The sequence below is a fragment of the Ranitomeya variabilis genome, chromosome 3 (assembly GCF_051348905.1).
Source record: "Ranitomeya variabilis isolate aRanVar5 chromosome 3, aRanVar5.hap1, whole genome shotgun sequence".
NCBI classification, from domain to species: Eukaryota; Metazoa; Chordata; class Amphibia; order Anura; family Dendrobatidae; genus Ranitomeya; species Ranitomeya variabilis.
In genome coordinates this window covers 412,368,376-413,521,808 of record NC_135234.1, presented here as the reverse complement: position 1 = coordinate 413,521,808, position 1,153,433 = coordinate 412,368,376, and the positions used below count along the sequence as shown (strand labels likewise).

At 43.6% G+C, this 1,153,433-nt stretch overlaps 2 protein-coding genes across 5 annotated transcripts; both read right to left on the bottom strand.

Annotated features, from left to right (window-relative positions):
* Nucleotides 1-95,893: 95,893 nt before the first annotated feature.
* Nucleotides 95,894-110,570, bottom strand: HSPB1 (heat shock protein family B (small) member 1). The gene is made up of 3 exons (XM_077299638.1): nucleotides 110,105-110,570; nucleotides 98,558-98,621; nucleotides 95,894-96,192 (listed from the first exon to the last, which is right to left on the bottom strand). Exons 1-3 carry the CDS (start codon nucleotides 110,502-110,504, stop codon nucleotides 96,003-96,005), a joined length of 654 nt encoding a protein of 217 aa, XP_077155753.1. The 5' UTR covers nucleotides 110,505-110,570; the 3' UTR covers nucleotides 95,894-96,002.
* Nucleotides 110,571-303,210: 192,640 nt separating this feature from the next.
* SRRM3 (serine/arginine repetitive matrix 3) lies at nucleotides 303,211-981,653 on the bottom strand. Of its 4 annotated transcripts, XM_077296285.1 has the most exons (17): nucleotides 978,922-979,238; nucleotides 852,150-852,244; nucleotides 740,924-741,012; nucleotides 657,782-658,035; nucleotides 516,640-516,741; nucleotides 507,726-507,860; nucleotides 459,839-459,919; nucleotides 436,860-436,928; nucleotides 414,501-414,536; nucleotides 382,152-382,202; nucleotides 374,934-375,038; nucleotides 372,562-372,745; nucleotides 344,319-344,650; nucleotides 343,877-344,098; nucleotides 328,500-328,637; nucleotides 319,724-319,784; nucleotides 307,462-307,588 (listed from the first exon to the last, which is right to left on the bottom strand). In XM_077296285.1, exons 4-16 carry the CDS (start codon nucleotides 658,003-658,005, stop codon nucleotides 319,757-319,759), a joined length of 1,707 nt encoding a protein of 568 aa, XP_077152400.1. In that variant the 5' UTR covers nucleotides 658,006-658,035; nucleotides 740,924-741,012; nucleotides 852,150-852,244; nucleotides 978,922-979,238; the 3' UTR covers nucleotides 307,462-307,588; nucleotides 319,724-319,756. The 4 variants fall into 4 exon arrangements, with proteins under 4 accessions (XP_077152398.1, XP_077152397.1, XP_077152399.1 ...); XM_077296283.1 differs by lacking the exons at nucleotides 319,724-319,784; nucleotides 978,922-979,238 and adding an exon at nucleotides 981,570-981,653 and having other exon boundaries at nucleotides 303,211-307,588; XM_077296282.1 differs by lacking the exon at nucleotides 319,724-319,784 and having other exon boundaries at nucleotides 303,211-307,588.
* Between the last annotated feature and the right edge of the window lie 171,780 nt (nucleotides 981,654-1,153,433).

The window sequence follows — 1,153,433 nt, the reverse complement described above, 5'->3', positions numbered from 1 at the left end:
CGTATAAGCAGTATGCATAACCTTAAAGTTAACAGGCCTTACGTATTATGGACACGCCGAGTATACTATATACTAAGGGACTGTGCTATACATAATAAGTGAATACACTACAGTGGGTACGGAAAGTATTCAGATCCATTTAAATTTTTAACTCTTTGTTTCATTGCAGCCATTTGGTAAATTCAAAAAAGTTAATTTTTTTCACATTAATGTACACTCTGCACCCCATCTTGACTGATAAAAAAACAGAAATGTAGAAATTGTTGCTAATTTAATGAAAAAGAAAAAGTTAAATATCACATGATCATAAGTATTCAGACCTTTCGCTCAGACACTCATATTTAAGTCATATGCTGTCCATTTCCTTGTAATCCTCCTTTAGATGGTTCTACTTCATTTGAGTCAAACTGTGTTTAATTAAACTGATAGGACTTGATTTGGAAAGGCACACACCTGCCTATATAAGACCTCACAGCTCACAGTGCATGTCAGACCAAAGGAGAATCATGAGGTCAAAGGAACTGGTCAAGGACCTGAGACAGAATTGTGGCAAGGTACAGATCTGGCCAAGGTTACAAAAGAATTTCTGCACTACTTAAGGTTCCTAAGAGCACAGTGGCCTCCATAATCCTTAAATGGAAGACGTTTGAGACCACCAGAAGTCTTCCTAGACCTGGCCATCTAGCCAAACTGAGCAATCGTGGGAGAAGAGCCTTGGTGAGAGAGGTAAAGAGGAACCCCAAGATCACTGTGGCTGAGCTCCAGAGATGCAGTAGATAGATGGGAGAAAGTTTCACAAAGTCAACTATCACTGCAGCCCTCCACCAGTCATGCCTTTATGGCAGAGTGGCCTGACGAAAGCCTCTCCTCAGTGCAAGACATATGAAAGCCCGCATAGAGTTTGCTAAAAAAAAAAAACATGAAGGACTCCCACACTGAGAAATAAGATTCCCTGATCTGAAGAGACAAAGATAGACCTTTTTGGTGATAATTTTAAGCGGTATGTGCGGAGAAAACCGGGCACTGCTCATCACCTGCCCAATACAATGCTAACAGTGGAACATGGTTGTGGCAGCATCATGCTATGGGGGTGTTTTTCAGCTGCAGTGACAGGACGACTGGTTGTCATTGAAGGAAACATGAATGCGACCAAGTACAGAGATATTCTGGATGAAAACCTCTTCCAGAGTGCTCTGGACTTCAGACTTGGCCGAAGGTTCACCTTCCAACAAGACAATGACCCTAAGCACACAGCTAAAATAACAAAGGAGTGGCTTCAGAACAACTCTGTGACCATTCTTGACTGGCCCAGCCAGAACCCTGAACTAAACCTAATTGAGCATCTCTGGAGAGACCTGAAAATGGCTATCCACCAATGTTCACCATTCAACCTGACGGAACTGGAGAGGATCTGCAAGGAAGAATGGCAGAGGATCCCCAAATCTAGGTGTGAAAAACTTGTTGCATCATTCCCAAGAAGTCTCATGGCTGTACTAGCTCAAAAGGGTGCTTCTACTCAATACTGAGCTAAGGGTCTGAATACTTATGACCATGTGATATTTCAGATTTTCTTTTTTAATAAATTTCCAAAAATTACTACATTTCTGTTTTTTTCTCAGTCAAGATGGGGTGCAGAGTGTATATTAATTAGAAAAAAAATTAACTTTTTTGAATTTACCAAATGGCTACAATGAAGCAGTGAAAAATTTAAAGGGGTCTGAATACTTTCCGTACCCACTGTATATACTAATGGACGGTGCTATATGTAAGGAGGTGAATTCAGCACAAGAAGAGTCCGGGGGCGGTTACCTTCTCTGCTCCGTGCCTGGAACCACTTAGCTGTGCAGCAGGTTTCCCTGGGGGCAGACTTAGAAGCCGGGACAGAAAGGAAGCCGGGCTGAGAGAGAAAAGAGGTGCGCTTTCCAGGGCTAGAGCAGCGTGCACAGCAGGAAGAGCAGAGTGTGCAGCAGAGAGAGCAGCTTGTGCAGCAGAGAGAGCAGCGGATACAGCGGACAGAACATCACACAGCTGCGCTTCGGGGAGGAGAGAGAGCTCCCGGTCGGAGGACTGAGACAGGAAGATTGTCCAGAAAGACTGCATCTTGTGAGTACGTGAATGTGGACTCTGCTGTGACAGGAGAGGTGCGCCCTGACGCTCATGCAAAGACATTGACCCGCGCAAAGACAATGACCCGTGCAGAGGCAGTGGCCCCTAGCACCCACGGCATTAGTGCAGAGCCCCTGATTCCTGTTGGGAGACCCAATAATAGACTGAGCATCGTTCTCCCGAGATATGCTGCACTGTTGAGGCAGAAGACTCAGAGCACAGGGGACCCCGTTTGCCTAGCATCCCCTCTACTCACCACAGTAACCCCTCAAACCCCAGGTTGCGGGTTCCCAGAGACTACACAGCTCACGGATAACAGAGGGATGACAAGTGCCACTGTTTCCCGGCGCCTACTTTGGAGAAGACGACCCTACAAGCAAGTCCTCATCAGACTGATAAGTGTTTTTCCCAAGAAATTCAGTTTACTTCTGTTATACTGCTTCCCATATATTTTGCACCGTTATTTCTGCAGTTTATATTCTACTGTTTTCTCCCTGCGAGGAGAATATCGCCCCTGTTAATAAACCTCCCTCAACAGTTGGTCTGTCTGTTCCGTGGTGACATAGTCTACCCTGCCCTCTATTACACTTGGCGTAGTCGGCAGGATGTCACACGGTAGCGCGGAAAGGGCAGACCAAGCAGTTGAGGAAGCTGCCAGGTCTAGCATTTCCCTGGGAGCCATGTTAAATAATTTGCCAAAGTTCACTGGGAGCAATGTGATGCTGTGGAGCTGGGCGTAGCGTATCCGGGGAATGATGCGGATGCACCCCATGACCCCAACCCTGGAGGCAAAAAATTGCATTGATGGCCCTGGAGGGGGAGGCACGGGATTCTATCTTGCATAGGTCTCCCTGGGAGAGAGATACCCTAGACAAAGTGCTGTGCATACTGGAGGAGACGCATGGGGACCCCACTGACGTAGGGGAACTTCGCATGCGACTGTTTCACCGGGTACAAAGAGAGGGGGAGACCGTGACCCAATTCTTGAATGCCCTACAAGAGCTCCACACTGCTATTAGACAGAAAGACGGTGTAGGTGTAGGGCCAGTTGATGTGGTGCTTAGGGATCAGCTAGTGACGGGACTGCGTGACGCAATGATGAAACAGGCACTGCGAAAGAGCATGCGGGTGAAGCCAGACATGACTTTCTCTGAAGTTGGCAGCGAGGCACGTGTGCGAGAACAAGAGCCGGGAGTGACAGGGCCAGTGGGGAGGGTACGAAGCGGGGAGGTAACCATCACCGCAGACAATATCAGGTGGAGGACCTGAGAATGGAGATTAAGCAGGTCCGTAAAGAAATGGCGGCCTCAAGAAGAACTCTGGCGGTAGGGTCCGGCCCTTTGGTGTGAGGGGGAGAAGCTGCCCCCCGAAAGGAGGGTGAAGCTACCAGGAGGAGAAGCCCTCTTACATGCTACACCTGTGGAGAGCCCGGCCACATCGCCCGGTGGTGTCCCCGCCGGAGCCGACCATCCCCGCGCCCTCCTTTAAACTAGGTGGCTCCGAGCTTGAGGGACATCGCTCGGAGTGTGGAGAACAGAAGAGGAGTAGTAAAAGTCCCCCCCAGCCTTGTTTCCACGTGCCCCCTGGTCTGGACAGAAATCAATGGAAGAGCGGTGCGGTACCTGGTGGACACAGGCTCACAAGTGACCACCATGGTTGAGGGATATTTCCACTGTTAGTTCACAGAGGCGCTACGGCCCGAATGGGGCCCTGTGATCAAACTCATGGCAGCCAATCACTTGCCCATCCCGGTCGCAGAGGTGGTATGGATGAACATAGAGGTCTGCGGTAAAGATGTCGGGAGAAGAGGAGTAGTATTGGTGGATGGACAAGTAGCATGAATGCGTTAAAAGACCTCAGGAGCCTTCTTTACAACGAGTCCCCAGAACAGTTCCTACAACAATGGAGCGACCAAGCACCCCAGAAAAGGGTTTTTCAACAGCTGATACGGACAGCCCAGGTCCGGGAAGCATACAGCTACGGAAAGGAACTCGGCAAAGTCATCAAAGTCATCGTCCCCACCTCTGTCAATCGAGTGTTGCCTTCCCCTACCTATACGAACTGGTATCCCACTGGAAGGGGTGGAAGTCCAGATTGAGCCCAGCAGAGTCGACCAGCTGCCGTCAGGAATATTGGTCGCGCGGTCCCTGGCTACCGTGTGGGACGGTACTGTCCTTGTGCGATGCATGAATTTGGGGGAGACAGATGCAACTTTACTCCCCAGGAGTGAAGTCGCCCAAGTCCTGGGCCTCCCAGACGAGCTGGTCCCATCGGAAACGGTGCAGCTGACCGCTAGGCCAGAAGATCCATGGCTGGTGACCGTCAAAGCGGAGGCAGCTCCATACCCCAGACTGCTGCAAGAAGGGTGACAGATATTGGAACGCATAAGGGCGGAGCTCTCAGAACTTACCCCACAGCAGGTGCCTAAGGTGGAAGCCTTATTGGGGAAATATCAGGAGGTGTTCGCCAGAGACAAAGATGACTTTGGACGTACCACGGCCATCACCCACGAGATACCCACCGGGGATGCGGCCCCAATCCGGGAATGGTACCGCCAAATACCCCCACAGATGTACCAGGAGGTGAAGGGAATGCTGTCACATATGTTGCAGAAGGGAGTCATACGTGGGAGTCAGAGCCCGTGGGCTGCACCTATAGTCTTGGTGAGGAAGAAGGACGGGTCCTTGTGGTTCTGTGTGGACTATCGCCGGCTCAACGCTTGCACTGTGCGGGACTCATACCCACTGCCCAGGATAGAGGAGTCCCTGTCGGCACTGGGGAATGCCAGGTATTTCTCCATGTTAGACTTGGCCAGCGGCTACTGGCAGGTGCCCATGTCCGAGCAAGACCGAGCCAAGACGGCTTTCATCCTTCCGATGGGACTGTATGAGTTCGACCGGATGCCCTTTGGCCTAGCCAACACCCCTGGAACATTTCAGCGACTCATGGAGAGATGTCTGGTAGACTTGAACTTTGAAGCCACTTTGATTTACTTGGATGATATCATTGTCTTTGCCCCCACCTTTGAGGAGCATCTGCAGAGACTGGGGCAAGTTCTGAGTCGGCTACAGAAGAACGGCTTGAAATGGAAACTCCAGAAATGTCACCTCTTCCGGACTGAGATTGAATACTTGGGGCACGTTGTCTCTGCTGAGGGGGTGAGGCTTTCCCAGGAGAAGATTGCTGCGGTACAAGAGTGGCCAACTCCAAAAACTGTGAAGGACGTGCGTGCGTTCCTGGGACTTACAGGATACTTCAGACGCTTCATAAAAGACTTTGCTCGCCTTGCTAATCCACTCCAGGAGTTGTTGAGGGGAGTGCCCTCCTGTGCCAAAAACCGGAACATACAGAGGGGGAAGCATCAGGAAGAGGCATTCTTGGCTCTGAAGAAGGCTTTGACGGAGGCCCCTGTGCTGGCCTACGCCGACTTCAAGCAGTCATTCATCTTGCACACTGATGGGAGCATGCAGGGCCTTGGGGCAGTACTATCGCAGATGCAGGACAGAAAAGAGCGCGTCATCGCATACACCAGTCGGTCTTTGCATGACTCGGAAAGGAATCCCGAAAACTACAGTTCGTTTAAGCTGGAGTTGTTGGCGCTGGTGTGGGCAATGACTGAGAAGTTCTCAGAATATCTGGCTGGCTCAGAAGTTCATGTACGCACCGATAACAATCCGCTGGCCCATCTCGAGACTGCCAAGTTAGGGGCCCTAGAACAACATTGGGTAGCCCGAATGGCCAAGTTTCGATACAGAATTTCATATAAAAGAGGCGCCGAGAATGTTTATGCAGATGCCCTCTCTCGAGTGAACTATCGCAAACCAACACCCAGCCAGGATGAAGAACTGGAGGATGTGGAAGTTCCAGGTTTCGGAGAGACTGCCAGGACAATGACAGCGGCGTGGGAAATTGAACAGGAAGAGGCCTGTGTGAATTTGTTGGAGCTGCCCCGCGACGAGTGGGTCCGAGTACAGCAAGAAGATCAGGAACTAGCTCAGTTGAGGCAGTGGGTCGTGTCTGAGCAAATACCCAATCGTAACGAGAGGAGGTCCATGTCATCTGTAGTGCTGAAGATGTTACACCAGTGGGAGAGGCTCCGGTTGCGGGATGGTATCCTGTACCGGAAGGTATTCCTGCAAGCAGAACTCGGTCCTGTATGGCAAACGGTTATTCCCTCATCTCTGATAGATCAGGTGGCTAAGGAGGTGCATGAGAAAGGAGCACACTTTGGGCCGGAAAAACTTTCCAGTGATTGCTATTTTATCATCCCCACCTGAGGAACATTGTGGAGAAAGTATGCCAGCAATGCAGGAGTTGTGAGCTGATCAAACCACCAGAACAACGAGCTCCCACAGAGACGGTGAGGTCTTCTGGCCCCATGGACCTCCTGGCCAGGGCCGTATTTAGAGTTTATGCTGCCCTAGGCACTTTTCGTGCTGCCTCCCCCATTGGTAAGTACGACTAATGCAGACACTTGTCGGCAGTGACTTAGGCTACTTTCACATCAGCGATTTTTACCATTCGCAGCAGATTCGGCAGTTTTTCTGCATTCCGCACGACGATCTCCCATATAGAGCTGTCACATCAGATGTGACAGCTCTGTAGGCCTCAAGTGACACACTGACAGGAGACAATGGCCCCTGCAGTGTTATCACTGAGGGTTCAATGGCCTCTCACTTTACGGCACTGCTGCGTGAGAATTTTCCCGTGCAGCGGTGTCGCAAGTAACAGTATGAAATATACTGTGCTCACAGCGGCAGAGGGATACAGTGCGGAAGGATACCTTCCGTCATTGTATCCCGGAGCCCCTGGAGAGGTCGCTTCTGCCGATGTGACAACTCTCCACGGGAGATCGTCATGGGACACTCATTATTACATGGATTACATCGCATCAGGGAGCATATTGTTGGTTTATTATTTTTAATTTTTTTTTTACAGGTAATCAAGGGTTTCGGGGATTAGGTGTATAGTGAGTATATACTGTATGTTGTATGTTCTGTATGTATATATGTGTGTTGTTTTTTTTACCCTTGAACACAGTAGCTGGATGATGGGACTACTACTGTCCCATCATACGGCTACCTGTCACTGTAGCAGGCTTTGCCGGATGGGTCTATTTGTCCCATTGGATGATACCTGACACACACAGCCCCGCACACACACAGCTCCGCACACACTTACAGCTCCACACACACATACAGCTCCACACACACACACAGCACCACACACACATACAGCACCACACACACATACAGCACCACACACACATACAGCACCACACAGACACACACATACAGCTCCACACACACACAGCTCCGCACACAAACACAGCCCCACACACACACAGCTCTGCACACAAACACAGCCCCACACACACAAACACACAGCCCCACACACACAGCTCTGCACACAAACACAGCCCCCCCCACACACACACACAGCTCTGCACACAAACACAGCCCCACACACACACAGCTCTGAACACAAACACAGCCCCACACACAGACACATACAGCTCCGCTGCCCACACACACACAGCTCTGCACACACACAGCTCTGCACACACATACAGCTCTGCACACACACACAGCTCTGTGCGCATGCACACACATACAGCTCTGCTGCCTGGACACACACTTACAGCCCCAAACACACACAGCTCCGCACACACACACAGCACCCCACAGACACACACATACAGCTCCACACACACACACATATAGCTCCGCTCCGCACAGACACATACAGCGCCGCACACGCAGCTCTGCACACACATACATACAGCTCCACACACACACACAGCTCCGCAAACACACACAGCCCCACACACAGCTCTGCGCACACACACACATACAGCTCTGCTGCCCGCACACACACAGCCCTGCACACACACAGCTCCGCACACACATACAGCTCTGCGCGCACGCACACACATACAGCTCTGCGCGCACGCACACACATAGAGCTCTGCTGCCCGCACACACACATACAGCTCCGCACACACAGCACCCTACAGACACACACATACAGCCCCAAACACATACAGCTCCACACACACAGCACCCTACAGACACACACATACATACAGCTCCACGCACACACACAGCTCTGCACATACACACATATAGCGCCACCACACATACAGCTCTACACACATACATACAGCTCCACACACCCAGCTCCGCACACAGCTCTGCGCACACACACACACATACAGCTCCGCTGCCCGCACACACACGCACACACACAGATAGCTCCACTGCCTGCACACACATGCACAGCTCTGCACACATACAGCTCCACTGCCCCCACACACATACAGCTCCGCTGCCCCCACACACATACAGCTCTGCTGCCCCCACACACATACAGCTCTGCTGCCCCCACACACATATACAGCTCCGCTGCCCGCACACATACAAATCCGCTGCCCGCACACACATACAGCTCCGCTGCCCCCACACACATACAGCTCCCCTGCCCCCACACACATACAGCTCCGCTGCCCCCACACACATACAGCTCCGCTGCCCTTACACACATACAGCTCCGCTGCCCCCACACACATACAGCTCCGCTGCCCCCACACACATACAGCTCCCCTGCCCCCACACACATACAGCTCCGCTGCCCGCACACACATACAGCTCCGCTGCCTGCACACACATACAGCTCCGCTGCCCTCACACATACAGCTCTGCTGCCCCCACACACATACAGCTCTGCTGCCCCCACACACATACAGCTCCGCTGCCCGCACACATACAAATCCGCTGCCCGCACACACATACAGCTCCGCTGCCCCCACACACATACAGCTCCCCTGCCCCCACACACATACAGCTCCGCTGCCCCCACACACATACAGCTCCGCTGCCCTTACACACATATAGCTCCGCTGCCCCCACACACATACAGCTCCGCTGCCCCCCCACACATACAGCTCCGCTGCCCCCACACACATACAGCTCCCCTGCCCCCACACACATACAGCTCCGCTGCCCCCACACACATACAGCTCCGCTGCCCCCCCACACATACAGCTCCGCTGCCCCCACACACATACAGCTCCCCTGCCCCCACACACATACAGCTCCGCTGCCCGCACACACATACAGCTCCGCTGCCCGCACACACATACAGCTCCGCTGCCCTCACACATACAGCTCCGCTGCCCGCACACACATACAGCTCCGCTGCCCCCACACACATACAGCTCTGCTGCCCCCACACACATACAGCTCTGCTGCCCCCACACACATACAGCTCCGCTGCCCGCACACATACAAATCCGCTGCCCGCACACACATACAGGTCCGCTGCCCCCACACACATACAGCTCCCCTGCCCCCACACACATACAGCTCCGCTGCCCCCACACACATACAGCTCCGCTGCCCTTACACACATACAGCTCCGCTGCCCCCACACACATACAGCTCCGCTGCCCCCCCACACATACAGCTCCGCTGCCCCCACACACATACAGCTCCCCTGCCCCCACACACATACAGCTCCGCTGCCCGCACACACATACAGCTCTGCTGCCCGCACACACATACAGCTCCGCTGCCCTCACACATACAGCTCCGCTGCCCGCACACACATACAGCTCTGCTGCCCCCACACACATACAGCTCTGCTGCCCCCACACATACAGCTCTGCTGCCCCCACACACATACAGCTCCGCTGCCCCACACACATACACCTATGCTGCCCCCTACACACATACAGCTCTGCTGCCCGCACACACATACAGCTCCGCTGCCCCCACACACATACAGCTCCGCTGCCCGCACACACATACAGCTCCGCTGCTCGCACACACATACAGCTCCGCTGCCCGCACACACATACAGCTCCGCTGCCCGCACACACATACAGCTCCGCTGCCCGCACACACATTCTGCTCCGCTGCCTGCACATACATACAGCTCCGTTAATGCACACACACACACACACACACCAGCACTGGCAATGTTTGCTCCCAGGACCCAGATAGAGTGAGTGGGGTTGTATTATACCCCACCCCCACCACTCACTCTCTGGGTCCATCTGCCGGGAGCAAAGATCAAACATCAAGGGCTGCTGACTGTGTTTTCATGGCTCCTCCAGCCTCAGGCACTACAGGCAGAAACAATGCTGAGGAATGTGAGGAAACGGGTGAGCACCGTGAGGTGAGTCACAGACAGAGCCGTGCAGCAGGCAGCGCGCGGGCAGGAGCAAGGAGGGAGATCATTACAGACAGAGACAGTACACTACTTACTGTGTATGTACTGCTCTACTGTCTGCGAGTCCTCCAGGCCAGCAATGTGAGTCCAGGACCCAGGGTCAGGACACAGGGCGCCGCTGCTCCACCTCAGCAGTCACAGTCACATTCCGGCTGGCACCAGTGAGGCTGTGAGCAGGGGCATCACTGTGTCCCAGCAGGGGGAGTAGGGAGAGTCGGCACCAGCACCGCGTGTTCTGGCTGCCACTCTGCCGCCCCTTGTCTTCAGGAAGACAGCTTGGTCTAGTATAAAAAAAAACCAAAAAAAAAACACCTTTGCTCAGGTGCCGCCCCTCCGCTTGTTCCCGCCCTAGGCACGTGCCCCCAAGTGCCTAGTGGCAAATACGGCCCTGCTCCTGGCCATAGATTACTTGACAATCGGACCAGTGCAACAAGGCTATGAGCATTGTTTAGTGATGATAGACCACTTTACTAAATTTGCCGTAGTGACGCCCACACGGGACCAGACTGCCGAGTCTGCTGCTCACGCAATTTGCAAACACTTCATACAGGTGTACGGGTGTCCCAAGTGCATCCATTCTGATCAAGGGGCCTGCTTCCTCGGAAGAGTGATGGAGGAGCTGCACCAGCTGTACAAAATCGATAAGTCCCGGACCACCCCTTATCATCCACAGGGGAATGGGGTTGTGAAAGATTTAACCGCACTCTGATTCAAATGCTGAGGACACTGGAAGAGGACCAGAAGGCGAAGTGGACTGAGTTCGTCCCTGAATTGGTGTGGGCGTATAACAATCAGAAACACAGCACCACCGGATTCACTCCCTACTCTTTGTTCTTCGGCCGACCCGGGAAGGGGCTGGCAGAGCTGGAGCTGGAGCCTGAGGAGGACTACCCAGGGACGGGGGTGTACTCCTGGGTTCAAGAACACCGTCGTTGGCTGTGGACCATTCAACAGCTAGTGCAGAACCGTCTACAAGAATTGGAACACCCCCAGGTAGCTCCTCAAAGGGGGACAGCCCTGTGGCCTGGAGACCGAGTATTAGTGATGAAAAAGCACCCACACAACAAATTGGGGTATCGGTGGGAGAAGAGTCCGTACCGAGCGAAGCGGCGGCTCGGCAATGGGAGTCCCATTTATGAGGTTCAGCCCGAAACAGAAGAGGGGACCCCAACCCGCACACTGCACAGGAGTATGTTGCGTCCATGTTTGTCTCGAGATTCTGAATCGGTTCAATGGGCCCCAGCGCCCTTACCGGCTGCGCCAGTGATCAATGTTGATGTGGGAGACGAGGAAGACTCACAATTTCTCCCAGGGAATCCAGAAACAGAGCTGGTGCCTGAAACTACCAACGTATCAGAGGAAACCTCGACTCCCACTCCTCCCACAGCAGTTGACACCACCGCCCCTGCTGATTTGAGACGCTCTGAAAGTTCAACGCCTGGTGTACCCTGTTATGATCCTTAGTGGCTGAGGATCACAGAATAAACTAGCTAAGTTACTGAACATAGAACGAGCTCTAGGGAGGTGGTAACTGGACTGACCGCAAAACCTGATCCTAACCAAACACACTAAAGGTAGCCGGTGAACGTGCCTAAATTCCTGGACGTCTCGACGCAGCCTGAGAAACTTGCTACCCCTATAGAGAAAGTAAGACCTCACTTGCCTCAGAGAAATGACCCCAAAGATATAGGAAGCCCCCAACAAATAATAACGGTGAGGTAAGGGGAAAATACAAAACGTAGAAATGAAAACAGATTCAGCAAATGAGGCCCACTAATACTAGATAGCAGAAGACAGGCAGGGAACTGTGCGGTCAGTAAAAAACCCTATACAAAATATCCACGCTGAGAATTCAAGAACCCCCACACCAACTAATGGTGTGAGGGGAGAAACTCAGCCCCCTAGAGCTACCAGCAAGCAAGGAAATCACATATTAGCAAGCTGGACAAGGACAAATAAATAACCAAGGAACATATTGAACACTGATGATCAAAAAATGAACAAACAGAAAACTTAGCTTCTCTTGGAGAGACTTGTAACAAAGGTAGGCAGGAGAGATCAAAATAGCACTGAATACATTGACAGCAGGCAACAACTGATAGTCCAGGTGAGCTAAATAGGAAACCAGCTAACATAACGAGACAGCTGATCCTGCCTCAGACCAGCAGAATGACACAAAGAGCCACCAGTGGGAGCCCAAAGACAGCACTCACACAGTACCACTTGTGACCACAAGAGGGAGCCCAAAAACAGAGTTCACAACAGTACCCCCGTTCGCTACAATCAGGATGAGTTTGTCTGGCAGCTGATTGTGCAAGGACTGGAAGATTGCCAACAGGAACTCCTGAAAATCTCGCCCGTGGAATGGCGAGCAGAAAGAGGGGGGGAATGTTAGGAGGTGAAGCACAAGAAGAGTCCAGGGGCGGTTACCTTCTCTGCTCTGTGCCTGGAACTACTTAGCTGTGCAGCAGGTTTCCCTGGGGGAAGCCGGGCTGAGAGAGAAAAGAGGCGCGCTTTCCAGGGCTAGAGCAGCGTGCACAGCAGGGAGCGCAGAGTGTGCAGCAGAGAGAGCAGCGTGTGCAGCAGAGAGAGTAGCAGGTACAGCCGACAGAACAGCATGCAGCTGCGCTCCGGGGAGGAGAGAGAAAGCTCCCGGTCAGAGGACTGAGACAGGAAGATTGTCCAGAAAGACTGCATCTTGTGAGTAAGTGAAAGAGGACTCTGCTGTGACTGGAGTGGTGCACCCTGATGCTCGTGCAAAGACATTGACCCGTGCAAAGACAGTGACCCGTGCAGAGACAGTGGCCCAATAGCACCCACGGCATTAGTGCAGAGCCCCTGATTCCTGTTGGGAGACCCAATAATAGACTGAGCATCATTCTCCCGAGATAGGCTGCACTGTTGAGGCAGAAGACTCAGAGCACAGGGGACCCCGTTTGCCTCGCATCCCCTCTACTCACCACAGTAACCCCTCAAACCCCAGGTTGCGGGTTCCCAGAGACTACACAGCTCACGGATAACAGAGGGACGACAAGTGCCGCTCTTTCCCGGCGCCTACTTTGGAGAAGACGACCCTACAAGCAAGTCCTCATCAGACTGATAAGTGTTTTTCCCAAGAACTTCCGTTTACTTCTGTTATACTGCTTCCCATATATTTTGCACCATTATTTCTGCAGTTTATATTCTACTGCTTTCTCCCTGCGAGGAGAATATCGCCCCTGTTAATAAACCCCCCTCAACAGTTGGTCTGTCTGTTCCGTGGTGACATAGTCTACCCTGCACTCTATTACATATACATAGGTGAGCACACTACTAAGAGACCTTGCTATACATAATAAAACTAGTGTGTGTGTACTGCTGTGTATATAGGGCTAGTGGGAGTGTGTATACTGCTGTGTCTATAGGGCTAATGTGTGCATACTGCTGCGTCTATACGTTTAGTGAGTATACATATATAGTGTGGAGTATGTGTTCATGAGGAATATGTGGAATATGCAAAAAAAAAAGGGATATGAGATGGTTTACTGTATGTAAACCATGTCTCATATCCTGTCGGGTTTGTGAAGGAGAGAGGAAAAGCCGGCAATTGAATTACCGGCTTTTCTATAGAACACCGCTGCGTATTTCTCGCAAGTCACACTGCTGGTCCGTGTGTAATCCGTATTTTTCTCGCCCCCATAGACTTTCATTGGCGATTTTTTTTGCGCATTACGGTGCCAAACGCAGCATGCTGCGATTCTGTACCGCTGTAGAAGACCGTATAATACGGATCGGTAAAATACGGCTGATAGGAGCTGGGCCATAGAGAATCATTGGGCCGTGTGTTATGCGTATTTTACGGGTGTATTTTCTGCGCTCATACGTCCGTAAAACTCGCCAGTGTGATGCCGGCCTAAGTGTCGTGCAGCTACACTTACACCCCTGCAAAGTAAAATGGCGGTGCCCAGTGGCTGAAAAAAAAAATGTATAATAAAAATAATGTTAAAGTTAAAAAATGTAAATTTGTATTAAAAATAATTGTTTATATAAACAATCATTTTTAATACAAAAAATAAAATGCGGCACCTTCCCTTTAAGGACCGGGCCTCACTTTTTAAATCTGACCAGTGTCACTTTATGAGGTAATAACTCTGGAATGCTTTAACGGATCCCACTGATTCTGAAATTGTTTTTTCACTACATATTTACTTAATCATAATGGTAAAATTTGTTCGATATGAATTTTTAATTCTTATGCCCTTAAACCAGAGAGTTATGTCACACAAACTAGTTAATAAATAACATTTTCCACGTGTCTACTTTACATCAGCACAATTTGTGAAACATTTTTTTGTTAGGGAGTTATAAGGGTTAAATATTGATCAGAAATTTCTAATTTTTACAACACAATTTACAAAACCATTTTTTAAGGACCACATCACATTTGAAGTGACTTTGACATTCTAAAAACTGCACCCCTCACCCCTCAAAAACTCATTCATGAAGTTTATTAAACCCTTCATCTGCTTCATGTGATTTAATGGAATGTGGGAGGAAAAAATGAACATTTAACCTTTTCTCATAAAAATTTTAGTTTAGCCCCATTTTTTTTTTCACAAGTGTAACAGGAGAAAAAAAAATGCAACTTCTCCAGAGTACGTCGATACCCCATATGTGGGGGAAAACCACTGTTTGGGCGCATAGCAGGGCATAAAAGGGAAGGAGCGCCATTTGACCTTTTGAATGCAAAAATGTCTGGAATCAAAGGCTGACGCCATGTCATGTTTGGAGTGCCCCAATGTTCCTAAACAGTGAAAATGCCCCACAAGTGACCCCATATTGGAAACTAAATTTGGACCCCAAAATTTGTTGTGCAATTTCTACAGAGTACATACATACCTCATGTGTGGTCGAAAACTGCTTTTGAGGCACAATGCAAAGCTCAGAAGGGAAGCGCAATATTGGAGTTCGGATTTTGCTGGAGTGGTTTGAGGGTGCCATGTCACATTGGCCCTGAGGTTCTAGAAAAGCAGAACCCCCATAACAGACACCATTTTACAAACTACACCTCTCAATGAATTCATCTGGGGATGCAGTGATTACATTGACACATGGGTCGCACAGAAATTGATACCATTGGGCAGTGAAGAAAGAATGTGCAATTTCTCCTGACTGCGCCAATACCCTGCATGTAATCTGGAACTACTTTTGCGACACAGTGATTGCTCAGAATGAAAGGAGCGTCATATTAGATTTCAGATATTGCTGGACTGGACTGGTATGACAGTGCCATGTTACTTTGCAGAGCGCCTGAGGTGCCAGAACAGCAGAACCCCCCATAGGTGACCCCATTTTACAAACTACACCTCTCAATGAATTCGTCTAATTTTACACCATTGGGCAGTAAAGAAAAAATAAATTACATTTTTACCACTAAATTTTTGTCTTAGCCCCAGATTTTACATTTTCACCCAAGAGGTGGGTAGAAATGGCACCAAAATTTGTCACACAATTTCTGCTGAACGTGGAAATACCCCGTATGTGGCTGTACAGTGCTACTTAGCCACAGGGCGAGACTCAGTGCAGATGCACTGCAGAGTTCACTGTATAGTGTGTAGTAGGGTTGAGCGACTTTTATTTTTATAGGATCGGGTCGGGTTTCACGAAACCCGACTTTCTCAAAAGTCGGGTCGAGTGAAATCGGCCGATCCTATAAAAAAGTCGGGGTCGGGGTCGGCCGAAACACGAAACCCAATGCAGTGCAATAGGATACTATCCTATTAATGTGTAAAATAAAGAATTAAAATAAAAAATATTGATATACTCACCCTCGGACGCAGCCTGGACCTTACCGCTGGTAACCGGCAGCCTTCTTTGCTTAAAATGAGCGCGTTCAGGGCCTTAGATGACGTCACGGCTTGTGATTGGTCGCGGCCGCCCATGTGATCGCCATGCGACCAATCACAAGCCGTGACGTAATTCTCAGGTCCTAAAATCCTAATTCTAGGAATTTAGGTCCTGAGAATTACGTCACAGCTTGTGATTGGTCGCATGGCGGTCACATGGGCGGCCGCGACCAATCACAAGCCGTGACGTCATCTAAGGCCCTGAACGCGCTCATTTTAAGCAAAGAAGGCTGCCGGTTACCAGCGGTAAGGTCCAGGCTGCGTCGGAGAGGTGAGTATATCAATATTTTTTATTTTAATTCTTTATTTTACACTTAAATGTGGATTCCGATACCGATTTCCGATATCGCAAACATATCGGAACTCGGTATCGGAATTCCGATACCAGATTCAGAAGATCGCCGACCTCATGGCCGACCCCACACAGGGGTCGGGTCGGGTTTCATGAAACCCGACTTTGCCAAAAGTCGGCGACTTCTGAAAATGGCCGACCCGTTTCGCTCAACCCTAGTGTGTAGTGCTGTGCTGTGTAGTGCTGTGAGCGATTACTGTAGCTGCTCCGGCACACCCCTATGACTGACAGCAGGCAATTCCCAGGAGGAAATAATTTATTTTCTCCCAGTAGCTGCACTTTCAGTATGGTGGTCAGGCAGAATTGTAACAACTTACCTACCTGCAAACTAACTTTTTCTGCAGGTAAATTGTGTTTTCCAAGGTGACAGGTTCCCTTTTATGTATTCCTGCTTGCAATTCTGATTCAGTGATAGATATCTATGTTCTCTTTATTGCACCACTTGATGGATTACATTGGTATACAATGATTTTGGTGCCAACGACGTCTGAATGGTTTTATATTAAGTTTATGGTGCAGATTAAGAACATAACTTCAGTTTCACCAGATTGGCTCTAGTTTCTGAAATATTTAATAGGTAATTAATTAATATAGTAGAATTCAGGCTTCCAAAAGTCGCTTTTATAGCATTGTAAGCCTACAAATTGAAAAACAAATCCATTCAAAAACTGGCGTCTGAAAAAAGTTTTTGGTAGACCTGTTAAATAGATTAAAATGCTGGACAATTTGAGTTTACTTAGCGCTGATGGATCACGTAATCGTTCAGAGTACAGCACAGCAGTTGACAGCCTGGAAATTTGAAGGTGATTGCACTAAAATATAGTGATTATTAGAGGGGTCAAAAGAATTACAGGTCTATGCAATCCTGGGTAAAACTCAAAAATATGGTGTCTGCATGGATCCAGATTCAATGAAGTTTTCTATCTTAATATGAACACAGTTGGTCCTTGGCCAACGTGACTCTTCTCAGAGAGCAGAACACATTCCAAAACAATCTAATGATGCAGACATAAAGAAGCTGGTTTTCCAATCCTCGGGCCTTGGATGGAATGATTGTCACAACTACCATTGTTGCTATGGAATAAAGGATGTTGAGTTTCCAGCGCAGGTCCTTGCAATGCAAAACCAGCTCTGAGGGCGATTAACACATTAGATGCTATAAGCCAATGTTTTGCATGTGAGAAGAGCCTAATTGGCTGAGAACTCATCCCTTAACACTGAGTCTGTAGGGAATTTAGTGGTGTCATCACACTGTAATTTATGTCGTGGTGCAGAATACGTAACATTAAATTCCTTTTTTTTATACTTTGAGAACAAATCTGTCTAAATGCATACATCAGGCAATAAATAAAGAAGCACATATTTACGGTACTCCTCAAGATAGACCACAATAGAATGCCCTACCCAACTCTATTGTAAGAGAAAAAAGGCATGGCACTGGTGATGCAATTATAAAACATGTACAACAAAACAGATTACGGAAAATTAACTTGTGATTTTATGAGAATTGTGGGAATGGTAAAAACTATGACCTCCCCTCTTACAAATATTGTCCTGTCAAAAAAAAAGAATAATTTGACGTGGGTTCCTGTCTCGGTGACCCTGGTTTCATCTACCATATCACAATTGTGATTTCAATACTTGCAAATCACATGTCGACCACTTTTGCTTATGCTTCTCTTACTAATCTCCATTGCCATCAGAATCCACCCACATTATTCTATTTTGTAGCAGGTGCTGAAATGCTATCATTCAAGAAAAAGAGAACATAAATGTATTCGGTTTACTGCTGTAATATCTTAGAAAAAAAGAGTATTCAGCTTTGGGAGGAGGACTTGGGGTTAAAGAGGGTTTTGAAAGTAGAGATCCAAATCTGTAGTAAAGTTGGAACCTGTCAAAATAGAAAATTTTAGGATAAAAACAAGAAAAAGAAGCGCACATAGAGTAATACCTTCAGGTATCGCAATCACCTGGACCCCCACAAAACAGACTCACCTGGTCTGGTTGTGATAGGTCACAACTCCCTTGGATAAGCACGTATGGTCGCAGCAGGCTCCCGGCAAACAGTATGGATCCACATGGAAAAAGATAGAACCGGAGGATAGAAGCCGCGCAGACCACAATAAAGGTAACAGAGTTACACACACACTGTTTATTAGCCTACGCGTTTCGTGGCAAACAGGCCACTTCATCAGGGCATCAAGATTCATCAGTAAAACCAGGAATATATACCCACAAATACAATAAAAAAAAACACAAAACATGTATAAACCCCACCCTCTTACGACATCACTTCTGGTGGGAACACCCACTTTAGATCAAAAATTTGTAAATACACCCATAATATTGGATACAAAACATTAAAATACATTGAAACACAATGATCGATCTTTAAAACCATATATATTCATCAATAAATAATAAAAACAAATGTAAACATTTCTGGTATCCAGATAAACCAGGATTAGAACTCACGCTGGAAGAAACCTAAAAACTATCCTCCAGAGATTAAACCTCTGTCTTATACCACTAAACCACCAAGTGGTCTTAGATGAGGGCAACTATTTATCTTGATTCACCAGTTTAACCCATTCAAAACACTTAAAATATCATATATTGACCCATAGCAAAGGAAACCAAGGGCCAATATGAGATAACTGACACTACATAGCGTGTCTGTAGTGTACTTCAATATCAATAGGATTATTGGAACAAGAATCACATGAAGTTAAAGAAGTAAGGGGGAGGGTAAATTCCCTTATACTCTATTTCAATGGTTCATTCAGGAATTGAACCCATTTGATCTAGAGGTCTACAAACACTGCAAAGAAATAAGCAGCACCCTAGACTAGTCAGCCACCTGGATACATGGAAAATGGGGGCCACTATAGTCAATAGTCTCTCGCCACATCGTCACACGGAGGAACTCCAACCATCAAAAAAATCCATCACAGAGGAATGTCAATGTGATGAAAATTCATGATATTAGTTATTGGTTTCTAGAAGAGGTCACTTACCTCATTCAATCCACCAGGGCTTAAAGTGCCCAACTTAAATATCCAATATGTTTCTTTTTTAGCCAGGATCTCCAATCTCCTAGGTGTATTCACAGGCACATGGTCAATGGGGGTAACAGATAATTTAACGTTACCATGATGAACTATGGTACAATGTCGCGACAATCCATGTTTAGAAAAACCTCTAAGGATATTAAACCTATGGGAGTTGACACGTTTGTGAAGAGGTTGAGAAGTCCTTCCTGCGTACTGTTTACCACAGTTGCACTGAATTAAATAGATTACATAATCTGTCTGGCACGTCATTCTAGAATTGATATTAAAAGCCTTCCCTTTCTTTACAAACGACATGAAACTGTCAACATTGTTATTAATAGATCTACAACATTTACACCCACGTCCATTATATCGGTAAGACCCATTACGGCCGATCCATTCATTACCTACTAAAGTGCATCCAGAGGTGGAAATCTTTACTACACTGGGTGCCAAGACGTTTTTGATGGTGGGGGCCCTTTTAAATGTTACTGTTGGTTTCCTAGGAACCACCTTGTTAAGGATAGGATCATTTAAGATCACACTCCAATGTTTTTCTAATATATTCCGTATTTGTACATTTTGTGACGAAAAAGTAGTGATAAAATTTGTTTCAAAAAGGTTTTTCTTAGCGCCCTTATTTTTGTCAAGATGTATAAGCTCATTTTGGGAACAACCCTTAACAGAGTTATAAGCCTTTTTGACAAGCTTCACAGGATATTCTTTTTCTTGAAATCTCTCCCTCAAAATTTTACTTTGTTCCCTGAATGCTGCATCAGAAGTACAGTTTTTTCTAATCCTATAATACTGGTTCCTTGGGATGTTTCTAAGCCATGGTCTGTGATGGTTACTATCATAATGAACATACCCATTGGCATCCACATTTTTAAAATGGTTTTTGGTCATGATCTCTCCAGCGTCATCAATATAGATGTTCAAGTCTAAAAAGGTGACATTTTTACTTTCCACACAGGGAGTGAGCTCTATACCCCAGTGATTATACCTTATAGCATCAAGGAAATCAAAAACCGTATTATCTGCATTATCGTAGATGATAAATATATCATCTATAAAATGTTTGTATAGGACCAGATTCTGTTTGTGTTTGCAATGGAGGACATACCAGGACTCAAAGGCAGCCATGAATAAGTTAGCATACGTAGGCACTGCCTTCGAACCCATGGCGGTCCCCCGTATCTGGTGATAAATGGTCTCCCCGAATGTGAAAAAGTTGTTCTCTAGAATAAAAGTCATACTTTTCATCAAAAACTCTCTTTGGGCCATGGTCACATTAGATAGTCTATCAATATAAAGTTTGAAACATTGAAGGCCAATAGTGTGGTCAATATTAGAATATAAACCAGTCACGTCAATAGATATAAACAAAAAATCACCACCCCATGTAATTTTCTGCAATTCCTGTATTAAGTGGGTGGAGTCCCTGAGATAAGAACCCAAATTTCTGACAGACTCATTCATAAAGGAGTCCACAAATGCTGCTAGATTTGATGTTAAAGAATTAATCCCCGCTATGATGGGTCGTCCAGGTGGGTTAAACTCATCCTTGTGAACCTTAGGAAGATGGTAATATACTGCCATCTTTGGGTTTTTTACCCCAAGGAATTCTTTCTCGCTCTTATTCAGAATTCCCATCTCATCGGCTGTTTTAACTAACTCTTTATATTTTGTTACCGCATTCTCGTATTCAGCCCTATTAGAGATATTATAAGTCCCCTCATCTGACAAAATCCTATTGGCCTCTAAGATATAAGCATCTAAATCTTGTAATACCACTCCTCCACCCTTATCAGCAGATTTTATTACCAAATTTGCATCATTTTTGAGAGTCTAAAGAGAAAATCGAAGAAATTACAACGAGACAGAGAGGATTATAAAAAATTGAAAAAGCCAACCAAATATTCCTCCATTCCACAGAATCAACCACCGCATGATGTGGGAACAGCCCCCACTGCCGCTTCGGAGGCGAGTTTGATTGTGGAGGGTAATGTAAGAGTCTTTGAAAAAGAGCCTAGCCATGGAGTGAATTCCAATGGTGGCACCATGGATTTCGTTGATGCTTCCAGTTTTACACAGGCTGTCACTCCGGATGGTGTGAGTTCTATGACCGATCCGGTTGTGGAACCACATGGAGGGGATTTTGAGAGTGGCACACTAAATAGAGAAAAAAAGACTAAAAAGAACAAGATCAAAAGAAAGAATAAAATGTCACACCCACATGATCCCAGGGAGGATCAGGTGAGTGAAAACATAGTAAGGAGTACAGTTGATGGAAATGATAAAGATATCTCCGTTAATCTGGAGCAGATCAAGCTCCAAATGGAAAGGATAAGGAAAGATAATTTATTGGATTTGAACTCCATGGGCCAATTAAGTCCATTGGGTGTGTTGGTCTCGCTTGCCAATGAGGCCAGTGGAGGTGAGGCCAACATACTTGACTGCCTGCTACATGAGGAAATCTACCATGGGGTACCTCCCCCAATATTAACACCTAGAGTAGAGAATAATTCTAACTTAATAGATATTCAGGAGAACGAGATACAAGTTAATAAAACAAAGAAGAGATTATTTGTGGATAATTCCAGGTCTGGATCTTCCTCTGTTTGTTTTTTACCAAGGGTTGTAGAAAACAACAACAGTATAACGAAATACTTTCTTCCGATATCACAAAAAAGAAAAAATTTAGAAGAGGAACCCGAGGAAAGAAAAAGAACAAAAAAGTACATAACACCGAGACCAATCTAAATAATATGGAGCAACAAGTGCAGGTTTTTGTGAATAAGAATGGATGTAAACTGGAAAGAAGAGGTAATATTTTTAATCTTTCTAAACACAAATTGACCATAGGTGAAATAAAGGTTTTAAACAGGGGCCTGTCTTTTTGCCCAAATAATAAATCTAAAGATGTGGAGCTTTTCATGGACCTTCAACATTTCATCCGGAAATTAACTTTAAAAAGACATTTCTGCATAAAAGATGATAGAAAAGAGACGGTCGAGATGGATGGTGATAACATCAAACATTGTCTACTAAAGGACAAATCTAAATTCTACCCCATCCATAATCAGGGCCACCATCTAAAAACCTACATAGATTTGGTTTTGAATGACTTCGAGTCCTTGAATTTTAAACGAGGGTCGATTAATAATCTGACGACAATTGAAATTGAGGGCATTAAGACTCTCAAAAATGATGCAAATTTGGTAATAAAATCTGCTGATAAGGGTGGAGGAGTGGTATTACAAGATTTAGATGCTTATATCTTAGAGGCCAATAGGATTTTGTCAGATGAGGGGACTTATAATATCTCTAATAGGGCTGAATACGAGAATGCGGTAACAAAATATAAAGAGTTAGTTAAAACAGCCGATGAGATGGGAATTCTGAATAAGAGCGAGAAAGAATTCCTTGGGGTAAAAAACCCAAAGATGGTAGTATATTACCATCTTCCTAAGGTTCACAAGGATGAGTTTAACCCACCTGGACGACCCATCATAGCGGGGATTAATTCTTTAACATCAAATCTAGCAGCATTTGTGGACTCCTTTATGAATGAGTCTGTCAGAAATTTGGGTTCTTATCTCAGGGACTCCACCCACTTAATACAGGAATTGCAAAAAATTACATGGGGTGGTGATTTTTTGTTTATATCTATTGACGTGACTGGTTTATATTCTAATATTGACCACACTATTGGCCTTCAATGTTTCAAACTTTATATTGATAGACTATCTAATGTGACCATGGCCCAAAGAGAGTTTTTGATGAAAAGTATGACTTTTATTCTAGAGAACAACTTTTTCACATTCGGGGAGACCATTTATCACCAGATACGGGGGACCGCCATGGGTTCGAAGGCAGCGCCTACGTATGCTAACTTATTCATGGCTGCCTTTGAGTCCTGGTATGTCCTCCATTGCAAACACAAACAGAATCTGGTCCTATACAAACGTTTTATAGATGATATATTTATCATCTACGATAATGCAGATAATACGGTTTTTGATTTCCTTGATGCTATAAGGGATAATCACTGGGGTATAGAGCTCACTCCCTGTGTGGAAAGTAAAAATGTCACCTTTTTAGACTTGAACATCTATATTGATGACGCTGGAGAGATCATGACCAAAAACCATTTTAAAAATGTGGATGCCAATGGGTATGTTCATTATGATAGTAACCATCACAGACCATGGCTTAGAAACATCCCAAGGAACCAGTATTATAGGATTAGAAAAAACTGTACTTCTGATGCAGCATTCAGGGAACAAAGTAAAATTTTGAGGGAGAGATTTCAAGAAAAAGAATATCCTGTGAAGCTTGTCAAAAAGGCTTATAACTCTGTTAAGGGTTGTTCCCAAAATGAGCTTATACATCTTGACAAAAATAAGGGCGCTAAGAAAAACCTTTTTGAAACAAATTTTATCACTACTTTTTCGTCACAAAATGTACAAATACGGAATATATTAGAAAAACATTGGAGTGTGATCTTAAATGATCCTATCCTTAACAAGGTGGTTCCTAGGAAACCAACAGTAACATTTAAAAGGGCCCCCACCATCAAAAACGTCTTGGCACCCAGTGTAGTAAAGATTTCCACCTCTGGATGCACTTTAGTAGGTAATGAATGGATCGGCCGTAATGGGTCTTACCGATGTAATGGACGTGGGTGTAAATGTTGTAGATCTATTAATAACAATGTTGACAGTTTCATGTCGTTTGTAAAGAAAGGGAAGGCTTTTAATATCAATTCTAGAATGACGTGCCAGACAGATTATGTAATCTATTTAATTCAGTGCAACTGTGGTAAACAGTACGTAGGAAGGACTTCTCAACCTCTTCACAAACGTGTCAACTCCCATAGGTTTAATATCCTTAGAGGTTTTTCTAAACATGGATTGTCACGACATTGTACCATAGTTCATCATGGTAACGTTAAATTATCTGTTACCCCCATTGATCATGTGCCTGTGAATACACCTAGGAGATTGGAGATCCTGGCTAAAAAAGAAACATATTGGATATTTAAGTTGGGCACTTTAAGCCCTGGTGGATTGAATGAGGTAAGTGACCTCTTCTAGAAACCAATAACTAATATCATGAATTTTCATCACATTGACATTCCTCTGTGATGGATTTTTTTGATGGTTGGAGTTCCTCCGTGTGACGATGTGGCGAGAGACTATTGACTATAGTGGCCCCCATTTTCCATGTATCCAGGTGGCTGACTAGTCTAGGGTGCTGCTTATTTCTTTGCAGTGTTTGTAGACCTCTAGATCAAATGGGTTCAATTCCTGAATGAACCATTGAAATAGAGTATAAGGGAATTTACCCTCCCCCTTACTTCTTTTACTTCATGTGATTCTTGTTCCAATAATCCTATTGATATTGAAGTACACTACAGACACGCTATGTAGTGTCAGTTATCTCATATTGGCCCTTGGTTTCCTTTGCTATGGGTCAATATATGATATTTTAAGTGTTTTGAATGGGTTAAACTGGTGAATCAAGATAAATAGTTGCCCTCATCTAAGACCACTTGGTGGTTTAGTGGTATAAGACGGAGGTTTAATCTCTGGAGGATAGTTTTTAGGTTTCTTCCAGCGTGAGTTCTAATCCTGGTTTATCTGGATACCAGAAATGTTTACATTTGTTTTTATTATTTATTGATGAATATATATGGTTTTAAAGATCGATCATTGTGTTTCAATGTATTTTAATGTTTTGTATCCAATATTATGGGTGTATTTACAAATTTTTGATCTAAAGTGGGTGTTCCCACCAGAAGTGATGTCGTAAGAGGGTGGGGTTTATACATGTTTTGTGTTTTTTTTTATTGTATTTGTGGGTATATATACCTGGTTTTACTGATGAATCTTGATGCCCTGATGAAGTGGCCTGTTTGCCACGAAACGCGTAGGCTAATAAACAGAGTGTGTGTGTAACTCTGTTACCTTTATTGTGGTCTGCGCGGCTTCTATCCTCCGGTTCTATCTTTTTCCATGAGGATAAAAACAATGCATAAACACACTGCAGCAAATAAATAAAATATTTAAAAAAACATGGTACTTTTTTAATTAAAAATTATTAGACTAAATAAAAACCACCACACCATGACAAGGTGTACTCAATCAGGATGGTCCCACGTTCTAGTAACTCACTTCGCTACATGCCATCCAGGGCTTAAAATGTCAACCAAGTGGTTTTTTTTCTTACATGGGTTACTTTTCATTTACTTACCGGATTGTGCCTACACATTGTGCCCTTGTTCATGGTTTTGTTAAAGGGAACCTGTTAGCAGGATTGTGCACGTAACCTACAGACAGTGTCAGGTCGGCGCTGTTATACTGATTACAATGATACCTTGGTTGATGAAATCTGTCTTGTGGTTGTTGTTTAATCTGTATTTTCAGTTTTGAGTTAATGATATGCTCGTGGTCCGGGGCGGCCTTTGGGGGGCTACATGTAGTGCTTCATAATGAAGACTGCTGACAGGTCATTGATCCCTCATTAGCCCTACACTTATCTTGCCCAGTCCCAGAGACTAGCAATTTAAACGTGGTAACAATGGCACCACCACTTCAGTGACAGCTGCCACTATAGGATTTTATAATTAACCCTAATTGCCCAGGGTACACTTATTAGAACCACTAAAACACATTTCATGCTGTGCATATCCAGTGATTTACTCAGGGGTGGACAATGACAGCTTGGGGCCTCTGTGCAAGAAACGTGTCTCCCTGCCGGGTTGCGCTGCTTATGATGAGGGCAATCTGGCAATGGGACCCCTGGAGCCTCGGGCTCCGAGAAACAAGCCAGATCACCCTCATTATTACTGCCCACATGGCACCATAGCAAAAGTTCTATTTGGGCCTCCATACACCTCTAAAAAATATATGTATTTATATTTTTTAAGTGAGATGGAGATATACAATATATACTGTATGTGTAATATATATATATATATATATATATATACAGTATATATATATATATATATATATATATATATATATATATATATATATATATAAAAAGTTGAGGCAGCATACCAAAGAGTGTGAACCTTTCTCAAGCCTAGAGAAAGGTCCCCACTTATGGACCAAAACTTCGCCACATGGGCCAATAAATAGAACCTTACAGTTGATCTACGATGTGCTGCCCCAACTTTTTTGATTTTTTTGATTTATCTGGAAGGACTGGTATGCTTTGCACCCTATACAAGGACTGGTATGCTTTGCACTCTATACCCACTTGTGCTGCTTTTCACTCTTTATATATACTGTATATATATAGGAATCCAAAAAGGGCTAGAAAAAGGTTCACATCTACCAGAACCGAAACGTTGCTGAGATGGACTAACTAATAAAAGTAGCTCCTGCTTTTTCCACTACTAATGGTGTATTGCCGCTGTTTTTTGGTTTCCTACATTTGAGGTTTGGTCTATGCCTGGGCCTGGGGGGCTCTGTACACGACTCTATTTTTCTATTTTACACTTTTGTGTTTTTTGTGCTGCTTTAATACTATATATTTATATCTATATATATAATTGTCTAAGGGTTTTTCTGTCTGTCTGTCTGTCCTGGAAATCCCGCGTCTCTGATTGGTCGAGGCCGCCTGGGCCTCGACCAATCAGCGACGGGCACAGTATCGACGTAGATGTCATAATGGAAATCCCGCGTCGCGGCCTCGACCAATCAGAGACGCGGGATTTCTACGTCGATACTGTGCCCATCGCTGATTGGTCGAGGCCCAGGCGGCCTCGACCAATCAGAGACGGGCACAGCATGGCGACGATGATGTCATAAAGGTTGCCTCGACCAATCAGCGACGGGTACAGTCTGCCGCGAATTCGCCTCGACCAATCAGCGACGGGCACAGTATCGACGTAGATGTCATAATGGTTGCCATGGCGATGATGATGTCATAAAGGTTGCCTCGACCAATCAGCGACGGGCACAGTCTGCCGCGAATTCTGGAATCATCATTGTCCATATACTACGGGGACATGCATATTCTAGAATACCCGATGCGTTAGAATCGGGCCACAATCTAGTATATATATATATATATATATATATATATATATATATATATATATTATAAATGCATTAACATTCGGTTCTGCTGGTTCCAGCGCAGTCATACCTACAGTCAGGTGACCACTAGTGTCCGCTATGTCAGTGAACAGAACACTGCAGAAGTGGCTGACTCTCTAGTTGGCACATGACAGCAAGTGTGCAAAGAGCATCCTCGTGCTTATGTGGTTACTGCTGGAATCGGCAGAGCCCGACCATGTATATATTGTATTACATTATATGTCTGCTATCTGTATCATCTGGTATCTACTCTATTCATTGTCTATGGAACTGATGGGAATAGCCGAGCGAAGCGCCCCGCAGCTCTATAGATAATAAATAGAGCAGAGGCCGAGCATGCACAACTCTGCTCCATCCAGGACGAGACTGCAGACCCCTGTTCTTAGAATCTCTGGGGGGCTCAGTGGTCAAATCCCCAGTGATCAGCAAGTTATCCACTATCCGATGGATCACACATACACCATACATATACCGTACATGCACACACATACACAAACCATACATACATACAGTACATACACACATACATCATAGATACATATACCGTACACACAGAGATACATATACCATACATACATACAGACATATACAGTACATACACAAAATACACACACATTTACTGTACACACACACACATACGTACACATACCATACATACATACACTCTGTACATATGTACATACACACATATACCGTACATCCATATACCTGAACATTCATATACCGTACATCCATATACCATACATACACAGATACACATACCGTACATACATATACAAATATACCGTACATACACACACAATACACCCACATTTACTGTACATACACACACATACACATACCATACATACATACACATACACAGTACATACACACACACATATACCGTACATCCATATACCGTACATACACAGACAGGTACACATACATACAAACATATACCATACATATACACACATACCATACATACATACACACACACACCGTACATACGTATACCGTATATACACACACATATACTATACATACATACACACACTTCTATACACATCAAGAGAATGCCAAGATTGTGCAAAGCAGTCATCAAAGCAAAAGGTGGCTACTTTGAAGAACCTAGAATATAAGATATATTTTCAGTTGTTTCACACTTATTTGTTAAGTATATAATTCCACATGTGTTAATTCATAGTTTTGATGCCTTCAGTGTGAATTCACAATTTTCATAGTCATAAAAATAGAGAAAAAACTTTAAATGAGAAGGTGTGTCCAAACTTTTGGTCTGTACTGTACATAGATACATGCAGCGCCCCAGGGTCCTGTGTTATGGTTCTCAATGGCAAGAGAACATAGCCCAGCAAACATACGAACTAGCTCTTGGAAGGATGGAAACTAAACTGACCATGAACTAAACCTGCCGCACAACTAACAGTAGCCGGGTAGCGTAGCCTGCGTTTTATCCCTAGACGCCCAGCGCCGGCCGGAGGACTAACTAATCCTGGCAGAGGAAAATATAGTCCTGGCTCACCTCTAGAGAAATTTCCCCGAAAGGCAGACAGAGGCCCCCACAAATATTGGCGGTGATTTTAGATGAAATGACAAACGTAGTATGAAAATAGGTTTAGCAAAATTGAGGTCCGCTTACTAGATAGCAGGAAGACAGAAAGGGCACTTTCATGGTCAGCTGAAAACCCTATCAAAATACCATCCTGAAATTACTTTAAGACTCTAGTATTAACTCATAACATCAGAGTGGCAATTTCAGATCACAAGAGCTTTCCAGACACAGAAACGAAACTACAGCTGTGAACTGGAACAAAATGCAAAAACAAACAAGGACTAAGTCCAACTTAGCTGGGAGTTGTCTAGCAGCAGGAACATGCACAGAAAGGCTTCTGATTACAATGTTGACCGGCATGGAAGTGACAGAGGAGCAAGGCTAAATAGCGACTCCCACATCCTGATGGAAACAGGTGAACAGAGAGGATGATGCACACCAGTTCAATTCCACCAGTGGCCACCGGGGGAGCCCAAAATCCAATTTCACAACAGTACCCCCCCCTCAAGGAGGGGGCACCGAACCCTCACCAGAACCACCAGGGTGATCAGGATGAGCCCTATGAAAGGCACGGACCAAATCGGAGGCATGAACATCAGAGGCAGTCACCCAAGAATTATCCTCCTGACCGTATCCCTTCCATTTGACCAGATACTGGAGTTTCCGTCTGGAAACACGGGAGTCCAAGATTTTTTCTACAACGTACTCCAACTCGCCCTCAACCAACACCGGAGCAGGAGGCTCAACGGAAGGCACAACCGGTACCTCATACCTGCGCAATAATGACCGATGAAAAACATTATGAATAGAAAAAGATGCAGGGAGGTCCAAACGGAAGGACACAGGGTTAAGAATCTCCAATATCTTGTACAGGCCGATGAACCGAGGCTTAAACTTGGGAGAAGAAACCCTCATAGGGACAAAACGAGAAGACAACCACACCAAGTCCCCAACACAAAGCCGAGGACCAACCCGACGCCGGCGGTTGGCAAAAAGCTGAGTCTTCCCCTGGGACAACTTCAAATTGTCCACTACCTGCCCCCAAATCTGATGCAACCTCTCCACCACAGCATCCACTCCAGGACAATCCGAAGATTCCACCTGACCAGAAGAAAATCGAGGATGAAACCCCGAATTACAGAAAAAGGGAGACACCAAGGTGGCAGAACTGGCCCGATTATTGAGGGCAAACTCCGCTAAAGGCAAAAAAGCAACCCAATCATCCTGATCTGCAGACACAAAACACCTCAAATATGTCTCCAAGGTCTGATTCGTCCGCTCGGTCTGGCCATTAGTCTGAGGATGGAAAGCAGACGAGAAAGACAAATCTATGCCCATCCTAGCACAGAATGCTCGCCAAAATCTAGACACGAATTGGGTACCTCTGTCAGAAACGATATTCTCCGGAATACCATGCAAACGGACCACATTTTGAAAAAACAGAGGAACCAACTCGGAAGAAGAAGGCAACTTAGGCAGGGGAACCAAATGGACCATCTTAGAGAAACGATCACACACCACCCAGATGACAGACATCTTCTGAGAAACAGGAAGATCCGAAATAAAATCCATCGAGATGTGCGTCCAGGGCCTCTTTGGGATAGGCAAGGGCAACAACAATCCACTAGCCCGAGAACAACAAGGCTTGGCCCGAGCACAAACGTCACAAGACTGCACAAAGCCTCGCACATCTCGAGACAGGGAAGGCCACCAGAAGGACCTTGCCACCAAATCCCTGGTACCAAAGATTCCAGGATGACCTGCCAACGCAGAAGAATGAACCTCAGAAATGACTTTACTGGTCCAATCATCAGGAACAAACAGTCTACCAGGTGGGCAACGATCAGGTCTATCCGCCTGAAACTCCTGCAAGGCCCGCCGCAGGTCTGGAGAAACGGCAGACAATATCACTCCATCCTTAAGGAAACCTGTAGGTTCAGAATTACCAGGGGAGTCAGGCTCAAAACTCCTAGAAAGGGCATCCGCCTTAACATTCTTAGAACCCGGCAGGTAGGACACCACAAAATTAAACCGAGAGAAAAACAACGACCAGCGCGCCTGTCTAGGATTCAGGCGTCTGGCGGACTCAAGATAAATTAGATTTTTGTGGTCAGTCAATACCACCACCTGATGTCTAGCCCCCTCAAGCCAATGACGCCACTCCTCAAAAGCCCACTTCATGGCCAAAAGCTCCCGATTCCCAACATCATAATTCCGCTCGGCGGGCGAAAATTTACGCGAGAAAAAAGCACAAGGTCTCATCACGGAGCAATCGAAACTTCTCTGCGACAAAACCGCCCCAGCTCCGATTTCAGAAGCGTCGACCTCAACCTGAAAAGGAAGAGCAACATCAGGCTGACGCAACACAGGGGCGGAAGAAAAGCGGCGCTTAAGCTCCCGAAAGGCCTCCACAGCAGCAGGGGACCAATCAGCAACATCAGCACCCTTCTTAGTCAAATCAGTCAATGGTTTAACAACATCAGAAAAACCAGCAATAAATCGACGATAAAAGTTAGCAAAGCCCAAAAATTTCTGAAGACTCTTAAGAGAAGAGGGTTGCGTCCAATCACAAATAGCCTGAACCTTGACAGGATCCATCTCGATGGAAGAGGGGGAAAAAATATATCCCAAAAAGGAAATCTTTTGAACCCCAAAAACGCACTTAGAACCCTTCACACACAAGGAATTAGACCGCAAAACCTGAAAAACCCTCCTGACCTGCTGGACATGAGAGTCCCAGTCATCCGAAAAAATCAAAATATCATCCAAATACACAATCATAAATTTATCCAAATAATCACGGAAAATGTCATGCATAAAGGACTGAAAGACTGAAGGGGCATTTGAAAGACCAAAAGGCATCACCAAATACTCAAAGTGGCCCTCGGGCGTATTAAATGCGGTTTTCCACTCATCCCCCTGCTTAATTCGCACCAAATTATACGCCCCACGAAGATCTATCTTAGAGAACCATTTGGCCCCCTTTATGCGAGCAAACAAATCAGTCAGCAGTGGCAACGGATATTGATATTTAACCGTGATTTTATTCAAAAGCCGATAATCAATGCACGGCCTCAAAGAGCCATCTTTCTAAGCCACAAAGAAAAAACCGGCTCCTAAGGGAGATGACGAAGGACGAATATGTCCCTTTTCCAAGGACTCCTTTATATATTCTCGCATAGCAGCATGTTCAGGCACAGACAGATTAAATAAACGACCCTTAGGGTATTTACTACCCGGAATCAAATCTATGGCACAATCGCACTCCCGGTGCGGAGGTAATGAACCAAGCTTAGGTTCTTCAAAAACGTCACGATATTCAGTCAAGAATTCAGGAATCTCAGAGGGAATAGATGATGAAATGGAAACCACAGGTACGTCCCCATGCGTCCCCTTACATCCCCAGCTTAACACAGACATAGCTTTCCAGTCAAGGACTGGGTTATGAGATTGCAGCCATGGCAATCCAAGCACCAACACATCATGTAGGTTATACAGCACAAGAAAGCGAATAATCTCCTGGTGATCCGGATTAATCCGCATAGTTACTTGTGTCCAGTATTGTGGTTTATTGCTAGCCAATGGGGTGGAGTCAATCCCCTTCAGGGGTATAGGAGTTTCAAGAGGCTCCAAATCATACCCACAGCGTTTGGCAAAGGACCAATCCATAAGACTCAAAGCGGCGCCAGAGTCGACATAGGCATCCGCGGTAATAGATGACAAAGAACAAATCAGGGTCACAGATAGAATAAACTTAGACTGTAAAGTGCCAATTGAAACAGACTTATCAAGCTTCTTAGTACGCTTAGAGCATGCTGATATAACATGAGTTGAATCACCGCAATAGAAGCACAACCCATTTTTTCGTCTAAAATTCTGCCGTTCACTTCTGGACAGAATTCTATCACATTGCATATTCTCTGGCGTCTTCTCAGTAGACACCGCCAAATGGTGCACAGGTTTGCGCTCCCGCAGACGCCTATCGATCTGGATAGCCATTGTCATGGACTCATTCAGACCCGCAGGCACAGGGAACCCCACCATAACATCCTTAATGGCATCAGAGAGACCCTCTCTGAAATTCGCCGCCAGGGCGCACTCATTCCACTGAGTAAGCACAGCCCATTTACGGAATTTCTGGCAGTATATTTCAGCTTCGTCTTGCCCCTGAGATAGGGACATCAAGGCCTTTTCCGCCTGAAGTTCTAACTGAGGTTCCTCATAAAGCAGCCCCAAGGCCAGAAAAAACGCATCCACATTGAGCAACGCAGGATCCCCTGGAGCCAATGCAAAAGCCCAATCCTGAGGGTCGCCCCGGAGCAAAGAAATCACAATCCTGACCTGCTGAGCAGGATCTCCAGCAGAGCGAGATTTCAGGGACAAAAACAACTTGCAATTATTTTTGAAATTTTGAAAGCAAGATCTATTCCCCGAGAAAAATTCAGGCAAAGGAATTCTAGGTTCAGATATAGGAACATGAACAACAAAATCTTGTAAGTTTTGAACTTTCGTGGTGAGATTATTCAAACCTGCAGCTAAACTCTGAATATCCATTTTAAACAGGTGAACACAGAGCCATTCCAGGATTAGAAGGAGAGAGAGAGAGAAAGGCTGCAATATAGGCAGACTTGCAAGAGATTCAATTACAAGCACACTCAGAACTGAGAAAAAAAAAAAAAAAAAAAATCTTCAGCAGACTTCTCTTTTCTCTCCTTTCTCTGTCAATTAATTTAACCCTTTTAGGCCGGTCAAACTGTTATGGTTCTCAATGGCATGAGAACATAGCCCAGCAAACATACGAACTAGCTCTTGGAAGGATGGAAACTAAACTGACCATGAACTAAACCTGCCGCACAACTAACAGTAGCCGGGTAGCGTAGCCTGCGTTTTATCCCTAGACGCCCAGCGCCGGCCGGAGGACTAACTAATCCTGGCAGAGGAAAATATAGTCCTGGCTCACCTCTAGAGAAATTTCCCCGAAAGGCAGACAGAGGCCCCCACAAATATTGGCGGTGATTTTAGATGAAATGACAAACGTAGTATGAAAATAGGTTTAGCAAAATTGAGGTCCGCTTACTAGATAGCAGGAAGACAGAAAGGGCACTTTCATGGTCAGCTGAAAACCCTATCAAAATACCATCCTGAAATTACTTTAAGACTCTAGTATTAACTCATAACATCAGAGTGGCAATTTCAGATCACAAGAGCTTTCCAGACACAGAAACGAAACTACAGCTGTGAACTGGAACAAAATGCAAAAACAAACAAGGACTAAGTCCAACTTAGCTGGGAGTTGTCTAGCAGCAGGAACATGCACAGAAAGGCTTCTGATTACAATGTTGACCGGCATGGAAGTGACAGAGGAGCAAGGCTAAATAGCGACTCCCACATCCTGATGGAAACAGGTGAACAGAGAGGATGATGCACACCAGTTCAATTCCACCAGTGGCCACCGGGGGAGCCCAAAATCCAATTTCACAACAGTCCTGGTCATTGCAGTAATATCATTTTCCTCTAGGGGAGAGTGATGTTACGTTTGGAGGCAAAGAAGGACAACTGCATCCAGGTATCACAAACATGCAACACATTTCACACTCCAGGCCACCAGGGGGAGCTCTGCTCCTATTTATTAGGTCACTCCTCACATTAGTAAAACTGGTTGCCTGTAGGACAAGTTAGTTAGTTGCTGGCTGAGCTCTGCTCAGGTAGTTGGTCCCTGACAGGGGTGGGATCCTGTCAGAGATCAAAGAAGAAGGACACGGAGCTGTGCATGCCCTGAGAGCTGCAGCTCCTAGAAAGAGACACTGAAGGAGAACTGTATTGCAGAGAGGGTGAAAAGAAGTCGTAGCAAAGGAGTGGATACCAGAAGGGGCTCAGCCCTACACAGGCTGCCTCCTTCTGAGGCGCAGGATCCCGGTAGCTGGAACACCAAGGGAGCAATGACCCTTTATGCCTCGCTCCAGAGACCGGCAGGACAGCTAATTTCACGTTACCTGTCCGCCCTACACCCAGGAGGCAAGGTGGCACTCCTTAGAGGCTGGGGCATGATAGAGTCCCTGTAAACCGCCTCAAGCCACCGGTCATACGGGTTTGTCCTATCCAATCCAGGGGACAGAGAGAGAGAGACATAACATCTACAACATCTGTGAGGACCTTATGAGAAGCTTAGCAGTAAGGGATTACAACACTACGGTGCTAGAGGAAGGCTACTGATTTCCACCTGGACCAGGGGACTCTGGACTTGTCTCCAAACTGGCCAGACTGTGCCTACCCTGTGGTCTGGTGCTCTGGACTGTGGATGCTGAAGCCTTCAGTAAAGGTAAAGAGACTGCAACCTTGTATCCTCGTTCTTCACTGCGCCTCTCACCATTCACCATCTACACATTGAGAAGCCCTGGGGATACACTTCACCTGTGGGAAGGTATACCATCTAGCTGCAATAACATCACCCCAGTGGACCCTTTAAAGCAGCGTTGGTCACCCTGACCGAATACCACAGGTGGCATCATGAACACTTCCCCTTTAAAGACCTTTCCCTTTAATACGGACATCCCAGGGCCACGGAACAGGTCAGCCACCGTGACATCCCCCTGTGAACCGAAAGACCCGGTACCGAGTACCCCACTGCCCTTGGGGCGCTCCATATGCAGCGCCCCAGAGTCCTGGTCGTTGCAGTACTGTGGCTCCGCCACTATGGGGAGCTATGGTACGTCTGATTGCACTAAAGGAGTTTCTCTGACCAGGTAACACCTCACTACACTTCACACTCCGGCCACCAGGGGGGGTGGTCCTATCTAGTAGGCCACTCCTCACACTCTGGTAAAACTGGGGGTTGGACAGGAAGACAGGGAGAAGTAGCTGGGAAGAGCTAGTGAGAGGACCTGTCAGGGATGGGATCCTGACAGACTCCTCAGAGCAGAACTAACCAGTGCACAACGGGAATACAGTAAAGAGGAATTGGGACCAGAAGGAGTCGTGCTGTTAGACCGAGGCAACATCCTTCTGAGGCGCAAACAGTCGGTGGCCGGAACGCCGAGCAAGTAAGAGACTTTAAGTACTACTGCAAACCACGGCAGGACAGCCAATTACAGGTTGGCTGTCTCACTTAACACCTAAGCAGACAACGGAGGCAGCTGTGGGAGAGGGGCGACTCTAGGGTCCCGGAAGAACTCCAGGCCTACCCCGTCATACGGGTGCGTCCTACCATATCACCTGGAGGACGGAGAGAACGAACATCAGAGATAGACAGAACCAGTTGTGAGGACTATCCCGGGAGCTCAGCAGGGAAGGACTACAACACCCAGCGCTAGAAGGTAGACACTGATTCCCACCTGTAAAGAGAACTCCTGATGTGTCTTTAGACCGGCCGGTCTCTGACAGCCCTGGTAACAGCGCTCTGGACTGAGGACTTTAAAACCTTCAGTAAAGAGGTAAAGAGACTGCAACTTGGTGTCCTCGTTATTTACTGCACCGCACCACCACCGCTATCCACATCTATTACTGTACGCCCCTCAGCAGGGTCACGGACCGGGTCTAGCCACCGTGACAACCCCAGAGCAGAGACTCACAGGCCCGGTATCGGGTACCCCTTGGCTCTGCGGCAGTGGGGGCGCTACAACTTGGCGTCACGAACAGGATCTACTTAAGCCTGAAGAATCAGGTCATGTGTGCCTTAGAACTGTGATTTATTGTGCTTGGACTGTACTTTATTGCAAAGGCTGTGCTGTGCCATTTACCGCCAAAATTCGCCATTGCCGCGCATGGAGGGAGGAGCCTTAGCTTCGTGGGCGGAACCAGCCAAAAGAAGCGCGGAACGGAAAGCGAAGTAAGGCGCCAATCCCGGAAGAGGAACTCCGACCTCCAGCCGGTTAGTGGGAGGAAGGGACAGCCATGTCCGAGTCGGGAGGAGAGGAGGTGGCGGCCGCAGCCGCAGACGCAGGGGCAGCTCCGGTCCCCGCAGCGAGTGAAGCCGCGGCCCTAATACCACCACCGGTTGCCGCAGAACCCGCTGTTCCCCTCAGCCAGTCGGACACTGCCGCTAACACAAAAGCCATAATGCCCTTCTCCATGCCGTACCTGCCCGGAGCGGCCTGGCTCCCACGATACTCTGGGGAGTCGCATACATTCACTGACTTTAAAGAAGGGCTCTGCAGCCTGCTCGAGTTCTATCCCCTGACAGAGCCTCAGAAGGTTCATATGATAACCGGCCAACTCTTTGGGGCGGCTCTGAGAGAACTGAAGTCCTGGCCCGCCGAGGATAAGGGAACTGCACAACAGATTTTTGCAAAGCTTAAAGCCACCTTCGATACTCGCACTGCTACAGAAATTAAACTGACTTTCTATGGATGCAAACAAAGGCCGCAGGATAGCTTACGGGACTATGCCCTTAATCTCCAAGAGGCGATGCGGGCCATTAAGCAGAGTGACCCCAGCAGCATGCAAGATGAGGATAAACTTCTGAAGGAGCGGTTCATTGAGGGGCTCCTGTGCAGTCACCAGCGGGGCCAATTGCACTTCCTGGCCATGCAAAATCCAGACTTGACTTTTGCGCAATTTAAAGATAAGGCTATCCAGGCATTGCAGGAGCGACAGCCCAGCCGCGCAATACCACCCAGGCGCCCCGCTCTCACATACCACCAGGAGGTGGCATCGGATACCCCAGTTGCCGCGGAGGCCGACGCCCAGAGCTTCGAGGACGACTCCCCTGCAAGACTTCGCCTCCAGATGCAAGAGCTAACCAAGAGCGTTGCTGCCCTAGCTCGGACGGTGCAGTCCCTACAGGAGGCCCCCAAAGAAAAGATCCAGCTAGCCTCCGGACCAGAAGATGTCCCCTGGACGCAACAGAAGAGGACCCCACTGACCAGAGGCCGGGACAGCGATCGCTTCCATCAGGACGGACGACCCATCTGCCGCCGGTGTCACCAGGTGGGCCACCTTGCAAGGTACTGTCCTTTAAACGAGCAACCCCTGGGGCAAAGGGCCAACCCCCAGGAGTAGGACGGTCAGGCCCGCAGCATTGGAGAACCAAGTATATTGGAGGACGACCAGTTCTCCCTGTAGTGATTGATGGAATCCCCTTGAACGCCTTGCTGGACACCGGTTCTCAGGTGACGACTATACCTTACGTGCTTTATAAACGGTATTGGGAGGACGCTGATATTACTCGTGGCCCTGACGATGATTTCACCATAATAGCCAGTAATGGTCAGCCATTGCCACAAGTGGGGTATAAGGAGGTCACCATCAAGGTGGGGCGGGTGGAATTGAAAGCCCAAGGGATTGTGATTGTTGATATAGATCGTCGAGAATGTAATCCCATGATGACTCTTGGTACTAATGTTATAGAAAATTGTCTTGCAGAAGTTATTCTTTTGTTGCAACAGGTGGCAGAAACCACTGGCCACAGTGAGCAACGTGCCCTGCAGAAGGAAATCAGAGCTCTGATGCAGAGACAGCAGGTAGAGCTGACTGGTGGTGAGATTGGTCGTGTCACTGTGAGTGATTCAAACCCCATCGCGATACCCCCCAGGAGTGAGATGTTAATATGGTGTCGGGCAGCCATAGGCCTCAGGGGTAAGGACTACCAGGCCTTGGTAGAACCCGTATATTCAGACAATAGGCCTACTGTTCTGACAGCCTGGGGGGTGGTCGACGTCCGCCAGGGGAGAGTGCCCGTACGTGTCCTCAATTGTGGGGAGGAAGAGGTTCACCTCACCAAGTATACCACGCTCGCCAAACTGTTCACTGTCAATAATAGTGTGATACAGACACCTGAACCCTTGGTCCCGTCAAACGTGGCGGAGAACAAAGGTTCTGCAGAGCACTCGAAAGACTGGTGTCGGGAATTGCATGTGGGCACTGACTCTACTCCATCCCATCAAAAACAGGGGGCCTACAGGGTGGTACACGAGTACGAGCAGGTATTCAGCAAACACCCCTTAGATTTTGGGCAGGTGAAAGGGATCCAACATCACATCCCCACGGGAGATCACCGACCCATAAAAGAGAGATATCGCCCTGTACCCCCAGCTCATTACCAGTGTGCCAAGGACATGTTGCGGGAAATGAAGGAGGCTGGGGTGGTGAGAGACAGCTGTAGCCCCTGGGCAGCTCCGTTAGTCCTTGTTAAAAAGAAAGATGGTACAATGAGGATGTGTGTTGATTACAGGCAGTTGAATCGCATTACACATAAGGACGCATACCCACTGCCCAGGATAGAGGAGTCTCTGGCTGCCTTAAAATCTGCTAACTACTTCTCTACCTTAGATCTCACCAGTGGGTACTGGCAGGTTCCTGTAGCGGAGGCGGACAAGGAGAAGACGGCCTTCACGACACCAATGGGTCTCTGCGAGTTCAACTACATGCCCTTCGGATTGTGCAATGCTCCCGGGACATTCCAGAGGATGATGGAGTGCAGCCTAGGACACATGAACTTTGAAACTGTGCTGCTGTATTTGGATGATGTCATTGTCTTCTCTAAGACCTACGAAGACCATCTGAAGCACCTGGCCGAGGTGTTTGAAGCCCTGTCCAACTTCGGCTTAAAGGTGAAACCGTCCAAGTGTCATCTGCTGAAACCTAAAGTGCAGTACCTGGGCCATGTGGTGAGCACTGAAGGAATGGCCCCAGACCCCGACAAGGTCACAGTGATCAAGGACTGGCCAAAGCCCAGTGACCTCCACGAAGTCCGGCAGTTCCTCGGGCTGGTAGGCTATTACCGAAGGTTCATTAAGGACTTCAACAAGAAGGCCGCACCCTTGCAAAACCTGTTGGTGGGCCAACCAAAGAAGACCAAGGGGAGGAACACCCCCTTTGATTGGAACGAGGAGCTGGAGGAATCCTTCACCTGTTTGAAGTCGGCACTGATGGGAGAAGAGGTACTGGCTTACCCCGAATATGACCAACCGTTTGTGCTGTACACAGATGCCAGCAATGTGGGATTAGGAGCCGTGCTGTCTCAGGTCCAGAAAGGCAAAGAAAGGGTGATCGCTTACGCCAGCAGGAAACTCCGTCCCACGGAAAGGAACCCTGACAACTACAGTTCCTTTAAGCTGGAATTCCTTGCCATTGTCTGGGCAGTGACAGAGAGGTTCAAACACTACCTGGCCTCCGCGAAATTCACCATCTTCACGGACAACAATCCGCTAACGCATCTGGATACTGCCAAACTCGGGGCCTTGGAACAGCAATGGATGGCCCGGCTGTCCAACTACGATTACACCATCAAGTACCGGGCAGGACACGAGAATGCCAATGCCGATGCCTTGTCCCGAATGCCCAATTTGCCAGAAGCGGGAGAAGACCTGGAGGCACTTGAAGAGGTGGAGCTGCCTGCATTCCATCGCCCCAAAGCCACTCAGAGCTCTCATCATGTGAAGAACAGGCATAAGAACCAACCGGATGACACGCTGAATCCCCTGCCCCATCACGGGTGGGCGGAAACCCAGGATGGTGACCCCGCGGTCCGTCGGGTGAAAGAGCTCTTGACGCAGGCAGGGTCGCACCCTGGCCCAGATGACCCACAAGAGACCCAACAGCTGTGGAAGGGGAGAAGCAGACTGTTTATCCATGATGGCAAGTTGTGCAGGAGGAGCATCGACCCACGTACTCATGAATTGGTGTGGCAGATAGTGGTGCCAAGGCGAGATGCGCCCATGGTTCTGGGAGCCTACCATGATGGAGCCGGACACTTCGGATGGAGGAAGCTAGAAAGGCTACTCCGAGGGAGGTTCTATTGGATTGGCATGAAGAGAACCATTGAGAAGTGGTGTCGGGAGTGTGGTCCATGTAGTCTGCGCAGGAAGGACCGTGACAGTCAACGGGCTCCCCTGCGGCCTATCATCACCAAACGGCCGCTCGAACTGGTCGCGCTGGATCATGTGAAGCTGACACCTAGCCGGTCGGGCTATATCTACGCCCTTACCATCGTGGACCACTACTCCAGGTTTTTGGTGGTTGTACCTGTCAAGGATCTAACGGCCAGGACTGCCGCCAGGACCTTTCAGCAGCACTTTTGTAGGCCCCATGGCTACCCAGAGAAGGTACTGACTGATCAGGGACCTGCATTCGAAGCGGAAGTGTTCCAAGAATTCTGTCAACTGTACGGGTGTAAGAAGATCAGAACCACACCGTACCATCCTCAAACCAACGGGATGTGTGAGAAGATGAACCAAGTGGTAATCGATTTATTGAAGACCTTGCCTGTGGAGGAACGGAACCTGTGGCCAATAAAGTTGCCTGACTTGGTGGATATGTACAATCACATCCCAGTAAGTTCCACCAACTGTACCCCAGCGTACCTGATGCGAGGAAGATCTAGTCGTTTACCCGTTGATTTGGACATGGGGGTCCTAGTACCCGAAGATACCTCGCCGGATGCCGACTGGGATGCAGAAAGGCAGCGAAGGTACCGCGAGGTACAGGAGTGTGTAGAAAGAAGTCTCGCCCAGGCTAGGCAAAAACAAGAAAGGGACTACAACCAACACGCTCCTGCGATTCCCCTGTCCCCTGGTGAACAAGTACTTAAACGAAAGAGGAGATTACACAAGCTCGATGACCAATGGGAAGCGGAACCGTATACCATCCTGCCATCCGACTTCGATAACACGAAGGTCTGTCTCATCAGCAAGGACAGAGGGGAGACTTCGACAGCGGTATCCAGGGATCACCTTAAGGTCTGCCCCGATAAGTTGAGAGAGAGGGACATGGCCCCGGAAATCTCCCCGCCAGTGGAAAAGGAGAAGATGATCCATACCGTCCTTGGTGACTTTCCCCAGTCCTGGACTCAGATAAATCAAGCCATCGTGGTACCTGTTCTAATGTTTCAACAGCCGGACCCACCAGAAACAATGGTGGTACCAGATCATCCGGTCCCCCTACCTCAAGAAGCCCTACCTGAAGATGCCATGCCAACCGTTGAACCGGCAAATCCTCCCTCTGCTATCGGTGAACCTGCTGTACCCACTGTTGATAGCAGCAGCTCTGAGAGCCCCAACCTGCCAGTGCTACCCAGACTCACTAGAAGTGTAGCTAGAAGACAGTGCACTACACCAGCGGTAGCAAGCATAGCGGGCCCTGTTAGGTCAATAGCAACCCCTGCGCTGCGAAGGTCCACACGCAGCACTCAAAATCAAACTCCCCTCCGCTACAAAACTTGGAGGTATTAATAAGGGCTGCTATTCAGTTGAAATTGTTCGTGTGCATATCTTTTGTTACAGGTTTTAAATGGACAATAGAGTAATGGACGGTGAATTGCTCAAAAACTTTCAAAAAGGGGGACCCCTTTGTTTACCCGGGGTCCCCGCTGTTTCAACCACTGAACTGAGAGTCATAAACTGTGCATGACCTAATTTTCGCAACGTTCAAGAGTTCTCACCTCCCATAAAGGGAAGCGCTGTTATGTTTAATTGTTTATGCTATTTCAAAATTTTGTGTGTTCCCTGTTAACATGTATTGTTGTTCTTGTTTTCCCAGTCCCGGAGTACTGGATTTAACTGGGGGGGAGTGCAGCGCCCCAGAGTCCTGGTCGTTGCAGTACTGTGGCTCCGCCACTATGGGGAGCTATGGTACGTCTGATTGCACTAAAGGAGTTTCTCTGACCAGGTAACACCTCACTACACTTCACACTCCGGCCACCAGGGGGGGTGGTCCTATCTAGTAGGCCACTCCTCACACTCTGGTAAAACTGGGGGTTGGACAGGAAGACAGGGAGAAGTAGCTGGGAAGAGCTAGTGAGAGGACCTGTCAGGGATGGGATCCTGACAGACTCCTCAGAGCAGAACTAACCAGTGCACAACGGGAATACAGTAAAGAGGAATTGGGACCAGAAGGAGTCGTGCTGTTAGACCGAGGCAACATCCTTCTGAGGCGCAAACAGTCGGTGGCCAGAATGCCGAGCAAGTAAGAGACTTTAAGTACTACTGCAAACCACGGCAGGACAGCCAATTACAGGTTGGCTGTCTCACTTAACACCTAAGCAGACAACGGAGGCAGCTGTGGGAGAGGGGCGACTCTAGGGTCCCGGAAGAACTCCAGGCCTACCCCGTCATACGGGTGCGTCCTACCATATCACCTGGAGGACGGAGAGAACGAACATCAGAGATAGACAGAACCAGTTGTGAGGACTATCCCGGGAGCTCAGCAGGGAAGGACTACAACACCCAGCGCTAGAAGGTAGACACTGATTCCCACCTGTAAAGAGAACTCCTGATGTGTCTTTAGACCGGCCGGTCTCTGACAGCCCTGGTAACAGCGCTCTGGACTGAGGACTTTAAAACCTTCAGTAAAGAGGTAAAGAGACTGCAACTTGGTGTCCTCGTTATTTACTGCACCGCACCACCACCGTTATCCACATCTATTACTGTACGCCCCTCAGCAGGGTCACGGACCGGGTCTAGCCACCGTGACAACCCCAGAGCAGAGACTCACAGGCCCGGTATCGGGTACCCCTCGGCCCTGCGGCAGTGGGGGCGCTACACATACATATGTGTACATATGAGTTGCCCAACAGGCCAGTGGGGATACTCAGTACTGGGTCCAGTCGCACTTAAAGGGGATTTCACAGTGGCTGTGACCCGGTCCGTGGCCCTGGGTGTCCAATTAAAGGGGAAAGGTCTTTTAAAGAGATTTGTATTAAAGTTTGTGTTCGTCACGCCACCTGTGGTTCTCGGTCAGTAGGGACCGAAGCTGCTTAAAGGGGTCCTCTGGGGTGATGTTAATGCAGCATAGATGGCGACGCTTCCCACAGGTGAAGCGGGGTCCCCAGGGCTCCCGGTATGCTGGGCAGAGATGGTGTATGCCGGCAAATAAATGGAGGACACAGAGTTGGAACATCTTTACCTGGTTTACTGATGGTAACAATCCACAGTCCAGGGTACCAGGAACAGGTGGTGATGTGGTCCGGTTGGGCCTGGAGGCAAAGGTGATACCTCTTCTAGGTGAGGTCCGTAAACCTTCCTACTCGCGCTCGTATGCGAGGTCCCTGCTGCCTGTAGCTTGCTGGCAAAGTCCTCTCTCCTGTCCTGGGACAGTTACCCGTATGGTGGGCAATGTGAGCCTGTTTATAGGGTCTCTATCATGACCCGGGCTTCTAGTATACTGCTGCACCTTCAGGTGTGAGTGCGAGCAAATTACATAAAGTCCTATGCCCTCCGGTTCTGCCGTGCGACCTGGAGAACAACACAGCCTCGGGCTCCCGGTGCCCGGTTCATGCGTTTCGGCTCTGAGGGTGCCCGGTCACAGTTACCTTCTGAGCCCCTTTCCTTCTCCTGTGCTTCTTTCCTCTGATGCTTCCCTATATTTAACCCCTTGGGTTCACTTCCTTTCCCTGGAGCTGCAGCTCAGTCCAGGCTGCACGGCCCCAACTCTCTGCTCCCCGTCCTCACTCCTCTACTGTCTCTCCAGAGTCAACTCCTCCTCCAGACCAGAACACTTAAAGCTGGGGAAACTCCCCTGAATCCAGGTTCAGAGCTCCCCCTTCTGGCCTGGATTCAGAATGTGTTATTTGTAGGTGTGTTACCTGGTGAAGGGAATCCTCCTTGCCTCCAAGCATGATATCGTCCTCCCCGAAAGGAAGGCAACATCATTGTAACAACTAGTTACCTGGGGTGTTACACATACACACAGTGCACACATATACATATACTGTACATACATGCACACACATACATACACAGATGCACACACACATTCATAGACACACACATACATATACCGTACATACATACACACATATACTGTACACACCCACCCAAACATATGTGCATATACAAACACACACAAACTAATTTATGACCTCAGGTGATCAGATGAGCTCTGGAGGAGGTCAGCCTCATAGTTAAGAGATCAGCTGGAGAGGGTTGTAGACCCCTCTATGGGGGATGGGGACACAGCAGAGAGGACTTTTATCAGCCCCCTGCTGTGCTGTCCGGTGCAGTAAGCCTCCACCCCCGACCTCTTCTCTGTGAGATGCTTCAGCCTGCTGGGAATAGAACAGTGGAGGGAGCAGAAGACCCACTCTTCCTCCACTTCTGTCCCCAGTGTGCTGTGCAGCCCCCTGACTACAGGTGAGCACTCACCATTGTGACGCGCCATGCGGGAGGGCAGAGACGGCAGCCAGTGAGCACTCTTATCAGTCTGGTGGGGAAAGCGCTCTTTGGCCAGCATCTCTCCCTTCATGACACACCCCCTATTTGAACTCCTTCACTACGTGCGCCGCTATCTACCCGGCTCTGAGTATTTGCATAATTACGGGAGGGAGTGAGAGGGACCCCGTGCTGCATGACATCGGGCCTCTCTCACTCCTGCCCTTAATCTTGACTTAGTGGCCCCATAGCAGCTGTATACTCTCCCGCTATGAGCAGTATGCCCCTGCCTGCAGGGACCCCCCTCCACCTTCGTGCCTCGGTGCAGTTGCACCTGTGGTATGTCTGCCCCTGTATTTATTATAGGTATATGATTTCTCATAATGCATTTTACCGAGTTATGGTGTGAAACCCTCCAGTTCTGCAATTGAATAATGTCTTCTCCTGTATGTTCCAAAAAATCTTTGAACCTAACTGAGTGTCTGTCGATCTATCGTGTTGGTAAAAGTTGTGTACTAGACAGTCTCTATAGATCTCTTCTAAGTGGTCCCCAGTTACTCCCCATACTGCTGTCAGGCTACCATTTCCCAACTGACATGCTTCCTTCACTTATGTACAGATACACTTATCCTCAGCTATTATGACCTACTAGGTGGCCGTGTCAAATAGATAATTTTGTTTTGTCTTTTTGGTCACAATGCACGCTTTGTCAGCAGCTAGCTTGGAAGAGACTAAACAACTTAAAAATAAGTTTCAAACAAAAATGTTTAAGCATTTATCACTTGCACAGTAATAAAATGACCTGTATTCTCCAGGACAAGTTGTAATCAAGGTCTCCTGGTGTAACCATGCATAAGTTAACACCAATGCATTGGGCCTTCAATCAGAAGGCAGATCAGGAGCAACTTGGCACTATATCTACAATCATATTATGGCCGGGGTCACACTTGCGAGTGCAATGCGAGAAACTCGCACGAGTCTCTTGTATTAATACCCGGCACTGCCTCCAGCACTCGGGACCAGAGCGTGCAGCTGCATAGAAAGACATGCAGCCGCATGCTCCAGTCCCAAATGCTGGCAGCAGTGCCGGGTATTGATGCGAGAGACTCGTGCGAGTTTCTCGCATTGCACTCGCAAGTGTGACCCCGGCCTTTTGCATATTACAGTTTAATAATACTTTATGAAAGATTGGTAGAGCCAGAATTCATTTAACATCTTTACCCCCCAAGGTGGTTTGCACGTTAATGACCAGGACAATTTTTACAATTCTGAACAGAATTTATGAAGTAAAAAATCTGGAAAGCTTCAATGGATCCCACAGATTCTGAGATTTATTTTTACGTGACATAATGTACTTCAAAATAGTGGTAAAACTTCTTCGATATAACTTGCGTTTATTTGTGAGAAAAATGGAAATTTGGTGAAAATTTGGAAAATGTAGCAATTTTCAAACGTTGAATTCTTATGCCCAGAAATCAGAGAGTGGTGTCACACAAAATAGTTAATACAGTAAATAACATTTCCCATATGTCTACTATACATCAGCCCAATTTTTGAAACAATGTTTTTTTGTTAGGGAGTTATAAGGGTTAAAAGTTGACCAGTGATTTCTCTTTTTTCCAACAGAATTTACAAAATGATTTTTTTTAGGGACCACCTCACATGTGAAGTCACTTTGAGGGGTCTATATTGCAGAAAATACCCATAGTGACACCATTCTAAAAACTCAACACACCTCAAGGTGCTTCAAACCACATTCAAGAAGTTTATTAACCCTTCAGGTGTTTCACATGAATATTTGGAATGTGGAAAAAAAATTAACATTTAACTTTTTTCCACAAACAATTTACTTTAGACCAGTGTTTCTCAACTCCAGTCCTCAAGACCCACCAACAGGCCATGTTTTCAGGATTTCCATAGGTGATGGAATTAATGCTGAAGCAGGTGATGAAATTATCACCTGTGAAATACTAAGAGATCCTGAAAACTTGACCTGTTGGTGGGTCTTGAGGACCGGAGTTGAGAAACACTGCTTTAGACCCAAATTTTTTTCACAAGGGTAACAGGAAAAAATGGACCCCAATATTTGTTGTGCAATTTCTCCTGAGCATGTCGATACCCTGTATGTGGGGGGAAAACCACTGTCTGGGCACATGGCAGAGCATGGAATGCAAAGAGCACCATTTGACTTTTTGAATGTAAAATTTGCTGGAACAATTAAAGGACTCCATGTCGCATTTAGAGAACCCCGGATGTTCCTAAACAGTGGAAATCCCCCACAAGTGACACCATTTAGGAAACTAGACCTCTCAGGGAATTGATTTATATGTGTGATAGGCACATTGAACCCTCAGGTGCTTCAAAGAAGTTTATAACATTGAGCTGTGAAAATAATAATAATAAAAGAAAATATCACATTTTCCCCACAAAAATGTTTTTTTTTAGCCCCAAATCAAAATATTTTCATAAGGGTAACAAGATAAATTGCACCATACAATTTGTTGTGCAATATCTCCTGAGTATGCCGATACCCCATATGTGGGAGAATACTACTTTTGAGGTAGAGTGGAAAGCTCAGAAGGGAAGATGTGTCATAGTGGAGTTCAGATTTTGCTGTAATGGTTTGAGGGTGCCATGTCACATTGGCAGAGCCCCTGAGGTGCCAGAACAACAGAAACTCCTTATATGTGAAATCATTTTACAAACTACACTCCTCGATGAATTCATCTAGGGGTGCAGTGATCATATTGACACCACATTTTACCAAAAAATGTTGTTTTAACCCCAGGTTTTTTATTTTTCTAAGGGCCAATTGGATTTTTTTTTTACAACAAACTGAGGTCCATTTTTTCCTGAGTGCGCCAATACCTTACATGTAATAGGGAAATATTTTTCATGCACAGTGTGAAGCTCAGAAGGGAAGGAGCGGCATACTATAGTGTAGATTTTACTATTATTATGGTTTACGGTGTCATGACCCACTGGGAGAACCCCTAAGTAGCCAGAACAGCAGAAGCCCCCTTAAGTGACCCCATTTTACAAAGTACATCTCTTAACGAATTCATCTAAGGGTGCAGTGATCATATTGACACTACGGGTGTGTCACAGAATTTTATATAATTGGGCAGTGAAGAAAAATAAACTACTTTTATACCACCAAAATTTTGTTTCAGCCTCAGATTTAACAAGTGGGTAAAAATGGCACCATATTTTGTCCCACAATTTCTACTGAATGTGGCAATACCCCATATGTGGCTGTATGGTATTGCTTAGCCATATGGAGAGACTCGGGAGGGACGGAGCGCTATTTGCCTCCTGGAGTGCATATTTTCCTAGAATAGTTTGCGGACTCCATATACAGAGCCACTAATTGCTAGAAAGCAAAATTCCCCCTCAAGTGACCCCATTTTAGAAATGATATCCTTTTGGGAATTTATCTACAGGTGTCATGATGATTTTGACTCCAAGGATGTTTTCCAGAAGCAAGCAGCAATGAATGATACCGAGTGAAAACTGCAAACTGCCGTTGCTGTCACCAGTACGTTATACCCAGCTCATGCTTCTGTAGACATGCAATCGTAGTTAGGCGGGGTCTCATCACTTCAGAAATGGACTCTATATGTGGTTTAGGTACACTGTGGGGCTCAGAAGGGAGGGAGGCATTTGGATTTGGGAGCGCAGAATTTGCTGAATTTCTTTTGAGGGGCGAGGAGCCATTTTGCTTTTCCAGAGCCTTTGTACTACCAGTATCATAAAGCCCCCTATATTTCTGTTAATAGGTGACAGACCTGAGTGGGGGCATTCTGTATTTGAGGATTGATTTGAAGCTTTTATTGGGAACATTTTACATAATATTTGGGATCACATTTATCCAGCGATCTGCATTGAGCACTTACTTTGGGATTTCCATCTAAATCTGTGCGTGACATGATTCAGATGAAACCCCTGAGGAACCCATTCACTATAATGAAGCAGCAGAGTTACTCTGGACTCCGTCTGGTCTCTGATCAGCAGTGTCCTTCTTTTTAGAAGTGCACAAAACTGTGGCCGATGGCAATTTTATAAAAACCTAAAAAGACGGACACTGCCAGATCACAGGTCCTATGGCGTTCAAAGTACCTCTATCTGACTCATTATAGGGATCTTCTGCTGGGGGTTCCATCTGAATCATGTATTTCAGAGATTTACACGGAAACCCCGGTGTAAGCTCTCAGCATAGAATGCAGAATAAATGTGAGCCAAGCCTTACTGCGATATTTGGAAGGCAGAATAAACAAAACAGCAGGTGAAGAATAGGTTTTATTTATTTTTTATGCCGGTTCCTCATGCGGTACAAGTGGTTAGGTAACTTTATTCTTCAGGTCGGTGCGATTACTACAATACCAGATTTATATCGTTTTTTATGTTTGGCTGCGGTCACACACTAAAGACGCTTTTTATTGCTTTTGCATCATCATATTTTGAGAGCTATAATTTTTCCATATTTCGACCCACGGAGTCATATGGGGTCTTGTTTTTTTGTGGGGCGAGTTGATGTTTTTATTGGAACCATTTTCAGACACATGACATTTTTGATCCCTTTCTATGCCAATTTTTGGGAGGCAGAATGAACAAAAATCTTCTTCAGGTCAGTACGATTCCAGCGATACCACAGTTATTTCTTTCTTTATTTTATTTGGAGATTTAACACGAAAACTATTTCATTGAAAAAATAACTACCGTATATACTCGAGTATAAGCCGAGATTTTCAGCCCAAATTTTTGGGCTGAAAGTGCCCCTCTCGGCTTATACTCGAGTCATGATCGGTGGTGGGGTCGGCGGGTGAGGACTGTCATATACTCACCTAGTTCCGGCGTTCCTGGCGCTCCCCCTGCCCTTCCCACGGTCTCCGGGTGCCGCAGCCTCTTCCCCTGAGCGGTCACGTGGGACCGCTCATTAGAGAAATGAATAGGCTGCTCCACCTCCCATAGGGGCAGAGCCGCCTATTCATTTCTCTAATGACGGTGCCGGTGACCGCTGATAGAGGAAGAGGCTGCGGCACCGAAGACCAGCTGTCCGGGGGAAGGAGCGGGACGCCGGGAGCAGGTAAGTATGTCATATTCACCTGTCCTCGTTCCACACGCCGGGCGTCGCGCCATCTTCCCGGCGTCTCTCCGCACTGACTGTGCAGGTCAGAGGGCGCGATGACGCATATAGTGTGCGCGCCGCCCTCTGCCTGATCAGTCAGTGCAGAGAGACGCCGGGACGGGACGCTGAGGAGCTGCAAGCAAGAGAGGTGAGTATGTGTGTTTTTTTATTGCAGCAGCAGCAATGGCACAGATTTATGTGGAGTATCTATGGGGCAACGGTGCAGAGCACTATATGGCACAGCTATCTATGGGGCAACGGTGCAGAGCACTATATGGCACAGCTATGGGGCAATGGTGCAGAGCACTATATGGCACAGCTATGGGGCAACGGTGCAGAGCATTATATATATGGCACAGCTATGGGGCAACGGTCCAGAGCATTATATATATGGCACAGCTATCTATGGGGCAACGGTGCAGAGCATTGTATATATGGCACAGCTATGGGGCAACGGTGCAGAGCATTATATATATGGCACAGCTATCTATGGGGCAACGGTGCAGAGCATTATATATGGCACAGCTATCTATGGGGCAACGGTGCAGAGCATTATATATGGTACAGCTTTATGTGGAGCATCTATGGGGCCATAATGAACGGTATGGAGTATCTATTTTTAATTTTGAAATTCACCGGTACCTGCTGCATTTTCCACCCTAGGCTTATACTCGAGTCAATAAGCTTTCCCAGTTTTTTGTGGCCAAATTAGGGGGGTCGGCTTATACTCGGGTCGGCTTATACTCGAGTATATACGGTATTTTTGCATCACTTTATTCTGAGAGCTATAACTTTTTTATTTTTTCGCTAATGGAGCTGTATGGCAGCTTGTTTTTTGTGGAACCAGATATTTTCAGTGGTACCATGTTTATTTATATTCACGTTTTTGATCGTGTTTTATTCCACTTTTTGTTCAGCGGTATGGTGATAAAGTGTTTTTTTTCCTTGTTTTTTTATTTTTTATGATGTTCACTAAAGTGGTTAACTAGTGGGACAGTCTCATAGGACAGAGGCAAGAGAGTTACTTAGTGTAGATGCACCGGACGGCCCATAGAAGCGCATATCAGTGCAAAACGGCCGTCGTCCAGTGCATCTCCACTAAGTAACTCCTGCATCTGTTTTATGTGAATCCAAATAAAGGACATTTGATGGGATGGTGAGTGCCATTCTCTCCTTCGTTTAGTGGATTTGTACATTTACTCAGCATTTCATACTTTGATTTTGGCACCTGGGATCCCTGAGTCAGTATTCAATTGCAATCCTGGAACGGGGCAGCTGTGCCGGCCATCTATGTTCTCTTGATACATTGATTCATTGGGACAATTTCATAGGTTGAGTCGTTCCGGACGTGGCGATACCAAATGTGTACTTTTAAGGTTTATATATTTTTTTTCATAAAATTATTTATATGTTTAGATTTTTTTTTTATATTATAAGGTCTGGATGCTGAAGGTTTCCGACCTGGAGAAGCCTCGATCCAGCAACATCTTTTGGCAGAACACGTCCGAGGGCATGTCCGGCACCCTCCTCCACTTCGTTGAGCTTCAGGGCCACAGTCGGCCTCATCCAGGGCTCCAGGGTTGGAACTTCCTGGCGAGGCTTCTGGGCTCCCTTCAGCTGGTCAGTCGTGGAGGTAGAGTCCCTGGGAGCAGAAGCGACAACTGGCTGGGCTTTCCTGGTGGTCGCTTGCTCCAAACTCTTCTTTTCGGCTTTCCTTGGTTCCTTCTGCAGGTAGCACTTGGAGCTGGACCTGAAACTCTTTCCCGGAAGGGGACAGAGCTACACATATTCTTCTCTCGTCTTTTTCTGGACAAATTCTCTGAAAGGTCTCTGTCTCGCTGGTTTTCTTCCTTGAAGATTCCTCAGGACAGCCCAATTCTTCTCTTGAGTCTTCTCCAGTAGAGCTACTTTCTCCTGCCGATATTCACCCTCTCCTCTTACTGATGTCAGCAGGTATCCGCAGCTCTTCTGGATGGTGTTCGATCGTCCTCGTCAAGTGTAGATTGTAGCTCTGTGTTCTTATAAGAACCCTACACTTGATAGTAGCCAAAAGGCCAAGAAGTGATAACTAGAATTGGTTTTGCACTTGTGCCACACCATGGCCTATGACAGACACCCGTTGTGGAGATCCAGCCAAAGATTGCCACTAGGAAGACATTTTAACAAACGCTGGATGCATTAAAAATGACAGTTCTGCTGCTTGTTCTAGCTGCAATCCACGCATTTTTAATCTGCATAACTCCACCTATTTTAACACACCCTCCCCTGCTGTTCCAATGCACCTCAATGCCAGGAGAAGGGGGAAGGAACATTCAACAAACAAACGAGCAGCTGTCGTCCCTTACCTCTCCTAATGCTGAGTAAAATACCTACCTGCTGTTGCTTCTTCAGCAGAGTAAATATGGCTGCTTCTGCAAAGCCAGATAATGGCCAAGGGCCCATTGTAACTTGTCAAGTGTTCCATTGACCCATTCCATCTACTGCAGGCAGTGCATGTGGCTGCTACAAACCGTTAGAATACTCAGACAGGTGAAGATAGGCAGCACATTTAAACACCACCACACCAGACCAATTTTTTTTTAATACACATACACAAAATTAAGGAGTCAGTGGTCCACAAAAGGGAGACAATGTATTACAAAAAAAGTCATAACATCAGGAATATGGTAGGAATGCAATGCCTACACATAGGATACTTGAATTAAAACAGTAAGTACTGATGGCAAGGGGGTTGGCTTTGTAGAAGGACGTGTGTGTAACAATGTAACAAAGGCCAAATACATTTTTGCAGCTTATCACACCTGTAGCAAGCAGCAAAACCATAGATAGATAGATAGATAGATTTTCACAGGTCACAGGTTTGTGTTAAAAGCCCTGCAGTAAGAGGTATGGGTGTGTCAGGTGTATGAGGTGCACGTCAGTGTCAGTCTGGTGTGTGCTGGTGTACAGAGCAGAGGCCTGCAGAGCACTGGCTGAGTGAATGGAGGCACAGGCCAGTGGAGCCAGCACCCAGGGTAGTTGAATAGCCTGGCACCCGCAGCATATACAGCGATGCAAGTCGTCCATGGTACTGGTCTTGGATGTGGACAGTCCTGTGCCTGGAGGTGGATGTCCTGTGCCTGAAGGAGTCAGATGTGGACAGTCCTGTGCCCGGAGGTTGATTTCCTGTGCCTGAAAGAGACGGATGTGGACAGTCCTGTGCCCAGAGGTGGATGTCCTGTGCCCGAAAGAGTCGGATGTGGACAGTCCTGTGCCCGGAGGTGGATGTCCTGTGCCCGAAAGAGACGGATGTGGAAAGTCCTGTGCCCAGAGGTGGATGTCCTGTGCCCGAAAGAGGACTAGCATGTGTAATGATTACAAACAGGTGGATATGGTGCCCGGCTGCTATCCGGAGGATATCCTGGGCTGTGTACGGCTGTGTGAGTAAAGAGACTGTGATACAGCGATGCAGGACACCCATGAGAACTAGTCAGAGGAAGGCTGGTGGGTGTAGTGTCAGCAACATATGAGGCTGTGTGTATAGAGACTGTAATATGGCATGCGGTCGCCCAGGGAAACTAGACAAGTGAAGTCTGGCCTGTTTAGGGACTGCAAATCCATATAATATATAATATATAAAGCCATATAATATGTATTGCTATGAACTGGTGTGAACTGATCACTGATTGATAATGTACACTGAAGTTATATGCATTTGTGTGAATTGGACTTTAATGCTGTGAGGAAACACATTAAAGAGACTTTTGTGCTGGCACTTTGTGGGTCACTGCCTCTTCACTACGTACGATGCTACTACAATCTTACAATAGATAGATAGATAGGTAGATAGATAGATTACAACTTCCAACCTTTATTTCCATTGACATTATATGCCTGGCATTCATAGAGTGCTGCTGTGCTTTTTTATGCATATTCTGCTGTCACCGCAGCTTGCACCAAGTTACACTTAGAAGGTGCTGGTCAGGTTTTTTTTTTGATAGATCAGTAGGGTAGCTACTGGGTGGGCAGAGGAGCTGTTTCCCCAGGCCCCATCACATGAAGGGGCTCACCAGGAGCCATAACCACTTTTGTCATGAGGCAGCATCTGTAGTGTCAGAGAGAGAGAGTAGCACAATGCCTGCTCCCCTGTCTGACAGACTCTGCACAGTGGCAGGCTGCAGATCCTCAGTCCCTTCAGTGTATGGTGCTGTCTTCCAGGCTGGGCCAGCAACAGCTGCAATTATTTTCTAGCTGTGCAGACTCTGATTGGTTCAGGCAGCTGGGTCCTCTCCACCAACCTGTCAGTTTGTGGGTAGTACACTGACGTACGTAGCTGTTTATTCTGAAGCAGATTACATAGCTCCCTGGTCACCTTGGACATAAAAGGAGTCCCCTGATCGGTAAGGATCTCTTTTGGCAGCCAAGGAGACAAAACATTGCAAATAGCTGGCAGGCGATTAGTTTTGCCGAGGTGTGGTGAAGTGGTATTACCTCTGGGTACCGCGTAGCATAATCCACTACGACCAGAATATGTTGGTGGCCTCAGGCGGATTTCACTATAGGGCCCACCAAATCCATTGCTATCCGCTCAAAGGGTACCTCTATGATGGGTAGAGGCACCAATGTACTCCGGAACTTTGCAATGGTTGTGGTTAGTTGGCACCCAGGACACGACTCACAATACTGTTGTACCTCTGCATACACTCCGGGCCAAAATAACCACTGCAGTATGCGTTCTTGGGTTTTCTTTACCCCTAAGTGTTCCCCCAGCAAGTGTGTGTCTGCCATTTCTAGCACGGCCTGACGGTATGACTGGGGCATCACCTACTGTTCTACCACTTCATATCGGATTTTGTCAACCCTATACAATAAGTCTTGGTTGACAGCCATGCGGGGAAAAACAGTTTCTGAACTTGGGTGCTGAGCCACCTCATATATTTCCACCACCCTTTCTCGTGCCTGGGCCAGGGTGGGATCCTGGAGTTGCGCTGTCTCAAACTTACCAGGGGACACTTCCAGCTCAGGGATTGGTGGGGTCTCCATGACCTCTCCTGCCAATACCTATAGGGGAAAAGCATCGGGATTACACTCTGTCCCTAGGTTGGTGAACCCTACAACAGGTATCCCTGACTCGGGATCTTTGGGTTCCGTGCTCAGAATAACATTTACCTTGGGAGGGTTAACCCTGGTCTCCCACAGGGACAAAAATTGGGGCAAGTCTCTTCCCAACACAGTCCCATATTGAAGGGTCTTCACCACGCCACATTCGGGTACTCTCGGAGTTCCCCATGGATACACACCACCCCCATTTTCCGTCCATTGGAGTTGTCCCTGGCAGCAAGAGACCCATAGACCAGAGTTACTAAGCTCCCTGAGTCAAAGAAGCCTCCATTTGGTACCCGCTGACAAGTACCTGGCACAGTTGGGGTTCGCTGCCGGAAGCCTGTAGTGGCAGTGCAAACTGGCTGGGCATACACAGACACTCGGAGAGTATACCCGCAGCCCATGGGTTCAGCTGTTAGGGGGCAGTTGGCAGCCACATGTCCTGGCCTTTGGCACCGCCAACACTTAATAACTGTGGCACGACTGGACCTTGGGGATGATTTAGGGGAATTGGGACTTTTGTCACCCTCACTCTGGGTTACCCCTCAGTACAGGCTCGGTTCTGATTAGCCCCAACAGAGGGTTGTGGACCATTCCCAGGTTCCTGGGTTGGCGGTGCATGTCGTGACAGCCGAAGTGGAGCAGTGTCCTGTATAAAGTCCTGAGTGGCCATATACTACTCAGCCAGTCCAACCACCTGGTCCAGAGTGTCAGAGTCCCCTTGCCCCACCTAACACCATATGGCTGCTGACAGAGCCCTCACCACCCGGTTGACCACCACCCTCTCTACCATCTGGAAAGGGGTTAGGGTCTCAGGCTGGAGCCATTTTTTTACCAGCTGTAGTAAGTCATATGGGCGGGATGAGACTCAACAAAAGACCATTGGAATACCCGTTGTGCATGCACATATGTATTAACCCCCAGTCAGGAAGGATGTCACCTTTCAGCTTCCCATAGTCCAAGGCATCGTCCCGACTGAGGTCCAAGTAAGCTCTCTGGGCATCTCCTGTCAGGAAGGGGGCCACCACTTCAGCCCACTGGGAAAACGCCAAGCTCTCCCGCTTTGCAGTGCGCTCAAAGACAGTGAGGAAGGCCTCCATGTTGTCCTCAGGACCCATCTTCCTCAGCGCTGACTGGACTTTGTATCGGGCCTCCAAACAGATAGAGGTCGCTGGTGGGGCCGCCTCCCACATAGCCGCGATCTGCTGCATCAACAGGTTATTTGTCTGCTGCTGTTGCTGATACTCCTGCTGCCGCTGCTCTTGTTGTTGCTGCTGAAACTGCAGCTGCTGCTGCTGCTTGAGGACCAACTGCTTCAAAAGCTCCTCCATCTTGTTGGCAGGCTTGGGCTGCAGCATTGCAGGCCTAAAAACCGACATGCAGCATGCTTTGGGGTATTCCTCAGTTCACACTGCCCACATTCTCCACTATATGTAGTGCAGCGGGGTTGGTGCAGTGTGACAGACAGGCAGTGACCACAGGAAAGTTCAAAACAAATGTATTTTCATGTCCAAAGAAAACTTACAACTGGAACTCAAAATATGTCCTACAGATCGCAGCCGGCAAAACAAGACCGTCCGCAACTGAGGGTTGCCGTGGGCGACTGCACCGCCAGGTATGCTGAGGGGTGCCAGGCCTTTTGGCTGAGCTTGGCTTCGTGTTCCTTCACACAGGCTGAGCTCTGCAGAGCCTCCTGCACTACATGCTTGCAAACCAAAACTGACACACCCAACCCTCTGCTGCAGGATTTTTACAAGGAACCTGTGGCCATAGAACACTTGGAAGACCCAGCCGGGAGGAAGCGGACCGACCCCACTACCATTCTGTAGTCCGCTTCAAAAATAAAAGCCCATGGCAGATTTTCTTAAATCTGCCTTGGGCAAATAGCTTGCCCAAGACCAACACTTACTTTTATTTTGCATTGCAATCACAGTTATACCTATGACTGCAATGTACTCCCGCGGTCTCAATTTGCTTCTGTGTGCATCCTGGAGGACACATAGCGACCCTTGCATATAACACCGATCACTGACTCACAATATCCATTTATCAACAAGTTAAAAAAAATAGTCAGGATGCTTGATTATGATTGATATGTTTGATTTGATTATGGCCCATCTAACTCTGCTTTATGACAAGTTTTGTTCCAACTGACTGTTCTTCTGTCTTACAGCAACTGACACATCCATTAGCTTTCTGCATTATTTGGATTAATGGCTGCTGATACAGGATTGGTTTGGGGTTTCTTCAGCTTCTTCTTTAGCCTCAGGCAGAATTTACTTAGTACAAACCTGAAGCACAGTACACGTTATGATAATTTGTGATTATTAAATCTGCTCAGTAAAGTGATCTGTCTTATTATTACCTGCTGTAAGCTGTAATTATTATTATTGAAAATATTACAATTGAGAAATTTGTGGTGATACACCTAAGTATCTATCGATCCCATATCTATCTACCTATCTAAATACAGAAGAAAGTTGAAAAGCAGCACTAGCAAGCAGTAAGTGAAAAATGGGTGCCAGACCTTCCAGACATAGACATATCCTCAATATAGTACAAATAAGATGAAGACAGCACTCCTTCTTGGAAAAAATATATTGGTTTATTAGCCCATATGGGCTCCTGTGATGTTTCAGTTCAAGGTGTGAGCCTTTCTCAAGGCTTGAGAAAGGCTCACACCTTGAGCCGAAATGTCGGCTATAACAAACCACTATATTTTTCTAAAAATTGAGTGCCGTCTTCATCTTTTTTGTACTATCTATCTATCTATCTATCTATCTATCTATCTATCTATCTATCCCATATCTATCTTATTATCTATCTATCGATCGATCTATCCATCTATCTATCTGTCTAGTATCTATCTAGCAAACAATCTACTATACCTATCTGATACTAATCAGAATACACTGATATTTTTTTACCTTGAATAATAAGTGCAAAAAGTAAATTTGTTATTATATTGCAGTGAATAAGCTATGATTTGTATTTTTACCAGGTCAATGTCCTTTCTTTCATCTAACTCCTAGAAAGGATTTGCACAGGCCTGCAAGGAGTGGCACAGTTCAGCTGCAGGGAAGAATCATGCTTAATTCCCACAAAGAACTTTCATGCAGTGCCCCCTACTGTTAAGAAACTGTGTGCTCAAATTTAAAATGCAAAAATAATTTCCAACCAGAAGCTGCGTTCTCATCTTTGTATTGAAATTATACAAAAATAAAAATAATAGTGTTGACTTCATTTTAGAATATTATCCAGCTTGTCAACTTCTAACACTTATTCAAAACATTAATTATTGTCTTTCTCTTATACAAACTGACTTTTTTTCAATCCATCCTGAATGGAGGCAGCAGATTTGTAATTTTTCCATTTACACAAATTTAACTCGCTCTAAACTTGCTACCTATACTATTACCAGACTGTGGCATTGAGGAATTCTAGGAAAATAGAGAAAACAGATCTCTACTTTGACTTACAGGGGAGTCCCAGGACAACACTTTTCTTTATGCCCTATTAGGATATATGGATGTCATAAAGGAACTTTCTGTGGACTCCCCTGAAATTACCCAGTGGTAAGTTTGTACAAAGTAAGGCTAGGTTCACAAAACCATGTGAAATGTCCATGTGATGTTCAATTTTTATCGGACGGTACATAGACCCATAGAGTTTCATTGAACTATTCACATATCCGTTAAAATTACTGATCCAAGTTTGAGATCTGTGAGACTTAGAGCATGCCCTATTCTATTCTAATTTTGAGGATCAGAATAGAACATACTCAGTAGATCTGTGTGCTGTCACAGACATTTCACATGATGGGTAAATGTAGCCAAATTCAGTTTAATCATGTACTACATGTGAACCATTCATTTGAATAGGTGACAGCCCCAGAACAAATGTGCTGGCAAGTCCATGAATTGAACACAGGAAGTTTAGCTTCTAAATCACTGGTCTTTGTCTTAGAGAAAAATGAAAATCCATACTGTAAAAGGAAGGGAAATGCCCCAAAATGTATATCTTTATATAGAGATGTGTTTAGTGCATGTTTTGGGTATTTCCCCCACATATACCACATGGAGCAAAGCCCTCCTCTCTCCAGCCTGCTGTAGAACCATGAGCTGGAAAAACACTGAGGAGGTGTATCTTAGTGGACAATAGACTCGTGACCTCATCTCACACACCTGGGGCTGGACACACCTCTTTTGGCTGGTCACATAAAAGGGACAACACATGTGGTTAGAGCTCTCTCTCTCTTGCTGTGCCTGGAATCACCATGGATGGTGGATAAGTATACTCTGTATCCTCTTTTCTTACTAGGCCCTGTATCTTAGGGTCAGTAAGCTATAGATTGGGAGGGCTGATATTGCATGTGTGATATGGGTAATCGGGCTGTTAATTGTGGTTTTTATATTGTGGTATAGTTGTGATATTACTGGATATTGTGGATCATTACTGTGTGATATTGTTATATTACTGCATACTGTAGTGATATTACTGTATTAGAGTTGTAGTATCTGTATATGTGCATATATATATATATATATATATTTATAGTCACCAGCTTGAGTATAAATATATATGTATGTTATATACTGCAGACTTGTGTGTGTGTAATAAATATCCTTTATTGATACACGGTTTTGTCTCAGTTAGTGTATAGTATAAGGAATAGATAACGTTGTGGTATTATTAAGTGGATATTAATTGTTAATAGCCAAGTTCGGCGTTAATAGTTAGTATCGGACCTCAATTAGAGGTGTAAGGAGGTTTCTCCCCTTTTGGTAACTATAAGTTTAGTAATTTGTGGAGGGAATACCCTATCCTACTACACATACAGACATCTCCAATGAGGGGACATGTCCCTCTCACATTGAACAAATGGGAAGAGAGAAAGAACCAACACTTTAACCTCCATTGAAGTAGGACCCCACATTGAACATATGGGATTACAGCTGGGAAGAGAAAAACAAATTATTACTAGGAAAGAGAAAGTGAGCTAACACTTCAATCTCAATTGAAGTAGGGAGATATATATTTTCTGGGTCATAGTGAAGGTACAGACATATCACATTCATTCACATAATGGCAATTCTAACCATTTCAACTTAATAACATTCCAATGGATGGTGCTATCCAGGCCATGTTTCATCTCTATAGATAAAATTGCCATAAGAAACATGGTGACAATATCTACCGCCTGGGAGTCCAGGAGCAAAGATATTCTATAAATTGGGGTTCTCATGGAATTCTGAATGACCTAGTATATCCCATAACCAGCCCCCATTTCAGCTCATTGAGGGGGTATGTGGGCGTAGCATTGAGCTAATAAAAATGAAAGTTTGGGTCTCTGTCTTTGTTCATTCTGGAAGACATAAGTTGTAAGATTGTTACGTTTTCTCAGAGCTTTCCCTTCGTTAAGCTCTGAGCCGTCAGGTTTAGGCTACTTTCACACTAGCGTCGTGCACTGCACGTCGCTATGCGTTGTTTTGCAGAAAAAACGCATCCTGCAAAAGTGCTTGCAGGATGCGTCGTTTTTTCTCCATAGACGTGTATTAGCGACGCAGTGCGACGCATTGCCACATGTCGCAACCGTCGTGCAACGGTTGTGTCGTGTTGCGTCGGACTGTCGCCACCAAAAAACGTTGCATGTAACGTTTTTTGGTGCGTCGTCTGCAGCATTTCCGACCGCGCATGCGCGGCCGGAACTCCGCCCCCGCCTCCTCGCACCTCACAATGGGATGCGATGTAAAACTGCATCCGCTGCCCCCGTTGTGCGGCGGTTTCAACGCTAGCGTCGATGCGCTGCAACGTCGCATAGCGACATGCAGTGCAAGATGCTAGTGTGAAAGTAGCCTTAGTCATTAACTTTCGTTAACCCTTCTTAACTCATATACCGTGTATACTCGAGTATAAGCCAAGATTTTCAGCCCATTTTTTTAGGCTGAAAGTGCCCCTCTCAGCTTATACTCGAGTCATTGTCCCAGGGGGTTCGGCGAGGGAGGGGAAGTGGTGGCTGTCACATACTCACCTGCTCCTGGCACGGTACCTGCATCTCCAATGGTCTCTGGGTGCCTGCAGCTCTTCCTGTGTTCAGTGGTCACGTGGTACTGCTCATTAAAGTAATGAATGTGGACGCGACTCCACTCCCATAGGGGTGGAGCGCATATTCATTACTTTAATGAGCGGTGCCAATGACCGCTGAACACCGGAACAAGCTGCCGGTGCTGAGACCTTCTGACAGTGAGAAGCAGGGACCATGCCGGGAGCAGGTGAGTATAACGAGGGAGAGTGAGCATTGCGATATTCACCTGTCCCCGTTCCACCGCCGGGCGCCGCTCCGTCTTCCTCATCCTCTGGCTGTAACATTCAGGTCAGAGGGCGTGATGATGTGGTTAGTGCGCGCCCTCTGCTTGAAGTCACTGCAGAGAGCCGGAAGACAGAGCGGCGCCCGGCGGTGGAACGGGGACAGGTGAATATTGCAAGTGCCGGGGGCCTGAGTGACGAGAGGTGAGCATGCCATTTTTTTAAATCGCAGCAACAGCATATGGGGCATATTACTCTATGAAGCATTTTGTGGGGCCATAATCAACCTTTATGTAGCATTATTTAGGGCAAATGTTTCTATGTTTCCACGTTGGCCTCAGACAGTGCCGGAGCCCACCGCGGTAATAGGGAAAGAGCCAGGAGTCCTGTTCAGCTAAGTGCTGCATGTGTTATGATCCGGTGACCTTGGAGCCGCATGAGAGACTTTCTCAGGAGTAGGTGGTACCTGTACTGACCGCAAACCCTAAACTGACACCGCAACTAGAAGTAGCCGTGGGGTGTACCTAACACGTCCTAGACACCTCGACGCAGCCGGAGGACTAAATACCCCTATAGATGGAAATGGGAATTCTATCTTGCCTCAGAGCAGAACCCCAAAGGATAGGCAGCCCCCCACAAATATTGACTGTGAGTATAAGAGGAAAGACACACGCAGGCAGAAAACAGGATTTAGCAAAAGAGGCACTTCTACCTAAATAGAAAAGGATAGGACAGAATTCTAAGCGGTCAGTATTAAAACCCTAAAAATATCCACAGCAGATAATACAAATATTCTACATCTAACTAAAGACATAGAATGTATATCTGCATCTCCTGAGAATCCAGCATGACTGAAAAATCCAAACAAAGTCTAAGCTGGACAAAAACACAATGAATTGCACTGAATAGTAAAGCACACTGCAAGTGTGCTGCAGAGACAAAAAAACAGACACTTATCTTAGCTGAATTGACAGCAGGGCATGAGGAGCCAGACAGAGATGCAATCCCTCCAAGAACAATGGACAACTGGCAAGGACTAATGGATCCTACACACCTAAATACCTAGTAGAGCTGCAATCAGCAGAAACACCTGCCCTGGATTACAACCCAGAGGCAACTGCACTACCACCAACAACCACCAGAGGGAGCCCAAGAGCAGAATTCACAACAGTACCCCCCTTGAAGAGGGGTCATCGAACCCTCACAGAGCCCCCAGGCCGATCAGGACGAGACAGATGAAAGGCACGGACCAAATCAGCAGCATGGATATCAGAGGCAAAAACCCAAGAATTATCCTCCTGGCCATAACCCTTCCATTTGACAAGGTACTGAAGCCTCCGCCTCGAAAAGCGAGAATCCAAAATCATCTCAACCACATACTCCAACTCCCCATCAACCAACACAGGGGCAGGAGGATCAACCGAGGGAACAACGGGCACCACATATTTCCGCAATAAAGATCTATGGAAAACATTATGGATGGCAAAAGAGGCCAGAAGGGCCAAACGAAAAGACACCGGATTGATAATCTCAGAAATCCTATAAGGACCAATAAACCGAGGCTTAAACTTAGGGGAAGAAACCTTCATAGGAACATGACGGGAAGACAACCAGACCAAATCCCCAACCCGAAGCCGGGAACCAACACACCGACGACGGTTAGCAAAACGCTGAGCCTCCTCCTGAGACAACACCAAATTGTCTACCACATGAGCCCAAATCTGCTGCAACCTGTCAACCACAGAATCCACACCAGGACAATCAGAAGGCTCAACCTGCCCCGAAGAAAAACGAGGATGAAAACCAAGATTACAAAAGAAGGGCGAAACCAAGGTAGCCGAACTAGCCCGATTATTAAGGGCAAACTCGGCCAATGGCAAGAAAGCCACCCAATCATCCTGATCAGCAGACACAAAGCATCTCAAATAAGTTTCCAAAGTCTGATTAGTTCGCTCGGTCTGGCCATTTGTCTGAGGATGAAATGCAGAAGAAAAAGACTAATTAATGCCCAGCCTAGCACAAAAGGCCCGCAAAAACCTAGAAACAAACTGGGAACTTCTGTCGGACACAATATTCTCCGGAATACCATGCAAACGAACCACATGCTGAAAAAACAACGGAACCAAATCAGAAGAGGAAGGCAATTTAGGCAAAGGCACCAAATGAACCATCTTAGAGAACCGGTCACAAACCACCCAGATAACCGACATCTTCTGGGAGACCGGAAGATCTGAAATAAAATCCATAGAAATATGTGTCCAGGGCCTCTCAGGGACCGGCAAAGGCAAAAGCAACCCACTAGCACGGGAACAACAAGGCTTGGCCCGCGCACAAGTCCCACAGGACGGCACAAAAGAATGCACATCATGCGACAAAGAAGGCCACCAAAAGGACCTACCAACCAAATCTCTGGTACCAAAAAACTCCTAGAGAGGGCATCAGCCTTAATATTCTTAGAACTTAGAACCCGGAAGATACGAGACCACGAAATCAAAATGGGAGAAAAACAGGGACCATCGAGCCTGTCTAGGATTCAGCCGTTTGGCAGACTCGAGGTAAATCAGATTTTTATGATCGGTCAGGACCACAATACGGTGCTTGGCTCCCTCAAGCCAATGTCGCCACTCCTCAAACGCCCACTTCATAGCGAACAACTCCCGATTGCCGACATCATAATTGCGTTCAGCAGGCGAAAACTTACGGGAAAAGAAGGCACACGGTTTCATCAAGGAACCAACAGGATCCCTCTGAGACAAAACGGCCCCTGCCCCAATCTCAGAAGCGTCAACCTCAACCTGAAACGGAAGAGAAACATCCGGCTGACGCAACACCGGGGCAGAAGTAAATCGGCGTTTAAGCTCCTGAAAGGCAGAGACAGCCGCAGAGGACCAATTCGTCACATCAGCGCCTTTCTTCGTCAAATCGGTCAGGGGTTTAACCACACTGGAGAAGTTAGCAATGAAACGGCGATAAAAATTAGCAAAGCCCAAAAATTTCTGAAGGCTCTTCACGGATGTGGGCTGAATCCAATCATGGATGGCCTGAACCTTAACCGGATCCATGTCTATAGATGAGGCAGAAAAAATGAAGCCAAAAAAAGAAACCTTCTGCACTCCAAAGAGACACTTAGACCCCTTCACAAACAAAGCATTATCACGAAGGATCTGAAATACCATCCTGACCTGTTTCACATGAGACTCCCAATCATCGGAAAAAATCAAAATGTCATCCAAATATACAATTATGAATTTATCAAGATAATTCTGGAAGATATCATGCATGAAGGACTGAAAAACAGATGGAGCATTAGAGAGCCCGAATGGCATCACAAGGTATTCAAAATGGCCTTCGGGCATATTAAACGCAGTTTTCCATTCATCACCCTGCTTAATTCGAACAAGATTATATGCCCCCCGAAGGTCAATCTTTGTAAACCAACTAGCCCCCTTAATCCTAGCAAACAAATCGGAAAGCAAAGGTTAAGGGTATTGAAACTTGACCGTGATCTTATTCAAGAGGCGATAATCAATACAGGGTCTCAAGGAGCCATCCTTCTTAGCAACAAAAAATATCCCGCTCCCAACGGTGAAGAAGATGGCCGAATATGCCCTTTCTCCAAAGACTCCTTAACATAACTCCGCATGGGGGTATGTACAGGCACAGACAGGTTGAAAAGTCGGCCCTTAGGAAACTTACAGCCTGGAATCAAGTCAATAGCACAATCACAGTCCCTATGCGGTGGAAGGGAACTGGACTTGGGCTCATCGAATACATCCTGAAAATCAGACAAAAACTCTGGAATTTCAGAAGAGGAGGAAGAGGAGATTGACATCAAAGGAACGTCATTATGAACCCCCTGACAACCCCAACTAGTCACAGACATAGACTTCCAATCCAACACAGGATTATGTACCTGCAACCATGGAAAACCCAGCATAATAGCATCATGCAAATTATGCAACACCAGAAAACGACAATCTTCCTGATGGGCTGGCGCCATGCACATGGTCACCTGTGTCCAAAACTGAGGTTTATTTTTAGCCAAAGGTGTAGCATCAATGCCCCTTAAAGGAATAGGGTTCTGCAAAGACTACAAGGGGAAACCACAACGCCTGGCAAATTCAAAGTCCATTAAGTTCAAAGCGGCACCTGAATCCACAAACGCCATGACAGAAAATGACGACAATGAGCAGATCAAGGTCACAGATAACAGAAATTTAGGTTGTGCAGTACTGATGGTAACTGAACTAGCGATTCTCTTTGTACGCTTAGGGCAGACTGAAATGACATGAGAAGCATCGCCACAATAAAAACACAACCTATTCTGACGTCTGAATCCTTGTTGTTCCGTTCTAGACAGAACCCTATCACACTGCATAGGCTCAGGCATCTGCTCTGAGGACAACGCCACAGCGCGCACAGTTCTGCGCTCCCGCAAGCGCCGATCAATCTGAATGGCCAGAGACATAGAATCACTCAGACCAACAGGCATGGGAAACCCCACCATAACATTTTTAACAGATTCAGAAAGACCCTTTCTGAAAATTGCCGCCAAAGCATCCTCATTCCATTTAGTCAGCACAGACCATTTTCTAAATTTCTGACAATACAATTCTGCCACTTCTTGACCCTGAGACAGGGCCAACAAGGTCTTCTCCGCTTGATCCACAGAATTTGGTTCATCATATAATAATCCTAGAGCCTGAAAAAAGGCGTCTGCATTAAGCAAGGCCGGATTCCCAGATTCCAGGGAAAATGCCCAATCCTGAGTTTCGCCACGCAGCAGGGAGATGACAATTTTAACCTGCTGAATGGGATCACCAGAGGAACAAGGTTTCAGAGCAAAAAACAGTTTACAGTTGTTTTTAAAACTCAAAAATTTGGACCTGTCCCCAAAAAACAAATCAGGAGTAGGAATCCTAGGCTCTAAAAGCGGAGTCTGAACAATATAATCAGAAATACCCTGTACCCTAGCAGCAAGCTGGTCTATACGAGAAACTAATCCCTGAACATCCATGCTAGCACAAGACTCCTCAGTCACCCAGAGGAAAAGAGGGAAGAAAAGACAAAGCAGGCTACAGAAAAAAAAATGGCTCAACACCTTTCTTCCCTTCTTCTGAGATGCATTTAACTCATTGTTGGCCAGTTGTACTGTTATGATCCGGTGACCTTGGAGCCGCATGAGAGACTTTCTCAGGAGTAGGTGGTACCTGTACTGACCGCAAACCCTAAACTGACACCGCAACTAGAAGTAGCCGTGGGGTGTACCTAACACGTCCTAGACACCTCGACACAGCCGGAGGACTAAATACCCCTATAGATGGAAATGGGAATTCTATCTTGCCTCAGAGCAGAACCCCAAAGGATAGGCAGCCCCCCACAAATATTGACTGTGAGTATAAGAGGAAAGACACACGCAGGCAGAAAACAGGATTTAGCAAAAGAGGCACTTCTACCTAAATAGAAAAGGATAGGACAGAATTCTAAGCGGTCAGTATTAAAACCCTAAAAATATCCACAGCAGATAATACAAATATTCTACATCTAACTAAAGACATAGAATGTATATCTGCATCTCCTGAGAATCCAGCATGACTGAAAAATCCAAACAAAGTCTAAGCTGGACAAAAACACAATGAATTGCACTGAATAGTAAAGCATACTGCAAGTGTGCTGCAGAGACAAAAAAACAGACACTTATCTTAGCTGAATTGACAGCAGGGCATGAGGAGCCAGACAGAGATGCAATCCCTCCAAGAACAATAGACAACTGGCAAGGACTAAAGGATCCTACACACCTAAATACCTAGTAGAGCTGCAATCAGCAGAAACACCTGCCCTGGATTACAACCCAGAGGCAACTGCACTACCACCAACAACCACCGGAGGGAGCCCAAGAGCAGAATTCATAACATGCATGCCAGCCTAAGGCTACTTTCACACTAGCATCGTTTCGAATACGTCGCAATGCGTCGTTTAGGAGAAAAAACGCTTCCTGCAAAGTTGTCTGCAGGATGCATTTTTTCCCCATAGACTTACATTAGCGACGCATTGCGACATATGGCCACACGTCGCATCCATCGTGCGATGGATGCGTCGCGTTTTGGTGGACCGTCGGCACAAAAAAAGTTACATGTAACTTTTTTTGTGCGTCGTGTCCGCCATTTCCGACCGCGCATGCGCGGCCGGAACTCCATCCCCTTCTCCCCGGACATTACAATGGGGCAGCGGATGCATTGAAAAACTGCATCCGCTGCCCCCGTTGTGCTTAATTAACACACTGTCCGTTGGTACATCGGGCCAACGGTTTGCGACAGCCTGTACCAATGGACTAGTGTGAAAGTAGCCTAAGCCAGGGCAGAATTCAGAACTGTTTGCTGCTGCCCTTGATGTCGGACCGTGGTCGGGAGGACCATGCTAGAGAAGCAGCGCGCCAGTGGTTGTTGGCACTTCAGTCTTGGCAGGAACAGGCAGCGCGCAGCAGAGAGAGAAATGTGCTGTGCGCCCCGTAGCTGGCAGCAATCGAGGTGCCGTGTGCTTCGTGACCGTGAGTACAGCTCATGTGCCACAAGAGAGACTTGAGTACTGGATAGACTTTGTTAACCCACCTTACCGAGCGAGTCAGGGATATGATGAGGATTCACCCCATGACCCCCGCAATGGAGGCAGAGATCGCCATGATGGCCCCGGAAGGAGAAGCAAGGTGCTCCGTCATGCTACGGCCCCAGCATGAGTGAAACACTTTTACCAAGGTGTTACAAATCCTAGAAGTGATGCACGGGGACCCCACAGATGTTAGAGAATTGTGCATGCACTTATTTAGCCATGTGCAAAGGAAGGGGGAGTCCGTGGCCCAATACATGAACGCGCTGCAGGAGATCCACGCTGCGATTACTAAGTGAGATGGCATAGGTGTAGGCCCTCCTGATATTGTGCTGTGAGACCAGTTAGTGACAGGCCTTAGAGATGCGCTGCTCAAGCAAGCCTTGTGTGATTGCCTGCAAGCTAATCAGCGCATGACCCTTTCAGAAATCGGGGCTGAAGCACGCAAAAGGGAACAGGAGCAGGGGACTGTAGCCTTGACAGGGATGGTCCGGAGCCGCAAAGTATCTACCCAGAATGAGCAAGAGCCAGAGTGGTCCCGCGATATGGAATGCGGAAAATCAGGGCAGAAATCGAGAACCTGAAGGAAGTCCTTGATGCTGCCTTGGGGTCCACTCCCATACCTCGGGGTAACTTACGTCAAGAGAAAAAAGACATTAGAGGAGAGATGCAGAGCATAAGAAAAATTCCAATGGCAGCCCCAAAATTTACTTCCAGATCCTGGGGTGAAGAGCGACTATGGAGGGGATATGCCTCTCGGGGAGGATGGCAATCCAGACCGAAGCGCCCACCAGACAGGTGTGAAAGTGAGTGTTGGACGTGTGGAAAGATGGGACACCTGTCCAGAAGTTGCCCAACAAGAGACTAGCGTCTCCACAAGAAAAATTAACATGTTGCGGTTTAGAAAGACATGCTGCATGATAGCCTCCGGGGAAATATGTGGACGCATGGTGGACACCCACTGTGCTATAACATCTGGCCACTGGGGGTTTGATGCTGCATAAGTACGCAGCATCAAACCCGCAGCAACTCCAGATCATGGGCACATACCCTTATTTTTCATGTACACCTACACCAGCTTATTTTGAAAAGTTACCTGAAACGACAGTTGCGCTTTAAGACAGTACAATGAAAAAAATGGATGTATACTCTTACCCTATTCACATGTTAGCATTTCTTGTCATATGCACAATGCCAAAGGTTTTCATTTTTTGTCAGGCATTTTGGTCACTGCTACTTTAAATTACTGAAGTGCTAAATGTAGAAGAATGATTGGCAGTTGTGTACTATTGCAGCACTATTGCAGACATTTTAATATTCAATGTATTTCCATAAAGAACAGATATGCTGAAATGATATCAGTTCTAAATTAATTTCTTTCTAAGTTGGCGTGCCAAGATTTTTTGGCACACTCTTACATTCACCTATCACAGTTTTCCATTGGTACTTCCTTGCCAGACTTTAGTAATAGAAAACACTTTAGCAGCTTGTCACAACACCTATTACCTTCACTCCACGAGAAAAGTGTCTTTGTAAAAGACTTAAACAACTTTATTAATATCATGGCCAGCCTTATATAAAACCGGTGAGATCGCACAGAAAGCCAGTTACCAGACTACAGGGGGTAAGGTGGTGGGGCGCCAACCCGGTTCCCTTTGATTCTCAGTAAAGAAACAGCTTAGTATCTGTACACTGTCTTCTTACTAAATAAGTGGAATGGCACCCCCTGGATAGAGTAATGCAGGTGAGAAACAGTATAGAGCTGTCAGACTGACATGCTGTCAGTAAAATAATTGCATCCTCATTCTGATAGCTCTGTACTCTGCTTCTCTCCTGCTCTCTGCTGTGCTGTTTGATACTGGAGTTGTTCCTGTGAGATGTGACATCATAGAAAAGGGCAGAGCCTCTCACATTACAGTGCAGTGCTCATACTAGGAAGCAGCAGCAGTGCGAATATATGCAAGAAAGTAAAAGGAGTGATATACTGCAGGATGGGCTATGAAAAGGGGGCTGCAAGGATTGATGTTCTGCAGGATGTGGCTGTGTACACGGGGCTGAAAATAGTGATGCTCTGCACAATAGGTCTATATATATATATATATATATATATATATATGGAGTTGAATGGAGTGACGTTCTGCAGAATGGGACTGTATATACATGAAATGAGTAATACAGGGGTTTGGAAATAGAGGCACCTTCAGTGGAGAAGTTATGATCCAGCATAGATTTTGGAGTTTGAGATACCAGAGCCCAAGGAGAGGGGGACTAGAGCCATCTTGGGGCAAGAAAGGAGTGACCGATCAAGGGGTTAAATGCTCATATGAGGCCATGTGTCTCTCTTTCTATTTCTTGCTGTTCACTGCTGAGGGGGGGTTCATGACGTTCGTTGTGTTGGACGGTACCAGAAGCAGCTGGCACTCCACATCCTCAATGTGGTCCAGCTCCAAGGCTGAACATCAAGCTGGTAACTGACATGTTTCATCAGTTTATATCTTGTGTACTACCACCTGTATTTGCATATCTAATCATTGTATACGTATAACCAATGTATATGTAGTGTTTGTCTAGTGTCTAGTGTGGCCTAAAGGTGATTAAATATCTAATTTAATCTTGGGATTCTCCTTTATCTCGATCCATGAATCCACACGTCTGTGTTCACTGTTTAACTTCACATGCTACTGGGGCTGGTTTCTGGCCCATTAATTATTTCTTCAAACTTTTATAGAGCTCTTCAATCTCATTATCCAAGAGGTTCATAGACGTAATATTTTATGATTTTCATAAATTCTAAGGAACATGTCGTGGCTAGTGTTGAGCGATACCGTCCGATACTTGAAAGTATCGGTATCGGAAAGTATCGGCCGATACCGGCAAAGTATCGGATCCAATCCGATACCGATACCCGATACCAATACAAGTCAATGGGACTCAAGTATCGGACGGTATTCCTGATGGTTCCCAGGGTCTGAAGGAGAGGAAACTCTCCTTCAGGCCCTGGGAACCATATTAATGTGTAAAAGAAAGAATTAAAATAAAAAATATTGCTATACTCACCTCGCCGAGGGAACCGGCAGCGTTGTTTGCTTAAAATTCGCGCTTTTCTTTCCTTACGTGAAGTCCCGGCTTTGTGATTGGTTGCGTCGCAGTCACATGGGCGACGCAACCAATCACAGCAAGCCGTGACGTAATTTCAGGTCCTTAAGGATTTTAAAATTACGTCCCGGCTTTGTGATTGGTTGCGTCGCAGTCACATGGGCGACGCAACCAATCACAGCAAGCCGTGACGTAATTTCAGGCCCTTAAGGATTTTAAAATTACGTCCCGGCTTTGTGATTGGTTGCGTCGCAGTCACATGGGCGCATTTTAAAATGCGCGCTTGTCCAGCCTCCCGTGACGTCCCGGCTTGTGATTGGTTGCGTCGCGGTCAACCAATCACAAGCCGGGAGGCTGGACACGCGCGCATTTTAAAATTTTAAAATGCGCGCGTGTCCAGCCTCCCGGCTTGTGATTGGTTGACCGCGACGCAACCAATCACAAGCCGGGACGTCATGGGAGGCTGGACAAGCGCGCATTTTAAAATGCGCGCGTGTCCAGCCTCCCGGCTTGTGATTGGTTGACCGCGATGCAACCAATCACAAGCCGGGACGTCACGGGAGGCTGGACAAGCGCGCATTTTAAAATGCGCGCGTGTTTAGCCTCCCGTGACGTCACGGCTTGTGATTGGTTGCATCGCCCATGTGACTGCGACGCAACCAATCACAAAGCCGGGACGTAATTTTAAAATCCTTAAGGACCTGAAATTACGTCACGGCTTGCTGTGATTGGTTGCGTCGCCCATGTGACTGCGACGCAACCAATCACAAGCCGGGACTTCACGTAAAGGAAAGAAAAGCGCGAATTTTAAACAAAGAACGCTGCCGCTTCCCTCGGTAAGGTGCAGGCTGCGTCGGAGAGGTGAGTATAGCAATATTTTTTATTTTAATTCTCTCTTTTACACATTTTTACATTAATGTTGTTTCGATACCGATACCCGATACCACAAAAGTATCGGATCTCGGTATCGGAATTCCGATACCCGCAAGTATCGGCCGATACCCGATACTTGCGGTATCGGAATGCTCAACACTAGTCGTGGCTGCTTTCCATCTCTGTATCAGTTCTGAGTCCTAAATCTGCACCCTAAGACCTCTGGATATGATATTCTGTTCTGTATAATTTTCTAAGGTGGTTTTGTTCCACCATAGTTTTAATTTCTTATGCAAAGCATTTTTATATTGTAAAGAAAGATTTCTGTTTTCCATTGAGATATCCTGTGATGCTAGACAAATCCCTTGTCATTGATTTACTATTCAATTCATATGTCCCCTTTTTCCTTAAATTTCCTTGTCCGCTTATATGTCTTCCTTCCTTCCCTTTTGCATGATGGTCCTGCTGTTAAATAAAGAAGAAAATCAGGTACTAAAAGATCTACGATAATTTGATGACATAGTGATTAAACAAGCCGATAAGGATGGGAATACGGTAATTTGGCCCATCAACTAACCACCATCTTAGAGACAGCATATGATGATAATATAATCCCCAAAACACTAGTTCATTTAATAATGAAATTGCAACCGAAGCTTGCAATGTTTTATCTCCTACCAAAATTACATAAAGACCCTCTCGACCTCCCCAGCAGACCCATAGTGTCAGGGAATGGTAGCTTCTGCGAAACTGTCTGCATATAATTGACTTTTACCTACAACAGCTTGTGCAGACACTAATTTCCTACATAAAAGACCCCACTGCAGCTCTCCAAAGACTAGATCATCTACAATTAGAAGAAGGCGCTGTGATAGTCACTGCGGATGTAGAAGCTCTTTACACTTCAATCAGACATACTGCCTGTCTCCTTGCAGTCTCCCACTAACTGCATGTAAGCAATCTTGAAACACCTTTGGTAATGCTAATTCTCACTTTGCTTCAATTTGCCCTTCAACACAATGTTTTTATTTTTAATTAAAAAAATCGTTTTACAACAACAAGATACAGCAATGGGGGCCACTTATGCCTCAGCAAATGCTAATCTATTTATGGTTTTTTGAGAAAGATTTTAAATGATGAGCACCTCACAGGGACTGAAGCCATACAAGGGTGGATCCAATGTATCGATGATATATTGTTTACTTGGGAGGATACCACCAAACAATTAATATAATTGAGGGACAAACTAAATCACAATAACCCCAAGCTAAAACTATCATACAAGTTAGGCAGGACATTGGAGTTTTTGAATTTAAAGATAACGGTACAGCAATGGGGGCCACTTATGCCTCAGAATATGCTAATCTATTTGTGAGTTTTTGAGAGAGAAAGATTTTTCATGATGAGCACCTCACAGGGACTGAAGCCATACAAGGGTTGATCAGATATATCGATGATATATTGTTAATTTGTGAGGATACCTGTGCGCAGGCGCCGGGAAAGGTTAGAGAGGCTCGGCACCTGCGCACTACAGTACTTTGCTCTGCCCTCAACAGGGCAGATAAAGTACATCTGCGCAGGAGCCGCGACAGGAAGCAAAGAAGAGAACATCATCGTATGAAGATGGGAGGCATCGGACCCAGACCGTGACACCCATCGGACCGGCCCGCACCGGGACCGCCCCTGGGTGAGTATAATCTAACTTGTTTTTCTTATCTTTCAGGTTACATCGGGGGCTTATCTACAGCATTACAGAATGCTGTAGATAAGCCCCTGATGGCGGTGGCCTTAGCTTATAGGCAAAAAAATGGGGTGACAGATTCACTTTAAATATTAGGGGGTAGCTTATCTAAGATTTTGGCACAGAGAGAGAGTAGGTGGATATACCAACTGGGAACCATGGCACCACAAGGTCTCAATGAGACATTGGGTTTTAGTGCGTTTTTATCATTTAAGTGGCACAATTATTTTCCACATATCCTGCTGATGTTTTTAATATGTGTGTTTTGTTTGTTTTCTTTTATATTGATTTCAATTTTTTACTTTGTTCCTTTAGAGTTCTTTCCTCCATATTATGACACATATGTTCACCTTTTCCTTCCATACCACATCCTTATCTGGGACCGGCAAGAAATGGACATTGGATTCTATTGGTTTTAAAGAACAACTTCAGACCATCAAATGGATGATCTCTTGAAGATAGATGACTTCATCCATCACAGAAAACGCAAGAACCAACTTACAGTTTCTTCACATAGTATACTCTGGGAGTATTCTGAACTGTCTGTTTTCTCTGGACAATTTGATTGTGACTGTCGAATCTGAGTGGATAGATTATTTGGTCAATTCATGGTCATCTTCTATTAATCTGTTATGGTTCTCAATGGCAAGAGAACATAGCCCAGCAAACATAAGAACTAGCTCTTGGAAGGATGGAAACTAAACTGACCATGAACTAAACCTGCCGCACAACTAACAGTAGCCGGGTAGCGTAGCCTGCGTTTTATCCCTAGACGCCCAGCGCCGGCCGGAGGACTAACTAATCCTGGCAGAGGAAAATATAGTCCTGGCTCACCTCTAGAGAAATTTCCCCGAAAGGCAGACAGAGGCCCCCACAAATATTGGCGGTGATTTTAGATGAAATGACAAACGTAGTATGAAAATAGGTTTAGCAAAATTGAGGTCCGCTTACTAGATAGCAGAAAGACAGAAAGGGCACTTTCATGGTCGGCTGAAAACCCTATCAAAACACCATCCTGAAATTACTTTAAGACTCTAGTATTAACTCATAACATCAGAGTGGCAATTTCAGATCACAAGAGCTTTCCAGACACAGAAACGAAACTACAGCTGTGAACTGGAACAAAATGCAAAAACAAACAAGGACTAAAGTCCAACTTAGCTGGGAGTTGTCTAGCAGCAGGAACATGCACAGAAAGGCTTCTGATTACAATGTTGACCGGCATGGAAGTGACAGAGGAGCAAGGCTAAATAGCGACTCCCACATCCTGATGGAAACAGGTGAACAGAGAGGATGATGCACACCAGTTCAATTCCACCAGTGGCCACCGGGGGAGCCCAAAATCCAATTTCACAACAGTACCCCCCCCTCAAGGAGGGGGCACCGAACCCTCACCAGAACCACCAGGGCGATCAGGATGAGCCCTATGAAAGGCACGGACCAAATCGGAGGCATGAACATCAGAGGCAGTCACCCAAGAATTATCCTCCTGACCGTATCCCTTCCATTTGACCAGATACTGGAGTTTCCGTCTGGAAACACGGGAGTCCAAGATTTTTTCCACAACGTACTCCAACTCGCCCTCAACCAACACCGGAGCAGGAGGCTCAACGGAAGGCACAACCGGTACCTCATACCTGCGCAATAATGACCGATGAAAAACATTATGAATAGAAAAAGATGCAGGGAGGTCCAAACGGAAGGACACAGGGTTAAGAATCTCCAATATCTTGTACGGGCCGATGAACCGAGGCTTAAACTTGGGAGAAGAAACCCTCATAGGGACAAAACGAGAAGACAACCACACCAAGTCCCCAACACAAAGCCGAGGACCAACCCGACGCCGGCGGTTGGCAAAAAGCTGAGTCTTCTCCTGGGACAACTTCAAATTGTCCACTACCTGCCCCCAAATCTGATGCAACCTCTCCACCACAGCATCCACTCCAGGACAATCCGAAGATTCCACCTGACCAGAAGAAAATCGAGGATGAAACCCCGAATTACAGAAAAAGGGAGACACCAAGGTGGCAGAGCTGGCCCGATTATTGAGGGCAAACTCCGCTAAAGGCAAAAAAGCAACCCAATCATCCTGATCTGCAGACACAAAACACCTCAAATATGTCTCCAAGGTCTGATTCGTCCGCTCGGTCTGGCCATTAGTCTGAGGATGGAAAGCAGACGAGAAAGACAAATCTATGCCCATCCTAGCACAGAATGCTCGCCAAAATCTAGACACGAATTGGGTACCTCTGTCAGAAACGATATTCTCCGGAATACCATGCAAACGGACCACATTTTGAAAAAACAGAGGAACCAACTCGGAAGAAGAAGGCAACTTAGGCAGGGGAACCAAATGGACCATCTTAGAGAAACGATCACACACCACCCAGATGACAGACATCTTCTGAGAAACAGGAAGATCCGAAATAAAATCCATCGAGATGTGCATCCAGGGCCTCTTCGGGATAGGCAAGGGCAACAACAATCCACTAGCCCGAGAACAACAAGGCTTGGCCCGAGCACAAACGTCACAAGACTGCACGAAGCCTCGCACATCTCGAGACAGGGAAGGCCACCAGAAGGACCTTGCCACCAAATCCCTGGTACCAAAGATTCCAGGATGACCTGCCAACGCAGAAGAATGAACCTCAGAAATGACTTTACTGGTCCAATCATCAGGAACAAACAGTCTACCAGGTGGGCAACGATCAGGTCTATCCGCCTGAAACTCATGCAAGGCCCGCCGCAGGTCTGGAGAAACGGCAGACAATATCACTCCATCCTTAAGGATACCTGTAGGTTCAGAATTACCAGGGGAGTCAGGCTCAAAACTCCTAGAAAGGGCATCCGCCTTAACATTCTTAGAACCCGGCAGGTAGGACACCACAAAATCAAACCGAGAGAAAAACAACGACCAGCGTGCCTGTCTAGGATTCAGGCGTCTGGCGGACTCAAGATAAATTAGATTTTTGTGGTCAGTCAATACCACCACCTGATGTCTAGCCCCCTCAAGCCAATGACGCCACTCCTCAAAAGCCCACTTCATGGCCAAAAGCTCCCGATTCCCAACATCATAATTCCGCTCGGCGGGAGAAAATTTACGCGAGAAAAAAGCACAAGGTCTCATCACGGAGCAATCGGAACTTCTCTGCGACAAAACCGCCCCAGCTCCGATTTCAGAAGCGTCGACCTCAACCTGAAAAGGAAGAGCAACATCAGGCTGACGCAACACAGGGGCGGAAGAAAAGCGGCGCTTAAGCTCCCGAAAGGCCTCCACAGCAGCAGGGGACCAATCAGCAACATCAGCACCCTTCTTAGTCAAATCAGTCAATGGTTTAACAACATCAGAAAAACCAGCAATAAATCGACGATAAAAGTTAGCAAAGCCCAAAAATTTCTGAAGACTCTTAAGCGAAGAGGGTTGCGTCCAATCACAAATAGCCTGAACCTTGACAGGATCCATCTCGATGGAAGAGGGGGAAAAAATATATCCCAAAAAGGAAATCTTTTGAACCCCAAAAACGCACTTAGAACCCTTCACACACAAGGAATTAGACCGCAAAACCTGAAAAACCCTCCTGACCTGCTGGACATGAGAGTCCCAGTCATCCGAAAAAATCAAAATATCATCCAGATACACAATCATAAATTTATCCAAATAATCACGGAAAATGTCATGCATAAAGGACTGAAAGACTGAAGGGGCATTTGAAAGACCAAAAGGCATCACCAAATACTCAAAGTGGCCCTCGGGCGTATTAAATGCGGTTTTCCACTCATCCCCCTGCTTAATTCGCACCAAATTATACGCCCCACGGAGATCTATCTTAGAGAACCACTTGGCCCCCTTTATGCGAGCAAACAAATCAGTCAGCAGTGGCAACGGATATTGATATTTAACCGTGATTTTATTCAAAAGCAATGCACGGCCTCAAAGAGCCATCTTTCTTAGCCACAAAGAAAAAACCGGCTCCTAAGGGAGATGACGAAGGACGAATATGTCCCTTTTCCAAGGACTCCTTTATATATTCTCGCATAGCAGCATGTTCAGGCACAGACAGATTAAATAAACGACCCTTAGGGTATTTACTACCCGGAATCAAATCTATGGCACAATCGCACTCCCGGTGCGGAGGTAATGAACCAAGCTTAGGTTCTTCAAAAACGTCACGATATTCAGTCAAGAATTCAGGAATCTCAGAGGGAATAGATGATGAAATGGAAACCACAGGTACGTCCCCATGCGTCCCCTTACATCCCCAGCTTAACACAGACATAGCTTTCCAGTCAAGGACTGGATTATGAGATTGCAGCCATGGCAATCCAAGCACCAACACATCATGTAGGTTATACAGCACAAGAAAGCGAATAATCTCCTGGTGATCCGGATTAATCCGCATAGTTACTTGTGTCCAGTATTGTGGTTTATTGCTAGCCAATGGGGTGGAGTCAATCCCCTTCAGGGGTATAGGAGTTTCAAGAGGCTCCAAATCATACCCACAGCGTTTGGCAAAGGACCAATCCATAAGACTCAAAGCGGCGCCAGAGTCGACATAGGCATCCGCGGTAATAGATGATAAAGAACAAATCAGGGTCACAGATAGAATAAACTTAGACTGTAAAGTGCCAATTGAAACAGACTTATCAAGCTTCTTAGTACGCTTAGAGCATGCTGATATAACATGAGTTGAATCACCGCAATAGAAGCACAACCCATTTTTTCGTCTAAAATTCTGCCGTTTACTTCTGGACAGAATTCTATCACATTGCATATTCTCTGGCGTCTTCTCAGTAGACACCGCCAAATGGTGCACAGGTTTGCGCTCCCGCAGACGCCTATCGATCTGGATAGCCATTGTCATGGACTCATTCAGACCCGCAGGCACAGGGAACCCCACCATAACATCCTTAATGGCATCAGAGAGACCCTCTCTGAAATTCGCCGCCAGGGCGCACTCATTCCACTGAGTAAGCACAGCCCATTTACGGAATTTCTGGCAGTATATTTCAGCTTCGTCTTGCCCCTGAGATAGGGACATCAAGGCCTTTTCCGCCTGAAGTTCTAACTGAGGTTCCTCATAAAGCAACCCCAAGGCCAGAAAAAACGCATCCACATTGAGCAACGCAGGATCCCCTGGAGCCAATGCAAAAGCCCAATCCTGAGGGTCGCCCCGGAGCAAGGAAATCACAATCCTGACCTGCTGAGCAGGATCTCCAGCAGAGCGAGATTTCAGGGACAAAAACAACTTGCAATTATTTTTGAAATTTTGAAAGCATGATCTATTCCCCGAGAAAAATTCGGGCAAAGGAATTCTAGGTTCAGATATAGGAACATGAACAACAAAATCTTGTAAATTTTGAACTTTCGTGGTGAGATTATTCAAACCTGCAGCTAAACTCTGAATATCCATTTTAAACAGGTGAACACAGAGCCATTCCAGGATTAGAAGGAGAGAGAGAGAGAAAGGCTGCAATATAGGCAGACTTGCAAGAGATACAATTACAAGCACACTCAGAACTGAAGGAAAAAAAAAAAAAAAATCTTCAGCAGACTTCTCTTTTCTCTCCTTTCTCTGTCAATTAATTTAACCCTTTGGGGCCGGTCAAACTGTTATGGTTCTCAATGGCAAGAGAACATAGCCCAGCAAACATAAGAACTAGCTCTTGGAAGGATGGAAACTAAACTGACCATGAACTAAACCTGCCGCACAACTAACAGTAGCCGGGTAGCGTAGCCTGCGTTTTATCCCTAGACGCCCAGCGCCGGCCGGAGGACTAACTAATCCTGGCAGAGGAAAATATAGTCCTGGCTCACCTCTAGAGAAATTTCCCCGAAAGGCAGACAGAGGCCCCCACAAATATTGGCGGTGATTTTAGATGAAATGACAAACGTAGTATGAAAATAGGTTTAGCAAAATTGAGGTCCGCTTACTAGATAGCAGAAAGACAGAAAGGGCACTTTCATGGTCGGCTGAAAACCCTATCAAAACACCATCCTGAAATTACTTTAAGACTCTAGTATTAACTCATAACATCAGAGTGGCAATTTCAGATCACAAGAGCTTTCCAGACACAGAAACGAAACTACAGCTGTGAACTGGAACAAAATGCAAAAACAAACAAGGACTAAAGTCCAACTTAGCTGGGAGTTGTCTAGCAGCAGGAACATGCACAGAAAGGCTTCTGATTACAATGTTGACCGGCATGGAAGTGACAGAGGAGCAAGGCTAAATAGCGACTCCCACATCCTGATGGAAACAGGTGAACAGAGAGGATGATGCACACCAGTTCAATTCCACCAGTGGCCACCGGGGGAGCCCAAAATCCAATTTCACAACATTAATCATGGTCGTGGTTTATTTTCAACCTGTAAAGAACAATTTTGTTAATGTAACCTTTTTGATTTTTATTTTATATTTCACTTTCCTGCTTATCTTGCTGATTAATTTTGTTTCACTTTCCACATATGCATTCATTCATTTTCCCCTCTAGTCACCTGGGTTCCCATAGTTTTAATAGATTTCAACGTATTTGTACTTTTATTGTCAATTTTTGCCTCTACCCATTTTGGATTCAACACCATTTCATAACAAATCTTTTATCTTCACCTATCAACAATCACCTTTGCACACTGCAACATTATTTCAACACAAACTAGCCCCATATCATTATAATAATACTTGGTCTTTATATACAGTGGGGGAAATAAGTATTTGATCCATTGCTGATTTTGTAAGTTTGCCCAGTGACAAAGACTTGAACAGTCTATAATTTTAATGGTAGGTTAATTTTAACACTGAGAGATAGAATATCAAAAATACAATTCAGAAAATCACGTTGTATAAATTATATAAATTTATTTGCATTTTGCAGTGAGAAATAAGTATTTGATCCCTTACCAACCATTAAGAGTTCTGGCTCCTACAGACCAGTTACAAAATGACTGTCAATAGACATCGATCTGGGGCACCATGCAAAATCTCACCTCGTGGGGTATCCTTGATCACAAGGAAGGTGAGAGATCATCCTAAAACTTCATGGAAGGAACTTGTTAATGATCTCAAGGCAGCTGGGACGACAGTCACTAAGAAAACCATTGCTAACACACAGTGGCGTAACTACAAAGTTATGGGCCCCGGTGCGAACTTCCAAATGGGGTCCCCCCTGGCACCCCCACCTTCCCCTAGATACGCCTCGGACTGTTTCAGGAATCTCCTGCACTGCAACATGGTGTTGGGTGCCAGCACAGCCCGCACAGTGGTATATCCAGCACAGCCCGCACAGTGGTATATCCAGCACAGCCCGCACAGTGGTATATCCAGCACAGCCCGCACAGTGGTATATCCAGCAGAGCCCGCACAGTGGTATATCCAGCAGAGCCCGCACAGTGGTATATCCAGCACAGCCCGCACAGTGGTATATCCAGCACAGCCCGCACAGTGGTATATCCAGCACAGCCCGCACAGTGGTATATCCAGCACAGCCCGCACAGTGGTATATCCAGCACAGCCCGCACAGGGATATATACAGCACAGCCCGCACAGTGGTATTACCAGCACAGCCCGCACAGGGATATATACAGCACAGCCCGCACAGAGGTATATAAAGCACAGCCCGCACAGGGGTATATAGAGCACAGCCCGCACAGTGGTATATCCAGCACAGCCCGCACAGTGGTATATACAGCACAGCCCGCACAGGGGTATATACAGCACAGCCCGCACAGGGGTATATAGAGCACAGCCCGCACAGTGGTATATCCAGCACAGCCCGCACAGGGGTATATACAGCACAGCCCGCACAGGGGTATATACAGCACAGCCCGCACAGTGGTATATACAGCACAGCCCGCACAGGGATATATAGAGCACAGCCCGCACAGGGGTATATAGAGCACAGCCCGCACAGGGGTATATAGAGCACAGCCCACACAGTGGTATATCCAGCACAGCCCGCACAGTGGTATATCCAGCACAGCCCGCACAGTGGTATATCCAGCACAGCCCGCACAGGGATACATACAGCACAGCCCGCACAGTGGTATATCTAGCACAGCCCGCACAGGGATATATACATCACAGCCCACACAGGGGTATATACAGCACAGCCCACACAGGGGTATATAGAGCACAGCCCGCACAGTGTTATATCCAGCAAAGCCCGCACAGGGGTATATAGAGCACAGCCCGCACAGGTGTATATACAGCACAGCCCGCACAGGGGTATATACAGCACAGCCCGCACAGGGGTATATACAGCACAGCCCGCACAGGGATATATAGAGCACAGCCCGCACAGGGGTATATAGAGCACAGCCCGCACAGGGGTATATAGAACACAGCCCACACAGGGGTATATAGAGCACAGCCCACACAGGGGTATATAGAGCACAGCCCACACAGGGGTATATACAGCACAGCCCACACAGGGATATATAGAGCACAGCCCACATCTCATCTCCCCCCCCGATAATGGCCCCACAGTCCAGTTAAAAAGAAAAAAAAAATTCTCCTCACCTTTCCTTTTGCCCGCGCTGCTTCCGGCGGCTGCAGTCTGCTCAGGACACAGCAGGTGCGCGATGATATGACGTCATCGCGCACCCGCAGTGTACTGTCAGAGGCAGAGCAGGGAATGATGGGAGAGGGAGCGTCAGGTGACGCTCTTTCCTCCATCATTGCATTGAACTATACCGGTGTCATAGACGCCGGTATAGTTAAATGCGGCGGCGGCACTGGCGGGGGGAGGGGGAGGAACAGTGCAGCGGCCCACTACTGGCACCGGCTCTTCTGGCATTTGCCAGAAGTGCCCGATGGCCAGTCCGGCCCTGCTCTGACCTGCCGGCCCCGGGCCCCTGACCTGCAGGGCCTGGTCGCAAGGGCGACCGCTGCGACCGCGGTAGTTACGCCCCTGCTAACACATTACGACATAAAGGTTTAAAATACTGCAGTGCCCGCAAGGTCCCCCTGCTCAAGAAAGCACATATGCAGGCCCGTCTGAACTTTGCCATGAACACCTGGATTATTCTGTGAGTGATTGGGAGAGGGTGCTGTGGTCAGATGAGACATTAACTCAATGTTTTGGAGGAAGAGAAATGCTGCCTATGACCCAAAAAACACCATCCCCACTGTCAAGTATGGAAGTGGAAACATTATGTTTTGGGGGTGTTTCTCTGTTAAGGGCACAGGACTACTTCATCGCATTAATGGGAGAATGGATGGAGCCATGTACCTTAATATCCTGAGTGACAACCTCCTTCTCCACCAGGACATTAAGAATGGGTCGTGGCTGGGTCTTCCTGCAAGACAATGGCCCAAAACATACAGCCAAAGCAACAGAGTGGCTCAAAAAGAAGCACATTAAGGTCATAGAGTGGCCTAGCAAGTCTCTAGACCTTAATCCCATAGAAAACTTATGGAGGGTGTTGAAGCTCCGAGTTACCAAGTGACTGCCTCAAAATCTTAATTGACAAAGACCTACTGCTGGTCGAAACATTGTATTTTACCATGGCGGAGTAAAGTTTTTTTCTACTACTACACCTGGATGGAGCGCTGTTGTTCTATTTTTTGATAGCCTCAAAAGCTTAATGGTTTAGAGATAATCTGTAAAAAGGAGTGGACAAACATTCCTCCTAACATGTATGCAAACCTCATCAACTAAGAAAAAACTGTCTGACTGCTGTGCTTGCCAACTAGGGTTTTGCCTCCAAGTATTAACCCCTTAATCCCATTCGACGTACGATCCCATCGAGGTGACCTGGGACTTAATTCCCAGTGATGGGATAGTAAGTCCAGCGCGTTCAGCCGCGCTCACGGGGGGAGCGCGGCTGATCGCGGCCAGATGTCAGCTGACTATCGCAGCTGACATCCGGCACTATGTGCCAGGAGCGGTCACGGACCGCTCCTGGCACATTAACCCCTGGAACACTGCGATCAAACATGATCGCAGCGTTCCGGCGGCACAGGAAAGCATCGAGCAGGGAGGGGACTCCCTGCGTGCTTCCCTGAGACCCTCGGAGCAACGCGATGTGATCGCGTTGCTCCGAGGGTTTCCTACTTCCTCCTCCCTGCAGGCCCCGGATCCAAAATGGCCTCGGGGGGCCTTCCGGGTCCTGCAGGGAGGTGGCTTGCAAGCACCTGCTCAGAGCAGGCGCTTGCAAGCCTTCTGCAGTGTTTGTGTGATCGCTGATCTGACACAGTACACTGCAAAGTGTCAGATCAGCAATCACTGGGACAAAGTTAAAAAGTTACAAAAAAATATTTACATGTGTAAAAAAAAAAATTCCTAAATAAAGAAAAAAAAATATTGTTCCAATAAATACATTTCTTTATCTGAATAAAAAAAAACAATAAAAGTACACATATGTAGTATCGCCGCATCCGTAACGACCCAACCTATAAAACTGTACCACTAGTTAACCCCTTCAGTGAACACCGTCACAAAAAAACGAGGCAAAAAACAACGCTTTATTATCATACTGCCGAACAAAAAGTGGAATAACACGTGATCAAAAAGACGGATATAAATATCCATGGTACCGCTGAAAACGTCATCTTGTCCCGCAAAAAACAAGATGCCATACAGCATCATCAGCAAAAAAATAAAAAAGTTATAGTCCTCAGAATAAAGCGATGCAAAAATAATTAATTTTTATATAAAATAGTTTGTATTGTATAAAAGCGCCAAAACTGAAAAAAAATGATATAAATGAGGTATCACTGTAATCGTACTAACCCGAAGAATAAAACTGCTTTATCAATTTTACCAAACGTTGAACGGTATAATGCCTCCCCCCCCATAAGACATTCATGACTAGCTGGTTTTTGGTCATTCTGCCTCACAAAAATCAGAATAAAAAGCAATCAAAAATGTCACGTGCCCGAAAATGGTTCCAATAAAAACGTTAACTCGTCCTGCAAAAATAAGACCTCACATGACTCTGTGGACCAAAATATGGAAAAATTATAGCTCTCAAAATGTGGAGACGCAAAAACTATTTTTTGCAATAAAAAGCGTCTTTTAGTGTGTGACATGTGCCAATCATGAAAATCCGCTAAAATACCCGCTAGAAATAGTAAATCAAACCCCCTTCATCATCCCCTTATTTAGGGAAAAATAATAAAATTAAAAACATGTATTTATTTCCATTTTCCCATTAGGGTTAGGGTTAGGGTTGGGGCTAAAGTTAGGGTTAGGGCTACAGTTAGGGTTGGGGCTAAAGTTAGGGTTAAGGTTGGGGCTAAAGTTAGGGTTAGGGTTCAGGCTAAAGTTAGGGTTAGGGTTTGAATTACATTTATGGTTGGGATTAGGGTTAGGGGTGTGTCAGGACTAGGGGTGTGGTTAGGGTTACGTTGGGATTAGGGTTGTGTTGGAGTTAGGGGTGTGGTTAGGGTTGGGATTAGGGTTAGGGGTGTGTCGGGGTTAGGGGTGTGTTGGGGTTAGGGGTGTGGTTTGGATTAGGGTTAGGGGCATGTTTGGGTTAGGGGTGTGATTAGGGTTATGGTTAGGGTTGAGATTAGGGTTAGGGGTGTGTTTGGGTTAGGGTTTCAGTTAGAATTGGGGGGTTTCCACTGTTTAGGCACATCAGGAGCTCTCTAAATGTGGCATGGCGTCCGATCTCAATTCCAGCCAATTCTGCATTGAAAAAGTAAAACAGTGCTCCCTTCATTCTGAGCTCTCCCGTGCCCCCAAACAGGAGTTCCCCCCACATATGGGGTATCAGCGTACTCAGGACAAATTGGACAACAACTTTTGGGGTCCAATTTCTCCTGTTACCCTTGGGAAAATACAAAACTGGGGGCTAAAAAATATTTTTTGTGGAAAAAAAAAAGAATTTTTATTTTCACGGCTCTGCGTTATAAACTGTAGTGAAAAACTTGGTTGTTCAAAGTTCTCACAACACATCTAGATAAGTTCCTTAGGGGGTCTACTTTCCAAAATGGTGTCACTTGTGGGGGTTTCAATGTTTAGGCACATCAGGGGCTCTCCCAACGCGACATGGCGTCCCATCTCAATTCCAGTCAATTTTTGCATTGAAAAGTCAAGCGGTTTACCCCCACATATGGGTTATCAGCGTACTCAGGACAACTTGCACAACAACTTTTGGGGTCTAATTTCTTCTGTTACCCTTGGGAAAATAAAAAATTGTGGGCAAAAAGATCATTTTTGTTAAAAAATATGATTTTTATTTTTACGGCTCTACATTATAAACTTCTGTGAAGCACTTGGTGGGTCAAAGTGCTCACCACACATCTAGATAAGTTCCTTAGGGTGTCTACTTTCCAAAATGGTATCACTTGTGGGGGTGTCAATGCTTTGGCACATCAGGGGCTCTCCAAACGCAAAGTGGTGTCCCATCTTAATTCCAGTCAATTGTGGCGTCCCATCTCAATTCCAGTCAATTTTGCATTGAAAACTCAAATGGCGCTCCTTCCCTTCTGAGCTCTGCCATGCGCCCAAACAGTGGTTTACCCCCACATATGGGGTATCAGCGTACTCAGGACAAATTGCACAACAACTTTTGGTGTCCAGTTTTTTCTGTTACCCTTGGTAAAATAAAACAAATTGGAGCTGAAATAAATTTTTGGTGAAAAAAGTTAAATGTTCATTTTTTTTAAACATTCCAAAAATTCCTGTGAATCACCTGAAGGGTTAATAAACTTCTTGACTGTGGTTTTGAGCACCTTGAGGGGTGCAGTTTTAGAATGGTGTCACACTTGGGTATTTTCTATCATATAGACCCCTCAAAGTGACTTCAAATGTGATGTGGTCCCTAAAAAAATGGTGGTGTAAAAATGAGAAATTGCTGGTCAACTTTTAACCCTTATAACTCTGTAACAAAAAAAAAATTTTGGTTCCAAAATTGTGCTGATGTAAACTAGACATGTGGAAAATGTTACGTATTAAGTATTTTGTGTGATATATCTCCGTGATTTAAGGGTATAAAAATTAAAAGTTGGAAAATTGCACAATTTTCAAAATTTTCACCAAATTTCTGTTTTTTGGCCAATAAATGCAGGTGATATCAAAGAAATTTTACCACTATCATGAAGTACAATATGTCACGAGAAAACAATGTCAGAATCATCAGGATCTGTTGAAGCGTTTTAGAGTTATAACCTCATAAAGGGACAGTGGTCAGAATTGTAAAAATTGGCCCGGTCATTAACGTGCAAACCACCCTTGGGGGTTAAGGGGTGAAGACTTGTTTGCCAGAGGGATCAAATACTTAATCAGCATTCATATGTGCATTAATCATAATATTCCATATATATTTAGATAACCAATAACAGAGGAGCTAGACAATATGGTAATTAACTAACCACCCCTAACCACCTCCTTTCTGTATGCAATTATAAAACCATGTATGTACAATAAATCATTAGTATTGGTGGAATGTTATTGTTACAATGGTGCACAGTGTCATTCTTGAGCGCTCAAAATACTCAGTCTTATTGGGAACGGCCGCAGCACTCACAGGGATAGATTTATCCAAACCAAATTTCCAGAACAATTTCTCACTGAAAAATGCAAATACATGTATATAATTTATACAATGTGATTTTCTGGATTTTATTTTTGATATTCTCTCAGTATTAAAATTAACCTAGCCTTAAAATTATAGACTGTTCATGTCTTTGTCATTGGAGAAGCTTACAAAATCAGCAAGGCAAATACTTATTTTCCCCACTGTATGTTTGATTTCATGTATTTTCCCTCTCCATCACATTAGGCTTTTGTTATTAATTTACTCTTCAATTTATATGTCCTTTTTTCCTTAAATTTCCTTGTTTGCATATATTTATTTTACACTAATGTTCTTTGCCATAGTTCTGATATAAACTTCTTCCTTCCTTACCCTTTCCATGGTGGTCCTGCTGTTTCCGGTAATCCCAATAATGATATTCCTTTAAGTCCTATTCTTCAAGTCCCCCCCATTCCCACCCCTTGTTGCGTTTCTTCATACCTTTTGTAATGACAGGCAGCTGTCCCCTCTCAGCGCTCAGTTAACGCATACTCCGTTCGGGACAGCCTCCTGACTTCCGACCCTTCTCGCCCAGTGATGTCAGCGGTCCACGCTTGCAACCCTAGCGTGGGGATCCGGAAGTCACTTTTTGCAAGGCGATCTGGTGAACTGCATATGCAGGATAACCCTCTGATTCTGCCAACATGTGCAACAACTGCTACTTTCATTATTTAAACGTGCACATTACACTGAGAACACACATGCCCCAATTGAAAGAAGCCAGATGGGCGAAACACCGATGTCGGGGTCGTAGTTGTGGTGTGTCTGTGGCTGTGATTTATACTGATGTAAGCAATATGAGACCTTTCTTTGCTTTACAGCTTCAAAAAACATGCATATGGGCACCTGACCTTCATTAGATCGAGTTACCTATTAATATACCTTATTGGATTGCAACTACTGCGCTTTAGGTGATTGTATTCCTCTGTATTCAGGCACTTTGCACTTTATTTAACACAGGCAATATTTTCTCCTAAAATGCACTTTTTGTGAATATGATTCAGTCATTCCCAATATATCTAGTTGCCGCTAAGTATTTCTGCCACTGACAGTCCACCACCTGCTATCTCAGAGAAAATCCTTTTGCTTTTTTGTTTTTTTTTAAATTAAATTTTTTTCAATAAAATATTGTATTTTATGACTTTTATGCTTATGTCTCTTTATCTTTTTTGACATCTTTAATTGGGATTTAGTTTATTCCAATGTTTTTGAGGTTGCTCCAAAATTGTATATGGACTTTTGATTTATCTATTTAAATTGTCTCTTCAGAGAGGAAGAGGACTAGAACTCTAGTGCCACCTATTGGAAGTAGCAATCCTAACAGTCAATGTCGACCCTTTAACGAGCCTTGTCACATGACTTAGGATAAAAGCCATAGCAGAATCTCAATTTGCAGACATTGTGTTTCGGGGTACTGCCCCTCGTCAGTGCAAAGTGGAGATCTGGTTTGGCTGAGTGAGAGGCGCCTGACCGGGATCCAAAAAGTATAATTTCTCCTTGTGGAGAGTGACATGTTAAGCATGTTGAGGTGAGGAGACTTAAAGCCGCAATGCTCCTCTGGGAAATATGCAAATTGTCTCTTCAGAGAGGAAGAGGACTTGAACTCTAGTGCCACCTATTGGAAGTAGCAATCCTAACAGTCAATGTCGACCCTTTAACGAGTCTTGTCACATGACTTAGGATAAAAGCCAAAGCAGAATCTCAATTTGCAGAAACTGTGTTTCGGGGTACTGCCCCTCGTCAGTGCAAAGTGGAGATCTGGTTTGGCTGAGTGAGAGGCGTCTGACCGGGATCCAAGAAGTATCATTTCTCCTTTAAAAGAGTGTACAAACATCTACAGTAAAGGTTCTCATATTCTGGGTATCCTGTAGCTGTTTTCCAATCACTGTCAACAAATCTGCCTGATTTCCCACAAATATATGTCCCCATACATATTAGTCAGGCGATTCTGCCGAAGTCAATAAGTTAAGGTGACTTTAAAGGGAACCTGTCTCCCCCCCCAGGCGTTTGAAACTAAAAGAGCCACCTTGTGCAGCAGAAATGCTGCATTCTGACAAGGTGGCTCTTTTAGTTATTGGTGCTGTAACTGCAGAATTAATCCGTTTTGTAATTTGTCCCAAATACCTTTCTTCAGTCAAGGAGGCAGACCTTTCCCCCCTGCTGCAGACACCACACAGCCGTCACTCAAATCCTCTTCGCGCCGGGCGCCGCCTCCTCATCGCTGTTTTGAAATCAGCCGGCGCCTGTGCTCTTTTCTCCTGCCTTGGGCAGGTGCAGTGAGCGCTGCCCGTCTGTCCTCATATACAGTCTAGCTGACTGCGCCTGTGCAGCCGCCCTGCCTGTGAATCCCAGCCCCGCAGTTACTTATGATTTATTCACACTGCTGGGCTGGGATTCACAGGCAGGGCAGCCGCACAGGCGCAGTCAGCTAGACTGCATATGAGGATGGGCAGCGCTCACTGCGCCTGCCCAAGGCAGGAGAAAAGAGCGCAGGCGCCGGCTGATTTCAAAACAGCGCTGAGGAGGCGGCGCCCAGCGCCAAGAAGACTTGAGTGACGGCTGTGTGGTGTCTACAGCAGGGGGGGAAAGGCCTGCCTCCTTGACTGAAGAAAGGTATTTGGGACAAATTACAAAACTGCTTAATTCTGCAGTTACAGCACCAATAACTAAAAGAGCCACCTTGTCAGAATGCAGCATTACTGCTGCACAAGGTGACTCTTTTAGTTTCAAACGCCTGGGGGGGGGGTGACAGGTTCCCTTTAAATGGGGGTTTTAACATTGTTATAAATGGCCATATTGTGAATGTCAGTCACCTTAATAGCCTTGTCTGTAGTCACTCCCCTGCACTTTGATTGACAGCCTGTTTGCATCATGTGTGCAATGTTAGTGAGTAGAGCAGGCTGTCATTTAAAGTGACAGGGACTGATTAAAGATGCCACTACAGTGACCAAAAGACTACTTCTGCCATGAGACGAGCATATTGCTTCAGGCATTGGTCTGAGCTGTCTGACAGAGGAAAAAATGCTGCCGCTTCTCTTTAAGGCCACGTTCACAAGTTCAGTATTTCACATCAGTATCTGTAAGACAAAACTTGGAGTGGGTGATAAATGCAGAAGAGGTGACATGTTTCTATTATACGTTTCCCCTGATTGTTCCACTCCTGGTTTTGGCTTACAAATACTGAGGTAAAATACTGAGCAAATACTGATAGTGTGAAAGTAAGCTTAGATTGAGGCGCTGTATACTGGCCAGTAGGAAGCTGCCAGTCGCAGCATCTCAGACAAAGGCATGAGGAATGCATGCCCGGGGCAGAGAGGAGCCCGCTGGGCTGGTGTCAGGTTTATTACCAGCTGGATGAACCCCTCATATGCACATCCAGTTGAAAACTATTGCTGAGCAGGGAGCTACTAACTGCAAATTATTGTTACCCTGTTATTTTAATATATCATGTTGGAGGGTATGGATGATTAATGTAAAAATTAGAGATTATAATCTCTGGGGAAGATGATGTTTGTTACTGCAGTGGTTACTGTGATTATGTATGTTGTTCACTACTTGTATTGGTGTTTTTTTCAGTGCTAGATGCTTGGCATATGCTTAGATATAAGGTTTCTTCACTGCTGTTATATACACTGCTCAAAAAAATAAAGGGAACACTTAAACAACACAATATAACTCCAAGCAAATCAAACTTCTGTGAAATCAAACTGTCCACTTAGGAAGCAACACTGTTTGACAATCAATTTCACATGCTGTTGTGCAAATGGAATAGACAACAGATGAAAATGATTGGCAATTATCAAGACACACTCAATAAAGGAGTGGGTCTGCAGGTAGGGACCTCAGACCACATCTCATCATCAGCTTTCTGGCTGATGTTTTGGTCACTTTTGAATGTTGGTTGTGCTTTCACACTCGTGGTAGCATGAAACGGACTCTACAACCCACACAAGTGGCTCAGGTAGAACAGCTCATCCAGGATGGCACATCAATGTGAGCTGTGGCAAGAAGATTTTCTGTGTCTGTCAACGTAGTGTACAGAGGCTGGAGGTGCTACCAGGAGACAGGCCAGTACACCAGGAGACGTGGAGGGGGCCATAGGAGGGCATCAACCCAGCAGCAGGACCGCTACCTCAGCCTTCGTGCAAGGATAAACAGGAAGAGCAATGCCAGAGCCCTGCAAAATAATCTCCAGCAGGTGACAAATGTGCATGTGTCTGCACAAATAGTTAGAAACCGACTCCATGAGGATGGACTGAGTGCCCGACGTCCACAGATGGGGGCTGTGCTCACAGCCCAACACCATGCAGGACCCTTGGCATTTGCCACAGAAAACCAGGATTGGCAAATTCGCCACTGGCGCCCTGTGCTCTTCACAGATGAAAGCAGGTTCACACTGAGCACATGTGACAGACGTGACAGAGTCTGGAGATGCCATGGAGAGTGATCTGCTGCCTGCAGCATCCTTCAGCATGACCGGTTTGGCAGTGGGTCAGTAATGGTATGGGGTGGCATTTCTTTGGAGGGCCGCACTGCCCTCCATGTGCTCACCAGAGGTAGCCTGACTGCCATTAGGTACCGAGATGAGATCCTCAGACCCCTTTTGAGACGATATGCTGGTGCGGTTGGCCCTGGGTTCCTCCTATTGCAGGACAATGGCAGACCTCATGTGGCTGGAGTGTGTCAGCAGTTCCTGCAAGATGAAGGCATTGAAGCTATGGACTGGCCCGCCCGTTCCCCAGACCTGAATCCGATTGAACACATTAGGGACATCATGTTTTGCACTATCCACCAATGTCACATTGCACCACAGACTGTCCAGGAGTTGGCAGATGCTTTAGTCCAAGTCTGGGAGGAGATCCCTCAGGAGACCATCTGCCGCCTCATCAGGAGCATGCCCAGGCGTTGTAGAGAGGTCATACAGGCATGTGGAGGCCACACACACTACTGAGCATCATTTCCTTGTCTTGAGGCATTTCCACTGAAGTTGGATCAGCCTGTAACTTAATTTTCCACTTTGATTTTGAGCATCATTCCCACTCCAGACCTCCGTGGGATATTAGTTGTGATTTTACGTTGATCATTTTTAGGTTTTATTATTCACAACACCTTCCACTATGTAATGAATAAAGATTTACAACTGGAATATTTCATTCAGTGATATCTAGGATGTGGGATTTTAGTATTCCCTTTATTTTTTGAGCAGTGTATTTGTGTGTACAGTGTATGCATTGCTTAATTTTGGTACCAACCATATTTTTCAGATTATAAAACACCCCCTCATCCCAGCCTGCAGCCTGCAGCAACATTCCACACTTGCCTCCTCCAGCACCGACCCTGGGACCCTGCTTCACGGCAGCCACCACCCCTGGTAAGCAATAAGACACATGGATTATAAGAAGCACCATCATTTTATTACAAAAAAATTTTTTCCTATTTTTCTCCTCAAAATTTGGGGTGCGTCTTATAATCCTCAAGTATACGGTACTTATGTATATGAATTCTTTGCTGCTGATATACTGTATATTTATGTATATGGTTTATTAATTGCCTGATGCTGGTATATATTTGTGCATACAGTGTCTTCAATGAAGATATATATTTGTGTGTTCGGTTTGTACATCGCTGAATGCCTTTTTAGATGGGGAGGTGGTGCCATTTAAATTTTCACATCAGACAGAAGAAAAGATAAAAACGGACCTAGCTGACTGTAACTGCTCCCTGCACTTCCCTAAGGCCGGCGTCACACTAGAGAGTTTTACGGACGTATGAGAGGCGCAAAATCTACGCATTGCACACAGACCAATGATTTTCTATGGGGCAGCTCCTATCTGCTGTATATTTCTCGGCCATATTTTGGATTAAGTGTATAATAAAGATTTTACAACCCCATGTGTGTTTTTTATTTTAATAAAATACTTTATTCTTAAGGTGTGTGTGTATTATTAACCTTTTAATATTATTGGATTAATAATGGATAGGTGTCTCATTGACACCTCTCCATTATTAACCAGGCTTAATGTCACCTTACAATAGCAAGGTGACATTAACCCTTTATTACCCCATATCCAACCACTACAGGGCAGTGGGAAGAGAGTGGCTAAAGGTACCTTCACACTAAACGATATCGCTAGCGGTCCGTGACGTTGCAGCGTCCTGGCTAGCGATATCGTTTAGTTTGACACGCAGCAGCGATCAGGATCCTGCTGTGATATCGCTGGTCATTGAACAAAGTTCAGAACTTTATTTGGTCGTCAGATCGCCGTGTATCGTCGTGTTTGACACCAAAAGCAACAGATACCAGCGATGTTTTACACTGGTAACCAGGGTAAACATCGGGTTACTAAGCGCAGGGCCGCACTTAGTAACCCGATGTTTACCCTGGTTACCAGTGTAAAATGAAAAAAAAACAAACTACATACTCACCTTCACGTCCCCCGGCGTCCGCTTCCCACACTGACTGAGCGCCGTAAAGTGAAAGTGAAAGTACAGCACAGCGGTGACGTCACCGCTCTGCTGTTAGGGCCGGCGCTCAGTCAGTGCAGGAAGCGGACGCCGGGGGACGCGAATGTAAGTATGTACTGTTTGTTTTTTTTACATTTTACGCTGGTAACCAGGGTAAACATCGGGTTACTAAGCGCGGCCCTGCGCTTAGTAACCCGATGTTTACCCTGGTTACCCGGGGACCTCGGCATCGTTGGTCGCTGGAGAGCGGTCTGTGTGACAGCTCTCCAGCGATCAAACAGCGACGCTGCAGCGATCGGCATCGTTGTCGCTATCGCTGCAGCGTCGCTTAATGTGAAGGTACCTTAAGTGCCAGAATAGGCGCATCTTACAGATGTGCCTTTTCTGGGGTGGCTGGGGGCAGATGTTTTTAGCCAGGGGGGGACCAATTACCATGGTCCCTCTCTAGGCTATTAATATCTGCCCTCAGTCACTGGCTTTCCCACTCTGGAGGAGAAAATTGCGTGGGAGCCCACGCCAGTTTTTTCCGTGATTTAACCCTTTCTTTTAACAGCTAGAGCCCCCAAATTTTGCACACAGACTCTACTAACATTATTAGTGAGGAATATATATATATATATATATATAAAAAAAAAGGATATGAAATGGTTTACTGTATGTAAACCATGTCTCATATCCTGTCGGGTTTGATAAGGAGATAGCAAAAGCCGGCAATTGAATATATATATGTGTGTCTCAATGATATATATATATATATATATATATATATATATATATATATACTAGATTGTGGCCCGATTTTAACGCATCGGGTACTCTAGAATATGCATGTCCCCGTAGTATATGGACAATGATGATTCCAGAATTCGCGGCAGACTGTGCCCGTCGCTGATTGGTCGAGGCAACCTTTATGACATCATTGTCACCATGGCAACCATTATGACATCTACGTCAATACTGTGCCCGTCGCTGATTGGTCGAGGCGAATTCGCGGCAGACTGTGCCCATCGCTGATTGGTCGAGGCAACCTTTATGACATCATCGTCGCCATGGCAACCATTATGAGATCTACGTCGATACTGTGCCCGTCGCTGATTGGTCAAGGCCCGGCGGCCTCGACCAATCAGAGACGTGGGATTTCCAGGACAGACAGACAGACAGACAGAAAAACCCTTAGACAATTATACTGTATATATAGATATACTGTATATATGTTTTCACGAATATTTGAGCCCATGGATCCATTATATGTCCATTTTGCAAGGTTGCGAGAAAAAAACGCAGTACGGATGCCATACGGATTACATACAGAGGTTAACATGTGCAAAATACGCAGACACACCCTGCCTATGGATGACATACGGATCACTGTTTTGGGATCATTTCTGCGTATTACGTCTGTAAAATACGGACCGCATTTCCCTGAGTGTGACTCCGGCCTAAGACTGAACATAAGCAGCTACAGAGAGGATAGAAATTTATTTCCTCCAGTAAGGCAGGCGGGCATGATATTATTGCTTTTTCCCTGCAGATGAACCCTATATCTGCAGGTAAATAGTATTTTTGGACAAGGCAGGTTTCCTTTAACGCTACTTTTGTGCCAAGTTTGAAATATTCTTCTACATATAAAGATAAGGATATGTGAATAGTTTCCTAATTTTTCATTGAATAAAGAAAAGAAAGAAAGCCATAAAATTCTTTTTTGTTCAAAATTTATTTTTCAAAACTCTATTATGTATGTAAAAGCATGTGGTATAACACAAAAAGCAGTGAAAGAAATCGGGTCATTTGCCCTGTTAGCATCTCATTTTTTGCCAGCCTCTTCAGCTTTCTTAGCGTCGGATGTGCCAATCTCAGCTCGGCTCTGGAAAGTTACTGGAATAGTGATCTCTGCAGACTGGATCGCCGGCTTAGGGAGTGGCGCTTCTACTGTCAGAATGCCGTCAGGAGAAAGAGATGAGGTCACAGTAGTAATGTCTGCACCTGAGGGAAGACTACAGAAAGAGATCACAGTTAATGTTAATGATTAGACACTGTATTGACTCAAAGTGAATGTTCATCTTTGAAAAAAATGGAATAATAATACTTTAATAAATATCACATAGCCACAGCCAAGAAATTATTCCGAAAAAACATGTTTTCGATCTGAGTGCTATCTGTTAGAAAATGGATCACAGTCAGACCAATGTTATTTGATGGGGCAGTGCAGATAAGTAATTGTTTTCACTTACTTAATCTGTATGTGAAAAAATTGTATCATGCACTAGTTTGCTCTGAAAAACGGATGAGACTCTCCCATTCAAGTCTAATGTGAGAAAAAAGTCAGATGCTATACGGAGCCACAGGATAGCATCTGATTTTTGTAGATACGCAGCTATTCTGTAACTTACGAAACTGTAAATGATTTTGTAAAAAAATAATAGCTGCTGCGGTAAAAAAAAACGGATTGTATGTGGAAGACAAGTGAAAGAAAAAGTCATTCCACTTTCCTGAATGAAATTTTTTTATACTGTCTTGCGACCCTATCCTGAGACTGCTCTTTTGTATGCCAATCTTGATGAAGACTGTGCAAAATAACTAATTTGATGCTTCTTTCAGCTTTTTCGTGCCACCACAAGAAGTGTACCCCAGTCTCTGGAGTATATTCATGTCCTAATTTACCTCAAATTCTGAATGCCACATTCCCTTCAGGTAAACTCCAGTTAATTCTCAAAAATTAAGTGGAGCTGTCTGGAACTGGAGCCACCATGGAATGGAATTGTTTTTCCACAAATGCCACAAATGCTAGACTGAACTGAGATCTAAAGAATTTGGAGTTCAAGTCAAAACCTTGAACTTTTTGTCATATTCCTCAAAAGATTCCTAAGCAATTTTTAGAGTGTGACTGCTCATATTATCATTCTGTAGGCCATTACCAGTAGGGTATACTGTTGCCATGAAGGGGTGTCGTTGGTCTGCAACAACATTTAGATAAGTGTCAAAGTAAAACACACATGAATACAGCATCACATTTTCTGGTCCAGATTTCCTTTTTTTTTTTCGAATAGCACATCCTAATGCAATTTCTTCGACAAGAAATTGAAGCACACACCCATGGTCAGACTTGATTTTTCAGATCAGGCCATCTTTTTCCATTGCTTCCATTTGTTCAGATCTAGTACTTAAGTGTCCATTGTAAAGAGGTGGTGGACAGGGATCAGATTTAGACTATTACCACTCTTTAGCTACACAGTCCCATATACTGATATCTGCATGGTGCCATATGTTCCTACAATTTTCTATAAGTTGCCAACAGTAACTTTTTCAGCAATTTGTGTTAGAGCAGCTTATCTATAAGACTGGACCACACCAGCTAGCCTTTGCTCCTAATATGCTACAAGTAGACTTTTTGGCCCATGATACTGTCGCCGATTTACTAGTTTTCCATTCTTGAACCATTTTGTTGAGTACTAACCACTGCTTATGGGGAGCACCCACACAAGACCTGGCATTTTGGAGATGCTAGCCATCACAATTTAACAATTTTCAAAGTCTTTCTTCTCATACGTGTCCATTTTTCCTGCTTAAGACACATCAACTTTAAAAACTGTTTGTTTGTCACCATACATCCTAACCCTTGACAAATGTCATTGTAATAAGATATTCAATGTTACTCACTTTACCAGCCCCTTGTTTTAATGCTATGTCTGATCGATGTATATACAATAACATTGAAAGCAGCATACAAACAACAGGAAAAATCATTGCTCCAGGCATACATTTCAAGATGAAAGCAAGTTCACCAGCCATGTGAACTAGATTCATAAAGAAAACTTTAATGGGTTTCTTGGCTGTTTTCCCACATGTTTTTTTTTATCTTTAATCTTTTAGCAAAGCAGTTATCACTCTTTGAGCCTGGCACCTAACATTGAATCCCATATGACAACGCTAGACAAAATTATCTGAGACTTCTCCACTGGTAATCTCCACCTTGGTACAATGGCATTTCATTATCTAGCAGAAGAGAGCCTGTTGCTATTCAGATCTATATTTTAGTTGCCCATAATTGAAACCAAGCTCAAAGGCTAGTCCTCTTTAAGTCATTATTAATTCAGTGCTAGTACCACTACTGCAAATAATGAACAGTAACTTAAAAAAAACAATATATTGGATTCCATAAATTGATTAAAAACCATATACTGTATATTCATGTGTTTAGAAATTGAAAATGATAGCATCCTATATAGTGAAGATTTACAGAGAATGATCCTTTATTAAGCAGTTATAGATTATAACTCATGTATATTATGTAGTTTTCTGATGAAATGATTGTCATCCTAGAAATTAAAAATATTCTCTATATGGATTTTATGTACTTACGTGTATTTTCTGGTAAAGCATCTAGAAATAAATCCATGCTCATCTTGTTTCTCCTCGTGCTTCCCTATAAGATTTCAAATACGCAATCAGTGTCATTATTTTTAATCATAAAACTGAAAATAATATTATTAGGGAAACACAGATTTGATCATAAACATTTGTTTGAAATGATTCAATCTTGCCACTTAATTCCTTCACCCCTGTACTGTTTTATGTTTTTTACACTCTAGTTTTTTTTCTCATCTTCCAAGAGCCAAACTTTTTTATATTTCCATCAATATGGCCGTCTGAGGGCTTTTTTTTGCCGGACGACTTGTACTTTTGAATGACATGATTGATTCTGACACATTGTACACTGGAAAACAGGAAAAAAATTCCAAGTGCAGTGAAATTGCAATAAAAAGTGCAATTGCACAATTGTTTTTTGTGTTTTTATTTACCATGTTCATTATATGGTAAAAGTGACCTGGCAATATGTTCCCTCGGGTCAGTACGAGTACGCTGATACCAAATATGCATAGGTTTTTTTAGTTAAGTGGTGAAAAAAAATTTGGAAATTTGTATGAATTTTCTTTGTCGCCATTTTTTAATAGCAGTATTGTTTTATTTTTCAGAATCTGGAGCTTTGTAAGAGCTTATTTTTTGCTCTCCGAGCTGATATTTTTACTGATTTTATGGTAGATACAATGTTTTTATCGCCTCTAGCATTTTATTTCAGCTTTGCAACTGCAAAAAAATTGAATTCTGGCATTTCTATTTTTTTTCTCATTGCGTCGTTTACCGATCGGATTATTTTTTGTACATTTTGATAGATCAGCCATTTCTGAACACAGCGATACCATGCGATGTATTTTTTATTTATCTTTTAATTGTTTTATTTTTAGTGGGAAAAAATGGGGGCTATTTGAACTTTCATATTTTTTTAATTTGTTTCATATTTTTAAAAACTTTTTTTTAACTTTTTATTATTATTATTATTATTATTATTATTATTATTTATTGCTATAGCGCCATTTATTCCATGGCGCTTTACATGTGAGGAGGAGTATATATAATAAAAACAAGTACAATATTCTTAAACAATACAAGTCATAACTGGTACAGGAGGAGAGAGGACCCTGCCCGCGAAGGCTCACAATCTACAAGGGATGGGTGAGAATACAGTAGGTGAGGATAGAGCTGGTCATGCAGCGGTTTGGTTGATCGGTGGTTACTGCAGGTTGTATTCTTGTCGGAAGAGGTGGGTCTTCAGACTCTTTTTGAAGGTTTCGATGGTAGGCGAGAGTCTGATGTGTTGTGGTAGAGGGTTCCAGAGTAGGGGTGATACGCGAGAGAAATCTTGTATACGATTGTGGGAAGAGGAGATAAGAGGGGAGTAGAGGAGATCTTGTGAGGATCGGAGGTTGCGTGTAGGTAAGTACCGGGAGACGAGGTCACAGATGTATGGAGGAGACAGGTTGTGGATGGCTTTGTATGTCATGGTTAGGGTTTTGTACTGGAGTCTCTGGGCAATGGGGAGCCAGTGAAGGGATTGACAGAGGGGAGAGGCCGGGGAATAGCGGGGGGGACAGGTGGATTAGTCGGGCAGCAGAGTTTAGAATAGATTGGAGGGGTACGAGAGTGTTAGAGGGGAGGCTGTTGTGAATTCTGTTTTTGGGCTCCCTCTGGTGGTTACTGGTGGTACTGGTTGACTTTTGTCTTGCACCTGTTTCCATCAGGAAACTGGGAGTTTCCTATTTAGTCTGGCTTCTCAGTCATTCTAGTGCCGGCAATCAATGTTACCAGAGCACCTCTGTTGCTTGCTACCTGCTCCAAGTCTGCAATTCAGCTAAGTTGGATCTTTGGCATTTTTTTGTGTTTGTTTGTCCAGCATGCATTTATATTTCCTTTGCTGCTGGAAGCTCTAATGATCTGAAATTACTACTCCGGTGTCATGAGTTGATAACGGAGTTAAGGTAATTTCAGGATGGCTGTTTAGGGTTTTGAGGTGACCGCGAAGTCCTCTTTTGTATTTTCTGCTATCTAGTCAGAGGGCCTCTCTTTGCTGAATCTATATTCATACTGCGTACGTGCTTTCCTCTTACCTAACCGTTATTATATGTGGGGGGCTACTATCACTTTTGGGGTTTCCCTGGAGGCAAGCCAGGTCTGTGTATTCCTCTGCTAGGGGAAGCTAGATCTCCGGCTGGTGCGAGGTGTCTAGGGATAATCGTAGGCACACCCCCTGGCTACTATTAGTTGCGTGTTAGGTTCAGCGTCGCGGTCATCTGAGATTCCATCATTCCTAGAGCTAGTCCGTTTTTGCCTGAGTCCCTGCCATTGGGAACCATGACAGGAGGCCACAGAGCAGGAGGTTGCAGTAGTCAAGGCGAGAGATGATGAGAGCATGGACTAGGGTTTTTGCAGATTCTTGGTTGAGGAATGTACGGATTCGTGAAATATTTTTGAGTTGAAGTCGGCAGGAAGTGGAAAGGGCTTGGATATGTGGTTTGAAGGAGAGATCAGCATCAAGGATTACCCCGAGGCAGCGAGCTTGTGGGACTGGGGAGAGTGGGCAGCCATGCACTGTAATGGATAGGTTCATTGGGGGGTAGCGTGAGATGGGGGAAAGATGATGAATTCTGTTTTGTCCATGTTAAGTTTCAGAAATCTAGCGGAGAAGGATGAAATAGTGGACAGACATTGAGGGATTCTGGCTCGTAGGGAGGTGATATCTGGTCCAGAGATGTAGATCTGTGTGTCATCAGCATGAAGGTGATACTGGAAGCCATGAGATTCTATGAGCTGTCCCAGGCCAAAGGTGTAAATGGAGAAGAGCAGGGGCCCAAGGACTGAACCTTGTGGGACTCCGACAGATAGGGGGCAAGGTGAAGAGGTGGTGTGTGAGTGGGAGACGCTGAATGTCCGGTCTGTTAGGTATGATGAGATCCAGGATAGGGCCAAGTCTGTGATGCCAAGGGATGAGAGGGTCTGTAATAATAGGGAATGGTCCACTGTGTCAAAGGCACGGGTTACTTTTTACTGTATTTGTATGGCCTAATCGTTTGTGCTATACATAGCAGGGCATCTGCACTGCTACAGTATGCATAGCAGAAATCACGATCTCACAGGAAGATCGCACAGGAAATCACAGTATGATTATAATAAAAGGCACGGTGGTCATCAGAAGACCCTCGTCATGGGTTTGCCGATAGGAGCGTGGAATGACACTCTGACAATGTGATTTTACAGCCCGCGGCGGTACGGCCTCGCTCGTACTGGCGTATAACATAGATCTATGAAGTCTATGGGTGTGTGTGAAACATTGGACTGCATTTCTACTATATAATTGTCTAAGGGTCACTTCCATCTGTCTGTCTTTCTGTCTGTCTGTCTGTCTGTCTGTCTGTCCCGGAAATCCCACGTCACTGATTGCCTATGCAGCATCAATAGTAAAAAGATCTAATGTTAAAAATAATTAAAAAAATAAAAAATAGTTATATACTCACCGTCCGTCGGCCCCGGATCCAGAACAGGCCTTTCCTGCTCCTCGCGATGCTCTGGTGACTGCTCCATGCATTGCGATCTCGCGAGATGATGACGTAGTGGTCTCGCGAGACCACTACGTCATAATCTCGCGAGACCGCAATGCACTCTTGGGACCGGAGCATCACGAGGAGCATCGGTAAATGCCTCTCCTGGATCCGGGGGGACGACGGAGGGTGAGTATATAACTATTTTTTATTTTAATTCTTTTTTTTAACAGGGATATGATGCCCACATTGCTATATACTACGTGGGCTGTGCTATATACTACGTCAGCTGTGCAATATACTGCATGGCTGTGCTATATACTACGTGGGCTGTGCAATATACTACATGGCTGTGCGATATACTACATGGCTGTGCTATATACTGCGTGGCTGTGCAACAAACTACGTGGCTGTGCAATATACTACATGGGCTGTGCAATATACTACGTGGCTGTGCAATATACTACATGGGCTGTGCAATATACTACGTGGGCTGTGCTATATACTACATGGGCTGTGCTATATACTACGTGGCTGTGCAATATACTATATGGCTGTGCTATATACTACATCGGCTGTGCAATATACTGTGTGGCTGTGCTATATACTATGTGGGCTGTGCAATATACTACGTGGCTGTGCTATATACTACATCGGCTGTGCAATATACTGTGTGGCTGTGCTATATACTACGTGGGCTGTGCAATATACTACGTGGCTGTGCACTATACTACGTGGCTGTGCAATACACTATGTGGGCTGTGCAATATACTATGTGGGCTGTGCAATATACTACGTGGCTGTGCGATATACTATGTGGCTGTGCTATATACTGCGTGGCTGTGCAACAAACTACGTGGCTGTGCAATATACTACATGGGCTGTGCACTATACTACGTGGCTGTGCAATATACTACGTGGGCTGTGCAATATACTACATGGGCTGTGCTATATATTACGTGGCTGTGCAATATACTACGTGGGCTGTGCAATATACTACGTGGGCTGTGCAATTCACTACGTGGCTATGCAATATACTACGTGGCTGTGCAATATACTACGTGGCTATGCTATACACTACGTGGGCTGTGTTATACACTACGTGGGCTTTGTTATACACTACATGGGCTGTGTTATATACTGCGTGCATGGGCTGTTATATACTACGCAAGCTGTGTTATATGCTACGTGGGCTGCTATAAACTACGTGGCTGTGTTATATGCTATGTGGGCTGTTATACACTCCATGGGCTGTGCTATATACTACGTGGCTGTGCTATATACTCCGTGGACTGTGCTTTATACTATGTGACTGTGCTATACACTATGTCGGCTGTGCAATATACTGTGTGGCTGTGCTATATACTACGTGGGCTGTGTAATATACTACGTGGCTGTGCGATATACTACGTGGCTGTGCTATATACTGCGTGGCTGTGCAACAAACTACGTGGCTGTGCAATATACTACGTGGGCTGTGCACTATACTACGTGGCTGTGCAATATACTACGTGGGCTGTGCAATATACTACGTGGGCTGTGCAATATACTACGTGGCTGTGCGATATATTATGTGGCTGTGCGATATACTGCATGGCTGTGCAACAATCTACGTGGCTGTGCAATATACTACGTGGGCTGTGCACTATACTACGTGGCTGTGCAATATACTACGTGGGCTGTGCAATATACTACATGGGCTGTGCTATATACTACGTGGGCTGTGCTATATATTACGTGGTTGTGCAATATACTACGTGGGCTGTGCAATATACTACGTGGGCTGTGCAATTCACTACGTGGCTGTGCAATATACTACATGGCTGTGCAATATACTACGTGGCTATGCTATACACTACGTGGGCTGTGTTATACACTACGTGGGCTTTGTTATACACTACATGGGCTGTGTTATATACTGCGTGCATGGGCTGTTATATACTACGCAAGCTGTGTTATATGCTACGTGGGCTGCTATAAACTACGTGGCTGTGTTATATGCTATGTGGGCTGTTATACACTCCATGGGCTGTGCTATATACTACGTGGCTGTGCTATATACTCCGTGGGCTGTGCTTTATACTATGTGACTGTGCTATACACTATGTCGGCTGTGCAATATACTGTGTGGCTGTGCTATATACTACGTGGGCTGTGTAATATACTACGTGGCTGTGCGATATACTACGTGGCTGTGCTATATACTGCGTGGCTGTGCAACAAACTACGTGGCTGTGCAATATACTACGTGGGCTGTGCACTATACTACGTGGCTGTGCAATATACTATGTGGGCTGTGCAATATACTACGTGGGCTGTGCAATATACTACGTGGCTGTGCGATATATTATGTGGCTGTGCGATATACTGCATGGCTGTGCAACAATCTACGTGGCTGTGCAATATACTACGTGGGCTGTGCACTATACTACGTGGCTGTGCAATATACTACGTGGGCTGTGCAATATACTACATGGGCTGTGCTATATACTACGTGGGCTGTGCTATATATTACGTGGTTGTGCAATATACTACGTGGGCTGTGCAATATACTACGTGGGCTGTGCAATTCACTACGTGGCTGTGCAATATACTACATGGCTGTGCAATATACTACGTGGCTATGCTATATACTACGTGGGCTGTGTTATATACTACATGGCTGTGCAATATACTATGTTGCTGTGGTATATACTACGTGGGCTGTGTTATACACTACGTGGCTGTGTTATACACTACGTGGGCTGTGTTATACACTACATGGGCTGTGTTATATACTGCGTGCATGGGTTGTTATATACTACGCAAGCTGTGTTATATGCTACGTGGGCTGCTATAAACTACGTGGCTGTGTTATATGCTATGTGGGCTGTTATACACTCCATGGGCTGTGCTATATACTACCTGGCTGTGCTATATACTCTGTGGGCTGTGCTTTATACTACATGGCTGTGCTATATACTACGTGGTTGTGCAATATACTATGTGGCTGTGCTATGTACTACGTGGCTGTGCTATTTACTATGTGGGCTGTTATATACTACGTGGCTGTGCTATATACTACGTGGCTGGCCGCGAACAATCAGCGACCGGCGCAGTCCGTCCGCGAATTAGCCCGGGATTTGAACCATGTTTTGCTAATTGGTCGCGCCTGGCCGGCCGAATCCTGTGTATTCAATGTATTATTCTAAAATCTTCATAAATAAACTACATACATATTCTAGAATTCCCGATGCATTAGAATCGGACTACCATCTAGTACTGTATATATAGTTCTTGGAATCTTGCAGCTCAAAAAAAAATCTGTAGTCATCAAAATAGGCTTGGATCCGAATGGGTTAAAATAATCCATTTGCAATATGTATATGGTAACCAAGATGAAGTTGACGTGGTGCCCGATGACTGTAAACTGTGTCACAGTGATTCATGTCATTTGCCAGTCAGTCAGCCAGAAGTGAAATACTGACATTTATCTATGATATTATGAAGGAAATAGGTTAATCTTCATGTTAGCTCTTGTGATGACATACATAGCTGCAGTATAACTAATAGAGCTGGGGCTGTACATACCGCCATCTGTTTTATCAGCCTTTCTCATGGTAAATTAATCTTCAATGTGAAAAAAGTGATTGATTATACATTGACTGGAGTTGGAGCTCAACCCTTTGCTGTGATCCATGTGAGAGGGAATGACATGTCTCAGGGTACAGATTAGCCACTAATAAGTCAGGGTCAGATATTTTATGCATTGCGCGGACTGGCAGCGTTGCTATAAAGGCATGTTCTCTTTACACCATTAGACACAGAGCTCCACAATAAAAATCATCTTCCTGCATTATACACTGAAAGCCAACTAAGAGTCATATGAATATTTCATGTGCTGAGCCAGTGCTATCCATTACAAAACCACTATGCTGCTTGCAGTTTATAGCCTTCTTTTCTTCTAGAAAGAAAAGCCAAGATTCGCGTAAGCATTGAGTCACTTACTTTTCTGGTAGGTGACATTAGAATTATATAGATCAAGAAGCAAGAGGTGAGTCTGCCTTCTGCAGTGAGAGTACTGTCTCTAGATCACCTCCATTTAATTCCCAAACAGTGGCGGATCTCTTGTTTTAGAAAGCTCTCTGCATTTGCAGTGGAAATCTAATAAATATATTCATTGCTTCATCAATACAAGTACCATTGAATTGCAGCTTTTATACCAAGCTAAAACCACACTTAGGATGGCCACCCGAGGCACACTTAGTGCTATTGACAGCAGTAAAATAAGATGATGGGGCTGCAATGACAGCGCTAAAAGCGGGGTCAGGAATATGGAAAAAAGTGACATAGCAAAATCATGACACAAGGCAACAAATCACACACTGAGCAGTCCATGGTGTATTATTATTATTTTTTGTTTCATTACTTTTTGTATTTTGTGATACTCATTACTGGATATGGTGGTTATAAATGTCGTTTCAAAATGCTTATTTTATATCTCTCATGGAGGAAATGCATTGGCCAAGCTTCCTGCACATTATTCAATATACTGGCAAAAGGGTTACTGGACTGTCTGTGCATTACGTATGATTCCTGGCATAATGCTAAGCCAAGATTTAGGCCGTGGTCACACTTGCGTGTGTAATGTGAGAAACTCGCACAAGTCTCTCGCACATCACTACCCGGCACTGCCGCTGGCATTCGGGACCGGAGAGTGCAACTTCATGTATTTCTATGCAGCCGCACGCTCCGGTCCCGAGTGCCGGCGGCAGTGGCGGGTATTGATGCGAGAGACTCGCGTGAGTTTCTCGCATTACACACGCAAGTGTGACCCCGGCCTTAGAAATAGTAGTGGGTGAAACTTTAAATGGAACTTGTCATGGGAAAAAACACTATTTACCTGCAGATATGGAGTTAATCTGCAGGCCAATAGTGTTCTGAACGGAACGAAATGAACTTTATTCCTTTTTGCAACCTCGCACTTTCAGTCGTAGAGGCACGGCCGACGCTGCTTCAGTCATAGTGAGAGGCGGCTGAAACCACGCCCCATCACTGATTGACAGCTGGCTTAGCACTGATGCACTGTAGAGTCGGTTGTCAGTCAGTGTTGGGGGTGCGGTTACAGCTCCTGCTCACTATGCACTGAGCAGTGACTGAAGCTTCTCCGGCCACACCTCTATGACTGGAAGCCCGAGGATGTGGGGAGTATTAAAGTTATTTTCCTCCTGGTAGTTGGGCTTTCAGTATGGCAGCTGCACGGCTTCAGAACACTATTACCCTGCAGATTAACACCATATCTGTAAGCTAATAGCGTTTATAGTGAGTTTTTTTCACTTGATAGGGTCCCTTTAGGTTGTTTTAGCAATAGTGAAGCTTTCAGCATCTGGTTGTGAAGTGCACAATAAAACTTCAGTATGTTCGTAATATCATATGGAAACATGCAAAAACAAAGAAGGTTGGTTTAACCCTTCACGACATGCGCCATACTATTACAGCGCATGTCGTGTCTTCCCCTTTGATGTGGGCTCCGGCGGTGAGCCCACATCAAAGTCGCAACATGTCAGCTGTTTTGTACAGCTGACATGTGCGTGCAATAGCGGAGGGTGAAATCGCGATTCACCCGCCGCTATTAACCTGTTAAATGCCACTGTCAAACACTGACAGCGGCATTTAACTACCGCTTCCGGCCGCGTGGCCGGAAATGAGCGCATCGCCGACCCGTCACATGATCGGGGGTCGGCAATGCATCAGGATGGTAACCATAGAGGTCGTTGAGACCTCTATGGTTACTGATGCAGGCCTGCTGTGAGCTCCACCCTTTGGTCGGCGCTCATGGCAAGCCTGCAATTCAGCTACATAGCAGCGATCTGATGATCGCTGCTATGTAGCTGAGCCGATCGAGTGGTGCCAGCTTCTAGCCTCCCATGAAGGCTATTGAAGCATGGCAAAAGTTAAAAAAAAAGTTTTTAAAAATATGAAAAAAATAAAAAAATCTAAAAGTTTAAATCACCCCCCTTTCGCCCCATCCAAAATAAAACAATTACAAAAAAATCAAACCTACACATATTTGGTATCGCCGGGTTCAGAATCGCCCGATCTATCAATAAAAAAAAAAACATTAACCTGATCGCTAAACAGCGTAGTGAGAAAAAAATTCGAAACGCCAGAATTACCTTTTTTTGGTCGCCGCGACATTGCATTAAAGTGCAATAACGGGTGATCAAAAGAATGTATCTGCACAAAAGTAGTATCATTAAAAATGTCAGCTCGGCACACAAAAAATAAGCCCTCACCTGACCCCAGATCATGAAAAATGGAGACGCTACGGGTATCGGAAAATGGCGCTGCTTTTTTTTTTTTTCTAGCAAAGTTTTGAATTTTTTTTCACCACGTAGATAAAAAATAACCTAGACATGTTAGGTATCTATGAACTCATAATGACCTGGAGAATCATAATATCAGGTTAGTTTTAGCATTTAGTGAAGCTAGCAAAAAACCCAAACAAAAAACAAGTGTGGGATTGCACTTTTTTTGCAATTTCACCACACTTGGAATTTTTTTCCCGTTTTCTAGTACAAGAAAAGGTAAAACCAATGGTGTCATTCAAAAGTACAACTCGTCCCGCAAAAAATAAGCTCTCACATGACCATATTGACAGAAAAATAAAAAAGTTATGGCTCTGGGAAGGAGGGGAGCGAAAAACGAAAACACAAAAACAAAAAAGGGCCGCGGCGGGAAGGAGTACACTTATACTGGTTTCCAGTAATTCGGGAACAAGGAAAAATGAACATTCAAAATCAGAAAATTATGTCTAATAATATGTGTCCTTGGTTGTCCTAACCCCTCTGAGGCATCATTATAAAACTTTACGAGTTTGTGTTGTGAAGAAACATTTTGGGTATTTGGACACAGATCATATATGCCCTTGATTTTCCATCCAAATTACAGTTGCACTAATAATAACAGTCACAAATTCTGATCCACATGCTATGGAGAATTTACAAAGCATAAATTTCCTGGAACTGGTGAACTGGAATTATAACAATTTATGTTTTGCTTTTTGAAGCAAATTTCAGCCTTTGAAATGCAGCTTTTTAAATCTTTTTGCATCAAAAACCACAGCAAAATCTGAACGATTTAGTGTCTATATTGCCTCTGCGGACTTTATATTTTGTCAGTAGAAGCCAACCAGGTAAAACTGGAGTTGGGCTGTTGAAGTATTTACCTTTGATTTTATGATAAATGTGTGATTTTACTGATATTTTGTAAGCACAATAAATGAATACTGAGTATGTTTATACATTGTTTTAGACAAGGATTTTATAACATATTCTTCTTCAAAATCCAGAAAAATAAAATTTAAAACAGTTTGTGAAAATGAGTCTACGGTGCACGATTTTTTCACTGTAACATTTCAATTTCTATCTGAAAAAAAGCTCAACATTTGACTGTAAAAAAGAGATATAAACAGAAAAACAGCATTAACAAGCACCAAACACTAAAAAAATATACATATGTACATAAACCAAATGCAGAGCAGTGGTCACTGAGCTTCCCTATCAGAAGACATTTTTAGCTTTCTTTTTATAGAAAAAGTTAGATTAGAAAGACACTATGATGACAGTAAAGTGTCATCACCACTGGTGACCTGTGAGTGATGGAACGACCATCTGTTCCAGTTGTTATTTATAACAAAAGAACTGTCAGTGCTAAAATGTTAAATGTGGGATTTTTAAGAAAAGTTACCCGGATTGCATCCAATCAATTTTTTAAACAATTTCTGTTCCTTACTTTGCATAGTTTATTTTTTATCTTGACTTGGCCAATGTCTTCATATCTCTAAAATAATAGGTAGTGTATGCTACTTAATCTATTTTAGTAGAAACATATGCTATTTCAGATCCATCAATTTAGTGTCCGTGTACTGTACCTCATTATCAACACCAAAATAAAAAAATATATAATTAATAAGCAAAATTCTGACTATTTAATGCTCATTATTTATTAGGTGAGCTACTGTATTAATATATGGTATATAAAGCACAATATTTACCTGTGATTTCCACAATGCCATCCTTTGTTTTCACAACCAATTCTTCTGGAGCAAAGTGATTGACATCCAAACTGATCTTCCATTGGTCTGATGTTTGGCGGATTTCAGAGATTCCACTGCTGAGTTGCCGACTTAGAACCCGTTGGAAATCCGGCACAGTCGCACCAACAGGTGGAACTACTGCTGGTATGGTACTGGGTGGCATAAGATCTACTGACTGACTTGGAAAAAGACGGACATAGCCCGGCCAACTAGTGCTAGGCCATTGGTACAAGTCTTCAGCTAATCTTGGCATACCAAATGACTGGTCAAACAATCGGTTGGTTCCTTGGTACCAGTCCCTGAATGGCTCCCAGCTGGGGGTACGGAGAAAAGTGAAGGGTACTCTACGTTCGGACATCCTTGCTGTAGATCAGTTAGACAAGTTATCTGGTCTCTGTCTGGGCTGAGTATGCTGTTGGCATTGGGAAGGTGCAGCTGCTTTATGGAGAGCCCTGTGATTATTTTTAGAACTTGGAATGAGTGAGCTATAATTGGAAATTACTCAAGTAGTTGTACTGGAAAGTTCTCGTATCTCAGTCTAACAATGCAGCTACAGGCTATTGGTAACAACTTTAGATGGGATAATTGCTAATAACATTTAATGTCTAATGAATGCTGACATAAAATGCACTGAGAACCAGTAGATGTAGAACACATTAAAGCTTTTTTGAGAATGTATTTGCACAACAGGTTATACACATAGGAAGAAGGAATCAATATCACCATTACACACTGAATGGGAAACCACTGGGTAAATCTGACAGGGAGAAGGACTTGGGGATCCTAGTTAATGATAAACTTACCTGGAGCAGCCAGTGCCAGACAGCAGCTGCCAAGGCAAACAGGATCATGGGGTGCATTAAAAGAGGTCTGGATACACATGATGAGAGCATTATACTGCCTCTGTACAAATCCCTAGTTAGACCGCACATGGAGTACTGTGTCCAGTTTTGGGCACCGGTGCTCAGGAAGGATATAATGGAACTAGAGAGAGTACAAAGGAGGGCAACAAAATTAATAAAGGGGATGGGAGAACTACAATACCCAGATAGATTAGCGAAATTAGGATTATTTAGTCTAGAAAAAAGACGGCTGAGGGGCGATCTAATAACCATGTATAAGTATATAAGGGGACAATACAAATATCTTGCTGAGGATCTGTTTATACCAAGGAAGGTCAGGGGCACAAGGGGGCATTCTTTGCGTCTGGAGGAGAGAAGGTTTTTCCACCAACATAGAAGAGGATTCTTTACTGTTAGGGCAGTGAGAATCTGGAATTGCTTGCCTGAGGAGGTGGTGATGGCGAACTCAGTCGAGGGGTTCAAGAGAGGCCTGGATGTCTTCCTGGAGCAGAACAATATTGTATCATACAATTATTAGGTTCTGTAGAAGGACGTAGATCTGGGGATTTATTATGATGGAATATAGGCTGAACTGGATGGACAAATGTCTTTTTTCGGCCTTACTAACTATGTTACTATGTTACTATGTTACAACACCTCGGACACTAAACAAGTGATGTCGTCTATTGATATAAGATAGTCTCTCAATCATTTGCAAGTAAAGATAACCAGATCCTTTGAAATTCGAATTCGACGGCTTTGACAAATTTTCTTGAAAGGTTTGATTTGGAGCTAATAAATTCTCATGAATCTCAATACTGGAAAGCTTTTAATTGCTGAGAAAATAAATGTGGGGGTCAAGAGAAAGAGAGAACCCCACTGATGATAAGAGCTTGCACTCAATAGGAGAAAGAGATGACCCCTCCGATTATAAGAGCTTTTACACTACAGAAAAGAAAGAGAGGACTCCGCTGACAATAAGAGCTTGTACTCTACAGGATAGAGAGAGGATCCTAATGAACATAAGAACTTACACTCTACAGAAGAGAGAGGAGAAATCGCTCATCATAGAAACCTATATACTACAAAAAAGAGACAGAAGCCCCTGCTGATCATAAGAGCTTACGCTCTAGAGGATAGAGAAAGAAAGGACCACACTGACCTTAAGAGCTTACACTCTACAGGAGAGAGACAGAGAGAACCCCACTGACCATAAGAGCTTACACTCTATAGAAAAAAGAGAGAGAGAAGACCCCGCCAATCATAACATGTTACACTTTATAGGAGAGAGGATCTCACTGATCATAAGAACTTATAATCTACCTAAGAGAGTGGACCCCACTGATCATAAGAGTTTACACACTACAGAAAAAAGAGAGAGGACCTGTCTGATCATAAGAGCTTATGCTCAACAGGAGAGAGAGAGGGGACCTCGTTAATCATTAGAATTTACACCCTACAGCAGAGAGGCCTCATTCATCATAAGAGATTGTGCTATATAGGAAATAGAGAGCGTATCCTGACGACCATAATAACTTACACACTACAGAAAAGAGAGACTTACACAGTGACTATAGAGATGAAAAACAACTCTGCCATACATACTGTGGTCCACTGGGAACCTCTGATTTGTGATGTTCCAGGTACTGACAACCACCGTACAAGGTATGAAAATCTGTAAGATGTCATAGCTGTAGAGCATTATGAAAAAGCCATGCAAAAAAAGGATTAGCCCGCTTTCTGATGCTTCAGCACTGTGGAAAATGGTGCCAGGCAAGGTTTCTCTTTTGCGAACTGCAAATCGAATCTCAAAGTGTTAATATTCACGTAAACTATGAATTTCAAGAAATCTGTCTGAAACTTGATCCTTTGCGAATTCATCCATTCATTTCTATTTGTCGGCTCGGCATCATATAAGGTTCAAAATATCGTGCCGATCAATTGCAACCCCCCACCGATCTCTCAAAAAAGAGACAGGAGAACACAGTTACAGCCTGAATGTGCTCACACAGTGAAGTATGGATTCAATAAAAAGCATTCTATAGAAAGTCTAAACTATCATTTGTGTGCGCGCTCAGGCAGGAGCTGAGAGCGTCTATTTTCTGAACGGTGCCCTTCTTATGGTCTTTTTGAGCTGTTGGATATTAAAAGGACAAAAAGATGTAAACATTTTTGCAATCCTTTAGTTACTCTTTAAAAAGATGATTTTAAGTTTAGCCTAGGCTGGGTGGAATAGTTGTGAAAGGGCATGTACAAGATTAGAAAAACAGAACTGTCTGTGTCCAAAAACAGCATACATCTGTCCTCATGTTGTGTGTGGCATTTCAGCTTAGCCTTGTTCATCTGTATGATGTTGGTCTGTATTACCTTACACAGACAATGAACAGGTGCATTGCTGTTTTTGAAAGAAAGCAGACATATTTTTTCATCCCTGGATACCGATTTAATGAACATATGTTCCATCTCTATGGAGTAAACGTAATGCTCACCAATCTGTTATATACTTATGTTCACATTACGTAACTTGCTAGGCATTTTGTTCCTGGTGGTTGTCGATATATTTTTCCTGTGCAAATATATCTCAACTATCATTCATACTAAGAATTATAGTGCTGCATCACAGCATCCATACGGCTCCTTTCCAGTTACTTTTTAATTGTTGATCTATTTTTTGCAGATTCCACCATCTTGTAATCTTTATTGTGTGAGAATACAGCAGAATATAGAGTCTTGTAGGCAATGCTATATCTGAGAAAAGTATGCAAATTATCTCACAAGTAACACCTAGGAGAGGTAACTATCCTATAAGTCAATGTCTGACTTATTATATCTATGATCTGATGTTTTTTTCCCGAGAAATCCACATTTTTTATACTATGTAAATGAGGTGTTAAAATCTATGGGCTGGACACAGATCTCCCTGAAAATATATGTATCACACTGGTAATGCCCCCTTTTATTTAAAATAAGCTTTGGAGGTTGGGACTGCCCCACTTGGGTACACCCTGGAGCTTTGATAAATATCGCTCTTGCGATCGAAACGCGTCGCTTGCTCTCCCTGTGTGCACACATGGTGCGGTTTTGGAGCATGTCTATTGTCATGTTTTAATCATTGGAATAAAATTTTGAAGATTTTTACCCAAGGAGCTGGAACAAAGAACTGTTTTTTTTTCACTGGTGGGATGGCTTTTACAAAAACTGTGTTTACTAAGTGCCCTATGTTATTATTTATATGGACTATTGCTTTTTACTTACTTACAGCAGGGTATAAGTTAATTCTGTTTCTATCATAGGTTTTGTCTGTTTATTATGTTTGATCGCAGTGTTCCGGGGGATTGTGTGCCAGGAGCGGTCCGTGACCGCTCCTGGCACATAGTGCCGGATGTCAGCTGCCATAGTCAGCTGACACCCGGCCCCGAGCGACCCCGCTCCCCCCGTGAGCACGGCTGATCGGTGATGACGTACTATCCCGTCGGTGGTCATACGGGCCCATACCACTTTGACGGGATAGTACGTTATATGTCAGAAAGGGGTTAAATAACATTTGGATTTGTAATAAATTTATATTGTTGATTATTTTGCCTTTGGCAAATCTTTTTCTTTGGTTATTTTTGTTATTGAACATTGCAACATTTTCTGCTAATTCAATAAAAATGTCAAATATGTGATAAAGATAAAAACATTGACAGCTCAAAATGCTGCATCATGAGACCTAAAAATAAAGAGTATGCACATTACTATTCCACTGTTTCAAGTCTCATCAATGTAAAATTATCAAATGACTCATGTCACACTGTTTTTCCCTACTTGAATGTCTGTCTGCCTGTTCATGTCACTGGTTCAACTTATGTGCTAGCTTTTGCGATGTAATCTCTAGATTTTATTTAGCGTTTATTCACATTAAGTAGCAAATACTTTATAAGTAGTACGTTTTTATCAACAAAAGCAGTGTATCAATAGGCTTCCTGTAGCACCAGAAATCTGGCCCCGCATCTGCATCTACTATGCTGATTTGTCTGTGTAAGGTTATGTTCAGGGCAGGCCTGAGGTTTAATGGTGCCCCGGGCACTTTGTGTAAAAAAAATGGGCCTAAGCTCTAACAGGCAGATAGTTGCTACCTACCATCCTGTTGTGCTTGGTGTCATTCCACGCCAACGCAGAGCGGTCACAGACCACTCCTGCCAGCTATTTAGCTGCGTCTGTTGATTTCACATGGACAGAGTGGTTGCTTCTTTTCCACTCTGCTCTGTTGATGGGGCGTGACTTCGATGTCATTCTGATTAACCGCCGGCTCCCACAGATAAGCAGCCGGGAGCATGACATCGTCAGTTCCAACCTGTCAAAATAACAGAGTGAAAAAGAAGCCACGGCTCTGTTGACATAATGTCAGCAGAAGCAGCTGAATCCCTGGTACGAGCGATCTGTGACTGCTCTGTGCTGGCGAAAAACGGTATTGGGCATAACAGGCAAGTAGGTAGCAATTTATTGCCCATTAATGCTTAGGCACTTTTTTTTACAAAGTTTTGGATATCCCCTTTTAGGATTGAAATAACAAAGGTATGGAATTATTCTGCATTACAGCGAGCTAAGGCCTCTTTCAGATGTTAGTGTGTCCAGTATGTGTGGTGATAGTTTTCACACGTACCGAAGACACTTACACATGTAGACCCATTCAAATGACACAGATGTCACCCGTGTGAGTGACACGCACTGGTGCCTGAGAAGCAGTGGTACAGTTAGAGCTGTTCCCAGGTGCCGGGTGTTGAATATGGCTCTCATCATTCTCCCCTGCTCTACCGGTGATCAGTGTGTGCAGAGGAGAATGACGAGAGTTGTATTCAAATGATAACAGCGACAGCAGGCGGTGGCTGATGGGACTATTACTCCCATCAGCGTACACCTGTTGCCGTTAATACCATTGAGAGCAGGTGACAGCTGATGAGAGTATTCATCACCCACCGCCTGCGCTATAAATAAATAAATAAAAAATCCAGCGTAGGTTCTCCCATATCTATAATATAATGCTAGGCGCGTCACTCTGTCCAAAGCCTTTATAGACTGCACAAGCGCAATGCAGTCTGGACCCCACAGAGTGAGGCTGGGGTCACACATGGCGTAAGACAATACGCCACGTATTATACGTCCGTACTACGGCCGTAATACGGAGAAATGTTCCCAAAATAGTGATCCGTAGTCAGGGTGTGTCAGCGTATTTTGCGCATGGCATCCTCCGTATGTAATCCGTATGGCATCCGTACTGCGAGATTTTCGCGCAGGCTTGCAAAACCGACATCTAATGGATTTATGTGCTCAAATCTTCGGGAAAACATATATACAGTATATATATATATATATATGTCATTGAGACACATATATATATATTCTGTATTTAGATTTCAATCAGCGCGATATCTGTGAACAGCCGGTAATTCAATTGCCGGCTTTTCATTTCTCCTGCACAAACCCGACAGGATATGAGACGTGGTTTACATACAGTAAACCATCTCATATCCCCCTTTTTTTTGCATATTCCACACTACTAATGTTAGTAGTGTGTATGTGCAAAATTTCTGCGCTGTAGCTGCTAAAATAAAGGGTTAAATGGCGGAAAAAATTGGCGTGGGCTCCCGCGCAATTTTCTCCGCCAGAGCGGTAAAGCCAGTGACTGAGGGCAGATATTAATAGCCAGGAGAGGGTCCATGATTATTGGCCCCCCCGTGGCTACAAACATCTGCCCCCAGCCACCCCAGAAAAGGCACATCTGGAAGATGCGCCTATTCTGGCACTTGGCCACTCTCTTCCCACTCCCTGTAGCGGTGGGATATGGGGTAATGAAGGGTTAATGCCACCTTGCTATTGAAAGGTGACATTAAGCCAGATTAATAATGGAGAGGCGTCAATTATGACACCTCTCCATTATTAATCCAATTGTAGGAAAGGGTTAAAAAACACACACACATGATTGAAAAGTATTTTAATGAAATAAACACAGCGGTTGTTGTAATAATTTATTGTTCTCTCAAATCCATTTGCAGTCCCTCGCTTGGCAAAATAATAAACCCACAAGATACATACCTTCTGATGTACTGTCAGGTCCAACGATGTAATCCATCTGAAGGGGTTAACTAATATTACAGGCAGGAGCCCTGCTATAATGCAGCTGTGCTCCGTGCCTGTAATCCCCGGCGAAGGAATGAAATGTAGGTCATTGACCTACATTTCATTCATTCGCGGTGAGGCGCCCTCTGGTGGATGTTCTCATGAACTGCAGCCTGGGAACTTTTTCCCACGCTCCAGGTCATATGAGGACATCCACCAGGGGGCGCATCACCGCGACTGAAGGAAATGTAGGTCAATGACCTAGATTTCATTCATTCGCCGGGGATTACAGGCACGGAGCACAGCTGCATTAGCAGGGCTCCTGCCTGTAATATTAGTTAACCCCTTCAGATGGATTACATCGTTGGACCTGACAGTACATCAGAAGGTATGTATCTTGTGCGTTTATTATGTTGCCAAGCGAGGGACTGCAAATGGATTTGAGAGAACAATAAATTATTACAACAACCGCTGTGTTTATTTCATTAAAATACTTTTCAATCATGTGTGTGTGTGTGTTTTTTTTAACCCTTTCCTACAATTGGATTAATAATGGATAGGTGTCATAATTGACGCCTCTCCATCATTAATCTGGCTTAATGTCACCTTCCAATAGCAAGGTGGCATTAACCCTTCATTACCCCATATCCCACCGCTACAGGGAGTGGGAAGAGAGTGGCCAAGTGCCAGAATAGGCGCATCTTCCAGATGTGCCTTTTCTGGGGTGGCTGGGGGCAGATGTTTTTTAGCCAGGAGGGGCCAATAACCATGGACCCTCTCCTGGCTATTAATATCTGCCCTCAGTCACTGGCTTTACCGCTCTGGCGGAGAAAATTGTGCGGGAGCCCACGCCAATTTTTTCCGCCATTTAACCCTTTATTTCAGCAGCTACAGCGCTGAAATTTTGCACATACACACTACTAACATTAGTAGTGTGGAATATGCAAAAAAAAAGGGGATATGAGATGGTTTACTGTATGTAAACCACGTCTCATATCCTGTCGGGTTTGTGCAGGAGAAATGAAAAGCCGGCAATTGAATTACCGACTTTTCACTAACAGCGCTGCGTATTTCTCGCAAGTCACACTGCTGGTCCGTGTGGAATCCGTATTTTTCTCGCCCCCATAGACTTTCATTGGCGTATTATTTGCGCAATACGCTGACAAACGCAGCATGCTGCGATTTTGTACGGCCGTAGAACGCCGTATAATACTGAACCGTAATATACGGCTAATAGGAGCAGCCCCATTGAGAAGCATTGTGCCGTATGTAATGCGAGTTTTACGTACGTAGTTTTTGCGCTCTTACGTACGTAAAACACGCATGTGTGACCCCAGCCTTACGCATCTGGGCAAATTTCCAATGGTTGAGAGAGGATCTTGGTGCAATTAACTGGGACGATATCCTGAGACATAAAAATACACAAAGAAAATGGGAGACGTTTCTTGGCATCCTGATAGAACCTGTGCACAGTATATACCGTATGGGAATAAACATACTAGAAATAGGAGGAAACCAATATGGCTAAATAAAGCTGTAAGGGGTGCAATAAGTGACAAAAAGAAAGAATTTAGAGAATTAAAGGAAGTAGGTAGTGATGAGGCATTAAATAAATACAAAAAATTAAATAAATTCTGTAAAAAGCAAATCAAGGCAGCAAAAATTGAGACAGAGAGACTCATTGCCAGAGAGAGTAAAAATAATCCCAAAATATTCTTTAACTACATAAATAGTAAGAAACTAAAAAATGAGAGTGTTGGCCCCCTTAAAAATAGTCTGGGTGAAATGGTGGATGAGGAAAAAGCCAATATGCTAAATGACTTTTTTTCATCAGTATTTACACAAGAAAATCCCATGGCAGACAAAATGACTTGTGATAAAAATTCCCCATTAAATGTCACCTGCTTAACCCAGCAGGAAGTACGGCGGCGTCTAAAAAATCACTAAAATTGACAAATCTCCGGGCCCGGATGGGATACACCCCCGAGTACTGCAGGAATTAAGTACAGTCATTGATAGACCATTATTTTAATCTTTAAAGACTCCATAATAACAGGGTCTGTACCACAGGACTGGCGTATAGCAAATGTGGTGCCAATATTCAAAAAGGGACAAAAACTGAACTCGGTAATTATAGGCCAGTAAGCTTAACCTCTACTGTGGGTATAATCCTGGAGGGCATTCTAAGGGATGCTATACTGGAGTATCTGAAGAGGAATAACCTCATGAGCCAGTATCAGCACGGGTTTACTAGAGACCGATCATGTCAGACTAATTTGATCAGCTTCTACGAAGCAGTAAGTTCCGGACTGGACCAAGGGAACCCAGTGGACGTAGTGTATATGGACTTTTCAAAAGCTTTTGATACGGTGCCACACAAAAGGTTGATACATAAAATGAGAATAATGGGGATAGGGGAAAATATGTGTAAGTGGGTTGAGAGCTGGCTCAGGGATAGGAAACAAAGGGTGGTTATTAATGGAGCACACTCGGACTGGGTCGCGGTTAGCAGTGGGGTACCACAGGGGTCAGTATTGGGCCCTCTTCTTTTTAACGTATTTATTAATGACCTTGTAGGGGGCATTCAGAGTAGAATTTCAATATTTGCAGATGACACTAAACTCTGCAGGGTAATCAATACAGAGGAGGACAATTTTATATTACAGGATGATTTATGTAAACTAGAAGCTTGGGCTGATAAATGGCAAATTAGCTGTAATGGGGATAAATTTAAGGTCATGCACTTGGGTAGAAGTAATAAGATGAATAACTATGTGCTTAATTCTAAAACTCTGGGCAAAACCGTAAATGAAAAAGACCTGGGTGTATGGGTGGATGACAAACTCATATTCAGTGGCCAGTGTCAGGCAGCTGCTACAAAGGCAAATAAAATAATGGGATGCATTAAAAGAGGCATAGATGCTCATGAGGAGAACATAATTTTACCTCTATACAAGTCACTAGTTCGACCACACTTAGAATACTGTGCACAATTCTGGTCTCCGGTGTATAAGAAAGACATAGCTGAACTGGAGCGGGTGCAGAGAAGAGCGACCAAGGTTATTAGAGGACTGGGGGGTCTGCAATACCAATATAGGTTATTACACTTGGGGCTATTTAGTTTGGAAAAATGAAGACTAAGGGGTGATCTTATTTTAATGTATAAATATATGAGGGGACAGTACAAAGACCTTTCTGATGATCTTTTTAATCATAGACCTGAGACAGGGACAAGGGGGCATCCTCTACGTCTGGAGGAAAAAAGGTTTAAGCATAACAATAGACGCGGGTTCTTTACTGTAAGAGCAGTGAGACTATGGAACTCTCTGCAGTATGATGTTGTAATGAGTGATTCATTACTTAAATTTAAGAGGGGACTGGATACCTTTCTGGAAAAGTATAATGTTACAGGGTATATATACTAGATTCCTTGATAGGGCGTTGATCCAGGGAACTAGTCTGATTGCCGTATGTGGAGTCAGGAAGGAATTTTTTTCCCCAATGTGGAGATTACTCTTTGCCACATGGTTTTTTTTTGCCTTCCTCTGGATCAACATGTTAGGACATGTTAGGTTAGTCTATGGGTTGAACTAGATGGACTTAAAGTCTTCCTTCAACCTTAATAACTGTGTTACTATGTTACTATGATTGTGGCCCAGTGGATCGTGGTATGCGAAAGCACTGAACGCATACCGCGATCTCCGGCACCGTGTCCCATCTCTGTGGACAGAGCACCCTGCGAGAAATGCTGCGTCCCAGGAGGAGGGAAGTGTATGGGACGGAGTGTTGGCGGTGTGTTGGTGGTGACTGTGTGCGTGTCTGTGTGTGCGGGCGGGGTCTGCGTGTGTGTGTGTGGGTCTGCGGGGCTATGTGCGGAGTCAGTGGGGCTGTGTGCAGGGTCAGTGTGTGTGTGGAGGTCTGTGGGTCTGTCCGTGGGTCTGTGGGCTGTCTGGGAGTCTGCAGGGGTCTGCCGGGGCTGTGCGGGGGGGTCTGCGGGGCTGTCTGGGGGTCTGCAGGGCTGTCCGGGGGTTTGCCGGGGCTGTGCAGTGGGTCTGCAGGATTGTCCAGGGATGTGCAGAGCTGTGTGGGGGTCTGCTGGGCTGTGCGGGGGGTCTGCGGGGCTGTCTGGGTGTCTGCAGGCTGTCTGTGGGTCTGCCGGGGCTGTGTCAGTGTGTGTGTGCGCAGGCATTGTCCGATGGGACTACAAGTCCCATCCGGCTATGCCTGCTATAATGACAGTGATTGACACATTAGCCAATGATGGGACAGTATAGTCCCATCATCCAGCTAATGTGTTGAATGTAAAAAAAAAACACATACAGTACATATATAGTTCATACTGACCATCTACACCTAATCCCCGAAGCCCTCGCTCACCTGAAAAAAAATTAACATAATAAACCAACAATATACTCCCTGTGTCCGCGGTAATACAATTAATACGATTGCCCCACGACGATCTCCTGTGGAGAGCTGTAACATCAGCTGATGCGACCGCTCTCCAGGGGTGCCGGGATACAATGACGGAAGGTATTCTTCCGCTCTGCATCCCTCCACCGCTGTGAGTACAGTATAGTTCATACTGTGACTTGCAGCACAGCGGCGTGGGAAAATTCCCACGCAGCATTGCCATAAAGCGAGACTATGAACTAAGGTAACCTCTTCAGTGATGCACTGCAGGAGCCATTGTCTTCTGTCAGTGTGTCACTGAAGGTCTATAGAGCTGTCACATATCCTGATGTGACAGCTCTATAGGGGAGATCGTCGTGGAACACTCATAATTAATTAGACTGCGTCGGACAGGGAGTATATGGTTCGTTTATTATTTTTTAATTTTTTGCAGGCGATCGAGGGAGTCGCAGGAATTAGGCGTGGTTGTAAGTATGGTGAAATTAAGAATATTAAAATACTTTTTTTCTGGCTGTCTTTTTTTTTACTCTTTCACTACTATAGGATTAGTAATGGATAGGTGTCTTATTGACGCCTCTCCATTACTAACCGGGCTTAATGTCACCTTACAATACAAAGGTGACATTACCCCTTATTACCCCATATGCCACTGCTACAGGGCAGTGGGAAGAGAAAGGCTAAGTGCCGGAATTGGCGCATCGTACAGGGGTGGCTGGGAGCTGGTATTTGTAGCCAGGGGGGGCAATATCCATGGCCCCTTCCTTGGCTGTGAATATCAACCTGTAGCTTCTGCGTATCCTTTCTGGCTATATAATATAGGGGTCCCCCACGTCATTTTTGGAGGTTCCCCTATTTTAATAGCCAGTAAAGGCTATGCAGACAGCTGCAGGCTGATATTCATAGCCTGGGAAGGGGCTATGGTTATTACCCCCTTCCCAGGTTACAATTATTGGCCCCTGGCCGTCTGCTCTCCCCCTCTGGTGAAGAAAATTGAGCGGGATCCCAAGCCATTTTTTCCCCATTTTTTTTTCAAAATTAAACATATTGTTCATTAATAAACATTGGTCTCACTATTATATGTTTATGGATATATCTATAGATATATCTATCTATAGATAAATCTCTCTATCTATAAATATATCTTTCTATCTATAGATATATCTATCTATCTATATATATATTTATAGATAGATGATAAATAGATAGATAGCTAGACCTATAGATAGATAGATAGATAGATAGATAGATAGATAGATAGATAGATAGATAGATATTCGTAAAAAAGGAACAGCACAACAGTATTACTTATCCACGGGTGCAAAGCCTCCAGGCAACCTGTAAACCGGTCGTCCACTTCTCATAGTATCAAAAAAGAAGGCAGCACTCCATTATTTCCAAAAGATGCAGGGTTTATTCAGACCCACATATCAGTGCCAGTGCACTGGCACTGATATGTGGGTCTGAATAAACCCTGCATCTTTTGGAAATAATGGAGTGCTGCCTTCTTTTTTGATACTAGATAGATAGATAGATAGATAGATAGATAGATAGATAGATAGATAGATAGATGGAATGAGATAGATAGATCTATAGATAGACATAGATAGATCTATACCTAGATCGATAGATATTATCTATAGATCTATCCCATATCTATCTATCTATCTATCTATCTATCTATCTATCTATCTATCTATCTATCTATCTATCTATATATCTACCTATCTATCAAACAAATACAAAAAGGGTTAAGAGCAGCACAAAAAAACTAAATTAGGGAGCAGAGACCCCCAGGCATATACCAAACCTTGTCATAGGAGTCCAAAAAGTTAGAGACAGCACACCACTGATAGTTGAAGTTTTAAAGGTGCTAAATTTTAATAGCCCATCTATCTATCTATCTATCTATCTATCTATCTATCTATCTATCTATCTATCTATCTATCTATCTATCTATCTATTTATCTGTCTGTCTGTCAGTCTGTCTATCTACTGTATCTATCTTTGTGTAATGGAGTGTGGGTTGCACAAATGTAAAAGAGGAGGTTGGACAAGAAATGACATCACAAATCTTTTTTTTGTTCAATAATAGATCTTTATTTAGCTTTCAAAAACGCATACAAAAAAAGCATCAAAACATGCATCAAGTCCACACAAAAAAACGCATAAAAAACGCACCCAAAAAAAGCACAGATTTTTACCTGCGTTTTCTGCCAAGAGATGCGGATTAAGTGCGGAAAAATCTGCAGGCAAATCCGCAATGTGTGCACATACCCTACAAGTTCCTGTTCGTGCGGGAGCCCCTGGAGCGGCTGCTGTCTGCCTACAGGAACAAGTTCAGGGACATGAAGGAGTACCAGCAGCGGTACAGCCTGGAGATCGTGCGCCAGTACCGCCAGCAGCCACCTGACGCCGCATCCAAGGGGGGCGACGACACCTTCTCCGAGTTCCTGCGGTACCTGCTGGATGAGCATGAGAAGATGAACGAGCACTGGATGCCCATCTACCAGCTGTGCCAGCTGTGCGCCGTGCCCTACAACTTCATCGGCACCTACGAGCAGCTGCGGGAGGATGCTAACCAGTTGTTGGACGCCATCGGCGCACATGACAAAATGGAGGCGCACAAAACAGGATGAGGGGGCTGCAACCCTCAGCTGTCATGTGTCACTGTTATCAGTTGAATACAACTCTCATCATTCTCCCCTGCTCGCGCTGATCATCGCCAGAGATTGTGGTACTGATGTGACACACAAGCAGCACACCATGATGAATTTCTTCATCCACAGCTCATCTCTGAAGACTTCTCTCTTCTCTGGCCTTCTGCAGCAGATCCTGACACGATGCCCTCAAAAATAAAAGTCTCATTATAATGATCCTCATATAAAAAAATCTGCTCATATTGTGCCCCTGAATAAATGGCCTTCATTGTGCTTCCTGAACAAAATATGACTCTTGTAAGAAAAAAGGACATTTTTCCAGCTCACTTTCCAAGAATTAAATATCGAAAATAGTTCATGCCACGTGATGGTCTGGTAGACGGCGCACAGCAATGAACACCAGCCGGCTAGCTGATGCCACAGGATAGTTACAGTAGATAGTTTGGATAAAACGAAGTTCTAACACTCGTCTTCAAAGACAAAAAATCTAAATCATTTATTTCAAAAGATTAAAATCTATTTTGATAATAAAAAAGTTGAAAAATAAATAGCCTTATGAGTCTATGTGTTTTGTACCGATATTGTTACATGGTTCTTAGTCATGGCTATAGGTATTTCACAATGCATGCACAAAAAAAGGTTAAAAGATACACAGGTAAGTGTACACATTTGAATCATGATTAATTAGTGAAACCCACCACTTAACATTAGAGGAAAACAAATTTGTAAAGCATTGTGTGGCACCTGTTCACACAATGACAACATTCGGTCAGGTGGTACAACCCACAAACCCGGTGAAGCGCCGGGGCGGCGCGAAACGGCCGTCGTTTGAGCCTGTACACTCCATTGTATGTGCACCCCCGAGCCGTGAAGATTTTAACGCAATAAAGATTTACCTGCTTTGAAGATCGGTGAGTGCTGCCGCTTTCTTCCTTCTATGACCACATATTGTACTGCACATATTGTACACTCATTCACATGTATGATGTTTTTGAGCTACATTTAATAAAGGAATTCATTTTAAAAGTCTTATTATTGGCTGTAAAATTAAGGCTATGTGCACACGTTGCGGATTTACTGCGGATCCGCAGCGGCTTTTTCCGCTCAGAAACGCTGCAGATCCGCAAAGTGATTTACAGTACAATGTAAATCAATAGGAAAAAAAAATGCAGAAAACGCAGCTGATTGAAAGAAGGAGCATGTCACTTCTTTTGTGCGGATCTGCAGCGTTTCTGCACCCATTCCATTATAGAAATCAGCAGGGGAAAAAAAGACATGAAATCTGCACAAAATTCCCAGCAAATCCGCAACAAAAACGCACAAAATCCGCAAGAAAAACGCATCATATCTGCACCTGTGTTTTCTGCCAGGAGATGCAGATTTTGTGCAGAAAATTCTGCACCCAAATCTGCAACGTGTGCACATAGCCTAATAGTTTTTACTAAATATTTGCATAAACTGCATTCAGTGACACCACACTTGCATTAGCCATTGTTAATTAACCTCTTTTGATTACATTTTCTATTAGAATTATAGAAACTGGAAACTGGAGATAAAATATTACCAATAGTTGTTTTTTACTTTCCTATTGCAGCCTGCTTTTAAGGCTGGCGTCACACACAACGTATAAAAATCGGTCCGCACAAATGTTTCATGAACAGTGATCCGTGTGCAGTGCGAGGATGCAATTTTTTCTCCAAAAAATATCCGTGTGTCATCCGTATGGCATGCGCATGACATCCGTATGGCGAGATTTTCTCACCGGCTTGCAAAATGGACATGGATAATGGATCTATTGGCTCAAATATTCTTGAAAACCTATATATAGTCTATATATATGTCAGTGAGATACATATATATATATATATTTATATTTAATACAGCGCTAGATAGCAGAAAAAAGTCGGTAATTCAATTGTCAGCTTTTGCTAAATCACTATGAAACCCGACAGGATATGAGACATAGTTTACATACAGTAAACCATTTCATATCCGTTAGATTTTTACATATCCCTAATTAATAATGTTATAAGTGTTTGTGTGTAAAATTTGGGAGCTGTAGGTGTTAAATTAAAGGGTTAATTCACGGAAAAAAACTGGCGTGGGCTCCCGCGCAATTTTCTCTGCCAGAGAGGGAAAGCCAGTGACTGAGGGCAGATATTAATAGCCAAGAGAGGGACCATGGTTATTGGCCCCTGGCTAAAAACATGTGCCCCCAGCCACCCCAGAAAAGGCGCATCTGTAAGATGCGCCTATTCTGGCAGTTAGCCTCTCTCTTCCCACTTCCCTGTGGCATTGGCATATGGGGTAATAAGGGGTTAATGTCACCTTGCTATTATAAGGTGACATTAAGCCTGGTTAATAATGGAGAGGTGTCAATAAGAAACCTGTTCATTATTAATCCAATAGTAGGAAAGGGTTAAAAATACACACATACATTAAGAATAAAATCTTTTAATGAAAGAAACACACAGGTTTTACCATCTTTATTGTACACTCAATCCAAAGTGAAGCCCTCGTTCTTCTGAAAAAAAATGCAAAATAAAAAAGCAATAATATCCCATACCTGTCCACCGTACAGTCAAGTCCCACGCAGTAATCCATCTCAAGGGGTTAAATACATTTACAACCGGGAGCGCTGCTAATGCAGCTGCTCCCAGCTGTAAAAGATTGGGGAATGAAAGAAAAGCAGGGAACGGAACTTTGTTGACTAGTGGTGCAGTACCAAAGCTCTGCCCCCTGGTGGCATGAACTCATATGAACTGTAACATGGGAAAGTTTCTGAATATTTTCCCACGCTACAGTTCATATGAGTTCATGCCGCCAGAGGGCGGAGCTTCGGTGACTAGAGTGACTCCGGCCTAATATATAAATCAGGATAAATATAAAGCAGGGGTACACAACTTGTAGCCCAGGGGCCACATGCAACCCTCGATGGCTTTCTGTTTGGGCCTTATCCATCTGCATAGTATCTAGTCACATGTATTTTATATGTCATGGAGAAGACCAGTGGTGCATAGCTCCATAGGAAAGGTTATTTATGGATGGAGTGTTATGTGTCATTTCTGGGCTAGCCATGTTTTAACATAATAGGTGAATCCTGACTCCTAGAGCAAAGCAAGGAATAGATGGGGCAAAGTTCTCAATGCTATGATTAGGAACACATTTAGATCCGAAACGCGTAGGCCATGTGTTTCCCCTTTTTCAATATTTTTGTTGATTCAACTATGCGATTTTAACCAAAGATTAAATAAAGTTACACATTTGTATCTATGTTTCTACTTTTGGATCTTCCATTTCAATTTTGTGCCGTGCACCATGTGTACTGAATATCGCCTGACCACTAACTTACTATTGGAACTGTGAACTATTTTTTTCTCCACTCTTTATTCTGTCCACTCTCCCATAGCTTGTCCTGTCCACTCTGTCCCCTCTCCACAAAAAAATAATATACAGCAATAAAAATTGAACTGGTGCTCCAAGAAGTTCTCACTTTTTTTTCTTTTCTCACTGCCTTTGCACTCCAGGCCCCAACATCAATCTTCTTCTTTTCAGCGGGAGAAATAAGTATTGAACACGTCACCAATTTTCTAAGTAAATATATTTCTATATCTGCTATTGACATGAAATCCTCACCAGATGTTGGTAACAACCCATCCAATCCACACAGGCAAAGAAATCAAACTATTGATGTCGATAAATTGAATTTTATGTAATTATGAACACACTTATTGAAATGTAGTTAATACTTTGTACAAAAACCTGCTCCTGCGTCTATATACTAACAGACCATGTGACACTGAGATTGCACCCGGGTGGACTTTCTTTAACAAAGCATTGCACTCTGCCTTTGTGCAAGTTAAGCCTATCATAATATATACTTTATTATCAGTTTAAAGGGAAAATGCTGCCCAAATCGCAGGCAGCATTACTCGGAGCCTGGCAAAACGATTATAGTCTGGTATATTTATTTCTCATTGCTCATTTATTTCTTATTGCTTGACTCTTCCAACTATATTTTCTCTGAAAAGATGGCGCGTGTATCCATCTACATAACTGGCCCACCCTGTACCTTCAGGGTATGAAGTGACTCCTCCATTGAGCAGGGGGTTGGACATGATGACCATTAAGGTCCCTTCCAACTCTAGCAATCTGTGATTCTATGATTCTAAGTTATTCACTCATTTTAAAAATTAAAAACTTGCCTAAAACAAAACACAAGACTGTGACAGATTTTTATGCTTAATGGGGACTTTCACATTGATGACCTATATTTAGGATAGGTAATCCATATTTAATTGGTAGGGGTGCGATTCGAATAGGGGGCAGATGTGCAGTATCCAGCCGCGTCCACTATTTAGTTGATGGAGCTGTGCAACTCAGTCACTGAGCACTTCCTGTTGCCGCTGGCTCCCGGAACAGCTGATTGGTGGGTAAATGGTGTCGCACCCCTACGATCAGAAATTGACTTATTTAAAAGATTGGCCATCAATGTAAAACACTTGGACAACTCCTTCAATGTAATTATGTGTTTATCCATTGAGCTCATGTTTGTCTATGGACATAGGTTGATTTTTTTAATTCATTTTGAGACAAAAATAAGTTTAATAAGTTACATATTTGTACTGTTCACACTGAACCTTGAATGGCTATTAATAATCATGTTGAAGGATCTACAGATTCAGCATGCTTCTGTCAAGCCTGCTTATTAATAGAATGGAGACCTTACTGTCCAGTCTAAACTTGCTAGAATGTTCCATTGGTGTAAGGAAAATCCAATATATTAACTCTATCTAGTGGTGGAAAAAAGGTATTGCAAGTCATTATTAAAAACAGTCAAAATTGAGAGTACTCAATGGTGGATAACTTTTAATGGCTATTTAAAAAGATAATAACACATAGCAAGCATTCAAGGTCTCTTCATCAGTCAGAGCTTAATACAATATCTGTGGAGTCACATACAGTGGCATGTAAAAGTTTGGGCACCTCTGGTCAAAATTACTGTTACTGTGAACAGTTAAGCAAGTTGAAGATGAATGATTTCTAAAAGGCCTATAGTTAAAGATGACACATTTCCTTTGTATATTAGGCAAAAATATATACAATTTTCATCTTTTATATTTTAAAAATTACAAAAAGTAAAATGAGTCAATGCAAAACTTTGGGCACCCTGAATAGTTAGTACCTAGAAGAACCCCTTTTCAAGGTATCACAGTTTGTAAACACTTTTTGTAGCCAGACAAGAGTCTTTCAATTCGTCTTTGAGGGATTTTCCTCCATTCTTCCTTGGCAAATTCTTCCAGTTCTGTGAGGTTCCTGGGACATCTTGCATGCACTGCTACTTTGAGGACTAGCCACAGATTGTCAATGATGTTCAGATCAGGGGATTGTGAGGGCCATTGTAAAGCCTTCAGCTTGCGCCTTTTGAGGTAGTTTATTGTGGATTCTTAAGAGTGTTTAGGATCATTATACATTTGTAGAAGCATCCTCTTTTCAATTTCAGCTTTTTTTACAGATTCTGTTATGTTTGCATCAAGAATTTGTTGAAATTTCATTGAATCCATTCTTCCCTCTAATCGTGAAATTTTCCTAGTGCCATTGGGTGCAACACAACCCCAAAGCATGATTGATCCTCCCCCATGCTTAATGGTTGGCAAGATGTTCTTTTCCTGAAAAACTGTGCCCTATTTTCTCCACATATGCCTTTGATCATTGTGGCCAAATAGTTCTATTTTAACCTAATCGGTCCACAGGTCTTGTTTAAAAAAGGGAGCTGTGGGCTCTCAGAAAATGGTAGCAGTGAGCAGAGTCCACGCCATTCCCCATTGATTTCCCTACAGTGGGATTTTGGAAAATGGCATGTGCAGATTGAGATCTCAGCTCCCAAGATCCTGTCCAGTGATCATCGAGTCTGCTCCCACTACTCGGTGCTTGCCGACCATCGTAGTGCTCCCGTTGCTCGGAGCTCACAGAGTATTTCCGGCTTTGCTCAATGGGAGTTTGGGTCACCGCCCTGCATGTTTGGCGCTCTTTAGAGCTCCAATCAACATGCAGTGATTGTCTGCCACACACTGTAATGCTGCAGCCATGTTGGTTGTGGCATTACAGCGATTGCCTGGCCGCACAGCATCATCAGGTCTATATCAGAACTGGCGCTGCCCTGCTGATAAAGTCAGCTCCGTAATCACGTAGTGTAGGGAGAGTTGCTGCTGAGATAGGGAGAGATTTTCAATTTTATTAGCTAGTGTGCGTATACCATCTGTAATACACAAATCTATCTCAACCAACACTCATTCTGAGGACTAATCAAGGTGTATATAGATATCAGTGCTAGGGAGGCAGGCAGTGCATGTGGGTATACAGTATACGTAGATATCAGTGCTAGGTAGGCACGCAGTGTATGTGGCAGACTTCAATGCATAAAGCAAGAGGGTCCATTCCACTTCTGTCTGCTGCTGCTATTACAGATATTAATATACATAGTCCCAGGTATCAGGGGCCAGGAATAATTTTTTGGGGATCTTAATCCTGATTATTTTCTTTTAAAGCAATCCAGAGCACACCGTTTTTCTTCTCCATTTGCTGGTTGGCACTGCAGAATACAGCCAGATCTTTTCTATATTACAGCGTAAAAATCCAGCCAGGGGTTTGGCTGTCACACTGATCACATCTCAGTGCATTGAAAGTTCTGCCATTTGTGGCCTACTGTTAAATTTTGTTGTAGTGTCTTAGATAAGACACCAGTTTGCTGTAAAAAAAAATATAGTTACCTACAGGACAGCTATTTTAAACAGGGGTTTGGCTGTCACACGGATAGCCTATCAGTGCGGTCAAAATTGTGACATTTCAGGCCTCAATTTAAATTTTGTTGCAGTGTCTTAGTATGCCTGTGATATGCTGATTTCAGCGGCACGGTAGGCATTAGCAGCCGACGTACTGGCCAGGGGCCACCTGCTGTTCCTTTGCACCCTGCTTCCTCTTTTGCTGTGATGCTTTGGCACTGTGGCCACCTCCTCTTCCTCCGAACTGCACATGTCACTAGGATGACCTCCGCTCCATGTGGAATCTAGGACCTCATCATCCTCAGCATCATCTTCCACTGACTCCTCAACCCAGCTCTCCTCTCCAGTCTGCACACTGCAGAAAGATCCTTTGACATGTCACGTGGTGATCCACTGATCGTGTGCACTAGCCCTCCCACATACTCATCCTCCAACATAACAAGCGGTTGGGCATCAGTGCACTCAGTCTCATCCACTTCTGGGGCAGGGCCAATTTAAATTTTGTTGCAGTGTCTCAGGCAAGTTATTGACACCAGTTTGCTGAAAAAAATAATAGTTACCTACAGGCCAGATATTTTACACTTGGGATTTCCCTCACAAGGATCACATATAAGTTTGCTCCAAATTCAGCCATTTGTAGTGAACATTGAAAATATTCTTCTCCATTTAAAATGGGCAAGGCACGTGGCAAGGGACGGGGAAGTGGACGTGATGGTGATGGTGCATGCAGAAGCCGAGGCCAAGCCTGTGGGCAAGCCGAAATTGTGCCACAACAAACACCCACATCTTCTCGCCTGACCTTCCTGTCCCAATTACTAGGGGACAGCAGCAGCACAAAACTATTGAACCCAGAGCAGTGTCAAAAGGTTGTTGGTTGGGTAGCGGAAAATGCTTCCAGTCACTTTGCTGTCACCACCACCACCACCACCCTGTCTTCCACATGGTCAAGTGTGAGTAGCCATGAGTCAAGACCGCATATTCTTCAGCCTGACCTCCTTCCTCCCACTATACCGAGTGCCCGGAGACAACTGATCCCACACTTGGACACTCCAAAAAGCTGTTCACTTTTCCATTTATAGATTCGGGCCTCTCACCCGGTACACTTGAAGCGGGGCAAGAGGAGATCTCATGTATAGATGCTCAAATATTTGAGCAGCCACGGTCACATGAAGGCGACAGTGGGAAAGTGTCACAAGAGGTGGACGATGATGAGACACAATTGCCAGAAAGTCAGGAGGAGGACCAGAGTGCAGAAGTGGAGGACGAGGTGGTGGATGATATAGTAATTGACCCAAGCTGGCAGGAGGACATGCAGAGCGAGGGCAGCAGCACACAGGGGGGAGGGAGGCGTAGCACCCCAACAGGCAGGAAGAAGCAATGTGGTTAACACACACAGAAGGCGGGCAACCGTTCCCTGTAACACCAACACGATGGAAATTGCCAGTCCAACTGTTAGGTCTTCCTGAGTCTGTTTTTTTTAAAGACTCTGCCGATATCCCCAAAAACACCATTTGCACCACCTGCCAGGCCAGCATCAGCAGGGGTAGCAAAACTATCAGCCTGACCACCGCCAGCATGATCAGGCACATGGCAGCAAAGCACCCGACTTTGTGGGCCGAACCCCAGGATCCAGAAACAGAGTCTGCAGGTGACACCACTGCTTCTTCTACTGTTGTGCATGCAAGCCAATCCCATGTCCATGCTGCATGCGAAGATGCCTCCTGCCCTGCACCTGTCATTGCACCCACTCAACTAGTACCATCAGCAAGCACGTCCACATCCTTGTCCCAGTGCAACGTTCAGTTGTCCATACCCCAGTCCTTGGAACGCAAGTGCAAGTACGCAACCAAAGCCCCACAGGCAACACTACTAAATTCACACATTTCTTGTCTACTTGCTCTCAAAATGTGGTCTTTTAGGCTCGTGGAGATGGAAGATTTCCACAACCTGATCTCGGTTTGCCATCCCCGCATTACACAAGCAGGTGTCCCACAACATTAGCAGTGCCCTCAACAATGCAGTTACTGGGAAAGTCCACCTAACCACAGACATGTGAACAAGTGCTTGTGGGCAGGGACAGTACATCTCGCTGACAGCTCTCTGGGTTAACATAGTGAAACTCGGAACCCAGTTGGACCTTGGGATGGAACATATGTACCATCCTCCAAAACTTTGAGGACTCCACCAAGATGGTGAGCGGCGATGATGCCATAATTAGCATCACCATCCCACTTCTCTATGTTCTGAAATGCTCTCTGATCACAAAGAAGATGCTTTGCAGGCAAAGCATGATGAGATGGAGCAAGTAAACATACAGGGTAATTACACACAGACCAGCCTCAACTCATCCCAACGTGGATTGGGTGACAATAAGCATGAGGAGGAGGAAGAACGGGAGCTAGTTTCATGCGCTGTAGACAGTACTACAAGCACAACTATCACACCGTCTGTTCAGCGTGGATGGCCTGAGGACAGGGAGGAGGTGGAGAGCATGGTCAGTCGTCTTCTTGGCGAGGACACGGAAGTCTTGCCTGTTAGCATTCTGGCACGCATGGCTGAATTTATGTTACACTACTTTTCCCGTGACCCTCACGTTCTCAAAATTTTGGATGATAGTCATTACTTGTTGGTGACACTTTTAGACCCACGCTACAAGGATAACTTTCTATTTCTTATTCCTCAGGCAGACAGGTCTACTAAAATTGGGCAGTACCAGAGGGCCCTTGTTGCAGTGTTATTAAGAAAATCCTGAGAGAGACACAACTCCAATCCAGCAGAGGCTGGGGAACACTGGCAAAGTTCTGGGAGAGTTTTCTCAGACCCTACCATCGCACTGGCCCTGAGGCGCAGGGTACTCTCACAAGGAGTGCAAAGTTTTGGAAGATGCTGAGGGACTACCTTGCTGACCGTACCAACGTCCTCTGTGATTCCTCTGAGCCTTATAATTAATGGGTATCCAAGCTGGACACAAGGAATGAACTGGCTCTCTACACCTTGGAGGTGTAAGCACATCCGCCTGTCAACTGAAAATGCTGACAGGCTGACTCTTATAAAAGTGAACAAGGGCTGATTGGGCCAGACTTCTCTACACCACCGAATGATAGCAGCTTAACATAAGCTGAAATCCAGTGTCTTTTTTTGGGAGGTCTATTCCCATGCATCTCTTTACACCCACACATGGGTATACACTTCCTGATTTTGGCTATTTGCTGTTGTCCTCCTCCTTCTCCTCATCCTCATCCTACACCACCAGATCACCAGGGTGACCATGGTCCGTGATGCAACACCCACATCATTTTTTAAAGGGTGTTTATGATGCCCTTACCAAAAAAAATGGTTATACAGTATGTTCATTTATACCCCCCAGGGGTAAAAGTTTGTCAGGCCATACACTTAGTGCATGGGCATTACAAGTATAGGAGACCCGCTCCTTTATAATGGGAACATTTTTATGAGGCCCTCCTCCACGTCTCATCAAAGGAGTATTGGGGTGCACCAAATTTTTGGCAGCCCTTTCATTCACTGAATAGGCAAACAGTATGGGAGACCCACTTCATTATAATGGGAAAGTTGTTTTATGAGGCCCTCCTCCACGTCTCTTCCAAGGGGTATTGGGGTGCGTCCAAATTTGAGCCAGCTCAAGCATTCACTGCATAGGTAAACAGTATGGGAGACCCACACCCTTTTGGGGCTCCGCCCCCCTGTTGGGACCCCCAGTATGGAGTGGGCTGCTTTCCCACGGAACCTTCCATCTCCTGGTATCTCTTGACCAGTCCGACCAGTTCATCGGTATTCCAGGGATCACCCTGGGCAACCCAAGTCTGTACGGGTCTTGGCAGGGAGTGCACAAACCGGTCCATCACCACCAGTTCTACCATCTGCGCAGAACTCTGGCTGCAGCCACTTCTGGACCAGGTGCAACAGGTCAAACATTTGGGAGCGCGATGGTTTGTCCCGGTGATACACCCAAGGGTTAACCCGCTAGGTCATGAGAGTCATTGTTACCCCCAAGTGTGCAAGAATCTCCGTTTTTAGCTTGCCATACTCTTTAGCGTCCTGCAAAGCTAAATCATAGTATGCTTTCTGGGGTTCCCCCGTCAATTACGGTGCCACTACCTGTGCCCACTGCTCTGGCAGGAGTTTCTCCCTCTCAGCAACCCTTTCAAACACCATCAGGGAAGCAACAACATTGCAATTCTATATTGTAGATTCTTCAGCCTCAACAATACAGTTCTCCACTGCAGATTGTTCATCTTCAACAATGCAATTCTCCACTGCTGTTTCTTCAGCTTCAACATTGAAATTATCCACTGTAGGATTTTCAGCTTCTATACTGCAATGGTCCACTGCCGGGTCTTCAGCCTCAACACTGCAATTCACTGCAGGTTCTTGAGCTTCAATATTGCAATTTTCCACTGCCGGGTCTTCAGCCTCAACACTGCAATTGACTGCAGGTTCTTCAAATTCAATATTGCAATTCTCCACTGCTGAGTCTTCAGCCTCAACACTGAAATTGACTGCAGATTCTTCAAATTCAATATTGCAATTCTCCACTGCCAGGTCTTCAGCCTCAACACTGCAATTGACTGCAGGTTTTTCAGTTTTAATATTGCAATTCTCCACTGCCTGGTCTTCAGCCTCAACACTGCAATTGACTGCAGGTTCCTCAGCTTCAATATAGCAATTCTCCACTGCCGGGTCTTCAGCCTAAACACTGCAATTGACTGCAGGTTCTTCAGCTTCAATACTGCAATTCTCTACTGCCGCGTCTTCAGCCTCAACACTGCATATGACTGCAGGTTCTTCAGCTTCAATGTTGCAATTCTCCACTGCTGGGTCTTCAGCCTCAACACTGCAATTGACTGCAGGTTCTTCAAATTCAATATTGCAATTCTCCACTGCCAGGTCTTCAGCCTCAACACTGCAATTGCAAGTAGAGGAGCTGCGGAGACACCATCACGTGTTTCTCAACGCAGGCAGTGAATAGCCAGGCCTTTCCCCGGGAAGGAACAACCAAGGGAAGGGCAGCATCCAATAAAGGAAAACATCCAATAAAGGAAAACCACCTATGCCAAGCATGGTATCCATCCACAGACAGCTGTTTTGGGGTTTTTGCCCCTCATCAGTGTGGAGTAGGAAACTGGCTATCAGGAGCAGTGCCTAGTAGAAAGACTATAAAGGCACGGATGATTGACCTCGTGGAGACCAAAACATCCAACACTGCGGAGACACCATCACGTGTTTCTCAACGCAGTGATCCAGAACACTGCCCCCAAATATGCAAATGCAAGTAGAGGAGCTGCGGAGACACCATCACGTGTTTCTCAACGCAGGCAGTGAATAGCCAGGCCTTTCCCCGGGAAGGAACAACCAAGGGAAGGGCAGCATCCAATAAAGGAAAACATCCAATAAAGGAAAACCACCTATGCCAAGCATGGTATCCATCCACAGACAGCTGTTTCGGGGTTTTTGCCCCTCATCAGTGTGGAGTAGGAAACTGGCTATCAGGAGCAGTGCCTAGTAGAAAGACTATAAAGGCACGGATGATTGACCTCGTGGAGACCAAAACATCCAACACTGCGGAGACACCATCACGTGTTTCTCAACGCAGTGATCCAGAACATTGCCCCCAAATATGCAAATGCAAGTAGAGGAGCTGCGGAGACACCATCACGTGTTTCTCAACGCAGGCAGTGAATAGCCAGGCCTTTCCCCGGGAAGGAACAACCAAGGGAAGGGCAGCATCCAATAAAGGATGTTTTCCTTTATTGGATGCTGCCCTTCCCTTGGTTGTTCCTTCCCGGGGAAAGGCCTGGCTATTCACTGCCTGCGTTGAGAAACACGTGATGGTGTCTCCGCAGCTCCTCTACTTGCATTTGCATATTTGGGGGCAGTGTTCTGGATCACTGCGTTGAGAAACACGTGATGGTGTCTCCGCAGTGTTGGATGTTTTGGTCTCCACGAGGTCAATCATCCGTGCCTTTATAGTCTTTCTACTAGGCACTGCTCCTGATAGCCAGTTTCCTACTCCACACTGATGAGGGGCAAAAACCCCGAAACAGCTGTCTGTGGATGGATACCATGCTTGGCATAGGTGGTTTTCCTTTATTGGATGTTTTCCTTTATTGGATGCTGCCCTTCCCTTGGTTGTTCCTTCCCGGGGAAAGGCCTGGCTATTCACTGCCTGCGTTGAGAAACACGTGATGGTGTCTCCGCAGCTCCTCTACTTGCATTTGCATATTTGGGGGCAGTGTTCTGGATCACTGCGTTGAGAAACACGTGATGGTGTCTCCGCAGTGTTGGATGTTTTGGTCTCCACGAGGTCAATCATCCGTGCCTTTATAGTCTTTCTACTAGGCACTGCTCCTGATAGCCAGTTTCCTACTCCACACTGATGAGGGGCAAAAACCCCGAAACAGCTGTCTGTGGATGGATACCATGCTTGGCATAGGTGGTTTTCCTTTATTGGATGTTTTCCTTTATTGGATGCTGCCCTTCCCTTGGTTGTTCCTTCCCGGGGAAAGGCCTGGCTATTCACTGCCTGCGTTGAGAAACACGTGATGGTGTCTCCGCAGCTCCTCTACTTGCATTTGCATATTTGGGGGCAGTGTTCTGGATCACTGCGTTGAGAAACACGTGATGGTGTCTCCGCAGTGTTGGATGTTTTGGTCTCCACGAGGTCAATCATCCGTGCCTTTATAGTCAACACTGCAATTGACTGCTGGTTTTTCAGTTTCAATATTGCAATTCTCCACTGCCTGGTCTTCAGCCTCAACACTGCAATTGACTGCATGTTCTTCAGCTTCAACATTGCAATTCTCCACTGCTGGGTCTTCAGCCTCAACACTGCAAATGACTGCAGGTTCTTCAGCTTCTATATTGCAATTCTCCAATGCCAGGTCTTCAGCCTCAACACTGAAATTGACTGCAGGTTCTTCAGCTTCAATATTGTAATTCTCCACTGCCGGGTCTTCAGCCTCAACACTGCAATTGACTACAGGTTCTTAAGCTTCAATATTGCAATTCTCCACTGCCGAGTCTTCAACCTCAACACTGCAATTGACTGCAGGTTCTTCAGCTTCAATATTGCAATTCTTCACTGCCTGGTCTTCAGCCTCAACACTGCAATTCTCCACTGCCGGTCCTTCAGCCTCAACACTGCAATTCTCTGCATAGACAAACAGTATGGGAGTACCAACTTTGTAATAATGGGAACATTGCTTTCAGGTGGCAATCCTGTACATCTGTTCAATGGGTTATTGGGGTGCGTCTAAATTTGGGACAGGGTAGGCCTTTCATTCACTTAATGGGCAAACAGTATGGGAGCACCAAATTCGTAATAATGGGAACATTGCTTTCTGGTGGCCTTCACGTAGGTCTGTTCAAAGGGTTATTGGAGTGCGTCCACATTTGGAGCAGCGCAGGCCTTGCATTCACTTAATGGGCAAACAGTATGGGAGTACCAACTTCATAATAATGAGAACATTGCTTACAGGTGGCCATCCTGTACGTCTGTTCAAAGGGTTATTGAGGTGTGACAAAATTTGGGGCAGGGAGGCCTTCCATTCACTTCACGGGCAAACAGTATGGGATTACCAACTTCGTAATAATGGGAACATTGCTTTCAGGTGGCCATCCTGTACGTCTGTTCAAAGGGATATTGGGGTGCATCCACATTAATGAGCAAACAGTATGGGAGCACCAACTTTGACAACATTGTTCACAGCAGTGACCTGGGAGTCAGAAATGCTTGGTCTTCCCCATGATGTTCCCAAGTCATTTGAGCTCTGTTCCCATTGATTTCCGCAATTTTTAGTCACTCTATAGTCCCCCGGGGGTGCCGTGGTAAAAATGCTCGTGTTTCCCATAGACTTATATTTGGCTCGTTACTCGGGTCGAGCACCCGAGCATTCCAATATGCTCGACCCGAGCAACGAGCACCCGAGCATTTTAGTGCTTGACCATCACTAATTCCTTCTCCTAAGATCTCAATCTGCGCATGTGCTGCCTCCGATGACCATTTTCCTGAAGCCCACTGTGGGGAAATCAATGAGGAATGTGGGGACTCTGCTCACTGCTGCCATTTTCTGAGAGACTACAGCCTCGCACTGCCGGGACATGCCCTCCTCCCAGCCCGGGTCAGCAGCATCGCCGCACTCATGCAGCAGCTACCAGCTTCCTACAGCAGCCTCCTGTGACCCCTCTCCACCGATGCCGCCCATTCCCCCCCCTAGTATGCTACCATAAAATCGGACTGTAAAACCATTTTATAAAAAAGTTTTCTGTCACCAAAATTTGGGGTGCATCTTATATTCCGGCGAGACTTATAGTCCGCAAAATATGGTATAATCTTTCTACATGTCCTCCTTTTCGGGAATTTAGACAATACCAGTGTGAATCAGTTATATATTGCTTTCATGCTTTATTATCAGCCATACTTATTATCCCAAATAAATATATGGTCATACCTTCTGTTTCCTCTGATCCTAGCTTGCTATGAGGGATATTTGGCGTAATGGGGCTGTGATTTGCATATAAGCCTTAATAAATACAATGTGAAATATAAATAGACCCCTGAACGTTGATGGCCCACCCTAAGTATATGCAGTCAAAGTTTCCAACCCAGAGAACACTTTACCTCTACATTTATACTGTATTAGCAATAAAATATTTATGATGTTTTGTTTTTGGAAAATGTAAAATAAAACTAATGGTAAAGGACAGTTATAATGTTTCTGCCTTTCTTATTTCCAAGCTGTCATGGAAAAACTATTCAAGACGCAAACTAAAGGTCATCTATTTTCATAACTATGATAAGCAATATTATGCAATACAGCATATTTTTGCAGATGTGTCAAAGAGAAAGAAAAGAAAAGGTCAGAAAGATGTTAAAAAATCAGCGGCTGAACAGAACTGCTAAATCTTCTGTCAAGAAGTCCAAATCTTAAATGCTTTAGCATTGATTCCTTGTATTTCAATAGTGATACACTAATGCATAACTTTGCACAGGTTTTTAAGGGGTTGTCCACTACTCAGGCAATCTCTTCACAGTTATAAAATTCCCCTATGTAGAATAAAAACCCCTTTTACCCACATCCAGTGCCCCAGGGCTCATGTGTCATTTTTTGCAGGCTTTGTTTTTTGCAGGATGTGTTTTACTTTATGTATGTGCAAATTTGTGGTGTATATATGCTGTACAATAGCATTTCATTTTTTTAAATTTTTATATTGAGAAAAATGCAGAAAAGAAAAATAACCATTGGAAGGAAGGAGAAAAGGAGACCTATAAAATGGAACACTAAACCTTGAACAAAAAAACAGTTAATAGAAACCCTGCAATAAGTAAATAAATATTAGTATAGTAAATTGTACATGTAAATTACATAGGATACTTAGTTGACACTATTTTGATCAAGAACAGTGGTGGGCAATTAATTTTCCTGAGGGGCCACATGAGACACCATGACTGTTGTGGAGGGCCGAACTGATAGCTTGAAATTAATTCTACTCAATATTAATTTATTAATATTAATTGTATCACTTAATATTGAGCATAATTAAGTATGCTGACACACCCTATATATCTTTGAACCCCCCCACAGCCCCTTATATACAACATGAGCCTCACACAGCCTACTACATATGCGCCATGAGCCTCACACAGCCTCCCTATATACAGCATGAGCCCCACACAGCCTCCGTATATACGGCATGAGCCCCACACAGCCTCCCTATATGCGGCATGAGCCCCACACAGCCTCTCTATATACGGCATGAGCCCCACACAGCCTCCATATATATGGCATGAGCCCCACACAGCCTCCCTATATACGGCATGAGCCCCACACAGCCTCCCTATATAAGGCTTGAGCCCCACACAACCTCCCTATATACGGCATGATCGCACACAGCCTCCTTATATATGGCATGAGCCCTACCCAGCCTGCCTATATAAAGCATGATCCCCACACAGCCTCCCTATATATGGCATGAGCCCGACACAGCCTCCCTATATATGGCATTAGCCCCACACAGCCTACCTATATACAGCATGTGCCCCACACAGCCTCCCTATATACGGTATGAGCCACACACAGCCTCCCTATATATGGCATGAGCCCCACACAGCCTCCCCATATACAGCATGTGCCCCACACAGCCTCCCCATGTACAGCATGAGCCCCACACAGCCTTCCCATGTACAGCATGAGCCCCACACAGCCTCCCCATGTACAGAATGAGCCCCCATAGCCTCCCTGAGTGCAGCATTTCACCCCATAGCCTCCCTGTGTGCAGCATGACACCCCCATAGCCTCCCCATGTGCTGCATGTAACCCCCATGGAATCCCCATGTTCACCCCCATAGAATCCCCATGTTCAACCTATAGAATCACCATGTTCACGCCCATAGAATCCCCATGATCACCCCATAGAATCCCCATGTTCAACCCCAGAGAATCCCCATGTTCACCCCATAGAATTCCCATGTTCACCCCATAGAATCCCCATGTTCACCCCCATAGAATCCCCATGTTCACCCCATAGAATCCCCATATTCACACCATAGAATCCCCATGTTCACCCCATAAAATCCCAATGTTCACCCCCATAGAATCCCTCTGTTCACCCACATAGAATCCCCATATTCACCCCCATAGAATCCGCATGTTCACCCCATAAAATCCCCATGTTCACCCCCATAGAATCCCTATGTTCACCTACATAGAATCCCCATATTCACCCCCATAGAATTCCCATGTTCACCCCATAAAATCTTCATGTTCACCCCTATAGAATCCCCATGTTCACTCCCATAGAATCCCCATGTTCACTCCCATAGAATCCCCATGCTCACCCCATAGAATCCCCATGTTCACCCCATAAAATCCCCATGTTCACCCCATAGAATCCCCATGTTTATCCCATAGAATCCCCATGTTCATACACATGAAAAATGAAAAAAAATAATCACCACATACTCACCTCGGTGCCATTCCCAGGCACCCTGATTCTGCTTCTGTTGCTGTCTCCGATGTGCCGACTCTCTGGCGGTACACAGCTGACGCGATGACATGACATCATCATGTCAGCTGTTTAACATGCTGATTGGTGGAGGAAGTGGCAGGAGGCCCCTACTCCACCAATGCTGACCGCGGGAGACAGCAAGCGAGCGGGTGGGCACGTTGCAGCCCACGGACTTTAGGTTTTCAGCCCCACAGCTGTCTCGGTCCACGGGCCGGACTGAGACAGCCAGAGGGTCGAATGTGGCCCACAGGCCACACTTTGCCCAAGTCTGATCAAGAATGTAAAAGTCATCGCACCACGACAAAATGTGCCAAATCAGGATGGCCCTAATTCTGGTAACTTACCTCACTATGCGTCAGCAGTCCTCAAAATAGGCTGTTCCACTCCGACCCATGGACTGAGACAGCCTATCACTGAAAACACTGGCCCATGGGCTGAACCGTGTGGCTGCCCTCCCACGCCCAGCATACCAATTTCACTGCTATCTGCATCCTCAGGAATGCAGTAATGGAGGAGGGAGTCGCCGGCTTCTTCATCTACCAATCATCATGTGCAACTGAGACAGCAAAGATGATGACGACACTACATAGTGAAGTTATCGCGTCTTCTGTGTGTCACTGTACACGGCAAAGACAGGATCAGAGCATCAGGGGAATGGGAGCATTACACTGTGTTCCAAATTATTATGCAAATTGGATTTAAGTGTCATAAAGATTTAATTGTTTTGTTTTTCAAATAAACTCTTGGATGGTATTGTGTCTCAGGGCTCAATAGATCACTGAAATCAATCTTAAACACATGTGATAATCAGTTTTCCTGGGGATTCTAATTAAAGGAAAACTACTTAAAAATGATGTTCCACATTATTAAGCCGGTCACAGTTTTCAAGTAACATGGGAAAGAAAAAGGATCTCTCTGCTGCTGAAAAGCATCAAATAGTGCAATGCCTTGGTGAAGGGATGAAAACATTAGAAATTTCCTGAAAACTTAAGCGTGATCATCGTACTGTTAAGAGATTTGTGGCTGTATCTGAGCACAAATGTGTTTGTGCTGATAAAGGCATAATGAGGAAGATTTCTGCCAGGCAAGTTCATCGGATTAAAAGAGCGCCTGCTAAAAAGCCATTACAAAGCAGCAAACAGATATTTGAAGCTGCTGGTGCCTCTGTAGTCCCTCGAACCTCAAGGTGTAGGCTCCTTCAAAGGCTTGCTGTGGTGCATAAACCTACTATTCGGCCACCCTTAAACAGTGTTCAAAAGCAGAAATGGTTGTATTGGGTCCACACATACATGAAGACTAATTTCCAAACAGTCTTTTTTACTTATAAGTGTTGAGCAACCATGGATGGTCCAGATGGATGGAGTAGTGGATGGTTGGTGGATGGCCACCATGTCCCAACAAGGCTGCAACGTCAGCAAGGAGGTGGAGGAGTCATGTTTTGCGCCGGAATCATGGAGAAACAGCTGGTGGGGCCCTTTAAGGTTCCTGAAGGTGTGAAAATGACCTCTGCAAAGTATATAGAGTTTCTGACTGACAACTTTCCTCCATGGTATAAAAAGCAGAAATGTGCCTTCAGGAGCAAAATCATCTTCATGCTGACAATGCACCATCTCATGCTGCAAAGAATACCACTGAGTCATTGGCTGCTATGGGCATAAAAGGAGATAAACTCGTGGTGTGGCCACTATCTTCCCCTGACCTCAACCCTATGGAGAACCTTTGGAGTATCATAAAGCAAAAGATCTATGAGGGTGGGAGGCAGTTCACATCAAAACAGCAGCTCTGGGAGGCTATTCCAACTTCATGCAAAGAAATACAAGCAGAAACTCTCCAAAAACTCACAAGTTCAATGAATGCAAGAATTGTGAAGGTGATATCAAAGAAGGGTTCCTATGTTAACATGTAACTTGGCTATTAGGATGTTTTTTTGTTCAGTGAATGTGACCTCCTAAGGGCTTGTTCACACTTTGCAGATTTTGCTGCGGATTTTTCCGCAGCGGATTTGGAAAAACCGCAGTGCAAAACCGCTGCGGTTTTCACTGCGGATTTTCCTGCGGTTTCTTCTGCGGATTCCTCTGCGGGTTTTCAACAGCACTTTCCTATTGGTGCATGTAGAAAACCGCTGCGGAATCCGCAGAAAGAAGTGACATGCTCCTTCTTTTTTTCCGCAGCAATTTTAAAGGGATTTTCCGCAATGTGGGCACAGCGGTTTTTGTTTTCCATAGGGTAACATTGTACTGTACCCTGCATGGAAAACTGCTGTGGATCTGCAGCGTCAAATCCGCTGCGGGTCCGCAGCAAAAACCGCAAAGTGTGAACATAGCCTAATGCTGCAAATTCCACAAATGAGCATTTTCAGTTCTTTAAAACATATCAAATGTTTAGAAATTCTACTATGCCTAATAATTTGGAACAGTGCATTTTAAGTTTTTATTCATTTTGGAGATTATACTGTTATCATTGGGAGGTTTCTTCAATAAAATGTGATGTATACTCTAACGGGTGATGACTTTTATTAGACTGACTGTCATTTGCACCAACCATTTAGGAAAATCCGATAAAAATGTAATTTGCATAATAATTTGGAACATAGTGTATAGGTGGTTATGTGAAAGCTCATACTGTATATAGGCAGCTATGCGAGGGCTCATGCAGTATACAGGGGGCTATGTGAGTGCTCAAGCTGTATATAGGGGGTTATTTGTGGGCTCATGCTGTGTATGTTGAGCTATGCGTGCGCTCATACTGTATATAGGATCTATGTGAAGACATACTAAATTTATTGAGGCTATGTGAGGGCTCATACTGTTTATAGGGAGGGTATTTGAGGGTTCATGTAATATATAGAGGGCTATGTGGAGCCTTAACCTTTTACTGTAGATATGGAGCTATGTGGGGGTTCATACTGTATATAGAGGGGCTCTGTGACAACTCATGCTGTATAAAGGGGCTCTGTGGGAAGTCATACTGTGTATAGGGAGGCTATGTGGGGGGTTCATACTGAATATAGGTGCTATGTGGAGGCTCATACTGTATATAGGGGGCTTTGTGGGGGCACATACTGAACATAGGGTTACTCTGTGTGGGCTCATACTGTATATAGGGGCTATGCTGGGCTCCTACTCTATATAGAGCACTATGTGGGGACTCATACTGTATATACGGTGACTGTGTGTGGGCTCATATTGTTTATAGGGAGGCTATGTGTGGGCTCATACTATATATAGAGGTGTGGAGGCTCATACTGCATCTAGCAGGGCTGTGTGTGGCTCATACTGTATATAAGTAGGCTTACACTATATATAGAGGGGCGGTGTGGGGACTCATGATGTATATAGGGGTGCTGTGTAGGGGCTCATATTGTATATAGGGGGCTGCATGTGAGCTTAGGGGGTGGTGGCATATTTAATTCTGCTCAATATTAAGTAATACAATTAATATGAATGTAAAATAATAATATAATTAATATGTTAATAATAATATTGAGTGTAATTAATTTCAGCCTATTGGTTCAGCCCTCCATACCTGTCACGGTCTCTCATTTGGCCCTTCGGGAAAATTAATTGCCCACCTTTACTTTAAGCAATTTACAAGTCATCATCACCTAGTCTATGGATAGAAGATAACTTTTAGTGCTAGGAATAACCTTTTAATAGTGAATCATAGGATTTTATATAAACCAAGGATAAACTAATAAAACAATGGATGCTAAGAGCTTTATTTCAGTTTAGAACGTATTAAATAAAGTAAATAAAGTAAATAAGTAATCTTAACATATCAGATTTTTTCTGATTTTGTAATCATAAGGTTGACCAGTAGGTGTCACTCACTTCAAAGAGATAAACATTGTATGATATTAAAAGCAGAAAAGTATAGTGTGCAGTCATAAGAAATAAAATAATTGGGCTATATTACATTGTTCAGTGGGAATTGTATGTTTTGGTGAAAGCTTTCAAAGTAATTAAGTATGTATTATGCGGTTAATTTGTTTAAAGTCAGACAAATTACAAGAATTCCCTATTCATATTTCAGAATATCTCACATTAAATATTACATTTCCTTGTAAGATATGGAATCAATTTCAAACTATCATGAGAACAATTAAACCTTCCAACTAATTTGTGACTCCAGAGGTATAACTTACAGCTCAAAGGCCTCAATGCAAAGACTGATCTTCTTCCATGTGCTCTTTAACAATATTGGTGTATTTTGGGATACCCAAGTACATGGGACCAGATTCAACAGCCACCTTTGGAATCCCTACAGTTAGCATCCCTACATGAATACAAGTCTACAGTCTAACATATAATATAAAGCATATTTTGTTGCTTTTGTCAGACATGTGTCCATTGTTCAGGTAATATCTTGTAATGAACTAGAACAAACAAGTTTCGCACATTAGAGAAAATACCAGGACATAGTGCTAGGGCTGGCGGAACGCACGGAGTATATTTAGATATTATTATTGGTGCGTTAGCAGCCCGGGGTCCACCGTGAAGGAGACCAACCTGCTGCTAGAAAATGGTGGCACAATAGAAGCGAACTCTGTTACTTTACAGAGTCGCACAGAAGGGAAAACGCTGTGCCCTGTTAGCGTCACAGGGGAATGCAGCTGCCTAACAGAGCAAAAACAATCAGTGGTCAGGGAGTAGCAAGCACACAAACACCTCCTCTCCGGTGGAGCTGGAATTCTAATGGCTTTACGCCAGCCCTGAATTCACCATACAAACTCCTCACCGGAGGTGCAGGTATTTTAGTGGCTTATTTCAGCTGGACTCTGACCACAAGCAGACAAGACCACTGAGTAGCTAAAGCTCATAACCTAAGCTGATACTAGTGCATGGCCGTGCAGCCATGCGAACCTTTTATAGCTGCAGCAACTTCAGGACCTTCCTAGAAGACCAATGGGAGCTGCTACAGTACCTGAGCATGTGACCCCCCGACCTCCAATGAGAGGTCTTACCCCGGGCATGCTCAGAAGGGGAAAAGCAGGACTTAGTCCCAGAGACGTCTGTTACAGAACCCCCCAGCACCCAGAATATGTTATACAGTTATTTGTATATATAATAGGTTCATGTGAGAGATATGTCCCTAATGCATCAGCCCACAGGCTGCACCCCTGGGCAGAGGAGACAAGATATACCCCTTCTGACCTCCCCCACCTTTGTAATTCCCACAGTAAATATCAGCAGGCTCCGGCCCCCTGCGGCTATTGTAATGTATGTCTGGCCTGCCGCTTTTGAATGGACCTGCCCTCGGTATCTGTTGTTACATATATTCTGTGTTCTGTGAATAAAGTGTTGTGAGACTGGAAATACGTGGAGAAGCAGTCAGCTTTTATATGCTCTCATGTAATCAAGGAATTCCAGCCAGTGTCCTTCATTCAGACTCCAGTCAATGCAAAGTGGACCTCCTGAAACACGGGGTGGTACTGAAAGAGGTACCCCAGTTTGGTAGACCCCGTTACACTGGTGGCAGACAGCGGGATCTGATACCCCTTCTACAGGAGGAAAGGAATGAATGGAAAACAACTACCAGAAGTTAAAGAGGACTACATTAAAAGATCTGGTGGAAGCCCGAGTGTTATGATCCCTAGTGGCTGAGGAACACAAATAGATCAGCAAGTGATTAAACTAAGGACGAGCTCTAGGGAGATGGTAACTGGGCTGATCGCAAATCTGAACCTATCCAACACAACTAGAGGTAGCCGGTGAACGTGCCTAAAAAATTCCTAGACGTCTCGAGCCAGCCTGAGGAACTAGCTACCCCTAAAGAGAAAGAAAGACCTCGCTTGCCTCCAGATAAATAATCCCCAAAGATATAGAAGCCCCCAACAAATATTAACGGTGAAGTAAGAAGAAGGCACATACATAGGGATGAAATCAGATTCAGCAAAAGAGGCCCACTAGTACTAGAAAGCAGAAAATAGAGCAGGGGTCTATGCGATCAATAAAAACCCTTACAAAATATCCATCCTGAGATTTCAAGAACCCACACACCAACTGACGGTGTGTGGGGAGAAACTCAGCCCACTAGAGCAACCAGCAAGCGAGGGAATTACATTTTAGCAAGCTGGAACAGAAAACATGACAAACACTGCTGATCAAAAAATGAGCAAACAAAACTTAGCCTATCCTGGATGGACAGGGAGCAAGGTAGTCAGAAGGAATCTGAGTAGCACTGATTACATCGACAGCTAGCAACAAGTGGAAGTAAAACAGAGCTATATAGGAACCTCCCAGAGGATAACAAACCAGCTGATAGCCAGAGACCAGCAGGATAACAGACAAAGCCACCAGGGGGGGCACAAAGCAAAAGTCACACCATACCACCAGTGACCACAAGAGGGAGCCTGAACACAGAGTTCACAACAGTACCCCCCCCCTTGAGGAGGGGTCACCAAACCCTCATGAAAACCACCAGGGCGATCAGGATGAGCCACATGGAAGGCACGAACCAAATCGGCCGCATGAACATCAGAGGCGACAACCCAAGAATTATCCTCCTGACCATAGCCCTTCCATTTAACCAAATACTGGAGCCTCCGTCTAGAAATACGAGAATCCAAGATCTTCTCCACCACGTATTCCAATTCTCCCTCCACCAGCATGGGGCAGGAGGCTCAACCGGAGGAACCACAGGCACAACATACCTCCGCAACAACGAGCGATGGAACACATTATGAATAGCAAATGATGCTGGGAGGTCCAGACGAAATGACACAGGGCCAAGGACTTCCAGAATCTTATAAGGACCGATAAACCGAGGCTTGAACTTAGGAGAGGAGACCTTCATAGGAACGAAGCGAGAAGACAACCACACCAAGTCCCAAACGCGAAGTCGGGGACCCACACAGCGACGGCGGTTGGCAAAGAGCTGAGCCTTCTCTTGAGACAGCTTCGAATTGTCCACCACATGATTCCAAATCTGATACAACCTATCAACCACAACATCCACTCCAGGACAGTCAGAAGGCTCCACCTGACCCGAGGAAAAACGAGGATGAAACCCCGAATTACAAAAGAAAGGAGAAACCAAAGTAGCAGAACTAGCCCGATTATTAAGGGCAAACTCGGCCAACGGCAAAAAAGTAACCCAGTCGTCCTGATCAGCAGAAACAAAACATCTTAAATAAGTCTCCAAGGTCTGATTAGTTCGCTCGGTTTGGCCATTCGTCTGAGGATGGAAGGCCGACGAAAAAGACAAATCAATACCCAATTTAGCACAAAAGGTCTGCCAAAATCTAGACACAAACTGGGATCCTCTGTCAGAAGCAATGTTCTCAGGAATCCCGTGCAAACAAACCACATTTTGGAAAAACAGTGGAACCAACTCGGAGGAGGAAGGCAACTTAGACAAGGGCACCAAATGGATCATCTTAGAAAAACGATCACACACCACCCAGATGACAGACATTCTCTGAGAGACAGGGAGATCTGAAATAAAATCCATGGAAATGTGCATCCAAGGCCTCTTCGGGACAGGCAAAGGTAACAGCAAACCACTGGCTCGAGAACAGCAAGGCTTAGCCCGAGCACAAATTCCACAAGACTGCACAAAGGAACGCACATCCCGCGACAAGGAAGGCCACCAAAAAGACCTGGCCACCAAGTCTCTGGTACCAAATATTCCAGGATGGCCCGCCAACACCGAAGAATGAACCTCGGAGATGACTCTGTTGGTCCATCTATCCGGGACAGTCTCTCCGGTGGACAGCGATCAGGTCTATCCGCCTGAAACTCTTGCAGCACACGTCGCAAATCTGGGGAGATGGCAGACAAAATCACCCCTTCTCTAAGAATACCAGCCGGCTCTGAATCTCCAGGAGAGTCAGGCACAAAACTCCTAGAAAGAGCATCAGCCTTCACATTCTTCGAACCAGGCAGGTACGAAACCACGAAATCAAAACGAGAGAAAAACAACGACCAACGAGCCTGTCTGGGATTCAGCCGCTTGGCCGACTCGAGATAAATCAAATTCTTGTGATCAGTCAAGACCACCACACGATGCTTAGCTCCCTCGAGCCAATGTCGCCACTCCTCAAATGCCCACTTCATAGCCAACAACTCCCGATTACCGACATCATAATTCCGCTCGGCAGGCGAAAACTTTCTTGAAAAGAAAGCACATGGCTTCATCACAGAGTCATCGGAGCTTCTCTGTGACAAAACAGCCCCTGCTCCAATCTCGGAAGCATCAACCTCCACCTGGAAGGGAAGTGAGACATCTGGCTGACATAAGACCGGAGCCGAAGAAAACCGGCGCTTCAGCTCCCGAAAGGCCTCCACAGCCGCAGAGGACCAATTAGTCACATCAGAACCTTTCTTGGTCAAATCCGTCAAAGGCTTAACAACACCAGAAAAATTAGCTATGAAGCGACGGTAAAAATTAGCAAAACCCAAGAACTTCTGAAGACTCTTAACCGATGTAGGCTGCGTCCAGTCATGAATAGCCTGAACCTTGACTGGGTCCATCTCAATAGTAGAAGGAGAAAAAATGAAACCCAAAAAAGAAATCTTCTGGACTCCAAAAAGACATTTTGAGCCCTTCACAAATAAAGCATTGTCACGCAGGACCTGAAAGACCATCCTGACCTGCTTAACATGAGACTCCCAATCATCCGAAAAAACCAGAATATCATCCAGATACACAATCATAAACTTATCCAGATATTCACGGAAGATGTCGTGCATAAAGGACTGAAAGACTGAAGGAGCATTAGAAAGTCCAAAAGGCATCACCAGGTACTCAAAATGGCCTTCAGGCGTATTAAATGCAGTTTTCCATTCATCACCCTGTTTTATACGCACAAGGTTATATGCACCACGAAGATCTATCTTGATGAACCAACTAGACCCTCTAATGCGAGCAAACAAATCAGTTAACAATGGCAAAGGATACTGAAATTTGACCGTGATTTTATTCAAAAGGCGATAATCAATACAAGGTCTCAGGGAACCATCCTTCTTAGCCACAAAAAAGAATCCCGCACCAAGAGGGGAAGAGGACGGGCGAATATGTCCCTTCTCCAAAGACTCCTTTATATAACTCCGCATGGCAGCATGCTCCGGCACAGATAAATTGAAAAGTTGTCCCTTAGGAAACTTACTACCAGGAATCAAATTTATAGCACAATCACAGTCCCTATGAGGAGGTAGAGAATTGAGTTTGGGCTCCTCAAATACATCCTGGTAGTCTGACAAAAACATAGGGACTTCAGAAGGAGTGGACGAAGCAATTGACACCACAGGAGCGTCACCATGAATTCCCTGACAACCCCAACTTGACACAGACATAGCTTTCCAATCCAGGACTGGATTATGAGTCTGCAACCATGGTAGACCCAACACGACAACATCATGCAAATGATGCAATACAAGAAAGCGAATCACCTCCTGATGAACAGGAGTCATGCACATGGTCACTTGTGTCCAGTACTGAGGTCTATTCGTAGCCAATGGCGTAGAGTCAATTCCCCTTAGTGGAATAGGGAATTCCAAAGGCTCCAAATCAAAACCACAGCGCCTGGCAAACGACCAATCCATCAGACTCAGGGCAGCACCCGAATCTACAAAGGCATTAACCGGGTAAGATGACAGGGAACAAATCAGGGTAACAGACAAAATGAACTTAGGCTGTAAAGTACCAATGGTGACAGATTTATCAACCTTTTTTTTGCGCTTAGAGCATGCTGAGATAACATGAGCTGAGTCACCACAGTAAAAGCACAACCCATTTTGCCGTCTATAATTTTGCCGTTCACTTCTGGTCAGAATTCTGTCACATTGCATAGATTCAGGTGTCTGTTCAGAAGACACCGCCAAATGGTGCACAGGTTTGCGCTCCCGCAACCGCCGATCAATCTGAATGGCCAGAGTCATTGACTCATTCAGACCTGCAGGCGTAGGGAACCCCACCATGAGATTCTTAATGGCTTCAGAAAGACCTTCTCTGAAATTTGCAGCCAGGGCACACTCATTCCACTGAGTAAGCACCGACCATTTCCGAAATTTCTGGCAGTACACCTCTGCTTCATCTTGCCCCTGCGAGAGGGCCAATAACGCTTTTTCAGCCTGGTTCTCAAGATTAGGTTCCTCATAGAGCAATCCAAGGGCCAGAAAAAACGCATCCACACTGAGCAATGCAGGATCCCCTGGCGCCAATGCGAAGGCCCAATCTTGAGGGTCACCATGCAAAAAGGAAATAATAATCTTAACTTGCTGAACGGCATCACCAGAGGAACGAGGTTTCAAAGAAAGAAACAACTTACAATTGTTCTTAAAATTCAGGAACCTAGATCTATCTCCAGAAAACAACTCCGGAATAGGTATCCTAGGCTCAGACATAGGACTGTGAACAACAAAATCCTGAATACTTTGAACTCTAGCAGCAAGATGATCCAGACTGGAAGCCAAGCTCTGGACATCCATGTCAGCAGCTGAACTCAGAGCCACACCAAGGTTAAGAGGAGGAGAGAAGCTAGCACAGCAGCTAGACACACGGCAACAACAAGAAAAAAAAAAAAAAAATTCTCAAGGCTTCTTTTCTCCTGCTTCTGCCATGCAATTAACACTTTGTCGGCCGGCTGTACTGTTATGATCCCTAGTGGCTGAGGATCACAAATAGATCAGCAAGTGATTAAACTAAGGACGAGCTCTAGGGGTTTGGTAACTGGACTGATCGCAAATCTCAACCTATCCAACACAACTAGAGGTAGCCGGTGAACGTGCCTAAAAAATTCCTAGACGTCTCGAGCCAGCCTGAGGAACTAGCTACCCCTAAAGAGAAAGAAAGACCTCGCTTGCCTCCAGATAAATAATCCCCAAAGATATAGAAGCCCCCAACAAATATTAACGGTGAAGTAAGAAGAAGGCACATACATAGGGATGAAATCAGATTCAGCAAAAGAGGCCCACTAGTACTAGAAAGCAGAAAATAGAGCAGGGGTCTATGCGATCAATAAAAACCCTTACAAAATATCTATCCTGAGATTTCAAGAACCCACACACCAACTCACGGTGTGTGGGGAGAAACTCAGCCCACTAGAGCAACCAGCAAGCGAGGGAATTACATTTTAGCAAGCTGGAACAGAAAACATGACAAACACTGCTGATCAAAAAATGAGCAAACAAAACTTAGCTTATCCTGGATGGACTGGGAGCAAGGTAGTCAGAAGGAATCTGAGTAGCACTGATTACATCGACAGCCGGCAACAAGTGGAAGTAAAACAGAGCTATATAGGAACCTCCCAGAGGATAACGAACCAGCTGATAGCCAGAGACCAGCAGGATAACAGACAAAGCCACCAGGGGGAGCCCAAAGCAAAAGTCACACCATACCACCAGTGACCACAAGAGGGAGCCTGAACACAGAGTTCACAAGACCCGAGGGTTAATCGCCAGCAACAAAACAAAAGCGGATTTGATAGCAGCCATCATGGAACACGACGGTGCAGCGCCCCCCAATGTGAACGTGGAGGAGACTGAATTCCAGAGGGAGGTAAAGAACAGACTGGCATTCTATGGCCCAAACCCTGCAGTAGAGATTATACGAGAGGTGATGGCTGATGTGCGTACTGATCTGAAGGAAAAGATGGCCGAGTGGACCAGGATAGAGCTAACCAAGATGGAGATGGCAGAGCGGACCAAAGTGGAGCTGGCCAAGATGGAGATGGCAGAGCGGAGAATGGAGAGTCAGCGAGCAGGGGGAGCTCTGGCCTCCTACCAGGTGCCTTCAACAGTAAGCCACAAAAAGATCCAGTATAATGCCTTCTGACAGTTGGGGGAGGCAGAGGAAGACATTGATGGCTTTCTGCAGGACTTTGAGCGGCAGTGTGCCCTTCATCAAGTGAAGCCGGAGGAACGGGTTCAGATTCCGGCCAGCAAGCTGACCGGCCGGGCAGCGGACGCCTATCGCACGGTACCTGATGAGAACTGTATGGACTATGAGCGGATCAAAGAAGTGATCTTGGCCCGGTATGCGCTGACACCAGAGGCATACCGCCAAAAGTTCCGCGGACTTATAAAACGAGTAACCGATATCCACGCTGAATGGGCCTGTAAATTACGGCGGTCACTGCTACAGTGGGTACAAGGGAGCCAAGCAACCACTAAGGAGGACGTCCTCCAGCTCTTCTTGTTAGAACGATTCTTTAATGGACTAACCCCCGAGACACAGGAATGGCTTCGGGACAGGCGGCCAATGACTCTTGAGGAGGCCGCTCGTCTGGCCGATGAACATCATGACGCCAGGAGGCCTCAGTTGTCTGGATCAAAGATGGTCACTAAGGGTCCGCCCATGGACCTGGAGGGCCCCAAACCACCGAAGATTGTAGGGGGACCAGCTAGAAACCTGGCCTACCACAGTTCCCCTGGGGCGCGATGCCACACCAGTGGCCAAAGTCGGGAACAGCTACCTTCAGCCGGGCCGCTGTACACTGCTACCAAGACGAAGCTGACCCGGCATTGGGGCTACAACTAACCAAGGGGTGGAAGAAATGGAGGAAGTGCTGCATGAAGTAGACCCCGTGCAGGCAGCCCGGGCAGATAATTGACAACAGCATAGACAGGTCGTGTGGGTTAATGGGAAACGCATGCAGGGACTAAGAGATTCCGGAGCAACTTTGACCCTTGTGAAGCCTCATCTCGTCCGGGACCAAGAGAAGACGGACCGAACAGTGGCAGTCCATGTAGCAGGGGGAGCCATACATCGACTGCCCACTGCCAGGATTCACCTGAACTGGGGAGTCGGGGATGGCCTTGTTGAGGTCAGTTTGATGGAGGATTTGCCTGCAGACGTCTTGCTGGGAAATGACTTGGGGCCCATGTTGTCTGCCTTCTCGTTTGCCCCTCTGGCTGAGACATATCCTGTGACCACCCGGAGATAAGCTCAAGCTGCGGAGGCGGAATCACACTCAGAGGAGGCCCAGGTAAGACATCCCAGCCCTACACGTATTCCCATAGCCAGACACATTTCTTGGGCCACCCCAGATGAATTTAAGAGGGAGTTACTTGAGGATCCTTCATTGGAGGGATATCATGGGAAGGCACAGGAGGGGAGAGGGGTACTGGAAGGGGAACAGTTTATATGGAAGCAGGGACTCCTCTACCGGATCACAGGGCAGCACCACACAGACAGCTGGTAGTTCCCAAGAAGTATAGGCAGGAGTTACTGTGAATCTCTCATGACATACCCTTGGCCGGGCACTTCGGCGTTTGTCACACCAAGCATCATCTGACACAAAACTTCTTTTGGCCAGGGGTAACCTATGATGTTTGTTAGTACTGCCAGACCTGTGACAGTTGCCAGCTCATTGGCAAGAGGGGAGATCGATGCAAGGCCAAATTACGCCCCCTCCCCATTGTGGAGGAACCATTTAGCCGAGTAGCGGTCGATCTGATAGGGCCGTTAGCCAAACCCAGTCTGTCAGGGAATAGGTATATATTGACAGTGGTAGATTATGCCACACGGTATCCAGAGGCGGTTGCGTTATCTAACATACTGGCAGAGACGGTGGCGGCTGCCCTGCTCCAGGTTTTCTCATGGCTTGGATTTCCCCGGGAGATTATCTCGGACCAGGGTACCCAGTTTACAGCAGAGGTGACCAACCAACTGTGGAAGCTGTGTGGCGTAAAGTCCATTAGAAGCACCCCGTACCACCCGCAAACCAATGGGTTATGTGAACGCTTTAACGGGACATAAAAACAACTCATTGGGACTTTTACCAGGACCTACCGGAAATGGGAGAAATTCTTGCCTCACCTCCTGTTTGCCTATCAGGAGGTGCCCCAAGAATCCACGGGGTTCTCCCCGTTCGAACTGGTATACGGGAGACGGGTAAGGGGACAGAAGGTCCTGGTGTTAGAACCCACTAGGCAGAACAAGTTCCAAGCTGCATGGCAGGGGCCCTACCAGGTAGTGGGGAAAATAGCCGACACCACCTATAATGTCGCCGATTGTGACGACCCCAGGGTTATCCGCATGTTCCACGTGAACATGCTGAAGCCCTATCGGGAGCACCCTGAAGAGGTAGTGGCCATCTGTGCACCTGAAGCAGAGGATGTAGCCGGACTCCCCTTGCCTGATGTCTTAGGTGAGAGGACTCAGTCTAAAACATGGGACCAGGTACACTGGGGTGAAGACCTAGGTCCCGGGAGAGACAGCAGGCAGAGGTGTTGTTGAGGCAGCGACAGAGGATGTTTTCAGGGAGACCGGGGTTCACCCACCTGGCACAACACAAGGTTGAGACCCAGGATCAGACCCCCCTGAGACAACCCCCCTTCCGTGTCCCTGAGTCTGTACGAGAAGGGATGCGACAAGAGATATGAGAGATGTTGCGTTTAGGGGTCATTGAAGAATCAGATAGTCCCTGGGCATCCCCCGTAGTGTTAGTGCCCAAGAAGGATGGGACTACACGGTTTTGTGTAGACTATCGCAGGCTCAATGAGAAAACAGTGACGGATGCGTATCCCATGCCGCGCGTGGATGAGCTGTTAGACCGGCTGGCGGGGGCAAAGTATTTGACCACCATCGATCTATGCAAAGGCTACTGGCAGATTCCCCTTACTCCTGACACTATTCCCAAGTCTGCATTTGTCACCCAGTTCGGCTTATTCCAGTTTCGAGTTATGCCATTCGGGATGAAGAATGCCCCTGCGACCTTCCAGAGGCTGGCTGACCGGCTTCTGGATGGTCTCCAGGACTATGCGTGTGCCTACCTGGATGACATCGCCATCTACAGCGCGACATGGGAAGAGCATCTAAATCACCTAGAGACAGCATTAGACAGGATCCACAAGGCCGGAATCACCCTGAATCCAAACAAGTGTCATGTGGGCAAAGCGGAGGTTCAGTATTTATGACATTGGGTGGGAAGTGGGAAACAGCGACCAGAACCAGCCAAGATTGAGGCCATAGCCAAATGGCCCACCCCACGCACAAAAACCCAGGTCATGGCGTTTCTAGGGACAGCGGGGTATTACAGGAAATTCGTCCCCAATTACAGCAGCGTAGCCAAACCCCTCACTGATCTGACCCTAAGAACCAACCCTTCCGCCAGCTAAAGGACGCCCTCACCAATACCCCTGTATTGGCCGCACCCGATCCAACTAAACGTTTCCTGGTTCACACAGACGCTTCTATGTTTGGATTGGGGGCAGTACTGAGCCAAGTCGGGCCGGACGGCCAAGAACACCTGGTAGCTTACCTGAGTCGGAAACTACTGCCCCGTGAAGTAAGCTATGCGGCCATCGAGCAGTGCCTGGCAGTAGTATAGGCACTCAAAAAGTTACAACCATATTTGTATGGACTATTTCAAGAAAAGCACATCCAGCCCATGAATGGCAGCGCTTCCCAGGACTCACATTCAAAGATGATATTTCATATTTTTTTATTTCAGAACTTAAAATAGAAGAGATACAACGCGTTTCGGATACAGTATATATCCTTCTTCAGGTATCATAAAAACACAGTACAAATCCTACTAGTATAAAATTCAATTACACTTATATATAGTATCAAACCTTTTATCCCAGCCTCAGAAACTTGATTTGGGGTGTGGACCAAGTTCAGGAAAACACCCACTGATTGATACAGCCTTGTTAACATTGATGCAAGAAAGAGAGGAAGAAAAAAAAACAAAAAAAACCCAAACACACAAAGAAAACAAAAAAAAAACAACCTTTTCACTCTCTCTGTGATATCATTCAATCCATTTGGAAATAATGTTCCCAAACGATATATCCAGAACGTTTCTTTCCTGTTTAAAAGAGCATTCCTGTTTGCAACTCCAGAGGGTATCTGCTCCACTGGAGTTACTTTTATGTTAAAAATTTTATTATGTTTAAGTAGCAGATGTCTTGAGAGACTATGTTTTAAAAAGCCGTTTTTTGCTCTATTTCTGTGGCCATTAATGCGGGAGCGCAGTGTCTGTACAGTGCGTCCCACATATTGCAAACCACAACTGCATGTGATGACATATACAACATGATCACTACTACAGGTGAGTCTTTGTGAGATTTCAAAGACATCACCAGTATTATTGCATTTGATATTTTTAGCCCCATGATCTAGGATCCCACAGGTACAACATTTTTTGGAGTTACATTTGAAAACTCCGGTGCCTTGAAGAACTCCACATAAAGTTTGATCCTTATTTTTATAAATGTTTTTTCTTTTTGAATCCAACAGTTTTTTTAAATTTACTGGGGGCCACCAAATTTTTCAAAGTTTTCCCCCTTCTATATGTAATCCCTGGTTTATCAGGGAGATGTTTTCCCAAGACAGGGTCACGCTTCAAGATATACCAATATTTAGAAAGCACAGTTCTTATGACTTTATTTCCCCTATTGAATGTTGTCACCAAATTCAATTTTCAGCGATCATCACTTTTTTCCTTTCCAGTAGTCAAAGTATCCCCCTTCCTGGTTTATCCTTTTAAACATTCCTCCTGTGTTTTTATTTTGTTGTCCCTATATGCACCATTTATCAAATTTTTCGGGTATCTTTTTTCCTTAAATTTTCTTTTTAAAATTTTAGACTGAGCTACATAATCAGATTCTCTCGTACAATTCTTTCTGATGCGATAAAATTGGCTGTGGGGTATATTAACCTTCCACTTCTTGTAATGTGCACTATTGAAATCTAAAAAGCCATTTGAATCCACTTTTTTGAAGTGGGATTTCGTGATGATTTTTTTCCCACTATGGCTGATCTCTAAATCAAGAAATACGATTTTTTTCTTGGTTTACCAAGATTGACCTTCGAGGGGCGTATAATCTGGTCCGCATCAAACAGGGTGATGAATGGAAAACAGCATTTAATACGCCCGAAGGCCATTTTGAATATCTTGTGATGCCTTTCGGGCTCTCTAATTCTCCATCTGTGTTTCAGTCCTTCATGCATGATATTTTTCGGGAGTATCTGGATAAATTTATGATTGTATATTTGGACGATATTTTGTTTTTTTCCGATGATTGGGAGTCTCATGTGAAGCAGGTCAGGATGGTATTTCAGATTCTTCGTGCTAATACACTGTTTGTGAAGGGGTCTAAGTGCCTTTTTGGAGTTCAGAAGGTTTCTTTTCTGGGGTTCATTTTTTCTCCCTCGGCTATTGAAATGGACCCTGTTAAGGTCCAGGCTATTTATGATTGGACGCAGCCCACATCTGTGAAGAGCCTTCAGAAGTTTTTAGGCTTTGCTAATTTTTATCGCCGCTTCATTGCTAATTTTTCTACTGTGGTTAAACCTCTGACCTATTTGACCAAGAAAGGTGCAGATGTGGTGAATTGGTCCTCTGCGGCTGTGGAGGCCTTTCAGGAGCTTAAGCGTCGTTTTACTTCTGCCCCTGTGTTGCGTCAGCCAGATGTCTCTCTCCCTTTTCAGGTTGAGGTTGACGCTTCTGAGATTGGGGCAGGAGCTATTCTGTCTCAGAGAAGTTCTGATGGCTCTGTGTTGAAACCGTGTGCTTTCTTCTCCAGAAAGTTTTCACCTGCTGAGCGTAATTATGATGTCGGCAATCGGGAGTTGTTGGCTATGAAGTGGGCATTCGAGGAGTGGCGACATTGGCTTGAGGGAGCCAAGCATCGTGTTGTGGTCTTGACCGATCATAAGAATCTGATTTACCTTGAATCGGCCAAGCGGTTGAATCCTAGACAGGCTCGGTGGTCTTTGTTTTTCTCCCGTTTTGATTTTGTGGTCTCGTATCTTCCGGGATCTAAGAATGTGAAGGCTGATGCCCTGTCTAGGAGTTTTTTGCCTGATTCTCCTGGAGTCCGTGAGCCGGCTGGTATTCTTAAGGAGGGGGTGATTCTTTCTGCTATCTCCCCTGATTTACGGCGGGTGCTTCGGGAGTTTCAGGCTGATAGACCCGACCGCTGTCCTGTGGGGAAATTGTTTGTTCCTGAAAGATGGACTAGTAAGGTGACTTCTGAGATTCATTGTTCAGTGTTGGCTGGTCATCCTGGGATCTTTGGTACCAGAGATTTGGTTGCCAGGTCCTTTTGGTGGCCTTCTTTGTCACGGGATGTGCGTTCCTTCGTGCAGTCCTGTGGGATCTGTGCTCGGGCTAAGCCCTGCTGTTCTCGTTCTAGTGGGTTGCTTTTGCCCTTGCCTATCCCTGAGAGGCCCTGGACGCATATTTCCATGGATTTTATTTCTGATCTTCCTGTTTCTCAGAAGATGTCTGTCATCTGGGTGGTTTGTGACCGGTTTTCTAAAATGGTCCATTTGGTACCTTTGCCTAAGTTGCCTTCCTCCTCTGATTTGGTTCCTTTGTTTTTCCAGCATGTGGTTCGTTTGCATCGTATTCCGGAGAATATTGTGTCTGACAGAGGTACCCAGTTTGTTTCTAGGTTTTGGCGGTCCTTTTGTGGTAGAATGGGCATTAATTTGTCTTTTTCTTCGGCGTTTCACCCTCAGCCAAATGGACAGACAGAGCGAACCAATCAGACCTTGGAAACCTATTTGAGATGCTTTGTGTAGGCTGATCAGGATGATTGGGTTACCTTCTTGCCGTTGGCCGAGTTTGCCCTTAATAATCGGGCTAGTTCTGCTACCTTGGTTTCGCCTTTTTTTTGTAATTTTGGTTTTCATCCTCGCTTTTCTTCAGGGCAAGTTGAGCCTTCGGACTGTCCTGGGGTGGATTCTGTGGTGGACAGGTTGCAGCGGATTTGGACTCATGTGGTGGACAATTTGACATTGTCTCAGGAAAAGGCTAAACGTTTTGCTAACTGCCGTCGGTGCGTTGGTCCCCTGCTTCGGGTTGGGGATTTGGTCTGGTTGTCTTCTCGTCATGTTCCTATGAAGGTCTCTTCCCCTAAGTTCAAACCTTGTTTTATTGGTCCTTATAGGATTTCGGAAATTATCAATCCGGTGTCATTTCGTTTGGCCATTCCAGCTTAGTTTTCCATTCATAATAAGTTCCATAGATCTTTGTTGCGGAGATATGTGGTGCCCGTGGTTCCCTCCATTGACCCTCCTGCTCCTGTGTTGGTTGGGGGGGAGCTGGAGTATGTGGTGGAGAAGATTTTGGATTCTCGTCTTTCAAGGCGGAAACTTCAGTATCTGGTCAAGTGGAAGGGTTATGGCCAGGAGGATAACTCTTGGGTTTTTGCCTCCGATGTTCATGCTGCCGATTTGGTACGTTCTTTTCATTTGGCTCGTCCCGATCGGCCTGGGGGCTCTGGTGAGGGTTCGGTGACCCCTCCTCAAAGGGGGGTACTGTTGTGAGTTCCGTTCTTGGGCTCCATCCTGTGGTTGCAAATGGTATTTTTGGGAGTTCTGTTCTTGGGCTCCCTCTGGTGGTTTCAAGTGGTACTTAGCAGCTGCTTTCACTAATCGGTTCCCTGGCCTTGTTATTTAACTGGGCTTTGGGCTGTAGTGGATGCCAGCTGTCAATGTTCCTTCCTGTGGATTCAGTCCTTTCCTGGAAGTTCTCTGTTGGCCAGTCCATTTCAGCTTAAGATAAGTTCTGCTAATTTTTGGGTGTTTCCCTGCCTATGACCTTTTGTTCAGTTTAAGTTATGTCTCTTTTGTCTTGCTTGTCATCATGAAATATTCCGGCTAGTTGGAAGCTCTGGGGTTGCAGATTTGCCCCTCCACACCGTGAGTCGGTGTGGAGGTTATTTTTGTAAACTCTGCGTGGACATTTAGTTTTTATACTGACCGCACAGTAGCCTTTTCTTTCTCTGTCTATTTAGATAGTAGTGGCCTCCTTTGCTAAAATCTAGTTTCATTTCTGAGTTTGTCATTTCCCTCTTCACTCACCGTCAATATTTGTGGGGGGCTATCTTTCCTTTGGGGGTTTCTCTGAGGTGAGATAGTTTTCCGTTTCCATCTTCAGGGGTAGCTAGTTCTTAGGCTGTGAAGAGGCGTCTAGGCAGAGATAGGAACGTTCCACGGCTATTTCTATTTGCGGTCAGTAAAGTTACCACCTCCTCAGAGCTAGTACAATATTTGTTTTACCCATTAGGTCAGTTCAGTGCCGCTCCGTAATCACTAGGTCATATAGGTGATTACTGTCTGTAGAGCTGCCACCTCCTCTGAGCTTGTCCATGATTGGTTTTACCCACCAGGTCATCTCAGTACCACTCCGTAACCACCAGGTCATAACAGAAAGTGGACGGCAAAATGGCTGATCAAGGACGAGCCCTGAGTCAATGCAAACAGTTGGAGCGCCGTATCATGGCTGACACGAGGTCCTAAAAATACCTGTTTCAGAGTGCTCAGGAACAACGGAGCACTCTGCACCACATGATTGCCACGCGCCCACAGCGGCGTAGCCCACTCCAATGCCCTGTCCGACAGGAGAGACACAATAAATCCCACCTTAGCCTGCTCTGTGGGGAAACGCACAGCCAGAAGCTTGCGATGTATAGAGCACTGGCTCACGAAACCCCTACAAGATTTACAATCACCAGAAAATTTTTCTGGCAGAGGGAGGCGAGATAGAGTCATAACAGGGGTGGCAGTGGACAAGGTTGCCGTAGCCATGCAAGCAGCCTCAACAGCAACTGCAGTAACATCCACAGCTGAGGTTGTGCGCTCAAGAGCCGCCAACCTACCCTCCAGCTGCTGGATGTACCGCATGGATTGCTGTGTATATACCACAAAGCACCAAAAATTGCAGTCAAACAAAGTCCAAGTAATGCAAGAATAGAAAAAACTTTATTTAGATAAAAACAAACACACAGGTGCACAGTAATGGCAGGTAGCAGGTTACCCCATAAAAGTCTACATCCACAAATCCTACAACTAAGGACTAAACCCCCTTGAGGAAGGCCATCTGGCCGAAACGCGCGTCGGGGAGGACGCGACTGCGGTGCACATTTCTCCTGATCTAATTGTGTGGTATGTACCATATCTATGACATGAGTTAATGGAGCCACATGGGTAGTCAGTCAATATGCTTATAACTTTGTTGATATTTTAATATACCTAGACTGATTGCTCATGTGAGTTGCAATGTTGCAATAAATAACTGTGCACTGCGGTTTAGTCCTTAGTTGTAGGATTTGTGGATGTAGACTTTTATGGGGTAACCTGCTACCTGCCATTACTGTGCACCTGTGTGTTTGTTTTTATCTAAATAAAGTTTTTTCTATTCTTGCATTACTTGGACTTTGTTTGACTGCAATTTTTGGTGCTTTGTGGTATATATATATATGGGCAGTTGTCCTTTGTGGTCCTTGGTCTGTCTTATTTCACTAAAATGCTATATGGGTTAACTTAATAGGACAGACTATGTATGCCACTGAATATTATTTTATGGATTGCTGTGTGTCCGCCATTGCTTGCCAGACCTTGGCCCTAGTATTATGTTAGGGCTGGTGGAATGCACCGAGGATATTTAGATATTATTATTGGTGCGTTAGCAGCCCGGGGTCCACCATGCAGGAGACCAACCTGCTGCTAGCAAATGGTGGCACAATATGGCGGTAGAAGCGAACTCTGCTACTTCACAGAGTCGCACAGAAAGGAAAACGCTGTGCCCTGTTAGCGTCACAGGGGAACGCAGCTGCCTAACAGAGCAAAAACAATCAGTGGTCAGGGAGTAGCAAGCACACAAACACCTCCTCTCCAGTGGAGCTGGAATTCTAATGGCTTTACGCCAGCCCTGAATTCACCATACAAACTCCTCACCGGAGGTGCAGGTATTCTAGTGGCTTATTTCAGCCGGACTCTGACCACAAGCAGACAAGACCACTGAGTAGCTAAAGCTCACAACCTAAGCTGATACTAGTGCATGGCCATGCAGCTATGCAAACCTTTTATAGCTGCAGCAACTTCAGGACCTTCCTAGAGGACCAATGGGAGCTGCTACAGTACCTGAGCATGTGACCCCCCGACCTCCAATGAGAGGTCTTAACCCGGGCACGCTCAGAAGGGGAAAAGCAGGACTTAGTCCCAGAGACGTCTGCTCGCCGCTGACCAGTACTGACTGCAATGGCTGAGCCTGGAAAGGCAGCAGTAACCATCCACACAGTATCAGGCTGAGTCAGACGCCGGGACCGACGTCTCCACTGAGCAGGCTCCACTGCGGCTGGAGAAGAATGGGAGACCGCAGTGGACCCCTAACTCATAGTCTCATGCTTGGCTAATATCAGGGCATATGTCTCATGTTTGGCTAATACCAGGACTAACGTCTCATGTTTGGCTAATACCAGGACATACGTCTCATGTTTGGCTAATACCAGGGCATATGTCTCATGTTTGGTTAATACCAGGGCATACGTCTCATGTTGCCTAATACCAGGGCATATGTCTCCTGTTTGGCTAATGCCAGGGCGTATGTCTCATGTTTGGCTAATACCAGGACATATGTCTCATGTTAGGCTAATACCAGGGCATAGTCTCATGTTTGGCTAATACCAGGACACACGTCTCATGTTGGCTAATACCAGAGCATATGTCTCATGTTTAGCTTATACCAGGGCATATGTCTCATGTTTGGCTAATACCAGGACATATGTCTCATGTTTGGCTAATACCAGGGCATATGTCTCATGTTGGCTAATACCAGGGCACATGTCTCATGTTTGGCTAAAACTAGGGCATACATCTCATGTTTGGCTAATACCAAGACATACGTCTCATGTTTGGCTAATTCCAGGGCATATGTCTCATATTAGCTAATACCAGAGCATATGTCTCATGTTTGGCTAATACCAGGGCATACGTCTCATGTTTGGCTAATACCAGAGCATATGTCTCATGTTTGGCTAATACCAGGGCATATGTCTCATGTTTAGCTAATACCAGGACATACGTCTTATGTTTGGCTAGTACCTGGACATATGTTTCATGTTTGGCTAATACCAGAGCATGTGTCTCATGTTGGCTAATATCACGGCATACTGTATGTCTCTTATTTGGCTAATACCAGGACATAGTCTCATGTTTGGCTAATACCATGACATATGTCTCATGTTAGGCTAATACCAGAGCATATGTCTCATGTTGGCTAATACCACGGCATATGTCTCATGTTTGGCTAATACCAGGGCATACATCTCATGTTTGGCTAATACACATACATCTCATGTTTGGCTCATACGGATGGTGAACGAGGTGCTGAGTGTTACCAAGTTCCTGAAGAGAGGTTCTTGCTGTGTTTTAATAAATCGAATTAACTTTTTAACCCTGAGTGTCCCGGTACATTCCTCAACAACCAGCCAAGTGAGTATTCCCCGACCACCGATGGTTGTCACACAACAATTGGTGCTAGACTGCAAGCATCAGTCCAGGAGGTACCTGGGAGGATTACAACAGGTGATTGCTGTAGATCAGCAGGTCCACGAACTCCTGGCAGCTTGCTGTGGATTGTCGGGTCCACAAAATCTGCAGATCGGAGACTTGCAGAGCCGTGCAGAGATTTGCAGAGCTGGGCAGAGCCTCGCTGTGTGGAGCGGTGCAGAGCCTTGTGGAGCAGTGCAGAACTTGGCAGAGCAGTGCGGAGCCTTGTGGAGCTGTGCAGAGCTGTGCAGAGACATGCAGAACCTTGTGGAGATGAGCAGAACCTTGCAGAGTGGTGCAGAGGATCGCTGTGAGGACCTGTTGGGGCAGATAGACTGCAGTGCACAGGCCGTGAGGGGCCTGAGAGGGTAGTGGGGAGTCCACGTCGCTCACTCCAAAAAGGGGTGGAGTCCCAAAGGCGGCCGGTGACCCAAGGAGGGATAGTTGCCCAAAAGGGGGTGGAGTCCCTTAAAGAGCGGTGACTCAAATAGGGGCGGCAGCGTGTGCGCCGAAGGACTGTTGCTAGGAACAATATTCGAACAGCGAATGTCCAAGATCATGTACTGACTATCCACCTGACAAGATGTCACAGAAGTGTTCTGTGGAAGTCAATAAAGAGAGTGTGACTGGACTTCTAGACTCAGGGAGCTCAGTGACCCTGGTGAGTGCCACCCTCCTGGTCTATCTGATTCCTGGCAGGAAGATGGAAGTCCACTGCATCCATGGGGTCACTAGGGATTACCCGGTGTCCAGGGTGAACATTGAGCCACCCATGGCTATCAACAGCCATGACGTCCCTGTGGTCCTGGACTTGCCATACCCTATTATAATAGGCCGGAACTTTTAATTGTTTTGGGACTTGTGGGAGGAGAGGGGAGTGTCTGATTGGTCAGAGGTGAGCTGAAACAACCCTAAGCGAGCCCCACCACAGCAGGCGGCTGAAGGGGTTCCTCTGAAAGTGATGTATAAAGAGGAGGAGGTAATGGCTCCTAAGATTAATAGGCCAGAGTTAGGGGTGACCAGAAGAAAGTGTGGGTTTGACCAACTCGGGGACTTAGCAGGGGTGACCAACAGCATTACCGTTGGCATCGGAATAGCTCCAGAAAACACCAACACCAACACCTGGTTAAGTGGGGACTTGTTGCTCCACAATGACAGGGTGTGTGGTGGTGACTCCAATTCAGACTGTGACTCTAAAGCAAGGGAAAGAGAGTGCGGTAAGCTGGACCCAAGTAAAAATGTCAAGTCTTCCCCTCGTCGCCGGGGACATAGAGGCAGCAGAAAAATGGTCAAGTGCAAACAAACTTAATGTCCTTGATCAGGAGGTCACATTGCCGCTGACAAATCCCAGCAAAGAGGTAGTCGATGATGTGCTGAAAATAAAACTGGCACATTGTGACAGTGAAGATTTATCAGCAAATCATCTGCTGATGAATTAACAGGTGGATCTATGAAGTGTCAGAGAATGAGTGGGCAAACTGCCCCATCTGAAAATATGATAACGAATTTATGGTGCTACACGTGCTAGAAAAAAGGGAACAGGATCACAAAATGGAGATATTTAAGGAGACAGTAAGAGACCATGTCGAGCGGGAAAAGGTCCTGAGACAAGCAGCTGAACACAGAGTCAATGAGCTTGAGAAGGAGGTCTCTGAGCTCAGAGATCATCTGTCAACGTGTCAAACCATGAACAAGGCCATTTCAGAAGATATGGAGGTGCTCAGAGAAGTGTTAAGAGGACTTCTACAGGAGAAGAAAATGGTGGTCGCAGAGGTACAGCAGCAGTGCCAGAATGGCAAGGAGGCGGAGCTTGTGCTAAAAGCTGAACAAGATGATCACCCGGTGATGAAATATGACTTGAGTGAATTGTCCAATGCAAAGCGGGAGTCGCCCGTCCATGAAGAGGATGAGACTTCGCTCTTCAAGTGCGTAGTAGAAGTACATATCAAATATAAGGGTTGGGGGTCACTTGGGTAATAATGATCACAAAATAATAAGGTTTCATTATCATTTAATAAGATGTGTAGAAGAGGGGTTACAAGGACAATAAACTTCAGGAAGGCAAATTTCCAACGGTTGAGAGACGATCTTAGTGCAATAAACTGGGATGATATCCTAAGACATAAAAGTACACAAAGAAAATGGGAGACGTTTATTGGCATACTGAATAGGACCTGTATATACCCTATGGGAATAAACATGCTAGAGAAAGGCGGAAACCACTATGGCTAAATAGAGCTGTAAGGGGCACAATAAGTGACAAAAAGAAAGCATTTAGAGAATTAAAGCAAGTAGGTAGTGATGAGGCATTAGATAAATACAGAAAATTAAAAAACATCTGTAAAAAGCAAATCAAGGCAGCAAAGATTGAGACAGAGAGACTCATTGCCAGAGAGAGTAAAAATAATCCCAAAATATTATTTAACTACATATATAGTCAGAAACTAAAAAATGTTAGTGTTGGCCCCCGTAAAAATAGTCTGTGTGAAATGGTGGATGAGGATGAGAAAAAGACAATGTGCTAAATGACTTTTTTTCAACAGTATTTACACAAGAAAAGCCCTTGACAGACAACATGATCAATGATAACAAAAATGTTCCATTAAATGTCACCTGCTTAACCCAGCAGGAAGTACGACGGCGTCTAAAAATCACCAAAGTTGACAAATCCCTGGGCCTGGCTGGGATACATCCCCCGAGTACTGCCGGAATTTAGTACAGTCATTGATAGACCACTATTTTTAATCTTTAAGGATTCCATAATAACAGGGTCTGTGCCACAGGATTGGCGTATAGCAAATGTGGTGCCAATATTCAAAAAAGGGGACACAAACTGAATTTGGAAATTACAGGCCAGTAAGCTTAACCTCTACTGTGGGTAAAATTCTGGAGGGCATTCTGAGGGATGCTATGCTGGAGTATCTGAAGAGGAATTATCTCATGACCCAATATCAGCATATCTGATCAGTTTCTATGAAGAGGTTAGTTCCGGCTGGACCAAGAGAACCCAGTGGACGTAGTGTATATGGACTTTTCAAAAGCTTTTGATACGGTGCCACACAAAAGGTTGATACATAAAATGAGAATAATGGGGATAGGGGAAAATATGTGTAAAAGGGTTGAGAGCTGGCTCAGGGATAGGAAACAAAGGGTGGTTATTAATGGAGCACACTCGGACTGGGTTGCGGTTAGCAGTGGGGTACCGCAAGGGTCAGTATTGGGCCCGCTTCTTTTAACACTTTTATTATTGACCTTGTAGGGGGCATACAGAGAAGAATATCAATATTTGCAGATGACACTAAACTCTGCAGGGTAATCAATACAGAGGAGGACAATTTTATATTACAGGAAGATTTATGTAAACTAGAAGCTTGGGCTGATAAATGGCGAATGAGCTTTAATGGGGATAAATGTAAAGTCATGCACTTGGGCAGAAGAAATAAGATGTATAACTATGTGCTTAATTGTAAAACACTGGGCAAAAATGTCACTGAAAAAGATCTGGGCGTATGGGTGGATGACAAACTCACATTTAGTGGCCAGTGTCAGGGAGATGCTGCAAAGGCAAATAAAATAATGGGATGCATTAAAAAAGGCATAGATGCTCATGAGGAGAACATAATTTTACCTTTATACGAGTCACTAGTTCGACCACACTTAGAATACTGTGTACAGTTCTGGTCTCCGGTGTATAAGAAAGACATAGCTGAACTAGAGCAGGTGCAGAGAAGAGCGACCAAGGTTATTAGAGGACAGGGGGGTCTGCAATACCAAGATAGGTTATTACACTTGGGGTTATTTAGTTTTGAGTTAGGGGTGATCTTATTACAATGTATAAATATATGAGGGAACAATACAAAGACCTTTCTAATGATCTTTTTACTCTTAGACCTGAGACGGGGACAAGGGGGCATCCTCTACGTCTGGAGGAAAGAAGGTTTAATCATAATCGCAGATTATTTACTGTAAGGGCAGTGAGATTATGGAACTCTCTGCCGTATGATGTTCTAATGATGAGTGATTCACTACTAAAACTTAAGAAGTGACTGGATAACTTTCTTGAAAAGTATAATGTTGCAGGTTATATATACTAGATTCCTTGCTAGGGCATTGATCCATGGATCTAGTGAGTCGCCCGCCAGGGCCGTGGGGTACTCGTTACCGGGTCCGGTACTTAAAGGGGATGTCACGGTTGCGGCGACCCGGTCCGTGGCCCTGGGCGCCCAAGTAAATAGGAAAGTGTTTTAAGGGGATATGTGGTGTTCGGTCAGTGGGGACCGACGCTGCTTAAAGTGGTCCTCTGCGGTGATGTTATGGCAGCTAGATGGTATAATTTCCCACAGGTGAAGTAGGTCCCCAGGGCTCCTGGTTTATAGATAAGGATGGTGAATGGTGCAGTAAAGAACGGAGGACACAGGTTTGCAGTCTCTTTACCTGGTTTACTGAAGGCTTCAGGCAACCGCAGTCCAGGGCTCCAGATCACAGGTACAGGCAGGGTCTGGCCAGCTTGGAAGCGAATTCAGAGTCCCCTTTACCAGGTGGAGTTAGAAGCCTTCCTATTAGCACAGTGATGTTGTAGTCCCTTACTGCCTATGGCTTCTGGCAAGGTCCTCACAATTCTCTCTGTCCTCCATGAAGGTTAGGACACAAACCTGTATGACAGGTGGCCTTTTTATAGGGTCTCTATCACGACCCGGGCTTTATGTGCCACTGTGCCTCCTGGGTATTGGGGCAGACAGGTGATGTGTAATCCAGCTGTCCTGCCGGGTTCTGCTGTGCCTCCTAGAGTCCGACACAACCTCGGTCTTCCAGATACCGTAATCTGCGCACAGCCAGGGAGGTAGCCCAAATGCTGTTATGCTCCCCTGGTGTCTCTCTCCTGTGCTTCTTTCTCCTGCATGCTCACTAAATACTGTTCTTCTTTTCTTGCTCTCTCAATCCTGGAGCTACAGCACCTCCGGCTGCAGGGCCCCAAACATGTCTCACTGCGTCAGACTGCTCCAGTCTGCTGTCTGGCACTAACTTTCTGAAACTTACTTTCCCTCTAGACCAGAATGTATTTATAGGGGAGCCAATAACAGGTCCCCCTTCTGGCCTGGAGTGCAAACATGTTGTGTGCATTGTGTTTACCTGATAAAAGAGATCTTCATTCGCTTCCAAGCGTGACATCACTCTGCCCGGGAGGAAAGCAATGCCACTGTAACAACCCGGACCCTGGGGTGTTACTGTCTCCCCATTAAATCCAGTACTCCCGGACTGGGAAAAGAAGAACAACAATAACAAGTTAATAAAAAGACATACAATTTTTTTTTTTTAAATGCAATAAACAGGATAAACACGTTAATATATGTAAACTTTGGCTTCCCTTTATGGGAGGAATTAATACTTGAACATTGCTGGAACATATATACATAAATATATAAATAACTTTCAAAAATAGAAAACTTTACTATAAAAAGGCAACTACCCTTACAGGTATATTACTTTGACAGCAGGAAAGGAAAGAGATGACAACTGGTCACACAAAATATATAGAAACAATATAAACTTTATTAGTAATATTCTACAATATTAAAACCAGGTGGAAGGAGGGAAGGTAGTAGCAGCACAAAAAACACTGTTGAAAGATTAACAGAAAGCGCGCCAACAGGACCTACAGTCTTCCAAGTTTGAAAATTATGAGTGTATACAAGTAGAAAAAATAAGCAAAAGTAGAAAAAACATAATAAAAAACTAAGCAAACCACAACATAGTAATACATAGATCTTACAGCGGGGGAGAACCGAGCAGTCAGCAACAATTCACAATATATGAAATAGGCAAACAGACAAAAGTCGCTATAATGCTATCACATATGTGTGCCATAACCTATCAAATGGACATAATAAACGCTGCTGCAGCAAGGTACCCACTGCACGGAGGACTGAAGTACTGGAGACGCGCTTCCACCCCAACGCGCGTTTCGGCGATCACACCTTCATCAGGGAACATAGAAAGTGTGTGCACATGGGTTTAAAAAGCACCCGAACAGGAAATGTGCGGGTGTAACGACCAAAAGTGCCCGTGCGGCAACGTAGGAATGAGAAATAGCGGCCGCGTGTGCAGGAAGTGGAGGGGCGTGGCTACCGAAGTGATAGCGCGGCACCATGGAAACCACAACGCCGGTAGCGTCCGAAAAAAGCCGTGCTCTTCAGAATCTTGGGGATGTTGTGTTTAAACCGGCGGACAAGGGGGGAAACGTGGTAGTTTGGCCCAATTCTATGTATGAAAAGGAGGCCTTTCGCCAGTTGAACAACAAGGTTTGCTATAAAAAAACTCACGTTTAACCCCTTGTCCGCTTATTCTAAACAACTTGTAGACATCATTAAACAAGCTAGAGATGTGGGCACGATCACGAGTGAATTGGCATCAGCTCTGTTGGTAAGTGATCCTACAGTTCCTACCTTCTATCTTCTCCCCAAGATCCACAAGGACACGAAGACGCCCCCTGGGCTGTTGTGAAATTGGATTTTGGGCTCCCCCGGTGGCCACTGGTGGAATTGAACTGGTGTGCATCATCCCCTCTGTTCACCTGTTTCCATCAGGATGTGGGAGTCGCTATTTAACCTTGCTCCTCTGTCACTTCCATGCCGGTCAACATTGTAATCAGAAGCCTTTCTGTGCATGTTCCTGCTGCTAGACAACTCCCAGCTAAGTTGGACTTTAGTCCTCGTTTGTTTTTGCATTTTGTTCCAGTTCACTGCTGTAGTTTCGTTTCTGTGTCTGGAAAGCTCTTGTGATCTGAAATTGCCACTCTGATGTTATGAGTTAATACTAGAGTCTTAAAGTAATTTCAGGATGGTATTTTGATAGGGTTTTCAGCTGACCATGAAAGTGCCCTTTCTGTCTTCCTGCTATCTAGTAAGCGGACCTCAATTTTGCTAAACCTATTTTCATACTACGTTGGTCATTTCATCTAAAATCACCGCCAATATATGTGGGGGCCTCTGTCTGCCTATCGGGGAAACTTCTCTAGAGGTGAGCCAGGACTATATTTTCCTCTGCCAGGATTAGTTAGTCCTCCGGCCGGCGCTGGGCGTCTAGGGATAAAAACGTAGGCAACGCTACCCGGCTACTGTTAGTTGTGCGGCAGGTTTAGTTCATGGTCAGTTTAGTTTCCATCCTTCCAAGAGCTAGTACTTATGTTTGCTGGGCTATGTTCTCTTGCCATTGAGAACCATAACACTGGGCGTCCTATAATATCTGGCAGAGGTAACTACCTTGAGAAGGTAAACCAATGGATAGACTTTAAGTTGCAACCATTGGTTGTAAGCCTTCCGTCGTATCTTAAGGATACGGGTGAGTTCCTGAGACTTATGGATGGGGTATGCCTTAGTGAAGATGAATTATTAGTTACAGCCGATGTCGAATCTCTGTACACTAGTATTCGACATTCTGATGGACTTCGAGCTGTCGAATTTTTCTTAGACGCATCCAACTCCTCAATGGAAATTAAAAAACTTATTTGTGATTTGTTGGAATTTTCTCTAACTCACAATTTTTTTGTTTTTAAGGGGTCCTTCTTCCTGCAGCTCCAAGGAACAGCAATGGGTGCTCCCTTCGCCCCGTCCTACGCTAACCTGTTCCTGGGGCTGTCGGAGAGGGGCCTCTCCCTGCCAGATCATCCGGAGTCAATGTGCCGTGTCCTTTTGTGGACACGGTACATTGATGACATTTTGATGATCTGGCGGGGTTCTTCCACCAGTCTGCAGGACTTCATGACATCCCTAAACAATAACACCAGTAACATTAAATTGACATATAAATTCGATGGTAATACCATCGAGTTTTTAGATGTCATGATTAAACGTGATGTGCATGGTGACCTGCAGACAGTCATTTACAGGAAACCAACTTCTACCAATCTCTTGTTGCACGCCTCCTCCTCACACCCTGACCATGTCATCCAAGCAGTTCCCACAGGACAATTTCTCTGTCTGCGTAGACTATGTTCTACAGAGACGGATTTTTTTGATCAGGCTGAAGATCTAAAGAACAGGTTACTGTCCCGTGGTCACAGTAAACGCAGCGTAAAGAAAGCTTTCAATAGAGCAAAACACTCTTCGAGGGATTCACTGCTATATAAGAGTAATGTTAAACAGGAGCATGATATTGTTCATTTTGTTACTAAGTACCACTCCCAGTTTCCAATGATGAGAAGGATCTTACAAAAATCATGGCATGTACTGAGGGCTGACCCAGTTATTGCACGTCATCTTCCGGAGAGGGCTAGCATTGCAGTCAGACGTCCAGGAATCTTAGGGATGTCTTAGTGCACAGTCACTATACTGGTGAAAGGATGACCACCTTCCTGGACAGTATGGCGGTTCGGGTGGGGTGTGTTCCGTGTGGCCGCTGTGTCGCATACCCGAACATTGAGAGAATTGGCGTATTTTCCAACTATGATAGATCACGTGAATTTAAAATCAAGAAAAAAATTACATGTACCAGCAGCACTAATGTGATCTATGTTGTCACATGTCCATGCGACAAAATGTATGTTGGAATGACCACCCGCCAGCTCAAAACACGTATTCGTGAACACGTTCTGGGCATCGGCGCAGCGGCCACTGTGGAAGACGCATCCACCCTCAAAACAATACCACGCCACTTCAAGATCTTCCATGACTGCAATCCTGGCCTTCTCAGGGCGAGAGGGATTGACTTGCTTGACGTTGGGATTCGTGGGGGTGGTGCCTTCCAGAGGCTGGCCCGTGTTGAGTCGAGGTGGATCTGGACTCTGGGCACGGTGCAGCCGGCTGGCCTTAACGACAATATTAGCTATGCCCCCTTTCTTTAATATTTAATACTAAATGCCCTATTTGAATATTCATCCCCCAGGTTCATCTTTGGTTGTTGGCCTTGTTTCTGTAGTGCCAACACTTCTACGCTGTTGTTGCCTTTGTTTTTATTTCTGTTTTTAACTTACCTTAATTATTTTTAGCACATGTCGACCTGGTAGTGCTCTGTGGCTCGTTTGAATCCTTGTTCTGCAACGCTATGAAGGGGACATCGTCTGTTTCTATCTTGGACGTGACAACAATCTGAAAAAGGATTCAGTAGGAACAAATGATAAATGGACTGTGGATACTGATAAATGGACTATGGCTATAATTAATCAAGTTTTGTATCTATAATCATATTCATTGCATTTGTATAAACTTTCTTATATATGTTATTTTCATTTTATTGAGGCCTTAATGTAGAGATCGTGATGTTAGTCCTCTGTATTAATCTATATAGGACTGTAGGTGACGTAGATATGTTTTGTATATGTCTAATTGTGGCTATTATTTGCTTAAATTATGCCCCCCTTTTTTGAATATGTTACCTGGTGGCTTCTGTGTCATATTTAGATACTTTTTCCCTTTTGGGGCTGCGTCTGCTAGTTTTGTAAATGGTAGATCCCATTATGGTGATCCCTATTAACAATTGCTACAATCTCTATGTATTTAGGTCCAATGCGTTATTTTTTGGCACGGCTTTTTGCTGTAGCAGTTGAGGCAATTGTGTTTATTTTTGGGTGTTAGTGCGATAGCGCTGCCCGTATGGTTCCTATGTGCCGGCGTGCTTCCGTGATGGCCTTTGGTTGCTGTGGATCGCTTGGGGCCCCGGTGATCCTCGGCTTCCTTCGGCTTTTTTCGGACGCTACCAGCGTTGTGGTTTCCATGGTGCCGCGCTATCACTTCGGTAGCCATGCCCCTCCACTTCCTGCACACGCGGCCGCTATTTCTCATTCCTACGTTGCCGCACGGGCACTTTTGGTCGTTACACCCGCACATTTCCTGTTCGGGTGCTTTTTAAACCCATGTGCACACACTTTCTATGCCCCCTGATGAAGGTGTGATCGCCGAAACGCGCGTTGGGGTGGAAGCGCGTCTCCAGTACTTCAGTCCTCCGTGCGGTGGGTACTTTGCTGCAGCAGCGTTTATTATGTCCATTTGATAGGTTATGGCACACATATGTGATAGCATTATAGCGACTTTTGTCTGTTTGCCTATTTCATATATTGTGAATTGTTGCTGACTGCTCGGTTCTCCCCCGCTGTAAGATCTATGTATTATTATGTTGTGGTTTGCTTAGTTTTTTATTATGTTTTTTCTACTTTTGCTTATTTTTTCTACTTGTATACACTCATAATTTTCAAACTTGGAAGACTGTAGGTCCTGTTGGCGCGCTTTCTGTTAATCTTTCAACAGTGTTTTTTGTGCTGCTACTACCTTCCCTCCTTCCACCTGGTTTTAATATTGTAGAATATTACTAATAAAGTTTATATTGTTTCTATATATTTTGTGTGACCAGTTGTCATCTCTTTCCTTTCCTGCTGTCTGTCTATCCTGATGATAGGTCTTGTTGGTCCTTTTTCACATGTGGTACAGATTTCTGCTATATTATGAGTTACCATGGTGATTAGTCATATAAGTTTGTATTCAGGTATATTACTTTAAGGCTTTCTTTATTCAAAGTGCAAAACCAACATTTGCTTTTCTGTCATTTACTGACTCTTACTATTCTTCCTCAACACTATCTGCATATAACACTATCACTAAATTATACTAGCTCACTAATCACTTTCATAAAGTGCAATAAATCTTATTATAACATTTAAAGGTGCAAACATTTTTCAAGTCACTCAATATTTTAACAGCAGCAACAATGCGAGGGACCCGTCATAAACCCTCAAACTGCTGTCGTCCCAGGGTAGCCGGTAACATACTCCTCCGTGCTTAGGAGTCAGTGGGATTGGAAGGGGGCCCAGCAGGGTGTCATCGAGCCCAGGGGTTACTGCAGCACTGGCGACTGGGGCACCCTTGGCATACGTGGCATTTCACTGAGGGCCTCGAAACCCTGATCAGGTGTATATAGCGGTGGAAGTGAGTCGGGAATGTCCATCAGGTCTTTCACCGCCGGGGTCATGCCCCTTACCTCTGCCTCCGGAGCGCCGGAACTTCTTTCCTGCTCCGGACCAGACGAGTCGGCCAATGGTCGTCCGGTAAGGCTTCCGATGAAGGCCTCCCTCCACCCGGTCACGATCTCCTGCTGCATTATCATCAGCTGCCTGGTGAGTTCCTCTACCTCTCTCCACAGCAGGTCTGGATCCATCATCGGTGACGGGTTCCCTTTTCCTCCTGCACGCCACATGGTGCTATAATGGCAGCGGTTTTGGTGGCAATTTACAGTTAACAGTCTCTCAGCACAACACAGTCTCTTAGGTGCACATGACCCACTTCAATGGGTTGGTCCATCCTGATCGTGATGCCAAAGTTGAATCACCCGCCAGGGCCGTGGGGTACTCGGTACCGGGTCCGGTACTTAAAGGGGATATCACTGTGGTGGCGACCCGGTCCGTGGCCCTGGGCGCCCAAGTAAAAGGGAAAGTCTTTTAAGGGGATTTGAAATAACGCTTGTGTTCGTGAAGCCACCTGTGGTGTTTGGTCAGTGGGGACTGACGCTGCTTAAAGTGGTCCTCTGGGGTGATGTTATGGCAGCTCTATGGTATAATTTCCCACAGACTACCAGACTCTGCGCTCTGCCAGGGAGGTAGCCCAAGCGCTGCTATGCTCCCCTGGTGTCTCTCTCCTGTGCTTCGCTCTCCTGCACGCTCACTAAACACTGTTCTTCTTTACTTGCTCTCTCAATCCTGGAGCTGCAGCACCTAGGGCTGCACGGCCCCAAACACGTCTCACTGCCTCAGACTGCTTCAGTCTGCTGTCTGGCACTAACTGACTGAAACTTACTTTCCCTCCAGACCAGAATGTATTTATAGGGGAGCCACCCATAATCAGGATAAGAGCTCCCCCTTCTGGCCTGGAGTGCGAACATGTTGTGTGCATTGTGTTTACCTGATAAAAGAGATCTTCCTTCGCTTCCAAGTGTGACATCACTCTCCATATGAGGAAAGCAATGCCACTGTAACAACCAGAACCCTGGGGTGTTACACTAGTCTGATTGCCGTATGTGGAGTCGGGAAGGAATTTTTTTTCCCAATGTGGAGCTTATTGTTTGCCGCATGGGGTTTATTTGCCTTTTTCTGGATCAACATGTTAGGCTATGTGTTGAACTAGATGGACTTAAAGTCTTCCTTCAACCTTAAATACTATGTTACTATATTACCCGAGGACGTGCGAGAAGCTTGTGCCAGTGAGGCTGTGCATGAGATATTTAGAAAGGCGGTGGAAGCGTGTAGGGTGAACTGAATGCCAGATTCTAAGCAGTTAGCTATACTGTCAACTAAGGAAGTAACGGTTGAAGAGGGTGACTATCCTGTGTGACATGCACTAATACTGTGTTCGCACGAAACAGAGGATCCTGTTGAGAAATGAGGAAGCTGCTCACCGTTTGGAGCATGCAAAGAAAGCTCAAAGTCGGTTGGAATTGGTGGAGGACATCGTTCAAGTGCCCAAGAATCTGGCAAGAAAAGTTAATGGGAGAGTTGGAAAAGTAATGCAGATAAGCCTGGTGTGGAAAGAGTGAGGATTTCATCAGGGGACGAAGACAAGCCAAGTGAGTACTCCCCGACCACCAATGGTGGAGGCGCGCCTCACAGGACATAGTGTCATGTTTGGGTATTACCTGGACATAGTCTTATGTTTGGGTAATATCAGGACATACGTCTCATGTTTGGCTAATATTAAGACATATGTCTCATATTTGGCTAATACCAGGGCATATGTCTCATGTTTGGCTAACACACATACGTCTCATGTTTGGCTAATACCAAGACATATGTCTCATGTTTGGCTAATACCAGGGCATATGTCTCATGTTTGGCTAATACCAGGGCATATGTCTCATGTTTGGCTAATACCAGGACATACGTCTCATGTTTGGCTAATACCAGGACATACGTCTCATGTTTGACTAATACCAGGACATACGTCTCATGTTTGGCTAATACCAGGACATACGTCTCATGTTTGGCTAATACCAGGACATATGTCTCATGTTTGGCTAACACACAATTTGCTTAAGGCAGCTAGAGATCCCTATTAAAGATCCTACTGTAAAACATAACTTTTAATTATTTTATTTAGCAAAGGAAACACACATTTAAAATTACAAAACAAATGTGTGTGTGAGTACCACACAAGTGATTTAGTGACAAAAGTGCGAGTGCATATAAGGCTACTTTCACACTAGCGTTAACTGCAAACCGTCACAAATCGTCATTTTTGCTGAAAAAACGGATGCGTCAAAAAAAGTGAAAAACGTATGCAACGCATACAGCATTTCGATGGATCCGTCGCAAATCCGCTAAACGGTTCCGTCGAAATACTGGATGCGTTGCATCCGTTGCATCCGTTTTTTACCATCTGTTGCATCCGTTTTTACGACGGATCCGTTTTTAAAATGGGAGGCTCCCAAATTTGATTGGCTACTGGAAAATATGGAAAACTATATAGTGACTGTTTTTACAGCCCATCTTTGAGGGTTTTAGTTTAGTGGCAGAGATGGAAGGTGTTCTTGGTAGGATTGCGAGTGTGGTAACTGACGTTATATTTGAGATGAAGCGCCTGGATATTATAGTGCGGGAGAAGGAGGCGGCAGCAGAAAGACGGAGGATGCTTCTGCAGCAACGGAGACGGAGACGACTCTGGATACATCCGATAAATGAACTGCGGATGACCCGGGGTGTCCAGTCCACTCTCTACCTGGAGTTGCGGCACAACCCACACAAATTCTTCAATTACGTACGGATGAGGATGGAACACTTTGACTATTTGCTTGAAAAACTAGGGGATGTCATCCAAAGGCAGGACACACGGATGAGGCTTGCCATCACACCGGCGGAGCGGCTGATGGTGACCCTACGGTAAGCCTCTTTTTTTTATGTCATTGCTCATATTGAATGTCATATAACATACTGCAGAAAATACTGCGCTGAAACATTGCGTTGCATTTTCTGCAGAATGTTTTTTTTTTTTTTGTTTGTGGACATTCCACTGTTTTTTTTTAAATGTCATTGCTCATATTTAATGTCATATTACATGCTGCAGACAATACTGCGCTGACACATTGCGTACCATTTTCTGCAGCATGTAATTTTTTTATTGTTTGAGGCCATTCCACTGGTTTTTTTTTATGTCATTGCTCATATTGAATGTCATATAACATACTGCAGAAAATACAGCGCTGAAACATTGTGTTGCATTTTCTGCAGAATGTTTTTTTTTTTTTTGTTTGTGGACGTGCAGCACCCCAGAGTCCTGGTCGTTGCAGTACTGATGCTCCGCCGCTAAGGGGGGTATTGGTACGTCTGATGGCACTGAAGGAGTTCACCTGACCAGGTATCACAGACACCAATACACTTCACAGTCTGGCCTCCAGGGGGAGCTAAGGGTGCTATGTATTAGGCCACTCCTCACAATCTGGTAAAACTGGGGGTTAGATAGGAAGTTAGACAGAAGCTGACTGGGTTGGAATCAGGCAACATCCTGTGGCAGAGGGTGTTGCAGGGGAAGATTCAGGGGGGTCCCTGTCAGGGGTGGGATCCTGACAGAGGCCTAGCGAACAGAAAGAAGAACGTTACGGGACCGCGCCTGCACTTCATTGTGGCGGTACCCCAAGAAAGGACAAGAAGCGAGGTATATTGTGAAGAGTGAGAAACGAGATCAACGCAACAAGGAGAAACACCAGTAGGAGTCGTGCTGTAAGACGAGACAACATCCTACTGAGACGCGTAGCCGGTGGCGACTCTAGGGTCCTGGAAGACCTCCAGGCCTACCCGTCATACGGGTGCGTCCTAGCCATATCATCTGGGGACGAAGAAGAACATCAAAAGCAGTTGTGAGGGAACTTCAGAAACAGACACAACAGTTGTGAGTACTATCCCGTGGTGCTAAGCAGGGAAGGACTACAACACACAAGCGCTAGAAGGTAGGCACAGTTTTCCACCTCCAAAGGGAACTCTGGAGGTGCCATCGGACCAGCCGGTCTCAGCCAGCCCAGTTAACCGTACTCCGGATGGAGGATCCTGAAGCCTTCAGTAAAGAGGTAAAGAGACTGCAACCTGGTGTCCTCGTTATTCATCACGACCTGCACCACACCACAACATCACCATCACTCTCCACTTTCACTGGACGCCCCTCAGCAGGGTCACGGGCCGGGTCTAGCCACCATGACAACCCCAGAACTGAGACAGAGAGGCCCGGTACCGGGTTCCCCTCGGCCCTGCGGCGGTGGGGGCGCTCCAACTTGGCGTCACGAACAGGATCTACTTAAGCCTGAAGAGTCAGGTCATGTGTGCCTTGGAACTGTGATTTATTGTGCTTGGACTGTGACTTATTACAAAGACTGTGTATTGCCACTTGCCGCCAAAACCACCGCCATTACAGCGCTGAGGAGAGCGCAGGAGGAGAAGAGGGGCGTGGAGTGGGCGCAGCTAAACTGAAGGGCGCGAAAAGCAATGGCCGCCCAGTCCAAATATCTCTGTATCTTGAGGACGTGCCCGTCAGCAGCTGCGGTCCGCCTTCTCATCCTCTTTGGAGAGTGGAGACCATGGAGACGGGGCCGCCCACAAAAGAGAGCGTGGGAAGAAGATACTGAGGAGGAGGCAAAGATGGCGACGTTGGAAGCACTGCATGGGGACGACCCGACCCAGCATGAGGCTGCACTACCTGTCACAGCCCCAGACCCGCCATCGTTACAGGGACTGGCCCTCACGGAGATACCGCCGGGCAGACCTAACTGGCCGCCATCTGAGGAGTGTGTGGCTGCAGCTGAGGCCCGGCAGATAGCACGCCACCGGGAGGCTGATGCTCATGTGACTGCTCGGCTGGGTCAGCCTACGGAGGTCCGCCTTACTCCGGTGTCCCCTGCTTCCTCCATCTGGCCGTGGCAGAGTGTGAGCTGCAGGCACAGGGCCTGAGAATCCTGCCGGAGGCCGAACACCTGTGGCGCTTGATGGCGGTGTGGCGGAGCAGACCCCAACCTGCGGCCCAGGTCGACCTGACGGGCGTTGAGGAGGTTCCGCCGTCACACTGGGGTGTGGTGGTGTTCTTCAACTACAGGGAAGGAAGGGGAGTCATCCAAGAAATTGGAGAGCCACTGCAGGTCCGTGTTGACTGGAAAGAAGTGGAGGAAGGTATGATCGCGACCTGGAGCCCGGGGATGCAGTAACCTACACGCGGTGGAGGAGGGAGGTTGGCTGGATGGCTCGGGGTGTCCAGCGGTGCGTCGCACTGCAGGCCACCGCCGGGACGTCGGAGGACAAATCCCCTGGGGAGAAGGCGATGGAACCTGCCCCCGCGGAACCCCAGGAAACCCAGACCCACCGCGTGTCTATGAGTCGTGGTCGCTCCCGATTAAGGAGGGTGTCCCAAAGAGGAATCCTGTTGTTGCTGAGGCCAGGACTGGTCCTTGTCATGCCACCACGACCCATCTGCCAGGTGAGACCCGGTAGGAGGCCGCTGCTCAGCCAGAACCTGAGTAGGCATAAGTGCTTTACAGACTGTACATAGTTAACTGTTCGTCTTTCTATGTGTCTTCCTGCTGCTGCAACCCAACTAGGGTTAACTCTTAAAGGGATCCCTTAGTTTACCCGGGATCCCTATTTTTGCCTTTTCGTTTTGCTTTTGTTCATCATTGTTGAAAAGAACTGCTGGAACATGAACACTGCATGATTACAAACTTATTGTAAATAGTTTCCGGCTTGGCATTTCCACAATTTCCGGGATAGTGAAAGAGACCTGTCAGGCTATCTGGAATACTTTACAGATGGAGTATATCCCCCAACCATCAATGGACATCTGGTTGAGAAGTGCAGAACAGTTTGAGCAAATTTGCCATTTCCCAAATTGTGTTGGTGCCGTCGACGGGAAACACATAAGGATTGCTAAACCGGCAGGAACAGGCTCTGAGTACTACAGCTACAAGAAATACTTCTCCATTGTACTCATGGCTATAGCAGACGCCAACTGCAAGTTCCTTGCTGTGGACATAGGAGCCTATGGCTGGTCCAACGATTCTCAAGTTTTTAAAAACTCTCCAATGGGCCGTTGCCTGTATGGAGATACATACGATTTCCCGCCAGCCAGACCACTCCCAGGAACAAGTGAACCAGCCATGCAATATGTTTGTGTAGGTGATGAAGCGTTTCAACTCTCGCCGCACCTACTTAAACCATATAGTAGCCGTGACTTAAACCGTACCAAACAGGTATTTAATTACCGCCTTACTCGAGCAAGAAGAGTAGTAGAGTGTTCTTTTGGTATATTGACGGCAAAGTGGAGAGTTCTGCTGACGGCAATCAAACTGCAAACCAAAACTGTAGACGAGGTTGTTAAGGCATGTGTGGTGCTCCATAACTTTGTCCTTTCAAAGGAGCCCATTTCCTTGGATGACGAAGAATTGGAGACAACCTTGTGGGATTACCGCAGCAGCTCTGTTCGCTCCACAGGTTCTGTTACCAGGATGAGGGACCAGTTTGCAGATTATTTTGTGTCACCTGTCGGGCGGATTCCATGGCAAGACATCATTGTGTGACATGTTTTTCATGAATTTTGATTGTAAAAATTGTGTTTCTCCAAAAAAAAAAAAAAGTTACAAAAGCGTGGTTTTCCTGGTAATAAACCCAATATGTTATACCGTTAAAACGTGGTGTTTAATTTTATTTTACCCTTTTAATTATTTATACCCATTATGAAGACATGAGATTAAAAGATAGAGGCACTCACCAGTTTGCAGATTCAATGTGTTTAATCCAAAATGCAGATTATCTCAAACACATAGTGAGAAATAGCGAGGGTGCGGGGAGTGCAGGAGGACGACGGCCGTTTCGTGCAATCAGCACTTCTAAGGGTCCATGACAGAGCACCAGAAGTCCAGTTGCTTTTGACTTGTCAGCAAGTGTGTGGAGAAACGTGAATGAAGTGTCTCCGGCTGCATATTGTATGAACCCAGTGCCATTCCATTCTTTGAGATTAACTGGATGCTTTTAATTATTTACCATACCTTACTGAATGCACACACACAGAGTTAAATTTAAATCAAAACAAATTTTATTTTAACTCTTTTTTTTTTCTCTTTTCAAAAAACAGATATTTTTTTTTTCAAATAACTTTTCAACTTTTTGTTAATAAAAATAAACAAAATTTTACATTTAAATAATTTAAATATAATCACAAATCTTCAAAATGTGGGGTGGAGATACGAGCGGAGGAGGGGCTGGAAGGTTGGACCACGTCGATAGGTGGGGAAACCCTACTTGGTTGGGGTGCAGTGGAAGGGGGGGTAAAAGCAGGAGGCTGACCAGAGGGGGGTGGTGTTGGGGTAGGGGGAATACTTAATGGGGAAGAAAAGCTGGGCAAGGAAGAAAACAGTGGGGAAGACATTTGGTTTGGGGGCCGGGATGGGTATTGGGACTGGGTTGGGTATTGGGACTGGGTTGGGTATTGGGGCTGGGTTGGGTATTGGGGCTGGCGTGGGTATTGGGGCTGGCGTGGGTATTGGGACTGGGTTTGGTAATGGGGGGCATGGTGTGGAAATGGGGCCTGGGGTGGGGCCTGGGCTGGAAATGGGGCCTGGGGTGGGGCCTGGGGTGGAAATGGGGCCTGGGGTGGGGCCTGGGGTGGAAATGGGGCCTGGGGTGGAAATGTAGTGGATGTGTGGGGAGGTGTTGGGGTAGATTGGGGTTCGTGAAGGGCCTTAAGTAGAGCATTATGGCAGGTATTCATTACCCACATCTGTTGCTCAAAAGAAAGCTTTTCCATGCTCCTGAGCATGGATTGGAAAAAAAGATTGGCCGGAGATTGACTTACAGCTGAATGCAGCCTATCCAAGCGACTGCTGGTTTCATGGCTGGTTTCACTGATGCGTGATTGCACCATGTTGAAACCAGCAGTCACTTGCTCTCCCAAAATTTTGAAAGAGCTTTGGAAGGATGCATTCAGATGTAAGAACTCAGGAGCATAGCTCCTTTCCTGACCCCTCTGTCGCTGCCGCCACGAACCTAATGGTGGTCTAGTGGTGGCAGGATCAGAAGGGTGGGGTAAAGGGAACGCTAACTGTTGAGCATCAGATTCGAGTAAGGAAGGCTGCAATAATGCTCCAGTGCTTGGGGCAGATGAAGTGGAGGGGACAGAGGGGTCAGAGGTGTGGGGCCTACCGACGTGACCCTCGGTGGCGGACCCAGGAGGGATCGCTCCAGAGGGCGCAGAGGAAGATGCAGGCGCCCGGTGGCTGGAGAAGGTGCTGTGAAAGAAAAAACAAAAACAATTAATATATTGATATGAAAAAGCCCTGACTGAAACCAAACTAAGTTAGACAGGTTAACATGGTTATTAGTGGGCTGTAGAATACTTACACTCTACTCAGCATGGTTCGCCTCAGGAAGGAGAGGGCAGGGCCGTGTTTATATTTGCTCCTCTTCCTTCCTGCTGAGCCACTCGGGGCGTGCATCTCCTCGTTAAATTCCCTCTTAAATCGATCCCTCAATGACCGCCACCGCTTCCTAACCTTTCCACCTGTGAAGACAAGAATGAAAAGAAAAAAAAAAATTGGTAAATGCAATACATTACATTCAGCTTAAAACATCACTGAAAAGTGAATACTTACATAGTTTGCTCTGCTGCTGTGGAAGAAGGTCCTCCCACCTCGGAAAGATGTTCTGGCATACTTCCTCCCAGAGCCGACGGGTGACACTGCTATCGGCATGCCTGCGGTCAGCCATGTTCCACAGCGGCTCCCGCTCGCGAACCTCCTCGATGAGACAGTCAACATCAATGTCATCGAAGTCTTCGGCGGGAGCACGCTGTGAAGCCTCTGAAAAAAAGAATAAGAAAAACAAAAAAATTAGTACACTGAAACACAAAAGTACCAATAGAATCCCCCAAAAAAACCAACTCACTGATGGCCGACCGCGGCGACGATTCCGCCGACTCTGGGAGCGGCTGGGAGAACCTTCACGGTTTGCTGAATGGTCAGCAGCAGCAGCAGCAGGAGACTGAAATAAAGGAAAAAAATTATCTTTAATGCGGTGCCCCAGAGTCCTGGTCGTTGCAGTAATGTCGCTCTGCTGCTAAGGGGAGTGATGTTATGTCTGACTGCACTAAAGGAGTTCACCTGATCAGGTAACACTCACACTACACTTCACACTCCGGCCACCAGGGGGAGTGGTTCTATCTAGTAGGCCACTCCTCACACTCTGGTAAAACTGGGGGTTGGACAGGAAGACAGGGAGAAGTAACTGGGAAGAGCTAGTGAGAGGACCTGTCAGGGATGGGATCCTGGCAGACTTCTAAGAATAGCACAAACCAGTGAGCAACGGGGATACAGCAAAGAAGTGATAGAACCAGAAGGAGTCGTGCTGTAAGATCGAGGCAACATCCTTCTGAGGGGCAACAGTCGGTGGCCGGAACGCCGAGCAAGTAAGAGACTACAAGCATTACTTCAAACCACGGCCGGACAGCCAATTATAGGTTGGCTGTCTCACTAAAACACCTAAGCAGACAACGGAGGCAGCTGTGGGAGAGGGGCGACTCTAGAGTCCCGGAAGAACTCCAGGCCTACCCCGTCATACGGGTGCGTCCTAACCATATCATCTGGGGCACGGAGAGAACGAGCATCAGAGACAGACAGAAGCAGTTGTGAGGACTATCCCAGGGGGTGCTCAGCAGGGAAGGACTACAACACACAGGCGCTAGAAGGTAGACGCTGATTCCCACCTGTGAAGGGGACTCCTGATGTGCCTTCGGACCGGCCGGTCTCAGACAGCCCGGTTAACAGTGCCCTGGATTGGGCACCTGAAGCCTTCAGTAAAGAGGTAAAGAGACTGCAACCTGGTGTCCTCGTTATTAACTGCGACTGGCACTACACCGCACCACCACCACCATCCACATCTATTACTGTACGCCCCTCAGCAGGGTCACGGACTGGGTCTAGCCGCCATGACAACCCCAGAGCAGAGACTCACAGGCCCGGTACCGGGTACCCCTCGGCCCTGCGGCAGTGGGGGGGCGCTACAACTTGGCGTCACGAACAGGATTTACTTAAGCCTGAAGAATCAGGTCATGTGTGCCTTGGAACTACTGTGATTAGTGTGCTTGGACTGTGTATTGTCATTTACCGCCAAAATTCGCCATTGCCGCGCACGGAAGGAGCCTTAGCTTCGTGGGCGGAACCGGCCAAAAGAAGCGCGGAACGGAAAAGCGCGGTAAGGCGCCAATCCCGGAAGAGGAACTCCGACCTCCAGCAGGTTAGTGGGCGGAAGGGACAGCCATGTCCGAGTCGGGAGGAGAGGAGGTGGCGGTCGCAGCCGTGGACGCAGGGGCACCTCCGGTCCCCGCAGTGGGCGAAGCCGCGGCCCTAGTACCACCACTGGCAGCCCCGGAGCCCGCTCCCCCCATCAGCCAGTCGGACACCGCCGCTGCCGCAAAGGCTATAATGCCCTTCTCTATGCCATACCTGCCCAGGGCGGCCTGGCTCCCACGATACTCCGGGGATTCACATACATTCACTGACTTTAAAGAAGGGATCTGCAGCCTGCTCGAGTTCTATCCCCTGACAGAGCCTCAGAAGGTTTATCTGATAACAAACCAACTCTTTGGGGCGGCTCTGAGAGAAATGAAATCCTGGCCCGCCGCGGATAAGGGAACTGCACAGCAGGTTTTTGCAAAGCTTAAAGCCACCTTTGATACCCGCACTGCTACCGAAATTAAACTGACTTTCTATGGGTGCAAGCAGAGGCCGCAGGATAGCTTACGGGATTATGCCCTTAACCTTCAGGAGGCGATGCGGGCCATTAAGCAGAGTGACCCTGACAGCATGCAGGATGAGGATAAACTCCTGAAGGAGCGGTTCATTGAGGGGCTCCCGTGCAGCCACCAAAAGGGTCAATTGCACTTCCTGGCCATGCAAAATCCAGACTTGACTTTTGCGCAATTCAAGGATAAAGCTATCCAGGCATGGCAGGAGCGACAGCCTAGCCGTGCAGCACCTCCCAGGCGTCCCGCTCTCACATACCACCAGGAGGTGGCGTCGGATGTTCCAGTCGCCGCCGAGGCCGATGCCCAAAGCCTAGAAGATGACTCCCCTGCAGGACTCCGCCTTCAGATGCAGGAGCTGACCAAGAGCGTTGCTGCCCTGGCCCGGACGGTGCGGTCCCTACAGGAGGCCCCCAAGGAGAAGATCCAGCTGGCCACCAGACCGGAGGATGTTCCTTGGATGCGACAGAGGAGGACCCCGCCGACCAGAGGCCGGCCCGACGATCGCTTCCATGAGGATGGACGACCCATCTGCCGCTGCTGTCATCAGGTGGGCCACCTTGCAAGGTACTGTCCTTTAAACGAGCAACCCCTGGGGCAAAGGGCCAACCCCCAGGAATAGGACGGTCAGGCCCACAGCATTGGAGAGCCAAATACATTGGAGGGCGACCAGTTCTTCCTGTAGTGGTTGACGGCATCCCCCTGAATGCTTTGCTGGACACCGGTTCTCAGGTGACGACTATGCCTTATGTACTCTATAAACGGTATTGGGAGGACACCGATATTACTCGTGGCCCCGATGACGATTTCACCATAATAGCCAGTAATGGTCAGCCATTGCCACAAGTGGGGTATAAAGAGGCCACTATCAAAGTGGGACGGGTGGAATTAAAAGCCCAGGGGGTTGATATTGACCGCCGAGAATGTAATCCCATGATGACTGTCGGTACCAATGTTATAGAAAATTGTCTTGCAGAAGTTATTGTTTTGTTGCAACAGGTAGCCGAAACCGCTGGCCACAGCGAACAACGTGCCCTGCAAAAAGAAATCAGAGCTCTGATGCAGAGACAGCAGGTAGAGCTGACTGGTGGTGAGATTGGCCGTGTCACTGTGAGTGATTCAAACCCCATTGCGATACACCCCAGGAGTGAAATGTTAATATGGTGTCGGGCAGCCATAGGCCTCAGGGGAAAGGACTACCAGGCCTTGGTAGAACCCGTGTATTCAGACAATAGGCCTACTATTCTGACAGCCCGGGGGGTGGTCGACGTGCGCCAGGGGAGGGTGCCCGTATGTGTCCTCAATTGTGGGGAGGAAGAGGTTCATCTCACCAAGTATGCCACGCTCGCCAAACTGTTCACTGTCAACAATAGTGTGATACGGACCCCTGAACCCTTGGTCCCGTCAGACGTGACGGAGGACAATGGTTCTGCAGGGCACACGAAAGATTGGTGTCAGGAATTGCATGTGGGCACTGACTCCACCCCATCCCATCAGAAACAGGGGGCCTACAGGGTGGTTCACGAGTACGAGCGGGTATTTAGCAAACACCCCTTAGATTTTGGACAAGTGAAGGGGATCCAACATCACATCCCCACGGGAGATCATCGGCCCATAAAAGAGAGGTATCGCCCTGTACCCCCAGCTCATTACCAGTGTGCCAAGGACATGTTGCGAGAAATGAAGGAGGCTGGGGTGGTGAGAGACAGTTGTAGCCCCTGGGCAGCTCCACTAGTCCTTGTTAAAAAAAAGATGGCACCATGAGGATGTGCATTGATTACAGGCAGTTGAATCGCATTACGCATTACACATAAGGATGCATACCCACTGCCCAGGATAGAGGAGTCTCTGGCTGCTTTAAAATCCGCTAACTACTTCTCTACCTTAGATCTCACCAGTGGGTACTGGCAGGTTCCCGTGGCAGAGGCGGACAAAGAAAAGACGGCCTTCACGATGCCGATGGGGCTCTGCGAGTTCAACTACATGCCTTTCGGATTGTGTAATGCCCCGGGGACGTTCCAGAGGATGATGGAATGCTGTCTGGGGCACAAGAACTTTGAGACCGTACTGCTGTATTTGGATGATGTCATTGTCTTCTCTAAGACCTACGAAGACCACCTGAAGCACCTGGCTGAAGTGTTTGAAGCCCTGTCCAACTTTGGCTTAAAGGTGAAACCGTCCAAATGTCATCTGCTGAAACCCAAAGTGCAGTACCTGGGCCATGTGGTGAGCGCCGAAGGAGTGGCCCCAGACCCCGACAAGGTCACGGTGATCCAAGACTGGCCGAAGCCCAGCAACCTCCATGAAGTCCGGCAGTTCCTCGGACTGGTAGGCTACTACCGAAGGTTCATCAAGGACTTCACCAAGAAGGCCGCCCCCTTGCAAGACCTGTTGGTGGGCCAATCAAAGAAGGCCAAGGGGAAGAACGCCCCATTTGACTGGAACGAGGGGCTGGAAGGATCCTTCACGTGTTTGAAGTCGGCACTGACGGGAGAAGAGGTACTGGCCTATCCTGAATACGACCAACCGTTTGTGCTGTACACGGATGCCAGCAATGTGGGATTGGGAGCCATGCTGTCCCAGGTCCAGAAAGGCAAGGAGAGGGTGATCGCTTACGCCAGCAGGAAGCTCCGTCCCACGGAAAGGAACCCTGACAACTATAGTTCCTTTAAACTGGAGTTCCTTGCCATCGTCTGGGCAGTGACAGAGAGGTTCAAACACTACCTGGCCTCCGCGAAATTCACCGTCTTCACGGATAACAATCCGCTAACACATCTGGATACAGCCAAGCTCGGGGCCTTGGAGCAGCGGTGGATGGCCCGGCTGTCCAACTACAACTTCACCATCAAGTACCGGGCAGGACACAAGAATGCCGATGCCTTGTCTCGGATGCCCAATTTGCCAGAAGCAGAGGAAGACCTGGAGGCACTTGAAGAGGTGGAGCTGCCCGCATTCCATCGCCCTAAAGCCACTCAGAATTCCCATCATGTGAGGAACAGGCATAAGAACCAACCGGATGCTACGCTGAACCCCCTGCCCCATCACGGGTGGGCGGAAACCCAGGATGGTGACCCCGCGGTCCGTCGGGTGAAAGAGCTCTTGACGCAGGCAGGATTACATCCCGGCCCAGATGACCCACAGGAAACCCAACAGCTGTGGAAGGGGAGAAGTAAACTGTTTATCCATGATGGCAAGCTGTGCAGGAGAAGCATCGATCCACGTACTCATGAATTGGTGTGGCAGATAGTGGTGCCAAGGCGAGATGCGCCCATGGTTCTGGGAGCCTACCACAATGGAGCCGGACACTTCGGATGGAGGAAGCTAGAGAGGCTGCTCCGAGGGAGGTTCTATTGGATTGGCATGAAGAGAGCCATTGAGAAGTGGTGTCGGGAGTGCGGTCCATGTAGCCTACGCCGGAAGGCCTATCATCACCAAACGGCTGCTCGAACTGGTCACGCTGGATCATGTGAAGCTGACACCTAGCCGGTCAGGCTATATCTACGCTCTTACTATCGTAGATCACTACTCCAGATTTTTGGTGGTTGTACCTGTCAAGGATCTATCGGCCAGGACTGCCGCCAAGGCCTTCCAGCAGTACTTTTGTAGGCCCCATGGCTACCCGGAGAAGGTACTGACCGATCAGGGACCAGCCTTTGAAGCAGAAGTGTTCCAAGAGTTCTGCCAACTGTACGGGTGTAAGAAGATCAGAACCACACCGTACCATCCTCAAACCAATGGGATGTGCGAAAAGATGAACCAAGTGGTGATTGACTTATTGAAAACCTTGCCCACCAATCACATCCCAGTAAATTCTACCAACTGCACTCCAGCGTACCTGATGCGAGGAAGGTCTAGCCAGTTACCCGTTGATCTGGACATGGGGGTCCTAGTCCCCGAAGATACCTCACCGGATGCAGATTGGGCTGTAGAAAGGCAGCAAAGGTACCGCAAGGTACAGGAGTGCGTAGAGAGGAGTCTCGCCCAGGCTAGGCAAAAACAAGAAAGGGACTACTGTTGTGAATTTGGATTCTGGGCTCCCCCGGTGGCTACTGGTGGAATTGAACTGGTGTCTTCATCTTCTCTGTTCACCTGTTCCCATCAAGATGTGGGAGTCGCTATATAACCTTGCTGCTCTGTTAGTTGCTTGCCGGTCAACAATGTTATCAGAAGCCTCTCTGTGCTTGTTCCTGCTCCTAGACAACTACTAGATAAGTTGGACTCTTGTCCATGTTTGTTTTTGCATTTTGTTCCAGTTCACAGCTGTAGTTTCGTTACTGTGTCTGGAAAGCTCTTGTGAACGGGAATTGCCACTCTGGTGTTATGAGTTAATGCCAGAGTTTTAAAGTAATTTCTGGACGGAGTTTTTGATAGGGTTTTCAGCTGACCATGAAAGTGTCCTTTCTGTCTTCTGCTATGTAGTAAGTGGACCTCAAATTTGCTAAACCTATTTTCATACTACGTTTGTTATTTCATCTCAACTCACCGCCAATACATGTGGGGGGCCTCTGTCTCCTTTCGGGGTATTTCTCTAGAGGTGAGCTAGGACTAATATTTTCCTCTGCTAGCTTTATTTAGTCCTCCGGCTGGGCTGGGCATCTAGAATCAACGTAGGCATGCTACCCGGCCACTGCTAGTTGTGCGTTAGGTTTAGTTCATGGTCAGCTCAGTTCCCATCTTCCAAGAGCTAGTTCCTATATATGCTTATGCTATGTTCTCTTGCCATTGAGATCATGACAGTTTGACCGGCCCGCAAAGTGTTAATTGTTTGGGCTGAAGCAGGAGAAAAAGAAGTGTTGAAGGGAAATTTTTTTTTTTTTTTCCCCTCAGAGTTTTGCTGCCTAGCCCTTAATTGCTGTCTAGCTGCTTCTTACCTCCTCTTAACCCTTGAATGGCTCTGTGTCCACCTGTTTGTAATGGATCTTCAGAGTGTAACTGCAGGTTTGAATAATCTCGCCACGAAGGTACAAAATTTGCAAGATTTTGTTTGTCATGCACCTGTATCTGAGCCGAGAATTCCTTTGCCGGAATTTTTCTCGGGGAATAGATCCGGGTTTCAGAATTTTCGAAATAATTGCAAATTATTTTTGTCTCTGAAATCTCGCTCTGCCGGAGACCCTGCACAGCAGGTCAGGATTGTGATTTCCTTGCTCCGGGGCGACCCTCAAGACTGGGCTTTTTCATTGACACCAGGGGATCCTGCGTTGCTCAATGTGGATGCGTTTTTTCTGGCCTTGGGGTTGCTTTATGACGAACCTCATTTGGAGCTTCAGGCAGAAAAAACTTTGATGTCCCTATCTCAGGGGCAAGATGAAGCGGAAATTTACTGCCAAAGATTCCGTAAATGGTCTGTGCTTACTCAGTGGAATGAGTGCGCCCTGGCGGCGACTTTCAGAGAGGGTCTCTCTGATGCCATTAAGGATGTTATGGTGGGGTTCCCTGTGCCTGCGGGTCTGAATGAGTCCATGACAATGGCTATTCAGATCGATAGGCGTTTGCGGGAGCGCAAACCAGTGCACCATCTGGCGGTGTCCACTGAGAAGTCGCCAGAGAGTATGCAGTGTGATAGAATTCTGTCCCGAAGCGAGCGGCAGAATTTTAGACGGAAAAATGGGTTGTGTTTCTATTGTGGTGATTCTACTCATGTTATATCAGCATGCTCTAAGCGCACTAAAAAGCTTGGTAAATCTGTTTCCATTTGCACCTTACCGTCTAAATTTATTCTATCTGTGACCCTGATTTGCTCTTTGTCATCTATTACCACGGACGCCTATGTCGACTCTGGCGCCGCTTTGAGTCTTATGGATTGGTCCTTTGCCAAACGCTGTGGGTATGATTTAGAGCCTTTGGAGACTCCTATTCCTCTGAAGGGGATTGACTCCACCCCATTGGCTAATAATAAACCACAATACTGGACACAAGTAACTATGCGTATTAATCCGGATCACCAGGAGATTATTCGCTTTCTGGTGCTGTATAATCTACATGATGATTTGGTGCTAGGATTGCCTTGGCTGCAATCTCACAACCCAGTCCTCGACTGGAGAGCTATGTCTGTGTTGAGCTGGGGATGTAAGGGGGCTCATGGGGATGTACCTGTGGTTTCCATTTCATCATCCATTCCCTCTGAAATTCCTGAGTTCCTGTCTGACTATCGTGACGTCTTTGAAGAATCCAAGCTTGGTTCGTTACCTCCGCACCGAGAGTGCGATTGTGCCATAGATTTAATCCCGGGTAGTAAGTACCCAAAGGGTCGTTTATTTAATCTGTCTGTGCCTGAACATGCTGCTATGCGAGAATATATAAAGGAGTCCTTGGAAAAGGGACATATTCGTCCATCGTCATCTCCCTTAGGAGCCGGTTTTTTCTTTGTGTCAAAAAAAGACGGCTCTTTGAGACCATGTATTGATTATCGGCTTTTGAATAAAATCACTGTTAAATATCAATACCCATTGCCGTTGCTGACTGATTTGTTTGCTCGCATAAAGGGGGCCAAGTGGTTCTCTAAGATTGACCTTCGTGGGGCGTATAATTTGGTGCGAATCAGGCAGGGGGATGAGTGGAAAACCGCATTTAATACGCCCGAGGGCCACTTTGAGTATTTAGTGATGCCTTTTGGTCTTTCTAATGCTCCGTCAGTTTTCCAGTCCTTTATGCATGGTATTTTTCGCGATTATTTGGATAAATTTATGATTGTGTATCTGGATGATATTCTGATTTTTTCGGATGACTGGGACTCTCATGTCCAGCAAGTCAGGAGGGTTTTTCAGGTTTTGCGGTCTAATTCTTTGTGTGTGAAGGGTTCTAAGTGTGTTTTTGGGGTGCAGAGGATTTCCTTTTTGGGATATATTTTTTCCCCCTCTTCCATTGAAATGGATCCTGTCAAGGTTCAAGCTATTTGTGATTGGACGCAGCCCTCTTCTCTTAAGAGTCTTCAGAAATTTTTGGGCTTTGCTAACTTTTATCGTCGATTTATTGCTGGTTTTTCGGATATTGCTAAGCCATTGACCGATTTGACTAAGAAGGGTGCTGATGTTGCTGATTGGTCCCCTGATGCTGTGGAGGCCTTTCGGGAGCTTAAGCGCCGTTTTTCCTCTGCCCCTGTGTTGCGTCAGCCTGATGTTGCTCTACCTTTTCAGGTTGAGGTCGACGCTTCTGAGATCGGAGCTGGGGCAGTGTTGTCGCAGAAAAGTTCTGACTGCTCCGTGATGAGGCCTTGTGCCTTCTTTTCCCGTAAATTTTCGCCCGCTGAGCGGAATTATGATGTTGGGAATCGGGAGCTTTTGGCCATGAAGTGGGCTTTTGAGGAGTGGCGCCATTGGCTTGAGGGGGCCAGACATCAGGTGGTGGTATTGACTGACCACAAAAATTTGATTTATCTTGAGACCGCCAGGCGCCTGAATCCTAGACAGGCGCGCTGGTCATTATTTTTCTCTCGGTTTAATTTTGTGGTGTCATACCTACCGGGTTCTAAGAATGTTAAGGCGGATGCCCTTTCTAGGAGTTTTGAGCCTGACTCGCCTGGTAACTCTGAGCCCACAGGTATCCTTAAGGATGGAGTGGTATTGTCAGCCGTTTCTCCAGACCTGCGGCGGGCCTTGCAGGAGTTTCAGGCGGAGAGACCTGATCGTTGCCCACCTGATAAACTGTTTGTTCCTGATGATTGGACCAGTAGAGTCATCTCTGAGGTTCATTCTTCTGCGTTGGCAGGTCATCCTGGCATTTTTGGTACCAGGGATTTGGTGGCAAGGTCCTTCTGGTGGCCTTCCCTGTCACGAGATGTGCGAGGCTTTGTGCAGTCTTGTGACGTTTGTGCTCGGGCCAAGCCTTGTTGTTCTCGGGCTAGTGGATTATTGTTGCCCTTGCCTATTCCTAAGAGGCCTTGGACGCACATCTCGATGGATTTTATTTCAGATCTGCCTGTTTCTCAGAAGATGTCTGTCATCTGGGTGGTGTGTGACCGTTTTTCTAAGATGGTCCATTTGGTTCCTCTGCCCAAGTTACCTTCTTCTTCCGAGTTGGTTCCTCTGTTTTTTCAAAATGTTGTTCGTTTGCATGGTATTCCTGAGAATATCGTTTCTGACAGAGGGACCCAATTCGTGTCTAGATTTTGGCGGGCATTCTGTGCTAGGATGGGCATAGATTTATCTTTTTCGTCCGCTTTCCATCCTCAGACGAATGGCCAGACCGAGCGGATTAATCAGACCCTGGAGACATATCTGAGGTGTTTTGTGTCTGCTGACCAGGATGATTGGGTTGCTTTTTTGCCATTGGCGGAGTTCGCTCTCAATAATCGGGCCAGCTCTGCCACTTTGGTGTCCCCGTTTTTCTGTAATTCGGGGTTTCATCCTCGATTTTCCTCTGGTCAGGTGGAATCTTCGGATTGTCCTGGAGTGGATGCTGTGGTGGAGAGATTGCATCAGATCTGGGGGCAGGTGGTGGACAATTTGAGGTTGTCCCAGGAGAAGACTCAGCTTTTTGCCAACCGCCACCGTCGTGTTGGTCCTCGGCTTTCTGTTGGGGATTTGGTGTGGTTGTCTTCTCGTTTTGTCCCTATGAGGGTCTCTTCTCCTAAGTTTAAGCCTCGGTTTATCGGCCCGTATAAGATATTGGAGATTCTTAACCCTGTTTCCTTCCGTTTGGACCTCCCTGCATCCTTTTCTATTCATAACGTTTTTCATCGGTCATTATTGCGCAGGTATGAGGTACCGGTTGTGCCTTCCGTTGAGCCTCCTGCTCCGGTGTTGGTTGAGGGTGAGTTGGAGTACGTTGTGGAGAAAATCTTGGACTCTTGTGTTTCCAGACGGAGACTCCAGTATCTGGTCAAGTGGAAGGGATACGGCCAGGAGGATAATTCTTGGGTGAATGCATCTGATGTTCATGCCTCCGATCTGGTTCGTGCCTTTCATAGGGCCCATCCTGATCGCCCTGGTGGTTCTGGTGAGGGTTCGGTGCCCCCTCCTTGAGGGGGGGGTACTGTTGTGAATTTGGATTCTGGGCTCCCCCGGTGGCTACTGGTGGAATTGAACTGGTGTCTTCATCTTCTCTGTTCACCTGTTCCCATCAAGATGTGGGAGTCGCTATATAACCTTGCTGCTCTGTTAGTTGCTTGCCGGTCAACAATGTTATCAGAAGCCTCTCTGTGCTTGTTCCTGCTCCTAGACAACTACTAGATAAGTTGGACTCTTGTCCATGTTTGTTTTTGCATTTTGTTCCAGTTCACAGCTGTAGTTTCGTTACTGTGTCTGGAAAGCTCTTGTGAACGGGAATTGCCACTCTGGTGTTATGAGTTAATGCCAGAGTTTTAAAGTAATTTCTGGATGGAGTTTTTGATAGGGTTTTCAGCTGACCATGAAAGTGTCCTTTCTGTCTTCTGCTATGTAGTAAGTGGACCTCAAATTTGCTAAACCTATTTTCATACTACGTTTGTTATTTCATCTCAACTCACCGCCAATACATGTGGGGGGCCTCTGTCTCCTTTCGGGGTATTTCTCTAGAGGTGAGCTAGGACTAATATTTTCCTCTGCTAGCTTTATTTAGTCCTCCGGCTGGGCTGGGCATCTAGAATCAACGTAGGCATGCTACCCGGCCACTGCTAGTTGTGCGTTAGGTTTAGTTCATGGTCAGCTCAGTTCCCATCTTCCAAGAGCTAGTTCCTATATATGCTTATGCTATGTTCTCTTGCCATTGAGATCATGACAGACTACAACCAGCACACTCCTGCGATTCCCCTGTCACCTGGTGAGCAAGTACTCAAACGAAAGAGGAGACTACACAAGCTCGATGACCAATGGGAAGCAGAACCATATACCATCCTGCCATCCGATTTCGACAACACGAAGGTCTGTCTCATCAGCAAGGACGGAGGGGAGACCTCAACGGCGATATCCAGTTATCACCTTAAGGTCTGCCCTGATAAGTTGAGAGAGAGGGAAACGGCTCCAGGAATCTCCCCACCTGAAGAAAAGGAGAAGATGATCCACACTGTCCTTGGTGACTTTCCCCAGTCCTGGACTCAGATAAATCAGGCCATCGTGGTACCTGTTCTAATGTTTCAACAGCCGGACCTGTTGTGAAATTGGATTCTGGGCTCCCCCGGTGGCCACTTGTGGAATTGAACTTGTGTGCATCATCCCCTCTGTTCACCTGCTCCTATCAGGATGTGGGAGTCGCTATATAACCTTGCTCCTCTGTCAGTTTCTTGCCGGTCAACAATGTAATCAGAAGCCTTCTGTGCTTGTTCCTGCTACTAGACAACTCCCAGCTAAGTTGGACTTTTGTCCTTGTGTGTTTTTGCATTTTGTTCCTGTTCACAGCTGCTGTTTCGTTACTGTGTCTGGAAAGCTCTTGTGATCGGAAATTGCCACTCTGGTGTTATGAGTTAATGCTAGAGTCTTAAAGGATTTTCTGGATGGTGTTTTGATAGGGTTTTCTGCTGACCATGAAAGTGTCCTTTCTGTCTTCCTGCTATCTAGAAAGCGGACCTCGATTTTGCTAAACCTATTTTCATACTACGTTTGTCATTTCATCTAAAATCACCGCCAATATATGTGGGGGCCTCTGTCTGCCTTTTGGGAAAATTTCTCTAGAGGTGAGCCAGGACTGTCTTTTCCTCTGCTAGGATTAGGTAGTTCTCCGGCTGGCGCTGGGCATCTAGGGTTAAAAAACGTAGGCATGCTACCCGGCCACTTCTAGTTGTGCGGCAGGTTTAGTTCATGGTCAGTATAGTTTCCATCTTCCAAGAGCTAGTTCTCATATATGCTGGGCTATGTTCTCTCGCCATTGAGAATCATGACAGTTTGACCGGCCTAAAAAAGGGTTAAATTACTGGCTGAGAAAGGAGAGAAAAAAGAAGTCTGCTACAATTTTTATTTTTTTTTTCCTCTAGTTTTGAGTGTGCTCTTAATTGAATCACTTGCTAGTCTGCCTATACTGCAGCCTTCCTCTCTTTCTCTCCTTCTAATCCTTGAATGGCTCTGTGTTCACCTGTTTCAAATGGATCTTCAGAGTGTAGCTACAGGTTTGAATAATCTCGCCACAAAGGTACAAAATTTGCAAGATTTTGTTGTTCATGCACCTATGTCTGAGCCTAGAATTCCTTTGCCTGAATTCTTCTCGGGGAATAGATCTCACTTTCAAAATTTTAAAAATAATTGCAAATTGTTTTTGTCCCTGAAGTCTCGCTCTGCCGGAGACCCTGCACAGCAGGTCAGGATTGTAATTTCCTTGCTCCGGGGCGACCCTCAAGACTGGGTTTTTGCATTGGCACCAGGGGATCCTGCGTTGCTCAATGTGGATGTGTTTTTTCTGGCCTTGGGGTTGCTTTATGAGGAACCTCATTTAGAGCTTCAGGCGGAAAAGGCCTTGATGTCCTTGTCTCAGGGGCAAGATGAAGCTGAAATATACTGCCAAAAATTCCGCAAATGGTCTGTGCTTACTCAGTGGAATGAGTGCGCCCTGGCGGCGATTTTCAGAGAAGGTCTCTCTGATGCCATTAAGGATGTTATGGTGGGGTTCCCTGTGCCTGCGAGTCTGAATGAGTCCATGACGATGGCTATTCAGATCGATAGGCGTCTGCGGGAGCGCAAACCTGTGCACCATTTGGCGGTGTCTACTGAGAAAACGCCAGAAAATATGCAATGTGATAGAATTCTGTCCAGAAGCGAGCGGCAGAATTTTAGACGAAAAAATGGGTTGTGCTTCTATTGTGGTGATTCAACTCATGTTATATCAGCATGCTTTAAGCGTACTAAGAAGCCTGACAAGTCTGTTTCAATTAGCACTTTACAGTCTAAGTTTATTCTATCTGTGACCCTGATTTGTTCTTTGTCATCTATTACCGCGGACGCCTATGTCGACTCTGGCGCTGCTTTGAGTCTTATGGATTGGTCCTTTGCCAAACGCTGTGGGTATGATTTGGAGCCACTGGAGGCTCTGATACCTCTGAAAGGGATTGACTCCACCCCATTGGCTAGTAATAAACCACAATACTGGACACAAGTGACTATGCGTGTTAATCCGGATCACCAGGAGGTTATTCGCTTTCTGGTGCTGTATAATCTACATGATGTTTTGGTGCTGGGATTGCCATGGCTGCAATCTCATAACCCAGTCCTCGACTGGAGAGCTATGTCTGTGTTAAGCTGGGGATGTAAAGGAACTCATGGGGACGTACCTTTGGTTTCCATTTCATCATCTATTCCCTCTGAGATTCCTGAATTCTTGTCTGACTTTCGTGACGTTTTTGAAGAACCCAAGGTTGGTTCACTACCTCCGCACCGGGAGTGCGATTGTGCCATAGACTTGATTCCGGGTAGTAAATACCCTAAGGGTCGTTTATTTAATCTGTCTGTGCCTGAACACGCTGCTATGCGAGAATATATAAAGGAGTCCTTGGAAAAGGGACATATTCGTCCTTCGTCATCTCCCTTAGGAGCCGGTTTTTTCTTTGTGTCTAAGAAAGACGGCTCTTTGAGGCCGTGTATTGATTATCGACTTTTGAATAAAATCACGGTTAAATATCAATATCCGTTACCACTGCTTACTGATTTGTTTGCTCGTATAAAGGGGGCCAAGTGGTTCTCTAAGATTGATCTCCGTGGGGCGTATAATTTGGTGCGAATCAAGCAGGGGGATGAGTGGAAAACCGCATTTAATACGCCCGAGGGCCATTTTGAGTATTTGGTGATGCCTTTTGGTCTTTCAAATGCCCCTTCAGTCTTCCAGTCCTTTATGCATGACATTTTCCGCGATTATTTGGATAAATTTATGATTGTGTATCTGGATGATATTCTGATTTTTTCGGATGACTGGGATTCTCATGTCCAGCAGGTCAGGAGGGTTTTTCAGGTTTTGCGGTCTAATTCCTTGTGTGTGAAGGGTTCTAAGTGTGTTTTTGGGGTTCAAAAGATTTCTTTTTTGGGATACATTTTTTCCCCCTCTTCCATCGAGATGGATCCTGTCAAGGTTCAGGCTATTGGTGATTGGACGCAACCCTCTTCTCTTAAGAGTCTTCAGAAATTTTTGGGCTTTGCTAACTTTTATCGTCGATTTATTGCTGGTTTTTCTGATGTTGTAAAACCATTGACTGATTTGACTAAGAAGGGTGCTGATGTTGCTGATTGGTCCCCTGATGCTGTGGAGGCCTTTCGGGAGCTCAAGCGCCGCTTTTCTTCCGCCCCAGTGTTGCGTCAGCCTGATGTTGCTCTTCCTTTTCAGGTTGAGGTCGACGCTTCTGAAATCGGAGCTGGGGCGGTGTTGTCGCAGAGAAGTTCCGACTGCTCCGTGATGAGACCTTGTGCCTTTTTTTCCCGTAAATTTTCGCCCGCCGAGCGGAATTATGATATTGGGAATCGGGAGCTTTTGGCCATGAAGTGGGCTTTTGAGGAGTGGCGTCACTGGCTTGAGGGGGCCAGACATCAGGTGGTGGTATTGACTGACCACAAAAATTTAATTTACCTTGAGTCTGCCAGGCGCCTGAATCCTAGACAGGCGCGCTGGTCGTTGTTTTTCTCTCGGTTTAATTTTGTGGTGTCGTACCTACCGGGTTCTAAGAATGTTAAGGCGGATGCCCTTTCTAGGAGTTTTGAGCCTGACTCCCCTGGTAATTCTGAGCCCACAGGTATCCTTAAAGATGGAGTGATATTGTCTGCCGTTTCTCCAGATCTGCGGCGGGCCTTGCAGGAGTTTCAGGCGGATAGACCTGATCGTTGCCCACCTGGTAGACTGTTTGTTCCTGATGATTGGACCAGTAGAGTCATCTCTGAGGTTCATTCTTCTGCGTTGGCAGGTCATCCTGGAATCTTTGGTACCAGGGATTTGGTGGCAAGGTCCTTCTGGTGGCCTTCCCTGTCACGAGATGTGCGAGGCTTTGTGCAGTCTTGTGACGTTTGTGCTCGGGCCAAGCCTTGTTGTTCTCGGGCTAGTGGATTGTTGTTGCCCTTGCCTATCCCGAAGAGGCCTTGGACGCACATCTCGATGGATTTTATTTCGGATCTGCCTGTTTCTCAGAAGATGTCTGTCATCTGGGTGGTGTGTGACCGTTTCTCTAAGATGGTCCATCTGGTTCCCTTGCCTAAGTTGCCTTCTTCTTCCGAGTTGGTTCCTCTGTTTTTTCAAAATGTTGTTCGTTTGCATGGTATTCCTGAGAATATCGTTTCTGACAGAGGGACCCAATTCGTGTCTAGATTTTGGCGGGCATTCTGTGCTAGGATGGGCATAGATTTGTCTTTTTCGTCTGCTTTCCATCCTCAGACTAATGGCCAGACCGAGCGGACTAATCAGACCTTGGAGACATATTTGAGGTGTTTTGTGTCTGCGGATCAGGATGATTGGGTTGCTTTTTTGCCTTTGGCGGAGTTCGCCCTCAATAATCGGGCCAGCTCTGCCACCTTGGTGTCCCCGTTTTTCTGTAATTTGGGGTTTCATCCTCGATTTTCCTCCGGTCAAGTGGAATCTTCGGATTGTCCTGGAGTGGATGCTGTGGTGGAGAGGTTGCATCAGATTTGGGGGCAGGTGGTGGACAATTTGAAGTTGTCCCAGGAGAAGACTCAGCTTTTTGCCAACCGCCGTCGTCGTGTTGGTCCTCGGCTTTGTGTTGGGGACTTGGTGTGGTTGTCTTCTCGTTTTGTCTCTATGAGGGTTTCTTCTCCTAAGTTTAAGCCTCGGTTCATTGGCCCGTACAAGATATTGGAGATTCTTAACCCTGTGTCCTTCCGTTTGGACCTCCCTGCATCCTTTTCGATTCATAATGTTTTTCATCGGTCATTGTTGCGCAGGTATGAGGTACCGGTTGTGCCTTCCGTTGAGCCTCCTGCTCCGGTGTTGGTTGAGGGTGAGTTGGAGTACGTTGTGGAAAAGATCTTAGACTCTCGTGTTTCCAGACGGAGACTCCAGTATCTGGTCAAATGGAAGGGATACGGTCAGGAGGATAATTCTTGGGTCACTGCCTCTGATGTTCATGCCTCCCATCTTGTCCGTGCCTTTCATAGGGCTCATCCTGATCGCCCTGGTGGTTCTGGTGAGGGTTCGGTGCCCCCTCCTTGAGGGGGGGGTACTGTTGTGAAATTGGATTCTGGGCTCCCCCGGTGGCCACTTGTGGAATTGAACTTGTGTGCATCATCCCCTCTGTTCACCTGCTCCTATCAGGATGTGGGAGTCGCTATATAACCTTGCTCCTCTGTCAGTTTCTTGCCGGTCAACAATGTAATCAGAAGCCTTCTGTGCTTGTTCCTGCTACTAGACAACTCCCAGCTAAGTTGGACTTTTGTCCTTGTGTGTTTTTGCATTTTGTTCCTGTTCACAGCTGCTGTTTCGTTACTGTGTCTGGAAAGCTCTTGTGATCGGAAATTGCCACTCTGGTGTTATGAGTTAATGCTAGAGTCTTAAAGGAATTTCTGGATGGTGTTTTGATAGGGTTTTCTGCTGACCATGAAAGTGTCCTTTCTGTCTTCCTGCTATCTAGAAAGCGGACCTCGATTTTGCTAAACCTATTTTCATACTACGTTTGTCATTTCATCTAAAATCACCGCCAATATATGTGGGGGCCTCTGTCTGCCTTTTGGGAAAATTTCTCTAGAGGTGAGCCAGGACTGTCTTTTCCTCTGCTAGGATTAGGTAGTTCTCCGGCTGGCGCTGGGCATCTAGGGTTAAAAAACGTAGGCATGCTACCCGGCCACTTCTAGTTGTGCGGCAGGTTTAGTTCATGGTCAGTATAGTTTCCATCTTCCAAGAGCTAGTTCTCATATATGCTGGGCTATGTTCTCTCGCCATTGAGAATCATGACACGGACCCACCAGAAACAATGGTGGTACCAGATCATCCGGCCCTGCAGCCTCAGCCAGCTCAGCAGATCCGATCTGAAGATGCCATGCCAACCGTTGAACCGGCAAATCCTCCCTCTGCTATCGGCGAATCTGTCGTACCCACTGTTGGTAGCAGCAGCCCTGAGATCTCTAGCCTGCCAGTGCTACCCAGACTCACTAGAAGTGTAGCCAGAAGACAGTGCACTACACCAGCGGTAGCAAGCATAGCGGGCCCTGTTAGGTCAATAGCGACTACTGCGCTGCGAAGGTCCACACGCAGCACTCAAAATCAAACTCCACTCCGCTACAAAACTTGGAGGTATTAATGAGGGCTGCTATTTAGTTGAAAATGTTTGTGTGCATATCTTCTGTTACAGGTTTTAAAAATGACTTACTACCAAAAAGGTAATTAATGAGGGAAGGCAAAAAGTGGCTTACAAAGAGAAGAAAAACCCCCATAAAATGGAATACTTTATTAAATGTTACACTAAAAAATGTATAACCCTTATCCAATAAATCAGTTTAATAGGGCAATAGACCCCAATATGTAAAAACACGCCTTATACCAAAAATATATATCCTAATACAAGTGATACAACAAAGGTGGTACTCAATATATACCTAAAGGGTGTCAGGATATATGTGCACTACTCCTAACACTAAGGCAGAAAATAAATATGCCACCCTATGGTAACTCCCTACCTGGATGCGGGGGTTGGCACCCTAAGAAAATACGAGAATAGTGCCCCCGCTCGTACGGTGGCTGTCCCTAGTCTCCTAAAGATACCCTAAAAAGGGAAAGAGTGGGAAACAGAAGGCCAGTGGGCTGTATTAACTTGTCCAAATGTGTAATACCAATAATGCAGTATATTAGGTACAAATACTACGGTGTGCTGTAAGATAGGGATAGAGGTACAAGTTGATTATCACTGATTTAAGGAAAGAAAAATATAAGACATATACAATATATCCAGTATGAATGGAAAACCAATACCATGAACTACATAACTGTCATAAAAGACAACAATAACACCAAGCCCCCACCAAATACACCTGGATATGGACAATTTAATGCTTAATCATCTCAATAGGAAATGCAGTAAATGATGAGGACACATATAAATAAAGATTGTAGTATACTCATCTCCTGCAATAAATAGCCCAGCCGAGCGTCCCTCCAGTGTAGTGGCTCATAAAGGTGAATCAGGGCAAACCAGCTCCGTAAAAACCTCTCGACGCGTTTCCCCCATAACCATGGGTTCATCAGGAGAGTTTAGGATATCAACATGGCAGAAAACGATATATGCAAATACAGATGAAGATAAGGCTGCAGCGACATACCAGATGCTTGTTGTTTAAATAGATGGTCTCCCAGCAAGGAAACAAGTATGTTTCCTGATTCCTGACAGAAAAACTGTGGCCGTATCTAGGTACAAGGTACAAGCTTAATAAATGTGAATAGAGCCATACAAACCGCCATCTTAATGAAGTATATAGCGGCCCCACACGGAAGTATATAATGAAAACTGCCTCCATCGGCCTCATCACACCGCTGGTGTCCGGTGTGAGCGCTAGAAACAGCGCATGCGCCGGCCTCATAGAGAAATAGAGTAAAAGCCCCTTACGGCGCCATGATGCTGGAGTACAGAGTAGCGCTGTATAGATGAAAGATAGCGCACACACCGGAGTGCACAAATAAGTGCGGTTTATCCAACAGCAAGTTTATCTTTACTTTGGGGGACAGATAATACCCCGGACATATGTATTAAGATGATGTCAATGCACAAATACTCATTATGATAAATATATCGGCATGAGGACAGAAGGGGCAAAATATATTGAGCATATTCATATATACGCATGTAGGTAAAACATGAAAGGTTTAATAATGAATGAATACCCTTATTGGTAATACATAAAGCAAGTACATAAACGGCAAAATAGGTAAGTTAATATGTTAGACAGACCACTACATAAAGACAAACGACATGGTGACGCTGCAAAACAAATTATAATATATAAAATGGATAAATACAAATAGATATTATACACCGAGAGAAATAACCCGGACAAGGCTAGCTAATATTCATATCTATATAGACCCATCAAAGGAAGCAGCAATAATTTTGCTGCTCATTTAATCCATATGGTGCAAGAGTGCGCAGCTTAAAAATCCATTGACACTCCTTTTGGAGGAGCAACTTATCAAGGTTACCACCCCTAGAGTTACGTCGCACAACCTCAAGTACACAGAAGGAAATCGCTTTATTGTCATTCGCATGAACACACCTAATATGTTTGGCTATTGGTGTGTCCCGCTGATGTTTTATGTCCCCCAGATGTTCACCTATACGCCTCCGTAACTCTCTCTTAGTCTTCCCAATATAACTGAGTGGACATAAACAGGTGGCCATGTATACCACTCCCTCAGATTTACAATTGGCAAAATCTCTCATGTAGTAGATCTTACTCGATGTGGTGCCCTTGAATGTTTTCTCCTTTCTCACCCATGGACAAAATTTACAACAGCCACATCTAAATGTACCACATGGTTTACGATCAAGCCACGTACCAGGTGCTGTGGGGCGTTCATAAAAACTATGGACCAAACGGTCCTTAATCGACCTGCCCTTCTTATATGTGATTCTTGGGGTAGAGGGAACAAAATCCTTAAGGTCAGGATCCGCCCTCAAAATCCCCCAATGTTTTTTCAGGATGTTTTGTACTGCACTAGATCTATCATCAAACATACCAATAATTCTCGGTATCTCCGGCACGTCCTCTTGGCGTGGTGGATGAAGCAAAACCTGCCGGCGACAGCCAGATGCATGTCTCAAAGCCCCATCCAGAACCTCCCCAGGGTAACCCCTCTGGCCAAATCTACACCTAAGATCATAAGCCTGCTCAAAAAAATCATGATTATTAGAGCAGTTTCTCCTGATGCGTAGAAATTGTCCTTTGGGGATCCCTTTACGCAGGGGGCGAGGATGGAAACTATCCCATCTAAGGAGACCATTAGTGGAAGTGGGTTTTCTAAAAGTCTTGGTGGTAAGCCCACCCCTCTGATCCTTACTTATATTAAGGTCAAGAAAGTTGATGGATTCTTCCTGAATCTCAGATGTGAACCTCATATTGATGTTATTCTTGTTAATACACAAAATGAACTGATTAAATTCAGTAATAGTGCCTGACCATAATACGAACACATCGTCGATAAATCTCGACCAAAATAAAATCTTAGGGAACCACCAAGCTCCTTCCACAAAAATAACGGTCTCCTCCCACCAGCCCAGGAAGAGGTTAGCATACGATGGGGCACAGGAACTCCCCATCGCCGTCCCCCTGAGCTGGTGGTAGGTCTTACCGAAGAAGAGAAAGCAATTATGGTTCAATATGAATGTCATTAATTCAACCACAAACTTGTTGTGCGGAATACATTGGGTGGCACGTGTATTGAGGAAAAACTCCATCCCCCTGATACCTGCCTCATGCGGAATGTTACTATACAACGCTTCCACATCAATGGACGCCAAGAAAGTGTTGGTATCAACGTCCAGATCCTCGAGTTTGGTAAGTAAGTCCAGGGTGTCCCTAAGGTATGAGGGCAGAGACACAACAAAAGGGCGGAGGATCTTATCAATATAGACCCCCACATTCTGGCCCACAGAATTAACCCCCGACACTATAGGGCGACCTTTAAGGGGCAGAAGTCCCTTATGAACCTTAGGTAGACAATAGAAGGCAGGTACCAGAGGGAAGGAGGGGGAGAGAAACTCAAATTCGTCTTTGGTAATCAATCTGAGATCAAGGCCCCTGGTCAGAAGGCACATTAACATATCTGTATACTGAGGAGTTGGATCCTTATTGAGAATTTCATATGTCTCTCTATCATCAAGTATCAACTTACACATCGACATATATTGGTCATGGTTCATTATGACTATGTTGCCCCCCTTATCGGAGGGCTTAATTATTATGTCTCTGTTTTTTTCTAATTCAGTTAGAGCCAACATTTCAGATCTAGTAAGATTAGACGATAGAGTATCCCTCCTCCCTTTGGGATCGATCCTCTGTAGGTCATCCTCCACCACTTTGAGAAAAATATCAATAGAGTCCAAACCCCCAGCCGGGGGTACCCTCGTACTCTTGCGTTTAAGTGGTGTAAAGGGACCTAAGCCATCATTGCGTTCATTATCCCTCAATAAGTCAGTCAGGATATCAACAGCTTCAAGATCATCGACCGAAATACCCAAATCTGCACACCTTTCTCTGTCCTTATCAAGATGGAACTTATGCCATTTAAGTTTGCGTGCGAACAAATTAATATCTTTAACCCAACCAAAAACATCGAACTTAGTTGTAGGGACAAAATTAAGACCCTTGTAAAGGACATTACATTCATCAAATGATAACTTATAACTACTCAGGTTAATGATTTGACTAGACCCCACATGTGCTAAGCCATTCTGTTTCTCAGTGGGTAGCCAAGTGGGGCCCTCTGCTCCAAAAAAGGAGAGGAGGACGGCAAGGAGAGTGTAGAGCCAGATGCTTGCATGGGGAGGGATGACTCGCCCAAACCAGTGTTGGAGCTGTTTGTTTGTATACCTCCTTGTACCTGTATGCCCATACTGGTTGGTATGCCTCCTTGTGCCTGCATACCCATACTGGTGATGCCCATAGGGGTATGTACATATGTGCCATGACCTTGCCATCTCTGTCTTTGTCTTTGTCCTCTACCTCGTGTCCTACCCCTTTGCCTCCACCTATTGCTCGAATTAGATCTCTCACTACCAGAGTTATCCGTTTCTGATGACGAGATATAAGTCTGATTATCACGATGGGGGTTCACGAAATTATAAGCCCTATTTTCTTTAAATTCCGTATAATCTCTTGTGAATTGGAAATGCTTCCTATCCTTAATATTTGCCTGAAATTTTTCCACAGAGGTCTGTAACAAAGATTCCCTCCTCGTAAATTCGGGGTCAGATCTAAATACTAACGCTTTTTCTATGAGTTCTCCTAATATCTTTCTAGTACGTTCAAAATTGATCTTCTCCTCCTCAATCAGAATTCTCATAAACCTACAAGAGGATTCAATGGACTCTCGTTGCCAGGCCTCCAACAATTGAGGATTGACCAACCTAGGAGACGGAAGAAGCCGAATCCTCAGACCACTAGGAACAATATTGTTTTTAAGATAATTTTCAAGGGCCTTAATTTCCCAAAATGATTTGATGTTATTTTTGTACCCCACAAAAAGTTCATTAAATAGATTTTTAATGGAAATTGAGCTACTGGCTCCTGCCCGACCACTGTCAGTAGAAAAGGCTAAATTCGCATCCTCTAACCATTGCCCAGTATTAATGGGTCCAGATAAAAAACTAGCCATGGAAAAAGAAAAACACAACAACAACAATAAATGACTTACTACCAAAAAGGTAATTAATGAGGGAAGGCAAAAAGTGGCTTACAAAGAGAAGAAAAACCCCCATAAAATGGAATACTTTATTAAATGTTACACTAAAAAATGTATAACCCTTATCCAATAAATCAGTTTAATAGGGCAATAGACCCCAATATGTAAAAACACGCCTTATACCAAAAATATATATCCTAATACAAGTGATACAACAAAGGTGGTACTCAATATATACCTAAAGGGTGTCAGGATATATGTGCACTACTCCTAACACTAAGGCAGAAAATAAATATGCCACCCTATGGTAACTCCCTACCTGGATGCGGGGGTTGGCACCCTAAGAAAATACGAGAATAGTGCCCCCGCTCGTACGGTGGCTGTCCCTAGTCTCCTAAAGATACCCTAAAAAGGGAAAGAGTGGGAAACAGAAGGCCAGTGGGCTGTATTAACTTGTCCAAATGTGTAATACCAATAATGCAGTATATTAGGTACAAATACTACGGTGTGCTGTAAGATAGGGATAGAGGTACAAGTTGATTATCACTGATTTAAGGAAAGAAAAATATAAGACATATACAATATATCCAGTATGAATGGAAAACCAATACCATGAACTACATAACTGTCATAAAAGACAACAATAACACCAAGCCCCCACCAAATACACCTGGATATGGACAATTTAATGCTTAATCATCTCAATAGGAAATGCAGTAAATGATGAGGACACATATAAATAAAGATTGTAGTATACTCATCTCCTGCAATAAATAGCCCAGCCGAGCGTCCCTCCAGTGTAGTGGCTCATAAAGGTGAATCAGGGCAAACCAGCTCCGTAAAAACCTCTCGACGCGTTTCCCCCATAACCATGGGTTCATCAGGAGAGTTTAGGATATCAACATGGCAGAAAACGATATATGCAAATACAGATGAAGATAAGGCTGCAGCGACATACCAGATGCTTGTTGTTTAAATAGATGGTCTCCCAGCAAGGAAACAAGTATGTTTCCTGATTCCTGACAGAAAAACTGTGGCCGTATCTAGGTACAAGGTACAAGCTTAATAAATGTGAATAGAGCCATACAAACCGCCATCTTAATGAAGTATATAGCGGCCCCACACGGAAGTATATAATGAAAACTGCCTCCATCGGCCTCATCACACCGCTGGTGTCCGGTGTGAGCGCTAGAAACAGCGCATGCGCCGGCCTCATAGAGAAATAGAGTAAAAGCCCCTTACGGCGCCATGATGCTGGAGTACAGAGTAGCGCTGTATAGATGAAAGATAGCGCACACACCGGAGTGCACAAATAAGTGCGGTTTATCCAACAGCAAGTTTATCTTTACTTTGGGGGACAGATAATACCCCGGACATATGTTTTAAGATGATGTCAATGCACAAATACTCATTATGATAAATATATCGGCATGAGGACAGAAGGGGCAAAATATATTGAGCATATTCATATATACGCATGTAGGTAAAACATGAAAGGTTTAATAATGAATGAATACCCTTATTGGTAATACATAAAGCAAGTACATAAACGGCAAAATAGGTAAGTTAATATGTTAGACAGACCACTACATAAAGACAAACGACATGGTGACGCTGCAAAACAAATTATAATATATAAAATGGATAAATACAAATAGATATTATACACCGAGAGAAATAACCCGGACAAGGCTAGCTAATATTCATATCTATATAGACCCATCAAAGGAAGCAGCAATAATTTTGCTGCTCATTTAATCCATATGGTGCAAGAGTGCGCAGCTTAAAAATCCATTGACACTCCTTTTGGAGGAGCAACTTATCAAGGTTACCACCCCTAGAGTTACGTCGCACAACCTCAAGTACACAGAAGGAAATCGCTTTATTGTCATTCGCATGAACACACCTAATATGTTTGGCTATTGGTGTGTCCCGCTGATGTTTTATGTCCCCCAGATGTTCACCTATACGCCTCCGTAACTCTCTCTTAGTCTTCCCAATATAACTGAGTGGACATAAACAGGTGGCCATGTATACCACTCCCTCAGATTTACAATTGGCAAAATCTCTCATGTAGTAGATCTTACTCGATGTGGTGCCCTTGAATGTTTTCTCCTTTCTCACCCATGGACAAAATTTACAACAGCCACATCTAAATGTACCACATGGTTTACGATCAAGCCACGTACCAGGTGCTGTGGGGCGTTCATAAAAACTATGGACCAAACGGTCCTTAATCGACCTGCCCTTCTTATATGTGATTCTTGGGGTAGAGGGAACAAAATCCTTAAGGTCAGGATCCGCCCTCAAAATCCCCCAATGTTTTTTCAGGATGTTTTGTACTGCACTAGATCTATCATCAAACATACCAATAATTCTCGGTATCTCCGGCACGTCCTCTTGGCGTGGTGGATGAAGCAAAACCTGCCGGCGACAGCCAGATGCATGTCTCAAAGCCCCATCCAGAACCTCCCCAGGGTAACCCCTCTGGCCAAATCTACACCTAAGATCATAAGCCTGCTCAAAAAAATCATGATTATTAGAGCAGTTTCTCCTGATGCGTAGAAATTGTCCTTTGGGGATCCCTTTACGCAGGGGGCGAGGATGGAAACTATCCCATCTAAGGAGACCATTAGTGGAAGTGGGTTTTCTAAAAGTCTTGGTGGTAAGCCCACCCCTCTGATCCTTACTTATATTAAGGTCAAGAAAGTTGATGGATTCTTCCTGAATCTCAGATGTGAACCTCATATTGATGTTATTCTTGTTAATACACAAAATGAACTGATTAAATTCAGTAATAGTGCCTGACCATAATACGAACACATCGTCGATAAATCTCGACCAAAATAAAATCTTAGGGAACCACCAAGCTCCTTCCACAAAAATAACGGTCTCCTCCCACCAGCCCAGGAAGAGGTTAGCATACGATGGGGCACAGGAACTCCCCATCGCCGTCCCCCTGAGCTGGTGGTAGGTCTTACCGAAGAAGAGAAAGCAATTATGGTTCAATATGAATGTCATTAATTCAACCACAAACTTGTTGTGCGGAATACATTGGGTGGCACGTGTATTGAGGAAAAACTCCATCCCCCTGATACCTGCCTCATGCGGAATGTTACTATACAACGCTTCCACATCAATGGACGCCAAGAAAGTGTTGGTATCAACGTCCAGATCCTCGAGTTTGGTAAGTAAGTCCAGGGTGTCCCTAAGGTATGAGGGCAGAGACACAACAAAAGGGCGGAGGATCTTATCAATATAGACCCCCACATTCTGGCCCACAGAATTAACCCCCGACACTATAGGGCGACCTTTAAGGGGCAGAAGTCCCTTATGAACCTTAGGTAGACAATAGAAGGCAGGTACCAGAGGGAAGGAGGGGGAGAGAAACTCAAATTCGTCTTTGGTAATCAATCTGAGATCAAGGCCCCTGGTCAGAAGGCACATTAACATATCTGTATACTGAGGAGTTGGATCCTTATTGAGAATTTCATATGTCTCTCTATCATCAAGTATCAACTTACACATCGACATATATTGGTCATGGTTCATTATGACTATGTTGCCCCCCTTATCGGAGGGCTTAATTATTATGTCTCTGTTTTTTTCTAATTCAGTTAGAGCCAACATTTCAGATCTAGTAAGATTAGACGATAGAGTATCCCTCCTCCCTTTGGGATCGATCCTCTGTAGGTCATCCTCCACCACTTTGAGAAAAATATCAATAGAGTCCAAACCCCCAGCCGGGGGTACCCTCGTACTCTTGCGTTTAAGTGGTGTAAAGGGACCTAAGCCATCATTGCGTTCATTATCCCTCAATAAGTCAGTCAGGATATCAACAGCTTCAAGATCATCGACCGAAATACCCAAATCTGCACACCTTTCTCTGTCCTTATCAAGATGGAACTTATGCCATTTAAGTTTGCGTGCGAACAAATTAATATCTTTAACCCAACCAAAAACATCGAACTTAGTTGTAGGGACAAAATTAAGACCCTTGTAAAGGACATTACATTCATCAAATGATAACTTATAACTACTCAGGTTAATGATTTGACTAGACCCCACATGTGCTAAGCCATTCTGTTTCTCAGTGGGTAGCCAAGTGGGGCCCTCTGCTCCAAAAAAGGAGAGGAGGACGGCAAGGAGAGTGTAGAGCCAGATGCTTGCATGGGGAGGGATGACTCGCCCAAACCAGTGTTGGAGCTGTTTGTTTGTATACCTCCTTGTACCTGTATGCCCATACTGGTTGGTATGCCTCCTTGTGCCTGCATACCCATACTGGTGATGCCCATAGGGGTATGTACATATGTGCCATGACCTTGCCATCTCTGTCTTTGTCTTTGTCCTCTACCTCGTGTCCTACCCCTTTGCCTCCACCTATTGCTCGAATTAGATCTCTCACTACCAGAGTTATCCGTTTCTGATGACGAGATATAAGTCTGATTATCACGATGGGGGTTCACGAAATTATAAGCCCTATTTTCTTTAAATTCCGTATAATCTCTTGTGAATTGGAAATGCTTCCTATCCTTAATATTTGCCTGAAATTTTTCCACAGAGGTCTGTAACAAAGATTCCCTCCTCGTAAATTCGGGGTCAGATCTAAATACTAACGCTTTTTCTATGAGTTCTCCTAATATCTTTCTAGTACGTTCAAAATTGATCTTCTCCTCCTCAATCAGAATTCTCATAAACCTACAAGAGGATTCAATGGACTCTCGTTGCCAGGCCTCCAACAATTGAGGATTGACCAACCTAGGAGACGGAAGAAGCCGAATCCTCAGACCACTAGGAACAATATTGTTTTTAAGATAATTTTCAAGGGCCTTAATTTCCCAAAATGATTTGATGTTATTTTTGTACCCCACAAAAAGTTCATTAAATAGATTTTTAATGGAAATTGAGCTACTGGCTCCTGCCCGACCACTGTCAGTAGAAAAGGCTAAATTCGCATCCTCTAACCATTGCCCAGTATTAATGGGTCCAGATAAAAAACTAGCCATGGAAAAAGAAAAACACAACAACAACAATAAATGACTTACTACCAAAAAGGTAATTAATGAGGGAAGGCAAAAAGTGGCTTACAAAGAGAAGAAAAACCCCCATAAAATGGAATACTTTATTAAATGTTACACTAAAAAATGTATAACCCTTATCCAATAAATCAGTTTAATAGGGCAATAGACCCCAATATGTAAAAACACGCCTTATACCAAAAATATATATCCTAATACAAGTGATACAACAAAGGTGGTACTCAATATATACCTAAAGGGTGTCAGGATATATGTGCACTACTCCTAACACTAAGGCAGAAAATAAATATGCCACCCTATGGTAACTCCCTACCTGGATGCGGGGGTTGGCACCCTAAGAAAATACGAGAATAGTGCCCCCGCTCGTACGGTGGCTGTCCCTAGTCTCCTAAAGATACCCTAAAAAGGGAAAGAGTGGGAAACAGAAGGCCAGTGGGCTGTATTAACTTGTCCAAATGTGTAATACCAATAATGCAGTATATTAGGTACAAATACTACGGTGTGCTGTAAGATAGGGATAGAGGTACAAGTTGATTATCACTGATTTAAGGAAAGAAAAATATAAGACATATACAATATATCCAGTATGAATGGAAAACCAATACCATGAACTACATAACTGTCATAAAAGACAACAATAACACCAAGCCCCCACCAAATACACCTGGATATGGACAATTTAATGCTTAATCATCTCAATAGGAAATGCAGTAAATGATGAGGACACATATAAATAAAGATTGTAGTATACTCATCTCCTGCAATAAATAGCCCAGCCGAGCGTCCCTCCAGTGTAGTGGCTCATAAAGGTGAATCAGGGCAAACCAGCTCCGTAAAAACCTCTCGACGCGTTTCCCCCATAACCATGGGTTCATCAGGAGAGTTTAGGATATCAACATGGCAGAAAACGATATATGCAAATACAGATGAAGATAAGGCTGCAGCGACATACCAGATGCTTGTTGTTTAAATAGATGGTCTCCCAGCAAGGAAACAAGTATGTTTCCTGATTCCTGACAGAAAAACTGTGGCCGTATCTAGGTACAAGGTACAAGCTTAATAAATGTGAATAGAGCCATACAAACCGCCATCTTAATGAAGTATATAGCGGCCCCACACGGAAGTATATAATGAAAACTGCCTCCATCGGCCTCATCACACCGCTGGTGTCCGGTGTGAGCGCTAGAAACAGCGCATGCGCCGGCCTCATAGAGAAATAGAGTAAAAGCCCCTTACGGCGCCATGATGCTGGAGTACAGAGTAGCGCTGTATAGATGAAAGATAGCGCACACACCGGAGTGCACAAATAAGTGCGGTTTATCCAACAGCAAGTTTATCTTTACTTTGGGGGACAGATAATACCCCGGACATATGTATTAAGATGATGTCAATGCACAAATACTCATTATGATAAATATATCGGCATGAGGACAGAAGGGGCAAAATATATTGAGCATATTCATATATACGCATGTAGGTAAAACATGAAAGGTTTAATAATGAATGAATACCCTTATTGGTAATACATAAAGCAAGTACATAAACGGCAAAATAGGTAAGTTAATATGTTAGACAGACCACTACATAAAGACAAACGACATGGTGACGCTGCAAAACAAATTATAATATATAAAATGGATAAATACAAATAGATATTATACACCGAGAGAAATAACCCGGACAAGGCTAGCTAATATTCATACGACTACCTCGTGTCCTACCCCTTTGCCTCCACCTATTGCTCGAATTAGATCTCTCACTACCAGAGTTATCCGTTTCTGATGACGAGATATAAGTCTGATTATCACGATGGTGAACATCTGGGGGACATAAAACATCAGCGGGACACACCAATAGCCAAACATATTAGGTGTGTTCATGCGAATGACAATAAAGCGATTTCCTTCTGTGTACTTGAGGTTGTGCGACGTAATTCTAGGGGTGGTAACCTTGATAAGTTGCTCCTCCAAAAGGAGTGTCAATGGATTTTTAAGCTGCGCACTCTTGCACCATATGGATTAAATGAGCAGCAAAATTATTGCTGCTTCCTTTGATGGGTCTATATAGATATGAATATTAGCTAGCCTTGTCCGGGTTATTTCTCTCGGTGTATAATATCTATTTGTATTTATCCATTTTATATATTATAATTTGTTTTGCAGCGTCACCATGTCGTTTGTCTTTATGTAGTGGTCTGTCTAACATATTAACTTACCTATTTTGCCGTTTATGTACTTGCTTTATGTATTACCAATAAGGGTATTCATTCATTATTAAACCTTTCATGTTTTACCTACATGCATATATATGAATATGCTCAATATATTTTGCCCCTTCTGTCCTCATGCCGATATATTTATCATAATGAGTATTTGTGCATTGACATCATCTTAATACATATGTCCGGGGTATTATCTGTCCCCCAAAGTAAAGATAAACTTGCTGTTGGATAAACCGCACTTATTTGTGCACTCCGGTGTGTGCGCTATCTTTCATCTATACAGCGCTACTCTGTACTCCAGCATCATGGCGCCGTAAGGGGCTTTTACTCTATTTCTCTATGAGGCCGGCGCATGCGCTGTTTCTAGCGCTCACACCGGACACCAGCGGTGTGATGAGGCCGATGGAGGCAGTTTTCATTATATACTTCCGTGTGGGGCCGCTATATACTTCATTAAGATGGCGGTTTGTATGGCTCTATTCACATTTATTAAGCTTGTACCTTGTACCTAGATACGGCCACAGTTTTTCTGTCAGGAATCAGGAAACATACTTGTTTCCTTGCTGGGAGACCATCTATTTAAACAACAAGCATCTGGTATGTCGCTGCAGCCTTATCTTCATCTGTATTTGCATATATCGTTTTCTGCCATGTTGATATCCTAAACTCTCCTGATGAACCCATGGTTATGGGGGAAACGCGTCGAGAGGTTTTTACGGAGCTGGTTTGCCCTGATTCACCTTTATGAGCCACTACACTGGAGGGACGCTCGGCTGGGCTATTTATTGCAGGAGATGAGTATACTACAATCTTTATTTATATGTGTCCTCATCATTTACTGCATTTCCTATTGAGATGATTAAGCATTAAATTGTCCATATCCAGGTGTATTTGGTGGGGGCTTGGTGTTATTGTTGTCTTTTATGACAGTTATGTAGTTCATGGTATTGGTTTTCCATTCATACTGGATATATTGTATATGTCTTATATTTTTCTTTCCTTAAATCAGTGATAATCAACTTGTACCTCTATCCCTATCTTACAGCACACCGTAGTATTTGTACCTAATATACTGCATTATTGGTATTACACATTTGGACAAGTTAATACAGCCCACTGGCCTTCTGTTTCCCACTCTTTCCCTTTTTAGGGTATCTTTAGGAGACTAGGGACAGCCACCGTACGAGCGGGGGCACTATTCTCGTATTTTCTTAGGGTGCCAACCCCCGCATCCAGGTAGGGAGTTACCATAGGGTGGCATATTTATTTTCTGCCTTAGTGTTAGGAGTAGTGCACATATATCCTGACACCCTTTAGGTATATATTGAGTACCACCTTTGTTGTATCACTTGTATTAGGATATATATTTTTGGTATAAGGCGTGTTTTTACATATTGGGGTCTATTGCCCTATTAAACTGATTTATTGGATAAGGGTTATACATTTTTTAGTGTAACATTTAATAAAGTATTCCATTTTATGGAGGTTTTAAAAATGGACAACGGAGTAATGGACAGTGAATTGCTCCAAAAACTTCTAAAAGGGGACCCCTTTGTTTACCCGGAGTCCCGGCTGTTTCAATCACTGAACTGAGAGTCATAAACTGTGCATGACCTAACTTTCGCAACGTTCAAGAAGTCCTCACCTCCCATAAAGGGAAGCACTGTTATGTTTAATTGTTTATGATATTTCAAATTGTTGTGTGTTTCCTGTTAACATGTATTGTTGTTCTTGTTTTCCCAGTCTGGGAGTACTGGATTTAACCAGGGGGGAGTGCAGCGCCCCAGAGTCCTGGTCGTTGCAGTAATGTCGCTCTGCCGCTAAGGGGAGTGATGTTATGTCTGACTGCACTAAAGGAGTTCACCTGATCAGGTAACACTCACACTACACTTCACACTCCGGCCACCAGGGGGAGTGGTTCTATCTAGTAGGCCACTCCTCACACTCTGGTAAAACTGGGGGTTGGACAGGAAGACAGGGAGAAGTAACTGGGAAGAGCTAGTGAGAGGACCTGTCAGGGATGGGATCCTGGCAGACTTCTAAGAATAGCACAAACCAGTGAGCAACGGGGATACAGCAAAGAAGTGATAGAACCAGAAGGAGTCGTGCTGTAAGATCGAGGCAACATCCTTCTGAGGGGCAACAGTCGGTGGCCGGAACGCCGAGCAAGTAAGAGACTACAAGCATTACTTCAAACCACGGCCGGACAGCCAATTATAGGTTGGCTGTCTCACTAAAACACCTAAGCAGACAACGGAGGCAGCTGTGGGAGAGGGGCGACTCTAGAGTCCCGGAAGAACTCCAGGCCTACCCCGTCATACGGGTGCGTCCTAACCATATCATCTGGGGGATGGAGAGAATGAGCATCAGAGACAGACAGAAGCAGTTGTGAGGACTATCCCGGGGGTGCTCAGCAGGGAAGGACTACAACACACAGGCGCTAGAAGGTAGACGCTGATTCCCACCTGTGAAGGGGACTCCTGATGTGCCCTCGGACCGGCCGGTCTCAGACAGCCCGGTTAACAGTGCCCTGGATTGGGCACCTGAAGTCTTCAGTAAAGAGGTAAAGAGACTGCAACCTGGTGTCCTCGTTATTAACTGCGACCGGCACTACACCGCACCACCACCACCATCCACTTCTATTACTGTACGCCCCTCAGCAGGGTCACGGACCGGGTCTAGCCACCGTGACAACCCCAGAGCAGAGACTCACAGGCCCGGTACCGGGTACCCCTCGGCCCTGCAGCAGTGGGGGGGCGCTACATTAACGTAGGCATATGTTTTCTGTGTTAAGTTATATATGAAAATCTGTTTTGGGTATGGTGCAGTGTGATGTGTGAAGCAACTGTTTCACCACTACTTACACTTGGTTCCTCCTCCACTTGCATCTCTCCACCCGTCTCGGCCCCTTCTGACAGCTCCTCATCTGATTCAGCTTCCTGTTTAAACATAATTTATGCATGTAGTGATTAACAAAAATGTAAATTAACAAAAAAAAAATTTTCAATTTTTTGGTTAACTTACCGATACACGCTGTTGCTGTGGAGGAGGGCTGTCAGAAGAGGATATTGTGGCGGTGGGAAGGCCGGTGGCTGTGGTCCTGGTGTCTCTGTAAGTTAAAAGACACTTGCAATCTGCTCTACACATTGAAGTAGCAGATTTGGGGTCTTCAAAACTTACTTTTAAAGATGTGAAGATGTGGTCCTGGTGGGCTGGTCAGTGGATGTGGTCCTGGTAGGAAGGCCGGTGGCTGTGGTCCTGGTGTCTCTGTAAGTTAAAAGACACTTGCAATCTGCTCTACACATTGAAGTAGCAGATTTGGGGTCTTCAAAACTTACTTTTAAAGATGTGAAGATGTGGTCCTGGTGGGCTGGTCAGTGGATGTGGTCCTGATAGGAAGGCCGGTGGCTGTGGTCCTGGTGTCTCTGTAAGTTAAAAGACACTTGCAATCTGCTCTACACATTGAAGTAGCAGATTTGGGGTCTTCAAAACTTACTTTTAAAGATGTGAAGATGTGGTCCTGGTGGGCTGGTCAGTGGATGTGGTCCTGGTAGGAAGGCCGGTGGCTGTGGTCCTGGTGTCTCTGTAAGTTAAAAGACACTTGCAATCTGCTCTACACATTGAAGTAGCAGATTTGGGGTCTTCAAAACTTACTTTTAAAGATGTGAAGATGTGGTCCTGGTGGGCTGGTCAGTGGATGTGGTCCTGGTAGGAAGGCCGGTGGCTGTGGTCCTGGTGTGTCTGTAAGTTAAAAGACACTTGCAATCTGCTCTACACATTGAAGTAGCAGATTTGGGGTCTTCAAAACTTACTTTTAAAGATGTGAAGATGTAGTCCTGGTGGGCTGGTCAGTGGATGTGGTCCCTGGTGTACCTGTAATAAGTATAATGGATTTATAGTTAGACCACCCCCGAACTAGGTAATGTTTAACGATAAACACCCTGCTAAAATGATGTGAGAAATGTTCATCAAGGTGAACACCAAAACCCAAAAACAGGTGCATCTAACCATTCATTTCCATGTCCAAAAAAAAAATAATAATTTGAAATGTGAACCCACCATGTAAAAATATATTTACCACATCATCATACAAAATCACCTCCCCAAAAAAACCTTTAAAGTATAACCTTTATTAAAAAATGAGCCCTCAACCAACTCTGTATTGCATGTGTAACCATTGGTACATACACCAGTTTTAAATTTACCTTTCTGAAATGATACTGCAGCACCCCAGAGTCCTGGTTGTTGCAGTACTGTGGCTCCGCCACTATGGGGAGCTATGGTACGTCTGATTGCATTAAAGGAGTTTCTCTGACCAGGTAACACCTCACTACACTTCACACTCCGGCCACCAGGGGGGGTGGTCCTATCTAGTAGGCCACTCCTCACACTATGGTAAAACTGGGGGTTGGACAGGAAGACAGGGAGAAGTAGCTGGGAAGAGCTAGTGAGAGGACCTGTCAGGGATGGGATCCTGGCAGACTCCTCAGAGCAGAACTAACCAGTAAACAACGGGAATACAGAAAAGGAGAAATACCAGAAGGGGTCCTGCTGTTAGACCGAGGCAACATCCTTCTGAGGCGCAAACAATCGGTGGCCGGAACGCCGAGCAAGTAAGAGACTTTAAGTACATTGCAAACCACGGCAGGACAGCTAATTACATGTTGGCTGTCTCACTTAACACCTAAGCAGACAACGGAGGCAGCTGTGGGAGAGGGGCGACTCTAGGGTCCCGGAAGAACTCCAGGCCTACCCCGTCATACGGGTGCGTCCTACCATATCACCTGGAGGACGGAGAAAGAACAGTAGAGACAGAAAGAAACAGTTGTGAGGACTATCCCGGGAGCTCAGCAGGGAAGAACTACAACACACAGCGCTAGAAGGTAGATACTGATTCCCACCTGTAAGGAGAACTCCTGATGTGTCGTTGGACCGGCCGGTCTCTGAAAACCCAGTTAACAGCGCTCTGGACTGAGGTCTCCAACATCTTCAGTAAAGAGGTAAAGAGACTGCAACCTGGTGTCCTCATTATTTACCGCGACCTGCACCGTTACAACACCACTTATTGCACCGGACGTCCCCCACTGACAGACAGGGCCACGGACCGGGTCTAGCCACCGTGACAACCCCAGGACTGAAACTCAGAGGCCCGGCTCCGGGTACCCCTCGGCCCTGCGGCGGTGTGGGGGCGCTCCAAACTTGGCGTCACGAACAGGATTTACTTAAGCCTGAAGAATCAGGTCATGTGTGCCTTGGAACTGTGATTTATCATGCTTGGACTGTACTTTATTGAGAGAACTGTGTGCTACTGCTTGCCGCGGAAAGTTACCGCCAAAATTCGCCTTTGCCGCGCGCGGAGGGAGGAGCCTTAGCTACGTGGGCGGGATCAGCCAAAAGAAGCGCGGAACGGAAAGCGCGGTGAGGCGCCAATCCCGGAAGAGGAACTCCGACCTCCAGCAGGTTAGTGGGAGGAAGGGACGGCCATGTCCGAGTCGGGAGGAGAGGAGGTGGCGGTCGCAGCCGCGGACGCAGGGGCAGCTCCGGTCCCCGCAGCGGGCGAAGCCGCGGCCCTAATACCACCACGGGCTGCCGCAGAACCCGCTGCCCCCATCAGCCAGTCGGACACTGCCGCTAATGCAAAAGCCATAATGCCCTTCTCCATGCCCTACCTGCCCGGAGCGGCCTGGCTCCCACGATACTCGGGGGAGTCGCATACGTTCACTGACTTTAAAGAGGGGCTCTGCAGCCTGCTCGAGTTCTATCCCCTAACCGAGCCTCAGAAGGTCCATATGATAACCGGCCAACTCTTTGGGGCGGCTCTGAGAGAATTGAAATCCTGGCCCGCTGAGGATAAAGAAACTGCACAACAGATTTTTGCCAAGCTTAAAGCCACCTTTGATACTCGCACTGCTACAGAAATTAAACTGACTTTTTATGGATGTAAACAAAGGTCACAGGATAGCTTACGGGACTATGCCCTTAATCTCCAGGAAGCGATGCGGGCCATTAAGCAGAGTGACCCCGGCAGCATGCAGGATGAGGATAAAATCCTGAAGGAACGGTTCATTGAGGGGCTCCTGTGCAGTCACCAGCGGGGCCAATTGCACTTCCTGGCCATGCAAAATCCAGACTTGACTTTTGCGCAGTTTAAAGATAAAGCTATCCAGGCATTGCAGGAGCGACAGCCCAGCCGCGCAGTACCACCCAGGCGCCCTGCTCTCACATACCACCAGGAGGTGGCATCGGATACCCCAGTTGCCGCGGAGGCCGACGCCCAGAGCTTCGAGGACGACTCCCCTGCAGGACTCCGTCTCCAGATGCAAGAGCTAACCAAGAGCGTTGCTGCCCTGGCCCGGACGGTGCAGTCCCTACAGGAGACCCCCAAAGGGAAGATCCAGTTGGCTTCCAGCCCGGAGGATGTCCCTTGGATGCGACAGAGGAGGACCCCACCGACCAGGAGCCGGCCCGACGATCGCTTCCACCAGGATGGACGACCCATCTGCCGCCGCTGTCACCAGGTGGGCCATCTTGCAAGGTACTGTCCTTTAAACGAGCAACCCCTGGGGCAAAGGGCCAACCCCCAGGAGTAGGACGGTCAGGCCCGCAGCATTGGAGAACCAAGTATATTGGAGGACGACCAGTTCTCCCTGTAGTGATTGATGGAATCCCCTTGAATGCTTTGCTGGACACCGGTTCTCAGGTGACGACTATACCTTACGTGCTCTACAAACGGTATTGGGAGGACGCTGATATTACTCGTGGCCCTGACGATGATTTCACCATAATCGCCAGTAATGGTCAGCCGTTGCCACAAGTGGGGTATAAGGAGGTCACCATCAAAGTGGGGCGGGTGGAATTGAAAGCCCAAGGGATTGTGATTGTAGATATTGATCGTCGAGAATGTAATCCCATGATGACTCTTGGTACTAATGTTATAGAAAATTGTCTTGCAGAAGTGATTGTTTTGTTGCAACAGGTGGCAGAAAACGCTGGCCACAGTGAGCAACGTGCCCTGCAGAAGGAAATCAGGGCTCTGATGCAGAGACAGCAGGTAGAGCTGACTGGTGGTGAGATTGGTCGTGTCACTGTAAGTGATTCAAACCCCATCGCGATACCTCCCAAGAGTGAAATGTTAATATGGTGTCGAGCAGCCATAGGCCTCAGGGGTAGGGACTACCAGGCCTTGGTAGAACCTGTATATTCAGACAATAGGCCTACTGTTCTGACAGCCCGGGGGGTGGTCGGCGTCCGACAGGGGAGAGTGCCCGTACGTGTCCTCAATTGTGGGGAGGAAGAGGTCCACCTAACCAAGTATACCACGCTCGCCAAACTGTTCACTGTCAATAATAGTGTAATACAGACACCTGAACCCTTGGTCCCGTCAAACGTGGCGGAGAACAAAGGTTCTGCAGAGCACTCGAAAGACTGGTGTCGGGAATTGCATGTGGGCACTGACTCTACCCCATCTCATCAAATACAGGGGGCTTACAGGGTAGTACACGAGTACGAGCAGGTATTCAGCAAACACCCCTTAGATTTTGGGCAGGTGAAAGGGATCCAACATCACATCCCCACGGGAGATCACCGACCCATAAAAGAGAGATATCGCCCTGTACCCCCAGCTCATTACCAGTGTGCCAAGGACATGTTGCGGGAAATGAAGGAGGCTGGGGTGGTGAGAGACAGCTGTAGCCCCTGGGCAGCTCCGTTAGTCCTCGTTAAAAAGAAAGATGGTACAATGAGGATGTGTGTTGATTACAGGCAGTTGAATCGCATTACACATAAGGACGCATACCCACTGCCCAGGATAGAGGAGTCTCTGGCTGCCTTAAAATCTGCTAACTACTTCTCTACCTTAGATCTCACCAGTGGGTACTGGCAGGTTCCTGTGGCGGAGGCGGACAAAGAGAAGACGGCCTTCACGACGCCAATGGGCCTCTGTGAGTTCAACTACATGCCCTTCGGATTGTGCAATGCTCCCGGAACGTTCCAGAGGATGATGGAGAGCTGCCTGGGACACCTGAACTTTGAAACCGTGCTGCTATATCTGGATGACGTCATAGTCTTCTCTAAAACCTACGAAGACCATCTGAAGCACTTGGCCGAGGTGTTTGAAGCCTTGTCCAACTTCGGCCTAAAAGTGAAACCGTCCAAGTGTCATCTGTTGAAACCTAAAGTGCAGTACCTGGGCCATGTGGTGAGCGCTGAAGGAGTGGCCCCAGACCCCGACAAGGTCACAGTGATCAAGGACTGGCCAAAGCCCAGTGACCTCCACGAAGTCCGGCAGTTCCTCGGGCTGGTAGGCTATTACCGGAGGTTCATTAAAGACTTCACCAAAAAGGCCGCACCCTTGCAAAACCTGTTGGTGGGCCAACCAAAGAAGACCAGGGGGAAGAACACCCCCTTTGACTGGAACGGGGAGCTAGAGGAATCCTTCACCTGCTTGAAGTCGGCGCTGACGGGGGAAGAGGTACTGGCTTACCCCGAATACGACCAACCGTTTGTGCTGTACACAGATGCCAGTAATGTGGGACTAGGAGCCGTGCTGTCTCAAGTCCAGAAAGGCAAGGAAAGAGTGATCGCTTACGCCAGCAGGAAACTCCGTCCCACGGAAAGGAACCCTGACAACTACAGTTCCTTCAAACTGGAATTCCTTGCCCTTGTCTGGGCGGTGACAGAGAGGTTTAAGCACTACCTGGCCTCTGCGAAATTCACCGTCTTCACGGACAACAATCCGCTAACGCATCTGGATACTGCCAAACTCGGGGCTTTGGAACAGCGGTGGATGGCCCGGCTGTCCAACTATGATTTCACCATCAAATATCGGGCAGGGCACCAGAATGCCAATGCCGACGCTCTGTCCCGAATGCCCAATTTGCCAGATGCGGGAGAAGACCCGGAGGCACTTGAAGAGGTGGAGCTGCCTGCCTTCCATTGCCCCAAAGCCACTCAGAACTCTCACCATGTGAAGAACAGGCACAAGAACCAACCGGATGCCACGCTGAATCCCCTGCCCCACCACGGATGGGCAGAAACCCAGGATAGTGACCCCGCGGTCCGTCAGGTGAAGGAACTCTTGACGCAGGCTGGCTTGCACCCTGGCCCGGATGATCCACAAGAGACCCAACAGCTGTGGAAGGGGAGAAGCAAACTGTTTATCCATGATGGCAAGTTGTGCAGGAGGAGCATCGACCCACGTACTCATGAATTGGTGTGGCAGATAGTGGTGCCAAGGCGAGATGCGCCCATGGTTCTGGGAGCCTACCATGATGAAGCCGGACACTTCGGATGGAAGAAGCTGGAGAAGCTGCTCCGAGGGAGGTTCTATTGGATTGGCATGAAGAGAACCATTGAGAAGTGGTGTCGGGAGTGTGGTCCATGTAGTCTGCGCAGGAAGGACCGTGACAGTCAACGGGCTCCCCTGCGGCCTATCATCACCAAACGGCCGCTCGAACTGGTCGCGCTGGACCATGTGAAGCTGACACCTAGCCGGTCGGGCTATATCTACGCCCTTACCATCGTGGACCACTACTCCAGGTTTTTGGTGGTTGTGCCTGTCAAGGATCTAACAGCTAGGACTGCCGCCAGGGCCTTCCAGCAGCACTTTTGTAGGCCCCATGGCTACCCAGAGAAAGTACTGACCGATCAGGGGCCTGCATTCGAAGCGGAAGTGTTCCAAGAATTCTGCCAGTTGTACGGGTGTAAGAAGATCAGAACTACACCGTACCACCCTCAAACCAACGGGATGTGCGAGAAGATGAACCAGGTGGTAATTGATTTATTGAAGACCTTACCGGTGGAGGAACGGAACCTGTGGCCGACAAAGTTGCCTGACTTAGTGGATATGTACAATCACATCCCCGTAAGTTCCACCAACTGTACTCCAGCGTACCTGATGCGAGGAAGATCTAGTTGGTTACCCGTTGATCTGGACATGGGGGTCCTAGTACCCGAAGATACCTCGCCGGATGCGGATTGGGATGCAGAAAGGCAGCGAAGGTACCGCGAAGTACAAGAGTGTGTAGAAAGAAGTCTCGCCCAGGCTAGGCAGAAGCAAGAAAGGGACTACAACCAACACGCTCCTGCGATTCCCCTGTCACCTGGTGAGCAAGTACTTAAACGAAAGAGGAGATTACACAAGCTCGATGACCAATGGGAAGCAGAACCGTATACCATCTTGCCATCCGACTTCGACAACACAAAGGTCTGTCTCATCAGCAAGGACAGAGGAGAGACCTCGACAGCGGTATCCAGGGATCACCTTAAGGTCTGCCCCGATAAGTTAAAAGAGAGGGGCACGGCCCCAGAAATCTCCCCGCCGGTAGAAAAGGAGAAGATGTTCCATACTGTCCTTGGTGACTTTCCCCAGTCCTGGACTCAGATAAATCAGGCCATCGTGATACCTGTTCTAACGTTTCCACAGTCGGACCCACCAGAGACAATGGTGGTACCAGATCATCCGGCCCCGCAACCTCAACAAGCCTTACCTGAAGATGCCATGCCAACCGTTGAACTGGCAAATCCTCCCTCTGCTATCAGTGAACCTGCTGTACCCACTGTTGACAGCAGCAGCTCTGAGAGCCCCAACCTGCCAGTGCTACCCAGACTCACTAGAAGTGTAGCTAGAAGACAGTGCACTACACCAGCGGTAGCAAGCACAGCGGGCCCTGTTAGGCCAATAGCAACCCCTGCGCTGCGAAGGTCCACACGCAGCACTCAAAATCAAACTCCCCTCCGCTACAAAACTTGGAGGTATTGATAAGGGCTGCTATGTAATTGAAAATGTTTGTATGCATATCTTTTTGTTACAGGTTTTTAAATGGACACTAGAGTAATGGACGGTGAATTGCTCAAAAACTTCCACAGGGGGGACCCCTTTGTTTACCCGGGGCCCCCGCTGTTTCAACCACTGAACTGAGAGTCATAAACTGTGCATGACCTAACTTTCGCAACGTTCAAGAATCCTCACCTCCCGTAAAGGGAAGCATTGTTATGTTCAATTGTTATGCTATTTCAAAAATTTGTGTGTTTTCTGTTAACATGTATTATTGTTCTTGTTTTCCCAGTCCCGGAGTACTGGATTTAACCGGGGGGGAGTGCAGCACCCCAGAGTCCTGGTTGTTGCAGTACTGTGGCTCCGCCACTATGGGGAGCTATGGTACGTCTGATTGCATTAAAGGAGTTTCTCTGACCAGGTAACACCTCACTACACTTCACACTCCGGCCACCAGGGGGGGTGGTCCTATCTAGTAAGCCACTCCTCACACTATGGTAAAACTGGGGGTTGGACAGGAAGACAGGGAGAAGTAGCTGGGAAGAGCTAGTGAGAGGACCTGTCAGGGATGGGATCCTGGCAGATTCCTCAGAGCAGAACTAACCAGTAAACAACGGGAATACAGAAAAGGAGAAATACCAGAAGGGGTCCTGCTGTTAGACCGAGGCAACATCCTTCTGAGGCGCAAACAATCGGTGGCCGGAACGCCGAGCAAGTAAGAGACTTTAAGTACATTGCAAACCACGGCAGGACAGCTAATTACATGTTGGCTGTCTCACTTAACACCTAAGCAGACAACGGAGGCAGCTGTGGGAGAGGGGCGACTCTAGGGTCCCGGAAGAACTCCAGGCCTACCCCGTCATACGGGTGCGTCCTACCATATCACCTGGAGGACGGAGAAAGAACAGTAGAGACAGAAAGAAACAGTTGTGAGGACTATCCCGGGAGCTCAGCAGGGAAGAACTACAACACACAGCGCTAGAAGGTAGATACTGATTCCCACCTGTAAGGAGAACTCCTGATGTGTCGTTGGACCGGCCGGTCTCTGAAAACCCAGTTAACAGCGCTCTGGACTGAGGTCTCCAACATCTTCAGTAAAGAGGTAAAGAGACTGCAACCTGGTGTCCTCATTATTTACCGCGACCTGCACCGTTACAACACCACTTATTGCACCGGACGTCCCCCACTGACAGACAGGGCCACGGACCGGGTCTAGCCACCGTGACAACCCCAGGACTGAAACTCAGAGGCCCGGCTCCAGGTACCCCTCGGCCCTGCGGCGGTGTGGGGGCGCTCCAATACTACGGACATTTTTTTTAATAAACATTTTCTTTTTTGTTTTCTTTTTTTTTTTTTACATCACAATTAGGAGCAGAAATGCTCTTTATTTTAAATACAAGTACATCAACTGGGAATGGTTTCAACAGTAATTAAAAAATCAACACTTTAAAATAGAAAAAAAAACGCACAGTCACACATTCAAACCACAAGCTGCAGACCACTAGACTTTGTAAAAATACATCCGATTTAAAAAAAAAAAAAAAAAATTTAAGAGAAAAAAAACAACACACATTTAAACCACATGCTGCACAGACCACTATACTTAGTAAATACATCTGAAAAAGGCAATTAACCAAAATGCACATGCAATCAACAAGACGCACACAAACATGCCTGCAAGCACACAGGCGCAGTCATAACACAAGCATAACACATAAACAGGCATAAGATCGGCAAAGGCATAATAAGGTGCAGGCACATGAAGACATACATACAAAAGCACACAGCCGTAAGAAAATACACACATACACACACACACACAAAAGCACATAAGCTTTATGCAAATACACATATGTACAAATGCACAAAGGCGGACCCAAACAGAAGACGCATACGCACACACACGTAAAAAAGGCTGACAGTCCTCCGGCTGGAGCTGCATGTCTTCACAGTGGCTGGCATCAGGGTGGATCTGGACTCTAGCATGGCACTGGCTGTTGCAGGACGATGGCAGGCCTCTGGTTCTCTTCAGGTTTTAAGCTCTTGCTGTAGTCAGTACCATACAGACACAAATGCACACGCACACAGACGCACACAAAAATTGCAATACTCACACTGGCTCTATGGTGGCTGGAGTCTTGTGGCAGGCTGGCTGGAGTCCTGTGGCACGCTGGCTGGAGTCCTGTGGCACACTGGCTGGAGTCTTGTGGCTGGCTTCTGTCTTGTGGCAGGCTTCCTATCTGGGTCTTGCTGGCAATATGTGGGGTTGAAGGCCCAGGCCAGGTTTATATAGATTTGGGGGTGTCTGGTGAATTGGCTACAAAATCCTGCTTCTGAGCATGCTCAGTGTAAAAAAAACGTATTGCAGCGCTGCATTGCGTCGTACGACGTGTCCCGACGCATCCGTCGCTCATAGGCTTCCATTGTAGCCAACGACACATGCCGCAGGATGCGCGGCAACACGTTTTTTAGGCGTTACAATCAACGGTTTTTCTAGACGACGTGTCGCCACATTTCGACGTATGCGTCGTACGACCTACATGACGTATGACAACCAGTGTTGAGCGATACCGTCCGATACTTGAAAGTATCGGTATCGGAAAGTATCGGCCGATACCGGCAAAGTATCGGATCCAATCCGATACCGATACCCGATACCAATACAAGTCAATGGGACTCAAGTATCGGACGGTATCCCTGATGGTTCCCAGGGTCTGAAGGAGAGGAAACTCTCCTTCAGGCCCTGGGAACCATATTAATGTGTAAAATAAAGAATTAAAATAAAAAATAGGGATATACTCACCCTCCGACGCAGCCTGGACCTCACCGAGGGAACCGGCAGCGTTGTTTGCTTAAAATGCGCGCTTTTCCTTCCTTCCGTGACGTCACGGCTTCTGATTGGTCGCGTGCCGCCCATGTGGCCGCGACGCGACCAATCACAGCAAGCCGTGACGTAATTTTCAGGTCCTTCTAGGCATTCAGTATTTTAAAATTACGTTCCGGCTTTGTGATTGGTCGCGTCGCGGTCACATGGGCGACGCGACCAATCACAAGCCGTGACGTCACGGGAGGCAGGAGACGCGCGCATGGGCGACGCGACCAATCACAAGCCGTGACGTCACGGGAGGCAGGAGACGTGCGCATTTTAAAATGCGCGCGTGTCCAGCCTCCCGTGACGTCACGGCTTGTGATTGGTCGCGTCGCCCATGTGACCGCGACGCGACCAATCACAAAGCCGGAACGTAATTTTAAAACACTGAATGCCTAGAAGGACCTGAAAATTACGTCACGGCTTGCTGTGATTGGTCGCGTCGCGGCCACATGGGCGGCACGCGACCAATCAGAAGCCGTGACGTCACGGAAGGAAGGAAAAGCGCGCATTTTAAGCAAACAACGCTGCCGGTTCCCTCGGTGAGGTCCAGGCTGCGTCGGAGAGGTGAGTATAGCAATATTTTTTATTTTAATTCTTTCTTTTACACATTAATGTTGTTTCGATACCGATACCACAAAAGTATCGGATCTCGGTATCGGAATTCCGATACAGCAAATATCGGCCGATACCCGATACTTGCGGTATCGGAATGCTCAACACTATTGACAACCCGTCGCTATGCGTCGCCAATAGTGTTGAGCATTCCGATACTGCAAGTATCGGGTATCGGCCGATACTTGCTGTATCGGAATTTCCGATACCGAGATCCGATACTTTTGTGGTATCGGGTATCGGGTATCGCAACAACATTAATGTAATAATGTGTAAAAAAGAGAATTAAAATAAAAAATATCGCTATACTCACCTGTCCGACGCAGCCGGGACCTCAGCGAGGGAACCGGCAGCGTTGTTTGTTTAAATTTCGCGCTTTTACTTGGTTACGTGAAGTCCCGGCTTGTGATTGGTCAGGGCGGCCATGTTGCCGGGACGCGGACCAATCACAGCAAGCCGTGACGAAATTACGTCACGGCTTGCTGTGATTGGTCCGCGTCCCGGCAACATGGCCGCCATTAACCAATCACAAGCCGTGACGTCACGGGAGGCTGGACATGCGCGTATTTTGAAAAGCGCGCGTGTCCAGCCTCCAGTGACGTCCCGGCAACATGGCCGCCATTAACCAATCACAAGCCGGGACGTCACGGGAGGCTGGACATGCGCGTATTTTGAAAAGCGCGCGTGTCCAGCCTCCAGTGACGTCCCGGCAACATGGCCGCCATTAACCAATCACAAGCCGGGACGTCACGGGAGGCTGGACATGCGCGTATTTTGAAAAGCGCGCGTGTCCAGCCTCCAGTGACGTCCCGGCAACATGGCCGCCATTAACCAATCACGAGCCGGGACGTCACTGGAGGCTGGACACGCGCGCTTTTCAAAATACGCGCATGTCCAGCCTCCCGTGACGTCACGGCTTGTGATTGGTTAATGGCGGCCATGTTGCCGGGACGCGGACCAATCACAGCAAGCCGTGACGTAATTTCGTCACGGCTTGCTGTGATTGGTCCGCGTCCCGGCAACATGGCCGCCCTGACCAATCACAAGCCGGGACTTCACGTAACCAAGTAAAAGCGCAAATTTTAAACAAACAACGCTGCCGGTTCCCTCGCTGAGGTCCCGGCTGCGTCGGACAGGTGAGTATAGCGATATTTTTTATTTTAATTCTTTATTTTACACATTAATATGGTTCCCAGGGCCTGAAGGAGAGTTTCCTCTCCTTCAGACCCTGGGAACCATCAGGAATACCATCCGATACATGAGTCCCATTGACTTGTATTGGTATCGGGTATCGGTATCGGATTGGATCCGATACTTTGCCGGTATCGGCCGATACTTTCCGATACCGATACTTTCAAGTATCGGACGGTATCGCTCAACACTAGTCGCCAATACAAGTCTATGGTGAAAAAACGCATCCTGCAAGCACTTTTGCAGGATGCCTTTTTTTTCTGCAAAAAGACGATTTGTGACGGTTTGCAGTTAACGCTAGTGTGAAAGTAGCCTAAGTCCAGTTTTTATTATTTATTGCACTACCCTTATTGGCTCTAGCTATAGAGGGAATTTCAGTATTACCATTCAAGGTGAGATTCACCCAGAAGCATCCCTTCACCCCATAATGTCACTACCCTACACTTATAGAACACGTCAATAGATCACTCTCTCAATTTCTTTGTTTTAATAGAGCTTATGGGCCACTTTTTGGTCTACTACTTTAGTATGTCCGGAAATATAGCACATTACTGTTTTAGCAAACTCGGATCTATATTAAATCGCATTAAAGCTCACTGGCTTTAGTGATATATAGGTGATTTTATCACTAAGGAGTCATAATCTATTCTGCAGTACAATCTCAAGGTCAGATCACTGCTGGAAAATCACACATTCAGATTCTCCACTAGTATAAACTTGTAGGTATATATGATCAAATATTCAATGGTCACAAAATTCTCTGACCACTAATGCTATGTTATTTTCACACAGCTCAATTCACAGCCAGGAGACTATATAAAAGCGACTACCTTGTTACCAGATCATAAAAGATCAGCAACCATTATGTCATTTAAAATCTATAGAGCATATGCGATTCCATATGTCTCTTGATGCAGCCATTTTGCTACATCACCAATTGGTAGTCATCTACTCTCATAAGGATCATGTATTTTGATCCATTAAGTCTGATATAGGTCAGGGCATATGTCTCATGTTTGGTTAATACTAGGTCATGTGTCTCATGTTTGGCTAATACCAGGGCATATGTGTCATGGCAGCCATCTACCAGGAAATGTTAGTGCACTTCATGCCTTCCTCTGCCGACAAGCTTTTTGGAGATGGAGATTTCATTCTCCAGCAGGACTTGGCGCATGTCCACACTGCCAAACGTAGCAATACTTGGTTTAAAAACAACAGTATCACTGTTCTTTTTTGTTAGCCAGCAAACTTGCCTAACCTTAACCCCATAGAGAATCTATGGGGTATTGTCAAGAGGAAGACGAGAGACACCAGACCTAACAATGCAGATGAGCTGAAGGCTGCTATCAAAGCAACCTGGGCTTCCATAACACCTCAGCAGTGCCACAGGCTGATTGCCTCCATGCCACGCTGCATTTAATGCAATAATTGATGCAAAAGGAGCCCCGGCCAAGTATTGAGTGCATTTACTGAACATACATTTCAGTAGGCCAACATTTCGGATTTTAACCCCTTTACCCCCAAGGGTGGTTTGCACGTTAATGACCGGACCAATTTTTACAATTCTGACCACTGTCCCTTTATGAGGTTATAACTCTGGAACCCTTCAATTGATCCTGGTGATTCTGACATTGTTTTCTCGAGATATATTGTACTTCATGATAGTGGTAAAATTTCTTTGATATTATCTGTGTTTATTTGTGAAAAAAATGGAAATTTGGCGAAAATTTGGAAAATTTTGCAATTTTCCAACTTTGAATTTTTATTCTATTAAACGAGAGAGTTATGTGACACAAAATAGTTAATAAATAACATTTCCCACATGTTTACTTTACATCAGCACAATTTTGGAACCAAATTTTTTTTTGTTAGAGAGTTATAAGGGTTAAAACCAGTGATTTCTCATTTTTCCAACAAAATTTACAAAACCATTTTTTTAGGGACCACATCACATTTGAAGTCACTTTGAGGGGTCTATATGGTAGAAAAAACCAAAAGTGACACCATTCTAAAAACTGCACCCCTGAAGGTACTCAAAACCACATTCAAGAAGTTAATTAACCCTTCAGGTGTTTCACAGGAGCAGAAGCACCGTGGAAGGAAAAAATTAACATTTTACTTTTTAGTCACAAAAATGACATTTCAGCAACAATTTTTTTATTTTCTCAAGGGTAAAACGAGAAAATGGACCTCAAAAGTTGTTGTCCAATTTGTCCTGAGTCCACTGATACCCCAAATGTGGGGGGAAACAACTATTTGGGCGCACGGCAGGGCTCGGAAGGAAAGGAGTGCCATTTGACTTTTTCAAGCTAAATTTGGCTGGAATTGAGATCGGACGCCATGTCGCGTTTGGTGAGCCCCTGATGTGCCTAAACAGTGGAAACCTCCCACAAGTGACCCCATTTTGGAAACTAGACCCCCTAAGGAACTTATCTAGATGTGTGATGAGCACTTTTATCCCCCAAGTGCTTCACAGAAGTTTATAACGCCCGGGCGTGAAAAAAAAATTCCTATTATTTCCACAAACATGATCGTTTAGTCCCCAATTTTTTATTTTCACAAGGGTAACAGAAGAAATTGGACCACAAAAGTTTTAGCCCAATTTGTCCTGAGTACGCCGATACCCCATATGTGGGGGGGAACCACTGTTTGGGCACACGGCAGGGCTCAGAAGGGAAGGAGAGCCATTTGACTTTTCCAAGCTAAAATTAGCTGGAATTGAGATCGGACACCATGTCGTGTTTGGTGAGCCCCTGATGTGCCTAAACAGTGGGAACCTCCCACAAGTGACCCCATTTTGGAAACTAGACCCCCTAAGGAACTTATCTAGATGTGTGATGAGCACTTTTATCCCCAAAGTGCTTCACAGAAGTTTATAACGCCCGGGCGTGAAAACAAAAATCCTATTTTTTCCACAAACATGATCGTTTAGTCCCCAATTTTTTATTTTCACAAGGGTAACAGAAGAAAGTGGACCACAAAAGTTGTAGTCCAATTTGTCCTGAGTATGCCGATACCCCATATGTGGGGGGGAACCACTGTTTGGGTGCACGGCAGGGCTCAGAAGGGAAGGAGCGTCATTTGACTTTTCCAAGCTAAAATTAGCTGGAATTGAGATCGGACGCCATGTCGCGTTTGGTGAGCCCCTGATGTGCCTAAACAGTGGAAACCCCCCACAAGTGACCCCATTTTGGAAACTAGACACCCTAAGGAACTTATCTAGATGTGTGATGAGCACTTTTATCCCCCAAGTGCTTCACAGAAGTTTATGACGCCTGGGCGTGAAAAAAAAAATCCTATTTTTTCCCCACAAAAATGACCTTTTAGTCCCCAATTTTTAATTTTCCCAAGGGTAACAGGAGAAATTGGACCCCAAAAGCTGTTGTCCAGTTTGTCCTGAGTATGCTGGTACACCACATGTGGAAGAAAACTAATGTTTGGGCATACGTTGGGGCTCGAAAGGGAAGTAGTGACGTTTTGGAATGCAGTCTTTGATGGAATGTTCTGCAGGCATCATGTTCCGTTTGCAGAGCCCCTGATGTGCCTAAACAGTAGAACCCCCCACAAGTGACCCCATTTTGGAAACTGGACCCCCTAAGGAACTTATCTAGGTGTGTGGTGAGAATTTTGAACCCCCAAGTGCTTCACTAAAGTTTATAATGCCCAGGCATGAAAATAAAAAATCCTATTTTTTCCCACAAAAATGATCTTTTAGTCCCCAATTTTTAATTTTCCCAAGGGTAACAGGAGAAATTGGACATCAAAAGTTGTTGTCCAAATTGTCCTGATTACACTGGTACGCCATATGTGGGAAAAAACTGTTTAGGCATACGTTGTGCCTAAACAGTAAAAGAAACCCACAAGTGACATCATTTTGAAACCTAGACCCCCAAGGAACTTATCTAGAAGTGCCCCCTTTTTGGAACTAATGTACGGTTTCCTGTGAAGTAAATTAGTAGTGCATGGAGGTGTGGTACAATTTGAAGCAATCCTTCATACACAGGCCAGGTTTTTCGGGGCAGGTGTCGCATTGATAAATGGTGTCCTTGCGTATTCCCCTTTTGTAACACACTCGGCACCTTTTTTGCGGCTTACCTTTTCTGCCAGTTGGCGGGACCACCCCTGGAAAATGCTGGCCTGGTACGATACGAGCACCTTCAGTTCCAGAAGTACTGGGGCCCTCTCCTTCCAGAGTGCCAAATATCAGGGCCTTAACCACTACCTCCTGGAACTGAAAGTACGACGTATTGGTGTGGCGTGCACATCGTGACAGCAGGAAAGCGTTCAGCATTGCCATTTGTACAATGTGCATGGCCAGCTTTTTGTACCACACCTTGGCCTTTCTCAAAGCACTGTACGGTTGGAGGAGTTGACCAGAGAGATCAACGCCCCCCCATGCTTTTGTTGTACCCCAGTACACAGTCCGGTTTGAAGACCTGTGTGGAGGTACCCCATACAGTGCTGAGGGCGCTGCCATCACCGTGTATGGTGGTCAAGAGAAGGACATCCCTCTTGTCCTTGTACTTGACCACCAGCAGGTGTTCGCTACATTGGGCTTTCCTCTCACCTTTTCTGCGCATCTGCCCAAGTAGCGTCTTTGGGAGGCCTCTCTGATTTTTGCGGACAGTACCGCAGGCTGCTGTACCTCGCACAGAGAGGGATTTGTACAGTGGGATGCTGGTATTAAAATTATCGGTATAGAGGTGATAACCTTTATCCAGCAGTGGGTGCACCAAATCCCACACAATCTTCCCACTCACTCCCAGGACAGGAGGACACTCAGGGGGTTCAATCCTGGTGTCCTTCCCTTCATACACTCTATACCTGTGGATGTACCCTGAGGTACTCTCACACAGCTTGTAGAGTTTGATTCCGTACCTGGCCCTTTTGTTGGGCAGGTATTGACGGAATCCGAGCCGCCCCTTAAAATAGACCAAGGACTCATCCACGCAGATGTCCCTTTTGGGCACGTACACTTCAGAAAACTTTTTGTTGAAGTGTTCGATGACCGGTCGAACTTTGAACAGACGGTCAAAGTTGGGGTCATCTCGTGCGGGACACTGTGCATTATCGGAATAATGCAGGAACTTATGGATGGCCTCAAAACGCTTCCGAACCATGACCATTCGGAACCATGTTATATAAAATATCTACACTCCAATATTGCCGAATTTCTGGCTTCTTCACGATCCCCATGTGGAGGACTAGGCCCCAAAACTGCATCATTTCAACTGCGTCTACAGGAGACCAGTTGGAAAATGATGAACAGGGGTTTTGCTCCAAAAATTGATGAGCATACAAATTAGTTTGCTCCACCTTGAGGTTAATAAAATCCTCAGAGAAAAAGACTTTGAAAAAGTCTGTTTCTGTGAGGCCGGCGGTGTCAAACTTGATTCCTGATTCTGCCACAAGATCAGGAATCAGTGGCTCGTAATTTTCGGGGGGCGAGGTCCATATGAGGTCTGCAGTGGGGAGCGCTGGTTCAGGAATGGTGGGCGATGCCTCATCTTCTGTCCTGGGGAGTCTGCGTGGCAGTTCCGCAGGACCCGAGGAGGAAGATGAGGAGGAGGAGGAGGAGGAAGAAGAAGATGAGGATGAAGAATCAGAAAAGTAATGAAAAGTTGGATCCTCTCCCTCGCTATCAGTGTCGGAGGCAAGGAAAGCATATGCCTCCTCCAATGAATAGCGCTGTTGGGACGAACGGGGCGAGCGGGACATTTTTGTGTGAATATGGTGCTTGGGTGCACTTTATTGATAACTGTATGTGTGGGGGGATAGTGATTTGTGCAAACTATTATCTGAAAAGAAAACGCTAAAAGGAGAATAAAAACCTGTGAAAAGAAAAGTCTAAAACAGCAGGCCCTAGCTCTGATAAGTGAACTTGCGTCACTTATCAAAATTCGGCGGCTGCTGGATGTGCGCACGGAGATGACAAAAAAAGTAAAAAAGTCTAAAACAGCAGGCCCAACTCTGATAAGTGAACTGTTTCACTTATCAAAGTTTGGCCGCTGCTTGATGTGCGCACGTGAGTCGGGCAAGGGGGGGGGAGGGGGGGTAAAAAAAAAAGGAAAACGGCAGGCACAAACTGTGATAGGTGAACTGCGTCACTTATCAAAGTTTGGCGGCTGCGGGATGTGTGTACGGATGTTGCGCAAAGGGGCTGAGGGAAAAAAAGTGAGTGCGAGAGTTGATCGGTGAACTACTTCACCAATGAACGCTCGATGGCTGTTAAATGGGCGCACAGAAGGAGGTGCAAAGGGGGGTAAAAAGAGGGGGAAGGGGGATGGGGTGGATGTGGGGATTGGGCAGGGATCAGTGATCAAAACGTACGGTTGTAGTCAGGTGGCGCAAAGGGGGGTGAAAAAAAAAAAAAGGAAAACAGCAGGCACAAACTCTGATAAGTGAACTGCGTCACTTATCAAAGTTTGGCGACTGCGGGATGTGTGTACGGATGTTGCGCAAAGGGGCTGAGGGAAAAAAAGTGAGCGCGAGAGTTGATCGGTGAACTACTTCACCAATGAACGCTCGGCGGCTGTTAAATGGGCGCACGGAAGGAGGTGCAAAGGGGGGTAAAAAGAGGGGGAAGGGGGATGGGGGTGGATGTGGGGATTGGGCAGGGATCAGTGATCAAAACGTACGGTTGTAGTCAGGTGGCGCAAAGGGGGGTGAAAAAAAAAAGAAAAAAGAAAACGGCAGGCACAAACTCTGATAAGTGAACTGCGTCACTTATCAAAGTTTGGCGGCTGCGGGATGTGAGTACGGAGTTGGCACAAAGGGGCTGAGGAAAAAAAAGCGAGCACGAGCGTCGATCGGTGTACTGCGTCACCAATCAACGCTCGGCGGCTACTAAATGTGCGCGCAGAGGCGGCGCAAATGGGGGTGGAGGGGGGTAAAAAGAGGGGGATGGGGGGATTGGGAGGGATGTGGGGATTGGGAGGGATGTGGGGATTGGGGTGGATGAAGGAGGATTGGGCAGGGATCAGGGATAAAACTTACGTTTAGTTGTCTTCTTTCTTTAGCAGGGATTGCGGTGCTACAGGCTGCTGTGGCACCACAATACCCAGCACAGCAGGGAGATCCAGGCACAAGATCCAGCAGTATGACCGCTCTGTAGGAATCCTCAGCTAGAGTGAGGACCCCTGCAGAGCAGTCATACACAGGTCAGGCAGGTGACGAAACAGGTCACAGAGCGGTCATACTGCTGCTGTGACCTGTCATTGGTGGGATCGACCATAACATCGATCCCACCAATCAAGGCTTTCATCGTCACCCTGGCAACTGCTAGTGACCTGGCTGTGACCTGCCTGGATTGGAGCTGCTAGCTCCGATCCTAGGCAGGTCACAGCCAGGTCACCTGCAGGGCACAGAGCGGTCACCGCGTGACTGCCGCAGTGCCCTGTGATTGGCGCGATCGACGATTACATCGATCGTGCCAATCAGCTCCTGCAGGCCCTGCTGGGCCTGTGCTACATTCTATCCTAGGATCGGTGCTATTAGAGCACCGATCCACGCAAGTTTCGGCAGGGCACAGCGCGGTAATACCGCGCTGTGCCCTGCGATTGGCGCGATCGATGCGATCGGTGATCGCGCCAATCCGGGGTGCTTTTGCCAGTGCCTGGCGTTGCCAGGCACCGGACCTAGGATTGAGTACATCGGTACTCGATCCTAGCCTGTGACCTCATTGTTTCAGCCGCTCCGATTGGCTGAAAGAATGAGAATGGCTGTGATTGGCTGTTCAGAATTGAACAGCCAATCACAGCAATCGGGAGGCCGGGGGGGCGGTGACAATGCCCTGGATGCCGACACCATCTTCCCTAAGGTAAGATGGCGTCGGAATTTTAATGCGATCACCGCGACTTAAGTCGCGGTATCGCATTAAAGGGCATGACGTACTATCCCGTCGAGGGTCAGATAGGCCCAGGTCACCTCGACGGGATAGTACGTCTAAGGTCACAGAGGGGTTAAAATCATTTTTCAAGCTGGTGTTATATTCTAATTTACTGAGATAATGACTTTTGGGTTTTCATTGTCTGTAAGCCATAATCATCAACATTAACAGAAATAAACACTTGAAATAGATCACTCTGTAATGACTTTATATAATACATGCATTTCACTTTTTGTATTGAAGACCCAAAATAAATTAACTTTTTAATGATATTCTAATTTTGTGAGAAGCACCTGTGTGTATATATACAGTGCCTGGCGAAAGTATTCGGCTCCCTGGAATTTTTCAACCTTTTCCCACATATCATGCTTCAAACATAAAAATACCAAATGTAAATTTTTGTTGAAGAATGAACAATTGTTGAAACACAATTGCTAAGTTGAACCAAATTTATTGGTTATTTTAAATTTTTGTGGACATTCAAAAACTTAAAAAAAAAATAAAATATATATATATATACTAGATGGTGGCCCGATTCTAACGCACCGGGTATTCTAGAATATGTATGTAGTTTATTTATGAAGTTTTCAAAATAATGCAAATTGTACACAGGATTTGGCCGGCCAGGCGCGACCAATTAGTGGAGCGTGGTTCAAATTCCGCGCCAATTCACGGCCGGACTGCGCCAGTCGCTGATTGTTCACTGCCGGCTGGGCGTGACCAATCAGTCAAGCCAGGGCCAGCTCCAGGTTTTTGAGAGCCCCAGGTGAAAGAGTCTCAGTGGGCCCCCCTTTTTAACACATACCATGATTCATGATGCACAGATACAGCAGAGAAATATGGGACAGCCAAGTAGCATATAACACAGCCCACGTAGCATATAGCACAGCCACTTAGCACATAGCACAGGCCACGTAGTATATAGCACAGGCCACGTAGCATATAGCACAGCCCACATAGCATATAGCACAGCCATGTAGCATATAACACAGCCACGTAGCATATAGCACAGCCACGTAGTATATAGCACAGCCACGTAGTATATAGCACAGCCCACATAGTATATAGCACAGCCATGTAGTATATAGCACAGCACACACAGTGTATAGCACAGCCCATGCAGTGTATAACACAGCCCACATAGTATATAGCACAGCCCACGTAGTATATAACACAGCCCACACAGTGTATAACACAGCCCACGTAGTATATAGCACAGCCCACGAAGTATATAGCACAGCCCATGTAGTATATATCAGAGCCCAGGTAGTATATAGCACAGCCCACGCAGTATATAGCACAGCCCACGCAGTGTATAACACAGCCCACATAGTATATAGCACAGCCCACGTAGTATATAACACAGCCAAACGGAATGTGTATAACAGCCCACACAGTATATAGCACAGCCCATGCAGTGTATAACACAGCCCACGTAGTATATAGCATAGCCCACATAGTATATAACACAGCCCATGCAGTGTAAATCACAGCCCACGTAGTATATAGCACAGCTAACAAAGTATATAGCACAGCTCATGTAGTATATAGCGCAGCCCACGTAGTATATAGCAGAGCCCACGTAGTATATAGCACAGCCCACGCAGTGTATAACACAGCCCACATAGTATTTAGCACAGCCCACGCAGTGTATAACACAGCCCACATAGTATATAGCACAGCCCACATAGTATATAACACAGCCCACGCAGTGTATAACAGCCCACATAGTATATAGCACAGCCCACATAGTATATATTGCACAACCCACGTAGTATTTAACACAGCCCACAAAGTATATAACACAGGCGATGCAGTGTATAACACAGCCCACGTAGTATATAGCACAGCCTATGTATTATATAGCATAGCCCACTCAGTATGTAGCACAGCCCACGCAGTGTATAACATAGCCCACCTAGTATATAGCACAGCCCTCGCAGGGTATAACATAGCCCACGTGTTATATAGCACAGCCAACATAGTATATAACACAGCCCACACAGCGTATAACAGCCCACGTAGTATATAACATAGCCCGCGCAGTGTATAACATAGCCCACGCAGTATATAGCACAGCCCATGCAGTGTACAACATAGCCCATGCAGTGTATAACACAGGCCACATAGTATATAGCACAGCCCATGTAGTATATAGCACAGCCCAAGTAGTATACAGCACAGTCCACGCAGTGTATAACACAGCCCACATAGTATATAGCACAGCCCACGCAGTGTATAACACGCCCACGCAGTATATAGCACAGCCCACGTAGTATATAACACAGGCCACGTAGTATATAGCACAGCCCATGTAGTATATAGCACAGCCCAAGTAGTATACAGCACAGTCCACGCAGTGTATAACACAGCCCACATAGTATATAGCACAGCCCACGCAGTGTATAACACATCCCACATAGTATATAGCACAGCCCACATAGTATATAACACAGCCCATGCAGTGTATAACACGGCCCACGCAGTATATAGCACAGCCAACGTAGTATATAACACAGGCCAGGTAGTATATAGCACAGCCCATGCAGTATATAGCACAGCCCACATAGTATATAGCACAGCCCATGTAGTATACAGCACAGCCCACGTAGTATATAGCACAGCCCACGCAGTATATAGCACAGCCCATGCAGTGTATAACACAGCCCACACAGTATATAGCACAGCCCACGCAGTATGTAGCACAGCCCACACAGTGTATAACACAGCCCCCGTAGTAGATAGCACAGCCCACATAGTATATAGCACAACCCATGTAGTATACTGCACAGCCCACGTAGTATGTAGCACAGCCCACGCAGAATATAGCACAGCCCATGCAATGTATAACACAGCCCACACAGCATATAGCACAGCCCACGCAGTATATAGCACAGCCCACGCAGTGTATAACACAGCCCACACAGTATATAACACAGCCACGTAGTATATAGCACAGCCCACGTAGTATATAGCACAGCCCATGCAGTATATAGCACAGCCCACGCAGTGTATAACACAGCCCACGTAGTATATAGCACAGCCCACGTAGTACATAACACAGCCCATGCAGTGTATAACACAGTCCACATAGTATATAGCACAGCCCACATAGGATATAGCACAGCCCATGTAGTATACAGCACAGCCCACGTAGTATATAGCACAGCCCACGCAGTATATAGCACAGCCCATGCAGTGTATAACACAGCCCACACAGTATATAGCACAGCCCATGCAGTATATAGCACAGCCCATGCAGTGTATAACACAGCCTCCGTAGTATATAGCACAGCCCACGTAGTATATACATAGTAGCACCCCCTTTTGAAAGTATTACAGCTTGAAAATGCTTTTTGTAACCAGCCTAGAGTTTTTCACTTCTAAGGCTACTTTCACACTAGCGTTAACTGCAATCTGTCACAATGCGTCGTTTTGCAGAAAAAACGCATCCTGCAAAAGTGCTTGCAGGATGCGTTTTTTCTCCATTGACTAACATTAGCGACGCATTGCGACGGATTGCCACACGTCGCAACCGTCGTGAGACGGTTGCGCCGTGTTGTGGTGGTCCGCCGGGAGCATAAAACGTTACATGTAACGTTTTTTGCTCCCGATGGTCCGCTTTTTCCGACCGCGCATGCGCGGCCGGAACTCCGCCCCCACCTCCCCGCACTTCCCCGCACCTCACAATGGGGCAGCGGATGCGCTGGAAAAATGCATCCACTGCCCCCGTTGTGCGGCGGAGACAACGCTAGCGTCGGTGACCTCGGCCCGATGCACTGCGACGGGCCGAGCCCGACGCTAGTGTGAAAGTAGCCTTAGTGATTACCTCATATATATTGTTTATTTATATTTTTTCACAATAAAATCCTTTTTATATAAAAAAGATAATGTTGCCATATTCTAAGTGCTATAATTTTATTGGGCAATTGGTGGTGTATGAAGCCTTTTTTTGCGGGACCTGCTGTTATTTTGGTTGATATAACTTCTGCGCATGTGACTTTTTGATTTGCTTTTTTTTACATTTTTTTTAGGTGAAGTAACCAAAACTAGCAATTCTGTTTTCATTTTAACGGCATTTACCTGGAAAGCTAAGTGACCAGCAATTTTTTTACCTCAGGTCATTACAGTAGCAATAATTGCATTTTTTTTTTTCAAATGATAAATGACTTAAATAATAGCTTCCACAATTCAATGGGTTTAAAAATAATGTTCCTGTGCTGAGATAATCTTATAAATGTGTCCCTGCTGTGAACTGTGTAAGGCCAGTCTCACATGTCCAGATAATTCCGGTACCGGAAAAATCGTTACCGGAGTTATCCGTGTCCGTGTGCTCACGTGGCACATCAGTGTGGCACACGTGTGGCAGCTGTGTGCTGCCCGTGTGCCAACTGAGAACCACACGGACCGTGCAGGAGACAGCGCTACAGTAAGTGCTGTCCCCTGCTTTAGGTGCTGAAGCCGGCATTCATTCCTTCTCCCCAGCAGCATTCGCTGGAGAGAAGGAATGAAAAATCAAGGTTTTTTTTATTTTTTTGTGTTTAAAATTAAGTTCCTGGTCACCTCCCACCCCCTGTGCGCCTGCCCGCTTGCATTAAAATACTCACCCAGCTCCCGCGATGCTTCCTCTCAGCGCCGGCAGCTTGTCCTGGGTGAGCGGTCACGTGGTACCACTCATTACAGGTATGAATATGCGGCTCCACCCCTATGGGAGGTGGAGCCGCATATACATCACTGTAATGAGCGGTAACATGTGACCGCTCACACAGGACAAGCTGCGTAGCTGAGAGGAGGCTTCGTGGAAGCTGAGTGAGTATTTTAATGCAAGCGGGCAAGCGCACAATGGGGGGGAGGTGACCAGGAACTTTATTTTAAACACAAAAAAAAAAAAAAAAACCTTGATTTTTCATTCCTTCTCTCCAGCGAACGCTGCTGGGGAGAAGGAATGAATGCCGGCTTCAGCACCACACGCAGGGGGGACAGCGCTTAACTCTAGCGCTGTCTCCTGCACAGTCCGTGTGGTCCTCCGTCGGCACACGGGCGGCACACGGACAGCATGTGTGTGCAGTATGTGTTTACACGGACCCATTGACTTTAATGGGTCCGTGTGATCTGTGCGCTCCCACGAACACTGACATGTCTCCGTGTTTTGCAAACGGACACACGGTCCGTGAAAACACGCTGACATGTGCAGAGACACATTTATTTTAATGTGTCTACGTGAGTCAGTGTCTCCGGTACGTGAGGAAACTGTCACCACACATACCGGAGCCACTGATGTTTGAAACCGGCCTAAAGGCTGCATCTGACCTTACAGGAACATACCACAGCTCCTGGGCAGGGGAGGATGCAAGACAGTATACAGGCAGGACAGCAGGGGATCAAAGCTGATTCTTTTTGTAGGGTAAAACATTTCCCTGCTTGTTTTTAAACAATATTTTAACTCAAAGAAAAACTCAGCTGTGACCCAATTGTGGAGTTTATTTTTTTCAAAGATCTGTTGATTAAAATATACTTTTGTTCGTGGCACAACCTCTTTAGGTTAAAAAAAAGGATATTTAGGTTTTTACATGATTTCTATTTTTTTCTGCTTTTTTTACTTTACAGGTGTTATACAGTGGGTACGGAAAGAATTCAGACCCCTTTAACACTTTGTTTCATTGCAGCCATTTGGTAAATTCAAAAAGTTCATTTTTTTTCTCATTAATGTACGCTCTGCACCCCATCTTGACTGAAAAAAAAACAGAAATGTAGTCATTTTTGCAAATGTATTAAAAAAGAAAAACTGAAATATCACATGGGCATAAGTATTCAGACCCTTTGCTCAGTACTGAGTAGAAGCACCCTTTTGAGCTAGTACAGCCATGAGTCTTCTATTGAATGATGCAACAAGTTTTTCACACCTGGATTTGGGGATCCTCTGCCATTCTTCCCTGCAGATCCTCTCCAGTTAAGTCAGGTTGGATGGTGAAAGTTGGTGGACAGCCATTTTCAGGTCTCTCCAGAGATGCTCAATTGGGTTTAGGTCATGGCTCTGGCTGGACCAGTCAAGAATGGTCACAAAGTTGTTCTGAAGCCACTCCTTTGTTATTTTAGCTGTGTGCTTAGGGTCATTGTCTTGTTGGAAGGTGAACCTTTGGCCAAATCTGAGGTCCAGAGCACTCTGGAAGAGGTTTTCATCCAGGATTTCTCTGTACTTGGCTGCCTTCATTTCTCCTTCAATGGCAACCAGTCATCCTGTCCCTGCAAAAAAAAACACTCCCATAGCATGATGTTGCCACCACCATGTTTCACTGTTGGGATTGTATTGGGCAGGTGATGAGCAGTGCCTGGTTTTCGCCACACATACTGCTAAGAATTATCACTAAAAAGGTCTATCTTTGTCTCATCAGACCAGAGAATCTTATTTGTCATGTCTGGGAGTTCTTCATGTGCTTTTTAGCAAACTCTATGTGGGCTTTCATATGTCTTGCACTGAGGAAAGGCTTTCGTTGGGCCTCTCTGCCATAAAGGCCTGACTGGTGAAGGGCTGCAGTGATAGTTGACTTTGTGGAAGTTTCTCCTATTTCCCTACTGCATCTCTGGAGCTCAGCCACAGTGATCTTGGGGTTCTTCTTTACCTCTCACCAAGGCTCTTCTCCCATGATTGTTTAGTTTGGCTGGACGGCCAGGTCTAGGAAGACTTCAAATCTCTTCCATTTAAGGATTATTGAGGCCACTGTGCTCTAAGGAACCTTGAGTACTGCAGAAATTCTGTTGTAAACTTGGCCAGATCTGTGCCTTACCACAATTCTGTCTCTGAGCTCCTTGGCCAGTTTCTTTGACCTCGTGATTCTCATTTGGTCTGACATGCACTGTGAGCTGTGAGGTCTTACATAGACAGGTGAGGGCCTTTCCAAATCAAGTCCTATTAGTTTAATTAAACACAGCTCAACTCCAACGAAGGAGTAGAACCTGTTGTGAATTCTGCTCTTGGGCTCCCTCCGGTGGTTATAAGTGGTAGTGCTGCTGTCTCTGGATCGCAGCATTCATCAGGTGTGTCAAGTTTTTGCAATCCTGACTGGGCTATTTAGCCTTGCTTGACCCTTTAGTCAGTGCCAGTTGTCCATTGTTCCTGGAGGATTCACATCCCTGCCTGCTCTCTCCTGCTTTGCTGTTCATTTCAACAAAGATAAGTTCTGGCCTTGATTTTTGCTGTCCACATGCTGTGGCCTTATTGTTCAGTTCTTTTCCATGTTTTTGTCTTGTCCAGCTTGGTCTGTATAAGGATTTGTTTAGCCAAGCTGGTATCTCTGGAGATGCAGATATACCCTCCATATCTTTAGTTAGCTGTGGAGTTTTTGTATTTTCTGTGGTGGATATTTTCTAGTGTTTTAATACTGACCGCATAGTACTCTGTCCTATCCTTTCTTTTTAGCTAGAAGTGGCCTCCTTTGCTAAATTCTGATTTCAGTCTGTGTATGTTTTTTCCCTCTCCTCTCACAGTCAATATTTGTGGGGGGCTGTCTATCCTTTGGGAATTTTCTCTGAGGCAAGATAGTTTTCCCTTTTCTATCTCTAGGGGTAATTAGTCCTCCGGCTGTGTCGAGATGTCTAGGGAGTGATAAGTACATTCCACGGCCACTTCTAGTTGCGGTGCTAAGTTCAGGGTCTGTGGTCAGTACAGGTACCACCTTCTCCAGAGTATGTCTCATGCTGCTCTTAGGCCACCAGTTCATAACAGTACAAAAAAGTGCTGAGCCATTTTTTTTTCTGTAGTCTGTTGTGTTTTTTTTTTTTCCCTCTTTACCTCTGGGTGGCTCAGGAGTTCGGCGCTGGTATGGATGTTCAGGGATTGGCTTCTCATGTGGATCAACTTGCTGCTAGAGTACAGGGTATTTCCGATTATATCGTTCAGACTCCGGTTTTAGAGCCTAGAATTCCAACTCCTGATTTGTTTCTTGGGGACAGGTCCAAATTTTTGAGCTTTAAAAATAACTGTAAACTGTTTTTTGCTCTGAAACCCCGTTCCTCTGGTGATCCCATCCAGCAGGTTAAAATTGTTATATCTCTGCTGTGTGGTGACCCCCAGGATTGGGCATTTGCCCTGGAACCTGGGAATCCGGCGTTGCTTAATGTAGACACCTTTTTTCAGGCGCTTGGGTTATTGTATGATGAACCTAATTCAGTGGATCATGCTGAGAAGACCTTGTTGGCCCTGTGTCAGGGTCAAGAAGCGGCAGAATCATATTGCCAGAAATTTAGAAAATGGTCTGTACTCACTAAATGGAATGAGGATGCCTTGGCGGCAATTTTCAGAAAGGGTCTTTCTGAATCCGTTAAAGATGTTATGGTGGGGTTCCCCACGCCTGCTGGTCTGAGTGATTCTATGTCTCTGGCCATTCAGATTGATCGGCGCTTGCGCGAGCGCAGAGTTGTGCACACTATGGCATTGTCTTCCGAGCGGAGTCCTGAGCCTATGCAGTGTGATAGGATTGTGTCTAGAGCTGAACGACAAGGATTCAGACGTCAGAATAGGTTGTGTTTTTACTGCGGCGATTCTGCTCATGTTATTTCTGATTGCCCTAAGCGTACCAAGAGAATCGCTAGTTCTGTTACCATCAGTACTGTACAACCTAAATTTCTGTTATCTGTGACCCTGATCTGCTCATTATCGTCATTTTCTGTCATGGCATTTGTGGATTCAGGCGCCGCTCTAAACTTAATGGACTTAGAATTTGCCAGACGTTGTGGTTTCCCCTTGCACCCTTTGCAGAGTCCTATTCCTTTGAGGGGCATTGATGCTACACCGTTGGCTAAAAATAAACCTCAGTTTTGGACACAGCTGACCATGTGCATGGCGCCAGCCCATCAGGAAGATTGTCGTTTTCTGGTGTTGCATAATTTGCATGATGCTATTGTGCTGGGTTTCCCATGGTTACAGGTGCATAATCCGGTATTAGATTGGAAATCTATGTCTGTGACTAGTTGGGGTTGTCAGGGGGTTCATGGTGACGTTCCTTTGATGTCAATTGCCTCCTCCCCCTCTTCTGAAATTCCTGAGTTTTTGTCAGATTTCCAGGATGTATTCAATGAGCCCAAGTCCAGTTCCCTTCCACCGCATAGGGACTGTGATTGTGCTATTGACTTGATTCCAGGCTGTAAGTTCCCTAAGGGCCGACTTTTCAACCTGTCTGTGCCAGAACATACCGCCATGCGGAGCTATGTTAAGGAGTCCTTGGAGAACAGGCATATTCGGCCATCTTCTTCACCATTGGGAGCGGTTTTTTTTTTGTTGCCAAAAAAGATGGCTCCTTGTAACCCTGTATTGATTATCGCCTCTTGAATAAGATCACGGTCAAATTCCAATACCCTTTGCCTTTGCTTTCTGATCTGTTTGCTAGGATTAAAAGGGCTAGTTGGTTTACTAAGATTGACCTTCGAGGGGCATATAATCTTGTTCGTATTAAGCAAGGTGACGAATGGAAAACTGCGTTTAATACGCCCGAAGGTCATTTTGAATACCTTGTGATGCCATTCGGACTCTCTAATGCTCCATCTGTGTTTCAGTCCTTCATGCATGATATATTTCGGAATTATCTTGATAAATTCATGATTGTATATTTGGATGATATTTTGATTTTTTCAGATGATTGGGAGTCTCATGTGAAACAAGTCAGGATGGTATTTCAGATCCTTCGTGATAATGCCTTGTTTGTGAAGAGGTCTAAGTGCCTCTTTGGAGTACAGAAGGTTTCTTTTTTGGGCTTCATTTTTTCTCCCTCATCTATAGAAATGGATCCGGTTGAGGTTCTGGCCATTCATGATTGGATCCAGCCCACATCCGTGAAGAGCCTTCAGAAATTTTTGGGCTTTGCTAATTTTTATCGCCGTTTCATTGCCAACTTCTCCAGTGTGGTTAAACCCCTGACCGATTTGACGAAGAAATGCGCTGATGTGATGAATTGGCCCTCTGCGGCTGTTTCTGCCTTTCAGGAGCTTAAACGCCGATTTACTTCTGCCCCTGTGTTGCGTCAGCCGGATGTTTCTCTTCCTTTTCAGGTTGAGGTTGACGCTTCTGAGATTGGGGCAGGGGCCGTTTTGTCTCAGAGGAATTCTGATGGTTCCTTGATGAAACCGTGTGCCTTCTTTTCTCGAAAGTTTTCGCCTGCGGAACGCAATTATGATGTCGGCAATCGTGAGTTGTTGGCTATGAAGTGGGTATTTGAGGAGTGGCGACATTGGCTTGAGGGGGCCAAGCACCGTATTGTGGTCTTGACCGATCATAAGAATCTGATTTACCTCGATGGTCCCTGTTTTTCTCCCATTTTGATTTTGTGGTCTCGTATATTCCGGGTTCTAAGAATGTTAAGGCTGATGCCCTCTCTAGGAGCTTTTTGGCCGATTCTCCTGGGGTCCTTGAGCCGGTCGGCATTCTGAAGGAAGGGGTGATTCTTTCTGCCATCTCCCCTGATTTATGACGGGTTCTTCAGGAATTTCAGGCTGATAAACCTGACCGCTGTCCAGTGGGGAAACTGTTTGTTCCTGACAGATGGACTAGTAAAGTGATTTCGGAGGTTCATTGTTCTGTGTTGGCTGGTCATCCTGGGATTTTTGGTACCAGAGATTTGGTTGGTAGGTCCTTTTGGTGGCCTTGTCACGGGATGTGCGTTCTTTTGTGCAGTCCTGTGGGACTTGTGCGCGGGCCAAGCCTTGCTGTTCCCGCGCTAGTGGGTTGCTTTTGCCTTTGCCGGTCCCTGAGAGGCCTTGGACGCACATTTCTATGGATTTTATTTCGGATCTTCCGGTTTCCCAGTGGATGTCGGTTATCTGGGTGGTTTGTGACCGGTTTTCTAAGATGGTTCATTTGGTACCTTTGCCTAAGTTGCCTTCCTCTTCTGATTTGGTTCCGTTGTTTTTTCAGCATGTGGTTCGTTTGCATGGCATTCCGGAGAATATTGTGTCCGATAAAGGTTCCCAGTTTGTTTCTAGGTTTTGGCGGGCCTTTTGTGCTAGGCTGGGCATTGATTTGTCTTTTTCTTCCGCGTTACATCCTCAGACAAATGGCCAAACCGAGCGGACTAATCAAACTTTGGAAACTTATTTGAGATGCTTTGTGTCTGCTGATCAGGATGATTGGGTGGCTTTCTTGCCATTGGCCGAGTTTGCCCTTAATAATCGGGCTAGTTCTGCTACCTTGGTTTCACCCTTCTTTTGTAACTCTGGTTTTCATCCTCGTTTTTCTTCGGGGCAGGTTGAGCCTTCTGATTGTCCTGGGGTGGACTCTGTGGTTGACAGGTTGCAGCAAATTTGGGCTCATGTTGTTGACAATTTGGTGTTGTCTCAGGTGGGGGCTCAGCGTTTTGCTAACCGTCGTCGGTGTGTTGGTTCCCGGCTTCGGGTTGGTGATTTGGTCTGGTTGTCTTCCCGTCATGTTCCTATGAAGGTTTCTTCCCCTAAGTTTAAGCCTCGGTTTATTGGCCCTTATAGGATTTCTGAGATTATCAATCCAGTGTCTTTTCGTTTGGCCCTTCCAGCCTCTTTTTCCATCCATAATGTTTTTCATAGATCTTTGTTGCGGAAATATGTGGTGCCCGTTGTTCCCTCTGTTGATCCTCCTGCCCCGGTGTTGATTGATGGGGAGTTGGAGTATGTGGTTGAGAAGATTTTGGATTCTCGTTTTTCGAGGCGGAAGCTTCAGTATCTTGTCAAATGGAAGGGTTATGGCCAGGAGGATAATTCTTGAGTTGTTGCCTCCGATGTTCATGCTGAGGATTTGGTTCATGCCTTTCATTTGGCTCGTCCGGATCGGCCTGGGGGCTCTGGTGAGGGTTCGGTGACCCCTCCTCAAGGGGGGGGTACTGTTGTGAATTCTGCTCTTGGGCTCCCTCCGGTGGTTATAAGTGGTAGTGCTGCTGTCTCTGGGTCACAGCATTCATCAGGTGTGTCAAGTTTTTGCAATCCTGACTGGGCTATTTAGCCTTGCTTGACCCTTTAGTCAGTGCCAGTTGTCCATTGTTCCTGGAGGATTCACATCCCTGCCTGCTCTCTCCTGCTTTGCTGTTCATTTCAACAAAGATAAGTTCTGGCCTTGATTTTTGCTGTCCACATGCTGTGGCCTTATTGTTCAGTTCTTTTCCATGCTTTTGTCTTGTCCAGCTTGGTCTGTATAAGGATTTGTTTAGCCAAGCTGGTATCTCTGGAGATGCAGATATACCCTCCATATCTTTAGTTAGCTGTGGAGTTTTTGTATTTTCTGTGGTGGATATTTTCTAGTGTTTTAATACTGACCGCATAGTACTCTGTCCTATCCTTTCTTTTTAGCTAGAAGTGGCCTCCTTTGCTAAATTCTGATTTCAGTCTGTGTATGTTTTTTCCCTCTCCTCTCACAGTCAATATTTGTGGGGGGCTGTCTATCCTTTGGGAATTTTCTCTGAGGCAAGATAGTTTTCCCTTTTCTATCTCTAGGGGTAGTTAGTCCTCCGGCTGTGTCGAGATGTCTAGGGAGTGATAGGTACATTCCACGGCTACTTCTAGTTGCGGTGTTAAGTTCAGGGTCTGCGGTCAGTACAGGTACCACCTTCTCCAGAGTACATCTCATGCTGCTCTTAGGCCACCAGTTCATAACAAGAACCATCTCAAGGAGGATCACAAGGAAATGGACAGCATGTGACTTAAATATGAGTGTCTGCACAAAGGGTCAGGAAAGATATATATCTTGGTACCGTGTTAGCCAGTAGATAAAAAGTCTGAATACTTATGACCGTGTGATATTTCAGTTTTTTGTTTTTATAAAATTTGCAAAAATTTCAAAATTTCAGGGTTTTTTTCAGTCATGATGGGGTGCAGAGTGTACATTAAGGTAAAAAAATTAACTTTTTTGAATTTAACAAATGGCTGCAATGAAACAAGGAGTGAAAAATTTAAAGAGGTCTGAATACTTACCCACTGTACATAAGGCCTAATGTTACACAAGGACAGAAGATCACACATCATCTATCTCCTGTCCTGGCAGCCCCTCTTATCCTCCTTAACATTGGCTGAGGTCAGAAGGGAATTTTAACAAGCAGTGTCTCAGCCTGTATCACAGCTACAGCAGTGATTCAATTATCTTTTTAAAGTTAAGATCAGAATCGTTGCTAAAGTCTCGAGCTAGCCTGTGGTATCTCGGTTTTAAAATGAGTCCTGAATTACTATTGTTGCTCAGATCGAGGCTGTTCTAATAGATGTATCTTATACAAGTATGTCCTTTGCTACTAGGCTGCCATCAGACATGGATACATTCTTGACAAGGAAAGGGTTAAAGACAATGCTCCATGGGAAAAATATGCAAAGACTCTCATGCAACCTCCTCATCTGCATTATACCCTATGAGGGGGCTGCATTATACCCTATGGGGGCTAAGTTATATTCTATGTGGGGTTGCATTATACTCTGAGGGGGCTACATTGTAACCTATGGGGGCTGCATTATGCCGTGTGAGGGAGCTACATTATATTCTATGGGGGCTGCTTTCTACTATATTAGGGGGCCTGCATTATATTCTATGGGAGGGCTGCATTATACCCTATGAGGGGGCTGCATTATACCCTATGAAGGGGCTGCATTATACCCTATGAGAGGGCTGCATTATATTCTATGGGGGGCTGCATTATACCATATAAGGGGGCTGCATTATATTCTATGAGGGGCTGCATTATACCCTATGAGGGGGCTGCATTATACTCTATGAGAGAACTGTATTATATTCTATGGGGGAGCTGCATTCTATGGGGGAGCTACCCCAACCCCTGCTATATCATTAAGATGTGTGCTTCCTTATATTATACCCTGATATTAGCATGTTTTACCACATAATTGGTGGTCTTGTATTTATTTCTATGTAGCTACATAATGGGCCCCAAGTATAATTTTCTCTGGTGGGCTCAATGTGCTCCATTCCTTGGAAGTTTGGGTTCTGGTACCCCACTTGAACTTTATTCGTACATGTACCAGAACCTGAACCATATTGAAAACAATGAGGACCAAGACTTTTGAGCTGGAAAAAACCTCTCTGTCTCTGCAATGGACTTCCCCCTCAACTCTGAACAGCACCAGAAACTAATTGTCAGGTAAGAATCCCAAACTTTGAAGTTCAGGTTTGCTCATCTCTAATTGATACTAAATATTTATTGGTTATTTAAATTTGTAACTTTTTACTATAAAATCCATTGTTTTACAATAATATTTCTATGTTGTACCATCTTGTAACGATTTGTTACTTTTATATTTTTACAATAACAGAGCTGTATGAGAGATTATTTTTTCAAGACAAACTTTTTTTTTTCATTTTTTTAAGCAAAATATAAGAGTGATACAGTTGTGCTCAAAAGTTTACATACTCCTGCAGAATTTTTGCTTTCTTGGTCTTTTTTCAGAGAAAATGAATGATAACAACAAATCTTTTTCTCCACTCATGGTTACTGGTTTGGTGAAGCCATTTATTGTCAAAATACTGTGTTTTCTCTTTTTAAATCATAATGACAACTCAAAACATCCAAATGACCCTGATCAAAAGTTCACATACCCCATTTCTTATTACCGTGTATTGCCCCCTCTAACATCAATGACAGCTTGAAGTCTTTTGTGGTAGTTGTGGACGAGGTTTTTTATTTTCTCAGATGGGAAAGCTGCCCACTTTTCCCGGCAGACGGCCTCCTGTTGTGATTTTGCTTTTTGCTCCCTCTAGTGGTCATTAGTGATTTGACTCTGGAGCGTCTGTCTTTTCCTATATCCTCACCTGGGCCGTTAGTTCAGGGGCGTTGCTATATAAGCTCCCTGGACCTTCAGTTCAATGCCTGGCATCGTTGAAATCAGAGCTAATCTGTTGTGCTCTTGTCCTCTGATCCTGGTTCCTGTTTTTCAAGCTAAGTCTGCTTCTTTGCTTTTTGCTTTTGTTTCGTTTGGTATTTTTGTCCAGCTTGTTCCTATCTGTATCCTGACCTTTGCTGGAAGCTCTAGGGGGCTGGTGTTCTCCCCCCGGACCGTTAGACGGTTCGGGGGTTCTTGAATCTCCAGCGTGGATTTTTTATAGGGTTTTTGTTGACCAGATAAGTTATCTTGCTATATTCTGCTATTAGTAAGCTGGCCTCTCTTTGCTGAACCTGGTTCATTTCTGTGTTTGTCATTTCCTCTTACCTCACCGTTATTATTTGTGGGGGGCTTGTATCTTGCTTTGGGGTCCCTTTCTCTGGAGGCAAGAGAGGTCTTTGTTTTCTTCTCCTAGGGGTAGTTAGATTCTCCGGCTGGCGCGAGTCATCTAGCGATCACCGTAGGCATGATCCCCGGCTACTTCTAGTGTTGGCGTTAGGAGTAGCTATTTGGTCAACCCAGTTACCACAGCCCTATGAGCTGGATTTTTGTATCTTGCAGACTTACACGTTCCTCTGAGACCCTGTCCACTGGGGTCATAACAGCCTCCAGTTCCTGTAAATTCCTGGGCTGTCTAGCATGAACTGCTCGCTTGAGATATCCCCAGAATGGCTCAATAATATTGAAGTCAGGAGACTGAGATGGCCACTCCAGAAAGTTCACTTTGTTCTGGTGCAGCCAATGATATATTGTCTTGGACTTGTGTTTTGGATCGTTGTCATGTTGGAACGTCCAAGTACGTCCCATGTGCAGCTTTCGGGGTGATGAGTGCAAATTTGCCTCCAGTATTTGTTGATAACGCGCTGCATTCATCTTTCCTTCAACTTTGACCAAGTTTCCAGTGCCTTTGTAGCTCACACAACCCAAAAACATCAACGATACACCTCTGTGCTTTACAGTAGGAATGGTGTTCCTTTCATCAAAGGCTTTGTTTACCTCTATCCAAATGTAACATCTCATCACTCCAAATTACCTTGTTCCAGAACTTTTGAGGCATGTCTCTGTGCTGTTTTGTGTATTATAGGTGAGATGCTTTGTGGCATTTGTGCAGTAATGGCTTTCTTCTGGTGACTCGACCATGCAGCCCATTTTTCTTCAAGTGCCTTCTTATTGTGCATTTTGAAACAGCCACACTCCTAGTTTTCAGAGAGTCCTGTATTTCACCTGATGTTATTTGTTATGAGTTTTTCTTTGAATCCCAACAATTTTCCTGGCAGTTGTGGATGACATTTTTGTTGGTCTACCTGACCGTGATTTTGTTTTTGCAGAGTCCCTGATTTTCCATTTGTTAATCACAGTTTGAATGCTGCTGACTGGCATTATCAATTCCTTTGATATCTTTTTGTATCACTTTCCTGTTTCATACAGTTAACCCCTTAACGACCGCTGATACGCCTTTTAACGGCGGCCGCTAAGGGTACTTAAACCACAGCGCCGTTAATTAACGGCGCTGTGGAAAAAGTGAATAGCGCCCCCCAGAGTCGGATTTTCTCTGGGGTCTCGGTTGCCGAGGGTAGCCGAGACCCCAGAGAACATGATTCGGGGTTTTTTTACCGACCCCCGAGTTGCGATCGCCGGTAATTAACCGTTTACCGGCGGTCGCAACAACAACAAAAAAAACGCGATGTGCCGTTTAATTTCTCTGTCCTCCGATGTGATCGCACATCGGAGGACAGAGAAATAGGGTCCCCGATGGCCCCCAATAGCCCCCCGATACTTACCTACCTCCCCCGGTGCTCCTCGTGGGTCCCCATGGGCGCCGCCATCTTTTTTCCGGGAAAAAATGGCGGGCGCACGCGCAGTACGCCCGCCGCCCGGCACCCGGAAGATCTTTGGGGTCTCGGCTGCCGGGGGTAGCCGAGACCCCAAAGAACATGATCGGGGTCGGTTTGCACCGACCCCTGTTTTGCGATCGCCGGTAATTAACAGTTTACCGGCGACCGCAAAAAAAAAAAAAAAGCGATCTGTATTTCTCTGTCCTCTGATGTGATCACACATCAGAGGACAGAGAAATAGGGGGATTCGGGGACCCTATGATACTCACCCGGTGTCCCTGGGTCCTCTTCTGTCTTCTCCTGCCAGCCGGCTTTTTCCTTATGGCGGGCGCATGCGCAGTGCGCCCGCCATCTGCTGCCATCTGCCGGCCGGCAGAAGACGAGTTGGGGCTAAAATTAGGGTTAGGGTTAGGGTTAGAGTTAGGGTTAGGGTTAGGGCTAGGGTTAGGGTTAGGGTTAGGGCTAGGGTTAGGGCTAGAGTTAGGGTTAGGGCTAGGGTTAGGGTTGGGGCTAAATTTAGGGTTAGGGTTAGGGCTAGGGTTAGGGTTAGGCTACTTTCACACTAGCGTTTTTTGGCTTCCGTCGCAATGCGTCGGAGAAAAAACGCATCCTGCAAAAGTGCTTGCAGGATGCGTTTTTTCTCCATTGGCTTGCATTAGCGACGCATTGCGACGGATTGCCACATGTCGCATCCGTCGTGCGACGGATGCGTCGTGCTTTGGTGGACCGTCGGCACAAAAAAAGCTACATGTAACTTTTTTGTGCGACGTGTCCGCCATTTCCGACCGCGCATGCGCGGCCGGAACTCCGCCCCCGCCTCCCCTCACAATGGGGCAGCGGATGCGTTGAAAAAACAGCATCCGCTGCACCCGTTGTGCGGCGCTTACAACGCTAGCGTCGGTACGTCGGCCCGGCACACTGCGATGGGCCGAGTACGACGCTAGTGTGAAAGTAGCCTTAGGCTTCTATCACACTTGCGTCGGTACGGGGCGGTCGCAATGCATCGGCCCGATGTACCGACGCACGTTGTGAAAATTGTGCACAACGTGGGCAGCGGATGCAGTTTTTCAACGCATCCGCTGCCCAGTCTATGTCCTGGGGAGGAGGGGGCAGAGTTATGGCCACGCATGCGCGGAAATGGCAGACGCGACGTACAAAAAAAAGGTTACATTGAACTTTTTTTGTGACGACGGGGCTAAAGTTATGGTTAGGGTTGGGGCTAAAGTTAGGGTTAGGGTTGGGGCTAAAGTTAGGGTTAGAGTTGGGATTAGGGTTTGGATTAGGGTTGGGATTAGGGTTACGTTTGGGATTAGGGTTAGGGGTGTGTTGGATTTAGGGTTTTGATTAGGGTTATGGTTAGGGTTGAGATTAGGGCTGTTTTGGGGTTAGGGTTGTGATTATCGTTAGGGTTGTGATTAGGATTATGGATCAGGTTAAGATTAGGGTTAGGGGTGTGTTGGAGTTAGGGTTGGAGTTATAATTTGGGGGTTTCCACTGTTTAGGTACATCAGGGGGGTCTCCAAACACGACAGCCAATTTTGCGCTAAAAAAGTCAAATGGTGCTCCCTCCCTTCTGAGCTCTGCCGTGTGCACAAACAGTGGTTTACCCCCACATATGGGGCATCAGCGTACTCGGGATAAATTGGACAACAACTTTTGGGGTCCAATTTCTCCTGTTACCCTTGTGAAAATAAAAACTTGGGGGCTAAAAATCTTTTTTGTGGGAAAAAAAAATATTTTTTTATTTTCACTACTCTGCATTATAAACTTCTGTGAAGCACTTGAGCATTCAAAGTTCTCACCACATATCTAGATAAGTTCCTTAGGGGGTCTAGTTTCCAAAATTTGGTCACTTGTGGGGGGTTTCTACTGTTTAGGTACATCAGGGGCTCTGCAAACGCAACATAACACCCACAGACAATTCTATCAAAGTCTGAATTCCAAAATGGCGCTCCTTCTCTTCCGAGCTCTGCCGTGCGCCCAAACAGTGGTTTACCCCCACATATTTGGTACCAGCATACTCAGGACAAATTGGACAACAACTTTTGCAGTCCAATTTCTCTTGTTACCCTTGTGAAAATAAAAATTTGGGGGCTAAAAAAATCTTTTTTGTGGGAAAAAAAATATTTTTTATTTTCACTACTATGCATTATAAACTTCTGTGAAGCACTTGGGCATTCAAAGTTCTCAACACATATCTAGATAAGTTCCTTGGGGGGTCTATTTTCCAAAATGGGGTCACTTGTTGGGAGTTTCTACTGTTAAGGTACATTAGGGGTCTGCAAACGCAACATAACGCCCGCAGACAATTCTATCAAAGTCTGCATTCCAAAATGGCGCTCCTTCCATTCCGAGCTCTGCCGTGCGCCCAAGCAGTGGTTTACCCCCACATATGGGGTACCAGCATACTCAGGACAAATTGGACAACAACTTTTGGGGTCCAATTTCTCTTGTTACCCTTGTGAAAATAAAAACTTGGGGGCTAAAAAATCTTTATTGTTAAAAAAAATATATTTTTTATTTTCACGACTCTGCATTATAAACTTCTGTGATGCACTTGGGCATTCAAAGTTCTCACTACACATCTAGATAAGTTCCATGGGGGGGTCTAGTTTCCAAAATGGGGTCACTTTTGGGGGGTTTCTACTGTTTAGGCACATCAGGGGCTCTCCAAACGCGACATGGCGTCCGATCTCAATTCCAGTCAATTTTGCATTGAAAAGTCAAATGGCGCTCCTTTGCTTCCGAGCTCAGCCATGCACCCAAACAGTGGTTTACCCCCACATACGGGGTGTCGGCGTACTCAAGACAAATTGTACAACAAACTCTGGTGTCCATTTTCTCCTGTTACCCTTGGTAAAATAAAAATTTGGAGGCAAAAAGATCATTTTTGTAGAAAAAATGCGATTTTTTTATTTTCACGGCTCTACGTTATAAACTTCTGTGAAGCACCTGGGGGTTTAAAGTGCTCACCACACATCTAGATAAGTTCCTTAAGGGGTCTAGTTTACAAAATGGTGTCATTTGTGGGGGGTCTCCACTGTTTAGGCACATCAGCGGCTCTCCAAACGTGACATGGCGTCCAATCTCAATTCCAGCCAATTCTACATTGAAAAAGTAAAACGACACTCCTTCTCTTCCAAGCTCTGCGGTGCGCCCAAACAGTGGTTTACCCCCACATATGGGGTAATAACGTACTCAGGAGAAATTGCACAACAACTTTTGTGGTCTAATTTCTCCTGTTACCCTTGTGAAAATAAAAATTTGGGGGCAAAAAGATCATTTTTGTAGAAAAAATGCAATTTTTTATTTTCACGGCTTTACGTTATAAACTTCTGTGAAGCACTTGGGGGTTCAAAGTGCTCACCGAATATCTAGATAAGTTCCTTAAGGGGTCTAGTTTCCAAAATGGTATCACTTGTGGGGGGTTTCTACTGTTTAGGCACATCAGGGGCTCTCCAAACGCGACATGGCATCCGATCTCAATTCCAGCCAATTCTGCATTGAAAAAGTCAAACGGTGCTCCTTCACTTCCAAGCTCTGCGGTGCGCCCAAACAGTGGTTTACCCCCACATATGGGGTATGGACGTACTCAGGAGAAATTGCACAACAACTTTTGTGGTCTAATTTCTCCTGTTACCCTTGTGAAAATAAGAATTTGTGGGCGAAAAAATCATTTTTGTGAAAACAAATGCGATTTTTTATTTTCACGGCTCTACGTTATAAACTTCTGTGAAGCACTTGGGGGTTCAAAGTGCTCACCACACATCTAGATAAGTTCCTTAAGGGGTCTAGTTTCCAAAATGGTATCACTTGTGGGGGGTTTCCACTGTTTAGGCACATTAGGGGCTCCCGAAACGCGACATGGCGTCTGATCTCAATTCCAGCCAATTCTGTATTGAAACAGTCAAACGGTGCTCCTTCACTTCCAAGCTCTGCGGTGCGCCCAAACAGTGGTTTACCTCCACATATGGGGTATCGGCGTACTCAGGAAAAATTGCACAACAAAATTTGTGGTTAAATTTCTGTTTTTACACTTGTGAAAATTAAAAAAATGGTTCTGAAGTAAAATGTTTGCAAAAAAAAGTTAAATGTTCATTTTTTTCTTCCACATTGTTTCAGTTCCTGTGAAGTACGTAAAGGGTTAATAAACTTCTTGAATGTGGTTTTGAGCAGCTTGAGGGGTGCAGTTTTTAGAATGGTGTCACACTTGGTTATTTTCTATCATATAGACCCCTCAAAATGACTTCAAATGAGATGTGGTCCCTAAAAAAAAATGGTGTTGTAAAAATGAGAAATTGCTGGTCAACTTTTAACCCTTATAACTCCCTAACAAAAAAAAAAATTTGTTTCCAAAATTGTGCTAATGTAAAGTAGACATGTGGTAAATGTTATTTATTAACTATTTTTTGTGACATATCTCTCTGATTTAAGGGCATAAAAATACAAAGTTTGAAAATTACAACATTTTAAAAATTTTCGCCATATTTCCATTTTTTTCATAAATAATCGCAAGTAATATCGAAGAAATGTTACCACTAACTTGAAGTACAATATGTCACGAAAAAACAATCTCAGAATCAGTGGGATCCGATAAAGCGTTCCAGAGTTATAACCTCTTAAAGTGACACTGGTCAGAATTGTAAAAATTGGCTCGGTCATTAAGTACCAAATTGGCTCTGTCACTAAGGGGTTAAACTACCTTTTCCTGTCGATTCGTTGACAATTCTTTTGCTTTCCCCATGACTCACAATCCAGAAACATCAGTGGCTGGATGAGAGATGCAAGAGTCTGTCTGGATCCCAGAAACTCACTCAGCTTTTATGCACATACACTGATTACAGGCAAACTGGTCACAGGTGATGATGTTACCTTTACTAGCTATTCAAACCCATTTGTGTCAGCTGCTGTGCCAAGGAGCTCAGAGATAGAATTGTGGTAAGGCACAGATCTAGCCAAGTTTACAACAGAATTTCTGCTGTACTCAAGGTTCCTAAGAGCACAGTGGCCTTCATAATCCTTAAATGGAAGAAGTTTGAAGACTTCCTAGACCTGGCCGTCCAGCCAAACTGAGCAATCGTGGGAAAAGAGCCTTGGTGAGAGAGGTAAAGAAGAATCCCAAGATCGGTGTGGCTGAGCTCCAGAGATGGAGTAGGGAGATGGGAGAACGTTCCACAAAGTCAACTATCACTGCAGCCCTCCACCACTCAGGCCTTTATGGCAGAGTGGCCACTTCACAGCGCAAGACATATGAAAGCTCGCATAGAGTTTGCTAAAAAACACATGAAGGACTCCCAGACTATGAGAAATAAGATTCTCTGGTCTGATGAGACAAAGATAGACCTTTTTGGTGATAATTCTAAGTGGTATGTGTGAAGAAAACCAGGCACTGCTCATCACCTGCCCAATACAATCCCAACAGTGAAACATAGTGGTGGCAGCAACATGCCATGGGTGTGTTTTTCTGCTGCAGGATGACTGGTTGTCATTGAAGGAAACATGAATGTGGCCAAGCACAAAGATATCCTGAATGCAATGAAACAAGGAGTGAAAAATGTAAAGGGGTCTGAATACTTTCCGTACCCACTGTGCATAAGGCCTAATGTTACACAAGCACCGAAGGAGATCACACATCATCTATCTCCTGTCCTGGCAGACCCTCTTTTCTTCCTTAACATTGGCTGAGGTCAGAAGGGAATTTTAACAGGCTGTGTCTCAGCCTGTATCACAGCTACAGCAATGATTCAATTATCATTTTAAAGTTGAGATCAGAATCGTTGCTGAAGTCTCGATCTAGCCTGTTATATCTCGGTTTTAAAATGAGTCCTGAATTACTATTGTAGCTCAGATCGAAAATTGAGAAATGGCTGCACTCAATTGTACTAAAGCAAATGAATGTGTGATACATGAAATGTGAATAGCATAATGGCTTGTAAAATCTATGATAAAACACATGAGATGCTTGGCACAAAATTTGGCCAAAAAACGTGAGCCCCCCCACCAACGTCAAGGTAATCTCATGGATCGGATGTGTCCCTGACCTGACTGCCTAGTGTGAACACTTACCTCTGGCTAATGTCATGGTAAAGCCTGTATTTATAGGAAGGTCGGAACCAAGTGTGCTTAGATGCAATTAAAATCACAACATGGTGAAGGGCGGGGTGTTCAAGTCAGAAAAAAATAGTACATAGCAAGTAATGGTAAACTGACTGAACAGAGAACAAGTCTGAACTGGTGCATAACCAAAAACAACTTACATAGCAAATCTCCTCTAGAGCAGTGATGGTTTGGGCCTGTCACTGGGCAACATAGACTTTCAACTCCCTCCAAAAGTTTTCTATCTGATTGAGATCTTGAGACTGACTAGGCCACTCTAGGACCTTTATATGCTTCTTACAAAGCTACTCCTTTGTTGCCTTGGCGGTGTTCTTGGGATCATTATCATGCTGAAAGACCCATCCACATTTCATCTTCAATGCTTTTGCTGATGGATGAAGGTTTGAACTCACAATCTCACGATACATGGCCCCATTCATTCTTTCATGTACATAGATCAGTCATCCTGGTCCCTTTGCAGAGAAACAGCCCCAAAGCATGATGTTGCCACCCCCATGCTTCACAGTAGGTATGATGTTTTTGGATGCAACTCAGCATTGTGTCTCCTCTAAACACGACGAGTTTTGTTTCTACCAAACAGTTCTACTTTGGTTTCATCAGACCATATGACATTCTCTCAATACTCTTCTGGATAATAAAAAAAAGCTCTCTAGCAAACTACAGACGGGCCTGGACATGTACTGGCTTAAGCAGGGGGACACGTCTGTCACTGCAGGATCTGAGTCCCTGGCGGTGTAGTGTGTTACTGATGGTAGCCTTTGTTACTGTGGTCATAGCTCTATGGAGGTCATTCACTAGGTCCCCCGTGTGGTTCTGGGATTTTTGCTCACCGTTCTTGTGATCATTTTGACCCCACAGGGTGAGATGTTGCGTGGAGCCCCAGATCGAGGGAGATTATCAGTGGTCTTGTATGTCTTCCATTTTCTTATTATTGCTCCCATAGTTGATTTCAAGCTGCTTGCCTATTGCAGATTCAGTCTTCCCAGCCTGGTGCAGGGATACAATTTTGTTTCTGGTGTCACTCAACAGCTCTTTGGTCTTCATCATAGTAGAGTTTGGAGTTTGACTGAGGTTGTGGACAGGTGTCTTTTATACAGATAACAAGATCAAACAGGTGCCATTACTACAGGTAATGAGTTTAGGACACAGGAGCCTCTTAAAGAAGTTACAGGTCTGTGAGGGCCAGAAATGATGCATGTTTTTAGGTGAATAAAATACTTATTTTCCACCATATTTTGCAAAATATATCTTGCCAAATCAGACAAGGTGATTTTCTAGATTTGTTTTCTCATTTTGACTCTCATAGTTGTGGTCTACCTATGGTGTCAACTACAGGTCTCTCTCATCTCATCTTTTAAGTGGGAGAACTTGCACAATTGGTGGCTGACTAAATACTTTTTCCCCCACTGTATCTTTTTATAAAGGCATCATCCTATTGTACGGTGTGCCTTGTTTGCCTACAGTGTTTATTTATAAATGCCAGTGTGAACAGAGCCGTAGTCTATCAGAGGTCTCTGTAATGAAGGTTGTACAGTAATTAGCACAAATAACATCAGTGTTGTGTTTTTAAACCAAATTGCTGAACATGTAAGTCTAGATCACTTTTATTCATCTACTTAAATATTGTATCTCATCATTAGAGTATCATCAGTGACATTTGATACTCCTTTATCGAGAAGGCCAAACTAGAAATCAGCTTATTCCCTTTAGGGTTGTATGGGCATACAGTAAAATTATCCTTTTTTCTTTTATGGCTAAATATTAACAGAAAATTGGTACTTACTCCATATTGAATAGGGTCTTCAATATAATTATAGTCACTATATGCTCCATGTTGGGTTTTTGTAGAAACTAGTTCTGCTATTGTGTTATTGCTTTTAATTAAAATAAAGCATTGAGGCATATAACATTGATATTACTTGTGTGAATGCTTTATGCGCCCTACATTGATGCAAATAAATTACTTGCTTGAAATGTTTTCAAAAGTGACATATAAGTGAACCATGTAATAATCTGTTAACATAATGTCTTGCACTAATCATTTTGCTATAAATGCTTCAGTATCAGCACTAAAACCAAATTCAGCGATGCAATCAAATATTTTAGGGAGGGTTTTTAAAAATTTTTTTTAGTGTTGAGTGGATACATTTTTGTTAAAATTTAGGGTGAATGAAAGCACAAAACCCCAATTGTATGCCAAGAATAAACTTTATCAATTATTTTGTTCAACTTTGGTATGATTAAAAAAAAATTATATTTAAGTAATTGCTTGACTGTAAATTTTCCTTAAAATAAAAAGGCAACGTAAAGATAAAACTTTCGCTTGAATTGGCATCACTTAAGATACAACATCTAAATATACAATTGCAATCAAAATGAATCAAATGCAAATTCAGTTTATAAGCAAAATTTTCAAATTTTCTGCATTTTACAATAAAGCATTTGACTAATAGCTAATTAAATAGGGCAACACCACCTTGGTATTTTCTATTTTTGCGGTTTTGTTTTTTGCTTCCTGTCTACCCAGAGCATTAACATTTTTATTTTTCCATCAAAATGGCAGTGTGAGGGCTTGCTTTTTGTGGGACATGTTGTACTGTTGCACGGCACCATTGATTTTACCATATAGTGTACCAGAAAATGGTAAAAAGAAATTTCAAGTGCAGTGAAATTGCACAGAAAAGTGCAATTACACAATTGTTTTTTTTACCATGCTCACTAAGTGTTAAAACTGACCTGCCATTGTGATTCTCCAGGTCAGTATGAGTACACAGATACCAAACATGCACAGGTTCTTTTTTATTTAACCACTTTCTGACATCTGACGTACTATCCCGTCGAGGTGGGGTGGGCCCGTATGACCACCGACGGGATAGTACATCATACGCGATCGGCCGCGCTCACGGGGGGAGCGCGGCCGATCGCGGCCGGGTGTCAGCTGCATATCGCAGCTGACATCCTGCACTATGTGCCAGGAGCGGTCACGGACCGCCCCCGGCACATTAACCCCCGGCACACCGCGATCAAACATGATCGCGGTGTACCGGCGGTATAGGGAAGCATCGCGCAGGGAGGGGGCTCCCTGCGGGCTTACCTGAGACCCCTGCAGCAACGCGATGTGATTGCGTTGCTCCGAGGGTCTCCTACCTCCCTCCTCGCCGCAGGTCCCGGATCCAAGATGGCCACGGCATCCGGGTCCTGCAGGGAGGGAGGTGGCTTACCGAGTGCCTGCTCAGAGCAGGCACTGGTAAGCCTGCAGCCCTGCACAGCAGATCGCCGATCTGACAGAGTGCTATGCACACTGTCAGATCAACGATCTGTGATGTCCCCCCCTGGGACAAAGTAAAAATGTAAAAATAAAATTTTTCCACATGTGTAAAAAAAATAAATAAAAAATAAATTCCTAAATAAAGAAAAAAAATATATATATTATTCCCATAAATACATTTCTTTATCTAAATAAAAAAAACAAAACAATAAAAGTACACATATTTAGTATCGCCGCGTCCGTAACGACCCAACCTATAAAACTATATCACTAGTTAACCCCTTCAGTAAACACCGTGAGAAAAAAAAAAAAGAGGCAAAAAACAATGCTTTATTACCATACCGCCGAACAAAAAGTGGAATAACACGCGATCAAAAAGACAGATATAAATAACCATGGTACCGCTGAAAACGTCATCTTGTCCCGCAAAAAATGAGCCACCATACAGCATCAAAAGCAAAAAAATAAAAAAGTTATAGTCCTGAGAATAAAGCGATACCAAAATAATTATTTTTTCTATAAAATAGCTTTTATCGTATAAAAGTGCCAAAACATAAAAAAATGATATAAATGAGGTATCGCTGTAATCGTACTGACCCGAAGAATAAAACTGCTTTATCAATTTTACCAAACGCGGAACGGTATAAACGCCTCCCCCAAAAGAAATTCATGAATAGCTTGTTTTTGATCATTCTGCCTCACAAAAATCGGAATAAAAAGCGATCAAAAAATGTCATGTGCCCGAAAATGTTACCAATAAAAACGTCAACTCGTCCCGCAAAAAACAAGACCTCACATGACTCTGTGAACTCAAATATGGAAAAATTATAGCTCTCAAAATGTGGTAACGCAAAAAGTATTTTTTGCAATAAAAAGCGTCTTTCAGTGTGTGATGGCTGCCAATCATAAAAATCCGCTAAATAACCCGCTATAAAAGTAAATCAAACCCCCCTTCATCACCCCCTTAGTTAGGGAAAAATAAAAAAATTAAAAAAATGTATTTATTTCCATTTTCCCATTAGGGTTAGGGCTTGGGGTTAGGGCTAGGGTTATTGCTAGGGTTAGGGTTAGGGCTAGGGTTATTGCTAGGGTTATTGCTAGGGTTAGGGTTAGGGCTAGGGTTATTGTTAGGGTTAGGGCTAGGGTTAGGGTTAGGGCTAGGGTTAGGGCTAGGGCTAGGGTTAGGGTTATTGCTAGGGATAGGGCTAGGGTTAGGGCTAGGGTTGGGGCTAGGGTTAAGGCTACAGTTAGGGTTGGGGCTAAAGTTAGGGTTTGGATTACATTTACGGTTGGGAATAGGGTTGGGATTAGGGGTGTGTGAGGGTTAGGGGTGTGGTTAGGGTTACCGTTGGGATTAGGGTAAGGGGTGTGTTTGGATTAGGGTTTCAGTTATAATTGGGGGGTTTCCACTGTTTAGGCACATCAGGGGCTCTCCAAACGGGACATGGCATCCGATCTCAATTCCAGACAATTCTGCGTTGAAAAAGTAAAACAGTGCTCCTTCCCTTCAGAGCTCTCCCGTGTACCCAAACAGGGGTTTACCCCAACATATGGGGTATCAGCGTACTCAGGACAAATTGGACAACATCTTTTGGGGTCCAATTTCTCCTGTTACCCTTGGGAAAATACAAAACTGGGGGCTAAAAAATAAGTTTTGTGGGAAAAAAAAGATTTTTTATTTTCACGGCTCTGCGTTGTAAACTGTAGTGAAACACTTGGGGGTTCAAAGTTTTCACAACACATCTAGATAAGTTCCTTGGGGGGTCTAATTTCCAATATGGGGTCATTTGTGGGGGGTTTCTACTGTTTAGGTACATCAGGGGCTCTGCAAATGCAACGTGACGCCTGCAGACCAATCCATCTAAGTCAGCATTCCAAACGGCACTCCTTCCCTTCTGAGCTCTGCATTGCGCCCAAACAGTGGTTTACCCCCACATATGGGGTATCAGCATACACAGGACATATTGGACAACAACTTTTGGGGTCCAATGTATCCTGTTACCCTTGTGAAAATACAAAAAGAGAGGCTAAAATATCATTTTTGTGAAAAAAAATAATTTTTATTTTCACGGCTCTGCGTTATAAACTGTAGTGAAACACTTGGGGGTTCAAATTTCTCACAACACATCTAGATAAGTTCCTTGGGAGGTCTAGTTTCCAATTTGGGGTCACTTGTGGGGGGTTTCTACTGTTTGGGTACATCAGGGGCTCTGCAAATGCAATGTGACGCCTGCAGACCAATCCATTTAAGTCTGCTTTCCAAATGGCGCTCCTTCCCTTCCGAGCTCTGTCATGCGCCCAAACAGTGGTTCCCCCCCACATATGGGGTATCAGCGTACTCAGGACAAATTGGACAACAACTTTTGGGGTCCAATTTATTATGTTACCCTTGTAAAAATACAAAGCTGGGGGCTAAAAAATCATTTCTGTGAAAAAAAGAGGAATTTTTATTTTCACGGCTCTGCGTTATAAACTGTAGTGAAACACTTGGGGGTTCAAAGTTCTCACAACACATCTAGATAAGTTCCTTGGGAAGTCTAGTTTCCAATTTGGGGTCACTTGTGGGGGGTTTCTACTGTTTGGGTACATCAGGGGCTCTGCATATGCAACGTGATGCCTGCAGACCAATCCAGACCAGATGCCTGCAGACCAGATCATTTTTGTGAAAAAATATGATTTTTTATTTTTACGGCTCTGCATTATAAACTTCTGTGAAGCACTTGTTGGGTCAAAGTGCTCAACACACATCTAGATAAGTTCCTTAGGGGGTCTACTTTCCAAAATGGTGTCACTTGTGGGGGGTTTTAATGTTTAGGCACATGAGGGGCTCTCCAAACGCAACATGGCGTCCCATCTTAATTCCAGTCAATTTTGCATTAAAAAGTAAAATAGCGCTCCTTCCCTTCCGAGCTCTGCTATGCGCCCAAACAGTGGTTTACCCCCACATATGGAGTATCGTCGTACTCAGGACAAATTGCACAACAACTTTTGTGGTCTAATTTCTTTTCTTACCCTTGGGAAAATAAAAAAATGGGGGCGAAAAGATCATTTTTGTGAAAAAATATGATTTTTTATTTTTACGGCTCTGCATTATAAACTTCTGTGAAGCACTTGTTGGGTCAAAGTGCTCAACACACATCTAGATAAGTTCCTTAAGGGGTCTACTTTCCAAAATGGTGTCACTTGTGGGGGGTTTCAATGTTTAGGCACATCAGGGGCTCTCCAAAGGCAACATGGTGTCCCATCTTAATTCTAGTCAATTTTGCATTGAAAAGTCAAATGGCGCTCCTTCCCTTCCGAGCTCTGCCCTGCGCCCAAACAATGGTTTACACCCACATATGGGGTATCGTCGTACTCAGGACAAATTTCACAACAAATTTTGTGGTCTAATTTCTTCTCTTACCCTTGGGAAAATAAAAAAATGGGGGCGAAAAGATCATTTTTGTGAAAAAATATGATTTTTTATTTTTACGGCTCTGCATTATAAACTTCTGTGAAGCACTTGTTGGGTCAAAGTGCTCACCACACATCTAGATAAGTTCCTTAGGGGGTCTACTTTCCAAAATGGTGTCACTTGTGGGGGGTTTCAATGTTTAGGCACATCAGGGGCTCTCCAAACGCAACATGGCGTCCCATGTCAATTCCAGTCAATTTTGCATTGAAAAGTCAAATGGCGCTCCTTTCCTTCTGAGCTCTGCCATGCGCCCAAACAGTGGTTTACCCCCACATATGGGGTATCAGCATACTCAGGACAAATTGTACAACAACTTTTGGGGTCCATTTTCTCCTGTTACCCTTGGTAAAATAAAACAAATTGGAGCTGAAATAAATTTTGTGTGAAAAAAAGTTAAATGTTCATTTTTATTTAAACATTCCAAAAATTCCTGTGAAACACCTGAAGGGTTAATACATTTCTTGAATGTGGTTTTGAGCACCTTGAGGGGTGCAGTTTTTAGAATGGTGTCACACTTGGGTATTTTCTGTCATATAGACCCCTCAAAATGACTTCAAATGAGATGTGGCCCTAAAAAAAAATGGTGTTGTAAAAATGAGAAATTTCTGGTCAACTTTTAACCCTTATAACTCCCTAACAAAAAAAAATTTGGTTCCAAAAGTGTGCTGATGTAAAGTAGACATGTGGGAAATGTTACACGTTGTTTTGCGTGACATATGTCTGTGATTTAAGGGCATAAAAATTCAAAGTTGGAAAATTGCGAAATTTTCAACATTTTCGCCAAATATCCATTTTTTTCACAAATAAACGCAAGTTATATCGAAGAAATTTTACCACTATCATGAAGTACAATATGTCACGAGAAAACATTGTCAGAATCGCCAAGATCCGTTGAAGCGTTCCAGAGTTATAACCTCATAAAGGGACAGTGGTCAGAATTGTAAAAATTGGCCTGGTCATTAATGTGCAAACCACCCTTGGGGGTGAAGGGGTTAAGTGGTGAAAAAAAATCCAAAGTTTGTAAAAAAAAAAATATTGGAGTCATTTACCAAGAACCGTTGGGTCTCCATTTCCTGGCTTTCGGATTTTTTTTTGTCATTATGCTGTTTACAGATCGGATTAATTCTTTCTATATTTTCATCGATCGGACGTTTCTGAACGCAGCGATATCAAACGTGTATTTTTTAATTTGGTTTATTTTGAATAGGGCAAATGGGGGTGATGTGAACTTTTATTTTTAAAATATTTTTAGAAACTTTTTATACTTTTACCTGCTTCAATAGTTTCCTTAGGAGACTTGAAGCTGTGATCATCTGATCGCTTGTGCCACATATAGCAGGGATGAAGCAGATCAACTGCTTTGAACGCCGGCCACAGGGCAGCGCTCATAGCAGATCTGCAATCACAAGTCTTCTGTAGATGGGTTGTTATGTCTAACCATACGTGCCCCGTACATGTGACAGAGGTGCCAGTGGGGGGGGTTTGTGGCCGGGATGCACATGATAACTGTTGCTGTCATACATTGATCAGTGGCATTTAATATATTAACAGCCACAGGTGGATCGCGATTCCACCTGTGGCTGTTAGGGCCACATAACAGCTGACCAAATCAGCTATCTTGTGCCTGAAAAGATGTGGGCTTAGTGCTGAAGCCCACATCAAATTCCGGGACGCGACCTATGACGTACCTATACGTCATAGGTTTTGAAGGGGTTAATATATGATATATTTCTAAAAATGCAACACAAAATGACACTTTTAATGATTGCTGCAGCTTAAGGTTGGGGTCACACTAGAGATTTTTACGGATGTATAAGTGGTGCAAAAACTACGCATTGCACACGGACCAATGATTCTCTATGGGGCAGCTTCCATCAGCCGTATATTTCGCAGCCGTATTTTACGGGCATAGAAAATCGCAGCATGCTGCGCTTGTCAGCGTATTGCGCAAAAAATCCACCAATGAAAGTCTATGGGGGCGAGAAAAATCCGAATACACATGGACCATCAGTGTGACTTGTGAGAAATACGCACTGGTGTTCTATAGAAAAGATGGCAATTCAGTGCGGTGTACAGTAAAATCACACTGACAGGTTAGAATAGATAAAATAAATGTCTACACATAGTATAGGTATATATAATGCATATATATATACATATATATATATACTGTATATAGACTGTATATTTGTTTTCACGAATATTTGAGCCCATGGATCCATCATATGTCCATTTTGCAAAGTGGCGAGAAAAAAAGGCAGTACGGATGCCATACAGAGGATGACATGCGTAAAATACGCAGCCACACCCTGCCTACGGATGACATACAGATCACTGTTTAGGGAACATTTCTGCGTATTACGCCTGTAAAAACAGACCGTATTTCCCTACGCTAAGTGTGACCCCGGCCTAATAATTATTCAACCCATGAATAGATTCCCTCAGAAGAATACACATTTGATATTTTCTAAGGCTAGGGCTACACGGAAACACATGTCATAGAACACTGAAATTGCAGTGTTGCATTGTTACCTGCAACTAATCATTTTCTATGTGACCTTTTCAAATCAGTTGAATTATCTGTCATGACTCACTTGCCATAGACTTCAATATAAGTCACATACAACTGCATCTTGCGTCTGGCATATGCAATTTGGCTATTTTTTTTACAGCAAAATCACATCTCTAAAATAGTCATGCAAGAGCAAGTCACATATAAGTTGCACAGATATGGTCAAAACTCTTCAAATGATTGCAAAAGACCTACAGTGTTGGACTTGGGTGCCAAGGGACCAATAACAAATTTCAGGGCCCCACTTTTTAGCTACATGAAAATGTGACATTATGCTCAATTGCAAATTTATATAACAATAAACTGGGCAGATTATTAAATGAATAAAATGCTGCCTTTGTACATAGTCATTCAAATATATAGTGAACAGTACTGCTCATATAAGAGGGTGGTGGCCCACTCTTGCACAGCGGCCTAATGGAGGATTTTCCTGTTCTCCTGTGGGCCAGTCCAAGCTTGCCTGCAGTAACCTATGGTGAGATATAAACCAAGGACCGAAGCCCTGCAAAGTAATTATGTTAATCATTGGGCCCCTGGTTGACAGTTTTCTGTGTATACAGTGCAAAGCCAGAATGCTGCCAATCAGTGGTGTGATGGGTTATGCAGAGCTCCTGAATATGAAAAACAACATGGCAGCAGGTTTACTAGTCCTTGAATGGTAATCTCTTCCTGATAAAACAGTAATTTTGGCAAAATTAAAACAAGAAGCATGTATAGTTTTTTCTTCAACTCTACCCACAAGTGTTTGATTGGGTTGAGGTCTTGAGACTGTGGGAGACAATCCAGCACCTCTACTTCATTGTCATTAAACCATTTTTTCGACAATCTCACCATATGCTTTGGGTTACTGTCCTGTTGGAACACTAAGTCGTCCTTTTCATACCCATAGTACGAGTTACGAACTAACTTGTCTTGCAGGGTACTCACATATAGCTTATTATTATCATAGCTGGTCAACTATCCAACGCCTTTGGCTGTGAAACAACACCAAATCATCAGGCTTTCTATACCGAACTTGACAGTTCCTTCAATTTCACGATACATTATCCCCTTTTCCCTTGTTTCTTAAAGACCGATTTGCAGCCATCAGAGCCTAGTCTGTTGACTTTCATCTCATTGCTCCAAATCATCTATTTCAAATCTTCTACTGTCCATCTTTAGCACTTTTTTGCAAACCCGAGTTGATGTTTCTTATGACGATATTGAAGTCAAGGCGTCTTCACCTATTTTCGGGCCACCATTCCAGACTTGTGTAATGTGCGTCACACAGTGCTTGCATGGACATCTGTGATCTCACTATTATGAAGAATACAAGCCACCTCCACTGCCGTGTTTTTTGCACCAGAACTAATAGACCTTGTGATGAGTTGACTTGTTGACTCTGATATTTTGCCTGGACGTCCACCTCTTGACTTTTGTATGGATGGATGGACTTTGTTTTGTATTCTTCCAACTGTCATGGCACTCACATGATGCAGTTTGCAATTTTCTTGGCTGAGAGATGGCTATCGATGAGCTGAATGATGCTGTTTCTCTTTTCTTGGGAAATCTTCATGGCTGCTCTTTGATTCAAGCCAGTGACGTTTTGCTTAGGAATCAACCTAGGATCAAAACAGTAACTATGCAGTGACGTGAATCTGCATGACTAATCATATGTTAAATACACTGCTCAAAAAAAATAAAGGGAACACTAATATGCCACATCCTAGATATCACTGAATGAACTATTCCAGTTGTAAATCTTTTTTCATTACATAGTGGAATGTGTTGAGAACAATAAAACCTAAAAATTATCAATGTAAATCACAAATAATATCCCACGGAGGTGTGGAGTTGGAATAATGCTCAAAATCAAAGTGGAAAATGAAGTTACAGGCTGATCCAACTTCAGTGGAAATACCTCAAGACAAGGAAATGATGCTCAGTAGTGTGTATGGCCTCCACGTGCCTGTATGACCTCCCTACAATGCCTGGGCATGCTCCTGATGAGGCAGCGGATGGTGTCCTGAGGAATCTCCTCCCAGACTTGGACTAAAGCATCCACCAACTCTTGGACAGTCTGTGGTACAGCGTGACGTTGGTGGATGGTGCGAGACATGTCCCAGATGTGTTCAATCGGATTCAGGTCTGGGGAACAGGCGGGCCAGTCCATAGCTTCAATGCCTTCATCTTGCAGGAACTGCTGACACACACCCGCCACATGAGGTCTGGCATTGTGCTGCAGTAGGAGAAACCCAGGGCCATCTGCACCAGCATATGGTCTCACGAGGGGTCTGAGGATCTCATCTTGGTACCTAATGGCAGTCAGGCTACCTCTGGCGAGCACATGGAGTGCTGTTCGGCTCTCCAAAGAAATGCCACCCCATACCATTACTGACCCACTGCCAAGCTGTTCATGCTGAAGGATGTTTCAGGCAGCAGATCACTCTCCATGGCATCTCCAGACTCTGTCACATCTGTCACATGTGTTCAGTGTGAACCTGCTTTCATCTGTGAAGAGCACAGGGTGCCAGTGGCAAATTTGCCACTCCTGGTGTTCTGTGGCAAATGGCAAGCATGCTGCATGGTGTTGAGCTGTGAGCACAACCCCCATCTGTGGACATCTGGCACTCAGACCATACTCATGGAGTCAGTTTCTAACCATTTGTGCAGACACATGTACATTTTTGGCCTGCTGGATGTCATTTTTCAGGGCTCTGGCAGTGCTCCTCCTGCTGCTGGGTTGTTGCCCTCCTACGGCCCCCTCCACATCTCTTGTTGCACTGGCCTGTCTCCTAGTAGCGCCTCTAGCCTCTGGACACTACGCTGACACACACAGCAAACCTTCTTGCCATAGCTCGCAATGATGTGCCATCCTGGATTAGCTGCACTATCTGAGCCACTTTTGTGGGTTGTAGAGTCCATCTCATGCTACTGCAGCTCCCCTGAGTCCTGGTCGTTGTAGTAATGTCGCTCTGCCACTAAAGGGGGCAATGTTACGTCTGATTGCACTAAAGGAGTTCACCTGACCAGGTATCACAGTCACACATTACACTTCACACTCCGGCCACCAGGAGGAGCAAAGGGTTCTATGTATTAGGCCACTCCTCACACTCTAGTAAAACTGGGGGTTGGATAGGAAGTTAGGGAGAAGCTGACTGGGTTTTGCCCAGGTAACATCTAGTGAGAGAAGAGCGTTGCTTGGGAAGATCCAGGGGGGTCCCTGTCAGGGGTGGGATCCTGACAGAGGCCTAGCGAAAGGACAGATCGTTATGGAGCTGCGCCTGCACTTCATTGCGGCGCCATCTTAAGAAAGGACACGAAGTGAAGTATATTGTGGAGAAGTGAGAAACGAGATCACAGCACAAAGGCGAAAAAACCAGTAGGAGTCGTGCCCCGAGATCGGCAACATCCTACTGAGGCGCGTAGCCGGTGGCCGGAACGCCGAGGAAGTAATAGACTCTACGCATTACTTCAAACCAATAGCAGGGCAGTTAATTTTAGGTTGGCTGCCTCACCTTAATCACCTAATGAAGACAACGGAGGCAATTGTGGGAGAAGGGCGTCTCTAGTGTCCCTATAAAATAACTCCAGTCCTACCCCGTCATACGGGTGTGTCCTACCCATATCATCTGAGGGACGGAGAGAAAGAACAGAAACATACATGACAGTTGTGAGGACTATCCCGTGGTGCTCAGCAGGGAAGTACTACAACACCCAGTGGCTAGTAAGTAGGCACTGATTTCCACCTGCAGAGGGAACTCTGTATACGATGTGGTCAACTGTGTAGGAGAAAGCAGCAGACTGTGTTTTCCTATACAGAGAGCCACTGCAAAGTAACATAAACAATTCTTTACCATGGGTCCCTATAGTTGATGGATGCCTACATTTTACCGGCACCGATACAACATTTTACCGGCACACCCTACAAGGTAGTCTGGGGGGCAGTGAAAAAATTAAAGTGGGTGGAAAAAGTGTTGAATGGAAGGAAAACAGCACGGGGAAGACCCCTGGAAGCATCTCTGACTCCCAGATTGCTGCTGAGAACAATGGTGTCACACTTTTACTCGACTTTAAGGACTGACAATTAAACATTCAAAATCGATGAGAAATTGGAGTTTACAGGAAAAAAATTATAATAAACATTCTTTCCTGTATAATGACTTGTATATAAGGCAACATTTAAAAAGGATTTAAAAATAATTTACGTAAATAAAAATGTTTGGTTTTTTTTGTTTTCCCTCCTTGTCAAAAATACCCAGTCATCAGAGAATGGATCCTTGTAGGGTGTCATGAAATTGGCCCATGCCTTTGATAGTGTACCCCTGTCTCTGCTGTACCTGTTGTGTGTCTCACTCACCTCCCCTCCTTCGTTGGACAAGGAAGCTCGCTCCTTGCCATTAGAGTTGTCGAAAGGAAAATGTTTCAACATATTCACTATTTTAGTAGACATCCCTGACTCAGGAAGGAGAGATGCAAGGTCTCTTTGTAGTGTGGGTCTAGCAGGGTGAACAACCAGTACCCTTTTTTGGCCAAGATGAATGTAACGAGAGGGTCAAGGGAAAGGTAGCAGTACATAAAGTCAGCCATAAGTGCCAAGCTCCACTTCAGAATGTGCAAGGATAGGTGCAGGGTGTGAGGCATCTGCCCCAGTGTCATGGACAGGGGATTGGGAAACACCTAGCCCAGGGGAAGAGGCAGTGCTGGCACCCGCTGGCATGAATCGTGGATCCAGGCGTTCGGCCCTCCGAGTCAGGTGCTTAGATGACATGTGCCTCATCATGCTGGTGTTGGTCATGCTCTTAGTGGTCACGTCACTGCTGATCTTGGCATGGCAAAGGTTGCAAATTACATTTTTTTTGTATTAGAACTCTTTTTACAATAGTCCCACAGGGGAGAACTTTTTTAAAGTTTTATAAACCACTCTAATGTAACACTAAGCACTTTAAAATTTATGGATGACTGATTCAATCCAGAAAAAAAAAGTGACCATTTTTTGTAGTTTTTATTTACCATTGTAATGTAACACTAACCATGTTTAACTCTATGGATGACTAGTTCAATCTAGAAAAAAATGTTGAACTTTTTTTGAGTTTCATATACTACCATAATATAACACTAACCTAACTGATGTTAAACTGTACGGATAAATTGAATAGAAAAAATAAATACAATTGAAAGTTTTTTTTTTAACCATTTTATATACCACCGTAAGGTAAAACTAAGCATGTTAAACTGCATGGAACAATATAGTAAATTTTTTTCACCCTAAAAAAAAAAATGCGGTCATGTGAAGCAGCTATATGTTTAGCAGCAGACTGCAAAACCCTAAGCCCTGCTTAGAGACTGTATTCTGCCTGCTTCTGCAACTGTCCCTAGGCTAAATGCAGAATCTGATACAAACAGCAAAGAAAAGGATCAGCCCTTAGAGGGACTCTTAGTATTATGTTTCAGCATCAGCACCAGCAACATACATAGTAACATAGTTAGCAAGGCCAAAAAAAGACATTTGTCCATCCAGTTCAGCCTATATTCTCTCAAAATAAATCCCCAGATCTACATCCTATAGCATCACTATAGGACTCTGATTAGCTAAACTGTGCACACAAAGGCCTGGATAGCTGCTCTCTCCATCCAATCACAACTGTCCCTGAGCTGTGCAATGGTGTCAGTGATCCAAGCGTGGTGGCACCTTGTCGTTTTATAGCCTCTGATGAGTTAAATGTGGCCACCCAATCACAGTAATGCCACTACGAAGATGGCTGCGGTATTACAGTGACTGGCAGGCAACCCCACATGCTTATTGGCTGTGTAACAGGCGCTGAACATGAGGGACAGGGATTCAAGCTTCAAATCCGAGCATCAGCCAATGGTCAATGAGTGCCGAGCACCCAGATACTCGAGTGATATCTGCGTATCACCAAGCACTTTCACTCATCCCTAATGCCTATGACTATGCCAATAGTGGAATCAAATGCAGTCTGGACCTAGCCAGAAAAGGACCCATGAGACTTTGATAAGCACAAATAGGTATTGATGGACAAAAGGGTCAGAGCATCTCTAAAATAGCTAATCTTGTAGCTTGGTCTTGGTATGCAGTGGTCAGTAGCTACTGAGAATATTCCAAGGATGGACAAGCAGTAAATTGGCAAAAACATCAGGGATTCATCACACATCAGGTTGAGATGTGTGAGCTAGACCAACTGATTAGATCCTGTAGCAGAGCTAAAATAGTACAAATTATTGAAAATGTTATAGTTGGCTATCATAGAGAAATGTGTTTTAGAGAACAGTTGATCTTTTGAAATTTAAATTTGCCAGTTTCGTCAAATTTCCCCACAAAATTTCATTTGAGCCAAATAAATTTGAAGGTTACAAAACTGCAAAGCCTCTAATTTCCTGGAAAACTTTGAGCTCTGTAATGCAAATACAGCCTTATTAATGTCCAATTGGCCTCATCCTATTTGTTTATTTTATAGAGAAAAACTGATAATAACTAGCAGGCTATTAAGCCACACACTGCAGTTTCAGACTTTGTAGGACACTGCAGCTTCATATTTCATAGGCTATTTAATTATTATAAACTGCTCAAAAATATTCCCTTTTTGAGGGCAGTTGCCTTCCTTGTTCATGTTTATACACTGGTGGTACAAACGTAAGAAGTTATGGCTTTTTCACATGTAAAGTGTTCTTCAGAAACTATCTTTTATTCCTTCATGTTAATGCTTTCTTCTAGGCTCCAGGACGTGAGGTGTCTGGGAGAAAACTCCTGCTACCAGTTTTCATTTGTGTCTGTTGCTTCCCATCAGCATCACAGTGATGGTAGCTGCGCAGAAGAAACAAGAAGCCAATCCCCATAGAAGGGTGACACATCGTAAGTGCAGGGTACAGGTGAGGAACAACCACTAGATGTCAGAAGGCCATGGGACGCTGATGGGAGGGGACAGGCAAGCAAATGAAGACCGGAGGCAAGAGATTTCTTCCAGGCACCGCACGCCCTGGAGCCTGGAAGAACGCATTAACATAAAGGATTCAAAAAACGATTTCTGCAGAAGAAGACTGCAGGTATGAGGCATTCAAGTATGACTATTTTAAGTATTCTAGAACCTATATGCCCATATTTATAGCTTATGTATATCCAAGGGGGTAACAGATTCCCTTTAAAAATCATGCCTTTAATTATGGAGACAAAACAGGTGTAATGTTTTGAACGTGAAGAAATAGTAGCTTCTCAAATACGAGTGAAAAAATTAACCATTTTTTAAATTCCAGAACAGGTTTGCTATTCAGAAAATGATTAAGTAATTTCAAAGGCTTTTCTGTTAAGCTAAGAATGATCCTTTTTTTAAGGAGCAGAAATAGGCTAGTTGTTTTCATAGTGAAGTTAAAATCGCTTGGTAACTAACCTTTCACAAAATTAACGCTATTTTTGGAGCTATTCCATGTTTGAATACCCTTAAGGCTTTCAGATTCAATGTCCATTACAGTGGGCAACCAGATGTGTGGCTGTTCAGCGGCAGCAAAGCCACACAGTAAAGATTTACTGTGAACAGCAGTACTGCAGTAAAGATGACATAAGTGATGGACAGAGTGTAGATGACTGACTGAGCATGAGCTATAGTCACTACTGGTGGCTGCAGAATGGTGTAAAATATAGACAAGAGACAGGCAGATTGTATAATCAACTTACTCATTGGCATCAGCTTTAGGTAAATGAAAGTTCGCACTTATTTACAGTGGCATGTAAAAGTTTGGGCACCCCTGGTCAAAATTACTGTTATTATGAATAGTTAAACAAGTTGAAGATGAAATTATCTCTAAAATACCAAGTTAAAGATGACACATGTATTTTAGTAAAAAAAAAGTATTTTCATGTTTTACATTTTAAAAATTACAAAAAAAGAAAATCACGTAGCTTGTGAACACTTTTAGTAGTCAGTCAAGAGTCTTTCAATTCTTGTTTGAGGGATTTTCATCCATTCTACCTTAGAAAATTCTTCCAGTTCTGTGAGAATCCTGAGTCATCTAAATGCACTACTATTTTGAGGTCTAGCCACAGATTTTCAATGATGTTCAGATGAGCAGACTGTGAGTGCCACTGTAAAACCTTTAGCTATCTCTAAATTTGCTAAATCTTTCTGAAGCTCTTTTGCAGTACTGATTTGTCTCTCTAGTAGTGTTGAGCATTCCGATACCGCAAGTATCGGGTATCGGCCGATACTTAGCGGTATCGGAATTCCGATACCGAGATCCGATACTTGCCGCGTATCGGATACCGGAATCGGAAGTTCCCAGGATTCAAACTGCACAAATTTGTACGAAATCAGCCAATGAGAATGATTCCAAGTGTGGGCACATCCTGTTCAGCATGGAGGGCATGAAACTACTGGCAAGGCTGTGATTGGCTGCTGAAATGATGTCATGATGCAGTTTAAAAGTCGCTGGCGCCATTTTGCGCTCACTCTGCTGTGAATTCAGTTAGTGACAGGACGCTGTTTGCTGACTGAGGGCCAGTTTAGAGATAGCGATTTGCTTCTTTGTGCTTTTCCAAGGCTAATTTAGCAACCGCTGTGTTCACCTACTAATCACCCTGCTTTTGCCTTGTAGCGCTGTTTTCACAGCGATCTGCAAGGTCTGTGTGTGTGTGTGTGTGAGTGCAGCCCACTCTCTAGTCTGAGTGCAGCCACATAGGCCATCCATAGCTGGTTGTATTCAGTTCAGGGAGGGTGGTTCATTGCCTCATACTGTTCTTTTTTTTTTTTTTTCCAAGTAGTGTAGTCTGCTGCTAATTTTTTCAAAAAAATCCTATTAGTGTCTTTCCACCCGTCTCCAGCTAATTTGTGGAAAAACACTACATAGGATAACGTAGAGGAGGGTTTTGGGGCCTTGCAGCGCCGTTTACGGGTGTCTGCACGGTCTCCGTGTGACTGCAGCTCGCCCTGTAGTCTGTGAGCAGCCATAGCCTGGTTGTCTCCAGCTCAGGGTTCTTCACTGCGTCATACCGTAAAATCAATTTTCCTTTTCTTTTAAGTAGTGCAGGCTGCTGCACATTTTTTCAAAAAATTCCTATTAGTGTCTTTCCACCCGTCTCCAGCTAATTTGTGGAAAAACACTACATAGGATAACGTAGAGGAGGGTTTTTGGGCCTTGCAGCGCCGTTTACGGCTGTCTGCACGGTCTCCGTGTGACTGCAGCTCGCCCTGTAGTCTGTGAGCAGCCATAGCCTGGTTGTCTCCAGCTCAGGGTTCTTCACTGCGTCATACCGCAAAATCAATTTTCCTTTTGTTTTAAGTAGTGCAGGCTGCTGCACATTTTTTCAAAAAATTCCTATTAGTGTCTTTCCACCCGTCTCCAGCTAACTTGTGGAAAAACACTACATAGGATAACGTAGAGGAGGGTTTTTGGGCCTTGCAGCGCCATTTACGGCTGTCTGCACGGTCTCCGTATGACTGCAGCTCTATCTGTTGTCAGTTCAGCCCCAAAAAAATAAATAAATAATAAAGTTCACCAAACACACCAGTGACACCACTTTACATTTGTGTAGGCCACATTAGCTCATATTAAAGTCTAGTCCACACTTTAGAAAATTAGTGTTTCTTATACCTGTTAGGAGTTGTTCAGGAATAAGCACACAAAGCCGTTAGTACTTTTCTGCTTATCTTTATCAGTCAACCAAGATGAAGAAGGCAGTGAGTAAGGCACGTGGGCGTGGGCGCGGAGCAGGGAGGGGACGTGGGGATTCTGTGCCTGCTGCGGGCACCGGTGACTCATCAGCACCCACTTTCACCAGGGAACAGTCATTCATGCGCAGCTTTGTCGCAGAGCGCCGTACACCGCTGCTGCGTGAAGAACAAATTGAAGCCGTTGTCGGATGGATGGCAGCTAATGCATCAACTTCAATTAGTGCCACATCCTCTCAGACACAGAGCACTGAAGAGCAGCCATCTGTCTCTTCACCACCTGCCAAATTGCCCAGGCAGACAGAGAGCCCAGGACAGGAGCCATCTCTACTTCTGTTCTCTGAATCTCTTGGCTTGGAAACAGGGGGCCAGCCAAGCAGCATTGGAGAAATGGAAGAAGAGGGTGCAGTGATGCCCAACAGCTTTTTCTCTCTTCCTCTGAAGAGGCGGGTGGGCCAGTGGCTCCGGTCACCACATCGCAGGCCGCATCAGCTGATGATGACACTCAGGTGCCACTTACTGGTGCGTGCTCTGCTGCTGAGACTACCCAGGAGGAGCAGTTGGAGGCAGAGGGTAGTGTAGATGATGAGGTCCTTGACCCATCTTGGCGTGAGGGACAGGAAGGTGGTGGGAGCAGCTCTGAGGAAGAGATTCCCCGTACGGCCCAAAGAGGGAGAGGGAGGGCGAAGACTGCGGATCCTGCAGCCTCCGCTTTGGCACCCGTTAGGAGCATGTCTCTTCCAAAAGCCAAAAAGGGCGCTCCCAAGACTTGCAGTGCCTGGTCCTTTTTTGACACAGTTGCAGATGACATTTGCTATGTCAAATGCAAGGTGTGTCATCACAAAGTCAAAAGAGGGAAAAATGTCAGCAACCTCAATACCTCCAACATGTGAAAACATGTGCGCACCAGGCACGCGGCGGAGTTAGAAAAACACACTGAAGAGCTAGGCCAACCAACAGCGGCAGCTACCACCTCTTCAGCTCGTGTTGCCTCTTCCTCCAGCTCACACGCAGCTGGTTCGGCTTCCTCCCAGGAACGCCGTGGAAGAACCTCTGGCCTTGTTGTCCAGAGACCCGCTGTAATTCCACCCGCAGCACCACTTTCCCAGTCATCCACACACTCCCAGCCCAGTCTACAGCCATCGGTAGTACAGGCATGGGAGAAAAGGCGGCCTTTCTCGTCAAACCACCCACGAGCACAGGCTCTGAATGCAGGCATTGCCAAACTTCTGTCACTGGAAATGCTGTCATTCAGGCTGGTGGAGACTGACAGCTTCCGTGACTTGATGTCATTGGCAGTCCCACAGTACAATGTGCCCAGCCGCTTTTACTTCAGCAGGCAAGCCGTCCCTGCCCTGCACAAGCATGTGGAGGGACACATAAAACACGCGCTACTGAATGCCGTCAGTAGCAAGGTCCACCTCACCACCGATGCGTGGACCAGTCAACATGGACAAGGGCGATACCTTTCCCTCACTGCCCATTGGGTTAATGTCGTTGAGCCGGGTACAGACCATGCGAGTGGCGCAGGACGTGTCCTGCCCACTCCAAGGATTGCAGGAATCCATTCTGTACGCATTGACTCCTCCTCTTACACCAGTTCCTCAGAATCATTGCTGCAGGAGCCGTCACAGTCCACCTCCACATGGACCCGTGATGAACGTTTACCTGTTACGACCGACATGAGCACAGCCGTGGCCAAACGTCAACAGGCCGTCTTGAAATTAATTTATTTGGGGAATCGAAGCCACACAGCGCAGGAGCTCTGGAATGCCATCAAGCAGGAGAGCGATGTGTGGTTTGTGCCAGCGAATCTCCAGCCAGGCATGGTAGTGTGTGATAATGGCCGAAATCTGGTGGCAGCTCTGGGCCTCGGCAACCTCACTCACATCCCATGTCTGGCACATGTGCTCAATTTGGTCGTGCAGAGTTTTTTGAGGGACTATCCGGATCTTGATGCACTGCTGCACAAGGTCCGCCTAGAGTGTGCTCACTTGCGGCGTTCCAGCACGGCAAAAGCGCGCATTGCGGCTCTGCAGCGCCGACACCACCTGCCGGAACATCGCATCATATGTGACCTACCTACCAGGTGGAATTCCACGTTACATATGTTGGAGCGGTTGTGTGAGCAGCAGCAAGCTGTAATGGAGTACCAGCTGCATCAGGCGCAAAGAAGTCGCACTCCGCGCCGTTCAGACTTCACAACCACAGAGTGGGCCACTATGAAGGACGTCTGCCAGGTTTTGCGTCCCTTCGATTATTCCACGCGGATGGCGAGTGCAGATGATGCACTAGTCAGCATGACTGTCCCCCTTATCTGCCTGCTTGAAAAATCACTGCAAGCGCTAAGGGATGATGTTGTGGAAGAGGTGGAGGATGAGGATTCACCATTTCCATCATCTTCTGGACAGTCAGCGCCACGTGGTTCCTCACAAACGCGTAGGCAGGGGACAGTTTGTGAGGAGGATGAGGAGGAGTCAATGGAGGAGGAAGACATCCATCCAGAGGAGGGAGTTACACAATTGTCCAGTACTCAGTGTGTACAGCGAGGGTGGGGTGATGACGAGCGGGCATAGATCACGCCTCCAGCAGGGGACAGCGTTTCTTGGGCAGTTGGCAGTCTGCAGCACATGGTGGATTACATGCTGCAGTGCCTGAGAAACGACCGCCGCATCGCCCACATTCTCAACATGTCTGATTATTGGGTGTTCACCCTCCTCGATCCTCGCTACCGGGACAACATAGAAAGCCTCATCACACCGTTGAACCGGGAGCGAAAAATGCGGGAGTACCAAGACACACTGGTGAATTCCATCATCTTCTCCATTCCAACTGAGAGAAGTGCTGCTAGTGCATTACAAAGCAGCTCAGTGCGTCCAGGCAGTGGTGGAGGCTCTGCACAAAGAGGGAGCAGAAGCAGTGCCTCTGCCCAAGGCAAGACCAGTATGGCCGAACTGTGGCACAGTTTTCTGTGCTCGCCACAAAAGTCTACACCATCACAGACGGCTCCAGTCAGCAGGAGGCAACGGTTCCGTCAGATGGTGACAGACTACATGTCTTGCCCTCTTGCTGTACTCCCAGACGGCTCTTCCCCTTTCAAGTTTTGGGTCTCAAAGCTGGATACATGGCCAGAGCTAAGCCAGTATGCATTGGAGGTGCTGGCTTGCCCTGCGGCTAGTGTATTATCGGAACGTGTCTTTAGTGCTGCAGGTGGTGTACTAACTGACTGTCGCATGCGACTATCCTCCGATAACGTTGACCGGCTTACTTTCCTGAAAATGAACAAGGCCTGGATCTCGCAGGAATTTGCCACTCCTCTTCCTGATTAAATAATTAGGTCAATGTCTACGTTATCCAGGTCTCCTGTTGTGTTCATCTTTCTACCACCTGAACTTAAATTCCTGGGCTCCAACACCGCCAGTTGAGGCTCAGAAGTGCCGTCTGCACAGTCAAAACATACGACCCAGTGTTATTGGGTTTCAGTAACGTCAGCTGATCCCCAGCTGTGTAGCCGGCAATGTGTCCTGCGACCGCCACGCTGACACAACTGAAATGTAAGGGAACCTGTCCCCCCCCCCCCAAGGCGTTTGTTACTGAAAGAGCCACCTTGTGCAGCAGTAATGCTGCACAAGGAAAAGGTAGCTATTTTTGTTTAGCTCCTTGCACACGCAGAACTTAACACTTACAAAATGTGTCCACTGATACCGTAAAACCGTCCCGGAGGTGGGACTTTCCTTCGTAATATGACGCAGCACAGCCGTCATTCCTACCCCCTTGGCGCCGTGCCCCGGCTCCTCAGCGTTGTTTGATTCCGTCCCGGAGCCTGCGCTGTTATGTTATCCCTTGGCCAGGCACACTTAGCGCTGCCCGTCTTCTGACATCATTTGGTGTCAGGATGGCTGCGCCTGTGCGGCCGCGCTGGCCGAGAGCCCGCCTCGCAGTGTCTTCTGATTTAATCCCACTGGGGGCCTGAGATCCATGGACATGCGCAGTGCATATCTGAACCTCCACCTCTCACTCATCTCCCTATGGCTTCTTCAGACTGTGCGGTGTCAGCTGGTCCCTAATAGCATGCCACGGCCGTGACACCGCACAGTCTTAAGAAGCCGTAGGGAGGGGAGTGAGAGGCGAGGATATGCACTGCGCATGGCCATGGATCCCAGGCCCGCGGTGGGATTACATTAGACGACACTGCGAGGCGGGCTCTCGGCCAGCGCGTCCGCACAGGCGCAGCCAGCCTGACACCAAATGATGTCAGAAGATGGGCAGCGCAAAGTGTGCCTGGCCAAGGGATAACATAACAGTGCAGGCTCCGGGACGGAATCAAACAACGCTGAGGAGCCGTGGCACGGAGCCGGGGGGGGTAAGAATGACGGCTGTGCTGCGTCATATTACGAAGGAAAGTCCCACCTCCGGGACGGTCTCACGGTTTCAGGGGACACATTTTATACGTGTTTAGTTCTGTGTTTGCAAGGAGCATAATGAAAAGAGTCACCTTTTCCTTTTACATCTTTTGTGCTGCACAAGCTGGCTCTTTCAGCTACAAACGCCTTGGGGGGGGGGGTTAAAGGTTCCCTTTCGACTTTCTCCAATCAGGCTTCGGCCTACATTGTGTTCCTCTGCTTTTCCTGCTGTCCCTGGGCTCCAACACCGCTAGTTGCCATCCAGAAGTGCTGTCCGCACAGTCCCAACAGTCGCTCCTCTGTTATTGGGGTTCAGTAACGTCTGCTGTTCCCCTGCTGTGTGTGTGGCAATCCCTCCTATCTCCTCCACCTCCTCCTCCTCCTCCTGTCCCTGGGCTCCAACACTGCTAGTTGCCGTCCAGAAGTGCTGCCCGCACAGTCCCCACAGTCCCTCCTCTGTTATTGGGGTTCAGTAACGTCAGCTGTTCCCCAGCTGTGTGTGTGGCAATCCCTCCTATCTCCTCCACCTCCTCCTCCTCCTCCTGTCCCTGGGCTCCAACACCGCTAGTTGCCGTCCAGAAGTGCTGTCCGCACAGAGCCAAACACCTCGCCAATGTGTTAGTGGGGTTCAGTAATGCCTGCTGCTCCCCTGCTGTGTATACAGCAACGTGTCCTGCAACCGCCACGCAGGCACAACAAGTTAAATTTAAGGGAACCTGTCCCCCCCCCAGGCGTTTGTTACTGAAGGAGACACCTTGTGCAGCAGTAATGATGCAAAGGGAAAAAGTGCCTCTTTTCGTCGTGCTCCTTGCACATGCTGAACCTAACACTTTTGAAATGTGTCCCCTCACATGGTTAAACCGTCCGGTCGGTGGAACTTTCCTTTGTCATGTGACGCAGCACAGCCGTCATTCTTACCCCCTTGGCGTCGTGCGCCTCCTCCTCAGCGTTGTTTGAATCTGTCCCGGAGTCTGCGCTGTTATGTTATCCCTTGGCCAGGCACACTTAGCGCTGCCCGTCTTCTGACATCATTTGGTGTCAGGATGGCTGCGCCTGTGCGGCCGCGCTGGACGAGATCCCGCCTCGTAGTGTCTTCTGATTTAATCCCACTGCGGACTTGTGATCCATGGACATTAGCAGTGCATATCTGAACCTCCGCCTCTCACTCATCTCCCTACGCCTTCTTCAGACTGTGCGCTGTCAGCTGATCCCTAATAGCATGCCACGGCCGTGACGCCACACAGTCTGAAGAAGCCATAGGGAGTGGAGTGAGAGGCGAGGATATGCACTGCTCATGCCCATGGATCACAGGTCCGCAGAGTGATTACATTAGATGACACAGCGAGGCGGGATCTCGTCCAGCGCGGCCGCACAGGCGCAGCCATCCTGACACCAAATGATGTCAGAAGACGGGCAGCGCTAAGTGTGCCTGGCCAAGGGATAACATAACAGCGCAGGCTCCGGGACAGATTCAAACAACGCTGAGGAGGAGACGCACGGCGCCAAGGGGGTAAGAATGACGGCTGTGCTGCATCACATGACAAAGGAAAGTTCCACCGACCGGACGGTTTAACCGTGTGAGGGGACACATTTCAAAAGTGTTAGGTTCAGCTTGTGCAAGGACCATAAATAAAAGAGCTAAGTTTACCTTTTCCAGCATTAGTGCTGTACAAGATGGCTCTTTCAGCTACAAACGCCTGGGGGGGTTAAAGGTTCCCTTTCAACTTGCTCCAGTGCAGGCTGCGGCCTACACTCTACTCCACCTGCAGAGCCCGGGCTCCAACACCGCTAGTTGCTGTCCGGAAGTGCTGGCTGCACAGAGAAAAACACCTCACCAATGTGTCAGTGGGGTTCAGCACCGCCAGCTGTTCCCCTGCTGTGTAGCCGGCAACGTGTCCTGCAACAGCCACGCAGACACAAAGCTGCCGCCAGTGCAGGCTTCGGCCTACACTCTGCTCCCTCTCCTCCTGCTGACCCTGGGCTCTAACACCGCCAGTTGGGGCCCGATACTGCTAGCTGCACAGAGAAAAACACCAGCCAATGTGTCAGTGGGTTTCAGCACCGCCAGCTGTTCCCCTGTTGTGTAGCCGGCAACGTTTCCTGCAAATGCCACGCAGACACAAGAACTGAAATTGAAGGGAACCTGTCCCCCCTCCCCCAGGCGTTTGTATGTTTTACAGCCACCTTGTACAGCAGTAATGCTGCATGTGTGCAAGGTGGCTCATAAACGTATTCTCCTCGCACATGTGGAACTGAAAACACGTCTAAAATGTGTCCTCTGTGTGACCATTTAACCGTCCCGGAGGTGTGACTTTCCTTTGTAATGACACGCTGCAACCCCCTTGGTAGCGCTGCCCGTCTTCTGGCATCATTGTTTGGCTGCCTGCGCCTCTGCGGCCGCCCTGACCCACACAACGCCCCTCGGTGTCTTATTTATTTGGACTGCGAAGGGTGTGATTGATGGGCATGAGCAGTGCATCAGTTCGCCTGTCCCTCATCTCCTTCCGCCTTCTTCAGACTGTGCGGCTTCATGGCCGTGGCATGCGATAAGGGATCAGCTGACGCCGCACAGTCTGAAGCGGGTGTAAGGACCCGAGTGTGAGAGGCGAACATATGTGCTGCACCAGGCCATGAATCCCAGCCCCGCAGTGTTTTAACAATGTTAAGACACTGCGGGGCTGGGATTCATGGTCATCGCGAACCGCACCGGCCGACATTAAATTATGTCAGAAGATGGGCAGCGCTAACAGCGCTAGGCCAAGGGATAACACGACAGCGCAGACTCCTGTACAGCAAATAACAATGCTCAGGAGGCTGCACCCAGCACCAAGGTGGGATTCTTGACATCTGTGCTGCGTCTCATTACGAAGGGAACTCGCGCCTCCAACACAGTTTGACTGTATAAAGGGCTAAATGTTATATGTGTTTCATTCAGCGTGTGCAAGGAGAAAAATTAAAAGAGCAACCTTTGACTTGTGCAGCACTACTGCTGCATAAGCTGTGGCTCTTCTACTTTGTAACACCTGAGGGGGGGTTAAAGGTTACCTTTAAAATTGGTTCAATTAGGCTTCGGCCTACACTCTGCTCCCCCTGCAGAGCCTGGGCTCTAACACCGCCAGTTGGGGCCCGGTACTGCTAGCTGCACAGAGAAAAACACCTCGCCAATGTGTCAGTGGGGTTCAGCACCGCCAGCTGTTCCCCTGCTGTGTAGCCGGCAACGTGTCCTGCAACAGCCACGCAGACACAAAGCTGCCGCCAGTGCAGGCTTCGGCCTACACTCTGCTCCCTCTCCTCCTGCTGACCCTGGGCTCTAACACTGCCAGTTGGGGCCCGGTACTGCTAGCTGCACAGAGAAAAACACCAGCCAATGTGTCAGTGGGGTTCAGCACCGCCAGCTGTTCCCCTGCTGTGTAGTCGGCAACGTGTCCTGCAAATGCCACGCAGACACAAGAACTGAAATTGAAGGGAACCTGTCCCCCCTCCCCCAGGCGTTTGTATGTTTTACAGCCACCTTGTACAGCAGTAATGCTGCATGTGTGCAAGGTGGCTCATAAACGTATTCTCCTCGCACATGTGGAACTGAAAACACGTCTAAAATGTGTCCTCTGTGTGACCATTTAACCGTCCCGGAGGTGTGACTTTCCTTTGTAATGACACGCTGCAACCCCCTTGGTAGCGCTGCCCGTCTTCTGGCATCATTGCTTGGCTGCCTGCGCCTCTGCGGCCGCCCTGACCCACACAACGCCCCTCGGTGTCTTATTTATTTGGACTGCGAGGGTGTGATTGATGGGCATGAGCAGTGCATCAGTTCGCCTGTCCCTCATCTCCTTCCGCCTTCTTCAGACTGTGCGGCTTCATGGCCGTGGCATGCGATAAGGGATCAGCTGACGCCGCACAGTCTGAAGCTGGTGTAAGGACCCGAGTGTGAGAGGCGAACATATGTGCTGCGCCAGGCCATGAATCCCAGCCCCGCAGTGTTTTAACAATGTTAAGACACTGCGGGGCTGGGATTCATGGTCATCGCGAACCGCACCGGTCGACAATAAATGATGTCAGAAGATGGGCAGCTGTCATGGTTCCCAATGGCAAGGGAACGTCAGAGAACATAAATAACAGAACAGCTCTTGGGTGATGGAATCTCGAGCTGACCGTGAGCTAAACCTACCACACAACTAACAGTGGCCGGGTGGCGTACCTACGTTTTATCCCTAGACGCCTAGCGCCAGCTGGAGGACTAACTAACCCTAATAGAGGAAAAGACAGACCTGGCTTACCTCTAGGGAAATTCCCCCAAAAAGGAGACAGAAGCCCCCCACATATATTGACGGTGAGTTCAGAGGAAAAGACATACGCAGTATGAAGGTAGGTTCAGCAAAGCGAGGTCCGCTTACTAGATAGCAAGAAGATACAATAGGGAACTTCACGGTCAGCTGAAAACCCTATTAAAATACCATCCCGAAATTACTTTAAGACTCATGTGTCAACTCATGACACCGGAGTGGCAATTTCGGCCCACAAGAGCTTCCAGCTACAGAAAAATAACATAACTGTGAACTGGAACAAAAATGCAAAACAGACTTAGGACTAAGAGTCCAACTTAGCTGATAGTAGTCTAGAAGCAGGAACATGCAACAGAAAGGCTCTGGTTACATTGATGGCCGGCACTAGAATAACTGAGCAGCAAGGCTAAATAGGATACACCCATATCCTGATGGAAACAGGTGAACAGAGAAAGTGAAACACACAAGTCCAGTACCACCAGTGACCACCGGGGGAGCCCAAAAACCAAACTCACAACAGGCAGCGCTAACAGCGCTAGGGTCAAGGGATAACACGACAGCGCAGACTCCTGTACAGCAAATAACAACGCTCAGGAGGCTGCACCCAGCACCAAGGTGGGATTCTTGACATCTGTGCTGCGTCTCATTACGAAGGGAACTCGCGCCTCCAACACAGTTTGACTGTATAAAGGGCTAAATGTTATACGTGTTTCATTCAGCGTGTGCAAGGAGAAAAATTAAAAGAGCAACCTTTGACTTGTGCAGCACTACTGCTGCATAAGCTGTGGCTCTTCTACTTTGTAACACCTGAGGGGGGTTAAAGGTTACCTTTAAAATTGGTTCAATTAGGCTTCGGCCTACACTCTGCTCCCCCTGCAGAGCCTGGGCTCTAACACCGCCAGTTGGGGCCCGGTACTGCTAGCTGCACAGAGAAAAACACCTCGCCAATGTGTCAGTGGGGTTCAGCACCGCCAGCTGTTCCCCTGCTGTGTAGCCGGCAACGTGTCCTGCAACAACCACGCAGACACAAAGCTGCCGCCAGTGCAGGCTTCGGCCTACACTCTGCTCCCTCTCCTCCTGCTGACCCTGGGCTCTAACACCGCCAGTTGGGGCCCGGTACTGCTAGCTGCACAGAGAAAAACACCAGCCAATGTGTCAGTGGGGTTCAGCACCGCCAGCTGTTCCCCTGCTGTGTAGCCGGCAACGTGTCCTGCAAATGCCACGCAGACACAAGAACTGAAATTGAAGGGAACCTGTCCCCCCTCCCCCAGGCATTGGTATGTTTTACAGCCACCTTGTACAGCAGTAATGCTGCATGTGTGCAAGGTGGCTCATAAACGTATTCTCCTCGCACATGTGGAACTGAAAACACGTCTAAAATGTGTCCTCTGTGTGACCATTTAACCGTCCCGGAGGTGTGACTTTCCTTTGTAATGACACGCTGCAACCCCCTTGGTAGCGCTGCCCGTCTTCTGGCATCATTGTTTGGCTGCCTGCGCCTCTGCGGCCGCCCTGACCCACACAACGCCCCTCGGTGTCTTATTTATTTGGACTGCGAGGGTGTGATTGATGGGCATGAGCAGTGCATCAGTTCGCCTGTCCCTCATCTCCTTCCGCCTTCTTCAGACTGTGCGGCTTCATGGCCGTGGCATGCGATAAGGGATCAGCTGACGCCGCACAGTCTGAAGCGGGTGTAAGGACCCGAGTGTGAGAGGCGAACATATTCCCTTTCAGGTTGAAGTGGATGCTTCTGAGATTGGGGCAGGGGCCGTTTTATCGCAGAGAGGCCCTGGTTGCTCTGTGATGAGACCTTGTGCCTTTTTCTCGAGGAAGTTTTCGCCTGCTGAGCGGAATTATGATGTTGGCAATCGGGAGTTGTTGGCCATGAAGTGGGCATTTGAGGAGTGGCGTCATTGGCTCGAGGGTGCTAAGCATCGTGTGGTGGTCTTGACTGATCACAAAAATTTGATGTATCTCGAGTCTGCTAAACGCCTGAATCCTAGACAGGCCTGCTGGTCATTGTTTTTCTCCCGTTTTGACTTTGTGGTCTCGTATTTACCAGGTTCAAAGAATGTGAAGGCTGATGCTCTTTCAAGGAGCTTTGAGCCTGACTCTCCGGGAGTCGCAGAACCAGTTGGTATTCTTAAAGAGGGAGTTATCTTGTCAGCCATTTCTCCAGATTTGCGACGTGTGTTGCAGAGATTTCAGGCTGGTAGACCTGACTCTTGTCCACCTGACAGACTGTTTGTTCCTGATAAGTGGACCAGCAGAGTCATTTCCGAGGTTCATTCCTCGGTGTTGGCAGGGCATCCGGGAATTTTTGGCACCAGAGATCTGGTGGCTAGGTCCTTTTGGTGGCCTTCCTTGTCACGGGATGTGCGGTCGTTTGTGCAGTCCTGTGGGACTTGTGCTCGAGCTAAGCCTTGCTGTTCTCGTGCCAGCGGGTTGCTCTTGCCCTTGCCTGTCCCGAAGAGGCCTTGGACGCACATTTCCATGGATTTCATTTCAGATCTCCCGGTGTCTCAGGGCATGTCTGTCATCTGGGTGGTATGTGATCGCTTTTCTAAGATGGTCCATTTGGTACCCTTGCCTAAGCTGCCTTCCTCTTCCGATCTGGTTCCTGTGTTCTTTCAGAATGTGGTTCGTTTACACGGCATTCCTGAGAATATTGTGTCTGACAGAGGATCCCAGTTTGTTTCCAGGTTCTGGCGATCCTTTTGTGCTAGGATGGGCATTGACTTGTCGTTTTCGTCTGCCTTTCATCCTCAGACTAATGGACAAACGGAGCGAACTAATCAGACTCTGGAGGCTTATTTGAGGTGTTTTGTTTCTGCGGATCAGGATGATTGGGTGACCTTCTTGCCGTTGGCTGAGTTTGCCCTTAATAATCGGGCTAGTTCTGCTACATTGGTTTCGCCATTTTTCTGCAACTCTGGTTTCCATCCTCGTTTTTCCTCGGGACATGTGGAGCCTTCTGACTGTCCTGGGGTAGATTCTGTGGTGGATAGGTTGCAGCAGATCTGGAATCATGTGGTGAACAACTTAAAGTTGTCACAAGAGAAGGCTCAGCGTTTTGCCAACCGCCGCCGCGGTGTGGGTCCCCGACTTCGTGTTGGGGATTTGGTATGGCTGCCTTCTCGATTTGTTCCTATGAAGGTCTCCTCTCCTAAATTTAAGCCTCGCTTCATCGGTCCTTACAAGATATTGGAAATCCTTAATCCTGTGTCCTTTCACTTGGATCTTCCGGTGTCGTTTGCCATTCACAACGTGTTCCATAGGTCTTTGTTGCGGCGGTACGTTGTACCTGTGGTTCCTTCTGTTGAGCCTCCTGCTCCGGTGTTTGTCGAGGGCGAGTTGGAGTACGTGGTGGAGAAGATCTTGGATTCTCGTCTCTCCAGGCGGAGGCTTCAGTATCTGGTCAAGTGGAAGGGCTATGGTCAGGAGGATAATTCCTGGGTGGTTGCCTCTGATGTGCATGCGGCCGATTTAGTTCGTGCCTTTCATGCTGCTCATCCTGATCGCCCTGGTGGTCTTGGTGAGGGTTCGGTGACCCCTCCTTAAGGGGGGGGTACTGTTGTGAATTGACTTTTTGGCTCCCTCTTGTGGTCACTAGTGGTATGACTCTGGGATTGTCTTTCTTCAGTTTGGAACTCACCTGGGTCGTTAGTCCAGGGGTGTCGCTATATTAACTTCCTGGATCCTTAGTCCAGTGCCTGGCATCGTTGTAATCAGATCCTTCTGTTGCTCCTGTCTGCTGGTCCTGGCTCTTGCAAAATTAAGCTAAGTCTTGCTTCTTTGTTTTTTGAGTTACTTGCTTTGCTTCTATTTTTGTCCAGCTTGTACTAAATGTGATTTCTGAATTTGCTGGAAGCTCTAGGGGGCTGGTGTTCTCCCCCCGGCCGTTAGACGGTTCGGGGGTTCTTGAATATCCAGCGTGGATATTTTAATAGGGTTTTTTGCTGACCATATAAGTCATCTTACTATATTCTGCTATTAGCTAGTGGGCCTCTCTTTGCTAAATACCTAGCTCATGCTTTTGTTTGTCTTTTCCTCTTACCTCATCGTTATTATTTGTTGGGGGCTTGTATCCAACTTTTGGGGTCTTTTCTCTGGAGGCAAGAAAGGTCTTTCTTTTCCCTTCTAGGGTTAGTTAGTTCTCCGGCTGGCGCGAGACGTCTAGAATCAACGTAGGCACGTTCCCCGGCTACTTCTATTTGTGGTGCTAGGATTAGATATATGGTCAGCCCAGTTACCACTGCCCTATGAGCTGGTTTTTTGTGTTTGCAGACTTGGTATTTATTCCTGAGACCCTCTGCCATTGGGGTCATAACAGGGCAGCGCTAACAGCGCTAGGCCAAGGGATAACACGACAGCGCAGACTCCTGTACAGCAAATAACAACGCTCAGGAGGCTGCACCCAGCACCAAGGTGGGATTCTTGACATCTGTGCTGCGTCTCATTACGAAGGGAACTCGCGCCTCCAACACAGTTTGACTGTATAAAGGGCTAAATGTTATACGTGTTTCATTCAGCGTGTGCAAGGAGAAAAATTAAAAGAGCAACCTTTGACTTGTGCAGCACTACTGCTGCATAAGCTGTGGCTCTTCTACTTTGTAACACCTGAGGGGGGGTTAAAGGTTACCTTTGAAATTGGTTCAATTAGGCTTCGGCCTACACTCCGCTCCCTCTCCTCCTCCTGCTGACCCTGGGCTCTAACACCACCAGTTGGGGCCCAGATGTGCTGGCTGCACAGAGCCAAACACCTCGCCAATGTGTCAGTGGGGTTCAGCACCACCAGCTGTTCCCCTGCTCTGCAGCCGGCAACGTGTCCTGCAACTGCCACGCAGACACAACAGACCCAAAGCTGCCGCCAGTGCAGGCTTCAGCCTACACTCTGCTCCCTCTCCTCCTCCTGCTGACCCTTTGCTCCAACACTGCTAGTTGGGGCTCTAGGAAGACAAGCTTGAATAGGTCCCCATCCTGGTTCCAGCACCGTCAGCTGGTTCCGGGCAGAGCCTTTGGCTTAGGTGCCTCCCTCTGGGTATCCGAGTTCCACCAACGTCAGGTGGTCCTTGGTAGTGCTTTCAGGCATGGGTACCTCCTGCTTAGTAACCGGGTTCCAGTAACGTCAGCTGGTCCTCGGTAGTTCCATTGGCTCTTGGACCTTCGGCTATCCATCCGGGTTCCAGCACCGTCAGCTGGTTCTCGGCAGTGTCTTTTGCTCTTGTACCTTCTGCTCCCCATCCTGGTTCCAGTACCGTCAGCTGGTTCCGGGCAGAGCCTTTGGCTTAGGTGCCTCCCTGTGGGTATCCGAGTTCCACCGTCAGGTGGTCCTTGGTAGTGCTTTCAGGCACGGGTACCTCCTGCTTAGTAACCGGGTTCCAGTAACGTCAGCTGGTCCTCGGTAGTTCCATTGGCTCTTGGACCTTCGGGTAGCCATCCGAGTCCCAGTTCCATCAGCTGTTTCTCGGCATTTTCTCAGCCTTCTTGTACCTTCTGCTACATTTCCAAGTTCAAGAGACTAAACACGATGACCCGGAAGACCACCCCTAAGATGACGACAACACCAGAGACGACAACCACCGTGATGACGACGACCCTGGAGACAATGACCCTGAAGACCACCCCGATGACGACGACCCCGGAGACGACGACCCTGGAGACGACGACGACCTGGAAGACCGAGAAGCAGAAGAACAAGAGGCTGCAGAACAAAGAGCAGAAGAACATTAAGCATAACACTAAATATCAGAGCAAAAGATATTATCTAAATTATAAGCAGAAGAAGACTAAGCAGTGTATGGGGGTGAGTCCGTTCCTCCTCGTGGTGCCCCTGGATAAAGCCTGATGCTGCAGGCCAAACTGAACGCGGACAAATGTAACTGTTTTGTGACAGGCAGAACGGAAGGTGTAATCTTCAAACTTTTATAGATAACAACTACGGGAATGCCTGTCACAAATAAGAATATGATGAAGAAGTAGAATATGAAGAAGATAATAGTAAAATAAAAAGAATATGAACAATGTAACAAAAATTAAGTAAATTATAGGTAGAAGATGAAGAAGAAGATGAATAAGGTGAAGAAGTTGATGTCAAAGAAGCTGATGATGAGGATAATGAAGAAGAAAGTGTGGGAGAAGTAAAAAAGAAGGTGAAGGGCGTGGAAGTAGTGAAACATCAATATCTGACAAAATAAAAAATAAAAAAATAACAGTCAAAATCTTTCTAACGCCGAACGTCATAAAAAAAATAAAAATCCTGCTATTCTATTTGATTGGGCTAAACCTCTGTGCCTTTAATGTCTCCGCCACCTCCCCCAATACATCCTACATTATTCTTAGTTGTTTTCCTTCATGTAGAGTTAACCTACAAGGAAAGAAAGGGTTTATTTTAATTCCGATATTTTCGTCCCATTGACTTGCATTGGGATCGGGTATCGGTATCGGATTAGATCCGATACTTTGACGGTATCGGCCGATACTTTCCGATACCGATACTTTCCGATATCGGAAGGTATCACTCAACACTACTCTCTAGTAATCCTACGATCAGCTCTTATATTTTGCTTTGTCTTCCAGACCTCATCTTGACCTCCACTGTACCTGTTATCTGTCATTTCTATTGAGGTAGTCTATTGTGGATTTTGAGATGTGTTTAGGATCATTAGCCATTTATAGAAGCCATCCTCTTTTGAACATCAGCTTTTTTACAGATGCTGTTACATTTGCATCAAGAATTTGTTGAAATTTCATTGAATCCATTCTTCCCTCTACCCATGAAATGTTTACCATGCCATTGGCTGCAACACAACTCCAAAGCATGATTGATCCACCGCCATAATTAATGGTGGTCGAGATGTTCTTTTCCTGTAATTCTGTATCCTTTTTTCTCCCCACATACCTTTGATCATTGTGGCCAAAGAGTTCTATTTTAACTTCATCGATTCACAGGACTTGTTTCCAAAATGCACCAGCCTTGTTTAGATGTTCTTTTGCATACTTCTGATGCTGATTTTTATGGTGAAGATGCAAGAGAGGTTTTCTTCTGTTGACTCTTCTATGAAGGTCATATTTGTGCAAGTGTCTCTGAACGGTAGTACAATGTACCACAGCTCTGCTAAATCTTTCTGAAGGTCTTTTGCAGTCAAGCGGGGGTCTGATTTGCCTCTCTAGCAATCCTACAAACAGCTCTCACTGAAGTTTTGCTTTATCTGCCATACCTTATCTTGACTGTCCACTGTACCTGTTAACTGCCATTCCTCAATTACATTTTAAACTGAGGAGAGGGCAACTTGAAAACGCTTTGCTATCTTCTTATAGCCTTCCCCTGCTTTGTGGGCCTCCACAATTTTAATTTTCAGAGTGCTAGGCAGCTGCTTAGAAGAACCTATTGCTGCTATTTTTTGGCACAAGGTTAGAGGAGGCTGGATTTTTATAAAGCTAGGAAATTTGCATCACATGGCCTTTCCTAACTATGATAGTGAACTTTTTCATTGGCCCATTTTCCGTTCTGTAATTTTTAAAATGTAAAAAATGAAGATACATTTTTTTAGCTAAAATACAAAGGAAATGCGTCATCTTTAACTTTAGGCCTTTTAAAGATCATTTCATCTTCAACTAGCTTAACTGTTCACAATAACAGTAATTTGGATCAGGGGTGCCCAAACTTTTACATGCCACTGTATGTTGACACATGTAATGTTTTCCACATTGATGGAGAATAATCTAGTCTTCTTGGGTTTGACAAAACCAGTGTCTGTCGTGCTGAATTCAATCTCTCATAGTACATTGGAGGCTGGCAATGACAGTACACCCATAGAAAACTATGTCACTTCTTTGCTCTTGTCCAATCTGCTGAGACAGAAATCCATGGGATTTGAGCTCAGGGTGTCTGCTGGAGATATGACACAGTGCAGTTTCCACTGAACCTAAATATGGCCTACATTAAATTATTACTGAAACCAGACAAAGACCCTCTATACCCCAGCTCATATAAGCCAATCTCTCTCATTAACTCTGACATTAAAATCATATCCAAAATAATGGCTGACAGGCTGGCTTCCATTTTACCTCACATCCCCAGTACAGGCAGGTTTTGTAAAGGGTCGCTCAGCCACATTGAACATCAGAAAAGTACTTTTGTTACTGGATAAGGTCCATTCCTCATCTGACATAAAAGATTCCCCAGCGATCATCTCATTAGATGTGGAAAAGGCCTTTGATAACATTAAGTGCGAGTGGTTATACAAGGTCTTGATAAAACTATCTTTAACAGGCTCCTTCTTTAATTACATATGTAATTCATACTCTTCACCAAAGGTTCAGATATACACTCCGGGTATTTTCTCTCCTTTCCCCCTCGAAAAAGGAATGAGACAGGGATGTCCATTGTCCCCCCTCCTCTTCAATTTAGGTTTAGAGCCCTTAGTCTGCATTTTATCGGATCCAAACACTTTTTCAGGGATTAATAAGAAGTCAATTCAGGCAGCTTTTTTTTGCGGATGATGTCATTTTATTTATGTCCAACCCCACTCATCATTTGCCCATAGTGCTTAAATTACTCCAAAATTTTGGTTCTTACTCCGGCTTTAAATTTAATGTAAACAAATGTGAAATACTTCCACTAATTGAGAGAGGAATAAAAGTTTACTCAACTATGTGTTTAGGAGGTATATCATTAGCTCTATTGTACATCATTTATCTGGGAATTAAAATAGGTCTATTACCAACATCTCTATGCACCATAAATTATCCCCCTCTTATATAAAAAATTACAAGTCAGCTAAAGGCATGACAGGATTTATCTTTATCTTTTATGGGGAGGGCATACTTGGTGAAAATGATCAGTACAGCCAGGCTTATGTACCAACTCCAAACCTTACCATTACACTCTGATGTCACCATACTTAATAGGGCCTTCAGCCATATTATTTGGAGGGGAAAACGTCCTAGGATTAGTCTGTCCAAACTCATGGTGTCTAAAGACGACAGAGGCATCAATTTTTCAAGTATTATAAACTACAATCTAGCCTGCCTCTCCCACTATATAATAGACTGGCTCCACCAGAGACATACATATTCTAATCACACACTGGAATCTGACTATGGTTACTCATTTAAATTAAAAGCTCTCCTCCATTCCTGGTTTCCCTCGTTACCCCCAACAATAAAAAGATCAATCATTTTTAGGGATACTATTTCCACTTGGAAAGCAGTTAGGAAAAAATTGGCCTATCATTTACAGTCTCATCACACCTTCCACTATGGCGTAATTCTGAATTCCCCCAAGGCAATGAAAAAATATATTTTTTCCAAATGGCAGCTTGCAGGGGTTAATAACATCTCACGTCTTCTCCACCCAACTGATGCACAGAGTGTCTGGGGAACTATAATCTACCTCTCCAACGTTATTTTCAGCTTGAACAAATCAAACTCTCTGTTATGGTCAACTTAAAAGACGTTACCTTTGAGGTTGCCCAGAATGAGTTGGATGTCATTCTGTTATCTCTAACGGGTCCTCTCTCAAAATCGGTTCTGTACTCTGTAATGAGGTGCAATAAGTTGTGGGTTCCGGACTTTTTTTTAAATATTGGAAACAGCAGTTGGACGATGTGGAGATTCATAGTAAGATCAGGGCAGGGTGGAGCTTGCTCAGGAAACACATTATAAATGAAGTGTGGAGAGAAACCCAATATAAAATTATACATGGAACCATCTATGATTTCAATATACTTAAGAAAGATCCTCTGTCAAATAGACTGAACTGCATGTACTAAATGTCACCTTATTAACTCCAATCTCACGCACGGCCTTTGGTCTTGCACTGTGTCAGTTTCATTTTGGGGACTAGTTTCAAACTTGGTTAACTTATTTAGCCTTATTACACTCCTGGAGTGATGAGGATAATCGTGGCAGATAGGTGGGTGGTCCTCATATACTGATGCATACCTTTCTTATATGCGTGAAGAAACTGCTCCTTAAATATTGGCTAGATCCAAACTCCCCCCAATTGTAGAATTGGAATTGAAAGCACAAATGAAGCATTTCATGGAGGTGGAGCAAAGGGATGCATTATGTAATAAAGAAATGCAAGCAGGAAAGTTTCTTCTAAAATGGAGGCAATTTATTCTGAATTGTTGCTCTTTGGGGGAAAAAAGAATATGGTTGAGCACTTCATGTCTATAGGATAGTATATACTTGAGGATCTCAATAACAACCTGGGGCTATTGTGGCTGAATTAAAGTAGGGGACGTTATTTCTAGGTCAGTGTTTATAATTTATAATTTGATTACAAAATAACAGTTTTTTCATGATGTTGTTCAATAAAACTCAAAGTCAACTAGGTCACATGTTCAAATAGTTGATGATAGTTTAAAGACTTTAATTTTAGCTTTTGTGTTTATGTCATGCCAGCTTAATTTGCAAAAGTCGGTATTATCTGCCCCGCCTGCACATGGGCATTTGATTTTCTTCTACAGTCTGGTGTGTTAATGTATTTTCTGAAAATGTCAATAAAAATGAGGTTTTAAAAAAACTTCAATGATTAAGGAACACAAATTTTCCTTGCAGTATACCTATTTCCTGAACCCAAACATTTGACTATTTAAAAAAAAAAAAAAAAACACGAAAATTTTGGTAACAAAAATTGCAGTCATAGAAATCAAATAATTTTGATTTATGTAAGTTGGCACACAATAAAAATTTCTTAACACTTACAAATTATAAATTTCTTAAAAATTATAATTTTTGTAAAGAAAAAATCACTTATAGAGTTCAAATAATTTTGGTTTAATAATTTCTTTTTAAATATTTTTATTGAGATTTTGTATTAGAAAAGGTAGTGGATAAAGGGAAAGGAAGAGGGAGGGGTTAACATTGGAGAAGGAGGGGAAGGGAAAGGGTATCAATAAAATTAGAGAACCAAATATCAATCTTGAATAAACAAAAAGCAAATCAAGGATCAAATCACTAAATATGACCATTTGAATAAAATAAAATAAAAGTGTTGTGTTTATTTTTATACAATGTATTGGAAAGAAATACAAAATAACAATTTTATCTTCTTTGTATGTCCACAAAATATTTACTCTTTAAAAACTTATCATTCGAAATCTTCAATTTTTTCAGATATTTTTTGATACCGTTGGTGTTGGCTGCAAATCTCCATTCTAATGCATTGTGCTGATAAATTTTATCCATAATATCCGTGAAGTTGGGTGATTCCGTCTTTTTCCACCAGAGTGCTATTGTACTTTTAACTACTAGAAATATGTGTATTAGGATGTATTTAACCTGAGGATCAATTCCTTTCATGTCCTTGGTTTAATAATTTCTAACAATTTTGTCCTGTCTCACATTCATAGTGCTACCTTGAAACTTCACCAAAGATGTAATGATGTGTGCAATAAAAACTGAATTTCACAAAAAAAATAACAAGATGAGTGGTATAAAAAAAATTGATGCATGTAACACAATTCATTTTTTGTTAAAATAATTGGGTATTTTGGGCCTAAACCTGAAAGAGACAGCTTTTTCAGTACATTAATGGCACATATGTATCTTCCATAGAGACTGAGCGAGCACAATTCTTTCACAATACAGGGGGTGTAAAATCAATTATGGTCAACTTGGAAATGTGGGAGTACAATTTCCATGAAATTGGATGACTGAAGGCATGTTTCTTGACCATAGAAAAGGAAAACTGATGATGCAACTGATGTAGAGTAGGAAGTGTTTGGAAAGCAGTAGTTGGGGATGATAATAACATAGTAACATAGCTAGCAAGGCCAAAAAAAGACATTCGTCTATCAAGTTCAGCCTATATTCCGTCAGAATAAATCTCCAGATCTACGTCCTTCTACAGAACCTAATAATTGTATGATACAATATTGTTCTGCTCCAGGAAGACATCCAGGCCTCTCTTGAACCCCTCGACTGAGTTCGCCATCACCACCTCCTCAGGCAAAGAATTCCAGATTCTCACTGCCCTAACATTAAAGAATTCTCTTCTATGTCTGTGGAAAAACCTTCTCTCCTCCAGACGCAGAGAATGCCCTCTTGCGACCATCACCTTCCTTGGTATAAACAGATCCTAGGAGAGATATTTGTATTGTCCTCTGATATACTTACACATGGTTATTAGATCGCCACTCTTTAGTCTTTTTTTCTAAATAATCCTAATTTTGCTCATCTGAGTAGTTCCTCCATCCCCTTTATTAATTTTGTTACCCTCCTTTGTATTCGTTCTAGTTCCATTATATTCTTCCTGAGCATCGGTGACCAAAACTGTACACAGTACTCCATGTGCGGTCTAACTAGAGATTTGTACAGAGGCAGTGTAATGCTCTCATCATGTGTATCCAGACCTCTTTTAATGTGCCCCATGATTCTATTTGCCTTGGCAGCCGTTGCCTGGTACTGGCTGCTTCAGGTAAGTTTATCATTAACTAGGATCCCCAAGTCCTTCTCCATGTCAGATTTACCCAGTGGTTTCCCGTTCAGTGTGTAATGGTGATACTGATTCCTTCTTCCCATGTGTATAACCTTACATTTACCATTGACTCCTTATAAGAGCCACGCTGGCGAAACCTACTTTGGAGTTGGAGGCCTGGTGAGCCACGGATCACTAATAAATTGGTATTTATATCCTCCCCTCTATATTACTTATGTACTTTATTTCAGGCTTTGTTCATAGCCTGTCTATTTTTGCACTTTATGAGGATTATTTAGGGAGGGTATGTGTATAGATATTCTATGTTAAGTGATCCATGCCTCCAATTATGTATGCATTATCGTTTTGTACTATGGTATTTTTCATGATAATTGTTGTCAGTTTCTCATTGTTTTTAATTTTATGATTAATAAAAATATTTCAAGTATCTGAAAATTTGGATTCTTTTTGATATTCAGTTTGTGAGTAAGTCTTACATTTACCAATGTTAAACCGCATCTGCCACCTTTCGGTGATGATGGGGTTCATGACAATGACAACTCACTGCTTTCGCATGCAGGCTGGTTACCGGAAAGATGGTCATGAGGAAAAGGATGACAGCTTGAACCTTACTCATCTTACAGGTCAGTTTGCTTTCCCAACATAAGCAACTGTTTCATGTGCTGATGAAGTGATGTAGTTCCTAGTCAATATGTGCTAGGATGTACCTGGCTTATTTTCTAGAAACACAGCATGTACACTGAAATAGACTGGTACTCTGGCAACTTGGAAAATAATTCTCACACGTGAGATGCCTGCACATAAGAGTGTCCACCATTACAGCTTACAAGCACATTTGAAATTCCTACATCAACAGCTGTCGCAATATAGCATGCGCCAAAACTGACAGCAAAACAAGCAGATTTTGCCCAAATCTTTTAGCCAAGCATTGCATTGTTGAGGCCAACATCTACTTCCTCTGATGACATAATCTGCTTGGCACCAGTCTGGTTCCCAGGACTTGTTCACTGCAGAATCATCATCATTGTCATTTGCATCAGCTCACAGTAACCTCTGTGTGGGAAATTGCCTGAGTTCTTTGCCCCCCTGCTTCATTCCCATGCCCTGGATACGATCACAGCCAAAGGTCCTATCACTGCAGATTGCAGAGCCAGGAACACAGCTTGGGGTCAAAATAGTGTTCTCAATCTCCCCCTTTCCTAAGTCATCCGAGTACAAAGGCTGACTGTTCATCTATTCTAATAAATCAATTGGAAGTTGTTCTGGTGCAGTATAATCTTTAGCTGCCGGGGTGCTTTGGTTCTGCTCCTGTGTCCCTGTCCAGAGAACCCAACACCTGTGATTACAGTTGCATTCCCGGGGACTGCATAGGAGTGGTACCTGGCAGCTACCTGCAGCTCAAGAATGACTCCACAATCAGGAGCTTCAGTGAACACCAGGCAGCCGGTTAGCTACGCGCAAAACTGCCGTCGTCTGTCAGGCTTGTTCACCTACTCACTCCCCTGTCTCCTGCACACTGCATTTTATTGAGATGTTGATATAATCTAATTTAATCCATATTAGATGATATCAACATCTCAATAAAGTGAATGGTGCGGTGTGCAGGAGGCGGTAGTGAGAAGGAGAACAAGCTTGACGGACGACGGCCATTTTGCGCTGTTACGGGCTTCTATGGGTCCATGTTACTTTGTGAGGTAGACAGTTGTGTTTACATTTCTGGATTATGGAGATTTGTCTTTTGGATGTAAAAAAAATATATGGCTTGCTCATCTCTCAAGCCATGGATTCAGGATTTTATTTTAGTAGCAAAATTAGAACTGAGTTGTTTAATCTTGTCCTCCTCCAATGAGTGAAGAGTAAATAAAATGTAGCTATTAAGGTATTGTTATTGCAGTCAATTAATTCAGAGTCACGCTGAGTGCAAATACAGGTATTACATTTCCATATGTATCAAATGAATCTGTATGTTATTATTCACAGACTGAGATTAGTACCCCCATTTTCAATCTCAGTACTGAAGTAGTAGATCTCAATCAGATTAGGCCTTTTTCTATATCTATGTGGAATAAGCTGCACACTCTAATAACCTACACCTACAGAGCACAAGCATAAAATAGCATTAATTGGCCGTCAGCCATCTTTTATACTGGCTGAAATAGCCCCCCCCATAACTGACTAAACCATGTAATGTGACAGCTGCAAAACATTACTGGGAAGCAATAAAAGGGCAGCAAGCATTTTTTTGACGATTTCATGAATCGAACCACAGAGCGTTCCAATTTGCTGACAAAAGGCATACGAGAATCAGAACTGGACCATGAGGGCGATGTGGGCTGGGGATTGCCGTCTTTTACAAAATGTAGATTCTTAAGTGCAAGTGATCTGATCTGATTGAGCAGGCATGGCATGTTCTGGAAAGACAAATCCAATTCATGGAGACTCAACTTAGCAACTTAAAGGACTTAAAGAATGTGATGCTAATTTGATTCCTGATACCACATTATACCTTCAAAAGTCTTGTGAAATTCATGCTTCAAGGGGTCAGAGATGCTTTGGTAGCGCAGAGGATTAAAGAATTTTAGACATTAGGTTTTAATGCTGTGACTAATCTGTACATATGGGTTGGTTAAATAAAGTGAATTTGTGAAAAAATTATTTTCTTTTTGTGTGTGTAGCCAATTTGTTTATTTATAATCTGTCCAATGAGTCCATAACTGGGCAAAGCATGAAAGCAGTAATGTCATAACCTTGAAATGCATATGGTAAATTACGATTAGTTTTTCGGTCTCCATTCATTTTTGTTAACTGCCCAGATTACATGACAAGCAATAATTATAAGAGTTTGCCAGTTGAAAGGAATTATCCGCAGATACAAGCTAGTCCCATACTGGGCTTGTGTTATTTTATAAAAACAAAAGCCGCATGTGTTAAAACATAGAGGAGTTTATGGAAAATGCCAATATCACATCACATTGAAATCCTTTGGGACTTTATGACAGTTACCAAATACAAGATTAGTAGATAAACTCCAAATAATTGAAACTATACATTTTCATAAGAAATAACAACTGATGTTCATTTGTATGTGGATTTTATCAGCATAAATGCAATAAAATGCAAAATTTACAAATCTAGAGAGAAGAAACCAAATTGGTTAATCCTTTTCACTGGTGACGTTTTGGTGAAGAAGTCAGTAAATTGCATACATTATATTTGCCATGATCGTGAAGTGATATATATATGTATGACAGTGCAAGAGCGAAATAGATTTGTCAGCATGCCAGTACGACAAGCCACACGTCAGATCAGCAGGAGGTACTATTCATTTCAAAGCAGAGTTACCAGCCCCCTGTATGTTGGACTTAATTGTAGGAACATTTCTGGTTATCTTGAGAAATCATTTATAAATATACAAGTAAAAGTTGCCTTGCTCAACAGTCAAAACACAATTTATACAATTTTTTTGTAATCCTAAAGAAACTATACAACATATATATTACTCTAATACAAGTAAACATAAAGCATTTGTCCAAATTATAGAAATAACATGCTGCAGCACATCTTCAATGATGTATGCAGCAATAAAAACGTAAGGTTAGGGCTCCATGGTAAAATCTCAGCATTACCGCCACTGGAAGATTTCCTCAATATTTCCCTTCGAGAAGAAAAGTTGTGGGAACTTACAACCATGTCAAAATTCTTTACGCTTTTCCTCCCACACAAATGATTTAGACTACAGCTTTAGCTCAGATAACCAAATATTATCATGAAGCCCTAGCCTTTTTACTTCGGGTTTCCCTATAGTATAGCATATCACTTTGGACTAGAATAATATGCCTTTTTACAACTTGTCTTGCAGCCATCACACTTCTTAGGCTTCTGTGACTTGTACATGGACTGTACTGTGCATATTAATATATAAGTATATGTAAGCAGCATTGGCGACCAATCCACAACCGTGTACAGACCCAAAAGTGTATTTGTTCATTGAGGCTTCAAATCTGTCCCATGTTTTTTAAATGTGAATTGTACAGTAAACGGAAGAATTGCACATAATTGGTTCACTATACCTCTAACAATCTCTTTAAACAAACATGTTACCAGATTGTCTTGTTCATGCAATTTTTTTTGTTAAAGTCTCGAGTGAGAAATCAACACTTGTTCTTGAAGCCAGTTAACACAAAAAATAAATTACAATAAATAAGTACATAAATGAATAAATAAGTTAATAAGTCTTCTTAGAAAGGTTAAAAGTTCCCATTCAGCTTCGATGCTTAGATATTTTGAATGGAATGCATTTTAAGTGATGATACTGGCAGCAAATTTTAGAATACTTTTCATAAATGATTATTGGAAATTGAAGATTTGAGCTGATGGATAATGCCCACAATTGCATACAATAAATATTTTTTTGGGGAAATAAGAAGCAATTACTTCTTATATACATACTGTATATATATATATATATATATATATATATATATATATATACACACACATATATATATGTATATATATACGAAGATACAATGTATGCTGCCAGAAAAAGCATAATCTGATGAATGACTGCCAAGGGTATAGCTAACAGGGCTGGACACACCCTTGCTACCCCCCCAAGTACCTAAGTACCTTGGCCGCTAAATATTTAGATATAAGAAAAGGGCAGAAAGCTGAATCTTTGTCCCGAATGAAGTAAAGAATAGAAGCCTAGCTACATCTCTGATGGCAGCATTTTCAAATACACTATTAGCTAGAACATTAATATATGTATACTGTCACTGTATCTTTTGGCTGATGAGTTAAGGTTGGCTACTTTTAATTAACTCCCAACCCCAAATTCACTGTTCAGACTAAACCATAACTAGACATACTAAGAAGGATTAGATATTTCTACCTTGTGGGTTTATTTCTGAAAAGTTGTTTTAATATATCCTGTTACCATCATTTAACCAGTCCAACTGTTTTAAAGAAAGCCTATAAAATACTGTAGCTCAAAGCTTTCATGTATGCTCATGGTGTTAAACACATCACGGACGTTCTCAGGACATCCTGGAATGACAGAAGGTTTGGAATAAGGCAGGTGCCAGCTATCCAGTAGAGCGGGAGAAGGAACATATGGGGGCTATATAAAAAGACACCTAAAGGCAGGCATACTTTATAGTAGACAGGTATCACAATTCATAAACTAAATTGCCCACTCTTCACTCCTGTTGGGACTTACCTATGTTACTTAAAAATAAAAAGTTTCTTTGTGTGTGTGTTTCTTATGTTGACCTGCCTATAACTTCCAAACAAAATCCATGAGTGTGATGACAAAGCATTTGTATGTTTTTATATTAATATAAGTCCAAAATCACTGTTGTTGGAATACTGAAAAAACACAGACTATGCAACTTTAGAAAGTACAGTCAAGTAATCAAGATTGATGCTGTCATTCTGTTCACGTTGTGCCACCATTCTATGCAGGGGTGAAGAGGTTGTGACTTCTGTGCTTTGCAGCATTAGAACACATGGAAAAACTCAAAATGTAGACAGAATGAAGAGCAGAATTTACATTTGTGTGACGTGTATGCATTGTAAGAGCTTTCCTAGGACAGATTTTTATTAATGTGATTTTGTAGATGCGAAAAACAGTGAATAGTCATTATATATATATAAATATATATACATATATTATTCTATTTCACATTCCAACCCTGTGAATATTCTTGGGCTAACACACAATCTACTTTAGGAAGCAAATGTGATTAGTAGACGGTTGATTTGATGCACAGAGGCTTAAAATCCAGCACTCTCCGAGCTGCTCCTGTAACTAGGGCTTCTACTATGGCTGGGAGAACGGCTCCGAGTCTGGCTACGGCTGTAGCTGCTATAGCTGTCATAGCTCCTACTTCGACTACGACTGTGAGAGTAGCTACTCAAGGAGCTGGAAGAAGGACTTGGTCTGTAGTATGGAATAGGACGCTTCCGGGCACTGCAAATGAAGACAAATAAATTAATTACATCACCAAGCACACAACATTATAATAATAATAATTTTATTTATATAGCGCCAACATATTCCGCAGCGCTATTTAGAATAGTATGGAACATTTCTTTGTTAACAGGTTATTTTACAAGGTATCATATTAGATTTGAACATTTACCTACAAAAATTAAAAGTGTGTTAGTCAATTCAATTGTTAAAAAGAACTAGATGTTGGAAATGGGGCAAATCGAAGCCAATAAAAAGACCAGTAATGCTAGGTGTACATTACTTAAAGCCTAAAGTTCCCCCATAAAGGCTAGATAGCTATTGGCTGAGCAATGGTTCGGGTGATCAGTCAGACGCCAGCTATATCAGCTGTCTCTTTCTATAAGAGAGCTGCTGACAGAAATCTCTGGCTACAAATCTCATAGAGAACAAAAGGATGAGAAGTCTGAAATCCAATATGTGGGATCCTTATCTCCCTCGACAATCATCTGTCGAGGGCCCACATACACATAAAACCATAGGTTGAACCCGTCAGGGTTGGCTGTCATTAGTCTAATGAGGACCTTTAAAGTCTGTTATCAGACAATATAAGGTAAAAAGGCAAAGGCTAAAAATCAATACAACTCTTTATAGCAGTATCTTATCTGCTTCCTGATGACTCAATGAGTTAATAGAATGTAGCATGTAGCATGTAGGACCTACTGTCCTATGTAAATAGGAATGTATGACCTTCTGTCCCTTGGAAATAGGAATGTAAGACCTACTGTTCTATGTAAATAGGAATGTAGGACCTAGTGTCCTATGTAAATAGGAATGTAAGACCTACTGTCCTATGTAAATGGGAATGTAAGACTTACTGTCCTACGTAAATAGGAATGTAAGACCTACTGTCCTATGTAAATAGGAATGTAGGACCTACTGTCCCATGTAAATAGGATTGTAAGACCTACTGTCCTATGCAAATAGGAATGTAAGACGTACTGTCCTATGTATATAGGAATGTAGGACCTACTGTCCTATGTAAATGGGAATGTAGGACCTGCTGTCCTATGTAAATGGGAATGTAAGACTTACTGTCCTATGTAAGTGGGAATGTAAAACCTACTGTCCTATTTACTGTCCTATGTAAATAGGAATGGAGGACCTGCTGTCATATGTAAATAGGAATGTAAGACCTACTGTCCTAAGCAAATAGGAATGTAGGACCTACTGTCCTATGTAAATAGGAATGTAGGACCTGCTGTCCTATGTAAATAGGAATGGAAGAGCTACTCTCCTATGTAAATAGGAATGGAAGACCTACTGTCCTATGTAAATAGGAATGTAAGACCTACTGTCTCTTGTAAATAGGAATGTAGGACCTACTGTCCAATGCAAATAGGAATGTGGGACCTGATGTCCTATGTAAATAGGAATGTAGGACCTGCTGTCCTATGTAAATAGGAATGTAGGACCTGCTATCCTATGTAAATAGGAATGTAGGACCTGCTATCCTATGTAAATAGGAATGTATGACCCACTGTCCTATGTAAATAGGAATGTAGGACCTACTGTCCTATGCAAATAGGAATGCAAGACCTACTGTCCTATGTAAATAGGAATGTAAGACCTACTGTCCTATGTAAATAGGAATGTAGGACCTACTGTCCTATGTAAATAGGAATGTAAGACCTACTGTCCTATGTAAATGGGAATGTAAAACCCAATGGGAATGTAAAACCTACTGTCCTATTTACTGTCCTATGTAAATAGGAATGGAGGACCTGCTGTCATATGTAAATAGGAATGTAAGACCTACTGTCCTAAGCAAATAGGAATGTAGGACCTACTGTCCTATGTAAATAGGAATGTAGGACCTGCTGTCCTATGTAAATAGGAATGGAAGAGCTACTCTCCTATGTAAATAGGAATGGAAGACCTACTGTCCTATGTAAATAGGAATGTAAGACCTACTGTCTCTTGTAAATAGGAATGTAGGACCTACTGTCCAATGCAAATAGGAATGTAGGACCTGATGTCCTATGTAAATAGGAATGTAGGACCTGCTGTCCTATGTAAATAGGAATGTAGGACCTGCTATCCTATGTAAATAGGAATGTATGACCCACTGTCCTATGTAAATAGGAATGTAGGACCTACTGTCCTATGCAAATAGGAATGTAAGACCTACTGTCCTATGTAAATAGGAATGTAAGACCTACTGTCCTATGTAAATAGGAATGTAGGACCTACTGTCCTATGTAAATAGGAATGTAAGACCTACTGTCCTATGTAAATGGGAATGTAAAACCCAATGGGAATGTAAAACCTACTGTCCTATTTACTGTCCTATGTAAATAGGAATGTATGACCTGCTGTCCTATGTAAATAAGAATGTAAGACCTACTGTCCTATGTAAATAGGAATGTAGGACCTGCTGTCCTATGTAAATAGGAATGTATGACCTGCAGTCCTATGTAAATAGGAATGTATGACCTACTGTCCTATGTAAATGGGAATGTAAGACTTACTGTCCTATGTAAGTGGGAATGTAAAACCTACTGTCCTATTTACTGTCCTATGTAAATAGGAATGGAGGACCTGCTGTCCTATGTAAATAGGAATGTAAGACCTACTGTCCTATGCAAATAGGAATGTAGGACCTACTGTCCTATGTAAATAGGAATGTAGGACCTGCTGTCCTATGTAAATAGGAATGGAAGACCTACTCTCCTATGTAAATAGGAATGGAAGACCTACTGTCCTATGTAAATAGGAATGTAAGACCTACTGTCTCTTGTAAATAGGAATGTAGGACCTACTGTCCTATGCAAATAGGAATGTAGGACCTTCTGTCCCTTGGAAATAGGAATGTAAGACCTACTGTTCTATGTAAATAGGAATGTAGGACCTAGTGTCCTATGTAAATAGGAATGTAAGACCTACTGTCCTATGTAAATGGGAATGTAAGACTTACTGTCCTACGTAAATAGGAATGTAAGACCTACTGTCCTATGTAAATAGGAATGTAGGACCTACTGTCCTATGTAAATAGGAATGTAGGACCTACTGTCCTATGTAAATAGGAATGTATGACCTACTGTCCTTTGTTAATGGGAATGTAAGACCTACTGTCCCATGTAAATAGGAATGTAAGACCAACTGTCCTATGTAAATAGGAATGTAAGACCTACTGTCCTATGTAAATAGGAATGTAAGACCTACTGTCTCTTGTAAATAGGAATGTAGGACCTACTGTCCTATGCAAATAGGAATGTAGGACCTACTGTCCTATGTAAATAGGAATGTAGGACCTACTGTCCTATGTAAATAGGAATGTAGGACCTACTGTCCTATGTAAATAGGAATGTAAGACCTACTGTCCCATGTAAATAGGAATGTAAGACATACTGTCCTATGTAAATAGGAATGTAAGACGTACTGTCCTATGTAAATAGGAATGTAGGACCTACTGTCCTATGTAAATAGGAATGTAGGACCTGCTGTCCTATGTAAATAGGAATGTAAGACTTACTGTCCTATGTAAGTGGGAATGTAAAACCTATTGTCCTATTTACTGTCCCATGTAAATAGGAATGTAGGACCTACTGTCCTATGTAAATAGGAATGTAGGACCTGCTGTCCTATGTAAATAGGAATGTATGACCGGCTGTCCTATGTAAATAGGAATGTATGAACTACTGTCCTATGTAAATAGGAATGTAGGACCTACTGTCCTATGTAAATGGGAATGTAAGACTTACTGTCCTATGTAAGTGGGAATGTAAAACCTACTGTCCTATTTACTGTCCTATGTAAATAGGAATGGAGGACCTGCTGTCATATGTAAATAGGAATGTAAGACCTACTGTCCTATGCAAATAGGAATGTAGGACCTACTGTCCTATGTAAATAGGAATGTAGGACCTGCTGTCCTATGTAAATAGGAATGGAAGAGCTACTCTCCTATGTAAATAGGAATGGAAGACCTACTGTCCTATGTAAATAGGAATGTAAGACCTACTGTCTCTTGTAAATAGGAATGTAGGACCTACTGTCCAATGCAAATAGGAATGTAGGACCTGATGTCCTATGTAAATAGGAATGTAGGACCTGCTGTCCTATGTAAATAGGAATGTAGGACCTGCTATCATATGTAAATAGGAATGTATGACCTACTGTCCTATGCAAATAGGAATGTAGGACCTACTGTCCTATGCAAATAGGAATGTAAGACCTACTGTCCTATGTAAATAGGAATGTAAGACCTACTGTCCTATGTAAATAGGAATGTAGGACCTACTGTCCTATGTAAATAGGAATGTAAGACCTACTGTCCTATGTAAATGGGAGTGTAAAACCCAATGGGAATGTAAAACCTACTGTCCTATTTACTGTCCTATGTGTTGTGAAATTGGATTTTGGGCTCCCCCGGTGGCCACTGGTGGAATTGAACTGGTGTGCATCATCCTCTCTGTTCACCTGTTTCCATCAGGATGTGGGAGTCGCTATTTAGCCTTGCTCCTCTTTCACTTCCATGCCGGTCAACATTGTAATCAGAAGCCTTTCTGTGCATGTTCCTGCTGCTAGACAACTCCCAGCTAAGTTGGACTTAGTCCTTGTTTGTTTTTGCATTTTGTTCCAGTTCACAGCTGTAGTTTCGTTTCTGTGTCTGGAAAGCTCTTGTGATCTGAAATTGCCACTCTGATGTTATGAGTTAATACTAGAGTCTTAAAGTAATTTCAGGATGGTATTTTGATAGGGTTTTCAGCTGACCATGAAAGTGCCCTTTCTGTCTTCCTGCTATCTAGTAAGCGGACCTCAATTTTGCTAAACCTATTTTCATACTACGTTTGTCATTTCATCTAAAATCACCGCCAATATTTGTGGGGGCCTCTGTCTGCCTTTCGGGGAAATTTCTCTAGAGGTGAGCCAGGACTATATTTTCCTCTGTCAGGATTAGTTAGTCCTCCGGCCGGCGCTGGGCGTCTAGGGATAAAACGCAGGCTACGCTACCCGGCTACTGTTAGTTGTGCGGCAGGTTTAGTTCATGGTCAGTTTAGTTTCCATCCTTCCAAGAGCTAGTTCGTATGTTTGCTGGGCTATGTTCTCTTGCCATTGAGAACCATAACAGTTTGACCGGCCAAAAGGGTTAAATTAATTGACAGAGAAAGGAGAGAAAAGAGAAGTCTGCTGAAGATTTTTTTTTTTTTTTTTTTCTCAGTTCTGAGTGTGCTTGTAATTGAATCTCTTGCAAGTCTGCCTATATTGCAGCCTTTCTCTCTCTCTCTCCTTCTAATCCTGGAATGGCTCTGTGTTCACCTGTTTAAAATGGATATTCAGAGTTTAGCTGCAGGTTTGAATAATCTCACCACGAAAGTTCAAAACTTACAAGATTTTGTTGTTCATGTTCCTATATCTGAACCTAGAATTCCTTTGCCTGAATTTTTCTCGGGGAATAGATCTTGCTTTCAAAATTTCAAAAATAATTGCAAGTTGTTTTTGTCCCTGAAATCTCGCTCTGCTGGAGATCCTGCTCAGCAGGTCAGGATTGTGATTTCCTTGCTCCGGGGCGACCCTCAGGATTGGGCTTTTGCATTGGCTCCAGGGGATCCTGCGTTGCTCAATGTGGATGCGTTTTTTCTGGCCTTGGGGTTGCTTTATGAGGAACCTCAGTTAGAACTTCAGGCGGAAAAGGCCTTGATGTCCCTATCTCAGGGGCAAGACGAAGCTGAAATATACTGCCAGAAATTCCGTAAATGGGCTGTGCTTACTCAGTGGAATGAGTGCGCCCTGGCGGCGAATTTCAGAGAGGGTCTCTCTGATGCCATTAAGGATGTTATGGTGGGGTTCCCTGTGCCTGCGGGTCTGAATGAGTCCATGACAATGGCTATCCAGATCGATAGGCGTCTGCGGGAGCGCAAACCTGTGCACCATTTGGCGGTGTCTACTGAGAAGACGCCAGAGAATATGCAATGTGATAGAATTCTGTCCAGAAGTGAACGGCAGAATTTTAGACGAAAAAATGGGTTGTGCTTCTATTGCGGTGATTCAACTCATGTTATATCAGCATGCTCTAAGCGTACTAAGAAGCTTGATAAGTCTGTTTCAATTGGCACTTTACAGTCTAAGTTTATTCTATCTGTGACCCTGATTTGTTCTTTATCATCTATTACCGCGGATGCCTATGTCGACTCTGGCGCCGCTTTGAGTCTTATGGATTGGTCCTTTGCCAAACGCTGTGGGTATGATTTGGAGCCTCTTGAAACTCCTATACCCCTGAAGGGGATTGACTCCACCCCATTGGCTAGCAATAAACCACAATACTGGACACAAGTAACTATGCGGATTAATCCGGATCACCAGGAGATTATTCGCTTTCTTGTGCTGTATAACCTACATGATGTGTTGGTGCTTGGATTGCCATGGCTGCAATCTCATAACCCAGTCCTTGACTGGAAAGCTATGTCTGTGTTAAGCTGGGGATGTAAGGGGACGCATGGGGATGTACCTGTGGTTTCCATTTCATCATCTATTCCCTCTGAGATTCCTGAATTCTTGACTGAATATCGTGACGTTTTTGAAGAACCTAAGCTTGGTTCATTACCTCCGCACCGGGAGTGCGATTGTGCCATAGATTTGATTCCGGGTAGTAAATACCCTAAGGGTCGTTTATTTAATCTGTCTGTGCCTGAACATGCTGCTATGCGAGAATATATAAAGGAGTCCTTGGAAAAGGGACATATTCGTCCTTCGTCATCTCCCTTAGGAGCCGGTTTTTTCTTTGTGGCTAAGAAAGATGGCACTTTGAGTATTTGGTGATGCCTTTTGGTCTTTCAAATGCCCCTTCAGTCTTTCAGTCCTTTATGCATGACATTTTCCGTGATTATTTGGATAAATTTATGATTGTGTATCTGGATGATATTTTGATTTTTTCGGATGACTGGGACTCTCATGTCCAGCAGGTCAGGATGGTTTTTCAGGTTTTGCGGTCTAATTCCTTGTGTGTGAAGGGTTCTAAGTGCGTTTTTGGGGTTCAAAAGATTTCCTTTTTGGGATATATTTTTTCCCCCTCTTCCATCGAGATGGATCCTGTCAAGGTTCAGGCTATTTGTGATTGGACGCAACCCTCTTCTCTTAAGAGTCTTCAGAAATTTTTGGGCTTTGCTAACTTTTATCGTCGATTTATTGCTGGTTTTTCTGATGTTGTTAAACCATTGACTGATTTGACTAAGAAGGGTGCTGATGTTGCTGATTGGTCCCCTGCTGCTGTGGAGGCCTTTCGGGAGCTTAAGCGCCGCTTTTCTTCCGCCCCTGTGTTGCGTCAGCCTGATGTTGCTCTTCCTTTTCAGGTTGAGGTCGACGCTTCTGAAATCGGAGCTGGGGCGGTTTTGTCGCAGAGAAGTTCCGATTGCTCCGTGATGAGACCTTGTGCTTTTTTCTCGCGTAAATTTTCGCCCGCCGAGCGGAATTATGATGTTGGGAATCGGGAGCTTTTGGCCATGAAGTGGGCTTTTGAGGAGTGGCGTCATTGGCTTGAGGGGGCTAGACATCAGGTGGTGGTATTGACTGACCACAAAAATCTAATTTATCTTGAGTCCGCCAGACGCCTGAATCCTAGACAGGCGCGCTGGTCGTTGTTTTTCTCTCGGTTTAATTTTGTGGTGTCCTACCTGCCGGGTTCTAAGAATGTTAAGGCGGATGCCCTTTCTAGGAGTTTTGAGCCTGACTCCCCTGGTAATTCTGAACCTACAGGTATCCTTAAGGATGGAGTGATATTGTCTGCCGTTTCTCCAGACCTGCGGCGGGCCTTGCAGGAGTTTCAGGCGGATAGACCTGATCGTTGCCCACCTGGTAGACTGTTTGTTCCTGATGATTGGACCAGTAAAGTCATTTCTGAGGTTCATTCTTCTGCGTTGGCAGGTCATCCTGGAATCTTTGGTACCAGGGATTTGGTGGCAAGGTCCTTCTGGTGGCCTTCCCTGTCTCGAGATGTGCGAGGCTTCGTGCAGTCTTGTGACGTTTGTGCTCGGGCCAAGCCTTGTTGTTCTCGGGCTAGTGGATTGTTGTTGCCCTTGCCTATCCCGAAGAGGCCCTGGACGCACATCTCGATGGATTTTATTTCGGATCTTCCTGTTTCTCAGAAGATGTCTGTCATCTGGGTGGTGTGTGATCGTTTCTCTAAGATGGTCCATTTGGTTCCCCTGCCTAAGTTGCCTTCTTCTTCCGAGTTGGTTCCTCTGTTTTTTCAAAATGTGGTCCGTTTGCATGGTATTCCGGAGAATATCGTTTCTGACAGAGGTACCCAATTCGTGTCTAGATTTTGGCGAGCATTCTGTGCTAGGATGGGCATAGATTTGTCTTTCTCGTCTGCTTTCCATCCTCAGACTAATGGCCAGACCGAGCGGACGAATCAGACCTTGGAGACATATTTGAGGTGTTTTGTGTCTGCGGATCAGGATGATTGGGTTGCTTTTTTGCCTTTAGCGGAGTTTGCCCTCAATAATCGGGCCAGTTCTGCCACCTTGGTGTCTCCCTTTTTCTGTAATTCGGGGTTTCATCCTCGATTTTCTTCTGGTCAGGTGGAATCTTCGGATTGTCCTGGAGTGGATGCTGTGGTGGAGAGGTTGCATCAGATTTGGGGGCAGGTAGTGGACAATTTGAAGTTGTCCCAGGAGAAGACTCAGCTTTTTGCCAACCGCCGGCGTCGGGTTGGTCCTCGGCTTTGTGTTGGGGACTTGGTGTGGTTGTCTTCTCGTTTTGTCCCTATGAGGGTTTCTTCTCCCAAGTTTAAGCCTCGGTTCATCGGCCCGTACAAGATATTGGAGATTCTTAACCCTGTGTCCTTCCGTTTGGACCTCCCTGCATCTTTTTCTATTCATAATGTTTTTCATCGGTCATTATTGCGCAGGTATGAGGTACCGGTTGTGCCTTCCGTTGAGCCTCCTGCTCCGGTGTTGGTTGAGGGCGAGTTGGAGTACGTTGTGGAAAAAATCTTGGACTCCCGTGTTTCCAGACGGAAACTCCAGTATCTGGTCAAATGGAAGGGATACGGTCAGGAGGATAATTCTTGGGTGACTGCCTCTGATGTTCATGCCTCCGATTTGGTCCGTGCCTTTCATAGGGCTCATCCTGATCGCCCTGGTGGTTCTGGTGAGGGTTCGGTGCCCCCTCCTTGAGGGGGGGGTACTGTTGTGAAATTGGATTTTGGGCTCCCCCGGTGGCCACTGGTGGAATTGAACTGGTGTGCATCATCCTCTCTGTTCACCTGTTTCCATCAGGATGTGGGAGTCGCTATTTAGCCTTGCTCCTCTGTCACTTCCATGCCGGTCAACATTGTAATCAGAAGCCTTTCTGTGCATGTTCCTGCTGCTAGACAACTCCCAGCTAAGTTGGACTTAGTCCTTGTTTGTTTTTGCATTTTGTTCCAGTTCACAGCTGTAGTTTCGTTTCTGTGTCTGGAAAGCTCTTGTGATCTGAAATTGCCACTCTGATGTTATGAGTTAATACTAGAGTCTTAAAGTAATTTCAGGATGGTATTTTGATAGGGTTTTCAGCTGACCATGAAAGTGCCCTTTCTGTCTTCCTGCTATCTAGTAAGCGGACCTCAATTTTGCTAAACCTATTTTCATACTACGTTTGTCATTTCATCTAAAATCACCGCCAATATTTGTGGGGGCCTCTGTCTGCCTTTCGGGGAAATTTCTCTAGAGGTGAGCCAGGACTATATTTTCCTCTGTCAGGATTAGTTAGTCCTCCGGCCGGCGCTGGGCGTCTAGGGATAAAACGCAGGCTACGCTACCCGGCTACTGTTAGTTGTGCGGCAGGTTTAGTTCATGGTCAGTTTAGTTTCCATCCTTCCAAGAGCTAGTTCGTATGTTTGCTGGGCTATGTTCTCTTGCCATTGAGAACCATAACACCTATGTAAATAGGAATGTATGACCTGCTGTCCTATGTAAATAAGAATGTAAGACCTACTGTCCTATGTAAATAGGAATGTAGGACCTGCTGTCCTATGTAAATAGGAATGTATGACCTGCTGTCCTATGTAAATAGGAATGTATGACCTACTGTCCTATGTAAATGGGAATGTAAGACTTACTGTCCTATGTAAGTGGGAATGTAAAACCTACTGTCCTATTTACTGTCCTATGTAAATAGGAATGGAGGACCTGCTGTCCTATGTAAATAGGAATGTAAGACCTACTGTCCTATGCAAATAGGAATGTAGGACCTACTGTCTCTTGTAAAAAAGAATGTAGGACCTACTGTCCTATGTAAATAGGAATGTAGGACCTGCTGTCCTATGTAAATAGGAATGGAAGACCTACTCTCCTATGTAAATAGGAATGGAAGACCTACTGTCCTATGTAAATAGGAATGTAAGACCTACTGTCTCTTGTAAATAGGAATGTAGGACCTACGCTCCTATGCAAATAGGAATGTAGGACCTGCTGTCCTATGTAAATAGGAATGTAGGACCTGCTGTCCTATGTAAATAGGAATGTAGGACCTGCTATCCTATGTAAATAGGAATGTATGACCTACTGTCCTATGTAAATAGGAATGTAGGACCTACTGTCCTATGCAAATAGGAATGTAAGACCTACTGTCCTATGTAAATAGGAATGTAAGACCTACTGTCCTATGTAAATAGGAATGTAGGACCTACTGTCCTATGTAAATAGGAATGTAACACCTACTGTCCTATGTAAATGGGAATGTAAAACCCATTGGGAATGTAAAACCTACTGTCCTATTTACTGTCCTGTGTAAATAGGAATGTAGGACCTGCTGTCCTATGTAAATAAGAATGTAAGACCTACTGTCCTATGTAAATAGGAATGTAGGACCTGCTGTCCTATGTAAATAGGAATGTAGGACCTACTGTCCCATTTAAACAGGAATGTAGGACCTACTGTCCTATGTAAATAGGAATGCATGACCTTTCTGTCCCATGTAAATAGGAATGTAGGACCTGCTGTCCTATGTAAAACCATAGATAACATTGCACTAAATGACAAAATATTTCTGTAACAAAAAAAAGTTACAGTATCTCTAACTTTCTTATATCCAGACTTCACATTTTACCAATTTGTGGACAAAACTACAATAATCTGATTAATAAGCTAAAATATGTCTTTGCCTAAACATTTTTTTCCACCAGTTGATTGTTTAGGCTGAAAATAAGTTCAACATTCTTATTGCTCAAAAACAGCAAGAGAGATGATGGTTAGGCTTGATGTAATGTACAATTTGTAATGTGATTTCAATTGGCCCAACATAATCCACACCTTAGACAGACTCTCAATATGCAGAAACAGGGGGTTAGTAAATAAGTGAACCTAAAGGCTTGATTCATGGATAGTGTTGAGCAAAAAGGAATTGCATTTCTATCAATCAAAGCAATAAGAGCCCTGACCAATATCTAAAATGAGCACATCTTGAGACATCATCACCCTATTTATTGCGCTATTATGTTTATATATATATTAATGCTTTATATATGTTTATTCAGTTTCAATATAAAATCATGGTGCTCATTAGATCATATAAAATGGCAATGGGCTATAAAATATAGTTCACTGGAATGTGTTACACAACAGACTGACAGATGGTGCAAAAAAAGAAGCCACAAATGTGAAAGCTTTTTGCACATCTCTCAAAATTGCTTCCTTAACAGAGACCAGCCAAGCATGAATAAAAGGACGCCATAAATGGCACCTTCTTATTTTAGCACCTTTGGCTCTGCGCATTTTGACACATTTAAATGCGTTCTTCTAACAGACTCGACACACTCCAAGTAGTGAAATATTAATAATCTAAGATCCAATATCCACAACATACTGTATTTCCAACTTCTTAGACAATGATGCAGCGCCTATAGACGCTCCCAGAATGGGTCGGAACGTACTGTGATTCCCTATACTGGTCGCTTGGGGTGCATGAATGAAATGCAATCGTTTTTTGGTCTAGAAAAGGCCACATCCAGTAAAAGCTGTGCCGCACATATAGCAAGGTGTTAAAAGAACAAAGCTGAAATGATCAGATCCCTAGGTTGGACAGACCACATAAAGACAAAGACATCCTGTAAGTTGTTAGTGTACTTTTAAGAGCGCTCAGCTTCATCTACAAAGGTTGGAGTGACAAGATTACCCTAGAAATTAAATATACTTGCTGTACTGGACATCACTGGCAGCGCGTCATCTCAAGGAACCTTAACATGGGATGGAACAGCATCAATTACATGGTAAAAAAAAAACATTTTACTTTTACTTTGTCAATCCTGGCTGGCAAAAATAAACAATTTTATTCATTTTTTATACTTATCTAATGCATCTAAAATAAAATACTAAACTGTGCAAAGGGTCCTAATTTAAGAAATCTATTCTTTTGAGTATACACTAGCAGACTTATGTGTCTGCATGGTTACCAACCAGGGGTGGACAATTACTTTTCCCAAGGGGCCACATGAGAGACCCTGACTGTTGTGAAAAACCAAACCAACATGGAGAACCTAATTTTTATTATTGTTATTACTTAAAACTGAGCAGAATTAAGTGAGTTGATTAGCTGCTCCTGCCCCGCACACAGTATGCTGCTACCACTGTCCACCACACAAAGTATGATGCCCCCACAACCTTTGCTCCACAACCATATAGACAGACACACACAGAGTATAATAGCCCCTATAGCTTCACCACATGCAATATGATGCCCCCACACACAGAATTATGCCCCACAGCTACCCGACACATAGAATAATGGCACCCATATTCTGACCACAAACATCGATGGCTCCAGTCCCTTTACACTGCATGATGCCCTCACAGCTGCCTCCCAGAGTATGATACACTAACAGCCTTCCACAGTATGATGCCTCACAAATACCCCCCGCATACAATATAATGGCCCCACACGCCTCCAAACACAGTATGATGCTCTCATAGTCCCCTTACACTGTATGTTAATCCCACCGCTCTCCAAACAGTATGATTCCCCCACAGCTCCCCCATACAGTGTGATGGTCCCCACACAGTACATTGCTCAACACATGGTATGATTTCTCCCAAGTACATTTCCCCACAAAGTATAATGACCCAACTGTACATTCCCCCACACAGTATAATGCTCCCACAGCTTTAACACAGTATAAATTAGCAGCCACCCCTTACATACAGTATGATGCCTCCACATAGTATAATGCTCCCACAGCTCACCCACACAGTATGATGCCTCCACAGTCCTCACACAGTATGGTTTCCCCTCACAGTATTATCACACACAGTCCATCAAAAATTGCTAGCCTCGCTCTGCTCTCCAAATGTGCTGCTAAGCTCTGTGCGAACTGAGATGAGGCGTCATCTACACAGACAAGCTAATGGTGGAAGAGGGAGCTAACGGATCCCTGTTTCACCATTACATTAAAAAGTAACTGCATATTGAGGGTGCAGATACTCTTCTAATCATGGGACCAGGGGTGTGGTCGCGTGGTTTGTCATGCCACTGTTCCCAGCCCTGTAGCTATCCCAGTCCGTGGGCCAGACAGGCACAGTCAAAGGGCCTATTGTGGTCCACAGGCTGCAATTTGCACTGGTCTGTAACAAATTATAAGCAAATGTTAGAATAGTCCACTGCTGCAGTCACGTTACTTTCCTTTCCTCTGCTCTTTTTTTCCAATCCTTCATTCAGTAGAGAAAGGGTCACATAGTAAAGTAACACAATGCTACAATCTTTCACCACACAGCATTATGTGTAATCTATTCTCATCGAGACAAATAAGTCTGTATTAATTAGAAAGAATTAAGGGGTTTACTGGGTAATAATAGGTCAGAATATTAATGGACAATCCTTCTGTTCTGTTTACCTGTGCACTGTCCAAATAGTAGCTGCTATAGTGACCATTCCATCAACTTTCTGAAGCTAAAAAGCCTCTGTCAGTGCCTTTTCATTACACGTTAACAGTTGCATTACTACTCATGATGGAATATTTATAAAAAGGGTTGTCTATCTTTAGGGGCAACTATTTTAACTTAAAAACTGCAGTGTTACTCGTAATGAAATACGGTAGTTATTAAAGGGTTGTCCACCTCTGGGGGCAATTTTGTTTTCCACAGAAATAATTATTGCAATTTGATTTCATTAAAAACTAAGCACCTGGCTTTTTCATGCACTTTGTTTGTCTGCACATTCAACTTTAATGTGGCTTGTGGTCATAAATTTGCTCAGTATATAACAGATAAAAGAGTTACAGACTCCATGTTAGACCATCATACTGACGAGACTGACACATCAGTTAACTCATTTAGCAACCAACAATTGACAGGGTTGCACAGAGGCCATAGAAGGCAAACGGCGCAAAACTTTTAACCCCTTTCCGACATTGGGCATAATAGTACGCCCATGTCGGACTCCCTCCATTTGAAGTGGGCTCCGGCGGTGAGCCCATATCTTTCCAGGCACATGTCAGCGGTTTTGAACAGCTGACATGTGCCCGGAACAGCTGACATGTGCCCGGAACAGCCGCGGGTGGAATCGTGATCCACCCACGGCTATTAACCCGTTAAATGCCGCTGTCAAACGCTGACAGCGGCATTTAATAAGCGCTTCTGGCAATCGCCCACTGGTGTCCCCCATCACATTATCGCAGGTCACCGGTGGGTTGGCATGACAACCAGAGGTCTCCTGGAGACCTCTATAGTTGTCACTGCTGGCTTGCTGTGAGCGCTGCCCAGTGGTCGGCGCTCATAGCAAGTGAGTAATTCAGCTACATATAGGCGATCTTATCATCGCCTTTATGTAGCTCAGCCGATCGGGTTATGGCAGCTTCTAGTCTCCCATGGAGACTATTGAAGCATGCGAAAAGTAAAAAAAAAAAGTTTTTTAAAATTTAAAAAAAAATAAAAGTTCAAATCACCTCCATTTCACCCTGTTCAAAATAAAACAATTTGAAAAAAATCAAACATACACATACTTGGTATTGCCGGGTTCAGAATCGCCTGATCTATCAAAAACAAAAAGAATTAACCTGAACGCTAAACGGGGTAGTGAGAAAAAAGTAAAAACGCCAGAATAACTTTTTTTGGTCGCTCTGACATTGCATTAAAATGCAATAATGGGCGATCAAAAGATCGTATCTGCACCAAAACGGTATTATTAGAAATGTCAGCTCGGCACGCAAAATATATGCCCTCACCCAACCCGAGATCACGAAAGATGGAGACGCTATGGGTATCGGAAAATGGCACTTTTTTTTTTTTTAACAAACTTTGGAATTTTTTTCACCACTTCGATAAAAAAGAACCTAGACATGTTTGTTGTCTCTGAACTTGTAATGACCTGGAGAATCATAATAGCAGGTCAGTTTTAGCATTTAGTGAACCCAGTAAAAAAGCCAAACAAAAAACAAGTGTGGGATTGCACTTTCTTTTGAAATTTCACCACACTTGGAACTTTTTTCCTGTTTTCTAGTATGCGGTATGGTAAAACCAATGGATTCATTCAAAAATATAACTCCTCCCGCAAAAAACAAGCCCTCACATGGCCATTTTGACCACATGCAGGAAAATCTGGCAAGAGGATTCATTAGAAAGTCAGTTTCACCTGCAGGGGCTGGGTTCTTCTTCATGCACAACAAGAGTGGAGAACTACGTCCATGCATAGACTACAGGGGTCTTAACGCCATCACTCTGCCCCGATATCTGAGCTTATTGATAGGCTTCGGGGAGCAAGGGTGTTTTACTAAACTGGATCTGCGGGGTGCTTACAACCTGATTCGCATCCGTGAGGGGGATGAATGGAAGACGGCTTTTAACACCAGGGATGGGCACTATGAATATCTAGTGATGCCCTTTGGGTTCTGTAATGCCACAGCCGTTTTCCGTTCTTATTTTACTACATTTGTCCAAACCTACTGTTAGGGCTAGCGGAACGCACCGAGTAAATATAGATGTTTATTATTATTGATGCATTCGCAGCCAGGGCCGGCCTGAACGTATAGGCGAACTAGGCGGCCGCCTAGGGCGCCGACCCTAAGGGGGCGCCAGAAAAAAATAGAAAAAATTATAAAAAATCTTTTCAAAAGGCAAAAGGTGTATGGAGCGGAGCTGAATGTGTATGATGTGTATGGAGCGGAGCCGTGTGTGTATGAGGTGTACGGAGTGGAGCCGTGTGTATGAGGTGTACGGAGCGGAGTCGTGTGTGTATGAAGTGTATGGAGTGGAGCTAAATGTGTACGAGGTGTACGGAGCGGAGCCGCATGTGTACGAGGTGTATGGAGCGGAGCGCATGTGTACGGAGCGCAGCCGCGTGTGTAGGAGTAGCTATGTGTGGCCATTATACGGTACGAAGTATCATGTGCGGCCAATATACAGTATGGAGCATCATGTGTGGCCATTATACAGTATGGAGCATCATGTGTGGCCATTATACAGTATGGAGCACTGTGTGGCCATATTTTTTTGTTTATAATTATTCTTTATGAAACAGTGTGATCAGCAGTGCTAAATGGGTGTGGTTGGGACGTGGATATGGGTGTGGCTAGTTATGAATGGGTGTGGTCAGAGGCGTGGCCTAATATTTGCCGCTCTTCTCCATCTTCAAAAGTTGGGAGGTATGTTAAAAGTAGTAGGGGCGCAACAAAATAGTTTCGCCTAGGGCGCCGTAATCTCTCAGGCCAGCCCTGTTCGCAGCCCGCGGTCCACCGTGCAGGGGAACCTGCTGCTAGTAAATGGTGGCACTATTTGCCGGTATAGACTAGCTCTGTTACTTCACAAAGTAGCCGTGAAAGGAAAGCACTGCGCCCTGTTAGACTTCACAGGAGCACAGGCTAACTGCCCAACAGAGAGCAGTCAGTGGTCATGCATGCACAAAATCTCCTCACCAGAGGTGCCGGTATTCTAAGGGCTTATTTCAGCCGGGTCCCTGAATACTAGCGAAATGAGATTTAATAGAAGTGAAAGCCTTGGAGACCTCCACAGACCATAATTTGGGATTTGCTCCCTTCTTGGTGAGAGCTACCAAGGGAGCTACCAAAGTTGAGAAATGAGGAATGAACTGGCGATAATAGTTAATGAACCCCATAAAGCGCTGCACCGCTTTAAGGGAATGGGGTTCTTGCCAGTCCATCACAGCCTGTAGTTTGGCAGGATCCATAGCCAATCCTTGGGCGGAGATGATATAGCTCAGGAAAGGTAAAGACTCCTGCTCAAACACACATTTCTCCAACTTGGCGTAGAGGGAGTTAGTTCGTAAGAGGTCGAAGACTCTGCAAACATCTCTCCGGTGGGAGTCAATATCTGGAGAGTAGATGAGAATATCATCCAGATAGACTACGACCGAGGTGGAGAGTATATCCCAGAAGATATCGTTTACAAAGTCTTGGAAGACGGCTGGGGCATTACAGAGCCCAAGGGGCATCACTAGATATTCATAGTGCCCATCCCTGGTGTTAAAAGCCGTCTTCCATTCATCCCACACACAGATGCGAATCAGGTTGTAAGCACCCCGCAGATCTAGTTTAGTAAACACCCTTGCTTCCCGAAGCCTATCAAAAAGCTCAGATATCAAGGGCAAAGGATACTTATTCTTAACGGTGATGGCGTTAAGACCCCTGTAGTCTATGCATGGACGTAGTTCTCCACTCTTCTTCTGCACGAAGAAGAACCCAGCCCCTGCAGGTGACACTGACTTTCTAATGAATCCTCTTGCCAGATTTTCCTGGATGTACTGAGACATTGCCTCTGTCTCCGGGAGAGATAACGGATAGACTCGACCCCGGGAAGGCTCAGCATCAGGCAAGAGGTCAATAGGACAGTCATAGGGGCGGTGAGGCGGAAGGGTCTCTGCAGCCCTTTTGGAGAACACGTCAGCATAGGGCCAATACTGCTTGGGAAGAGAGGAAAGATCTGCGGGTACCTCTGTTGTAGCAACCTGAACGCTCTCCCTCTGACATCTACCCCCACAAGATTCACCCCATCCCAAAATTCTGCCTGTGGACCACTCGATATGAGGAGAGTGGTACCGTAGCAAGGCATCCCTAACAAGACCTCATCAATTCCTTCAGGAATGACGAGCAGAGATATAATCTCCTGATGAGATGGCGACAAGGACAGAGTGAAAGGGATGGTCTGGTGTGTAATCTGTGAGGGTAGTGTTGACCCATTCACCACTCGTACAGTTACTGGTTGAGCTAGCATTACCAGGGGTATTGCATGACGTGGGTGAAGGCAGAAGACATAAAATTGCCCTCCGCCCCAGAATCCACACAGAGCTCTACCGAGTGAGTGAATGAGCCTATTGTAATTGTCCCCTTAAAGGACAATTTGGAGGCAAACGTCGCCGTGTCTAGTGTACCTCCACCTACTACCAATAGACGCTGACATTTCCTCGACCGCTGTGAACATCTGGTGGCAAGATGTCCTGACTGCTGGAAAACATGGCAGACCTTGAGTGCCTGAGCGGTCCGGGACTTAGATCCCGCTCGTAACACTTCCTTGGCCTCATGTGACTCAGGAACCAGGACCGGAGATTCCAAAGGTTTGGCGAAGGTGGGAGCAAGCCGAAACCTCTGCCTACACTGGACCCGCTCTAACCTCCGCTCGTGAAAACGGAGGTCAATATGGGTAGACACAGCTCTTAACTCCTCCAGTGTGCCGGGAACCTCCCTTGTGGCCAGAGCGTCCTTCATGCGGTCAGCCAGCCCCCTCCAAAATATAGGGATAAGGGCTTTATCCGACCACTCCAGCTCAGATGCTAGGGTGTGGAAGTGGACGGCAAAATGGCTGACCAAGGATGAGCCCTGAGTCAATGCCAACAGTTGGAGCGCCATATCATGGGTGACTCGAGGCCCTAAAAAGACCTGTTTCAGAGTGCTCAAGAACAGCGGAGCACTCTGAACCACATGATCGCCACGCTCCCACAGCAGCGTAGCCCACTCCAACGCCCTGTCCGACAGAAGAGACACAATAAATCCCACCTTTGCCCACTCTGTGGGGAAATGTGCGGCCAGAAGCTCGAGGTGTATAGAGCACTGGCTCACGAAACCCCTACAAGATTTACTATCTCCAGAAAACTTCTCTGGCAGCGGGAGGTGAGTCGGAGCAGGGGTGGCAGTGGACAAGGTAGCTGCAGCCACGCTAGCAGCCTGAACAGCAACTGTGGTAACATCCACAGCTGAGGTTGAGCGCTCGAGAGCCGCCAACCTACCCTCCAGCTGCTGGATGTACCGCAAGGATTGCTGTTTATCCGCCATTTACTAGCCAGACCCTGGCACTAGTATTCTGTTAGGGCTAGCGGAACGCACCGAGTAAATATAGATGTTTATTATTATTGATGCGTTCGCAGCCCGGGGTCCACCGTGCAGGGGAACCTGCTGCTAGTAAATGGTGGCACTATTTGGTGGTATAGACTAGCTCTCTTACTTCACAGAGTAGCCGTGAAAGGAAAGCACTGCGCCCTGTTAGACTTCACAGGAGCACAGGCTAACTGCCCAACAGAGAGCAGTTAGTGGTCATGCATGCACACAATCTCCTCTCACTGGAGGTGCCGGTATTCTAAGGGCTTATTTCAGCCGGATCCCTGAATACACTCAAACACACAATCTCCTCACCGGAGGTGCCGGTATTCTAGGGGCTTATTTCAGCCGGATCCCTGAATACAATCTCACATGACCACACTGGCGCAAAGCACATAACTCAGAAAGATACTAGCGCATGGCCGTGCGGACATGCGCACCTTTAATAGCTGCAGCAACTACAGGACCTTCCAAAAAAGGACCAATGGGAAGCTGCCACAGAACTTGAGCAACTTCAGGACCTTCCTAGAGTACCAATGGGAATAGCTGCAGTACCTGAGCATGTAACCTTTGATCTCCAATGAGAGATCTCACCCTGGGCATGCTCAGAAGGGGAAAAGTAGGACTTAGTCCTAAAGACGTCCGCTCGCCGCTGACCATTAACCCTTTACACAGTGTCAGACTGAGCATGACGCTGGGACCGATGCCTCCGCTGAGCAGGCTCCACTGCGGCAGGAGAAGAATGGGAAACCGCAGCGGAGATGGCTCAAGATTCCCCCTGTTCAGAGGCAGGAAATCGGCCCCTAACACCTACGGTTTAAAGATAAAGTTGCTATTATGTTACTAAAGGTTTCTTTTATATAATTTGTTACATTTATTTTTACAACAGTCTCAAAACATCTGTAATTTTACATATTTTTCTTGAAATTGCCTGATTTCTTTAATTTAAAGTGAACCTGTCACCAGGTTTGGCCAATACGAGTTACGGCCACTGCCTTTCTCGGCTTACATACATTATATTCTGTAATTCTGTAGATAAGCCCCCGATCCGACCTGCAAGATAATAAAAATAAGTTTTATTATACTCACCTGTAGGGCGATCCGGTCCGATGGGTGTCGCAGGTCGTGGTCTAGCGCCTCCTATCTTATGATCGCTGCCCTCCTGGTTACTTCATGGCTCCCCGGCTTGGCGCTCCTGAGCAGGCGCACTTCTCGGCCCTGTTGAGGGCAGTGCAAAGTACTGCAGTGCGCAGTACTTTGCACTGCCCTCAACAGTGCAAAGTACAGCAGTGCGCAGGTGCCAGGAAAGGTCAGAGAGGCCCAGAGCCTGCACACTGCATTAGTTTGCTCTGACCTCAACAGGACAGAGAAGTACACCTACACAGGAGCGTGATATCAGGGAACCATGAAGCAAGCAGGAGGGCGGCAATCATAAGAAGGAGGGAGGCACCAGACCAGGACCTGTGACACCCATCCAACCGGACCGCCCTGCAGGTGAGTATAATAAAAGTTCTTTTTCTTCACTTGCAAGTCAGAAGGCTGTATATAAGCCCTAAAAGGCGGTGGCTGTAACTCATCCTGACCCTCTGTAAATAAACAACAATGTCTTATTACCTAACCTGCATCTCTAACATTTACCTTGTAATTCTTCTCGGCTCCATGAAGCTTGGTGAGTCCCTTCTTCTCTTTCGAATAGGCGAATAACTTCTAGACCGCCGTCTAGGTCTTGTTGCTTCTGTGTCATTATGCCTTGCTCGAGTCTCATTGTCTTTATCCCTAAGAAAATTGAAGTAAAGATATCTTCAGAAAATGAGCTACTGTTTAAATTAAGTTTTTGCTCTACATGTATTTAAAAAAATGAATTTGTTTCATATATTATGGTCTTTATTAACGGGAATCTATCACCAAGTTTTTGCTACCTCATCTGAGAGCAGCATACTGTAAGGACAGAGTCTCTGTTTGCAACCATATATCACTTAGTTTACTGGGTGTAAAAGTTGTGCTACAACCAGAGTTTTCTCTGCTGTATATGTAGCAGAGCTCAGAAAGCTGACCCTGACCACACTGCAGTTTCCAATGTACATTGTATATTAACAGTAAGCTGCTAATCAGTGCTGGGGTTGTGGTTGGACCAGGAGGCACGCCAGCAGATAATTTGGTAGTGATACTCTCCTGCCGATAAAAACAATTATTGTATTAAAACAACAGCACACAGATTAATTAGTGACACAACCATGAAATCAGTGTCTCAAGCCCTGTTCATTAGGGTAGAAAAATGAGGTTAAAATTACTGTTGTCACTTTAATAAGCTGTAGTACTCTGTACTGTATTAGTTACCCCTAATGTGGTAATAGCACCATCTGGTGACGTTTAATTGTATTACATGTTGTTTTTCTGTAAAGGTGTCAATTGCATTGTGGGAGAAACCAATGCATTTTGGATAAGAAGGATAAGAAGGTGTTGTGACAGTCATTTTGTAAGAAGCAGTCTAGCAGAACAGTTGTGTAAAACTTTGTCCTGCATTATGTTACTAAAACTCCATTATCCTTCATAAAGTATATCTGGTAAGGAAACTATCTAAGTTCTGTGGTATTGTGTATTCAGAACTGTTGTTAAATCTTGTGACGTTTCGATCAAAGAGACCTTTATCAAGCTTGATAAAGATCTCTTTTGATCAAAACGTCGCAACAAGAGGCAGAATAAATGTTACGCAAATTCACCAACTTGTGAGGCGCTGTCCTTATTCATTATCTGGTGTTTGAAAGTTTTCCAAGAAGGACTCCTTGGATATGACGTGCGTTTCAACTGTGGGTAATGTTAACCCTATGTTTCCATGAGGCGTTGTGAGCCAATGTTCGTTGACTAAGAGATTGTTACTAAGCCATGTGTTCACATGTACAAGCTCAATCTCGCTGTGTGCTTTCACTGTTAATTGTAAATGTCATAGTTATGTGATTTTCTAAGCTCAATACTAATACCTGTTGTTTGTATTCTTGTAGTTTTACCACATTCATACATTTCTAATCTATACATCCATCTGTTGACCAATAAACAAGCTAAACTAAAGAGAACGGTCTGCTTATTTTGGAAGACAGAAGGTTTATGCTGTAAATCAGATTGTACACCGTGAGAACGTGTAAGAAGACAGAACAGCCCCTACCTCGTGCCACCCTCAAATTATATAGCAAAAACCTGCTGACACATTTCTTTTAAGAAAGAAAAATGAGTAATCTTGGAATGTTCACAATTGCGCACTAGGGTTTTTTAGACTCATAATTCTTATCCTTTCTGGAAAAGTTTACAGCATGGTTCCATATTATCAGAGGCAGGATTAAAATGACTGGTGACACCTCTATACACAGCTGATATCAAAGGATCCACCAATAATAATAATCAAAAAATAATTTTATTTATATAGTGCCTACAGGTGCTTCTCAAAAAATTTGAATATCATCAAAAAGTTAATTTATTTCAGTTCTTCAATATCATCAACATTAACAGAAACACTTGAAATAGATCACTCTGTTTGTAATGACTCTATATAATATATGGGTTTCTCTTTTTTTTATTGAAGAACTGAAATAAATTTACTTTTTGATATTCTAATTTTCTGAGAAGCACCTGTATAGATTCCGCAGCACTTTACAATTAAAGGGAACTTGCTACGTGAAAAAAAAAAACACTTAACCTGCAAATATTATAGGATAATAGCATTTTGAACCAGTCCAGAACCCGCACTTTATGCCCCGCTGCAATAAGGAAATTAATTTTATTCCTCTAGGCAGAGTTCGGGTTTCAGTCACGAGGGTGGTGCCGACACGAGTTCAGTCACCGCATCGTGTATAGAGAGTGGCGGCTGTAACCATTCTGTAACCATTCCTACAGCACTGACTGACAGCAGCTCAGCATTAGGGCTTCAGGTTGATAGCATTTTTTCAGAGACAATACAAAGTAACACATTTCTACAGTTACCAAAAAAGTGAGGACCCTACTTGCAAACTTACAATCTATAAGGAAATAGTGATAATAACCCAAAAGGTTAAAAGTGCTTGTCATGTATGCTATCATAATAGATAGGGGTTTTCAAATAATGCTACATGAGCCGGTCATCAGCCAGTATCTGTCTAAGTGCAGTTGCACCGTGCTCTTGGGTGCATGGTGGATGTGGATACAGATGAATAGGAGGGACCAGATTCTGATGAACATTTAGAAAGGGGGAACAGTTAAGAGTTAGATTAGTGAAGTGAGGTGATAGGCCTGTCTAAAGAGATTTATATTTAAAGCACTCATAGAAATGTGAGGGCTAGATATTAATTGGATCAACCGGGGTAATGCATCCCAAAAAACTGGTGAAGCAAGATAGACGTCTTGGAGACTGTAGTGGGAGGTTTGGATTATGGAGATTGTTAGTCTTAGATCAGATGCAGAAAGAACACTACGGGTAGAGTGATAGATAGAGATGAGATGTATGGTGGTACAGAACTGTGGAGAGATTTGTGGGTAAAAGAGATAAGGTTAAATTGCACTTGACCAAGGTTATTAGAGCACTGGGGGGTCTGCAATACCAAGACAGGTTATTACACTTGGGGTTATTTAGTTTGGAAAAACGAAGGCTTAGAGGTGATCTTATGATAATGTATAAATATATGAGGGGACAGTGCAAAGACCTTTCTAACGATCTTTTTACTCTCAGACCTGTGACGGGGACAAGGGGGCATCCTCTACGTTTAGAGGAAAGATTTACTCATAATCACATTCGCGGATTCTTTACTGTAAGAGAAGTGATACTATGGAACTCTCTGCCGTATGGTCTTGTAATGAGTGATTCACCAGTAAAATTTAAGAGGGGACTGGATGCCTTCCTTGAATAAGTATAATGTTACAGGTTATATACACTAGATTCCTTGATAGGGCGTTAATCCAGGGAACTAGTCTGATTGCCGTATGTGGAGTGGGGAAGGAATTTTTTTCCCCAATGTGGAGCTAAGTGTTTGCCGCATGTTTTTTTTTTGCCTTCCTCTGGATCAACATGTTAGGCTATGGGTTGAACTAGATGGACTTAGGTCTCTTTCAAACTTCCGTCTTTCTGCTTCTGTCACAATCCATTGATTTTTGAGAATGCAGGATGCTGCAAAAAAAATTTGCAGGATCCTGCATTTTCCAATAGACTTGTATTAGCGACGGATTGTGACGGATGGCCATCCGTTTCATCCGTCTTTCACTGGATCCTGCATAAAAAAAGGTCCGTCAGGCAGAGAAAACGTTCAGAGGAACGTTTTTTCTGCACGTCGGAAAATCGGGCAGCGATGCATCCTGCGCTGCCTGTCACTGGCTACAATAGTAGCCTATGGGCGCAGGATGCGTCGCTGCCTGTGAAAAGCAGGAATCCAGCGACGGGTCCTGTCTTTTCAAAGAGAGCATGCATGGAAGAATTTCCGGTCAGGGAAATTCTCTCTCGCTTTCTTTCTCTTTTTACTATTGATGCTGCCTATGCAGCATCAATAGTAACAAGATATAATGTTAAATAAAAAATTGCAGTATTCTCACCTACCGGCGTTCCTGCACAGCGATGCTCCCGGCAGCTAGCGTTCATAGTAATACATTGTGAGATCTTGCGAGAAGTCGCGGTCTCGTGAGACTGCGACTTTTCGCGAGATTTCACAATGTAGTACTAGGAACACTAGATGCCGGGAGCATCGCTGCACGGGAATGCCAGCAGGTGAGAATAATGCAATATTTTTTTTAACCTAGTTTGTGTTGTGTATGCGTTTTTGCAGCGGAAAACCGCAGAGAAAACACATACACAACAGGTGCACATAGCCTCGATGAGTCCATTAGAAAGACGGGCCCAGTGCACACGTTTTCCACAATCTGCACAGGATCCGTCATTTCAACGTCTTGACGGATCCTGTGCAGATTTGGGAGACGGAAGTGTGAAAGAAGCCTTAAAGTCTTCCTTCAACCTTAAATACTATGTTACTATGTAGCGGATAGGTAACCAGTTCAATGAATGATACAGGGTAGTGGCATTGGAGTAGCAGCTGGACAGAAATATGATCCTGGCTGCTTCAGTCAGGAAGGACTGGAGAGGAGAAAGTTTGGTAAGAGGAAGACTGATCAGTAGAGAGTTTCAGTAGTCCAGACAAGAATTAATAAGAGTTACTGTAAAAATGTTCAAAGAGTTTCAAAGGTGAGAAAAGGTTGGATTCTGAAAATGTTTTTAAGATGCAGGTGACATGAGCAAATGAGTGATTAGATATAGGAAACAAAGAAAATGTTGTGTCAAATATGATCCAAAGTCAGTGAGTGTGCTTGAACCACCCACGGTAATTGCAATATTGGGTTTAGCTAGGTTAGTAGAGAGAGGGAACATGAGACATTCAGTTTTGGAGAGATTCAGTTTCAGATAGAGGGAGGACATGGCGTTTAAGCTAGGAGACACAGAATCTCTGGAATTTTGAATTAGGGTGGGGGTGATGTCAGAAGATGATGGGTATAATTGGGTGTTGTCAGTATATAGATGGTACTCTAAACCCATTTCTGATAGTTTGTCCAATATGGGCAGTGTATAGAGAGAAGAGGAATGGGCCTAGGACTGAATTTTGAGGAACCATAACAGTAAGGTGAAGAGGAGAGGAAATAGAGACAGCAAATGCTACAGTGAAGGAGAGGTCAGATAGGTGGGAGGAGAACTGAGAGAGCAGTTTGTTTGAGACAGAGAGAGTGAAGAATAGTGAAGAGGACCTGGTGATCAGTGGCGTCAAATGTAGAAGAAATCAAGGAGAATCAGAGAGTAGTGAAAATTGGTTTAGCTGTTTGTTATGACCCCAATGGCGAGGGTCTCAGAGGTACGTGGAAGTCTGCAGAATACAAAAATCCAGCTCATAGGGCAGTGGTAACTGGGTTGACCATATATCTACTCCTAACGCCAACACTAGAAGTAGCCGGGGATCATTCCTACGTTGATTCTAGATGACACGCTCCAGCCGGAGAATCTAGCTACCCCTAGTAGAGGAAAACAAAAGACCTTTCTTGCCTCCAGAGAAGGGGACCCCAAAGCTGGATAGAAGCCCCCCACAAATAATAACGGTGAGGTAAGAGGAAATGACAAACACAGAAATGAACCAGGTTTAGCACAGAGAGGCCCGCTTACTGATAGCAGAATAAAGAAAGGTAACTTATATGGTCAACAAAAACCCTATCAAAATCCACACTGGAAATTCAAGAACCCCCGAACCGTCTAACGGTCCGGGGGGAGAACACCAGCCCCCTAGAGCTTCCAGCAAAGGTCAGGATATAGATTTGGAACAAGCTGGACAAAAATACAAAACCAAAACAAATAGCAAAAAGCAAAAGGCAGACTTAGCTGATATAACTGGAACCAGGATCAGTAGACAAGAGCACAGCAGACTAGCTCTGATAACTACGTTGCCAGGCATTGAACTGAAGGTCTAGGGAGCTTATATAGCAACACCCCTAACTAACGACCCAGGTGCGGATAAAAGGAATGACAGAAAAACCAGAGTCAAAAAACTAGTAACCACTAGAGGGAGCAAAAAGCAAATTCACAACAGCTGTTAATAGATCGGTAGAGACTTTTATAAGGGCAGTTTCTGTAGAGTAAAGAATGAAAACTGGATTGTAAAGGGTCAGGAAGACAGCTATATAATAGAGAATTAGATGAGAGTGGAAAATGTATTCCAGGAGTTTAGAGATGAAGAGGAGATTAAAGACTGGTCTGTAGTTAGCAGGGCAGTTCTAGACAAGAATTTTTTTTTATTAATGGGTCTATGACGGCATGTTTGAGCGAGGAGGAAACAGTACCAGAAGGAAGAGACAATAAGGGTAAATATTTCAATTACGTGGGTACTGAGAGCAGAGGAGAGGGACTGAAGGAGATGTGAGGGAATAAGGTCATTGTTTCAGGTTGTAGGGTGAGAAGAAGCAAGGAACCTAGTAACTTCTTCTGTCACAGACTTAAATGTAGAATGTAAACTTCAGGTGCGGGATGGATGGGGATCCAAGCTCTGAGAGGATTGGGCCAAAATGTCCTGATGGATATAGCTGATTTTTTATTGGAAATAAGAGGCCTGTTCATCAGCGCTAAGGTTGGGAAGGTGAGCCTGTGCGTTAGGGTTAAGGCAGGAGAGAATAGTTTTGAAGAGTTGTTTTGGATTGTCGGATAGTGATATATCATGAGGGACAGGGTGTCCACTGTCTGTGTATAGAAGGTGCTGCTTCAATCAGGGCACTTGCCAATGTCTTATTATAATGTGATAATGCTGGATAAGTCTGGACAAAAAAGGGATGAGATTGGAGCTAAACGTGACTTTAGATGGTCGAATAGCTGCTCCATATTTATAGCACATAGATTTCTGTATGTGTAGCAAGTGGAGATGTGCTGAGCTGGGCAGAAAGAAGGTTGTGGTCAGAGAGAGGGAGAAGTAAGTTAGTAAAGTCATATATTGAGCAAAGCTGAGAGAAGACCAGGTCCAGTGTATTCCCGTCTTCATGAGTAGAAGAGGCCAAGTGAGGCAGTTAGACAAAGAAGATAAGTGACAGATGCAGAGTGGATTATCAATGGGGATGTTTAAAGTGCCCCTTGATGAGAGTGGGAATGTTGCAAGATAGGAAGTGTGGAAGCCAAGTCGCAAAATGATTCAGGGACAAGAGTTTGAAGAGTTTAACGGGATGGACCTCAATGGAAGAAAACATAAGCGATGGTATGGAGGGATAATCTGGAAAACACATTGTGATGAAAGGAGCAGACTAACACCTCCACATTTTCTGCTCTCTGGTCTGGAGGAATGCGAAAATTGTTCTGCTATCCACCATGTCTTTCTGATTTACTACAAGAGATATCAGTATCCTGTAAACAGATATATTATATATCATAAGATGGGAAGTATCACACTATTGGGGTCCTGCATCATATCCTGTAGGAGGTAATTATGTATACTATTATGGTATAAGTATTTCTCTATATGCTTTTTACCACGATATTCCTTTTGGCAGACAGCATGTGACATCAGGGCTGCACACATTATGTGACATTTAACCCCTTCATGACCTTGGGATTTTCCATTTTTCCGTGTTCGTTTTTCGCTCCCCTCCTTCCCAGAGCCATAACTTTTTTATTTTTCCGTTAATATGGCCATGTGAGAGCTTATTTTTTGCGGGACAAGTTGTACTTTTGAATGACATCATTGGCTTTACCATGTCGTGTACTAGAAATCGGAAAAAAAAATTCCAAGTGTGGTGAAATTGCAAAAAAAGTGCAATCCCACACTTGTTTTTTGCTTGGCTTTTTTGCTAGGTTCACTAAATGCTAAAACTGACCTGCCATTATGATTCTCCAGGTCAGTATGAGTTCATAGACACCTAACATGACTAGGTTATTTTTTATCTAAGTGGTGAAAAAAAATTTGATTAAAAAAAAAAAAAGCGCCATTTTCCGATACCCGTAGCGTCTCCATTTTTCATGATCTGAAGTCAGGTGAGGGCTTATTTTTTGCGTCCCGAGCTGGCATAATACCATTTCGGTGCAGATACGTTCTTTTGATCGCCCGTTATTGCATTTTAATGCAATGTCGCGGCGACCAAAAAAAACGTAATTCTGGCGTTTCAAATTTTTTTCTCGCTACGCCGTTTACCAATCAGGTTAATCCTTTTTTTTATTGATAGATCGGGCGATTCTGAACTCGGCGATACCAAATATGTGTAGGTTTAATTTTTTTTTATTGATTTATTTTGAATGGGGCGAAAGGGGGGTGATTTAAACTTTTATATTTTTTTTATTTTTTTCAAAAATTTTGTAATTCTTTTTTTACTTTTGCCATGCTTCAATAGCCTCCATGGGAGACTAGAAGCTGGCACAACGCGATCAGCTCTGCTACAAAGCAGTGATCATCAGATCGCTGCTATGCAGCAGAAATGCAGATGTGCTGTGAGCGCCGACTACAGGGTGCCGCTCACAGCTACTGGCGATCAGTAACCATAGGACCTCTATGGTTACTCTGCAGAAGCATCGCTGACTCCCGATCATGTGACGGGGGTCGGCAATGCGCTCATTTCCAGCCGCCCGGCCGGAAGCGCCGGTTAGATGCCGCTATCTGCGTTTGACAGCAGCACTTAACTAGTTAATAGCGGTGGGTGAATCGCGATTTCACCTGCCGCTATTGCGGGCACATGTCAGCTGTTCAAAACAGCTGACATGTCCCGGCTTTGATGCGGGCTCACCGCCAGAGCCCTGCATCAAAGAGGGGGATCTGACCTCGGACGTACTATCCCGTCCGAGGTCAGAAAGGGGTTACACATATTTGACCGCATATAATATACTAGATGGTGGCCGATTCTAACGCTTCGGGTATTCTAGAATATGCATATATGTATGTACATCGCGCTTAGCACAGCCACGTAGTATATAGCACAGGAGAATAAAACACAGCAACGTAGTATATAACAGCCAGCCACGTAGTGTATAGCACAGCCAGCCACGTAGTATATAGCACAGCCTGCCACGTAGTATATAGCACAGCACAGTCACGTAGTATATAGGACAGCCACGTAGTATATAGGACAGCCACGTAGTATATAGCAGCCACATAGTATATAGCACAGCTCACGTAACAGACAGCCACGTAGTATATAGCACAGCCATGTAGTATATAGCAGCCACGTAGTATATAACACTGCCCACGCAGTATATAACACAGCCCACGTAATATATATAGCACAGCCCACATAGTATATAACACAGGCCACGTAGTATATAACACAGCCCACGCACTGCCCACATAGTATATAGCAGCCAGGCAGCATATAACACAGCCCACGTAATATATAGCACAGCCCACGTAGTATATAACAGCCTACGCAATATATAGCACAGCCCACGTAGTATATAACACAGCCCACGTAGTATATAACACAGGCCACGCAGTATATAACACAGCCCTCGCAGTATATAACACTGCCCACAAAGTATATAGCAGACAGGCAGTATATAACACAGCCCACGTAATATATAGCACAGCCCACGTAGTATATAACACAGCCCACGTAGTATATAACACAGGCCACGCAGTATATAACACAGCCCACGTAGTATATAACACTGACCACATAGTATATAGCAGCCAGACAGTATATAACACAGCCCACGTAATATATAGCACAGCCCACATAGTATATAACACAGCCCACGCAGTATATAACTGCATAGGCAGCATCAATAGTAAAAAGTTGGTTGGGGATGGGGCGACACACTGGCACTGACTGGAGGGGAGTAGGGAGGGGCACTGACTGGAGTAGAGTAGGGAGGGGCCAATTCGCGGCCGGACTAAGCCTGTCACTGACTGGTCGAGCCCTGCTGGCCGCGACCAATCAGTCACGCGGGATTTCCGCTACAGACAAACAGACAGAAACACAGACAAACAGATGGAAATACCCCTTAGATGATTATATAGATTGTTACTCATTCATGTGTGTATACTTTGGTATTTACATATTAGTTACACACATTGTGTGATACTTATCTGATATATATTCTATATTGTTACATTTCTTTTGTGTGCACACCTTAGTATGAATATATGGTATTATTTGCTCTACCTTATTGTTAATTTAGGGATTAATGCATGGTCCCATAAATACCTCCTGTGATATTTATGTGCAGTGGTGCCATTTACTGGTATCCCACATTTTAACTTCTTTTATATTTTGTAGTTTACATTAAAGCTTTTCCTTTTTATTTTGGTTCTCTTCGTACAAAATGTATTTATAGATATTCCTCTTCTTTGCACTGAACCATATACACTGCTCAAAAAATAAAGGAAACACATAAACAACACAATGTAACTCCAAGTCAATCACACTTCTATGAAAACAGACTGTCCAGTTATCAAGCAACACTGATTCTGAAGCAATTTCTTCTGCTGTTGTATAAATGTAACATACAACTACTAGATATGATGGGTAATTAGCAAAACAACCCCTTTAAAGGACGTTGTTTCGGTCACTTTTGCATTTTGTCAATGCTCTAATCACGAGAGGTACTGTACAGTAGCTTGAGCCAGAGTCTACAACCCACAGAAGTTGCTCAGGTAGTGCAGTTCATCCAGGATGGCACATGAATGCGACCTGTGGCAAAAAGGGTAGCTGTGTCTGTCAACACAGTGTCAAGAGCATGGAGCAGATATCAGGAGACAGGCCAGTACACACTAGGAGACATGGAGGGGGCTGTAGGAGGGCAACAACCCAGCAGCAGGACCGCTACCTCCACCTCTGTGCAAGGAGGAACAGGAGGTGCAGTACCAGAGCCCTGAAAAATGACCTCCAGCAGGCCACTAACATCCATGTGTCTGCTCAAACTGTCAGAAACAGACTGAATGAGGGTGGCATGAGGGCCTCACATCCACAAGTGGTGAGCTTACAGCCCAAGACCATGCAAGGTGATTGACAATTGCCAGAGAACACCAAGTTTGGCAGATTCGACGTTGGCGCCTTGTGCTCTTCACAGATGAGAGCAGTTCACACTGACCACATGTGACAGAGTCTGGGGACGCCATGTAAAACAATTTGCTGCCTGCAACATCCTCCAGCATGACCGGTTTGGCAGTGGGTCAGTAATAGTGTGGGGAGGCCTTTCTTTGGAGGGACGCACAGGCCTCCATGAGCTAGCTAGCAGTACCTTGACTGATATTAGGTACTGGGATGAGATCCTCAGATCCATTGGAGACCATATGCAGCTGCAGTGGGCCCTAGGTTCCTTCAGATGCATAACAATGCCAGGCCTCATGTAACTGAAGTGTGTCAGCAGTTCCTGCATGATGAAGGCATTGATGCTATGGACTGGCCTGCCCATTCCCCATACCTGAATCCAATCGAGCACATCTGGAACATCTTGTCTCGTTCCATGCACCAAAGTCATGTTGCACCACAGATTGTCCAGGAGTTGACTGATGCTTTTATCGAGGTCTGGGAGATTCCTCAGGAGAACATCCGCTGCCTCATCAGGAGCATGCCAAGGAGCTGTAGGGCGTTCATACAGGCACGTGGAGGCCACAAACCCAACTGAGCATCATTTATTTGGCTTGAGGCAGTTCCACTTCAAATGGATCAGCCTATAATTTGATTTTCCTCTTTTCTGAGTATCTTTACAAATCCAGACCTCCATGGGATATTCATTTTGATTTACATTGATAATTTTTATGTTTTATTGTTCTCAATGCATTCCACTATGTAATGAATAAAGATTTGCAACTGGAATATTTCATTCAGTGATATCTAGGATGTGGTATTTTGGTGTTTTCTTTAATTATTGAGCAGTGTATATAGGTTCTATGTATATACAGATGAAACTAGAAGTTTACATACCCTATATAAAGAGACACATATTAATGTATTTCTCAATATCTGACACGAAATCAGTATAAACCTTTCCTGTCAGTTAGGATTACCATAATTATTAATATTTGCCAAATGCAAACGTTGTCTGTCATGTCTGTTTTTTAATTAATGCTGAACATCCTGCTTAATTAGCATATGTTAATTATTTTAATTATGTGACCAATGGGTTTGTTGGACACACTATTTAGTTGTGTTCCTTCTGTTATTAGGTCAGATCATGAATAAGATACAAGTTGAAACACGTTGATCTTTCCTAACAGTGTGTTGATGCCGACGCTATATGGTTTTCATTTTATAAACTTTACTATAAAAGTTATTTTTTAGCCACCTCCGTCCATCGCTGGATCCTCCTTTCCTTTTTCTAATTATCATGGCTACTCAACCTGATCCGTGAGAGGCATTGGCAGGCATCAGGGAATTCGAACATAGAGACTGGTAAGGCTACTTTCACACTAGTCCATCGTACAGGCCGTCGCAAACCATCGGCCCGACGTACCGATGGACAGTGTGCTAATGTAGCACAACGTGGGCAGCGGATGCAGTTTTACAACGCATCCGCTGCCCATTGTGAGTTCCAGGGAGGAGGTGGCGGACCCGACGCACAAGAAAACGTTACACTGAACATTTTTTGCGTGTCGCGTCTGCCAAAAACACGACGCATCCGTCGCAAGATGGATGCGACGTGTGGCCATACGTCGCAATGCATCGCTAATGCAAGTCTATGGAGGAAAAACGCATCCTGCGGGCAACTTTGCAGGATGCGGTTTTTCTCCAAAACGACGCATTGCGATGTCCATCACACGACGCTAGTGTGAAAGTAGCCTAAGCTGACTTTGCAATTTCCATTAATATTTGTGTGGCTGATGTCACATTTGTAATGTCCGGTGACATCAAGCCCACTGATTAGTAATGGAGAGGCATCTATAAGACGCCTATCCATTACTAACCCCATAGTCAGATTTTACATAAACATACAGCCAGAATAAAGTCCTTTACTTGAAATTAAAAAAACACAGTTTTACTTAAAAATAAAAAACAAAGTTATACTCACCTGACACCCATTCCAATGAAGCCCTCATCCTCTGTAAAAAAAAAAAAAGAAAGAAAATAATAAACACCAATAATACTCACCTAACATCCATTCCATTGAAGCCTTGTTTTCTGTAAAAACATAAAAGTAGTAAACAACAATATCCCTCACCTGTCCAACATACTGTCCCACACCGTAATCTGTGTCTGCAATAAGTAATTTTCAACCTGGATGGTGCCAGAATGACACCATCCAGGCTGAAGACCACGGGACAATGAGCTGCTGTGAGTAGAGTTTCAGTGACTAAGCGGTGAGATCATCAAGGTTACTGCAGGTCACTGAGGCTGCATTCCCAGCTCAATTCAGTGTGAGCCTGGCCGATAAACTGCGGTGACCTCAGCGAGATCACCGCTAGCACCATGAGAAAAAGACTCATGGTGCAGTGCTGAGCTTAGTGAGTTCACGGTAAGAAATTTCTTACGGACACTGATAGTCACTGACCCTGAGCTCGCAGCAACTCATTCTCCCATGATCTTCAGCCTGGACGGTCACATCTGGGCACCGTCCAGGTTGAAAACCACTTATCGCTGATATGGATTATGGAGTGGGACAGTATGTCGGACAGGTGAGGGATATGGTTGTTTTTTATTTCTAGTGTTTTACAGGAGACAAGAGCTTCAATGGATTGGGCGTTAGTTGAGTACTATTGTTGTTTATTATTTTCTGTTTTGTTTTGTTTTTACAAAGGACAAGGGCTTCAATGGAAATGGAGTAAGTTGAGTATAACTTTGTTTTTCATTTTTAAATAAAAATGTATTTCAAATAAATGTTTGTCAGGTATATCTGATTTCAAAATGCTGAGGCATTTCAGAGAAAAACATACTTTATTAGCTGCGCAGAAATCTGTCAATTCAGGGAAGCGGGTGAAGAAAAGCCGCCGGGGACCCCCCTTTCCAACTAGTCTACAGTGCAGTTTGGTGCTCGGCGGTTTTTACAGTGTGTTTCTCTCTGAAACACAGCAGCCTTTCAGAGTCAAACATACCTGGCTGATACATGCTGCCTGTGGATTGTGCAGCATGTATCAGCTGTCAGGTTCACTTTAAGATATGACTGAAATATAGACATTTAGCTTTAATTTGAGAGGTTTTACAAAATATTGAATTAACTATTCAGAAATTACAGCCATTTTTACATAGTTTATTCAATTTCACAAACTCAAAAGTAATTTGACTCTTGACTGCTAAATCATTTCATGCTAAAGGTGTGGCCCGTTAAAGAGTTAGTCATAAAAAAAATGTAGGAAATAACACATCCAGAGTTGTTTCCTAGTGTTGAATCTAATTTTATTCAAAGGCCACGTCAATTATTTGACCTTAACCCGATTTAGCCTTCTGTATACCCGATATTTGGAAATGTCTGTGTATTCCGGTTATAGGATGTTTCGCCCCCATCAGTTCATCCCCAGCAGTTCGCCCCCAGCAGTTCTCCCCGGGTACATCCTGTTCGTGATGCCAAGTTGAGTCACCCGCCAGGGCAGTGGGGTACTCGGTACCGGGCCCGGTACTTGAAGGGGACGTCACAGTGGCTGCGACTCGGTCTGTGGCCCTGGGCGCCCAAGTAAAGGGAAAGGTCTTTAAAGGGGTCCTCTGGGGTGATGGTATGGCAGCTGGATGGTATAACAGGTGAAGTAAATGTACCCAGGGGCGAACTGCTGGGGGCGAATTGCTGGGCGGGAACTACTGGGGGCAAAACATCCAAATCCCGTGTATTCCAGTCATGAAAAGCTGAAAATTATTAATATCCAAGCATTAAAAATAGTGTTTGCATTTCTACTTATCTTTGCTTGTCCAATTACTTTTGAGCCCATAGTAATGAATTTTGTGATGTTAATGGCAGTTAACATGATAATTTATCCAACATATGTGAATATTTACAATATGATGTTCAGTTTATAGGAGGGGAATATTATCATGGTGTCAAGTGTCTGAAGTGCATTTTCACTTGCTACTGATATTGATATACTGATATATACTGATATATATTGATATACATCAACTAATCAGCATGTGGGTTCTTAAGACCAATGCAGTGATAAAATGCAATACATAAGTATAATAAACATGCACTTTACATCTGCTCTTGAGTTCTCTCCAGGGGGTCCCATAATTTACAGCTATTATGTTCATAGTTCTAATGGATAGTCCACATCTAAGGTGAGATGCTAAACAATGTAAAAATCTGAAATGTCATTCTTCACTTTTTGTTAAGAGACAAAATTTAACTTGCACGTTTTAAAAGCAATATATCTATTTCTTTTCACGCAAAATACTCATCAGTTTAAGTAATTTAGTAACTGCAAAACCAAAACTCTTGGTTCAGCCATTTGGGATACTTCAAGTACATATTCTATACTACAGTAAAATAGAATTTCTTCCATTTTAAACTTTTTAAATTAAAACGATCATTTATTTGAAATGAAAAATACATAAAAAGAAAAATTTGGTGCATATCAACTTTAATCTAAAAGTACATTGAAATAAATGTTTATTACATGTGAAGATTGAATAATTTTTACCTGTTCAAATTCTTTTTTGGGGAAAGAGATCGAGATCTGCTTCTTGCCGATCTCTTGTCCCGTGATCTTGAACGTGAGGGTGAACAGCTCGAACTCCAAGAACTACCTCTGTTGCCATTGCTTCGAGCTGGACTCTTCCTTCTATCAAAGTTTTGATGATTACGCTTCCCCGAAGACTCAGAACAACTATTTTGTTTACCGTGACGATGCTTAACTGTTGGTCTAGGATATATAATATATATTGATTGTATTCATTGAATTATATTAGTAACAACTAGTTAACATTCATACAGATTTAAATTATGGTTAGTTTGTAAATGCTATTAAAAGTAGGTATAATTGGTACCTAAACACAATGATCATACATATCTAATACAGTTTATTCATGCAAGAAAATTTGGCTCTTGATTATTACACCTAAATCAAAATAATATGAACTTACTTTTTTGTTGAAGCACCATGGGTCTTTTCTACTCCAGGTGCATGTGAAAATACTGATCCTTCAGAATCACTGCTATAGCCTGTATGGCTTCCTGAGTTCATCGAAGCCTCTTTGTGCATCCTAGTTCGTCCTCTGGATCGTCCATGATGTCGCTCTGATGATGGTGACTTAGAGTGGCGCCTTTTTTTATCATCTGATGAACAACGGCCACCTTTACTTGATGAAATAGATCTTGGACTCCTAATATCATTACGATTATTAGCCTTATGATGGTTAGGTGACGTCTCCGCTTTCAATTGTGTCTTTGATATTGGAGATACTGAATTCACCCGCTGTGAAAGGAAAAAAAAAGTAGAGAAAGGGGAAAGAAGAAAAGGGAAAGATGCTTTAGTATGAATTCATCTAAAATTAGCAAAAAAAGTCAACTCACATTTGCATACAGCACGTTAACACAGAGATTCTACACTGAGACTATTATTTCTGCTTAGCCTTCCGACCCCAACAATGCAGCTCATGCAACTTTGCATGCAAAAGGCAACAAAAAGTTGATAACAGAAAATAACTTTAAAGAGCAGGTGGGGAAGAAAGAACTCTAAGACCTAACATAAAAAAAGAATAAAAAAAATGTAAAGTCATGTAAATAAAGAAAAATGAATTTCGATAAATAAAAGATAGGACAAAACAAATAAAAGAATTATAATAGTAAGGAGTGAGATTGACATCTGGACAAAACAGCACAAAAACTGGTAGAGATTGAGGAGGGAAAAGGGAAAGTTGAAAATAAAGAAAATAAAAATGAACTTAAATTCACAAATGTTACTGGAAATAAATAAATTGTCTTTTTTTTCATTTTAGTTTGTCTGAATTCCTTTTTTTCCGGCAGAGTACTGTTGAGCATCCATCAGCACCCTATGTTCTTAGTTTTGTCACACTGTGATCTTTTTGATTTAAGTCCCTCTTGGTTAACATCCACTTACCAAGAAAGTGGCATTTCCTCCTTTAGTAGGTAAGGTATGAAGAGAAGGGAAAAGTGGGGCAACATAAGTGCATCATTAGATTCACAAAAATGCAAGAGAGATAGAGAGAGAGAAAAAATAATAAAGAAAAAAACACACAAACCCACTTTCCTGGCCTTGTAGTTTGAGAGTGGTTGTATAGGCCAATCATGAGGTTTGAGTGACCTTTTAGTACTTTCAGTAACGTAGTGGAGCTCAACTCAATTTGATCCTACATTATATACTGCATTGTATTTTGTATGCCTTTAACATTAATTTTTGTACTGATATTTACATTGATATCTAAGTAACTTAAGATATAAAAAGTGAACCATATATTGTATGTTATGGATAAAATTATGGCAAAAAATAAAAATAAAGCAAGAAAAAAATGTGGTATTCATGTGGGGCATCATTCTCAAAGGAAAGTGGATTTTATGCCCAAAATAATAATGTCTAAGATCTATATATCTAATACTATGGTAATTTTGATATGATAATACATCTAAAAATAAATACCGGTAAATATATGATAGGTAATTCCCCTAAAATTTGCTGCCACTATATTGAACAAATTGCTTAGGCAAACCTACGCTAAAATCATTTAAATGTAAGACTGAACAATGACTTAATTTACCCATAAAGTAAGTTTTGGGGGTGATGCGTCGTTGCAAAACGTTGATTGACTATATTTTATTTTATATAAAAAGTGGAAATAATGCTACATTACAAGTATGGATGTAGAAAAAACAGCAAAATTGATTTCTAAGAAAATAGAAGATTTAAGTTATTATTTATAAAGCCAACTGCAAGATGTACGGTAGTACTAGAATTAATTAAAATTATACTTAATGAACAATTATTGGCTACGTATTAACACTAGAGTATATTTCTTTGGGAAAAGTGTTCATTAATTTAGATTGTTAGAAGTTGCTAGCATTTACATTTCAAAATCCCTAAAATATTCTGAATTGTCTTCCTCATAAAACTTTTTTGGCATACTTCTATAGGTTATGCAGTTGGGATAAAAAAATTCTACAGCTAAATAAAACAAATGTATAGCAGTTTTGATACATCACCCCATGGTCCACATGAATAATCTCAAAAATGAATAATAACAATAATAAACAAAAAAAAAATAAAAGCATGAAAGATATATGGGACTTTTGGTTGTAAAATCTCTAATACAGAGACCAATATAAGAGCATGGTATGATACTGCATATTGCATGGTATGATACTGCATATTGCATGGCACCATTTATAGCTTTTAAAACCTATCATGTATACTTATATATATATATATATATATATATATATATATATATATATATCTACTGTTGGAGCAGGATGGAATCAAGAACTATGCTACTAATTTATGCTACTATTTATTACATTATTATTGTAAGAAACAATACTCAAGCTTTGACTAGCTTTTTTTGACAACTCACAAAAAGGTACAGAGTAGCAACAAATCACCAAATGACTAACATTCCGAATACAAAATGTTCTTTCTAAACTTGCCCCATCATACAACTTTTCATCAATGTCCGAATACCAGTATTAATATTCAAGTGGGATGTATTCAAATGTGGGGTGCTGATATAGACCAATTATATTGTGCATTGTGGGTACAATTTGTCTTATCTGTCTACAAAACAAAATCACCTCATCGCATCCCTGATGCTAAAACACTAAACTTAGCTTATCCATATATTGCCATTCACTAATGTACAAATATGAGTCACACATAAGATTAACTCGTTACAAAAAATTGGTGAGAATTACCAAACAAAATGTGACGGAATCCTGGCATAAGTCACACCATATACTGAACCAAGCTCACATTGTATTTTAGACACTTTTTGCACCTAAGATGACTCTTACTTTTAAAGCAAAAGTCAAATAAAATTTTTGTTATCTACAACCACAAATCCAAAAAACCAGAGAAGATGTGTAAAATTTAAAGAAAACAAGAATGAAATGACTTGAAAGTCTCCTTTAGCTCTATTTCATTAACAAAAGCTTGTAGAATACCCACTGAAGTTGAAAGTTAAATATTTTTCTATTTCATTTAAAAAAATAACTTATTTAGAAATTGATGGCAGCAACACATGTCAAACATAGTTGGGACAGGGTAAAAAAAAGCAAGAAAAGTATGAGGTAGTAATTAAAAACAGCAATGGCAGCAATACATCTCAAAAAGTTGGTACAGTGTAAGCAAAAGGCTGTACAGGTAAGAGGTTCTATTGAAAAACAGGAAGGCCAATTTTCATTTAAGCCACATGACTACATATAAAAAGAGAATGTTATAGAGGCAGAGTCTCTCTAAAACAAACATGGTCAGAGGTTCATTAATCAGTGAACAACTGCATCTAAAATTTGTAGAACCATTTCAGAAAAATGTTCCTCAGTGTAAAATTGCAAATACTTTTATTATACCTTGTACAGTATCATAAAAAAAATGCATAGATTCTGGTGAAATCCATGTGTACAAGGCCGAAAGTCAATATTGGATGCTCGTGGCATCAGGCAGCACTGCATTAAAACAGGCTTAAATTGGTCCTGCAAATCACTGCATGGACTCATAAATAGTTCCAGAAATCATTGTCTGTAAACACAGTTAGCCGTGCACTACACAAATGCAAGTTAAAGCTCTGCCATACAAAGAAGAAGCCATTTATCAGCACAATCCAAAATAGCTGCCAACTTCTCTGGGTTAAAGCTCATATAAAATGGACTCAGAGAAAGTGGGAAATTGTTCTGTTGTCATGACTGAACATTTGTAATTCTTCATGGAAACCATGGACGCTGTGTCCTGCAGACTCATGGTGAGGGATCATCTATCTTGTTAACAGCTCATAGTTTAAAAGCCTGCATCTCTGATGGTATGGGGTTGCATTAGCGCTTACGGCATGTGTGGCATATACATTTTTAAAGGCGCTATCAATGCTGAACAGTATATAGAGGTTTTCGAATGACAAATGCTCACTTCCAGACACCGTCTATTACAGGAAAGCCTTTCATATTTCAGCAAGACAATGTTAAACCACATACTGCATCTATCACAGCAGCATGGGTTTAGAGAATAATGCAGGTGAACAGGCTGCCTGCAATCCAAATCTATCGCCAGTAGAATACATTGGGCACATTATTAAACAGAAAATCAGTAAAAGAAGATCTAGAATTGTTGAGGTGCTAAAATCCTACATCAGGCAAAAATGGAATAACTTCCTCTCCCAGAGCTCCATTAATTGGTCTCCTCACATCCCAGACATTTACAGACTGTTGTAAAAAGAAGATAGGATGGTAAACGATAGTAGACATGGCCCTGGCCAAACTCTTTTGAGATGTGTTGGGCCATCAATTTCTAAATGAGTTAATTTTTTTTAAATGAAATGGAAAATGTCTAATTTCAACTTCTGATCTGCATTCTATGTGAATAATATATGGCTCTAAGAAATTTTTAAGTAATTTCATCCTTGTTTTCTTTACATTTTACACGGTGTCCCAACATTTTTTAATTAAGGTTTTATTACGGTGAAATTAGTTGCAGGAGAAAACATGTTAACTGAATGTTCTCTAGTCATAGAACTTTGTAATGCTACTCAAAAGACACTAAAATACACTGTGATCCAAAGATCAAACATTCAGATGGCTGAGTGTTCCTATAGTATATGCATCTGAAGTTGGCAACTATCTTTCAACTTATCATAGTAACGAGCTATAGAATTCTTACAACTACCGTATTTTTTGGACTGTAAGACGCACTTTTTTCCTCCCAAAATGTGGAGGAAAATGGGGGGTGCATCTTACAGTCCGGATGTATGGGGTCTGGCTGTGGTGGGGAGATGGGGGTGCCGTTTTGGAGGAGCATCGGGTCACAGCTAACTCCTGTGCCCGCTGCTAAAGAGAAATGAATATGCACTGCATTCCAGACCCATGGGCATGGAGGGCAATGCATTTTAATTTTTCTGGCATCCTGGTATAAATGGCCCCATCCTGTTTCTTTTATATTTGGCCCCATCCCGTTCCTGGCATCCATGGCCCCATCAGGAGAGATTAAAAAAACAAAAACATTACACTCACCTACACGGTGCCTCCCTCGCAGTGTCCTGCTCCGGTGCCAGCAGCTGCTTAATGCTTGTAAGCAGCACATGGCAGGGACATCATGCACTGCTCACAAGAGGAGTACAGCTGTCAGAATACTCACTGGGACCGTTCATCGCAGAGAGCGGTGAGTATCCATTCCTCTTCAGTAGCGAGCATACTCACTGGGACCGTTCATCGCAGAGAGCGGTGAGTATCCATTCCTCTTCAGTAGCGAGCACTGTCAGCCAGGGGCTTCCTGCTGGGGCCGGTGGTCATGTGTGCCAATACTTAAGAGAAATTAATATTCTGATTATTTATTTCTCTTAAGTATCGGCACACGTGACCGCCAGTCACAGCAGGAAGTCTCCGGCTGACAGTGCTTGCTACTGAAGAGAAATGGATACTCACCGCTCTCTGTGATGAACGGTCCCGTTGAGTAACATATTCTGGCAGCTGTGCTCTGCTTGTGAGCAGTGCATGATGTCCCTGCCATGTGCTGCTTACAAGCATTAAGCAGCTGCTGGCAATGGAGCAGGACGCTGCGGGGGAGTGCTGTGTAGGTGAGTGTAATGGCTTTTTTTTAATCTTTCCTGATGGGGCCATGAATACCAGGAATGGGATGGGGCCAATTATAAAAGAAAAAGGATGGGACCAATCATACCAGTACCGTGATGGGGCCAATCATGCCAAGACTGGGATGGGGTTGCGCATACCAGGATAGGGAAAAGGGGGCCATGCATACCAGGATAGGGATGAGGGGCCATGTGTATCAGAATGGGGATGAGGAGACCATATATACCAGGATACAGAATTGACCATTTTTTTGCTTCAATGTTTTTTTCTTAATTTCCTCCTCTAAAACCTAGGTGCGTCTTATGGTCCGGTGGGTCTTATAGTCCAAAAAATACGGTACTTTTAATCCGACGTCTGCCACCATTGATTTTAATTGCACTAAGTTTCACATATCAAAAATAATCCCTACTTTGCCTTACACATCCAAGTTATAATGTAATCTTGTAGAGATAAATTATATTGTGAGACACATTACCAGAGCTCATATGAAAAACACTCTGTGAAGCTTTCTAAAATATCTAAGTGTTATATAAGCAATGAGAAAAGAAAGAAATAAAGAGAGAAAGAAAGAACATAGCAATAGCATAAACTAGCACTCAAAGAGGATATGTCACTAAGTCAAAAAATTTTTATCTCATTTTATTCCTGATGATGCTCTGAGTATAACTTTTTTTTGTTTTGTTTTTCTTGCTTGTTTTATTTTCTTCAAATCTACCAGATGGTTTTAGAAATATGAAACTTTTAATTTAATGCTACTGGTTCTAATCTATACTAAGGAGGCGTTGCTCACAGACAATCCAGTGAGACATGCCCCCATTGGTAAAGATCATGAAAATTAGTGCTAAGTCAAAACATGCATATTTCTGGAACCGTATAGCAGATTTTTTTAAGAAAAGGTGGAGGCAGGGGGAATAAATAAAATAAAAAACTGGCACATTTTGACCTAGTGACAGGCCCACTTTAAGCATTTGGTAACTAATATCTGTCATAGAAGTAGTGCCAAGTAGGACAAGCAATATTTGCCTCTTTATAGTTTTGCATCAATTCTGGAGGATGCTAGTCTACCGTAATTTGGTTGTGGTGCTCCCAATGAGATCACCATCTATTATTGTGAATGTTGACTGGAAAGATGATCAAACATCAACATAGAATTGAAGGAAGAAAACAGCAATCTGTCACCTAGGATTTTCTCTCTCAGCCACCTAAGCTTTAAATATCTCCTGTTAAAAAAAAATATTTAAAAACAAGAAAAAATATAGTAGCAACAACACTATGCTGAATATGTCAAGAGATTCTTCATTTGAATGAAGCTAATTTTCTTGGAATCTGACTGGACAGGACTCTATGACAAGAGGACAAAGGGGAATCGTCTATATCTAGAGAAAAGAAGGTTTCACCATCATTACAATGGGGATTTTTTTGTAATGTAAAAAGTTAGAGATTTTAATGGTATCTATCAGCAAGTTTTTGCTATGTAATGTGACAGCAGCATGATATAGGGACAAAGAACCTCATTTTAGCACTGTATCACTTTGTTTTCAAGCAGTTATGATAGAGCCACAATTTTCACTGCTCCAAACTTAGCAGAGTACAGATGTTAATCCCACCCACACCACAGCTTTCTGTGACAATGTATAGTGACAGAAAGCTGCTAATCAGTGCTTGTGGCAGGGTTGGACTAGGATGCATGAGGCAGCTTGTCCTCTAGTGACAATCTCCTGCTGATAAAGTGCTGATTATATTGAAACAGTAAAACACAGCCCAGTAAGTGACACATCACTGTAATCAGGCTTTCTTCCAGTACATGAGTTCACTCAGATTACATGGCAAAAACCTGCTGACATAATCCCTTTTAGACTCTTTGCCATATTATGTTGTGATGGCTGATTAACTCAACAAATTTGAGTAGGGAGTGAATTCCTTTCTTGAAAAATATATTAGTTTTAAAAATATATTAGTCTTAAATATAATTATATATTAGTTGTGGGTAAAAGATTTCTGGAGATGAAAAGTTGATCCAGTGAACTAGTCTAATTACCATATTTGGGGTCAAGAAGGAATTTTCTCCTTAATATGGAGCAATTACCATCTGCCTCATATTATTTCTGCCTTCCTTTGGCACATTAAGGCTATAGGCAGTACGTTTTTTCAATCTTATCAACCATGAAACTATAAAACGATACCTTCAAGTAGTGACATTAAAAATCTCCAATATTTAAATTGTAGGATTTCTGAACAATGAGCCTTAATTCAAAATTAGCATTTACTGCAAAAACGTGCCTATATACTGTAATAATGCAAATAACATTTGGAAAGTACATTTTAAAGGGGTTATCCGAAGAATACATTGACAGGTAATGCATGATAGCTGGCAGTCCAACTGCTGGAACTCACTAGAATACTACGCCTAATGTAGTATTGTGCATGCTTGACCACTGCCTTATTTACAGTCTATGGGAGCAGTGATCATGCATGCCCAGTCTCCCATTTATACACCCATAACAGTGAAAAGAGTGATCATCATGCATGTTCATGCTACTGCCCAATTCACACAAGTTCTTGTGATAGTGGGAGTCCTAAATGTCAAACCTCCATCGATCATGCATTTGTCATTGCGGAGACCTGTCTAAAGGAAACAAAGTGTCCAATATGACCCTGTTTTTTTTATCTACAACATCCAAATTATTATTACTATTACGTAAAATTTCATATCCAATATCCAGAATATTGTTCTCATTTTGTGTTTTGTTACATGTATAAATATATATGACCATAATGATGCTCATAGTTGAAAGTGTATCCCTATGCTTCAAGGCTCTCAAACACCTTACATGCTTCATATTTTACCCTTTGTCTACCATCATCATGTACCGTTCCACTGCATTACGTAGTTATGTACATTTACTCTGTATAGTTTACTGCAACAGTGATACGAGTAATCTCAAATAGAGTTACGGTAATATGATTGACTGATACTGGCCAATAAAAATGCAATACATGTTGACATTCAATGTATTTCTTTCTAATTTTTTGTAAAGGAAATAATTGCAACTGAATTAAAAAAAAAATAATTTGATTTAATTTGTATCCTTTAGGGCGTTCATAAAAATGCAGGGTAAGCAATTCACAGCATAAGGTAGGCATAAGGTAGCTCAAGTAAGTCAAATGGAAAAAAACACTGCTGAAATGAAATGTTATATAGGTGATCTTAACAGTCCAGTTATTTGGGGATTTTCTTCTTCGACAATCCCCTTATCTTATAAGGCTTCTGCAATTATAGGCTCACTAGGAGCCTCATCGACCGTCTCTAATCCATGGAGAGACATGAAAACAAGTCTTCTAGTGCGTCTGCACGAGAGTTTGAATATTACACATTTTTCACCAAAATCTATGGGTTGTCTTTCCCACACAAAATCAATAAAAAGCGGCACATGCACGGCCACTTCCCCAGTGACAGTGGAGCATAACGGGGCTCCTTTCCCTAGATAGATACAGCATCTATTATGCATTAATGGCATATACTGTAAGTAGATATGTCATAAATAACCCTTTAATGGAAGGGAAGGTAAAAACAATAAAGTTGAATAAAACAAGGCATCCCCCCAAAAAATATTATTATTACATTTTGATTATAGATGACTCAATTAAACATTTTTTGAAATAAATAAAAATTTAAAATATAATAATCATGATTCACCAGTCTACAATGCAAGTAAAAAATGGTGTTGTTGTCAGTATCTGCATAGATATCCCTAATTTTTTTTTAGGTCCATAACAAGTTTGAATTGCTTTGTCTTTAGGACCAAATAAATAGAAAATCTTACCAACATCAAAAAGAAAACATCAAACTTTGTATATAAAAACAGGGCTATGCGCACTCCTACTGTTCATAAAGCCATTGGTCCCATGTCAGGTTTTGAAACAAAACATGGTGACCTGCTGGAATTCTGATCATCCACAGTAGGGGAGATCTAAGCACTGACTTTGAAAGCTTCAGGTTGTTGGGAAAGAAACAGTAAGATTACCCAAATATGATATTACATTGTTCTAAGAAAAAAAAAGAAAGAAAATATATTTTTTTGTGGCTAAAACATTATGCCAACATACACATCGCTAGGTCATTATATGTATGTATCTAGATTTTATTGCACGGTTTTAATTAATTACACACCAGATACTGAACTGAAGTAAAATAATTGAATGAAATCAAACATTAACATTGAAAAAAGCTATTGTGCTGATTCAACAGGCTCATCTTCAGATGTGAACGTGCAGAGGTAGACAAATACCTACCTTCTTTAATTGTCAGAGACAGGAATGGAACAATAACAGAAAAGAATAATCTCCACATTTGGAGTGCAGAATGGAGGAAAAAGACAATGACTCTTTTAGTAATGTGTTTCACATCCCTTCACTAGAATTAGTTTTCTTGTTTGAATCAAATACATCAGCTAATGTACTAGACCATCTTTAAATTTGGTATTCAATTTTACAGCCACTTTAAGGGAGGGAAGAGGAGGTGAAAAGAAACAGGTAGGACACTTTTTTTTTACTTTCATTAAACATTATGTGCATGCAGTGTCACCAGCAAAACAAATATGTAACAACTCAAGGACCCCCGACTAATTTGGAGGCCCTCGGAGAAGAGTCAAGAAAGTGAGAGAGAGAGTAGCAGAAGTGGAAGCCAACCAGTATGAAATGGAAACTTTCTATTTAAAAGGGAAGTCAACTAGTCCCTTGTGTAGCAATTACTCGGTTCTTCTTTTAGCCTAAATATCCTAAACGTAAAACTAGTAAAACTCCTGTACTCCAGCATTGTTTTGTAAAATGAATGATTGAGTGTGTCTGAAATTAGGAAAAAAAAGCCCAGCTTTTGATTTATTTGGGGGGCGAGAAAAAAACAGCTTCTTTATGGTCATCTTGTCTTTTCATTGTGTCTAAAATTGCAGCACATCCTCTTTCTTGTATATGAGCTCAGCTGCAATACCTACAATAGGCAAGGGCAATCTGGCAAGGGCAATAGACAATCTGAGGATTTATCTTGGATCTAGAGTTAAAAATGAGCATGCTGCTTCACGCAGCACTGGTCCACTATACAGGTCAGTGCTCTGAAGACATGGACGTGAGATGCACAAATTTCCTGAACTTACCGGATCCTGGGCTTGTGTTTGCTATGTTAGCGTGTCGTCAGCTGTGCACCGCATGGCACACTTATGAGAAACCCAAGGAACCCAGAAAGTCAAGAAATTTGTGCAGCTCATGTCTATGGCCAGAGATCACTGACCTGGTCTGTGGACTGGGGTTTTGAGAAGAGATTGTCTTTCAAAAAGTATTATTGCAGTTGAATATAATGTTCTATAACAGCAATATAATAATAATAATAATAATAATAATAATAATAAAACATCTAATAATTCAGCAACTCTCATATTCTGTTAATGCTGGAATGAAGGCATTTTACTACATACTTTGTTCTCTACATAGTGGCTACATTATACAGGCTAACTACATATTTTCTCTGTATGCTATCATTTACTCCTTTATATTACAAAATTATAATACCTATTCATAAAAATAATGTATTATTGTCTGGGAACCTCTACTTTTGGCAAGGACAATATCCTTTAAAGGTATCATTTATACCCACACAGAATAGAATGTGCTGAATTCTATTTTTTTTACAATACTGAAATGAAAATTATCACTCAATAAACTAAACCTGCTTGCCATAAAAGTGTGTGCAGTTTCTTCTAAAATAATAAACATAATAAACACTTGGGCACTGCACAATGTTCCCTTCAAACTAAACACACTATATATAGCTAACAATATGGCATTGGACATAACTGCTTGTTTTTAAAATGATTTCTGTATTAAGTCAGAAATATTTATCAAATTTTAAAGCTTGTGTTCAGTCAATTTTATGGCCTATAAAATATGTTAATATATAATTTACATATACACTGTATATTATGTGACAATTTTGAAATAGGAGTTAGAAAAATAATTTAGCCACATTTTAAGACTTGTTATAACAGCTATTCATTTATTACCGTATATATTTTTTTGTTCGCTATTTAAGTTGAAAATGAGTATATCAGACCATAGATTTGTATAAAAAGGTCATCCACTTTTATTTACCTGATTAACAAAGAAACAGCTAGCTAAAATAATCAGTTATCTTCCCTTTTAAATTAGCTACAAAAATAGAAATATGTATAGTTATAAGAAAAAAAATCTCCATAACTACTAAAATGCCCACAATGACAGACACACAAAAACAAAACTCTAAAACATCACAAGAAAAAAAAGAAAAATTGCACTTCTGTTATGGGAAAGAAAATGAAGAAATGAGTGAAAATACACTAATGAGACCACTGCTCCCTAAAATAAAGTCAAAGTATTACCGCTTTTCAAATGAGAAGCTAAAGAAAAACACAGATGAGATTAAAAAAATAGAAATAAATTAATCTAACGTTATACTTGTCTACATACACTAAGAAAGCATGCAGTTTAAATATGTAAGACCTCGAAATGACAAAAAAAATGTACTGTGTGGTATCTACCCATTCAGCTTTTGAGTGTCAGTAACACAAGACAGCTAAGCATCTTTCAGAAGTTAGTGGGTAGGTACAAGGGAGAAAAAGGCTAGACGTGTGAAAGTGTGACGATACATAGTTTTCGGTATACCAGAAAAGCAAGCGTGAATCAGAAAAGTTTAACAGAAAAAAAATAGAGAAACAGAAAATAAAAGTTATTAAAAAAAAAAAAAAACAATGATTGAGAAGGAGACAAAAGGTTTTTTTTAACATTATTATCTGTATCTACTTAGTCATACTTTTGTTCTGCATTTCCAAGTCACAAGCAAGATGTAAAAACCAAAACTATAGTAACAACTTCACCCCATAATAAAAAAAACAACAACATTATTATGTACATTACATAAAATCATGCCACTTTAAAAGTAATTTTTAGCTAGGTTTTATAAATATTGTAATATGTAACATTCCGTTAGAAAGGTTTGACATTGTATAATCTGCTAATATCAATCACGTCATCAATAGAGATGAGCGAATCTGTTTGAGTCCCTCCTTATTTGGCAAGCTAAAGCGCTTACCGAATAAGCACCAGAGGGAACCCGGCTTCCTGGATCGCTCCTGGTGATCAGCTGTTCGGCTCCACAGCTGCATGTGTCGCGGCTGTGTCAGTCACAACACATGCATGGAGAGCCCATCACGCATGCTCATCATGCATGTGTTCTGAATGTCAGACAGCCGCGACACATGCAGCTGTGGAGCCGAATAGCTGATCAGCCGGCACGCTCCATGCATCCTGGTTCCCTGTGCAGCTTATTCGGTAAGTGCTATAGTTGCCGAATAAGGAGGGACTCGAACAGATTCGCTCATCTCTAGTCATCAATTTATCTAGAGTACAAATTCTTAAACATCCACAAGGATGAAGAACCATGACTTGAAAGCTAAAATACTGGATGAAATTCAATGTGTTTTATATGAAGAAAGCTCCTTTAGCATGTTAAAATATCAGGTTGCCTATCAGAAGACACAGTGTCCCCATGGCAAAATTCTTCCCACCAAGGCTCTGTCATTTCAGTTGAGAACAATCCAGAAGTATTTTTATAGCACAATTAAGAAATGAAGAAAAAATTGTAATCGTTTATGTGTACTAAAATAATCACACTGTCTATATAACATCAAACATCAATTACAATTTCATATGACTCCAAGATGAAGTGGCATGTAAGTTTGAGCCTCCCTGGTCAAAATTACTGTTATTGTGGTACAGAACAGTTAAGCAAGTTGAAGATGAAATGATCTTTAAAAGAGCTATAGATGACACATTTACTTGGTATTTTAGGAAAAAAAATTCTAAGGGATACAGACTTTTTCCAGCATGGACCACTGGTTACGTCGATCTTATTGTTGTGTTTTATTAGTAATTTGCTTGCCTGTCAGTTTAACCCTTTTACCACCAAGGTTGATTTGCATGTTAATGACCAGGCCAGTTTTTACAATTCTCACCACTGTCCCTTTATGAGATTATAACTCTGGAATGCTTCAACGGATTCCGGTGACTCTGACACTGTTTTCTCGAGACATATTGCACTTCGTGATAGTGGTAAAATTTATTTGATAAGACTTGCGTTTATTTGTGAAAAAAAAACAGAAATTTGTAGAAAATTTCGTAATTTTCCAACTTTGAATTTTCATGCCCTTAAATCAGAGATATGTCATACAACATACTTAATAAGTAACATTTCCCACAAGTCTACTTTACATCAGCACAATTTTGGAAACAACATTTTTTTTTGTTAGGGAGTTATAAGGGTTAAAAGTTGACCGGGGATTTCTAATTTTTACAACACCATTTTTCTTTTAGGGACCACATCACATTTGAAGTCACTTTGAGGGGTTTATATGATAGAAAATACCGAAAAATGACACCATTCTAAACACTGCACCCCTCAAGGTACGTAAAAGCACATTCAAGAAGTTTATTAATCCTTCTGGTGCCTGACTGGAATTTTTGGAATATTTAAAAAAAATATGAACATTTAACTTTTTTCACAAAAAAATAACTTCAGATCCAATTTGTTTTATTTTCCCAAGGGTAACAGGATAAATTGGACCCCAAATGTTATTGCGCAATTTGTCCTGAGTAAGCTGATACACAATATGTGGGGGGGGGGACCACTGTTTGGGAGCATGGCAGAGCTCGGAAGGGAAGGAGTGCCATTTGATTTTTTCAACGCAAAATTAGCTGGAATTGAGATCGGACGCCATGTCACGTTTGGAGAGCCCCTGATGTGCCTAAACAGTGGAAACCCCCACAAGTGACGCCATTTTGGAAAATAGACCCCCCCCCAAGGAACTTATCGAGATATGTGGTGAGAACTTTGAACCCCCCAAGGGCTTCACAGAGGTTTATAATGTAGAGCCGTAAAATTAAAAAATCATATTTTTTCAACAAAAATGATCTTTTCACCCCCAATTTTAATTTTCCCAAAGGTAACAGGACCCCAAAAGTTATTGTGCAATTAGTTCTGAGTATGTTGATACCCCATATATGGGGGTAAACCACTGTTTGGGCACATGGCAAAGCTCGAAAGGGAAGGAGCACCGTTTGACTTTTTCAATGCAAAATTGGCTGGAATTGAGATTGGATGCCATGTCATGTTTGGGGAGCCCCTGATGTGCCTAAACAGTGAAAACTCCCCACAAGTGACCCCATTTTGGAAACTATATCCCAAAGGAACTTATCTAGATGTGTGGTGAGAACTTTGAACCCACATGTGTTTCACTAAAATTTATAGCACCCGGGCGTGAAAATAAAAAAAATCATATTTTCCACAAACATGATCTTTTAGTCCCCAATTTTTTATTTTGCCATGGGTAACAGGAGAAATTGGACACCAAAAGTTGTGTGCAATTTGTTCTGAGTATGCTGATACCCCACAGTAAACCACTGTTTGGGCGCATGGCAGAGCTCGGAAGGGAAGGAGCATCGTTTGACTTTTTCAATGCAGAATTGGCTGGAATTGAGATCAGATGCTATGTCATGTTTGGAGAGCCCCTGATGTGCCTAAACAGCGGAAACCCCCCAATTCTAACTCCAATCCTAACCCCAACACACCCCTAACCCTAATCCCAACCCTAACCATAACCCTAACCACAAACCTAACCCTAACACATCCCTAACCCTAATCCCAACCTTAACCCTAATCCCAACCATAACAGTAATCCTAACTTTAGTCCCAACCCTAACAATAACTTTAGCCCCAACCCTAACCCTAAGTTTAGCCTCAACCCTTACCCTAACTTAAGCACCAACCCTAGCCCTAACTTTAGCCCCAACCCTAACCCTAACTTTAGCCCCAACCCTAACCCTAACTTTAGCCCTAACCCTAACTGGAAAATGGAAATAAATACATTTTTTAATTTTATTATTTTTTCCTAACTAAGGGGGTGATAAAGGGGGGTTTGATTTACTATTTATAATGGGTTTATATAGCGGGTTTTTATGTTTGGCAGCTGTCACACACTAAAAGATGCTTTTTATTGCAAAAAATACTTTTTGCATTACCACATTTTGAGAGCTATAAATTTTCCATATTTTGTCCCACAGAGTCATGTGAGGTCTTGTTTATTGCGGGACAAGTTGTCGTTTTTATTGGTACCATTTTCGGGCACAAGACATTTTTTGATTGCTTTTTATTCCGATTTTTGTGAGGTATAACAGACAAAAAACAGAGGGGGCGTTTATACCATTCCGGGTGAAGTAAAATTACAGCGATACCTCAATTATATAATCTTTTTATGTTTTGGCGCTTTTATACAATAAAAATTATCTTATATAAAAAAATAATTATTTTTGTATCACTTTATTCTGAGAGCTATAACTTTTTTATTTTTCAGGTGATGGAGCTATATGGTGGCTTGTTTTTTGCGGGACAAGATGATGTTTCCAGCTGTACAACGTTTATTTATATCCGCCTTTTTGAACGCGTGTAATTCCACTTTTTGTTCGGCGGTATTTTGATAAAGCATTGTTTTCTTGCCTTGTTTTTTTTAATGGTGTTCACTAAAGGGGTTAACTAGTGGGAAAGTTTTATAGGTTGGGTTATTACCGACGCGGCAATACCAAATATGTGTACTTTTATTGTTTAGATTTTTTTAATTCAAATATTTATTGATGGAATAAATATTGATTTTTTTATTATTATTTTGTATTATTTTTTACAATATTTTTACAATTATTACAATTTTAAAAAAAATTAATTCTTACTTTAACACTTTGTCCCACTATGGGACACTCATTTTGTGCAGGCTGATCGCTTCTATAGCAGGCAGATCTGCATGCTATAGAAGCTGTCAGTGCTGCAGCTTCTATTACACTGAACTGAGCGACTTCCTGGTTATGACTGCGCATGACAGGAAGTCTCTCAGGTCTGGAGACCCAGATGTTGTCATGACGACATTGGGTCTCCATGGTAGTGATTGGGACCCCGCGTCATGCTGCGGGGTCTCCGATCCAAAGGCAGAGGGGCTGTTAGCCCCTCTGCCGGCTCCAGAACACTGTGATCATGTTTGATCACAGTGTTCCGGGGGTTAGAGTGCCGGGAGAGGTCTGTAACCGCTCCTGGCACTTAGTGCCGGGTGTCAGCTGTGAGAATCAGCTGACACCTGGCCGCGATCAGCCGTGCTCCCCCCCGTGAGCACGGCTGATCGCCTATGACGTACTATTCCGTCCATGGGAATTAAGTCCCAGATCACATGGATGGAATAGTACGTCCAATGCTAGAGAGGGGTTAGGGTACACAAATCTCTCCTAGAAAGTGTTGAGCCTCAGGAATGAATATTTCCATTCAGTGACAGTAAGCAGAGGAAAGCATGCAGGCTGGATCTCATGTGTACAAAAGGCCTACAGTAGCATTTCTGTCCTGCATCAGGTGGGGGCATGTGTGTCTTTGTGCCTCTCTACAGGGGGATGCCCTAATATACAACCCTGCAGAAAAGCTGAAGACAGGGCTTCTGGAACATTCTTCATCACTAAAAGGGTGTGGTGTTAGTAGCTCAGCCAAACCGGATGGCTGATCCTAGGAGAGGTAGAACAATAAGCTACATGTTCAGTGAGTGAGTTGGTGCAGTGACGTCGAGGGATGAGAATCTGTTGCTGAGACTAGGTCCTGTTGCACATGTATGGATGGACTATGGAGATTGGAGGTCAGTTGCTGGCTGAAGCTGCATACGCGTTCTGTGGCCGGGGTACCTGTCATCTGCATTTGAGGAACTATCCTAAGGACTGTTGTTGGCTGGAGCTGGATAAATGTGCTATGGTCATGGTATCTGTAGTGTGGATTTGAGGAACTATCTTATGGACTGTTGCCTGCTAGAACTGGATACATGTGCTTCGGTCGTGGTAGCTGTCATCTGGAGGAGCATAGGCTGTGACTGCAGACTATATTGCAGGGAGATATAAAAGCTGTGGGCCAATCAAAAGATGGGAGACAGTGAGTATCGCCTGGTAAGTGGGTAGTGAAACTACCGGCCCCGGGTTGGGATCTTGTGGACTGGGGGAACTGCGTTGTGGCCATCTACCTGGAGTTGCTGTAAGACCATGGACATAAGGAATAAAAAATAGCTGCATCATTAACCTGCCTAGCTGATTATTACAACCCACAATCTCAGATCCTCACAATGTATATTGTCATTCTTTTCATTTTAAAAATTACAAAAAGAAAAATGAGCAGATGCAGAAGTTTTGTCACCTTTGGAAATTTGTATGCTCAGATAACTTTGACCAAGGTTTCAGCCTGTTAGGGTTATGGATTGTTCACTATTTTCTGTAATGTGCTGCTGCAGTGCAGTATAGTGCAACCTCCACCAGGGGGTGCTGGTGAGGGAAGAGAGGATGCAGACACAGCGTAGCAACACTGAGCAGCAGCACAGGTGCCACAGGTAACAAAATAGAAGTCAGACAAGTCGAATCTAAAACTGTCAGGAGCCGAAGTACCAAAGATAACAGCAAAACACGTAGTCAGGGACAAGCAAGAAGTCAGAGCCTACTGGGAACGTGGTTACCAAAACGTGAGACGTAAGATGAAGTCGGGGTACAAGCCAGAGTCGAAGCCAGTCAGGGAGCATGGTATCAGAGACGGAAAACAAGGGGCGAAGTCTAGAGATCGGGTCGAGTCATACACGAGTACAGGCTGTCAGAGGCATAAGGATCACTAAGGGTACTGTCACACAGTCACACTTTGATCGCTACGACCGTACGATCCGTGACGTTCCAGCGATATCCATACGATATCGCTGTGTCTGACACGCAGCAGCGATCAGGGATCCTGCTGAGAATCGTACGTCGTAGCAGATCGTTTGGAACTTTCTTTCGTCGTCAGATCACCCGCTGTCATCGTTGGATCGTTGTGTGTGACAGCGATCCAGCGATGCGTTCGCTTGTAACCAGGGTAAACATCGGGTAACTAAGCGCAGGGCCGCGCTTAGTGACCCGATGTTTACCGTGGTTACCAGCGTAAAAGTAAAAAAAAAAAAACAGTACATTCTTACATTCCGGTGTCTGTCCCCCGGCGTCTCAGCTTCTCTGCACTGTGAGCGCCTGCCAGCCGGAAAGCGAGCACAGCGGTGACGCGGTGACGTCACCGCTGTGCTTTCCGGCTCTGCTGCTTACACAGTGGAGAGAAGCAGAACGCCGGGGGACAGACACCGGAATGTGAGTATGTACGGTTTGTTTTTTTTACGTTTACGCTGGTAACCAGGGTAAATATCGGGTTACTAAGCGCGGCCCTGCGCTTAGTAACCCGATGTTTACCCTGGTTACCCGGGGACTTCGGCATCGCTCCAGCGCCGTGATTGCAACGTGTGACCGCAGTCTACGACGCTGGAGCGATAATCATACGACGCTGCGACGTCACGGATCGTGCCGTCGTAGCGTCCAAAGTGTGACTGTGTGACAGTACCCTTAGGTATACAGGTCAGGGGCTCAAGCCAGGAAGCGTGAACTATAGCTGACACTGGACCGCAGGCTGCAGAGGACTGAAATAGCCCAGCCAGCTTCAAAATGAGGCAGAGGGGATTAACTCCCGCATGACCAGTCCAGAGACAAGACAGCTGAAAGCAAACTCAGGACTGGATCTTGACATTTTCGTTAGGAAAGGCCAAGTGATGCAAATTTCGCAGGTTTATAAAAACCCAGCCTCCTCTAACCTTGTGCCAAATATCAACAGCCATGGGTTCTAGCACTCTGAACATGAAAACAGTGGATACCCACAAAGCAGGAGAAGGATGTAAAAAGATAGCAAAGAGTTTTCAAGCTGACTTTTCCTCAGTTTGAAATGTAGTTATGAAATGGCAGTTAACAGGAACAGTGTAAGTCTAGATCAGCTCTGGGAGACCAAGCAAAATTTCAGTGAGAGCTGCTAGTATGATTGCTAGAAAGGCAAATCAGTTCAGAGACACCTGCACAAATATGGCCTTCATGGAAGAGTCATCAGTAGAAAACCTCTTCTGCTTCCTCATCACAAAATTCAGTGTCAGGAGTTTGCAAAAGAACATCTAAACAAAACTGTTACATTTTGGAAAAAAGACCTGTGGACCGATGAGGTTAAAATTGAACTATTTGACCACAATAATCAAAGGTATGGTGGAGAAAAAAGGGCACATCTCGCTAACCATTAAACATGGGATGGATAAATCATGCTTTGGGGTTGTGTTGCAGTCAATGACACGAGCAACATTTCATGGGTAGAATGAAGAATGGATTCAATGAAATTTCAACAAATGCTAACATAATACCATCTGTAAAAAAAGCTGAATTGGAAAAGAGGATGGCTTCTACAAATGGATAATAATCCTAAACACAGATCAAAATCCACAATTGACTACCTCGAAAGGCGCAAGCTGAAGGTTTTACAATGGCCCTCACAGGCCATTGTGGCTAGACCTCAAAATAGCAGTGCATGCAAGAGGACCTAGAATTCTTAGAGAACTGAATTTTCCAAGGAAGAATGGATAAAAATCCCTCAGACAAGCATTGAAAGATTCTTGTCTGGCTACAAAAAGCGTTTACAAGCAGTGATACTTGTAAAAGGGGGTGCTACTAGGTACTAACTATGCAGGATGCAAAAACTCTTGCATCGGCCCTTTTTCCTTTTTCCTCTTTAACTTTAGCCCTTTTAGAGATCATTTTATCATCAGCTTGCTTAACTGTTCACAATAACAGTAATTTTGACCAGAGGTGTCAAATCTTTTACATGCCACTGTACCACATCCTTTTTATTTTTGTCCTTCCCATCTTCTGAGGTTGAGTAGTTATGGGGGTTTATAGCTAAAATTATACACAAAAACAAACATAAAATTGTTGTTTTGACCTCTACCGATATCTGGTCTAAACTGTACATAAACATATACATTATACAGGGAATGAGCATTTATTCACTATGGAAGAGGGTGACTAATCGTTTTTGCTAAACACCATATCAGTATCTTATGTTCCGTCAGAGTAAAGGATTTTGAAAATCAACATGCCCCTTACATATTTTGCTCAAAGTCTGAAATCCGGGATAGGTCAGGCTGAAAAGTCATTTGAAATTAGCTTAGCCAGTTTGCAAAGTTATTTCAGTAGTATACATATGCAATATGCTGGAAGATATACATGAATGAAAATTATTTAAAACAAAACAGTAGTGATTAAAAGGGTACACCTATCTTGGTAATTTACGGCATACCCACAGGATACACCATAAGTGAATAGTAGATCCAGGTTCCACCAATGGAATCTGCTTCTACTACAGCAGGAATGGGACCCTGTTGAATGAGGTTGTCAGAAGAGACTTGCCATACAAATGAATTGCCATACAAATGAATGGGCGTTACAGCCACTTCTCCACTGATGGTGGTTTGCGTTGGGGTCCCATTCTAGAGATACATGCATGTTAGTTGACCTCTTAGTAAAAAATAAAGAATCGATGTCAGCCCAACTATTAAGCACGGAAGCTCAAAGAGTCATAAGTCCAAAGATAAATTGTAGAAAGGAAAATGTATCTATCAGTCGGTTCTGCGTCTAAACTCGCTATTTATTATAAATGATAAAAATATACATTTGCCATCTCCAATAAAGAAAATGAGCAAACCAGTTTCAGACTAAGTCCTTAATCATTGCATCGTGTAGTCACGCAATGATTAAGGACTTAGTATGAAAACCAATTGCTCATTTTATTTATGATGGTGATGGCCAATAAGCATTTTTATACTTTTTAATAAAAAGTGATTTAAGAAAGGGATCCGACTGCTTGATACATTTCTCTTTCTACAAGGTATAGTAGGTGTTGATCCCACCAATGGGATAGGCAAATGGAGCCTTGTTGCATGATGTTGTCAAAGGAGAAGAGGTCGAAATTCCTGTACAAATGAATGGAAGTTTCAACTACCTCCCCACTAACCGTGTGTGCATAATGGTCCCATTCTAGAGATACATGCCGCTTAACATCTTATTGATTTATGGCATATCTAGTTGACATACCACAAATTGAGAATGGAGACCTGATGCATGATGTTGTGTCAGTGGAGAAGTACAGTAGTTGGAATTGCCATACAAATGAATGGAAGTTCTGAACCCCTCTCTACTGACAGAGGTGCAGGTCAAGGTCTCACTATAGAAATATATGCAGGTTCCATTGGTGGAACCCAGGTCTACTATACATTCACCATACATAATGTGGATAGGCCAAGCGTATACAAGATGGAAATATCCCTTTTAAACTATTTTTACCTAACAGACCGGACATTCAGCGTCTCCCACTCACACACCACCTCCTCACCTCGCCCCCTATCTGTCGGAGTCCCACAAGGTTCAGTCCTTGGGCCCCTGCTCTTCTCCATTTACACCTTTGGCCTGGGACAGCTCATAGAATCTCATGGCTTTCAGTATCACCTCTATGATGATGACACACAGATCTACATCTCTGGACCAGATATCACCTCCCTACTAACCAGAATCCCTCAATGTCTGTCCACTATTTCATCCTTCTTCTCCGCTAGATTTCTGAAACTTAACATGGACAAAACAGAATTCATCATCTTTCCCCCATCTCACGCGACCCCCCCAACGAACCTAACCATTACAGTAAATGGCTGTCCACTCTCCCCAGTCCCACAAGCTCGCTGCCTCGAGGTAATCCTTGACGCTGATCTCTCCTTCAAACCACATATCCAAGCCCTTTCCACTTCCTGCCGACTTCAACTCAAAAATATTTCACGAATCCATTCATTCCTCAACCAAGAATCTGCGAAAACCCTAGTCCATGCCCTCATCATCTCTCGCCTTGACTACTGCAACCTCCTGCTCTGTGGCCTCCCCTCGAACACTCTCGCACCCCTCCAATCTATTCTAAACTCTGCTGCCCGACTAATCCACCTGTTCCCCCGCTATTCCCCTGCCTCTCCCCTCTGTCAATCCCTTCACTGGCTCCCCATTGCCCAGAGACTCCAGTACAAAACCCTAACCATGACATACAAAGCCATCCACAACCTGTCTCCTCCATACATCTGTGACCTCGTCTCCCGGTACTTACCTACACGCAACCTCCGATCCTCACAAGATCTCCTTCTCTACTCCCCTCTTATCTCCTCTTCCCACAATCGTATACAAGATTTCTCTCACGTATCACCCCTACTCTGGAACCCTCTACCACAACACATCAGACTCTCGCCTACCACCGAAATCTTCAAAAAGAACCTGAAGACCCACCTCTTCCGACAAGCCTACAACCTGCAGTAACCACCGATCAACCAAACCGCTGCATGACCAGCTCTATCCTCACCTACTGTATTCTCACCCATCCCTTGTAGATTGTGAGCCTTCGCGGGCAGGGTCCTCACTCCTCCTGTACCAGTTATGACTTGTATTGTTTAAGATTATTGTACTTGTTTTTATTATGTATACCCCTCCTCACATGTAAAGCGCCATGGAATAAATGGCGCTATAACAATAAATAATAATAATAATAATAATTTTTACAAGAAGGTAAATTTAGTTTAAAATGAAAACACACACACAAAACCCCCAAACATTATAATTATTCATTAAGGAGATCAGCTGCCATATCAAACATAATTTTCACGAGTTGGTGATATAGCTATTGATATGCCTCATATTTTTGTGCAAATGTAACATTTCTACTCTACATTAGGTCTGATAGTGTATACTGATATACTCATCAACACTCCCATTCTAAGTTACCACGTATAGAAAGAACGCACCTAATCCCCAGCAATGGACAATACATTTTACAGTATTGATTATATTGTTTTCCATGGTTTTTCATTCCGTTAAACTAAGAAACTTAAACAATAGAAAACTTTTTACCTAATACACAGTCTGTTGACTATACCAGAACAAGTGCAGAAACACAACACAAGCCATTGAACATGTAAAGTTAGGTGTTGAGTTACAGTTTTCTGCATCAAGATATCTTGTACCACCAGTGTATGTATGTGTCATGTTAAAAAATGCTATATATGTACAGTTCTATTATAATAAAACACCAAAGTTGAGAACCTTAGTGCACAAGAAATATTTCTATAATTTAGAAAAAATATATATACAGTATATTTGATCTCAAGTAAGTGTTTAAAACTGAACTGACAGCAATGCAATTCTTAATTTGTATGAAATATAAACTTCCAATAATTTATAAATACATTGTATATACTGTATATACACAGGGTGAAGTTGGATCCAAAATGGCCAACCTCAAAATGGCCCCCATGGTCACCACTCATCTTGAAAAGTTTTCCCCCTCCCATATACTAATGTGACTCAAACAGGAAGTTGATATCACCAACCACTCCCATTTTATTTAGGTGTATCAAGATAAATGGCCAACCCTGTATATGTATATATATATATATATATATATATATATATATATATATATGTATGTATGTATGTATATATATATATATATATATATATATATATATATATATATATATATATATATATATATAAACTTTTCTCCACTTATGGTTAGTAGTTGGATGAAGCCATTTATTGTCAAACTACTGTGTTTTCTCTTTTTTTTTTCTTTTTAAATCATAATGACAACCCAAAACATCCAAATGACCCTTTGGATGTCGGGGTATGTAAACTTTTGAGCACAACTGTAAATCTAAGCGTAAATAGGCTAAATAATAGAAACTCAAAAATTTGTTGAAACAAATTTTATACAAATTCAAATCAAATAAAACAAAAAACATAATCTATTGTATTATATAAAATTATTAATTTGACTTTTTATTTTTATTTAATTGTCATTATTTTTTTTACATTTTTCACTTACTTTGTTTTATTCCAATTATTATGAAAAATACTACTTTAATTTAAATATTACTTTAATTTAATTAAATACAAAATTGCATTTGATTAAAATACTACATTTAAATATCAAATATGTATTCACAAAACATCCAAGGCTACCTTTACCTAAAATGTAAAAAAAAGTTTTGTTGTGCATCTTTTTACTTATTTGTAGTTATATTTGACAGTGTTCTACTGCTGCTTTAATCTGTGAAACTAAAGTTGCTGCCCAGAACTACAATACTGATGACCTATTACCAGGTTCCAGGCCATCGGAACTACACAGTGCACAGTGTATCGTGTCAGAACACTACAGCTCTGTACATTGTATAGTGGCCGTACTCGGATACTGCAGCTCAGCCACCATTCACTTTAATGTGACCACCACCATTGTGATATTCATGAACTATGCTAAGGTCATCAATATCTTTGTCCTACACAAACCCTTTAAAGGGAATCTGTTACTAGGTTTTTGCGATGTAATCCGAGAGCATCAACTCTATCAAAAGCATGTAATTATAAAATGATTTAACAATAATTGGCAAAATATTAATAAGGTATAAATGTATGAATGTAGTAAAGATGTCAATAATTTAAAAAATAAACAAAGGAAAGCTAAAAAAAATTAATATTTTATTGAGGGCAACACCTGAAGAGCCAGGTAGCGGTAATGTCCTTCTGCATCTTTTTTTTTTTTACTTATTTATTTTTTTAGTTTACTACTTTGGCTATATATGGGCATCTCTGCCAAATAAGCAAATGCACAGTGCTGATCTGCTATGGGATCTGGCAGGGATATTCCATCAGTCAGTACCTACATTCAACTGGAATAATACATGTGATTGTCCAAAGAAGGCCACTGCATCACACTGGGAAAAAATAGAGAGGATCCATGGATGCTGTATTAATAAGGTGCAATGACTAGTCCTCCGGTAGTGCTCTTCAACAGAATAATAAAGAGCAACATGTATTGCACTGCTCTGTACCTGCACTACATGTACCATACGTTATCTACGTGTACTACATGTACTGTACTGTATCTGTACTACATATATGGTTATACTATCTACCTGTACTACATGGACTGTATCTGTACTACATATAGGGTTCTACTATCTACCTGTACTACATGTACTGTATCTGTTCTACATGTATGGTTCTACTATCTACCTGTACTACATGTACTGTACTGTATCTGTACTACATGTATGGTTTTACTATCTACCTGTACTACATGGACTGTAGTGTATCTGCACTATATGTATGGTTCTACTATCCACCTCTACTACATGGACTGTACTTACTACATGCATGACTCTACTATCTACCTGTACTACATGTTCTGTTCTGTATCTGTACTACATGCAAGGTTCTACATGTACTGTTCGAAGGTGTTCCCGCCGAAACGCGCGTTGGGGCGGAGGCGCGGTCCCAGGCACTATTGTCTCCTAGTGTGGTAAGCTATTTGATTGATCATAGTCTTTGGCATGTTATAGGAAGGACTGTATGTTCTAAAGTGCCGTATTTATGGCCAGTCATTGTTTTTGTATTGCCTTCAGCCGTTTCTGTGTACCATCATAATTATGATGGTCTATTGACTGCTGCAGACTATCTAGTTTATTGCCGCACTACATTTGTACTCATTGGTACTCGGCTTTTGCTTTGTGTTTTTTCATTTTTTATTGTTTATCTTGCATTTTTGCTTTGTTTTTTTCTTATGGCAAAAGCCTATGTATTAGGTAACTAATTGTTTTGGAGACATGTCCCTGGGCACGCGCCTCCTGCTTTTTCCAGTATTGTTCTGTTAGTGTCACTTTCCCTCCTTGCACTTTGGTCATATTGAATATCAATAAAGTTTATATATGTGTATATTTTGAGTTGGACCGCTATTTCATCGCTTTCTTTTTTGTGGTATATGTAATTGATGATAGGCCCTAAGGGTCTTTTGGCACTATTGGTACGGATGGTCGTTTTATTATGTGTTACCATGGTGACTAGTTCTATAAGCTGTTATGTACTGTTCTGTATCTGTATTACATGTATGGTTCTACTATCTACCTGTACTACATGGACTGTACTGTATCTGTACTACATATATGATTCTACTTTCCACCTCTACTACAAGGACTGTACTGTATCTGTACTATATGCATGGCTCTACTATCTACCTATACTACATGGACTGTACTGTATCTGTACTACATGTATGGTTCTACTATCCACCTCTACTACATATACTGTACTGTATCTGTACTACATAAATGGTTCTACTATCCACCTGTACTACATGTACTGTACTGTATCGGTGCTACATGTATGGTTCTACTATCTACCTATACTACATGGACTGTACTGTATCTGTACTACATATATGGTTCTACTATCTACCTGTACTACATGTACTGTTCTGTATCTGTACTACATAAATGGCTCTACTATCTACCTGTACTACATGTACTGTACTGTATCGGTACTACATGTATGGTTGTACTATCTACCTGAACTACTTTTACTGCACTATTTTACCTGTTCTGCATGAAGTGTACTGCCTATACTACATGTCATATACTGTACTGCTCTCTACCTGTACACAAAACAGAACAGGATCAAGTATAAGCAAGGCTCAACAGAAGATGACATTTCATTGAATGAGGGACTTAGGAGAAATCTTTGTTTGCTTGAGTTAATTTTTGCAGAAAATGTGCATGTCAAAGAGATGCACAAAATGGAATAGTCTTGTAATCAATGTCACCATGACGGTAACATATTATAGCATATATTTAAACCTTATACAGCAGATGTCATATATTCTACATTGCTTCAAAAATGCAATAACATTTTCTTTACAGTGTCATTCAGAAATCACTGAATCGAGGAAGCTGAAAGTATTTCAAGATTTTTTTTTATCGCATAAGAAATGTATGATCTAGATAAATTTCAAAGGAGGAACATGAACTCAAGCATCTATAGCGCCCTAAGCAAATAGGCACAGTACATCCAGAGGCTGTATTTACAAAAAAAATGATAGCAGCTAACTATAGATGAGCGGATAAGTTCGCTGGACTCCGGTCCAGAGTCCAGGTCACTGGTACCTGCCGTTAGACAGAACACAGCAAATCTTTTATGTTCCAACGTTCCAGTCGCAGCATTTAATTTGTCAGGGCTAGTGCAACGTCACCTGTGGGGCATGACACATAACTGACGTGGTGCTAGCCTTGCCTAATCATGGATGCCAGAAGGTAAGAGATTCTCTGGACTCCTGTCTAGCCGCCAGATAACTCTAACCTGCATTCTGGACTGGAATGAAGCAAATAGATCTGCTCATCAATACGCTTAAAACCCATTTTATAGTCACTCTCCCTTCTTTCTTACTTGGTTTATACAAGTTATTAGGACAGGGTTTGGAATGAACATCAAAGATCTTGATCGCGAAAGTGCTTTGTTTAGAATGTTTACAAATAAAGTAACATGTATGATCCTATCTCAATAGTATTCGACAGATATATATGTACCCGAATTACAGTATACTTTTTAAATATGATCTATAAAGTATGGAAGTCTCATTGCAGGACCAGTGGACTGGTACATTACTTACAACTAGAAAGAAATGGACAGAAAGGTAGCAGTCGAGAGTAAGAACATACACAATGAATACTTAGTGTAGATGGAAAACCACAAATGTGTACATACATCCAAATGTTTCTCTAGACTGACGCCTTGTCCTTGATTGTGGTGACCATTATGACTGCCACTCTTGTGCCCATTCTGATGTGGCGTGGCAGATCGACTGTGAGCAGTGCAGGAAGAAGAGAGACTGCGACTGGATCTGTGGCTAGAAGGTTTGTGGTCGTCCTGCTTATGCTTGGGGCTTTGTCTGTGAGAAAATAGAAAGGGTACATGAATTAGGGTTAAGAAACATGATTAATGATAGTATCATCTGAAGTCTTTCAATTCACAAGATGCTTAGATGTCGTATGTAACAGTTGTTAGCTCCACATTGATCTAATAAAGGAAAGGTGGACTTTTCCACGCTGATGGGGGACCGATGGAAAAAATCCAGGATGCACAAAAGTTGTAGAAATGCGGTTTTTATTATTAATGCGTTTCAAAATTAACCCAATTCTTCCTCAGGATATAACAGTAATTTGTGGTTATATCGTGAGGAAGATGTGTGTTCACTTCAAAATGCACCGATAATAAAAAATGCAGTACTACAGTTTTTGTGCATCTTAGATCCTTTCCATCGGTCTACCGGCAACGTGGAAAAATCCAACTTTCCTTTATTATATCAATTTGGATCTGCAGCAGCCGGTTTATCTAACATTCGTAAATTGTCAGGTTAGCAATCACTCCCCAATTGTTCTTCCTTTACTGTCAGGCAAGACCCAATTGTGCTTGTTTGGTCCTCAGCTCCTGTATATTGTTACTGATATGAAATTTTAAATTTCCAAACTTCTGTAAAATAATGAAGCTATTAAATTGATGAATAGATAAGTGATAATACATGAAAAATAAGTTATGGCAAATTATTATTCCTAAATGATAGGATACCAGGCTCATGGTTCAATTGGAAATCACAGAGACTGACCCAAATTCTTTGTAAGTAAAAAAAAACCATTTTACAGTAGACAATTAACAAATATCATTCCAGGCCAATTAAAATAAATAACTCAATTTAGTTTGTATCAGCTATATACTTTGTGCCAGAGCAATAAATTAATACCGTATTTTTTGGACTATAAGACGCACTTTTTTCCCAAAAATTTTTTTGGGAAAAAAGTGCGTCTTATAGTCAGAATATATTTACAAGTAGTGTGCGGTAGCAGGAGTCGGGCGATTCTGCTGCGATCCGACACTGCAGGGCGATGATCACACTCCCTTCCCAGGCTGATGCAGCAGGTTCGGTTGTGGTCTGTGGTACGCGGGCTCCGCATTTTGTGAAAGCCCAGAGCCCCCCGCACATCCATTACTGCAATGCAGTGGCCTCCAGGAAAATGGCCGCCGGGGGCGGAGCATGCTCAGATTGAGATCTCGGCAACAAGATCTCGTCCCGAGATCACATTTTTTTCTCACCCTCAGTTTATGGAACAGTGACTGATGTAAAAACTGCACTGTCCCGAATATACTGGGAAGTCACCATGACAAACTGTTCCTAAAAGCAGAACTAGTGGCCTTCAAATTATGGCGGTTGGGGTGAAATATCTGATGTATGGCCAGATGTACGCTTTTAAACTGAAATGATAAAGTTTTCTTTTACAATTGTACCAATAAATCCTAATTAATTGATGGGTTATATACTGTATTATTAGTTCAACTAAAACTAGAGTTGAAGACGCATTGATAAAATGATAATAATAAATCTGCCTGTTTATCAATTGTTAATGCTTTAAAAAATCTAAATATGCTGGAGGGTTTAGTAAGGGAGGGGAGTGGTGTCACCTACTGCGGGACTGTAGGCACATAGCTAGTAGTATTATTGTCTATTTAGCTGAACAATATTGAGCAGTTTCTAGGCAAAAAATTATACAGTACAAGTTCAGATTGGCTCCATGTTTGTAAAGGAGATGGTAATATATGGGAACTATTTGGTACTATGTTGGCACAAAATAGCACCCTGGATTTAGTTTGAAGTAGGCACAGTAGGCCCTTTACGAGCACAGTTTGGCACTATTTTGACACTCTTTATTGCTAAATGACCACTATATAGGAGCAATGAAACAATGTTTAACTTTGGTTAGGCAAAGTAAGACAATGTAGCACTTTCAGAACAACATAAGGCTTTCTGTGGGCAAATTACTGCACTATTATTGCTTAGATCTGTTTGCACAAGCAATGTAACTGAATCTAATGGAAGAAATGGAAATGGAGAAATATTGCTAGAACATTCACAAGGACCATATCACAATACGGACTGTTAATGTTAATGCACACCTACTTGTTTACCTGCATGTTTGTACATATCTGTCTAAACCCTCAAATTACCAAAATTTTTAATACATCTCTATATTTAATTTCCAATGTCTATTAAAGATAGTATTAAACATAAAAATAATCCAAGGTACCTGCATGGTGACTTGGAGGTGCTGTAGTCAGAGGAAGGAGAAGCACTGTGAGAACTACAACTGCTGTGTCTGTGGGTTCTACGGATAGTTGATCCACTATGTGATCTGCCAAAAATAATTTAAAAAATAATGGAACGATTAATTGCATGTTAAAACCTCAAACATAAACACCTAGGCTACTATGAATTTCATATTTTCTGATGATATTCCACTGGAGAACAAAATAGAGCTAAAATAGCACATTATTTGCATTCACTCTTGCTTATAGAATTTTGAGCGAAGTCCAATAAATACAAACATATCTGTATAAAAATCTTATACAATACATATACTAAACATACTCTAGCTATGGGTAATCCATGGGTCATCCACCAGAGTAAAGAAGAGCTCCATTGAATTAAAAATCAATCTTTATTAAAGAAAAATATCTAAAGAAATACAGTGGGGAAAAAAGTATTTAGTCAGCCACCAATTGTGTAAGTTCTCCCACTTAAAAAGATGAGAGAGGCCTGTAATTAACATCATAGGTAGACCACAACTATGATAGTCTAAATGAGAAAACAAATCCAGAAAATCACCTTGTCTGATTCGGCAAGATTTATTTTGTATATTATAGTGAAAAATAAGTATTTGGTCACCTAAAAACATGCAAGATTTCTGGTTCTGGCTCTCACAGACCTGTAACTTCTTCTTTAAGAAGCTCCTCTGTCCTCCACTCATTACCAGTAGTAATGGCACCTGTTTGAACTTCTTATCAGTATAAAAGACCCCCGTCCACAACCTCAAACAGTCACACTCCAAACTTCACTATGGTGAAGACCAAAGAGCTGTTGAAGGACACAAGAAACAAAATTGTAGTCCTGCAAAAGGGTGGGAAGACTGAATCTGCAAGAGGCAAGCAGCTTGGTGTGATGAAATCAACTGTGGGAGCAATAATAAGAAAATGGAAGACATACAAGACCACTGATAATCTCCCTCAATCTGGGGCTCCATGCAAGATATCACCCCATGGGGTCAAAAAGATCACAAGAACGGTGAGCAAAAATCCCAGAACCACATGGGGGGACCTAGTGAATGACCTGCATAGAGCTGGGACCACCGTAACAAAGGCTACCATCAGTAACACACTACGCCGCCAGGGACTCAGATCTTGCAATGCCAGACGTGTCCCCCCTGCTTAAGCCAATACATGTCCAGGCCCATCTGAAGTTTGCTAGAGAGCATTTGGATTACCCAGAAGAGTATTGGGAGAATGTCATATGGTCTGATGAAACCAAAGTAGAACTGTTTGGTAAAAACAAACTCATCGTGTTTGGAGGAGACAGAATGCTGAGTTGCATCCAAAGAATACCATACCTACTGTAAAGAATGCCAACCTTGTGAAGACTTACAGAAAACGTTTGACCTCTGTCATTGCCAACAAAGGATATATAACAAAATATTGAGATTAACTTTTGTTAATGACCAAATACTTATCTTCCACCATAATTTGCAAAATAAATCTTGCCAAATCAGACCACATAAGGTGATTTTCTGGATTTGTTTTCTCATTTTGCTCTCTTAGTTGTGGTCTACCTATGATTTCAATTACAGGTCTCTCTCATCTTTTTAAGTGGGAGAACTTGAACAATTGGTGGTTGACTAAATACTTTTTTCCCAACTGTAAATAATTCAAAACCTGAATACTAAGCAGAATATAAATGCATAACATCTATAATATAACGCTGGGAGCGTCACTCTGTCCGAAGCCTTTATAGACTGTGCAAGCGCAAGCGCCGGCGCAGTCTGAACCCCACAGAGTGACGCTCCCAGGAGATCGCGGTATGCGTAAGCACTGAACGCACACCGCGATCTCCAACGGAGAAGCAGGGACGAGCCAGGAGGCGGAGGGTGAGTATATTTACCTGTCCCGTTCCACTGCTGCGTGCTGCTCCATCCTCCACCTGCGACGTTCAGTTCAGAGGGCGCGATGACGCGCTTAATGCGCGCCGCCCTCTGACTGAACAGTCACAGGCAGAGGATCCCGGAAGACAGAGAGGCACGCAGCAGTGGAACGGGGGACAGGTAAATATAGCAAGTGCCGGGGGCCTGAGCTAGCGGCGACTCCGGCACCTGACCCCCACAGCGCAACGGTGTCCCCGCCTGATCAGGCCCCCGGCACTCGGCGCCCAGCACAGCCGCCCGCACTCTCAGCACCACCCCGCACAGCCGCTCGCACTCTCAGCACCACCCCGCACAGCCGCCCGCACTCACCACCGCCACGCACAGCCGCCCGCACTCACCACCGCCACGCACAGCCGCCCGCACTCACCACCGCCCGCACTCTCAGCACCACCACGCACAGCCGCCCGCACTCTCAGCACCACCCTGCACAGCCGCCCACACTCTCAGCACCACCCCGCAGAGCCGCCCGCACCCACCACCGCCACGCACAGCCGCCCGCACTCTCAGCACCACCACGCACAGCCGCCCGCACTCAGCACCGCCACGCACAGCCGCCCGCACTCAGCACCGCCACGCACAGCCGCCCGCACTCAGCACAGCCTCCTGCACTCAGCACAGCCGCCGGCACTCAGCACAGCCGCCCGCACTCAGCACAGCCATGCACAGCCGCCCGCACTTAGCACAGCCGCCTGCACTCAGCACCGCCACGCACAGCCCCCCGCACTCAGCACAGCCGCCCGCACTCAGCACAGCCACGCACAGCCGCCCGCACTCAGCACCGCCAAGCAGCCGCCCGCACTCAGCACCGCCACGCACAGCCGCCCGCACTCAGCACCGCCAAGCAGCCGCCCGCACTCAGCACCGCCACGCACAGCCGCCCGCACTCAGCACCGCCACGCACAGCCGCCCGCACTCAGCACCGCCGCGCACAGCTGCCCGCACTCAGCACCGCCATGCACAGCCGCCCGCACTCAGCACAGCCACGCACAGCCGCCGGCACTCAGCACAGCCGCCGGCACTCAGCACAGCCGCCGGCACTCAGCACAGCCACGCACAGCCGCCCGCACTCAGCACAGCCACGCACAGCCGCCCGCACTCAGCACAGCCACGCACAGCCGCCCGCACTCAGCACAGCCGCCCGCACTCAGCACAGCCACCCGCACTCAGCACAGCCGCCCGCACTCAGCACAGCCGCACTCGGACAGTAGAGCCGGAGAGAGAAAGATGAGAACAACATATGGCAGAATGGAAACAGGAACAGGCAGAATGGGTGCAGCACATTACAACAGAATGGGGGCACAGGATGGGAGCAGCACATGACAGAATGGGGGCACAGGATGGGAGCACCACATGACAGAATGGGGGCGCAGGATGGGAGCAGCACATGACAGAATGATTGCGCACGATGGCAGCAGCACATGACAGAATGGGGGCGCACACATGACAGGATGGGGGTGCAGGATGGGAGCACATGACAGAATGGGAGCAGCACATGACAGGTGGGGGCACAGGATGGGAGCAGCACATGACAGAATGGGGGCACAGGATGGGAACAGCACATGACAGAATGGGGGCGCACACACATGACAGGATGGGGGTGTAGGATGGAGCAGCATATCACAGGATGGGGGCGCAGGATGGGAGCACATGACAGGATGGAGCAGCACATAATAGGATGGGGCACAGGATGGAACAGCACATGACAGGATGGGGATACAGGATGGAGCAGCACATGACAGGATGGGGGCGCAGGATGGGAGCACATGACAGGATGGGGATGCAGGATGGAGAAGCACATGACAGGATGGGAGAGCAAGATGGGAGCAGCACATACCAGGAAGGAGACCATATACCAATATAAATGTTCGCCACCCGGGTGTAGAACGGGTTCAATAGCTAGTTACACATATAACTGTGAAAACTTAGGTGGAGATAAGGGTATATACATATCCATACAACAACCCCCCAAGGAAGAAGCTTATGCGAAACGCGCGGTGGGTCTCTGCGCTGCTACCACATGTTATGTATTGCCTCCACTTCTAGCCTCCTTCTTTGGCTGCCTGCATTTTAGCACTCTGCATTATTTGCTGCTATTAGTCACTCGGCACTTTAACTCTATCCTACTGACATTTTTACTCCCTGCTCTTTGCAGTGGGCTCTGTGTTATAACAATAGGTCTGGATTTAATATTGGGCATTATTCTTCTTGCCTCTTGTCTATCTGTTGCTATGAGTCACTTGGCACTTCTATAACCCTGTTCTACTGAGTTCCATGAGTTCCTGCACATGGCAGCAAGTTACTAATCTGGTTACAAATTTAGCACTGTGCACTATTATTTGCCTTTACTAGGTTTTGGGCAGCAATTTGTAGTGTCTTTAGACTAGGGTTACTCAACCTCTTCGTATCACTATTGATATATTAGATTTATTTATTGTGTTATCCAGTTTTAGTTCTATATATTTAGTATAATGAGCTTTCCACATTTGTTTCAAACACTGGACACTTCAGCAGGGTAGGAGTACTGCCAAATAACTGACATTTTCATTTTGACTGATCAACAGGTTGGCTATAATTCAGTTAAGGTTTTCTATGAGGTTCGGATCAATTTCTGTGCAATAGCTACTCAGCTCTTATAGCTCCCTAGTAATACCTTTAATATTTTTGAATACTAAATAAAAAAATTTTTTTGAACTAATGTTAATTTATCTATACATGATATTTTCTTGGAGTGCAATGCCATGTGTGTGCAGCTATTTTGTATTGTATCCCATTCATTTTTAAGTGTATTGTGCAATGTATGTTTAATAAAAATATGTTAATTTTTTTCTATTTGGCATATGCTTCCGTTGTTTTTGTAGGAATTGATTAATTGGAAGTTCCCTTCATTAGGCTGATTTTTTTTGTTTTATTTTCCACCATAATTTGCAAAATAAATCTTGCCAAATCAGACCAGATAAGGTGATTTTCTGGATTTGTTTTCTCATTTTGCTCTCATAGTTGTGGTCTACCTATGATGTCAATTACAGGCCTCTCTCATCTTTTGAAGTGGGAGAACTTGCATAATCGGTGGCTGACTAAATACTTTTTTCCTCACTGTAAATAATTCAAAACCTGAATACTAAGCAGAATATAAATGCATAACATTATACATATAACTGTGAAAATAAGTAGACTTAGATGGAGATAAGGGTATATACATATCCACAAACTAGATAAATGTGCAGATCTCTAGGAGCCCGGAAATTTATTATTTCATGTAATGCAAACAATGAATCCCAAAACCTTTCAACATGCAAACAATAAATGCTGTTACATACAGGTATCTATATATGTAATTGTCTAAGGGTCACTTCCGTCTGTCTGTCCTTCTGTCTGCCTGTCTGTCACGGATATTCATTGGTTGCAGCTTCTGTCTGTCATGGAATCCAAGTCGCTGATTGCTCGCGCCAGCTGCCTGTCATGGCTGCCGCGACCAATCAGCGACGGCCACAGTCCGATTAGTCCCTCCCTACTCCCCTGCAGTCAGTGCCCGCTCCATACTCCCCGCAGTCACGGCTCACACAGGGTTAATGCCGGCGGTAACGGACCGCGTTATGCAGCGGGTAACTCACTCCGTTACCGCCGCTAATAACCCTGTGTGACCAAGTTTTTACTATTGACGCAGCCTATGCAGTGTCAATAGTAAAAACATCTAATGTTAAAAATAATAATAAAAAAAAAAAATCATTATATACTCACCTTCCGCCGCCTTTTCCGCTCCTCGCGATGCTCCGGTGACCGGTCCATTCAAGCGGCACATTCCAGTGACAAGGATGGTCTGGGAGAAGGACCTTCCATGACGTCACGGTCATGTGACCGCGACGTCATCACAGGTCCTGCGCCAGAAGGACCTGCCATGACATCACGGTCACGTGACCGCGACGTCATCACATCCTGGGACTGGAAGCTGCCGCCTGCACCCCACACAGGCGACAGAACTACATCGCGCCTACGGAAGATGAGTATATGTTTATTTTTTTATTTTTTTAACCTGTGACATACGTGGCTGGGCAATATACTACGTAGCTGGGCAATATACTACGTGGCTCTGTGCTGTATACTACGTCGCTGTGCAATATACTACGTCACTGGGCAATATACTACGTCACTGGGCAATATACTACGTCACTGGGCAATATACTACGTCACTGGGCAATATACTACGTCACTGGGCAATATACTACGTAACTGGGCAATATACTATGTCACTGGGCAATAAACTACGTCACTGGGCAATATACTACGTCACTGGGCAATATACTACGTCGCTGGGCAATATACTACGTGGCTGGGGAATATACTACATGGCTGGGCAATATACTACATGGCTGGGCAATATACTACGTGGCTGGGCAATATACTACGTGGACATACATATTCTAGAATACCCGATGCGTTAGAATCGGGCCACCATCTAGTTGACTGCATAAACATTAACCACATGCCTGTGTTTGATACAGGCTCAAGAACTGAAAGATTCAAAATCTCAGGCACAGAAACCATATTCAAAAAGGAATAGTATTAAGGTTGTACACACAGACTAGTGTGGGCTATTGAACAGTGGAGCTCCCTCTTAGCATAGAAACATAAAAACTTGGAGCACATAAACCACATAAAATTAAAAGGTTAATTTTAATGACAATTCAATACATAAAATACATGATTACAAACGTATCTCACAGAAGTTAAGTCAGTAACAGAGATGTTCAAATCCACTTAAAATTGGTGCACAGAGAATATGGTGTCAACCCACATGCACGAACATGGGAGAAAATGGACATAGAACCATTAAATTCAATGAAATATCAATGTAAAGTGACAGTGCAAATAATTATACAACAAGTCATTTAAATAATGACAGATTCATAATCACCACCAAGAGGGAATGTAAAGTGCCATTAGTTCCATAAGGTCAGTGACCATGTAAATTTGTTTAGTCCCAATGGCCCCCTGAGGAAGCCGACGCGAAACATGCGTAGGGGCGCGTATTACGCTGATGTCCATGAATATGGGTAAGAACCTATAGTGACATTACTTGCTTCACCACCATTGGGACTAAACAAAATTACATGGTAAAAAAAAAAAGTCAATGAAAATTACGACTATGTCAAAAGAAAAATAAAAAAGTTATAGGGTTTATAGTGGTACCAGTACATTTTATTTGTAATAAAATAATAATATTTTAATTTCAATTCAACATGGTTTGAACACATCAAGGAACAGAAATATTTGTACCTCTTTCTGTCTTTAGATCTATCTTTTCTTTTGTTCTTAAGGCTCCTAGATCTAAGGAAATTTAACAAATACAATATTATAGTTAGCAAGTAAGTTAGTGATAGAGAAAAAACATAATAAAACACTAAAGTGGTTTTGTGAAGAAATTGTAAAATAAATATCATATAATGTACATTTGTAAACTGAGTAAAAAACACACGTAATAACATTATGCCCTCATTGTGAACAGATATCTTAGAAAAGTGTCTGATAACAGTAAATAAGAAAACCAAATGTACCGTATGCAATTTTGATATTGGTGCACAAAATCTAAATTTTATCTTACCTTTACTGTTTTTAACTGAGTGGACAACCAATAAAGTTACTAATGTAAGAGACTCTTCTATAAAGGAATTGGATGAGAGGTGGCTGAATAGATGTCTGGATATCTCCAACCACATAATAGGAACAACATTATTTAATACACCATGAGCTTCTGGGTTGCATTGATGACATTAGGTTTGGTCTTCGATGTGACATGAGGTGGTCAGTCTGATTTGGTGTTGTTAACTTTTTTAAAGGGGTTCTCCAAAAATGAAGTAACATTGCCCAAGTCCCTTAATTCAAATGGCAGCCCAACCTGGTTACGTGTCAGAGCTACGCATCAACTGACAGAGGAGATTTATCGTAAGGACACATAGCAGGGAGCTACCAGAGAAGGGCCATGACAGGAGAGGAAATAAATCTTCTACTTGCATGGAGGACTGAGGCTGGGAAATAGTTTGTATTCAGACCACAGAGATTTATTTCTTCTCCTGTCAGAGCCTTTCTCAGCTCACTAATATGTGCGCTTATGAAACAGCTTCTTCAGACTGCAATCCGTGACTAGGATGAGTTTCCGTTTCAATTACCATATTTGACGGGGGCAATTTAATTAAATTCTTGGAAAACTCCACTTCTTAGGAGCAGAATCTTTTATACAGGCCTTTCTGCAGTTCTCTTCTGTTGGAAGATTGGGGGACTGCAGCAGCCCTCCTAATATAATGTACTATCGTGATTCTAGAGTTGTGCCATTTCAATCACAGAGCACCAATGGATTACTATGGCAGCCCAGGAACCTGTTGAAGGCCCCTATAGCTGCTATCTTTGTACTCCTGTGAAACACAGGTAAGGGCTCAACTCCATAGGAGATCATCATTTTTCTTTTAAATTGAAATACTGTGCTACTGCATTACAAAGTATAAGCAATCAGTCAATAGCATGCTCAAGTCTCCTAAGAAAACAAACAATAATGCAAAAAAAAAGAAGAAAAAAATACTTTTTAAAAATATTTTTTAATTAAATATGAAAATTCAAATCATACATCTTTTCCTCCATTACAAATAAAGATAATTTTTTTGTATTATTGCTGCATCCTTAATCCCTTAGTGACCAAGCCAATTTTAACCTTAATGACAAGGACAATTTTTTTTTTTAAATATGACCACTGTCACTTCATGCGTTAATAACCCTGGCACGCCTCAATGTATAACAGTGATGCTGAGATTTTTTTTTCGTGCCACATTGTACGTTATGTTAGTGGTAAATTTAGGTCAATACATTTTCGTTTATTTGAGAAAATAATATATCGGAATTTTGGCGAATATTTAGAAAAATGTGAAATTTTCAAACTTTTAATCTTTATACCATTAAACCAGTTAGTCATGCTGTACATAATGTACTATATAATTGTCTAAGGCTCACTTCCGTCTGTCCTTCTGTCTGTCTGTCGCGGATATTCATTGGTCACTGTCTGTCATGGAAATACAAGTCGCTGATTGGTCGTGGCAAAACGCCCACGACCATTGCCACGACCAATCAGCGACAGACACAGTCCCGCGGCAAGATGGCCGCTCTTTTTTCCCCGCAGTCAGTGCCCGCTCCATACTCCCCTCCAGTCAGCCCTCACACAGGGTTAATGCCAGCGTTACTGGAGCGCGGTGTAACGCACTCCGGTTACGCAGCTATTAACCTTGTGTGACCAACTTTTCACTATTGATGCTGCGTATGCAGCATCAATAGTAAAAAGATCTAATGTTACAAATAAGAATAATAAAAAAAAGGTTATTCTCACCCTCTGACGTCGCCCGCTGTCCACGGCAGTGCAAGCGGCAGGTTCCGGTGCCAAGGATGCTATGCGAGAAGGACCTTCCATGACGTCACTGTCATGTGACCGCGACGTCATCACAGGTCCTGCGCGCATACCAACCCTGGGACCGGAAGCTGCCGCGTGCACCGCACACAGGCGCCAGGACTTCAAGGGGCCTTCGGAAGGTGAGTATATGTTTATTTTTTATTTTACGTCTTTTTTAACCACGCATATAGTGCCCACATTGCTATATACTATGTGGGCTGTGTTACATACTGCGTGGGCTCTATTATATACTACATCTCTGTGCTATATACTAACGTGGCTATGTTATATACTGCGTGGCTGCTATATACTGCGTGGGCTGTGTTATATATTACGTGGCCAGTGTTATATACTGCGGGGGCTGTGCTATATATTACGTGGCCAGTGTTATATACTGCGGGGGCTGTGCTATATACTGCGTGGCTGCTATATACTGTGTGGGCTGTGCTATATATTATGTGGCCAGTGTTATATACTAAGTCGCCTGTGTTATATACTGCGTGGCTGCTATATACTGCGTGGGCTGTGTTATATAGTACGTGGGCTGTGTTATATACTGCGTGGCCACTGTAATATACTGTGTGACCTGTATTAACGCAGCGGGTATTCTACAATATGTATGTATGTATATAGCAGCCACATAGTATATAGCACAGGCCACGTAGTATTGTCTGCTACATACTACATGGCTCCTATATACTACGTGGCCTGTGCTATATACTATGTGGCTGCTATATACATACATACCTATTCTAGAATACCTGATGCGTTAGAATCGGGCCACCATCTAGTAATTAATAAATAACATTTCTCTATGTCTAGAATAATACATCTCCATCATTTTCAAATGCCATTTTAGTTTGTGAGGATGTTAGATGGGTTAAACGTTTACCAGCAATTTCTAATTTTTCCAAGAAATGTACAAAACCTGTTTTTTTTAGGGAACTTTTCAGATTTAAATGGCTTTTGCAGGGCCTATATATTGTAAAATTGCGAACTCCCCAAAAGTAATACCATAGTAAAAATTGCACCTCTAAAATACTTCAAAACTGCTGTCAATACTTTTTTTTAACCCTTCAGGTGTGACACACGAATTAACAAAAAGTCGAACAAAAAATAAATTGTAATTTTTACTCTAAAATGTTGCTTTAACCCCAATTGTTTCAATTTTACAAGGAATAGTACAAGAAAATGGACCTCACAATTTGTTACCTAGTTTCTTCTGAGTGCACTGATACCCCACATGTGGTCAAAAACCTCTGTTTGGACAAACGGCACAGCTCAGAAGGATAGGAGCACCATTTGAATTTTGGAACTCAAATTTGGCTGAAATAGATTGTCAAGTCACATTTGCATGACCCCTAGGGCACCCAAACAGCAGAAAAAACCCATTAGTGTGCCCATTTTGGTAAATTCAGCCCTCAACAATTTTATTCAGGGTCATAGCGAGCATTTTGAACTCACTTTTGCAAAAGGTAATATGAAAAAGCGAACCACACAGCTTGTTACCCACATTCTTCTGTGCGTGGCAGTACCCCACATGCATTCAAAACGTTCTGTATGGATACACGGCAGGGATAAGAAGGGAAGAAGCGACATTTGGTATTTGGCTGGAAAATATTACAGATGCCATGTCTTATTTGCAGAGCGCCTGATGTACCAAAACAGCAGAAACCCGCACAAGTGACCCCATTTTGGAAACTAGACCCATCAAGGAATTCATCTAGGGCGGTATTGAACTTGTTAAACCCATAGGTGCTTCACAGAACTTTTTAAAATGTGGATGTGAAAACAAAAATTAAGTTTTTCTGCTAAAATGTTGTTTCAGCCACAAATTTGTAATTTTCACAATCGATAATAGGAGAAACGGACCCCATAATTTAATATGCAATTTCTTCTGAACACGAAGATATCACATCTGTGGTAAAAAAAATTCTGTTTTGGACATGATAGTGCTCGGAAAGGAAATAGCACCATTTGATTATTGGAGGTGAAATTTGTGCGGCGTAGATTGTGAAGGTCATGTCGCGTTTGCAGAGCCCCTGACATGCCAAAACAGCAGAACCCTGCCTTAAGTGACCTCAATCTGGTACCCCCTCAAGGAATTAATCTACAGTGTACTGAGCATTCTTAACCTACAAATGATCCATAAAAATTTATAACATTAAGATGTGAAAACATAAGATGAAATTTTATCCACTAAAATACTGTTTTAGCACAAAATTTATAATTACAACAAAGGGTGATAGGAGAAAATGAACACCATAGTTGTTTAGGCAATTTTTACCGAATGTGGCAATACCTCATACTGTATATAGTTGTACATTACTGTTTGAGCACACGGTAGAGAGTGGATGGAAATTAGCACTATTGGCTCTTAAAGCGCAAATTAGGTTTGAATAGATTGTGAGCACCATTAGCCAAGTGCCAAATCAGCAGAAACCCCCCAGGTGACCCCATATTGGAAACTTAACCGCTGAAAGATTTCTTCTGGGGCTGTAGTGAGTATATATAAAATGCAACATTTTAGTGGTAAAAAAGTAATTTTTGTATTTTCTGCAAATTTATCAGTTACACAAGGGTTAATAGGTGAAACTGAACCCCACAATTTATTTAGCAATTTTTCCTGAAAGGGGTGATGCCCCAAAAGTTGAATTGTAAATGTGCAAGTTTAGTGCCCATAAATTGTGGGGGATAAAGTGTAGAGCCCCCATGTATGGTTGCACCCCATACATTGTGCCCAGCTTGTGCTTCTGAGGACATGTACTCTGTAAATTGGTAAGTGCGCTTTTCCCACTACAATAATGTCAAACATTTGGCAGCTTACAGTGGTTTAGGCACAGAGCGGCTCAGAAGGAAGGAGTGCTTGGATTTGGGAGTGCAGATTTCACTGGATTTTATTTGAAAGGTTGTTGGAGACATGTCACTTTTCCAGAGTCATTGTTCTACCGGTAATGTGGGAATCCCCCTATATTTCCAGTGAGAGATAATAGAGCTGAGTGGGAGCTGGTTTTGTGCGGAGTTTTAATCAGTAACATTTAGGGGTACATATTTTTTCATCGCTTGCAATATAAGACTGGGATCACATTCTTGTGTTCTGCATTGAGCACTTACGTTATCGTTTCGGAGTAAATTCCACAAAAATGCAATTCAGATCCATGATGGAACCACAGTTTGGCGTCTGCTCTGCTGGTATCCATCTGTTTAGATGTTCACAGAGCTGTAGTCGTCCACACTTGTGAGCTAAAAAGATGCCTAAAATGATGCTAGAACACCGGAACAGAAACCAGATGGAGTACAAAATGACTCCATCTGCCTCATTATAGTGAGTGGTTTTGTTGGAATCGCGGTTTTGAGTATTTATACGGAAACCCCAATATAAGTGCTCAGTGGAGAGCGCACAATAAAAGTGAACTGAGCCTTATTCCAATTTTTGAGAGGCAGAAAGGATAAATAGATAGCAGTATCAGAACAGTTATTTTTGTGCAGTTCAAAATGCGGTGTAAGTGATAAGACGGCTTTATTCTTTGGGCCGATGCGATTACAGAGATACCAGACAGCATTGAACTGGAGCACCTTGGGCCCACCAGAGAAAACCATTCTTGGGGCCCACTATGCAGCTACATATAAATAAATACAAGACCACCAATTGTGCGGTAAAATATAATATAAGGTAGTATACGACTTAATTATGTAGCAGGGGTTGGGGCATAAAATATAATGTAGCCCCCTCATAGAATATAAAGTAGCCCCCTCATATAGTATAATACAGCCCCTCATAGAATATAATGTAGCCCTCTCAGAGAATATAATGCAGCCCTCATATAGTATAATGTAGCCCCCTCATAGAATATAATGTAGCTACCCTCATAGAATATAATGCAGCCCCCATAGAATATAATGCAGTCCCCCATAGAATATCATGTACCCCCTTCATAGTGTATAATGTAGCCCCTTCATAGTATAATGTAGTCCCCTCATAGAATATAATGTAGCCCCCTCATATAGAATAATGCAGCCCCCTCATAGAATATAATGTAGCCCCCTCATAGGGTACAATGCAGCCCCGTCATAGTATAATGTAGCCCCCTCCTAGAATATAAGGTAGCCGCCTCAAAGTATAATGCAGCACCTCATAGGGTATAATGTAGCCCCTCATAGTATAATGTGGCCCCCTCATAGAATATAATGTAGCCCCTTCATATAGTATAATGCAGCCCCCTCATAGAATATATTGTAGCTCCCTCATAGAATATAATGTAGCCCCCATAGAATATAATGCATCCCCCATAGACTATAATGTAGCCCCTTCATAGGGTATAATGTAGCCCCCCTCATAGAATATAATGTAGCCCCCATAGAATATAATACAGCCTCCCATAAAATATAATGTAGCCCCCTCATAGGGTATAATGCAACCTCCCCCCACAGAATATAATGCAGCCTCCCCTCATAGGGTTTAATGCAGCTCCCCTCATAGGGTATAATACAGCCTCTCCACCACAGAATATAATGAAGCCTCCCCTCATAGGGTACAATGCTGCTCCTCTCATAGGGTATAATGCAGACTCCCCCCACAGAATATAATGCAGCCTCCCCTCATAGGGTATAATGCAGTATAGGGTATAATGCAGCCCCCCACAGAATATAATGCAGCCTCCCCTCATAGGGTATAATGCAGCCTCCCCCCACAGAATATAATGCTGCTCCCCTCATAAGGTATAATGCAGCCTCTCCCCTCCACATAATATAATGCAGCCTCCCCTCATAGGGTATAAAGCGGCATAGGATACAATGCAACATGCCACCCACAGAATACAATGCAGCCTCCCCTCCTAGGGTATAATGCAGCCTCCCCTCATAGGGTATAATGCAGCCTCTCCCTCACAGAATATAATGCAGCTTCCCCCCACAGAATATAATGCAGCCTCCCCTCATAGGGTATAATACAGCCTCCCTACACAGAATATAATGCAACCAGGACTCCGTTTATATATATATATATATATATATATATATATATATATATATATATATATATAAATAAACACAATACTCACCTCTCCTCCTCACTACCACGCTGATTCCGGCTCTGTTCCGGTATCAGTAGCTGCATGCCGTCTGCCCGGCACACAGTAGGTATGCAATGAAGTGAGGTAATTGCGCACACGCAGATGGCACAGGGAGCGTCACCTGGTGCTTGCTCCTTCATTGTTGCTTTCAACCGTCTATGATGCCGATACAGTTGAATATGGCACGCACAGGGGGGCTGTTGTAAAACGGAGATGAGGAATAAGGCCACTTAACAACCATCATTTTAACGTGTATTGGCGGTGGTGAAAGCGTTAAAAGTCTGATGTATCAAAATATAAAATTAATTAACCTGCCTGGTAAACACCACTAAGGTAAAAAAATCTAAATGACAGAACTGCAATTTTTGGTAAAAACAATCTCTCTAAAAAAATTAAAAAAAGTGATTAAAATGTCGCATCTACCCTCAATTTTTATCAATAAATCCATAAGCTCCCACATAAAAACCAAGTCCTCATTCAGCTCCATCATTGGGAAAAAAATATGTTACTGGTCCCTGAAAATGGTGACATACAACAAAAAAAATTGTTTCATAAAGTTCTGCAATTTTTTCATCACTTTTTAAAAAAATCTAAGCAAGGTATTGCTGTAATAGCACTGACCTGGATATTTTTACAGCACATTCAACAATTTAAAAACAAAACCCAAAAAACAATTGCACAATTGTATTTTTTCAACATTTCATTCATCAAATTTGGATTTTGTCCCCATTTTTCAGTACATTACATAGCAAAGTGAAGGGTCATTCAAAATTACAGCTTGTGCCATAAAAAAATCAAGCTGTCATTGACTGAGAGGTCACTCATGTTTCAGTTCTCTGTCAGTCACAGACAGTAGGCAGGTGGTGGGCAGAGGAAAGGCAGGAGAACTGTAAGTGCAGCGCTCACCCACTGCACTTGTAACTCGTGAGCATTCAATTTTAGCTATGGATTTATCTAAAACAGGAAAACTGATTTCTACAATGAGGTCTCGCTCACACCATCGTATACATCGGATGAGTTTACCAACAGCAGCCGAGAGATGCATTGATTGATCCGAAGTACCGATATTAGCACTTATAGTTGCTCGTAACAATTTATAGATGGGATACATTGCTCATATGTGCTGCATAAAACAATCAGGAACAGACTAAACCAACTGGGCCAAAATGTATTCCCCATGACAGGATCTCTTAATGACCGCTGATACGTCTTTTTACTGACTTCAGATATAAGAGAATAGCATCCCCATACCGGTGACAATCCAGCAGCTGTAGGCTGTCCACTATAGGTGACAACTTGCTGTATCACCAACGATCAGTGTTGGCACCGTCCAAATCTGTTTAACCCCTTAGATGCTGCTGTCAATAATGACTAGAACATATAAATGGTTAACAGAGCGTGGGGGCTTCCTCTTAATCCCCAATATCACCCTGAGTTCTTGATCACATGGTCCTGATGTTTGCAGTTCACGGCCAAATAGCGGCCTGATGCTACGTGCACACGTTGCGGATTTTGCTGCGGACCCGCAGCGGATTTGACGCTGCGGATCTGCAGCAGTTTTCCATGAGTTTACAGTCCCATGTAAACCTATGGAAAAACAAACCTGCAGTGCACATGCTGTGGAAAAAAATGCGTGGAAACTCATCGGTTTATATTCCGCCGCATGTCATTTCTTTGTGTGCATTCCGCAGCGGATTACACCTGCTCCTCAATAGGAATCCGCAGGTGAAAAACCGCAGGTGGAATCCGCAAAAAAAACGTGGTAAATCTGCGGTGATATTTACAGTAAGTGGTAAAAATACACATTTTCTTTCCTGTTATGACACTTTGCATTAATTCCTGAAAATAACCAGACGGGTTAATAAATTAGCTGACAGCAGTTTTCAATATGTCAGCGGGCGCTGTTTTTAAAATGGTATCACTTTTGGGGGTTTCCAATATATAGGACCCCCAAAGTCACTTCAAACCTGGATAGGTCCCTAACACAAATTAATTTTGTAAATTTCCTAAGAAATCCTAAAATGCTAACAAAATAAAATAACATTTTACAAATGGTGCTGACTTAAAACAGACATGATGGTAATCTTTTTTTATTAACGTTTTTCTGTGGTATGACTATCTGGTTTGAAGGGATAATCATTCAAAGTTTGAAAATTGCAATTTTTTTTTACATTTTTGTCAAATTTCTGATATTTTTTATAAATAAACACAAAACATATTGACCTAAATTTACCATTATCATAAAGTACAATGTGTCACGAAAAAACAATCTCCAACCAATGGGATATGTTGAAGCGTTCCAGAGTTATTACCACATAACGTGACTCTGGTCAGATTTTAAAAATTTGGCCCGGTCACTAAGGGGTTAAATACTAAATTAGCAATAATAAAAAAAAACACATTACAGAGATAACACAATACTGGGATAACAATAATAATAATAATAATAATAAAAATAATAATTCTTCAGAGATCTGAAATTTGCCAAATATTAATAACAATTCTTTGAAAAACTGTCATCACTATGTCACTATATAATACTCATGATTTTCAAATCAACATTATTAAGAAGAAAAGTCTAGCATACATTAGCCTAACAGCCTTTAAAATATTTTCTGAACTTATGTTGAGATTCTGTACAAAATCTGCAGAGAAATTACACTACTAGCTAACCCCACAATAGAATAAACTGCACACTGTACAGTATGATATGTGCAGGTATACACAAGAAAATACATTACTGTAATTAAACTCTTTTCACCTTTCTGGCATACAACATGGGTCTATATATGACTGAGTAATGTCATAACATCTTATTAATGCCTATATTTAAGAACTCCATACTGGTATAGCTGGTAGCCAAAACTAAATCACATGCTAAAGGTTTTCTTTAGTGATGAGTGAATATACTCGTTACTCGAGATTTCCTGAGCACGCTCGGGGGTCCTCCGAGTATTTTTTAGTGCTTGGAGTTTTAGTTTTTCTTGCCGCAGCTGAATGATTTACATCTGTTAGCCAGCATAAGTACATGTGAGGATTCCCTAGCAACCAGGCAACCCCCACATGTACTTATGCTGGCAATCAGATGTAAATCATTCAGCTGCGGCAAGAAAAACTAAATCTCTGAGCACTAAAAAATACTCGGAGGACACCCGAGCGCGCTCAGGAAATCTCGAGTAACGAGTATATTCACTCATCACTAGTCTTCTTATAAAACATGTAAAGAATGATGTTGCAAAGAAGAGAACTCTTTAATAAATAAATATATATATATATATATATATATATATATATATATATATATACATACAGGTTCTCTTGCCTTGTCAATGTATGGTTTGGAACAACTCATCATCAGATTGTCCTGGTTCCTCAACATCTGATGCAGACCTTGTTAATCCAGGCGACGTCCGAGCCGGCATGACTCTTTGTTGGTGACACTCTCATCTTTATTGAGGTAGAGGCACTATAGTGTTAGTAGTCTTGCCCAAAGACCACAACTGGCAGAGCCCCACAGTCTCCCACATTAGTGGTTGTGCACCTTAACCTAGGGGAGGTATCATAGTGTTTTATAGTGTTAGGAGCTTTGGTATATAATTTATTTTTCAACAGGGCAGAGCCGGGATTTGAACCCCAGTCTCCCATGTGATAGAAGCTGCCACCTGATAACTATTCGTTGGAGGGCAGTGCTAGAAGTTGTGGGGCAGCCCTTGATGTCAGTCACTGCCCTTTGGTGACAATTCATTTGAGGGAGGAGCCAGAATCTGAGGGGTGTGGCTGGTGTCACTTGTTGCTTCTATCTCTGCCCCCTGACGACATCTTGCTTCACAGCTAGAAGATGCAGAGGCAGAGATAGAAGGAGAGCGTGGGCGTTCACATCTCAAGCAGCTTCTGCATCCTCTTCAGAGGGCAACAATGCAACAAACTGTAGTAAGAAACTGCAGCATTGTCTCTGATGACATCTTATTTCAGGAGGGGCAATGTCAGTCATTTCAACCACAGCCTTCTGTGGCGTCTTGCTCGGGACTCCTCTTAAATGAACTGTCACAGAAAGTGAAGTTTAAAAAAAGACATTTAGGGATTAGCTAGAAAGGGAGAAGTGTAGATTATGCTATAGTAAAGCTAATTACAAAAGTGGTTAGTGTTTAAAGATAGATATTTAGAACGGACATTTTAGGTGCCAAATCAGCCATTTAACCCCTTTAACAGTGATTTTCCATTTTCCCTCCTCTTTTTGCAAGAGCCATAACTTTTTCCATCAATATAGCAGTATGAGTGAGTACTTGTTTTTGCATGACAAGTTGTACTTTTGAATGAATTCATTCATTCTACCACATAGTACACTGGAAAAAGGAAAAAAAAGCTCCAAGTACGGTGGCATTGAAAAAAAAGTGTAATTCCACAATTGTTTTTTATTTATCATGTGCACTATATAGCAATATGATTCTCCAGGTCAGTACAAGTACGCAGATACTAAACGCATATTTTTTTTATTAAGTAGTGAAAAAAAATTATGAAATTTGTAAGAAATTTTCTTTTGTTTTGTCACCATTTTTCAAGATGTTTTCATTTTTTGGGATAACGGGCTGTGTGAGGGCTTATTTTTTGCACCCAGAGCTCATGTTTTTACTGACACCATTTTGAGGTAGATAAGATGTTTTAATCACCTCTTATTGCATTTTATTGCCATGTTGCGGCAACCAAAAAAACACTGTATTTCGGGAGTTTAAATTTTTTTTTTGTTACGCCGTTTATGACTTGGATTACCGTATTTTACGCTTTGTAAGACGCACTTTATTTCCCCAAATTTTGGGGGGAAATGTGGGTGCGTCTAACAAAGCGGATATACCGCTTACCATTACAGGCTGGGATGAGGGGGTGTCCGCCGCCGCTACCGCCCGCCGCCGCTGTCGTCCGCCGCCACTGCCGGGGTTGTCCGCTGCTGCCCTGGGTGATGCTGGAGGCTCCGGTGCTGCGGGGGGCTCTGGCGACATTTTGTGAAAGACCAGAGCCCCCCGGCAGTTCGTCCATGCTTTCCAGTATGACTAATTCCGGGAAAATGGCCGCCGGAATCTCGGGAGATGAGATTTCAGCGCTGAGATCTCATCTCTCGAGATTCCGGCGGCCATTTTCCCGGAGTCAGTCATACAGGAACGCATGGACGAACTGCCGGGGGCTCTGGCCTTTCACAAAATGTCGCCAGAGCCCCCCGCAGCACCGGAGACAGCCCTGCAGCATCGGAGACAGCCCTGCAGCACAGGAGCCCCCTGCAGACCCCTCATCCCAGCTTGCAGCACAGGAGCCCCCCTGCAGACCCCTCACCCAGCCTGCAGCACAGGAGCCCCCCTGCAGCACAGGAGCCCCCTGCAGACCCCCTCATCCCAGCCTGCAGCAATGCTCCACTCCTGCCTCCAGCAACGACCCTGGGACCCTGATCCACCACAGCCACAACCCCTGGTAAGTAATAAAACGCATGGATTATAAGACGCCCCACCAATTTATTAAAAAAAGTTTATTCCTATTTTTCTCCTCAAAATTTGGGGTGCGTCTTATAATCCGGAGGGTCTTACAAAGCGAAAAATACGGTAATTTATTTTATATTTTGATAGATCGGACATTTCTGAAGGCAGGGATACCAAATATGTGCATTTAAAAAAAAAATTAAATTGTTTGATTTTCAATGGGTCAAAAGGAGGTGATTTGAACTTAAATGTTTTTTAATTTTTTCCATATTATTGAAAACTTTTTTTTAACATTTCATTGTTTTTAATAGTCCCCTTGGGGGACTTGCAGCTGAAATCATTAGAATGGTTGTGCTATGTAATAACAAAACCAGGCAGCATATTGGATACAGGAAGGGGATTAGGGCACTAAGTAGTGCAAAGCAACCCCCCACCAAAAGAAAGAACCAACTCAATGAGAACCATGAGAAAGGAGTACACTAGGAGCATATAGATAATCAAACAGTAAGAAATACTTTATTTAGTTACATATAAATTATATATAACATTACAATGTAAACAATGTCATACATATACTATTAAATACAGTGCTAAAGGATGATTAAAAATAAGTGGATATCCCCCAGTGTGCGCCGTCCAGGAAGCCAACATGCATACCAATAGTATAAGAGGCGTGCTGCTATGTGTCTATGTTTAGCTATATATACAGAATACCGTACGGTGATAGATTTGCAAAGCAGCTCTTACCAATGAGAGGCACCAGGACAGGGCACACCGGATGGGATCCACAGGCACAACCCCGGAGGATCCCATCCGGTGTGCCCTGTCCTGGTGCCTCGCATTGGTAAGAGCTGCTTTGCAAATCTATAACCCTACGCCGTACGGCATTCTGTATATATAGCTAAACATAGACACATAGCAGCACGCCTCTTATACTATTGGTATGCATGTTGGCTTCCTGGACGGCGCACTCCGGGGGATATCCACTTATTTTTAATCATCCTTGAGCACTGTATTTAATAGTATATATATGACATTGTTTAAATTGTAATGTTATATATAATTTATATGTAACTAAATAAAGTATTTCTTACTGTTTGATTATCTATATGCTCCTAGTGTACTCCTTTCTCATGGTTGTGCTATGTATTGCAGAAATCACGATCATGTCATGGGAAGGCCGATGGGAGCGTTGAATGATGAGTCTCCCTGACGGCATGTGTTCAATCCCATTGTTAGAGAGTGACAGCGGGATTTAACAGAGGCAGCCCCTTGAATGCGTATTTAGCACCAGGGTATCACCTAAATGGGTTGTTAAACATAGTAATACAACTCAGACCCATTTAGGTAAACAGAGTGTCACAGCCCGTTTATACTGCAAACCAGTGATGGTCAATTTAGTTATTTGACTCGCTTATATGTCACCAATGATTTCCATAGCGCTTTACATGCAACAGCATCACTGAATCATAATCTAAGTTGCCTATCAGTGTGTCCTGAGGAGGAAACCTAAGCAAACACAGGGAGAACATACAAACTCCTTACAGATGTTGTCCTTGGTGGGATTTGAACCTAGGACCCCAGCGCTCCAAGGCTACTACGATCTGCCCTATGGGGCTGAACTAACATCAGTCATACATAGAAATGCTCAACTCTGAGAATGAACAATTAAAGTTTTCCTTCCCAGAATGCTCCTGTAATTGTACTGTTAAAAGAGAACATTTAGGCTATGTGCATACGTCAGGATTCTTTGCAGAAATTTCCTGAACAAAACCGGACTTTTTCTGCAAGAAATCGGTTTGCATTTTTACCACTTTTTTTTTCGGAGCTTCCCCAATGCAATAATATGGCGGCAAAAACGCGAAAAATCTGCAGAATTAATGAACACGCTGCGTTTTTTACCGTGATGCGTTTTTTTCCATGAAAAAAACGCATCACGGTAAAAAACGCAGCATGTTCACAAACATGTGCACAAAAATTGCGGATTGCATTCTAATAATAGGATGCTTAATGTAAGCATTTTTAGCGGTTTTATCACGTTATTATAGTGGAAAACAACGCGAAAAATCCTGAATACATGCACCAAGCCTCACACTGTCAATTCTTATTTTCTGAACAAGGGATAGACAGTGGGTGAAATAAGTATTGAATAATTCAGCAATTTTCTAAGTACATATATTTCTAGAGGTGCTATTGACATGGAATGCCGTTTACAACCCATCCAATCCACATCAGCAAATAAATCAAACCATAGATGTCCATAATTTTAGTTATGTGTAGTAATGAGAAATAACACAGGGAAAAAGTATTGAACACATGAAAAAAGAGGGGTTCAAAAAGCCAGCTGGTTCAGCTGGTGGGTGTCATACCAGCTGAAATCAGTAATACAAAGATGATGAAGATAAATTGAGACAATCATCCAAAACATAAAGCCAAGGAAACTTTCAATTGATTTCAGAGAACGGAAATAAAGTTGCTAGAATGGCCCAGCCAATCACCTGATCTGAATCCAAGAGAAAATTTGTTGAAGGAACTAAAGCTCACAGCTCATAGAACGAGACCACAGACCTTCAAGATTTGAAGAGTGTGGAAGTATGCGTCAAAATTACACCTGAGCAATATATGTGACTAGTTTCTCCATACAGGAGGCATCTTGAAGCTGTCATCACCAAAAAGGGCTTTTGTACAAAGTACTAATTACATTTCAGTGGGCATGTTCAATACTTTTTCCCTATGTCTTTTCTCATTACAACACATAACTTAAATGATGGACATCTATGGTTTGATTTATTTTCTTGTGTGGACTGGATGGGTTGGTATCGACATCTGGTGAGACTTTTCATGTCAATAGCACCTTTAGAAATACAGTATATTTACTTAGAACATTGGTTATGTTCAAAACTTATTTCACCCGTTGTACATGTATACAGTCTTACACACATGCAGAGCTATTTAAGATTTTCCCATCACTTATCTGGATGCCCAGTTGATGTACTATATATACTCAGAAAGTAAAGAGGAGAGCATTCAGATCACATCTTCCTGAGCTCATGGATTCTACATCCAGGTGGACTGTGTAAATCTGTGTATACAGCGGGAGAAAAGGGTAGAACTTGACAGCGAAATAGCTAGGCAGTTAACAGCATACTTCTTTCTTAGTCCAATCTTCAAATGAATAGTGCTATTTGTTCCTTTTTGGAGGTGCACTATTTTCCAATTAGAGGCAATTTTCTGTTAAACTTGTTATCATCTCCTCTGTCATTTGCTCCTACCCTTTTCTTTTGTACACTATTGTTTAGCTGTTATATGTGTGCAGCCTTTCAATCTCTGTGTGGTTCTTCGTTAAGTGCTGAAAACGGCAGGCAATAAAATGTCCAATGACCTTGGCACCATAAAATGAACAGCTACACTATACAATTGTAAAACCCATGTATTAGCTCAATGAGGCATAGGCCATATGGAGAACTAGACAAACTCTACAAGCTGCACATTCAATTAAGCAGAAATGTGAGAGCCTTAGGTTTGAAATATAAGGTAACCAATTAATGTCTTATATTTCTTCTCACAGTCTATTATATGATAACATTATACAGTATAAAGTCTCAGTAGCTTGGGGGCCAAATGGGGCCTGTTGATGCCCATAATGCAGCCAACAGCTCTACCTCAGAACAATCTAAAGAGACATTGTCTAACTAAGCTTATGCCAGGCGAGGTGAGGGATTATTAGAAGAATGTAAATTATATGTCAGTCACTTCACTCTATGATTTTTCCACCAATTTCTCATGTGTTTGGAGGTGCAGGGATTGGGGTCACACTAACTGGAGCCATAGGGGTGTCCAAAAGTTACCTTTAAAGAAGTACTCCCATCAAAGCTTTTACCTTGGATTCCCAGTGGCGTACACTGAAGCTTGTCTGTGTCCCCATCACATGTTTTTAATATTATTTGTCTTTTCATGTAAGTTAAAGCACTCCCTCCCATCAAAATTTTTGTCCTCTTAACATATTGCAATTATCATATTATATAGCACTTGTTAGGCACCGGTAGCAGTGAAGAGGCAGTGACCCACAAAGTTCAAACATAGAAGTCTCTTTAATGTGTTATCTTCACACAGAAAAGGTTCCAAGCATATAACTTAAATGCACATAACTTCAGTGCTCAGTTCACACCAGTTCATTACAGCATCCTTTATATTGCAGTCACTACACATGGTAGTCCTCCTTTGACTAGTTCCATGGGTGTCCTGCACCACTGTATCACAGTATCTACTCACAGCCATACACAGCCCTTGACATGCTCCTGTCTGCAGCTGTGACACACGCTGGTCCTTCCTCCGGGCACAGGACAGTCTACCTCCGGTTCACCTCCGGGCACAAGACCTGTACACATCCATGACCAGTCATCGTGGACAGCAACACCACTGTTTATGCTGTGGGTTGTCAGGCCTCACTCTGGCCCTGACACATCGGAGTCTCCTCAGACTCAAATCTAAAACTTCTCTATACTATAGGGCTTTTAACAATTGTAATCACAGCCACACCTGCGACTGTAACGCCCTCTCATGGCCTCACTACGTCTCTGTGCGCATCCTGGGAAGAACAAACAGTGCCCCCTAGCTGTAACAGGGGTCACTGTCTCACACACTGTGTACTTACAATTGTTCCTTTTACCCTTCTGCCCAGTTAATTCTTCTCTTTTCCATTAGGGCTATGACATCACGTGATTAAAAACAGACTATCTAAATCATTCTAAGCTCTATGTACAATCAGAAAGTCTCTATTCCCTGCATGAGTCATTATCAGAACTAGAATTCTACCTCACTGCAAAGTTCCTGGCAGCCCAGCTCCACTCCAACTCCTGACTGAGCTGCATAGTCTCCCTTCTACCTCTCTTCTTTATTTCCTTTTGTCAGTGAGGTAGGGTTGTAGTTCTAATGCTGACCCATGCAGAGAAAATAGACTTACTGTTTCTACATAGAGCTTAGAAGGATTCAGCTAGTTTATTTTTAATCACATAATGTCATAGACCTAATGGAGAAGAGAAGAATTATCTGGGTAGGAGGGCAAAATGAGCTATTGTAAGTACACAGTGATATATAAAATGATTTTATGTCTCTCCGTGCAGCATCTTAAAGTGTAGCTTTTAAGTGCACATCAGAAATATGCCAAAAGTGACCACAAGGTAGCAGGCACAACTGTTTACTGACTGTCTCCACCACTTTAGTTTCCCACTAATATTTTACCATGCTAACTTATGCTCTTACAGTTATTGCTCCACTAAGCCTTACCCTGCTTTGCTATCCCCAAACCTAATGACTCTCCAAATATTTATCTCACCTTCCCTCTTACCTCTCCACCTGACCTCAACTGCTGAAGGGCTCCTCAATCTCACATCTCTTCTACAGAAACACAAAACAAGCCACCCACTCTCTTTGTATTTGCTTGCTCTCTCCTTGCTTCTCCTCACAGCTGGTAACATATCTCCTAATCCTGGAACTCCACAGCTGATAACCCCCATTATTTCTGCATCCTATCACTGCTCACCTGTAAGAAATCCTCACAATCTCTTAACTATAAAACCCATTCCCCGGACCCACACTCCGTCAGTCCCTCTATCCGGAGCGCTTTGGAATGCCTGTTCCTTCTGCAATAAGCTCCACGTAATTCATGACCTCTTTACCTCTCGAAACCTATCCTTCCTCAGCCTCACCGAAACATGGCTGACACCATCTGACATGGTTACCCCTGCTGCGCTGTGCTACGGCCTTCACTTCACACACACTCCTCACCCTGGCAACAGACATCGTGGTGGAGTGGATCTTCTGCTTTCTAACACCTGCACCTTCTACTCTCCTTTCAATCTCCAAATGGCAGTCATATACCAACCCCCAGAGAATTGATCAATTCTCCACCTGGCTTCTACTGCTGACATTCTCACCATCACCATGGGTGACTTCAACATCCCCAATGACACCCGCTAGTCAGCACCCTCTAAATTACTGTTACTTGTCTCACAGCTACCCACACAGATGGACTACATTAGACCTAATCTTCACCAGCTTCCTATCTAACCTCACCACTCCCCCTATCTGACAACCATCTACTTATATTTTCTTCCCTATCCTCTTCACCTGCCCCCCAAGTCCAGCATCCAGCTCACCCCCGCAGAACCTACCACACTCATACTCTTCAACTCGGTTCTACCACTTTCCTCCAATATCTTCACTCCTCAACTCAGACAGCGCCACTGTTTTCTACAATGCTACACTCACATCAACTAACTCAGTTGCACCTCCAATGCATGGCAGAGTGTGAAGAATCAGTAGACAGTCTTGGCACACTAACCTCACTGAAAAGCTTTGGCACATGTCCAGGTTTGCATAGCTGTGCTGGTAGAAAACACATTCACAAGAAGACTTCATCACATTCAAACAAGCAACTTTCACATTCAAGTCAGCCTTCACCTCTGCTAAACAAGACTACTTCACAAGCCCCATATCCTCTTTATTCCACAACCTCAAACAGCTATTCAACACTTAACTCCCTCTTCCATCCACCACTGCCCTCTCCAACCACCTTCATGTCTGCCAAAGAATTTGCCATACACTTCAACAACAACATCGACCAAATCAGCCAAGTCTTTACTACTCAACCACCACAAGCCCTATGTACCCTATGAATAACAGACCACTGCCCCCACTAACCTTCTTCCCCACCATCAATGAAGGAGAGCTTATTCATCTCTTCTCCAAATCACACCTCACCACCTGTGTACTCGACCCCATCCCACCTCCTCCCCAACCTCACCACCATGCTTATCCCAGCCCTAACCCATCTCTTCAAATTATTACTAAACTCTGGTACCTTCCCTTCTGCTTTCAAACATGCCACAATTACACCTATCCTAAAGAAGCCATTCCTCGACCCGACCTCTATATCCAGCTATTGACCCATATTACTGCTCCCATTTGCCTCCAAACTCCTTGAAAAGCACATCCACACTGTAGTTTCCTCCCATATCTCATCTAACCTACTCTGACAGCCTTCAATGCGGCTTCCGCTCCCACCATTTTACCCAAACTGCCCTAACCTAAATCACCAATGACTTACTGCCAAGGCTAACACATTTCTCTAAACTACTCCTTCTAGATCTGTCCTCTGGCTTCGACACAGTCAACCACTCTCTCCTACTACAAATCCTTTCTTCCCTCGGTATCACAGACCTTGCCCTCTCCTGGTTCTCCTCATACCTCTGTAATAAAAAATCTGGCTTCTCTCACTCCCACACTACCTCTTCATCCCATCCTCTCTCTGTCGGAGTCCCTCAAAGCTCTGTCTTGGGACCCCTACTCTTCTTCATATATACCTTTGGCCTGGTACAACTCATAAAGTCCTATGGCTTCAAGCACCACTTATATCCTGATGACACTCAGATCTACCTCTCTGGCCCAGAAGTCACCTTTCTGCTGTACAGAATCAAAGAGTGTTTATCAGCCATATCTTCCTACTTCTCCACTCACTTCCTAAAGCACAAATAATAAAACTGAACTCATCATCTTTCCTCCATCTCACCCATTTTCCCTACCTGATCTGTCATAGTAAATTACACGCTTTTTCCTGTACCTGAAGTCCGCTGCCTCGGAGTAACCCTTGACTCTGTCTTCTCCTTCAAACCACACATCCAAGCTCTCGCCACCTCCTGCAGCCTCAAACATATTTCCAGAATCCGTCCCTTCCTCAACCCTTAGTCTACTAAAATACTAATGCATGCCATCATAATCTCCCGCCAAGACTACTGCAATATGCTCCTCTGTGGCCTTCCTGCTAACACTCTCACACCTCTCCAATCTGTCCTTAACTCTGTTGCCTGACTAATCCACCTCTTCCTCGCTACTCCTTCACTTCTCCTCTCTGCAAATTCCTTCATTGGCTCCCAATTTCTCAACATATTCAGTTCAAGCTACTAACACAGACCTACAAAGCTGCCCATAATTTGTCTTCTCCATACATCTCTGAACTAATCTCCCGATCTCTCACCATATAAACTCTGGTTCTCTCAAGACTTCCTTCCCTCCTCCACACTTATACGTTCCTCACCGAATCACCTGCAAGACTTCTCCAGAGTATCCCCCATCCTCTGGAATTCTGTGCCCTAACAAATCAAATTATCCCCTACATTTGTAACTTTCAAGCAGAGCGTGAAAACCCATCTTACAGCTTACAGCCTGCAATAACCCTGCTGCCACCTCACTACCAAAGCTGACGCCTCTCCAACATCAGAGCTACTGAGACCCCCTAACCTACTGTTTCCTTTCTCATATCATTTATAATGTAAGCACTCAAAGGCATGGTCCTTTTGCCCCTGTACCTGTCTGTCACTATTAGATTGTTCATTGTACTTTCTATTTGTGTATTATACGCAACCCTTTGTCATGTACAGCACCATGGAATCAATGGTGCTCTAAAATAAAATAATAATAAAGACTGCAATATATTAAGAGGATAAAAAATTTGATGGAGTGTTTCTTTAACCTACCCGAAAAGACAAATACTATTGTTGAGGAGAGCCATAAGATTAAATACTTTAACCTCAAGACATAAGAGATTGAGAGAAATGACCCATAAAGTGTATTATTTCACCTTACATAAGCTTGCTCGGATCAAAGTGTGACACTAAAGATGGCTGCCATTTCCTGTTTCATCACACACCATGCTCTGGTATCCAAGATGACGCCCACCCTGATGACCTCATGGATCCGTCCACGATGATGCCCACCCTGATGACCTCATGGACCAACCCAGCCTGATGACTTCATGGACACGCCCATGGACTAGCTCATTGCCCAACCCACTAACCAATGGAATACATCCGATCACTCCCATTTTAGAGCTAACCGAGCCCCCTTACAGGGGTTATATAAATCTATGTTCGAATTAAATAAAGCTCCTTGGAGCTGAGCCATAGATTGATCAAGAGAGCTTACATCTGACTGTGTCTGTCTGATGTTGTTTCTTTAGTGCGTACTTGATCAATACCCATTAGGCAAGGAGTAGGCAACTAGTGAACATTTCTTATTGTTCAACCAAACACTATTAAAGACCTGTGATAGGCACACAGACAAGCTTCAAGGTAGACCACTGAGAATAAAATGTATATTTAGAGAATCATTGATGCTCTGATTTCTTCTGTAGATGAGGTGGTGTATCTGCAATCGTCTTGGGTATCATTTTAGAGTATGTGAAAGAGCTAGAAAATAACCTATTCAGTGGCACTAAATACAGAATGTCAGATTTAGGTACATAATTCACATGTAAATCATGAACAGAGTGTTAGGGTTGGCAGATTGCACTAAATAAAAATAATAATAATAAGTGCAATCGCAACCTGGGGTCCACCGTGCAGAGATGTTCACTAGCAGCAGTTATCATACGGTGGAACGAACCAGTGAGCGTTAGCCTAAATCAGACTGCATTAACTCCAGAACAGAACGCAAAGTACCAAACTCAGTTACTTCTCTGAAAGTGATACTAGGGCGCCCGCGTGCGCCGCTGGAAACCTTTTATGTCCTAGGCTCCACCCCAAACGATCACGCCCAGGCGGCCGAGACATTGCCTGCGGGCCAATCCGGGACTGCCACATCACCAGAACAGCTAACGTCCGACCACCAATGAGCAGATGCCACATCACGGACATGCTCAGTAGGGTGAACTCAGGACTTAAGACTCCCAAGCGTCAGGCTGCACCTGCATATCACTGGTTACCATAGACTTGGCTGGAGAGCCAGCAGTAACCCACCGACTACCACGAACCTGAGCAAGACGTTGGGAGCAACATCTGTGCTGAGCAGCACCCGCAGCAGCTGGACCAGAATGGGAGACCACAGCACCAGGCGTTGCTTGGGATCTATCCCGCACAGCGGGAGAAATCTGACACCTAACACAGATACCGTCATTAGCAGAATTTCTCTTGCTACAGCTAGTGGAAAGAAGCTGCAGGAAAATATCATAAAATATCATTGTAAGAAATACATGTGACATCCCAAAATAATCTGTAACCTTGTGAATGCCTCACGGTGGCCAGAGACAAACTAAATTCACTGATATACTTGCTGTCACCTCTATGCAGACAAACAAAGAATGCTGGAAGATTTCAACTCAGAAGCTTCTAAACTGTGAATGCAGCTCTGGAATTTAATACAGGCTGAGGATCATAACTAGCTAAGTAATGTAATTTGCAAAGATATTCAACTTTTTATGAAGTTTACCATCTACCATGGCATGAACTGAGTGACTGGCTGCAGTGGTTATGTAGGTTGCACAGTGGCATGTTTCAGTGTCAGTTTTAACCAGCAGAGTTTGGTCATAGTGTCATATAAAGGTAACAATGGACTTATATTTGAAATAGCTACATGAGCATATACAAGTGCTTCTCACTAAATTAGAATATCATCAAAAAGTTAATTTATTTCAGTTTTTCAATATAAAAAGAGAAACTCATATATTATATAGAGTCATTACAAACTCCCCATGATCCCACCCTGCGGCCTGCAGCATTGCTCCACCCTTGCATCCTCCAGCAGCGACCCTGGGAACCTGCTCCACCGTGGCCGGTAAGGTATATTCGAATTATACGACGCACCCCCATTTTCCACCAAAATTTTTGGGAAAAAAAGTGCATGTTATAATCCGAAAAATATGGTATTCTAATTTACTGAGGCAATGACTTTTGGGTTTTTATTGGCTGTAAGCCATAATCATCAACATTAACAGAAATAAACACTTGAAATAGATTATTCTGTTTGTAATGACTCTATATAATATATGAGTTTCACTTTTTGTATTGAAGAACTGAAATAAATTAACTTTTTGATGATATTCTAATTTAGTGAGAAGAACTTGTAAATACTTTGGGGGTGAAATCCTGAAAACAGATTCCCTTTAAGACCTGTACATATTTCTTTATCCACCTACACAGAATACAGAGAACTCTTAATATATCTTGTAAGAGTCATGTCGGTCTGGTAGTCGGGGGCAGGTATATCTCGCCCAGGTATTTGTCCTATGTGAATTAGGCCGCTCAGTATCTTCAGGATACCGAGGGGTTAATAAGTGCAGGAATAAAGGCTGACCAGCTGGAGGTTTCAGGTGTCAGCCTGGGGCACACAGAATGCCTGTCTGTGTGAGACAACCGTGAGTGAGAGCTGTGCTCGTGACCTGTGTAATGTTAGCTGGGTGGGAGAAGCCCCCCAGTTGTTAGATAGGAACGTATTTGTATAGTTAGCGCCGGACAGGCAAGGATTTATTTTTATGTTTTGTTTTCTGTATTTGCTTTCACTTTAATAAACCTGACCTGAGGTCAATCTACTTGGAAACCTGCTGTCGCCTCAGAGTTTAATGCACAAACCACGTGACCTTTGACCCCAGCAAAGGCGATCCCGGAGTGTTTTGTTACAACCTGAAGTCATTATTCTTCCTCTATTGTATGTATGTATAGATAGGATAACATGATGTAGAGGACCTGACACACAGACATTAAAATTTATATCCTGTTTGCAAATAATGCCTTTTTATTGTGCCAGCTTCTGTATTTATGACATTTTATTATATTATTAATGATTAGTTACTGTATTTGCCAGGTTTATTTCTCATATATTTCAGCACTATGTCAAAATCCATTAAAATATACTGCATACAAATTACTCTTTATAGAGCTTTATTACATTTTCTGGTATATCTTCCTTGTCAAGGCGTTTTAAACAAAACCTTGGGGATCAAATGCTTCTTAGCAGCTAGAAACGTTATCTAATGACTCTGAAAATTAGGACAATAAAGCTAAATATCGAAATATAAATATGTAATTTAAGACAAATTGTGGATCTGAGCAAAATTCAAACTGGGGACCCAAATATTGTATACACAATTTTAAAATTTGAGAGGGATGTATGCACAGTTCTAAAGCACTGATCGCTAGCACTTTTAGAGACATTGGGGTCTTAAAGGATTAGGAGCCCAAAAGGAAAAAATAACCCGTCTCCAAAAAATGACACACTGACAGCACCCTTGAAAACAATAATGCCAGATTAATAGTGCCCCCAATATTATTTGTGCTAGACAGTGTCCCATATTTGGCCAAAATTAGTTGTGCAGCTAGATAACAAGAGTGCACCACATATTTCCTTTTGTACCCCGTAAATGAATAGGGCTACCTTTTATATGCCACACAGTAATAGTGAACATGCACAGTAATGGTGACTTTCTCAGTTACCCCAAACAGTAAAAATTACCAACTTCTGAGTACACACCTTATTACTGCTCCATAGTGCCCCACATTGTAGCAATGCCTCCCAGTGTGCCTTTTATAAAGTAATAATTCTCTTGTATTTGTGCTCCCAAATACTCATTATTTGTACCCACCCCTGAGGAACTAACTCCTTCCTGATGCAGCCAATTTTTGTTTTTGCACTTTCATTTTATTCCTCAATTTCTTCCAAGAATCGTAACTTTTTTTATTTTTCTGTTGACATAGCCATGAGTGCTTGTTTTTTTGCATCATGAATTGTAGTTTGAATGACAACATCCATTTCACCATACTATGTACTGGAAAACAGAAAAAGATTTCAAATGCAATGAAATCATAAAAAAACAACTCCTCCAATGTGCTTTGAGTTTTGTTTTTACGGTGATCAATGTATGGTAAAAACAACGTGGCAATTGGATTCTTCAAGTCAGTAAAATTACAATGCAATCATACCAAAAGTATAGTTTTCAATTTTTTTATTTTAGCAGTTAAAAAGAAATTGGAGATTTGCAACAAAATAAATATTGGTTAGTGGCACTATTTTTTAAAACCTGTAGTTTTTATCTCTACATTTGTACATTCAATTCAGTTATGTGATGGGACTTTGCTTGGCCAGTTTACGTTTTTATGGCTACTATTTTACCGTTTTAAGAGATATATACATATATTATGAGGCAGTGAAGGGAATCATATAGGGTCGCTATTTGTCCCCCAGGATGAGCATAATAGCATACTAAATCCGGGGGAGTGCAATGTAATTACAGCCACATCTGTGGTTATAAAGCAAAATAAAGGAGAGTGTGAACTTGATTAAGCTATTTAGGAAAACTTGACATGAGCGTTTATTTTTGGCAAGATCTGCAGGATGGTAGTGGAGCAAGTCGGGGTCATTTGTATACACGGCGAACTCCGCGAGTATCCAATGGCACAGGTTATCTTTTCTTTTCAGGGAGGTTAAGCATGTCTTTGGAGTGAAGACCCTTCCTTGCGGGACTGTTTTGGGAAGAGACTTGTCCCTCTTCCGTGCCCCTGTAGGAAAGTAAAATTAAACCTTCCAGGGTAAATGTCTGTCTGGGCGTGGAACCCAAAGATCTCGAGTCAGGGATACCCACCTGTAGGGGTCACCCTCATAGGGAAAGAGAGTAAATCTGACAGGTTTACCCTAGAGGTGTTGGCAGGAGAGGTTGAGGAGACCACGTCAATCCCGGGGCTAGAAATACCCCGGGGGACTTTTGGGACAGCCCAGCTCCAGGATCCCACTCTGACCCAAGCACAGGAAAAGCTTATCGATGTGGCTCAGCAACCACGGGCAGAAGCGTTTTTTCCATGTATGGCAGTCAACCAGGTGTTGCCATTTTGGGTTTACAAAATCCGGGACGAAGTAGTGAAACAGATGGAAGTGCCAAAATCCTACCTCCAGGCGGTGCTCTAAATTTGCCACATACACATGCTGGGTAGTCACCTAAGAGTTAAAAAGATGCAAGAGCTTATTGTGGTATTGAGGTTTTTTGAGTCATGCCCAGAGTGTCAGCTGACCACACCCACCGCAAGTTTAAATAGTCCATTGGTTCCTCAGCCTATTATAGAGGTACCTTTTGAGCTATGGATCTGGTAGGGTCCATAGTAAAGTTAGCCTGTGGGCACCAACCCATATTACTGGTAGTAGACTACGCTACTCATTACCAGGAGACAATTCCGCTTCATCACACCTTGGCTAAACTTATTGCCAGGGACCTGTTCTCCATGTTCTGTCGCCTTGGACTACCTAAGGAGATCCTTACGGATCAGGGGACTCCTTTTATGTCTAAGATTACAAAGGAATTGTGTAAACTGCTCCAAATAAAACAATTATGCACGTCGGTGTACCACCCACAGACCGATGGTCTAGTAGAAAGATTTAACAAGACCCTTATATCTATGCTAAGGAAAGTGGTCTCCAAAGATGTGAAGGATTTGGATATGTTAATGCACTATTTAACGTTTGATGTCCGAAAGGTACTGCAGGCCTCAATGGGGTTCTCTCCATTCAAACTATTATACGGTAGACATCCCAGTGGCCTGCTGGACATAGCCAAAGAGAAATGGGAACAGGAGCCTACTCTCCATAAAAGCATAATAGAACATGTGGTGAGTATGCAGGACCATGGCTGTGATGTTGATTGTCAAGAAACATCTAGTGGATGCCCAGGCAGCACAGAGCAGAGCGTACATTAGAAAAGCCACTAGTTTTAATGCCAACCACAGAAAGTAAGCTCATGACCTAGTGGCAAGGGCCATATGAAATCTGGGAAAAGGTTGGGGAGATGAATTACAGGGTATATCAGCCCAGGAAAAGGAAACCTGGGCAACTATATCATGTTAATCTGTTAAAAGCGTGTAAAGACAGGGAATGTATGGTTATAGATGCAAATCTGGTTGTATCAATTGGGAAGGCTGGGAACGAGGTAAAGCTAAGCGATGCTCTCTTTAAACAGCAACGAAGAGTATGCCATAGTCCTCCATATAATATAATGCACTCCCCAAAGTCCTTCATACAGTATGGGGGTGCATTATATACTGTATGGAGGACTTTGGGGAGTGCATTATACTATATGGAGGACTATGGGGTGCATTATACTATATGGGGGACTATGGGGAGTGAATTCTACTGTATGAAGGACTATGGGAAGTGCATTATACTATATGGAGGACTATGGGGTTTATTATACTGTATGGAGGGCTATGGGAAGTGCATTATACTATATGAATGACTATGAGGTGCATTATACTGTATGGAGGACTATGGGGAGTGCATTATACTGTATGGAAGGCCAAGGGGTGATATTATACTGTATTAATGACTATGGTGAGTGTATTATATTATATGGATGACCATGAGGTGCATTATACTATATGGAGAACTAAGGGGAGTGCATTATACTATAAGGAGGACTATGGGGAGTGCATTATGCTGTATGTAGGACTATGGAGTGTATTATACTGTATGAAGGACTTTCAGGTCCAGTATAGTGTCTGGATGACTATAAAGTGAATTACACTGTATGGAAGACTATGGGGTGCATTATACTGTATAGAGGAACATGGGGAGTGCATTTTACCATATGAATGACTATGGAGTGCATTACACTGCTGGAAGACTATGGAGTGCATTATACTGTATGGAGGAATATGGGGAGTACATTATACTATATGGAGGACTATGGGGAGTGCATTTTACCATATGAATGACTATGGAGTACATTACATTGCATGGAAGACTATGGAGTGCATTATACACTATGTAGAACTATGGGGAGTGCATTATACTGTATGGAGGAATATGGGGAGTGCATTATACTATATGGAAGACTACAGGGAGTACATTCTACTGTATGGAGGACTATGGAGTGCTTAAACTGTATGGAGGGCTATTATTATTACTCTATTATTTATTATTATAGAGACATTTATTCCATGGCACTTTATATATGAAAAGGGGTAAACATAATAAAAATGAATACAGTAATCTTAAACAATAGAAGTCACGACTGTTACAGGAGGAAAGATGACCCCGCCCATGAGGGCTCACGTTCTACAAGGGATGGGTGAGGAAAAAGTAGGTATGGGTAGAGCTGGTCATACAGCGGTATGGTGTAGCGAGGGTAACTGCAGGTTGTAAGCTTGTTGGAAGAGGTAGGTCTTCAGGTTCCTTTTGAAGGTTTCCATGGTAGGCAAGATTCTGATGTGTTGGGATAGAGTCTGATGTGTTGGGGTAGAGTTCCAGAGTAGGGGGGATGCACAGGAGAAATTTTGTATGAGCTTATGGGAAGAGGAGATAAAAGAGTAGAGAAGGAGATATTGTGAGGATCAGAGGTTGTGTGCAGGTAAGTGCCGGAAGACTAGGTTACAGATTTATGGAGGAGACAGGTCGTGGATGGCTTTGTGTGGTTAAGGAACTGGAGTCTCTGGGTAATGGAGAGTCATTAAAGGGATTGGCAGAGGGGAGAGGTCATGAAATAGCAGGGGGACAGGTGGATTTGTCTGGCAGCAGAGTTTAGGATAGATCGAAGGGGCGTGAGAGTGGTAGAAAGGAACCACAAAACAGGAGGTTGCAGCATTCAAGAAGGGAGATGATGAGTGCATGGACAATGGGGTGCATTATACTGTATAGAGGACTATGGGGAGTGCATTATATGATATGGAGGACTATGAGGTGCATTATGCTATATGGAAACTTATGGAGAATGCATTATTATACATGGAGGACTAAGAGGTCCATTATACTATGTCAAGGACTATGCGGAGTGCATTACACTGTATGGAGGACTGTGGGGTGAAGTATACTATATGGAGGATTATGGGGTGGAATATACTATATGGAGGACTATGGGGCCTATTATAATATCTGGAGAGCTATGTGGATGTCATTATAAAATTTGAAGGGCTGTTTGGGGGCATTATAATATCTGGAGGGATATGTGGTAGCCTTTATACTTTATGAACGGCTAAGTAGGGGCCATTATACTGTATGCAAGTAGTTATACAGTTTGAAGGTTTGTGTGGGTCCATCATACTGGGTGGAGGGCTGTGTGGCTACTATTTTACTGTTTGGAGAGCAAGTGGGGAACATTATACAGTGTGGTGAGGTGTGCAATTATACTGTATGTAGACCCATTATATTGCATGGAGGCCTCTGTGGAGGACACAGTTGGGGGATCATACAGTATGTAGGCCAATTATACTGCAGGAAGGGCTGTGTGGAGCTCACAGTTGGGGGATCATATGGTGTTGGGGTCACCATACTTTTCCGGGGAAGCTGAGGTGGGGTATAGTAGGGTCATCATACTGTGCGTGTGGTGGTTACTGTGGAGGTATCAAACGGCGTTTGGGGGGCACTTTTGTTGGCATCATACTTTATAGGTGCAATGAAAAGGGAATCTAGGGCTTCAGTAGGAGGAAAATTAGTTTGTAAGGACTGCAAAGATGTGAGATATGCTCTTCTGATCCTGCTGAATATTATTCATATTATTTTTTGTTGTTGTTTTTTGGGGCGTCCAATTAAACCTTTCTGCTATGGGATTCCATCATCTGATTACTTCTTCTATTTACAGCAATGCAACAGTATTGCAATACATAAAACCCCTGGACGAAGCATTTCAGAGCGAAACGCGCATCGGGTGTGGTGGGTCCCCCAGGAGTACTCCGCAGGTAACTATATCCATTGCTTGTACATACACTGGTATGAATAATGTTTTATGATGTGGCGCTTACATGCGCCTTGGGTGCATAGTTACATAGTACCATTTTGATCTCATTGTGTATATATATCAGTATTTTAACTTATTTGATTGTATTTATTCGTGTATACACATTGCTGTTGGTTTACTCCCTGGGATACCCACCCTTTTGTTCTTGTGCTTGTGGTTTTGCCCATTTTTTAATATCTATATTATAATACTTTTTCTAATAAAGATCGTGTTTATTTTTATTTGGCCTTGTGTGAAGTTTTGTTTGTAGGTGTTTTATACATGATGACTTCATGGCTTTGTTTAAGGGATTTGTTTAGTAGTACATAGTTAAATGGCAGTCTTCTATGCCCAACCATACAGTACGAACATATCCTGGTGACGTGGCATAGAGTGAGCCAGCTGGTTGCAATTGCAGTGACTTCAGAGAGAGAAGCGGAGCAGAATGGCCTTTTTTTTATTAAATACACAAATTTAGAAAAACAACATATGGATTGGAGTGCTTCTTTAAAGATTTTCTCGTCGACTGATTCTCAATGTGTCCAGCCAAACAAGTTATATGCTACTAGCCAGCTAACTTCAACTTGTCATGATCCCATTCTGCATGTGAGATACTCCTAAGAGTGTGAGTTCAGGAGAGTTGGGACATGGAATTTTGGTGAACTCAACAGATAAGGCTAATTGTGCCAAGACATACAATTCAATATGATACTGTTTAGGTCATGTAGAAAAGAGGTTAATGGGAACATTACTGGTAGTCTCTATAAGAGAAAGGATTAAAGGGCACATTTCTGAGTTAAGTAACTTGTGTCTGGTGGTTTATTTACCTTGTCAGGCTCCAGCGCTACCAATCACTGGTTCACAACTAGGCTGCATGTACAGAGATTATTTTATACTGACGGCAAATTTTAAGTTCTGAGATTCCAAGAAGAGGTTTCATTTGCAGCGTTCCAAATTGATTTAATATATGCCTGCTATTTACATAGGCCATACCTCCAAACATCTGAAACCTACTGTAATCAGTCACAAGCACTGCATATATATTTTGTCACACAACAGACCACCCCAGAATAAAGAGACAGAGATTAAAGACCAAATAAAAAAAGAAGACTGCATCCCAAAATATAGCCTCAGATCAGACTGAAATAAACAGACCCAACCAAACCTATGAATGCAGACACGTTAAATTAAAACAGGTCCCGTAAATAAACAGTAAAAACACCCCAAAAATATCTCCAGACCCGGCCTTCTAAAAATAGACCCTAGAAAGAACACGTACATTAGACCCTACACCTGAATAAAAGAGGAAAATTATTTTTTAGAACTATGTGACTTTTCAATTAAAACGGATAGTGTATTCCTGGTGTTTGATCTTCCAGTGTTCATATCTCAGCGCCAAGGTGTACCCAGGCAGGACAGTCCTAACATTTAGTATTAAAATACCAAATAGTTAAAAATGACCTCAATGTGAATAAGAGACAATTTGGATACATCTTGGTGCGGGTTGGATGGTTTTTACGCTTTTTTAAAAAAAAAAATGGTGTTTACTAAGTACTCTGTTATTTATATGCACTGTTGCTTTTTACTAAGCAGGGTATAAGTTAATTCTGTTTCTATCTAAGATTTTATCTGTTTAATGGCCAGTGTGAACATGCTCCTACATGTTGCATGCATACCAACCTATACTGCAGTTCATTTCTTTGGGTTTTGCTTTAGGTTCTTGCACTCAGTGCATGCATGCCTCCCTTTCTTTGAGCTGGACATTACGTTTACATAGCTTCCCATTGCTGGGTGTCCATAGTTGCGCCCGATCCTGATCGACCCTCATTCACACTGAAGCTACGTTAACACATGGTAAGGTTTTAATACTAGAAGTTAGGACCATCCCGACTGGGTACACCTTGGTGCTGTTGGGAATGATTTTACTCTTTTTATCAACAACAGTGTTTACTAAGTACCCTATGTTATTTATATGCACTATTGCTTTTTACTTACTTATAGCAAGGTACTGTATATGGTTATGTTGTTCTTGCCTTAGGTTTTGTTTAATGGCCAGTGAGAACATGCTCCTAAACATTGGATATATACCAACTTATACTCCAGTTAACAATAACAATATTAATTAGAACGCAAATCTCTCACCTGTGTCTTCTCTTCTTTCTGGTCCCCGAATTTGACCTGTAAAAAAACATAAAACTGTTTTTAAAAATAAATTTCACAATTGGTGCTTTTTTTTCTTTTTCCAATCGTGTGCTATGAACCTCGATAACTAGTTATTTTTGTGGGATAAAGACGCTTTAACCTGTAAGAGATCAACTGTATAAGCCATGCACGTAAGTAGGTAGAAAACCCCTTAAATGCTTTTATATTAATTCTTGCATTTCATATATCCATATAATTCAGAGAAAAAAAATAATAGCATATTACACGTTTTAAGCCTAAAAATGTTCATGAAACTTAAAAGAGGGAATTATAGAATTATATACAATGCGAGGCATGAGGCATAAAGATGTTAGCGCCTTTCCTTTCAACAAAGCTTATATTAAGTGAAAAAACAATAAGTCTGGCCTAAAGCCAGCAATGAAGCAGTAGGGTCCTTCTTCCATTTGTGAACACCTACGGTAAGTATATTTGGTGAGCTGCTCCTTTGTAGCCTCTTCTGACTTTTTTTACAGGTCTCATTTATGAAAGCTTTATCTTGCAAAACAAAACAATTCCCTATGTAGTTTTCACTTTTTGAACTAAGTTCAAGAAATGAAAGTTGATCTGGGATTGCTTGCTATGAATAACAATGTCAGTATTTCTATAAGGCAGTTTTGACCCCTTCCCAAGATGTGAAGCACAGGTATATCACAAACCAGGTGCAGGTTTATGGGTTCAGTTATTAGAAAGTCGCTAGTTCAAATCCCTGCAGAAAACTACAAAAAAAAAAAAATGAATGATTATAACAAAAACTGAAAAATGTAAAAAAATCGACATTAAAAAAATAAAAAGAAAGTCAGATCCGGCAAAATATAAAAATGTTTATCTCATACGATAAACAAGGGTAACAGGAGAAAATGGACCCCAAAATTTGTTCTGCAATTTCTCCTGAGTTGACCATATGTGGTCGAAAACTACTTTTGAGGCACAATGCAAAGCTCAGAAGGGAAAGAAGCACCGTATTGCAGTGCAGATTTTGCTGCATTGGTTTGAGTATGCCATGTCATATTGGCAGAGCCCCAGAGGTGCCAGAACAGCAGAACCCACTATTGGGATTTTATGTTTGGCTTCTGTCACACACTAAAAGACGCCTTTTATTGCAAAAACTAATTTTTGCATCCCCATATTTTGAGAGCTATAATTTTTCCATATTTCGGCCGACAGTCATGTTATGGCTTGTTTTTTGTAGGACGAGTTGACAATCTTATTGGTACCACTTTTGGGCGCATGATATTTTTTGATCGCTTTCTATTCTGTTGTTTGGGAGGCAGAAAGACAAAAAACAGTAATTCAGGAATTGTTTTTTTTCTTTATTCTTTGCGTCAGTCTGATTACAGTGATACCTCATTTATATATATATTTTTAATGTTTTCGCTTTTACACAATAAAAACTATTTTATAGAAAAAATTATTAATTTTTCATCGCTTTATTCTGAGAGCTATAACTTTTTTATTTTTCTGCTGTGAGCAGGCGCTTACAAGCAACCTTACTTCGGGACCCTGAAAAACCCTGCAGCCGTTTCGGGGCCGGGGGTCTCAACGGTTTGCGTTGTCCTGATGGAAGCACTCAGGGAGCCCCCGTCCTGTGTGCTACTATTGATAGCGGCATCAGAGGGGTTAAACGCCCGCGACTGGTGCTAGCACCGTTCGTGGCTATTGCTGCAGGGTGTCAGCTCTCACACATAGCTGATACCCACACCCAATCGCTGTGGCGCTATGTGTGAGGCCATGTGATCGAGATGCCGTACATATACTTCTGTTTGCAGGAGTGACGTTCCCGCAGAGCAGTATATGTACGGCGCATATTGGGAAGGGGATAATTTGCATTTTATTCTATGAAATAAGTATTTGATACAGTGAAAAGAAGAACTTTATATTTGGTACAGTAACCTTTCTTTGCAATTACAGCTTCCTCTAGTTCTTGATCAAGTTTGCACACAGGGATTTTGACCCACTCCTGTATACAGATCTTCTCCAGATCTTTCAGGTTTCGGGGCTGTAGCTGAGCAATATTGAGTTTCAGCTCCCTCCAAAGATTTTCTATGGGGTTCAGGTCTGGAGACTGGATAGGCCACTCAAGGACCTTGAAATGCTTCTTATGGAGCCGCTCTTTAGTTGCCCTGGCAGTGTGTTTCGGGTCATTGTCATGCTGGAAGACCCAGCCAATGCTATTACTGAGGTAAGGAGGTTGTTGGCCACAATCTCGCAAAACATAACCCCATCCATCCTCCCTTCAATACGGTGCAATAGTCCTGTCCAATTTGCAGAAAAGCACCCAAAAAGTATGATGTTTCCCTCACCATGCTTCACAGTTGGGACAGTGTTCTTGGGGTTGCACTCATCTTTTCCTTCCTCCCAACACCGCGAATGGAGTTCATACTAAAAAGTTCTATTTTGGTCTCAACTGACCACACAACCTTCTACCATGCCTCATCATGATCATCCAGATGGTCATTGGTGAACTTCAAACGGGTCTGGACATGTGTTGGCATGAATGAGACCTTGTGTGACCTGCAGGACTGTAATCCATGATGGTGCAGTGTGTTACTAACAATAATGTCTGAGACTATGGTCCCAGCTCTCTTCAGGTTAGTGACCAGGTCATCCCAAGCAGTTCAGGGCTGATTCCTGACTTTTCTCAGAATCATCTTTACCCCACGAGGCGAGATATTGCATGGAGCCTCAGACCGAGGAAGATTGACAGTAGTGATGAGCGAATACACTCGTTACTCGAGATTTCCCGAGCATGCTCGGGTGTCTTCTGAGTATTTGTAAGTGCTCGAAGATTTAGTTTCCATCGCCAAAGCTGATTTACAGCTACGAGCCAGCATAAGTACATGTGGGGGTTGCCTGGTTGCTAGTTGTGGGGGTTGCTAATCAAGCTGGCTAACAGATGTAAATCATTCAGCTACTGCAAGGAAAACTAACTCTCCGAGCACTTACAAATACTCGGAGACCACCCGAGCGTGCTCGGAAAATCTCAAGTAACGAGTATATTCGCTCATCACTAATTGACAGTCATCTTGTGTTTCTTCCATTTTCTAATAATTGTTCCAACCAAGCTGCTTGCCTATTGTCATGAAGCCCATCCCAGTCTTGTGCAGGTCTACAATTTTGTTACTGGTATCCTTAGACAGCTCTTTAGTCTTGTTCATGGTGGAGAGGTTGGATTGTGATTGATTGTGTGGACAGGTGTCTTTTATACAGGTAACGAGTTCAAACAGATGCAATTAATACAGCTAATGAGTGCAGAATAGGAGGGATTCTTAAACAAAAACTAACAGGTCTGTAAGAGCCAGAATTCTGCCATTAAAATTCAAATTAATTATTTAAAACTCATACAATGTGATTTTCTGTGTTTTAATTTTAGATTCTGTCTCTCACTGTTGAAGTGCACCTACGATAAAAATTACAGACCTCTCCACTCATTGTAGGTGGTACAACTTGCAAAATCGGCAGTGTATCAAATTCTTATCCTCCCCACTGTATGTGTGTGTGTGTATATATATATATGTATATATATATATATATATATATATACATACTGTATATATATATATATATATATATATATATATATCTATATATATAATTGTCTAAGGGGTACTTCCGCCTTTCTGTCGGAAACTTCCGTCACGGATATTCATTCGCTGATTGGTCTCGCCAGCTGCCTGTCATGGCTGCCGCGACCAATCAGCGACGGGCACAGTCCGATTAGTCCCTCCCTACTCCCCTGCAGTCACTGCCTGGCGCCCGCTCCATACTCCCCGCAGTCACGGCTCACACAGGGTTAATGCCGGCGGTAACGGACCGCGTTATGCCGTGGGTAAATCACTCCGTTACCGCCGCTATTAACCCTGTGTGACCAAGTTTTTACTATTGATGCTGCCTATGTTCCGGAGCTAAGGTTGGTGTGCGACAAGGACCTGCCATGACGTCTCGGTCATGTGACCGCGACGCCATCACAGGCCCTGCGTGCCTGCGCGAGAAGGACCTGCCGTGACATCACGGTCATGTGAGCACGACGTCATTGCAGGCCCTGCACGCATGTGCGAGAAGGACCTGCCGTGACGTCACGGTCATGTGACCGCGACGTCATCACACCCTCGGATCGGAAGCTGCCACCTGAACTGAACACAGGCGACAGCACTACAAGGGGCCCCTCGGAAGGTGAGTATATGTTTATTTTTTATTTTTTAACCTGTGACATACGTGGCTGGGCAATATACTATGTGGCTCTGTGCTGTATACTACGTCGCTGTGCAATATACTACGCGGCTCTGTACTGTATACTACGTCACTGGGCAATATACTACGTAACTGGGCAATATACTACGTGGCTGGACAATATACTACGTCCCTGGGCAATATACTACGTAACTGGGCAATATACTACGTGGCTGTATACTACGTCGCTGTGCAATATACTACATAACTGGGCAATATACTACGTGGCTGTGCAATATACTACGCCACTGGGCAATATACTACGTCACTGGGCAATATACTACGTCACTGGGCAATATACTACGTCACTGGGCAATATATACTACGTGGACATGCATATTCTAGAATACCCGATGCGTTAGAATCGGGCCACCATCTAGTATATATATATACAGTCATATGAAAAAGTTTGGGCACCCCTATTAATCTTAAGCTTAATGTTTTATAAAAATTGTTTTTTTTTTGCAACAGCTATTTCAGTTTCATATATCTAATAACTGTTGGACACAGTAATGTTTCTGCCTTGAAATGAGGTTTATTGTACTAACAGAAAATGTGCAATCTGCATTCAAACAAAATTTGACAGGTGCATAAGTATGGGCACCCTTATCATTTTCTTGTTTTAAATACTCCTACCTACTTTTTACTGACTTACTAAAGCTCTTTTTTTGGTTTTGTAACCTCATTGAGCTTTGAACTTCATAGCTAGGTGTATGCAATCATGAGAAAAGCTACTTAAAGTGGCCACTTGCAAGTTGTTCTCCTGTTTGAATCTCCTCTGAAGAGTGGCATCATGGGCTCCTCAAAACAACTGTCAATTGATCTGAAAACAAAGATTATTCAACATAGTTGTTCAGGGGAAGGATACAAAAAGCTGTCTCAGAGATTTAACCTGTCAATTTCCACTGTGAGGAACATAGTAAGGAAATGGAAGAACACAGGTACAGTTCTTGTTAAGGCCAGAAGTGGCAGGCCTAGAAAAACATCAGAAAGGCAGAGAAGAAGAATGGTGAGATCAGTCAAGGACAATCCTCAGACCATCTCCAGAGAGCTGCAGCATCAACTTGCTGCAGATGGTGTCACTGTGCATCGGTCAACTATACAACGCACTGTGTTTTTTTGCCGCCATGCATAACGCCTTTTTGTATTACCAAACAACTCAATCTTGGTTTCATGAGTCCACAGGACCCTCTTCCAAAAAGAAATTGGCTTCTCCAAATGTGCTTTTGCATACCTCAGCTGACTCTGTTTGTGGCGTGCTTGCAGAAACGGCTTCTTTCGCATCACTCTCCCATACAGCTTCTCCTTGTGCAAAGTGCGTTGTATAGTTGACCGATGCACAGTGACACCATCTGCAGCAAGTTGATGCTGCAGCTCTCTGGAGGTGGTCTGAGGATTGTCCTTGACTGATCTCACCAGTCTTCTTCTCTGCCTTTCTGATGTGTTTCTTGGCCTGCCACTTCTGGCCTTAACAAGAACTGTACCTGTGTTCTTCCATTTCCTTACTATGTTCCTCACATTGGAAATTGACAGGTTAAACCTCTGAGACAGCTTTTTGTATCCTTCCCCTGAACAACTATGTTGAATAATCTTTGTTTTCAGATCATTTGACAGTTGTTTTGAGGAGCCCATGATGCCACTCTTTGGAGGAGATTCAAACAGGAGAACAACTTACAAGTGGCCACTTTAAGTAGCTTTTCTCATGATTGCATACACCTAGCTATGAAGTTCAAAGCTCAATGAGGTTACAAAACCCAAAAAAGTGCTTTAGTAAGTCAGTAAAAAGTAGGTAGGAGTATTGAAAACAAGAAAATGATAAGGGTGCCCATACTTATGCACCTGTCAAATTTTGTTTGAATGCAGATTGCACATTTTCTATTAGTACAATAAACCTCATTTGAAGGCAGAAACATTACTGTGTCCAACAGTTATTAGATATATGAAACTGAAATAGCTGTTGCAAAAAAAACTATTTTTATAAAACATTAAGCTTAAGATTAATAGGGGTGCCCAAACTTTTTCATATGACTGTATATGTACAGTGGCATGAAAAAGTTTGGGCACCCCTGATCAATAGTATTGTTATTGTGAACAACAAAGAAAGTTGAAATGATCACTAAAAGAGCTTGTAATGACGCTGCCTGGTGCAGTAGAGAGGCAGCTTAAGGGGGAGCTAGAGGGAACACAGGGAGAGGGAGGAATGAGGCACGCAGTGAACACATGACCTGAGCTAGGTAGGTCACGTGATAACAGCAGGGACGATTGGGGCGGAGCTACCGCACAAGAATGGAGAGTCTACAAAAAACGCAGGAGTACTAAGACAGAGACGTAGTCAATGGATAAGCGGAGGGTCGGGAGCCAGATGGGAACGAGGTACCAAGGGGCAAAACAGCAGGTTAGTCAGAGACAAGCCAAGGGGTCAGAAAGCCAAAAAAGACAGAGAAGTACAAAGCAGAAAACAGGGGCAGTAGTCAGGGGGCAAACCGGGTTATACACAGCAAGGCACACACGCACAGAGGAACAACAATTACAGACAAATAACCTGGGTCAGCTATCTCAAACCCTGTAGACGTAAGTATAACCGACTAAGAACCCAGGAACTACCAGCATTAAATAGCTGCCCCAGAAAAAAAGAGAGGCGGACTAATATAACCCAGACTTAACCAGGAAGGAGCCAGAACCAGCTCATCCAGAGTCATGTCAGAGCTAAAGCTTTGTTTCATTTTTATAAATGTATCCTTACTAAGTTTTAAATGGGCTAGAGTTAAAGATGACACATTTCCTTTGTATTTTTGGCAAAAATGTATATATATATATATTTATATATATATATATATACATATATATATACTAGATGGTGGCCCGATTCTAACGCATCGGGTATTCTAGAATATGCATGTCCACGTAGTATATATTGCCCAGTGACGTAGTATATTGCCCAGTGACGTAGTATATTGCCCAGTGACGTAGTATATTGCCCAGTGGCGTAGTATATTGCACAGCCACGTAGTATATTGCCCAGTTATGTAGTATATTGCACAGCGACGTAGTATACAGCCACGTAGTATATTGCCCAGTTACGTAGTATATTGCCCAGGGACGTAGTATATTGTCCAGCCACGTAGTATATTACCCAGTTACGTAGTATATTGCCCAGTGACGTAGTATACAGTACAGAGCCACGTAGTATATTGCACAGCGACGTAGTATACAGCACAGAGCCACATAGTATATTGCCCAGCCACGTATGTCACAGGTTAAAAAATAAAAAATAAACATATACTCACCTTCCGAGGGGCCCCTTGTAGTGCTGTCGCCTGTGTTCAGTTCAGGTGGCAGCTTCCGATCCGAGGGTGTGATGACGTCGCGGTCACATGACCGTGACGTCACGGCAGGTCCTTCTCGCACATGCGTGCAGGGCCTGCAATGACGTCGTGCTCACATGACCGTGATGTCACGGCAGGTCCTTCTCGCGCAGGCACGCAGGGCCTGTGATGGCGTCGCGGTCACATGACCGAGACGTCATGGCAGGTCCTTGTCGCACACCAACCTTAGCTCCGGAACATAGGCAGCATCAATAGTAAAAACTTGGTCACACAGGGTTAATAGCGGCGGTAACGGAGTGATTTACCCACGGCATAACGCGGTCCGTTACCGCCGGCATTAACCCTGTGTGAGCCGTGACTGCGGGGAGTATGGAGCGGGCGCCGGGCAGTGACTGCAGGGGAGTAGGGAGGGACTAATCGGACTGTGCCCGTCGCTGATTGGTCGCGGCAGCCATGACAGGCAGCTGGCGAGACCAATCAGCGAATGAATATCCGTGACGGAAGTTTCCGACAGAAAGGCGGAAGTACCCCTTAGACAATTATATATATATAGATATATACACACATGTGTGTGTGTGCATACAGTATATATATATATATATATATATATATATACTGCTCAAAAAATGCAGGGAAAACTAAAATACTACATTCTAGATATCTCTGAATGAAATATTCCAGTTGGAAAATTTTATTCATTGCATAGTGGAATGTGTTCAGAGCAATAAAACATAATAATCATCAATGTAATTCAAAATGAATATCCCATGGAGGTCTGGATTTGGAACGATACTCAAAATCAAAGTGGAAAATGAAATTACAGGCTGATCCAACTTTAGTGGAAATGCCTCATGACAAGGAAAAGATGCTCAGTATTGTGTGTGGCCTCCACGTACCTGTATGACCTCCCTACTGAACAATTCCTGGCCATGCTCCTGATGAGACGGCGGATAGTCTCCTGAGGGATCTCCTCCCAGACCTGGACTAAAGTATCCGCCAACTCCTGGACAGTCTGTGGTGCAACGTGACGTTGGTGGATGGAGCAAGACATGATGTCCCAGATGTGTTCAATCGGATTCAGGTCTGGGGACTGGGCCTTTCAGTCCATAGCTTCAATGCCTTCATTTTGCAGGAAGTGCTGACACACTCCAGCCACATAAGGTCTGGCATAGTCCTGCATTAAGAGCACAGTGCACCAGTGGCGAATTTGGAAATCCTGGTGATCTGTGGCAAATGCCAAGCGTCCTGCATGGTGTTGGGCTGTGAGCACAACCCCCATCTGTGGATGTCAGGCACTCAGACCATCCTCATGGACTCGGTTTCTAACCGTTTGTGCAGACACACGCACATTTGTGGCCTGCTGGAGGTCATTTTGCAGGGCTCTGACAGTGCTCCTCCTGTTCCTCCTTGCACAAAGGCTGAGGTAGTGGCCTGCTGCTGGGTTGTTGCCCTCCTACGGCCACCTCCACGTCTCCTGGTGTACTGGCCTGTCTCCTGGTAGCGCCTCCAGCCATTGAACACTACGCTGACAGACACAGCAAACCTTCTTGCAACAGGTCGCATTGATGTGCAATCCTGGATGAGCTGAACTACTTGAGCCACTTGTGTGGATTGTAGAGTCCGTCTCAAGCTACCACGAGTGTGAAAGCACAACCAACATTCAAAAGTGACCAAAACATCAGCCAGAAAGCATTGGTACTGAGATGTAGTCTGTGGTCCCCACCTGCAGAACCACTCCTTTATTGAGGGTGTCTTGATAATTGCCAATAATTTCCATCTCTTGTCTATTCCATTTGTACAACAGCATGTGAAATTGATTGTCAATCAGTGTTGCTTCCTAAGTGGACAGTTTGATTAAACAAAAGTTTGATTTACTTGGAGTTATATTCTGTTGTTTAAGTGTTCCGTTTATTTTTTTGAATAGTGTATATATATATATATTTTGTCATTTTTTACATTTTAACCCCTTTCCGACATCGGGAACAGCTGACATGTGCTTCTAACAGCCGTGGGTGGAATGGCGATCCACCTGCGGCTGTTAGCCTGTTAAATGCTGCTGTCAAACTCTGAGAGTGGCATTTAACATGCACTTCATGAAATCTCGCCCATCAGTGCCCGTCTCGTCTATGGGTTAGAAAGTCAGCAATTCTGCTACATACAAGTGATCTGGTAATCGCCTGTATGTAGCAGAGGCAATCAGGTTATGGCAGCTTCTAATCTCCTATGGAGACAACTGAAACTTGCCAAAAGTAAAAAAAAAATGTTTTTAAAAAATATGAAAAAAACAAAAAAAAATATAAAAGTACAAATCACCCCCCTTTTGCCCTATTCAAAATAAAACAATAAAAAAATCAAACATACACATACAGTCATATGAAAAAGTTTGGACACCCCTATTAATCTTAAGCTTAATGTTTTATAAAAATGGTTTTTTTTGCAACAGCTATTTCAGTTTCATGTATCTAATAACTGTTGGACACAGTAATATTTCTGCCTTGAAATTAGGTTTATTGTACTAACAGAAAATGTGCAATCTGCATTCAAACAAAATTTGACAGGTGCATAAGTATGGGCACCCTTATCATTTTCTTGTTTTAAATACTCCTACCTACTTTTTACTGACTTACTAAAGCACTTTTTTTGGTTTTGTAACCTCATTGAGTTTTGAACTTCATAGCTAGGTGTATGCAATCATGAGAAAAGCTACTTAAAGTGGCCACTTGCAAGTTGTTCTCCTGTTTGAATCTCCTCCGAAGAGTGGCATCATGGGCTCCTCAAAACAACTGTCAAATGATCTGAAAACAAAGATTATTCAACATAGTTGTTCAGGGGAAGGATACAAAAAGCTGTCTCAGAGATTTAACCTGTCAATTTCCACTGTGAGGAACATAGTAAGGAAATGGAAGAACACAGGTACAGTTCTTGTTAAGGCCAGAAGTGGCAGGCCTAGAAAAACATCAGAAAGGCAGAGAAGAAGAATGGTGAGATCAGTCAAGGACAATCCTCAGACCATCTCCAGAGAGCTACAGCATCAACTTGCTGCAGATGGTGTCACTGTGCATCGGTCAACTATACAACGCACTGTGTTTTTTTGCCGCCATGCATAACGCCTTTTTGTATTACCAAACAACTCAATCTTGGTTTCATGAGTCCACAGGACCTTCTTCCAAAAAGAAATTGGCTTCTCCAAATGTGCTTTTGCATACCTCAGCCGACTCGGTTTGTGGCGTGCTTGCAGAAACGGCTTCTTTCGCATCACTCTCCCATACAGCTTCTCCTTGTGCAAAGTATGTTGTATAGTTGACCGATGCACAGTGACACCATCTGCAGCAAGTTGATGCTACATATCTCTGGAGGTGGCCTGAGGATTGTCCTTGACTGATCTCACCATTCTTATTCTCTGCGTTTCTGATGTTTTTCTTGGCCTGCCACTTCTGGCCTTAACAAGAACTGTAACTGTGTTCTTCCATTTCCTTACTATGTTCCTCACAGTGGAAATTGACAGGTTAAACCTCTGAGACAGCTTTTTGTATCCTTCCCCGAACAACTATGTTGAATAATCTTTGTTTTCAGATCATTTGACAGTTGTTTTGAGGAGTCCATGATGCCACTCTACGGAGGAGATTCAAACAGGAGAACAACTTGCAAGTGGCCACTTTAAGTAGATTTTCTCATGATTGCATAGACCTGGCTATGAAGCTCAAAGCTCAATGAGGTTACAAAACCAAAAAAAGTGCTTTAGTAAGTCAGTAAAAAGTAGGTAGGAGTATTTAAAACAAGAAAATGATAAGGGTGCCCATACTTATGCACCTGTCAAATTTTGTTTGAATGCAGATTGCACATTTTCTGTTAGTACAATAAACCTAATTTCAAGGCAGAAACATTACTGTGTCCAACAGTTATTAGATATATGAAATTGAAATAGCAGTTGCAAAAAAAAACATTTTTATAAAACATTAAGCTTAAGATTAATAGGGGTGCCCAAACTTTTTCATATGACTGTATTTAGTATCGCCGCGTTCACAATCGCCCGACCTATCAATATAAAAAAGAATTAACCCGATCGCTAAACGGCGTAATGAGAAAAAAGTAAAAACGACAGAATTACGTTTTAATTAAATTAAAATTAAAATGCAATAACAGGCATCAAAAGATCATATCTGCACCAAAATTGTATCTTTAACAACATCAGCTTGGCAGGCAAAAAATAAGCCCTAACACAATGTGATATCACGAAAAATGGAGGCGCTATGGGTATCATCGGAAAATGGCGCTTTTTTTTTTTTTTACAAACGTGGGAATTTTTTTTCACCACTTAGATAAAAAAGAACCTAGACAGTTTGGTTTCTGTGAACTTGCATTAACCTGGAGAATCATAATGGCAGGTCAGTTTTAGCATTTAGTGAACATAGTATAAAAGCAAATCAAAAAACAATTGTGGAATTGAACTTTTTTTTTTATTTCACCGCACTTGGAATTTTTTTCCAGTGCACGATATGTTGAAACCAATGGTGTTGTTCAAAAGTACAATTCTTCGAGCAAAAAACAAGCCCTCACATGGCAATATTGACAGAAAAATAAAAATGTTATGGCTCTGGGAAGAAGGGGAGCAAAAAAAGAAAATGCAAAAATGAAAACACCTCCGGGGTTAATGGGTTAAGAGTTACAAAAATTAAAATGGGCCAATGCAACCATTTGGGCACGATGTTTAGTTCCAAGTAGCACACAGCTAAAATAACATAGTAGTGGCCTCAGAACAACTATGTGACCATTCTTGACTGGCCCAGCCAGAGCCATGACCTAAACCCAATTGAGCATCTCTGGAGAGACCTGAAAATGGCGTCCACTAATGTTCACCATCCAACCTGATGGAACTGGAGAGGATCTGCAAGGAAGAATGGCAGAAGATCCCCAAATCCAGGTGTGAAAAACTTGGTGCATCATTTCCAAGAAGACGCATGGCTGTACTAGCTCAAAAGGGTGCTTCTTCTCAATACTGAGCAAAGGTCTGAATACTTGCGACCATGTGATATTTCAGTTTTTCTTTTTTAATAAATTTGCAAAAATTTCTATATTTCTGTTTTTTCATTCAAGATGGGGTGCAGAGTGTACATTAATGAGAAAAAAATGAACTTTTCTGAATTTACCAAATGGCTGCAATGAAACAAAGAGTGGAAAATTTACATGGGTCTGAATACTTTCCGTACCCGCTGTGTATATATAGTTATGGTCACCAGCATGGGGTTAAATATATGTGTATATGAAGTCTGTAGAATAAAACTGTAGACTTTTGATGTGTAATAAATATTCTTAATTAGTACATGTTTTCATCTCAATTAATCATCATTCTTACACAAATAGCATAAGGAGCAGAAAGATGTAAAATATAATTTAATAAGTTGTATATTAATTATTAATAGTCAAGTCTGACATTAATAGTTAATATCGGAAACAACAAGGTGTAGTCTCTGCCCTTGGGGGGGAGGGATTCACCCCTATAACACACTGTAATCCTCCTGACCAGAAGAATCATATTTCCAGATCATTTTTTTCTGCACAATGAACAACATAACAAAAACATAAAGGAATTGCATTTTTTTGTCATTTCACTAAACTTGTTTTTTTTTTCTGAACAGTATCAATTAAACTTTAATTTACCCCACAATAAATACTGTAAGCCCTCATATGGTTATGTCAACAGAAAAGATAAAATAAGTTAGGACTTAGAATGAAAAAACAAAAGGCATTAAACAGGACTGCATTTATGTATAGACAGAGCCCTGTGACTTTATCTTGCATTGGTTACAAGAGTATCCTGTAAATTGATCATATTCAAAACGGAGCCATAGCGGTTTTGTCTCCTGTTGCAGATAACACGAATGGCGCTGTTTTTTTTTTATAGAAAGCACTCACGAATTTCTAATTTTAGACAGAAAAATATTTAGAATTGAGAGTCCTCAGTGGTTGATACCTTTTAATGGCTAACTGAAAAGATGGTAACAAATTGCAAGCTTTCGAGACTACACAGGTCTCTTCATTAGGCATAGACTAATACAAATTATGAAGAATCACATATTTATGCACGACATAGCACAGACAAAAAAAAACATGGATAAGACAGGTGACATGAAGCAGAATTACCATGAGTGATAAACAGTTATGTCCATAAATATTGGACCACTTCTTAGATAAGGAATGTTTTATTGTCCTCTGATTGGGGTCTGGGTCTGTTGTGATGACCCCTCATAGTCTGAGGGGCAAGTTTCTAAGTTGATGTAAAAAGACATAAATCCATGCGACACATTTATTCCACCACTAAGACAGTCAAAGGTCGTCATCAGTTTATATTCCCAGACTCTTCTGTCTCTCTGAGTTTTGAAGTTACCTTTTAACACAAGTAATTTCATGTCCATAATGTTATGATTTGGGAGACAAAAATGTATTGCCACAAGTACATCCATTCTTTTTTCTCTTATTGTATGGCGGTGAGAGTTCATCCTTCTTCTCAGTTTCTGCCCTGTCTCCCCCACATACAGACCCCCAGTTGGACATTTAGTACAAATAATTAAGTGCACCACATTAGAAGTGAGCAGCTGAAAGTACCTGGTATCTTGTAGTCCTGATGTGAATTGGGGATCTTTATCTTGTCCGTGGTCATTATAAATGGACAGGTTTTACACTTTTTCTGATTGCAAGGAAAGGTACCTGCAGCTGTTGGAGAGGACAGGGAGCTCTTGACAATGATGCTTCTTAAATTTGGGGGCTGTCTAAAACACAGTAGTGGGGGGTCTGGAAAAATGGATTGTAATCGGGCATCTTTTTATAGTAAAGGTTGTAATTTCCGTGCAGCTCCCCTTAGCACCTCCAGATTGGTATTGTAGGTAACTACTAGAGGTACCCGGTTATTTTCTTCTTTAGCTTTGTAATGTAGCAGGTGATTCCTTGATATTCTGGTGGCTCTTGTAATCTGGTTTTCAATTGTTCTTGGATGGTAGCCCTGATTCAAAAAGGTCTTTCTGAGGAGACCAAGGTGTTCATCCCTATCCATTGGGCTGGAACATATACGATTGTATCTGATGGCTTGGCTGTAGACAATGGAGTTTTTTATGTGTTTTGGATGGAAACTGTCCAATTTAAGGTATGTTGGACAGTCGATTGGCTTATGATACAGGGATGTCTCTATTTTATTGTTCTGCAGCTTAATGATGGTGTCCAAAAAGTTAATTTCAGTACAGGAGTAGTTGAGTGTCAAGTTGATGGTAGGATGAAATTGATTAAACTGTTCATGGAACAACTTTAGCTGTGGTTCAGACTCCGTTCAGATGATTAAAATGTCATCAATGTAGCAGTATTACACCAGAGGCCTGATGGGACATGAGGACAAAAAGTCGCTTTCAAGCTTGGCCATAAAAAGATTTGCATACTGTGGGGCCATTTTACTTCCCATTGCTGTGCCAGTCTCCTGTAGATAGATCTTCTTGTCAAATTCAAAGTAATTGTGGGTGAGGATGAATTTTATTAGTTTAAAAGGTAACTTCAAAACTCAGAGAGACAGAAGAGTCTGGGAATATAAACTGATGACGACCTTTTACTGTCTTAGTGGTGGAATGAATGTGTCGCATGGATTTATGTCTTTTTACATCAACTAAGGAACTTGCCCCTCAGACTATGAGGGGGTCATCACAACAGACCCAGACCCCAATCAGAGGACAATAAAACATTCCTTTTCTAAGAAGTGGTCCAATATTTATGGACATAACTGTTTATCACTCATGGTAATTCTGCTTCATGTCACCTGTCTTATCCATGTTTTTTTTTTTTTCTGTGCTATGTCATGCATAAATATGTGATTCTTCAGAATTTCTTTTAGTCTTTGCCTGATGAAGAGACCTGTGTAGTCTCGAAAGCTTGCAATTTGTTACCATCTTTTCAGTTAGCCATTAAAAGGTATCAACCACTGAGGACTCTCAATTCTAAATATTTTTCTATCTACTGGCTAACATGGTACCAAGATATATATCTTTCCTGTAATTTTAGACAAACCCTTCATATTTGATAGCTGGAACTAAAGCTCAATAGATGTGAACATGGCACTGTATTTCAGAGTACCGTATATTTTTAAGAGGGATAATTTAGAACTTTAACTTTAGGTGTTATTTTTTTAGGATTCACATTAAGGATTTTTAAAAAAGAAATGCATCATTGTGGAGACATGAGGGTCAGTGTGTGCCCTCATCTGCTTGTTCGATGCTGCATGGACCAGGGCTCAACCCACTGAACACCCACTCCCCTTTCCTGTGGACAGAATACTACTCTGACAACATAGGGTGAAGATAAAACTGTGTGGCAATACTTTAATGAACCACAAACAGACACTAACATATAGAGTAGTAAAAGCAAAATATCCAGGGTGGTGCAAAATTACAGAGTCTCACCCTTCCGTTGACTCAACAGGATTAGAACAGCAATGACTTCGGGGATTCCAGGGCCGACTACCCCCACCTGTGGCACCCCGCTTTTGGCGGGCACCCACAGAAAGAAGGTAACAATAAGCTTAGGAAGCTGACAGTCCACTGAAGCACATGGCCAGGTGACCGGAGGGTCCCAATCTGGCTTCTATGAACATCTCGATGGGGCCAAGAGACTGGAGGGTCCCAACCTGGCTTCTCTGAACATCTCCATATGGCCTGGTGACCAGAGTGTCTCAATATGGCTTCCCTAAACATATCCATGGGTTCATTGATGATCAATAGAGCAGATCTGTAATCCTCCAGTTGGGACTGTGATCCCTTAAGCTGTCTTCTTGTAGAATTTCAAATCTGTGTTTCTCTTGATGCAGCCATGGTGTCTTGGCTGTTGTTCTGTAGTGTATCTCTTTATGGAGCCATAGCGTCCTGGCTGTTATTTTGTACAGTCTTTTCTTTGTTTTGTTCTTGCTGAATGATATAAATCCCTCTTTATATTCACATATGTGGTTCAGGTCATAATCCACAGGTCAGAGAGGAGGTGGGATGAGATTAACTCTCATAGTTTGAGTATTTAATCAATCTGTATAGTTTGTCCTCCACTGTTTTGCAGGTCAACAAGCTAAATGAACTTATACAATGGTTAATCAAAATCTTAGTAAACATCGATTTTTCAATGACCCTGCGTCCCTATTGTTCAAAGACAGTAACACAATAACTGTAGGTGCTGATATAACATGTAAACAGCAGCCCTTCAACCATTCAGAAACATACATTTCAAGAGTCAATGTTCAGACTCAAATGACAACAGTCTATGATTTTTGACCTACTGAAGAAAAACACAAATTTAATAGTCAATGTTCAGACAATAGCCTGTGTCTCCTGGGCTACTGAAAATATACGTCTGGCATAACTAAGATTAAATGCTGCGTGGCGACAATCATGCTTCAACAAAGTATGATTTCATTTCAAGAAAGGTACAGCTAGACCTAATTGTCCTATTAATGATAATCTTTTTATATATAATATAGCGCCAACATACTCTGCAGCGCTTTACAGTTTGCACACATTATCATTGCTGTCCCAGATGGGGCTCACAATCTAAAATCCTTATCAGTATGTCTTTTGGTATGTGGGAGGAAACCGGAGTACCAGGAGGAAACCCACGCAAATACGGGGAGAACATACAAACTCCTTGCAGATGTCCTTGGTGGGATATGAACCCAGCACTCCAGCGCTGCTAGCATGCAGTGCTAATCACTGAGCCACTGTGCTGCCCCATAGGAAGAATGTCATAGTCTTTGCTTTTAGTACAATTCTATTGCATTTTTCGAATACAAAGCTGCAGAGAAAAGGTTGCTTTACAGTTTTTATAATTACTAGAGCATACGTAAGTATGACTCTCAGCTCCTGCTCTGCTGCAAGCGGGAGCCGAGTGTCATGTGTCTGTGCTCCGAGCCTCTCACACATTGTCTTTCACACTAACCTCTCCATTGTCAGGGTTAGTGTATAGAACTTTCAAACTAGCCACAATGATGCTGATGGTAAAAGGTAATTTAGTGAGGATGGTTGATATGTAGAGATGAGCAAAATGATTAGATGCGAATACGATTTGATTTTGAATTTTATGAAATTCACAGGTCCGGCGAACTCGAACAATTTACAATTCAATTTGTGCAAATTTCTTTAAAAAAATGCCTGCCGAATTTTTCCACTTTGCAGAAGATTGCATGAGACACAAAAGGCTGACATGATCTAAGAAACGACCGTATGAGCTTCTCCATAATGCCTTGCAGGTATCATATAACATGTACAAAAATATAAACGTCAGTTATCTAAATATATATGGCGACTCAATTACCAATTCATTACACCGGAGAAACAAGAGTCAAAACTGGCAAAAGGTAACAAAGAATTACATTTATTGAAAATTCATATCATCAATTTTCACCTAAAAACATACATATAATATATAGTGAATAATAGTTTGTGAGAAATATGTTGTGACTATCTCCATGGATACAACCAATGATCCAGGTTCACAGGGCAAGACGCTAGTAAATTTAATACCATGACACAGTATTTATTGCCTACACATGAATGCCAGTAAGTCCGATGTATAGCAATTAAACAAATGGTACAGTTGCACAGCCTATACTAATAGGATCGCCATACATCATAAATAAACAGACTGCAACATGTGAGATTAAGTAAAGAGGATAATTACCCATATGTCTCAAAATGTCCCGTCTGGATCCTGGTCACGTACCCCTAGGGGATCATTGGTTGTATCCATGGAGATAGTCACAACATATTTCTCCGGTGTAATGGATCATATAACATGGTAGACCATAGTCAATCAGGAGGGACTATAATAGCTTGTATAAAAATCAAGGCAAGGGATTCATCAGCTATTTTAGGGTGATGCGGATAGTGAGAGGACATCGGAGCTCATTGAACAAATTCTCCAGACAGTAATGTGTTGTACAAATGCAGAAGGGAAGAAAATTATAATAGTAGTATTTGAATAATACAGAGATTCAATTGATAGAGGGAGAGAGATAGCAGAAGTGCCAGCAGCAGTGATGGACTCAGTGTGATTGATCAGTGATATGGTCTCGCTGACATCTGTCCTGCTTCATTTGAATTACAGTTACATATTTTGTCTTCATTCTTAATGTACTGAAGAGCAGAAGCAATGCAACAATGAAATCACTGTCAGTCAGAGATTGTTTTCTTGCTACTCACAAGTGACTATGCTGAGTTTTTGCATTTCTTGTGCAACCCTTTTTGTTAAGGAAATAATTAAAAAATATATTTTTTATAGAAATACAAAAAATGATGCTTTCTGCAGAATTTTGCTTTCTGCTTGCTTTCTTTTTCGGTCCTTTTTGGTAAGGGTAAAATAATTAAGTTTGTAAAGAATGTTAAAAGGGAATTATAGTGTTATACAAAATATAGGATTCAAAATGTATGGACGGGGTAGTCTAAAATAAAACAAAAACTATGCCACAGCTAAGAATATGGGAGTTGTTAGTAGCTGCAGAAACATCACCACCACTGGCACCAGCCATCCAGGCAGCAGTACTACCAACTACAGGCCATAATTGGCCACCTTTACCTTTACCAAGTGTTTTGGTAGTAAGAAATTGCAGAGTGTTATTTAAAATAAGGCACGTCACTTGTCTCAGTAACAGCAAGACGTTGTTACCTCTGATAGCGACACCTTCAATTTGAGTAAGTATTTTGCAAAGAACAGTCAGACTGATCACAAATAATTAAAAGGGATAATTAGGGAACTTTTTTTTATATAAAAAATAGTATAAAAAAGTCTGTGGGTGTGCTATTTTGTTAAACGGACTGTTGGTTAGCACCATTTACCATCTGTTTCTATGGTGAGGTCACTTTGACAATACTAAGGCTATCTTTGTGTTAGAAAGCTTGAAAATGGTTGAATACGGTTCTAAAAGACTTTACAGTGTTACACATGTTTTCTCAAGGCCATTGGGGGTTTTCAAGCATTGCAGTTTACAAAGAATCAATTTTTGGGTAAAAATTCAATGTGCCGCGTGAATTCAAATTTCAAAAAATAATAATCTAAACTGATGTTGTCAACTTACAGCAAGAATGTAAATGGACAAAACAACTGTACAATTGTAATTAAAAAAGAAAGTTTCAGAGATTCCGTATTTTTCGGACTATAAGACGCACCATACCATAAGACGCACCCCAAATTTTCAGAAGGAAAATGGGGGAAAAAAAAAATTAATGTGTCAAATGGGGGTCCATCTTACAGTCCTGAATACAAAATGTCACCGGAGCCCCCCCCCGCATCACCGAACCTGCCACACCAGGCTGGGAGCGAGATCATCGCCCTGCAGCATCGGACCACCGGAAGAATCCTGCTGCCACCACGATAACTGTCAGTACATTCCAAATATAGGATGCACCCCGTTTCCCCAAAAAATTTTTGGGAAAAAAGTGTCTTGTAATCAGAAAAATACGGTAGATAGCTAGACAGCAACAAGGGGGTTGTGGAACAGAAACACTTAGCATCTACTCAGAGTGGGTGTGGGGCCTCTAGACAATAGTTCAATTTGTTCCATAATATGTAGCATAGAAAGAAGGCAGCGCTCCAATTCAAAATGCAAAATTGAAAAAAGGTGGATTTTATTAAGTCTAAATGTCAATATTTTGGTTCACAACACCTTTCTCAAGCCATGAGAACGGTTAATTTAGCATTTTGAATTGGACTGCTGCCTTCTTTCTATTTAAAAATCAATATATTCATTTTCACATACACCTTTTTAACCCCTTTCTGCCATTCGATGTACTTTACCGTTCATGTGACTTGGCCTGTCTGACGATGGACGATATAGTATGTCATCGTGATCGGACGCGCAAATGGGGGTTGGGCAGCCAATCACGGCCGGGTGTCAGCTGATTCTCACAGCTGACATCCGGCATTACGTGCCAGGAGCGGTCACAGACCGCTCCCGACACTCTAACCCCTGAAATGCTGTGATTGCAGCATTCAGGGAGCAGGCAGAGGGCTGGCAGGCCCTCTGCCTTTGAATCGGAGACCCCACGGCGTGAAGAGGGGTCACGATCACTGCCATGGTAACCCGTTGTCATCATGACGACATCCGGGTCACCATCCTTCCCTTCCGAGCTCTGCCATGCGCCCCAAACAGTGGTTTACCCCCACATAGGAGGTATCAGCATACTCAGGACAAGTTGCACAACAACACTGGGGTCCAACATCTCCTGTTACCATTGGGAAAATAAAAAATTGGGGGCACAAAAATTGTTTTTTGTGAAAAAATATGATTTTTTATTTTTACGGCTCTACATTATAAACTTCTGTGAAGCACTTGGGGGTCCAAAGTGCTCACCACACATCTAGATAAGTTCCTTAGGTGGTCTAGTTTCCAAAATGGTGTCACTTGTGGGTGGTTTCCACTGTTTAGGCACATCAGGGGCTCTCTAAACACAACATGGCGTCTGATCTTAATTCTAGCCAATTTTGCGTGAAAAAGTAAAACGACGCTCCTTCTGTTCCGAGCTCTGCTGTGCGCCCAAACAGTGGTTTACCCCACATATGGGGTATCAGAGTACTCAGGACAAATAGCACAACAACTTTTGGGGTCCAATTTCTCCTGTTACCTTATACATTCCATAAATTCCTGTGAACACCTGAAGGGTTAATAAACATCTTGACTGTGGTTTTCAGCACCTTGAGGGGTGCAGGTTTTAAAATGGTGTTTGGGTATTTTCTATCATATAGACCCCTTAAAGTAACTTCAAATGTGATGTAGTCGCTAAAAAAAATGATGTTGTAAAACTGATAAACCACTGTTTAACTTTTAACCCTTATAACTTCCTAATAAAAAAATGTTGGTTCCACAATTGTGCTGATGTAAAGTAGGCATGTAGGAAATGTTAATTATTAAGTATTTTGTGTGACATATCTCTGTGATTTAAGGGCATGAAAATGTAAAGTTGGAAAATTGCGAAATGTTCTTAATTTTCGCCAAATTTCAGTTTTTTTTTTTTTAAATAAACGCAAGTCATATAAAAATGCTTTTACCACTATCATGAAGTACAATATGTCATGAGAAAACTATGTCAGAACCACAGGGATCCATGGAAGCGTTCCAGAGTTATTACCTCATAAACGGACAGTGGTCAGAATTGTAAAAATTGGCCTGGTCATTAACATGCAAACCACCCTTGGAGGTAAAGGGCTTAAGATAGAAAAACAAAAATTCCAAAACTTAAGGAAAGGGTTAAATAACTGACTGTTATTGAATAGATAAGTATATATATATATATATATATATATATATATATATATATATATATATACAGTATATATTTGATAATACTGCCCAATACCACAGTTTGGAGGGCAAAAATCAATTAGTGTAATTCTGTAGGTTTTTGATTAAAAGTTTCTAAAGTAAAGGAATTTAATAAAATGAACCATGATGATGGCAGTAAAATGACAGAGGGGCTGGGCACATGCTGTTCTTATTACGGAGTACCAGCTGAGTAAAACTGGTCTGTTATTTTGCCATCAATTACACCACTTTGCTGTAAACATAATTATAAAATTCCTTTCAATTGACATGATTATATGATGGTGAAAGTAAAGGACCATGATAATTTAACAAGAAATAATTACAACGCAGTGTATGCTGTCACCATTGAATGTTACAATGGCACAGGCTCAACTAATTATTGGTGTCAACTAGTAAACAAGTTTACTCTGATATTACCTGTCCCTTTTGTGCTTTTTGCCACTTTTCTTCTTTTTTTCTTTCCGAACTGGTGATGAACTATCGCACCTAGGCACAAGAACAGATATATTCCCAGTTACTTTCAGTAGACTAAAGGTGCATGTGCCATTGGGTGACAAATCAGCCCCATCCCATTGATGATACATACAAATAAACAGACTTTACAATACACAATGTATACTTATATTATCAACAATAAGCCATTACATTCCTACAAACACAGCACATATCTCTGATGCTAAGTACCAGTTGTACCACCATCATTACCTGACAGAAAATGACAGCTAAAAGACTGGAGGTGCTTTGGGTATTATTAGTCTTACCTCAAGTCACCTGTCATATTCAGTAGAAATTTCCTATTTTAATATACTACAACTGCTTCTTTATTCTCCTTTGAAGATGTAGAGTTTTCTGTGTATGAGTCTCCTATGATAAAGTCTATAGTAGGTAATTTGAGTAGACTCAATATTTATTTATTTTACTCACTTATATAGCGCCATTAATTCCACAGCGCTTTACAGACATTATCGGCACTGTCCCCATTGGGGCTCATAATCTAGATTCCCTATCAGTATGTATTTGGAGTGTGGGAAAAAACCCACAGAAACACGGGGAGAACACACAAACTCCTTTCAGATGTTGTCATTGGTGGAATGTGAACAAAGGACCACAGAGCTGCAAGGCTGCAATGCTAACCACTGAGCCACGGTGCTAGAAAAATTGCAGTGGGTCACGTGAAATATGAGTTAAGGATTTCTCCCTATGACCAGGTGGAGCACCATATCTATCAATGGGTATTTGAGCCTTACATCATTCTTTTCGCTATAATGATGGGATTTTGAAAGTTTGACAATAGCCGCAAATCTAAGTAATAGAATGGGTGGCAGAGATGCAAAAAGGTTAAAGGGGTTGTTGATGATTAGGAAGGAATGTCTGCTTTCTTCCAGACACAGAACCACACCTTTCCACACATTGTTTCTGGTATTGCAGCTCAGCATCCAGTAATTAAAATATATGGGGCTGAGATACAGTACCACGCACAGCTACAGAACAAGTATGACACTATTTTTGGAAGGATATGACCCCGATTCATCATTGTTTTGTGCCTTTTTTTACTGGGGTAAAAATATTTGTAATTGTGACTTTTATATTTGCGTCATATTCATTATTTATTTAGCGTCTTTCTTTCAAACTATAACTGTAGTAAAAAACATGGACCGCAAAACCAAATATTATAAATTGGCCTATTGACTTTTACTATTACTCTTATACATTGCCCTATAGACCGATCACATTTATAAAACTGAATGTAAGGTTCTTAGCTAGAATTTTGATAAGAATGAATAAGCCCACTGCCAGGTCCTTGACCTACCAGGTGTCCGTAATAAGAGAGACCTAATTGGCCACAGAACCCATGCTGCCAGGCACAGCCCCCTTTTTAAGTTATCTTAACTTGGATTTCTCTGTTGTTTTTTAATCCGCAATGGGGTTGTTGTGATGTTTTGACCTAATTGATCTTATTATTATTGAGGAAATAAAAACAAATTTTAAAGGATTATGCAAGTTTTTGCTCTAAAAAGATGCAAAAAAAGTAAAAGACAACCAAAAAAGTTAATTTTGCCCAACTTTCATCAATCTGTGTGCCCCATTTTGAAGAATTAGACCTAGAAAAAGACCACAAATACTACAAAAAAAATGTAATTTAAAAAAACACAAATGTTGAATCGGGCCTATGATTTTCTAGTCCCATGCAACCATTTTTAAACCACTATGTCTTATCATCCACACATTCAACAGAATTTTTTGTTAATTATTTTTCAGTCTTAGTAGCAAATGCAACAAAAATTATGTATACTTTAAGCAAGTTAAATTTTAAGTTAAATATCCCTTTATCTCCAATATGATTAGATATGCTCATACAATAAAACAAGAAAAAGTACAAGTGGGATAAATTCTTTTTATTGGGACTATAGTGGCTGACTTTTGAGAGCAATGATATGATTCATGACCATGCTGCTATTAAAGAGGTAGTAAAAAATAATTCACACCATGCGTCTGTAGGTAAGTATTAAACTACATAATAAACTCAGAAAGCAAATTAAAATCAGCCCATTTGTAGAGGACTTAAAAAGACATATTTATGATTTTATTTCTGTCTTTTATCCTCAATTTAGGTTATATGAAATCCCTTCCATGCCTGATACCAGAACTAAAAAAAACTAATTTGCCACAGATTTTTGCTTACATTATTCTAACACAAATTATGCTGTTTCACTCATATGTAATTTACCAACTTGTTTTTATTGAAAATTTGCAATAATGTTTAAAAAAACCCAAAAACTTTACTCACAGGGGGCAATGAGCTTGGTAGTTACTCAGTGTTACAGTCATAAGCTACGTTCCCAAGAAACTATGACAAGAAAAATTTTATCCAGAAAACAATGAATGATTTTTCATTTGTATGGTCATCCGTATGCTATCTGTATGTCCTTTTTGTTTTTACATGAGTATGACATCTGTTTTATACATGAGCAAATAATAACATTTACAAGACCAAATGCAGTTTCTTACATTAATAACAGTAAAAATTGGATGCTATACATAAGATCTCTATGGGATCCAAGTTTTTCTGCACACCCATAGTTATGAATGGGTAAACCTTTTCCAAAACACAGAAGAGACTAGTGCATGCTGCAAATTATTTCAATGAACATTGGGTCCAACTGAAGAACAGTGTTTTGAGTCCTGCCCATGTAAGATCAGTCCTTTTTCATGCACTCAGGATGAAAACATGGGCTTTTAAACATACCCTTAAAGTCAGAAATTAGCTTGGTGGTTTCACCAATCTCAGGTAAGAGGTAACAGGTAACGGTTTAACTTGAAACAAACATCAACATTGTCTACTGTTGTCCTCACAGAGCCCTGTGGTAATGCATCTTAATAGCAAGTACTACTCACCCCAACTTACTAGCTAGCTATAGCACAGGTGTTTCTTTCTGCTGCATATATTCTTCTCCTTCACTTTTGGCAAACACCAACTACAGCTCAGGCTGGATCTTCTTAAATTGTCTGCTGTTGCCCTCACAGAGCCCTGTAGTAATGCATCTTAATTAGTGATGAGCGAGTATACTCGTTGCTCGGGTTTTCCCGAGCACGCTCGGGGGATCTCCGAGTATTTGTTAGTGCTTGGAGATTTAGTTTTCATCGCCTCAGCAGCATGATTTACGGCTGCTGGACAGCCTGAATACATGTGGGAATTCCCTAACAAACAGGAATTTCTCACATGTATTCAGCCTGTCTAGCATTCGTAAATGCGACAAAACTGAATCTCTGAGCACTAACAAATACTTGGAGACCACCGGAGCGTGCTCGGGAAAACCCGAGCAACGAGTATACTCGCTCATCACTAATCTTAATAGTAAGTAACTACTCACCCCAACTTACTAGCTAGCTATGGCACAGTTGTTTATTTCTACTGCATATATTCACCTCTGCTGTCTGCACCATCTGTGAATCTTTAATATCTATTTGCTGGAAAAGACTGCTGTAACTGTTCACTAAACAGTAGTGGTATGAAGGATTGTAGACATACATACATGCTAATGTCAAACTCATACTGCCCTCTGCTGCACTCTGATCTAGGCATATCACCAGCAATTCAGTGGACATTAACTCTTTAAGACACAGTGAGAAACTCTTGGCTTCAAAAGCTGTCATAAACATTAAACTAAAGTCAGCAATATCCACTAATATAGGTGGGATCATTCGATAGAGTCATGTATATGGGGTGCCTCCCAACTTTCTTCTAAGATATATTCCAATCATTCCTGTGTATAAGGGAAAGGGGGAGATAACAGTTGTCTGAACGATCATGTATGTTCTCCCCATGTTTGAGTGACTTTTCTCAGGGTACACTCCAGACATATGCTATTAGGGAATTTCGATTGTGAATCCCATGTGATGATAATGTATGCAATCTGCTGCGGGATATGATGCCACTATATACGCAATGCATAATAATATTAATAACATTACCAGCAGTAGCTGAAACTGCTACCCAGTAGTATTCTGCACAAGGCATTTCTTGACATACATCTTCCGTCCCACACATACATTGCACAATTGATAAAGGTCAGCCTCGCTGTATACATTACAATATGACAGCATACATTTGTATGGAGTGCTGAACATCCCTAACTAAAAATGCAAAACACTTAACAACAGTACATACCTGACAGTATGCAGCATATAGCAGATGAAGCATTCATAACATAGCACTATGAAACACTGTGATACATTTGGCAAATTTATTAGAATTTGAAATTGTCTAAAATTAAGACAGTAATATTAAAGCTGTACAAACAAAATATAATCTCACTGTAACGGGGTCTACTGTGCTGTAGTACCTCTTTTAGTACCACCCCGTGTATCAGGAGGTCCACTCTGCTTTGGCTGGATTCTGAATGAAGGACGCTGGCTGGAATTCCTGGGTTACATGGGTGCATATAAAATCTCACTGCTTCTCCACGTATTTCCAGTCTAACAGCACTTTATTCACAGGACACAGAATATAAAACACAGATGCAGAGGGCAGGCCAATAGAACAGCAGCAGGCCAGACATACATTACAATAGCCGCAGGTGGCCGGAGCCTGCCGATATTTACTGTGGGAATTACAAAGGTGGGGGAGGACAGAAGGAGAATATCTTGTCCCATCTGCCTGTGGGCTGATGCATCTCACATGGAACCTATTATACATATATATAACGGCCCAACATATTCTGGGTGCTGGGGGATTCTGTAACACGGCTCCCCCTTTCAGTGACACGATCGGCATACACAGTCTGATCCTTAACGGATCGGTTTGGGGATGACCGAAGTTTATGGGGTTGGTACAAGTTCCGTTTGTCGACTTAGTCCATCAGCGTTACCGTTTTGTTTGCCGGGTCTGCAGTGGATGGTGAAGTCCAGAGGTTGTAGGGCTAAACTCCACCGCAGTAATCTGGCGTTGTCTCCGGGGACCCGATTAAGCCAGACTAGGGGATTATGGTCCGTTAGGAGGGAAAACTGTCGTCCATCCAAATATGGTTGTAACTTTTTGAGTGCCCATACTACTGCCAGGCACTCCTTCTCGATGGCCGCATAGCTCACTTCACGGGGCAGTAGTTTCCGACTCAGATAAGCTACCGGGTGTTCTTGGCCGTCCGGCCCAACTTGGCTCAGTACTGCCCCCAATCCAAACACAGAAGCGTCTGTGTGAACAAGGAAGCGTTTAGTTGGATCAGGTGCGGCCAATACAGGGGTATTGGTGAGGGCGTCCTTTAGCTGGCGGAAGGCTTCCTCACATTCTGGGGTCCAGGTTACCTGGCGGGGTTGGTTCTTACGGGTCAGATCAGTGAGGGGCTTGGCTACACTGCTGTAATTGGGAACAAATTTCCTGTAATACCCCGCTGTCCCTAGAAATGCCATGACCTGGGTTTTAGTGCGTGGGGTGGGCCATTTGGCTATGGCCTCAATCTTGGCTGGTTCTGGCCTTTGTTTCCCACTTCCCACCCAATGCCCTAAATACTGAACCTCTGCTTTGCCCACGTGACACTTGTTTGGGTTCAGGGTGATTCCGGCCTTGTGAATCCTGTCTAATACTGTCTCTAGATGATTTACATGCTCTTCCCATGTCGCGCTGTAGATGGCAATGTCGTACAGGTAGGCACAAGCATAGTCCTGGAGACCATCCAGAAGCCGGTCAGCCAGCCTCTGGAAGGTCGCCGGGGCAGTCTTCATCCCGAATGGCATAACTCGAAACTGGAATAAGCCAAACGGGGTGACAAATGCCGACTTGGGAATAGCGTCAGGACTAAGGGGAATCTGCCAGTAGCCTTAGCATAGATCGATGGTGGTCAAATACTTTGCCCCTGCCAGCCGGTCTAACAACTCATCCACACGTGGCATGGGATACGCATCCGTCATTGTTTTCTCATTGAGCTTACGAGAGTCTACACAAAACCGTGTAGTTCCATCCTTCTTGGGCACTAACACTACGGGGGGATGCCCAGGGACTATCTGACTCTTCAATGACCCCTAAACGCAACATCTCTTGTATCTCTTGTCGCATCCCTTCTCGTACAGACTCAGGGACGCGGAAGGGGGGTTGTCGCAGGGGGGTCTGATCCTGGGTCTCAACCTTGTGTTGTGCCAGGTGAGTGTGCCCGGGTTTCCCCGAAAACATCCTCTGTCACTGCCTCAACAAAGCCTCCGCCTGCTGTCTCTTCCGGGGGCCTAGGTCTTCACCCAAGTGTACCTGGTCCCATGTTTTAGACTGAGTCCTTTCCCCTAAAACATCAGGCAAGGGAAGTCCGGCTAAATCCTCTGCTTCAGGTGCACAGATGGCCACTACCTCTTCAGGGCGCCCCCGGTAGGGTTTCAGCATATTCACGTGGAACATGCGGATAACCCTGGGGTCGTCACAATCGGCGACATTATTGGTGGTGTCGGCTATTTTCCCCACTACTTGGTAGGGCCCCTGCCATGCAGCTTGGAACTTGTTCTGCCTAGTGGGCTCTAACACCAGGACCTTCTGTCCTATCTCAAAGGTGTGCTCTCCGGCCCTCCTATCGTACCATACGCGCTGGCGCCGCTGAGCCAACTGCATGTTCCCACGTACAGCCTGGGTCAGCTCCTGTAGGCGGTCCCGGAATTCCAGCACATAGGGTACAATAGGTACCCCTTCTATGATGCCCTCCCCTTCCCAGTGTTCTAGCATTAAGTCTAGGGGTCCCCTTACCCGTCTCCCATATACCAGTTCGAACGGGGAGAACCCCGTGGATTCTTGGGGCACCTCCCGATAGGCAAACAGGAGGTGAGGCAAGAATTTCTGCCAGTCCCTGTAGGTCCTGGTAAAAGTCCCAATGAGTTGTTTTAACATCCCGTTAAAGCGTTTACACAACCCATTGGTTTGCGGGTGGTACGGGGTGCTTCTAATGGACTTAACTCCGCACAGCTTCCACAGTTGGTTGGTCACCTCTGCTGTAAACTGGGTACCCTGGTCCGAGATAATCTCTCGGGGAAATCCAACCCGTGAGAAAACCTGGAGCAGGGCAGCCGCCACATCTCTGCCAGTATGTTAGGTAATGCAACCGCCTCTGGATACTGTATGGCATAATCTACCACTGTCAATATATACCTTTTCCCTCACGGACTGGGTTTGGCTAACGGCCCTATCAGATTGACCGCTACTCGGCTAAATGGTTCCTCCACAATGGGGAGGGGGCGTAATTTGGCCTTGCATCGATCTCCCCTCTTGCCAATGCGCTGGCAATTGTCACAAGTCTGGCAGTACTGACGAACATCATAGGTTACCCCCGGCCAAAAGAAGTTTTGTGTCAGACAATGCCTGGTGCGACTGACACCAAAGTGCCCGGCCAAGTGTATGTCATGAGAGATTCGCAGTAACTCCTGCCTATACTTCTTGGGAACTACCAGCTGTCGTTTTATAGTGGGGCTCGTCCCTGTGTGGTGCTGCTCTGTGATCCGGTAGAGGATAGAGGAGTCCCGGCTTCCATATAAACTGTTCCCCTTCCATTACCCCTCTCCCCTCTTGTGCCTTCCCACGATATCCCTCCAATGAAGGATCCTCAAGAAACTCCCTCTTAAATTCATCTGGTGTGGCCCAAGAAATGTGTCTGGCTATGGGAATACGTGTAGGGCTGGGGTGTCTTACCTGGGCCTCCTCTGAGTGTGATTTCGCCTCCGCAGCTCGAGCTTGTCTCCGGGTGGTCACAGGATATGTCTCAGCCAGAGGGGCAACCGAGAAGGCAGACACCATGGGCCCCAAGTCATTTCCCAGCAAGACATCTGCGGGCAAATCCTCCATCAAGCCGACCTCAACAAGGCCATCCCCGACTCCCCAGTTCAGGTGAATCCGGGCAGTGGGCAGTCGATGTATGGCTCCCCATGCTACACGGACTGCCACTGTCCGGTCCGTCTTCTCTTGGTCCCGGACGAGATGAGGCTTCACAAGGGTCAAAGTTGCCCTTAATCTTAGTCCCTGCATGTTTTCCATTAACCCACACAACCTGTCAATGCTGTTGTCGGTTATCTGCCCGGGCTGCCTGCACGGGATCCACTTCATGCAGCACTTCCTCCACCTCTTCCACCCCTTGGTTAGTCGTAGCCCCCAATGTCGGCTGAAGGTAGCTGTTCCCGCCTTTGGCCACTGGGTATACTGAGTCCGGTTGGCACATTGTCTTTGCAGGTGGCCCAGCTGACGGCAGGTGTGGCATCGCGCCCCAGGGGAACTGTGGTAGGCTGGGTTTCTAGCTGGTCCCCCTACAATCTTCGGTGGTTTGGGGCCCTGTTATGACGCCAATGGCAGAGGGTCTCTGCAATAAATACCAAGTCTGCAAACACAAAAAACCAGCTCATAGGGCAGTGGTAACTGGTCTGACCGTATAGCTAATCCTAGCACCACAAATAGCAGCAGCCGGGGAACGTGCCTACGTTGGTTCTAGACGTCTCGCGCCAGCCGGAGAACTAACTAACCCTGGAAGGGAAAAGATAGACCTTTCTTGCCTCCAGAGAAAAGACCCCAAAAGTTGGATACAAGCCCCCAACAAATAATAACGGTGAGGTAAGAAGAAAAGACAAACGTAAGACTGAACTAGGTATTTAGCAAAGAGAGGCCCACTGACTAATAGCAGAATATAGCAAGATGACTTATACGGTCAGCAAAAACCCTATCAAAAATATCCACGCTGGATATTCAAGAACCCCCGAACCGTCTAACGGCCCGGGGGGAGAATACCAGCCCCCTAGAGCTTCCAGCAAAATCAGGAATCACATTTAGTACAAGCTGGACAAAAAATAAGAGCAATACAAATAACCAAAAAACAAGGAAGCAGGACTTAGCTTAATTTTGCATGAACCAGGACCAGCAGACAGGAGCAAACAGAAAGGACTGATTACAATGATGCCAGGCACCAGACTGAGAATTCAGGAAGTTCATATAGCAACACCCCTGGACTAACGACCCAGGTGGGTGCCAAACTAGGGAAAGACAATCTCAGAGTCATACCACTAGTGACCACAAGAGGGAGCCAAAAAAGTCTAATTCACAACAGTACCCCCCCTTTAAGGAGGGGTCACCGAACCCTCACCAAGACCACCAGGGCGATCAGGATGAGCAGCGTGAAAGGCACGAACTAAATCGGCCGCATGCACATCAGAGGCAACCACCCAGGAATTATCCTCCTGACCATAGCCCTTCCACTTGACCAGATACTGAAGCCTCCGTCTGGAGAGACGAGAATCCAAGATTTTCTCCACCATGTACTTCAACTCGCCCTCAACCAACACCGGAGCAGGAGGCTCAACAGAAGGAACCACAGGTACAACGTACCGCCGCAACAAAGACCTATGGAACACGTTGTGAATGGCAAACGACACCGGAAGATCCAAGCGAAAGGACACAGGAATAAGGATTTCCAATATCTTGTAAGGACCGATGAAGCGAGGCTTGAATTTAGGAGAGGAGACCTTCATAGGAACAAATCGAGAAGACAGCCATACCAAATCCCCAACACGAAGTCGGGGACCCACACCGCGGCGGCGGTTGGCAAAACGCTGAGCCTTCTCCTGTGACAACTTCAAGTTGTCCACCACATGATTCCAAATCTGCTGCAACCTATCCACCACAGAATCTACCCCAGGACAGTCAGAAGGCTCCACATGTCCCGAGGAAAAACGAGGATGGAAACCAGAGTTGCAGAAAAATGGCGAGACCAAAGTAGCGGAACTAGCCCGATTATTAAGGGCAAACTCAGCCAACGGCAAGAAGGTCACCCAATCATCCTGATCCGCAGAAACAAAACACCTCAAATAAGCCTCCAAAGTTTGATTAGTTCGCTCCGTTTGTCCATTAGTCTGAGGATGAAAGGCAGACGAAAACGACAAATCAATGCCCATCTTAGCACAAAAGGATCGCCAGAACCTGGAAACAAACTGGGATCCTCTGTCAGACACGATATTCTCAGGAATGCCGTGTAAACGAACCACATTCTGAAAGAACAAAGGAACCAGATCGGAAGAGGAAGGCAGCTTAGGCAAAGATACCAAATGGACCATCTTGGAAAAGCGATCACATACCACCCAGATGACAGACATGCCCTGAGACACCGGAAGATCTGAAATGAAATCCATGGAAATGTGTGTCCAAGGCCTCTTCGGGACAGGCAAGGGCAAGAGCAACCCGCTGGCACGAGAACAGCAAGGCTTAGCTCGAGCACAAGTCTGTTGTGAAATTGGATTTTGGGCTCCCCCGGTGGCCACTGGTGGAATTGAACTTGTGTGCATCATCCCCTCTGTTCACCTGTTCCCATCAGGATGTGGGAGTCGCTATTTAACCTTGCTCCTCTGTCACTTCCATGCCGGTCAACATTGTAATCAGAAGCCTTTCTGTGCTTGTTCCTGCTTCTAGACAACTCCCAGCTAAGTGGACTTTTGTCCTTGTTTGTTTTTTGCATTTTGTTCCAGTTCACAGCGGCAGTTTCGTTTCTGTGTCTGGAAAGCTCTTGTGATCTGAAATTGCCACTCTGATGTTATGAGTTAATACTAGAGTCTTAAAGTAATTTCAGGATGTGTTTTGATAGGGTTTTCAGCTGACCATGAAAGTGCCCTTTCTGTCTTCCTGCTATCTGGTAAGCGGACCTCGATTTTGCTAAACCTGTTTTCATACTACGTTTGTCATTTTCATCTAAAATCACCGCCAATATATGTGGGGGCCTCTGTCTGCCTTTCGGGGAAATTTCTCTAGAGGTGAGCCAGGACTGTATTTTCCTCTGCCAGGATTAGTTAGTCCTCCGGCCGGCGCTGGGCGTCTAGGGATAAAACGCAGGCTACGCTACCCGGCTACTGTTAGTTGTGCGGCAGGTTTAGTTCATGGTCAGTTTAGTTTCCATCCTTCCAAGAGCTAGTTCGTATGTTTGCTGGGCTATGTTCTCTTGCCATTGAGAACCATAACACAAGTCCCACAGGACTGCACAAATGACCGCACATCCCGCGACAAGGAAGGCCACCAAAAGGACCTAGCCACCAAATCTCTGGTGCCAAAAATTCCCGGATGCCCTGCCAACACCGAGGAATGAACCTCGGAAATGACTCTGCTGGTCCATTTAACAGGAACAAACAGTCTGTCAGGTGGACAAGAGTCAGGTCTACAAGCCTGAAATCTCTGCAACACACGTCGCAAATCCGGAGAAATGGCTGACAAGATTACTCCCTCTTTAAGAATACCAACTGGTTCTGCGACTCCAGGAGAGTCAGGCACAAAGCTCCTTGAAAGAGCATCAGCCTTCACATTCTTTGAACCTGGTAAATACTAGACCACAAAGTCAAAACGGGAGAAAAACAATGACCAACGGGCCTGTCTAGGATTAAGGCGTTTAGCAGACACGAGATACATCAGATTTTTGTGGTCAGTCAAGACCACCACACGATGCTTAGCACCCTCGAGCCAATGACGCCACTCCTCAAATGCCCACTTCATGGCCAGCAACTCCCGATTGCCAACATCATAATTCCGCTCAGCAGGCGAAAACTTCCTAGAGAAAAAAGCACATGGTCTCATTACAGAGCAACCAGGGCCTCTCTGCGACAAAACGGCCCCTGCCCCAATCTCAGAAGCATCCACTTCAACCTGAAAGGGAAGTGAGACATCAGGCTGGCACAAAACAGGCGCTGAAGTAAACCGGCGCTTCAACTCCTGGAAAGCCTCCACGGCTGCAGGAGCCCAGTTAGCAACATCAGAACCTTTCTTGGTCATATCCGTCAAAGGTTTAACAACGCTAGAAAAATTAGCGATAAAACGACAGTAGAAGTTAGCAAAGCCCAAGAACTTCTGAAGACTCTTAACTGACGTGGGTTGAGTCCAATCATGAATAGCTCGGACCTTGACTGGGTCCATCTCCACCACAGAAGGGGAGAAAATAAAACACAAAAAGGGAACCTTCTGTACTCCAAAGAGACACTTTGAGCCCTTAACAAACAAAGCATTCTCACGCAAAACCTGAAACACCATCCTGACCTGCTCTACATGCGAGTCCCAATCATCAGAAAAAAACAGAATATCATCCAGATAAACAATCATAAATCTATCCAGATACTTCCGGAAAATATCATGCATAAAGGACTGAAACACTGAAGGAGCATTAGAGAGCCCAAAAGGCATCACCAAGTACTCAAAATGACCATCGGGCGTATTAAATGCAGTTTTCCATTCATCTCCTTGCTTAATGCGCACAAGGCTGTACGCACCACGAAGATCTATCTTGGTGAACCACTTGGCACCTTTAATCCGGGCAAACAAGTCCGACAACAGAGGCAAAGGATACTGAAATTTAACAGTGATTTTATTCAGAAGCCGATAGTCAATACAAGGTCTCAAAGATCCGTCCTTCTTGGCCACAAAAAAAGAATCCCGCACCAAGAGGGGAAGAGGATGGACGGATATGCCCCTTCTCCAGAGATTCCTTGATATACGAACGCATTGCGGTATGCTCAGGTACAGACAGATTAAATAATCTTCCCTTAGGAAATTTACTACCCGGAATCAAATCTATAGCGCAATCACAGTCCCTATGAGGAGGAAGAGCACTGGACCTGGACTCGCTGAATACATCCTGATAATCAGACAAATACTCCGGAACTTCCGAAGGAGTAGAGGAAGCAATAGACACCGGTGGGGAATCACCATGAATTCCCTGAGAGCCCCAACCTGACACAGACATAGCCTTCCAATCCAAGACTGGATTATGGGTCTGTAACCATGGCAGACCCAAAACGACCAAATCATGCATTTTATGCAGAACAAGAAAACGAATCACCTCCCGATGTTCAGGAGTCATGCACATGGTTACCTGTGTCCAAAACTGCGGTTTATTTTCCGCCAATGGCGTAGCATCAATACCTCTAAGAGGGATAGGATTTACCAATGGCTCAAGAACAAAACCACAGCGCTTGGCAAACGACCGATCCATAAGACTCAGGGCAGCACCTGAATCCACAAACGCCATAACAGGGTAGGAAGACAAGGAGCAAATTAAAGTCACAGACAAAATAAATTTAGGTTGCAAATTACCAATGGCGACAGGGCTAACAACCCTTGTAAGGCGTTTAGAGCATGCTGATATAACATGTGTAGAATCACCACAGTAAAAACACAACCCATTCTGCCGTCTATGATTTTTCCATTCATTTCTAGTCTGAATTCTATCACATTGCATTAAATCAGGTGTTTGTTCAGACAACACCACCAGAGGATTAGCAGTTTTGCGCTCCCGCAAACGCCGGTCAATTTGAATAGCCAGCGCCATGGAATCATTCAGACTTGTAGGAATGGAGAAACCCACCATTACATTCTTAATGGCTTCAGAAAGGCCATTTCTGAAATTTGCGGCCAGAGCACACTCATTCCACTGAGTAAGCACGGACCATTTCCGAAATTTTTGGCAATACACTTCAGCTTCATCCTGGCCCTGAGAAATAGCCAGCAAGGCTTTTTCTGCCTGAATTTCAAGATTGGGTTCCTCGTAAAGCAATCCGAGCGCCAGAAAAAATGCATCAATATTCGCCAATGCCGGATCTCCTGGCGCTAGCGAGAAAGCCCAATCCTGAGGGTCGCCCCGCAAGAAAGAGATAACAATTTTAACTTGCTGAGCTGAGTCTCCAGACGAACGGGGTCTCAGAGAAAGAAACAATTTACAATTATTCCTGAAATTCCTAAACTTAAATCGATCTCCAGAGAACAGTTCAGGAATAGGTATTTTAGGTTCAGACATAGGTCTACTGGTAACAAAATCTTGTATGCCCTGCACACGAGCAGCAAGCTGATCCACACTTGTAATCAGAGTCTGGACATTCATGTCTGCAGCAAGCTTAAGCCACTCAGAGGTAAAGGGGAGGAAGAAAGAGAGGAAAAAAAAAACCTCAGAATTTCCTTTCTTATTATCCCACTTCTGCAATGCATTAAACATTCAACTTTGGCCTGGCATACTGTTATGACCCCAATGGCAGAGGGTCTCTGCAATAAATACCAAGTCTGCAAACACAAAAAACCAGCTCATAGGGCAGTGGTAACTGGTCTGACCGTATAGCTAATCCTAGCACCACAAATAGCAGCAGCCGGGGAACGTGCCTACGTTGGTTCTAGACGTCTCGCGCCAGCCGGAGAACTAACTAACCCTAGAAGGGAAAAGATAGACCTATCTTGCCTCCAGAGAAAAGACCCCAAAAGTTGGATACAAGCCCCCAACAAATAATAACGGTGAGGTAAGAAGAAAAGACAAACGTAAGAATGAACTAGGTATTTAGCAAAGAGAGGCCCACTGACTAATAGCAGAATATAGCAAGATGACTTATACGGTCAGCAAAAACCCTATCAAAAATATCCACGCTGGATATTCAAGAACCCCCGAACCGTCTAACGGCCCGGGGGGAGAATACCAGCCCCCTAGAGCTTCCAGCAAAATCAGGAATCACATTTAGTACAAGCTGGACAAAAAATAAGAGCAATACAAATAACCAAAAAACAAGGAAGCAGGACTTAGCTTAATTTTGCATGAACCAGGACCAGCAGACAGGAGCAAACAGAAAGGACTGATTACAACGATGCCAGGCACCAGACTGAGAATTCAGGAAGTTCATATAGCAACACCCCTGGACTAACGACCCAGGTGGGTGCCAAACTAGGGAAAGACAATCTCAGAGTCATACCACTAGTGACCACAAGAGGGAGCCAAAAAAAGTCTAATTCACAACAGGGCCCACCAGGTCCATGGGCGGACCCCTAGTGACCATCTTTGATCCGGACAACTGAGGCCTCCTGGCATCATGATGTTCATCGGCCAGACGAGCGGCTTCCTCAAGAGTCGTTGGCCGCCTGTCCCGAAGCCATTCCTGTGTCTCGGGGGTTAGTCCATTAAAGAATCGTTCTAACAAGACGAGCTGGAGGACGTCCTCCTTAGTGGTTGCTTGGCTCCCTTGTACCCACTGTAGCAGTGACCGCCGTAATTTACAGGCCCATTCAGCGTGGGTATCGATTACTCGTTTTATAAGTCCGTGGAACTTTTGGCGGTATGCCTCTGGTGTCAGCGCATACCGGGCCAAGATCACTTCTTTGATCCGCTCATAGTCCATACAGTCCTCATCAGGTACCGTGCGATAGGCGTCCGCTGCCCGGCCTGTCAGCTTGCTGGCCAGAATCTGAACCCATTCCTCCGGCTTCACTTGATGAAGGGCACACTGTCGCTCAAAGTCCTGGCATTATACTGGATCTTCTTGTGGCTTACTGTTGAAGGTACCTGGTCAGAGGCCAGAGCTCCCCCTGCTTGCTGACTCTCCCCTCTCCGCTCTGCCATCTCCATCTTGGCCAGCTCCACTTTGGTCCGCTCTGCCATCTCCATCTTGGCTAGCTCTATCCTGGTCTGCTCGGCCATCTTTTTCTTCAGATCAGTACGCACATCAGCCATCACCTCTCGTATGATCTCTACTGCAGGGTTTGGGCCATAGAATGCCAGTCTGTTCTTTACCTCCCTCTGGAATTCAGTCTCCTCCATGTTCACATTGGGGGGCGCTGCACTGTCGTGTTCCATGATGGCTGCTATCAAATCCGCTTTTGTTTTGTTGCTGGCGATTAACCCTCGGGCTTCCACCAGATCTTTTAATGTAGTCCTCTTTAACTTCTGGTAGTTGTTTTCCATTCATTCCTTTCCTCCTGTAGAAGGGGTCTCACATCCCGCTGTCTGCCACCAGTGTAACAGGGTCTACTGTGCTGTAGTACCTCTTTCAGTACCACCCCGTGTATCAGGAGGTCCACTCTGCTTTGGCTGGATTCTGAATGAAGGACGCTGGCTGGAATTCCTGGGTTACATGGGTGCATATAACATCTCACTGCTTCTCCACGTATTTCCAGTCTAACGACACTTTATTCACAGGACACAGAATATAAAACACAGATACAGAGGGCAGGCCAATGGAACAGCAGCAGGCCAGACATACATTACAATAGCCGCAGGTGGCCGGAGCCTGCCGATATTTACTGTGGGAATTACAAAGGTGGGGGAGGACAGAAGGAGAATATCTTGTCCCATCTGCCCAGGAGCGCAGCCTGTGGGCTGATGCATCTCACATGGAACCTATTATACATATATATAACGGCCCAACATATTCTGGGTGCTGGGGGATTCTGTAACACGCACCAATATAGTTATCGGTTGATAAATGCCACTGACAGGTGATGTGAGTAATGGTAAGGTTCCACAGTGCTGAAGATATATGTGGCAGAATACCACCACCATGTGCGGGAGTCTGAAGGTGTACAAGAGTTTGCCAGCAATATTGCAAACCGTTGTGCTTCTTGCGGCCACAATACCCTGTCATCTCATTACAATGGCACATATTAATGGTTGCTATCTAATATGCAGCATGAGATCCGTCAGTTCGTCATATGTCGAGAGTAGGAGAAATGATCATGTGTAAGAATCTAAGCAACTTTAACAAAGTGATGGTTTGATGACAAGGCGAAAGCATCTCCCAGTCTTAAAGGGTATTACTAGTATGCTCTGGTTACCTTCTACTGCAAGGTCCAAAGAATGCAATAATAAGCAGGCAGTGTTAATGTCATGTCTGATCGGAGTATGTGCCTGGATAAAAGTGCACAATATAAAGGGGAATTCCTAATGCAAAGCCCAATTGACAAGGGAATGGTAATGCCCAGTTGTCAATTTATTCAGAACTTTCCAGGAAGATTGACATAGGGATAGCACAAAATACTGTTCTAAAAAAAAGGTGCTTCCGAAAACTTAATTTATTGCATTGACTAGCACAGACAGGTGAACCGAGATGGTTCCGTTTAAGCGTTCCTACGATTCCATTAGTAGCCTAACATACAAACAGAACACGAGCAATTAATATTAGTATATCATAAACCTAACCTAGGATACAAACATCCTTTATGATTTCAATTAGAAGAGCATCCAAAGCTTTTACTTTATACAGTTTATGACCTATAGTGTATATAAAAGGATTGAATGTCAGACTGTCTACAGCAATGATTAGATACTTCCAAAATGCTTGTAGTTTGGCCATGAATAATGCTCCAGTAAATATTAATATTGTGTTATGTTCATGTCTATGGCAGCAGGGGTATTGGATCAGCGAGCTCCTCTCTGTCCAGTCATCTGTAATGGCTGCAGCATGAGCTCATACCCTGCATTACAGTCTTGTTAGACGGATGCTAGAACATATGATACTGGGGCAGCCAAACGTTAAGTGCTTTAGTCATTTAAAAAATGTTGGTTAGTTCTAAAGCCGGATATCTGTGGAAGAATTACAATAAATTAAATTAAAGTGATTGAGTACCCGGCTATACTTAGACTCGGAATTGCTAATAAATACTCTGTGATAAGCACAAGACAAAGATGACCCAGTCCTGCAATAATAACCCCCAGCTGCTACTCCAGTATAAGAATAAATCTTTTGAAACCCAATTAAGTCCTTTTTTTCCCCATAGTGTTTAACCACAGCAGCCAGCGGTATAGCATTAGTATATGGCAATTTAAGAACTCCTATTCACACACTGCATTTTCACAAATTATATCTTGCTATGGGGACATGTTTAATATGGCTCTTTTCGTAAAGGATGAAAATATGATACAGAAACTACACAAGCATACCATCTTTATCACAGCAGTACTTTGCATCATTTTATGCAAGCCAAAACCAAAAATTGATCCAAAATAAGGAGGCATACAATTAAGCAAAAAGATTTGTGATACCCCGGTCTGGCATCCAGTCTGGTTGTCCATGACAGCCAGACCAGGACAGTCCACACTACTGCAGATTGCATCCAGTGCATCTCTGTTGTTTACTAGACCCCATCATGACATTGTGGGATATTTTTGCTCAACTAAGGCCATGTTCACATGTTTAGTATTTTACCTCGGTTTGTAAGCCAAAACCCGGAGCGGGTGATAAATACAGAAGTGGTGACGTGTTTCTAATATACTTTTCCTCTGATTGTTCCACTCCAGATTTTGGCTTACAAATGCTGATCATGATAGTGTGATTGTGGCCTAATACTGATACAAAAACTGACCAAAATATTGATGCTTGGAAGTGGTCTAGAACTGTAATTTTTTATTTAATACAGAACAGGTCAGGTCCACCATAGTGACAGAAGCTCTATCTATATTAGTTGCTGTATGCATGTGCACCCATGGAAGGGCTATCCGGGATTAGAAAAAAAAAAGGGTCTACGTTTTCTTTTAGAGAAACAGTACCACTCTCATCAAATATCTGTGTTTGGTCTCGCAGCTCATTCCTAATTCAAGTCAAAGAAGGTCAGCGGGAAAACTTGATGCAACTAAATGACAAGAGTATAACTGTTTCATGGAAAAACAGTTATGCAACCCCTATTCTCCTTTTTTAGACAATCTGATAAAAGATTAGGTAAAGTATTTATTATGTTTACTTATATTGCGCCATCATATTCTGCAGCACTTCACAGACATTGTCATCGTTGTCCCCAATGGGGCTCACAATCTAGATTCACTATCAGTATGTCTTTCACATGTTGGAGGAAACCAGAGAACCCAGAGGAAATCCATGCAAACACGGGGAGAAAATATTAACTCCTTATAGATGTCGCACTTGGTGAGATTTCAACTCATGACCCCAGTGCTGCAAGACTGCAGTGCTAACCACTGAGCTGCCATGATGTCCATAAAAGCACTTAAAGTGATTTTGCAGTGCTACCCTCTTGCACTTGACATTGGGCATGAGGAGAGACTTATGCAAGCCAGAGGGCCTATTCAACACACAGTTGGCACAGACATCATGAATATGTAACACCCCAGGTAACTGGTTGTTACAGTGATGTTGCCTTCCTTTCGGGGAGGGTAATATCATGCTTGGAGGCAAGAAGGATTATCTTTACCAGGTAACGAGTCAGGTAACGAGAGACCAAAGACAGGCAGTCTGTTGGAGGGAGAGGAGAGAGAAGGAAGTCTGGATCAGAGAGCAGACAGTGGAGCTGGCAGCCAGGATTGAGCTTCAGCTCCAGGAGAGAGGAAGAACCCGATGGGTTGAAAGTGGTGGAGCTACTGAGGAAAGGAGCACAGTGGAGAGGAAAAGGGGCTCAGAGGGGAACTGTGACTGGGCACCCTCAGAGCCAGAGCGCAGAAGCCCGGCACTGGGAGCCAGAGGCTGTGTTGTACTCCGGGTAGCACGGCAGAATTGGAGGGCATAGGACTGTATGTTATTTGCCCACACCACGCCTGAAGGTGAAGTAGCACTTGAGGAGCTCGGATCATGAAAGAGACCCTATAAAACGGCTCAAGCTGCCCACCATACAGGTAATTGTCCCAGGACAGGAGAGAGAGAACTTTGTACGGAAGCCACAGGAAGCAATGACCTAGCACACTAGCGCATGTAGGAAAGCTTACAGACTTCACCTGGGAGAGGGATCTACTTTTGCCTCCAAGCCAGCCGGACCTTATCATCACCTTTTCCTGGTACCCTGGACTGTGGACTGCTACTTGCCCACTCACCCTGGAGACCCCGCTTCACCTGTGGGAAGCGTCACCATCTTGCTGCAACAACATCATCCCAGATGACCCCTTTAAGCAGCGTCGGTCCCTACTGACCGAAAACCACAGGTGGCGTCACAAACTTTCACAAACTTGTTAAAACCCCTTAAAAGACCTTTCCCATCAGTTTGAGTGCCCAGGGCCATGGACCGGGTTGCAGACACCGTGACATCCCCTTTAAGTGCGACGGCACGAGTACCCCACTGACCAGGTGGGCGACTCAACTTTGGCATCACGAACAGGATGGACCGACCCATTGAAATGGGTCCTGTGCGCCATGAACTGTAATGGACTGTGTTATACTGTGTGAAATTGTTTTATGGCTGCCATTATTGCACCACGAGGCGGATAAAGAACAGGAAAAGATGTGTTGCCATGGGTGGAGTTCAAGAACCGGCGCAAAAGCTCATTCCACCCCCTACAGTGACTTTAATGCGATAAAAACATGTCCGTCACGAGGACGGATCCACCCCCGGAGATGGCCTGCAGGAAAGAGCAGAGACCGCCTAAGAAGTGGGAAGAAGAAAGAGGAAGACGCGGGAAAACGTGGCCGCAGCATGGCTGCACGCTACCCGGTAACTGCAATGGCGGTCAGCAGAGGAGAGCCGCCGGGACCTGCCAAAACCAGAGGAGATGTCCCTGGTCAGCAGCAACCAGAAACCCCGGACCTGAAGCTTACCCTGGATCCAGAGCTCCTCGGCGCAGAGATGGAGGAGCTGGCTCGACGACTCCTGCGGACCCAAATGACAGCGGTGGCCGCTGGGAAAGAGTCCCTGATCTGGAGGATGATGACCACAGTGCTCACAGCCCCAGGGGAGCCAGAGAGAGCAACGCTGCTGCAGGAGATGGCGCCGACTGAGAACCCGGAACCTGCACCTTTGACCTCAGCGGAGCTGGAAAGCGAGACGCTGCAAAAGATAACAACACCACAGCACCAGGCCCTGCAATCAGCGCACCTGACCCCAGCTGAGGTGGAAAAGGACACCGGTGAGACAGATACGCAAACTGCCCCAGTGGCTGAAGAAACCCTGGAGGAACTCATAGAACCCCCACCAACATTAACGCCTGGTCAGGTAGTTACCACTGCAGTAACCTGGGACCGCATTACAGACCTGGGAGGTGCATTAGCTGACCCAATAGAACCTGAACCCTCGCCCTTGAAGGCATGCAGGCCAAAAGAAACTACATATTGGAGGCACCCTTAGACAGATCTTATAGGATTCCCAACAGAGGCTCAAGCCACAGCTAACGGCGTATAATTAATAGACAAGTAGGAGTATTGCAAACAACAAAAAATACTAAAACTGTCAGCAGAAGACAAACAGCGTAGAGCTAAATGGGAGCAAATGGAACAGCGTAACCTGCTAGCTAAAGCTCATTCCCATATGGCTAGACTCACCAATAAAGGAGCTATAAAAACAGGAACTGTTGTAACCTTCAACCTGGACAGAGGATGGGGTTTCATAAAAGAGCATGGAGGACATACTGAACTGTTTATAAACCGCAGAGACGTTGAGTCAAATCTCATAAGAGGACACCCTGACCGTGACCTGTACCCAAGGGACAAAGTGACTTTTACTCGGCACAATGGAAAAAGGGGTTACTATGCTCTTCATGTTAAAAGGTGCCTAGGACAGCATACTAGTACCCGTGTAGCCACTAAAAGTGGAAAGCAAACCCAGGCTACACAGACCCTGGATAATGAACAATTTTCTATGGAGTCACCCGTTGGCACCTACACCAAGGAACTTCCCCAGTCAGGAAGCTGTACACACAAGGACCTGCCCTGGAATAACAAGTAGAGAGACATTTTGCCTGCTTGACCATGTTGAAAATGTTTTGATTATGTTTTGTTGATGTTTTTCCTTACAGTTTAAAGACACAGTAGAGTGATGGACAATGCTTACGTTACGTTGTAAATAGTTGGCACCCTCATTGGTTTAACCACAACCCTGCAGCGTGAGTAGAACAGTGTTTACATTGTTTTGCTTTACAGGCCAGAAGCAGAACTGTATGGCGTAGAGGAGACCAGGACTGGTCAATGCGCCTAGTTATTTAAATGTTGCACTTTCTTTTACCTGTGTGCACTTATAATAAATAATTGTTTGTTATGTAACATTGAAGAAACCGTACCTCCCATAAAGGGAAGCTTAAGTTTTACCAGTTAACCTGTTGACATGCATGTGCAAAAAAATTATGTCTTTAACCTGTACTGTATGTTTTTTTTCTTTTCCCAGTTTGGGAGTACTGGAGTTAAAGGGGGAAGTGTAACACCCCAGGTAACCGGTTGTTACAGTGATGTTGCCTTCCTTTCGGGGGAGGATAATATCATGCTTGGAGGCAAGAAGGATTCTCTTTACCAGGTAACGCACCCACATTCAGCACATTCTGAATCCAGGCCAGAAGGGGGAGCTCAGGACCCAGACCTTTCCCATCAGCTTAAGCACCCAGGGCCATGGATTGGGTCGCAGCCATCGTGATATCCCCTTTAAGTGCGACTGGACCCGGTACCGAGCACCCCACTGCCCAGGCGGGTGACTCACATGTGACCTCTCATTCAGAGTAGCCCACATTCCTTGACAAATGTTCCATCCAGTAAGTAGCAACATCTCTCCATGCCTCATATCAGACTGGGCAGAAAACAGATCACCCCACCTTAAATTAATAGCAGTTAGCGTATAGTGCATTCAATAGGTTTCAGCCTATATATTGATCACTATAAGGCGTTTTCCACAAAGCCGACTTTTAAGATCCAAGTAGGGACCGCAGTGTGAAGACTGACCGCACGTCTCCAGACCTGAACTCAGGTGCCTCATAGGTATATATGAGACAGCTGAGTTCTAATCAGGCGACCCGAGGCCTGTCAGGACATCAAGGTCCAGACTCAGATTTTAAATATCTGAGCTGTGAAAAAGCAGTGACCCAACATCACCAATTTCAGAAATGTTGACATTACATTTACACTCTCAGAGGCTTCTTAATATTCTGAAATAAACCTGTGCAGTCTTCTACTGGGTCAAAACTGAACAAGCACTGATCTTCACCTATTACTTTAAATTTCATGGCAGAATGAATGCTTAATACTATTTATTGACTGACATCCCTATGCACTATTTATTCATGTCTACAGATAGCATCTTTCCATTCATCTAGAAAACTAATTAGAAAGAATCCGGCTACTGCATTGCAGAGGAGCTGTAATAGCTTCTAAATGTTGCCAATTTATCATTAGCTTCTCCTGGTGGCTCTGGCCCAGCAGGTTAGTCTGATTAAGTACAGACACATAGCAAGCACTGGGAGATGGATAGCAAATCGACTCACCGGCTTCTTTTATGTCCAGATTTCTTCTTCTTTCTTTTTTTTGGAGGAGGTGAACCTGAGCTGCTCAGTCTTCTATGCGTCCTAAGGGAAAATAAAGAACTTTTATTTAGGCAGCTTTATTTTAACAGTTATATGCTAGTTTTAACACAAATATATTTGACTTAAAGGGGTTGCCACTTCTCAGGACTTTTTTTTATCTGCAGGAGTTGTCTACTACTAGAAAAACCCTTTCTCAATCTGAACGGGGTTGTACAACCCTATTAAATGCATTTATTTGGAGGATTTTTGCAATTCAGCTTCATTCAAAATTTTGCCATGTTTAACTTTTATAGAGTCCTTGTTTCTCTGCATTTTCAACTTTGATGTGGTCCGGGGTTATAATTCAGCTAAGAGCAGTTCCGAAAAAGAGAGAGAAAGGAGTTAGAAGTACCCACATTAGACCATCATCAGACCAAGGGATCATACAGACATCCATGGATCCCCAACTGCAATACACAGACTGGCTGTGGGTCTCCTGACCAGAGCGCGACAGCCTTATAGAATACATGAAGCTGTCATACTCTGGTTGACAGATGCGCGGCTAGTCCATGCATTAGCGGTCCGTGCTCATAACAATTTGCACAGACATCTGAATGAGCCCTAAATCCTCAATCAGACATCCGTGTCTATTCATATACACAACAAAATGGTCTGAGTGTCATCAGTGTTTTGGATCTGAGTCTCATCAGTGTTGGGGCAGCGTGTCAGTTTTTACCATCAGTTTTTTCAGTGGTTTGGAGCCACTTCTGGTTCTGGCTCCCAAACGCTGTTGAAATATGAACCTTAATGTTAGCTGAGACATAGTAGGACAAAATGATAATCATACAAAAGAAAAAATATAAAAAAAAACGATTCTCTTTATTATTTTGCTTTTATTTTATTTTGTTTCCCTTCTATTTTACGGGGAAAGATACTTTTCCTGAATTCACCAGACACAGATAACATGTATCACATCTAACACATTTTAGCTGCCAACCTGAAAGGAACAGAAATTAATACATCTTCATTTCATTCCATTCTTTTTGTCGAACTCTCTATTCACCACCTTTGCTCAATTTTTCAAAAGTCTAATTTCTCCACTCCCAGTCCAGCCCTCCTTTCTATTCGGCTTATCCTTTAACGAGCGGCATTAATAATGAAAATTATTATACAGCAGAGGGCAGACATTTTTCAGCATTTAAAGCATTTAATCAGGAGCCGTTAAAAATCAATCATCTTCAGTGGCACATAGTGAGCGGATTTATCTCATCTCCCCTGTGACCAGCAATTTGCTGCTTGAATTCCTACATCTTACACTTAGACATTAAACCAGCCATCATTAATGGTCAGACTCTAGCTACCCTGTCCCTGTGACCTCTTCACCTCATCCCCTCATTACAAAGACCTCTCAAAACAGTATTTTTGCCTGCAGTGCTCACATAGAAACTGCAGAAAAAAAGACTCTTGCTTAGACAGGAGATCAGTCTAACGTATAAATTGGTTTCTACTCTACCAGGCTCTTCTATGTACATTACCAAATGATCACATTGTCATTGCTACAAGCAACATTATTCTAAAGTGTTAACCTTTCCAAGCTATCTCTGCACTTCTGAAATGTCAGCTCTGCAGAGTGTTACAACTACAACCTTCCAAAGTTTTTCGGAAATGGTTGGCATCTTTGAAGGAGCCTTTGAAGTGACGTATTTGGCCGAAGAAAGAAACTGTTGCCAACTTTTGAAAGCAGTGCTCACAGCTAGTAAAAATGTCTGAGCACGGCTGTAAGCAGAGATTGTATATGAATATATTAATCTGTGACAACTGCGAGAGCAATTTATTTTCATGAACTCCTTGATGATATGTTACTGTGAGCGGTGACAATGAGGACAGGAGTGATAAGGATGGGGGATGGCAAAAGTGTTGACAACAAGAATATTTGCTTTATTTTTTTTCTTAGATCTTAGAGAATCTTAGAGAATGAACGCAAAAAAAAAGAGAAATAAAAAAATCTAAGTGGAGAATTGTTTTTAGAATATTTATCGTGTTGTATGTATGGTAAATGAAATGTTAACTTTCTTTTCTGGGTCAGTATTACAGTAATACTAAATTTATATAGTTGCCATTACTTCTGCTACTTTTAAATAAAAAATATCTTAAAAAAATATTAAAATGTTTAATGTTATCATTTTCTTAGAGCCACAAATATTTAATTTTTTAATTTATGGGTATGTTGACGAGGTGATTGCTTTCGCTGATGGTTAGGTAAGTACAACTTTTTAATCACTTTTTATTTTATGTCTTGCTTGCATTTGTTTGGATTGTTACGCAAGCGGCATTATCAAATGTGTTTTTTTTAATTGTTTATACTTTTTTACTTAAAAAGCAACATAGATGCTGTGCCTGTTATTAAATGCGGAATCCAAGGGGATAAACTTCTGGACTTAGGATGTCATTTTTGTGCCTGTTTTATGGTGTCAAATAATGACCTGACAGAGGGAATAATGAGTCTAACTGACAGCTGATGGAATCCATATGAAGCTGTCAGTTTGATTCCAGTAAGGCAAAACCTCCCAGTATTAGACTTGGCTCAAACTGGCCTTAAACGAGTATTCCGATCTTCAAGATCCTATCCCAATGTGCAGTAGATGTAATAATAATATTAGCAAATGCCTCCAATTAGAAATGTAGTATAGTTCTTGTGATTTGCTATTTTGCTTACCCCATGTAGGGCATTGCATTAGCGCAGATATCCATGGTTTAAGACCACTAACAGTTAACTAACTGTCACTATATGAGTGTTCGGAATGATAGATACCTAAGCTACTGCAATGGTCTACAAGGTGTAAGTGACATAGCGAATCAGTAGACCTACAAGTGTACTACATTTCTCTCTCGGGCAGGGTCCTCTCTCCTCCTGTACCAGTTGTGACTTGTATTGTTCAAGATTATTGTACTTGTTTTTATTATGTATACCCCTCACATGTAAAGCGCCATGGAATAAATGGCACTGTAATAATAAATAATAATAATAATAACAATTGGAGGTATTTGCTAATATTACTATTATTACACCAATACATATTGGGATAGGATCTTGGAGATGGTTATAACCCTTTAAGGATATGTTGAGCTTGGAGTGTACCTTTGGACAGGTTAATTTCATTTGCTAAATCTGAGAGGCATTTAGTGCGCAGCTTAAGGTGTAACTGTCATTTCAGAAGAACTTGCAGCAGAAAGTGTATTTGCCTCTAGCTCTTCTCTTCTCCATAGACCTTTATGAGCAGCTGTCATCTTCTATCTCAGTAATGTAAAAAGCAAATGAAAATTCAATCCAGAAGAAGAAATACATTTTTTTCTAGTAAGATACATTACTAAGTTTCAAATCTTCACATGTATTACTAATCAAAATGACACTTAATGACTTCTATTTATGTCTAAACAGGCTGCTGACCACCTGAAGAAAGTACAAAATGCTCGTTTGTCAGGTGAAATTATTTTTGATGGTACCCTCTAAGAACTGAATGATCTATTACAGTCCAGTCAGCCTGTATCAAAACTCTATTAAACAACAATGACTGGCAAAATGTCAGTCAGTTAATGCTGCACATCCCAATGAGTAAGCAAACCTTTAATCTTTAAGCCCCTGGATGGTGACAGATATTCACTGAAGAATATAAAAGCCTAATATTTCAAATTTTATCATGTAATCATTTGTTTACCCTGTAGTAGTGTAATAGTTATCATTACGGCTGCTAATGCAAATTCCCGAAAGTATTCAACGATAAGTCTCCCATTTGTCCTCACTATAACCTAAAATATTTTTCGGGACAAGAGCCAAATTGACACACTTAACACTGAAGGGCCGCAAAAAAATGTAATGGGGTACTTACATGAATATTTCATCAAAACCACCTTCAGTAGATTATTACATCTTCACAACCAAGTGCTGAGCATTTGAGAAGGATTTGGAGAGTTTCTGCTCCAAATATTCAGGGTGAAAACACCCAAACATACACTGAGTTATTGGAGCAGAAACTCATCCAGATCCCCCTCATAATCTCAAAACATAGCTTTGAGGTTTTTTAGTTTTAACATTAAGCACGTTATGGATTGCTATAAGATCAGAATCACCATCAGTACATGAATGCAGCACCAGAATCACCATTAGTACATGAATGCAGTGCCAGAACCACTGTCAGTACATAAATGCAGTGCGAGAACCACCATCAGTACATGAATGCAGTGCCAGAACCATCGTCAGTACATGAATGCAGTGCCAAAACTACTAACACTACATCAATGCAGTGCCAGAAATATAATCAGTACATGAATGCAGCACCAGAACCACCATTAGTACATGAATGCAGAGCCATAATCAACACATTTACAATAATACAGTACCAAAACCACCATCAGTACATGAATGCAGCACCAGAATCACCATTAGTACATGAATGCAGTGCCAGAACCACCGTCAGTACATAAATGCAGTGCCAGAACCACCATCAGTACATGAATGCAGCACCAGAACCACCGTCAGTACATGAATGCAGTGCCAAAACTACTACCGCTACATGAATGCAGGGCCAGAAATATAATCAGTACATGAATGCAGCACCAGAACCACCATTAGTACATGAATGCAGAGCCAGAATCAACACATTTACAATAATACAGTACCAAAACCACCATCAGTACATAAATACATCACCAGATCCATCAGCAGTAAATGAATACATCACAAGAACCACCGTCAGTACAGGAATACATCACCAAGCTTCATACAGTGATCAATTGCAGTTTCTTGATAGCCACATATACAATTGTATCCTGTCAACCTGGAACTCACAGTAGATTCTTAACAATAGTAAAGAGATACTGGGAGTTGTTGTTACTAGTCATAATCACAGTGCAGATTATACAGGAATCACAGTACTGATGAAACACGTGCCAGAATATCCTCAGATATGAACTTCACTTTTTCAGTGATGCTTTGTCAGAGGTTGTTCAGATTCTGTAGTTAGAAGGTTTCAGATACACTGAGTCCTTGAAGAAAACCCACGCAAAGAAGTCACAGGGTGTTAGATCTGTTAATCGTGGAAGCTAGCTGAACCTTAGTGAATCAGTTTCCGTTGTGGCCAATCCAATGTTCCAGTAGTTTCATTCAAGCATCGGTGAACATCCAAATGGAAATATGGAGGTGCAAATTTGGCATAAGCCATTTCTTTAACACATTCAAGTAGGAGAGGCCAATGATAGAATCCCTGGAAGAAAAGAAAGGACCGTAGACTTTGTACCTTCTGATCATATAGAACACAATTAATTTACATGAGTCCCTCATGTGTTCGATAAGAGAAATTGGTTTTTCTGAAATCTAAGGTGGCGATTGCTCCTCCCACTGAGGTGAAAGGTAGTCTCATCACTGAACACCAGCCTGTCAGTGGATTTGTCCTGTTTCAATCAACTTTGCCAGTCACTCCAAGAGTCAGGGTGTTTCGGTCTGTTGCCTGGTTTAAGCTCCTGAAGAAGGGTACTGCCCCTCGTCAGTGCAATGTGTGATTTCTGGTTTGGCTGAGCGAGAGCCGTCTGACCGGGATCCACCCAACATGAAATGCAGTTTTTAAGAGGAGCACATTTACCAAAACTATTCTTAAAGTTTTGCTATACTGTCACAATAGATCCCGTTCTTGCAAACTGCAACACGTAAATGCTTTTTCTAGATTCAATGTAACCTGTTGTGAATTCTGTTCTCGAACTCCCTCCTGTGGTCGTGAATGGTACTTCGGCGAGTTCTGTCCATGGACTCCCTCTGGTGGCTGTGAGTGGAGCTGCTGGTTCTGAGGTTCTTTCCTCAGCTGACCTCGTTTAATCCTAGGCTGGCTGCTGTATTTAACTCCACTCAGATCGTTACTTGATGCCGGCTGTCAATGTCCTAGTACTGGTTCAGATCTCTCTTGGATCTTTCAGATGACCTGTCTACTCCATCAGAAGCTAAGTCCCTGCGAGTTTATTTGCTAATCTTTGTTTATTTGTCCAGCTTGCTATCATGATATTGCTTGGCTAGCTGGAAGCTCTGGGATGCAGAGTGGCACCTCCACACCGTGAGTCGGTGTGGGGGTCTCTTTTGTGCACTCTGCGTCTTTTTTTGTAGTTTTTTTTGCTGACCGCAAAGACACCTTTTCTATCCTCAGTCTGTCTAGTAAAGTCTGGCCTCCTTTGCTGAAACCTGTTTCATCCCTGTGTTTGTGACTTCCATCTTAACTCACAGTCAATATATGTGGGGGCTGCTTATTTCTTTGGGGAATTTCTCTGAGGCAAGCTAGGCTAAATTTTCTATCTTTAGGGGTAGCTAGCTCTTAGGCTGTGAAGAGGCGTCTAGGCAGAGTCAGGTACGCTCCACGGCTATTTCTAGTGTGTTGTGATAGGATTACTGTTGCGGTCAGCAGAGCTCCCACTTCCCAGAGCTTGTCCTGTATTACTAGTTTGCTCATCAGGTCATTTTGGGTGCTCCTTACCACCAGGTCATCATAACAATACAGCTGGCCAGTAAAGTGTTAATGCATCTCAATAGAGGGATAAGAGAAGTTCTGAGACCATTTTCTTTTTTCCTCTGCACCGTGTTTTGTTTTTCTTTTCCCCTAAATCTCTGGGTGGTTCAGGACACAGGTGTAGATATGGACATTCAAGGTCTGTCCTCTTGTGTGGATCAACTCACTGCAAGGGTACAAGGCATTCAAGATTATGTAGTTCAGAATCCGATGTTAGAACCCAGAATTCCAATTCCTGATTTGTTTACTGGGGATAGATCTAAGTTCCTGAATTTCAAAAATAATTGTAGACTGTTTTTTGCTTTGAAACCCCGCTCCTCTGGTGACCCCATTCAGCAGGTAAAAATCATTATTTCTTTGCTACGTGGCGACCCTCAAGACTGGGCATTTTCCCTTGCGCCAGGAGATCCTGCATTGTGTAATGTCGATGCGTTTTTTCTGGCGCTTGGATTGCTTTATGATGAACCAAATTCAGTGGATCAGGCTGAGAAAATCTTGCTGGCTTTGTGTCAGGGTCAGGATGAAGCGGAGGTACATTGTCAGAAGTTTAGAAAGTGGTCTGTGCTTACTCAGTGGAATGAGTGTGCGCTGGCGGCAATTTTCAGAAAGGGTCTTTCTGAAGCCCTTAAGGATGTTATGGTGGGATTTCCCACGCCTGCTGGTCTGAATGAGTCTATGTCCTTGGCCATTCAGATCGATCGACGCTTACGTGAGCGCAAAACTGTGCACCATTTGGCGGTATCTTCTGAGCAGAGGCCTGAGCCTATGCAATGTGATAGGACCTTGACCAGAGTTGAACGGCAAGAATACAGACGTCAGAATGGGCTGTGTTTTTACTGTGGCGACTCCACTCATGCTATCTCTGATTGTCCTAAGCGCACTAAGCGGTTCGCTAGGTCTGCCACCATTGGTACGGTACAGCCAAAATTTCTTTTGTTCGTTACTCTGATTTGCTCTTTGTCGTCCTATTCGGTTATGGCATTTGTGGATTCAGGCGCTGCCCTGAATTTGATGGACTTGGAGTTTGCCAGGCGCTGTGGTTTTTTCTTGGAGCCCTTGCAGTATCCTATTCCATTGAGAGGAATTGATGCTACGCCTTTGGCCAAGAATAAGCCTCAGTACTGGACTCAATTGACCATGTGCATGGCTCCTGCACATCAGGAGGATATTCGCTTTTTGGTGTTGCATAATCTGCTTGATGTGGTCGTTTTGGGTCTGCCATGGCTACAGGTCCATAATCCAGGCAAAAAATGTTAACACAGAGGGGGAATAAATTCCTATATCAGTTATATATGTTTATAAATAGTTGAAAAATAAATAGGATAAACCCCCAGTGAGAACAAGTAAAGTGAGTGGAGACCACTCATATAGACAGTAAGAACCAACCACCAGCGCTAAGGACCCAACTCCAAGAAACTTGAATGGCAAGAGAATACTTATTTTCACAATGATACTTTATTGTAATGGTAATAACATATTTATTGTGCACATGCTGGAAAATTGTATAAAATATATATATTTATATTTTGCCCTTTATATTTTTCTATATACTTTTCTTTTTATATTTTTTCTTTATGTTCATCCTGTTCTTCCTGATACATGTGAATTCATGTGTTTATTATATTAAATATCTGGGTATGTCTTTTTGAGTGCATAATATTATATTTGTACTTCCACTCTATATGCACTTTGATCACTGGGTGGCAATAACTGTATATTGGCCCTTCTGACATTGTAATATGTCTATTTTCCTTTTTCCTCCTTTTTGCAATTATAATATCCCCGCATTTATTAGTACAATTATCATGCTCATTTCACTTGCAAGTATATTCATCCAGAACATCTGACCCATAATATCCTTACATTTATTAGTATAATTTTTATTTTTATTTCATTTGCAAGTATGTTCATCCAGAACCTCCCGATGCAGGGATAGAATTGTTGGCCTATTTGCATATTCCCTCGTTTTTTCTTGTTCTTTTGCCACTTTAATCTATATCTACCCATTATATAACTCTGTTTTTTCTACTGCAATATACGGTCACATATATGTGGGCTAATTGCAGCTTTCATCACACCCTTCCCATATTTATAGTACGTCAGCACTATAGCTTTCTCTTGGGTAAGTCCCACCCTATACGGCTTGTTTATCTGGATACTTCCATTTTTCACTCACATCCGTACGTCGGTGTTGTGCGCATGCGCTTTCAGCGGTCCGTTGTTCCTGCTCTTGGCGTCTCTGTGGCCTAGGCAACGCCAGGTACTCTGTTCCTGTGCGTCCGACCACGTGATGCCGGGGGCGGGAACTTCCGGTCTGGTCTGTTAACGTCTGCGCCGCTTAATACACTGACGTCTGATGTCAGTTATACGTATATAAACCCCTTGATTTCAATATCTGCCACCCCCTGACGAAGGATTCTATATCCGAAACACGTGTCGGGGTGCGCATTGCTTGGATTCGGTGTCGCCATTAAGGTACAGGAACTCCCTTACAAATCATTGTCCTTTGCACTAAATTGCAGTTTGCCTACTCTGGCACTTACAGCACATTGCACTTTTTTTGTATGGTGTTTTTGTATGGCGTTTTGGCCATATAAATTTTTACACTATGGGTCATTTAATGTAACCCTTAATTTGGTGTCATTTGTACACTTCATATTATCTTTTCATCTTTTTAGCACTTGTGATTCACTACGGTTTTACATTTTTATTTTTTGATTTGTTAAAAGAGTCCTGAGATTAACCCTTCCTTTACTGGTGCACCTTATACCTATTGTGGTTGTTATACATATATATATATATATATATATATATATATATATATATATAATTGGTGATTTTTTACTCTTTGTTTTTATACAATTTTCCAGCATGTGCACAATAAATATGTTATTACCATTACAATAAAGTATCATTGTGAAAATAAGTATTCTCTTGCCATTCAAGTTTCTTGGAGTTGGGTCCTTAGCGCTGGTGGTTGGTTCTTACAGGTCCATAATCCAGTATTGGATTGGAAATCAATGTCTGTATCCAGTTGGGGTTGTCAAGGGGTACATGGTGATGTCCCATTGTTGTCAATTTCGTCTTCCCATCCTACTGAAGTCCCTGAGTTCTTGTCGGATTACCGGGATGTATTTGATGAGCCCAAATCACTAGCCCTACCTCCTCATAGGGATTGCGATTGTGCCATTAATTTGGTTCCTGGTAGTAAGTTTCCAAAGGGCCGACTGTTCAATTTGTCTGTGCCAGAACACGCCGCTATGCAGAGTTATATAAAGGAGTCCTTGGAGAAAGGGCATATTCGCCCGTCCTCGTCACCGTTGGGAGCAGGGTTCTTTTTTGTGGCCAAGAAGGATGGTTCTCTGAGACCTTGTATAGATTACCGCCTTCTCAATAAAATCACCGTCAAATTTCAGTATCCTTTGCCGCTACTGTCTGATTTGTTTGCTCGGATTAAGGGGGCTAGTTGGTTCACCAAGATAGATCTTCGAGGGGCATATAATCTTGTGCGTATTAAACAGGGCGATGAATGGAAAACAGCATTTAATACGCCCGAGGGCCATTTTGAGTACCTGGTGATGCCATTCGGGCTTTCTAATGCTCCATCAGTGTTTCAGTCCTTTATGCATGACATCTTCCGAAAGTACCTGGATAGATTCATGATTGTATATTTGGATGATATTTTGGTCTTTTCGGACGATTGGGAGTCTCATGTGAAGCAGGTCAGAATGGTGTTCCAGGTCCTTCGTGCTAATTCTTTGTTTGTGAAGGGGTCTAAATGTCTCTTTGGAGTTCAGAAGGTTTCATTTTTGGGATTCATTTTTTCCCCTTCTACTATTGAGATGGACCCTGTTAAAGTTCAGGCCATTTATGATTGGACTCAGCCTACTTCTGTGAAGAGCCTTCAGAAATTCCTGGGCTTTGCTAATTTTTACCGTCGCTTCATCGCTAATTTTTCTAGTGTTGTTAAACCATTGACTGATTTGACCAAGAAAGGTGCGGATGTGGTCAATTGGTCCTCGGCGGCCGTTGAGGCTTTTCAGGAGTTGAAGCGTCGTTTTTCTTCTGCTCCTGTGTTGTGTCAGCCAGATGTTTCGCTCCCGTTTCAGGTCGAGGTGGATGCTTCTGAGATTGGAGCAGGGGCTGTCTTGTCTCAAAGAAGTTCTGATGGCACGGTGATGAAACCATGTGCTTTCTTTTCTAGAAAGTTTTCGCCTGCTGAGCGCAATTATGATGTGAGCAATCGAGAGTTGTTGGCTATGAAGTGGGCATTTGAGGAGTGGCGACATTGGCTTGAAGGAGCCAAGCATTGCGTGGTGGTCTTGACGGATCACAAGAATCTGACTTATCTCGAGTCTGCCAAGCGTTTGAATCCTAGACAGGCTCGATGGTCGCTGTTTTTCTCCCGCTTCGATTTTGTGGCTTCGTACTTGCCGGGTTCTAAGAATGTGAAGGCTGATGCTCTTTCAAGGAGTTTTGTGCCTGATTCTCCGGGAGTTCTTGAGCCGGCTGGTATTCTCAAAGAGGGGGTAATTTTGTCTGCCATCTCCCCTGATTTGCGGCGGGTGCTGCAGGAGTTTCAGGCTGATAGACCTGATCATTGTCCAGCAGAGAAACTGTTTGTCCCTGATAGATGGACTAGTAGAGTTATCTCTGAGGTTCATTGTTCGGTGTTGGCTGGTCATCCTGGAATCTTTGGTACCAGAGATTTGGTGGCTAGATCCTTTTGGTGGCCTTCTTTGTCACGGGATGTGCGTTCTTTTGTGCAGTCCTGTGGGACTTGTGCTCGGGCTAAGCCCTGCTGTTCTCGTGCCAGTGGGTTGCTTTTGCCCTTGCCGGTCCCGAAAAGGCCCTGGACGCATATTTCCATGGATTTTATTTCAGATCTCCCTGTCTCTCAAAGGATGTCGGTCATCTGGGTGGTTTGTGATCGCTTCTCTAAGATGGTCCATTTGGTACCTTTGCCTAAATTGCCTTCCTCCTCTGATTTGGTTCCATTGTTTTTCCAGCACGTGGTTCGTTTGCATGGCATTCCGGAGAACATCGTGTCGGACAGAGGTTCCCAGTTTGTTTCAAGGTTTTGGCGGTCCTTTTGTGCTAGGATGGGCATTGATTTGTCTTTTTCTTCAGCTTTCCATCCTCAGACAAATGGCCAAACCGAACGAACCAATCAGACTTTGGAAACATATCTGAGATGCTTTGTTTCTGCTGATCAGGATGATTGGGTGTCCTTCTTGCCTTTGGCTGAGTTCGCCCTTAATAATCGGGCCAGCTCGGCCACTTTGGTTTCGCCTTTTTTCTGTAATTCTGGTTTCCATCCTCGTTTTTCTTCAGGGCAGGTTGAGTCTTCGGACTGTCCTGGTGTGGATTCTATGGTGGACAGGTTGCAGCAAATTTGGACTCACGTGGTGGACAATTTGACATTGTCCCAGGAGAAGGCTCAACGTTTCACTAACCGCCGTCGCTGTGTTGGTCCCCGACTTCGTGTTGGGGATTTGGTTTGGTTGTCGTCTCGTTATGTTCCTATGAAGGTTTCGTCTCCTAAGTTTAAGCCTCGTTTCATTGGTCCTTATAAGATTTCTGAAATCCTTAATCCTGTGTCATTTCGTTTGGACCTTCCAGCTTCTTTCGCCATCCATAATCTGTTCCATAGGTCGTTGTTGCGGAGGTATGTGGCTCCTATGGTTCCCTCCGTTGACCCTCCTGCCCCGGTGATGGTTGAGGGGGAGTTGGAGTATGTGGTGGAGAAGATTTTGGATTCTCGTATTTCGAGACGGACACTTCAGTACCTGGTCAAGTGGAAGGGTTATGGTCAGGAGGATAATTCCTGGGTTGTTGCTTCCGATGTTCATGCTGCCGATCTGGTTCGTGCCTTTCATTTGGCTCGTCCTGATCGGCCTGGGGGCTCTGGTGAGGGTTCGGTGACCCCTCCTCAAGGGGGGGGTACTGTTGTGAATTCTGTTCTCGAACTCCCTCCTGTGGTCGTGAATGGTACTTCGGCGAGTTCTGTCCATGGACTCCCTCTGGTGGCTGTGAGTGGAGCTGCTGGTTCTGAGGTTTTTTCCTCAGCTGACCTCGTTTAATCCTAGGCTGGCTGCTGTATTTAACTCCACTCAGATCGTTACTTGATGCCAGCTGTCAATGTCCTAGTACTGGTTCAGATCTCTATTGGATCTTTCAGATGACCTGTCTACTCCATTAGAAGCTAAGTCCCTGCGAGTTTATTTGCTAATCTTTGTTTATTTGTCCAGCTTGCTATCATGATATTGCTTGGCTAGCTGGAAACTCTGGGATGCAGAGTGGCACCTCCACACCGTGAGTCGGTGTGGGGGTCTCTTTTGGGCACTCTGCGTGGTTTTTTGTAGTTTTTTGTGCTGACCGCAAAGACACCTTTTCTATCCTCAGTCTGTCTAGTAAAGTCTGGCCTCCTTTGCTGAAACCTGTTTCATCCCTGTGTTTGTGACTTCCATCTTAACTCACAGTCAATATATGTGGGGGCTGCCTATTTCTTTGGGGAATTTCTCTGAGGCAAGCTAGGCTAAATTTTCTATCTTTAGGGGTAGCTAGCTCTTAGGCTGTGAAGAGGCGTCTTGGCAGAGTCAGGTACGCTCCACGGCTATTCCTAGTGTGTTGTGATAGGATTAGTGTTGCGGTCAACAGAGCTCCCACTTCCCAGAGCTTGTCCTGTATTACTAGTTTGCTTATCAGGTCATTTTGGGTGCTCCTTACCACCAGGTCATCATAACAGTAACCATCTCATGTCACACAATGTAAGCACATCTTAAATTTGGCTCCTGACAAATGAAAGCTGTGTAGTGAGATTGATTGCTACTCTGGTGATTCACCACTGATGTTACTTTAACTACAGGACTTTACTTTTGCACCATCCTTCTTGGAATCACACTGTGTACTTAGTATTTCATTCCATGTGAGTGAAACACTGTTAGCTATGTTGATTCCAGATAAGATGCTTAAATGTAGCAAGATAATTATTGCAATTACTATTTATTGCATTTAACTCTTAATTAAATACGGTAATTAAGCGTTAACACTTAAATGCAAGATTAATTAACTAACACAAACTATAAATGTAAATAAATACATACTGGTTCATAACTGATGACTGGAGTTATACATTCAGAATTATAGCCTATAAAATAGTTCACCTTCTAATTGTAAACTAAATTGGAAGTAGCAGTGGAGTAAAATAATACCATTGAGATGTAGTAGTCATGACAGATCTTTCTTTTCTGTTTTGCAAGTGTTACAAGAAATGTGGCTGGTTAATTTTCACCATTTTACTTTACATTAATGTACAAACTATATTCAGACAACAGGTCTAATATTTAATAGACAAAACTCAGGAGCTGCGCTCACACCGTATCCAGAAAATATAAAAAAAAAATGATATATTTTGTATTACCATGTCAGTAAAAGTTTAAAATATCATATTTAACCAGAACTGTAAACACCATAAAACAAAACAAACAAAAAAAAAACAGTATTGCCATTTTTTGGTCACTGTTAGTGATGAGCGAGTGTGCTCATTACTCGGGTTCTCCGAGCATGCTCGGGTGTTCTCCGAGTATTTATGGCGTGTTTGGTAATTTTGAGTTGCAGCAGCTGCAGGATTTGTGGCTGCCATGATTTGTGGCTGCTAGACAGCCTGAATACATGTGGGAATTCCCTAACAAACAGGCAATCCCCACATGTGTTCAGGCAGTCTAGCAGCCACAAATCATGCAGCTGCGGCAAATCAAACCTAATCCCCGACCACGCCCAAGATACTCGGAGAACACCCGAGCATGCTTAGAAAACCTGAGTAACGAGCACACTCGCTCATCACTAGTCACTATACCTCCACCATTAAAAAGTGACCAAAACATAGTATGTTCCCAAAAATGGTATAAAAAAACCTCTTAGCTCACCATGTAAAAAAACAAACCCTCACCCTCAGCATTTCAAGGTCCTGAAGTGGCCTAGCCAGTCTCCAATCCTGAACTCAACAGAAAATCTTTGGAGGGAGCTGAAAACTCAATGTTGCCCAGCAACAGCCCCGAAACCTGAAAAACCTGGAGAAAATCTGTATGGAAGAGTGGGCCAAAATCCCTGCTGCAGTGTGTGCAAACTTGGTCAAGAACTACAGGAAATGTCCTATGTAATTGCGACAAAGGTTTCTGTACCAAATATTAAGTTTGGTTTTTCTATTGTATCAAATACTTATTTCATGCAATAAAATGTAAATTATGCAAAAATCATACAATGTGAGCTTCTGGATTTTATTTTCATATTCTGTCTCTCACAGTTGAAGTGTACCCACTCCAAAAAATTGCAGACCTCTACATTCTTTGTAGGTGGGAAAACTTGAAAAATCAGCATTGTATCCCCCTTGTATGTGATTTTCACAATTTTAAAACTAGACTATCAAACCCCAAAACAGAGATTATTCACTATAATAAAAGCAATGTACATAGTAATGTATCTAAATATGGCTCCTGCGCATCATTCAGTTATTTATATTATTTATAGGGATTCTTGAGACAACTCTTCAGTTTACTATAAGCCTCTTGAGCAGATGAATAGTTCAAGCAGCTTATAGATTCAAAGTTGTTCTATCAATATCTCAATATCTGGATGATTAAAGTGTAATCTGTGACTTGTAGCTGCAGAGAAAAAAAAAATCACTGCTTCTTAACCCATGCAGTACAAGAGAATGTCCATGCAAGGCTTGTACCATGCTTACACCATATACACTTATAGAATAAAGGAGTTAATGATTTAAAATAACTTCTAGAAAGAACCACTCAGTACAGGATCAGCGGAGACGGTCTTTCAGCGCCCCAGTTCTTTCTCCTAGAATTAATTTAATTTTTTCTGAAGAGCTGTCAGAGACAACTTTCCAGATGCCGCATAAATGATGGAATAAAAGCACCGGAGGTAAGGGAGAGGCTTTGACTGATAATGTTTACTCATGCAAGGCATTTTAAAGTATTTCTACAAAACCGACTTTTTTCTCCTTTCAGTACATTATCAAAGTGGAAGGCTCATTTTATGTAGTTGACATGGCGTTAAGGGTCAGATTTTTTGAAGTGTGAAAGAGCTGATAGGCACTTTAGCTACTTTCATAAGGTGGTATCTTGTGAAATCTCAAGCATATTTTGGAAAAAAAGGATTTCAAGAGATATTGTAAGAGAAGTAGAAGTGACTGATTACTGCATTTTCACCTTTGCTCTGTGGCTTCCTGAAAGTAAGGACTTGTAGTTAGACAATCTGCTTACAATATGTTACAAAATGTTCTAGGAAAGCGGCTTAATGAAGATTCATAAATTGCGATTTAAGGACGTCAGTTTTTTATCTAGTGACATTAGCTGATATTTTTACATAAACTTCTTCAAAAAAATGTCTACACTTAGGGGTGTACTCACTTGCGTTGCCAGATTTAAACATTAATAGCTGTGTATTGAGTTATTTAGAGGGCAGAGCAACTTTACACTGCTATACAAGCTGTACACTGACTACTTTACATTGTATCAGAGTGTCATATCTTAAGTGTTGTTCCATGAAAAGATATAATTAAATATTTACAAAAATATGAAGGGTGTACTCACTTTTGTAATATTCTGTACATATATACAATGTTGTTGCATGCACAGTACATGCACACTCAGTTCTTCTGTATGTATACACACAGATCTGCTACATACACATAACTCTGTGACTACACCAGGGGTGGGGAACCGTTCTTCTGTCATGAGTCATTTGGATATTTATATAATTACTAGATGGCAGCCCGATTCTAAAGAATCGGGAGTCTAGAATCCATATATACTTTATTTATTCAAATGTAAGAATAATACAATTAATAAATAATAGTAAGAAAGAACAAAAAATGGCTGCACTCACCAGCTCTTGACAATTCTTGACAGTACGGCACATTTCTGATTGGTCGCTCGCGGCAGGCGGCAACCAATCAGAAAAGTGCCGCGCACCACGAAGGCATATATCTTTGTCCACCCTGAGCGGGTGTAGGACGCTGGTGACGTCACTTATCTCCGGACATTATCTCCGGACAAAGCCACGGAAGTTGGCACAAATTGCCGGAAGTAGTATTCTAGGCAATTATATATTAGATTTTAATGTTATCAGTGTTTACCTTTGAACGTTTATATTGTATTGTCCTGTCACCAGCCATGTGTACGATTATCGGCCGAAAGCCTCTCTGGAACCAATAATCACCCCATGTAAAGGTATCTTTATAAGTTAAAGATTCAGAATACTATGACTTTTATCATATCCTGAACAGTCAAGTTTTTTATGAACCGTTAAGGTTTTCTGGTTGAAGTAAAAAAACTCTGAGTGTTTACAGTTTGAAACCATAAAATGTTGAAAAATTATGTCATTCTTGAGTATATCACTCAATGGTGCTCATAAACGTGTCAAATTTGATCTATAATATACTTTAATATACGTTACTTTAATCTTTAATATACTTAAGAACAGGGCCCCAGACATCACACAGGGGGTCTGAAACACCGCACAGTGGTCCAAAATATCGCTGTGCTCTGCCTGGGGCCCCATATGCTGCCTGGGGCCCCTGTGCTCTGCCTGGGGCCCCATATGCTGCCTGGGGCCCCTGTGCTCTGCCTGGGGCCCCATAGGCTGCCTGGGGCCCCTGTGCTCTACCTGGGACCACTGTGCTCTGCCTGGGGCCCCATGTTCTGCCTGGGGCCACTGTGCTCTGTCTGGGGCCCCTGTGCTCTGCCTGGGACCACTGTGCTCTGCCTGGGGCCCCATATGCTGCCTGGGGCCCCTGTGCTCTGCCTGGGGCCACTGTGCTCTGCCTGGGGCCCCATATGCTGCCTGGGGCCCCTGTGCTCTGCCTGGGGCCCCATATGCTGCCTGGGGCCCCTGTGCTCTGCCTGGGGCCCCATGTTCTGCCTGGGGCCCCTGTGCTCTGCCTGGGGCCACTGTGCTCTGCCTGGGGCCCCATGTTCTGCCTGGGGCCACTGTGCTCTGCCTGGGGCCCCATAAGCTGCCTGGGGCCCCTGTGCTCTGCCTGGGACCACTGTGCTCTGCCTGGGGCCCCATATGCTGCCTTGGGCCCCTGTGCGCTGCCTGGGGCCACTGTGCTCTGCCTGGGGCCCCATATGCTGCCTGGGGCCACTGTGCTCTGCCTGGGGCCCCATATGCTGCCTGGGGCCCCTGTGCTCTGCCTGGGGCCCCATATGCTGCCTGGGGCCCCTGTGCTCTGCCTGGGGCCCCTGTGCTCTGCCTGGGGCCCCATGTTCTGCCTGGGGCCCCTGTGCTCTGCCTGGGGCCACTGTGCTCTGCCTGGGGCCCCATATGCTGCCTGGGGCCCCTGTGCTCTGCCTGGGGCCCCATATGCTGCCTGGGGCCCCTGTGCTCTGCCTGAGGCCCCTGTGCTCTGCCTGGGGCCCCTGTGCTCTGCCTGGGGCCCCTGTGCTCTGCCTGGGGCCCCATGTTCTGCCTGGGGCCCCTGTGCTCTGCCTGGGGCCACTGTGCTCTGCCTGGGGCCCCATATGCTGCCTGGGGCCCCTGTGCTCTGCCTGGGGCCCCATATGCTGCCTGGGGCCCCTGTGCTCTGCCTGGGGCCACTGTGCTCTGCCTGGGGCCCCATAGGCTGCCTGGGGCCCCTGTGCTCTGCCTGGGACCACTGTGCTCTGCCTGGGGCCCCATATGCTGCCTGGGGCCCCTGTGCTCTGCCTGGGGCCACTGTGCTCTGCCTGGGGCCCCATATGCTGCCTGGGGCCCCTGTGCTCTGCCTGGGTGTAGGACACTGGTGACGTCACTTATCTCCGGACATTAGCTCCGGACATTATCTCCGGACATTAGCTCCGGACAAAGCCACGGAAGTTGGCACAAATTGCAGGAAGTAGTATTCTAGGCAATTATATATTAGACTAGATGACAGCCCGATTCTAAAGAATCCGGAGTCTAGAATCCATATATACTTTATTTATTCAAATGTAAGAATAATTTGGTGGGCGGGGACCCTCGGCCTCCGATTTGGTTGGCGGGGTCCCTCTGCCTCCGCTTTGGTGGGCGGGGCCGCTCGGCCTTCGATTTGGTGGGCGGGGCTCCTCGGCCTCCGATTTGGTTGGTGGGGCCCCTCGGCCTCCGATTTGGTGGGCGGGGCCCCTTATCCTCCGATTTGGTGGGCGGGGACCCTCGGCCTCCGATTTGGTGGGCGGGGCCCCTCGGCCTCCGATTTGGTGGGCGGGGACCCTCGGCCTCCGATTTGGTGGGCGGGGCCCCTCGGCCTCCGATTTGGTGGGCGGGGCCCCTCGGCCTCCGATTTGGTGGGCAGGGACCCTCGGCCTCCGATTTGGTGGGCGGGGCCCCTCGGCCTCCGATTTGGTTGGTGGGGCCCCTCGGCCTCCGATTTGGTGGGCGGGGACCCTCGGCCTCCGATTTGGTGAGCGGGGACCCTCGGCCTCCGATTTGGTTGGTGGGGCCCCTCGGCCTCCGATTTGGTGGGCGGGGACCCTCGGCCTCCGATTTGGTTGGTGGGGCCCCTCGGCCTCCGATTTGGTGGGCGGGGACCCTCGGCCTCCGATTTGGTGAGCGGGGACCCTCGGCCTCCGATTTGGTTGGTGGGGCCCCTCGGCCTCCGATTTGGTGGGCGGGGACCCTCGGCCTCCGATTTGGTGGGCGGGGCCCCTCGGCCTCCGATTTGGTTGGTGGGGCCCCTCGGCCTCCGATTTGGTGGGCGGGGACCCTCGGCCTCCGATTTGGTGGGTGGGGACCCTCGGCCTCCGATTTGGTGGGCGGGGCCCATCGGCCTCCGATGTGGTGGGCGGGGCCCCTCGGCCTCCGAATTGGTGGGCGGGGCCGGGCCCCTCGGCCTCCGCTTTGGTGGGCGGGGACCCTCGGCCTCCGATTTTGTGGGCGGGGCCCCTCGGCCTCCGATTTGGTTGGCGGGGCCCCTCGGCCTCCGATTTGGTGGGCGGGGACCCTCGGCCTCCGATTTGGTGGGCGGGGCCCCTCGGCCTCCGATTTGGTTGGTGGGGCCCCTCGGCCTCCGATTTGGTGGGCGGGGACCCTCGGCCTCCAATTTGGTGGGCGGGGACCCTCGGCCTCCAATTTGGTGGGCGGGGACCCTCGGCCTCCAATTTGGTGGGCGGGGACCCTCTGCCTCCGATTTGGTGGGCGGGGACCCTCGGCCTCCGATTTGGTGGGCGGGGCCCCTCGGCCTCCGATTTGGTGGGCGGGGCCCCTCGGCCTCCGATTTGGTGGGCGAGGCACCTCGGCCTCCGATGTGGTGGGCGGGGCCCCTCGGCCTCCACTTTGGTGGGCGGGGCCAGGCCCCTCGGCCTCCGCTTTGGTGGGCGGGGCCGCTCGGCCTTCGATTTGGTGGGCGGGGCTCCTCGGCCTCCGATTTGGTTGGCGAAGCCCCTCGGCCTCCGATTTGGTTGGCGGGGCCCCTCGGCCTCCGATTTGGTGGGCGGGGACTCTCGGCCTCCGATTTGGTGGGCGGGGACCCTCGGCCTCCGATTTGGTGGGCGGGGACCCTCGGCCTCCGATTTGGTGGGCAGGGACCCTCGGCCTCCGATTTGGTGGTCGGGGACCCTCGGCCTCCGATTTGGTGGGCAGGGACCCTCGGCCTCCGATTTGGTGGTCGGGGACCCTCGGCCTCCGCTTTGGTGGGCGGGGCCCCTCGGCCTCCGATTTGGTGGGCGGGGTCCCTCTGCCTCCGATTTGGTGTGCGGGGACCCTCGGCCTCCGCTTTCATGGGCGGGGCCCCTCGACCTTCGATTTGGTGGGCGGGGCTCCTCGGCCTCCGATTTGGTTGGTGGGGACCCTCGGCCTCCGATTTGGTGGGCGGGGACCCTCGGCCTCCGATTTGGTGGGCGGGGCCCCTCGGCCTCCGATTTGGTGGGCGAGGCCCCTCGGCCTCCTATTTGGTGGGCGAGGCCCCTCGGCCTCCGATTTGGTGGGCGAGGCCCCTCGGCCTCCGATTTGGTGGGTGGGGACCCTCGGCCTCCGATTTGGTGGGTGGGGCCCATCGGCCTCCGATGTGGTGGGCGGGGCCCCTCGGCCTCCGCTTTGGTGGGCGGGGCCGGGCCCCTCGGCCTCCGCTTTGGTGGGCGGGGACCCTCGGCCTCCGATTTTGTGGGCGGGGCCCCTCGGCCTCCGATGTGGTGGGCGGGGCCCCTCGGCCTCCACTTTGGTGGGCGGGGCCAGGCCCCTCGGCCTCCGCTTTGGTGGGCGGGGCCGCTCGGCCTTCGATTTGGTGGGCGGGGCTCCTCGGCCTCAGATTTGGTTGGCGAAGCCCCTCGGCCTCCGATTTGGTTGGCGGGGCCCCTCGGCCTCCGATTTGGTGGGCGGGGACTCTCGGCCTCCGATTTGGTGGGCGGGGACCCTCGGCCTCCGATTTGGTGGGCGGGGACCCTCGGCCTCCGATTTGGTGGGCAGGGACCCTCGGCCTCCGATTTGGTGGGCGGGGCCCCTCGGCCTCCGATTTGGTGGGCGGGGCCCCTCGGCCTCCGATTTGGTGGGCGGGGCCCCTCGGCCTCCGATTTGGTGGGCGGGGCCCCTCGGCCTCCGATTTGGTGGGCGGGGCCCCTCGGCCTCCGATTTGGTGGGCAGGGACCCTCGGCCTCCGATTTGGTGGGCGGGGCCCCTCGGCCTCCGATTTGGTTGGTGGGACCCCTCGGCCTCCGATTTGGTGGGCGGGGACCCTCGGCCTCCGATTTGGTGAGCGGGGACCCTCGGCCTCCGATTTGGTGGGCGGGGACCCTCAGCCTCTGATTTGGTGGGCGGGGACCCTCGGCCTCCGATTTGGTGGGTGGGGACCCTCGGCCTCCGATTTGGTGGGCGGGGCCCATCGGCCTCCGATGTGGTGGGCGGGGCCCCTCGGCCTCCGATTTGGTGAGCGGGGACCCTCGGCCTCCGATTTGGTTGGCGGGGCCCCTCGGCCTCCGATTTGGTGGGCGGGGACTCTCGGCCTCCGATTTGGTGGGCGGGGACCCTCGGCCTCCGATTTGGTGGGCGGGGACCCTCGGCCTCCGATTTGGTGGGCGGGGACCCTCGGCCTCCGATTTGGTGGGCGGGGCCCCTCGGCCTCCGATTTGGTGGGCGGGGCCCCTCGGCCTCCGATTTGGTGGGCGAGGCCCCTCGGCCTCCGATGTGGTGGGTGGGGCCCCTCGGCCTCCACTTTGGTGGGCGGGGCCAGGCCCCTCGGCCTCCGCTTTGGTGGGCGGGGCCGCTCGGCCTTCGATTTGGTGGGCGGGACCCTCGGCCTCCGATTTGGTGGGCGGGGCCCCTCGGCCTCCGATTTGGTGGGCGGGGCCCCTCGGCCTCCGATTTGGTGGGCGGGGCCCCTCGGCCTCCGATTTGGTGGGCGGGGCCCCTCGGCCTCCGATTTGGTGGGCGGGGCCCCTCGGCCTCCGATTTGGTGGGCAGGGACCCTCGGCCTCCGATTTGGTGGGCGGGGCCCCTCGGCCTCCGATTTGGTTGGTGGGGCCCCTCGGCCTCCGATTTGGTGGGCGGGGACCCTCGGCCTCCGATTTGGTGAGCGGGGACCCTCGGCCTCCAATTTGGTGGGCGGGGACCCTCGGCCTCCGATTTGGTGGGCGGGGACCCTCGGCCTCCGATTTGGTGGGTGGGGACCCTCGGCCTCCGATTTGGTGGGCGGGGCCCATCGGCCTCCGATGTGGTGGGCGGGGCCCCTCGGCCTCCGCTTTGGTGGGCGGGGCCGGGCCCCTCGGCCTCCGCTTTGGTGGGCGGGGACCCTCGGCCTCCGATTTTGTGGGCGGGGCCCCTCGGCCTCCGATTTGGTTGGCGGGGCCCCTCGGCCTCCGATTTGGTGGGCGGGGACCCTCGGCCTCCGATTTGGTGGGCGGGGCCCCTCGGCCTCCGATTTGGTTGGTGGGGCCCCTCGGCCTCCGATTTGGTGGGCGGGGACCCTCGGCCTCCAATTTGGTGGGCGGGGACCCTTGGCCTCCAATTTGGTGGGCGGGGACCCTCGGCCTCCAATTTGGTGGGCGGGGACCCTCGGCCTCCGATTTGGTGGGCGGGGACCCTCGGCCTCCGATTTGGTGGGCGGGGCCCCTCGGCCTCCGATTTGGTTGGCGGGGCCCCTCGGCCTCCGATTTGGTGGGCGGGGACTCTCGGCCTCCGATTTGGTGGGCGGGGACCCTCGGCCTCCGATTTGGTGGGCGGGGACCCTCGGCCTCCGATTTGGTGGGCGGGGACCCTCGGCCTCCGATTTGGTGGGCGGGGCCCCTCGGCCTCCGATTTGGTGGGCGGGGACCCTCGGCCTCCGATGTGGTGGTCGGGGCCCCTCGGCCTCCGCTTTGGTGGGCGGGGTCGGGCCCCTCAGCCTCCGCTTTGGTGGGCGGGGCCGCTCGGCCTTCGATTTGGTGGGCGGGGCTCTTCGGCCTCCGATTTGGTTGGCGGGGCCCCTCGGCCTCCGATTTGGTTGGCGGGGCCCCTCGGCCTCCGATTTGGTGTGTGCTCTGCCTGGGGCCACTGTGCTCTGCCTGGGGCCCCTGTGCTCTGCCTGGGGCCCCATGTTCTGCCTGGGGCCCCTGTGCTCTGCCTGGGGCCACTGTGCTCTGCCTGGGGCCCTGTCATGATCTCTGCAGGCAGAGATCATAGCAAGCCTATAGAGGGACAAGCTCTCGGAAGATGGAACTATACTGACCATGAACTAAGCCTGCCGCGCAACTAGAAATAGCCAGGTAGCATTTCCTATTTATCGCTAGATGCCCAGCTCTGGCCTAAGACCTAAATAGCTAGCAGAGGGAAATATAAGACCTGGCTCACCTCTAGAGAAATATTCCAAAGAAGACAGTAGCCCCCCACATATAATGACGGTGAGTTCAGATGAAACAACAAACGCAGCAGGAAAATAGTCTTAGCAAATTTGAGGTCCGCTTACTAGATAGCAGAAGACAGATAGTATACTTTCATGGTCAGCAGAAAAACACTAACAAAACACCATCCAGAGATTACCTTAAACTCTGGCATTAACTCATAACGCCAGAGTAGCAATCCCTGATCAACGAGAGCTTTCCAGACACAGTAACAAAACTTCAGCTGTGAACTGGAACAAATAGGCAAAACAAAACATGGACAAAAGTCCAACTTATCTAGTAGTAGTCTAGAAGCAGGAACAAGCTCTGAGAGGCATCAGATAACATTGTTGACCGGCAAGAAACCACCAGAGAAATGAGCTTAAATAGCGACACCCACTACTGATGGAATCAGGTGAAACAGGAAAGAGGATGACAAGTCCAATTCCACAAGCGGCCACCGGGGGAGCCCAGAATCCAAATTCACAACAGTACCCCCCCCTCAAGGAGGGGGCACCGAACCCTCACCAGATCCACCAGGGCGACCAGGATGAGCCCTATGGAAGGCACGAACAAGATCAGAAGCATGAACATCAGATGCATTGACCCAAGAATTATCCTCCTGGCCGTAACCCTTCCAGTTGACCAGATACTGGAGTTTCCGTCTGGAAACACGAGAGTCCAAAATTTTCTCCACAACGTACTCCAACTCACCCTCAACCAACACCGGAGCAGGAGGCTCAACTGAAGGTACAACAGGTACCTCATACCTGCGCAATAACGACCGATGAAAAACGTTATGAATGGAAAAGGACGCAGGGAGGTCCAAACGGAAAGAAACAGGATTAAGAATCTCCAATATTCTATAAGGGCCGATGAACCGAGGTTTAAACTTAGGAGAAGAGACCCTCATAGGGACAAAACGAGAAGACAACCACACTAAATCTCCAACACAAAGCCGAGAACCAACACGACGATGACGGTTGGCAAAACGCTGAGTCTTCTCCTGGGACAACTTCAAATTGTCCATAACCTGCCCCCAAATGTAATGCAATCTCTCTACCACCGCATCCACTCCAGGACAATCCGAGGATTCCACCTGACCGGAGGAAAATCGAGGGTGAAACCCCGAATTACAGAAAAACGGGGACACCAAGGTGGAAGAACTGGCCCGATTATTGAGGGCGAACTCTGCCAAAGGCAAAAAAGCAACCCAATCATCCTGGTCAGCAGAGACAAAACACCTCAGATATGTCTCAAGGGTCTGATTAGTCCGCTCGGTCTGGCCATTAGTCTGAGGGTGAAAAGCAGACGAAAAAGACAAATCTATGCCCATCCTAGCACAGAATGCCCGCCAAAATCTAGACACAAATTGGGTACCTCTGTCAGAAACAATATTCTCAGGAATACCGTGCAATCGGACAACATTCTGAAAAAACAGAGGAACCAACTCAGAAGAAGAAGGCAACTTGGGCAGAGGAACCAAATGGACCATTTTAGAGAAACGGTCACAGACCACCCAGATGACAGACATCTTCTGGGAAACAGGCAGATCTGAAATAAAATCCATCGAGATGTGTGTCCAAGGCCTCTTAGGAATAGGCAAGGGCAACAGCAGTCCGCTAGCCCGAGAACTACAAGACTTGGCCCGAGCACAAACGTCACATGACTGCACAAAGACTCGCACATCTCGTGACAGAGAAGGCCACCAGAAGGATCTTGCCACCAAATCCCTGGTACCAAAAATTCCGGGATGACCTGCCAATGCAGAAGAATGTACCTCAGAGATGACTCTGCTGGTCCAATCATCCGGAACAAACAGTCTATCAGGCGGACAACGATCCGGTCTATCCGCCTGAAACTCTTGCAAGGACCGCCGCAGATCAGGAGAAACGGCCGACAAAATTACTCCCTCCCTAAGGATACCTGTGGGTTCAGAATTACCAGGAGAGTCCGGGTCAAAACTCCTAGAAAGGGCATCTGCCTTAACATTCTTAGAACCCGGCAGGTATGACACCACAAAATTAAAGCGAGAAAAAAATAAAGACCAGCGCGCCTGTCTAGGATTCAGGCGTCTGGCAGTCTCAAGATAAATCAAATTTTTGTGGTCAGTCAATACCACCACCTGATGTCTAGCCCCCTCGAGCCAATGGCGCCACTCCTCAAACGCCCACTTCATGGCCAAAAGCTCCCGATTCCCAACATCATAATTCCGCTCTGCGGGCGAAAATTTGCGAGAAAAGAAGGCACAAGGCCTAATGACGGAGCAGTCGGAACCTTTCTGCGACAACACTGCCCCAGCTCCGATCTCCGAAGCGTCAACCTCAACCTGAAAAGGCAGATTCACATCAGGCTGACGCAACACAGGGGCAGAGGCAAAACGGCGCTTAAGCTCCTGAAAGGCCTCTACATATATAATGACGGTGAGTTCAGATGAAACAACAAACGCAGCAGGAAAATAGTCTTAGCAAATTTGAGGTCCGCTTACTAGATAGCAGAAGACAGATAGTATACTTTCATGGTCAGCAGAAAAACACTAACAAAACACCATCCAGAGATTACCTTAAACTCTGGCATTAACTCATAACGCCAGAGTAGCAATCCCTGATCAACGAGAGCTTTCCAGACACAGTAACAAAACTTCAGCTGTGAACTGGAACAAATAGGCAAAACAAAACATGGACAAAAGTCCAACTTATCTAGTAGTAGTCTAGAAGCAGGAACAAGCTCTGAGAGGCATCAGATAACATTGTTGACCGGCAAGAAACCACCAGAGAAATGAGCTTAAATAGCGACACCCACTACTGATGGAATCAGGTGAAACAGGAAAGAGGATGACAAGTCCAATTCCACAAGCGGCCACCGGGGGAGCCCAGAATCCAAATTCACAACAGGGCCCCATGTTCTGCCTGGGGCCACTGTGCTCTGCCTGGGGCCCTATAAGCTGCCTGGGGCCCCTGTGCTCTGCCTGGGACCACTGTGCTCTGCCTGGGGCCCCATATGCTGCCTGGGGCCCCTGTGCTCTGCCTGGGGCCACTGTGCTCTGCCTGGGGCCCCATAGGCTGCCTGGGGCCCCTGTGCTCTGCCTGGGACCACTGTGCTCTGCCTGGGGCCCCATATGCTGCCTGGGGCCCCTGTGCTCTGCCTGGGGCCCCATATGCTGCCTGGGGCCCCTGTGCTCTGCCTGGGGCCCCTGTGCTCTGCCTGGGGCCCCATGTTCTGCCTGGGGCCCCTGTGCTCTGCCTGGGGCCACTGTGCTCTGCCTGGGGCCCCATATGCTGCCTGGGGCCCCTGTGCTCTGCCTGGGGCCCCTGTGCTCTACCTGGGGCCCCTGTGCTCTGCCTGGGACCCCATATGCTGCCTGGGGCCCCTGTGCTCTGCCTGGGGCCCCATGTTCTGCCTAGGGCCCCTGTGCTCTGACTGGGGCCACTGTGCTCTGCCTGGGGCCCCATATGCTGCCTGGGGCCCCTGTGCTCTGCCTGGGGTTACTGTGCTCTGCCTGGGGCCCCATAGGCTGCCTGGGGCCCCTGTGCTCTGCCTGGGACCACTGTGCTCTGCCTGGGGCCCCATATGCTGCCTGGGCCCCTGTGCTCTGCCTGGGGCCACTGTGCTCTGCCTGGGGCCCCATATGCTGCCTGGGGCCCCTGTGCTCTGCCTGGGTGTAGGACACTGGTGACGTCACTTATCTCCGGACATTAGCTCCGGACATTAGCTCCGGACATTATCTCCGGACATTAGCTCCGGACAAAGCCACGGAAGTTGGCACAAATTGCAGGAAGTAGTATTCTAGGCAATTATATATTAGATTTGTGGGCCATACAAAATTATCAACCTAAAAATGATCCTGCTATATTTGGGTAAACAAATTAATTCACCCCTAATGTGACAGCTGCAACAACTTCTCTTTGGTGAGGTGTGTGTTGTTAGGTGGTATGTTGTTGCTACTCATAATTGATTTTTTTCCAGGTTCATGTTGGTCAGCCTGTAGTTTAGTGAACTCTTTGTGATGATAAGTTTTGTAAAGAATGGTTTGCAGCAATAATTTGTACTGAACACTGAACAGATACATATTTCAATGGTCTGTAGTATACATCACATAGGAAACACCAAGACTGCTGAAAACATAAAATAGGAGACAATGAAACTGCTGTACATACATCACATAAGAGAAAATGTGACTGCTTTATATATCACATAATATACAGTACAGACCGAAAGTTTGGACACACCTCATTTAAAGATTTTTCTGTATTTTCATGACTATGAAAATAGTACATTCACACTGAAGGCATCAAAACTATGAATTAACACATGTGGAATTATATACTTAACAAAAAAGTGTGAAACAACTGAAAATATGTCTTATATTCTAGGTTCTTCAAAGTAGCCACCTTTTGCTTTGATGACTGCTTTGCACACTCTTGGCATTCTCTTGATGAGCTTCAAGAGGTAGTCACCGGGAATGGTTTTCACTTCACAGGTGTGCCCTGTCAGGTTTAATAAGTGGAATTTCTTGCCTTATAAATGGGGTTGGGACCATCAGTTATGTTGTGCAGAAGTCTGGTGGATACACAGCTAATAGTCCTACTGAATAGACTGTTAGAATTTGTATTATGGCAAGTAAAAGCAGCTAAGTAAAGAAAAACGAGTGTCCATCACTTAAGAAATGAAGGTCAGTCAGTCTGAAAAATTGGGAAAACTTTGAATGTGTCCCCAAGTGCAGTTGCAAAAACCATCAAGGGCTACAAAGAAACTGGCTCACATGAGGACCGCCCCAGGAAAGGAACACAAAGAGTCACCTCTGCTTCTGAGGATACGTTTATCCGAGTCACCAGCCTCAGAAATCACAGGTTAACAGCAGCTCAGCTAAGAGACCAGGTCAATGTCACACAGAGTTCTAGCAGCAGACATATCTCTACAACAACTGTTAAGAGGAGACTTTATGCAGCAGGCCTTCATGGTAAAATAGCTGCTAGGAAACCACTGCTAAGGACAGGCAAAAAGCAGAAGAGACTTGTTTGGACTAAAGAACACAAGGAATGGACATTAGACCAGTGGAAATCTGTGCTTTGGTCTGATGAGTCCAAATTTGAGATCTTTGGTTCCAACCACCGTGTCTTTGTGCGACGCAGAAAAAGTGAACAGATGGACTCTACATGCCTGGTTCCTACCGTGAAGCATGGAGGAGGAGGTGTGACGGTGTGGGGGTGCTTTACTGGTGACACTGTTGAGGATTTATTCAAAATTGAAGGCATACTAAACCAGCATGGCTACCACAACATCTTGCAGCGGCATGCTATGCCATCCGGTTTGCGTTTAGTTGGACCATCATTTAATTTTCAACAGGAAAATGACCCCAAACACACCTCCAGGCTATGTAAGGGCTATTTGACCAAGAAGGAGAGTGATGGGATGCTACGCCAGATGACATGGCCTCAAAAAGTCACCAGACCTGAACCCAATCGAGATGATTTGGGGTGAGCTGGACCGCAGAATGAAGGCAAAAGGGCCAACAAGTGCTAAGCATCTCTGGGAACTCGTTCAAGATTGTTGGAAAACCATTCCCGGTGACTACATCTTGAAGCTCATCAAGAGAATGCCAAGAGTGTACAAAGCAGTCATCAAAGCAAAAGGCGGCTACTTTGAAGAACCTAGAATATAAGACATATTTTCAGTTGTTTCACACTTTTTTGTTAAGTATATAATTCCACATGTGTTAATTCATAGTTTTGATGCCTTCAGTGTGAATGTACAATTTTCATAGTCATGACAATACAGAAAAATCTTTAAATGAGAAGGTGTGCCCAAACTTTTGGTCTGTGCTGTACGTTTGCACATACCCTTAGTATTCTCAAGTCTTTGTCACACATGCTGTTGCTTAGTTCTATTCCTCCCATTACGTTTATGTTAATTACTTTTTTCTTGCCCAGATGTAGCATCTTACATTTCTCCCTGTTAAATACCATTTTATTAGCTGCAACCCATTGTTCAAGCTTATCTCAAAATCAAGTTCTCTGTGAATAATGTATCATACACTTTGGTGCTTTTCGTACTGCTAATATTGTAACAAACTGCAATCTGTCCTCTAACATTATTCAACTATCATATTGTTCATGTCAAAAAACAGCGGGAATATGGTAGTATGGTGCTTTAGATAACTAGGCAAGTGTGTTAAGATTACATGTTCTCATTGAATGGAAGAAATATCTATTTGGTTAATGCACTTCCTTTGTGACTGTGCCTGCATGTTACATTAATATATGACGCTATGACAAATGCTGGGATCTAGGGCTTTGTATCTGAATAAACAAGAATGTTGGACCTAAATTAATGTCATTTTAAAAGGTAGACTTTTACTTTAGGTTAATGGAAGCTACCAGATGGAAAAATACATAGGAATAATTCTTATAGCTAATAGTCATTTGTTTTTGCTTTGTTATTTAACTCTTTCGTGCCAGAGCCTACTTTCGCCTTCATGACAGGCCAATTTTTACAATTCTGTCCAGCGTCACTTTATGAGGTAATAACACTGGAACGCTTCAACGTATCCCAGTGATTCTGAGATTATTTTTTTCGTGACATATTGTACTTTGTGCAGTGAAGAAAACATAATTACATTTTTACCACAAATAAATTATTTTCGCCCCAGATTTTGCATTTTTACATGGGAAAACGGGTAAAAATGGTGCCAAATTGTGCCACACAATTTCTGCTGAAAGTGGCAATACTCCGTGTGGCTGTACAGTACTGCTTAGCCACACAGTGAGACTCGGGAGCAATGGAGTGCTATTTGACGCTTGGAGAAAAAATTATTATAGAATAGTTTCCGGACTACATATACGAAGACCCTAATTGGCAGAAGCGCAGAATCCCCCCCTCAAGTAACCCGGATTTGGAAATTACACTTTTTTGGGAATCTATCTACAGGTGTAGAGACGTTTTTGACCCCATAAGTGTTTTCCAGAATCAAGCAGCAGTGGATGTTGTTAAATGAAAATTGCAAACTGCCATTGTAGTGACCAGTACGTTGTAGTGACCAGTACGTTATGCGCAGCGCATGCTTGTGGAGACATGCACCAGTAAATTAGGCGGTCTCCCATCGCTACAAAAATGCCAAATGTGGAGTAAGCACAAAATGTGGAGTAAGCACACAGGAGCTCAAAAGGGAGGGGGGCATTTGGATTTGGGAGTGCAGAGATTGCTGAATTTCTTTTAAAGGGGTGAGGAGCCATAGCGCTTTTCCAGAGCCTTTGTGTTCTGTCCTAGCAGTAAATTTGCCGTCTAAAGTTTAGTCATTTTGTGCCTCACAGTTATTACAGGTATATTTTTCTGTATATATATTAATCCTTTCTATATTTTTATATTTCAAGGTAACAGCACCATCTGCTGGTGATTTGGTGTATGAATTTTGGTGCAGTTTGCAATATATTATAGGAAGTTCCTAGGGAATTGTGGGATTGTTCCTGTTGCATTGTGGTCTTATAATGACACTGTGAAAGCAACAGCATCCATTGTTCCTGTATGCTCCTAAGGAGAAACCACATCACCCGTTTTTCTTTCATGCTCCTTGTAAACAGCCTGCTCTAAGCATAGTTGGCAAGCCTATGTTACAGTCCTGTAACATATACTGTAACATATGTTTGTTGTATTAAATAGGTAATCATTAACTTGTGTATTACTTCATGTTACTGTGTATTGCAGACTATCTGTATTTTATGCACTGTACAGTTATATATTCTGAAATGCTCCTGTTATTGCATCTATATAGTTTCACCCTATCCTGTCACATTTACAATCAATAAAAGGTTACAACTTTATAGCCTTTTTTCCTTAAAGAAGACAGGGGGTTTAAATTCATGTCTCATTACACACCGTACAAATGTGTATGAGGACAGCATTAGTGATGAGCGAGTATACTCGTTGCTCGGGTTTGCACGAGCACGCTCTGGTGGTCTCTGAGTATTTGTTAGTGTTCGGAGATTTCGTTTTCATTGCTGCAGATGAATGATTTACAGTTACTAGCCAGGCTGAGTACATGTGGGGGTTGCCTGGTTGCTAGGGAATCCCCACATGTATTTAAACTGGCTAATAACTGTAAATCATCCAGCTGTGGCGATGAAAACTAAATCTCCGAGCAGTCATAAATACTCGGAGACCACCAGAGCGTGCTCGGGAAAACCCGAGCAACGAGTACACTCGCACATCACTAGACAGCATACTTTGTACTACTAGTTACGTGGAAGCCCCCTATAGTTCGGTTAACAGATGACAGACTTGAGTGAGGACTTTTTGTGTATTGAGTTGAAGTTTTTATTGGGAAGATTTTACATAACGTTTGGGATCACATTTATCCGACGCTTTACACTGAGCATTTACATTGGGGTTTCTATCTAAATCTCAGAGTGACGTGATTCAGATGAAACCTCCGAGGGATCCATTCACTATAAAGGCAGCAGGGCAGCAGAGTTACTCTGGACTCCATCTGGCCTCTGTTCATTGGTGTCCTTCTTTTCAGAGGTGTACAAAACTGGCGGACCGTGCTTTTATGTACAACTATAAAGACGGACTCTGCCGGATCACAGGTCAGACGCTGTCCACAGTGCCTCCATCTGCCTCATTATATGGAATCTTCCACTGGGGATTCCATCTGAATTCCACGTATTTCAGAGATTTACACGGAAACCTCGGTGCAAGCGCTCAGCGCAAAGCACAAGATAAATGTGAGCCAAGCCTTACTGCGATGTTTGGGAGGCAGAATGAAAAAATCAACAACAGGTGAAGAATTGGTTATATTTTTTTTTTACGCCGTTTATCATGCGGTATAAGTGATTAGGCAATTTTCTTCTTCGGGTCGGCACGATTAAAATGATACAAGTTTTATCATTTTTTATGTTTGGCTGCTGTCACAACAAAAGACACTTTTTATTGCTTTACATTACCATATTTTGAGAAGTATAATTTTTGCATATTTCAAGTTTTTTGTGGGACGAGTTGACGTTTTGATTGGTACCATACTGGGGCACGTGACATGTTTTGATCGCTTTCTAGTCTGATTTTTGGGAGTCAGAATGAACAAAAACCAGCAATATAGGAAATGTTCTTTGGGTTTTTTTTTATTGCCATTAGAGATGAGCCACCTCCCTAGTGTTCGGGTTCGGTTCGGTTCGTCGAACAGGGACGTGTTCGACGAACTGTTCGTTGAACCCCATTGAAACCAATGGCAGGCAAACACAAACACATACAAACACATGGAAAACACATAGAAAACACCTTAAAAGGTGTCCAAAAGCTGACAATCTGCTCAGAAGACACAACAAACCCATGGAAAAGTCACAACTACATATAGTCATGCGAAAAGAAAAGAGGTGGAGGAGTAAAAGGAGGAGGAGACAAAGATATAGGCATGTCATGCCCTTCTAAAATCAAGAAAGGCTGGAGTAAAAATCTAAACTCACTCTAACAACACCCAGACGTCTTGACAAAAAAAATAAAAAAATAAATATCTTTAGATAGAATGGCGGCGGGTCCATTCAGAACACTTTCCTTAGAAGACGTAGTGGTACCCCCGTTGGGAGTTGTGCCAAAAAATGAACCCAATACATTCAGACTAATCCACCATTTGTCATATCCAAGGGGCAGGTCAGTAAACGACAACATCGACGCGGAACCAAGTACAGTACTATGCACTGTACCTCCTTTGACAAGGCAATCAGGCGGGTCGAAGTTGGTAAGGGGCACCCTAATGGCCAAAACAGACATTGAGGGGGCGTTCCGGTTACTAACTGTGCCTCCGAATAGTGTCCTTCCATTGGGCTGCTTCTGTGAAGGAGCATATTACATAGATCGCTGTTTGCCCATGGGGTGCTCCATATCCTGCTCACTATTTGAGGCATTTAGTTGCTTCCTCGAATGGGTCGTCATGGACGTTTGTAAGGCGGCACATATTATCCATTACCTCGACGACTTCTTATGTCTGGGCCCAAAAGATTCGCCACAGTGTGAAAACACGCGGTAGTCCACCTGTGAGAAGGAGGGAGCTGGAGGGAGGGAGAGTGGACACCCCAGAGCCGAGGGGTTAGATTGAGAAAGAAAGAAGGCGGTGTAGCTTGCTTCATGGGTGGTGTACGCTGCTGAGTAGCACTAAATTCTACTAGGCCCAAAAGGATTTCGTGGGCTAGATGCTGTTACAACATAGTAGTTAGGTAAACAGGCAGTGTAGCTTGCTTCATGGGTGGGGTACACTGCTGAGTAGCACTAAATTCTACTAGGCCCAAAAGGATTTCCTGGGCTAGATGCCGTTAAAAAATAGTACTTAGGTAAACAGGCGGTGTAGCTTGCTTCATGGGTGGGGTACTGTGCTGAGTAGCACTAAATTCTACTAGGCCCAAAAGGATTTCCTGGGCCAGATGCCGTTAAAAATAGTACTTAGGTAAACAGGCGGTAAACGGCGGTAAACAACTCTGCAGATGGCCCCACCCACCTGGAATTGATGATGGCAACGTCATGTAAAACTCAGCAAGGGGAATAAATAAAAGAGTCTCCATTTTTTCAAAAAATTCGGCCACAGACACCACTTAAGTGGCATCAATTTCACCAGAGTTTGTTAAAACGGTTGGTGAGGTGATTTTCAAAAATCATTAAGCTTTTAGTCTCCCCAAGATGACACAGGGGTAGAAAAGTCCTTGTGGATCCAGGATTTGTTCATCTTGATGCACGTTAGTCTGTCTACATTGTCACTGGACAGCCGCGTGCGCTTCTCTGTCTGCACACCACCAGCAGCGCTGAACACATGTTCAGAGAGAACGCTGGCTGCGGGACACGACAAGATCTCCAAGGCGTGAGTGGCGAGCTCAGGCCATTTTTCAAGATTGGAAGCCTAAAATGAGCAAGGGTTTAGTTCCACAGTCATGCCATCGATGTTAACTTGGAGATACTCTTGTACCATCCTCTCTAGGCAATGGCTGTGCATCAGACTTCTTGTCTCCTGTGGCCTTGCAAAGGATGGTCTAAAAAAATCTTGAAACGATTGGAAAAAATTGCTGTTACCACCACTCATGTGTCTTGCGCATCCAGGAGGACCAAGTCCTTGTTGTCTTGGTGGTGGCGAGGTGAGAATCATGCTTCCTTCGTCTGCCCTCTCCCCCCAACCTCGCACAACAGAAATTTGATCAAGGTCTCCCTCATCTGATGAGTCTTCCATGCCCAGCGCCAGTTCGTCCTCCATTTCTTCCTCGCCTCCTGCACCTTCCTCAACAGTTTGGCTGCTACCATGCGCCCTCGGTAATCCCTCTCCCCCAGCCTCCAATGCCAGCCGCCTTGGTGCTTCCAACCTTCTTGACCTTGGAGATATGATCCCTTCTGCATACGACTCCTCCTGTTCCTCCTCCTCCTCTTGTTCCACCACCTGACTCCGAACACTTTGTAAGGTGTGCTCTGGAATGGTCATGCTGATAATGGCATCGTCAGCACTAAACATCTTCATTGCTATTTCAAAACTGTGCAGAAGGGTGCATAGGTCCCTGATCTGAGTCCACTCCTGCAGCGTGATTTGCCCCACCTCTGGAGCTCGTTGGCCCAGGCTATACGTCATACGGCGAAACGCGCGTCGAGGCAGTCCCTGCTGTGCAGCTCACCGGCCCTTTGCAACAACATGTCCCAAGGTAATATAAAGTTCCTTTAAATGATATATATATCTACTATAGTTGCCTGGGCATATTGCAATTGTTTTGTTCGTCGCACATGTTTGGATTATTATGAACATCTAGTACCCAGTTGCTTTTATTAACCTTGCTCTCTATAGATGAACCATATATTGCACTATGCACTTTCATGACTGGACTAATTTCATCCAGCTCTGATTTAAATACATATTATGAGCAAGTAAAATTTACCGGTGTACTGCTCCAGCAGGGCTCTCTACTACTTTGGATTTATTTGTGTCCCATTCCAGTTTTGTTTTTCTGACATCTGAGCTTACTGGACGATTCTCTGTTTGCTCTCCATTCACCACTATATGTGTGTATATGTCTGATTTGTATTAAATTCTTTCAATAAAGTATATTTTGCTGATACCTCTTTTTCTGGCGTGGATCGTTTGGTTATAGTTTATTTTAAACCATCACATTATCTGATCCTTTGGACATTTACTTTTTGTCTGTTAGCCATATAGTGCTTTGTAGGTATATATGTTTTGGCCTAGAGGTATGCCCCCTGTTGGCCGAGAGGGCGCTGTTGGTATAGGTATACGTCATAACGTATTGCACCAGGGCTCGTCAGACAGTGCAGACACTGCTCCTAAGCCCAAGACTATTAACTGGATTAGATGCAGTAAAAATTGAGATACACAGGCGGTATAGTTAGTTTCACAGGCGGGCTACTCTGCTGATGTGCAGACACTGCTCCTAGGCCCAAAACTATTAACTGGATTAGATGCAGTAAAAATTGAGATACACAGGCGGTATAGTTTGTTTCACAGGCGGGCTACTCTGCTGACGTGCAGACACTGCTCCTAGGCCCAAAACTATTAACTGGATTAGATGCAGTAAAAATTGAGATACACAGGCGGTACAGTTTGTTTCACAGGCGGGCTACTCTGCTGACGTGCAGACACTGCTCCTAGGCCCAAAACTATTAACTGGATTAGATGCAGTAAAAATTGAGATACACAGGCGGTATAGTTTGTTTCAAAGGCGGGCTACTCTGCAGACATGCAGACACTGCTCCTAGGCCCTAAACTATTAACTGGATTAGATGCAGTGAAAATAGAGATACACAGGCAGTATAGTTTGTTTCACAGGCGGGCTACTCTGCTGACGTGCAGACACTGCTCCTAGGCCCAAAACTATTAACTGGATTAGATGCAGTGAAAATAGAGATACACAGGCGGTATAGTTAGTTTCACAGGCGGGCTACTCTGCTGACGTGCAGACACTGCTCCTAGGCCCAAAACTATTAACTGGATTAGATGCAGTAAAAATTGAGATACACAGGCGGTATAGTTTGTTTCACAAGCGAGCTACTCTGCTGACGTGCAGACACTACTCCTAGGCCCAAAACTATTAACTGGATTAAATGCAGTAAAAATTGAGATACACAGGCGGTATAGTTTGTTTCACAGGCGGGCTACTCTGCTGACATGCAGACACTGCTCCTAGGCCCAAAACTATTAACTGGATTAGATGCAGTAAAAATTGAGATACACAGGTGGTGTAGCTAGCTTCACAGGCGGGTTACTCAGATGACTATCAGACAATGCTACTAGCCCAAAAGGATTGGCTGAGCTAGATTACACCAAATGCTGTGACAAACACTTGCACAGCACTGGCTCAGACCTGCCTGGCAAACAGTGCTATGAACTGCTGTAACCTACCCTGAAAAGGGCTGATATTACAACTAGTCCCGACTCCTCCCGACTCCCTAAACCTATCTCTCTGACAATTTGCTCCAAAAAAACACTCTTAGTCTTTATAGCGCCCACAGCAGGAGCGGTGCTGCTGTCTAACACTAAGCTGCAGCAGTGAGGAAATGGTGGCGACGGGGCAAAGGGCTGGTTCTTATAGGGCAAGGACATGTGACATACACAGCCAATGACACATGCCCTTGCTTGTGTGCATCACATGCACATTGCTGTGTGTGTGTGCACTGCTGATAGGCTGAGAGACTGCACCGCCCCTCTGTAAATGCGGGCAAAAAAAAATGGAGATCGGCATTATTTCAGCACAGATCTATCCCCGCCCACTATACACTGAAACAGTCCATTAACAATGATAAACAGTTTTAATGTGCAAATCAAGCTAGGCTTTTGGTGAACGAACAGTTATCGAACAGAAACTCGAACAGCCGAATTTTAAGCAAATTGTTCGGTTTCGTCGAACGACTCGAACACCGCCCAAAACAGCTCGAATTTGAAATTGGCGAACAGTTCGACTCGAACACCGCTCATCTCTAATTGCCATTCTGCTTGTGGTAAAATCATTAATAAGGCAGCATTATTCTTCAGGTTAATACGATTACAGTGATAACACATTTATACTTTTTTTTTATGTTTTGACGCTTTTTCATATTAAAAACTATTTTATAGAAAGGAGAAAATTGTTTTTACATTGCTTTATTCTGAGGGCTATAACTTTTTTTACTTTTCCGCTGTTGGAGATGTATGGCAGCTTATTTTCTTGCCGGACAAGATGTCTTTTCATCACTACCATTTTTATTTCGATTTAACTTTTTGATTGCGTTTTATTCTACTTTTTGTTCTGCGGTATGGTGAAAAAGCAAAGGGTTTTGCTCCTTTTTTTTAACGGTCTGCACTAAAGGAGTTAACTAGTGTGACAGTTTTATAGGTCGGGTCGTTCTGGATGCGACAATACCAAATATGTGTACTTTTTTGTTTGTTTTTACATAAATATTTATCAGTTTAATATTTTTTCTTTTTTTTTATTTTGTGATTTTTCTTTAAAGTGTTGAAACATTTTTTTACTTTTTTTTTTAATTTTTTGACTTAGTCCCTGTATGGGACATCAATTTTTATTTCTCTGATCACTGGTCTCGTGCAATGCAATACACGTTGTGATGTACCAACTACTGGTATACTGGGAGACAGGTATGTATCGCACAGACAGAGGTCAGCTGCGATCTGAATCCAGGACAGGTTGCTGGGTCTTGTAGTCCCACAAACCTGTATATTAGTAAAGCGCTGGATTTAAGGGTTAACCAGAAAGTGATGGGTGGGATTGGTTAACCACATACCTCCCAGGGGGTGTGCTCCTGTGACATCAGAAAGGTCCTATATGTTTCCTGGTTGCACCACATGGGGAGGATGGCCATGTGTGAGACTGGAGCTGGCTGGAGCTCCTGAAAGTCCAGGAAGCTATTGAGAGTCTGGACTGACAGGACCTATATGAGCCTGGGGAATTGTGAACGGACGGGTGTCAGGTATTGAACTGTGCGAATGTAACCTCAACTCAAATGGACTATACAGTATGTCGGTTCTATGATATTCACATGGCCTACCGTGGTTTATGTTGGCATAATAAACCAGGAATGGACTTATGTAAATGAGAAATGGTTGCTGTTTGTTTAAATATCGCCGCCAAGTGAGCGTACCCCAGCAGCTTAGTGATCACTACGTCAAAACGTGTATTGCAGCGTATGAGACCTGACAGTTTTACACTGTCAGATCGCTTGTTAGACTCAGCTGCTGGCTGAGTCTAACAAACCACCGTAGCTGGCATACCTGGAGATCATCACGTGACCGCCAGCTGCCAGGACAACGCGAGATCCCTGTGATGTGATCAGATCTCATCACGGGGGCGTCAGAGAGGTGAGTATAGCAGTGGTCTCCCTCTGCATCTACAAGATAGCAACAGGTCTCGATGATGTCACCTGTCCGAGCTACCGCTCTGCACAGGAATCACAGCGCTTGCAAGATCTTGGGGGTCCTAAGCGTTGCAAGACCATAGACTACTCATAAACATCGGCGCCACACAGAGCCCAGCAAGCACCGCTGTTTATGTACAGTGAACGGTCGGAAAGCAGTTAAAGAGGATCTTTCATCAGGCTCAGACTGGCCCAGCGAGGATTCAGTGGATTCTCCAGTGGGCCCGACCCCCAAACTGTACAGGAGCTACGTACATTAGTTTTTGCAGTGATCGATATTGAGAAACTTCCCTCATCACTGAATCTTGCTGTTTACCAGGGGATTGGGGGCCCTGGCAACAGCCAATCTGGGCCCCTTCATCCATGATGGACACAGCAGGGCACCAACAGCTATGAGTGATCCCAGGAGGGGCACAGCTAATCTGTAGAGGGGATGGAGCCTGTTCAGCGCAGCAGTGAGAGAAAGAAAACATGATCGAAAGGAATATAGTGCAGGGAGCAGGTAAAGAAACAGAGCAGAGAGGACAGAAAGAAGCAGAGAGAAAAGAGCTGTATAAGCAAGAAAGGTACAGAGAGCAGAGCAAACTGTAAGAGCAGAGAGAACGGGAACTGAATAAGACAACCAGGAGGTGCCACAGGAAGTGCAGTATGGAGGCATACATGGATACACTAACATGATCTTCTCTCACAACACTGAAGCAGGTGAGAATTGGGCTGTGTGCTCACTGTGTATTTTTGGTGTGTTTTTGCTGTGTTTTTTCCACAAGGAAATGGCCTAAAACCACAATGGAATCCTTATGCCAGTTAAGTAAATGAGAACCCTGAAGTGTTGTGCACATGATCAGTAATTTTCGCTTCAGGATTTGCTGTGCGTTTAAATCTGCAGCATGTCAATTCTTTGCGAATTTTTCACTCATTGACTTAAATTGAGTCAGTCAAATCCGCAGTAAAAACACAGGAATAAAAATGTTTGCAGATCTGCTGAGTATTTGCTTGCATTTTTACAGACTTCATATTGGGTGTTTCCCAACATTGTCATCTGTGTGACAGTGAGAGAAACACCAGCGCGGCAATCATTATCATCGGTCAGAGTGGTGCAAGGTCACACTGTCAGATATCAGCGTGACCCTGCATATGTGATTGTGACCTGTGGTAAAAAGCTTAACAAAGGTAACAGGTGTCGGCTGATGAGAGACTACTACTTCCATCAGCTGACGCCTGCTGTCATTGATTACAGCGATAGCAGGTGGCTGCTGATGGGCGCTTGTGCTCAAAGTAAAAATAAATAAATATTGAAACAAAAATAAAATCCCTAAAGCCCTTGTCTCCTGTAAAAAAATTAAAAAAAGCCATATACTAATCTTAACACATAATCCCTGATGCCCATGTCACCTGGAGAAGAGGAAAAATAATAATCCACTATATCCCTCACCTATCTGCCGTAATCCTTAATGTCTCACGACAATTCAGATAATTTGTAGAGTAGTCACATCAGATGATCCTCTACCCAGCAGCCATCGAACCACTTACAATATTGGGTAATTGCTCCTGCAGTGTGTAGCACTGAGCTGCAATGGGAAAGTTCACCAGAGTTCATCAGCTGATAAGCCCCGGTGATCTCACTGACGGAATAACCGCTGCGTGATAAAGTTCTCAAGCAGAAGACGCCAGTGAGTTTATCGGGGCTCATCAGCTGATGAACTCCGGAGAACATTCTCAGCACAGGTCAGTGCTGCACACTGCAAGAGCGATTACCTCCTGTTTCAGTGTGAACCTGCTGTCCTTGAGAGCACTTGCATCAGTGACCACTCTCAAAGTTATCAGGATCGTCATGGGACATCATGGATTATATTTCACTTCGGACAGGTGAGGAATGTTGTTGTTTATTATTTTAATTAATTTACACGAGACACTGGCTTCAGTGGACTGGGCTATCACGTGAGTATGGTTTAATTTAAAGTCAATAAAGGAGTCTGTATCATTATTTCAAATAGAGGACTTTATTATGGGTGTTTTTTATACAATATCACTATGGGGTTAGTAATGGGGGCATTTTATATATGCCTCTCCATTACTAACCCCTGGGTTTGATGTCACCTGACAATACCAAGGTGACATCAATCCCCCCAAGTATTACCCCACTTGCCACCGCACAACGCCAAGTGGGAAGAGGGAGATTAAGTGCCAAAATTGGCATATCTTATAGATGCGCCATTTCTTGGGCAGCTGAGAGCTGATGTTATTAGTCTGGGTGGGGGCCAATATCCATGGCCCCTTCCTAGGCTATTAATATGAGCAAACAGCCTAGCCTTTGCTGGTTATTAATTATAGGGGGACCCTACTTCTTTTGGAGGGGTCCCCCATTTTAATAACCGGGAAAGGCTAAGTATACAGCTGTGAGCTGATATTAATAGCCTGGGAAGCAAAATGGGTCTTATTCCCTTCCCAGGTAGTAAATAATCTGCCCTCAGTTGTCCACTTTCCCTCTACTGGTTAATAAAATGTCGGGGGACCCCCTGTCATTTTTTTCAGAAAATAATTTATTTAGTAAAAAAATTAATGTACAGTAAGCTACACAAGCACTGTATATATACTAATTATATATGTGACTGACATCTTTCTATCTACTCTATATGTATATAATAATATTAATCTTTATTTTTATATAGCGCTAACATATTCCACAGCGCTTTACAGGTTGCACACATTATCATCGCTGTCCCCTTTGGGGCTCACAATCTAAAGTATGTCTTTGGAATGTGGGAGGAAACTGGAGTACCCGGAGGAAACCCACGCAAACACGGAGAGAACATACAAACTCTTTGCAGATGTTGTCCTTGGTGGGGTTTGAACCCAGGACTCCAGCGCTGCAAGGCTGCTGTGGTAACCACTGCGCCACCATGCTGTCTTCTATCTATCTTATTCTGTTGGGTCACGCTATGATTTTACCGTAAGCAGCAGATGAAATGATGGGTTTTCAAGGACATCGGTGTGTAAAAATCAAACGGCACTCACATGGTCCGTATGCCGTCTGTTTTTATTCTTGCACCCATTAACTTGTATTGGCGAGTCTTGTCCAATATACAAGGATAATTGCAGCATGCTGCTATTTTTTTCTCAGTCCGAATTCAGCTGAGAAAAAAGTTGCAGATGAGCAGGGAATCATATATTAACATTGGTCAGAGTGCAATCCGATTTTTTTATTGGATTTCTGTAGTTAGCTTTTTCTCACATGAATGTGAGCCCTAATAGCCCCACACGAGTCACCACTGCCAGATATAGCGGTGCGCACCGAATTGCCGTGTGGTTACAGCCTATGTAGGTTCATTCTGTGACATTACTGTGTACATTACCCCTTGTACTGACACCACTGTGTATACTACGCCTGTACTGTGACATCACTGTGTATACTACTCTTTTATTGTTACATCACTGTGTATACTACCCCAGTACTATTACATCACTGTGTATATTACCCCTGTACTGTGACATCACTGTGTCTACTACTCCTGTTCTTGTAAAACAACTTGGCACACACGTGATGAGATGCTAGTGTAGTTTAATATAAGAGAGTACATACAAGACGTTTCGGTCATAGACCTTCTTCAATGTACCTCTCTCAGAGAGACAACTGGTGTACGGATTTTTTGGGAGATTAAACCCCTCGGAATATCCGGTAATGAGAAGTTCAATATGTGCGTCAATAAGGCACTAGAGTTCACCTGTCCGGACGCGGTGTCCACCGCTTGTCCTGTTCTGTGACGTCACTGTGTATACTACTCCTGAGTACTATAAATTCACTGTGTATAGTACTCCTGTACTATGACATCACTGTGTATACTACCCCTGTACTGTGACATCACTGTGTATTTTAATCCTGTACTATGACATCACTGTGTATTCTACTCCTGTACTATGACATCACTGTGTATACTACCCCTGTACTGTGACATTACTGTGTACTTTACCCCCTGTACTGTGACATCACTATGTCTATTTATCCCGTTATGGTGACATTGCTGTGTTCACTTTCCTAGTGCTATGTGGAGTTTTACTATAATACAGTGCCTTGCAAAAGTATTCGGCTCCCTGGAACTTTTCAACCTTTTCCCACTTATTATGCGTATCACATAAAGATACCAAATGTAAATTTTTGGTGAAGAATCAACAACAAGTGGACCACAATTGTGAAGTTGAACGAAATTTATTGGTTATTTTTAGTGATGAGCGAGTATACTCGTTGCTCGGGTTTTCCAGAGCACGCTCCAGTGGTCTCCGAGTATTTATGACTGCTCAGAGATTTAGTTTTCATCACTGCAGCTGAATGATTTACAGCTACTAGCCAGGCTGAGTACATGTGAGGATTCCCTAGCAACCAGGGAACCCCCACATGTACTTAGGCTGGCTAGTAGCTGTAAATCATTCAGCTGCAGCAAAGAAAACTAAATCTCTGAGCAGTTACAAATACTCTGAGATCACCCGAGCGTGCTCGGGAAAACCCGAGCAACGAGTACACTCGCTCATCACTAGTTATCTTAAATTTTTGTGGAAATTCAAAAACTGAAAAGTGGGACATGCAATATTATTCGGCCCCTTTACTTTCAGCGCAGCAAACTCACTCCAGAAGTTCATTGTGGATCTCTGAATGATCCAATGTTGTCCTAAATGCTTAATGATGATAAATATAATCCACCTGTGTGTAACCAAGTCTCCGTAAAAAATGCACCTGCTCTGTGATAGTCTCAGGGTTCTGTTTGAAGCACAGAGAGCATCATGAAGACCAGGGAACACAACAGGCAGGTCCGTGATACTGTTCTGGAGATGTTTAAAGCCGGATTTGTATACAAAATGATTTCCAAAACTTTAAACATCCCAAGGAGCACTGTGCAAGCGATCATATTGAAATGGAAGGAGTATCATACCACTGCAAATCTACCAAGACCCGGCCGTTCCTCTAAACTTTCATCTCAAAAAAGAAGAAGACTGATCAGAGATGCAGCCAAGAGGCCCATGATCACTCTGGATGAACTGCAGAGATCTACAGCTGAGGTGGGACAGTCTATCCATAGAACAACAATCAGTCGTACACTGCACAAATCTGGCCTTTATGGAAGAGTGGTAAGAAGAAAGCTATTTCTCAAAGATATCCATAAAAAGTGTTTAAAGTTTGCAACAAGCCACCTGGGAGACACACCAAACATGTGGAAGAAGGTGCTCTGGTCAAATAAAACCAAAATCGAACTTTTTGGCAACAATGCCAAACGATATGTTTGGCGTAAAGGCAACACAGCTCATCACCCTGAACACACCATCCCCACTGTCAAACATGGTGGTGGCAGCATCATGGTTTGGGCCTGCTTTTCTTCAGCAGGGACAGGAAAGATGGTTAAAATTGATGGGCAGATGGATGGAGCCAATTACAGAACCATTCTTTAAGAAAACCTTTTGGAGTCTGCAAAAGACCTGAGACTGGGACGGAGATTTGTCTTCCAACAAGACAATGATCCCAAACATAAAGCAAAATCTACAATGGAGCGGTTCACAAATAAACATATCCAGGTCTTAGAATGGCCAAGTCAAAGTCCAGACCTCAATCCAATCGAGAGTCTGTAGAAAGTGCTGAAAATTGCTGTTCACAAACGATCTCCATCAAACCTCACTGAGCTCGAGCTGTTTGCCAAGGAAGAATGGGCAAGAATTTCAGTCTCTCGATGTACAAAACTGATAGAGACATACCCCAAGTGAATTGCATCTGTAATCACAGCAAAAGGTGGCGCAACAAAGTATTAAGTTAAAGGGAACCTGTCACCCAGTTTTTTCAATATGAGATAAAAATACCATTAAATAGGGCCTGAGCTGTGCTTTACAATAGTGTATTTTTTGTCCCCTGATTCCCCACCTATGCTGCCGAAATACCTTGCTAAAGTCGCCGTTTTCACCTGTCAATCACGCTGGTCCGGTCAAATCGGCGTTGTGAAATCACTGTTTCTCCCCCACCTCTTGCTTTTCCCTATGAAATTTCTTCCCGGCGTTGGCGTAGTGTTTTGCGCCTGCGCAGTAAAGTCTAATTTCGCGCCTGCGCATTATGCTTTGTCTAACTGTGGGCATAGCATACATTACATCTCTGTGCATGCCCACAGTTGGGCAAAGCATAATGCGCAGGCACGAGAGCCGATTGCACTGCGCAACTGAAAAAAAAGAGCGCGATCTGTGGTATTCACAGATCTATTTATGTCCGACACGCCGAGGAGCGGGGGAGAAAGTGATTTCACAACGCCCATTTGACCGGACCAGCGTGATTGACAGGCGAAAACGGCAACTTTAGCAAGGTATTTCGGCAGCATAGGTGGGGAATCAGGGGACAAAAAATACACTATTGTAAAGCACAGCTCAGGCCCTACTTAACGGTATTTTTATCTCATATTGAAAAAACGGGGTGACAGGTTCCCTTTAAAGGGGCCGAATATTATTGCACGCCGCACTTTTCAGTTTTTTATTTGCCATAAAAAATTTAAAATAAGCAATAAATTTCGTTCAACTTCACAATTGTGTTCCACTTGTTGATTCTTCACCAAAAATTTACATTTGCTGTCTTTATGTTTGAAGCATGATATGTGGGAAAAGGTTGAAATGTTCCAGGGGGCCGAATACTTTTGCAAGGCACTGTAAGTAAGGCCATAAAGGAGATCATAAGCATGACCAATATGTTGAAGAGACAGAGGTGGACATTTATAATGTCTATGGGGGGGGGGGACGCATGAAGAAAGACATAGCTACTTTAAGCCAATTACACATTGCAGATTTTGTTTTATTTGCGATACAAACCCAGTGGTCTTTGTGAAGTGTGTTTTGCTCAGTACCAGGATAGTGGTTATATTCAGACTCTACGTGGTGATAATATATGGTCATGGTATGGCGGCACCCATGGTGGGTGTTGTTCAGTAACACTATAGTTATTTGGTAATTGTGTGACTATTTTATAAAACCATTACTAAGAAAATGTAGACATGTTTATAGATTTGTATTTAATTATTTTTGAGGAGGCATTAATGTATCACTAATTAGGACTATTTTTTCGTACTGTTTACCATGGCGTTTTTTGGGGTTAGTATCTGTATCTTTCTTTTTACTGTAGGGAACACTGTTTTTATGACAGAACTGCGGAGATTCTGTGTATCTGGAAGACTTCAAAACCTGATAGCTAGTCCTTAGGATAAGATATAAAAACCAGATCTGTGGCCCCTTGTTGACCCGCTGTTTTCAGAAACTGCAGTACTCAGCAAGCATCAGGCATTGTTACTTTGGCTGCAGCTGGTTTGTACATTTCTCAGCAATTCTAACAGGTATCACAACATTGTTCTATTAACATTAATGGATCAATGCTGTAATACCTGCAGGAACCACCGTATTGTCAGCCAATAAATGGATCCCCACAGATGTGATAATGACCCGTCCTAAGAATAAGACATCAATTTGTAAAGGTTTTAAATGTAAAGCCTTTAAATGTATGAGACAATTTGTGAGTATGGAGCATATGAGACAGGTGTTGGGGGCTTCTGTGTGTGGCATATGTTTGGAGGGTGTTGTGTATATGGAACACCAGGTACTGTACAGAACTGCATTTTGCTTGCAGTGTCCAGCTCTGTATTAATAGTGGGAATTGTATTAAAAGGGCTGTCTGATAAACTACATTTATGACCTGCCCACAGGTACAGCTGCATGCCCAACTCATCAGCTTTTATTTGCTCCAGCCACGGTGGCAAGATGCAAACACTGAGTGCAGCTGCAATGGGCAGCACCTTTCAAAGAGTAATTGCTACTGCTGTGTTCTGCAGAACAGCTCCTGTTTTTTCCAATATGAGATGATCTGCGGGACTCGGCAGCGGCTGATAGAAATTGAATTGCGCTGTGCTCTGCTGCTCTGTTTTAAACAATGGCCCATGGTCTAAAATTAAAAATAATCATAAACTTATCTAGTGGACTTGTGCTATTCACTGGGACCGTACACCGTTTCCCCCACTGGTCTCATTTCCTCTTCGGGATTGAATTTCATTTTAACAGGGTTCTACAGTGCCTCATCTGAATAGAGCAGAGGTCTAAAGGGATCGCACCTCCAGGGATTGGGGAGTTATCTCTTATGTTGGACATAAGGGATAACTTCCAAACTGTGCATAACCACTTTAAGGGAAAATGCACTATGATGTAGTGCAGCGGATAAAACAGTTGCTTTGTCCACTGTATTGTCTGATAAAATTCTCACATGCACAGGGCTTAAATAAGAACATGGACAGTAGAAGTAGGGTGGGCCCCTTGGGTTCCTGGATTAAATTTCACCTGTGGGCCCTAGTCATCCCAATCCGACACTGACGATAAGAACTATAGCTTGCACCCAAAGACTTGGCTGCAATTTTTTTCACACTGCCACTCAATCATTGAACAGCCTCTTTCAATAACATTGGTCCAAGTGTTTTCTGTGTGCTCTCCGATTTTAACAAGGACAACCCACGTATGTGTAATACCAGCCCTTAAAGTCCGGTTACATTAGTAATCTTTGTGACACTTAACAACCGCCGATCAGCTACTTCTCTGATGACTAGCGGTCATTAAATTTCCTGTTTACACAGGCAGACCACATCAGATACAGATTGGACATTCTGTAATGCATCCATTTGGTCTGCATAGTTTGGAATTGTTTTCAGCAGAACTTACACAGAGCAATGCACTGCTGAGAACAATGATCGTGCAAACGAAAATATCATTTCACTTGACGCACAAACATTTGCTCGTCCATCAGGTAATCAGCAGCTTGTTTAGATTGTACGATTATGGTGAAATGAGCGTTCCTAAAATTCTGAGTCAGCACCAAAGCTTTTCAGTAGTCTGTTTTTTTTAATTAAAACTAATATACAAAACCTATTACTGATGTAAAGTTGCATAATAAACCTAAGAACATTTTATGGGACACAAGTGGATTAAAGGTTGTTTTTGATTAGAAAGGTCTATTGAGTTATTAAGTTCTAATTACCAACATATGGCATTTTACTGCAGGGAAGAAGTAATTGCTGCATATATTAAGTTAATAATCTCATAAATTATATTAAATATTGATTGTGCCTCAATGGCGATTACCTGTAGTCTCTATGGCCACTGTCATCTCGATACCAATCACTGTGACAATCACAGTCCAGGGTGTAGCCTTCTCCATACATAGAATACTCTGTGACACTTTCTTCTCCAGGAACCACATAATGGTTTTCAATTATTCTGGCAAGGGAATGAGAAAGAAAAAATATATTGCTTTAAAACACTTTAAAATAAATAAATACTACCTCCTCATTTCGCCCTCTCTCGGTTGGGAGTCCCTCAAAGCTCTGTCCTAGGGCCCCTACCTTTTTCCATCTAAACCCTTGGCCTAGGACAACTCATAAAGTCCCATGGCTTCCAGTACCACCTGTATGCGGACGACACTCAGATCTACCTCTCTGGCCCATATTGTCACCTCTCTGCTGTCCAGAATCCTGGAGTATCTATCAGCCATATCCTCCTTCTTCACCTCTCGCTTCCTAAAACTCAATGTAGACAAAACTGAACGCATCATCTTTCCCCCATCTCGGATATCCCCCCTACCTGATCTATTATGGTAAACGACATTACTCTCTCTGCCGCACCTGAAATCTTCTGCTTCGGGGTAACTCTCAACTCTGCCCTGTTCATCAAACCACATGTCCAAACTCTTGCCACCTCCTGTCACCTCCAACTCAAAAATATTTCCAGAATCCGTCCCTTCCTCAGCCCACAATCTACTAAAACTCTTGTGCATGCCCTCATCATCTCCCGCCTCGATTATTGCAACACCCTCCTCTGTATCCTCCCTGCTAACTCTCTTGCACCGCTCCAGTATGTCCTCAACTCTGCTGCCCGGCTAATCCACCTCTCTCCTCGCTACTGCCCTGCTTCTCCCCTCTGCAAATCCCTCCACTGGCTCCCAATTCCCCAACGAATCCAATTCAAACTACTAACACTGATCTACAAAGCCATCTGCAACCTGTCCCTTCCCTATATCTCTGAACTAATCTCCCAATATCTTCCCTCACGTAATCTTTGATCCTCCCAAGACCTCCTACTCTCCTCCACACTTATTCGTTCCTCACACAACCGCCTCCAAGATTTCTCTCGAATATCCCCATCCTCAACACGTCCGATTATCCACCACCCTCGGATCCTTTAGATGGAACCTGAAAACCCATCTCTTCAAGAAAGCCTACAGCCTGCAATAATTATTCTGCCATCTCACCACCACCCGAGCTGCAGCCTCATCACCACCATAGCTGCCACCTCACCACCACCAGAGCTGCCGCCTCACCACCACCAGAACTGCCGCCTCACCACCACCAGAGCTGCCGCACCCCTGACCTTCTGTCTCTTCCCCATTATCCCATAGAATGTAAGTCTGCAAGGACAGGGCCCTCTCCCCTCTGTTCCAGTCTGTCATTGTAAATTTGTTTACTGTAAGTGATATCTATAACTCTGTACATAACCCCTTTCTCATGTACAGCACCATGGAATTAATGGTGCTACATAAATAAATAACAATAATAAAATAAATGAAAAAAGAACAATATATCTTATTACAAAAAGACATACAAACATAGTTTACAACTGAGACGCAAATGTGTATTGCAACCTTGCATGTCCTAATTATGCACATATGTGTATATACGGTGTATATATATGTATGCATATATATATATATATTGGGAAAAAAAGGAACAACACAGTATTAAATTAGCGGGTGCTCAGGCCTCCTCAGCAATGCATCAAATACTTGCTCCAATCAATATAAAGGTAAATAGGAAGGCAGCACTCCATAGACCAGGGGTGGAGAACCTCAGGCCTCAGGGCCATTTACGGCCCTCGATGACCTTTTATCAGGCCCCCAAGCAGATTCTCAGGGACCGTATTCTTGGGCAAGGAGCTGTATTTTGATTGCCACAAGCTCATTAATTTCTTCTTGCTCTGTTAGCACACACAGGCAGTGTTCATTACTGAACACTGAAGGGCATGCAATTAAAGATTACGTCCTGAAACCAGTGCCAGAGTCAGGATGCACTTTGTGGGTGGAGTTTGTACGGCCCCTGAAGGATGGTATAAATATCCAAATGGCCCTTGGCAGAAAAAAGATTCCCCACCCCTGCCATAAACTTTCAAGTGAAAAAAGTGGATATATTCAGACCCACATGGCATAGTGACGTTTCGGCTCACACTGAGCTTTTCTCATGCACATGGCTTGACTGCTTGAGAAAGGCTCAGTGTGAGCCAAAACATCGCCATGCCATGTGGGTCTGAATAAATCCACTTTTTTCACTTGAAAGTCTATGGAGTGCCGCCTTCCTTTTTTCCTATATACACTCACCGGCCACTTTATTAGGTACACCTGTCCAACTTCTTGTTAACACTTAATTTCTAATCAGCCAGTCACATGGCGGCAACTCAGTGCATTTAGGCATGTAGACATGGTCAAGACAATCTCCTGCAGTTCAAACCGAGCATCAGTATGGGGAAGAAAGGTGATTTGAGTGCCTTTGAACGTGGCATGGTTGTTGGTGCCAGAAGGGCTGGTCTGAGTATTTCAGAAACTGCTGATCTACTGGGATTTTCACGCACAACCATCTCTAGGGTTTACAGAGAATGGTCCGAAAAAGAAAAAAAATCCAGTGAGCGGCAGTTCTGTGGGCGGAAATGCCTTGTTGATGCCAGAGGTCAGAGGAGAATGGGCAGACTGGTTCGAGCTGATAGAAAGGCAACAGTGACTCAAATCGCCACCCGTTACAACCAAGGTAGGCCTAAGAGCATCTCTGAACGCACAGTGCGTCGAACTTTGAGGCAGATGGGCTACAGCAGCAGAAGACCACACCGGGTACCACTCCTTTCAGCTAAGAACAGGAAACTGAGGCTACAATTTGTACAAGCTCATCGAAATTGGACAGTAGAAGATTGGAAAAACGTTGCTTGGTCTGATGAGTCTCGATTTCTGCTGCGACATTCGGATGGTAGGGTCAGAATTTGGCGTAAACAACATGAAAGCATGGATCCATCCTGCCTTGTATGGAGCATCTTTGGGATGTGCAGCCGACAAATCTGCGGCAACTGTGTGATGCCATCATGTCAATATGGACCAAAATCTCTGAGGAATGCTTCCAGCACCTTGATGAATCTATGCCACGAAGAATTGAGGCAGATCTGAAGGCAAAAGGGGGTCCAACCCGTTACTAGCATGGTGTACCTAATAAAGTGGCCGGTGAGTGTATATCCGAGTATCTTGGGCGTCCTCTGATAATATATTTGAGTCCCTGTGGCTGCATGTTTTGTGGCTCTTAGATAGCCGCAACACATGTGGGGATTGCCTAAAAACAACAGCACGGGAGCCTCGAGGAAAGCGAGTGCTGACACAGCGGGAACGGCGCCAGCATGGGAGGTGATTTTAAGCTTTTTTAATTTATCGGGACCAAGTGTGGGGTATGAGAAGGAGTTGTCCAAGTAGTGGACAACTTCTGTAAGGCAAACCTCTTACCTAAAAAACAACCAACAATTGCTAGTAATTAAAGAATACAAAATGTGTCACTTTATGTCCTTATAGACAGTCCTGCTCAACGTTATTGGCACCCTTGTTGAATATCTTGTGAAAAAAATGCATCAAGTGAAATAGTTTTCTGTATAGAGCACTTGTGTTAAACACAAAAGAGCAAATGATAAACAATACATTTAAAACAAAAAACAATGGGAGGGAAAAATAGAAAAACCTAAAGTTTGCCGTGACACTGGTATTGGCATCCTTTACATTAAATTAGTATGGAAACACATTTTGACTCGCCTGTGGTAAATCACAAATGAGAATCACACGTGATTGTTGGTGCCCATGCTACATGAATTAGCCAATGAATGATGACTTCAGTGTTTTAAAAACTCACATGGTAGGCCCTGTTCCTTTGTCACAATGGTGAAGACAAAGGAGCCGTCTGAGGACATCTGAACTGCTGTTATTAGCAAACACAAGACTTCCAAAGGGTATAAGCAATTTCCAAAGAACTTGGTATCCCAGTTTCAACAGTGCGCAATGTTATAAAGAAGTTTGCCAAGCAAGGAACTGTCAAGAACCATCCTGACAAGAGATGTCTTTGAAGGTTGGTGCGAATGGTGGAAAAAGTACCACGTCAAACATCCAATGACCTGAAGGCCAACCTGGAACTGTCTGGGGTCATGGTTTCAACAAGTATCATACGACGCACACCAAACCAAGCAGAGCTTAATGGGTGAAGGCTAAGGAAGAAACCATTGCTGAAGAAAAGACATAAAAAAGAACAACTGATCTTTGCCAAAGAGTACCTTGACAAACCACAATCCTTTTGGGAAAATGTTCTGTAGACAAATTAAATAAAAATAGAGCTTTTTGGCAATGCAAAGCAACAGTTTGTTTATAGATGGCAAAATGAAGCGTATAAGGAGAAAACGACCCTACCAACAGTTAAGCATGGTGGAGGATCCATAATGCTGTGGGGTTGCTTTGCTGCATCTGGTACTAGAGTCCTTGACCGTATAATAGGAATCATGAAATCAGAGAATTATCAAGAGATTTTAGAGCAAAATGTCCTACCCAGTGTAAGAAAACTTGGTTAGAGTTGAAGATCATGGGTCCTCCAGCAAGACAATGACCCAAATCACATATCCGAAAGTACACGGGAATGGTTGAAAAAGAAAAAATTGACTGTTTTAAAATGGGCAGCAATGAGTCCTGACCTCAATCTCACTGAAAATCTTTGAGAAGAGCTGAAATCTGCCATCGGGAAAAAGAACAAACTGCAAATGGAGAGTGGGAGAAAATACAGCTGAGAAGTGCAAGAAGATTATAGATGGCTACAAGAAACGTTTGGAGACTGTCATCAATGCCAAAGGGTGTGCAAGCAAGTATGAATTAGGGGTGCCTTTATTGCTGTACATGTTTGAAATTGCAACATGTAAGTTGAAAAGCAATATTTTATTGTTGTGTTACTTTGGACCACTATTTAAAAAATCCTGAGGACATAACTTTGGTACATTCCCATTTATTTCTGTAGATATTGTACAGTCTTTGAGAAAAAGTAATGGGTGCCAATATTGTTGACCAACACTGTATTACACAAAGGATCACTCAGAATACAGGCTCTAGATCTAAATACAATAGGGTTACAATGGTGCTTTTAAGAAGTCCTTAGCAGATTAACATTAATTTCTCTTTTTGTAAAGAATGACAATTTTTCCAGCAGTTGAAAGATAACCTGCAAAATGTAATCTGGTTGTCTTTAAAAAAAAAGAAGGAATTATAAAGATGTTATTGTTATTATGTGGAAATCTTCTTATGTCATGTTTGAGGTGATTGGGGCCACAAGAAAATTAATACTGTACATTGCACAATATTTGTCATGTGAAAACATGACATTGTAATTTATATCGCAAGAAATATAAGAAAAATGCATTGTTTTGTGATTTAAATAAATAATGAATAAAAATGCAACAATTAAAGGGATTGTCCTCGATTTACGTAGAAACCCATGATGGACCTTTAGGAATGGTCATCAGTATCAGCAGGATCAGATTGTTCATCAGAGTCCCTGAAGTGAATGGGAGTAGAGCTGCAGTACCCAATACCAGCTAAAACACAGTATACAGAATTGTGATATCCCAGCTGTTTACATTCAGACAACAAATGGATGGGGGAACTGCATGTCAGACTTCCACCAATCTGATAACAACCCCCAATCAGTATATACGGGTATGCAGGTCTTTGAAATGCAAATCCATCAACACCTTTATATCTTCTATCTGTTGCTGCACTTTGGAGAAATTAACATTTTCGTTCAATGTAAATTAGGTGTTAAGTGCTTTGGGTGTTACAGAGCACTTAATTAACTTTTGCCTCCAGAGCCTGTTTCCCTGCACAGCACCAACCTCTTCAGCATGATTGGTAGCTCACTGCCTATGTAATGCCAGGCACCAGGCATGGAAATCAGACAGTGAGCTATCAATCAAGATAAAGAGGCTGGTGTTGGGCGGGGAAACAAGCTCTGGAGGCAAAGGTTAATTAACGTCTTATTTGCATATGACTGAAAATGCTAATTTATCAGGAATTCTGCAAGAGTTGGCAGGTATAAAGGTGTAGATGGATTTAACATAGTAACATAGTTAGTAAGGCCGAAAAAAGACATTTGTCCATCCAGTTCAGCCTATATTCCTATATTCCATCATAATAAATCCCCAGATCTACGTCCTTCTACAGAACCTAATAATTGTATGATACAATATTGTTACGCTCCAGGAAGACATCCAGACCTCTTGAACCCCTCGACTGAGTTCGCCATCACCACCTCCTCAGGCAAGCAATTCCAGATTCTCACTGCCCTAACAGTAAAGAATCCTCTTCTATGTTGGTGGAAAAACCTTCTCTCCTCCAGACGCAAAGAATGCCCCCTTGTGTCCGTCACCTTCCTTGGTATAAACAGATCCTCAGCAAGATATTTGTATTGTCCCCTTATATACTTATACATGGTTATTAGATCACCCCTCAGTCGTCTTTAGACTTAGATTTTACCATTTTAATCTGGTTGTTTTTCCCCATACATAATTTTTATGATTTTATTTTCTCTTAAATGTGCGACTCGTGATGGATCTGATGACTGAGATTGGCGGATCTTCAAAATATTCTAGTACCGGAACTAATTAGCACATCATTATTTCGGAAACAACTGGGCATCAATAAATTAGAGGTCCGAATGTCAATGGCAGTAAAACAAGAATATACTGGAGATAGATGACTTCTATAGTACTTGTACCTAATACTTTGGATCCATCTGGAAACTAACGCTACATAAGCCAGCATGAGCTCCCAGACACAAGTTGTATAAAAAGTTAGATAACAACCAAATATTTCTCAAAATATCCTGAAATTCAATGTTAGGCCAACAAATGCACGGCTAAGTGGATTTGCCAATTCCACTGCCATTGTAAAGTAAAATAAGTATTGTGCATTAAGTATAAAGGAACATTTCAATAAAATAGCCCTCAGCTACGTGAAAAAGCTTGCCATTCATTCCATTTCATTTCACTTGAAAGCTTTTGTTACTAAATTTGTTCTGGAACAGTCTGTAGGTTGTGATACTTGTAATTAACAAATGCAGCAATGTTATTGGAGGGCCTTTAAGACCCCAAAGTAACAAACTAAAAGGCAAAGATTCAGTAGAAAACAAAAGGGGACACAATAAAACAAATCATTCTTCACGATTTAACCTGGTTAAACTGATAATTGTCAAATATAATCGTAATCACATATCAGTAATGAATTGGTACAGTATATCTATGACAAAAGTACTAACTTTTATTAAGACAGGATTACAACAAAAACATGTAAGGAAATGTACTTTGCTAGCAGGAACTATGACAACAGGCAAATATATGATTTAGGATGTACTTTCTTAATGGGAATCTGTCAGCAGGTTTTTGCTACCTCATTGGATAGCAGCATGATGTAGGGGCAGAGACCCTGATTCCAGTGATGTATCACTTAGCTTACTGGGTGCAGCAGTTGAAATAAAACCCCCGATTTTTCTGCAGCAGATATAGCAGTGCTTAAATGCTCAGTCCTGTATATCCTCCCACCCCCCCAACCACTAATTGGCAGCTGTGTACACTGTATATTGACAGAAAGCTGCTAATTAGTGGTAGGGGCAGGGTTATACAGAGCAGTTGACTAGGAGGCACGAGACACTTAGTCCTGTAGTGATAATCTTCTGCTGATAAAACACTGATTTTATAGAAATAACAACACACATCCTAGTAAATGAAACATTGCTGGAATCAGTGACTCAGCCACTAGATCATGTTGCTCTCAAATTACACAGGAAAAACCTGATGAAAGATTCACTTTATCATCTCAAATAAAAAAGGGTGTTTTAATGTGAAACTGATTCAATATTGTATAAAAGTCAAAAGTGCAAGAGTCACTGAAGAGATAAGTCAGGCATGTCATTGATCGGAGTGATGTTGCTAGATTGTATGTAACTAGCTCTGTCTTAAAAATTTTCCTATGTACATGGGCCCTTCACCCTGTCATATTGAAAATGGAATCTGATGTGTAGGCAGGATATTAATGAGTTGAGCAGGAAGAAGCTGATATGTGGGAAAAGTTTCAGTGAAGCTTGTATTTTATTTATTGAAATCTTTAGTGCTTGTATACATTTGAGTCCATTGGGCGCTCCTATTCAGAAATTGATAGTCATCCCTATATGAGATGGCATGCAGAGATGGTGGACAATAGCTAGTATTGTAGCCTTACAGTGCAGGGGTTCTGAGTTCAAATCCAAGGTCAATATTTGAAAGTATTTTGTATGCTCTCCCTGTGTGTTGAATGCGTGTACTCAGTTTTTTTTCATACTTCATACTCCAAAGGCATGTTGATAGGGAATTTAGATTGTGAGCCCCAATGGAGACAGTGATGTAAAATGGTGTGGAGATGAATAGTGCTATATAAGGGGATAAAATGACTCATATGTATACAAACACCAGGAGTTTCAACGCATATAATATACAAGTTAGGACAGAGACAGACTGCCGTATTTCTTGTGCGAGAATCGCATGGTAAACCTTGTACTGGCTGACTGCTCTCCTGACCTGAGCTTGACAGCTGCATAAAAATGCATCATACTGTCTTGCTCAGGTCAGGAGAGGTGCCAGGCCAGTGCATGCACAATGTGACAGCTTCCCTTTAAAGGGTACCTATCAATTTATTTTTGATTTAATATCTAGTCCCTTTCTAACGTGTGCAGCAGATCAGTATTGCGACCCTAATTGATCACTCAATACACCACTTTGCACAGCACTGCACAGCAGGCAGAAGCGCTGAGCTCCAGCATGAAGGCGTACAGACTGGTGTACTGGTTCAATATTAAGTCTTTGAGCCTGTACACCACTGAGGATGCTGAAAATATTTTAAATAAAGGAGTATATAGTTGCTTACATCTGACGACCATGTTGATCTTCTCTTGTCAGCACTCCTTCTTTTTCCATGAGCATTTGCCGAAAAGTACTCACTTTCTGGCGTATTTCCTCTTCCGAATACCTAAAATGAGAGGGAAAAATTGTTATTACAGTCTTCAGTTCTACAATAAATGTTTTACAAGCCAATGTTTAGAAACAAACTCGTTACATTGGGAGCCTGGCTGTCATTCATTGCTGATGTAGAAGGACATCAAGGTCAACTATCTCAGCTCCTTGACATATAGAACATTGGGTGCGGGGAGGCATTAAGTGACTCTTCAAGGGGTTGTCCTATTATAAATTTACTCTGATCATGCAAAACACATATTATAATCATAATCGATTAAAAAATGCTATAATGACTACAAATTTCTGTTACATATTTGTTATGGCTTCCTTTGTGTTGATTTGATTACTTCTCAGAATTTCTACCAAAAGTGTCCAGTGTAGATCACATATGTTCATCACCACCTGGATCCACTTCATCCCAAATTAAATAGAAATTTGGCGATGGAATCAAAACAATGACAAAGGGCGACATAATGAGAATGAATATTACAAGTAAACCTAGATATAAGCTTTTTTTATTTATCCAATCCTAATTTTCTGTTTCCAATTGCAAACTTGAATTAAATGACTAATCACCTTGAATATGCAGTCCGATCTGTGGGCAGCATGATATAGAGAAGAAGCTGAGCTGAATGATATGTAGATTTGCTGGAAAAGAGTCAGTATAACTTGTTTTATTCATTGAAACTTCTGGTGTTTGTATACATATCAGTCCAGTGGGCGGTCCTACTCAGTGATTGGCAGCTTTCTGTGTGTACATTCCTACAGGGCCCACCCACTGGACTGATATGTATAGAGACACCAGGGATTTTAATGAATAAAACACAAGTTTTACTGAAACTTTTGCCACAAAAATGCATAACAATCTGATCGGCTTCTCGTGCTCTATAATTTTCTGCTTGCTGAGCAGATAACATTTTGAAAATATCAGTTTCCCTTTAAGGACTTCACATACTAGACTACAGTTTATGACTGACACTTTATAAGGTTTGATTCAATATACAATACTTGACTTCCATCTATATCACTGCGGGATGTTTTCACTGTGTTCACTGAACCATGGTCCTCTGGTGTACAGTATATGACGTGAATAAATGTTATGTCAGATTTCGGTGTGCATTATGCCAACAGTATAACGGTAAACATCTTAGAAATCTGCGCATGTATTTACTACTAATCTACACCGTTCTGAAAGGAAGTTTAGTAAATCAGTCACGAATGTCCAGAAGAAGCAGAGGTTACATAGCTCTGTGTGGTGCAGGAGAGACAGTGGCATACGAGGAATATGCAATTTAAATATGGTGCAGATGCGAGTCCTGTATAGGCACCAATGCCAACACTCGTAGGTTGTCTGGAAAGTCTCTCATAAATGTAAAACACTCATGGATTCTTTGAAGAGTAAAAAAGCCGCCCAAAAAGACAGACTTTATACGATAACAGCGGTCAGTCAATAAGGCCACATTCACATGTTGAGTATGGCGATTTTTTTTACCTCAGTATTTATAAGCCAAAACCTGGAGTGGGTGATAAATCCAGAAGTGATGAAGTGTTTCTATTATACTTTTCCTCTAATTGTTCCACTCCTAGTTTTCGCTTATGAATACTGAGGTAAAAAACTCACCAAATACTCAACATGTGCATGTGGCCTAACTTAACTACTAAAGTGAACACTTTCCCGCCACTTATCTCTGCTGCTACACCTCAGCTCCAAGAAAGAATGTCACAACTGACTGCCTGCTTGTGGCAAGCTGGCCACTTGATATAGTTTTTTAACTAAAAAAATAATGTCTGACAATGATTTAGGTTGCTCTCTCTGTCTGGTATTGTATAAAGGAGAACACTCTGGATAGCACTGCGCATCTGGGCACTGTCTAACAATAAAGTACCGTACTCCCTAATTGGCACTATTAATTTGTTGTGAACTCTGTGACTAGCACAATGGCGAGGTACCCTCTTGGGTTGGATGCGAAAATATTAGGTTGGCAATGATTATTGAGAACACTCTGCAGATGTATTTTTCATGCCTGAAATTTATCCCTTTGGTGACGGGGCCAAATTTTTAGAATCTGACCAGTGTCACTTTATGTGGTAATGACTCTGAAACGCTTCAACATATCCCAGTAACTTTCAGACTGTTTTTTCATGACACATTGTACTTTATGATGATAGTAAACTTAGGTTGATATGTTTTGTGTTTATTTACTAAAAATATCAGAAATTTGAGAAAAATGTTAAAAAATTCGCAATTGCCAAACTTTCAAGGATTATCCCTTTAAGGCTGGTTTCACATTTGCGTTTTTTGCCGCTGCGTTTTAGCGCAAAAAAACGCATGCGTTTTTTTCCCTATATTTAACATTAAAAACGCATGCGTTTTTTTATGCGTTTTGCCGCGTTTGACGACGCATGCGTCTTTTCTATGCTTGCGTTTTGTTGCAGAAATGCAACATGTAGTAATTTCTAGAGGCGTTTTTTTGCCGCAAAAAAACACATGCGTTATATTGCGGCAAAAAAACGTATTGCTGTCTATGTAAACGCATGCATTTTTAAGCACATGCGTTTGGTTGCGTTTTAAACGCATGCGTTTCAATAGAAAAAAACAAGAATACACACTGATAAGCCACCCCCCACCATCAAGGTGATAAAGGGATCCAAACCCTAACCCTATCCCTACCCCTAACCCTACCCCTAACCCTAAAGCCGGTAATTCAATTGCCGGCTTTTCATTTCTCCTGCCTAAACCCGACATGATATGAGACATGGTTTACATACAGTAAAGCATGTCATATCCCCCTTTTTTTTTGCATATTCCACACTACTAATGTTAGTAGTGTGTATGTGCAAAATTTCGGCGCTGTAGCTATTAAATTTAAGGGTTAAATCGCGGAAAAAATTGGCGTGGGCTTCCGCGCAATTTTCTACGCCAGAGTGGTAAAGCCAGTGACTGAGGGCAGATATTAATAGCCTGGAGAGGGTCCACGGTTATTGGCCCCCCTGGCTAAAAACATCTGCCCCCAGGCACCCCAGAAAAGGCACATCTGTGCAAATCTATCTATCCATGGACTGTGTGTGTTCTTTTGCCATTAGGTGTGGACACTACAGCCCCAATTAATCAAGAATGGCAATGTTGGAATAACACGCTCCTAAATGATGAAGAATCATACGCCTCATAATGGATTTAGAATGTCTGACAATTGGGAAGTATATTCCAAATAATTGGCAAAGCACGTCTTGGAGATGGGAGTGGGAGGTTCGGATTATAGATGAGGCTAGTATTAGGTCATTAGCAGAACGGAGTGCATGGGTCAGGTAATAGACTGAAACAAGAGAGGAGATGTAGGGTGATGCTGAACTGTAAAGAGCTTTGCAGGTGAGACTGATAAGATTATGTTGAACTCTGTAGCGGATGGGCAACCAGTGCAACAACTGGTACAGGGTGGAGGCATCGGTGTAGCAGTTGGAAAGGAATATGATCTTGGCTACTGCATTTACGATGGATTGGAGAGGAAAGAGTTTAGCAAGAGGAAGACCGATCAGTAGAGTTGCAATAGTGTAGATGAGAATGAATAAGAGCTACAATAAGAGTTTTTGCAGAGTGAAAGGTAAAATAAGGTTGAATTCTATAGAAGTTTTTGAGGTGTAGGTGACATGAGCAAGTGAGTCATCGGATGTAGGGGTAAATGAAAAATCTGAATCAAGTGTGACCCCAAGGCAGTGGGCATGTTGATGGGGAGTAATGGTAGAACTACACACAGGCATAGGTAGAATAGTGGAGAGAGGAAACACAAAGAGTTCAGTTTTTGACAGATTCAGTTTTAGACAGAGTGAGGACATAATGTTAGACACAGCAGAAAGACAATCAATGGTGTTTTGTAATAATGAAAGCATGATGTCTAGAGATGATGTGTATAATAGGGTGTCATCAGCATAGACATGGTACTGAAAACTGAATCTACTGATTGTTTGTCCTACAGGGGCAATAAATAAGGAGGAGGGGGCTTAGGACTGATCCTTGAGGAACCGTGCCAGTAAGGTCAAAAGGAGAGGAAAGACAGCCAGCAAAAGATACAGTAAAGGAGCAGTCAGAGAGGTAGGAGGAGAACCAGGGAGAATGGTATCTTTGAGACCAATTGATCGGAGCATAGCGAAGAGGAGTTGGTGATCCATAGTGTCAAATGCTGCAGAGAGATCCAGGAGAATCAGCAGGGAGTAGTGACCATTAGATTTAGATAATAGTAGATAATTAGAGACTTTAGTGAGGGAAGTTTCAGTAGAGTGCAAAGAGCGGAAACCAGATTGTAGAGGGTCAAGAAGAGAGTTACCGTATACACTCGAGTATAAATCGAAATTTTCAGCCCATTTTTTGGGGCTGAAAGTCCCCCTCTCGGCTTATACTCGAGTTATACCCAGGGGTCGGCGGGGAGGGGGAGCGGGTGCTGTCTAATTATACTCACCTGCTCCTGGCGCGGTCCCTGCAGGTCCCTGCTTTCCCAGCGCTGCAGATTCTTCCTGTAGTGAGCGGTCACATGGTACCGCTCATTACATTAATGAATATGCGGCTCCACCTCCCATAGGGGTGGAACCACATATTCATTACTGTAATGAGCGGTAACGGTGACCGTTCAATACAGGAAAAAGCTGCGGCCCCGGGGAAGCAGGGACTGCACTGCACCAGGAGCAGGTGAGTATAACGATGGAGGGGAGCGCTGCGCTGCGCGATATTCACCTGCTCCTCATTCCGGCGCCGCTCCGTCTTCAGCGTCTTCTGCAGTGACGCTCAGGTCAGAGGGTGTGGTGACGTGGTTAGTGCGCGCCCTCTGCCTGAACGTCAGTGCAGAAGACGCTGAAGATGGAGCGGCGCCGGAACGAGGAGCAGGTGAATATTTAAAGTGCCAGGGGCCTGAGCGACGGAGAGGTGAGTATGTGTTTTTTTTTTTTTTTTATCGCAGCAACAGCAAATGGGGCAAGTGTCTATATGGAGCATCTTATGGGGCATAATCAACGTTTGTGCAGCACTATATGGCGCAAATATCTTTATGGAGCATCTTATGGGGCATAATCAACGTTTGTGCAGCACTATATGGCGCAAATATCTTTATGGAGCATTTTATGGGGCCATAATCAGTGTTTGTGCAGCACTATATGGCGCAAATATCTTTATGGAGCATGTTATGGGGCCATAATCAACGTTTGTGCAGCACTATATGGCGCAAATATCTTTATGGAGCATCTTATGGGGCCATAATTAACGTTTGTGGAGCATTGTGTCTATATAGAGCATATTATGGGGCCATAATCAAGGTTTGTGCAGCACTATATGGGGCAAATATCTTTATGGAGCATCTTATGGGGCCATAATCAACATTTGTGCAGCATTATATTGGGCAAATGTGTCTATGGAGCATCTTATGCGGCCATTATTAACCTTTATGCAGGATTATATGGGGCATATTTTAATATGGAGAATCTTATGGGGCCATCATAAACGTTATGGAGCATTATATGGGGCTCCTGATTCAATATGGATATTCAAAAACACTTAACCTACTGATGTCTCAATTAGTTTTACTTTTATTGGTATCTATTTTTACTTTTGACATTTACCGGTAGCTGCTACATTTTCCACCCTAGGCTTATACTCGAGTCATTAAGTTTTCCCAGTTTTTTGTGGCAAAATTAGGGGGGTCGGCTTATACTCGAGTATATACGGTATATGAGAGACAGCGGATTAGATGGGAGTGGACCAATCGTTGCAGAAGTTTAGAGATGATGGGAAAATTAGAGACAGGTCTGTAGGTAGCAGCACAGTTCTGGTTGAGGGATGGATTTTTAAATAGTAGGTGTATGCTGGTGTGTTTAAATGAGGAGGGAAAGATGCCAGATGAGAGAGAATAAATATTTTACTTACATGAGTGGTGACAGCCAGGGAAAGGGAGTGGAGGAGATGTGAGGGAATAGGGTCACTGTTTCATGTAGTAGGGCGAGAAGATGCAAGGAGCCAGTTTACTTCTTCTTCAGTGATTGGTTCAAATGGTCAAATACAAAAAATGACTTAGATGCAGTTAAAGTGGGAGGAGAATGCATAAAATTAGGGTATTGGGACAAGATTTATTGTCGGATATGGTAAATTTTTTATTAGAAATAACTGGCCAGATTATCAGCGCTGAGGTCAGTGGTGGGGGCCTGTACTCTTAAATTGACGAGAGAATGAAAAGTGTCAAAAAGTCATTTAGGATTTTTGGACAGAGCAGTGATAAAGATGTTGAAGTAGGTTTGTTTGGACAGGTGAAGGGCAGAATTGTATGTTTTAAGCATAAACTTATAATGGATGAAATCTTCAGCTAGATTAAAATTTCTCCACAGACATTCAGCCCACTTGGAACACTGCTGAAGAAATTGTGTTTGCAGTGTGTGCAAGGGTTGCTGCCACCTGTGCTGAGTTGTTCTATGTGTAGGAGATGCGGCTTCATCCAGGGCACTTTGCAATGTTTCATTATAATGTTTCAGTGCAGGGTCTGATCATGAGGAGGAGATTACGGCCAATAATGACTGCACATTGTTCTTAAGTTTCTGGGTTTTAATGGCATGTATATTTCTACAGGGTGGGCCATTTGTTTGGATACACCTAAATAAAATGGGAATGGTTGGTAATATCAACTTCCTGTTTGTGGCACGTTAGTATATGGGAGGGGGGAAAACTTTAAAAGATGGGTGGTGACCATGGTGGCCATTTTGAAGTTGGCCATTTTGGATCCAATTTTATTTTTTCCAATGGGAAAATTACTGAGAATTTCACAAGAAAAACAATGGTGTGCTTGGTTTTAACGTAACTTTATTATTTCATGAGTTATTTACGAGTTTATGTCCAACTGATGAATCAACTGGCCCATGATGACCAATCCACTTTCCAGGCTACCAAGGTCTCCCGGTCTGACCCCCTTAGACTGTTATCTTTGGGGTCATCTGAAGGCAACTGTCTATGCTGTGAAGATACAAGATGTGCAGCATCTGAAACAACGGATACTGGAAGCCTGTGCTAGCATTTCTTCTGCGGTGTTGCTATCAGTGTGTCAAGAGTGGGAGAAGAGAGTTGCATTGACTATCCAACACAATGGGCAGCACTTCGAACACATTTTATAAGTGGTCATAAACTCATAAATAACTCATGAAAGAATAAAGTTATATTAAAACCAAGCACACACCATTGTTTTCTTGTGAAATTCTCAATAATTTTGATGTGTCACATGACCCTCTTCCCATTGGAAAAAATGAAGTTGGATCCAAAATGGCTGACTTCAAAATGGCCGCCATGGTCACCACCCATTTTGAAAAGTTCCCCCCTCCCATATACTAATGTGCCACAAACAGGAAGTTGATATCACCAACCATTTCCATTTTATTTAGGTGCATCCATATAAATAGCCCACCCTGTATTAAGTATGGTAACTTGGGATGTCCTGAGTGGGGTGACGGTTCTTGACAAGAGAAAGAAGGTTGCGGTCACAGAGCGGGAGATGCGAGTTAATTAATTCATGCACTCAGCAGAGATGGAAGATCAGATCTAGAGTTGTATCACACCCCATGCCCTGATAACCAGCTCAATCCAATTTGGTGCAGCTGGTTAAAACTGCAGTGAAAACACCAAATGTTTCGACATTTTTGCACAACTTTGCATTGGACAAAAACATTGCAACTTTTCAAAGTGATTAGGCATAATCGGTTTAATGAATTGGAGCCTATATTCTTCCCTGGTCATATAAACTCTTTGTCCTGTCCAGTATCTTCTAGTATCTCAATGAGTTAAATAAAATATCAAGACCATGGAAAAGAGACCCACATTTATTTTGTATGGTTCAGAACAAGTTGAAATGTCATTAAAAGTCATTATTTAGTACTATACATAAGAATCTTTCCAAATAGTCCTTACTTGTAGTTTAGCTCCAAGAATATTTTGATCTTAATATACAAAGATTATTGCATGGGCTCTATGAATTCTTTAAGAACCACAGAGAAATAAAATCATTGGAAGCCATTCTGCCATATATATTTAAATTAACTCCATACAATAAGATTAACTTATACTTTAGAACCATTTTAGCCCTATGGAATTCTATCATTTGAATATTTTTTATTTTATTCTTTCTTCTTGTATTTCTCCTTTTAGTTTTAAAGCAAAATTTATACATTCAATTTTGTATGATAAGCACATATGTAGCGAAATATAATTTCTATCAACATAAAATAAAATTATTCATGTGCAAAGCTGGAGTAAAAGCAAATAAAAACCCCTCAAATGCAATTCAAAAATATATTTTCTACACTTTTGGTAAATGTGTAATTTTCTGTTCTTTGCAATATCAAACAGAAACCCTTTTAAAATGATGGATTGAAATGGATGGTTGACGCTGCCATAGAAACAGTGAAGGACTAAGAAGAAAAATGACTGAATACCTCTACAAAAGTAATGACTGACATGTATGAATGTGCTTCTTAATGCTGGATTCTATTAGGATAGAATAGTAACATCGGTGAAGACAGCAACCAATTTAATCTAGTCCGGTGTGCAAATGGCAACACTACAACACAGGCATATTGGAACAATTGAAAAAAAGCATACTGAGTGTAGGAAATATTTATTTTCAAAGAATTATAGTATTCCTCCTGTGCTATTCCATGAAATATGCAATAGACAGAAATTAGTAGGATACAAAAATGCATTTTATACCTATATTTACCATTTTGTGAAAATTGCGCATGTTGCGAAAAATTACACAACAGTTTTTCCCCATAGAACACTCATTCACTAATGTCTCATGTCCATTTAAAGTTGTTGTACTCTTTAAGAAAAGTTTTTCCTTTAACCTCCGTTACTAGTAAAAAAACAAACAAAATGTTTATTCACATTGCCCGAGTCCAGTGCTAAGTCTCTGACTCTGTTCCCGCTGTCGTCTGCAGCAATGCAGACAACTAGTGGGCTATGACAGACAACTAGTGGGGTATGACATGCTCCTTTTAAAAAATCATACTAAATTTTAAAAATATACTCAAATTTGTATTTTTATGTATTTCTCTAAAAAGAGAAAATGAGTATTCTAAATAAATTACAAATTGATTTTTTTTTAAGAAATGTGAATTATAAAGTTCAAAATTTCCAGGAAGAATAAAATGCTTTAGTAATAAAACTACTAAACAAAAGATCATGAATCATTTGGATACATTTATTTAACCTGTATACTGAAGTAAATCAAAGAAGGGCAGTCTATTAAGAATGAGCAAAACATCCTACGCTCGGTAGCTAATTGGCAAAAACACAAGTTATTTTTCTAATTTTCTTATGGTTTAAGTGCATGCATTGAAATAAATTATAGGGCTATAAACAAGAATATAAATCATATATGCTTAAAGTAATAGTGGAAAAACTTAAATAGGACCTATCCACCACCAGGGAAACCTTATGGGGTAGAAGGAGACCAAAACATAACCTTTCTCAAATAAGTATAATTAGGAAAAGAAAAACATTTCCGATCTATTTTCATAATGAAAGCTCTGGCTTTGGCCCTAATGTCAGACTCTCCACTGTCTCCAGAGTTGTGTGAGACTTCTTGCCTCTTAGCTGAGAGATACAATAGTGTGTGGAGACCACCATGTTCAAAATGTAAACATAAAGGAGATCTTTGCTGACTTCTTGCTGGCTGTAGTGATACATGAAGAAATGTAAGGTGGAAAAGGAGGAGGCTGGTAGAAATAGTTACGAAGGTAAAACCTGTCACAACGTCTCCACACTGTTTCTTCTGCTTGGTCAAAATAATGTGAAGGCTGCAGCCAAAGAGTGGCCTCTGATTGGTGACGTGATGCCCCCTTTGGATGTTGATGCCAAGAGACTGCTAGAGGACATGGAGAAGTAAAGCCTGTGCTAGAGTTCATTATCTGATAAGGGGCAAAAGTAATTTGAGAGATGGAGTAGCTGTTATTTCATTTTTCCCATCACATTGGAGGTATTCAGAAGAGTTTGTTACCGGACGTAGTGGACTATCCCTTTCTTGGTTGAAGTGGAATGTTGCCTGTAAGCAATGTTGCCTTTTTCTGCATAGTTGCAACTTTCTACACAGTTTCACACAAGCAGTTTTGTAAGGATCTTTGATGCTACAAGTTTAGGCCATGGCTGGAAGCTGTGGCCATAAATAAACTAGCCTCACATTGATGTTTTATTACATCTAAAAAACACTAGTCACTTTTTGATGCTGCAAAAGTAAAGATATTTATTTTTGTATCTATGACGAAACAGAAACCATAACAAACTGCTCTAGTAGAACTTGTCTTTTGACAGTACTGGGATAGAGGGGGTCATGAGTGACCTTCTTAGCGTAGTGCCCAAAAATTTATAAAGTATTAAGAAATTAATATACTTCTATTCTCCATTTAACTGAACTGATAAGACCTATGGATCGGACACTGATCTGCCTCCAGAGTTTATCTTCAATGAAAGGGAGAGTTACCAGTGTGAGACATATGGGTCTGGAGAGCAGACTCTATATAATTTTATGTCTCACACTGGAAACTTCCCCTTTCAACAAGTTAAAACTGCTTTTGATGCACATATCAGTCTAAAATGTCAAACGTCTGTCATGATTTTCATCCTCTGTACCTTACTATCCACTCTTTTCAAGCTAATGGTTCTTTGTCATCATTCTGCAAGTGGTATATGTGCAGGAACTTCTGTTTTCTCACTTTCCAGAGTACATTACTCTAACCACTGGCTAATCGCTTACCAGCAATTAAAGAGGACCTCTTACCAGTTGGAGCATGTTAAACTGGCTCAATCATGAAATAGTGCCTGCAGAGCTAAGTCAAAGTTTTTATCTTCTCTGATGTGGGTATATTAGCTTGTAAAGTTTAGGTTATAATTTATGTTCTGTCCAATCAAGTATGACCAGAGATTTTTCAGTGCGGTGTATACCTCTTCCCTTGTATGACATTGAGCAATCATATCCAGGCAGAGACAAGGAAAAAAAGAACATGTCCCCATAATAGGTTAAAACAGGTTTTCTCCTGTGTGAGCCATGTAATGACAGTCTGCACTCATCAATGGTCTCACTGAAGTAGAGCAGAAATTACTAACAATGTTCATCTCATGGCAGTCAGTGTGGGAAGAGGGGATATAGCAGAACTGACAGCACTGTGAGAGGAGAGTTGCACAGGTCTTTGTAAGGAGACAAAGCTCAGCTCTGTATGCTACCATTTTTTTATTTTAAGCCCATAGCAGGCAGAATTTTTTCTACATCGGACAACCACTTTACATTACTTTATAACACAATAGCCTTATCAAAACTATGTAGTTAAGTTACAGCATTTAATAACACTTTTACGCACAAAAGTGGGCAACAAAATTGGTACAGAAAATGGAGAACCTTAGGTTTTTTGTATACCAAATTATAGCTTTGCAACAGAAGGTAGTACACAATGGGACTTCACAAGAAAAAGACAGACCAAGTCAGTGTCTACATAAATCTATAAATAACATAGGTTCCTCATAATTTATAAGCTTGAAGCAGGGCTCTCACTCCTCTTGGTATCTGAGTTATGATTATTCTGTAATGTCTTTATTGTCTGTATAAGTCCCCTCTAAAATTGGAAAGTGCTGCGGAATATGTGGGCGCTATAAAAATAAAAATTCTTATATTATCATAGTGAGTTATAACTCCTATTATGTTGGGGAAAAACACTTCTTTCAAAGGCGTCAAATTGCCACCAGTGTTTAGTCTGGAAAACCTGCAAAAAGGACTTATCGCTAGGAGAGCTGCCAGAAGCAATAATGTTTTCAGAGCCTAGAAATGGCAAATTGCATATTTAACAGATTTTTTGATGCGTTTCTTTTTTAATTTACATTTTTGAGAACTATATACTTAAATTATTTTTGAGGTATCTAATTCTTAATAAACTAAAGAAGCACTCCTCTCATCAAAGTTTGTATCCTCCTAATACATTGCAATCATCATATTATATAGCACTGTGTACTTACAATTGCTCATTTTGTATTTCTACCCAGCTAATTATTCTGTTTTCCATTAGGTCTATGACATTAAAACTGACTAGCTGAATCCTTCTAAGCTTTATGTAGAAACGGGAAGTCTCTTTTTTTACCTGCACAAGTCATCATTAGAACTACAATCCTACATCATTTAAAAGAGATAAAAGCAAAGGGGGCAGCTGGGTAAGGAGATGAAGAGCAGGTGGAGTTGGGCTGCCAGAGAATTAGCTGAGTAGATGCGTAAAATAAGTAATTGTAAGTACACAGTGCTATGCAATATGATGATTGCAATATATTAAGATGACACAAACTGATGGTAGTGCTTCTTTAAGAAAAGTGGGCCTCTTCAGGTCATTTTAGCCAAAAATATACATATAAATATTACAAAAAATAATCCACAATCTACTGGAAGGTCACCTTCATATTTGTAAGAGCCGCAAAGCTGTTGCATTATGTTTTGATTGGAATTTCCAAAATGCCCATATTTCTTTTTATTTTTATAAGTTTATCTCTTTATCCCATGTCTCATTTCCCTGACTAACAGAATAACTGTGGGTCTCTTTCATTTGGTGTATTCCCTGGGGATACTGACACCTCCCATCATTTATGGATAAGTGATTTAAGGCTGATAACTGACTAAATCTCCCTCCAAAATTGATTGATATGACATATTTTCAATTATTCTCCCCGCATGCCACAGCCAAAAAAGTCATTTACTCCTGACTGAAGATAACTGAGTCTGGGATTTAAAAGGTGCTCTCCGAAGAGCAAGGTTTAATGAAAGCATATTGCTACAGCTTTGTCTGAAAGCGCAATGCTTACCGCAACAGGAGGCGGAATCACTCATAAACTATACTTTTAGTTTTGATTACGAACCTTCTATTTCATGGACTGAGAAAAGATGAATTAATATTCCAGCATTTCAATGAGCCGATCTTGATTATTTACAAGGTAGAATTGCATTCGCCTGATTTATTATGTTTATATTTTGAAATCCGATACAATCGTTTTGTAATATTTGAGCTCAGCATGTTTCCTAAACCCATTCAAAAGAAAAAACTAAAGTCTCCAGTAAAATTCACACACTTTATTTGAAATCCATTTAAAATATTGTCATGGCAGGACGGCAAAATCTCGTTGATGCATTCCGACCCACGGGTCTTAATCGTTGGTCGAAACACATGAAAGAGGTCATTCTGCCATGACGATATTTTAAATAGATTTCTAATAAAATGGATGAATTTTACCTGCGATTTCAGTTTTTTATTTTGAATGGGACTATATTACATGCCCTAGCCAACAGGCCTTATGAAAATCCGGAGTCATATGTGTTGGTGGACATATAACAGTGGTGAACCAAATCTCTTTTTACTTTGCATGTTTACTAGACATTCATCTAGACTTACCGATGTGACAATCAGCAACACCCACAGTTAGAGAAAATAATTTTTGGACTGGATGAAATTATTTGTATGCCTATGAAAAACTGCATCAAGTGAAAAAGTAAGAGCTTTTGCCATCCTTCTAGTCAATTAACAATTGTCATGACAACAAAATTAAATTACAGTGGACACAAAATACAAATGGAAATTTCCTTTCATATAAAATAATGTGTTGAAAAAGATGGTTAACCAGCTTATAAAGTATTTAAATAGACAAAGGGTCATTCAGAAGCCTGCTGTTATGTGGAAGAAGAGTGATGCATGAGAGCCTCAACTCGCTGTCATGTAATTAGTTATTTTAATGAGCATCCCCATGAGACAGTCACATTCTGTCACAGCGGCACCTTGCCAAATTATTGCTGTCCTTTGCTATTTAAACTGCATTATAGAGAAGTAACCCATATACAGTATCTGCAGAAGCAATAAACACATAATTTTGGGCCTCCTTCGCACGTCCCTTTTTTGTGCCCATACGCGGTCCATTTTTTAAGGACACAAGCACACCATTGTATTCAATGTTGATGCGCAAATATCAGGTTTTTCACACTGACCGTCTGTGTGAAAAAGCAGCAGGCATGTCAGTTTTTTACACACACCATGGACAAAATGCATGCCACACACGTGTCCACACACGGATGATCAGTGTGACACGTACTGGCGCCTGGAAAAAAGTCGTACAGTTCATGCTGTTTCCATGTGCTGGGTGCTAAAGACAGCCCTGATCATTGTCGCCTGCTCTCCCTGAGGTCAGCAGCGACCAGGCGACAATGATGGGTTGTATTAAGCACCTGTTGTGTACATTTTGTGTAAAATATAGAAAATTGTCGTGGGCTACAGCATAATTTTAATAACCAGCAGAGGGAAAGCCCAAGGCTGGGGGCTGATGTTAATAATTTGGGAAAGGGGACAATATCCCAAAAGGTTGCCAGGCTATTAATAACAGTTCATAACTGTTTGCTTAGCCTTTACTAGTTAGTTTATTGGGGACCCCAGAAAAAAAATGATGTAGGGTCCCTCCATAAATTCTAACCAGCAAAGTCTAAACAGGCAGCTGTGGGTTGATATTAATAGCCTGGGAAGGGGCCAGGGATATTGTACCCCCTCCCAGGCTACCAACATCAGCCCTCAGTCACCCCAGAAATGGTGCATCCATATGAATAAAGGAGTCTGTGTCTTTCCTTAAATTAAAGGTCTTTATTCTGGCTGTGTATTTTTTACAATATGACTATGGGGTTAGTAATGGGGGCATCTTATAGATGCCTCTCCATTACTAAACCCTGGGCTTGAGGTCAGTGGCCATAAAACAGCTGACATCAACCCCAACCCTTTTATCCCACTTGCCACCGCACCAGGGCTAGTGGGAGAGCAAGGCTAAGCACCTGATTTGGCACATCTTATTGATGAGCCATTTCTGGGGCCACTAAGTGTTGATATTATTAGCCTGGGAGGTGGGCCCATATCCATGGCCCCTTCCCTGGCTATTAATATCATCCCACAGCAGTCTGTTCAGCATTTGCTGGTTAGAATTTACAAGGGGAACCTACGTCATTTTTTTGGGTGGTCTCCCTGTAAATTAATCAGTAAGAGCTAAGCAAAGAGCTGTGGCAGTTATTAATAGCCTGGGAACAGTTAGGGTTAATGGCCCCTTTCCCAGATAACTAATATCAGCCCCCAGGGTTCGGCTTTCCCTCTGGTTATGAAAATGTGGTGTGAAAACGTGGTGCCACGGTTTTGAAAATTTGAAGTGCACTTGTGACTCAGTAGCAAATATACTTGAATTCAAGAAGTCACCTGGCAATGTATTTTTTGGTTTATATCTACATAATCTGGCAAGCAAAGATGCAGTTGCAAATGCTTTGTTATATATGTCTACGCTGGCTTGCAAAATTCACCCCCCCTTTGGCATTTTACGTGTGTTGCTACCTCACAACCGGGAATTTTACAGTTTTTTCTAGGATTTCCATCAGTTCATGTAAAGAACATGCCTACAATTAAGAACATTTGGCTTTTTTTTTTTTTTATTATGAAGCAAACAACAAATAGGACAAAATAACTGAAAACTTCAATGTGCATTAAACCTCCTACAGTTAGTACTTTGTAGAGCCTCATTTTGCAGCAATTACAGCTTAAACTTCCTTTGGATAAGTCTCTATGAGCTTTCCACATCTTGCCACTGGGATTTTTGCCCATTCCTCAATGCAAAACTGTTCCAGCTCCTTCAAGTTAGTTTCCTCTGGTGAACAGCTATCTTCAATTCTGACCACATATTCTCAATTAGATTAAGGTCTGGGCTTTGGCTAGGCCACTTCAAAAGATTTACACGTTTCTCCTGAAATCACTGAAATGTTTTAGGAGTATGCTTTGGGTCATTGTTTTGTTGGAAGGTGAACCTCTGTCCAAGTCTCAAATCACTGACAAGACAAGACATGAGCACTACTGAGAGGGGTACACAGGTAGGTTCCCACACCGTACGTATAGATAAGAAGAACCCGGCACTCAACTTAAGTATATGATGCACTTAATTCATTCGTAGTACCAATAAAATGTTTCGGTCACAGGAGACCTTCATCAGTTATGTACTGATGTAGTTGATAGGAATACGTGAGGATTAGTGATAAATCCGTAGACGCATACTCTGATAGATAGCTATCCAAGTAGACAAGCGGTGGGCTCCGCGTCTTACACTGGACCTCCTCACCCTAAATTACAGATGTTCCTCCATCTGACTAGATGGCCATTTAACTCTGAGCAATCAGAGTATGCGGCTACAGATTTATCACTAATCCTCACGTATTCCTATCAACTACGTCAGTACGTAACTGTTGAAGGTCTCCTGTGACCAAAACATTTTACTGGTACTATGAATAAATTAAGTGCATCATATACTTAAGTTGATTGCCGGGTTCTCCTTATCTATCAAATCACTGACAGACTGAAACAAGTTTTGCTCAAGAATATCCCTGTATTTTGCACCATCCACCTTCCTCTAAACTCGCACCATTTTCCTTGTCCTTGCTGCCCCAAAACATCACCGCAGTATGATGCTGCCACCACCATGTTTAACTGTGGGGATGGTGTTCTTACGGTGATGAGCTGTATTGGTTGGGTGCCAGACATGACATTTACCTTGGTGGACAAAAAGTTCAATTCAGGTCTCATCTGACCACAGCACCTTCCTCTATACATTTGAGTCTCCCATATGTATTTTGACAAACTCAAAATGAGTCTTACAATTTTTGTGTGTAAGTAAAGGCTTTTTTTTCTGCCCACTCTTCCATAAAGGCCACCTCTATGGAGTGTATGGCTTATTGTGGTCGTATGGACATATACTCCAGTCTCTGCTTGGGAACTCTGCAGCTCCTCCAGGGTTACCTTTGGTCTCTGTTCTGCCATTCTAATTAATGTCCTCCTTGCCGAGGCTTAGCGTTTTGGTGGGCGGCCCTCTCTTTGCAGGTTTGTTGTGGTACCATGTTGCTTTCATTTGATGAAAATGGATTTGATTGTGCTCCGGGGGATCATCAGAGTTTTGGAAATCTTTTTATAACCAACTCTGACTTGTACTACTCAACAACTTTGTCCCTGACTTGTTTGGAAATCTCCTTGGCCTTGATGGTGTTGTTTGGGTAGTGGTGCCTCTTAATGGTATTGCAGCCACTGTGACCTTTCAGTAAAGGTGTGTATATACTGACAGACCATGTGACACTTAGATTGCACAGAGGTGGACTTCCTGTCACTAAGCATGTGACTTATGAAGGGAACCGATTGCGTCAGAAATTTTTAGGGGCTTCATTGGCAAAGGAGTGAATACATATACACATGCCAATTTTTAGTTATATGATCCCATAAATTTAATTTATGCCTACCGGTATATTTTTTTCACTTCAATCCACCAACATAGACTGTTTAGTGCTGATACATCACACACAAATCAGATTACAAAAATACTTAAACACAGGTTGCAATGTAAAAAAATAGATAAAAAGCCAAGGTGGTGAATACTTTCACAAACCACTGTATATTGATACTGAGCCAAGCTTTATAACCAGTTATATTTACAATTTTTCATCTTAAAAATCATTTCAACTAAGATTTATATTCATTAAATGTATGTATATGCATGTAATGTAGTGTGAGTAGTTCTTTTCTCTGTGAAGTCACCATTCTATGTGACCTGGAAGTGGTTATTACTATTACTATTAGGCTTTCATTGTAAAAGAGACATCTGGCTCACGCATAGGGCATACAGTGAGCCGCTAGTTGCAATTGCAGTGGAGTCACTCAGAAGAAGAGGGGACGGCACTGGACACCGGAGAGAGCAATGGTAGGTGAGTATATTAATACACTCACACTACGTTACATGCACAGATACACATGTAAAAATCTTTGTTAGAGTGCTTAAGTCCCAAATTGGCACTAAGACCACTATTCATTAAGACTGGTGCTGTACACGCCAGTCTCAATCAAGGGCCGAGGTGGATTTATTAGGAGACGTGTCTCCATGCACTGGGATAGAAATCTTATTCCAACTAGGGCCATGCCCACCACTGCGCCAACTTCAGTTGAACTGTCCAAAACTGGTATGCAAATGCCAAAAGTCGCCAAATAGTTAAGCAACTGTTTTTTAAAAGTGTTTTACACATAAACACCTCAATGAATTGGGGCTAATATCATACAAGTTGGGCTGGATGATCATTAGGGCAAATGTGAGTTAGTTAAAAGAATACAAGTTGTAATTAAATGCAATTTTAAGCATTTGCACAGTTGCCCAACTTTTGCTCAATACTGTGTATCTATATGTTTCATTAAAAAAATAAATAATTAAAAAACTAGACGACAGAAAAATGTCACAGGTGAAAAGCAACAAGAAACAAGTGGTTATTTGCAAAGCTATTCATCAATACACCAAAAAAAGGAAATTACTTTCCAAGCTGAAGCCATTGATTTACTGTCAACATTCAGCCATATTCTCTGATACAAGTTAATAATTTCCTGCAAACAGCTCTGGTCACATTTTTCAACATTAGCCAGCATTTTGCTTATACCACTGTACCAACAGAATCACTGAGTTGTCAGAAATTTTACTCCTTTTCCTATAATCTATATTTGTTCAGTAGATACATTAAATTTAATTAAAAAAAACCTAAGTGGCACTAGCAATATCCAATAAATTATCTACAGCCATGATGACCAATAGTAAAATAATATTTGGGGGTTGTATTCCTTGTCGAAGTAAAGAACTACAAGTGCTTCTCACAAAACTAGAATATCATCAAAAAGTTAATTTATTTCAGTTATTCAATACAAAAAATGAAATTCATATATTACATAAAGTCATTACAAACAGTGTGATCTATTTCAAGTGTTTATTTCTGTTAATGTTTATGATTATGGCTTACAGCCAATGAAAACCCAAAAGTCATTATCTCAGTAAATAAGAATACTTTATAACATCATCTTGAAAAATGATTTTAACCCCTTAAAACGACCAGAGGTATTTTTGGTTTTGTATTTTCATTTTTTGCTCCCCTTCTTCCAAGAGCCATAACTTTATTTTTTTGGTCAAAATGGCATTGTAAGGGCTTGTTTTTAACATATCGTGTACTGGAAAACGGAACCAAATTCCAAGTGTGATGAAATTGCAAAAAAAGTGCAATCCCACAGTTGTTTTTTTGTTTAGATTTTTTTGCCATGTTCACTAAATGCTAAAACTGATCTGCCATTATGATTCTCCAGATCATTACGAGTTCAAAGACACCAAACATGTCTAGGTTCTTTTTTATCTAAGTGGTGAAAAAAATTCCAAACTTTGTAAAAAAAATAAAATAATAATTGCGCTATTTTCCGATACCCGTAGCGTCTCCATTTTTCAAGATCTCGGGTTGGGTGAGGGCTTATGTTTTGAGCGCCGAGCCGATGTTTTTAATGATACCAGTTTGGTGCAGACACAATCTTTTGATCGCCCGTTATTTCATTTTAATGCAATGTCGCGGCAAGCAAAAAAACGTAATTCTGGAGTTTTGACTTTTTTCTCGCTACGCCATTTATCGATCAGGTTAAACCTTTTTTTTATTTTTAAAAACATTTTTTTTACTTTTGACATGCTTCAATAGTCTTCATGGGAGACTAAAAGCTGCCATAACCCGATTGCCTCTGCTACATACAGGCGATGATCAGATCACCTGAAAGTAGCAGAATTACTCACTTGCTATGAGCGCCGACCACCGGGCAGCGCTCATAGCAATCCGACAGTGACAGCCATAGAGGTCTGGAGGAGACCTCTGGTTATAATGCCAACCCATCGGTGACCCACAATCAAATAACAGGGGTCACCGATGGACGGATTTCCGGCGCGATTGCCAGAAGGACATGTTAAATGCCTCTTTCAGAGTTTGACAGCGACATTTAATGGGTTAGTAGCCAAGGGTGGATCACAATTCCACCCGCAGCTGTTCCGGGCACATGTCAGCTGTTCAAAACATATGACATGTGTTGGGAAAGATGTGGGCTCACTGCCAGAGCCCACATCAAAGAGAGGGAGACCGACATCGGCATACAATTACGCCCGATATTGGAAAAGGGTTAAAATCCAAAATGTTGGCCTACTCAAATGTATGTTCAGTAAATACGCTCAATTCTTGGTCGGGCTCCTTTTGCATCAATTACTGCATCAATGCGGCGTGGCATGGAGGCAATCATCCTGTGGCACTGCTGAGGTGTTATGGAAGCCAAGGTTGCTTTGATAGCAGCCTATTTCAAGTGTTTATTTCTGTTAATGTTGATGATTATGGCTTACAGCCAGTGGAAATCCAAAAGTCATTAACTTAGTAAATTAGAATACTTTATAACATCAGCTTGAAAAATGATTTTAAAATGCGTAATATTGTACTATTGAAATGTATGTTCAGGAAATGTGCTCAATACTTGGTCGGTGCTCCTTTTGCATCAATTACTGCATCAATGCAGCATGTCATGGAGGCGATCAGCCTGTGGCACTGCTGAAGTGTTATGGAAGCCCAGGTTGCTTTGATAGCAGCATTCAGCTCTTCTGCATTGTTGGATCTGGTGTCTCATCTTCCTCTTGACAATACCCCATAGATTCTCTATGGGGTTAAGGTCAGGCTCATTTGCTGCCCAATCAAGCACAATGACACTGTTCTTTTTAAACCGGGCATTGGTATTTTTGGCAGTGTGGACAGGTGACAAGTCCTGCTGGAGAATGAAATTTCCATCTCTGGAAAAGCTTGTCGGCAGAGGGAAGCATGAAGTGCTCTAAAATTTCCTGGTAGACGGCTGCGCTAACTTTGGTCTTGATAAAACACAGTAGACCTACAACAGCAGATGACATATCTCCCCAAACCATCACTGATTGTGGAAACTTCACACTTGACCTCAAGCAGATTGAATTGTGTGAATCTCCACTCTTCCTCCAGACTCTGGGACCTTGATTTCCATATTAAATGCAAAATTTACTTTCATCTGAAAACAACACCTTGGACCACTGAGCAACAGTCCAATTCTTATTCTCCTTGGTCCAGGTAAGACGCTTCTGGCATTGTCTATTGGTCATGAGTGGCTTGAAACAAGGAATGCGACACTTGTAGCCCATCCTATGTCCTGGATACGTCTGTGTGTGGTGGCTCTTGCAGCAATGACTCCAGCAGTAGTTCACTCCTTGTGAATCTCCCCAAAATTTTTGAATGACCTTTTCTTAACAATCGTTTCAAAGCTGTGGTTATTCTGATTGCTTGTGCACATTTTTTTACCACACTTTTTCCTTCCACTCAACCTTCCATTAATATGCTTGGATACATCACTCTTGTGAGCTTCTTTAGCAATGATGTTTTGTGGCTTACCCTCTGTTAGGGCTGGCGGAACGCACCGAGTAAATAGTGAGATGATATTTGGTGCGTTCGCAGCCCGGGGTCCACCGTGCAGGAGAGAACCTGCTGCTGGCAAATGGCGGCACTATATGGCGGTAGAAGCGAACTCTGTTACTTCACAGAGTTGCCTATAAAGAAAGCACTGTGTCCTGTTTAGCTCACAGGAGTACACAGCAACTGCCGAGCAGATAGCAGTTTGTGGTCATGCAGTCAAAGAGGCAATCATACAATCTCCTCACCGGAGGAGCCGGTATTCTAGTGTCTTATTTCAGCCAGGGCCCTGAATGCATACACACAATCTCCTCACCGGAGGTGTCGGTATTCTAAAGGCTTATTTCAGCCGGGGCCCTGAATACACACATATATGACCACATTGGCGCAAAACTCATGACATGAATTGATACTAGCACATGGCCGTGCAGTAATGTGAACCTTTTATAGCTGCAGCAAGTACAGGACCTTCCCAGAAAGATCAATGGGAGGCTGCCATAGAAGTAGAGCAACTGCAGGACCTTCCTATAGGACCAATGGGATTTGCTGCAGTATCTAAGCATGTGACCCTTGATCTCCAACGAGAGATCTTACCCTGGGCATGCTCAGAAGGGGAAAAGTAGGACTTAGTCCCAAAAACGTCTGCTCACCGCTGCCCAGTACTGGCTACAATCGCAGAAGCTGGAAAGGCAGCAGTAAGCCTTTGCACCGAGTCAAACTGTGCGAGACGCTGGGACCGACGTCTCCGCTGAACAGGCTCCACTGCGGCAGGAGAAGAATGGGAGACCGCAGCAGAGATGGCTCGAGATTCCCCCTGTGCAGAGGCGGGAACTTGACCCCCAACACCCTCCTTGTGGAGTGTGTCAATGACTGCCTTTGGACATCTGTTAAGTCAGCAGTCTTCTTCATGATTGTGGAGACTACTGAAATAGATCATTCTGTTTGTAATGACTCTATATAATATATGAGTTTCTCTTTTTGTATTGAAGAACTGAAATAAGTTAACTATTTGATGATATTCTAATTTAGTGAGAAGCACTTGTACTTATATATTAAAGGGGCTATACACCAATGGAAAACTCCAGTGTAATCAATTAATGATCCTAATTAAAATCAACACTGTATACCCTTCACCTGCAGTCCTGTCATTGCAGAGATGACCCAACGGTGTTCCCGGAGAGTGATGTGACATGGCAGGCTGCAGCCAATGAGCGGACACTTTTTGACTGCAGATCAATTTTCCGTCCACTTTGATGAAATAGTAAAGATTGCAGCCAACAAGCTGATGCTCACTGACAGTCTTCACTCCCTACTAAATAAATATGTACTCTAGTCTGATAGAAACCTGAACATTTAAAGGGGTATCCAGAACTATTTTATTTTTCTTACTATGGGTCTTAGAACTAACAGACAGTACCATTGCTAACTTCCTGCCTGTTCCTCCTGCGACCGATCTTTGATAGCTTAGATCACTACTGCCAGCGATTCTGCCAGCTATTCACGTCAACAGAGCAGCTGCTTATCTTTCGCTCAGCTGTTGATAGGGCACAGCAGAATCGCAGGTGGGAGTGGTCAGTGACAACTCTGAGCCGGCATCGGGTAGAATAGGCAGGAAGGTAACACGACCTGCCTGTTAGTTCTTAGGCCCACAGTAAAAGAAAAAACTAATCCCAGATAACACCTTTATGTTGGTGTTGGGATGACCATATTCAAGATATACATTGCTGTGGCTCCTTTCTGCTACTCATTGTGGACTTAATATACCATATAGTCTTATAATAAACAGGTTAGGCAGCACGTCTCCAAACACTCTGTAGGTTGGTGCATGTTCCAAATGGACAGGTTTAATCAAGACCTCAGCCTAGGAAAAAGGAACAGAACAGCAATCCAGTAAGCTTCACACAGAGGCATTATTGAGTGAACATCATGATATAGTACCATCATTAACTGCATTAGTTGGCACAACATTCCCAGTTCTATTCAGCCCAATTCTGTAGAACATAGGTGCATACAAATCACCCCTCCCAACAACAGTGGCACAAAAAATGCCCATAAGCAGTCATAAAAAACTATTGTGGCTTGTACAATAAACCACATAACACATATTCCATTTAATATTAATCTAGTGTACAATTAAACAGACCAACACTAACATGAATAAAGCATATTTTCCAAAACACTCTTGTGCAAAATGCATGAATTTACCACTATGCATAGTAGCACTTTATTCTGTAAGTTTCTAGTATCCCCCGCTGTAAGATAAACTGTCCTTCTGCATAGCAATTACCGTACATTGCTAGAAATGTATAAAACAGACTTGTATTTATGAACAAACAAAAGACAAGGTTACTGTGATCAGAATTTTCAGATGTTTCTTGATTCACACCGACTCTTCCCACATTATACAAAAATGTCAAGATGCCATTTGTTGGGGAATTATGTATCTTTTGTTGTCATAGTATTCGAGCTACATATTCACAAAGCATATAATATAAAACCAAGGACAAAAACTATAAGAGGACATGGTGAACCTGAATATGCAATGACGTGAAATACCTCTTAGAAGGGTGCAGATTTACATTTCAGTGGCTTATAGGTAAATTGTTTGGCAGCTAAAGTCACCCTACCCGGCTCGGGTGCTGGCTCTGTCTATGCTCTGATCTCTGTGTTTTGGTTGCATCGGGGACGTCACATCGATAGAGAGCATCACGGCTCCAGCGAATCACTGAGCCCAGTTGCTCTGCCAATGTAGATGGCACAAGCCGCTAAGCTCAGTGATTGGCTGCAGAGGTCATATGCACTGTCGATGTGATGTCACTTGTAGTCAGAAATGAATGCATGTCAGATGGCAAAGAGTGAGAAATGCAAATTTTGCCTGTTTAGGGTTCAGCATGGACCATGTATTACTGTATTTTTCCAACTATAAGACGCACTTTTCCCCAAAAAAAATTGTGAGGAAAATGGGGGGTGCGTCTTATAGTTGGAACGCAGGCTTACCGGCATTGTGGCGGCGACAGAGGTGCGGGGATGATGTGGCGCGGTGAGCGGTATGGCGTGAGGAGGGTCCCGTCCACATTTGAGGTGAATCCGCGGCCCGGTATTGAAGGATAGCAGCAGAGCTGGGTGAGTTACGGTTTTCCCGGTGGCGGCGGCCATCTTCCTGAGGCCGCGCGTGCGCAGATTGAGTTTTCTGCTTCCTGGGGCTTCAGGAAAATGGCCGCGGGAGGCCGCGCATGCGCAGATGGAGATCGCGGCGGCCATTTTCCTGAAGCCGAGTTCGCAGATTGAGATCTCGGCTTCAGGAACATGGCCGCCGCGATCTCCATCTGCGCACGCGCGGCCTCCCGCGGCCATTTTCCTGAAGCCCGGTTAAGCAAAGTACTGAATCTGCGCAAGCGCGGCCTCAGAAAGATGGCCGCCATCGGGAAAACCGTAACTCACCCAGCTCTGCTGCTCTCCTTCAATACCGGGCCGCAGATTCACCTCAAATGTGGACGGGACCCTGCTCACGCCATACCGGTCACCGCGCCACATCATCCCCGCACCTCTGTCGCCGCCACAATGCCGTTAAGCCCGCCGCCACCGGGAAAACAGTGACTCACCCAACTCTGCTGCTCTCCTTCAATACTGCCGTGGCGTCACCTCAAATGTGGAAGCGACCCTGGCCATCGCCACCTGAGGAAGAGACCGCACATCTGCCGTCGCCACAGCACTGCCGCAACCTCCCCATGGACACCAGGCCATGGCGTCACCCACCTAAGCAGGATGGGACCCTGGTCAGGTGCACGCTGTTCCACCCACCGCACCTCAGCATCACCTCACCTCTGCCACCACCATGCCTCCTGTGACCCTGCTCTGCCACTGCTTGCCCTCAGGTAAGAGATCTTACATTCGGACAATAAGACGGACCCCCATCTTATAAAAAATCTTTTTTTCTGCAATTTTCACCCCAAATTTGAGGTGCGTCTTATGGTACGGTGCGTGTTATAGTCCGAAAAATACAGTATATGTGACAAATTAACTGCATTGTTCAGGTCAGTATGAGCAAATACGGCAATTCTAAATTTTTATAGTTTTACTAGCTGAAGAGCCCGGCGTTGCCTGGGCATAGTAAATATCTGTGGTTAGTTATAGCACCTCACTTCTCTTATTTTCCCATCACGCCTCTCATTTTCCCCCCACATCTTTCATTTTCCCCTCACATCTCTCATTTTCTCCCTCACACCTCTTATTTTCTCCCTCACACCTCTCATTTTCCCCTTCACTAATCTTATTTTCCCCCTCACTCCTCTCATTCCCCCCTCACTCCTCTCATTCCCCACTAACACTTGTCATTTCGACCTCACATCTGTCATTTTCCGATCACTCCACTATTTTCCCTCACTCCTCTCATTTTGCACTCACACCTTTTTATTTTCACCTCACACCTCTCATTTTCACCTCACACCTCTCATTTCCCCCTCAGTATATACATGTGTATCATCTCCCTTATATATAGTATACACCTGTATGTCATCTCCTGTATATAGTATATACCTGTATGTCATCTCCCCTGTATATAATATATACCTGCATGTCATCTCCCCTGTAAATAGTATATACCTGCTGTATGTCATCTCTTCCTGTACAGGTCCTTCTCAAAAAATTAGCATATAGTGTTAAATTTCATTATTTACCATAATGCAATGATTACAATTAAACTTTCATATATTATAGATTCATTATCCACCAACTGAAATTTGTCAGGTCTTTTATTGTTTTAATACTGATGATTTTGGCCTACAACTCCTGATAACCGAAAAAACCTGTCTCAATAAATTAGCATATTTCACCCGTCCAATCAAATAAAAGTGTTTTTTAATAACAAACAAAAAAACCATCAAATAATAATGTTCAGTTATGCACTCAATACTTGGTCGGGAATCCTTTGGCAGAAATGACTGCTTCAATGCGGCGTGGCATGGAGGCAATCAGCCTGTGACACTGCTGAGATGTTATGGAGGCCCAGGATGCTTCAATAGTGGCCTTAAGCTCATCCAGAGTGTTGGGTCTTGCGTCTCTCAACTTTCTCTTCACAATATCCCACAGATTCTCTATGGGGTTCAGGTCAGGAGAGTTGGCTGGCCAATTGAGCACAGTAATACCATGGTCAGTAAACCATGTACCAGTGGTTTTGGCACTGTGAGCAGGTGCCAGGTCGTGCTGAAAAATGAAATCTTCATCTCCATAAAGCATTTCAGCCGATGGAAGCATGAAGTGCTCCAAAATCTCCTGATAGCTAGCTGCATTGACCCTGCCCTTGATGAAACACAGTGGACCAACACCAGCAGCTGACATGGCACCCCACACCATCACTGACTGTGGGTACTTGACACTGGACTTCAGGCATTTTGGCATTTCCTTCTCCCCAGTCTTCCTCCAGACTCTGGCACCTTGATTTCCGAATGACATGCAAAATTTGCTTTCATCAGAAAAAAGTACTTGGGACCACTTAGCAACAGTCCAGTGCTGCTTCTCTGTAGCCCAGGTCAGGCGCTTCTGCCGCTGTTTATGGTTCAAAAGTGGCTTTACCTGGGGAATGCGGCACCTGTAGCCCATTTCCTGCACACGCCTGTGCACGGTGGCTCTGGATGTTTCCACACCAGACTCAGTCCACAATCTTCCTCAGGGTCCGGTCACCTCTTCTCGTTGTACAGCGTTTTCTGCCACATTGTTTCCTTCCAACAGACTTACCATTGAGGTGCCTTGATACAGCACTCTGGGAACAGCCTATTTGTTGAGAAATTTCTTCTTGGGTCTTACCCTCTTGCTTGAGGGTGTCAATGATTGCCTTCTTGACATCTGTCAGGTCGCTAGTCTTACCCATGATGGGGGTTTTGAGTAATGAACCAGGCAGGGAGTTTTTAAAAGCCTCAGGTATCTTTTGCATGTGTTTAGAGTTAATTAGTTGATTCAGAAGATTTGGGTAATAGGTCGTTTAGAGAACCTTTTCTTGATATGCTAATTTTTTGAGACAGGTTTTTTGGGTTATCAGGAGTTGTAGGCCAAAATCATCAGTATTAAAACAATAAAAGACCTGACAAATTTCAGTTGGTGGATAATGAATCTATAATATATGAAAGTTTAATTGTAATCATTACATTATGGTAAATAATGAAATTTAACACTATATGCTAATTTTTTGAGAAGGACCTGTATATTGTATATACCTATGTGTCATCTCCTCCTGTATATAGTATATACCTGTATGTCATCTCTTCTGTATATAGTATATACCTGTATGTCATCTCCTCCTATATATAGTAATACCTGTATGTCATCTCCAGTATATAGTATATACCTGTATGTCATCTCCCCTGTATATAGTATATATCTGCTGTATGTCATCTCCTTCTCTATATACCTATGAGTCATCTCCTCTTTTATATAGTATATACCTGCTGTATGTCATCTCCTCCTGTATATAGTATATACATGTGTCATCTCCTCCTGTATATAGTATATACCTGTATGTCATCTCCTCCTACATATAGTATATACCTGTATGTCATCTCCTCCTGTATATAGTATATACCTGTATGTCATCTCCTCCTGTATATAGTATATACCTGTAAGTCATCTCCTCCTGTATATAGTATATACCTGTGAGTCATCTCCTCCTGTATTATATCTCGTTCACACATTATTTGGTCAGTATTTTTACCTCAGTATTTGTAAGCTAAATTGGCAGCCTGATAAATCCCCAGCCTACAGGAAGCCCTCCTCCTGGCAGTATATATTAGCTCACACATACACATAATAGACAGGTTATGTGACTGACAGCTGCCGTATTTCCAATATGGTACATTTGTTGCTCTTGTAGTTTGTCTGCTTATTAATCAGATTTTTATTTTTGAAGGATAATACCAGACTTGTGTGTGTTTTAGGGCGAGTTTCATGTGTCACGTTGTGTGTGTTGAGTTGTGTGTGGCGACATGCATGTAGAGACTTTTGTGAGATGAGTTTTGTGTGGCGACATGTGTGTAGGAACTTTTTGTGTGTCGAGTTGCATGTGACAGGTTAGTGTAGCAAGTTGTGTGTAGCAAGTTGTGTGCAGCAAGTTTTGCGTGTGGAGAGTTTTATGTGTGGTGCATTTTGAGTATGTGCAAGTTTTGTGTGAGGCAACTTTTGCATGTGTAGCAACTTTTGTGCATGTGACAATTTTTCCGCGTGTGCAAGTTTTGCGTGTGGTGAGTTTTCCATGAGGTGAGTTTTGCACGTGTGGCGAGTTTTGCGTGAGCCTAGTTTTGCATGTGGTGAGTTTTGCATGTGGCGAATTTTGCGTGTGGCGAGTTTTGAGCTACAGCCAAACTTTTGTGTTTTGACTTTTATGTGGCGAGGTTGGTGTATGTGTGGTGAAATGTGTGCGGAGGGTGATATGTGTTCAAGCACGTGGTAGTGTGTGGCGCATTTTGTGTGTGTGTTCATATCCCCGTGTGTGGTGAGTATCCCATATCGGGGCCCCACCTTAGCAACTGTACGGTATACTCTTTGGCGCCATCGCTCTCATTCTTTAAGTCCCCCTTGTTCACATCTGGCAGCTGTCAATTTGCCTCCAACACTTTTCCTTTCACTTTTTCCCCATTATTTAGATAGGGGCAAAATTGTTTGGTGAATTGGAAAGCGCAGTGTTAAAATTTTGCTTCACAACATAGCCTATAACGCTTTCGGGGTCCAGACGTGTGACTGTGCAAAATTTTGTGGCTGTAGCTGCGACGGTGCAGATGCCAATCTCGGACATACACACACACACACACATACACACACCCATTCAGCTTTATATATTAGATATATGTTTCACTATGTTAACCATTAAAAATATGGTACTTTTTTAAAAAAAATTTTGTGTTATCCTTTTCAAAGAGCCATACTTTTTATGTTTAATTTCATGCAGGTCAGTCTTATTTTTCGCAGGACGAGTTGTAGTCTTTATTGGTACCGTTTTGAAGTATGTGTAACTTTTCTATTGCTTTTTTTTCTTAATTTTTTCAGCAGACAAGTTGGCAAAAACAGCAATTCTGGCAGTTTTTTTCTTTAAATGGTACTCACTGGGCATTTTCATTTTACAGTTTGGGTCCCTGCAGATATGATGAAACCAAATATGTATTCAATATATAAATTGTTGTACTTTCTTTTTAGAATAAAAACAAATCTTTTAATGAAATAATATTTTTAGGGGCAGCCATATTGTAAGAGTTGTAACTCTTTTTTTCTGGTGTTCACTAGGCAGGATAAACAAGCACATTTTAAAGAGTGAGTCATTATGGACATAATGATATCCAATATGCACAGTTTCTTTATATTTATTTTTTACAATAAAATCCAATTTTTCCAAACAATTTATGTTTCTACTTGTCACCATTTTCTAAGAGCCAAAAACTTTTTTACGTAAGCAGAGAAGGAAAATCATCATGAATAAGGGTATACTGTGCCGCAGAAACAATTTGATGTTCCTGTCTATAAATAAAGTTAAAAATTTTATGTAACGATAAAGTTGAAAAATTTATTTTTTTAGCTGTATCCCTTATCAACTTAACATAACTAATACTGTCCCTGGCAGTAATGCTGTCTAGGGCTCTGTAAGAAAGTTCTTTTCACATCACTTTTTTACCTTTCCATACATTAAAGGGAACCTGTCACCTCCAAAATCGAAGGTGAGCTAAGCCCACCAGCATCAGGGGCTTATTTACAGCATTCTGTAATGCTGTAGATAAGCCCCCGATGTATCCTGAAAGATGAGAAAAAGAGGTTAGATTATACTCACCTGGGCGGGCGGTCCGATCCGATGGGCATCGCGGACTGGGGCTTCCTATCTTCATAGGATGATATCCTCTTCTTGTCTTCACTCTGCGGCTCTGGCACAGGCATACTTTGTCTGACCTGTTGAGGGCAGAGCAAAGTACTGCAGTGCGCAGGCGCCGGGAAAGGTCAGAGAGGCCCGGCGCCTGCGCACTGCAGTACCGCAGCGGGGCCGCCCCTGGGTGAGTATAATCTAACCTCTTTTTCTCATCTTTCAGGATACATCGGGGGCTTATCTACAGCATTACAGGATGCTGTAGATAAGCCCCTGATGCCGGTGGGCTTAGATTTTGTAGGTGACAGGTTCACTTTAAGTTCTGTGAATGTTTATTTTTTGCAAAACAAGATATAGTTTACATTGGTATTATATTGGGGAACATTTTACTGTTTCATTAAAATGTTCCCGCGGATGTGGTAGTGTGTTTACCCAGCCACTTAAGCTTGTATCTCTATGCAACGAACGAAACTCCCTTGATCACTCTGCATGAAGAAACACGTTGGGAGAAATAGGAAGCATTTGTGATCTGCCGATGCTGATTGGGGTAATCTGTGGTTGTATTATTATGTGCTCCCCCCTCAATATGGAGGATCATTATTATGGAGGATCATTAATGTGGAGGATCACTACTGGACATCACCTGGACTTCTGGGTGAGATTGGTCCAGGTTTCTCAATTGTTGCTTGACTGGTTTTGTTTTATTTTGGCATTTGCACGAACCATTATAATTACTGTACTGTGGGTCATTTTTAGCAATCTTTGCCAAAATTATTGATTTTTTTTTATATATTAGTGTGTTTTTCGTTTTATAGCCAGGAGGCTTTTTAGATTATAATTTATTAAAAGTTGTGTATTATTCATCTACCCTTGCTACAGTGTTTTACACTTGGACAGGGAGATAGTTCTAATTTCCATTACTGGGCATCTTTGAATCATTCTGTTACATTGAACCACACCTTTTTTATTTTTTTGTTGATGGGGGTATACGAGAGCTTGTTTTACTGTATGTGGGACAAGATGTAGTTTTGATTGGTATCTGTTTGGCATACATGTAACTTTTTGGCTTTGTTTTTTGTTTACTTTTTTTTTTATTTATGATGTACACTGGGAAGGCTAAATAGCATGCTCATTTTATCATCTGAGTCATTACTAATAAAGATTTGCTAAACATGTATTGGTTATTTATATTTTATTACAGCAATTCACATGACATACTAGTTATATAGTTCAGTCGCTAAGGACAATGTGATACCAGTGTTGTGTCTTTAGTTTTACATAAATAAATCTAGAAAAGGCAATTTTGCTTATTTGCGGTGAAACGCGTGTCGAGATGCGTCCCAGCAGACTGTAAACCCCATTTACTATGACCACAGGTAATTACAATCTATAACTCTTTGCTGCACTAGTGCATATTTTCCAGGTTAGGGTCCATGAAATGCGGGCATGATGCCTATGTTATTTTGATATATTATTCAGCATTTTATCCTGCTACTTGGGCTGTGTTACATGGTTTTTCACCTTATACTTAGAGCATTTTTTAGTGACAAATATTGATCATTGGGAAATGGTGATCTACTTGCCATTTTTTGATATGCATTTAATTGCAGGTGGGGTCTCTTTTTTGATATTTGTACACCTATGTTGTCATTTATATTAATATACAGACATAAGGGACTTTGTATCAGACATATCTGATGGATAATTAATATCAGCAATATTAATTATTGATATGTTGGTCGGTCCCCAAGGGGGTTTCCTAGTCCTGTGGTCTTCTGTCCTTAATCATTTTTTATCTTTATTATTGTACATAATTTTTGTAATAAAATATGATATTTTGAGATAGTTATGATCTTTTGCTCCTTCATTTTTTTCGCTATTTGTATATAATAGTTACATAAGAAGTGATCAGTGCTTATTTGAGAGCAATTTGTGTTGATTATATATAACACACTGTGCTCTGCATGAGCCGGAAATCTCTTTTACAAGGTACGGTAAGTCTATGGACCGCCGTTCTGACCCTTCATAGGCTTATATTGTGAAAGCCACTTCAGGGTCACACATAGAGCAAAGTGTGAGAAGTTTGTTTCTTTATATATATATATATATATATATATATATATATATATATATATATATATATTGTACATTTGCTAATCATAATAATAATAATCATAACAACAACAATTCTTATTATTACGGTCTGTAGATATTCAATCATTCAGATTTTCCCTTTAATAGAAACTTTTTCCCAAAAGGACCATATAGGCACATGTCTACCGTCATTCACTTAGGAATAGGAAGTTACTTAGGAGAAGGAATGCCCTCTGGATTTATAAGCCATACATCAATCTGCTCAGCTCTTGCTTCTGAGCAGATTGATAGAGCAGTAAGTTGAACCTGTCACTCCGTTCAAGCTAACGTGTTCCGTTTAATTTCTGCCTATAGGATAAAGGACTACACTACATGAAAATATGGTAAATACACACCTTACACTAAATAAAGGCCATGCTATTTATAAGAATGTGTGAAGAAGCTTCTCACAAAATCAGAATATCATCAAAAAGTTAATTTATTTCAAAAAGTGAAACTCATATATTATATAGAGTCATTACAAATGGAGTGATCTATTTAAAGTGTTTATTCTGTTAAGGTTGATGATTATGGTTAACAGTCAATGAAAATCCAAAACTCATTATCTCAGTAAATTAGAAAAATTAACAAAAAACACCTGCAAAGGCTTCATAAGCATTTAAAATGTCCCTTAGGCTGTTTCAGTAGGCTCCACAATCATGGGGATTGAAGAGGGCTGTCCATGCTCGGCGACCATCAAACTTAACTGAACTGGAATTGTTTTGTAAAGAGGAATGGTCAAAAATTCCTTCATCCAGGATCCAGGAACTCATTAAAAGCTACAGGAAGTGACTAGAGGCTGTTATTTTTTATCTACTAAATATTAATGTCACTTTTGTGGTGAGGTGCCCATACTTATGCACCTGTCAAATTTTGTTTGAATGCAGATTGCACATTTTCTGTTAGTACAATAAACCTCATTTCAAGGCAGAAACATTACTGTGTCCAACAGTTATTAGATATATGAAACTGAAATAGCTGTTGCAAAAAAAACAATTTTTAAGATTAATAGAGGTGCCCAAACTTTTTCATATAACTGTATTGTCAAGAGGAAGATGAGAGACACCAGACCCAACAATGCAGATGAGCTGAAGGCTGCTATCAAAGCAACCTGGGCTTCCATAACACCTCAGCAGTGCCACAGGCTGATCGCCTCCATGCCACGCTGCACTGATGCAGTAATGCAAAAGGAGCCTTGACCAAGTATTGAGTGCATCTACTGAACATACATTTCAGTAGGCCAACATTTCAGATTTTAAAATAATTTTTCAAGCTGATGTTATAAAGTATTCTAATTTACTGAGATAATGACGTTTGGGTTTTAATTGGCTGTAAGCCTAATCATCAACATTAACAGAAATAAACACTTGAAATAGATCACTCTGTTTGTAATGACTCTATATAATATATGAGGTTTTACTTTTTGTGTTGAAGAACTGAAATAAATTAACTTTTTGATGATATTCTAATTTTCTGAGAAGCATCTGTATTAAGACTACAGGAATGTTTGTTTTATAATTTGTGGATGTAATTAGTTTCATTAGTAACATCATGGCGAACATCATTCACACTTTTCATTTCGTAAATATTACCGTATTTTCCGGCGTATAAGACGACTGGGCGTATAAGATGACCCCCCAACTTTACCAGTTAAAATATAAAATCTTCTTAAAAGTCGGGGGTCTTCTTATACACCCTATGTCGTCTTATAGGGCCGGTGAATATGTGCCTTTTGGGGGGGGGGGGGGAGTGATCCTGATGACGAGGGGGCGTCTCACAGGAAAGTGAGTATCCCCCATTACCTTATCGTAGCGGTGCAGCGTGGGGGTCTCAGTGCTGGGAGTGGCGGCGGCGGCGGCTGCTGTGCTCTGGTGCGGCGGCTCCTCTTCTGTGTGGGGCCTCTGTGCTGTGCGGTGGCGGTGGCGGCGGCATATCTTTATCCAGTTGGGGCTCCTCCGGCATCTCCTTAGCCCTGGAGGCCCCGCCGCAACTCCATCGGTGCAATGCAGCGGCCATTTTCCCGGAGGCAGCTCAATAGGTGCGATGCGGTGGCCTCCGGGAAAATGGCCGCTGCTCAGATTTAGATCTCGTCCCGAAATCTCGGGACACGAGATCTGAATCTGAGCAGCGGCCATTTTCCCGGAGGCCACCACATTGCACCGATGGAGTTGCGGCGGGGCCTCCAGGGCTAAGGAGATGCCGGAGGAGCCCCAACTGGATAAAGATACGCCGCTGCCGCCGCCACCTCACAGCACAGAGGCCCCACACAGAAGAGGAGCCGCCGCACCAGAACACAGCAGCCGCCGCCGCTCCCAGCACTGACACCCAGTGGCGTAACTACAAAGTTATGGGCCCCGGTGCGAACTTCCAAATGGGGCCCCCCCCTACCCCCCCCTACCCCCCCACCTTCCCCCGCCTCCTACCCCACCCCCTACCCCCCCCCACCCCCCCCTACCCCCCCCACCAGCACAGCACAGCCAGCACAGGGGGTATATAGAGCACAGCCCTCACAGTGGTATATCCAGCACAGACCGCACAGTGGTATATCCAGCACAGACCGCACAGTGGTATATCCAGCACAGCCCTCACAGTGGTATATCCAGCACAGACCGCACAGTGGTATATCCAGCACAGACCGCACAGTGGTATATCCAGCACAGACCGCACAGTGGTATATACAGCACAGCCCGCACAGGGGTATATACAGCACAGCCCGCACAGGGGTATATACAGCACAGCCCGCACAGGGGTATATACAGCACAGCCAGCACAGGGGGTATATACAGCACAGCCCTCACAGTGGTATATCCAGCACAGCCCGCACAGTGGTATATACAGCAGAGCCCGCACAGTGGTATATACAGCACAGCCCGCACAGTGGTATATACAGCACAGCCCGCACAGTGGTATATACAGCACAGCCCGCACAGTGGTATATACAGCAGAGCCCGCACAGTGGTATATACAGCACAGCCCGCACAGTGGTATATACAGCACAGCCCGCACAGTGGTATATACAGCACAGCCCGCACAGTGGTATATACAGCAGAGCCCGCACAGTGGTATATACAGCACAGCCCGCAGTGTGGTATATAGAGCACAGCCCGCAGTGGTATATAGAGCACAGCCCGCACAGTGGTATATAGAGCACAGCCCGCACAGTGGTATATAGAGCACAGCCCGCACAGTGGTATATACAGCAGAGCCCGCACAGGGATATATACAGCAGAGCCTGCACAGTGGTATATAGAGCACAGCCCGCACAGTGGTATATACAGCAGAGCCCGCACAGGGATATATAGAGCACAGCCCGCACAGTGGTATATCCAGCAGAGCCCGCACAGTGGTATATACAGCACAGCCCGCACAGTGGTATATACAGCACAGCCCGCACAGTGGTATATACAGCACAGCCCGCACAGTGGTATATACAGCAGAGCCCGCACAGTGGTATATACAGCACAGACCGCACAGTGGTATATAGAGCACAGCCCGCAGTGGTATATAGAGCACAGCCCGCACAGTGGTATATAGAGCACAGCCCGCACAGTGGTATATAGAGCACAGCCCGCACAGTGGTATATACAGCAGAGCCCGCACAGGGATATATACAGCAGAGCCTGCACAGTGGTATATAGAGCACAGCCCGCACAGTGGTATATACAGCAGAGCCCGCACAGGGATATATAGAGCACAGCCCGCACAGTGGTATATCCAGCAGAGCCCGCACAGTGGTATATACAGCACAGCCCGCACAGTGGTATATACAGCACAGCCCGCACAGTGGTATATACAGCACAGCCCGCACAGTGGTATATACAGCAGAGCCCGCACAGTGGTATATACAGCACAGACCGCACAGTGGTATATAGAGCACAGCCCGCAGTGGTATATAGAGCACAGCCCGCACAGTGGTATATAGAGCACAGCCCGCACAGTGGTATATAGAGCACAGCCCGCACAGTGGTATATAGAGCACAGCCCGCACAGTGGTATATAGAGCACAGCCCGCACAGGGGTATATAGAGCACAGCCCGCACAGTGGTATATACAGCACAGCCCGCACAGTGTTATATACAGCAGAGCCCGCACAGTGGTATATAGAGCACAGCCCGCACAGTGTTATATACAGCAGAGCCCGCACAGTGGTATATACAGCACAGCCCGCACAGTGTTATATACAGCAGAGCCCGCACAGTGGTATATACAGCACAGCCCGCACAGTGTTATATACAGCAGAGCCCGCACAGTGGTATATAGAGCACAGCCCGCACAGTGTTATATACAGCAGAGCCCGCACAGTGGTATATACAGCAGAGCCCGCACAGTGGTATATACAGCAGAGCCCGCACAGTGGTATATACAGCAGAGCCCGCACAGGGATATATACAGCAGAGCCCGCACAGGGATATATACAGCAGAGTCCCCACAGGGGTATATACAGCAGAGCCCGCACAGGGATATATAGAGCACAGCCCACATCACATCTCATCTCATCCCCCCCCCCCCCCGATAATGGCCCCACAGTCCGGTTAAAAAGAAAAAAAAAAAAAAACTCTCACCTTTCCTTTTGCCCGCGCTGCTCCTGGCGGCTGAAGTCTGCCCAGGACACTGCAGGTGCGCGATGATATGACGTCATCGCGCACCCGCAGTGTACTGTCAGAGGCAGAGCGGGGAATGATGGGAGAGGAAGCGTCAGGTGACGCTCTCTCCTCCCATCATTGCATTGAACTATACCGGTGTCATAGACGCCGGTATAGTTAAATGCGGCGGCGGCGGCGGCACTGGGGGGGGTTCCGGGGGAGGAACAGTGCAGCGGCCCACTACTGGCATCATCGGCTCTTCTGGCATTTGCCAGAAGTGCCCGATGGCCAGCCTGGCCCTGCTCAGACCTGCCGGCCCGGGGCCCCTGACCTGCGGGGCCCGGTCGCAATGGCGACCGCTGCGACCGCGGTAGTTACGCCCCTGCTGACACCCCCACGCTGCACCGCTAGGATAAGGTAATGGGGATTACTCACTTTCCTGTGAGACGCCCCCTCGTCATCAGGATCACTCCCCCTCCCCACCCACCATATACACCGGCGTACAAGTCGATTCCCGGCGTATAAGACGACCCCCGACTTTTAAGAAGATTTTCGGGGGTTAAAAAGTCGTCTTATACGCCGGAAAATACGGTACATACTAAACCTTAATGATTTCCTAACAAGCTCTATAGCAAATCACTGTCTCATTGCTACTAGAACTGTAACGTGCTTGTCTTCTTAGAAAACATAAATTAAAAGAGTTTAAATACCTGCCAAGGTTTAAAATTCTAAGTCAATTATATAGTAATTACATTAGGGTATACCTTACTTCGGAGAAAAGACAGCACTCAACGTTGCTTTGATTGCTGAGCTTAAATTGAGGACAAAACACAATGCTGTGAGCAGAATGATGAGCTGCAGCAAACCCTATCTCGTGATTTTAGAGCAGACACATCAATCATTGCTTATTCTCAATGAGGGGCAGGTACAACCTTATCAACTGTCATAGAGAACTACTTACCTCATGGCTTAACACTTTGGGTAAATTATGACCCTACAAAATCTAACCTGAAATATAATATAACTACAAACTGCCATTTACATTTGGCTACATGATTATGCATAAACTAATTTACATATAAATGTAAAGCATCAGCCTATCTTATACACCAAAGCTATGTTCACAATTCTATAGACTTCAGAGCTGAAAGACCCTGGAATTCCATCCTGACTCAATATACAATGTACAGAGCTTGATTATGTTACTTGCATTATAAAAAATGCAGTCTTAAAAGGGTTTTCCACCACGTTTTATGAATTATTAATAGGACAGTCCATAAAACATTACTTTGTTGGAGGTGTGATCACTGGATTTAAATTATTATATGAATTGATTATGATTCCATTAGGGACATTTAGAAAAAATATTTAATTTACATTATGACGCTTGGCTAAAGGAAGGTCAAATACTCGAATCACAAAAGTCTTCCTTACAGCCCTTCTTCCATTTGATCCTATATAGTCTCACAATATAATTAATTCAGAAAATAATATAAAGAAACATTCTTTGTGTGTCCCATGACATCAGCCATTGCTTCCTGCTCCATCTCCTCAGTGTCCTGTGTCTGGCTGTGCGATAACTGGCTGCAGCAGATGCTTCCAATCATGGTTTCTGAAGTACAGTGCAAACTTTGTTAAACTCCACCTCTTGATTAAGTCACAACCTTTCAGATGTTCCCCAGCCAAAAATGGAATGGAGCACCAGGAAATACACCATATAATCTCCTGCATTTCTACTAGACTGACTGTGGAAATTTCGGAAATTTCACGTACGATTTAGTTATATTACTGGTTCCTAGGCAGTTGACTATAACAGCTGTTAGGCAACTGCCGAAACAGCAGCCCTGAAGGAGCTGTCCAACTGAAGATCCATATAGATCTTTAAAAAAGCAGGTATTGGGGTAAGTTCACACAGGACTTTTTTGCTGCATATTTTTGCTGCGTTTTTGTATGCTAATTTCCAGCTGCTTATAGGTGCGTTTTTTGTTGCGTACTTGGTGCGTTTTTTGTTGCGTATTTTTGGTGCGTTTTTTTTCTCTTTGTCCATGCTAATGTCCTTGGATTTTCAGCAGCAAAAACGCATCAAATAATGATACCTGCGTTTTTGCTGCGTTTTTTTCAACACCCATTCAAGTCAATGGGTGAAAAAACGCAGCAAAAACGCTGAAAGAAGTGACATGCTCTATGCTAAAAAAACGCAGCAAAGCACAAAATACTGATCAAACAAAAAACCAATGTGTGTGCATGAGATTTCTGAAATCTCATAGGCTTTGCTGGTACTGTAAAAAGCAGCTGAAAATTAGCATAAAAAAACGCAGCAAAAATACGCAGCAAAAATACGCAGCAAAAAAGTCCTGTGTGAACTTGCCCTTAGGTAAGTTTTATTCAAGTGGAGTGAGGTGGGCAACTTCTGGATTAAAAGAGTGCAATTTTTAAGGGCTTTTTTTCCACAGGTTAAAGAAAACTTACTCAAAAAACAAATTAATATAAAATAAAATCCAAATATAATATATATAATACAATATTTGTGGGCCCCCGAAGGACAACATCACAAACTTTGCTCCTATAAAGGCAGCATATAGCCAAAACTTCTAAAGAAGTAATGGCCTCGTTTCATTTCTAAAAGAGATTTCAATGAAGAGCTAACCCTTTTAACCATGAAAAAGAAAAAATGATAAAAAATAAAAAACATGAGTAAATCAGCTACCTAGAAAGAAAGTACTGTATATATTTTTTCACTTCACATCTACGCTTGGCTAAACTTCAATCACAGAAAGCAAGCAAGTGTTCAGTTCCTATAATAATGCAGGTTGGAAAATCCAATATATAGCAACCACCCCTCAATCCCACTCACTCCGAAAAAAAACAAAAACAGACAAACCCTAATGGTCTGATAAAAATTCCCATGGTACATGAACTTTTCTGAAAAACTGGAATGAACGCTCTCCATAAAAGTACGGTGACAAGTAACTGGGAGGAAAGGATTATTTCATTTGGTGCAGCTCTGATTCAGGCTCGCATAAATATGGCCTGAAGGTAAAATTTTAAAGCTCTCTTTGAAGATCAGCATGACTGAACGACGTGAGGAGAATAAAAACGTTCCCTGGCTTGATGTTCTGCTTTGCGCAGTTAGATGAAAGGAATAATAAAGGGAGTGTGGACTGTTAGAAAGTCTACAGCTTTTGATGGGTGTTGGAAAATACTTAATTTTTGTGCCCAATTTTAACCCGCTTGTTGCTATGTGGACTGGAATACTTTATTATTCCAAAAAAAAGGTTGTAAATGTGCAAGTATATGTGAATGGGACAAGGTCATCGTATTCTGTTCCAAAGTTTGTTTCTGTCAGTCATACTTACTGGAACATCCAAGTTGACTTTGTCTTTAACAATAAGAGCTTGTGTTGTGGAGACAACAAGGTCAATGTTAAACTTGATCTGACTAATAGAGAAAAAGTATTACATAAAGGTAACCTTTTGTACCTGCCAAGGTGAAAGATTGCAAAATTAAATTACCAAGATATGGGTCAATTTATGTCTAAAAGTGAGAAAATCTCTAGTCTTTTAATATTTGTGTTTTATGCCCAGTGGCCATATGTTGTGGTCAGCACCAGCAACATATACAGTACATTGAGAAGAACTATAATTTAGTGATATACACTAAAACTATTTTCCCTACCTGCCAATACATTATAGTTTAAGACAATGGTCCCAATTCATTAAGACTGCTGTTGTGCATGTCAGTCTTAATAAACGGGCATGGAGGAATAAGATGCACCTGATTACGAGGCGCATGTCACTTAATGAATCAGGTCCATCTGAAAATTGGCGTGTGCCTCCGTGCTCCTTGCCAGAAATTGTAACTACTGGAGTAAAATGTCTGTGTGCCATGTCTAGTAATGAATTTAATGGCCGATTGTTGCCACACCTTTATCCCGCCCCAGCTCTACCCATTTTGGCGCAGCTGGCCAGGACTGGAGTGAATACCCCAAAACCTGCTAAATCTTTCTTTGGGTATGCACAAACATTTTGCAACTTTTCAAAGTTATTTACGCCAGAAATGTACAAAGTATTAAGCATTTTAATGGAATAAAACCAAAAGCAATATGTATTTAACAATGCAGCCCTGCAGTAAACTAAATACACACTTGTAAAAAAAAAAAAAGTTGTAGCGCACAGTATAATAAAAATTATTTTATTAAAAGCACCTAAACAATATTCTCTGAAACATATTTCAAAGGTGAGGGTATAATTTAAGCTATAAATTGTGTCTAACGGAACACTCTGGGCAAAACTGATATTGTATACTATATTATTTTTAGATTGGGCTTCAGGATATAAATTGCACAGTTATTCATATAGAGCCATGTGTCACGCACTGCCCTTATAGGCCTTGGACTAGGCATAACATAATATTTCAGTTTTGCCTGGAGAATTCCTTGAAATTAGTTACTTGCCTCTTTTAAGAACCTTTTGTGAGCTATAAAGAATATCTGATATTTTACAAATCTTAAACTATAGTTTAAAGTCTCTTATAGTATAGTTTAGCCTAAGTTTCTAATATCTTGCTTTAGGTCTTCTGTATTTGTGGATGTTAAAACTCTAAAAACATGTTTTGTTATATCCGAAGAAGGAAGAAAATTAAATTCCACTAGTGGAAAAAAAACAGCTGGTCAATAAGGACATAGCACAAGTCTGAACAGCTTGGTTGGCATCCTAGCTGTGATCACTCACAGTATATTATTCTGGGGAAAAATGCTTCTGCTCCACAGACAAAATCAAAGAATATCAATGTAGAGGACTTGCCTTTCAAGTGTTTGTTTCGCAAAATTGAAGAAAAATATACCCGATAACTTCTAGGATAGCTGTTTCTAGATAATCTTGATTTGCAGACATTACCCTGAAGTGATTATGACTGCTCAAATACACTTTCAATAAGATGTCTGAAAATAAAAATCAAATATGAATAAGATCAAGGGAAAACATAAAATGAAGAATAGTGTGAACAGTGTTTCAGTGGGGATGAGGTCACAGCTGTGTGGCCCTTCAATGTTTCCCAACAGAAATATGGTAGAAAACTTTTAATAGAGCTCACTTTGTGCAGACACTGAAACCACATGAGGCCTTCTCAAAACTGTTCTCATCCACCAAACTTTTAAGTTGGCAATCAATTCATCTATCTGGCTGCCCCAGGTGATGTGTGAGTCCTTCAAGGGAATGTGTTTCCACTGCTTTAATATCTTATGGTGTTGTGCTTAGCTCTTATCCACTCATTACTTGGCACTGCAGATGGTGATCTCAGGTGAAACTGCAAGATCTTGAACAACACACGAAAATAATTCCTTGTGCCAATGACATTTTCGGTGTCACTATAGTGGATAATTAAAGGAGCCTTTGTAAGCGCACTATGTCACTGAAGCAGATAAAAGTAATGCTCACCATACCTATGTGATTGCTGTTGGCTATTGGCTACATGATGCTTCAACCAATATTTCATTCGACAGCCTTCTTGGCCAGTTCTCCCATGAGCGGGAGCATTTGTTCAGCACAATGCACCTGTATTCTTTAGATTTGTCTGCCTGAGTCTTTCCTCAGGGAGAACAAAAGGATTGTCAGTCCCAAATTGAAGATGCTGGATAGATATCTCCTAGGAAAATATATTGTCCCTAACTCCCACACACATTGGAGTGTTGGGCGATGGGTTTGGCCAACATTTATCTAATATGCATGGGGGTCTTAAGATTAAGCAAGTGCAAGCTCCCTACTGTTTGATGTAAGAGAATAGTTATCATTGTTATTGTAAACCTGAAGGGAGGGTTTACAGAATGGTTCACGACCCTCAGAAAAATTCCTAGTTTGACCATTGCCCAACGTGCACTTGCCAAAATAAAAAATAATTATATCCCTTATATCACTGCAATAAATTGCAATGTTAGTATTTAGCAGTGTGAGTGGTTTGGCAGTACAAATGTATTGACAGACTAATGTATTAAACTGCAAAAACACAGTTGACTGTTGTAGTTTTATTGTAAAAATATAACATGGGAGAAATATGGCTTACTATGATAACAATGTCGATTGATTTGTACAGTATGCCCAGTCTAAAGGTTAACTATTGACATTGCATGACTGTGTGTGATTGTATATGTCTTTAAACAATGGTTGAGGTTGACACCAAAGGGAATCTGTCAGCAGGTTTTTTCTACCTCCTCTGGGAGCAGCACAATGTAGTTTAAGAGACCCTGAATCCAATGATGTATCGATTAGTTTAATAGACATAGCGGTTCTGACAGAATAAGAGTTTTTAAATTGATCATGAAGCAGAGCTCAGACAGCTGCCCCTTCCCACACCACGCTATCTATGTACATGGATATAGACAGTGAGCTGCTTATCACAGAAGGAGGCGAAGTCGGACTAGCATGCATGTGTTGCTGTAGTCTGGACAATGATAATCAACAGGTGCTAAAACGCTGATTGTAAAGAAAAAACATCACACAGCCTGACATGTGACACATAGATTAAATCTGTGTTTTAACCCTTATCTCATGCTGTCCTCAGATTACATAGCAAATACCTTCTGACAGATTCCCTTTAAAATAGCAAAACTCAGAAATTAGAAAAGTTGTCCACGTATCCTTCGACCATGTAATGTACTTCAAGATACAGCAGTATGGATGGATGTTTAACTCATCACATATTTCTTTGAGAGATTTTTTTAACATTACACTGTGAATATATGAACTGAATTTATAGTAGATGAGACAACTTGATACAAAAGACCAGAGACTTTAAAATATTAAAGCATGACAACTGCAGTGTACAAGACTTAACTCTTGCATGCACCTTGAAGTATTTGTCTAAGTTGATGATATAGTTTAGAAGCTGAAGTGATGTTCCCAACCGATAGCATATGCCATCTATAATATAATGCTGGGAGCGTCACTCTGTCCGAAGCTTTCATAGACTGCATAAGCGTGACGCGCCTGCACAGTCTGGACCCAACAGAGTGACGCAGCCCAGGAGATCGCGATATGCGTAAGTACTGAACGCATACTGCGATTTCTCCGGCACCCGCAGCTCTTCCTGTGTTCAGCGGTCACGTGGTACTGCTCATTAAAGTAATGAATATGGACGCTTATTCGTTACTTTAATCAGCGGTACCATGTGACCCCTCAGCACTGGAAGGAGCTGCCGGCCGGGACGACTGAGAAACACGGACGTGCCAGGATGGGGTGAGTATGACAGGGAGGGTGAGCCATGCTATATTCATCTGTCCCCGTTCCACCGCCGCATTGCGTCTTCCGCGTCCACTGACTGTGAAGTTCAGGTCAGAGGGCACAATAACGTGGTTAGTGCGCGCCCTCTGACTGAACAGTCCCAGTGATAGGATCTGGAAGACACAGCGGTGCGTGGAGGTGGAACAGGTACAGGTGAATATCGCAAGTGCTGGGGGCCTGAGCCAGTGGCAACATCGGCACCTGACCCCCATAGAGCGCCGGTGTCCCCTCCTGCTCAGGCCCCCGCCACCTCTCCCCCAGTGATGAGAGGTGAGTATGTCATTTTTTTTAATCACAGCAGCAGCATACAGGGGCATAATATGCTGTGGAGCATCTTATGGGGCCATCAACATTTATGGAGCAGCATACGGGGCATATTATGCTATGGTGTGTCTTATGGGGGCCATCAACCTGTATGGAACAGCATACGGGCATATTACGCTATGGAGCATCTCATGGGGCCATCAACTTTTATGGAGCATTATATGGGGCATATTATGCTATGGAGCATCTTATGAGGTCATCAACCTTTATGGAGCAGCATACAGGGCATATTATGCCATGGAGCATCTTATGTGGGTCATCAACCTTTATGGAGCAGCATACGGGACATATTATGCTATGGAGCATCTTATGGGGCCATCAACCTTTATGGAGCATTATATGGGGTATATTAAGCTATGGAGCATCTTATGAGGCCATCAACCTTTTTGGAGCAGCATACGGGGCATATTATGCTATGGAGCATCTTATGGGGCCATCAACCTTTATGGAGCAGCATATGGAACATATTATGCTATGGAGCGTGTTATGGGGGCCATCAACCTTTAAGGAGCAGCATACGGGGCATATTATGCTATGGGGCATCTTATGGGGCCATCAACTTTATGGAGCAGTATATGGGGCATATTATGTTATGGAGCGTCTTATGGGGGCCATCAACCTTTAAGGAACAGCATATGGGGCATATTATGCTATGGAACATCTTATGGGGCCATCAACCTTTATGGAGCAGCATATAGGGCATATTATGCTATGGAGCATCTTATGGGGCCATCAACCTTTATGGAGCATTATATGGGGTATATTATGCTATGGAACATCTTATGGGGCCATCAACCTTTATGGACCAGCATATGGGGCATATTATGCTATGGAGCATCTTATAGGGCCATCAACCTTTCTAGAGCAGAATATAGGGCATATTTTGCTATGGAGCATCTTATGGGGCCATCAACCTTTATAGAGCAGCACATGGGGCATATGCTATGGAGCATCTTATAGGGCCATCAACCTTTATGGAGCAGCATATGGGGCATATTATTCTATGGAGCTTCTCATGAGGCCATCATTAACCTTTGTGCAGCATTATATGGGGCATATTTTAATATGGAAAATCTTATGGGGCCATTATTAACTTTTGTGCAGCATTATATGGGGAATATTTTTGTATGGAGCATCTGATGGGGCCCATCATGAACTTTATGGAGCATTATATGGAGCATATTTTGTATGGAGCATCTTATGGGGCCCATCATGAACAATATGGAGCATTATATGGGGTGCAATTGGTATGGAGCATCTTATGGGGCCCATCATGAACTTTATGGAGCATTACATGGGGCGTATTTTGTATGGAGCAACTTATGGGGCTCTTGATAGAATATGGATATTCAAAAACATTTAACCTGATGTCTCAGTGAATTTCACTTTTATTGGTATCTATTTTTATTTTTGAAATTTACCAGTAGCTGCTGCATTTCCCACTTTAGGCTCATACTCGAGTCAATAAGTTTTCCCAGTTTTTTGTGGCAAAATTAGGGGTCTTGGCTTATACTTGGGTCGGCTTATGCTCGAGTATATACAGTACCTATGCGGAATTGCCACGGGGTCTCTTCGGGCCGGAGGCCAGGACATGAATCCTCCATCGGAAATGGCGCCATTTTGTAAGTTACGCATCCGGGGATGAGGATTGTGGCCCAGGAGGGTTGTGGCGCCGGAATCAGTGCATGCGCAGTCTGCGCTTTCCGGCGTCATTTTTATATACTGAATCTATATATAAAATACGTCAGTGGAGCAATCCAGCCACTGTATACTGAATATATATAGAAAATACATCAGCGCAGCAAGCCAGTGACTTTTTACTGCACATGACAGAATGAGGGCACAGGATGGGTGTAGCACATGACAGAATGGGGCGCAGGATGGGAGCAGCACATGACAGAATGGGGGCGCAGGATGGGAGCAGCATATGAAAGAATGCGGCGCAGGATGGGACCAGCACATTACAGAATGGGGGCACAGGATGGGAGCAGCACATGACCGAATGGGGGTGCAGGATGGGAGAAGCACATGACAGGATGTGAGCACCACATGACAGGATGGGGATGCAGGATGAGAGCACCACATGACAGGATGGGGACACAGGATGAGAGCACCACATGACAGGATGGGGGCGCAGAATTGGAGTAGCACATACCAGGATGGGGGCAGCACATACCAGATTGGGGGTCGCAGGATGGGAGCAGTACATGACAGCATGGGGGTGCAGGATGGGAGCACCACATAACAGGATGGAGGTGCAGGATGGGAGCACCACATGACAGGATTGGGGCGCAGGATGGGAGCACATGACAGGATGGGGGTGCAGGATGGGAGCACATGACAGGATGAGGGCACAGGAAGAGAGTAGCACATGACAAGATGGAGGCGCACAAAACAGGATGAGGGCGCAGGATGGGGGCTGCACATGACAGGAAGGGGGTGCAGGATGGGAGCAGCATATGACAGGATGGGGGCGCAAGATGGTAGCACCACATGACAGGATTAGGGTGCAGGATGGAAGCAGCACATACCAGCATGGAAACCATATACCAATATAAATGCTCGCCACCAGGGCATAGAACGGGTTCAATAGCTAGTATATATACTATGATAGATGGATGGAGGATACCTTTATTGGGATCTACAAAAATGACCATAGAAACTAGTGGAGAGAGTATGCATGTGATGCAAAGCTCTCCACAGTGCGGCACCCCCTTACATCTCCTCCCTCATTTCTGTCTATTGGCCTCACCGACCGCTGCGCTCTGCAAATGACTTTCGACTAACCTCTGCACTAATCCGTACCTCCCACTCCCAACTACAAGACTTCTCCCGTGCTGCGCCAATCCTCTGGAATGCTCTACCCCAAGATATTAGGACCATCCACAATTTGCATAGTTTTAGGCGCTCGCTCAAAACACATTTGTTCAGAGCGGCCTACCACTTTCACTAATCAAAGTCATTTTATGTTTGTGTGTGTGTAGCCCATTCACTACTTCCATCTATCCCCCCACTCCCTGAAGATGGCTGGACCATCATTGTAAATACATCACTGTAAATACACACCTGTACTTTGTATCTCCCCCACCTCTTGGTAGATTGTAAGCTCTCACGAGCAGGGTCGTCTTTTTGTGCTTTAATTATTGTATTGTTAACGTTGTTACTTATGACTGTTGTGTTTGAAACTGTTAAACTGTAAAGCGCTGCAGAATTTGTTGGCGCTATATAAATAAAGATTATTATTATTATGTGATGTCAACTGTCAATTAGCAATATGAGTGCTGGAAACCCATTTCAAAGGTGAATGTGTTAATCCAGATCTCATGGCCTATCGATCTGCCATCTGTGTCCCAGATGGGACAACCCCTTTATCATATTAAGGTAAAAAAACACAAAGGCCCTACAGAGCATCCTAGCCACACACATACTAAGGTAACCAGTATGTTGTTCATTTTAAAGTCCAATTATAGGTTTGTTATGTAATAAGTGAAAAAAGTAAAAGACCCTGCTATTAAGAACTATTATATTAAGTGAAGCATTTGGAAGATAATGGTTCATGCTGTGAAACCTTTTCTTATTAAATACATTTAAATATCTATAATGCACATTACAGAATCTGCATTTTAAGACACACTTTAATATATTTGACTACTGAAATAAGAAACTGAAACAAAGTGCTGGTAAATGCATTCTTGTCTAAAACCTTTCATTCTCTGTGACATCTTCCAATTTTTTATTCTTTGATTTCTGAGTTGTCTTAGTATAAATAACAATTTTGAGAAAACCTTGAATGGTAGCCAGCCAATTAAATGACTATGAGCATCACACACAATGCTGGCCAATGTATTCATTTTACACTCTAATATAGCACCATCATGTTCCGCAGCGCTTTACAGATATCTCCATCGCTGTCCCCGATGGGGCTCACAATCTAAATTCCCTATCAGTATTCCGGCCTTAGAAGACTGCAAAGAGTACCAGAGGTTAAGGCTGTTTTCTCTACCAGAGGGACCCACTTTTATGACCTTTCAGAGAAGTGAGAAACAACCCAATTAATTAAGACGTCTAGTCTAATGTATGGTATCCATCTTTATGCTGATGACACACAACTATACACATCAGCCCCTGACCTTACCCCCGCTGTACTACAGAACGCCACTGACTGTCTGTCTGCAGTCTCTAACATCATGTCCGCTCTCTATCTGAAGCTCAACCTCTCCAAAACTGAACTTCTTCTGCTCCCGCCTTCTACTAACCTCCCTAAATCTGACATTTCCCTCTCCGTGGGTGGCACCATAATAACACCCCGGCAGCAGGCACGCTGTCTGGGTGTCATGTTTGACTCCGATCTCTCCTTCACCTCCCACATACAATCTCTTGCCCGCTCGTGCCGCTTACACCTAAAGAACATCTCTAGAATCCGCCCTTTTCTCACCATGGAGACAACAAAAACTCTCACTGTCGCCCTAATCCACTCCCGTCTGGACTACTGTAACTCTCTTTTAATTGGCCTCCCCCTCACGCGACTTTCCCCTCTCCAGTCTATCCTTAATGCAGCAGCCAGGGTCGTCCATCTGGCTAATCGTTACTCGGACGTGTCCGCTCTTCGCCAGTCATTACACTGGCTGCCCATTCATTACAGGATACAATTCAAAGTACTTGTTCTCACCCACAAAGCTCTCCACAGTGCGGCACCCCCTTACATCTCCTCCCTCATTTCTGTCTATCGGCCTAACCGACCTCTGCGCTCTGCAAATGACTTTCGACTAACCTCTGCACTAATTCGTACCTCCCACTCCCGACTCCAAGACTTCTCCCGTGTTGTGCCAATCCTCTGGAATGCTCTACCCCAAGACATTAGGACCATGCACAACTTGCATAGCTTTAGGCGCTCGCTCAAAACACATTTGTTCAGAGCGGCCTATCACGTTCCCTAATCAAACTCATTTTATGTTTTTGTGCGTGTGTGTAGCCCATTCACTACTTCCATCTACCCCCCACTCCCTGAAGATGGCTGGACCATCATTGTAAATACACCATTGTAAATACACACCTGTACTTTGTATCTCCCCACCTCATTGTAGATTGTAAGCTCTCACGAGCAGGGTCGTCTTATTTTGCTTTATTGCTGTATTGTTAACATTGTTACCTATGACTGTTGTGTTTGAAACTGTTAAACTGTAAAGCGCTGCGGAATATGTTGGCGCTATATAAATAAAGATTATTATTATTATTATTATTATGGTAAAAAAGAGTAAAGGAACCATTTCTTTAAAAAAAAGGGTAACAAAATATCTCCAGTTGCTTCTTTCACAGCTGCTATCCTTTTTTAGCCAGTTCAAAAAATGTCAGTACAACTTCTTTTGTGTGGCCAAGAAAAATGGAAAGTAACCGGATACGCTTTTTTTAACATTGAAGTCTATGGAAATGGATTATTACGGATGGTTTCCGTGTTTCATCCGTTTTTTTGCCACATTTGTAAAATACCACTTTTTTTAAATACTGGATGACAACTATGGGAAAACAGTCTAATCTGTAATGTATGGCAAAGAAAAGATATATTATTTTGAACAGTGGCAGTAGGTACTACACCATATGCGGAGACTTTAATGTTATGGTTGTATGATAAGAGTGTAGGCTGTCAGCCGAATGTAAAATGATGCATAATGCCACTCTCAGAGTATAGCAGCTCAATCTCATTCTAAGAGAATATATTTGTAACTGTTTGTAGGCCATTTTTCTATGTTCAGACCATCTAATTCACACACCTTCTCTAAAAAATAAAAATAAACCTGCAAAGAATCAATAATATTAGCAGTCTCTACTTGTGACTGATCCCCTTCATTTTCCCCTGCTGGATTTCATAGACTTCTCAGGTGTGCAATCAATCATTAAATGACAAAATGAGAAAACGCCAAAGAGATTGATGGATATAGAGGGGTATAAACGCGCTTTGAGAGCATGGGAATTTTATTAAGCAGCTACAAAACTGTTGATTGCTTTCATTTTTTTATTATTATTTTTCATTATATGGTGATCATTTTTTATAAGCTTCACTTACATCAAAGCTAAACAAGAGTCTTTTGAAACTTATGGTAAAGAAAGATTTACTGCAATACATAATCTAGAAAACCTACATATTGCAATAAACTATGCTACAGACAGTGCTCCATAGTCATCAAAATGATATGTTCACTGCACCATAACTTAAAGTATGTTCACGTATCGCGTTTTTGCCATAAAAAAATCAGTATTTTGCTGTCCAAGCAAAGTGTATGAGATTTCTGAAATCTAATGAACAAATTGCTTTTTTTTTTCCTTACAGATTTGAAGCAGTTTCAAATCTACAGCATGTCAATTTCTTCAGCGGTTTTGCAGCATTTTTTATCCATTCTAATGTATGGGGAAAAAAGAATACAAAAAGGATCTGATGTAAAGCAGACATGAGAGAATTTTGAAAATTGCTATTTTTTTTAATTTTTTATGTCAAATTTCTGATATTTTAAAAAACAATATATATATATACTGTATATATATATATCTACCTAAATTTACCATTACCATAAATTATAATATGCCATGAAATAACAATCTGAAAATCATTGGAATTTGTTGAAGCATTCCAGAGTTATTATCACATAAAGGGACACTGGTCAGATTTAAAAAATTTGGCCCGGTCACTTAGGCTACGTTCACATTTGCGTTGTTGGGCGCAGCGTCGCCGACGGATGCGTTATATGCGCCCCTATCTTTAACATTGGGGGCGCATGGACATGCGCCGGTATGCGTTGACTAGCGTTTTGTGACGCATGCGTCATTTGGGCACAACATTCAGGGCGCAGCCGACGCTACATGATGCAGTTTTTTCTGCGTCAATTTTCATGTACTGGTTGAACGCATGCGTCACAAAACGATGCGTTGTGGATGCGTTTTGCGTTGCGTTGACGACGCTGCGCCCAACAACGCAAATGTGAACGTTACCTAAGGGGTTAAAACATGTGACAAAAAATGCATGTTGTTTTATTTAGCGTTTTTTCTTGCCAAAAGGCATTTTTATGCAGAAATGTCTGCAGCAAATACTTAACATGTGCACATACCCTTAGTAAGGTGTTAATCAAATTCTATCAATTACCCGTGACCAACCTGCACCTGGCCACCCCGCCTGACGTCACTATTACGTCAGACAGATCACATAATGCAGTCTACCCACTTTCACCAGCGTGACATTCTGCACACCCTGGGGTCAGCTTGGTACAGTTTTACACAGACACTCCCTGTCCACACGGGCACAGGGAGGTACGGGGAGTGAATGTGGCCCATGCAGTCATTGACATGGAACTACACTCAAACACAACTCTTGTGTTCCTTTCACTAGCATCAGTGAAAAGAGTGCTGCCAACCTTGTAGGACTGCCACCAGATCCTCGTTAAATATATGCCAGGTACATTAATGGGATTATATTGGACCAGAAACCAGCCCCGGTAGCATGGAAAGTTAAACCGAAAAACAGACGTGTGGATTCGTGGATCTAGACAAAAAAGCAGCCCACGGTTAAATTATATATTTAATCACCTTTAGGGCACACTATACACAATACACATTCTAATACACATACAATGGTCAGATATGCAAATACAGAGTGGTAGGAAAAAAGATATAAGCAGAATTTATGGGTCAGTTACCAGTAGATGAAAGGCCTGGCTTTCGGTAGATGGGCCACCACATGGGCTTATAGTCCCCTCTTTCCTTGACTTCTCCCCACACAATATGTCGTTGCGACTTCCCCAGAGAAAAAGCAATAGGTCAAGCTTTACACAAGCATTTAAGACCTTTGGCTAATGCCCATTGTTACACACACCGCTCTTCCGCGGCGCTGTAGCGCTGCGCTCCGGCATCCTCGTTCCACTGCTGCGCCTCTGCGTCGCGGTTCTCACCGCTCCAGCGCTGCACTCCTCCGCTCTCGGTCCGCCGCTGCTGCGTCCGAGTCTGCACGCTCTTCCGCCTTTCCTGCACTTCCGGTGGCCAGGTCCGTAGCAGGTATTCTGTCTCTGTGCAGGCGTTCTAGCTTCCCTCCTGGACGCAGGTCTAGCCTCCCTGCTACCGCTTCCTGAGGTCATGGGGTTCCCTCAACCAATCCTGTTCCAGCGTCTACTATTTAAGGTAGCTCTTCCTGCTTCCTGGTGCCTGATTGTTTTAGCACCTTTGCTATTACGTTTGGCCCACCGTTTGCTTTCCTGCCTCTTGGCCCGAACTCTGTGCCCTTCCGTGCAACCTTCCCTTTTACTCCTCGCCTCCCTTGTTATTTACCTTGGTTCCAGTTTTACCGTTCCTATTGTGTTCTTTGGTTTTGTTTTCTGTTTTCTTCCCTCAGGTCTGCTACCTCCCGGAGTCTCCTTCCATACCCAGCCTCTGCTCTCTCTCTTCCTGGAGCCGTCCCTGCTGGTATCTCACCGTGGGTAAGTGACCTCTGGGCTTGCTCCTTGCGGTCCCTGTATAGGGGTCGTTCTCTCCTAGGCCGCTCGCCCAGGGGTAGGTCTCCCCACGGTCCAGAGGGTCCACTCTTGTCTCCTTTAGCTCGCTACACCCATCCTGCCTTCTTGTCTGAACCTAACCCCCCCGCCTCTAGCAGCTAAAAACTCCACAACCCAAGGTGTGTCATAACTAGTGTTGAGCGATACCTTCCGATACTCAAAGGTATCGGTATCGGATGGTATCGGCCGATATCCGAAAAATATCGGATATTGCCAATACCGATACCCGATACCAATGCAAGTCAATGGGACACAAATATCGGAAGCTATCCTGGATGGTTCCCAGGGTCTGAAGGAGAGGAAACTCTCCTTCAGGCCCTGGGATCCATATTCATGTAAAAAATAAAGAATTAAAATAAAAAATATGGATATACTCACCCGTCCGGCAGCCTCTGGACCTTACCGAATGTAACCAGCAGCCTCCGTTCCCTAAGAATGAGTTTAGGACCTTCGATGACTTCGCGGCTTGTGATTTGTCGCGTGACCGCTCATGTGACCGCTCACGCGACCAATCACAAGCCGTGACGTCATCGCAGGTCCTAAACTCCTCATTCTTAGGAACGGAGGCTGCCGGTTACATTCGGTAAGGTCCAGGGGCCGCCGGACGGGTGAGTATATCCATATTTTTTATTTTAATTCTTTATTTTTTACATGAATATGGATCCCAGGGCCTGAAGGAGAGTCTCCTCTCCTCCAGACCCTGGGAACCATACACTGGGAACTTCCGATTCCGATTTCCGATATCACAAAAATATCGGAACTCGGTATCGGAATTCCGAAACCGCAAGTATCGGCCGATACCCGATACTTGCGGTATCGGAATGCTCAACACTAGTCATAACTCCTTAAAGCGAACCTGTCAGTAGGATTTTGCTAAGTAAACGATAGACACTGTCAGATTGGCAGTGTTAAACTGATTAAAATGATATTTGGTGGGAAGAAATCCATCTTGTGGTTCTTGTGTAATCAGTGTTAGAAGTTTTCAGTTAATGAGATTCTCATGCTTTGGGGTGAGACTGTAGTCACATCTTATCTTCCTGCTGTAAGCCAGAGAAACTAAGGAAAGTCCTGCCCACAGGCAGCCCCGAAACAAACAGTCTGGCTCTATGATGAGGAACATGCTTGTGCTTTGCATGGCCTGTGGGCAGTTCTTCTCTTGGTTTCTCTGGCCTAGAGCAGGAAGATGGGCTCTGTCTACAGTCCTACGACGGAGCACCGGGTATCATTAACAGAAAACTTCTAACACTGATTACACAAGGACAACAAGACAGATTTCTTCACCCCAGGTATCATTTTAATCAGTTTAATACTAGCAAACTGAAAGTGCCTGTACTTTGCTTAGCAAAATCCTCTGCAAGGTTCACTTTAATGGACAGTCCTAGTGAGGCGGTTTTGGCGTCATTGGATCCGGCTGGGCTCTTACTACACGTTAAGACCAAACACAGCTTTGTTATCTGGTTTTACTAACTGTTCTATGTAGCTCCATACACCTGGGTACTAGAACAGGTCAAAACCCAGGAGGGTCTTCGCCATGTTCTGGCGTTCTCAGAAATAAACACAATGTAAAGCTAGGACATATAGTATCTCCATAACTACTTATGAAATTATGTTTCTGGAATGTTCTAGAAGGTGTTTGCAGCTGCAGCAGGACTTTATATGGCAGGCTGGTCATGGTGTGAGATCTGTCACTCACAGCCTTTGAGAATTGGTCCCCTGCTGAGCTAGGTGCCAGCTTTCTCCTTGAGGCTTTGAGAATGTGAGTGTGATGCGGCTGCAGTGCAGTTTAGTGCAACCTCCACCAGGGGTGCTGGTGAGGGAAGAGAGGTTGCCCACTCACAGTGTAGCAACAATGAACAGCCGCACAGGTGTCACATGTAATGAAAGAGTGGTCAGATAAGCAGAGTCAGAAACTGTCAGGAGCATAAGTACCAGAGGTAACAGCAATGAACGAAGTCAGAGACAAGCCAGAAGTCAGAGCCAAATAGAAGCATGCTATCCAAAATGAGAGACATAAGACGGAGTCAGGGTACAAGCCAGAAGTCAAAGCCGGTCGGGGAACGATGTATCAGAGACAGAAAGCAAGAGGCATGGTACAGAGATCAGGCCGAGTCATACACTGTAAAGAAAACCACCAGACGAACACTAAGTCAGAGATAGGGAATGGCTTTCACACAAGTACGGAAAGTCAGAGGTAGAAGGATCACCAGAGTATATGGGTCAGCTGCTCTAGCCTGGAAGCATGAACCATCACCGATACAGGCAACCAGAAATAACACCAATAAATAGCCACCCAAGAACCAAAGAGAGGCAGGAAAAGTTAACCCCTCCATGACCTGGCCGGGGAAAGAGAAGCAAGAAGCAAACCCCGATCTGGATCATGACAGTGAGCTTTCTGCTGAGCACGATTTCCTGTCCGTGCTGAACAAAAAAGGGGGTTTTATAATCCCAGGCCAAATAAGATACACATGATTGGCATGAAATTATATTTCCAAGATTCTTCACAATCCCTTTTTAGATTGCGTTAGGCCTTCCAGAAGACGAGAGAAGACATGACCAAATCAAGTTTCTGTTTTGGCCCTGCCAAATATATTAACTATGAGGTTCAGCATAGACCATCCTATTTTCAGGTCATGTGGAAAATACACAAAATCTCCCACAATGTCTCAGCAAACTGTGCTATAACCTTTTTTAGACTGTGACATTATTATACCACAACGTTTAGTGGCAATTTAAGGAATTTTTTTTACATTAACTAACAAAAATAGATTTCGGGAACAAATTTAATATTTACTTGGTATCTCTGAAGTAGATATGCTCAATAAAAAGATATCTTAAAGGGGTTGTCCATGCTAAATATATATATATTTTTTACCAAGGGCATGAATGTAGTGAAATAACAAACTAGCCAAGACCTGGGCAAAGTGCGGCCCACGGGAAAAGTGCGGCCCATGGGCCACATCCGGCCCTTTGGCTGTCTCAGTCCAGCCCTGAGACAGCTGAGGGGCTGGAAAACAGGTCCACAGGTCGCACCATGCCTGCCCGCTCAGTCTCAATCTGTGCTGAGTCTGACTTCTTTGGTGGAGGGGCCTCCGGCCACGTCCTCCACCAATCAATGTGTGAAACAGCTGACGTGATGATGTCATTTCAGCTGTGTGCTGCGGGAAGTCAGTGCACCAGAGACACCGAGACAGAAGCAGAGCACCAGGAAATGGGACCGAGGTGAGTATGTGGTGTTCATTTTTTTCATGTGTATGGGATGTTTGGGTGGGCATGAGGAGGCTATGGGGGGTCGTGCTGTACAAAGGGAGGCTATGGGGGTGTTGTGCTGCACAAAGGGAGGCTATGGGGGTGTTGTACTGCACAAGGGGAGGCTATGGGGGTGTTGTGCTTCACAAGGGGAGGCTATGGTCGTGTTGTGGTGCACAAGGGGAGGCTTTGGGGGTTACATGGTGCACATGGGGAGGCTATGTGGCCTCATGCTGCACAAGGGGAGGCTATGGGGGCCTTGTGCTGCACAAGGGAAGGCTATGGGGTCTTGTGCTGCACAAGGGAAGGCTATGGGGGCCTCGTTCTGCACATGGAAAGGCTATGGGGGCCTCGTTCTGCACATGGTGATGCTATGGGGGTGTCGTGCTGTACATGGGGAGGCTATGGGGGGTTGAGCTGCAAAAGGGAAGGCTATGGGTGTGTTGTGCTGCACAAGGGGATGCTATGGGGGTGTTGTGCTGCAGAAGAGGAAGCTATGGGGGTAACATGGTGTACATGGTGAGGCTATGGGGGCATCATTCTCCACATGGGGAGGCAATGGGGGTGTCGTACTGCACAAGGGGAGGCTAGGGGGTGACATGGTGCACATGGGGAGGCTATGGGGGCATCATTCTGCACATGGGGAGTCTATGGGGATGTTGTGCTGCACAAGGGGAGGCTATGGGGGCCTCATGCTGCACAAGGAAGCTATGGGGGGCCTCGTTCTGCACATGGTAATGCTATGGGGGCGTCGTTCTGCACATGGGGAGGCTATGGGGGCCCCGTGCTGCACAAGGAGAGGCTATGGGTGTCTCGTACTGAACATTGGGAGGCTGCATGGGGCTTGTGCAGTATATGGGGAGGCTGTGTGGGGCTCATGCTGTATATATGGAGAGGCTGTGTGGTTCTCATGCAGTATATGGGGAGGTTGTGTGGGGCTCATACATTATATATAGGAAGGCTGTGTGGGGCTCATGCAGTATATATATAGGGAGGCTGTGTGGGGTTCATGCAGCATATATAGAGAGGCTGTGTGGGGCTCATGCAGCATATATAGAGAGGCTGTGTGGGGCTCATGCAGCATAAATGGAGAGGCTGTATGGGGCTCATGCAGCATATATAGAGAGGCTGTGTGGGGCTCGTGCTGTATATAGGCAGGCTGTGTGGGGCTCATGCAGTATATAGTGAGGCTGTGTGGGGCTCATGCAGTATATCTAGGGAGGCTGTGTGGGGCTCATGCAGTATATATAGGGAGGCTGTGTGGGGGTCATGCTCTATATAGGGAGGCTGTGTGGGGCTCATGCTGTATATAAGGAGGCTGTGTGGGGCTCATGCTGTATATAGGGAGGCTGGGTGGCGTTCATGCATTATATAGGGAGGCTGTGCAGGGCTCATGCTGTACTGTATATAATGAGGCTATGTGGGGCTCATGCAATATATATAGGGAGACTGTGTGGGGCTCATGCAGTATATAAAGGGAGGCTGTGTGGGGCTCATGCAGCATTTATCACTATAAATGATAAAGGCTGTGTGGGGCTCATGCAGTATATATAGTGAGGCTGTGTGGAGCTAATGCGTTATATATAGGGAGGCTGTGTGGGACTCATGCAATATATAGGTAGGGTCTGTGGGGCTCACGCAGTATATGGGGCTTATGCTGTATATAGGGAGGCTGTGTGGTGCTCATGCAGTATATAGGGAGGCTGTGTGGGGCTCATGCAATATATAAAGTGAGGCTGTGTGGGGCTCATGCTCTATATAGGGAGGCTGTGTGGGGCTCATGATGTATATAAGGAGGCTGTGTGGGGCTCATGCTGTATATAGGGAGGCTGTGTGGGGCTCATGATGTATATAAGGAGGCTGTGTGGGGCTCATGATGTATATAAGGAGGCTGTGTGGGGCTCATGATGTATATGGGGAGGCTGTGTGGGGGCTCTTAAGTATATAAGGGGCTGTGGTGTGGCTCATATGATATACAGAAGGGGCTGTACTTGGGTTCAAACGATATATAGGAGGATGTCAGCATACTTAATTCTGCTCAATATTAAGTGATACAATTAATAATAATAGAATTATCAATAATATAATTATATATTGATATTAATATTGAACAGAATTAACTTCAGCTTATTGGTTCGGCACTCGACAACAGTCACGGTCTCTCCTGTGGCTCCTCAGGAAAATGAATTGCCCACCTCTGAACTAGCCCATACTTACCTGCTGCATACAGCAAGTGACCATAGTTCCAGTTCAGGTCTTTTGGATGGTCTACACCAGCATTGAAAGTTATTGCGGTGATTCCCAACAGCTGTCACAGTTTCTGTGCTTTGTAAGCAGAGAAAGAATCCACACTGCTGGTAATCGCTGTGGACAGCTCATTGTGGCGGTAAAATGGTACTCTGCTAATATGAGATGTACTAGGAGCTGTCAGGAGATATTAACCAAGGGTCTCATAGATCCTAGGAATAGAACAAAAGCCGTTGTGGGTAAGCAGTTGCACATCTCGCAGCACACAGGCCGCCCATTATTTGGAAAGAAATCTCTGAAGGGAACAGATTGAATTAAGAGATGAAAATTACCCAAATGTAAGTTATTTACCTGAAAAAATCCTGCATTACTAGTCATTTACATTCTGTATGTAGTAAACATGTGATTAGAACAACTTTGTTTGGCGCGACAACCCCTTTAATGTTCAGGTTCTGCAGTGTCTATAATGCCCCAGGCATATGGACATTTTTCATGAAAAACGTGCCCTTTATAGTAATTCCCTTAATCACAAAGAGCTTAGTGTGCATTAATAGGTAATGAATAAATTTGCATAGAAGCATGGTGACTATGAAAATCTGTCCCAATAGATGACAATCTGCTCCTCTCAAAATCCTATGTTAAATTTATTAACACATTGAACATTAAGTAAGTTATTTATATGCATTAAATTGTTGAAAACGAAATACGAGTTCTGCAATGAATGGTCATAAAATCGAAGAATATATTCTCACATTGCCTGTACAATAGAAGAGTCGAAAAATATAAAGAATGAGATGAGAACATAACAAGTGAAGAATTTATCTCCCTATTCAAGTGCTCGGAGCAGAAACAGCAAATCATGTGAATTCTTCTAAGTTATGGTTTAGTTTACAATGATACTCAATGTGCGTATTAGTCCAGTCTGTTCTGCATTAACTTTATTTATGTCAAATGCCTGCAATGGCTTCCTTACAGGCAAGTTAAATAATACTCATCGCAATTTATGACTTTAATGCGCTATGCTTTTATTACAATTGTTCTCGCCCTTTCTTTCTGATTATTCCAATTTTTTTCCCGCATATATTTCACACTTCCTATTTGATAGAAGGAGCGTAGATTATGTGAAAAGGCTTTAGCAATAATAGAAGGCTTTGCCAGATCAAGGCTGATCCTTATGTACAAGCGCACTCTTTAACATTCATTTGAGGATTTAAAAAGTATATATTATTAAGGAATTCAGGATTCTAAACTTAAAAGACTTCTTAATATTGGGCAGCTACCTTTTTACATGTTAAGGGCCAAAAGGGTGATTTTATGAACATTTTTTACTTATGTTCCCTTACAAGATAAAGAAGAAAAGAAAGAGATTTTCCAGCTGGAGACTATTATTTATATTTGAACCTTGCAGAACAGTATCACAATCTAAAGAACTGGGACTGCAAATACGGCTTTCAAGAATCTCTTTTTTCAACTTGAAAGCCTTTAAAAATGTTATGTTGGATGCCTATTGCATTTATGTACATAAAACTATTCCAATTTAAAAAAAAATGTTTACACTACCTCTGCTCATAGCTCTTAGAATACTGAATTTAAAGGGAATCTGTCTGCAGGTTTTTGCTATGAAATATGAGAGCAGCATGATGTAGGAGCAGAGAGCTCAATTCCAGTGATGTATCACATACTGGACTGCATGGTGTAGTTTTGATGGAACCCCTAATTTCACTGCAGTGGTCAGAATGTTGAGCCCTGTTCAATCCCTCCCCCACTCATGTTTGGCATCTTCCTGTAATCACTGTGAACTGTTAGCAAGTGGCCAATCATTGGTGGGGGCGGGGTTACACAGATCAGCCTGACTGGCCTACATGTGAGAGCTATTCAGGCAGTGATAATCTTCTGCTGATAAAGCACAGATTGTAATGAAACAGCACACTGCCTAATAAATGACACATCCCTAAAATCAAGCAATAATAAGTAGCTCGGTCAGGAGTTGAGAGGGGGTCATGAGGGTGGTGACCAGCTAACTGCCATATATGAATCAGAGCCCTGACTGCTATGTTAGGAGTTAAAGGGAACCTGTCACCCCGTTTTTTGAAGATGAGCTAAAAATAGCGTTAAATAGGGGCAGAGCTGGGCGTTACATTAGGGTCTTTTGTGTGCCTTTATTACCCACCTAAGCTGCCGAAATACCTTTGTAAAGTCGCCGTTTTCTGCTGTCACTCACGCTGGTCTGGTCCTATGGGCGTGGTGACAGCGCTGTTTCTCCCCCAGAATCCTGCTCATCATTACGTTGGTGGCGTAGTGGTGTGCGCATGTCCAAAAGGCTAATCCACTGCCCAGGTGATGAAAAACAGCGCGATCTTTGCTATTCAGCTGTTTACCGGTGGGCACGGCCATCTTTCCTGTGGCCGCGCGTGCGCAGATGGAGCGCTCTGCTGCCCGGGGCTTCAAGAAAATGGCCGCGGGATTCCGCGCGTGCGCAGATGGAGATTGCGGCGGCCATTTTCCTGACAAAGGTATTTCGGCAGCATAGGTGGGTAATAAAGGCACACAAAGACACTAATGTAACGCCCAGCTCTGCCCCTATGTAACGCTATTTTTAGCTCATCTTCAAAAAACGGGGTGACAGGTTCCCTTTAACTCCTCTCCTGGAAAGTAACTAACGTGCACACTTGGCCAGGGTCTAGACAAGCACTGGTAGTCAACCTCTATAGAAACAACTGTACAGTATAAATGATAAAATCTCTCACTAAAGGAGAATGTCAGCAGATAGAAAATGCAAGTCAATTTCAAACTTGTTTATTTTTATGCTAACTAATTAAAGAAATGTAATAACTTGAGGATAACCCTTTATGAAATAATAAATTGCAAAACAAGAAAATTGCAATAAATTTATATTAGCAATCAGAAAATAGAAAATTAAAGTCCCATATTTGGACAAAATAAAATAACAATGAAGTAAAGCTTATTATACAAAAAGTTTTCAAGTAAAAAGATAAAATGACTAAAGATCAGAGAACTTGATCGGGTGAGGGCTTATTTGGCAAGCTATAGCGCTTACCAAATACGCTGCAGAGGGAACTCGACTTCCTGGAATGCTCCGGCTGATAAGCTGCTCGGCTCCACAGATGCATATGTCGCGGCTGTGTGACATGTCACGACACATGCATGGAGAGCCCAACAAACAGGCGTTCCATGCGTGTGTCATTACTGTCACACAGCCACGACATATGCAGCTGCAAAGCCGAATAGCTGTTCATTGGGAATCATCCAAGAAGCCAGGTTCCCTCTGCAGCTTATTCAGTAAGCGCTATAGCTTGCCAAATAAGCCCTGACCCGATCAAATTCGCTCATGTCTAAAAATGACTATAAAAAAATCTCTTTTTGATAATTCTTCTAAGTTCATTAGAAATAAGGTTATGGTTTTTGAAATGCTGCGTTGGATAAAGTCCAAAATTGTCTCTCCTTCTGAGGGGTTAACAAACAATGACAAAAACTATTATGAATACCAACACAAAAATCCAAATAAAGAGATTTACTCAATAACAATTCATAGAAGAAATTTCAGGTCAGCTTTGATTAATAAGAAAATATTGCAATCATCATCTTTCTGACATTGGTCATTTGGATTATGCATTTGGTAATATACGATACCAAATGTTAATTTCCTGCAAACCAAGGGTTGATTGTAAATGAACATTACGCCACCATGATACATGAATTGAAATGATGCTCAATATACCTTTCAAATATACCTGGAGGTTAAATCATTTCTAGATGGCAGAATCCAGATACAATTGCTACATATCATCTATCTGACCTGGCTATTCCAATGATTACTATTGAAAAGCAGTAATATAATTAAGAAGCTTTCCAGAGCCTCAGCATGTTTTGGAGATTCAAGCACAATCTTCTTAAATGACGGGCTGTGAAAAATGCTTAACTTGTCTCCCAATATTTCCATTGATTCTTTCGACAAACAGTTGTATTTATTTCCCTATCTTATATAACTAATCAACTCAGGCTTTACAATAAAAGCTAAGTTCTTTAGTCAACTTTCCGCCTATCGGCAGGCTTATTTAATATTTTTCCTCTATTGATGTGCTTCGTTAGTTAATCATCTGAGAATCTATTACTTGACTCTCCAAAGATTATATTGGATTTATATTTACTAAGCTTAGTGAACCTTCAGAAAAAAACACAACTAATCAGCCTTGTTCTACTGTAAATATCTACATTTCTCATTCAATCCAAAGCTACTGCACCCATAGCTTTATTCAAAAACGATCTTTCCCTATAATAGATAGGGCTGCCAAATGCTTAAAAGTAGAGATGATAACTTAAAATTAAAGATGAGCAGATCAAACAGCATAGGATGGAGTTTGACTCGACTTTCCTGAAATTCATGGTTTCACACAAATTCGAATACTTTGAGATTCGATTCCTGGTGTGCAAAAAAACTTGCCTGGCACCATTTCCAACACTGCTGAAGCATCAGACAGGAGGCTAAAATCTTTTTGCGTAGCCGAATGAGCTTCCCCATAAAGCACTGAAGCTATGACATATAGTGGATTATCATACCTTGTACACTGGTGGTTAGTACCTAGAACTTCACAGATCAGTGGAGCACAATTTGTAAGGCAGAGACATTTTCAATTTCCAGAATCTCTGGGGAAGTCTCTCTCTTCTATAGTATGTAAGATCTGATGTAGAATAGGGTCCTCTTTCTGTCTTCTGTAGTGTGTAAGCTCTAATGGTCAGTGGTGTCCTCTTGCTGTCTCTTCTATAGAGTGTAAGGTTTTAGGATCAGTGATGTCCTATATCTCTATCTTCTGTAGTGTTTAAGCTCTTATGATCACAGATGTCTTATCTCACGCTCTTCTGTACAGTGTAATCTGCTATGGTTAGCAGGGTTCTCTCTCTTTCGCCTGAGCGAGAGAAAGTCTGGCTCAACCAGCTTGATCAGGTTTTTGGTGTGGGGGATGTTGATGCGCAGCAAAGTGTGGATCACAATTGGGATCAACAGTGTACGCAGATGAAAACATATCTATTAAAAAGTTCACGTCTCTGGTGGAATCGGCCGTTACTGGAGAAATATATGGCCTCCAGTATGATTCCACGTGGACTGCGAGTGAGAACTATACCGGCATTTATTGTCGACAATGAACAGTTTATTGCTAAGTGGGAAGAGGCCTGCAATACATGCTCTATGACTTTTTTACAACTTTTAATCAATTTGAATTCTGATGATATTGTTGAATTGGATAAAAGTATTGACATCGCCCAAATAGAAATGAAGAAGGGCTGCTCAGGAGAGAAGATGGTACAATTTGAAACTGAATTAGATAAAAGTATGGATCAGTGTGTGAAAAAGATCCAGGAGAGTCATACATCTAAATTTAACAGAGATCTTAAAGATTATCAGAGTAAAAGAGTGTATCTCTGGAGGAAGAGAACCAACTCAGAACTTCATAGGGTTCCATCAAATAGCTCCATTATATCAACTAGTGGGCAATCAGATACCTCCTCTGTCTCAATGTCATCATATGGGGATTCACATCGACTACGGGATCACGCATATCATCCATATAAAAGAGGACCACCTGCTGGACCTGTTACAAATAGACGTGATAATAAGGTAATAAATCTTAGTGATCATAGTCTCACTACATCTGATTTATCTCTCCTGGGTAGGGGTCTTTCTTTCTCTCCCACACCGGGGTTTGATACCTTTGGAGCTATCAAGGATTTACATATCTTTGCTAGCTCATTGTTGTTTAAAAGATATTATTATAATGATGATTTCTACAAACTTTTTCCAACAGAGGAGGAACAAGAGGCTGTAAGAATTTTGGAGGAGCTATCGGAGGAGCATGCTAATACAGGAGGTAAGATCCCCCCATCCATCCGTCCGCGTTCTACTAGATTTCCCCCATTTTCATCATGTCCCAGCATCGATTTATTCGTCCGGGTGGTATCCAATGAGTTTCAAAATATCCCCAAGTTTTATGGTATGGATAATTTAACAAAGGAGGAGAGGATTCGGCTGAGGTTCCTTCAAGAATTGCCAGATGTAGTGCTGAAGCCGGCAGATAAGGGTGGCAACATCGTTGTCTGGCCAAAGCAAATGTACGAGAGGGAGGCATTTAAGCAACTTAATAATACCGCTTGTTATAGGAAGTTAACCTATAACCCCCTCTCTGCATTTATGTCAAAATTAGATTCTATCATAAAAAGGGCCTTAGACAACGAGGTTGTCACTAAGGACCTGGCTTCAGCACTGGTAGTGAAGGAGCCTACCATCCCTACCCTGTACCTCCTACTGTTGTGATCCACTTTTTGGGCTCCCCTAGTGGTGGCTGGTGGTACTGGAGACTTGTGTGTTCTTTTCTGCCTCAGCTCACCTGCTTCCATCAGTTTTGGGAGTTCCCTATTTAGCCTTGCTCTCCAGTCACTTCCTTGCCGGTCATCATTGTAACCTGAGTCTTTCAGTTGCATGTTCCTGCTACCAGTCTGCTGATCAGCTAAGTGGACTCTTGTCCTTTTTGTTTTGTATTTTTTGTCCAGTTTACAGTTTGTCATTTCCTGTTACTGGAAGCTCTTGTGGACTGAAATTGCCACTCCTGTGTCATGAGTTGACACAGGAGTCTTAAAGTAATTTCAGGATGGGTTTTTGAAAGGGTTTTTCAGCTGACCGTGAAGTCCTCTTTTGTATCCTTCCTCTATCTAGTAAGTGGACCTCGCTTTGCTAAATCTACCTTCATACTGTGTATGTCTTTTCCTCTGAACTCACCGTTAATATATGTGGGGGCTACTATCATCTTTGGGGAATTTCACTAGAGGTAAGCCAGGTCTGTTTCTTCCTCTTCCAGGCGTAGTTAGTTCTCCGGCTGGCGCATGGCATCTAGGCAGCCGTAGGAATGCTTCCTGGCTACTGTTAGTTGTGTGGTAGATTTAGGTCACGGTCAGCTTGAGTTTCCATCACCCGAGGGCTAATCTGTTATTTTGTGTTTCTGATGTTCCCATGCCATTGGGGAATCATGACAGTATGACCGGCCACTGTTAAAGTAATTGGCAGAAGAAAGGTGAGTAAAAGAAGTCTGTAGATTTTTTTTTTTTTCCTCACATGTTTGCTACTTAGTTGGCTCAGTTGTATTTCTGCTCTATTTACAGCCTTGCCTTTCTCTCCTTCTAATCCTTGAATGGCTCTGATCTCTCCGGTGTAAGGATGGACTCTCAGAGTTTGGCTGCAGGTTTAAATAATCTTGCTACGAAGGTTCAGAATTTACAAGATTATGTTATACGTACTCCTATTTCTGAACCTAAGATTCCTACACCAGAGGTATTTTCTGGAGATAGATCTCGGTTTCTGAATTTCAAATGTAATTGTAAATTATTCCTTTCTCTCAGACCTCACTCCTCTGGAGATCCTGTTCAGCAGGTTAAGATTGTGATTTCTTTGCTGCGAGGTGACCCTCAAAATTGGGCATTTTCATTGACACCAGGGGATCCTGCGTTGCTCAATGTGGATGCGTTTTTTCTGGCTTTAGGGTTGCTGTATGAGGAACCTAATTTGGAGATTCAAGCTGAAAAAGCTTTAATAGCCCTGTCTCAAGGGCAAGATGAAGCTGAGATATACTGCCAAAAATTTCGTAAATGGTCTGTGCTTACTCAGTGGAATGAGTGTGCCCTAGCGGCAATTTTCAGAGAAGGCCTTTCTGATGCCGTTAAGGATGTCATGGTGGGGTTTTTCTACGCCCACAGGTCTGAATGAGTCCATCACAATGGCGATTCAGATTGATCGGCGTTTGCGGGAGCGCAAACCCGTGCACCATTTGGCGGTATCTTCTGAAGGGACGCCAGAGAAAATGCAATGTGACAGAATTCTGTCAAGAAGCGAGCGGCAGAATTATAGGCGCAAAAATGGCTTGTGCTTCTACTGTGGTGATTCCGCGCATGTTATATCAGCATGCTCTAAACGTACTAGGAAGGTTGACAAGTCTGTTTCTATTGGCACTTTACAGTCTAAATTTCTTCTGTCTGTAACTCTGATTTGTTCATTATCTGTTATTACCGTGGATGCCTATGTGGACTCTGGCGCCGCTCTGAGTCTCATGGATTGGTCCTTCGCCAGGCGCTGTGGGTTTGATTTGGAGCCTCTGGAAGTTCCTATACCTCTGAAGGGTATTGATTCTACACCTCTGGCTTGTAATAGACCACAGTTCTGGACGCAAGTGACTATGCGTATGACTCCAGACCATCAGGAGATGATTTGCTTCCTCGTGTTGCATAATTTACATGATGTGTTAGTGCTTGGATTACCATGGTTGCAATCTCATAACCCAGTACTGGACTGGAAAACTATGTCTGTGTTAAGCTGGGGATGTCGGGGGACTCATGGGGACATACCTTTGGTTTCTATCTCGTCATCTATTCCCTCTGAGGTTCCGGCATTTTTGTCGGATTTTGGGGATATTTTTGAAGAGCCTAAAATTGGTTCTCTCCCTCCCCACAGAGTGTGATTGCGCCATAGATCTGATTCCAGGCAGTAAATTTCCAAAGGGTCGTTTGTTTAACCTATCTGTACCTGAGCATGCTGCCATGCGAGAGTATGTTAAGGAGTCCCTGGAAAAGGGACATATTCGTCCTTCTTCATCACCTTTAGGAGCTGGGTTTTTCTTTGTCTCTAAAAAGGATGGCTCGCTGAGGCCTTGTATTGATTATCGACTCCTGAATAAAATTACTGTCAAATATCAGTATCCGTTGCCGCTGCTTACTGATTTGTTTGCTCGCATAAGGGGGGCTAAGTGGTTCTCCAAGATTGATCTCCGTGGGGCGTATAATTTGGTGCGAATTAAGCAAGGGGATGAGTGGAAAACCGCATTTAATACGCCTGAGGGCCACTTTGAGTATTTAGTAATGCCTTTCGGCCTTTCTAATGCACCTTCAGTTTTTCAGTCCTTTATGCATGATATTTTCCGTGAATATCTGGATAAATTTATGATTGTGTATTTGGACGATATTTTGATTTTTTCTGAGGACTGGGAGTCTCATGTTCAGCAGGTCAGGAGGGTTTTTCAGGTCTTGCGGGAGAATTCTCTGTGTGTAAAGGGTTCTAAGTGTGTTTTTGGGGTTCAAAAGATTTCCTTTTTGGGGTACATTTTTTCCCCTTCTTCTGTTGAGATGGACCCTGTCAAGGTTCGGGCTATTTGTGACTGGACGCAGCCTACTTCTCTAAAGGGTCTTCAGAAGTTCTGGGGCTTTGCTAATTTTTATCATCGATTTATAACTGTTTTTTCTGGTGTTGCTAAGCCTCTTACGGATTTGACTAAGAAGGGTGCTGATGTTGCCAATTGGTCCTCTGCCGCTGTGGAGGCCTTTCGGGAACTTAAGCGCCGCTTTTCGTCTGCCCGTGTTGCGCCAGCCTGATGTCTCTCTCCCCTTTCAGGTTGAGGTCGATGCTTCCGAGATCGGAGCGGGGGCGGTTTTGTCGCAGAAAAGTTCCGATTGCTCAGTGATGAGACCTTGTGCGTTCTTTTCTCGAAAATTTTCTGCCGCCGAAAGAAATTATGATGTCGGTAATCGGGAGCTTTTGGCCATGAAGTGGGCATTTGAGGAGTGGCGTCATTGGCTTGAGGGTGCTAGACATCAGGTGGTGGTTTTGACTGATCACAAGAATCTGATTTATCTTGAGTCTGCCAGGCGCCTGAATCCTAGACAGGCGCGCTGGTCGTTGTTTTTCTCTCGGTTTAATTTTGTGGTCTCATATCTACCAGGTTCTAAGAATGTGAAGGCAGATGCCCTTTCTAGGAGTTTTGAGCCTGATTCCCCTGGTGATTCGGAACCTACAGGTATCCTTAAGGATGGGGTGATATTATCCGCTATTTCCCCAGATCTGCGACGTGCTTTGCAAGAGTTTCAGGCGGATAGACCTGATCGCTGTCCACCTGGTAGACTGTTTGTTCCTGATGATTGGACCAGTAGAGTCATCTCGGAGGTTCATTCTTCTACGCTGGCGGGTCATCCTGGATTTTTTGGTACCAGGGATTTGGTGGCTAGATCCTTCTGGTGGCCATCTCTGTCTCGAGATGTGCGTGTTTTTGTGCAGTCTTGTGATGTGTGTGCTCGGGCCAAGCCTTGTTGTTCTAGGGCTAGCGGGTTGTTGTTGCCCTTGCCTATTCCGAAGAGGCCTTGGACGCACATCTCGATGGACTTTATTTCTGATCTTCCTGTCTCTCAGAGGATGTCTGTTATCTGGGTGGTGTGTGACCGTTTTTCTAAGATGGTTCATTTGGTGCCATTGCCGAAGTTGCCTTCCTCGTCTGAGTTGGTTCCTTTGTTTTTTCAAAATGTGGTTCGCTTGCATGGTATTCCTGAAAATATCGTTTCTGATAGGGGTACCCAGTTCGCTTCTAGATTTTGGCGGGCATTCTGTGCCAGGTTGGGCATTGATTTGTCTTTTTCGTCTGCCTTCCATCCTCAGACTAATGGCCAGACGGAGCGAACTAATCAGACTTTGGAGACGTATTTGAGGTGTTTTGTGTCTGCGGATCAGGATGATTGGGTTGCCTTTTTGCCGTTGGCGGAGTTTGCTCTTAATAATCGGGCTAGTTCGGCCACTTTGGTTTCCCCTTTCTTTTGCAATTCGGGGTTTCATCCCCGTTTTTCTTCTGGTCAGGCGGAGTCTTCGGATTGTCCTGGAGTAGATGCTGTGGTGGATCGGTTGTATCGGATTTGGGAACAAGTGGTGGACAATTTGAATTTGTCCCAGGAGAGGACTCAGCGGTTTGCTAACCGCCAGCGTCGGGTTGGTCCTCGCCTTCGTGTTGGGGACTTGGTGTGGTTGTCTTCCCGTTTTGTCCCAATGAGGGTTTCTTCTCCTAAATTTAAGCCTCGGTTCATCGGTCCCTATGGGATTTTGGAGATTATTAACCCTGTTTCCTTTCGTTTGGACCTCCCGGCATCTTTCGCTATCCATAATGTGTTCCATCGGTCGTTGTTGCGGAGATACGAGGTGCCGGTGGTTCCTTCTGCTGAGCCTCCTGCTCCTGTGCTGGTTGAGGGTGAATTGGAGTACGTTATAGAGAAGATCTTGGACTCCCGTATTTCCAGGCGGAGACTCCAGTATCTGGGTAAATGGAAGGGCTATGGTCAGGAAGATAATTCTTGGGTAACTGCCTCTGATGTTCATGCCTCGGATTTGGTTCGTGCCTTTCATAGGGCTCATCCAGGTCGCCCTGGCGGTTCTTGTGAGGGTTCGGTGCCCCCTCCTTAAGGGGGGGGGTACTGTTGTGATCCACTTTTTGGGCTCCCCTAGTGGTGGCTGGTGGTACTGGAGACTTGTGTGTTCTTTTCTGCCTCAGCTCACCTGCTTCCATCAGTTTTGGGAGTTCCCTATTTAGCCTTGCTCTCCAGTCACTTCCTTGCCGGTCATCATTGTAACCTGAGTCTTTCAGTTGCATGTTCCTGCTACCAGTCTGCTGATCAGCTAAGTGGACTCTTGTCCTTTTTGTTTTGTATTTTTTGTCCAGTTTACAGTTTGTCATTTCCTGTTACTGGAAGCTCTTGTGGACTGAAATTGCCACTCCTGTGTCATGAGTTGACACAGGAGTCTTAAAGTAATTTCAGGATGGGTTTTTGAAAGGGTTTTTCAGCTGACCGTGAAGTCCTCTTTTGTATCCTTCCTCTATCTAGTAAGTGGACCTCGCTTTGCTAAATCTACCTTCATACTGTGTATGTCTTTTCCTCTGAACTCACCGTTAATATATGTGGGGGCTACTATCATCTTTGGGGAATTTCACTAGAGGTAAGCCAGGTCTGTTTCTTCCTCTTCCAGGCGTAGTTAGCTCTCCGGCTGGCGCATGGCATCTAGGCAGCCATAGGAATGCTTCCTGGCTACTGTTAGTTGTGTGGTAGATTTAGGTCACGGTCAGCTTGAGTTTCCATCACCCGAGGGCTAGTCTGTTATTTTGTGTTTCTGATGTTCCCATGCCATTGGGGAATCATGACATCCTACCAAAAATACACAAAAACTCATTGGTACCACCCGATCGACCTATCGTGTCTGGGAGGGGAAATTTTCTTGAGCATGTCAATGGATGGATTGACCACTTACAGCCACTTGTGTCCTCCTTGCCTTCCTTTTTGAAGGATACTGGGGATTTTTTGCGCAGGGTCGATGGACTGTGTTTTGAGAGTGATACTCTTCTAGCTTCAGTTGATGTTGAATCCCTCTACACTAATATTAGACATCAAGATGGTATTAAAGTGGTTCGGTTCTTTTTGGACTCTTCTACTCTTGCTTTACCATTGAGGGATCTCATCCTTGAGCTACTAGGGTTCACTCTTACGCACAATTTTTTCGTGTTCAAAGGTTCCTTCTACCTACAGATCCAGGGGACAGCCATGGGGGCGGCCTTCGCGCCCTCCTATGCCAATCTGTTCCTGGGTCTGTGGGAGAGGGACCTATTCCTGTCGGACAAACAGGGGTCGATTGAGCGTGTTCTGCTATGGGCACGCTACATCGACGATATCTTCTTTGTCTGGCAGGGCACCTCCATCGACCTTGCGCAATTTATCTCTGGTTTGAACAACAATGACCTAAATATACGTCTCACCCCGGTGTGGGATATGAGGAAGATTGATTTCCTGGATGTTACTATCAGCAAGGATGCGGAGGGTATGCTTCAAACTGACATTTTCAGGAAGCCCACGGCTACTAATACCCTCCTGCATGCCTCATCTTGTCATCCCTCCCATATGATTAGGTCTATCACTGTCGGTCAATTTTTGCGTCTGAGATGTATTTGCTCGAATGAACAGGATTTTGAGGCTCGTGCAAAGGAGTTAAGATTGCGCTTCCTTTCCAGAGGATATAGCGGACACAACCTGAAAAAAGCCTATCATAGAGCAAAATACTGATAGGGATGACCTTCTCTATGGGAGGACTAAGTTTAGACCCATGAGAGGCAATCAGATAATATTTATTACATCTTTTCATCCCCAACACAATACTATGCGGGCAGCAATAAGGAGAGCATGGCCAATTGTGCAGGCTGACCCAATTATCAATAAGTTTCTTCCAGCCCATCCGTTACTCACGTTTCGGAGAGCTAGAAACCTTAAAGATCAGCTTACTCATAGTCATTATGTTGGACAGCCACTGACTACATTCCTCAGCAGTGCTGCCTCGCGGAGTGGATGTTCCCCCTGTGGTAAGTGTGTTGCCTGCCCGAATATCGAGCGGTGCTCTTCTTTCTCTAGCTCTGATGGCACTAAGATCTACACTATTAAGAAATATATATCATGTACCTCTAGGTACGTGATATATTATGCTACGTGTCCATGTGGCCTTATTTATATTGGTCTAACCACAAGGCAGTTGAAAGTTAGAGTGAGAGAGCACGTTCTTGGTATATTGGCGGCGGTTGAATGTGAGGATATCACCACCCTTAAAACACTACCCAGGCATTTTAGGGACTTCCACTCATGCGATGCAACACTGCTGAGGGTAAGAGGCATTGACCTCCTTAATATTAATATCAGGGGGGGTGCCCTTTCAAAACGCCTTGCCCAACTAGAAACTAGGTGGATGTGGACTTTACGGACCATCCACCCGGATGGGCTGAATGAGAATATTTATTTCACCCCTTTCTTGTGATCCACTACTTGCTGTGTGTCATGTGGCATCATGAGCCATGGCCCGGTCTTTTTATTTTAGCTGTTTTTATTTCTATATTGGTCTGTTTTTTATTTATGTGTATTTTTTCTGTGTGCTCATTTTATCATATTTGTTCTACTTAGCATCCGAATACTGTGAATATTGGAATACCTATGGATTTCTCTATCAAGTGTTAATTCGTGCTGCTACGTGTCAACATTTTTCATCGGCTGTTGTTACTGTCTTGTGTTGATTATATTGGACATTTTCACGTATTGTGTATAGTCTTTTAATGTGGGGGTGTTCTAGTATATGGATGTATATTTAATATATAATGTATGGTCTCTGTGCACTCTTTATATACAGTATATGATGTGTTTGTTTGCGCACAGTGTTATATCTGCAACATTTTCTATGTTTTCGAATATGTCTTTCTGTGCAGGATAACATTACAGCTATGCATTGGTGATTGGTTTTTACATCCCTCCCCCTTCTCTTTTATTATTATGCTTTTTGTCCTTTGGTTCACATTTTCCCTTACCTTGCCCTTTTCCAATATGGCATCCTTAATGAATTCTAGTCGTGTGCGCATGCGCCTGGTCATTCGGCGGTGTGAGCGCTCCCTCTCGCCGTCCGGCATACAGTCACGTGGGGCCCTGCGTGTTCTTGTTGCAGGCGGCCATGTCGGATGTCGTTTGTGCCGCCGATGCGCAGGTGCGGCAAGTTAGTACACTTATTTCTGCTTTCTGGCGGCATAAAAAGCACACTATGGCGGTGATTCTTTTACCCCCTGAGGAAGGAGCGTCTTTTCTGCTCCGAAACGCGCGTCGGGGTCGGGTCCAGCTGCTCCACCTGTGCACCGGTCCTGCAGGCATTAGGTATGTAGCTATGCCGTTATGGCAATGATTTTTGCTATGATATACTGAATATGCCCATGATGTAAATAGTTATTTATGAGCATTGTCTCTAATTAACATGGGCATTTGATTCAAACAACATTCTTATAATGCTGCACCCCTGCTAGTGATTTGGTAAGTGGGTGGGTACCTGGTCCCGTGTTTTGGCCTGTTCATGATTTCATGGGTGCCCCCTTCCCTTATGCCTTTCTACCTGTTCCTGTCTGGTGTTTTTAATGTTTATTCAATAAAATTACGTATACAGGATTTTCATGGCTGTGTTTCTTTGGTTTTCTTGTGTTGCATGTTTGCAGCTGATCCTTATTAGTCCTTTATGCATATTGCATTTAGCTCCATGAGGGAGATATGATATTGACTATCTCTAATCTAAATATGCTTGCCTCAATATTTTTGTGTTTTTTTCGCCTGTAGACTGTAAGCTATTATGCTTAGTAACTCCTCTCTCTCTCACACAGAGAGAGAAATCTCTTATGGTCAGTGGTGTCCTCTCTCATTCCTGTAGAGTGTAAGCTCTTATGGTCAGCGGGGTCCTCTCTCTCCTGACATCTCTCTTCTGTAGTGTGTAAACTCTACTGATCAGTGGGGTCATGCAGGGACCTCGCTTTATTTTTTCTGCAGAGTTTTAGGCTGGTTTCACACTTGCGTTTTGATCTGCAGCGTTTTTACCGAAAAAAACGCATGCGTTTTTTCCCTATGTTTAACATTAAAAACGTTTTTTTGCTGCCTGCGTTCTTTTGCTGAAATGCAACATGTAGTAATTTTCAGAGGCGTTTTTTTGCCGCAAAAAAACACATGCGTTCATTTGCGTTTGATTTGCGGCAAAAAATACATTGATGTCTATGGAAACGCATGCGTTTTTGCTTACATGCGTTTGCTTGCGTTTTAAACGCATGCGTTTTTATAGAAAAAAACAAGAATACACCCTGATAAGCCACCCCCCACCATCAGGGTGATAAAGGGATCCGAACCCCAACCCTACCCCTAACCCTAGGGATCCAAACCATAACCCTAACCTTAACCCTACCCCTAACCCTACCCCTAACAATATGACAGTGAATACTCTCCGAGTTTATATTTTTAGTACTCTATAGCAATACCGTATATCTTGGGGTGTCCACATTAAACAAAGCTTTTTATTAGAAGAATGTCCTGGTCTCCAGGTCAACATAATAGCCAATCCCTATGGATCCCTAGGGTTAGGGTTAGGGGTAGGGTTAAGGTTTGGATCCCTAGGGTTAGGGTTTGGATCCCTAGGGTTAGGGTTAGGATCCCTTTATCACCTTGATGGTGGGGGGTGGCTTATCAGTGACCTGGTGACCAGGACATTCTTCTAATAAAAAGCTACCCCTAACCCTAACCCTAGGGATCCAAACCCTAACCCTACCCCTAACACTAACCCTAACCCTACCCCTAACCCTAAACCTAGGGATCCTAACCCTAACCCTATCCCTAACCCTAGCTAATTCTATTAATAGTGGGTTTTCTAGTTGATTTTGATGATTGGCAGCTGTCACACACTTCTCAGCATGCGTTTCAAAAACGCAAACGCAGGAAAAAACGCATTTAAAAGCGTCAAAACGCCGCTTTTTTTACTGCATGCAAAAACGCATGCGTCTAAAAAACGCAGCGTTTGCACGCGTTTACATGCGTTTTTTCACCACATGCGTTTTTTTTACAAACGCTGCAGATCAAAACGCAAGTGTGAAACCAGCCTAAGCTCTTATGATCAGCAGGGTTCTCTCGCTCTTTTACATGTAGAGTAGAAGCTATTATGATCAGCGGGATCCTCTCTTTCATGTAGAGTGAAAGTTCTTATGATCAGTGCAATCCTCTTTCTCTTTCCTGTGGAGTGTGAGCTCTTATAATCATCAGGGTCCTCTCTCTCTCTCTTCTGTAGTGTGTAAGCTCTAATGATCAGTAGGGTCCTCTCTGTCCTCTGTAGTGTGTAAGATCCTATGATCAGCAGAGTTGTCGTTCTTTCCTATAGAGAGTAAGCCATTCTCTCTATATTTCTCCAGTTTTTTATGAGCAATTATAAGCTTTCCATTGAGATTAAAGCAAATTTATTTGCTGCAAATGAAAGTTTTGGGGAAAATTCACTGAGGCTGGCAAATTCAAATTTCAATAGATTCTTTTATCTCTATTTAAAAGATAAAAACTGAAAAATATCAGTAAAATGATAACTAGCAGTTGAACTAAGTTGTACTGAATAATTGTAAAATATTTGGATACCTTATTTCACTTCTAAATAGAGGTTTGTTTGTTCTTTTCAACATAAATCATTGCATTATAGTAAAGCAAACTAGCTAAAATCATTAACGAGCATATGACCATAAAAATTGTCAAGTAATACTAGAGGTATGCAACATTTGAGCTTATGAAAATTGTTTCAAATTCAGTGACTGATTCTTATTTTTTCCTATGTCCTGATTTAAAAAATCACTTCTATTTTTAGCTATTACTAGTGTTGAGCATTCCGATACCGCAAGTATCGGGTATCGGCCGATACTTGCGGTATCGGAATTCCGATACCGAGTTCCGATACTTTTGTGGTATCGGAAATCGGAATCGGAAGTTCCCAGTGTATGGTTCCCAGGGTCTGGAGGAGAGGAGTCTCTCCTTCAGGCCCTGGGATCCATATTCATGTAAAAAATAAAGAATAAAAATAAAAAATATGGATATACTCACCCCTCCGGCGGCCCCTGGACCTTACCGATGTGAGGAGTTTAGGGCCTGCGATGACGTCGCGGCCTGTGATTGGTCGCGTGAGCGGTCACATGAGCAGCACGCGACCAATCACAAGCCGCGACGTCATCGAAGGTCCTAAACTGCTCATTCTTAGGAACGGAGGCTGCCGGTTACGATCGGTAAGGTCCAGGGACCTCCGGAGGGGTGAGTATATCCATATTTTTTATTTTAATTCTTTATTTTTTACATGAATATGGATCCCAGGGCCTGAAGGAGAGTTTCTTCTCCTTCAGACCCTGGGAACCATCCAGGATACCTTCCGATACTTGAGTCCCATTGACTTGTATTGGTATCGGGTATCGGTATCGGCGATATCCGATATTTTTCGGGTATCTGCCGATACTATCCGATACCGATACTTTCAAGTATCGGAAGGTATCGCTCAACACTAGCTATTACACATGGATTTTGCATAAAAAACGCGTGAAATTATGTACAAGGGAGATGAAAAAGAAAAATATTGTAGACAAAAATGTATACAATATTATATATAAACAATTATTGAATACTGAATCTGCAAGTTTATTGGAAATGAATTCCTGCACCTTTTCCTTTTCTCTTCAAAGCTTCTCTTGATACCTTTCTCTTACAGAAGGCCTGCAGGACTTCTCTGTGAAGTGTCCAGCAGTAGCCCCCTATCATGTTCACGTTCCATTTATTTCGGTATTGTCATTTCATCTCTTTGATATACTGGTGAAATTATTCTCTTCGCTAACAACAGCAAGGTTTTCAGGAAAGTTGTCCAAATGGGAATGCAAAAAAATGTAATTTCAAATTCATCAGACAACCTAAGGCTTTTAAACATTTAAGCATATTCTCCATAATGGACATAAATGTTGGATCTTTGTTGTTACCTAGAAATTTCTTCACAACTTTGAAAAAAATAATCTCAAGCCATTTTCTCAATAGCTTTCATTTTTGTTTCGAACACACTGTCCTTCATGAGTGTACGATCATATGGACCCACAAAAATGCCTTCCTTCAGTTTTGCTACGCGCAGTCCCTGAAACTTGGCACACAGGTACATAAAAGTTTCTCCTTCTTTCAGAAGAGCTTTCACACACTGCTTCATCAGTCCAAGCTTAATGTGGAGTGATGCTAGGAAACCTTTAGTGAGATCAACTAAACTTTCTGCAACTATGTTCTTGACATGTTCTCTTACTTTTCAAACAATTTTACCCTTGCAGAACTATGTAATAAAACAAGGTTTGCAAAAATATTTAGTCATTGTAAGAATACTTAGTCCAATTTACTGAAATCACTAAATTTAAGAAGACCATTACCATTTATTTGCTTTCTCATATCCAAAGGTATCACATCAAAAACATTATTATGATTTTCAATGTACATGTACAGCTAATTACCGTATATTTAATGTTTTCATAATTTAATCTCTGTCTAAAATATGTTACCTCGAAATAAAAAAAGCAGCAACCAAGCAATGAGCTTTTAATGTGGGTCATTTGGAAGAGGCATGAGCCATGTCTATACAAATACAGTATATGGTCCAAAGAAAAGTTCCATAAGTAATTCTTTTTAGCTTCTTATCTATATTGTCTTTTATTTTCATACTTTGCACACAGATTTTTGTTTCTCGGATGAAATTGCGTTATTATGGTTTCCGATAAACCATATTTTTGTAACTATTTCTCTGCTTTTACTAAGATTTAACAAATGTTTGCCAGTAGCATATAATCGTTAAAGATGCAGCCAAAAACAAATGAATGATGAATAATTTGTCTAAAAACCAGAAAAACTTGACAGTAAATCTAAAAAATAACTGTCCTGGACAATTGAATTGAATGTAGATGATTGCATGCGGTCCATGTTAAATGGCTTTCACTATTTATAATCTGTATACAGGTCTTTATATAATTATTCGGAACATAGGATTCTGGATTTAAAGATTGATGCAAAAATAATTTTGTTTGGTTACTAAATCGTTGGAAAAATCTGCATAATGTCAAAACTTTACCTATTGTACTCCTGCAAGCTCTTGGATCAGGTCTTAACCTGCCTTGTTTATCAATCTCCATAAATTTTGTATTACTTATTTAAAACATTTGCCAAAAGCAAGGGATTTCTGTCTCTTATTGCTTTTGGCACTGCTAGAATCTAAGCTGAGATGCATCTGTGTTGGCTTCCTACCAGAAATGAGCAAATGGATTCTCAGGTCCTTATTCCAGTGGCCATGGCAGCCCTGCAAACCTCATTTGACGTGCCAGCATCCCTGTAGCCTCTTCTGATTAGTAGGCTCAGCCCAAAATCATGTGTGCATCACGCTGCAACCATGATATCACAACAGGCCTGCAAATCAGAAGCGGCACCAGGAAGGCAAACAAGTCTCTCGTCCAAATATACCGAAGTGACCTCTGGATACCCTTCTTATACCAAATTACAATGTTTGGTTATTACTTTTGGTTTTGCTATGACTCCATTTCTGTCTTGGTTCCATAGCTTTCTGACTCTTAATTCATTAATTTCCTGTTTTGCTGCTGGCTCTGCTTTTACTTTTCATCTCTATCCAACCATGGTTTCTCACGTTCTAGCAAGAATACTCTCAGTTTTCATTGAAATGAGATTACTGGATACTATTACTCCATTCTCACCTAATTACATATGCTTCAAAATCCTGTATGGAGAGAAACTGATGGCTACAATGTACAGATAGCTCAACAGCAAGTTGTGAGACCACATTCTGCAGATAGTTTGCTAGCAATATTTGAGGTTACAATCTGCTGATAACTCACACGTTAATTTTGAGGGCACAATTTGATGATGGCTTGCCAGTAAGTTCTGAGGATACAATCTGCTGATGATTCGCCATTTAGTACTAGTTTACAATCTGCAAATAACTCAGCAATTAGTTTTGAGATAATGATGAGCTGACAGCTTGCCAGCTAGTTTTAAGGACCACAATCTCAGTACAATTTGCTATAATATTCTGAGCACCTCAACATGAGATGGCTCCCCAGAAAGTTATTTCATCCTTTCGGAAACTTTGATGCAAATTGATTTAACAAAACTATCTTTGGAAAATTATTTTGTATCCACGCGTACACTTTTTAAGATAATCTTTATTTCAAAATATATAGAACATTCAGAATTTTGCTGTGGAAAATAGACTTCATAGTCACAAGATTCATTCACAGTACCTAGTAAGTTAAGTGTGATTCCGCTTATACACATTACACATACAAGTAGCCCCCACTGTAAATCCCTGAAGACTTTGCATTACGTTCACAAACGTGTTGAACACAGCATGTGCCAAATAAAATTGCCATTGACTTGAATAGGAAATTTCCTGAAATCTCACCATAGAAGTGCTGTTACCGATCATATTTTTAAACTCTATATGAAACACCGAACAGACATCTTGTCACACAAATATCCTGGTATGTCATTAAGGCATAAATCAATTGGCTTTCCAAAGAAGATCTTTCCACATTCATATGATAATAGATCTGAAGGAAGAAAGGAAGATACTCTTCCTAAAATATTTTATATTACATTATGTATTTTAATCTATTTATAGTGATATAATATTCACAAGTTATTGTACTTTGAAAAAGTTTTAGACAGGTGTGGGAAAAAATGTTGCAAAGCAGGAATGCTTTCACAGATAGAAGTGTTAATTTTTTACTTTTATTAATTAACAGAATACAAAATTAATTAAGGAAATAAAAAAAGATCTAAATCAATATTTGATTTGACCACCCTTTATCTTCAAAACAGCATCAATTTTTTGAGGTACACTTGAACAATGGAAAAGATTTTGCAAGATAGTCAGTAACCAATTATACCACACATATATATTTCCTTATGGAAGTTGAAACACAGTCATCAGCTAAAACAGAAACACCTGTTTAGAGGTGTAAAACTGGGTGAGGAACAGCCATAGTCTGCTACAAAGGTGAGACTGTGGAAGATTATCTTATAGAACAGGTCATATACGTCGTGGCATGACTGACCAGAGCAATAAAATACAAGGTAGCTTTATGACTTCATTGAAATTTGTCCCAGGCAAAGATTTCAAAGCATGCTGGGGTTTCAAGATGTGCTGTAAAAGCTCTTTTGAAGAAGCAGCAAGAAATGGACAACATTGAGAAACATTCAGTAGATGCAGTGGTAAAGCCAAGGAAACTTGGTGCAGCAGATGAAATATTTACTTTCCTTTGTAATTGAAAGCAAGTGGTACCATCAGCTAAGAACTTGAAGAAACCAGAGTGATCCAGCAACAAATGTCTAGTGTTAAAAAATGTAAGTCCTAAAATAGACTTCATGGAAAAATTGCAGAAAAAAAGCTATTGTCTTCAATATAGAAACAAGGCCAAGAGACTCAAGTGATGCTGAGAAATACAGGTAGATATGTACATACCCATTATGCCATACCTTCAGGGAGGCATCTTGTTGACTCCCAATTTATTCTGTAGCAGGACAACAACCCCAAAATAAAGCCAATGACATTAAGAACTATGTTCAGTGTTAAGAGGAAAAAGGAGTCCTGGAAGTGATGATATAATCCCACAGAGTCCAGATTTCAACATCATCTAGTCTTTGGGGAATCACATAAAGAGACAGAAGGATTGTACAAGCCTACAACCACAGAAGATTTGTGGTAAGTTCTCCAAGATGTTTGTAACAATCTATGCTGATATCCTTCAAAACTGTGCAAATATACCTAAAAGAAGTTATGTTGTTTGGAAGGCATAGGTTGGTCAAACCAAATATTGATCTGATTTAGATTTCTCTTTTGTTCATTCACTTTGCATTTTCTAAATTGATAAAAAGAAACTATAAACATTAGAGATGAGTGAATTTATTCAAGTGGAATTGAATACTCAAATTTACAAAACTACACGTTCTTCAGAATTCCAATTTTTGGAAAATCCCTCCTCACGAAGGATCCTTGCTCCTTTCCTCTACGTAAATCACACCACTGAAGAATGAAAGACTTAGTTGAGCACATACAAGAGTTTCCACAAGAGTTTTTCAATTAATTAGAATATCATCAAAAAGGGAATTTGCTTCAGTTCTTCAATACAAAAAGTGAAACTCATTATATAGAGTCAATACAAACAGAGTGATCTATTTCAAGTGTTTATTTCTGTTAATGTTGATTATGGCTTACAGCCAATGAAAACCCAAAACGAATTAACTCAGTAAATTAGAATACTTTATAACACCAGCTTAAAAAATTATTTTAAAATCCGTAACATTGGACTATTGAAATGTATGTTCAGGAAATGTGCTCAATACTTGGTCGGGACTCCTTCTGCATCAATTACTGCATCAATGCAGAATGGCATGAAGGTGATTAGCCTGTAGCACTGCTGAGGTGTTATGGAAGCCCAGGTTGCTTTGATAGCAGCTGTTGTGAATTTGGATTCTGGGCTCCCCCGGTGGCTACTGGTGGAATTGAACTGGTGTCTTCATCTTCTCTGTTCACCTGTTCCCATCAAGATGTGGGAGTCGCTATATAACCTTGCTGCTCTGTTAGTTGCTTGCCGGTCAACAATGTTATCAGAAGCCTCTCTGTGCTTGTTCCTGCTCCTAGACAACTACTAGATAAGTTGGACTCTTGTCCATGTTTGTTTTTGCATTTTGTTCCAGTTCACAGCTGTAGTTTCGTTACTGTGTCTGGAAAGCTCTTGTGAACGGGAATTGCCACTCTGGTGTTATGAGTTAATGCCAGAGTTTTAAAGTAATTTCTGGATGGTGTTTTTGATAGGGTTTTCAGCTGACCATGAAAGTGTCCTTTCTGTCTTCTGCTATGTAGTAAGTGGACCTCAAATTTGCTAAACCTATTTTCATACTACGTTTGTTATTTCATCTCAACTCACCGCCAATACATGTGGGGGGCCTCTGTCTCCTTTCGGGGTATTTCTCTAGAGGTGAGCTAGGACTAATATTTTCCTCTGCTAGCTTTATTTAGTCCTCCGGCTGGGCTGGGCATCTAGAATCAACGTAGGCATGCTACCCGGCCACTGCTAGTTGTGCGTTAGGTTTAGTTCATGGTCAGCTCAGTTCCCATCTTCCAAGAGCTAGTTCCTATATATGCTTATGCTATGTTCTCTTGCCATTGAGATCATGACAAGCAGCATTCAGCTCATCTGCATTGTTGGATCTGGTGCCTCATCTTCCTCTTGACAATATCCTATAGATTCTCTATGGGGTTAAGGTCAGGCGCATTTGCTGGCCAATCAAGCACAGTGCTACAGCTGTTTTTAAACCTGGTATTGGTACTTTTGGCAGTGTGGATAGGTATCCTGCACCTGCAGGAGAATGAAATTTCCATCTCCAAAAAGCTTGTCGGCAGAGGGAAGCATGAAGTGCTCTAAAATTTCCTGGTAGACGGTTGCGCTGACTTTGGTCTTGATAAAACAGAGTGGACCTACATCAGCAGATGACATGGCTCCCCAAATCATCACTGATTCTGGAAACTACACACTAGGCTCAAGCAGCTTCGATTGTGCACCTCTCAACTCTTCCTCCAGACCTTGATTTCCAAATGAAATGCAAAATTTACTTTCAACTGAAAACAACACCTTGGACCACTGAGCAACAGTCCAGTTCTTTTTCTCCTTGGCCCAGGTAAGACGCTTCTGGCATTGTCTATTGGTCATGTGTGGTTTGACACAAGGAATGCGACACTTGTAGCCCATTTTCTGGATATTTCTGTGTGGGGTGGCTCTTGAAGCAATGACTCCAGCAGCAGTCCACTCCTTGTGAATCTCCAATACATTTCTGAATGGCCTTTTCTTAACAATCCTTGGAAGGCTGCATTTATCCCGGTTGCTTGTGCACCTTTTTCTACCACACTTTTTCCTTTCACTCAACTGTCCATTAAAATGCTTGGATACGACACTCTGTGAACAGCCAGCTTCTTAAGCAATGACCTTTTGTGGCTTAACCTCCTTGTGGAGTGTGTCAATGACTGCCTTCTGGAAATCTGTCAAGTCAGCAGTCTTCCCAATGATTGCGTAGCCTACTGAAACAGACTAAGGGACCTTTTTAAATGCTTAGAAAGCCTTTGCAGGTCTTTTGCTAATTATTCTAATATACTAAGATAATAACGTTTGGGTTTTCATTGGCTGTAAGCCATGATCATCAACAAAAAGAGAAATAAACACTTGAAATAGATCACTCTGTTTGTATAACATATGAGTTTCAATTTTTGTATTTAAGAACTGAAATAAATGATCTTATTAATGATATTCTAATTTAGTGAGAACTTGTACAAAGTTGTCTACTATATATGTCAATACTGAGATCTTTGTGCTTCCCCGGAGTGATTTATTGAGATGAGCGCTAAGGCCCTCTGCCATAGCATGTATGATCCCTAATTAAATGAAAAAAATATGGAACCTTCAAGCAGAGCTATTTGCAGAAAATCTGCTTTCTAAAGAATATACATTTCCCATATTATATACAGGGAGAGAGGAATAACATCATAAGCATGTAATAGCTCCTGCCATCAGTAGATAATATTCATTAGGGTGATTGTCCATTTCTAGTTTTTTAGGGTAGAGACATGCACCATTAAAAAAAAAATCACCTTCATTAACCACTACTGTTCCACTAATGTACCAGTCTTTAGTGACACGCTGCAGCAGTGATGTTACAACTACTGCACATAACCACTGCAGCCAATCACTGGGCTCAGTAGACTCCTACCATCTACCTGAGCATCATGACCTAGCTCATTGGCTGCAGTGCTGTTGCCATGATATCTTGTTTTTTCTTTTATGATATCACCGCTGCAGCCAAACAACAGATACCAACCCAGTGGCAGAAACACAGTGCTGACCAGATGGGGTAAAGCTCAGCTCCTTTCTTACATACATGAATGAGCCTGCAGGCAAAAAATGTTGAGAGAAAACAACCCTTTATTTTTTTAGGAATATTTTCACATTGGATTTCCCTCTTAGTAAAGCATATTGTGAAATCCACAAAAAAATTAACAAGCATTATTTTTGGCTAAATTTCACCAAACCTTTTAAAGTGGCAACATATTTCTTTAACTCAACATGAAAGATGAAACACTTGATGAACAAAAAAAAATAAATGTTATGGCTCTTAAAAAAGAGGAGTAAAGATCGAAAGAGGAAAAAGGAAAAATTTCCAGGGGTTAAAAGTTTTCACTATCCCAATATTCCTTTACTCACTTTAGAAATCTAACTTCTGCAGCCATAATTGCTTTTATATACACAATTGGAAAAAGCGACTTTCTTACGGCAAGACTTGAAACCAAAACAATTTGTTTTCAAAGGGAATCTGTCACCAGTTTTGTGACATAGCAGCTAAAAATATCCCCTTATTTGGCATCTGAGCTGCATTCCCTAAATCCCTATAGAACCCCCTGACTCCCCCTTGTATACTCCCGAAAACCTTTTTTAATTTCTCCCACCCTGTACGGTAATCTTCTCAGTCCGGTCCGATGGGTGTGGTTTAGAGCTTCTGCATCCCTCCCCCCCGGCTTCTGCTCGCCATCCTCCTGACACGGATAACGATCCACATCGCCATGCAACACATCGTGCTGCTCAGAAATATTGCGCTTTGCACCTGCACAGTATGCTTTGCCCATCGGCGGGCAAAGACAAAAAACAAGTGTGCGTGCACTGGATGTACGTGTGTTGACGCATGAAACTTGTTTTTCGGCTTTGACCGCAGTTGGGCAAAGCATACCACGCAGGTGTGAAATGCAATATTTCTGAGCAGGCGCAAGATGTTGCACGGCAATGTGGATGACGCAATAGGCGTCATCCACGAAGTAGGATGGCGAGCAACAGCCGATGGGAGGGATTAAGAGACTCAAAACCACGCTCATTGGACCGGACTGAGAAGATTACCATACAGAGCGGGAGAAATTAAAAAGGTTTTCGGGAGTATACATGGGGAGTCAGTGAGATGTTGGGAGTGTTTACACATGTAGCATGTAATTATTGGATTTTCCGGTGTCCATTACTGAATTTTCTATGAAGCAATACAAAAATGTTACAGACAGTTCTAAACTAGAGCCTCATAGATAAGCTAAAGATAAATACCAGAGGATACTTAAAAATTATCAAACAGACCTGAAAACGTCTTGAACTTGCCACTGCAATTACTTTTGAATGAAAAAATACTGATTTAATTTCTTCCATAGCTTTGATGAGCTGAGGAACTAAGACATTCCATGTTCATAAACTCATAATGAATAGCTACTTTTATATTTAGAGACCTAGAATACATTATCTATTTCTACCAGTTGTTCCTTGGTCAATCCCGAAAAGCGAGAAAAGGCAAGGTTCCTTTGAACAGAAGAGCCATTTTATACATGAATTTGTACAAAGGATGCGTAGGCCGACTTTCATTTTGCTTACAGACTTTATGATTTATTTAAACATGCCTTCAAAGTTTCCTTTTTATTTTACAGTCAGCTCCGTAAATTCTTTTTCTGTTAATCTGTCAGCATGGATGCACTGGGTAAAAGGAAGCATGTCTAGAATATAGAGAAGTCTCCTTTAGAAGCAAGCTCCCTCTGGTGACCCAATTAGGCTGCGCTAAGGCTGTTCTCAACCATCTTCTGGCCACATAAAACCATTTGGATTTGTATGAGAGATACTCTATAGGGGTAACCATAGAATGAAGTAAGCTTTGAAGGATTTTTTTGTATCAGTCCATGTGTGTGCTTTACTTAATGTTCTTTCTTTTTAACCACGCCAACAGCAAATAAAAAATAAAAGTTAGTACTTATAACCCAATAAATCTGTTATTCAAGTATTTCTCAATAAATATACCTATTTAAAAAAAAATTCTTGCATTTTTTACCCCAAACATGTCCAAAAGTTTGATTTTCTTTTTTTTCCATTTTTTTTTTTTAAATACACATCGTAATCTGACAAGTAAATAAGTTTTAAACCCTGTCTAGCCCTTGGAAACACAAATTTGGCAGAAAGACTGTTAGCGAAAAAGCTAAAATTGCCATTTGCCATTTTATTTTTAGCTACCTAATGAAGGCTATCAAGTATTGAGGACCATCAATTGAGAACTGCAGAAAAACTTACTGTATAAATGAAACACGGGACATCAGGGTTGGAGGAATACCCACCTTCCCAGCATTATTTTCTTTACCCACTGCATATTCAACAGGTAAAAAATTCTAAACCCTGCCCTAACACTGCCAAAGACAGATTGATTAGAAAGTCTGTGAACTATTGCTATCCAAGAGATAGCAAAGGAGAGTCCTCAGTAGTTAATACCTTTTATTGGCTAACTAAAAAGATAATGACAAAAGGCAAGCTATCCATATGACTTAAGGCCCCTATACACATTAACTCATGCTGTTGGGATGATGTTATGGTTGATAAGGATCCAGCATTTCCGATTTTGGACTGACAACCCTTTGGTTTTCAGAGAAATAAGCCACCAAAAAAGGAATCTGGCAGCTGCTCTCTCATAGAGAACACAAGAGTAAACTGAAGAGTGAGCGCTCTTGTGTATGGGAATAATTCGAGATAGCTGCCGGTCAAACAATCAATCGAACCGTCATTCAGATGACTGCTATCTAACGTATACGGGGAGCATGGAACCAGAGACCTAAGTTGACTTGAAAGCTTGCTACTTAACATCATCTACTTAGCTGGCCAATAAAAGTTATCAACTAGTGTACTGAGAACTACAGTCAAATTCAGTGGGTAAGTGAAAAATGCAGACACCAAAGATGAAAATATATCTAACCTTCCCAGGGGCAGTTAAGGGGTCTACAATCATCAGTCTAACAAAAAATACTGCTGTGTCAAGGGAAAGCAGTTTTTTTTTACTTCATTCACCTTGTCTTGTGTAGTAGTAAATACATAGAATGCACAAACACTGGTGGTAGGAATGTAACACTACTAATGTAGGAATCCTATGGATGTACTCAGGGGCGGATATATCATTGGTACAACCTGTGTAGCCACACAGGACACAGGGGCAAGGGCAGTAAGGAGAGCCATTTCCATCTCTAAAGCAGGTGGAATTGTGCATTATGGTGAATGGTGAGCTATTGGGCTGCAAAGGGTCCATGTATTGTTCTTGTACAGGGGCCCTCTTCAGACTGTGTCCTCCAGTGGATGTACTCTACATGAGCGTGCTACGCAGTATGGACAACCCTATTTATTACTGCAGATTCACTAAGAAAAAGTGACAAAAAAGGAAACGTAACTTTAATAAACATTGTTTTATTACTGCAGTGTATTTTCCCCATTGTGTAAAATAGAAAATACATTGCTTTAATTACCTTGTTTAGATCCTCAGTTTTAGCCTTTATTATAGTCCAGAGCTGAAAGCATTCACAATTCTGCAAACATTAGAGCTGAAATCTCCCAGCATTTCTAACTGGTTCCACAACTGTGATTAATAAAGGAAAACAGCAGACTTTTTTCGTGTAATTCTGAGTACAGCTCTGGGATGTATATTTAGCTTATTTGTGTGTTTAAGTGTAAATGATACACTGTTGAAGAATGTAGACATGCGTTAGAAGAACAGATCTTTTCTGCAATGCAACATACAAAATAACATTCCATGGACAGAATCAAAGGGCAATGGGAAAATCTCAATTCCCTCAGGCATTAACAGAATTCAACTAAGTAAGGATATACTTTATACTTCATTAATTGTTCTGTGGCAGGCTCACTCATGTTAAATACTATATATTATGGCAGGACCATAGAAGCAAATGGTTATAAGCAAAAAAAGACCATTTAATATGGTTGGACGCTACGCCGTAAATTTCACAATTCTTTGTAAAAATGTTGGGATGTAATGTGCAGGTAGTGATAATACACAAATGTACAAAAGATTGAGACTGCTCATTAGGAGATAAGTAAAAAAATGTAGAAAAATGTAAAAGAAAAAAAAAATCACTCCATGTAAGCAGATTTCTTAGTTCATTCACACTCTCTAAGCTGTCAGGAACCTAAATATAAATAATTGAAGAGAACATAAATGTGGTTGCCACCTGACAGCCATTCTTTCTCGGAGAAAAGGAATGGACGTCCTCTGACAGCTGAACCTCAATCTAATGAAGAAGGTAGGACTGTTAGCTGACAGCTGTTTATTTTTCTGTATCACTGCTATTACTGCATTATGGGAACAGTATGACGCACTTGCCCTATGGAAGAACAATAGCTGCTACCTAAGCAGGCGCATCTAACGCCTAACATTGCAGGTAGTAACGATGCACTTTCATAAGGATGAAGAAGAGTCTATCACTTATTTTACTATGATCTATTCAACATATTGTTCTTCTAAATATAAATATGTACAATCTGTTATTTTCGTGCCAAACGTACAAAAATGATATGTTTGCTTACAATATTATATCAGCTTCTGGAGATGTGATTCCTGGGAATGTGAGTGGGTGTAATTTCTAGTTGTTGGTCGCTATTTAGTTTATTAGACAAATCTTGTCTTTGTACACAAAGAATAAATGCATGGTTAAACATATGACAATTCACAGAACGCCACTGAAATAATATCCTGCCACCCTCTGTCTATGCAAGTTATACATTCATAAAGCAATTGCTTTCCAGAAAGAAGAAGTTATGTCTCCCCTTGTCCGTGATCAAACCAAGATAGTTATAAGCCTGAGGCTGGGGTCACACTTGGCGTAAGACAATACGCCACGTATTATACGTCCGTACTACGGCCGTAATACGGAGAAATGTTCCCAAAATATTGATCCGTAGTCAGGGTGTGTCAGCGTATTTTGCGCATGGCATCCTCCGTATGTAATCCGTATGGCATCCGTACTGCGAGATTTTCGCGCAGGCTTGCAAAACCGACATCTAATGGATTTATGTGCTGAAATGTTAGGGAAAACATATATACAGTATATATATATGTCATTGAGACACATATATATATAGTCTGTATTTATATTTCATTCAGCGCGATATCTGTGAAAAGTCGGTAATTCAATTGCCGGCTTTTCATTTCTCCTGCACAAACCCAACAGGATATGAGACATGGTTTTCATACAGTAAACCATCTCATATCCCCTTTTTTTTTGCATATTCCACACTAATAATGTTAGTAGTGTGTATGTGCAAAATTTCAGCGCTGTAGCTGCTAAAATAAAGGGTTAAATGGCGGAAAAAATTGGCGTGGGCTCCCACGCAATTTTCTCCGCCAGAGTGGTAAAGCCAGTGACTGAGGGCAGATATTAATAGCCTAGAGAGGGTCCAGGGTTATTGGCCCCCCCTGGCTACAAACATCTGCCCCCAGCCACCCCAGAAAAGGCACATCTGGAAGATGCGCCTATTCTGGCACTTGGCCACTCTCTTCCCACTCCCTGTAGCGGTGGGATATGGGGTAATGAAGGGTTAATGCCACCTTGCTATTGTAAGGTGACATTAAGCCAGATTAATAATGGAGAGGCGTCAATTATGACACCTATCCATTATTAATCCAATTGTAAGAAAGGGTTAAAAACACACACACACATATGATTAAAAAGTATTTTAATGAAATAAACACAGCGGTTGTTTTAATAATTTATTGTTCTCTCAATCCATTTCCAGGCCCTCGCTTGGCAAAATAATAAACGCACAAGATACATACCCTCAGCTGAAACGTCACGTCCCACGAAGTAATCCATCTGAAGGGGTTAACTAATATTACAGGCACGAGCTGCGATAAACCACTCGCTCGTGCCTGTAATCCCCGGGTGCTGAAAGGAAAGCTGGATCTGTACTTACATTGAGTCGCGGTGAGGCGCCCTCTGGTGGATGTTCTCATGAACTGCAGCCTGGGAACTTTTTCCCACGCTCCAGGTCATATGAGGACATCCACCAGGGGGCGCATCACCGCGACTGAAGGAAATGTAGGTCAATGACCTACATATCATTCATTCGCCGGGGAATTACAAGCAGGAGCACACTGCTGCATTAGCAGGGCTCCTGCCTGTAATATTAGTTAACCCCTTCAGATGGATTACCTCGTGGGACGAGACGGTTCACCAGAAGGTATGTATCTTGTGTGTTTATTATTTTGCCAAGCGAGGGCCTTGAAATGGATTGAGAGAGCAATAAATTATTACAACAACCGCTGTGTTTATTTCATTAAAATACTTTTAAATCATGTGTGTGTGTGTTTTTTTAACCCTTTCAAACAATTGGATTAATAATGGATAGGTGTCATAATTGACGCCTCTCCATTATTAATCTGGCTTAATGTCACCTTACAATAGCAAGGTGGCATTAACTCTTCATTACCCCATATCCCACCGCTACAGGGAGTGGGAAGAGAGTGGCCAAGTGCCAGAATAGGCGCATCTTCCAGATGTGCCTTTTCTGGGGTGGCTGGGGGCAGATGTTTTTAGCCACGGGGGGGGCCAATAACCATGGACCCTCTCCTGGCTATTAATATCTGCCCTCAGTCACTGGCTTTACCATTCTGGCGGAGAAAATTGCGCGGGAGCCCACGCCAATTTTTTCCGCTATTTAACCCTTTATTTTAGCAGCTACAGCGCTGAAATTTTGCACATACACACTACTAACATTAGTAGTGTGGAATATGCAAAAAAAAAGGGGATATGAGATGGTTTACTGTATGTAAACCTTGTCTCATATCATGTCGGGTTTGTGAAGGAGAAGGAAAAAGCCGGCAATTGAATTACCGACTTTTCACTAACACCGCTGCGTATTTCTCGCAAGTCACACTGCTGGTCCGTGTGGAATCCGTATTTTTCTCGCCCCCATAGACTTTCATTGGCGATTTTTTTTGCTCAATACGCTGACAAACGCAGCATGCTGCGATTTTGTACGGCCGTAGAAAGCCGTATAATACTGAACCGTAATATACGGCTAATAGGAGCAGCCCCATTGAGAATAATTGTGCCGTATTTAATGCGAGTTTTACGGACGTAGTTTCTGCGCTCTTACGTCCGTAAAACACGCATGTGTGACCCCGGCCTAAGACTCTACCACGGTCATCAGTACACCAGCACATTTGACCCTCATGAACACCCTTTTTTTCTTTTTCTTAATAGATGGAAAATCTCATCTATGGCAATCGGCAACATCCCTCCTTCATCCTGTATTGCGTGTCATCTTCATATTAATGCCATGGCTTCGGCCATATAGGAGATAATAAGGAGTCTTAGTAAATTAGTAAATTTTCCATGCAGGTATTTGGTTATCTGGATCATGTTCAACATAGATTTAGCAAAACATACTAAACTGGTCACCAGACGATGCATGAGTATTGTTCACAACGTCTCCAGGACTTGACATCTATAAGATGAACAAAGAGGACAACTACTCCAAAGACTACACCATTATCATACCCATGGCAAAAGCTATGGAGATAGTAATCTGAACTCCTTTGAAGACCCTCTTCTGATGAAGTATGTGTTATGCAGCTGGGGCTTTTCAGTTAACTTTCCCTCTATTATCTATGATCGCAATAGCTACATCAGATGCTGAGGGAAAACTATTAATTTAGGCAGTGTATAACACCATTATTTTAGCACTGTTTTTTAAAAGTATTCTCTTTGTCGCTTTCCAATCCTAGAGAAGATGCCTTTCCTGCAAAGTGTAGTATCCATAGCCTGAACCGGACTTGAGACTCTCTGAAATAGTTTGCTTGTGTATGTTGTAAACTGTATTAACAGCATTAATGTACATAGTATCCATATAGATCAGAGGTCTCCAAAAAGTAGCCCACAGGACACATGCGGCCCCCAAAGCACTTTATTTAGGCCTGCAGCCAGGAGCAAGTTGGCCGGTTGGCAAAGGGGCAGCTATCAGCTGGGCCAGCATTGTGACTTTAAATTTGTCAGGTGCAGCCACAGCCACATAACAGCGGCAGATGCAGCTGGCACCACACTGTGCACGACCACGTCTGCTGAATGATATCAGCACGCCTTGACCTGTCTGTATCTGCTGAAGATCTCCAAGCAACAGGGCCTGATGGCAAAAGAGCATGAGGTAAGTGCTATGGAGGGCTATACTGTATATAGAGAGACTGAGGGACTATTATACTGTATATAGGGGGAGACCCCTGACGAAGGTAGTGTCAAATGATATGTTGGGGTGGGCACATGCATCCAGGTAATTTATGATTGATCCCTTAAGCACTAAAAGATACTGTGGCACAGTTCATTCACTAAGGTACTGGGGGATAGTGCTGGCTAATATTAGGCTGTACTGTGCGCTCCTTAATATAGGAGTATGTTATATACACACTTATGTATGGTGCTTGTATTGGTTCATAATTTGGTGTAACCATATAATTGCTTACTGGTTGGAATGCTCATGTGGGGTGGGTGTGCCCCATTTTTGTAGCAGAATTTCTGTCCAAATAGTTTGCTATTTTATATAATTCCCTTCCTTTCATCTGCCTATGTCAATTTTAATATTTATCATTAATACATATTTAATAATTTTTATATTTAATTGGACTTGTACATCATTGTTTCCTTTTGATAACTGGTTTTGGTAATTTCAATGTGTCCATATATGTCTAACTTTCACATGTGGTCCGTTATGATATCATCCTAATAGTGGCGTCTTGGATTAGATATCAAATGGCTTTGTTGGTTGAGTATATTTTGTATATAGTGGGATGTGGATCTATTATACTGTGTACAGGGGATGTGGGGCCATCGTACTTTATGCACTGAGCTGTGGGTCCTTAATACCGTATATAGGGGACTATGGGTTCATACTGTATGTAAGGAGCTGTAGGACTATAATTATATATGTTGAGGGCTGTGAGGCCATCATACCGTATGTACAAGAGCTGTTGGGCATCATATACTATATAAGGGACTAGAGGGCCATAATACTGTGTACAAAGGAGCTGTGAGACCATGATACTGTAAATAGGGGGCTATGTGTCTGTTATACTGTACAGAGGGTGCTGTGGGTCCATCATACTGTATAATACAGGAGATCTGGAGCCAACATAATGCATATAGAGGGCTGGGTGATCACAGTACACTGGTACTTATATGAAACCATGATGTAGCAGCTACAGAGTGAATTTTGAAAATGCAAACTCTGTCATGCCGTATTCCCCTAGCCTAAAAGTAACAATGCTGCCCACACCCCAACAAGATTTTTCTAAATGGCTCTAAACCATATTTTAATTGGAAACCCCTAATGTAGATAATATGGAAATTTAGTCTCACACAGACAGATAGAGTTTGCAAGAACAGTCACTCTAAGTTGCTCTCAATTCTGGATCATTGAGGAGAGTCCTGAGACCCATATAAGACAGATATGTAGGTTTGTCCACATGACATTCATAAAACCTATAAAACCTCTTTAGGATTATTGGCTCAAACGAATAGCTCTAACATAACAGTAAAGAAAGAAAAACATTCTATCTTTGTTTCATTCTAAGACAGAATCTGTTTTATGATACATTATATAAAACATGAAACAAATCTATAGTAAGTAATACAAAGTGATGTCTTAGTCAATACATTCTAAATAATCTCATTCACGGAATTTCTTTCAGGTACTTGAAAATTGATGAAGGCAGCAATTGACATACATTACACAACTCACAAGTACTTCCAGATCCATTTAGTTAAGAAAAGCACCAAATATAGACAGTGGACATGTATTATAGATTAAAATATCTATTAAACATTGAAAAAGATCTCTCCATCCACTGCTCATTAATGATCATTTGTCTTACCGACTCTTTAATGGTATTCTTAAGTACAATATTATGGACAGAAGTAATAAAAAGCAAATTGGCTTTACATGGTACTACTGCCTGATCTATGATATACACATCAATTATTGATTGTTGGTGAATATATGTTCATCCGCGCATCATATCTAAAAACGGTTAGTAGAATTTGCTTCATTTTCACTCTTGGAAAAGTGATAGTTATTATGTTGCTATTTTATTGTAATAATGGAAGAAAATTATTTTGTAGGGTTCGTTTATGAAGAGGGAAGATCTGCAACAGTGATAAAGTCAATGTTACATGAAGAGAAACAATAATTCATGCTATATACCGTAGTTTATACATAGACTGTCCTGAATTTGCTGTTGGTGCGTGATATTTTTCGACGCCATTTTAAGGTTTATATCCATAAATAATCTAAGTTTGTAAATAATTACAGTAATTCATCTTGTACAGACCCCATGTTATATTATGTAATGCATTCAAGAGCTGTATTCAAAACTCTTCAGGCTTCAGAGCTTCGAGCATCCCTCGACTCAGTTTCTTCACAGAGCTTGCACTTGCAATTTACATTCTGAAAAGTGTAGTCTTTACACTAGACTCTATATAATAATCCAATGTAGGAAAATGTAACTCTCGCACTGAATTAGAGAGGCTCAAATAGGATGTTTAGGATATGTCTGATGTCAAGGTTGCCACCTATTGTCAATGACAGTTCTTACTTGATGTACCCTGTGTTAGACATTTGCACTGAATTATGATTACTCCTGGGTTGCAACAAGGGAAGTAAAGCATACTGGCTATCTCCTCTGGAGGAAGCTAAGGCGAAACGCAAGTCGAGGTTCTCTCTACTGTTCTCAGGTTGTATACCCAGCACTGCCTTATCCTCTTTGTATGTATTTACTTTAGTTATGCTCTGCTTTATGCTTGCATCATCTGACACAGTTTTACATAGGAATACTATATTAATACATAGTATATTATATGATCACTAGGTCTTATGCACTTTGCATTTTATTTGTCCTATGCCCATGATGCCCAATGCTGTGATCACTTGATCTATTGAAAAATGTGTGTATATAGTTCAATTACTTTCAACCTGCATACACTAGTTTACTGATAAAATCTTGTATATAATTTCATCTCAACAGACTACAGTAGCACTTTATGATTTAGTTCATTGGATTTTGGGCAATCACGCAACACTAGCAATTATTCGTCTGGGTCACCTCAGTAAAGAGGTTTCTCCTTATCCATCTCCGTTTATTTTAATATTGATACATAATAAACATTATTGAATTTTATCCAGATTCCCATTAAGATGTATACAGACACTTCATCTTCCCACATACACCTCTACCTATGCCGACATCGGTTCAACAGGTGATGCCCAGTATCCATTGAAAAAAAAGCAGGAAGGGGTCTCAAGAAAAATGTAACATAAAGTTCAGAAACGAATGTGTCACTCATCCATAGCATTTCTTATTTTTATTCATGTAAAAATACACAATCTGTAACCATTAGAGATTCTTGTAAAAAGAGAACCTGCATAAGCTTGTGTCTGCCCTAATGGTTTTGGTTTTAAATGGACTAAGGCATCCACAAGAGTATGGGAGATTTCCATATCTATTTCTGAACTTTATGTTAAATGAAAATTTAAATAGGAATAGGACTGAGGCAACGTACTAATATAAGTCTTCAGTCTTAAAGGAAATCGTTCTACATTGCAGACATTTCCACATAACATCTGACTTCTAGAGATTATCAAATCTTTTGAAATTTAAATTCACTCATCTTTAATAGAATTAGATGGAACCGGTAGTAACCAACAGCCCATTTAATAACACAGTGCACTAGAAGACTTTTCCTGTTTTGTTTTTCCTTTTTTTAAATAAAAAAATGGTCCAAATATTATCCCTCTTGGTCAATTGTGATAAGGCAGGCCGTTCTATTTAGAACACTGAATAAAACTAGCAATGTTGGTGGCGGAGGTAACATCATCCTGCTGAGACTGAGATGAGTGATGTGGCATATATGATAATCTTTTCAACACCAATTATTCAACCCTTGCCAGAAAAGAAAATAGCAAAAAAAGATAGGTAGGCAAGTATACATAAAAAAGTAAAAAGTGGTAGCAGGCTGCAGTATAGGTCTGGCATATATGATTGTCAAATTGGCCTAGTAAAACAGGTATGCAAAAACAAAAGTTGTGTAGGTAAATGTCTACTTTTTGTTATTTTAATTTAAGTATTTCCCCATTCACGAAAAGGTTTGCACTAAAAATTAAAAAACTCACTACAGTAACTTGTGACTAGCTAGGACACCAACAGTCTGACACTGATCTTAGATTTTTTTCCCTGTGGCTTGCGGCTTTCCAGTGCATTAATGAAGAAAACATGTTAACTCCCATTCAATGGTAAAAAACAACAACTCAACACTCTTGTTCAAATCGCAAGTTATAGTTGTTCTGTTCATTGTTCAGAAAACCAAAAATGTGAGATTTTAGTAATATCTAACCATGAAATTGCTATGATAAATTAACAAGGCCAGAGATGGCATAAAACTATCATTAATATCATTACATGATATCTGAATTTCACTCTGTATGGCTCAATAAACAAATCACAATATTTACACAATAGACTTTTTTATACAATGTGGAACAAAGACCTACAGCAGGTGATCACACTGACATTTTAATGAAAAACATACAAGATTACATGACAAAAAAGGAGAAAATAGAAATACATGTAAGGGTCAATGGATGCTCCTCTTTATAAAATAACTAGTCAAGTGCACTGAACCTTGAAAATGCAGTCTGTAATGACGTGCCATGTTTCTGGAGTCTGATTCCTTAAGCTTGCCCTATAGTTAACACGTTATTTTAACACTCCAAGTCAATTTCAACCATTTATTTACAGTAATTGAGATGCAAACCATACTTTAATTTATTATAGCATTTTTACATGTGTATATAATATTAAACATTAAGTTAATGGCAATTAGCAACTGTGACTAACTGATCTAATTAAACTATTTATAAAGTAATCCATATAGATAGCTTTCTCTTTAATCCTAGCATGGGGATCTATGCAGCTCAATACAGAAATATGACTGGAACTGTTAATTTTCCATTTTTGTGCAAACATTTTGCTTTAACCTAAGACAATTGATACAATAATAACCTTCATAAGCCAAGAGGTGCCTATACACCAGTGTTCCCCCACTCCAGTTCTCAAGAGCCACCAACAGATCATGTTTTCATGATTTCACTTAGTATTGCACAGGTGATGGAATTATCACCTGTGCAATGCTAAGGAAATCTCAATAAATGATCTGTTGGGGGCTCTGGAGGTCAGGAGCTGGGGAACACTGCAACTATATAAAAACATACAAGTTGGGCTTAGTAAGAACGTGTCTTTTCAATGAGAGGAGTTGAGTAAGTGGCTACCAATGGTGGTAGCTTATCTTCTGGTGGATTGCAAAGGATGGCACCAGAGAGGATCAAGCAGAATCCCACCCCTGCCACCACATGTGACGAACCTGCACTTCGCCACCCAGCCTATTATGTCAGAGGGATCACGCAGTACGGTCTTTGCACTTGCAACGTGACGTTCTGCACCCCCTGGGCACAAGCGAGGTCAACTTGGCTCAGTTTTACATAGACACTCCCTGTCCACATGGGCCCAGTGAGGCACAGGAAGTGAGAGGATGTGGCCTACGCAGTCGCTGACGTGGCACCACACACCTCACAACCCTGACAGGCTGAGAGGCCCCTTTCACTAGCCCCAATGGAACAGCGCCTGGTCAGAGGGGTAGGACTGCCACCAGTTCCTCATTGGACATAAGTGCAGTCTGATAACAGGATTATATGGGGTCAGAAACTATCACCGGTAGCATGGAAAGTTCAGCATTGAACACAGACGTGTGGATTCGTGGATCAAGATAAAAGAGCAGCCCAAGGTTAAATTATATATTTAATTGTCTTAAGGGCACACAAGACAAAACACTTTGTACACAATGGTTATACATGCACAATGGTCAGATATGCATAATACAAATAGTGGTAGAACAAAGTATGCAAAAGACAAGAGACAGAGAGAGGAAATGCCTGGCTTGTCAGGGACTGGCTGCCACATGGGAGGATGGTGGTCCTCTCTGTTTCTTGACTTCACCCCACACGAAATGTTGCCGTGATCTCCCCAGAAAAAAACAATAGGTCATGCTTTACATGAGCATTTAAAATGTTGGGGTCACTTCTGTCCTATCTCATGGGCTGGACCTAAAATCCCCTACCCTTGTATCTAGTAGCTAAAAACTCCAAAACATAAGATGGCTAATAACTCCTTCATGGATGGTCCCAGGGATTTTTAGAGTGGGCGAACCCAAACAGTAAAGTTCAGCATCTGGATGCAACACCTACTGTTTGGGTACGGACAACGAACATGGACTTAATCAGGAAGTCTGTGTTACTGTTCGGCTGCCTGAACATTGGCATGTGCATAACAGCGCGGCAAACACCGCTTCTGATTGGCGGTGAAATCATCTCCGCCGGTCAGACAGCCGCAGTTCAGCGTGAGCTCTCAGCTGTGATTGGAGGTATAGAGTTTACCTCCTGTCACTGGTGTCAGCGGATGGGACTACAGCTCCCATCATTCGACACCTGCGGCTGCTAACAACAGCAAGACCAGGAGCAGCTGATGCGGTGACTGGAGGTAAACCTTACCTCCGTTCACAGCTGTGGGCTTGTGCTGTTATTTGACAATGTGTGAACAGCGACTGTCTGACTGGCGGGGATGATTTCACTGCTGATCAGAAACGGTGTTTGCCGAGCTGTCATGCACATGACAGCGTGGCAAACACTGGATGTTCGGGACCCCATTCAAGTGAATGGGGTCCTGGTACTGTTCTGGACCTGAACCCGAATTTTTTATAACTGTTCGGCTGAACCCGCCGGACTCGAACATCCAGGTGTCCACCCATCTCTAGTGGTTTTGACACCATCGGATCTAGCCGGGCCTCTGTTATGCGTTGAGACTAAACATGGCTGTGCTACCTGTCTTCTACTGGCCATTCTACGTAACTCCCTACCCTGGGGTGCTAGAATGGATAAAGACCCTGGAAGATGTTCGGCTCGTTCCAGAGATCTAGAAAATATAACTGATGTGTGGCTAGGATGTATCATAAGACCATATTGGGTCATTCCATATCAAGGGATCCAAATATGAATATTTTTTTTACCTTACGTCTTTAGATTTTTTTTTATTTTTTGTTTTTATGAAGTACAACTTTAGTTAATTACAAATTAAAAGTTTAGAATTTTTTTCTTCATCAGTTAATTTTTTACAGATTTTTAAAGTTTTGAAAAAGCGCGGATTTTGGCCAGTTATGGCTTTACATTTTTTATCATATCTCGGGCTAGAATTAAGATAAAGAGGTGGGAGAGGCATCATTTTTCTCAGAATGGTAGAGGCTTTCATTTGATGTGTCACAAGACTATGTTTCTTTATATTTTGTTTTGGAGAAATCAAATTTAAAATTTTGATGCGCAATTCTGAAAAAAACGTATGTTTTAAAATTGTGAAAACAGGCATGTGTGTTACTTGTGTCCTTATTTATATTTGTATAGGGATTCAACTTGGGATCTATCAAATTTGTATTTTTTTTAAGCCTTGAATCATCTGATCAGTGTTTGTGTGAGTTTCTTCCTTTTTTCTTTTCAAATTACAACTTATTGCATTCAACATTTATATGTAACAATAAAGAAACTCAAAAAACAAATACCAAAGTGCCAGAATAAATACATCTTAATCATCATAACAACTTGCTCAGCATTTTCAACCTGAATTCATTGAACAAGCCAAAAGATAAAAGGTGATCATATCCTCCAGTGTGGTTTTCTAAATACAGTCTGATCCTAATTATATGTTAAAAACAAGATTAAAAGAACCAATATTTCTACCATCTATTTATACATGGAACAATTTTTTTTCTACTATATCACTAAACATGTCATTTCTGAAGTGTTTAAGAAGAATAGTCCAGCAGTTAAATCCTCGTTCTATAAAATATGAACTAATCAAACAATTAATAGTAGGTTTTTACACTGGCCTGTTATCATCAATGTGTCCCTTTTAGTGGGTGAAATGTCATCTTGTCCATAAGCGCTCACTAGCAATGGCCGTTTCCTTTTGTGTCAGAGTATGTGCGGCTGTCATGGTGCTCAGCTCCACCTGAGTTATATCTGATTTTTGTAACTTTTACAATGTCTGGTTTTCTTGGATACACAAAGGACGGCGCTGGACCAGAAGGTGCAGAAAAGTCACTTCTACGTCTTCATTTTCACAATCTTTGGAGAGTCCAGTAGCCGCCAGCGCCGATCATATTCACAGGTCACGTAACCAGTTGTGTCATCCATTGCCGATCTTGTGCCGCCTTCTACCACGTCATGGACGTCACCATCTTTATTTCCACTCCTTGGGATGACAGTCCGGTATTGCTGAGTCCCTGTGATGGGTTCTGCTTCCTATAACAAACTCTCCTCCTCCTCCTCTTAGTCCTGGTTTGTACAATACATGAACTGGATGTTAAGAGTATTTTTCTCCCTCCATTTGAGGAGTTTCCTGGGTGTTCAGATTTGGTGTGAATGCGGTCTGTGGAGGCCCGAGCTGCCGGCCTGTCATCTGCTCTGCAGTCACTGTCTACCCCTGGTCATCCTCAGCCCTAACAAAGCTTTCTCCTCTGTCCACTCCTGCTTCTAATACTCTGTAACATAATAAAATAATACAGGAATATCTAACAATCATGGATTATTTGGTAAATACAGACCCCACACTGTTAGACCACAGGCTGAACAGATCTGAAATCAAGATTTTTGAACTGACACTGTAATAGTTTTATTTTTTAAAATATGATCCCATCACGATCCCAGCTTGTATTTTGGTACAGATGTGGCTAGGAGCATAACGGGCACATGTGCAGTTTTTGAAATTTTTAAACTAAACGTTTTTTTCGGAAATGCGTTTTAAAATTTTGCGCTTGCATTCGCATAGGTAAAATATTATCAAAGATACTCTTGTGACATATCTGGTGAAAGCCTGTACAGTTCTGAGTAGAATGGTGTTTATTTTGTTTCTCTATCTCTTTTCTAGCCTGAGTTATGGGGAGAAATGTAAAGGCAGGAAACACCAAAATTCGCACTTTTTCCGAACTTTGAAAATCAATAAAAAATTTTAAAAAAATATCTAGAATTTTTTCTTCTTCACATTTTGCATTCTCTGACACACTATTACCAAATAACAAAATCTCAAAAGAATTAAAAATATAGTGGTAAAAATCATTGGTTCACTTGACATGGAATGACCCTATTCTCCATATGAAATCCTAGCTGCCGCAACAAAGCAGTTACACCGCATGGGCTCCACAGGAGGTCTTCCTGGACGAGTTTGGATACTAGCTAGTGTGGTTGCACCATCTGCTTACAGCTACACTTTCTTTCAGGAAAATGTTAAGCTGCTGTTAAATCCCCCCATCCTTCACAAGGATCATTCCAAAATTGGGTGGATTTGCATAACATTCATATAATGTTCCCCTAGTTTGCACTAAATTGCCTCCAGTAAATACTTGATCAGTTCCTGTAAGATAACACGTAGTTGTAAATAGTAAACTGAGTTAAATATGTAATTTGTATATTTTAATATGTACTGTATATAAAAGATTACACTGCACACTCTAGGATTACAACACTATATAGTGAAGAGCCCAGCAACAAAAAGTTGGAAAGAAAAGTCACAAAAATACCAGTGTCATTCTTTGACTTAATGGGATTGCAGAATTCACAAACAAAAAACTTGATCAGTAATAGTAAAAGTATAAGGGCTTAATGCATTTAGACCAAAGCTGCAGTGTGCTGTTAAAGAAAAGGTAGCTTCAGTAAATTGAACACAATAGTCCTCTGAGAAAAGGTCAAACACATTGGTGCTCAATATTTGCTGGTAACATGAGAAGCGTCTAAAGCTTTTACTGTTAAACCAGGCTTAAAATATGACCCTTTAGATTGCAAATTTCAATATATAGATTACTGTTCAGGAAGGCATGATTTATATCCACAGTGTTGTTCTAATTAGCCATCTACACTAAAAAGTAATAAAGCAGCATTAAAAATATCTTAAATGATAAAAAAAAATCCGATAGTTTACAACTGTAGAAGAGTTGTTGATGATCATTAGGCTGGAAAAAGCTTACAAAGCCATCCTTTTGGATAGAATATTAAACCCGTTACCGAACCAAGCATTTTTACTTGTACACAACAGCACTTTAAAAAAAAATAAATTAACCCCTTGATGACAGCCAATACGTCTTTTAACTGACCTGAGATATAAGAGAATAGCCTCCCCATACAGGTGACAATCCCGCAGCTGTCGGCTGTACAATATAGCTGACAACTTGCTGTATCAGCCACAATCAGTGTTTGCACCATCCAAATCTGTTTAACCCCTTAGATGCTGCTGTCAATAGTGACTACATCATTATAAATAGTTAACAGAGTGTGAGTGCTTCCTCTTTATCCAAATTGGTGCCCTCAGATCATGATTGTGTGGTCCTGATGTTTGCGATGGCAATTCATGATCAAATAGTGGCCTAAAGGTACCGTCACACTAAGCGACGCTGCAGCGATACAGACAACGATGCTGATCGCTGCAGCGTCGCTGTTTGGTCGCTGGAGAGCTGTCACACAGACCGCTCTCCAGCGACCAACGATGCCGAGGTCCCTGGGTAACCAGGGTAAACATCGGGTTGCTAAGCGCAGGGTCGCGCTTAGTAACCCGATGTTTACCCTGGTTACCAGTGTAAAATGTAAAAAAACAAACACTACATACTCACCTTCGCGTCCCCCGGCGTCCGCTTCCTGCACTGACTGAGCGCCGGCCCTAACAGCAGAGCGGTGACGTCACCGCTGTGCTGTACTTTCACTTACGGCCAGCGCTCAGTCAGTGAAAGAAGCGGACGGCGAGGGACGTGTGACAGACATCAGAGGGTGAGTATGTAGTGTTTGTTTTTTTACATTTTACACTGGTAACCAGGGTAAACATCGGGTTACTAAGCGCGGCCCTGCGCTTAGTAACCCGATATTTACCCTGGTTACCAGTGTAAAACATCGCTGGTATCGTTGCTTTTGCTGTCAAACACAACGATACACGGCGATCTGACGACCAAATAAAGTTCTGAACTTTAATCAACGACCAGCGATATCACAGCAGGATCCAGATCGCTGCTGCGTGTCAAACACAACGATATCGCTAGCCAGGACGCTGCAACGTCACGGATTGCTAGCGATATCGTTTAGTGTGACGGTACCTTTAGAGTCTGCCGGCTATAGTAATCTGTTCAGAAGTTAGAGACATTTAGGTGCTAAAAATACACATTTTCATTTCTGTCATACCACTTTGCATTAATTCCTGTAAAGCACCTGAAGGGTTAATAAACTACCTGACAGCTGTTTTCAATATGTCAGGGTGTACTGTTTTTAAAATGGTATCACGTTTGGGGGTCTCCCAATATATAAAACCCCTAAATTCACTTCAAACATGGATAAGTCCCTAAAAAAATTAATTTTGTACATTTCCTTGAAAAAATGAAAAATTGCTGCTACATTTTTAAACCTCCTAAAATGCTAACAAAATAAAATAACATTTTACAAATGGTGCTGCTGTAAAGCGGACATGTGGGAAGTGTTATTTATTCATGGTCTGTTGTGGTATGAGCATCTGGATTAAAGGGATAATCATTCAAATTTAAAAAATTGCAAATTTGTTTACATTTTTCTCAAATTTTTGATATTTTTTATAAACACAAAACACATTGACCTAAATTTACCATTATCATAAAGTATAATGTGTCATGAAAAAACAATCTCAAAATCACTGGGATTTATTGAAGCGTTCCAGAGTTATTACCACATAAAGTGACACTGGTCAGATTTCAAAAATTTGGCTCCGTCACTAAGGGGTTAAAGAAAGTGCGTTTGAATGACGAATTTAATGTTGACCTCATTTGACGTTAGATCTTTGTTTATGTCCATAGATCAAAGAAAGCTATCGAAATTGGATATTTCAGAAATGGGCAAACAATTTGCTGTTGATTTACTTAATATTGTGCAAAAATGAAATTACTTCCTTTTTGGAGTTATTTTTTACGTGGCACAGCCATGGGTGCCAACATAGTGATGAGTGTATTGGAGGAGGACCTTATCTATATATCCCACCACTTCCAATTTGTCATGAGGTGGTGGAGGTACAGAGATCACATCACCAGAACAGTACCCGGACCCCATTCACTTGAATGGGGGGCCCGAACATCCAGTATTTGCCATGCTGTCATGTGCATGACAGCACGGCAAACACCGCTTCTGATAGGCAGTAAAATCATTACCGCGGGTCAGAGAGCCGCCGTTCACACGTTGTCAAGTGACAACGCAAGCCCACAGCTGTGATCGGAGGTAAAAAGTTTACCTCCGGTCACTGGCGTCAGCTCACTGATGCTGAGATCGCAGCAGCTCATTCTCCCAGTGGTTCTTAGACTGGACGGTCACATCTTGGCAAAAAATTATTTTCTTGGAGCACAAGCGCCGGCTGATGAATACTCCCATCAGCCGGCGCCTGCTCTCACTGTTATTAGCAGCTGCAAGCGTAGAATGATGAGACCAGTAGTCCCATCAGGTGAAACTTTATCTCAGATCACACTATCATTTGACAGCATGGGAACCGTAGATGTCTGACCGGCGGTAATGATTTTACAGCCAATCAGAAGCAGTATTTGCCATGCTGTCATGCACATGACAGCGTGAGAAACACCTGGTGTTCGGGGGGCGATCCTTAACAGCAACACGGACTTCCTGATGAAGTCCATGCTCATCGTGGGCACAAGTTACTCTTTACTGTTGGTGAAGATACTCATAAACCATAAGGTAGAATCACACTAACTGGCATTGTCACATTATACTCTCTATACACATTTGTGTCCTAATGAGATCCACTATTTATGTTTATGTGGGTTTTCTGTACAGATATGACCTAGTATCCAACAACTTTGCTTATAAACATCTATATATCGACACCACTCCTTACCCATTCTGCTGACAGGCTAGCATACAGAGCCTGCTTCACTACCAGAAGCTTCACAATACCAGCACTCAGTGAGCGCCAGCGTGTGTTTTTCTTTCTTGGTCAAGAATGATATATTACGTTTCAGTAGTTACGGTACCACCCACCAAAAACCATAAAGTCCATACATTTTAGTCAATTTATCAGAGTACAACGGATAGTAAGTGATGAGGATGATACTGAAAAAGTTCTGAATTTAATTGTTAAAAATTATGGATAGGGTTTATCAAAAAATATATTGAATTTCCCCCCAAAAAATAGGACTTTAAGCCTTACCAGGGTCTGTACTAAATACAAAAAGAAGTAAGGAGCAAAAAAATAGGGTGCCACTAGTGACAACATTTACTGAAGAAAGTAAAGATGTTGCCAATATACCGTAATTAAAAAAAATTGGAAAATTGTTTACCCAATATAGAAGAAATTAAAAGTCTCCCTCTGTTTTCCTACAACAGAAATCTAAATATAGGAGATCACCTCATATATTCACATCTAGGCCCTCTTTAAAGGGAACCTGTCACCAGGTTTGACCGATAAGAGATACGGCCGTCACCTTTCAGGGCTGATATACAGCATTTTATAATGCTGTATATCTGCCCCTAACCCAACCTGTAAAAGAAGGAAAAAACTTTTATTATACTCACCTGCGGGGCAGTCCGGTCCAATGGGTGTCGCTGGTCTTGGTCCAGCTCCTCCCATCTTCTTACTATCCTCGTCCTCCTGCTTGCTACATGTGGGTGACGTCACCCAGCGTCATCCACACAGTCTCCTGGGCACAGCACTACTGTGCAGGCGTACTTATCTGCCCTGTCGAGGGCAGAGCAAAATACTGCAGTGTACTGGCGCTCGGGTTCTTTGACCTTTCCCGGCACCTGCGCACTGCAGTACTTTGCTCTGCCCTCAACAGGGCAGAGAAGTTTGCCTGCACAGGAGCACGTTGCCAAGGAGATTAGTCATCCACACGAAGCCAGCAGGAGGGCGGCATCACAAGAAGAAGGGAGGCGCAGGACCAAAAAGAGCGACTCCCATCGCAGGTGAGTATAATAAAAGTTATTTTTCTTCTCTTGCAGGTCGGGTTCGAGGCAGATATACAGTATTATAGAATGCTGTACAGTACAGACCAAAAGTTTGGACACACCTTCTCATATAAAGATTTTTCTGTATTTTCATGACTATGAAAATTGTAAATTCACACTGAAGGCATCAAAACTATAAAATTGATGACTGCTTTGCACACTCTTGGCATTCTCTTGATGAGCTTCAAGAGATAGTCACTGGAAATGGTTTTCACTTCACAGGTGTGCCCTGTCAGGTTTAATAAGTGGAATTTCTTGCCTTATTAATGGGGTTGGGACCATCAGTTGTGTTGTGCAGAAGTCTGGTGGATACACAGCTGATAGTCCTACTGAATAGACTTTTAGAATTTGTATTATGGCAAGAAAAAAGCAGCTAAGTAAAGAAAAACGAGTGGTCATCTGTTATGGTTACCCCAATGACCATGGGAAAAAGAATACAAAACGGACTAGCTCTCGGGTGATGGAAACTAAGGTCGACCGTGACCTGAACCTGACCCAACACTTACAGTAGCCGGGGGATGTACCTACGATGCCCTAGACACCACGCGCCAGCCGGAGATCTAACTACCCCTATAAGAGGAATATACAGGCCTGCCTTACCTCCAGTGAGGAACCCCAAAAGATGATAGTAGACCCCCACAGATATTGACGGTGAGTTCAGAGGAAATGACATACGTAGGATGAACAGCAGATTTAGCACAGTGAGGTCCGCTTACTAGATAGCAGAAGGACAGGAAAGTGTTACTTCACGGTCGACCTAAAAATCACTATTCAAAAACACCATCCAGAAAATACTTTAAACTCCAGTGACAACTCATGCCACTGGAGTAGTAATTTTCTGTCCACAAGAGCTTCCAGCACTGAAGAGTCACATTGCAGATAGCTGGACAAAAATAGCAAAACAAGAAACAAAATTCAACTTAGCTGAACTGGAACTTGAGGCAGGTGAATGCAACAGAATGCTACTAGCACATTGTTGGCCGGCATGTGACTAACAGCCAAGCAGCCTTAAATAGGAAACTCCCCAAGAGGGTGGCGACAGGTAATCAGAGATGGAGGAAGGCACATAAGAGACACTACCATAACAGACCACCGGGGGAGCCCACAAACCGAATTCACAACAGTACCCCCCCCTTAAGGAGGGGGCACCGAACCCTCACCAGAACCACCAGGGCGACCTGGATGAGCACTATGAAATGCACGAACCAAATCGGGAGCATGAACATCGGATGCTGTCACCCAAGAATTATCCTCCTGGCCATAACCTTTCCACTTAACCAGATACTGAAGTCTCCGTCTGGAAACACGGGAGTCCAAGATCTTTTCCACCACATACTCCAATTCACCCTCAACCAACACAGGAGCAGGTGGATCAGCAGAAGGAACAACCGGTACCTCATACCTCCGCAATAATGACCGATGGAAAACATTATGGATATTAAAAGATGCTGGGAGGTCCAAACGAAAGGACACAGGATTAAGAACCTCCAGAATCCTATAAGGGCCGATAAACCGAGGCTTAAACTTAGGAGACGAGACCTTCATAGGAACAAATCGAGAAGACAGCCACACCAGGTCCCCAACACCAAGACGAGGACCAATACGCCGATGACGATTAGTGAACTGTTGAGTCTTCTCCTGGGACAACTTCAGATTGTCCACAACCTGTCCCCAAATCTGATGCATCCTATCAACCACAGCATCCACTCCAGGACAATCCGAAGACTCCAATTGACCGGACGAAAACCGAGGGTGAAACCCTGAATTACAAAAAAATGGAGAAACCAAAGTGGCAGAACTAGCCCGATTGTTAAGGGCAAACTCTGCCAATGGCAAAAAGTCAAGCCAATCATCCTGATCAGCGGACACAAAACACCTCAAGTAAGTCTCCAAGGTCTGATTAGTACGCTCAGTCTGGCCATTAGTCTGAGGATGGAATGCAGACGAAAAAGACAAATCGATACCCATCCTGGCACAGAACGTCCGCCAAAATCTAGACACAAACTGAGTACCCCTGTCAGACACTATATTCTCAGGAATACCATGCAAACGCACCACATTCTGAAAAAATAGAGGAACCAACTCAGAGGAGGAGGGCAATTTGGGCAAAGGTACCAAATGAACCATCTTGGAAAAACGGTCACAAATCACCCAGATGACAGACATCCTACGAGAAACCGGAAGGTCAGAAATAAAGTCCATAGAAATGTGCGTCCAAGGCCTCTTAGGAATAGGCAAGGGCAACAACAACCCACTGGCCCTAGAACAGCAGGGCTTGGCCCGAGCACAAACATCACAAGACTGCACAAACATGCGCACATCTCGAGACAAAGAAGGCCACCAGAAGGACCTAGACACCAAATCCCTGGTGCCAAAAATTCCAGGATGACCTGTCAACGCGGAAGAATGAACCTCCGAGATAACTCTACTGGTCCAATCATCAGGGACAAACAGTCTACCAGGCGGACAGCGATCAGGCCTATCCACCTGAAACTCCTGCAAAGAACGCCGCAGGTCTGGGGAGACAGCTGACAATATCACCCCATCCTTCAGGATGCCGGTAGGTTCGGAATCACCAGGCGAGTCAGGCTCAAAACTCCTAGAGAGGGCATCCGCCTTCACATTCTTGGACCCAGGCAGATATGACACCACAAAGTTAAATCGGGAGAAAAACAACGACCAGCGCGCCTGTCTAGGATTCAGACGCCTGGCCGACTCAAGATAAATTAGATTCTTGTGGTCAGTGAGGACCACCACCTGGTGTCTAGCACCCTCAAGCCAATGACGCCACTCCTCAAACGCCCACTTCATGGCCAGAAGTTCCCGATTTCCCACATCATAATTTCGCTCAGCGGGCGAAAACTTTCGGGAGAAAAACGCACATGGTCTCATTACTGAGCAGTCAGGATCTTTCTGCGACAAAACTGCACCTGCTCCGATCTCCGAAGCATCCACCTCAACCTGGAACGGAAGTAACACATCAGGTTGGCGCAACACAGGGGCAGAAGAAAAGCGGCGCTTAAGCTCTTGAAAGGCCTCCACAGCCGCAGAGGACCAATTAGCAACATCAGCACCCTTTTTGGTCAAATCAGTCAAAGGTTTAGCAATGGCAGAAAAACCCGCTATAAATCGGCGATAGAAATTAGCAAAACCCAAGAACTTTTGCAGACTCTTCAAAGAAGTAGGTTGCATCCAATCACAAATAGCCTGAACCTTGACAGGGTCCATCTCCATAGATGAAGGGGAAAAAATATATCCCAAAAAGGAAATTCTCTGAACTCCAAAACTACACTTTGAGCCCTTTACAAAAAGAGAATTAGCTCGCAAAACCTGAAAAACTCTCCTGACCTGTTGAACGTGAGATTCCCAGTCCTCCGAAAAAACAAGAATATCATCCAAATACACAATCATAAACTTATCCAGATATTCACGGAAAATATCGTGCATAAAGGACTGAAAAACGGAAGGGGCATTTGCGAGACCGAAAGGCATTACCAAATACTCAAAATGGCCTTCAGGCGTATTAAATGCGGTCTTCCACTCATCCCCCTGCTTAATCCGCACCAAATTATACGCACCACGTAGATCGATCTTAGTGAACCACTTAGCCCCCTTTATACGAGCAAACAGATCAGTAAGTAAAGGTAACGGGTACTGGTATTTAACTGTAATCTTATTCAAAAGTCGATAGTCGATACAAGGTCTCAATGAACCATCCTTTTTACCTACAAAGAAAAATCCTGCCCCTAGTGGAGACAACGAGGGGCGAATATGACCCTTTTCCAAGGATTCTCTGATATACTCCCGCATAGCAGTATGTTCAGGTACAGACAAATTAAACAAGCGACCCTTAGGAAACTTACTACCGGGGATCAATTCAATAGCGCAGTCACACTCTCTGTGGGGAGGGAGAGAATCAACTTTAGGCTCTTGAAAGACATCATAAAAATCTGACAGAAATGCTGGGATCTCAGAGGGAGTAGATGAAGAAATAGGAACCAAAGGTGCATCCCCATGAATACCCCGACATCCCCAGCTCAACACAGACATAGATTTCCAGTCCAAGACGGGATTATGAATCTGTAACCATGGTAATCCAAGCACTAAGACATCATGTAGGTTATATAATACAAGGAAACGAATAATCTCCTGATGGTCTGGGGTAAGACGCATAGTCACTTGTGTCCAATATTGTGGTTTATTGCTAGCCAAAGGTGTAGAATCAATACCCTTCAGGGGAATAGAAACTTCCAACGGCTCCAAATCAAACCCACAACGCTTGGCAAAGGACCAATCCATGAGACTCAGAGCGGCGCCAGAATCCACATAAGCATTCACAGTCACAGATGATAAGGTACAAATCAATGTCACGGACAAAAGAAATTTTGACTGCAAGGTACCTGTAGAAAAAGATTTATCAACCTTTTTATCAACCTTATTTATACGTTTAGAGCATGCTGATATAACATGAGCTGGATCTCCACAGTAGAAGCACAATCCATTTTTGCGCCTGTAATTTTGACGTTCGCCTCTAGACAAAACACGATCGCATTGCATATGCTCTAATGCCTTTTCAGAGGTCACCGCCAAATGGTGCACAGGTCTTTGCTCAGAAGACACCGCCATATGGTGCACAGGTTTTTGCTCAGAAGATACCGCCATATGGTGCACAGATTCTTCCTCAGAAGACCCCGCCATATGGTGCACAGATTTGCGCTCCCGCAAACGCCGATCAATCTGGATAGCCAATTTCATGGCATCATTCAGACCTGTAGGCACAGGGAACCCCACCATGACATCCTTCACGGCATCAGAGAGACCTTCTCTGAAATTAGCTGCTAAAGCGCACTCATTCCATTTAGTAAGCACCGACCATTTACGGAATTTCTGGCAGTATATCTCAGCTTCATCTTGCCCTTGGGAAAGAGCTATCAAGGCTTTCTCAGCCAAAATCTCCAAATTAGGTTCTTCATAAAGCAACCCCAAAGCCTGAAAAAACGCATCTACATTTAACAACGCAGGATCCCCTGGCGATAATGCAAATGCCCAACTTTGTGGGTCGCCGCGCAGTAGAGAGATAACAATTTTAACTTGTTGAGTCTGATCACCAGCAGAGTGAGATCTCAGAGACAAAAACAATTTGCAATTTTCTCTGAAACTCAAAAACCGGGATCTGTCTCCGGTAAAGTATTCAGGCAGAGGAATCTTAGGTTCAGACATTGGAGCACGTATAACAAACTCTTGTAGGTTCTGTACTTTTGTCGCAAGGTTATTCAAACCTGCAACTAAACTCTGTGGATCCATGTTTCAAATGGGTGTAACCCAAGCATTCAGAGGTTAAGAGGAGAGGAGAGAAAAAAAAGTCTGAAGACTGCAGTTTAAGCAAGGAATACAAATGATCAAACTAAGGTGCACTTTCAAACACAGAAAAAAAAAAAAAAAAAAAAAAAACCTTTTCTTCTCCTTCCTACTTTAGTGCATATTTTAACACATAGATTTTTTATAGGCCGGCCAAACTGTTATGGTTACCCCAATGACCATGGGAAAAAGAATACAAAACGGACTAGCTCTCGGGTGATGGAAACTAAGGTCGACCGTGACCTGAACCTGACCCAACACTTACAGTAGCCGGGGGATGTACCTACGATGCCCTAGACACCACGCGCCAGCCGGAGATCTAACTACCCCTATAAGAGGAATATACAGGCCTGCCTTACCTCCAGTGAGGAACCCCAAAAGATGATAGTAGACCCCCACAGATATTGACGGTGAGTTCAGAGGAAATGACATACGTAGGATGAACAGCAGATTTAGCACAGTGAGGTCCGCTTACTAGATAGCAGAAGGACAGGAAAGTGTTACTTCACGGTCGACCTAAAAATCACTATTCAAAAACACCATCCAGAAAATACTTTAAACTCCAGTGACAACTCATGCCACTGGAGTAGTAATTTTCTGTCCACAAGAGCTTCCAGCACTGAAGAGTCACATTGCAGATAGCTGGACAAAAATAGCAAAACAAGAAACAAAATTCAACTTAGCTGAACTGGAACTTGAGGCAGGTGAATGCAACAGAATGCTACTAGCACATTGTTGGCCGGCATGTGACTAACAGCCAAGCAGCCTTAAATAGGAAACTCCCCAAGAGGGTGGCGACAGGTAATCAGAGATGGAGGAAGGCACATAAGAGACACTACCATAACAGACCACCGGGGGAGCCCACAAACCGAATTCACAACAGTCATCATTACGTTAAGAAATGAAGGTCAGTCAGTCCGAAAAATTGGGAAAACTTTGAAAGAAACTGGCTCACATGAGGAACACCCCAGGAAAGGAAGACCAAGAGTCACCTCTGCTTCTGAGGATAAGTTTATCGGAGTCACCAGCCTCAGAAATCACGGTCAACAGCAGCTCAGATTAGAGATCAGGTGAATGCCACACAGAGTTCTAGCAGCAGACACATCTCTACAACAACTGTTAAGAGGAGACTTTGTGCAGCAGGCCTTCATGGTAAAATAGCTGCTAGGAAACCACTGCTAAGGACAGGCAACAAGCAGAAGAGACTTGTTTGGGCTAAAGAACACAAGGAATGGACATTAGACCAGTGTAATTCTGTGCTTTGGTCTGATGAGTCCAAATTTGAGATCTTTAGTAACAACCACCGTGTCTTTGTGCGACGCAGAAAAGGTGAACGGATGGACTCTACATGCCTGGTTCCCACCGTGAAGCATGGAGGAGGAGGTGTGATGGTGTGGGGGTGCTTTGCTGGTGACACTGTTGGGGATTTATTCAAAATTGAAGACATACTGAACAAGCATGGTGTCAGGACTCTGAACATTTTTTATTACCTTTTTGTGCATTACTGCCCTTTTCCAAGATTGTGTCTTTGGTCTCATGTGCACTGTGTCTTCCTGCTATAAAACTCCACCCCAGCCTTCAGTCTGTGCTAGAGTATTCTGCCTTGCGCATCCAGCTCCTGACCTCTGGTGACTCCCTGGCTATATACCTGCTCCTGTGAACCTGTGGGGTTATCCTGCTACTCTGCTCTGAGTTCCTGCTGCATACACCAGTTCCAGTAATCCTCCTTCATCTGCTGCTCGTGTTTACTTCCATCTGCATTTGCTGGACATGTAAGCTGTTGCTGCTCTGCAAGAACCTGAGACTATTACCCAGACCTCCCTGGTTGAGCTAAGATATTATTTGAACTGCCTTATAAGCATATCTATCTGTGTTTTGGAGTAAGCAAGGACTTATTCGTGTCAAGTATCCTCAAGAATAATTGTGCTTCATAGACTTTCTGCGTGATTCCATTTTCCTCTGAAGTTTCCTATAGACTGCTGAGCTGCATTTGTTATTTGCACCAAGTGTTGTGGACTTGAGTTTCTCTCTGCACCTGTTTGAATCACCGTGTGATAATATAGACTTTACCACTTACAAAACTGTCCTGTAGTTGTCTTGTTCCATGCAAAGAGTCTCCTGAGTTATCCCCTATAATTATTACACATGGCTACCACAGCATTTTGCAGTGGCACGCTATTCCATCCGGTTTGCGTTTAGTTGGACCATCATTTATTTTTCAACAGGACAATAACCCCGAACACACCTCCAGGCTGTGTAAGGGCTATTTGACCAAGAAGGAAAGTGATGGGGTGCTACGTCAGATGACCTGGCCTCCACAGTCATCAGACCTGAACCCAATCGAGATGGTTTGGGGTGAGCTGTACCGCAGAGTGAAGGCAAAAGGGCCAACAAGTGCTAAGCATCTCTAGGAACTCCTTCAAGATTGTTGGAAGACCATTTCCGGTGACTACCTCTTGAAGCTCATCAAGAGAATGTCATCAAAGCAAAAGGTGGCTACTTTGAAGAACCTAGAATATAACACATATTTTCAGTTGTTTCACACTTTTTTGTTAAGTATATAATTCTACATGTGTTAATTCATAGTTTTGATGCCTTCAGTATGAATTTACAATCTTCATATTCATGAAAATACAGAAAAATCTTTAAATGAGAAGGTGTGTCCAAACTTTTGGTCTGTACTGTATATCAGGCCTGAAAGGTGCTGGCTGTATCTCTTATCGGACAAACCTGGTGACTGTATGGAGCATTATATGGGTTCCATCATTCTCTATGGAGATTTTATGGGATCCATTATTCTGCGTGAAGCATTATATGAGGCCCATTATTCTATATGGGGCATTATATGAGGCCCATTATTCTGTAGGGAGCGTTATATGGAGACCCATTATTCTGTATGAAGCAATATATGGGGCTCATTATACTGTATGGAGGACTTTGTGGTGCCCATACTACTGTATGGAGGACTATGTGGTGCCCATATACTGTATGGAGGATTATGTGGTGCTCATAATACTGTATGGAGGACTATGTGGTGCCCATAATACTGTATGGAGAATTATGCGGTGCCCATAATACTGTATGGAGGACTCTGTGGTGCCCATAATACTGTATGCAAAACTATGTGGTGCCCATAATACAGTATGGAGGACTATGTGGTGCCCATAATACTGTATGGAGGACTGTACCGTCCGGTTTAAAATGAAAACTTTTGAATCCCACCAGCGCATGCAGTGTGCGATGCGAGGATTTGCCGGTTTCTGAGCTATTGTAGTATTTACAATAGATATCAGTCATGTAATGTAAGTAGTAAGTGACATCTTTGGCATTGTACTAGACCTATAGTTCTCTGCTGTATCTGTGCATCATGAATCATGGTATGTGTTAAAGGAGCCCACTGAGACTCTTTCGCCCGGGGCCATAAAAACCTGGAGCCGGCCCTGATCACTAGCACTTTATATTGGATGCACAGAATACCTGTATTGTTTAACAAATTATTACATAATGTTTCTTAATTTTGTTTTATCAATGATATGCAAATTGCACAATTAAGTAATATTCCTGTATATACATCCCATGTACACCCATTTCACTGCTCGAGCAAGGTTCATTTGAACTGAAACGTTGGCATGCCAAGTGGGCTGATTAAAATCCTAGTTTTGGCTTACAAATACTAAGGTAAAATACTGACAAAATACTCACAGTGTGAATGTGGCCTAAATCAGCCATCATCTGCCTCTAAGAGCCACGTCTGGAGTGAAGCTGCACCCGTGACTGTTAACCTATTAAATGCCACTTTTAATCTCTGACAGCAGGATTTAACACACACTGGCAGGGGCGTGAGTCATTCCATACGACCACCGGCGCGCCTGTGATGTGATTTTGGGCTGCTGAATGGTTGCCATGACAGCCAGGGCTCTGCGTACACATTGCATCAACAATGTAATGCATAGACATTGGGATTAACAAATACAGAAAAACGTGAGAAGGAAACTATGAAAAAAAAAATACAAAAGTTTAAATCAGACCCCTTTTACCCTATGAAACATAAAACAATTAAAATGAATTAAAAATACACATATTTAGTATCACAGAGTTTAGAAAAGTCAGATCTATCAAAATATTATTAAATTGTCGAATCACTAAACGGTGTAATGAAAAAAATTTAAACCCCAGAATTAAGGTTTTTTTGGTAAGCTGCAACATTGCAATAAAATGCAATGAGAGGTGATCAAAACATTGTATCTACCCCAAAATGGTATCAGTAAAAACATCAGCTCGGCACAAAAAAATAAGCTCTCACCCAGATCCAGATCACAAAAATAAACAAAACTTTACATGTTTGGCATCTGAGTATTTGTACTGACCTGGAAAATCATATTTCCCAGTTAGTTATACTAGTGAATATGGTAAATAAAAAACTATTAAAAAAAAAAACAATTTTTGAGTTGCACTTTTTTTTTGCAATTTCAATGCACTTAGATTTTTTTTCCAGTTTTCCAGGGCATCACATGATAAAATTAATGGTGTCATTCAAAAAAGTACAACTTGTCCCGCAAAAAATGGATATAGATACAGATAGCTCTGGGATAGGTAGATAGATAGATAGATAGATAGATAGATAGATAGATAGATAGATAGATAGATAGATGATAGATAGATATGGGATAGATAGAATAGATAGATAGATAGATAGATAGATAGATAGATAGATAAGATAGATATGGGATATATAGATAGATAGATAGATAGATAGATAGATAGATAGATAGATAGATAGATAGGTAGATAGACAGCATGTATACATGTTTTACGCTTGGATTTTCTTTCATCATGTATAAATATGAAAACGACTTTTTTGATCATTCCAATTAAAGCCATTATGAAGATTATACCTATCCAGAGCACTTTCTGATTTGGTCCTCAGAGCCTACTTAACGGTAACTAATAGAGTAGACAGAACACCTCTGGGGTTGCCATAACAATAACCACAGTCCCTGCAATCTAGCTTTAGTTTAATGATAATATTAATAACAATAGATGGAACATTAAAAAAAACCCTCACTAAATGACAGTTAATTTGCCTGTTACAAGATAAATCACTCCATTTACTAACACAGATAACTTTGAACAATGCTTTTGCTAAATAGTGAATACATTAAATAATATCATCTCGTTAAATACCTATTTTAAATCTGAATTCACTCTAGTTATAACTTATGATGAACCACATATTAGATCTTTTTTTTACTCCAGGGGAAGTAAAGCACTTTGTATAAGTGATCTGGTCGGGAGTGACAAGAAAGTGACAATGTTATTGATATACAGTATTTGCTCAGAATGTGGGCATTTATTTTTCATATATATTTATTACAAGTTTGATCATGGAGAGTCCTGTACTAGCCCAGCACTGGTCTCGGGAATTCCCTGGTAGACCCCGGGTCCCCAGTGGGCCACTGATCCGGGGTGTAACGATCGCGGTCAACAAGGCGGGCAAAGTATGAGCCGAGTGTCAGCTTAGTGTGATCCGATTCTCTTGCATGGGGTGAGGAGAAGATGGAGAACTATATTTCTCCCCCTTCTTCATTCTCTGTGTCTGCAGGAATCAGACTGCACTGGAATGACATCTGAGAGCAGGTCGATGTTTCACTCCACCAATAGACTTACATGGGTGCACGTGATGCAATTATTGGATGCATCCCAGCTTGCTGGCAAATCGGCATGAAATAAATCGCAGATCTGCACTGCCCCATAGAATAAGAGTGGGACGAGTGCCATCCGATATTTTATTGGAGTTATACACTCGTGTGAACAAGCCCTAAAAGTCAGAGTCTTAATGTTATGGCTGATATGGTTGATCAGCGAAATACGTATAGTCGTAATTACAGAATAAATACAAACACAAGATGGATTTAATAAATGGGATCATTGCACCTGGTTAAATATTATTCACAAATTCAGGAATATCAGTGTAATTACATTTAAGCTATTTTAACCTGCAAGTCATTAGGGCTCTGTACACACCAGCAGTGTATGGTGCTTCAGTGAATGGCACTTAAGCAAATTTAGTAAATATTCAAGACTGGCTACATCTCTACTTAACAACTACTCACCAATAAGCTTATAACAAAAGCAGTCGAGAGAATATTTATTGAGTGTATGAGAAAGATGTCTTAGAGAATATTCTAATTAGTTACAGAAAATGCACACATTTATCAAGGGAATTTACCGTATATTCGCAAGCAATTGAACATTGTATTAATACATTAAGAAATTAAATTGGTTGCAAATATATCACATTTACTTCTGCTGCAAGCAAGAGTGATCATAAGCTAGACAACTGAAACTGCAAAGTATCAGGGCTGGTTTTAGGGGTTAACAAACTGGGCAATTACCCACCTTTATTGCCCTGAGAATATGAATAATGCTTTCTCTGTTGTGGACCACCATGAGCTATACCATAGATCCCTTCACTGCCATAGAGCATCAGGAATATTCAACCCATTCCATTCTCCTAAATCTCAGGATTGTTTAACTTGTTACTCTCCTGGCCCCCCAGGGACTTGGCTGCTAAATCCTCCAATGCCACATACCTCCATAAACGCTCACAATAAACCCTTCATTACTTAAAATAATCATAAATGTAACGCTGTGCTTGGTGCTCCTGCACGGTGTCCCATTCTGTCACCTTGCGGGGAACGTCGGCTTACTCACTGCCCTTGGCTCGATCCCTGGTGTGTTCCAGCCCCTGCCATCTTCCTCCTCTGTGTACACCGCACTGTTTCTCGGGGCCGTGCCTAGGGCACGGGTGCACGCGCTCCCCTGTTCCTAAAGGGGCAGCGCGCGCACATGGTAAATGCTCCCAGCACGTGCTGGGAAGCATTTAGTAAAATGTGCATTCACTTGCAAGGTGTCTCAAGGCCAATAGCTGGGAGACATCTTGTACAAAAGGCATACTCCCCTACTGGGAGGTGCCCGAGCAACTCTATAGTTCTGTTAGGTGGTTGGTGGTAACTGTATGTAGCCAGGTCCCTTTCGTTAGTCTGATAGTTTCCCGTGTCCTGTTTCCCATATCCCGAGTTCCCGCTAGTCCGCCATAGTTAGCCCTTGTTTCCTATGACCGCTTCGGTGGTGTCCATATCCCGTGGTCGCATTGGTGGTACCTGTCTGTCACCCTGGGGGCTGAATACCCAGGCCAGAACTGTGAACCTGTTCCCGTGGCCATAATGTGTGAACTTGACCTAAGAGGTCGTCTTGTGTGAACTTGTCCCTAGAGGCCTTCCTGTCTGAACTTGCCTCAAGAGGCAGTACTGTCTGAACTTGTTCCAAGTGGCCGCCCTGCTTTGCCTGAGAAGCAGAAGTATTGTGTCTGCCCTTTGGGGTCAGCAGCTACGGCCGGACGTCACCCTGGAGTGGCACAAGTCTGACCTCACCACTAAAGGCTCTGGAGAAACACCAAGGTAGCTGCTTAGTCACGCCCCTATAGGGTAAATCCGGTCTGTGGCACAGTGGGTCCATGAACCACGTGCGCCACTTTCAATATTTTAGGTATTCAGGAATTTTACCATTGATCATTCACCACCACATCGATAAGCTTCTTTATTGCTTTACGTTAAAATTAACCCTTAAACTCACCTTGCAACAATTAAAGAGTAACCATTGTTTTAATTTTTATTTCATAAATCAATAGTACACATGAAAATTAAACTTTGTGATGTGTTTTATCAGAAAAATTTGATTATTTCTCTGCTAGGAGTGATCAGTAATTCTCAAAATGCTCAATTCATAGGTAAAGTCTGTATTCAGTGAAGACAGATTATTACATTACTGAGATAGGAGATGTCAGTTACTATTGATAAGAGTCTATGTAGAGGGGAGAGAATAAGGGAGGAGCTAGAGGCAGAGTAACTAAAAATGTGTAATCCAATTATTTACTCCATGTTGTATGCATAAGCGTGGTGCTCCCTTTACCGTCCCTATACTTTAAGGGGTTGTCCACTTTCAGAAAAATGGCCACTAAACTAATACCTAAATATCTAAAATAACAAACTCAGAAGGTACTCACCCTCGTTGGGTCCACAGCTGAATCGCTATGGTTATAATGATCTCAGTGTTTTGGAAGAACCAATCACGTGATATCAACAGTGCATGTCACCACTCTAACCACTGCGTTCAGCTTCTGTACGAAGGTTGATGGCTCACGTTGCCGAGCTCAATACAGGAGCTGCTAGAACTCAGCGATTGGCTAGAGCAGTCAAAACTCCGGACAACGACAGCGAGATGGAGGACGTGCCGAGTTTGTTATTTTAGACATTTTAGAGTTTGTGACCCACATTCCTGAAAGTAAACAACCCTTGTAATATACAATTATTCTTATTTTATCACAAATACAGGCCACTACCCCTTATGCATATGGTATGCATACGTAAATGGTATACATACACTAAGGCTGTGTGCACACGTAGCAGATTTTTCACGTTTTTTTCGCGGTTTTTCGCTATAAAACGCTACAAAACCGCGAAAAAAACGCTCACATTAAGCATCCTATTTAATAGAATGCAATCCGCATTTTTTGTGCACATGCTGCGTTGTTTTCCTGAGCGGAATCGCATTCCAGAAAAAAACGCAGCATGTTCATTAACCCCTTCATGACCTTTTTTTCATTTTTCATTTCATTTTCCATTTTTCCGTGTTCGTTTTTCGCTCCACTCCTTCCCAGAGCCATAACTTTTGTATTTTTCCATCAATATGGCCATGTGAGGGCTTATTTTTTGCGAAACAAGTTGCACTTTTGAACGACATCATTGGTTTTAGCATGTTGTGTATTAGAAAACAGAAAAAAAATTCCAAGTGAGGTGAAATTGCGAAAAAAAGTGCAATCCCACACTTGTTTTTTGTTTGGCTTGTTTGCTAGGTTCACTAAATGCTAAAACTGACCTGCCATTATGATTCTCCAGGTCATTACGAGTTCATAGACACCTAACATGACTAGGTTATTTTTTATCTAAGTGGTGAAAAAAAATTCCAAACTTTGCTAAATTAAAAAAAAAAAATTGCGCCATTTTCCGATACCCGTACCGTCTCCACTTTTCGTGATCTGGGGTCAGGTAAGGGCTTATTTTTTGCGTGCCAAGCTGGCGTTTTTAATGATACCATTTCGGTGCAGATATGTTCTTTTGATCGCCCGTTATTACATTTTAATGCAATGTCGCGGCGACCAAAAAAACGTAATTCTGGTATTTCGAATTTTTTTTCGCTACGCTGTTTAGCAATCAGGTTAATGCTTTTTTTTATTAATAGATCAGGCGATTCTGAACACGGCGATACTAAATATGTGTAGGTTTGATTTTTTTTTTTTTTATTATTTTGAATGGGGTGATTTAAACTTTTATATTCTTTTAATTTTTTCACATTTTTTTTTTACTTTTTTTTTTACTTTTGCCATGCTTCAATAGCCTCCATGGGAGGCTATAAGCTGGCACCACTCGATCGCCTCTGCTACATAGCAGCGATCATCAGATCGCTGCTATGCAGCAGAAATGCAGGTGTGCTATGAGCGCCGACCACAGGGTGGCGCTCACAGCTATCCGGGATCAGTAACCATAGAGGTCTCAAGGACCTCTATGGTTACTCTGCAGAAGCATCGCTGACCCCCGATCATGTGACGGGGGTCAGCAATGCGCCGGTTAAATGCCGCTGTCAGCGTTTGACAGCGGCATTTAACTAGTTAATAGAGGCGGGTGAATCGCGATTTCACCCGCCGCTATTGCGGGCCCATGTCAGCTGTTCAAAACAGCAGACATATCCCGGCTTTGATGCGGGCTCACCGCCGGAGCCCGCATCAAAGTGGGGGTTCTGACCTCGGACGTACTATCCCGTCCGAGGTCAGAAAGGGGTTAAATTTGCGGAATCGCGGGGATTCCGCACACCTAGGAATGCATTGATCTGCTTACTTCCCGCATGGGGCTATGCCCACCATGCGGGAAGTAAGCAGATCATGTGCGGTTGGTACCCAGGGTGGAGGAGAGGAGACTCTCCTCCACGGACTGGGCACCATATAATTGTTTTAAAAAAAAAGAATTAAAATAAAAAATTGTGATATACTCACCTTCTGATGGCCCTGAAGTCTTCCCGCCTCTCAGCGGTGCACGCGGCCGCTTCAGTTTCCATGGATGCTTTGTGTGAAGGACCTGCAATTTCCGCGGCAATTCTGCGACGTGCGCACTTAGCCTAAGCCTGTATACAAAACTCATTGTCCTTTGTTCTGAAGCTCAGGGCCAATGTACAGTCAACAAGAACGGACATTCATTCTAAATTATGCTTTGAAATCCTACTTGCGTGATGTAGAGAGTTTGGGGACTCGCCAGTCTATGTAATTGCAGTATGATAGTGCTACTTTGTATAAGATAATTGCTTACCCAGGGGTCCTGCTATCTCTTATTTATTTCATTGAGCCTTCAGAATATTGTATTTGTTCACAATCTCCTACCACAATTTGTGTAAAGACACTATATGAAAAAATGGAATTTGAATTGCAAACAATTTCTTACTTTTGGAGATTTGAGACCTTTTACATATGTTCTATACATAGCCGGTAATTTAGAACACTCTAGTGACCTTGCATGTAAGCTTCAGTGCACATAGTATCCTCCAGGACTAACATGTTCATTTAATATCTCTTTGGAAATGTCATGTATAAGATTTTTCATTTGATATTTAACCACTAAAACCTGCACAAAATAATCCAACTCCAATCAAAATTTTTCCTTTTGCTTAACCAGTCATCAATAAACCGAATACCTAAAACATCACAGGTATACAGCTTCCCAGATACTTGGTGTGGCTTTGAAACAGTTAAGCACGCTATTTCACTTGATAAAATTAGATGTAGCAGCTGCCAACTTGACAGCTCTGGCATTGGAGGGTAATAGCACAGCACACCTATGCAATTTGCCTAGCATGCCACTCATTCAAAGTGAATGTACATGACTGCACTAGGCAAATAGCGCTATTAATGTAGCGCTGCAGCCATCCAGTTCCAAACTGTTACATCTGTAGCCCTAATTAAAGATATCAGGTAATTTATTGAGCACAGCTCCAATATGTCGCTATGCTATAGACTATAAATGAACCTTATGTGAAGTATTTTCTTCTCCATTGGTTCCGTGACTCTATGGCCGGCGTCACACTCAGAGTATGAAAATACGGTCCGTTTTTTACGGCCGTAATACGCAGAAATGTTCCCAAAATAGTGATCCGTATGTCATCCGTAGGCAGGGTGTGGCAGCGTATTTTGCGCATGGCATCCTCCGTATGTAATCCGCATGGCATCCGTACTGCGATATTTTCTCGCAGGCTTGCAAAACCGACATCTAATGGATTTATCTGCTCAAATGTTCGTTAAAACATATATACAGCATATATATATATATATATATATATATATATATATATATATATATATATATATATATATATACACTCACTGGCCACTTTATTAGGTACACCTGTCCAACTTCTTGTTAACACTTAATTTCTAATCAGCCAATCACATGGCGGCAACTCAGTGCATTTAGGCATGTAGACATGGTCAAGACAATCTCCTGCAGTTCAAACCGAGCATCAGTATGGGGAAGAAAGGTGATTTGAGTGCCTTTGAACGTGGCATGGTTGTTGGTGCCAGAAGGGCTGGTCTGAGTATTTCAGAAACTGCTGATCTACTGGGATTTTCATGCACAACCATCTCTAGGGTTTACAGAGAATGGTCCGAAAAAGAAAAAAAATCCAGTGAGCGGCAGTTCTGTGGGCGGAAATGCCTTGTTGATGCCAGAGGTCAGAGGAGAATGGGCAGACTGGTCCGAGCTGATAGAAAGGCAACAGTGACTCAAATCGCCACCCGTTACAACCAAGGTAGGCCTAAGAGCATCTCTGAACGCACAGTGCGTCGAACTTTGAGGCAGATGGGCTACAGCAGCAGAAGACCACACCGGGTACCACTCCTTTCAGCTAAGAACAGGAAACTGAGGCTACAATTTGTACAAGCTCATCGAAATTGGACAGTAGAAGATTGGAAAAACGTTGCTTGGTCTGATGAGTCTCGATTTCTGCTGCGACATTCGGATGGTAGGGTCAGAATTTGGCGTAAACAACATGAAAGCATGGATCCATCCTGCCTTGTATGGAGCATCTTTGGGATGTGCAGCCGACAAATCTGCGGCAACTGTGTGATGCCATCATGTCAATATGGACCAAAATCTCTGAGGAATGCTTCCAGCACCTTGTTGAATCTATGCCACGAAGAATTGAGGCAGTTCTGAAGGCAAAAGGGGGTCCAACCCGTTACTAGCATGGTGTACCTAATAAAGTGGCCGGTGAGTGTATATATATGTCATTGAGACACACGTATATATATCTATATATATATATATATATATATATATATATATATATATATATATATATATATATATATATATACATATATATATACATATATATACATATATATACTATATTTATATTTCATTCGGCGCGAGATATGTGAAAAGCCGGTAAATCAATTGCCGGCTTTTTCTTTCTCCTTCACAAACCCGACAGGATATGAGACATGGTTTACATGCAGTAAACCATCTCATATCCCTTTTTTTTTTGCATATTTTACAGCCAGGAGCTGTGCTAAAGCAGTCGCTCCTGTCTGTAAAATGTTGTGAATGAATGGAGTGCAGGGGAATGTCCTGAAGTTACCTTGAGTCGCGGTGATGCGCCCTCTGCTGGATGAACTCATATGAACTCGAGCCCGGGAAAATTTCCCACGCTCGAGTTCATATGAGGACATCCAGCAGGGGGCGCATCACCGCGACTCAAGGTAACTACAGGACATTCCCCTGCACTCCATTCATTCCCCGGGGTTTTACAGAAAGGAGCGACTGCTTTAGCAGAGCTCCTGGGTGTAAAATGATTTAATCCCTTCAGATGGATTTACATCGTGGGACTGACGGAACGACGGAAGGTATGGGATATTGTTGATTTTTTATTTCACCTTTTTTACAGGACGAGGGTCTTCAGGTGGATTACCAGTATAATAAAATATTACAACACCCTGTGTCTTTATTTCATTAAAAAAAAAGGGATATGAGATGGTTTACTGTATGTAAACCATGTCTCATATCCTGTCGGGTTTGTGAAGGAGAAAGAAAAAGCCGGCAATTGAATTACCGGCTTTTCTATAGAACACCGGTGCGTATTTCTCGCAAGTCACACTGCTGGTCCGTGTGTAATCCGTATTTTTCTCGCCCCCATAGACTTTCATTGGCAATTTTTTTGCGCAATACGGTGACAAACGCAGCATGCTGCGATTTTCTATGGCTGTAGAAGACCGTATAATACGGATCAGTAAAATACGGCAGATAGGAGCTGGGACATAGAGAATCATTGTACCGTATGCAATCCGTATTTTCTGCACCTCTCATACGTCCATAAAACTCGCTAGTGTAACGCCGGCCTATAAGTGAGGGCTTAAAGGGAATCTGTCTGTAGGATCAACCATTCAAAGCTGCCCATATGGGCATGTAGGTCATAGGGAGCACAATAAAATGATACCTTGATATCTTCTATCTGATATCTTACTCCAGAGAAATCCACGTTTTCTTATATGTAACTGATATCTTCCAGGACTATGGGCTGGACACTGATCTGCATGAGAATCTGCCTCCAGAGATTATTGTAAATAAAAGGGGAGTTACCAGTGTGATATGTAATGGTTACCAGTGTGATAAGTAATTGCTGCTGCCTGCTATGCAGATATGCAGAGCTGTGTGTGATTATAACTGACACATCTGTAGGTTCCTCTAAGGCTACTTTCACACTTATCCGTCGGTACGGGCCCGTCGCAATGCGTCGGGCCGACGTACCGACGGACGCTGTGAATAAACTGCAAGACGTGGGCAGCAGAAGCAGTTTTACAATGCATCCGCTGCCCATTCTGCAGTCCGGGGAGGAGTGGGCGGAGTTTCGGCCGCACATGCGCGGTCGAAAATGGCGGACGCGACGCACAAAAAAAGTTACATGGAACTTTTTTTGTGCCGACGGTCCGCCAAAACACGACGCATCCATCGCACGACGGATGCGACGTGTGGCAATCCGTCGCAATGCACTGCAAATGCAAGTCTATGGACAAAAAACGCATCCTGCGGGCAACTTTGCAGGATGCGTTTTTTCTCCAAAACGACGCATTGTGACGTGCGTCACACGACACTAGTGTGAAAGTAGCCTTAGTGCTTCAGCTTCCATCTCACAGGCAGTGTTGCAATAATGTTGCAATACAGCAGAGCTGTGAGAGCTGCAGCTACTAACGTGTTTGTAATAAAACATTGTTCAGTTCTACTGCTCTGTGTTACTTACATGTCTCATACTGGTAACTCCCTTATTCATTAACACCTTCATGACCTTGGGATTTTCCATTTTTCCGTGTTCGTTTTTTGCTCCCCTCCTTCCCAGAGCCATAACTTTTTTATTTTTCCGTCAATATGGCCATGTGAGGGCTTATTTTTTGCTAAATAAGTTGTACTTTTGAACAACATCATTGGTTTTAGCATGTCGTGTACTAGAAAAACAGCTGACATGTCCCGGCTTTGATGCGGGCTCACCACCAGAGCCCTGCATCAAAGCAGGGGTTCTGACCTCAGACGTACTATCCCGTCCGAGGTCAGAAAGGGGTTAAAATAAGCTCTGGAGACAGATTTTCATGTAGATCTTTGCTCTGCCCATAGTCCTGAAACAGCTCATTTACATATAAGAAAATGTGGATTTCTCTGGAATAAGGCATCGGATCACAAATATGAAGGTATCATTTTATTCAGCTTGTTGAAGAAATCCATTTTGCTGCTTTTCAGAAATTCATATCTAAAATTGTATGCTAATAAGTTGCTCAATGGACCACTAGATGAATTCATTGAGAGGTGTAGTTTGTAAGATGGGGTAATTTATTGAAGGGTTTTGCTGTTCTGGCATCTCAGGGTGTGACGCGGCACCCTCAAACCATTCCAACAAAATCTGAACTCCAATATGGCGCCTCTTCACTTTTATTTGGATTTTGGGCTAATCATCATTCTTCAGCACGGTCTAGAGATTTGTTAGGACTTTCACATCTAGAGATCCTTTTCTCTAATGTCTAAAAATGAACCATACGGCGCTGCTTAGTTGCTCCAGGTGAATAAGCAGCAAATATATGGACGAAATCACTCCCAATCGTCCCAGAAGTGGTTAATCAAAGAAAACTATATGTGATATTTGCGCTAAATGCACCTATATGAAGCCATAAATAGTTAAAATACTGGGGAATGTCATAAACTAGGTTCCTCATACAGGACCAGGATTAACAAGATGTATTTACCTTAATATCAAAGAGAAGGAGATCTGTGTCCAGTGCTGGCATGCGGAAAGGTCCTTCACTCATGTGCTGAAAGGTTGGTGTCTGAAGCCTTCTCTGAATCTCTGTTCCAAAAATATCCAATGTGTTGCAGAGCAAATAGTAGTATAGGAGACGCTGTCCTGGCCGGTGACTAGCGTACTCCCCAAGAGCTTGGTAACTGCCGTGCACAGGCAGTGGTGGCCGCGTGTATAGAGCTGAAGCCGACAAGGTGCAGGACCTTGTGTGACGTCACAGTCACGTGATGTGTACATGTGACCAGCTACAAAGCTGCGGAGCTACGGAGCTACAAATAGCACACATGACCAACTAATCCTACGCGTTTCAGAGTCGCTGACTCCTTCATCAGGGGTGGTGCTGTGTGCAGGATGTGTGCTTTATATAGCGTGCCGCCATTTTTTTTAAATTTTTTTTTAAATAATTTATTATTTGCTCATTGGATAAAAGCAAACAGTTCTATCTCCGTATTTAGACCGTGGGGTGCCAAAGTATTTAGTTCAAATATGTACCTCATTTCTTCTCTTGACATTTGGTGAATAAAGTTGCCACCCCTCCAGTCTTTTTTCACTATTTTCAGTCCAGTGACTAAAATGTCCTCAAGTGAACCCCCGTGATATTTGGCAAAATGTTGAGATAAAGGGTGTTCCGAGAATTTTTTACTAATGTTACACAAATGTTCTCTAATCCTTACATACATAGGGCGAATAGTGCGGCCTATGTATAATTTCTTGCAAGGGCACATAATGCTGTAGATAACTCCTTTAGTGGAGCAGGTGATGAAATCTTTAATATTAATTACTGTTGACTGATTGGAGATGGAGATTTGTTTCTTTGTGCCTAATTTCTTACATGATAAGCATTTTTTGCATGGGAAGAAGCCATTGGGGCGTTTTGATAAAAAATGATGATTTTTTTCTTCTTTCTCCAGAGGTCTACATATCGTTGGGGCAATTAGATTCCCCAAATTTTTTGCCCTTTTGAAGACGAATTTTGGACGCACTGGTAGTAACTCCCCAATTATCTTGTCCTCTTTGAGTATGTTCCAATGTTTATTTACAATCTTGTTCAGCAGTCCACTTTTAGAATTATATTGCATTATAATTGGAATCTCGTAATCTCCCCATTTTTCTCCATTCATTTTTTCTGACTTCTTTTCTGTCTGCATCAGGAGCCTTTCCCTCGGATGTTCTCCAACCTGTTCCTTAGTTTCTAACAGGAATTTTTTGTCATATCCTTTAATTACAAATTTCTCCACCAAGAGGTTTGCTTCCTTGTTACAGTCGTCCAGTCTAGAGCAATTTCTATGTGCCCTGATGAATTGGCTCTTTGGAACATTGAGAAGCCAACTAGGAAGATGACAACTGTCCAAGGCTATATAGTTTCCAGAATCAGTGGGTTTGTGATATATTTGAGTATGTATTTTGTTGCTGTCAATAAAAATTCGTAAGTCTAAAAAATTTATTTCTTTATTATTTATAACTGACGTGAATTTTAAAAAATAATCATTTATGTTTAAGTGTTGGATAAAATCATTTAGTAAAATGGGGCCCCCAGACCAAATAAAAATAATATCGTCAATGAACCTCTGCCATAGGACCAGGTTCGACCGTAGCTCACCCCCGCTGAAGATGGTTTCTTCTTCCCACCTTCCTACGTAAAGGTTGGGGTAACTAGGGGCGAACCTGGTACCCATGGCAGTACCCCATTCCTGGGAGTAGTAGTCCGCCCCGAATTTAAAATAATTGTGAGTGAGTATAAAATCGATACAGTCTAGAATAAAAAGGGATTTTTAAATAAGAATGAACTTGATTTTGTAAATAACATGCATCCCCGGGCTCCATATTTTTATTATTTACCTAAGGTCCACAAAGATCCGCTGCATCCACCAGGCAGACCGATCATCTCCGCCATAGGAGGGCTCACATCTAACCTTTCTAAATTTGTGGATTGCTACCTACAGAGACTGTGTCCCCTCCTTCCATCCTATTTAAAGGATAGTGCACACATTTTAAATATTTTGCAGAAGATACAATGGGAAGAACACTATATCATGGGGACTTTAGATATAACTTCCCTCTACACTGTGATTGAGCACAAAAAGGGATGTGAAGCAGTTGAATATTTTATGTCAAAGAATAGCCAGACACCCAGGGATCAGAATCTTTTTATTCTAGACTGTATCGATTTTATACTCACTCACAATTATTTTAAATTCGGGGCGGACTACTACTCCCAGGAATGGGGTACTGCCATGGGTACCAGGTTCGCCCCTAGTTACGCCAACCTTTACGTAGGAAGGTGGGAAGAAGAAACCATCTTCAGCGGGGGTGAGCTACGGTCGAACCTGTGTTGTGAATTTACTTTTTGCTCCCTCTAGTGGTTACTAGTTTTTTGACTCTGGTTTTTCTGTCATTCCTTTTATCCGCACCTGGGTCGTTAGTTAAGGGTGTTGCTATTTAAGCTCCCTGGACCTTCAGTTCTATGCCTGGCAACGTAGTTATCAGAGCTAGTCTGCTGTGCTCTTGTCTACTGATCCTGGTTCCAGTTATATCAGCTAAGTCCGCTTTTTGCTTTTTGCTATTTTGTTTTGGTTTTGTATTTTTGTCCAGCTTGTTCCAAATATATATCCTGACCTTTGCTGGAAGCTCTAGGGGGCTGGTGTTCTCCCCCCGGACCGTTAGACGGTTCGGGGGTTCTTGAATTTCCAGTGTGGATTTTGATAGGGTTTTTGTTGACCATATAAGTTACCTTTCTTTATTCTGCTATCAGTTAGCGGGCCTCTCTGTGCTAAACCTGGTTCATTTCTGTGTTTGTCATTTCCTCTTACCTCACCGTTATTATTTGTGGGGGGCTTCTATCCAGCTTTGGGGTCCCCTTCTCTGGAGGCAAGAAAGGTCTTTTGTTTTCCTCTACTAGGGGTAGCTAGATTCTCCGGCTGGAGCGTGTCATCTAGAATCAACGTAGGAATGATCCCCGGCTACTTCTAGTGTTGGCGTTAGGAGTAGATATATGGTCAACCCAGCTACCACTGCCCTATGAGCTGGATTTTTGTATTCTGCAGACTTCCACGTTCCTCTGAGACCCTCGCCATTGGGGTCATAACAGTTTGCCAGGCCCGTATTAAATGTTTAATGCATTGCAGAAGAGGGATTATAAGAAAGAAGATTCTGAGTTTTTTTTTTTTTTTTCTTCTTCCCCTTTACCTCAGAGTGGCTATGCTTGCTGCAGACATGAATGTCCAGACCTTGATTACAAGTGTGGACCAGCTGGCTACTCGTGTGCAGGGCATACAAGACTATGTTATCAGTAATCCTAGGTCAGAACCTAAAATACCGATTCCTGAACTGTTTTCCGGAGACAGGTTTAAGTTTAGGAATTTTGTGAATAATTGTAAATTGTTTTTGTCCCTGAGACCCTGTTCATCTGGAGACTCTGCTCAGCAAGTAAAAATTGTTATTTCGTTCTTACGGGGCGACCCTCAGGATTGGGCTTTTTCGCTGGCGCCAGGAGATCCGGCATTGGCTGATATTAATGCGTTTTTTCTGGCGCTCGGTTTACTTTATGAGGAACCCAATCTTGAGATTCAGGCAGAAAAGGCCTTGCTGGCTATGTCTCAGGGGCAGGACGAGGCTGAAGTGTACTGCCAAAAATTTCGGAAATGGTCCGTGCTGACACATTGGAACGAGTGTGCACTGGCCGCTAATTTTAGAAATGGCCTTTCTGAAGCCATTAAGAATGTTATGGTGGGTTTTCCCATTCCCACAGGTCTGAATGATACTATGGCACTGGCTATTCAAATTGACCGGCGGTTGCGGGAGCGCAAAACCGCAAATTCCCTCATGGTGTTGTCTGAACAGACACCTAATTCGGTGCAATGTGATAGAAAAATCGCAAATTCCCTCATGGTGTTGTCTGAACAGACACATGATTTAATGCAATGTGATAGAATCCTGACTAGAAATGAGCGGAAAATTCATAGACGCCGGAATGGCTTGTGCTACTACTGTGGTGATTCTACACATATTATCTCAGCATGCTCTAAACGTATAGCTAAGGTTGTTAGTCCTGTCACCGTTGGTAATTTGCAACCTAAATTTATTCTGTCTGTAACTTTGATTTGCTCACTGTCGTCTTTTCCTGTCATGGCGTTTGTAGATTCAGGTGCTGCCCTGAGTCTTATGGATCTGTCATTTGCTAAGCACTGTGGTTTTACTCTTGAACCATTAGAAAATCCTATTCCTCTTAGGGGTATTGATGCTACGCCATTGGCAGCAAATAAACCGCAGTATTGGACACAGGTTACCATGTGCATGACTCCTGAACACCGCGAGGTGATACGTTTCCTGGTTTTACATAAAATGCATGATTTGGTTGTTTTAGGGCTGCCATGGTTACAGACCCATAATCCAGTCCTGGACTGGAAGGCTATGTCAGTCTCAAGTTGGGGCTGTCGTGGTATTCATGGGGATTCCCTGCCTGTGTCTATTGCTTCTTCTACGCCTTCGGAAGTTCCGGAGTATTTGTCTGATTATCAGGATGTCTTCAGTGAGTCTGAGTCCAGTGCACTGCCTCCTCATAGGGACTGTGACTGTGCTATAGATTTGATCCCAGGCAGTAAATTTCCTAAGGGAAGACTGTTTAATCTGTCGGTACCTGAACATACCGCTATGCGTTCATATATCAAGGAGTCTCTAGAGAAAGGACATATTCGTCCGTCTTCTTCCCCTCTTGGTGCGGGATTCTTTTTTGTGGCAAAAAAGGACGGATCTTTGAGACCTTGTATTGATTATCGGCTTTTAAATAAGATCACTGTCAAATTTCAGTATCCTTTACCGCTGTTGTCTGACTTGTTTGCCCGGACTAAAGGTGCCAAGTGGTTCACCAAGATAGATCTTCGTGGTGCGTACAACCTTGTGCGCATTAAGCAAGGTGATGAATGGAAAACCGCATTCAATACGCCCGAAGGTCATTTTGAGTACTTGGTGATGCCTTTTGGGCTCTCCAATGCGCCTTCAGTTTTTCAGTCCTTTATGCATGACATTTTCCGGAAGTATCTGGATAAATTTTTGATTGTTTATCTGGATGATATTTTGGTTTTTTCTGATAATTGGGATTCGCATGTGGAGCAGGTCAGGTTGGTCTTTAAAATTTTGCGTGAAAATTCTTTGTTTGTCAAGGGCTCAAAGTGTCTCTTTGGTGTACAGAAGGTTCCCTTTTTGGGGTTCATTTTTTCCCCTTCTGCTGTGGAGATGGACCCAGTCAAGGTCCGAGCTATTCTTGATTGGACTCAGCCCTCGTCAGTTAAGAGTCTACAGAAGTTCTTGGGTTTCGCTAACTTCTACCGTCGTTTTATCGCTAATTTTTCTAGCATTGTGAAACCTTTGACGGATATGACCAAGAAGGGCTCCGATGTAGCTAACTGGGCTCCTGCTGCCGTGGAGGCTTTCCAGGAGTTGAAACGCCGGTTTACTTCGGCGCCTGTTTTGTGCCAGCCCGATGTCTCACTTCCCTTTCAGGTTGAGGTGGATGCTTCAGAGATTGGAGCAGGGGCCGTTTTGTCGCAGAGAGGTCCTGGTTGCTCTGTTATGAAACCTTGTGCCTTTTTCTCTAGGAAGTTTTCGCCTGCCGAGCGAAATTATGATGTGGGCAATCGGGAGTTGTTGGCCATGAAATGGGCATTTGAGGAGTGGCGTCATTGGCTCGAGGGTGCTAAGCATCGTGTGGTGGTCTTGACTGATCACAAAAATCTGATGTATCTCGAGTCTGCTAAACGCCTTAATCCGAGACAGGCCCGCTGGTCATTGTTTTTCTCCCGCTTTGATTTTGTTGTCTCGTATTTACCAGGTTCAAAGAATGTGAAGGCCGATGCTCTTTCTAGGAGCTTTGTGCCTGATGCTCCTGGAGTCGCTGATCCTGTTGGTATTCTTAAAGATGGAGTTATCTTGTCAGCTATTTCTCCGGATCTGCGACGTGTGTTGCAGAGATTTCAGGCTGATAGGCCTGAGTCTTGTCCACCTGACAGACTGTTTGTCCCGGATAAGTGGACCAGCAGAGTCATTTCCGAGGTTCATTCCTCGGTGTTGGCAGGTCACCCGGGAATTTTTGGCACCAGAGATCTGGTGGCCAGGTCCTTTTGGTGGCCTTCCTTGTCAAGGGATGTGCGGTCATTTGTGCAGTCCTGTGGGACTTGTGCTCGAGCTAAGCCTTGCTGTTCTCGTGCCAGCGGTTTGCTCTTGCCCTTGCCTGTCCCGAAGAGACCTTGGACACATATCTCCATGGATTTCATTTCTGATCTTCCGCTATCCCAGGGCATGTCCGTTATCTGGGTGATATGTGATCGCTTCTCAAAGATGGTCCATTTGGTTCCTTTGCCTAAGCTGCCTTCCTCTTCCGATCTGGTTCCTGTGTTTTTCCAGAACGTGGTTCGTTTGCACGGCATCCCTGAGAATATTGTGTCAGACAGAGGATCCCAGTTCGTTTCCAGATTCTGGCGATCCTTTTGTAGTAGGATGGGCATTGATTTGTCGTTTTCGTCTGCTTTCCATCCTCAGACTAATGGACAGACGGAGCGAACCAATCAGACTTTGGAGGCTTATTTGAGGTGTTTTGTCTCTGCTGATCAGGACGATTGGGTGACATTCTTGCCGTTGGCTGAGTTTGCCCTTAATAATCGGGCTAGTTCCGCCACCTTGGTTTCGCCTTTTTTCTGCAACTCTGGTTTCCATCCTCGCTTTTCTTCGGGTCATGTGGAGCCTTCTGACTGTCCTGGGGTGGATTCTGTGGTGGATAGGTTGCAGCGGATCTGGAATCATGTGGTGGACAACTTGAAGTTGTCACAGGAGAAGGCTCAGCGCTTTGCCAACCGCCGCCGCGGTGTGGGTCCCCGACTACGCGTTGGGGATTTGGTATGGCTTTCTTCCCGCTTTGTTCCTATGAAGGTCTCCTCTCCCAAATTTAAACCTCGTTTTATTGGGCCTTACAAGATATTGGAAATCCTTAATCCTGTATCTTTTCGTCTGGATCTTCCTGTGTCGTTTGCTATTCACAATGTATTTCATAGGTCCTTGTTGCGGCGGTACATTGTGCCTATAGTTCCTTCTGCTGAGCCTCCTGCTCCGGTGTTGGTTGAGGGCGAGTTGGAGTACGTGGTGGAGAAGATCTTGGATTCTCGCCTCTCCAGGCGGAGGCTTCAGTACCTGGTCAAGTGGAAGGGCTATGGTCAGGAGGATAATTCCTGGGTGGTCGCCTCTGATGTTCATGCGGCCGATTTAGTTCGTGCCTTTCATGCCGCTCATCCTGATCGCCCTGGTGGTCGTGGTGAGGGTTCGGTGACCCCTCACTAAGGGGGGGGTACTGTTGTGAATTTACTTTTTGCTCCCTCTAGTGGTTACTAGTTTTTTGACTCTGGTTTTTCTGTCATTCCTTTTATCCGCACCTGGGTCGTTAGTTAAGGGTGTTGCTATTTAAGCTCCCTGGACCTTCAGTTCTATGCCTGGCAACGTAGTTATCAGAGCTAGTCTGCTGTGCTCTTGTCTACTGATCCTGGTTCCAGTTATATCAGCTAAGTCCGCTTTTTGCTTTTTGCTATTTTGTTTTGGTTTTGTATTTTTGTCCAGCTTGTTCCAAATATATATCCTGACCTTTGCTGGAAGCTCTAGGGGGCTGGTGTTCTCCCCCCGGACCGTTAGATGGTTCGGGGGTTCTTGAATTTCCAGTGTGGATTTTGATAGGGTTTTTGTTGACCATATAAGTTACCTTTCTTTATTCTGCTATCAGTTAGCGGGCCTCTCTGTGCTAAACCTGGTTCATTTCTGTGTTTGTCATTTCCTCTTACCTCACCGTTATTATTTGTGGGGGGCTTCTATCCAGCTTTGGGGTCCCCTTCTCTGGAGGCAAGAAAGGTCTTTTGTTTTCCTCTACTAGGGGTAGCTAGATTCTCCGGCTGGAGCGTGTCATCTAGAATCAACGTAGGAATGATCCCCGGCTACTTCTAGTGTTGGCGTTAGGAGTAGATATATGGTCAACCCAGCTACCACTGCCCTATGAGCTGGATTTTTGTATTCTGCAGACTTCCACGTTCCTCTGAGACCCTCGCCATTGGGGTCATAACAACCTGGTCCTATGGCAGAGGTTCATTGACGATATTATTTTTATTTGGTCTGGGGGCCCAATTTTACTAAATGATTTTATCCAACACTTAAACATAAATGATTATTTTTTAAAATTCACGTCAGTTATAAATAATAAAGAAATAAATTTTTTAGACTTACAAATTTTTATTGACAGCAACAAAATACATACTCAAATATATCACAAACCCACTGATTCTGGAAACTATATAGCCTTGGACAGTTGTCATCTTCCTAGTTGGCTTCTCAATGTTCCAAAGAGCCAATTCATCAGGGCACATAGAAATTGCTCTAGACTGGACGACTATAACAAGGAAGCAAACCTCTTGGTGGAGAAATTTGTAATTAAAGGATATGACAAAAAATTCCTGTTAGAAACTAAGGAACAGGTTGGAGAACATCCGAGGGAAAGGCTCCTGATGCAGACAGAAAAGAAGTCAGAAAAAATGAATGGAGAAAAATGGGGAGATTACGAGATTCCAATTATAATGCAATATAATTCTAAAAGTGGACTGCTGAACAAGATTGTAAATAAACATTGGAACATACTCAAAGAGGACAAGATAATTGGGGAGTTACTACCAGTGCGTCCAAAATTCGTCTTCAAAAGGGCAAAAAATTTGGGGAATCTAATTGCCCCAACGATATGTAGACCTCTGGAGAAAGAAGAAAAAAATCATCATTTTTTATCAAAACGCCCCAATGGCTTCTTCCCATGCAAAAAATGCTTATCATGTAAGAAATTAGGCACAAAGAAACAAATCTCCATCTCCAATCAGTCAACAGTAATTAATATTAAAGATTTCATCACCTGCTCCACTAAAGGAGTTATCTACAGCATTATGTGCCCTTGCAAGAAATTATACATAGGCCGCACTATTCGCCCTATGTATGTAAGGATTAGAGAACATTTGTGTAACATTAGTAAAAAATTCTCGGAACACCCTTTATCTCAACATTTTGACAAATATCACGGGGGATCACTTGAGGACATTTTAGTCACTGGACTGAAAATAGTGAAAAAAGACTGGAGGGGTGGCAACTTTATTCACCAAATGTCAAGAGAAGAAATGAGGTACATATTTGAACTAAATACTTTGGCCCCCCACGGTCTAAATACGGAGATAGAACTGTTTGCTTTTATCCAATGAGCAAATAATAAATTATTTTAAAAAAAAATTAAAAAAAAAATGGCGGCACGCTATATAAAGCACACATCCTGCACACAGCACCATCCCTGATGAAGGAGTCAGCGACTCTGAAACGCGTAGGATTAGTTGGTCCTGTGTGCTATTTGTAGCTCCGTAGCTCCGCAGCTTTGTAGCTGGTCACGTGTACACATCACGTGACTGTGACGTCACACAAGGTCCTGCACCTTGTCGGCTTCAGCTCTATACACGTGGCCGCCACTGCCTGTGCACGGCAGTCACCAAGCTCTGGGGGAGTACGCTAGTCACCGGCCGGGACAGCGTCTCCTATACTACTATTTGCTCTGCAACACATTGGATATTTTTGGAACAGAGATTCAGAGAAGGCTTCAGACACCAACCTTTCAGCACATGAGTGAAGGACCTTTCCGCATGCCAGCACTGGACACAGATCTCCTTCTCTTTGATATTAAGGTAAATACATCTTGTTAATCCTGGTCCTGTATGAGGAACCTAGTTTATGACATTCCCCAATATTTTAACTATTTATGGCTTCATATAGGTGCATTTAGCGCAAATATCACATATAGTTTTCTTTGATTAACCACTTCTGGGACGATTGGGAGTGATTTCGTCCATATATTTGCTGCTTATTCACCTGGAGCAACTAAGCAGCGCCGTATGGTTCATTTTTAGACATATTTATTATCTTTCATCACTCCTTTCCAGAGCCAGCAGCTTTAATTTTTTTTTTTTTTTTTCTAAACAAACTAGAATGAGTGAACTATGGTGTGATAGGAAAAATAGGGTTCATGCAATCCAAAAATTTTTTAACATTGTTCATTCAGAGATACCTATGGAATCGAATAAGGACGATATAAAAAATGCCATAGACTCATTAAAAACTCTAGAACAGCATTTAATAAAGGAGATGAGGGACCTATGGGAGATAGCTACTCTTGAGAGATATTTATCACTTGACTATATACCTAAGGGCCTGGTGGTACAAAAGTCACTGTCAGGCGACATTGGCGATCCAAACACGCTAGATGAATGGAACGCCATGTTCCACGAATTTTCAGTGAGAGCAGTATCATTTATTATCGAAAAAAGAAGGAAAGAACTAATTAAAATAAGGAATGAAATAGCTAAGCTTTTTGAAGTGATCAAACCATTTGAGATGCATCCTGAACTGATTAAACTCTCCAATAGCATACGCAGAAGGATCAAAATTAAAGAAAATGAAATTATGGAAAGGAAAAAAAGAAAATTTGGTAGGGATCTATTTGAGGAAGGGAAGTGTCCTCAATTAACTGGTCTAGAGCATAATGATCATCCCGAAGTAGGTAGAAAGAAAAAAATTAAGACACCCCATTTGGAGCAGGGCCATACTCCAATACATAACTTCCCAATGGTAACAATTGATGAAATAAATGGTGATGCCAGTTCATTGTTATCATCAAGTGAAAGATATTCTATCCACTTGACTTCTGATGTAGAAAACTTCACAATTAACGAAACAAATGTAAATAACGGCACAGAAGACACCAATATGGAAGATAATCTCATTCAATCAAATATTGCCCCGGATATCTCCACCCCAATACCAACTATTGAAACACATAATAGATTCCTAGCATTTGAAAATAATGACAATACCCCTGGGATTTCCTGGGAACAATCTAATTCACAACCTCTACGACAGAAACAGGTGACATCTTTCATGTTAGGACAGAAAGATAAAAAATTACAACAAAATAAACCAAAAAATCACACAAAGCCATCTCCCTCCTTTTTTTCAAAAGGGACAAAGAAAAAACGAAAAAGGGGATGTAGGGGCGGGAAATCAACCAAAAAAGAGAGATCAGTACATCAACAACAGGAAAACATCTCAGCACAATTAAAACAGAAGATCTTCAATCTGAGCAATCACACACTGAGCAACAATGAGGCTTGCTTACTCAATAGGGGCCTTAAATACGCACCAAGTACAAAGTTCAATAAATTTCAGGCCTACATAGGGGTGAAACTGTTCATGAGGAAACTGGCTATTAAGAAACATTATCTAAAAAAGAAGCTAAGCATGGCAAATAATGATGGATCAATGGATACTTTTGATCCGTATCAACACACCCATCTCAAAAAGAAATCAAATTTTAACCCGATCCAGGAATATTCTGAGGCGTTTGAGGCCTTTCAGAATAACGTGATTCGGGATATTAGAAAAATTTCGGACAGAAAATGTTCTCAGTTCAAGTATAATTTGTCTAATCAAGAACGTAGGGCGATTCAACAACTTCAAGACAACAAACAAATAACCATCAGACCGGCCGATAAAGGGGGTGGTATAGTTATACTTAACACTCCCGATTATGTTAAAGAATCTCTACGGCTGTTGAGTGACAATCGCACCTATAAGAAACTAACCATGGACCCATCAGCTAACTATCTGAAAGAAATGCAAAGCTTGATACAAACAGGTTTCCAAAAGGGATTTTTAAATAAGAATGAACTTGATTTTGTAAATAACATGCATCCCCGGGCTCCATATTTTTATTATTTACCTAAGGTCCACAAAGATCTGCTGCATCCACCAGGCAGACCGATCATCTCCGCCATAGGAGGGCTCACATCTAACCTTTCTAAATTTGTGGATTGCTACCTACAGAGACTGTGTCCCCTCCTTCCATCCTATTTAAAGGATAGTGCACACATTTTAAATATTTTGCAGAAGATACAATGGGAAGAACACTATATCATGGGGACTTTAGATATAACTTCCCTCTACACTGTGATTGAGCACAAAAAGGGATGTGAAGCAGTTGAATATTTTATGTCAAAGAATAGCCAGACACCCAGGGATCAGAATCTTTTTATTCTAGACTGTATCGATTTTATACTCACTCACAATTATTTTAAATTCGGGGCGGACTACTACTCCCAGGAATGGGGTACTGCCATGGGTACCAGGTTCGCCCCTAGTTACGCCAACCTTTACGTAGGAAGGTGGGAAGAAGAAACCATCTTCAGCGGGGGTGAGCTACGGTCGAACCTGGTCCTATGGCAGAGGTTCATTGACGATATTATTTTTATTTGGTCTGGGGGCCCCATTTTACTAAATGATTTTATCCAACACTTAAACATAAATGATTATTTTTTAAAATTCACGTCAGTTATAAATAATAAAGAAATACATTTTTTAGACTTACGAATTTTTATTGACAGCAACAAAATACATACTCAAATATATCACAAACCCACTGATTCTGGAAACTATATAGCCTTGGACAGTTGTCATCTTCCTAGTTGGCTTCTCAATGTTCCAAAGAGCCAATTCATCAGGGCACATAGAAATTGCTCTAGACTGGACGACTATAACAAGGAAGCAAACCTCTTGGTGGAGAAATTTGTAATTAAAGGATATGACAAAAAATTCCTGTTAGAAACTAAGGAACAGGTTGGAGAACATCCGAGGGAAAGGCTCCTGATGCAGACAGAAAAGAAGTCAGAAAAAATGAATGGAGAAAAATGGGGAGATTACGAGATTCCAATTATAATGCAATATAATTCTAAAAGTGGACTGCTGAACAAGATTGTAAATAAACATTGGAACATACTCAAAGAGGACAAGATAATTGGGGAGTTACTACCAGTGCATCCAAAATTCGTCTTCAAAAGGGCAAAAAATTTGGGGAATCTAATTGCCCCAACGATATGTAGACCTCTGGAGAAAGAAGAAAAAAATCATCATTTTTTATCAAAACGCCCCAATGGCTTCTTCCCATGCAAAAAATGCTTATCATGTAAGAAATTAGGCACAAAGAAACAAATCTCCATCTCCAATCAGTCAACAGTAATTAATATTAAAGATTTCATCACCTGCTCCACTAAAGGAGTTATCTACAGCATTATGTGCCCTTGCAAGAAATTATACATAGGCCGCACTATTCGCCCTATGTATGTAAGGATTAGAGAACATTTGTGTAACATTAGTAACAAATTCTCGGAACACCCTTTATCTCAACATTTTGCCAAATATCACGGGGGTTCACTTGAGGACATTTTAGTCACTGGACTGAAAATAGTGAAAAAAGACTGGAGGGGTGGCAACTTTATTCACCAAATGTCAAGAGAAGAAATGAGGTACATATTTAAACTAAATACTTTGGCCCCCCATGGTCTAAATATGGAGATAGAACTGTTTGCTTTTATCCAATGAGCAAATAATAAATTATTTAAAAAAAAAAAAAAAAAATGGCGGCACGCTATATAAAGCACACATCCTGCACACAGCACCATCCCTGATGAAGGAGTCAGCGACTCTGAAACGCGTAGGATTAATTGGTCCTGTGTGCTATTCGTAGCTCCGTAGCTCCGCAGCTTTGTAGCTGGTCACGTGTACACATCACGTGACTGTGACGTCACACAAGGTTCTGCACCTTGTCGGCTTCAGCTCTATACACGCGGCCGCCACTGCCTGTGCACGGCAGTTACCAAGCTCTGGGGGAGTACGCTAGTCACCGGCCGGGACAGCGTCTCCTATACTACTATTTGCTCTGCAACACATTGGATATTTTTGGAACAGAGATTCAGAGAAGGCTTCAGACACCAACCTTTCAGCACATGAGTGAAGGACCTTTCCGCATGCCAGCACTGGACACAGATCTCCTTCTCTTTGATATTAAGGTAAATACATCTTGTTAATCCTGGTCCTGTATGAGGAACCTAGTTTATGACATTCCCCAGTATTTTAACTATTTATGGCTTCATATAGGTGCATTTAGCGCAAATATCACATATAGTTTCCTTTTCTCTAATGGTCACCATTGCGAACATCGTTGACTGTGGGAGGTTGGCATGGACTGTTTTTATTTTAGGCCCTGATTTAATTAAGCTGTGATTATCCACTACTGGACAACCCAGACTTAACACAGAAGACACAGATCACAAAGGTGGTCAAATGATTCCAGAACAGACCGAAGCACTGCTGAAAATGGCAGAAGACGATCACCGGTGAGTATGTCACTGCATTCATTACACATACACAAATCACTGCTGAAAAAAATACCGGCGTGCTCCTTTAACACTTACAAGTAACGTACGTGCATAATAGAAGCCTCTTTATCAGCTCAGTGAAGTTCTTGATAGCTCATATATTATCACTCCATAACTTGCGCCTGCGAGAGTTACAGAATATGTCATTTACATTATAATTGGATTTTCATATGGCTGCCAGTGGATAATGACTTACCCCTGTTCTTCCATCATTTCCTGCAGCTCCATGCACTTTAGTTCTACCCTTCTTTTCCGCTCATGATCCAAAATTTCTCTGTGGGCCTTCTTAACAAGGTTGGGCTCTGCAGCTCTTGCTTCTTCTTCTGATTTATGCCAGGTGCCCGAGGCACTGGGCTGGGTAACACCATTGGCAGCTTCCTGTGGTGATGGAATTCTGGCACCATTATTGCAAATCGACATTGCAATGCCTCCTTACAGCTCTTATGTTTCCTGTAAAAAAATGCAAACAGATTCATTTAAGCTAACGTTTATTCCTTATCTTTCACACACCTTTGAAACAGAACAGTAACCGGAAATAGTCTCCATGCTCTGAGCCGCTCTGTTAAATTAAAGCTGACGGCTTAATGGAGGAAGAGCTGTACTAATCTGCTTTTCTGCTAGACAGTGACCAACGCTGCCAACCAAGCAGCACAAGCTACATTATGAAGGCTTCCATTGCAGACAGAGAAGTCAATTCTCATATATTAGGGATTTGGGAGAACTGACCATGTGTAAAACACAGCGAGAGATTGCCGCGCACCCCAAAGGGAACAAATTGTAATAGCTAATTGGAAAAGTAGCTCTGGCAGCGTTAGGAGCTATTATGCACATTGTAATGTAATTACAGACACACCTTAGGAGTACTGCGGATGGTAAGCTGCTATTAGATGTATTATTAAACAATGCGGACGGAATTCATTTTCTTTACTGAGCGTAAGCAAAATATAAACAAAAATGAGATAACCATGCAATGAAACAGCGGGAATACTACGATGATGATAAAAAATATTTCATACTAGAAAATTATTTGGGTTCCAGGAGAGAAACACAATTGAGATGTGAAGTATAATTTTGATTATGTTTCTGTATTCCCACTGCCTTCTAGGTTAGCTTTTCTTATGGAAGATATACACTCACCGGCCACTTTATTAGGTACACCTGTCCAACTTCTTGTTAACACTTAATTTCTAATCAGCCAATCACATGGCGGCAACTCAGTGCATTTAGGCATGTAGACATGGTCAAGACAATCTCCTGCAGTTCAAACCGAGCATCAGTATGGGGAAGAAAGGTGATTTGAGTGCCTTTGAACGTGGCATGGTTGTTGGTGCCAGAAGGGCTGGTCTGAGTATTTCAGAAACTGCTGATCTACTGGGATTTTCACGCACAACCATCTCTAGGGTTTACAGAGAATGGTCCGAAAAAGAAAAAAAATCCAGTGAGCGGCAGTTCTGTGGGCGGAAATGCCTTGTTGATGCCAGAGGTCAGAGGAGAATGGGCAGACTGGTTCGAGCTGATAGAAAGGCAACAGTGACTCAAATCGCCACCCGTTACAACCAAGGTAGGCCTAAGAGCATCTCTGAATGCACAGTGCGTCGAACTTTGAGGCAGATGGGCTACAGCAGCAGAAGACCACACCGGGCACCACTCCTTTCAGCTAAGAACAGGAAACTGAGGCTACAATTTGCACAAGCTCATCGAAATTGGACAGTAGAAGATTGGAAAAACGTTGCTTGGTCTGATGAGTCTCGATTTCTGCTGCGACATTCGGATGGTAGGGTCAGAATTTGGCGTAAACAACATGAAAGCATGGATCCATCCTGCCTTGTATGGAGCATCTTTGGGATGTGCAGCCGACAAATCTGCGGCAACTGTGTGATGCCATCATGTCAATATGGACCAAAATCTCTGAGGAATGCTTCCAGCACCTTGTTGAATCTATGCCACGAAGAATTGAGGCAGTTCTGAAGGCAAAAGGGGGTCCAACCCGTTACTAGCATGGTGTACCTAATAAAGTGGCCGGTGAGTGTATATCTACATTGTGGAACACTGGATACAACGAGAAGGCAACCAAACAGCGCTTTACAGTTTGCACACATTATAGTCGCTGTCCCCGATGGGGCTCACAATCTAGATTCCCTATCAGTATGTCTTTGGAATGTGGGAGGAAACCGGAGAACCCGGAGGAAACCCACTCAGAAGTAATCAAGCAACTTTCTTAGAGCCCTAAAGTGGCCTAGGTATTTTGCTTTTGGATGAATAAAAGTGTAACGTACATACACACCTCTCAGCACATGGTGTGGGATGAGCCTGCAAGGGTTAATTTATCTCCTCTCATTCAATCCAACACTTAACCTCTGTTCTAGGCTACAAAGTGAGCATAAATCATATCCCGACACATTCCACACACCCCTGCTACACAACATGCTGCCATCACTCATCAAACACATGGGGTGATAAGTCCCCAAAATATGCTACTGCCTGACAATCAAAAATAATGTCACACACTCTCTGAAAGGCTATGGATTCTTTAGAGCATACAAGTATCAAACTTATTAAAGATTTATAAAATTACAGTGCTTACAAGAAAAGGTACAAAAAGGTAAAAATAAAGTGAAGCCATATTTGGTGTTACCGTAAATAGGTTAGTACAAGGAAATGGGTGAAAAAATGACACAGCTGTCCTTACTTTAAGAGATTGTCCACTACTCTAACTCAGTTACTGTGTTTGCCATATATGCTTATGTATAATGCCCCTATACACAGTGGAGGAAAAAAGTATTTGGCCAGCCACCAAATGTGCAAGTTCTCCCACTTAAAAAGATGAGAGAGGCCTGTAATTGACATCATAGGTAGACCACAACTATGAGAGACAAAATGAGAAAACAATTCCAGAAAATCACCTTGTCTGATTTGGCAAGATTTATTTTGCAAATTATGGTGGAAATAAGTATTGGGTCATTAACAAAAGTTAATCTCAATATTTTGTTATATACGCTTTGTTGACAGAGGTCAATGTTTTCTGTAAGTAAAGAAACACCGTGAGCACTACTATAAGAGGTGCTAAGGTAGGTTCCCCAAGCGGTTCAATAGTATAATAAAACCTTGCACTCAACTTTGTGGTGTGATGATTTATTGTAGTATGCTTAAGAAACGTTTCGGAGCCTCTTAAAGAAGAAGTTACAGGTCTGCGAGAGCCAGAAATCTTGCATGTTTTAGGTGACCAAATACTTATTTTCCACCATAATTTGCAAAATAAATCTTGCCAAATCAGACAAGGTGATTTTCTGGATTTGTTTTCTCATTTAGACTCCCATAGTTGTGGTCTACCTATGATGTCAATTACAGGCCTCTCTCATCTTTTTCTGTGGGAGAACTTGAACAATTGGAGGCTGACTAAATACTTTTTTTCCCACTGTAACGCAAAATACCTTTTTTGCCAGTTTCATCCTGTTTATACCTTTTACTGTGACCTGTCATCAGCTCTGCTATCACAGCCATCAATTCCTCTTCAGATTCCTTTGCTGCCTTCTGACTACATTTCCCATCATCCCTTGTCCTGGGCTGCATGCAGCCAGCAAAGATAACACCCGCTGTAACTCTGCCCAAAACCCTCCCAGTCCTCCCCAACATCACTCCCAGCATCAGCAGGATCTCCTGTATAGGGCACTGCTATAGTGAATAGTAGCAATGCACAAAGGACCGGAAGAGCAGTCGTGGCAATAAACATTTGTCCCTACTCCCCCTTGTTGACTAATGGATGGATGGATGGATGGATAGAGAGAGTGAGCAGTATGTGTATATGCACAATATCTATAATCTTCTGTATACATACAGATACAAGAGAGAGATGTGTCTGCAGGAAGAGCTGGGTGTGTAGACAGCTGTAGCAGAATGCACAGGGGCAGTGTGAGCTCCGCTGAATGGATCACCGCTCACCAGCACAGCAAGCCATGCCCACACTAGTTACCAGAGCCAGAAACTCAGGGAGATATTTATGTGCTATCACAGAATGTCATGTGATTCTCAGTCAGAGATCATGTGACCAGAGGGGCAGTTCAAATTACAGAAGAATTTGGGAAAGCAAGGTATTTAAGTAAAGTGCGTATCAATATTAGTTAGTTTCCATGAAAGGGACTTGTAAAGTAGGGGCCAACCCCCTTAAAAATATTTAAAGGAGTTGCTCCAGGAACAAAGTACATTTTAATTATTAGATCTTAGTATAAAAACCAGTTCCACAATTAAATGTGCTAAAAAAAAATATTCCTGTGCTGAGATAATCTTATAAATGTGCCCCTGCTGTGTACTGTGTAATGGCTGTGTCTGACCATACAGGAACATTGTCTGATCATATCACATCTCCTGGACAGGGGGAAGCAAAAGAAAGCATGGGATCACAAATGATGATTTCTTCAGAGGCAAATTAAGTTTTTAAACAGGCAGTGGCATGTCCTTCCTTACAGAAACCAGCAGCTGTGATCCCATGCTGTCCTGTCAGCATGCTCTCTTTCTGAGTCGCCCCCTGCCAGGGAGCTGTGTGATCAGACCATGTTCCTGTACGGTCAGACACAGCCATTACACAGTACACAGCAGGGGCACATTTATAAGATTATCTCAGCACAGGGACATTTATTTAAAAATCCAATTGTGGAACTTATTATTATTACAAGATCTATTGAAAGTGTATATTGTTTATGGGACAACCTCTTTGAAAATGTTATTTTTTTTCTGTTCACGATTTATACAGTGGGTACAGAAAGTATTCAGACCCCTTTAAATTTTTCACTCTTTGTTTCATTGCAGCCATTTGGTAAATTCAAAAAAGTTCATTTTTCTCATTAATGTACACTCTGCACCCCATCTTAACAGAAAAAAAAACGGAAATGTAGAATTTTTTGCAAATGTAATAAAAAAGAAAAACGGAAATATCTCATGGTCGTAAGTACAGACCCTTTGCTCAGACACTCATATTTAAGTCACATGCTGTCCATTTCCTTGTGATCCTCCTTGAGATGGTTCTACTCCTTCATTGGAGTCCAGATGTGTTTAATTAAACTGATAGGACTTGATTTGGAAAGGCACACACCTGTCTATATAAGACCTCACAGCTCACAGTGCATGTCAGACCAAATGAGAATCATGAGGTCAAAAGAACTGTCCAAGGAGCTCAGAGACAGAATTGTGGCAAGGCACAGATCTGGCCAAGGTTACACCAGTTTCTGCAGTACTCAGAGTTCCTAAGAGCACAGTGGCCTCTATAATCCTTAAATGGAAGAAGTTTGGGACCATCAGAAGTCTTCTTAGACCTGGCCGTCCAGTGAGAGAGGTAAAGAAGAACCCCAATATCACTGTGGCTGAGCTTCAGAGATGCAGTAGGGAGATAGGAGAAAGTTCCACAAAGTCAACTATCACTGCAGCCCTCCACCAGTTGGGCCTTTATGGCAGAGTGGCCCGACGGAAGCCTCTCCTCAGTGCAAGACATATGAAAGCCGCATAGAGTTTCCTAAAAAACAAATGAAGGACTCCCAGACTATGCAAAATAAGATTCTCTGGTCTGATGAGATGAAGATAGAATGTTTTGGTGATAATGCTAAGCGGTATGTGTGGAGAAAACTAGGCACTGCTCATCACCTGCCCAATACAATGCCAACAATGAAACATGGTGATGACAGCATCATTCTATGGGGGAGTTTTTCATCTGCAGGGACAGGACGACTGGTTGCCATTGAAGGAAACATGAATGCGGCCAAGTCCAAAGATATCATGGATGAAAACCTCTTTCAGAGTGCTCTGGACCTCAGACTTGGTCAAAGGTTCACCTTCCAGTAAGACAATGACCCTAAGCACACAGCTAAAATAAAGGAGTGGCTTCAGAACAACTCTGTGACCATTCTTGACTGGCCCAGCCAGAGCCCTGACCTAAACCCAATTGAGCATCTCTGGAGAGACCTGAAAATGGCTGTCCACCAATGTTCACCATCCAACCTGACGGAACTGGAGAGGGTCTGTAAGGAAAAATGTCAGAGGGTCCCCAAATGCAGGTGTGAAAAACTTGCTGCATCATTACCAAGACGACTCATGGCTGTACTAGCTCAAAAGGTTGCTTCTACTCAATACTGAGGAAAGGGTCTGAATACTTATGACCATGTGATATTTCAGTTTTTCTTTTTTAATAAATATGCAAAAATTTCTACATTTCCGTTTTTTTCTTTCAGTCAAGATGGGGTGCAAAGTGTAAAATAATTAGAAAAAAATGACATTTTTTGAATTTACCAAATGACTGCAAAGAAACAAAGAGTGAAATATTTAAAGGGGTCTGAATACTTTCCGTACCCACTGTAAATAGGATACAATCACATTTTGCTGAATATTCTATACAGCAGTGTTACATTGTAGGGAATAGGATTTTAAATTAATCACACTGACAAAATGAGTATAGGAGCCTTTTTTTCTCCAAGGAAAAATTATATATATATTTTTTTTTTCACAAAAGATGATCTCATCAAGGTAACTCCTTTCCATTTGCCATATTAAGGCACATGAACAAACCCCTTCTTTACAAACGAATGTAAAGTGCTTCAGAAAGTCTCTGAAAGGCCCTGTGCAAGCATCGATTTGACTCGGTGATGTGTAATACTACAGTGCTAAAATCTCCTGTGCCAAATTTCCCCAGTAATAACAGGTGATCACTGGGGATAGGAGCAGCTGGACTCACATTCATCAGCTGTTTCCTGGCAGAGCAGCTATTGACATGATGGAAGGCCATGCACGTAATAATAATTAAGTCAATAATTAATGATTATTGCTTTGCTCATGGATACAAAGTAATTAATTCTGGCGGCTTAAAATTTAAGAAGCAGACTGAGAAAAGTGATTTACCATATCTTTTTTTGATGTTGATTAAACAATGCGAAATACTAGCTGGATAAGAGTCAAAAAGACATTTGTGGGCAAACACTATACATTTCCTGGCCATCAATAAAAAAAAAAATACTTCATTAGAAGGCACTTGCGTCCGTGATTAACTTTTCGTTCACACAAGCCCTCGAGATTTGTTTAGACTCATAATTGCCATCGTTTCAGGAACAGTTTTCAACAGGCTACTTATCAGCAGAGATAGGATTCCAGTGAAGAAACACTATACACAGCTGATAACACAGGATCCACCAGTCACAATTGGCAATGTCACGGCCGACCCTATCTTCATAAAGACCTCTGCACATGTTTATTACAAAAGATAGTGCCCGAATATGTTCACTGTTGCTAATGTAAATGTGAACTTCCTAATACAACAATTGGGCCAATTAATGAAGACTGGTGTACTCTATGTGTGCGCAGTGCCAGTCTTGATTGAGTTGAAGGTGCCAAATTCATTAAGAGGCGCACGCTACTTAGTTAATTTTACACATATTCTGAGCGGCACGCACCTCCGCGGGCCATGCAAGAAATGGTACTCCAATTGAGGAGTGGAGTAGGATTTCTGGGGGTACAAAACGATAGCAAATTTAGTGAATTTGACAGGCATGCGCGGTCACACTCCATCTCAGCTTCTCCCTAGCCCTCCCCATATTAGCAGAGCCGATTCACCTCCCCATTGAACACACATTTTGCACCTTTTTTGGCATAAAAATGTTGATGAATCGACCCCAATAAGTTAGATTCTAAAATATCCGAATTGGTCACTGTGGAAAATGCATAATGACATTTTTTTTATATAAAAATTGTGATATGGAAAAACAAACAATGCCAAACATTAAAAAAAATTATGGTACACAAAAATTAATTTAAATAATAAGTCATTTTCTGATGGCAGTTTCTCTTTAACACATCAAATGCCATAGAGGATCAGCCACATCACGGTATGAATGTGTAAGAAGATGGACCGGACCGGGGGTACCTTTCTTGCGCCAGGTCCAAAACTGTCGGGGCTGTTACCATTGTTGCCCGGGGGAAAGCTTTCTGACTCGGAACGACCTTTGCACTGTTCAACAGGGGGCGTGTCTGATATAAAAGGGGCTGTGTGCGGAAAGAGAGCAGAAGACTTGGCAGAAAGACAGTGTGCGCAGCAGGGGAAGGTTGGTATGAGCAATGTGACAGCGCAGGCCCGCACTATAGACCCCCAACTGTCAAGTACAGTGACTGTGAGCAGAGACCTACAGGGTGCCCGCTGGCTCCCGTATCCAAAAGTGCCAGACGCTCCGGGCCGATTGTTGCTGCGCACGTACCGCCTGAGACAGACAGAGTGACTTTCATAAAACTGTGTTCTACCTTACCCTTAATGTTCTGCAAAGCCGATCCACGCTCAGGCAGCATCATAGACTATTCTTCACTCCTCATGGCAAATCCAGACACAAGACCCTGCTTGGGCCAGCGAGGACTTGTTGCCACCGTTAGGAACTGGATCTGCAACTTCTTCAGGACTACCCCGGGATCATCATGCGCAAGTAGCGAAGGTGCCACTGTTAAGTATTAGGACTCTGCATCTAAGAAGCCGTCGGACTGAGAAGTTTAACCTCGCATTAACAGTTGCTTTGCCTATTGCCATGGTTACATTAACCCGCCCTTATACTGGGCCTTTTCCCCCTGCCATACTCCCTGCGTGGAGTAACCCCTTTGTTAATAAACCTGTTAATTCTTGTTCTGCCTCCTGTCCATCACTGCATCCCGCGACCTGCTCACACATGCCAAGTTAAAGCTTTCTACATCTTTACACGTAGCAGACCATTTTACTGACTAGTACAAGTTAATGTTATTATTCCATTATAATATTTATGTTATTGCTACAAATCTTGAGAGAACCGGATTAGGTGAAATGGATAGGATAGATAGCCATGCAAAAATAAAAAGGCATTGAGAAATGGAATTGCTTCGATTGAAAGTAGCCTCTATGATTATTTCTATTCCATTTCATTTTAAATAATTTAAAAGAATTCAGTGAAACAAAATAAACAATTTATGACGCATGACCCTAAATTGTGACCCATATACAAACATAATATAGGAAGTGTTGCACGGAGGATCTAAATACAGCGTGCGATAGAAAGGATCATTAGATGGATTCACAACAAATGCAATAAATTGCTGCTCAGACAGTTCTACTCTCTGATACATGGGAAGGAGAAAGCAATCCTAGTGTCCCCAAATGCTGCTCGCTCCAAAATGCAATTACCGTTGCCGTGGAAACAGTCTCTAACTGACCTAAACCTCAGGCTGTGATGTCAGATCCAATACTAGCAAAGTTCCCTAGGGATAACCGGATCTCTGCTCTTCTCTTCCTTTAAATTCTTAACCTGCTGAAAGCTCGGAGAATACTCATTAAGTAAAAGAGAGAAGAGCTTCTGCATCCCGATACTTACCTTCTCCGGCCCATTAAGGCATACTAGAAGTAAAACAAAACTAATAAAGGACCAATAAAGAATTTGTAATGCATTCACACAGGGAGACATAACAACACAGGGGCATAATCAGATTACTCTAGGAATTATTCCTACACACCTTGACTATTATCTCATTAAAGAGATTGTCATGGAGTGAAAATATTAACTTGAAAGCAGAAATGCTACAATAAAAAAATAATCTAACAGCAGTGATTTACTTTGCAGCAGCAGCAGTGACAAGCCGTACAGTCATGTGACTGCTGCAGCCAATCAATTCCTGAAAAGATGAACACTGCATGTATGACGTGGTCCCGCACACGCATGGCACATGATGAGGAACCACCACAGTATCAACACTGCATATAACAGGTGAGTTACAGTTATTTTTTTTATTAGAGCACATTTCCTGCTCTTAAGCTAGTTTTTTTTTCAATTTCTTTATAACCCCTTTAGACAACAATCCTTTTTTCTCTCCAGTGTTTGAAAAAAAATACTACAATGTTACTTTCGGTAAAATTATCCCCATTTCCTATACAGATCAGCCCTGTGTGCCTGTTTAAAGGGACTGCAACATTCCTGATAGCCCCTTTATTGCCCTAATTGCTGGGGGTCTGGGTGAGAGGACGGCACCAATTAAACATAGCTGGCCAATCCTAAGAATAGGCCAATTATATTTTTTCCCCCATGGAAAACTTCTTTTACCACTGTTGCACTGGATGTAAAACTCAAATTGCCTGACCCTTATCTCCCAGGACATCATCTGTCGGGGGTAGTTTGGGAGGCCCCCAAAAATATTTGACTGTCAGCCAATGCCACTAATATCGTGTGGTTCAGTTGAATGGGGGTCCTTAAAGGGAACCTGTCAGCAGGATTGTGCACAGTAACCTACAGACAGTGTCAGGTCGGCGCCGTTATACTGATTACAATGATCCCTTGGTTGATTAAATCAGTCTTGTGGTTGTTGTGTTATCTTTATTTTCAGTTAATGATATGCTCGAGCCCCAGGGCGACCTGTGGGGGGGTCTTCATGTGGTGCTCTGATTATATATTCATAATGCAGACTGCTGACAGGTCACTGATCCCTCACTGACCTGCCCCCTAGTTTACATAATGAATATTATATATACACATTGAAAAGAAAAAACCTTCTGCAGTCAGGTTTTCAATTTGAAAATGACACCCACCGCACCTGCGCAGTTGCAGCTATCGGTGTACATAGCTGGGATCCGCTAGCTGCTACTGCGTAGGCGCGGGTGGCACCATCTTGCTGGAGAAGAAAACAAAGTTCCTCCTCCAAGATGGCGACGCCCGAACCTGCGTAGTAGCAGCTCAGAGATGGCCATTTTCTAATTGATTTTTTTTTCCTTGTTGAATAACTGGAATAAAATGTATTATTTGCACACTAAATATGCGATTATGCTGCAGCGCAGGTCCGCAGCGGGCACCTGCCTGCAGAAGTTTTTTTTTTGTTTTTTTTTTAAGTATGTACAGATATTCATTATGCAAACTAGGGGGCAGGACAGTGAGGGATCAGGGACCTGCCAGCAGTCTGCATTATGAATACCTAATCAGAGCACCACATGAAGACCCCCCCCCACAGGCCGCCCCACGGCACGGGCATATCATTAACTCAAAACTAAAAATAAAGAATACACAACAACCACAAGACGGATTTCATCAACCAAGTGATCATTGTAATCAGTATAACTGCGCTGACCTAACAGTGTCTGTAGGTTACTGTGCACAATCCTGCTGACAGGTTCCCTTTAAAAGACCCTCGAAAACCATATGAATACTTCCTACTCAAGGTGTCCTGGAAGTGTTCTTTTGGCCTCCATACACATTAGATGAAAGTCTTCAGAACACTTTGAACAAGCTTTGATTTGGACCCATGGAATTCTGTTAGCATTCCTGATATATCTGTTTTAGTAAATAATTGTATTTCCTATGCAATAACAATTCTGCAGCATGTTTTTTAGAGATCTATGTTTCCTTTTATTCCTACTAGTAAATTATCAGTAACAACATGCAATCAGTGCTTCCAGCATCAATCTGTATAGAGACACTTTGTAGGGACACAGTGAGGGCATGTTGCATAGACACTGTGTAGGGACACTGTGTAGGACTCTGCATAGAGACACTGTGTAGGGACTCTGTATAGAGACACCGTATAGGATACTGTATAGAGACACTTTGTAGAGACACTGTATAGAGACACTGTGTGGGCACGCTGTATAGACAGCTTGTAGGAACAATGTAAATTGACACTGTATACTGTAGAGACAATGTATAGAGACACCATGTAGAGACACTATGTAGGGACACTGTGTAGGGACCCTGCATAGAGACACCATGTAGGGACTCTGTATAGGGACACTGTAGTGACACTGAGTAAGGACATTGTGTAAGGACACTGTATAGAGACCCTGTGAAGAGACACCAGTGTAGGGGCACTGTATAAGGACACTGTGTAGAGACACTGTATAGGGACACCAGTGTAGAGATACTGTATAGGGACACCAGTGTAGGGGCACTGTGTAAGGACACTGTGTAGAGACACTGTATAGGGACACCAGTGTAGAGATACTGCATAGGGACACCAGTGTAGGGGCACTGTATAAGGACACTGTGTAGAGACATTGTATAGAGACCCTGTGAAGGGACACTGCATACAGATACTGTATAGAGACCCTGAAAAAGGATATCAGTGTAGGAGCACTGTATAGGGACACTGTATAGGGACACCAGTGTAGAGATACTGTATAGGGACACCAGTGTAGGGGCACTGTGTAAGGACACTGTGTAGAGACACTGTATAGGGACACCAGTGTAGGGGCACTGTATAAGGACACTGTGTAGAGACACTGTATAGTGACACCAGTGTAGAGATACTGTATAGGGACACCAGTGTAGGGGCACTGTATAAGGACACTGTGTAGAGACACTGTATAGGGACACCAGTGTAGGGGCACTGTATAAGGACACTGTGTAGAGACACTGTATAGGGACACCAGTGTAGAGATACTGTATAGGGACACCAGTGTAGGGGCAATGTGTAAGGACACTGTGTAGAGACACTGTATAGGGACACCAGTGTAGAGATACTGCATAGGGACACCAGTGTAGGGGCACTGTATAAGGACACTGTGTAGAGACATTGTATAGAGACCCTGTGAAGGGACACTGCATACAGATACTGTATAGAGACCCTGAAAAAGGATATCAGTGTAGGAGCACTGTATAGGGACACTGTATAGGGACACCAGTGTAGGGGCACTGCATAAGGACACTGTGTAGAGACTGTATAGAGACCCTGTGAAAGGACACCAGTGTAGAAGCACTGTATAGAGACACTGTATAGGGACACCAGTGTAGGGGATTTGTATAAGCACACTGTGTAGAGACACTGTATAGAGACCCTGTGAAGAGACACCAGTGTTGAGGCACTATATAGGGACAATGTGCAGAGATACTGTGTAGGCATTCACACTGTTACATTTGAACTGCCATTGGCTATAAACATAAGATGTTCAGTAGTATAATATAACATGTTACAAAGAAAAGACAAATGCTACAAACATATTTAAGGAAAGATGTGTAAAATGTGGCCGCAACTGGAAAACTTGCTGCAACTAGAATCAGTCCAGAAGATGCTACAATTTAGAATTTTGTATAAATGGTAGAATTACTTGTGGACTTTAGTTAACTCTGGACCAAAAGTAATTGTGAAATACATCTTTTTGACAGATGAAACTGATTGCTTCATCACTGCACACGACACGCTGACTCCTCAAATTGGCCAAATTATTAAAGTATCTCTATGAAGGAAAATTATAATTTCACTATTATTTTAACAAGTACAGAATGAAAGACTGTATAAAAGTAGACATTGCTTACTATGGACCTTTTCATATAGTTTTCATGTACTATGAATAATCTTCTTGTCAAAGTTCCCTACTCGGTTCATAGAAAGAAATTAATCATTCTTCTAATCGTGCTGGGGTGTATCTGTCAGGAGGGACGATAACAGATAGCTTTGCTCTTCGGATGGTGATATGCTGGGTGCTTAAAAAGGGTATGCGCTGATAGGAGCAATAAATTATATATTATGCTCAAGACTTCCTGCGGGCTCTTCAGTATTCTGCAAATCAGGTGTTTTGTTAGAATAGTAGCGATAGAAAGAATTCTACTCTCTCTATAACCCAATAAAGGAAGAGTCCAAAATCTCCTTTATTACACATATCCGCCACGTAGAACAGAAGAGGGCCTATATAATCATGTACTGAACTGTGAGCAGGAGATGTTGCTGATTGTCAAGAAACATTTGCGGCTGATCTTGTAAAGGGAATCAGTGCTGTCTTTTCCTGACCCTTTCCATCCACATCTGGGGTACTCTTTTAATTATAGATGAAATGAATTATACAGTTTGAGTGGAGGTCCTGGAAGCTCTGGTGGCTGAATGCACACTAACATGAATTATACGTGAAGAGAAGAATGAAGCAATCATCACTCCTCTTTTCTCTCTCGGTAATGCAGAGATAATGGAGAAAATCTTGCAGATTTTACAAAGGGATACAATTTGCTGTGTGAAAGAGTCAGAAATAGACAAGAGCGAATATCGTCGGATCCCTCCTCATTCGGCTCGCTAATAGAGCTTACCGAATAGCTGCAGCGGGAACCCGGATATCTGGAGCGCTCCCGATAGTCAGGTGTCCGGCGCCGCAGCTGCATGTGTCGCGGCTGTGTGACAGGCTCTCCATACATGTATAGTGACAGTCACACAGCCGCGATACATGCAGCTGTGGCTATCGGGAGCGCTCCAGGTATCCGGGTTCCTGCTGCAGCTATTCGGTAAGCTCTATTAGCGAGTCAAATAAGGAGGGATCCGACGATATTCGATCATCTCTAGAATCAGAAACAGCAACTGTGGTACTGTTAGGGCTAGCGGAACGCACCAAATGAATAGAGAGACTTTATTATAATAGATGCGTTCGCAGCCCGGGGTCCACCGTGCAGGAGAACCTGCTGCTAGCAAATGGCGGAACTAATAGCGGTATGAGCTACCTCTGTTACTTCACAGAGTAGCCGTGAACTCAAAGCACTGCGCCCTGTTAACCTTCACAGTGGCACAGGCTAACTACCCAAACGAGAGCAGTCAGTGGTCATGCATGCACACAAAACTCCTTGCCAGAGGTGCCAGCATTCTAGGGGCTGATTTCAGCCAGGTGCCTGAATACTCAAACACACAAACTCCTCGCCGGAGGTGCCAGCATTCTAGGGGCTTATTTCAGCCGGGTCCCTGAACACTATCATACGTGACCACACTGGCGCAAAGTACAATATAGAACAATACTAGAGCATGGCCGTGCGGCCGTGCGGCCATGCGAGCCTTAAATAGTTGCAGCACGTACAGGACCTTCCTAGAAGGACCAATGAGAGGCTGCTACAGAGCGTGAGCACCTACAGGACGTTCCTAAAGGACCAATGGCCTTAGCTGCAGTGTCTGATCATGTGACCCTCGATCTCCACTGAGAGATCTTACTCTGGGCATGCTCAGAACGGGAAAAGCAGGACTTAGTCCCAGAAGCGTCTGCTCGCTGCTGCCCAGCACTGACTCCAATGGCAGAAGCAGGAAAAGCAGCAGTAACTCTCTGTACAGAGTCAGACTGAGTGAGACACTGGGACCGACGTCTCCGCTGAGCAGGCTCCACTGCGGCAGGAGAAGAATGGGAGACCGCAGTGGAGATGGCCCGAGATTCCCCCTGTGCAGAGGCGGGAACTTGACCCCTAACAGGTACTTAGCATTATTGAGGCATAGTATACCCCTCCACATCACAGCTCCACTGTTTGCTGTTTCCCATCACTCTGCTTCTACTATCCACTCCACCTTCTACCACAGTGTTGGAGTACTCACTACACACAGGTTAGAAGGTATGTATAAGATATGACTGTATCTTCTTCCATGATCCATTTGCTCCTTCATAGAGCACTAGACTGCATATGAATTGATGTACCTTTACGATATGTGGAAATGGTCAATCCTGCAGTAAAACTGGGGAAGATTTAGACCACATAGGTCCTTACAGTGTCTCTACAGCTTCTTATTAGGAGTGCAGATGTTTGGAGCCTCCATTGTCTCTCAGAAAGAATGTTTTTGGATCAGAACAAAACTAAAAATATGGAATGGGCTACAAGCCATGAGTCTCAATTCTCAGATAAGTTGCGCAACAAAAACAGCTGCGCAACTTATCTGTGACTTGTTGTTGTGTGGCTATTTTAGAGCTGTGATTTTGATGTAAAAAAATGGCCCGATTGCAGAGACGTCCCTCACAAGTTTCAGTCACATGTCATTTGCACTGAATATGATAAGTGAAACTTGTGACCAGATTTAGAAAATCCAATATATTTGGAAACATTTGTCACAGTAGATTGCAAATCACAGTGAAACACCATAGGAAATCATCAGATGTGATATCACAACGTGACATTGCAATTCCAGTGACACGTCGCCATGTAGCGCTAGCCTAAGAACCTCTGTGCCTATATAAAATCAGACAAACTTAGAGGTATACTATGGGCCTATAGATCTTTTACGTAGCCTGTATTAACACTGCATACAACTCAGACCCATAGTACAACAATGTAGAAGAACCTTTATGTTGTCACAAGGACATAACAGAAAAGTGTTATATAGCATAAGAAGAGTGACAGCATTTACACAGCATCAGTATTTATACAATTTACTACTATTTAAAAAGGTTTAATACAATTTTGATTTTGACGGACTACCGTCTCATCAGAATTGTGGGGGCAGACTCCTCACCCCCACCGATTAGCTGAATAAAAGGCTCCATTGGTTACCAAACACAGCCATGTACATTTTTTTTATTAAATTGGACTGAGCTGCAATACCAAGCACAGAAACTACAAAATGGTACAAATAATGAAAGGCATGCAGTGCTTTACGGAGTGCCATAGTCGCTTCAGTCAGCTTACTGGTGGGGGCGCTATTAAATAAGTTCTAGAAATCCCCTTTAACATTTCGACAGGGATAACTATTTATCCAGTCCTAATACAAGCTGGATCACTGTATACTCCATTAGAGAAGAACCTGATATGAAAATGTGTCATTTATTTTTATAGATAAATTACAATGTAAAAAGTAGAATATAATAAGCTGGCACACGCTGGCAATCAATTTTCTGAAATTCTAAAAACAACAACTGTCATTTGTTCCGAGCGCTCTCCTAAATGCATCCTGAATTCCTGAGAACATCATCCTAGGTTCAGAATATAAATGCTATAAATTAAATTATTGGCACACGGAAAATGTAGAATAGCTTTGCTGAATTATGCTTCGAGCCTTATTTATTGACAATTTCAATGATGCCGGTGAAAGCGTAATATTTCATTCTATTTTTAGGGAGGCTTTGCTCAAAAGCTGTGACTCTACTTGTCAAAAACAATGAATAAAACATGGAAACAGACTGCGGTGCCAGATATGAAATTTGGAACAACCAGTCTAAGTAGTTTTCTAATTGCTTTAAACATCTCTATCTGGATTTCTGCGTTGGGTAAAATGTAATCATGCAGCTGATACTGTATGTCTATGGTTGCTTATGTCTGATGATTAAGATGGATGTCCATTTTTTTCAGCCACTACAAATAAGTAATGCTCACCTGCTATTTATTTTCTCTGGGGCTGGAGGATATTTACCTCTTGCCCGTTAGTCTATGACTGCAGACTGGCTGTATTGGCTAAAGGGGAAGTTTAAAAGCAACTATCAGAACATCAGACTGCTACAATGCATCTTCCATGCTTTACAATGCAGCTCTGCTTTTTTATAGGTATACGTACGGGCAGAAGCTTAACAGAAAGTCATGGTGTATACAAAACAGTCATTGACTTGACTACTGTCTACAAGACAGTTAAAAAAAATCATTAGAACTAACACTATTCCATTTGTGGCTTTGTAACTTTGTACTTCTGTCTTTGGGGGGCTATATAAAACATATACGACCCAGCAATTACATATTAATTAAAGAAGAGCAGTTACCACTCCTGACATGCCTGGATTAGCAAAATACATGTAATCCATTTTAACTACTCAGAAGCATTTTTTCCTAGAATTCAGCGCTTGCGGTTTGTCATTCCTCTTAAATATTTAGAAATAGGTTGGGTAATTTGGTGTTCCCATTCTTCTTTTCAGTGGGTTGTACAGTCTGTCAATGGCAGCACTGATTGGACAGTCACAGTGTGAAGAGACACACTCCAACCCATTTGCTCCTAAAGGTTTGGGAAAAATAACAGACAATTGCATAATGCAGAGTTGCAGATTGTTTTATTTATTTATTTTACTCACTCATATAGCGCCATTATTTCCACAGCGCTTTACAGGCATTATCATCACTGTCCCCATTGGGGCTCACAATCTAAATTCCCTATCAGTATGTCTTTGGAGTGCGAGAGGAAACCGGAGAACCTGGAGGAAATCCACGCAAATACGAGAACATACAAAATCCAGATGTTGAAAAAAGACCTACCGTAGGTCCATCAAGTTCAACTTTTCTCCACCAATTATGCATTCTTTATTGCTAGCTAATCCACAATGCCATTTGTTGTGAGAAAAGCATACAGCACTTTTTAAGTGTCTGACATTACTACCTCTTGTGGTTGGGTAGTCACAGACTGCCTGCTCTAACTGTAAAGAACCCTTTCCTATTTAGCTGCCAGAATCACTTTCCTTCCACCCGTAGTGTGTGCCCCTGGTCTTTTGTGAGGCCTTTGGAAGGAATAAGCCATGTGCTAGTCCTTTTCACTGACCACAAATGTATTTATACATATAAATGAGATCGCATCTGTAACGTTTTTTTCTTCTAAGCTAAACAAGCGTATGACTTCATATGAGAGGCCTTCCATCCCTTGTGAAAATCTAGTTGCCAACCTTTCAAATGACTCTAGCATTGAAATATCCTGAATGAGGAGACCAATTGCTGGAGTTTTGGGAAAGAAATGTTGTCCCATCCTTGTCTCATGTAGGATTCAAGCTAATCTACAGTCCTGGAACTTTGCTGGATTTGTAGCTTCATAATGTGCCAATAGTTTAGTATCGGTGAAAGGTTTAGACTGCAGGAGGCTAGTTTATCACTTGAACTCTTCTTCTGCCTGTTGTTTAGCATGATCTTGCTAAAGTATTCAAAGCCTTTCCTGAAATAGACATTGTCTGGATGAGAGCATACCGTATATACTCGAGTATAAGCCGAGATTTTCAGCCCAAATTTTTGGGCTGAAAGTGCCCCCTCGGCTTATACTCGAGTCACGGTCTGTGGCAGGGTCGGCGGGTGAGGGGGAGAGGGCGCTGAGGCATACTTACCTAGTCCCGGCGATCCTGTCGCTCCCCCTGCCCGTCCCACGGTCTCCGGGTGCCGCAGCTCTTCCCCTGAGCGGTCACGTGGGACCGCTCATTAGAGAAATGAATAGGCTGCTCCACCTCCCATAGGGGCGGAGCCGCCTATTCATTTCTCTAATGAAGCGGTGCCGGTGACCGCTGATAGAGAAAGAGGCTGCGGCACCGAAGACAGGCAGGGGAAGGAGTGGGACGCCGGGAGCAGGTAAGTATTACATATTTACCTTCCCTCGTTCCACACGCCGGGCGCTGTCTCCATCTTCCCGGCGTCTCTCTCTCCGCACTGACTGTGCAGGTCAGAGGGCGCGATGACGCATATACTGTGCGCGCCGCCCTCTGCCTGATCAGTCAGTGCGGAGAGACGCCGGGAAGATGGCGCCGAGGAGCTGCAGGCAAGACAGGTGAGTATGTGTTTTATTATTTTTATTGCAGCAGCAGCAACAGCTATGGGGCAATAATGTACGGTGCAGAGCACTATATGGCACAGCTATGGGGCAATGGTGCAGAGCATTATATGGCACAGCTATGGGGCAATGGTGCAGAGCACTATATGGCACAGCTATGGGGCAATAATGGACGGTGAAGAGCACTATATGGCACAGCTATGGGGCAATAATGGTGCAGAGCACTATATGGCACAGCTATGGGGCAATAATGGTGCAGAGCACTATATGGCACAGCTATGGGACAATAATGGTGCAGAGCACTATATGGCACAGCTATGGGGCAACGGTGCAGAGCACTATATGGCACAGCTATGGGGCAATAATGGACGGTGCAGAGCACTATATGGCACAGCTATGGGGCAATAATGGTGCAGAGCACTATATGGCACAGCTATGGGACAATAATGGTGCAGAGCACTATATGGCACAGCTATGGGGCAATTATGAACGGTGCAGAGCACTATATGGCACAGCTATGGGGCAATAATGGTGCAGAGCACTATATGGCACAGCTATGGGGCAATAATGGTGCAGAGCACTATATGGCGCAGCTATGGGACAATAATGGTACAGAGCACTATATGGCACAGCTATGGGGCAATTATGAACGGTGCAGAGCACTATATGGCACAGCTATGGGGCAATTATGAACGGTGCAGAGCACTATATGGCACAGCTATGGGGCCATAATGAACGGTATGGAGCATCTATTTTTATTTTTGAAATTCACCGGTAGCTGCTGCATTTTCCACCCTAGGCTTATACTCGAGTCAATAAGTTTTCCCAGTTTTTTGTGGCAAAATTAGGGGGGTCGGCTTATACTCGGGTCGGCTTATACTCGAGTATATACGGTATGTTGTTCTGTAACCTCAATACAATGCTCAGTATTGATATGTGTAAGCTGCACATGCTATAGGCATTAAGGCAACCCCATACCATCAGAGATACAAGCTATTGAACTCATAACAAACTGGATAAACCTTCTCCTCTCGAGTCCACAGGACATCATGTCAGTGGTTTACATAAAGAATTTCATATTTTTATTCATCTGACCTGATTTTTTTCCATTTTTGCCTCAGTCCATTTTAAATGAGTGTGACCCAGAGAAGACTGTAGCATTTCTGGATTTTGTTGATTCTTTGCATGAAGAGCTTTAATTTGCATTTCTGGATTGCCTGGAAAATTGTTCACAGACAATAATTTTTGGAAGTATTTCTGAGCCCATGCACTGATTTGCCTGACCTATCCATGCCTATTTCTAAAAGAGTGCCACCTTAGGGCACGTAGAACACGAAAATCCAATAATGACCATCGGCCTTGTCTCATGAATTTCTCGTACAGGTTGGGATATTCAAAGTCCTTGAAATTTTACATCCAGGAATATTTTTTTAAAACTGTTCCATAATTTTTAGATGCACCTGTTCACAGATTAGGGAACCTCTGACCAACTTTGCTTTTGAGAGACTCTGCCTCTCTAACATGCAAAATCATGTGACTTACTTGTAAACTGACCCTTCTCTTCAGCTGTTTTTTTACTAGTATCACTAACTTTTCAAGACTGTTGTTAAACCTGTTCCAACTTTTTTGAGATGCGTTGCTGCCATCAATTTCTAAATTAATTCAGTTTTTCACATGAAATTATTTGTGTTTTATGTTCAGTGTTCAATAAAATATATCTAAGATATTTCTGAATCATTGCATTCTTGCTTTCTTTACATTTTATGCAGCGACCCCAACTACTTAAGAATTGGTGTTATATGTACTGTATATAATTATATATTGCTTGGTACCTGGTGAATTTTATATATTGCTTAAGCTGCTCCTGTTATAATAACTAAAGCATGCTTAATATGCGCCTAGTGTTAACAAATGCCAATGCAACCATTGGCAAAATACCGTAATAATTGTTAGTTAAACAAAAATAAAGAAGCGGTGAGTTGTATAAAAAAATAATCAGGCATAGGAGCTAATGACAAAATCCTCATGGGGTATGAATGTAATGTAATATCATATCATGGTTCACTGTGAGAGCTTTCACCTCATAAATCAATGAGCGATAGGAAGAAATAATATATGTGGAGCCATAAAAAGAGTCAGTTGTGTTGTTAATAGACCTTCACGGTAATTATTAAGTGTTTTTACAAAATCCCTTCTCAAGTTCCCAGTCCTTTAGAGATTACATAAGAATATATTAAGATATATGAAGTTCTTACTTTATGCTTATGCAGACAAAGATCCTGGGTATGAGCAAGATCTGCAAAGTCTTTATGTTCAGGATACTGAAGGGTTACTATTGCCTGAAATGTTAATACACTATGGTAACCAAGGTCATCACAGTAAGTCGTATGGATACAGGTTAAGGGTACTCTATAGAATATATATTCCTTTGTATATTTTTCCTGCACATGGGTTCTCTATTTATTAAAATTACTTTAAGATTTACAGTTGCTTAGGAACAGGCAACTATCTTTATATGTCTGAGTAATAAATAGGATTTTGTGTCCTGCATCACAGTATAACACCATGAAGATAGATGAAAAGTCATGCAGGGGGAAGAATTTAAAGCGGTGACTGCACAGACAGGCTGGCGGCCTTGCCTGTGCAGCTCTCCTGATATGTCTGTTTTGGTGTGGCATTCCCCATAATATTTCAATCCTTGAACATATTTTGTTAAAATAATACATTTTACCATTCATCTGGTCTGGTATATCTCTTGGAATTTTATGAATGAACATGAAAACTGTGCATTCCTGTTATTAATAGGGTGTATCTCTAATCACCCAAAAAATTCCGGATGCAATTTTACATTTTGCAGAACATTGTGTCAGACAGAGAAGGTTCACAGACCTCAGATGCAACCACACAGGCTTTCCGTTAATGCCTTTCAGTTATCACAACACAAGATATAGCACAGCCATACAGGAGAGACTATCATAGCCTGAATAAAACCCTAAGCAGGGAATACAGCAGTCATTTAACCCCTTAGTGACAGAGCCAATTTGGTACTTAATGACCAAGCCAATTTTTACAATTCTGACCACTGTCACTTTATGAGGTTATAACTCTGGAACGCTTTAACAGATCCTGCTGATTCTAAAATTGTTTTTTGTGACACATTGTACTTCATGTTGGTGGTAACATTTCTTCGATATTATATGCAATTATTTATGAAAAAACGGAAATATGGCGAAAATTTTTAAAATTTTGCAATTTTCAAACTTTGTATTTTTATGCCCTTAAATAAGAGAGATATGTCACAAAAAAATAGTTAATAAATAACATTTCCCACATGTCTACTTTACATCAGCACAATTTTGGAAACAAATTTTTTCTTTGTTAGGGAGTTATAAGGGTTAAAAGTTGACCAGCAATTTCTCATTTTTACAACACCATTTTTTTTTAGGGACCACATCACATTTGAAGTCATTTTGAGGGGTCTATATGATAGAAAATAACCAAGTGTGACACCATTCTAAAAACGGCACCCCTCAAGGTGCTCAAAACCACATTCAAGAAGTTTATTAACCCTTTACGTGCTTCACAGGAACTGAAACAATGTGGAAGGAAAAAATGAACATTTAACTTTTTTTGCAAACATTTTACTTCAGAACCATTTTTTTATTTTCACAAGTGTAAAAACAGAAATTTAACCATAAATTTTGTTGTGCAATTTCTCCTGAATACGCCGATACCCCATATGTGGGGGTAAACCACTGTGTCAGCGCACCGCAGAGCTTGGAAGTGAAGGAGTGCTGTTTGACTTTTTCAATGCAGAATTCGCTGGAATTGAGATCGGATGCCATGTCACGTTTAGAGAGCCCCTGATGTGCCTAAACAGTGGAAACGCTCCACAAGTGACACCATTTTGGATACTAGACCCCTTAAGGAACTTAACTAGATGTGTGGTGAGCACTTTGAGCCCCCAAGTGCTTCACAGAAGTTTATAAAGTAGAGCCGTGAAAATAAAAAATCGCATTTGTTTACACAAAAATGATCTTTTTGCCCCCAAATTTTTATTTTGACAAGGGTAACAGGAGAAATAAGACCACAAAAGTTGTTGTGCAATTTCTCCTGAGTACGTCGATACCCTATATGTGGGGGTAAACCACTGTTTGCGCGCACCGCAGAGCTTGGAAGAGAAGGAGTGCCATTTTACTTTTTCAATGTAGAATTGGCTGGAATTGAGATCGGACGCCATGTTGCGTTTGGAGAGCCCCCGATGTGCCTAAACAGTGGAAACCCCCCCACAAGTGACACCATTTTGGAAACTAAACCCCTTAAGGAACTTAACTAGATGTGTGGTGAGCACTTTAAACCCCCAGGGGCTTCACGGAAGTTTATAATGTAGAGCCTTGAAAATAAAAAATCTCATTTTTTCTACAAAAATGATCTTTTTGCCCCAAATTTTTATTTTCTCAAGGGTAACAGGAGACATTGGACCCCAAAATCTGTTGACCAGTTTGTCCTGAATATGCTGATACCCCATATGTGGGGGGGGGCACTGTCTGGGCACCCATCGGGGCTCAGAAGGGAAGGAGCGCCGCTTGGAATGCAGACTTTGATGGGATAGTCTGAGGGCGGCATGTTGCATTTGCAGAGCTCCTGATGTACCTAAACAGTAGAACCCCCCCACAAGTGACCCCATTTTGGAAGCTAGACCCCCCAAAGAGCTTATCTAGATGTGTGGTGAGCACAATGAACCCCTAACTGCTTCACAGAAGTTTATAATGTAGAGCCATGAAAATAAAAAAAATCATATTTTTTCCACAAAAATTATCTTTTCACCCCCAAATTTTTACTTTCACAAGGGTAACAGGAGAAATTGGACCCCAAAATTTATTGCGCAATTTATGCTGAGTAGGCTGATACCCCATATGTGGGGGTAAACCACTGTTTGGGCGCATGGCAGAGCTCGGAAGCGAAGGAGCGCCGTTTTGGAATGCACACTTTGATAGAATGGTCTGCGGGCGTTATGTTGCGTTTGCAGAGCCCCTGATGTACCTAAACAGTAGAAACCCCCCACAAGTGACCCCATTTTGGAAACTAGACCCCCCAAGGAACCAATCTAGATGTGTGGTGAGAACTTTGAATGCCCAAGTGCTTCACAGAAGTTTATAATGCAGAGTCGTGAAAATAATTTATTTTTTTCCACAAAAAAGATTTTTTAGCCCCCAAGTTTTTATTTTCACAAGGGTAAGAAAAGAAATTGAACCCCAAAAGTTGTTGTCTAATTTGTCCTGAGTACACTCATACCCCATGTGGGGGGGGACCACTGTTTGGATGCACGGCAGAGCTCGCAAGGAAAGGAGCGCCGTTTTGGAATGCAGACTTTGATTGAATGGTCTGCGGGCATTATGTTGCGTTTGCAGAGCCCCCGATGTACCTAAACAGTAGAAACCCCCCACAAGTGACCCCATTTTGGAAACTAGACCCCCCAAGGAACTTATCTAGATGTCTGGTGAGAACTTTGAATGCCCAAATGCTTCACAGAAGTTTATAATGCAGAGTCATGAAAATAAAAATTACTTTTTTTTTTTACAAAAAAAGATTTTTTAGCCCCCAAGTTTTTATTTTCACAAGGGTAACAGGAGAAATTAGACCCCAAAAGTTGTTGTCCAATTTATCCCGAGTACGCTGATGCCCCACATGTGGGGGTAAACCACTGTTTAGGCAGAGCTCAGAAGGGAGGGAGCACCATTTGACTTTTTGAGCGCAAAATTGGCTGTGGCGTTTAGAGAACCCCTGATGTACCTAAATTGTGGAAACCCCCCAATTCTAACTCCAACCCTAACCCAAACACACCCCTAACCCTAATCCAAACCCGATCCATAATCCTAATCACAACCCTAACGATAATCACAACCGTAACCCCAAAACAACCATAACCCTAATCAGAACCCTAAATTTAGCCCCAACCCTAACCCTAACTTTAGCCGCAACCCTAACCCTAGCCCTAACTTTAGCCCAAACCCTAACCCTAAATTTAGCCCCAACCCTAACCTTAAATTTAGCCCCAACCCTAACCCTAAATTTAGCCCCAACCCTAACCCTGAATTTAGCTCCAACCCTAACTTTAGCCCCAACCCTAACCCTAACCCTAAATTTAGCCCCAACTCCTCTAGCTGCCGGCCGGCAGATCATGGCGGGCGCACTGCGCATGCGCCCGCCATTTTCTTCCCGGAGGAAGAAGCCGGCGGCCAGGAGGGGACACAGGAGGACCCAGGGACACCGGTAAGTATAACAGGGTCCCTGAATCCCCCTATTTCTCTGTCCTCTGATGTGCGATCACATCAGAGGACAAGGAATTACACATCGCTTTTTTTTTTGCGGTCGCCAGTAAACAGTTAATTACCGGCAGTCGCAAAACAAAAAACGACCCCGATCATGTTCTTTGGGGTCTCAGCTACCCACGGCAGCCGAGGCCCCAAAGATCTTCCGAGTGCCGGCCGGCGGGCGCACTGCGCATGTGCCCATTTTTTGGCCGGAACAAGATGGCGGCGCCCATCGGGAGTTACGAGGAGCACCGGGGGAGACAGGTGAGTATCGGGGGGCGATCGGGGACCCCATTTCTCTGTCCTCTGATGTGCGATCACATCGGAGGACAGAGAAATTAAATGAGAAATCGCGGGGTTTTTTTGTGACCGCCGGTAAACGGTTAATTACCGGCGATCGCAACCCAGGGGTCGGTAAAAAACCCACGAATCATGTTCTCTGGGGTCTCGGCTACCCCCAGTAACCGAGACCCTAGAGAAAATCCGACTCTGGGGGGCGCTATTCACTTTTTCCACAGCGCCGTTAGTTAACGGCTCTGTGGTTTAAGTACCCTTAACTGCCGCCGTTAAAAGGCGTATCGGCGGTCATTAAGGAGTTAAGAATGATTTTAGGATAGTGAGAGTTTGTCAGAGTTCACAGCTCAGCAATAGGGACAGGAAAAGAATGTCCTAAAACATTGGTCAACTACTCAGACTGTAACGAGTTGAATAACTGTAGCACTGAAGATTAGTATAGTAGTCTACAGAGATTCAACTGATTTTTGCGCTTTTCATTTTCTCTTGAAAGCTTCTCTTGATACCTTTTCTCTTACAGAAGTCTACGGATCTTTTCTATGAAGCATCCAGCAGTAGTCCCCCATCATGTTCCCATTCCATCTACCTTGGTATCGTCGTTTCATCTTCTTGATATCCTGCTGAAATCTTTCTCCATGCTCTTGGCTAACAGCACCAAGGTTTTCAGGAAAGCAGTCCAAATGATAATGCAAAAGATGTAACTTCAAATTCATCAGACAACCCAAGGTTTTAAAATGTCTCAGCATGAACTCCACAATGTGTTACAATTTTGATGTTTGTTGTTACCTAGAAATGTATTCACAACTTATTTAAAAGAATCCCAAGCCCTTTTCTCAACAGCTTTCATTTTTGTATCGAACACATCGTCCTTCATAAGTTTCCGAATATCCAGACCCACAAAAATACACTACTTCAGTTTTGCTGCGGACAGACCCTGAACCTTGGTATACAAATACTTAAAGGGACTCTGTCACCAGGTTTGTCCCATATGATGTAAGGCCTGTCATATGAGGTAAGGCCATATCAGCCCTGATATACATCATTCTAATATAATGCACATATGTCTCCAATCTGGCCAGAAATATAAGAAAAAGACCTTTTATAATACTCATATTCCAGGCAGCCAGGTTTTTGTCCAGTGCCTCCTTTCTTTGTGCGATGCCGTCCACCTTATGGCTTCATATGCACAACGCGCCCTACATCATCTACACAGTGTCCCCGGCATCATGCATCTGCGAAGGCGCACTTTTCTACCCTGACCAGGGCAGAGTAAAGTACTGCAGTGTGCATGCTCCAGGGCTCTTTGGTCTTTTCCTGTACATGCGCACTGCTGTACTTTGCTCTAACCTTGACAGAGCAGAGAAAAGTATGCCTGTGCAGAAGTGTGATGCCAGGGACACTGTATGGATGACGTAAGATGCGTCATCCACACAAAGCAAGAAGAAGGACGAAATCACAAGAAGAGAGAAGGCCCCAAACCAAGACAGCAATGTCCATCAGACCCGACCACGCCCTAGATGAGTATTATAAAAGGTATTTTTCTTGTCTTGCAGGCCGGATTGGGGGCATATCTACAACATATCAGAATGCTGTATATCAGGGCTGAAAGATACTAGCCTTAGCTCATATGGGACAAACCTGAACACAGGTTCTCATTAAAAGAATCTCCGTCTTTCGGTAGAGCTTTCACAAACTGCTTCATCAGTCCAAGCTTAATGTGAAGTGGTGGCAGAAGACAATTACTGGGACCAACTAGACTTTCCACAACTATGTTCTTGAGTCCAGGTTGAAAAGATGTTTCCGTTGGCCAACTTTTTTGTCTCCAAGGATGAGTCCTATCCCTGCTGTCCCATTCACACAAAGGGCTGTTATGGTCTGGTGATTAAGGAGCGACATGCGACTAGCTCTGAGCAGGTGGTAACTATACTGACTGCAGTTCCTAATCTTAACACAAACACTAGCAGTAGCCGTGGAATGTTCCTGTCACTCCCTGGACATCTCGTCATAGCCGGAGATCTAGCTACCCCTAAAGGTAGAAACAGGAAAGCTATCTTGCCTCAGAGAAAAATCCCCAAAGGATAGGACAGCCCCCCACAAATAATGACTGTGAGAGGAGAAGGAAATGACATACGTAGTATGAAACAAGATTTAGCAAAGGAGGCCACTACTAGCTAGACAGAATTAGTACAGAACAGAAAACTGTGCGGTCAGTAATAAAAACTAGAAAAAGTCCACCGCAGAGAAATGCAAAAATCTCCACACCTGACTAAAGGTGTGGAGGGCAAACTCTGCTGCCCAGAGCTTCCAGCTTAACTAAATAGATCCATACTCATAAGCTGGACAAATGAGCAAAACATAGAAAATGCCAAACAACAAAGTCCACAACAAGTGAACTGCAAAAAGACAAGCAAGGACTTAGCTTTGCTGAAATGGTCAGAGTGGAAGGAAATCCTCAGAGAGCCATGACTCCAGGCTCAACAATTGACAACTGGCATTGAATTAGGAATAAGGCCAGACTAATATAGCTGAGCCAGAAAGACGATCAGTGAGAACAGCTGCTGATGCTAAATCCAAGAAGCAGCCATACCACTCAAAACCACAGGAGGGAGCCCAAGAGCAGAATTCACAAAAATACTACTTATAACCACCGGAGGGAGCCCAAGAGCGGAATTCACAACAGTACCCCCCCCTTGAGGAGGGGTCACCGAACCCTCACCAGAGCCCCCAGGCCGATCAGGATGAGCCAAATGGAAAGCATGAACCAAATCGGCGGCATGGACATCGGAGGCAACCACCCAAGAATTATCCTCCTGGCCATAACCCTTCCACTTGACAAGATACTGAAGCCTCCGCCTCGAAAAACGAGAATCCAAAATTTTCTCAACCACATATTTCAACTCCCCCTCAACCAACACCAGGGCAGGAGGATCAACAGATGGAACAACGGGTACCACATATCTCCGCAACAAAGATCTATGGAAAACATTGTGGATGGCAAAAGAGGCTGGAAGGGCCAAACGAAAAGACACTGGATTGATAATCTCAGAAATCTTATAAGGACCAATAAACCGAGGCTTAAACTTAGGGGAAGAAACCTTCATAGGAACATGACAAGAGGATAACCAGACCAAATCCCCCACACGAAGCCGAGGACCAACACACCGACAGCGGTTAGCAAAACGCTGAGCCTTTTCCTGGGACAATGTCAAATTGTCTACCACATGAGTCCAAATCTGCTGCAACCTGTCCATCACAGAATCCACACCAGGACAATCAGAAGGCTCAACCTGCCCTGAAGAAAAACGAGGATGGAAACCAAAATTACAAAAGAAAGGCGAAACCAAAGTAGCCTAACTGGCCCGATTATTAAGGGCAAACTCGGCCAACGGCAAGAAAGCCACCCAATCATCCTGATCAGCAGACACAAAGCATCTCAAATAGGTTTCCAAGGTTTGATTAGTTCGCTCAGTTTGGCCATTTGTCTGAGGATGGAACGCCGAAGAAAAAGACAAATTAATGCCCATCTTACCACAAAAGGCCCGCCAAAACCTGGAAACAAACTGGGAACCTCTGTCAGACACAATATTCTCTGGAATGCCATGCAAACGAACCACATGCTGAAAAAATAATGGAACCAAATCAGGGGAGGAAGGCAATTTAGGCAAAGGTACCAAATGGACCATTTTAGAGAACCGGTCACAAACCACCCAGATAACAGACATCCTCTGGGACACAGGAAGATCCGAAATAAAATCCATGGAAACATGCGTCCAAGGCCTCTCCGGGACAGGCAAAGGCAAAAGCAACCCACTAGCGCGGGAATATCAAGGCTTAGCCCGGGCACAAGTCCCACAGGACTGCACAAAAGAACGCACATCCCGCGACAAGGAAGGCCACCAAAAGGACCTAGCAACCAAATCTCTGGTACCAAAAATCCCAGGATGACCGGCCAACACAGAACAATGGACCTCAGAAATTACCTTACTTGTCCATCTATCAGAAACAAACAGCTTCCCCACAGGACAGCGGTCAGGTTTATCAGCCTGAAATTCCTGAAGCGCCCGCCGCAAATCAGGGGAGATGGCAGACAGAATCACCCCTTCCCTAAGAATGCCAACCGGCTCAAGGACTCCAGGAGAATCAGGCAAAAAACTCCTAGAGAGGGCATCCGCCTTAACATTCTTAGATTCTGGAAGATATGAGACCACAAAATCAAAATGGGAGAAAAACAGGGACCACCGAGCCTGTCTAGGGCTCAGCCGCTTGGCCGACTCGAGGTAAATCAGATTCTTATGATCGGTCAAGACCACAATGCGGTGCTTGGCTCCCTCAAGCCAATGTCGCCACTCCTCAAATGCCCACTTCATAGCCAACAACTCCCGATTGCCGACATCATAATTGCGTTCCGCAGGCGAAAACTTTCAGGAAAAGAAGGCACATGGCTTCATCAAGGAACCATCAGAATTCCTCTGTGACAAAACGGCCCCTGCCCCAATCTCAGAAGCGTCAACCTCAACCTGAAAAGGAAGAGAAACATCCGGCTGACGCAAGACAGGGGCAGAAGTAAATCGGCGTTTAAGCTCCTGAAAGGCCTCAACAGCCTCAGAGGACCAATTAGTCACATCAGCGCCTTTCTTCGTCAAATCGGTCAGGGGTTTAACCACACTAGAGAAGTTGGCAATGAAACGGCGATAAAAATTAGCAAAGCCCAAAAATTTCTGAAGGCTCTTCACAGATGTGGGTTGAATCCAGTCATGAATGGCTTGGACCTTAACAGGATCCATTTCTATAGACGAAGGAGAAAAAATAAACCCCAAAAAAGAGACCTTCTGAACTCCAAATAGGCACTTAGACCCCTTCACAAATAGAGCTTTCTCACGAAGGATCTGGAATACCATCCTGACCTGCTTCACATGAGACTCCCAATCATTGGAAAAAATCAAAATATCATCCAAATACACAATCAAGAATTTGTCAAGATAATTGCGGAAAATATCATGCATAAAGGACTGAAATACAGAAGGAGCATTAGAAAGCCCGAAAGGCATCACCAGGTATTCAAAATGGCCTTCGGGCATATTAAATGCAGTTTTCCATTCGTCACCCTGTTTAATACGAACAAGATTATATGCCCCTCGAAGGTCAATCTTGGTAAACCAACTAGCCCCCTTAATCCGAGCAAACAAATCAGAGAGCAAAGGTAAAGGGTATTGGAATTTGACCGTGATCTTATTAAGAAGGCGATAATCAATACAGGGTCTCAAGGAGCCATCCTTCTTGGCAACAAAAAAGAATCCCGCTCCCAATGGTGACGAAGACGGCCGAATATGCCCCTTCTCTAAAGACTCCTTGACATAGCTCCGCATAGCGGCATGCTCTGGCACAGACAGATTGAAAAGTCGGCCCTTAGGGAACTTACAGCCAGGAATCAAGTCAATAGCACAATCACAGTCCCTATGTGGAGGAAGGGAACTGGACTTGGGCTCATCGAATACATCCTGGAAATCTGACAAAAATTCAGGAACATCAGAAGAGGGGGAAGAGGAAATTGACATTAAAGGAACGTCACTATGTACCCCTTGACAACCCCAACTAGTCACAGACATTGATTTCCAATCCAGCACTGGATTGTGTACTTGTAACCATGGAAAACCCAGTACAACAACATCATGTAAATTATGCAACACCAGAAAACGACAATCTTCCTGATGTGCTGGAGCCATGCACATAGTCAGCTGAGTCCAATACTGAGGTTTATTCTTGGCCAACGGTGTAGCATCAATACCCCTTAAGGGTATGGGACTCTGCAAAGGCTGCAAAGAAAAACCACAGCGCCTGGCGAATTCTAAGTCCATTAAGTTCAGAGCAGCGCCCGAATCCACAAATGCCATGACAGAAAAAGATGACAATGAGCAAATCAGGGTCACAGACAGGAGAAACTTAGGCTGCACAGTACTAATGGTAACAGATCTAGCGACCCTCTTAATACGCTTAGGGCAATCAGAAATAGCATGAGCAGAATCCCCACAGTAAAAACACAGCCCATTCTGATGTCTGTATCCCCTCTGTTCCGCTCTAGTCAAAATCCTATCACATTGCATAGGCTCAGGACTCTGCTCCGAGGACGCTGCCATATGGTGCACCACTTTGCGTTCGCGCAGGCGCCGATCAATCTGAATGGCTAGAGACATAGACTCGCTCAAGCCAACAGGCGTGGGGAACCCCACCATAACATCTTTAAGGGCTTCAGAAAGACCCTTTCTGAAAATTGCTGCCAGAGCGTCCTCATTCCATTTAGTAAGCACAGACCATTTTCTAAATTTCTGGCAGTATAATTCTGCCGCTTCCTGACCCTGACACAGGGCCAACAGTGTTTTCTCAGCATGCTCTACAGAGTTAGGTTCGTCATACAATAATCCGAGCGACTGAAAAAATGCATCTACATTAAGCAATGCCGGATCCCCTGACTCAAGGGAGAATGCCCAGTCCTGAGGGTCACCACGCAGCAGAGAAATAACTATTTTTACTTGCTGAATGGGGTCACCAGAGGAACTGGGTTTCAGAGCAAAAAACAATTTGCAGTTATTTTTAAAGTTCAAAAACTTAGTTCTATCCCCGTAAAACAAATCTGGAGTAGGAATTCTAGGCTCTAAGGCTGGAGTCTGAACAACATAATCTTGGATACTCTGAACTCTTGCAGCAAGCTGATCCACATGAGAAAACAACCCCTGAACATCCATGCCCGCATCCAAATCCTGAATCACCCAGAGATTAAGAGGAAGGAAAAAGACAAAACAGACTAAAGAAAAAAAAATGGCTCAGAACTCTTTTTCTTTTCCTTCTTTTGAGATGCATTCAGCTCATTTTTGGCCAGTTGTACTGTTATGGTCTGGTGATTAAGGAGCGACATGCGACTAGCTCTGAGCAGGTGGTAACTATACTGACTGCAGTTCCTAATCTTAACACAAACACTAGCAGTAGCCGTGGAATGTTCCTGTCACTCCCTGGACATCTCGTCACAGCCGGAGATCTCGCTACCCCTAAAGGTAGAAACAGGAAAGCTATCTTGCCTCAGAGAAAAATCCCCAAAGGATAGGACAGCCCCCCACAAATAATGACTGTGAGAGGAGAAGGAAATGACATACGTAGTATGAAACAAGATTTAGCAAAGGAGGCCACTACTAGCTAGACAGAATTAGTACAGAACAGAAAACTGTGCGGTCAGTAATAAAAACTAGAAAAAGTCCACCGCAGAGAAATGCAAAAATTTCCACACCTGACTAAAGGTGTGGAGGGCAAACTCTGCTGGCCAGAGCTTCCAGCTTAACTAAATAGATCCATACTGATAAGCTGGACAAATGAGCAAAACATAGAAAATGCCAAACAACAAAGTCCACAACTAGTGAACTGCAAAAAGACAAGCAAGGACTTAGCTTTGCTGAAATGGTCAGAGTGGCAGGGAAATCCTCAGAGAGCCATGACTCCAGGCTCAACAATTGACAACTGGCATTGAATTAGGGATAAGGTCAGACTAATATAGCCGAGCCAGAAAGACGATCAGTGAGAACAGCTGCTGATGCTAAATCCAAGAAGCAGCCATACCACTCAAAACCACAGGAGGGAGCCCAAGAGCAGAATTCACAAAAATGCTACTTATAACCACCGGAGGGAGCCCAAGAGCGGAATTCACAACAAAGGGCATGGCAGGTCCGGACTGGCCACCGGGCAGTACTGGCAAATGCCAGAAGGGCCGGTGGCAGTAGTGGGCCGCTTGATCCGTTATATGGATGTCATGGAAGTCGGTACTATAAATAATTACAACAACTTGCAATAAAGGTAAAGGACCTTTGGTGATGTCACAACTCACGAGCATGTGATCAATCACATGCATGAGTAGGCGGGATTACAATACCAGCAGCCGGGCTGGAGCCTGGCTGGAGGGAGGTCACATGATCAATTCCTGACAGAGAATGATGTGTCTGCATCTGCACTCAGTGCAGTGCCTTCCGGGATGGGGCACCGTGACCGCAGGGCAGTGAAAATGTGTGCAGGTGCTGCGGTCACCTGACCAGGATGGGGGTAGGAGAACTCATTAACCCCTGCAGCGCCAGACAGGCATGTAAAGGTGTCGCAATAGTGGCTGCAGCAAGACCTAATAGGAGCCAGCATCGGGCGTGCAATGCGAGGAGGCTGGAGGCAAGCTGTGGTGATGGTGAACTACAGGTACCACTGGGACAGGGAGGGAGCCTCTGCATGCCAAGCACAAGCAGTGTAGAGGTGTGTGGGACAGGCCAGGGGTGTGAGGAAAAACACAGCAGAAAAAGGGCAGCTGTGCCATCACCAGGGCTTAATACTAAGGCATTGCAGCAGCTGCCATGATAAAAGGGGCAATGAACTGGTGAGAGTAACCACCATGGAGGGGGTCTGCCTAGTAATATGACTGCACTTGGAGGAAGTGTGTATAGGGTGCTTGTCACATGCTGCGCCACTGTCAGCGGCGCAATCCTGCAGTATTCTGCATCGTCACTGGTCCACCTCCTACAGCTATAGGTATTCTGTGATTACTGTACTTGAAGTACCTTTGATTCGTTTTGATAACATCTGTACTCCTGTTTTTCATTATATATTGAGTTGATTTATCTACTATATACGTGGCAAAACGGCCACGACCAATCAGCAACGGGCACAGTCTGGCGGCAAAATGGCCGCTCCTTACTCCCCTGCAGTCAGTGCCCGCTCCATACTCCCCTCCAGTCAGCGCTCACACAGGGTTAATGGCAGCGTTAACGGACCGCGTTATACCATGGTGTAACGCAGTCCGTTAACGCTATTAACCCTGTGAGACCAACTTTTTACTATTGATGCTGCCTATGCAGCATGAATAGTAAAAAAATGTAATGTTAAAAATAATTTAAAAAAAATCATTATATACTTACCTTCCGGCACCTTTCCAGCTACATCATCATCTTGCAAGACCGCAATGCACTCTTGGAACCGGAGCGTCGCGAGGAGCATTGGTAAATGCTTGGGCTGGTTCCGGGGGGCCAACAGAAGGTGAGTATATAACTATTTTTTATTTTATTTTTTTAACAGGGATATGGTGCCCACATTGCTATATAGTACGTGGGCTGTGTTAGATACTGCGTGTGCTGTGCTATATACTACATCTCTGTGCTGTATACTATGTGGGCTGTGCTATATACTACGTGGCTGGGCAATATACTACATCAGTGTGCTCTATACTACGTGGCCTGGGTTATATTCTGCATGGGCAGTGTTATATTCTACGTCTCTGTGCTATATACTACATGGCTGTGCATTATATTAGGTGGCTGTGCTATATACTACGAGGCTGAGTAATATACTATTTGGCTGGGAAATATACTATTTGGCTGGGCAATATACTATGTGGCTGGGCAATATACTATGTGGCTGGGCAATATACTATGTGGCTGGGCAATATACTACGTGTCTGTGCTATATACAACGTGGCACCCGCCCGCGAACAATCAGCGACAGGCGCAGTTCGCCAGCGAATTGGCACGGAATTTGAACCACGCTTCGCTAATTGGTCGCGGCCGGCCGAATCCTGTGTATAAATTGCATTATTCTGAAAACTTCATAAATAAACTACAGTACATACATATTCTGGAATACCCGATGCGTTAGAATTGGGCCACCATCTAGTTCTTTATATTGGTGCGTCGACTGATTCATTTGATTGTGCCTATCTTCGGTGTCAGCAGGCGGCAGCTGTGATCTTGAGGGGCCTGTTCACTACAGTTAGGTATTTTACCAGTAGCCATTGTTGTTGTGAAATTGGATTTTGGGCTCCCCCGGTGGCCACTGGTGGAATTGAACTGGTGTGCATCATCCTCTCTGTTCACCTGTTTCCATCAGGATGTGGGAGTCGCTATTTAGCCTTGCTCCTCTGTCACTTCCATGCCGGTCAACATTGTAATCAGAAGCCTTTCTGTGCATGTTCCTGCTGCTAGACAACTCCCAGCTAAGTTGGACTTTAGTCCTTGTTTGTTTTTGCATTTTGTTCCAGTTCACAGCTGTAGTTTCGTTTCTGTGTCTGGAAAGCTCTTGTGATCTGAAATTGCCACTCTGATGTTATGAGTTAATACTAGAGTCTTAAAGTAATTTCAGGATGATGTTTTGATAGGGTTTTCAGCTGACCATGAAAGTGCCCTTTCTGTCTTCCTGCTATCTAGTAAGCGGACCTCAATTTTGCTAAACCTATTTTCATACTACGTTTGTCATTTCATCTAAAATCACCGCCAATATTTGTGGGGGCCTCTGTCTGCCTTTCGGGGAAATTTCTCTAGAGGTGAGCCAGGACTATATTTTCCTCTGCCAGGATTAGTTAGTCCTCCGGCCGGCGCTGGGCGTCTAGGGATAAAACGCAGGCTACGCTACCCGGCTACTGTTAGTTGTGCGGCAGGTTTAGGTCATGGTCAGTTTAGTTTCCATCCTTCCAAGAGCTAGTTCTTATGTTTGCTGGGCTATGTTCTCTTGCCATTGAGAACCATAACAGTTTGACCGGCCACAAAGGGTTAAATTAATTGACAGAGAAAGGAGAGAAAAGAGAAGTCTGCTGAAGATTTTTTTTTTTTTCCTTCAGTTCTGAGTGTGCTTGTAATTGAATCTCTTGCAAGTCTGCCTATATTGCAGCCTTTCTCTCTCTCTCTCCTTCTAATCCTGGAATGGCTCTGTGTTCACCTGTTTAAAATGGATATTCAGAGTTTAGCTGCAGGTTTGAATAATCTCACCACGAAAGTTCAAAATTTACAAGATTTTGTTGTTCATGTTCCTATATCTGAACCTAGAATTCCTTTGCCTGAATTTTTCTCGGGGAATAGATCTTGCTTTCAAAATTTCAAAAATAACTGCAAGTTGTTTTTGTCCCTGAAATCTCGCTCTGCTGGAGATCCTGCTCAGCAGGTCAGGATTGTGATTTCCTTGCTCCGGGGCGACCCTCAGGATTGGGCTTTTGCATTGGCTCCAGGGGATCCTGCGTTGCTCAATGTGGATGCGTTTTTTCTGGCCTTGGGGTTGCTTTATGAGGAACCTCAGTTAGAACTTCAGGCGGAAAAGGCCTTGATGTCCCTATCTCAGGGGCAAGACGAAGCTGAAATATACTGCCAGAAATTCCGTAAATGGGCTGTGCTTACTCAGTGGAATGAGTGCGCCCTGGCGGCGAATTTCAGAGAGGGTCTCTCTGATGCCATTAAGGATGTTATGGTGGGGTTCCCTGTGCCTGCGGGTCTGAATGAGTCCATGACAATGGCTATCCAGATCGATAGGCGTCTGCGGGAGCGCAAACCTGTGCACCATTTGGCGGTGTCTACTGAGAAGACGCCAGAGAATATGCAATGTGATAGAATTCTGTCCAGAAGTGAACGGCAGAATTTTAGACGAAAAAATGGGTTGTGCTTCTATTGCGGTGATTCAACTCATGTTATATCAGCATGCTCTAAGCGTACTAAGAAGCTTGATAAGTCTGTTTCAATTGGCACTTTACAGTCTAAGTTTATTCTATCTGTGACCCTGATTTGTTCTTTATCATCTATTACCGCGGATGCCTATGTCGACTCTGGCGCCGCTTTGAGTCTTATGGATTGGTCCTTTGCCAAACGCTGTGGGTTTGATTTGGAGCCTCTTGAAACTCCTATACCCCTGAAGGGGATTGACTCCACTCCATTGGCTAGCAATAAACCACAATACTGGACACAAGTAACTATGCGAATTAATCCGGATCACCAGGAGATTATTCGCTTTCTTGTGCTGTATAACCTACATGATGTGTTGGTGCTTGGATTGCCATGGCTGCAATCTCATAACCCAGTCCTTGACTGGAAAGCTATGTCTGTGTTAAGCTGGGGATGTAAGGGGACGCATGGGGACGTACCTGTGGTTTCCATTTCATCATCTATTCCCTCTGAGATTCCTGAATTCTTGACTGAATATCGTGACGTTTTTGAAGAACCTAAGCTTGGTTCATTACCTCCGCACCGGGAGTGCGATTGTGCCATAGATTTGATTCCGGGTAGTAAATACCCTAAGGGTCGTTTATTTAATCTGTCTGCGCCTGAACATGCTGCTATGCGAGAATATATAAAGGAGTCCTTGGAAAAGGGACATATTCGTCCTTCGTCATCTCCCTTAGGAGCCGGTTTTTTCTTTGTGGCTAAGAAAGATGGCTCTTTGAGGCCGTGCATTGATTATCGGCTTTTGAATAAGATCACGGTTAAATATCAATATCCGTTGCCACTGCTGACTGATTTGTTTGCTCGCATAAAGGGGGCCAAGTGGTTCTCTAAGATAGATCTCCGTGGGGCGTATAATTTGGTGCGAATTAAGCAGGGGGATGAGTGGAAAACCGCATTTAATACGCCCGAGGGCCACTTTGAGTATTTGGTGATGCCTTTTGGTCTTTCAAATGCCCCTTCAGTCTTTCAGTCCTTTATGCATGACATTTTCCGTGATTATTTGGATAAATTTATGATTGTGTATCTGGATGATATCTTGATTTTTTCGGATGACTGGGACTCTCATGTCCAGCAGGTCAGGAGGGTTTTTCAGGTTTTGCGGTCTAATTCCTTGTGTGTGAAGGGTTCTAAGTGCGTTTTTGGGGTTCAAAAGATTTCCTTTTTGGGATATATTTTTTCCCCCTCTTCCATCGAGATGGATCCTGTCAAGGTTCAGGCTATTTGTGATTGGACGCAACCCTCTTCTCTTAAGAGTCTTCAGAAATTTTTGGGCTTTGCTAACTTTTATCGTCGCTTTATTGCTGGTTTTTCTGATGTTGTTAAACCATTGACTGATTTGACTAGGAAGGGTGCTGATGTTGCTGATTGGTCCCCTGCTGCTGTGGAGGCCTTTCGGGAGCTTAAGCGCCGCTTTTCTTCCGCCCCTGTGTTGCGTCAGCCTGATGTTGCTCTTCCTTTTCAGGTTGAGGTCGACGCTTCTGAAATCGGAGCTGGGGCGGTTTTGTCGCAGAGAAGTTCCGATTGCTCCGTGATGAGACCTTGTGCTTTTTTCTCACGTAAATTTTCGCCCGCCGAGCGGAATTATGATGTTGGGAATCGGGAGCTTTTGGCCATGAAGTGGGCTTTTGAGGAGTGGCGTCATTGGCTTGAGGGGGCTAGACATCAGGTGGTGGTATTGACTGACCACAAAAATCTAATTTATCTTGAGTCCGCCAGACGCCTGAATCCTAGACAGGCGCGCTGGTCGTTGTTTTTCTCTCGGTTTAATTTTGTGGTGTCCTACCTGCCGGGTTCTAAGAATGTTAAGGCGGATGCCCTTTCTAGGAGTTTTGAGCCTGACTCCCCTGGTAATTCTGAACCTACAGGTATCCTTAAGGATGGAGTGATATTGTCTGCCGTTTCTGCAGACCTGCGGCGGGCCTTGCAGGAGTTTCAGGCGGATAGACCTGATCGTTGCCCACCTGGTAGACTGTTTGTTCCTGATGATTGGACCAGTAAAGTCATTTCTGAGGTTCATTCTTCTGCGTTGGCAGGTCATCCTGGAATCTTTGGTACCAGGGATTTGGTGGCAAGGTCCTTCTGGTGGCCTTCCCTGTCTCGAGATGTGCGAGGCTTCGTGCAGTCTTGTGACGTTTGTGCTCGGGCCAAGCCTTGTTGTTCTCGGGCTAGTGGATTGTTGTTGCCCTTGCCTATCCCGAAGAGGCCCTGGACGCACATCTCGATGGATTTTATTTCGGATCTTCCTGTTTCTCAGAAGATGTCTGTCATCTGGGTGGTGTGTGATCGTTTCTCTAAGATGGTCCATTTGGTTCCCCTGCCTAAGTTGCCTTCTTCTTCCGAGTTGGTTCCTCTGTTTTTTCAAAATGTGGTCCGTTTGCATGGTATTCCGGAGAATATCGTTTCTGACAGAGGTACCCAATTCGTGTCTAGATTTTGGCGAGCATTCTGTGCTAGGATGGGCATAGATTTGTCTTTCTCGTCTGCTTTCCATCCTCAGACTAATGGCCAGACCGAGCGGACGAATCAGACCTTGGAGACATATTTGAGGTGTTTTGTGTCTGCAGATCAGGATGATTGGGTTGCTTTTTTGCCTTTAGCGGAGTTTGCCCTCAATAATCGGGCCAGCTCTGCCACCTTGGTATCTCCCTTTTTCTGTAATTCAGGGTTTCATCCTCGATTTTCTTCTGGTCAGGTGGAATCTTCGGATTGTCCTGGAGTGGATGCTGTGGTGGAGAGGTTGCATCGGATTTGGGGGCAGGTAGTGGACAATTTGAAGTTGTCCCAGGAGAAGACTCAGCTTTTTGCCAACCGCCGGCGTCGGGTTGGTCCTCGGCTTTGTGTTGGGGACTTGGTGTGGTTGTCTTCTCGTTTTGTCCCTATGAGGGTTTCTTCTCCCAAGTTTAAGCCTCGGTTCATCGGCCCGTACAAGATATTGGAGATTCTTAACCCTGTGTCCTTCCGTTTGGACCTCCCTGCATCTTTTTCTATTCATAATGTTTTTCATCGGTCATTATTGCGCAGGTATGAGGTACCGGTTGTGCCTTCCGTTGAGCCTCCTGCTCCGGTGTTGGTTGAGGGCGAGTTGGAGTACGTTGTGGAAAAAATCTTGGACTCCCGTGTTTCCAGACGGAAACTCCAGTATCTGGTCAAATGGAAGGGATACGGTCAGGAGGATAATTCTTGGGTGACTCCCTCTGATGTTCATGCCTCCGATTTGGTCCGTGCCTTTCATAGGGCTCATCCTGATCGCCCTGGTGGTTCTGGTGAGGGTTCGGTGCCCCCTCCTTGAGGGGGGGGTACTGTTGTGAAATTGGATTTTGGGCTCCCCCGGTGGCCACTGGTGGAATTGAACTGGTGTGCATCATCCTCTCTGTTCACCTGTTTCCATCAGGATGTGGGAGTCGCTATTTAGCCTTGCTCCTCTGTCACTTCCATGCCGGTCAACATTGTAATCAGAAGCCTTTCTGTGCATGTTCCTGCTGCTAGACAACTCCCAGCTAAGTTGGACTTTAGTCCTTGTTTGTTTTTGCATTTTGTTCCAGTTCACAGCTGTAGTTTCGTTTCTGTGTCTGGAAAGCTCTTGTGATCTGAAATTGCCACTCTGATGTTATGAGTTAATACTAGAGTCTTAAAGTAATTTCAGGATGATGTTTTGATAGGGTTTTCAGCTGACCATGAAAGTGCCCTTTCTGTCTTCCTGCTATCTAGTAAGCGGACCTCAATTTTGCTAAACCTATTTTCATACTACGTTTGTCATTTCATCTAAAATCACCGCCAATATTTGTGGGGGCCTCTGTCTGCCTTTCGGGGAAATTTCTCTAGAGGTGAGCCAGGACTATATTTTCCTCTGCCAGGATTAGTTAGTCCTCCGGCCGGCGCTGGGCGTCTAGGGATAAAACGCAGGCTACGCTACCCGGCTACTGTTAGTTGTGCGGCAGGTTTAGTTCATGGTCAGTTTAGTTTCCATCCTTCCAAGAGCTAGTTCTTATGTTTGCTGGGCTATGTTCTCTTGCCATTGAGAACCATAACACATTGTGCTTTTAGGGTATGTGCACACATTGCGGTTTTTGATGCGTTTCCGCTGCGCTTTTGGACGCGTGGAATTGCCTCATCCGCAGTGCGTTGTGCACACAATGTTAATCAATGGGGAATTCAAAAACGCTGAGCACATGCTGCGGAAAAAACACGCGGATTAGCAGCTTTTCTTTTTTCCCGCAGAATGTCAATTCTTTGTGTGGAACTGCAGCGCTTCTGCACCCATTGACTTGCATTGATTCAGGCACATCCGCAGCAAAACCGCAGATGTAAAAAACATTTGCGGTTTAGCTGCGGATGAAACATTGCAGATCGGGAGGAGGGAGAGTGTGGGCGGTGACTGTGTGCGTGTATGTGTGTGCGGGCGGGGTCGGCGGAGCTGTGTGCGGGGTCGGTAGAGCTTTGTGCGGAGCTGTGTGTGGGGTCGGCGGGGCTGTGTGCGGGGTCGGCGGGCTGTGTGCGGGTATCTGCAGGGATGTCCGTGGGACTGTTGGGGTTGTGTCAGTTTGTGTGTGTGCAGACATCATCCGATGGGACTGAAAGTCCCATCCGGCTGTGCCTGCTACAGTGAGTGATTGACACATTAGCCAACATACTCTGCTTACATTTAGTTACCCTCACATATATACTTTATGCGCGTTGGCTGTTTACATCTTGGTGCACTGTGCCAGCCATATCTCTGGGTTATTTGTTTCTGTCTGCCCTCTCACTTCATACCTTATCCTCTCTTTGGCTGGTTTCACATTTCCTTACGTGTGCGCAGCAATTGTTCGGCATAGATCTGCATGCGTCATGCGTACTTTCTTTAACATGGCGCACCCAGGGACATGCATTTGTGTACGCATTCGTCGTTTCGCGATGTCCATCAAACGCAACATGTATTTTTTTTTTGAAGCGTCAAAAATCCATCAAATATGAGCAGTCATGCGCATGCGGATGAGTTCATCAAAACAACGCATTACTGTTTATGGGAACGCATTGGTACTCAGGGACTTGCGTATGGATACCTTCGATACGCATGCGTTCTTCATGAGACACGCCCATTTGGTGTCTGTCATATTGAACGCATGCACATAAACACAAACGCATACACAAACGCATACAAACGCATGCACACGCAGCTTTTTTTGGCGTCATGCGTAAGATGATGCGGATAAAAAACTACTGCGTAAACATGCTTAATAAACATCCTTAATAAAATTGGTATATGATTTTTGTAGCTTGGACTTCCTCCTTTTTTTTCAATTGATTAATGAGTCATTCCCACAAGCTTATATTTTCTGGGTATTACTCAAATATTGACATGTAATGATTCAAAATGATTAGTTGGAGTATTGTTTTCTTAACGTTCTATAATGCTGTAGATAAGCCCCCAACCTGACCTGCAAGATAAGAAAAATAACTTTTATTATAGTCGCCTGCGGGGCGGTCCAGTCTGATGGGAGTCGCTGGTCCGGCGCCTCCCATCTTCTTGCAATGCCGCCCTCCTTCTTGCTTCATGCCTTCCTGGCATCATGCTCCTGCTCAGGTGTATTTCTCTGACCTGTTGATGGCAGAGCAAAATACTGCAGTGCGCAGGCGCCGGGCCTCTCTGACCTTTCCTGGCACTGCAGGACTTTGCTCTGCCCTCAACAGGGCAGATAAGTACGCCTGTGCAGGAGTGCGGTGACAAGAAGACTGTGTAGATGACACAGGGATGCGTCATCCACATGAGGCAAGCAGGAGGACTGCATCACAAGCTACTCTGAAGAACAGTGATGGTAGTAACAATGTACGAAAACGTGGATACTCCAGCTCCAATAAAATGGTGAAATTCTTTATTAGTCCAACTTCATAAAATGGACAATCCTTACAATAGTGAAAGTGCAATGACACAGGTGGTTACATAGATATTGGCAACGCGTTTCGATCACACAGGATCTTACTCATGCCCATAACAATACCGCTTTTCACAGTCAAGACCCGGCATATCTGAAGAGCGGTGACATTACTGATGTCACCGCCCTTCAGAGTCACCGAGTCTCGTGCTGTGCAGTGGGACCAAAAGTGGCTGTAGGCAAAGTTTATGCAGCATCAGATTGAGGTTCCATAGCCTTTGGTTGTCTCAATCCCTGGACTACGTTGGATTTGGTGGACTATGGAGGACCTGCAAGAGATTTTTTTCCTTTTAGAATAAAGTGGTGAACAAGAGAATATCTTGAGGAGTGTTTATTTAACTAAAGTACTTTTTTTGTGTGTGTGTTTTTTTATTTATTACTGGGTTAGTAACGGGGGTGTCTGATAGATCCCTCTCCATTACTAAAACCAGGGCTTGATGCCAGCTGTTTTTGGACAATTCACTACTGACATCAACATCAACTAACATTACCTTGTTTGCCACTGCACCAGGGCAATCGGAAAGAGTCAAAGTGAAGCGCCAGATTTAGCATGTCTAATGTGATGCGTCATTTCTGGGGCAGCTGCTGGCTGGTATTTTTAGGCTGCGATGGGTCACATAACCATGGATCTTCCCAGCCTGATAATATCAGCTCACAGCTGTCTTCTTTATCTTTTCTGGTTATCGAAAATAGGGGGGACCTCACATCGTTTTTTTCATTTAACCATTTATTTATTTAGCTTTGATTTCTTGAATGGGTTCATTCTTCCTTTTAACGTTTTTCTGTGGCATGTGAACAGTGTTTGCTAAAATCTTATGAACATGCATTATTTTGCAGTAGAGGATCGCAGTAGAAAAAGAAAAACTGTTCCACAATTAGTGGAGGCGCACCGACTGGAAGAGGTACTCAGTTTTAATTAAAAAATTCCAACTAATGGTTCAGTATGAAAATTGGAGATAAAATCTATGGCATACTTCAAAATATGCCATCATTTTTTGATTGCTGGGGACCTCCACAATCCTCTCAAATTTGGAAAATGAAAAAAAAAATGGCATTGTTGCAGGCAGTACTTCCGTACCTTTACTGCAGCTTGGCTCCAGTATATTCAAACATGGATGTTCTGCCAATTACTAGAAAAGAAACTATGATATGCAATTATTAATAACATAAATGCCAATTTTTTTCAGCAAAATTGTAAGTTGGTAAAATATTGTTTGCTTTGTGTCGGGAAAAGAGTAGGTGCAGATGGGAAGGCTTAGAAGTATTTTGGTTAAAGATTACCACAAAAAAATATATTTTCTTTAAAGGGTGGAAGATACATATTTGTGACGTTTGAACTTGACTGGAAAAAAAACATGGAAAACAAACAGAAACGAAAAGGGGGTGCCGAAAAAATGAGGGAGAAGAAAAAGAAAGGTTTAGAGACTGATGCTGTAAAATGTGCAAAAATATCAGATTTGTTCAGTTTCCATCAACCAGGCCACAATGTACCTGGTCCTAGTAACCTTGAAGCCTTTACTGAAGGAACTGTCTCTGATACACAGCGCACTCAAGCTAAGGAAAAACAGCCATGTATCGATGATCCTGTAACAGACACTCATCCTACAGAACAAGAAGTCTCTTTGCCTGTTTGCGAGGGCCGGATTGAGGTATTACCAGGTGATCGCTTGAGTGTTGACATGGAGGAATGCGATCAACCACATCAAAGTTGCAGTTCTTCAAGTAGACCAACTTTACAGTCTCCGTCTACATTCAATTACTTTACTCGCCCTAATACAAGTCAACTCATCTTATTTTTCAGTTATCACCCAAACCAAAATATTAATGATCCAGTAATAAAGAAAACTTTCCTTCGGAAAGATGGATCAAATCGTAAGTGGCTGACCTACTGTGAAGAACAAAAAGCTCTATTTTGCTCTGTATGCCTTGCTTTTTCAAAGAGTTATTCAACCAACCTGTTTCTTGAAGGAATGACAGACAGGAGACATATCCACCAAAGAATCGAAGAACATGAAAAAGGTATATTGCACAGATCATGTGCTGAAGCTTATTTTTTACAGGCCAGCAGTTCAAATATCAGTAATTTACTGAATTTCAATCAAATGTCTGTTCACAGAGAGCAAGTCAGGAAAAGACATCAAATATTAGAACGTGTAATAGACATCGTAAAATTAATAGGTAAACGTGGACTCAGCTATAGAGGTAACAAATTTGAGGCTGCCTACACCTTAGAGGACATTTCTGTTGATCATGGCAACTTTTTAGAATTTGTCCTGCTTCTCAGCAAGTATGATGTTTGTTTACAGGAACACGTCAGTGATTGCATAGCAAAAAGCAAGATGCTGCATTCAAAAGGGAAGAGTAGAGGATCTTTCATAACTTTGCTATCCAAAACTACTGTCAACAAAGTTATAGAAACAATTCAACGGCTTATTCAGGAGACAGTTGCATGTGAAGTAAGGGAAGCTGGCATGTACTCACATTGACACAACACAGGACATTACTTCAAAAGATCAATGTTCTATCATTGTTCGGTATGTGACAAACAATATTCATGAGAAGCTACTTGCTGTAGTAGAATGTGAATCTTCAACAGGTGAAAGTTTGCTACAACTTCTAATGCGACTTCTCAAGTCATGTAAAATTGACATAAAACATTGTATTGCCAATTCTACAGATGGAGCTGCAAACATGCAAGGACAATACAAAGGGTTTTCTGCATGATTGTCAACAGAGTCACCAGGCCAAATCCATGTCTGGTGCTATGCGCATGTTCTAAATTTAGTGCTGGCAGATGCCACAAAGGTTGTGCTACAAAGTGCATCATTATTTAACTTAATGAACGATGTAGCAGTATTTATTCGTGAGTCATATCAACACATGAATACATGGCTGAATACCAGTCAGGACCCTCATCATCGGAGACTATCCACAATTTGTGAAACTCGCTGGTGGTCCAAGGATGCTGCTCTAAGAAAAATATTTGGATCATTTGGAAAGTCAGATTCTGCTTTGTACGTTGATCTTATTGTCACTAACAAAGATTCAAGAGAACCCAAGATCTCAGCCAGAAGTGCGTGTAAAAGCACAAGCATTTGTAGAATGTCTGCTTAAGTATGAGACTGTGATTACAGCTCAAATATTTATGCGCATATTTGAATTGACATCGCCATTGTCAAAGTATCTACAAACAAGTGGACTGGATATCTTGACAGCTTATCACATGGTAACTGGAACACAGGAGAATCTCAAAAAACTTTCACGAGATTTTGATGAAGTGAAAAAAACTGCAGATGATTATATAAAGTGGGCAAATAACAAACTGCAAGAACTTGAGGATTGTGATCTTGAAGTACAGGTCAATCTTCCTCAAAAAAGACTAAGAAGAAAGAAGACCATGCCTGGTGAATCTACTCAAGATGAGGCGATAATAGATGCTATTAAAGCCTATGAAGTACAGGTTCACAACGTCATCTTTGATGTAATAATTGAAAGCATGAATCGACGTTTTCTCACCAGCGGAACATTATATGCTGACTATGCATGTCTGGACCCTAGAAATTTTCCTGACATCAGAGATAAAGGCCTTCAGACACCAGCACTTGAACAATTGAGCAAACATTTGCTCAGATTTGATGAAAGAGCTACAATTGACAATTTGCTCTCTGAATTAAGTAATCTAGCTTTACACTGGGACAAGCTAAAAAGATCCGCACTTGAAGAATATACTGTAAGGGTGGCAAGAGAAACACCAGTTGAACACCATAGTGCAAAATGTGATGGTACAGAAATGGAACTTGTGAATAAGTCATGTTCTTCATGTAAGAACTGCGCTATTTGCTGCTATCAAATTCTACGGCGATACAATTTATTGACTGATGCATATAATGTGATTGGTCTGGCCTACAAGTTCCTACTCACATTATCTTTCACACAAGTAGCTTGTGAAAGAAGTTTTTCCACCCTAAAGTTCATCAAGAGCCGTCTAAGGAACTCAATGTCCCAGGAGCATTTGGATTCTTTCATGCTGATGGCAACAGAGAAGGAAATTCTTATGAATCTTGATGTGGATAGTGTAATCAAAAGAGTTGCGGAAAAGAGTGAAGTTCTTCAAAAACTTCTCATTCCTTAAAACAAAATATAGTCCTGCTCACAAGTTTTGCAACAAAAAGCATCTTGTACCTACTGTGTTATGCTGGTGATTTACAGAAAAGTAGTTTTTTGTTTTAATGGTTTGACCAGTTCAAGTATAAATTGGGCATAATTGGTTGATGCATTATAGTTTTTGGCAAAACAAGTGAAAACATACCAATGTAAGTGAACCTAAGGACTTAATTTTCAATGCACGAAACATTTATTTATAACTGTTCTTTGCGCTGTTGTGCTTTTCATGTTAAGTTATCACTTTGTATAATAATAAAAATGTTATTGTTTTCTGGGGTGGTTTTGATGCATTCCATTGTTTAATTTTATTAAATTACTCTACCCTTTTAAGTGATTAAAGTACTTAAAAGTGATCGCCTATCTGTAGATTAGGTCATCAATATTCGTTCACTGGATATCTGACTCTCTGCCTTACTGTTCATCTATATGAAGAGGCCGCAGTACTATGAAGAGCGCAGCATCCTCTTCATTATCTACGAGATCCAGTTATGTAGGTAAAGTAGCAACTTTTCTTGGTACTGCAACTAAAGCAATAAATAGGACTGATCTGTAATGCTGGATACAGCTGTGATTATATGGTATATAGTCGTGTTACACTCCCCTCACATCTTGTAACGTACAAGTGTACAAAGATATTATACAGTCACCATGCGACAAGTGGGCCTGTGTAACTTCAAATGCCAGGGCTGAATTTTAGTCCCAGTCCGGCCCTAGGGCATGGTACTTCTTGTATGCTCCTTGCTGCCCAAGGAGCAAAGAGAGATCTTTCAAACCACCACACATTGACCATCCTTGATCTTCGCACTTAAGTTTCTTTAGAATAAAGTCTAAATTATCATAGCTTTCCTTCAAGTGTACAGAATTTGCTACAGGCACTGAAGTATACTTGCTACCATTGTGCAATTAAACAGCTTTAGGACTTTATTTGGATGAATCAATAAAGAGTCTCCACTCGCTTATATTGTACTCAGTGTTAAACTTTTCCATCAGCCTATGAGCATCACTGCAATATACTAGAGCAGGGGTGGGAAACCTCAGGCCCCAGGCCTCGAAGACCTTTTATCAGGCCCCCGAGCAGATTCTCAGAGACCGCATTCTTGCGCAGTGAGTTGTATTTTTATTACAACCAGCTCATTAATTTCTTCTTGCTCTGTTAGCACACACAGACAGTGTTCATTACTGAACACTGAAGGGCATGCAATGAAAGATTACGTCCTGACCCCAGTACCAGTGTCAGGATGTACTTTGTGGGTGGAGTTTGTACGGCCCCCGAAGGATGGTATAAATTTCCAAATGGCCCTTGGCGGAAAAAAGATTCCCCACCCCTGCACTAGAGCAACGTCTTGAGAAAAGTATGGAAGGAATTCCTTTTCTTTTCTTCTGTAACATGAATATCAGGTACCATGAGCTAGCAGGCTCTTTTCCTGCAGTCTAGAGCCTAAACATTCTGCAGAATGTTTAGGAAGGTCCAAGTCCCTGACTAAATCATTTAATTTGATCTGTGAAAAAAGCTGTGGCTCGTTGGGACTAGCATGAAAGTCTCTGTCAGAATCCTGCTCATGTTCTGAATCAGGTGTATATTCAAGTTTTTCCGGAGGTAAAGGGACAGGTATTCCTGGACAGTGAGGAACAGGGCTAATTGCTGACGTGAGGTCCGGTTATATAATTACATTCTTATTTTTAAGGTTGAATCCCTCCACACTGCATGTGCAAAAGTAGCAGTTATCACTATGATTTCATGGTTCCGTCCAAATTATAGGCATGTGAAAACGAAAGCTCTCTTTCTTCCCTTTAGACGACTGTCGTAGTTCTTCTACACAAACAGAACACACTACATGTGGCGCCCAAGACTTGTCCTGATTACCTAGTTTTACACCAAAGTACGCAAAATCTTCTTTGCTAACGAAGTCCATAATGTTCCTTTGTTGTTTTCTCACTACAAAACAATCACAAATGTAGCAAAATTACGACACCACCCTTTTGCCATTTCGATGACGTTCTTAGAAACTGAAGCTTAATCCACCACAACCACTACACTATGTTCCAAATTATTATGCAAATTACATTTTTCTCAGATTTTCCTAAAAGGTTGGGGCAAAAGACAGTCAGTCTAATAAAAGTCATCACCCGTTAGAATATACATTGAATTTTATTGAGAAACCTCCCAATGATAATAGTATAATCTCCAAAATGAATAAAAACTCAAAATGCACTGTTCCAAATTATTAGGCACAGTATAATTTCTAAACATTTGATATGTTTTAAAGAACTGAAAATGCTCATTTGTGGAATTTGCGGCATTAGGAGGTCACATTCACTGAACAAAAAAGCTATTTAACTCCAAAACATCCTAACAGGCCAAGTTACATGTTAACATAGGACCCCTTCTTTGATATCACCTTCACAATTCTTGCATCCATTGAACTTGTGAGTTTTTGAAGAGTTTCTGCTTGTATTTCTTTGTGTGAAGTCAGAATTGCCTCCCAGAGCTGCTGTTTTGGTGTGAACTGCCTCCCATCCTCATAGATCTTTTGCTTGATGATACTCCAAAGGTTCTCTATAGGGTTGAGGTCAGGGGAAGATGGTGGCCACACCATGAGTTTATCTCCTTTTATGCCCATAGCAGCCAATGAGTCAGAGGTATTCTTTGCAGCATCAGATGGTGCGTTGTCATGCATTAAGAAGATTTTGCTCCTGAAGGCACGTTTCTCCTTTTTATACCATGGAAGAAAGTTGTCAGTCAGAAACTTTATGTACTTTGCAGAGGTCATTTTCACACCTTTAGGAACCTTAAAGGGCCCTACCAGCTGTTTCCCCATGATTCCGGCCCAAAACATGACTCCTCCACTCCTTGCTGACGTCGCAGCCTTGTTGGGACATGGTGGCCATCCACTACTCCATCCATCTGGACCATCCACAGTTGCTCGACACTCATCAGTAAACAAGACTGTTGGAAAATTAGTCTTCATGTATGTCTGGGCCCACTGCAACTGTTTCTGCTTGTGAACACTGTTTAGGGGTGGCCGAATAGTAGGTTTATGCACCACAGCAAGCCTTTGAAGGATCCTACACCTTGAAGTTCGAGGGACTCCAGAGGCACCAGCAGCTTTAAATATCTGTTTGCTGGTTTGAAATGGCTTTTTAACAGCTGCTCTCTTAATCCGATGAACTTGACTGGCAAAAACCTTCCTCATTCCGCCTTTATCAGCACGAACACATCTGTGCTCAGATTCAGCCACAAATCTCTTCACAGTATGATGATCATGCTTAAGTTTTCGGGAAATATCTATTGTTTTCATCCCTTCACCAAGGCATTGCACTATTTGATGCTTTTCAGCAACAGAGAGATCCTTTTTATTTCCCATATTGCTTGAAACCTGTGACCTGCTTAATAATGTGGAACATCATTTTTAAGTAGTTTTCCTTTAATTAGAATCACCTGGAAAACTAATTATCACATGTGTTTCAGGTTGATTTCAGTGATCCATTGAGCCCTGAGACACAATACCATCCACGAGTTTATTTGAAAAACAAAACAATTAAAACTTTACGACACTTAAATCCAATTTGCATAATAATTTGGAACACAGTGTAAATACTGAAAAAAATCGTGGTATGCATACCACCAAACTCAGTCTAAAATAAAATCTGCCTTTGCTTCCCATAGCAACCAATCACTGTGCAGCTTATACTGCTGAGGTAAAATGAAAGCTGTGCTCTGATTGGTTGCTATGGACACCACCACACTGTTATGAACTGTGACTAAAAAAAGTCTTTACTGCCCATAACAACCAATCAAAGCAAAGCTATAATTTCTTTTTTTTTTTTCAATTCTTTATTTATAATTTTAACAAAACAAACACATAACACTCATCACAATATGTCTTATAAGGAGCAAATGTTTGTAGTACAAATGAGGTTATGCGTTTATAGATAACCATGAAAGATCCAAACGAAACGGAACAACCGAACAGGTGGTGTTGTGAATTTGGATTCTGGGCTCCCCCGGTGGCCGCTTGTGGAATTGGACTTGTCATCCTCTTTCCTGTTTCACCTGATTCCATCAGTAGTGGGTGTCGCTATTTAAGCTCATTTCTCTGGTGGTTTCTTGCCGGTCAACAATGTTATCTGATGCCTCTCAGTGCTTGTTCCTGCTTCTAGACAACTACTGATAAGTTGGACTTTTGTCCATGTTTTGTTTTGCCTATTTGTTCCAGTTCGCAGCTGAAGTTTTGTTACTGTGTCTGGAAAGCTCTCATCGATCAGGGATTGCTACTCTGGCGTTATGAGTTAATGCCAGAGTTTAAGGTAATCTCTGGATGGTGTTTTGTTAGTATTTTTCTGCTGACCATGAAAGTATACTATCTGTCTTCTGCTATCTAGTAAGCGGACCTCAAATTTGCTAAGACTATTTTCCTGCTGCGTTTGTTGTTTCATCTGAACTCACCGTCATTATATGTGGGGGGCTACTGTCTTCTTTGGAATATTTCTCTAGAGGTGAGCCAGGTCTTATATTTCCCTCTGCTAGCTATTTAGGTCTTAGGCCAGAGCTGGGCATCTAGCGATAAATAGGAAATGCTACCTGGCTATTTCTAGTTGCGCGGCAGGCTTAGTTCATGGTCAGTATAGTTCCATCTTCCGAGAGCTTGTCCCTCTATAGGCTTGCTATGATCTCTGCCTGCAGAGATCATGACAGTTTGACCGGACACTAAAGTGTTAAAGACCCAGGTTGAGAAAGGAGAGTTATAAGAAGTCTGCTGGAATTTTTTTTTTTTTTTTTTTTTTTTTTCCTCCAGTCTGCCTTGCTGCAGTCTTTTTTCTCTCTCTCCTCCTAAGCTCTGTATGCTCTGTGTGCACCTGACAATAATGGATCTCCAGAGTGTAACTGCGGGTTTGAATAATCTCATCACGAAAGTACAAAATTTACAAGATTTTGTAGTACATGCTCCGGTATCTGAGCCGAGAATTCCTTTGCCGGAGTTCTTCACAGGGAATAGAGCTAGCTTCCAGAATTTCCGAAATAATTGTAAGCTTTATTTGTCCCTGAAGTCTCGTTCAGCTGGAGACCCTGCTCAGCAGGTTAGGATTGTGATTTCCTTGCTCAGGGGTGACCCTCAAGATTGGGCCTTCTCATTGCCAGCAGGGGATCCTGCGTTACGCGATGTGGATGCGTTTTTTCTGGCCTTGGGCTTGCTTTATGAGGAACCTCATTTGGAACTTCAGGCAGAAAAAACTTTGATGGCACTATCTCAGGGGCAAGACGAAGCTGAAGTTTTCTGCCAAAAATTCCGTAAATGGTCTGTGCTTACTCAGTGGAATGAGTGCGCCTTGGCGGCAACTTTCAGAGAAGGTCTCTCTGATGCCGTTAAGGATGTTATGGTGGGGTTCCCTTTGCCTGCAGGTCTGAATGAGTCCATGACAATGGCTATTCAGATTGATAGGCGTCTGCGGGAGCGCAAACCGATGCACCATCTGGCGGTGTCTATGGAAAAGACGCCAGAAAGTATGCAGTGTGATAGAATTCTGTCCAGGAGCGAGCGACAGAATTTTAGACGGAAGAATGGATTGTGTTTCTATTGTGGGGATTCTACTCATGTTATATCGGCATGCTCTAGGCGTACAAAGAAGCTTGATAAGTCTGTTTCCATTGGCACCATTCAGTCTAAGTTTATTTTGTCTGTAACCCTGATTTGCTCTTTGTCATCCATTGCCACGGACGCCTATGTTGACTCTGGCGCCGCTCTGAGTCTTATGGATTGGTCCTTTGCCAATCGTTGTGGTTTTGATTTAGAGCCTTTGGAGACTCTTATTCCTCTGAAGGGGATTGACTCCACCCCATTGGCTAATAATAAACCACAATACTGGACACAAGTAACCATGCGTATCAATCCGGATCACCAGGAGATTATTCGTTTCCTGGTGCTGTATAATTTACATGACGATTTGGTACTGGGATTGCCATGGTTGCAGTCTCACAACCCAGTCTTGGACTGGAGAGCTATGTCTGTGTTGAGCTGGGGATGTAAGGGTATTCATGGGGACGTACCTTTGGTTTCTATTTCGTCGTCCATTCCCTCTGAAGTCCCTGAGTTCCTCTCTGATTATCAAGACGTCTTTGACGAACCCAAGCTTGGGTCGTTACCTCCGCACCGTGAGTGCGATTGTGCCATAGATTTGATACCGGGTTGTAAATATCCAAAGGGTCGTTTGTTTAATTTGTCTGTGCCGGAACATGCTGCTATGCGGGAATATATAAAGGAGTCTTTGGAAAAGGGACATATTCGTCCATCTTCTTCTCCCTTGGGAGCTGGGTTTTTCTTTGTCTCAAAAAAAGACGGCTCTTTGAGACCATGTATTGATTATCGGCTTCTGAATAAGATCACTGTTAAGTATCAATACCCATTGCCATTGCTTACTGATTTGTTTGCTCGTATAGAGGGTGCTAAGTGGTTCTCTAAAATTGATCTTCGTGGGGCGTATAATTTGGTGCGGATCAGGCAGGGGGATGAGTGGAAGACCGCATTTAATACGCCCGAGGGCCACTTTGAGTATTTGGTCATGCCTTTTGGTCTTTCTAATGCCCCTTCAGTTTTCCAGTCTTTTATGCATGATATTTTCCGCGATTTTCTGGATAAATTTATGATAATATATCTGGATGATATTCTGATTTTTTCTGATGACTGGGACTCTCATGTCCAGCAGGTCAGGAGAGTTTTTCAGGTTCTGCGGTCTAATTCTTTATGTGTGAAGGGGTCTAAGTGCGTTTTTGGGGTCCAGAAAATTTCCTTTTTGGGGTATATTTTTTCTCCCTCTTCCATTGAGATGGATCCCGTCAAGGTGCAAGCTATTTGTGACTGGACTCAGCCCTCCTCTCTTAAGGGTCTTCAGAGATTTTTGGGCTTTGCCAACTTTTACCGCCGATTTATTGCTGGTTTTTCGGATGTCGTTAAACCACTGACTGATTTGACCAGACAAGGCGCTGATGTTGCTAATTGGTCCCCTCATGCTGTAGAGGCCTTTCAGGAGCTTAAGCGCCGTTTTGCCTCTGCCCCTGTGTTGCGTCAGCCTGATGTGAATCTGCCTTTTCAGGTTGAGGTTGACGCTTCGGAGATCGGAGCTGGGGCAGTGTTGTCGCAGAAAGGTTCCGACTGCTCCGTCATTAGGCCTTGTGCCTTCTTTTCTCGCAAATTTTCGCCCGCAGAGCGGAATTATGATGTTGGGAATCGGGAGCTTTTGGCCATGAAGTGGGCGTTTGAGGAGTGGCGCCATTGGCTCGAGGGGGCTAGGCATCAGGTGGTGGTATTGACTGACCACAAAAATTTGATTTATCTTGAGACTGCCAGACGCCTGAATCCTAGACAGGCGCGCTGGTCTTTATTTTTTTCTCGCTTTAATTTTGTGGTGTCATACCTACCGGGTTCTAAGAATGTTAAGGCAGATGCCCTTTCTAGGAGTTTTGACCCGGACTCTCCTGGTAATTCTGAACCCACAGGTATCCTTAGGGAGGGAGTAATTTTGTCGGCCGTTTCTCCTGATCTGCGGCGGTCCTTGCAAGAGTTTCAGGCGGATAGACCGGATCGTTGTCCGCCTGATAGACTGTTTGTTCCGGATGCTTGGACCAGCAGAGTCATCTCTGAGGTACATTCTTCTGCATTGGCAGGTCATCCCGGAATTTTTGGTACCAGGGATTTGGTGGCAAGATCCTTCTGGTGGCCTTCTCTGTCACGAGATGTGCGAGTCTTTGTGCAGTCATGTGACGTTTGTGCTCGGGCCAAGTCTTGTAGTTCTCGGGCTAGCGGACTGCTGTTGCCCTTGCCTATTCCTAAGAGGCCTTGGACACACATCTCGATGGATTTTATTTCAGATCTGCCTGTTTCCCAGAAGATGTCTGTCATCTGGGTGGTCTGTGACCGTTTCTCTAAAATGGTCCATTTGGTTCCTCTGCCCAAGTTGCCTTCTTCTTCTGAGTTGGTTCCTCTGTTTTTTCAGAATGTTGTCCGATTGCACGGTATTCCTGAGAATATTGTTTCTGACAGAGGTACCCAATTTGTGTCTAGATTTTGGCGGGCATTCTGTGCTAGGATGGGCATAGATTTGTCTTTTTCATCTGCTTTTCACCCTCAGACTAATGGCCAGACCGAGCGGACTAATCAGACCCTTGAGACATATCTGAGGTGTTTTGTCTCTGCTGACCAGGATGATTGGGTTGCTTTTTTGCCATTGGCAGAGTTCGCCCTCAATAATCGGGCCAGTTCTTCCACCTTGGTGTCCCCGTTTTTCTGTAATTCGGGGTTTCACCCTCGATTTTCCTCCGGTCAGGTGGAATCCTCGGATTGTCCTGGAGTGGATGCGGTGGTGGAGAGATTGCATTACATCTGGGGGCAGGTTATGGACAATTTGAAGTTGTCACAGGAGAAGACTCAGCGTTTTGCCAACCGTCATCGTCGTGTTGGTTCTCGGCTTTGTGTTGGAGATTTAGTGTGGCTGTCTTCTCGTTTTGTCCCTATGAGGGTCTCTTCTCCTAAGTTTAAACCTCGGTTCATCGGCCCTTATAGAATATTGGAGATTCTTAATCCTGTTTCTTTCCGTTTGGACCTTCCTGCGTCCTTTTCCATTCATAACGTTTTTCATCGGTCGTTATTGCGCAGGTATGAGGTACCTGTTGTACCTTCTGTTGAGCCTCCTGCTCCGGTGTTGGTTGAGGGTGAGTTGGAGTACGTTGTGGAGAAAATTTTGGACTCTCGTGTTTCCAGACGGAAACTCCAGTATCTGGTCAACTGGAAGGGTTACGGCCAGGAGGATAATTCTTGGGTCAATGCATCTGATGTTCATGCTTCTGATCTTGTTCGTGCCTTCCATAGGGCTCATCCTGGTCGCCCTGGTGGATCTGGTGAGGGTTCGGTGCCCCCTCCTTGAGGGGGGGGTACTGTTGTGAATTTGGATTCTGGGCTCCCCCGGTGGCCGCTTGTGGAATTGGACTTGTCATCCTCTTTCCTGTTTCACCTGATTCCATCAGTAGTGGGTGTCGCTATTTAAGCTCATTTCTCTGGTGGTTTCTTGCCGGTCAACAATGTTATCTGATGCCTCTCAGTGCTTGTTCCTGCTTCTAGACAACTACTGATAAGTTGGACTTTTGTCCATGTTTTGTTTTGCCTATTTGTTCCAGTTCGCAGCTGAAGTTTTGTTACTGTGTCTGGAAAGCTCTCGTCGATCAGGGATTGCTACTCTGGCGTTATGAGTTAATGCCAGAGTTTAAGGTAATCTCTGGATGGTGTTTTGTTAGTATTTTTCTGCTGACCATGAAAGTATACTATCTGTCTTCTGCTATCTAGTAAGCGGACCTCAAATTTGCTAAGACTATTTTCCTGCTGCGTTTGTTGTTTCATCTGAACTCACCGTCATTATATGTGGGGGGCTACTGTCTTCTTTGGAATATTTCTCTAGAGGTGAGCCAGGTCTTATATTTCCCTCTGCTAGCTATTTAGGTCTTAGGCCAGAGCTGGGCATCTAGCGATAAATAGGAAATGCTACCTGGCTATTTCTAGTTGCGCGGCAGGCTTAGTTCATGGTCAGTATAGTTCCATCTTCCGAGAGCTTGTCCCTCTATAGGCTTGCTATGATCTCTGCCTGCAGAGATCATGACAAGGTGGCAAAGCTATCATTTCTTATAATTCTGAGGTAAAAAGATATGCTATTATTGGATGCTATGAACACCACCACACTCTTTTGAAGCTGAGTTAAGGAAATCTTTTCTGCCCACAACAGTAAATTGCAGCACAGCATCCATTAATTTCCAACCAATCTAATGACACCAAAACCATCCACCAAAAGTCAGACAAAGGGGTCAAAGTATATGATGCAAGAAAAAGCCTATGGCGTCAGTGTTTGTGAAAAAACTGTACGTGATGGAATATTTTCAATATTTTTACTCAGTTCAGTGATCAAAAGTACAGTATTTTTTGGATTATGAAACGTACTTATAATAGCTTATAATCAGAATGGAGCTTACCGGCAGCGGGGAAGCAGGGTCACAGGAGGCATTCTCGCTGCTACAGAAGGTTGGCAGCGGCAGTAGGAGTGGGGCGATGCTGCAAGCCCCGGACTGGGAGGAGGGGGTGTTACAGCGGTGCGAAGTTGCGGGCCCTGGGCTTTCATAACATTTTGTTGATGAGCGGAGTCCCCTTCCCATTGATTTTCCTGGGGTGGGCTTTAAGAAAATGGCAGCAGATAGAGATCTTAGGAAACGAGATCTCGGTACTCGAGATCTTAATTTGCGCATGCGCTACCTCCGGCAGCCATTTTCCCAAACCCACTGAAGGATTTTGTTAAAATAAATAGAAAACAGAATGTTTCAAATCAAATGCAGACATTTAACTGTGCATGCCTGCTTTTGCACACATTATATGTTTTATCAGTCCAACTTGACAACTCTACGTGCCACATCTATGCTGCGGCCTGCTACATTTTCTGTACATGTACCTACCTATCATTATTACATCATTGTGCCAAGAGTTGAATAAATGGGACTGAAAAGATTGTAAATGGTAATTATAGTGTCAATTATAGTGTTAGGGTATGTGCACACGTTGCAGATTCTGCAAAATCTGCAGTGCAAAACTACTGCGGTTTTCCCTGCGGATTTTCTCGCGGTTTCTTCTGCGGATTCCTCTGCGGTTTTTCAACTGCACTTTCCTATTGGTGCAGGTTGAAAACCGCTGCGGAATCCGCACAAAGAATTGACATGCTGCGGAAAATAATCCACTGCGTTTCCGTGCGGATTTTTCCGCAGCATGTGCACAGCGGTTTTTTTTTCACATAGGTTTACATGGTACTGTAAACTTTGGGAAAACTGCTGCGGATCCGCAGCGTCGAATCCGCTGCAGATCCGCAGCAAAATCCGCAGCGTGTGCACATACCCTTATAGAAAATGTATGAGAAGATAAATTAGAAAAAAAATGAATGCCACACCTAAAAATATGGGAGCTGCTAGCAGTAGCAAAAGCACCACCAGCACCACTGGCATCTATCTGGGCAGTTGTACTACCGATCACAGACCACAATTGACCTCCTTTGCCTCCGACAGGTATATTAATGGAGGGCCATTATGGAATATATGGCACATCACTAGTCTGACAGCAACACAGTCAGTTTGCTTAAGTTTCCATGCAGAATGGTCTTCGTGATGACAAATGACTAAGTCACATAATTTTTATATTGCTATTTTAATTGAAAAAAACAAGAACAGTTTGTCGGTGTATTGTTATTATATGGGCTGTTGGTTACTACCAGAATACCATCTGTTTCCAGGATGTGATCACTTTTAGATTACAAAGGCTGTGCTTGCAGGTTTGAAAACATTTGATTAAAGTCATAGTAGACCTCAGAATGTTTTACACATCTTTTCAGACCAAATTGGAGTACCTTCAATTTTCAGCAAATTTATTGCCGCAAAACAATTTTTGGAGGAAATTTGCCAAACCTGGGGAATTTGAATTTCAAAAGATTTGATTACCTCTAATATTAATTCATACATTTCCTAGTGGAATGGCAGAGGTAAGATACACGACAGTTTTCTACAGTAAGAAAAAGTGCTCCAGACTTGTTATTTCATGGTAAATATAATTATTTACTTAAATTTGTCATGGAGAACAGATAGGTCCTCTGCAAAGACAAAGTCAGTTTTGGTCTCAGATGGGATGTCTTTGCTAAAGAAAATAGTAGCTAACCAGGTCATGAGCAGGCCATTTCCCCCCGTTACTGACCAAGCACATATTAAAAATTGGATATTAAAATATTGCCTCTTTTTTCGCGATATTTGGTCTAAATTTTCATGTCATTTTTGTATTCCTTTTTTTGCTGATGATGTCAGAGAAAAATATAAAAAAGGATTTAAAGTGTATTTCCCTTTACATAGAAATTATTGTTATACAGTATATTGGACATATTTTTTTTCAATGGTGCAAAGCTGGAAACAGGAATTCCAATGGGTACTTTTTTTTTATCTTGCTTTTTTATTTATTTACATTTTCATGCATTTTACACACTGTGCCCCTTATATTGTCTGTTAAGAAAGTTGGGGGGGAATTTGAATACACTAAGGGAATGTGCACACGTCAGGATTTCTTCAGGATTTTTTGCGTTTTTCTTGTGGATTTCCCCAATAAAAACGCTATAATACCGCATAAAAAACGTATACATTATGCATCCTATCATTTAGAATGCATTCCGCATTTTTTGTGCAAATGTTGCGCTTTTTTCCGCAAAAAAAACTCATTCCGGAAAAAGAAGCAACATGTTCATTATTTTTGCGGATTTTTTGCGGATTTCCCATTAAATTGGAGTGTCAGGAAAAAAACGCAAAAAATCCGCATAAAATCCGCACACAAAAAAAAGCACAAAAAAGCGTAAAAACCGCAAAAAAAAAAAACGCATGCGGATTTCTGGCAGAAATATCTGGATTTTGTCAGGAAAATTTCTGCAAGAAATCCTGACGTGTGCACATACCCTTACAAATTTGTTGTATTGCTGATTTCCATAGTAACTGGGGCTGCTATATTAGCCCCAGTTACAGGAGAAAATCATTCTCTTCTCTGCACAGGCGGACTGTCTGGGCTTCCTAGGACCAAGATGATGCTGTACTCTCCCTAAATCCAGAGATCACATGATCTCTGAGTCCAGAGGAGGAAGTGAGGCAAGTGCTTTCTAATCTCTTCCTAATATGTATACACAACACTTGTTCAGCACTGTGCATACAATGATGATGAAAGTAGACTTAATAATAAGTAATGTTTGCCTTTTCTGCAGGGAGTCCGGCTGTGTGTAACAGCCAGCTCCCTGCCTAGCTGCTCTACACTGCAGAATAGAATAAAGACCGCCCAAAGGATTAAGGCCTATAGGTGGTCCAGAAGTAGATAATTGGTTAAAGAGGACCTTTCACTACATTTTTCATGTTGGACTGGACACACAATGTAATAGTGGCTGCAGAATGTAATAAACAAAAACATTAAAATAAAAAAGTCCAAAGTGTTTTGTTACTTTCTACTCAGGGTGTGCACTTCTTCTCCCTGTATAACACTCACTTGGACTTAATGAAAGTTAACTCATTAAGTGCCCAATACTTTGCTAATATATTCGCAGAGAGGGAAAATAAAAAATCAAAAAACCTTTTTATTCCATTTAATTCCATTCTGCAGCCACTATTACATTGTATGTACAGTTCAACATGAAAAATTTGGTGAAAGGGCCTCTTTAAATAAGTAAATCATGCAGTTTACTAATAGGGTTCACATTTGAACTGTGCTCTAATCTCCAGCTTCAAACTCGAGTCTAGGGTCTCTACAGCAGTGGTCCCCAACCTTTCTGACTTAGAGAGCCTCATTCAGCTCTTAAACAGTGTCAAGAGTGACAATAAGCTCTGAAAGAGGGTCGCGAGCCACATCCAGCCCTTGCCCCCCTCACAGTGGTGATTCCCAGAGCTCCCATTACCGGTACAATGACAGCCAAAGCTATTCCATATAAATCACAACAAGGCAGTATACCAAAATCCAGTGGTTCCCACCTGCCACAAGTACTCCTGCCACACTGTCCCATCCTACTTCAAACACCTCCTTTGACAGGTAGTATCATCCTATCTTTAGTTTACCAGACTTAAATTATCTCTGAACCACCAAGTTCAGTATATGCGCATCCAGATTTGCTCTTGTGTGCAGGGCTAATCATAAAATCAGAACCTGGATACATGCTCTTCATAGCTGTTTGCTTAGACCTGGTGGTAGCGCAACAAGTTGGCAGACCGCCACCAGCCACACATCTTGGACCTGAAAGCCACATGTGGCTACGGAGCCACAGGTTGGGGACCCCTGCTTTACAAATTTGCATCTAAATACAGGGGCTGGTGGATTGTTCATTTGCATAAATGAGCCAGTCCTCTTCTTTGTCTATGAAATAGCCCTTGACTCAGATGCTAGATTATCAGGATTTGGGAAGCATCAGGATTTTATTACAATCTATTTATGCAATATCTCATTGCTATAAAAAAAAAAAAAAACAACTAAAATGAACTTCCACTTTCAATAGGGCCTTAACCAGCCAGATGCAAGAAATAATGCTCCAACCGATGACTTTGTTCTAAGTAGTCAGAGTTTTAGAATTATGTGTTATGCAACCCTTGTATGGCTCAGACTTTGTTCACACTGTGCAGTCAGAGGCTTTGTAGGACATCCCACCAGATTTTATGGGAAAAACATGGCTGCATTTTGTACTAGTTTAACAATCAAAATTATAGAGACCAATGGACTCCAGTGTAAGTTGGTATAAACTGTCCAGCATCAGTAAAGTTTCAATTGTGAACACAACCCATCACATAACAGCATACATGGCATTGTTTAACATCAACTTGGTTAACATTCCAGCAGATTGTTTCATGTTATAATATATATTGATAGTGGTTCTGATGTTTAGGGGGACAGATTGTATAATCAATGACATCAGCTGAAAAATATATGTTATTTTCTGTGTAATGTCAACTGGGTTAAAGTGATTCAAAAAGTCATTAATTTTTTAAAATAAGGATTGTGTTTGTTAAAGCACCACACCAGCTCTTTTTGTATTTCACCACTGGAGTGGTGCTTAAAATCCAAGTCCCCTGTCCTCTGTCTGATGCTCACCTTCTGGCATTTTCATCTATTTATTCCCCGCTCAGGTCCATCTCCTGCAGTTTGTGACCTCCCGGCTGCTCCAGTGTTTCATGGAGCGAGCCGGAGGTCACTAATCAATGTAAGTCTATGAGAGCCTCATTCTGGCCTTGTTCTTGCTCTCACAGACTTGCATTGAGAGCTTGTGACGTAGCTTCATAGTTCCGGCCACTCAGAAGCTGCCCTCACAAGATGGCGCCGCGGGACAGGACAGCTGCAAAAAAATGGTGAAGACGCCAGAGGATGAGTATATGACTGGGGGCAGTGGACTTATGCTTAAAGCGCCATTCCAAACAAAAACAAAAAACGCTGCGTGCTTTAAAACAATACCTTGGTATTAATATCACTCTCACTAAATTGTCCCTGTTCCTAACAGTAAAAGCATATCTTATGTCAAATTACAGGATCAGCAGAGAAAATGTCTGCCATTTCATTCTGTCAGCACATAAAGAATCAACTCGCTACAAAACACGCACTTTATTGTCATTCCTCTAGACAAAAGCCCATTTTGTATGGCTATTACTTCGACACAACAGACAGAACTACATGTTCATGTTTGAAAATAAAAGTGCGTGTAGAAATATAGCAGAACGCCATTAGGCTGACAGTTTTTACTATTTCCAGGGAGAAACGGCTGCAGGCTCATTGATTGTCTTGTGTTTCATTTATGAGAATTAATGTGTCCTGTTCATTCATGACTGGAAAACCACGGCACGCATACCTCTGCAAAGCAGATAATTTATTTCAAATTTCTTCAGGAATTATATTGTACCACATTATGTCATCACTGTTATTTATATTACACTGATGTTGATTCCTAGGTTTTTTCCTCTTGGACTTTGTTTACACTGCAGCAGTCTATGCTTATATAGATTAGGTAAGTAAACTGTTAAAGCGCGTCTGTCACCAGGCCCGTATGACCAGTTTTTGCCTTTATTTTATTCCCATTGCTCAATGGAATATAATGTGATTTTATTATTTTTTTAAAGGAAATCTGTCAGCAAGTTTTTTCTTTTTCCAATATTTTTATATCAATTTTCAACAATTTTCAACATAACCGAGAAGGGGGAAAGGAAAGACCCCATTCAATGGGGAAAGGACAGGCATACACACAGCTTGAATTAAAGGTATAACATCAAGGTGAGTTTCTAAAAGTTCACTTTGCAACTGAAACATATAAGTTGCTAATGTCCGTTTCGCCACCTTAAAATAAACACACATTAAATGTCCGCTTGGATATCAAGCTAAGTTGCTAAAGGTACCTTCACACTAGGTTCTCTATGGGGTTCAGATCAGGTGAACAAGGGGGCCATGTCATTATTTTTTCTTGTTTGAGACCTTTACTGGCCAGTCACGCTGTGGAGTAGTTGGAGGCATGTGATGGAGCATTGTCCTGCATGAAAATCATGTTTGTCTTGAACGATACGGACTTCTTCCTGTACCACTGCTTCAAGAAGATGTCTTTCAGAAACTGGCAGTAGGACTGGGAGTTGAGCTTCACTTCATCCTCAACCAGAAAAGGTCCCACAAGTTCATCTTTGATGATACCAGCCCATACCAGTACCCCACCTCCACCATGCTCGCATCCAGGGGCGTAACTACCACGGTCGCAGCGGTCGCAGTTGCGACGGGGCCCAGACTACTTAGGGGCCCCATGGACAGTAGTGAAGCCGGAGAATGAAATGACCCATGATTGCACCATTTGTGAGTGACCCGCAGCAGGGAGCCGTCACCGCTCTCTAATTATACTTACCTACTCCCGGCGCGGTCCCTGGAAGTCCCTGCTTCTTCCAGCGCTGCAGATTCTTCCTGCACTGAGCGGTCACATGGTCCCGCTCATTACAGAACTGAATATGCGGCTCCACCTCCCATAGAGGTGGAGCCTCATATTCATTTCTGTAATGAACGGGACCATGTGACCGCTCAATACAGGAAGAAGATGCAGCGGTGGAAGAAGCAGGGACGCAGCGCCAGGAGCAGCCTTCAGGTGACTGGTGGTGAGTATACAGCGCTGCGCAGCGCTGGGCGATATTTACCTCTCCTCGTTCCGGTGCGGCTCTGTCATCAGCGTCCTCTGGCAGTGACGTTCAGGTCAGAGGGCGCGGTGACGTAGTCAGTGCGTGCCCTCTGCTGAACGTCAGTGCCGAAGACGGAGCCGCACGAGGAGCAGCCAGGTAAATATTGAAAGTGCCGGGGGTCCTGAGCGAAGAGAGAGAGGTGAGGTGAGTATGTGATTTTTTTTTTTACGGCAGCAAAAGCATAAGGGGCAAGTCGCAAGTGGCTATACGGAGCATCTTATGGGGCCATAACACTTGTGCAGCGCCAGCACTAAAAGGGGCAGTGACTGTGCGGAGCATCTTACGGGGCCATAACTCTTGTGCAGCACTAAAAGGGGCAGTGGCTGTGCGGAGCATCTTATGGGGCCATAACACTTGTGCAGCGCCAGCACTAAAAGGGGCAGTGGCTGTGCGGAGCATCTTATGGGGCCATAACTCTTGTGCAGCACTAAAAGGGGCAGTGGCTGTGCGGAGCATCTTATGGGGCCATAACACTTGTGCAGCGCCAGCACTAAAAGGGGCAGTGGCTGTGCAGAGCATCTTATGGGGCCATAACTCTTGTGCAGCACTAAAAGGGGCAGTGGCTGTGCGGAGCATCTTATGGGGCCATAACTCTTGTGCAGCACTAAAAGGGGCAGTCGGCAGTGACTGTATGGATCATCTGTATGGGGCCATAACTCTTGTGCAGCACTATAAGGGGCAGTGACTGTGCGGAGCATCTTATGGGGCCATAACACTTGTGCAGCACTATAAGGGCAGGGACTGTGCGGAGCATCTTATGGGGCCATAACGCTTGTGCAGCACTATAAGGGGCAAGTGGCTGTGCGGAGCATCTTATCGGGCCATAATGAACGGTGCAGAGCATTATATATGGCACAGCTTTCTATGGAGCATCTATGGGGCCATAATGAACGGTGCAGAGCATTATATATGGCACAGCTTTCTATGGAGCATCTATGGGGCCATAATGAACGGTGCAGAGCATTATATATGGCACAGCTTTCTATGGAGCATCTATGGGGCCATAATGAACGGTGCAGAGCATTATATATGGCACAGCTTTCTATGGAGCATCTATGGGGCCATAATGAACGGTGCAGAGCATTATATATGGCACAGCTTTCTATGGAGCATCTATGGGGCCATAATGAACGGTGCAGAGCATTATATATGGCACAGCTTTCTATGGAGTATCTATGGGGCCATAATGAACGGTGCAGAGCATTATATATGGGGCAGCTTTATATGGAGCATTTATGGGGCAATAATCAACGGTATGGAGCACTATGAGGGGGGCTGCGTTGTATTCTATGGGGGTTACCTTGAGTTGTATGGCAGGGATGCGGGGGGGTGGGCCCATTTGGAAGTTCGCACCGGGGCCCATAACTTTGTAGTTACGCCACTGCTCGCATCTGAATCGGAGTGGAGCTCTCTCCCTTTACTGATCCTGCCTCTGGCCCATACATCTGGCCCTGTTATGATCCTAGTGGCAAGGATCGCAAGTTTGACTAGCTAAATAACTAAACCGACGACCAGCTCTGGGGAAGTGGTATCTGGATTGACCGCAACCTGATCCTATCCGCACACAACTATAAGTAGCCGTGGAACGTTACCTGGAAACCCTAGACGTCTCTTCACGGCCTGAGAAACTACCTATTCCTAGAGGGAAAGTAAAGTCCTTACTTGCCTCAGAGAAATGACCCCCAAAGATATAGAAAAGCCCCCCACAAATATTAACGGTGAGTTAAGGGGAAAGCACAAACGCAGAGATGAAATAGATTTAGCAAATGAGGCCCGTTAACACTAGATAGCAGAAAATAGGAAGGGAGCTGTGCGGTCAATAGAAAACCCTAAGCAAAATATCCACGCAGAGATTGCTCGAGCCCCCGCACCAACTAACGGTGCGGGGGAAGCAACTCCGTACCCCAGAGCTTACCAGCAGCAAGAACTCACATATTAGCAAGCTGGACTAAACTCATCAAACACAGAAATCATATTGCAGACTGATGAGCAAAAAATAATCAAACAGAAACTTAGCTTCTCCAGAAGAGACTGAAAACGAAGATAATCAGGGGAGATCAGAATAGCACTGAATACATCGACAGCCGGCAACAAGTGGAGGTGAAGCAGAGCTAAATAGGAACCTCCCTAGTGCATAACGAGGCAGCTGATCCAGCCACAGACCCGCAGGATAACAAACAAAGCCACCAGGGGGAGCCCAAAAACAAAACTCACACAATACCACCTGTGACCACAAGAGGGAGCCCGAAAACAGAGTTCACAACAGGCCCATCAAGAGTTACTCTCATTTCATTAGTCCATAAAAGTCAGTCTTAAGATATTTCTTGGCCCAGTCTGTTAGGGGTCGAGTTCCCGCCTCTGCACAGGGGGAATATCAGGCCATCTCCGCTGCGGTCTCCCATTCTTCTCCTGCTGCAGTGAAGCCTGCTCAGTGGAGACGTCAGTCCCAGCGTCTCGCTCAGTCTGACTCTGTACAAAGGGTTACTGCTACTTTTCCAGCTTCTGCCATTGAAGCCAGTGCTGGGCAGTGGCGAGCAGACGCTTCTGGGACTAAGTCCTGCTTTTCTCGTTCTGAGCATGCCCAGAGTAAGATCTCTCAGTGGAGATCGAGGGTCACATGTTCAGATACTGCAGCTAAATCCATTGGTCCTCCAGGAAGGTCCTGAAGGTGCTCAGGCTCTGTAGCAGCCTCTCATTGATCCTTCTAGGAAGGTCCTGTACTTGCTGCAGCTATTTAAGGCTCTCATGACTGCACGGCCATGCTCTAGTATTGAATCAGTTATGTGCATGCGCCAGTGTGGTCACATTTATGTGTGTTCAGGGACTCGGCTGAAATAAGCCCCTAGAATGCCGGCACCTCCGGCGAGGAGATTGTGTGCGTGGATTTAGGGCCCCGGCTGAAATAAGCCCCTAGAATACCGGCTCCTCCGGTGAGGAGATTGTATGTTTGTGTTGCCACACACTGCCATCAGCTCGGCAGTTGCTGGATACTCCTGTGAAGTCAACAGGGTTCTGTGTTTCTTAGTTGCCAAGGTCTCAGCTGCTGACTCGGGGCGTCCTCAGGCGCGGGCTCAAAAGCCACCGAGGGTCAGAGTGAGATCTGGCACAGCGTCTCTGTGAAGTAACAGAGTTCGCTTCTACCGCCATAAAGGGCAGCCATTTGCCAGCAGCAGGTCCTCTACTGCACGGTGGACCCCGGGCTGCAAACGCACAAAATAAAATATCTCAATTAACTCGGTGCGTTCCGCCAGCCCTAACACAGTCTTGACGTTTTATCTTATGTTTCTTGTTCAAAGGTTGTCGTTTTTCAGCCTTCCTTACCTTGGCCATGTCCCTGAGTATCGCACACCTTGTGCTTTTTGATACTCCAGTAATGTTGCAGCTCTGAAATATGGCAAAACTGGTGGCAAATGGCATCTTGGCAGCTTCACGCTTGATTTTCCTCAATTCATGGGCAGTTATTTTGCGCCTTTTTTGCCCAACACGCTTCTTGTGACCCTGTTGGCTATTTGCCATGAAACGCTTCATTGTTCGGTGATCACACTTCAAAAGTTTGACAATTTCAAGACAGCTGCATCCCTCTACAAGATATCACAATTCTGAACTTTTCAGAGCCCGTCAAATCTCTCTTCTGACCCATTTTGCAAAAGGAAAGGAAGTTGCCTAATAATTAAGCACACCTTATATATGGTTTTGATGTCATTAGACAACACCCCTCCTCATTAAAGAGATGCACATCACCTGATTTACTTAATAGGTAGTTGGCTCTCAAGCCTGAACAGCTTGGAGTAGGACAACATGTATAAAAAGTATCATATGATCAAAATACAACTTGCCTAATAATTCTACACTCAGTGTAAACCGACTAGGTATATGTCAAACAGACTAAATCACATTAGAATTAAACAAAGGATCGACAAAATCTCATCCCCAATGGAAATAAACCGCTACCATCCCAAAGACATAGCGAACACTTTCGTCGAATACTACTCAAATCTATATAATCTTAACTTGGATCACTCCCTTAAACCTCCTAACAAGGAATCTATCAACAAATTCCTTTAAAAATCAGTTTACCAAAAATCACACAAGTAGATCTAGCCACCCTAGCAGCGCCATTAACTAACGAGGAAATCCTAGCCACATTACACAAGCTTAAATCTACAAAATCTACTGGTACCAATGGCTTCAATAACGAATATTTCAAAAATTCTACTTCCAGCGACTCATCTCGTAAAGGTCTTTAACCTGCCCTCAGATCACGGTTCCTTCCCTACAGAGATCCTTGTAATCCCCAAAGCAAAGGGAGACCCTACCCAGGTTAAAAATTACAGACCGATCTCTCTAATAAACAGTGATCTCAAGATATACGCAAAAATCCTAGCAAGTAGACTGGAAAACATTCTCCCCAACCTGATAAACAATGACCAGTTAGGTTTCATCTTGGGATGTCAAACAGCCAAAGGAACCAGGAGATATCTGAATATTATACACAAAATCAACTCCCTAAATATTTGTTCCATTATTCTCACCCTAGATTTAGAAAAAACTTTTAACAGGCTTAATTGGACCTATCTTAAACTAACTCTATCTAACTTCGGATTTAATAACCAAATTCTGGCATCTATCTTAGCACTATACTCTTCCCCAGTAGCCAAAGTTTATGTTAACAACCACCTTTCTAGTCCCATACAAATATACACCACCAACCGCATATAATTTGAAAATGTGGTCGGTACTTTGGGGTTAAAGCTATTTTTCTGAACAGCGTGGATGGGTATGTGCGTGGCCAGAGTTGGAAGCCCCCCCCTTTCCCAGATGCTGTTGACGTGAGAGGTCTTACCTGGAAGTCCTGAGGTGAGATCGTTCCAATTATTATACACCAAGCACAATTACTGCATCTCCGTATGATGGATGGGGACAAATTATATGTGGTTGGTGGTGTATATTTGTTATATATTCCTATTTAGGAGTGCACTTTCTCTCCTTAAAGAAGACTGACAAACTCGTCTGGTTTAGAAGGTCTTGGAGACTGGGTCATTTTATGATTCCCGTGCTTTGGGAATTTTTTCCTTGTGAGTCTTTTCATATATAATTGGCTATACCAATTTTTTAGCTATATTTATTAAAAGTTATTTTTTATTTATTGGTCATACCCTGCTTTGATATATCATTTTTGACTGGTGTATATCACTTTGGATCTACATTACTAAACTACAAAAAAATATAAATAATTTCATATGACACCACAAAAAAGCAAGAATAGCGACTAATATCCTATTCAAGAACAAACTCAATGGAGGGCTAAGCCTTCCCAATCTCTTGGCATATGACCTAGCCAACCTAATAAAGCAAAGTGTCACCTTTTTCAAATCAGACGCCTTTCCCGCTTGGCTAGACCTTGAACAGGCCTTCAACAAAAATCGTCCTATAAAAGACCTTGTTTTCAAACATCTACTCAACCCCCTTCTCCATGACCCTTCCCATTCTATTTTTGCGGTGGACTACGGCAAAATGGCTGCCGGGGGCAGCGCATTTACAGATGGAGATCTCGGTACCAAGATCTCGGGAGATGAGATCTCAGGTGCTCCACCGCGGCCTGTAAGGTATATTCAAATTATAAGATGCACTTCCATTTTCCCCCAAAATTTTGGGGAAAAAAGTGCATCTTATAATCCAAAAAATACGGTATTTTACTTGCTTGGAAAAATCTCTGACTTTTTACACTACCTTCTACTGAAGGAATGATCATATAGCTTATTTTAACTTATACTTATATATCAATTCAATGCACTGCACACACCCAAGACATTATTGAACAAAACTCAACTTTTCTACCCACTGTAGCATAATCATAGAGCTACAAATGGATTTAATGTCCATTTTTAATCTCCTTGGTAATTCTCTCGACGCGTTCTTTAGAAAGAAGGAAATGAAACAAGCATATCTCTGGCCTCCATAGCTGACGCTAGGCTTTGGATTAGAGTCCTACTTCCTTCCGAGCAGCTGATTGCTTAATTAGAGTGATTTCATTTCTTATTACAGGGAAATCACTCACCATTGTCTTCTTGGCTGTAATGAGCAAGATCCAGAGAGAACAGCCAGAAGGGAGAGCGAAACAGCTGTATATACAATATGTTCTTCTTTGAAGGAAGTGAGAGCGAGCGACAAAAAGCTAGTTCTACCCTGAGACTGCAGCAATTGCTCACAGCTTAATCAAGTGTCTCACACACATCTTACTACTAATAATGCGCAAAAGTCAAGGAAATATGTGTCTAGTGAATTCATTTCCATCTCCGAGAAACTGGTTCACACTTCATTGCTTAAAGTTTTGCAGTTCTGTTAACAGCAGATTCTACACTCCATCAAAGACAACACTCTAATTGTTTTAGCCCTCTGCCCTCCAGAACATAAAGAAATTGTCTGGTCTAAGCAGCAAAGTCTGCAGTCACTTCATGTGACGGAAGAATCATGACACACGGACTGGGCATACAGGGGAATCGTGACAGTGTGCGCAATACACACTCTCATTATTTGGTAGTCTGCAGTCACGCAGAGTAACTGCAGACTTTGTATCTTAGACCAGACAATCCCTTTAAACATCTACAGCTTGAAATTAGCAGTGGTAATGCAAAGGAATGAATAATTGACAACTGTTGTGACCTCAATATAATCTACAGTGCATATAGTATAGCATAGTATAACATATAGGATTAGGGATGAACATACCACTTGTGCAACTGGTTCAGCTGCACAGGAGCCCAGATGGGAAGTGGGGTCCTTCCCAGCAGCACAGCAGTGCTAGGCATTAAGCTGCCGGGCAGAACAGCTGAACAAAAGATTATAGAATTTGCATCAAATATCACTGCAGTTGCAGTGACATGAGTGGACTAGGCTTAGTGAGAATAGAGGGTGTGGATTAATCAGGAAGTGGATGGGCCTTAGGCTTCGTTTACACTTTCCATGATTTTCCACGACGAGCCCTGCATCGTATGGCAGTGAGGGCCGTATCTACAGCCGTGAAAAAAGATCGAGCCTGCTCGATCTTTTTTACGGCTTCCGGACACGGTCCCCATTGTAAATCAATGGGGCCGCAAAAACAACGGAAGGTTCTTTTTGCGGTGCGCCGTGACTTATGGTTTTGTGGACCGCCATTTTTTTTCCCAATACTTTTGCTATAGCATTGAGAACCTGAAAAACAGTGATCCCCAAGTTTTTTGCAGTACGTTATTGCAGACCTTTAAAATTGTGGCGATATGGCCCACAAAAAAGGCCTGCAATAGCGGACCGCAAAAAATACAGCAAGTGTAAAAGTAGCCTTAGTTGTGGAGAGCTACCAAATTAGAGACGTTCCTTACGAGTAACCTCCAGAAGGAGCCTATTAACCCCTTCATGACCCAGCCTATTTTGGCCTTAATGACCTTGCCATTTTTTGCAATTCTGACCAGTGTCCCTTTATGAGGTAATAACTCAGGAACGCTTCAACGGATCCTTGCGGTTCTGAGATTGTTTTTTCGTGACATATTGGGCTTCATGTTAGTGGTAAATTTAGGTCGATAATTTCTGAGTTTATTTGTGAAAAAAACGGAAATTTGGCGAAAAATTTGAAAATTTTGCAATTTTCACATTTTTAATTTTTATTCTGTTAAACCAGAGAGTTATGTGACACAAAATAGTTAATAAATAACATTTCCCACATGTCTACTTTACATCAGCACAATTTTGGAAACAAATTTTTTTTTTGCTAGGAAGTTATAAGGGTTAAAATTTGACCAGTGATTTCTCATTTTTACAACAAAATTTACAAAACCATTTTTTTTAGGGACCACCTCACATTTGAAGTCAGTTTGAGGGTTCTATATGGCTGAAAATACCCAAAAGTGACACCATTCTAAAAACTGCACCCCTCGAGGTGCTCAAAACCACATTCAAGAAGTTTATTAACCCTTCAGGTGTTTCACAGCAGCAGAAGCAACATGGAGGGGAAAAATTAACATTTAACTTTTTAGTCACAAAAATGATCTTTTCGCAACAATTTTTTTATTTTCCCAAGGGTAAAAGGAGAAACTGGACCACGAATGTTGTTGTCCAATTTGTCCTGAGTACGCTGATACCTCATATGTGGGGGTAAACCACTGTTTGGGCGCACGGCAGGGCTCGGAAGGGAAGGAGCGCCATTTGACTTTTTGAATGAAAAATTGGCTCCAATCTTTAGCGGACACCATGTCGCGTTTGGAGAGCCCCCGTGTGCCTAAACATTGGAGCTCCCCCACAAGTGACCCCATTTTGGAAACTAGACCCCCCAAGGAACTTATCTAGAAGCATAGTGAGCACTTTAAACCCCCAGGTGCTTCACAAATTAATCCGTAAAAATGAAAAAGTACTTTTTTTTCACACAAAATTTCTTTTAGCCTTAATTTTTTCATTTTCACATGGGCAACAGGATAAAATGGATCCTAAAATTGGTTGGGCAATTTCTCCTGAGTACGCCAATACCTCATATGTGGGGGTAAACTACTGTTTGGGCACATGGTAAGGCTCGGAAGGGAAGGAGCGCCATTTGACTTTTTGAATGAAAAATTATCTCCATAGTTAGCGGACACCATGTCAGGTTTGGAGAGGCCCTGTGTGCCTAAACATTGGAGCTCCCCCACAAGTGACCCCATTTTGGAAACTAGACCCCCCAAGGAACTTATCTAGATGCATAGTGAGCACTTTAAACCCTCAGGTGCTTCACAAATTGAGCCGTAAAAATGAAAAAGTACTTTTTTTTCACACAAAATTTCGTTTAGCCTCAATTTTTTCATTTTCACATGGGCAACAGGATAAAATGGATCCTAAAATTTGTTGGGCAATTTCTCCTGAGTACGCCGATACCTCATATGTGGGGGTAAACCACTGTTTGGGTGCACGGCAAGGCTCGGAAGGGAAGGCGCGCCATTTGACTTTTTGAATGGAAAATTTGCTCCAATCGTTAGTGGACACCATGTCGCGTTTGGAGAGCCCCTGTGTGCCTAAACATTGGAGCTCCCCTACAATTGACCCCATTTTGGAAACTAGACCCCCCAAGAAACTAATCTAGACGCATAGTGAGCACTTAAAACCCCCAGGTGCTTCACAGAAGTTTATAACGCAGAGCCATGAAAATAAAAAAATTATTTTTCTTTCCTCAAAAATGATTTTTAGCCCGGAGTTTTTTATTTTCCCAAGGATAATAGGAGAAATTGGACCCCAAATGTTGTTGTCCAGTTTGTCCTGAGTACGATGATACCCCATATGTGGGGGTAAACCACTGTTTGGGCGCACGGCAGGGCTCGGAAGGGAAGGCACGCCATTTGGCTTTTTGAATGGAAAATTAGCTTCAATCATTAGCGGACACCATGTCGCGTTTGGAGAGCCCCTGTGTGCCTAAACATTGGAGCTCCCGCACAAGTGACGCCATTTTGGAAACTAGACCTCCCAAGGAACTAATCTAGATGTGTGGTGAGCACTTTGAACCCCCAAGTGCTTCACAGAAGTTTATAACGCAGAGCCATGAAAATAAAAAATTATTTTTCTTTCCTCAAAAATGATTTTTTAACCCACAATTTTTTATTTTCCCAAGGGTAACAGGAGAAATTGGACCCCAAAAGTTGTTGTGCAGTTTCTCCTGAGTACGCTGATACCCCATATGTGGGGGTAAACCACTGTTTGGGCACATGCCGGGGCTCGGAAGGGAAGTAGTGACGATTTGGAATGCAGACTGATGGAATGGTCTGCGGGAATCATGTTACGTTTGCAGAGCCCCTGATGTGCCTAAACAGTAGAAACCCCCCACAAGTGACCCCATTTTGGAAACTAGACCCCCCAAGGAACTTATCTAGATGTGTGGTGAGCACGTTCAACCCCCAAGTGCTTCACAGAAGTTTACAACGCAGAGCCGTGAAAATTAAAAATCATTTTTCTGTCCTCAAAAAAGATGTTTTAGCAAGCAATTTTTTTTTCACAAGGGTAGCAGGAGAAATTGGACCCCAATATTTGTTGCCCAGTTTGTTGTGAGTATGCTGGTACCCCATATGTGGGGGTAAACCACTGTTAGGGTGCACGTCAGGGCTTGGAAGGGAAGTAGTGACATTTGAAATGCAGACTTTGATGGAATGGTCTGCGGGCGTCACGTTGCATTTGCAGAGCCCCTGATGTGCCTAAACAGTAGAAACACCCCATAAGTGACCCCATTTTGGAAACTAGACCCCAAAAGGATCTTATCTAGATGTGTGGTGAGCACTTTCAACCCCCAAGTGCTTCACATAAGTTTATAACGTAGAGCCATGAAAATAAAAAATAATTGTTCTTTCCTCAAAAATTATGTTCTAGCAAGTAATTTTTTATTTTTGCAAGGGTAACTGTTATGGTTCTCAATGGCAAGAGAACATAGCCCAGCAAACATACGAACTAGCTCTTGGAAGGATGGAAACTAAACTAACCATGAACTAAACCTGCCGCACAACTAACAGTAGCCGGGTAGCGTAGCCTGCGTTTAATCCCTAGACGCCCAGCGCCGGCCGGAGGACTAACTAATCCTGGCAGAGGAAAATATAGTCCTGGCTCACCTCTAGAGAAATTTCCCCGAAAGGCAGACAGAGGCCCCCACAAATATTGGCGGTGATTTTAGATGAAATGACAAACGTAGTATGAAAATAGGTTTAGCAAAATTGAGGTCCGCTTACTAGATAGCAGGAAGACAGAAAGGGCACTTTCATGGTCAGCTGAAAACCCTATCAAAATACCATCCTGAAATTACTTTAAGACTCTAGTATTAACTCATAACATCAGAGTGGCAATTTCAGATCACAAGAGCTTTCCAGACACAGAAACGAAACTACAGCTGTGAACTGGAACAAAATGCAAAAACAAACAAGGACTAAGTCCAACTTAGCTGGGAGTTGTCTAGCAGCAGGAACATGCACAGAAAGGCTTCTGATTACAATGTTGACCGGCATGGAAGTGACAGAGGAGCAAGGCTAAATAGCGACTCCCACATCCTGATGGAAACAGGTGAACAGAGAGGATTGATGCACACCAGTTCAATTCCACCAGTGGCCACCGGGGGAGCCCAAAATCCAATTTCACAACAGGTAACAGGAGAAATTGGACCCCAATAGTTGTTGCCCAGTTTGTCCTGAGTACGCTGGTATCCCATATGTGGGGGTAAACCACTGTTTGGGCGCACGTCGGGGCTTGGAAGGGAGGGCGCACCATTTGACTTTTTGAACGCAAGATTGGCTGGAATCAATGGTGGCGCCATGTTGCGTTTGGAGACCCCTGATGTGCCTAAACAGTGGAAACCCCTCAATTCTAACTTCAACACTAACCCCAACACACCCCTAACCCTAATCCCAACTGTAGCCATAACCCTAATCACAACCCTAACCCCAACACACCCCTAACCACAACCCTAACCCCAACACACCCGTAACCCTAAATCCAACCCTAACCCTAATCCTAACCCTAATCCCAACCCTACCCACAACTGTAACCCCAACACAACCCTAACCCTATCCTTAACCCTAACCACAAGCCTAATCTTAACCCTATTTCCAACCCTAGCCCTAATTCCAACCCTAAGGGTACCGTCTCACATAACGATTTACCAACGATCACGACCAGCGATACGACCTGGCCGTGATCGTTGGAAAGTCGTTGTGTGGTCGCTGGGGAGCTGTCACACAGACCGCTCTCCAGCGACCAACGATGCCAAGTTCCCGGGTAACCAGGGTAAACATCGGGTTACTAAGCGCAGGGCCGCGCTTAGTAACCCGATGTTTACCGTGGTTACCAGCATAAAAGTAAAAAAAACAAAACCGTACATACTCACATTTCGGTGTCCTTCAGGTCCCTTGCCGTCTGCTTCCCGCTCTGACTCAGTGCCGCCGTACAGTGAGAGCAGAGCGCAGCAGTGATGTCACTGCTGTGCTGTGCTCTCAATTTCCGGCTGGCAGACAGTCAGAGCGGGAAGCAGACGGCAAGGGACCTGAAGGACACCGAAATGTGAGTATGTACGTTTTTTTTTTTTTTACTTTTACGCTGGTAACCACGGTAAACATCGGGTTACTAAGCGCGGCCCTGCGCTTAGTAACCCAATGTTTACCCTGGTTACAAGCGAACGCATCGCTGGATCGCTGTCACAACGATCCAGCGATGACAGCGGGAGATCCAGCGACGAAAGAAAGTTCCAAACGATCTGCTACGACGTACGATTCTCAGCAGGGTCCCTGATCGCTGCTGCGTGTCAGACACAGCGATATCGTATGGATATCGCTGGAACGTCACGGATCGTACCGTCGTAGCGATCAAAGTGCCACTGTGAGACGGTACCCTAACTCTAATTCCAACCCTAACCCTAAGGCTATGTGCCCACGTTGCGGATTCGTGTGAGATTTTTCCGCACGATTTTTTAAAAATCTGCAGGTAAAAGGCACTGCGTTTTACCTGCAGATTTACAGCAGATTTCCAGTGTTTTTTTGTGCGGATTTCACCTGCGGATTCCTATTGAGGAACAGGTGTAAAACGCTGCGGAATCCGCACAAAAGATTGACATGCTGCAGAAAATACAACGCAGCGTTTCTGCACGGAATTATCCGCACCATGGGCACAGTGGATTTGGTTTTCCATAGGTGTACATGGTACTGTAAACCTGATGGAAAACTGCAACGAATTCGCAGCGGCCAATCCACTGCGGATCCGCAGCCAAATCCGCACATGCCATAACCCTAACCCTACCCGTAACCCTAACCCTACCCCTAACCCTACCCCTAGTTCTAACCCTAACCCTAGTTCTAACCCTAACCCTAGTGGAAAACGAAAAAAAAAAAATATATATATATTTTCTTTATTTTATTATTGTCCCTACCTATGGGGGTGATAAAGGGGGGGGTATTTATTATTTTTTTTATTTTGATCGCTGTGATAGAACCTACCACAGCGATCTAAATGTACCTGTAAGGAATCTGCCGCCTGGCAGATTCGGCGGGCGCACTGAGCATGCGCCCGCCATTTTCCAAGATGGCGGCGCCCAGCGAGGAGACGTACGGACACCGGGAGGATCGGTAAGTATGAAGGGGTGGTGGGGGGGGTGGATTGGAGCACAGGGGGGTGATCGGACCACAGGGGGGGTTTATTCAAACAAGGAGGGAGCGGGCAGGAGGACGGGGGAGCCGGCAGGCGGACGGAGGGGACCGGACCCCATAACGGACCACTGGGGGGGCGATCGGTGGGTGTGGGGGGGGACATATTAGGTTTTCCAGCCATGGCCGATGTTATTGCAGCATCGGCCATGGCTGGATTGTAATATTTCACCAGTTTTTTAGGTGAAATATTACAAATCGCTCTGATTGGCAGTTTCACTTTCAACAGCCAATCAGAGCGATCGTAGCCACGGGGGGGTGAAGCCACCCCCCCTGGGCTGAAGCACCACTCCCCCTGTCTCTGCAGATCGGGTAAAATGGGAGTTAACCCATTCACCCGATCTGCAGGGACGCGATCCCTCCATGACGCATACGCTGCGTCATAGGTCGGGAAGGCACAGACTTTCATGACGCAGCGTATGCGTCAAAGGTCGGGAAGGGGTTAAGAATAAGAGTGTAAGTGATACTTGTGAGGTGTTAGGAATGTTTGTAATGATCAGTATATACAGTGTTCACTTTTCCAGTGCATTAGGGACTGAAATCTACACTTCTATGAGTAGTGTATGTGTTGCACGTGTCTGGCATATGATATGCAAGAAATTAGCATCTCTCTAGTGTTTGACTGTATATGTGGCATGTACTGTATTTAGAGCATGAGTCATGTGTATACAACATGTATCAAGAGCATGACTAGTGTATATTTAACATGTATGAAGGCCGTGACTGGTGTGTATGTGGCATGCATCAAAAGCATGACTGGTGTATACGTGGCATGTATGAAGCCCGTAACTGGTGTGTATGTGGCATGAATCAAGACCGTAACAGGTGTGCATGTGGCATGTGTCTAAAGCGTCACTGGCGTGTATGTAGCATGCATCTAGTGCATGATTGGTGTCCATGTGGAATGTCCAGGGTCCCGAACCAGGAACATATGAGGTTGGTTGGAAAATCACATCTTAAGTTGCTGAAGCTTGAACAGGTGCAGATGCAGCTGCAGATGTCAGCATGTCCAAGAGGGTGGTCACACTCTAAAGATATGACAATATTTTGTTCTGCTGGTTCTTCTGATGTGAGACCTCCTGGCAAAGTTCAGAGACTGGAGAGGGTGGAGAGCCAACCGGTTCTATGTTACAGGAACAGTAGTGGAACCACTATGCCTTGTACCAAGAAGAGCCTGGAGGGGCTAGACTAGCTGAACACCTGATTCTTCGCTAGAGACCCTGATGGTGGTGATAGACTTGGCTCCGGTTGAATGCCAGGTGCAACTCCAGGACAGATCTTGAACACACGGCAGCTAACCCCCAAAGAGACAGGGTGCTGGAATGGCCTGGAATGGGTAAGCTTGGTTAGAAAAGACAGGCATGCCAGGAATACAGAAATTGAAGGTGCAGGCAGGTACGGCTGGGATACAAGCAGGCACGGCAGGTGCTGGCAGGTACACAGGCAGGCACAACTGGTATACAGGAGCACACAGCAGGTGCAGGCAGTTAAGAATAGGCAGACACTCGCAGATACAGGCTTGTACAGGCAGACATTGGCAGGTACAGGGGACCTGAGAACTAGCAAGCGTGCAGACAACTGACTTAACACATTGCCCAGGCACCTCTCAACAGGTAGAGGTACCTTAAATATTAAGTGCCTCCCAGTCATTGGCTGGGGACACTTTAAACGGCACATGCTGTCTCTTTTGGAGACTGGGAGCGCACACACGTGCCCTAAGCGCAGTGCCTGGGGAACTGCCAGATGTGCGCAAACCCCAGGAAGCAGCAGGATGAGGAGGAAGTGCAGAACGAGGGCCTGAGCGGTAAGTGAGTAGGTATACCTGCTAGGGGAGAGGATGTGGGTTACTGGTTTGTATGTGGCATGTATCAAGAGTGTGACTGGTGTGTATGTGGATTGTACCATGTACATGACTGGTGTATATGTGGCATGTGTCTAGAATATGACAGTATATGGCACGTAGGCTTTAAAATAAACATGGCTTTACACAAAGTTAAAATGTTAACCATTTTTCTCCAGGAAAGCGATACATTTTAAGTCATAAAGGAAATTACCCAGAGATGACACTGGCAATGCACGCCTAGAGGAAAACATAGTGCATTGCCTAATTTACTACTGCCGACTACTGCATAAGCATTATTGAAAAATCTATAAGTATGAATTAGAAGGAAGTGTAACCAATCAATCTTGCTGACTATATCCATAAAAGATTTAAGCAATGTTAAATTTATATGAACTAAACAAACCTTGGCTTAAAACCTATCACTGCAGTCAAGAAAACACATATACAATGTACAATGTTGTAAACCAGATGATTAAAAGTACTCTAATTGTAAATCCTAAGGCAGCAGGGATGGATCTCCCAATAAGGATGTCAAACAGCATAGAATGCATTTACTGAACATGTGCAATATGTGCATGAAGTGCACAATAACTTTTACTTACAGCATGGTAGTTATTTTTACTAGTTATTTCTATTTATGTCTAAAATGCACTTTAACGAGCATTGTAGAAAATAATGGCTAAAGAATTAAAACTGCTGCTGTAAAATACAAAAGTATAAAGCTCAGCCGTTCTTTTTAGATCCAACAATGAAATTACTAGAATACATGCCAAGCAGCTATAAAATTCCGAATTGTTACCACTTGGATACCATGGAGAGCTTATCAGCAATCTTCTTAACTGCAATATCTCTGAACAGCCACAGATTACTCCGCTCATATGAACACAATCACTACACATTGCCAAAGAGGACTTTCCACACAGTCAAGCCAGCTTGTCGCTTCTTGGTTGGATGCGGCGGCACATAGTTTCCATGGTCTATAAATGAGACTCACTTATTATTTTGGAGAGGGAAACATTAGAACATTTGGAGCGCATATTAAGCATCCAGCTAGAATACATTCATTACTAGAGATGAGTGAATAGGTAACAGGTTTGTTGAATTTTGCAAGTCTTCCAAATTTAGCAACTTACTAAAAAAAATTACATTTTCTGCCAAATAAAAAAAAACATAGAAATCCACATTTTTGACACATAAATTAGTGGACTGACACAGGCACTGTATTGGGGAAGGCTGTGGGATTACATGGAGAGACAGAAGGATTTGCACAAGCCTCATCCACAGAAGATCTGTGGTTAGTTCTCCAAGATGTTTGTAACATCCTTACTGCTGAAAACACTGTGTGTAAGTGACCTAGAAGAATTGATGCTTTGATCAAGGCAAGGTGTGATCACACTCAATATTGATTTGATACATATATATGTTCATTCATTTTGCATTTTATTAAATGATACAAATAAACTGTTAACACTTGAATTTTATAAAGCATTTTTACTTTGCAGCATTTTGTTCAAGCCTGCCTAAAACTTTTGTGCAGTACTGTATGATACTGCAACATCCAGATTCAGGAGATCACTTTAATGTTCTGCCTGCCTAAATAATATTTATTTGGGGAACAAGGGAAAGCTTCATCCATGTATAGTACAGTAAGAGTGAATATCTCATATTTTATGCTACATTATGTTTCTGCTATTGTGTACAATTTACATTTCTTTACCATTAGCTCTTGACTTTAGTGAACACAATCAATATATTTAATGCCATTCCTTTTTTTTTCCCTTCATTTAGCTTGTAAAGTCTCCAGACTGCCTATTTTTAAGAAGCCATGCTTGGCCAACCAGCTTATGTATAGTCTAAGCCTCTTAATGCAGTACGCTATGGCTTAAAATAAATTATTTCTAAATGTGGATTTATAAGTTAACAAAAAAAAAGTACAGAATCCTGATTCAATCATGATTTTAATGTCTGCATTAGAATAGAAAAAGGATAATTCTTCTGGTCATCTTTTGCTTTTCTATTTAATTATTCTATCTATCACTTGTCCTGTAACTCCTGACATAAATGGAAACAACCTGCAGCCAGGTATAAGTGACAAGTGCAAATATTTCACTGGGAGCCCACCTGATTTGTGCACCAGGAGACCCCCTCCATCCCTGCAACTGAAAAAGGCATTTGGATAAAGCTGTACTAAAGCATGTGCAGTAAAGTGCCATTCAAACTCTATGAAGAATATGATGGCGCTATGGAAGCAACAGGAAATATAATGTGGGAGTGAAGACACAGCTGAGCACATCTCTCCAGGTCACATAAGGATCTCACTTTAACCCGGCTGTTTTGGTTTGCCCATGCAAACAGGGATAACTTACAATAATTGCCCTGGGACAGATCTGCACTGTGCTAACCACTGACTAGTCCTATACCTTTCAATGACATAGATAGCTGCACGGTTTGATCACAATTAAAAGTAATGTGGTAAGCCACAAATATTGCTGCCATGTCTTAAAGGGAATCCGTCACAAGGTTTATGCTTCCTAATATGATGGCAGAATAACAGCGACAGAGACCATGAATCAAGTGATGTGTCACTAATGTGGCTCCTTGAGGTCCGGTGCTTAGGGTGGCAAGTTGCAGTGGGCGACGCCAGGGTAAAAATAAAAAATGTTTAAGTCACCCTCCCGACTTCAAACTCTTTAAAAACCGGCATCTTTCTGGAGGAGGAAGGGAGAGTGGTGCATTAATTTGTATTTGCATCTTAAGACACAAATACAAATGAACCTCCATGTGCGCCAACATTTACGGGGTCAGTGGAGCTTCAATTATGAACTGATGGAGGTTCTGGTGATGTATTAGTATACTAACGGTGGTTCTGGTGATGTATTACTGTATTGAAGGTGGTTCTGATTATGTTTTACGGCACTGACTGAGGTTCTGATGGTGAATTACTGCATGGACGGGGTTTCTGGGATGTATTTCTTTATTGATGGTGGTTCTGGTGATTTACTGTACTGACGGTGGTTCTGGTGATGTATTACTGCACTGATGGCAGTTCTGGTGAATTATTACTGTATTGATGGAGGTTCTGTTTGACTGATCAGTAGGGGGTGTGACCACTTAAAGTGGTAGTTGTAAAAATGAACTAAGCTCATGTAAGGTGTTTCATATATACCTTGATTTCCTTACCCTTTCAATTCCTACAGTTGGCATTACCATCACCAGACTGCATACAGCCGCGTTTATTCCCATAATTTCATATGACATCCAGGTATCTACCTCTCATAATTATTTTTACAACTACCTTAAGGTCACTAGTCACAGCATAACTGCCATTAACCCTTTCCTACTAAGATTATTTTAGGAAGTTTATTTTCCCTACAGCACAAAACTGGTAATTTCTCTTACAGCACAAAACTGTTAACTGTGGATTCAGTTTCTTCAACCGGGATATTATAGCAAAGTGTTTCTATTCCAGGTACTTCCATGCTTCCACACCTAGTTCACATTACTTTTTTTGAAACAGTCTTTATTACCCCTGGTTGGGGAGAAACTACTATATCCTTTACCAATATCTGAGAGTTCCACAGTCTTCAAATAATAGTCTTTGATGATCTACTTTATATGCTCTTACAGGACATTGTGCATTGCTCTTATCCTTCCTTAACTGCTAGTAAAAGCACAGGTGGAGTCACCACCGGACTTCTCGTTCACTTTAAGCACCCTTGGCTAGAATATCTTCTGTCACCTCCTATCACGTCAAATCGTTTGACAAGTTGAATCGTACTAAAATTTTACCATGTATTTTGTATTCCATGACATATTGTTGATCTTGTCTTGTTTTGTTTTTCTATTTTATGTATACTAGTTTTCTCCAATAAGGATATTCTAAGGAAGGTCCTATGACGGACCAAAAACGTTTAATTTAATCCATTTGGTCTGGATGTACAATAAAGAAGGAATCATTTTTTTCAAATACTGAGTGCCAAGTAATTTTTTTGACTCATTATATCTACTTCTGTAGACTTCCTTAACTTTTGTAAGATGTCAACGTACTCGGGTGGAGGTCCTTGCAGTTTTTTCTAAATACTGATCAAACATCATGTCAAATACCTCTATAAGTACTGTATATGCGCACCCTTCCCTATTAATTCATAAACTTGGGAGAATTATTGCACAGACAGTCACATAGTGGAGAATTACCTTTCAATTCTGGTGGATGAATAATATTCAGACTGAATTTAAGAGGTTACTTTGTGCCATGTGAGTGATACCTCATAGTCTTGGAACGCCTGCAATAAAAAATACATAGATATTAACAAAAGATTAACCAACCTTTATGGATACAGTTAACAGAAAACAGTAGATTACCATTAGGGTATATGCACATGATAAGTATTTGCTGCAGACATTTTGTATCAAAAACGTGTCTTTTAGCAAAAAATAAAAATAAAAACTGCAAAAAAATGTGTAATTTTGCAATGAATTGGTGGGCGTTTTTGCTGCAGTTTTTATGCATTTTTTCCCATTCATCAGAGTAAGTAAAAATGTTGCAAAAAAGCTAAAGGAATTTACATGCTGCAGACATGAAACTGCTTCAAATCTGCGAGGAGAAAATTGGCACCATCTGCATGGGATTTCAGAAATCTCTTTCACTTTGCTGAGATTGGTAAATGCTGCATTTTTTTGTGACATATGAACATACCCTAAAGGTATGTTATCGCATTCAGAATTTGCTGTGGTTATGACACTGCATATTTATTCAGGGTCAAAAACGCAGCTGCCAGATGTTACAGCTGCCAGATGTTACAGCTGCCAGATTCCATGTGTGTATGTACACCTGCGTATCATCCGCGGAGACAGACATGTGGCGTGTCTTTGAGATCTGCAGAATGTCAATTTTATTCTAATAATAATAACATGGCTCTGTTTATTCTATCCCAGGCTATACAGAAAAGCCAGCATTGGAGCTATAGAACACCAAAAGGTTAAATCAATATTGAAAACTCTAGTGGCCAATATGGAATAGTACAAGAAAATATTGTAACATGATTACCCATTACTTGCCAAATTAGCAATTTTCATTTTTTTTTTTTAATGACAGATTTTTAATGATTTGGGTCCTAATGAATCAAAAACATAATTTGCAAAATTTTTACAAGTACGGACTTTTCATAAAAGGGCATCCCAAAATTCAATTAAAAATGACAATGACATGATTTCCTATTTTGAAAACATTCATTTTACAAACACAACACAAAAAATTGGACCTAATTATAAAAATTATAAAATCATAGTTGCTAGAAGCGAAAGATTAGGGTGTCCCAAAAAAAGGACATTGGTAGATAATGGGTTATTAAAGGCGAACAGTAATGACTATACATGAAGTAAAGCAGGTAAAACACATTAATTTGTTAGGGAGTATCTAAGACTATGTAATGAATAATCCCTATAAACACAGTTTAAGCAGGATAAGCACATTGTTTAGGAAAAATGGATGGAGCCACCAAGTGGAAAACTTGAATACATATAATCATGCGCAAATATGAACTTGTCAATCACACAGAGATAAAAATCTTAAAATCTACAGCAGCTTGTCATCTGAAGGCCTGTAGATTAGGAGAAAGCGAGGATACAACAATGTGATTGTCGACCGTAGCGTTAGGTTTCGTATTATATTATTTTATGTACAGTAACTGAGAGTGCTAAAATGTGACAGTTTCACAAGCTTAACTCGGGTTACAATTACCATATCTTGATATTATTGCTACCCATTTATTGATGCTGCCCTCCAAGAGATTTAGTTCTGCTGCTGTCAGAAAAAGCTGTGAAAACTAAAACATTAAAGGACATTGCATGTAGCTTGACTTCAATGCCATGATCGTAATAAGGTAGACAGACCTCTTCTCAAAACTCACCAGGAAAGCAAAAGTAGACACAAAGGGGCAGAAAAAAATGTGCAAATCTAGCATACAGTACGTGTTTCAGAATTTAATCCTTATTTATTGCACAGTCATACTGGAAGAAGAAAAGACCTTTCCCAAACTCTGGCCACATATTTCGAAGCATACAATTGTCTAAAAAGTCTTGGTATGCTAAAGAATTAATATTACCCTTCACCGAATATAAGTAGCATAGCTCAAACCGTACTGAACTGCCCATACTATCATCCTATCTACTCTATGGTCGGCACTATGCTTTCTGATAATGGTTACCGAGAATCAGACAAAACTAGATTCTTCAGACAGATAGTGAGATGCAACTTGGCATAGCACGTGGTGCTACGTGGCTTTTGTGCAGATGCTTGATGATGGAAGCCCACTTACAAAATGTTCCCCACAGTTCTTGTGCTGATGTAACTTCTATGAACAGTTTGGAACTAACTAAGGATGAAACAAAGAGTATGTGTTTTTTTATGTGCTGCACTCAAAAGCCCCACTCTATGAGATTGTGTGGTCTACCACTGGTGGTTAAGCTGTTGTTGCTGATAGACATTTCCACCTCACCATAATAGCACTTGCAGGAGACCTTTGAAGAGTTAGCAAATATCAATTTTCATGAAATGACTTATGGAAAGGTATCACTTTGAGGCTAGGGGTATATTGAGATTTTTTTTTAGTGCTACTGATTGACCTTGACAATTGACTGATTGACCTTGACTATTAAATGGCAGCTGCATTACACAACTTAATAAAACAATTATAATGGGATAAAATGAATAACTGTTGATATTGATAATAATTTTTGTTTGGCTTTAGCAAACTTTGTGCAAGAAGTATTTGGGTAAAATTGTTGTACTTGAGCTGTCAGGTTCACAGTAATTGCATATTAACTACGGTAGATGGCAGATATGATAACTAAAATATATTTAGAAAACAGATTCTCGTCACAGGGAATTTATATATGAGCTGGCGAACATCCCAGATCCTTCTCATCATTGCCAGCATGTTATATGTGGCTAGTGTTGTCAGATTCTAAAAATGAGTTCAGCAGGTTGCCATCTAATCTCACAAAGTTTGCAGTGTTCTTCTTCAATCTATTTCATCTTGTATGACACCAGTATCCTGATGACAGAAGGAACGCTAAAGCTCTTCTAAATGCCTTGTCTACTTTGACTGATTTCTGATCTCACCACTGAGGTTTGCAGAGATAAGGGGGTGTAGGATGTGATTGCACTTTTAGATATCTGGAAGCAATTCAAATGCATGACTACTTACATGTCAATCAAGTGAGGATGTGCAACACACAGCTATAAATAAGCGAAAATGAGCAAGCCGGAATCATATGACCTACACAGTCAAACGTCATTTACTTCTGCTCTACTGCATACATGTAGTTAATTAAAAAAGGGATAACAAACATTAATATTTGTTACAGAAAGTTTTCAAGATATTAATTACAGTCACCAATTTCATAAGTGTTAAGTAGTGGGATTCTTAACCTGAGAGTTACCTTGTGCTACTGAACCATGGGCAGCACGAATCAGAGAATGGTTCTGGAATTCTAAACATCTGTAAAATACTGCAGTTGCGTAAGTGTCGGTATAGAGGGAAATCTGTCAGTCTAGCTGAGCCGGTGGGGAAAAGACACTGGAAACATATTTCTGGGACTCATCACCTTGTACCCAACTTTTAATAATATTCTTCTCTGAAACACAGTGTTTCAAAATAAAACAGATATTTAGCATACAAGATATGGTCTCTGAATCATGCTGCACATGCTCCGAACAGCATGAAGCAGCTGATAGGTTCTCTTCAATGACCACAAAGAAGTGGGGTACTTTTGACACACAGGCACCTTCTTTCTCTCTACCAAAGTGAAGAAAAGTTATGTAAAAGTTCCCATTCCCAGGATCACACTGGCCACCGTGTGATTGGAGAGGAAGTGAGTGTGACTGGGCTTGGACCATGGGTAAACTGGGGTCAGTGCTGATTTGAGTTTGGTGTGCATCCTTGAGGGAATATCCAGTTAAAAACTGTCAAGGAGCAGAGGGCCACTGCCCCCCCCCCCTACAATGCATGCTCCTAGCCTACTAGACATCAGCAGCAGACCACACAGTGATATCACCACATTGTGCAGCCCCTGCTGGATAACGGAGAAGAAAGAAGTAACTGATTTTTATGAAAAAGGGGACAGATAAGAGGATTTTTTTTAAAATGCCGCAGTGAGGGACATTATACTGTATGGGGGGGGGGACAGAAGAAGACATTTCATTGTACGGGGACTACATAGGGGGACAATATACTATATGGGGCCTCAGAGGACATTAGACATATGGGGCCACATCGGGAACACTATGCAGCAAGGAGGCCACAGGGGATGATATCATACTGTATGGGAGCCACACAGGCGGGCATTATACTGTGTGGAGGCAATATTATTATTATTATACATTTTTATAGCGCCATTTATTCCATGGTGCATTACATGTGAACAGGGCAGATATAGACAAGTACAATAAACATGAGTAAAACAAGGCACACACAAGAACACGAGAAGAGGACCCTGCCCGCAAGGGCTCATAGTCTACAGGGGATGGGTGAGGATACACTAGGAGAGGGTAGAGAAGGACATTAAACTACCTGAGGACATAAACAGGGACAAAACACTGTAAGGGGTCAAATGAAGAAGACAAAACATAGGCTAGGCATTCCCTCTTACTGGAGAAAGAAAAGTTTACTCTCCAGAGGAGACAAGGCTTCTATACCATACAAATATTATAACTAATATGTCTAACTAACATGTTGGGTTTCTATGAGGAGGTTTTTGCAAATCTGGATGTTGGTTATGCAGCTGGTGTGATTTAACTGGACTTTGCAAAGGCATTTTATACTGTACCACAGCCTATAACAGCCTTACACTGAATCTACAGAGGCAAGGAATGGGGAAACTATATGTAGATGGGTAAAAAATTGGCTAAATGACCGGAAACAAAGAGTCGTCACAAATGGTACGTTCTCTAAATGAGAGATAGTCAGCAGTGGTGTACCACAGGGATCTGTGCTATTACCGATTCTTTTTAACCTCTTAATTAATGACCTTTCGCATGTTCAGCCGGACCCCCACTGGGTCACAACTTATCACCAATCTAATGGAAAGGTGTTTTTACCAGTGAACCCCTTTACTGCAAAACACCATATGTCATTGACACAGTAGATGTGCAGGTGCAATCTGTATTTTACAGTCAACAATCTGCTCTAACGGGGATAATGCCTAACAGATATGTATTTGGAGTGTGTGCCCCTTGAGACAATTCTACTTCTGGGAGACAGACACCCCAGTCCGGCTACACATTCCCCTCATTATGAAATGACTATTCATAAGAAGCCACCTCAACACTAAGGACCTAATTACTTCATTCTTATGTGTTATGTCAGCAATGTAAGCTACTTTAACCCCTTCATAACCTGGCCTATTTTGACCTTAATGCAGTGATTTTCAACCTTTTTTGAGCCGCGGCACATTTTTTATACTTAAAAAATCCCGAGGCACACCACCAACCAAAATGGCACAAAATGGTGCGTCCAGGTTTGAGATGAAAGTCTGCAGTCATTCTATGTGACTGCAGGCTTTTGAATTCTCACAGCGCAAGCACTGCACACTTTCAGGATTCTCCCTTGCCGGTGGCCAGAGTGGACGGTCATGACAGCACAAGTATGTGATTTGGATACTTCTGGTCACATTCTAACTAGACGTGTCCGGCCTCAGTCAATTCATTTTCATTGAATGAGGCCACACATGTCTAGTCAGCACGTGACCGCATGTATGTAAATCACCAACATCAGAGAATTATGATAGCAGTGTGCACTGTGAGAATTCAGAAGTCTGCAGTCACATAGTATGACTGCAGACTCATCACAACCTTGGACATCCCCTTTAATGTTCCTAACAAATAAAAATGAGAATTAGTATCACAAAAAAAACACATTTACATCCAGGTACCTGATAGATGACGTTGTTTGTGGAGTCGCCTCTTTCTTTTCATCTTCACCTTGTCCAGATGCCATGATGACTCTTCTCATCCACCGGCAGAGCTCGTTTCTGCAGACTTCCATCTTCTCCTGTCTTCTGCAGCACATCCCGACACAACACCCTTAATGATAGCAGTGTTATTATAATGCTCCGGAATAACAATATCTGCCCTAGGCTGAGCCTCTGAGTAAATAATTGCCCCTCACTTTATTCCCAGCACATAATATGACCCTCACTGTCCCTCTTATGGTACATGCCATCCACACTACCCTCTCTCTCTTTTCCATACTTCACACTGCCTTCTCATACGGTGTCCCTCATAGAGAGCCCAGTCTCTCTACTGTGCCCCTTCATTACACTCCTCCTACTTGGCATACTGTCTCCTCCTGGCTGTTACCCTCACACTACTCAGTATCTATTATGTGTCCACTCACACTTTCATCCCCCCATACTGTCTGCACACATTTCTAATAGCCTCCTCCTGTACATCCCCCCCCTGCTAACATACCCCTTTGCTCTCTCCATATTTCCTCCTCACACATTCCCCCCTCACACATTCCCCCGACTCCCCATACTGTCCTCACACATCCCATCACCGTTGCTCCCAGTACTGTCAGCACACATTTTTCCCCTCGCTACTGTGTCCACCCCCATCTCCCCACTCACCCCCACAGAATATATCCACTGCCCTTCCGATAGAATAAATCCATCCCCTTCCACAGAATAAATGCACCCTGCCCCACACATGCTAAATAAATTCCAGCCCCCCCCCCCACGTACACACTGAATAAATCCCCCACACACACTGAATAAATCCCCCCACACACTGAATAAATCCCCCCACACACTGAATAAATCCCCCCACACACTTAATAAATCCCCCCACATACTCCCCATAAACCCACCCCACGCTGAATCTTCGGTGTCTTCAGCTCCACAGCACAGGAGCACTTACCACCAAGTCTCTTCTTTCTCCTGCGCGCCGGATAGTGACGTCAGCAGCGTGATCACATGACTTGATCACGCTGCTGGCGTCGCTCTGACCCGGCAGTCAGAGCCTCAATTGTACTCGCAGCTGGTAGATGTCTGCGAGTACAATTGATCTCCGGGAGCCGGCGCGCTGCAGCTTCTCTGTGCCGGCTGTCAGCTTGACAGTCGGCACAGAGAACAGCTGACTCCCGTTCCCCGCGGCACACCCGACCATGTGTCGCGGCACACTAGTGTGCCGCGGCACACTGGTTGAAAAACACTGCTGACCTGGCCATTTTTTGCAATTCTGACCAGTGTCCCTTTATGAGGTAATAACTCAGGAACGCTTCAACGGATCCTAGCGGTTCTGAGACTGTTTTTTCGTGACATATTGGACTTCATGTTAGTGGTAAATTTAGGTCGATAATTTTTGCGTTTATTTGTGAAAAATGGAAATGTGGCGAAAATTTTGCAATTTTCAAATTTTGAATTTTTATTCTGTTAAACCAGAGTTATGTGACACAAAATAGTTAATAAACAACATTACCCACATGTCTACTTACATCAGCACAATTTTGGAAACACATTTTTTTTTGCTAGGAAGTTATAAGGGTTAAAATTTGACCAGTGAATTCACATTTTTACAACAAAATTTACAAAACCATTTTTTTAGGGATCACCTCACATTTGAAGTCAGTTTGAGAGGTCTATATGGCTGAAAATACCCAAAAGTGACACCATTCTAAAAACTGCACCCCTCAAGGTGCTCAAAACCACATTGAAGAAGTTTATTAACCCTTCAGATGCTTCACAGCAGCAGAAGCAACATGGAAGGAATAAAATGAACATTTAACTTTTTTGTCACAAAAATGATCTTTTAGCAACAATTTTTTTATTTTCACAAGGATAAAAGGAGAAACTGGACCCCGAAAGTTATTGTACAACTTGTCCTGAGTACGCTGGTACCCCATATGTGGAGGGGAACCACTGTTTGGGCGAACGGAAGGGAAGGAGCGCCATTTGACTTTTTGAATGAAAAATTGGCTCCAATATTTAGCGGACACCATGTCGCGTTTGGAGAGCCCCTGTGTGCCTAAAGATTGGAGCTCCTACACAAGTGACCCCATTTTTTTCATTTTCACATGGGCAACAGGATAAAATGGATCCTAAAATTAGTTGGGCATTTTTCCTGAATACACCGATACCTCACATGTGGGAGTAAACCACTGTTTGGGCACATGGCAAAGCTCGGAAGGGAAGGAGCGCCATTTGACTTTTTGAATGAAAAATTAGCTCCAATCGTTAGCGGACACCATGTTGCATTTGGAGACCCCTGTGTGCCTAAACATTGGAGCTCCCCCACAAGTGACCCCATTTTGGAAACTAGACCTCCGAAGGAACTAATCTAGATGTGCGGTGACCACTTTAAACTACCAAGTCCTTCACAGAAGTTTATAACCAGAGCCGTGAAAATATTAAATCATTTTTCTTTCCTCAAAAATTATTTTTTAGCCCGCAATTTTTTATTTTCACAAGGGTAACAGGAGAAATTGGACCCCAAAAGTTGTTTTCCAGTTTGTCCTAAGTACGCTGATACCCCATATGTGGGGGGTAACCACTGTTTGGGCACACGTCGGGGCACGGAAGGGAAGTAGTGACGTTTTGGAATGCAGACTTTGATGGAATGGTCTGCGGGCGTCATGTTATGTTTGCAGAGCTCCTGATGTGCCTAAACAGTAGAAACCCCCACAAGTGACCCCATTTTAGAAACTAGACCCCCCCAAGGAACTTATCTAGATGTGTGGTGAGCCCTTTAAACCCCATGTGCTTCACAGATGTTTATAACGCAGAGCCGTGAAAATAAAAAATCATTTTTTCCCACAAAAATAATTTACCCCCATTTTTTTATTTTCTCAAGGGTAACAGGAGAAATTAGACCCCCAAAGTTGTTGTGCAATTTTTCCTGAGTACGCTTATGCCCCATATGTTTGGGTAAACCACCGTTTGGGCACACGTCGGGGCTCGGAAGGGAGGGAGCACCATTTGACTTTTTGAATGCAAGGAATCAATGGTGGCATCATGTCGTGTTTGGAGACCCCTGATGTGCCTAAACTGTGGAAACCCCTCACTTCTAACTCCAACGCTAACCCCAACACACCCCTAACCCTAATTCCAACTCTAGCCATAACCCTAATCACAACCCTAACCCCATCACACCCCTGACCACAACCCTAACCTCAACACACCCCTAACCCTAATCCCAACCCTAACCTTAACCACAACCCTAACCCCAACAAACCCCTAATCCTAATCCCAACCCTAACCATAACCTTAACCACAAGCCTAACCCTAACCCCAATACACCCCTAACCCTAATCTTAACCCTATTTCCAAAACTAACCCTAATTCCAACCCTAACCCTAAGGCTATGTGCCCATGTTGAGGATTCATGTGAGGATTTTTCTGCACCATTTTTGAAAAATCTGCAGGTAAAAGGCACTGTGTTTTACCTGCGGATTTACCGCGGATTTACAGTGTTTTTTGTGTGGATTTCACCTCCGGATTCCTATTGAGGAACAGGTGTAAAACGCTGCGTAATCCGCACAAAGAATTGACATGCTGCGGAAAATACAACGCAGCGTTTCCGTGTGGCATTTTCCGCACCATGGGCACAGCGGATATGGTTTTCCATAGGTTTACATGGTACTGTAAACATGATGGAAAACTGCTATGAATTCGTATCGGCCAATCCGCTGCGGATCCGCAGCCAAATCGGCACTGTGTGCACATAGCCTAATTCTAACCCTAATTCTAACCCTAACCGCAACCCTAATCCTAATTGCAACCCTAACCCTATTTCTAACCCTAACCCTAATAGAAAAATAAAAGTAAATATATTTTCTTTATTTTATTATTGTCCCTACCAATGGGGGTGATAAAGGGGGGTTATTTACTATTTTTTTTATATTTTAATCACTGTGATAGGTTCTATCACAGTGATCAAAATGTACCTGGACTGAATCTGCCGGCCGGCAGATTCGGTGGGCACACTGCGCATGCGCCCGCCATTTTGGAAGATCGTGGTGCCCATGGAGAAGACGGACGGACACCGGGAGGGACATCGGAGCTCAGTAAGTATGGGGGTGGAATCAGAGCACGGGGCAGCGGACAGGAGGACGGAGGGGAGATCGGTGGCGGGGGCAGTTCGCGATCTCCAGCCATGGCCGATGATATTGCAGCATTGGTGAAATATTACGATTGCTCTGATTGAAAGTGAAACAGTCACTTTCAACAGCCAATCAGAGCGATCGTAGCCACGGGGGGCGAAGCCTCCCCTCCCCCTGGGCTGAAGTACCACTCCCCCTGTCCCTGCAGGTCAGGTGAAATTACAGTTAACCCTTTCACCCGACCTGCAGGAACACGATCATTCTGTGACACAGCATATGCGTCACAGGTCGGATTGGCACCGACTTTCATGACACATACGCTGTGTCACAGGTCGGGAAGGGATTAAACTCACTGTTAATACAATACCACACTGTAATAAACTATACCACATTAGTAAAAGTGCAAGACTGTAATATAAAAAGTGTGGTTTCAGACTAGCATAGCATAGACATATATAAGCGACAATATTTCAGATGCAAATGACTCCAAAAGCTATCTAAGACTACTCACTAAACTGAATTTTTGATCAGTATTACATCCATTGCTGTCAGTTCAAAATACTGACCTAACATGGGGCTATATACAAGCTATATCCACTTTTTTGCAGATTTAAAACATGCATCTTGGTCTATTGATAGTGTTCAAAATATGGATGCAAATATATACTGTCATCAGTCCTGCTTCTGCATTGCATACATTTTTCAAAAGGGCTGTAATATGTAATTAAATTTCCTTTTAAATGACAGCCCATCAGCATAACTGTAGCACAGATGCAATACTGAATACTAATGGCACAGTGATGCAATATGATCAATAATACATCCGTATTACAGATATGGCATTTATAAATTCAATCCACCAAGCACATGAATTATTTCAAACGATAGTTTTCATATCTTACACTCCCCTCAGTACCACATAGTGCACATTTTTAGACAATATATGGTCACTGTTTAAGAAACTTTGAACAAATTTAAATTTTAAGAAGATGTAAGAAGCTTAGCATAAGATCTTATTAGAAACATGCTTCTTTTCCAATCTATGAGCCACTTCTCCTCCGGATCTCAAAATTCACCAAGAAGGAAAACTAAAAAATTTTGTTTCAGACAAGACAGAATGCCAGATTACGGAGTGATCAAATTATATTGACCACTAAAATCCATATAGAAAGGGTTGAGGAGAAAGAAGGAAGCACAGAGATGGTGCTGATGCTTTCTAGTAAGTGTTTTATTTCACCCAAATGCTGGACTCATAACTGTAGTGTTTAGTACTGCTGTACAATGTCCTTCATGCTGCTTTTGATTTTGAACATGTGTGACACGTGAGACATGTGAGACAGGAGAGAAGGAATTCCTTATGCGTCTGTGTTCTGTGTATGGGATACATTATAGTAGTTAGTTTCCACCCACTAGCTCAGACAATGTGAAATAGAAGTCATACAATGCTCAGAAATAATGATATGTATACATACATCAATTTATTCTGTATGTGTTTAAGTATAAGAAATTGTTTTTTATTTAATTTTTAACACTCCGGATAGCTTCATTTTCATAGAATCATAGAATGTTACAGTTGGAAGGGACCTCCATGGTGATCATGTCCAACACCCTACTCAATGCCGGATTCACTAAACCATCTCAGACAGATGTCTGTCCAGCCTCTGTTTGAAGACTTCCATTGAAGGAGAACTCACCACCACCAGATTATTATTTCTTTGAGGTAAAACATTGCTTAAAAACAGGCAGTGAAATGTTTTGCCTCACAAAAAGAATAATTTGTGATCCCCTGCTGTCCTGTCTGTATACTCTCTTTTCCTTCCTCCCCTGCCCAGGATCTGTGGCATGATCAGACCGTGTCCCTGTACAGTCTGACACAGCCATTACACAGTACACAGCACACAACAGGAGCACATATATAAGATTATCTCAGCACTGGAACATTCTTTATTAACACATCTAATTGTGGAAACTATTATTATTCCAAGATCTAGTCATCAAAATGTACTTTGTTCATGGAAAATCCCTTTAAGTTGGAGTGCTTTTTAACTTCTTTTTGCCATTTAATTACTTTATACCCAAGTCTTTTTTTTAAATCGTAGACCTAAGCATATAAATTTTAAATTTAATTTAATGTATATTAAACGTACCGTAATTTGCACATCCTATCAGTACTGCCGAATACCAAGTTGTTCATCACACATAATCATTCATAAATTTACCAGCAAAATCCACTAATAGTAACAACTACAGCATTGGCCATTCATATGTGAAAGACACACTGGTATAATACAGATACTAACACATTTGACTGCTTCATAATCTCTCTAGTCTAACAGACACCTACATTTTGAAATCTGGGGCCATTAAACATAGATGATTTTGTCATATCATCACTTATGAATTCACTTGACTAAAAGCAAACTTTACCAGATGTCTGAGAACAGTTGTGCATTGTTCAGAGACACCCGGATTGTTGAATGGTAACATCTCGTTGCTCATGAGACTTAGGAGTCAGGAATCGATGCAACAAGTGCTACAAATGCATTATACGAGCTTACAGTCGTTACTTTATCTCTCTGAGCTTACCAGGTGGACTCCGAATGAGGCACAGAACTATAAAATATCTTTACACGGTCTTTTTTTATGTAATTTTTTTGCTTGAATGGGTGAAGCACAGTGGCTCGGTGTTTAGTCCTGTAGCCTCCTGGTTTCAAATCCCACCAAGGACTACATCTGCCAGGAGTTTGTATGTTTTCCCCGTGTTTGTGTGGGTTTCCTCCCATACTCCAAAGACATACTGATAGGGAATCTAGATTTTGAGCCCCAATGGGGACAGTTATGATGATGTCTGTAAAGTGCTGTACAATTAATGGCACTATATAAGTGAGTAAAAGAAATAAATAAAAAAGTGCTAAAAGTATTGACATGTTCTGTCTTGGCTCAAAAAATGCACAGAAAAAAAAACAGCGTGTGCATAAGATTTCAGAAATTTAATTCATAATGTTGTTACTGTTATTATAAACACCTAATACTATGTGCAAAAAAATAAAACAAAAATGTTGCAAATACATACAGTGGGGGAAATAAGTATTTGATCCCGAGCTGATTTTTGTAAGTTTGCCCACTGACAAAGACATGGACAGTCTATAATTTAAAGGGTAGGTTCATTTTAACATTGAGAGATAGAATATCAAAAATAAAATCCAGAACATCACATTGTATAAATGATATACATTTATTTGCATTTTGCAGTGAGAAATAAATATTTGATCCCCTATCAACCATTAACCCCTTTCTGACATCGGACGTACTATCCCGTCGAGGTGGGGTGGGCCCGTATGACCACCGACGGGATAGTACGTCCAGCGTGATCGGCCGCGCTCACGGGGGGAGCGTGGCCGATCGCGGCCAGGTGTCAGCTGACTATCGCAGCTGACATCTGGCACTATGTGCCAGGAGCAGTTACGGACCGCCCCCGGCACATTAACACCCGGCACACTGCGATCAAACATGATCGCAGTGTTCTGGCGGTATAGGGAAGCATCGCGCAGGGAGGGGGCTCCCTGCGTGCTTCCCTGAGAACCCCGGAGCAACGCGATATGATCGAGTTGCTCCGACCGTCTCTAACCTCCTATCCCTGCAGGCCCCGGATCCAAAATGGCCGCGGGGCTGCATTCGAGTCCTGCAGGGACTACTTCCGGATCCAGAGCAGGCACTGGTAAGCCTGCAGCGCTGTAAGTCAAATCGCTGATCTGACAGAGTGCTGTGCAAACTGTAAGATCAGCGACCTGTGATGTCCCCCCCTGGGACAAAGTAAAAAAGTAAAAAAAAAAAATGCCACATATGTAAAAAAAAAAAAAATCCTAAATAAAAAATAAATATTATTCCCATAAATACATTTCTATATCTAAATAAAAAAAACAATAAAAGTACACATATTTAGTATCGCCGCGTCCGTAACGACCCAACCTATAAAACTGTCCCACTAGTTAACCCCTTCAGTGAACACAGTAAGAAAAAAAAAAAACGAGCCAAAAAACAACGCTTTATTATCACACCGCCGAACAAAAAGTGGAATAACACGCGATCAAAAAGACGGATATAAATAACCATGGTACCGCTGAAAACGTCATCTTGTCGCGCAAAAAACGAGCTACCATACAGCATCATAAGCAAAAAAAATTAAAAAGTTATAGTCCTCAGAATAATGCGATGCCAAAATAATTATTTTTTCTATAAAATAGCTTTTATCGTATAAAAGCGCCAAAACATAAAAAAAATGATATAAATGAGATATCGCTGTAATCGTACTGACCCGAAAAATAAAACTGCTTTATCAACTTTACCAAACGTGGAACGGTATAAACGCCTCCCCCAAAAGAAATTCATGAATAGCTGGTTTTTGGTCATTCTGCCTCACAAAAATCGGAACAAAAAGCGATCAAAAACTGTCACGTGTCCGAAAATGTTACCAATAAAAACGTCAATTCGTCCCGCAAAAAACAAGACCTCACATTACTCTGTGGACCAAAATATGGAAAAATTATAGGTTTCAAAATGTGGAGACGCAAAAACTTTTTTGCCATAAAAAGCGTCTTTTAGTGTGTGACAGCTGCCAATCATAAAAATCCACTATAAAAAAACGCTATAAAAGTAAATCAAACCCCCCTTCATCACCCCCTTAGTTAGGGAAAAATAATAAAATTAAAAAAAATTATTTATTTCCATTTTCCCATTAGGGTTAGGGCTAGGGTTAGGATTAGGGTTAGGGCTAGGGTTAGGATTAGGGTTAGGGCTAGGGTTAAGGCTAGGGTTAGGGCTAGGGTTGGGGTTAGGGTTGGAGCTAAAGTTAGGGTTAGGGTTGGGGCTAAAGTTAGGATTAGGGTTGGGGCTAAAGTTAGGGTTAGGGCTAAAGTTAGGGTTAGGGTTGGGGCTGAAATTAGGGTTAGGGTTGGGGATAAAGTTAGGGTTAGGGTTTGGATTACATTTACGGTTGGGATTAGGGTTGGGATTAGAGATAAGGGTGTGTCAGGGTTAGGGGTGTGGTTAGGGTTACTGTTGGGATTAGGGTTAGGGGTGTGTTTGGATTAGGGTTTCATGTAGAATTGGGGCGTTTCCACTGTTCAGGCACATCAGGGGCTCTCCAAACGCGACATGGCGTCCGATCTAAATTCCAGCCAATTCTGCGCTGAAAAAGTAAAACAGTGCTCCTTCCCTTCCGAGCTCTACCGTGCGCCCAAAGAGGGGTTTACCCCAACATATGGGGTATCAGCGTGCTTGGGACAAATTGGACAACAACTTTTGGAGTCCAATTTCTCCTGTTACCCTTGGGAAAATACAAGACTGGGGGCTAAAAAATCATTTTTGTGAAAAAAAAAAGAATTTTTATTTTCACGGCTCTGTGTAATAAACTGTAGTGAAACACTTGGGGGTTCAAAGTTCTCACAACACATCTAGATAAGTTCCTTGGGAGGTCTAGTTTCCAATATGGGGTCACTTGTGGGGGGTTTCTACTGTTTGGGTACATCAGGGGCTCTGCAAATGCAACATGATGCCTGCAGACCAATCCATCTAAGTATGCATTCCAAATGGGGCTCCTTCCCTTCCGAGCTCTGCCATGCGCCCAAACAGTGGTTCCCCCCCACATATGGGGTATCAGCGTACTCAGGACAAATTGGAAAACAACTATTGGGGTCCAATTTATCCTGTTACCCTTGTGAAAATACAAAACTGGGGGCTAAAAAATCATTTTTGTGAAAAAAAAATATATATATTTTCACGGCTCTGTTATAAACTGTAGTGAAACACTTGGGGGTTCAAAGCTCTCAAAACACATCTAGATAAGTTCCTTAGGGGTATATTTTTCAAAATGGTGTCACTTGTGGGGGGTTTTAATGTTTAGGCACATCAAGGGCTCTCCAAATGCGACATGGTGTCCCATCTCAATTCCAGTCAATTTTGCATTGAAAAGTCAAACGGCGCTCCTTCCCTTCCCTTCCGAGCTCTGCCATTCACCCAAACAGTCGTTTACCCCCACATATGGGGTATCGTCGTACTCAGGACAAATTGCACAACAATTTTTGGTGTCCAATTTCTTCTCTTACCCTTGGGAAAATAAAAAATTGGGGGTGAAAAGATCATTTTTGTGAAAAAATGATTTTTTATTTTTACGGCTCTGCATTATAAACTTCTGTAAGCACTTGGTGGGTCAAAGTGCTCCCCACACATCTAGATAAGTTCCTTAGGGGGTCTACTTTCCAAAATGGTGTTACTTCTGGGGGGTTTCAATGTTTAGGGACATCAGGGGCTCTCCAAATGCAACATGGCATCCCATCTCAATTCCAGTCAATTTTGCATTGAAAAGTCAAATGGCGCTCCTTTCCTTCCGAGCTCTGCCATGCGCCCAAACAGTGGTTTACCCCCACATATGGGGTATCAGCGTACTCAGGACAAATTGTAGAACAACTTTTGGGGTCCATTTTCTCCTGTTACCCTTGGTAAAATAAAACAAATTGGAGCTGAAATAAATTTTGTGTGAAAAAAAGTTAAATGTTCATTTTTATTTAAACATTCTAAAAATTCCTGTGAAACAGCTGAAGGGTAAATAAACTTCTTGAATGTGGTTTTCAGCACCTTGAGGGGTGCAGTTTTTAGAATGGTGTCACACTTGGGTATTTTCTATCATATAGACCCCTCAAAATGACTTCAAATGAGATGTGGTCCCTAAAAAAAAAATGGTGTTGTAAAAATGAGAAATTTTAACCCTTATAACTCCCTAACAAAAAAAAATGTTGGTTCCAAAATTGTGCTGATGTAAAGTAGGCATGTGGGAAATGTTACTTATTAAGTATTTTGCGTGACATATCTCTGTGATTTAAGGGCATAAAAATTCAAAGTTGGAAAACTGCGAAATTTTCAAAATTTTCGCCAAATTTCCATCTTTTCCACAAATAAACGCAGGTAATATCAAAGAAATTTTACCACTATCATGAAGTACAATATGTCACGAGAAAACAATGTCAGAATCACCGGGATCCATTGAAGCGTTCCAGAGTTATAACCTCATAAAGGGACAGTGGTCAGAATTGTAAAAATTGGCCTGGTCATTAACGTGCAAACCACCCTTGGGGGTAAAGGGGTTAAGAGTTCCGGCTCCTACAGACCAGTTAGACGATCCTAATCAACTCATTACCTGCATTAAAGACAGCTGTCTTGCATAGTCACCTTTATAACAGACTTTCACAAGAAAAACAATGGTGTGCTTGGTTTTAACGTAACTTTATTCTTTCATGAGTTATTTACAAGTTTATGACCACTTATAAAATGTGTTCAACGTGCTGCCCATTGTGTTGGATTGTCAATGCAACCCCCTTCTCCCACTCTTGACACCCTGATAGCAACACCACAGAAGAAATGCTAGCACAGGCTTCTAGTATACCACATTATTGTCAGCCAATGTTAGAAACAGCTAATCTTCCATCTAGCGAAGTGAACTTCCATAGAAGTCAATGAATAATCTCCAAACTATGTTAACAGAGCAGAGCAGCAGTTAAGTAACGATGGCCACCCCATAATCTTGTCATAACAGTACAATAAAAAAAAAACTGAAAAGTATTAATATTTGAGGTTGATATTTGGGTAGAACTATAAGTGATGTAAATTGGAGATTTGTATGGTCAAGAGCATCTATGTCGGCTTCCTGTATCTCTTATAAAAAAAAACAATACAAGATCCTCCACTTTTGGTACCACATCCATGAGCTTCTATATAAATTAGATCCATGTATCCACCCTTGTGTTGGAGATTTGCCTTGTTGACAGGATCTATATTCCACCTATTTGGGACTGCTCCCTGATAAGGTCACTCTGGACAAATGTGTAAACTTTGATTTAGACCTATCATTAGATCCTCAACACTTTTTACTCAATATTTTCCTGCAAAATAAATCTAAAAGAATTGCTTAACTACTCCTATACATATTGACAGCTGCATGATAGCTTCTCACTGGAAAGAAACCTCCTCTTGTCTATATATGACTTATACACTAGGATCAAAGATATCAGAAATTTCATATATCGTACTGGGGTAAAACAGGCAACCGGGTGCAACGCGCAGATGGACACAAGGTGGGAACAGTCAATTAACTATTTATTTCCTCTGATATGGTGGGCACTTACAGTAATTAGGTTCAATTTGAATGACAGAGAAGTCTCTTATGGATTATGCTTGTGTCCCTCTGACAGGGGTGATACATCCATTCCTGTGGGAGCTCCTACATTTGCTCCTCCAGAAGAAATGGCCCTAGCAGGGTCACTGTGTTTTCCTGCTAGGCAGCAAGTCCTCCTAACAAAGTCTACCTATGTAAGTTGAGCTTCCTTTGCTCCAACTGACCCCCACCATACTTGATGCCCTAACTCAGGCCGACCCCTGTACTGTACATTAGTGCTGGAAGCAACAGCCCACCCGTATCTTCCTTAACCCCTTCATGACCCAGCCTATTTTGGCCTTAATGACCTTGCCATTTTTTGCAATTCTGACCAGTGTCCCTTTATGAGGTAATAACTCAGGAACGCTTCAACAGATCCTTGCGGTTCTGAGATTGTTTTTTCGTGACATATTGGGCTTCATGTTAGTGGTAAATTTAGGTTGATAATTTCTGAGTTTATTTGTGAAAAAAACGGAAATTTGGCGAAAAATTTGAAAATTTTGCAATTTTCACATTTTGAATTTTTATTCTGTTAAACCAGAGAGTTATGTGACACAAAATAGTTAATAAATAACATTTCCCACATGTCTACTTTACATCAGCACAATTTTGGAAACAAATTTTTATTTTGCTAGGAAGTTATAAGGGTTAAAATTTGACCAGTGATTTCTCATTTTTACAACAAAATTTACAAAACCATTTTTTTTAGGGACCACCTCACATTTGAAGTCAGTTTGAGGGTTCTATATGGCTGAAAATACCCAAAAGTGACACCATTCTAAAAACTGCACCCCTCAAGGTGCTCAAAACCACATTCAAGAACTTTATTAACCCTTCAGGTGTTTCACAGCAGCAGAAGCAACATGGAGGGGAAAAATTAACATTTAACTTTTCAGTCACAAAAATGATCTTTTCGCAACAATTTTTTTATTTTCCCAAGGGTAAAAGGAGAAACTGGACCACGAATGTTGTTGTCCAATTTGTCCTGAGTACGCTGATACCTCATATGTGGGGGTAAACCACTGTTTGGGCGCACGGCAGGGCTCGGAAGGGAAGGAGCGCCATTTGACTTTTTGAATGAAAAATTGGCTCCAATCTTTAGCGGACACCATGTCGCGTTTGGAGAGCCCCCGTGTGCCTAAACATTGGAGCTCCCCCACAAGTGACCCCATTTTGGAAACTAGACCCCCCAAGGAACTTATCTAGAAGCATAGTGAGCACTTTAAACCCCCAGGTGCTTCACAAATTAATCCGTAAAAATGAAAAAGTACTTTTTTTTCACACAAAATTTCTTTTAGCCTCAATTTTTTCATTTTCACATGGGCAACAGGATAAAATGGATCCTAAAATTGGTTGGGCAATTTCTCCTGAGTACGCCAATACCTCATATGTGGGGGTAAACTACTGTTTGGGCACATGGTAAGGCTCGGAAGGGAAGGAGCGCCATTTGACTTTTTGAATGAAAAATTATCTCCATAGTTAGCGGACACCATGTCAGGTTTGGAGAGGCCCTGTGTGCCTAAACATTGGAGCTCCCCCACAAGTGACCCCATTTTGGAAACTAGACCCCCCAAGGAACTTATCTAGATGCATAGTGAGCACTTTAAACCCTCAGGTGCTTCACAAATTGAGCCGTAAAAATGAAAAAGTACTTTTTTTTCACACAAAATTTCTTTTAGCCTCAATTTTTTCATTTTCACATGGGCAACAGGATAAAATGGATCCTAAAATTTGTTGGGCAATCTCTCCTGAGTACGCCGATACCTCATATGTGGGGGTAAACCACTGTTTGGGTGCACGGCAAAGCTCGGAAGGGAAGGCGCGCCATTTGACTTTTTGAATGGAAAATTAGCTCCAATCGTTAGTGGACACCATGTCGCGTTTGGAGAGCCCCTGTGTGCCTAAACATCGGAGCTCCCCTACAAGTGACCCCATTTTGGAAACTAGACCCCCCAAGAAACTAATCTAGATGCATAGTGAGCACTTAAAACCCCCAGGTGCTTCACAGAAGTTTATAACGCAGAGCCATGAAAATAAAAAAATTATTTTTCTTTCCTCAAAAATGATTTTTAGCCCGGAGTTTTTTATTTTCCCAAGGATAATAGGAGAAATTGGACCCCAAATGTTGTTATCCAGTTTGTCCTGAGTACGATGATACCCCATATGTGGGGGTAAACCACTGTTTGGGCGCACGGCAGGGCTCGGAAGGGAAGGCACGCCATTTGGCTTTTTGAATGGAAAATTAGCTTCAATCATTAGCGGACACCATGTCGCGTTTGGAGAGCCCCTGTGTGCCTAAACATTGGAGCTCCTGCACAAGTGACCCCATTTTGGAAACTAGACCTCCCAAGGAACTAATCTAGATGTGTGGTGAGCACTTTGAACCCCCAAGTGCTTCACAGAAGTTTATAACGCAGAGCCATGAAAATAAAAAAATATTTTTCTTTCCTCAAAAATGATTTTTTAACCCACAATTTTTTATTTTCCCAAGGATAACAGGAGAAATTGGACCCCAAAAGTTGTTGTCCAGTTTCTCCTGAGTACGCTGATACCCCATATGTGGGGGTAAACCACTGTTTGGGCACATGCCGGGGCTCGGAAGGGAAGTAGTGACGATTTGGAATGCAGACTTTGATGGAATGGTCTGCGGGAATCATGTTACGTTTGCAGAGCCCCTGATGTGCCTAAACAGTAGAAACCCCCCACAATTGACCCCATTTTGGAAACTAGACCCCCCAAGGAACTTATCTAGATGTGTGGTGAGCACGTTCAACCCCCAAGTGCTTCACAGAAGTTTACAACGCAGAGCCGTGAAAATAAAAAATCATTTTTCTGTCCTCAAAAAAGATGTTTTAGCAAGCAATTTTTTTTCACAAGGGTAGCAGGAGAAATTGGACCACAATATTTGTTGCCCAGTTTGTTGTGAGTATGCTGGTACCCCATATGTGGGGGTAAACCACTGTTTGGGCGCACGTCAGGGCTTGGAAGGGAAGTAGTGACATTTGAAATGCAGACTTTGATGGAATGGTCTGCGGGCGTCACGTTGCATTTGCAGAGCCCCTGATGTGCCTAAACAGTAGAAACACCCCACAAGTGACCCCATTTTGGAAACTAGACCCCAAAAGGATCTTATCTAGATGTGTGGTGAGCACTTTCAACCCCCAAGTGCTTCACATAAGTTTATAACGTAGAGCCATGAAAATAAAAAATAATTGTTCTTTCCTCAAAAATTATGTTTTAGCAAGTAATTTTTTATTTTTGCAAGGGTAACAGGAGAAATTGGACCCCAATAGTTGTTGCCCAGTTTGTCCTGAGTACGCTGGTATCCCATATGTGGGGGTAAACCACTGTTTGGGCGCACGTCGGGGCTTGGAAGGGAGGGCGCACCATTTGACTTTTTGAACGCAAGATTGGCTGGAATCAATGGTGGCGCCATGTTGCGTTTGGAGACCCCTGATGTGCCTAAACAGTGGAAACCCCTCAATTCTAACTTCAACACTAACCCCAACACACCCCTAACCCTAATCCCAACTGTAGCCATAACCCTAATTACAACCCTAACCCCAACACACCCCTAACCACAACCCTAACCCCAACACACCCGTAACCCTAAATCCAACCCTAATCCTAACCCTAATCCCAACCCTACCCACAACTGTAACCCCAACACAACCCTAACCCTATCCTTAACCCTAACCACAAGCCTAATCTTAACCCTATTTCCAACCCTAGCCCTAATTCCAACCCTAAGGGTACCGTCTCACATAACGATTTACCAACGTTCACGACCAGCGATACGACCTGGCCGTGATCGTTGGAAAGTCGTTGTGTGGTCGCTGGGGAGCTGTCACACAGACCGCTCTCCAGCGACCACCGATGCCAAGGTCCCGGGTAACCAGGGTAAACATCGGGTTACTAAGCGCAGGGCCGCGCTTAGTAACCCGATGTTTACCGTGGTTACCAGCGTAAAAGTAAAAAAAAAAAAACGTACATACTCACATTTCGGTGTCCTTCAGGTCCCTTGCCGTCTGCTTCCCGCTCTGACTGAGTGCCGCCGTACAGTGAGAGCAGAGCGCAGCGGTGACGTCACTGCTGTGCTGTGCTCTCACTTTCTGGCCGGCAGACAGTCAAGGGACCTGAAGGACACCGAAATGTGAGTATGTACGGTTTTATTTTTTTTACTTTTACGCTGGTAACCACGGTAAACATCGGGGTACTAAGCGCGGCCCTGCGCTTAGTAACCCGATGTTTACCCTGGTTACAAGCGAACGCATCGCTGGATCGCTGTCACAACGATCCAGCGATGACAGCGGGAGATCCAGCGACGAAAGAAAGTTCCAAACGATCTGCTACGAAGTACGATTCTCAGCAGGGTCCCTGATCGGTGCTGCATGTCAGACACAGCGATATCGTATGGATATCGCTGGAACGTCACGGATCGTACCGTCGTAGCGATCAAAGTGCCACTGTGAGACGGTACCCTAACTCTAATTCCAACCCTAACCCTAAGGCTATGTGCCCACGTTGCGGATTCGTGTGAGATTTTTCCGCACGATTTTTGAAAAATCCGCAGGTAAAAGGCACTGCGTTTTACCTGCAGATTTACAGCAGATTTCCAGTGTTTTTTTGTGCGGATTTCACCTGCGGATTCCTATTGAGGAACAGGTGTAAAACGCTGCGGAATCCGCACAAAGAATTGACATGCTGCAGAAAATACAACGCAGCGTTTCTGCACGGAATTTTCCGCACCATGGGCACAGTGGATTTGGTTTTCCATAGGTGTACATGGTACTGTAAACCTGATGGAAAACTGCAACGAATTCGCAGCGGCCAATCCGCTGCGGATCCGCAGCCAAATCCGCTGCGGATCCGCAGCCAAATCCGCTGCGGATCCGCAGCCAAATCCGCTGCGGATCCGCAGCCAAATCCGCTGCGGATCCGCGGCCAATCCGCTGCGGATCCGCGGCCAATCCGCTGCGGATCCGCAGCCAAATCCGCACATGCCATAACCCTAACCCTACCCCTAACCCTAACCCTACCCGTAACCCTAACCCTACCCCTAACCCTACCCCTAGTTCTAACCCTAACCCTAGTTCTAACCCTAACCCTAGTGGAAAACTAAAAAAAAATATATATATATTTTCTTTATTTTATTATTCTCCCTACCTATGGGGGTGATAAAGGGGGGGGGTATTTATTATTTTTTTTATTTTGATCGCTGTGATAGAACCTACCACAGCGATCAAAATGTACCTGTAAGGAATCTGCCGGCTGGCAGATTTCGGCGGGCGCACTGAGCATGCGCCCGCCATATTGGAAGATGGCGGCGCCCAGCGAGGAGATGTACGGACACCGGGAGGATCGGTAAGTATGAAGGGGTGGTGGGGGGGGTGGATTGGAGCACAGGGGGGGTGATCGGACCACAGTGGGGGTGAATTCAAACAAGGAGGGAGCGGACAGGAGGACGGGGGAGCCGGCAGGCGGACGGAGGGGACCGGACCCCATAACGGAGGACTGGGGGGGCGATCGGTGGGTGTGGGGGGGGTCACTTAAGTATTTCCAGCCATGGCCGATGATATTGCAGCATCGGCCATGGCTGGATTGTAATATTTCACCATTTTTTTAGGTGAAATATTACAAATCGCTCTGATTGGCAGTTTCACTTTCAACAGCCAATCAGAGCGATCGTAGCCACGGGGGGGTGAAGCCACCCCCCCCCTGGGCTGAAGCACCACTCCCCCTGTCTCTGCAGATCGGGTAAAATGGGAGTTAACCCCTTCACCCGATCTGCAGGGACGCGATCATTCCATGACGCATACGCTGCGTCATAGGTCGGATTGGCACAGACTTTCATGACGCAGCGTATGCGTCAAAGGTCGGGAAGGGGTTAAACCACCGGTGTCCTGTTCCGGGTGAAGTCTCCCCACGGATCTTCAGTGCTTGACCGACCTCGGGTGTCGCCCGAATCTGGCAAGAAGAGGGCTGGGCTCTGGTGTTTGGCTATCATTGTTTGGGCTATGGATCTTGACAGGAGCAGGTCTGGGATTTGAGCCTTGACTGGCGCAGTCTAGGCTCTAGGTCTTGACCAGGGTAGTTCGGGTCTTGACTGGCATAGTCGGGGCTCTGGATCTCACTTGGTGCCGTTTTGGTCCTGTCTGCAAGTGGCCAGCACCGTGCTGGTACATGCATCTCAATGAGGCCTATCACTCCGGCAGCAGCGTCTTATCTTGTGCACATCTGCACCTCTCTCTTTTGGCACCAAAATCTTCTCCGATTTGGTGAGCAGACACTTTATATTTGGGAACTTTGCCATCAATGGCACCTGACTGGGTGTCGCATTTCAACTTGTTTCCCCTGCAACTCTTCCTGTTCCTGATAGTTCTGCAGGGTCCCGTCTGGAGAGTACATGGCAGCCTTCTTGCACTAATGAAACATCATGCCGCGATTCTTCAGGAGTATTGTCACTTCCTCTTACAGTGCTCTGAATGATGAAATAGTTGAGAAATTCAACGTCATTTGGTCCCCATGGAAAACCATTTGGGTACTTTTAAATATTTATGAACCTTACTTGCTGGGTCATATATCTCCTCCAAACCTTTGGTGCCTAACACACTTTTACTTTTCCCCTTAGGCCGGCGTCCACTTGTGAGTGCGATGCGAGAAACTCGCATCAATACCTTGCATTGCCGCCGGCACTCGGGACCGGAATATGCAGCTGCATGTATTTCTATGCAGCTGAAGGCTCCGGTCCAAACCGCCGCCGGCAGTGCTGGGTATTGAGGCGAGAGACTCGTGCAAGTTTCTCGCATTGTACTTGCAAGTGTGACCCCGGCTTTACCCCTCTGTCTATTATGTGTTTCGCATGTACCCCCCTTTGCTAATTGGTTTGTTACATATATAAGAAATTTGAATACCCCCCACGGTATGTTACATCTAGACCATAAAGCTGTTTTACTCTGTTTACATTGTAATCTGGTAATCTTTATTCCTTTTTTCAAGTTTCTTTCTTGTTGAACATGATTTTTATATCTACTGGCGAACACGGTACAAAGATAAATTGTTCCTGTATCAATGAGAAAATAAAAACATTTAAATAGGCATATGTTACAGTACCTGATTTTAATTAGCAAAAATGCTAGGTGATGAATTCCCTTGAATAACATGCCTTACATTGTGTTGAATAATATACAGATAGTGTTAAGTTCATTAAATAATATTAACTTTGCGTTTCCATGAGGCAAAACAAAGGGAGCAATTTTGCAAGAATGGAAACAACAAGTTTTCAACTAGACATGATGAGTAATTATACAATTAACATATTTTATTGAGGTATCTAGTGTCTAGTCAATTTTAAGGGTACAAACTTTTAAGGATATTGTTGGCATACCAATAATAGTGAAAGAGGATATAGGGAGGTCTGATGTTGAGTAGTACTGCCCTCAATTATAATGGTGCCTACATCTTCAGGATGTGAACATAGTTGAATTCACTGGTGGATCAGTGAGCTGTTGGCTCCCTGTTCCACCATTCAAACTGTGCATCTGTGTCTCAGTGCAGAACGTGTGATGATGTAACTACATCCCACCTGCTGTGCACAGCGTCAGTTCTAAAACAGCACAGACCAGCGCAGTGCATTGGGAAAATGGAGCTAGGTTAGTGGCTTTTTATATTAAAAAACTTGCGTGGGGAAATCTGTGGAAGCACCATACTTTGCAGGTTTGCACTGTGGGGTCATCATACTATGTGTAGGGGGCATTTTGGGAGCATTAAACTTTATGAGAGTCATGAAAATGGTATCATAGTAGGTGAGGATGTTAAGCGACTTGAATAAGGGCACAATTATTGTGTTCATCCCTCACCCCGTCTTTAAAAGTTGTCTGGTATTTTCTTCTATGACTTTGTGCTGTGACTTTGCTTACTCTGCCGGATAATTTTTTGGGGGGAGAAGGTAAAAGGGAGGGCCATACAATGGGGCCCCATGATTTCAAAGTACGGTATGTTCCTGTGAAAGGGGATCTAACATTTGGCATAAATGTCTCACAATTACAAGAGGCACATGTACAGCTAATACCTGCTTATAGGATTCTTCAGAAGGAAACTAAATTGTAATGCCATTTGTGCATTCACTGTAGGTGGTTGCCATGGACAAAATATGTGAGGTTATGGGTCAACCTTGCCTACTTCTGAGAAAGAGGAGAACATAAATATACAATGGCTTTAGCGCCACCGCAGTACCAAAGATCAGGGCAGGAAACAATTTTCACAAAATACGACCAGCTATTAGCTATATGTTTCTTTCTTGTTGGTCAAGAAAACACAGACTTTTGTTCATATAAGCTGGTAATATTGACTTGTAGGTGACATTTGTTGTAACATATTATGCTGTTATCCTCGATGACAGAGACACGGGTTATTTGAATGGTGTTTGCTGATATGTTGATTACACATTGTCCAGGCCAGCCAGTTTGTTGACTTGCAAACATTGAAGGATAAACTATAAATAATCAAAAACTGTGAGATAACCTCAGCACATCTCTCTCTTGATCGCTGGATGCTGGCTTGAAGGACAGTTGTCAACTATAAAAAGAGGATATATGCCTCTGTAACATGAGACCGATATACCTCGAGACAGCCAAGAGATCCAGAGAACCAAATAACCAGAGACTCTTTACAAGACAGCAACCAAGACATCATGGCTCGATCACGAGGAACACAAACTTGACATTCTACAGGATGTCAGTTTAGGGGACCATAGCCCCATCTGAAAGAAAACAGATCTACTCCATTGACCATAAATGAACCATGGATATGTTTGTGGCAGCCAGTATTTGGTCCCAGTGGTCACCTGAGCACCATGGATACGTTTGGAAAAGCCATGATTGGTACTTACCGGTGACTTGGCTTCATGGAGATGTTGGGAGAAGCCAGATTGTGACCCTCTGGACAACTGGCCTTTTACCTTAATGGACTGTCATCTTCCTAAGTTTGTTGTTACCTCATCTCTGTGCGTGCCACAGGTGGGGTAGTCGGCCCTGGAAGCTCTGAAGTAACAGCTGCTCTTATCCCGGCCAGTCAGCGGTCGGGTGAGACTCTGTAATTTTGCACCATCTTGGGTATTTTACTGTGACTGTTCTATATGCTGTTGTTTGTTGGCAGTTCAATAAATTGTTGCCACCCTGTTTTACCCTCACCCTGTGTTGTCTGAGTAGTATTACGCCCACAGTTAATGGAGAGCGGGCATTCGGTGGGATGTGCCCTGGTCCATGCGGTTTCAGCTAGCGGACCACAGCACCCACTGACCCCCCTGTCTTCACACTGATAAAACACTAAACGTGTGAACCTGGCCTTAAAGGGAATACGTCAGCAGGATTTTACACGCCAAACTTTTTCTGAGTACATGTAGCTCTAGCAAAGACAAGCTCTATCTCTTGTTTCACTAACAAATTCTTTGCTTGAAAGAGGACATGCAACTGGGTGGGAACAGAGGAGTGACAGAGGCTTCACATGTTCAACTTCATTTGCATATAAATTCAAAGCTCACTAACAGAGGAATAGACAGGCCATGTACAGTTATTGCTGGATTTGTCTTTGCAACAGCTACATGAATACATAAATAGTATGGGGTGTGAAATCCTGCTGACAGATTGCCTTTAAACTACATAGACCTTCTAATCATTGTTCTACACATTATTTTAATCCACTTACAATCGTTAGATCCTGCATTTACCATAAAACAATCTCAGCATAAAAATCCTATCCTAATAGTATGGAAAACCAACTGAAATTGCTTCTAAAATTCCTATAAGGAGCATCTTGTATTTAACAGCTGTTTGCTTTGCTAGCAATGTCTTCATGTCATTGAAGGATTTGCCGATAGAAATGTTTTGTGCCAGGCTGCAGGACATTAAATTATTTCTGTCAGATGGGCAACTTTGAATAACCATCAAGGTGTAAACTGATGCTGCGGCAAGGAAGCACCGTGTGTGCCAAGCGAGGCCAGGGACATCTATTAAATTATCTCAGTGCTGCAATACATGGATATGTCTTGTTCAGCCTAACACATATTATCCAACTAAAATGAAAGATAGAGCCTCCATGAGAAAATCAACTGACACAAAGGTTCCCGACTCCCAACATTCCTTATAAATTTAATTGATTGTAACACTTGTGAATAGCAGCATATGTAAGTATAACTGGAGTTTAAAGCTTTAGGCCACGTTCACACGCTCAGTATTTGGTCAGTATTTTACCTCAGTATTTGTACGTCAAAACCAGAAGGAGATGATAAATACAGAAGTGGTGACGTGTTTCTATTATACTTTTCCTCTGACTATTCCACTCCTTATTTTGGCTTACAAATTCTGAGGTAAAAAAAACTCAGCTTAAGCTGCAAGTCTGCAGTCACTCTATGTGTTTGCAGACTTATGAATCCTCACATCATGCGCACTGTGCGCTGTGAGTATTCTCCAGTGCCAGGAAAGGTGGGCACACGAGCGCAAGTACATGACTGGCATACCTGCAGTCATATGCCAACTAGACATGCACTGCGTCGCTCAATGCAAGTGTATTGAGTCAGGCCAAAGACAGTCTCATTGGAATGTGGCCAGAAGTATGCAAATCACAACGGCGCGCGATGTGAGGATTCACAAGTCTGAAGTCACATAGAGCTTAAGATCGGACAACCCTTTTAAAGCAAAAAGAGATGATGATGGGTGGAATAAGTGCACCTGCAGACCAAAATATGAAAAACTATTTTTTTCAAAATTTCATAAAATTTTCATGCATACAATGTCTTAGGTTTATAGTAGAAATCTATCCGTATTAATCTGATGCCACTCTGCTGGTCTGTGTGGGAACAGATTTTTTTTCTCATACCCATAGACTTAAATATGTGAGTCTCATCTGAGAAAAAAAATAATTCATCTGTACAGCACTATTGAAAAACATGGCACAGTGTTCTAAATAAAAATTGGATATCACACGCCTGATTCGCACGCTTCTCTGCATGAGCCCTAATGCAGAGAGCAAGTAATCAAATAAATATAGGTTAGGTCACATTCAGACTTCAGTTTTCTTATATGAGAAAAATGGACTGAGTTTCATCAGTGATTTTCATCAAAGTTGGGTCAGAGTTTCATCAGTTGTTTTCACTGATAAGGAAAAAAAAAAGTTTCTCCACCTTCTCTTGTCAGTGAAAAACCAACAGCATATGGATTTCATCCGAGTATTGACCAATTTTTTTCACTAACCCATAAACTTTATCAGAAAATCGGACAAGTTTCCGCGATTTTGCACAGACCACTTGGTCTAAAGAAAAAATCTGACATGTGGACAGCCTCATGGACTTTCATAGCTGCGAGTACTCTCCGTGAAAAACATGGATAGCACTCATTCGTGAAAAAATTGATGTTTGAATGAGGCCTAAAAAATGTCTTTAAAGATACAGTCACATACACAGATTCACATTTTTCTTACATTTTTGCCTCCATTTTCTCTTGAACTCTGAAAAAAATCAATTTCTCCTCCTGCAAACTGTAGGTAATTGCAGGACATGCAAATCAATATACATAATTTTCTTTTAGCAAATTGCTGCACTAATTGTCAGAAATAAGCAGAGTTTCCTGATATTAAATTATTAACTGAATACACCTGTCATCTGTCAAGTTAATTTTTGAACAACATTATAGAGCGGAAGCAGACAAACACATTAGTATGTCATTTTGGGAGAAAAAATTCAATATAACTTGTAATTTATTATTGATCTAAATTCCTGCTAAGTCTGAGCTTGAGTCCAGTGAGCAGTCATACGCCATGATTGACAGTGGTTTTAGAATAAATGTGCACACAGAGATAGTTGTCAATCATTTGGTTAGAATATGGTTTGATTTTAAAGATTCTTTTCTGCTAAAAAAAACTGCCTTCACTGAATGTCACTGAGAGTGAATAGTGTGACAAGAGGTGGGGAATAGTCGTGAGGCAGGGAAATCAAGGAGTCCAAGGAGCCCAAAATCCAGGAGGGTATGTCAAAGACAAAGGGATAAGTCAAAAAGATAGTCAGAGGAAAAGTCCAGAGTCGGGTAACTAAGGTCAGAGTGCATAAAAGGCAAAAGGGCTAATACAAATGAGTAGTCAAAAGCAAATCCAAGGTCCGGTAATGAAGATCAGAAAATAAGAACACAGAACAAACACACTACAAAGCAAGGCTACAACTGCCAATGTTCTAATCATTGCCTGCCTGTTAAAATAGCCAGGTAATCACCCTGACACGTGGAGGAAACCCCCCAGAACTGGCCAAATTGGACAATATTGACAAGTCAGCACGCCCCTGTCTCAAATTGGATGGCTCTGCTGTCACTCACAATACTGACAGCCAAGCACACCCTTGATCCTATAGGGGGACTGAGCTGTCACTCACAGCGTCTTAAAGCGTAAGAGGTAAATTGTGTCAGATCGACAACTGAGGCCAAATATACAGTACAACAATCCACATTAGTCTGAATGGGAGTCAAGATGTGTTACAGTGTCTGACTTTTTCTTGGTCGGTCCAATTGCTGCACCCATCTGGGTAATTTCTTCATCTCCTTAGCACAGTTGACTATACTGATGGCTTACTACATGTGGCTTTTAACAGTTGCATTAAAATCTAGTCTACGTCACTCTTCTCTCAGTAGCCAAATCTAAAAGCTAGTATCTACAGGTGGCTTAAAACTATTGTCTTTTCACTTACTGGGAGATAATAATAAATACTATTTCCCTATCTGTATGTTGTTTCCAAATGGTGCTTGTCCTTATCTATCAGTTAAAGCTAATATACTGAAAGTTACATACATTTTGAGTTCTCTATCACAAAATGTTAGGATCGATTACTTTGAATAAGTTCAAAAAGAATATACCGTATTTTCCGGCGTATAAGATGACTTTTTAACCCCTGAAAATCTTCTTAAAAGTCGGGGGTCGTCTTATACGCCGGGTATCGCCTTGTACGCCGGGTGTATATGGTGGGTGGGGGGGGGAGTGGTCCTGATGACGACGAGGGGGTGTCTTACAGGAAAGTGAGTATCCCCCATTACCTCATCATAGCGCTGCAGCGTGGGGTCTCTGTGCTGGGAGCGGCGGCTGCTGTGCTGTGGGGCAGCGGCTCCTCTTCTGCAGTGTGGGGCCTCTGGTGCTGTGGGGCGGCGGCAGCGGCGTATCTTCATGCAGTCGGGGCTCCTCCGGCATCTCCGTAAAGCTCGGAGGCTCCGCTGGCAGCTCCATCAGTACAATGCGGTGGCCTCCGGGAAAATGGCCGCTGCTCAGATTCAGATCTCGTGTCCCGAGATCTCGGGACGAGATCTGAATCTCAGCATGCGCCGCCCTCAGTGGCCATTTTCCCGGAGGCCACCGCATCGCACCTATTGAGCTGCCTCCGGGAAAATGGCCGCTGCTCAGATTCAGATCTCGGGACGTCTTATACGCCGGAAAATATGGTAGATGCATTTCCTGTAAATGTAACATTCAGGCTACTTTCACACTAGCGTTAACTGCAATACGTCGCAAATGCGTAGTTTTGCCGAAAATACGCATCCAGCAAAAGTTCTTGCTGGATACGTTTTTTCGTCATAGACTAACTAATTTGCGACGCATTGCCAAACGTCGCGTCCGTTTTGCGACGCTTGGGCGTGTGGTAGCGGACCGTCGGGAGAAAAAAACGTTACATGTAACGTTTTTTGCTCCCGACGGTCCGCTTTTTCCGACCGCGCATGCGCGGCCGGAACTCCGCCCCCACCTCCCCGCACTTCCCCGCACATCACAATGGGGCAGCGGATGCGTGGGAAAAGTGCATCCGCTGCCCCCGTTGTGCGGCGGAGACCACGCTAGCGTCGGGAACGTCGGCCCGACGCACAGCGACGGGTTGTTCCCGACGCTAGTGTGAAAGTAGCCTAAAAGGCCTGGGCAGGGTACTCAATTTCTGATGATGAGATGTTAATATTTGGATTTATTCTGGCTCACATAACTGGAATCAATAAATACTTATTATTCTGGCTCACATAACTGGAATCAATAAATACGTATTTCCTCTAAAAATAATAATTAAGTATATAAATATAATTGTATAATTGTGTGAGAATTTTTCTTGATTTTGTTTGATTTTCAGACATCCATTGCAAAACAAAATTTTGTCAAAAGAGTATATAAAAAAAAAGATAAGTTGGGCTTTTCACCTACATAGGCAGCAACCTCTGCAAGCACATGTGCAAATATGTTCTAACTGTTTCCACTTCTGAATGCTAACATAAACTGCTGCAATACAATGTGGATTTCTTCATAGGATGTTTTTACATATTACTTACAAATCAGCCTCACTGCAAAATCAAATTTCCACATACTCACATGACTACCGAGGAATGGCAGGGATTTGAAAAACTGTTATTTATACTGTGGCATGATACAGGTGCTTCTCTCTAAATTAGAATATCATCAAAAAGTTAATTTATTTCAGTTCTTCAATACAAAAAGTTAATCTTATACATAGAGGAAAAATATATATCTTGGTACCGTGTTAGCCAGTAGATAGAAAAATATTTAGAATTGAGAGTCCTCAATGGTTGATACCTTTTAATAGCTAACTGAAAAGATGGTAACAAATTGCAAGCTTTCGAGACGACTCAGGACCCTTTATCAGGCATAGACTAATACAAATTCTGAAGAATCATATATTTATGCACAATACAGCCCAGAAATAATGCCATAGATAAGACAGGTGACGTGAAGCAGAACTACCATTATGTGAGTGTGATAAACAGTTATGTCCATAAATATTGGAACAGTTCATAGATAAGGAGTGTGAATGTTTTATTGTCCTCTGATTGGGGTCTGGTTCTGTGTTGTGATGCCCCCACACGTCTGAGGAGCAAATTCCTTAATTGATGTAAAAAGACATAAATCCATGCGACACATTCATTCCTGAACTGAGTGTGTCAAAGGTCGTAATCAGTTTATATTCCCAAATTCTTCTGTCTCCCTAAGATTTGAAATGACCCTTTAATACAAGTAATCTCATGTCCATGGTGCTATAATCAGGGAGACAAAAATGTTTAGCCACAGGTAGATCCATTCCTTTTTCTCTTATTGTGTGGCGATGAGAGTTCATCATTGTTCTCAGTTTCTGCCCTGTCTCCCCTACATACAAACCCCCAGTTGGACATTTAATACAAATAATTAGGTACACCACATTAGATGTTATGCAGCTGAAAGTACCTGGGATCTTGTAGTCCTGATGTGAATTGGGGATCTTTATATTGTCATTAGTCATTAAAAATGGACAGGTTTTACATTTTTTCTGGTTGCAAGGAAAGGTTCCTGCAGCTGTTTGAGAGGACAGGGAGCTTCTGAAAGTTATGCTTCTTAGATTTGGGGGCTGCCTAAAACACAGTAGTGGGGGGACTGGAAAAATAGATTGTAAGCGGGCATCTTTTTGCAGTAAAGGTTGTAATTTCCGTGCAGCTCCCCTTAGCGCCTCCAGATTTGGATTGTAGGTGACTACTAGAGGTACCCGGTTATTTTCTTCTTTAGTTTTGTAATGTAGCAGGTGATTCCTTGATATTCTAGTTGCTCTTGTAATTTGGTTTTGAATTGTTTTTGGATTGTAGCCCTGGTTAAAAAAGGTCTTTCTGAGGGGACCAAGGTGTTCATCACTATCCATGGGGATGGAACATATACGATTGTATCTGATGGCTTGGCTGTAGACAATTGAGTTTTCTGTGTTTTGGACAGAAACTGTCACATTTAAGGTATGTTCAGTGGTGGATTGGCTTCTGATACAGGGATGTCTCTATTTCATTGTTCTGCAGCTTAATGATGGTGTCCAAAAAGTTTATTTCAGTGCTGGAGTAGTTAAGTGTTAAGTTGATGGTGGGATGAAATTAATTAAACTGTTCATGGAACGTCTTTAGATGTGGCTCAGACTCCGTCCTGATGATTAAAATATCATCAATGTAGCGGTCGTAGGCCAGAGATGCTGATGCTGGTTCTGTGGTGAAACTTATAAAATTCATCCTCACGCGCAATTACTTTGAATTTGACAACAAGATATATCTACAGGAGATTGGAACAGCTATGGGAAATTAAATGGCCCCACAGTATGCAAATCTTTTCATGGCCAAGCTTGAAAGCGACTTTTGTCCTCATGTCCCTTCAGGCCTCTGGCCTACTACCGCTACATTGATGATATTTTAATCATCTGGACAGATAACTATTTATTTAGTTATTTATAGACATAACTGTTTATCATTCTCACATAATGGTAGTTCTGCTTCACGTCACCCATCTTATCTATGGCATTATTTCTGGGCTGTATTGTGCATAATTATGTGATTCTTCAGAATTTGTATTAGTCTACGCCTAATGAAGGGACTTGAGTAGTCTCAAAAGTTTGCAATTTGTTACCACCTTTTCAGTTAGCCACTAAAAGGCATCAACCACTGAGGACTCTCAATTCTAAATATTTTTCTCTCATACATAGAGTCATTACAAACAGAGTGATCTATTTAATGTGTTTATTTCTGTTAATGATGATGATTGTAGCTTACAGCCAATGAAAACCCCAAAGTGAAGTTATAAGAATAATTAACAAAAAACACCTGAAAATGCTTCGTAAGCATTTAAAAAGGTCCCTTAGCCTGTATCAGTAGGCTCCACAATCATGGGGAAGACTGACTTGACAGATGTCCAGAAGGCAGTCACTGACACACTTGACAAGGAGGGTAAGCCTCAAAAGGTCATTGCTAAAGAAGCTGGCTGTTCACAGAGTGCTGTATCCAAGCATATTAATGGAAAGTTGAGTGGAATGAAAAACTGTGGTAGAAAAAGGTGAACAAGCAACCGGAATAACCGCAGCCTTGAAAGGATTGTTAAGAAAAGGTAATTCCAAAATTTGGGGGAGATTCACAAGGTGTGGACTGCTGCTGGAGTCATTGCTTCAAGAGCCACCACATACAGACTTATCCAGGACATGGCCCACAAGTGTCTCATTCCTTGTGTCAAGCCACTCGCGACCAATAGACAACACTATAGCCTGGGTGAAGGAGAAAAAGAACTGGACTGTGGCTCAGTGGTCCAAGGTGTTTTCAGATGAAAGTAAATTTTGCATTTCATTTGGAAATCAAGGTCCCAGAGTCTGGAGGACGAGTGGAGAGGCACATAATCCAAGCTGCTTGAGGTCTAGTGTGAAGTTTCCACAATCAGTGATGGTTTGGGGAGCCATGCCATCTGCTGGTATAGGCCCACTGTGTTTTATCAAGACCAAAGTCTGCACAGCCGTCTACCAGGAAATTTTAGAGAACTTCATATTTCCCTCTGCCGATAAACTTTTTGGAGATGGAAATTTCATTCTCCAGCAGGACTTTGCACCTGTCCACACTGCCAAAAGTACCAATACCTGGTTTAAAAACAACAGTATCACTGTGCTTGATTGGCCAGCAAACTCGCCTGACTTTAACCCCATAGAGAATCTATGGGCTTTTGTGAAAAAGATGAGAGACGCCAGACCCAGCAACGCAGATGAGCAGAAGGCTGCTATCAAAGCAACCTGGGCTTCCATTACACCTCAACAGTGCCACAGGCTGATCGCCTCCATGCCATGCATTGATGCAGTAATTGATGAAAAAGGAGCCTTGACCAAGTATTGCGTGCATTTACTGAACATACATTTAATTAGGCCAACATTTTGGATTTTAAAATCATTTTTCAAGCTGGTGTTATAAAGTATTCCAATTTATTGAGATAATGACTTTTGCGTTTTCATTGTTTATAAGCTATAATCATCAACATTAACAGAAATAAACACTTTAAATAGATCACTGTTTGTAATGACTCTATAATATATGAGTTTCACTTTTTGTATTGAAGAGCTGAAATAAATTAACTTTTTAATGATATTCTAATTTAGTAAGAAGCACTTGTAAGTGAACTATGTCACTGCAGTAAAGTTCTTGGCACCCTCTGTGGTGATGTATCAGTGTTTTGTTCTTTTTCTTTCTTTTACTGCAGCAAGAATCAATGCAGCTGATAAATCTAGAAATGAACTCTTACATACTGTGTGGACAACACAGCTTGTGTGCTGTTACGCAAGTATTTTGGTGTCATTAAAACAACATCAATTTCATCCTGAATAACTTGAAGGAGTATTCCCATCTCCAAGATCCTACCCCAATACATAGTAGGAGTAATAATAATATTAGCAAATATCTCCGATTAGAAATGTAGTATAGTTCTTCTGATTCGCTTTGGGTCCCCATTGTTTCAATGGGGTTCGGGTTCTGGTTGAAGTTCGAAATAAAACTTTTGTTGGGTACCAGGACCGGAACTTCCAAGGGTCAACTCATCTCTAGTGAGGTCTCAGAAGAGGTTAAAAGTTCCTTTTGAAAGTTACCTATTATGTACGGCGGCAGGAAGTTTTACATATAAAGCCACAGTCTTCAACTAGTGTGAATATGAAAATAACAAGGTTATATATTTCTGTCTCTAAGAAATGAATAATAAGTATAATAAAATAATTGAAAAAAAAAAAAATCTACCGTAATTCCATTTTCTTTTCTCTAAACTGGGAACAAATGTAACAAAAATATGGATAGTCGGAACTTACAAATGTTATCCAACCAGTTTTCAATCAGAAATACAAGATCAGCAATCACTAGGATGTTGTTTAGTCATGATGGCTGACAGTCCCTATATCAGCGTGCTTTCATCCCGTCCATGCAGACTGCCGTCACTTTGTTTTCAATTACAGCAACTTGCAGTCATCCATGAACTTCATGACCTTAATTAATGTGACTTCCCTGGGTCAGCCCACTCATCCTATCCATTTTTCAAATTTAGTTTCGTTATAGCTGTATGCACTCGCCAGCCAGATGATCAGGAGAAAAATAAATGTCATCCCTTTTCAAAATAAAAATTTGTTTCTCAATGTTTTTAAGCCTTGTACCCCTTACTCGTATAAATGACAACAACGTACCCTCAAGATTTTGATCATACGCGATACTCCACATTAGAAGTAGGATTATTCAAGTGTTTTATGAAGCGCTTTATTTTAGAAGCTCTCAAGGCAGTGACTTCAGAGCACAACTCATGGATAACCACCTCTTCGGTCACTATACTGTCAGAATGGGGGATCACTGGGACCCTCATTCTGGAGGTAGCTGTTGGTCCAAGATGCAGGACCTGCATATGTTAGATAATTATGGCTTATCCCTACAACATTCAAGCATTGTAGTGGTATTTTATTTATTCATAAACCTCAAATAGTTGATTTTAGCTGTATCTGCACAGAGTTATGATTTGCACAGAGGCATAACTTTAAGCTCTTGTTTGCCAATGAAAAATCTTATAATTCTGGGTCTTTGGCATACCCAAACATCAGAGACCATGATTGACTTCTACCTTTGCCCACTTTATAATAATTCCCCTGTTTTTGAATAAACTGCTGAGTGTCCAGCACCTGAGATCCCGACTAATCCTGAGAATGAGAGGCCAAAGTCTTCTTTATGAATAGAGTGCTACACGGCATGTACGGCCGCTGCTTCAATAACTGTGCTAGATAGAAAGACAAAGGTGAAAAATTGAAACAAGGAAGAGAATAAAGACACAAGAGGAAGCGGAAGGGCAGTGGAAGAGCCGAAGACCTTACCCACAGTCCTACCTGATGCACGGAGACCAAAACTTCTAATGATGATTTTAATGATACAATAAGAAATGATATTGTGGTACAGTGTTAGCCAGAAAAATCGATGTGAATACTTTTCTGCCCAATGATGACAAAATGTCCTGTTGTAATACCTCTTAAATGTTGTAATTTTTTCTTAAAAATTCATTTGGTATCCTGCCTGAAGGAGTCTCTGTTCTCTGAAAGCTTGCAAACATATATATTTTTCTAGTTAGCCAATAAAGGTATCACTCCGAGAATATTTTTGTCATCATTGGGCATAAAAGTACTTACAATGACGATTTTAAAACAACCAGGCTGCAGATTTCTTCACTGAATGAAAGCATTAAGTCAGTATAACAGTGCCATTATGGGCATACCTTTAGATTAATATGCATAGCCCTTATGACAGGTTCTCATTAACTGTTCATACAAAATAAGGGCATTCAATCATACCAATCATTCACACTTACAACTGTATAGTGTTCCCAGCAACTGGGCCCCAGGAACTTCACAGTTACCATTTATCCTGTTAATAGATAAATATCGTTGCTTATGAGACAACCCTTTTAATTTCCTGGGAATCTATATAAAATATAAGATTGGTTACTGTCTTACAAATTTGCAATGATTCCTGTTTTTTGTATAGTCTTTGCGCTTTGCGTAACGGACAATGGCATTAGTTGAGGTCTACAGTTCTGTTGACATTCTTCTAGGATATTTCGTGACTTTAGGTATTATTATTCATTGCTATATCTTGACTCTTGAGAAGATTAATCGCTGATTTAAAGGTGTGATCGCACTTTGATGGGTTTTTATATGTTTCAGTTCTGTATTAGCAGTGCAGTTCACAAAGAGCTTATTGCATCTTAGATGTCATTTCTAATCTATCCTACCCTTCATTGATCTTTGGGTCTCCATTGTTGTTTTTTATTTAAAGAGTCAATGTATGAAACCATATGTGCATACAAGGAGCGCTGTCCCAGTACTCAGAGGACGAGTAACGCACAGCAGAATGAGTGCTGCTGTAATAACTCAAGGTAGGAATCAACCTACCATGCACTTTTCTGTGATCCGTTACGTGAGCTTGTCTCCTAAAGGGTTTACACTCATCAGTCCCTCGCAGCACTTCAGAACCTAGACGAAATCTTCAATTTTAAAGGTCAGTGGAAACTGCGTCTTTGGGCATAATAATGACGCCTACATTCATCCATGGCCAGCACAAGTATTTTTAGCCAGTCTCACACAATCTGCTATACGAATCATTTCTTGCCATTCTAATGGCATGGACAAATGCATAATGTCCATATCATGCTTAAAGGGCACAGAATGTGATATAAGCCACTGATCACTATTCTAAATACCAACGGCAATGATAGTTAGAGGGGAAGAATGTTTAAATTAATTTAAAGACAAGTATCTACATAAATAGTGTCCCAAGGTCAATACATCAGCAATGATACATCAGAGGTATATATATTCCAACATGGTAAAATAAAATATAATACAGAAAAACAATAACAATGTCTAATACTGTATATATCCGATATTCTTACATCTATGAATAGTACTGTATATAAAAAGAAAGAAGATGCAGCTTTTTACCATACTGCATACAGATGCTAAACATAAAGGTATAGAACTGCTTAACCCCTTATGACCGAGCCAATTTTGACCTTAATGACCAGGCCAAATTTTACAATTCTGACCACTGTCACTTTATCAGGTTACACCTCCAGAACGCTTCAACGTATCCCACTAATTCGGAGATCATTTTTTCGTGACATATTGTACTTCATGACAGTGGTCAAATTTCTTTGCTATGACTTGCGTTTATTTACGAAAAAAATGAAATTTGGCAAAAATAGAGAACATTTCACAACTTTCAAACACAAACTAGTTAATAAATATTATTTACTAAATGTCTACTTTATATCAGCACAACTTTTGAAAAATAATTTTTTTGTTAGGAAGTTACAAGGGTTAAAAGTTGACCAGCAATTTCTCATCTTTGCAGCAAAATTTACAAAACCATTTTTTTAGGGACCACATCACATTTGAAGTGACTTTGACGGGCATATATGACTGAAAATGCCCAAAAGTGACACCGTTCTAAATACTGCACCCCTAATGTTGCCCAAAACCACATTCAAGAAGTTTATTAACCCCTCAGGTGCTTCACAAGAACTGAAGCAATGTGGAAGGAAAAAATTAACATTTTTATTTTTTTCACCAAACATTTACTTTAGACCCAAACTTTTTTATTTTCAGAAGGGTACCAGGAGAAAATGAACCCTAAACTGTCTGTGCAATTTCACACAAATACACCAATATCTTATTTGTGGGGGAAATCTACTGTTTGGGTGCACGGTAGGGCTTGGAAGAGAAGGAGCGCCATTTGACTTTTTGAATGTAAAATTTGCTGAAATAATTAGCGGACGCCATGTCGCATTTGGAGAGCCCCAGATGTGCCTGAACAGTGGAAACCGTGGAAACCACCCACAAGTGACCCCATTTTGGAAGCCACACCCCTCAAGGATTTTATTCAGAAACATAGTGAGTATTTTGAACCCACAGGTACGCAGCAGAATTTGATAACATTAGGTTGTCATATTGAATATGTTGTTATTAGTGTTGAGAGCATGTTCTCGCTATTCCAGTTTGGATCAGATGCTCGGGTATGTACCGAATATCATGGGTGCTCGAGTGACATGCTTGAGTCCCTGCCCCGCATGTTTCGCGAAAGCTAGACACCCAAAAAATATGCGGGGGTCCATACCCAAGCACCTGATACAATGTCGAGTAGCGAGTACTTGTGCTCAACACTAGCAGTCATATCATCTTTTTTTTTACTTTTGAAAAAAACTCAATTCTAACTCTAACCCCAACTCCAACCCCAACACAACCCTAACCCCAATTGCAAAGAATGGAAAGAAAAAAATATTTTATAATTCTTATCTAACTAAGGGGGTGAAAAAGGGGGATTTGGTTTAATATTTTTTTTTATTTTGATCACTGTGATAGGTTCTATCACATTAAGGCTAGGTTCACATCGCATTAGGGCATTCCGTTTAACGGATCCGTTTCTAAGCGGTACTAACGCTATGCAATGAATCCGTTAACGCACCCATAGACTTACATTAGCGTGTCACATCCTAACGCATGTCAAAATCGGCATGAGTTAGCGATGGTCTGTTACTTTGTGACGCACCTTCGAACATGGACTACGGTGTTTTCGGGTACATTACGGTGAACACACAGCGAACGGAAGCGTTCGCTCTGCATAGAACTCTATTGTTAATGCATGCTAGCGCATGGCGACGCAATGCAACCATGCGTTAACGCGATCGCAAAAATACAATTTGGGGCTCATCGTTAGCGCATCCGTTTAATGGATCCGTTAAACAGACTGCCCTAACGCGATGTGAACCTAGCCTTATTAAAAGGAACCAACCTCACACATCTGATATTGACGACTTATCCTAAAGAAAGGGACCATCTCTTTAATGTGGTAATTAAGGTGACAAGCAGCTTGTGGACTGTTGTTGACAACAACCAGTAGAATTGCCAGTGCAGCTCTGGACTATAAAACAGGTACTGTTGCAATGAACTCCACTCAATTGACTGCTGCATAATTCATCACACCTAGGTGTGTATCGATCACAGCATCTTTTACAGCCTCCTTTGTCGGCTTCTGTATCTTTTTTTCCCATGTTGTGTTCATTGCTGGATTGCTGGCTGTTTGTAATATTTCTTATAACATCTAATGATGCACTGGCAAATAGTGAGCATTCAACTCCAATTCTTTTATCAAGTGTTAAAAGTAAAACATGTAGAGCTAGAAACTAATTTTAATCAGTTCACAGAGAAGTCAGAATGAGTAATGAGGTGGGACCCACGCAATGTACATGGAGCGTGCATGTAAATTCTCTTTCTTACCCTTACAAACCGAATCAGTAATGATTAAGAAGTCATTATGGAATCATTTAGAACATGTGAAAGAAAGTCAGAGGCAGTAATCTTTGATGAACAGCCCCCTGTGCTCACGAAGAACAGGTCTTAGCTCACTCTTGAAAGGTTTAATGAAATTTGCCAGACAACTGCTTTGAAATTTTTGGATGCATAGGGGCAGCAAGGGACCCATTTTCTGTACTAATTAAAGAAATACCTCTAACGAAGAATTCTGCATGGGAAATTAATTTTCTATAAAAAAAATGGGGAAAAAAGGGTTTTTTTTAGTGTGCTACTGTAGGTTATTTTTTCATACACACAGTAATACTACCAATAAGGTCTAAGGTCATAACACATGACAGAATATATAATATTAACATTCTGCAAAGTTCAGCTGGCAGAATATTTAAATGTGTAAAAATCAGTCTCTCATTCATGCAGAATTAGCGCTAGCAAGTTGTACTTTTGAATGACAACATTGATTTTACCATATACTGTACTGGACAACAGGAAACAATTATATGCAAAAAAAAAGTCAATTTCACAATTGTTTTTTTAACATGTTCACTGAATGCTAAAACTGACCTGCTTATGATTTTCCTGGTCATTACAAGTTTGTAGATACCAAACGTATATAGATTATTTTTTATTTAAGTGGTGTAAAAAAATTCCACAGTTTGTAAAATTAAATAAAATGGTTCCCTTTTTTCGAGACATGTAGCTTCTCCATTTTTCAGGATCTGGGGCTGAGTAAGGGCTTATTTTTTGCTTGCCGAGCTGACGTTTTTATCGCTACAATTTTGGGGTAGATGCAATGTTTTGATTGCCCGTTATTGCATTTTATTGCAATGTTGCAGAGACAAAAAAAGCATAATTCTGGAGTTTAGATTTTTTTTTTCTTGTTATGCTGTTTGCCTTTTGGATTAATATAGTTTATATTTCGATATTTGATATATTTTAGATCGGGCGTTTTTGAATGCAGCAATACCAAACATGTATTTTTTTTTATGTTTTACTTTGAATGTGTCAAAAAGGAGGTGATTTGATATTTAACATTTTTACATTTTTTAAAATATTTTGAAAGGGAACCTGTCACCCTCCCCCCCAGGGCCTATTAAAGTAAAAGAACCACCTTCAGCAGCACTAAGGCTGCATTCTGTGAAGGTGGATCTTATGTTTATTATCCCTAGGAACGCTGAAATAATGAGTCTTATAAATTTCGCGCCATGTATTCTCCCCCTGACTCAACCGCCTCGCAGCCGCCCATCATCCCCCGTCTTGCCTCCAGGCGCTGCCTCCTCCCTTTCTCATGATGTCACCGGCGCCTGCGCTCAGCAATCACTTCTCGGGCATGCGCCGTGCACGCTGCCCTGGAACTTACATCAGGTGATGTAAGGATATCGCTCCTGCGTGTAGCGGAGGCCCCAGATCCAGGCCCGCAGTGTGTTATGATGTATTCACACTGCGGGGCTGGGAATCTGGCACCTGTGCAGTGGAGTGGGTCACTGCGCTCCTCGATAGAAGTACCAAAGTCTCACGAGACTTCACAAATCTCACGATACATCAGCACTATATACAATGGAGTACGGTGACCCGCTCCACTGCGCAGGCATCAGATTCCCAGCAATGACTGGCGAAGAGCGGATGCATCTGAGTAACGATTAGCTAGATAGACAATCCTTTTGAGCTAGTACAGCCATGAGTCTTCTTGAAAATGATGCAACAAGTTTTTCACACCTGGATTTGGGAATCCTCCGCCATTCTTCCCTGCAGATCCTCTCTAGTTAAGTCAGGCGATGGCAAATGTTGGTGGACAGCCATTTTCAGGTCTCTCCAGAGATGCTCAATTGGGTTTAGGTCAGAGCTCTGACTGGGCCAGTGAAGAATGGTCACAGAGTTGTTCTGAAGCCACTCCTTTGTTATTTTAGCTGTGTGCTTAGGGCCATTGTCTTGTTGGAAGGTGAACCTTCAGACAAGTCTAAGGTCCAGAGCATTAAGGAAGAGGTTTTCATCCAGGATATCTCTGTACTTGCCCACATTCATGTTGCCTTCAATGACAACCAGTCGTCCTGTCCCTGCAGCTGAAAAACACCCCCATAGCATGATGCTGCCACCACCGTGTTTCACTGTTGGGATTGTATTGGGCACGTGATGAGCAGTCTGTAGGTTACTGTCGAAAACTAAAAGGAGCAGCACAACCGAACAAATAGTCCACTGTAAAATAACTTTATTCTATCAATATAAAATTACAATAAGTAGTACAGTAGCGGGAAAATCTCCAGGATAATAAAAACAGCAAGTATCAATAGAATTGCAAAAGGACGCTATCCAGAAAAATATTGAATATATATACAATAAGACACAATATAAATCACGGCCATATATTGTGTCTTATTGTATATATATTTATTCAACATTTTTCTGGATAGCGTCCTTTTGCAATTCTATTGATACTTGCTGTTTTTATTATCCTGGAGATTTTCCCGCAACTGTACTACTTATTGTAGTTTTATATTGATAGAATAAAGTTATTTTACAGTGGACTATTTGGTCGGTTGTGCTGCTCTTTTTAGTTTTCGATTGTCTTTTTGTCCGACTGTCCACGTATGTTTTTATTTGTCCTTCCTCACGGGTACTAACCACTTTTAAGCTATTTCTTTGTTTTTATATTATCCGTACCACCTACGTGAGCGTTTCTTTCCAAAAAAATTTTATTAAAATTTTTTTATTGATCTGTAGGTTACTGTGCACAATCCTGCTGACAGGTTCCCTTTAAAAAGGGTTATCCCAGAATTGCAAGTTATCCCCTATCCTTAAGATTGAGGATAATGTACTATTTGCTGTGGGTTTGAAAGCTGAAAACCTCTAATGATCTTGAGAAAGGGACTCTGGAACTGCTGACTACAGGGCCAAGTCTTGAACGGAACGCAGGTTGGCGAGGTCTACTCCGGTTTTTGTCTGTGGGACTATCAGATATGTGCACCTCTGCTCGAGGGGGTTCGGCAGAGCCCCATTAATGTCATTCTGCTGCCCTTTTCTTAGGATTGTTAGGAGTGCCCAGCAGTCAGATCCCCAGCAATCACAGAATCATTGATAATCACTGTATTGTATTCCACAGTACTTGTAAATGTATGACCACTGGAAATACTGCTAAGTCTGTCACATAAAAAGCAAATAAAACAGAATATATCTCTGCAGTATTGCTTTGTACATTAGGTTGCGTCTAAAATCTCATTTACTTGATGCGCTTGAGTCCTAATTTTTAGGCATGAAGAAAAACAATTTGTTTGCAGAGAGCCATCGTCTTCTGTCTGTTAAGGCAGTAGTTTAAGCTAAATGTGTCGGCAAGCTGTCAGTGACTGGCGCTATACCAACTTCACAGGGCCAAAAAATATCTTTTAAATCGAAGACCTTACATAAAAGGCAGAAAAAAATCCCGAAGATAAACCTGGCAGCTGCACTGCAAATTCACGGCTCATATTACTGAAATTTCACACCCCTGACTTGTGATTTTACCTTTTTAACGGGAAATGGAAATTTTATCTTCACTTGATGCAAATGTGAAGTTAAGAAAAAAAAAAAAGAGCATTCTGGATAGACATAAAATATTTCAGTTTATAACATAAAATTCCATTTTACTGAATGGCTTATTTAAAATAGCAATAGTTGAACACTGCAACAGTAACTGCATGGAGTTTTATGAAACAACATGATAAGGGGATGCCCTTTATCCAGAGCGAGTCAAATCTTATCACCTAAAGAGTAAACTTATTGTTATATCAGAGTATATTACATTGCAACAAGAAATTACACCCACTGGTAATAAGTATGTAGCACTGCAGATGCCTTTGGATATTACAGCTAGGCGGTTAGAAACCAATATTTCTGACAGTACGATATAATATATGATAAATTATTTGCTAAAATTTGTTGCATCCTAAAGAGATGGCTACATGGTAACATGACTTATCTACAAGTAAAATGTCTAGTATGCTTCTATAATTTCATATTTCAGATAAATCTCTGTCTCTATATGACATCTAGAACCCTATGATCTTTTTTACACCAGCATCCTCTATCTATAGAGGAAAGAAAATGTCACTATCATAACAGATTCTTTACTGTAAGAGCAGTGTGACTTTAGGACTCTCTGAAAAACAAGGCAGTGATGGCTGATTCATTGAACAAGTTGAATATTACAGTAGGTTATGGATGCTAAATTTCTGCAGATGAAAAGTTGATGAAGGGATGTATTCTGAGTATCATTTTTGGAGTCAGGAAGGATTTTTCCCCCCAATATGGAGCAAACCGCATCTGCAGCATAGAGAATTTTCAGGCTGATACCATGGTAACACGGTACCGAGATATATATCTTTCCTGTACCAGGGTAGAGTGGATTTATGATATGCACTGCTGATTTACACACAATCTAAATGATCTATGGAAAAAATGGTTTGCTATCAACGAGTTTAACAGTTTATCTGACTCCTTCCTCAGGACAGCCACAAAAAAAATCTGTCTTACACAACCCCTTCAGGTGAGCTTATACCTTTTTTTCCTCACAAATTTACTTGGATGAGACCCTATAGCACTTAGCATTTTTTTATCAAAGCAAAGAGAATTTTGCCTTCCTCTGATTAAACACACTGAGCTCTATGTATGGTACCTGTGTCTTTATCCAACTCTAACAACTATGAAAATGTACTTATTGAATTATAGCAACTAGAAGCTTGCAATAACCATGCTAGGACCACTTGTCCGGTTATCAACATGCAACTTTCACTGAACATCTACATTTGGATATTGGATAAAAATTCAGTTAAACGCCAGACACGGCTTATTAAAAAAAAAAGATTATGTATATGTGATCCATTCATTTGATAATGAATCTAGAAGGGGTAACTACATGATGTCTCATGACTCTTGATTGTCAGGGTGTAGAGTAAAGTCACTAAACGGCCTATGTTCGATACGACAACCCAATGGCCTGACTCAGCAATAAATAACAACACCATTGTTTAATACTCTTCTTCTAGATAACATACAGTACAGACAAAAAGTTTGGACACACCTTCTCATTTAAAGATTTTTCTGTACTTTCATGACTATGAAAATTGTAAATCCACACTGAAAGTATCAAAACTATGAGTTAACACATGTGGAATTATATACTTAACAAAAAAGTGTGAAACAACTGAAAATATGTCTTATATTCTAGGTTCTTCAAAGCAGCCCCCTTTTGCTTTGATGACTGCTTTGCACACTCTTGGCATTCTCTTGAAGAGCTACAAGAGGCAGTCACCAGAAATGGTCTTCCAACAATCTTGAAGGAGTTCCCAGAGATGTTTAGCACTTGTTGGCCCTTTTGCCTTCACTCTGCGGTCCAGCTCACCCCAAACCATCTCGATTGGGTTCAGGTCCGGTGACTGTGGAGGCCAGGTCATCTGGCGTAGCACCCCATCACTCTCCTTCTTGGTCAAATAGCCCTTACACAACCTGGAGGTGTGTTTGGGGTCATTGTCCTGTTGAAAAATAAATGATGGTCCAACTAAGCGCAAACCGGATGGAATAGCATGCCGCTGCAAGATGCTGTGGTAGCCTTGCTGGTTCAGTATGCCTTCAATTTTGAATAAATCCCCAACAGTGTCACCAGCAAAGCACCCCCACACCATCACACCTTCTCCTCCATGCTTCATAATGGGAACCAGGCATGTAGAGTCCATCCGTTCACCTTTTCTACGTCGCACAAAGACACGGTGGTTGGAACCAAACATCTCAAATTTGGACTTATCAGACCAAAGCACAGATTTCCACTGGTCTAATGTCCATTCCTTGTGTTCTTTAGCCCAAACAAGTCTCTTCTGCTTGTTGCCTGTTCTTAGCAGTGGTTTCCTAGCAGCTATTTTACCATGAAGGCCTGCTGCACAAAGTCTCCTCTTAACAGTTGTTGTAGAGATGTGTCTACTGCTAGAACTCTGTGTGGCATTGACCTGGTCTCTAATCTGAGCTGCTGTTATCCTGCAATTTCTGAGGCTGGTGACTCGGATAAACTTATCCTCAGAAGCAGAGGTGACTCTTGGTCTTCCTTTCCTTGGGCGGTCCTCATGTGAGCCAGTTTCTTTGTAGCGCTTGATGGTTTTTGCCACTGCACTTGGGGACACTTTCAAAGTTTTCCCAATTTTTCGGACTGACTGACCTTCATTTCTTAAAGTAATGATGGCCACTCGTTTTTCTTTACTTAACTGCTTTTTTCTTGCCATAATACAAATTCTAACAGTCTATTCAGTAGGACTATCAGCTGTGTATCCACCAGACATCTGCACAACACAACTGATGGTCCCAATCTCATTTATAAGGCAAGAAATCACACTTATTAAACCTGACAGGGCACACCTGTGAAGTGAAAACCATTTCCGGTGACTACATCTTGAAACTCATCAAGAGAAAGCCAAGAGTGTGCAAAGTAGTCATCAAAGCAAAAGGTGGCTACTTTGAAGAACCTAGAATATAAGACATAATTTTAGTTGTTTCACACTTTTTTGTTAATTATATAATTTCACATGTGTTAATTCATAGTTTTGATGCCTTCAGTGTGAATGTACAATTTTCGTAGTCATGAAAATACAGAAAAATCTTTAAATGAGAAGGTGTGTCCAAACTTTTGGTCTGAACTGTATATACAATTAAAGATGAGTCTAAAAGAATACATTTATCTTCCTAATGAAGTATCAATAATTGAGTAGAATCCAAGAACTGAATACATCCAACAGAAACATCTGCCAAGTGACTAGCCTAAGTATAAAGAGGAGAATTTCGGAGACTTCTAACTTGAGAAGAAACTTTCATCTTGTTCCAAACATATTTGGATTTTTTTCCCAAAAGTTAGAAAATGTTTCATATTTTGTCCAGTGGGAATATTATTCTATTCTGTCAACTCTCATCGTAGCTTGTTAAGTATTTTCTACTTTTCAGCAAACATTTGATAATAGTCTGGAACTTTCAACTAGGTATTTTTTTGTTTATTTCTGTTTTTAAAACTATTTTTACAATTGCAGGTACATAGCATGCTGTATTTAGTAAACTGTAACTGTCATTTCGGGAGAACTTACAGCAGAAAGTCTGTGTCTACCTCTTGCTCCTCCCTCTCCATAACCTTTTATAAGCAGCAACTGTTATCTCATACCTCAGTAACGTGGAAATCTGTCTTCACTGATGACTGAATAATCAGTCCAGGAGAAAAAAGCTGATTACTTTAACAAGATATAGCACAAAGTTTGTCGTCACTTGTAAAGATTTATGAAAACAAGTTAAAACATAAGTTGCACTTCCATCAACAAAGCTGAAGGTGAACATCAATTACTTTGACATGAAAAAAAATCAAGGAATGGGAGCCCTCCAAATTAAAAAAAAAAAAAACACTTGTCACTGCAAGATAATGACAGCAGATAGAAAAAGCAAGTCAATTAAAAAAAAAATTATTTTCATGCTAATTAAAGAAAATGAATAATGTGACAATATCCCTTGTTGTAATACTGTATATCTAATTAGAGACAAAATGCTCCTTCCTCCACTTATCAGCCACTTATATTTACTTTCAAAAATTGCAGAAATCAGTCATCAGATTTGACTACTGAGGGATCAAATTACATCTGCTGCCTTTAAGGATCTATGCAGTATCTGATGACTAGAGCGTGCACAAGGAAAACTGCTAAAATGCAGGTTGCAGCTCATATTGTGGTCAGAAATTACATTATTGCTCATGTACACAAAATTACAACTTATTCTGAAAAGATGCATGAACTGGAAACAAGAATTGACTGTTTTTTATACAGAAAACATCAGCAAAAAATGCTGATAACTAGGGCACACTGAGACATGTAGCCCAATTAAAAGAAACTCTCAAGGATCCCCGGACTTTATTTCTAGAGATGACCAAATCTGTTTGAGAAAAAAAAATGAATTCATCTAGAAATTTTAGAGATTCGATTTGGTTGAAATTAGCAAAAGAATGGCCAGGGGGCCGCCATATGCTAAATTGTAGTGGAAAATAACTGTAGAAAATAAAAAATGAATGCTTACCTCAACTGTTTATATGTACCACCACTGCAATCCGCTGTCTGGGGCTCAGCACCTCCTCTCGTTCTTCCGCAACCTTGGCACCAGGTAAACGTCAGACATTGCAATACGCATTGTAAAGTCATGACGCATCACCAGAGGTGTTGAGTAGGCCTCGGGTGACGCATATCATAATGTCATAGCAGCAAGCTGAGGCTCCAGGACAGGTAATTGGATAGGTGAGACATTTTTTCATCCATTATTTATTATGTTCTGGAGTCTAAAAGACCCCTCAGAGCATAATATGAAAACTTTGATTTGCATCAAAAAACATCAATGCCAATTGAAATTCCCTGCCAAATATGAATTTTCACAGAATCTCTCATCTCTAATTATGTGCCTCATTACCTGTCTTAACACCTTGAGGTAAATTATTTTAACTGTCAATTTTTGATCTAATTCTTGCTCATACTTTAGCATTCTGCTGTGATAGAAATCAGTATTAAATGCACTGAATAAAAGCTTGCGGAGGGGAAGAAGCGTGTCTCAGACTACCCCCGATTCTGTGGGTACTGTAACCAAACTGGAGTCACCAAACTGGAGTCATCGATAATCAAAATGAAATAGCAGGTAAAAATCACCGATATCTCATGACTTAGATTTCATTTTCTATCTATTTGGATATCGCAGCAAGTATAAATGCCTCAGTAGCAAAAAAATGACGACTGACAGGCAATTATTTTTTGAGTGCTTTGTGCTTGGAACTCATTATGCAGAGTTACTAATAGAGGTAGCCTGAGCCGACATCTTTTTCAGTATTGGACAAGCACCTTAAGTTGTAGCCATTGATTTTCTGCATAATATCCTCTTCCCCAAGGATATATATATTGTATGACTGCTAATGACAGAAAAAAGCCCGCCTTAAATAAACACAGTTTAGCTTATCACAGCAATAACGCGCATTGGACAGAGTATTTAATGACCTTTCCTGCAGGAAATGCTGCTTAAGTCTAAATGGAATTTAGGTAATATAACAAGAAGCAAATGCAGCAAAAATGAGCAGAGGCGTCCAAGGATGAGCCGCAAAGAGGATTAGGCAAATCTAAGAGAACATTACACCTCCTCATGCACAGTATTTTAAAAGTCTTTTAGCTATAATGATGTTAGTTATGCTATCCTTCTCTAGAATCATTTGCATTGGACACATTTCGGGCAAGAAATTATGTAGCCCATCCTATCTGTAGTCATGAAGAAAGTTTGTTTATACAGGATAGAACTTTACAAGAGTACTTAAAGGGAACCTGTCAGTTCATTCACACTATCCAAACCTTGGGCAGCATGTAGTCCATTCACACTATCCAAACCTCGGGCAGCATGTAGTCCATTCACACTATCCAAACCTCGGGCAGCATGTAGTCCATTCACACTATCCAAACCTTGGGCAGCATGTAGTCCATTCACACTATCCAAACCTCGGGCAGCATGTAGTCCATTCACACTATCCAAACCTCGGGCAGCATGTAGTCCATTCACCCTATCCAAACCTTGGGCAGCATGTAGTCCATTCACACTATCCAAACCTCGGGCAGCATGCAGTCCATTCACCCTATCCAAACCTCGGGCAGCATGTAGTCCATTCACCCTATCCAAACCTCGGGCAGCATGTAGTCCATTCACACTATCCAAACCTCGGGCAGCATGTAGTCCATTCACCCTATCCAAACCTCGGGCAGCATGTAGTCCATTCACACTATCCAAACCTCGGGCAGCATGTAGTCCATTCACACTATCCAAACCTCGGGCAGCATGTAGTCCATTCACCCTATCCAAACCTCGGGCAGCATGTAGTCCATTCACACTATCCAAACCTCGGGCAGCATGTAGTCCATTCACACTATCCAAACCTCGGGCAGCATGTAGTCCATTCACCCTATCCAAACATCGGGCAGCATGTAGTCCATTCACACTATCCAAACCTCGGGCAGCATGTAGTCCATTCACCCTATCCAAACCTCGGGCAGCATGTAGTCCATTCACCCTACCCAAACCTCGGGCAGCATGTAGTCCATTCACACTATCCAAACCTCGGGCAGCATGTAGTCCATTCACACTATCCAAACCTCGGGCAGCATGTAGTCCATTCACACTATCCAAACCTCAGGCAGCATGTAGTCCATTCACACTATCCAAACCTCGGGCAGCATGTAGTCCATTCACCCTATCCAAACCTCGGGCAGCATGTAGTCCATTCACCCTACCCAAACCTCGGGCAGCATTGTTGTGAATTCTATTTTGGGCTCCCTCTAGTGGTCACAAGCGGTACTGTGTAGTGTTGTCTTTCTGCAGGTTGGCTGCATCAGCTGGTTCGTTATCCTTGGTTGGTTTCCTATTTAGCTCACCTGGAGACTCAGTTCCTGGCCTGCTATACTGTTATGATCCTTAGTGGTTGAGGATCACAAATTACTCCAGCTAAGTAACAAACATAGGACAAGCTCTAGGGAGGTGGCAAACTGGACTGACCGCATAGATTCCCTTTTCTATTTTCTGCTATCTAGTATTAGTGGGCCTCATTTGCTGAATCTGCTTTCACCCCTGTGTATGTGCCTTCCTCTTACCTCACCGTTATTATTTGTTGGGGGCTTCTATATCTTTGGGGATTATTTCTCTGGAGGCAAGAGAGGTCTTTCTTTCTCTCTAGGGGCAGTTAGTTCCTCAGGCTGGCTCGAGACACGTCTAGGATTTTTAGGCACGTTCACCGGCTACTTCTAGTGTGTTTGGATAGGTTCAGATTTGCGGTCAGTCCAGTTTGCCACCTCCCTAGAGCTTGTCCTATGTTTGTTACTTAGCTGGAGTAATTTATGATCCTCAACCACTAGGGATCATAACACAGCATGTAGTCCATTCACACTATCCAAACCTCGGGCAGCATGTAGTCCATTCACACTGTCCAAACCTCGGGCAGCATGTAGTCCATTCACACTATCCAAACCTCGGGCAGCATGTATCAGTGCCTGGCTGCACGATGGCAACTAGGTCTAAATGTCTCTGAAACATTTCAGAAACATTATAGTTTAAAGACACAGTATGTGTGTGTGTATAGGGAGAGGTCTGTCAATCAACTAGAGTAATGTGAGAAGAAGCCGGCTGGAGCCGTACCTGGAAGAAGCCACTCCTGCCCGATACAGCGCAACATAGATCAAAGAAAGGAAAGCTCCAGTAACTTTCCAGTTACAAATACCAAGCTTTATTTCAGCAGAATAAAAAATAGTCATCCTCAAGTACAAGCAAATGATTCAGACTTATTCATAGATAAGGAGTGAGATGTAGTCTGAAATGCATGTGAATAATACACAACATTTGGCTGTACTTGAGGCTGCCTATATTTTCATTCTGTTGGAAAAATGCTTACTATTTTGATCTGGAACATTACTGGAGGATTTCTTACTTTTTTCTGAAACGTACATGGTTGCAATCATGCAGCCAGGCTCCGATTCATGGAGCCCGCGGTTTGGGTAGCATAAATCAACTGATGGGTTCCATCTAACTAGGCCATTGCAATAGAGTTTACTTCTACAACAGCTGTAACTATCTACCTATCTACTGTAATTATTTATGTACTGTATATCTATGTGATTCTCTAGCTATCAAAATATCTGGAGTGTGATATGAGCTTATAAGCTTTCCTATAAATCTCTCTGTACCAGATTGACAGTCTCGTTAAAGAAGACCTTTCACCAGTTTTAGCTTGTTGAATTTGCCACATCATAGAATAGTGCCTGCAGAGCTTTTATTCTCTTAATACCTTATCTCTATTATTAAAAAGAATAGATTCCATTTTTTGCTAAAGCCAAGGTTGTATTAGCAGAGATATGTTTTGACTTTTTCCTCTGCACGACGTTGACCAATCATAAACAGAAGAATCCATGCATGGGATAAAAAGAACACGCTCCCAGAGAATATCAGACCCGCCTTTCTCTGTGTGAGACATTTAAGGACCCAGAGCTCTGTCCTCCTCAATGAGCTCACTTACAGAACCATTTGTGATTGGAAGCAAGGGAAGAATAGCAGAGCTGTGTGTCATTACAAACACTTCTGCATCTGCAGCTTCATCCCAGTTAACAGCACCATCGAATGAGAGCTGTAGATTTAGAAATATTTGTAATGATACACAGCTATATTCTACTCCTCTTTCCCGTCTGCAATCACAGCATACACAGGCAGTGAGATCACTGCAGAGAACAAGGCATGTTTAACACAGCGAAAACAGGGTCTAACATCTTCTGATGACATAATATATAGCAAAACATCCTGGCACTGCTAGCATATCCACTTAAAATGATCCCAGGAAGCAAATAATTTGATTCTTGAAAATTAGTCCACAAGAGCAGACCTTGTTGTGCTCAGCTTTAGAAAGTCCTTGTAGGTCAGTATTCAGAAGACTAAAGATAGTAGCTAGCGGCACTCACCACTGGTACAGTATATTAAAACAGCACATTGTTTGGGCAACACATGGAGGGCACAAGAATGGAGGAAATGAGCCACGGCTGTATCGCATGTTCTCACGCTTCTTCCAGCTCTTACGTCAATAAAGACATTATTTCCCTTTTATACTACTTCTGGAAATCACATAACAATTAACAAATATAAATATGTATACAAAAGACAACTAATCAAAAATCTATCTCATTAAATCTAATTATACAAATCTATCCGCAAGGTGAATCTGCACCACAACACAAACATATATACTAATATCTAGGACACACATCTAGAGGAACTCTGCAGTGTACTGTCCTATATATCAGAACATAGGACCCTGCTGTATATACAGTGTACTACACAGCACTTCTACAGATTAAACATGTACCATCAAGTATAGTATCTGCAAGCTGCACAGCTCCTCAAGATACATGGGTCTAATATGATATCATAACTTTGGTTTTATCATTTTTCTGTATGTTATGTAGATAGGAGACCTTAGTAAGAGACAAGGAATGCCTTTTATACTTACAGAATACTAAAATCCTTTCAACTTCTAAAAATGATCCAAATACAAACAAGAAATGACTTTTTAGCAGATGCAAATTAGCCGCAATGCACCGCAGTTGCAATGTGTTATTCTTTTTTTCAATTTTAATGATTTAAAAATAGAAAATACAATACAACTGTGCCGCCTCTCAGAACATCTTATTTGAAAAGCCGCTCAAAATCAAAGTGAGGAGCATAAATCCATTTTGTTCCCAGCTGAAAGCGTGAAATCTCTTACACGTCACTTGAGCATGCATGTGCGAGTGCACAACATTATTCTGCTAGGAGAGTTCTTCCTCTCTTAGCGCATTTCTGATTGACCTCCACAGCTAATCTGCATCAACCACAATTATTATCATTCCCTGGCGTTTGTTACCACTAGTAGGATCTGCCGCTGAGAGGGGTCACAAAACAGCTCAGAAAATCTTCTCAGATCTCAGCGGGAAGAATGCACCAATGATTATCTTCTATTCCCACTTTAACCTTAATAGCGGTCTTTAACAATGAAGCAAATTACAAAGATAGTGCGATTCAATAAAAAGCCTTTCCCTAATAGTTTAGGCTTTTTCTTTTCTTCTTTTTGTGTTAATTAAGCTGCATACCATGGCGTATCTGTTATATTTTATGCTCTTGTCAGAACCCAACATTCTATAGCTGTGCAGCAATACAAAGTCCGACAAAAGCTTTGAAAATTGAGAGTTAAATTGATTTTGATGGCAGAGGAATCGTAGAACAATTGCATATGCATGTAGCAAATGTGGCCTGTAGACGACTCAGATATTATAATGTAAAGTCATTTCAGAATTTTTATATAGTACAAAAACGTTCTCCTCTATATTTCAGACCCATTATTCTTCTTGCACATGTAATTTCAACAAAGCCTGATTGATACATACAGAAAATAATATGGTTGCCATAGATTCTCATATCCAGCATTTCATAAAGTTGTTTAGCTGAGCACATTTATTCCAATCTCTTAGCAGGCTGATTTATGCACTCTTTTGGGCTAGGAACAGACGCCTAGTGAACGATAAATGATATATGTACATACAGTGTGCAAAAGAATGATATATATATTGTGCATATATATATATATATATATATATATATATATATATATATATATATATATATATATATATATATATACACAGTATATATATACAGTACAGACCAAAAGTTTGGACACACCTTCTCATTTAAAGATTTCTCTGTATTTTAATGACTAGGAAAATTGTAAATTCACACTGAAGGCATCAAAACTATGAATTAACACATGTGCAATTATATACTTAACAAAAAAGTGTGAAACAACTGAAAATATGTCTTATATTCTAGGTTCTTCAAAGTAGCCCCCATTTGGTTTGATGACTGCTTTGCACACTTGGCATTCTCTTGATGAGCTTCAAGAGGTAGTCACCGGGAATGGTTTTCACTTCACAGGTGTGCCTTGTCAGGTTTAATAAGTGGGATTTCTTGCCTTATAAATGGGGTTGGGACCATCAGTTGTGTTGAGCAGAAGTTTGGTGGATACACAGCTGATAGTCCTACTGAACAGACTGTTAGAATATGTATTATGGCAAGAAAAAAGAAGCTAAGCAAAGAAAAATGAGTGGCCATCATTACTTTAAGAAACAAAGGTCAGTCAGTCCGAAAAATTGGGAAAACTTTGAAAGTGTCCCCTGTTATGATCCCAATGGCAAGGATCTCAGAGATTACAGCAAAGTCTGCAAACATAAATACCAGCTCATAGGGACGTGGTAACTAGCACAAACACTAACAGTAGCCGGGGAACGTGCCTACGTTGATCCTAGACGTCTCGCGCCAGCCGGAGAACTAACTAACCCTATCAGGGAAAATAAGACCTCTCTTGCCTCCAGAGAAAAGACCCCAAAGTAATACAAGCCCCCAACAAATAATAACGGTGAGGTAAGAAGAAAAGACAAACGTAAGAATGAACTAGATTTTAGCAAAGAGAGGCCCACTGACTAATAGCAGAAAATAGTAAGATGACTTATATGGTCAGCAAAAATACCCCTGCAAAATATCCACACTGAATATCCAAGAACCCCCAAACCGACTAACGGTGAGGGGGGAGAATATCAGCCCCCTAGAGCTTCCAGCAATATCAGGAATCACATTTTATACAAGCTGGACAAAAATATGAACAAAGCAAAATAACAAAAATAAGAGAGCAGGACTTAGCTTATCTTGCAAGGAACCAGGACCTGAAGACAGGAGCAAACAGAAATGATCTGATTACAACGATGCCAGGCACTGGACTGAGAATCCAGGAAGTTTAAATAGCAACACCCCAGGCCTAACGAAGCAGGTGAGTACCAACCTGGTAAAAGACAATCCAAGTGCCAAATCACTAGTGACCACAAGAGGGAGCCAAGAAGTATAGTTCACAACAGTACCCCCCCTTTAAGGAGGGGTCACTGAACCCTCACCAAGACCACCAGGGCGACCAGGATGAGCAGCGTGGAAGGCACGAACCAAATCGGCCGCATGAACATCAGAGGCGGCCACCCAGGAATTATCCTCCTGACCATAGCCCTTCCATTTGAACAAATACTGAAGCCTCCGTCTAGAGAGACGAGAATCCAAGATCTTCTCCACCACGTACTCCAACTCGCCCTCAACCAACACCGGAGCAGGAGGCTCAACAGCAGGAACCACAGGCACAAAGTACCGCCGCAACAAAGACCTATGGAACACGTTGTGAATGGCAAATGACACCGGAAGATCCAAACGAAAAGAAACCAGGTTAAGAACTTCCAAAATTTTATAAGGACCAATAAAGCGAGGCTAAAACTTAGGAGAGGAAACCTTCAGAGGGACATACCGAGAAGACAACCAAACCAAATCCCCAACACGAAGTCGGGGGGCCCACACCGCGGCGGCGGTTGGCAAAACGCTGAGCCTTCTCCTGTGACAACTTCAAGTTGTCCACCACATGATTCCAAATCCGCTGCAACCTATCCACCACGGAATCCACCCCAGGACAGTCAGAAGACTCAACATGACCCGAGGAGAAACGAGGATGAAAACCAGAGTTGCAGAAGAATGGCGAAACCAAAGTAGCGGAACTAGCCCGATTATTAAGGGCAAACTCCGCCAATGGCAAGAAGGTCACCCAATCATCCTGGTCCGCAGAAACAAAACATCTCAAATAAGCCTCCAGTGTCTGATTAGTTCGCTCCGTTTGACCATTAGTCTGAGGATGGAAGGCAGATGAAAACGACAAATCAATGCCCATTTTAGCACAAAAAGATCGCCAGAATCTGGACACAAACTGGGATCCTCTGTCGGACACGATATTCTCCGGAATGCCGTGTAAACGAACCACATTCTGAAAAAACAAAGCAACCAGATCGGAAGAGGAAGGCAACTTAGGCAAGGGTACCAAATGGACCATCTTGGAAAAACGATCACACACCACCCAGATGACAGACATTCCTTGAGACACCGGAAGATCAGAAATGAAATCCATGGAAATGTGTGTCCAAGGCCTCTTCGGGACGGGCAAGGGCAGAAGCAACCCGCTAGCACGAGAACAACAAGGCTTAGCCCGAGCACAAGTCCCACAGGACTGCACAAATGACCGCACATCCCGTGACAAGGAAGGCCACCAAAAGGACCTAGCCACCAAATCTCGGGTACCAAAAATTCCCGGATGCCCTGCCAACACCGAGGAATGAACCTCGGAAATGACTTTGCTGGTCCATTTATCAGGAACAAACAGTCTTTCGGGTGGACAAGAGTCAGGTCTACCAGCCTGAAATCTCTGCAACACACGTCGCAAATCAGGAGATATGGCCGACACGATAACTCCCTCTTTAAGAATACCAGCTGGCACAGAGACTCCAGGAGAGTCAGGCACAAAGCTCCTTGAAAGAGCATCAGCCTTAACATTCTTCGAACCAGGCAGGTACGAGACCACAAAGTCAAAACGAGAGAAAAACAATGACCAACGAGCCTGTCTAGGATTCAGGAGCTTAGCTGACTCGAGATACATCAGATTCTTGTGATCAGTCAAGACCACCACACGATGCTTAGCACCCTCGAGCCAATGACGCCACTCCTCAAATGCCCACTTCATGGCCAACAACTCCCGATTACCAACATCATAGTTCCGCTCAGCAGGCGAAAACTTCCTAGAGAAAAAAGCACATGGTCTCATCACAGATCAACCAGAGCCTCTCTGCAACAAAACAGCCCCAGCACCGATCTCAGAAGCATCCACTTCAACCTGAAAGGGAAGTGAGACATCAGGCTGGCACAAAACAGGCGCCGAAGTAAACCGGCGCTTCAGCTCCTGGAAGGCCTCCACGGCTGCAGGGGCCCAATTAGCCACATCAGAACCTTTCTTGGTCATATCCGTCAAAGGTTTAACAACGCTAGAAAAGTTAGCGATAAAGCGACGGTAGAAATTAGCAAACCCCAAGAACTTCTGAAGACTCTTAACAGACGTGGGCTGAGTCCAATCATGAATAGCTCGGACCTTGACTGGGTCCATCTCCACAGCAGAAGGGGAGAAAATAAAACCCAAAAAGGAAACCTTCTGCACTCCAAAGAGACACTTTGAGCCCTTCACAAACAAAGCATTATCACGCAAAACCTGAAACACCATCCTGACCTGCTTTACATGAGAATCCCAATCATCCGAGAAAACCAGAATATCATCCAGATAAACAATCATAAATTTATCCAGATACTTCCGGAAGATATCATGCATAAAGGACTGAAACACTGAAGGAGCATTAGAGAGCCCAAAGGGCATCACCAAGTATTCAAAATGACCTTCGGGCATATTGAATGCAGTTTTCCATTCATCTCCCTGCCTAATGCGCACAAGGTTGTACGCACCACGAAGATCTATCTTGGTGAACCACTTGGCACCCTTAATCCGAGCAAACAAGTCTGACAATAGCGGCAAAGGATACTGAAACTTAACAGTGATTTTATTCAGAAGCCGATAGTCTATACAAGGTCTCAAAGACCCGTCCTTCTTGGCCACAAAAAAGAATCCCGCACCAAGAGGGGAAGAGGATGGACGAATATGCCCCTTCTCCAAAGACTCCTTGACATAAGAACGCATCGCGGCATGCTCGGGTACAGACAAATTAAATAATCGTCCCTTAGGAAACTTACTGCCAGGAATCAAATCTATAGCGCAGTCACAGTCCCTATGAGGAGGAAGAGCACTGGACCTGGACTCACTGAATACATCCTGATAGTCACACAAATATTCAGGAACCTCTGAAGGAGTAGAAGTAGCAATAGACACCGGCGGAAAATCGCAATGAATTCCCTGACAACCCCAACTCGACACAGACATAGCCTTCCAATCCAAAACAGGATTATGGGTCTGTAACTATGGCAGACCTAACACGACCAAATCATTCATTTTATGCAGAACAAGAAAACGAATCACCTCCCGATGTTCAGGAGTCATGCACATGGTCACTTGTGTCCAATACTGCGGTTTATTTTCCGCCAGTGGCGTAGCATCAATTCCTCTGAGAGGAATAGGAACTTTTAAAGGCTCCAGGACAAAACCACAGCGCTTGGCAAACGATAAGTCCATAAGACTCAGGGCAGCACCTGAATCCACAAACGCCATAACAGGGTAGGAAGACAATGAACAAATTAAAGTCACAGACAAAATAAATTTAGGCTGCAAATTACCAATGGTGACAGGACTGACAACCTTGGTTAGGCGTTTAGAGCATGCTGATATAACATGTGTAGAATCACCACAGTAAAAACACAGCCCATTCTGTCGTCTATGATTTTGTCGTTCGGTTCTAGTCAGGATTCTATCACATTGCATTGCTGGATCGGGGTTTCTATCACATTGCATTGAAACAGGTGTCTGTTCAGACAACACCGCCAGAGGATTAGCGGATTTGCGCTCGCGCAAACGCCGATCAATCTGAATAGCCAGCGCCATAGAATCATTCAGACTTGTAGGAATTGTGAAACCCACCATCACATTCTTAATGGCTTCAGAAAGGCCATTTCTGAAATTTGCGGCCAGAGCACATTCATTCCATTGAGTAAGCACGGACCATTTCCGAAATTTTTGGCAATACAATTCGGCTTCATCCTGGCCCTGAGAGATAGCCAGTAGAGCTTTTTCTGCCTGAATTTCAAGATTAGGCTCCTCATAAAGCAATCCGAGCGCCAGAAAAAATGCATCAACATCCGCCAATGCCGGATCTCCTGGCGCTAACGAGAAAGCCCAATCCTGAGGGTCGCCACGCAAAAAGGAGATAACAATTTTAACTTGCTGAGCTGAATCTCCAGACGAACGAGGTTTCAAAGATAGAAACAATTTACAATTATTCCTAAAATTCCTAAATTTAAATCAATCTCCAGAGAACAGCTCAGGAATAGGTATCTTAGGCTCAGACATAGGACTGCTAACAACAAAATCCTGAATGCTCTGCACTCGTGCAGCAAGCTGATCCACACTAGTAATCAAGGTCTGAACATTCATGTCTGCAGCAAAGCTTACAGCCACTCTGAGAAAAAGGGGAAGGAAGAAAGAGGAGAGGGAAAAAAAAACAAAACTCAGAACTCCTTTTCTTTTCATCCCACTTCTGCAATGCATTAACTATTCATCGGCCTGGCATACTGTTATGATCCCAATGGCAAGGATCTCAGAGATTACAGCAAAGTCTGCAAACATAAATACCAGCTCATAGGGACGTGGTAACTAGGCTGACCATATACCTGATCCTAGCACAAACACTAACAGTAGCCGGGGAACGTGCCTACGTTGATCCTAGACGTCTCGCGCCAGCCGGAGAACTAACTAACCCTATCAGGGAAAATAAGACCTCTCTTGCCTCCAGAGAAAAGACCCCAAAGTAATACAAGCCCCCAACAAATAATAACGGTGAGGTAAGAAGAAAAGACAAACGTAAGAATGAACTAGATTTTAGCAAAGAGAGGCCCACTGACTAATAGCAGAAAATAGTAAGATGACTTATATGGTCAGCAAAAATACCCCTGCAAAATATCCACACTGAATATCCAAGAACCCCCAAACCGACTAACGGTGAGGGGGGAGAATATCAGCCCCCTAGAGCTTCCAGCAATATCAGGAATCACATTTTATACAAGCTGGACAAAAATATGAACAAAGCAAAATAACAAAAATAAGAGAGCAGGACTTAGCTTATCTTGCAAGGAACCAGGACCTGAAGACAGGAGCAAACAGAAATGATCTGATTACAACGATGCCAGGCACTGGACTGAGAATCCAGGAAGTTTAAATAGCAACACCCCAGGCCTAACGAAGCAGGTGAGTACCAACCTGGTAAAAGACAATCCAAGTGCCAAATCACTAGTGACCACAAGAGGGAGCCAAGAAGTATAGTTCACAACAGTACCCCCCCTTTAAGGAGGGGTCACTGAACCCTCACCAAGACCACCAGGGCGACCAGGATGAGCAGCGTGGAAGGCACGAACCAAATCGGCCGCATGAACATCAGAGGCGGCCACCCAGGAATTATCCTCCTGACCATAGCCCTTCCATTTGAACAAATACTGAAGCCTCCGTCTAGAGAGACGAGAATCCAAGATCTTCTCCACCACGTACTCCAACTCGCCCTCAACCAACACCGGAGCAGGAGGCTCAACAGCAGGAACCACAGGCACAAAGTACCGCCGCAACAAAGACCTATGGAACACGTTGTGAATGGCAAATGACACCGGAAGATCCAAACGAAAAGAAACCAGGTTAAGAACTTCCAAAATTTTATAAGGACCAATAAAGCGAGGCTAAAACTTAGGAGAGGAAACCTTCAGAGGGACATACCGAGAAGACAACCAAACCAAATCCCCAACACGAAGTCGGGGGGCCCACACCGCGGCGGCGGTTGGCAAAACGCTGAGCCTTCTCCTGTGACAACTTCAAGTTGTCCACCACATGATTCCAAATCCGCTGCAACCTATCCACCACGGAATCCACCCCAGGACAGTCAGAAGACTCAACATGACCCGAGGAGAAACGAGGATGAAAACCAGAGTTGCAGAAGAATGGCGAAACCAAAGTAGCGGAACTAGCCCGATTATTAAGGGCAAACTCCGCCAATGGCAAGAAGGTCACCCAATCATCCTGGTCCGCAGAAACAAAACATCTCAAATAAGCCTCCAGTGTCTGATTAGTTCGCTCCGTTTGACCATTAGTCTGAGGATGGAAGGCAGATGAAAACGACAAATCAATGCCCATTTTAGCACAAAAAGATCGCCAGAATCTGGACACAAACTGGGATCCTCTGTCGGACACGATATTCTCCGGAATGCCGTGTAAACGAACCACATTCTGAAAAAACAAAGCAACCAGATCGGAAGAGGAAGGCAACTTAGGCAAGGGTACCAAATGGACCATCTTGGAAAAACGATCACACACCACCCAGATGACAGACATTCCTTGAGACACCGGAAGATCAGAAATGAAATCCATGGAAATGTGTGTCCAAGGCCTCTTCGGGACGGGCAAGGGCAGAAGCAACCCGCTAGCACGAGAACAACAAGGCTTAGCCCGAGCACAAGTCCCACAGGACTGCACAAATGACCGCACATCCCGTGACAAGGAAGGCCACCAAAAGGACCTAGCCACCAAATCTCGGGTACCAAAAATTCCCGGATGCCCTGCCAACACCGAGGAATGAACCTCGGAAATGACTTTGCTGGTCCATTTATCAGGAACAAACAGTCTTTCGGGTGGACAAGAGTCAGGTCTACCAGCCTGAAATCTCTGCAACACACGTCGCAAATCAGGAGATATGGCCGACACGATAACTCCCTCTTTAAGAATACCAGCTGGCACAGAGACTCCAGGAGAGTCAGGCACAAAGCTCCTTGAAAGAGCATCAGCCTTAACATTCTTCGAACCAGGCAGGTACGAGACCACAAAGTCAAAACGAGAGAAAAACAATGACCAACGAGCCTGTCTAGGATTCAGGAGCTTAGCTGACTCGAGATACATCAGATTCTTGTGATCAGTCAAGACCACCACACGATGCTTAGCACCCTCGAGCCAATGACGCCACTCCTCAAATGCCCACTTCATGGCCAACAACTCCCGATTACCAACATCATAGTTCCGCTCAGCAGGCGAAAACTTCCTAGAGAAAAAAGCACATGGTCTCATCACAGATCAACCAGAGCCTCTCTGCAACAAAACAGCCCCAGCACCGATCTCAGAAGCATCCACTTCAACCTGAAAGGGAAGTGAGACATCAGGCTGGCACAAAACAGGCGCCGAAGTAAACCGGCGCTTCAGCTCCTGGAAGGCCTCCACGGCTGCAGGGGCCCAATTAGCCACATCAGAACCTTTCTTGGTCATATCCGTCAAAGGTTTAACAACGCTAGAAAAGTTAGCGATAAAGCGACGGTAGAAATTAGCAAACCCCAAGAACTTCTGAAGACTCTTAACAGACGTGGGCTGAGTCCAATCATGAATAGCTCGGACCTTGACTGGGTCCATCTCCACAGCAGAAGGGGAGAAAATAAAACCCAAAAAGGAAACCTTCTGCACTCCAAAGAGACACTTTGAGCCCTTCACAAACAAAGCATTATCACGCAAAACCTGAAACACCATCCTGACCTGCTTTACATGAGAATCCCAATCATCCGAGAAAACCAGAATATCATCCAGATAAACAATCATAAATTTATCCAGATACTTCCGGAAGATATCATGCATAAAGGACTGAAACACTGAAGGAGCATTAGAGAGCCCAAAGGGCATCACCAAGTATTCAAAATGACCTTCGGGCATATTGAATGCAGTTTTCCATTCATCTCCCTGCCTAATGCGCACAAGGTTGTACGCACCACGAAGATCTATCTTGGTGAACCACTTGGCACCCTTAATCCGAGCAAACAAGTCTGACAATAGCGGCAAAGGATACTGAAACTTAACAGTGATTTTATTCAGAAGCCGATAGTCTATACAAGGTCTCAAAGACCCGTCCTTCTTGGCCACAAAAAAGAATCCCGCACCAAGAGGGGAAGAGGATGGACGAATATGCCCCTTCTCCAAAGACTCCTTGACATAAGAACGCATCGCGGCATGCTCGGGTACAGACAAATTAAATAATCGTCCCTTAGGAAACTTACTGCCAGGAATCAAATCTATAGCGCAGTCACAGTCCCTATGAGGAGGAAGAGCACTGGACCTGGACTCACTGAATACATCCTGATAGTCACACAAATATTCAGGAACCTCTGAAGGAGTAGAAGTAGCAATAGACACCGGCGGAAAATCGCAATGAATTCCCTGACAACCCCAACTCGACACAGACATAGCCTTCCAATCCAAAACAGGATTATGGGTCTGTAACTATGGCAGACCTAACACGACCAAATCATTCATTTTATGCAGAACAAGAAAACGAATCACCTCCCGATGTTCAGGAGTCATGCACATGGTCACTTGTGTCCAATACTGCGGTTTATTTTCCGCCAGTGGCGTAGCATCAATTCCTCTGAGAGGAATAGGAACTTTTAAAGGCTCCAGGACAAAACCACAGCGCTTGGCAAACGATAAGTCCATAAGACTCAGGGCAGCACCTGAATCCACAAACGCCATAACAGGGTAGGAAGACAATGAACAAATTAAAGTCACAGACAAAATAAATTTAGGCTGCAAATTACCAATGGTGACAGGACTGACAACCTTGGTTAGGCGTTTAGAGCATGCTGATATAACATGTGTAGAATCACCACAGTAAAAACACAGCCCATTCTGTCGTCTATGATTTTGTCGTTCGGTTCTAGTCAGGATTCTATCACATTGCATTGCTGGATCGGGGTTTCTATCACATTGCATTGAAACAGGTGTCTGTTCAGACAACACCGCCAGAGGATTAGCGGATTTGCGCTCGCGCAAACGCCGATCAATCTGAATAGCCAGCGCCATAGAATCATTCAGACTTGTAGGAATTGTGAAACCCACCATCACATTCTTAATGGCTTCAGAAAGGCCATTTCTGAAATTTGCGGCCAGAGCACATTCATTCCATTGAGTAAGCACGGACCATTTCCGAAATTTTTGGCAATACACTTCGGCTTCATCCTGGCCCTGAGAGATAGCCAGTAGAGCTTTTTCTGCCTGAATTTCAAGATTAGGCTCCTCATAAAGCAATCCGAGCGCCAGAAAAAATGCATCAACATCCGCCAATGCCGGATCTCCTGGCGCTAACGAGAAAGCCCAATCCTGAGGGTCGCCACGCAAAAAGGAGATAACAATTTTAACTTGCTGAGCTGAATCTCCAGACGAACGAGGTTTCAAAGATAGAAACAATTTACAATTATTCCTAAAATTCCTAAATTTAAATCAATCTCCAGAGAACAGCTCAGGAATAGGTATCTTAGGCTCAGACATAGGACTGCTAACAACAAAATCCTGAATGCTCTGCACTCGTGCAGCAAGCTGATCCACACTAGTAATCAAGGTCTGAACATTCATGTCTGCAGCAAAGCTTACAGCCACTCTGAGAAAAAGGGGAAGGAAGAAAGAGGAGAGGGAAAAAAAAACAAAACTCAGAACTCCTTTTCTTTTCATCCCACTTCTGCAATGCATTAACTATTCATCGGCCTGGCATACTGTTATGATCCCAATGGCAAGGATCTCAGAGATTACAGCAAAGTCTGCAAACATAAATACCAGCTCATAGGGACGTGGTAACTAGGCTGACCATATACCTGATCCTAGCACAAACACTAACAGTAGCCGGGGAACGTGCCTACGTTGATCCTAGACGTCTCGCGCCAGCCGGAGAACTAACTAACCCTATCAGGGAAAATAAGACCTCTCTTGCCTCCAGAGAAAAGACCCCAAAGTAATACAAGCCCCCAACAAATAATAACGGTGAGGTAAGAAGAAAAGACAAACGTAAGAATGAACTAGATTTTAGCAAAGAGAGGCCCACTGACTAATAGCAGAAAATAGTAAGATGACTTATATGGTCAGCAAAAATACCCCTGCAAAATATCCACACTGAATATCCAAGAACCCCCAAACCGACTAACGGTGAGGGGGGAGAATATCAGCCCCCTAGAGCTTCCAGCAATATCAGGAATCACATTTTATACAAGCTGGACAAAAATATGAACAAAGCAAAATAACAAAAATAAGAGAGCAGGACTTAGCTTATCTTGCAAGGAACCAGGACCTGAAGACAGGAGCAAACAGAAATGATCTGATTACAACGATGCCAGGCACTGGACTGAGAATCCAGGAAGTTTAAATAGCAACACCCCAGGCCTAACGAAGCAGGTGAGTACCAACCTGGTAAAAGACAATCCAAGTGCCAAATCACTAGTGACCACAAGAGGGAGCCAAGAAGTATAGTTCACAACAGTCCCCAAGTGCAGTTGCAAAAACCATCAAGCGCTACAAAGAAACTGGCTCACATGAGGACCACCCCAGGAATGGAAGACCAAGAGTCACCTCTGCTTCTGAGGATAAGTTTATCCGAGTCACCAGCCTCAGAAATCGCAGGTTAACAGCAGCTCAGATTAGAGACCAGGTCAATGCCACACAGAGTTCTAACAGCAAACACATCTCTATAACAACTGTTAAGAGGAGACTTTGTGCAGCAGGCCTTCATGGTAAAATAGCTGCTAGGAAACCACGGCTAAGGACAGGCAACAAGCAGGAGAGACTTGTTTGGGCTAAAGAACACAAGGAATGGACATTAGACCAGTGGAAATCTGTGTTTTGGTCTGATGAGTCCAAATTTGAGATCTTTGGTTCCAACCACCGTGTCTTTGTGCGACGCAGAAAAGGTGAAAGCATGGACTCTATATGCCTGGTTTCCACCGTGAAGCATGGAGGAGGAGATGTAATGGTGTGGGTGTGCTTTGCTGGTGACACTGTTGGGGATTTAATCAAAATTGAAGGCATACTGAACCAGCATGGCTACCACAGCATCTTGCAGCGGCATGCTATTCAATCCGGTTTGCGTTTAGTTGGACCATCATTTATTTTTCAACAGGACAATGACCCCAAACACACATCCAGGCTGTGTAAGGGCTATTTGACCAAGAAGGAGAGTGATGGGGTGCTACACCAGATGATCTGGCCTCCACAGTCACCAGACCTGAACCCAATCGAGATGGTTTGGGGTGAGCTGGACCGCAGAGTGAAGGCAAAAGGGCCAACAAGTGCTAAACATCTCTGGGAACTCCTTCAAGATTGTTGGAAGACCATTCCCGGTGACTACCTCTTGAAGCTCATCAAGAGAATTCCAAGAGTGTGCAAAGCAGTCATCAAAGCAAAAGGTGGCCACTTTGAAGAACCTAGAATATAAGACATAATTTCAGTTGTTTCACACTTTTTTGTTAAGTATATAATTCCACATGTGTTAATTCATAGTTTTGATGCCTTCAGTGTGAATGTACAATTTTCCTAGTCATGAAAATACAGAAAAATCTTTAAATGAGAAGGCGTGTCCAAACTTTTGGTCTGTACTGTATATACATACAATATATATTATTCTTTCACACACTGTATGTACATATATCATTTATCGTTCACTAAGCGTCTGTTCCTAGCCGAAAAGCGTGCATAAATCAGCCTGCTAAGAGATTGGAATAAATGTGCTCAGCTAAATAACTTTGTGGAAATGCTGGATATGAGAATCTATAGCAACCATATTATTTTCTGTATGTATCAATCAGGCTTTGTTGAAATTACATGTGCAAGAAGAAAAGTGGGTCTGAAATATAGAGGAGAACGTTTTTGTACTATATAAAAATTCTATACACTGTATATATATACACTCACCGGCCACTTTATTAGGTACACCATGCTAGTAACGGGTTGGACCCCCTTTTGCCTTCAGAACTGCCTCAATTCTTCGTGGCATAGATTCAACAAGGTGCTGGAAGCATTCCTAAGAGATTTTGGTCCATATTGACATGATGGCATCACACAGTTGCCGCAGATTTGTCAGCTGCACATCCCAAAGATGCTCCATACAAGGCAGGATGGATCCATGCTTTCATGTTGTTTACGCCAAATTCTGACCCTACCATCCGAATGTCGCAGCAGAAATCGAGACTCATCAGACCAAGCAACGTTTTTCCAATCTTCTACTGTCCAATTTCGATGAGCTTGTACAAATTGTAGCCTCAGTTTCCTGTTCTTAGCTGAAAGGAGTGGTACCCGATGTGGTCTTCTGCTGCTGTAGCCCATCTGCCTCAAAGTTCGACGCACTGTGCGTTCAGAGATGCTCTTAGGCCTACCTTGGTTGTAACGGGTGGCGATTTGAGTCACTGTTGCCTTTCTATCAGCTCGAACCAGTCTGCCCATTCTCCTCTGACCTCTGGCATCAACAAGGCATTTCCGCCCACAGAACTGCCGCTCACTGGATTTTTTTTCTTTTTCGGACCATTCTCTGTAAACCCTAGAGATGGTTGTGCGTGAAAATCCCAGTAGATCAGCAGTTTCTGAAATACTCAGACCAGCCCTTCTGGCACCAACAACCATGCCACGTTCAAAGGCACTCAAATCACCTTTCTTCCCCATACTGATGCTCGGTTTGAACTGCAGGAGATTGTCTTGACCATGTCTACATGCCTAAATGCACTGAGTTGCCGCCATGTGATTGGCTGATTAGAAATTAAGTGTTAACAAGAAGTTGGACAGGTGTACCTAATAAAGTGGCCGGTGAGTGTATATATATATATATATATATATATATATATATATATACACAACCCAAATTCCCAAAAATCTAGGGCTCTACAAAATGTAAAGAGAGCAAGAATGCAAGGATTTGAAAATTTCTTATACCTATATTTTATTCAAAATGGAACATTAAACATATATCAGAAGTTGAAATGTAGACAATTTTCAACCTCTTTTTTGAAAAAATGTAACTCATTTAGAAATTAATGGTGGCAATGCATGTCAAAAAAGTTGAAACAGGTTTAACAAAAGGCTGGAAAAGAGTGAAACAGCATGTTAGAGAGGCAAAGTCTCTCAGAAGCAATGATGGTGAGAGGTTGATAAATCTGTGAACAACTGTTCTAAAAAATGTGGAACAATTTAAATAAATATTCCTCAATGTTAAATTACAAAGCTTTTGAATAACCCACCATCTACCTTACATAATATCATTAAAGATCCAGGGATTCTGAAGATATCCATACACAAACGTGACTGTCACGTGGTTACCGCGACAGTGCGAGCCAGAAGACAGCAGCCTCTGATTGCTCCTACTCCGGCGCTGAGAAGAAGCGTTTCTCCTTCATTTTAAATGTATTTATTCCTTCTGGCAGAACAGGGGTTAATTTGCCATATTGTAAATCCCTGTGCTCACAGCTGTGCTCAGTTAGCCACTCCTTTTACCTTTATTATCTATGCTCTGATACTAATCCTTGTGGAGGCAGAGAACAGACAGAGGGCTAATTTAGGAGATAAGGCAAGGGCGGAGGCCCCAGCATCTTAGCTATCTGAAGTATCCATTGGAGCATGGCGAGCTAGGGCACCCCCTAGTGGGACAGGGAAGGAGCCCCTGGTCCCGGGTCACCCGACAGCTGTGTCGTGACAGTGACAAGCCAGGTCATATTGGATACTCATGATCTACAGGTCTTCAGGAGGCACTGCACAAAACAGGTATAACTCGGTTGTGTAAATTAGTGCATGGGCTCAAGAATACTTCCATAAATCATTGTATGTGAACAAAGTTTGCCGTGTAATCCAGAAATGCAAGATAAAGCACTATCATGTAAAAATGAATCCGCATATCAACACAATCCAGAAACACTGCCTTCTTCTCTGGCCCAAAGCTCATTTCTAATGGACTGAGGAAAAATGGAAAACTGTTGTATGGTCAAATAATAATAATCTTTATTTTTATTTAGCGCTAACATATTCCGCAGCACTTTACAGTTTGCACACATTATCATCGCTGTCCCCGATGGGGCTCACAATCTAAATTCCCTATCAGTATGTCTTTGGAATGTGGGAGGAAACCGGAGAACCCGGAAGAAAACCCACACAAACTGCTGCAAGGCTGCAGTGCTAATGAATCAACATTTGAAATTCTTTATGGAAACCACAGATGCTAAAAAAGGACTAACCAGCTTGTTATCGGTGTACAGTACAGCGCACGGTGCAAGTCAGATGGTATGAGGTTGCATTAGTGTCTGTGGCATGGGCAGCTTACACATCTTGAAAGGAACTATCAATGCTGAGCATTATATAGAGCAGAGGTCCCCAACGTTTTGACCTTGAGAGCTACATTCAGCTCTGAGAGAGGGTCACGAGCCACATACAGCTCCTGCCCCCCGACAATAGTGGTAACCAAAGCCCCCTTTACAGGCATAATGATAACCAAAGCTTTTCCACAAAAATCACCCCAAAGCAGTATACTAAGATCCAGCGGTTTCTACAATACCCCCCATTCAATATTCTCCTATAAAACACTCTGAAGACACTGTCACATCCATCTTCAAACACCTCCTCTGACAGGTGGTGTCATCTTGTCTTCAGCGTACCATACTTAAATTATCTCAAACCCCCTAAGACCAGTAGATGTGCATCCAGAACTGCTCTTCAGTGCAGGGCTGCTCACAAAATTCACCATTTTCAGATGTGCTCTTCAAACCTGTTTGCTAGACCTGGAGCTAATGCACCAAGCTGTCAGACAGCCGCGAGCCACATGTGGCTCCCGAGCTACAGGTTGGGGACCCCTGATATAGAGGTTATAGAACAACGTATGTTCCCATCCAGACAACGTCTATTTCAGGGGAGGCTTACATATTCCAGCAAGATAATGATAAACCACATACTGCATCCTTCACAACAGCATGGCCAAGCAGAAGAATAGTTCAGATGATGAACTGGCTACCTTCAGGCCAGACGTTTCACCGACAGAAATCATATGGCGTATCGTCAAAAGTATATCCGGTAAAGAAGATCCAGGACAAGAAAGAGCAGCAGGAATCCACAAAAAGAAGAAAGACATATACAAAAGATCAATTGCACTTCCTAAACTTACACAATATAAATAATTTTTAAGTAACAAACACAAAATTCTAGACCAGACGAATAAAATAATTGAAAATGGCACATATTATGCTAGAACTTATTTTACAGGCCATAAATTAGCACTGGGATAATACATCCAATAAGACCAACATGATAATCAATAGGGCCATGTAGATATGGTGTATATCTGAGATAATCAAAAAGATTATCAAAAGAATATATACACCCCTGAGGAAGCCACCTCCTTTGACAATATGCGTGAGCTCCTCTTTTTCATACGATGCTTTTTTTGCAGACAATTTATATCGGTGACTCTACACACGGCACTTTATTGCACCCAGTTATTGCTTACTTTCTTTTATATATTCTTTTGATACTGTATTGTCTGTGCACTAAATCTTTCTTCTTTACTGAATACTACTTGTCCTCACTTTAGGGGTAGTGTCCATTCATGTTTACCTAAGATATTCATCACATTTACATGTCTCTATTGGTTATCATGCCGGTCATATGGGTTGTATCCCAGTGCCTTATCCAAGGAAACAGGTTCTGCTGCAATATGCGCAATTTTAACCCCTTCCCGACCTGTGACGCCACATAGGCGTCATGAAAGTCGGTGCCAATCCGACCTGTGACGCCTATGTGGCGTCATGGAGGGATCGAGTCCCTGCAGATCGGGTGAAAGGGTTAACTCCAATTTCACCCGATCTGCAGGGACAGGGGGAGTGGTACTTTAGCCCGGGGGGTGGCTTTGCCCCCACGTGGCTACGATCGCTCTGATTGGCTGTTGAAAGTGCAACAGCCAATCAGAGCAATTTGTAATACTTCACCTATGAAATTTGGTGAAATATTACAATCCTGCCATGGCCGATGCTGCAATATCATCGGCCATGGCTGGAGACCGCGATCTGACCCCCCCCCCCACCGACTGACAGCGGCGATCTGCCGCCGCTGTCAGTCTTTCCTCCCCTCCGTTTTGTGCCCCCCTGCCCTCCGCTGCTTTCCTCTCCCCTCCTCTCCCCTTCGGTGCCCCCCCCCCCCGCTGTTTGATCCCACCCCCCATACCGCTGGAGTCCCGGGGACCCTCCCGGTGTCCATCCGGCATCTTCGATGGGCGCCATCTTCCAAAATGGCGGGTGCATGCGCAGTGAGCCTGCCGAATCTGCCGGCCAGCAGATTCGTTACAGGTACATTTTGATCACTGTGATAGGTTACAGTATATCACAGTGATCAAAATAAAAAAAATAGTAAATAAAGCCTCCCCTTATCACCCCCATAGGTAGGGAAAATAATGAAATAAATAAAATATATTTAGTTTTATTTTTCCACTAGGGTTAGGGTTAGAACTAGGGTTAGGGTTAGGGCTAGGGTTGCAACTAGGGTTAGAATTAGGCTATGTGCACACGATGCGGATTTGGCTGCGGATCCGCAGCGGATTGGCCGCTTTGGATTTGTGGCAGTTTTCCATCACGTTTACAGTACCATGTAAACCTATGGAAAACCAAATCCACTGTACCCATGGTGCAGAAAATACCGTGCGGAAACTCTGCGTTGTATTTTCCGCAACATGTCAATTCTTTGTGCGGATTCTGCAACGTTTTACACCTGTTCCTCAATAGGAATCCGCAGGTGAAATCCGCACAAAAAACACTGGAAATCCGCAGTAAATCCGCAAGTAAAACGCAGTGCTCTTTACCTGCGGATTTTTCAAAAACGGTGCGGAAAAATCCACACACGCATCCGCAACGTGGGCATATAGCCTTAGGGTTAGGGCTGGAACTAGAGTTAGGGTTGGAATTAGGGTTAGGGTTGGAATTAGGGTTAAGATTAGGGTTAGGGGTGTGTTGAGGTTAGGGTTAGGCTTGTGGTTAGGGTTATGGTTAGGGATTAGGGTTGGTTGTGTGTTGGGGTTAGGGTTGGGATTAGGGTTAGGGTTGGGATTAGGGTTAGGGGTGTGGTGGGGTTAGGGTTGTGGTTAGGGGTGTGTTAGGGTTAGGGTTGTGATTACGGATTTTTCAAAAACGGTGCAGAAAAATCCACACACGCATCCGCAACGTGGGCACATAGCCTTAGGGTTAGGGCTGGAACTAGAGTTAGGGTTGGAATTAGGGTTAGGGTTGGAATTAGGGTTAAGATTAGGGTTAGGGGTGTGTTGAGGTTAGGGTTAGGCTTGTGGTTAGGGTTATGGTTAGGGATTAGGGTTGGTTGTGTGTTGGGGTTAGGGTTGGGATTAGGGTTAGGGTTGGGATTAGGGTTAGGGGTGTGGTGGGGTTAGGGTTGTGGTTAGGGGTGTGTTAGGGTTAGGGTTGTGATTACGGTTATGGTTAGAGTTGGGATTAGAGTTAGGGGTGTGTTGGGGTTAGTCTTGGCGTTAGAATTGAGGGGTTTCCACTGTTTAGGCACATCAGGGGGACTCCAATCACGACATGGCACCACTATTGATTAAAGCCAATCTTGCATTCAAAAAGTCAAATGTTGATCCCTCCCTTTCGAGCCCCGACGTGTGCCCAAACAGTGATTTATCCAAACGTATGGGGCATAAGCGTACTCAGGAAAAATTGTACCAACAATTTTGGAGTCTAATTTCTCCTGTTTCCCTTGGAAAAATAAAAAAATGGGGGCTAAAAAATTATTTTTGTGGGGAAAAAAAAGATTTTTTATTTTCACAGCTCTGCGTTATAAAATTCTACGAAGCACTTGGCGGTTCAAAGTGCTCACCACAAATCTAGACAAGTAACTTGGGGGGGTCTAGTTTCCAAAATGGGGTCACTTGTGGTGGGTTTCTACTGTTTAGGTACATCAGTGTCTCTGCAAACGCAATGTGACGCCCGCAGACCATTCCATCAAAGTCTGCATTTCAAAACGTCACTACTTCTTTTCCGAGACCCGACGTGTGCCCAAACAGTGGTATACCCCCACATATTGGGCATCAGCGTACTTAGGACAAACTGGACAACAACTATTGGGGTTCAGTTTCTCATCTTACCCTTGTGAAAATAAAAAATTGCGGACTAAAAAATCATTTTTGAGGAAAAAGAATGATTTTTTATTTTCATGGCTCTGTGTTATAAACTTTTGTGAATCACTTGGGGGATTAAAGTGCTCTCCACACATCTAGATATGTTCCTTGGGGAGTCTAGTTTCCAAAATGGGGTCACTTGTGGGGGGTTTCTACTGTTTAGGTACATCAGGGGCTCTGTAAAAGGCAACGTGACGCCCGCAGACCATTCCATCAAAGTCTGCATTTCAAAACGTCACTACTTCCTTTCCGAGCCCCGACGTGTGCCCAAACAGTTGTTTACCCCCACATATTGGGCATCAGCGTACTCAGGACAAACTGGATAACAACTATTGGGGTTCAGTTTCTCGTGTTACCCTTGTGAAAATAAAAAATTGCGGGCTAAAAAAATCATTTTTGAGGAAAGAAAAACGATTTTTTTATTTTCACGGCTCTGCGTTATAAACTTCTGTGAAGCACTTGGGGGTTCAAAGTGCTCACCACACATCTAGATAAGTTCCTTGGGGGCTCTAGTTTCCAAAATGGGGTCAATTGTGGGGGGTTTCTACTGTTTAGGCACCTCAGGGGCTCTGCAAAAGTAACATGACACCCGCAGACCATTCCATCAAAGTCTGCATTCCAAAACATCACTACTTCCCTTCCGAGCTGTGCCATGTGCCCAAATAGTGGTTTACCCCCAAATATGGGGTATGAGCGTACTCAGGACAAACTGGACAACAACTTTTGGGGTCCAATTTCTCCTGTTATCCTTGTGAAAATAAAAAATTGTGGGCTAAAAAATAATTTTTGAGGAAAGAAAAATGATTTTTTATTTTCATGGCTCTGAGTTATAAACTTCTGTGAAGCACTTGGGGGTTCAAAGTGCTCATCACACATCTAGATGAGTTCCTTGGGGGGTCTAGTTTCCAAAATGGTGTCATTTGTGGGGGAGTTCAAATGTTTAGGCACACAGGGGCTCTCCAAACACGACATGGTGACTGCTAACGATTTACCCCCACATGTGAGGTATCGGTGTACTTAGGAGAAATTGACAACACATTTTAAGATCCATTTTATCCTGTAGCCCATAAGAAAATGAAAAAATTGAGGTTAAAGGAATTTTTTTGTGAAAAAAAAAAGTATGTTTTCATTTTTACGGATCAATTTGTGAAGCACCTGGGAGTTGAAAGTGCTCACCAGTCACCACACATCTAGATAAGTTCCTTGGGGGGTCTAGTTTCCAAAATGGGGTCACTTGTAGGGGAGCTCCAATGTTTAGGCACACAGGGGCTCTCCAAACGCGACATGATGTCCGCTAACAATTGGAGCTAATTTTTCATTCAAAAAGTCAAATGGCGCTCCTTCCCTTCCGTGCCTTGCCGTGTGCCCAAACAGTGGTTTACCCCCACATATGAGGTATTGGTGTACTCAGGAGAAATTGCCCAACAAATTTTAGCATCCATTTTATCCTGTTACCCATGTGAAAACAAAAAAATTGAGGCTAAAAGAATTTTTGTGTGAAAAAAAGTACTTTTTCATTTTTACGGATCAATTTGTGAAGCACCTGGGGGTTGAAAGTGCTCACTATGCATCTAGATAAGTTCCTTGGGGGGTCTAGTTTCCAAAATGGGGTCACTTGTGGGGGAGCTCCAATCTTTAGACACACAGGGGCTCTCCAAACGTGACATGGTGTCCGCTAAAGATTGGAGCCAATTTTTCATTCAAAAAGTAAAATGGCGCTCCTTCCCTTCTGAGCCCTGCTGTGCACCCAAACAGTGCTTCCCCCCCACATATGGGGTATCGGCGTACTCAGGACAAATTGTACAACAACTTTCGCGGTCCAGTTTATTCTTTTACCCTTGGGAAAATAAAAAAATTGTTGCTAATAGTTCATTTTTGTGACTAAAAAGTTAAATGTTCATTTTTTCCTTCCATGTTGCTTCTGCTGCTGTGAAGCACCTGAAGGGTTAATAAACTTATTGAATGTGGTTTTAAGCACCTTGAGGGGTGTAGTTTTTAGAATGGTGTCACTTTTGGGTATTTTCAGCCATATAGACCCCTCAAACTGACTTCAAATGTGAGGTGGTCCCTAAAAAAAATGGTTTTGTAAATTTTGTTGTAAAAATGAGAAATCGCTGGTCATATTTTAACCCTTATAACTTCCTAGCAAAAAAAAATGTTGTTTCCAAAATTATGCTGATATAAAGTAGACATGTGGGTAATGTTATTTATTAACTATTTTGTGTCACATAACTCTCTGGTTTAACAGAATAAAAATTCAAAATTTTCAAAATGTTCGCCAAATTTCCGTTTTTTTCACAAATAAACGCAAAAAATTATCGACCTAAATTTACCACTAACATGCAGCCCAATATGTCACGAAAAAACAGACTCAGAATCGCTAGCATCCGTTGTAGCGTTCCTGAGTTATTACCTCATAAAGGGACACTGGTCAGAATTGCAAAAAATGGCCAGGTTATTAAGGTCAAAATAGGCTGGGTCATGAAGGGGTTAAATGATTTTATTTGTCTTACCTAGGTTTTTGTGTTTGTTGTTTGTTACCTAACACAGATTTACACTGTTTAAAGGAAATCTGTCGCCCCATTTGACCTATGTAAACTCTGAATATGGGCATACATCCAAAATACCATCACACACAAGGAAAGCGAAAAGGAGCGTATATTACAAATTCATTTTATTAAACATATAAATACAGATTGATCAAAGGATGCCTCCTGTTAAGCAAAGACTAGGCAAAAAGCGACAACCACTGGTCTTTTACATTTTACATTGCTTTTACATTTTAAATAGACCCAAATGGTGCCATACATAAATTATGCATAAAGGGCAAAAAAGCCTATATATATATTTCTATAAAGTAAATACATAAATAAATGGCAATTAAAGTTATTGAAATGCCCTTACTTTATTTGTATATGTACCCTAGGCAGGTAAAGTGCAAAGAGGCAGGAAAAGAATAGAGGTCAATCAGAGTTTACATCTCTGTCCAAGTGGATAGAACTGACCAATTAGTCATAAAGTGCCTCAGTCCAAATAAACTAAGTAGGTAACCTGAACTAGTAGCAAAAGAAAGGGTGACACAGCAAATTGTTTAACAATACCATTACATCCAAGCATTACTGTCATTTACATTTTTATTACACAAATCAATAGCATACATGACAAAAATACATTTTATAATATATATATATATATATATATATATATATATATATATATATATATATATATATATATATATATATATATATCAGAGAAATCGACTTTCTCAGCCAGAACTGACCTTTCCTTTTCAAAATCCTCAATTCCCAAGTAAAATCTGTCTTCAGTGAATACAGATACTTAAATGACTGAGATGGAATCTTATCAGTAGCAACTGTCATCCTCTATGTAGAGGAGAGGGGTGATGAGGAGGGAAGAGCTGGAAGCAGAGCTCCTTCCTCCTCCTACCCCCTCACGTCTATGTAAAATCTAATGAGTAGCAACTATCATCTTTTATCTCAGCAATGTAAAAATCTGTCTTCACTGATTACACATTTTACCCTTAAATTGAGAATTTTGAGAAGTACGGTAATAATCAGTCCTGGTGGAGAAAGAAGCAGATTTTTCAGATATAACATATTACAAAGCTTTTTATTTTCACTTGTACTATTAATCTATGAAATAAAAATTAAAATGATTATTCTTTAACAGCAAATAAAGACATGAAATCTATTGTTTTTGCTAAAGCCAACCCTTTCATGTAAGCTAAAACTTGTTTGGGTGTATGAACAATATGATTTTTTCTGGCCATCAAAACCCTGTATCCTGCATTTTTGCTTACCAGTTATCCACTTATTAGGCTCTATTCCTAATTTTCAGTTGTCCCTGAGCTACTGGGTGGAGACTAACTGCTATAATCTCACTAACACAGTACACAGAGGCATTAGGGATTCCTGCCCTACTGCCTCTATACAGCACATGTGCAGATGGAGTAGCTGCCTATAGTAAGTACATTATACAACATTACTAAACAGTGTATCTGTGAAGCCAGCTCTAGGGTGAGATAAAACAATTTGTGTACTGTCTCTCATAATTCTTTTCCCTCTCCTTTCCCCATCACCTCTCCATTACTCATAAGTGGAGAAAGAACCACAGTTCTCTGCTAAGATATACTGCAAAGTTTCTTATATCTGCTTATACCAGTGGTCCCCAACCTTTCTGACCTTGAGAGCCAAATTCAGGTCTGAGAGAGAGTCGCGAGCCACATTAGGCTCTGAGAGATGGTAGCAAGCTACATCCAGTTCCTTCCCCCCTCACAGTAGTGGCAACCAAAGCCCCCATCACGCATATAATAATAATCAAAGCTTTTCCACAGAAATCACCCCAAAGCAGTATACCAGATCCAAGGGTTCCCACAATATCCTCATTCAGTATTCTCCCATCAAGCACTCCCATCACACTGTCGCATCCAGCTTCAAGCACTTCCTCTGACAGGTGGTGTCCTCCTATCTCCAGCTTACCAGACTTAAATCATCTCATAACCCCTAACACCAGTTTATGTGCATCCAGATCTGCTCTTTTGTGCAGAGCTACTCACAAAAGTCACCATTTTGAGAAGTGCTCTTCATACCTGTTTGCTAGACCTGGAGCTAAGGCACCATGCTGGCAGGCAGCCGTGAGCCACAGTTCATGGGACCGTGAGCTACGAGGCTCCTGAGCTACAGATTGGGGATCCCTGGCTTATACTATCGATTTATTCAAAGTTTGTTTAAACATAAACCATGAAACTACTGAAACACACAGCTCTAATGTTTTTTAAAGACAACCTACGATATTTTTTTACTAATATATGACAAGGCTTGAGACTTGAAATGCCTTGGTGATCGATGGGAGTATGAGTTCTTCAGACCCCCACTGATTACTCAAAACACTGGTCAGCTGTGCACTACCCGCTATCTTGCATGAGGCTTTCTACTCCTGCATGTACGGGCTCATAGACATTATATTGAGCTTATACACTGCTCTGTATGAGCGCTCATGCAGGAACAGAGTGCAACTGTTTTTGAGCCGCGTACGTGAGGAAAGGAACACTGCTTGCAATCTTCTAACTAAAAACTTCCATATGCATCTAGGCTGAATGAGTTAAGCTGTGTCTTTACTTCACATAGAGAGCACTGTACTTTAAGAAAGACAAAGTATACAATGTGTTTCTATGGTTGTCTTTTTCACCCACATTTGTCATGATCACTAGCAAAAAGGTACAGCTCATCAATGAAGGTCATAGAGACCTTTCCCTGAATCTCACTCACTAGTTGGTTTTAATGAAGCTGTATGGGTGTTATATGCCACAGCAAGAAAGTAGACAGCCATTCAAAGGATAACAATTAAATACTTAGGTGTCACATCTTCTTGCAGATCTATGGTGGAGATTCACACAGTGTGTTAGGGCTAGCGGAACGCACCGGGTAAATATAAATGTTTTATTGAAGTAGATGCGTTCGCAGCCCGGGGTCCACCGTGCAGGAGAACCTGCTGCTAGTATATGGCGGCACTATATGGCGGTATGAACTAGCTCTGTTAGTTTCACAGAGTAGCCGAGAAAGCAAAGCTCTGTGTCCTGTTTGACTTCACAGAGGCACAGGCTAACTACCCAAATGAGAGCAGTCAGTGGTCATGCATGCACACATAACTCCTCGCCGGAGGTGCCAGTATTCTAAGGGCTTATTTCGGCCAGGTCCCTGAATACATACACACACAATCTCCTCGCCGGAGATGCCAGCATTCTAGGGGCTTATTTCAGCCGGGTCCCTGAACACACACTCACATGACCACACTGGCACAAAGCAAATAACTTTAGAAAGACACTAGCGCATGGCCGTGCGGCCATGCGAGCCTTAAATAGTTGCAGCACGTACAGGACTTTCCTAGGAAGACCAATGAGAGGCTGCTACAGAGCCTGCGCACCTACAGGACCTTCCTAGAAGGACCAATAGATTAGACTGCAGTATCTGAACATGTGACCCTCGATCTCCACTGAGAGATCTTACCCTGGGCATGCTCAGAACGAGAAAAGCAGGACTTAGTCCCAGAAGCGTCTGCTCACCGTTGCCCAACACTGGCTTCAATGGCAGAAGCAGGAGAAGCAGCAGTAACTCTTTGTACAGAGTCAGCCTGAGCGAGATGTTGGAACTGACGTCTCCGCTGAGCAGGCTCCACTGCGGCAGGAGAAGAATGGGAGACCGCAGCGGAGATGGCCCGAGATTCCCCCTGTGCAGAGGGGGAAACTTGACCCCTAACATTACCCCCCCTCCTAGGGCCCCCCCCCTCCTTGGACCTCGCTACGCTCGAAGGCAGCAATGAGCTGCGGAGCCCGAATGTGCTCAGCAGGCTCCCAGGACCTGTCCTCAGAGCCATAAACCTTCCAGTCCACCAAATAAAATTTTTTGCCACGTACCACCTTGCACCCCAAAATAGCATTCACCTCGTAATCGTCCGTAGACGAACCCGATGTCCCAGCAGATGACTCGGAAAACCGGGACATGTATATGGGTTTCAAGAGGGACACATGAAAGGTGTCGGTGATACCCAGGCGTGGCGGAAGGGCTAAATGATAGACCACATGGTTAACCTGCTCGAGGACTTTGAAAGGACCCAAGTAGCGAGCTGCAAACTTAGTGGACTCAACTCGCAGCCTGATGTTACGGGCGGAGAGCCACACCAAGTCGCCAGGAGCAAAGGTCGGAGCGGGACGCCGATGTGCATCGGCGGAGGACCTCACTCTCTCCTTGGAAGCCCGAATGGCATCCTGAGTGCGGTCCCAAATATCCCGTGCCTCCACAGCCCAGTCTGCCACCCTGGAGTCGGCGGAAGACACGGGCATAGGCACAGGTACCCGCGGATGCTGACCATAGTTGAGGAGGAATGGGGTTTGTCCAGTGGAGTTGGCTACGGCATTGTTCAGTGCAAACTCCACCCATGATAGCAAGGATGCCCAGTCATCCTGCCTGGCAAAGACAAAATGTCTCAGATATGTGACCAGGGTCTGGTTGGCCCTCTCTACCAACCCATTCGTCTCGGGATGATATGCGGAGGAGAGATTTAACTCAATGCTGAGAAGACGACAAAGCTCTCTCCAGAACCGAGACGCAAACTGGGGACCCCGGTCACTGACAATTTTGTCCGGCATACCGTGTAGACGGAAGATGTGTTTTATGAACAACGCTGCCAAAGCCCATGCAGAAGGTAACCGTGGTAGCGGCACCAAATGCACCATTTTCGAGAAATAATCGGTGATGACCCAAATGATGGTACAGCCACGAGACTTGGGCAAACCCACTACAAAGTCCATCCCGACCATCTCTCAGGGCCTGTCTGCCACCAGCAAGGGATAGAGTAGCCCAGCTGGCCGTTGTCGAGGAGACTTATTTTTGGCGCAGGAGACACACGCCTGAATATACTCTCTGACATCTCGGACCATATGTGGCCACCAGTACATCCTCGCCAGCAGCTCAGATGTCCTCTTTGTCCCAAAGTGTCCACCCACCCTGGACGAATGAGCCCAAGAGAGAACCTCCGGTCACAAATCAATGGGCACAAAAGTCTTGCCCGGAGGCACAGACTCTAGCGAAACCGGAGCTACGGTTCTCAGGCTCTCCGAAGGGACAATAAACTGAGGCTCTCCTTCCTCCTCCTCAGATGACACAACAGAGCGAGAGAGGGCATCAGAACGAATGTTCCTCTCCCCAGCGAGATAATGGAGGGTGAATTGGAACCGGGAGAAGAACAAGGACCATCTGGCCTGGCGAGAATTTAGCCTCTGGGCTGTTTGCAAATATAACAAGTTTTTGTGGTCCGTGAAGACTTGAAAGGGAAAACGAGCCCCCTCCAAGAGATGTCTCCACTCCGAGAAAGCCAACTTCATCGCCAGCAACTCCCTGTCCCCGTTGGAATAATTCCTCTCCACTGGTGTGAAGGTCTTGGAGAAGAAGAAGCACGAATGCTTCCGACCTTGAGCATCCTTTTGGAAGAGGACTGCTCCTGCACCAACGGAAGAGGCATCCACCTCCATTATGAACGGCTTATCAACATCGGGACGATGTAGGATGGGAGCGCTAGCAAAATGAGATTTAATAGAAGAAAAGGACCTGGAGACCTCTTCAGACCAAAATTTGGGATTTGCTCCCTTCTTGGTGAGGGCTACCAAGGGAGCTACCAAAGTTGAGAAGTGCGGAATGAACTGGCGATAATAATTAATGAACCCCATAAAGCGCTGCACCGCTTTAAGAGAATGGGGATCTTGCCAGTCCATCACAGCCTGTAGTTTGGCAGGATCCATAGCCAATCCCTGGGCTGAGATGATATAGCCCAGGAAAGGTAAAGACTCCTGCTCAAATATACACTTCTCCAACTTTGCATAAAGAGAATTTGCCCATAAGAGGTCGAAGACTCTGCCAACATCTCTCCGGTGGGAGTCAATATCTGGAGAGAAGATGAGAATATCATCCAGATAGACTACGACCGAGGTGGAGAGCATATCCCGGAAGATGTCGTTGACAAAGTCTTGGAAGACGGCTGGGGCATTACAGAGCCTGAAGGGCATCACCAGATACTCATAGTGCCCATCTCTGGTGTTAAACGCCGTCTTCCATTCGTCCCCCTCATGGATGTGAATCAGGTTATACGCACCCCGCAGATCTAATTTGGTAAATACCCTTGCTCCCCAAAGCCTATCAAAAAGCTCAGAAATGAGGGGCAGCGGGTACTTATTTTTTACAGTGATGGCGATAAGACCCCTATAATCTATGCAAGGACGTAACTCTCCATTCTTCTTCTGCACGAAGAAGAACCCGGCCCCTGCAGGTGACACTGACTTCCTAATGAACCCTCTTGCCAAATTCTCCTGGATGTATTGGGGCATAGCCTCCGTTTCCGGGAGAGAGAGGGGATAGACACGTCCCCGAGGAGGTTCTGCTCCAGGCAAGAGATCAATAAGACAGTCATAGGGACAGTGAGGCGGAAGGGTCTCCGCAGCCTTTTTGGAGAAGACGTCTGCATAGGACCAATAGCATTTGGGAAGAGAAGAGAGATCTGCGGGTATTCTCAGTGGTGGAAACCTGAACCCACTCTTTCACACATCTGCCCTTACAAGCTTCACTCCAACCCAATATCCTCTCTGAGGTCCACTCAATATGTGGGGAGTGGAAACGGAGCCAGGGTATTCCTAACAGAATCTCATCCATTCCCTCGGGAAGGACAAGAAGGGAAATTATCTCCTGGTGGGATGGAGACATGGCTAACGTGAAAGGGACAGTCTGATGTGTGATTTGTAATGGAAGTGTTGACCCATTCACCACTCTAACTGTTACTGGTTTAGCAAGCATTACCAGAGGTATTGTGTGGCGCAAAGCAAAAGCAGAGGACAAGAAATTTCCCTCTGCTCCAGAATCCACACAAAGCTCAACTGTATGAGTGGATGAGCCTAAGAGGATTGTCCCTTTAAAGGACAACTCGGAGGAAAATGCCGCTGAGTCTAGTGACCCCCTCCTATGGTCACTAAATGCGATCGTTTTCCCGACCGCCGTGGACATTGATAAGCATAATGTCCCAGTTGTTGGCAATTTTTACACACCACCGGTACTCGAGCGGTTTGAGACCTAGGTCCCGCTCGAGAAACCTCCATGGCCTCATGGGAGTCGGACGCCAGAACAGGAGATTCTATAGGTTTGGCAAAGGTGGGAGCCAGGCGAAACCTCTGCCTACACTGGATCCGCTCCAACCTCCGCTCGTTAAAACGGAGATCGATGCGGGTAGAGATGGAAATGAGCTCCTCCAGTGTGGCGGGAATCTCCCTGGTGGCTAAGGCATCCTTTACATGATCTGCCAGACCTTTCCAAAACACCGGAATAAGGACTTTACCTGGCCATTCTAGCTCAGAGGCTAGAGTCCGGAATTGGATGGCAAACTGGCTGACCATGGACGAACCCTGAGTATTTGCCAACAATTGGAGTGCGGTATCGTGGGTGACACGTGGTCCCAAAAAGACCTGCCTCAGAGTGTCCAAGAAGAGAGGAGCACTCTGTACCACACGATCATCACGCTCCCAAAGTGGCGTTGCCCACTCCAACGCCCTGCCCGACAAAAGAGATATAATGAAGCCCACTTTCGCCCGTTCCGTAGGGAAACGTGCAGCCAGAAGCTCGAGATGTATGGAGCACTGGCTCACGAATCCCCGACATAGCTTACTATCACCAGCAAACTTGTCTGGAAGCGGAAGACGGGATATAGACGGAGCAGGAGTGGCAGTGGACAAACTGGCTGCAGCTACACTCGCAGCCTGAACAGCGACAGCAGTGAAGTCCACAGCTGAGGTTGTACGCTCTAGAGCCGCCAACCTACCCTCCAGCTATTGGACGTACCGCTGTAGACGCTGATCGTCCGCCATTTACTAGCCAGACCCTGGCGCTAGTGTACTGTTAGGGCTAGTGGAACGCATCGGGTAAATATAAATGTTTTATTGAAGTAGATGCGTTCGCAGCCCGGGGTCCACCGTGCAGGAGAACCTGCTGCTAGTAAACGGCGGCACTATATGGCGGTAGTTTCACCGAGTAGCCGAGAAAGCAAAGCTCTGTGTCCTGTTTGACTTCACAGAGGCACAGGCTAACTACCCAAATGAGAGCAGTCAGTGGTCATGCATGCACACATAACTCCTCGCCGGAGGTGCCAGCATTCTAAGGGCTTATTTCGGCCAGGTCCCTGAATACATACACACACAATCTCCTCGCCGGAGGTGCCAGCATTCTAAGGGCTTATTTCGGCCAGGTCCCTGAATACATACACACACAATCTCCTCGCCTGAGGTGCCAGCATTCTAAGGGCTTATTTTGGCCAGGTCCCTGAATACATACACACACAATCTCCTCGCCGGAGATGCCAGCATTCTAGGGGCTTATTTCAGCCGGGTCCCTGAACACACACTCACATGACCACACTGGCGCAAAGCACATAACTTTAGAAAGACACTAGCGCATGGCCGTGCGGCCATGTGAGCCTTAAATAGTTGCAGCACGTACAGGACCTTCCTAGGAAGACCAATGAGAGGCTGCTACAGAGCCTGCGCACCTACAGGACCTTCCTAGAAGGACCAATAGATTAGACTGCAGTATCTGAACATGTGACCCTCGATCTCCACTGAGAGATCTTACCCTGGGCATGCTCAGAACGGGAAAAGCAGGACTTAGTCCCAGAAGTGTCTGCTCGCCGCTGCCCAACACTGGCTTCAATGGCAGAAGCAGGAGAAGCAGCAGTAACTCTTTGTACAGAGTCAGCCTGAGCAAGACGCTGGGACCGACATCTCCGCTGAGCAGGCTCCACTGCGGCAGGAGAAGAATGGGAGACCGCAGCGGAGATGGCCTGAGATTCCCCCTGTGCAGAGGGGGAAACTCACCCCCTAACACAGTGTTTGACTCATTTTCAGGGGTCTTATTTATGTATATTTTATGGGTATAGTCTACATGCATTTATGCGTTTTTGTTGCATTTATGATTAGTGTTGTTTTTATTAATTCTAAGGGCCAGATTCAAAATTTTCAATTTATTGAAGTCACTTTTTTTGTCTCGTGGAGTTCGCTGATGTTATTTTGTGCAAAATACTTCAAAATAACGCACAGTGTCCATGATTTTTTCAACACCAAAAGTTGCAAATCTTGAAAAAGTCACAAAAATTCTCCAAATCGAAAACTCCTCTAGAATGAAAGGGGGACCAAAAAAATGCGACATTTGGTAAAAATCCCATTTCATGAATCTATCAGCCTGGATAAGCAAAGTTAAAAAAGAAATCTCACACAATGAAACAAATACAAATGCCACTAAAAAAGAGCAAATTACTCCAGAAAACTGATGATGAATCGGGGTCATAGCATGTCATTACCAGATGCAACAAAATAAAAAGCTTTACAAAAATGCTTGAAAAAATTATATCAATAATGCCTGAAATACTGAAAAAAGAGTGATTGAAGGAGCCGTAAAGTGAATACGAGAGAGTACATACTAATATCATAGCTTAGATAACCTTGGACATTCACTAGATTGTGTGGCCTGAGCCTTAACTTATCATTCCTTGTTTACAAAATGTATGATAGTTCAAAGCTTTACTGACAAATCTTCAGGTTTTTAGTTCAAATTTGAAGGATGGAAAGACTTCATTGATAAAATTCACAGTAATGCTATATTCACACACTGTTTTTGCAGCAATTTTTTCAGCAGCCAAAACAACTTGGCAGTAGAAATGCTACATTCAAAATGGAGGTTTTTCTGCAAATCGGAAGCGGGTGTATAGAGACAGCTCACTGGGTGAGCTCGCCCCATACTCATCAGCTAATGGCTGTGTGTTATAGCCTGGAACTGCCTCTCACAAGGAATCTTATCCTATTAAATGCCGCTGTCAAACTCTGGCAGTGGCGTTTAACACTCGCTGGCATGGGGCGCATCATTTCATGACATGATCACGGGTCGACGATCGGTTGCCTTGACAGTCGGGGGTCTGCTGAAAACCCTGTGCTTGTCATTACGGAAGCTCCTTTGAAACTCAGCTTGTGGCTGAGCTTCAAAGAAGACTGTGATGCTGTGTATATCACAGGCAATCACTCGATCGCAGCCTAAAGTCCCCTTAGAACAGTGAAATGTAAAAAAAAAAAACAAGGTTTAAAAAAAATTAAAAAAAAGAAAATAAAAAAAAAGTTCAAATCACTCCCTTTTCATTAAAAATTAAGATAATTAAAATAAAACTAAAAAAATCAAATTCTAAAAATAATTAATCAGATCAGTAAAGACCATAAACAAAAAAAAATCCATTATGACAAAATTGTGTTTTTTGATAGCTGAAATTCCACAAAAAATTCTGCAACAAGCAATCAAATCGTCATCTCGTCCCGTAAAAAAAAAAAACAGGCAGTCACACCGCTCCATCAACCGAAAAATAAAAACGTTATGGATCTAGGAAAATGGTGACACAACACCCCAAAAATATTTTTTTTGCAAACTTATGATTATTTTTCACCACTACAATAATAATAAACTGGATATGTTTAGTATCACCGTAATCGTACTGATGAGCAGAATCATATTGCAAGGTCATTTTTACCACCATATGTACACCATAAAAGCAATTCCCAAAAAACAATGCCAGAATTGTATTTTATTCACAATCCCCCGCCTTAGAATTTTTTTCCTATTTCCCAGTAAACTTTGTGGAAAAATGAATGGTGTCATTTGAAATTACAACTCATCCCACAAAAAAACAAGCCCTCACATGTTATGCAGACAGGAAAATAAGAGTTCTCCGGCTCTGGGTGCAAGGAGAGGAAAAAACGAGAACACAAAAGCGGAAGTTGGCCCAGTCATGCAGGGGTTAATAAATTTAGTTTTATTTACCAAAAACACAGCGAAACTTGTATGCTGCATTTTTTAACCATTAAAATTTCCAAAAAGCATATATACATGAGTATAGGGGCTAAAGACATCCACCGTAAATGTTAGTCTCCCCATCATACATAGATAGATAATAGGTGGGTTCTAATATAGCATACAACCAAATTTAAGAAACTAAGTACCCAGGAAAACACCACTTAAAAAATATAATAAAAATGTACAAATTTATTAGAGAATAAATATCTAAAAACATGAACCAAATGGAACATGTGAGAGAATTCAAAGAAAGATTAAATCAAGCAGAGGAGAGGTGGTGTGGCGGAGTTAGGTAAGACTAAGGGGTAGCAATGTAGTCTATAACAGCAAGCAGGGCTACTGATTAGATTCTATTATTCACAAAAATGCATGTACATCATGTGACTCAATCAGTATGGACCATGATACATTAAGAGAATATGCAAAAAAAATGCAAATAAATATAATAATAAAGATAATTACATCATCCACACATGAATCATGCTGTGCAATATTAAGTATCAATGTGAAAGACTAATCAGTCCATGAATGGCATTGATGAATTATATAGCTTACCCAGGTTGAAGTACGGAGACCCCACATGCAGCCACCTGTACCCCGACGCGCGTTTCAATGTTACGCATTTTCAAAAGACTGCCCTTGTTTTCCTGGGTACTTTGTATCCTAAATTTGCTTGTTTGCTGCATTTTTTGCATTGTTTTTGTACTTTTTTTTGTTTTCTATGAGTGAAAAAATGCTGCAAAAACCTGAAAGAATTGTCATGCTTTGGATTTAAAAAAATGCTTCAGTGCTCAAATTCAGTCAGGAAAAAAACACAAGCTGTGTGCATGAGATTTATGAAGTCTCATAGCAATTGATGGTAGAAAAAAAATGCTGCAAAAACGCTGCATGTGAACATAGCGTAAAACCTTCAGCAAAGTACGGATATGATACATGAGAACTTGGCTCAGATGTCAACAGAATTCCGGTTATGTTACAAAGCCTAGCTTCCCTCGGAGTTCACAAATTGCTGTTATATGGCAGCATGCTTGGGTACACGAATAGTTAATATTGAACAAAATTGTGTTTCTTGTAAAAGCAAGGCAGTTAATCAAACTGATAGCCTCATTTATCTCCCATTACATAAAACCTTCAGACATTTCTGAGCTTGAATATATTTCCAGCAGTTTAAACTGCTGGTTTCTTGAATCAATACTGAAGAACTTGGTAAAACTCTATGCCAAGGTCAAAACAAATGTGCGGTTTGTCTATCATCTACACAAATATCAAGCAACTGCAGTAAGAAAGATCCTTCCTTTATATACAGAGACTTGAGAAATATCATTAAAGCAATTATTCACTCTACAAATTATTTGTGCACAGAACTTCTTGCCCTAGTAATGTTTAATGAGATATTTTTTACTATGATTCTTTTATTATTCTCTTTTATCTAGGCCAAGAAGTAGCTAGATTACAGTAGCCATTTTATTTGAAAATGGAGCTATATTCTGGTCACAGACTCCCAGGCTGCATGAAAATGTACAGCCCCTGCACTCTTCTCCTTTATCTGTGTTTGCTCACATAAAGTCAGTCCCAAAATTTGATCATTCAGTGTCATAGAGACTGATCCCTCCCTTATTAAACTCTCAAGAAGGAGAAAGAGCTGAGAATCCAAACCCCTTTTGGAAGTAAGACCTCACCAATGAAACATATAGGGAAGTGAGAGATAACGCTTCAACTTTTTTTTTTTTGAAGCAGAGGACCCCTGCAGTGGACAGGTAATTAAACAGGAAATTGTCTCCGAAAACAGACAAGGAGGCTGAGATCTGTTTACAAAAAAGGAGGTGAACTGTCCGCCTCACAGGCAAAAGCTCTTATGATGAAGGCATATCTCCAGCATTTGTGACTCCATTGTCCAGATAGAAATATTGCATTTTGTATCAATCCAAAATTTATGACATATAGAATTTAGTTGTCGTATCGAAGGGATGAACGTGACGTATGAACTCACATCACTGTTGGGACACTAGAATCCATCCACCTTAACAGGGTCTGCTAAATTGTACGAACCAGGTCATCTGTTGTCTCTATGTAAAGGTAAAATCACAATAAAAATATGACATCAATATTTAATGCTTGGAACCTTTACAGGCAAAGATATCTTGTAAGTTGGGGATCTCATAAAATTCTAACAGACCCAGGACATCCCACAATCTGACCACAAGAGGTCATTAAGAGGTGTGGGGGTAACTTAGGAGTTCATAAAAAGCGAATGCCGATTATGATCCTTGTTCAATACCAGTAAGATACATTTTGGTGTAGGCTTGACCCACGTTTTCACTGGACATTTTCTCAATTGAGGTGCTTCCCTTTGCCAAGCTCTGAGCCATTTCTGTGACCAGTGTTTTGTAAGTTTCTTTCATTATTCCTTTTTATTTTATGTAATTGGATATATCGTATAGTTTTGTTCCCATTTGTAACATCTTTTATACACTTTTGTAAACACTCCCTACTTTTCTGATTAAACATATAAAATTAAATAGCTTAATTCCTCTTGCTCAATAGACCGCAAACCCGATGACAAACACAATCTTTAAAGGGTGTCCAAGTAGCCTATAAAACGATTGGTGGTGGCAGCTAATCATTTTTCTTGAGTTATTATGGAGATGGCAGTGACCTGACAGAGGTATAATATATATTATTGGAATTGGATATATTGTTGGAATCGGTTGTATATATAGAATATGCTCACTGTGAGTTCCACAGTAATTGGCCGAGTAGTGGAAAGAGCAACAGCCTGCGCTGTGTGTAATTGTCCTGGCAATAGGGGCAGCAGAGGGCTGTTCCTGACAAACACTACTAACATAGAGCTAGAATTACATTCATAGAATTATTCATGGGCGATTGCACCAACTTATGTGATCTAGAATTCTGCCTAAAGTCCTTCCTGCTTGTTTTTTTCCTAACAAGTTTTAGTTTTGATGGGCTCCATTTCATTTTACCTATATAATGTACTTAAAAGTGTGAACAAAATTCAAAATGAAGTAAAATAATTCTAAGTGAAGTGAAATAATCCTCGACCTATTGTCTCCTTCCCCACCATCCTGTAGAATGTAAGTCCGCAAGGGCAGGGTCCTCGCCCCTCTGTATCAGTCTGTCATTGTTAGTTTGCTTACTGTAAGTGATATCTGTAATTTGTATGTAACCCATTCTCATGTACAGCACCATGGAATCAATGGTGCTATATAAATAATAATAATAATAACAATAAATAAATAAATAATTATGAGGCACACCGGCGCTAACAAGAGGTGTAGGATATAGGTCAAAGCTGCTGGTGCCTAGACAGTTACTGTGCTTGATCTGTCATATACAAAAGGGAAGAAAGAAACAACAAAGGTCACCGTGCTATCCTATTACAGAATAAATCAGGAAATGACTTGAGATAATATCAAGCTTTAGTAAACCTAGTGGCTATAATATTCAGAATATAGGGCAACAAATGGGTGAGTGACTGATATAGAGAAAAATACAGGTTAGGCGCTATCTAGCACCCACCAATGGTAGTGACAGTCAGTACCCAATATAAATAGCCAATCTAGATGCGTGTATTGGTTAAATGCTAACTAGCAAACAGCCACCAGTATCTGCGATCATATACCTGGAAAAGGAGTGTATCAATAAATAGTTAGCAAATGGAAGCTTCCTAACAATAACCAAAAATGATGATGATATGCCAGGATAAATGGTGCGATACCAAAATAAATGAAAAAAGAAACTTTCAATAGAAAAAGTAGGCAAATACTTATACTAACATTTTTCTAGGTTTTGGGGGTTTTGGGGGTTTTGTTTTTAAGGCATTCACTATGCGGTAAATATGATATTACAGGTCAATGCGATTGTGATTACAACAAAGTTATGTTTTTTTATTCATATTTTAATTTATTACAATATACCAAACCCAGAATAAGTACAAAATAATAAATACAGAAAATGCACAGTTCACCTCTAAAAGGGGTTATCCGGGACTTTTTGTTTTTTTTTCCTATGGGGCTAAGACCTAACTGGCAAATAATTGATAACTACTTGCCTGTTCTGCGGTGGTCTTTCCCTGCTCAAACGACAATTCTCCTGTTTCCTTTGACCTCATGTCAACAGAGCAGTTCTCTATCTTCCACTGTGCTTTGTCGATGGGGTGTCACTGCTGACAGCCGGCCACATGCAGTTAGTAAAGCAGGAGTCAGCTGTCAATCATCATGACGTCAGCAGCCATGACCCTTTGACAGAGCACAGCAGAAGAGAAGGAACTGCTTTGTTGACATGAGTTCAAAGGAAGCAGGAGAATCACCAGAAGGATTGAATCATGACCACTCGAAGCTGGAACTGTTGGTCGCAGGGCAGATCAGGCGGATAGTTGGAAACTAACTCACAGTAAATTCTTAGCGCCATAAGGAAAAAAAACAAAAGTCCCAGATAACTCCTTTAACCCCTTAGTGACAGAGCCAATTTGCAGCTTAATGACCAAGACAATTTTTACAATTCTAACCACTGTTTGAATTTTTGAATGCAAAATTGGCTGGAATCATGTCGCGTTTGGAGACCCCCTGATGTGCCTAAACAGTGGAAACCCCCCAATTCTAACTCCAACCCTAACCCCAACACACCCCTAACCCTAATCCCAAACCTAAAAACAAGCCTAACCCCAACACACCCCTAACCCTAATCCCAACCCTAACCATAGCCCTAAGCACAAACCTAACCCTAACCTTAGCCCTAACCCTAGCCCTAACGCTAACTATAGCCCAACTTAACACACCCCTAATCCCAACCCTAACCACAACACACCCCTAACCTTAATCCCAACCCGAATCATAACCCTAACCATAAACCTAACCCCAACCCCAATCCTAATCATAACCCTAAGCACAAACCTAATCCTAACCTTAGCCCTAACCCTAGCTCTAACCCTAGCCCTAACGCTAACTATAGCCCAACTTACTTTAGCCCAACTATCACTCTAATGAAAAAATGTAAATAAATATATATTTTTTATTTCATTATTATTCCCTATCTAAGGGGGTGATAAAAGGGGGTTTTATTTACTATTTTTTTTTAGTTTTGACCACTGTCAAAGTGTCTATCACAGTGATCAAAAATGAACCAATAGGAAACCTTCCTATTGTTGCCGGGCGCCGGCTGGCAGATCTCGGTGGGTGCACTGCGCATCCGCCTGCCATTTTCTACCAGAAGATGACGGCAGCCCGGGGGACATCACGGATGGATTCCTGGACTCCAGAGGTACAGGGGGGCGATCGAGCGACCCTATTTCTCTCTCCTCTGATGTGTGATTACTTCAGAGGAGACAGAAATTAAATGGAAAATCTGATTTTTTTTGTGGTTGCCGTTATACCGTTAATAATGGCGCTCGCAACACCGGGGTAGGTAAAAACCGACCCGAATCATGTTCTCTGGCATGACCCCAGAGAAATTCTGACTCTGTGGGACGCTTTACACTTTTTTCACAGTGACGTTAATTAACGGCACTGTGGTTTAAGTACCATTAATTGCCGCCATGAAAAGGCATATCGGCGGTTGTTAAGGGGTTAATAAACTTTGCATCTCGTATCCTGTACCACTTTCTCATATTCTTTGTCAATGTGTAGTCCCCGTTGGCACAAATCTATGTGTCTCGATGGCATTACGTATTTAGTTCGGCACTGTGTCAGCAATTTTCCATTTTTTTTACGGATTTTCTAATATCACTTTAACCTTATTTCTTGAAGGAAGAAAGGTTTCAAACCAATCATAAAAAGCATTTTTTGCTGCTAATGAACATTTTTTTTAAACTTTCCTGTCAGCATGATGAAACATACACATCAAATAATTTCATTTGTACTCTGAAATTTTGCTGGTTTTAACTAAAGATAAAACATAATTTCATCATTCTTTCAGCTTAGAACACAAACAAAAAAGTGGACAGGCCTTATATAGACTACATTTAGGACAATTATTACAGCTAACCTGTCAGCAGAATTGTGCTAAGTAAACTACAGACACTATCATATTGCAGCTGTTAAACTGATTAAAATGATACCTGGGGTGAAGAAATAAGTCTTGTGGTTCTTGTGTGTTAGAAGTCTTCAGTTAACAAAATGCCTATGGTCCTTGGTGGGACTGTAGGCAGAGTCTTATCTTTCTGCTCTAAGCCAAAGAAACCAATGAAAGACCTGCACAAAGGCATTCTATCTATATATATATATAGATGTCTAAGGGGTACTTCCGTGTTTGTTGTCTGTCTGTAATTTCCGTAAAGAAAATCCCTCGTCGCTGATTGGTCGCGGCCGGCCGGGCGCGACCAATCAGCGACAGGCTTAGTCCGGCCGCGAATTGGGCCCTCCCTACTCTCAAGTCAGTGCCCCCTCCATACTCCCCTCCAGTCAGTGCCAGTGTGTCACCCCATCCCGGACCAACTTTTTACTGCATAGGCAGCATCAATAGTAAAAAGATATAATGCTAAAAATAAAAAAAATAAAAAATTGTGCTATTCTCACCTTCCGCCGTCCACCGATGCACGCGATGCTGCCGCCAACTTCCGTTCCCAGTGATGCATTGCGAAATTACCCAGATGACTTAGCGGTCTCATGAGAAAGCTAAGTCATCTGGGTAATTTTGCAATGCATCACTGGGGATGGAAGCTGGTAGCAGCATTGCGCGCATCGGGAAAGCTTTGGTGGATGCCAGAGGGTGAGTATATAACTATTTTTTATTTTATTTTATTTTTTTTAACAGGGATATGGTGCCCACACTGCTATATACTACGTGGACTGTGTTATATACTGCGTGGGCTGTGTTATATACTGCGTGGCCTGTGATATATACTATGTGGGCTGTGCTATATATTACGTGGGCTGTGTTATATACTACATGGCTGTGTTACATACTACGTGGGCTGTGTTACATACTGCCTGGCTGCTATATACTACGTGGGCAGTGTTATATACTGCGTGGGCTGTGTTATATACTACGTGGGCTGTGTTATATACTATGTGGGCTGTGCTATATATTACGTGGGCTGTCATATACTACGTGGCTGCTGTATACTACGTGGCTGTGCTATATACTACGTGGCTGTCTGTGTTACATGGGCTGTGCTATATACTATGTGGTTGCTATATACTATGTGGCTGCTATATACTACGTGGCTGTGCTATATACTATGTGGCTGTGCTATATACTATGTGGCTGTCTGTGTTATATACTATGTGGCTGTGTTATATACTACGTGGCTGTCTGTGTTACATGGGCTGTGCTATATACTATGTGGCTGCTATATACTACATGGCTGTGCAATATACTACATGGCTGTGCTATATACTATGTGGCTGTCTGTGTTATATACTATGTGGCTGTGTTATATACTACGTGGCTGTCTTATATACTACGCGGCTGTGCTATATACTACGTGGCTGTGCTAAGCGCGACATACATACATACATATTCTAGAATACCCGATGCATTAGAACCGGGCCACCATCTAGTACCGCATAATAATCTAGTTGCCCGCCTTTGAATTGATTTTCCAATATCCTTTTTAAAATGCGGAGCCTAAAACTGAATCCCATATGCTAGACATGGCCTTATAAGTGATTTATAGAGCGGTCATAGTACATTGGGATCACAGGATTTTATCTCTTTTTCTGTACAACCTAAAACCGTGTTTGCTGTTGCATAAAATGTAAAAAAGACAGAAGGGATAAAATATCAGATGACGGACTGCAGAATCAAACTACACGCAAAGCTTGTCTGCAGTTTGTAACCATGGAGACACATGGGAATGCAACGAAATTGTATAACACTGAACAACATGATGTTTTTCAATAAACACTATTTGCAAATTTGCTTTATTTTTTAAACGCAGTTAAGCAATAAAAGTGTATTCAGCATATCATTCATTGGCACACAAATAGTTTTATAAATTTGATCCCTTATCCATATACATTATAACCTCAGATTTGAAATACTTAACACTAAACACACAGGGGATGATGCATGAAAATGTTTACACCAAAAACTGGCAACAAACACTTTGAAAAGTCACAATTTTTGCACAGCAAGGAGTTGCGCAAGAAATTTTTGCACTTTTACAGCGCTACAAAAATGGGTGGAGCTGGGGAGGTGCCAGGATGTGGCATGGTTGTGCCCACCCATCAAGTTCATCAAAAGTAGGGGCATTCCTTACACCATACATGTTACTACAGTCCCTGACTAAAGTAATATTTCTTGAGAAGTGCACGTCTTAATGAATTTAGAACATCTTACTCCTGTACACTCCTCATTAAGACTGGCATGCAAAATGAATCGGGCTCCGAGCCTTTGTTAACAACTTATAACTCCAGACTATATCTACTTCAGATCCAAGCTGTCATCAATGACCTCTCCTTGACTATTCCTGCACACAGTTTCTCTGTAGCCACCTTTTCACATCCTGAGTGCTTCAGACATGTATAGTCTGATGTTTGGAGATTAATTACACCTGCCCAACGTTTTCAGAGATGTGTAGAGCCAAATCCATTGATTTTTTTTTTGTACTCTGCAAGAAAGGAAAAGGGTGAAAACTTTAAAAAGGAGAAGGAAGCAGCTCCTTAACCCCTTAACGACCGCCGATACGCCTTTTAACGGCGGCAGTTAAGGGTACTTAAACTACAGCGCCGTTAATTAACGGCGCTGTGACAAAAGTGAATAGCGCCCCCCAGAGTCGGATTTTCTCTGGGGTCTCGGTTACAGGGGGTAGCCGAGACCCCAGAGAACATGATTCAGGGTTTTTTTAATGATCCCCGGGTTGCGATCGCCGGTAATTAACCGTTTACCGGCGGTCGCAAAAAAAACCCAAAACGTGATTTCCCATTTACAGGTAGTCCTCGACTTACGACGTTGATCTGTTCTTACACAGCGTCGTAAACCGAATGTCGATGTAAGTTGAACCATACATTCATACAGTACTGTACCATAATAACAGTACAGTACTGCAAACACTTAGCCTATCCAAACACCTATCCTAACACAGTACCCTACATAATTAGGGTGTTATGGCGTGCAGGAGACTTGTTTTCCTCGTGTAACCGGGTACAGTGTACAGTACTGGACTCTATTCTTCTGCCACTGCATGTAGTTGCATGTAGTTCGAATTACGACGCAAAACCGTGTAAGTCGGAATGAGGCATCGTATAAAGCGTTGTAACCACGAAACGATGTAACTCGAGACCGTTGTAACCCGAGGACTAACTGTAATTTCTCTGTCCTCCGATGTGATCGCACATCAGAGGACAGAGAAATGGGGTCCCCGATCGCCCCCCAATACTCACCTGTCTCCCTCGGTGCTCCTCGTGGCTCCCGATGGGCGCCGCCATCTTGTTCCGGCCAAAAAATGGCGGGCGCATGCGCAGTGCGCCCGCCGGCCGGCACCCGGAAGATCTTTGGGGTCTCGGCTCCCGGGGGTACCCGAGACCCCAGAGAACATCATCGGGGTCGGTTTTTACAGACCCATGTTTTGCGATCGCCGGTAATTAACTGTTTACCGGCGACCGCAAAAAAAAAAAGCGGTGTGTCATTCTGTCCTCTGATGTGATCGCACATCAGAGGACTGAGAAATAGGGGGATTCGGGGGCCCTGTTATACTTACCGTTGTCCCTGGGTCCTCCTGCGTCCCCTCCTGCCCGCCGGCTTCTTCATCCAGTAAGAAAATGGCGGGCGCATGCGCAGTGCGCCTGCCATGATCTGCCGGCCGGCAGCTACAGGAGTTGGGGCTAAATTTAGGGTTAGGGTTGGGGCTAAATTTAGGGTTAGGGTTAGGGTTGGGGCTAAATTTAGGGTTAGAAATGGGGCTAAATTTAGGGTTAGGATTTAGGCTAAATTTAGGGTTAGGGTTAGGGTTGGGGCTAAATTTAGGGTTAGGGCTAGGGTTAGGCTTCTTTCACACGTTGTGAAAATTGTGCACAACGTGGGCAGCGGATGCAGTTTTTCAACGCATCCACTGCCCAGTCTATGTCCTGGGGAGGAGGGGGTGGAGCTACGGCCGCGCATGCGTGGTCGGAAATGGCGGACACGACGTACAAAAAAGTTACATTGAACGTTTTTTGTGACGACGGTCCGCCAAAACACAACCAATCCAGTGCACGATGGACGCGACGTGTGGCCATCCGTCGCGATCCGTCGGCAATACAAGTCTATGGACAAAAAACGCATCCTGCGGGCACATTTTACAGGATCCGTTTCTAGTCCAAAACTACGGATTGCGACGGATGCCACATGATGCAAGTGTGAAAGTAGCCTTAAGGCTAGGGTTAGGGTTGGGGCTAAAGTTAGGGCTAGGGTTAGGGCTAAAGTTAGGACTAGGGTTAGGGATAGGGTTAAATTTAGGGTTAGGGCTAGGGTTAGGGCTAAAGTTAGGTCTAAAGTTAGGGCTAGGGTTGGGGCTAAAGTTAGGGCTAGGGTTGCGGCTAAAGTTAGCGTTAGAGTTGGGATTAGGGTTAGGGTTAGGGTTGGGATTAGGGTTAGGGGTGTATTGGGATTAGGGTTAGGTTTGAGGCTAGGGTTGAGATTAGGATTAGGGGTGTGTTGGATTTAGGGTTTTGATTAGGGTTATGGTTAGGGTTGGGATTAGGGTTGTTTTGGGGTTAGGGTTGTGATTATCGTTAGGGTTGTGATTAGGATTATGGATCGGGTTGGGATTAGGGTTAGGGGTGTGTTGGGGTTTGGGTTGGAGTTAGAATTGGGGGGTTTCCACTGTTTAGGTACATCAGGGGGTCTCTAAACGCCACAGCCAATTTTGCGCTCAAAAAGTCAAATGGTGCTCCCTCCCTTCTGAGCTCTGCCGTGCGCCCAAACAGAGGTTTACCCCACATATGAGGCATCAGCGTACTCAGGATAAATTGGACAACAACTTTTGGGGTCCAATTTCTCCGGTTACCCTTGTGAAAATAAAAACTTGGGGGCTAAAAAATCTTTTTTGTGGAAAAAAAAATATTTTTTATTTTCAGGACTCTGCATTATAAACTTCTGTGAAGCACTTGGGCATTAAAAGTTCTCACCACACATCTAGATAAGTTGCTTGGGGGGTCTAGTTTCCAAAATGGGGTCACTTGTGGTGGGTTTCTACTGTTTAGGTACATCAGGGGCTCTGCAAACGCAAAATAACGCTCGCAGACCATTCTATCAAAGTCTGCATTCCAAAACGGCACTCCTTCCCTTCCGAGCTCTGCCGTGCACCAAAACAGTGGTCCCCCCCACACATAGTAACATAGTAACATAGTTATTAAGGTTGAAGGAAGACTTTAAGTCCATCTAGTTCAACCCATAGCCTAACCTAACATGCCCTAACATGCCGATCCAGAGGAAGGCAAAAAAACCCATGTGGCAAATAGTAAGCTCCACTTTGGGGAAAACAATTCCTTCCCGACTCCACATACGGCAATCAGACTAGTTCCCTGGATCAACGCCCTATCAAGGAATCTAGTATATATACCCTGTAACATTATACTTTTTCAGAAAGGTATCCAGTCCCCTCTTAAATTTAAGTAATGAATCACTCATTACAACATCATAGGGCAGAGAGTTCCATAGTCTCACTGCTCTTACAGTAAAGAACCCGCGTCTGTTATTATGCTTAAACCTTCTTTCCTCCAGACGTAGAGGATGCCCCCTTGTCCCTGTCTCAGGTCTATGATTAAAAAGATCATCATAAAGGTCTTTGTATTGTCCCCTCATATATTTATACATTAAAATAAGATCACCCCTTAGTCTTCGTTTTTCCAAACTAAATAGCCCCAAGTGTAATAACCTGTCTTGGTATTGCAGACCCCCCAGTCCTCTAATAACCTTGGTCGCTCTTCTCTGCACCCGCTCTAGTTCAGCTATGTCTTTCTTATACACCGGAGACCAGAACTGTGCACAGTATTCTAAGTGTGGTCGAACTGGTGATTTGTATAGAGGTAAAATTATGTTCTCCTCATGTGCATCTATGCCTCTTTTAATGCATCCCATTATTTTATTTGCCTTTGTAGCAGCTGCCTGACACTGGCCACTGAATATGAGTTTGTCATCCACCCATACACCCAGGTCTTTTTCATTGACGGTTTTGCCCAGAGTTTTAGAATTAAGCACATATCAGTGTACTCAGGACAAATTGGACAACAACTTTTGGGGTCCAATTTCTCTTGTTACCCTTGTGAAAATAAAAACTTGGGGTCACTTGTGGGGGGTTTCCACTGTTTGGGCACATCAGGGGCTCTCCAAACGCGACATGGCGTCCGATCTCAATTCCAGCCAATTCTACATTGAAAAAGTAAAACGGCACTCCTTCTCTTCCAAGCTCTACGGTGCGCCCAAACAGTGGTTTACCCCCACATATGGGGTATCGACGTACTCAGGAGAAATTAGACCACAAAAGTTGTTGTGCAATTTCTCCTGAGTACGTCGATTTTTGCCCTCAAATTTTTATTTTCACAAGGGTAACAGGAGAAATTAGACCACAAAAGTTGTTGTGCAATTTCTCCTGTTACCCTTGTGAAAATAAGAATTTGTGGGCGAAGATCATTTTTATGTAAACATATGCGATTTTTTATTTTCACAGCTCTACATTATAAACTTCTGTGAAGCACTTGGGGGCTCAAAGTGCTCACCACACATCCAGATAAGTTCCTTAAGGGGTTTAGTTTCCAAAATGGTGTCACTTATGGAGCGTTTCCACTGTTTAGGCACATCAGGGGCTCTCTAAACGTGACATGGCATCCGATCTCAATTCCAGCCAATTCTGCATTGAAAAAGTCAAACGGCGCTCCTTCTCTTCCAAGCTCTGCGGTGCGCCCAAACAGTGGTTTACCCCCACATATGGGGTATCGGAGTATTCAGGAGAAATTGCACAACAAAATTTATGGTTAAATTTCTGTTTTTACACTTGTGAAAATAAAAAAAAAATAGTTCTGAAGTAAAATGTTTGCAAAAAAAAGTTAAATGTTCCTTTTTTTCCTTCCACATTGTTTCAGTTCCTGTGAAGCACGTAAAGGGTTAATAAACTTCTTGAATGTGGTTTTGAGCACCTTAAGGGGTGCAGTTTTTAGAATGGTGTCACACTTGGTTATTTTCTATCATATAGACCCCTCAAAATGACTTTAAATGTGATGTGGTCCCTAAATAAAAATGGTGTTGTAAAAATGAGAAATTGCTGGTCAACTTTTAACCCTTATAACTCCCTAACAAAAAAAAAATTTGTTTCCAAAATTGTGCTGATGTAAAGTAGACATGTGGGAAATGTTATTTCTTAACTATTTTTTGTGACATATCTCTCTATTTAAGGGCATAAAAATACAAAATTTCAAAATTGCTAAATTTTAAACATTTTCGCCATATTTCCGTTTTTTTCATAAATAATCGCAAGTAATATCGAAGAAATGTTACCACTACCATGAAGTACAATATGTCATGAAAAAACAGTCTCAGAATCAGCGGGATCTGTTAAAGCGTTCCAGAGTTATAACCTCATAAAGTGACAGTGGTTAGAATTGTAAAAATTGGCTCAGTCATTAAGTACCAAATTGGCTCTGTCACTAAGGGGTTAAACAAGGCTGCTTTCTTCCTAAACTGGGAGGATAAGCATGCACTTACCTATGTCACAACACAAATGTGCACAGAATTTGACTTTAACAGAGAAGCAAATACCACAAAAAAAAGAAATATATTTGCATCTTTCAGAATCTAACATATGTTAATACTCAAATACATGGATATGGTTATTTCTATAGCATGCGCATGCGGTTTCTATAATCCTGATTCAAAGGTTTTCACTTGACCTACAAAAATATCATTAAAGGGGTTATTATGTTATCATCACTATCATTTTTCATACTAAAACTGATCTTGGAAATTAGCAGCTGAAGTATTGGTGTTCGCAGGAGCCAGAACTAAGCTCACATAGGAGCGATTTCCATGAGGGGTCCTTACCTTCTCTATGATAGGTCCTAACCTTCTCAATGATAGGTCCTAACCTTGTCTACGATAGGTCCTAACCTTGTCTACGATAGGTCCTAACCTTCTCTATGATAGGTCCTACCCTTCTCTATGAGAGGTCCTAACCGTCTCTCTGATAGGTCCTACCCTTCTTTATGATAGGTCCTAACCTTCTCTATGATAGGTCCTAACCTTCTCGATGATAGGTCCTAACCTTGTCTATGATAGGTCCTAACCATCTCTATGTCAGGTCCTAACCTTCTCTATGATAGGTCCTAACTTTCTCTTTGATAGGCCCTAACCATCTCTATGATAGGTCCTAACCCACTCGATGATAGGTCCTAACCTTCTCTATGATAGGTCCTATCCATTTCTATAATAGGTCCTAACCTTCTCTATGATAGGTCCTATCCGTCTCTATAATAGGTCCTAACCTTCTCTATGATAGGTCCTATCCATCTCAATAATAGGTCCTAACCTTCTCTATGATAGGTCCTAACCTTCTCTATGATAGGTCCTAACCGTATCTATGATAGGTCCTAACCTTCTCTATGATAGGTCCTAACCGTCTCTATGATAGATCCTAACCTTCTCTACGATAGGTCCTAACCTCTACGATAGGTCCTAACCTTCTCTATGATAGGTCCTATTCGTCTCTATGATAGGTCCTATCTGTCTTTATAATAGGTCCTAACCTTCTCTATGATAGTTCCTAACCTTCTCTATGATAGGTCCTAACCATCTCTATGATAGGTCCTAACCATCTCTATGATAGGTCCTAACCTTCTCTATGATAGGTTATAACCTTCTCTATAATAAGTCCTAACCTTCTCTATGATAGGTCCTAACCTTCTCTATGATAGGTCCTAACCTTCTCTATGATAGGTCCTATCTGTCTCTATAATAGGTCCTAACCTTCTCTATGATAGGTCCTATCCATCTCAATAATAGGTCCTAACCTTCTCTATGATAGGTCCTAACCTTCTCTGTGATAGGTCCTAACCGTATCTATGATAGGTCCTAACCTTCTCTATGATAGGTCCTAACCGTCTCTATGATAGATCCTAACCTTCTCTACGATAGGTCCTAACCTCTACGATAGGTCCTAACCTTCTCTATGATAGGTCCTATCCGTCTCTATGATAGGTCCTATCTGTCTTTATAATAGGTCCTAACCTTCTCTATGATAGTTCCTAACCTTCTCTATGATAGGTCCTAACCATCTCTATGATAGGTCCTAACCTTCTCTATGATAGGTTATAACCTTCTCTATAATAAGTCCTAACCTTCTCTATGATAGGTCCTAACCTTCTCTATGATAGGTCCTAACCTTCTCTATGATAGGTCCTATCTGTCTCTATAATAGGTCCTAACCTTCTCTATGATAGGTCCTAACCTTGTCTATGATAGGTCCTAACCTTCTCGATGATAGGTCCTAACCATCTCTATGATAGGTCCTAACCATCTCTATGATAGGTCCTAACCATCTCTATGATAGGTTACAACCTTCTCTATAATAAGTCCTAACCTTCTCTATGATAGGTCCTAACCTTCTTCTATGATAGGTCCTAACCTTCTCTATGATATTCATTTGACCTAATGGACAATAGCAAAGTATTTTAAACAAAAGTTTGTGGTTTTCAATCCAACCTGGACACTGCAGAGTGCGGCGTCTAAATAGCATTATTCTTATGCCCTCATAGAGCATATAGAAAGTGGTTGCTTGATGTAACAATCCTTTTTATAAACGCTTCCTGTGAAATAACTAAAAAAAAAATGGCTACACACTGATATATTTAGATGTTTGCTCCAGTACTCATTTTGTTTTATTCTATTCGTTCTATTTTCAGATTAAGCATGTCTACAGGCTTGGGTGCCTGATTCAAAACATGTTACAGGTTCCACCTTCAGCTTTTTATGTGCATCAAAACGAGAAGTATTAGAAAAAATGACTATTTACATGGTTATATACTACTACGCTCCATCATTATTGCACAAATGTAATTGCAACCTTTATAACTCCTATAATTATGCCACTAGTTGTTCATTTCGAGACTCAGACTTTCATCTCACACTGAGATTTTTTGATTTGTTCATTCTAAAGTCAAACTGAGATTGAATACAACAACAAGATCAACAATGTGCCAAATTACTTCAAGACTTACCATATAAGAGATCTTATCTTTGTATATTATGTGACACAATTTTACATTCTTTTATATGTTATACATATGAAAGAATAATATGTGTAAGAATTCTGATGTCTCCAAGATCATCAAATGACTGTAAACAATATGTAGAATTGTTTACAAAAGGGCAAATGTGCCATAGGGAAGAGTGAGCAAGTTCACACACACTCATAATTTAGCTTCTTTAATGGCTATTATAAACAACGGTGGCTAGTCCAACATGGCATAAGCAGCAACGAGGCCTGAAACATGTTAGAAGGAGTTGTAATACGGCACCCATAAATTTCTCTGTATTTTTTGTACTCTTTAGGGTATGTGCACACGTATTCTTGGCCACTGCGGATTTTTCTGCAGCAGATTTGATAAATCTGCAGGGCAAAAACGCTGCGTTTTTGCTGCAGATTTATAGCGGATTTACCGCGTTTTTTCTGCGGTTTTACAACTGCGGTTTTCCATAGGGGCAGCTGTAAAACCGCAGAAAGAAGTGACATGCTGCGGAATGTAAACCGCTGCATTTCCGCGCGGTTTTTTCCGCAGCATGTGCACAGCGTTTTTGGTTTCCCATAGGTTTACACTGAACTGTAAACTCATGGGAAACTGCTGCGGATCCGCAGCTGCGGAAACGCTGCGGATCCGCAGCAAAATCCGCATCGTGTGCACATAGCCTTATTTTCAAAAGGAGGCATTTTGTCTTTGTCTGATGCAGTATGTATCCAACAAAATAAGAGTTGTGGCATGCTTCATTGAATACCGTATTATGAAGCCATTCACCTACCAAAATATTTTTTTTAGGGAAGTCTATATACATGTGATGTGAAAAAAATTGATGTGAAAAAAACACATTAACCCCTTTACCCCCGAAGGTGGTTTTTGCATGTTAGTGAACAGGTCAATTTTTACAATTCTGACCACTGTCACTTTATGAGGTAATAACTCTGGAATGATTCAACGGATCCCGGTGATTCTGAGATTGCACTTCATGATAGTGGTAACCTTTCTTTAATATGACTTGCATTTATTTGTGAAAAAAAATGGAAGTTTGGCAAAAATTTAGAAAATTTTGCAATTTTCCAACTTTGAATTTTCATGCCCTTAAATCACAGAGATATGTCACACAAAATACTTAATAAGTAACATTTCCCACGTGTCTACATCAGCACAATTTTGGAAACAATTTTTTTTTTGTTAGGATGTTATAAAGGTTAAAATTTGACCAGCGATTTTTCATTTTTACAACAAAATTTACAAAACCATTTTTTTAGGGACCACATCACATTTGAAGTCGCTTTGAGGGATCTATATGAGAGAAGATACCCAAAAGTAACACCATTCTAAAAACTGCACCCCTCAAAGTGCTCAAAACCACATTCAAGAAGTTTATTAACCCTTCTGGTGCTTCACAGGAATTTTTGAAATGTGGAAAAAAAATGAACATTTAACTTTTTTTCACAAAAAATGAACTTCAGATACATTTTTTTTTTATTTTAAAAAGGGTAACAGGAAAAAATTGTCTACAAAATGTATGTAATTTCTCCAGAGCATGCTCATACCCCATATGAGGGGGAAAACCACTGTTTGGGAGCACGGCAGAGCTCAGAAGGGAGGGTGTGCCATTTGACATTTTGAATGCAAAATTTGCTGGAACTATTGGGGGACGCCATGTCGCATTTGGAGAGCCTTTGATGTGCCTAAACAATGAAAATCCCCCACAAGTGACACCATTTTGGAAACTAGACCACTCAGGGAACTGATCTAGATGTGTGGTGAGCACATTGAACCCTCAAGTGCTTCATAGAAGTTTATAACGTTGAGACGAAAAAATAAAAAAAATCTAATTTTCCCACAAATATGTTTTTAGCACAAAATATCGCATTTTCATAAGGGTAAGAGGAGAAATTGCACCATACAATTTGTAGTGCAATTTCTCCTAAATACGACGATACCCCATATGAGGGAAAAAACTACTGTTTGGGCGCACGGCAGTACTTGGAAGGGAAGGAGCGTCATTTGACTTTTTGAATGCAAAATTTCCTGGAATCATTAGCAGACATCATGTCCCATTTGGAGAGCCCCTGATGTGCCTAAACAGTAGAACCCCCCACAAGTGACCCCATTTTGGAAACTAGACCCCTCAAGCAATGTATTTAGATGTGTGGTGAGTACCTTGAACCCCCAGGTGCTTCACCAGTAGTTTAAAACGTTAAGACTTGAAAACAATAAAATCACATTTTCCCACAAAAATTTTATTTTAGCCAGATATTTAGCAATTTCATAAGGGTAACAGGAGAAATTGCAACATTCAACTTGTTGTGCAACAACTCCTGAGTACGACGATACCCCATATGTGGGGGAATACTACTTTTGAGGCACAGTGCAAAGCTCAGAAGGGAAGAGGCGCCATATTGGAGTTCAGATTTTGCTGGAATGGATTGAGGGTGCCATGTCACATTGGCAGAGCCCCTGACGTGCCAGAGCAACAGAAACCCCCTATATGTGAACTCATTTTAAAAACTACACTCCTCAATGAATTAATCTAGGGGTGCAGTCATCATACTGACACTACAAGTGCCTCACAGAATTTTATACCACTGAGTGGTGAAGAAAGAATAAATTACATTTTTACCAGCAAAATGTTGTTTTAGCCTCAAGTTTTTAATTTTTCTAAGGGCTAGTAGGATTTTTTTTTACAATTGAGGTCCATTTTTTTTCTGAGTGCACCATTTTTCAGACACAGTGCACAGCTCAACAGGCAAGGAGCGTCAAATTGTACTCTTATGGTTTGCAGGTGCCATGACCCACTGGGAGAGCCCCTGAGGTGCCAGAACAGCAGAACCCCCCATAAGTGACCCCAATTTACAAACTACACCTCTCAATGAATTCATCTACAGGTGAAGTGATCATATTGACACCACAGGTGTGTCACAGAATTTTTTACCATTGGGCAGTGAAGAAAAAATAACTAACAGGCACTGGGAAAGGTCAGAGAAGCCCAACGCCTGCGTACTGCAGTACTTTACTCTGCCCTCAACAGGGCAGAGAAGTATGCCTGCAAAAGAGCACCGATGCCAAGGAGCGATGAAAAAGCAGGATGGTGGTGTCGCAAGAAAATGGGAGGAGCCGGACCCAGACCTGCGACGCCCATCGGACCGGACTGCGCAGGACCGCCCCCCGGGTGAGTATAATATTACTTATTTTTCTACACTTGCAGGTCGGAACAGAGGCTTATCTACAGCATTGTAGAATGCTGTAGATAAGCCCTGAAAGGCAGTGGCTGCATCTTATAGTGGCAAAATTTGCTGACAGGTTCCCTTTAACTTCACCAACACCCTTGGGGAGCAGATATGGTGAGTATCTCTTACAGCCACTCACAAAAAAACCTAAAACTGTCATGGCAGATTAACTCCTCAGCACATAAAATGCTGGAAAGAAACTTCTGGGTTTGACATCACGAAAGATAGCAACCTTTGTGACACATATCTCCCCTCACATACATTACCTGTAAACCTGTCACAAGACCTTAGACCAGATAAGGATACCGTACTTACTGTGAAAATGCACATTATAATGACCTTTTAGAAATGTTACCTCCCTCTCACCACTCTAGCCTGATTCACAGTCCCTCAGTGTGCCTCCTCCCTGTCGCCACTATGATCTCTATGATCTCACACTGCTTAGTACAAGATGCAGCTGTCAAGCTGGGTGGGTGGAGACAGAAAACACTTTGGACTAATGAGCAATTTCACTTTGTAGCTAGTTTAAGGATTATACATCAATTCTGTCATTTTTAAAGTTTGTAAAAATAACCTCTTCAGGACACAGAGATCTATTTAAAGGGATTTTCCCATAATCAGACGATGTTCCTGCACAGTCAGACACTGCCATTGCACAATACATAGCAGGGGCACATGTTTAAGATTATCTCAGCATAGGAACTTTTTTTTTTAATCCCTTAGTGTCCAAACTAAATTTTGCAAATCTGCTGTGTCACTTTATGTGGCAATAACTATGGAATATTTCAACATACAGTGAGTTTGAGATTGTTTTTTAGTAACACATTATATTTTACCATTTACCACCCATTAGTATATGTTTCTGTTCAAAAGCCAAATGCAAACTCTATAAGTTTTCATGTAGACACATCATAAAATACTGAAAACATCTACATTATCTGTTCTCTTACGTAACATACGGAAAGACAATCCTGGGGTATCCAACCAATTTTTCAAATTTGCGCAGTGCATTCTTTTTTCATACACTTCTTTTTCAAGACTTATTATATTATTTACCTTATTTATTAATTCTGCAGTAATAGGGGGACTGGAATCTACCCAACGTAAGGCAAGTAATTTAGACTTTATTGAAGATATCCCAACTAAATATTTACTTCACAATCCGTCCATATTATGTATGTAATGATGTGTAAAAGCCTTTAAACACTCACCGATCATCGCTCTCTCCAGTTTTGAGCGCCGTTCTGGTCTCACGTGACACCTCCTCTTCTTTGCCCGCTTACACTGTAAAGTGGGGTGGAGCTACTTCCTTTAATGTAAGCCTACGGCGTCTCAGAACGAGACCTTTTGTGGGCCGGTTAATCTGTTTGCAGGTCACGTGGGCCAGGAAAGAAACGGAGTAGCACCAGAAACCAGACTAGGCGGCGATCGGTAAGTATTTTAATACATTCACAGAAAAAAGTTTTTTAAGAAGTGGGCACCATCCACAAATAATACTATTATATATTCTGGGTTCACTACCAAGCATGTAATATATATGCTATTTATGAAGTAAGAAAAAAGATACATGCAAAAAATGTTTGGAACTCCACAAATAAATTCTTTCAAAATTTATCAAATTTTATTTATGCACACAAGAAATACAACACACAGTTAAAAACATCTAAAAGGTTACTCTAAAAAATAGAGAACTCCAATCTTCCATACTATAATATGTATAATCTGGCCGTAGATTATTATTTGCACCAAGTAGTGGAATACAAATGCTGCACATACATTTAACGAAGAAAATTTCACAAATAAATAGAACCCTTTATGGAGGCTCTGTTTGGATCTGAAAGTGAACCGCTCTATATATATATATGTATATATAAGGTAAAGAAAGCCTGAAAAAATAGAAATAAAAAGAGAGCCTTCTTCATGTACTAGCACCCTTTCAATAATGAATGTAATCAGGATACATGGTAATCTAGATACAATAATCAGATTAACCTCCTAGTTTACCCAGAGGGATGCTCACACATAGATCAAATGACATGATAGACCAAGCATGTAGTTGACAAAAAGAGGCAATCAGCAACGGCTGAGTACTTTACCCTGACCGGTCCACTACAGTCACCCCCTGGTCCTTTAAAGCAGCGGTGCAGCCAGTGTATGGAAGAGCGCGAGACCCACGCGTTCCGACACGCACACGGTGTCTTTCTCAAGGTGAGTGCCTTGAGAAAGACACCGTGTGCGTGTCGGAACGCGTGGGTCTCGCGCTCTTCCATACACTGGCTGCACTGCTGCTTTAAAGGACCAGGGGGTGACTGTAGTGGACCGGTCAGGGTAAAGTACTCAGCCGTTGCTGATTGCCTCTTTTTGTCAACTACATGCTTGGTCTATCATGTCATTTGATCTATGTGTGAGCATCCCTCTGGGTAAACTAGGAGGTTAATCTGATTATTGTATCTAGATTACCATGTATCCTGATTACATTCATTATTGAAAGGGTGCTAGTACATGAAGAAGGCTCTCTTTTTATTTCTATTTTTTCAGGCTTTCTTTACCTTATATATACATATATATATATAGAGCGGTTCACTTTCAGATCCAAACAGAGCCTCCATAAAGGGTTCTATTTATTTGTGAAATTTTCTTCGTTAAATGTATGTGCAGCATTTGTATTCCACTACTTGGTGCAAATAATAATCTACGGCCAGATTATACATATTATAGTATGGAAGATTGGAGTTCTCTATTTTTTAGAGTAACCTTTTAGATGTTTTTAACTGTGTGTTGTATTTCTTGTGTGCATAAATAAAATTTGATAAATTTTGAAAGAATTTATTTGTGGAGTTCCAAACATTTTTTGCATGTATCTTTTTTCTTACTTCATAAATATTTTAATACATTCCCATCATTATATAGCTTATATGGATGGATTTTGAAATGAAAATTTGGACGGGACATCTTTTTAACGGATTAAACTATATGTCAAAATAAGAAATATGGTTTATACAGTTATTTTAAAAAAATAGCTGCGTTTTGATTGATAGGTTTTATAATCCTCATTTACATCTGGGAAAATGTGGTCTTGCATAACAGTCTGTCGGCACCATATGTTGGACGAGATTATCTCCCATAGCCAGTCTATCTTTTCCTTCAAACTGTCTAACAATTAAGATACAGCTGAAACGGGTGAAGATATTACATGATAACTATAGATAGGTAAGCATCACACTGCTTGCAGACTATTACCACTGCTTCTAACATTGCGCACCACCAAAAATGAGCAAGAATAGATTTGCAGAAGATTAAACTTCTAGTTCCAGGCTTGTTCCATTTGATTTGCTGACTTAGTTATTAATAGGAACATAGCCACGCATCCTAATTGACTTTCTATTAATAATTTAGCAAGAGACATGACACTCCGAAGTACAAATAAGAACAATGGCAACGGGGCAGACAAGTACAAGCCGGCAAAGTCAAAACGACAGTGTTTAGTATCTGATTCTTTACAGCTACAAACCTTCAGAGCGGATTCGGGATTTGTCTTGGTCAATCTCTGTGTGAAATGTTTCCTTCGAGATTCCGATTAGCATTTATTGTTGTTGTTCTGGCATTCTGGAAGAAAAAAAAAACAAAAAAACCCACCTTTTTATAGCTTTTCTATAAAACTGAAATAGTGGGCAAACACAAGAATAGAAAATCAGTAAAAGCTTGCAGGGTTACAGAATATAACACACTAATTTATCCTTATCTTTAGAGCCTACTTACTCAATAGGACTGTGCAAAGGATGTATTCAGTAACATTTATATACCAATTTCATATGGCCATATTGTGACATGTTGGGGTCCGCATTCTGGAAGGGAATGGAGACAATTGGCCCCTGACTGATTTAACAAGATGGAACTTAACTCACAATGCAACGCTAGGATGATCTAAGTTTTTTTAGTATCAAAGACAGTCTGCTATATATGTCTTTAATACAGTTAAAGTCTAAGAGGGAACATTTGTCCTTGTCGAGAGTGCCATGCCATGTGTGCCACGTGACTGCAAATGGAGTGTCTGGTTTGGCTTATTACCCTAAGGGTATGTGTCCATGTTCAGGATTGCATGAGGATTTGGTCAGGATTTTCCACCAGTATTTGTAAGCCAAAACCAGGAGTGGAACAATTAGAGGAAAAGTATAATAGAAACATATGCTCCACTTTTGCATTTATCACCCACTCCTGGTTTTGGCTTACAAATACTGATGGAAAATCCTGACCAAATCCTGATGCAATCCTGAACGTGGACACATACCCTAAGTCATGTGGCAAAGCTTGTTAAAATGTTGATATATACTTTTAGGATTACTTCATCAAATAAGTGGAGCTAGACTTCAAGTCTTTTTACTCTCTTGGCGTGAACCACAAGGAGAGATGTTCCCTCTCAGAGGCCTCTCACCTAGCTCAATCAGATCTCTTGGTTTGCACTAATAAAAGGCAAACACCCAGAAACAAGTGTCTGCAAATGGAGTCTCTGGTTTGACTTCTTACCGTAAGCCATGTGGCTAGTCACGTTAAAGGGTTGATACTGACTTTTAGGATTGCTACATCCAATAAATGGCACTATAGAAGCAGAAGCACAAAATTGACACTGTCTAGTCAGTCCACAATGGACACCAATGGCACTTTACGGACCACACTGACATATACTAGAGTCTGTCAGATTGCGACTCTTTGGTGAATGTGCAGCAGAGTCGCCAACGAGGACTTGAACAGAGTTTTCTAAGTTACAGGAAGAGTAATATAAAATTTATTGGGGTCACGTTTCTTTTTTTTTGTACTGTGTAATTTGCTGACATTTTTTGCATCAAGTTCTTCAAAATGGTGCACTCGGTTCATTACTTTTGTGAAAAATTAAGAAAAATTGTATTTATTTTTGTTTTTAACTGTTACATTTGTTGCATTTCAACCGATATGAAAATTCACAATTAACCTTACTCCAGGAAGGGACTCAAGTGAGGTGCTAAAAAAAAAAGGGAAATTTGAAAAAACCGCATTTTATGAATCTGTCTAAACACATCTGAATGAGAAAAGTTGTTGAGAACAAATTAAAAAAAAGACTTAGAAAAGAAAGACAACTTTAAAAATAGTGAAAAACGTATAGAAAATATGGTTGAAATAGTGAAATCACTAATAAAGAGCAAATTAGTCCAGAAAAGAGAAGTAACATGAATTGCAGCCATCTCCTTTGGGTAATATACATATCACAGTAAATCACAATTTATTAGTCAACATTTCTTATAATTCATCAAATATGGAATAATTATATATCCTATAGCACAATAACAAACATAATTCTAAACTGTACATTGTCTTGCAATTTTGCTATTACTTTCCTCCTTGTCCTCGTTGCCTTTCAAAACGTAAAAACAGGCATTTAAATAATGAAGGAAATATTATTTTCTGTTTAACAAATGTTGAAATGCAGTACGTATTTTCAATATCAAGCTCATACATATTTCATCAGTCTCCTACCAATCACACATTTGTTAGTTTTTTCTTTCCTTTTCTTTTTTTTTATGTCCTTAGCGTACCCAGGAATTTCACATTTAGAGTACTGAAATGCAAGTTGCTGGCGTCAGCGTTCTGTGAAGAAGTACGAACTAATAAAATATGAGATGGGCAGCGCAAGCAATAAGAGCATATTGTGAATAAAAAATAGCTCCGAGGATATGAGTATTTGCTGCTTATTGTATTTTACACTGAAAATGTCAATTCTATAATAAATAGTAATGGCATACACACCTAAAATACAATGTACGGTAAGGAATAAAGTCATATCACCCACCCATAAATATAACTAAAGGAAAGGAAATATGTGGCGTTAGTCACTACTCACATACAAGCCATGAGGCAGGGCTCCGGTGTCAGATAACAAGAGAGCATGTCATAAACTAAAGGGATAAACAAAGGCGAAGTCAGGTCATGGTCCGAGATCAGAATGCCAAGAGGACAGTGGAGCAAAGCAAAGGGGCTAGGCAAAAGGATGGTCAGAGCAAGGTCCAAAGTCAGGCAACAATAGAGCCACAGAGCTCAGAAATACAAGGCATACATGCATCACAAAGCAAATGCTATGACTGGCAGAGATCTGGGACTGACAGCTTAGCTAAGTAGCTAGGTAATCACTTAGAACAGGGAACACCTAAAGGAAGCTTAGCACCTCCAAGTCTCAGATTGGATGGCTAAGCTGTCTATCAGGGAAGGAGTTGTAAGTGACACTCACCGATGCAATCTCCCGATAAGACGGGTCCTGGAGAGAGCCTCAGGCTCCCAAGAACGCGGGGCAAGCAAGACTGGAGAGAGATTGCTTCAGGCCTGACAGGACCTGAAGCACTTGACTGCTGGGGGGCGTGGTTTAAGCTCTGGAGAGCTAGGAGCTAAAGGAAGACTGCTAGAAAGGTAACTAAAGGACAGAGCTACCAAGGGGCACAGACAGGGACGTAAACCAGATCAGGCCGGGGTCAGAGCAAGGGATAGCGCGATGGTACCAAGTGCCTAGTCAGAACAGATAGTAGGGGCCAAGCAGAGGTCAATACCAAACGGACAGAGACAGTACAGAGACAGAATCCAACAAACAGTATACAGAGAACAGACCGAGTCAAAAACCAAAGAATCAGGCAAACCAGCACGCGGCACAAAACACACTCAGGGATCAACACACTGAGCCAAGGGCAAAAGTATCACTGACAAAGGAAATTCCCAGATGGAGGCTATAAAAAGTCAACCCAGGGTCAGAGTGAGGCTACAAGAATTAACCCTAGAAGAACTGACCCAGACAAACCATGACACTGTCAATCAAAATACCAACAGCTCAACATGCCCCTGCACTAGATTGGATGACTGAGCGGTTTATCAAAATACTGACAGCTCAGGTTGTCCGTGCCTTAGTTTGGATGACTAAGCTGTCTATCAAAATAATGAGACCTCAGCATGCTCCTGCATTAGATTGAATGACTAAGCTGTCTATTAAAATACTGAGATCTCAGCATGCTCATGCATTAGATTGGATGACTAAGCTGTCTATCAAAATACTGACAGATCAGCATGCATATGCAATACATTGGATGACTGAGCTGTCACTCACCAAACTGACAGCTCAGCACGACCTCGATTCCATAGGGCAGCAAAACTGTCACTCAATGCATCCAAGACACACTGAGCGGAAGAATCATAACTGTTAGGGCTGGCGGAACGCACCAAGTATAAGGTGAAATAATATTAGGTGTGTTCGCAGACCGGGGTCCACCGTGCAGGAGAAACCTGCTGCTAGTAAATGGCTGCTCTATATGGCAGTGGAAGCGAACCCTGTTACTTCACAGTGCCGCAATACCGCACAAAAGAGCGCAAGCAAGGAGTCGCCGAACTCAGTCCCTAGACTCGGGATTGAAGTCCGTACAGACTACTTGCGCACAACACCGCAACTGGGTGTAATAGGTAACTAACAGAAATAGTATAAAGCACAAGAGTGCGAGCTGTGCCGTGCAGGCTGACACCACTAATCACCCAGACGTGGGTTAGGAAGCGCTCTCCTGACGCGTGGCGCCGCACTGGCGGTCACAGCAATAGACGCTGTATCGTGTGTAACACGTTGTGAGTTTAGTCGAGCGCTAGATAGCAGCCATACACCATACACGAGCAGTCATACTTTAGGGATGGGATATTTAAGGAACGACTTGCACTCATCAACAAACACACGTATACAATTGTACACTAGCGCATGGCCGTGCAGTCATGCGAAGCTTATATAGCTGCAGCACGAACAGGACCTTCCAAAAAAGGACCAATGGGAAGCTGCCACAGAAGTTTAGCACCTTCAGGACCTTCCAGGAGGACCAATGGGATACGCTGCAGTATCTGAGCATGTGATCCACGATCTCCAACGGGAGATCTCACCCTGGGCATGCTCAGAAGGGAAAAAGCAGGACTTAGTCCCAAAAGCGTCTGCTCGCCGTTGCCCAGTACTGGCTTTAAAGGTAGAAGCTGGAAAAGCACCAGCAACCCTAAGTACAGAGTGAGACTGAGCCAGACGCTGGGACCGACGTCTCTGCTGAGCAGGCTCCACTGCGGCAGAAGAATGGGAGACCGCAGCAGAAACGGCCCGAGATTCCCCCTGTGCAGAAGCGGGAACTCAGCCCCCAACAATAACAAGATACTTACAGAGGGTACAGAAAGTATTCAGACCCCTTTATTTTTTTCAGTCTTTGTTTCATTGCAGCCATTTGGTAAATTCAAAAAAGGTCTTTTTTCTCATTAATGTACACTCTGCACCCCATCTTGACTGAAAAATGTAGAAATTTTTCAAAATTTAGTAAAAAATTAAAACTGAAATATCACATGGTCATAAGTATTCAGACCCTTTGCTCAGTATTGAGAAGCATCCTTTTGAGCTAGTACAGCCAAGAGTCTTCTTGGGAATGATGCAACAATTTTTTCATACCTGGATTTGGGCATCCTCTGCCATTCTTCCTTGCAGATCCTCTTCAGTTCCGCCAGGTTGGATGGTGTACATTGGTGGACAGCCACTTTCAGGTCTCTCCAGAGATGCTGAATTGGGTTTAGGTCAGGGCTCTGGCTGGTCCAGTCAAGAATGGTCACAGATTTGTTCTGAAGCCACTCCTTTGTTATTTAAGCTGTGTGCTTAGGGTCATTGTCTTGTTGGAAGGTGAACCTTCGGCAAAGTCTGAGGTCCAGAGCACTATAGAAGAGGATTTCATCCAGCATATCACTGTACTTGGCTGCATTCATGTTTCCTTCAATGGCAACCAGTCATCCAGTCCCTGCAGGTGAATAATAGCCCCATAGAATGACACTGCCACCACCATGTTTCACTGTTGGGATTGTATTCGGCAGGTGATGAGCAGTGCCTGGTTTTCTCCACACATACCGCTTAGAATTATCACCAAAAAGGTCTATCTTCGTCTCATCAGACCAGAGAATTTTATTTCTCATAGTCTGGGAGTCCTTCATGTGTATTTTAGCAAACTCTATGCATGCTTTCATATGTCTTGCACTAAGGAGAGGCTTCCGTCGGGCCACTCTGCCATAAAGGCCCGACTGGTGGAGGGATGCAGTGATAGTTGACTTTGTGGGACTCTCTCCCTTCTCTCTACTGCATCTCTGGAGCTCAGCCACAGTGATCTTGGGGTTCTTCTTTACCTCTCTCACCAAGGCTCTTTGGCTGGAAGGTCCAGTCTAGGAACACTTCTGGTGATCTCAAACGTCTTCCATTAAAGGATTATTATTATTAAAGGCCACTTTGCTCTTAGGAACCTTGAGTACTGCAGAAATCATTTTGTAACCTTGGCCAGATCTGTGCCTTGCCACAATTCTGTCTCTGAGCTCCTTGGCCAGTTTCTTTGACCTCATGATTCTCATTTGGTCTGACATGCACAGTGAGCTGTGAGGTCTTATATAGACAGGTGTGTGCCTTTCCACATGAAGTTTTATCAGTTTAATTAAACACAGCTGGACTCCAATAAAGTTGTAGAACCATCTCAAGGAGGATCACAAGGAAATGAACAGCATGTGACTTAAAAATGAAATACAATTTCGAATTTACACAGTTTTTACATTATTTTCTTCTCACATCTAGCAAATCACAGACTCAACAGATTTTCAATCCAGGCCTGGGCCATGCTATAACGTCACTGTGCTTCAGTACAACTCATAAACTTTTTCGGAAAACCACAAAATATGGTTGTCACAAGGATCATAAATCCTGCATTCACATAAGCAGCTGCAGAAACATGGCTGTAGATAAAATTTTACCAACACTATACAAATCACTCAAATATAAGAAAAAAAGCAAATAAGAAAATATTTTAAAATGTTTTGGGTTAAACACCAGTATTTCAAAAATTATATATATATATATATATATATATATATATATATATATATATATTCGCAATTTATTTACAAGTTTCCAAGTGTACTGGCAATCTTGGCCATGGGATCTATTCAGCCCTGGCATGGGTTTTCATTTTTGAGCCAAGCATCAACGGAGAGGGGGTGTTGAAGTCTGTAACGGGCTGGGTGGTGGAACTACTGTGCCGAAGTCCAAGGAAGACCTGGAGGGGCGTGAAAAGGAGCCTTACCCAATCTGACCATGGATACAACACCGAGATCTGAGGAGAGACAAGGGAGGTGGTCCAGGTGATACTCCAGGGCTGACCTGGGTAGATGGCAGGTGACCTTCTAGGAACAGGTAGCAGGGGCGGCCCGGTGCAATGTCCAACAGATGCAAGCAGGCGGAGTAAGATGACAGGTACCACAGATGCAGATGGGGACCGCCTGATGGAGAAATGAGCACTGATAAGTGAGTCTAGACCAGGTGACATAGAGATGAAAACTAGCAGGTGCAGCGTACTGGGATACGAGCACTGGGACCTGAGAACTCACAAAAGTGTTAAGAAACAAACTCACAACTTTGCAGAGGCACCTCCATGTTGGAAGAGGTACATTAACCCTTTCTTGACAGAGCCCTTTTTCGTTTTTGCATTTCTGTTTTTCGCTCCCCTTCTTCCCAGAGCCCAAACTTTATATTTTTCCATCACTATGGCCATATGAGGGCTTGTTTCTTGCAGGACAAGTTGTACTTTTGAACAACACCATTGGTTTTACCATATTATGTACTCAAAAATGGGAAAAAAATTCCAGTTGTGATGAAATTGCCAAAAAAATTCCACAACTGTTTTTTGGATTTATTTTACCATGTTCACCAAATGCTAAAACTGACCGGCCATTATGATTCTCCAGATCATTATGAGTTCATAGACACCAAACATGTCTAGGTTATTTTTTATTTAAGTGGTGAAAAAAAAATCCAAAGTTTGTTGAAAAAAAAAATTTTGCGTCATTTTCCGACACCTGTAGCGTCTCCACTTTTTGTGATATCGGGTTAGGTAAGATCTTATTTTTTGCATGCCCAGCTGATGTTTTTAATTATACCATTTTGGTGCTGATACAATCTTTTGATCGCCCGTAATTGCATTTTAATGCAATGTTGTGGTGATCAAAAAAACGTAATTCTGGCATTTTTACTTTTTTTTTTGCTACGCCGTTTAGCGATCGGGTTAATTCTTTTTATAGCTTGATAGATCGGGTGATTCTGAACATGGCGATAACAAATATGTGTATGTTTGATTTTTTTATTGTTTTATTTGGAATGGGGTGAAAGGGGGGTGATATGAACTTTTATTTTTTATTTTTTTTTTTATATATTTTTAAAAACTTTTTTTTTTACTTTTGGCATGCTTCAATTGTCTCCATGGGAGACTACAAACTGCCATAACTCAATTGACTCTGCTACATACAGGCTATAATCAGATCGCCTGAATGTAGCAGAATTACTCGCTTGCTATGAGCGCTGACCATTGGTGGAGACCTCTAGTTCTCATACCAACACATTGGTGACCCACGATCACACGACAGCGTCACCAATGGGAGAGTTTTCCGGCTCGCTTGCCGGAAGCGCGCGTTAAATGCCGCTGTCAGAGATTGACAGATGCATTTAACAGGTTAACAGCCGTGGGTAGAACACGATTCCACCCGCGGCTGTTAGAGGCACATGTCAGATGTTCAAAACAGCTGACATGTGCCAGAAAGATGTGGGCTCAGCGCCAGAGCCCACACCAAAAGGGGAGACACAACATGTGCTGTACTAGTACGCTGCATGTTGTGAAAGGGTTAAATAGTATGTTTCCTCTAGCTATCTGTCACTTGTGCTCCTGAGGTTTGGCCCCATCGAGCAGCACTGCAGTCAGATTATGAGAAATTTTCTGCAGTGATATTGTAGGAATGTTAATGAAACAGTGTTTGCTTTTTAATATGATGAGATATGATGTAGCAGCAGGTCATCCCGGTTTACGCTTCTGCATAAGCCTATTATAAGCAGATAAAGTGCGCAGTTGAAGGGTTAAAATGAATCCAGCAGATGGCTCAGATGACACGTATAACTGCCATTAGCTAACAGAATGGGAGGGGAGTCATAAAACTATCTGTCTGAATTATTTATTCTAATAGAGTGATCTGATCTCCTGAAGGGAAAATCCTATGAGGAATAGCCAAATGTTAGCGGAACATTTGCATTTCCAGCCACGTAATAGTTTAATGTTAGACTACAGTTTATATCAATCGTTTGGCCTCTGTCACTGAAAACATTAAGTCATAATGACAATATAACTATATCTATGACAATATAACTATAGTGTCATGAGCATGTTTAGTGATCATTTTGCAAAGAGAAATTCAAACTCATTTTTTGAAAATAGATTATTTCATTGCTTGCCATTTTTTGGGAGACTGAAATTTAGAGAATAGTATGATGATGTTGACAGTATTTCAAAATGTTAAGGCAAAATTGACCAATTTCAGATTAAATAAGTCAAGACTAGTGATGAGCGAGTGTACTCGTTGCTCGGGTGGTCTCCGAGTATTTATGAATGCTCGGAGATTTAGTATTCATCCCAGCAGCTGAATGATTTACAGCTACTGGCCAGGCTGAGTACATGTGGGGGTTGCCTGGTTGCTAGGGAAACCCCATATGCAATCAAGCAGGCATAAATGGAATAGAATAGATATCTACACATAGAATAGATAGGTATAAAGATGTCAGTGACACAAACAATTAATACAGTGCGTAAGTAGCTTACTGTACATGTATTTAAAGGGCCACTGTCACCCCCCTCCAGCCGTTATAAACTAAAAGAGCCACCTTGTGCAGCAGTAATGCTGCATTCGTCCGATTTCATTGGAAGTGGGAATGAGCCATTAAAATGACAGATTGGTTGATGAAATCCATCTTAAGGTTGTTGTTTAATCTTTACTTTCAGTTTTGAGTTAATGATATGCTCATGCTCTGGGGCGGCCTGTGGGGGATCTTCATGTGGTGCTGATTAGGTATTCATACTGAAGATTGCTGACTGGTCACTGATCCCTCACTGACCTGCCCCCTATTCAGGTGGCTATCGGCGGTGTTCCTGCACTGTAGCCTGATCGTAAAAAACTGTGCATATAGGTATTTTTGTTTGATCTTATCCTTATATTCCTTAAAAAAACACACTTTGAAAATTGTGCTGGCTGCACCTGTGCAGTGGCAGCTACAACCACAAGACGGATTTCATCAACCAAGGTATCATTTTAATCAGTATAACGGCGCCGACCTGACACTGTCTGTAGGTTACTGTGCACAATCCTGCTGACAGGTTCCATTTAAGAGAAAAGCCAGCACTCCGTCCTTCTTGAGAAAACTCTGTGTTTATTGTAACTGTATTCCATACGTGAGAAAATCACTGAACACAGGTCATCAAACCTGATGCGTTTCGGAAGTAAACTTCCTTATTCAAATCTATGAATAGGAATATGAATAGCTGTACAGTATACTATGAATAATGAAGTTTACCACTCTCAATGGTTTTAGAATGTATGGAATAAAGTTACAATAAACACAGAGTTTTCTCAAGAAGGACCGAGTGCTGGCTTTTCTGTTAATGTTCCTGTGCTGAGATAATCTTATAAATGTGTCCGTGCTGTGTACTGTGTAATGGCTGTGTCTGACAGTGTAGGAACATGGTCTGATCACACCACAGCCTCTGGGGAGGAAGCAAAAGAGAGTATACAGACAGGACAGTTTCTACTTTCTGTAAGGTAAAACATGATTAAAAACAAGCAGCAAATGCTTTAGGCTGGTTTCACATTTGCATTGGGCAGAGCTGTGGAGGGCTGCGTAGTTCCTCTGTTAAGCCCCGTCCACTGCAGCACCTCTTCCATTCAGCTCCGCCTACGTCGGCATGCATCCTGCGTACCTATCTTTAACATTGGGTACGCAGGCCATGCGAAAGTATCCGGATGCCTCCCCATGCGTCGTTATGATGCTGCGCCGCTGTTGAGTTTGACGCCGTTCTCAACACAGGAACTTTTTTTAACACATCTAATTGTGGAACCTATTACTACAACATCTATTGATTAAAATGTACTTTGTGAGAAAACCCTTTTGGTAGAGCATTGAGTTGGTAGGGCATTGACTAACCCTCTGCAATTGAATTACCGGCTTTTCACACATATATCGCGTTGAATTAAATATAAATACAGAATATATATCTGTATATATTGTATATATATATATATGTCTCAATGACATATATATATATATATATATATATATATATATATATATATATATATATATATATATATATATATACTGTATATATGTTTTACCGAACATTTGAGCACATAAATCCATTAGATGTCGATTTTGCAAGCCTGCGAGAAAATATCGCAGTACGGATGCCATGCGCTAAATACGCTGACACACCCTGCCTACGGATGACATACAGATCACTATTTTGGGGACTTTTCTGCGTATTATGGCAGTAAAAAACGGACCGTATTTACATACGCTGAGTGTGACGCCGGCCTAAGGCTGTGTTCCCACGATGAGCTTTTGCATTTTTTCTGTGCTAAAACGAAGCGTCTTACAGTTCCAGCAAAGTGGATGCAATTTATAGAAATCTCATGCCTGCTGTGCTTCTTTTTAACGCAGCATAAATTGAACTGCGGTGCGTGTTTTTAATCCGCAGCATGTCAATTTTTCTTGAGGGTGCGAAAAAATGCATGTTAAAAAATTGCTGACAAAAACACAATAAAAAAGCAAATAACCTACTTTAACAGGTGCCGAAATGGTACAGAAATTCTGCAACATCAAAAACTCAACAAAAATTCATCGTGGCCTAAGTCACCATGTTGATCTCATTTTTTACCAAGCTACACTTCCACTTTGGCGCATGTACACAACTACATTGAGAACATATATGTAAGTACGGCCTCTGAGAAGTCTTCGAGGCTCTGCTGTAGCACTACATCTATCTTTATAATTGTCTAAGGGTCACTTCCGTCTGTTTGTCACGGAAATCCCGGATCGCTGATTGGTCGCGGCCTGCTGGACGCGACCAATCAGTGACGGCCACAGTCCGGCCGCAAATTCGCCCTTCCCTACTCCCCTCCATTCAGTGCCCCCTCCCTACTCCCCTCCAGTCAGTGCCCCCATAGCGGTTTAGCAGTCCATTAACGCTGCCATTAACCCTGTTTGACCAACTTTTTACTATTGATGCTGCCTATGCACAGCATCAATAGTAAAAAGATCTAATGTTAAAAATAATAAAAAAAATAAAAAATCATTATATTTTCACCTTCCGGCGCCTTTCCCGCTCCTCGCGACGCTCCGGTCCCAAGAATGCATTGCGTCAATGACCGGATATGATGTAGCGGTCTCGCTAGATGATGACGTAGCGGTCTCGGGAGACCGCTGCATCATCACGTGTTATTGCCGCAATGCATTCTTGGGACCGGAACGTCGCGAGGAGCATCGCTAAATGCCTGGGCTGGATCCGGGGGCCGCCGGAAGGTGAGTATATAACTATTTTTTATTTTAATTCTTTTTTTTAACAGGGATATGGTGCCCACATTGCTATATACTATGTGGGCTGTGTTAGATACTGCATGGCCTGTGTTATATACTACGTCTCTGTGCTATATACTACGTGGGCTGTGCTATATACTACGAGGCTGGGCAATATACTACGTGGCTGGGCAATATACTATGTGGCTGTGTTATATACTACGTGCTGTGTTATATACTACGTGGCTGTGTTATATACTATGTGGCTGGGCAATATACTACGTGGGCTGTGTTATATACTACATGGGCTGTGTTATATACTACGTGGGCTGTGTTATATACTACGTGGGCTGTGTTATATACTATGTGGGCTGTGTTATATACTGCGTGGGCTGTGTTATATACTACTATGCATATTCTAGAATACCCGATGCGTTAGAATCGGGCCACCATCTAGTGCATATTATATCATACTTGTTTGTCAAGTTCCATAGAGCACATTGAAACTATTGAAATTAAGCTTGGCCCATCGCTTTCTTATGAAAGTAAATGACAAGAAATAATTTATGAATGCTGCGTTCAATTAAGTTTCCTAGAAACTCTATCTCTTTCAAGCAGACTTGCATAGTCCTTAAAATTATCAGCAAATGTAGCAATATGCTACCAGTCTCAGTGGGAAAACAAAGATAAAAAGCATAACGATTCCTTTCATGTAAAAACACAATTTCACCAAAATTGATTGGATACTATTGTGCATTATGTTTATAAAAAGCATGGGAAATACATCTACATCCATGATTACTCGTACCTGTCACATAACATATTATGGAAGCAGCCTACTACGCTGGACTGTAATTCTTTATGCCTTTATATTTCATTGGAGTATTATCTCTGTAGAATTATCTTGCCTTTGTGTAATACAGAGCAGTACACAGGCACAATATCGTAGCACCACATGTGCCCATACATCTTGGATTGCTGTTGGTAGACTGACCTAAAGCCATTACTCTCATACATATGCACACTGTACTTGCATATTTTTTCAATGTGGAGAGTGGAGTAAACTTCTTCCAGACTCCTTTGCTTGCAGTCTATATCCCATGGAAATGATCAGAATGTGTAATGTAAATTGATGATTTATATTAAACGGGTGGCTACTCCCACTTGTATCAATAGTTTCAGCCAATTTTAATCTAATGTGTATGGGAGTGGTGACAAGTACTTGTATCTTTGTACAAGCTTCATTCACACTGCTTTGAAGGAGGTCTGATTTAGCTAGGTGAAATGTCTCACTGTCAGAGCCTCTTGCCTAGCCAAATCAGGCCTACTGCTTTGCACTGATGAGAGGCAAATGCCCTGAAACATGTGTTTACAAATGGAGTGTCTGTTTTAACAGCTTATTCTAAGTCATGTGGCATAATAATATATAAGGCTACCATAAATCTGTTCTAGATTTAAAAGCACTATACATATGTAGAAGACATAAATTTGTCAATGTAGCAAAGCTAAGCTTGTTCTTTACTACAAGTCCTCATCATTTTGCATAGTGCAGAGGAAGCAGTTGCAACTGGGCTCTGCTGCCCGAATTATCCCTAAAAATTGGAAAAAAAACAGCTATAGCTACATATTTCTCCAAATCCCACATTCATGTACATCACTACGAAATTATAATGGAAAAATTAATTCCGGCATATTGTTCTAAAAATATAGAAACGTATGTAGTGTAGTGCGTATTCACTATTGTGCTTCCGCTAATGATCAGTATCTTCATTTGAGAGGACATCAAGTGAACAGCTTGATCCGTACCTATCAGCAGCTACAATCAATTCCCAGTAAATGAATTCTGACTGCACATCTAGTCATATTTTCTCCGAGACGGTGACACCATTGAAAGCATTCAGGAGGAATTGCTTGCAAAGCATAAAAGTCTATTAAATACATATATTTCAACTTCACTCCTGAGTTTGCAGTTATAAGTGACAGCGTAAAATTTAGGCTAGGACTTGTCTCATAAAAACTTTTAATTATTAAATGATTTAGAATTACAAAATTGAAAAAAGATAAAGATGAAATCGTTTCCCTCCCAACTAAAATTGATGATCCACTACTAAAAAAAAAATGAAATTAATTTATCACATTAGCCTTAGCTTATGATAGCTCAATCAAATTATATTACTTGGGATCAGAGCCCAATATTTCTGGACCTTCAAGAGAAAATAAAAAACTTTTCAAGTCAGTTATTTTACAGTTGAAGTCATAAGTTTCCATACATTTTGTTGAAATCAATTTAATCCATGTTTAGGATGTCTACTTTGTACATGACACAAGCAAATTTTCCAACAACTGGTAAAAAACAGATCACGTTTTTTCACCATGAACCTTCCAGGGTGATGCATTTTATGCCTTAGAAATGGTAGGGAGGGGGGACTTTGCTGGTACACTCAAAATAGATGGCCTTACAAGGAAGGAACATTACGTGGAGATATTGAAGCAACATTTCGAGTCGTTAGCCAAGACATTAAAGCTTGGGAGCAAATGGGGCCTCCAAATCAACAATGACCCAAGAATACTTCCAAAGTTGTGGCTAAATGGATTAAGAACAAATTAAAGATAATGGAGTGGCCATAACAAAGCCCTGACATCAGTGCGAGCGAGGAGGCCTACAAATCTGACTTTGTTGCTTAAGTTCGGCCAGTAGGAATGGGTCAAAATTCCAAAACTTAACCAAATTAAACAATTTAAAGGCAATGACACTGTATATTACCCTTGTGTATATTTACTTCTGAACCACTAGGAATAGCTTATCCTTAGATGCAAAACTAGACAGTCTTAAAATGAGTCAGATTTAGCATAGTGGTTTAGATGAGCTGGAAAGACGATGAGACGATGGGGTCTTATCCAGACAGAATAAGGGAAAGTGTGGGCAAATGTGATCACCTAATGTGGTTGCGGCTGCAGACCCACTAACTGGAGAACATGTGAGGCTAGAGAAGAATGTGGTTTTCAAAACCTAAAGATAATAAAACTGCATCAAGTTTTTATTGAGTCTCCTGGAATATTCCTAGTTTCCATCGGCAGCACAGAGGAACCACCTGTTCTTATCTTTTCAGGATTTTGCTAACGCATTTGAGGTCAGCATGGTGTAGGAACAGAGACCCTTATTCCGATGATGTATTGCTTACATTACTGCTTGCTGCAGTTTTGATTACAAACTGTTTAAACTGATGCAGATCTACCACTTCTCGAGTGCTGACCTATGTTCATGAATATAGAGGGCTACCTGGCAGCAGGTTTACTATCCTCTAGTGATTAACCTCTGCTTATAAAATAGTGATTTTATCAAAACTACAATAAGCAGAGCAGTAAGTTACCCATCACTGGAATCATGGTCTCTGTCCCTACATTATGCTACTTGCTTAGGTAGCAAGAACCTGGTGACAGATTTGTTTTAAATAAGTACTAGAGTGAAATTAAATCTTTGAATTATAAACCAGAATTAAATTCTATGATCCCTTCACGACCTTCGGATTTCCTTTTTTTTTTTTGTTTTAGTTTTTTGCTCCCTTCTTCCCAGAGCCATAACTTTTACATTTTTCAGCCAATATTGCCGTGTGAGGGCTTGTTTTTTTGCGGGACGAGTTGTACTTTTGAACAACATGATTGATTTGACCATACAGTGTACTGGAAAACGGGAAAAAATTCCAAGTGCTGTGAAATTTAAAAAAAAAGTGCAATTCCACAATTGTAAAATGGGCGGGGAATTGTAAAGCACTTCCGGTAAGTGTGCCTTTAATGCCACTGTCACCCGCAGCTGTTGGGGCACTTGACAGCTTATCAAATCAGCTGTGCCTGAAAGGACACGGGCTCAGCGCCGGAGACAGCATCAAAGGGAGGGAGATGACCTATGACATACCTATATGTCATAGGTCATAAAGGGGATAAAAAGAATTAAGAGCGTCCTCTATTGATTTTAGTATATTATCCCACTTGGTGTCTATGAGTATTTCCAAATTCTTACATCACTTTTCTACACTCTCCGACGGTTTGTCAAGTAAAAAAAGTTATTTGGTTAATGCCCAAATAAAAATGTTAAAACTTATTGAATTACTATCAGTCTGAATGCTGCCATGAAGTCCTGATTCCAGATCCCATCTAGTGGTCCAGAAGGCTTCCTCTCACCTTTCCATATCAGCAATAAGCTGGAGGGCTGCTGACTGGCTCATTTTAATGGCTAAATTAGCCCTCTATTTTGCCATATCTGAGTCATAGATAAAGAACTGGGCTTGGGTTTTAGAGCAATATTCAGAATCAAAGTATATTTTACAAAAAGCAACTTTTTCTGTGGACAACCTGTTATTGGAATACTTTTTAAGATGTTATGCCTTTTGATTTGAATATTCATTGCTCGATGTGAAAGCCTACTAGCTTTAATCATATAATGGTATGTTTACACACAGGTTCTGCATGTTTATTCCACCATCTGTTGGAGATGAGATTGGAGAAAGATCTTTCTCCTCTCCGCTGCCATTCATTACTGTACATCCTACTGCAAACAGTCTGAATGTCAATGGAGTGGAGTAATAAGGATAACTGGCACATAACCTGATCCATTGTTTATCACATCTGTCTACTATTTCCTTACACAGAAAGTATCCTCCAGCCTGCAGCAATGATATCTTGTTGCCAAAGAATCAGAAGATATTGGCACAAATGTTTGTTAAGTATTTCCAATTGTATATCTCTGTCTTGCCTTAAGGTACCGTCACACTCAGCGACGCTGCAGCGATATAGACAACGAGCAGATCGCTGCAGCGTCGCTGTTTAGGTCGCTGTAGAGACGTCAAACACAGCAGCTCCACAACGATGCAGGAGCGCTCCTGTGACGTAACGGTGACTCACTTATCGTTCTCACAGGTCGTTAGCTCCATGTAAAACATTGCAGGCATCGTTGCTTTTGCTGTCAAACACGACGATACACGCCGACCTGACGACCAAATAAAGTTGTGGACTTCTAGCTCCGACCAGTGATATCACAGCGGGATCCAGATCGCTGCTGCGTGTCAAACACAACGAGATCGCTATCCAGGACGCTGCAACGTCACGGATCGTTGTCGTTCTCGTTGTAAAGTTGCTGAGTGTGAAGGTACCTTTAGTTTGCACAGCAGCAGGATGATACCACTTGCCCCTGACCTAATATTCTCCTGTGCTAGCAAAATGCTCAGAAAGGTGATTTGAAGATGGAACTGTCAAAATGCCAAATTTTTAGTGATTATGTCCAATGGTAATTATTAATGCAGGTTTCCTCACTTTGTCTCTCTTTTAACTTTACTTTTCCCACTTTATACCAAAAATATACATGTTCAATTTTCAGCTTTTGTAGAAAATCAATTTATTCAGTAGAAGATCACGTCTGCTTTTCTCACTTTACTTTCATAACTCATTTGCTATCTCCTTTATTTTTACATTACTTTTTTATGCAATGATACGACAAAGACACAGGTAAAAGTGTAAATTAAAAGATGAAGTGAACAGTGTTAATGCTATTCTTAAGAAAGCTCTTCAATTAAGTTTTTATTCATTAAATGTGTATTGTGAGAGTATTAATATTCTCACTTGCCGTCGCTCTCTCTGGTGTCCAGCGCCGATCTTCTGCTCTTCTCAGTTACGTCACCGCAATTGCGACTAGCCAACTCATGCAACGTGTGAGCTGGAAGTCTCCTTCACAATGTAAGTCTATGGAGCCTAGTTCTGGTACTACATAGGCTTACACTGTAAAAGCCACTTCCAGGTCATGCAGAGCACAAGATGACCCAGCAAGTCTGCAGAGCGGTGAAGTCACTGAGAAGAGGAGAAGATGACCCAGCAAGTCTGCAGAGCAGTGAAGTCACTGAGAAGAGGAGAAGATGACCCAGCAAGTCTGCAGGGCGGTGAAGTCACTGAGAAGAGGAGAAGATGACCCAGCAAGTCTGCAGAGCGGTGAAGTCACCGAGAAGAGGAGAAGACAGGCACTGGATGCCGGAGAGTGCAGCGGTAGGTCAGTATATTACATTACATGCACATACACACATTTACTGAATAAAAAACGTAATACGAGTGCTGTAAGTTGTTTTTATTGATACTATTTTGTGGTAGATTAAATGTTTGTTCCCCTCTTATTGCATTTTTGATCACCTATCACCAGGCGTCCGGCAGTTGAGACTCCCACCCTCTCAGATAAGAGTCCACTGTGCATTGTGTGAAAGGAGCAGGGATGAGCATGTGTAACCAATACTCCTATACACTGTCCACAGAGCTGAAGTTGCACATGCTCACTTTGGCACCACTATTCATAGGATCAGTTAGATCCAGCAGTCTCATTGCAGCAATCATATATTTATTACATATCATGTAGATCGTTGACACAGTATACAGTTAGGTCCATATATATTTGGACAGAGATAACATTTTTCTAATTTTGGTTATAGAGATTACCAAAATGAATTTTAAACAAAACAATTCAGATGCAGCTGAAGTTCAGACTTTCAGCATTCATTTGAGAGTATCCACATTAAAATTGGATGAAGGGTTTAGGAGTTTCAGTTCCTTAACATGTGCCACCCTGATTTTAAAGGGTCCAAAAGTAATTGGACAGATTCAATAATTTTAAATAAAATGTTCATTTCTAGTACTTGGTTGAAAACCCTTTGTTGGCAATGACCGCCTGAAGTCTTGAACTCATGAACATCACCAGACGCTGTGTTTCTTCCTTTTTGATGCTCTGCCAGGCCTTCACTGTGGTGGTTTTCAGTTGCTGTTTGTTTGTGGGCCTTTCTGTCTGAAGTTTAGTCTTTAACAAGTGAAATGCATGCTCAATTGGGTTGAGATCAGGTGACTGACTTGGCCATTCAAGAATATTCCACTTCTTTGCTTTAATAAACTCCTGGGTTGCTTTGTCTTTATGTTTTGGGTCATTGTCCATCTGTAGTATGAAACGACGACCAATCAGTTTGGCTGCATTTGGCTGGATCTGAGCACACAGGATGTCTCTGAATACCTTAGAATTCATTCGGCTGCTTTTGTCCTGTGTCACATCATCACTAAACACTAGTGACCCAGTGCCACTGGCACCCATGCATGCCCAAGCCATCACACTGCCTCCGCTGTGTTTTACAGATGATGTGGTATGCTTTGGATCATGAGCTGTACCATTCCTTCGCCATACTTTTCTCTTTCCATCATTCTGGTAGAGGTTGATCTTGGTTTCATCTGTCCAAAGAATGTTCTTCCAGAACTGTGCTGGCTTTTTTAGATGTTTTTTAGCAAAGTCCAGTCTAGCCTTTTTATTCATGATGCTTATGAGTGGCTTGCACCGTGCAGTGAACCCTCTGTACTTACTTTCATGCAGTCTTCTCTTTATGGTAGATTTGGATATTGGTACGCCGACCTCCTGGAGAGTGTTGGTCACTTGGTTGGCTGTTGTGAAGGGGTTTCTCTTCACCATGGAGATTATTCTGCGATCATCCACCACTGTTGTCTTCCGTGGGCACCCAGGTCTTTTTGCATTGATGAGTTCACCAGTGCTTTCTTTCTTTCTCAGGATATACCAAACTGTAGATTTTGCCACTCCTAATATTGTAGCAATTTCTCGGATGGCTTTTTTCTGTTTTCGCAGCTTAAGGATGGCTTGTTTCACCTGCATGGAGAGCTCCTTTGACCGCATGTTTACTTCACAGCAAACCCTTCCAAATGCAAGTACCACACCTCAAATCAACTCCAGGCCTTTTATCTGCTTATTTGAGAATGACATAACAAAGGGATTGCCCACACCTGTCCTTGAAATAGCCTTGGAGTCAATTGTCCAATTACTTTTGGTCCCTTTAAAAACAAGGTGGCACATGTTAAGGAGCTGAAACTCCTAAACCCTTCATCCAATTTTAATGTGGATACCCAAAAATGAAAGCTGAAAGTCTGAACTTCAACTGCATCTGAATTGTTTTGTTTAAAATTCATTGTGGTAATGTCTATAACCAAAATTAGAAAAATGTTGTCTCTGTCCAAATATATATGGACCTAACTGTATGTTGTTTATAGGCAACCCCTTTAAGTTATGTCAGAAGAAGAAATTACGTGGGATCCTAGCCTCTGGGCAAAATATATATAGATGTAATATAGAGCTCAAGTGAAGCTTTGCAAATGCACACTAACAGAAACATTGCTATAATCCAAGATTATCAATCGAATTCTACCCTGTAAAAACTGCTGACTGCCATATCCATTACCATTAATGCCTCGTGTCCTGTCCTTAAAAGAGGAAATCAAAAGTAATCTGTCTAAAGCTTAATCTATTGATTAGCAGAGTAACTCATCAGACTGAAGCAGTCAAGGAGTATATCCAAAATCTCTTTGATACTCCAATAATGGAATAGAACGTCTAGCCAGCCTGGCTCTCTACGATGTCATGATTGTGAGCAATTAGACCATAATAAATGAATAGAATTAATTGGAAATGATTACACAGGAAAAGGATAAGCACATAGCAAACTATCACTACAAATAGTTAATACTTTTTGCCTACTTCCAGCACTTTAAGGCTATGTGCACACGATGTGGATTTACTGCCGATCCGCAGCGTTTTTTTCCGTGCAGAAACACTGCAGATCCGCAAAGTGATTTACAGTACAATGTAAATCAATGGGAAAAAAAATGCTGTGCTAATGGTGCGGAAAATTACGCATGGAAAACGCAGCGGACTGAAAGAAGGAGTATGTCACTTCTTTTGTGCGGATCTGCAGCGTTTCTGCACCCTTCCATTATAGAAATCTGCAGGGGTAAAAACTGCATGAAATCCACACAAAATCCACAGCAAATCCGCAAGAAAAATGCACAACATATGGAAGAAAAACGCATCAAATCTGCACCTGCGTTTTCTGCCAGGAGATGCAGATTTTGTGCCGAAAATTTTGCACCCCAATCTGCAACGTGTGCACATAGCCTAAAATCAATTAACTCTAATACACAGAGAATAATAATAATAATATTCTTTATTTTTATATAGCGATAACATATTCCGCAGCGCTTTACAGTGTGCACACATTATCATGAATGCACAGTAATGGGTTTACAGCTGGCCATACATTTTGAAATTTTGCTTTTCATTCAATTCCTCTATCTCCTTTCAGATATGGTAATGAAGAAACATAAATCAACCATTAAATAATTGGCAGTAAAATCTCTTGAGGAAAAAGTGAGTAAGAAAAAAGAAGGCTTTTCATCCAGGCGAACATCAGCAGAAATAACACTTCAAAAAAGATTGTAAAAAATTCTACTTCCAAACACATATCTTCAGGTTGTGGTGGAAGTGTTAATCATCAGTTTCTATTCACTGCCTTTAATGTAATCTTTTGAAATATTAGGGTATAAAAGTTTAAGAAATGTGAATAGGCAATATGTGAAAAATAAAAATGAAGCAGAGATGTTTATTTTCAGAAACAGATCATGGAAAAGGGATCTGAAATTCATGCATTATATCCTCGTATCTTCCCTATCCTACAACCCAAAACAGTTATTCAAAACCTTTAAAGGGAATCTGTCACCCCAAAAAATCGTATATGAGCTGCGGCCACCAGCATCAGGGGCTTATCTACAGCATTCTGTAATGCTGTAGATAATCCCCCAATGTATCCTGAAAGATGAGAAAAAGAGGTTATATTATACTCACCCAGGGGTGGTCCCGCTGCGGTCCGGTCCGATGGGCGTCGCGGTCCGGGTCCGGCGCCTCCTATCTTCATTCGATGATGTTCTCTTCTTGTCTTCTTGCCGTGGCTCCGGCGCAGGCGTACTTTGTCTGCCCTGTTGAGGGCAGAGCAAAGTACAGCCGTGCGCAGGTGCCGGGCCTCTCTGATCTTTCCCGGCCATCCCCACCATCCTGTAGAATGTAAGCTCGCAAGGGCAGACTTGTCACCCCTCTGTATCAGTCTGTAATTGTTAGTTTGTTTACTGTAAGTGATATCTGTAATTTGTATGTAACCCCTTCTCATGTACAGCACCATGGAATCAATGGTGCTATATAAATAAATAATAAATAAATAATAATAATAATATCCACAAAAAGGGGCACTTACATTTTGAAGAATAAATATAGACACTTAACTCATTCAGTAATTATGTATGTCCCATTTGGAGAGCCCCTGATGTTCTTAAACAGTGGAAACCCCCCACAAGTGACCCCCACTTTGGAAACTAGACCCCTCAAGGAATGTATCTAGATTTTTAGTGGTGAACACCTTGAACCCCCAGGTGCTTTACAGAACTTTATGACGTTGAGCTGTGAAAATAAAAAATCACATTTTCCCATAAAAATGTTATTTTAGCCCTAATTTCTTTATTTTCACAAGTGTAACAGGAGAAATTGCACCAAACAATTTGATGCACAATATCTCCTGAGTACACCGACACCCCATATGTGGGGAAAAACTACTATTTAAGTGCAAGGCAAGGCTCGGAAGGGAAAGAGCACCATTTGACTTTTTGAACACAAAATTGACTGGAATCATTAGTGGATGCCATGTCCCATTTAGAGAAGGAGCTGTATGGTGGCTCATCTTTTGCGGGACAAGATGACATTTTCAGCTATGCCATTATTTTAGATTCGACTTTTTGATCACTTTTTATTCCATATTTTCTTTGGCGGTATGATAATAAATAATTGCTTTTTGTCTAATTTTTTATTTTGTTTTATGTTTTGTTTTTATTTGTTTACAGTGTTGAAGGGGATAACTACTGTGACATTTTTATAGGGCGGGTCATTACACATGCAGCGATACCAAAGTGTAAATTTTTTTGCATAACAATATTTATTTATGAGTACAATATATATATATATTTTTTTTTTTTTTTCATTGTTTTGTGAGATTTTAACCCCTTCATGACATGATGTATATATTCAGCACATGTGGCCCACATCTTTTCAGGCATATGACAGCTAATTTCATCAGCTTACATATGCCCCTAACAGCCACGGATGGAATAGTGATCCATCTGCAGCTGTTAATATGTTAAAGGGAATCTGTCACCTAATTTTGGCCCTATAAACTGAGGCCACCGCCATCAGGGGCTTATCTACAGCATTCTGTAATGCTGTAGATAAGCCCCTAATGTAACCTGAAAGATAAGAAAAACAATTTATATTATACTCACCTGGGGGGGGTGCGGTCCGATGGGCGTCGCAGGTCCAGCGCCTCGCATCATCATACGATGTCATCATCCTCCTTGCTTCTGTTGCTGCTCCTGCGCAGGCGTACTGATCCGCCCTGTTGAGGGCAGCGTGAAGTACTGCAGTGTGCAGGACCTCTCTAACCTTTCCCGGCGCTTGCGCACTGCAGTACTTTGATCTGCCCTCAAAAGGGCAGAGAATTACGCCTGCGCAGGAGCCGTGACAGCAGCAAGGAAGAGGACGACATGAAGATGCTGTAGATAAGCCCCTGATGGCGGTGGCTGCAGTTTATAGGGCAAAAATTAGGTGACAGATTCCCTTTAAATGCTGCTGTCAATCTCTGACAGTGGAATTTAACATGATCATGCCGGAAGCGTGTCACTACCTCCACCCATCGGTGCCATTGTCGCATGATTGCGAAGCGCCGATGAGTCGGCAGGACAACCTGGGGTCTGCAAGAGACCCCGGCGGTTGTCATTGCCGATCAGATCTGCTATGAGCACCGCCCCAGGCTGGCGTTCATAGCAGATGATCAATTCTGCTACACATAGCAAGGTTGAAACACTGCTATGTGTAACACAAGCAATCAGAAGATCACAGCTTCAAGTTCCCTAAGGAGACTAATGAAGCAAGTAAAATGTGTAAAAAAAGATTTAAAAAATATTTTTAAAATTTAAAACATATAAAAGTTCAAATCACCCCCCTTTGCCTCATTCAAAATACTACAATAATAAAAAATACAGGCAAACGGCATAACAAAAACAGAATTACGTTTTTTAGTCACCACAACACTGCATCAAAATGCAAGCGATCAAATGATCATATCTACCCCAAAATTTATCCTTAAAAATTTCAGCTCGGTGTGCAAAAAATAAGCCCTCATGCAGCCCCAGATCCAGAAAAATTGAGAAGCTACGGGTCTCGGAAAATGGCACAAATTTTTTATAACCACTTCGAACTGCAGCCCATTTTCAATTTTGCATTTCTGTTTTTCGCTCCCCTTTTTCCCTGAGCAATAACTGTTTTATTTTTCTGTCAATATGGCCATGTGAAGGCTTGACAAGTTGTACTTTTGAACGACACCATTAATTTTATCATATTGTGTACTCAAAAACGGGACAAAATTCCAAGTGCGGTGAAATTGCAAAAAAAAGTGCAATTCCACAACATTTTTTTGGAGTTGTTTTTTACCATACTCACTAAATGCTAAAAATGACCTGCCATTATGATTCTCCAGGTCATTATGAGGTCATAGACACCAAACATGTCAAGGTTCCTTTTTATTTAAGTGGTGAAAAAAAAATCCAAAATTTGTTAAAAAAAAAAAACAAATTGCATCATTTTCCGAGACCCGTAGCGTCTCCATTTTTCGTGATCTCAGGTTGGGTGAGGGCTTACTTTTTGTGTGCTGAGGTGATGTTTTTAATAATACCATTTTGGTGCAGATACGATCTTTTGATCACTCGTTACTGCATTTAATGCAATGTTGCGACGACCAAAAAAATGTAATTCTGGAGATTCTACTTTTTTTCTCATTTCACTGTTTAGCGATCAGGTTAATTCTTTTCTTGTATTGATAGATCTTGCGATTCTGAACGCAGTGATACCAAATATGTGTATATTTGATTTTTTTTTTGAATGGGGTGAAGGGGGGTGATTTGAACTTTTATAGTTTTTTATGGTTTAAATATTTTTAAAAAACATTTCTTTTTACTTTTGGCATGCTTCAATTGTCTCCGTGGGAGACTAGAAGCTGACGTAACCCGATCGCCTCTGCTACATACAGGATATGATCAGATCGGATCAGATCGGATCAGATAGCAATACGGCACTGACAACCATAGAGGTCTGCAGGAGACCTCTGGTTGTCATGTCAACCCATCGGTGACCCGCAATCACGTGACGGGGTCACCGATGGGCGGATTTCTGGCGTGATTGCCAGTGCATGTTAAATACTGCTTTCAGAGTTTGACAGCAGCATTTAACGGGTTAATAGTGGTGGGTGGATCGCGATTCCACCCACGGCTGTTCCGGGCACGTCAGATGTTCAAAACAGCTGACATGTGCCGGGTAAGATGTGGGCTCAGTGCTGGAGCCCACATCAAAGGGTGAGACACGACATGCACAGTAAAACTTTGGAATTTTCTTCACCACTAAATAAACAAAAACCTAGACATGTTTGGTATCTGCGAACTCATAATGACCTGGAGAATCATAATGGCAGGTCAGTTTTAGCAGTTAGTGCACATGGTTAAAAAAAACTCTACAAAACAATAGTGGAATTGCATTTTTTTTGCAATTTCAACACTTGGAATTTTTTTGCCCGTTTTCTAGTACATTATATGGTAAAATCAATGGTGCTGTTCAAAAGTACAATGCGTCCCTTTAAAAGAAACCCTCCCACAGCCATATTGACGAAAACATAAAAAAGTTATGGCTCTGGGAAAAAGAGGAGTGAAAAACGAAATAGCAAAAACGGAAAATGGTTTGGGGTGAAGGGGTTAAAAAATATTTTTACAACTTTTTTTCACTTTTTTACTTAGCCTCACTATGAGACTTTCACTTTTCGCAGTCTGATCGCAGTTATCACAATATTTATTTATGGGTACAAAATATATATTTTTTAATTATTTTGTGATTTTTTTAAATATATTTTTACAACTTTTTTTAGGATAGGTCATCAATATCTGATCAATGGGGGTGTGACACTGGGGGTGCGACATTCACAAAGCGAGAGGCCGAGCTGCACAGCACAATTTCATCAACTGGATAGTGGCCGCAACCGGGAAATGAACTTTCACCCCTATACAGATCAATAGAGGTTTTTTGTGCAGTAGAGGGCTGCGGCCACTATCCATTGACATAGCTGTGCTGGGCAGCTCACCATGTCAGCACATTAGGTTGCTGCCGGCACTAGGAACAGCTGATCGGCAGGGGTGTCATCTGTCGCGACTGCACTGATCAGATATAGATGACCTATTCTATGGGTAGGCCATCCTCATATAAGTCCCCGACAACCCCATTAATTGTCACTTAAAGGAGGTGTGGTTAGGTGTCAGATTCCCTCCTTAGTATTTGGGTCAGCCGCCATGGAATGTTGGCTTTGTGGGTGGTGAGCTATGTTCAGTACTGTGGGAAATAACGATGCCTATATAAGTAACATGAAATAAATATTAAATAGGCCATTATCCTTTTTTTATTATAAGAGTGGCAGACAATTCATATTTGGCCTGTGTAAAAACAAAATACCGTAAGTAGGTTTCTTTTCAGATTTTCTGTAACACAGCTAAAATTTTTAATAAGACTTGCTCTGTATGAAAATAACAAAATCATTACCTACAAGCTTTACATATAATATTGTTGCTGAAGCCTTGTGAAAAAAAACCTGTGGGTAACAGCTGAAAAGTGAAGCTAGAGTGTCAGTGGGTAAGTAATGATGTTTTGGTATTTCACACATATCAAGTCTTTACTCTTCAAGACCCAATCAACACGATCAGAATTTGATGAGGATTTTAATTATGATTCCGTACTGCAATCGCCATCAAATCCACTAATATTTTACATCAGGTACAAGCAAGTGGAGTATTTTATTTTGTTGTGCTGCGGAAAAAAATAAGGAAAACTAGCTAGTTCAAGCTTCTCGCTGATTCCACATTGATAAACTGCAAATTAGCCCCAGTGAATAACAATGGGGCTTATCTTTGTGTAGCACATTAACAGCACAACCACTCCAGAAATCCAAATGTCAGCGTTGGATTTCTGACATGCATATTCTTGAAAAATACACGGCCGACATGTGAACAAATCATAAATGCACACTATGAAACCTAATCTAATCACTTTCTAAATGGCATGCACCATTATATCCCACAAAGACTAGTAAGAGGAAGAATAATGACAGATTTTTCCTTTAAGGCTACTTTCACACTAGCGTCGGGAACAACCCGTCGCTGCGCGTCGGGCCGACGTTCCCGACGCTAGTGTGGTCTCCGCCGCACAACGGGGGCAGCGGATGCATATTTCCCACGCATCCGCTGCCCCATTGTGATGTGCGGGGAAGTGCGGGGAGGTGGGGGCGGAGTTCCGACTGCGCATGCGCGGTCGGAAAAAGCGGACCGTCGGGAGCAAAAAACGTTACATGTAACGTTTTTTTCTCCCGACGGACCGCTACCATACGCCCAAACGCCGCCAAACGCATTCACCGTTTGGAAATGCGTCGCAAATGCGTCGCAAATGCGTCGCTAATGTTACTCTATGACGAAACAACGTATCCAGCAAAAACTTTTGCTGGATGCGGCGTTTCGCAAAAACGACGCATTTGCGACGTATTGCAGTTAACGCTAGTGTGAAACTAGCCTAACACTCAATATTGTTAAGTCTTTCGCTGGAGCTATATTAATACAATTGGAAAATACAACCAAAAGCCTACAATCATCTACATAATCTCTCACTGGTCCTCTTAATAATAGTAGGAGGAATCCATTCTTTATTTTACTATTTTCCAGGTCTCCATTCATTTTGGCCAGGTTGCGTTCAGCTGCTAGAAAGCAAAAGTTATGGCTAAAAAAACTGCTGATGCCTGCAAACTAAATAATGGACATTACCCATTGGAAGCTAAAAGAACTACAATGTGAAAATATATATTAGGATCACTTTGTTATGAGCCAATGTCTAATATAGTGTTATCACATCCTTCGTACTATCACCCAAAAGCGAGTCTATCAACACATAATGACTGTTCAAACCAATTACACTGGCTCGGTGCATCCTTGGCATGGCCAAACACTGTAGTGCACCTTCCCATCTACTTGTTTTTCAATTATTTCTAAGAAGCCAGAATTGTCAATCAAAGAAAAGAGGAAATGGGGGATGAGTGGGTCTCCCTTTAAATAATGGTCGTCCTGAAGAGAGTTGTGAAAAAAAAAATAATATGAAAATCGATCCATAATAGGTGACAATTGATCTGGATACAATTTTCTTAAATACTGTAAACAGCATGTTCCACATTAATATGCAAACAAAATTTGTCATAAAGATGTAGTTTCTTCCAATAAACTCATAGATGGTATTGTGTCTCAGGGCTCTTGGGATCACTTAAATCAATCTCAAACCCCTATGATAATTAGTTTGCCAGGTAAGCCCAATTAAAGGAAAATTACTTAAGAAGAACATTCCACATTATTAAGCAGACCACAGCTTTTAAGAAATATGGGAAAGAAAATGGATCTCTCTGCTGCCAAAAGCATCAAATAGTGTAATGCCTTGGATACGGTATTAAAACATACTGTAAAGAGAATTGTGGCTGATCAAGGCTATCAAGGGATACCACGGCAGAGTGGGATCAGACAATCGTGGCAACTAGTTGCACAAACTCCTGCACTTGTTAGAACTGCTTCATCATCCTATTACATAGTGTAGGTTTCCACACTGTCATGGCAAGGGTTAATCAGTTCAGTCCATCTCCTGTTGCTCTCCCTCCTGAATTGTCTCAGCTGTTCAAGGTTGGCCACTCCCCTCTGGTATATGTTAGGAGTCGAGATCCCGCCGCTGTACAGGGGGAATCTCAAACCATGTCTGCTGCGGTCTCCCATTCTGCATCAGCCGCAGTGGAGCCTGCTCAGCAGAGACATCGGTCCCAGTGTCTCACTGAATCTGACACTGTGCAAAGGGTTACTGCTGCCTCTCCAGGCTCTGCTATTGTACCCTGCACTGGTCTGCGGCGAGCAGGCTTTTCTGGGACTAAGTCCTGCTTTGCACACACTGAGCATGCCCAGGGTAAGATCTCTCAATGGAGATCAAGGGTCACATGCTCAGGTACTGCAGCAACATCCATTGGTCCTCCAGGAAGGTCCTGTACCTGATCAAGTTCTGTGGCAGTCTTCCATTGGTCCTTCTGGGAAGGTCCTGAAGTTGCTGCAGCTATAAAAGGTTCTCATGACCGCACAGCCATGCGCTAGTATCAATTTATGTATGAGCTCAGCGCCAGTGTGGTCGTATTTGTATGCAGTCAGGGACCCGGCTGAAATAAGCCCCTAGAATGCTGGCACCTCTGGCGAGGAGTTTCATGTGAGTGGATTCAGGGCTGGCATATAGCCATAGAATTCTGGCTCCACCGGAGAGGAGCTGCATGTTTGCATTTGACTGCATGACCACTACCTGATCTACTAAGTAGCTGTGTTCCTCTGTGAGCTAAACAGAGCACAGCGTTCTCTTTGCTAACAGACTCTGTGAGGTAACAGTTTGTTTATTCTACTATTTTGTACCGCCATATCTAGCCGCAGGATCTTTCCTGCACGGTGGATCCCGGGTTGCGAACGCACCTATTTCTAATAAATATATATTCGGTGCGTTCCGCCAACCCTAACAGTATACACTATGTTGCAAATTATTATGCAAATTAAATTTTTATCAGATTTTCCTAAATGGTCGGTGCAAATGACAGTCAGTCTAATAAAAGTCATCACCCGTTAGAGTATACATCGAATTTTATTGAAGAATCCTCCCAATGATAACAGTATAATCTCCAAAATGAATAAAAACTCAAAATGCACTGTTCCAAATTATTATGCACAGTAGAATTTCTAAATATTTGATATGTTTTAAAGAGCTGAAAATTATCATTTCTGGAATTTGCAGCATTAGGAGGTCACATTCACTGAACAAAAAAGCTATTTAACGCCAAAACATCCCAACAGGCCAAGTTACATGTTAACATAGGACCCTTCATTGATATCACCTTCACAATTCTCGCCTTTGGAGAGTTTCTGCTTGTATTTCTTTGCATGAAGTTGGAATAGCCTCCCAGAGCTGCTGTTTTGATGTGAACTGCCTCCCACCCTCATAGATCTTTTGCTTGATGATCCTCTAAAGGTTCTCTATAGGGTTGAGGTCAGGGGAAGATGGTGGCCACACCATGAGTTTATCTCCTTTTATGCCCATAGCAGCCAATGACTGGTTTTCTTTGCAGCATGAGATGGGGCATTGTCAGCATGAAGATGATTTTGCTCCTGAAGGCACATTTCTGCTTTTTAGACCATAGAAGAAAGTTGTCAGTCAGAAACTCTATATACTTTGCAGAGGTCATTTTCACACCTTCAGGAACCTTAAAGGGCCTTACCAGCTGTTTCCCATGATTCTGGCCCAAAACATGACTCCTCCACCTCCTCGCTGACGTTACAGCCTTGTTGGGACATGGTGGCCATCCACCAATGATCCACTACTCCATCCATCTGGACCATCCAGGGTTGCTCAACACTTATCAGTAAACAAGACTGTTTGGAAATTAGTCTTCATGTATGTGTGGGCCCAATACAACCATTTCTGCTTGTGAACACTGTTTATGGGTGGCCGAATAGTAGGTTTATGCACCACAGCAAGCCTTTGAAAGAGCCTACACCTTGAGGTTTGAGGGACTCCAGAGGCACTAGCAGCTTCCAATATCTGTTTGCTGCTTTGTAATGGCTTTTTAGCAGCTGCTCTCTTAGGGTACCGTTACACTAAACGATTTACCAACGATCACGACCAGCGATACGACCTGGCCGTGATCGTTGGTAAGTCGTTGTATGGTCGCTGGAGAGCTATCACACAGACAGCTCTCCAGCGACCAACTATGCCGAAGCCCCCGGGTAACCAGGGTAAACATCGGGTTACTAAGCGCAGGGCCGCGCTTACTAACCCGATGTTTACCCTGGTTACCATTGTAAATGTAAAAAAAACAAAACACTACATACTCACATTCCGGTGACTGTCACGTCCCTCGCCGTCAGCTTCCCGCACTGAATGTGTCAGTGCCAGCCGTAAAGCACAGCACAGCGGTGATGTCACCGCTGTGCTCTGCTTTTACTTTAAGGCCGGCGCTCACAGTCAGTGTGGGAAGCTGACGGCGAGGGATGTGACAGACATCAGAAGGTGAGTATATAGTGTTTTTTTTTTTTTACATTTACAATGGTAACCAGGGTAAACATCGGGTTACTAAGCGCGGCCCTGCGCTTAGTAACCCGATGTTTACCCTGGTTACAAGCGAACACATCGCTGGATCGGTGTCACACACACCGATCCAGCGATGACGGCAGGTGATCCAGCGACGAAATAAAGTTTCAAACGATCTGCTACGACGTACGATTCTCAGCGGGGTCCCTTATCGCAGTAGCGTGTCAGACACAGCGAGATCGTATGAATATCGCTGGAACGTCACGGATCGTGCCGTCGTAGCGACCAAAGTGCCACTGTGAGACGGTACCCTTAATCTGATGAACTTGCCTGGCAGAAATCTTCCTCAGTATGCCTTTATCAGCACAAACACGTCTGTGCTCAGATACACCCACAAATCTCTTAACAGTACGATGATCACGCTTATGTTTTTTGGAAAATTTCTAATGTTTTCATCCCTTCACTAAGGCATTGCACTATTTGATGCTTTTCAGCAGCAGAGAGATCCTTTTTCTTTCCCATGTTACTTGAAAACTGTGACCTGCTTAATAATGTGGAACATCATTTTTAAGTAGTTTTCCTTTAAAGGGAACCTGTCACCCCCAAAATGGCTGGTGAGGTAAGCTCACCGGCATCAGGGGCTTATCTACAGCATTCTGAAATGCTGTAGATAAGCCCCCGATGTTACCTGAAAGAGGAGAAAAAGACGTTAGATTATACTCACCCAGGGGCGGTCCCGGTGCGGTCTGGTCAAATGAGTGTCTCCGATCCGCTCTGGCGCCTCCCATCTTCATTCCATGATGTCCTCTTCGGATCTTTACGCCGCAGCTCTGGCGCAGGCGTACTTTGTCTGCCCTGTTCAGGGCAGAGCAAAGTACTGCAGTGCGCAGGCGCCGGGCCTCTCTGACCTTTCCGGCGCCTGCGCACTGCAGTACTTTGCTCTGCCCTCAACAGGGCAGACAAAGTATGCCTGCGCCGGAGCCGCGGCGTAAAGACCCGAAGAGGACGTCATGGAATGAAGATGGGAGGCGCCGGAGCGGACCGGAGACACCCATCCGACCTGACTGCACCAGGACCGCCCCTGGGTGAGTATAATCTAACATCTTTTTCTCCTCTTTCAGGTAACATCGGGGGCTTATCTACAGCATTACAGAATGCTGTAGATAAGTGCCTGATGCCGGTGAGCTTACCTCACCAGCCATTTTGGGGGTGACAGGTTCCCTTTAATTTCAATCACCTGGAAAACTAATTATCCCATGTGTTTAAGATTGATTTCAGTGATCCATTGAGCCCTGAGACACAATACCATCCACGAGTTTATTTGAAAAACAAAAAATTAAATCTTTATGACACTTAAATCCAATTTGCATAATAATTTGGAACACAGTGTATATGCTTGCCACTGCCACTTGGGCGTTGCCAATGATAGTTCTACTTCCTGGTTTGGTGGTATATGAGAAAGCTCAGTGTTCGGAGTTGGCGGTTGGAGAGTTTTTCTGGAGATTGCTGAGTGAAGTTGGTTTGCGTGTTTTTCCTTATCCTCTCATATTTGGTTCCGTCTTTCTATACCTCCTCAGTTTCCTACTCTGTTGTTTTGTGAGTGTATTTGTATAATTGCAGTTTTGAATCTCTGTTTGTTAACCCTGTCTGTCTGGTTATGAGAACACAGCGTCTCCACCTTCAGTACTAATCTGAGGGACAGGGATAGACTAGGGTGCCCCTAGTTCGAGGAATCGGGTAGGTGCCCACAGTCCCTTGACACTATGAAATTGTATAACTGGCCCAACCTTTTAGAATCCTGTAACTGCTCTGGCAGGACAGCGAAAACAAATCTGCGCGGAAGTGGCAGACTTGCACTCCGTGGATTTAGAGCATCCATTGACTTCAAGCTTAAGACCAGCGGTTCCCAGGCAACTTCTTGTGGTGCCCAAGAGTGTTTTGCCATATAGGTTCTCAGGGGGTGAGGATAAGTTTGTGGTTTTCAGGGAGGCCGGCAAACTTTTAGGTTATGTTCTCATTCCTTGGGTACCAAGGAGCAATGGGAGGGGATCATAATCTGTCTTCTCCAGAGTGACCCTCAAGTCTGGGAATTTTCTATCCCATCTGATTCCCAGTTGCGTCGGGCGGTCAAAGAATGTTTTCTGGCTATGGGTCTTATCTATGACGAGCCCGACCATGTTTCTCTCCAATCTACTTCAGGGGCAGCAGGGAGACCGGCCAGTGGAGAAGTATTGCTCCGAGTTTTGTAGGTGGTCTACGGATACTAGGTAGAATGACCCCACGCTTTGTAGTCAGTTCTGTCAGTGGCTTTCTGAGAGGGTAAAGAATTCAATTTCTCTGTTTGAGACCCTGGTTTCACTGTAGGTGGTTATGTCTCTTGCTATCTGAGTGGAAAGCCATCTACATCAGAGACATAAAGAGATACCTCTATTTAACCAAGGGATGAGTCTAGTAAGAAACCCATGCAGCTTGGGGGGACGATTCGGTTCATCAGTCCTCTTGCAGTTTTGCGAAAAGAGCGAGTGTTTTTTCTGTGGTAAGAAGGGGTATTTTATTGGTGCTTGTCCATCTATACGTAACCACAAGCAGCCGCCGGAAAACTAAGGAGACCAGGTTGTGGGAGGTTAGCAACCTTGGTGTACATATTTCCTCTCTGGATAGGTCACAATTCCTGTTAAAGCCGAGATCCATTTTGGCAAAAGTCTCTTGCTATCCAAGTGGACCAACATCTACATCAGAGACATAAAGAGATACCTCTATTTTTGGGGTCGGGGGACAATGTAACCTAGGGCTGAGTCTACCATGTAATCCATGCAGTTTGGGGGGACGACTCGTTTCATCAGTCCTCCTGAAGTTTGGTGCAAAGAGGGAGTGTTTTTTCTGTCGTAAAAAGGTGTCTTTTGTTGGTACTTGTCCATCTATTCGTAACCGCAAACAGCCGCCAGGAAACTAAGGAGACTGGGTTGTGGGAGGATAGCAACCCGGGTGTACATATTTCCTCTGTGGGTAGGTCACAATTCTTGTTACCAGCCGAGATCCATTTGGCAAAAGTAAGGTACTTATTTGAACCTTTTTGGACAGTGGTTTGGGGTTTAATCTGATTGGCACTCGGTTCATCCAGGACCAGGGTCTCAATCCTCACAAATTGTCCATACGTATAATCACTATTGATTCTGCACCCTTGCGCCAGGGTATTTTACACAGGTCACTCAAGGGATACGTCTGCAGGTTGGGGACATGCACTTGAAATCAACTGATTGTTATGTACAAGAGGGCTTGCCCTCTCCTGTGGTTCTTAGACTACCTTGGCTGACGTTACACAGTCCTGTGATGTACTGACAGACTCAGTAGGAAGTGAGGTGGAGCGAGTACTGTCAAAGTCACTGCTTGGGCACCTGTTAAGCCAAGGTTGATACCCGATCCCTGCCAAAATACCTGTCTAATTTTGAGAATGTGTTCTCGGAAAAGGGCTGTCAGGAACGTCCTCCTCAGTGTCCTTTTGATTGCACCATTAATTTAATTTCTGGGCCAAATTGCCTAAGTTCAGGTTGTATAATATTTTAGGTCCGAAAAGGCAGGCTATGAAGGACTATATCTCAGAAAGTCTGACTAAGGGTCATACCAAACTTTCTTCATCTCCCGTTGGGGCAAGGTTTTTCTCTGTTAAGAAAAAAGAAGGGAGAGTTAAACCTCCTGCCTATATTTCCGTGAACTGAATCGGATTACAGTTCGGGATCCTTATCCTCTCATTCCGGACCTCTTTAACCAGCTTGTCGGATCTAAGTGGTTTTCTAAACTGGACCTCAGGGGTGCATATAATCTCATCCATATAAAAGAGGAGGATGAGTGGAAGATTGCTTTAATTACACCAGAGGGACACTACGAAAACCTCGCTATGCCATTTGGGTTGACTAATGCTCCTGTTGTTTTTCAGCACTTTATAAATGACATTTTTTATTGTATCTCAGGTAGATTTGTGGTAGTCTATCTGGACAACATATTGATTTATTTGCCGGACCTCGAGTCACATCAGGTACATGTCAGGCAGGGCTTACAAATACTCAAGGACAATAAATTATACGTCAAACCAGAGAACTGTATGCTTTCAATTCAGGAGATACCTTTTCTGTGAAATTTCTTATCGTCCACCGATTTCACATGGATCTGGCGAAAGTTCGAGCGGTACTGGACTGGGATCGTCCTGAAGACTTAAAAGTTTTACAAAGGTTTTTAGGGTTGGCCAATTATTACCGTAAGTTCATCAAGAACATTTTAGTAGAGGCCAAACCACTGACGGATATGACCAGGAAAGGGATGGACTTCTCTAAATGGTCCAGTCTGGCCAGTGAGGCATTTGCTACTTAAAAGAGATGTTTTGCTTCTGTGCCAATTTTTATACAGCCTAAAGTTACTCAGTTATTCATTGTAGAGGTTGATACATCAGAAGCAGGGGTTGTGGCTGAATTGTTGTATGATTCGTCTTCAAGTAAATGGTGTCAGTGTGCATACTTCTCCAAGACAATCAGATGAGTAACCAATTGTATGTAAAACAATTCTGTCAAGCACAATTTTATCAAACAAATCCTCCCACAAATTATGTGCAACAAAGACAATAAATATTAATTAAAATAATTTTTATTTGGTTATAATATTAAAAATATCAAATAAATATATCAGCTGATAGAAGCACAACAATAAATAAATAACTAGGTATGGGAACATACAAAATTATATTATTACACAAATCCAGGTATTCGCATTAAAAAAACTACCACAAGGGACTCCAAAATAAATTAATATTAAATTAATATATATATGTCAACTGTGTAAAACGATGTTACATATAAATGCTCAAGACACAAAGTTACATGGTTTATAATTGCTAAATAAGGAAAAGCACATATACCCTATAGAAAATCTATAAAAAATCTAAAAAGTGCAAATAACAAATAAAGTGCAAAATTGTGTGCGTAGCAGCAAACTAAATTGTCACAAAATGTGATATATTCACAAAAAAGTGCTTAAAGTGCAATAATGAATTTAAGTTTGTGCCAAAAACAACCTATATTATGTGCTCCAGGACTAATGAACGTCCTATCAATCCTTTGAACAACTAAGAAAGCCCATAAAAAGTGCTGCAGTGCCTGAGACTATATATGGTCTGTGTAAAACACAGTCAAGAACCCGTATAATCTCGTGGTGCTAAGTAAGCAAAAAAGGCAATAACCTGGTAAAATGCATGTGCGAAAATAGAGTTATAAGAAGTTCCTCATACCCAAATGCTCCTGAATCCCTACGTACGTTTCGGCGTACAAGCCTTCTTCCAGGGGGCGTATACCTGGAGCACATAATATAGGTTGTTTTTGGCACAAACTTAAATTCATTATTGCACTTTAAGCACTTTTTTGTGAATATATCACATTTTGTGACAATTTAGTTTGCTGCTACGCACACAATTTTGCACTTTATTTGTTATTTGCACTTTTTAGATTTTTTATAGATTTTCTATAGGGTATATGTGCTTTTCCTTATTTAGCAATTATAAACCATGTAACTTTGTGTCTTGAGCATTTATATGTAACATCGTTTTACACAGTTGACATATATATATTAATTTAATATTAATTTATTTTGGAGTCCCTTGTGGTAGTTTTTTTAATGCGAATACCTGGATTTGTGTAATAATATAATTTTGTATGTTCCCATACCTAGTTATTTATTTATTGTTGTGCTTCTATCAGCTGATATATTTATTTGATATTTTTAATATTATAACCAAATAAAAATTATTTTAATTAATACTTCTCCAAGAGACTGTCATCAGCCAAGAGAAACTATGACATTGGTAATAAGGAACTCTTGGTAATAAAATGGGCCTTTGAGGAGTGGCATCAAAATCTTTTGTATTTGGAATCGGCCAAACGTCTGACACCTAGAAAGGCAAGATGATAATTGTGCTTTACCAGATTAAATTTTTTTGTAACTTATATGCAGGGGGATAAGAAGGTTAAAGGCTGATGCTTTATCTTTTTCTTTTCCAGAGGGAGAAAGTAATTGCGAGCCAGTTTCTATATTACAGAAGTGTGTAGTTATTGCTACTATATGTTCTGATCTGGAGACAAAGGTTGTGGAGGCTCAGGGGGAGGTCCCTTCTGCCTGTTCTTCAGGTAAACTGTTTGTCCCTGTCAAACTCCATCTTAAAATTTAGAGTGAACATTATGATTCGGTCCTGGCTGAACATCCTGGTAGGAAAGCCACAACAGATTTTTACCCGTTTTTGGTGGTCTAGGGTCCACCAGGATGTTCGGGAAAATATAGCTGCTTGCAGTACTTGTGCGCATTCTAAGACCCTACATGCTCTTCCGTACAGGACTTTGCAACCTTTGGTGATTCCCTGTAGACCATGGACTCCTTTGTTTGTAGATTTTATCACCGATCTACCAGCAGGTAACACTGCAATATTGGTGGTAGTGAATAGATTTAGTAAGTTGGCTCTTACTGTGAGTATAGTTGTATATTTGTATGATTATAATTTTCCTTTATCTCTGTCTGTTAACCCTGTATGTCTAGTTAGTGTTTTCCTATACAATTCAGCCCCTCGCCTCCTGGGTGGGGGAGGAATCAGATAAGGGTTAAATTAGGAGCATAAATAGGTAGGGGAACCTGGCGTCTCCACCTTCAATAGTAATCCAGGGGACAGGGATAGACTAGGGCGCCCCTAGTTTGAGTGATCGGGTAGGAGCCCACAATCCCTTGACACTATGTGACAAAGGCATACAGTCATATGAAAAAGTTTGGGCACCCCTATTAATCTTAAGCTAAATGTTTTATAAAAATTGTTTTTGTTGCAACAGCTATTTCAGTTTCATATATCTAATAACTGTTGGACACAGTAATGTTTCTGCCTTGAAATGAGGTTTATTGTGCAAGCAGAAAATGTGCAATCTGCATTCAAACAAAAGTTGACAGGTGCATAAGTATGGGCACCCTTATCATTTTCTTGTTTTAAATACTCCTACCTACTTTTTACTGACTTACTAAAGCACTTTTTTTTGGTTTTGTAACCTCATTGAGCTTTGAACTTCATAGCCAGGTGTATGCAATCATGAGAAAAGCTACTTAAAGTGGCCACTTGCAAGTTGTTCTCCTGTTTGAATCTCCTCTGAAGAGTGGCATCATGGGCTCCTCAAAACAACTGTCAAATGATCTGAAAACAAAGATTATTCAACATAGTTGTTCAGGGGAAGGAGGATACAAAAAGTTGTCTCAGAGATTTAACCTGTCAATTTCCACATTAGTGTCCAACAGTTATTAGATATATGAAACTGAAATAGCTGTTGCAAAAAAAACAATTTTTATAAAACATTAAGCTTAAGATTAATAGGGGTGCCCAAACTTTTTCATATGACTGTAATGAGGAAAATTTCTGCCAGATAAATTGATTGGATTAAGAGAGCAGCTGCTATAATACCATTACAAAACAGCAAACATGTATTTGAAGCTGCTGGTGCATCTGGAGTTCTGCAAATCTCAAGTAGGAGCCTCCAGTTGCTTGCAGTTGTGTGTAAACCTACTATTCGGCCACCCCTAAACAGTGCGCACAAGCAGAAACGGTTCCAGTGGACTCAGACGTACAAGAAGACTATTTTTAAAACAGTGTTGTTTACTGATGAGTGATGTGAAACCCTAAATGGTCTAGATGGATGGAGTAGTGAATGGTTAGTGAATGGCCATAGTGTCCAAACAAGGCTAAAAGGAGGTGGCAAAGTCATGTTTTGGACTGGAACCATTGGTAGGGAGCTGGTAGGCCCCTTTAGGATGCCTGAAGGTGTGGCAGGTATATAGGGCTTCTGATTGACCACTATCCTTCACAGTACAAAAAGAACTGTGCCATCCCTAGCAAAATCACCTGCATGCGTGACAATGCACCATCTCAGAGAAAAATTGCATTTGCTTGCTAATGTGCAAAGCAGTGTATTACATAGGTTTTCCCATAGTGGAAAACACTACACATTAGATGGAAATTCTGAGGACTCTAAAGAAAATTAGAGGCATCATAACAAGTATGTTAGCAATATACACTCACCGGCCACTTTATTAGGTACACCATGCTAGTAACGGGTTGGACCCCCTTTTGCCTTCAGAACTGCCTCAATTCTTCGTGGCATAGATTCAACAAGGTGCTGGAAGCATTCCTCAGAGATTTTGGTCCATATTGACATGATGGCATCACACAGTTGCCGCAGATTTGTCGGCCGCACATCCCAAAGATGCTCCATACAAGGCAGGATGGATCCATGCTTTCATGTTGTTTACGCCAAATTCTGACCCTACCATCCGAATGTCGCAGCAGAAATCGAGACTCATCAGACCAAGCAACGTTTTTCCAATCTTCTACTGTCCAATTTCGATGAGCTTGTACAAATTGTAGCCTCAGTTTCCTGTTCTTAGCTGAAAGGAGTGGTACCCGGTGTGGTCTTCTGCTGCTGTAGCCCATCTGCCTCAAAGTTCGACGCACTGTGCGTTCAGAGATGCTCTTAGGCCTACCTTGGTTGTAACGGGTGGCGATTTGAGTCACTGTTGCCTTTCTATCAGCTCGAACCAGTCTGCCCATTCTCCTCTGACCTCTGGCATCAACAAGCCATTTCCGCCCACAGAACTGCCGCTCACTGGATTTTTTTTCTTTTTCGGACCATTCTCTGTAAACCCTAGAGATGGTTGTGCGTGAAAATCCCAGTAGATCAGCAGTTTCTGAAATACTCAGACCAGCCCTTCTGGCACCAACAACCATGCCACGTTCAAAGGCACTCAAATCACCTTTCTTCCCCATACTGATGCTCGGTTTGAACTGCAGGAGATTGTCTTGACCATGTCTACATGCCTAAATGCACTGAGTTGCCGCCATGTGATTGGCTGATTAGAAATTAAGTGTTAACAAGAAGTTGGACAGGTGTACCTAATAAAGTGGCCGGTGAGTGTATAGTCACAGGAGCATAGATGCATTTTTTATGGTTTAATAAAGTTTTTATTGTTTTCAAAAAACAGTCTTCGACAAATAATCATGTAACCAGGCAACCCCCACATGTACTCAGCCTGGCTAGTAGCTGTATATCATTCATCTGCCGCGATGAAAACTTAACTCTCCTAGCAGTTACAAATACTCGGAGGTCACCCGCGCATGCTCGGGAAAACCCGAGCAACGAGTACACTCGCTCATCACTAATGTAGATGTATGAAATTAACAACAGCAAAATCTGTGAACTAGCATTTATTAAAAATAAATGCTTTCTTGCTCCGCTTAATAGATCAATCCAGATTACAGTTATAATAAACATGAGATGTATAAAAGAACCATACCTTAACTAATACCACACAAGAGGGAGTGGGGAGGAATGTTGTATCATATAGTGGAAAAAACAAAAGGGAAAACACGATGGAAAAAAAGAAAGAAAAAATGAATATCAACCATGACGTTGATAAATTTTGTAGCATATCTACCTCTCTATGGTGTGTTTAACCAAGTCATAAAGTCAGGGGAGCGTCTAAAAGTCAACCAAGGCAGCCAGGCCATCATATATTCATATGACTCAGATGTAACTAATCATCAGAGATTATTAAGTTTTCCATTCAAATTAACAAGTCCACAGATTTCACCCATTCTAATTTGGAGGGAGGAGAAGGCGATATCCAGTGTCGGGGAATAACTCCTTGACAGAACAAATCTACATTGGAAGATAGGAGAGAAGAGCTGCTTCTGGAGAATTTTGTAAGTTTGTACAAATAGTCTGTTAAACAGGTCACAGATTGAGCTCCAGAGAACATTGATTCCCGGACAAGCCCACCAAGTATGGGTCATATTACCTATTTCCAAATTACATCTCCGACATTTATTGGAGGCCCCGGAGAACATCTGACGCATTTGGTTGGGGGTCCTATACCATCTGGAATGAATCTTATCATTTGTTTCCTAAATATGACAAGATATAGAGATCTTATGGGTGAGTCATTGGCTGCTATGGGCATAAAAGGAGATAAACTCATGGTGTGGCCACCATCTTCCCCAGACCTCAACCCTATAGAGAACCTTTGGAGTATCATCAAACAAAAGATCTATGAGGGTGGGAGGCAGTTCACATCAAAACAGCAGCTCTGGGAGGCTATTCTAACTTCATGCAAAGAAATACAAGCAGAAACTCTCCAGAAACTCACAAGTTCAATGGATGCAAGAATTGTGAAGGTGATATCAATGAAGGGCTCCTATGTTAACATGTAACTTTGCCTGTTAGGATGTTTTGGAGTTAAATAGCTTTTTTGTTCAGTGAATGTGACCTCCTAATGCTGCAAATTCCACAAATGAGCATTTTCAGTTCTTTAAAACATATCAAATGTTTAGAAATACTACTGTGCCTAATAATTTGGAACAGTGCATTTTGAGTTTTATTCATTTTGGAGATTATATTGTTATCATTGGGAGGTTTCTTCAATAAAATTCGATGCATACTCTAACGGGTGATGACTTTTATTAGACTGACTGTCATTTGCACTGACCATTTAGGAAAATCCGAGAAAAATGTCATTTGCATAATAATTTGGAACATAGTGTATTTATTTATATAGCACCATTATTTCCATGGTTCTGTACTTAAGAAAGGGGTTACATACAGAGTTATAGATATCGTTTACAGTAAACAAATTTACAATGACAGACTGGTACCGAGGGGAGAGGACCCAGTCCTAGCGGACTTACATTCTATGATTCTAGATGATTGAAAATTATAAAGCGATGTCAAAAATGGAGCTTCAGACCATAGGATGCGAACCCCACGCCAGAGAAGTCTAGTTAGAGAGACCAGTTTCAAGGACTTATCCAACTCAGGCCATATTTTATTAGATGTTTGTACTGTTAGATTTAAAATACAAATAAGCCAAGATGCTTTATGATATGCCCAGAAGTCTGAATCCCTTGCCCTCCCTAATTCTGGAGAGTGTCACTACAGAATAGGAGAGCTTACATATCGAAGTACCCCAAATGAACTTAGATGATAACATTTTAAGTTTTTGGAAGAATGACCTCAGGAGTTTAGGTGGAATAGTTTGGAACAGGTAAAGTATCCTTGGGAGACTGTCCATCTTCAAAATGTTAATTGTACTGAAACCAAGAGACTGAAGCCCAGACCAGTTCAATACGTCCCTCTCTATGTTACAGAGAAAAGGTGGAAAGTTAAAGGAGTATAACTGGGTATTATCAGCTCGGATAGTAATCCCCAAATATTTGAGATGATTGTTTCTCCATTTGAAAGGAAATAAAGAACAAAGGTGTAGAGTTATCAATCCTGGTATGTTAATGTTAAGAATCTCTGATTTAGATATGTTCACTTTAAAGTTCGGTTAAAGCGAAAAACATTTAAACTCTTCTAAGATCACTGGGATGGAGATTATTGGGGAAGTGATATAGAGTAAGAGGTCGTCTGCAAAGCTGACATTTTATGTGTTCTATCACTCACTGAAATTCCTTGAATGGAAGGATTGAACCTAATAGCATTGGCCATAGCTTCCATAACCACTATGTAAAGAATGGAGGACAGGGCTGACGTGTACCATTATATATGTTAAAAGGCCCAGAAAGGCCACCATTAATCCTAACCTGTGCCATGGGAGAATTGTATAGAGCCATAATACGTGTTATCATATTATTGCCTAAACCAATTTTCATTAATGTTGTTCCCAGGAAATCCCATCACACCCTGCCAAAAGCCTTTTTGGCAACTATGGGAAATAAGCAGGATTGGATTCCCCAGGAACATACCCCATCAATAATGGACACTATTTTAATAGTGTTATCCCTAGCCTCTCTGCCTATGATGAATCCCACCTGATCGTTATGTATAATCCCTGGGATTAGGGGCTGCAAACTGAGTGCTAGTATTTTGGAAGAGAATGCGCCATACTGCTTTTCGCCTTTGCCCGCAATTGGGCAAAGCATACTGCGCACGCGCGAGGTCACATTGCAATGCGCACGTGCAAAATCTGTACGCGCTCTGCGAGATTCACGGCGAAGAATGCGTACAACAAGCCGAGGAGGGGTGGAGTGAGGGAACAGAGGCAACGCCCATCGGACCGGACTGAACAGATTAACATACAGCACGGGACAAATTAAAAAGGTTTTTATGGGTGATGCATGGGGTGTCGGGGGGTTTCAAATGTAGATGTGGAATGCATACCTGACAAGCAATTAAATGATATTTTTAGCTTATAGAGCAAAAAAGTGGTGACAGGTTCCCTTTAACAACCCTGAAAACCTATTGTCTTCTCACTCTACTTTGAATATTTGGAATTTAAGCCACAATTTTATTTTATTTTTTTTATCAATTAACTTTTGCAAATGATAAATGTTTTTTATTTATAAAAAAAAACCTTCTATATTGCTGTAAGATGGTGAGTAGAAAGCTGCTAGTAGAATGATATTTTGGTCTGATGACACGGTTGGATAGAAATACTTAAAATCACAAAAGGATATTTTCTAAGATCATTGAGAATCTGAACAATTACAGTATATTACCGTATTTTGCGGTTTATAAGACGCACTGGATTATAAGACGCACCCCAAATTTTGTGGAGAAAAATAGGAAAAAAACTTTTTTAATAAAATGGTGGTGCTTCTTACAATCCATGCATCTTATTGCTTACCGTGGGTGGTGCCTGTGGTGATGCATGGTCCCAGGGTCATTGCTGGCGGAAGCAGGAATGGGGAGATGATGCCTACCCCAGACTGGGAAAAAGGGGTTTTTGGCTGTGCGACGCTGCAAGTGTTCGATGGTGTGGGGGCTCCACTGACATTTTGTGAAAGCCCAGAGCCCCTGTACCTCCATGGTATACTTTGCGGTGGGCTCTGGGAAAATGGCCGCCGGGGCGGCACATGCGCAGATGGAGGTCTTGGCACTGAGATCTCATCTCCCGAGATCTTGGTGCCGAGATCTCCATCAGTGCAAGCGCTGCCCGCGACAGCCATTTTCCCAGAGTACACTGCAATGTAAACCATGGAAGTGCCGGGGTCCCGGGCTTTAACAAAATGTCAGAGGGGCCCCCGCACCACCGAACACATGCAGTATCGCACTTCCAAACAACCCCTCATCCCAATCTGCAGCCTGCAGCAACACGCCACTCTTGCCTCCTCCAGCAGCAACCCTGGGACCCTGCTCCACCGCGATCGGTAAGGTATATTTGAATAAGACGCACCCCCATTTCACCCCCAAAAAAGGACGTCTTATAATCTGAAAAATACGGTATTCTTTCATCCTGAAAAGGACATGTATGAGCAGTTTTAAGGTAAATAATTTAATCAGATTATTTTAAATTACAGACAAAAATGCTAACTTTCTAAGACAAAAATGGTCTGAAATCTTTTTGATCAATAGGAAAATTGTGAACCCTTAGAGAAGCGACATACTACTAGAAGGTAGAAAGAGCAATATGAATAGTCTTCATATTCTTGTTCCTAAAAACTTCACGTGAATAAATTTATACATGACTAATAATTCTTGATATAAACTTACATACATTTTTATAACATTTCAACCATTTACTTATTATGTACCTGAATAATAAATAAAAGGCTCTCATTGGACCCATTAAAGAAATTGATTGGCCCCAGTAAGATCTTAGAGGGTAGAAACACTCAAGGCAACACTCACTTTGAATGGCCATATCGGAGACTTATCAAAATTCAAAGCAGCAGAAATGCCAAATAAAAATGCATGGATGAAAACAGCGCTGACAAGAAGAGTGAAATGACAAGTGGGATAAAACCACAGAGGAAAGAAATGTATGAAATGCTAACAACAGCTAAAAACAAATATGAAATGAAAAGGTTTTAATCCTTTTTTTTTAAAGACTTTTAGAAGCTTGAAAACCACATCTGATTTGTAAGTTACCATGGAAAATCAGCACTGGGCCAACTCTCAACAAAGAACACTTAGATATTTTCTTTTCAAGATTATTTATGATGGCGTAGAATTCCCAGGCCGTGCCATGATTGAAACAGCATGACTAGTCCCTGCACCTGGATTTTCAAGGTACAAAGACATCCTGCAGACAAGCTGTGACTGAACTTCTGAAAGGGCATTCTCAGCAGAGGTAGCAACAGACGACTTTATGATGGGAAATGCTCGGATTTCTCTAATGCAACAATAAAAGAAATCATATTGCAATACAGCAATGATCACCTACCATGGGGATTTGTACCAGTGCTATGGACCCCTGAGGGAAAATAGGCTCTTCTTGTAACACAGTACATACAGAATTTAGAATAAACACATGTAAAAAATCCAATTTTATAAAACATCATTTCAATGAACTACCCTTAATTGTATACATGAACATTGTTTTTTCTTAAGTCTTCTCTCATCAGGGTCAATAACCTAATTATAGTCAACGAACTCAAGATATGTACGGGGCTGTCTCACCAATACTACCACTTTTCTTAACCCAAATTAGGCCATCTGACCATCAAAGATCATTATAGAATGTCATAAACTTGAATGAAGAGCGGCTAAGTATAAGTATGTCCAGCTTTTGCCGTCTCGATTTGTCCATTCGTCACATGCTCTGCCATCCATTTCAATAGCTATGAGGCAATATTAGATTTTCCCTGCACCAGCCAGAACACAACGGTCTCACACAGGGGTTTATAAGCTAAAACAGTGGTTAAATTATTCCAGGGCAAAGTGGATTTCATAAGGTTACAGTGGCACTGGTTGGTTTTGATACAGATTCCGTACAAAATTTGATGACAAGCCATATTACAGTACATACATATAAATAAGCTTTTGAGAGCGTGATAACATGCACCATTCTGCGCATTCATGCAAATTACACACGGAAAAACCCACGAATTACACTTTTCGGATAAGACTGAACTTTTTGCATAGCCATGGCACTTCACAGTGAATTTCTATGGCATGAATTTGGATAATTCCCAGATGATATTGTTTGAGTGAGAAAGGTATTTTTAAGTAAACCCTTCCATTATACTTCCATTTTTACATTTTAGTCGTTTTTGATTTATGTCGTCCAAAGCTCACTTGTGTCGATGTTATCACTACTGGCTACTACATAATACATTCCAAATTGAGTCAAGTAAACAAAATTAAATCTATACATAGTAAGTGACATTTAAAGGGAATCTGTCACCCCATTTTAGGCCCATAAGCTAAGACCACTGCCATCAGGGGCTTATCTACAGCATTCTATAATGCTGTAGATAAGCCCCGATGTAACCTGAAAGATAAGAAAAACAAGTTAGATTATACTCACCCAGGGGCGGTCCTGGTTCGGTCCGATGGGTGTCACGGTCCAGGTCCGGCACCTCCCATCTTCGTATGATGACGTCCTCTTCTTTGCTTCCTGCCACGGCTTCTGCGCAGGCGTAATTCTCTGCCCTGTTGAGGGCAGAGCAAAGTACTGCAGTGCGCAGGCGCTGGAAAAGGTCAGAGAGGCCCAGACACAGTACGCCTGCACTGGATCCGCGGCAGGAAGAAAAGAAGAGGACGTCATCGTATGAAGATGGGAGGCGCCAGACCCGGACCGCGACGCCAATCGGACCGCACCGGGACCGCCCCGGGTGAGTATAATCTAACTTGTTTTTATCTTTCAGGTTACATTGGGGGCTTATCTACAGCATTATAGAATGCTGTAGATAAGCCCCTGATGGCGGTAGCCATCAGGGGCTTATAAGCCATAAGCCATGTCAATATCTTCCCATCATCTACCAATTTTGTAAAATATTTTTTAGAATTGTGCATTATGCCCTTTGCTAGTTATACATTTATGTAAAAATTGTCAACCAGGTGTCTCCATTCCAATAGGGTATGTCCCTGCTTCATCTATTCAGGTTAGACAGTGTCGCGACTTGTGCATACGACCATATTTTCAGTCCAAGTGCAATCCGACAAAACATTGGACTGCACTCGGACAAATGTTATTGTATGGAGCCGGGCAGTTTTCTGACTTTTTCCTTGGACAGAATCTGTCTTTTGCTTAAACACTTGCTAAAAGGGAAAAAAGAAATTTACAGTGGGGAAAAAAGTATTTAGTCAGCCACCAATTGTGCAAGCTCTCCCACTTTAAATGATGAGAGAAGCCTGTAACTGAAATCATAGGTAGACCACAACTCTGAGAGTCAAAATGAGAAAAGAAATCCAGAAAATCACTTTGTATGATTTGGCAAGATTTATTTTGCAAATTATGGTTCAAAATAACTTTTTTCCCCACTGTATATCAAATGGAAAGAGGGAGGTATAGCTAAAGAAGAAAATAATGCTGTCTGCAGAGAATGAAGGGCAAGCGTTAGAAGAGCTAAAGCCAAGCCAATAATGAAGTGAGGCTTGCAACGGAGACCAAAAGCAATAAAAAAGGATTTTGGGGGTATGTCAAAAGCAAATGAAAAGTCAGAGATGCTATAGGATTTTTACAAGATGACAATGGTGAAATGGTCAAAAATGATGCTGAGAAGGCAGGGATTTTAAATTCCTATTTTCCATCTGTGTAACATCAACTGATCTTCAATGTGCTATCTAAGGAATAAAAGAATCCACATTATCTATAAACAGAGTGATGGTGAGGGAACACTTAGCTCATTTAAATGAATTTAAATCTCCTGGTCCAGATGAATTACAACCCAGGGTTCTGAAAGAGATAGCATGAGAAATTGGAGAACCAATAGCCAGAATCTTTGAAAAATCCTGGAGAACAAGAGAAGACCCAAAAAAGGAAAGCAGATGAAGCCAAGAAATTACAAGCCAGTGAGTCTTACTTCTATACCAGGAAAGACCTTTGAATAAATAGTTAAACAGGATGTATGTAAGTACCTGGATAAGAATATAGTAATTAACCAGAGTCAGCATGGGCTTGTAGCAAACAAGTCATGCCAGCCTAATCTAAGAAAAGTGGATTGCATTGTGATCAAATTCTAATCAGAGTGTAATTACCCAGGTCAATTCTCTTGGATTAGAGAAAATAAGGTGGTGTGACTCAAGCCTTAGACTTAGGATACTCTCACAACTGGTAATAATCAATTATCAAATTATTCATACATTTTCAGGATGAATAACAGGAACATCACAACACAGAGTTCTAACAGACAAGTATGGGGACCTGACAGGCCCTTCATAAATTCAATTTGCAGATTTGAAGTGTAATGTACGAACAATATTTCCCCTCAAGGGCAGTTTTAAATATCTAAAGAGCAATTTTAATTCAATCTGATCATTTAGTAAGAACATATATAGAAAAAGCAGAAAGTTTCCAGTCATCATGCAGTAAACTGGTACAAAATCCAATAGTATTACAGTATGTACAGTTGGGTCCACAAATATTTGGACAGTGACACAAGTTTTGTCATTTCAGCTGTTAAACAAAACATATTTTCTCAAAAGCTCTTTAATGGATTTCATGGATTTTTCCCTTGTTAACCCCTTCATGACCCAGCCTATTTTGACCTTAATAACCTGGCCATTTTTTGCAATTCTGACCAGTGTCCCTTTATGAGGTAATAACTCAGGAACGCTTCAACGGATCCTAGCGGTTCTGAGATTGATTTTTTGTGACATATTGGGCTTCACGTTAGTGGTAAATTTAGGTCGATAATTTTTGCGTTTATTTGTGAAAAAAATGGAAATTTGGCTAAAATTTTAAAAAATTTCGCAATTTTCAAAATTTGAATTTTTATTCTGTTAAACGAGAGAGTTATGTGACACAAAATAGTTAATAAATAACATTACCACATGTCTACTTTACATCAGCACAATTTTGGAAACAAATTTTTTTTTGCTAGGAAGTTATAAGGGTTAAAATTTGACCAGCGATTTCTCATTTTTACAACAAAATTTATAAAACCATTTTTTTAGGGACCACCTCACATTTGAAGTCAGTTTAAGGGGTCTATATGGCTTAAAATACCCAAAATGACACCATTCTAAAAACTGCACCCCTCAAGGTACTCAAAACCACATTCAAGACGTTTATGAACCCTTCAGGTGCTTCACAGCAGCAGAAGCAACATGGAAGGAAAAAATGAACATTTAACTTTTTAGACAAAAATGATCTTTTAGCAACAATTTTTTTATTTTCCCAAGGGTAAAAAGAGAAGCTGGACCCCAAACGTTATTGTACAATTTGTCCTGAGTACACTGATACCTCACATGTGGGGGTAAACCACTGTTTGGGCACACGGTAAGGCTCGGAAGGGAAGGAGCGCCATTTGACTTTTTGAATGAAAAATTAGCTCCAATCGTTAGCGGACACCATGTCGCGTTTGGAGAGCTACTGTGTGCCTAAACATTGGAGCTCCCCCACAAGTGACCCGATTTTGGAAACTAGACCCCCCAAGGAACTTATCTAGATGCATAGTGAGCACTTTAAACCCTCAGGTGCTTCACAAATTGATCCGTAAAAATGAAAAAGTACTTTTTTTTCACAAAAAATTTCTTTCAGCCTCAATTTTTTCATTTTTACATGGACAACAGGATAAAATGGATCCTAAAATTTGTTGGGCAATTTCTCCTGAGTACGCTGATACCTCATATGTGGGGGTAAACCACTGTTTGGGGGCACGGCAAGGCTCGGAAGGAAAGGCGCGCCATTTAACTTTTTGAATGGAAAATTAGCTCCAATCGTTAGCGGACACCATGTCGCGTTTGGAGAGCCACTGTGTGCCTAAACATTGGAGCTCCCCCAAAAGTGATCCCATTTTGGAAACTAGACCCCCCAAGGAACCATTCTAGATGTGTGGTGAGCACTTTGAACCCCCAAGTGCTTCACAGAAGTTTATAACGCAGAGCCGTGAAAATAAAAAATAATTTTTCTTTCCCCAAAAATTATTTTTTAGCCCGGAATTTTTTATTTTCCCAAGGGTAACAGGACAAATTGGACCCCAAATGTTGTCCAGTTTGTCCCGAGTACGCTGATACCACATATGTGGGGGTAAACCACTGTTTGGGCGCACGGCAGGGCTCAGAAGGGAAGGCAAGCCATTTGGCTTTTTGAATGGAAAATTAGCTCCAATCGTTAGCGGACACCATGTCGCGTTTGGAGAGCCCCCCCCACAAGTGACCCCATTTTGGAAACTAGACCTCCCAAGGAACTAATCTAGATGCATGATGAGCACTTTGAACCCCCAAGTGCTTCACAGAAGTTTTTAATGCAGAGCCGTGAAAATAAAAACTATTTTTTCTTTTCTCAAAAATGATTTTTAGCCCGCAATTTTTTATTTTCACAGGGGTTACAGGAGAAATTGGACACCAAAAGTTGTTGTCCAGTTTGTCCTGAGTACGCTGATACCCCAAATGTGGGGGTAAACCACTGTTTGGGCACACGTCGAGGCTCGGAGGGGAAGTAGTGACGTTTTGAAATGCAGACTTTGATGGAATAATCTGCGCGCGTCACGTTGCGTTTGCAGAGCCCCTGACGTGCCTACAGTAGAAACCCCCCACAAGTGACCCCATTTTGGAAACTAGACCTCCAAAGGAACTTATCTAGATGTGTGTTGAGCACTTTGAACCCCCAATCGCTTCACAGAAGTTTATAACGCAGAGCCGTGAAAATAAAAAAACATTTTTCTTTCCTCAAAAATAATTTTTTAGCCCAGAATCTTTTATTTTCCCAAGGGTAACAGGAGAAATTTGACCCCAAAAGTTGTTGTCCAGTTTCTCCTGAGTACGCTGATACCCCATATGTGGGGGAAAACCACTGTTTGGGCACACGTCGAGGCTCAGAAGGGAAGTAGTGACGTTTTGAAATGCAGACTTTGATGGAATGCTCTGCGGGCGTCATGTTGCGTTTGCAGAGCCCCTGATGTGCCTAAACAGTAGAAACCCTCACAAGTGACCCCATTTTGGAAACTAGACCCCCAAAGGAACTTATTTAGATGTGTGGTGAGCACTTTGAACCCCCAAGTGCTTCACAGAAGTTTATAACACAGAACCGTGAAAATAAAAAATAATTTTTCTTTCCTCAAAAATAATTTTTTAGCCCAGAATTTTTTATTTTCCCAAGGGTAAAAGGAGAAATTTGACCCCAATCGTTGTTGTCCAGTTTGTCCTGAGTATGCTGGTACCCCATATGTGGGGGTAAACCACTGTTTGGGCACACGTCGGGGCTCAGAAGAGAGAGAGCACCATTTGACTTTTTCAACGCAAGATTGGCTGGAATCAATGGTGGCGCCATGTTGCGTTTGGAGACCCCCTGATGTGCCTAAACAGTGGAAACCCCTAAATTCTAACTCCAACACTAACCCCAACACACCCCTAACCCTAATCCAAACTCTAACCACAACCCTAACCCCAACATACCCCTAACCCCAACACACCTTTAACCCTAATCCCAACCATAACCATAACCCTAACCACAAGCCTAACCCAAACCCCAACACACCCCTAACCCTACTCTTAACCCTAATTCCAACCCTAACCCCAACACACCCCTAACCCTAATCCCAACCCTAACCACAACACACCCCTAACCCTAATCCCAAACCTAACCATAACCCTAACCACATGCCTAACCCTAACCCCAACACACCCCTAACCCTAATCTTAACCCTAATTCCAACCCTAACTCTAATTCCAACCCTAACCCTAAGGCTACGTGCCCACGTTGCGGATTTGTGTGCGGATTTTTCCGCACCGGTTTTGAAAAATCCGCAGGTAAAACGCACTGCGCTTAACCTGCGGATTTACCGCGGATTTCCAGTGTTTTTTGTGCTGATTTCACCTGCGGATTCCTATTATGGAGCAGTTGTAAAATGCTGCGGAATCCGCACAAAGAATTGACATGCTGCGGAAAATACAATGCAGCGTTTCCGCGCTGTATTTTCCGCACCATGGGCACTGCGGATTTGGTTTTCCATAGGTTTACGTGGTAATGTAACCGTGATGGAAAACTGCTACGAATCCGCAGCGACCAATCCGCTGCGGATCCCCAGCCAAATCCGCACTGTGTGCACATAGCCTAATTGTAACCCTAACCCTAATTGTAACCCTAACCCTAATTGTAACCCTAACCCTAATTCTAACCCTAACCCTAATTGCAACCCTAACCCTAAGTGCAACCCTAACTCTAATTAACCCTAATTGCAACCCTAACCCTAATTGCAACCCTAACCCTAATTCTAATCCTAACCCTAAGTGGAACCCTAACCCTAAGTGCAACCCTAACCCTAAGTGCAACCCTAAGTGCAACCATAACCTTAAGTGCAACCCTAACCCTAAGTGCAACCCTAAGTGCAACCCTAACCCTAAGTGCAACCCTAACCCTAAGTGTAACCCTAAGTGCAACCTTAACCCTAAGTGCAACCCTAACCCTAAGTGCAACCCTAACCCTAAGTGCAACCCTAGCCCTAACCCTAACCCTAGTGGAAAAATAAAAATAAATATATTTTCTTTATTTTTTTATGTTCCCTACCTATGGGGGTGATAAAGGGGGGGTTTATTTACTATTTTTTTATTTTGATCGCTGTGAAAGAACCTATCACAGTGATCAAAATGTACCTGGAAAGAATCTGCCGGCCGGCAGATCCGGCGAGCGCACTGCGCATGCGCCCGCCATTTTGGAAGATGGCGGCGCCCATGGAGAAGACGGACAGACACCGGGAGGGACATCGGAGCTCGGTAAGTATGGGGGGGTGGGATCGGAGCACGGGGGAGCGGACAGGAGGACGGGGGGAGCGGACAGGAGGACGGAGGGGAGCAGGGGACATGACAGGACGGAGAGGAGGAGATCGGTGGCGGTTGGGGGGGCAGATCAGGGTCTCCAGCCATGGCAGATGCTATTGCAGCATCGGCCATGGCTGGATTGTAATATTTCACCAATTTTCATAGGTGAAATATTACAGATTGCTCTGATTGGCTGTTTCACTTTCAACAGCCAATCAGAGCGATCATAGCCATGGGGGGGTGAAGCCACCCCCCTGGGCTGAAGCACCACTTCCCCTGTCCCTACAGGTCGGGTGAAATCGGAGTTAACCCTTTCACCCGATCTGCAGGGACGCGATCCCTCCATGACACCACATAGGCGTCATAGGTCGGATTGGCACCGACTTTCATGACGCCTACGTGGCGTCAAAGGTCGGGAAGGGGTTAATCCATCATCAACTAAAGAGGTAAATGGTCTGGAGCAGATTTCAGTTGTGTCATTGGAATTTGAAAGCTGTTGATGTGAATCCACACCATGTGGTCAAAGGAGATCTCCACTGAAGAGAAACAGACAATTATTAGGCTGAAAAAAATAAGTAAGATGTCAGAAAGACAGCAGAAAGGAGTGGCTAAATCTACAGTTTGGTACATTCTGCAAAAAAAATGTGCACTGGTAAGCGTGAGAAAGGCCACGGAAGACAGCTAGGTGCCAACCATTAATCAGCCTTAAAAATAGAAAGGCCAGATTACATTTTGCAAAAAAACATCTAAAGAAGCCAGCCCAGTTCTAGAAAAGTATTCTTTGGACAGATTAAACTAAGATCAACCTATACCAGAATGATGGGAAGAAAAATGTATGGAGAAGGCTTGGAACAGCTCATGATCCAAAGAACATCACATCCTCTGTTTAACATGGAGGAGGCTGTGTGATGGCTTGGGCATGCATGGCTTCAAATGGCACAAGGTCACTAGTGTTTACTGATGATGTGACTGAAGACAGAACCAGCCAAATTAATTCTGAAGTGTACAGGGTGATATTTTCTGCTAGGATTCAACCAAATGCAGCAAGGTTGATTGGACAGCGCTTCGTAGTGTAGATGGAAAATGACACACAACATATTGCAAAACCAAACCTTTAGTTTTTAAGGCAAAGAAATTAAATAATCTGCAACACCAGCGTCAATCAGTAAATCTCTAGATCTCAACCCCATCGACTATGCAATTCAAATCATTAAGACAAAACTTAAATCTAAAAGACCCACAAACAAGCAACAACTGAAGTCAGCTGCTGCAGAAAAGGCCTGGCAAAGCATCACAAAGGAGTAAACCCAGTGTTTGGTTACATACATGGTTTTGAAACTTCAGGTAGTCATTTATTTATGATACAGTTAATTTTTCTAAATACTTTTGAGCCCTTAAAATGGGGAGGATTTGTAAAAAAATGGTTGAAAGTCCTAAACCATACACAGGATTTTTTAGTTCAACCCCTTCAATTAAACATGAAAGTCTACACTTGAATTGCAACTCAGTTATTCCATTTTAAATCCAAAATAGCAGCATGCAGAGCCTAAATCACTAAGATTCCGTCACTGTCCAAATATTTCTGGACTGTAAATTTATCAGCCATTGAGTGACTGTGACTAAGTAGCAAAAAAAGTCAAACTTGTTCAGCGATAGGAAATTATGCATATGATATACTCATCTATATAATACATGACATCTTTTTGTGGGGTGAAACTTAGTGATTAGCAATTTTCAAAAGCCCTCCCTATGGGATTAATCAAGCTGCACAGTTTATACCCATCTCACAGATGCTCGATATGCCTTATTAGTTCTGAGACATATAAGGTATCATTTAGCATATATTCAACCATGTCTATTGATGATTGAAAGAAAGAAAATCAGTCTCTCCTAATCTCATATTAGTAATTAACCTAATTTAACAAAAACATTATTAAAGAGGACCTGTAATCTGGATTGTATATACTCCAAACTGATGGTATGTATGTAATAAAACCTTGGTTTTTTTTTTATAGAAATCCGTTTGCTTTTTAGAGAAATCCATAATTGGATACAGTGTATATACAGCAGTGTATACCGGGATAGCAGAGCTATTGACTGGCAGTGCAAGTCAGAGCTTCAGGGGCTGAAATAGCTGACTGACCCATTCTAAAAACTGTGCTCCTCAAGGTGCTCAAAACCACATTCAAGAAGTGTATTAACTTTTTAGGGACCTTACTGGAATTTTGGGAAAACAAAAATTAACGTTTAACTTTTTTTTGCAAAAAATTGACTTCAGATCCATTTTTTTTTATTTTGGCAAGGGTGACCCTGCTGATGTGACAGCTCTCCACGGGAGATCGTTGTGGAATACTCGTTATTAAATGGATTACATTGGATCAGGGAGTATACTGTTGGTTAATTTATTTATTTATTTTTACTGGTGAACGAGGGCGTCGGGGAGTAGCTGTATGGTGAGTATATACTGTATGTTGTATGTACTGTATGTGTATATGTGTTGGTTTTTTTTGTTGTTTTTTTTTACACTTGAATACAGTAGCCGGATGATGGGATTACTACTGTTCCATCATCCGGCTAGCTGTCACTGTAGCAGGCATAGCCGGATGGGACTATGGCTGGTCCGAACAATGAAAGCAACTGTTACCATCCACCTCTCGTGTATCCTCTTTTTCCTCATAGTTTGTAAGCTTGCGAGCAGGACCCTCATTCCTCTTGGTATCTGTTTCGATCTGTGTTTATTGTTATGCTTTAAAGCCTATTGTATGTACAAGTCCCCTCTATAACGTAAAGTGCTGCGGAATATGTTGGCGCTATATAAATAAAATTATTATTATTATAGTCCCATCGGATGATGACTGCCTACATATAGACCCGCACACACATACAGACCTGCCAACACACACACTGCCCCACACACACATACATAAACACCTGCACACAGACACGCACATCTTCGCGCACACACACAGTCTCTGCCCACATACAGAAACACACAGCCCCGCAGACACCCACCCACAGATACAAACACACAAAGCCCTGCAGACACCCACCCACAGATACAAACACACACAAAGCCCCGCAGACACCAGCAGACACCTGCAGACAAACACACACACACAGACACCTGCACACAGACAGGCACATCTTCTCCTCACACACAGCCTCTGCCAACACAGTCTCCGCCCACACACTCTTCCTCCACCCTATCTTCAGCGTTTCTAGCACGCAACTCCGCAGCAAAACCGCAGATCTTTTTAAACCTGCAGTTTTGCTGTGTATTTGACTGAATCAATGGTAGTCAATGGGTGAAGAACGCTGCAGATCCGCAAAAAGAATTGACATGCTGCGGAAAATAAAACACTGCAAATCCGCGCATTTTTTTCCACGGCATGTGTGCACACCAATTGTCATTTTCCTATTGACTAACATTGCTTGTGCACTACACTGCGGATTTGATGCAATTCCGTGAGTCCAAAAACACTGCAGAAACGCATCAAAATCCGCAACGTGTGCACATAGCCTTAAATATTAGACAATGTATTATAAGTATAACCAACTTCCCCTCCCCACCCACCACCTGCATCTTCATAAAATAACATTAGTCAAACCTAACAGAACTTCTGCCGCCCATCTGCTCTCTCATGTACCAGTCTGTAAATTGGAAGCAACCATGAATTGCCTGGCGTATAGATAATGTCTGGGTATTAATAAAAGAAGACCATGTAAGGAATAACCGTTCAGTGTTTTTTTCTTTATTTAGTATGGACTCTATCCAATCCATCTTGAATAGATAGACTATTTTTGTATTAATTAAGCTTAAAGAGGGAGTATTATCTTGTGCCCATAAATGAAGAATACCTTTACGGGTGGCTGCCGCCCAGATGAATAAAATGCGGCGCTGCTGAACAGAAAGCCTCACCAACTGATCTTGTGGGAGAATGTTGAAAATGGCCCATGCTGGAGAAAGAGAAATAGATCCACCAAAGGTATTAGTGAGATGTTGCAAGAGTGTATCCGAGACATCCCAATTTTGCAAATTTTGCTGGAAAAAGGAAAAATCGCTGGTCAACTTTTAACCCTTATAACTTCCTAACTAAAAAAAAATTTGGTTCCAAAATTGTGCTGGTGTAAAGTAGACATGTGGGAAATGTTATTTATTAACTATTTTGTGTGACATATCTCTGTGATTTAAGGGCATGAAAATTCAAAGTTGGAAAATTGCTACACTGCATGCATATGTACGGCATACAGTGGGGCAAAAAAGTATTTAGTCAGTCAGCAATAGTGCAAGTTCCACCACTTAAAAAGATGAGAGGCGTCTGTAATTTACATCATAGGTAGACCTCAACTATGGGAGACAAACTGAGAAAAAAAAATCCAGAAAATCACATTGTCTGTTTTTTCATCATTTTATTTGCATATTATGGTGGAAAATAAGTATTTTGTCAGAAACAAAATTTCATCTCAATACTTTGTAATATATCCTTTGTTGGCAATGACAGAGGTCAAACATTTTCTGTAAGTCTTCACAAGGTTGCCACACACTGTTGTTGGTATGTTGGCCCATTCCTCCATGCAGATCTCCTCTAGAGCACTGATGTTTTTGGCTTTTCGCTTGGCAACACGGACTTTCAACTCCCTCCAAAGGTTTTCTATAGGGTTGAGATCTGGAGACTGGCTAGGCCACTCCAGGACCTTGAAATGCTTCTTACGAAGCCACTCCTTCGTTGCCCTGGCGGTGTGCTTTGGATCATTGTCATGTTGAAAGACCCAGCCACGTTTCATCTTCAATGCCCTTGCTGATGGAAGGAGGTTTGCACTCAAAATCTCACGATACATGGCCCCATTCATTCTTTCATGTACCCGGATCAGTCGTCCTAGCCCCTTTGCAGAGAAACAGCCCCAAAGCATGATGTTTCCACCACCATGCTTTACAGTAGGTATGGTGTTTGATGGATGCAACTCAGTATTCTTTTTCCTCCAAACACGACAAGTTGTGTTTCTACCAAACAGTTCCAGTTTGGTTTCATCAGACCATAGGACATTCTCCCAAAACTCCTCTGGATCATCCAAATGCTCTCTAGCAAACTTCAGACGGGCCCGGACATGTACTGGCTTAAGCAGTGGGACACGTCTGGCACTGCAGGATCTGAGTCCATGGTGGCGTAGTGTGTTACTTATGGTAGGCCTTGTTACATTGGTCCCAGCTCTCTGCAGTTCATTCACTAGGTCCCCCCGCGTGGTTCTGGGATTTTTGCTCACCGTTCTTGTGATCATTCTGACCCCACGGGGTGGGATTTTGCGTGGAGCCCCAGATCGAGGGAGATTATCAGTGGTCTTGAATGTCTTCCATTTTCTAATTATTGCTCCCACTGTTGATTTCTTCACTCCAAGCTGGTTGGCTATTGCAGATTCAGTCTTCCCAGCCTGGTGCAGGGCTACAATTTTGTTTCTGGTGTCCTTTGACAGCTCTTTGGTCTTCACCATAGTGGAGTTTGGAGTCAGACTGTTTGAGGGTGTGCACAGGTGTCTTTTTATACTGATAACAAGTTTAAACAGGTGCCATTACTACAGGTAATGAGTGGAGGAAAGAGGAGACTCTTAAAGAAGAAGTTACAGGTCTGTGAGAGCCAGAAATCTTGATTGTTTGTTTCTGACCAAATACTTATTTTCCACCATAATATGCAAATAAAATGATAAAAAAACAGACAATGTGATTTTCTGGATTTTTTTTTCTCAGTTTGTCTCCCATAGTTGAGGTCTACCTATGATGTAAATTACAGACGCCTCTCATCTTTTTAAGTGGTGGAACTTGCACTATTGCTGACTGACTAAATACTTTTTTGCCCCACTGTATGTTGGGTCTACATGTTAATTACCTCAGAACCCACTGTAGGAAAACAAATCAAACTTTGAACAATGCCTCATGCTTAATATTAAGCTACGGCTCTTGCTTAGCAAAACAAAACATGTCTAGTTACCTATAATTGAGGGGAATATGGATATGTGGACGAGCTTACAGTCTGACTAATAACCGTCATTACATTGGCATCATTTGCTTTAAAAATTAAAGAACACCCGTCAAACAACAGCAATGTTTATGAGTATCACTCATTAATTATGTAGAAGTTTCCACCTTGAATTCTCCTACAGATGTTTGTAGGTTTGTCAGACACAAATACCAGGCTTTTCTTAAAGGTTGTTTATGTGTAAATTATCCATTTGGTCTTTTTGCTATTATTGTGTTAACTGCAAACTCAAGCAGGTTTTAATTTGAGAAACACAGCATGAGGTAAGGCGAGGTGGACCCAATCCTCATCATCAGCAGGAAAGTAGGCCATTCCCTTCTAAATTAATGTCTACCAGAAGCTCATCAGTCTAACTCATACCAGAGCGAGGTGGAAAGCTACTTGCGCACAGAGGATGCTGCAAATCCTTAGAGAGTTGTTCTGTATCTAGACAATTAAGTGTGGGCAGGCTAGAAATAGCTGGAATACTGCTGTATTTAAGACTCTGCTAGCATCTACAGGATTATTTTAGCTCCCCTGATAAATTACATTACCTTTTTTGTTTACTAGGCTATTTCCCCAATGAAAAGGCATAGAACGAATTCATAATGCAACATTTCACAGTTCCAAAAGGGGTTTGGTGATTTATCACACAATTTTAAAAGGGACAATAATATGACATAATGCACCTTGATAACATCTGTATTACTTCTTGGCATGACAACATAGGATAGCAACATATAGTAATGGTTATTAAGGATGTAACCTCATGGGATGAACACTAAGAAAAAAATAGTACTCTATAAATACAGACATGTAGTAGCCTAAAGGAGCTATTAGTTAAGAATTCCCTTGTCATAAGATGATTATCTAGCAATAAGCAAATCACAGATACTGGGACACAGAACATTCAGTTGTAACCTATGTGGGAACCCAGCAACAAGTGCTCAAATTACTTACAGCGCCACCAAAGGGTAAACAGTGCATTAAATAGCTCTTATTGCAATCCATGACTTGACCCGCAATGAATGGACATGGCAGGCACTCCACAGTGATAACAAATGTTTATACCTGCTCTGTGCTATGCCTGATAGAGCAGGGTTATACACTCCTCAACATTCAAATTTCAACACCACAAAAGAAAAGTCATGAAATTATGAAAATCATAGAAACTATAGACATGTTAAAGGGCAAAGTACTGCAGTGCGCAGGCGCCGGGAAAGGTCAGAGAGGCCCAGCACCTGCGCACTGCAGTACTTTGACAAAGTACGCCTGCGCCAGAGCCGCAGCGTGAATACAAGAAGAGGACATCATCCTATGAAGATGGGAGGCCCCGGACCGGACCGCGACGCCCATCCGACCAGAACCGGACCGGGACCGCCCCTGGGTGAGTATAATCTAACCTCTTTTTCTCATCTCATCTCATCTCTTCAAGAAAGCCTACAGCCTGCAATAACCATTCTGCCGCCTCGCCATCGCCAGAGCCGCCGCCTCTCCATCGCCAGAGCCACAGCATCGCCATCGCCTCGCCCCCTACCTTCTGTCTCTTCCCCACTATCCCATAGAATGTAAGCCTGCAAGGACAGGGTCCTCTCCCCTCTGTACCAGTCTGTCACTGTAAACGTGTTTACTGTAAACTACATCTGTAACTCTGTATGTAACCCCTTTCTCATGTACAGCACCATGGAACTAATGGTGCTATATAAATAAATAATAATAATAATAATAATCTTTCAGGATACATCGGGGGCTTATCTACAGCATTACAGAATGCTTGTAGATAAGCCCCTGATGCTGGTGGGCTTAGCTCACCTTCGATTTTGGGGGTGACAGGTTCCCTTTAACAATATGAAAATGATGAAAAAATCTAAACAAATTTTCAAAACATCTCAAATTACTCAGTGTCAAGCATGAATGAGATCAACACTAATGCACCTACTTACATGCCTTGGCATGCTATCAATGAGGTTGTTAATGGTTATCATAGGAATGTTCTAAAACTCTGAATGCACTTTGGCACACAAATCATCAAGATACACTGCTCCCAGCTGTTTGCAATTGCCGACCAATGACATCCCAGATGTGCTTGATGGTGTTTCACTGACCTCATGCCAGCGCACTCAAGAGCTATCATGGTGCAGAGTAGAGCAAAATGGCAATGTAGACTGGAATGGAGGACTATCATCTTCATCAAAGAGTCTCCCTTTTGTCTTGGAAGCAATAATAGACGGACATTATTCTGGAGATATCGTGTTCGACGTCATGAAGATGTCACAAAGAAATTTGAAAATATCTCAGGAAGCATTTTTTAAACAAAAAACAACCCGTATGTTGCTTGTGGTTCTGTAAGGTGTCTGCATAGCCTAAAATTGCTACTATGGCCTACAGCATCTCCAGACTTGTCTTCCTTCAAGCACATTTGTAACATCATTGGTCAACAATTGAAAAGATAGCTGCCATCAGCAGATCTTGATGATTTATGTGCCTAAGTGCATTCAATTCGCATTTTGTTCTAATTTTTCTTAATTTGCATATCAATAACATGTCTACCAATCCTGTGATTTCCATAATTCCATGACTTTTCCCTATTGGTATTGCTATTTCAAAAATGAAGAGTGGGTGTAGAAATATGTATTCATATGCATATATGGAAGAAAGTGTTGGAACTCTTGAAATTGTTCCAGAAAATGAAGTAGTTCTCCCAGAAAATGATTGCCATTACAGGTTTTGTTATACACATCTTTATTAGCTTTGTGTGTATTGGAACACAAAAAAACTGAGAAAAAAGGCAAATTGGACATAATTTCACATAAAACCCCCAAACTGGGTTAGTCAGAATTGTTGGAACCCTCAACTTAAAATTTGGCTGCACACCCTTTGGAATAAATAACTTCAATCGCTTCTGGTAACTATCAACAAGCTTCTTACACCACTCAACCGGAATTTTGGGCACGTTTCTTTAGCAAACTTCTCCAGGTCTCTTATTTTTGAAGGGAGCCTTCTCCCAACAGCAATTTTAAGACCTCTCCACAGGTGTTCAATAGGATTTAGATCTGGACTCATTGCTGGTCACTTAAGTACTCTGCAGAGCTTTGTTTCCATTCATTTCTGGGTGCTTTTTGAAGTATGTTTGGGGACATTGTTGTGCTGGAAGACCTATGACTTAGGAAGCAAACCCAGGTTTCTGACACTGGTTATGTCATTGCAACACAAAATCCTTTGGTACTATGATTAAGACCCACACATGAGTAGAAACGCATAAAGTTTTATTCTCATGTGGGACTAGCTATCCCATTCTGTCTTGATCTCCAACAATGTTTTTAAGAGGATTCGAGTAAAGTAAAAGTTTTTTATTATCAAGAAGATGTGCTGGATCATTATGGATTAACTTTGCATGCGGGCTTGAACGCTATTCCATGCACCTTTGTGGATAACTGCACCTGCTGTGGACAATTCAAGGGTGAGCTGATGAACTTTTTTTTTATATTTTGTGTTCTTTTGTTTGTATTCCTAATTCTGTTTTCTGTAAACATTAGAATGATGTTCTTTACCAAAAAGCTCTATCTTGGTTTAATCTATCCACAAGACGCTTTCTCAGAAGGATTTTGGCTTACTTACATTTTGGCAAACTGGGCTAGCTGTTTTATGTTTCTTGGCACAGTAAATGAAAAAAGGAAGGCACTCACCGTTACCAAAAGTGGAAGTCTTTATTTCATGGATAAAAAAAGCATAGGCTCAGGAGTAATGCAGAGAGTCCGCACTCTGCATTACTCCCAAGCCTATGGTTTTTTCTTTCCCTTGGGTGCCATATCTCTGTAAAAAAAAGAATTAAAATAAAAAATAGTCCTCTCGCCTCTCAACGGTGCCCGCGGCGTCTTCCGTTCCCAGGGACATGAAGAAAACCAGCGCACAGCCATGAAAATAGTATCTCAACAGGGGGTGCAAGTAGCAGAGTGTATACAGCAAAAAAAAGGAGAAAAAAAGCCACTGCTACAAAATGCACACCACCAATTATATATATATAACAACACACAACACTTTATTGGCATAATAAAAACAATTAAAAACAACAATACGCCACTGTGAAAAACCTGGATACATAATAATTGTACATATATGAATGATAAATTATGCAGCCCATCAATATATCATTAAAGAAAGCGAAACCATACAATGACAATGGCACCATACCAACCTGCCTATCGGCTCATGGGGTCACTATACGCCTATGTGCCGCATGGTAACTATCTACCCCTAAAATGAATAGATGAATGGCCACAAGGCTACCTATATACTGATGGGAAGAGAAATCCTCAAACATCAATGTAGGGCCTTTAAGGCTGGTATATTTGGTCTGATACAAACCCGTCTCTAGATGGACAGGCTGAAGTATCCAGGAGGCCCAGTGGCAGTGGCCCCACGCGTATCGCCTCCCAAATGAGGCTTCGTCAGGGGAAGCAGGGATGCATTGTACGAAGGACCTGGGATGACCGCAGTCGCATGACCGTGACATCACAAAGGTCCTTCTCGCAAATCATCCCTGGGAACAGAACATCCCGGTAGCGCCGCTGAGAAGATCGGGGGGCCGTCGGATGATGAGAAACCATATTTTTTATTTTTTTCTTATTTTTAACATTCTATCTTTTACTATTGATGCTGCATAGGCAGCATCAATAGTAAAAAGTTGGTCACACTTGTCAAGCACTATGCTTGTGTGACCAACCTGTCAATCACTTTTCCAAGCGATGCTTCAAATCGCTTGGAAAATGCAATTATTCTGCAAGCTAAAAACGCTTGAAAAACGCTAGTGTTTTGTGGGAAAACGCATGCAAATTCCTCATGCGTTTTACCCGCGGCAGGGAGTTGCGGAAATGCTGCGGACATTTCCGCAGCATTTCTGCAACGTGGGCACATAGGCTTAAATGCAACTAGAGACTGTGATAAAATTTGGCAACTTTTGGCATTATTAAGCCTTTACATCCAACTCCAACAAAGTGGGCATAGTTGAGGTGACGAGGGCACATGAAGACTGCTGCTCATCAAATTCATGATGAGAAGGGGCATTCGCTATTCCACAAATCTTACTCTAGCAGGCATTGTAGCAAGATTAGTGGAGGGAAGAACATGGAGGCGTACGCCACTCGTCATATGCTCCTGATTTATTAAAAATTTAAAAAAAATTAAAAAATCACTATGTTCCTCCCTAGTAACATAATAGCAGCTATATTGCATCATTCCAGTGGTGTTGGCACTGGCTCTCCCGGGGCTCACGTAAAATTGTTATGCCATGTGAGCCCTGCAGCCAATCAGCAGTCACATCCAGAGGAAGTCAGAGAGCAGCCGCAGCTCTCACTTTCTCCAGATGTAAGATTTATTCGAAGGAAGGAAGTGTAAAGTGGACGCTAACTGGCTGTCATGCGAGCCATGGAAGAGCCAATGCTGACACTGCTGGAACAGCGCCAGCACCTTAGGTAACTATTATTTTACTTAGGGTCAACATAGTGATTGAGAAGGGACTGTCTGAATAGTGGACAACCCCTTTAATGAGTCAAGAGCCTCACACTCCATCAGTCAAGACCGGTGTGAAGATCGCTAGCCTTGATAAATTGGGCCATAAATATTCCACTTGCACTTGTTGCAGATTTGCTGAAATTTGCATTAATCTGCATGTGAGCTAGCTACGTGGCACAGTAATGCCCATTGGTTGTCCAGGCTGATGGATATCAATCGGTTCATACGTAATCTCACAGTCAAGAACCATTTTATTACATCTGATCAGACGACTACCAAAGTCCTGGATAATAATTACATCCTAAATTAATTTTGGGGCTCTCCTTTCCAGAACAGATGGCATTGGTGGATCTAAAAAGTTTGCAACAGAGTGATTTGTTGAATGAAAGGAACATTTGTCAGGCGACCAGTTTCAACATGAAAAATCCTTTCTTCTATCCTCTACAGTCACGAATAGACTGCATGGAACGCGTCCAAGATGTAATTGAAAGAGAGTTTAAAAACCTGGATACTTATACCAAATCTTATAGGCATCAGTCCAATTTATCTCCAGCACAACTGCATGCCTTACAAGATTTTAAAAAATCATCAGACATTACTATAAGCATGGCAGATAAAGGAGGTATGGTAGTGGTAATGGATACTAATGTCTAGCTCTCCCAAATCAAACTCATGTTGGAGGATGATTCCATCTACTAATGAATTCCATCAATTAATGAATGATCCTAGTTTTAAGCAATAGAGGGAAAAATATTAGGGAAAATGTCAGCTCACCATATGTTAAAACACCTTGCTGAATGGAATAGCATTGCACAGTCGTCTCAGTCTTGGATGTCAGCAATGAGAAGAAAAAAAAAAGTAGGGGAAAAATCCCTAGCAATGAAATCCAGTGCAACGCCTTTCAGCTGGGAGCCTTAATCATGGTATTGTTACATAGCATGATTAAGGCTCCTAGCTCAAACGCGTTGGTTGTCAGCTTCAGGACCTGTGGTGAACAGTACTCATGTCTTTGTAATGTACTAACTAGTAAATTTCTACTTTTTAAATGATTTTTGCACTGGATTTCATCGCTGAAGATTTTTCCCCTCATCTTTTTTTAATCCTATCTTTAAGATCAAGGAGGACTTAAACAAAATAGTTTGGGATGGCGTTTCTTTGGGAGTTCTTACTCTTACAAAGAAGGATTAGCTCACAGTTATCAAGAAAAAGAAAAACAAATCAAGAAAATCACCTTGTCTGATTTGGCAAGATTTATTTTGCAAATTATGGTGGAAAATAATTATTTGGTCACCTAAAAACATGCAAGATTTCTGGCTCTCACAGACCTGTAACTTCTTTTTTAAGAGCCTCCTCTGTCCGCCACTCATTACCTGTAGTAATGGCACCTGTTTGAACTTGATATCAGTATAAAAGACACCTGTCCACAACCTCAAACAGTCACACTCCAAACTCCACTATGGTGAAGACCAAAGAGCTGTCGAAGGACACCATAAACAAAATTGTATCCCTGCACCAGGCTGGGAAGACTGAATCTGCAATAAGCAAGCAGCTTGGTGTGATGAAATCAACTTAGGGAGCAATCATAAGAAAATGGAAGACATACAAGACCACTGATAATGTTCCTCGATCTGGGGCTCCATGCAAGATCTCACCCCTTGGGGTCAAAATGATCACAAGAGCGGTGAGCAAAAATCCAAAAACAACACGGGGGGACCTAGTGTTGTGAATTAGACTTTTTGGCTCCCTCTTGTGGTTACTTGTGATATGACTCTGGGATTGTCTTTCCTCAGTTTGGCACCCACCTGGGTCGTTAGTCCAGGGGTGTTGCTATATAAGCTTCCTGGATCCTTAATCCAGTGCCTGGCATCGTTGTAATCAGATCCTTTCTATTTGCTCCTGTCTGCTGGTCCTGGTTCGTGCAAAATTAAGCTAAGTCCGGCTTCCTTGTTTTTTGGTTATTTGCTTTGCTCTTATTTTTGTCCAGCTTGTACTAAATGTGATTCCTGTCTTTGCTGGAAGCTCTAGGGGGCTGGTGTTCTCCCCCCGGGCCGTTAGACGGTTCGGGGGTTCTTGAATATCCAGCGTGGATATTTTGATAGGGTTTTTGCTGACCATATAAGTCATCTTACTATATTCTGCTATTAGCTAGTGGGCCTCTCTTTGCTAAATACCTAGCTCATTCTTACGTTTGTCTTTTCCTCTTACCTCACCGTTATTTGTTGGGGGCTTGTATCCAACTTTTGGGGTCTTTTTTCTGGAGGCAAGAAAGGTCTTTCTTTTCCCTTCTAGGGTTAGTTAGTTCTCCGGCTGGCGCGAGACGTCTAGAACCAACGTAGGCACGTTCCCCGGCTGCTGCTATTTGTGGTGCTAGGATTAGATATATGGTCAGCTCAGTTACCACTGCCCTATGAGCTGTTTTTTTGTGTTTGCAGACTTAGTAATTATTTCTGAGACCCTCTGCCATTGGGGTCATAACAGTATGCCAGGCCAACATTGAATGTTTAATGCATTGCAGAAGTGGGATAATAAGAAAGGAAATTCTGAGTTTTTTTTTTTTTTCCTCTCTTCCTCCCCTTTACCTCTGAGTGGCTTGTGCTTGCTGCAGACATGAATGTCCAGACCTTGATTACAAGTGTAGACCAGCTTGCTGCTCGTGTGCAGGGCATACAAGATTTTGTTACCAGTAGTCCAATGTCTGAACCTAAAATACCTATTCCTGAACTGTTTTCTGGAGACCGATTTAAGTTTAGGAATTTCAGGAATAATTGTAAATTGTTTCTATCTCTGAGACCCCGTTCATCTGGAGATTCAGCTCAGCAAGTTAAAATTGTTATCTCTTTTTTACGGGGCGACCCTCAGGATTGGGCTTTCTCGCTAGCGCCAGGAGATCCGGCATTGGCAAATATTGATGCGTTTTTTCTGGCGCTCGGATTGCTTTACGAGGAACCCAATCTTGAAGTTCAGGCAGAAAAAGCCTTGCTGGCTATTTCTCAGGGCCAGGATGAAGCTGAAGTGTATTGCCAAAAATTTCGGAAATGGTCCGTGCTTACTCAGTGGAATGAGTGTGCTCTGGCCGCAAATTTCAGAAATGGCCTTTCTGAAGCCATTAAGAATGTGATGGTGGGTTTCCCCATTCCTACAAGTCTGAATGATTCCATGGCGCTGGCTATTCAAATTGACCGGCGTTTGCGGGAGCGCAAAACCGCTAATCCTCTGGTGGTGTTGTCTGAACAAACACCTGATTTAATGCAATGTGATAGAATTCAGACTAGAAATGAGCGGAAAAATCATAGACGTCAGAATGGGTTGTGTTTTTACTGTGGTGATTCTACACATGTTATATCAGCATGCTCTAAACGCCTAACAAGGGTTGTTAGTCCTGTCGCCATTGGTAATTTGCAACCTAAATTTATTTTGTCTGTGACTTTAATTTGCTCATTGTCTTCTTACCCTGTTATGGCGTTTGTGGATTCAGGTGCTGCCCTGAGTCTTATGGATCTGTCATTTGCCAAGCGCTGTGGTTTTGTTCTTGAACCGTTGGTAAATCCTATTCCTCTTAGAGGTATTGATGCTACGCCATTGGCGGAAAATAAACCGCAGTTTTGGACGCAGGTAACCATGTGCATGACTCCTGAACATCGGGAGGTGATTCGTTTTCTTGTTCTGCATAAAATGCATGATTTGGTCATCTGATTATCAGGATGTATTCAGCGAGTCCAGGTCCAGTGCTCTGCCTCCTCATAGGGACTGTGACTGCGCCATAGATTTGATTCCAGGTAGTAAATTTCCTAAGGGAAGACTGTTTAATCTGTCTGTACCTGAGCATGCCGCAATGCGTTCGTATATCAAGGAGTCTCTGGAGAAGGGGCATATCCGTCCATCCTCTTCCCCTCTTGGTGCGGGATTCTTTTTTGTGGCCAAGAAGGACGGATCTTTGAGACCTTGTATTGACTATCGGCTTCTGAATAAAATCACTGTTAAATTTCAGTATCCTTTGCCTCTGTTGTCGGACTTGTTTGCCCGGATTAAAGGTGCCAAGTGGTTCACCAAGATAGATCTTCGTGGTGCGTACAACCTTGTGCGCATTAAGCAAGGAGATGAATGGAAGACAGCATTTAATACGCCCGAAGGTCATTTTGAGTACTTGGTGATGCCTTTTGGGCTCTCTAATGCTCCCTCAGTGTTTCAGTCCTTTATGCATGATATTTTCCGGAAGTATCTCGATAAATTTATGATTGTTTATCTGGATGATATTCTGGTTTAATCTGAAGATTGGGACTCACATGTGAAGCAGGTCAGGATGGTGTTTCAGGTTTTGCGTGAGAATGCTTTGTTTGTTAAGGGCTCAAAGTGTCTCTTTGGAGTACAGAAGGTTCCCTTTTTGGGGTTTATTTTTTCCCCTTCTGCTGTGGAGATGGACCCAGTCAAGGTCCGAGCTATTCATGATTGGACTCAACCCACGTCAGTTAAGAGTCTTCAGAAGTTCTTGGGTTTTGCTAACTTCTACCGTCGTTTTATCGCTAATTTTTCTAGCGTTGTTAAACCTTTGACGGATATGACCAAGAAAGGTTCTGATGTTGCTAACTGGGCTCCTGCAGCCGTGGAGGCGTTCCAAGAGTTGAAGCGCCGGTTTACTTCGGCGCCTGTTTTGTGCCAGCCTGATGTCTCACTTCCCTTTCAGGTCGAAGTGGATGCTTCTGAGATTGGGGCAGGGGCCGTTTTGTCGCAGAGAGGCCCTGGTTGCTCGGTAATGAGACCATGTGCTTTCTTCTCTAGGAAGTTTTCGCCTGCTGAGCGGAATTATGATGTTGGCAATCGGGAGTTGCTGGCCATGAAGTGGGCATTTGAGGAGTGGCGTCATTGGCTCGAGGGTGCTAAGCATCGTGTGGTGGTCTTGACTGATCACAAAAATTTGATGTATCTCGAGTCTGCTAAACGCCTGAATCCTAGACAGGCCCGCTGGTCATTGTTTTTCTCCCGTTTTGACTTTGTGGTCTCGTATTTACCAGGTTCAAAGAATGTGAAGGCTGATGCTCTTTCAAGGAGCTTTGTGCCTGACTCTCCTGGAGTCGCAGAACCAGTTGGTATTCTTAAAGAGGGAGTTATCTTGTCGGCCATTTCTCCTGATTTGCGACGTGTGTTGCAGAGATTTCAGGCTGGTAGACCTGACTCTTGTCCACCTGACAGACTGTTTGTTCCTGATAAGTGGACCAGCAGAGTCATTTCCGAGGTTCAGTCCTCGGTGTTGGCAGGGCATCCGGGAATTTTTGGCACCAGAGATCTGGTGGCTAGGTCCTTTTGGTGGCCTTCCTTGTCACGGGATGTGCGGTCATTTGTGCAGTCCTGTGGGACTTGTGCTCGAGCTAAGCCTTGCTGTTCTCGTGCCAGCGGGTTGCTCTTGCCCTTGCCTGTCCCGAAGAGGCCTTGGACACACATTTCCATGGATTTCATTTCAGATCTCCCGGTGTCTCAGGGCATGTCTGTCATCTGGGTGGTATGTGATCGCTTTTCTAAAATGGTCCATTTGGTGCCTTTGCCTAAGCTGCCTTCCTCTTCCGATCTGGTTCCTGTGTTCTTTCAGAATGTGGTTCGTTTGCACGGCATTCCTGAGAATATTGTGTCTGACAGAGGATCCCAGTTTGTTTCCAGGTTCTGGCGATCCTTTTGTGCTAGGATGGGCATTGATTTGTCGTTTTCGTCTGCCTTTCATCCTCAGACTAATGGACAAACGGAGCGAACTAATCAGACTCTGGAGGCTTATTTGAGGTATTTTGTTTCGGCAGATCAGGATGATTGGGTGACCTTCTTGCCGTTGGCTGAGTTTGCCCTTAATAATCGGGCTAGTTCCGCTACTTTGGTTTCGCCATTTTTCTGCAACTCTGGTTTCCATCCTCGTTTTTCCTCGGGACATGTGGAGCCTTCTGACTGTCCTGGGGTAGATTCTGTGGTGGATAGGTTGCAGCAGATCTGGAATCATGTGGTGGACAACTTAAAGTTGTCACAGGAGAAGGCTCAGCGTTTTGCCAACCGCCGCCGCGGTGTGGGTCCCCGACTTCGTGTTGGGGATTTGGTATGGCTGTCTTCTCGATTTGTTCCTATGAAGGTCTCCTCTCCTAAATTTAAGCTTTGCTTCATCGGTCCTTACAAGATATTGGAAATCCTTAATCCTGTGTTCTTTCGCTTGGATCTTCCGGTGTCGTTTGCCATTCACAACGTGTTCCATAGGTCTTTGTTGCGGCGGTACGTTGTACCTGTGGTTCCTTCTGTTGAGCCTCCTGCTCCGGTGTTGGTTGAGGGCGAGTTGGAGTACGTGGTGGAGAAGATCTTGGATTCTCGTCTCTCCAGACGGAGGCTTCAGTATCTGGTCAAGTGGAAGGGCTATGGTCAGGAGGATAATTCCTGGGTGGTTGCTTCTGATGTGCATGCGGCCGATTTAGTTCGTGCCTTTCACGCTGCTCATCCTGATCGCCCTGGTGGTCTTGATGAGGGTTCGGTGACCCCTCCTTAAGGGGGGGTACTGTTGTGAATTAGACTTTTTGGCTCCCTCTTGTGGTTACTTGTGATATGACTCTGGGATTGTCTTTCCTCAGTTTGGCACCCACCTGGGTCGTTAGTCCAGGGGTGTTGCTATATAAGCTTCCTGGATCCTTAGTCCAGTGCCTGGCATCGTTGTAATCAGATCCTTTCTGTTTGCTCCTGTCTGCTGGTCCTGGTTCGTGCAAAATTAAGCTAAGTCCGGCTTCCTTGTTTTTTGGTTATTTGCTTTGCTCTTATTTTTGTCCAGCTTGTACTAAATGTGATTCCTGTCTTTGCTGGAAGCTCTAGGGGGCTGGTGTTCTCCCCCCGGGCCGTTAGACGGTTCGGGGGTTCTTGAATATCCAGCGTGGATATTTTGATAGGGTTTTTGCTGACCATATAAGTCATCTTACTATATTCTGCTATTAGCTAGTGGGCCTCTCTTTGCTAAATACCTAGCTCATTCTTACGTTTGTCTTTTCCTCTTACCTCACCGTTATTATTTGTTGGGGGCTTGTATCCAACTTTTGGGGTCTTTTTTCTGGAGGCAAGAAAGGTCTTTCTTTTCCCTTCTAGGGTTAGTTAGTTCTCCGGCTGGCGCGAGACGTCTAGAACCAACGTAGGCACGTTCCCCGGCTGCTGCTATTTGTGGTGCTAGGATTAGATATATGGTCAGCTCAGTTACCACTGCCCTATGAGCTGTTTTTTTGTGTTTGCAGACTTAGTAATTATTTCTGAGACCCTCTGCCATTGGGGTCATAACACCTAGTGAATTACCTGCATAGAGCAGGAACCACTGTCACAAAGGCTACCATCAGTAACACACTACACCGCCGGGGACTCAGATCCTGCAATGCCAGACATGTCCCCCTGCTTAAGCTACATGTCCGGGCCCGTCTGAAGTTTGCTAGAGAGCATTTTCATTATCCAGAAGAGTATTGGGAGAATGTCATATGATCTGATAAAACCAAAGTAGAGCTGTTTGGCAGAAACAAAACTTGCTGTGTTTGGAGGAGACAGAATGCTGAGTTGAACACCATACCTACTGTGAAGCATGAGGGTGGCAACATCATGCTTTGAGGCTGTTTTTATGCAAAGGGACCAGGACGACTGATCCGTGTACATGAAAGAATGAATGGGGCCATGTATCATGAGATTTTGAGTGCAAACCTCCTTCCATCAGCAAGGGCATTGAAGATGAAACGTGGATGAGTCTTTCAGCATGAAATGATCCCAAGCACTCCAACAGGGCAATGAAGGAGTGGCTTCGTAAGAAGCATATGAGGGTCCTGGAGTAGCCTAGAAAGTCTCCAGATTTCAACCCCATAGAAAACCTTTGGAGGGAGTTGAAAGTCCGTGCTGCCCAGCGACAGGCCCAAAACATCACTGCTCGAGAGGAGATCTGCATGGAGGAATGGGCCAACATACCATCAACATTGTGTCCCAACCTTGTGAAGACTTACAGGAAACGTTTGACCTCTATCATTGCCAACAAAGCATATATAACAAAATATTGAGATGAACTTTTGTTAATGACCAGATACCGTACTTATTTTCCACCATAATTTGCTAAATAAATCTTGCCAAATCAGACAAGCTGATTTTCTTGATTTGTTTTCTCATTTTGCCTCTCATAGTTGTGGTCTACCTATGATGTCAATTACATGCCTCTCTCATCTTTTTAAGTGGGAGAACTTGCAGAATTGGTGGCTGTCTAAATACTTTTTTCCCCACTGTATTATCTAGGAGCTTATTTCCCCATGGGCTTAAATGCTCAAAAGATATCATGTACCATTACTAGTCTTTCAGATTTTCCTCCCTGTCAAACATGCAAAACTTTTTTTGTGATACATTGTATGAACTAATGTTTTAAGCACTTTGCATATTTTATTATCACACATTTTGTTTAATTAATCCGATTGGTTACGATGGGATATATACTGCGCTATGGTTCATTCTGCCATTAGCTTTGAAAAATAACACATCTCTGTGTTTGAAACGCATAGCTATTAGATCATCATGGATCTCTTGCAATAATGTTTTAAAATTTTCGAAATAAATTACAAATTTGTTTCATCTAGGAAGTTGGATTTTCTCCTTTTCTTTGTCCAGTCTAAACCCAGCCTCAGGCCTCAATCACACATGCCATATAAGATTTCTATTTGTGAGTCAATATAGCTATTTCTTTTGTATGTCATTATCTATCGTATCACAATTAAAACACAGAACATTAAAACAGAGCTTAAAATAAATACAAAATCTATAACAATATAAAAACAAACTACTAAAGGGAACCGTTCAGTCACGGGGGGTGACACCAGCGTGGGTTCAGTAACTGGTGGCTGTAACTGCGCCCCCCAGCACTGACTGACTGACTAGGGCCGGTAGTCAGACAGTGTGTTACAGCCACCGCTCTCTATGCACAGAGTGATGACTGACCCCCAAGCCAGCGACACCCCCGTGGCTGAAAGCTGAACACCTCTAGGGGGGAATAAAGTTAATTTCCTTCCAACAGCGGGGCTCTAAATACAGACAATGGGGGGTTCAAAATGCTATTAACCTGCAGATTAACCCCATATCTGCAGGTTAAAAGAGTTTTTTTCAAGTGACAGATTCCCTTAAGGGAACCGGTCAGGTCCCGTGACTCCAGAACTACCAGCAGTTGTGTACATAAAGTTGCATATATAAAAAGCCTGCCTAACGATCCCTGTATTACATTACATAAACAGATCTTTGAATACGCATTTCTAAAGTCTGTTTATGATATGTAAATGAGAGCTTTGACTAGTTGAGGGGGTGTTAGTGTACCCAAACTAGTCGGCCCAGTTAGCATGTTATCACGCCCTTTTGGGTGTGATAACATAGCTTACAAGCGCCAGAGTCATCGCAAGTGGTATACTTACCTCGCGAATGTGCGTGGCTTTTTCCGCTCTCATCATTGATCCTCTGAAGCTGGGTGTACGCGTGCCGGCTTCAGAAAGGCTCACTGCACATGGTCGAAACACTCTGCCCTTCCGATCTTGCGCAGTGCACCTCTCTGAAGCCAGCATGCGTACACCCGGCGTCAAAGGATCACTGAGGGAAGAAGCCAAGTGCATGCGCAAGATAAGTGTAGCAATTGAAATTATGTGAGAGCTTGTAAGTTATGCTATCACACCCATTGGGGCGTAATAACATTCTATGTGGGCCGAATAATCTGGGGACACTAACACCCCCTCAACATGTCAAAGCCCTCATTTACTTATCGAAAACTTTACGACGGATATGTCTTTTGACGGATGAAACGGAAGGCCATCCGTCACAATCCGTCGCTAATACAAGTCTATGGGAAAAAACAGATATAGCAGCAACATTTGCTGGATCCGTTTTTTTCTAAAAAAAATGACGGATTGTGACTGATTCTAAAAAACGGATGTGTGAAAGAGGCCTTAGTCAACTTAAAAAATATTAACTACATAATATTTGGATTAGGTGTCAAATCCAATAATATTTCTGGCATATCAATTTACAACAAAAATACTGCCTATAGCTTCATATGTGTAGGAGGAACTTACTCAACAGCTGCCCACACATCTTATGCCAGCACAACTGGCAACACTTTTCTACTATTTAAAGATTGTTGTATTTATTTTAATTTCTTAGTGTGTGACCAGCAAAAGGGATAGAGGGAAAGGGAAAGGTTATTAACAGAATAGGGGATATCGTTCTTTTCTCAAGAGAATTCTGACTATACCACTTTCAACAAGTTCATTAAGAGGGCTCTGCAGTGACCTATCCAAATGAAGTGGTGAAGCATGCGCACTTACATTCCATTAATTCTCTATGGGTGCTACCAGTCCTGGCATCAGTGCTGTACCCTGCTCACTACTCCCATGGCCTCCTCTAGTTGTCAGATTTCACAAGTAACCTGGTGAACTCCCTTGACATCATCACCCAAGTCCTTTTAAGGACAACTCTCGTAGCTATGTGCTGTTAAAGTAATTAGTAAGCTTTGCATTCAGTTACGACGTGTACTTCAGAAGTTGGCCTCACCATAAAATTTCTCTCAGCTGGCTAATCAACTTTTCTGCAAATTCCTGCTTGTTTATCATCTATCTGCATACACTTCCTGACTCAGACTTGCAGTTAAACATTCGCCTGCTGTAAGTATTGCAAATTCTTCTTTTGCTAATACTGGTGGTATTCATACTACTACACTGCTGCAACAGTGTGTAATCTTTTCTGCAAGTATCTAGCCAGTAGAGATGAGCAAGTGTACTCGTTGCTCGGTTGACCTACGAGTATTTGTTATTGCTCGGAGATATAGTTTTCCTCGCCTCAGTTGCATGATTTACGGCTTCCAGATACGCTGAATACATGTGAGGAATGCTTGTTTGTTAGGGAATTCCCACATGTATTCAGCGTATCTTGAAGCCGTAAATCATGCAACTGAGACGATGAAAACTATATCTCCGAGCAATAACAAATATTCGGAGGTCACCTGAGCAACGAGTGTACTCGCTCATCACTATTAGCCAGTTCATCACTACTGTCTGCAGTTAACTATTTGTTTGAATATTACACACATCTTCGGTAAATTCTGTCTGCTAAGCCATCACCTTTGGTCATTGTTGCTCACCATGACCTATGACTAAAGGTACCGTCACACTAAACGATATCGCTAGCAATCCGTGACGTTGCAGCGTCCTGGCTAGCGATATCGTTTAGTTTGACACGCAGCAGCGATCAGGATCCTGCTGTGATATCGCTGGTCGTTGAACAAAGTTCAGAACTTTATTTGGTCGTCAGACCGGCGTGTATCGTTGTGTTTGACACCAAAAGCAACGATACCAGCGATGTTTTACACTAGTAACCAGGGTAAACATCGGGTTACTAAGCGCAGGGCCGCGCTTAGTAACCCGATGTTTACCCTGGTTACCAGTGTAAAATGTAAAAAAAACAAACTACATACTCACCTTCGCGTCCCCCGGCGTCCGCTTCCCACACTGACTGAGCGCCGTAAAGTGAAAGTGAAAGTACAGCACAGCGGTGACATCACCGCTCTGCTGTTAGGGCCGGCGCTCAGTCAGTGCAGGAAGCGGACGCCGGGGGACGCGAATGTAAGTATGTACTGTTTGTTTTTTTTACATTTTACGCTGGTAACCAGGGTAAACATCGGGTTACTAAGCGCGGCCCTGCGCTTAGTAACCCGATGTTTACCCTGGTTACCCGGGGATCTCGGCATCGTTGGTCGCTGGAGAGCGATCTGTGTGACAGCTCTCCAGCGACCAAACAGCGACGCTGCAGCGATCAGCATCGTTGTCTGTATCGCTGCAGCGTCGTTTAGTGTGATGGTACCTTTAGAAAATCCACCTCACCAGGTGAACTCATAACAATGGGACTGCTGGAAATAGCTGATCTCTGTCCCTGGGATATGTACAACAATGTTGAAGACAATGAATACATCAGTTACGCATGGTAGACTTCAGATCCATTCAGATCTCTGCAGAACCCCTTTTTAGTGATCAGTGGGGATCCCAGTATTCAAACCCTCAGCAGTAAGTTATCTCCTATCCTGTGAGAATAACTTCCAAACTTGGTAAAAGCCCTTTAAAAGATATCATTGTGCAGCTGAGTGGGATTAGATGGGATACTTTATTAGACTGACCTTTCAACTCGGTATTCAAAGCACAGCTGATCTTAAACTTTATTTAAAATAGAGGAATTCATCCATTCTTAATTTTCAAGGATTTCTCTATAAAGGTCAATGGAAGTTTTTCTTTCTTATGTACCTGCAGAGAGCATTTTATAGAAATGATCTGTAAAGACCGCGTAATAATGTCTGCAGAAGCTTTATCAAGGACAAGATCAATTTATTGCAAACTACAGGGAACAATTAACTTAGTGAATGCTGTATGCATGGGTGAAAATACCGTAATATCTGCTTTGAAATTTTTGGTATTTAATTGTCAATGGCAATATCAATTTTCTTACAAAGTAGAATTCAAACACAGTTTTAAAGATGTACAACCCACCAAGAATATTTCTCATATGATGGCTAAACAAATAGACTCTTTTATAAAATAGGAAAGTTTAATGCTGCACTAATTCTATAAATTATATTTAATGGTCTCTTCATAGCATCTTTCAACCAGCAGGTTAAATAAGTGTTCTTAACCCCAGCTAATTTTAGTCTTGTGAATGCATGGAATGTCTACAAATCTGCCTCACTCTTTTCTCAGGGCCATACTTTTTTAACTTTCTCATTTACATAAATATAAGCACTTATTTTTTTGTGAGATGTGTTGTATTTTTTAAAGGGAATATGTCAGAAGGATCAACGCTCCTAAACCATCTATATAACATTGCAGGTCATTGATAACACTGATACCTTGATATTTGTGATTAATTGATTTAATCCATAGAAAACCATATTTTTCTTAATATGTATATTAAATGTTAAGATCTCTAGCTGGGATATAGTGCTTTCTGTGAGTTTGCCTCCAGAGGTTATTTTAATGTTTAACCCCTTTACCCCCAAGGGTGGTTTGCACGTTAATGACCGGGCCAATTTTTACAATTCTGACCACTGTCCCTTTATGAGTTTATAACTCTGGAACGCTACAACGGAACTTGGCGATTCTGACACTGTTTTCTTGTGACATATTGTACTTCATGATAGTGGTAAAATTTCTTCGATACAACTTGCGTTTATTTGTGAAAAAAAACAGAAATTTGGCGAAAATTTTGAAAATTTCGCAGTTTTCCAACTTTGAATTTTTATGCCCTTAAATCACAGAGATATGTCACACAAAATACTTAATAGGTAACATTTCCCACATGTCTACTTTACATCAGCACAATTTAGGAACCAACATTTTTTTTGTTAGGGAGTTATAAGGGTTAAAAGTTGACCAGCAATTTCTCATTTTTACACCATTTTTTTTTTAGGGACCACATCTCATTTGAAGTCATTTTGAGGGGTCTATATGATAGAAAATACCCAAGTGTGACACCATTCTAAGAACTGCACCCCTCAAGGTGCTCAAAAACCACATTCAATAAATTTATTAACCCTTCAGGCGTTTCACAGGAATTTTTGGAATGTTTAAATAAAAATTAACATTTAAATTTTTTTTACACAAAATTTATTTCAGCTCCAATTTGTTTTATTTTGTCAAGGGTAACAGGAGAAAATGGACCCCAAAAGTTGTTGTACAATTTGTCCTGAGTACGCCGATACCCCATATGTGGGGGTAAACCACTGTTTGGGCGCACCGCAGAGCTCGGAAGGGAAGGAGCGCCATTTGACTTTTCAATGCAAAATTAACTGGAATTGAGATGGAATGCCATGTTGCGTTTGGAGAGCCCCTGATGTGCCTAAACATTGAAACCCCCCACAAGTGACACCATTTTGGAAAGTAGACCCCTAAGGATCTTATCTAGAGGCGTGGTGAGCACTTTGAGCCACCAAGTGCTTCACATAAGTTTATAATGCAGAGCCGTAAAAATAAAAAATCATATTTTTTCACAAAAATTATCTTTTCGCCCCAAATTTTTTATTTTCCCAAGAGTAGGAGAAGAAATTAGACCACAAAAGTTGTTGTGCAATTTGTCCTGAGTACGCCGATACCCCGTATGTGCGGGTAAACGACTGTTTGGGCGCATGGCAGAGCTCGGAAGGGAATGAGCGCCATTTGACTTTTCAATGCAAAATTGACTGGAATTAAGATGGGACGCCATGTCGCGTTTGGAGAGCCCCTGATGTGCCCTAACATTAAACCCCCCACAAGTGACACCATTTTGGAAAGTAGACCCCCTAAGGAACTTATCTAGATGTGTTTTGAGAGCTTTGATCCCTCAAGTGTTTTACTACAGGTTATAACGCAGAGCCGTGAAAATAAAAATTCTTTTTTTTTTTTTCACAAAAATGATTTTTTAGCCCCCAGTTTTGTATTTTCACAAGGGTAACAGGATAAATTGGACCCCAAAAGTTGTTGTCCAATTTGTCCTGAGTACGCTGATACCCCATATGTGGGGGGGAACCACTGTTTCGGCGCATGGCAGAGCTCGGAAGGGAAGGAGCGCCATTTGGAATGCAGCCTTAGATGGATTGGTCTGCAGGCATCACGTTGCATTTGCAGAGCCCCTGATGTACCCAAACAGTAGAAACCCCCAAAAGTGACCCCATATTGGAAACTAGACCTGCCAGGGAACTTATCTAGATGTGTTGTGAGAACTTTGAACCCCCAGGTGTTTCACTACAGTTTACAACGCAGAGCCGTGAAAATAAACAATCTTTTTTTTTCCCACAAAAATGATTTTTAGCCCCCAAATTTATATTTTCCCAAGGGTAACAAGAGAACTTGGACCCCAAAAGTTGTTGTCCAATTTGTCCCAAGTACGCTGATGCCCCATGTGTTGGGGTAAACCCCTGTTTGGGTGCACGGGAGAGCTCGGAAGAGAAGGAGCACTGTTTTACTTTTTCAATGCAGAATAGGCTGGAATTGAGATCGGACGCCATGTAGCGTTTGGAGAGCCTCTGATGTGCCTAAACAGTGGAAACTCCCCAATTCTAACTGAAACCTTAATCCAAACACACCCCTAACCCTAATCCCAACGGTAACCCTAACCACACCCCTAACCCTGACACACCCCTAACTCTAATCCCAACCCTAATCCCAACCGTAAATGTAATCCAAACCCTAACTCTAACTTTAGCCCCAACCCTAACTTTAGCCCCAACCCTAACCATAACTTTAGCTCCAACCCTAGCCCCAACCCTAACCCCAGCCCTAACCCTAGTCCTAACCCTAGCCCTAACCGTAGCCCCAACCCTAACCCTAGCCCTAACCCTAGCCGTAACCCTAAGCCTAACCCTAGCCCTAACCCTAGCCCTAACCCTAGCCCTAACCCTAGCCCTAACCCTAATGGGAAAAAGGAAATAAATACATTTTTTTAATTTTATTATTTTTCCCTAACTAAGGGGGTGATGAAGGGGGGTTTGATTTACTTTTATAGCATTTTTTAGAGCGGATTTTTGATTGGCAGCTGTCACACACTAAAAGACGCTTTTTATAGCAAAAAAGTTTTTGCGTCTCCACATTTTGAGACCTATAATTTTTCCATATTTTGGTCCACAGAGTCATGTGAGGTCTTGTTTTTTGCGGGACGAGTTGACGTTTTTATTGGTAACATTTTCGGACACATGACAGATTTGATCGCTTTTTATTTGGATTTTTGTGAGGCAGAATGACCAAAAACCAGCTATTCATGAATTTCTTTTGGGGGAGGCGTTTACACCGTTCCACGTTTGGTAAAATTGATAAAGCAGTTTTATTCTTCGGGTCAGTACGATTACAGCGATACCTCATTTATATCATTTTTTTATGTTTTGGCGCTTTTATACGATAAAAACTATTTTATAGAATAAATAATAATTTTGGCATCGCTTTATTCTGAGGACTATAACTTTTTTATTTTTTCTTTGATGATGCTGTATGGTGGCTCGTTTTTTGCGGGACAAGATGACGTTTTCAGCAGTACCATGGTTATTTATATCCGACTTTTTGATCGCGTGTTATTCCACTTTTTGTTCGGCGGTATGATAATAAAGCATTGTTTTTTGCCTCGTTTTTTTTTCCTACGGTGTTCACTGAAGGGGTTAGCTAGTGATATAGTTTTATAGGTGGGGTCGTTACGGACGCGGCGATACTAAATATGTGTACTTTTATTGTTTTATTTTTTTTATTTAACCCCTTAATCCCGTATGACGTACTATCCCGTCAAGGTGACCTGGGACTTAATTCCCGGTGACGGGATAGTACGTCATACCTATCGCAGCTGACATCCGGCACTATGTGCCAGGAGCGGTCACGGACCGCCCCCGGCACATTAACCCCCGGCACACCGCGATCAAACATGATCGCGGTGTACCGGCGGTATAGGGAAGCATCGCGCAGGGAGGGGGCTCCCTGCGGGCTTCCCTGAGACCCCCGGAGCAACGCGATGTGATCGCGTTGCTGCGAGGGTCTCCTACCTCCTTCCTGGCTGCAGGTCCCGGATCCAAGATGGCCACGGCATCCGGGTCCTGCAGGGAAGGAGGTGGCTTACCGAGTGCCTGCTCAGAGCAGACGCTGGTAAGCCTGCACCGATGTAAGTGAGATCGGTGATCTGATAGAGTGCTGTGCACACTATCAGATCATCGATCTGTGATGTCCCCCCCGGGACAAAGTAAAAAAGTAAAAAAAAAAAAATTTCCACATGTGTAAAAAAAAAAAAAAAAAAAAATTCCTAAATAAATAATAAAAAAAAATATATATTATTCCCATAAATACATTTCTTTATCTAAATAAAAAAAACAAAACAATAAAAGTACACATATTTAGTATCGCCGCGTCCGTAACGACCCAACCTATAAAACTGCCCCACTAGTTAACCCCTTCAGTAAACACCGTAAGAAAAAAACGAGGCAAAAAACAACGCTTTATTACCATATCGCCGAACAAAAAGTGGAATAACACGCGATCAAAAAGACTGATATAAATATCCATGGTACCGCTGAAAACGTCATCTTGTCCCGCAAAAAACAAGCCGCCATACAGCATCATCAGCAAAAAAATAAAAAAGTTATAGTCCTCAGAATAAAGCGATACCAAAATAATTATTTTTTCTATAAAATAGTTTTTATCGTATAAAAGCGCCAAAACATAAAAAAAATGATATAAATGAGATATCGCTGTAATCTTACTGACCCGAAGAATAAAACTGCTTTATCAATTTTACCAAATGCGGAACGGTATAAACGCCTCCCCCAAAAGAAATTCATGAATAGCTGGTTTTTGATCACTCTGCCTCACAAAAATCGGAATAAAAAGCGATCAAAAAATGTCACGTGTCCGAAAATGTTACCAATAAAAATGTCAACTCGTCCCGCAAAAAACAAGATCTCACATGACTCTGTGGACTCAAATATGGAAAAATTACAGCTCTCAAAATGTGGTAACGCAAAAAATATTTTTTGCAATGAAAAGCGTCTTTCAGTGTGTGACGGCTGCCAATCATAAAAATCCGCTAAATAACCCGCTATAAAAATAAATCAAACCCCCCTTCATCACCCCCTTAGTTAGGGAAAAATTAAAAAATTTAAAAATGTACTTATTTCCATTTTCCCATTAGGGTTAGGGTTAGGGCTAGAGTTAGGACTAGAGTTAGGACTAGAGTTAGGGCTAGGGTTAGAGCTAGGGTTAGGGCAAGGGTTAGGGCTAGGGTTAGGGTTGGGGCTAGGGTTGGGGCTAGGGTTAGGGTTAGGGTTGGGCTAGGGTTAGGGCTAGGGTTGGGGCTAGGGTTAGGGCTAGGGTTAGGGCTAGTGTTACGGCTAGTGTTAGGGCTAGTGATAGGGCTAGGGTTATTGCTTGGGTTAGGGCTAGGGTTAGGGCTAGGGTTGGGGCTAGGGTTGGGGCTACAGTTAGGGTTGGGGCTAAAGATAGGGTTAGGGTTTGGATTACATTTACGGTTGGGAATAGGGTTGGGTGTGTCTGGGTTAGAGGAGTGGTTATGGTTACTGTTGGGATTAGGGTAAGGGGTGTGTTTGGATTAGGGTTTCAGTTATAATTGGGGGGTTTCCACTGTTTAGGCACATCAGGGGCTCTCCAAATGGGACATGGCATCCGATCTGAATTCCAGCCAATTCTGCGTTGAAAAAGGAAAACAGTGCTCCTTCCCTTCAGAGCTCTCCTGTGTGCTCAAACAGGGGTTTACCCCAACATATGGGGTATCAGCGTACTCAGGACAAATTGGACATCATCTTTTGGGGTCCAAGTTCTCCTGCTACCCTTGGGAAAATACAAAACTGGGGGCCAAAAAATAAGTTTTGTGGGAAAAAAAGGATTTTTTATTTTCACGGCTCTGCGTTGTAAACTGTAGTGAAACACTTGGGGGTTCAAAGTTCTCACAACACATCTAGATAAGTTCCTTGGGGGGTCTAGTTTCCAATATGGGGTCACTTGTGGGGTGTTTGTACTGTTTGGGTACATCAGGGACTCTGCAAATGCGACGTGACGCCTGCAGATCAATCCATTTAAGTCTGCATTCCAAATGGCGCTCCTTCCCTTCCGAGCTCTGTCATACGCCCAAACAGTGGTTCCCCCCCACATATGGGGTATTAGCGTACTCAGGACAAACTGGACAACAACTTTTGGGGTCCAATTTATCCTGATACCCTTGTGAAAATACAAAACTGGGGGCTAAAAATCATTTTTGTGAAAAAAAAAAGAATTTTTATTTTCACGGCTCTGCGTTATAAACTGTAGTGAAACACTTGGGGGTTCAAAGCTCTCAAAACACATCTAGATAAGTTCCTTAGGGGGTCTACTTTCCAAAATGGTGTCACTTGTGGGGGTTTTTAATGTTTAGGCACATCAGGGGCTCTCCAAACGCAACATGGCATCCCATCTTAATTCCAGTCAATTTTGCATTGAAAAGTAAAATAGCGCTCCTTCCCTTCCGAGCTCTGCTATGCGCCCAAACAGTGGTTTACCCCCACATATGGGGTATCGTCGTACTCAGGACAAATTGCACAACAACTTTTGTGGTCTAATTTCTTCTCTTACCCTTGGGGAAATAAAAAAATGGGGGCGAAAAGATCATTTTTGTGAAAAAATATGATTTTTTATTTTTACGGCTCCGCATTATAAACTTCTGTGAAGCACTTGTTGGGTCAAAGTGCTCAACACACATCTAGATAAGTTCCTTAAGGGGTCTACTTTCCAAAATTGTGCCACTTGTACAGGGTTTCAATGTTTAGGCACATCAGGAGCTCTCCACACGCAACATGGCGTCCCATCTCAATTCCAGTCAATTTTGCATTGAAAAGTCAAATGGCGCTCCTTCCTTTCCGAGCTCTGCCCTGTGCCCAAACAATGGTTTACACCCACATATGGGGTATCAGCGTACTCAGGACAAATTGCACAACAATTTTTCGGGTCCAATTTCTTCTCTTACCCTTGGGAAAATAAAAAATTGGGGGCAAAAAGATCATTTTTGTGAAAAAATATGATTTTGTATTTTTACGGCTCTGCATTATAAACTTCTGTGAAGCACTTGTTGGGTCAAAGTGCTCACCACACATCTAGATAAGATCCTTAGGGGGTCTACTTTCCAAAATGGTGTCACTTGTGGGGGGTTTCAATGTTTAGGCACATCAGGGGCTCTCCAAACGCAACATGGCGTCCCATCTCAATTCCAGTCAATTTTGCATTGAAAAGTCAAATGGCGCTCCTTCCCTTCCGAGCTCTGCCCTGCGCCCAAACAATGGTTTACACCCACATATGGGGTATCAGTGTACTCAGGACAAATTGCACAACAATTTTTCGGGTCCAATTTCTTCTCTTACCCTTGGGAAAATAAAAAATTGGGGGCAAAAAGATCATTTTTGTGAAAAAATATGATTTTTTATTTTTACGGCTCTGCATTATAAACTTCTGTGAAGCACTTGTTGGGTCAAAGTGCTCACCACACATCTAGATAAGATCCTTAGGGGGTCTACTTTCCAAAATGGTGTCACTTGTGGGGGGTTTCAATGTTTAGGCACATCAGGGGCTCTCCAAATGCAACATGGCGTCCCATCTCAATTCCAGTCAATTTTGCATTGAAAAGTCAAATGGCGCTCCTTTCCTTCCGAGCTCTGCCATGCGCCCAAACAGTGGTTTACCCCCACATATGGGGTATCAGCGTACTCAGGACAAATTGTACAACAAATTTTGGGGTCTATTTTCTCCTGTTACTCTTGGCAAAATAAAACAAATTGGAGCTGAAATAAATTTTGTGTGAAAAAAAGTTAAATGTTTATTTTTATTTAAACATTCCAAAAATTCCTGTGAAACACCTGAAGGGTTAATAAACTTTTTGAAAGTGGTTTTGCGTACCTTGAGGGGTGCAGTTTTTAGATTGGTGTCACACTTGGGTATTTTCTATCATATAGACCCCTCAAAATTACTTCAAATGAGATGTGGTCCCTAAAAAAAAATGGTGTTGTAAAAATGAGAAATTGCTGGTCAACTTTTAACCCTTATAACTCCGTCACAAAAAAAAAAATTTTGGTTCCAAAATTGTGCTGATGTAAAGTAGACATGTGGGAAATGTTACTTATTAAGTATTTTGCGTGACATATGTCTGTGATTTAAGGGCATAAAAATTCAAAGTTGGAAAATTGCGAAATTTTCAAAATTTTCGCCAAATATTCGTTTTTTTCACAAATAAACGCAAGTTATATCGAATAAATTTTACCACTATCATGAAGTACAATATGTCACGAGAAAACAATGTCTGAATCGCCAACATCCGTTGAAGCGTTCCAGAGTTATAACCTCATAAAGGGACAGTGGTCAGAATTGTAAAAATTGGCCCGGTCATTAACGTGCAAACCACCCTTGGGGGTGAAGGGGTTAAAGAAATGTATTTATGGGAATGAAGAGCAAGAGGATAAACGTAGCACTCACCGGCACTATGGTGCGAAAGTTTTCTTTATTGCAGCATGTATAATGACATCTTCACGGCACGGGGGAGTCTAGCAAGTGAGGAGCGTGCAGGACCGTCCTGCACGCTCCTCACTTGCTAGACTCCCCCGTGCCGTGAAGATGTCATTATACATGCTGCAATAAAGAAAACTTGAAAACTTTCGCACCATAGTGCCGGTGAGTGCTACGTTTATCCTCTTGCTCTTCATCTGTGAAAGACTGTTTTTTCTTAACGTTAGCACCGCCGTATTAGACGTCTGTGGATTTGCTCCATTCTGATGGTACACCTTGATATATCCTCCGAACAGTGAGTTGTGCCACTACACTTTTTTTCTTTTTGGTTTGTTGTATTTATGGGAATAATATATATTTTTTTTTTTCTTTATTTAGGAATTTTTTTTTTTTTTTTTACTTCTGTGGAATTTTTTTTTTTTACTTTTTTACTTTGTCCCAGGGGGGGACATCACAGATCGGTGATCTGACAGTTTGCACAGCACTCTGTCAGATCACCGATCTGACTTACAGCACTGCAGGCTTACCAAGCGCCTGCTCTGAGCAGGCACTCGGTAAGCCACCCCCCTCCCTGCAGGACCCGGATGCCGCGGCCATCTTGGATCCGGGCACCTGCAGCGAGGAGGTAAAAGACCCTCGCAGCAACGCGATCACATCGCGTTGCTCCGGGGTCTCAGGGAAGCCCGCAGGGAGCCCCCTCCCTGCGCAATGCTTCCCTGTACCGCTGGCACACCGCAATCATGTTTTATCGCGGTGTGCCGGGGGTTAATGTGCCGGGGGCGGTCCGTGACCGCTCCTGGCACATAGTGCCGGATATCAGCTGTGCTAATCAGCTGACACCCGGCCGCGATTGGCCGCACTCCCCCCGTGAGCGCCGCCGATCGCGCTGGACGTACTATCCCGTCATACGGGCCCACCCCACCTCGATGGGATAGTACGTCCAATGTCAGAAAGGGGTTAACGACACCTCTGTATGCAAATTGATCCTCTTTCTGAACGTATGACATCATGTTCTGTTCAGAAAAGCAGACACAGACCACCACTATCCTCGCTTCTGTGCAGTGTTCTGTCCTGACATCACAAATACAGCATTTTAATTATCTTTATAACAATTTTAATTCCGTGTGACAGCAGCTGCTCCTCACTGCTCCCCCTCCCATCTACTGTCACAATATGTCACACACAGGTGTGCAGCTCCCCCACTGTGAGTAACAGCTAGTCTGTTAAAGAGGTGATACAGCTATGCCCCTTTTTCTGCAGAGAAACAGCTATTATCAGGAGACTGGCTGATAACAGCATGGAGCTGCTGTAATGTCCCAGACAGAGGGGTGACTAGTGAGGAGCAGCTCCTGTCACGCCAGCCCCTATAATTTCTACCTGAGGTGAGGGGGCGTGGCCTTCTCCCTGATAATGTTTCCCTCACTGCATGGCTGCTAGAAGGGGGAAAAGACCATGCCCCCTCACTTCAGACTGCAGACAGGGAGCCATTATCAGGAGTTGGAGTGACAGCAGCTGTTCTTCATTGCTCTCTCCTGTCTGGGACAACAAAGAAGTGCAGCTCCATGCTGTCAGCTAGTCTCCTGATAATAGTTGTTTCTCTGTAAAGAACAGGGGGCATGGCCACAATAAAATTTTTATCTTGCTAAAGTACCCCTTTAAAATAAACTCTAGAGGACAGAGTTGTTTCAATCATCTTGGATAACTAACCATAGATCTTCTGTGGTTGTAACCTTGCACAAATCCTTCTGCCTCACCACAGAAAGCTAATAGTATGCTCTGCATCCCACACCTGAACTCCTTTGGAGATGCCCCTGGTGGCACACCAACTGATTTCTTTCTACCTGACTGCCATTCTGCATCAGTTCTACAGCTGGTCTTAGGTTTGAGAAAGACTCAGGCTGGGTCAAAACGTAACCTAAACCTAGGCCATTCCTGCACTATTACCGTATTTTTCGCTTTGTAAGACGCACTTTATTTCCCCCAAATTTGGGGGGAAATGGGGGTGCGTCTTACAAAGCGGATATACCGCTTACCGTTACAGACTGGGATGAGGGGGTGTCCACCGCCGCGGCTGTCCGCCACCGCTGCCGCCCGCAACCACTGCCGTGGTTGTCCACTGCTGCCCAGGGTGATGCTGGAGGCTCCGGTGCTGCAGGGGGCTCTGGCGACATTTTGTGAAAGGCCAGAGCCCCCGGCAGTTCATCCATGCTTTCCTGTGTGACGGACTCCGGGAAAATGGCCGCCGGAATCTCGGAAGATGAGATTTCAGCGCTGAGATCTCATCTCTCGAGATCTTGATCCCAAGATCTCCATCTGCGCATGCGCCGCCTCCCGGTGGACATTTTCCCTAAGTCCACCACACAGGAAAGCATGGACGAACTGCCGGGGGCTCTGGCCTTTCACAAAATGTCGGCAGAGCCCCCCGCAGCACCGGAGACACCCCCGCAGCACCGGAGACACCCCTGCAGCACCGGAGACCCCCTGCAGATCCCCTCATCCCAGCCTGCAGCACAGGAGCCCCCCCTGCAGCACAGGAGCCCCCCAGCAGCACAGGAGCCCCCCTGCAGCACAGGAGCTCCCCTGCAGACCCCCTCATCCCAGCCAGCAGCACAGGAGCCCCCTTGCAGCGCAGGAGCCCCCCTGCAGACCCCTCATCCCAGCCTGCAGCAATGCTCCACTCCTGCCTCCAGCAAGGACCCTGGGACCCTGATCCACCGCACCCACAACCCCTGGTAAGCAATAAGATGCATGGATTATAAGAAGCCCCACCAATTTATTAAAAAAAGTTTTTTTCCTATTTTTCTCCTCAAAATTTGGGGTGCGTCTTATAATCCAGAGCGTCTTACAAAGCAAAAAATATGGTATTCAGTTTTTTGTGGTGAACTATTATCAACAGTGGGGAAAAAAAGGTATTTAGTCAGCCACCAATTGTGCAAGTTCTCCGACTTAAAAAGATGAGATAGGCCTGTAATTGACATCATAGGTAGACCACAACTATGAGAGTCAACATTGAGAAAACAAATCCAGAAAATCACCTTGTCTGATTTGGCAAGATTTTATATGCAAATTATGGTGGAAAATAAGTATTTGGTCATTTACAAAAGTTCATCTCAATATTTTGTTACTTTGTTGGCAATGACAGAGGTCAAACATTTTCTATAAGTCTTCAGAAGGTTGGCACACACTGTTGGTGGTATGTTGGCCCATTCCTCCATACAGATCTCCTCTACAGCAGTGATGTTTTGGGGCTGTCGCTGGGCAACATGGACTTTCAACTCCCTCCAAAGGTTTTCTATGGGGTTGAGATCTGAAGACTGGCTAGGCCACTCCAGGACCTTCATATGCTTCTTATGAAGCCTCTCATCTTACTTTAATCCTAAAAAATGTCTGACTTTGTAAAAATATATGTGGAAGAATTTCGGTTGTTCTGTTTTGATCGCAAGATGTGACCATGCCAAATATTGATTTGTTTATTCACTTTGCATTTTGTTAGTTCATATAATTAAACTATTAACACTTTTTTAAAGCATTCTTCCTATTTTTCAGCATTTTTAAATTTTTTTGCACAGAACTGTATGTTATGTACATGCCTTGCCATCCAAGGCCCCTTCACACGTCCGTTTTTTTTGGTCTGTATGCGGTCCGTTTTTTAAGGACTGAAAATACGGACACACACACAACCATTGAATTCCATGGTGGTGCGTACATGTCAGGTTTTTCACACAGACCAAGTGCAGCAAGGAGGAAATGCGTGCTGCACACATGCACACTGATGACACGTGGATGACATCCGTGTGACATGTACCAGAATGAAAAGCTCCAGCAGCTCGGAACAGTATAGTTAGCGCTTTTCCTAGGTGCTGGGTGCTAACGACAACTCTCATCATCCTAGCCTTGTCTCCCTGTGATCAGCAAGACAGGCGACGCTGATGATAGTTGTAGTCAACGCATTAAATAAAAAGGCGTGGGATCCCCCCTATATTTTAAAACTAGCACAGATAAAGCAGGCATCTGCGGGCTTCTATTATCAGGCTGGGACGGTCCATGGTTAATGGCCCGTCTCCAGCCAAAAAATAGAAGCCCGCTGCCAAACCAGAATTGGCTCATCACATTAGATGCACCAATTCTGGTGCTTTACCAGGCTCATCCCAATGTCCTGGTACGGTGGCAATCGGTGTAATATATGGATTTGATGACATCTGTGATTTTTCAAAAGCTCAGGAGTTAGTAATGGAGAGGTGTCAGTCAAACACCCCCATTACTAACCCCGCAGCAAAAATACATAAACACACACAGAAAAATCTTTTAATTGTAAAAATCACTCCTGACAATGATGTTCAGATCAGGAGAATGTAAGGGCCAGTGTAAAACATTCAGCTTGCGCCTTCCCAGTCCATTAATATCAGCCTTTGCTTGTTATTAAAAATGGGGGGAGCCCATGTAAATTTTTTAGGGTCCCCCCTTTTTAATAACCAGTGAAGGCTAAGAACAGCTGTAAGATAATACTAATAGACTGGGAGGCTCCATAGATATTTGCTGCTTACAAGACTATTAAGACCAGCTTACAGCTGTCTGCTTTCCCTCAGCTGGTTATTAAAAATAGTAGGGATGCCATACTGTTTTTTTCATTTATTTATTTATTTTTGCGCTAAATACAAGTACAGAAAACTACACACACAAATCACTGATTATATATCTCACTGACATCCATCTATCTTTACCTTTGCACATCTAAAACTTAAACATCTGTCCTTTGCATTCTTCATTCTATTCTAGTACTTGTCACACTGATGGTGCACACAGATGATATACACGTACGCACAGACACATACATACATGGACCACGGACATCACCGGTACTGGTTTTTCCAGTACTGTAATTACCAGGACGTGTGAAGGGGGCCTAACATAAAGAGAGAAGACTCACTGTAAAACCTTCAACATAGCCTCCATCCCCTCCTTTGCAATACAATTGCCAGGTGCTGATGGGTTATCTTGACAGTCAACAGCAACTTTGGGATCTAACTGGTTACACAGAGGGGGAGCCTCCTCTGTTAGATTACCTTACAGCTGCCATATTGCTATTAGGCTTCGCATTATGGGGAAAAGCAAGGGTCGCCCTAGTTACAGTATGTACAGTACAGCACCCCTAAACAGGAACCCTAATGCATCTTATATTAACCTGTACACTTTGTTTTATCCCTTATTTTTATCTGACAGAAGACCCAGCATAGTGAATATTTACAGTAGTAAAGATGCAACACGTTGCGTTCCCGTGCGGTCGGCGGGCACGTCAAAACGCTGCATGCGGATGCATCTGCATAGAACGCATGTCCCTGCGTACCCAATGTTAAAGATAGGTAAGCAGGACGACGCAGGACACATGTGGAAGTAGGTGGAGCATAGGCGGAGCTTAAGGGAGGAAGTACGAAGACATACGCAGACCAGCCAAAAGCAAGTGTGAACCAGGCATAACTTGTGTCTTGTTGCTGTTCTCAGTCTCCTCTTGATTTATGACATATGACATAAAACTGTTTTCACTTCAATGTAACAGACTTTGGCTGTTTCTCAACCCAATTTAAAGGAAATCCGTCATGTTACCAAATGCTACTAACTTTCAGGTAGAGGTTTAAGCCAATAAAATCAATTTATACTTTATTAGTAAAAGGTAAAACCACATACATGGAAAAATATATAGATGAGAATGGAGCACATAGGTTTAGGAAAATAGTATTACAATGCTGCCAACACGTTACTGAAAGTGTGGCTACCAGGAGAAAATTAAGTTTATTCCTTTAAAGATCCGCTTACTTTCAGTCACAGAGCCATGCCTGGAACGACTACCGTCATCACTCACGATGGTGCTGTGAGTGATGACTGTAATCACTCCCTGGACTTCCCCAATGAACGAAAGCTTCCAGGAGGAATAAAGCTAATTTTCTCCCGGTAGCCGCGATTTTAGTAAGGTGGCTGGACAGCATTATAATGCTCTTAACCTGCAGATTAACCTTAACATTTGAGGACATGATAGGTTCCCTTTTAAGCTTCCTATATAGCTGTCTATGTTTCACCTGATGACCGTGCTTCAACCTAAATATCAAAATAATTTAGTATAATTGGTTACTCATACATCTGACTATAATTCTCAAAATCCCTGACTTTGTACAAGGGTACCTGGAAAAATTGAATTGATTTAGATTTCTCTTTTTTTTTTATTTGTTTCGTGATTGTTATTTAATAAAAATAAACTATCAATATTTCTATTTTTTAAAGCATTCAAAAGTTTTAAGCTAGTGTATTAGGCAGCAACAAGGTCATGTTTTTTATTAACACTTGTAATGTATCAGACTTTACAGTCTCAAACCCCTAAAATTGAAAAGTGCTGAGGAATATGTTGGCACTATAATAAAAAAATAATATATTATACGCACGCAAACACACAAAGAATGCAGTACCATAATGCTGTCATGGGTGTGTCAGATACTACAGACAGTCGCTCTGCATCTGGCTGCAGAAGGTCTCTGCGTTTGGTATTGCAGACACCTTCTTAATCCTTCTGAATCTTGGACCCAGTGGCAATCTCCCGCTGGCTCTAATTGACCTGGGTGTTTATAGACTCTCAGTCTGTTTCAGGGAGTCACCAGTGATATTCACGTTTTCCCTTGTGAAGGCTTGGAGCAATAGCAGTCGGCTAACTTCCTCTCTGGTGCTGTTGGAGAACATTTGGTGTTACCTCTCTGAGTCTGCTCAAGCTACGTTGCTTCTCCCTTGTTTGTATCCCTTTTCTCTTTTGGTACAGTGGTGTTGTGAACTCTGTTTTCAGGCTCCCTCTTGTGGTCACTGGTGGTAGGGTGTGACTTTTGCTTTGGGCTCCCCCTGGTGGCTTTGTTTGTTATCCTGCTGGTCTCTGGCTATCAGCTGGTTCGTTATCCTCTGGGAGGTTCCTATATAGCTCTGTTTTGCTTCCACTTGTTGCCGGCTGTCGATGTAATCAGTGCTACTCAGATTCCTTCTGACTACCTCGCTCCCAGTCCATCCAGGACAAGCTAAGTTTTGTTTGCTCATTTTTTGATCAGCAGTGTTTATCATGTTTTCTTGTCCAGCTTGCTAAAATTGATTCCCTCGCTTGCTGGATGCTCTAGTGGACTGAGTTTCTCCCCACACACCATTAGTTGGTGCGTGGGTTATTGAAATCTCAGGATGGATATTTTGTAAGGGTTTTTTATTGATCGCATAGACCCCTGCGCTATTTTCTGCTTTCTAGTACTAGTGGGCCTCTTTTGCTGAATCTGATTTCATCCCTACGTATGTGCCTTCTTCTTACTTCACCGTTAATATTTGTTGGGGGCTTCTATATCTTTGGGGATTATTTCTCTGGAGGCAAGCGAGGTCTTTCTTTCTCTTTAGGGGTAGCTAGTTCCTCAGGCTGGCTCGAGACGTCTAGGAATTTTTTAGGCACGTTCACCGGCTACCTCTAGTTGTGTTTGATAGGTTCAGATTTGCGATCAGTCCAGTTACCATCTCTCTAGAGCTTGTCCTTAGTTTATTCACTTGCTGGTCTATTCGTGATCCTCAGCCACTAAGGATCATAGCAGTACAGCCGGCCCGTAAAGTGTTAATTGCATGGTAGAAGCAGGAGAAAAGAAGCCTTGAGAATTTTTTTTTTTTTTTTGTTGCCGTGTGTCTAGCTGCTGTGGCTAGCTTCTCTCCTCCTCTTAATCTTGGTGTGGCTCTGAGTTCAGCTGCTGACATGGATGTCCAGAGCTTGGCTTCCAGTCTGGATCATCTTGCTGCTAGGGTTCAAAGTATTCAGGATTTTGTTGTTCACAGTCCTATGTCAGAGCCTAGAATACCTATTCCAGAGTTGTTTTCTGGAGATAGATCTAGTTTCCTGAATTTTAGGAACAATTGTAAGTTGTTTCTTTCTTTGAAACCTCGTTCCTCTGGTGATGCCGTTCAGCAAGTTAAGATTATCATTTCCTTTTTGCGTGGTGACCCTCAAGATTGGGCCTTCGCATTGGCGCCAGGGGATCCTGCATTGCTTAGTGTAGATGCGTTTTTTCTAGCCCTTGGATTGCTCTATGAGGAACCTAATCTTGAGAACCAGGTTATTGGCCCTCTCTCAGGGGCAAGATGAAGCAGAGGTGTACTGCCAGAAATTTCGGAAATGGTCGGTGCTTACTCAGTGGAATGAGTGTGCCCTGGCTGCAAATTTCAGAGAAGGTCTTTCTGAAGCCATTAAGAATGTCATAGTGGGGTTCCCTACGCCTGCAGGTCTGAATGAGTCAATGACTCTGGCCATTCAGATTGATCGGCGTTTGCGGGAGCGCAAACCTGTGCACCATTTGGCGGTGTCTTCTGAACAGACACCTGAATCTATGCAATGTGACAGAATTCTGACCAGAAGTGAACGTCAAAATTATAGACGGCAAAATGGGTTGTGCTTTTACTGTGGTGACTCAGCTCATGTTATCTCAGCATGCTCTAAGTGCAAAAAAAAGGTTGATAAATCTGTCACCATTGGTACTTTATCTAACCATAGAAAACAAACGATCAAACACCCAACATCAATTAGATGCAAAAAATACTTTATTGATAAAAAATACAATATACATATTCAGGATATTAGGGGAAAACCAGGGAGGGAAGAAATGAAAAACCTCAAGTCACAAGTGCAACAAGAAACGGCTAGGGGTGCAGGCATGTGGACCATGAGGTAATGTAACTAATCATCAACTAGGTTCCACCAACGGATTCCTATAAAGTGCCATAGCAGGAAAGTAAAGTGAAAACAATTTTTGAAAAATATATAGAAGCTAAAATATATGTATATTACACAAAATGTACCACTTTCAATAGCCACCATATAGGACAAAAAACGTGTATATTACCTGCAGAGGCACAAAAGTAATCACGGTCCACCGCGTGCACCCACCCCAACGCACGTTTCGGCGTATGAGCCTTTTTCAAGGGGTGGGTGCACGCGGTGGACCGTGATTACTTTTGTGCCTCTGCAGGTAATATACACGTTTTTTGTCCTATATGGTGGCTATTGAAAGTGGTACATTTTGTGTAATATACTTATATTTTAGCTTCTATATATTTTTCAAAAATTGTTTTCACTTTACTTTCCTGCTATGGCACTTTATAGGAATCCGTTGGTGGAACCTAGTTGATGATTAGTTACATTACCTCATGGTCCACATGCCTGCACCCCTAGCCGTTTCTTGTTGCACTTGTGACTTGAGGTTTTTCATTTCTTCCCTCCCTGGTTTTCCCCTAATATCCTGAATATGTATATTGTATTTTTTATCAATAAAGTATTTTTTGCATCTAATTGATGTTGGGTGTTTGATCGTTTGTTTTCTATGGTTAGATATTTTCGGTTAGCGATTATCCCATAGCATTTCCATTATGGCCCATTATTTATTTATTTATTTTTGATTTAACTAATATTTATAATTATTGCTATATGGGCATGTTTCTCATGAAGTTGTGGTCTTCACCATTGGTACTTTACAGCCTAAGTTCATTTTGTCTGTTACCCTGATTTGTTCCCTGTCATCTTACCCGGTTAATGCTTTTGTAGATTCAGGTGCCGCCCTGAGTCTGATGGATTGGTCATTTGCCAGGCGCTGTGGTTTTGATTTGGAGCCTTTAAAATTCCCTATTCCACTAAGGGGAATTGATTCTACACCATTGGCTACGAATAGACCTCAGTACTGGACACAAGTGACCATGTGCATGACTCCTGTTCATCAGGAGGTGATTCGCTTTCTTGTACTGCATAATTTGCATGATGTCGTCGTGTTGGGTTTACCATGGTTGCAGACTCATAATCCAGTCCTGGATTGGAAAGCTATGTCGGTGTCAAGTTGGGGTTGTCAGGGAATTCATGGTGACGCTCCTGTGGTGTCAATTGCTACGTCCACTCCTTCTGAAGTCCCTACGTTTTTGTCAGACTACCAGGATGTATTTGAGGAGCCCAAACTCAATTCTCTACCTCCTCATAGGGACTGTGATTGTGCTATAAATTTGATTCCTGGTAGTAAGTTTCCTAAGGGACGACTTTTCAATTTATCTGTGCCGGAGCATGCTGCCATGCGGAGTTATATAAAGGAGTCTTTAGAGAAGGGACATATTCGCCCGTCCTCATCCCCTCGGTGCAGGATTCTTTTTTGTGGCTAAAAAGGATGGTTCCCTGAGACCCTGTATTGATTATCGCCTTTTGAATAAAATCACGGTCAAATTTCAGCATCCTTTGCCATTGTTTACTGATTTGTTTGCTCGCATTAGGGGGTCTAGTTGGTTCACCAAGATAGATCTTCGTGGTGCGTATAACCTTGTGCGTATAAAACAGGGTGATGAATGGAAAACTGCATTTAATACGCCTGAAGGCCATTTTGAGTACTTGGTGATGCCTTTTGGACTTTCTAATGCTCCTTCAGTCTTTCAGTCCTTTATGCATGACATCTTCCGTGAATATCTGGATAAGTTTATGATTGTGTATCTGGATGATATTCTGGTTTTTTCGGATGATTGGGAGTCTCATGTTAAGCAGGTCAGGATGGTCTTTCAGGTCCTGCGTGACAATGCTTTATTTGTTAAGGGCTCAAAATGTCTTTTTGGAGTCCAGAAGATTTCTTTTTTGGGTTTCATTTTTTCTCCTTCTACTATTGAGATGGACCCAGTCAAGGTTCAGGCTATTCATGACTGGACGCAGCCTACATCTGTTAAGAGTCTTCAGAAGTTCTTGGGTTTTGCTAATTTTTACCGTCGCTTCATAGCTAATTTTTCTGGCGTTGTTAAGCCTTTGACGGATTTGACCAAGAAGGGTTCTGATGTGACTAATTGGTCTTCTGCGGCTGTGGAGGCCTTTCGGGAGCTGAAGCATCGGTTTTCTTCGGCTCTGGTCTTATGTCAGCCAGATGTCTCACTTCCCTTCCAGGTGGAGGTTGATGCTTCCGAGATTGGAGCGGGGGCTGTTTTGTCACAGAGAAGCCCCGATGGCTCTGTGATGAAGCCATGTGCTTTCTTTTCAAGAAAGTTTTTGCCTGCCGAGCGGAATTATGATGTCGGTAATCTGGAGCTGTTGGCTATGAAGTGGGCATTTGAGGAGTGGCGACATTGGCTCGAGAGAGCTAAACATCGTGTGGTGGTCTTGACTGATCACAAGAATTTGATTTATCTCGAGTCGGCCAAGCGGCTGAATCCCAGACAGGCTCGTTGGTCGTTGTTTTTCTCTCGTTTTGATTTCATGGTCTCGTACCTGCCGGGTTCGAAGAATGTGAAGGCTGATGCTCTTTCTAGGAGTTTTGTGCCTGACTCTCCTGGAGATTCGGAGCCGGCTGGTATCCTTAGAGAAGGGATGATTTTGTCTGCCATCTCCCCAGATTTGCGACGTGTGCTGCAAGAGTTTCAGGCGGATAGACCTGACCGCTGTCCACCGGAGAGACTGTTTGTCCCTGATAGATGGACCAACAGAGTCATCTCCGAGGTTCTTTCTTCGGTGTTGGCGGGCCATCCTGGAATATTTGGTACCAGAGACTTGGTGGCCAGGTCTTTTTGGTGGCCTTCCTTGTCGCGGGATGTGCGTTCCTTTGTGCAGTCTTGTGGAATTTGTGCTCGGGCGAAGCCTTGCTGTTCTCGTGCCAGTGGTTTGCTGTTACCTTTGCCTGTCCCGAAGAGGCCTTGGACGCACATTTCCATGGATTTTATTTCAGATCTCCCTGTCTCTCAGAGAATGTCTGTCATCTGGGTGGTGTGTGATCGTTTTTCTAAGATGGTCCATTTGGTGCCCTTGCCTAAGTTGCCTTCCTCCTCCGAGTTGGTTCCACTGTTTTTTCAAGATGTGGTTCGTTTGCACGGGATTCCTGAGAACATTGTTTCTGACAGAGGATCCCAGTTTGTGTCTAGATTTTGGCGGACCTTTTGTGCTAAGTTGGGCATTGAATTGTCTTTTTCGTCCGCCTTCCATCCTCAGACGAATGGCCAAACCGAGAGACCTAATCAGACCTTGGAGACTTATTTAAGATGTTTTGTTTCTGCTGACCAGGACGACTGGGTTACTTTTTTGCCGTTGGCCGAGTTTGCCCTTAATAATCGGGCTAGTTCTGCTACTTTGGTTTCTCCTTTTTTTTTGTAATTCGGGGTTTCATCCTCATTTTTCCTCGGGTCAGGTGGAGCCTTCTGACTGTCCTGGAGTGGATGTTGTGGTGGATAGGTTGCATCAGATTTGGAATCATGTGGTGGACAATTTGAAGTTGTCACAAGAGAAGGCTCAGCTCTTTGCCAACCGCCGTCGCTGTGTGGGTCCCCGACTTCGCGTTGGGGACTTGGTGTGGTTGTCTTCTCGCTTCGTTCCTATGAAGGTCTCCTCTCCTAAGTTCAAGCCTCGGTTTATCGGTCCTTATAAGATTCTGGAAGTCCTTGGCCCTGTGTCATTCCGTCTGGACCTCCCGGCATCATTTGCTATTCATAATGTGTTCCATCGCTCGTTGTTGCGGAGGTATGTGGTACCTGTGGTTCCTCCGGTTGAGCCTTCTTCCCCGGTGCTGGTTGAGGGAGAATTGGAATACGTGGTGGAGAAGATCTTGGATTCTCGTGTTTCTAGATGGAGGCTCTAGTATTTGGTCAAGTGGAAGGGCTATGGTCAGGAGGATAATTCTTGGGTTGTCGCCTCTGATGTTCATGCGGCCGATTTGGTTCGTGCCTTCCATGTGGCTCATCCTGATCGCCCTGGGGGTTTTCATGAGGGTTCGGTGACCCCTCCTTAAGGAAGGGGTACTGTTGTGAACTCTGTTTTCAGGCTCCCTCTTGTGGTCACTGGTGGTAGGGTGTGACTTTTGCTTTGGGCTCCCCCTGGTGGCTTTGTTTGTTATCCTGCTGGTCTCTGGCTATCAGCTGGTTCGTTATCCTCTGGGAGGTTCCTATTTAGCTCTGTTTTGCTTCCACTTGTTGCCGGCTGTCGATGTAATCAGTGCTACTCAGATTCCTTCTGACTACCTCGCTCCCAGTCCATCCAGGACAAGCTAAGTTTTGTTTGCTCATTTTTTGATCAGCAGTGTTTATCATGTTTTCTTGTCCAGCTTGCTAAAATTGATTCCCTCGCTTGCTGGATGCTCTAGTGGACTGAGTTTCTCCCCACACACCATTAGTTGGTGCGTGGGTTATTGAAATCTCAGGATGGATATTTTGTAAGGGTTTTTTATTGATCGCATAGACCCCTGTGCTATTTTCTGCTTTCTAGTACTAGTGGGCCTCTTTTGCTGAATCTGATTTCATCCCTACGTATGTGCCTTCTTCTTACTTCACCGTTAATATTTGTTGGGGGCTTCTATATCTTTGGGGATTATTTCTCTGGAGGCAAGCGAGGTCTTTCTTTCTCTTTAGGGGTAGCTAGTTCCTCAGGCTTGCTCGAGACGTCTAGGAATTTTTTAGGCACGTTCACCGGCTACCTCTAGTTGTGTTTGATAGGTTCAGATTTGCGATCAGTCCAGTTACCATCTCTCTAGAGCTTGTCCTTAGTTTATTCACTTGCTGGTCTATTCGTGATCCTCAGCCACTAAGGATCATAACAAGTGGGGACTGACCAGTGCTCACCCCCCTTCCCTATTCAGTGCCTAGCTCTAGGGATATACAGGGCTTAGGTTCCTGCTTGGCTATTGGTGTGGAACCAATATAGGGATGGTAGGGGAGGCAGGGAGCTCTTAGATCTGCCTAGGGGTCTCTACTCCCCCTTTCCCCAGAGTTTGGGCTTCCTTCTCCTCTTCTCCTTTTGCTGCACTTAGTCTTCCCATACTGTGCGTGACAAATGCAATAAGTATGGATCCGCAAACTGCAACATTGAAATTTTCAGAGGTACAGCATTTACTCAGATTCAGTTCACTTTAATATAGTACTTGTTAGGAACGAAAACGGTACTCTTATAGTGCCCCCAGGTCCATACATTATTCAATGGAGAATGTGAATGTATGTTTTACATAAGGCAATATATAGGCAAACATGCTATAAAACCTAAATATGAAGTCAAGCAGGGCAAAAATAATCTCACTAGGATGATATTAGCATTGTATCATAGAAATGTACCACAAAAACTAGAAAAAGTCAGTGTAATGCTGTGTATGAGCCAGTAGATAGCTGAATACTTTAGTGAAAGAACAACCTGCTAATGACTGATAATAATATGATCCACCTTTGCCAAAGACTTTCTAAATGATTTATCTGCTGTACGGTATGTTGTTTTACAGCAACAATTAAAATCATGTTAGAAAATTTCAATGTAGTTCTGGAAACACCATTGAAAAAGAAGGTATAGAATATACAGTATATTCATAAATATCCTTCATGGAAACATAATATTCAAATGGTCTAAGAATCACAATATTGTTTATTTTCTTTAGTTTTATTTAGAAAGACACAAAAGAAACACGTCATTTACAGTTCTACTGTTCTGCTCAACGTGTTTGTAAAGATATACCATATCAGGGCACTATACCAGGGACTAGGCCAACGAGAATATTCCAACAAAGATTTAAGCAAACCAAATGAGGCTTCCAGTGTGCCCTCAGATGGCCTTGTCTGTATGCCTAACTCAATGTTGCCAAGTCAAGCATTATACTGATGCTGCTGGGGTTTAGTGAGCCAATAGTAAACAGGAAATCACCAAGGATGAACTTGTTTTATAGAAAATGCACCAGAACTAAAGATGAAAATCGTTAAATGAAAATAAATACAATCCTGGAGACTACATAGCGCTCTGATCATTGCTGATTTTAATAAATACAATCAAATGGACCTTTTCTGTGAAGCTGCTTAAAGGGAACCTGTCACCCCCTCCAGCCGTTAGAAACTAAAAGAGCCACCTTGTGCAGCAGTAATGCTGCATTCTGACAAGGTGGCTCTTTTAGTTATTGGTGCAGTCAAAGCAGAAATAAAGCGTTTTATAATTTCGCAAAAATACCTGTCTTCAGTCCTGGAGGCAGGTCTTAAACCCCCTGCTGCACACGCCACACTGCCGTCACTCAAGGCTTCTTCGGCGCCGGGCGGCACCCCCTCCACGCTTTTTTCAAATCAAATCCGGCACCTGCGCTGTTTTGTTCTGCCTGGGGCAGGCGCAGTGAGCGCTGCCCATCTGACCTCAGATGCAGTCTCGCAGACTGCGCCTGTGCGGCCACCCAGCTTGTGAATCCCAGCCCTGCAGTGTGATATGCATTATGGGGTTAAGACCTGCCTCCAGGGCTAAAGACAGGTATTTTTGTGAAATTATAAAACGCTTTATTTCTGCTTTGACTGCACCAATAACTAAAAGAGCCACCTTGTCAGAATGCAGCATTACTGCTGCACAAGGTGGCTTTTTTAGTTTCTAACGGCTGGAGGGGGTGACAGAGTCCCTTTAAGTTATTTCCTAGTGTTTCAACAAACCAGATATATGATTCATTGCTGTTAAAACAGGCAAAGAAAATTATGAGTAGAAAACAAACCAGTATTTAATTGTGATTAAAAAAATGGAGATGATTATTAAAGGGAACCTGTCACCAGGTTTTCCCCAATATGAACTAAAGTAACCACCTTTACTGCTCTATTACTGCAGTCCATCAATCTGTATCTAATACACCTATTTCCCCTGCATATGCCAAAAATACCTTATCTACTTCTGGCATAAGGTCCGGTCCGATTGGGGTATATTTTCCTTTTCTCGGCACCTTCTCAATCCCTGCAGATGCCATTTTTCTGGCTTCATTCATGTGGGTGATACATCCTACGTCACATCATCCACAGATCACCGTGAATCTTATACCTGCGCAGCTCAACTGCAGGTGCTCTCTGATCTGCCCTACTAAAGGTAGAGCAGTCTCATAACGTACATTTGCAGTGTCAGTGCATTACAGAACTTTGTTTTGCCCTTAGTAGGGCAGAGCATTGAGCGCCTGCACTTAAACTGCGCAGGTATAAGATTCACTGAGATCTGTGGATGACTTAGGACAAGTCATCCACATTAATCACACCTGGAGGATGGCAGCTGTAGGGATTGAGGAGCAACCAAGAAAAGACGCCCATCAGACCAGACCACACCGAGTGCCAGTTTGGTGTTTGGGGGGTGAGTTGAGGGCTAAGGCTGGAGTTACACTAAATGAAAAATCGGTCCAAGTCTCCCTGCAGTGAGTCACACGAGTGTAATGCAAGAGTCATGCGAGTACCATCCGATTTTTCACACCTAGCATCCGATTTACATTTGAATGCAATGCGATTGCTATCCGATTGCAATGCGATTTTAACATGAGCTTTTACACAGAGCAATTCTCTAAGTCATTTACACATCCTTTTTAAAGGAAATATTCTTCAAAACACATACATGCATATATAGATGAAAAGCCGGTAATTCAGCAGCCGCGTAGTGTAAAATCACAGCAGGAGCCGATAGCATAGAATAGATGGATTACATACAGTAAATACACATAGAACAGATAGTTATGTCAGTGACATATACAATTAGTACAATGTGTAATTTTCTTAACCAGCAGAGGGTAAGCTGATGGCTGGGGAAAGATGTTTATGGCCTGGGAAGGGGGTAAAACCCATGGAACTTCCCAGGCTATTAATATCAGCTCACAACTGTACACTTAGCCTTTACTGGCTATTAAAATGGGGGACCCTAAAAAAATGACATAGTGTCCGCTTATAATTAATAATCAGCAAAGACTATGCACACAGCTGCCGGCTGATATTAATAGCCTAGGAAGGAGCCATGGATACTGGCCCCCCAAGCTAATAACATCAGTTCTCAGCCTCCCTAGAAAAGGCGCATCTCTACGATGTGCCAATTCTGGCACTTAGCCTCGCTCTTCCCTCTTGCCCTGTAGCGGTGGCAAGTGGAGTGATTGGTTGGGGGGGCTGATGTCACCTTTGTATTGTCAGGTGACATCAAGCCCCGAGGTTAGTAATGGAGAGCCATCAATAAAACGCCCCCATTACTAACCCCATACTTATATCATATAAAAACACAGACACGCAGAATAAAGTCCTTTATATTTAGTGTCATTCAAAGATTCAAATCATCCCACAAAAAATAAACCCTCATCTGGCTACATCGAATTTAAAAGAAAAAAGTTATGGCTCCTGGAAGAATGGGAGGGAAAAACATGAGTGAAAAAACATAAAATCGCTAGGTTGAGAAGGTGTTAAGGATTTTTTTATATGCTGTCTTCTTATATAGTAATATATATTGAAAAATAAAATGTTAGTGCATTTCCTTATTTTTTCTTTTAAAGCATCAGAACTTCTTGACAGAGAAAACAAGACAACAAGACATTTATTTTCAAAGACTTTATTTTAGATGAAAGTTAATTGTCTATTGGTACCTACTCGGTATAGCACAGACACAATTTGTTAGTAAATTCAGAGTATATATCAGACTAATGTACCGGTAGTGTTGGATGCTAGAAATTACCATAGTCCTGAGATTAAAGCGAGTATACAACAAATCTACAAATTCCATACAAGAAACTCAAAAAGGGGACACAATTTGAGGCTGGAAATTATAACACCTACTGTGGGCAAAATCTTTACAGATTTTAAAAGAGATGCTGTCCTGAAATATCTCATGAAGAATAACCCCATGACACAATATCAACACAGGTTTATAAGGGATCAGTCCTGTCAAACTAATCTGATGAGATTTTATGAGGAGCTAAATTCCAGACTGGACCAAGGTAACAATGTGAACGTTGTCTATCAGGGCTTTTAAAAGGCGTTTGATATATTGTGCTACATAAGGTTGGCACAGAAAATGAGATAAATGGGACTAGGGTAAAATATATGGAACTGGGTTAACAACTGGCTCAGGGACGTGTCACTTCATGTGGTAACATTTTTTGAATGATTCTGCATATTACATTGATTCTGAGATTGTTTTTTGCGACACATTGCACTTTATGTTAAAGTAGGTTGACACATTATGCAAAGCAAAAGCACCTCCTGAGGAAGAAGTCCTAGTGACTTCGAAACGCATTGAGAATAAACCATCATCTTTATCTTCAATACGTCTGGACATTCATCTTTACCACGTAACCTCCAGATTGATTACCCTGACTTGGTCATGAGCTGACCTAGTGCATCTACAGCAGCTGTCAAAACTCTGATGAGTTTGTTATGCGGTTTTCTACTTCAAATAGGTGAGTGCAATCTTATTGTACTTTTGAAACTCTCCATCGGATAAGACCCTATTGCGCTTTTTTTTCCTGTAGTTATTCTCTGAGTTAAAACATTAGTATTGTTGTTTCTAAATGATTATGAACTTGTTTTCTTTGCATTATTTGAGGTCTGCAAGCAATGCATTTTTTTGTTATTTTGACCATTTCTCATTTTCAGAAAATACAAATTGTATTGCTTGGAACTTCGGAGACATGTTGTCAGTAGTTTATAAGTAATAAAAGAACAATTTACATTTTACTCAGAAATATTCCTGTAAAGAGAAAAATCAGACAAACTGACAATTTTGCAGTGGTCTTGTCACGATCCATTGTTGGATTTGTGACAAATCTGGTTTCCCTCAGTTTAAGACCTTTTTTCCTTTCTGGTCATCGGGGGTTAATGCAGCCTCCCCCCAGTGGCCGCTGGTGTTATTGCATTGCATTGCTGCTGGGTCAGCTGATATTGGTGGTGACCACTCTCACCATCCTTTAAGAGGTCACCTGATGCATCAGCTGATTGTCGGTGTTAGTTCATTCTGCAGCGACCATGCTTGGAGAAGGAGCTTGCTGGGAGAAGTTGTTCTTCTGTTGAGTCCGGTGAATCTGGTGTTTCTTCCCGCTGTGCTGTCTTTGCAGCTATAAGCTAAGTGTTGTTTTTCTATACCAAAGACCAGTGCTCTCACCTACCAGTTCCCTACGTAGGGATAGGTGCAGGGCAAGTGAGGGACTAGGTATCCTGGTCGGCGATGGGGTGAAAAAACCCATATAGGGACGACAGCGAGATCAGGGCACATCTGCAGGCCAGTGCAGGAGGTGCCCATTCCCCCAGTCCCTACCGACAGGGCCCACCGTTGTAATTGTGTCCCCGGTGTTCCCTTGTTTGTTGTGCTGTTTGTGAAAGACCTACAGTTGGGTCGTTTCATACCGGGTCAGTCACATCGTGACATTAACACCGACCGTCACATTTTTTTCTGATGAGCCATGGCTCAAATGCAAGCCTTTGCCCAACTGCTCCAGACTCTCACCACTGAGCTTAAGAATCAGAGTGGAGAGGTGGTGCAGCAGCTGCAGCAGTTGTTGGGGTTCTGGGCCTCGGCTCAGGTACAGTCTCAACCAGAACCCAAGATATCTCTCCCTGACAGGTTCTCTGAAGGGAGAGATATTTTTGTTTTTTAAGGAGGCCTGCAAGCTATACTTCAGGCTCCGCCCTCGTTCATCAGGGAGTGAGGAACAACGGGTGGAAATCATCGTTTCCCTTCTTAATGGTGATCCCCAATTCTGGGCCTTCTCCCTGCCGACCGGTTCTCCATCTCTACGGTCAGTGGACGAGTTTTTTGCGGCTCTGGCGCTGGTATACGGTGATCCGGATGGCGTCTCCTTGGCTCTCCCGACTTCGGAAGATCAAGCAGGGGGATCGGCCGGCTGAGACCCTGCCCTTAGGAGCCATTTTGTGCAGGGTCTGTCCCCTAGGTTGCAGGATACTCTGGTGCAGTACGCCACCACCGGGTCGTTGGAGGCCACCATGTCCCTTGCCATCCAGGTGGATAGACGCTTGAGGGAGAGACATACACCAAATGTGCCCCCTGTAGTCCTTGCTAGGGAGGAGGACACACCTGACCAGGCGGACAAACCCATGCAGGTGGGAGGAGTTGTTCCCAAATGGGGTGGTATGTGGTTCGCCGTGGTGTGGGGTCATGTTTTTACTGTGGGCAGACCAGTCATTTTATCAATGTCTGCCCAGCTCGCACCAAAACACCCGTTCCACCTAAGAAGCTGCGTCCCTCTGGTAGTGTGGAGGGAAGCGACCAGGGAGTGTATATTTCCTCCATTTTCTCGTCTCAGTGTACCTTACCTGCTGAGGTGGTTGTTGGTTGGGTTGCTGAGAATATTCCGGTGCTTGTGTACAGTGGAGCAGGAGTCAATTTGGTGGATGCTCATTTTGTCCAGACCCATGGCCTGATGAGTAGGATGCTAGCGAGACCCCTAAGCGTCCAGGCCATTGACTTTGCCCCGCTCAGCCAGGGGAGCATTACCCAAGTCGTAGACAATATACAGCTGCATATAGGGGCTTGTCATTAAGAGTCCCTGTCATGCTACGTCTTGGAGGGCATACCAACTCCCATGGTCTTAGGACTCCCTTGGTTGAAAAAACACAACCCGGTCATAGACTGGTGGTCCAGGGAAGTAGTCAGCTGGGGTCAGTCGTGTGAGGACTGCCACCCGGGAGCTATGATCTCTGCCGTCCTTCTACAACCTACCCCTTCTTCTCCAGTGGGGGCAGTAGAGGTGCTGCCAGAGAGTAGGGGCAAGACTCTACCCTCATTATATTTGAGGAGGGTTGTGGTTCCCTTGGTGCATAGTGGGGGTGAGAGTTTGGTGACACAGGGGGACGTCTCTGTTGTCAGTTCTGTAAAGAGTTAACCATCTTGTGGCAGAAGCATGTGTGAAAATAAATGTTCAGGTCCGGACCTGTGTGTGAATGAATACGTATGGGTGTCCACCAAAAATATCAGGTGGAAGTGTGGTACTGGAATCTGGAGTTCGAGGGTAATCGGGCCATATTGGGTGTCAGCCATTGTCAGCCCGGGGACTTAGCAGCTGGAGTTACCCTCAGTAATGCCCATACACAACTCATTCCACAGGTCGGCGCTCTGGAGATTTGTGCCGCCTATGTTGTCATCTCCATCGTGCTGTGTTCACCGTAAACCTGAGGGTCAGTTGACTGCCGAGGTGAACTCTGGTGAATCGAGACATCCTCACTGTAGGTTGTTTACTGGTGAGATCCAGTGTTGAGGGTCGAGAGGCCCCTCATTGAAAGGGGGGTACTGTCACGATTCATTTTTGGATTTGTGGCAGATCTGGTTTCCCTCAGTTTAAGACCTTTTTTCCTGTCTGGTCATCGGGGGTTAATGCAGTTTTCTCCCCCTGGTGGCCACTGGTGTTATTGCATTGCATTGCTGCTGGGTCAGCTGATGTTGGTGGTGACCACTCCCACCATCCTTTAAGAGGTCACCTGATGCATCAGCTGACTGTCGGTGTTACTTCATTCTGCAGCGACCAAGCTGGGAGAAGGAGCTTGCTGGGAAGTAGTTCTTCTGCTGAGTCGGGTGAATCTGGTGTTTCTTCCCACTGTGCTGCGCTTTGCAGCTATAAGCTGTGTTGTTTTTCTATACCTTGTCTGTCTTTCCTTACCCCTTGATGTATTAGTGCAGTGGTGGGACCAGTGCTCTCACCTACCAGTTCCCTACGTAGGGATAGGTGCAGGGCAAGTGAGGGACTAGGTATCCTGGTCGGCGATGAAGTGAAAAAACCCATATAGGGACGATAGCAAGATCAGGGCACATCTGCAGGCCAGTGCAGGAGGTGTCCACAGAGGTGTATCTAGCGTTTCTGGCACCCGGGGCAAGAATTCATTTTGCCGCCCCCCCAAGGACATATGCCCCCCGTCAGCCCCATCATTGCCCTCCCCTCCCCCCACACACACACCATTCACTTCTCTGCACATTCCCCTGCAGCGCGATACACACACACACACACCCAATACTGAGCCACACACACACATACATTCACACACACACATACATATACACACATACACACATTCACACACACACATATGCACACACATACACACATTCACACACACACATACATATACACACACTCACATACACACACACATACACACACACATTCACACACACACATACACACATACACACACACTCACATACACACACACACACACATTCACACACACATACACTCACACACATACACACACACACATCAGCACACACACACACATACACACATTCACACACACTCACATACACACACATTCACACACACCTCTCACCTCTCCTCGCGCTCTGACGCAGCATCTCCATCGCCTTCCTCTGACACAGCCAGCCGCTGAATGATGACGACATCCAGCGGCGCGTCTGTGTGAGAGGAAGCAAGAGGAAGCAGGAAGACAGATCGCTGGGCAGCGGAGCTGCAGGGATTTCTCCCTGCCCGCCGCAGCCACTCTGCAGGGGCTCCCCTCCACCTCTGCACACATTGGGAGCCGGCACTCTGCAGCTTCTCTGTGCCGGCTGTCAGCTTGACAGTCGGCACAGAGAACAGCTGACTCCCAGACCGGGGGCGGCAGGATGCAGCCGCCGGGGGAGACACTGCGGACCGCCGAATTAGGCGGCCTGACTGCGCCCCCCTGCCGGCTGCGCCCGGGGCACATGCCCCGGCTGCCCCCCCCAGATATGCCACTGGGTATCCATTCCCCCAGTCCCTACCGACAGGGTCCCCTGTTGTAATTGTGTCCCCGGTGTTCCCTTGTTTGTTTTGCTGTTTGTGACAGACCTACGGTTGGGTCGTTTCATACCGAGTCAGTCACATCGTGACAGGTCTCTTAATTTTTGCCAGAGCTGTATACAGTAAAAAACGACTATGCCCAACTCAGTATTTGTCATATAATATCTCTTAGTATAGGTGACACTGGATACTGCAGCAAACAATGGGAAATTGGTTCTCCGCCTTTGAAGCCCTAGCAACAGCTGCTGCCACTAAATTAAAATGTACCTCACCGTATAAATAATATACACCATAGAAAAATGACAAATGGTACAATGCTGCAGGTAATTCATAGCCCCATAGTTTTAATTTCTTCTACAATAAACAGTACATAATACGGCGTTGGCTTTTGATGGGCCATGTATTATTGCTGTGAGATCACTATATTATTACCTCTTCTTGCCTTCTTAAAAATTCTGCTCTGCTCCTTTAATAGAAAGATTCTCAAAAGCTTAACATTCACCATCTGTTCTTCCACCAATTACTGCTGCAGGAGCAACACACATCTAAGACATGCACAGGCAACAGACAGGGCGAGATGACAGCGCTGCTTTGCAACAAAAGGAAGCAAATATGTGCTCTGCTTTGGATCATAAAGTCTGCCATCAAAACTGCAATTTCCCAGATACGTCATAAAGGCCGAGAACGATGGCTCAGTCCCATTATGTACACAGAGCTATTTGCCACGTTTCATATGTGACCAATGCATTGATGCAGGGAAAGGATTCGCTCTGAAGCTCTCGTCCTGCATCTTGGCTACCAGTGTCTGCTCAGAGCGCTGTGCATCTAAAAGTTCCATCAGGAAATAAGGAAAATTTAATTCTTGCGGGAAAATTACTGATGAAAAATGAAATGAAGGAAACTGTCGGCTATTACACACTGGGGAGCAACGGTAATTGCAATATGATTTACAATAAAACTGCAGCCACTTATTAAATTTCATTATAAATAAACTCCTATTCATAAGAGAAAAGACCTAAAAAATAAACACCTAACATTTACCGGGAGGACTTTCCTTAAAGAGGATTTATAATCGCAATTTAGAATAATTGAGGCTATACCTATACGTAAATTAAAAAGTAAAGAATACAAAAGTGTTAGCCTTTCGCTGTTGGCAAGGGTTAACATTTCAGACATGGCGGAAAAAAAACCGGTGAGCTGACAGCTTAAATAAGAACAGATTAAGGCTCGTTTTCACATGACCGCCATCTCTGGACCAACCAAGAGTCTCCTGACCTGAGCAATGGGGTAGATGACTGCTCTGGATTACAGTAAAAAAAACAGACTGTACTGATGTAATATGGTAACAATGACTCGGAGGCTTTGGTATCTCAAGCCTATTACACAGCACTTAAATGGTTTGTCCACTACGAAGATAACGCCTTCTTAAACACTATATTGCCGATGTAAAATAAAGATACCCTATACTCAATTGCTGTTCCAGCAATTGCACTGTCGAGTCTCCTGGTGCATTGTTATGCCACGGGAACCCTGCAGCCAATCAGGGACCTCTAATGGGCTGCCTTGCTTACACCTCTTACAGACGCTGAGGATCAGCCGAAAGAAGTGAGAGAACAGCAGCTCAATAGCGGCCGCAGGGCTCTTGTGACATAACAATGTTATGCAAGCCTCGGGACACTGAGTTGCATTTTTTGCAGCAGTTGAAGAACTGTAACTAGACAGCATAGTGTGAATGCTGACTTATCAATGCAATTGCAACTATTAAATGACCCTCATGAGGGTATTTATTGACTTCTGACTTTACTTGTAGGCTAGTTCAGTAGCTTAGGTGGCAACTGCCAACTTAAAAGTAGCTTCCTACACTAGATTTTATGTAAGAGACTAAGCTAATGATTTTTTATGACTCCCAAAAACTATGGAATTGAATTTGAGAAAGGAGAAGATGGACCCATAATCTGTTTCTCTGCTGCTTGAAGTTGCAAAAAGAGGCACTACTTACTGAAAGGATCACACTATCATGATAAGAAAACGTTCTGGTGGGAAAACATTGCTAGTGTCATATGTTCTTTGCGGCACTTGTAAGGTTATACATATTATATAGTATTCCCACTAAGGAAGTTCTTGCAATATTTTAAGTTTTAATCAAGAAAAAACTCCCTACCCAAATATTCTTATTCTATGTTTTTATATTTGACTGAAATTAGTGCATTTTGGACAGCAGGATCTGAAGCAGAAGAATGGGGCTCCACGTGGAGAAAACGGTGCACCACGCACCATCTACCAATGGCATTATAGTCACGCTATTCTCTCTGTTACGGAAGCACACAATAAATACTGATTTGTAAAAGCATCAACAAAAGAGAAAAACGGCAGCACGAGGAGCATCACAAACAGGAAAATCAGCGACCCTGATTACACCTATACAACATCTAGCACAGCATAGGATGAATGATATTTCACTGCTAAGATTTATACAACTATTTGAAGACACTTTGACAGAGTCAGTAATATGAAGGTTTGTTCATACAGTACCGTACTTAGTATATACAGTATATAAAACTAGTTTTTGGTGAGGAGTTCTCACAGATAATCCCAAAGTACAGTACAGTATAAGCTTTACAGTACCCTATTAATGTAATGGGCATCCACCAAATCTATATATGTGACCATAGCCTAGTTGTTTTATGCTCAGATAAAACAGCTATTTCATCCTCAGCATAATTTCTTTAAAAATTAGATTTTTTAAATTATTTATTGTATTTAGTAATTTACAATTCTGTTACCAAATGCAACTTGCCTGTGGCAGAAGTGTACCATGGGTTCCTTTTCACCCAAGGCAAAGGTATAATTTGTTGGCCTCTGTAACTAGACACAAAGACAAAGTGGTTTGTTGGAGTCCCTGTGATGCTCAGCACCCTATACTCCTGCCCCAGTTGCCTCTCCTATTTCCCTGTCTGTGGTTTCAGCAATCTAGGTGGCGTTTGGCATGATTGTCATTGCATGTCTTAAGGTACCTTCACACTGAACAACTTAACAACGATATCGCTAGCGATCCGTGACGTTGCAGCGTCCTGGATAGCGATATTGTTGTGTTTGACACGCAGCAGCGATCAGGATCCTGCTGTGATATCGTTGGTCGGAGCTAGAAGGCCAGCACCTTATTTCGTCGCTGGATCTCCCGCAGACATCTCTTAATCGGCGTGTGTGATGCCGATTCAGCGATGTCTTCACTGTTAACCAGGGTAAACATCGGGTTACTAAGCGCAGGGCCGCGCTTAGTAACCCGATATTTACCCTGGTTACCAGTGTAAATGTAAAAAAAACCAAACGCTACATACTTACATTCCGATGTCTGTCGCGTCCCCCGGCGTCCGCTTCCCTGCACTGTGTCAGCGCCGGCCGTAAAGCAGAGCACAGCGGTGACGTCACCACTCTGCTTTAGGGCCGGCGCTTACACAGTGCAGGGAAGCGGACGCCGGGGGACGCGACAGACACCGGAATGTGAGTATGTAGTGTTTGGTTTTTTTTACATTTACACTGGTAACCAGGGTAAACATCGGGTTACTAAGCGCAGCCCTGCGCTTAGTAACCCGATGTTTACCCTGGTTACCCGGGGACTTCGGCATCGTTGGTCGCTGGAGAGCTGTCTGTGTGACAGCTCTCCAGCGACCACACAGCGATGCTGCAGCGATCGGCATCGTTGTCTAGATCGCTGCAGCTTCGCTAAATGTGACGGTACCTTTACTGCTTTGCCAGAGTTTACAGAAATGTGCCATGTAATATACTGTAAAGCGAAGAACAGTGGCAGAACGCTGAGTGCTGAGGCATCTTATGGGCAACAGATTCTGCTGAGTAACCTGACCTTTTTTTTAGGTCTTTATCATTTATAGAACCTTGCTTTAGAGCAGTGGTCCCCAACCTTTCTGACCTTGAGAGTCCCATTCAGCTTAGAGAGTGGGTCGCGAGCCACATCCAGCTCCCACCCCCTTCAAAGTAGTGTCAACCAAAGCCCCCATTATGGGTATAATGATAACCAAAGCTTTTCCACAGAAATCACTCCAGAGCAGTACACTGAGATCCAGGGGTTCCCACAATACCCCATTTAGTATTCTCCTAACACACTGTCACATCCAGCTTTGAGCACCTCCTCTAACAGGTAGTACAAACCTCCAGCGTACCATACCTAAAACATCTCTAAACCCCTAAGACCAGTAAATGTGCATCGATATCTGGAATTCTGTGCGGGGCTACTCACAGAATTCACCATTTTGAGATGTGGTCCTGTTTGCTAGACCTGGACCTAATGCATCAAGCTGGTTGACAGTCGCGAGCCAACAATTCATGGGGCCGCGAGCCACACGTGGCTCCCGAGCTACAGGTTGGGGAGCCCCGCTTTAGAGTATAACGCATACTTTAGTTTCTATTGTTCCTAAAGTAAATATACAATACTTGGACCAAGTGCCTTGGTTCTAGGTAGAGAAATGGTAAGAAAACCTTTTGACTAGCCTTTTTCAATGTCACGTTGATGACACAGTCTATATAGATTGTACAGACTTTACTGTACTAATATAATGTCAAGATAATACTGAAACGGATATATGCTGCATAGGCTGTACTATGCTATATACTGTATATATATATATATATATATATATATATATATATATACACACACACAGGGTGGCCCATGTACATGGGTACACCTAAATAAAAAGTTTTCACCCTCCCATATACTAATGTGCCACAAACGGGGTTGAAATCACCAGCCACTCCCTTTTTATTTAGGTGTATCCATATAGGTGTATCCATATACATGGTATACCCTGTATAAATACACAAATGGCTCAAAAAAAATAAAGGAAACACTTAAGCAACAGAATATAACTCCAAGTAAATCAAACTTCTGTGAAATCAAACTGTCCACTTAGGAAGCAACACTGATTGACAATCAATTTATCATGCTGTTGTGCAAATGGAATAGACAACAGATGGAAATTATTGGCAATTATCAAGACACCCTCAATAAAGGAGTGGTTCGGCCGGTGGGGACCACAGACCACATCTCAGTACCAATGTTTTCTGGCTGATGTTTTGGTCACTTTTGAATGTCGGTTGTGTTTTCACACTCGTGGTAGCATGAGACAGACTCTACAACCCACACAAGTTGCTCAGTTAGTAAAGCTCATTCAGGATGGCACATCAATACGAGCTGTGGCAAGAAGGTTTGCTGTGTCTGTCAGCGTAGTGTTCAAAGGCTGGAGGCGCTACCAGGAGACAGGCCAGTACACCAGGAGATGTGGAGGGGGTCGTAGGCGGGCATCAACCCAGCAGCACGACTGCTACCTCAGCCTTTGTGCAAGGAGGAACAGTAGGAGCACTGCCAGAGCCCTGCAAAATGACCTCCTCCAGGAGGCCACAAATGTGCATGTGTCTGCACAAACGGTTAGAAACCGACTCCATGAGGATGGTCTGAGTGCCTGACGTCCACTAATTGGGGTTGTGCTCACAGCCCAACACCATGCAGGACGCTTGGCATTTGCCACAGAACACCAGGATTGGCAAATTCGCCACTGGTGCCCTGTGCTCTTCACAGATGAAAGCAGGTTCACACTGAGCACATGTGACAGACGTGACAGAGTCTGGAGATGCCGTGGAGAGCGATCTGCTGCCTGCAACATTCTTCAGCATGACCGGTTTGGCAGTGGGTAAGTAATGGTGTAGGGTGGAATTTCTTCGGAGGGCCGCACAGCCCTATATGTGCTCACCAGAGATAGCCTGACTGCCATTAGGTACCGAGATGAGATCCTCAGACCCCTTGTGAGACCATATGCTGGTGTGGTTGGCCCTGGGTTCCTTATAATGCAGGACAATGCCAGACCTCATGTGGCTGGAGTGTGTCAGCAGTTCCTGCAAGATGAAGGCATTGAAGCTATGGACTTGCCCGCCTGTTCCTCAGACCTGAATCCGATTGAACACATCTGGGACATCATGTCTTCCATCATCCACCAACGTCACGTTGTCCAGAAGTTGGCGTATGCTTTAGTCCAGGTCTGGGAGGAGATCCCTCAGGAGACTATCCGTAGTCTCATCAGGAGCATGCCCAGGCATTGTAGGGAGATCACACAGGCACGTGGAGGCCACACACACTGCTAAGCATCATTTCCTTGTCTTGAGGCATTTCCACTGAAGTTGGATCAGCCTGTAACTTCATTTTCCACTTTGATTTTGAGCATCATTTCAACTTTAGACCTCCGTGGGATATTAGTTGTGATTTACATTGATCATTTTTAGGTTTTATTGTTGTCAACACATTCCACTATGTAATGAATAAAGATTTACAACTGGAATATTTCATTCAGTGATATCTAGGATGTGGGATTTTAGTGTTCCCTTTATTTTTTTGAGCAGTATACAGTGCCTTGCAAAAGTATTTGGCTCCCTGGAACTTTTCAACCTTTTCCCACATATCATGCTTCAAACATAAAGATACCAAATGCAAATTTTTGGTGAAGAATCAACAACAAATGGAACACAATTGTGAAGTTGAACGAAATTTATTGGTTATTTTAAATTTTTGTGAAAAATCAAAAACTGAAACGTGGGGCGTGCAATATGCTTAAATGCCTAAAGATGTTAAATATAATCCACCTGTGTGTAATCAAGTCTGTATAAATGCACCTGCTCTGTGATAGTCTCAGGGTTCTGTTTGAAGCACAGAGAGCATCATGAAGACCAAGGAACACAACAGGTAGGTCCATAATACTGTTGTAAAATGATTTCCAAAACTTTAAACATCCCAAGGAGCACTGTGCAAGCAATCATATTGAAATGGAAGGAGTATCATACCACTGCAAATCTACCAAGACCCAGCCGTCCCTCTAAACTTTCCTCTCAAACAAGGAGAAGACTGATCAGAGATGCAGCCAAGAGGTCCATGATCACTGTGGATGAACTGCAGAGATCTACAGCTGAGGTGGGACAGTCTGTCCATAGGACAACAATCAGTCGTACACTGAACAAATCTGGCCTTTATGGAAGAGTGGCAAGAAGAAAGCCATTTCTCAAAGCTATCCATAAATAGTTTATACAGATATAGACGTCAGTTAATTATATGCACATGGCGACTCAATTAACAATTAGCTAATATTGGAGAGACAAGAGTCAAAAACTAGCCATACAAGTAACCTTGGAATATATTTATTGAAAACTTCAATTTCCACCTAAAAAGATATATCACATATAGTACAAAATCATAATATAAATAGTGACAAGTGACTATATCCAACAGTGTACCTAGTGCTACAGGTTCACAAGACGGGACAATAATAAATAATGTGTTGCGGTCGTGAATGTTACCAGTCTCTGCATATGTGCAATGAAGATTGATGCATATCAGCTAGAGTACATGTTGCGATAATACAATCGCACTAACCATATAGCGCATCATAAGCAAACACCCCGCAACATGTAAAGGACAGATACAGGAATAAAAGGGTTAATTACCCATCCGTAACGACCCGTCTGGACCCTGGATTGCTACCCCAACGCGCGTTTCGCGTTCGTGTATTCACCGCTTCCTCAGGGGGCGTGCTCGTGTATCTGTCCTTTACATGTTGCGGGGTGTTTGCTTATGATGCGCTATATGGTTAGTGCGATTGTATTATCGCAACATGTACTCTAGCTGATATGCATCAATCTTCATTGCACATATGCAGAGACTGGTAACATTCACGACCGCAACACATTATTTATTATTGTCCCGTCTTGTGAACCTGTAGCACTAGGTGCACTGTTGGATATAGTCACTTGTCACTATTTATATTATGATTTTGTACTATATGTGATATATCTTTTTAGGTGGAAATTGAAGTTTTCAATAAATATATTCTAAGGTTACTTGTATGGCTAGTTTTTGACTCTTGTCTCTCCAATATTAGCTATCCATAAATAGTGTTGTTTAAAGTTTGCAACAAGCCACCTGGGAGACACAACAAACATGTGGAAGAAGGTGCTCTTGTCAGATGAAACCAAAATCGAACTTTTTGGCAACAATGCCAAACAATACGTTTGGCATAAAATGCAACACAGCTCATCACCCTAAACACACCATCCCCACTGTCAAACATGGTGGTGGCAGCATCGTGGTTTGGGCCTGCTTTTTTCAGCAGGGACAGGGAAGATGGTTAAAATTAATGGGAAGATGGATGGAGCCAAATAAAGGACCATTGTTGAAGAAAACCTGTTGGAGTCTGCAAATGACCTGAGACTGGGACAGAGATTTGTATTCCAACAAGACAATGATCCCAAACATAAAGCAAAATCTACAATGGAATGGTTCACAAATAACCATATCCATGTGTTAGAATGGCCAAGTCAAAGTCCAGACCTCAATCCAATCGAGAATCAGTGGAAAGAGCTGAAAACTGCTGTTCACAAACGATCTACATCAAACTTCACTGAGCTCGAGCTGTTTGCCAAGGAAGAACTGACAAGAATTTCAGTCTCTCGATGTACAAAACTGATAGAGACATACCCCAAGCAACTTGCAGCTGTAATCGCAGCAAAAGGTGGCGCAACAAAGTATTAAGTTAAAGGGGCCAAATAATATTGCACACCCCACTTTTCAGTTTTTGATTTTCCACAAAAATTTAAAATAACCAATAAATTTCGTTCAACTTCACAATTGTGTTCCACTTGTTGTTGATTCTTCACCAAAAATCTAAATTTGGTATCTTTATGTTTGAAGCATGATATGTGGGAAAAGGTTGAAAATTTCCAGGGAGCCGAATACTTTTGCAAGACACTATATTGGCAAGATAACAATGTGCCAAAACCATACTGCTAAGATAACACTGAACCAAATATATATTGTTAACAGTGCACTGGACCAGATATACTGTATACTGTGAAAATAATACTGTATGTGCAAAATATATACTACTGAGATAATACTGCAGCAGATATACACTGTTGGGATATCACTGTATGAGATAAATACTGTCAAGAACATAGCACACCTAATCTATACTGTAGATGGCAGCTGTAACCCCTGTACCCGTAATACAGATCCCAATAAAACTATAAAAATTATGACGCATACTATGCGCACATTGTGATATATATATATATATATATATATATATATATATATATATACATACACACTGTATATGTATATGTACAGTGTATAAATATATATACCGTATAAGCCGAGATTTTCAGCCCATTTTTTGGGGGCTGAAAGTTCCCCTCTCGGCTTATACTCGAGTCATACCCAGGGGTCGGCAGGGGAGGGGGAGCGAGGGCTGTCTAATTATACTCACCTGCTCCTGGTGCGGTCCCTGCACATCCCTGGCTTCCCCAGCACCGGCAGCTTCTTCCTGTAGTGAGCGGTCACATGGTACCGCTCATTACAGTAATGAATATCCGGCTCCACCTCCCATAGAGGTGGAGCCGCATATTCATTACTGTAATGAGCGGTAACGGTGACCGCTCAGTATAGGAAGAAGCTGCGGGGAAGCAGGGACTGCACAGCGCCAGGAGCAGGTGAGTATAACGGGGAGGGGATCGCTACGCGATATTCACCTGCTCCTCATTCCGGCGCCGCTCCATCTTAAGCAGTGATGTGGTTAGTGCGCGCCCTCTGCCTCAACGTCAGTGCAGGAGACGCTGAAGACTGAGCAGCGCCGGAATGAGGAGCAGGTGAATATTGAAAGTGCCGGGGGCCTGAGCGACGGAGAGGTGAGTATGTGATTTTTTATTTTTTTATCACAGCAACAGCAAATGGGGCAAGTGTCTGTATGGAGCATCTTATGGGGCCATAACATTTGTGCAGCACTATATGGGGTCATAAGGTTTGAGCAGCACTATATGGGGGCCATAACGTTTGTGCAGCACTATATGGGGGCCATAACGTTTGTGCAGCACTATATGGGGCCATAACGTTTGTGCTGCACTATATGGGGGCCATAACGTTTGTGCAGCACTATATGGGGGCCATAACGTTTGTGCAGCACTATATGGGGGCATAACGTGTGTGCAGCACTATATGGGGCCATAATGTTTGTGTAGCACTATATGGGGGCCATAACATTTGTGCAGCACTATATGGGGGCCATAACGTTTGTGCAGCACTATATGGGGCTCCTGATTCAATATGGATATTCAAAAACACTTAACCTACTGATGTCTCAATTAATTTTACTTTTATTGGTATCTATTTTTATTTTTGACATTTACCGGTAGCTGCTGCATTTCCCACCCTAGGCTTATACTCTAGTCATTAAGTTTTCCCAGTTTTTTGTGGCAAAATTAGGGGGGTCGGCTTATACTCGGGTCAGCTTATACTCGAGTATATATATTAGGTCGCCAAGGAAATGCATGGTAAAAATTAAGTAGCAAGGTTTTTGAAGGTCTTACCTCCTAATTTTGTTCCTTTTTGGTAATAGATATTTAATAATTTTCTTTTTTTAAGATTAGTTATCATTTACTGGTTGCTCAATGGCACATCATATTGCAGTTTTAAATGTTTGTCTAGTATTTATTGTCATGCATATCCCGCGTTATGTATGGTATGTTATGCCGTTTACAGATCAGATTAATTATATTTACGCGAAAAACTGAACTGACTGCTACACTGCTACTAAGTACTGATACATGTACAATGTACATAATTGCATAATGTATATTTTACTGTAATAGAATGCTTACTGCCATTCTATGTTTTTTGAATTATAAATAGTATATCCAGTTAAAGATATGATGACAAACTGAGTGGTTATTGTGTGTACAATATTGTGGAAAATGAGAAACATGGAATAATTCACATGCCTTGAGCAAGTGGTAAATCTAAATTTAATGTCAACATATTTTACATGGTAAATCTTTATGCCAAAAGGATCAAATTTCAGGGGTAAGACTTAACAATTTGCAAAGTTCATTTTTCCTTGGCACCCTAATATATATACTGTATGTATATATATATATATATATATATATATATATATATATATATATAGTATTTTTACCTTGCATATAGTATATGCAAAACCTAAATGTGCCGGCGGTAGACGCTAATAAAATATATGAAGTAAAGCAAATCCACATAACACTAATGACACCATCGTAATAAATCAGAAATAGGTTCTGCCAATTCTTCATAAGAAACCATTGCCAAATTGTCTGTCACAGATAATTCACCCCGAATCCTCAAGTCGTGGTCTGATTTTCCATTCATCTACATACAGATATCTACTTATCTGCCGATGAATCACAAATAAGCTTTTTATTTAATTAGCAATTTCTACCTTGTCTACTACCTCCGGTAAGGAAAAAAAAAAAAAAACAGAATTGGACATTTACAAGTTTAACGAGGAGCAGAAATTAACCATCATATTATATTATGTAAATCGGTAACTTCATAGAAGTGTAAGATGACAATTGGGGATATGAATAGCAAACCTCACAGCTTCCGTTCCGAATCTTCCATCATTACCACCAAATAGCTCGCCTATTGTCAAAGCACTCCAGTTAAAAGGACATTTTCGCTAAAGCTTTACCGGGTGCTAAGCATCCTGTGACTATATTTCATACATAACAAAAAATGAAGCCAAGCTGTGCTGAATATAGTAAGCAGGTCAACCAACATGATGATGAATTCATGGTCTTTTTTATTAATAAGGCACTAAGCTGGGATCACCCTAGAGTCTTATCTAGACTTGCTGTGCGGTTCAATTATTCCCTAGAAGCAATTATTCTTATTATGTTATTCTGCAGCATGTCAGGTTTTCCTGTTGGCGCGAGAGGTCGATGCCAATAGGTGGCCACGACAGAATAGTGCATGCTTCATTGCAGCACGCAAGAACGAGAAGTCCTGCTCTACCTTCCTTTCAGATTGTGCTAAAACAGGGGTGGGGAACCTCAGGCCCATGGGCCGTTCACGACCCTTGATGACCTTTTATCCGACTGCCCGGCAGAGTTTCAGGCACCACAGTGCTTGGGTCGACAGCTGTATTGTGACGGCTGCCGGCCCATTAATTTCTTCTTGCTCTGTGTGCACGTGCCCACTGTGTTTACTACTGTGCATTGAGGTGCGTGCAACGAAAGATTACGTCCTGTCACCAGTGCCAGCATCAAGATGTTCTTTGTTGGCAGAGTTAGTGCGCAATTTGTACGGCCCCTAAGGATGGTATAAATATCCAAATGGCCCTTGGCAGAAAAAAGATTCCCCACCCCTGTCCTACAAGGTCTAAAGTCATTACTCTTTGCCTTCTGGCACAGGGGGTACAACACATATGTCCAATATTGGATCCACCATATTTATGTGTACAGGTGTTAGCTATATACAGTGTCTTGGAAAAGTTTTCATACCCCGTGAACTTTTTCAAATTTTTTTCTCTAGCAAGATGGCGCTGCTGATGCCTGCGCAGTAACAACAATTGGATCAGCTGTATACACCGATAGCTGCTACTGCATAGGCACGGCGGGCGTCAATTTCAAATGAATTTTTTTAATATATATCAGGATAACCTCAACCATATTAATTATACGCACATTACACATGCGATTATGCTGCAGCGCAGGTGCCACGCTTGGCACCTGCCTGCAAAACGTTTTTTTTCAGTATTTATATATAATATTCATTATGTAAAATAGGGGGCAGGTGAGTGAGGGATCAGTGACCTGTCAGAAGCCATACTGGTGAGTACCTACGGTAATTAGAGCACCACATGCAGACCCCCACAGACCGCCTTAGGGCACAGGCATATCATTAACTCTAAACTGAAAATAAAGAATAAGCAACATCCACAACATGGATTTCATCAACCAAGCTTTCATTTTAATCAGCATAACGGCGCCGACCTGACACTGTCTGTATGTTACTGTGCACAATCCTGCTGACAGGTTCCATTTAAGTTTGTGTGTATAACGTGAAAGAACGTGGAAAAGTCCATAAGGTATGAACACTTTTTCAAGGCTCTGCATAAGCTGAAGACTTAAGTCCTAATGTATGTCAGATTTCAGTGAATGCCATTTATACTTTTAGGAAAGAAACTTTTGGTTACCCCACCAGAGTTACTTAGCCGCTCGATGAGAGTAAGGGATTATACACATGGGTCCATACTGTACCTCTGTTGTCTTCTGATTACATACAGAGCAACACCATGGGGTTTTTTTCTCACAAATTCACAAGAATTCCTTGAAAAAGAAATAGTGCCAAGCTCTGTCCTTTTACAGTGGTATTGTCCCTTAGAGAAGAGTCAGATAGCCGTATAACTCAGAAAAGGACCACAATGTAATGCTCAGACTGACCATCAGCTCTCCTGACCGGAGCGTGACAAATGCATTGAAATACAAACTGTCAGGGTCGGGTCGGGAGAGCGGCTGGCCAGTCCGTGCATTGCATTGCAATCCCTGTCCGAATTATATAGCCGCCTGACTCGCCCCTTTGGACAACTGATTATACTGTAGAGAAAGATATGTTGCCATATGGAAACACTTTACAGTGGCCGAGGCCTGCATAACACAAGCCCATAGGCAATCAGTGTGCTGTCATACAGACTCCTTACACTATTCTACTGTGTACACGAGGCCTTAATAACAGAATGTACCTCATAATGGTCTAGTTCAGTCTATGTGGACACAAAATATATTGGACATCATTATATATCTAATGCAGACAAAAACTGGAGCAATTGTCCGAGCCAGCCAGTGAAATCCCGGCTCATTTCTGTTGCAGGCTGAAAATGAAATAAATGATCTGATTGCTAGCTACGGGTAAATACTCCAGTTTTTTTTTTTTTTTAAATTCATTATGATCTCTGTGCTTTTGAAAATGCTAGTTTTCTGTACTGAAACTATTCCTTAAAAAATCTGTCTCCATTTCAATCGTGATGTCGGGCAAAGCAAACACATTAGGGTATGTGTACATGAGCCGGAGTTGCTGCGGGTTGGACGCTGCGTACTTATGTCCAGATGTTACAGCATAATGGATGGCATTTCTTGAAATCCCATGCCAACAGACGCCTGCGGATCAACTGCGGAAACGGACATGTGTCGCGTCTTTCCAGACTACAGCATGTCTATTTGTAGCTTATCCTCAAGATAAATTTCACCCATGCAATGTATTGAACGTGGTAAAACAGCATGGTTCAGTGAACACATGCGGATTCCCCTGCGTACAATAGACGGCCGTGCTTTGGACGCAGCGAACATGCACTGCTACTTCTGCACCGTGTGCACCCGGCCTTACTGGGGATGTTAAAATGATTCTGTTAAAGGCATTAATCATCTTTGGGGACATCTTTTTTACTTAAAGGGAATCTGTCTCCAGGTTTATCCCATATAAAGTATTGCCAGCATCTTTAAGCCCTCTTCTACAGCACACTAATTTGCTATATGCCTGTCCACAATCCACTAGGCAATGTGAGATGCTTTTCTATTGGAGGATTCTGATGGACAGGTCTGGTACATGCTCCTCCACCAGCAGCCATTGTACTGGCAGAAGTGAGGGTGAGTCTGTGAGGCAAGCTGCACTAACAACAGAAAATGGCCGACCTCTTTACGTGAGAAGCCGCCACTGAGCTCATTCTGGCCGTCTAAGGCCGGGTTCACACTTGTGTTTGGGTAGAGTGCGTAGGGCTGCGTACTTCCTCCCTTAAGCTTCACCTACTTCCGCACTTTTTCCCTAAAGCTCCGACTACTTCCACATACGTCCTGCGTACCTATCTTTAACAGCCCTACGCACTCTACCTAAACGCAACCGTGAACCTAGCCTAACAGGAAAGTTTGTAACTGTTTAATTTTTCTTTTTCTATCAGCTGATTTATGGCTACAGACAACAATATACATAAACGTGCAAGAAAGAAAGTGCCTGTAAAGGCCAAATGGAGCAAATCTTATAATGAACCCTAACTGCAAAATGATGTTTAACCGAAAATATGAATGAGACAGTAGCAGACATTTCTCTAACATATCTGCCACGTGTACATACAATAAAGGCGGCCATACAAATTGGAGCAATATTGGCCAAGTTACACTATTTAGTGGCACTGGCTAATTTCTGTGAAAACGGTTGACGAATAATGTGAATGGAGGCTCCCTGACCAGTTGCGTAATTTTACGTTTGTAGGCCCCAATATGAAATCTCCAACAGGGAAACTAAATACCATGGAAACATTTTTCTCTTAAGGGCCAAAGGGATATTTTGGGCCCCCAATGGCTCTAAGGCCCAGGTAAGACTGCGACACCGCACCCACAATCATTATGCTTCTGACTCTTCCTCAGAAGTTGATGTTGGAGGGATCGCATATGTCGAATTTCAACATCTCATGGGAGATAAGCCCCTGCCAGAGGTGTCTGGCATCGGTGTTCTCCCCTCTCCTTGGTAAGAACACGTACAGAGCTCATTGTGCAATAGGAGAGTCAGGAGCCATAGCTGTAAGCTGAAGGCGCATTTGTCCAACAGCTACTGAACATATATGGGCTCCTTAATTTATGCTCAATCCTAGGGAACCAAAAAAAAAAAAAGAAGGAAAACTTACCGAGGGAGGAGTAAAATGCTCAAGACATAATAGTCTCTCCTGACACTTAACCCTACTGTTTGCAATTCATATTTCCTGCATATAGAGCAAATAAATATGCTAATAGATTCCCTTTAATTGCAAACTAACCTAAAGCTCAATATGTCTGCAAAAAACATTGAGATGAAAATTGCAATACCTGTCTTGTATTATTTAAAAGACTATTAAACATGCATAATGCTGCATCCTTACGAGCGGAAGCACAGATGTAAGACTGAGCTAGATTTAAACAGACAGGATAGTAAATATGGTTGGACAGATAAATAAATAGAATTTATATTAAATATTTATTAATATGTAAAAGGGGGTGTAAGTCCTCAGACCACACCCCAACGGTCATAACAAATCCAGAAGAGGATTATTCTTCACCTAATGTACAGCTGTGACAAATACAAGTCTAGATAGATAGATAGATAGATAGATAGATAGATAGATAGATAGATAGATAGATAGATAGATAGGAGGAATGAAAGAAAGGAAGAACGAAAGAGAGATAGAAAGACATGGAAAAAAAATTGTGAGAGTAGAAAGAAAGAAAGAGGAGTAAGAATGAAAGTAAGGAAGAACGAAAGAGAGAAAGAAAGAAACAAGAAAAGAAAGGAAGAAAGAAAAAACAGCTTGTGAGAGAAGAAAGAAAGAAAGAAAGAAAGAAAGAAAGAAAGAAAGAAAGAAAGAAAGAAAGAAAGAAAGAAGAGAAAGAAAAAAGGAAGAATGAAAGAAAGGAAGAATGAAAGAGACAAAAAAAGAAAGGAAGAAAGAAAAAGCAGCTTGTGAGAGAAGAAAGAAAGAACGAAAGAGAAAGAAAGAACAGAGAGTTTATGAGAGAAGAGAGAGAGAAGGAAAGAAAGAAAGAAAGAAAGAAAGAAAGAAAGAAAGAGAAAGAAAGAAAGAAAGAAAGAAAGAAAGAAAGAAAGAAAGAAAGATAGATAAAGAGGAAGAATGAAAGAAAGGAAAATGAAAGAGAGAAAGAAAGAACAGAGAGTTTATGAGAGAAGAGAGAAAAAGAAGGAAGGAAATAAAGAAAGAAAGAGAGCAAACAATAAGGTAATGGAACATGTAATGACGATAATATATGTTGTCCTTTGGTTCTTAGCTGAGGAACAATTAATCTATGGCCAGAATGAAGAGCCAGATAGAAGTGCAGCTATCTTCCATGGCTTTTATCTCCGGCCTCACACCTGGACACCAGGCAATGTTCCTTAGAACAATCTCTGCATCTCGGTAAAATAAACAAATGCTTTCCTGTGTAGGAATGTGTGAACGTGATGAGAGTAAGCATTTAGTTGCTTTGTGTCTGTATTAATCACAATAAATAGTGAAAATGCATTTTCCTACTCAACCCGGTGTAGAAACACAGATTTTTTTTTTACAATAAACATTCATGTGGGCAAGAAAGTGGACTTTCTATATCACAATTACATAGAGGATGAAGGCAATAACCGCATACACAACACAAACTAACCTGCACCATGGAGTGCGTATGCTCATCACAGGCACAAATACAGCACGACAACGGTGTAGCAGAGCTGAATTTGTCATTTCAATGTTCTTTTCACCTCCCCACAAAGTCCCATTATGCAAAGAGAACTGACAGAAAACCCCATAACAAATGAAATTCCGGCAAATGTCAAGCTCATCCTTAATATTCTGGCAAACCCAGGTCTGCTTCATAGCTATATAAATAATATAGCGAAGTCACTGAAGATGTTCCTTTGAACCATGAAAATGAATGAAGGACACTATGAACAATATGACCACTTTCCCAATGATCGTATAAATATTGGAATAATGCAGCCGTTATTATTAACACTTATTTTAATTGTTCCCTGTGGTTGCTGAATGGTTACTAACAGCTTCCTAATTTACATTCTTGCTGTAAATCAATAATAAAAGAATGACAATAATAATAATATTTACCTGCTCGTAAATAAACCATCTCTTTATATGTCTGCCTGGGGTTAGGACACTGTAATAAAATGTGTTATTTCCTCATCCTGCACATTCTAATTATAGTAGAACTAATACCGCGCTGCTATTAGCAACTCCTACCTGCGCTGCACTACATTCCCGGACACATTGGGGCTCATGCTTAGAAAGGTCACTGGTGAATGAAGCCCTGCAAGATGGAGCCGATGCTTCACCACAGGAACAAGATGCTCAGCCAACTCTGCTGCCCTTACACTACTTGTGATGGGAACTTTACACCATTGGGAAGGTCATTTGTACATGACACTTTCTGACCTGTGTCATCACAAACAACACTATATACAATAGCTGTATAGTGATAGTGATTAACCTGCTACCATTGGTTAATTCAACCGTGGCTTAATAAGGAAATGCTAGATTAAGGAAAAATGATAACTAGATCAAAGATAGATAAATAGATACTATAAAAGATGACACATGACACAGCAAGATAGATATATTTGTAGAGGAAATATAAAGAGAAATGAAATATAGACAGATGGATAGTAGGAAACAGATCCAGAGAGAATTATATAGATATATCGCTAAAGAGAAATACATAATAAAAAAAAATATATAGATAGATCTATAGATAGTCATATAAATGGATGTGGATAAATAGATAGTGATACATATCTTACTAAAGACAATTACATCTAAATAATGTATGTTTGTGTCATGGAAATATGTATGTGTATATATATATATATATATGGATAAGATAGATAAATAGATAATACATAGATAGATGAAGGAGATAGATAGATAGATAGATAGATAGATAGATAGATAGATAGATAGATAGATAGAGGGTAGGTAGATAGATAGATAGATAGATAGATAGATAGATAGATAGATAATAGATCGATAGATAGATAGAAAGATAGATATATAGTTAGATAGATAGATAGGGGATAGATAGATAGATAGATAGATAGATAGATAGTAGATAGATAGATAGATAGATAGTAGATAGATAGATAGCTAGATAGATAGATAGTAGATAGATAGATAGATAGATAGATAGATAGATAGTAGATAGATAGATAGATAGATAGATAGCTCTGGGATAGATAGATAATAGATAGATAATAGATAGATCATAGATATATAGATAGGTAGCTAGACATACAGACAGATAGATAGGTGATGTGCCCTTACTATATATTGAGTCCTCCGCAGACAGTGACCCCTGTAACTAGGAGCCAGGACCCCCCTACAGCCCCTCTGATCCCTGTCTGTGATCCGGAACTTTTCCAGTGCTCTCCTGCGATGCCTGTCGTTTAGCCGGGTCCCTCCCGGAACACACAGGTGTAAATGATGTCGGACGATCCCCGACCCCCTCCCAGCTCCTGCCATCTGTTCCCCGGAGGGGGACGGGGGAGATGGCCCGGGGTCAGCCCTTGTGGGCAGACTGCAGCGGTGCGCCTTACCGTCATGTGAGCTCTGCCTTCCCATGTCTTCAGAGGGCCATTAGGGCTCTTGGGTCTCCCCTAGGAGCAGGGTCCCGGGTCTGGGCTGCAGCCTCAGGATGCTCCGCTGTCTGCGGGTCGGGCTGCTGCTCCGCTGTCTGCTGGTTGAGATGTTGCAGCCGTCAGGAGCCGCTCAGCACTTCGAGGATGAGAAACTATGGAAGTCAATGAGCGTCTAACTGGATGCGTCTCCTCCAAAGCTCTAGAAAAGCCCTTGTCACTGCTGAAGTGCTGGACAGCTCATTACCATAGACACGCGGCTGAGGTACGGAGCGCCTCCAGCAGCGCTCCCCGTCACAGTGCCACCTAGAAGGGAGGAGAAGCTAGGCGGCGGAGTGCTGCATGTCTGCTCACTGGGCGCTGTAATGTATGTCGGAGAGAGGAGACTGTTGCCCTCTAGTAGAAAACGAGGCGCAATGCTGCAGCATAGAGGTGTATGAGGAGCTCTGCACATAAGGATGAGTGCAGCACTGCAGGAGGTGGACCCCAATCCTCCCATGTGCACAAGAACGGGAATGGGTGACAGCAGCACTGCAGGAGGTGGACCCCAATCCTCCCATGTGCACAGGGAGAGGGGTGACAGCAGCACTGCAGGAGGTGGACCCCAATCCTCCCATGTGCACAGGGAGAGGGGTGACAGCAGCACTGCAGGAGGTGGACCCCAATCCTCCCATGTGCACAGGGAGAGGGGTGACACTCAGCACTGCAGGAGGTGGACCCCAATCCTCCCATGTGCACAGGGAGAGGGGTGACAGCAGCACTGTAGGAAGTGGACCCCAATCCTTCCATGTGCACAGGGTAAAGGGTGACAGCAGCACTGCAGGAGGAGGACCCCAATCTTCCCATGTGCACAGTAACAGGGTAAAGGGTGACATCAGTACTGCAGGAGGTGGACCCCAATCCTCCCATGTGCACAGGGAGAGGGGTGACAGCAGCACTGCAGGAGGTGGACCCCAATCCGCCCATGTGCATAGGGAGAGGGGTGACATCAGTACTGCAGGAGGTGGACCCCAATCCTCCCATGTGCACAGGGAGAGGGAAATGGGTGACAGCAGCACTGCAGGAGGTGGACCCCAATCCTCCCATGTGCACAAGAACAGGGGAATGGGTGACAGCAGCACTGCAGAAAGTGGACCCCAATCCTCCCATGTGCACAGGGTAAAGGGTGACAGCAGCACTGCAGGAGGTGGACCCCAATCTTCCCATGTGCACAGTAACAGGGTAAAGGGTGACAGCAGCACTCCACAACTCTGACTAGTAACCGGTTACACTACTGTAATTTTGATAAAAACGACCTCACACTAACCGCACTGTCCAATGTTAGTCAGTAGGGCTGACCAGATGACATGTTCCTCACACAGCCCGAATGTCCATGTGACAAAGATTGCAGCATGTATTAGTCTGCCATGGATGAGACTCGCCTATCCATGTCTCTGGGTGTGCAAAAAATCTAATCCCATGCAAAACAACTGTATGGCACCCAATTTTTATAGATACATTGCGACTATTAACTGAAGAAATGGTATTTGGTCTTATAGATTTTAATTACTGCTGATGTATAAGCCGGATGCCACTTGGATGTAAAGCATTGACATAGAGATGATGGCAGACAGACAATACAGATGAAAATCACGTTTTTCTGGATGAAATTCTGCGTATTTATTATCCTCTCATGTGAACTAAGGCTACATCCACACATCCGTGTGACACATCCTAGTGCTGTCTGTCCTTTCTTCTCGGGACAGCGCACAGACTCATAGAGTTTCATTGACTCATACACATTTACTTTAAAAACGGATCTGTCTCCTGTCTGTGAGCTCATTTTGCGGTTCAGACCATTAAAGTCTAAGAGGATTGGTAGAAAATGAATGGAGCATGGAAGACATACTTTGTACTTCAGAGCTTCATCCCTACCTGATACATTGTGAAGAGTCATTGGATAAAAAAAAAGTTCAGTTGAAAAAAAACGGAAGAGACTAAAAACTGATGCATCTAAGATAACACCGGGGAAAAAAAATCTGTCAATACCTCTCGGATGGTGACACGCCAATGTCTGAATGTATCCTCTCCTACAGTCCCAGGCACATGCTATGGTTCAGCTCATCACACTCAGGAAACCCAAGTGCCATCCTAGTTACATCCTAGTTTCATTGTTTCTTTGTTTTTTCTCTTCTGTTTTTTTTCACCGAAGAATTTTTGGATCCATTGACTTTTAGCAATGGATCAGTTAGAATGGATGATAGATCACTGAAGTCCAAAGTACATTTTCTCTGTTTCTTCCATTTTACCTTAATGGCCAGATCTGTTTTTGAAATGGATGGATCAATGACACTACTAGTCACAAGGATCAAATGGTAAGCATACAGACATGTCACATGGATGTGTGAATGTAGCCTTAGACTAAGCGAACCTTGTATACCCATAATGCCAAACTACTAAATGGCATCATAAAACATAAAAAAAGATACATAAAGATCTATAGTCATTCCATAATGTGTACATATAACAATCTAAAAGAAAGATATACATAGGTCTAGTGTAAATATACACAAGAGACTGTAAAAAGTGCATATGTCTGTGATGCAATGGTTAATATCAGCTGCACTCACCCTGCCGGTATAATCCATCACAGAAGACACATTAAGCAAAGAGAAAACAAAGACCACGCTGTCATCAGCATCCCTCAGTTTCCTACAGCGCATGTCCTGAGAGAGGAACGCCCCCTGTCATTATAGCATGGAGAGGATCAGGTTACGCAAGCTCCAGGGTCCGTCAGGCCAGGTTGTCAAGGTAGCAGAGATGCCCTGAGCTGCCGTAGCTGTCACTTATATAACCATATACAAACCCCTTTCTAAGGCCATGTTCACACCTTCAATATTTAGTCAGTGTTTTATATCAGTGTCTGTAAGTAAGGTCGGACTGGAGCACTGGGATACCGGACAATTCTGCAGGGGGCCCAGGTCCTCTGCGGGCCCCCGAGTAGGACGTAGAGGGGGCCCGATGATTTCAACTGAATGCACATCCGAGTAAAGTCTACACTGCAATAGTTAACATGGCTGCTGACCTATCAGAGGCTGATGTCAGGGCGCAGCACATGAAAATGACCTCGACGGGCGCACTTGCAGCACCCCAGGTTACCAGTTGCTGCAGTGATGTTGCCTTTCCTTCGGGGAAGGTAATGTCATACTCAGAGACAAAGGAGTTCTCTTCACCAGGTAAGGCACTTACATGCAACACATTCTGAATCCAGGCCAGGAGGGGGAGCTCAAGACCAGGATTCAGGGGAGCTTCCCTAGGCTTTATGTTGCCTGACCTGGAGGAGGAGTGAGTTCAGTTGGAGGGAGACGGAGAAGGATGTCTGGAGCAGATGTGAGAGGCCTGGCAGCCACGAGGGAGCTGCAGCCTCTGGGAAGAAGAAACCTGTTGGGTTGCATGTGGAGCAGTTGAAAGGAAATGGCACAGGAGAGAGGCAGTGCTCAGAGGGGAACTGTGTCAGGGCTCCCTCGGAGCTGAAGCGCAGTAATTCGGGTACCGTGAGTCCGAGGCTTTCGTGGACTCTAGGACACGGAGCAGAACCGGAGGGCACTATACTATACATCACCTGCCCGCACCACGCCTGAGACACAGGAGCACTGGAGCAGCCTGGGGCATCTGAGAGTCCCTGTAAAAAGGCTCAAGCTGCCCATCGTGCAGGTACCTGTCCCAGAACGGGGAAACTGGAGGACCTTGTAGGAAGCTTAAAGCAGCAGGGACCTCACTTAGAAAGGTGCAAGAAGGAAAGGCTCATGGACCTCTACTGGGAAAAGAGAACTCTCACTTGCCTCTTGAGTTGTCCGGACCACCATCATCCGTGCCTGGTACCCTGGACTGTGGCCTGTCACCCACAAGTAAACCAGGTAAGGACTTATCACTTGTCTCCTCCATTTATTCACCGACTACACCATCTACGCCACACACCATAGGACCCCTGGGGACCCCGCTTCACCTGTGGGAAGTGTAACATCTGGGATGCCGCAACATCCCCCAGGAGACCCTTTAATGGAGCGTCGGTCCCCCCTATTGACCGAACCCCACAGGTGGCTTCCCGACAAACTTTGAACATTTATCCCCCTTTAACGTTGATGCCCAGGGCCACAGACCGGGTCGCAGCCACCGTGACATCCCCTTTTGCGACCGGACCCGGTACCGAGTACCCCACTGCCCTGTGGGTGCGTCAACTTTGGTGTCACGAGCAGGATTTCGTGCCCTGGAATTGCCGTATCCTATGCGCCATGGATTACAATGGACTGTGTTGTACTATGTGAAATTGAAGTATGGCCGCCATTGCTGTACCACGAGGAGGACAGAGAACAGGAAGAGATGTGCTACTATGGGTGGAGTTCGTGCATTGGCGCGAAAGCTGGATCCACCCTCTTCAGAGACTAATAAAAAACAAAGATATCCATCACCAGGACGGGTCCGCTCCAGAGAGAGCTGGCGGGAAAGTGCGTGAGGCACAGAAAGAGGAAGCATGTGGAACAGCATGGCAGCAGGATGGCTGCATGTAACCTGGTCAAGTCCCTGGTAAACAGCGAAGAAGCGCTGCCAGAACTGAGAGAAACTCCAGAGGGTGTTTCCATTGAAGTGACTCTAGGTCTATGTCACGATATGGTAGGAAATATCATATAAGTTTAGTTCTCTTGCTAACCTGCTGTGGGCTAAGCCCCCCTTCTTCGAGTGATTCTGCGGTAGCTTGTGGCTGCAAATACCTGACTTTCAGCTCACAAGCCCGCATCCCCCGCACCAAGGTATTTACGACTGGCATTTCCTGTAGTAGGAAGTACCCAGCTTTAACTGGATTAGAGACTTCTAGAATCTTGAAAGTCCTTTGTTCTGTTATTGTGAGATATTAGGCAAACTATTTAAGATAGGAGAATGATAAATACATATTTGGAATCTCCCTCGGTCGACCTACCCCTCACTCTAAGCATCAGCTTCTAACTCCATCTGGTGAAGAAGTAGGGATTTCTCTGTAAATATGTATCCCAGACAGGGCATATTTGATCTCACTAGAATGCCAGCGATAATACGAGATGAATGCTGGGTATGGTACGACTATGACATGTTGTGTAGCGGAGTTATAGAAATTAGATATAGGTTAGGGAAAAATCAGTTAGCTGAAGAAGTAGGAGGGGTTGGAAAAGCCAGCCCTTTCTGTGAGGTCACAGACTGTAGGTTTGAAGTTGCTGGCAGACTTTCAGGAGGCAGATTTGAGTCTTCTTGTGATTTCCTGAGAGCCCTCAGCACGTCCAATGAGCTGGGATGTATGGTTGCCTGCAATGCAATGATCTGAGAAATGTGAGTGTTATCTTTTCTTCATTTAATCCTTTTATTTTCATAATAACCTTGTACATATTTGCAATTGTCTCATTTGTAACATCTTTGTAACATATTTTTATAAAGCACTGCCTACCTTTTGTGGGGTATATTATTTCATGCCAGTTCTTTCTCCATGCTCTAAAAACGTACCCTGTCTCTTGAAGGGAAATTACGCTACTATGTGGGGTTAGCTTCGGACCCGTTTAATCGAGGCTGGTGGCAGTGATACCGTACTGTGCAGGCCTTTGGGTGTCACTGTAGCGACTGCGGCTTGATAATTATTGTTCCTGCCTGAGTGGGAGTAGTACATAGCAGGCAGCCTTTCTGGCGACTAATTACCCTAGGTGCAGTACCTAATCTGACCTGATGGTAAGGTGGGCGCCAGAGAGCTGCAAGTGTTACGTGGAACTGTAAGCGGGATATACACAAATCCCTGCAGTTCATGGTATATTGAAGAGCAGTGGGATACCTAAAATAAGCCCCTGCTGTAAACTAAGAGGTCAATAGCCTTGTGTGTATTTTTTCCATCACATTGTGGCAGTGGAGGGATAACTAAGATAAGCCCCTCTGCACATGTGATAGCCGTCTGTTGGTCTAAAGTCACCCCAATCCGTGACCTAATTGTGGCAGTGGTCAGGAATCCCTGTGGATTTCGTGACAAACTGCTTGCCGCGGCTAAGGGATCTTGACAGTCACGGTGTGAATCGTGACAGTCTACATGCCTTCAGGGGCGATGCTACTGGGGTCATTGGCTCAGTCAATCTGTCATATGCATCAGTTATGCAGTCCCAAGTCATGGCAGTTGTTACTTGTTTGAGCACTAAGGTTGGCGGGGGTGCTAATGGTCCCACTAAGGTGTCTTCAGCTACCGGGGCAGTGAACATACCTGTCTCACCTGTGCCAGGATCTCGTTTTGCCTCCTCTGCTGGGGTCTGGATGTCTGGTTGTTGCTGTGCTTGGTCCGCTGTCTGCAGGGCCTGGTGCTGCAGTCTTACATAGTTACATAGTTATTAAGGTTGAAGGAAGACTTTAAGTCCATCTAGTTCAACCCATAGCCTAGCATGCCCTAACATGTTGATCCAGGGAAAGGCAAAAAAACCCCATGTGGTAAGAGTAAGCTCCATCATGGGGAAAAAAATTCCTTCCCGACCCCACATACGGCAATCAGACTAGTTCCCTGGATCAACGCCTTATCAAGGAATCTAATATATATACCCTGTAATATTATACTTTTCCAGAAAGGTATCCAGTCCCCTCTTAAATTGAAGCAATGAGTCACTCATTACAACATCATACGGCAGAGAGTTCCATAGTCTCACTGCTCTTACAGTAAAGAATCCGTGTCTGTTATTATGCTTAAACCTTTTTTCCTCCAGACGTAGAGGATGCCCCCTTGTCCCTGTCAGCGGTCTATGATTAAAAAGATCATCAGAAAGGTCTTTGTACTGTCCCCTCATATATTTATACATTAACATAAGATCACCCCTTAGTCTTCGTTTTTCCAAACTAAATAGCCCCAAGTGTAATAACCTATCTTGGTATTGCAGACCCCCCAGTCCTCTAATAACCTTGGTTGCTCTTCTCTGCACCCGCTCCAGTTCAGCTATGTCTTTCTTATACACCGGAGACCAGAACTGTGCACAGTATTCTAAGTGTGGTCGCACTAGTGACTTGTATAGAGGTAAAATTATGTTCTCCTCATGAGCATCTATGCCTCTTTTAATGCATCCCATTATTTTATTTGCCTTTGTAGCAGCTGCCTGACACTGGCCACTGAATATGAGTTTGTCATCCACCCATACACCCAGGTCTTTTTCATTGACGGTTTTGCCCAGAGTTTTAGAATTAAGCACATAGTTATACATCTTATTACTTCTACCCAAGTGCATGACCTTACATTTATCCCCATTAAAGCTCATTTGCCATTTATCAGCCCAAGCTTCTAGTTTACATAAATCAGCCTGTAATATAAAATTGTCCTCCCCTGTATTGATTACCCTGCAGAGTTTAGTGTCATCTGCAAATATTGAAATTCTACTCTGAATGCCCCCTACAAGGTCATTAATAAATATGTTAAAAAGAAGAGGGCCCAATACTGACCCCTGTGGTACCCCACTACTAACCGTGACCCAGTCCGAGTGTGCTCCATTAATAACCACCCTTTGTTTCCTATCCCTGAGCCAACTCTCAACCCACTTGCACATATTTTCCCCTATCCCCATTATTCTCATTTTATGTATCAACCTTTTGTGTTGCACTGTATCAAAAGCTTTTGAAAAGTCCATATACACTACATCTACTGGGTTCCCTTGGTCCAGACCGGAACTTACCTCTTCATAGAAGCTGATCAAATTAGTCTGACATGATCGGTCCCTAGTAAACCCGTGCTGATACTGGGTCATGAGGTTATTCCTCTTCAGATACTCCAGTATAGCATCCCTTAGAATGCCCTCCAGGATTTTACCCACAGTAGAGGTTAAGCTTACTGGCCTATAATTTCCGAGTTCAGTTTTTGTCCCCTTTATGAATATTGGCACCACATTTGCTATACGCCAGTCCTGTGGTACAGACCCTGTTATTATGGACTCTTTAAAGATTAAAAATAATGGTCTATCAATGACTGTACTTAATTCCTGCAGTACTCGGGGGTGTATCCCATCCGGGCCCGGAGATTTGTCAATTTTTGTGATTTGTAGACGCCGCCGTACTTCCTGCTGGGTTAAGCAGGTAACATTAAATTGGGGATTATTATCACTAGTCATATTGGCTGCCATGGGATTTTCTTTTGTAAATACTGATGAAAAAAAGTCATTTAGCATATTGGCTTTTTCCTCATCCTCATCCACCATTTCACCCAGACTATTTTTAAGGGGGCCAACACTATCATTTTTTAGTTTCTTACTATTTATGTAGTTAAAGAATATTTTGGGGTTATTTTTGCTCTCTCTAGCAATGAGTCTCTCTGTCTCAATCTTTGCTGCCTTGATTTGCTTTTTACATAATTTATTTAATTTTTTGTATTTAGTTAATGCCTCCTCACTACCTACTTCCTTTAATTCTCTAAATGCTTTCTTTTTGTCACTTATTGCGCCCCTTACAGCTTTATTTAGCCATATTGGTTTCCTCCTATTTCCAGTATGTTTATTCCCATACGGTATATACTGTGCACAGGTCCTATCCAGGATGCTAATAAATGTCTCCCATTTTCTTTGTGTATTTTTATGCCTCAGGATATCGTCCCAGTTAATTGCACCAAGATCCTCTCTCATCCGTTGGAAATTTGCCCTCCTGAAGTTTAGTGTCCTTGTCACCCCTCTACTACACATCTTATTAAAGGAGACCTGAAAACTTATGATTTCGTGATCACTATTCCCCAAGTAACCCCCAACCCTTATATTTGATATGCGGTCTGGCCTGTTGGTTAATATTAGGTCTAGCAGTGCCCCCCTTCTTGTTGGGTCCTGAACCAGTTGTGAAAGGTAATTGTCTCTCATAGTTGTCAAAAACCGATTACCTTTACTGGAACTGCAGGTTTCTGTTCCCCAATCTATTTCAGGGTAGTTGAAGTCCCCCATAATAATGACTTCTCCTTGAGTCGCAGCTTCATCTATTTGCTTTACGAGGATATTCTCCATTGCTTCCATTATTTTTGGAGATTTATAACAAACCCCTATCAGTAATTTATTATTTTTTCCCCCTCCCCTTATCTCCACCCACAGGGACTCTACATTTTCATTAGATTCACCTATATTATCACGCAGGATGGGTTTTAAGGTTGATTTTACATACAGACACACCCCACCCCCTCGCTTATCTGTACGGTCATTTCTGAACAGACTATAGCCCTGCAAGTTAACAGCCCAGTCATGGCTCTCATCCAGCCATGTTTCAGATATCCCCACCATGTCATAATTATGTTCCAACAACATTAGTTCTAATTCGTCCATTTTGTTGGTGAGGCTTCTGGCATTAGTGTACATGCACTTGATGTTCCTCTCTGTACCTCTATTCTTTCTTAAATTACTAACTGTTCTAACCCCACCCCCCATGCCACCGCCACCCCCAGCTTCCATATTTGTGCCCAGGTCTCTATCTGCACTATCTTCCCCTCCTATAAAATGAATACCCTCCCCCCCAATCCCTAGTTTAAACACTCCTCCAACCTTCTAACCATTTTCTCCCCCAGCATAGCTGCACCTTCCCCATTGAGGTGCAGCCCATCCCTAGCGTAGAGCCTGTAGCCAACTGAGAAGTCGGCCCAGTTCTGCAGGAACCCAAACCCCTTTTTCCTACACCAATTCTTGAGCCACTTATTAACCTCCCTAATCTCCCGTTGCCTCTCTGGCGTGGCACGTGGTACAGGCAATATTTCAGAAAATACCACGTTGGAGGTCCTTGCTTTCAGCTTGCAGCCTAATTCCCTGAAATCATCTTTAAGGACCTTCCACCTACCTCTAACTTTGTCATTTGTGCCAATGTGCACCATGACCGCTGGGTCCTCACCAGCCCCTCCCAGTAATCTGTCCACCCGATCAGCGATGTGTCGGACTCGAGCGCCAGGTAGGCAGCACACCGTTCGACGATCCCTGTCTTTGTGACAGATTGCCCTATCTGTTCCCCTAATAATTGAGTCCCCCACTACCAGCACCTGTCTGGCCTGCCCTGCCCTCCTATTTCCCTCCTTACTGGAGCAGTCACTCCTCCGGCTTTCAGAGGACATGCCTGGCTGCAGCAGTGCTACCCCTGTACTGGCACCCCCCTCATCTGCCAACTGAGCAAACTTATTGGGGTGTGCCAGATCAGGACTAGCCTCCCTGGCACTCCTCCCTCTACCCCGCTTCCTAACTGTCACCCAGCTAACTGCCTCACTGTCCTGCAGCTCCATCCTACCATCCCCCTCCTCATCTATCCCATTGAGCATCTGCTCTGTGAGCAGAAGACTCCTCTCCATATTGTCTATGGATCTCAGTGTTGCCAGCTGCACACTTAGATCCAGTATCTGGGTTTCCAAATGCACAACGTGCTCACATCTCGCACAGCAGTATGCACCCTCGACCGGCTGATCAAGGACTGCATACATGTGGCAAGATGTGCACTGGATGGCATTAACAATTGTGGAGCACATTTCCTAATGGGGATTGCACCAGACAGAAATGTTAAATAAAAAAAATAAAAAATACAAAGTATTAATTAACACTTGGAACAGCAATTCCTCCTTTGGAAACTCCCTGATTCCAAAGTCACTGAGTCACAAGTCACACTTACCGCCGTTCACACTTATGCTCAGGTCACACTCAGCTCGCTCACACTCGCTATGCTGAAGATTTAAAGATTTTTTTTTTTTTTCCTCTATTTCCCTTCAACAACAAGCCTCCTTGCTGTTCAAATGCACTTCCAAAAAGGACTTGAGCCCCAAACAGCTGCCCCTTATAAACCCTTGATTATGACCGCCCACCCTAAGTTAACCCCTTGTGAATATAGCTACTCCCAATTCAACAACTCACACAAATTCACACAGGTATTAGTTAAAGGCCTTCCAAATACCTCTTCACTGAGTCACAAGTCACACTTACCGCCGTTCACACTTACGCTCAGGTCACACTCAGCTCGCTCACACTCGCTATGCTGAAGATTTAAAGATTTTTTTTTTTTTTTTTTTTCCTCTATTTCCCTTCAACAACAAGCCTCCTTGCTGTTCAAATGCACTTCCAAAAAGGACTTTTTCTTGTCGTCTCCAGTTGCGGCGTCTCGCTTTCTGGCTGGGCCTCACTTTCCGGCTCCATTGGGGCAGCAGTCGTGAGGTCCAGGTTTTCCGTCGGCGGTGTTGTCTCATGTTCCGGCAGGGTCTTGCTTTCTGTCTCTGTCGGTGCTGTAGGAGCGGGTTCCGGATCTCCTGTCGGCGTCTCCTCCATCAGTGCGTCACTCTCCGTCTCCACCGAGGTCAACGGTGCAGGCTCCGCCAGGGCTGGGAATGCGGCTGGTAAGTGTTGGCGTGGCGGCTGGGCGGTCTTCATTCTCCGGATCAGGGAATCTTTCCAGGCAGCCACCGCTGTCATCTGGGTCTTCATCAGTTGCTGGGCCAGCTCCTCCATCTCTGCGGCGAGGAGCTCCGGGTCCAGGATAGGTTGCAGGTCCGAGGTTTCTTGCCGTTGCGGACCGGGGACATCTTCAGACAGATCTTATGGGATTTCCTATAGAAGCCCAATCTGCAGCTAATAGCGTGACAATAACTGAATCAGAGGACTACTGCAAACAGCAGATTCTAAAACTGGTAACAGAAGGACAACAACATAGAGCTAAATGGGAGGCTATGGAGCAACAGAACTTAACAGCTAAAGCTCAATCTCTTTTAATTAAACCTGCCAGTAGAGGGCCCACTACAACTGGAACTGTAGTATCCTTCAACTTGGACAGAGGTTGGGGATTTATCGGAGAGCTCACTGGCCAAAGAGAACTGTTTGTAAACCGCAGGGATGTGGAATCACACCTGTTAAGAGAACACCCTGACCTTGATTTGTACCCTGGTGACAAAGTCACTTATACCCGGCACCACGGAGAAAGGGGACACTACGCCCTTCATGTAAAATGGTGCCATTGATATCCTGATCACACCTGTATAGCATCTGAAAGTGGAACTGAAACACAGACTCAGGCTCCACAAACTGTGGAACTTGAACATTCTTCTAAGGAGTCATCTGCTGACCCCTGTGTTCATGGACTTCCCCAGTCAGGAAGCTGTACACACCAGGACCTGCCTTGGAAAAAGCAAATGTAAAAGACATTCACCTGCGTGAAGTAATTGTTGTAAATATGTTGTTTTGATGCCTTTTCTTTTGCAGTACTTATGGACAAGATGTTTCCCTGGAAACAGATTTTTTAAATAGTTGCCACCTGTTCAGGTGCACCCTGGTTCTGCCCACTTGCTGGCGTGGGTAGGACCTTGTTTGCCTTGTTTACCTTGCTTCTTTACAGACTCAAAGCAGAACTGTGACCATATTTGAATACCTGTTTTGCTTTTCAGGACTGGAGCAAAACTACCTGGCGCTGAAGAGGACCAGGATTGGTCAATGCGCCTTGTTCGTTTCTAAATTTGCACTTCAACCCGTGTGCACTTGTAATAAAAGAGTTGTTTTATTGTTATGTTATGCAACGTTCAAGAAACCGTGCCTCCCATAAAGGGATGTTTCAAGTTTTTCATTTGTTGACATGCATGTCTCAAAAATTGTCTTTAACCTGTAATGCTTTTTTTCTTTTCCCAGTCCTGAAGTACTGGTGTTAATGGGGGGAGTGCAGCACCCCAGGTTACCGGTTGCTGCAGTGATGTTGCTTTTCCTTCGGGAAGGTAATGTCATACTCAGAGGCAAAGGAGTTCTATTCACCAGGTAAGGCACTTACATGCAACACATTCTGAATCCAGGCCAGGAGGGGGAGCTCAAGACCAGGATTCAGGGGAGCTTCCCTATGCTTTATGCTTCCTGACCTGGAGGAGGATTGAGTTCAGTTGGAGGGAGACAGAGAAGGAGAAGGACGTCTGGAGCAGACGTGAGAGGCCTGGCAGCCACGAGGGAGCTGCAGCATCTGGGAAGGAGAAACCTGTTGGGTTGCATGTAAAGCAGTCAGAAGGGAAGGAGCACAGGAGAGAGGCAGAGCTCAGAGGGGAACTGTGTCAGGGCACCCTTGGAGCTGAAGCGCAGTAATCCGGGTACCGGGAGCCCGAGACTTTCGTGGACTCTAGGACACGGAGCAGAACCGGAGGGCACTATACTATACATCACCTGCCCGCACCACGCCTGAGATGCAGCAGCACTGGAGTAGCCCGGGGCATCTGAGTCCCTGTAAAAAGGCTCAAGCTGCCCGTCGTGCAGGTACCTGTCCCAGGACAGGGGGAAACTGGAGGACCTTGTAGGAAGCTTAAAGCAGCAGGGACCTCACTTAGAAAGGCACAAGTAGGAAAGGCTCATGGACCTCTACTAGGAAAAGAGAACTCTCACTTGCCTCAGTCATCTGTGCCTGGTACCCTGGACTGTGGCCTGTCACCCACAAGTAAACCAGGTAAAGACTTATCACTTGTCTCCTCCATTTATTCACCGGCTACACCATCTACGCCACACACCATAGGACCCCTGGGGACCCCGCTTCACCTGTGAAACTGTAACATCTGGGCTGCTGCAACATCCCCCAGGGGACCCCTTTAATGCAGTGTCGGTCCCCCCTATTGACCGAACCCCACAGGTGGTGTCACGAAAAACTTTGAACATTTATTCCCCTTGAAAGGGAACCAGTTAAGGGCAGAGCAAAGTACTGCAGTGCGCGGGCGCCGGTAAAGTTCAGAGAGGCCTGGCGCCTGCTCACTGCAGTACTTTGCTCTGCCCTTAATAGGGCACACAAAGTATGTTTGCGCCTGAGCCGCAGCATGAATACAAGAAGAGGATGTAATCGTAAGAAGATGGGAGGCCCCGGACCGGTCCGCGACACCCATCGGACCAGAACCGCACTGGGACCACCCCTGGGTGAGTATAATCTAACCTCTTTTTCTCATCTTTCAGGATACATCGGGGGCTTATCTACAGCATTTCAGAATGCTGTAGATAAGCTCCTGATGCTGGTGGGCTTAGCTCACCTTCAATTTTGGGGGTGACAGGTTCCCTTTAACGTTGATGCTCAGGGCCATGGACTGGGTCGCAGCCACCGTGACATCCCCGAGTACCCCACTGCCCTGTGGGCGCATCACACTGATGTCAGTCGCCGGCCTCTGATAGGTTGACAGGCATTTTAACACAACCGTGCCGGATCTGAAGGTAGAGGATGCTGCACGGCCCCAGGAGTGCAGGCAGGTAAGAAGTAACCAGGGACATGGGGCCAGGAGCAGGTACATGGGGCCAGCACAAGAGATATGGAGTCAGCCCAAGGTACATGTGGCCAGTGAGATGGGGCCAGCACACGAGGTATGGGGCCAGTACAAGGGACATGTGGCCACCACAAGGCACATAGGGCTAGCACAAGAGACATACAGCCAGGGACATGGGGCCACCATAAGGGACGTGGGTCTAGGACTAGAGACATAGTGGTCAGCACAAGAGACATAGGGCCAGCACAAGGCACATAGGGGCCAGCACAAGGGACATAGGGGCCAGCACAAGGCAAATGGAGCCGGCACAAGGAACATGGGGCAAGGACCAGGAACATGGGGTCAGCACAAGGGACATGGGGCCAGCACAAGAGACATAGGGGCCAGCACAAGGGACATGGGGCCAGCACAAGGAACATAGGCGCCTGCACAAGGGACATGGGGCCAGCACAAGGAACATAGGGGCCAGCACAAGGGACATGGTGCCAGCGCAAGGGACATAAGCACCAGCACAAGGGACATAGGGGCCCAAGATGGGGGAACATAGGGGCCCAAGATGTGGGACATTATTAATTAAAGGGGCCAGGTTGAGGGATTTAATTACTGTATGGATGCCAAAATGAGGAACCTACATTATTAGTTTATGGTCGCAAGTGGATGGACATAATTACTGTAGAGGCCAATTAGAGGACATTACTGCTGTATTACAATTTACTTTTTAGAATACTGTTTTCCATGCCACCATTCTTATATGAAGACCACTTCTGGCCAGACTTGTCCAAATAGTAGATGGATGTAGCGGTGTCCCAATGGTTACTGCTAGTGATGGGCAAGTGTGCTCAGCATTGAGAGAGAGAGAGAACTTTTTAGTCTAACGGAAAAATGCTCGAGTTTGCCATTCACTTCCGTTATGCTCGCTACTCGAGTCGACACATACGAGCGTCCGACGTGCTCGATTCGAATACCAAACATTTGAGCAGTTCTGAGCTGATAGCAATGCTGGACATCTTTCGAAGGTAAAGAAGGGTGATATGTCTTTCATTTTCTGCACTGTTTCCTTATCCGATCACTACATCTACGGTTCTCTATGTTATCCATTTCTTGGTGCTTCAACAAAAGTGGTTGACCTATGGCATGAAAGAAGAACAATGAGTCCTGGAAGTGATGATATGGCCCCACAAAGTTTTAATCTCATCATTGGACATAGTGGGGGAGAGGAAGATGAGTAGGATCATTTATTGTAGGATTTTTTCTATACATTGAAGAACAGTGGCAACGGCAGGATGAGGGCATATATTCCAAGATGAATTGCATATACCAGATTGGGGGAGCATATGCAAGGATGTGGGGATCATATAAAAGGATGGGGAACCATATACAAGGATGGGGAAGGATATACATGGATTGAGGGAGCATATACAAGGATGGGGAAGGATATACATGGATTGAGGGAGCATATACAAGGATGGGGGAGCATGTACAAGGATTGGGAGACATATACATGAATAGGTAGCTAGAAGGAATATAGAACGCACATAGAGTCTTATCCGAGATAAAGGGAATGTTCGTGAGCGATAATATAAATTCACTCACCTATTATGGTTGTGTGAGACACAACCACTGCACTTAGCATTGGCGTATGCTGCAAGCCCCGATGTGATGATCCTTTGCTAGGTGAAGAGAATGGGACATCAGACTGCGCTGCTTGCCTGTCAGGATAATGTACCAGAGAAGTCCAAGTAGATGTATGTTATGGTCCTGGTGGTTAGGAAAACATGAACTGACCAGATAGGTAAACCAGAAATAAGGGACAAGCTCTGGGAAGGTGGGAACTATACTGACCGCAACACTGATCCTATCAACACACACTATAGGCAGCCGTGGAGCGTTTCTGACAGGCCTAGACGCCTCTTCACAGCCTGAGAAACTAGCTATCCCTAGAGAGAAACAAAGCCTCACTTGCCTCAGAGAAATTTACCCCCAAAGTATAGACAGCCCCCCACAAATAATAACGGTGAGTTAAGGGGGAAACACAAACGTAGAAATGAAAACAGGTTTTAGCAAATGAGGCCCGCTAATCACTAAATAGTCAGAAGATAGCAAGGAATCTGTGCGGTCAGTATAAAATACTACAAAAATTATCCACGCAGAGAATACAAAAAACCCCCACACCGACTCACGATGTGAGGGGCGCAACTCTGCACCCCAGAGCTTCCAGCAAGCAAGAAAATAGCATATAAGCAAGCTGGACTGAATGAATCATATACTGAGAAACATTTTCAAAAAGCAATGAGCAAAAATGAACTAGCAAGACTTAGCTTCTCCAGGAGGAGACAGGTCACAAGGGAAGTCCCAGAGAGATCTGAACCAGTACTGAATACAACGACAGCAGGCAACAAGTAAAGGTCCAGGTGGAGTTAAATAGGAAGCAGGCTAGAAGAAAACGAGGCAGCTGGAGCCAGCTACAGACCAGCCGTATCGCTCAAAGCCACCAGAGGGAGCCCAAGAACAGAACTCACAAAGTACCACTCATGACCACAGGAGGGAGCCCGAGAACGGAATTCACAACAGTACCCCCCCCCCTTGAGGAGGGGTCACCGAACCCTCACCAGAGCCCCCAGGCTGATCAGGACGAGCCAAATGAAAGGCACGAACCAAATCGGCCGCATGGACATCAGAGGCGACAACCCAGGAATTATCCTCCTGACCATAGCCCTTCCATTTAACCAAGTACTGAAGCTTCCGTCTCGAACTACGAGAATCCAAGATCTTCTCCACCACATACTCCAATTCTCCCTCGACCAACACCGGAGCAGAAGGATCCACAGAAGGAACCACAGGCACCACATACCTCCGCAACAATGACCTATGGAACACATTATGAATGGCGAAAGATGCCGGGAGGTCCAAACGAAATGACACTGGGTTGAGGATTTCTGAAATGTTATAAGGACCGATGAAACGAGGCTTGAACTTAGGAGAGGAAACCTTCATAGGAACATAACGAGAAGACAACCATACCAGATCCCCCACACGAAGTCGGAGACCCACACAGCGACGGCGGTTAGCAAAGCGCTGAGCCTTCTCCTCTGACAACGTCAAATTGTCCACTACGTGGTTCCAAATCTGCTGCAACCTATCCACCACAGAATCCACCCCAAGACAGTCAGAAGGCTCAACCTGACCTGAGGAAAAACGAGGATGAAAACCAAAATTACAAAAAAAAGGTGAAACCAAAGTAGCAGAACTAGCCCGATTATTAAGGGCGAACTCAGCCAATGGCAAAAAAGTCACCCAATCATCCTGATCAGCAGAAACAAAACATCTCAGATAAGTTTCCAAGGTCTGATTAGTTTGTTCGGTTTGGCCATTCATCTGAGGATGGAAGGCCGAAGAAAAAGACAAATCAATGCCCATCTTAGCACAGAAGGACCGCCAAAATCTGGACACAAACTGGGACCCTCTGTAAGACACAATGTTCTCCGGAATACCATGCAAACGAACCACATTCTGAAAAAACAGCGGAACCAAATCAGAGGAGGAAGGCAGCTTAGGCAAGGGTACCAAATGGACCATCTTAGAAAAACGATCACAAACCACCCAGATGACAGACATCCTCTGAGAGACTGGAAGATCCGGAATAAAATCCATGGAAATATGCGTCCAGGGCCTCTTCGGGACAGGCAAAGGCAAAAGCAATCCACTGGCACGAGAACAGCAAGGCTTGGCCCGAGCACAAATCCCACAGGACTGCACAAAGGAACGCACATCCTGTGACAAGGAAGGCCACCAAAAGGACCTAGCCACCAAATCCCTGGTACCAAAAATCCCAGGATGAACCGCCAACACCGAAGAATGAACCTCGGAAATAACTCTACTGGTCCATCTATCCGGGACAAACAGTCTCTCCGGTGGACAACGGTCAGGTCTATCAGCCTGAAATTCCTGCAGCACCCGTCGCAAATCAGGGGAGATGGCAGACAAAATCACCCCCTCTCTGAGGATACCAGCCGGTTCAGAAACTCCCGGAGAGTCAGGCACAAAACTCCTAGAAAGGGCATCAGCCTTCACATTCTTTGAGCCCGGAAGGTACGAAACCACGAAATCGAAACGGGAGAAAAACAGCGACCATCGAGCTTGTCTAGGATTTAACCGCTTGGCAGACTCGAGATAAATCAAATTCTTGTGATCCGTCAAGACCACCACGCGATGTTTGGCACCCTCAAGCCAATGTCGCCACTCCTCGAATGCCCACTTCATTGCCAACAACTCCCGATTACCAACATCATAATTCCGCTCGGCAGGCGAAAACTTTCTAGAAAAGAAAGCACATGGCCTCATCACAGAGCCATTAGAACTTTTCTGCAACAAGACAGCCCCTGCTCCAATCTCAGAAGCATCAACCTCGACCTGAAAAGGAAGGGAGACATCCGGCTGACGCAAGACAGGAGCTGAAGAAAACCGACGTTTCAGCTCCTGAAAGGCCTCAACGGCCGCAGGAGACCAATTCGTCACATCAGCACCCTTTTTGGTCAAATCCTTCAAAGGCTTAACCACACTAGAAAAATTAGTGATGAAGCGACGGTAAAAATTAGCAAAGCCCAAGAACTTCTGAAGACTCTTCACCGATGTAGGCTGAGTCCAGTCATAAATGGCCTGGACTTTAACTGGATCCATCTCGATAGTAGAGGGAGAAAAAATAAAGCCCAAAAAGGAAACCTTCTGGACTCCGAAGAGACATTTAGAGCCCTTCACAAACAAGGCATTGGCACGCAGGACCTGAAATACCATCCTGACCTGCTTCACATGAGATTCCCAATCATCAGAAAAGACCAAAATATCATCTAGGTACACAATCATAAATCTATCCAGATACTCTCGGAAGATGTCGTGCATGAAGGACTTAAACACGGAAGGGGCATTAGAAAGCCCAAAAGGCATCACCAAGTACTCAAAATGGCCTTCGGGCGTATTAAATGCTGTTTTCCATTCATCGCCCTGTTTTATACGCACAAGATTATAAGCTCCTCGAAGATCTATCTTGGTGAACCAACTAGCCCCCCTTATCCGAGCAAACGGATCGGACAGCAGAGGCAAAGGGTACTGAAATTTGACCGTGATTTTATTTAGAAGGCGATAATCTATACAGGGTCTCAGAGAACCATCCTTCTTGGCCACAAAAAAGAACCCTGCACCCAAAGGTGACGAGGACGGGTGAATATGCCCTTTCTCCAAAGACTCCTTTATATAACTCCGCATAGCGGCATGTTCTGGCACAGATAAATTAAAAAGTCGACCCTTAGGGAACCTACTACCAGGAATCAAATTTATAGCACAATCACAATCCCTATGAGGAGGTAGGGCACTGGATTTGGGCTCATCAAATACATCCTGGTAATCCGACAAAAATTCAGGGACTTCAGAAGGAGTAGAAGAAGCAATTGACACCAGAGGAACATCGCCATGTACCCCTTGACAACCCCAACTTGACACAGACATTGCTTTCCAATCCAGGACTGGATTATGAACCTGCAGCCATGGCAGACCCAACACGACGACGTCATGCAAATTATGTAACACCAGAAAGCGAATAACCTCCTGATGTGCAGGAGTCATGCACATGGTCACCTGAGTCCAGTACTGGGGCTTATTCTTGGCCAATGGCGTAGCATCAATTCCCTTTAGTGGAATAGGGAATTGCAAAGGCTCCAAGATAAAACCACAGCGCCTGGCAAATGACAGATCCATCAAATTCAGGGCAGCTCCTGAATCCACAAAAGCCATAACTGAGTAGGATGACAGAGAGCAAATCAAAGTAACAGACAAAATGAATTTAGGCTGTACAGTACCAATGGTGACAGACTTAGCGAACTTTTTTGTGCGCTTAGAACAATCTGAGATAACATGAGTGGAATCACCACAGTAAAAGCACAACCCATTCTGACGTCTGTGATTTTGCCGTTCAATTCTGGTCAGAATCCTGTCACATTGCATAGACTCAGGCTTCTGCTCAGAAAACACCGCCAGATGGTGCATAGGTTTGCGCTCCCGCAAACGCCGATCAATCTGAATGGCCAAAGACATTGACTCATTCAGACCCGCAGGCGTGGGGAACCCCACCATAACATCCTTAAGGGCTTCAGAAAGACCCTTTCTGAAAATCGCTGCCAGGGCACACTCATTCCATTGAGTGGGCACAGACCACTTCCTAAACCTCTGACAGTAAACCTCTGCTTCATCCTGACCCTGAGAGAGAGCCAGCAAAACCTTTTCTGCCTGGTCTACTAGATTAGGTTTCTCATAGAGCAATCCAAGCGCCAGAAAAAACGCATCCACACTCAGCAATGCAGGATCTCCTGGCGCCAGGGAGAATGCCCAATCTTGAGGGTCACCACGTAACAAAGAAATAATAATTTTAACTTGCTGAACAGGGTCACCAGAGGAACGAGGTCTCAGAGAAAGAAACAATTTGCAATTATTTTTGAAATTCAAGAACTTAGATCTATCTCCAGAGAACAACTCAGGAATTGGTATTTTAGGCTCTGACACAGGACTGTGAACTACATAATCCTGAATGCTTTGTACCCTTGCAGTGAGATGATCCACACTAGAGGACAAACTCTGAATGTCCATATCTGCAGCTGAATCCTGAACCACCCAGAGATTAAGGGGAGGAGAGAGGCTAAACACACTGCAGAGGAGAAAAAAAAAATGAACTCAGGACTTCTCTTATCCCTCTTTTGCGATGCATTAACACTTTACGGGCCTGCTGTACTGTTATGGTCCTGGTGGTTAGGAAAACATGAACTGACCAGATAGGTAAACTAGAAATAAGGGACAAGCTCTGGGAAGGTGGGAACTATACTGACCGCAACACTGATCCTATCAACACACTATAGGCAGCCGTGGAGCGTTCCTGACAGGCCTAGACGCCTCTTCACAGCCTGAGAAACTAGCTATCCCTAGAGAGAAACAAAGCCTCACTTGCCTCAGAGAAATTTACCCCCAAAGTATAGACAGCCCCCCACAAATAATAACGGTGAGTTAAGGGGGAAACACAAACGTAGAAATTAAAACAGGTTTTAGCAAATGAGGCCCGCTAATCACTAAATAGTCAGAAGATAGCAAGGAATCTGTGCGGTCAGTATAAAATACTACAAAAATTATCCACGCAGAGAATACAAAAAACCCCCACACCGACTCACGATGTGAGGGGCGCAACTCTGCACCCCAGAGCTTCCAGCAAGCAAGAAAATAGCATATAAGCAAGCTGGACTGAATGAATCATATACTGAGAAACATTTTCAAAAAGCAATGAGCAAAAATGAACTAGCAAGACTTAGCTTCTCCAGGAGGAGACAGGTCACAAGGGAAGTCCCAGAGAGATCTGAACCAGTACTGAATACAACGACAGCAGGCAACAAGTAAAGGTCCAGGTGGAGTTAAATAGGAAGCAGGCTAGAAGAAAACGAGGCAGCTGGAGCCAGCTACAGACCAGCCGTATCGCTCAAAGCCACCAGAGGGAGCCCAAGAACAGAACTCACAAAGTACCACTCATGACCACAGGAGGGAGCCCGAGAACGGAATTCACAACAGATGCAATAGGGAATAGACTTTATTTCTACGCGTTTTGTGGTGATCACACCATTTCTTCAGGACAGTCTATATGATATAGACTATACATGATATAGACTGTCCTGAGGAAGTGGTGTGATCACCACAAAACGCGTAGAAATAAAGTCTATTCCTTATTACATCTACTTGGACTTCTGTGGTACATTATCCTGACAGGCGAGCAGCGCAGTTTGATGCCCCATTCTCTTCACCTACCAAAGGATATACATGGATAGGGCATTTGCATGGAATGGGGGAGCATATACTTTTATTGAGGGAGCATATACATGGATTGGGGGCACAGACATGGAATGGGTGAGCATAAACATGGATTGGGGAGCATATACAAAGATGTGGGAGCATATACAAGGATGAGGGGGGCATATGCAAGGATCGGGGAGCATATACCATAAAGAAGGGGGGAACATATACCAGAAAGAAGGAGGGAGCATATGCAAGTATGGGAGGCATATACAAGGATGAGCGGGGCATATTCAAGGATCGGGGAGCATATGCCACAAGGATGGGGGAGCACATACCATAAAGAAGGATGGAGCGTATACCAGAAGGATGGAGGGAGCATATGCAAGTATGGGGGTACATATACCAAGATGGGGGGGAATATGCAAGGATGGGGGAGCATATACCACAAGGATGGGGGGAGCATATACAAAAAGGATAGGGGAAGCATATACCATAAAGAAGGGGGGAGCATATACCACAAGTATGGGGGGAGCATATGCAAGGATGGGGGTAAATATACCAGGATGGGGGTGTATATACCAGGATGTGGTGCATATACCAGTATGTCAGGGCAAACGGATGTCAGATGCTCCTGTCTGTGGCTTCTTTCTACTGCCTCCGCCTGCTCTCTGTACAAATTGTTTTTCCTAAACTGAAACCTCAGTATCCAGGTTAAATTGCCGGGTTGGCACTTTGCCATAAATAAGTGGGTTTTGGGTTCCAGTTTGGGCACTCAGTCTCTAAAAGGTATACCATAACTGGACTAGAGGATCTTTGTATATTAAAACCAGTACACAATGTGATTAATAAGATGTAAAACACAGCAATGTATAAAGGTCTTCAATCAGTCATTTAGGGTAATATTACTCGATCATCTAAAGATGTAGTCATGACAATGGTAGGACCTTATATAGAATGATATACCTCAAATATTAAACACATGGATATCAAATAGAAGAATCAGAACAAGCTGATGGCAATGAACAATGGTTATCTGTCACCAAACTTGTTGATGTCCTTTATCATACCAAGCCTAGCAATAGAAAAAAAGAACTAATTTATGGTTGAAAAAGGAACATTCTCACTCATTCAGTTGATTTACACAGTAAAAAATATTCTTCTTTGTGCTCCACAAAGTAATAATGCCACCTTATATACCCTGCATATATTATTAGTCTCCTAATGCAGTAATAGTGATTTTCTCAGTGCCCTCAGACAGTAATAGTGCCCCATTTAGGTTTCACAAAATAAAAATTTCCCTTTTGTGTCCATGAACAATAATAATATTGCTTTTTGTGCACCTACATAGTAGCAATGCCCATCGTTTTCCAACAAAAAAGAAATAATGGAGTAAATTATTTCATATCCCTATACAATTACAGGGTCACTTTTTTGGCTCCTGTAAGGTATTAGCAAAAAATATTAATATTTATACTCACCTAACTTTGAGCTTATTATGAGTGGGGATGCTGAAGCGCTGTCATGTGTTTGGGATGGAACCCTTCAGCCTGTGCTTTGTGGTCTGCTTCTTTGTCTGCTGAGTCACAGCAGACACACCTTTTCCCCAGGTGTTTAGTTCTGTTATCCTTGTTTCAGTCTTTTTAGGGTACCAGGTGTTTTCATTTACTCATTTGTGCGGGGTCCCCATTTTAATAACCAGTAAATGCTAAGTATACAGCTGTGAGCTGAAATTAATAGCTGGGAAGCTCCATGGGTATTACCCCTTCCCAGGCTATAAACATCTGCCCTCAGCTGTCCACTTTTCTTCTGCTGGTTAATAAAATTTCGGGGGGACCCAAAGCCAGTTTTTTTTGGAAAATAATTTATTTAGTAATAATATACATGTACATTAAGCTACACAAGCACTGTACTAATTATATATGTGACTGACATCCTTATATCTACCTACTGTATGTATATATATGTATTCTGTCAGGTCACGCTATGATTTTATTATACACGGCAGATGAAATGTCAGGTTTTCAAGGACATGGGTGTGTAAAAATCCGATGGCACTCGCATGTTCCGAGTGCCTTGCAATTTTTTTATCATACCCATTGACATGCATTGACCAGTCTTGTCCGACATCCGAGGACAATCGCAGCATACAGCGGTTTTTTTTGGCTGCCCGATCTGAGCTGAGAATAAAATTGCAGATGAGCAGGGACTCATAGATTAACATTGGTCACAGAGTGCAATCTGATTTTTGGGGGGATTTCACTTGTCCATTTCTCTCACACATGAGTATGAGCCCTTACCCCTAGCCTATCTTCTGTTTCTTTTTAGGATGTAGACGGCATATTTTCTAACATTATGTACTTAACCCATTATTTTGTATTTTGTGGTTTCTTGTACTCTTTCTAGGATTTCTTTCTATTTCAGCACACTTTCCCTCCTGTAGGTAATTTGCACTCTGGTCTGCCCTCTTGTTCTTTAGGAGGAGCGTGAAGTGCTTGACAGCCTTTTAGACACTGGTCTGTGATTAGGGCCATCTCAGCTAACACAGTAATCACTAGGGACTGTGGGGTCAGGATTTCTAGTCTTTACAGGAATCATAAAACACATAAAGAAAAGACGCACCAAGAAGGAACCAAGGTGTAATAATAAAATATATAACTTTATTGGATTATTAAAAATTTGTACAGTGCTTTAAGGGTAATGGACAGTGATAACAACCAGAGAACCTGGAACCGCGGGTCAGAGGTACAGAAAGTGAGTTCAAATATGCCTGAGTACAGAATGATAGTTCACATGCATAATAAGGTAAGTACCTATTATATCAAGGAAAGAAGAAAAACCATCAGTGAATATAAACTCATATGGCGATAAAAAAAAAAGGCATATAGAACATTTAAATGTTTGTATAGATACCTGAGACCTGCGGTGCCACCACCCCAACACGTGTTTCGGCAGAAGTGCCTTCTTCTGGGTAGTGGCATCGCTGAGCCATAGTGAGAATATATACTAAATAGTAGCCAATCCAAATCGGTGTTTCAGAGCGGGGTGCACATACTCTGCTGGGGATTGGCGCATACCCAGATGACATGTGAGGGTGCTGGCGTCACCAAGGGCGTTATCGGCTGGGATGGTTACGCAACGCATGAGACTGCCCACATGTGTTCACATGAGCGGGCCCGCGGTCATGAGACCGGCCCAGAGCCGAGTGATGATGCCGGTGCGCATGCACACAAACAGGTATAGCAGAAAGTGAATGAGATATCATAAAGGTGCCTGCATGGTATAAAGGAAGGTAGGTAGGGGAAATAAAAACTGATGGGAATTTTCCATAAGTGAGGTATAAACCTACTGAGTAATAAAAACCAGAGAAAACATTGTGGCAATGATTAAGAACCCATACTATAGCAGTAAGGAGGTTATTGCCTGAAAAAATAAGGAAAAAAAAGATTATTATATCCTATAACAAATATAGAGGATGCCTCTTTAAACTAAAGTCCTAAGTGCAAAAATTTATGAACAATATGAGAAGGACTAGATGGTAGCCTGATTCTAACGCATCGGGTATTCTAGAATATGTATGTAGTTTATTTATGAAGATTTGAGAATAATACATTGAATACACAGGATTCTGCCTGATTGTTCGCGGCCGGCCATGTAGTATATAACAGCCCACGTAGTAAATAGCACAGCCACGTAGTATATTGCACAGCCACGTAGTATATTGCACAGCCCACGGAGTATATAGCACAGCCCAAGGGGGAATATAGCACAGCCACATAGTATATAACACAGCCCACGGAGTATATATCACAGCCACATAGTATATAGCACAGCCCACGAAGTGTATAACAGCCACGTAGTTTATAACAGCCCACGTAGCATATAACACAGCTCACGCAGTATATAACAGCCCACGCACGCAGTATATAACACAGCCCACATAGTGTATAACACAGCCCACGTAGTGTATAACACAGGCCACGTAGTGTATAACACAGGCCACGTAGTGTATAACACAGCCCACGTAGTATATTGCACAGCCGATGTAGTATATAGCACAGCCCACGCAGTATATTGCACAGCCCACGTAGTACATTGCACAGCCCACATAGTATATTGCACAGCCCATGTAGTATATTGCACAGCCCATGCAGTATATTGCACAGCCCACGTAGTACATTGCACAGCCCACGTAGTACATTGCACAGCCCACGTAGTATATTGCACAGCCCATGCAGTATATTGCACAGCCCACGTAGTACATTGCACAGCCCACGTAGTATATTGCACAGCCCACGTAGTATATTGCACAGCCCATGCAGTATATTGCACAGCCCATGTAGTACATTGCACAGCCCACGTAGTACATTGCACAGTCCACGCAGTATATAGCACAGCCCACGTAGTATATTGCACAGGCCACGCAGTATATAGCACAGCCCAAGCAGTATATTGCACAGCCCATGTAGTATATTGCACAGCCATGTAGTATATTGCACAGCCCAAGCAGTATATTGCACAGCCCACGTAGTATATTACACAGCCCATGTAGTATATTGCACAGCCCACGCAGTACATTGCACAGCCCACATAGTACATTGCACAGCCCACGTAGTATATTGCACAGCCCACGCAGTATATAGCAATGTGGGCATCATATCCCTGTTAAAAAAAGAATTAAAATAAAAAATAGTTATATACTCACCTTCTGTTGGCCCCGGATCCAGGCGAAGCGTTTACCGATGCTCCTCGCGCGCTCTGGTCCCAAGAGTGCATTGCGGTCTCACGAGATGATGACGTGCGGTCTCGCGAGACCGCTACGTCATCATCTCGCGAGACCGCAATGCATGGAGTGGTCACCGGAGCGTCGCGAGAAGCGGGAAAGGCCGGGTTCTGGATCGGAGGGGCCGACGGATGGGGAGTATATAACTATTTTTTATTATTTTTAACATTAGATCTTTTTACTATTGATGCCGCATAGGCAGCATCAATAGTAAAAAGTTGGTCACACAGGGTTAACAGCAGCGGTAACTGAGTGCATTACCCGCAGCATACGCGGTCTGTTACTACTGCCATTAACCCTGTGTGAGCTATGACTGGAGGGGAGTATGGAGCGGGTGCCGGGCACTGACTGCGGGGAGTAAGGAGCGGCCATTTTGCCGCCGGACTGTGCCCATCGCTGATTGGTCATGGCCGTTTTGCCGTGACCAAGCAGCAACTTGGATTTCCATGACAGACAGAGGCCGCGACAAATGAATATCCGTGACAGACAGAAGGACAGACAGACAGACGGAAGTGACCCTTAGACAATTATATAGTAGATGATGTGAAATGCTGGGTGAGTGAGGGGGGGGAATAGAGAGGAATAGAAAAAGTTAAATTATGTATATAAGTGGAATAAAAATGCATATAGAAAAGGGCAATGTAAAGTGCAGTGTTGCAGTTTGGAGCATAGCCAGATTGTACAGTGAATATATGATAAAACCTGAGGTCACAATCACACAAGTAATATGCATTAAAAATGAACATCATAAGATATATATAAAAGAGACAATGGAGCAGATGGAGCTCTCGGCCCGGTGTCGATAATGTCACCGCTGGTCAATGATGCTGCACTCACAGCAGTTCATTCACCAGTGGTTATCAGCCTGGATGGTCGCATCTTGGCCCTCATCCAGGTTTAAAACTGTTTCTTCCCCAGACATGGATTACAGCGTGGGACAGAACGACGGACAGGTATGGTATATTGTTGTTTTTTTATTTTACTTTTATTACAGGAGATCGAGGGCTTCTGTAAAATTAGGCGAGGTCGTAAATATGGTTTAATTGAGATTAATAAAGGAGTCTGTGTCACTTTTTCAATGAAAGGACTTTATTCTGGCTGTGTCTTTATTTACCATACAACTATAGGATTAGTAATGGAGAGGTGTCTTATAGACGCCTCTCCATTACTTAGCAGTGGGCTTGATGTCACTTGATAATACAAAGGTGACATTAAGCCCACAAAAATGAACCCCTCTTGCCACCGCTACAGGGCAAGTGGGAAGAGCCAGGCAAAGCACCAGATATGGCGCATCAAATATTTTTAGGCTGGGGGGGCCAATATCCATGGCCCCTAACCAGTCTGAGAATACCAGATCCCAGCTGTGAGCTTTATCAAGGCTGGCTATCAAAAATGGGGGGGACCCATTTTAAATAACTAAAAATAAGATGTGGGGACCCCTCTATTCTTGATAACCAACCTTGCTGAAGCTGACAGGTGAGGGCTGCAGCCCCCAGCTGTAATTTTTGCCTGGCTGGCTATAGAAAATACGGGGGAACCTACGCTGGGTTTTTCACTCATTTAGTTATGTTGCAGGCGGCGGGTCAGGAATACCCCCATCATCTGCTCCTGCTGTCACTGTTATTAGAGGCAGCAGGTGAAGGTTGTTGGGAGTAATAGTCCAAAAAGCCCCCACCTGCTGTTATTCTGACTTGAATATGTCTCATATTTCTCCTCTGCTCACCCCGATCACCGGCAGAGCAGGGGAGAATGATGAGAGCCATCTTCAGCACCTGGCGCCGGGGAACAGCACTTACTGTAGTGCTTCTTCCCCGGCACGGATGTGTGTCACATGGATGACATCCATGTGTCTTCTCCGTGTGCATGTGTGCGGGACATTTTGCTGACGGTAAAAAACGGACATGTCTTCTTGTGGGGCACACGGATACACGGTCCATGGAAACACAATGATATGTGCACAGACCCATTCATTTGAATGGGTCTACATGTGTCAGTGTCTCCGGTACTTGTGAAAATTGTCACTACACGTAACAGGGACCCGGATGTATGAAAGAGGCCTAAAGTTGAGGAGGGAGAGAAGAGTGATTCTCCTCCTCTGCAGGGATGGATAGTGATTGATTGAGGGAACTGTTGCTGAGCTGCCTCCACCAATCACATATCTGCCGCTCAACGGTACTCACAAGTCCAAGATCCTTTTAGGAAAGGTGAGCAAACAACCCCTATCATCCTTCAGAATACCAATATCAATGGGTATATTCTAAAGAATTATGGGGGTTCTAGCCATATTTAGTGTAAATATACACTAATGTAGTGTCCAAAGTGTTTATTGCAAATGTGACTACCACCTCCCTCATCTTTCAGAATACATCCTTGTACACAGTAAGTGGGTGTATTCAAGAGGGTGAGGGGGGTGGTTGTCACAATATACGGTACTGCAGGCACTGTACTATAATTCACAGATCCCCCATAACAGAGCGTCATCCATAGAAAATGTTTTTGTTTTTTATTAAAGGTTTTTGCACACTATTTGGCACAAAATATTTTTTTTCTTATTTTCCTCTCTAAAATCTAGGTGCGTCTTATCTTATAATCAGGTGTGTTTTATAAAGCTTAAAATACGGTTGTTTGGCTTTGTATGTGTTATTAAGGGTTTTTATTTTGTATAATTTTTGGTTATTAATATCTTACTCTTACCTTTCAGCCACATCATTTTTCAGCCCTGCTCTATTGATGTCATATCTGAGTTTTGGATATTGTATTTGCAATATGATAAGAACTTCTCTTCTATACGTGCTACCCCACTTGACATTTATTTGTCTATTTTTATATACTGTATATCTTATGATGTTCACTTTTGTTATCAATTTTAATGCACATTACTTGTGTGATTGTGACTTCAGGTTTTATTATATATTCACTGTACAATCTGGCTATGCTTCAAACTGCAGCACTGCACTTAACATTACCCTAGAATAGAGATGGATATAAAAAGTTAAATTATGTATTTAAGTGGAATAAAAATGCATATGCATTTTTATTCCACTTATATACATAATTTAACTTTTTATATTCATCTCTATTCCCCCCACTTCACTCATCCAGCATTTCACATCATCCTTCTAATATTGTTCATAAATTTTTGCACTTAGCACTTTAGTTCAAAGAGGCATCCTCTATATTTGTAATAGGATATAAAAATAACCTTTTTTTGCTTGTTTTTTGAGGCAATAACCTCCTTACAGCTATATTATGGGTTATTAATCCTTGCGACAATGTTCTCTCTGTTTTTTATTACTCAGTAGGTTTTAATATTACTTATTGGTAATTCCCATCCGTTTTTATTTCCCCTACTTACCTTCCTTTCTACCATGCAGGCACCTTTAATATTACCGGTTCTCTCACTCACTTTCTGCAGTACCTGTTTGTGTGCATGCACGCTGGTGTCTGGTTGCCTTGGTCGGCTCTGATCACATGTGAGCAGTCCTGTGTGTTGCGTGACCATCCCAATGCGATGACGCCCTTGGTGATGCCGGCACCCTCACACGTTAGCTGGGCATGTGCCAATCACCAGCAGTGTATGTGCACTCCACTCTGAGACACCGATTTGGATTGGCTACTATTTAGTATATATTCTCACTATGGCTCAGCAATGCCACTCCCCTGGAAGAAGGCATTTCTGCCAAAACACGCATTGGGGTGGTTGTCCCACAGGTCTCAGGTATCTATACAACCATCTAAACATTCTATATGCCATTTTTGTCTATCTACATATGTGTTTATATTCACTGACGGGTTTACTCTTTTCCTTGATGTTTTATGTACTTACCTTATTATGCATGTGAACTATCACTCTGTATATAGGCATATTTGAATTCACTTTCTGTACCTCTGTCCTGCGGTTCTAGGTTCTCTGGTTGTAATCACTGTCCATTACCATTAAAGCTCTGTACGAATTTTTCATAATCCAATAAAGTTATATCTTTTATTATTACACATTGGTTCCTTCTTGGTGCGTCTTTTATTTATATGTTTCAATATGCCTTAATGCACTGAACCTTTTTGGACTTAATCCTTCTATGTTGACACAGGTGTCTTTATTAACATTGATACCAGGGCCGGACTGGCCATCTGGCAATTCTGGCAAATGCCAGAAGGGCCTGTCTGGTCGTGGGCCGCCTTGTCTGCTACCTTGTTATCAGAATCTGCATCATCGAGATGCCAATACTGTTAACAGTTGTGACGGAACACAAAGTTGCTGGCTCCGTCACTTGCCCCAGCAGGCCGCTGGTGTTCTTTCTGGCTGCGACCTGCCAGAGGCCAGCACCAACAGGTGACGTTGGCAGTGCAATAACGTCACTGGATCGCGCCGCCAGCATCCACTGCGAGAATGGATAGAAGAGGAGTCAGACGCTGCCGAGGATGAGATGTCTGAATTAGGTGATTATAGGAATTTTTTAAATCTTTGGGTGGTTGTGGGGGACCATCACACTATATAGGACACTGTGAGTTGGACCGTCATAGTATATATGAGGCTGTGGGGAGGACCACCATAGTAAATGGGGGGACTGTGAGGTGGACCATCATACTACATAGGAGCTGTGAGGTGTACCATCATAATATATAAGGAGCTGTGGGTTGTACTATCATACTATATAGGAGGTTTTTAAGGGGACCATCATACTATATAGGGGCTGTTGGAGGGACCATCTTACTGTATGGGGGGGCTTTGAGTTGGACCATCATACTATATAGGGGGCTGTGATGTGGATCATCATATTATATAGGGGGCTATGATATGAAAAAATATATAGGGGATTGTTGGTGGTACCATCATACTATATAGGAACTGTGAGGTGCACCATCATAATATAGAATGAGCTGTGAGGTGTACCATCATACTATATGGGGGTGTTGGGACACCATCATACTAAATAGGGGGCTGTTGGAGGGCCCATCATACTATATGGGGGACTGTGATGTGGACCATCATACTATATAGGGGGCTGTGGGGGGACCCTCATATAGTATTTTGGCTATGGGGGATCTTAATAGTGTAAGACAGATCTATCATACTGTGTGGGGTGGCTGTGGGGAGGACCAGCTTACTGTATAGGGTGGTTGTGGTGGACATCATACTGTGTGGAGTGGCTGTGGTGGGCATGATACCTTCTGGAGGTCTATGGGATGCATTATACTGTGTTGGGGGCTGTGGTGACCATCATACTGTTTTGAGATGGTTATGGGGAACATCATACTGTGTATGTGCTGAGGGATCCTCATACAGTCTGGGGGCTTTTGGTAGATATCAGACTTTTTATAGGGGCCTGTGGTGGACATCATACTGTATGGGGGTCTGTGGTGCCTCTCATACTGTATATTTGGGGCTGCGGTGGATATCATACTGTATAGAAGGCTGTGGTGACAATCTTAATGTGTGGTGTGCTGTGGAGCATCATACTTTTTGTAAGGTTTGTGGGAAAATCATACTGTGGGGCCATCATACGTTGTGGGGGCATAATATTCTACAGGGTCAATGTGAAAAAGACATTAACACAACTGGAGAATGGTGCTCAAGTAGGTTCCCAAACAGATTTATGTAGAGAACTTGGCACACACCAGATGCTGAAGTATAGTATTTAATTTAAACGGTAGATACATACAAAACCAGATGTTTCGGTCATATAGTCCTTCCTCAATGTACTGAGTGGTAATTGTAATGTGCTGCTGCAGTGCAGTATAGTGTAACCTCCACCAGGGGGAGCTGGTTAAGGAAAAGTGGTTGTACACACAGAGCAGCAATTCTGAACTACAACACAGGTGTCACAGGTAATGAAAGAGAGGTCAGGCAAGCCAAAGTCATACACAGAGAGACAAGCGCAGTACACAGGGGGAGTCAGAAGAATGGTCGGGGACAAACAAGAAGTCAGATCCTACCGGGAACATGGTAACCAAAACGTGAGACATAAGACAAAGTCGGGATACAAGCCAGAGGTCAGAACAAGTCATAAACGGGTACAGGCAGCCAGAGGCAAAAAGGAACACTAGTACAAGTGAACAGGTCAGGTGCTCAAGCTGTGCAACATGAACTATAGCTGACACTGGCCCACAGGCTGCAGAGGACTTAAATAGCTCAGCCAGCTTCAAAGTGAGGCAGAGGGGATTAACTCCCACATGACCAGTCCAGAAACAAGACAGCTGAACATAAACTCAGAACTAGATCATGACAGTAATTGGTGAAATTTAGGTGATACCCCCATACGAAAAAGTAACTCAGTATAGTTATCACTGGTATAGAGTGCTGCCAATACAGAGTGGCTATGTGGACCCTGTCCTAGTTAGTTATGTGGGGATTGTGTGTGGGGATTATGTGGGGAATAATCCCCACATAACTAACTAGGACAGGGTCCACATAGCCACTCAGTATTGGCAGCACTCTATACCAATGATATCTATGCTGAGTTACTTTTTCTTGCAGGGGGATCACCTAAATCTCACCAATTACCATTCGAAATATTAAAGGGAATCTGTCAGCCCAAAAATCGTATATGAGCTAAGGCCACCGGCATCAGGGGCTTATCTACAGCATTCTGTAATGCTGTAGATAAGCCCCCGATGTAACTTGAAAGGTAAGTAAAACAGGTTATATTATACTCACCCAGGGGCGGTCCCGGTTCATTTCGGGTCCGATGGGTGTCACAACCCGGGTCCGTCGCCTCCTATTTTCAAACGATGACGTCCTCTTCTTGTCTTCCTGCCGCAGCACCGGCGCAGGTGTACTTTGTCTGCCCTGTCTCAACAGGGCAGACAAAGTACACCTGCGCCGGAGCCGCGGCAGGAAGACAAGAAGAGGATGTCATCGTATGAAGATAGGAGGCGCCGGACCCGGATTGCGACACCCATCGGACCCGAAACGAACCGAGACCGCCCCTGGTGGGCTTAGCTCATATATGATTTTTGGGGTGACAGGTTCCCTTTAAAGTCAATATGTTTGTGTTTTAGATTTTGCAGGGACGAATTATAGATGAAATAAGAGGTCATGGTGGTCTGGACCGAATGCAAAGGAAAAAGGGAAAGTGATTGACAACAAAGAGCGAGAACCTGCACAGTATACACATATATGCTCTGCAGAGCACTGGTGTAAAACGGATATTACCATTATATGGTCACTGTATGGTGGTAATATCAGTCTTGGTACAGTGTTTTGGTTAGAGTTGTTGCCCAAGCTTGAAGCTAAAGTTTGCAGTGACTCTATGTGACTCCCGAAGCTCGCTTGCTGTGAGAATTCTCCGGTGCTGGTACTGGGAATTGGGAATCATGTGCAGTGTTGTAACATGAACAGCATGGGCTCCAAAGCAAATGCTCAGATGGGGCCCCCAACTACTTCAAGTCTTTAATAGCATTGGTCTTTTTATATAGGCCAAATGGACTTTTGGGGTCCTCTAGGCTCCAGGGCCTGGGTGCGATAGCAACTCTTGCATCTACTGTAATTATGCGATTTGCAGACATGTGGTCACATGCTGACTAGACGTGCACGGCCTTGCTCAATACAAGTGAAACACACAAAGCCGAGTACAATTAGTCAGAATGTGGCCGGAGGTGTGAAAATCGCATACTTGCGGTCACATGATGGCCGCTTCCAATGCCGGCACTGGAGAATCCTCACAGTGTGCACTATGAGGATTCAGAAGTCTGTCGTTACATAGACTTTAACCTCAACCTCTTTAACAATCAGTACGGTGGTGTTATCAATATTGCATATGCTGGTTATATTTGATTATGGTTTGTTGGTATTTGTCTGTAATATTGCAATATTATTATTTTGATACTATAATTATGTAATCTTATATAGCAATATTATTGGTATTATTATAAATATTAATACTGTAGTAAATCTTGATTTCCTCCATCCAGGGTAATATTAGTAATATATCCCCATCTGGTGCTCGGGGGCGGGAACACCATGGGCCTGTGTGATTTCAAATGCCAGGGCTTAATTTCAGTCCCAGTCTGTCCCTGCTAGCAAGTATGGAGTGCATCACATTCACCTGTAGACCGCAGGCCTCTGCTTTCTCTAGGTCTTCCTCCTCAGGAGACGCTGCACATAACTCAGGGAACACACAGTTCATTGTAGCAAGCAAAGATTTATTGGGCAATTCAAGTTCTTCAGACTGTAACATGCAGTTTCGGGCACTTCTTATTCCTTGTTTCTTCAGTACAGTATGTCTCCAGCATCGCTGTCCGTTCCTGGACTATCCTCACGTTAAAGGGAGCCTGTCACCCCCCTGTTCAGTGGAGCAGGTCACCATGCTCCTCGATAAAAGTTCCGAAGTCTTGTGAGACATCGGCACTATCTTCAATGGAGCACGGTGACCCGCTCCTCTGCGCAGGTGCCAGATTCCCAGCCCTGCAGTGTGAATACATCATAACACACTGCGGGCGTGATCTGGGGCCTCCGCTACACACAGGCTCGATGTCCTGATGTAAGTTCCTGGGCAGCGCGCCCGGTGCATACCCCAGAACTGATTGCAGAGCGCAGGCGCCGGTGACGTCATGAGAAAGAGAGGAGTCGGCGCCCGGAGGCCAAAGGGGGATGATGGACGGCTGCGAGGTGGTTGAGTCAGGGGGAGAAAACATACCTCCCTGACTCATTAGAGATATGGCGGGAAATTTATAAAACTCATTATTTCAGCGTTCCTAGGGATAATAAACATAAGAGCCACCTTCACAGAATGCAGCCTTAGTGCTGCTGAAGATGGCTGTTTTACTTACAGTAAATAGGCCCTGGAGGGTGACAGGTTCCCTTTAACTGGTTTTCCAGGGATTTCCTGTCCAGTCCCACAGTGCAACCTTCCCTTAATGCGGTTTCCCTTCCACTTCCTCTGTACACTAGAGGATAAGGCACTCTTTGTAGTATCTGTACTGAGCCCTAGGCTCCGGGTGTTGCAGGAATGTCCGCAAGAGATTCCAGTAAGACCTCCCACTGCCTTGAATGATGGCTGCCCACCATACTGTACTTCCCTATCTGACTATCAGGAAGTAGTCCTGTTTTACTAGGGCTTTCCACTTCCACTATGGGCCAGTCCCAAGCTTTAACTATGTCTGTACCTACACTATGTAGCTGGACAGATCACCACTACAAACACGAAGTATTACATTTACTTACATTACACATATTATACCCAGGCTTTGACTGGCCCACAGGAGAACAGGAAAATCCTCTAGTGGGTTACTGTGCTAGAGTGAGCCACTACCCTCTTATATGAGCAGTACTTGGCAATATATACTTGAATCACTATGTACAGATAAAGGCGACATCTTCTTCATGGAACAATCTACCCAGTTCATTGTTATATAAATTTGTGATTGAGGATAATGTCACATTATCAGCAGAGTAGTGGGGCCCTGGGGTTGGTTACTGGTGGGCCCATGGCACCCCAATCCTACACTACTTGTGTCTCTTGCATTCTGCAGCGCTGTGTCCTTGTCTTCAGTCTTCTATCAGGTAGTTTGTTGTGTAGGACATATGCTACTTTAGGGCACTGCCTCAATTACACTTTGAACCCCTTAATGACCGCCAATACGTCTTTTAACTGACCTGAGATACAAGAGAATAGCATCCCCACACAGGTGACAATCCCGCAGCTGTCGGCTGTACACTATAGCTGACAACTTGCTGCATCAGCCACGATCAGTGTTTGCACCCCCCAAATCTGTTTAACCTCTTAGATGCTGCTGTCAATAGTGACTACATCATATAAATGGTTAACAGAGTGTGGGGGCTTCGTCTTTATCCAAATTGGTGCCCTCAGATCATGATTGTGTGGTCCTGATGTTTGCCATGGTAATTAATGACCAAATAGCGGCCTTAGAGTCTGACGGCTATAGTGACCTGTTCAGAAGTTACCGACATTTAGGTGATAAAAATATACTTTTTCATTCCTATCATGCCACTTTGCATTCATTCCTGACAATCACCTGAAGGGTTAATAAACTACCTGACTGCAGTTTTCATTATGTCAGGGGGTGCTGTTTTTAAAATGGTATAACTTTTGGGGTTTTTCCAATATATGGGACCCCTAAAGTCACTTCAAACCTTGATAGGTCCCTAATAAAATACATTTTGTAAATTTCCTTGAAAAAACGAAAAATTTCTGCTACATTTTTAAACCTCCTAAAATGCTAACAAAATATTTTTTTTTTTTACAAATGATGCTGATGTAAAGCAGACATGTGGGAAATGTTATTTATTAATGTTTTGCTGTGGTATGACTATCTGGATTAAAGGGATAATCATTCAAAGTTTGAAAATTGCCAATTTTTAAACATTTTTCTGAAATTTCTGATATTTTTAATAAGAAAAAATAAACACAAAACATATCGACCTATATTTACCATTATCATAAAGTATAATATGTCATGAAAAAACAGTCTCCAAATCACTGGGATTTGTTGAAGCGTCCCAGAGTTATTACCACAAAGTGACACTGGTCAGATTTCAAATATTTGGCTCTGTCACTGAAGGCTTAATGTATCTTGGACAGGACTTGACATTATGATGCCACAATGGGTGGAGATATATGTGGTCTGCCTTCTGTAAATAGCGCCCCCCTATAATTCCTGGTTCACCTTGTATTGAGGGTAGTAATGATCACTCCTATCACTGTAACTGTGTAAAAAGAAAGTAAATACAAAAACTCCCATGACACTTACATTTTTTCTTTTAATTTTTTTTTATTGGAATAGCAATAAGCAACACTGTAATAAAAATATTACCGGCCCTTTAAGAAATTAAACCATGATCACAATGACTCTCAGGTCAGGCCCTATACAGACCACAGAACCAGCTGTGGGCATTGAGGACCTGCTGAGAGCCACTGGATTGAAAGATTCAGAGGAAGGCGAAGAAACCCCCCGGAGAGTTCTGCCTCAGGGGGGAAAAAAATTCCTTCCTGACCCCAATTGTGGCGATCGGATATTTCCCTGGATCACATCTGTCCTGCTGCATATTGCTCTATATCTACATGTATTATAAGCTCAGGAGAGTCGATTTGGAAGGGAAAAGATAAATACACCTTGTACTTAGGAGCTTACAATCTAACATACAATATACACACGTCTCCTAGGAGCTTACAATCTAGTAAACAATATACACCCTGCTCCTAGGAGCTTACAATCTAATATACAATATACGTCCTGCACCTAGGAGCTTACAAAGTAATATACAATATAAATCTTGCTCCTAGGAGCTTACAGTCTAATATACAATATACATCCTGCTCCTAGGAGCTTACAAACTAATATACAATATACACCCTGCTCCTAGGAGTTTACAAACTAATATACAATATACACCCAGCTCCTATGAGCTTACAAACTAATATACAATATACACCCTGCTCCTAGGAGCTGACAATCTAATATACAATATACATCCTGCTCCTAAGAGCTTACAAATTAATATACAATATACATCCTGCTCCTAGGAGCTTACATACTAATATACAATATACACTCTGCTCCTAGGAGTTTATAATCTAACTAGCTATTGAACCCGTTCTACGCCCAGGTGGCGAGCATTTATATTGGTATACTAGCTGTACTACCCGGCTTCGCCCGGGTTAATGACTGCTGTTAGCAAAATAGAATGTGTTAACAAAAATGTATTCTGCACACAAAAACCACAAAACAAATAGATAGAAATGTAATTATTAAAAGGCAAAAACTAAGCTAATAGAAGCATTTCACAACATATATTAGCTTTGTTATACTGAGAATGTCTTTGTTGCCTATATTAACCAATCAGAGCTCAGGTTAATTAACTGTAGCAAAATAGAAGCTGAGCTGTGATTGGTTGCTATTGGCAGCCTGATAAATCCCCAGCCAACAGGAAGCCCACCCCCTGGCAGTATATATTAGCTCACACATACACATAATAGACTGGTCATGTGACTGACAGCTGCCGTATTTCCTATATGGTACATTTGTTGCTCTTGTAGTTTGTCTGCTTATTAATCAGATTTTTATTTTTGAAGGATAATACCAGACTTGTGTGTGTTTTAGGGCGAGTTTCATGTGTCAAGTTGTGTGTGTTGAGTTGCGTGTGGCGACATGCATGTAGCGACTTTTGTGAGATGAGTTTTGTGTGGCGACATGCGTGTAGCAACATTTTGTGTGTCGAGTTGCATGTGACAGGTTAGTGTAGCAAGTTGTGTGCAGCAAGATTTGTGCATGGCGAGTTTTGCGCGTGGCGAGTTTTATGTGTGGTGCGTTTTGAGTATGTGCAAGTTTTGTGTGAGGCAACTTTTGCATGTGGTGCAACTTTTGTACATGTGGCAATTTTTCTGTGTGTGCAAGTTTTGCATGAGGTGAGTTTTCCATGAGGTGAGTTTTGCACGTGTGGCGAGTTTTGCGTGAGCCTAGTTTTGCATATGGCGAGTTTTGCATGTAGCGAGTTTTGCGCGTTGCGAGTTTTGAGTGGTGACTTTTGTGTTTCGACTTTTATGTGGCGAGGTTGGTGTGTGTGTGGTGAAATGTGTGCTGAGGGTCGTATATGTGTTCAAGCACGTGGTAGTGTGTGGCGCATTTTGTGTTTGTGTTCATATCCCCGTGTGTGGTGAGTATCCCATGTCGGGGCCCCACCTTAGCAACTGTACGGTATATACCCTTTGGCGCCATCGCTCTCATTCTTTAAGTCCTCATTGTTCACATCTGGCAGCTGTCAATTTTCCTCCAACACTTTTCCCTTCACTTTTTCCCCATTATGTAGATAGGGGCAAAATTGTTTGGTGAATTGGAACGCGCGGGGTTAAAATTTCACCTCACAACATAGCCTATGACGCTCTCGGGGTCCAGACGTGTGACTGTGCAAAATTTTGTGGCTGTAGCTGCGACGGTGCAGATGCCAATCCCGGACATACACACATACATACATACACACATTCAGCTTTATATATTAGATATACCTGTATGTAATCTCCTGTATATAGTATATACCTGTGTGTCATCTCGCCTATATATAGTATATATCTGTGTGTCATCTCCTCCTGTATATAGTATATACCTGTATGTCATCTCCTCCTATACATAGCATATACCTGTATGTCATCTCCTCCTGTATATACTATATACCTGTAGGTAATCTGCTCCTGTATATAGTATATACCTGTGTGTCATCTCCTCCTGTATATAGTATATACCTGTATGTCATCTCGTCCTGTATGTAGTATGTACCTGTATGTCATCTCCTCCTCTATATAGTATATACCTGTGTGTCATCTCTCCTGTATATAGTATATATCTGTGTGTCATCTCCTCCTGTATATAGTATATACCTGTGTGTCATCTCCCCTGTAAATAGTATATACCTGTGTGTCATCTCCTCCTGTATATAGTATATATCTGTATGTCATCTCCTCCTGTATTAGACCTCGTTCACACGTTATTTGGTCAGTATTTTTACCTCAGTATTTGTAAGCTAAAATGGCAGCCTGATAAATCCCCAGCCAACAGTAAGCCCACCCCCTGGCAGTATATATTAGCTCACACATACACATAATAGACTGGTCATGTGACTGACAGCTGCCGGATTCCTATATGGTACATTTGTTGCTCTTGTAGTTTGTCTGCTTATTAATCAGATTTTTATTTTTGAAGGATAATACCAGACTTGTGTGTGTTTTAGGGCGAGTTTCGTGTGTCAAGTTGTGTGTGTTGAGTTGCGTGTGGCGACATGCATGTAGGGACTTTTGTGAGATGAGTTTTGTGTGGCGACATGCGTGTAGCAACTTTTTGTGTGTCGAGTTGCATGTGACAGGTTAGCGTTGTGTGCAGCAAGTTTTGCGCATGGCGAGTTTTGCGCGTGGCGAGTTTTATGTGTGGTGCCTTTTGAGTATGTGCAAGTTTTGTGTGAGGCAACTTTTGCATGTGTTGCAACTTTTGTGCATGTGGCAATTTTTCTGCGTGTGGCAATTTTTCTGCGTGTGCAAGTTTTGCGTGTGGCGAGTTTTCCATGAGGTGAGTTTTGCACGTGTGGCGAGTTTTGCATGTAGAGAGTTTTGCGCGTGGCGAGTTTTGAGCGGCGACTTTTGTGTTTCTACTTTTATGTGGCGAGGTTGGTGTATGTGTGGTGAAATGTGCGCTGAGGGTGGTATATGTGTTCGAGCACGTGGTAGTATGTGGCGCATTTTGTGTGTGTGTTCATATCCCCGTGGTGGTGTGGTGATTATCCCATGTTGGGGCCCCACCTTAGCAACTGTACAGTATATACTCTTTGGCGCCATCGCTGTCATTCTTTAAGTCCCCCTTGTTCACATCTGGCAGCTGTTAATTTGCCTCCAACACTTTTCCTTTCATTTTTTCCCCATTATGTAGATAGGGGCAAAATTGTTTGGTGAATTGGAAAGCGCGGGGTTAAAATTTCACCTCACAACATAGCTTTGATGCTCTCAGGGTCCAGACGTGTGACTGTGCAAAATTTTGTGCCTGTAGCTGCGACGCCTCCAACACTTTTCCTTTCACTTTTTCCCCATTATGTCGATAGGGGCAAAATTGTTTGGTGAATTGGAAAGCGCGGGGTTAAAATTTCACCTCACAACATAGCCTATGACGCTCTCGGGGTCCAGACGTGTGACTGTGCAAAATTTTGTGGCTGTAGCTGCGACGGTTCAGATGCCAATCCCGGACATACATACATACATACATACATACACACACACACACATTCAGCTTTATATATTAGATGGTCTCCATCCTGTCATGTGCTGCTTAATCCTGCGTCCCCATCCTGTCATGTGCTGCTCCATCCTACGCCCCCATCCTGTCATGTGCTGCTCCATCCTGCGTCCCCATCCTGTCATGTGCTGCTCCACCCTGCGCCCCCATCCTGTCATGTGCTGCTCCAACCTGCGTCCCCATCCTGTCATGTGCTGCTCCATCCTTCGTCCCCATCCTGTCATGTGCTCCCATCCTGCGCTCCTGTCTTGTCGTGTGCTGCTCCCATCCTGCACCCCCATCCTGTCATGTGCTGCTCCCATCCTGCACCCCCATCCTGTCATGTGTGCGCCCCCATTCTGTCATGTGCTGCTCCCATCCTGTGCCCCCATCCTGTCATGTGCTGCTCCCATCCTGCACCCCCATTCTGTCATGTGCTGCTCCCATCCTGTGCAACCATTCTGTCATGTGCAGCTCCCATCCTGCCATGTGGTGTTCCCATCGTGCGCAACCATTCTGTCATGTGCTGTTCCCATCCTGCGCCCCCATTTTGTCATGTGGTGCTCCCATCCTGCGCAACCATTCTGTCATGTGCTGCTCCCATCCTGTGCCCCCATTCTGTTGTAATGTGCTGCACCCATTCTGCCTGTTCCTGTTTCTATTCTGCCATATGTTGCTCCCATCTTTCTCTCTCCGGCACTGTGTGCGGCTATCCTGCCTGAGCGCGGCTATACTGCCTGAGCGCGGCTATTCTGAGTGCAGTTGAACTGCCTAAGTGCGGCTGTACTGCCTGAGTGTGGCTATACTGAGCGCGGCTGTACTGCCTGAGTGCGGCTATACTGAGAGTGATTGTACTGCCTGAATGCAGCTATACTGAGCGCGGCTGTACTGCCTGAGTGCGGCTATACTGAGCGCGGCTGTACTGGCTGAGTGCAGCTATACTGAGCGCGTCTGTACTGCCTGAGTGCGGCTGAGTGTGGCTGTACTGCCTGAGTGCGGCTATACTGAGCATGGCTGTACTGCATGAGTTCGACTATACTGAGCGCTGCTGTACTGTCTGAGTGCGGCTATACTGAGCGTGGCTGTATTGCATGAGTGCGGCTGAGTGTGGCTGTACTGTGTGAGTGTGGCTGAGTGTGGCTGTACTGTGTGAGTGCGGCTGAGTGTGGCTGTACTGTAAGTGTGGCTGTACTGTGCGATTGTGGCTGAGTGTGGCTTTACTGCGTGAGTGCGGCTGAGTGTGGCTCTACTGCGTGAGTGCAGCTGAGTGTGGCTGTACTGTGTGAGTGTGGCTGTACTGTGTGAGTGCGGCTGAAAGTAGCTGTACTGCGTGAGTGCGGCTGAGTGTGGCTGTACTGCGTGAGTGTGGCTGTACTGTGTGAGTGTGGCTGAGTATGGCTCTACTGCGTGAGTGCGGCTGAGTGTGGCTGTACTGTGTGAGTGCGGCTGAGTGTGGCTGTACTGCGTGAGTGCGGCTGAGTGTGGCTGCACTGCGTGAGTGTGGCTGTACTGCATGAGTGCGGCTGAGTGTGGCTCTACTGTGCAAGTGTGGCTGTACTGTGTGAGTGTGGCTGTACTGTGGGAGTGTGGCTGTACTGTGTGAGTGTGGCTGTACTGTGTGAATGCGGCTGTACTGCGTGTGGCTGAGTGTTGCTGCACTGTGTGAGTGCGGCTGAGTGTGGCTGTACTGTGTGAGTGCGGCTGCGTGTGGCTGTACTGCGTGAGTGCGGCTGAGTGTGGCTGTACAGCGTGAGTGTGGCTGAGTGTGCCTGTATTGCGTGAGTGTGGCTGTACTGTGTGGCTGTACTGTGTGAGTGCGGCTGAGAGTGGATGTGCTGCGTGAGTGCGGCTGAGTGTGGCTCTACTGCGTGAGTGCGGCTGAGTGTGGCTCTACTGTGCGAGTGTGGCTGTACTGTTTGAGGGCGGCTGAGTGTGGCTGTACTGCGTGTGGCTGAGTGTGTCTGTACTGTGTGAGTGCGGCTGAGTGTGGCTGTACTGTGTGAGTGTGGTTGTACTGTGTGAGTGCGGCTGAGTGTGGCTGTACTGCGTGAGTGTGGCTGAGTGTGGCTGTACTGCGTGAGTGTGGCTGAGTGTGGCTGTACTGTGTGAGTGTGGCTGTACTGTGTGGCTGTACTGTGTGAGTGCGGCTGAGTGTGGCTCTACTGCGTGAGTGCAGCTGAGTGTGGCTGTACTGTGTGAGTGTGGCTGTACTGTGTGAGTGCGGCTGAAAGTAGCTGTACTGCGTGAGTGCGGCTGAGTGTGGCTGTACTGCGTGAGTGTGGCTGTACTGTGTGAGTGTGGCTGAGTATGGCTCTACTGCGTGAGTGCGGCTGAGTGTGGCTGTACTGTGTGAGTGCGGCTGAGTGTGGCTGTACTGCGTGAGTGCGGCTGAGTGTGGCTGCACTGCGTGAGTGTGGCTGTACTGCATGAGTGCGGCTGAGTGTGGCTCTACTGTGCAAGTGTGGCTGTACTGTGTGAGTGTGGCTGTACTGTGTGAGTGTGGCTGTACTGTGTGAATGCGGCTGTACTGCGTGTGGCTGAGTGTTGCTGCACTGTGTGAGTGCGGCTGAGTGTGGCTGTACTGTGTGAGTGCGGCTGCGTGTGGCTGTACTGCGTGAGTGCGGCTGAGTGTGGCTGTACAGCGTGAGTGTGGCTGAGTGTGCCTGTATTGCGTGAGTGTGGCTGTACTGTGTGGCTGTACTGTGTGAGTGCGGCTGAGAGTGGATGTGCTGCGTGAGTGCGGCTGAGTGTGGCTCTACTGCGTGAGTGCGGCTGAGTGTGGCTCTACTGTGCGAGTGTGGCTGTACTGTTTGAGGGCGGCTGAGTGTGGCTGTACTGCGTGTGGCTGAGTGTGGCTGTACTGTGTGAGTGCGGCTGAGTGTGGCTGTACTGTGTGAGTGTGGTTGTACTGTGTGAGTGCGGCTGAGTGTGGCTGTACTGCGTGAGTGTGGCTGAGTGTGGCTGTACTGCGTGAGTGTGGCTGAGTGTGGCTGTACTGTGTGAGTGTGGCTGTACTGTGTGGCTGTACTGTGTGAGTGCGGCTGAGTGTGGCTGTACTGCATGAGTGCGGTTGAGTGTGGCTCTACTGTGTGAGTGTGGCTGTACTGTGTGAGTGTGGCTGTACTGTGTGGCTGTACTGTGTGAGTGCGGCTGAGTGTGGCTTTACTGCTTGAGTGCGGCTGAGTGTGGCTCTAGTGTGCGAGTGCGGCTGAGTGTGGCTGTACTGTGTGAGTGTGGCTGTACTGTGTGAGTGCGGCTGAGTGTGGCTGTACTGCGTGTGGCTGAGTGTGGCTGTACTGTGTGGGTGTGGCTGTACTGTGTGAGTGTGGCTGTACTGTGTGAGTGCAGCTGTACTGTGTAAGTGCGGCTGAGTCTGGCTGTACTGTGTGAGTTTGGCTGTACTGCGTGAGAGTGGCTGTACTTACTGCCTGAGTGCAGATATTCTGAGTGCGGCTGTACTGCCTGAGTGCGGCTGAGTGTGGCTGTACTGCCTGAGTGCGACTATACTGAGCGCGGCTCTACTGTCTGAGTGCGGCTATACTGAGCGTGGCTGTGCTGCGTGAGTGCGGCTGAGTGTGGCTGTACTGTGTGAGTGTGGCTCTACTGCGTGAGTGCGGCTGAGTGTGGCTCTACTGCGTGAGTGCGGCTGAGTGTGGCTCTACTGCGTGAGTGCGGCTGAGTGTGGCTGTACTGTGCGAGTGTGGCTGAGTGTGGCTGTACTGTGCGAGTGTGGCTGTACTGTGTGAGTGCGGCTGAGTGTGGCTCTAGTGTGCGGGCGCGGCTGAGTGTGGCTGTACTGTGTGAGTGTGGCTGTACTGTGTGAGTGCGGCTGAGTGTGGCTGTCCTGCGTGTGGCTGAGTGTGGCTGTACTGTGTGAGTGTGGCTGTACTGTGTGAGTGTGGCTGTACTGTGTAAGTGCGGCTGAGTCTGGCTGTACTGTGTGAGTGTGGCTGTACTGCGTGAGTGTGGCTGTACTTACTGCCTGAGTGCAGATATACTGAGTGCGGCTGTACTGCCTGAGTGCAGCTGAGTGTGGCTGTACTGCCTGAGAGCGGCTATACTGAGCGTGGCTGTACTGCATGAGTGCGACTATACTGAGCGTGGCTCTACTGTCTGAGTGCGGCTATACTGAGCATGGCTGTGCTGCGTGAGTGCGGCTGAGTGTGGCTGTTCTGTGTGAGTGCGGCTGAGTGTGGCTGTACTGTGCGAGTGTGGCTCTACTGCGTGAGTGCGGCTGAGTGTGGCTCTACTGCGTGAGTGTGGCTGAGTGTGGCTCTACTGCGTGAGTGCGGCTGAGTGTGGCTGTACTGTGCGAGTGTGGCTGAGTGTGGCTGTACTGTGCGAGTGTGGCTGTAATGTGTGAGTGCGGCTGAGTGTGGCTGTACTGCATGAGTGTGGCTGTACTGTGTGAGTGTGGCTGTACTGTGTGAGTGTGGCTGTACTGTGTGAGTGCAGCTGTACTGTGTAAGTGCGGCTGAGTCTGGCTGTACTGTGTGAGTGTGGCTGTACTGTGTGAGTGTGGCTGTACTGCGTGAGTGTGGCTGTACTTACTGCCTGAGTGCAGATATACTGAGTGCGGCTGTACTGCCTGAGTGCAGCTGAGTGTGGCTGTACTGCCTGAGAGCGGCTATACTGAGCGTGGCTGTACTGCATGAGTGCGACTATACTGAGCGCGGCTCTACTGTCTGAGTGCGGCTATACTGAGCGTGGCTGTGCTGCGTGAGTGCGGCTGAGTGTGGCTGTACTGTGTGAGTGCGGCTGAGTGTGGCTGTACTGTGCGAGTGTGGCTCTACTGCGTGAGTGCGGCTGAGTGTGGCTCTACTGCGTGAGTGTGGCTGAGTGTGGCTCTACTGCGTGAGTGCGGCTGAGTGTGGCTGTACTGTGCGAGTGTGGCTAAGTGTGGCTGTACTGCATGAGTCTGGCTGTACTGTGTGAGTGCGGCTGAGTGTGGCTGTACTGCATGAGTGTGGCTGTGCTGTGTGAGTGTGGCTGAGTGTGGCTGTACTGTGTGAGTGTGGCTGTACTGTGTGAGTGTGGCTGTACTGTGTGAGTGCGGCTGTACTGCGTGTGGCTGAGTGTGGCTGTACTGCGTGAGTGCGGCTGAGTGTGGCTGTCCTGCGTGAGTGTGGCTCTACTGTGTGAGTGTGGCTGTACTGTGTGAGTGTGGCTGTACTGTGTGAGTGCGGCTGTACTGTGTGAGTGCGGCTGTACTGCATGTGGCTGAGTGTGGCTGTACTGTGTGAGTGCAGCTGAGTGTGGCTGTACTGTGTGGCTGTCCTGCGTGAGTGTGGCTGTACTGCGTGAGTGTGGCTGTACTGTGTGAGTGCGGCTGAGTGTGGCTGTACTGCGTGAGTGTGGCTGTACTTACTGCCTGAGTGCGGCGCTGGCTATAATGGATACAGCACCCCTGCAGCCAGCACAGTGAGGGCTGACTCCACCCACCTGCGTCACTGGTCACATGCTGGTGACATCATCGAAGGTCCTGGAGCTCCTCGGGGCTCTACATCCACCCTGATCGGAGCTGCAGAGCACGGAGCCCCCATGGCCGCTATATTATGGGGGATACACGGGTGTGTGGAGCCCCCATGGCCGGTATATTGGGGGGATAAGTAAGTTCGGCTGCGTCACTCTGGTCCAGACTGCGCAGGTGCGGTGTGTCGCACTTGCGCAGTCTATAAAGGCTTCGGACAGAGTGACGCTCCCACCGTTATATTATAGATATACAATATACATGCTGTTGAGAGCATACAGAATAATGTACAGGTAAATGAGGGAATGGGAGTATTGGAGCTCACTACATTGACAGCTTGCGATCTTCAGTTCAGCCTGGAGACATGCTGGTGGGTGCCGCACCCGCTGATCATTAGAGCGATACTGAAATGTCGAGATGGCATATGTCGGCACATCCAACCAGGAAATAAAAATTGAAATATTTATTCGTGTAACATTTAAAAGAGCTTACAATCTAATATACAATATACGGGCTGCCCCTGAGAGTTGATAGACTGATCTACACCTTGCTCCTAGTTTACAATATAATATACAATATACATGCAGATGAACGCATACAGACTAATTTACACCTTGCTCCTAGTTTACAATCTAATTCCATATATACTTTGCTGATCTAATTAGCAATAGATATTCTACTGCCAAAGGTGCATTTACACTGCAAGATTACTGCTAACAAGTTTCTTAGGGACGCTCGTTAACGATAATTGTACTATCTAAACAGGCAGCAGGTCATCCAATGAATGAGCAGAACTCTTGTTCATCAGGTGAAATTATCTTTTCTGCCTCACAAAAAGATCATCATTCTTGGTGGCACACCCTCCAGTTTAAATAGGACATGTGCTGGAGAGAATATTGCACACTGAATGATTTATTACAGATCGCTCATTGACTATCTGAAGTTGAGTCTGTCAGTGGGAATAAGCCACACACTGGGAAATTTAATGCACCACAAGGCTTCTAAACATCTATGCAAGGCCGGCATTAAGGGTGCAAACTTGACATTTGACCATGCACAAAGCAACTCCCTGCTTCTGCAGGCATACCGTATTTTTCAAATTATGAAGTGCACTTTTTTTCTTTCCACATTTTGGAGGAAAATGAGTGCGTTTTATAATCTGAAGGTTGCTTACTAGTGATGAGCGAATATACTCGATACTCGAGATTTGCCGAGCATGCTCGGCTGTCCACCGAGTATTTGTAAGTACTCGGAGATTTAGTTTTCAGCGCCGCAGCTGAATGATTTACATCTGTTAGCCAGCTTGATTACATGTGGGGATTCCCTAGCAACTAGGCAACCCCCACATGTACTTATGCTGGCTAACAGATGTAAATCATTCAGCTGCGGCACTGAAAACTGAATCTCCGAGTACTTACAAATACTCGGAGGACACCCGAGCGTGCTCGGGAAATCTCGAGTATCGAGTATATTCGCTCATCACTATTGCTTACCAAAGTGGCGACTGCGGTGGAGCGAGGTCACAGGAGGCAGGGTCGTTGCTTCAGGAGGCTGGCAGAGGCGGCAGGAGTGGGCCGATGCTGCTGGCCCTAGACTCTCATATGATGACGGCGCCGGTGAGCAGAGTCTCCTTTTCCATTGATTTTCCTGCTATGAGATTAGAAAAAATGGCTGCCGAAGGTGGCGCATGCGCAAATTGAGATCTCTGGAGACGAGATCTCGTCTTCCAAGATCTCATTTCCCAAGATCTCAATCCGAGCATGTGCGGCCTCCAGCAGCGATTTTCCCAAAGCCCACTGTTGTGAATTTGCTTTTTGCTCCCTCTAGTGGTTACTAGTTTTTTGACTCTGGTTTTTCTGTCATTCCTTTTATCCGCACCTGGGTCGTTAGTTAGGGGTGTTGCTATATAAGCTCCCTGGACCTTCAGTTCTATGCCTGGCAACGTAGTTATCAGAGCTAGTCTGCTGTGCTCTTGTCTACTGATCCTGGTTCCAGTTATATCAGCTAAGTCTGCCTTTTGCTATTTGTTTTGGTTTTGTATTTTTGTCCAGCTTGTTCCAAATCTATATCCTGACCATTGCTGGAAGCTCTAGGGGGCTGGTGTTCTCCCCCCGGACCGTTAGACGGTTCGGGGGTTCTTAAATTTCCAGTGTGGATTTTGATAGGGTTTTTGTTGACCATATAAGTTACCTTTCTTTATTCTGCTATCAGTAAGCGGGCCTCTCTGTGCTAAACCTGGTTCATTTCTGTGTTTGTCATTTCCTCTTACCTCACCGTCATTATTTGTGGGGGGCTTCTATCCAGCTTTGGGGTCCCCTTCTCTGGAGGCAAGAAAGGTCTTTGTTTTCCTCTACTAGGGGTAGCTAGATTCTCCGGCTGGCGCGTGTCATCTAGAATCAACGTAGGAATGATCCCCGGCTACTTCTAGTGTTGGCGTTAGGAGTAGATATATGGTCAACCCAGTTACCACTGCCCTATGAGCCGGATTTTTGTATTCTGCAGACTTCCACGTTCCTCTGAGACCCTCGCCATTGGGGTCATAACAGTTTGCCAGGCCAGTATTAAATGTTTAATGCATTGCAGAAGAGGGATTATAAGAAAGAAGATTCTGAGTTTTTTTTTTTCTTCTTCCCCTTTACCTCAGAGTGGCTATGCTTGCTGCAGACATGAATGTCCAGACCTTGATTACAAGTGTGGACCAGCTGGCTACTCGTGTGCAGGGCATACAAGACTATGTTATCAGAAATCCTAGGTCAGAACCTAAAATACCGATTCCTGAACTGTTTTCCGGAGACAGGTTTAAGTTTAGGAATTTCGTGAATAATTGTAAATTGTTTTTGTCCCTGAGACCCTGTTCATCTGGAGATTCTGCTCAGCAAGTAAAAATTGTGATTTCGTTCTTACGGGGCGACCCTCAGGATTGGGCTTTTTCGCTGGCGCCAGGAGATCCGGCATTGGCTGATCTTGATGCGTTTTTTCTGGCGCTCGGTTTACTTTATGAGGAACCCAATCTTGAGATTCAGGCAGAAAAGGCCTTGCTGGCTATGTCTCAGGGGCAGGACGAGGCTGAAGTGTATTGCCAAAAATTTCGGAAATGGTCCGTGCTGACACATTGGAACGAGTGTGCACTGGCCGCTAATTTTAGAAATGGCCTTTCTGAAGCCATTAAGAATGTTATGGTGGGTTTTCCCATTCCCACAGGTCTGAATGATACTATGGCACTGGCTATTCAAATTGACCGGCGGTTGCGGGAGCGCAAAACCGCAAATTCCCTCATGGTCTTGTCTGAACAGACACCTAATTCGGTGCAATGTGATAGAAAAACCGCAAATTCCCTCATGGTGTTGTCTGAACAGACACCTGATTTAATGCAATGTGATAGAATCCTGACTAGAAATGAGCGGAAAATTCATAGACGCCGGAATGGCTTGTGCTACTACTGTGGTGATTCTACACATGTTATCTCAGCATGCTCTAAACGTATAGCTAAGGTTGTTAGTCCTGTCACCGTTGGTAATTTGCAACCTAAATTTATTCTGTCTGTAACTTTGATTTGCTCACTGTCATCTTATCCTGTCATGGCGTTTGTAGATTCAGGTGCTGCCCTGAGTCTCATGGATCTCTCATTTGCTAAGCGCTGTGGTTTTACTCTTGAACCATTAGAAAATCCTATTCCTCTTAGGGGTATTGATGCTACACCATTGGCAGCAAATAAACCGCAGTATTGGACACAGGTTACCATGTGCATGACTCCTGAACACCGCGAGGTGATACGTTTCCTGGTTTTACATAAAATGCATGATTTGGTTGTTTTAGGGCTGCCATGGTTACAGACCCATAATCCAGTCCTGGACTGGAAGGCTATGTCAAGTTGGGGCTGTCGTGGTATTCATGGGGATTCCCTGCCTGTGTCTATTGCTTCTTCTACGCCTTCGGAAGTTCTGGAGTATTTGTCTGATTATCAGGATGTCTTCAGTGAGTCTGAGTCCAGTGCACTGCCTCCTCATAGGGACTGTGACTGTGCTATAGATTTGATCCCAGGCAGTAAATTTCCTAAGGGAAGACTGTTTAATCTGTCGGTACCTGAACATACCGCTATGCGTTCATATATCAAGGAGTCTCTGGAGAAAGGACATATTCGTCCGTCTTCTTCCCCTCTTGGTGCGGGATTCTTTTTTGTGGCAAAAAAGGACGGATCTTTGAGACCTTGTATTGATTATCGGCTTTTAAATAAGATCACTGTCAAATTTCAGTATCCTTTGCCGCTGTTGTCTGACTTGTTTGCCCGGATTAAGGGTGCCAAGTGGTTCACCAAGATAGACCTTCGTGGTGCGTACAACCTTGTGCGCATTAAGCAAGGTGATGAATGGAAAACCGCATTCAATACGCCCGAAGGTCATTTTGAGTACTTGGTGATGCCTTTTGGGCTCTCCAATGCGCCTTCAGTTTTTCAGTCCTTTATGCATGACATTTTCCGGAAGTATCTGGATAAATTTTTGATTGTTTATCTGGATGATATTTTGTTTTTTTCTGATAATTGGGATTCGCATGTGGAGCAGGTCAGGTTGGTCTTTAAAATTTTGCGTGAAAATTCTTTGTTTGTCAAGGGCTCAAAGTGTCTCTTTGGTGTACAGAAGGTTCCCTTTTTGGGGTTCATTTTTTCCCCTTCTGCTGTGGAGATGGACCCAGTCAAGGTCCGAGCTATTCTTGATTGGACTCAGCCCTCGTCAGTTAAGAGTCTTCAGAAGTTCTTGGGCTTCGCTAACTTCTACCGTCGTTTTATCGCTAATTTTTCTAGCATTGTGAAACCTTTGACGGATATGACCAAGAAGGGCTCCGATGTAGCTAACTGGGCTCCTGCTGCCGTGGAGGCTTTCCAGGAGTTGAAACGCCGGTTTACTTCGGCGCCTGTTTTGTGCCAGCCTGACGTCTCACTTCCCTTTCAGGTTGAGGTGGATGCTTCGGAGATTGGGGCAGGGGCCGTTTTGTCGCAGAGAGGCCCTGGTTGCTCTGTTATGAAACCTTGTGCCTTTTTCTCTAGGAAGTTTTCGCCTGCCGAGCGAAATTATGATGTGGGCAATCGGGAGTTGTTGGCCATGAAATGGGCATTTGAGGAGTGGCGTCATTGGCTCGAGGGTGCTAAGCATCGTGTGGTGGTCTTGACTGATCACAAAAATCTGATGTATCTCGAGTCTGCTAAACGCCTTAATCCGAGACAGGCCCGCTGGTCATTGTTTTTCTCCCGCTTTGATTTTGTTGTCTCGTATTTACCAGGTTCAAAGAATGTGAAGGCCGATGCTCTTTCTAGGAGCTTTGTGCCTGATGCTCCTGGAGTCGCTGATCCTGTTGGTATTCTTAAAGATGGAGTTATCTTGTCAGCTATTACTCCGGATCTGCGACGTGTGTTGCAGAGATTTCAGGCTGATAGGCCTGAGTCTTGTCCACCTGACAGACTGTTTGTCCCGGATAAGTGGACCAGCAGAGTCATTTCCGAGGTTCATTCCTCGGTGTTGGCAGGTCACCCGGGAATTTTTGGCACCAGAGATCTGGTGGCCAGGTCCTTTTGGTGGCCTTCCTTGTCAAGGGATGTGCGGTCATTTGTGCAGTCCTGTGGGACTTGTGCTCGAGCTAAGCCTTGCTGTTCTCGTGCCAGCGGTTTGCTCTTGCCCTTGCCTGTCCCGAAGAGACCTTGGACACATATCTCCATGGATTTCATTTCTGATCTTCCTCTATCTCAGGGCATGTCCGTTATCTGGGTGATATGTGATCGCTTCTCCAAGATGGTCCATTTGGTTCCTTTGCCTAAGCTGCCTTCCTCTTCCGATCTGGTTTCTGTGTTTTTCCAGAACGTGGTTCGTTTGCACGGCATCCCTGAGAATATTGTGTCAGACAGAGGATCCCAGTTCGTTTCCAGGTTCTGGCGATCCTTTTGTAGTAGGATGGGCATTGATTTGTCGTTTTCGTCTGCTTTCCATCCTCAGACTAATGGACAGACGGAGCGAACCAATCAGACTTTGGAGGCTTATTTGAGGTGTTTTGTCTCTGCTGATCAGGACGATTGGGTGACATTCTTGCCGTTGGCTGAGTTTGCCCTTAATAATCGGGCTAGTTCCGCCACCTTGGTTTCGCCTTTTTTCTGCAACTCTGGTTTCCATCCTCGCTTTTCTTCGGGTCATGTGGAGCCTTCTGACTGTCCTGGGGTGGATTCGGTGGTGGATAGGTTGCAGCAGATCTGGAATCATGTGGTGGACAACTTGAAGTTGTCACAGGAGAAGGCTCAGCGCTTTGCCAACCGCCGCCGCGGTGTGGGTCCCCGACTACGCGTTGGGGATTTGGTATGGCTTTCTTCCCGCTTTGTTCCTATGAAGGTCTCCTCTCCCAAATTTAAACCTCGTTTTATTGGGCCTTACAAGATATTGGAAATCCTTAATCCTGTATCTTTTCGTCTGGATCTTCCTGTGTCGTTTGCTATTCACAATGTATTTCATAGGTCCTTGTTGCGGCGGTACATTGTGCCTGTAGTTCCTTCTGCTGAGCCTCCTGCTCCGGTGTTGGTTGAGGGCGAGTTGGAGTACGTGGTGGAGAAGATCTTGGATTCTCGCCTCTCCAGGCGGAGGCTTCAGTACCTGGTCAAGTGGAAGGGCTATGGTCAGGAGGATAATTCCTGGGTGGTCGCCTCTGATGTTCATGCGGCCGATTTAGTTCGTGCCTTTCATGCCGCTCATCCTGATCGCCCTGGTGGTCGTGGTGAGGGTTCGGTGACCCCTCACTAAGGGGGGGGTACTGTTGTGAATTTGCTTTTTGCTCCCTCTAGTGGTTACTAGTTTTTTGACTCTGGTTTTTCTGTCATTCCTTTTATCCGCACCTGGGTCGTTAGTTAGGGGTGTTGCTATATAAGCTCCCTGGACCTTCAGTTCTATGCCTGGCAACGTAGTTATCAGAGCTAGTCTGCTGTGCTCTTGTCTACTGATCCTGGTTCCAGTTATATCAGCTAAGTCTGCCTTTTGCTTTTTGCTATTTGTTTTGGTTTTGTATTTTTGTCCAGCTTGTTCCAAATCTATATCCTGACCTTTGCTGGAAGCTCTAGGGGGCTGGTGTTCTCCCCCCGGACCGTTAGACGGTTCGGGGGTTCTTGAATTTCCAGTGTGGATTTTGATAGGGTTTTTGTTGACCATATAAGTTACCTTTCTTTATTCTGCTATCAGTAAGCGGGCCTCTCTGTGCTAAACCTGGTTCATTTCTGTGTTTGTCATTTCCTCTTACCTCACCGTCATTATTTGTGGGGGGCTTCTATCCAGCTTTGGGGTCCCCTTCTCTGGAGGCAAGAAAGGTCTTTGTTTTCCTCTACTAGGGGTAGCTAGATTCTCCGGCTGGCGCGTGTCATCTAGAATCAACGTAGGAATGATCCCCGGCTACTTCTAGTGTTGGCGTTAGGAGTAGATATATGGTCAACCCAGTTACCACTGCCCTATGAGCCGGATTTTTGTATTCTGCAGACTTCCACGTTCCTCTGAGACCCTCGCCATTGGGGTCATAACAGCCCACCACAGGGTAAACAATGGGAAAGGGGACTCCACTCACCGGCGCAAACATCTTTTGAGAGCCCAGGGCCAACAGCATCGGCCCACTCCTGCTGCCACCACCAGCTTGCTGAAGCAGTGACCCTGCCTCCTGTGATGCTGCCCCCCGGCAAGCTACCCACTATGCGTGCACCGACACCTGCGGAAACGGACATGCGGCGCATCTTTCCAGACCGCTGTATGTCTAATTATCTTGTGGAGACGCTCAGTCTCCGCAAGGTAAATCTCACCCGTACAATGTATAGGACGGGGTGATTCCGCACGGTTCAATGAACACATGCGGAATCACCTGCGTTCAAAAGCCGGCAGTGCTTTAGGCGGAACAGACATGTGCTGCGCCCAAAGTGCTGCCTAATACTATGGGGACCTAATATTATAGTCCACAAATTACACATATATATATATATATATATATATATATATATATATATATATATATATATATATTAGAGTTGCAGACTTCGATCAGGCTTTGATCAGAGTGCGATCGAAGTGGCATCCGTTTCTCTCACAGGTGGAGAGAGGGGAAAAAAAGTTTCTCCATTTTGACAGTCTGTGAAAATTGGAGAGAATATATATAAATATATTTATTTATATGTTTAATTTATTTATATATAGTATGTATACATAGCGCTGTAAAATTAATGGAGCTATGTAAGCGAGTAAAATAAATAAATATCTATGTGTTTGTGTTTATTTGTGCAATTCTATAAGCCTGTGCACAGAGCAGAATGCAGACTAATAGACTTTCTATCGAGCCTGTACATAGATTTGAGCCCGCTCAGGCAGAAGCTCTGTGCTTCTGTCTGTTGAGCAGCATGCTTTAGAGCAGCTGTTTGGAGCGATCAGTGGATTTCTCAAGACCCAGTCGCCCACTGATCAACTCCACATAAGGGCTTGTGCACACGACCAATTTTGTCTTCTGAATGCGATCAGTGATTTTGACGGATAGCACTCGTACCTGTGATATTCTATGGGGTTGTGCAAATGTCAGAATTTTTTCTCGGACCTAGTGGTCCACGCAAAAAATCGGAGACAAGTCAAAATCGACAATGCAGGTCTATGGTCCCGTGAAAAAATTGGACCCCACTTGGATGACATCTGAGTGCGATCTGATTTTCAGACTGACATAATAGAAAAGGTGGAGAAACCTTATTTTTTCCCCCCCTCCACATCCGAGAAAAACTGATGCCACTCTGATCAAACTCTGATCCGAATCTGTAACTCTATCACGCCAGTTGCCGTTTAATCAATTCTGCTCATGATATCCTGTGGTTCCAGTTCTGGTCCTCCTGCCGGCACCAAGCCACTACGATGTCCCTTGTGTCTGCTCAGCCTTCCTGCTGCACACCGTCATCTGTCCGTGCTTCATTACAGCTGCTCATCTGAACTAGATGAGACATAACACCTATCATTGCAAAAAGGAAGATTAAATGGTAGGTCCTATTTAAGGAATCATTCTAATACACAAGAGACAACATGTCAGAGATATTTGCTGACATTTTGTAGGGGTAAATGGTGCAGTTCTAAACATCACCACGAACAACCCAAAGGCAGACAGTGTGTGTATTGGGCCTTAGTGTTAAGTGAGCAGCTACCTACCGGGACTTGTTTTCCTCAAGCTGCTGCTTCTGGGGACACAAGGTGGTTCAGGATAATAACTTTATACATTCTCTACCAATTGTGAGGTCATGTGATATCTGATGCCATGTGCCCTGTGATGTCATGTCCCCTGTCGTAATAACGGCCACTGGTGTGTTAGGTATCAAGTTTCCAATTGTACAATTAATAAAACAAATTCACAGGCTGCAAATAACCACAAGCCTCATTTTTAATTGAGTCATGACGCACGTTAAAACCTAAACATTTCCACCCTTTTATTCTAATCCGTATCACCTACTGCTCTATGAACTAAAGGAAAACACAGGACGCCATACTGCAATTCCTGATCACGATAAACTGTCAGCTCCCGGTCACCCCTGATCTAACAGGACCAAGACAGCTGACAATGGAGAACTGTAGCAGTCTGCAATTAAACTGGTTACGATAGCGTTTTCAAAACATTATTGGCAAAGCTAACCAAAAATGGAACCAAATGGAGTTGTCTCACCTGGCCCACCCCTTTCTATAAGCTTTTATTACAGTACATGGGTGTCACAGAGGGCAAACCAGACGATTGCTGAGGGTCTTCAAGACGAGTGACACATGATCAGTTAATCGCTAACAAGTCCTCATTTAGGGAAGGGGTTGTCCAGATTGGTAACCCCGGTTGGGCAGGGCTCACACTGACTTAATAAAGAACCAAAATGTTCATATTTTCCTTGGCATCTAGTCAATCACATTTTTTTAAATCATAGAATCATAACAATCACAGGACACATGATACAGCAGGTTTTGCTAAGCTTTTCTTGTGAAGGATGGAGTTCTGAATCCCATTACTAACCTCCATCCAAACAATTTGTTAGTGAGGTCGTAAGTGAAGAGTTTCCTACCTGGACTTGTTTCCTTCAAGCTGTCAGGCTCTAATGAAACAAGATGGCTCAGGTGTTGCACTTTGCACATTCTATGCCAATTGTGATGTCATATGATGTCTGTGATCTTTATGTGCTTTGTGATGTCATCCAAACTGCCTGTTTAACCCCTTCCCACCCAATGACATACTTTGAATTTTTGAACAGGTTATTTGGAAGCAACGGCGCAACCAATGAAGGGACAATGGTAATCATCCAAAACTATTCATCTCTGTACCACAGAAAGGAAATCCAACTATAGGGACACACATATATACAGCTCTGGCAAAAATTAAGAGACCACTGCAAAATTTTCAGTTTGTCTGATTTTTCTCTTTATAGGTATATTTTTTAGTAATATGTAAATTGTTCTTTTATTCTATAAACTACTGACAACATGTCTCCGAAGTTCCAAGCAATACATTTTGTATTTATTTTATGGAAATAAAAAATGGTAAAAATAACCAAAAAATGAAAATTGCTTGCAGATCTCAAATAATGCAAAAAAAAAAAAAGTTCATAATTATTTAGAAACAATAATACTAATGTTTTAACTCAGGAAGAGTACAGAAGTCAATATTTTGTGGAATAACCATGATTTTTAATCACAGCTTTCATGCGTCTTGGCATGCTTTCCACCAGTCTTTCATACTGCTTTTGGGTGACCTTATGCCACTCCTGGTACAAAAATTTACCCGTATATACTCGAGTATAAGCCGACCCGAGTATAAGCCAACCCCCCTAATTTTGCCACAAAAAACTGGGAAAACTTATTGACTCGAGTATAAGCCTAGGGTGGAAAATGCAGCAGGTACCGGTGAATTTCAAAATTAAAAATAGATGCTCCATACCGTTCATTATGGCCCCATAGATGCTCCACATAAAGCTGTGCCACATAAAATGCTCTGCACCGTTCATTATGGCCCCTGTTATGATCCCAATGGCAGGGGACCTCAAAGATTACAGCAAAGTCTGCAAAACATAAATACCAGCTCATAGGGAAGTGGAAACTAGGCTGACCATATACCTGATCCTAGCGCAAACACTAACAGCAGCCGGGGAACGTGCCTACGTTGATTCTAGACGTCTCGCGCCAGCCGGAGAACTAACTACCCCTATCAGGGAAAATAAGACCTCTCTTGCCTCCAGAGAAAAGACCCCAAAGTAATACAAGCCCCCAACAAATAATAACGGTGAGGTAAGAAGAAAGGACAAACGTAAGAATGAACTAGATTTAGCAAAGAGGCCCACTGACTAATAGCAGAATATAGTAAGAAGACTTATATGGTCAGCAAAAAACCCTGCAAAATATCCACGCTGAACATCCAAGAACCCCCAAACCGACTGACGGTGTGGGGGGAGAATATCAGCCCCCCTAGAGCTTCCAGCAATAACAGGAATCACATATTGTACAAGCTGGACAAAAAATATGAACAATGCAAATGATCAAGAGTACGAAAGCAGGACTTAGCTTATCTTGCAAAGAACCAGGACCTGAAGACAGTAGCAAACAGAAGTGAACTGATTACAACGAAACCAGGCACTGGACTGAGAATCCAGGAAGTTTAAATAGCAACACCCCAGGCCTAACGAAGCAGGTGAGCACAAACCTGGTAAAAGACAATCCAAGTGCCAAATCACTAGTGACCACAAGAGGGAGCCAAAAAGTATAGTTCACAACAGTACCCCCCCTTTAAGGAGGGGTCACCGAACCCTCACCAAGACCACCAGGGTGACCAGGATGAGCAGCGTGGAAGGCACGAACCAAATCGGCCGCATGAACATCAGAGGCGGCCACCCAGGAATTATCCTCCTGACCATAGCCCTTCCATTTAACCAAATACTGGAGCCTCAGTCTAGAGAGACGAGAATCCAAGATCTTCTCCACCACGTACTCCAACTCGCCCTCAACCAACACCGGAGCAGGAGGCTCAACAGCAGGAACCACAGGCACAACGTACCGCCGTAACAAAGACCTATGGAACACGTTGTGAATGGCAAACGACACCGGAAGATCCAAACGAAAAGAAACCGGGTTAAGAACTTCCAAAATTTTATAAGGACCAATAAAGCGAGGCTTAAACTTAGGAGAGGAAACCTTCAGAGGGACATACCGAGAAGACAACCAAACCAAATCCCCAACACGAAGTCGGGGGCCCACACCGCGGCGGCGGTTGGCAAAACCCTGAGCCTTCTCCTGTGACAACTTCAAGTTGTCCACCACATGATTCCAAATCCGCTGCAACCTATCCACCACGGAATCCACCCCAGGACAGTCAGAAGACTCAACATGACCCGAGGAGAAACGAGGATGAAAACCAGAGTTGCAGAAGAATGGCGAAACCAAAGTAGCGGAACTAGCCCGATTATTAAGGGCAAACTCCGCCAATGGCAAGAAGGTCACCCAATCACCCTGGTCCGCAGAAACAAAACATCTCAAATAAGCCTCCAGTGTCTGATTAGTTCGCTCCGTTTGACCATTAGTCTGAGGATGGAAGGCAGATGAAAACGACAAATCAATGCCCATCTTGGCACAAAAAGATCGCCAGAATCTGGACACAAACTGGGATCCTCTGTCGGACACGATATTCTCCGGAATGCCGTGCAAATGAACCACATTCTGAAAAAACAAAGGAACCAGATCGGAAGAGGAAGGCAACTTAGGCAAGGGTACCAAATGGACCATCTTGGAAAAACGATCACACACCACCCAGATGACAGACATTCCCCGAGACACCGGAAGATCAGAAATGAAATCCATGGAAATGTGCGTCCAAGGCCTCTTCGGGACGGGCAAGGGCAAAAGCAACCCGCTAGCACGAGAACAACAAGGCTTAGCCCGAGCACAAGTCCCACAGGACTGCACAAATGACCGCACATCCCGTGACAAGGAAGGCCACCAAAAGGACCTAGCCACCAAATCTCGGGTACCAAAAATTCCCGGATGCCCTGCCAACACCGAGGAATGAACCTCGGAAATGACTCTGCTGGTCCATTTATCAGGAACAAACAGTCTGTCGGGTGGACACGAGTCAGGTCTACCAGCCTGAAATCTCTGCAACACACGTCGCAAATCCGGAGATATGGCCGACACAATCACTCCCTCTTTAAGAATACCAGCTGGCTCCGAGACTCCAGGAGAGTCAGGCACAAAGCTCCTAGAGAGAGCATCAGCCTTAACATTCTTCGAACCAGGCAGGTATGAGACCACAAAGTCAAAACGAGAGAAAAACAATGACCAACGAGCCTGTCTAGGATTCAGGCGCTTAGCAGACTCGAGATACATCAGATTTTTGTGATCAGTCAAGACCACCACACGATGCTTAGCACCCTCGAGCCAATGACGCCACTCCTCAAATGCCCACTTCATGGCCAACAACTCCCGATTACCAACATCATAGTTCCGCTCAGCAGGCGAAAACTTCCTAGAGAAAAAGGCACATGGTCTCATCACAGAACAACCAGAGCCTCTCTGCGACAAAACAGCCCCAGCACCGATCTCAGAAGCATCCACTTCAACCTGAAAGGGAAGTGAGACATCAGGCTGGCACAAAACAGGCGCCGAAGTAAACCGGCGTTTCAGCTCCTGGAAGGCCTGCACGGCTGCAGGAGCCCAATTAGCCACATCAGAACCTTTCTTGGTCATATCCGTCAAAGGTTTAACAACGCTAGAAAAATTAGCGATAAAGCGACGGTAGAAATTAGCGAACCCCAAGAACTTCTGAAGACTCTTAACAGACGTGGGCTGAGTCCAATCATGAATAGCTCGGACCTTGACTGGGTCCATCTCCACGGCACAAGGGGAGAAAATAAAACCCAAAAAGGAAACCTTCTGCACTCCTAAGAGACACTTTGAGCCCTTCACAAACAAAGCGTTATCACGCAAAACCTGAAACACCATCCTGACCTGCTTTACATGAGAATCCCAATCATCCGAGAAAACTAAAATATCATCAAGATACACAATCAAAAATTTATCCAGATACTTCCGGAAGATATCATGCATAAAGGACTGAAACACTGAAGGGGCATTAGAGAGCCCAAAGGGCATCACCAAGTATTCAAAATGACCTTCGGGCGTATTGAATGCAGTTTTCCATTCATCTCCCTGCCTAATGCGCACAAGGTTGTACGCACCACGAAGATCTATCTTGGTGAACCACTTGGCGCCCTTAATCCGAGCAAACAAGTCTGACAATAGCGGCAACGGATACTGAAACTTAACAGTGATTTTATTCAGAAGCCGATAGTCTATACAAGGTCTCAAAGACCCGTCTTTCTTGGCCACAAAAAAGAATCCCGCACCGAGAGGGGAAGAGGATGGACGAATATGCCCCTTCTCCAAAGACTCCTTGACATAAGAACGCATCGCGGCATGCTCGGGTACAGACAAATTAAATAATCGTCCCTTAGGAAATTTACTGCCAGGAATCAAATCTATAGCGCAGTCACAGTCCCTATGAGGAGGAAGAGCACTGGACCTGGACTCACTGAATACATCCTGATAGTCACACAAATACTCAGGAACTTCTGAAGGAGTAGAAGTAGCAATAGACACCGGCGAAGAATCGCAATGAATTCCCTGACAACCCCAACTTGAGACAGACATAGCCTTCCAATCCAAAACAGGATTATGGGTCTGTAACCATGGCAGACCTAAAACAACCAAATCATTCATTTTATGCAGAACAAGAAAACGAATCACCTCCCGATGTTCAGGAGTCATGCACATGGTCACTTGTGTCCAATACTGCGGTTTATTTTCCGCCAGTGGCGTAGCATCAATTCCTCTGAGAGGAATCGGAACCTTTAAAGGCTCCAGGACAAAACCGCAGCGCTTGGCAAACGACAAGTCCATAAGACTCAGGGCAGCACCTGAATCCACAAATGCCATAACAGGGTAGGAAGACAATGAACAAATTAAAGTCACAGACAAAATAAATTTAGGCTGCAAATTACCAATGGTGACAGGACTGACAACCTTGGTTAGGCGTTTAGAGCATGCTGATATAACATGTGTAGAATCACCACAGTAAAAACACAGCCCATTCTGACGTCTATGATTTTGTCATTCGGTTCTAGTCAGGATTCTATCGCATTGCATTGAGACAGGTGTCTGTTCAGACAACACCGCCAGAGGTTTAGCGGATTTGCGCTCCCGCAAACGCCGATCAATCTGAATAGCCAGCGCCATAGAATCATTCAGACTTGTAGGAATTGTAAAACCCACCATCACATTCTTAATGGCTTCAGAAAGGCCATTTCTGAAATTTGCGGCCAGAGCACATTCATTCCATCGAGTAAGCACGGACCATTTCCGAAATTTTTGGCAGTACACCTCAGCTTCATCCTGGCCCTGAGAGATGGCCAGTAGAGCTTTTTCTGCCTGAATTTCATGATTAGGCTCCTCATAAAGCAATCCGAGCGCCAGAAAAAACGCATCAACATCCGCCAATGCAGAATCTCCTGGCGCTAACGAGAAAGCCCAATCCTGAGGGTCGCCACGCAAGAAGGAGATAATAATTTTAACTTGCTGAGCTGAATCTCCAGACGAACGAGGTTTCAAAGATAGAAACAATTTACAATTATTCCTAAAATTCCTAAATTTAAATCGATCTCCAGAGAACAGCTCAGGAATAGGTATCTTAGGCTCTGACATAGGACTGCTAACAACAAAATCCTGAATGCCCTGCACACGTGCAGCAAGCTGATCCACACTAGTAAACAAGGTCTGAACATTCATGTCTGCAGCAAAGCTTCAAGCCACTCAGAGATAAAGGGGAGGAAGAAAAAAAAACAAAAACTCAGAACTTCTTTTCTTTTAATCCCACTTCAGCAATGCATTAACTATTTATTGGCCTGGCTTACTGTTATGATCCCAATGGCAGGGGACCTCAAAGATTACAGCAAAGTCTGCAAAACATAAATACCAGCTCATAGGGAAGTGGTAACTAGGCTGACCATATTCCTGATCCTAGCGCAAACACTAACAGCAGCCGGGGAACGTGCCTACGTTGATTCTAGATGTCTCGCGCCAGCCGGAGAACTAACTACCCCTATCAGGGAAAATAAGACCTCTCTTGCCTCCAGAGAAAAGACCCCAAAGTAATACAAGCCCCCAACAAATAATAACGGTGAGGTAAGAAGAAAGGACAAACGTAAGAATGAACTAGATTTAGCAAAGAGAGGCCCACTGACTAATAGCAGAATATAGTAAGAAGACTTATATGGTCAGCAAAAAACCCTGCAAAATATCCACGCTGAACATCCAAGAACCCCCAAACCGACTGATGGTGTGGGGGGAGAATATCAGCCCCCCTAGAGCTTCCAGCAATAACAGGAATCACATATTGTACAAGCTGGACAAAAAATATGAACAATGCAAATGATCAAGAGTACGAAAGCAGGACTTAGCTTATCTTGCAAAGAACCAGGACCTGAAGACAGGAGCAAACAGAAGTGAACTGATTACAACGAAGCCAGGCACTGGACTGAGAATCCAGGAAGTTTAAATAGCAACACCCCAGGCCTAACGAAGCAGGTGAGCACAAACCTGGTAAAAGACAATCCAAGTGCCAAATCACTAGTGACCACAAGAGGGAGCCAAAAAGTATAGTTCACAACAGGCCCCATAGATGCTCCACATAAAGCTGTGCCATATATACAATGCTCTGCACCGTTGCCCCATAGATACTCCACATAAAGCTGTGCCATATATACAATGCTCCGCACCGTTGCCCCATAGCTGTGCCATATATATAGTGCTCTGCACCGTTGCCCCATAGCTGTGCCATATATATAGTGCTCTGCACCGTTGCCCCATAGCTGTGCCATATAGTGCTCTGCACCATTGCCCCATAGCTGTGCCATATAGTGCTCTGCACCGTTGCCCCATAGCTGTGCCATATAGTGCTCTGTGTTGTGAATCTGCTTTTGGGCTCCTTCTGCTGGTGGCTAGTGGTACCGGTGACTCGGGTGTGTTTTCTTTCTCAGTTCACCTGTTTTCATCAGTAGTGGGGAGTTCCTATTTATTCCTGCTCTTCAGTCATTGCCTTGCCGGCCATCAATGTAACCAGAGCCTTTCTGTTGCATGTTCCTGCTCCTAGACTACTGATCAGCTAAGTTGGACTTTTAGTCCTAAGTTTGTTTGCATTTTTTGTTCCAGTTTACAGTTATATCTTTCTCTGTAGCTGGAAGCTCTTGTGGGCTGAAATTACCACTCCGGTGTCATGAGTTGACACATGAGTCTTAAAGTAATTTCAGGATGGTATTTTAAAAGGGTTTTCAGCTGACCGTGCAGTTCCCTTTTGTATCTTTCTACTATCTAGTAAGCGGACCTCGCTTTGCTGAACCTACCTTCATACTGCGTATGTCTTTTCCTCTGAACTCACCGTCAATATATGTGGGGGGCTTCTGTCTCCTTTTCGGGGGAATTTCCCTAGAGGTAAGCCAGGTCTGTTTTTTCCTCTACTAGGGTTAGTTAGTCCTCCGGCTGGCGAGAGACGTCTAGGGATAAAACTTAGGCACGCCCCCCGGCCACTATTAGTTGTGTGGTAGATTTAGCTCACGGTCAGCTCGAGATTCCATCACCCAAGAGCTCGTCTGTTATTTATGTGTCCTGACGTTCCCCTGCCATTGGGAACCATGACAGTATGGCCGGCCTAGTGTTAAAACTGTTGGCAGAAGAAAGGAGAGAAAAAGAAGTCTGCAAATTTTTTTTTTTTTTTTTTTCCTTGGTGCTTGCTCTATAGTTGAATCAGTTGCATTTCAGCTCTAATTGCAGTCTTTGTCTCCCTCTCCTTCTAACCCTTGGATGGCTCTGATCTCACCTGCTTAAAATGGATCCTCATAGTTTGGCTACAGGTTTGAATAATCTTGCCACAAAAGTTCAAGATTTACAGGATTTTGTTATACATGCTCCTATATCTGAACCTAGAATTCCTATACCAGAATTTTTCTCCGGAGATAGATCTCGTTTTTTGAATTTCAAATATAATTGTAAATTATTTCTTTCTCTGAGACCTCGCTCCGCTGGAGATCCCGCACAGCAGGTTAAGATTGTAATTTCCTTGCTGCGAGGTGACCCTCAAGATTGGGCATTTGCATTGGCACCAGGGGATCCTGCGTTGCTCAATGTGGATGCGTTTTTTCTGGCTTTGGGGTTGCTTTATGAGGAACCTAATTTAGAGATTCAGGCTGAAAGAGCCTTGATGGCCCTGTCTCAAGGGCAAGATGAAGCTGAAATATACTGCCAAAAATTTCGTAAATGGTCTGTGCTTACTCAGTGGAATGAGTGCGCTTTGGCGGCGAATTTCAGAGAGGGTCTCTCTGATGCCATTAAGGATGTTATGGTGGGGTTCCCTGCGCCTACAGGTCTGAATGAGTCCATGACAATGGCTATTCAGATTGATCGGCGTTTGCGGGAGCGTAAACCTGTGCACCATTTGGCGGTGTCTTCTGAGAAGGCGCCAGAGAATATGCAATGTGATAGAATTCTGTCCAGAAGCGAACGGCAGAATTTTAGGCGAAAAAATGGGTTGTGCTTCTATTGTGGTGATTCAACTCATGTTATATCAGCATGCTCTAGACGCACAAAGAAGGTTGATAAGTCTGTTTCAATTGGCACTTTACAGTCTAAGTTTATTCTATCTGTGACCTTGATTTGTTCATTATCGTCAATTACCGCGGACGCCTATGTCGACTCTGGCGCCGCTTTGAGTCTTATGGATTGGTCCTTTGCCAGGCGCTGTGGGTTTAATCTAGAGCCTCTGGAAGTCCCTATACCTCTGAAGGGTATTGATTCTACGCCATTGGCTAGTAATAAACCACAATACTGGACACAAGTGACTATGTGTATGACTCCAGACCATCAGGAGGTGATTCGCTTCCTTGTGTTGTACAATCTACATGATGTTTTGGTGCTCGGATTGCCATGGTTACAATCTCATAATCCAGTCCTTGACTGGAAAGCAATGTCTGTGTTAAGCTGGGGATGTCAGGGGGCTCATGGGGACGTACCTTTGGTTTCCATTTCATCATCTATTCCCTCTGAGATTCCGGCATTTTTGTCTGATTATCGTGATGTTTTTGAGGAGCCTAAGCTTGGTTCACTCCCTCCTCACAGAGATTGCGATTGTACCATAGATCTGATTCCAGGCAGTAAATTTCCAAAGGGTCGTTTGTTTAATTTATCCGTACCTGAACATGTTGCTATGCGAGAGTATATTAAGGAGTCCCTGGAAAAGGGACATATTCGTCCTTCTTCATCTCCCTTAGGAGCCGGTTTTTTCTTTGTGTCTAAAAAAGATGGCTCTTTGAGGCCGTGTATTGATTATCGACTCTTGAATAAAATTACAGTCAAATATCAGTATCCTTTGCCACTGCTGACTGATTTGTTTGCTCGAATAAAGGGGGCTAAGTGGTTCTCTAAGATTGATCTTCGTGGGGCGTATAATTTGGTGCGAATTAAGCAGGGGGATGAGTGGAAAACCGCATTTAATACGCCCGAGGGCCATTTTGAGTATTTAGTAATGCCTTTTGGTCTTTCAAATGCCCCTTCAGTCTTTCAGTCCTTTATGCATAACATTTTCCGTGAATATTTGGATAAATTTATGATTGTGTATCTGGATGATATTTTGATTTTTTCGGATGACTGGGACTCTCATGTCCAACAAGTCAGGAGGGTTTTTCAGGTTTTGCGGGCTAATTCCTTGTGTGTGAAGGGTTCTAAGTGTATTTTTGGGGTTCAAAAGATTTCTTTTTTGGGGTACATTTTTTCCCCTTCTTCCATTGAGATGGATCCTGTCAAGGTTCGGGCTATTTGTGATTGGACGCAACCTACTTCTCTTAAGAGCCTTCAGAAATTCTTGGGCTTTGCTAATTTTTATCGTCGATTTATAACTGGTTTTTCGGATGTTGCTAAACCTTTGACTGATTTGACTAAAAAGGGTGCTGATGTTGCTGATTGGTCCCCTGCTGCTGTGGAGGCCTTTCGGGAGCTTAAGCGCCGCTTTTCTTCTGCCCCTGTGTTGCGTCAGCCTGATGTTGCTCTTCCTTTTCAGGTTGAGGTCGACGCTTCCGAGATCGGAGCTGGGGCGGTTTTGTCGCAGAAAAGTTCCGACTGCTCCGTGATGAGACCTTGTGCGTTCTTTTCTCGAAAATTTTCGCCCGCCGAGCGAAACTATGATATTGGTAATCGGGAGCTTTTGGCTATGAAGTGGGCTTTTGAGGAGTGGCGTCATTGGCTTGAGGGGGCTAGACATCAGGTGGTGGTATTGACCGATCACAAGAATCTGATTTATCTTGAGTCTGCCAAGCGCCTGAATCCTAGACAGGCGCGCTGGTCGTTGTTTTTCTCTCGGTTTAATTTTGTGGTCTCAGACCTACCAGGTTCTAAAAATGTGAAGGCAGATGCCCTTTCTAGGAGTTTTGAGCCTGATTCCCCTGGTGATTCTGAACCTACAGGTATCCTTAAGGATGGGGTGATATTATCTGCTGTTTCCCCAGACCTGCAACGGGCTTTGCAGGAGTTTCAGGCGGATAGACCTGATCGTTGCCCGCCTGGTAGACTGTTTGTTCCTGATGATTGGACCAGTAGAGTCATCTCGGAGGTTCATTCTTCTGCGTTGGCAGGTCATCCTGGAATCTTTGGTACTAGGGATTTGGTGGCTAGGTCCTTCTGGTGGCCTTCCCTGTCTCGAGACGTACGAGTTTTTGTGCAGTCTTGTGATGTTTGTGCTCGGGCCAAGCCTTGTTGTTCTCGGGCTAGCGGATTGTTGTTATCTTTGCCTATTCCGAAGAGGCCTTGGACTCACATCTCTATGGATTTTATTTCTGATCTCCCTGCTTCTCAGAAAATGTCTGTCATCTGGGTGGTGTGTGACCATTTTTCAAAGATGGTTCATTTGGTACCTTTGCCTAAGTTGCCTTCCTCATCCGAATTGGTTCCTCTGTTTTTTCAAAATGTGGTTCGCTTGCATGGTATTCCGGAGAATATCGTTTCTGACAGGGGGACCCAGTTCGTGTCTAGATTTTGGCGGGCATTCTGTGCTAGGATGGGCATTGATTTGTCTTTTTCGTCTGCGTTCCATCCTCAGACTAATGGCCAGACGGAGCGAACTAATCAGACCTTGGAGACTTATTTGAGGTGTTTTGTGTCTGCGGATCAGGATGACTGGGTTGCCTTTTTGCCGTTGGCAGAGTTTGCCCTCAATAATCGGGCTAGTTCTGCCACTTTGGTTTCTCCTTTCTTTTGCAATTCGGGGTTTCACCCTCGTTTTTCTTCCGGTCAGGTGGAGTCTTCGGATTGTCCTGGAGTGGATTCTATGGTGGATAGGTTGCATCGGATTTGGGGACAGGTGGTGGACAATTTGAAGTTGTCCCAGGAGAAGACTCAGCATTTTGCCAACCGCCGTCGTCGTGTTGGTCCTCGTCTTCGTGTTGGGGACTTGGTGTGGTTGTCTTCCCGTTTTGTCCCTATGAGGGTTTCTTCTCCTAAGTTTAAGCCTCGGTTCATCGGTCCTTATAGGATTTTGGAGATTCTTAACCCTGTATCCTTTCGTTTAGACCTTCCGGCATCTTTCGCTATCCATAATGTCTTCCATCGGTCGTTGTTGCGGAGGTATGAGGTGCCGGTTGTTCCTTCTACCGAGCCTCCTGCTCCTGTGCTGGTTGAGGGTGAATTGGAGTATGTTGTGGAGAAAATCTTGGACTCCCGTATTTCCAGACGGAGACTACAATATCTGGTTAAGTGGAAGGGTTATGGTCAAGAAGATAATTCTTGGGTAACTGCTTCTGATGTTCACGCCTCTGATTTGGTTCGTGCCTTTCATAGGGCTCATCCGGATCGCCCTGGTGGTTCTTGTGAGGGTTCGGTGCCCCCTCCTTGAGGGGGGGGGTACTGTTGTGAATCTGCTTTTGGGCTCCTTCTGGTGGTGGCTAGTGGTACTGGTGACTCGGGTGTGTTTTCTTTCTCAGTTCACCTGTTTTCATCAGTAGTGGGGAGTTCCTATTTATTCCTGCTCTTCAGTCATTGCCTTGCCGGCCATCAATGTAACCAGAGCCTTTCTGTTGCATGTTCCTGCTCCTAGACTACTGATCAGCTAAGTTGGACTTTTAGTCCTAAGTTTGTTTGCATTTTTTGTTCCAGTTTACAGTTATATCTTTCTCTGTAGCTGGAAGCTCTTGTGGGCTGAAATTACCACTCCGGTGTCATGAGTTGACACATGAGTCTTAAAGTAATTTCAGGATGGTATTTTAAAAGGGTTTTCAGCTGACCGTGCAGTTCCCTTTTGTATCTTTCTACTATCTAGTAAGCGGACCTCGCTTTGCTGAACCTACCTTCATACTGCGTATGTCTTTTCCTCTGAACTCACCGTCAATATATGTGGGGGGCTTCTGTCTCCTTTTCGGGGGAATTTCCCTAGAGGTAAGCCAGGTCTGTTTTTTCCTCTACTAGGGTTAGTTAGTCCTCCGGCTGGCGAGAGACGTCTAGGGATAAAACTTAGGCACGCCCCCCGGCCACTATTAGTTGTGTGGTAGGTTTAGCTCATGGTCAGCTCGAGATTCCATCACCCAAGAGCTCGTCCGTTATTTATGTGTCCTGACGTTCCCCTGCCATTGGGAACCATGACAGCTCTGCACCGTTGCCCCATAGCTGTGCCATATAGTGCTCTGCACCGTTATTGCCCCATAGCTGTGCCATATAGTGCTCTGCACCGTTGCCCCATAGCTGTGCCATATAGTGCTCTGCACCGTTATTGCCCCATAGCTGTGCCATATAGTGCTCTGCACCGTTGCTCCATAGCTGTGCCATATAGTGCTCTGCACCATTGCCCCATAGCTGTGCCATATAGTGCTCTGCACCGTTGCCCCATAGCTGTGCCATATAGTGCTCTGCACCATTATTGCCCCATAGCTGTGCCATATAGTGCTCTGCACCGTTGCCCCATAGCTGTGCCATATAGTGCTCTGCACCATTGCCCCATAGCTGTGCCATATAGTGCTCTGCACCATTGCCCCATAGCTGTGCCATACAGTGCTCTGCACCATTATTACCCCATAGCTGTGCCATATAGTGCTCTGCACCGTTGCCCCATAGCTGTGCCATATAGTGCTCTGCACCGTCCATTATTGCCCCATAGCTGTGCTGCTGCTGCAATAAAATAATAAAACACATACTCACCTGTCTTGCTTGCAGCTCCTCGGCGCCATCTTCCCGGCGTCTCTCCGCACTGACTGATCAGGCAGAGGGCGGCGCGCACACTATATGCGTCATCGCGCCCTCTGACCTGCACAGTCAGTGCGGAGAGACGCCGGGAAGATGGCGCGACGCCCGGCGTGTGGAACGAGGACAGGTGAATATGTAATACTTACCTGCTCCCAGCGTCCCGCTCCATCCCCCGGACAGCTGGTCTCCGGGTGCCGCAGCCTCTTCCTCTATCAGCGGTCACCGGCACCGCTGATTAGAGAAAGGAATTATGTGGCTCCGCCCCTATGGGGGGTGGAGCAGCCTATTCATTTCTCCAATGAGCGGTCCCACGTGACCGCTCAGGGGAAGAGGCTGCGGCACCCGGAGACCGTGGGACGGGCAGGGGGAGCGACAGGATCGCCGGGACTAGGTAAGTATGCCTCAGCGCCCTCTCCCCCTCACCCGCCGACCCTACCACCGATCATGACTCGAGTATAAGCCGAGAGGGGCACTTTCAGTCCAAAAATTTGGGCTGAAAATCTCGGCTTATACTCGAGTATATACGGTAAGCAGTTTTTCTTTGGTTGATTGCTTGTGACTATCCATCTTCCTCTTGATTACATTCCAGAGGTTTTCAATGGGGTTCAGATCTGGAGATTGGGCTGCCCATGACAGGGATTTGATGTGGTGGCCCTTCATCCACACCTTGATTGACCTAGCTGTGTGGCATGGCGCATTGTCCTGCTGGAAAAAACAGTTCTTAAGAGTTGGGGAACATTGCCTGAGCTGAAGGAATCAAATTTTTTTCCAGGATAACCTTGTATGCGGCTTGATTCATACGTCCTTCACAAAGAAAAACCTGCCCAATTCCAGCCTTGCTGAAGCATCCCCAGATCATCACCGATCCGCCACCAAATTTCACAGTGGGTGCAAGACACTGCGGATTGTATGCCTCTCCAGGTCTCCGTTTAACCATTAGATGACCAGGTGTTGATTGCTGTTTTTTTTAATCATTTAAATAATAAAATATTTTTTCACAACCAGCCAAGCTAAAGATGACAGCTGGGGGCTGGTATTCTCAGTCTGGTAAGAGGCCATTAATATTGACCCCACCAGCCTAAAAATAGCAGCTCGCAGCCGCCCAGAAAATGCATATCTATTAGATGCGCCTATTCTGGCTCTTTGCCCAGCTCTTCCCACTTGCAATGTAGCGGTGGCAAGTGGGGTTCATATTTTGGGGGTTGATGTCACCTTTGTATTGTCAGGTGATGTCAAGCCCACTGCTTAGTAATGGAGATGTGTCTATAAGGCGTCTATATGGTAAATAAAGACACAGCAAGTATAAAGTTCTTTATTTGAAATAAAACAAAACACACTTTTCCATTTTTATTAAAAACTAGCTGAAGAGCTCGGTGTTGCCTGGGCATTGTAACTAACTGTGGTTAGTTATAGCACTTCTCTCATTTTCCCCCTCACACCTCTCATTTTCCCCCTCACACCTCTCATTTTTCCCCTCACACCTGTCATTTTCCCCCTCACACCTGTCATTTTCCGGTCACTCCACTATTTTCCCCTCACACCTCTCATTTTCATCTCAAACCTTTCATTTTCCCCTCAGTATATACCTGTATGTCATCTCCTGTATATAGTATATACAGTACCTGTATGTCATCTCTTGTATATAGTATATACCTGTATGTCATCTCTTTTGTATAGTATATACTTGTATGTCATCTCCTGTATATAGTATATACCTGTATGTCATCTCCTGTATATAGTATGTACCTGTACGTCATCTCCTGTATATAGTATATGGTATATAGCTGTATGTCATCTCCTCCTGTATATAGTATATAGCTGTGTGTCATCTCCTCCTGTATATAGTATATACCTGTATGTCATCTCTTGTATATAGTATATACCTGTATGTCATCTCCTGTACATAGTATATACCTGTATGTCATCTCCTGTACATAGTATATACCTGTATGTCATCTCCTGTATATAGTTAATACCTGTATGTCATCTCCTGTATACAGCATATACCTGTATGTCATCTCTTGTATATAGTGTATACCTGTATGTCATCTCCTGTATATAGTATATAGCTGTATGTCATCTCCTCCTGTATATAGTATATACCTGTATGTCATCTCCTGTATATAGTATATACCTGTATGTCATCTCCTGTATATAGTATATGCATGTATGTCATCTCTTGTATATAGTATATACCTGTGTTATGGTTCTAAATGGCAAGAGAACATAGCCCAGCAAACATAAGAACTAGCTCTTGGAAGGATGGAAACTAAACTGACCATGAACTAAACCTGCCGCACAACTAACAGTAGCCGGGTAGCGTAGCCTGCGTTTTATCCCTAGACGCCCAGCGCCGGCCGGAGGACTAACTAATCCTGGCAGAGGAAAATATAGCCCTGGCTCACCTCTAGAGAAATTTCCCCGAAAGGCAGACAGAGGCCCCCACAAATATTGGCGGTGATTTTAGATGAAATGACAAACGTAGTATGAAAATAGGTTTAGCAAAATTGAGGTCCGCTTACTAGATAGCAGTTATTGAAACACAGTATACCCACACTAATCCACAGAATTTGTATATATTAATCTGAAAATATTTAAAAGTAAACCAAATATACCCGTGGTTAGAATATGCTGTGAAATAACACCAGTGAGACCACTGTAGTACAAAGACGAATACCAAACCACCTTGGATAGGAGATCACCAGAAAGAACCAATGAATACGGGAGTAATAAAAAATAGGCCTTTATTTATAAGATTGGCAACAAATACATACAATAAAAACATATATTTTGTCTAAAATACAAAAAAAGGGGGGTATATATACCCTATAAGCGAGTTCAGGGAGAAAAAATACTCAATAAAATAGTCCCCAGTATGCTATATCATTTTGTGCTGTGCATATCATAGGATGCAGAGGTACCAATAAAAAGAGATAATAATGTCCAAAAAGAACATAATTTAAAATTTAAGCTGAATAATGTGCAAAAAATGAAAAAAATTTTTTTATAACATTGTGCAAAATAGTGCAAAAGTGCAAACAAAGTGCATAATAGCCAAGAAAGAATTCAAAATTCAATAGAACAAAGTGCCCACAAGTGTATGCCTATATCCAGGCCAAATAATAGGTGACCAATTGCTCATATAAGATAGCACAGCAGTGTAGACAGCTAGAAAATATATATTAGGTAAATACCTGGGGGAGATCAACCTGAACCTGCGTGCGCCCGACGCGCGTTTCGAATATTTCTTCGTCAGGGGATAGTTAATATTGATGAAGAGAGGGTTTTTATAGCGTGGTCTGAAGTGAACGCTGTGTCCCGAGCGTCAGCGGCGCATGCGCAGACTGGAGGTCCGAGAGTTCCGGTCCCCGCGTCACATGACCGGCCGCACAGGAACGGAGTACCCGGCGTAACCTAGGTAACATGGACGCGGGGCGCCGGAACTCACAGACACAGGCAGGGCATGCGTGCAACCAGGGGCACAGCGTGTGAGAGCACTTACACAAAATAAATATATAATGTTTAATATTGTGGGCATAATTAATATGGCACATAATATGCAAGGGAATACAATCTTATAAATAAAGGCCTATTTTTTATTACTCCCGTATTCATTGGTTCTTTCTGGTGATCTCCTTACTAGATAGCAGGAAGACAGAAAGGGCACTTTCATGGTCAGCTGAAAACCCTATCAAAACACCATCCTGAAATTACTTTAAGACTCTAGTATTAACTCATAACATCAGAGTGGCAATTTCAGATCACAAGAGCTTTCCAGACACAGAAACGAAACTACAGCTGTGAACTGGAACAAAATGCAAAAACAAACAAGGACTAAAGTCCAACTTAGCTGGGAGTTGTCTAGCAGCAGGAACATGCACAGAAAGGCTTCTGATTACAATGTTGACCGGCATGGAAGTGACAGAGGAGCAAGGCTAAATAGCGACTCCCACATCCTGATGGAAACAGGTGAACAGAGAGGATGATGCACACCAGTTCAATTCCACCAGTGGCCACCGGGGGAGCCCAAAATCCAATTTCACAACAGTACCCCCCCTCAAGGAGGGGGCACCGAACCCTCACCAGAACCACCAGGGCGATCAGGATGAGCCCTATGAAAGGCACGGACCAAATCGGAGGCATGAACATCAGAGGCAGTCACCCAAGAATTATCCTCCTGACCGTATCCCTTCCATTTGACCAGATACTGGAGTTTCCGTCTGGAAACACGGGAGTCCAAGATTTTTTCCACAACGTACTCCAACTCGCCCTCAACCAACACCGGAGCAGGAGGCTCAACGGAAGGCACAACCGGTACCTCATACCTGCGCAATAATGACCGATGAAAAACATTATGAATAGAAAAAGATGCAGGGAGGTCCAAACGGAAGGACACAGGGTTAAGAATCTCCAATATCTTGTACGGGCCGATGAACCGAGGCTTAAACTTGGGAGAAGAAACCCTCATAGGGACAAAACGAGAAGACAACCACACCAAGTCCCCAACACAAAGCCGAGGACCAACCCGACGCCGGCGGTTGGCAAAAAGCTGAGTCTTCTCCTGGGACAACTTCAAATTGTCCACTACCTGCCCCCAAATCTGATGCAACTTCTCCACCACAGCATCCACTCCAGGACAATCCGAAGATTCCACCTGACCAGAAGAAAATCGAGGATGAAACCCCGAATTACAGAAAAAGGGAGACACCAAGGTGGCAGAGCTGGCCCGATTATTGAGGGCAAACTCCGCTAAAGGCAAAAAAGCAACCCAATCATCCTGATCTGCAGACACAAAACACCTCAAATATGTCTCCAAGGTCTGATTCGTCCGCTCGGTCTGGCCATTAGTCTGAGGATGGAAAGCAGACGAGAAAGACAAATCTATGCCCATCCTAGCACAGAATGCTCGCCAAAATCTAGACACGAATTGGGTACCTCTGTCAGAAACGATATTCTCCGGAATACCATGCAAACGGACCACATTTTGAAAAAACAGAGGAACCAACTCGGAAGAAGAAGGCAACTTAGGCAGGGGAACCAAATGGACCATCTTAGAGAAACGATCACACACCACCCAGATGACAGACATCTTCTGAGAAACAGGAAGATCCGAAATAAAATCCATCGAGATGTGCGTCCAGGGCCTCTTCGGGATAGGCAAGGGCAACAACAATCCACTAGCCCGAGAACAACAAGGCTTGGCCCGAGCACAAACGTCACAAGACTGCACGAAGCCTCGCACATCTCGAGACAGGGAAGGCCACCAGAAGGACCTTGCCACCAAATCCCTGGTACCAAAGATTCCAGGATGACCTGCCAATGCAGAAGAATGAACCTCAGAAATGACTTTACTGGTCCAATCATCAGGAACAAACAGTCTACCAGGTGGGCAACGATCAGGTCTATCCGCCTGAAACTCCTGCAAGGCCCGCCGCAGGTCTGGAGAAACGGCAGACAATATCACTCCATCCTTAAGGATACCTGTAGGTTCAGAATTACCAGGGGAGTCAGGCTCAAAACTCCTAGAAAGGGCATCCGCCTTAACATTCTTAGAACCCGGCAGGTAGGACACCACAAAATTAAACCGAGAGAAAAACAACGACCAGCGCGCCTGTCTAGGATTCAGGCGTCTGGCGGACTCAAGATAAATTAGATTTTTGTGGTCAGTCAATACCACCACCTGATGTCTAGCCCCCTCAAGCCAATGACGCCACTCCTCAAAAGCCCACCTCATGGCCAAAAGCTCCCGATTCCCAACATCATAATTCCGCTCGGCGGGCGAAAATTTACGCGAGAAAAAAGCACAAGGTCTCATCACGGAGCAATCGGAACTTCTCTGCGACAAAACCGCCCCAGCTCCGATTTCAGAAGCGTCGACCTCAACCTGAAAAGGAAGAGCAACATCAGGCTGACGCAACACAGGGGCGGAAGAAAAGCGGCGCTTAAGCTCCCGAAAGGCCTCCACAGCAGCAGGGGACCAATCAGCAACATCAGCACCCTTCTTAGTCAAATCAGTCAATGGTTTAACAACATCAGAAAAACCAGCAATAAATCGACGATAAAAGTTAGCAAAGCCCAAAAATTTCTGAAGACTCTTAAGAGAAGAGGGTTGCGTCCAATCACAAATAGCCTGAACCTTGACAGGATCCATCTCGATGGAAGAGGGGGAAAAAATATATCCCAAAAAGGAAATCTTTTGAACCCCAAAAACGCACTTAGAACCCTTCACACACAAGGAATTAGACCGCAAAACCTGAAAAACCCTCCTGACCTGCTGGACATGAGAGTCCCAGTCATCCGAAAAAATCAAAATATCATCCAGATACACAATCATAAATTTATCCAAATTATCACGGAAAATGTCATGCATAAAGGACTGAAAGACTGAAGGGGCATTTGAAAGACCAAAAGGCATCACCAAATACTCAAAGTGGCCCTCGGGCGTATTAAATGCGGTTTTCCACTCATCCCCCTGCTTAATTCGCACCAAATTATACGCCCCACGGAGATCTATCTTAGAGAACCACTTGGCCCCCTTTATGCGAGCAAACAAATCAGTCAGCAGTGGCAACGGATATTGATATTTAACCGTGATTTTATTCAAAAGCCGATAATCAATGCATGGCCTCAAAGAGCCATCTTTCTTAGCCACAAAGAAAAAACCGGCTCCTAAGGGAGATGACGAAGGACGAATATGTCCCTTTTCCAAGGACTCCTTTATATATTCTCGCATAGCAGCATGTTCAGGCACAGACAGATTAAATAAACGACCCTTAGGGTATTTACTACCCGGAATCAAATCTATGGCACAATCGCACTCCCGGTGCGGAGGTAATGAACCAAGCTTAGGTTCTTCAAAAACGTCACGATATTCAGTCAAGAATTCAGGAATCTCAGAGGGAATAGATGATGAAATGGAAACCACAGGTACGTCCCCATGCGTCCCCTTACATCCCCAGCTTAACACAGACATAGCTTTCCAGTCAAGGACTGGGTTATGAGATTGCAGCCATGGCAATCCAAGCACCAACACATCATGTAGGTTATACAGCACAAGAAAGCGAATAATCTCCTGGTGATCCGGATTAATCCGCATAGTTACTTGTGTCCAGTATTGTGGTTTATTGCTAGCCAATGGGGTGGAGTCAATCCCCTTCAGGGGTATAGGAGTTTCAAGAGGCTCCAAATCATACCCACAGCGTTTGGCAAAGGACCAATCCATAAGACTCAAAGCGGCGCCAGAGTTGACATAGGCATCCGCGGTAATAGATGATAAAGAACAAATCAGGGTCACAGATAGAATAAACTTAGACTGTAAAGTGCCAATTGAAACAGACTTATCAAGCTTCTTAGTACGCTTAGAGCATGCTGATATAACATGAGTTGAATCACCGCAATAGAAGCACAACCCATTTTTTCGTCTAAAATTCTGCCGTTCACTTCTGGACAGAATTCTATCACATTGCATATTCTCTGGCGTCTTCTCAGTAGACACCGCCAAATGGTGCACAGGTTTGCGCTCCCGCAGACGCCTATCGATCTGGATAGCCATTGTCATGGACTCATTCAGACCCGCAGGCACAGGGAACCCCACCATAACATCCTTAATGGCATCAGAGAGACCCTCTCTGAAATTCGCCGCCAGGGCGCACTCATTCCACTGAGTAAGCACAGCCCATTTACGGAATTTCTGGCAGTATATTTCAGCTTCGTCTTGCCCCTGAGATAGGGACATCAAGGCCTTTTCCGCCTGAAGTTCTAACTGAGGTTCCTCATAAAGCAACCCCAAGGCCAGAAAAAACGCATCCACATTGAGCAACGCAGGATCCCCTGGAGCCAATGCAAAAGCCCAATCCTGAGGGTCACCCCGGAGCAAGGAAATCACAATCCTGACCTGCTGAGCAGGATCTCCAGCAGAGCTAGATTTCAGGGACAAAAACAACTTGCAATTATTTTTGAAATTTTGAAAGCAAGATCTATTCCCCGAGAAAAATTCAGGCAAAGGAATTCTAGGTTCAGATATAGGAACATGAACAACAAAATCTTGTAAATTTTGAACTTTCGTGGTGAGATTATTCAAACCTGCAGCTAAACTCTGAATATCCATTTTAAACAGGTGAACACAGAGCCATTCCAGGATTAGAAGGAGAGAGAGAGAAAAAGGCTGCAATATAGGCAGACTTGCAAGAGATTCAATTACAAGCACACTCAGAACTGAAGGAAAAAAAAAAAAAAATCTTCAGCAGACTTCTCTTTTCTCTCCTTTCTCTGTCAATTAATTTAACCCTTTCGGGCCGGTCAAACTGTTATGGTTCTCAATGGCAAGAGAACATAGCCCAGCAAACATAAGAACTAGCTCTTGGAAGGATGGAAACTAAACTGACCATGAACTAAACCTGCCGCACAACTAACAGTAGCCGGGTAGCGTAGCCTGCGTTTTATCCTTAGACGCCCAGCGCCGGCCGGAGGACTAACTAATCCTGGCAGAGGAAAATATAGTCCTGGCTCACCTCTAGAGAAATTTCCCCGAAAGGCAGACAGAGGCCCCCACAAATATTGGCGGTGATTTTAGATGAAATGACAAACGTAGTATGAAAATAGGTTTAGCAAAATTGAGGTCCGCTTACTAGATAGCAGGAAGACAGAAAGGGCACTTTCATGGTCAGCTGAAAACCCTATCAAAACACCATCCTGAAATTACTTTAAGACTCTAGTATTAACTCATAACATCAGAGTGGCAATTTCAGATCACAAGAGCTTTCCAGACACAGAAACGAAACTACAGCTGTGAACTGGAACAAAATGCAAAAACAAACAAGGACTAAAGTCCAACTTAGCTGGGAGTTGTCTAGCAGCAGGAACATGCACAGAAAGGCTTCTGATTACAATGTTGACCGGCATGGAAGTGACAGAGGAGCAAGGCTAAATAGCGACTCCCACATCCTGATGGAAACAGGTGAACAGAGAGGATGATGCACACCAGTTCAATTCCACCAGTGGCCACCGGGGGAGCCCAAAATCCAATTTCACAACATACCTGTATGTCATCTCCTGTATATAGTATATAGCTGTATGTCATCTCCTCCTGAATATAGTATATAGCTGTATGTCATCTTCTCCTGTATATAGTATATAGCTGTGTGTGTTATCTCCTCCTCTATATAGTATATACCTGTATGTCATTTCCCCTGTATATAGTATTTTTTTTAACACAATATTAACCCCTTAACGACTGCCGATATGACTTTTAACGGTGGCATTTAAGGGGCCTTATTCCTCCTGCACCGCACGCACCTCCTTTTATACACTGCATTTTTCTGCAGCACAGCTTTTCTCCTTTATAGTCGCCTCCTCCGGCAGCACCTCACACTCCTCTTCTATATACAATTGGAAACACTTGATCTCGAGATAAATTGCACTAATTGCAATAAAGCGTATGGTATACACAGCCTACTTCTTCTGCAGCACCACACTTTTCTCATTTAGACCTCGTTCACACGTTATTTGGTCAGTATTTTTACCTCAGTATTTGTAAGCTAAAACAATCAGAGGAAAAGTTTATTAGAAACATGTCACCACTTCTGTATTTTTCTCCCACCGTGGTTTTGGCTTATAAATACTGAGATAAAATACTTACCAAATACTGAACGTGTGAATGTGGCCTTATACACAGCCTCCACCTGCAGTGCCTCACTCTTCTCTATACACAGCTTCATACTGCAGCCGCACCTCACTTCTCTCATTTTCCCCCTCACAAATTTATTCATGAGGCTCCTCCCTTTCCGTTGACGTCATACCTCACAGAAACAGCTCCATTCTAGACACACTGGAGTGGAGCTAGATATGGCCTATGCCTGCTATGCAGAGTGGGTGTGGCTATGTGGAGTGGGCGTGGCTCGATACTTGAAGTGATGGCCAGGGGACCACCACGGTGCAGGAAGACTACTGTACACAAGATGAGGTGCAAACAACCAAGGGTAGATTTATTGGGAGGCAAGGAATGAAGTGGGTGAGGAAGATGCAAACAGGGGTATGCAAAGGCAAGAGACACTTTACAAGAGTTATAAACTTTATCTTGTCCGCAACATAGCACGGTGCTCCAACTATTACAGACTCAGAATATGTCTCACAAGCAAATTTAAACAATAAACAAATAACGATACTACTCTACATATAACCTCCCTGGCCTTTACTAAGCAGACCACACGGCTCCCGTGTACTGACTACTGAAGCCTACACTAGACCCTAACAGGTGCACCAAACAGGAACAGACTCACGGTGATGTTGGGGACTCAGGTCCAGTCCCAGGGGGGCCCCCAGCAGTCTAATATAGTGGTGCGCACGGCTTTCTGTCAGTTCTGTGAAGCGTGGTCTTCTCCTTGCTTCTGGATCCTAGGGATGCTCCTGGAAACTGTAAGTCCCTTTCTCAGTATCTTCGTGGCTTCACAAACTAGCACAGAACAGCTATCTTTGCTGTACCCGGAAAAGTCTTGCAAATTTCACAAGTACACTCTGTCCCAGGCTGTGGGAACTTCCTTGTAGCAAACAGCACACAGTTCTCTCTGTAGCAGCTTCAGCTCACACACACAGTTCAGGCTCAACTCCTCCCCTAATTCTAGAGCAGCTCATCTTCACAGTCTATAGCAGGGGGAAGCAGAACATTCCATCACACCAGACCACGGGGTGCTGTCTCTTAAAGTGGCAGTGTGTTACATACACATTCTCCCTCTCTCTCTATATATATATCTATCTCAAACATGGTTAAACTCACCTAAGGCCCATTGCATTGAATCCCTCGTCTCCTGTAATAAAACAAAAATAAAAAAACAACAATATCCATCACGTGTCCATCGTTCTGTCCAACACTGTAACCCATGTCTGGGGATAAATAGTTTTCAACCCAGCACTACACATAGAGGGCATGTATAGAGTGACAGACCTGTGCACTACACACGGAGGGCAGTTAGTGACATACCAGTGCACTATACATGGAGGGAAGTTAGAAAGTGACAGACCCCCGCACTACACATGGAGGGCAGGTAGGGAGTGACAGAAAAGGCAAAACTGGCTATCTGTCAAGACCTGTCTGGTCTTGGTCCACCTTGGCTGCTACATTGTTATCAGGATGTGCATCCTCAAGACGCCCACACTGTTAGCAGTAGTGAAACAGCACTAAGTCGCTGGCTTCATCACTTACCACAGCAGGCCACGGGCATACCTTTTATCTGTGACCTGCCGAGGCCAGCACCAACACGGTAACATGAAAAATTGTAAAGATTGCACCATGAATTGCCAAGAATGATTACTTTAGAATATTGAAACTGTATGACTGCCATAAAAAATGTGGAAAAAGGAAAAAAAGCGCTATATAGCGTATATATGAAATATTCATCTGCAAAATTGCTATGAAAAGTACAGTAAAAAAAAGGTACTTAGTGCATAGATTGGCCAATATATGTGAATCCAACTGCCATGTCAAGGCGTCCTTTAAAGTTGGGTCCCTGTCCTGATATGTCACCTTTCCTGGGCAAGAAAAGCAAAAGCTGTAATTGGGCCCTCAATTATTGTAACTTTTTAATAGCATTAGTCTTTTTATATTGGCCAAAGGGACTTTTGGGGCCCCTGAGGCTCCAGAGCCCGAGTGCGATTGCAACCCTGGCACCTACTGTAGTTTTGCCCCTGATTATTTTACCGCAAGTATGCGATTTGTGTAAATGCGATCACGTGCTGACTGGATGTGCATGGCCTCGCTCAGTACAAGTGAAATTAGCAAAAGCCATGATGACCCACTCTCATTGCCAGCGCCGAAGATTCCTCACCGTTTGCACTATTAGGTTTCAAAAGTATAAAGTTACATAGACTTTAACCCCAACCCCTTCAACAATCAGTACTGTGGTGTTATCATTAATGTATATGCTGGTTATATTTGGTTAAGGTTTGTTGGTATTTGTCTGTAATATTGCAATATTATTATTTTCATATTATAATTATTTAATCTTATATAGCAGTATTATTGGTATTATTAGAAACATTGGTCCTGTAATCAGGGATGGATTAAGGGTAGCCAGGGCCCCGGGCTGTTCAGACACTGTGGGCCCCCTCCCGGTCATGTGACGGGGGTCATGTGACGGCTGTCATGTGACGGGGGTCATGTGACGGGGGTGGGGGTCATGATATACCTGAACCAGATTATTCCAGAAAAATGGCCGGGCCCTACTCTACTGTAACCTATTAAATATTTGTTAAAATAAGCAATACAATTTAGGTATATTTTGACCAATATCACATACAAGGAGCAAATACCACTGCACCATGACCATACCACAAATTACAACCACAGTGATCGAATAATATCACATACAATGAAAAAATACCACCGCACCATGTCAAGACCACATATTACCACCACTTGGTGACCAAATAGCACATACAAGGGACAAATACCACAACACCATTTCCAGACCACATATTACCACCACATAGTGACTGAATACTACAATACTGATCAGTAATTAAAAAAAAACAAAAAAAACCCAATACAGTTGGAGCGCCCCCACCGCCGCAGGGCCGAGGGGTACCCGGTACCGGGCCTCTGAGTCTCTGTTCTGGGGTTGTCACGGTGGCTAGACCCGGTCCGTGACCCTGCTGAGGGGCGTCCAATGAAAGGTGTGGATGGTGATAATGTTATGGTGCGGTGCAGGTCGCAGTAAATAATGAGGACACCAGGTTGCAGTCTCTTTACCTCTATACTAAAGGCTTCAGGATCCTCAATCCGGAATACGGTTAACTGGGCTGCGTAAGTCCGGCCGGTCCGATGGCACCTCCAAGGTTCCCTTTGCAGGTGGAAATCTGTGCCTACCTTCTAGCGCTTGTGTGTTGTGGTCCTCCCCTGCTGTGCTTACGGGATAGTCCCCACAACTGTTGTGTCTGTTTCTGAAGTTCCCTCACAACTCGATTATGATGTTCTGCTTCATCCCCCAGATGATATGGCTAGGACGCACCCGTATGACGGGTAGGCTCGGAGGTCTTCCGGGACCCTAGAGTCGCCCCTCTCCAAATGTTGCCCCCTATGTCTTCTTAGGTGATTTGAGTGAGACAGCCCGCCTATAACTGACTGTCCTGCCGTAGGTTTGAAGTAAGGCCTGGAGCTCAATACTTCCTCGGCGTTCCAGACACCGGCTGCACGCCTCAGTAGGATGTTGCCTCGACTTACAGCACGACTCCTACTGGTGTTTCTCCTTGTTGCGTTGATCTCGTTTCTCACTCAGCACAATAAACCTCGCTTCTTGTCCTTTCTTGGGGTACTGTTGTGAACTCTATTTCTGGGCTCCCTCTTGTGGTCACAAGTGGTACTGTGTGAGTGCTGTCTTTCTGCAGGTTGGTGACTGGCATCAGCTGTCTCGTTATCTGTGGGCTGGTTTTCTATTTAAGCTCACTTGGACTCTCAGTCTATGCCTGCTGTCAATGTATTCAGTGCTATTCTGATTCCTTCTGACTACCTTGCTCCCAGTCTCTTTAAGAGAAGCTAAGTTTCCATTTTGTTCATTTTTTGATCATCAGTGTTCTATTTATTTCTTGTCCAGCTTGCTAATATGTGATTTCCCAGCATGCTGGTAGCTCTAGGGGGCTGAGTTTCTCCCCCCACACCGTTAGTTGGTGTGGGGGTTCTTGAATTCTCAGCATGGATATTTTGGTAGGGTTTTTTGCTGACCGCACAGTTCGCTATCTGTCTTCTGCTATCTAGTATTAGCGGGCCTCATTTGCTGAATCTGTTTTCATTCCTACGTGTGTCTTTTCTCCTTACCTCACCGTTATTATTTGTTGGGGGCTTCCTATATCTTTGGGGTTATTTCTCTTGAGGCAAGTGAGGTCTTGCTTTCTCTTTAGGGGTAGTCAGTTTCTCAGGCTGCGTCGAGACGTCCAGGATTTTAGGCACGTTCACCGGCTACCTTTAGTGTGTTTGGATATGATCAGGTTTTGCGGTCAGTCCAGTTACCATCTCCCTAGAGCTCATGTCTATGTTTAGTTACTTAGCTAGTATTTCCTGTGATCCCCAGCCACTGGGATCATAACAGTACAGCAGGCCACAAAAGTGTTTAATGCATCGCATGAAGTGGGATAAAAGAAGTCCTGAGTACATTTTTTTTTTTTCCTCCTTTGCTGCAGTCTGTCTAGCTTCTCTCATCCCCTTAATCTCTGGGTGGTTTTGAGCTCAGCTGCAGACATGGATATTCTGAGTCTGACTTCTAGTGTGGATCATCTTGCTGCAAAGGTGCAAAATATTCAGGATTTTGTTGTTCATAGCCCTATGTCTGAGCCAAAGATACCTATTCCTGAGTTGTTTTCTGGAGATAGATCTAGGTTTCTGAATTTTAGGAATAATTGTAAAATGTTTCTATCTTTGAGACCTCGTTCCTCTGGTGATTCCGCTCAGCAAGTTAAAATTGTTATCTCCTTGTTACGCGGTGACCCTCAAGATTGGGCTTTCTCTCTGGCGCCAGGAGATCCTGCATTGCTGAATGTGGATGCGTTTTTTCTGGCGCTTGGACTGCTTTATGAGGAACCTAATCTTGAGAGCCAGGCAGAAAAGGCTTTGCTGGCTATCTCTCAAGGTCAGGATGAAGCTGAGGTGTACTGTCAAAAATTTCGGAAATGGTCAGTGCTTACTCAATGGAATGAGTGTGCCCTGGCTGCAAATTTCAGAGAGGGTCTTTCTGAAGCCATTAAGAATGTTATGTTGGGGATTTGGTATGGCTGTCTTCTCGGTATGTTCCTATGAAGGTTTCCTCTCCTAAATTCAAGCCTCGCTTCATCGGTCCTTATAAGATTTTGGAAATCCTTAACCCGGTGTCTATTTGTTTGGACCTCCCAGCATCATTTGCCATTCATAATGTGTTCCATAGGTCTTTGTTGCGGAGGTATGTGGTGCCTGTGGTTCCTTCTGTTGAGCCTCCTGCTCCGGTGCTGGTTGAGGGCGAATTGGAGTACGTGGTGGAGAAGATCTTGGATTCTCGTATTTCCAGACGGAGGCTTCAGTATTTAGTTAAGTGGAAGGGCTATGGTCAGGAGGATAATTCCTGGGTTGTCGCCTCTGATGTCCATGCGGCCAATTTGGTTCGTGCCTTCCATGCGGCTCATGAGGGGTTCGGTGACCCCTCCTCAAGGGGGGAGTACTGTTGTAAACTCTATTTCTGGGCTCCCTCTTGTGGTCACAAGTGGTACTGTGTGAGTGCTGTCTTTCTGCAGGTTGGTGACTGGCATCAGCTGTCTCGTTATCTGTGGGCTGGTTTTCTATTTAAGCTCACTTGGACTCTCAGTCTATGCCTGCTGTCAATGTATTCAGTGCTATTCTGATTCCTTCTGACTACCTTGCTCCCAGTCTCTTTAAGAGAAGCTAAGTTTCCATTTTGTTCATTTTTTGATCATCAGTGTTCTATTTGTTTCTTGTCCAGCTTGCTAATATGTGATTTCCCAGCTTGCTGGTAGCTCTAGGGGGCTGAGTTTCTCCGCCCACACCGTTAGTTGGTGTGGGGGTTCTTGAATTCTCAGCGTGGATATTTTGGTAGGGTTTTTTTGCTGACCGCACAGTTCGCTATCTGTCTTCTGCTATCTAGTATTAGCGGGCCTCATTTGCTGAATCTGTTTTCATTCCTACGTGTGTCTTTTCTCCTTACGTCACCGTTATTATTTGTTGGGGGCTTCCTATATCTTTGGGGTTATTTCTCTTGAGGCAAGTGAGGTCTTGCTTTCTCTTTAGGGGTAGTCAGTTTCTCAGGCTGCGTCGAGACGTCCAGAATTTTAGGCACGTTCACCGGCTACCTTTAGTGTGTTTGGATAGGATCAGATTTTGCGGTCAGTCCAGTTACCATCTCCCTAGAGCTCGTGTCTATGTTTAGTTACTTAGCTAGTATTTCCTGTGATCCCCAGCCACTGGGATCATAACAGGGTACCACCGCAACGGAGTGCAGGCGCGGTCCCGTAACGTTCTTTCTGTTCGCTAGGCCTCTGTCAGGATCCCACCCCTGACAGGGACCCCCCTGAATCTTCCCCTGCAACACCCTCTGCCACAGGATGTTGCCTGGTTCCAACCCAGTCAGCTTCTCACTAACTTCCTATCCAACCCCCAGTTTTACCAGATTGTGAGGAGTGGCCTAATACATAGCACCCTTAGCTCCCCCTGGAGGCCAGACTGTGAAGTGTATTGGTGTCTGTGATACCTGGTCAGGTGAACTCCTTCAGTGCCATCGGACGTACCATAGCCCCCCTTAGCGGCGGAGCATCAGTACTGCAACGACCAGGACTCTGGGGTGCTGCACTCCCCCCCGGTTAAATCCAGTACTCCTGGACTGGGAAGAAAACAACAATACATGTCAGCAAAAAGACATACAATTTTGAAATGCAGTAACAATAAGCAACTTTGAACAGAGCTTCCCTTTATGGGAGGTGAGGACACTTGAACGTTACAAACTTGGTTAAATACTTTAAATAACATACTATAAATAATTTTTCTTACCCAACCGGGTATTCTACTAAGTGCAAATTTTTGAACAATAATTTAACGTTGCCTTTAAGGACGTACACACTGAATCCACTAAAGACCTTCTTATAAAACACTATAAGGCTAATCAACTTTTCTTCATTTTCCACCTTTACATCTGCAGGACCACCTGTGTATCTGCCCCAGGCCTACTGCCTCTCGTTCTGTTGCAGGACCGCCCCTTTCCGCCCGGGCCTACTGCCTTTCTGCTACTATACACAGTTTAGAACTTATCAACCTTCCCTCAGTTCAGGATCACTGAGCCATCTCGGTATGGCTCCTAGGAGGACTCACCGACTAACCCCATACGGGTTCACTTCCTGTCCTCATTCTTCTAGCAACATCATTAAACATTTCTCACAATTAACAAGCTCACTACATATAACTTTTATATGTAAGCATTATTAGTACTTCCTTTTAAAGCATCATCATTCTTTAAGTGCTATTGATGAACATTCCCTTTAAGAGGGGACCAAGTCTCTATGAGGTAGTGCAACTTCTCAAGCTGCAAGTCCGTATGCAGCAAGGACTCCAATACTGCTTCCAGGAACAGTTTCTTCGCAAAGAGTCCTAGACGGGTTGTAGCAGCAAGAAAACACATAGAAAGACAGACAGTTAACTATATACAAATGATGAAGCATTCTTGCTTACTCAGTTTCTGGCTGAGCAGGAGGCGGCCTCCTTCCGGGCCTCACCTGGCAGACGGGTCGTGGTGGCATGACAAGGACCGGTCCTGGATTCAGCAACAACAGGATTCCTCGTCGGGACACCCTCCTCGCTCGTGGGTGAGCACGACCCGTAGCTACACGGTGGGCCTGGATTCCCTGAGGTTCCATGGGGGCAGGTTCCGGCATCTTCCCTGCAGGAGGCTCGTCCTCTGACTTCCTGGCAGCGGACTGGAGTGCGACGCACCGCTGGACACCCCGAGCTATCCAGCCAACCTCCCTCCTCCATCGGGTGTAAGTCACCGCGTCTCCGGGCTCCAGGTCGTGACTGTACCTTCCCCCGCAGGGTTCCACCTCTCCCCGATCCACACGGACCCGCAGTGGCTCTACAATTTCTTGTATAACTCCCCGTCCTTCCCGGGAGTTGAAGAACACCACCACACCCCAAAGTGATGGGGGAACCTCCTCGACTTCCGTAAGGTCGATCTGGGCCGCAGGCTGGGGTCTATTCCTCCACGCCGTCATCAGGCGCCGCAGATGTTCTGCCTCCGGCAGGATCCTCAGGCCCTGCGTCTGCAGCCCGCACTCTGTCGCGGCCTGGATGGTGGAAGCAGGGGACACCGGAGTTATGCGGACCTCCGTAGGCTGGCCCAGCCGAGCGGTCACACGAGCACCGGCCTCCCGGCAGCATGCTATCTGCCGGGCCTCGGCTGCGGCCACACACTCCTCAGACGGCGGCCAGTTGGGTCTGCCCGTCGGTAGCTCCGTAAGGGCCAGTCCCTGCAACGATGGCGCGTCTGGAGCTGTGTCGGGTGGTGCAGCCTCATGCTGGGTCGGGTCGTCCCCACGCGGTGCTTCCGGCGTTGCCATCTTTGCTTCCTCTCCAGTGTCTTCTTCCCGCGGTCTCTTTCGTGGGCGGCCCCGTCTCCATGGTCTCCACCCTCCAAAGAGGATGAGAAGGCGGACCTCGGCTGCTGACGGACTCGTCCTCAGGATGCAAAAATGTTTAGACTGGGCGGCCATTGTCCTTCGCACTCTTCAGCTTGTCTACGCCCACTTCCACGCCCTTCTTCTCCTCCTGCGCTCTCCTCAGTGCTGTAATGGTGGCGTTTTTTTGGCGGCAAGTGGCAATGCACAGTCTTTGCAATAAGTCACAGTCCAAGTACAATAAATCACAGTTCCAAGGCACACATGACCTGATTCTTCTGGCTTAAGTAGATCCTGTTCGTGATGCCAAGTTGGAGCGCCCCCACTGCCGCAGGGCCGAGGGGTACCCGGTACCGGGCCTCTGAGTCTCTGTTCTGGGGTTGTCACGGTGGCTAGACCTGGTCTGTGACCCTGCTGAGGGGCGTCCAATGAAAGGTGTGGATGGTGATGATGTTATGGTGCGGTGCAGGTCGCAGTAAATAACGAGGACACCAGGTTGCAGTCTCTTTACCTCTTTACTGAAGGCTTCAGGATCCTCAATCCGGAATACGGTTAACCGGGCTGCGTAAGTCCGGCCAGTCCGATGGCACCTCCAAGGTTCCCTTTGCAGGTGGAAATCTGTGCCTACCTTCTAGCGCTTGTGTGTTGTGGTCCTCCCCTGCTGTGCTTACGGGATAGTCCCCACAACTGTTGTGTCTGTTTCTGAAGTTCCCTCACAACTCGATTATGATGTTCTGCTTCGTCCCCCAGATGATATGGCTAGGACGCACCCGTATGACGGGTAGGCTCGGAGGTTTTCCGGGACCCTAGAGTCGCCCCTCTCCAAATGTTGCCCCCTATGTCTTCTTAGGTGATTTGAGTGAGACAGCCCGCCTATAACTGACTGTCCTGCCGTAGGTTTGAAGTAAGGCCTGGAGCTCAATACTTCCTCGGCGTTCCGGCCACCGGCTGCGCGCCTCAGTAGGATGTTGCCTCGACTTACAGCACGACTCCTACTGGTGTTTCTCCTTGTTGCGTTGATCTCGTTTCTCACTCAGCACAATAAACCTCGCTTCTTGTCCTTTCTTGGGGTACCGCTGCAACGGAGTGCAGGCGCTGTCCCGTAACGTTCTTTCTGTTCGCTAGGCCTCTGTCAGGATCCCACCCCTGACAGGGACCCCCCTGAATCTTCCCCTGCAACACCCTCTGCCACAGGATGTTGCCTGGTTCCAACCCAGTCAGCTTCTCACTAACTTCCTATCCAACCCCCAGTTTTACCAGATTGTGAGGAGTGGCCTAATACATAGCACCCTTAGCTCCCCCTGGAGGCCAGACTGTGAAGTGTATTGGTGTCTGTGATACCTGGTCAGGTGAACTCCTTCAGTGCCATCTGACGTACCATAGCCCCCCTTAGCGGCCGAGCATCAGTACTGCAACGACCAGGACTCTGGGGCGCTGCACTATCACCATAAGTGCCAGTATTCACAGGAGATCTGTACTTAGTATGCAGTGTCTGTGTAGAGGTAATACAGAGATCACTGGTGGTATTACACACAGGAGCGCTGTATATAATGTATAGGTAATACAGTGATCACTGGTTACATTGTACACAGGACCTCTGTATATAGTATACAGTGTATAGAGTCAGTGTATAGGTAACACTGACTCACCAGTGACGTCTCTAGGTGAAGTCCTTCATCTTTCATCCAGCACAGACGGCCATCATTTCTTCCAGCCAGGACTCGTTTCTGCAGGAAATAACACAGTTATCTCGAGCTCCGCTTGCAGAACACATTACTTAATTTTTCACAACTTCTACATTACACCACATGAAGAAAAAAAGGCGATATAGTGTCACTCTGCACAGTAACAGGACCGCCCCCCCCATTTAAAACAGTAAAAATAAATACATCACTGCAGTAATAATATCCCTTAATTAGCCCCTATGGTAATAATATTCCCCATCCTTGCCCCGTTTATCTCATTCCTGGCTCCAGCCATATGTTCTCGCATCCTGCCCTCATGAGTATCCATTCTACCCCATATGATCTCCCCATCCTGCCCCATCTGTCTCCATCGTATCCATCCTGCCCCATGATCCAATCATGCCCCCATGTCTTTCATTCTGCCCCGTGTCTCCAATCATGCCCCATATCTACATTCTGCCCATGCCTCCAGTCCTGCCCCCAGTGTGTCCAGCAATCTGCCCCAGTGTGTCCAACATATTACCCCCAGTGTGTCCAGCATATTACCCCCAGTGTGTCCAGCAATCTGCCCCAGTATGTCCAGCATTGCCCCCAGACAGTGTGTCCAGCAATCTGCCCCAGTATGTCCACCATATTGCCCCAGAGTGCCCAGTATTGCACCCAGTGTGTCCAGCAATCCGCCCCAGTGTCTCCTGCATTGCCCCAGTGTGTCCAGCAATCATCTGCCCCAGTGTGTCCTCCAGTATTGCCCCCAGTGTCTCCAGCATTGCCCCAGTGTGTCCAGCAATCATCTGCCCTAGTGTGTCCAGCATTGCCCCAGTGTGTCCAGCAATCTGCCCCAGTGTGTACAGCATTGCCCCAGTGTGTCCAGCAATCTGCCCCAGTGTCTCAAGCATTGCCCCAGTGTGTCCAGCAATCATCTGCCCCAGTGCGTCCTCCAGCATTGCCCCCAGTGTCTCCACCATTGCCCCAGTGTGTCCAGCATTGCCCCCAGTGTGTCCTCCAGCATTGCCCCCAGTGTCTCCAGCATTGCCCCCAGTGTGTCCAGCAATCATCTGCCCCAGTGTGTCCAGCATTGCCCCAGTGTGTCCAGCAATCATCTGCCCCAGTGTGTCCAGCAATCTGCCCCAGTGTGTCTAGCATTGCCCCAGTGTGTCCAGCAATCATCTATCCCAGTGTGTCCAGCAATCTGCCCCAGTGTGTCTAGCATTGCCCCAGTGTGTCCAGCAATCATCTGCCCCAGTGTGTCCAGCATTGCCCCAGTGTGTCCAGCAATCTGCCCCAGTGTCTCCAGCATTACCCCAGTGTGTCCAGCTATCATCTGCCCCAGTGTGTCCTCCTGCTCCAGCATATTGCCCCCAGTCAGACAGTGTCACTGACTGTCCAGCATTCTGGCCTGCCTGGATTGCCGCTAGGTTAGCAAAAAACAAAACAAAAAAAAAACAAACCGAGTTCTCCTCACCTGACCAGCGTTCCAGGCGGCGAGCTCCCTCCAGCAGCGCGAACTCACCAGCGACTGACAATGACGTCAGACGCCGGCGACGTGTGCGCTGCGCCTGCAGCCGACTCCAGCTGCCAGCCTCCAATTGGCTGGCGGCTGTTGTTAACTATTGACGTGCGGGCCCGCGCCCGCACGTCAATAGGAAACCGCCACAGCGCCGGTAGGGGCCCGGTGAGCAGATGAGACGGGGCCCGATGTGGGCCCCCTCTCTCTGCCCACCGGGCCCATAAGTGATACACCAGTCAGGGCATGGGCAGTAATGCCCTGATGGCGGCGGGCAATCTGTGCGGTAGCCCAGGGCCCCCCACACCACTGGGCCCTGGGCTACAGCCCATATTGACCCTCTTATAATCCGCCCCTGCTTGTAATAAATCTTGATTTCCTCCAGGCTGGGTAATATAATATATGCCACCTAGTGGTCGGGGGCGGAAACACTATGGGCCTCTGTGATTTCAAATGCCAGGGCTGAATTTCAGTCCAGTCCATCCCTGATTGATACTGTGTATTGTTACCTTCTTATACTTTATCTTTACAGGAATTAGGAGGGTCAGTTGCAGTTTTCAGTGCCCTATCTATTTTCTCGAGTGAGTTGCTACACTATCATAACAGGCCCCTTCTGACCTGTGACATCCGTGGTCCAGTGCAGGTGGTGCTATGCAGTTATATAAAGGGTGCCTGCACTATAACATTTATGTTCTATCAGTGGTCTTGGTGTAGGCATAAAGCTATCTGCGGTTGGTCTAGTCATGAAGGTGGCAGGGCTGGGATAGCATGGGGAAGGAACGTTTTTTGAAATGGAGTCAAAGGTATTACATTTGTGATGCAATTAAAGAGGACCTTATCTACTATATAATTGTCTAAGGGTCACTTCCGTCTTTCTTTCTGTATGTCTATCTGTCTTTCTGTCTGTAACGGAAATCCCAAGTCGCTGATTGGTCGCGGCAAAACAGCCACGACCAATCAGCGATGGGCACAGTCCGGCGGCAAAATGGCTGCTCCTTACTCCCCACAGTCAGTGCCCGCTCCATACTCCCCTCCAGTCAGCGCTCACACAGGGTTAATGGCAGCGATAATGGACCGCGTTATGCCGTGGTGTAATGCACTCCGTTAACGCTGCTATTAACCCTGTGTGACCAACTTTTTTTACTATTGATGCTGCCTATGCAGCATCAAAAGTAAAAAGATCTAATGTTAAAAAAAATAAAAAAATAAAAAATCATTATATACTCACCTTCTGGATCCAGCCCAGGCCTTTCCCGCTCTTCGCGACGCTCCGGTGACCGGTCCATGCTTTGCGGTCTCACGAGATGATGACGTAGCGGTCTCGCGAGACTGCTATGTCATCATCTCACGAGACCACAATGCACTCTTGGGACCGGAGCGTTGCGAGGAGCATCGGTAAATGCCTCGGCTGGATCCGGGGTCCGACGGAAGGTGAGTATATAACTATTTTTTATTTTAATTCATTTTTTAACAGTGATATGGTGCCCACATTGCTATATACTATGTGGGCTGTGTTAGATACTGCATGGGCTGTGTTATATACTATGTGGCTGTGCTATATACTACATGACCTGCTGGTGCAAACCAAAACCTCGGTGACATTCTAGATGTCATAAAAAAGAGAACCACCTCCCCATAAACAGCAATGATAGAATACCCGCTCCCAGAATCATGCAAAGAAGGAGAAAAGCTGGAGCAACTAGGTAAAAATTATACTTTATTAACGATAATCTCAAGTGAGTACAAAAGTCATAACACCACAATAAAAGAAAAAAGAAAAACCAGGATAGACACAGATATGCCCAGAAGAGTCCACCATTGCACATGCCCATATAAGTAGATATATCAATCCATTAAGTAAAGTGACAGTGCATAAGGTTATATTACTATGGTAAGATTGCCATCAGTGGTCATATGAAAATCAGTAATACCGCTGGACAAAACATCGCCGGAAGGGCAGAGCTTACCGGGGGCAGAGCTGGGGGACCCAGGGTGTAGATGCAGGAGACCCTCGACGCGCGTTTCGCGTGCAAAAGCAAGACTTCCTCTTGACAAAGCGGTGCTTTTGCACGCGAAACACGCGTCGAGGGTCTCCTGCATCTACACCCTGGGTTTCCCATTCCCGTGCGCTCACCCAGCCACCGCGTCTAATCCATGCCTTCCCTTTTCTTTTTTTTTTTTCCCATCCCCGTGTGCTCACCCAGCGGCCGCGTCTAATCCGTGCCTTCCCTTTTCTTTTTTTTTTTCTCATCCCCGTGCTCTCACCCAGCCACCGCGTCTAATCTGTGCCTTCCCTTTTCTTTTTTTTTCCCATCCCTGTGCGCTCACCCAGCCGCCGCGTCTAATCTGTGCCTTCCCTTTTCTTTTTTTTTTTCCCATCCCCGTGTGCTCAACCGGCCGCCGCATCTAATCCGTGCCTTCCCTTTTCTTTTTTTTTCACATCCCCGTTCGCACCCCCAGCAGCCGCCGAACTCTGATAAGTGACAAAGTTCACTTATCAGAGCTCTCGTGCCTGCCGCTTTTTTCACATCCCCAATCGCACAACCAGCAGCCGCCGAACTTTGATAAGTGACACCGTTCACTTATCAGAGCTAGGGCCTGCTGTTTTAGACTTTTCTTTTCACAGGTATTTTTTTCTCCCCATTTGCTTTTTTTTCCTTTAGCTTTTTCTTTTTAGAATAGTTTGCACCAAACACTATCCCCCCCACACACGTACACATAGTTACCAATAAAGTACACCCAAGCACCATAGTCACAAAAAAAATGTCCCGCTCGTCCCGTTCGTCCCAACAGTGCTATTCAGCGGAGGAGGCATATTCTTTCCTTGCCTCCGACACTGATAGCGAGGGAGAGGATCCCACTTTTCTTTATTTTTCTGATTCTTCCTCATCCTTCTCCCACTCCTTATCTTCCTCCTCCGGCCCTGCGGAACCACCACGCAGACGTCACAGGACAGAAGCAGTGCCCATCATTCATGAAGATGAGGCAGGGCCCACTCCTGAAGATGAACCAGCACGACCCTCTTCGGACCCCGTATGGACCTCGCCCCCCGAAAATTATGAGCCACTGATTCCTTTTGTGGCAGAATCAGGAATCAGGTTTGACACCACTGGCCTCACAGAAATAGACTTTTTCAAAGTATTTTTCTCTGAGGATTTTGTTAACCTCATGGTGGAGCAAACTAATTTGTATGCTCGTCAATTTTTGGAGCAAAACACCGGTTCATCATATTTTAACTGGTCTCCTGTAGACGCAGTTGAAATGATGCAGTTTTGGGGCCTGGTCCTTCATATGGGGCTCCTGAAGAAGCCAGAAATTCGGCAATATTGGAGTGTTGATATTTTATACAACACTCCAGTGTTCATGGTTCGGACGCGTTTCGAGGGTATTCATAAGTTCCTGCATTATTCCGATAATGCACAGTGCCCCGCACGAGATGACCCCAACTTTGACCGTCTGTTCAAAGTTCGGCCTGTCATCGAACACTTCAACAAAAAGTTTGGTGACGTGTACATGCCCAAAAGGGACATCTGCGTGGATGAGTCCTTGGTTCATTTTAAGTGGCGGCTCAGATTCCGTCAATACCTGCCCAGCAAGAGGGCCAGGTATGGAATCAAACTCTACAAGCTGTGTGAGAGTACCTCAGGGTACACCTACAGCTTTAAAGTCTACGAAGGGAAGGACACCACGATTGAACCCCCTGAGTGTCCCCCTGTCCTGGGAGTGAGTGGGAAAATTGTGTGGGATTTGGTGCACCCACTGCTGGATAAAGGTTACATAGTTATTAAGGTTGAAGGAAGACTGTAAGTCCATCTAGTTCAACCCATAGCCTAACCTAACATGCCCTAACATGTTGATCCAGGGGAAGGCAAAAAAACCCCATGTGGCAAAGAGTAACTCCACCATGGGGAAAAAAATTCCTTCCCGACTCCACATACGGCAATCAGACTAGTTCCCTGGATCAACGCCTTATCAAGGAATCTAGTGTATATACGCCTCTACACCGATAACTTTTATTCCAGCATCCCACTCTACAAATCCTTCTCTGCGCGAGGTACCGCAGCCTGCAGTACTGTCTGCAAAAATCAGAGAGGCCTCCCGAAAATGCTACTTGGGCAGATGCTCAGAAGGGGTGACAGCAGAGCCCAATGTAGCGACCACCTGCTGGTGGTCAAGTACAAGGACAAGAGGGATGTCCTTCTCTTGACCACCATACACGATGATGGCAGTGCCCTCAGAACTGTACGGGGTACCTCTACACAGGTCAGCAAACCTGACTGTGTACTGGGGTACAACAAAAACATGAGGGGCGTTGATGTCGCTGATCAACTCCTCCAACCATACAGTGCTTTGAAAAAGGCCAAGGTATGGTACAAAAAGCTGTTCGTGTACATCATACAAATGGCAATGCTCAACGCTTTCCTGCTGTCACGATGTGCACGCCTCACCGATACGTCATACCTTCAGTTCCAGGAGGTGGTGGTTACTGCCCTGATATTTGGCACGAGGGAAGGAGCGGGCCCCAGTACTTCCGGATTATTATTAATCGTATGAACATATATTTAAACATCATATAAGAATACATAAATGATAAACAGTGATTGAAAAGAACAAAAGAGCAGAAATCAGAGTCGGATATCGAGATTTTCTATGTATGCAATAACATTGTCATTTCCAGTATAGAAATCATGCTTGTCACCAGTATAAGCTCTGAGGGGACATTCCTCGACAATGTGCTGAATTGTTTGATGGTCAGCTCCACAGTCACAGGCAGGAGAGTCAGATTTTCCCCACTTATGCATAAGATCTGCACGGACACCAAAGTTTGTTCTGATACGATTCAAAGTAACCCAGATTGTCCTTGGCAGATTGAAGCCTGGTGGTGGATTTTGAAAGTGAGGAAACGCTTGAGGCTCACCGTCTACTGCACTGACCCAAAGTTCACGCCATTTCTCTTCTAAATTGAAATCATGATCATACAGGGTAATTGCGGTTCGGATGGGTGGATGTCTTGATTTCAGTCGCTGTATTTGAACATCTTGGATATTTTGATGTATTGGGAGATTTTCATTATTCAATACTTTGGTGTATTCTTTAAGTAGGAGCTTTTGTCTTCTCAGATTTGCAGGTGCGATATGGGTCAAGACAGGTAACCAGTGGATGGGCGTAGGTCTGATAGCACCAGAAATTATGCGCATAGAGTTGTTCAACTGATTGTCGATTGCATTCACATGACAACTATTCAGCCATACTGGAGCACAATATTCTGCGGTAGAGTACACCAAGGCAAGGGTAGACGTTCGCAAGACAGGTGTGGAGGAACCCCAGGAGGATCCGCAGAGTTTCTGAATAATATTGTTGCGTGCTTCCGGAACTGAAGGTGCTCGTATCGTACCAGGTCAGCATTTCCCGGGGGAGGTCCCGCAAACTGGAAAAAGAGGTAAGTCGCAAAAAAGTTGCCTAGTGTGTTACAAAAGGGGAATACGCAAGTGTAGCGCCCCCACTGCCGCAGGGCCGAGGGGTACCCGGTACCGGGCCTCTGGGTCTCTGTTCTGGGGTTGTCACGGTGGCTAGGCCCGGTCCGTGACCCTGCAGAGGGGCGTACAGTGAATGATAGATGTAGATGGTGATGTTGCGGTGCAGTGTAGGTTGTAGTAAATAACGAGGACACCAGGTTGCAGTCTCTTTACCTCTTTACTGAAGATCTCTGGGTCCTCAGTCCGAGATCCGGATAACCGGGCTGCGCAAGTCCGGCCGGTCCAATGGCACCTCCAGAGTTCTCTTAGCAGGTGGAAATCTGTGCCTTCCTTCTAGCGCTAGGTGTTGCGGTCCTTCCCTGCTGTGCTTACGGAAAGTCCCCACAACTGTTGTGTCTGTTTCTTAAGTTCCCTCACAACTCGATTAGGTGATGTTCTGCTAATCCTCCGTCCCTCCCTGATGTTACGGTTAGGACGGCACCCGTATGACGGGTAGGCTCGGAGCTCTTCCAGGACCCTAGAGTCGCCCCTCTCCACAAGTTGCCCCCCAAGACGGCATAGGTGATTTAAGTGAGACAGCCCGCCTTAGACTGACTGTCCTGCCGTTGGTTTAGAGTATTGCCTGAAGCTGAATATTGTAATACTCCCTCAGCGTTCCGGCCGCCGGTTGTGCGCCTCAGTAGGATGTTGCCTCGGTCTCACAGCACGACTCCTACTGGTATTCTCCTTCTTGCTTTGATCTCGTTTCTCACTCAGCACAATCTATCTCGCTTCCAATCCCTCCTTGGGCACCGCCGCTATGCTGAGCAGGCACGGTCCCGTTACGTTCGCTCAAGTTGCCAGGCCTCTGTCAGGATCCCACCCCTGACAGGGACCCTACCGAATCTTCTCCCACAACACCCTCTGCCACAAGGTGTTGCCTGGTTCCAACCCAGTCAGCTTTCTGTTCTAACTTCCTGCCTGACCCCCAGTTTTACCAGTATGTGAGGAGTGGCCTAATGAATAGAACCCTTAGCTCCCCCTGGAGGCCCGACGGTGAAATGTATTGGTGTCTGTGATACCTGGTCAGATGAACTCCTTCAGTGCCATCAGACGTACCATAGCTCCCCTTAGTGGCGGAGCCACAGTACTGCAACGACCAGGACTCTGGGGCACTGCACTCCCCCCCGGTTAAATCCAGTACTCCGGCACTGGGAAGAAAACAACAATACAGAGTAGCAAAAAGACATACAATTTTGAAAATGCAATAACAATAAGTAAACTTGAACAGAGCTTCCCTTTATGGGAGGTGAGGACACTTGAACGTTACAAACATGGTTAAACATTATAAATTACAGGCTATAAATAACTCCTGTTACCCAACCGGGTATTCTACTTAGTGCAAACTTTTGAATAATAAGTTAACATTGCCTTTAAGGACGTACACTTCCTATCCACTAAAGACTTATGCTGAACATTATAATATTAATTAACTGTTTCTCTTTCATTCTCCTTCGTTGAATCTGCAGGACCGCCTGTCCTAACTGCTCCAGGCCTACTGCCTCTCCTTTCTTTACAGGACCGCCCCTTTCAGCCCGGGGTTCTGCCTTTTCAACTACTATACACAGTATAGAACATAACATTTACTTTCGGTTTGAAATCACTGAGCCATCCCTATATGGCTCCAAAGAGGACTCACTGACTAACCCCGTACGGGTTTACTTTCTGTCTTCATCTTCTATCAACATTATCAATCATTTCTTACAATTAACTAGTTAGCTACATTTAACTCTTACATATCAGCATTATTACTTTCTCTTTTTAAGACATTATTGCTATCTATCTGTCTTAAAGCAATACCATTCTTTAAGTGCAACAAGTGAACATCCCCTTTAAGAGGGGATCAAGTCTCTATGAGGTAGCACATCTTCTCAAGCTACCAGTCCGTACTCAGCAAAGGCTCCGGTGCGGTATCTTCACAAAGAGTCCTTCTTTAAGTAAAACCAGTAGGGAGCACCTTTAATAAGGTGCAAACTATTTACAAGCAGTTTGTATCATGCACTGTTCATGATTGCGGCAGTTCTTGATAACAGGGGGAAGGTAGAAAAAGCAAATAAAACAATAGGGATCCCGGGTCAACAAAGGGATCCCTTTAAGAGTTAACCCTGGACGGGTTTAGCAGCAAAACAGTAGAACAGTAACTATTTACATTTATTAAAGCATTCCTGCTTACTTAGTCTTGTAGTGTAGGGGGTGGTCTCCTTCCAGGCCTCACCCGGCCAACGGGTCATCTTGGTGTTGCAAGGGCCGGTCCTGGCTCCAGCAGCGACAGGATCCCTCGCCGGGATGCCCTCCTAGCTTGTGGGCGAGCGCGACCCAGGGGCACGCGGTGGACCCGGTCCTCCTGAGGTTCCGTGGGGACGGGCTCCGGCACCTTCCCTACAGAAGGCTCATCCTCCGGCGTTCCAGTAGCAGCCTGCAGGGCGACGCACCGCTGGACACCCCGAGCTATCCAGCCTGTTCCACCCGCTTCCCTCTTCCACCGGGTGTAGGTCACGGCATCGCCAGGCTCCAGGTCGGCGTCATACCTTCCTCCACAGGGCTCGACTTCCTCATGGTCAACGCGGACCTGCAGTGGCTCCCCGATCTCTTGGATAACTCCCTTCCCATGTCGGGAATTAAAGGAGACCACCACACCCCAGTGGGACGGTGGGGTTTCTTCCACACTGGTTAGATCAACCTGGGCAGCAGGCTGAGGTCTGTTCCGCCAAGCTGCCATGAGGCGCCACAGATGTTCGGCCTCCGGCAGGATCCTCAGGCCCGATGCGCGCAGCTCACACTCTGCCGCGGCCTGGATGGAGGAGGCAGGGGACACTGGAGACAGGCGGACCTCCGTAGGCTGGCCCAGCCGAGCGATCACACGGGCATCGGCTTCCAAGCGGTAGGCTATCCGCCGGGCCTCGGCTGCGGCCACGCACTCCTCAGACGGCGGCCGGGGAGGTCGGCCCATCGTTGGCTCTGCAAGGGTCAGCTCCCACAGTGACGGCGTATCCTGGGCTGCATCGGGCTGTGCAGCCTCTCGCCGAGTCTGGTCATTCCCATGCGGTGCTCCCGGTGTCACCATTTTCGCTTCTTCTCCAGTGTCCTCTTCCCGCGGTCTCTTTCGTGGGGGGCCCCGTCTCCATGGTCTCCATCCTCCAAACAAGATCAGGAGGCGGACTGTTGACGGACACGTCTGTTATGACCCCAGTGGACAGGGTCTCAGAGGAACGTGTAAGTCTGCAAGATACAAAAATCCAGCTCATAGGGCTGTGGTAACTGGGTTGACCAAATAGCTACTCCTAACGCCAACGCCAACACTAGAAGTAGCCGGGGATCATGCCTACGGTGATCGCTAGATGACTCGCGCCAGCCGGAGAATCTAACTACCCCTAGGAGAAGAAAACAAAGACCTCTCTTGCCTCCAGAGAAAGGGACCCCAAAGCAAGATACAAGCCCCCCACAAATAATAACGGTGAGGTAAGAGGAAATGACAAACACAGAAATGAACCAGGTTCAGCAAAGAGAGGCCAGCTTACTAATAGCAGAATAAAGCAAGATAACTTATCTGGTCAACAAAAACCCTATAAAAATCCACGCTGGAGATTCAAGAACCCCCGAACCGTCTAACGGTCCGGGGGGAGAACACCAGCCCCCTAGAGCTTCCAGCAAAGGTCAGGATACAGATAGGAACAAGCTGGACAAAAATACCAAACAAAACAAAAGCAAAAAGCAAAGAAGCAGACTTAGCTTGAAAAACAGGAACCAGGATCAGAGGACAAGAGCACAACAGATTAGCTCTGATTTTAACGATGCCAGGCATTGAACTGAAGGTCCAGGGAGCTTATATAGCAACGCCCCTGAACTAACGGCCCAGGTGAGGATATAGGAAAAGACAGACGCTCCAGAGTCAAATCACTAATGACCACTAGAGGGAGCAAAAAGCTCACCGAACCCTCACCACGACCACCAGGGCGATCAGGATGAGCGGCGTGAAAGGCACGAACTAAATCGGCCGCATGAACATCAGAGGCGACCACCCAGGAATTATCTTCCTGACCATAGCCCTTCCACTTGATCAGGTACTAAAGCCTCCGCCTGGAGAGACGAGAATCCAAGATCTTCTCCACCACGTACTCCAACTCGCCCTCAACCAACACCGGAGCAGGAGGCTCAGCAGAAGGAACCACAGGCACAACGTACCGCCGCAACAAGGAGCTATGAAACACGTTGTGGATAGCAAACGACACAGGAAGATCCAGGCGAAAGGACACAGGATTAAGAATTTCCAATATCTTGTAAGGACCAATAAAACGAGGTTTAAATTTGGGAGAGGAAACCTTCATAGGAACAAAGCGGGAAGAAAGCCACACCAAATCCCCAACACGTAGTCGGGGACCCACACCGCGGCGGCGGTTGGCAAAGCGCTGAGCCCTCTCCTGTGACAACTTCAAGTTGTCCACCACAAGATTCCAGATCCGCTGCAACCTATCCACCACAGAATCCACCCCAGGGCAGTCAGAAGGTTCCACATGACCCGAAGAAAAACGAGGGTGGAAACCAGAGTTGCAGAAAAACGGCGAAACCAAGGTGGCGGAACTAGCCCGATTATTAAGGGCAAACTCAGCTAACGGCAAGAAGGTCACCCAATCGTCCTGATCAGCAGAGACAAAACACCTCAAATAAGCCTCCAAAGTCTGATTAGTTCGCTCCGTCTGTCCATTAGTCTGAGGATGGAAAGCAGACGAAAACGACAAGTCAATGCCCATCCTACTACAAAAGGATCGCCAGAATCTGGAAACGAACTGGGATCCTCTGTCTGACCCAATATTCTCAGGGATGCCGTGCAACCGAACCACGTTCTGGAAAAACACAGGAACCAGATCGGAAGAGGAAGGCAGTTTAGGCAAAGGAACCAAATGGACCATCTTGGAGAAGCGATCACATATCACCCAGATAATAGACATGCCCTGAGACACCGGAAGATCAGAAATGAAATCCATGGAGATATGTGTCCAAGGTCTCTTAGGGACAGGCAAGGGCAAGAGCAACCCGCTGGCACGAGAACAGCAAGGCTTAGCTCGAGCACAAGTCCCACAGGACTGTACAAATGACCGCACATCCCTAGACAAGGAAGGCCACCAAAAGGATCTGGCCACCAGATCTCTGGTGCCAAAAATTCCTGGGTGACCTGCCAACACCGAGGAATGAACCTCGGAAATGACTCTGCTGGTCCACTTATCAGGCACAAACAGTCTGTCAGGTGGACAAGAATCAGGCCTATCAGCCTGAAATCTCTGCAACACACGTCGCAGATCTGGAGAAATAGCTGACAAGATAATACCATCCTTAAGAATACCAACAGGTTCAGCGACTCCAGGAGCATCAGGCACAAAGCTCCTGGAAAGAGCATCGGCCTTCACATTCTTTGAACCTGGTAAATACGAGACAACAAAGTCAAAACGGGAGAAAAACAATGACCAGCGGGCCTGTCTAGGATTCAGGCGTTTAGCAGACTCGAGATACATCAGATTTTTGTGATCAGTCAAGACCACCACACGATGCTTAGCACCCTCGAGCCAATGACGCCACTCCTCAAATGCCCATTTCATGGCCAACAACTCCCGATTGCCCACATCATAATTTCGCTCCGCAGGCGAAAACTTCCTAGAGAAAAAGGCGCAAGGTCTCATAACAGAGCAACCAGGGCCTCTCTGCGACAAAACGGCCCCTGCTCCAATCTCTGAAGCATCCACCTCAACTTGAAAGGGAAGCGAGACATCAGGCTGGCACAAAACAGGCGCTGAAGTAAACCGACGTTTCAACTGCTGGAAAGCCTCCACGGCAGCAGGAGCCCAATTAACCACATCGGAGCCCTTCTTGGTCATATCCGTCAAAGGTTTCACAATGCTAGAAAAGTTAGCGATAAAACGACGGTAGAAGTTAGCGAAACCCAAGAACTTCTGAAGACTCTTAACTGACGAGGGCTGAGTCCAATCAAGAATAGCTCGGACCTTGACTGGGTCCATCTCCACAGCAGAAGGGGAAAAAATGAACCCCAAAAAGGGAACCTTCTGTACACCAAAAAGACACTTTGAGCCCTTGACAAACAAAGAATTTTCACGCAAAATTTTAAAGACCATCCTGACCTGCTCCACATGCGAGTCCCAATTATCAGAAAAAAACAGAATATCATCCAGATAAACGATCAGAAATTTATCCAGATAGTTCCGGAAAATGTCATGCATAAAGGACTGAAAAACTGAAGGGGCATTAGAGAGCCCAAAAGGCATCACCAAGTACTCAAAATGACCTTCGGGCGTATTGAATGCGGTTTTCCATTCATCCCCTTGCTTAATGCGCACAAGGTTGTACGCACCACGAAGGTCTATCTTGGTAAACCACTTGGCACCTTTAATCCGGGCAAACAAGTCAGACAACAGCGGCAAAGGATACTGAAATTTGACAGTGATCTTATTTAAAAGCCGATAGTCAATACAAGGCCTCAAAGATCCGTCCTTTTTAGCCACAAAAAAGAATCCCGCACCAAGAGGGGAAGAAGACGGACGGATGTGTCCTTTCTCCAGAGACTCCTTGATATATGAACGCATAGCGGTATGTTCAGGTATCGACAGATTAAACAGTCTTCCCTTAGGAAACTTACTGCCTGGAATCAAATCTATTGCACAGTCACATTCCCTATGAGGAGGCAATGCACTGGACCTGGACTCGCTAAAGACATCCTGATAATCAGACAAGTACTCCGGAACTTCCGAAGGCGTAGAAGAAGCAATAGACACAGGCAGGGAATCCTCATGAATACCACGACAGCCCCAACTAGACACTGACATAGCCTTCCAGTCAAGGACTGGATTATGGGTCTGTAACCATGGCAGCCCCAAAACAACCAAATCATGCATTTTATGTAGAACGAGAAAACGTATCACCTCGCGGTGTTCAGGAGTCATGCACATGGTAACCTGTGTCCAATACTGCGGCTTATTTTCTGCCAATGGCGTAGCATCAATACCCCTAAGAGGGATAGGATTTTCTAATGGTTCAAGAATAAAACCACAGCGCTTAGCAAATGAGAGATCCATAAGACTCAGGGCAGCACCTGAATCTACAAACGCCATGACAGGATAAGATGACAGTGAGCAAATCAAAGTTACAGACAGAATAAACTTAGGATGCAAATTACCAACGGTGACAGGACTAACAACCTTAGATATACGTTTAGAGCATGCTGAGATAACATGTGTAGAATCACCACAGTAGTAGCACAAGCCATTCCGGCGTCTATGAATTTTCCTCTCATTTCTAGTCAGGATTCTATCACATTGCATCAAATCAGGTGTCCGTTCAGACAACACCATGAGGGAATTTGCGGTTTTTCTATCACATTGCATCACATCAGGTGTCTGTTCAGACAACAACATGAGGGAATTTGCGGTTTTGCGCTCCCGCAACCGCCGGTCAATTTGAATAGCCAGGGACATGGTATCATTCAGACCTGTGGGAATGGGAAAACCCACCATAACATTCTTAATGGCCTCAGAAAGGCCATTTCTAAAATTAGCGGCCAGTGCACACTCGTTCCAATGTGTCAGCACGGACCATTTCCGAAATTTTTGGCAATACACCTCTGCCTCGTCCTGGCCCTGAGACATAGCCAGCAAGGCTTTCTCTGCCTGAATCTCAAGATTGGGTTCCTCATAAAGTAAACCGAGCGCCAGAAAAAACGCATCAATATCAGCCAATGCCGGATCTCCTGGCGCCAACGAAAAATCCCAATCCTGAGGGTCACCCCGTAAGAATGAAATAACAATTTTTACTTGTTGAGCAGAGTCTCCAGACGAACAAGGTTTCAGGGACAAAAATAATTTACAATTATTCCTGAAATTCCTAAACTTAAATCGGTCTCCTGAAAACAGTTCAGGAATCGGAATCTTGGGTTCAGACCTAGGATTTCTGGTAACATAATCTTGTATACCCTGCACACGAGCGGCAAGCTGGTCCACACTTGTAATCAAGGTCTGGACATTCATGTCTGCAGCAAGCTTAAGCCACTCTGAGGTAAAGGGGAAAAGAAAAAAAAAAATGAGAGAGGGAAAAAAAAAACTCAAAATTTTCTTTCTTATAATCCCACTTCTGCAATGCATTAAACATTTAATACTGGCCTGGCATACTATTATGACCCCAGTGGACAGGGTCTCAGAGGAACGTGTAAGTCTGCAAGATACAAAAATCCAGCTCATAGGGCTGTGGTAACTGGGTTGACCAAATAGCTACTCCTAACGCCAACACTAGAAGTAGCCGGGGATCATGCCTACGGTGATCGCTAGATGACTCGCGCCAGCCGGAGAATCTAACTACCCCTAGGAGAAGAAAACAAAGACCTCTCTTGCCTCCAGAGAAAGGGACCCCAAAGCAAGATACAAGCCCCCCACAAATAATAACGGTGAGGTAAGAGGAAATGACAAACACAGAAATGAACCAGGTTCAGCAAAGAGAGGCCAGCTTACTAATAGCAGAATAAAGCAAGATAACTTATCTGGTCAACAAAAACCCTATAAAAATCCACGCTGGAGATTCAAGAACCCCCGAACCGTCTAACGGTCCGGGGGGAGAACACCAGCCCCCTAGAGCTTCCAGCAAAGGTCAGGATACAGATAGGAACAAGCTGGACAAAAATACCAAACAAAACAAAAGCAAAAAGCAAAGAAGCAGACTTAGCTTGAAAAACAGGAACCAGGATCAGAGGACAAGAGCACAACAGATTAGCTCTGATTTCAACGATGCCAGGCATTGAACTGAAGGTCCAGGGAGCTTATATAGCAACGCCCCTGAACTAACGGCCCAGGTGAGGATATAGGAAAAGACAGACGCTCCAGAGTCAAATCACTAATGACCACTAGAGGGAGCAAAAAGCAAAATCACAACACACGTCCTCAGGACACAGAAATATTTAGACTGGGCGGCCATTGTCTTTCGCGCTCTTCAGCTTGTCTACGCCTACTCCACACCCCTCTTCTCTTCCTGCGCTCTCCTCAGCGCTGTAATGGCGGCGGATTTTGACGGTAAATGGCACAGCACAGTCCTTGCAATAAAGTACAGTCCAAGCACAATAAATCACAGTTCCAAGGCACACATGACCTGATTCTTCAGGCTTAAGTAGATCCTGTTCGTGACGCCAAGTTGTAGCGCCCCCACTGCCGCAGGGCCGAGGGGCACCCGGTACCGGGCCTCTGGGTCTCTGTTCTGGGGTTGTCACGGTGGCTAGGCCCGGTCCGTGACCCTGCTGAGGGGCGTACAGTGAATGATAGATGTAGATGGTGATGTTGCGGTGCAGTGTAGGTTGTAGTAAATAACGAGGACACCAGGTTGCAGTCTCTTTACCTCTTTACTGAAGATCTCTGGGTCCTCAGTCCGAGATCCGGATAACCGGGCTGCGCAAGTCCGGCCGGTCCAATGGCACCTCCAGAGTTCTCTTAGCAGGTGGAAATCTGTGCCTTCCTTCTAGCGCTAGGTGTTGCGGTCCTTCCCTGCTGTGCTTACGGAAAGTCCCCACAACTGTTGTGTCTGTTTCTTAAGTTCCCTCACAACTCGATTAGGTGATGTTCTGCTAATCCTCCGTCCCTCCCTGATGTTACGGTTAGGACGGCACCCATATGACGGGTAGGCTCGGAGCTCTTCCGGGACCCTAGAGTCGCCCCTCTCCACAAGTTGCCCCCCAAGACTGCATAGGTGATTTAAGTGAGACAGCCCGCCTTAGACTGACTGTCCTGCCGTTGGTTTAGAGTATTGCCTGAAGCTGAATATTGTAATAATCCCTCGGCGTTCCGGCCGCCGGTTGTGCGCCTCAGTAGGATGTTGCCTCGGTCTCACAGCACGACTTCTACTGGTATTCTCCTTCTTGCTTTGATCTCGTTTCTCACTCAGCACAATCTATCTCGCTTCCAATCCCTCCTTGGGCACTGCCGCTATGCTGAGCAGGCACGGTCCCGTTACGTTCGCTCAAGTTGCCAGGCCTCTGTCAGGATCCCACCCCTGACAGGGACCCTACCGAATCTTCTCCCACAACACCCTCTGCCACAAGGTGTTGCCTGGTTCCAACCCAGTCAGCTTTCTGTTCTAACTTCCTGCCTGACCCCCAGTTTTACCAGTATGTGAGGAGTGGCCTAATGAATAGAACCCTTAGCTCCCCCTGGAGGCCCGACGGTGAAATGTATTGGTGTCTGTGATACCTGGTCAGATGAACTCCTTCAGTGCCATCAGACGTACCATAGCTCCCCTTAGTGGCGGAGCCACAGTACTGCAATGACCAGGACTCTGGGGCGCTGCACAAGGACACCATTTATCAATGTGACACCTGTCCCGAAAACTTGGCCTGTGTATGAAGGATTGCTTCAAATTGTACCACACCTCCATGCACTACTAATTTACTTTACAGGAAACAGTAGATTAGTTCCAAAAAAGGGGGCACAACTATGTAAGTTCATTGGGAGTCTAGTTTACAAAATGTCACTTGTGTTTTTTTTTACTGTTTAGGCACATCAGGGGCTTTGCAAACGGAACATGACGCCTGCAGACCATTCCATCAAAGTCTGCTTTCCAAAACGTCACCACTTCCCTTCCAAGCCCCGACGTGTTCCCAAACAGTATTTTTTCCCACATCTGGGGTATCAGCATACTCAGGACAAATTGTACAACAACTTTTGGGGTCCAATTTCTCCTGTTACCCTTGGGAAAATTAAAAATTGGGGACTAAAAGATAATTTTTGTAGGAAAAAATAGGATATTTTATTTTCACGCCCAGGTGTTATAAATTTAAGTGAAACACTTAGGGGTAAAAAATTCTCACCACACACCTAGATAAGTTCCCAATTAAGTCTAGTTTCCAAAATGGGGTCACTTGTGGGGGATTTCTACTGTTCAGGCACATCAGGGGCTCTGCAAATGGAACATGACGCCCGCGTACCATTCTATCAAAGTCTGCTTTTCAAAACGTCATTACTTCCCTTCCGAGCCCCGAAATGTACCCAAACAGTAGTTTTCTCCCACATGTGGGGTTTCAGCGTACTCAGGACAAATTGGACAACAACTTTTTGGTCCAATTTCTCCTGTTACCCTTGGGAAAATTAAAAATTGGGGACAAAACGATCATGTTTGTGGAAAAAATATGATTTTTTATTTACACGCCCGGGCGTTATAAACTTCTGTGAAGCACTTAGGGGATAAAAGTGCTCACCACACATCTATATAAGTTCCTTAGGGGGTCTAGTTTCCAAAATGGGGTCACTTGTGGGGGGTTTGCACTGTTTAGGCACATCAGGGGCTCGCCAAATGAAACATGACGTCCGATCTCAATTCCAGCTAATTTTAGCTTGAAAAAGTCAAACGGCGCTCTTTCCCTTCTGAACCCTGCCATGCGCCCAAACAGTGGTTCCCCCCCACATATTGGATATTGGTGTACTCAGAACAAATTGGACTACAACTTTTGTGGTCCAATTTGTTCTGTTACCCTTGTGAAAATAAAAAATTGGGGACTAAACGATCATGTTTGTGGAAAAAATATGATTTTTTATTTTCATGCCCAGGCGTTATAAACTTCTGTGAAGCGCGTAGGGGATAAAAGTGCTTACCACACATCTAGATAAGTTCCTTAGGGGGTCTAGTTTCCAAAATGGTGTCATTTGTGGGGGGTTTCCACTGTTTAGGTACATCAGCAGCTCTCCAAACGCGACATGGTGTCCGATCTCAATTCCAGCTAATTTTTCATTGAAGAAGTCAAACGGCGCTCCTTCCCTTCTGAGCCCTGCCATGCGCTCAAGCAGTGGTTCCCCCCCACATATGGGGTATCAGCATACTCAGAACAAATTGTACTACAACTTTTGTGGTCTAATTTCTTCTGTTACTGTTGTGAAAATAAAAAATTGGGGACTAAACGATCATGTTTGTGGAAAAAATATGATTTTTTATTTTCACGCCCAGGCGTTATAAACTTCTGTGAAGCACGTAGGGGATAAAAGTGCTTACCACACATCTAGATAAGTTCCTTAGGGGGTCTAGTTTCCAAAATGGTGTCATTTGTGGGGGGTTTCCACTGTTTAGGTACATCAGCAGCTCTCCAAACGCGACATGGTGTCCAATCTCAATTCCAGCTAATTTTTCATTGAAGAAGTCAAACGGCGCTCCTTCCCTTCTAAGCAATGCCATGCGCCCAAACAGTGGTTCCCCATCACATATGGGGTATCGGCGTACTCAGAATAAATTGGACAACAACTTTTGTGGTCCAATTTCTTCTGTTACCCTTGTGAAAATAAAAAATTGGGGACTAAACCAACATGTTTGTGGAAAAAATATGATTTTTTATTTTCACGCCCGGGCATTATAAACTTCTGTGAAGCACTTAGGGGATAAAAGTGCTCACCACACATCTAGTTAAGTTCCTTAGGGGGTCTAGTTTCCAAAATGGGGTCACTTGTGGGGGAGTTCTACTGTTTAGGCACATCAGGGGCTCGCCAAATGCGACATGGTGTCCAATCTCAATTCCAGCTAATTTTAGCTTGAAAAAGTCAAACGGAGCTCCTTCCCTTCTGAGCCCTGCCATGCACCCAAACAGTGGTTCCCCCCCACATACGGGATATCGGTGTACTCAGAACAAATTGGACTACAGCGTAGGTCGAGAGGAACTCTTTCCCGTGTCTTGGGACAGAGTTCTGTGACCCTATACTTGTGCTCTCTGTGTGGTATCGTGGCCCTGTGATGCAACAGGGTTCGCTTCCTTCATACCGGGTGAAGCTAACCTGTGTGTGTATTTGCATTATACCACCATCTAGTCCATTACAGAGCAGCAGGTGTCCTTTCTGGACAGTGGACCCCGGGCTACGAACGCACCTCATATCATCTCTAATCATTATTTGGTGCGTTGCGCCAGTCCTAACAGTGAGTGTGTTAATTTACTGCCTACTGCTGCTTTCTCCAGTATCAAGTGCCGTTCTTCTCCTCTTCTGAGTGATGTCATCACAATTCTGACTAGTGGACTCGCTCTGTGCTCCATGTGAGAGCCGTAAGTCTCTTTTAGATAATGTTCACATGTTCAGTATTTGGTCAGTATTTTACCTCAGAATCTGTAAGCCAAAATCAGGAAACAATCTGAGGTAAATTATAATAGAAACAAGTCCCCACTTCTGTATTTTTCACCTCCTGGTTTTGGCTTACAAATACTGAGGTAAAAAACTGACCAACTACTGAGCGTGTGAAGATGGCATTACAATGTAAGTCTATAATATGAATCCTCGTCCTGATGCTCCGTAGGCTTACATTGTAAAAGTGTCACAATAGACATGACCATATTGCCCAAAAGGGGCAAAACACCCTATCTATGACTGTGAATAAAACATTATCCAAGAAGTATCGTTTCTCCTTGCGGAGATCGACATGCTAAGCATGCCGAGATGAGGAGACTTAAAGCCGCAATGCTCCTCTGGGTAATCAATGCTCCTCTAGGTAATATGCTAATTAAGCAAATTGTCTCATCAGAGAGGAAGAGAGCTAGAGCTTTAGTGCCACCTATTGGCTATTATCCTAAGTCATGTGACAAGGCTCATTAAAGGGTCAACATTGACTTTTAGGATTGCTACCTTCCAATAGGTGGCACTAGATTTCTAGCTCTCTTTCTCTCTGAACAGACAATTTGCATAATGTGAATAAAACTTAACTTTTACTGTGTTCTATTAATATATTTATTTAGAAGCTTATGCTATCCATTAAAACACAGGTGCAGTTGTAGATATAGAACCACACTGGTATTGGGATAGAACCTGATAGGGATAATCATTTCTTTACATCGGGAGGGACCTCAATCATGGGCTTTCTCTTTACCTGCTACTGCCCCTGAACGTATGTCTGTTGATAAGTTCTTTGAGGCCTTAGAACTTATTTTTGACAAGCCTGATGGGTCAGAGTGGCAGAGGACACAATCATTAGTCTTTTTCAGGGTAAGCTATTTGCTGAATGCTAGAGCTCCGAGTTCCGTCGATGGTCCACTGAGGTGTCCTCGGATGAATCTGCACTGAGATGTCAGTTCAGGAGAGGATTGTCGGACCACCTGAAGAAGACGCTCTGGCTCTCCATCCACCACCCAGCTCATTGGAGGAGGCTATGACTCAGGTTATCCATATGGATCGGAGGCTGCGGGAAAGAGGTCTTACGAAGCGAGAGGTTCGATCAGAGGCTGCGGGAAAGAGGTGTTATGAAGCAAGAGGTTCTGTTGCTCCCTGCTAATCCTGTTGTTTTGCCACCATGTGAACATATGGAGGTGGGTGCCACCAACTCCAAGGACAAAAAGAGAAAGCGACGACATGAGGTGAAATTATGTTTTTATTGTGGCGATTCGGGACATTGGATGAAGGACTGCCCCTCTTGTCCATCGATTAACAAGCTTCTGAGTCTGGATGATTGTCGAGGAGGTCACCCAGAATCTCAGGTACCATTTTCATCATTTCAAAAAGTTTTGCTAGAGGTGGAACTATGTTATTGAGGTGGTATGTATCCACTTCAGCTTTTGTGGACTGTGGATCTTCCATGAACTTCATTGACTGTAGTCTGGTGTCCAAGTTAAAGTTAGGGACAGTTAGGCTATAGACTCCCATCCATATCATTGCCATTGATAAGACACCGTTGGCTTAAAATGTTATTAAGTTTGTCTCTGAGGAGTTCCTTCTCAAGGTGGGTTCCTTGTACCAGGAACAAATCTTATGTTAAGTTATGAATAATCTTTCTGCGGGATTGGTGTTGGGGTTCCCCTGGTTACTGAGGCATAATCCTGTTATAGACTGGCTGATCTCGTGATATTGTTAAATGGGGTCCTAATTGTTCCTATGGTTGTCTTTCTGCTGTCTTTGTGTCTCCCATTAATCTGGAGGGTATTCCGGAGTACCTGAAGAATTTTGGGGATGTGTTCACCAAACAAGAGGCCGAGGTTTTGTCACCACATCTTCCGTATGATTGTACATTTAATCTTATTCCTGGTTCTAAATTGCCAAAAGCCCATTTGTACAATCTTTCTGGCCCGGAACATACCGCTATGAGAAAATATATCTCTGATAGTCTACGCAAAGGTCACATCCGTCCTTCTGTTTCACCTGTGGCTGCTGGATTCTTTTTTGTTTTTGTTAAGAAAAAAGATGGTGGTTTATGCCTGTGCCTCGATTTCCGGGAACTAAATAAAATTACGGTGAGAAATACCTACCCTCTCCCACTCATCCCAGATCTTTATAACCAATTGTATGGGACTAAGTGGTTTTCCAAACTCGATTTCAGGGGAGCATATAACCTTATCCACATTCAGGAAGGGGATGAGTGGAAAACGGCATTTCTCACCTCCGAGGGTCTGTTCGAAAATTTGGTCATGCCCTTCGGTCTGACGAACGTGCCCGCAGTGTTTCAGAACTTCATGAATGATGTTTTTTCCAATTTTATCGGGCACTTTATGGTTGTATACCTGGATTATATCCTTGTTTTCTCGCCTGACAAGAAATCCCACATTGGTCATTTACGTGCTGTTCTTCATAGGTTGCAGGGAAATTCTCTGTTTGCTAAACCAGAGAAGTGTTTGTTTTGTGTCCAGGAGCTTTCCTTTCTGAGGATCATCCTTTCTGCCAATGGGAAGGTACAGGCCATTGTTGATTGGGTACAACCCAGAGACCGCAAGGGTCTGCAGTGTTTTCTGGGTTTCGCCAATTATTATCGAAAATTCATCAAGGGGTTTTCTCAGGTGGTCAAGCTACTTACCGATCTCACTCGCAAGGGGGCTGATCTCAAAGTCTGGTCACCCTTGGCGGTTGAAGCATTTTCTACATTAAAGAAGTCTTTTATGTCTGTGTCTGTCTCTGTATTGGTTCAATAAATAACTCAAGGCAAGGGATATGCAAAACTACACGTGTGCGAAGATGGTCAATGTTTATATGTGCACATATACCCAAAACAATGGACGTAATACCAGACAACTCGGAAATTCATATATAAACATAAAGAACAAAAACCGAACTGATGTCCATATAATAATTGATTTTATTAAAGAAAAAAATATATATTAATAAGAAGAAATAACACTACATAGATTGGTAGGGGGCGAGAAAGAAACCAAAAAGGTATGGCACAAAAGGGATACAGCAGCATGTAATACACAGTCTAAAATATAGCAGTACTATGTGAGTAAATAAATAAATAAATAAATACATATGTATCATATAGTAAAAGACTGGAAAATATTAATGTAAGTTTGTTTACACCCCAGCATACAATACCCCAAAATTAATAATAAATAAATATGTATATATGTGAGCAAAGTGCAAACACTAGTGCAAAAATAAAGTGCACAGGTGCAAAAAATTGATGAGGTAAGCTGCTCGGGTAACAACTAACTGCAGGAGACTGCCATCTAGTGTCTAGGCACTGATCCAAGACTAGCTCCAATTGCTCCCCATGAATGATTTATATGTTTACAGGTGTAACAATCATAATACAAGGAAGCAAAGAGCGAAGCAAAGAAAAAGCGCCCAGGGCAAGTTTGTACCTGCAATGCTGCTGTCTCCAGGATGTGCCAGTCCCCGACGCGCGTTTCGGCGCTAGCCTTCGTCAGGGGGTCGTGCCCGCAGTGTTTCAGAACTTCATGAATGATGTTTTTTCCAATTTTATCGGGCACTTTATGGTTGTATACCTGGATTATATCCTTGTTTTCTCGCCTGACAAGAAATCCCACATTGGTCATTTACGTGCTGTTCTTCATAGGTTGCAGGGAAATTCTCTGTTTGCTAAACCAGAGAAGTGTTTGTTTTGTGTCCAGGAGCTTTCCTTTCTGAGGATCATCCTTTCTGCCAATGGGAAGGTACAGGCCATTATTGATTGGGTACAACCCAGAGACCGCAAGGGTCTGCAGTGTTTTCTGGGTTTCGCCAATTATTATCGAAAATTCATCAAGGGGTTTTCTCAGGTGGTCAAGCTACTTGCCGATCTCACTCGCAAGGGGGCTGATCTCAAAGTCTGGTCACCCTTGGCGGTTGAAGCATTTTCTACATTAAAGAAGTCTTTTATGTCTGTGTCTGTCTCTGTATTGGTTCAGCCCGATCCATCAAAACCGTTCATTGTAGAGGTGGATGCATCGGAGGTGGGAGTGAGGGCATTGTTGTCTCAGGGACCTGTTACTTTGACCAATTTAAGATCATGTGCCTTTTTCGACAGGAAGTTTTCTTCTGCGGAGAGGAATTATGATGTTGGTAACTGGGAGTTATTGGCCATAATATTGGCTTTTGAAGAATGGAGGCACTTTTTGGAATGGGCAGTTCATTGGATCACGGTGATTACGGACCATAAGAACCTGTCTTACATTGAGCCTGCCAAGCGGAAAACTCCTAGGCTTGTTTCCAAGAATGTCAAGTCGGATGCCTTATCTCGCAGTTTTGATCTGATATCAACCCCGAACCTCCTTCCTCCATTCTTCAGCATGGGATGGTTGTTGCTGGGGTATCCTCTGAATTGGAGCATGAAATTCTGGAGGCTTAGTCTCTTTCACCTCCCTCTTTGCCTGATAATAAACTTTTTGTCCTTGTTCAGTACTGGTTGAGGGTTCTCCGGGAGTGCCACGTTTCTGCTCTCAAACCCAGGGATCTCAGCCACCCGGAAAGCCATTGCTAGGCTGTTTTGGTGGTCCTCCATGACCTCTGATGTTGCTGTGTTTGTGTCTGCTTGTGATACATGTGCCCGTGCTAAGAACTCCCATAACCGGCCGGGGAATTGGTGCCATTGCCAATTCTGGATAGACCTTGGAATCATTTGTCCATGCATTTTATTACTGATCTCCCTCCTTCCAATGGCAAAACTGTAATCTGGGTAGTGGTTGACTGATTCAGTATACAGGCGAATTTGTACCTCTGGCAGGATTGCCTAGTGCAGAAACACTAAGTTGTTTGTTGAGCACATTGTGCGGTGAGCACATGTGCGGTTGCATGGCGTGCCTTTGAGTGTGGTTTCTGATAGAGGGGTACAATTTGTGTTCACATTTTGGAGGGCATTTGGTAAAAAATTGGGTATTTGCTTGGCTTTCTCCTCTGCCTACCATCCTGAGACCAACGGAGAGGACCAATGAGTCACTTGAACAGATTTTGCGGTGCCTTGCTACATCTCAGCAGGATGATTGCCGTTTTTAGTTGCCAGTGGCTGAGTTTGCATTTATTAATCGGATTAACCAGTCCACTGGCACCTCCCCGTTCTTTTGTAATTACGGCTTTCACCTCCATTTTGGTGAATTTTCCAGGCTGGATTCAGGATGTCCAGGGGCTGATACGGCAGTTCAACGGTTGGGGGAGGTGTGGAGGGAGGTCCAGAAGAACATTGGGGAGGCTCAGGGCAAATATAAACATTTTGCTGACAAGCGACGGTCGGTATAACCTATATTTCTGGTAGGAGATAAAGTGTGGTTGTCTACCAAGAACATTCATCTGAAAGTTCCTTCTATTAAGCTAAGGCCCAGGTTTATTGGCCCTTACGAGATCATTGAGGTTGTCAATCCAGTTCCCTTTTGCTTACGCCTACCTCTGTCACTTCGGATCCCCAATGTGTTCCATATGTCACTTCTTAAGACATTTGTACCTTCCTCTGCTGGGTCTCCATCCGCTCTGCCTCCTGTCTCCTGTGGATGGCCAGACTAAGTATGAAGTTGAACTGATTGTGGATTCTCGCATGGTCCGCAATTCACTTCAATATTTGGTCCATTGGAGGGATTATGGTCCTGGGGATCGGTCCCCGTGCGATCTGTCCATGCTGATTGATTGGTTCGGGCATTTCATATACGTTATCCTGGGAAACCTGGGGGTCCGGTGGCCCTCCCCTTGAGAGGAGGGTACTGTCATGTTCCAGACCGAGTTTTGAGTCCTGTCTTCCCTTGTCCCGGGTCTGATCATGTCAGAGGTTAGCTTTTCTCAGCCTCAGTCTGGTCTCAGATTTGCTATTTAGCCCTGCTGTGTCCTGCAGATCATGTCAGTTATAGTTTCTGCCTAGTGCTGCTGTAGGTGACTCTGATTGTTCCGATTTGTCCTGCTGCATTTGCTGTCTGAACCCGTGTCTCTGGTTTCCCCTTTTCCCGTCTTCACTCAGTGTTTCCCTTTAGTGTGCAGTCTACCTGGTTTGACTTGGCGCATATCCTGACCTGTTTCTGCCCTTTGTCTTTTGGCTTGTCTGGCTTGTCTCTGACCGCGAGTTTGCTTATTCCTTTGGTACTGTGCTACAGTCTAGGATTTGACCCGGCTTGTTTTGACTATTCTACTATCACCTGTGGTAGCCTCACTGCTGCACTGCCAGTTACCTCATTTTAGGTGCAGACCTGCTTCTCCTGCCATCTAGTGAATCCTGCACCTACCTGCATTGCAGCAGCATGACACGCCTCTTTCCTTCTACAATATATACTATCTGTAAAATTTGTTCACTGTTCTATGGCTGACTCTCCTAACCTTTATTGCCAAGCTGTGAGCTGTGTACATCCTTTCATTATCCAGAGTAACTCCAAAATGGCTGCTGCATTCCCTGAATCTAATTTTATACAGGCTATAATAATAGTCCCTCCTGATTGACTGTGCTATACCATTTGATGTGCTAGCTCCAAGGCATTATGAGGAAGTCTGACCCAGCTATGCCAAAAGTCATGTGAACTTTCTATTGCTCATGCAATCTTTTGTTATGTGTAACATGGTGGCTGCCATTTTTGGAAATTCATGTGAAGTCAATTACAAATTGTTCGAATTCACTTGGCTCACCGAATTTCTAAAAATTCTACACAAATTTGATTTGTATATAAACGATTCGCTCATCTCCACTTCCTTTTATTATGATAAATTTCAGGCATTGCAGGACTCATTATGCAGCCTGGTACAAATGTAAAAACAGTGTGCCAAGATTGCAAAGTCAAATGAGCATTTTGCTATAACTTACTGTAGATTTACCTCTACTTTTATGGAAGGGGGACATTGATAAATGGATCTTAATACGAACTTGTCACTCCACAAGCTTTTTATTCCCTCCATTCTTTAGAAATTTGTGCAGCTGTCATGGCATAAATATAGTGATTAATAGTAGCATTCTAGTATTGTAGCTGGTGTGTGCAGATTTGTATGTATTGAAGTACAGTACATATGTAAACTGAGAAGTTTCGCAAAGTATAATAAAATCTTTAGAACACATATTTGCAAAAACTGTTACTTTTCGACTATTACTTGCATTTCACAGGACAAGACAGTGTTTGTAGTGTAGACTACTGGGCTTGAACTACAACATTAGTCATTCAGTGGTCATTTTTTTTATTTATTTATTTCTTTTTATATATAATTGTTGGCTTAATGTATATTGATCTGTATGTATTGCAACAACTATTGCTTGTTTAATATGATGTGATTTATATATCTGCATGCATATTGTTCACATGTCAACAAAGATAAAAAAAAAAAAGGGAGTCCTCATTTACAGACAGGATGTTCCTCCTCCCCCTTCCCTGTGAGCACATTCTAGTGTCTGCAGCTGAAGCAGAAGGTCACAGCAGATCTCTCTCTCAGAAACCAGATTGATCCTGTTCTCATGTTGTAAGCTGAATGTTCTTAATTCTTATTAAATGAACATTCTCTGTTGCTCGTTGTGGACATCACGCTGATTAACCCGCTGCTAACAGGTTATGGGCCCAGGAGTCAAAGCAATCCCAAACCTGCAGAGCACAGAGATAGAAAGATAACAGCAAACTGAGAAGAAGTAAAATGGCCGCCAGCAGCAACTCAACAAAGTTTACAGTGCCAAGCCTGAATAACAAATAACCAGAACTACCAATCCTGGAAATTCAAGGTGAAGGTGCTGCTGATAAGAAAAGGTACGTGGAAATACACTCAGGACCCTAAGCCTGACCCAGTACCACAGGAATGGCTAGAAATGGATCAGAAAGCACAGAGCACCATATCACTCAGTATAGAGGATGATCAGATTGTGCATGTGTGCAAGTGTGAATCTGCAAAGGAAATGTGGGAGCAGTTGCAGAAAGTACATGAGAGAATAAATTTAAGTAATAAACTCTATCTAATGAGAAAGCTGTATCAGTCTAAGCTGCACAATCACCAGGACATGCAGGACTACATTAGAAATACTCTAGAGACTGTAGAGCGCCTGCGGGGCATTGGGGAAGAAATGAAGGACTTCCATGTAGCAGCACTATTACTTAGTGGTCTCCCAGAATGCTATGATACGCTTATAACTGCACTAGATGCACGCCCAGATGATGAGCTGACATTGGAGTATGTCACAGGAAAGCTTGTAGATGAATATAGGAGAAAGGCAGAAAATGTGAGCAGCAAGATATGTAACAAGGAAACTGCTTTACAAACACATGATGTGCCCACCAGCAGAAACCACCCTAAAGAGACACGTGAATGTTTTGTATGCAAGAAACCAGGTCATTTAAAAGCTGAATGCAGAGTCTGGAAAGCTAAAATGAATCAGCTGAAAAAGCAAAACAGTCAACAGAGAGTTAAGAGTGCTGTTACTGGAAACAATGATTCGGCAAATACTGAAGCTGCATTCACATCAGTCAATGCATTTAAATCAAAGCATGCATGGTGTATAGATTCTGGTGCAACCAGTCACATGACCAATGACAGAGACTTACTAAGCTTAACCAAAATAAGTCAGAGAAAGTGATAATGGCGAACAGTCAGTGTATGAACTCAGAAGGCATAGGAGACGGTTATATTGATTGTAACATCTCTGCAACACAAAGTAGAAGGATCCATGTAAAAGATGTACTATATGTGCCTAGTCTTGAAAGTAATCTATTATCTGTGAAAAAGCTCACAAAACAAGGTAATGAAGTTACATTTAAGGAAGATAGCTGCATCATCTCAAAAGAGGGTCACACATTAGCAAAAGGAAAAATCAGAGATAAACTGTATCAGTTGAAATGTAAAGAGTGTGAATGCACAGCTAAGCAGGAACTGCACAAGAACTGTATTCATGTATGGCACAGGCGGGTTGCGCATAGAGACCCAGAAGCAATAAGAAAGTTATTTCAAGAACAATTAGCTGACAATATTACAATTGATTCATGTAATTAGACAATGAGGTGTTCCAGCTGTATCAAAGGGAAAATGTCCAGAAAGGCCTTTCCTAAGAAAAGTACTACAAGAACAGAACAACCACTAGGTTTAGTACACACGGATATCTGTGGTCCAATGCGTACTCATACCCGTGGAAAGAAGAGATATTTTCTTACATTTATTGATGACAATTCAAGATATACAGTTGTATATTTACTTCACAGCAAAAATGAAGTTCCAGAGAAACTTGGAATATATCTAGCTGAAGTGCATAACAAGTTTGGAAGAATGCCAAAAACTTTACGTGCAGATAATGGAACCGAGTATACAAGTAATGAAACACAGAGCATTTTAAAGAAAAATGGAATCATATTTCAAACTACTGTACCATACAACCCTGAGCAAAATGGTATAGCAGAAAGAAGAAACCGGACACTCTGTGAAAGCGCAAGGAGTATGTTATTTGATGCAAATTTGCCTACAGTATATTGGGGCGAAGCTATTATGATGGCTTCTTATCTTCAGAACAGACTACCAAGTAAAGCGACAGAGAAAACTCCATTTGAGCAATAGAATGGTACAAAACCAAAACTACAGCACATAAGTATTTTTGGAAGTAAAGCATTTGCACATGTTCCCAAAGAAAAACGAACTAAGTGGGAATCTCATGCCAAGGAAGGCATCCTGGTAGGCTACAGTGAAACCCAGAAAGGTTATAGAATTTTACACCCAGAGACAAACAAGGTCACAATAAGTAATGATGTAGTGTTTGATGAAAACTTCGTGTCACCCAAGTTTTATGACATTATGCCAGTAGTCCAGATGAAGCAACAACAACAATCTCAATCACAATTACAAGACAACGAAGAAAAGAATGTAGAAGTCTGGCTGGACTCTTCAACCACTGAAGGAACAACACAAGGCCTAAGTGAACCTGAAATTAGACGGTCGTCAAGATCAAACAAAGGAATACCAGCTAAACGTTTATCCTACGTTGTGAAGACACTGCCTGAGTCAGAACCACAGTCATGGGATGAAATGCAGAAACTACCCGCCCATGAAAGAACAAAGTGGATCAATGCCGCGAATGAAGAAATGAACTCGCTTCATCAACTTCAAACTTGGAAACTCACTGAGTTACCACAGGATAAAAAGGCAATTAAGTGCAAATGGGTATTTAAAACCAAATATGATTCTGAAGGTAAAGTCCACAGATTTAAAGCGAGATTGGTCGCAAAAGGATATTCTCAAAAATATGGTGAAGACTATGATGCTACTTTTTCCCCGGTCGCTAAGCAGACAACATTTAGAGCATTGTTGGCGGTAGCTGCAGTACAAAGGATGTTTGTCAGACATTTGGATATCAAAACTGCATTTTTAAATGGTGACATTGAGGAGGACTTATACATGACTCAACCTGAAGGTTATGTAAAGGAAGGTGAACAGAATCTTGTTTGCAAACTACAAAAATCTCTTTATGGTCTTAAGCAATCGGCGAGAGCATGGAACACTAAAATGAACAAAGTCTTGTTAGAAGAAGGATTTAAAAGAGGTCAAGGGGATCCATGCTGGACACACGATATACAGATGGAAAATGGATGTATATTCTCTTGTATGTGGACGATGTAATTGTAGTTCATCAAGAAGAAGCTGAAATTGGGAAAATTACTAAAATTTTGAACCAGCATTTTGAAATGAAAGACCTAGGAAATGTGGCATATTATCTAGGAATCCACATCCAGAGAGAGGAAGATGGAAGTTTTCTTTTAAATCAAAGTGCAAAGATTAATTCAATTTTGGATCAGTTCGGAATGACGGAGGCCAAAGGTGTATCAACGCCAATGGAATCATCCTACCTGAAACTGGAAGAAGGTGACCTGTTGCCCAACAATGAGAAATATCGACTGGCAGTAGGGGCACTTCTATATATCTCAACTATGACTCGACCGGATATTACAACAGCAGTTGGAATATTGTGCAGATATGTGGAGAAACCGCGCTAAAAGGACTGGAATGCCGTTAAAAGAGTTCTCCAATATTTAAAAGGGACACAAGGTGTAAATTTAAAAATATCTGCAGCACGAAATCTAAAACTCACCGGCTATGTTGACTCAGATTGGGCTGGTGATTTGCAAGATCGTAAATCCACAAGCAGATACGTATTTAAACTTGGAGAAAGTTCAATCTCTTGGTCTAGTAGAAAACAAGTATCTGTTGCTTTGTCATCTACAGAAGCTGAGTATGTATCCGCAGCCTATGCAAGTCAGGAGATCATTTGGCTAAGACAAGTGATGGATGATCTTGGTAAACCGTTAACTCAGCCAACGGTGATATATGAGGACAACCAAGGATGCATTAAACTTGCATGCAGTGAAAAGATCAGTGCTAGAACTAAGCACATCGACGTCAGATGTCATCATCTACGTGACTTAATAGATCGTGGCATAATTCAGTTTGTTTATTGTGAAACTGATAAAATGTTAGCTGATATTTTGACCAAGCCATTGCCACGACCTAGGTTCCAAGAATTGAGAACCACTATGGGACTGACAGAATAAGTAGTTGTTGAGTGGGGTTATTGGCCTAATGTATATTGATCTGTATGTATTGTAACAACTATTGTTTGTTTAATATGATGTGATTTATATATCTGCATGCATATTGTTCACATGTCAACAAAGTTAAAAAAAAAAAAGGGAGTCCTCATTTACAGACAGGATGTTCCTCCTCCCCCTTCCCTGTGAGCACATTCTAGTGTCTGCAGCTGAAGCAGAAGGTCACAGCAGATCTCTCTCTCTCAGAAACCAGGTTGATCCTGTTCTCATGTTGTAAGCTGAATGTTCTTAATTCTTATAAATGAACATTCTCTGTTGCTCGTTGTGGACATCACGCTGATTAACCCGCTGCTAACAATAATACGGAAAGATGGGGTGTAAAATAATTTCTATGTGGCCTAAAAAGTCATATGGATACAATAGAGAGGGTTGATCTGGTACGCAATCCCTTCTACAAGACAAAGCATAAAGCTACATTCAAAGATCAGCTCTCAACCTCTGGTGGACACAGTGAACTCATGTATTAAGTGATCTGCTACTCCTCTGAATAGCCAACATTTCCTGTCTAGTGTAGATATAGCCAGCTACAACTCATAATGGGAAAATCAGTAGCTCTTTAAAGACTTTGGAAGATGGAAACTTGATGACCAACTGATGGCTGCATTCAGAATGTGGATAAGGAGCTCATACAATGTATAGTATATTGCGAAGTGAAAATGCTAAAGATTAGAGATGAGTGTATCTGTGAATATTTCACTTTCCTATGATAGATCCATATTTCCATGCCTATAAGAATATGTACCCTAAAATGCTTTAATACTAATCACTTTTTGATCCTCACAAGTCCTATGTGAGAGTTATTATTATTTATATATATCGCACCATTGATTTCATGGTGCTGTACATGAGAAGGGGTTACACACAAGTTACAGATATCACTTACAGTAAACAAACTAACAATGGCAGACTGATACAGAGAGGCGAGGACCCTGCCCTTGCGAGCTTACATTCTACAGGATTATGGGGAAGGAGACAATAGGATGAGGGTTGCAGGAGCTCCAGTGTTGGTGAGGCAGTATCTCCGGTAGTGATGAGGAGGCAGCAGGGTCAGTGCAGGCTGTAGGCTTTCCTGAAGAGATGGGTTTTCAGGTTCCGTCTGAAGGATCCAAATGTGGTTGCTAGTCGGAGGTGTTGGGGCAAAGAATTCCAGAGGATGGGGGATATTCTGGAGAAGTCTTGGAGGCGGTTAGATGAGGAGCGAATAATTGTGGAGGAGAGAAGGAGGTCTTGAGAGGACCAGAGATTACGTGAGGGAAGATATTGGGAGATTAGTTCAGAGATATATGGAGGAGACAGTTTATGGATGGCTTTGTAGGTCAGTATTAGTAATTTGAACTGGATACGCTGAGGGAATGGGAGCCAGTGAAGAGATTTGCAGAGGGGGGAAGCGGAGGAGTAGCGAGGAGAGAGATGAATTAGTCGATCAGCAGAGTTAAGGATGGACTGGAGAGGTGTAAGGGTGTTAGTAGGGAGGCCACAGAAAAGGATGTTGCAGTAGTCAAGGCGGGAGATGATGAGGGCATGCACAAGCATTTTAGTAGATTGATGGTTGAGGAAAGGATGGATTCTGGAGATATTTTTGATCTGGAGGCGACAGGAGGTGGACAGAGCTTGGATGTGCGGTTTGAAGGACAGGGCAGAGTCAAAGGTTACTCCGAGGCAGCAGACTTCTGGTACGGGCAAAACATGATGTTGTTAATTGCGATAGATAGGTCAGGTAAAGAAGATCTATGGGATGGAGGGAAGATGATGAGTTCAGATTTGTCCACATTGAGTTTGAGGACGCGAGAGGAGAAGAAGGAAGATATAGCTGATAGACACTCCGGGATTCTGGACAGCAGCGAGATGACGTCTGGGCCAGAAAGGTAGATCTGAGTGTCATCAGCATAAAGGTGGTACTTGAAACCATGAGACTTTATGAGTTGTCCCAGGCCAAGTGTATAGATTAAGAGTAGGGGTCCTAGAACAGAGCCTTGGGGGACTCCAAAGAGAGAGAGGGTGGGATGAGGAGGTAGTGTGGGAGTGGGAGACGCTGAATGTGCAGTTGGAAAAGTACGAGGAGATCCAGGATAAGGCGAGGTCTTTGATGCCAAAGGAGGAGAGGATCTGTAGTAGGAGGCAGTGGTCAAGTGTGTTGAAAGCAGAGGACAGGTCTAGAAGGAGGAGTACAGAGTATTGTCTGTTAGCTTTGGCTGTAAGTAGGTCGTTAGTAATTTTGGTCATGGCTGTTGAGTGATGGGGGTGTGTTGTGAATTCTGCTCTTGGGCTCCCTCCGGTGGTTGTTGGTGGTAGTGCAGTTGTCTTGGGGTTGTAATGCGGGCAGGTGTTTCTGCTGATTGCAGCTCTATTAGGTATTTAGGTGTGCAGGATCCATGAGTCTGTGCCAGTTGTCCATTGTACTTGGAGGGATTGCATCTCTCTCTGGCTCCTCATGCCCTGCTGCAAATTCAGCTAAGATAAGTGTCTGGTTTTTTGTCTCTGTGCACAAATGCAGTGTGCTTTGCAATTCAGTGCAATTTATTGTGTTTTTGTCCAGCTTAGACTTTGTTTGGATTTTTCAGTCATGCTGGATTCTCAGGAGATGCAGATATACTTTCTATGTCTTTAGTTAGATGTGGAATATTTCTATTATCTGCTGTGGATGTTTTTAGGATTTTAATACTGACCGCTTAGAATTCTGTCCTATCCTTTTCTATTTAGCTAGAGGTGCCTCTTTTGCTAAATCCTGTTTTTCTGCCTGCGTGTGTCTTTCCTCTTATACTCACAGTCAATATTTGTGGGGGGCTGCCTATCCTTTGGGGTTCTGCTCTGAGGCAAGATAGAATTCCCATTTCCATCTATAGGGGTATTTAGTCCTCTGGCTGTGTCGAGATGTCTAGGATGTGTTAGGTACATCCCACCGCTACTTCTAGTTGCGGTGTTAGATTAGGGTTTGCGGTCAGTACAGGTACCACCTACTCCTGAGAAAGTCTCCCATGTGGCTCCAAGGTCACCAGATCATAACAGGGGCGGAAACCAGATTGTAGATAGTCAAAGAGCAAGTTAGATGAGAGGTGGGAGGAAAGTTCAGTGTGGACGTGCTGCTCCAGGAGTTTGGAAGCGAATGGGAGCAGTGATATTGGGTGATAGCTGGACATAGCAGTTGGATCGAGGGTTGGCTTTTTAAGGATAGGTGTGATTGTGGCATGTTTGAAAGCAGAAGGGAAGGTGCCAGAAGTTAGTGGTAGGTTGAAGAGGTGGGTTAGGGATGGGATAAGTGTGGTGGTGAGGTTGGGGAGGAGGTGGGATGGGATGAGGTCGAGCGTACAAGTGGTGAGGTGCGATTTGGAGAGGAGACAATTAAGCCCCCCTTCAGTGATCTTGGAGAGGGAGGTTATGGGGTTTGGCCATTGGTCTGGTTTACAAATGAGTTGTGGTGGTTGAACAATGAAGACTTGCCTTGTCTGGTCGATCTTATTTTTAAAGTATGTGGCAAAGTCCTCAGTAGAGATGAGGGAGGTTGGAGGGGGCAGTGGGGGGTGGAGGAGGGAGTTAAAGGCTTTGAATAACTGTTTGGGTTGTAGGATAGGGAAGATATGAGGGTTGTGAAGTAGGCCTGTTTAGCAGAGGTGAGAGCAGATTTAAAAGCGAGTGTTACCTGTTTGAATGCAGCGAAGTCATCTTGCTAGTGTGTTTTCTTCCAACGCTGCTCTCCAACCCTGGACACTTGCCGGAGCTTTTTAGTGGTGTTATTGTGCCAAGGTTGTCTATTGATACGTCGCACTCTGCCATGGACGAGAGAGGCAACTGTGTCAAGAGCTGATGCGAGAGTGGCATTGTAGAAAGCAGTGGCACTAAATGTGTCATGGAGTGAGGATATGGATGCCAGTGGTAGGATAGAGTCAGAGAGTGTGCGAGGGTCTAGATGTGTGAGGTTTTTGCGTGGGTGCGCATGTTGCTGGACATGGGTGACAGGTGAGGAGGACAGGGATGAGAAGGTAAGCAGATGGTGGTCGGATAGAGGGAGAGGGGAGGTGGTGAAGTTAGATAGAGAGCAGAGACGGGTGAAGACCAGGTCTAGTGTATGTCCATCTGTGTGGGTGGCTGAGGAGGACCACTGAGTAAGTCCAAAAGATGAAGTAAGAGACAGAAGTTTGGAGGCTGTTGACTGAAGGGTATCAATGGGGATGTTGAAGTCACCCATGATGATGGTGGGAATGTCAGCAGAGAGAAAGTGAAGAAGCCAGGTGGAGAATTGGTCAATAAAGGCAGTGGTCAGGCCTGGAGGTTGGTATATGACGGCCACTTGAAGGTTGGAGGGAGAGTAGATGAGGACAGAGTGGACTTCAAAAGAGGGGAGGATAAGGGAGGGAAGAGGTGGGATTGTGTTACACAGTGATGTCACAGTAGTTATATAATGAATAAAAACCTATCACTCAAGTTATATATGCTGAAAATTTATTGTAGTATACACAAAGACTTTTTGGTCTGGTGAGACCTTCATCAGTTACATATCACTAATGTGCAGTAGACAGGTATACATTTGTTGTTCAGTATGTGTTTAGTCTTAGAAATATCCGTTATTTGGCACCCATAAGCTGGAGAAACAAGGAGTAATAGCTCCTTAAGCAGACGTGCTTCCAGACACGGCATCCACCGCTAGTCTCAGACTATATCCGAAATTATGCGCCAATTAAATGATACTTCAATTTATCATCCACTACAGAAAGACTCCACCCATGATATTAGTCACCAAATTGATGTAATTCTGCAAAAATATTTAAATATAGGAGTCCTTGACCAGAAAATATGCAACTTCTTTAGTATCAAAAACCCAATCATCCCGAATTTTTATACCTTACCGAAAGTCCACAAGAATTTAAGAAACCCTCCCGGCAGACCCATTGTAGCATCTACAAATTCAATTTTGTCACCCCTAGCGATATTTTTGAAAAAATACTTACTCCCCTAATCCAAAAAACTAAGTCCTTCATCCTGAATACAGGGGCCTTCCTCTCAATTATCCACCATCTTCATACTATCCCACAGGATGCTATACTGGTTACAATGGATGTTAAAGATCTCTATACTTCCATCCCTCACTCAGATGGTATCAATTCTACATTTTGTCTATTAGCGTCCACAGGAATGGACAGGGACCAAATACACTTATGCACCAACCTCCTCCAAATGATACTCCCCTCTAATTTTTTCTGTTCCAGGATAATTTTTATTTGCAGATATGTGGGACCGCAATGGGCTCCAATGTAGCGCAAATGCCCGTATGCAAATGCTTATATGGTGGATTTTGAGGAGACTATTATTTACAAACACGATCTATTCCTTAATAACGTCATTGTATGGAAACACTATATTGATGATATTTTTTGCATATGGGGTGGCTCATTGGAGTCCCTCCTTGTGTTCGTTGATATCTTGAATTCATCTTGGCCTGGTATCCAATTCACCATGGGACACGATCCTGAGCGCATACATTTCTTAGACACCATGGTTATTAAAGATTCTGGGGGTACTCTATCCACTGACCTTTATGTCAAAGAAACAGACCGCAACAGCCTCCTACATTTTGATAGTCTCTACCCTCCTGCCACCAAACGGGCTATACCTAAGTCACAATATCAAAGAGTGAGACGTATAGTCACAGACTTAGACATTAGAGATCATCGTCTGAATGAGATGACCAATAAATTCATGGAAAGAGGTTATCCTTCCCACATACTGGCCGAATCCAGGGATGCCCCTTCAAGGAAACAAAAGGGAACATTGAATCACATTCCGTTTGTACACACCTTCCATCCTTTTGCCTATATCATCCAAAAGTCTATACGTAAAAATTGTCATTTGCTATCGACAGCTTACCCTGATGTCCAGGAATTTAGCCAACCTTTCCTTCCATGCTTTAAACGAGCACCTCATTTGAAGGACTCATTAGTTAAAGCAGATATTGGCCCTAAACTTAGCTCATATAGGCAAAGATTCTTACAAAACCTTAAAATGGGAACTTTCACCTGTTTGCATTGTATCCAATGCAACAATGTACTCAAAAGGGGATAAATTTGTACATCCTTTTTCTGGTAAGGAATTCAAAATGCAGAATTTCTTTACCTGCGATTCATCTTATGTGATTTACCTTATAAAGTGCCCTTGTGGTCTCTTATATGTAGGAGAGACATCCCAGCCCATCCGGCATAGAATCTCCAAACATAAATCTACTATTAGGTGCAAAAACCTCCTTCCTATTCCTTATCATTTTATCACCAAGGGCCACAACATCTCCCAACTTAGGGTGCTGTCACACAGTACCATTTTGATTGCTACGACGGTACGATTCGTGACATTCTAGCGATATCGTTACGATATCGCAGTGTCTGACACGCAGCAGCGATCAGGGACCCTGCTGAGAATCGTACGTCGTAGCAGATCGTTTGGAACTTTCTTTCGTCGCTTGATCACCCGCTGACATCGCTGGATCGTTGTGTGTGACAGCGATCCAGCGATGTGTTCGCTTGTAACCAGGGTAAACATCGGGTAACTAAGCGCAGGGCCGCGCTTAGTAACCCGATGTTTACCCTGGTTACCAGCGTAAACGTAAAAAAAACAAACAGTACATACTTACATTCCGGTGCCTGTCCTCCGGCGTCTCAGCTTCTCTGCAGTGTGAGCACCGGCCAGCCGGAAAGCGAGCACAGCGGTGACGTCTGAACGTCTGACGTCACCGCTCTGCTTTCCGGCTATGGCGCTTACACAGTGGAGAGAAGCAGAACGCCGGGGACAGACACCGGAATGTAAGTATGTACTGTTTGTTTTTTTTACGTTTACGCTGGTAACCAGGGTAAACATCGGGTTACTAAGCGTGGCCCTGCGCTTAGTAACCCGATGTTTACCCTGGTTACCCGGGGACTTCGGCATCGCTCCAGCGCCGTGATTGCAACGTGTGACCGCAGTCTACGACGCTGGAGCGATAATCATACGATCGCTGCGACGTCACGGATCGTGCCGTCGTAGCGATTAAAGTGGTACTGTGTGACGGTACCCTTAGGTTTCAGGTGATCAAGCAAGTATCACTTCTCCGCCGTGGCAGCAATAGAGTCCTCCACCTCAAAACGGGAGGTCTATTGGATTCACACCCTGGACACAATGAGCCCCAAGGGTCTTAACAGGGATTATGAACTGTCGGCATTCTTGTAAAGTTATTTTGATTTAGCTATGTTACAATGTGTTCTCCATGAATATACACTCACCGGCCACTTTATTAGGTACACCATGCTAGTAACGGGTTGGACCCCCTTTTGCCTTCAGAACTGCCTCAATTCTTCGTGGCAACGTTTTTCCAATCTTCTACTGTCCAATTTCGATGAGCTTGTACAAATTGTAGCCTCAGTTTCCTGTTCTTAGCTGAAAGGAGTGGTACCCGGTGTGGTCTTCTGCTGCTGTAGCCCATCTGCCTCAAAGTTCGACGCACTGTGCATTCAGAGATGCTCTTAGGCCTACCTTGGTTGTAACGGGTGGCGATTTGAGTCACTGTTGCCTTTCTATCAGCTCGAACCAGTCTGCCCATTCTCCTCTGACCTCTGGCATCAACAAGGCATTTCCGCCCACAGAACTGCCGCTCACTGGATTTTTTTTCTTTTTCGGACCATTCTTTGTAAACCCTAGAGATGGTTGTGCGTGAAAATCCCAGTAGATCAGCAGTTTCTGAAATACTCAGACCAGCCCTTCTGGCACCAACAACCATGCCACGTTCAAAGGCACTCAAATCACCTTTCTTCCCCATACTGATGCTCGGTTTGAACTGCAGGAGATTGTCTTGACCATGTCTACATGCCTAAATGCACTGAGTTGCCGCCATGTGATTGGCTGATTAGAAATTAAGTGTTAACAAGAAGTTGGACAGGTGTACCTAATAAAGTGGCCGGTGAGTGTATATTCTCATTTTATTATGTAGGAGGTTTTGAGGCATAAAAATATGCTAATATATTTATTTTCCTTTTAGAGCCATCTGTATTAATATATGTGGACCGGACGTCACTGACACAAGCTTTCTCCTGTCTCATATGGAATGTCTATCACGGTCACTTTCTTTATGAACAACACGACGATATAGGATGAATCTAATTCAACTGCTTTGGCACTGGCTTCCTAAGCCTCTTATTATGTTTCTTTTGAGACTCAGCACTATATGGTATTTACATAGCTTTCCATTCTTTACACCATTGGTCGGACACTGTTGCCCCGCCCACGGCTCACTCATGTTTCCATAGACACACTCCCAGAAATAAACTGCCATAATCACAAAGTATTTCGCTGTGTTCCGGGACATAGAGCGCCGGCGCATGTGCACTAATGCTTTTCGGCTTTGCCTGCAGTTGGGCAAAGCATACTGCGCGTGCGCAAGGCAAGATTGCTTTGCGCACACGTGAACTACGGAGGAAACCGATGGAAATTCCAGAAAATATTGCGCCTAGCGGGAAAGGAAGGGGTGAATAAAAGCTGAGGAAACACCGCCCATCGGACTGGACAGAGGGCCCGCCAAATTCAGGTGACAGAGTCCCTTTAAGGTAATATAACAGGGAGTTCTCCTAGCGCACTCTCCACTTACTAAAGGACGGCACTAAGATTCACTTGTACTTTCCATAGGAACTATTACTCCTTGTTTCTCCAGCTTATGGGTGCCAAATAACAGATATTACTAGTAAGTGCACTAACCCTCATTGCTTTATATGTATCCTATGGCAATCTACATCATTCAACTCTATTTTCTCTTAGAGGCTAAACACATACTGAACAACAAATTTATACCTGTCTACTGCACATTAGTGATACGGTATGTTCAATACCTGATTATTAGGCTCTGCATTATTATATGTACCATAAATATGACCTTTGACCATATTTTGAAAAAAAAAAAAAAAAAAGAGACTAGCGGTGGATGCCTTGTCTGGAAGCACGTCTGCTTAAGGAACTATTACTCCTTGTTTCTCCAGCTTATGGGTGCCAAATAACAGATATTTCTAAGGCTAAACACATACTGAACAACAAATTTATACCTGTCTACTGCACATTAGTGATACGTAACTGATGAAGGTCTCACCAGACCGAAACGTCTTCGTGTATACTACAATAAATTTTCAGCATATATATTTAAGTTGAGTGCTAGGTTTTTATTCACTCTTTGCATGGTTTGGGAACCTAAACCTTAGCATCTCCCTCTAGTTGTGCTCACGCTGTTTTCTCTACAGTAGTTATATAAGGCACACAGTAATGTCACAGTACATACATAAGGCCAGGGCCGGCTTCAGGTTTTTGAGGGCCCCGGGCGAAAGAGTCTCAGTAGGCCTCTCCCCCCTTTAACACATACCACGATTCAAGATGCATAGATACAGCAGAGAAATATAGGTATAGTACATTGCCATTCACTACAATACCATACAGCAGAGGGGCTTTATATACAGTTAGGTCCATATATATTTGGACAGAGACAACTTTTTCGAATTTTGGTTATAGACATAACCACAATGAATTTTAAACAAAACAGTTCAGATGCAGTTGAAGTTCAGACTTTCAGCTTTCATTTGAGGGTATCCACATTAAAATTGGATGAAGAGTTTAGGAGTTTCAACTCCTTAACATGTGCCACCCTGTTTTTAAAGGGACCAAAAGTAATTGGACAGATTCAATAATTTTAAATAAAATGTTCATTTCTAGTACTTGGTTGAAAACCCTCTGTTGGCAATGACTGCCTGAAGTCTTGAACTCATGGACATCACCAGACGCTGTGTTTCCTCCTTTTTGATGCTCTGCCAGGCCTTCACTGCGGTGGTTTTCAGTTGCTGTTTGTTTGTGGGCCTTTCTGTCTGAAGTTTAGTCTTTAACAAGTGAAATGCATGCTCAATTGGGTTGAGATCAGGTGACTGACTTGGCCATTCAAGAATATTCCACTTCTTTGATTTAATAAACTCCTGGGTTGCTTTGGCTTTATGTTTTGGGTCATTGTCCATCTGTAGTATGAAACGACGACCAATCAGTTTGGCTGCATTTGGCTGGATCTGAGCACACAGTATGTCTCGGAATACCTCAGAATTCATTCGGCTGCTTCTGTCCTGTGTCACATCATCAATAAACACTAGTGACCCAGTGCCACTGGCAGCCATGCATGCCCAAGCCATCACACTACCTCCGCCGTGTTTTACAGATGATGTGGTATGCTTTGGGTCATGAGCTGTACCACGCCTTTGCCATGCTTTTCTCTTTCCATCATTCTGGTAGAGGTTGATCTTGGTTTCATCTGTCCAAAGAATGTTCTTTCAGAACTGTGCTGGCTTTTTTAGATGTTTTTTAGCAAAGTTCAGTCTAGCCTTTTTATTCTTGATGCTTATGAGTGGCTTGCACCGTGCAGTGAACCCTCTGTATTTACTTTCATGCAGTCTTCTCTTTATGGTAGATTTGGATATTGATACGCCTACCTCCTGGAGGGTGTTGTTCACTTGGTTGGCTGTTGTGAATGGATTTCTCCTCACCATGGAGATTATTCTGCGATCATCCACCACTGTTGTCTTCCGTGGGCGCCCAGGTCTTTTTGCATTGATGAGTTCACCAGTGCTTTCTTTCTTTCTCAGGATGTACCAAACTGTAGATTTTGCCACTCTTAATATTGTAGCAATTTCTCGGATGGGTTTTTTCTGTTTTCGCAGCTTAAGGATGGCTTGATTCACCTGCAAGGAGAGCTCCTTTGACCGCATGTTTACTTCACAGCAAAACCTTCCAAATGCAAACACCACACCTCAAATCAACTCCAGGCCCTTTATCTGCTTAATTGAGAATGACATAACGAAGGGATTGCCCACACCTGCCCATGAAATAGCCTTGGAGTCAATTGTCCAATTACTTTTGGTCCCTTTAAAAACAGGGTGGCACATGTTAAGGAGTTGAAACTCCTAAACCCTTCATCCGATTTTAATGTGGATACCCTCAAATGAAAGCTGAAAGTCTGAACTTCAACTGCATCTGAACTGTTTTGTTTAAAATTCATTGTGGTAATGTCTGTAACCAAAATTTGAAAAATGTTGTCTCTGTCCAAATATATATGGACCTAACTGTAAGTCAACACCTTATATGCCATTTTTTGTGACCTACTCCCTCTTCCTCAGTTACCAGTAGGCATTTTATTGTTAGCTAAACTTGCTGCAAAGAAAAAACTGCATACATTGAAAATTACAATTTTTTAATGGAAAACTTTTTAAAGTAAACATTAGAAAGTATTAACGTAGAACATTTGTAAAAGTGCAAAATGGGTAGCACAGCCACGTAGTATATAGCACAGCCACGTAGTGTATAACATGGCCACGTAGTGTATAACACAGCCACGCAGTATATAACACTGCCCACGTAGCATATAGCACAGCTGCGTAGCATATAACACAGCCCACATAGTATATAGCTGTCACGTAGTATATAGCACAGCCCACCTAGTATATAGCACAGCCACATAGTATATAACACAGCCATGTAGTATATAACACAGCCACGTAGTATGTAACACAGCCACGTAGTATATAACACAGCCACGTAGTGTATAACACGGCCACATATCATATAGCACAGCCCACCTAGTATTTAGCACAGCCACGTAGTATATAACACAGCCACGTAGTATATAACACAGCCACGTAGTATATAGCAAAGCCACGTAGTATATAACACAGCAACGTAGTATATAACACAGCCACATAGTATATAGCACAGCCACGTAGTGTATAACACGGCCACATAGCATATAGCACAGCCCACCTAGTATTTAGCACAGCCACGTAGTATATAACACAGCCACATAGTATATAATACAGCCACGTAGTATATAACACAGCCATGTAGTATATAACACAGCCAAATAGTATATAGCACAGCCACGTAGTATATAACACAGCCACGTAGTATATAGCAGTGTGGGTAACATATCCCTGTTAAAAAATGAATTACAATAAAAAATAGTTATATATTCACATTCTGGCAGCCCCCGGATCCAGCCCAGGTCTTAGCGATGCTCCCGCATCAATAGTAAAAAGTTGGTCACACGTGTCAAAAAGGGCCCCCCGTCTCGCTAGGGCCCCGGCACTTGCCCGGGTGCTGACGCCGGCCCTGGATAAGGCACACAGGGACGTTACAGTACAAAGATAACAAATACAGTGATGTCACAGTACAGTCATAAAGCACACAGTGATGTTACAGTACTTACTTAAGGCACACAGGGATGTCACAGTACAAAGATAATATAGTGATGTCACAGTACTTTTATAAGGTACTGTACATGGATCAGGCCTTCGCTGCGAAGACATCTGGGTTGTGTCCATGGAGTAGCTGGTGGCTTGCCAAATAAAGGTACCTTCACACTGAACAACTTAACAACGATATCGCTAGCGATCCGTGACGTTGCAGCGTCCTGGATAGCGATATCGTTGTGTTTGACACGCAGCAGTGATCAGGATCCTGCTGTGACATCGTTGGTCGGAGCTAGAAGGCCAGCACCTTATTTCGTCGCTGGATCTCCCGCAGACATCGCTGAGTCGGCGTGTGTGACGCTGATTCAGCGATGTCTTCACTGGTAACCAGGGTAAACATCGGGTTACTAAGTGCAGGGCCGCGCTTAGTAACCCGATATTTACCCTGGTTACCAGTGTAAATGTAAAAAAACCCAAACACTACATACTTACATTCCGGTGTCTGTCGGGTCCCCCGGCGTTCTGCTTCCCAGCACTGTGTCAGCGCCGGCTGGCCGTAAAGCAGGGCACAGCGGTGACGTCCCCGCTCTGCTTTACGGCCGGCGCTTACACAGTGCAGGGAAGCGGACGCCGGGGGACCCGACAGACACTGGAATGTAAGTATGTAGTGTTTGGTTTTTTTTTACATTTACCCTGGTTACCCGGGGACTTCGGCATCGTTGGTCGCTGGAGAGCTGTCTGTGTGACAGCTCTCCAGCGACCACACAACGACGAAACAGCGACGCTGCAGCGATCGGCATCGTTGTCTAGATCGCTGCAGCGTCGCTAAATGTGATGGTACCTTAAGTTGGCAGAAGTGATAAACTGATAAACTTTCCAGGTCAAACTGGGATCTGTCAAAAGACCCGAATCAGCAAACAAATATGTGGTGAGAACAAAAGCCAGGGTAAAAGCCATAGAGGTGGAATCAGACACAAAGCAGAAAAAGAAGGGTTAATCAGCCCAGAGTCACTTTTAATATGGAAAAAACGAGAGTGCATGTTTTATTCTCAATGTCATAGTAAACTGCAAAAAATACACTCAATATTCATTGCTAGACACTTCTATGACAAATTGATGGAGTGCATGGTTCAAGTAACAGTGACAAATGCAACATATTTTATTCATCATCTATTTATAATAAATCCACGTACAGATTTCATTATAACTCTGATAAAGTGTCCAAGGAATATCTCTACATATAGCATGTGCAGTTTAGCTAGTGATGCTCATTATGTGACCATAGCACTTTAGTTTGTAAAGGCATGTAAATATTGTCTTGTGGACCCTTTAATGTGGTGTAGTAGAACCAGCTGGTTTATTTTACAACTTTACAGGTCTGCAAAACAGAGTCTCTTTATATAATAAAATTCTGGCTGCCTATGGCAAAACAATTTAAGGAAAGCTGTGTAAATCAATAGGCAGCCATGCAGAATCCAAATAATACTAAGGCGAAATGGTGAAATATTAGCAATATACAAAGTCCACGTAATTCCTATTTGCAATTTCTAATCAACCATCTAAACAATTATTAAACTCTTTTCCTCGTTCATTAATATAATTTATGCTCTCTTTCCACTGTGAGGCCAAAACAGCTTCTCCCAGTTACAAGCTATGTCTCCAATTTGCCATGTACAGTAGAAATACAGTGCAGCATTTGGATAACCCTGTTCTTTTGAAGCACAGGAGCCTCAAAGGAATTTGTTGTCAGGTTTTTGCTATGTGATCTGAGAGCAGCATGATATAGTGGAAGAGATCTTGATTCCTGGGATGTGTCACTTACTGGGTTGTGTTTTGCTGTTTCAATCGTGCTGTAATGTCTGTATACTCTTTTGTTTCCTCCCCTGCCCAGGAGCTGTGGTATGAATAGAACATGTCCCTGTATGGTTAGAGACAGCCATCACACAGTACGGACACATTTATTGTGAAACTTTTTATTATTCAAAGATCTGTTGAATAAAATGTTGGAAAATTAAAAGCTAGATTCAAACCTCATAAAGCACTGTTCCCCAACTCCGGTCCTCAAGAGCCACCAACAGGTCATGTTTTAAGGATTTCCTTAGTATTGCACAGGTCATTGAATGCTTGCCTGTCCAGGTGATGCATTTATCACCTGTGCAATACTAAGGAAATCCTGAAAACATGACCTGTTGGTGGCTCTTGAGGACCGGACTTGGGGAACACTGTTATAAAGCAATCTTATCTAAAGATATAAATAGATAATAGAAAGATAATCGATATATAATAGATAGATAATACAGTAAATAGACACAATAGATAGATGTCCTGCAGATAGATAATTTCAAAAGCATATAAACTTGCACCCTTTACTGTCTTTCATGTGGCTCTAAAAGGTATTTAGGCTCGTTTAACCTAACAAAAAAATAATATAAATAAAAAAATGAGGTGGATCCTCCCTATTTTTGATAACCAGCAATGGTAAAGCAGACAGCTGTGGGCTGATATTAACAAGCTGTGAAGGTCCATGGTTATTAGGCCATTTCCAGTCTAAACATACAAGCCTGCAGCTACCCACAAAGTGGAACATTACAATACATGCGCCAATTCTGGTTCTTTGCCTGGCTCTTCCTGATTGCCCTGGTGCAGTGGAAATTGGGGTAGTGGTAGTTGGGGGCTGATGTCAGCTGTGATTTGTAAAAAGTAAAAAATTTGTAAAAAATGTTTAGGCTGGTAAGGGTCCAATAACCAGGGACCTTCTTAATCTGATAATATAAGTCTATATGTTTTACCTTGGCTGGTTATGAAGAATAGTTTTTTAAATTATTTATTTAATAGGTAAAACCAGGCTAAACACTCTTTAGTGCCACATGAAAGGCATTAAAGGGTGCAAGTTTATTATATGTAGAGGACTTGTGACATTATATATCCACAGGTTATATATCTACTCTAACTATCTATCTATCTATATCAAAACCAAAAAAGAACAACCCTTCAGATAAGGCCAAATTGTATTAAAAAATGTATATATCTTTATTAAACTACATATAGGCATAAAAACAAGTCAAATACCACAAGTACAGATGAAATGGTGGGACTCCAACAGAAACACCCCCAACACAATTGAGGTACACCATAAAGTATAAAAGCAATGTAAATGTCAAATATGGCAGTATTACAGGAAATACATAAAATAATTCATCTGAAAATGCAAATCAGAATCTATAGTAACAGCATAAAAGTAAATCAAAATCTAGTGATGAAATAGAGATATATAGAAAAATCAAGTATACAATCGCATCCGTATTTGCACTGAGAAGACAAATAGTAAGAAACTATCTTAACACCTTAAACTACCAACATGCACATAGATGTAAAAAGACTGTGTAGATGTAAATGATTCCTGAACCCCTGGACGAAGCATTTCAGTGCGAAACGCACGTCGGGTGTGGTGGATCCCTGGGTACGCCCTCTGGTAACTATGCCTTATTTACATCTACACTGCCTGTCAGATGGCTGATCTGACACAGTGCTATGCAAAGTGTCAGATCAGCAATTTGACTTTATATAGTAATGTCCCAACCTGGGACAATGTAATGAAGTTAAATAAATATATATAATGTGTAAAAATATTTTTTAAAAATCCCCAAATAAAGAAAAAAAAAATATATATATTTCCAATAAATCCATGTATTTATGTAAATAAAAATCAAAAAACAATAAAAGTACACATATTTGGTATCGCTGCGTCCATAACGACTATAAGACTATCCCACTAGTTAACCCCTTCAGTGAACACCGTAAAAAAATAAATAAAAAACGAGGCAAAAAACAATGCCTTATCATACTGCCGAACAAAAAGTGCAATAAAACGCGATCAAAAAGATGGATGTAGATAAAAATGGTACCGCTGAAAACGTCTTGTCCCGCAAAAAACAAGCTGCCATACAGCTCCATCAGAAGAAAAATAAAAAGTTACAGCTCTCAGAATAAAAAGATGCAAAAACAATTATTTTTTATATAAAATATTTTTTATTGTGTAAAAACCCCAAAACATAAAAAAATAATATAAATAAGGTATCGCTGTAATCGTACTGACCCAAAGAATAAAACAGCTTTATCAATTTTACCACATGCAGAACAGTGTAAACGCTCCCCCCAGTTCATTCTGCCTCCCAAAAATCGGAATTAAAAGCAACCAAAAAATGTCATATGCCCGAAAATGGCACCAATAAAAACATCAACTCGTCCCGTAAGAAACAAGACTTCACATGACTGTGGGCCAAAATATGGATAAGTTATAGCTCTCAAAATGTGGTGATGCAAAAACTATTTTTTCAATAAAATGCGTCTTTTAGTGTGTGACAACTGCCAAACATAAAAACCCGCTATAAAAACCCGCTATAAATAGTAAATCAACCCCCCCTTTATCACCCCCTTAGTTACGGAAAAATGCTAAAATAAAAAAAAGTATTTATTTCCATTTTCCCATTAGGGTTAAGGTTGGGGCTAAAGTCAGGGTTAGGATTGGGGCTAAAGTCAGGGTTAGGGTTGGGGCTAAAGTCAGGGCTAGGGTTGGGGTTAGGGTTTGGATTATGTTTAAGGTTGGGGTTAGGGTTGGGATTAGGGTTAGGGGTGTGGTTAGGGTTGGGATTAGGGTTAGGGGTTTGGTGGGGTTAGGGTTGGAACTAGGGTTAGGGGTGTGTTCTGGTTAGGGTAATGGTTAGGGTTGGGATTACGGTTAGGGGTGTGTTGGGGTTTGGGTTGGAGTTAGAATTAAGGGGTTTCCACTGTTTAGGCACATCAGAGGCTCTCCAAATGTGACATGGCCTCTGATCTCAATTCCGGCCAATTCTGCATTGAAAAATTAAAACGGTGCTCCTTCCCTTCTGGCTCTGCCGTGTGCCCAAACAGTGGTTTACCACCACATATGGGGTATCAGCATACTCAGGACAAATTGGACAACAACTTTTGCAGTCCAATTTCTCCTGTTACCCTTGTGAAAATAAAAATTTGGGGGCTAAGAAATAATTTTTTATTTTCACGGCTCTGCGTTATAAACTTTAGTGAAACACTTGGCTCAATGTTCTCACAACACATCTAGATAAGTTGCTTGGGGGTCTATTTTCCAATATGGGGTCATTTGTGGGGAGTTTCTACTGTTTAGGTACATCAGGGGTTCTGCAAACGCAACGTGACACCCGCAGACCATTCCATCAAAGTCTGCATTCCAAAACGATGCTCATTCCCTTCCTAGCTCTGCCATGCGCCCAAACGGTGGTCCCCCCCACATATGGGATATCAGCGTACTCAGGAAAAATTGAACAACAACTTTTAGGGTCCTATTTCTCTGGGTACCCTTGGGAAAATAAAAAATTGTGGGCTTAAAGATAATTTTTGTGGAAAAAAAATATTTTTTAATTTTGACGGCTCTACATTCTAAACTTTAGTGAAACAATTGGGGGTTCTAAGTGCTCACCACACAACTAGATAAGTTCCTTGGGTGGCTAGTTTCCAAAATGGGGTCACTTGTGGGGGGTTTCCACTGTTTAGGCACATCAGGGCTCTCCAAACACGACATGGCCTCTGATCTCAATTCCAGACAATTCTGTGTTGAAAGAGTCAAACAGTGCTCCTTCCCTTCCGAGCTCTGCCGTGCACCCAAACAGAGGTTTACCCCCACATATGGGGTATCAGCATACTCAGGACAAATTGCACAACAACATTTGGAGTCCAATATCTCCTGTTACCCTTGATAAAATAAAACAAATTGGATCTGAAGTAAATTTTTTGTGAAAAAAAGTTAAATGTTAATTTTTTTTAAACATTCCAAAAATTCTTGTGAAACACCTGAATGGATAATAAACTTCTTGAATGTGGTTTTGAGTACCTTGAGGGGTGCAGTTTTTAGAATGGTGTCACGTTTGGGTATTTTCTTTCATATAGGCCCCTCAAAGTCACTTCAAGTGTGAGGTGGTCCCTAAAAAAATGGTTTTGCAAATTTTATTGTAAAAATTAGAAATCGCTGGTCAACTTTTAACCCTTATAACTTCCTAACAAAAAAAATATGTTTCCAAAATTGTGCTGATGTAAAGCAGACATGTTTGAAATGTTATTTATTAACTATTTTGTGTGATATGACTCTCTAATTTAAAGGCATAAAAACTAAAAGTTTGAAAAATTGCAAAATTTTCAAAATGTTCGCCAAATTTCCATTTTTTTCCACAAAGAAACGCCTCAGAATCTCAGAATCATCAGGATCTGTTGAAGCGTTTCAGAGTTATGACCTCATAAAGTGACAGTGGTCAGAATTGAAAAAAATGGCCTGGTCAGGAAGTTGAAAACAGGCTTCGGGGTGAAGGGGTTAAAATAGTTTTTTTGTTCTAAAGGAATTGTGTGTGGCTTCCTTATTTTTCTATTTTTCCCATATCTATCTATTTATCTATCTATCTATCTATCTAGACAAAAAAAACAACCAGCACTCCTAATGTGAACACGTGCATGCTGCAAAACTGCATTATATAGACAAAAACGATCACAGCAGCACATGTGCAAGAATCTAGGCCATGTGAAAACACAGAAAAACATTAAAAACATTCAAACATTCAAAATAAATACTTCTCAAAAACATTTAAAAAAATATATTTTTTTTTTTACAAAAATTATTATTAATCCAATAGTACTAAATGGTTAATAAAACACACACACACATTATTACAAAGTATTTTAATGAAATAAAGACACAGGGTGTTGTAATATTTTATTAGACTCTTAATCCACCTGGAGACCATCGTCCTGAAACAAAGTTAAAAAAACAAACAACAATATTCCATACCTTCCGTCGTTATGTCCCACGATGTAAATCCATCTGAAGGGGTTAAATCATTTTACAGCCAGGAGCTGTGCTAATGCACTCGCTCCTGCCTGTAAAACCCTGGGTACTGAATGGAAAGCAGGGTGATCTGTAGTTACCTTGAGTTGCGGTCCTGCGCCCTCTGCTGGATGTCCTCATATGAACTCGAGCATGGGAACTTTTCCAAGGCTCCAGTTATCCAGCAGAGGGCGCATCACCGCAACTCAAGGTAACTACAGGTCACTCTGCTTTCCATTCAGTACCCGGGGATTTACAGGCAGGAGCGAGTGCATTAGCACAGCTCCTGGCTGTAAAATGATTTAACCCCTTCAGATGGATTTACATCGTGGGACATAATGACGGAAGTTATGGAATATTGTTGTTTGTTTTTTTTTACTTTGTTTCAGGACGATGGTCTTCAGGTGGATTAAGAGTCTAATAAAATACTACACACCCTGTGTCTTTATTTAATTAAAATACTTTGTAATAATGTGTGTGTGTTTTATTAACCATTTAGTACTATTGGATTAATAATGAATAGGTGTCATAACTGACGCCTCTCCATTATCAACCTGGCTTAATGTCAACTTACAATAGCAAGGTGACATTCACCCTTCATTACCCCATATCCCACCGCTACACAGGAGTGGGAAGAGAGTGGCCAAGTGCCAGAATAGGCGCATCTTCCAGATGTGCCTTTTCTGGGGTGGCTGGGGCAGATGTTTGTAGCCAGGGGGGTCAATAACCATGGACCCTCTCTAGGCTATTAATATCTGCCCTCAGTCACTGGCTTTACCAGTCTGGCGGAGAAAATTGCGCGGGAGCCCACACCAATTTTTTGCCCCAATTAAACCCTTTATTTTACAAGCTACAGCGCCCATGTTTTGCACATACACACTACTAACATTAGTAATGTGGAATATGCAAAGAAAAAAAAAGGGATATGAGATGGTTTACTGTATGTAAACAATGTCTCATATCCTGTCGGGTTTGGGAAGGAGAAATGAAAAGCCGGCAATTGAATTACCGGCTTTTCACTAACACCGGTGCGTATTTCTCGCAAGTCACATGCATGGTCCGTGTGTAATCCGTATTTTTCTCGCCCCCATAGACTTTCATTGGCGATTTTTTTTGCGCAATACGGTGACAAACGCAGCATGCTGCGATTTTCTACGGCCGTACAAGACCGTATATTACGGTCTTACGCAGCGTTTTTGCCCTGCAGATTTATCAAATCCGCTGCGGAAAAATCTGCAGTGGACCTTTATACACTTGCACATAGCCTAAGAGATCACTGCACAGTTACAGATAATGACTTACCACTGACGTTCTTTCTGATGAAGTCGTTCATTTTTCCCGTATTTTCCATCTGGCCCAGACCGACATGACAACTTCTTCCAGCTACAACTCGTCTGCAAAGAATACAACATAGACACATTTCAGTTCTCATATTCCAGCCCCATCACCATCTATTCCCAACCTGCACAAACTCCTCATCCTGCTGATACCCCAATACTGAGTCGCTGCTGCCGTATGTGTCCCTATTACTGCCCGATACCCCAATACTGAGCCACTGCTGCCATATGTGTCCCTATTACTGCACCTGATACCCCAATACTGAGCCGCTGCTGCCCTATGTGACCCTATTACTGCCCGATACTCCAATACTGAGCCACTGTTGCCGTATGTGTCCCTATTACTGCACCTGATACCCCAATACTGAGCCGCTGCTGCCATATGTGACCCTATTACTGCACCTGATACCCCAATACTGAGCCGCTGCTGCCGTATGTGTCCCTATTACTGCACCTGATACCCCAATACTGAGCCGCTGCTGCCATATGTGTCCCTATTACTGCACCTGATACCCCAATACTGAGCCGCTGCTGCCCTATGTGACCCTATTACTGCCCCTGATACCCCAATACTGAGTCGCTGCTGCCGTATGTGACCCTATTACTGCACCTGATACCCCAATACTGAGCCACTGCTGCCCTATGTGACCCTATTACTGCCCCTGATACCCCAATACTGAGCTGCTGCCCTATGTGTCCCTATTACTGTACCTGCTGTGTGGTTCTCTGTGCCCTCTTAATTCTAAAGCAACTCTCTACAATATAGCAATGCCGGGTGCAAGTGCCCCAGAAAACAGTGCCCATATTTTGACCTCTAGAAAGTAATATTGCCATGTGTGCCCCGTTGATAGCCACAGTAACCTGAGTTCCCCTATAACAATAAGAGCCCACTTTACATTGAATAATGACCCGAGTCTCCCCCTGTACAGCTCCCCTATACACAGCATGATTCTGTCTTATACACAGTATACTGACCTCTTAGTAGCCTCCAAACTGTTTGATGGCTCCAACAATGTATAATGACTTGTGTTGAGCGATACCATCCGATACTTGAAAGTATCGGTATCGGAAAGTATCGGCCGATACCGGCAAAGTATCGGATCTAATCCGATACCGATACCCGATACCCATACAAGTCAATGGGACACCAAGTATCGGACGGTATCCTGTATGGTTCCCAGGGTCTGAAGGAGAGGAAACTCTCCTTCAGGCCCTGGGATCCATATCAATGTGTAAAATAAAGAATTAAAATAAAAAATAGGGATATACTCACCCTCCGACGCAGCCTGGACTTCACCACCGTAACCGGGAGCCGTTGTACCTAAGAATGCGCGCTTGAAGGGCCTTAGATGAGGTCACTGCGCTCTGATTGGTCCGTAGCGGTCGCGTGACCGCTACGCGACCAATCACAAAGCAGTGACGTCACCTAAGGTCTTTCAAGCGCTTGAAATACCTTAGAAGACGTCCGCAGCTTCTGATTGGTCGCGTAGCGGTCGCGTGACCGCTACGCGACCAATCACAAAGCAGTGACGTCTTCTAAGGTATTTCAAGCGCTTGAAAGACCTTAGGTGACGTCACTGCTTTGTGATTGGTCGCGTAGCGGTCACGCGACCGCTACGGACCAATCAGAGCGCAGTGACCTCATCTAAGGCCCTTCAAGCGCGCATTCTTAGGTACAACGGCTCCCGGTTACGGCGGTAAAGTCTAGGAGCCGCCGGAGAGGTGAGTATATCCCTATTTTTTATTTTAATTCTTTATTTTACACATTGATATTAATCCCGATACCGATTCCCGATACCACAAAAGTATCGGATCTCGGTATCGGAATTCCGATACCCGCAAGTATCGGCCGATACCCGATACTTGTGGTATCGGAATGCTCAACACTAATAATGACCCCCACACTGTAATCTCCATACTGTATGATGGCCCCCTAGATAGCCTCCATATATAGTAGCATAATGCACCAAATAGTCCACAATTTAGTATAATGCACTCCCCATAGGCAGACTCTATAGCATATGGCAGCCCCCATAGTCAGACCCTGTAATAATGCAGCCCCCATAGGCAGACACTGTAATAAGGCAGCACCCCCATATAGGCATACCCTGTAATAAGGCAGTACCCCCATAGGCAGACTCTGTAGTATAAAGCAGCACCCCCATAGGCAGACCCTGTAATAAGGCAGCACCCCTATAGGCAGACCCTGTAATAAGGCAGCACCCCCCATAGTCAGACCCTGCAATAAGGCAGCACCCCCATAGTCAGACCCTGCAATAAGGCAGCCCCCATAGTCAGACCTTGTAATAAGGCAGCACCCCCAGTGAGACCCTGTAATAAGGCAGCACCCAAATAGTCAGACCCTGTAATAATGCAGCACCCTCATAGTCAGACCCTGTAATAAGGCAGCCCCCCCACAGGCAGACCCTGTAATAAAGCAGCCCCCATAGGCAGACCCTGTAATAAGGCAGCCCCCCATAGGCAGACCCTGTAATAAGGCAGCCCCCATAGTCAGACCCTGTAATAAGGCAGCCCCCCATTGTCAGACCCTGTAATAAGGCAGCCCCCATAGTCAGACCCTGTAATAAGGCTGCCCTCCCATAGGCAGACCCTGTAATAAGGCAGCACCCCCATAGTCAGACCCTGTAATAAGGCAGCCCCCCATAGGCAGACCCTGTAATAAGGCAGCCCTCCCATAGGCAGACCCTGTAATAAGGCAGCACCCCCATAGTCAGACCCTGTAATAAGGCAGCCCTCCCATAGGCAGACCCTGTAATAAGGCAGCCCCCATAGTCAGACCCTGTAATAAGGCAGCCCCCCATTGTCAGACCCTGTAATAAGGCAGCCCCCCATAGTCAGACCCTGTAATAAGGCAACCCCCCCATACGCAGACCCTGTAATAAGGCAGCCCCCCCATAGGCAGACCCTGTAATAAGGCAGCCCCCCATAGTCAGACCCTGTAATAAGGCAACCCCACATACGCAGACCCTGTAATAAGGCAGCACCCCATACGCAGACCCTGTAATAGGGCAGCCCCCCATAGGCAGACCCTGTAATAAGGCAGCAGATCCTATAAAAAATAAAATAAATACTCACCTCTCTTTGTCCTGGTTCCTGCGCTGCTCCTGCTGATCTCCTGACAGCGGGCGCCGGGCAGTGACGTCATCGCGCCCGCTGTCGGCGCTCCTTCTCCCATCAATGTGATCAGCTGTATCGGCTAAATGCGCGCGCCGTTACAGTAGTGTAGCTCCAGGTGGGCCCTCTGAGAGCACCGGATCTGGGGCGCCCGCACCCTCTGCCCCCCCGGTAGCTACGCTACTGGATTCTACCATTACTGCTGCACGCGGTAAACTAAGTGATACGTCGCTGGGGTCAGGGTTTCTGTCCATATCTCATGCTGCTGTCAGATTACATAGCAAAAACAGCTGATAAATTCCCTTTAATAGGAAATTCTGTATTCACTGAAAACAGTTTTTTTTTCTTATGAATTGAACATTTTGAGAATGAATGACCAGTAGTGTTGAGCGATACCGTCCGATACTTGAAAGTATCGGTATCGGAAAGTATCGGCCGATACCGGCAAAATATCGGATCCAATCCGATACCGATACCCGATACCAATACAAGTCAATGGGACTCAGGTATCGGACGGTATTCCTGATGGTTCCCAGGGTCTGAAGGAGAGGAAACTCTCCTTCAGGCCCTGGGAACCATATAAATGTGTAAAATAAAGAATTAAAATAAAAAATATCGCTATACTCACCTGTCCGACGCAGCCGGGACCTCGGCGATTGTAAGCGGCAGCGTTGTTTCTTTAAAATTCGCGCTTTTACTTGCTTACGTGAATTCCCGGCTTCTGATTGGTCAGGGCGGCCATGTTGCCGGGACTCGGACCAATCACAGCAAGCCGTGACGAAATTACGTCACGGCTTGCTGTGATTGGTCCGCGTCCCGGCAATATGGCGCCGTGACCAATCACAAGCCGTGACGTCACGGGAGGCTGGACACGCGCGCTTTTCAAAATAAGCGCGTGTCCAGCCTCCCGTGACGTCACGGCTTGTGATTGGTTAATGGCGGCCATGTTCCTGGGACGCGGACCAATCACAGCAAGCCGTGACGTAATTTCGTCACGGCTTGCTGTGATTGGTCCGCATCCCGGCAATATGGCGCCGTGACCAATCACAAGCCGTGACGTCACGGGAGGCTGGACACGCGCGCTTTTCAAAATAAGCGCGTGTCCAGCCTCCCGTGACGTCACGGCTTGTGATTGGTTAATGGCGGCCATGTTGCCGGGACGCGGACCAATCACAGCAAGCCGTGACGTAATTTCGTCACGGCTTGCTGTGATTGGTCCGAGTCCCGGCAACATGGCCGCCCTGACCAATCAGAAGCCGGGAATTCACGTAAGCAAGTAAAAGCGCGAATTTTAAAGAAACAACGCTGCCGCTTACAATCGCCGAGGTCCCGGCTGCGTCGGACAGGTGAGTATAGCGATTTTTTTTATTTTAATTCTTTCTTTTACACCTTTTTACATTAATGTTGTTTCGATACCGATATCCGATATTACAAAAATATCGGATCTCGGTATCGGAAATTCCGATACAGCAAGTATCGGCCGATACCCGATACTTGCAGCATCGGAATGCTCAACACTAATGACCAGTCTAGGAGGAGAAAGAAGCAGATTTCTCTGATAAGACATATTACAACATTTGTTATTTTCACATGTAGTATTGATTTATGGAAAAGCAAAATAAAATGATGGTTACTCTTACAATGATCTTGGATGACTTTCCCTTGCAGATGGCCTGCACTGTCTGTTGTTCGTTTTTCATCCTTGCTTTTCATCCTCTGTGAGCCTCTGAGTTGAAATGTGTAGATTTTGCTGACCTTCCGTTCATCAATCATTCTTTAATGAGCCAATTACTGGAGCTGTAGACAGTACTGGAACAATGTGGTTCGATGGCCAATGGTTGATGGAAACTTTAAGACAGAAGCTTTGCTATAATATAAGTTTGGATAATAATCCTTTAAAACCCAAAAACTCAATCTGGAGGATTTATTTTGTGTTAGAAAAGTACATATAGATTATTAATACACATAGAATAATTATTCCTGTACAGCATTTTAGCATGTTTGCAATATATGCAACAGAAGAACATGTTTTATTTCAAAAGAGAAAGAGCAAGGACACATGTGGCAAATAGGTGAAACAATAACCATTGATGAAAAATGGCTTCCATGTTGATTCTGGAGCATGTGTGTGGATTTCCAGAAGACAGATTCAGAAATGTTTTCTGCATTTCTAAACATTTGGCCTTGTGTTATATGAATTGAATTTTTTTTTTATTTTTCTACTGGTTTTGGTTCATCTAGAAATATATATTGTGAGTCCCATGCAACAACTGCCCTGAGCCCTTTATGATTTGTAGTCTGATGAGAATTTAATGGGTTAGTATAGTGTTCACGTTTGTCAAAATTATTGGTGTCTGCAGAAATATTTTGCCTATATTTTGTGCCCACACAACATTTCCAATCCGCCAGTACCTCCATAACATGCATTATATCTCATCTACTCAGGTAGATTCTTGAAGTCCTAAGAACAGTTCTTCAATAGCACGGACTGATCATGCTGGTGCAGCAGGATAGAGGAGATGCTGAACAGATATTACCAAGCTAGAACTGTGATAATTAGTATAGCAGAGCTGGGCCAGTGATAACTGATGTAGCATAGGTGGATCATTCATGACTGGTGTAGCATGGCTGCAGGTACGGACTGGGGCTGAAATTCAGTCCTGGCATTTGATATCACACAGGCCCATGCTGTCCCCATCCCCATGAACTAGATGGGATATATTACTAATATTACCCTGGATGGAGGAAAGGAATATTTTCTACAAGACCAATATTTCTAATGATATTTATGGCCTGCTAGGGGAAGTTACGGAGTCAGCAACTTTGTGCTCCATCACAACTCTTAACAGTATGGGTATCTTGAAAACACCGATTCTGTTAACAATCTAGCAAAAAAGGCAGCCCATGACCAGACAGGCCCTTCTGGCATTTGCCAGAATTGCAGGATGGCATGTCTGGCATTGCTTGGCTGGATCAGTGATGACAAGTGTAGCAGAGCTGGACCAGTGATAACTGATGTAGCATAGCTGGATCAGTGATGCCTAATGTAGGAGAACTGGATCATTGATGACTAGTGTAGCAGAACTGGATCATTGATGACTGGTGTAGCAGAGCTGGACCAGCGATAACTGATGTAGCATAGCTGGATCAGTGATGACGATGTAGCATAGCTGGATCAGTGATGCCTGGTGTAGCAGAACTGGATCATGAATGACAAGTGCAGCAGATCTGAATCAAGGATGACTTGTGTAGCAGAACTGGACTAGTGATGATGACTAATGATGAGGAACTGGATCAGTAATGACTGTTGAAGGTAGATCTGATTATGCTAAGTATCAGACATCTCAAGATTCCTCTTTTTAATGCAATGAGATCATTATGAAACACCATTCTTAATAAATGTGCCAGTTTAAATTTTACTATATGATAGATTTTTTTATAATTGCTCAATAAACAGAGTATTGTAATTACTGTATACTATTGCAATAAACTGCATTGTGCTTAGTATAATCATGCATTACTGCTAGACGAAAACAATGGGACAATTGTAATAATACCTTAAAATTATTGGAATAGTAATAAATGGTAATATAATCATTCTTTACACCAGTCCAATCAATAGGAATGAAGAATGCAGGATGTCTCAAGTGGCATTTTCTCGAGTCCTATTGATTGGTTTATGGACATCTGCTCCAACTTTATGCAGATCACCATAGTTTTTTCTGCAGATCCCATCCTGATACAGTATTGTGCAGCACTGGCAGGGCAATGCTGATTACCTTTCTTTGTTGAAAGCAAAGGAAAACCTTACATTGGTACTATAATTATAAAATGTGAGCATTATATTTAGGCTGTATACTAGTGCTATAATAATAAAATAAATTGACAACTGCAAATAGTTATTTTACGATATTTATATAATGTGAGAAATCTAATTATCATATGCTTGCACTGTAAAAATCCAGTGTTCAAATGTAATAATGTTAAATAACAATTACAACTTCAATGTTGAATGGTGTGTGCATTCTTACTAAGGTAATGCTAATTGTATGATAAATGCAATAATATTATATGCTATTACTCTAATAATCTGACAAATTCTAATAATATAAAATAAAACAGTAATCAAGATCTGCGCTAAGCAGAACAGACAGGTTGTAAGACCCACAGTAAAAAATTTATATAGTCCTGGATAATCCCTTTTAACCCCTTTCCTACGATGGCCATAATAGTACACCCACGTCGGACTCCCTCCCTTTGATGTTGGCTCCGGCACTGAACCTACATCTTTCCCAGCACATGTCAGCTGTTTTGAACAGCTGACATGTGCCTCTAAGGCCGGCGTCACACTGGCGAGTTTTACGGACGTAAGAGCGCAGAAACTACGTCCGTAAAACTCGCATTACATACGGCACAATTATTCTCAATGGGGCTGCTCCTATTAGCCGTATATTACGGTTCAGTATTATACGGCTTTCTACGGCCGTACAAAATCGCAGCATGCTGCGTTTGTCAGCGTATTGCGCAAATAATACGCCAATGAAAGTCTATGGGGGCGAGAAAAATAGGGATTCCACACGGACCTGCAGTGTGACTTGCGAGAAATACGCAGCGGTGTTAGTGAAAAGTCGGTAATTCAATTGCCGGCTTTTTCCTTCTCCTTCACAAACCCGACATGATATGAGACATGGTTTACATACAGTAAACCATCTCATTTCCCCATTTTTTTGCATATTCCACACTACTAATGTTAGTAGTGTGTGTATGCAAAATTTGGGCGCTGTAGCTGCTAAAATAAAGGGTTAAATGGCGGAAAAAATTGGCGTGGGCTCCCGCGCAATTTTCTCCGCCAGAGTGGTAAAGCCAGTGACTGAGGGCAGATATTAATAGCCAGGAGAGGGTCCATGGTTATTGGCCCCGCCTGGCTACAAACATCTGCCCCCAGCCACCCCAGAAAAGGCACATCTGGAAGATGCGCCTATTCTGGCACTTGGCCACTCTCTTCCCACTCCCTGTAGCGGTGGGATATGGGGTAATGAAGGGTTAATGCCACCTTGCTATTGTAAGGTGACATTAAGCCAGATTAATAATGGAGAGGCGTCAATTATGTCACCTATCCATTATTAATCCAATTGTAGGAAAGGGTTAAAAAACACACACACACACACACACACACATGATTAAAAAGGATTTTAATGAAATAAACACAGCGGTTGTTGTAATAATTTATTGTTCTCGCAATCCATTTGCAGACCCTCGCTTGGAAAAATAATAAACGCACAAGATACATACCTTCTGGTGAACCGTCTCGTCCCACGAGGTAATCCATCTGAAGGGGTTAACTAATATTACAGGCAGGAGCCCTGCAAATGCAGCTGTGCTCCGTGCCTGTAATCCCCGGCGAATGAATGAAATGTAGGTCATTGACCTACATTTCCTTCAGTCGCGGTGATGCGCCCCCTGATGGATGTCCTCATATGACCTGGAGCGTGGGAAAAAGTTCCCAGGCTGCAGTTCATGAGAACATCCAGCAGGGGCGCATCACCACGACTCAATGTAAGTACAGATCCTGCTTTCCTTTCAGCACCCGGGGATTACAGGCAGCAGCGAGTGGTTTATCGCAGCTCTGCCTGTAATATTAGTTAACCCCTTCAGATGGATTACTTCGTGGGACGTGATCTGACATCAGAAGGTATGTATATTGTGCGTTAATTATTTTGCCAAGTGAGGGCCTGCAAATGGATTGCGAGAACAATAAATTATTACAACAACCGCTGTGTTTATTTCATTAAAATCCTTTTTAATCATGTGTGTGTGTGTGTGTGTGTGTGTTTTTTAACCCTTTCCTACAATTGGATTAATAATGGATAGGTGACATAATTGACGCCTCTCCATTATTAATCTGGCTTAATGTCACCTTACAATAGCAAGGTGGCATTAACCCTTCATTACCCCATATCCCACCGCTACAGGGAGTGGGAAGAGAGTGGCCAAGTGCCAGAATTGGCGCATCTTCCAGATGTGCCTTTTCTGGGGTGGCTGGGGGCAGATGTTTGTAGCCACGGGGGGGCCAATAACCATGGACCCTCTCCTGGCTATTAATATCTGCCCTCAGTCACTGGCTTTACCATTCTGGCGGAGAAAATTGCGCGGGAGCCCACGCCAATTTTTTCCGCGATTTAACCCTTTATTTTAGCAGCTACAGCGCTGAAATTTTGCACATACACACTACTAACATTAGTAGTGTGGAATATGCAAAAAAAAAAGGGGATATGAGATGGTTTACTGTATGTAAACCATGTCTCATATCCTGTCGGGTTTGTGAAGGAGAAATGAAAAGCCGGCAATTGAATTACCGGCTGTTCACAGATATCGCGCTGAATGCAATATAAATACAGAATATATATATATATGTGTCTCAATGACATATATATATATATATATACATACTGTATATATGTTTTAATGAACATTTGAGCACATAAATCCATTAGATGTCGGTTTTGCAAGGTTGCGCGAAAATCTCGCAGTACGGATGCCATACGGATTACATACGGAGGATGCCATGCGCAAAATACGCTGACACACCCTAACTACGGATCAATATTTTGGGAACATTTCTCCGTATTACGGCCGTAGTACGGACGTATAATACGTGGCGTATTGTCTTACGCCCAGTGTGAGGCCGGCCTAACAGCTGTAGGTGGAATCACGATCCACCCATTAAATGCCAATGTCAATCTCTAACTATGGCATTTAACTCGGGCTTCCGGGAAGTCTGCTGGAAATCCCACCCATCGGTGACCCGTCATGTGATCAAGGGTCACTAATGGGATGGCATGACAACCAGAGGTCTCCAGCAGACTTCTATGGTTGTCATAACCAGATTGCTATGAGCGCCGCCCAGTGGTTGGCGCTCATAGAAAGTGAGCATTCTGCTACATTCAGGCGATCTGATCACCTGGAGGCTTTTGAAGCATGCAAAATGTAAAAAAAAAATTCTTAAAAATATTTAAAAAATTTAAAAATATATAAAAGTTCAAATCACCCCCCTTTCACCCCATTAAAAATAAAACAAAAAAAATAAAAATAAAATATACACAACTTGGTATCGCCGCATTCCGAATCACCTGATCTATTAATATGAAAAAAGAATTAACCTGATTGCTAAATGACGTAATGAGAAAAAATGTCAAAACTCCAGAATTATGTTTTTTTGGTCGCCACTACATTGCAATAAAATGCAATAATAGGTAATCAAAATATTGTATCTACACCAAAATAGTATCAATAAAAATGTCAGCTCGGTACACAAAATATAAAACCTCACGCAGCCCTAAATCACGAAAGATGGAGACGCTACAGGTCTCGGAAAATGGCACCATTTTTTTGTTTGTTTTTTTGCCAAAGTTTGGATTTTTTTCACCACTTAAATAAAAAAGAACCTAGACATGTTTGGTATCTATGAACTCGTAATGACCCGGAGAATCATAATAGCAGGTCACTTTTAGCATTTAGTGAACATGCAATTTTGCAATTCCACCACACTTGCAATTTTTTTCCCATTTTCCAGTGCACGACATGTTAAAACCACTGAAGTCATTAAAAGTATAACTCGTCCCACAAAAAACAAGACAAGAACTCACATGGCCATTTTTGACCAAAAAATAAAAAAGTTATGGCCCTGGGAAGAAGGGGAGCAAAAAAATGAAAATGCAAAACCAAAAATACCTCTGGTCGTTAAGGGGTTAAAAACAATAGTATCTCTGTACATGATTGGCCAGCAAACTCGCCTGACCCTAATTCCATAGAGAATGTATGGGTTATTGTCAAGAGGAAGATGAGACACCAGAGCCAACAATGTAGACGAGCTGAAGGCTGCTATCAAAGCAACCTGAGCTTCCATAACATCTCAGCAGTGCCACAGGCTGATCACCTCCATGCCACGCCGCATTGATGCAGTAATTGATGCAAAAGGAGCCCCGACCAAGTATTGAGTGCATTTACTGAACATACATTTCAGTAGGCCAACAATTCAGATTTTAAAATAATTTTTCAAGCTGGTGTTATAAAGTATTCTAATTTACTGAGATAATGACTTTTGGGTTTTCATTGGCTGTAAGCCATAATCATCAACATTAACAGATATAAACACTTGAAATAGATCACTCTGTAATGACTCTATATAATATGAGTTTCACTTTTTGCATTGAAGAACTGAAATAAATTAACTTTTTGATGATATTCTAATTTTGTGAGAAGCACCTGTATATACTATATAGAGTTTTTTATTCAATTTTCAAACATTTCTACATTTCTGCTTTTTTCAGTCAAGATGGGGTGCAGAGTGTACATTAATGTGAAAAAATTAACTTTTTGAAATTAACAAATGGCTGAAATGAAACAAAGTGAAAAATTTAAAAGCGTCTGTATATTTCACATACCCACTGTATATATATATATATATATATATATATATATATATATATATATATATATATATATATATATAAGTAAAAAAGGAAAACAGCACACAAAAATAGAAAAAAGTGGGCTTTTAATGCCTGAATGGCGTGGCAACGTTTCGGATATGGTATCCTTTTTCAAGCCAAAAAAGGATACCATATCCGAAACATTGCCACGCCGTTCAGGCATTAAAAGACCACTTTTTTCTATTTTTGTGTGCTGTTTTCCTTTTTTACTCTTATGATTGAAGCCATTGGACCATTGGTTTGGAAAGCTCTGCACCATGATTGTGGTAATATTTGATGCTGTTCCTATTTTGTCTCTCTCTCTATATATATACAGTACAGACCACAAGTTTGGACACACCTTATATATATATATTCTAAGGATTGTACTCAGATGCGTAGAAGGAAACAGGAGGCACATTCTCTTCAATGTCCATGTGGGTTTATTTGCTCCATAAACCATCAAGGCAGCAACAAAAAGGTAAACAGTCCGTACATCAGGCCGGCACAGCATTAATGTCCATAGAAGAGCTCTGCTCTTCTCAGGCCTGTGGGCACACAGGCTGTGCAATGTCCGGTACTCAGGCTCTATCTGAAGCCACGGACACAGAAAGGCTTCTCCCTCTCTTTACACAGACCACTCTGTAGTGTCCAGCCTGGACACATGGAAATCTGTCCACACTGACAGACTCATAAATCATTAATTTAAGGCCCTAACGTAAAAGATAATTTTATTATTAAAAACAGGCAAACTAAAGTAGCAAAAAACACACCCCAAAAATAGTGCTCAAAAAATTATATTACCCAAAATCTAGAGGGGAACCCTAGAAACCCCTAACTACAGCATCTATATTGTCCCCTACCTGGCTGCGGAGGTAGACGCCCTATGGGGGAACGTTATGGCGCCCCCGCTCAACGGTGGCTGACCCTAAAGGCCCTGATGCACCCTATCGCCACTAATGAGAGCCTCTACCCACAAACTAAGGGGTCCTCTACCACTAAACAGAGGACTGCCTGTGCTAGGGAGAAGCTAGGTCCCCAAATGAAAACATTTAAAAGCAATGTATGAACACAAGGCGCATATAGATGACAGATGATCCCGCAGTCTAGAGAAAAGCTACTGTTCCAACCTGAATGATTTAGATACCACTCTTATGATAGAGTAAGGATCACAAAATAGCCCGTATATTCCACATAGATATAGGCAATAAGAATACTCTTACATTTGACTGCATATATGCATTATTATTTTGATCCTCTGTATATCAATCAGGTGCTTAATGGCACAGATACCTTGCATACAAGTCAACATGTGTGGAATACAGTAATACTCATCTCAGGATCTAACTGTGGTAGTTCCCCATACGCCATTCTTAATAACCGCCTTGACGCGTTTCACCCATTAAGGCTCATAAGGAGGCCGATGCAAAGATGATGTGTGTCATATATAATAATCAATAGCAAAACACTGACAGACTCCCAAACACTCACTACCATGTGCTAAACACACCTCCTTTAGGTAGCCTGAAACCACACCCACAGGTGAGGTAACATCACATGCACTGTCACATGATCATGACATCACTGCAGGTCCTCAAACTCCTGCAGAGAAAAGGGTACAGTTAGTGCCCCCACTCAGAAGTGAGGTATATGGGTAGCCAGACCCCTCCATCTCTCATAGCTACCCACAACCCGGACCCAGGTGCACTAAACGACATCTTTAGTGCTCACGTGCACTAAAGACAAAATACTCTGGGTTGCATCGCAGGGAGCATCCATCAATGTGACATACCTCCCATTAACCATGCGACCACCAGTCACACCACATATTCCCCCCCTCTGTTCAAACCTGTGGGGTTGAACACTTGTCCTAAACCGAGGGACTCGAGACAGGGCACCCACATAACCTTGCTCTATCCATCGAGAGGGCCTTCCCAATTGGTTTTAAGCGTCACCTCCTGAGACATAGTCAGTCACTATCACCACATCCCTGTCTGTGAACCATGTGCTATCAGACTTTGTCGCCTCATGTTTCAACGTAAACAACCTATTAGGCCTTCCCTGCCTCCATCGGTCAGTACGTAGGCATAATCCCCTTGTACCCATACGATCTGTCTGGTCTGACTCTTTGTCATTTTGTCTGCTACAGGGTCTCCCACTTAGGTCACTCAGCCCTGAGCTAACTGAGGCATCACTGCTTCTACCTGTTCCATCAGGCCACCTTGTGTTATGTCTCTGCTGGCCACTTCTCCCATGGTCTTTATTGCCTGGAGAACAATCCTTCCATTTTTCTCTATGTCCTCTGTTAGCTTCAGCTTGAGGACTTCCAGTCTTATGCGAACCTCTTCGCCTCTCTATACCGCGAGTTGAAGGTGGTGGCAATCTGTTTGCCAATTCCTGCAGTTCTATATTGATCTGCTCCCTCTCACGTCTTAGCTGCTCAACTTCTTTTAGATAACCCACGCAATACCCCAGGAGCATCCGGATATTCTCAAGACTCTCCATGGATCCGACAACAAGGAATGGAACCATCCCATCTTCACCCACGACCTGGGCCTTGTCATCACCCAGAACCCTCTGTCTCTTCTCACCGGATCTATTTACAGTCTCCTGCATCACTCGCCCAAGCCTTCCGATGACTTTTCCCACCAAATTTCTGGGTACGAGAATGATGTCTTCCACCAAGCCAAGACGATTTTGAGCTTCTCTCGCTAGCTCCAGACGTCAAGCGGTTTCCTCATTCTTCAACGTGATCATTTGTTTTGTGTGGAGGCATTGTAGATGCATCTCTCTCAGGACAGCCACCCGCTTCACTGTGACTTCCCTAGTCGACAGTATGACCAGTTGATGAGTCTCAGGTGCCCAGTGCACCCTATATGCTTCAACCGCCTTTTTAAAAGCTTCATGCACCTCCTCACTGGCACACGCTTGCATGTCTTCGGGTACGTCTATTACGCACTTGAAAATCAAAGTCTCACCTTCTTGGTCATATCGTTGGACCTCCTCATCCTTAGCGTCAGCGCAGTTTTCCAAGACCTCGATGTCCTTTGTTCGGCCATCTGCGTGGCACTTCCCTTGCTGGATTTCTTCCTCTGTGGAGGCCCCTTCTTTGGTCAGCCTCTCCAGCTCACTCTCCTTCATAGCGATCAGATCGGGAGAGCGCAACAGTTCGATTTCCCGGTCATCCGTGGATTTCTGGAGCTGTTGATTAGTCTCCTTTATCTTGAGCTCTCGGAGACCTTTATCTTGCTCCTCTACCAAGCAGCGACGCTCATCCTCTCTCTGGAGAAGCTCCTGCTGATTCTTCTCTTGGGCCTCTCTGAGCACCTCCATATCTTTCAATACGGCCTTATTCATGGTTTGACATGCTGACAGGTGACCTCTGAGCTCATAGACTTCCTTCTCCAGCTCACCCACTCTGTGCTCAATCACCTCTCTCAGGACCCTTTCTTGCTCGACTATTTCTTTAAGCAGCTCTATCTCATGGTCCTGCTCTCTTTTGGCCAGCACATGTCACACCATCACTTCTTTAATTAGATTTTCAGATGGGGTCTCTTGCCCACCCACACTGCCTCTTCAGAGTTCCACCTGTTTCTGCATCTACCTCAATGGTCTCTCCAGGGCTCTCTGTCTGTTTACTCCTAGGTACCTCTTGACTCTTGATAACTTCAGAGTTCTCCATCTCTTCAGCATCAGGTACTTCATCATACTGAGCCATTTCACTCTTTCCGGGCATTGCAGATGTGGGTCTACTACAGGTCTGTTCTAACCCCAGCCCGTCACTAACTACCTCAGTGCTAGGGTTTGTCAGAGATAAAGTGACCCCATCATCAGGGACGATAACTTGATCTGCACGTGACCCCGTCTTTCCGCGGCCCCCACAACGAGATGAAGATGTGTCATTTTTACTCGGCTCCCCCTTACTGCACTCTTTTCCCCTTGCATTTGAGTCAAAGTCTGAATAGGAGTCACCCCCTCTCACCCTGTCATCCTGGAACAACAAGTCCCCACTTAAACAGGTGTCAGACCCACACTTTCTTCTGGTCACTCGTAACTCTGGACTATTGACCTTAGGTGGCACTACCTCCTCTTTGCACATCCCATTAACAGGAATCCCCACAGCCTGTTGCTGTAGTGGGGCTTCAATATGACCATTTCGTCTCTCCTCTGAGCAACCCCACACTTCATCAACTTCCCATACATCTTCAAAGAACACAAAGTCCCTGCCCCTCTCAAAGGGGTAGAACAAGTTTGGTGTTATACCACCATTTTGGCACTCGACACTTTTGGACATATCAATGATCACTCTGTCTACAGTATAATCAACAGTGACCCCATGGATGCAGCGAACATTGACCTTTTTCTCGGTTAGACAGAAGACGAGAGGAGTTCCTGTCAGAGTCACCTGACTCTTTGAGTCCAGCAGTCCAGATACTCCTTTCAGGATGATAATGCACCAATTCATACAGCTAGAATTGTTAAAGCATGGCACGAGGAACATTCTAATGAAGTTGAGCATCTCATCTGGCCCCCACAATTCCCAGACCTAAACATTATTGAGCATTTATGGTCGATTTTAGAGATTCAAGTTAGATGTCGATTTCCGCCGCCATCGTCGCTCAAAGAACTGGAGTGTGTTTTAAATGCAGAATGGGCTAAAATTCCTTTGGAAACAATTCACACCTTGTATGAATCCATACCTCGGAGAATTGAGGCTGTAATCGCCGCAAAAGGTGGACCTACACCATATTAAACTAACTTTTGTTGATATTTCCAGGTGTTTCCATTATTTTGTCCAACCCCTGTATATATATATATATATACATATATATATATATATATATATATATATATATATATATATATATATATATATATATATACATACATGTATATATAGGTCAGGTACCTGTTATGACCCCAATGGCGAGGGTCTCAGAAATATCAGCAAGTCTGCGAAGTACAAAAATCCAGCTCATAGGGCAGTGGTAACTGGGTTGACCATATATCTACTCCTAACGCCAACACTAGAAGTAGCCGGGGAACATGCCTACGTTGGTCGCTATATGTCTCGCGCCAGCCGGAGAGCTAACTACCCCTAGAAGAGGAAAACAAAGACCTCTCTTGCCTCCAGAGAAAGGACCCCAAAAGTAGGATACAAGCCCCCCACAAATAATAACGGTGAGGTAAGAGGAAATGACAAACACAGGGATGAACTAGGTTTAGCAAAGAGAGGCCCACTTACTAATAGCAGAATGTAGTAAGATAACTTATATGGTCAACAAAAACCCTATCAAAAATCCACACTGGAGATTCAAGAACCCCCGAACCGTCTAACGGCCCGGGGGGAGAACACCAGCCACCCTAGAGCTACCAGCAAGGTCAGGATACAGATTATATACAAGCTGGACAGAAATGCAAACAAAAACAAAATAGCAAAAAGCAAGAAAGCGGACTTAGCTTAATCAACACAGGAACCAGGATCAGTAGACAAGAGCACTACAGATTAGCTCTGATATCAACGTTGCCAGGCATTGAACTGAAGGTCCAGGGAGCTTATATAGCAACACCCCTGACCTAACGACCCAGGTGAGCATACAAGGGATGAATGACATACCCAGAGTCAAATCACTAGTAGCCACTAGAGGGAGCCAAAAGGTAAATTCACAACAGTACCCCCCCCTTAGTGAGGGGTCACCGAACCCTCACCAAGACCACCAGGGTGATCAGGATGAGCGGCGTGAAAGGCACGAACTAAATCGGCCGCATGCACATCAGAGGCGACCACCCAGGAATTATCCTCCTGACCATAGCCCTTCCACTTGACCAGGTACTGAAGCCTCCGCCTGGAGAGACGAGAATCTAAGATCTTCTCCACCACGTACTCCAACTCGCCCTCAACCAACACCGGAGCAGGAGGCTCAGCAGAAGGAACCACAGGCACAACGTACCGCCGCAACAAGGACCTATGAAATACGTTGTGAATGGCAAACGACACCGGAAGATCCAGGCGAAAGGATACAGGATTAAGGATCTCCAATATCTTGTAAGGACCAATGAATCGAGGCTTAAATTTGGGAGAGGAGACCTTCATAGGAACAAATCGAGAAGACAGCCATACCAAATCCCCAACACGAAGTCGGGGACCCACACCGCGGCGGCGGTTGGCAAAACGCTGAGCCTTCTCCTGTGACAACTTCAGGTTGTCCACCACATGATTCCAGATCCGCTGCAACCTATCCACCACAGAATCCACTCCAGGACAGTCAGAAGGCTCCACATGTCCCGAGGAAAAACGAGGATGGAAACCAGAGTTGCAGAAAAATGGCGAAACCAAGGTGGCAGAACTAGCCCGGTTATTAAGGGCAAATTCAGCCAACGGCAAGAAGGTCACCCAATCATCCTGATCAGAAGAGACAAAACACCTCAAATACGCCTCCAGAGTCTGATTAGTTCGTTCCGTTTGTCCGTTAGTCTGTGGATGAAAAGCGGACGAAAACGACAAATCAATGCCCATCCTACCACAAAAGGATCGCCAGAACCTGGAAACAAACTGGGATCCTCTGTCCGACACAATATTCTCAGGAATGCCGTGCAAACGAACCACGTTCTGGAAGAACACAGGAACCAGATCAGAAGAGGAAGGCAGCTTAGGCAAAGGAACCAGATGGACCATCTTGGAGAAACGATCACATATCACCCAGATGACAGACATGCCCTGAGACACCGGAAGATCCGAAATGAAATCCATAGAGATGTGTGTCCAAGGTCTCTTCGGGACAGGCAAGGGCAAGAGCAACCCGCTGGCACGAGAACAGCAAGGCTTAGCTCGAGCACAAGTACCACAGGACTGCACAAATGACCGCACATCCCTTGACAAGGAAGGCCACCAAAAGGACCTGGCCACCAGATCTCTGGTGCCAAAAATTCCCGGGTGCCCTGCCAACACTGAGGAATGAACCTCGGAAATGACTCTGCTGGTCCATTTAGCAGGCACAAACAATCTGTCAGGTGGACAAGAGTCAGGCCTACCAGCCTGAAATCTCTGCAACACACGTCGCAGATCTGGAGAAATAGCTGACAAGATAACTCCTTCCTTAAGAATACCCACAGGTTCAGCGACTCCAGGAGCATCAGGCATAAAGCTCCTAGACAGAGCATCGGCCTTCACATTCTTAGAACCTGGTAAATACGAGACCACAAAGTCAAAACGGGAGAAAAACAATGACCAGCGGGCCTGTCTAGGATTAAGGCGTTTAGCAGACTCGAGATACATCAGATTTTTGTGATCAGTCAAGACCACCACACGATGCTTAGCACCCTCGAGCCAATGACGCCACTCCTCAAATGCCCACTTCATGGCCAACAACTCCCGATTGCCCACATCATAATTTCGCTCTGCCGGCGAAAACTTCCTAGAGAAAAAGGCACAAGGTCTCATAGTAGAGCAACCAGGGCCTCTCTGCGACAAAACGGCCCCTGCCCCAATCTCCGAAGCATCCACCTCAACCTGAAAGGGAAGTGAGACGTCAGGCTGGCACAAAACAGGCGCCGAAGTAAACCGGCGTTTCAACTCCTGGAAAGCCTCCACGGCAGCAGGAGCCCAGTTAGCTACATCAGAGCCTTTCTTGGTCATATCCGTCAGCGGTTTAACAACGCTAGAGAAATTTGCGATAAAACGACGGTAGAAGTTAGCAAAACCCAAGAACTTCTGAAGACTCTTAACTGACGAGGGTTGAGTCCAATCATGAATAGCTCGGACCTTGACTGGATCCATCTCTACAGCAGAAGGGGAAAAAATGAACCCCAAAAAGGGAACCTTCTGTACACCAAAGAGACACTTTGAGCCTTTTACAAACAAGGAATTTTCACGCAAAATCTCAAAAACCATCCTGACCTGCTCCACATGCGAGTCCCAATCATCAGAAAAAACCAGAATATCATCCAGATAAACAATCAAAAATTTATCCAGATACTTCCGGAAAATGTCATGCATGAAGGACTGAAAAACTGAAGGTGCATTAGAGAGCCCAAATGGCATCACCAAGTACTCAAAATGACCTTCGGGCGTACTGAATGCGGTTTTCCATTCATCGCCCTGCCTAATGCGCACAAGGTTGTACGCACCACGAAGGTCTATCTTGGTGAACCACTTGGCACCTTTAATCCGGGCAAACAAATCTGACAACAGCGGCAAAGGATACTGAAATTTGACAGTGATCTTATTTAAAAGCCGATAGTCAATACAAGGCCTCAAAGATCCGTCCTTTTTGGCCACAAAAAAGAATCCCGCACCAAGAGGGGAAGAAGAAGGACGGATATGCCCCTTCTCAAGAGACTCCTTGATGTATGAACGCATCGCAGTATGTTCAGGTACCGACAGATTAAACAGTCTCCCCTTAGGAAACTTACTGCCAGGAATCAGATCAATTGCACAGTCACATTCTCTATGAGGAGGCAGTGCACTGGACTTATACTCACTGAAGACATCCTGATAATCAGACAAATACGCCGGAACTTCCGAAGGCGTAGAAGAAGCAATAGACAAGGGCAGGGAATCTCCATGAATTCCATGGCAGCCCCAACTAGACACTGACATAGCCTTTCAGTCCAAGACTGGATTATGGGTCTGTAACCATGGCAAACCCAAAACAACCAAATCATGCATTTTATGGAGAACAAGAAAACGTATTACCTCCCGATGTTCGGGAGTCATGCACATGGTAACCTGTGTCCAAAACTGCGGTTTATTTTTTGCCAATGGCGTAGAATCAATACCCCTAAGAGGGATAGGATTTTCCAATGGCTCAAGAACAAATCCGCAGCGCTTGGCAAATGACAGATCCATAAGGCTCAGGGCAGCACCTGAGTCCACAAACGCCATGACAGGATACGATGACAGTGAGCAAATCAAAGTTACAGATAGAATAAATTTAGGTTGCAAATTACCAATGGCGACCGGACTAACAACCTTAGTAAGACGTTTAGAGCATGCTGAGATAACATGTGTAGAATCACCACAGTAGTAACACAAGCCATTCTGGCGTCTATGAATTTTCCGCTCACTTCTAGTCAGGATTCTATCACATTGCATTAAATCAGGTGCCTGTTCAGACAACACCATGAGGGAATTTGCGGTTTTGCGCTCCCGCAACCGCCGGTCAATTTGAATTGCCAGGGCCATGGAATCATTCAGACCTGTGGGAATGGGAAAACCCACCATCACATTCTTAATGGCTTCAGAAAGGCCATTTCTAAAATTTGCAGCCAATGCACACTCGTTCCACTGGGTCAGCACGGACCATTTCCGAAATTTTTGGCAATACACTTCAGCCTCGTCCTGGCCCTGAGACATAGCCAGCAAGGCTTTTTCTGCCTGAATCTCAAGATTGAGTTCCTCATAAAGCAAACCGAGCGCCAGAAAAAACGCATCAATATCAGCCAATGCCGGATCTCCTGGCGCCAGCGAGAAGGCCCAATCCTGAGGGTCGCCCCGTAAAAAAGAAATAACAATTTTCACTTGCTGAGCGGAGTCTCCAGAGGAACAGGGTCTCAGGGACAAAAACAATTTACAATTATTCCTGAAATTTCTAAACTTAAATCGGTCTCCGGAAAATAGTTCAGGAATCGGTATCTTAGGTTCTGACATAGGATTTCTGGTAACATAATCTTGTATGCCCTGCACACGAGCAGCAAGCTGGTCCACACTTGTAATCAAGGTCTGGACATTCATGTCTGCAGCAATCACAAGCCACTCAGAGGTAAAGGGGAAAAGAAAAAAAAATGAGAGAGAGAAAAAAAAACTCAGAACTTTCTTTCTTATAATCCCGCTTCTGCAATGCATTTAACATTTAATACTGGCCTGGCAAACTGTTATGACCCCAATGGCGAGGGTCTCAGAAATATCAGCAAGTCTGCGAAGTACAAAAATCCAGCTCATAGGGCAGTGGTAACTGGGTTGACCATATATCTACTCCTAACGCCAACACTAGAAGTAGCCGGGGAACATGCCTACGTTGGTCGCTATATGTCTCGCGCCAGCCGGAGAGCTAACTACCCCTAGAAGAGGAAAACAAAGACCTCTCTTGCCTCCAGAGAAAGGACCCCAAAAGTAGGATACAAGCCCCCCACAAATAATAACGGTGAGGTAAGAGGAAATGACAAACACAGGGATGAACTAGGTTTAGCAAAGAGAGGCCCACTTACTAATAGCAGAATGTAGTAAGATAACTTATATGGTCAACAAAAACCCTATCAAAAATCCACACTGGAGATTCAAGAACCCCCGAACCGTCTAACGGCCCGGGGGGAGAACACCAGCCACCCTAGAGCTACCAGCAAGGTCAGGATACAGATTATATACAAGCTGGACAGAAATGCAAACAAAAACAAAATAGCAAAAAGCAAGAAAGCGGACTTAGCTTAATCAACACAGGAACCAGGATCAGTAGACAAGAGCACTACAGATTAGCTCTGATATCAACGTTGCCAGGCATTGAACTGAAGGTCCAGGGAGCTTATATAGCAACACCCCTGACCTAACGACCCAGGTGAGCATACAAGGGATGAATGACATACCCAGAGTCAAATCACTAGTAGCCACTAGAGGGAGCCAAAAGGTAAATTCACAACAGGTACCCATCCGGTCTGAGATTACCTTGATGTTTGGTGGATGGGCTCACAATTTTTGGCCAAATCTTGTGCTAAGCATCTCATGTGTTTTTTCATAGATTTCACAAGCCATTATGCTATTCACATTTCATGTATCGCACATTCCCTTGCTTTAGTACAATTGAGTGCAGCCATTGATCTATTTGCTTTGTAAGACTTTTTTGGTTATGCACCAGTTCAGACTAGATTGCTGTTCAGTCAGTTTTCCTATATTTACTATGTACTATTTTTTCTGACTTGAACGCCCCTCCCTTCACCATGCTGTGATTTTAATTACATCCAAACACAGTTGGTTCCGACCTTCCTATAAATGCAGGCTTTACCATGTTATTAGCCATAGGTAAGTGTTCACACTAGGCAGTCAGGTCAGGTACCCATCCGATCTGAGATTACCTTGACGTTTGGTGGATGGGCTCACAATTTTTGGCCAAATCTTGTGCTAAGCATCTCATGTGTTTTATTCATAGATTTCACAAGCCATTATGCTATTCACATTTCATGTATCTCACATTTCCCTTGCTTTAGTACAATTGAGTGCAGCCATTGATCTATTTGCTATGTAAGACTTTTTTGGTTATGCACCAGTTCAGACTAGATTGCTGTTCAGTCAGTTTACCTATATTTGCTATATATATATATATATATATATATATATATATATATATATATATATATATATATATATACTGTATATATATATAAATATTTGTTTTTGTAGGGGTAATGGATAGATTTCATGGTATAAAAGGCACATTGAACTGATATTTTCTGTGTGAGTACATATGAGACATGTGCGAGAGTTGTATTGAGTCAGTTTATATTCTTGCATCTTCTGAAGCATTAAATATTTACATTACAATGACAAGCATTCATCGTTCCATTGCGAAAGCAAGTGTCTGTGTACAGTCTAATGGGACTTCATAACATCTAACATAGACTGCAGCTTACCAATTGCCCTCATTATTTTGTGTCACCACCAAGGAAGCTATAGTGCAATTTTGGAGACTACTTTTAATTCTTCAGAAGTGATAATGAAAATGGCCTGGTATGTGTAAATGAGAAACCTTAGATAAACAGGAATGTTTGTGCATATCTGGACTCTGAATTTAGCCTGCATTGCTACCAGCTTGAGAATTTTCACTATTTTATTATTATTATTTATTATTATAGCGCCATTTATTCCATGGCGCTTTACATGTGAGGAGGGGTATACATAATAAAAAACAAGTACAGTAATCTTAAACAATACAAGTCACAACTGGTACAGGAAGAGAGAGGACCCTGCCCGCGAGGGCTCACAATCTACAAGGGATGGGTGAGGATACAGTAGGTGAGTATAATAGACTTTCTTGTTTTTAACTCTTACCCGAACTCCAACTGATCTTGAGTTTTGTCTAAACACGTAAATTAGCCCCTTAACCCCTTCACCCCCAAGGGTGGTTTGCACGTTAATGACCGGGCCAATTTTTACAATTCTGACCACTGTCCCTTTATGAGGCTATAACTCTGGAACGCTTCAACGGATCTTGGCGATTCTGACATTGTTTTCTCGTGACATATTGTACTTCATGATAGTGGTAAAATTTATTCGATATAAGTTGCGTTTATTTGTGAAAAAAATGAATATTTGGTGAAAATTTTGAAAATTTCGCAATTTTCCAACTTTTAATTTTCATGCCCTTAAATCACAGACATATGTCACGCAAAATACTTCATAAGTAACATTTCCCACATGTCTACTTTACATCAGCACAATTTTGGAACCAAAATTTTTTTTTGTGACGGAGTTATAAGGGTTAAAAGTTGACCAGCAATTTCTCATTTTTACAACACCATTTTTTTTTAGGGACCACATCTCATTTGAAGTCATTTTGAGGGGTCTATATGATAGAAAATACCCAAGTGTGACACCATTCTAAAAACTGCACCCCTCAAGGTACTCAAAACCACTTTCAAAAAGTTTATTAACCCTTCAGGTGTTTCACAGGAATTTTTGGAATGTTTAAATAAAAATGAACATTTAACTTTTTTTCACACAAAATTTATTTCAGATCCAATTTGTTTTATTTTACCAAGGGTAACAGGAGAAAATAGACCCCAAAATTTGTTGTACAATTTGTCCTGAGTATGCTGATACCCCATATGTGGGGGTAATCCACTGTTTGGGCGCATGGCAGAGCTCGGAAGGAAAGGAGCGCCATTTGACTTTTCAATGCAAAATTGACTGGAATTGAGATGGGACGCCATGTTGCATTTGGAGAGCCCCTGATGTGCCTAAACATTGAAACCCCCCACAAGTGACACCATTTTGGAAAGTAGACCCCCTAAGGAACTTATCTAGATGTGTGGTGAGCACTTTGACCCAACAAGTGCTTCACAGAAGTTTATAATGCAGAGCGGTAAAAATAAAAAATCATATTTTTTCACAAAAATGATCTTTTCGCCCCCAATTTTTTATTTTCCCAAGGGTAAGAGAAGAAATTGGACCCCAAAAATTGTTGTGCAATTTGTCCTGAGTACGCTGATACCCCATATGTGGGTGTAAACCATTGTTTGGGCGCAGGGCAGAGCTCGGAAGGGAAGGAGCGCCATTTGACTTTTCAATGCAAAATTGACTGGAATTGAGATGGGACGCCATGTTGCATTTGGAGAGCCCCTGATGTGCCTAAGCATTGAAACCCCCCACAAGTGACACCATTTTGGAAAGTAGACCCCCTAAGGAACTTATCTAGATGTGTGGTGAGCACTTTGACCCAACAAGTGCTTCACAGAAGTTTATAATGCAGAGCCGTAAAAATAAAAAATCATATTTTTTCACAAAAATGATCTTTTCGCCCCCATTTTTTTATTTCCCCAAGGGTAAGAGAAGAAATTAGAGCACAAAAGTTGTTGTGCAATTTGTCCTGAGTACGACGATACCCCATATGTGGGGGTAAACCACTGTTTGGGCGCATAGCAGAGCTCGGAAGGGAAGGAGCGCTATTTTACTTTTCAATGCAAAATTGACTGGAATTAAGATGGGATGCCATGTTGCGTTTGCAGAGCCCCTGATGTGCCTAAACATTAAAAACCCCCACGAGTGACACCATTTTGGAAAGTAGACCCCCTAAGGAACTTATCTAGATGTGTTTTGAGAGCTTTGAACCCCCAAGTGTTTCACTACAGTTTATAACGCAGAGCCGTGAAAATAAATTCTTTTTTTTTTTTCACAAAAATGATTTTTTAGCCCCCAGTTTTGTATTTTCACAAGGGTAACAGGATAAATTGGACCCCAAAATTTGTTGTCCAATTTGTCCTGAGTATGCTGATACCCGATATGTGGGGGGGAACCACTGTTTGGGCGCATGACAGAGCTCGGAAGGGAAGGAGCGCCATTTGGAATGCAGACTTAAATGGATTGGTCTGCAGGCGTCACGTTGCATTTGCAGAGCCCCTGATGTACCCAAACAGTACAAACCCCCACAAGTGACCCCATATTGGAAACTAGACCCCCCAAGGAACTTATCTAGATGTGTTGTGAGAACTTTGAACCCCCAAGTGTTTCACTACAGTTTATAACGCAGAGCCGTGAAAATAAATTCTTTTTTTTTTTTCACAAAAATGATTTTTTAGCCCCCAGTTTTGTATTTTCACAAGGGTAACAGGATAAATTGGACCCCAAAATTTGTTGTCCAATTTGTCCTGAGTATGCTGATACCCGATATGTGGGGGGGAACCACTGTTTGGGCGCATGACAGAGCTCGGAAGGGAAGGAGCGCCATTTGGAATGCAGACTTAAATGGATTGGTCTGCAGGCGTCACGTTGCATTTGCAGAGCCCCTGATGTACGCAAACAGTACAAACCCCCCCCCACAAGTGACCCCATATCGGAAATTAGACCCCCCAAAGAACTAATCTAGATGTGTTGTGAGAACTTTGAACCCCCAAGTGTTTCACTACAGTTTACAACGCAGAGCCGTGAAAATAAAAAATCTTTTTTTTCCCACAAAACTTATTTTTTGGCCCCCAGTTTTGTATTTTCCCAAGGGTAGCAGGAGAAATTGGACCCCAAAAGATGATGTCCAATTTGTCCTGAGTACGCTGATACCCCATATGTTGGGGTAAACCCCTGTTTGGGCACACGGGAGAGCTCGGAAGGGAAGGAGCACTGTTTTCCTTTTTCAACGCAGAATTGGCTGGAATTCAGATCGGATGCCATATCCCGTTTGGAAAGCCCCTGATGTGCCCGAACAGTGGAAACCCCCCAATTATAACTGAAACCCTAATCCAAACACACCCCTTACCCTAATCCCAACAGTAACCCTAACCACTCCTCTAACCCAGACACACCCAACCCTATTCCCAACCGTAAATGTAATCCAAACCCTAACCCTATCTTTAGCCCCAACCCTAACTGTAGCCCCAACCCTAGCCCCAACCCTAGCCCTAACCCTAGCAATAACCCTAGCCCTAACACTAGCCGTAACACTAGCCCTGACCCTAGCCCTAACCCTAGCCCTAACCCTAGCCCCAACCCTAGCCCCAACCCTAGCCCCAACCCTAGCCCCAACCCTAACCCTAGCCCTAACCCTAGCCCTAACCCTAGCCCTAACCCTAGCCCTAACCCTAGCCCTAACCCTAGCCCTAACCCTAGCAATAACCCTAGCCCTAACTCTAGTCCTAACTCTAGCCCTAACCCTAACCCTAATGGGAAAATGGAAATAAATACATTTTTTAATTTTTTTATTTTTCCCTAACTAAGGGGGTGATGAAGGGGGGTTTGATTTACTTTTATAGCGGGTTTTTTAGCGGATTTTTATGATTGGCAGCTGTCACACACTGAAAGACGCTTTTCATTGCAAAAAATATATTTTGCGTTACCACATTTTGAGAGCTGTAATTTTTCCATATTTGAGTCCACAGAGTCATGTGAGATCTTGTTTTTTGCGGGATGCGTTGACGTTTTTATTGGTAACATTTTCGGACACGTGACATTTTTTGATCGCTTTTTATTCCGATTTTTGTGAGGCAGAGTGATCAAAAACCAGCTATTCATGAACTTCTTTTTGGGGAGGCGTTTATACCGTTCCGCGTTTGGTAAAATTGATAAAGCAGTTTTATTCGTCGGGTCAGTACGATTACAGCGATATCTCATTTATATCATTTTTTTTATGTTTTGGCGCTTTTATACGATAAAAACTATTTTATAGAAAAAATAATTATTTTGGTATCGCTTTATTCTCAGGACTATAACTTTTTTATTTTTTTGCTGATGATGCTGTATGGCGGCTCTTTTTTTGCGGGACAAGATGACGTTTTCAGTGGTACCATGGTTATTTATATCAGTCTTTTTGATCGCGTGTTATTCCACTTTTTGTTCGGCGGTATGATAATAAAGCGTTGTTTTTTGCCTCGTTTTTTTTTTTTTTTCTTACGGTGTTTACTGAAGGGGTTAACTAGTGGGCCAGTTTTATAGGTCGGGTCGTTACGGACGCGGCGATACTAAATATGTGTACTTTTATTGTTTTTTTTATTTTATTTAGATAAAGAAATGTATTTATGGGAATAATATATATTTTTTTTTTTTTCATTATTTTGGAATATTTTTTTTTTATTTTTTTTACACATTTGGAAATTTTTTTTTTTACTTTTTTACTTTGCCCCAGGGGGGGACAATACAGATCGGTGATCTGTCAGTTTGCATAGCACTCTGACAGATCACCGATCTGCGAGAAGTGCAGGCTGCTTCACAGTGCCTGCTCTGAGCAGGCTTCTGTGAAGCCACCTCCCTCCCTGCAGGACCCGGATCCGCGGCCATCTTGGATCCGGGTCTGGAGCAGGCAGGGAGGGAGGTAAGACCCTCGCAGCAACGCGATCACATCGCGTTGCTGCGGGGGGCTCAGGGAAGCCCGCAGGGAGCCCCCTCTCTGCGCGATGCTTCCCTGCACCGCCGGCACATCGCGATCATGTTTGATCGCGGTGTGCCGGGGGTTAATGTGCCGGGGGCGGTCCGTGACCGCTCCTGGCACATAGTGCCGGATGTCAGCTGCGATATGCAGCTGACACCCGGCCGCGATCGGCCGTGCTCCCCCCGTGAGCGCGGCCGATCGCGTATGACGTACTATTCCGTCCTTGGGAAGTAGGGCCCACCCCACATGGACGGAATAGTACGTCTAATGACAGAAAGGGGTTAATGACCGCCAATACGTCTTTTTACTGACTTGAGATATAAGTGACTAGCCTCCCCATACAGTTGACAATCCAGCTGCTGTTGGCTGGACACAATAGCTGACAACTTGCTGCATCAGCTGTCAAAATTGACTACATCATATAAATGGTTAACAGATTGTGGGGGCTTCCTATGTAATCTCTTCGGCTCCCAGAGATCATGATTGTGTGGTCCTGATGTTTGCTATGACAAATTCATGGCCAAGTAGTGGCTTTAGAGTCTGCCAGCTATAGCAGCATGTTCAGAAGTCAGCGACATTTAGGTGGTAAGAATACACTTTTCTGTTTCTGTTATGCCACTTTGCATTCATTCCTGAAAACCACCTGAAGGGTTAATAAACTACCTGGCAGCAGTTTTCAATATGTCGAGGGGTGCAGTTTTTAAAATGGTATCACTTTTGGGGGTTTTCCAATATATAGGACCCGCAAAAGCACTTCAAACCTGGATAAGTCCCTAAAAAATACATTTTGTAAATCTCCTTGAAAAAAATGAAAAATTACTGCTACATTTTTAAACCTCCTGAAATGCTAACAAAATAAATAAATAACATTTTACAAATGGTGCTAATGTAAACCAGAAATGAGGGAAATGTTATTTATTAATGTTTTTCTGTGGTATGACTATCTGGATAAAATCATTCAAAGTTTGAAAATTCCCCATCTTTTAACATTTTTATATATGTTTTTTATAAATAAACACAAAACATATTGACCTAAATTTACCATTATCATACATTATAATGTGCCACAAAAAACAGTCTAAAAAATCACTGGTATTTGTTGAAGCGTTCCAGAGTTATTACCACATAAAGTGACAGTGGTCACATTTCAAAAATTTGGCCCAGTAACTAAGGGGTTAGGAAACCTTTATTTTCATAGGCATGAATGACATACAGAAAACATTATGCCAGAAATATTTTGATTAGAGAGCCACAGAAACCCAGAGCATAATCCTAGATAAACAGATGAAATGTACTAAATCTGATTTCACAGGGTTGACGCAATCTCTTATGAAGGGGGGCTCTTCATTTTTGGATGGTAGTGGTATAGAACGACAGCACACTATGTCTCCCAATACTGACAAAGATTTTGGTTTGGCATTTTCTTTTATTAAGACCAGTCAAGCCCACACACCTCCCCTCCGGTGACTCATAGCAGAGCTGGTCATGGGATGTGGACCAGTCTTTAATAAACTTTGGGATTCCACAATATTCCACAATATTGTTGCCCCTCGAGGTCCCAGGCGGGAGATATTTCTGTCCTGTTTCCTATCACAATTTTACCTTTCTATAGAGAGGAAACATGGCATGGATAGCATCATCCATATGTCAATAATAATTTGAAAGGTGCTGTCTCAACCACCCAGTGACATAAGACAAAGCATTACATTTGCCACTTCATCATGACCCTGAAAATGTCTTTTATAGCTGTAAGACCCTGGGTGTTCAAGAAAAACTTCAATATTCATAATATGAAAGGAAGCAAAGGAGCTTGGTGTTTCTGCCAAACACCAGTGGGTTGAACTATGTCTTTACAGGAGCATGGTGCATGTCATATGATATCCAGTGTTGTATGAATTCAATAGTTCAGTTGAAAGAGTACAAAGTGATTATCATTATGAACAGTGTCTTGCGAAAGCATTCACCCCCTTGGAGTTTTTCATGTTTTTCTACCTTACAATCTGGAATTTCAATTTTTTGTACAGTTTGCATCAGTCCAATTGCTACCAATATATTCTGCATTGTGCAATCAGAATATATGCAACACACATGTATACTGTGTTATAAGTCTATGACATTGTGTATAATTCAGGTATGCGACTCAAGTCAATGCAAAAAAAAGATAAGGTCTGGTAAAGCAATGATGTACCTAGTACTTACTTGAGATAGAATAATCAGAGGACCCTGGACAACGTGACGCCCTCCTTGGCGCACGTTTCGGCATTGGCCTTCATCAGGTCGTGCACAATGCAGTATATATTGGTAGCAATTTCAACATTTTTCAGATATTCAATGTGGCATATATAAACATTTGTGTATTAGGTCTATATGTTATGGAACTCTCTATTTCTATGGTTAAAAAATTATTTTTATGTTTCCTGTCATTTTATACGTGTGCCCCTTCCTTGTATGTTTATCATCCTTATTCGCAATAATGGATACTACTCTGATTCTAGACTCTTTGGTCGGTCCTTTCTACTACCTTTTCAAATCTAAGCCACACAAGTGTATTATATTGATCATTCTTCCTATGTCATACCTGTGTGTTCCCTTGGTCTGCATTTAGGCTAAGTGCACACGTTGCAGAATTCCGCAACTCCTGCTGCGGGTATATCACATGCGTATTCCAGATAAACACTAGCGCTTTGCAAGCGTATTTTGCTTGGAAAACGCTAGCATTCTGTAATGCTAACTGATTGACAGGTTGGTCACACTTATCAAACAGGGTGTTTGACAAGTGTGACCAACGTTTTACTATTGATGCTGTCTATGCAGCATTTATAGTAAAAAAATATAATGTTAAAAATAATAAAAAATAAAAAATAATAAAAAATCGTGATATTCTCATATTCCGGCGTCCCCCGCAGCGTTCCCGATGCTCGCAATGCTCCCGTTCCCAGTAATGCATTGCGAGAATGACCTGTGATGATGTAGCAGTCTCGCAAGACCGCTATGTCATCACAGGTCATTGCCGCAAGGCATTATTGAGAACGGGAGCATCGTGAGGAGCGGGAAGACTGCCGGGGACGCCGGAATATGAGAATATCATGGTTTTTTATTTTAATTCTTTTTTTTTTTTACCAATTATATGGTGCCCAGTCCGTGGAGGAGAGTCTCCTCTCCTCCACCCTGGGTACCAACCGCACATGATCCAATTATTTCCCGCATGGTGGGCATAGCCCCATGCAGAAAGTAAGTGGATCAATGCATTCCTATGTGTGCGGAATCCCCGCAATTCCGCACAAAGAATGAACATGCTGCATTTTTATCTGGAATGTGATTCCGCCGCAGAAAAAAACGCAACATGTGCACAAAAATTGTGGATTGCATTCTAATAATAGGATGCTTAATGTATGCGTTTCTTTTGCGGTTTTATCCCGTTTTTATAGTGAAAAACACGCGAAAAATCCTGAATGTGTGCACACAGCCTTACAGTATAAACACATACACGATCAGAAAGAATGTAAGGGAATATCTTCTAAAAGCCTAAAATGTTGTTATTGTTCAGTAAGCAGGTATCTGCTAGCCATTAGCATAGGAGACAGGTTTGGAAATATTGCCGGAGGTGGTTAAAAAAAATCTATATTATTGTCAATAATAAATAGGAAATATACGCCTAGAGGGACTTTAATACATGATGCAGAAGGATTTTGAAGAAAGACATAAAGTGAACCTGTCAGCTGATACATGTTGGCCAATCTGTGGGCAGCATGTATCAGGCAATGGCTGTATGATCTCAGCCAGGTATGTTTCATTCAAAATCGCTGCGGCATGTCAGAGAATAACATACTGTAAAAGCCTCTGGGGACATAGAATGCGCTATAGACTAGTTAGACAAGTACATCCCTGGCAGCTTCTCCCCACCAGCTTTTCTGGATCAGGTCTCTGCCTACAGTCACGTATAGACAGAGACCTGTCAGTCGCTGACAGTGGGCAGCAAGAAGCCACTGGGGAACCACATGTTTAATTAATCCGCAGCGTTTCAGAGTCAAA

What these genes read in the sequence shown, in the direction of transcription:
- HSPB1 (XM_077299638.1), bottom strand. Translation starts at nt 110,504, where the DNA reads ATGTCCGAACGTAGAGTACCCTTCACTTTTCTCCGTACCCCCAGCTGG. An exon ending in TGGCATTGTGGAAATCACAG is followed by an intron (nt 98,622 to 110,104) that starts GTAAATATTGTG and finishes GAAATCTTATAG; the next exon opens with GGAAGCACGAGGAGAAACAA. An exon ending in TGCTTTACCAGAAAATACAC is followed by an intron (nt 96,193 to 98,557) that starts GTAAGTACATAA and finishes CTCTTTCTGTAG; the next exon opens with TCTTCCCTCAGGTGCAGACA.
- SRRM3 (XM_077296283.1), bottom strand. Translation starts at nt 658,005, where the DNA reads ATGTCGATTTGCAATAATGGTGCCAGAATTCCATCACCACAGGAAGCT. An exon ending in ACCTCCAAGTCACCATGCAG is followed by an intron (nt 372,746 to 374,933) that starts GTACCTTGGATT and finishes ATTTTCTCACAG; the next exon opens with ACAAAGCCCCAAGCATAAGC. An exon ending in GTCTAGAGAAACATTTGGAT is followed by an intron (nt 344,651 to 372,561) that starts GTATGTACACAT and finishes TTCCTTTCACAG; the next exon opens with CGGGTGAATTCAGTATCTCC.